The following is a 1,097,655-nucleotide window of genomic DNA, read 5'->3' on the forward strand; positions in this document are numbered from 1 at the left end:
AGATTAGAACCCAGGTGCCCAAATCCCTAATTTAAAGCTCTTTGGTGAAGTCAATTGCCCTCTTCCCAACACTATCTAAATCTCTTCAAAAAGAAAAGCTTTTAATTCTGCATTAGTTCCAGAAACGGTTCTAGATTCTGATGAATCAGTTAAGTCCACAGAAACTCAAAACTTCTAAGTTAGACAGGTACGTCAATAATTACATGATTAGTTCTGTGGATAGTAATACAAGTTCAAAGAGGATGCTACAGGAACACAGTAGAAAAAAACTCAATTTCGTCTGAGGATGTCAAAGGTAGTAATGTTTGAGCTAGTTCTTAAAATGTAAGAGTTTCCGAAGTAGAAAAGAGGCAAGAAATGTCCTGGAAGAAAGCATAGGGTAAATAAAGGCAGAAAAATATATAGACCACAGGTATTCTAAAGGAATCATCAATGGTTTAGAGCCACTACATTGGGACTGGGTTGGGAAGGGGCCTGTATGCTAGGTTAGTGAACTGGCAATCAGCCCTGTGGGCCAAGGGAGCTACGGAAGGATCCTCTAAAAACAGTGAGTAACAACTGTTAGCAACACCCTATTAGGAGAGGAGTTCTAGGTTGCAGACACCACTCTACTGGCGTGCTGGCATGAATTGAGAACAGCAAGGTTCCTTTTGCTTATACTGACCTTCCTCCCCCAAGCTGATATCACCATTTCACCTCCCCCTCTACACCATCCAGGAGGCATCTCATGTAATTGAACCTCCATAGAAAGTTCTATGTTTGCAGTGAATGGAGTCATTCATCCAACTACAGGATCTTCATTATAATTGCAGGAAGCTCTCACTGTGGACTGCATTAGGAGAGCATACTCAGGGCTGGCACAAGGACAACGGGCTGGTAGAGCCAGCTGCTAATGTCATGTCCAGCTTTTATGCACAAAGTGAATGGGAGTTTAAAAAAGAGTCAACGTCCATTATCACTGTGATTCATCTTCTTCCCATCAGCACCAGGATGTCTCAGATTAGGTTATCTGGCATTTGGGGAAAAGATCTAGGGCCAGGCTAAAGGGAAGGGGTGTCACTGAAGAGGCAGGGGTTCCTCTGAGGCCCCAGCTGCAGACACCACGCACCAAGCTGAGAGTCGAGCCAAAGTCAGCCTGAACAAGGGCTGAAAAGGCCTTTATAAAACAGAACATGAACCCTGGAACCTCCTGCTCCCAGTAAGAGGAGAATCAGGGAATGGTAGGCACTGACTGTAATTTTCTTTTTCTGTGATAGCAGAGCAAGGAGAAGTGTCACTAACAGAAGGGAGAGGAAATGGGAGATCTTTATGCTGAGCCGCTAAATTCACTGGAATCTGAAAACCGCAATAGGTTAAGTTCACTTCCAACACCATTTGGCGTTTCACCTTGTGTGTTCAAGAGTCTCGGGTGCGAGGATTTTAAAAATACAACCGTCTCATCTGCAGACAGGGACAGATTGCCTGAAACCTTGGGACTAAACTATGAGGCTCTGAGTGCCTGTATCTGTGAGGGTCCAATCAGAAAAGCAATTCATTGTGCGGATTTGACTTACAAAATTGAGGGAGCTGGTAAATAGTCTCTGCAAAGCTGTCGTCTTTGCATCTGATGCTGGAGCCTGATAGATGTGCAGAGGGCAGGCAGCCCAGAAGGGAAGGTGGATGGAAAGTGGGCAGTGACGGGGGATGAGCTGGAATCTGGGGAGAGTCCCTCACAGGGACAAACTCACACTTGGCCAGGAGTCGGAGAAGCTGCAGAAGGATTCAGGAGAAGACAGAGCAGTTGTAGACCCAGCTGCTGTCCCTCACCCAGGCAGGGGATGAGCAGATGCGCACCTCTGTGTAGGAGTGACAAAAGGACCTGGTGACCCTGCCCGGGCTTCCAAGCGTAAAAACAATAGGGTAGTTGCTGTTACAGTTGTGCCCCCTAAAGCTTGCACAAAAATATCTCTTGTATCTGCCTTGATTAGAAACATACAAGGAGGGGCATTCTGGGAAATGCAGCCCAGCCTGATCAAGTCGACATGCTGCAGAGCAAGACCATGCTTTTAGAACTGACTTTGTGATTCTAACTGAATGTGGATGGTGTATAGGTGTTGTGTCCATTTCTTAGGGCTCCTGTAACAAAGTGTCACAATCTGAGCAGCTTAAAACAACAGAAATTTATTCTCTCACAGTACTAGAGGCTAGAATTCCAAAATCAAAGTGTCAGCAGGACCACGTTTCCTCAAAGGCTTTTCTGGAGCCCAGGGAAGAATCCTTTCTTGCTTCTAGTTTCTGGTAGTTGCCAGCAATCCTCAGTGTTTCTTGGCTTGTGGCAGCATAACTCCAGTCTCTGCCTCTGCCTTAAATGACCTCTTCCAAGGTTCTCTGTGTGTCTTCTTCTCTTCTTCTAGGGACACAAGTCATGCTGGCTTTAGGCCCCACCTTAATTCAGTATGACCTGATCGGAATGTAACTAATTACATCTGCAGAGACATGGTTTCTAAATAAGGTCACATTCTGAGGTTCTGCATGGACATGAATTCTGTGGGGGACACTATTTAACACAGTACAAATGTCATAATGGAAAATCTAGACCAGGAAATAAATGGAAATCTTAGAATAGAGAATTCAACCCAAGAGGAGCAACCTCATTCCAAAGAATCATGTGTTCAGGAATGCAGTTAGGATCCCAGTTAGACACTGAATCTGTTGACTTTGGAATTCAAGCATATCTAGAAGACTGAAAGGCAAGCATTTACTGTTTTCTCATTTATCTCATTTATTTCCTCATAGGACATACCATATTCTTATTCAAATTAGAAAATCTAGGCTCAGAGAGATTAAATAATATGACCAATATACAACCAAGAAGCAGTAGGGTGGGATTTGAACTCAAGGCTATCAGCTTCCATAGGACATCTTCTTTCATTATCCACATTGTGTACCAGTAAATAATATTTACTGAGTAAATATTAAGAAACTTTTCTGGACCATCTCTAGCTGATCCTTCAATGCTTATATTAAATATTGCATCCTCTCTGCAGACTCCCCTAACTGCCCTGGACAGAGTGATTTCCTGCACTGATCTCCCACATTTTGATCACAGTTCCAAGACTGCACTCATTCCATTGTGCTGTAATTCTCTATTTGCATATCTGTTTCCTGTCTCCTGTGCCAGTTCTTATCATTGCAGTATTCCTGTGCCCAGCCCAGTGCCTGGCACATAATAGGAACTCAAATCTTAATTGATTAAAGTTCTTCAGAGAAGAAACATTACTTTCTAAAAATTTCTGGGAATGTTGTGTCTATATCCTCCCCCAATACACTATTTTCAGACTTTAGAGACTCTGAACTTTTCTCTTATGCCAAATGAAATACTTCTACTGCAATGCAAATTTTTATTTCTCTTCCCTTTTCTGAAAAGGTATAAAACAGCTAGTCTTCTGAAAAACTAGCAAGTGATTTTATGTGTCCATTTTTTCTTTTTCTGGTTAATAATCTTACTTCCACAACCTAATTTTATGATATTTTTTGAAAACCTGTTACCTGTACTTATGAACACACATAAGTGTTTTTCATTTCATTTTTTGTTTTTAGGTCATTTCAGAAACTTAAAAAATACACATTAATCCCAGCCATGCTTTGTGTTCTATTTCTTCTCATGCATCTTCTCTGTCTCTTGCTACTTTGCTCATTTCTCTAGGAAAAAGCATCTGCCTTCATCAGACTCACTCACTTCCCAGGGAAACAGACCACCATGAAAACTATACCAAAGGGGGAAAAAAAGAGGCAAGGCAAGTTTTACTCAGGGCCACCACCTAAATTTAGGCTCACTGATTCCCCTGGACCTTGCAGCAACTAAATATTATTTTTACTTATCTAGTAGCCTTCGGTTTACTCAGGCCTGTATTATCCACAATAGAGGCTACAAGTCAGAAAGGGTCCATTTATTTTAGCCCATGGCCAGCTCTCATTTCCTTAAGTATTTCAGTCCATGCCTAGTGATGTCCTAGATCCTGGCTATCAACATGTTCTCCACAGACAGGCAGCAACAGTATTTCCCAGGAGCCTATTAGAAATGCAGCATCTCTGGCCCCTCCTCAGACATACTGTGTCAGAATCTACATTTTGACAAGTTTACCAGTTGATTCTTATGTACATTAATTTTTGAGATGCATATCCCTAGATAATTGGAGGCAACTGTGAGTTAGAAGTAATACATATAAATGACATAAAAAAAAAAAAAAAAACCCTAGGCTGGAATCCTGGCTGCTCTATATTTCTTACCTATGTGACCTTTGGAAAATCACATGGCATTTCTGACCCCCAATTTCCTCAACTGTATATAAACACTGTAAAGTAATCTAAGAGTCACTTGCATCAGAGTCTCAAGTCCTACTCTATAACCACTAAATCAGAATTTCTCAGAGATTTACATTCTAAAAAGCTTCCCAGGTTCTTATGCACATTTTAATTTAATGGTCACTCTTGTCAATACATGTAGGGAATAATCTTTTCTATCTTGACATCAATGCTAGTGACATGAGGGAAGAGGACAGTGATTTGAATAATTCTCTCACTAAGTTGGTGTCTGTACTGTGTTTCATCTTCCCTCTTTAGTCTCCATCATAGATGTAGAAGGGGTAGTCTTCCCTCAAACTGAATCATAGCAGGAAGATTGCTTTATGGAAGAACTCGAAGACTGACAATCATTCGAAAACATTCCACCAAGACAAAGGCATGTGATGCCTAGTGAGTTATTGATATTATCAGTGGCTATTCATTGCTCTTCTGATTTGTCTAATACTCAAAAGGTTTCCAGGGAGATGTGGCTTCCCACATTCTCCTTCACAAGATGTTTCTACACCTAGCAGTTAAATAAAATGCAGAAAACCGAGCACTCCCTTCTCACTGCTATGCAAGCTTTCTAGATCAAAGAAATCCCTTCAGCAGTCCTATACAATTAAGTTAGAGAGCAGTGATGGAAATCAATATTCAGTAAACCTCTCCTATATGCCAGGCACTGTGCTAGTTATCCTATAGCCTCAGATTCAGAGAAAAAAAAAAAAAAAAAACCTGCAATCTTAAGAGCCAGGGGTTTATTTATTGCATTCCACAGATAATGATGAGAATGAGCATTTGGACGCATTACATTCTGTTTTCGTGCATAGGTTTGATTCTGAGCTTCAGTTAGCTCATTAGAGTCTCAAAAAAAACCAAAAACACAAAAACCTAAGAACTAATACTCCAGTGGTGCTTAACTTACAATTCATTCACCAGCTAATCCTATTCAGAGTTTTCACTGTCACAGTATCTCGCAACTTAATTCATGAAATATTGTTTAGTGCTGGCTCTGCTCTCCGGGCCCCCGATAGGCAAGGTGAGGGCCGGTTAAGTGTGAAATGATGATGACACCTATGAAGACTGCCTTGCATCCTACTCTAGAATGGGATTGGTACAAACAAATGAGCTGATACCACATGAGTAAGAAACATTTCATCAGGGACAGACTCTGGGAACTTCCACTGGTATCTGGCTGAGGGGGACAGACCAGGCACAGAAAGGATCTTAACATGCTGAGATGGAGGGTTGAGCATCTCAGGAGAAAGATCAGATAAGCAAAGGTTGGGCATCAGGGCAGTGCAAGGTCTATTCAAGCAAATGGGAGTGGCCCCATTTGGTGGAAGCACAGCAGATATGCAGGAGAGGCCTGGGAAGGCAGGGTGATATCATGGAAAGCCTTGAATGTCAAGCCAAAGAGCGTGTCATATATTCAGAAGGCTTTGGAGCAGAAGAGCATTTGATTAGAGCTGCATTAAAAATCACTCTGCCAGGGCTTCCCTGGTGGCGCAGTGGTTGAGAGTCCGCCTGCCGATGCAGGGGACACGGGTTCGTGCCCCGGTCTGGGAAGATCCCACATGCCGCGGAGTGGCTGGGCCCGTGAGCCATGGCCATGGCTGCTGAGTCTGCGCGTCCGGAGCCTGTGCTCCGCAACGGGAGAGGCCACAACAGTGAGAGGCCCGCATATAGCAAAAAAAAAAAAAAAAAAAAAAAAAATCACTCTGCCAGCTCTGTGTAGAGTGCTTGGAGGAGAAAAAGAGATAGAGGTAGGGAAGGAGGCTGTAGCCAAACCAAAGCCCCTGGATGAGTGAGAGTGGAAAGGGACAGCTGATATGAGAAACCTCCATGGAGCAGAATGTATGCACCTTGCTGGGGACTGAGCATCAGTAGCATCAGAAGGCAGGCAGGGCTGAGCATCAGAAGCATCAGAAGGCAGGCAGGGCTGAGAGGAGGCCACCTGTGGTCCTTGATGTCAGCTAGATCAACATCTGTATCCCAATTCTGTTCAGCTACCAAAACTCTCTGAGTCTGAAACCTTATTTGTAACAGGGAAAAATTAACCTTACAGTGCTGCGGTGAGGGGTGACTGAGTGAACTTGTAAAATGTCTGGTCCAGAGTGCTCCTGATACCTTGGCTTCCTCCTTTCCCTGTGTTCTTGTTATTTAAAGCACAGGGTGTGTTGGGGGAGGGGTGGAGTGGGAGATTGGGGTTAGCAGATGTAAGCTATTATGTATAGGATGGATAAACAACAAGGTCTTACTGCATAGCACAAGGATCTATATTCAATATCCTATGATAAACCATAGTGGAAAAGATATAAAAAAGAATGTATATATATGTATAACTGAGTCACTTTGCTGTACAGCAGAAATTAACACAACATTGTAAATAAGCTGTACTTAAATTAAAAAAAAAAAAAAACAGGGCATGGACCAGCAGCAACATCACCTAGAAACATGTTAGAAATGTAGACCCTCACTCCCCACCCTAGACCTACTGAATCAGAATCTCCCCTTTGACGTGATCCCCAAAGATTTTCACACACATTAAAGTTTGAGAAGCATTACCCTATGCTTTCCATCCAAGTCCCCCAGCTTCTGTCTGACTCCTTAGCTTTGACTCCCCCATTCTTTCCTCCACCTCCCATCCTCCAATAAAAACTGGGGAAATGAAGGGAAAAAATACCATAAAGCCTAGAAGAATGTCCTCTGACTCTAACGTAACAACATTAATTTTTCTCTTTTGTTAAAACTGTCACTAGAAGGCATTTTTAAAAAATTTCTAAGAAGTGAGTTTAAACAATATTTGAATAAAAATGACTTCCAAAGACAGATTTAGTTGGCAGTTTTTCTGCTGTGTTTGTGGGGAGTGGGGGCTGTCTCAATATTTCCCTGGTGGTACAGTGGTTGGGAATCCGCCTGCCAATGCAGGGGACATGGGTTCCAGATCTGGTCCGGGAGGATCCCACATGCCACGGAGCAGTTGGGCCTGTGCACCACAGCTACTGAGCCTGCGCTCTAGAGCCCATGAGCCACAGCTACTGAGCCCACGTGCCACAACTACTGAAGCCCATGCACCTAGAGCCTGTGCTCTTCAACGAGAGAAGCCACCACAATGAGAAGCCCGCACACCACAACGAGGGGTGGTCGCTGCTCGCCGCAACTGGAGAAAAGCCCACATGCAGCAACGAAGAGCCAATGCAGCCATAAATACATACATACATATATACATACATACATACATACATACATAAAAGAAAAAAGCACACCTGCAGTAAAGTTTTTAGATGGGCTGATAAAGGAAAAGACAGTGCTCCAGTGACAGTACTAATCCAATTTTATAAGGTAACAAGCAGGACCTGTGGCTGAGAGACCTTTGATTTTGTGGATTAAGGATCAAGCTCAGTCATGAATGCCTGTACATTTGGCTACCACTCAAACCAAAGATTTTAGGCTCTCGACACTGTGAAGCAACAGCATAGTAAAGGATCAAAAGATGGAGATTTCGTCACAAGGGAGGGTTAGTTCAGCTTCTGCCAATGTAGGTATTCTCTGCATAACATCCACAAGCACGGGGAAGTGGCTAAGCTGGCAAGCCAGTGACTCAAGGCAGCAAATACAGACATTCACACTCCAAACAGAGAGGACAGCACCGTGAGCTCTAAGCCCCAGGCTTGCAAAGCTGTGTTCATGATGAGAACACAAAAGCCACAAAGCAAGCAACCCTGGATCAACACCTCAGAAATTCACCAGCGTGGATCCAGGACTCTTTACCAGAACAGTCCTCCAAATACTTTTCTGTAGTAATGGGGAAAACTTCTAGAATCTCCTAACCCTGATGAGAATCTGCAACTGACAAAACATTCCCTGATTTTATTTCAGTCTAACTAAGTGAGGATGGCATGGATTAAAAAGTATATGCAGGAGCTTCCCTGGTGGCACAGTGGTTGAGAGTCCGCCTGCCGATGCGGGGGACACGGGTTCGTTCCCCGGTCCGGGAAGATCCCACATGCCGCGGAGCAGCTAGGCCCGTGAGCCATGGCCGCTGAGCCCGTGCGTTCGAAGCCTGTGCTCCGCAATGGGAGAGGCCACAACAGTGAGAGGCCTGCGTACCCCAAAAAATAAAATAAATAAAATAAAAGTATATGCAGTTGACTGGATAGTCTGCCACATTTAAAATAATTTCTTATTATTAGTGATGGCACCATTATGATAGAGAACAAAGATCTAGGAAGGTGAGATTCTCCGCCACTTAGCTGAGCTCTTAAGCAAGTCGAAAGCCACCTTTCAAGTATCCATGTTGTTGTCAATAATGATTATAGTTAATTTCCATTTATAAAGCAACAGACTGTTCTTACAAAATGTTACTGTAAGGGTAGTAGATAATTCCCAAATGTTAAAACTGAAACAGAGAGAGGTTAATATATTGTCCAAAGATATACAACTGATAAAACATGAACCTGCCCATTACATTTATATCTTTCTGATTCTCAAATCCTATCCACTAACTCACATTGCCTGCACTGTCAGTACACCTTACTGTGCCTCACTTTCCTTACCTGTAAAATGAAGACTGTATGGTCTCAATGTCATTTTCTACCCTGATATCTTTTTTTTTTAACAATTTTATTGAAGTATAATTCCTTTACAATGGTGTGTTAGTTTCTGCTGTATAACAAAGTGAATCAGCTATATATACATATATCCCCATATCCCTTCCTTCTTGTGCATCCCTCCCACCCTCCCAATCCCACCCCTTTAGGTGGTCACAAGCACCGAGCTGCTCTCCCTGTGCTATGCGGCTGCTTCCCACTAGCTATCTATTTTACGTTTGGTAGTGTATATATGTCCATGCCACTCTCTCACTTTGTTTCAGCTTACCCTTCCCCCTCCCCATGTCCTCAAGTCCATTCTCTATGTCTGTGTCTTTATTCCTGTCCTGTCCCTAGGTTCTTCAGAACCACTTTTTTTTTTTAGATTCCATATATATGTGTTAACAAATGGTATTTGTTTTTCTCTTTTTGACTTGCTTCCGTCTGTATGACAGACTTTAGGACCATTCACTTCACTACAAATAACTCAATTTCATTTCCTTTTATGGCTGAGTAATATTCCATTGTATATATATGCCACATCTTCTTTATCCATTCATCTGTCGATGGACATTTAAATTGTTTCCATGTCATGGCTATTGTAAATAGAGCTGCAATGAACATTGTGGTACAAGACTCTTTTTGAATTATGGTTTTCTCAGGGTTTATAAGAAATTATATTAAATAATTTTATTAAATAGTAAGAATATATTAAATAATATAAATTTAATTAATAAATAATATAAATATAATTATATTATTAATTAAATATAAATTATATAAATAATTTATAAATGAACATAAGAATTTATATTTAAATATATATTTAAATATATTCAATATTTTAATATTAATAAATATTTAAATATAAATAACTAAATAATATAAATTTAATTACATTATTAATTAAATATAAATTTAATTAATAATATAATTAAATATATTAAATAATAAGAAATTATATTAAATGTGGTAGACTATCCAGTCAACTGCATATACTTTATAATCCATGCCATCCTCACTTATTTGGACTAAAATAAAATCAGGAATGTTTTGTCAGTTGCCCAGTAGTGGGATTGCTGGGTCATATGGTAATTCTATTTTTAGTTTTTTAAGGAACCTCCATACTGTTCTCCATAGTGGCTGTATCAATTTACATTCCCACCAACACTGCAAGAGGGTTCCCTTTTCTCCACACACTCTCCAGCATTTATTGTTTCTAGATTTTTTGTTGATGCCCATTCTGACTGGTGTGAGGTGATACCTCATTGTAGTTTTGATTTGCATTTCTCTAATGATTACTGATGTTGAGCATTCTTTCACATGTTTGTGAGCAATCTGTATGTCTTCTTTAGAGAAATGTCTATTTAGATCTTCTGCCCATTTTTGTACTGGGTTGATTGTTTTCTTGATATTGAGCTGCATGAGCTGCTTGTAAATTTTGGAGATTAATCCTTTGTCAGTTGCTTCATTTACAAATATTTTCTCCCATTCTGAGGGTTCTCTTTTCATCTTGTTTATGGTTTCCTTTGCTGTGCAAAAGTTTTTAAGTTTCATTAGGTCCCATTCGTTTATTTTTGTTTTTATTTCCATTTCTCTAGGAGGTGGGTCAAAAAGGATGTTGCTGTGATTTATGTCATAGAGTGTTCTACCTATGTTTTCCTCTAAGAGTTTTACAGTGTTTGGCCTTACATTGAGGTCTATAATCCATTCTGAGTTTATTTTTGTGTATGATGTTAGGGAGTGTTCTAATTTCCTTCTTTTACATGTAGCTGTCCAGTTTTCCCAGCACCATTTATTGAAGAGGCTGTCTTTTCTCCATTGTATATTCTTGCCTCTTTTATCAAAGATAAGGTGAGCATATGTGCATGGGTTTAACACTGGGCTTTCTATGCTGTTCCGTTGGTCTATATTTCTGTTTTTGTGCCAGTACCATACTGTCTCGATTACTGTAGCTTTGTAGTATAGTCTAAAGTCTGGGAGCCTGATTCCTCCACCTCCATTTTTCTTTCTTAAGATTGCTTTGGCTATTGGGATCTTTTATGTTTCCATACAAATTGTGAAATATTTTGTTCTAGTTCTGTGAAAAATGTCATTGGTAGTTTGATAGGGATTGCACTGAATCTGTAGATTGCTTTGGGTAGTATAGTCATTTTCACAATGTTGATTCTTCCAATCCAAGAACATGGTATATCTCTCCATCTGTTTGTATTGTGTTTGATTTCATTTATCAGTGTCTTATAGTTTTCTGCATAAAGGTCTTTTGTCTCCTTATGTATGGTTATTCCTAGGTACATTATTCTTTTTGTTGCAGTGTAACTGGGAGTGTTTACTTAATTTCTCTTTCAGATTTTTCAGCATTAATGTATAGGAATGCAAGAGACTTCTGTGCATTAATTTCGTATCCTGCAACTTTACCAAATTCATTGATTAGCTCTAGTAGTTTTCTGGTAGCATCTTTAGGATTCTCTATGTATAGTATCATGTGATCTGTAAACAGTGACAGTTTTACTTCTTCTTTTCTGATTTGGATTCCTTTATTTCTCTTTCTTCTCTGATTGCTGTGGCTGAAACTTCCAAAACTATGTTGAATAATAGTGGTGAGAGTGGACAACTTTGTCTTGGTCCTGATCTTAGTGGAAATGTTTTCAGTTTTTCACCATTGAGAACTAGGTTGGCTATGGGTTTGTCATATACGGCCTTTATTATGTTGAGGTAAGTTCCTTCTATGCCTACTTTCTGGAGGGTTGTTACCATAAATGGGTGTTGAATTCTGTAAAAAAGCTTTTCTGCATCTATTGAGGTGATCATATGGTTTTTATCCTTCAATTTGTTAATATGGTTTATCACATTGATTGATTTTTGTATACTGAAGAATCCTTGCATTCCTGCATAAACCCCACTTGATCATGGTGTATGATCCTTTTAATGTGTTGTTGCATTCTGTTTGCTAGTATTTTGTTGAGGATTTTTGCATCTATGTTCATCAGTGATATTTGCCTGTAGTTTTCTTTCTTAGTGACATCTTTGTCTGGTTTTGGTATCACAATGATGGTGGCCTCATAGAATGAGTTTGGAAGTGTTCCTCCCTCTGCTATATTTTGGAAGACTTTGAGAAGGATAGGTGTAAACTCTTCTCTAAATGTTTGATAGAATTCACCTGTGAAGCCATCTGGTCCTGGGCTTTTGTTTGTTAGAAGATTTTTTTTTTTTTTTGAGGTACACAGGCCTCTCACTGTTGTGGCCTCTCCTCTGGTGGAGCACAGGATCCGGACACGTAGGCTCAGTGGCCATGGCTCACGGGCCTATCCACTCCGCGGCATGTGGGATCTTCCCGGACCAGGGCATGAACCCATGTCCCCTGCATCGGCAGGCAGACTCTCAACCACTGCTCCACCAGGGAAGACCTGTTAGAAGATCTTTAATCACAGTCTCAATTTCAGTGTTTGTGATTGGTCTGTTTATATTTTCTATTTCTTCTTGGTTCAGTCTCTGAAGGCTGTGCTTTTCTAAGAATTTGTCCATCTCTTCTAGGTTGTCCATTTTATTGGCATATAGTTGTTTGAGGCAATCTCTCATGATCCTTTGTATTTCTGCAGTGTCACTTGTAACTTCTCCTTTTTCATTTCTAATTCTGTTGTTTTGAGTCTTCTCCCTTTTTTTCTTGATGAGTCTAGCTAACGGTTTATCCATTTTATTTATCTTCTCAAAGAACCAGCTTTTAGTTTTATTGATCTTTGCTATCATTTCCTTCATTTCTTTTTCATTTATTTCTGATCTGATCTTTATGATTTCTTTCCTTGTGCTAACTTTGGGGTTTTTCTTCTTCTTTCTCTAATTGCTTTAAGTGTAAGGTTAGGTTGTTTATTTGACATGTTTCTTGTTTCTTGAGGTAGGATTATATTGCTATAAACTTCCCACTTAGAACTGTTTTTGCTGCATCCCATAGGTTTTAGGTCATCGTGTTTTCACTGTCATTTGTTTCTAGGTATTTTTTGATTTGCTCTTTGACTTCTTCAGTAATCTCCTGGTTATTTAGTAACATATTATTTAGCCTCCATGTGTTTGTATTTTTTACAGTTTTTTTTTCCCTATGTTTGATATGTAGTCTCATAGCATTGTGGTCGGAAAAGATACTTGATACAATTTCAATTTTCTTAAACTTAGCAAGGCTTGATTTGTGAGCCAAGATATGATCTATCTTTGAGAATGTTCCATGAGCACCTGAGAAGAAAGTGTATTCTGTTGTTTTTGGATGGAATGTCCTATAAATACCAATTAAGTCCATCTTGTGTAATGTATCATTTAAAGCTTGTGTTTCCTTATTTATTTTCATTTTGGATGATCTGTCCATTGGTGAAAGTGGGGTGTTAAAGTCCCCTATTATGATTGTTTTACTGTCTACTTCCCCTTTTATGGCTGTTAGCATTTGCCTTATGTATTGAGGTGCTCCTATGTTGGGTGCATAAATATTTATGACTGTTATATCTATTTCTTGGGTTAATCCCTTGATCATTATGTAGTGTCCTTCTTTGTCTCTTGTAATAGTCTTTAATTTAAAGTCTATTTTGTCTGATATGAGAATTGTTACTCCAGCTTCTTTTTGATTTCCACTTACACGGAATATCTTTTTCCATCCTCTCACTTTCAGTCTGTATGTGTCCCTAGGTCTGAAGTGGATCTCTTGTAGACAGCATATATACAGGATTTGTTTTTGTATCCATTCAGCCAGTCTCTGTCTTTTGTTGGTAGCATTTAATCTATTTACATTTAAGGTAATTATCGATATGTATGTTTCTATTAACATTTTCTAAATCCTTTTGGGTTTGTTGTTGTAGGTCTTTTCCTTTTCTTGTGTTTCCTGCCTAGAGAAGTTCCTTTAGCATTTGTTTTAGAGCTGATTTGGTGGTCTTGAATTCCCTTAGCTTTGCTTGTCTGTAAAGATTTTAATTTCTCCATCGAATCTGAATGATACCTTTGCTGTGTAGTGTAATCTTGATGGTAAATTTTTCCCTTTCATCACTTTAAATGTGTCCTGCCACTCCCTTCTGGCTTGCAGAGTTTCTGCTGAAAATCAGCTGTTAATCTTATGGGGATTCCTTTGTATATTATTTGTTGCTTTTCCCTTGCTTTTTTTAATATTTTTTCTTTGTATTTAATTTTTGATAGTTTTTTTATATGTGTCTCAGTGTGTTTCTCTTTGGGTTTATCCTGTATGAGACTCTCTGTGCTTCCTGGACTTGATTGACTATTTCCTTTACCATATTAGGGAATTTTTCAACTATAATCTCTTCAAATATTTTCTCAGTCCCTTTCTTTTTCTCTTTTTCTTCTGGGACCCCTATAATTCGAATGTTGGTACGTTTAATCTTGTCCCAGATGTCTCTGAGACTGTCCTCAATTCTTTTCATTCTTTTTTCTTTATTCTGCTCTGCAGTCGTTATTTCCACTATTTTATCTTCCAGGTCACTTATCCGTTCTTCTGCCTCAGTTATTCTGCTCTTGATTCCTTCTAGTGAACTTTTAATTTAATGTATTGTGTTGTTCATCATTGTTTTTTTGCTCTTTAGCTCTTCTAGGTCCTTGTTAAACATTTCTTGCATTTTCTCCATTCTCTTTTGAAGATTTTGGATAATCTTTACTATCATTACTCTGAATTCTTTTTCAGGTAGACTGCCTATTTCCTCTTCATTTGTTTGGTCTGGTGGGTTTTTACCTTGCTACTTCTTCTGCTGTGTTTTCTTCTGTCTTCTCATTTTACTTAACTTACTGTGTTTGAGGTCTCCTTTTTGCAGGCTGCAGGTTTGTAGTTCCCATTGTTTTTGATCTGCCCCCAGTGGCTGTCCCCAGTGGTTAAGGTTGGTTCAGTGGGTTGTGTAGGCTTCCTGGTGGAGGGGACCAGTGCCTGTCTTCTCTTGGATTATCCTGGATCTTGTCTTTCTGGTGGGCAGGACCATGTCCGGTGGTGTGTTTTGGGGTGCCTGTGACCTTATTTTCATTTTAGGCAACGTTTCTGCTAATGAGTGGAGTTGTGTTCCTGTCTTGCTAGTTGTTTGGTATGTGATGTCCAGCACTACAGCTTACTGGTCGTTGTGTGGAGCTGGGTTTTAGCATTGAGATGGAGATCTCTGGGAGAGGTTTCGCCATTTGATATTATGTGGAGCCAGGAGGTTTCTGGTGGACCAATGTCCTGAACTCGGCTCTCCCACCTCAGAGGCATAGTCCTGACACCTGGCTGGAACACCAAGACCCTGTGCCTTCTTTGTCTCTGCCACCTTCTTGCGGTACCATTGCCAGGGAGAGCCCTGTCGCTAAGCTAGGTCTCAGTGTCCTTACCCTGACATCTCTGATTCTCTGTGAGGTTAAGTTAGTCAATTCATATACTGTAAGGCATTGTGATGGTTAATTTTATGTGTCAACATGGCTGGGCTATAGTGTCCACCTGTTTGGTCAAAACTAATCCAGATGATGTAGTGAAGATATTTTTTATAGATGTGATTAACACTTACAACCAGTTGGCTTTAAGTAAAGGAGGTTATCCTCAATAAGATAAGTGGGCTTTATTCAGTCATTTGAAGGCCTTAAGGGAAAAATTATGTTTTCTCAGAGAAAAAGTAATTTTGCTTCAAGACTATAACAGAGAAACCCTGCCTGAGTGTTCAGTCTTCTAGACTATCCTACCAGCTTTGGACTCAAGATTCCAATTCTTACCTGAGTTTTCAGTATACCAACCTGCCCTATAGATTTAAAACTTGCTCCTACAATCTTATAAGACAGTTCCTTAAAAAAAGAAAAAAGAAAAAATATATATATATTTCCTGAAGGTTCTAGTTCTCTGAAGAACCCTGACTAATATAAGTGATAGGAAATCATTTGTAAATTTTAAATACAGTGCTTCTCAATAATTTGGCCTAGATGAAAGCACTAAACACAATCAAAATCAGGTATGTAGAAGAATAACGTCAGCAACATGAAAAAATTGACCTACCGCCAGATTGATCTTGGACTTCTGAGCCTTCAGAATTATGAGAAATAAATTCCTGTTGTTTATAAGCCACCCAGTCTGTGGCATTTTTTTATAACAGCCTGAAAAGTCTAAGGTAAAAGACAAAGAACTACAAGACAGACAGAAAACAATTAACAAAATAACAATAGTAAATCCTTTCCTATCAATAATTACCTTAAATGTAAATGGATTAAACTCCCCAATCAAAATACATAGAATGGCTGAATTAATTAAAAAGCAACAAACAAAATATTATGTGCTGTCTACAATGATTCATTCTACATTTAAGGCTACACACTGGCTGAAAATGAAAGGATGGAAATCATATTACGTGTAAATGGTAACCAAAAGAAATCAAGAGTGAGCATAATTATATCAGACAAGATAGACTTTAAGTCAAAAACTGTCAAAAGAGGGCTTCCCTGGTGGCACAGTGGTTGAGAGTCCGCCTGCTGATGCAGCGGACATGGGTTCATGCCCTGATCTGGGAGGATCCCACGTGCCATGGAGTGGCTAGGCCTGTGGGCCATGGCTGCTGGGCCTGCATGTCTGGAGTCTGTGCTCCACAACGGGAGAGGCCCGTGTACCAAAAAAAAAAAAAAAAAAAAAACTGTCAAAAGAGACAAAGATAATACATTATATAATGATAAAAGGGTCAATTCACAAGAAGATATGACAATTATAACTCAACATCAGAGGTATATATACCTAAATACATAAAGCAAACACTGACAGCACTGGAGAGAGAAATAGACAGCAACACAATAATTGTAGGAGTTGTCCATACCCCACTTTCAATAATGGATAAAATATCCAAACAGTAGATGAATTAGGAAACAGAAGACTTGTCTAACACTAAAGGTCAAGTGGTCCTGGGACTTCCCTGGTGGTGCAGTGGTTAAGAATCTGCCTGCCAATACAGGGGACGCAGGTTCGATCCCTGCTCTGGGAAGATCTCGCCTGCTATGGAGCAACTAAGCCTGTGTGCCACAACTACTGAGCCTGCACTCTAGAGCCCACAAGCCACAACTACAGAGCCCATGTGCCACAACTACTGAAGCCCACATGCCTACAGCCTGTGCTCTGCAACAAGAGAAGCCACCGCAGTGAGAAGCCCGTGCACCACAACAAAGAGTAGCCCACACCTGCTGCAACTAGAGAAAGCCCGCATGCAGCAACAAAACCCAATGCAGCCAAAAATAAATAAATAAAATCAATAAATTTATTTTAAAAAGAAAAAATATATCAAATGCCCCTAACAGGTATATATAGAATGCTCCACCCAACAGCAGCAAAATACATGTTCTTCTCAAGCACAAGTGGAGCACTTCTAGGACAGATCTCATGTTAGGTCACAAAATAAGTCTTAACAAATTTAAGAAAATTGAAATCGTACCAAGTATCTTTCCAGACACAATGGAATTCAATAACAGAAAGAAAACTGGAAAATTTGCCATATGTGGAAATTAAACTATATACACTTGCACAGTGGAACAAAGAAGAAATCTAAAGGGAAATTAGAAAATATCTCAAGACAAACAAAACACACAATATACCAAAACTTATGAGATGTAGCAAAAGCAGTGCTAAGAGGGAAGTTTATAGGGATAAAAGTCTATATTAAAAAAGAAAAAAAATCTCAAGTAAACAACACAATTTTACAACTCAGAGAATTAGAAAAAGAAGAACAAACTAAGCCCAAACTTGGCAGAAGAAAAGTAATACTAAAGATTAGAGCAGAAATGGAAAATGGAAAAACAACAGAAAAAGTCAACAAAACTGATTCCATTTTTTGAAATGATTGACAAAATTGACAAACCTTTAGCTAAACTGACCAAGAAAAAGAGAAAAGACTCAAATAAATAAAATCAGAAATGAAAGAAGTTAATAACTGATGCCACAGAAATAAAAAGGATGATGAGACAACTATAAACAATTATACTCCAACAAATTGGATGACCTTGAAGAAATGGTTAAATTCCTAGAAACAGACAATCTACCAAGACTGACTCATGAAGAAATAGAACATCTAAATAGGCCCATAATTAGTAAGAAGATTGAATCAGTAATCAAGACCCTCCCATCAAAGAAAAGCCCAAGACCAGATGACTTCACTGGTAAATTCTACCAAACATTTAAAGAAGAATTAACACCAATTTTTCTCAAATTCTTCAAAAAAAATTGAAGAGAAGGAAACACTTCTAAACACATTTTATCAGGCCAGCTAATGCTGATACTAAAGCCAGAAAAAACACTATAAAGGCAATATTCCTGATGAATATAGGTTTAAAAAAATCCTCCACAAAATACTAGCATTCCAAATTCAAAACACCTTACAAGGATCATACATTATGACCAAGTAGGATTTATCCCTGGTTGTTCATGTTCAACATATGAAAATAAATCAATATGGGTGATACATCACATTAACACAATAAAGAATAAAAATTACATGATCATCTTTACAGACACAGAAAAAGTATTTGATAAAATTCAACACTCTTTCTTCATGAAAAGACTCAACAAACTAGGAATAGAAAGATTGTACCTCAACATTATAAAGGCCATACATGAAAAACACACAGCTAACATCATACTCAACAATGAAAAGCTCAAAGCTTTTCTTCTGAGATCAAGGACAAAACAAGGATTCCCACTCTCTCTGTTTCTATTCAACATAGTACTGGAAGTCCTAGCTAAAACAATTAGTCAAGAAAAACAAATAAAAGGTAGCCAAATCAGAAAGGAAGAAGTAAATTTATCTCTGTTCACAGATGACATGATGTTATATGTAGAAAACCCTAAAGATTCCACACATACACACAAAAAGTTAGGACTAATAAATGAATACAAAAAACTTGTAAGCTACAAAATCAACAAATAAAAACCAGTTGTGTTTCTATACACTAGCAATGCATAATCCAAAAGGAAATTAAGAAAACAATTCTATTAACAATAGCATCAAAATGAATAAAATACTTGGGAATAAACTTAACCAAGGAGGTGGAAAACCTGTACACTGAAACCTACAAAACATTGCTGAAATAAATTAAAGAAAACACAAATAAATTGAAAGGCCTCCCACATTCATTGATTGGCAGACTTAACATTATTAAGATGTCCATACTACCCAAAGTGATCTACAGATTCAATTCAATCTCTATCAAAACCCAATGGTATTTTTTACCAGAAATAGGAAGAAAAATCCTAAAATGCATATGAAACCACAAAAGACTCTAAATAGCCAAAATAATCTTAAGAAGGAGTAAAGCTGAAGGCCTCACACTTTTTGATTTCAAAACATATCACAAAGCTACAGTGATTAATACAGTATGGTACTAGCAGATAGACAGATATATAGATGAATGGAACAGAATAGAGAGTCCAGAAATAAACCCATGCATATATGATCAACTGATCTTCAACAAGGATGCCAAGAATACTCAATGAGATTGCATTATTTCTTCAAATGGTGTTGAAAAAACTGGATAACCACACACAAAAGAATGAAATAGGACCTTTATCTTATACCATACACAAAAATCAATTCAAAATGGATTAAAGGCTTAAATGTAAGATCTAAACTCATAAAACTCCTAGAAGAAAACATAGGGGCAAACTTCTTGATGTTGGTCTTGGCAATGGATATGACACCAAAAACACAGAAAACAAAAGCAAAAATAAATAAGTGAGACTATATCAAACAAAAAGCTCTGCAAAGTAAACAAAACAATCAAAAGGGTAAAAAGGCAATCTATGGAATGGGAGAAAATATTTTCAAACTGTTTATCTCCAAAGGGATTAACACCCAAAATATTTGAAGAACTTTTATAAGTCAATAGGAAAAAATAATAATAACCTGATTTAAAAATGAGCAAAAGATTTAAATTAAAAAAGACATACATATAGCTAACAGATATATGAAAGATGTTCAACATCACTAATCATCAGAGAAATACAAATCAAAACCACAATGAGATATCACTTCATACCTATTAGGATGGCCATTATAAAAATAAATAAATAAATAAAACAGAAAATAACAAGTATGAGTCAGGATGTGGAGAAATTGGAACCCCTACACATTGTAGTAGGAATGTAAAATGGTGTAGTCACTATGGAGAATAGTATGGATGTTCTTTAAAAAATTAAAAATAGAACTACTATATGATCCAGCAACAACTTCTGGGCATTTATCCCCCACAAAGAAGCTGAAATCAGAATCTCCAAGAGATGTATGCACTCCCATGTTTACTACAGCATTGTTTATAAGCCTTCTAGCCAAGAGGTAGAAACAACCTAAATGTCCTTTAACTGATGAATGAATGAAGATAATGTGTATATACACACAATGGAATATTATTCAGCCTTAAAAAGAAAGGAAATCCTGTCCTATGCTACAACATGGATGAAATTTGAGGACCTTATGCTAATTGAAATAAGCTCCAGAAGGATATATACTGCATGATTCCACTTATATGAAGTATCTGAAGCAGTCAAACAAAGCAAAAAGTAGAATGGTGGTTTCAGGGCTGGGGGAAGAGGGAAACTGGAAATTGTTGTTCAATAAGTGTTTCAGTCATGCAAAGTGAAAAAATTCTAGTCATCTGCTGTATGACATTGTGCTTATAGTTACCAATACTGTAATGTACACTTAAAAATTTAAGATTACGTCTTGTGTATTTTTTACAATTTTTTTAAAGGTAGGTATATGTTAAAATTGAAAGTAAAAGCGACCTAGTGAAAGGAATTATAAGAGTAATTTTTGCCTCTAGACCTATGGCCAGCCCCAGTCAAAACCATGTATAGTTTTGTTTTTTGAAATATATTCCATAATTTTCCAAGGCAACTCCCTCCTTTGTCCTTAGGAATTCTTTCTTTAAAATCCTTAACTCTGTCATGAGATATGGTATTTGTTTCTTGCCCTAAGTCTAAATGTTTTATTCCATACTTGTCCATGCCCTTAAGATTCTCTGTGTGCCTTTTCTTCCCTGTACTATAAAATTTTTTAAATGGCTCTGAGACTTTACCATGCTATAAACCACTAAAATTCCTTGGTATTGACCAACAGATTGACGATCCTTAAACGTCATTATGAAATAACCAATTCAGTCAGCAAGGTAGTTATCTCATCAGATTTTATTCTCTTGGCTATGCTTTTCACTTTTTTACCTAGCCCTTGCCTTTCAAAATGCTTAAAATTAGGTTTAGTTTACCTGTGCTAGCCACATGTGGCTAGTTATATTTAAATTTAAATTATTTAAAATTACATAAAATTGAAAATTCCATTTTCTAGTCACACTAGCCACATTTCAAGTGCTCAGTAGCCACATGTGGCTAGTTGCTACTGTGTTGAGCAGTGCAGATATAGAACATTATCATTACAGAAAGTTCTATTGGACAGTGCTGTTCTAGATCTTTTCTTCACCCTCCAAAAACCCCACCCTTAGTTGGCATATTAGCAGAACACTTAGCCTCTAAATAAAGTTCACTTGTCTCATCTGAAAAGTGAGAATAGCACTTTCCTGATTCAAGAAAGAGGACTGACCCAGATTATTCTGATGTTTCTTACTAGTGCGATAGTCTCACTTCTGCAAATCCACTAAGACTTGACCCTTGGTCAAGAAAATAACTACATTATAATAATGTTTCTCCAGAAAAAAATCAAATTTGAATTACATCATCTCAACTCACAGCCTCTTTGCCAAGAATATAACCTACTTAAGTGTAGGAACTTCATTCCAACTTCACGAATTCCTTATTCGGTCCAATATGGCAGGTGGTACTTAAATCATATTTTTTCACACCCCAAGGGGCCTTTAAAACACTGTGATAAGAGAACCAGCCTCTCTATGAAGGGTCACAGCATCCCTATAAGAAGACATCTGGGAAGCAGAAAATTCATTTAAAAATTCAAACTACATAGTCCTGTAAGTAATTAATTGGGGAACATAAGTTGTATTTGAACTAAAATTGAACCTTTGATTACATTTAATGTCTGGTGGATGATTAATGTTTAAAGTGTTTGTTGTTTACTAAACAAGGGATTTGTCTTTTCTTACCATCTGAAAAATCTTGTTTAAAACACTTAGTTTCAGAGATGTGATCATTTCTTTGGCACTTACTGGACTGTTAAATTGAATTCATGCTGTCCTTCCACGTTTCCCAGCCTACGCAAGAAGTATGAAAATGGGAACGGATGAGCAAGGCCTGGACATGTTTCCACATCCACTGTGTTAACGTTTATTGATGCAAGTCAGCCCTGCACACAGATCTACCACCTGGACCAAGATAAATGGTGAACACTGTACTTGTTGCTTGGGCAAATTCCCTTCCACATCCAAAACAGAAGTTTCCTAACTTGGAATGTTATTCACTATCACAGCAAACTTTATTGAGATCATCATTTTATCTCAGAAACAATTTTATATCAAAAACCTAGATATGGTTATAAGACAATAGTTCCCAGTGCAGGATATAATAGGAAAGTTTATCAAACCACCCTTCCTTCTTTGCCTCAAATAGCCATCTTTGCTCTAGGGTTTCCTGAGCAGGGAAAATGAACTGGGAGAGGATTGGGTAATTCTCTCCATCCTTCCATTAATCTTCCTGGTCTTCTACGGTGCCAACTCAACTTGTTGTGTTATTCTTGGCTTCCTGCCTCCTGAAGAACCTGAAAAAAAAAAAAAAAAAGCCCCTCTCTCATCCCCAAGTTTTAATAGTTGAGATGTGAACAATAAACGTGGATGATGGACTTCAAGTACTGAAAGATTGACCGGTGATGTCCGAAAGCTGATTGTAATAACACCCACCACTATTTGTTATGGGGTCAAGCAGTTTATACACATTCTTCTATTTAATATCAATAATCCTTCAGGTGGGTATGATTTACTGTATTATGAGTTGAGGAAAATGAGGCTCAAATTGGCTAAATATTGTGCTCAAGATAACAAAGTTAACACATTGCAGTGCCAAAATTAGAGCCCAGGTCACTATGATTCAAAAAGCTTGTTCATTAATATTGCCCAGCTAGGAATGTCTTCCCAGACTCTAGGCGTGGACCACCAATTCTCCCATCATGCTGCCTGAAACAGAAAAAGTGGCATATCTCATCATTCTTTGGGCAGGGCAAGATAAGGCTAATTTTAGAAGTCTAATGAGAAAGAATTAAGGTACTTCCTGTTAGACAGTCAACACAAGTGGCTCTCATTAGCACAAGGAAAAACCAGTTTGTATGGTCAGCAAAGGAAGCAGCCTCAGCTTTCTTTTGTGATTCTCAGCTGGTTGCCCCTTTAAGTAGCTTATCCCACATAGTCACATTCATAGATCCTCTAAATCAAAACCTTTTTAAAAAACACCCATTATTTGGTAGTAATGATTCTTAGCTACCAAAGAGTAAGACATACCCTCTCAGGGGAGAACACTGAAGAGGTTTCTGTGAATGCTGGTGAGTTTCAGCTTTTCAAGAGAAAGCCATCTAGAGGAGTGATTTTACACAATTGGTGAATTTTATTCAATTCCAGCAAACATTTATTGGCACCTGCTCTACATAGGAATTGTGCAAAATGCTGCAGAAGAGGCAGAGAGGTGTAGAATGAGATTGTTGTCCACCGGGGTTTCACAGTTCATTGAGAAAGACAGATACACACCCAATATGTATAATCTGGCAGACAGTAGTTAAGTTGCAAAATCGATCTCCAACTAAAATGCAAGAGGAGAGTAGGAGAGGAAAAGAGTGATTCTAACGATAGGCAGGGTAGAGACAAGTCTGAGAAGGGGTTGTAGAGATGCGGGCTCTTTGGGTAAATAAAGGCAAGTAAGACATGGATAGGAACTAACATTCCAGAAGCATAGAAGCAAGCTTGTATGCATCTGAGAAATAGTAATAGCCTGGGAAGGCCAAACAGTAGAGTGACTGTGGGGAATCAAGAATATTAAAGGCGATCAGCCTGAGAAGATGTTGGAAGCCAAGTGTATTGCCATAATTGTCAGGCTCCTCCTCTAGACCCTTGCTACTCAGAGTTTGGTCGAGGGAATTCCCTGGAAGTACCGTGGTTAGGATTTGGCGCTTTCACTGCTGTGGCCCAGGTTCAACCCCTGGTCGAGGAACTAAGATCGAGTAAGCCACCCAGAATGGCTGAAGGAAAAAAAAAAGAGTGCACTAGAAAGAACAGGAGCCTCAGGAACATCTGGGAACTTGCTAGATGTGCAGGAGCCCAGGTCCCACCCAAGACCAATCACACCAGAATCTACAATTTTACAAGATCCCCAGGTGAATTTTTGCACATTATGGTTTCAAAAACACTGCTGAGGACAATCGGGAGCCATTGACGGCTCCTAGGGAAGAGGAGTAGTCTGGTCATAGATGTGCTTGGGAAATGCAACTTTGTGAAGTGGTATGGAGGGCACACAAAATGGCCATTGGATGAGTAGTTATTCAATGATCACATTCTTTATAAAAATAAGACCAGTTGTCTTCTGGAATAATAATTATTAAATGATACCCCAGTAGTCATAGCTCCATCACATTTAACTTTGAGGTAACTCGGATATTAACTTTTTTAATGAAATTTATTCATTGAATGGGAAGATGAAGGGAAATCTTCCTACTGCCAAAAGTAGACATATTTTTCACTTTAATTCATAGGTCTGGAATCTATGTAACCATGCTGTTTGATTTTAGATGGTTCAAATCTTTTAAAGCTATCTGAAATCTAATAGCCAAGGACCCTGTAATTGAGATAAAATTAATCAGGCAGGCTCAGCGCCCTAAATCCAGAATAGTCTGTAGCAACTCTTGGACCCTCCCACTTTCTCCAAACATCCATTTTGAAATAGCCAGGACAATTTTCATTACCTGCCCAGACAGCTGTGCAGTGTTGTAATTCATTGTTAGATAACTGCAGCATTCCTCCCTAGAAAAGGATACCTCTTGTCAAGGATGCAGTTATTCTCAAAGGTTTAGTATATTTCTTAAACAGCAATGTACCACCAGATGCAGAAACAGCCTAGCCCTAGAAACCTCAAAGCCAGGCCACAGCTAACATGTGCATCCCTGCTTGGAGGTCAGTACTACAAATACCCTCCCTAGGTTGCTTGTAATCTCCATTGCTTTAGCAAACAGTCTAAACCACTCCTGTTGGAAAATCCTCTGGACTCCTGAAAATAACTCCTTACTAGCTGAGCAAACCTTAACCCTCCCCTACAAGCAGATAAGAAAATGCCATGCATCTAGAAGGCAAGAGGTAGCCAATTTTAATCTTCAACTATCTCCTCCCTCTACATCCACAGAACATCCCTGCTATCTTATGATCTTTACTATGAAACTGCGGAGAGAAGTAAAAGACCTAAAAGAAGATAAAATCTCTCCTCTACGTGTGTGTGCACGTGCTCATGTATGCACACAGTCATGTGGGAGGGACGCAGAGATGACCACATAAAGTTGAAAATCACCTCAGATGACAGCGAGGAGACAGGACTTGAAAGACTCTGGGGGCAGAGATGATTAGAGTGAGTAGGTGTGTTGGACGATGTCTAAGAGGTTAGACTATGTACTTAGATTACTTGGGAAATGTTGGACTTTAGGTCAAGGGAGGTTCATTACTACGCCACTTCCTGTAATCTAGATATCACAAGTGACAAACTGGACAAATATGAGGGAAGCTTTTATATTCTAAAATCACTTTTTCTATGTTCATAATAACCTCTTATTTGGCACTGTTTTCATTTTTTAAGGCACCTTAGCATTAGCAAAATGTGTCCAGAGGCATTTAAATCCCTCTAGTTTCTTCTGTGAAATTGATGTTTAATAACTATTTGGGGAGTTTCTCCAAATAAAAATTCCATTTTTCCCCATTTCTTTTTTAAGATCTCTGACAATCAGTAAATTTAGTTTGACAAGTAATGCCACAAGTAAAGCTACTTCCTAACTTCATAAAATCGGTCACAGACTATATCCCCTGTGGTAGAGAAGAGACAGTCTTTGTTCATTGGCACAGCCTGGAAGTACCTGGAAACCAGGCAGCAAAGCTCTGCTGGTCTGATGCAGTCAGAAACCTCCCTGAATCCCTATGAGTACCTACTGCAGATCAGGTGCTTTGTTAGGGAGAGGGTGAGAGAAGACAAATAAGGCATAAACCCCGTCTCACAAACCTTATATAATATGAGGGAGGCAATCAAGGAAAGGGTCATTGTAATCCAGGTTTATCACTATAAATCAATACGGGACAGCTACCCACAAAGGGTCGGGAAAAGCTTCTTGACCAATTAAGGGGAAAATCTGTCCAAAATTTAGTTCTTAGAAGTTCATTCTGATGGAGGATTTCAGTCGACCTGGAGATGTTCAGGCAGGGTTAACCAGCTCTGAGAGCAAAAAGCAAATATCATATGATATCAGTTGTATGTGGAATCTAAAAAAATGATACAAATGAAATTATATACAAAACAGAAACAGGCTCACAGACATAGAAGACAAACTTATGGTTACCAAAGGGGATAGCAGGGGTGGAGAAGGGTTGGGAGAGATAAATTAGGAATTTGGCCTTAACAGATACACACTACTATATATAAAATAGGTAAACAACAAGGACCTACTGTATTTTTTGTTTTGTTTTTTTTCTTTGATATCTCCAATTCCTACCTTTACTACTACTTTCAAATTTGTCTAACACTTATTAGGAATAGTAATACAGTGAAGATTTATTTGACTTAAGGAATAGGCAGGTAGCCAATTGGGGGAGGAAAAAACAATGAAGGGAGACTCAGCTATGCCCCTCAAAAACATATAAATAGCCTGGATAAGTGAGAATTATTTAGTCCATTGTTCCCTTCTCACTTTGTATTGTCTAAGTTATTTTGGTTTTGAGTGTCTCTGATTGTTATCTCCCAGAGAAGAAATCGCTAGTTAGTGAGTTAGTTAGTTACTTAGCTAGTTTTTTGTTCATGCTGGAGGGCTAAGTTTTATTTCCTCAACCTTGAATATGACCATGGATGGATTGCTGACAGTAAAATCCAGTTTTTTGAATTTTATTTTTTTAATACAGCAGGTTCTTATAAGTTATCTGTTTTATACATATTAGTATATATATGTCAATCCCAATCTCCCAATTCATCCCACCACCACCACCCCACTGCACTTTCCCCCCTTGGTGTCCGTACACTTGTCCTAAACATATGTGTCTCTATTTCCACCTTGCAAACTGGTTCATCTGTACCATTTTTCTAGATTCCACATATATACATTAATATACAATATTTGTTTTTCTCTTTTCTTTCTGCTTACTTCACTCTGTATGAGTCTCTAGGTCCATCCACGTCTCTACAAATGACCCAATTTCATTCCTTTTAACGGCTAAGTAATATTCCATTGTATATATGTACCACATCTTCTTTATCCATTCATCTGTCGAGGGAAATTTAGCTTGCATCCATGACCTGGCTACTGTAAATAGTGCTGCAATGAACATTGGGATGCATGTGTCTTTTTGAATTATGGTTTTCTCTCAGTATATGCCCAGTAGTTGGATTGCTGGGTTGTATGGTAATTATATTTTCAGTTTTTAAAGGAACCTCCATACTGTTCTCCACAGTGGCTGTATCAATTTACATTCCCACCAACAGTGCAAGAGGGTTCCCTTTTCTCCTCACCCTCTCCAGCATTTGTTGTTTGTAGATTTTATGATGACAGCCATTCTGACCAGTATGAGGTGATATCTCATTGTAGTTTTGCTTTGCATTTCTCTAATAATTAGTGATGTTGAGCAGCTTTTCATGTGCCTCTTGGCCATCTGTATGTCTGCTTTGGAGAAATGTCTATTTAAGTCTTCTGCCCATTTTTGGATTGGGTTGTTTGTTTCTTTAATATTGTGCTGCATGAGCTGCTTATATATTTTGGAGATTAATCCTTTGTTCGTTTATTCATTTGCAAATATTTTCTCCCATTCTGAGGGCTGTCTTTTTATCTTGTTTATGGTTTTCTTTGCTGTGGAAAAGCTTTTAAGTTTCATTAAGTCCCATTTGTTTATTTTTGTTTTTATTTCCATTTCTCTAAGAGGTGGGTCAAAAAAGGTATTGCTGTGATTTATGTCACAGAGTGTTCTTCCTATGCTATCCTTTAAGAGTTTTATAGTGTCCAGTTTTACATTTAGGTCTTTAATCCATTTTGAGTTTATTTTTGTGTACAGTGTTAGGGAGTGTTCTAATTTAATTCTTTTAAATGTAGCTGTCCAGTTTTCCCAGCACCACTGATTGAAGAGACTGTCTTTCCTCCATTGTATATTCTTGCCTCCTTTATCAAAGATAAGGTGACCATATGTGCATGGGTTTGTCTCTGGGCTTTCTATCCTGTTCCATTGATCTATATTTCTGTTTTTGTGCCAGTACCATGCTGTCTTTATTACTGTACCTTTGTAGTATAGTCTGAAGTCTAGGAGCCTGATTCCTCCAGCTCCGTTTTTCTTTCTCAAGACTACTTCGGCTATTCAGGGTCTTTTATGTTTTCATACAAATTGTGAAATTTTTTATTCTAGTTCTGTGGAAAATGCCATGGGTAATGTGATAGAGATTGCATTGAATCTGTAGATTGCTTTGAGTAGTATAGTCATTTTCACAATGTTGGTTCTTCCAATCCAAGAACATGATATATCTCTCCATCTCTTTGTATAGTCTTTGATTTCTTTGATCAGTGTCTTATAGTTTTCTGAGTACAGGCCTTTTGCCTCCTAAGGTAGATTTATTCCTAGGTATTATATTCTTTTTGTTGCAGTGGTAAATGTGATTGTTTCCTTAATTTCCCTTTCTGATCTTTCATTGCTATTGTATAGGAATGCAAGTGATTTCTGTGCATTAATTTTGTATACTGCAACTTTACCAAACCCATTGGTTAGCTCTAGAAGTTTTCTGGTAGCATCTTTAGGATTCTCTATGTATAGTATCACGTCACCTGCAAACAGTGACAGTTTTACTTCTTCTTTTCCAATTTGGATTCCTTTTATTTCTTTTTCTTCTTTGAATGCCATGGCCACGACATCCAAAACTATGTTGAATAATAGTGGTGAGAGTGGACATCCTTCTCTTTTTCCTGATCTTAGAGGAAATGCTTTCAGTTTTTCACCATTGAGAATGATGTTTGCTATGGGTTTGTCATATATGGCCTTTATTATGTTGAGGTGGGTTCCCTGTATGCCTACTTTCTGGAGGGTTTTTATCATAAATGGGGGTTGAATTTTTTCAAAAGCTTTTTCTGCATCTATTGAGATGATCATATGGTTTTTATTCTTCTATTTGTTAATATGGTGTATCACATAGATTGATTTGCTTATATAGAAGAATGCTTGCATCCCTGGGATAAATCCCACTTGATCATACTGTATGAGCCTTCTAATGTGCTGTTGGATTCTGTTTGCTAGTATTTTGTTGAGGGTATTTGCATCTATATTCATCAGTGATATTGGTCTGTAATTTTCTTTTCTTTTTGTAGTCTCTTTGTCTGTTTGATATCAGGGGGATGGTGGCCTCATAGAATGAATTTGAGAGTGTTCCTTCCTCTGCAATTTTATGGAAGAGTTTGAGAAGGATGCATCTTAGCTCTTCTCTAAATGTTTGATAGAATTCACCTTTGAAGCCATCTGGTCCTGGACTTCTGTTTGTTGGAAGATTTTTAATCATGGTTTCAATTTCATTACTTGTGATTAATCTGTTCATATTTTCTATTTCTTCCTGGTTCAGTCTTGGAAGGTTATATCTTTCTCAGAATTTGTCCATTTCTTCCAGGTTGTCCATTTTATTGGCATAGAGTTGCTTGTAGTAGTCTCTTATGAGGCTTTGTATTTCTGTGGTGTCTGTTGTAACTTCTCAGTTTTCATTTCTAATTTTATTGATTTGAGTCCTCTCCCTCTTTTTCTTGATGAGTCTGGCTAAAGGTTTATCAATTTTTTTATCTTCTCAAAGAACCAGCTTTTAGTTTTATTGACTTTTGTTATTGTTTTCTTTGTTTCTATTTCATTTATTTCTTCTCTGTTCTTTATGATTTCTTTGTTCCTACTAACTTTGGGTCTTGTGTGTTCTTCTTTCTCTAGCTCCTTTAGGTGTAAAGTTAGATTGTTTATTTGAGTGTTTTCTTCTTTCTTGAGGGAGGCTTGTATTGCTATAAACTTCCCTCTTAGAATTGCTTTTGCTGCATCCCATAGGTTTTGGATGGTCATGTTTTCATTGTCACTTGTCTCTAGGTATTTTTTGATTTCCTCTTTGATTTCTTCAGTGATCTCTTGGTTATTTAGTAACATATTGTTTAGACTCCATGTGTTTGTATTTTATATTTTTTTTCCCTGTAATTTATTTCTAATCTCATAGTGTTGTGTTTGGAAAAGACGCTTGATATGATTTCAGTTTTCTTAAATTTACCGAGACTTGATTTGTGCCCCAAGATGTGATCTATCCTGGAGAATGTTCCATGTGCACTTGAGAAGAAAGTGTAATCTGCTGTCTTTGGATGGAATGTCCTATAAATATCAATTAAATCTATCTGGTCTATTGTGTCATTTAAATCTTTTGTTTCCTTATTAATTTTCTGTCTGGATGATCTGTCCATTGGTGGGGTGAGGTGTTAAAGTCTCCCACTCTTTTTGTGTTACTGTTGATTTCCTCTTCTATAGCTGTTAGCATTTGCCTTACGTATTGAGGTGGTCCTATGTTGGGTGCATATATATTTATAATTGTTATGTCTTCTTGGATTGACCCATTGATCATTATGTACTATCCTTCCTTGTCTCTTGTAACATTCTTTATTTTAAAGTCTATTTTATCTGATATGAGTATTGCCACTCCAGCTTTCCTTTGATTTCCATTTGCATGGAATATCTTTTTCCATCCCCTCACTTTCAGTCTGTATGTGCCCTAGGTCTGAAGTGGGTCTCTTGTGGACAGCACATATATGTGTTTTGTTTTTGTATCCATTCAACGAGCCTGTGTCTTTTGGTTGGAGCAATTAATCCATTCACATTTAAGGTAATTATCAATATATATGTTCCTATTACCATTTTCTTAATTGTTTTGGGTTTGTTTTTGTAGGTCCTTTTCTTCTCTTTTGTTTCCCATGTAGAGAAATTCCTTTAGTATTTGTTGTAGAGCTGGTTTGGTGGTGCTGAATTCTCTTAGATTTTGCTTGTCTGTAAAGCTTGATTTCTCCAGTGAATCTGAATGAGATCCTTGCCCTGTAGAGTAATCTTGGTTGTAGGTTCTTCCCTTTCATCACTTTAAGTATATCATGCCACTCCCTTCTGGCTTGTAGACTTTCTGCTGTGAACTCAGCTGTTAACCTTCTCGGAGTTCCCATGTATGTTATTTGTCATTTTTCCTTGTTGCTTTTAATAATTTTTCTTCAGCTTTAATTTTTGTCAATTTAATTCCTATGTCAGTGTGTTTGTCCTTGGGTTTATCCTGCCTGGAACTCTCTGTGCTTCCTGGACTTGGGTGGCCATTTCCTTTCCCATGTTAGGGAAGTTTTCCACTATAATCTCCTCAAATATTTTCTTGGGTCCTTTCTCTCTCTCTCCTCCTTCTGGGACCCCTATTATGCGAATGTTTGTGTGTTTAATGTTGTCCCTGAGGTCTCTTGTGCTGTCTTCATTTCTTTTCATTCTTTTTTCTTTATTCTGTTCTACAGCCGTGAATTCCACCAGTCTGTCTTCTGGCTCACTTATCTGTTCTTCTGCCTCAGTTATTCTGCTACTGATTTCTTCTAGTATATTTTTCATTTCAGTTATTGTATTGTTCATCTCTGTTTGTTTGTTCTTTAATTCTTCTAGGTGTTCTTTAATTCTTCTAGGTCTTTTTTAAACATTTCTTGCATCTTCTCGATCTGTGCCTCCATTCTTTTTCCAAGGTTCTGGATCATCTTCACTATCATTATTCTGAATTCTTTTTCTGGAAGGTTGGCTATCTCCACTTCATTTAGTTATTTCTCTGGGGTTTTATCTTGTTACTTCATCTGATACATAGTCCTCTGACTTTTCATTTTGTCTATCTCTCTGTGAATGTGGTTTTTGTTCCACAGGCTGCAGAATTATAGTTCTTCTTGCATCTTCTGTCTTCCCTCTGGTGGATGAGGCTATCTAAGGGGCTTGTGAAAGTTTCCTGATGGGAGGGACTGGTGGTGGGTAGAGCTGGGTGTTGCTCTGGTGGACAAACTCAGTAAAAATTTAATCTGCTTGTCTGCTGATAGGTTGGGCTGAGTTCCTTCCCTCTTGGTTTTTTGGCCTGAGGCGACCCAGCACTCGAGGCTAGAGGCTCTTTGGTGGGGCTAATGGCAGACTCCAGAAGGGCTCATGCCCAGGAGTCCTTCCCAGAACTTCTGCTCCCAGTTTCCTTGTCCCCGTGGTGAGCCACATCCACCCTCCACCTCTGCTGGAGACCCTCCAACACTAGCAGGTAGGTCTGGTTCATTCTCCTATGGGATCACTGCTCCTTCCCCTTGGGTCCTGATGTGCACACTACTTTGTGTGTGTCCTCCAAGAGTGGAGTCTCTGTTTCCCCCAGTCCTGTCAAAGTCCTGCAATCAAATCCTGCTAGCCTTCAAAGTTTGATTCTCTCAGAATTCCTGCTGCCATTGCTGGACCCCCAGGTTGGGAAGCCTGATGTGAGGATCAGAAGCTTCACTCCAGTGGATGGACTTCTGTGGTATAATTGTTCTCCAGTTTGTGAGTCACCCTCCCAGCGGTTATAGGATTTGATTTTATTGTGACTGTACCCCACCTACCGTCTCACTGAGGCATCTCCTTTGTCTTTGGATATGGGATATCTTTTTTGGTGAGTTCCAGTGTCTTCCTGTGGATGATTGCTCAGCAGTTAGTTGTGATTCTGGTTCTCTCACCAGAGAGAGTGAGTGCACATTCTTCTACTCCACCATCTTGAACCAATCTAGGGCCTACTGTATAGCAAAGGGAACCATACTCAATATCTTGTAATAATGTATAATGGTAAAGAATCTGAAAAAGAATATGTGTATATATACATAAACTTGAATATATATATGAAATTGAATCACTTTGCTGTACACGTAAAACTAACACAACATTGTAAATTAACTATACTTCAATTTTATTTTATTTTTTAATTTTTGACTGCGTTGGGTCTTCATTGATGTGTGCAGGCTTTTCTCTGCTTGCAGCAAACAGGGTTAGTCTTTGTTGCAGTGTGCGTGCTTCTCATTGTGGTGGCTTCTCTTGTTGTGGACCAGGGTCTCTAGGTGTGCAGGCTTCCATAGTTGTGGCTCGCTGGCTCTAGAGCACAGGCCCAGTAGTTGTGCTGCACAGGCTTAGTGCTCCACTGCATGTGGGATCTTCCCAAACCAGGGCTCAAACCCATGTCGCCTGCATCAGCAGGCAGATTCTTAACCACTGCACCACGAGGGAAACCCTATACTTCAATTTTAAAAAAGCATTTAAAGTTAAACTATTGTGTTCTTGCACAAGATGAGCTACCCCAGCACCACATGCAGAATTCAAAATGGGTTGAATCCCATAGTCAGGATGACCCCTGAACATCTGTAGAAAGTTCTTGTGTGCTAAATCTGTGGTTGGTTCAGTGGGAAAGACTAGTTAGTCGGGGTTCACCACTATCAAACACTTCAGAATGAGCAAGGACCACAGAGCTGAATAGACTGCCTGGGTTTGAACCTGGTTCCCCATTTACCACATATTGGACCTTAGGCTCAACCTCTCTGTGCCACAGTTTCCTCATCTGGGAAATGGGGATAATAATAGCACCTACTTCATAGGGTTGTTATGAGGAGTAAATGAGTTAATATTTGTATAGTTTTCAGAATAGTGTTTGGCCCTTAGTAAGTGCTTTGAAAGGTTATGTTAAATAAAAGTCAGTATCATGAGCCCCTTCCCCATTCAATACCTATCAAGACAGGGTGGTGAACCATAATTCATTCCAGATAATACCTGCTTTTCTATAGATGAAATGACCTTTCTCTGGGGAAAAGAGAGCATCTGTCTGAAGCAGCATTTCTCTCTACCAAAAAAGATTCACTAGGATTATATTCAAATCATGTCTCCTCCCCTCCAGTGAATGAATGGCATACATTTTCCCAAGAGACTGGCCATGGTGGGGCCCATCATCTCCTTCTTGTATGAAATAGATATTCAACCAAAAGAAAGAGGCGGTCTCATGGGAATAGAGATCTCAAGATCTGATAACAAGTTAGCATTGAACTATAGTCATATACTTTTTTATCTCTCTTCTCTTAAATTCAACATTGAAATTAATTCCATTAATTGGCTTTTTTTGTCTTAGATTATAAAATTAATTATCATAAATCTTCTGTTTTTCCTATTCGCCACAAAAGCTAGCAAATAACCTTCCTTCTCTAGACTCCTCAAAAAAATTCTTTTTTAACAATTACACTTAGGCATACACATTATCCACAGACTGACAGACTTCTACAAAACTAATTTCCCCATCGTCTTATCAGAGGTCTGCACTGAAGCAGCAGCCACATGGAAACTGTTTATAAGCTGCACAGGGCAAGTAAATGCCAGGAAGCAAAATTGGCTGCCTTTAAGATTTTACACAGACATTCCAAGTCCCAGAGCTATTTCTTTTCCAAAATTTTAATAATTAGTCTTTTTCCTAAGCTTCGACCCAAAAAAAGAAGAAGAAAGAACAAAAGCTTCCTTCAGAGGATATTAGGATTGTATTAGCCTACTTTGTCAGGCAGCTTAATAAGCTTCCCACTGAGAGGGTCAGGAGCCACAGACACAGCCCCTCCCAGGCTCACTGCAGATAAAAACTCCACTAATACACACTTGAGTCCCTGACCCACAAGTTAACACTCCCTGTTTGTCCAGACGGCCATTCTCCCGAGTGCAGGCTGACAATCATGTCAAAGGAGGCTAGGACCTGACCACCAGCCTCATTTTCGATTGTGAGTAAAATCAGGGTTTGAAGCCAGGTCTCTGAAGATCTGGCGCAATGACATGAACTTGGTCCCCTAATAAATCACAGCTGAAATCAGTGTGCAGGAGACCAAATGCTATATGATGCTGCTGGCAAGATGAATTCTATTATAGTCTCACTTGTCCCCTTTTGCCTTGGCTTAAAACTTTCAAAGAAGTTTAATCAGAGTTTCCAAAACTCCATGTTTATCCTTTGTTTAAAAGCAATTTTTTTGTTCTTTTGGGGAATCATCTTACAGATGGCCTCAGGGGGAAAATTACATGTTTGATATTTATTCTGAGGGCTGTGGGTTCTCAAAGGAGCAGAGTTTAGAGCAAAAACCATATGTGGATTTAGAAATTCTGAGTGAAGAAAGAAAAAAAATTACACATCAAGCCATTTTTGAAAGAGCAAAAATTACATATCAAGTCATTTTGAATTATTTTTAACATTTTACATTTTCTATCTAGAAATGCTGAAAATAAATAATAATACCTGAAAATTACTATTTACCTTCTGAATTCAGCTTCATTGGAGCAGGTGATACTTAAGAAAACATTGCCAGTAAATATCGAAACATCAGAGAAATATTGATGTCTTACCTCTGTTTTCTTCTCAGCAATTTTTAAATGGTCCAAATGGTATAAATTCAGCTTTAAACATGTAAAGTACAAATATTTTTCTTGATTCTTAACGCAGAGATGTGTACTCACAAAGAAAAATCAATTTGTCAACCTTATGTGTACACGAGTTTTCATTTCCCCACTTGCTGAGAAGAAACACAGACAATGTGCACTGCTGAATGAAGAGACATTTAGAGAATTGTGATTTTTTTCATTACCACATTAGTCACACTTAAAATTTTTATTTCAATTACATGACTAAACCTTTCCTACATATTTGAAATCCAACCAGTAAAATTCTTTGCAAGGAAGCAAAATTTTCACCTACTCAAATCACCCTGTTATGCTTATTGTCAAAATGATACATGTAATGGCATCAAAAGGCTGAACAAGTAGAAAACTCAGGGTCTTTGGGCAATATTTTACAAATTTATCCATGTCTTCACTTGCCCTAAACTGACTTCTTTTAACCTTAGACTCATGCCTTCTGGATCTAGCCCATGCTTAGTTTCATGACCACATGATTCTAACTGCTGAACTAGAAGCAGCTAATTTACAGTCTCACATCATAAAAGAATCAGTTTACCTCTTTAAAGAGATAGTTGATCATCGATGGTTATGCCTTCTATATTTAGAATATTCTCTTAGTTGTATCCTACAATTTGAAAAGTGAGTTTTGGGGGAAGTAGACTGTCTGCCCTACTATTTTTCCAGCTGAGCACTTTTTCCTAAAGTACCTTTATTTTACTGAGTAAACCCATTTCTCAGCTTCCCTGATGTGGAGCAACAACAAATACCCCAGCCATCTGGCTTCAAATGTTTCATACTCTGGGAAACAAAGGTCTTTTTCAACATCAGGCCCATTTAACATCTAGGCCAGACCCCTATCATTATTTCATTTGTTTCTTCAAAATAGCATTGCAGGATTGGTCATCTTATCATATTTTCTAGTTGAAGAAACAGAGTCAGTGAGGTTCAGAGGGGTTAGGCTCACTTAGCTATCAAGAATTTGAGTCTAAGTTGTATAGCCACGTGTAAATCAATGAAGTTAGACACACCCTCTCACCATACACAAAAATAAACTCAAAATTGCTTAAAGACTTAAACATAAGACATGATACCATAAAACTCCTAGAAGAGAACATAGACAAAACATTCTCTGACCTAAATCATACCAATGTTTTCTTAGGTCAGTTGCCCAAGGCAATAGAAATAAAAACAAAAATAAATAAGAGGGACCTAATTAAACTTACAAGTTTTTGCACAGCAAAGGAAACCATAAAATGAAAAAACAACCTACAGAATAAGAGAAAACATTTGCAAACAATGTGACCCACAAGGGCTTAATTTCCAAAATATACAAATAGTTCATACAACTCGACAACAAAAAAACAAATAACCCAATCCAAAAATGGACAGAAGACCTGAATAGACATTTCTCCAAAGAAGAAATTCAGATAGCCAATAGGTATATGAAAAGATGCTCAACATCCCTAATTATTAGAGAAATGCAAATCAAAACTACAAGAGGTACCACCTCACACCAGGCAGAATGGCCATCATTAAAAAATCTACAAATAACAAATGCTGGAGAGGGTGTGGAGAAAAGGGAACCTTCCTACACTGTTGGTGGGAATGTAAGTTGGTGAAGTCACTGTGGAAAACAGTATGGAAGTTCCTCAGAAAATTAAAAATAAAATTAACATATGATCCAGCAATCCCATGCATGAGCATATATCTGGACAAAACTATAATTCAAAATGATAACTTGCACCCCATGTTCATAGCAGCACTATTAACAATAGCCAAGACATAGAAACAACCTAAATGTCCATCAACAGATGAATGGATAAAGAAAATGTGGTACATATATACAATGGAATAATACTCAGCCATAAAAAAAGAATGAAATAATGCCATTTGCAGCAACATGGATGCAACTAGAGATTATCATACTAAGTGAAGTAAGTCAGAAAGAGAAAGACAAATACCATATGATATCACTTATATGTGGAATCTAAAATATGAACCAAATGAACCTATCTGTGAAACAGAAACAGAATCACAGACATAGAGAACAGACTGGTGGTTGCCGAGGGGGAGGGGGATGGGGGAGGGTTGGAGTGGGAGGATGGGGTTAGCAGATGTAAGCTTTTATATATAGAATAGATAAATGAAAAGGTCGTACTGTATAGCACAGAGAACTATATTCAATATCCTATGATAAACTATAATGGAAAAGAATATTTTTAAAAGTATGTATATATAAGTATAACTGAATCACTTTACTATACAGCAGTAATTAACACAACATTGTAAATCAACTATACTTCAATTTAAAACAAAAAAGAATTTGAGTCAGATGGTCTGCACCCAGAACTTGGATTCCAGTAAGGAGTCATCTTGCTTCTGTTTCTGGCCACAAGCAAAATACAACGGTGAGGATTTGAAGCTTGTATTCAAATCCACCTCTGCCCCTTCCCAGCTTGGAAAAGTGAAATAAGGCTAGAGATGGACAAGGCCCATAAGACGTTAGTTTGTGAAGTTTAGAGAGTATGTAAAAAGCACTTAGCACAGTGCTTCCCATGTAGCAAAGGGTTCAGTAAGAAAGGGGCTATCAAAGCATGGCAAGTCCCAAACTGATTTAAGATACTCCAAGTCACATTGAGTGTCTTCAAGGCATCTGTAGAGTTAAGATACAATAGGCTTGGCCAGTTTTTTAGTCATCCAGAGCTTTAATAATAATAATTAATAAAAATATCTTTTATTAAAAGCTTACTACAGCCAGGCACTGTGATTAGCACTTTCTATACAACATCTTCACTGATTCTCACAACCATGCAATGAGCTAGAAATTAAACCTGTTTTATAGATGACAAGCCAAGGACTTGGAGTGGTTCTATACACACCCAGCTAGTTATGTGAAGGAGTGGAGCTATAAACCCAAGCTTTTACTATAGTTCTGTGAACTACTCTTTGATTATCTCTGTGGCAGGATATGTAGTCATTTGTCTAAATGCTACTGTTTTATTGGCTTTTTTTTTCTCTGCTACATTAAAAAGATGGAATGAAAACATTTCTATTCACCTCCTAGAAAATGTGAAGACTGAGCTCTCCCTGCCCTCCAAGAAAAGGAAGCTATCTTACCGGTTGCTAACAATTTGGGTTCCAAAAATGCTGAACCCAATAATGGGACATCCACTCTGCAAGCACATAGGAAAACAGGGTTTCAAGAGAGCTGAAGTCCCTCTAAGAAAGAAGGAGCGATTCCTCCAAAATGAAAGTAAGTCAGAAGGCAGTAACTTGGAAGGAGGAGGTGAATAAAAACAGTCATAGGAACAGGAGCCTCATCCCCAAAAGTAAGCCTTACCAAGGACAGCCCTGAGGGCCTGGGTAAAAGGCAAGAGCAGAAGTGGTGAAGAACATCATTTGGAAGCCAGCCTGCCTCTGAGCAAACCCCACTTCCACTTACTTACTTGTGACTTTTGACAGGGGACTTATTCTCTATGCTACTCAATAGCTACCTCAGTTTTCCCTTCTGTGAAATGGAGATAATATTACTATCTACGTTATCGGGTTCTGAGGATGAAACGTTAAGCCATTAGAACAGTGCCTGTCCCAGAGTGTGTGCTTAGTAAGTGTAAGTCATTATTTATACAATATTTGCAAGCTCTGGAGTTGGGTGGAGCTATGTCACCATATGACCAAAATAGAGCCTTTGCATGGACGGCACCCACACCCTATGCTCTCGCCAGCAGATTCTTCTGTTGGGGCTAGCTCATTCCTAAAGAAGGGGGGCATTTTCCCCTCTACTCTTCTAAGTTCTTGGTTGAGAACCCCCGTTATAAAAGATAGATGAACGGGAGAAAAAAACCCCACAAGTTTAACAGCATGTATACCTCCTGTATACATGGGAGAGACCCAGGAAAACTGAGCAATTCTCCAAAATGACCCAAGACACCACCTTAAATACCATCTCTAGCTAAAGACAAAAGATGTTGGGGAGGGCTTCACTGGTGGCACAGTGGTTGAGAGTCCGCCTGCCAATACAGGGGACACGGGTTCGTGCCCCGGTCCGGGAGGATCCCACATGCCGTGGAGCGGCTGGGTCCGTGAGCCATGGCCGCTGAGCCTGCGAGTCCGGAGCCTGTGCTCCACAACGGGAGAGGCCACAGCAGTGAGAGGCCCGCCTACCGCAAAAAAAAAAAAAAAAAAAAAAAAAAAAAAAAAAAAGATGTTGGGGAGTACGGGGAAGGCCAGTTACAGGCCATTACCAGGAAAAGTGCAGTAAACAAGGGCATGATAGTTATGCCTTCTCCATTGATAAGAGTTTCTAGAGATTTGGTTATCCCCTTCTTCCTGGTACAGAAAGGAAAACACACTTATAAATGGAGAGTTCCCTTATGCATGTAAATGTCCCTTAGAAAAGGGTAAGTGCTACTCAGTCTTCAGAGCTTCTCTGTTGTCTGCTATTTCTTAAAAATAATCAGCCTAAAATTACCTTTATGCCAAAGAGGAGTATTTGGGGGTAACAAATCCTGCTCCCCCTCAGATCCAAAGGTACCCCTGTGGTCTCCCAGCAGGAACAACTCTGCTCTGTCCCTTTCAAATGTCACATGGGGCCACTGTAATTCTGAGGTCAGAAAGCGTGGTAAAGTCAGAGCCCAAAAGACTAAGAACTGGAACCCCAGTTCCTGGTCCTTCTGCACCGCCCCCACCACTTAGTTCTATTTTACTCAGTTCTCTCATCTGTAAAACAAAAACACCACCCACCTCACAAGACTGTTATGAGTATTCACTGAGATAACAAATAAGAAGCAGCTAGGGCTTCCCTGGTGGCGCAGTGGTTGAGAGTCCGCCTGCCGATGCAGGGGACACGGGTTCGTGCCCCGGTCCGGGAAGATCCCGCATGCCGCGGAGCGGCTGGGCCCGTGAGCCATGGCCGCTGAGCCTGCGCATCCGGAGCCTGTGCTCCACAACGGGAGAGGCCACAACAGTGAGACGCCCACGTACTGCAAAAAAAAAAAAAAGCAGCTAGCATAACACCTGACACATAGTAGGTTGTTTAAAAGATTTATTTCCTTTCTTCTTCCCTTAAGCTAAAGACAGCATTTACTAAACGCTGTTAAGGGACTAATAATTTAAGGTTAAAAGGCTAATGGGAAACAGGGAATCAGTTCTAGCATTAAGACACTGCTGCCTATACAGTATCTACTGATTTATTCCTTCCCCAAATATTTGTTTCTCATGATGTTTATAGGTCAGAAAGAATGACTTCTATGTAGGAATAAAATGAGGATGATACTAGTAATGATTATTAAAAATATCTAACTTCAGATCATAGGCAAAGTGCCTTCTGTTTCTTTAATAGAAGCATCTATGTTTTTCTCTTTAGGTCCCTAGAAAACGTAATCATAATTTACTCCTGTGTGTTAGGAGGAAATCAGCCCTGCTGCAGTCATTAAATTCATTTAAGTCCACACAACAGAAGGAGACATTCTGGAGGTCCTCTTTCATCGTTAAATGAGCACCTATGTGGTGTGGACGGAAGTGAAGGAGATAAAGCCACTTTGAGTAATAAAACAGAAAAAGCACTAGCATAAAAATTAATCAGATTTTACATATTAGTGGATACAGACCCGCCATCTGTTTACTATACCCCTTGTGTGACAATGTGAGGAAGGTAATGAGGAAAACTACTGGAAAGCCCCCATGGTTTAAAAGACCAATACACTAGAAACAGAGGCTCACTTGAAGGACCGATTATGATGCTACACCTAACTCCTCAGCAGGACAGCTAATTTCTCACACCAATCAGTCCGTTGTTAGAAGTGCTGAAGAGGAAAAAAAGAAGTCCCTGCTGCACACTGTCCTGTCTTTCCCCAGATTCTAAATCTTCACACACAAATAATTTGCAAGCACAGACATCTCTGAGATTTGGTGAATTGTCCCTCCCACCTCCCTTTGTTCCCTCAATCCTAGAAGAATGCTCCCAGCAGACAGGAAATGTGACCCAGAAGTGTGGCAACATGCTTGAGTCTTGTTTCAGGAAGATGAGTGGTTCTCAGTCTCCTCCAGTTGAATTCACACGTTCCATCTTTGATGAAAAATTTAAAGAGTCCTGGCTCGTCTGGAGCTCTTTGTTCTCAGGACCAGTTTAGGAAACAGCCCTCAGGACACAGACAGTAAACGGCTTGGTGGTGCCCACTGTGCTCTGAGTATGTAACCTCAGGAATCAAGACAAGCTATGGATATTTTCAGATTGTGGCTTTTTAGGCAGGATTCCTTGTTACCAACCAGTAATATCAATCCTGATCTAGGTTAGATTTCAAGAATCTATTTCAGTGGTCACATGCTGGTTAATAGAGTGCATATAATATATGCACATAGCCTTCTAATTAGTTCCAATGTTTCTCTCTGAGTATAAAATGTCATTGGAAGTATTCTTAAAGAAATAACTGGGAGATATGTGGATAACCCACACAAATATCTATATGTAGCTGGGCTTTACCCAAGTGAACCCAGACAGAAAATGTATCAATATTAACTAATAACAACAATCGTTCATTTACTCTCTTATTGACATAGGATTGAAGGCCAGGGAAGTCAGGGTTGATTAAAGCAGAGGGTCTTGGGTTCAAACTGATACCAAGAGCACAAACATGCTCAGAGCTTCCACTAGCTAATACAGGAAATGTAGACGGATCCCTGCCCCAAACCTGAGCAGAGGCAGTCCTGTTGTTGAGCAGAAAGGGGGTCTGAATTTTAGATCCCACTTGTGACTTCAGTGGGTGTTGTATGTTTCACAAGCAGCACAGTCACAGAGAGCTACAGCCTCTGTGTGCACAGGGCACATCCCACAGTAGAGTGAAAGAAGGCATCTGGATGGGTTGGTGCTGGTAATAGGGACTGTCCCACAGGTGAGTCTTCAAAAAGGTAGCCTCTGCCTCATCCTGTGGTTATTCAAGTGAAAGTGAAAAGTTCTCCCATCCATGGCATAAAGTCAAACAAAAAATAACCACCATATCTCTTGCCTGCCTTGTCTCCTTGACCAGGGGGATTTTGAAGACAGAGGGAATGATCACTTGGTTCTTTGCATCTGTAGCAAACCAGCCTCTCCTTCACTGTTGGATTAATGGTTTGGGACACCTAGTGCTGCCACAAAAGGTGCTAGCACACCAAACACCTTGACACAAGCAGCTCGTGTAGGAATGGCTTTAGTTTACAATCAGATGTAAGACATGTACGATTATATTCTTTAAATACATGGGATATATTTTACCTTTTCAAATGAAAATTCCAACACATTACCCTTCATAAATGAAATGAATAAAAAAAGTCATAATCAGGAAAGAAGTTAAAACCCGCCCAAATAATTTCTTCTGAATAGTCTCTCTATCTGCTCCATTTCTCTTTTCCCCACCCTCCCAGAATCTGTTGTTGCCAGCGAGGAAACGTGAATGCTGAAGCGAGAATAAAAGGAAAACGGAAGCATATATTTAGGTAAACTTGTATTGATTCAACTAGGAAGAAACCCCACAGCTTTCAAGGTCTGAGTCACAAATCATTATGACCAGAAATGCTGATGTACTAGGAATATGCAAGGACTTTTTCTTGTTATCATGAGTCAGGCCTGTTGCAGTGCTAGAGTTAAGCTGAAAAACATTAAATATAGTTTTAAGCCTCCATCTATCAGGCGATATTTTGGGAAAGGGAGGACACAGTGGCTGTGAGTCCAGGCTTGTATATTCAGCTCCACATGCAGTCACAGACAGATCCACATTCAGGAAAATCAGAGGGAGGTCGCATCACCTTTCCAAACATGAGAAAACTCTGTTCTTCCCAAGATGACCTGAAATGTTCTAATTATTGGTTATTCCCTCCGGTTGATGATGCAGCCAACAAGCACGTAGAGTTCAGTGAACCCACAAGCACACAGATGTTATCTTTGACTTGTGGCCAAAGCAAAAATTGGAACAGAATTTACCCAGACAAGTATAACGGCTTCTGTTTAAAGCAGCTATTTTCTAAGTCAGATAAACAGCTTTGAAATGGAGAAGAAATGAATTCTTTTCTAGAATGTCTGAATCAAAGTGAGGTCAACGTCTTGAAGACAAGATGTTAACACAGATTACCCACACAGGCTGCACAAGTCTCCCAAAGAATGAGGCAGCCTCCATGCCTCCAGGCTGCCTGTAGTTCTCCCTGTTTCATCAACTTGTTTTTGTGTTTGGAAACAACCTTCTGCATTCAGGAAAGGTAGCTATGTTGATTTAGTTAGTTCATGATATAAAACAGCAAAGGACAGCAAACCACCGTGTTGAAAGCTTCCACGAGCTGGCAGTGGCATAGGCCAGTGACCTCCTTTTCCAGTAGCCTGAGAGGCTCTTATCTGGCAGTAGGAGGGCAGAAAGAAACAGAGTAGTTTCACTTTGGGCTTGAGTCAGTGATTCTGCCCTTTGAATTTCCACTAAGAAATGACATTAACAAATACCTCACTTTTTATAGGAAACAAAGAGACTGGTAAGAAATAGCTGGTGGGAGAAGCAGGGGAAAATCACCCTCCCTGTTCCTTACACAAACACCACATGCTTATGCTAATCTGGCAATCCATCTTGCAATCACCAAGCAGTACGCAGCAAGGAAGCAATTTGCACAGCAACAGTGGTCCTCAGAGCTTTTCATAGCTTGATGCCTATTGCGGCTGCTTATACTGGAGCAGCAGGTGGGTATAAAATAGCAGATTCTGAGCCTACAGAAGCAGCATCTCAGGGTAGAAGAAGAGATGATTTTTTTTTCCAGTAGAGCGAATATGCGTATCAATGTACCTGAATGGAGAGCTGGGTCCTGGTGAGCTGTCATCAGCAGCAAATCCATCTGTACTTCCATCTCAAGTGGTCTATTTTGGTGATAACAAGGCTTATGCAGCAAGGGTTTGAAAAGCCTGCTTCTCTTGATTCCAAAGGGGTTATGGACCATGTCTGCAGAGCAGACAGCCCTCAGCCTACTCTCAGCTTTCATTCATTCCCAAAATCTCCCTGGGGCTTCCCTGGTGGCGCAGTGGTTGAGAGTCTGCCTGCCGATGCAGGGACACGGGTTCGTGCCCCGGTCCGGGAAGATCCCACATGCCGTGGAGCAGCTGGGCCCGTAAGCCATGGCCGCTGGGCCTGCGTGTCTGGAGCCTGTGCTCCGCAATGGGAGAGGCCACAACAGTGAGAGGCCCACGTACCGAAAAAAGAAAAAAATCTCCCTGCACTCTTCACTTGCAGCAATAGTAAAATGGCACCATTTTCCAAGCCCTTTCAGCACAATGCATCCACACATGATAAGGAATGACCAAGCATTGTGGCCTGTTCTAAAACACTCTATTGTGAAGATGGTCACATGCAAAATTGGTGTCGACTTCATACTAATTTGGTCAGGGATAGTTATCAGAAGTCCATTGAACAAATGGATGGGATGTTTCAAACCCATGAGTGTCAAGCTTCTCCAAAAAATAAGAAGTGACAGCTGAAACCATGCTTAACAGAATTGGTTTTAAAATGTGAAGTGGGTTTTAAAAGCAGCCCTGCCTTCGTATTGGGTGTGAATGAGGCTTAGCATGAAATATCAAAAGAGGAGAAATCCCTGTCAAGGCGGAGACTCTTACTTTGTTCTCTGTGGATGACAGCTAGATATCTCTAGATAATACTTGAAAGGACTAAGATGTGTGGGCAGCAGATGGGTGGGCGGCCAAGGCTGTGTGAAACAGCATTCCAAGAAAGCCGTTCAGCCAACTTCACAAGAAGCACATTAGGAACAATCCCTGTAACAATTCCTGACCTGTTGTTTCTCTGGTAATTTGTTCACCAGAAGTCAGCAAGGGGAATTCTGCCTCCACCTTCCTTGGACTGCATGTGTCCTGCTGCTGGTTGTCTGGTTCTTTTACCCTACCTCTACTCGGTTCATGGCTTTCTTGTAATTCTCTAACACTGGAGTTGGCAAACTTGTTCTGTAAAAGGGCAGATAGTGGAGATTGGTTCAAGATGGCGGAGTAGAAGGACATGCTTTCACTCCCTCCTTCAAGAACAATGGAATCACAACTAACTGCTGAACAATCATCAACAGGAAGACACTGGAACTCACCAAAAAAGATACTGCACTTGCAAAGACAAAGGAGAAGCCACAATGAGACGGTAGGAGGGGTGCTATCACAATAAAATCAAATCCCATAACTGCTGGGTGGGTCACTCACAAACTGGAGAACACTTATACCACAGAAGTCCACCCAGTGGAGTGAAGGTTCTGAGCCACACATCAGGCTTCCCAACCTGGGGGTCTGGCAACAGGAGGAGGAATTCCTAGAGAATCAGACTTTGAAGGCTAGCAGTATTTGATTGCAGGACTTTGGCAGGACTGGGAGAAACAGAGACTCCACTATTGGAGGGCACACACAAAGTAGTGTGCGCATTGGGACCCAGGAGAAGGAGCAGTTACCCAATAGAAGACTGAACCAGACCTACCTGCTAATGTTAGAGGGTCTCCTGCAGAGGTGGGGGATGGCTGTGGCTCACCAAGGGATAAGGACACTGGAAGCAGAAGTTCTGGGAAGTACTCCTTGGCATGAGCCCTCCCAGAGCATGCCATTAGCCCCACCAAAGAGGCCGGGTAGGCTCCAGTGTTGGGTCGTCTCAGTCAAAACAACCAACAGGGAGGGAACCCAGCCCTACCCATCACAGACAAGAGGATTAAAGATTTACTGAGCTCTGCCCACTAGAGCAACAGCCAGCTCTACCCACCACAAGTCCCTCCCAACAGGAAACTTCCACAAGCCTCTTAGATAGCCTCATCCACTAGAGTAGAGACAGCAGAAGCAAGAAGAACTACAATCCTGCAACCTGTGGGGAAAAATACACATTCACAGAAAGATAGACAAGAAGAAAAGGCAGAGGGCTATGTACCAGTTGGAGGAACAAGATAAAACCCCAGAAAAACAACTAAATGAAGTGGAGATATGCAATCTTCCAGAAAAAGAATTCAGAATAATGATAGTGAAGATGATCCAGAACCTCAGCAAAAGAATGGAGGCAAAGATTGAGAAGATACAAGAAATGTTTAACAAAGACCTAGAAGAATTAAAGAACAAACAGAGATAAACAATACAATAACTGAAATGAAATATACGCTAGAAGGAATCAATAGAAGACTAACTGAGGCAGAACAGATAAGTGACCTGGAAGACAGAATGGTGGAATTCACTGCTGTGGAACAGAATAAAGAAAAAAAGAAGGAAAAGAAATGAAGACAGCCTAAGAGAGCTCTGGGACAACATTCACTTTATAGGGTTGCTAGAAGGAGAAGAGAGACAAAGAACCCGAGAAAATATTTGAAGAGATTATAGTCAAAAACATCCCTAACATGGGAAAGGAAACAGCCATGCAAGTCCAGGAAATGCAGAGAGTCTCATACAGGATGAACCCAAGGGGAAACACACTGAGGCACATAGTAATCAAATTGGCAAAAATTAAAGACAAAGAAAAATTATTAAAAGCAGCAAGGGAAAAATGACAAATAACATAAAAGGGAACTCCCATAAGGTTAACAGCTGATTTCTCAGCAGAAACTCAAGCCAGAAGGGAGTGGCATGATATACTTAAAGTGATGAAAGGGGAGCCGGAGGAAGATGGCGGAAGAGTAAGACGCGGAGATCACCTTCCTCCCCACAGATACATCAGAAATTCATCTACACGTGGAACAACTCCTACAGAACACCTACTGAACGCCGACAGAAGACCTCAGACCCCCTAAAAGGCAAGAAACTCCCCACATACCTGGGTAGGGCAAAAGAAAAAAAGAATAAACAGAGACAATAGGATAGGGACGGGACCTGCACCAGTGGGAGGGAGCCGTGAAGGAGGGAAGGTTTCTACACACTGCAAGCCCCTTCGCGGGCGGAGACTGCAGGTGGCGGAGGGGGAAAGCTTCGGAGTAGCGGAGGAGAGCACAGCAACAGGGGTGTGGAGGGCAAAGCGGAGAGATTCCGACACAGAGGATCGGTGCCCTCAGGCACACACCAGCCCGAGAGGCTTCTCTGCTCGGCCGCCGTGGCGGGCGGGGCTGGGAGCTGAGGCTTGGGTATCGGCTTTCAGTCGGAGCGCAGGGAGAGGACTGGGGCTGGCGGCAGGAAGAGAGCCTGAAGGGGTTAGAGCACCACGGCTAACCCGGAGGGAGTCCGGGGAAAGGGTCTGGAGTTGCTGAAGAGGCAAGAGTCTTTTTTCACTTTCACTTTCGTTTCCTGGTGTGCGAGGAGAGGGCATTAAAAGGGCTGCTTAGGGAAGCGCCGGAGACAGGCGCGAGCCGCGGGTAAGGCGTGGACCTCGGAGACGGGCGTGGGCCGCCGCCGCCGCCGCCGCCCGCCGCCGCCGCGGCCCGCCGCCGCCCACCGCCCGACGCCGCCCGCCGCCGCGGCGGCCCGCCCGCCGCCGCCCGCCGCGGCCCGCCGCCGCCGCCGCCGCCGCCGCCGCCGCGGCCCGCCGCCGCAGCCGCCGCCGCCGCCGCGGCCCGCCGCCGCCGCCGCCGCCGCGGCCCGCCGCCGCCTCCGCCGCCGCCGCCGCGGCCCGCCGCCGCCGCCGCCGCCGCCGCCGCGGCCCGCCGCCGCCGCCGCCGCCGCCCCCGCGGCCCGCCGCCCGCCGCCCGCCGCCGCGGCCCGCCGCCGCCGCCGCCACCGCCGCCGCCCCCGCGGCCCGCCACCGCCGCTGCCTGCCGCCGCCCGCCGCCGCCGCAGCCGCGGGGCCTGTGTGCGAGCGCGGGTCACTGTCCGCCCCGCCTTCCGGGGGACCTGTGCACCCCGCCACTGCCGGGGTCCCGAGACCCGTGGACGGCTTTCCCGGGAAAGCGCACGGAGCGCCACGGGCTGCTGCAACGTCACGCCGGCCTCTGCCGCCGCAGGCCCTCCCCACACTGCGCGCCCCTCCCTCCCCTCTGCATGAGTGAGCCAGAGCCCCCGAATCAGCGGCTCCTTTAAACCCGTCCTGTCTGAGCGAAGAACGGACGCCCTCCGGCGACCTACGCACAGAGGCGGGGCCAGGTCCAAGGCTGATACCCGGGAGCTGTGAGAGCAGAGTCAGGGAAATCTCTCTGTGCAGCCTCGGAGGCAGCGGATTAAAGCTCCACGGTCCATTTGATGTGCCCTGCGTCTGTGGAGTGCATGAATGGACAGCGAATCATCCCAAATTGAGGAAGTGGACTTTGAGGACAAGATTTAAGACTTTCCCCCCTTTTCCTCTTTTTACAACGAATTATTCCAAAGTAAGGAGGTGGACTTAGAGAGCAAGATTTCAGACTTCTTGCCCTTTTCCTCTTTTTACAACGAATTATCCCAAATTGAGGAGGTGGGCTTGGAGAGCAAGATTTTTGATTTTTCCCCCTGCTCTCTTTTTGTGAATGTGTATGTGTAATCTTCTGTGTAAGATTCTCTCTGTATAGCTTTGCTTCCACCATATGTCCCAGGGTTCTATCGGTCCGTTTTTTTTTTTTTTTTTTTTTTTCTTTTTCAATAATTACTTTCTAATTTTAATAACGCTACTATATTTCATACTTTACTCTATTTTACTTTACCTGCTCTTTCTTTTGTTCCTACCTTCCCTTCCTCCCTCCCTCCCTCCGCTCTTCCTTTCCTTCTTTCTTTTTCTTTCCTCCCTCCCTCCCACCCTTCTTCTTTCCACTTTCTTTTTCTTTCCTTCCTCCCTCCCTCCCTCCTGTCTTTCTTTCTTTCTTTCCTTCCTCCCTCCCTCCTCCCTTCTTCCATTCACTCTTCCTTTTGCTTTCATTGCCCCCTCCCTCCCTCCTTTCTTTCCTTCTTTCTTTCCATCCTTCCTCACTCCCTCCCTCCTTTCTTTCTTTCTTCCTTCCTTCCTTCCTTTCTTCCCTTCTTCCTTTCTTTCCCTCTCTCTTTCTTTCTTCTACTAATTCTTTCTTTCTGCTTTTTCTCCCTGTTATTCTGAGCTGGGTGGATGAAAGGCTCTTGGTGCTGCAGCCAGGAGCCAGTGCTGTGCCTCTGAAGTGGGAGAGCCAACTTCAGGACACAGGTCCACAAGAGACCTCCCAGCTCCACATAATATCAAGCAGCGAAAATCTCCCAGAGATCTCCATCCCAACACCAGCACCCAGCTTCACTCAACGACCAGCAAGCTACAGTGCTGGTCACCCTATGCCAAGCAACTAGCAAGGCAGGAACACAACCCCACCCATTAGCAGAGAAGCTACCTAAAAACATAATAAGGCCATAGGCACCCCAAAACACACCACCAGACGTGGACCTGTCCACCAGAAAGACAAGATCGAGCCTCAACCACCAGAACACAGGCATTAGTCCCCCCCACCAGGAAGTCTATACAACCTACTGAAACAACCTTAGCCACTGGGGTCAGACACGAAAAACAACGGGAACTACGAATCTGCAGCCTGCAAAAAGGAGACCCCAAACACAGTAACATAAGCAAAATGAGAAGACAGAAAAACACACAGCAGGTGAAGGAGCAAGATAAAAACCTACCAGACCTAACAAATGAAGAGGTAATAGGCAGTCTACCTGAAAAAGAATTCAGAATAATGATGGTAAAGATGATCCAAAATCTTGGAAATAGAATAGACAAAATGCAAGAAACAGTTAACAAGGACCTAGAAGAACTAAAGATGAATCAAGCATCGATTAAAAACACAATACATGAAATAAAAAATACTCTAGATGGGATCAATAGCAGAATAACTGAGGCAGAAGGACGGATAAGTGAGGTGGAAGATAAAATAGTGGAAATAACTGATGCAGAGCAAAATAAAGAAAAAAGAATGAAAAGAACAGAGGACAGTCTCAGAGACCTCTGGGACAACATTAAACGCACCAACATTCGAATTATAGGGGTTCCAGAAGAAGAAGAGAAAAAGAAAGGGACTGAGAAAATATTTGAAGAGATTATAGTTGAAAACTTCCCCAATATGGGAAAGGAAATAGTTAATCAAGTCCAGGAGGCACAGAGAGTCCCATACAGAATAAATCCAAGGAGAAATACACCAAGACACATATTAATCAAACTGTCAAAAATTAAACACAAAGAAATCATATTAAAAGCAGCAAGGGAAAAACAACAAATAACACACAAGGGAATCCCCATCAGGTTAACAGCTGATCTCTCAGCAGAAACTCTACAAGCCAGAAGGGAGTGGCAGGACATAATTAAAGTGATGAAGGAGAGAAACCTGCAGCCAAGATTACTCTACCCAGCAAGGATCTCATTCAGATTTGATGGAGAAATTAAAACGTTTACAGACAAGCAAAAGCTGAGAGAGTTCAGCACCACCAAACCAGCTTTACAACAAATGCTAAAGGAACTTCTCTAGGCAAGAAACACAACAGAAGGAATATACCTACAATAACGAACCCAAAGCAATTAAGGAAATGGGAATAGGAACATACATATCAATAATTACCTTAAATGTAAATGGACTAAATGCTCCCACCAAAAGACACAGAGTGGCTGAATGGATACAAAAACAAGACCCATATATATGCTGTCTACAAGAGACCCACTTCAGACCTAGAGACACATACAGATTGAAAGTAAGGGGATGGAAAAAGATATTCCATGCAAATGGAAATCAAAAGAAAGCTGGAGTAGCAATTCTTATATCAGACAAAATAGACTTTAAAATAAAGACTATTAGAAGAGACAAAGAAGGACACTACATAATGATCAAGGGATCGATCCAAGAAGAAGATATAACAATTGTAAATATTTATGCACCCAACATAGGAGCACCTCAATACATAAGGCAAATACTAACAGCCATAAAAGGGGAAATCGACAGTAACACAATCATAGTAGGGGACTTTAACACCCCACTTTCACCAATGGACAGATCGTCCAAAATGAAAATAAATAAGGAAACACAAGCTTTAAATGATACATTAAACAAGATGGACTTAGTTGATATTTATAGGACATTTCATCCAAAAACAACAGAATACACATTTTTCTCAAGTGCTCATGGAACATTCTCCAGGATAGATCATATCTTGGGTCACAAATCAAGCCTTGGTAAATTTAAGAAAATTGAAATTGTATCAAGTATCTTTTCCGACCACAATGCTATGAGACTAGACATCAATTACAGGAAAAGAGCTGTAAAAAATACAAACACATGGAGGCTAAACAATACACTACTCAATAACGAAGTGATCACTGAAGAAATCAGAGAGGAAATTAAAAAATACCTAGAAACAAATGACAATGGAGACACGACAACCCAAAACCTATGGGATGCAGCAAAAGCAGTTCTAAGGGGGAAGTTTATAGCAATACAATCCCACCTTAAGAAACAGGAAACATTTCGAGTAAACAACCTGACCCTGCACCTAAAGCAATTAGAGAAAGAAGAACAAAAAACCCCCAAAGCTAGCAGAAGGAAAGAAATCATAAAGATCAGATCAGAAATAAATGAAAAAGAAATGAAGGAAACGATAGCAAAGATCAACCAAACTAAAAGCTGGTTCTTTGAGAAGATAAACAAAATTGACAAACCATTAGCCAGACTCATCAAGAAAAGAAGGGAGAAGACTCAAATCAATAGAATTAGAAATGAAAAAGGAGAAGTAACAACTGACACTGCAGAAATACAAAAGATCATGAGAGATTACTACAAGCAACTCTATGCCAATAAAATGGACAACCTGGAGGAAATGGACACATTCTTAGAAATGCACAACCTGCCAAGACTGACTCAGGAAGAAATAGAAAATATGAATAGACCAATCACAAGCACTGAAATTGAAACTGTGATTAAAAATCTTCCATCAAACAAAAGCCCAGGACCAGATGGCTTCACAGGCGAATTCTATCAAACATTTAGAGAAGAGCTAACACCCATCCTTCTCAAACTCTTCCAAACAATTTCAGAGGAAGGAACACTCCCAAACTCATTCTACGAGGCCACCATCACCTTGATACCAAAACCAGGCAAGGATGTCACAAAGAAAGAAAACTACAGGCCAATATCACTGATGAACATAGATGCAAAAATCCTCAACAAAATACTAGCAAACAGAATCCAACAGCACATTAAAAGGATCATACACCATGATCAAGTGGGGTTTATCCCAGGAATGCAAGGATTCTTCAATATACGCAAATCAATCAATGTGATACACCATATTAACAAGTTGAAGGAGAAAAACCATATGATCATCTCAATAGATGCAGAGAAAGCTTTCGACAAAATTCAACACCCATTTATGATAAAAACCCTGCAGAAAGTAGGCATAGAGGGAACTTTCCTCAACATAATAAAGGCCATATATGACAAACCCACAGCCAACATTGTCCTCAATGGTGAAAAACTGAAACCATTTCCACTAAGATCAGGAACAAGACAAGGTTGCCCACTCTCACCACTCTTATTCAACCTAGTTTTGGAAGTTTTAGCCACAGCAATCAGAGAAGAAAAGGAAATAAAAGGAATCCAAATCGGAAAAGAAGAAGTAAAGCTGTCATTGTTTGCAGATGACATGATACTATACATAGAGAATCCTAAAGATGCTACCGAAAAACTACTAGAGCTAATCAATGAATTTGGTAAAGTAGCAGGTTACAAAATTAATGTACAGAAATCTCTGGCATTCCTGTACACTAATGATGAAAAATCTGAAAATGAATTCAAGAAAACACTCCCATTTACCATTGCAACAAAAAGAATAAAATATCTAGGAATAAACCTACCTAAGGAGACAAAAGACCTGTATGCAGAAAATTATAAGACACTGATGAAAGAAATTAAAGATGATACAAACAGATGGAGAGATATACCATGCTCCTGGATTGGAAGAATCAATATTGTGAAAATGACTCTACTACCCAAAGCAATCTACAGATTCAATGCAATCCCTATCAAACTACCACTGGCATTTTTCACAGAACTAGAACAAAAAATTTCAAAATTTGTTTGGAAAAACAAAAGACCCCGAATAGCCAAAGCAATCTTGAGAACGAAAAAAGGAGCTGGAGGAATCAGGCTCCCTGACTTCAGACTATACTACAAAGCTACAGTAATTAAGACAGTGTGGTACTGGCATAAAAACAGAAAGATAGATCAGTGGATCAGGATAGAAAGCCCAGAGATAAACCCACGCACATATGGCCAACTTATCTTTGATAAAGGAGGCAGGACTGTACAGTGGAGAAAGGACAGCCTCTTCAATAAGTGGTGCTGGGAAAACTGGACAGGGACATGTAAAAGTATGAGATTAGATCATTCCCTAACACCATACACAAAAATAAGCTCAAAATGGATTAAAGACTTAAATGTAAGGCCAGAAACTATCAAACTCTTAGAGGAAAACATAGGTAGAACACTCTATGACATAAATCACAGCAAGATCCTTTTGGACCCACCTCCTAGAGAAATGGAAATAAAAACAAAGATAAACACATGGGACCTAATGAAACTTCAAAGCTTTTGCACAGCAAAGGAAACCATAAACAAGACCAAAAGACAACCCTCAGAATGGGAGAAAATATTTGCAAATGAAGCAACTGACAAAGGATTAATCTCCAAAATTTATAAACAGCTCATGCAGCTCAATAACAAAAAAACAAACAACCCAATCCAAAAATGGGCAGAAGACTTAAATAGGCATTTCTCCAAAGAAGATATACAGACTGCCAACAAACACATGAAAGAATGCTCAACATCATTAATCATTAGAGAAATGCAAATCAAAACTACAATGAGATATCATCTCACACCAGTCAGAATGGCCATCATCAAGAAATCTAGAAACAATAAATGCTGGAGAGGGTGTGGAGAAAAGGGAACACTCTTGCACTGCTGGTGGGAATGTGAATTGGTACAGCCACTATGGAGAACAGTATGGAGGTTCCTTAAAAAACTAAAAATAGAACTACCATATGATCCAGCAATCCCACTACTAGGCATATACCCAGAGAAAACCATAATTCAAAAAGAGACATGTACCAAAATGTTCATTGCAGCTCTATTCACAATAGCCCGGAGCTGGAAACAACCTAAGTGTCCATCATCGGATGAATGGATAAAGAAGATGTGGCACATATATACAATGGAATATTACTCAGCCATAAAAAGAAACGAAACTGAGCTTTTTGTAATGAGGTGGATAGACCTAGAGTCTGTCATACAGAGTGAAGTAAGTCAGAAAGAGAAAGACAAATACCGTATGCTAACACATATATATGGAATATAAGAAAAAAAATGTCATGAAGAACCTAGGGGTAAAACGGGAATAAAGACACAGACCTACTTGAGAATGGACTTGAGGATATGGGGAGGGGGAAGGGTAAGCTGTGACAAAGCGAAAGAGAGGCATGGACATATATACACTACCAAACGTAGGCTAGATAGATAGTGGGAAGCAGCCGCAGAGCACAGGGAGATCAGCTCGGTGCTTTGTGACTGCCTGGAGGGGAGGGATAGGGAGGGTGGGAGGGAGGGAGATGCATGAGGGAGGGGATGTGGGAACAGATGTATATGTATGACTGATTCACTTTGTTATAAAGTAGAAACTAATAAAAAAAAAAAAAAAAAAAAAAAAAAAAACTTCAGAAAGATTTCACCCAAGGAAAAAAAAAAAAAAAAAAAAAGTGATGAAAGGGAAGAGACTACAACCAAGATTACTCTACCCAGCAAGGATCTCATTCAGATTTGATGGAGAAATCAAAAGCTTTACAGACAAGCAAAAGCTAAGAGAATTCAGCACCACCACACCAGCTCTACAACAAATGCTAAAGGAACTTCTCTAAGTGGGAAACACAAGAGAAGAATAGGACCTACAAAAACAAACCCAAAACAATTAAGAAAATGGTCATAGGAACATACATACCGATAATTACCTTAAACGTGAATGGATTAAATGCTCCAACCAAAAGACACAGGTTTGCTGAATGGATACAAAAACAAGACCCATATATATGCTGTCTACAAGAGACCCACTTCAGACCTAGGGACACATACAGACTGAAAATGAGGTGTTTGAAAAAGATATTCCATGCAAATGGAAATCAAAAGAAAGCTGGAGTAGCAATTCTCATATCAGACAAAATAAACTTTAAAATAAAGACTACTGCAAGAGACAAAGAAGGACACTACATAATGATCAAGGGATCAATCCAAAAAGAAGATATAACAATTGTAAATATTTATGCACCCAACATAGGAGCACCTCAATACATAAGGCAATGGCTAAGAGCTCTAAAATTGGAAACTGACAACAACACAATAATACTGGGAGACATTAACACCTTACTTACACCAACGGACAGAGCATCCAAACAGAAAATTAATAAGGAAACACAAGCTATAAATGACACAATAGACCAGACAGATTTAATTGATATTTATGGGACATTCCATCCAAAAACAGCAGATTACATTTTCTTCTCAAGTGCACATGGATCATTCTGCAGGATAGATCACATTTTGGGGCACAAATCAAGCCTCAGTAATTTTAAAAAATTTAAATCATATAAAGCATCTTTTCTGACCACAACACTATGAGATTAGAAATCAATAACAGGGAAAAGAACATAAAAAAACACAAACACATGGAGAATAAACATACGTTACTAAATAACCAAGAGATCACTGAAGAAATCAAAGAGGAAATCAAAACATACCTAGAGACAAATGACAAGGAAAACACGACAATCCAAAACCTATAGGATGCAGCAAAAGCAGTTCTAAGAGGGAACTTTATAGCTATACAAGCATACCTCAAGAAACAAGAAAAATCTCAAATAAACAATCTAACATTACACGTAAAGGAACTAGAGAAAGAGGAACAAACCAAACACAAAGTTAAAAGAAGGAAAGAAATCATAAAGATCAGAGCAGAAATAAATGAAATAGAAACAAAGAAAACAATAGCAAAGATCAATAAAACTAAAAGCTGGTTTTTTGAGAAGATAAACAAAATTGATAAATCATTAGCCAGACTCATCAAGAAAAAGAGGGAGAGGACTCAAATCAATAAAACTAGAAATGAAAAAGGAGAAGTTACAACACACACGGCAGAAATACAAAGCATCCTAAGAGACTACTATAAGCAACTCTATGCCAATAAAATGGACAACCTGGAAGAAATGGACAAATTCTTAGAAAGTTATAACCTTCCAAGACTGAACCAGGAAGGAATAGAAAATATGAACAGACCAATCAAAAGTAAAGAAATTGAAACTGTGATTAAAAATTGTCCAACAAGTGAAAGTCCAGGACCACATGGCTTCAAAGGTGAATTCTATCAAACATTTAGAGAAGAGGTAACACCCATCCTTCTCAAACTCTTCCAAAAAATTGCAGAGGAAAGCAAACTCCCAAACTCATTCTATGAGGTCACCATCACCCTGATATCAAAACCAGACAAAGATACTACAAAAAAAGAAAATTACAGACCAATACCACTGATGAATATGGATGCAAAAATCCTCAAGAAAACACTAGCAAACAGAATTGAACAACAAATTAAAAGGATCATACACCATGATCAAGTGGGAATTATCCCAAGGATGCAAGGATTCTTCAATACATGCAAATCAATCAATGTGATACACCATATTAACAAACTGAAGAATAAAAACCATATGATCGGGCCTCCCTGGTGGCGCAGTGGTTGAGAGTCTGCCTGCCGATGCAGGGGATACGGGTTCATGCCCCGGTCTGGGAGGATCCCATATGCCGCGGAGCGGCTGGGCCCATGAGCCGTGGCCGCTGGGCCTGCGCATCCGGAGCCTGCGCATCTGGAGCCTGCGCTCCGCAACAGGGGAGGCCACAACAGTGAGAGGCCCGCATACCACAAAAAAAAAAAAAACCATATGATCTGACTTCCGGGGAAGATGGCAGAAGAGTAAGACGTGGAGATCACCTTCCTCCCCACAGATACACCAGAAATATAGCTACACGTGGAACAACTCCTACAGAACACCTACTGAACGCTGGTAGAAGACCTCAGACCTCCCAAAAGGCAAGAAACTCCCCCCGTACCTGGGAAGGGCAAAGCAGAGAGATTCCTGCACAGAGGATCAGTGCCAACCGGCACTCACCAGCCCGAGAGGCTTGTCTGCTCGCCCGCCGGGCCGGGCAGCGCTGGAAGCTGAGGCTTGGGCTTCGGTTCGGGCGGTGAGAACTCAGCCTGAAGGGGGCTAATGCGCCACAGCTAGCCGGGAGGGAGTCCGGGAAAACTCTGGAGCTGCCGAAGAGGCAAGAGACTATTTCTTCCCTCTTGGTTGCCTGGTGCGCAAGGGGAGGGGATTGAGAGGGCTGCTTAGGGGAGCCCCACAGACGGGCGCGAGCTGCGGCTGAGGGTCCGGAGCCCGGAGACAGGCGTGGGACGCTGGGGCTGCTGCTGCCACCCCCCAGGGGCCTGTGTGCGAGCGCAGGTCACTGTCCACACCGCCCTTCCGGGAGCCTGTGCAGCCCGTCACTGCCGGGGTCCCAGGATCCAGAGACAGCTTCCCTGGGAGAACGCACGGAGTGCCTTGGGCTGGTGCCACGTCACGCTGGCCTCTGCCGCTGCAGGCTCGTCCCGCACTCTGTGCCCCTCCCTCCCCCCCAGCCTGAGTGAGCCAGAGTCCCCGAAGCGACTGCTTCTTTAACCCTGTCCTGTCTGAGCGAAGAACAGATGCCCTCTGGCAACCTACATGCAGAGGCGGGGCCAAATCCAAAGCTGAGACCCGGGAGCTGTGGGAACAAAGAAGAGAAAGGGAAATCTCTCCCAGCAGCCTCAGAAGCAGTGGATTAAAGCTCCGCAATCAACTTGATGTACCCTGCATCTGTGGAATACATGAATAGACAACAAATCATCCCAAATTGAGGAGCCAGGAGTCAGTGCTGTGCCTCTGAGGTGGGAGACCCAACTTCAGGACACTGGTCCACAAGAGACCTCCCAGCTCCACATAATATCAAATGGCGAAAATCTTCCAGAGATCTCCATCTCAACACCAGCACCCAGCTTCACTCAACGACCAGCAAGCTACAGTGCTGGACACCCTATGCCAAACAACTAGCAAGACAGGAACACAATGCCACCCATTAGCAGAGAGGTGGCCTAAAATCATAAAAAGTCCACAGACACCCAAAAACACACCACCAGACATGGACCGGCCCACCAGAAAGACAAGATCCAGCCTCATCCACCAGAACACAGGCACTAGTCCCCTCCACCAGGAAGCCTACACAACCCACTAAACCAACCTTAGCCACTGGGGACAGACACCAAAAACAACGGGAACGACGAACCTGCAGCCTGCAAAAAGGAGACCCCAAACACAGTAACATAAGCAAAATGAGAAGACAGAAAAACACACAGCAGGAGAAGGAGCAAGATAAAAACCCACCAGACCTAACAAATGAAGAGGTAATAGGCAGTCTACCTGAAAAAGTATTCAGAATAATGATGGTAAAGATGATCCAAGATTCTATTTCCAAGATCCAAAATCTTGGAAATAGAATAGACAAAATGCAAGAAACAGTTAACAAGGACCTAGAAGAACTAAAGATGAATCAAGCATCGATTAAAAACACAATAAATGAAATGAAAAATACTCTAGATGGGATCAATAGCAGAATAACTGAGGCAGAAGAACGGATAAGTGAGGTGGAAGATAAAATAGTGGAGATAACTGCTGCAGAGCAAAATAAAGAAAAAAGAATGAAAAGAACAGAGGACAGTCTCAGAGACCTCTGGGACAACATTAAACACACCAACATTCGAATTATAGGGGTTCCAGAAGAAGAAGAGAAAAAGAAAGGGACTGAGAAAATATTTGAAGAGATTATAGTTGAAAACTTCCCTAATATGGGAAAGGAAATAGTTAATCAAGTGCAGGAGGAACAGAGAGTCCCATACAGAATAAATCCAAGGAGAAATATGCCAAGACACATATTAACCAAACTGTCAAAAATTAAACACAAAGAAATCATATTAAAAGCAACAAGGGAAAAACAACAAATAACACACAAGGGAATCCCCATCAGGATAACAGCTGATCTCTCAGCAGAAACTCTACAAGCCAGAAGGGAGTGGCAGGACATAATTAAAGTGATGAAGGAGAGAAACCTGCAACCAAGATTACTCTACCCAGCAAGGATCTCATTCAGATTTGATGGAGAAATTAAAACGTTTACAGACAAGCAAAAGCTGAGAGAGTTCAGCACCACCAAACCAGCTTTACAACAAATGGTAAGGGAACTTCTCTAGGCAAGAAACACAACAGAAGGAAAAGACCTATAATAACAAACACAAAACAATTAAGGAAATGGGAATAGGAACATACATATCAATAATTACCTTAAATGTAAATGGACTAAATGCTCCCACCAAAAGACACAGATTGGCTGAATGGATACAAAAACAAGACCCATATATATGCTGTCTACAAGAGACCCACTTCAGACCTATCGACACATACAGACTGAAAGTAAGGGGATGGAAAAAGATATTCCATGCAAATGGAAACCAAAACAAAGCTGGAGTAGCAATTCTCATATCAGACAAAATAGACTAAAATAAAGACTATTAGAAGAGACAAAGAAGGACACTACATAATGATCAAGGGATGGATCCAAGAAGAAGATATAACAATTGTAAATATTTATGCACCCAACATAGGAGCACCTCAATACATAAGGCAAATACTAGCAGCCATAAAAGGGGAAATCGACAGTAACACACTCATAGTAGGGGACTTTAACACCCCACTTTCACCAATGGACAGATCATCCAAAATGAAAATAAATAAGGAAATACAAGCTTTAAATGATACATTAAACAAGATGGACTTAATTGATATTTATAGGACATTCCATCCAAAAACAACAGAATACACATTTTTGTCAAGTGCTCATGGAACATTCTCCAGGATAGATCATATCTTAGGTCACAACTCAATCCTTGGTAAATTTAAGAAAATTGAAATTGTATCAAGTATCTTTTCCGACCACAATGCTATGAGACTACATATCAAACACAGGAAAAGATCTGTAAAAAATACAAACACATGGAGGCTAAACAATACAGTACTTAATAATGAAGTGATCACTGAAGAAATCAAAAAGGAAATTAAAAAATACCTAGAAACAAATGACAATGGAGACACGACGACCCAAACCCTATGGGATGCAGCAAAAGCAGTTCTAAGAGGGAAGTTTATAGCAATACAATCCTACCTTAAGAAACAGGAAACATCTCGAATAAACAACCTAACCTTGCACCAAAAGCAATTAGAGAATGAAGAACAAAGACATCCGAAAGTTAGCAGAAGGAAAGAAATCATAAAAATCAGATCAGAAATAAATGAAAAAGAAATGAAGGAAATGATAGCAAAGATCAATAAAACTAAAAGCTGGTTCTTTGAAAAGATAAACAAAATTGATACACCATTAGCCAGACTCATCAAGAAAAAAAGGGAGAAGACTCAAATCAATAGAATTAGAAATGAAAACAGAGAAGTAACAACTGACACTGCAGAAATACAAAAGATCATGAGAGATTATTACAAGCAACTCTATGCCAATAAAATGGACAACCTGGAAGAAATGGACAAATTCTTAGAAATGCACACCCTGGCAAGATTGAATCAGGAAGAAATAGAAAATATGAACAGACCAATCACAAGCACTGAAATTGAAACTGTGATAAGAAATCTTGCAACAAACAAAAGCCCAGGACCAGATGGCTTCACAGGCGAATTCTATCAAGCATTTAGAGAAGAGCTAACACCTATCCTTCTCAAACTCTTCCAAAATATAGCAGAGGGAGGAAACTCCCAACCTCATTCTACGAGGCCACCATCACCTTGATACCAAAAACAGACAAGGATGTCACAAAGAAAGAAAATTACAGGCCAATATCACTGCTGAACATAGATGCAAAAATCCTCAACAAAATACTAGCAAACAGAATCCATCAGCACATTAAAAGGATCATACACCATGACCAAGTGGGGTTTATCCCAGGAATGTAAGGATTCTTCAGTATATGCAAATCAATCAACGTGATACACCATATTAACAAATTGAAGGAGAAAAACCATATGATCATCTCAATAGATGCAGAGAAAGCTTTTGACAAAATTCAACACTCATTTATGATAAAAACCCTGCAGAAAGTAGGCATAGAGGGAACTTTCCTCAACATAATAAAGGCCATGTACGAAAAACCCACAGCCTGCCCCGTCCTCAATGGTGAAAAACTGAAACCATTTCCACTAAGATCAGGAACAAGACAAGGTTGCCCACTCTCACCACTCTTATTCAACATAGTTTTGGAAGTTTTAGCCACAGCAATCAAAGAAGAAAAGGAAATAAAAGGAATCCAAATCAGAAAAGAAGAATTAAAGCTGTCACTGTTTGCAGATGACATGATACTACACATAGAGAATCCTAAAGATGCTACCAGAAAACTACTAGAGCTAATCAATGAATTTGGTAAAGTAGCAGTATACAAAATTAATGCACAGAAATCTCTGGCATTCCTATATACTAATGATGAAAAATCTGAAAGTGAAATCAAGGAAACACTCCCATTTACCATTGCAACAAAAAGAATAAAATATCTAGGAATAAACCTACCTAAGGAGACAAAAGACCTGTATGCAGAAAATTATAAGACACTGATGAAAGAAATTCAAGATGATACAAATAGATGGAGAGATGTACCATGTTCTTGGATTGGAAGAATCAACATTGTGAAAATGACTCTACTACCCAAAGCAATCTACAGATTCAATGCAATCCCTATCAAACTACCACTGTCATTTTTCACAGAACTAGAACAAAAAATTTCACAATTTGTACGGAAACACAATAGACCCCTAATAGCCAAAGCAATCTTGAGAACGAAAAATGGAGCTGGAGGAATCAGGCTCCCTGACTTCAGACTATACTACAAAGCTACAGTAATCAAGACAGTGTGGTACTGGCACAAAAACAGAAAGATAGATCAATGGAACAGGATAGAAAGCCCAGAGATAAACCCACACACATATGGTCACCTTATCTTTGATAAAGGAGGCAGGAATGTACAGTGGAGAAAGGACCGTCTATTCAATAAGTGGTGCTGGGAAAACTGGACGGGGACATGTAAAAGTATGAGATTAGATCACTCCCTAACACCATAAACAAAAATAAACTCAAAATGGATTAAAGAACTAAATGTAAGGCCAAACACTATCAAACTCTTAGAGGAAAACATAGGCAGAACACTCTATGACATAAATCACAGCAAGATCCTTTTGGACCCACCTCCTAGAGAAATGGAAATAAAGACAAAAATAAACACATGGGACCTAATGAAACTTAAAAGCTTTTGCACAGCAAAGGAAACCATAAACAAGACCAAAAGACAACCCTCAGAATGGGAGAAAATATTTGCAAATGAAGCAACTGACAAAGGATTAATCTCCAAAATTTATAAGCAGCTCATGCAGCTCAATAACAAAAAAAACAAACAACCCAATCCAAAAATGGGCAGAAGACCTAAATAGACATTTCTCCACAGAAGATATACAGACAGCCAACAAACACATGAAAGGATGCTCAACATCTTTACTCATTAGAGAAATGCAAATCAAAACTACAATGAGATATCACCTCACACCAGTCAGAATGGCCATCATCAAGAAATCTAGAAACAATAAATGCTGGAGAGGGTGTGGAGAAAAGGGAACACTCTTGCACTGCTGGTGGGAATGTGAATTGGTACAGCTACTATGGAGAACAGTATGGAGGTTCCTTAAAAAACTAAAAATAGAACTACCATATGACCCAGCAATCCCACTACTGGGCATATACCCTGAGAAAACCATAATTCAAAAGAGACATGTACCAAAATGTTCATTGCAGCTCTATTCACAGTAGCCCGGAGCTGGAAACAACCTAAGTGTCCATCATCGGATGAATGGGTAAAGAAGATGTGGCACATATATACAATGGAATATTACTCAGCCATAAAAAGAAACGAAACTGAGCTATTTATAATGAGGTGGATAGACCTAGAGTCTGTCATAAAGAGTGAAGTAAGCCAGAAAGAGAAAGACAAATACCATATGCTAACACATATATATGGAATTAAAAAAAAAAATGTCATGAAGAACCTAGGGGTAAAACGGGAATAAACACACAGACCTACTTGAGAATGGACTTGAGGATATGGGGAGGGGGAAGGGTAAGCTGTGACAAAGCGAAAGAGAGGCACGGACATATATACACTACCAAACGTAAGGTAGATACATAGTGGGAAGCAGCCGCAGAGCACAGGGAGATCAGCTCAGTGCTTTGTGACTGCCTGGAGGGGTGGGATGGGGAGGGTGGGAGGGAGGGAGATGCATGAGGGAAGGGATGTGGGAACAGATGTATGTGTATGACTGATTCACTTTGTTATAAAGCAGAAACTAATTTAAAAAAATGAGAAAAAAAAAAGAGTCATGTACCAAAATGTTCATAGCAGCCCTATTTACAATAGCCCAGAGATGGAAACAACCTAAGTGTCTATCATCGGATGAATGGATAAAGAAGATGTGGCACATATATACAATGGAATATTACTCAGCCATAAAAAGAAATGAAATTGAGCTATTTGTAACGAGGTGGATGGACCTAGAGTCTGTCATAAAGAGTGAAGTAAGTCAGAAAGAGAAAGACAAATACTGTATGCTGACACATATATATGGAATTTAAGAAAAAAAATGTCATGAAGAACATAGGGGTAAGACAGGAATAAAGACACAGATCTACTAGAGAATGGACTTGAGGATATGGGGAGGGGGAAGGGTAAGCTGTGACAAAGAGAAAGAGAGGCACGGACATATATACACTACCAAACGTAAGGTAGATAGCTAGTGGGAAGCAGCCGCATAGCACAGGGAGATCAGCTTGGTGCTTTGTGACCGCCTGGAGGGGTGGGATAGGGAAGGTGGGAGGGAGATGCAAAAGGGAGGGGATATGGGAACATATGTATATGTATAACTGATTAAATTTGTTAAATAAAAAAAATTTTTAAAAAAACAAAAACCGTATGATCAACTCAATAGATGCAGAAAAAGCTTTTGAAAAAATTCAACACCCATTTATGATAAAAACTCCCCAGAAACTGGGCGTAGAGGGAACCTATTTCAACATAATAAAGACCATATATGGCAAACCCACAGCAAACATCATTCTCAATGGTGAAAAAATGAAAACATTTCCTCTAAGATCAGGAACAAGAGAAGGATATCCACTCTCACCACTATTATTCAACATAGTTTTTCAAGTCATAGCCACAGCAATCAGAGAAGAAAGAGAAATAAAAGGAATACAAATTGGAAAAGAAGAAGTAAAACTGTCACTGTTTGCAGATGACATGATACTATGCATAGAGAATCCTAAAGATGCCATCAGAAAACTACTAGAGCTAATCAATGAATTTGGTAAAGTTTCAGGATACAAAATTAATGCACAGAAATCTTTTGCATTCCTATACACTAATGATGAAAAATCTGAAAGGGAAATTAAGGAAACACTCTCATTTACTATTTTAACAAAAAGAATAAAATACCTAGGAATAAACCTTCCTAGGGAGACAAAAGACCTGTATGCAGAAAACTATAAGACACTGTTGAAAGAAATTACATATGGTAACAACAGATGGAGAGATATACAATGTTCTTACATTGGAACAATCAATATTGTGAAAATGACTCTACTACCCAAAGCAATCTACATATTCAATGCAATCCCTATCAAATTACCAATGGCATTTTTTACAGAAATGGAACAAAAAATCTTAAAATTTTTATGGAGACACAAAAGACCCTGAATAGCCAAAGCAGTCTTGAGGGAAAAAAACGTAGCTGGAGGAATGAGACTCCCAGACTGCAGACTATACTACAAAGCTACAGTATTCAAGACAGTATGGTACTGGCAGAAAAACAGAAATATATATCAATGGAACAGGATAGAAAGTCCAGAGTTAAACCCACTCACCTATGGTCAACTAATCTATGACAAAGGAGACAAGGATATACATTGGAGAAAAGACAGTCTCTTCAATCAATGGTGCTGGGAAAACTGGACAGCTACATGTAAAAGAATGAAATTAGAACAATCCTTAACACCATACACAAAAATAACTCAAAATGGATTAGAGACCTAAATGTAAGACCAGGCACTATAAAACTCTTAGAGGAAAACATAGGAAGAACACTCTTTGACATAAATCACAGCAAGATCTTTTTTGATCCACCTCCTAGAGTAACGGAAATAAAAACAAAAATAAACACATGGGACCTAATGAAACTTAAAAGCTTTGCACAACAAAGAAATTCATAAGCTAGACGAAAAGACAACCCTCAGAATGAAAGAAAATATTTGCAAATGAATCAGCGGACAAAGGATTAATCTCCAAAATATATAAACAGTTCATGCAGCTCAATATTAAAAAAGCAAACAACCCAATCCAAAAATGGGCAGAAGACCTAAATAGACATTTCTCCAAAGAAGACATACAGATGGCCAAGAAACACATGAAAAGCTGCTCAACATCACTAATTATTAGAGAAATGCAAATCAAAACTACAATGGGGTATCACCTCACACCAGTTAGAATGGGCATCATCAGAAAATCTACAAAGAATAAATGCTGGAGAGGGTGTGGAGAAAAGGGAACCCTGTTGGTGGGAATGTAAATTGATACAGCCACTATGGAGAACAGCATGGAAGTTCCTTAAAGAACTAAAAATAGAGTTACCATATGATCCAGCAATCTCACTACTGGGCATATACCCAGAGAAACCCATAATTCAAAAAGACACCTGCACCCCAATGTTCATTGTAGCACTATTTACAGTAGCCAGGTCATGGATGCAAGCTAAAATTCCCTCGACAGATGAATGGATAAAGAAGAAGTGGTACATATATACAATGGAATATTACTCGGCCATAAAAAGGAATGAAATTGGGTCATTTGTAGTGACGTGGATGCATCTAGAGACTGTCATACAGAGTAAAGTAAGTCAGAAAGAGAAAAACAAATATTGTATATTAATGCATATGTATGGAACCTAGAAAATGGTACAGATGAACCAGTTTGCAGAGGAGAAATTGAGACACAGAGTAGAGAAAAAAACGTATGGACACCAAGGGGGGAAAGATGCAGGGGGTGGGGGTTGTTGTGTGATGAATCGGGCGGTTGGGATTGACATGTATACACTGATGTGTAAAAAACGGATGACTAATAAGAAAAATAAATTAATAAAAAATAAACATTAAAAAAGAAAAAGAGCAGATGGTGAAAAGGTTAAAAGTCAGTAGGCCATTCAATCTCTGTCACAGCTACTTAACTCTGCCATTATAGCAGGAAGCCAGCCAGCCACAGACCAGACACAAATGAATGAGTGTGGCTGGGTTCCAATAAAACTTTATTTACAAAAATAATTTGGGGGCCAGATTTAGCCCACGGCCATAGTTTGCAGACCCTCTTCTCTAAAATACTGTATCTTAAACAAAGTCAACCCTGGGAAATACTGTGAATTTTCAGTTCCTAGCCCACATTTCGATAACCTTCTATGGTAGATTGTTAGAGTAATGATTCCCTCCCCACCCCCAATCTCTTTGTGCCTTCCACTAGCCGTGCCTCTAGTCAGTCTCCCCGCATAGTGACTGTTATGAGCTGAATTGTGTTCCTCCAAAACTCATATGTTAAAGTCCTAACCCCCGGTACCTAGAATGTAACCATATTTGGAGATCAGGCTTCTAGAGAGGTGATTATGTTAAAACGATTACGTTAGGGTGGAGCCCTTATCCAAATCGGCTGGGAAGAAGGGACACCAAGGAAGCACATGCAGAGAAAAGGTCACGTGAAGAGGCAGCAGGAGGGAGGCCATCTGCAAGCCAAGGAGAGAGGCCTCAGAAGAAACCAAGCCTGCCAGCTCCTCGATCTTGAAGGTGCCGGCTCCCAAACTGTGAGAAAATACATGTCTGTGTTGAAAGCACCCAGTCTGTGGTGTTTTGTGAAGGCAGCCTGAGCAAACTAATATGCTGACTCTGGGCCACACATGTGACTCACTTGGGCCAATGGGGCAAGACAAATAGGACACAAGCAGAGACTGGAAAAGTGTCTCTTGCTGCACTCGAGATTCCTGCCAGCAACCCTGTGAACAAGTCTGGGTTACTCTGCTGGATGGTAAGAAACACACAGCCAGTCCTCTTGTCACCCCAGCCCGCAAGTCAACCCAGAGGCAGCCGCCCACGAATGCAGTAGGGCCCAGCTGAGCCCAGAGGGCAGACCAAAGAACTGACCTGTGCTAACTGCTGACCCATGGCCAACTGTTGGTGTTTTCAGCCACTAAGTTTGGGGATAGTTGTTACACAGAATATATACCCACTGTGTCTCCATCACTTTCCATGTCTTTTCCACCCCACCGCTCAGACCGACCCCCTTGCCTCTGGCTTACTTGGGCCGCTTCAATGCTGCACTTCCCTCCCCCTCCACACTGCCCAGTAGTTCGGTCCACGCTCATCCGTGCAGGACACAGCTCTCTAGGTGTGTAGGTAGGTGAGGGTATTAATTTTCTGTTGCTGTGATAACAAATTACCACAAACTTAGCAGCTCACAACCACACACCTTTATGATCTCACACTTCTGTAGGTCAGAAGTTTGACACAGGTCTCCAGTTTAACATCGAGTTGTCAGCAGGGCTGTGCTCATTTATTGGAGCCTCCAGGGGAGACTATGTGTTCCTGCTCATTCAGATTGTTGGCAGAATTCAGTTCCTCGCTTCTAGAGGACTGACAACCTTGTTCCCTTGCTGACTGTCAGCTAAGGGCCATTCCCAGCTTCTAGAGGCCACCTGCATGTCTTAGCTCCTTCCCCCATCTTCAAAGCCAGCAAGGTGATGTCTCTCTCATACTTAGAATCCCTCCTGCATCTTGGTCCATCACATTTCTCTAACTCCAGGTGGAAAAATTTTCTGCTTTTTAGTGCTCATGGGATTAGATTGGACCTACCCTGATAATCCAGGATAATCTCCCCATCTCCATAACTTTTATCACTTCTGCAATCACATCTGCAGAAATTTCTTTTGCCACATAGCATAGCATATTCACAGGTTCTGGGGATTAGGATGTAGACAGCTTGGAGGAAGGTGGGGTCTGTTATTCTGCCTACCACAGTTAGCAACTTGTGGCAATGAAATCAGAGGCTGTAGTTCTTTACCAGCTGTCAGTTACAATGGGAATTTTTGAAAGGCTAACTCCAAACTCTCAATGTGGCCACCTCCCCACCATAACCACCATCACAGCCACTCCAGTGCTTCTACATCATTTATTTATTCTAGAGTAGTCTTCACCCACACCTATGTACTCCTCCGTCTATGTAGCTCTTATACACACTTAGTTGGAAATTAAGGTATGTGGACCATGACTCCCTGAACACAAGGTTTTTAAGAATGGTGTCTGGATTCCCTTATGTCATTGTCTTGGGCAAATGAGCTCTAACAGGTAGTCGTTTTTCTAGCCAACTGCTTCAAACTCTATTAAGCTTACCTCTAAGGTTGTGTGCAGGAAAAATGCCAGTGTTATGAGCAATGTCACAATTCCTACCCCTCTCTACTTAGAATTTTGCAAACTGGTTTATTGCAGTCAATTAGAGCTACCAGAACCTGTTCAATATCAGTTAGGATGACTTCAGCTGCAAGAAAAAGAAACCCTGGTTTAAACAGGCATACACAATATGAAAAAATACTATTTCACGTTACAAGAAGCACAGACACAGATCAGCCTTCGGGGTTAGTTAATTCTGTGGCTCAAAAAAATAATCGAGGTCAAATTTTGTTCTCACTCTCTCCATCCTGCCAGTCTTGGTGTCATCAAGCTGGTAGCAAGGTGTCTGTTGCTCTTCCTGGCATCACATACAATTGTAATATCCAGAGGAAGAAGAGAGATCGCCTCTTCCTGCATCTCTATCTTTGTTGTGAGGAAACATTTTCCTACAGGTTCCCCAGTAGACTGCCCCCTGGTTTCATTAGCTGAACTGACCTCATTTTAAAGCAGGACATGGGAAGGAGAACATGTCACTTCATCAAGCCCTTCCCTGATCATCCTTTTAAAATAGCAACTGCTCCCCAGCACCATCTTCCTACATCTCCTTCTGGCCCTGCCAAGGCCCTATTTTCCTCCTTAGTCTTTATCACCATGTGTTTTGCACTGTTATTTGTACATTTGCTTTTCACACATACTATAGCATCAACTTCATTGTGTCAGGGATCTGGAACTTCCTTACTTACCTAAAACAAGGCATGGCACATAATAAGTTTCCCTCAATATTTGTTAAACAAATGTGATACCCCTTGAACCAGTCAGGTCCTTGGAGCTGGATGTAAGATCCACTTCCCCGTTTGGCTGCAGTGGGGTGGGCAGGGTACTGAACAAAAGTGAGTTTGTGTTAAGAGTAGATAGGTAGTGAATGTTAGATAGGCAACTGACAGCTTCACTCTTAACCCCATTTCCTCACCAGCACCATCACCTATTGGCCTGGGGAACTTTGAAAAGACAGAGATTTTGGTCATAGTGAATCTTAAAGCCGTTTACTGGTTTCAGGTAATCTTCCAAGGAGTCTTGGTATAAGGACCAGACTCACAGAAGCTTCTCTTCACAGATCCATTTGTCCTAGCATCCTAGCATCGTTTGGGGTACAAGGGAAAATTACTGCTGTTATCAAGTCCACTGACCTTTATTTAATCTTTTGCTACTTTAATATTTGGGACACTTTATATATTTTACCCATATAATTCTGAGGAAGCAATCTACCTAAAGTTTACATAGTAATAAGAAGGGGTTTTATCCTGGAAATAATCGGGATAATCTAAAGTAGTTAGCTGAGACAATAAAAGGAACTAAGGAAAGCCATTAGGCTGGTGTCTGTCTATTCAGACTATTCCACTGAGGGAAGCCTGAGCAGAGTTTGGAGAAAGGCAGCAGGTGAGCCTATTCCTCGCATGTGGCATAATTCATAATATTCCTCATCACATTCTGCTCTCGGAGGTCTTGAGAGCCGCAAGGGAGGGGAACACCAGGTCTCTCAGGCCTCCTTCCGGAGGCCCCTCCCTCAGAGAGGAGCCAATATACTCACTGCAGAGAGATACATGACAAGCACCTTGTGTATGCCAGTCCTGGAAACCCCTTCCCACTCTCGTTCCCAAAATTGTTCTTTGTCCTTGCAAAGAAAACAAAGGGACTACATGGTCTGTTTATCCAGAATCATTAGAGGGGGACAACCCTGCGACACTGTGACCCAACCTAACCCAGGCTCAGAGTCTTCTTCCCACTTGGACCTATTCTGCCTAACTCATGCCTCTTACCCCCCTTAGCTGTTGCTATCACTGCCTCTCCCAAGTCTCTGCTCCTTCAGGGGGCTACTTCCCTCCCAAACCAAAGACAACTCTGCCCAATCTCCTCCCCTGGATCCTCAAGCTGCTTCTTGAAATTCCTTATGGTCGCTAGAACCAGGTCTTCTCAAAGACACCCTCTGAGGAAACTCTAATTATAATCAGGATTTCCATTATTTATTTTCTTGCTCAAATTGGTCCAGCTTTGGGCATTAAGAGTCCCTTCAGGTTAACTCCTCCTATGTCCTTACAGCAAGCGTGCTGCCTTTTTCCAGCACTTCCCTGTGCCGCAAGATGATCCTGGTTCATCCTGTGTTTTCCCTGCCCCACCCCTGGAATCAATCACTTCTTTATGAAGCTCTGGTTCCTTTATTGAAGAACGGTGTTCAGAAATCAAGATCTAGACACCAGGCATACTCTGCTATCGCAGTGCCATTGCTTCTTAGGCCCTCTCAGCAGACAGAGCTAGGAAATACCTGTGTGTATACTAACCCATGCGTACACACATATCTGTATTTTTATATCCATCTGTGTGTGTGTGTGTGTGTGTGTGTGTATGTGTATATATATATATATATATATATATATATGTATATATATATGTATATATATATATATATACATATATATATCTCCAAGTCCATGAGTTTATACTGATACCTCTGATTCCAGGCCAACCTTATAGGTTTTAACCTTCCCCCTTCCTCCAATAATGAGAAACCTGGTTTAATGTCTACTTTATTACTTATAACTGAATGTATGACCTCCTTTGTTCATCTCTAGTGTGTACATGAAGTGTTTCAGGATTTCTAGCCCATGCCCCTGTTAGAAGCACATTTACTAAGTAGATTACAGCACTTATATACAGTTACTTTTGTCTTTAGCCTTCCAGTATTCAGTCAAAATACTCTTTTACAAAGTTACTTAGGTTCACTCTTTTCTAGCAGTAAGATTCTTGACTGACGGCTTCTTCAAGCAACCTGTGTCCCTTCTCATAGGCATGGGACCCTTTATTTACGTACACATGACCTTAGAGCATTGGGTTTTAACATAACGATCCCTTTTCTTCTAGAGAACAGGCACATTTAAACACACATCTGAGGTCCCACTTTTAGATCCTTAAGTGTCAAATATATATTACGCTAGATCTTTAAATGTCTTCTTTACAAGATTAAACCTCTTAATTAAAGCTGGAAAATGGGCTTGGGTCTTGTGTATATTGCATTTATGCTTTATTATTTTTCTATACAATACTTTGGATGCCTGAGATGATCATTATAAATTTCTTTTTATTATTCTAAATTTGTATTATCCCCTTAAGTGGTATATTGGATTGCTATAGTTCACAACCTCCAGCCATAAAATACAAAGCAATAAAATCTTCTAATTAATGCACACATATGCAAAGTTTATAATTAAATGCAAAGCTATAATTGGACCTAGTTTCCCATCTTACACAAAATAGCAATAGCTATGAACTAGGGGGGAAAAAGAGCTGGAATATTCAGCATTGAAGTTGAATGATTATTTACAATAACTTAAAGAAAAAACATTATTCCAGATTTTAGAGAGAAGAAATAGCCATAAAATCAAGAAGGAAAAATTTGTCTCAATTTATCATTACACAGGAGGTCTACTATACTCATGACACACTAAGGTGGGGGAAGACTGTAGCAAATTTATAGATGTGGTAGCTAAGGAAATAGCTCATCTACTGACTATAATCTGCCTACATATACTCCTACATACAGCCAACACACACACACACACACACACACACACACACACACACACACACTCCTCTATGGGGAGCCTTAAATTCCCACTTCCTTTTGAGTTTTTGTCCACATATTTCTATACATATATTATGTCTCTTGCTGTAAATGCAGTTCTATCTTTGACTACATGTTATCTCCAATCATGATTTCAACTGACCCACAAATACACTTTTCACAAATAATTTGTTTCCAAATTCTAAAAAACTGAAAATAATAATTTAGGAGTTCTGAACTTTACATGAAATGGAAAAAATCCCACATCATTATATTAATTTTAGGACCTAACTGGCCAAAGTTGCTTCACCCTTAGTCTTCTGATTGAACACAAACTGTTACCACCATCCCTACAGTTGCCAAAGCCAGATCCTGGAAATCATCTCTCATTCCTCACTCTCTCTGCCCTGAGGCACATTAATCCATCAATAAGTCCTATTAGTTCTATCTCTAAAATGCAGCATGAATTCCTCTACACCATTCAGTCTCTACTGTCTCAATCCTAATCCAGCCTACTAACAGTGATTAGTTGAGCCACTGAGGTTGTCCCTTAACTGTTATTCCAATATCCATTTTCCCCACCTTGACTCCATCCTCTGTACTGCAGTAAGTTAGTGACCTTTCACAAATATTAACTAATAATATTACTCCTTTGTTTAAAGAATGTTAAAAGTTTCCCATTTCCTTCTGGGGACTCATCTTGCCCCACACTTCACTCAGTCTCTGAACTCATGCCCATAACCATTCTTCAGTTCCATTCTGCCTTTACCCATCCCTCCCACTCTACACCTAGTTAGTTCCTACCCATCATTCATATTTCAACTCAAATGTCACTTCCTCTAAAAAATCCTCCCTAACCTCACAGAGTAAGGCAGGGTACCTCTCATCTATTCTCAAAACAAAATATGCTTTTTCTTCATAACACTGATTATAAGTGAAATTCTACATTTGTTTCAAAAATTATTTAATTACTCTCTTTCTACCTCCACTGGACTATAAAGAATTATGTCTACTTGGGTTCTCTCTAGCATCCTGAGCAACAAGGAGAGTGTCTGGCACTTAGTAGGTGGTAAATAAATATTTATTCAATGAATTCTGGAAAGAAAAGGAGTAGCCTGAATATATAGAATTTTCACTTTTGTCTTCTTTATCAACTGTCAACAGCAGGTGAAATAAAAATCCTGTCAGTGCATGTGAATCTCCTACTGTGATCCCTGAAGTTCTGCTGAGCTCAGACAGATGGAAACCCTGCAGCAGTCTCATAGAAGGGCTCTCAGGTATGACCTGCATACAAAGCAGAGAGCAGGAGAACACTCCAGGGCAGAAAGCCAGCAGCCTGTTGACATCCATAAAATACAAGGCCAGCTCTGGCTTTGACCCTCTCAGGTCCAGTAAAACATGGTACAGATGGAGAAAGGGAATGGGCTGATTTCTTAGAGTTATTCCAGAAAAGCTGAAAATATGACCAATATTTGAATATATAACCATTTATCAGCCACTCTTATATGACCTAATAATGTGCGATCATCTTTTTAGTCTCAAAAAGCAGGAGACTAAATGTTTCAATGGTGATTTTTCTACTTTCTGCCATTGCCAGGTGACATTTTAGTAAGATATTTAGTAAAAATAAGGGTAATGCTTTCTGATCCTCTCTTTCCTTGCTTCCACAAAAATATCACATCCTGGCCTTGGAACATGGAGGCAGGAGAGTAACCCACCTGGAGAGGGGACACACCACCTCCAGGAAGGAACTAAGAGCTCAGGAACACTGGCCCAGGGTGTGCAATGAAGGCTTGCCTACTCTGGAATGGAGCAACATGCAGGGGTCTGGTCCCAGGGGCCTGGCTGACACCACAAGGGATCTCCAGGTGGCAGAATTTCTGGGCATCAGGTGGCGCCTGAGGCATGGACAGTGAAAGATGCTAGAGGCAGGATTCAATACAAAGAAAAGGGATAGTGGGAATCAGGCAGGTAGAATCAAGGTCTATGGCCAAGCAAATGGTTCATGAATAGGGGGAGGGAGAGAATTGAGAAACAAAGAGGATAAAGCTGACCAGGCTGACCCCCTACCTTATCACGCTCACTTGCCGTTGAATCTTACTGAGATTCTATCTGCAGGTCCTTAATCAGTCATCTTCTGATCTTTGTCCCTTGGATGAACCTGCCAGGAAAACCTCCTAAATCAATACACCCATCTACCTCTCCTTTCACATACTTGGTCTGACAACTGTATAACTCAGGAGAAAATCCTCCTAACTATGTAGAATGGTACAATTCCTAATTAACGAGCACCCCCCACCAGCACCCCCAATCTGAGCTCCCGGTGTGCCTAGTCACCTTTCTCCAGATGCCGTCCAAAAATGTTAACATCTGAGCAGGGTCTTTTGAACTGTCTCCGCTCCCATCAAATCCCATTCCCACCTTGACTCTCAGCCAACTACACCTTCTATTCTATGGAGAAAATAAAAGCCATAGGAAAAGAAACACCTCAATCTCCTCTCCCTACTTTTTGACCTGAAAAGGTGTCTGGATCATTGCTCTCTTCTTTTCCACCTCAGAAGGAGAGGTGGTTCTTCTGCTGTGGATGGCGAAGCCCCTCCACCATGCACTCAGGATCACATTTCATCCAAGTCCTCACAGAGCCTTCTCCATCAGTTGTGGCCTCCCTTCCCTTCCTCTGTCTTCAGCTTCTCCTGTGCTACTCACTCTTGGCAGGTAAGTTTCTCCCTGCTTAAAAGAATTGTTATCCCTTTAACTCATTCCTTTCCCACTTTCACAGGTGACTTAAAAGGCCTCTTTTATACTTAACGATTTGTACTTTTTCCCCTCTGATTCACCTGGCATAACCGAAACAGCTCTCACCAAATCAACAACAACCCAATGGACACTTTTCTGTCTCTGTTTCACCCACTGCATCTGACACCATTGGCCACCTTTTCTTCTTGCAGCTCCTGTGACCCCAACCCTCAATCTCTCCATCCCTTTGTAGTCTCTCCTGCTGACTTCTGCTCCCTTTCTCTTCTCAACATCACTTATATTACTTACAAGACCTCATCCACACCAGCCATTGCTGAACACTTATACACAGAGGACTTTCAAATAGCAATCCTGTTCTCCTTAGTTCCAGACCCCTCTGTCCACGAGTTTACTAAAAGCTTCTCTTTAGACAGCCCAGAACTATGTCTAACTCATCACATCCCAAATTGAATAAAGCTTCCTCACAAAAAAAACATCTTGTCCCTGATGGCTTCTCAGTTCACCCCTAGTCATCCAAACCCAGAGCCTGAGAGGCCATCGAGTTTCTTCCTATCCTTTGCCTTCACACCCAATCCTATTGATTGTCCCTCTTAAATACTTCTGCACAGCTCTACTCACATCCATCTCCACTTTCAATGCTATGGTTAGGCTCTGGTCATTACTTTCCTGAAATGTAGCACTGGACTCCTGATGTATTTCCTTGTGTCTCCTCTGCTTCCCCTTAAATATATCCTAAAGAGTTCTCCTCTGCTTTTATCCCTTAAAATACATACTACAGGGAAAATAACAAAACTTCCTAGTATGTCATACAGATGATTCTCAATCTGAAGAACACAATTACCACCCCTATTAATAAATACGTTATTTGGGAATTAATAATACCTACTGCATAAGATTTTTGTGAGGCATAAATGAGTTAGTACATATAAAATGGTCAGAAAACTATCTCATACAAAGAGCGTACTCAGACAAATTAGAGAATATTCCAGTAAGAATTCAATAAATGTTCAATAGATAAATAAATAACTGAGACACTCAGCAGAGGATTTGGTGGTTTGCATCCCAGTGTTCTGTAGGCACAGAAAACTAAATATGAGCACAGCAGACCTCAGATTCCAGGCTAAGGGGGAGGCAACTGCTAACATGATACCAGTTAGGAGCCTCGGTGGTCCAAAGACCGCATTCCTGGGTTTTGCAGATCAATTTGAGATTAAAAAATCACATTAATTGTGAGATCTCTTTTTTGGTTTCTTATTTTTATTTCCGTTGAGGATGATTCATTTGCACGTTCTTCTTTGCTTGTTCACTTCTTTGAAACCTTTGAGTATAGATACATACAGGGCAAGAACTATATTGCACACAGTGGAAACTCAACTTCTAACTGATGTTCCTTAGGTAACTGATGATGAGAAGATGATCAAATGATGACAGTGAAGATACTAATAAACATTTTCTTCTCCTCCCAACCTATATTACCTAAGCTCGCCAAAAGAAGCCTCTAACCCCTGTAACCTTAAGTAAGATTTTACATAAAAACACAATTGTTTTGCAGGGTCCCAGGTGGCAGATCCTGTCTCTGTCAGAGTCACTGAAATTTATGCTGCAAAAGGATGTCTCTGTGCTCTTCCACGTCAACCTCCAAGACACACCTGAACTTCCATTAATGCTCTGTCATTGTTATTTATCGAAACTAGGCCTGCAAGCTGTTTATGTGATTAGTATCCTCCACCATTTTGGGGCAGTGAACTTCTCAAGTTCCAAATTTACCTCTTTCCAGTTGAAAGAAGGTCATTCTGTGTACCTGGATTTGGGGGAAAAAAACAAAGGGCTGGATGGAGGAAACTTCCTTTGTACAACTATGAGATATAATTAAAAAAATATTTAATGTTCCCAAAACCTTTCACTGGGACAGGATGCAGCCACAACTTTCAACATGAAGACCACAAAACACTGCCAATAATGGAGAAACATATTTCACTTCAGTAATTACAGCCAGGAAAGTATGTTATTTTTAAGAGAAACTAGCTATTACATTTTAGATATTTTTATTCTTTTTACACTTTACGGTTCTAGGATTCAGAAAGGATCGTGTTATACAATTAAATTCTCTCTATAAATACACAAAGCAAATATAAGATGTTTAGTATGGTGCCTGGCACAGAATATATAATACATGGTCATCATTGCTGTTTTTATTCTCATCATTTTGATCATTATCTCCCATAGTCTACTAGGGATATGACCAGAAAAGAGAGCCAATCATAACTTTATCTTCTACTTAGGTGATATAAATATACACAGATGCAGATGAAGGTCTTTTGCAGTCATCACATCACGTTCACACAGTAGCCCTGTGAGGTAGGAAAGGTAACATAATTATCCTAATTTTACATATAAGGAAGGTGATCCCAAAAGCAGATCAACACTCCCCGCGGCAGTCAGTGGAAGGTTTGAGCATGCAATTCTGTTTTTCAGACTCCTAGCTCCTTACTTTTTCTCTTTGAGGTTGAGAGGAGGGTGCAAAGGAGACCAGGGGGACAGGGATGTGAAAGAGGTCAGGGGATGAGAGATAGTTATAAGGATGTTGTTTTCCAGGTTGCCTCTGTCCCTCAACCAATACAAGCTATAGAGTTGTCAATTGATTTCATTAGTGAGCGTAGCTTATGAAATTCCTCTCTTTACTTTGTTATCATCCCCATAAACTGATTGTAAATAGACATTAACCTACTTTCATGGTTTGTTGCTTCTTGCACCAGCATGAAAAGTCAGAACACAGCACTATATCCTACAAAGGCTCAAACTTCCCTTTGAATTTATAATACTTGTTCTAAAGGAGAAGTGAGATTCTGACAATCATGGGTTGATTCCCCATCATGCTCCCTGGCTTCTTGGCTTGCTAAGCTAGACCTTCAACAGTGCCAAGCATATGCTGACTGCCCTGGCTCACCCAAGGTATGCTGGAGGCCTTAGGAGACCATATGTTAGGCATCTGACATATGTTTAAAAAGGAGCTGGTCATATTTCTGAAGAGGTTTTCCATAACGTACCTTCAATATTGCTAGAACTAGCCCTGTAGCTCGCCATGTTTAATTCATGCTTAATTACATTTGGATCCGTGAACTTTCCCACGAAGTCTTCACAGTTGCACTCCCGCCATAGTCGTCTTAGTTGCTGAATTTTTCTGTGGTTTAAGCACAAATGTCAGTGCCTTGTGAAGTTTCACAACTATGCTATTCACTGTCATTTCTCAACCAGCCATGAATCAACATAATTTGATGATGGCTGCACGATTATGAAAATACTGTCAAGTAGACATCACCCATGTGAACCTAGTGCTAAGCATTATTGTAATGAACTCAGGGAAAAGTCATGAAATTCCTAGCCATGAAATTCCTAGCCAGCCTGAACTTAACAGAACATGAAGTCATTTAACTTAATTGAAAGTGTTAGAAATGAGTGTTTCTACTTCAGCAACAGAAATTCCACACAAATTAGAGCTGCTTAGAGAAGGATTGCCTTCTGAGTTGCCTTTCACACAGGGATGACAAAACGACCAGATTTACCCTGGCATTTCATATTCATTCAACCTCCCTCTTCAGGTACCATTTAATAATCTCCTACTACCACGTTTAAATCAAGTCTTACAAAGTTCCGTATCAGAAAATCGTGGAATCACAGCTGAAAGAAACTTCCAAGGTGACCTAATCCTTCACATTCATTTCACAGATGAGAAACTCAAACCCAGACTCTCCTAATATTACAGCTGTATAGCAGTAGCCTGGACCGGGAACTCAGGTTTTCTGACACCCTACCCAAGAAATAGTTTTAGGCTTGTACTAGAGCACATCTCAGTAATGGTAGCTGAGCGTTACGAGTGAAGCCTGAAGCTTTGTTCCAACCTGACCAATGGAACACCAAGGGCTCAAGCTTTGTCTTCTTCTCCCCTCAGATCGACCAACCCTACTACTCTGGCTTTATGCCTGAAAACCTCACCATCAGAAGTTCTTCTTTGGATTTAAACCATTGGGTTCCAAGGAAAATCTTGTTTAAATGGAAATAATGCATTAGACAGCAGAGGCTGTCCCCTGAAATGGCCCAAGAAAGTGTGGATTTCCAGTCAGCAATCAGGGCCTGAACAGGTGGGAGAGAAGACAGATAATATTTGACAGAGGTAACTGATGCAATGGGATGAGGGAGGATACCCTGGGTGTGGTACAGAGCCATGCTGTGTACCTGGAATCTGAAGGTCTGGATAGTAAACATGCCTCCGAGGGGCAGAGTGGGTATTTATAATAGGTGGGGAAATGGAGGGAAAGAGACTGATAAAGAGCATTGGAGTAGGTGGGTGACTGATACCCACACACTAAGGACCCATGAATAATGACCAATGACCAGTACTTCCTTCTCTGGAGAAGAACTATATCTCCTAGCAGCATTTTACTTTTTCATCCCTTTCTTTCTCAGAAAAGGGAAGAAAATTTCTGCATCTCTCTTAGGCACTTTTGCCTAAGGTTTTCTCTAAGTATGTATTACATATAGGTGTTCAGTCCCTTAGCTAGAAAGGCCATGGTTTGAGAAAATCTTCTGAGTTCAGGCAGCTGGGAGAAACCTCCCAACCAAACCATCCTCCTCCCATCCTTTTGCTACAAAGCTTCCTCGAGGCGGCCTTGGTCACTTTTGAAGTCCACAGAATACAGGAAAAGAGCTGCAGCTGTTGCCTAGCAGCACCTCTGCCTCCCTCCCCTTTTCTCCACCTGCATACCTTATACATGTAGGCTGGACACAGTAGTTATGGTAACACTTAGGGGCTCTGGGACCATTCCTGCCCTGCTTTAAACTGGGTGACGATATAATAAGGTAGGTAATTCCCATAGTAGGTAATCTCCACTAGGGTTGAGATGCAGGTCATTTTCTGGTGTGTATAAGTGAATCCACCAGCGAGACCCTGGGCTAGTCAATGAAAGTAGAGAGCAAAACCCAGAAACACAGGTCCTATTCTCACGAGCTTCCAATCCAGTGCAGGAGAGAGAGCATCTATGTAGAGAGATACCCAACAAAAATAATAAGATCAGGCAAAGGGAGGAAAGGGGAGAGGAAGGGAATGCAGAAGAGGCATGAGAGGGAAGGAAAGAAGTAAATGGATGAAAGAGAAGGGCTGGGACATGCATCTTTGGGTAGATGATGATAACCGTTAAGTGAGCACTGTGTTCCCAGCATAGTGCTATGATATATACATTACCTTACTTGATGGTATTTGTGATTTTACATCTCCAGGAAGAAACTGGAATCATTAGTAGATTAGTACCTGTCTCCTAAGACTTACCTCTAGGAAAAGGAACGGAGCAAAAGTGTATCAATTACGGATGACAAAGCAAAGCTGGGGCCTGTGGTTTGATAGCAGTGAGTCAATGGCCGGAACTCTGCCTTAAAGCTCCTTCCTCTGGGAACATTACCTGCCATTTTATCAACTTGGCTTTGAGTGTCTCCTCATATCTGGCACAGCACACTGCACAGCACAGGTGCCCAATGTTCATGTGTGGGGTTGCCTTGGATTGTAACTTCTTGCATCCCGAGTGACCCCGCATTGTTGTCATTAGTGAGGGACTAAATCCTTACCCTTCAGTTTGTCAGCAATTCAAGTTTCCAAAGTGCTTGACAGATCCAGACCCACTGTAGACCTTTGGCCGATCTATCCCAATATGCACAGCCATTAAAACTCTCCCTCCCGGGGCTTCCCTGGTGGCGCAGTGGTTGAGAGTCCACCTGCTGATGCAGGGGACACGGGTTCGTGCCCTGGTCTGAGAAGATCCCACATGCCGCAGAGTGGCTAGGCCCATGAGCCATGGCTGCTGAGCCTGCGCGTCCGGAGCCTGTGCTCCTCAATGGGAGAGGCCACAACAGTGAGAGGCCTGCTTACCGCAAAGACAAAAAAAAAAAAAAAAAAAAAAAAATCCTCTCCCTCCTCTTCCTGCACATGCCGGCCAGTTCCTCCAAGTGCCAAGTCACTCTCAAGTGCCAAGAGTGCAAGTGGAATTGAGAGATTAGTGATGCAGAGGTGGTCAAAAATTGGCGGGGGACAAAGGAACAGCAGCACTTCATGCTAAAGACTTTTTCACCCAGAGCAGGCCAAGCCTTTGTCTGCCAGCTTGGAAAAGGCTGTCCACAGCCCATCCTGGGCTTGCCAGGGTCAGAGATTCTATTGTGAAACGCTCTCTAGGCCCAGGGAAATAATTATTAACTGTGGCTTCCACAGGCTGGGATTATGCCAGGTGGAAAAAACCCTGGACTTTAATCTGCTCGATCTGAAATGTCAAATTGGGCCTAAATACTTCCTAGGGCTGTAAATTCTGCTTAAGGCATCAAGCCAAGCTCTTGATGCCTTAAACCCTTCTGTTCTCAACTCAGTCTTTTCTTTTGCATTTCCATGTTAATTAGAATTCTCTGCAAGGGAGAGAACAATTGTTCTGGCTATTATGTACTATCAACAGGCCATTTCCAAGCTTTTACCCAAAATTCAGTGATTAAACCTCAGTCATCATGCCTTCTGGTTACTCTCACTTAGCCCTTCACACTTGCTGAGTAGACAACAGTCAGTCATGTGGTTCTGAGACTCGGAACATATTAGGCCTCCTTCCACTTTTTTTTTTTTTTTTTTTTTTTTTTACATCTTTATTGAAGTATAACTGCTTTACAATGGTGTGCTAGTTTCTGCTTTATAACAAAGTGAATCAGTTATACATATACATATGTTCCCAAATCTCTTCCCTCTTCCGTCTCCCTCCCTCCCACCCTCCCTATCCCATCCCTCTAGGTGGTCACAAAGCACCGAGCTGAGCTCCCTGTGCTATGCGGCTGCTTCCCACTAGCTATCTATTTTACGTTTGGTAGTGTATATATGTCCATGCCACTCTCTTGCTTTGTCACAGCTTACCCTTCCCCCTCCCCATATCCTCAAGTCCATTCTCTAGTAGGTCTGTGTCTTTATTCCTGTCTTACCCCTATGTTCTTCAAGACATTTTTTTCTTAAATTCCATATATATGTGTTAGCATATGGCATTTGTCTTTCTCTTTCTGACTTACTTCACTCTGTATGACAGACTCTAGGCCCATCCACCTCATTACAAATAGCTCAATTTCGTTTCTTTTTATGGCTGAGTAATATTCCATTGTATATATGTGCCACATCTTCTCATTGCCTACAGAGCTCTGAGGGGGGAGGGCCAAAGATGAGTCCTCCTCCTGGGACCAAAGCAGAGGGTAACTCACTTCCATAAAAGAGACAGAGAAAGCCCTTCAGAGGCTAGCGGAAAACAGGCCTGAAGCAACATCAGACTGCACGGGGAAGCTGGTCACAACCAGGCCGGCAACGCGGACTATCAAGAACAAGGTGGGTGGGTTCGCGCACAGCAGTCAAACAAGACCAGAGCAGAGGAGTGCGCTTCGGCCTCTCCAGATGGAGACCCGCGGGGGCGCCGCGTGCGCTGGCGGGCCAGCCTGACTCGTCACCCGCCATTCTTCGGCCATCAGGAGCGTGGTCGGCAGCCTGGGAGGTTACTAAAGCAACAACAAACACAAAGTCATTGCCTTAGTCTGTCTCTCAGTTCCATCTACTCTTTGGAAGCCAGAGAATTATTTTCCCAGAGTAAAGAGGACCGGTGCAAACTAAGCTCTCGAGGAACAGCCAGTATTTTGAAAGGACGAGTCAGACTCCACATTTGATGTCTGGCTGCTGACAGCTCTCTAGGCGCCCCCAGCCCCTTCCCCTGCCCCACATCCCAGCTAGCTGATGAGGAAGCCGTTGGCGCTCGCAGCCAAATTCAAACCACACAAGCCACAGTCTGGAGGTGGGGAACGTCACCCCACCCCTCCCCGGCCACAGCTCCCTAAGCACCCTAGAATCTCCCTTTTCTTCTCAAGCCTTTTTCAGACCAGCTCGGGAGCCTGCTTTGTTCTCCCCAGAGAGCTTCATTATGTGAGTAATAAACATTTTTACACCTTCTTGATGCCTGTGTAATGTCTTCACGACCACAGTTGAGGTGGAGGTCCACCTGCCTCCCTGGATGGACAGCAACGCCTTGTTCCAAATGCAGAAGAGCAAATATTATTTAAAAACTTGACTTGGGGAAATTGCCAAGATGTATTCTTAAGCATAGAAAGCAATTTGTAAAACAAGGGTTTTATTATTCCATTTATATAACAATAACTATTTGTATATCTATTTTATCTATAAACTAAAACCTGTTAAGCCTGGTCACTCCTAGGTAGGGGAGTGGAGACTAGAAAGGGATTGAAAGGTTACCTTCTTTGTTTAATCTTTTCTTATGTAAGGCTTGAATCATTTACCATAGATGTATTACACTGTTTGTCTACGGCACTACCAAAAATTAAAATAAATCAAAATATTGAGACTAAAATAATTTTTAAACAAATTTTAAAAGTTTTACTCATCAGACCAGCAAAAACTTTTTAATGGGGATATCTCACGTTGATGAGGATGTGAGGAAACAGGCAATCTATGAATTGCCAGTAAGCCAGGGAGAAAACTGATAGATAGATAGATAGATGATAGATAGATACATAGATACATAGATAGATGATAGATAGGTAGATAGTAGATTGAGAGTTATAGATCTATAGATATATATGTGGCCTTAAAATGATCAAGTCCTTTGATCCAGTAATTATATTTCTAGTGATCAATCCTAAGGAAAAAATTAGAGCTATGCATAGTAATTTATATAAAAGAACCCCTATGACATTATTTTGAAAGTTAATTTTTATTTCTATCGATGGAATGTATGCACATAGTTTAAACAGGAAGTGAGTTATAAGATTTATGGTGCCTTCCGGGGGACCTGTGGACCCCGCCACTGCCGGGGTCCCGAGACCCGGGGACGGCTTTCCCAGGAAAGCGCACGGAGCGCCACGGGCTGCTGCAACGTCACGCCGGCCTCTGCCGCCGCAGGCCCGCCCCACACTGCACGCCCCTCCCTCCCCTCTGCCTGAGTGAGCCAGAGCCCCCGAATCAGCGGCTCCTTTAAACCCGTCCTGTCTGAGCGAAGAACGGACGCCCTCCGGCGACCTACGCACAGAGACGGGGCCAGGTCCAAGGCTGAGACCCGGGAGCTGTGAGAGCAGAGTCAGGGAAATCTCTCTGTGCAGCCTCGGAGGCAGCGGATTAAAGCTCCACGGTCCATTTGATGTGCCCTGCGTCTGTGGAGTGCATGAATGGACAGCGAATCATCCCAAATTGAGGAAGTGGACTTTGAAGACAAGATTTAAGACTTTCCCCCCTTTTCCTCTTTTTACAACGAATTATTCCAAAGTAAGGAGGTGGACTTAGAGAGCAAGATTTCAGACTTCTTGCCCTTTTCCTCTTTTTACAACGAATTATCCCAAACTGAGGAGGTGGACTTGGAGAGCAAGATTTTTGATTTTTCCCCCTGCTCTCTTTTTGTGAATGTGTATGTGTAATCTTCTGTGTAAGATTCTCTCTGTATAGCTTTGCTTCCACCATATGTCCCAGGGTTCTATCGGTCCGTTTTTTTTTTTTCTTCAATAATTACTTTCTAATTTTAATAACGCTACTATATTTCATATTTTATTCTATTTTACTTTACCTGCTCTTTCTTTTTTTCCTACCTTCCCTTCCTCCCTCCCTCCCTCCGCTCTTCCTTTCCTTCTTTCTTTTTCTTTCCTCCCTCCCTCCCACCCTTCTTCTTTCCACTTTCTTTTTGTTTCCTTCCTCCCCCCCTCCCTCCCTTCTTCCATTCACTCTTCCTTTTGCTTTCATTGCTCCCTCCCTCCCTCCTTTCTTTCCTTCTTTCTTTCCATCCTTCCTCACTCCCTCCCTCCTTTCTTTCTTTCTTCCTTCCTTCCTTCCTTTCTTCCCTTCTTCCTTTCTTTCCCTCTCTCTTTCTTTCTTCTACTAATTCTTTCTTTCTGCTTTTTCTCCCTGTTATTCTGAGCCGGGTGGATGAAAGGCTCTTGGTGCTGCAGCCAGGAGCCAGTGCTGTGCCTCTGAAGTGGGAGAGCCAACTTCAGGACACGGGTCCACAAGAGACCTCCCAGCTCCACATAATATCAAGCAGCGAAAATCTCCCAGAGATCTCCATCCCAACACCAGCACCCAGCTTCACTCAACGACCAGCAAGCTACAGTGCTGGTCACCCTATGCCAAGCAACTAGCAAGGCAGGAACACAACCCCACCCATTAGCAGAGAAGCTACCTAAAAACATAATAAGGCCATAGGCACCCCAAAACACACCACCAGACGTGGACTTGTCCACCAGAAAGACAAGATCGAGCCTCAACCACCAGAACACAGGCATTAGTCCCCCCCACCAGGAAGCCTACACAACCTACTGAAACAACCTTAGCCACTGGGGTCAGACACGAAAAACAACGGGAACTACGAATCTGCAGCCTGCAAAAAGGAGACCCCAAACACAGTAACATAAGCAAAATGAGAAGACAGAAAAACTCACAGCAGGTGAAGGAGCAAGATAAAAACCTACCAGACCTAACAAATGAAGAGGTAATAGGCAGTCTACCTGAAACAGAATTCAGAATAATGATGGTAAAGATGATCCAAAATCTTGGAAATAGAATAGACAAAATGCAAGAAACAGTTAACAAGGACCTAGAAGAACTAAAGATGAATCAAGCATCAATTAAAAACACAATAAATGAAATGAAAAATACTCTAGATGGGATCAATAGCAGAATAACTGAGGCAGAAGAATGGATAAGTGAGGTGGAAGATAAAATAGTGGAAATAACTGATGCAGAGCAAAATAAATAAAAAAGAATGAAAAGAACAGAGGACAGTCTCAGAGACCTCTGGGACAACATTAAACGCACCAACATTCAAATTATAGGGGTTCCAGAAGAAGAAGAGAAAAAGAAAGGGACTGAGAAAATATTTGAAGAGATTATAGTTGAAAACTTCCCCAATATGGGAAAGGAAATAGTGAATCAAGTCCAGGAGGCACAGAGGGTCCCATACAGAATAAATCCAAGGAGAAATACACCAAGACACATATTAATCAAACTGTCAAAAATTAAACACAAAGAAATCATATTAAAAGCAGCAAGGGAAAAACAACAAATAACCCACAAGGGAATCCCCATCAGGTTAACAGCTGATCTCTCAGCAGAAACTCTACAAGCCAGAAGGGAGTGGCAGGACATAATTAAAGTGATGAAGGAGAGAAACCTGCAGCCAAGATTACTCTACCCAGCAAGGATCTCATTCAGATTTGATGGAGAAATTAAAACCTTTACAGACAAGCAAAAGCTGAGAGAGTTCAGCACCACCAAACCAGCTTTACAACAAATGCTAAAGGAACTTCTCTAGGCAAGATACACAACATAAGGAATATACCTACAATAACGAACCCAAAACAATTAAGGAAATGGGAATAGGAACATACATATCGATAATTACCTTAAAAGTAAATGGACTAAATGCTCCCACCAAAAGACACAGAGTGGCTGAATGGATACAAAAACAAGACCCATATATATGCTGTCTACAAGAGACCCACTTCAGACCTAAAGACACATACAGATTGAAAGTAAGGGGATGGAAAAAGATATTCTATGCAAATGGAAATCAAAAGAAAGCTGGAGTAGCAATTCTTATATCAGACAAAATAGACTTTAAAATAAAGACTATTAGAAGAGACAAAGAAGGACACTACATAATGATCAAGGGATCGATCCAAGAAGAAGATATAACAATTGTAAATATTTATGCACCCAACATAGGAGCACCTCAATACATAAGGCAAATACTAACAGCCATAAAAGGGGAAATCGACAGTAACACAATCATAGTAGGGGACTTTAACACCCCACTTTCACCAATGGACAGATCAGCCAAAATGAAAATAAATAAGGAAACACAAGCTTTAAATGATACATTAAACAAGTTGGACTTAGTTGATATTTATAGGACATTTCATCCAAAAACAACAGAATACACATTTTTCTCAAGTGCTCATGGAACATTCTCCAGGATAGATCATATCTTGGGTCACAAATCAAGCCTTGGTAAATTTAAGAAAATTGAAATTGTATCAAGTATCTTTTCTGACCACAATGCTATGAGACTAGACATCAATTACAGGAAAAGATCTGTAAAAAATACAAACACATGGAGGCTAAACAATACACTACTCAATAACGAAGTGATCACTGAAGAAATCAAAGAGGAAGTTAAAAAATACCTAGAAACAAATGACAATGGAGACACGACAACCCAAAACCTATGGGATGCAGCAAAAGCAGTTCTAAGGGGGAAGTTTATAGCAATACAATCCCACCTTAAGAAACAGGAAACATTTTGAGTAAACAACCTGACCCTGCACCTAAAGCAATTAGAGAAAGAAGAACAAAAAACCCCCAAAGCTAGCAGAAGGAAAGAAATCATAAAGATCAGATCAGAAATAAATGAAAAAGAAATGAAGGAAACGATAGCAAAGATCAACCAAACTAAAAGCTTGTTCTTTGAGAAGATAAACAAAATTGACAAACCATTAGCCAGACTCATCAAGAAAAGAAGGGAGAAGACTCAAATCAATAGAATTAGAAATGAAAAAGGAGAAGTAACAACTGACACTGCAGAAATACAAAAGATCATGAGAGATTACTACAAGCAACTCTATGCCAATAAAATGGACAACCTGGAAGAAATGGACAAATTCTTAGAAATGCACAACCTGCCAAGACTGACTCAGGAAGAAATAGAAAATATGAATAGACCAATCACAAGCACTGAAATTGAAACTGTGATTAAAAATCTTCCATCAAACAAAAGCCCAGGACCAGATGGCTTCACAGGCGAATTCTATCAAACATTTAGAGAAGAGCTAACACCCATCCTTCTCAAACTCTTCCAAACAATTTCAGAGGAAGGAACACTCCCAAACTCATTCTACGAGGCCACCATCACCTTGATACCAAAACCAGGCAAGGATGTCACAAAGAAAGAAAACTACAGGCCAATATCACTGATGAACATAGTTGCAAAAATCCTCAACAAAATACTAGCAAACAGAATCCAACAGCACATTAAAAGGATCATACACCATGATCAAGTGGGGTTTATTCCAGGAATGCAAGGATTCTTCAATATACGCAAATCAATCAACGTGATACACCATATTAACAAGTTGAAGGAGAAAAACCATATGATCATCTCAATAGATGCAGAGAAAGCTTTCGACAAAATTCAACACCCATTTATGATAAAAACCCTGCAGAAAGTAGGCATAGAGGGATCTTTCCTCAACATAATAAAGGCCATATATGACAAACCCACAGCCAACATTGTCCTCAATGGTGAAAAACTGAAACCATTTCCACTAAGATCAGGAACAAGACAAGGCTGCCCACTCTCACCACTCTTATTCAACCTAGTTTTGGAAGTTTTAGCCACAGCAATCAGAGAAGAAAAGGAAATAAAAGGAATCCAAATCGGAAAAGAAGAAGTAAAGCTGTCACTGTTTGCAGATGACATGATACTATACATAGAGAATCCTAAAGATGCTACCGAAAAACTACTAGAGCTAATCAATGAATTTGGTAAAGTAGCAGGTTACAAAATTAATGCACAGAAATCTCTGGCATTCCTGTACACTAATGATGAAAAATCTGAAAATGAAATCAAGAAAACACTCCCATTTACCATTGCAACAAAAAGAATAAAATATCTAGGAATAAACCTACCTAAGGAGACAAAAGACCTGTATGCAGAAAATTATAAGACACTGATGAAAGAAATTAAAGATGATACAAATCGATTGAGAGATATACCATGCTCCTGGATTGGAAGAATCAATATTGTGAAAATGACTCTACTACCCAAAGCAATCTACAGATTCAATGCAATCCCTATCAAACTACCACTGGCATTTTTCACAGAACTAGAACAAAAAATTTCAAAATTTGTTTGGAAAAACAAAAGACCCCGAATAGCCAAAGCAATCTTGAGAACGAAAAAAGGAGCTGGAGGAATCAGCCTCCCTGACTTCAGACTATACTACAAAGCTACAGTAATTAAGACAGTGTGGTACTGACATAAAAACAGAAAGATAGATCAGTGGATCAGGATAGAAAGCCCAGAGATAAACCCACGCACATATGGCCAACTTATCTTTGATAAAGGAGGCAGGAATGTACAGTGGAGAAAGGACAGCCTCTTCAATAAGTGGTGCTGGGAAAACTGGACAGGGACATGTAAAAGTATGAGATTAGATCATTCCCTAACACCATACACAAAAATAAGCTCAAAATGGATTAAAGACTTAAATGTAAGGCCAGAAACTATCAAACTCTTAGAGGAAAACATAGGTAGAACACTCTATGACATAAAGCACAGCAAGATCCTTTTGGACCCACCTCCTAGAGAAATGGAAATAAAAACAAAGATAAACACATGGGACCTAATGAAACTTCAAAGCTTTTGCACAACAAAGGAAACCATAAACAAGACCAAAAGACAACCCTCAGAATGGGAGAAAATATTTGCAAATGAAGCAACTGACAAAGGATTAATCTCCAAAATTTATAAACAGCTCATGCAGCTCAATAGCAAAAAAACAAACAACCCAATCCAAAAATGGGCAGAAGACTTAAATAGGCATTTCTCCAAAGAAGATATACAGACTGCCAACAAACACATGAAAGAATGCTCAACATCATTAATCATTAGAGAAATGCAAATCAAAACTACAATGAGATATCATCTCACACCAGTCAGAATGGCCATCATCAAGAAATCTAGAAACAATAAATGCTGGAGAGGGTGTGGAAAAAAGGGAACACTCTTGCACTGCTGGTGGGAATGTGAATTGGTACAGCCACTATGGAGAACAGTATGGAGGTTCCTTAAAAAACTAAAAATAGAACTACCATATGATCCAGCAATCCCACTACTAGGCATATACCCTGAGAAAACCATAATTCAAAAAGAGACATGTACCAAAATGTTCATTGCAGCTCTATTCACAATAGCCCGGAGCTGGAAACAACCTAAGTGTTCATCATCGGATGAATGGATAAAGAAGATGTGGCACATATATACAATGGAATATTACTCAGCCATAAAAAGAAACGAAACTGAGCTATTTGTAATGAGGTGGATAGACCTAGAGTCTGTCATACAGAGTGAAGTAAGTCAGAAAGAGAAAGACAAATACCGTATGCTAACACATATATATGGAATATAAGAAAAAAAATGTCATGAAGAACCTAGGGGTAAAACGGGAATAAAGACACAGACCTACTTGAGAATGGACTTGAGGATATGGGGAGGGGGAAGGGTAAGCTGTGACAAAGCGAAAGAGAGGCATGGACATATATACACTACCAAACGTAGGGTAGATAGATAGTGGGAAGCAGCCGCAGAACACAGGGAGATCAGCTCGGTGCTTTGTGACCGCCTGGAGGGGAGGGATGGGGAGGGTGGGACGGAGGGAGATGCATGAGGGAGGGGATGTGGGAACAGATGTATATGTATGACTGATTCACTTTGTTATAAAGCAGAAACTAATTAAAAAAACAGAAAAAAAAAAAAAAAGATTTATGGTGAACAGAGCCACCCCTGCCCCCCTATTTCCCATCTCAGAGCCCATTCCATAGATTACATCTCTTTCAACTCTTCGATAGGTTTCTTCTGATGTGTAACTCGTATTTTAAAATAACATGCCTAGGGCTTCCCTGGTGGCGCAGTGGCTGAGAGTCTGCCTTCCGATGCAGGGGGTGCGGGCTCATGCCCCGGTCCGGAAGGATCCCACGGGCCGCGGAGCGGCTGGGGCCGTGGGCCGTGGCCGCTGAGCCTGCGCGTCCAGAGCCTGTGCTCCGTGGCGGGAGAGGCCACGGCAGTGAGAGGCCCGCGTACTGCAAAAAAATAATAATAAAATAAAATAAAATAACATGCCTATCCTGCTACCTCTTGATTTGTTAATTGTAAACATATTATACTGATCTTATTACGGTGGCTGAGACTTCAGCTCTCCTGCATCATCCCCATCCCCACTCATCCGTACTTCCTGTCCCTTCCTCCTCCCAATATTATCTCACAATCTTTATTTTATATTATCATAGCTACATAAATACTGTACTGAGTCAAGAAGTGTGCTACAATTACATTTCCTTTCTGGTACAACATTTATCCTAAAGTTAATAGTTTCTCCTTTTCTCTACAGCGACCCCTAATATTTTTCCAGTGTTTAACTAGATGTTGATCTAGATCAAGTAGTCAGCTCCTCCCCCCAAGCACGTCTAGGGCTTCCCTTTCTTCCTTCTCATTTTAGATGGATACCAATTTTTCTTGGTCTTCCTCTTTGTTTACTCCCTATTTTTCTTGAGCTCATCTTCCAGCTGCCTCCCAAGAAGGGAAGCAGGGAACATCTTTTTTTTTTTTTTTTAAGTATTTTCATGTCTGGAAAATCTTTTATTATTTCTCTTATAATTTCCTCATCTTTGTCTTTATGTCTCTCTTACTAGTTTGATGTTAGACTTTCTGGATTGATTTTCTAATTTTCTTTTCTTTCTTCCATTTTCTGTCCCCTTTGGTTCTATTTTCTGAGAGTTCCTCAACTTCATCCTCTAGTCCTTTTATTGAATTGTGTATCCTACTACCATATTTCTAATTTTAAGGGCTCTTTCTAATCCGTTGATTTTTTTTTATAGCCTCTTGTGTTTGTTTTATAGATGTAGTATCTTTTATCGCTCTGAAGATATTAAATATAGATTTTTGTTTGTTTTCTTCTGCATTGTCTCTGTGTTTTATGGGACCTTTTTTACTTGTTTGCTTGTTTTTCTCTTTAATGTTGGATGCATTCCTCAAATATATAGTGATCCTTGGCTGAACATTCACATTTAAAGCTGGCAATTTCAAAGTTGCTGATTAGAAGTTCAGTGTTCCCGAGTATGACTTGTCCACCAGTGGAGTGTGGTGCACATGGGCATGACTTGTCCACTCATGAGCTAAACTGGTGATGTTTAGCTCTGAAGAAAACAAGGCTTTTGGTAAAAGAGAAATATCAGTATGTGGAGATCCCTTCTCTGGAAGAGGTGTGTTTCTTTAAAAATTCTCTAATCCCTCACTGGGGGCAGGGGAATTTTGTGAAGAGGTATCATAAAACTGACTATTAGTGTTACCCAACCAAGTGTGGTTTCACTCGCAAGCACACCGTAAAGTCAATCTATTGACAGCAGGTTGTGGTGAAAGAAAATGCAGTGTTTATTATAAGGCGTAACACAAGGAGCCCAGGACAACTAGTGCTCAAAAAGCCCAACCTTCCCTATGGCTTTCAGCAAAGCATTTTTAAAGGCAAGATGAGGGAGGGGCATCCCAGGGTATGTGATCAGCTCATGCACAATTCTCTGATTGGTTGATGATGGTGTCATAGGGGTTACTATTATCAATCCTTAGTCACCAGGAGGTCTGGGGGCTATGTGCTCATGGTCATCAAGTGGTTAATTTCTTCTATTTGGTTATTTCTTCTATTTCTTCTATTTGGATTTTAGCATTTGTAAAACAACTCAGGAATTATGCATCAGATTCTAATATCTAGGTACTTCAGAGAAGAGCTAAAGCAGAGGATGTGGGAGAGGGGTCTGCCCTGGGAAGTCCCCATAGGGTCCTGTGTAGTTACATTTGCATTCTAGAAAAGCAGGGATTAGGGAGGACAGTGAACTGTGGAGGATTCCAGAGATTAATGCATTTTACTGGCCCTGCTTCCAGCTCTGTGCCCCACCCACTGCAAGTACTATGATGCCTAGTGTTACTAGGAGAGGGGAGACAGACAAATTGACAAAAGAGGCAGGTAAAGTATAGTGTCTGAAGGAACTGATATGTTACTGGGATGGTATGCCACACTCCTCAGAATTCATGGGGCTGGAGACTTCTGCAAGACCAATGCAGTTTATTGACACTTAAGATTTCCTAAAGATGAATCCTACTCTTAGGACTAACTCTGGCCAACATAAGGAGATAAAGTGTTGTAAGCTGGATAAAAAGTACCAAGCAGCAGCCTCCATAGAGCTATATTGCTAAAATAAATCTTCCTGCTAGCTTGTCTGAAGCTCGCTGTTTCTGTGTATTGAATTTCAGCCTATTTTTATAGTCATGCATTCCTATAAAGACGCTTATTACAGAATGCAAAGACCTGATTAGGAAGAGTAGCTACAGAAAATGAATTATGCAAAGAAGAGAGCTTGCATTCTTAATCAATATACTTGCTAACAACTATGCAGCAAAGAAACAACAGGCTAAGAGCCACTACCCTAGAAATAAATGCTTGTTATTCTAAGAAGAGTATCATTTAGAAATAAACCACATCATTTGGCAAACTTATGTGAATGACATCCTACAACTCAAGCAGATGAAAAGCAATTGCTCTTGTGCCATCACTGGGAGGGAATGAAAAGTCTCTCTGTTCTCTTCCTAAAATCTTGGTTCAAGTTGCGCTCATGTCAGGATCAAGAAACAACTCACTTCTACAGCTTCCTTGGTACCTTGCTCAAAGGGATAAGAAGAAGCTTCCAAAAGAAATGCTCAGAGATGACTTTGAAATGATCAGGAGAATTTGGGGTCCCTAATACTAGGGGACTCACTGAATCAATGCAGGAATCCTTAAAGGATTGTCAGAGTTCTCCAGACATAGTCCTCGGTTACTATCATTTGTCTCATTTTTTGGCTTAGACCACCAAGGTACCTACTAAATCACTTGTCTCCTTGCAAAGGGGAGGACAAGGAAGAGTAGCCACTTCATCTCTGACCCTCACCTTCTAACACCGATCACTCTCTGTTAGACTAGTTATGTTGTCACCTTGGGTGCTTCAAAGAGTGAGAGAAACACACTCCTTTATCAAGGTCTTGGGTAAGGGCAGTATGGGGGTCTATCACAAAGGAGTACGTTGGGGCTACATCAGAGGTAAGACCCCCAAAGATGGATGGTCAGAGAAGGACCCTGTTTTGAGGGAGGGCCAGGAGAGGGTAAATGCCACAGTAGAATCTCAGTGTTCTCTCAGATCTGTGAGCAGCCCTGTGGTGGAAAGTTCCAAAGTAAACTGTAGACCTTCTATCCCCATCCCCAGGGCCATGAGCATAAGTTCTCTAAATAATTAATTTTATTAGTTACTACCTATATTTGTGTGTATGTAAATATTTAATATCTTCTTACAGATGTAGCATCCAAGAAACAGAGAGGTTAAGTACCTTGTTCAGGTGCATTCAGCATATTCGGTGGTATAGCAATAAGGACTTTTGTGCCTAGGAATGTTATTTATTATAAGTTGTTTATATTATTATACTGTCTCCCCAGTGATATTGCCGGGTCTTTAATGCCAGGGTCTAGATCGTATGCATCTGTCCCATACTGCCTCTTGGCTTTCATGTCACATCCACAACTCCTATCCTTAAATACAGCTTTGGGGCTTGACAACTAAAGTTGACTAGTTAAGTGGGTCATAAGTTCCATCTTTAAATCACCCAGCTGTTCTCTTTTCTCAAGAATAAAACCAACCCAGCTGGTAGGCAGGAGTTTCCCACTGTGACCCAGGAAGTCGAGGTCTGGAGACAGGTGTGGAGGGGAAAAGTGGAAGGGAAGAGGGAGCAGCGAGGGGGAGGCAAGGGCCTAAACCTTCTCCTGGTCTACCAGAGCACTGTGGTGGAGCTGCTCACGGACAGGGGTGGAGGTGTCCCAAGTCATTATTTGGAAGGAAGCTTATTTCTTGCTGTGCTCTGCAGTCGGGTAGGAATGGAGGGACAGGGCATAATAGGATCATTGAATGTTAGAGCTGGAAGAGGTCCCATGAACTGAGTCTAATCATTATGCAGATGATGAAGCTGAGGTCCACAGGGGGACATGCTTGGCCCATGGACATGACTGAAGCCTAATTATTCCAACTCCACTGAGATCTCTTTATCTAATAAATCATTGTGGTTTTGATTCACATTTCTCTAATGATTATTGATGTTGAGCATCTTTTCATGTGTTTGTTGGCAGTCTGTATGTCTTCTTTGGAGAAATGTCTATTTACATCTTCTGTCCTTTTTTGGATTGGATTGTTTGTTTTTCTGATATTGAGCTGCATGAGCTGCTTGTATACTTTGGAGATTAATCCTTTGTCAGTTGCTTCATTTGCAAATATATTCTCCCATTCTGAGGGTTGTCTTTTCATCTTGTTTATAGTTTCCTTTGCTGTGCAAAAGCTTTTAAGTTTCATTAGGTCTCATTTGTTTATTTTTGTTTTAATTTCCATTTCTCTAGGAAGTGGGTCAAAAAGGATCTTGCTGTGATTTATGTCATGGTGTGTTCTGCCTATGTTTTCTGCTAAGAGTTTTATAGTGTCCAGTCTTACATTTAGTTTTTTAATCCATTTTGACTTTATTTTTGTGTATGGTGTTAGGAAGTATTCTAATTTCATTCTTTTACATGTAGCTGTCCAGTTTTCCTAACACCACTTATTGAAGAGATGGTCTTTTCTCCATTGTATAGTCTTGCCTCCTTTGTCAAAGGTAAGGTGACCATATGTGTATGGGTTTATCTCTGGGCTTTCTATCCTGTCCCATTGATCTACATTCCTGTTTTTGTACCAGTACCATACTGTCTTGATTACTGTTGGTTTGTATTACTGTACAATAGCCTGAAGTCAGGGAGCCTGATTCCTCCAGCTCCATTTTTCTTTCTCAAGATTGTTTTGACTATACGGGGTCTTTTGTGTTTCCATACAAATTGTAAAATTTTTTGTTCTAGTTCTGTGAAAAATGCCATTGGTAATTTGATAGAGATTGCACTGAATCTGTAGATTGCTTTGAGTTGTATAGTCATTTTCACAGTGTTGATTCTTCCAACTCAAGAACATGGTATATCTCTCCATCTGTTTGTATAGTCTTTGACTTCTTTCATCAGTGTTTTATAGTTTTCTGCATACAGGCCTTTTGCCTCCTTAGGTAGGTTTATTCCTAGGTATTTTATTCTTTTTGTTGCAATGGTAACTGGGAGTGTTTCCTTAATTTCTCTTTCTGATCTTTCGTTTTTAGTGTATAGGAATGCAAGAGATTTCTGTGCATTAATTTTGTGTCCTGCAACTTTACCAAATTCATTGATTAACTCTAATAGTTTTACAGGGGACTTCTTTAGGATTTTCTATGTATAGTATCATGTCATCTGCAAAGAGTGACAGCTTTACTTCTTCTTTTCCAGTTTGGATTCCTTTTCTTTCTTTTCCTTCTCTGATTACTGTGGGTAAACCATCCAAAACTATGTTGAATAATAGTGGTGAGAGTGGGCACCCTTGTCTTGTTTCTGATAGAGGAAATGCTTTCAGTTTTTCACCATAGAGAATGATGTTGGCTATGGGTTTATCATATATGGCTTTAGAAGGAATTCTGCCTCAAGATTGCAACATAGAGACATTGTCTGAGTTTCCATTTCCAGCCTGGCAGCCTGGTCTACAAATTTCAGACTTGCCAGTCCCCACTATCATGAGTCAATTCCTTAAAATAAATAAATGTATATCTATCTCCCATTGGATTTGCCTCTCTGGAGAAACTTGACTAACACAATGCATAAACACCAGTGATAAAAACATATAAAATAATATCCAGTGGTACTGTGTTACCGTATTTATAAAGCTCAGAAAGAGAGAAAACCAACCAATATAATGTTTTGGGATATATACATATGTGGAAAAAATATTTTTACAAAGGAAAAGATAAGCCCCACATGCATGATTCCACATAACCTCTGTGCAGGGAAGCAGGGGAGGGAGCTCAGGCTTCCTTTTTACAGGAAGTTGGCAATGTGCTAGTTCCTACATAGGGTGGTAGTGTTGTGAGTATTCATTTGATTATTATGTCTTACATTTTATATGTATATTAAATGTAGAGTTTTTATCAAGCGAATATTTTATGATTAAAACTTTTTAAATAACAAATCTTATAGACACCTATATAAAAGAACATGGTGCTGAGTTCCTTTTGTTGGCTTAGCCACTGTTTTTAACATAAAATATTTCTTCCTGGAAGCCTCTCTCTGTTCTTTTTTCTTTAGTAACACTCTTTCCTCTTTTATCTTTGTTCCACTTATACTTTTCACAGCTTCTAATCCATTAACCACTCTGACATATGGATTTAAATGCCCTTCTTATTACACTCTGTTGGATTCAAGTTCTCCAAGTCTGATTTTCCCAACTCTGTTTCATAATAGGTAGCTTTCCATTAATCTTGATTTTCACCCCCCCTCATCTGGTTGTACTGCCAGCTCCCTCATGCTCACTGTGCCCAGGCTCTGAGCCCTGTCCAGGGAGAGTACCATATTCCCTGTTGACTCCTTGGGCTTTGATTATCTCTCCTCTTAACCTTGTTCTTTTGGTTAAATAATTTCTCTTTGCTAAAAGTTCACACGTGTTCCTGTAAATTTCTTTCCTTCAATTCTTTGACCTTCTCTAATCCAGCTTTTACCCCCTTCACTCCATTGAGACACAAAGCTACCAATTACCTCCTCCAGGGGGCTCAGCCTCCTGACCTCTGCACCAGCCGGGCCCCCTTGACCTCACAGCTCCCTTTGATCTTGTGAAACACTCTCCTTGGGTCCATTGATAACTCCTACAAGGAACAGGCGGAATGTGTTCTTTTGCCCAGAATGCAGAACAGCATGCAGCTGACCCGCCATATTTTGCTTGCTACAAAGTAGCTCCCAGCTCAGAGAGAGAAACCTTGACAGGAGAATCCTTTCCCTTTGAAAGGGTTGATTGTGCAGGCTGAAGTAACTTGAGGAAAGAAAAGAGCTGCCTATGATTAGAAAATGCAAATCTTCTTTCAAATAATTTTTCATCAACTTAACAAATAGTTGAATAAAATGAAAATTCTGAGGGAATTTGAATTGGGTCCAAAATTCACTGTAATAACTTGTCTCCACTTTTTTTTTTTTTCATTTTCTGAGCAGCATATTTGGGGGGTAGTTTTATAACTAAACATGTGAGCAGCATATTCCAATTTTTTTGTTTGATTAGTGTTTATTTTGATTTAGAAAGAGCTAGAAATAATCTTTTCTTCTCTGAAATGATACTTTTAAAATACTTTCCTTTATGGCCTTTATTGTAACATCATATATGAAGATAGGATGTATTACTTACAATATAGTTGTTTGGATTTGAGTTGATAATCTGTACTTGAACATTCAAGATAGATTCTTACAATATGTCTCCAAATTACCATTATTGATTTATCTCTATAATCGTATATACCTAGCTCAACAGGACTCTTTTCTCCCTATGCCTTTTTCTCCTCCATATCTCTGCTCCTGTAAAGTTTTTTGGCTTTTGTTTTTGTTTGTTTGTTTCCTGGCTTAAAGACCTCCTTGCCCTCTCATTTCCTCTGGTGAAAATTCCTCCCATTATTTGACCAGAAGCAGTACTCAGATTATACCCTCTCTGACCTTATTTTGTTTTATGTATTTGCTATATTATATCTTTAACTTTTTATTTGGAAATGATTTCAAGCTCACAGAAAAGTTGCCAGAATAATACAAAGCATAATACCTTTTACACAGATAAACAAATTTTAACCTTGCAATATTTGTTATATCTTTTCCTTTCTCTGTAGGCAAGTGTTACGTCCAATATTTCCCTCATGAACTTCTTTCAGATGGGTGGTATTTATCATGCCCCTTTATCCCTTAGCATTTCAGTATGTATTTCCTAAGAATGAAGCTATTATTTTGTGTGTCCTTGGTACAGTTATCAACTTCAGGAAATTTAACATGGATATGATACTTTTTATTTAAGCAGTCCATATTCCAATATTGTCAATTATTCTAATAAAGTCCTTTTTAATTTTTTTATAACCTCTAGCACAGGATCCAGTTTAAGATCACATAGTTCATTTAGATTGCATTTAATTAAAGTCATGTCATTTCTTTGAATTTATCGTCACAACTAATAAGCAATCTGGAGGTAGTCATATTAAGAATGTATAAAAATGCTGCTCTTCATCACACTCTTCCCCCAAGATTTAGCATCCATTAATGATTATTGCCCAAATCAATCTTTATTATGATAACTGGAAAATGGTGAATTTCCAAGTCCACTATTCCATCCACATTTATCTGTCTGAATTATTCTTAAAGGAAGAACCCTCCCTTTTCCAATTTTTTTTACTATATTAATATTATCAATATAGACTCATAGATTCCTATTTTATTCAGTGGGTTGCTATCCTTATTTATTGTGATGCTTAAAATGGTCCCAGATTTGGCCAGCAATACTTCTTCAAGCTGGCTTACCTATGCTTTTGTTATGTCCATGCATTTTTTTGATCACTTCCTTACTTTTGTCATAACAAGATGGTCCAGGCTCATCTTGTACCTTCCTGTCCCAGCCCTACAGTCAGCCATTTATTCATTCATATCACAAACATTATTTTAGTACCTACATGTGCCAGGCATACTTCTAGTCTTCACAGATGAAGTTAACAAGAAGAGACCAACATTAGTCTTTTTCCCCATATCTCACACCCATTCATCCTATTCTTTGTGGTGAAGTACATGAATTTCTCACAAGTTGGATTGCATATTTACTGAATGAATAAAGTTACTTTCTTAAGTTATTTTCTGCTTATCTCAAAGTTCCTCTCTTGTCTGAATCGTGGGTAGGGTGGTCCTGTGAGTCAGTAAGAAGTAACTACAAGTCGAGGGCTATCTTCAGCCAGCAGGGAAGGTTGTTCTAGGGCTCCATCCTGGGGTCAGAGCGCACCCCAGTGTCCCTGCTGGCCTGCTGTAGTGCCAGCCTGCTGGGGACAAAGCTGGGCAGGAGGGCCATGATGTCAGCTGTTGAGAACACAGGGCACTGGATCAACACTTTAGGGAGGAGGCACTATAGGCAACTCAGAGATCTGGGTTAATCAAGAACAATATGGTATAGTCCCCCTTTATCCAAAATTTTGCTTTCTGTGGTTTCAGCCAGCCATGGTCTACAGTTTTCTGAAAATATTAAATGGAAAATTCCAGAAAGAAACACTTCATAAGTTTTAAGTTGCCTGCTTTCTGAGTAGCTTGATGAGATCTCTGGCCTCAATCCCACAGGACCTGAATCATCCCTTTGCCTGGTGTGTCCACACTGAACACACCACCTGCCCATTAGTATAAGAAAAAACAGTATATATAGGGCTCTGTATTATCCTTGGCTTCAGGCATCCACCAGGGGTTTTGGGACACATCCCTGCACATAAAGGAGGGCGGCTACTGTATTGTTGAAGAGTCATATGATTCTCCATCTTGCTCCCTGTGCTTCAGCCACAGCGGCTTTCTCGCCATTCCTTGAAAAAGCCAAACTGTCTCATCACAAGCTCTGGGTTCTCCACACTATCCCATCTCTTACCCTCCAAGACCCTCACTAACCCTGTTCATTTCTTTAATGTTATCTTTACAGACTGCACAGTTGATCCTTAAAGAACATGACGAGGAGCTTGGATTTTTATTCAAGGGCAAGAGACTTAAAAAAAAAAAAAACTATCATGACATTAAGGTAATTGACTATAGATGTACATACCCTCTCACCTGAGCTAAGAAATGTAACAACCTAGATGAAAATGTTAGTACTCTCACCTCTATAATCTAGAAGACTTGCTTGCAATCTGAAAATTTAGAAACTAACAAATCATGGCACACAGATTCAGAAGAAATGAAATGTCCCATAGTGAGGCTTTAAGCAGAACCTCCTGCTTTATTTAGGGATGCAACTTCCTGCTTTGGTCATGCTGTTTGAAATTATTAGTGGACTGTTAGTTAGGTACACCTAAGGGACTTTTGAGAATGTAATTTAGAACATTTAATATAGATGAAACGGGAAGGCTTTTCATACCCAGTTGTGCAAAGCTGAATGCAAAAGGGCAGTTGACTGAAAAAAGTGTATTTGTGTTAGTAATGCTGAATTTTGAAGACCTTTCTCTCTATAACCCCACTACCTTTCATCTGGAAAGTGGTGGGAAGCAGGAAAATGTCCCAGAAGAAATGCTATTTTTAAGCATGTACACTTTGGGAATTTGAGGCTTTGAAAAATTATGTAATCAATCAATCTGGTAATTGGATGGCAAAATAATCAGATTATGATTATTTTGATAAAATTATCAGATAATTTTATCTGATAAAAAAGATAAAATTATCCATAGTCAAGATTGGAGAGATTTGCTAAACAACTAGATATGAAGAAAATATTGGTATAGTTTTTTTAAATTATTTTTCTGATTATAAAAGTAACATTAAAAAAGTTGAATGTCTTGAAATAAATGAAATAAATTTGTTTCAATCCCCTCATCCAAATATACTAAGAACTATTATTTTGATATGTGAGTGAAAAAGTTGAGGTAGGTCACACTGTAAAGAGAATTCTATATTCTGACTTCTGCAGTCATTTTCTATTCTATTTCTTCTTGTCCTTAAGTAATCTTCAGTATATGATTTTGAGTGCCTACATGTTATTTTGGCATACACATATAACTAATTTATCCAACTTCCTTCTTTGGAGCAATATAGGTTGTTTCTGATTTTTCGTTATAATAAACAATATTTTGGATTTCTGGTTTGAAAAATGGCAGATTAACTACAAACACTTTGGTCCTCTCTTTTCCCAAACCCAGCTAAAATATACATATGTGTATATATATAGTATAGATGTTGGAAATCTTTAAACACATACAATTTTTTGAGTCATGGGAGAAACTATACGTCTATTTATGTGACTTTTAAAGTACCCCAGCTTGCATCAGGAAGCTTAACAAAAGCTTCTGATGATAAAGTAAGTGGTTCTTATTATGTTCAAATCTGAGTGCTTGGTTTTTGACATTTTCCCTTGGTGTAGGTAACACCACACTTGAGGGCTTTCTACCTCCATGTGATCATAGCTCTTCTATTACTGCATTTATCACTTCACATTGTAACTATTTGTTCACAGACCTGTCTCACACACTAGCCTAAGAGGTCACAGAGGCCAGGAACCACATTTTCATTCCTTCAACACATATTTTTTGAGCACCTGTTACATATCACAGTGTGACAGGCACAGGAAAAACAATGATGAACAAGTAAACATGGTTTATTTCAGCAAATGCAATGTGGTCTGATCCCCAGACTGGTACGTTACTTAGTATTTCCACTGTGATGCTGCATAACAAACCACCCCAAAACTTGGAGGCTTACAACAGTCAGCATGTGTTCTCCTGCCCACAGGTCTGCATGTTCTCTGTAGTTTGCTTGGACCAGGCCAGGTTCCTGCAGACATTCTGCTTCAAGCCGAAGTTTGGCTGGGCCTCGCTCCTCGCTGTGAGTTGGGTTCTGGTCTAAGACACTTGTGTTCATTCTGGGGCACAGACTTCTCAAAGCATGCTCTCCTCATGGTGGATTGCTGAAGCACAAAATGTCAAATGCATTAAAATCGTCTGCTCCATGACGTCCATTAACTTTCTATTGGCCAAGGCAATGGCCAATGTCAATGCAACCTCAGCATCAACGCAACAGGACGTGACCACTGTGGGAGGGCACTGCCAAGTTCCATAGTCTGCTTATAACAGGGTGAATGTCAAGAATGGCAAACTATGATTCAATTTACTCTACTAGGTTACTTTTTTGTTACAGCTAACCATCGTACCCTGTACTGCTCCTTTTTAGTTATTCATTGCACTTATAAATAATTTATTCAGTATTTGTCTCCCTACTCATCTGTAAGCTCCATAAAGGTAGAGATCTTGCCTGTTTCACTCACTAACTAGTCACCAAATTATCCTAAACACATAGAAAAGACTCAATAAATTAGTATTGAATTAAATTGAATTGGTGGTGAGTGTCATGATAGGGAAGGTCAGAGAACTAAAAGATCATATGGAACAGTTTCCTAGCATTGCCTGCTTATTAGTATCACCTGGAGAACTTTTAAAAACTCTCTCTGCCTGTGCCTCACCCAGACCAATCAAAGCAGAATGTTCTTGTTTTAATCTGAGAAAATGGAGATGGGGCCTTGGCATGTTTCAAACCCATACCAGGTGTTTCTAACATGTAGCCAGGGATAAAACCCACTGATCTAGGGACATCTATCTTGGATTTGGGCAGCAAGGACTAGTCTGTGAAGGAAGTGTATTTAAGCAGAGACTACCCCAGGACTGATGAGTAGGTTTTGGCCCAGCAGGGAGAGGAGGTGGCCATGGAGGCATTTAGCAGAGGAGTTGTATGTGCCAAGGCACTGAGGTAAGACAGAGCTCCTTCACCTGGTGTCTGGATCAGGAGCCAGTGAGGGACGTGGAGCCCAACAAATGTCCCTCTGGGAAAAATTCTCAAAAAATGACTGGAAAACTTAGGATTTGGAGGAAATGTTTCCAACCAGGAAGCAGAGGTTTCTCAGGAAGGGTTCTGCCTGGTCTGAGTAACTTCCCTCAGTGGCTTGCCAGGGTGAGGCTTTTGTTTAGTGCAGCTTTTGCCTGAGTGTATTTTTGTTGCTGCTGTTATAATGCTAAACTCTTTCCAGCTCTCCTTTGTTTATGTAACTCTAAGCAGCCATCTAATTTCGAGGATTTGACAATCTTTCCATGCAGCATTTTTGTCCATGGTGACTGCTGAGTTACGTTTTCATAATAGGCAAGCAAGTTTATTTTTGTTCACGTATCAGTATAAGAAATAATCATACCAAGAACATTTCTGCTTAAAAAAAAAATCCTCTTTAAGATAGAATTCATGTAGCTCAGTAGTCTCCTCCTGCAGATCCATATGATGAATCTATTTCAGATTTTTTTACCAGTGAAAGCTTGTTGCTCTTGTCAAAATGATTTACTTTCTTGTACTCAATAATGAAAAATATTTATCCATTATGTTTTATTTCTTGTCATAGGAAGCTTAGAGATAAAATTGCAGAATTCAATATTAGCCCAGGTTTGGGATATAATTCTCTTCCTGCCTATCATATTTTAATTCTTTCCTTTTATCTTTAGCAATTCTACTCTACATGTGTCTTCAGTGGTAATCTACATTCAATACTTTTTTGAAGCAAGAAGATTACAAATTACAGAACTCTTAGTAGATGCTGTGGAAAAAAAAAAAAAGGCATGTAAGACTCATTCACTGTCCAGGAATCTTCAACCTACTAAATATTCAGAGAGGAATTTCTCTTCCAATAAGTATATTAATGAAAGGCTTGTAATTTTCTAGGCCTCAAATTATCTTGACAATAGGCTAAAACTAAAAATGTATTTCCTTGCATTCTATCTGAAAATTGAAGTTATAACCATTTTTAATTAAAATTCTTCCAACGGTATACAGGATAGTCTTTGCTGCAAAGACATATATGTACAGATATACACACATATGAAAAGGCAGTAGTAGTTGATAAGACCAATGTATCATTGTGAAGCTTGGCAAATATGAAAATCTTATTTGTAGCAAGTATATGGGCACTAACAATGAAATAGTAAATGCATAAATAATTGCTGCCTGCTGCCTTTTTTTCAGCTTTCCAGAGAAAAAATTATCCATTGAAATCAAGTAGTTTTAGTCATCTTGCAACCGAGAAGATAATCTAAGAAAACTGAGTACCCTGTTCCAAGAAGTTAATGAAAACAGGATTCAATAATCCAACAAGTTGAGACCTTCCAAAGAAAATTAGGCCATTCCAGATCCCAACTCCAGGGCTGTCTTCTAATCTACCTCCTTTGAATAAAAAGAATAATTTTTTTAAACCCTCTAAAAATTATTCCTTGCCACAGTTCTGCCTTCCAAATCCAATTAGCAGTTTTTATTATCTCATTTTAGTAACATCTGTTAATCTTGAAAAATATATTACTGACTTTCTATTGATCTCTTTCTGCTCTGTATTTATAAAGAAGAAAACTTCTTATCTCTATTTACCAACATGAAAGAAAAAGAGATTTAAGGCAAGACATTTAGCATAGAAACCTCATAAACTTCCACCTAAATAAGCAGTTACAGAAGAGCAGATGTGTCTTGATTGCTCTGGTAAACGGTGCTGTCATAGACCAATCAATACAGTTAATGCTAACTGTAATGTACTGTTGTCAAAATTGTACTTATTCCTAAACTTAATTTCTGATTTATGTCATTTTACATAAAGTAATTCTGAAAAGCTAAAGCTTATTGCATTCATTCCTGCTGATGGGAGACTGACATGACAAATATCTTCTATCATGAGTATTTGAATATCAAGTTCAATATACCTTGTGGGTTCAGGATTGACTGGTGTTTGCTCAGTCATCCTCCACCTGCCCCGGACTTCTGGTAACACAGCTTGAAATACCAATGAATCAAAATTGACAGGTCTTGGGGCTTCCCTGGTGGTGCAGTGGTTAAGAATCTGCCTGCCAGTGCAGGGGACACAGGTTTGATCCCTGGTCCAGGAAGATCCCACATGCCACAGAGCAACTAAGCCCACAAGCCAAAACTACTGAAGCCCAGGCGCCCTAGAGCCCACGCCCTGCAACTACTGAGCTCATGCACTGCAACTACTGAAACCCGTGCACCTAGAGCCCATGCTCCGCAACAAGAGAAGCCCACGCACTGCAACAAAGAGTAGCCCCTGCTCGCCACATCTAGAGAAATCCTGCACGCAGCAACAAAGACCCAACACAACCAAAAATTAAAAAAAAAAAAAAAAAAAAAAGATTAACAAGTCTTGACCTGAGCTGTATTTATAGAAAACACCATGTTTGTCTCCAGAGGCAATATCCTTCACAAAGGCCTATAGAAATACTTACAATGCACTGTGGAGTGCCTTGATCATTTTGTTCAATAAGTGGTGCATTTCTAAAATGGGAGAAGAATGAAAATTCAAGTTTTTAATTTGATTACAAACGAGTCTCCAGTGAACTGTGGTTGTTCCTAACACACCAGTTCCTATTCCTTGGGGCAAACACAGGAACTGTAGGAGCTAGAGCCATCACATGTTGTTCTAAAGAAGCTGGAAAATGTCAGAGCTCCTTGCTTCTATGGATGTAGAAAAATCCTGCCCAATCCTTCTCCTAGGCAGTATCATGTCACCACCTAACACCACACAAACTGTGTTGTAACACAAACTGTGTTAAGCACTGCTTTCTCTTTCTCCAATCATCCCAATCTTTCTCTCTCCCTCTCTCTCCCTCTCTCTCTCTCTCTCTCTCTCTCTCTCTCTCTCTCTCTCTCTCTCTCTCTCCCCCCTCCCTGGCTCCCTTTCTTATTCTATTTATACTACCTGGTTCACATTTACCTTTATAAAAATTTCTGACTAGATAATTCACACCCTTTGTTGGGGGACGGGGGGACAGGAACAGAGCAGAATGTCAGGTTCTATACTAACACATTTACAGAAGAGACTCTAATAATTTCCTACAGTTATTCTGCTCAGCATAGTATGGAAATGCACTCATTAGTTTAATTTTCTTTTCCTTCTGATTGCCAGAATTATTTATTGCTGAAAATTGAAAATTTGTATTATAGTTATTATTCATTTTGATTGGTTTAAAAATTCAGTTTGATAGGAATCTTAAAGAAAAAAAAATCCCACAAAGTTTAAATGTGGTTTCGAATGTCAGCAGAGGAATTTGAAGAGAACAGATCTGCTGAAAAAGAAAAATGTTTTAGCATTTTCAACTGACCAGAGTGGAATCAGTGAAAAGCAGGAAGTCTCAGAAGGAAACTGCAGCAAAGTAAAAAAGGGTTTATAAAAGAATAAATAGGCATTTTGAGAGTTGTGTTGGAAGGGATAAGGTGATTTTTTTTTTTTAACCTGAGGCTATAATGAAAAGACCAGAATTACAGATTTGATGCCTCTATGAGAATCAAACTTTTCTATGACAAGAAACAGACTTTCATTCCTGGCTAAAAATCTTGAAAAGACCTAGAAATATGGACCTGATTATTTAGAGTTGATTCTATCACAATCTATGGAGAAACAATACATAATAAAGGGTCAGGGTGATCATGTCAATTGAGGACAGTCCCATGAACTAATCTGAATGATTATTTGAGTTGGAGGTTTCTTAGGCTACAACTACCTATAGACAAGAAATGAGTGGATTAGGGCACAATCTTCATTGTTACTATCTGTGGAGATTGTTCTGCAATCATTTCTGCAGCTGTGATTATTGTCAACAGCAAAAGTGAACATGAGCGGGCTTCCCTGGTGGCGCAGTGGTTGAGAGTCCGCCTGCCGATGCAGGGGATGCGCGTTCGTGCCCGGGTCTGGGAGGATCCCACATGCCGCGGAGTGGCTGGGCCTGTGAGCCATGGCCGCTGAGCCTGCGTGTCCGGAGCCTGTGCTCCGCAACGGGAGAGGCCACAACAGTGAGAGGCCCGTATACCACACAAAAAAAAAAAAAAAAAAAAATTAACAAAGTGAACATGAGCAAACAGCGTGGTGCAATGGGAGGACACACCCAAGGAATCAAGGTGAGGCTTGAGCCTCTTTTTTTCTCTTCCACTAACCAACCACTTAATGTCCCATATGGGGAAGCCCTATACGCTCCTATCTCTTAGTTTCTTCAACTTTCAGATGTGAATAATATAATAATATTCACTTATCTACTACCCCCACTGGGTTGTTATGAGTATCAAATTATATGAAAGAAGGAAAAGAATTTTTGAAAAGATTGAAACCATTGATAGATTTGTTGATCTATGGTACCAGAGATCATTCTTGCATCTGCTCAAAGCTCAAATTTCCTTACAATTTATGACATGCATATTAATTTTATTGTTTTTTAAACTTAGTCTTAACACATTCCTACTTAAAAAATAGTAGATGAGATAGTTTTTGCAAAGGGACTTGTCTTTTGTTTTGCTGTAAGTGGAAAAGTCCTATTGTAGAGACTCATTTTTTAGTACTAGGAAGACTTTGGAAAGAAGTTCAAATTCAGAGGCAAGTGTTTTTTGTTTGTTTTTCTTTTGTTTTTTTTTTGCGGTACACAGGCCTCTCACTGCTGTGGCCTCTCCCGTTGCGGACCACAGGCTCCAGACCACAGGCTGAGCGGCCATGGCTCACGGGCCCAGCCGCTCCGCGGCCTGTGGGATCTTCCCGGACCGGGGCATGAACCCGTGTCCCCTGCATCGGCAGGCAGACTCTCAACCACTGCGCCACCAGGGAAGCCCCAGAGGCAAGTTTTAAATCCCCTTCCCAAGTATTTCTATGGTAATGGCAACAACAATATTACCACTAACTGCAGTGACAAAGGCCTTGATTTCTCCTTATGGTTATGTCAAACGCATACTGTAGTTTGAAAAAGATAAAGCAATACTTCCTAGGAAAAGCCAACTAGCCTCCGACAAGTTCGCACAGAGAAAGAGAGCCTTCGTGTGGTTACCAGGGGTCTGCATCATGGATATTCAGATTGGAAATTCAGTGGTCAGCACATCCAGAGGTAACTGGGCCCAGAGACATACTCACACCAACCCAGCTCCCAAGTCTGATGTTAAGAATCCACAGCGCCAATTTATTCACTTACAGCAAAACTGTCCCTCTGCATGGGTAGATCCAGACAGGGCAATGCTCACCAGAAGATTTCTTGATGGATATAGAGTCACAAGCTTACTGCCTGACCTGAACATCTGCTGTGAGATACCTGCACTGCAGAGGCCAGGACCTTGGGCTCATGGTTCAGGCCACCCAGTCTTCCATACAGGGCTGGAGATGGAGAGCCCATCTTCGTCCCCTTTGACTGGCCCTATTATTGACCAATCAGCTTTCAGATTAAGACATTTTTTCCCTTTGCCACATGAATACCTTCCCTTCAATTTTAGCCTGGGAGGCGTTCTGCCTCTGTAAGGTAATCATATATCTTTGCTCTAATATATTAAGTGTTTGTTTCATAGAAACACTTGGAGGGTAATCTTTCCAGGTTCCTGGGCTGCACCTCACAGTGGCCCCAGGTTAGGCATCACCAACAATTCTTCCTCACATTTCCCCAGCCTGCTCTGGGCCTTTGAGTGCGGTTCAGTCTGGAACGCTCACCATATCCTGTGAAACTTCAGTACAACTTTAAAAGTCCATTCCTCTGTGCCCACTGGGTAGGCTAGTGTTCACTAAGAGAGCTACATCACCAAACTCAGAATGTGAGGCATAAGTCATTTTGCTGGCATAGCCCTTCCCTCCAATGGAGAAAAATAGAGAAAGAGCATCCTCCGCATTTTGCAAGAATGACAATGTTGAAATCAGTCTTCAAAGAATCGTTCTAGTTCCATGGGCCCACAGTAGCTATGGGATCTCCTCTTGACGAGGAAGATTTTATTTCATCAAATTAAAAAGTTGTATTTTGTCAAAAAAAAAGTTGTCACTAATCACTGTAATACTTCCAGATTCAAGCAATTACTCCATAACTGAATCACTTTACTGTACACCTGAAACTAACACAACATTGTAAATCAACTATACTGCAATTAAAAAAAAAGATTCAAGCAACTACTCCAGACCTAGCTCCAACGGGCTACATGTGTAATCACAACTAACATTTATTGAATGCTTACTCTGTGCTAGGCAGAGTATTAGCATTTTGCATGGATTACTTCATTTAATCCTCACAATGACCTTATGATGTAGGTAGTTTAATTATCCCCATTTTATGTATGGGGAGACTGACAGTAAGAACAGACAGATGGTAGAATGTGGAGCCAGGACATAAACCTCCCAGTGAAATCTGAAACAGTGTGGTGACAAGAGTGTTCCATTACTGAAAGCCTTTGTTTTTCCTATGGTACTTGTCCCTATGGTATGCCTGATCCCTACAGCAAAGATGGATCTAGATATTTTGCAGTTGCTAACCATCTTGGCAAGAGCTTGGCAAATAAAAAGTCAAAAAGTGTAGAAACTTGTATTTTGTTGCTACAGAAATTGTGCCAGGCACTCTTCGGATCAGTTATGATTCCCAGTAGACAACTTTCTCAGCTGCCACAGAGCCATAAACACAGTTCTGGGATCTCTGATCAATGTTCTGAGCTGTCCAGGAGAATGTCACACACTGAGACGTATTCAGATTTGAACTGAAAAAAGGGGTTTGTGCCCTACAAACCATAACTGAAAAAAAAATTGTCGAACATTTTTGAAGGACTCACAGTTTTTACATAATTTCCACAACATTAGACATTTGCTGGTTGTGTATATGCGTATTTTTTACTTTCAGGCCTATGTGGTGATACAGTTTTCACCTGAGAGCCCCAAGGAGAGAAACTTCTGCCTCACCCAATACTCATAGGGTTAGAGACAGCATTTTTTTTTTCCTTCTAGAAAACCAATAAGGACTTCCTTCATAAATGGACCACAATCCCTGGATGTATCACTATCTCTTCAACCACACTATTTGCTCCTCCAGAGGAAGCTATTGTATAGGCCACTGCAGCCCCCAGTGGGACTCTGTCAGAGGTGATATCTAAACACAACTGTGGCTCACAGTGGCCTTCCAGCCACTCAGATCCATGAATTTGGCACCTACCATGTGCAGACCACTTTGCTATCAACCTTCAGTGTTTTAAGTTTTATAAATGTACCCAAACGCTGAAAATTATTTGGCCAGTATGAAAATTTTAGATCCATGCTTAATATGTATATGAAATGTCACTTAGCCCATGGGTTCACAACCCCCAGGAACCGGCCACACAGCAGAAAGTGAGCTGCGGGCAAGTGAGTGAAGCTTCATCTGCTGTTCCCCGTGGCTCCCATTACTGCCTGAACCATCACCCCCCCACCCATCCCCCACCCCCGTTCTTGGAAAAATTGTCTTCCACAAAACTGGTCCCTGGTGCCCAAAAGGTCGGGGACCACTGACTTAGTCAAATAAATTGCCCTGTTGTGTCATTTGGACCGGGACGCACGCCTTTTAGAATCAGAGGACACTCAACCTTCAAAGCTGGTCGACCCCACTTCCCTTCCTCACCCATCTTTCCCCCACACCCATCTCCAAGTCAACTCCTCTCATCCCCTACATACAAATACACACTTCTTCAAAACAAACCCGTGGAGCAGTTATTCGCATGGCTACTCCATCATTAAGATCTATCACTTCCCATCACCTTATGGCTGTAATAGAATTTCCCCCCTTTGATGAATGCTTGCTCAACAACTCTCACACTTGCCTACCCAAGAAACTCTTTCCTGCGGGAGGAAACAAAATTACACCCTCCTTTACAATGATCCAGCAGAGAAAATGAGATCATCCAACACATTACAGCTTCTATTCAGCGGAGCCACATGCTCCCTCTTGAGAATGGAAGGAAAATGAGCTGCCAGCTAAAAATTCCTAAAGAGTGTCACAATTACAACTTTTCATTGGTGCTCCTAGTGATGGTACCTCTGACCTAGAACAACTTAGACACACAGATGTACTCCTGAGTCTGCTCATTAGCCTAATGAGGATCAAGTCAGGCAAAGAGTTAATTTGACTAATTTAATCAGCAAGCCCTTCGACGCGTCTACTGGGAGAACGCCAAAGTGACGGAGACAAACAGAAACACACAGAGGAGAGGAATTTATTGAGCTGTGCTTGTGATTAGGCAGAGCCATAGCTTGAAAACATAATATGATCAAACCTGGAAAAAGCCTTAATGATTGCTTCCCCGGCCACTTCATTTGTTAAGACCTAATGAGGTTAAGAAATCATCATAAAAATAAAACTTATTATAAAATGAGTAATACATGGGAAAGCATTTTCAAAACTGTAAACTGCTGTGTGTGTGCATATACAAAATATTATTAAATTGTTTTCCCAAACAACATAGAAGAAAAACTTAAGCAGTGTATTCATTGTTACATATTTTCATAAAACAAATACTATAAATAAATGTCTTCCCCTTCCCAAATCCCACCCCAAAACCCTGATTCTTTAGCTGTGTGGACACACTTCATACTCAGTCATCTGATAAGGATATAGTTTGAAATTATTATAAAAAATTTTCTCCAAACTTTTCTTACTCTTGAAGACTCTAGAAAAATAAAGCTTTGATGAGTGTTATTTGATGACGAATGTAAATTTTAGTTTTACCAGACTTAGGGATTTTCAGTTAATACTTGGTGTAGGTGATTTATGGTTTTGATTAATGGTTTTCAATTTCTTTAAAGTTCTACCTTAAAATGAGCACTATAAAATGTCTATTTAATGTTGGCAGTACTCCTGACAATGTGCCTTGATCTTACAATTAGAGATTAAGCCGCAATTGCTCATCAGATTCTGTAATTCTAAGAGAGTTGATTGAGGGTTTTTTTCTGGACAAGGGAATGTCATTTGCATTGATTATTTCATTATATTAATTTTCTCATCACTTTTTTCTTTTCTTTTTTCTTTTTTTTTAATGTTTTCATTTGAACACTATTAAGGAAGTTTTTTTCCAACAGGCTCAAGCTTAAGGGGATGAAAAAAAGGAAATGAATGAGTTTCTTCAGTTAAAAAACAAAGGAAAGGAAGAAAGAAAGGGTTTATGGGGATACTAAGCCATATAGCCTATAAATTTGTCCTTTTTCCTTTTATCCTTGATGATAGTTTGCAGAATTAAAAGAGGATGGGGAAATTTATATTTTGAGGGTGAATCTTTTAAGAAATTAATCTTTTATAATGTCCTTTCTATTTAATGATACTGCAACAGACAGGCCAGGCAATACATAATGTTCCTTTTCTGTAATTTTTCTTAAAAATAATTTTTCCCTATTCAATTATTGATGGGGATTCTATTATGTATACTAGGTATAAAGTGTATATTCTTATAAAAGAGATAGACATTAAATAACTTAACAAATAAATATGACCATAAAACGTAAGTGCAATAAAGGAAAAGAATTGTGTTCCATGAGAGAAAAAAGGGGATAACATTATTTATATGTGAGTGTGTCAGGGATGGACTCTCTGAGAAATGTAAAGAACAGGTGCAAGTTTAGACACATCAAGTAGGGGGAAGAGGGACCAGGCAAAGTAACAGAAAATGCAAAAGATCTGGAAACAGGGAAGACCTTGGTGGGTTCAAGGAATATCATCAAGGTCAGTGTAAATGGAGTAAAGGAGAAAGTGGTACAAGATAAGGCTGGAGATGAGGCCACTGTCCAGACTGGAGTGATTGAAGGATGAATAGGGGAGTTGACATAGACTAGTAGTGAATTGAATGCCGGATTAAATTCCTTTGCTTCCTCCCCAAATTCATTATAAAATGACAAACAGAAAATAAATCTTTTATAAAAGGCATAAACCCCCAAGAACAAAGAAAGATGCAGAAGAGACGAACGGCATCAAAATTTTATAGAGTCTGAAAAGCATGTGAGCAAGTGGTAATTGATTTATCAACTCTGAGAAAGTCAGCAGTGGGGAAAGTGAAGAAGTTGCCCAGTTTACCAAGTTACCTCTAGACATGGGGTAAAGGTGAATCTAAAAACAGAAGGATTGGTTGAAAGTCCATTCAAGAATCAGAGAAACTCTGTACCAGTCAAGAAATGATTCAATACAGAGAATTAGCTGCTTACAAAACTGTTGGGAAAACTAGAGAAGTGCAGGTCAGAGAAAGCCATGGCTACTTCTCAGTTTCGCTGTCAGTTTTCAGAAAATCAAGAAGTTGCAAAAACTTCAAAAAACTGCCAAAGATGATCACAGTTGTCTGAAGCATCATAGCAGGTGATTTGCAAGAAAATACTCTGAGGCTGCTGTAAAATCTCATATATGCTGAAGTCCACAAAATTCCCTACAACTGCCAGAGGGCAATAAATAACATGGTTTCCACATTTGGAAATGGAATGCCTTCCATTCTTGTAAGTGTGTCTCTCATTGGCAGACTTGAATCCAGAACTTGGCCAGCAAATAATTCTGGGAATATAGTTCCTGGGCTTCTAGCTCCTCCAATACAAGCAAGAGTCCAAAAGACTCATGATAGAAGGGGGAACAGAAAGAGTACTGAAGCTGAGTTGCTACATCTGTTCAACACGGAGTCCCTCCCAGACCCCATTGCCCATTCGTACAACTGAGCAATCACCCTTTCCTCTTGTGGGCAGAAGATGAGGGGTAGGACAGATGGCCTCTTGACTGGAGAACTAGAGTCAGCTGATGGCTGGGAGACCGTTCTTAAAACTGGGGGGTTAGAGAAACTGAACATGAACATATTAAACGTTGAGATCACCCCCAGACCTCTTCTCACATTTAACTCTAGGTTTAAGCCCCCAGGCCAGATATTGTAAGAGCCTTCCCTAGAAAACCTGACCAGCCCCAAAGAAAAGGTTGCAGAGATACTTCTATCAAGGACTTCTCCCAGAAAAAGTCCTTGTCAGATCACTTTATAGAGAAGCCCACAGTGGCAAAAGCCAAGGATCACCAGCATTTGAGGAAGAAAACAAATATGAAGATCAGAGCCCAAAATAAACAAATAAACAAAACAAACAAAAAACATGGAAGACAGAGGCTATAAAGGAAAGAGAAAAATATCAAAAAACAAAAATTATCATCAACTATCCTCAGAGACTAAGGAGGGCATATTGAAATGAGAACCGAAAGCTATTTTTCAATTAAAGTATGATAGCAGAACCAAAAAAGTTCTGCTTTTTAAAGTTTCTTAGTAGAAACTTTAGCAAATAGTTACAAAAATATCCCAGAAATTAGAGTAAAAAGACAAAGAGGTTTAAAAAAGATAAAAGGAGAGAAAATATAGAGGATGATCCACATAATAGAAGCTCCAAAAATGAGAAATGAGGAAATTATAAAAGAAGGAGAAGCAATTATAGTGGGGATAATTCAAGTTAATATACCAGAAATGAAGGACACTGTACTTAACACAATGAATGAACATGGACCAAGAGACATTAGAACACTGGGAATAAAATCTTACAAGCCTTTAAAGAAGAAACTAACATAGGACTTATATCAAGGATTGGCAAGCTTTTTCTGTAAAGAGCCAGATCATAAATGTTTTAGACTTTGCAAGCCATAATATCTCTGTCAAAACTATGCAGTTCTGCAGTTATAGTGTGAAAGCAGATATAGACAATATGCAAATGAATATGCATGGCTGTGCTCCAATAAAACTTTATTAAAAACAGGCAGTGTGTCATACTTTGCTAACCCCTAACTTACATAAAGAATCAAGAATCAAAATGGCATCAGACTTTGCAATCAACAGACTGAAGACTGCATGACAATTTTTCAGTGTTGGTAAAATTCTGAAGGAAAAGTATTTGTCATGTAGAATTCTATTCCCAGCCAAATTATGAAAGAAAAGTGAGGAGTGAATAATGTCTCAAAAATGTTATTTCCCACTGACCTCTTCTCAGGAAACTAACCAACGTTTCACCAAAATGAGAAAGTCAAGAAAAAAAAGACATAGGATCCCGAAACCAGGAATTACTTTCCATTCCTTAGAACTCAGATTATGGTAAAGCAAAATACCAAGCCTGCAAGTCATGCAGCACACAGGGCACCCACTCCAGACTGGAGCAGAGCACAGGGTTTTGGTAGAAACGGCTTCAGGAAGATGAGATTGAGAGAATATCAGCTACGTTTACATGGATTCAGAAAACACACAACCACACAGAAAACTATCCAAATAAACAAAATGACTGTTATTAACTCCAAAAGGAACAAAAAGTTGTGCAGGAAAAAGAAAATAGTAATCATTGATTACTGTATGACTCAACTCTGATAATGGTCTCAAAGTCATAATAAACATTATACATTGATCTAATCAAATATGATAGAGTAAATAAAAGTGAAAATAAAAATGGGACCTAATTAAAAGTTTTTCACAGCAAAGGAAACCATCAACAATACAAAAAGACTACATACTGAATGGGAGAAAATAGTTGCAAGTGATATGACTGATAAGGGATTAATATCAATGTATATAAACAGTTGATGCAACTCAACATCAAAAAAACAAACAACCCAATTTTAAAATGTGCAGAAGAATTGAATAGACATTTTTCCAAAGAGGAAATGCAGATCACCAGCAGGCACATGAAAAGATGTTCAATGTCACTAATCCTCAGGGAAATGCAAATCAAAAACACAATGAGATATCACCTCACACTTGTGCGAATGGCCATCATCCAAGAACACAAATAACAAATGTTGGTGAGGATCTGGAGAAAAAGGAGCACTTGTACACTGTTGCTGGGAAGGTAAATTGGTGTAGCCACTATGGAAAATGGCATGGAGGTTTCTCAAGAAACTAAAAATAGAACTACCATATGATCCAGCAATTCCACTCCTGTATGTATATCTGAAAAAAAAAAAAAAAAGACACTAATTCAAAAAGACACATGCACCCCAATGTTCATAGCAGCATTATTCCCAAGTGTCAAGATGTGGAAGCAACCTAAGTGTCCATCAACAGATGAATGGATAAAGAAGATGTGGTATATATGTACAATTGAATACTACTCAGCCATAAAATAGAATGAAATTTTGCTATTTGCAGCAACATGGATGACCTTGGAGTGCATTATGCTAAATGAAATAAGTCAGATAGAGAAAGACAAATATTGTATGATATCACTTATATGGAGAATCTAAAAAATACAACATAGTAGTGTACATATGTCAATCCCAATTTCCCAATTCATCCCACCCTCCCTTTCGCCCCTTTGTATCCATATGTTTGTTCTCTATGTCTGGTGCCTCTATTTCTACTTTACAAATAAGTTCATCTACAGTACTATGTATAAAATAGATAACTAATGAAAACCTACTCTATAGCCCAGGGAACTCTACTCAGTGCTCTGTGGTGACCTAAATGGGAAGGAAATCAAAAAAAGAGGGGATATACATATATGTATAGCTGATTCCCTTTACTGTAAAGCAGAAACTAACAACATTGTAAAGCAACTGTACTCCAATAAAAATTAATTAAAAAAAATAAAATAAACATTAGAGGATTTAGAAGCTAAAAAAAATACAATAAACTAGTGAATACAACAATAAAGAAGCAGACTCACAGATACAGGAATAAAACTAGTGGTGGGGGGAGAGGCAATAGAGGAGTGGGGGGAGTGAGAGGTACAAGTATTGGGTATAAGATAGTCTCAAGGATGTATTGTACAGCACAGGAAATATAGCCAATATTTTGTAATTACTATAAATGGAAAGTAACCTTTAAATATTGCATTTTTTTTTAAATTTTAATAAACATTTAAAATTTTTAAAAATTATGAGAGAACTACATATACTGAAAAGATGGAGGGTAAGAACCGCAGTGTGTGGGAGAGGTGGGTATTCGTGGAAAAGAGAGCTAAAACTGTCTCCAATAGTGGAAAATCAAACAATAATATGTAAAGCTTAAAGTCTAAAAATAAGTAGTGCTATAAACATTTAGAGTTTTAGAGGCAAATACCAAATGAATCAGCTGCAAAAGTTGAACATGATAGTGTCAGGGTGTTCCACATTAAGAGTGGTAAGAATCATTTAAGAAGGCTTATGGAACAATGAGACCCTTTTAAACTCCGAGTGTGTATAAAACTTTGATTTTTTAAAGTTAAATTTTAAGAATAATGAATATTTTTCCATCAGTAAGAAAATAACCAAATGGTAAATTTAATCAGTAGATTTTGTATAGCTCTTAAAGTAATCAGATGGGACTCATGTTTTAAGGTGGATAAAGCTCAATAATAATGTGGAACAAAGAAAACAAAACAAAGCAAACTTCAGAAAGAGACGTGGAGTGTGGTAGACATAAAAAGTTTAAAAGCATGGAAGACAATACTGTGGTTTATTTATACATGCATACATATGTACTAAAGAACAAAGACTTGTGTGGCAAAAATAAAAAACAAATTCAGAATGTAGTGGTCTCTTGGAGGGAGGACAATGACGTCAGAGAGCATTGCCAGGAATGCCTTCACTCTAGAAAGTTTTATTTCTCTAAAAATGTCTCCTAAGCAAACGAGGTGAAGTAATCCAGTTAGACAAATCAGTGAGACGTTAGAGATGCAAGAAAAAGGATAAACATGAAGAGCAATCATAACTTTAAAATCAGAGCTGTGTGCCTTTTTCTGACAACACTTCACCCCTCCATTTAGGGTCTTCTTTCACTTCTCTTTTTTAGTTTTTGTTTGTTTGTTTGTTTTTTGTTTTGTTTTGTTTTTGCTGTACGCGGGCCTCTCACCGCCGCCGCCTCTCCCGTTGCGGAGCACAGGCTCCGGACACACAGGCTCAGCAGCCGTGGCTCACGGGCCCAGCACTTCAGCGGCATGTGAGATCTTCCCAGACCAGGGCACGAACCCGTGCCCCCTGCATCAGCAGGCGGACTCCCAACCACTGCGCCACCAGGGAAGCCCTCACTTCTCTTTTTTCCGTTTTGTTCTGCTGTTCTTGTTTTGAGTGTTGTTTGTGTGGTGTTTCCATCAGCATTCCAATGTGCCCTCGCAATGACTACACCTCCCTCCACTTAGAGTCCTGCTCCACCAAGCTTCCTGAGAGGGTTTGTTACACACTGAGTCTCCATTTCCTTACCTCCCATCCATTCTTAAGGGTTTTCTTGTTTTTGAAGTAACTATGCCTCAGTAGGATTATATTCTGACTAAAATATAGTGTTATCAATTAAAATTGTTTCTTACCTCCACCCATCCTGCCATCATATCTTTGGAGAGGGGAAGCTATAACTTAAAGCACTGTGAGATTTACAGCACAATTTCATCATTAAACATAACGAGAAATCAGGAAGTAGCAATTTCCAGGATTGGTTCAGTCATGCAACACTGTCATCAGGAGTCAGGCTCCTTCTACACTGGCATCCTCAGAGCACTGGCTGGGTCAGTCTGAGGAGATTTGCCCCTTGCAGTGCCATGCGGATGCCACAGTCCCAGTATCAGCTTGAAGAAAAGAGTTGTTTCCTTGAATCCACCTCTTTTATTACAGAAGAAACCTATCTTAACAACTAAAGCAGACGTTCTTTGGGTTGCATTCACCAGGGTGGGGTTACATGCTCATGCCATAAGAACAAAGGGGGATGGAAATGAGAATCTAGAATCTTCAGTCTCTAGAGTGGGAGGCAGGTTCTGCCAGCAAGCAAGTGGGGGGGTTGGATAGACAATCAACGGTGCCTACAACTTACCTTGGGTGGCTCAGAATATCCACCACCATACCCCACAGAGGGCACAGCAGTGTCAGTGGACAGAGCCATACTAGCGGAAGTAGCAGCAATGCCTACCAAAGGTAGCAGTACCCAGATGGAAAGGCGGTACCAAATGGAAGCCTCAGTGGTGCCAGCAGACACAATGATGTCTGACAGAGGGAGCTGAGTCCAGCACAGGGCCAGACTAGAGTTGCATTGTTTGATATGGTCACCAATATCCACAGGTGGCTCTTAAACAAAAATTAAATAAAATTTAAAATTTGGTTCCTCGGTCACACTAGTCACATTTTAAGAGTGCAGTAGCCACAAGTTGCTACAGCTATTGCTACTGTATTGGACATCACAGATCAATAACATTTTCATCTTTACAGAAACTTTATTGTTTTAGCACTGGGCTAGAGCAAAGGAAGAACTTCTTAAGTGACAAATCCACATTACATAGGAATAAGATTAAATTACAGCTCATCTGCAGGCATCTCCAGAGATGCCTGGAGTTATAGTACAGACCCTTGGCCAAGACAGCAATGAAATGTTCTAGCTAATGATTTATGATGTGCTGTTTAAAGCCCCAAATTCCCCTGGAGATGCCCAGTGCCAGCTTGTCTGCATTGTTTAGTGACAATGTATAGATTGATGTTCCCCACCTGATTTACCTGCTCACTCAGCCTGATTTGGCTGTGTGATCAGTGAGGTATGAAGGATCTCCAAGCAAACTGGTGTCTTGTCTTCCTTGAAACAGATATCTCATGCTCATATTGGTAGACCATGATCCTGAGACAGAGCATATTCTGCACAACAGAGAAAGGACCCTGGAAGCTGTGCCCAGGTGTTCCAGCCTCTGTAATGTTGCTTTGTGCTTTCTGGCTTCTGGTGCCGTGTATCCTTTGCTTGTAATCAATCTTTCATGAGCATACCTTGTTAGAGTCCTTCGAGTCCTTTCAATTATCTGACCCCGAGTAATCGTTGCATCCCATAGTGGCCCATCAGATTTGGTCATTAACGCATACAAAACACCCTCTGGACACTGCCAGAAGTAACTAGGCTGAACTTTACAAGGCTCTGGAGGTCCCACTCTGGCAGGTGTAAGCAAGAAACACCATGATATATACAAGGTTTTGTTGTTTTCTTCACTCTTACATGTCAAAAGGGAGTCATCAATGAAGTGATATAGTTTGAAGTGAATAATCAAAGAGATTATTTATATTCAAATCCTTGGAAAGATCATTTTATTCCATAAACCTCAATTTTCTCTTCTGTAAAATGGAAACTATTACAGAATTCACATCATAGGACTGTTTGAGGTTGATTTGTATACCACATATAGTAAGTAAAATGCTGATCATGAAGTAAGAACTCCAGAAATGTGAGCTCTTGCTATTATTCTCCCCAAATAAAGATATCTGTTAGTAATGAACATTCATAATAACTGAGTAATGCATTACCTTAAAGATCTCATTGTCTGTTTTGGGTTTCTGTTTTTTATTTTATCCAGTAGCATTGTCTCAATTACCTTCCAATTTTACATCTGTTTTGTTTTCCTTTAAATATTTTACACAAACACACACTGTATCTGAATAGAGTACTACATCTTCCAACCCCAAATAGCATAATATTTTCATATCTTCTGCTGATGAGCTTAGTTTTTATTAAAAATGCTATATTTTTATCCCATACATGGCACTTGCTCAGTGGGAAAATTATGAATGTAATTGTTAGACCACTAACTCAGATTTCTTTCCCTGGTGGTTAATAATGGTTTCTAATCCCAGTGGTATAAATGCTTTCTAGCCATCTGCTGGTATATTCTTTTCACTTCATAGTGAGATCTCACAGCTAGTAAATGGTAGAATTGGGACTCAAATCCAATCAGACCCATACAAATGTTGAAGTTGTAAGAATATTTGGATGCTATGATACATTGGAGAGGATATCATTTATGGTAGAAATAAGAGATTGTGAAGAGACAAAAAATTTTTTAAAGAAATTGCTTGAACCAATTTATAGGACAAAGCTGCAGGAGAGATAACAAAGTATAGGGTATTGTTCTTACTGTTAAAGAATCTAGACCCCTGATTGGACCTGTCCTACTCAAGTTTCTTTAAATCATATGAAACAGAAACCCATCCAAGAGAACTCAAATAAAATTGTGATTTATTGTAAGGCTATCTTAAACAAGAAAAGGAAATATGGCTGAGCCTCACGTAAACTAGATTGGAAATCAGAACGGTTCTAGGAATTGAGGCAGGCACTTACTCTCCCTCTTTTGATAAGATCTCTAAACTCTACATTTCATGAATCCTTTACTCTGAATTACTTTCTGTCTTGCCTGGTTTCCTCTGCTCACATATCTGAACATGGCCCAACACACCCTGACTCTGAACTCTAGGGTCCATTGCCTCATGTGACCAGCATTGTGTATGTCATTTCTGTCGGGCAGCATCATCCTTACCATTATAGTCATTCTGCATGGCTTGCCCTTGACTCAGAAGCTCATCTGTTTATCAGTTTGGCGGGAGGTTTGTGAGCACCTAGAGCTTTATAGGACTGTGGAAAGTAAGCACCTCTAAATATATCCTTTTTACATATATATACATGCCATTCAAAGGCATTTAGGGCTACCCCAGTGGTGCCATGTAAGGTATACGCCAAATATATAGTAAAAAGGGAAGTGCTCCAACATTTCCATGGTAGTAGATATCCATGTGGGTGGAAGCTCTGAGAAGCCTGAATAGAGGAGGTGAATAGTAAGTGGTATCTTGAAGAATGGGTATACGATGACATGGAGAGAAAATTAAAGGGTGTTCCATTCAAGTAAAAGGGCATGAAGGTAGGAAATATTAAGGTGCATTCAAGGAGTAGAGCTTTTGAACTGAAGCAGAGTATTCATAGACGAGTGTAATTTAAAAATAAGTTTGTAGAAGGTAAATTGGTAATCGAGGAGGGTCCTGAAGTCTGTATTACAGAGAATAGATTTCATTCTAGAGGAAAATTTGGACAAGACATTGTTTAAAATATTTTCTTTTGGGGGTACATAAGGAGAAGTTTTGGTATTGGGGCTCTTGGAAGATGGGTCTTGGGTCGTCCAGGACTGGTTAAGAACCCTTGGCCTTGAGGGATTTTTTATACATATATGTATTTATAAAGTGGAAATTACATCCTTTCAAAAGGAAGTATATCCTTTTCATTTTATAAGACAGAAAGAAGAATATAGAAAGGAAGCAAATTAACTTTATCATAGCAAGCAGAAGGAAAAATAAGCAGTAGATTTTCAGTCTGGTATTCTACCCTCCAGATGACTCTGTTGAATGATGTGTTTTGTCATCCAAACAGAAATGTGATATAGCATACTCTACTTCTAAGACTCCATCCTTAGGAAATTATAAAAGATAAAGACCAAGATTTTTGTACCAAAATATTCATGGCAGCATTACAAATAACAGAAAAACCTGGAAATGATTTAAATACCTAACAACATGAGGTTCATTAATAAATTACATATATCCAGATGCTATGTCATTAAAAAGAATGCTTCTGGAGAATATTTGGTGATGTGGGGGGAGGGGAGGTGGAGCTGCTCATTATATATTAAATATAAAATTCAAAGACAAAGCTAGTGATTATGCATACGGTACTGCCTAAAACTTAAACATCAAGTCTTCAGAATTGTTATAATTCACTCTCTACTTCTTAAACAGAAGATGCTAACATTATTGTTTACATGTTTGACAAAAGATATAGCAAGAGAATATTGGTATCTTCTGTATGTGTTAAGGTAAATGCTAAGTTCCTGTAACAAAAAGACAGCAAAACTACAAAGCCTTCAATAAGACAGAGGTTTATTTCTCTCTCATGTACTCATCTGGGTGGTGTAGGCTTGTTGAGTAGCTTCTCTTTGAAAAGTCATTCAGGAAACCAGGTTTCTTCTACCTTGGTTCTTCACCTTCCACCAGCTTATCTTTTTTCTTGCATGATCAAAGCTGAGTTGGTGCCACGTGCCTGTTCTAGCCTAATGGAAGGGGGAAAGAGAACAAGTTCTACTTTATTTTTAAGGATGTGTGGCAAAGTGGCTTCTGCTCATATCCCAGCAGCCAAAATTTGGTCACATGGTTGCCCCTAGCTGTAAGGGAGGCTGGGAAATACAGTGGGAGGGGATGTGCTCTGTGACTTGAAGGAAGGAGAGAAGGGATACTTGGGGACAATAAACTCTTCCACATCTGCTGGGTCCCCAGGGATCCTTTATTAACTGTTCCCTCCAAATCTAAGGGTTTTATTTTCCTTATGTCAGTAGTGGAAACACTCTGTGACTGTCAGTAAACCAGTTACCCACTTTAGTTTACTGTTCATTGAGCAAGTAGATAGTCAAATGGAGCAAAGGAGAAATCTAAGACCACAAACTAGGGTGGGAAAAAGTAACTGTATTCCTTTATTTTCTTTAAATTTAACTCCAAGCCCCATGACAGCTAGCTGGCAAGAAACTCACTCTTTGGCATCACTGGTCTCTTCTCCCAGGGTTGTGTCAAAGTTTCCCCTGAGTCCCTGTGGTTAGCACCTGTCATTGCACATCAGGTGCAGGTTTTCTCCAGGTGCTAGACTCCGTGCTTTCTGGGCGGCGCAAAAAGCCCAGGAGTATTTCTGAGGCCACGTGTGCACAGCACAGGCCCTACATCTGGGATATTTCCACTATCAATTCCCAGCCCCACCCCAGCCCTGCCAGGGATCAGGTCCAAAGACTGCTACAGGCAAGGCCTCCAGCTCTGCTTTGACCATCCCAGTTTTGTATAAACCTTTCTTCTCTCCCACAATAACGTTCAGGGAAATATTGTGAAAGCCTGAAGTCCAGACTAACATTACAAATGACAGAAAAGGCTCCAGCCTTCAGCAGGCTTTTCTTTCCAGCCTGCAAAATTTCTACCTGATTAGAATGGAGGAGGAGGGGAAAACACAGCAAATACACACACAAAGAATCACTTATTTTGCCACCAACTTACTGGGATTGTGTGTAAAATCAGAATGAATGTACTTTGGTACATGGACTATCTGTTTTAAATTGGCAGGTTCTTTTCTGCTTGGTCCCTAGTTACTGGTCAGATTTTGGAGAGTTGGAAAGGTCAGCTAACCTGCACCTAAGTGATGTGTCCATGTCTGAGTTTCTGGAGGAGAAGAAAAGGAGAGTGGCAAGGGGACACAATGAAAAAGGAGAGGTTCCTCATTTAACTGTCGAACCCACAAAGTTTGCCCCAGTTTAAGATAGAGAACCTGGGGCTTCCCTGGTGGCACAGTGGTTGAGAGTCCGCCTGCCGATGCAGGGGACACGGGTTCGTGCCCCGGTCCGGGAAGATCCCACATGCCGCGGAGTGGCTGGACCCGTGGGCCATGGCCACTGAGCCTGTGCGTCCGAAGCCTGTGCTCCGCAACGAGAGAGGTCACAACAGTGAGAGGCCCGCCTACCACACACACACAAAAATAATAAATAAATAAATAAATAAATAAAATAATAAAATAAGATAAAGAACCTGGAGGCTGTTGTAAAGCTTGGAAGGTTTACATTTATTACACAAACCCAGGCCAGCAGATGGACGTGGAATAGTGTTGGGAGCCCTGAGCAGAACAGAGAAGAGGTAAAGAGGGAAAAACATAAACTTCACTCAAATCACACCCAGGGCAGGTAAACGGGCTCCTTTCTTTCTTTAGGCTGCTTTCTATCCACATCCACCTCCTGAGAGAATAGAACTCTCTGGCTCAAAATCAGGTTTTTGAGAATCAAATCTCTTATTTCTCAGTTCTTTGCCTATCTGACTTCCCAAACGTTTCAAATTTTTAGAAATATTTGACATTTTTCCTGTTGATTTAATACAAACCAGTGATTTTTTTTTAAAGAAAACTCATTTTAACACAATGAAAACATGACAAGAAACAGCATGCAGCCAGGTCCCTGCTAATGGTGTGGCCTCTCAGCAGACACTTGGGAGGGCCTCAGAAGTCAATCAAACAAGGAAATGAGCTCAATATTTTATGTCAGGGAAAACTTCCTCTACAACTTCCCTTTTTCCTAAAGATGAAGAAGTGTTGTAAGCGACTTTCTAAGATGCTATGGTTGACATCTTTATTAATGATCTTGCAGAGACAGCAAATGGTACTTAAATGAAATTTGCAGATGACGCTAAATTAAGAGCTGTTGCTAATACCAGTGAAGAAAACACAGTAATAAATAAAACTGTGATGGTTAAAAGTACAGAGAAGCAAAAAGAAGGAAGAAATACAGAATATGCAATACAAATATGACAGCAATACAGAATATGCATGTCTTGTAATGTCATGTGAGAGTTACCATGCCCCCTGAAAAGGAGACCTATTTTAGGGTAAATATGAAGGCACTGGCTCATGGAGAGAGGAAATTCCATGTCCCTTACTTACAACTCTAATGGACCTGAACTTGGAACAGCATGTCTAATTTGGAGCCCTGTATTCAATCTGAAAAAGCCTGAGAATAAAGAACAAAGCTGAATGGAGAATCACCAAGTGTGATGCAAATAAAAGGGTTAATGGGGATAAATATTTGTAATTTCAAGACTAAAGAAAAGTCTGCAATTATTTGGAAGGTGCAAACACCACGAATAGCAATTATTTCGCCTGGGGAAAGACTTGTAACTAGAAATAATGAAGTTAAGTATGGCATTATTTCAGAAATATCAGGAAACTTTTTTCCCATCCACAAAAGCTATCAGATCTAAGCAATAAGTGCAAAGAACATTCTTCCAGAACTTCCCATTCTGAGGGGAAGAGGAGAAGTAGTGGGAAGGATTGTAAGGTAGTTTAAGAGAAAACATTAGCCCACCAGTGAGCAAAGAGCAGGGAAATCAGGACCCTAGGGCTCAGTAGCACCAACAAAGGCCTCTGAGGGCTTTGAGATAGGGAGCTCTGGGCCTGGGTTATGCAGCTAAGAGAATGCATTACAAACAAATAAGGAAGACTTGTGATTTCCAGAACTCCTCCTTCCAGTCCGGGAAAGGATGAGCAGAAAAGATTCCATTCACATATCAAAGGAAATGCTTAGAAGAGATCTCTGACCCATAGTCCTGGTGTCCTCTAAGAATTAACTCTCCTGTAGTGGCAGGTAGGTTATTCATCACAGCAGCAAGTGTACTAAGAATAGACAAAATTTTCAAGTGAATATTGATACATTCTGACAACAGTGAACTCACAATTCAGTTATGACAAACTCTCAGGTCTGACAATTTCTCCTCTCATCTCTTCCAGATAGTTGTTGATAAAAGAATTACAGGATAGAGCAACACATCATTGGCGGGCCTCAGCTCTGCCACATAGTAGTATGATCTCTTGATTAAGTTTCTTGACTCTTATAAGCCTCAGTTTTCCCATCTATAAAAATGGATATCATAATAATGTCTAGAAACTGTCATTTGCCTACAATTTCCTAGTCACTTAAATGAATGTTTCATAAATTATTAATTTTGTAAATACTAGGCTTGTAAGGTAGAAAGTGAGCAATGGATGATATCAGGCAGAGCTCTTGATTACATACAACAAAGCCAGCTCTGGTGATGAAATAAGAAGTTTTTAAAAGGGATATTTAACAGGGACAAAGATGTTGTGGAAAAATAGGCTATTCACATGCAAAAGAATAAGACTAGACCCTTCTATTACACCACTCACAAAAATTCACTCAAAATGATTACAGACTTAAATGTAAGGCCTGACACCATAAAACTCTTAGAAGAAACCACAGGGAAAAGCTCTTTAACATGGGTCTTGGCAATGATTTTTCAAATAAATGTAATCAGAGAAATGAAAAATGAAGAAGCAAAGAAAAGCAGTCAAACAGGACAAAATAATAATAGTTTAGTTATTAAACAAAGTCAAGAACCTTTAGTTCCTCCTCAAGGGCTACAGATAATATTCTGAGCTGTATCCTTTGAGCTGTTTTGCAGATACTGAAACACCCACCAGGTGGAAGAAGTTAACTGCATGATGACCAGAGTGCAGCCATGACATAAGTTGCTCCATCTTACATAATTCCAAGAACTGGCCTCAAAGAAATGGGATCAAACTGATCCTGGATCTGAAGATTAACTGTACTAACAACAATCAAGATGGTACTGATCAGACCACCACATGACTAATTTCAAGATGATTGCCAGAGCTGACTGTGCTATTCTGCATGTAGCCTCCTCCCTCTGCTTATACACCCTTAAAATCATCCTTTAAAAGGCCTTGCTCCCTGATTGGCAGCAGGGAGTTGGCTTATGTACATTAGTCCACCTTCTCCCCTGGTTGCTGACCTCCTGAATAAAGCAACTTTTGCATTCCTACCAACACTTGTCTCTCAGGTATTGGCTTTTGAGCTGTGAGCAGCCAAAACTGAGTTCAGTAACCCAAGGAGAGGAAGTAAACGCTGTTAGAGTTATTTGGTGATAATAGTGAAATATGCCACTATTACCCACTTCCTTGGTTTCAGGACCCCTGTGTTCTGGCTATGGAGGAAACGGTGCCAGATATTGGTCACTGGCTCAGGTTAAAACCACATCTTATAAAATAACACACAGCCTGCACACAGAGCTGTTACCCAACCAGAGTGGTAACTGAGTCTTCATGGACCATCCCACTGAGCTACCAGGCCAGCTGTTTCTGAATGTCAGGGTACACAGTAGGACCAGTGAATCCTATGGCATGGGCACATTGGCTCATGTCTTTTGCTCTGAAATAAATTCTCTGTTCTGTAAATTCTGGCCCCAGCTAAGGCCTTGGGAAAAGGCAATCATCATACACTTCTCAAATGGGTAACCACTTGGATCTTGCCTCCACAAAGTTCTCCCCTGACCCTTTTCCAGGCAGTTTAGGGGGTCAGGGAACATGATTCTCAAGATTCCTCAGGATCACATAGCAATCACAAGTAAGGTATTCCAGCCCAGCAGATTCTGAGAGGCCAAGTTTATAGCAATCTTGTATCTCCAGTCTCTCTACCTTCCCCTCCTTCCTCCTCTCCTCCTCTCGCTTATCCTTCTCCTCCTCTCCCCTCCCTCCACCTCCCCGCTTCCTTTCCTTTAGCCTTTTTGCCATTATTCTTTTTTCACTCTCCCTCTCTCTTTTTTCTTCCTCCCTTTTTCTCTAATTCTTTCTTCTCCTCCTTCACCTTGGACATCTTTTATCATTTCTGTAGTTTCAGCCACCTAGTGTCTTTTCCAAATGGGGAGAAGCCCAATTCCTACCTAAATTTCCCAAAGCAATCTTTATCCCACTTGACCCCCAGGCATACTGTAACTTAGAACATTCAGAAAAAACAAACAAACCTACCTTAAGATTACTACACTAAATTATTCTTCCTAGCATAGAAACATTTCTCATTTGTCTTTACTTTAAAAGTTCAAGCTTTGATTCTTTCACTTAAAAAAATTATTCATTTAGATATCAGAGGAAGTGTTTGCAAATTCCTTAATACAATCTTTACAAATTTTCTCAGTTTCAATTTCTATCTAAGATAATTTTTCTTTCAAAATAAAAACCCTCTTTCACATTCATGGTCTCATTAGATAATTGTGTTTTAAATTGATCATTTGATAGGCTTTTAATCTGTCTACATATTTCTATGTTTGTTTTGCTGTGTTAGATTTAAGTACTTATTTCCAAGAACAGTACTTTTAACCCCTTTGGATATTTTCTTATCTGTGTTGCTATTGTTATTTTGCTCTTTTCTAACTTGTTTTGACAAATTTTATTTTGTGACTTTGATCTTTAGTAATAGATCCATGATAAAATAATCATTATTTCTGTTATCTGACATCTTTCAAAAACTTTGAAACCCAAGTTTAAACATTCTCTATTGACTGTCAGACATCTGTTTTAACTAATAATACAGTTTTATGGAAAAGATAAAGAATTGCCTAAAACTTCAGTAAGGATTTTTCAATTGAGGTATAAATGGGAATGTATAAAAGAAAAAGCAATTTATTGCAAAAAGCATATGAGTAGAAATGGTCTAAAATAGAAGGAAATTTTCTAAGAATAAGAAAATGTAGTTGGAACATGCACACACAAACACACACACACACTCCTCTTAATCCTTTTGAGTCTTGGATTCCTTTGAGAATCTAAATAAAGCTATGGATTTCTCCCCAGACAGAAATACATTGACACACAAGGTCCATGGAGCCCAACTTAAGAACCCTTCAACCTATCTCTAAGGAATAATATTAGATAATTAAGTCAAAATACCTTCTTGCTCCCCTTTTGCTCCAAAGCCCCATTGGTTGAAATTTAGTACAATTGTCCCTTGGTATCTATGGAGTTTGATTCCAAGACTCTCATGGATACCAAAGTCTGTGGATGCTAAAATCCCTTGTATAAAATGCCATAGTATTTGTGTATAGCCTGGGCACAGCCTCCCATATACTTTATTTATTTATTTTATTTGTTTGTGTTTGGATTTTTTTCCTTCCAGTTTTATTACGGTATAATTGACATACAGCACTGTATAAGTTTAAGGTGTACACTGTAATGATTTGAGTTACATACATCATGAAATTATTACCGCAGTAAATTTAGTGACCATCCATCACCTCATATAGATACAAAATAAAAGAAATAGAAAAAAATTTTTCTTCCTTGTGATGAGAACTCTTAGGATTTACTCTCTTAACTTTCATACGTAACATACAGCAATGTTAATTATATTTATCATGTTGTATTTTACATCTCTAATATTTATTTATCTTATAACTGGAAGTTTGTACCTTTGGACCACCTTCATCCAATCCCCCTTCCCTTAACCCCCACCTCCAGTAACCACAAATATGATCTGTTTTTCTATGAGTTTGTTTGTTTGATTTTGAAGTATAATTGACCTACAACACTATTTTAGTTCCTAGTGCACAATATGGTGATTCAAAATTTCTATACATTTCAAAATGATCACCATGATAAGTCTAGTTACCATCTGTCACTATACAAAGATATGACATAATTATTGACTATATTCCCCACACTGTACATTTCATATCCATGACTCATTTATTCTGTAACTGGAAAATTGTACTTCTTAATCACCCTCACTTAATTTCTCTCATGCCCCACCCTCACCCCCAACAACCACCTGTTTGTTCTCTGTATCTATAACTCTGTTTTTGTTTAGTTACATTTGTTTATTATTTTGTTTTTTAGATTCCACATAGAAATGAAATCATACAGTATTTGTTTTTCTCTGACTTATTTCACTTAGTATAATACCCTCTAGGTCCATCTTGTTGCAAATGATAAGATTTCATTTTTTTATGGCTGAGTAATATTCCATTGTATATATATATACTGCATATTCTTTATCCATTCATCTATTGATACCTGAGTTGCTTCCACATCTCAGCTATTGTAAATAATGTTGCAATGAGCATAAGTGTGCATATATCTTTCCTCTGTATACTTTAAATCATTTCTAGATTACTTATAATGCCTAATACAATGTAAAATATATATAAATAGTTGTTAATACAATGTAAATGCTATGTAAATAGTTGCTGGTATGCAGAAAATTCAATTTTTGCTTTTTAGAAATTTCTTGAATATTTTCAATCCACTGTTGGTTGAATCTATGGATGCAGAACCTGTAGATACAGAAGGCCTACTGTATTCATCCTGACATAGAAGTAAGGTCAGTACTACCTGTGATTTAACCTTATGTCCATTACAACAGAGCAGAAAAAGAAAGAAAGAAAGAATGAGTGAATGAAGCAAGCACAACTCATTACGGGCATGACTATGTGAAAATACTGTGGGTCTAGGTTTGGAGAAAGTCATTCTAGGCAGAAGAGACTTTTCTGGGCAGAGCAAAGGGAGATGGTGTGAAGCACCATGCTTTGTGTGGCAAATCACCAGTGTGAAGGGACAGTGCAAGAGATGGGATCACTCCATGGGGGTAAGGAGGGGGCTGGTGTATGTAATGACTGGCACCTAGACTGTACCCTGTGGAGAAAGGGTTTTGCACGGTAGATTAACTGGTCAGTTTTGAATGTCAGAGGGGTCACCCCGGCCAGAGTGTAGAGAGGGCATTTGAGGAGGATGAGACCAGAGTGCTGGAGGCAGAACCCCCACTGGGAGGTGGTGGTAGAAGTCCAGGACAAAGAGGACGAGAGACTGAACTAAGGCAGTGATGATAGATATAACAAGAAGAGAAAAAAAAATTGAAAAACATGTAGGAAATAAAAAATACAGGACTTGGTAATGGAGTGGAGATTGGAAGTGATGGAAAAGTCAGTGTGCCATCCTTCTTAGGGGTACTGGTGTTTTACGGAGGATTTAAATTGTAGAATAAACAGCTTTAGCATCCCAAAACCACTCCACTGAAGGCTTTGGGTGGTCCTCATGCTGAGAACACAGCCTCATCACATGACATTTTCCTTCTACTAAGTCACAGCCAAGACTGAAGTTAGGAAGCAGAAAAGTTGAGGGGGATGAAGTAAAGAAAGGAGACTCACAAAGAAGTTTATACACCTATAAATGTCCTTGTAGTCTCCCACATCACACACACACACACACACACACACACTGAGCCCCCAAAATGGAGAGTGCTCCCCTATCAGTGCCACACACTTACAGTCTGTTTGACCAGGATTCTTGTGCTACATAGACTGCAGTGCCATTGAGTGCCTAAAGTATGTTTTCTTTGATTTTCAGAATACACTCTTTCATATTGAAAAATTGCTCCCATAAGTGTTTACCTGGTAAAATCATGGCTTATGATTCATATGTCTGATTCTGCTTCACTGAATTTTGACTCTATTTATAGCTGATATATTTGGGGGATATTTTCTAATTTCTGGTAAATTCCCTCTTTCTCTCTTCTTCAGGTCACTGACCAATTGAAAAATAGAAGAACCACAAAGACAAAGGAAAGGAAAAGAGTGTGTGTATGAGAGTAATCTGAACTACTGTTAACTCTTGATGGTTATATCAGGGCCCTTCACCCAACTGCCTTCTCTCCATCAAGCCCAGCATAGCAAGTGTCTACTGAGAGGGTTTTGGCCCCCTAGCACCTACTGATAATCTCCATGGGTGCTTCCCTTAAGCAATCCATATAAAAATACAATAAAAACATATATATAAGTAAAACAATGTGGTTGCTTTTTTTCTTTAGCAAGCCCAATTACAAGCCTCCCAAGTTCCCACCTCCAACCAACTTGCTGTTCCTAAGCCATTTCTATTAGTTTGAACCATATTAAATAACCCTTTTTCATGTCAAGAATGGTTGCATGTCCACAGTTTCACATGGTTGAACTTAATATTGTAGAAATTCTAGAGCCACTGATATCTACAATGTGTTCTTTCCTGAGATCATAGGGAAGAAAAACAATCTGAGCAATTCTTTCTGTGAATGTACCTGTTGCAACACCTCTGTGAATCCCCCATTCCTCCTACCCCACTTGAAGATTCTCCCTTCCACAGAATTTGTGTTGGGTTGAAGGAGTAATGACAGGTCATCTGAAAAACTTAGGGGTTTGCTTGGAAAAGACCAAAGGAAAGACATCTGCAGCCTAGCTTGTGTCAGAAACAGTGCAGTAGTGCAGAATTCTCCTCCAGCTTCCCAGGACCACCCCACCAAGGACCATGGTGGTCTTGTGCTGAGGACACAGTGCCAGCACATGGCAATATGAGAACCCATTTCCCTCTCACTAAACCCTAAGCACTGTCCTGGCCTCCTAAGAAAGATCCCTCCCTCCTGCATACAAAAGGAAAAAATATATATAGATTTTATAAAATGTGGCCAACAAGAAAAAACTAAAGAGTCCAAATTCTGAAGACCCTGCTGGAAAAATTCATACCTGACTTTAATAATCAATAGCATATGCTGGCATGTGGTTTTCATAACACACACTTGCTATACGCCTGCAGACTGTGATACAATCAAGCTTTCATGTATATTTATGTGACCAGGAGGACTTTGTATTTGACAATTTTAAAAGATGCATGGATTAGGCTCTGTTTAATTCTGATATATTGTTCTATTATCCATAGGAGGCCATTGGCTAAATTGTACTACTCACATGAGGGTCCATGATGGAAATTTATCAGAATGATAGGGAAATATTCCGATTTCAGTTTTCTTTAACAGTGAAATTTGAGAATATAAGCATATTGCGCTTCCAAATGGCCATCAGAACTAGATTTAAGAGGACCTCACTGCACAACAAATGCATTATTAAAATAGTTTGTTATGCTGCATTAAAAGAGAAGCAGCTTGACAACTGATGGAGCAGGAAAGACCAGATCCACAAAATTGTAGCAAATGAAACTACAATCTCAGGGAGTCAAATTCAGCAAGGCTGGAGGAGACCCCTAACAATGAAGGAAACTGGCATTTCAAAAAATAAGCAGTTATTTAAGTTTTTATTTTGCTTCAATAATGCAATATTTACTTAACTTCCTCAATGCTAATTCCATCTAGACAAGTCATTTCAGTTCTCTAGGCCCTTTCATTCATTCAGCATCTGCGGGTTGGATGTCTCAATGAGATAGTTATTGTAATAGACAGAAATTTTCAAAGGGACTACTCATGGTCACTGCCCTTAGGAATCTGACAGTCTAGAGAGAAAATAGACAGAGATACTGGTTGACAGAACACTCTAGTTTGGTGTTCCTCTTGAAGGAGGTAAGAAGTAACAGTAGGGGCTTCCCTGGTGGCGCAGTGGTTGACCGTCCGCCTGCCGATGCAGGGGACACGGGTTCGTGCCCCGGTCTGGGAAGATCACACATGCCGCGGAGCGGCTGGGCCCGTGAGCCATGGCCACTGAGCCTGCGCGTCCGGAGCCTGTGCTCCGCAAGGGGAGAGGCCACAACAGTGAGAGGCCCGCGTACAGAAAAAAAAAAAAAAAAAAAAAAAAAAAAAAAAAAAAGTAGCAGTAAATTCCTGGTTGCCAATGGAATTTCAAGAGCATCAAAGAAAGGTGTTATAGGGGCAGTGAGCCCCAGAGAGCATGTTCCCCGCTCAACATTATCCTTGTTTAATGGGGCCTTTAAGGTGCAGGGTATGTGTCTGCCACTGTTTCAAGCAATGGTGATGGGTTTGCAGTAAATCATTCTTGTGTGTGATCAATGACATGCATATTCAGGATGCTAGTCTTGGTGAGCCAAGATAATCAACTTATTGCAAACAACATGTGGGATTAAAAATGTATTAGCCTTGGGGTCAGAAGGCCTGGCACTGAGTCCCAGCTCTGCCACTACCTGTCTATGTGACCCTGAAAAAATCACTTCAGTTGCAAGGAAATCTCAGCTGTGAAATGTTGATGGAATATTGAAAATCACTAGAGGCCTAAGTTTCTATGGCTTAGTGGAACTGAGCCTTTGCTCACCAAGCCTAACTAGACATCTTTAAATGAAGGCCACAATGGAGCATTTTGACTTTGTCTCAGAGCCACAGGTAGAATCCTGCTTTCACAAGCCCACATGATCATGCTGATGAAGTAGATTTTGTTGTCTTTAGACATTATATATTAAGAACTAAAGACTAAAGATCGATGCATTCAGTGAATATATATTGAGCCTATACCATGACCTCTGGGAAACAATGGGGATAAAACAGAGTCCCTTCCTCTCCCTGCATCAATAAGCAAGAAAAGCATTCTGGAATTTATCAAGGAGGTCAAATATCTTCTAGTAGCATGCATAGCTACTGTCAGAACCCTACATCTGACATGATCTTAGAGACCATACAGGAAAACATCCTCATTTTTCATTAGGGGAAATGAAGACCTGGACACATATCTTTCCCAAGTCACTCAGAGAGCTAATGACATTCTTCATTTATCAACAAATATTTGAGCTCTGGACATTTTGTTGGATGCTGTGAAAACAACAGTAAGCAAAGCACTCACAAATCTTTTTTTTTTTTTTAAGGGGCAATCTTTCTTGAGTTTATTTAATTGAGGTTAAATAAACTCAAGAGTTAAGTACAATTGCTAACATATTCTCCTGTTTCTAATGACTGTGTGACATTCTGATACCTGCTAGCTGTGTTTGCTGATCAGATTAGCCTCACAAATCTTATAGTCTAATGGGAGAGAGATAAGTAAACATGACTTGATAAGCATTATGATCTGGAAACCCATTTTAGAGGAGCGCCAGAGAGGGTTTTCTTGAGGAAATCAAGTCTAGGCAAAGCTGTAAAGGATGGGTAGTAGGCAAAGAGCTAGGCCTGTGAATCCAAATTTAGAGTTCAACCCTCTTCTACCAGCCAGGACTACAGGAACCACCTGAGATTCACTGCTCAGTGGGGAGTGGGCCATGGTCCTGGAGGAGGTTTACCTGCCTTCAGTCCTCTCTGACACACAATGTCAGCTGGCTCCTGAGAACTTTAGTCTGGGTTCGCTCTTCCCCTGCTTCAGTGGATGGTGGATAGGATAAATGTAGTAGAAAATGTATGTCCAGCTGAATTGAGCAGACCTAGGTCAATCCCAACTCTGACAGTGACAACAGCTGTGACCTGTGGGTCAACCCTCTCTGATTCCCACTTCCCAGCTGCACAATGAGGAAAATACTTCTTTAATAAAGTTGTTTAGTCTTCAAATAATAAATATAAAATAGCCAGAGCCTCCAGAAGCCAGGCCAGATCAAAAGCCCACAAAGAGTAGCTTTGAAGTGTTAGGCAACTGCAAACACCTGAACTTGCAGGCTTCTTGTCAGGGGTTACTAATAGAATTTGCAAAGGAAACAATAAATTCAAGGTCTCTATATGCTAAGAAACTATCTTCTGTTCTGCTCTTCCGCTTCCTCATTGTCAATTAAAATTATTTTAAACTTTCTTGGTGCTTTACATCAAGGCCATTAAAAGATATCTCCATAAACCCTCCATCCCAAGCTCATAACTACTATGGGCTTACTGAGAAAAGCACCAAAATTAAGTTCAAATGTACAGATTTACTGATTAGAATCAATTCAGTCAGACATAACATGTAAAAAGAAGCACAATTTCTGTTGTCTTGTTCTTCTGGCATAACTTAATTATAGCTTATCCAAAGGAATTTTTCATGAAGGACCTAACAAAATTGTAAATGGAGAACTGGGAATACTTTATATAAAAGAAGCAAGTACTCCATTCCACTCCTGATTCAGAGGGGTTCTTCCAAGGTGGATAGGAATTTAGCTCCCCAAGTGATCCTCTTTGACTGGATACAGAACCAGGTGGGTGAATGGGTGACGTCCAGACACGTAGACTGTGCATTCCAATGCATAATTTCTCTTCAGGAAACTGGGAGTTCTAACTTCAGTGAGGACCACCCTAGCTGTTGGCATCCCGGACTTTACTACATATAATTTCCTTCTTACATCACCTTCAAATCTAGCTTCTCATCAGACTTTGCAAATGATGGAAATGACAAGTTGCAAACTAACCACACTGAGCCTGAATGAAAGGGGATGTGGAGGACCTGGAGGCTGATAATATGCCTGTAGGTCCTGACATAAAATTTCTACTCTGTCTTTTTAGATGCAAGGATAATATCAATTCACTCTTTTCTACTCAAGGATGTTAAGCAACATTAGCTCCCAGTCTCTGACTTACAATTTTAATGATCCCTAACCAATAGATCTTCTTCATTCTAGATACAAAAATCCTAAGGATTTCTCTAACTGCTGTACAAGCAACTTGCAAGTCTTTTGTCTCCTTTATACACAAATGCCAATGTTATCAACAAAAGTCAAATTTGTCACATGAGAAAGGGAGCATAGTGCGGTATTACTAGCCCTGAGTGAGCATCATTGTTTGAATTAATTAATCTAATTAGTGACCCTTGTACACTTCCAGCTAATTTTAAACCTCTATCAATGGGTGATTACCCCATATAATTTTAATGAAAAGAGTCAAAATTTCATAAATAAGCAAGAGTGCACATAAAGGGAATGTATGGTTATTCTAACCAATGAAAAAAAAAACCAATTCTAAGTTCTCAAACTCAGCGTGTGTCCTGATATCTCTCACTTCTGTGTCACTGTTATCACCAAACACACTGATAATCTAACAGTTATTGAAAGAGGCACTCTTCCTAGGGCTTTGATACCATGTCAGTTCTCTTGTTCCCTCTCATGTCCCAAGGTCCACACGCTAAGCCAGTGATCTGAGCAGGAATGGTCAAATGGGATACTGGTAGCCCTGGGAGTATAAAGGGGTATGGGAATTCCTACAGTTGTCTGGTCATTCTCTTTTTTTAAAATAAGGTATGATTGACATAACATTACATTAGTTTCAGGTGTACAATGTAATGATTCCATATTTGTATCAAGATTCAAGATGATCATCACAATAAGTTCACTGGACATCCATCACCACATATAGTTACAAAAAAATCTTTTGTGATAAGAACTTTCATGATCCATTTTCCTAGCTACTTTCAAATATGCAGTACAGTATTATTAACTGTAGTTGCCATACCATGGTGGGGTTTATGACTAGATTGTGTCCCCGCCTCTCCTACGTGCTTTGAGCTACGTGGGCCTCCTCTCATTCGCCTGATGTGTAGGAGCCTGATGTGTAGCCAGTTTTTAGGTTTTATCCAGAGAAAGTTATTCTATATGTATCTGTAGATTTTGTGTGTTTGTGGGAGGAGATAAGTTCAGGATCCTCTTATGTCACCACCTTGAACCAGAATCCCCCTATAGATTTAAGAAAATCAATTTCCAGGTTCTCAGACTCCACTCATACCCTTTCCTAAGAAGGATTTGCCTGAGAATGCACCTGGGTTCACCAAGAGCCCCTTTCTTGCTTTACCAAAAGTGAGCCACAGCCTCACTCCCCACCCCCACTGTAAGAATCATCAGGGGAGAGGACCTTCTTTCATGACTACACAAGACACTCTAAGTTCTTACAGCTTCCAGTCGTTTCCTCTTTTTTATGTACTTCTGATAAGAATGAAGGTGGGCATTAAAAATGAAAAATGTTGGTCCCTGTTTGTATGTTCTAAAAGCACATATACAATAAAGTGAGGCTAATGATGATAAAAATAAAATAAAATAATGTGGGAGTAATGATCATTTTTGCTTAATGACTTTACTTCTTTTATACTCAGATTATTATCAAAAGATTCATTATTCATGAGAGAGAATCTGTTGAGAGTAAGGCAAAAGGAGTATCTGTGGGAAATATTGAAGTCTAAAAATGGTCCTTCTTTTTATGTATTTAAATATGAGCACTTCTTTTCAGCTATTCTCAGTGCTCATCCTTAAGACATGTTATTAGCTGGGAAAAAAGCAGCTTGCATCAGAAAAAAGAAAAGCACCTTCTATCAGCCAAAACAGTATGGGTTAGTGACATAGATCTTTTAAATGTAAGTGGAATGTTTCCTAGGATTCCAAATTTTGCAAGATAGATTAGGTAAAACCCACATATAACTCTCTATAAGATTTCTTTCAGAAATTGGTGTGTATTATTAAATAAGGTAGTTAAAACTATTTTATCTAGTCATATCTTGAAATATTTATTCTAATCATCTTATGAAAAGTTTAGTATTTCTACCTGCTATTAATAAAATAGAAAATTATGCTAGCTGCCAGACTGATTCACTTTCAGCAGTTTATATACCTTTCTCTTTTGTTTCATATGTAGGAACTTTGATCATAGTGTCATACTAAAATAATGGAGTTATTAGTTATGTGTATAGCTGTATATTATTTAATTATATTTAAAAACCAGACACTAAAATATGATGTATACACATACACACACCACGTATGCACATGCACATATATATACCTAAGAAATGTCATGACTTTTACTATAATCTCTAATTTTTTGGTGACATAATTTTACCTATACATTACACTACATTGTTACAAATTAAGTAATGAGAAACTATATATTGAATTATTTTGTTTTTATGTCTTAGTATAAAATGGATAAATTAGATGTATTAAATCAAAAACATTTAAATATTGATTTAACAGCTTTAGTAATCACTTTTATAAGATGTATTCTATAATTTCTTTCTTCAGAGTTTCCATTATATACTTCAAAACCTACTTATTGATACATTTATTTAATTTAAAAATGAAGTCAGAGAGATCTCCAATTCTAGGAAAAGATGGAGTAGACACACTTCTCTATATTCTACCAACTAAGTACAACTTAAAATTCAGTGCATTATATAAAAAAACAAACAACAAGGCTCTGAAAGGAAGAAGGTGGACCATTGAGGGACCTTGGGACCTATGGAACAGCACAGCGATAAGTTCCCTAGTTTTTCTGTTTGCCTTCTATATATTCTAGACTGGGCACCAGAGAAGCCAGAAACACCAACAGGTACAGGGGGGAAAAAAATCCCCCCCCCAAAGCCTGCTTTGTTTAGCCAAAGGACCAAGAAAGGGTTACCCAGCAAGAAAGAAAACTTATAGATAATACTGCCCTACTCCAGCCACATACCATGAAAAAAGTCAAGGCCATACTCCCACTCCCAATGGGTGCCTTCCTACTGCCAGGGTGGTGTCAGACAAGGCTAAGCAGGGAGCCAGGACATTCACCACCATCCAGTGGTAAGAAGAGATCCCAGTGGAGGCTACATGAGGAGCTTAAACATCCACCCCTGTCCAACAGTAACAAAGGCACCCTCTCCCAGAGTGTTCATGGAATCTGGACATCTACCTGCACCTGACAGCAACTGAGTGGTGTCCACCTTTGCCCACCAGCATGCTGTCAGAGGAAGTCTGCTAAAACAAAATATTTAAATAAAATCCAGAGTCTAATATACAATACTCAAAATATACAGGATATAATAAAAAATCACTCATCACACCAAGAACCAGAAGAATCTTAACTCAAATGAGTGAAGATAATCAAACATACCCCAACATGGAGATGACACAGATGGTAGAATTATCTGATAGAGATTCTAAAGCAGCCATGATAAAAATGTTTCAGCAGCAATTACTAACATGATTTAAACAAATTTTAAGAAATAGGAAGGGGCCTCCCTGGTGGCGCAGTGGTTGAGAGTCCGCCTGCCGATGCAGGGGATACGGGTTCGTGCCCCGATCTGGGAGGATCCCATATGCCGCGGAGCGGCTGGGCCCGTGAGCCATGGCCGCTGGGCCTGCGCGTCCGGAGCCTGTGCTCCGCAACGGGAGAGGCCACAACAGTGAGAGGCCCGCGTACCGCAAAAAGAAAAAAAAAAAAAAAAAAGAAATAGGAAGGTTCAGAAAAGAAATAGAAAATCTCAGCAAAGAAATCGAAGATATAAAAAAAGAGAACCAAATGGAAATTTTAGAACCAAAAAAAGCAATAGCTGAAATTTTAAAAGCTCAATGTATGGGGTCAACACCAGAATAAGAGGACAGAGGAAAGAAAAGAATCAGTTAACTAAAAGACAGAGCAATAGAAATTATGCAGTCTGAGCAACAGAAAGAAAAATGAACTGAAAACAATTAACAGAAGCGTAAAGATTTGTGACTATAACAAAAGATCTAACATTCCTGGTTTTGATATGTAAGATGTAACCAGTGGGGGAAACTGGGTGAAGGGTACATGAGATCTCTCTCTACTGGTTTTGGAATTTTCTGTGAATCTATAATGATCTAAAAATGTTTAAAAATTTTTTCCAAAAAAATGAACTTAGACATCTTCTGAGATGAAGTTAAGTCTAAGTTAATCAGTTTGACAATGTGCCTTTGCTTTTTAAGTAATCTCTATGTTGATCATTAGTGAGCTAAATTTTCTACTCTAAGTTTTAGATGAAAAACTATTTAAGTAAAAGTATTTTATAAAAATATAATACTGGTGGGCTTCCCCGGTGGCGCAGTGGTTGAGAGTCCGCCTGCCGATGCAGGGGACACGGGTTCGTGCCCCGATCCCGGAAGATCCCACATGCCGCGGAGCGGCTGGGCCCGCGAGCCATGGCTGCGGAGCCTGTGTGTCCGGAGCCTGTGCTCCGCAACGGGAGAGGCCACAGCAGTGAGAGGCCCGCGTACAGCAAAAAAAAAAAAAAAAAAAAAAAAAAAAAAATATAATACTGGCAAAAGTGGAATAAAATTAACACTATATTTAGTTTCCCTATCCTTTCTGAGTGTCTACTGGGTTTGAGTAAACAGGGTGCCTATAAATTTTAAAATAATAGGTACAATTAATTGTCATTTGCTAAGTCTGATAGAATCTTTTTGGCATACTTTGCTTTCCTGAAATCAGAAACTCAAGTTCAAGGAGACAGGGAAAATTATAAAAGTTTCTAAACTTAAGAGCATAATTATATATATTTAAACTGGATAATAATGGATATTAAATCATTATGGTATTTAGATTCCACTGGATACATCTAAAAGGGTGATGTAACAGTTTCACACTTAAATGTCAATATTTAGAAAATACCAGAAACTGCATCCTTTTGCAATTATCTAAACTTACGGTAAAAAATCTTTGAGGTTATTTTAAAAATACATAGGAGGGCAAAAAGTGTTTGAAGACCATATCCATAAGCCCAGCATCTCTCAGACCTGACCTTCTTCCCAATGGTCCCAGACCACTCTGGGTGCTGACCATCTATCACCACCACATGGCTACATAGCCACTCACACTGGATTTGTAGGATTCAACTCCTCTTCTATTTGCACTTCTATCATAGTCACTACTGGATTCTTCCTAGGGCTAGTCTTAGAGTCATGTGTTCTGGGTGTGGAGATAATAGACTTTCAATGCCAATCTAAACAAAAAGTGAATGAGACGATTAGTCAAGGAGGTTTGTGCCTCGAGCACATTTGACCTAGGACTGCTTCTGACCCATTTGATCTTTTTAATGCTGGCTTTGTCAGTTCTTGGTCTCCTTTACAAGTTGTGTTTAGTTTATTTTAAGAAATATTTATAAAAATCTCCTATATAGATGACACTGTGCTTTGTGCATAGATAGATAGCTTATATATCATTGCATATATATTTTGAACATACATATTTATATTGTATGTACATTAAAAGGAAAATGTAAATGAAATAAATTGATTAATATGCTCTTGAAATTTCTTCCAATTCAGAGTTTATCTTTTCAATATTACTTTTTGAGTCAGAGTTTTTCATGTTTATGTCTTTCAACACAGTGTAGGATTTTCTTTCAAGTTGCTGATACTCTTTCTGCAAGTATCTGCACGTTTTCTTTCTTGACTTTATGGAGAAGTTGTCAACAAAAGATTTCAAACAAGATTCATGATACTTCTTTGAAAGCCTTCCTTAAATAGCATGTTTACAATGAGGGTTTGCAGTTGTTCAGTCATGTTTCCATAAATAATAACCAACTTTAAGTATGCACATAAAACAACAACCATGTTATAAATGCTGTCTGGCTGGCCACCAGTGATCAGAAGGTACCAGCAAATATAAAGGCTCCCTGATTTTAGAAATGATAAGATGTAGGGGAAAAACTGTGTTTTAGATTTGATTTAATATGGTAGTATGAAGAAAAGAATCATTAACTTTCTCTAGGATGGTCTGGGTTGATTCTCAGAGGTCATACCTGAATATGCTTTTGTTCATTTGTTGTCTTATTGCTGGATAGACCTCCATCAGGCAGATATGGGAGGGGGAGGAGAAAACATGGAGACATGAAGCAACAGGGCACAGTGGGGGTACAAATGAGTTGGTGAGAGCTTAAGGTGAGTCTGGAAGCCACAAGGAGCCTAGATCTCAAAATAAAAAGCTTAGACTCTGTTGGGAAGATAACTATGAGCCATTGAAATTCTAAAGCGGTGTTAAGATATTAAAACCCACTCCAGTTGCACAGTAAAGGAGAAGATTAAGGGATATATTTCCAGAGAGCAAGGGAAACAGGAAAGTCTATTAGGCAAGAGAAAAATGCTGCTGAATCGAACCCCCCCACAATTCAACCCAAACATGCATTAAACCTTTAAAACCAAGAAAAGAGCTTTATAGGTACTCTCCATTAGGAGGCCAGCAATAGGAACCAGATAAAGTTCTTGTTCTCCAGAAAATGTATTAAGAACTCAATAAACATTTGCTGACAGGAGGAGAGAGAGAGAGAGAAAAAGAAGGAGGAGGAGGAGAGGTGATAGTATTAGAGGAAAGAGAAGGAAAAGGAGGAGGAGGAATGCAGGGAAGGAAGGAAAAAAGAAAAGAAGGGAGAAAAAGAAAGAGAGAGAACTTTTAAAAGAATCAACATTTCAAGTAAGAGATGCTATCTGCATTTTGAAAGTTCAGAAAGATTGTAATAGATGATAGAGGAAGACATCTAAAAGAATTTTTTCCCACTGGGCGAAGTTCTAGTAAATTTCTTCATGCCTGCTTCTACATCTTTACCCTATCTCTATTCACTCACATCAGGGTGAGAATTAGGATTTATTTCATTCTCGTCTCGGTTTCTGAGACTTCAGTTTTACATATGTTAGAATTTTTATATCATTCCATAGTACCTTGAGGCTCCATTCAATTTTTTCAATCTTTTTTCCTATGAATTCAGATTTGATAACTTTTATTAATCTATCTCGTTAACTGATTTTCCTCTGTCATCTACAGTCTACTGCTAAGCTACAGTCTACTTCAGTAACTTTTTTAAATTTTAAGATATGGTATTTTTATTTCTATAGAGTCCAGATGGTTTTTCATTATCTTTGTGGAGATTTTCTATATTTAATTCATTGCAAACATATTTTTCTTTACATCCTTAAGCATAGTTAAGTAGTTGCTTTAAAATCTTTGCCTGCTAATTCTAACATCTTGTCCACCTCAGAATTTGGCTTTTCTCTTGAGAATGGATCATATTTTCCTGGTTCTTTAAATGTCTAGTTACTCAGGATTGTATCCTCAACATTGTAAGTATTGTGTTTTAGAAACTGAATTCTTTTATATTCCTCTGAAGAGTGTAAATTTTCTGTTTTAGTAAACAATTATTTGGTTGGAGTCAAACTGAAAACACTGTCTCTTGGAAAACACCTTAAAACTTAGTTCAGTTCTTTAATATTTAGCTGTAATCTGTCCCATGCATGGTTGACATTTAGCCAGAGACTTGGGCAGATTTTATAACAGAACTTGGAGCTCTCCCTCTCAAAGTCTCTGGAATTTCCTCTTCATTTGTCAATACCTGTGATTGCCCAAACTTGTGCTCTGGTTCTTTAGGCCAGAAAAATTGAAACTTTTCTTTTAGAGTTTTAGTGTCATCTTGATGCCAACTTTGGCCTGCCCTCAGACTAAATACTATTGGAAAATGGGTAATTCATCCATGCAGTTCGCTTTTTTAAAGTGTCAGCTTCTCTCCAGAATCTGCCTGCTTTTGTTCATTCCCTCATGCCTTTAGGTCACTAGTTTTTCAGTTTTGTCCAGAACTTATAGTTGTTACCAGCAAGAGAGTAAGGCTCAGTAGAGGTTACCCAAGCCACACTGGAAGGGGAGGTCAGATTATGACTAATCCTAATTATGATTTATAATTACTTACTGAGCCTTTGCTCAGTAAAGTAATTTGCTCGGTGATTAATAAATAGATAGATAGATGGTAGATGATGGTGATAGGTAGGTAGATAAATAGATAATCTCATTTAATCCTACAAGAATCCCAGGGGGAGGAAACTGTTATTGTTTACATTTTACAGACAAGGAAATGGAAGTTGAGAAAGGCTAGATGTCACACTCCAGTAACAGATGCAAACCCAACTGTTTTAGAGTCCGAAGTCCAAATACTTATTGCTTTAAGGAAGAAAATTAGCTCTCTCTACCAAAAGGTGCCCTGAGGCACCAAAGATGGCCCCAGGCTGGTTTCTTAATCAGAAACCAACTTTAAAACTAGATGATTGCAGGTGCTTAGAAATTCATTTCTTTACTCACTTAAAGCAGTGTTCCCCAACTTGGCTTAACAGAAGGATCACCTGAGGGGAATCTCTGACTACAGATCAGAGACTTTTAATCAGTCTCCAGGGGCAGGGGATGAAAATCCAAATATTTAACAGGCTCTCCAGATGATTCAGTGTTCTTCCCAGTTTGAAAACACTTACTTAGAGAAATGAGCACCTGGTACCCAAACACTTTATTCACAACTGTGTTTCCTGGTATAAATAATGACGATAATAAGAAATGCTAATTATCACCTAGAGCTTACCTCAGGCGCAGCAGGCTCTTTTCTAAATATTTTACATGTATTATCTCCTTTAATCCTCCCAGCAAACCTGTTAGTCACTACTGCTTTTATGAGGAAACTTGCCCACAATCATACCAGTAAGAAGAGGAACAGAGTTTAACTAGGCTGTTTGATTCTATGACCACTCTTTTTATTACCATACTATTTCATTTCCACTTGTCCAGTCTGCCACAACTGAAACAGGAGGGAAGGGGGCAGGGCACAACATTTGAAAGAATGACATAGTCCAAGGACATGACATAAACTGATTAGAACCAAATGAGTCCAAGATGGCAGACAAGTCAACTTCCACTAGACCTTGATCCTCAGTATACACTCACTGTAACACATCAGCAAGCTAAATGACACACCCACCAACACCATGACAGTTCCAAGGCCACCATAAGGATCAAAAAGTGGGCAGTGGCCCAATTCCTTTAAATCCCCACCCCTTCCCAAAATAGCTGGAATACTCCCCCCACTCATTAGCCTATGAAATTACCCACCCTTATAAAAACTGACAACTCCATACCCTGGTGCCTTTCTCGCCTTCTGAGGTGGCCCACACTCTGTCTGTGGAGCTTGTTTCTCTCTAAATAAATCCACTTCAGGACTTCCCTGGTGGCCCAGTGGTTAAGAATATGCCTGCCAATGCAGGGAACATGGGTTTGATCCCTAGTCTGAGAATATCCCACATGCTGTGGAGCAACTAAGCCTGTGCACCACAACTATTGAACCTGCACTCTAAAGCCCATGTGCCACAACTACTGAAGCCCGCGCACCCTAGAGCCCGCACGCCACAACTACTGGGCCCAGGCACAGCAACTACTGAAGCCTGCATGTTCTGGGGCCCATGTGCCACAATTACTGAACCCACATGCCACAACTACTGAAGCTCACGTGCCTAGAGCCCATGCTCCACAACAAGAGAAGCCACCACAATAAGAAGCCCGTGCACGTGACTGAAGCCTGTGACTATAGTCGTTGTGCAGGCAATGAAGAGTAGTCCCTGCTTGCCACAACTAGAGAAAGCCTGCGCACAGCAACAGAGACCCAACACAGCCCCAAAGGAAATTAATTAATTAATTAAATCCACTTCTTACCCATCACTTTGTCTCTCACTGAATTCTTTCTGCAATGAGACATTAAGAACCTGAGCTTCATTAAGTCCTGAAACCAGGTGTGTGATCTCAGTTGGAAGACTGTGGGTTTGGGCCGGGTTTGAGTCCCAATCTGAGTTTTGTCTGGGTTTGAGTCCTGGCACACAGGTTCAAGTCCCAATCTGAGGTGCATGGTTTCACAACCACTTCTAAAAAGAAGTTTGTGTAAACATGTGGCCACAATACATATTGCCCAAGGGCCAAGAATAAAATTCATAACTCAGCCTGGAAAGAGTCCCTTTTCCTTGTCTGAACTCATTGAAGCTTTGGGTCGTGCTCTAGGCAGTGTCAAAAGGTCCTGCTTCTTTGACTACTTTCAGCAGGAAGATTGGAGAAGAGTAGGAAGGAGCACCAGAGAGCACAGCCAACTGATTCACAACCTAGTTATTTCTACACACTTATGGTAGCAGCCCCTGCACTAGGTGTCAGTGTATAAACCAGATGAGGAGTTTACAGACTAAGGAAAGAGGAAGACAACAAACACGATGCCAACTACTGCAAACTGACCTATTGACCACATGCACAATTCTTAGGGTCTTTTATAGAAAATGGTGGCCACCAAAGAAGTTTCAAGTAGAGAGAGTCAGCCATTTCCTGACAATAAGTTATGTTTAAAACAAGTCAGACCAATAGATGTTTATTAAATAAAATTTCATTAGCAAAGCAAGTATTAAAAAAAATTTCTTGGGCTTCCCTGGTGGCGCAGTGGTTGAGAGTCCGCCTGCCGGTGCAGGGGACGCGGGCTCGGGCCCTGGTCCGGGAGGATCCCACGTGCCGCGGAGCAGCGGGGCACGTGTGCCACAGCTGCTGAGCCTGCGCTCTAGAGCCTGTGCTCCGCAGCATGAGAAGCCACCGCAATGAGAAGCCCGCGCACTGCGGCAGAGAGCGTCACCCGCTCACGGCAGCTCGACAGGGCCCACGTGCAGCAGCGGAGACCCAAGGCAGCCAAAAATAAAATAAATAATTAAAAAAAAAAATTTCTTATGACTTCTGTAGACTGGAGAAGGCCTCCATTCTCTTCCCTTTCAGATGTTTTAACCACTAACTTGCATGAAATGCTCATTTTAGGACAATGTTAAGTTTCCAGAGGCAGGATTCTGTCACCCTGATAGCCTGACAGAGTCTAGAGTTCATGGCTACAAACCAGACCTTTCAAGTGTAGTCCCTGAGGGTACAGTCACAAACCTTGCTGGATTCTTATACCTTATTTATGCTATTTATTAAACATTCATTGCACAACTGACAGCTCATTTTCTAATATTCCCCACATTAAACAACAGGCTGCATTTTATGAGAATAGAAACCTATTTCTGACATCAAATATGCTAATTAGAAACAATCTGTTGTTAATGGAGATGTGGATAACTGGAGGGCCTACAATAGCTACCTCTGGAGTGTGGTCCTTTCTGATAGAGTGCTTTCTGACCCTTCAGCTATACTTAATTAGCATCCTAGCTGACCAGTCTTGACCGTGCTTTCTAAATTAATCCCTGGATATGGGCTTAACCTAAATTTTACATCTTATAATATCAGATTGTAATGTTAAAGAACTTTAAAGATAATTCCACTAACAACGACAAGAAACTAGAAACTATGGTAAGCGCTATAAGGAAGACAATTACAGGTCATTTGACTGAGAATAAGAAGGGAAACCCATTTCTTCTCACCAGGGACCCAAGACTGGAAGAGGCAGGGAGACTCAGGAGTCAGGGGTCTCCTTTCCTGCTTTTTTCTCCCAGTCTTACTGCCTCAGTTGTCCAGAAGTACAAGCAGGGCAGAGCAGAGAATGTTCGAGGGAGTGTAGATAATAGGAATCATTAACAGTCAGAAGACCTGGAGCGGAGGGATAGGGAGGGTGGGAGGGAGGGAGATGCATGAGGGAGGGGATGTGGGAACAGATGTATATGTATGACTGATTCACTTTGTTATAAAGCAGAAACTAATAAAAAAAATGGAAAAAAAAAAAAAAAAAAACAGTCAGAAGAGACAGGTAACTTGCATGCCAGGGATCAACAGGAAAGCTTCCTGAAAATACCCCAACTCTTACCTTCCCCTGCCACCAACAGAGCTGGTGTAGTCATCTCAGTGGACCTTAGGCACATGGATTCCTTCTTCTCAGAATGCAAGCAATTCTAGGCTCTCAGAGCCCTTTTCTGCACAGACCACCTCTAACTGTTGTGTCTGATGCCTCCTCCACCATTTCTCCTTAACTCCTTCCCCTCTGTTCAGCCTCATCCAACACTTCTCTAGGAAAGCTGTCTCTGGTCATTCATGCTTTCCAGCACAGCTTTTTCCTCTGCTTCCTAGTTCCTAAATGATGACAGAGAGTGGATTCTGTTCAGTTTTATACTTCCACTGGTGGGGCTTTTTTTTTTAATAACAAAAAATGTTATGTTCTGTATACTCATTATACAAAGAAATCAAGCAGTATACAAAAGAATAAGGACTAAAGCAATAATCACGTTAAATCCTACAACCCAAAGAGAACTACAGTCAGTAAACAAATTTTCAAATATCTTACTACAAATAAATACACATACATTTGTATAATTTTACATAAACAGGGCCTTATTATGCATGTTAATTTTATCATAGCCATGTTTTTTTAAACACATATTTTATTTTGGCTTGCTTCCACATTCATACATTCTAATATAATCAAACATGTACACATATATGGATGAGTTGTTTTTAATGAAAACATATTATGAATTCTTCCTTTCATCTTGCTTTTATCACTTAACAATGCATTATGGAAAATCCTCTAAGACAGTGGTTTAAATTTCATTCTTTTTAATGTCAACATAATATTCCATGAAATTACTAGGGTTTATTTAACCATTCTCTTAAGGAAGGACATTCACTTGTTTCTAGATTTTGTTTGTTTGGGCTGTTTGAGGTTTTTGTGGGGTTTCTTGGCACTACAAACAATACATGAATACTTCTTTTACATATATATCCTTTATATATTGTCACTTTTACTTCTTTGACTATACGTGATAAATCTGCAGGCCATTAGGGATTGCTTTAAAATTTCTTACAACCACAAATAAGACTGCAACAAACATTCTAGTCTACACTTCTGATTGTTTCCTTAGGTTAAGTTCCGAAAAATTAAATTAGTAAATTAACGAGGTAGAACATCCTCTTAATGCATACTGCCAAATTTTTCTCCAGAAAGATTATGGTTGTAGCTTTTTCAATCTTTCTAGCAGTGTAAGAGTGCTTATTTTATAACACCCTCCCTAGTTCAAACTATTCTTCATTTCTTCATTAACGCTGTCTCATAAGAGCATCCCTAATCATAATCGTCACTCTGTATGTCCACATCTCTCGCCAGATCCTGAAATTTTGACATTCAAATGCCAGTGGTTTACTTTTTCTTTTCTTTTTTTTTCCTAAGGTGGCACTCTCTGTGAAGTAACTTTAGTAACTTCTGGAGCAAAAGGAATTCTCTTTTACTCTGGGGCAGTTTTCACTATTGTTGATTACAATCTAGTTTATATCCCAAAACAACCAATAATTTTATCTTCCAAGAGACAATCTTTATTCCTTGAGGTTTCTAGCATTGATGAATATAAACTACCAGAATGAGGGTGTCTTCTTGATAAAATACAGATAATATTGAGCTGGAAGAGGCTTAAAGTCTTCATTTCTTCAAGACTTTGGCTTCTCAAGGATATCTGGAAACTAAGCATCCATGAGAATTTATTTATCCCAATGATTCTCAAACCTAAAGTCCATCAGAATCACCTGAAAGGCTTGTTAAATGACCTGTTGCTGAGTCCCAACCCCAGAGTTTCGGATTCAGTAGGTCTGGGACCCGGTTCCAGAATTTACATTTCTAGCACATTTTCAGATGATGCTGTTAATGCTGGTTCATTAGCAACACTTGAGAACCACTGATGTCTCCTACCTCCCCACTCCCTGTTTCGGTAATAGAGCCAAGTATTTAACAGGCCTCACCATGAAGTTCTGCTACTTCTCTATAAAGTATCCCTCTTTTTCTTAGTTCCGTCCTCTGTGACAGTAAAGAGCAGCTGATCAGCACATTCCTCATTATAACCTTTCATATCCTTGAAGGAAAATATTAAGTTTTCCTCATTCTCCTTTCACGCATCTAAAGTCCTGATTCCCTCAGCCTTTTCTCATAGTCATATTTCCACCTGCTCATCATTTTTATGGCTCTTCCCTGAAGACCATTTTCAATTTCCATCCCACTCCTATCCCCATCTCTGTTACTAAGAGGACATGAGGGGAAGGGGTTGTGCCAACAGAAACCTTGAATGCATAACTTTGGGGGCTACTCCTCCAGGTCTTTAAAGTAACTTCACAGAAATCGGTAATTTTTTTCTCAGTTCTTTATGTTAAAAATTATAGTGTTACATGAAAGGGTAGAAAATATTTGTCACTTTCTTCATACTTACCCAAACATAATCAGCTGCATCTTTTGGTATCAAAAATATCCATTCGTTTATTTAGTCCACAAATATTTATTGAACACCTAGAATGTGCCAGGCACTGTGAACACCGTATCTGGTGGATGTGATATTAACTTTTGGTCAGGTCAACTTGTTTAGGCAGGTCCTAACCACCTGAGAATGTGGAAAATGTTTCCACAACTCCACCCACAGTATGACCAAAAAGATAAAGTTTAGCCACCCACAAGTTATTTTAGCCTCTTCCAAATCTACTATGTTCATATAGAAATGAACATAGATTATAATCAACCTTCCATTATCTACAAGGAGGTAATAATATTTTCTATTATTCAAGTTGGTATGTTATTAAAAATAATCATTTCTGTTTGTCTTTGTGGTGTGTTCTGAAACATGCATATTTGATTTAATGCTTTATATTTATTTAATGCTTCTTAGTCCTCAAATGGTGGAAGGAGAGTGGCAGCTCTGTGGGTCTCTTTTATAAAAGCACTAATCCCATTCATGAGGGCTCCACCTCATGATTTAAGCACCTCGAAAAAGCCCCACCTCCTAATACCATCCACTGGGCATTAGGATTTCAACATATGAATTGGGGGAGAGGGGGACACAAGTGTTCTGTCCATAGCAGAAACATTTTTTAAAGGTTACTAGATGATTTTCCCCTGCCCTGAACACTATTCTGTACTTTGAGGCAGCAAAAACTTGCATGGTAAACTGCATTGTGCATTCTCTGTGTTATGCATTCTTGCACCATGCTTGTGGTGTTAGGACACAGGATGGTTATCAGTGAGCAGGGAGCACTCTTCTCAGGTTACCCTGTGTGGTGTGCTCCACATATGAATTGTTTAATCCTCTTTCTACCAGTTATTCTGGCTTCTGATGAAAGGGTTTTGACTCCTAATGCCCAACAAAGTGCATGCAAATAACAGTGCTGAACTTATCATGCAAATAACGGTGCTGAATTTATCTCAACAACAACAATAAAACCATCCCATGAAATGGGGAAATGCAACTTTTATGATAGCTTTTATGATAGCTTGAGTCTCCTTCAAGGAAATGACCATGGAAAAGGAAAGAAAAATCTGTAGACAATGAGGGATTGGTGCAAACAATTTAACCTAACAATAGGCGCCAGACATTACCTTAGCTGACGCCAGTCTGTGGCTTCCGAGAATTTGAAGAAAACGAGGAGGATTGATTTCCAATGTGCAATACCAAGTCCCCATTTCCTTAGGGGCTGTGCTAATCCTCTCCTTTCTGATATTAATTCCATTCCTTCCAGGAACATATGGACCACACCCTGAGGGGAAGTGAGGCAGGAAGTGAGCTCAGAGTCAAGCCTTTGAACTTCACACCCTCCAAACTAATTTTGAAAGCTTATATGAAAATTCCAAATATAGTACTAATGAATTAAATTCAACAGTACATTAAAATAATAATTCACTATCACCAAGCATAATTTGTTACAGTAAATTTGTTAATACAACATTTTAAACATCAAAATAAGTAGAAAATATAATAGTACATTCAGAAGAGGTGTTTGATAAAAATTTATTCCTATTCTTAACTTTAAGGTCTCTAAAAATTAGGAATAGAAAACTATTTTCCTATAATGAATACTTATTTCAAACCAATTGGTAATATCATAGTCAATGGTAAAATACTGTACACATTTCTTTTAAAATCGGAATGAAGCAATAATGCCTACTACAATAATTATTACACAAAAATCCCTCTTCTTTATTCAAAAATATATATTAAGCACATACATTTTTCTAGGCCCTGGGGGTATAAAAACGAACAAAATAAAGTCGGTTGTCTTGAAAGTTCTCACCAAACAAAAAGATATAAAGTATAGCTATTGGAAAGGAGAAAGAAAATTATTGTTACTTACAAATCATGTAAGTTTATGTAGGCAGTAGTTTGTGTAGAAAATATCAGATAATAAACTGAAAATGAACTAGAATTAATAAGTGAAATTCAAAACATAAATGCCTCCAAATTAATATTGGGAGGAAATGTTATGCATAAAGTAATAAAAAGATAAAATAACTAAGTACCTTACCAAGGAATATGCAGACATCAGAATGAATGTGAAGAGTACTAGAATACACCGCTCCAAAATGTGCCTCTTTGGCATATGGATTATTTGGGGCCAGACTACTGAGATCCAGCAAAGGCAGGGCAATCTATTTACCTCTCCCTAACTGCCTAAAAATAGACCACAGTTGACTCTTGAACAACTCAGGGGTCAGGGGTGCCAACCCTTCGTGCTGTGGAAAATCTACGTATAAATTATAGTCTGCCTTCTGTATCCACAGTTCTGCGTCCATGGATTCAACCAACAGTGGATCATGTAGGACTGTAGTATTTACTATTGAAAATAATCCACATATAAATCGATGCATACAGTTCAAACCATGTTGTTCAAGGGTCAACTGTAGGAAACATCTCCTTTTGTAAAGGAAATTTTCATTTGTAAAGGTGTCTCCACACCCAGAAGAGAGCTACCCCTGAGATAATCCTTATCACCTGAGACTCTTACCTGCATAAGACAACACTTATTTACCATCTATTTTCTCCCCTCACCTTCCTATATAACTTGCCTCTTTGCCCTGAAGCCCCAAACCTCTTTTCCTTTGTTAAGTGTCAGATGGTATAGAGCCTCAATCATCTGGCCACCACTTTGAGTCTTATTTCTTTATAAAACTCTGGACATCAGTCATCATAAGTAACGAAAATTGTTTTTTCTCTCTTTAATGTCTTTACCAGTGTGAATCTCAGGCCCTAGCCATTGAACCTATGAAGGCAGAGGAAGAGGGTTTTTTCCTCCCCTACAAGTGAAACTATAAAGTCTACAGAAAGATCCCAAAGAAAATATGACTAAGTGGAAAGGCACACTAACTAATCTCAATTTCTTCCAAAATAATATATATAGCTTGAATACAATATCAATTAAAAGAGCAATGACTTTTTAAAAAATTTGACAGACATGATTCTAAATTTAATCTGAAAAATTAAAAAGCAAGACTACCTGAGAAAATCTTGAAAAAGATAAATGATAAAGGAGGGGTTTCTTTACCGGATATTTTAAATCTTCAGAGCTACAGTAATAATTTTTCAAGTGTCTAATTCTGGGAAAATATTCAGATGAAACAATAGAACTGCAAATTTATAGGATAAGGAATAAATTATTCAATAAATAATTTTGGTTACATCAACAATTTAGAAACAATCCATTTAGAACCTCACATTACATAAAATTAAAAATTAAACATAAAAGTGACCTACTCAAAAAGTTAAAATATAATTATGCCAAGACCCAGAAACTATACTCTTAGGTATACACCAAAATAATTAAAAGCAGATATTCAAACAAATACTTGTACACAAATGTTCACAACAGCACTATTCACAATAGACAGAAGTGGAAATAACTCAAATGTATATCAATGGATGAATGGTTAAACATATATGGTATATCATATAATGAAATTCTATTCATAGAAAGGATTGAAGTGGTTATGTTACCAGAGTTGCCAACATACCCTTCCACAACCCCTCCCTTGAAAAGGAGCTAACACATATTTTTAAGTCACAGGTATGCACACAAAGAAAGGAAGCTATAGGAAGAACCAGAGAGAACCAGCTAAAACCAAGATGGGATTAATCTGACCTCCAGCTGACCCTGAGTCTCATTCTACACTGATTTTACTACATTAGCAAACTAAATAACACACCTACAAACACCACAATGGGAAGTCAGTGACCAAAAAAGGGGTGGCACCCCATTTCCAGGAAAGCCCTGCCTCTCTCCCAGAAAACTAATGCCTATGCCTCCCCATCATTAGTCTCACTCCTCCCCATAATGTCCTTAGTCCTTAAAATAAATTCCTCTCACCATTAAGGAGAGAAGTTGATTTGTGAAATAAATTCCCACTTCTCCAGTCTCTGGTCATTGAATAAAACTTGCACTGCTTCACTCAGTTTTGGTTTCATTTTTGGCTGCATGAACCCAACAGAAAAAGAAGGCAGAAGCCTAGGGCTCAAGCAGGGATCCATATGACTTAATTTGGTAACAGTTATACATGCTCCAAGATGGATGAACCTAAAAAATATTTGTTGGGGAGGAAGAATTTTTCCTCTACCCTTCTAGGGTCTTCTGGCTGGTCTAAGAATTAACTGACATGAGACGGATTTTCTCCTGTTGGAGAAAATCAAACAAAAGTTTAATAACATGCATACATGGGAGAGACCAAACTGAATAACTCCCCAAAACTAACTAACTCCCCCAAATGGCTGACACCCTCACCTTAAATACCATCTTTAGTTAAAGACAAAAGAGGTTGTTGGGCCTAGGAATTTGCGGCTTCCAAGGGAAGGAAAGCAAGTCATGTGGAGATGGAAAAGCAAATGTTTGGTAAACAAATGTCTGCTGGGCTATTCAGAGACAATGGGACAAAGAGAGTAATTTTAACAAATAGACTTTGCTGGGTTCCTCTCTGTCGACCACATCTATCTAGTTCATATTATCTATGGTGATGGCTCCCTTGGTGGAACAAGTCCTACATTCTTCTGGGCAGTTATGGAGAAGGTCAAAGGTTCCTCCTGAGTCTTTGGGGTCTTAAAAATAATCTGCCTAGATTAATCCTCATGCCAAAGAAACACATTTTGGGGTGGCAAGTTTTGGTCCATACACATTATACTAAGTCATATACTTTATAAATTAAATGGTTATTCATATATGTAAAATATATACATAATACATTAAAATCTATAATAAATATGTATAATAAAATGATTAGTTATGTGAATTTCACCTCAATAAAAATGTAAGTATATAAAATTACAGAAAAAAACATGGGTGCATATGCTCTAAAATCTGGATTTGGAGGAGCTTTCTATATATAAAATCATGAAATAAATCAAAGGAAAGGATGAATACATTTGATGGGTGAGAATATTTATAATTTGGTGAGTCAAACTAAATAAGAAAATGTACTATATAGATAGGATTCTGAAAAAATATGAGTCATTATGTTTCCAAACTTGCCTGCCCTTCCCCATTTATAACTCTTCTCTGGTTTTCTCTAACCTCTTGTTAACCTGATCTAAAGAACCAGTTGAAAGACTATCAGACATATACATAAAATTTGTTTCACATCTTGCCAACAGCATGAAATAAGCCTTAGTGTACGGTTTATGAAGACACTATTTATGCCCACAAAGTGTTGAATTTAAAAAGGAGCAGATCATAGCAAGATTTGTCACACGTCTTACTTTGGTTCACCTATAAACAGATTTTATTAGATTTTTATTTAGATGCTCTGGGCAGATTGTTTAATTTTGAAATTAAGTTTCCAGGTTGGCAGTGGAGTTTTAAATACTTGAATTCTAGAAAGGCAGCAGCTTTTAACCTTTGTATTTCTCTTTTAAAAGCTAATTAGGAAATCAAATCCAAAAGGACTGAATCCATAAAATGTTGGCTTTGTAATACTGATGGAACAATTTAAGTCACCTGCTATTTTGGTGTCATCTGATTAGTCACTGGCATGAGATATTCAAAGAAATCTTAAAAGATTTTAAAAAATAATTTAGGAGCTCCACCACCTTGGTTAATATTAGAAACTATTGCTTGGAAAATTAAATCTGAATAGAGAAGTATTTTAGACTTTCTTATCACTCCTGACTAAATGTTTCCTTAATTTATTATGCACTTGATCAGTCGGTAAACTTTGGTGATAACTCCTAGCTGTGGTGTCAGCTGGAGCTCCAGAGCCTGCCCATTATCTCTGCGGGTGCCCTGGCACCCCGTGGACACTCACCACAAACAGCTGGAGTCCACTGAGGGGAAAAAAGAGCACTAAAGCTCTTTCTACCTCCAAAGGCATTTCCAGCCTGGGAGCACTTGAAATGCTCAGCGACATTCAAAACTCCCCTTTCCTTCAGCAGAAGGTTCCATTTACAGCTATGATCTTCGACCTCTTCAAATGAGTCTAAAATACCTCCTGACACTGAGGTAATTTTTCCCCTTTTATCTTAAATATGGCCAGGATCCTATGAAATCCCAACGTACAGGGAGACCCAGGGATGTGTGTCTCAGGGATGAGCTTCCTAGGACTCCCCTGTCAGCATCTCCATTTGAATTTTCTTCTCTTAAATACCAATCATGTGAAGCATATTTCTCATTAATTTAATCCTCAAGAACAAACAGAATTTTCTTTCCATTCGACAAGTGGAACTACTGAAAGTGAACAAAACCCTGTGGGGCCCTCCCAGTACAAATCTTTCTCGGTGTCTCCGTTTTTTTATCTGTAGGAAATAGCCTTCATTCAACCTCCTTGACCTTCCCTGAGTTCCAAAGGGCAGGTTCAAACAGTTGCTAATCAGGGAAGGGAGGGGCTGCAGAGACAAGGGAGGAGCATCCAAGAAACAATAGTGCAGCAATTGGGAAAGGGTCTTAGTACCTCCTCAAAGAATATACATAACAATCTGATATGATACAGAGCTCTGAATCACACAGGAACTAGGGCCCCCACCCACGTGGCGGATGGTAACTTCAGGCTGAGCACAAGCAGTGGACCCCAGACTAGTTGGAACCAGAAGGCTGATGATTGATATTCCTGGAGCGCTGCCCTGTTACCTCACTACCAACCAATCAGAAAAAAGTCACACACCCTGCAGCCCTCTCCCCAGATTTTGCCCATAAAAGCTCTCCCCCTGGGCCTCCCTGGTGGCGCAGTGGTTGAGAGTCCGCCTGCCGATGCAGGGGATACGGGTTCGTGCCCCGGTCTGGGAGGATCCCATATGCCGCGGAGCGGCTGGGCCCGTGAGCCATGGCCGCTGAGCCTGCGCATCCGGAGCCTGTGCTCCGCAACGGGAGAGGCCACAACAGTGAGAGGCCCGCATACCGCAAAAAGAAAAAAAAAAAAAAAAAAAAAAAAAAAAAAAAAGCTCTTCCCTGAAGACTAATAGAAAGCTCAGGCTCCTAGAAGTGCTTAGGAGAGGTGCATGTGCCAAGGAGCAATTAAACAATATGTGTGGATGGCAAATGAGAAGCCCACAGGGGAAGAGTAGGCTTACAAAGGAGGGTGGGCTTCATTGTGCTTTGAGGTCCGTGAGTCAGAGATGAAGTGGATCTTCAAAGGTAAAGGATTTTGCTTATAGAAGTGAAGAGGAAGAGAAGAAAGCATTCCTGACTGTGGCCACTAGTCTCCAAAGACCGTCACCATCAATTCCCTCCTACCTCATACCTGAATGATATTTGTTCCATCAAGAGTTGAATCTAATTTCCCAACTGTTGAATATGAGCTGATCTTAGTGACCCCTTCTAACTAGTAGAAAGGGGCAGAGGTACACTGTGCAACTTCCAAAACCAGATTAAAAAAGGCCATGCCACCTCTACCTAGTGTGTGTGAGGTGCTTGCTTTTGGAACCCAGACACTATATATTATGAGGAAGCCCAGGCCTCATGGTGGAGCCCATGTGGACAGGAGCCAAGGACCCCAGCTGTCAGCCCTGGCTGAGCCCACAGCCACTATGAATTGCCGCACATATAAATGAGGAAACCTTTGAGGTGACTCCAGCCCCAGCAACTGTCTGACTGAAGCCTCATGAGAGAACACAGGTGAGAATCACCTAGCTGCCCAGTCATCCTCTACCACCCTGAGTGAAAATAATTGTGTGTAAATGACTGTTGTTTTTAAGCCAGAGCATTTTGGGGTGGTTTGAAACAGGAGAGAAGGGGGCAGGGCACAACCTTTAAAAGAATGACAAAGCCATAGGACATGAAAAAAACTGGTTAGAATGAACTAGGTCCAAGATGGCAGAAGATTCGACTTCTAGTAGACCTTGAGCTTCATTATACACTCATTGTAATGCATATCCATGCTAAATGACACACCCACAGGGACCATGACAGTTCTGAGGCCAACCATAAAAGGCCAAAAAGTGGGTAATAGCCCTATTTCTGGAAATCTCCACCCCTTCTCCAAAATAGTTGGGATAATCCTCCCACTCATTAGCCTATGAAATTACCCAGCCCATAAAAACTAACTACCCCATATTTTGGGGCCTCTCGCCTTCTGAGATGGCTCACACTCTGTCTGTGGAGTATTTTTCTCCCAGGGCCATTCTTACCTTTTGAGACGGACCACGTTCTGTCTATGGAACGTGTATCTCTCTAAAAAAATCCGCTTCTCACCTATCACTTTGTCTCTCACTGAATTCTTTCTGTGACAAGACATCAAGAACCTGTGCTTCATTAAGTCCTCAGACCAGGTGCATGATCTCAATTAAGAGACAGTGGGTTGGGCTTCCATGGTGGCGCAGTGGTTGAGAGTCCGCCTGCCGATGCAGGGGACACGGGTTCGTGCCCCGATCCCGGAAGATCCCACATGCCGCGGAGCGGCTGGGCCTGCGAGCCATGGCCGCGGAGCCTGTGTGTCCGGAGCCTGTGCTCCGCAACGGGAGAGGCCACAACAGTGAGAGGCCCGCGTACAGCAAAAAAAAAAAAAAAAAAAAAAAAAGAGACAGTGGGTTCAAGTTCCAATCTGGGTTTTGTCTGGGTTTGAGTCTCATCCCTTGGGTTCAAATTCCAATCTCAGTCTTGGCAGGGTTTGAGTCCCAGCTTGTGGGTTCCAGTCCCAATCTGAATTGTGCAGTTTCAGCTTCTTACATAGCAGTAGAAACTAGAGCACAAAGGAGGAAGCCGAAGTAACAACACAGGGTCACTGAACAACAGCCTGACTTCAGGCATCACAGGCTCACTGAAGTTGAGGAAAGGGGATAGAAGGAAAGCATGGCATAAGGCTGCAGGGTCAGGCACAGGATGTGGATAGTTGTTGATGCCATACCAAGGGGGGCAGTCTATTCTATGGGCAATGGGGAAGCCACTGAAGTAGTCTTAGAGGGGACGTGGGAGGTTAATATGATCAGATCTGAGACAGCCCTTCTAGCAGCAGTGTGCAGAAGCCCTGGGAATACTCCATTCATCCCAGTAGGGAGAGTGAGGTGCCCTGAATGAAGGCCAGAAAGAGAAGGGATGGAGCATGGAGGGAAGACTTAAATGTGCTAGGGAAGATAATCTGCAGGATTTGGAGGTTGCCTGCATTTGAGGTTGAGGGGAGGAGAAATTAAAGAAAACTTGTTCATTCATTAAATTCTGATTGACAGACTCCTAAGTACTAAGCATGTTTCTGAGCCCTGAGGATAAAGCAATGAATAAGGCATTTGGTTCCTCATGAACTTATATTCTAGTGAGGAAGAAAAACAAATGGGTTTAAATGAGTTTAAGACAATTTCTAGTTAATGCCTTTTCTATTAATCCATCTTCTCATATATCAGGCAGTATACAGGAGAAATGGACAATTTTCCAGAAAATAAGATGAACTCCTTAATTTAACATTCTGATGGTGATCCTTGGGCAAATTATCTGGGTGCTGGAGAGAGCTCAGGACTTGTTCTTTGATACTGTTAGACCCTGTGTGGAAATCCAGAAACATGGAGGTTAAAGGAGTACCTTGGGTTGTCTCTTGTGGTTTTTGGTCCCAGAGACCAAGGCCATGTGGCCAAAAGGAAGCATGAAGGACACGCTTGAGCCAGGGAGGAAGTGATTCTCATTCATTTTTCTATAGTCAGGTAGGCATTTGTTAATTCAACAAATATCCATCATTCTGACTGCTGGGCATACTGTAGTGAAAAAGAGAAAGAAAACCCCTCAATTCATAGGGCTTACATTATATTAGGGAAGACCAATAATAACAGGTAAAGAAACAACATAATATCTGTATAGTAGCTTCCTATTGCTGCTATAACAAAATATCAGAAACTTAGTGGCCTAAAATGCCACAGATTCATTATCTTACAGCTCTGAAGTTTAGAAGTCTGAAAATGGATCTTATGGGTTAAAATCAAAGTGTCAACAAGACCACATTCTGAGAATCCATTTCCTTTCCTTTTGTAGCTTCTCGAGGCCACCTGCATTACTTGGCTCATGGCCCGCTTCCTACAACAGCCTCATTCTGACCTCTGTTTCCCCTGCTAATCTCCCTCCCTGACTCTGATGCTCCTGCCTCCCTCACATAAGTACTCTTGTCCCACGCAGACAATCCAGGATGATCTTGATATCCTTTACTTAATTACATCTGCAAAGTCCCTTTTTCTATCCCTTTTGCTATGTAAACTGACAAAATTAATGACAGATTCTGGGGATTAGGATGTGACATCTTTGGGGACCATTATTCATCCAACCACAGTCAAGTTCTGACTACTATGAAGAAAAATAAAGCAGGATAAGCAGGTGGAAGGTATGACTGGGGAGAAAAGGAATAAAAGGAGAGGTCAAATTGGGGTCTGATTATGCAAGATTTTTAAACTGTGGTAAGGACTTGGGAGTTTATTTTCAGTGTCTAGGGAAAACTCTGGAGGATTGGCCAAGTGTGGCATGACATGGTTTACAGTTTTGAAGGTTTACTTTTGATGCCATGTAGAGACATTTTTAAGAAATTTTATTCCAAAGAAGAACAGAAAAAAAGGACTGAAGGACAATGCATGGTCAAAGGAGGTGTTCTTGTTGCTTTTGTTTTTATTCATTTATTCACATTAGAGATATACCAGCAAGTCTATGTGCCTGTGGGAATAGTCTAGTAAAGGAGAAATGGGTGATACAGGAAGAGAAGGGATTAAAAGCAGAGGCAAAGTCCTTGGCTGGGCAAGAAGGCAATAGAATCCAGTGCACAAGACGAGGGGTTAATGTACAATAGGAACAGAGACCATTCTTCCTTCATTAACAAGTGGGAAAGGTAGAACCAGAGGGAAGGGACAGATGTGGGGAGACCAGTACACCGCACCTATTTCCCTGGTGGAATAAGAAGCCAGGGATTACTAAATCCGTGTGTGGGGGGGGTGGGGGGGGATGTTACAGGAGAAAACTAAGCATGAAATATTTGAGAGTGACAGAATGCTTTGACTATGGAAATGTTGTAGGTTTCCTGGGCAGTATTGGGAGCCCCTTGAGGATTGTAGTCATTAATTTAAAGCCAGCAACATTGCCTGCATGCTTTGGTTTCAGCCATGATGAGCTGTTTGGGAACAGTAATGAAGAATATGAAAAGTTGGATTTGATCAAGATTAGAGTTTTGAATGTGAACACAATGGAGAGATGAGGGGAGAAGGGATTTGAGGGTGTGTAAGGGAATAATTATAAATATGGACTCTGGAATTTAAGTTATATAAAGGAGCAAAGTGAGGACATGTGGCATTGAAGGACAGCAGAAAGAGGTAGGGTCAATGGATAGAAGGTCTCAGGGGGATAAAAAATTATTGGTATGAGGGTATTAGAGTGAGATGGAAAAATAGGAGGTAATGATCAGAGAGGGATGCCTCAAATTGAGATTTTGAAAGAGATATATGTAAAGGTAACAAAGCATACCATGGATTTGGATAACTAAGGTGCAATGGAGGACAAGAACATTAGAAGTAAAGACAAAGTGTTGGACAAATTATCCATATAGATATAAAAACACAAAGAATAATAATAGAATAGTGATAGGGAAACTTCTAGTAATCCAGGGCCTAAATTCTTCAACTAATTAAGGCAAAAGATTAGAAGGATGGTAAGCGATTATTAAAAAGAGGGGTACCAAATAGCATAGTCAAAGACATTGGGTAGGGTCAGGGAGGCAGGGGAATGATGGTCTGGAAGTGGGAATGAAGAGTATTACCACTCTAGGTCCAGTGGTCCATGGGGTGGTGGGAAGGAAAACAGCCATCATTTAAGAAAGCTACAGGTGAAACACTGGCCTCAAGGGACAGCCAGATTTCCTTAGGAATGAGAAGATGGAAGGCACTTTGAAGCTTAGGATTTAGGGGATTTTGCTGATGACACTCAGTGAGTTCTAGAAAATACAGCTGCCAAGTTTAAGGCTCCGAGGTGTAGGAACTGGGGTCAGGAGAGAGCTGCACAGAGCCATCATGGGGATAATGCCCTGGGCACTCATGGGATTAGTCTGATGTTCTCTCAGGGCAGGAGCCAGAGAACATTTTCTGTAAAGAGCCAGACAGGTTTTGTGGAACATAAGTTCCCTGTCACGACGACCACTCAGCTCTGGCAGTGCAGCCTTAGACGTGCGTAAACGAATGAGGGTGGCTGAGTCCCAGTAAAACTTCTTTAGAAGAAACTGGCAGTTAGCCGACCCCTGCCTGAGGTGGAGGTGATTGATGAGTTTTGGGGACTGTTATTTGGGTGGTTGCAGGGATAAAGCAGGTTGAGGTCAGAGGAGGGTGGTGGGAATAGTATTCTCACGGAGAGTTCATGTTATTCTATGGCCCTGCATCCTGCCAGCAGGGTGAGGGCTGGGTATTCCCTGTGGCATCTGGACCTCTGCGGGCCCACTCAGACCCTGCTGTGGCCTCCTGGGTTTTAGCTAGACTAATGGGTAAATGATGTGGTCACCCTCCAAAACACAAGTGAGGAAGGAGAGACATTTTTGAGGGAAAAATGTTGAGTTTCATTTATGATGTTGACTTTGAAGCAACTGTGAGACATCTAAGTAGAGACGACCAGTTGGATTAGGATCTGGAGCTCACAAGATGTCTGGGTGGGACATATAAAGGCGCCGTCCTTGGGTAAAGGATAAATTGAAGTCTCACTCAGGCTTTAATTGAAGGCAACCCCCTTGGGAACACTTAAGGGCAGGCAGAAATGGTTTCCAGTTTTATATATTGATAAAATCAATCCCATGTTTTCTAAATCCCATCCTCATTTTGTGCTGGATGGGCGCCAAGATTTTGAAAAGTATGAGATGGAAAGTTTCCACCGTGCACAGATCAGATAAGTGCACTACTTGTTTGAGGTTGTATAACCCAGGAATGAGTGCATGAAAAAAGTCTTGAATCTCCTGCAATTTTTCAGTAGAGCACGATGATTAATGAGTTGAGGGTTGAAATTCCCTCTCTCCTTTTGATGGCTCATTTTTCTGCCCATCATCACCTCTAGAAGAGGACAAAGAAATGAAAGCATTTAACATTACTACCAATTAACAGCTTCTGTGGAGAAACTAATGGAAACTCTTGCATAAGTGGACGTTTGCAGGTTGTCTCCTTCTGTGCCCTGAGAACCCAGAAAATCAGTATGAGGTAGTGGAAATGCGGTCTGTGCTGAGAATCTGAAGACCTGAATTTGAGGTAGTTTAGGTACAAACAGGACATGTGACCTTGGGTTCCTCACTTAACCTCTCCGCCCCGCAGTGTTCTCACTTGTAAAATGCCAACTACATGCCAAGTATATGCCAGACACCTTGCATACCCCTTGCTTCATTTAATAATTCCTACCTGGGCTTCCCTGGTGACGCAGTGGTTGCGAGTCCGCCTGCCGATGCAGGGGACACGGGTTCGTGCCCCGGTCCGGGAAGATCCCACATGCCGCGGAGCAGCTGGGCCCGTGAGTGATGGCCGCTGAGCCTGCACGTCCGGAGCCTGTGCTCTGCAACGGGAGAGGCCACATCAGTGAGAGGCCCGCGTACCACACACACACAAAAATAATAATAATAATTCCTACCTAAGACAAGGTTGCTGTACGAGCCACGGGAAATGGATATAAAAGCACCTTGTAAACCATAAAGCAATACACCACATAAGGCATTCTATAACACTAATCACGGGTTTTCAGTGGCCCTAATTGCCATAGAAATAGCAATCAGTTTGCCCATGTCTGAAAGCCTCATTTTGGGGTTCAGTTTTCTTTTGTGTTGCTGTTTTTCTTCCTTTTTTAAATTTTGTTTTTTATTTTTTGGATGTGCCCAACGGCATGTGGGATCCTTTTTTCCCTGACCAGGGATCAAACCCATGCCCCCTGCATTGGAAGGACAGAGTCTTAACCACTGGACCACCAGGGAAGTCCCTGTGTTACTGTTTTTCATTATTGTTCTTAGGTTAAGGAACCAAACCTCCCATTTATTGTTTATGTTTTATACTAAAATTGCCAAACTCAGAAAAAGGGAAGGTAAAGTTCTAAAATTCTTCAGTGACCTGAGGCCCAATCCTCTTACTAAATGTGCTGTGACTTTTATAAACCCCAATCTGCTGCCCTTTCTAAAGCTCCCCTTAGCAAAGTAAAGGGTTTGGAAAAGGAATCCACAGGGGTGCTCTTTTCTGGCCTGAGGAGGCAGTGCCATTAGAATATTATGGCATTCTTGCATTATAATTTACACCTGCATTTCATGCATTTTATTCACTGCCAATAATTATTGAATAATTACTGTGTTCTCCCACTGTGGCCTCTCTTTGTACTCCCACTTTCAGCTAGATTGTTGCCTCTTGAAAGTTTCTTTCCTTCTGAAAAGGAGGCAGGTGGCTTGTAATTGTTATTTTTGAGCCAAGCATTTAAATAGGCAAGCTTTCTACCCAGTAGCCTATCCTATCTCCCCGGTTTCCGTGTGTACTGTTTACTGGAAGGATAACAGGAAGCAGCTTGTCCTAGGAAGTCGCTGCTACTTAAAGACCTTAAAATTCATGTGTTTGTGACTCCCGTGTTACCTATTTTCATGTAGCATCTTCCAAATCTGCTAAGCCGATTTGAATTGAGATAAATTAGATCATTTGCAGCCCAACTTGCCTGCCAAATTCAAACTGGCACTTGAAGCACTTTATGTATGTTTGGGGGTTTGTTGGAAGACAAAATCATCAAGACTTAGCTATAGTGAAGGAGTTTGTTTGTTTTCCTGTATGGAAAACAAGTTAACTCCTGCTTCTTTTTGTTTTTTACTCCTTTGCTGCAAAAAATAATAATAATTCCCCAGTCACCTGGTTAGTCTGCCTTCATATACATCCTCTAACTCAGAGATTTCTATCTTCTTGCCAGGAAACAAAAACTTCAGAAATTATAGATAAATCTAAAGTACTAGGTATAACCTGATTGCTTTACCTACATGATCTTTTAGTAATTTCAGTGTCACTGCTCCCTGGGAAAGTTTTGTTAAGACTGGAATCTTTACTCAACATTCCTTTCTGTTAAAAACCTATAATTGCTCTTGGAATGAACTTAAACTTTTGTTACTTCCCAAAGAGGGCTTACGCTGAATCCTAAAGTGTTTATTGGGTTTTTGCCACCTACTTTACAACCACAATGAAACTCAATATATGATGGTGTAATAAACAAGTGTTTCTTGAGTCTGATTATTGAAATAGAGACAAAAGCTGTTCTGGACTCCAAAGCTTTCACATTATTTATTATTCCACACATTTATTATTGTGTATTTCACAATAAATACACAAAGGCTGCTTTGTGTATTTATTCAGACTTAGAACTTGTAACCAAAATGACCCAAGCCCTGGTATTACAGGATAATTGAATACTTATTATTAGAAGGCAAATTTTACTGGATAAATATGGACATTGCTCAAATTGATGGTACAGTGTAACACCCAGTACTTACTAAGGCAAAGTTGTTTACGCTCATCTCTCAGTTAATCCTCACATCAACGTCTCCCTAAAGTAGGTGGGTAGAAAGTAGGAAATAATATGAGCCTCTGCGCTATAGCACAAGAGTTGAGCTACTTGAAATTGGTTTGGAAATCTAAGCTCGGGTCACTCAGAATATCTTCTTGTTCCCAGAAGTCTCCTCAGTTTCCAAGTGATTTTCCCATAAGAAAAGAGAAGATAATAAATAGAGTCATAGGAATGTTTGAAACTTCATTTTATGTTGCTGTAAATAATACATTCCTTTAAATAATATCCCTTTGTAAGCTCATTTGTCACCTCACCCAGCCGTCTCTATTATAAAAAACTCAACTTTGGGAGATGACAGATTGGCAGTTCCAATGCCCCAATTGTTATAAAATGTTTGATAAAGCTGAAGTCTGCCTTCATGTATGTTTTAGACATTGGTCAGTTTATTCAGTTAATGAATTATTACTGAACATCTGTACATGTTAGATACCACACTAAGGGCTGGTGATAAAACAAATAAAGCATAGCCCCTGCTCTCCCTAGGACCCTCAATGCTGCTAAATGTAAAATCAGAATCAAAATCTAGGAGATGAGATTATTTAGATAGAGAAAGGACTGACCTCAAGAAATAATCTGTGCATGGCCAAGATGTTACAACACATAACCAGTACACAACCACTTGTGTTGAGTCAGAGATATTACCTAATCCAAATACAGTAAATAGAAGATGAAATAATTCACTTACTCATATATCATGTATTTATCATTCGCATACCTTTCCGTGCCCTCACAGAACTTACAGACCTTACTTACCAGTGTCTCCCTCAGTTTTCCCAGCTGTGAATATATCCCCACATCCATTCAGTTGCCTAGACCAAATAGCAGGAATCATCCTTGATTCACCTCTTTCCTTCAAGCTCAAACCTCCCCTGACCGCTCAACCCCAATTCAGAAGCAAACTGGGCCAACTCCAAAACACACTGAATGTACACCGTCTCACAGTCTGCAGTCGCTGCTCTTGTCCAGCCCCGCCACCTCTTGTCTGGCCCTCGGTGGAGCCCTAACTGAGCTCCCTGCCTCTGTTCTGCCCTTCCAAGCCCAGCACACACACCATCCATTTCCAACTCAGCAGCCAGAGTAAGCTTCTTAAAATGGAAACCAGATGTATGTCAATTACATCTCAATTAAAAAAAAAAAAAAAAAAGAAGGAAACCAGATTGCACCACTTATCAGTGCAAAGTGGCTCCCCTTGTATGGAATAAAATTCAAACTCCTTTTTTGGGGCTATGAAAGCACATATGATCTAGTCCCTGTCTTTCTCTCCAAGCTCAGCTCCTACTATGATGGCCCACTACCAGCCATACTGGACTTTCTGTGCCTCATATTCACCAACTTCCTTCCCACTTTGAGCCTTTGTACAGGCTGGTCCTCCTAATCTTTACGTGGCTTGTTCCCTCATCACTCACATCACAGCATAGAGTTGTAGCCTCAGCCATCTTCCTTGAGCTCTCCCTTTACCGTCCTATCACCACCTGTTTGATTCTCCACATAGCACTTATCACACTCTGGGGGTATCCCTTTTGATTGGTTTATTGGATTGTTGTTTGTCTACCACCATTAAAATGGAAGCTCCATGTCTATCTTGTTGTGCCTAAAACAGTGCCTGATAATGTACCCAATGCTCAATAAATATTTGTGGAATAAAAGGATGCATGATGTCAACTAGAAAAGGGGTGGGGGGCAGGATGAGGAACTGGAGGGAGAGGAGGTGAGGAGAGGAGGAGAGACTGAGAGATGGAAAGATCTGGAGAGATGTTGACAGAGCAGGAGGAAGAGTGAGAGCCAGAGAGACAATGAGAGAAATTAACTGAGACTGAGATTTCAAGGACGGAAAGCAGTTAAATATGGCAGGAGAATAAAGTGGGGTGGGGAAGAGGGTGGAGAGGTGAGGAAGGAGAGGTGAGCGGCAGGCAGATCCGCAAGATGCCTGAAATCCAAGCAAAGGCATTTGTGCTTTACCCTGTGGAACCCAATTAAGGATTTTAAGCAGGGGCGTAGCAGGATCAATCATGTGTTTCAGAAACATCACTGTGGCTGCAGCATAAAGAATGAATTAGAAGAGAGAAAAATTACACTAACAGAAAGGAATCATCAGTGTGGCAGCTTCAGCAAAGGGGAGACCGAAAGCAAGGATTTGTCAGTGTTTTTTCCAGCACTGTCAGGGAAGAAGCAGTAAATCTGAGGATCAGAGCATTCTAGTGAGTGCAGAGGTAGTATATAATGGTGGTTAAGAGTCTGGGCTTGGAGTCAGACAGACCTGGGTTTAACCTCAAATCTGTCACTCTGCAGTTTATGTGATCTAGCACAAGTTATCAACGCTAAGCCATAATTTCCTCTTCTGTAAAGTAGGAATAATAACTGTGAGCATAGAAACTGCTCAGCTTTCTTCCTGTTATGTGTGGATGCTAAATAAATATTAGTTTTAATGTGACATTATTAGGTGTGCTCTGTTATGGGCTTGAACACTTTTTTTTTTAATGTTGAGCCTTCTTTTAATTTTATTTATTTTTATTTTTGGCTGTGTTGGGTCTTCATTTCTGTGCAAGGGCTTTCTCTAGTTGTGGCAAGTGGGGGCCACTCTTCATCATGGTGCGCGGGCCTCTCACTGTTGTGGCCTCTCTTGCTGCAGAGCACAGGCTCTAGACGCACAGGCTCAGTAGTTGTGGCTCACGGGCCTAGTTGCTCCGCAGCATGCGGGATCCTCCCAGACCAGGGCTCGAACCCGTGTCCCCAGCATCGGCAGGCGGACTCCCAACCACTGCTCCACCAGGGAAGCCCGAACACTTCTAGTATGTCACCCCATGAGTGGGATGAACTACACCTCTATAGCCTCCACCTCTTTCGATACAATTCTCTGCAAGTCAAGCAACTCTCTGATTATTAACTTGACCTCCTACATACCTGATTCATTAGTATCCTTGGTTGCCAATAAAAGCATATTTCCTGATGAATATTAATAAGCTAACAGCATGTTTACATTTAGTCTCTTTTGAGTTTTGTTAGCTTGAATCAATCCCCTGAACTTATTCCTCTCTGGGAAAAACCGAACACAGAGGTGTGGGACCTCCAAGGCTGCTGTCCAGGCCCTGCCCAATGGCTGCACCAAAGGCCCAGGCCCAGGAGATCAACCTCAGGCTGTTCTGGACAGCCGTTCCCAGTTGTGCACATGGACTCCTGTACTTCGAATCTAATCACTCTTCCACATGATAACTCTTCCAATACTGAAAATTTTCTATTTTTCTTTTACCTCCCTCCCCCAAATCTTCCCTTGAAGATGGATATCTGCATAGAATGAGAAATCACTGGGGCCGTTTTACAGTTCTGAGCTTCAAATGGGTCAGGAGTGACACCGGCTGAGATATTTCATGTGTTTTTCTTTTAATCTGTCTTTGGGGGAAAGAGCTATATCTATCTGTTATAGACTTAATATTTTTAGAAATTTAATGGGCTCATTTAGAAGTAAATATTTTAAATGGGCCACCCCCTCGTTGCCTTAACTGCACCTTACTGTGGCATTATCACAGAGGCTTCAAACCTCAGGGACCCAGAAACCTTTTAACACTCTGTTTAGTAAACGATAAACTCTTGGTTGATGATCTGCGTTCACTCTCCCTTAGTGCAGATCAGGCTGCCGAGGCAGGTGATATTTCAGTCACTTGAATGTCAGTCTAAAAGCATGAACATCTCTGCCACACATCGTCAGAGCCCCGGGTCATTTACACTTGTGGTTGTCTGACTTCACAGCCCAGAGCCTTCCCCGAGCTGCTGTCATTCTGACCCTGAGGCCGCCCTTCACAGCCTCCTGACTCCACTCCCCACATTCCCTTTCAAGCCGACACCGAGCAGAAGTTGACCTTGTCCCATCAACCACTTACCCACACAGACCCAATTAATCTTTGGTTGCCAGTCAATCTAACTCACTTTCCTCCTTGAATACTATAGAATCTCACAGAAGGGAAGTTTCGGCTTCATTTTCTTCCATGTGGAATGAACTATGGCTGAAACATAGATGGCTGAGCTATGGAAGGATGTGAGGACCCCTGGGGACCAAAGGCATCTTCTTGTCAGAGTGTCAGGGTGTGGGAACCTACTCCTTTCTTTTGCTCCTTAGGGCTTCTTTCCAAGGATAAGAAATTCCTAGGTAAATAACCAATTGCTTCCAACCCGGGAGTCTGCTCTAAGACAGATTCCACACAAGAATAAGGGGAAACGGGTGGAAAGGGCACCGAAGAAGGCATTCTGAGTGTCTCAAGGTGTATGAGGGTGCTGGGTGCCTGTGCATAATGGGTGCCCAGGTGAGTTTAACCATGACCAGACCTGGCTTCAGTCAAGAACACAAAAACATAAATCAGTTGTTATTTCAATAAATGTAGGGCAGAAGTCTATAATGTGGACTTGGTTCATCAGTAAGTGTTTAGAATATTCAAAATGCATTCAGACCACTTGTAAGATGAAAACTATTGTCTACATGAGTTGCCTATATCGTCATTGACCTGGATTTGATGAGCTGCTCACACATGAGTAGAGTGAAGATTTGATTTGGGGTGCAAGGACTGAAAAGAAAGACAGCATTGCCCATGGAATGAGAAACTCAAGCAGTGGGGAAGATCAGTGGTCCATCCCACATTCCAACACCAGGAAAAACATCCCATGGTGCTATCCCTGGAGTTTGTGAGGCCCACCCATTGTAACAACAGTTGGGGAATATACTTGGGTCCTGTGATAGGCAGCTCCCACCCCCAAAGTTGTCCATGTCCTAATCCCTGGAAACTTTGCATATGTTAAGTTACATAGTAAAGGAGAATTAAGGTTACAGCTAGAATTAAGGTCTCAGTCAGCTCACCTGGAGATAGGTGAGATTATCCTCAATTATCTGGGTAGGCCAAATGTAATCACAAAAATCTTTAAAAAGTAAAAGAGGGAAGCCTCAGAGGAGGTCAGAGTGATGAGTTAAAACGGACTTGACCCCTACTGCTGCTTTTGAAGATGGGAGAAGGGGGCCACGAGACAAGAAATACAGACAGCAGGAAAAGTCAAGGACAGATTCCCTCCTAGAGCCTGGAGAAGGAACACAGCCCTGTGGGTACCTTGACTGTAGCCCCGTGAGACCCACATTGGACTTATAATCTATAGAACATGTAAGATAATACATGTGTGTTGTTTTAAGCCATTCAGTTTGTGATCATCTGTTATGACAGCCACAGAAAACTAATACAGGTCCCTTCCGAGGTGGAGATCCAGATGCCCTCCCACCAGGGATAATTTATCCAAAGTAGTGAACCATTTTTCAGTCTCTGAGGAGAGCACCTGCTCATCTTTTATCAAAAGCTAAAAGCTTCCCAATTCCACTCTGTCTTGTGGCGTATGCTATTCAGACCAGCTCCTCTGTGGCCATAGGCATTCATAAGCCCTGGGTGGGCAGCAGAATGCTAAGGGAAGAACATCCATTATTGGAAGTCAATGTGAAACTTACCTTAGAACTTTTCAGCCTACTACTTCAAAAGAAGAGCTAAACTTGAAGGGCGTTGTTAGGGATCTGACTGCGCAGCTTTAGCAAAACAAATTCAGAGACAAAATGTGTCCTATATCTCTAGTTTACCTTTATTGTTCCAAAGAATAGCAGGGATCTTAGAAGACTGTCATCTTACAGCACAGTGTGTGGAGTTATAGATGGAGGGGCAGTACTAATGGAGCTGCCTTGCTTTAGTAGGTTTAAGGAAAATCCTTGACATTATTTTCCTGCCGTTTTCTAAATTAAATTTATAAGAAATATGATGTATCCTGCTGTGCAGTGTGAAAGCTGTATTCTTGTAAAGGGCTTATAATCATACTTTAAAAGCTGGAGGGTGAAGTTTGTTCATGCCATCAAAGTCACAAAGTAAAAAATAGATCCTTACCTTGTGCATTTTTATAATTGTAATACCTTTTAATGTATATAACACCACAAAGTGCTTCTCTGATATTGTTTCATTAATCCTCAGAACATCCCCACTGGAGAGGTATGTTTTTATCTCCACTTTGCATATGGGAAAACTGAGGCACAGTAAGTGTCAGCAATTTGCCTTGGCCTGACAGTGGGTTGGCCTCACAGCTGGCACCGAAACGCCAGGATCTTAGCCTGAAGACGATTCACGCCATTCATCAGACAGCAGTCATCTTGCTAACCTACCTTTCTGCAGGTACAGAAATAACTCTAGGAGGACTTCTGCATCGCTCAAATTTTATCTTCAAGTTCCTCAAGAAAAAACCCTATAAATAGATTTTCTGTTAATTCCACTACATCTGCTTAAAATAATTATGAACAGTCAGTAGTTTGGAGTAGGAGGGTTCACAGTGGGGGCATTTTGAAAATTTAGTGGGAAATGTGGATGCTCTGGGAAAATCCAACAGGGACTGAGTTTGGGGAGCCGGAACAGGACTGTCGGGGAAGCTGGAAGCTCCCACAGCCACCTGCCCACCAGAAGCACTCATGTCCTCTCAGACCAGGGAACTCCAAACCTTTGGGGAAGTCATGTTCCTGGGCAGAGAGGTTACTCCTCTTTTTCTACAGGCTTTGATTTTACCCTAGCTCTCAAGCCACTGCTTGACATGCTTTCAACCAATGATTATGCCCCAGGTTTGAACATCTTGATAGAAAACTACAGTAACCTAAAATCTTTACCCCGGCCCTGTGCCTTTGCAGGAGTGGGAGGTCCAAAATCTCCTTCTCTCTGCTTGTTCCCTCAGTTGTGTTTCCCTGAGCAACATAGAACCAAAGTCTTGAGAATCTTACAAACGACAGAGGTGAATAAATGATGTTTTAAGCCCCACTATGTATGGGCATTAATCGCGGTATGTCACTCCAGCAGCCTCACTAGAATTAGGCTGCCCCTGTGGTTTAAGGGCGTTTTATCCTCAACATCCTTTAATAAAAATATTGGGACATTGTTCCTAGTTCTTCTTCCTGAGTTTTTTTTTTTTTTTTTTCGGTACGCGGGCCTCTCACTGTTGTGGCCTCTCCCGCTGCAGAGCACAGGCTCTGGACGCGCAGGCTCAGTGGCCAAGGCTCACGGGCCCAGCCGCTCCACAGCATGAGGGATCTTCCCGGACCAGGGCGCGAACCCGCGTCCCCTGCATCGGCAGGCGGGCTCTCAACCACTGCACCACCAGGGAAGCCCCCTGAGAACTTATTTAAAACAAAGGTAGTCAATTTGGATAATTAACGTTTTCTATTCCTTTCTTCCTTTGCCCATATGCTGTATGTGTCACTAAGTGTGTTGCAAATGCTCAGTTGTTCTGTGAGTTATTTATACAAATAGTTGATTGACTATAGCTGCACAGAAGCACATTTTAGAGCAAAGTTTCCATTCCAGGGTTAAGATTAACAAGCGGGAGACAAGGGGCTTGCTCTGCCTGTTCCCTCCTGGACAGGGTAGGTGGTCTTACACAGTGTTGTTTCTCACACAGGGTGTGAGGTGCCAACTGGAGGGTTTCCCAGACCTGCCAGCCAAGCCCCAGCCGTATCCTCTCACTTCAGATCGTTCCAGTCTGTGCCAGTGGTTTTATGCTGCCAGCATCCCAGGCTCTAATGGTTCCTGCTGGCCACAGCATGCTCAGCCTGAGAGGAGGAGCTGTCAGAGGCACTGGGGAGTGACCACTGCTGGCGCAGCACTAACCAGATGTGAATTAGGATGAGTGGATCAGTGTTCCACCCTCCTGGCCTCTCGGGTAGAATACTTCTGAGGCATATTCTATACCATCTCCCAGAGGCCCCTTAGAGGATGCAACCCAGTCACCCACAGAAGTGACCTGTCCTCTGAGCACCCTGTCTCGGCTTCCTTCAATTCCCAATCTCACTTCTCCACTCCCTGTTGTCCCCTCCTGGAATAACTTCCCAAATAAACTCAAGGTTGGCTTCTGGGGGTACCCAACCTAACTCACCCATGTTTCCTGGACTTCTGTCTTCCTATTGAATCATAGAGTTTCACAGGACATTCCAAATCATCTAGCTCCTGACAGACCTTTGGGGGTGGAGGAAGGTCAAGAAAGTAGGACTCGGGCTTCCCTGATGGCGCAGAGGTTAAGAGTCCACCTGCCGATGCAGGGGACATGGGTTCGTGCCCCGGTCCGGGAACATCCCACATGCTGCGTAGCGGCTGGGCCCATGAGCCATGGCCGCTGGGCCTGCGCATCCAGAGCCTGTGCTCTGCAATGGGAGAGGCCACAACAGTGAGAGGCCCGCGTACCACAAAAAAAAAAAAAAAAGAAAGAAAAAAAAAAGAAAGCAGGACTCTGGCTATTTTCTTCAGCTAGAGCAGGGGAATTTCTATGTGTTTTACCTCTCATCTTCCAGGTAATATTCCACTTGAACTAAAGGATCTAAACCTTGAAACAGTTGCTTGAAAACCATAGATCTAGGGAAACGTATTTCCCTATCCAGCAACCCCCACTGTGTTAGTTTCCTATTGCTGCTGTAATAAATTACCACAAACTTTAGAACTACAGAAATTCATTTTTTCACAGTTCTGGAGGACAGAAGTCTAAAGTCAAGGTGTCAACAAGGCCAGTTTGCTCCAGAGGCTCTGTGGGAGAGTCTTTCCTGCCTCTTCCAGTTTCTGGTGGCTTCAGGCATTCCTTGGTTTGTGACAGCATCACTCCAATCTCTGCCTCCATCTTCACATGGCCTTCGCCACTGGCTTTGCATCCTCTCACCTTTTGTCTTTCACAAGGACTGTTCTCATTGGATTTAGTGCTCACCCAGATAATCCGGGATGATCTTCACTTATTTATGTCTGCAGAGATCCTTTTTCCAAATAAGGTCATATTCACAGGTTCTCGGGGTTAGAACATGGACAGATCTTTTGGGAGCCACCATTCCACCCACAACATCATCCATGGTGTCTCTGGCCATCACAGCACAAACCTGTAATGATTAGCCACTCCTTCCCTCACAAGGCAGGTGATTCCATCTTTGCTAAATTCAAATTTTGTAAACAGAGTCTTCTTACTGTGCCCAATATTGTGCCCAAATTGACTCTCTATGACTTTTCCCCATCAGTCCTGCTTCTGCCTATGGAGATATCCAGGGGAAATTCAGGTCCTTTCCAGTGAGATTAATGAATTGAGCTGAGCCTAAAAATTTGGTGTCAGAAAAATTTGGAAGGTTGTGACTTCAGGGCAATCTGGACAACTAATTCAACCTAATTCATCAAATATTATGTGTTTACTTTGTGCAATGTACTGTGGTGGATGGTGCAGAAGATTCTAAGATGGGTAAGAGAATCCAGGATGCAGTTTGTGAGTATCTAGCAGGGCCACAGGACATGTTCACACATAACTATTACACAACTAACAATAAGACAAGGTAGAAGGTGACGGAGGTCATAAAAGAGGCTTAACAAAGTGCACGGGGAGTTAGATGACAGAGAATGTACCTTGCCATCCTTTCCAATCTATTCTCCACACAGAAGCCAAAATAAGTTTTAAAAAATCTGAGCATGTTCTTTCAGGCTCAAAACTATACAGTGGTTTTTTCATGAAAAAAAAAAATTGTACTCCTAGTATGGCCTTCAAATCTCCTTCTGACTGGGCCCCTGCCTGCCTCTCAACCTTGTCATGTACATATTCTTCCTTGCTTCCTGGAAAGGCACCAAGCACATCAATCCATGTTTAGTTCCTCAGTTAAGCCAAGCTCTGTCCTGCCCCAAGGCCACCTTCCCAGTTACTCCCTGAGCCTGGAACCCTCTCACCCCCAATTTTTTCACCAGTTAGGTCTCAGACTCAGAGAAGACTCTCTTGATTATTTCATAGCACCATAACATTTCTTTATACCATTTATTACAGTTTGCCATCACACACCTAGGTGTGTAGTTGTTTGAAGTGGTTCTTTGCTATTAAACAGCAAGTTCATCAGGGCTATTATTTCCCACAATGCCCACATGGCCTATCACAGTGCCTGGATGATAGATGTTCAATAAAGACATTTGCCAAACAAGTGATTCAATGATGAAAGAACAAGAGGGACCAGATGAAAATTTCTGCAGGAGGTGACATTTGAGGAGAATTTTGAAGAAATGGTAGTGTTAGGGCAGGGAAAACCTTCCAGAAGAGTGAAGAATGTATAAATGGGAAGTTCAGGGCTTATTGTTTGGGACGTGGCAAATAACAGAGTTTAGTTTAATATAAGGATATGTCTGGGACAGGGATCCACCAACTTTTCTGTAAGGGGCTGAATAGCAAAGATTTTAAGCTTTCTGAGCTCTGCCACTGCAGTGTGAAAGGTGACACAGATGGCATGTGAGCAAGTGAGTGTGCTTGTGTTCTAACAAAACTTTATTTACAAAAATAGGTGATGGGGACTTCCCTGGTGGCACAGTAGTTAAGAATCCACCTACCAGTGCAGGGGACACAGGTTCAAACCCTGGTCTGGGAAGATCCCACATGCCGCGGAGCCACTAAACCCACAAGCCACAACTACTGAAGCCCGCACACCTAGTGCCCATGCTCTGCAACAAAGAGAAGCCAACACAATGAGAAGCCTGTGCACCGCAACAAAGAGTAGCCCCCGCTCGCTGCAACTAGAGGAAGCCCACACGCAGCAATGAAGACCCAAAACAACCAAAAAATTAATTAATTAATTTAAAAAAAATAGGTGATGGGGCCTCCCTGGTGGCGCAAGTGGTTAAGAGTCCGCCTGCCGATGCAGGGGATACGGGTTCGTGCCCCGGTCTGGGAGGATCCCATATGCCGCGGAGCGGCTGGGCCCGTGAGCCATGGCCGCTGGGCCTGCGCATCCGGAGCCTGTGCTCCGCAACGGGAGAGGCCACAACAGTGAGAGGCCCACATACCGCAAAAAGAAAAAAAAAAAAAAAAAAAAAATAGGTGATGGACCAAATTTGGCCAGTGGTTTGCAGTTTGCTGGCCCCTGGTCCAGGGAATAATGAGAGGGTTACCATTCCTTTGAGGCTGGTACAGCACCCTGAATCCTAAACTGTGGATTCAATAAGTTACCAGACAGGTAATAGGCCCACATATGGCCCAAAAAGCCATAGCAAGTTTTAGATAAAGAAGGTATGTGATTAAAGTGTTTTTTTAGTATGGTTACTCTGGCAGCATCCTCTGATAACTGAATGGAAGAGATTAGAGACACAGAGAGGAGCAGTTGGGTGTCTATTGTAATAATAATAATCTAGGAAAGAGATGGTAAGAGCCTTACTTGAAAAGGATGAACATGAAGCAATAAGGGAAACTGAAATATTACGTCTGAGGTCTTCATCCCGGGTATTAGAAAATGGTGCAAAGCTAGTAGGGAAGGAACAGGCAAGTGAAGAGGAAGAAGACCTTTGGTGTTGAGGGAAAATGGCCAGCTGAGTTCTCACATGTGCAGTTTAGGTAAGAGGAGAACATACAATGGGATATATAACAGATGAGTGAAAATTTAGGGTTCAAGCTAGGGATTGGTACTGTGGATGCAGACTTGGGTGAAAGCCTGAGCGAGTGGAGAGAGGGAGGGTGTGGTTCCTGAGGACAGATGTTGGCGATGATCTTCACTGAGACACCGAGTGGAGGAAGGAAGTGTTAATAAGTGACCCAGGATAGCAGAGACCACAGGAAGCAAACAGGGAAGGTTGCACAAGGAAAGGTGAAATCAGGCCCAAACAAATTCCTGTCCAGAAAGCCAACAAAAACAAATCTGTTTCTGGAATTATTATTATTATCATTATTTTATTTATTTATTTATTTATTTTTGTGGTACGCGGGCCTCTCACTGTTGTGGCCTCTCCCATTGTGGAGCACAGGCTCCGGACGCGCAGGCTCAGCGGCCATGGCTCATGGGCTCAGCCGCTCCGTGGCATGTGGGATCTTCCCAGACCTGGGCACGAACCCGTGTCCCCTGCATCAGCAGGCGGACTCTCAACCACTGCGCCACCAGGGAAGCCCTGGAATTATTTTTTAAACTATATTCACAACATGGTGCATTACCATTCACAACATGGTGCAGAAATGATGCACAAAAATTAGCCAGAGTGAGACTGGCCTTAAGGTTGGCACCACTCTGTTCTATTCAAGAATGAACATGAGAGGCGGAGTCAAGATGACGTACTAGGAGGATGTGGAATTCGCATCTCCTCACACCTAGGGTAACTACCAGGCACTGGTGGGGGACCATGGACACCTAAGGGGATGGGAGGAATGCCCAGTTACCGGCTTGCAGGATCTTGGTTCCCAGGCCAGAGGTTGTACCCAAGTTCCTCTGGTGGGAGCTCCAAGTCCAAACTGCTGGACTAACAGAGAACCTCAGACCCCAGGGAATATCAATTGGAATGAGGCCCCCCAGAGGTCCTAATCTCAGCACCAAGGCCCAGCTCTACCTAACTGCCTGCAAACTCCAGTGCTGGACATCTCAGGCCAAACAACCAGTAAGACTGGAATACAGCACCACCCATCAAAAAAAAAAAAAAAAATCTACAAACAATAAATGCTGGAGAGGGTGTGGAGAAAAGGGCACCCTCTTGCACTGTTGGTGGGAATGTAAATTGATACAGCCACTATGGAGAACAGTATGGGGGTTTGTTAAAAAACGAAAAATAGAATTACCATATGACACAGCAATCCCACTACTGGGCATATACTGTGAGAAAGCCATAATTTAAAAAGAGTCATGTACCACAGTGTTCATTGCAGCACTATTTACAATAACCAGGACATGGAAGCAACCTAAGTATCCATCGAAAGATGAATGGGTAAAAAAGATGTGGCACATATATAGAATGGAATATTACTCGGCCATAAAAGGAAACAAAATTGAGTTATTTGTAGTGAGGTGGATGGACCTAGAGTCTGTCATACAGAGTGAAGTAAGTCAGAAAGAGAAAAGGATATACTGTATGCTAACACATATATATGGAATCTAAAAAAAAAAGAAAAAAAAATGGTTCTGATGAACCTAGGGGCAGGACAGGAATAAAGACACAGACGTAGAAAATGGACTTGAGCACACGGGGAGGGGGAAGGATAAGCTGGGATGAAGTGAGAGAGTATCATTGACATATACACACTATCAAATGTAAAATAGATAGCTAGTGGGAAGCAGCTGCATGGCACGGGGTAATCATCTTTGTGCTTTGTGACCACACAGAGGGATGGGATAAGGAGGGTTGAAGGGAGACACAAGAGGTAGGGGATATGGGGATATACATATGCATATAACTGATTCACTTTGTTATACAGCAGAAAATACACAACACTGTAATGCAGTTATACTCCAATAAAGATGTTAACTAAATAAATAAATAAATAAATTTTTAAAATGCAGAGGTTAAAAAGAAAAAAAGAACAAACGTGACACAGAAAAGTGACAGACCTATTTGCTTTCTTTATCCTAGGCAGCCTTGCATATGTCAAATGACCTGAAAAAATTCAATAATCTGTTCATTTGCTATAGTCTCTCTCTGAGACTCCATCGATGGGTGATTTATCAGAGCAGCCGGGGATTGCACAGGGGCATTCTCTGCATTTGCTTTGATGCTCTGATGCCAAAGCACATTATCATGACCGAAGGCAGTTATTTCCACAGAAAACAATGGCTCGTGGTTAATACCACCCTGTTGGCATATAACAAGGGAGATGACTGGCTATAATGCGAGAGCGGAGAGTTCACTGCAGCTCACGGCTGTCCTTCAGCTGAAGTCTATTGGCACTGTGCTCTCACGCTGCCCTGCATTCCCAGGAAGAGTGGGCTGTTTGTTCTTAGAACAAAGGCTCAGCATCCTCCTTGGCTCTAGTTAAAATCCGGAGGGATGATGTCCATCGGCAGAGGACTGACAAAGGCTGATCTCACTGGATTTTTTACCTCTCACTCTCTTAGTCAAAGGCATTTGACTGCAGATTCATGTGGTTAGGCCAGCCGAGAAATTAGCAAAAGGAGGAAAGCAATGATCCCAAATAACCTTTCCTAGAAAGGGCCTAATTTATCCTCACCTGCTGATCTCTGCACACTTTCCAGGTACTCTTGAATTTAAATTACTGTTTATTAGTTTCTTTGGATTCTCTTGGTGAAAGATTTACCATTCTGCATTTTTTGGAAGAAAAAATTAAAATCTTCTGCAGCGTCGCTGGGGATTTTACAATCAGAAAGTAGAAAACTGTATTTCAAATTTGAAGCTAACGAGAAAATGTCCTGTAATAGATGGAATGTAAGGCTCTGTGTCTGCAGAGGGAAGGGATGGAGAAAACAGGCTATCTGCCTGCTGCTGTTCTCTGTCACCAGAAAAATCTCAACTTTACCATCTAACAAGAAAGATTTGCAGCCTGGAACAAGTCATGCCTCAAGTGAAAAACAACTGTTACCAATTCAGGTAACAACGTAGGTGATTTTCACAAAGTCATCTGGCTACAAAATAATCAGTCAGTTATTTCTCTAGAATGACTTTTCATGGAGTTTGTGAATACATTTCAAATTTTAACACTTACAGTGTTGCAGGTATAAAAGCTACCAGGCCATAAATTAAGCTGTGCTGTCATTTGCGTTTGCCCCTACAGATCCATTTCCCCACCTTCTCTGTGCTGCAGGAGGTTGACATTTAAAAACCCTTTCACCAAATCTCCTCGTTCTCTGGTTTCTGATTGGGCTTGTCCAATAGGGGGCGCCAGCAGGAGATCAGAGGACAGGATGAGGGAGGCCATGGTATCTGTCCTTTCCCTGCCAAGGTTTGAGCAGTGGCTGTGTTTTGCCATGTGACCCCTCCTCTGGGCCTGGGTCTCAGTGTCTCTTCCTTTGCCCCTGCAGACTCAGGGGCGCTAAATGGCTTCCCACCCTTTGCCCCTGGTGCTTCCCCATGCTCTGTCATCTCTTTCATACCTGGCCACACCTCTGGAAGTAGTCCTTTCATTAACTTCTCTTCAGTGAAACCCTTTGAAGGTACCTTTGCTTTCTGACTGCTCCTTGAAGGAAACCACAGCAATATTTTAATGATATCCATTTAAAAATATGTAAAGGGAAGTACGGAAATAACTATGTATATCCTAGTCACAATTTTAACAGGACTATTGGGAAATTTGATAGAATAACTTGATAGAAACTGTTGTGGTCTGAGTGTGGGTTGGAAATCTGGACATAAGGCAGAATGTAAGGAAGATAGAGTTTATTAAAGAGAAGGATGGCTGCAAGAAGAGTGGGCTGACTTCCTGGTAGCCAGGGAAAGTCGACAATGAGCATGGGTTGCTTGTCTGTTTTTATAGCCAGGGAAGCTGCAAGTCATCTGCTGACTGGGCAGAGTACGTATACTTTCAGTGTGCTGAGCAGGAGAAAAATGCGGCAAATGTCTTTTCTTACATAGGATGGGAAAGGGACAGGGCATGCTGCTTGGGAGGACTCTGGGACATTGCAATGGTCACATTATGACAGGGATAGGAGTCCTGTATCTTTTTGTTCTGGCAATATTGGCCCTTTGAGCTTATCTTGTTCTTTGTCCTTGGAGAACACCAAAGAAACTTGATAGAAAAAATCTGAATTTCATCTGGAAGAAAAAGTATTCAAGAACATAGTCCAAAAATTTCTGAAAAAAATATTTAAAAAACAAAAGCAATGAAAGAGCTCTCAATTTAGCAGAGATGTCAATTGATTTTAATATTTCACTAATTGAAACAAATTAACACTTGTGCAAGAGCAGAAGACAGATGAGTTAAAGAGAATAGAGTCTAGAAATCCACACAAGAAAATGTGGGGAATGTGTTCAGGAATGTATGAAAATGGTAGTATTTCCAATCATTAGGGAAAATAATGATTATTTAGTAAAAAGAGCTGGGGAAACTGGCCAGCCATTTGTAAAAAATAAAAAGCTAGATTCCCAACCTCATTACTTATATCACAACAAATTGCAGAGAAATCAAAGATTTTAATGGGAAAAAAACAAACAATACAAATACTAGAAGAACATATATTTATAATCTTGGAGCAATTGTTTATGGTTGTTTCTAATCATGTCAAGAAAATATGAAATAATATAGTTTTCATTATTAATTCTTCTGTAAAATACAAAATTCTGTATACTTAAAAAAAAACCCACAGGATATATATGAGGAAAAAAAATTTTTTTTAATTGTTTAATTTTACTTAATTAATTTATTTATACAGCAGGTTCTTATTAGTCATCAATTTTATACACATCAGTGTATACATGTCAAACCCAGTTGCCCAATTCATCACACCCCCACCCCCACCCCCCCACCACTTTCCCCACTTGGTGTCCATACGCTTGTTCTCTACATCTGTGAATCAACTTCTGCCCTGCAAACCAGTTCATCTGTACCATTTTTCTAGGTTCCACATACATGCGTTAATATTCAATATTTGTTTTTCTCTTTCTGACTTACTTCACTCTGTATGAAAGTCTCTAGATCCATCCACGTCTCAACAAATGACCCAATTTCATTCTTTTTTATTGCTGAATAATATTCCATTGTATATATGTACCACAACTTCTTTATCCATTTGTCTGTTGGACATTTAGGCTGCTTCTATGACCTGGCTATTGTAAATAGTGCTGCAATGAACATTGGGGGCATGTGTCTTTTTGAATTATGGTTTTCTCTGGGTAGATGCCCAGTAGTGGGATTGCTGGATCATATAGTAATTCTATTTTTAGTTTTTTAAGGAACCTCTACACTGTTCTCCATAGTGGTTGTATCAATTTACATTCCCACCAACAGTGCAAGAGGGTGCCCTTTTCTCCACACCCTCTCCAGCATTTGTTCTTTGTAGATTTTCTGATGATGCCCATTCTAACTGGTGTGAGGTGATACCTCACTGTAGTTTTGAGTTGCATTTCTCTAATAATTAGTGATGTTGAGCAGCTTTTCATGTGCCTCTTAGCCATCTGTATGTCTTCTTTGGAGAAATGTCTATTTAGGTCTTCTGCCCATTTTTGGATTGGATTGTTTGCTTTTTTAATATTGAGCTGCATGAGCTGTTTATATATTTTGGAGATTAATCCTTTGTCAGTTGCTTCATTTGCAAATATTTTCTCCCAGTCTGAGGGTTGTCTTTTTGTCTTGTTTATCATTTCCTTTGCTGTGCAAAAGTTTTGAAGTTTCATTAAGTCCCATGTGTTTATTTTTGTTTTTATTTCCATTACTCTAGGAGGTGGATCAAAAAAAGATCTTGCTGTGATTTATGTCAAAGAGTGTTCTTCCTATGATTTTCTCTAAGAGTTTTATAGTGTCTGGTCTTACATTTAGGTCTCAAATCCATTTTGAGTTTATTTTTGTGTATGGTGTTAGGGAGTGTTCTAATTTCATTCTTTTACATGTAGCTGTCCAGTTTTCCCAGCACCACTTATTGAAGAGACTGTCTTTTCTCAATTGTATATCCTTGCCTCCTTTGTCAGAGATTAGTTGACCATAGGTGCATGGGTTTATCTCTGAGCTTTCTATCTTGTCCTATTGATCTATATTTCTGTTTTTGTGTCAGTATCATATTGTCTTGATTACTGTAACTTTATAGTATAGTCTGAAGTCAGGGAGTCTGATTCCTCCATCTCCGTTTTTTTCCCTCAAGACTGCTTTGGCTATTCGGGGTATTTTTTGTCTCCATACAAATTTTAAGATTTTTTTGTTCTAGTTCTGTAAAAAATGCCATTGGCAATTTGATAGGGATTGCATTGAATCTGTAGATTGATTTGGGTAATATATTCATTTTCACAATATTGATTCTTCCAATCCAAGAACATGGTATATCTCTCCATCTGTTGTTATCATCTTTAATTTCTTTCAACAGTGTCTTATAGTTTTCTGCATACATGTCTTTTGTCTCCCTAGGTAGGTTTATTCCTAGGTATTTTATTCTTTTTGTTGTGATGGTAAATGGGAGAGTTTCTTTAATTTGTCTATCAGATTTTTCATCATTAGTGTATAGGAATACAAGAGATTTCTGTGCATTAATTTTGTATCCTGCAACTTTACCAAATACATCGATTAGCTCTAGTAGTTGTTTGGTGGATCTTTAGGATTCTCTATGTACAGAGAACTTACTGGCAGTATTGTGGAATACATAGCTTGAAATTTTTTTCTGCTGAAAACAACTAAAAATGCTGTATTAAAAATTGTTAAAGTTGTTTAAATATATTACTGAGCTGGGATAAAAATAAGGAGTTTTCAGAGGTCAAAAGTGGAATTGTAGTAGAACCCTGTGAGATAAGTGAGGACTGAAACAGTTTCCATTCTGGGCGTGTCTGCCAACACTTATGACTCAGATCTTCTCTTTTTGTTGCTTGTACAAGGAGAAGGGGACAAGATACAACAAAAGCCTGACTGGGACCACTAAGGCTATACCTTTCCTGTAAGAGTGAACGAGAACTAAGGTCTGTTGTGTAGAAGGAGAGAGCAGGGAAACTTGCCTGCCACTGCCTTGGCACTGCATGGACAGGTCCATTTCCACTGAATGGAAAAATCCTACCCTGAGGATTTGCTAGCCTTCCTGGGGTTCTGCACCCAGAATTCTCATTATCTGATACAGTTAGTACAAAAAGGTTCCAGCTGGCAGTGGCCCCAGGCAACTGGCAGAAACAAGTACAGATTCTCTCTGAAGGCATGAAAATTCAACCCAATCCTCAAAGAACTCTTAGAGATAAGATTCCAAAGAAAATAAGCTCACATTCAAAAATAAAGGAAACAAGGCACCAGAAGCAAGAGCCAGCAGATACAAACTTGCAAAATGTTTAGATATCAGAATTATCAGATACAAACTCTAAAATAATGTATTTAATATGTGTTGGTAAATAAAAGAGAATAAAAATATGAAAGGAGGGGCTTCCCTGGTGGCGCAGTGGTTGAGAGTCTGCCTGCCAATGCAGGGCACATAGGTTCATGCCCTGGTCTGGGAAGATCCCACATGCCACGGAACGGCTAGGCCCGTAAGTCATGGCCGCTGAGCCTGTGCGTCCAGAGCCTGTGCTCCACAACGGGAGAGGCCACAACAGTGAGAGGCCTGCATACTGCAAAAAATAAAAAATAAATGAAAGGAACAACAGTCTACTAGATACAACCAAGCAGACCAGAAAAAGAAGCAAACAGATTTCTAAAACGAACCATATAATAGTTAATGTTAGAAACAGTGGGTGGATTAAACCAAAGATTAACACTAGCTGGAGAGAAATTACTGTCCTGCAAGATAGATTGGAAGAAATTATCCAAAAGCACAGTTAAGAGACATGGAAGATAGACAACATCTTGGACATATCTAATTTTCCAAAAGATGATAGAACAAAAGAGAAACCATACTCAGTGAGAAAACAGCCAGAAGTTTTCAGAATTGTGGAGAGACACCAAAGCTCAAATTCAGGAAATTAAATGAATCTTGGGGAGAATAAATAAAAACAAAGCCATAACTATATAGGTCATAGTGAAGCTGCAGAACCTCAAAGATAAATATAAAAATATTCAGCGAGAAAAGCAAGATTACCTCTAAAGAACAGTAGTTAGACTGACAACCAATGTCTCAATAGCAAAAATGCAATTTGTGGAATGATGCTCAAAGAAAATATGCAAACATAAAACACATCTTTCAAGAATGAGAGTGAAATAAAGAGAACTTCTCAAAAACTGTTTACTACTGATAGATTCTTACTTAAGGAAATTCTGAAAGTAGATGCAAAATGATTCCAGAAGAGTTTGAAATAAAGAAGAAATGATACTGATAAATATAGCATAAATGAAAAAAAATGTGTAAAACAGTGATAACACTAATTTCTGGAGTTAAAAAGAAAGATTGTATGTAGTTTTGAAGGGTCTAGTTGATGTTAAAGTATTTAAGAAGTTGTATTATTTGGAAGAAGAGTTAAACAATGAAAAAAAAGAAAAGAAATATATATGTATGTCTCTGCTTGTGCTTCCTGGCACAGACCCTTGTAATTTTCTGGGTGATAAGAGCTCAAGGAGCATCCCTTGTTCTAACATTTCATCTTTCTTTGACCCTGTCCCTGACACAGGGCTCCTAAGCTCTTGTAAATTCCTAAGTGATAAGAGCACTTGGAGAATCTTTAGTTGTAATGAAGTGACTCCATTTGGATACCTGGATTCAGGCTGGTCACCAGAAATACCACACCATGATGGGAAGCTTGGAATTTGCAGCCTCACCCCCCTTTCTCCAGAGAGGGGAGAAGGGCTGGAGATGGAGTCAATAATTGATCATGCCTTCATGAGGAAGCCTCCATGAAAATCCCAATAATTGGGGATTTGGGGAGTCTTGTAGGTTTATGAACTCATTCATGCTGGAAAGGTGACATACCCCAACTCCACAGGGACAGAAGTTCCTGTGCTCAGGACCCTCCCAGACCTTGCCCTATGTATCTCTTCATTCGGCTGTTTGTCTGTATCTTTTATGATCACCTTTAGTAAACTGGTAATGGTAAGCATTTCCCTGAGTTCTGTGAGTCGCTCTAGCAAATGAAGCAAACCCATGGAGGGGGTCATTGGAGCCTCTGATCTCTAGCTGGTTGGTCAGAAGAGCAGGTGATAACCTGGGCTTTGGACTGAGTTCTAAAGTGTGTACGTGTGGGTGTGTGTGTTTGGGGGGGTGGTAATTTGTGGGACTGAGCCCTCAACCTGTGAGATATGATATCTCCAGGTAGACAGTATCAGAATCAAATTAAATTGGAGGACACCCAGCTGGTGTCTGAGACTTGCTTGTTGTTGTGGGAAAAACCCCACACATTTGGTGACCAGAAGTGTCAGAAACGTCCTGTGTGAGTAGTAAATGAGAGTCACAGGAGAAAAACGCAACAGTGAAAAATCGGGTTTTTCCCTACATAGGAAGAAAAAAACTGAGTTTTTCAACTACAAAGAATAATTAATTAACTTTTAAAGATAAAGCTATCAAAATAGGGAAACTACTAAAAGAATAGAGTGTAACTTTCAAACATATAGAGGAAAGAAATGAAGTGAGAAAAGTTGGAGTGGGGTGGAACAGGACTAAAATGCAATTTTTAGGAATATATACACATATGGAAAACCCACAGAGAAATATGAGAGGACAGTGAACACAAAATTCAGAAAGCTTGTGGAGACTGGACACAAAGTGTGGCCGCTAGTCTGGGCTCAGTGGAGTTGCCAGCAGGGTGGACTTGGACTACCCAGGGCAGAGCTGGGGAGGAGGGGGCATGAGGGCCAGTTTTCAGCAGCACCTTCATCCCAAGATGTTAGTGGTGATGACTTTTGGTGAAATTTCAGGTATTTATCAGTTTCTTCATATTTGTATTTATAATAATTACATAAAAACTAAGATATGTATGAAACTAAATTTATCTGACTACAGGACATAACAAAGGGAATTTTTCATGTTTTGAAAGGGCCAATGTTTGTAATTGCCTAGAAGTCACCCTGAAAATATTTTTTTTGGAGTTTCTAATGTTCTAACTGAATTTCCTAAGGTGGGCTGTGCTTTATAAACTCTCAAGCCCCATCTATGCTACTGTTAACACTACCTTTCCTACATGGGTTAGTATTTAGCAGTCATTCTTCTCTCAAGAGATCATTTTAATAAAACCACATTCATGCTGCGACACGAATGTGTCATCTAACCGCATCTTAAAACTATGTCATCTTACAACAGAGGACGCCATATTGTGGGCCTTCTGTAATTATTAATACATGTAAATAATGTTTTTTCGATCATTTTACCTGTTCTAACTACTATCCTGTTGTTTATTTCCTCCTCATCACCAAAACGCCTCTACCCTCCATCCTTTTCAGCCCTCCCTCCCAACACTCCCACGTGCCCACACACACACACACACACACACACACATGTGCACACTTCCCAGTTCTTTCATTTTCCTCGATGGCACCATCGTCGTTTCAATTTCTTGGGCCAGGAGTCATGATCCTTCCCTTCCTTTATACATATAACTAGCTGTTCAATATTAAATACAAATAAATTTCTCCAGTCAATAATATCCCTAAAGGCAGAAGGGAAGATCAGGGAAGGGGCTGTGGTGGAGATCATCCGTCTTCCCACTCTTCTCCCTTCCTCTGGGCGCACAGCCGCGGTACAGTTCTAAGCTTTCCCTGTAGTGAGGTGATTCGCTTCTCGTCACTGGGACGTGAACACAAATGGTGTCTGCTACTCCCGGGCCTGGCCAGGAAAACCTCTGGTGTCCCCTCCTTCATGGTCTTTTTCTCCTTAAGCTGCCTGCCCCCCACTCTCCCCACCTCCTTACCTGCAGCAACCCCAGAGCCAGATGCTGAAGTGGCAAAGCCACTGCCAGCCTGGGCTCTGAAAGACCTGTGGGGCATTCTGCCCCACCTGCCGGCCAACCCTTAACCTCTCTGGGTTGTGAGGGGAGCAGGAAGTGAACTGCCAGCGTCTTGAGCCCTGAGTCTTCGGGTCTCTTTGTTTGCACTGTCTTGCCTACCCTAACTCAACTAGTGGCACATTCTCAAGAGCTGCTCCTAATAGCCTGAGAATGAAACTTTGTTCTCTAATGATTTTCTCTAAAGTTCTTTTCAGACGAATTCTTAAACACTGTGTGGTGTTTCACCCATGAATGTCAGATTTACCTCATTAGTTAATTTGATCTCCTGGGTGCGGAACTGTTCGTCTTTTCACTCAGTGTGATACAGAGGCACACTCTGTGGGGTACATCTCAGATGCCAAAAGTTAAGCAGAGTGGTATTTTCCACTAGAACCATTTGGTTTGTTACAATTACGGTTGGAAATGTGATCTGGAAGCTGAAGCTGCAGTTCTGAGAGTGCAAAAATAGCAGCAACAAGTCATATATTTACAGGAAACAAAACAATTTCAAACTACAATTATAACAGAAACTAAATGACATGGGCTGTTCTGGAATAGGCTGCAGGAATTTCAGAAGAGTCGTCTCCTGTTTTGATGGCTCTTCTTGAGCCTGTCTCAGATGTAATCCAAGTATAGCTGAGCCGTTTATACACATCCCACAAACTTGACACCGGATACCTTGAGAAATCATATGGATATTTCTTAAAGGTCTTCAGGAAGGAGCGCTTCAGGGCTTCAAACATGGTACACACAGAAAAATGCCTTCTGACACCTCTTCACCCTCCATCTCCACCAAATACCTACAGTGGCTGCAAAAGCGCCTCTCACTGTGGAAATCTCTACATTTTCCTCCTCTATCCTCTCCTGCCTTTTGCTCAACCCTCTCTGTTCTTTTCAGTGTAAATCCTGCTACCCTATTCTACAGATTCCCCAAATATCCACCCCTCACTCAGCTCCCTGATCTCCATGGAAATATCCAAGCAAAGGGATGCGGGTTGGTAGGAAAAAGGGTGTGAATTCTTCCACATTCATTTTTTTGTCTCTATCATACTGATATGTGAGCTTTGTGGGATTGTATTGATCAGATGATTCTTTTCTATGCTCCTTCCACTTTTTAGGAAGAAGCTCTTAGCTCTCCAACAGACCCACAGCCCTTAACTAAATGAATTGGGAAGGTTTTAGGCAAGTGCAAGGCCCAGAAATTGGGGGTGAGGCTTTGATCTCTACCAATGTCAGCTGTAATTCTTAGTTACCAGTTTGGGAGGCTAATGCTCCAGGCCACTGACAGAAGGGGTTGGGAATTGTTCAGTTTATTTCCATTTTCCTCAGGACTCTCATTCTATGGAGGTCCTAAAAGCAAGGTTGTGTAAGGCTCATTTGTCCATCTTTATACGATCTTTAAGGACAGGTACCTCTTCAGGTTGTTTGCCTGAAGACTTAGAGAAATAAAGGAACAGGGTATTTCCTTGTCTGCAGACAAAAAGCAAACCGGTGGGAGCACCTGTCTTAGCCCTCTGATGGCTGTAGTTCCGTCCAAATTCTTGCTCTGCAATAGGGAATGATGCGGATTAACTAGCACTACCATTTCTAGCTCTCAGTGACCCTCAGGTCTGTGTCAAGCTGATTTCCATGAGCCAGTGAGAGCAGAAGATTAGGAGATATCCGGCTTTTCCGTTTGGTCCCAGTCTAATGCTAGCAGTGTTCTCAGCTAGGAACGCCCACAGGACTTGTAGTGAGCCCCAGGGAACGCTCCCCTCTGCCACCAGGGCCGATGTGGTGGCTGGACCAGCCCCTGTGGTTCTTACGACTGCAGGATGCCCTCTGGTAACACAGCGTCAGGGAACTTGAGGAATAAGATTTATTACTCACAAGTCCTGGTGGGTACATGGCACAGAGTGAGAGGGAAGGAATGTGGGCCTGGGGCCTGCCTTCATTAGGGTCCAAAGGTGGGGTGTCTAGGGTGTCAGGGGTTCACTCTATTGGCAAATTTAAAACATAAGAGCACAGGAAGAGAGAAACAGGGTCCCCTAAGTGGTCAGTTATCTAGTTACGCAGGGCTTTCTCAAAGGAGAACTTCATGGGTGGGGCGGCCTGATTCCTTACATACCTGTGTAGCTGGCAATATGTTAATTTGAGGTGGATGGCTGTGAAATGGATGCTCAGCCATCAAAAGCTTACTGTCAGGCACTTACAATACACTGACCACATTGAAGACCTAGGACTTGAGAATCCTAGTGTCAGACAATTCGCTTCATTTCACTTATTGGGGAAGAGGGCCACGAACTAGAATTGGGGGTTCTAGGGGGCTCATGTTTCTGTTGCCCTTTTCATTTGTCTTTGAGCCTTCACTGGCTGGCAGCCCGCCTGGCAGCTCACTCCTGGAGCCTCTGCCTCGCATTCTGAGTGCGGGGTCCCAGCCTCGCTGACAACTTCATGTTTCCTACAATCATTTCCTTTGTGACCTTTACAGCTGTCAAATGAGCTTATGGTCTTTTTTTCCCTCTAGTGCTTTACCCTGAAGTGAAATAAAGCTACACATTAATCAGCTTGGGTTCCCAGACACTTTGCTCTGAGAATCCTCTGCAGTTCTCTGCCATCTAGTAGAACATGCGGGTAAGAGCAAGGTTGGCCTGCCCTTTCAGAACACACTGTGCTCTCCAAGGCCACGTGACAGAGCTTGTTTAGATAAAAGCGCCAGGCCTGTTTTGGTAGCTTCTGTTTGGTTTACTTGACTTTGTTGAGATCATATTAAAGTTTCATGCTTTCTGGGTGTGTAAAATTGATGAAGCATAAATTAGTTGGCTGATCTGTGCATTGTTGCTCTATTGTTCGAAAATGACTGTCTTTGGGAAGCTCCCTAGTGGATACAACCTTGTCTGCATGGATCTTAGATAAAATACCACTGTTAGTAATTGTCAGAAAAGTATGCATCTATGGAGAAAAAATAAAATGTTTTTTTAGTTCTCTGAAAAATCAGACAAGATGCTTATTTCTACATATTCTTATATTTCTCCCCATCATTTCTAAAGAATGTATGTCCCACAGTGATGTGGGTGATCTAATGGCATGTACCAGTAGTGTTAAAAATTAGAGTGACAGGGCTTCCCTGGTGGTGCAGTGGTTAAGAATCTGCCTGCCAATGCAGGAGACACAGGTTCAAGCCCTGGTCCAGGAAGATCCCACATGTCATGGAGCAACTAAGCCCAGGAGCCACAACTACCGAGCCCACGCTCTAGAGCCCGTGCGCCACAACTACTGAAGCCTGTGTGCCTAGAGCCTGTGTTCTGCAACAAGAGAAGCCACTGCAATAAGCCCATGCACTGCAACGAAGAGTAGCCCCCGCTTGCCACAACTAGAGAAAGCCCGCGTGCAGCAACAAAGACCCAACACAGCCAAAAATAATAAATAAATTAAATAAATAAATTAAAAAAAATTAGAGTGACAGACAATCTCAAACGCTATGGTTATTTTCTAAAATAAACACATGAAAGCATATACTGAAAATGTATCAGGTAGGAAGGTGATATGCTTGCCTTAAATACCAAGATAATTTAGTATAGACTAATTTTTGCCATAATTAATATAGTAACAGATGTTCACCTTGGAATACCTCAATATAAATCTTGATGCATGTAAAATTAATAAAAATTTGAAGCCTCCTAATTTAGATTTTGCTTTTATGAAGATGAAATAAAACTTAGGATGTTTGATACCATGAGTAATTGTTAGTTATTTTCCTTTTGTAGGTGGCTTAACAAAATTTATACAACCTTCTATCAAATTAAATAAAAAATTCTAATGGTTCAAGAAAAACATATGTCTGTGTGTTGTTATAGACAAAGTAGGATGCTGGCTTGGTTACCTGCCGCTCAACCTCAGACTTATTTTGTGCCCCCAAATGAAAATTTCATTCCGTTTCCATCTTCAGGGCCTCTGTCTATATTGTTCCCTCTACCTGGAGCTCTCTCTGCCTGCCTAATTTACCATTCTCTCTACGTGAATTAAGTCACTACCCAGGAGAGCTTCCCTGACCCCCCCATCAACACAGTTAGCCTCCCATTGTCCTAAAGCCTGTTTCCTAGACCAAGCACACTTACTCTGTTTTTCTTCCTTGGTGACTTATACACCCCTCAACGGCAGAAGCTCTGTTTCTTGAGCCTTATATCCCCAGTTTTTAGCAGAGTCCCTGGCATTATTGAATGAGTGGGTTTATGGTAAGGACTGATATCTGAACAGCTTATGATTGGCTCTTGCATCTAATTGGTATTTTATATGAATAGCTGGACTTTAGCAAAACGGTCAGAGTTGTCCAAGAATAAACCAAGATCATTCTCTAACAGATCCTTCAGTCTTCTTTCATTAAATGAATTGTTCATTAATTATTTGCAACACAGTTGAAGTAAATTTTATTAAGCTTTATGGTACCATGCAGGACACTGAAGATACGGTAATTAACAAAACATAGAGCTTGTTTTCTGTAAGCAAGTCAGATACTGGAGACGTATGCCACTAGATTTGTGTGTAAGGATAATGTCAGCAACTTTTAACTTTAAAGGATTAAATTTGGGAACAAAAAGGATGGACAGGTAGAAACTTTATACTGGAATGTTTTAGTAATAACAGGCAAGTTTGCTTTTCATTTAAGTTATCTTTTAAAAATTCAATTATTTATTTGTTAGTATTGCTGACTATAGAATGGAAAAAGCATACTTATGGGAGGCCAATACCCAGTTCACTTCATGTACAATAAATCTCTTATTTCAGTATGATTGGAACATAAATTGCTGTTCATCCAAATAATGGAATTCAGAAATCTCTCAAAAAATGTTAATCCAAAATGCACAGCTTACTATACTAATCAAAGGTATGAGAAATACCCTGATGAGTGAACTGAAAACTAAAAACTTTACACATTTTGAATTTATTTTTTAAAAAACCCCAAGCTCAAATGTACTCAATTTTCTAGATATTATTAAAAGGCCTATTTTTTAAAAAGTGATTGTTTTGGCAACAAATAAGTCTTAACAAAGTTACAACTTATGTATTGTACTTCCATTTCCCCCTAAATTCAGAAAGAAAAAAGGAAGCCAAGGGAAAAACAAAAATGATGTACATTGTTATTTTGCTGAGAGGCTAACGGTTTGGGAAGAACTCATCTTTTGTACATACCATACTAACAGAAATCTCACGAGTCTTCAAAACACGGAGGGCTTGACAAGCTGTTCATCTGTGCAGGAAAAGCATTCCTAGTGGGAGCAGTGTCTGCAAAGTCAACCAACCTCAGAGGACCCAACATTTCTGTTTTTGACCAACAACAATGGCAGCAAATGTTCATGTTTAAACTTAGTCACCTTAAGTGTGATTATTTGACAATACTGTACTCAAAGAGAAGCATTGATGACAGGAATTCAAATGAGAAAATATTTTATAAAATTATCTATTTTCATCTTTGATATGTAGGTATAGGAGATTCTGGGAAATCATAGCATTTTGAAACAAAATAATGAAGCTGAGTCATCTCTAAGGGCAACTACAAAACTGTCTGCAAAACATGGAGCAGGCAGGGTGTTTGAGTCTTACATCTCCACTGTTTTTCTAGAAGGCATTTTAGAATTGCAAAAGGAGACAGTATAGCTTAAGATCACAGGGTCTGGAGTTTTCGAATGCTTAGATTTTAATTATGAGTTCAATCCTTACTGGCTGATGACCATGGATAAATTATTTAACTTCTCTACTCATTCACTGGTAAAATGCGCTCCAAAAGCAACTCTCCTTCATGTGGCTGTTACACACATAAAGTGAGACAAGACACATAACATGCTTGGAGCAGTGCTTAGCCCACATTAATATTTTCCACATGCTGGGAATGAGCTGCTCTATTGCTCAGACCGAGGCAGCACACCAGCCCAGATCCTTAGCAGCTATGCTTTCCCACTAGGCTTTTTGCCTTTCCAGACTCCTTCTTTCTAGAATAGGGCTGATTTATTTCAGTTGCAAGACCTGGTGCAGGTACATGAATAAACCAGGACAGTTATTATGACCCTCAGATAAGCAAGTGGAGTGTGTGATGGCTCAAAGGTGATAAGCCCAAGGCTAGGGTGCCCACTTATGATTTCATAAAGTCACAGAGCACAGATTCCGAGAGTGATAAAATCCTCCAGGGCTCATATATGCTAACCTTCTACCTGAGTAATAGATTCCTTCATTACCTCCCAATAAACAGAGACTGGCCTTTGCTTGCTGAAGTAACTAGGTGAAGGAGGCTGTGTGATAAGGGCGGGGAGTACAAACAGCAAGGAGACAGGGGCTCCGATGGGGGAGTGAGTCCATTCCTCCCTCAGATGAAGAATAAGGGGTTTGAATTAGATGACCTCCAATGTCCCTCATAAGGACTTGTTTGAATTCTTTATTTTTTTTAATTTAAAAAAAAATTTTTTTATTTTTTGCTTTATAACAAATTTAATCAGTTATACATATACATATGTTCCCATATCCCCTCCCTTTTGCATCTCCCACCCGCCCTCCCTATCCCACCCCTCCAGGCGGTCACAAAGCACCGAGCTGATCTCCCTGTGCTATGCGGTTGCTTCCCACTAGCTATCTACCTTACGTTTGGTAGTGTATATATGTCCATGCCGCTCTTTCACTTTGTCACAGCTTACCCTTCCCCCTCCCCATATCCTCAAGTCCATTCTCTAGTAGGTCTGTGTCTTTATTCCTGTCTTACCCCTATGTTCTTCATGACATTTTTTTTCTTAAATTCCATATATATGTGTCAGCATACAGTATTTGTCTTTCTCTTTCTGACTTACTTGACTCTGTATGACACACTCAAGGTCCATCCACCTCATTACAAATAGCTCAATTTCATTTCTTTTTATGGCTGAGTAATATTCCATTGTATATATGTGCCACATCTTCTTTACCCATTCATCTGATGATGGGCACTTAGGTTGTTTCCACCTCCGGGCTATTGTAAATAGGGCTGCTATGAACATTTTGGTACATGTCTCTTTTTGAATTATGGTTTTCACAGGGTATATGCCCAGTAGTGGGATTGCTGGGTCATATGGTAGTTCTATTTTTAGTTTTTTAAGGAACCTCCATACCGTTCTCCATAGTGGCTGTACCAATTCACATTCCCACCAGCAGTGCAAGAGTGTTCCCTTTTTTCCACACCCTCTCCAGCATTTATTGTTTCTAGATTTTTTGATGATGGCCATTCTGACTGGTGTGAGATGATATCTCATTGTAGTTTTGATTTGCATTTCTCTAATGAGTAAAGATGTTGAGCATCCTTTCATGTGTTTGTTGGCAGTCTGTATATCTTCTGTGGAGAAATGTCTATTTAGGTCTTCTGCCCATTTTTGGATTGGGTTGTTTGTTTTTTTGTTATTGAGCTGCATGAGCTGCTTATAACTTTTGGAGATTAATCCTTTGTCAGTTGCTTCATTTGCAAATATTTTCTCCCATTCTGAGGGTTGTCTTTTGGTCTTGTTTATGGTTTCCTTTGCTGTGCAAAAGCTTTTAAGTTTCATTAGGTCCCATGTGTTTATTTTTGTCTTTATTTCCATTTCTCTAGGAGGTGGGTCCAAAAGGATCTTGCTGTGATTTATGTCATAGAGTGTTCTGCCTATGTTTTCTGCCTATGTTTGATAGTGTCTGGCCTTACATTTAGGTCTTTAATCCATTTTGAGCTTATTTTTGTGTATGGTGTTAGGGAGTGATCGAATCTCATACTTTTACATGTCCCTATCCAGTTTTCCAAGCACCACTTATTGAAGAGACTCTCCTTTCTCCACTGTACATTCCTGCCTCCTTTATCAAAGATAAGGTGACCATATGTGCATGGGTTTATCTCTGGGCTTTCTATCCTGTTCCATTGATCTATCTTTCTGTTTTTGTGCCAGTACCATACTGTCTTGATTACTGTAGCTTTGTAGTATAGTCTGAAGTCAGGGAGCCTGATTCCTCCAACTCCATTTTTCGTTCTCAAGATTGCTTTGGCTATTCGGGGTCTTTTGTGTTTCCATACAAATTGTGAAATTTTTTGTTCTAGTTCTGTGAAAAATGACAGTGGTAGTTTGATAGGGATTGCATTGAATCTGTAGATTGCTTTGGGTAGTAGTGTCATTTTCACAATGTTGATTCTTCCAATCCAAGAACATGGTACATTTCTCCATCTATTTGTATCATCTTGAATTTCTTTCATCAGTGTCTTATAATTTTCTGCATACAGGTCTTTTGTCTCCTTAGGTAGGTTTATTCCTAGATATTTTATTCTTTTTGTTGCAATGGTGAATGGGAGTGTTTCCTTGATTTCACTTTCAGATTTTTCATCATTAGTATATAGGAATGCCAGAGATTTCTGTGCATTAATTTTGTATCCTGCAACTTTACCAAATTCATTGATTAGCTCTAGTAGTTTTCTGGTAGCATCTTTAGGATTCTCTATGTATAGTATCATTTCATGTGCAAACAGTGACAGCTTTACTTCTTCTTTTCCGATTTGGATTCCTTTTATTTCCTTTTCTTCTCTGATTGCTGTGGCTAAAACTTCCAAAACTATGTTGAATAAGAGTGGTGAGAGTGGGCAACCTTGTCTTGTTCCTGATCTTAGTGGAACTGGTTTCCGTTTTTCACCATTGAGGACGGTGCTGGCTGTGGGTTTGTCATATATGGCCTTTATTATGTTGAGGAAAGTTCCCTCTATGCCTACTTTCTGCAGGGTTTTTATCATAAATGGGTGTTGAATTTTGTCGAAAGCTTTCTCTGCATCTATTGAGATGATCATATGGTTTTTCTCCTTCAATTTGTTAATATGGTGGATCACATTGATTGATTTGCGTATATTGAAGAATCCTTGCATTCCTGGGATAAACCCCACTTGATCATGGTGTATGATCCTTTTAATGTGCTGTTGGATTCTGTTTGCTAGTATTTTGTTGAGGATTTTTGCATCTATGTTCATCAGTGATATTGGCCTGTAGTTTTCTTTCTTTGTGACATCCTTGTCTGGTTTTGGTATCAAGGTGATGGTGGCCTCGTAGAATGAGTTTGGGAGTGTTCCTCCCTCTGCTATATTTTGGAAGAGTTTCAGAAGGATAGGTGTTAGCTCTTCTCTAAATGCTTGATAGAATTCGCCTGTGAAGCCATCTGGTCCTGGGCTTTTGTTTGTTGGAAGAGTTTTTATCACAGTTTCAATTTCAGTGCTTGTGATTGGTCTGTTCATATTTTCTGTTTCTTCCTGATTCAGTCTTGGCAGCTTGTGCATTTCTAAGAATTTGTCCATTTCTTCCAGGTTGTCCATTTTATTGGCATAGAGTTGCTTATAGTAATCTCTTATGATCTTTTGTACTTCTGCTGTGTCAGTTGTTAATTCTCCTTTTACATTTCTAATTCTATTGATTTGAGTCTTCTCCCTTTTTTTCTTGATGAGTCTGGCTAATGGTTTATCAATTTTGTTTATCTTCTCAAAGAACCAGCTTTTAGTTTTATTGATCTTTGCTATCGTTTCCTTCATTTCTTTTTCATTTATTTCTGATCTGATTTTTATGATTTCTTTCCTTCTGCTAACTTTGGGATGTTTTTGTTCTTCTTTCTCTAATTGCTTTAGGTGCAAGGTTAGGTTGTTTATTCAAGATGTTTCCTGTTTCTTAAGGTAGGATTGTATTGCTCTAAACTTCCCTCTTAGAACTGCTTTTGCTGCATCCCATAGGTTTTGGGTCATCGTGTCTCCATTGTCATTTGTTTCTAGGTATTTTTTAATTTCCTCTTTGATTTCTTCAGTGATCACTTCGTTATTAATTAGTGTATTCTTTAGCCTCCATGTGTTTGTATTTTTTACAGCTCTTTTGCTGTAATTGATATCTAGTCTCATAGCATTGTGGTCGGAAAAGATACTTGATACAATTTCAATTTTCTTAAATTTACCAAGGCTTGATTTGTGACCCAAGATATGATCTATCCTGGAGAATGTTCCATGAGCACTTGAGAAAAATGTGTATTCTGTTGTTTTTGGATGGAATGTCCTATAAATATCAATTAAGTCCATCTTGTTTAATGTGTCATTTAAAGCTTATGTTTCCTTATTTATTTTCATTTTGGATGATCTGTCCATTGGTGAAAGTGGGGTGTTAAAGTCCCCTACTATGATTGTGTTACTGTCGATTTCTCCTTTTATGGCTGTTAGTATTTGCCTTATGTATTGAGGTGCTCCTATGTTGGGTGCATAAATATTTACAATTGTTATATCTTCTTCTTGGATCAATCCCTTGATCATTATGTAGTGTCCTTTTTGTCTCTTCTAGTAGTCTTTATTTTAAAGTCTATTTTGTCTGATATGAGAATTGCTACTCCAGCTTTCTTTTGGTTTCCATTTTCATGGAATATCTTTTTCCATCCCCTTACTTTCAGTCTGTATGTGTCTCTAGGTCTGAAGTGGGTCTCTTGTAGACAGCATATATATGGGTCTTGTTTTTGTATCCATTCAGCCAATCTGTGTCTTTTGGTGGGAGCATTTAGTCCATTTACTTTTAAGGTAATTATCGATATGTATGTTCCTATTCCCATTTTCTTAATTGTTTTGGGTTCGTTATTGTAGGTCTTTTCCTTCTGTTGTGTTTCTTGCCTAGAGAAGTTCCTTTAGCATTTGTTGTAAAGCTGGTTTGGTGGTGCTGAACTCTCTCAGCTTTTGCTTGTCTGTAAAGGTTTTAATTTCTCCATCAAATCTGAATGAGATCCTTGCTGGGTAGAGTAATCTTGGTTGCAGGTTTTTCTCCTTCATCACTTTAAGTATGTCCTGCCACTCCCTTCTGGCTTGTAGAGTTTCTGCTGAGAGATCAGCTGTTATCCTGATGGGGATTCCCTTGTGTGTTATTTGTTGTTTTTGCCTTGCTGCTTTTAATATGATTTCTTTGTGTTTAATTTTTGACAGTTTGATTAATATGTGTCTTGGCGTATTTCTCCTTGGATTTATTCTGTATGGGACCCTCTGTGCCTCCTGGACTTGATTCACTATTTCCTTTCCCATATTAGGGAAGTTTTCAACTATAATCTTTTCAAATATTTTCTCAGTCCCTTTCTTTTTCTCTTCTTCTTCTGGAACCCCTATAATTCGAATGTTGGTGTGTTTAATGTTGTCCCAGAGGTCTCTGAGACTGTCCTCTGTTCTTTTCATTCTTTTTTCTTTATTTTGCTCTGCAGCAGTTATTTCCACTATTTTATCTTCCACCTCATTTATTCGTTCTTCTGCCTCAGTTATTCTGCTATTGATCCCATCTAGAGTATTTTTCATTTCATTTATTGTGTTTTTAATCGATGTTTGATTCATCTTTAGTTCTTCTAGGTCCTTGTTAACTGTTTCTTGCATTTTGTCTATTCTATTTCCAAGATTTTGGATCTTGGAAATAGAATCTTGGATCATCTTTACCATCATTATTCTGAATTCTTTTTCAGGTTGACTGCCTATTACCTCTTCATTTGTTAGGTCTGGTGGGTTTTTATTTTGCTCCTTCTCCTGCTGTGTGTTTTTCTGTCTTCTCATTTTGCTTATGTTACTGTTTTTGGGGTCTCCTTTTTGCAGGCTGCGGGTTCGTCGTTCCCGTTGTTTTTGGTGTCTGTCCCCAGTGGCTAAGGTTGGTTTAGTGGGTTGTGTAGGCTTCCTGGTGGAGGGGACTAGTGCCTGTGTTCTGGTGGATGAGGCTGGATCTTGTCTTTCTGGTGGGCAGGTCCACGTTTGGTGCTGTGTTTTGGGGTGTTTGCGGACTTTTTATGATTTTAGGCCACCTCTCTGCTAATGGGTGGCGTTGTGTTCCTGTGTTGCTAGTTGTTTGGCATAGGGTGTCCAGCACTGTAGCTTGCTGGTCGTTGAGTGAAGCTGGGTGCTGGTGTTGAGATGGAGATCTCTGGAAGATTTTTGCCATTTGATATTATGTGGAGCTGGGAGGTCTCTTGTGGACCAGTGTCCTGAAGTTGGCTCTCCCACCTCAGAGGCACGGCACTGACTCCTGGCTCCTCAATTTGGGATGATTTGTTGTCTATTCATGTATTCCACAGATGCAGGGTACATCAAGTTGATTGTGGAGTTTTAATCCGCTGCTTCTGAGGCTGCTGGGAGAGGTTTCCCTTTCTCTTCTTTGTTCTCATAGCTCCTGGGTCTCAGCTTTGGATTTGGCCCCGCCTCTGTGTGTAGGTCGCCGGAGGGTGTCTGTTCTTCGCTCAGACAGGACAGGGTTAAAGGAGCAGCCTCTTCGGGGACTCTGGCTCACTCAGGCCGGGCGGGATGGAGGGGCATGGAGTGCGGGGCGAGCCTGCAGCGGCAGAGGCCGGCGTGACGTTGCACCAGCCCGAGGCGCGCCGTGCGTTCTCTCAGGGAAGCTGCCCCTGGATCCCGGGACCCCGGCAGTGGCAGGCTGCACAGGCTCCCGGAAGGCGGTGTGGGCAGTGACCTGCGCTCGCACACAGGCTTCTTGGCGGCGGCGGCAGCAGCAGCCCCAGCGTCCCACCCCCGTCTCTGGGCTCCGCGCTTTCAGCCGCGACTCGCGCCCGTCTGTGGAGCCCCTTTAAGCAGCACTCTTAATCCCTTCTCCTCGCGCACCAGGAAACCAAGAGGGAAGAAAAAGTCTCTTGCCTCTTCGGCAGCTCCAGAGTTTTCCCGGACTCCCTCCCGGCTAGCTGTGGTGCATTAGCCCCCTTCAGGCTGAGTTCTCGCCGCCAGCCCCAGTCCTCTCCCTGCGCTCTGACTGAAACCCGAGCCTCAGCTTCCAGTGCCGCCCGCCCTGGCGGACGAGCAGACAAGCCTCTCGGGCTGGTGAGTGCCGCTTGGCACCTATCCTCTGTGCGGGAATCCCTCCGCTTTGCCCTACCCAAGTATGTGGGGAGTTTCTCGCCTTTTGGGAGGTCTGGGGTCTTCTGCCAGCGTTCAGTAGGTGTTCTGTAGGAGTTGTTCCACGTGTAGCTGTATTTCTGGTGTATCCGTGGGGAGGAAGGTGATCTCCGCGTCTTGACTTGTTTGAATTCTAAGTCTCAATGACTTCATAACCTTGAAGGACAGCCTCTCACTGAGCGGCTCTATGGTTAAAATACTTTCCCATTATAGGCTGTTGGCCCCTGCTCTATCCTCTGGACACATAAAGGATACATTCATTATCTTTTCTATACTAATCTTTGAACGATTTGAAGGCAGCTGTCCTGTCCTCTGAGTCCTCTCGTGCTCTAAACACAGACACACTGTGCGTCAGTATTCCTTCCAGCCCTCACCATAGAGACCTCCCTTCTAGCACCGCTCAGCAAATCTCCTCTGATCTCGGTGGCCTATTCTGCCCTCCTCCTAACTCCCCACGTGTGTGCATGGCCTCTGTTCCCACCTACACCCTCCAGTCAGTGCACCATCCCAAACCCAAATCAACAAAGATGTCGACCCAGGGTCTTTATAGTGTTGGCTGACAACACTTTATAGTTCAGGCAAAGCATGGGGTCTTGTTTCTGAGCTTTCGGGAGGGCCAAAATGCCCAGACAATCCCAATGGGTATGTGGGCCATAATTCTGGGAATTAATCTGGTTGCCATTCTGTAGGATATCCAAAGCTGTAAGAGGGCTGGGTTGTTCCTAAGAAATGGGCCACTAGACCCCTCCCTCACGTGCTGTCCTACCAGAGGACTGTGCCCACCAGCTTTTCCTAAAAATGGCACAGGGTGGGGGTATGTGTTTGCTGTGGAGGATAACTATTGCTTATTCACTTGGATGCCTTTCTATTTCTTCCTGCCTCTATCTATCCCTCTGCTTTTCTACTCAGAGCTCTGTGAAGTGTTTCCAAAATCCTATCTTGTCTCAACTCTGCAGGATGGAGGAAAGGGACTCTTGTCCATGCTTTGACCTCAGCATTAAAGGGGAATTGGCTCCCCTTGAAGACAAGATGGTGGCGACAATGCTATTCAGACTGAAACAAGGGGAAGTTGGGACGCAGCGTTCCATTCAACGTGTGGGTGTAGATTCCCTCACTTTATTGCTTCTCAGTTCTCCATCAGTAGACCTTCAACCCTTACAGGTCATATGTAAAATGCATATGCCCTCAACGAAGGGTAACACTGCTGTTACCATACACTTAAAGAACTCAAAGGAGGTTCAAGTATAGAGGAGGAGAACCCATAAGGATGGCAGAAGCCCAGCTTCTCAGGAACACTGGGGCTTATCAAAATCAAACTTGCCTTCCTCATGCTCTACCTGGGGCATGCCCAGAGAACGGTCATCCTGACCGAGGTCACCCTCCTGAACAGGGCATCTGGTCTCCACAGGCATGGCTGCCATTCCTATGAGCCACTAATACCTTTATGCTTAACAGTGTCCTTGAAGTGTGCCTGTTCTTACATGTGTGTTCTCCTCCGGCTCATCAGACAGGAGCTGTTAAGCTTCTCTGTAGAGTATGAGGAAAGTTATTACAACATATCAAAAAACTCCCGAAGTGGAAGCATGAGAAAGTGCCCGAGAGGCAACACTTCCAAGTGACTGTCAGGATAAAGGAACTAATCGTTGAAAAAGTGGGTGGTACATTGGTGAACTTGGTGAATACATAATGTCTCCTATAACATCCTGAGACCCCAGAAGTTACTAAGGCATGAAGCTGGACACTTCTCGGTGAGGTCCTTTAATCTCTAAGAGACCTTCAGTATTCATTTCATAATGTGAGACATACATTTAATCTAATGGAGGTAGTAAATGTTCTGCAGAAGACATGTGGAGTGAGTTCTAGGACATTTTAACTGACTTTCTTATAAAGTTAAAAAAAATCAGGTTTGTTTTCTTTGGGTCAGCACTCCTTTATTTGGGGGAGAGGCTGTGGAAGGAGGGGAGGGTAACGGATACAAGCTATAATTCAGGAGGGTGATACAAGGAAGGTCAGGCAGGACAGAATGATGTGTGAGATCACGTTAGAAATATCACCAGGTTCCTTGGGGAGTTATAAAAGTGCCTTAATTCTTGTCCTTGCCAAACATCCTATAATAGTACGACAAGATTTTATTTATTATCCCAGTCAAATTGGACTCTGACGCTCTGGGTAGGCCACAGGTGTGGGATGTCAGTCACGGCTCTCACAATCAGCAGAATGGTCCTTGTTAGGTCATTAAGGAAAGGAAAGGAGTCAAGATGAGACCCTCCAGAGAAATGCCATTTTTTTCAGGCTGGAGAGGCACTTGTTTGTTTTTATTAGGCAACTGCTTGGTTTTGCATTGAAAGGGCCAACTATCTGTGCTTGATAGAAGGGAAGGGAAGAAATACCTCATTTTAAAATCAACCTTCCCTCAGAGGCTGGATACTTTAATAATGATGTCTAAATTTTGTTGCTAGATTGTGATATATTTTAACAGAGAATGCTTTACACATATTGAACTTTAAAATTAGGACAAAGCATGTAAATAAAAAATCCATATTATTAATATATCTGTACCAACTATAATTTGCCTTTATACATGTTATTAAGTATATTAAGTTAAATATGCATGTTATTAAATATTTATGGTTAATATACCATAAATATTTGTTTTTTTAGGCAAAGATAGACCTGTTCCACCAGGATCAGCCATGCCTGTGAAAACAGATACTTTGGGGAAAAATTAACTGGAATATACCCATCTGAGGACTTGGTCTCCATCTCAAGAAATAATTCATCAGAATGCTTGATTCAATCTGTTTAATTATTTTATTCAGGCATCTTAATGTTTGACCATCAATCACACCCAGTCAGATTATATATAAAATATTAACATTAGATTGTCATTGGAGATTCATGTTTAAAATAAAATTTTAATAATGCATAGTTAGAAAACAAGGAAAAAGGAGAAATTTTTATAAATAGGTTTTTAATCCAGACATAACATGGAATAAAAATGCCAAGAAAAAATGTAAAGTCTCAAACTTCAGATACAATTAAAAAAAAAAAACAAGGTAAATAATAGACTTACTAAAATATGTTAAAAGGCTGTTATAAAAGAAAATGAATAGGCAGTCCTGAAGTGATAATCCAAAAATTCAGCTTCTAATTTCATCAACAGAATCCCTTTATAAAATTTATATTTCAAATAGCTTAAAAAATGTATAACAACATAAGATCTGCCAGAACCTGGAGCATGTTAGTGATATTCATTGGAAGGAGGCAATTTCTGGAATTTTCAAAACATTTTTTATCCAATGGCTGGAGTTTCAAAATGTATAGTAGAGGGGGGAAAATCTATCATTTTAAGGTTTCCTGAAATAAATTAAGATTCCTTTCAAGTTCTTGTCTCTTGGAGATGCTGAAGGGAGAGTATGGTTGCAGACAAATGTGACACTCAACTCTAACTAGGTGAGTAGGAGTCGAAGAGACTACCACAGCCAAACCCTAATTCGGGGCACAGCTAACTTTCATTCTAACTCAAACCCCATCCCCACCCTAGCTGTAAGCTCTTCCTTCATACCTATTTTAAAATGCAATGGTCTATTTAGGAATAATGAATTTTTATGATTTAAGGTTCCATTATTTTCATTATATAGGGAGATTTGGATTCAATTCTGAAATGCCATCCAGTCTCTGTGGTTCTTTGGCAGCTCCACGTGTTTTGCTAAACAGTAGCTCTTGAGCAAAATGCTTGAACAGTTTGGCCCTAGGACGTATTTTAAGAACAGTCATGCCTGGCAAGGGCATGTAACAGCTACCATTCAACAATTCACCAGACAAAAATGAGGACTGGGTCACTGCCAGCTACAATTCCTGGATCTCAAAATTTTTAATAATTAATATGAAGAAAAAGACAATGAATGCCACTTTTTAAAATTTTCATTCATATTAGCAGTTTATATTAGGACCTACAACTTTCCAAAAGTTACATCTGTACAAAAGGTTGTCACAAAACTAATCACCAAATATGCTCCCAGTCCACCCGTTTATCTATAAATGAAAGTTTAATTAATAAGATGAAATGTAGCACAGATATGTACATTATAGATTTAGTTTCTAACTAGTAAACTCAGATCTACATTGGATTATGACACTTTAAAATGAGAACGGATCACCCAGGAAATAATCATTTGCGGCTAAACTAACATTTTGAAGTCATTAATAACTCCTGTTTTTGAATAATGGTTTTAGTTGTATGGTAACAACTAAAAGAGTTTTGGAGTTACTTGGTATAAATAATTGCATTTTCTAGATTTAGCAGAATTTTTTTCATATAAATTACTGAAATGTTTACTTCCTCATATAAACACTAGGTGTTTGGCACATTTTGTTTAAATATTCATGTATGTTAACAAAAGGACATACATGCATATATGATTAGATTGTCCCCTTATTTTTAAATTACTTTAAATATTTGATTGGGAAACTTGTTAGCAACAAGTCTTTGCTTTTGGACCACTCAGTGATCACTTAGTTGTCTGTGTTCTTGCCCAATTCTCTCCTCTGACGTGAGAGAAAGGGGAAGGGAATCTATAAGGGGCTCGTCACTAGCCTGGATGGAACATCCTCATCAAGGCACTGACCAGTGTGCCTTTTATCCACTAATTCAAATGAACAGAATCTGTTTGCTCAGAAACACACACTTGTACCGCAATGTCTGCCTTCAAATTAAAGGTCATCTCTACAGTTTCCATCTGTAGTTGACTAAAGGAATATTATGAATTTTAAACCCCTAATTATAACCCCTGTCTATTGTTGAAAGAAATATCTGCAACAGAAACCAATGTTTCTTGGTTGGCTCTTACCTCTGTCAACTCTTTGTTGTGTGTTTTCCTCCTCATAGCTATAGCCTTCCTATTCAGGCCTGTTCGGAACAGGCTCCCTCAGCGAGGGCGAGGCAGTACAGGTGTGTACAGTTCCTGGTTCCTGGCCCTCGCCTGAAGGTTGTCCTTCAGCCTCTGCAGACAGATGCTCTGGGGGCTGATTGCTCAGTTTTGGGACTTCCCTGCCTTCCTCTGCCCCTGGGAGGTTGTGTCATCTTCACTTCCCTTTACTGGGCAGGCTGCTTCTCTCCTGTGTCTGCTCCCCGGCCCTAAGTTGACAGAGTATTTACCTGCCATCTGGTGTGTCCAAACTACTGGGTTGAATTTCAGTTTTATTTCTGAAAATCCCAAGTCTTTGCAACATTATGTTAAGAACTGTCAGAATTCCTTCATTTAACTTCTTTTCTTGTGGTTAGGTCTTCCATCTGCTTAAATGTATAAATGTCTTTCACCTTTCCTGATTTTTAATATTTGCTCTCAGGAAAACAGGAATTGCAACTGGAGGGCAAAATGCACATTTCAGCAATACAGATGAGAACAATTTATTCCCACCTTGGCTGTGGATAACACTCTGTTCCCCAATGTCTATAACCAGGGCCTGGCTCATAGTTCTAATTAATTAACTTTATTAACTTGGAGCTGAAAGGAGGTGACAACATAAACAAGGAAATAAAAGGCAGTGGACCTCGCAGACTAGTTCCATGTAACTGCTTTTTAACTGGAGGTAAAAGAACAGTCACTTGCTTATTGTATGTCATAAAGCAGAAGAGATGCTTAGATAGACTGCAGAGCACAGTCTGCTTCCAGCTAATCCATGGAATATGGTAATTACAAAAAAAAGAAGCAATTTTTTTCATTTAGTGCAAGTAACAAGTTTATTTTCTTTGATATAGAATTAACAGAGTTAATTTCATGCCCCCAATGAGGTAAAATTGCAACATTTGCATAGGAAAGCTTTCCTTGAAACACTTCAGATCTTTGTTAAAGTTATTGATTGTCAGATCAGAGAATCTGCAATTTCAAGTTTGTTCACAGAAATTTGAAAATTCCTTACTTGGGAAGTTTCAAAATGGCAATTCGATCTTAGAGTCCTAATTACTGGGCGGGGGCGGGGGGAATGCTCTCCCGGCTAAGAGTTTCGGCAGCACTGTAATACTGTGTACATCCGCTTTATACAAAGGCATGTACATTTTGCAAAGAGAGAGCATATATTCCTATTTATCATTTTTGGAACTGTGTTCAATTGCTGTATAGTCTCCTACAGGGTCTAATTAACATGAATTCAACAATGATGATAATGAGCTCACCAACCATTTCCTCATAGCTGTTATATTCAGTTTTATGTTTTCCATGTATGCTGATAGCATACAGATCCCAATTAAAGAGAAACCTGGGCCTATATAAATAACATAAATGAAATATACATGGGTATGTAGCAAGACTTGAGGTTGATGATTTGATGTTCATGAATGTTGGAAAATACTAAAGTAAGAACTACAGTGACTTGGGAAGATGGTATTTTCTTAAGGACACACTGCTGAACACATGGCCACCTACCTGCTCTCTAAAGCATTATATAAAAATTCAACCACCAAATACAGAACACATGAACACCAGGAGACAAAAAGAGCATTAAAGTCCATTACAATCTTGAATAAGCCAAGACCTCAAGTACGTAGGAAAAGCACTGCAATCATGTATTGAGTTTTATTTTTCTAATATATATCATAATTTAAAACCATATAAAGTCACTTACATAAGAAGCAATTTTTTCAAGTGGTATAGCTTAGAGCACGGCTTTATATTTGGCTTAATCATTTTTACCACTTTAATTTATAAAGCTCGTAATCTTGCCAGCAGGGCTTCAACTTCGGGAATGGATTCGTTTTTAGAAACAGAGCCAAGAAGTTCCATTTCCTTTTTTCTGTTGCTTTCTACATTACAGGCTTCCTTCTCAGCTGCCTTGATCCTCTCGGTAGATGTGTGAGTGTCTAGATTATAATTAAGCTCCTTGGTGACTGCAGTCCTTGTGGAGCTGCAATTGATATTGTAGTGTGAATGTGACCCTTCTGTCAACTGCAACTTCTGATTTTCTACAGTAAGGAAGAAAGAAACATAAAACTTATCACTGTGATAAGCAAGCACTGTGCACATTATGAAACATTAAAGTAATTATTATCAACAAACAAGTCCTCTTAGACTAAACTAAAAAATATTCAAAAGAGTAACGTAGATTTAAAATAAACACGCAGAGGTTAAGAATAAGCTAAAAAATATAAATAGACAACTATTTCATTAGCAGACACAGATATGGAGAACAAACTAGTGGTTACCAGTGAGGAGAGGGAAGTGGGGAGGGACAATATAGGGGTAGAGGATTAAGAGGTACAAATTATTACGTATAAAATAAGCTAAAAGGATATATTGTATAACAGAAAATGTAGCCAATATTTTATAATAACTATAAATGGAATATAACCTTTAAAAATTGTGAATCAGTATATTGTACACCTGTAACATATAATTTTATATATCAACTATACTTCAATTAAAATTAATTAACTAATTTTAAAAGTAAATAAATTTTTTAAAATAAATGTTTGCCGAATTAGAAAAAAATAAATAAAATAAACATGGAGAGGTTAAGAATAAGCAAAAAATATAAATAGACAACTATTTCATTAGCATTAATTCTTATTTTCTACTTCTTCTGTGCCTGAAATGCCCATCACTCAGTTATTAGCAAGGCTTGGTTCTGCATTTCATTTAGGTCTCTGCTCAAATGCTATCGAGAGAGGCCGTCTCTGACCATCCATCTAAAATAGCACTCACCTTTTCATCACTCTATCTTCTTACACTCATCTTTCCCTTCACAGAACTTATAACCACCGGACACATCATATACTTGTTTACTTGTCTGTTGTCTATCTATCTCTTTACTAGAATGTAAGCTCCAAGATAGCAAGGACATTGTTCTAAATACTGCTGTAACGTCGGTGCCTAGGATGGCCGTGGAGCACAGTGGATGCTCAGTAAATATGCATTGGGCAAAGAATTTATTTCTACACTCTATGACCCAAGACAGGCATTAGTTTGAATAATAAAAACATTAATTTCCTTTTTAAACAAATCCAAGGAGGAAAGTTTCTAATAGGAATTTTAAAGTTCAATGCTTTCTTTCAAAAAAAATACTGAATTTGGCAATCAAATTGTTAAAACTTCCTAGCAAATCAAAATAATGTCATAATTTGCCAAATACGTACCCCTATATTCATACAGACATATAACCTATACACACATATATATTCTTTCATTGGTAAGTGACAGTGATCCAGACTTATCCAGGCTGTGAGGAGAGAGGTGTAATAGCTAACGGCTAAATGGTGATAGCTGATTGACTTTCCCAAAGAGCAACAGATTTTCTTTTAATTAACTTGACTCTCACACTGCACAACCTTATGAGTGATCTCTCTCGTAGATCTCAAATTAAAAAAAAAAATACAGACACCCTCAATATTCATGTAACCTTGAACAGAGCTTGAAAATGGCTTCAACAAACTTGACATGACATTTAAAGTTTTTTGGTTATTTGCAGAGAGATGTTCCATTATCCCAATAGTGATTACTTTGGAGCAGAAGCAGTCACTCATGACAGTGTGTTTTATGTGAGTGCTGAAAATTCCAACCGAAAACAGCTTGTACATTAAAAGGTGGCTGCTGAAGATATTTACTGCACTGTCATTTCCTGACCAGGGGCTTCCGGTGATGGATGAGTATTTTACACACTTTCCTGGACAATCTCAACAAATTTTAGAAGTCTGATCACTTTTTAGCTCTTGGACGAAAATAAATACACTTTTCCTATCATCACCTTCCCTATCAGGTGGGCAATTTTTACTCAAAAGTTACTAACAGTTCAGTGACTTTCTCTTAGAGCTGTTTATGCTCTATAGTTTATAATGTACATATCATGTTTGCAGTAAAAAAGCACAGCTGACACTCTATGCCTACAATTTCCATGAGCACACAAATTTATTTCTTTTCTAGCACCCACTCTCCTGCCCCAAGGTGTTTGAAAACTGCATCGTAGCTAAGTGTAAATTTTTAGTCAGTTTACTGCTCCTTCCCCCAAAACGTTCCTACCTTTTCTTGTCATTTGATTTCTTGTAAACGACTCCATCATGATGATATCTCCAACAAACTAGTTTATTCTGCCGCTGGGCAACTCTCATTACATTTTTGACGACAGAGAAGAGGTTAAATTGGCTAAAATGTGGGTCTGTAATATACATAAATAAAGTATTCTGCACCTTCCCTGGCTATAATGTATCAAGCCCAATTCCACATGTGGCAAAGTGAAAAGAGCATGGGATTTTAAGGTAAATCTGGGTTGAAATCCAACCCCTTGGCCCTAACAAGTTATCTCACCTCTTTGAGTCTCAGGTTCTAATAATCAATCTCCAAGAGAACTAAAGGAAAAGATGTGGGTGACACCTCCTTTGTGGTACCTCCCTCTAAGCTTTCCAAGGGAGGCTTCTACCACCCAAGGCTTGTTCAGATGCTCTGACCTTTCTGACTTTCTGGTGACCATACCCATGAGAGCTGAAATGCCATTCTATTAATAGCTTGTATTTATGTAGCACCTTTATTTCTAAAGCATCTGTTGCACTTGAAACATTGCCACTGTCATTTTATAGATTGAGAGGTAAAAAGCAAAAGGAGGTTAAGTCATTTGCTTAGACTTAGTTACTGAGTAAATCAGTGGCAGAAGCCAAATGCTGTCTCTGGAGATAGTAAGGCTGTCTTAAAGAAATTTAAAAAGCTTTTTGCCAAGAAAAAGTGCTAAGTAATTCAAAGCTAAGTTTCATAAAAACGATATCCTGTACTTAAACTTCAAAATGCTTTCTGACACATTTAATATGCCCAATAACTTTGTAAAGCAGATAGTATACCTATGTAAACTACCTCAGCACTGTATCTCCAAGGTCACACATAGACTCCTTTTCTCTCCTGGTATTACTTAAGTTCTTGACTGCGAACTTCAAGTTGGACCTTTATTCACTACAGTTCCCTAGCACTCATTGTCCATTCTCCTAGACAACCCTTTCAGCCCTTCTTCTCTCCCATCAAACGTCCAACCCGTTCTCCTTCACTCTCATTTCACTCACTCATAGAAGCAATCAGAAGAGAACCCCCATAAGCTTCCTGTGCCCCCGACACCTATATGCTGATTGCAGGCACGCCCACTTCTTCCCTCCTGGGGATCTCCTGTGCTCCCCTCTGAGGACAACCAACCCCTCAAGGTGGGTGCCAGCTTGTCCATCCCTCTGGCAGCTGTGCCCTCTTTCTACTGCATTGTAAAGGTTTCCTTCTTCATGCAATCATTCCCCTCAGCATGTAAGTACTATGTAGTAACAGTCCCAATCTTTAGGGGGAAAAAAAATCTCTATTTGATTCCACATCCTGCTCCATTTACTGCTTCCATTGTTGACTGCCTTTGTAGCAAAACATCTCAGAAGAATTGCCCATTTCCTCTCTTCCCATTTTTCTCTTGAACTCACTCCAGTCATGCTTTTGACACTTTACTCTTCTGAAACAGTTCTCGTCAAGGTCACTAATAAACTAGTGTTACCAAAAACAAGACCTGTATACCCGCTTGGATATTTTTGTCCTCCTTTACTTGACCTATACCAGATCCAAGGATGAAATGCCTAGCAGAGCCTGGGTTTTTCTTTACTGTTTGCTCTTTGAACTTCTTTGGACCCTTAGGTGGATAACAGTGGGTGGCCAATGCAGGCAAAAGTGTTTCCACCCTACTGAGAAAACTCGATAGTTGTGGGCTAGCTTTAGGGACAAAATGATAAGAAGAAAAACCAAGCTGGCATGTAACGCTTCTGTGGTGTTAGGTGGAGAATCTTTCATGAGAAGCAATAGACCAGATAGTATAAAATGGAAAGAGGTCATTCCTGAGACCACTGAAGAAATAAAAAAGAAAGTAAGGGGCTTATTTTAGAATGAGCTTATAGCTGTTAGAAATTCCTAGATAACACTTCTTCACTCCAGCCCTCACATTTATCTCTCAGCATCCCAACAGCCCCCATCTGGGTCCCCAGCCTTGGGAGGCCCAAACTGTGGAACTGAGGGAGTCACACCATAAACTGCAAAATGACAAATGAAGTTGGGTTGGAGAATGAATCTCCTGTCCCACTGCAAACTAGAGAAAATGTTTACAAGTAGAGAAAGCTCTCAAGTTGCAAGTTCACTTTTATACAGAAATTTTATTACAATGTTGGTTCAAGGCCAGGTGTCTTTTGCCATTACTATTATTTTGAGAGTCCACTATTGGTGGTTTTATGTGGGTTGAACTGGAGACCCAAATTCTACACAAAAACATGCACTTAGTTTATAAATACTTCACTTCAAACATGAGGGGGATACCACAACCCTGCGAGTTGGTGAAAACTCTATATAGGTGTTCAGAGGTATGAAATAAATTGTAATTGGAGGCCAGTGGGCTCATAACCTTTTTTATATGAAAGTAGTTCCAAATACAAGACGACACTCTCGGACACATGGACTCTTCCAGTGGAAGGTAAGGCTGAGTGTCAATAAAAAGAGAAGCATTTTTTATTTCCCCTCAAGTCAAATTCTTACCAATACACATTTTTAAATGGAAACAAAAAAACATTAAGGCAAAGTAGAATGATTGCTTAACTCTCCAAACATAGGAAGCTTGTGCTATTATTTTATGAACTAAATCCAAGTTTTTTTTTTTTTTTTTTTTTTTTTTTTTGCCTTTAAGACACTATAATCGATGTCTGTGAAGAGAAGTATGATCTATCTAGGACTATTGCCAATATCCAGGCCCTTGGTGATTGGAGTACAGATGGGCAAGGACCAGCTGCCTTTCTTAGTGCTAGGTCAGTAAGGGAATCCAATCCACACATCTTGTATTTATGTTTCTGTGGAAATATTAAACAAGGTGAGAATACATGCTGTTTTCCTTTAAGATAGGAAAACTCACTTATTTCAATTTAATTCCTCATATGATTCTTACTATTAAGAATTGATTCTGGAGTCCCACAACAGCTTTTTCCTGAAATTAAATGAAAAGTTGAAAATTGTTCAAAAGTTGAATGGCTCTCAAATACAGAGAACCCACTAGACTTAAAAAAGAGAGAGAGAGAGAGAGAGAGAATAAAAGCCTTAAACCACATGTGGGGCTGGATCCCACATGACCTTGGCAGACTACAGATTTGGATGACAAAGAAAGCTAAAAACAAACAAACAAACAAAAAACCACCCCAAACCCACCATCCTGAGCTAACTTTTGCATTGTTTCTTTTTTTAAAAAAAATTAATTAATTAATTAATTTATTTTTGGCTGCTTGGGTCTTTGTTGCTGTGCACGGGCTTTCTCTAGTTGCAGCGAGTGGGGGCTCCTCCTCTTTGTGGTGCACAGGCTTCTCATTGTGGTGGCTTCTCTTGTTGTGGAGCATGGGCTCTAGGCATGCAGACTTCAGTAGTGGTGGCACGTGGTCTCAGTAGTTGTTGTGGCTCGCAGGCTCTAGAGTGCAGGCTTCAGTAGTTGTGGCACACGGGCTTAGTTGCTCTGCGGCATGTGGGATCTTCTTGGACCAGGGCTCGAACCCGTGTCCCCTGCATTGGCAGGCGGATTCTTAACCACTGCGCCACCAGGGAAGTCTCTGCATTGCTCCTTAAGTAACACAAAAGACATAGGAACCAGGAAAGTTGCTGACAAAAATGAAAATATAAACATATGCAACTTGGCATCTAAATGAGAAAATATTTCAGCCAACAGCTGTTATGTTTCCTGAGCTAAGAAGGCAAGGCTAAGGCCCTGGCTGACAGCCCTTGCGGAAAACCCTCTCTGCTACAGGAAATCTCAGTTATGGTTCAGAAAGAGGCATTATTCCCTTTAAGTCGATATTGATCCTCCATCACATTGTGGTTCTAATGGGCACTGGCTTCTCAGAAGTGCCAAGTCTCAGATGAAATATAAAATTGAGCTCCTGCCTTTTGTGGTCAATGGTGAGGCTGTAGCAGCTTTGACAGGAGGAATAATGTAGAACTCTGGTGTTCTAAATTGACTGCACCTATTCAGTCTTCCTGAAAGTTGATCTCTCCTTAGAATTCTTTACCTTTTGCTCTTAACTATCACTTTGACCTACTAAGTAGCTGTTTGTTTCACCCCAGCAATGCCATTACTTTGACAGGAGAAGAAAATGACCCATAAATATAATTTTTAAAGCACTACTGGGTCTACATGATAGTAAAATGTGTGACAAATATATGTTTTTAATCTATGCAATAACTGAAGTTAGTGCTGGCCGCCAGCAGCCCATATCCCTGTGGTTTTTCTTACCGCTGATTTACTGATGCTATAAATAATTGTCTTCCCTTTGCTTCATTTTGCTGTTTATTTTATCTTTTGTATTGAAAATATATAAAAATGATAAAAAGAGCAAAAGGGCATTTTGTATACAGTTAAAATCTTTTAGGAGTGCCAAGAAACTCTTATTGAAACCAATTATGTAGAAACAAAAACAACAAAACAAAGCAGTTACTCCCCTAATTCTAACAAAACAGACAAGACAGAGATGATAGATAAAAGTTATTTCTGAATAAAGGAGATAATTGACAATTAAATTAGAAGGTTTTTTGCATAAACTCATCATATATACACTTCTATTCAGTCTTGGTCTATTTCACTGTCCTTTAAATAAAAATTTAAAGACAGCACTGCCATTTTACAATTTCCTACACTGGCCTTCTTAATTTGACACAGTGTGAGAAGGAACTCGAGATGCTGCAGGCTCCTGGGCACAGGACAACCAGGATAAATCCAGCTCTTTTCTCTAAAGGGAATAGTAATGCAAACCCTTCCAGTCAATTGCTTATCTTTCTGATTTGTAATATACTACCTGAATTGAATGTCCCACTCTATATTTGCTTCCCTCTTTCTCACCTTTCTACCCAGTTATTAACAAATTCTAATTTGGCTTTCAGCCATACTTCTCTGTTAAAACTGCTCCTTACAAGATTATCAGAAGCCTCAAAATCCCTCAACTCAATGGAATTTTCCCATGCTTCATTTCCTCTTACACTTGCAACACTTCAGAGAGTGTGTGCTAAAGAATTTGGTTAGTCTTTTTCCCATTCCTGGGCCCCTCAGACCATGCCTAATAATTTATGCTAATGAGGTGACTCATGATGGGACCCTATTTAGTTTGTGGTAATGAGTGATTCAGAATGGGGTATGGCCAAATCAGAAAGACCAATCATGTGACTGGAGGGTTAGGAGGTGGAGACTGAGTTCAATCATGTGGCCTATCAATCATGCCCAAGTAATGAAGCCTCAGTACAAACTATGGGCACTGAGGATCAGGTGAATTTTCTTGGTTGGCAATAAGTATTATCACACACTGACAATATGATGTATACTGTCACACACTGATGCGCTGGGGGGTGGAGGGTAATATATCCCTGAGGACAGCAGAAGTTTTATGTTTGGAACCTGTTTGGCTGGTTCTGGCTTGTGTCCTTTTGCTATAACGAAGCTGCAATAGCAAGTAGAGCATTTTCTTGAATTCTAGGAGTCATTCTAGTGACTTACTAAACCTGAGGGGATAGTGAAAACCCCTAAATTTGTACCCAAATGGTCAGAAGTGTGGGAGGACTTTGGAGCCCTCAAACTTGCAGCTAGTGTATGAAGTAAGGGCAGTCATTTAGAGGACTGTGACTTGTAAAGTTTGGCCTAACTCTGGACAGCTGGCGTCATAAGTCATTACAGAATGTTATCTATAACTTAATATCAGTATCATCGCCTTACCTTTATGCATAGATATTCTATAGTTTGCAAGCAATTCCCCACACATCTACTCATTTTACTCTTATAACACTCCTGTAAGATAAGTGACATGGATGTATTTACCTTGTTTTACATAGAGTTGAGGCAGCAGACATAACTTTCAGGCAGAGCCAGAGACAAAACTCAAGTCTTCAGACCCCTGGTTAGCACCTTCCATCACGACAAGGCCCTTTACCATGCTTACTCTTCCACTTATTGATGATTCATTCTTAGTCTTCTAATTTACTTTACCTTCTCAGACGTCCCAAACACAAGGATACCTCTCTTCGTGTGGCCATTTCTCATGGTTAGATCCGTGGCTCATTTCTGTCCTTTCTACATTCTCTTTACCAAGATCTCACAGCTTCAACCATCTCCTCTAGGAAGGAGACGCCCACATCTGCATCTCCAGCCTTAATGGGAGAGCTTTGGTACTGTGCCTACCTCAGCATTTCCACCTAAACGCCCTACCATAATCACACAACACATTTTCGAGTCAAACTTTCACATTCAAAGCAACTTCCTCTTTACACTAACATACCCAAACCAATCATAGCATCTGTTTACCAGTCCTGCTATCTGTCACTGACAGCTGTCTCGGCTACCAGGCACTTGTGGTCACCAGTGTGTGGCTTAGTAGCTATTAAATAATTTATTTATTTATAAATTATAAATAATCAGTTGGTCTGGTGGTTTATAAGGACAAGAAGGTAGGAAAATTACACAGGGATATGGTTTGATATTACAGTTATTAAACACATACTATATATTAAACCCTTTACATGTTATTTAAAAAATTTTCCAACAACACTAAAATATAGGTATTACCAACTGTTTCATAACTGAGGAAATTGAGGCTTAGAGAAGTTCATGAACTGTCAAGGCCACACAGACTTTGATATTTGCTTCTGGGAAACCCAGTCCAAATCTTATTCCCCCATGCATGGCTCTGGGGGCACATGACGAGGCCATGGCAAAAAGATACTGTGAAAGGTAAAGAGCACTTTATATTTTGGGATTTGAGGACAGGCCTATTCCCAGTGCTAATGACGAGGAAGGAAGCTGTTTTTCTGAAGCCATTTCTAAGTAGTATCTTACAGTGTGCTTTCAAGTATTTTTCTTTATTTTTTATATTTCCTAATTCAATACTTATTAGATATTTAGAATGTACAGATATTTTTTCTGAATGAGTAATGTATGCTATTTCAACTCCATTTCACTTTCATAGAATCATATAATATAGAATCATGTAATCTCAGGATTGGAAAGCCCTTAGTTAGTTGGTAGAACCACCTATCCAATGCTTGAATTCCATTTACTCAGCATTCTGTCAAGTGACTGTCTAGCCTAAGTTTGAAGACCTCCAGTCATAGCCTCACAATCTCACAAGGCAATATATTCCTCTACTAATTAAATGTTTTACTTTATATTTATCTAGTGTTTGTTCCCCTGAAATCTTAGTCACTAGCCCTACTGATTTTCCCACTAGGGCTATATTAAGAGAGTCTAATTTCTCTTCCACTCACCAGCCCTTCAAATACTTAAAGACAGCTATCACCCTCTCCAAATCTTTGAAAAGTCAAACAGCCACAATTTCTTCAACTGTCCCTCCAGAGGTCATGAGCTGAAGTTATGGTTAAGTCAACTCATTAGTTAACCTGCTGTGTACTTATCCACCATGCTGAGTCCTTGAAACATTTCGGGTCCTGTCATTTCTATGAACATACAAAACCATATTCATTTAGTAGTTCAAAATTATGTAAAAAAAAACAAACCCAACTAGTGTATCCAGTACTATAACACAAAAGAATAATTTGCTCAGAGAATCCTTTTGAATATAACCTTTAAAAAATTTCCATGTAGACTTAATACTTAAAGTTGGAGAGGAACCAAGATAGCAGAGTAGAAGGATGTGCTCTCACTCCCTCTTGCGAGAAAACTAGAATCACAACTAGCTGCTGGACAATCATTGAAAGGAAGACTTTGGAACTCACCAAAAAAGATACCCCACATCCAAAGACAAAGGAGAAGACACAATGAGACGGCAGAAGGGGCGCAATCACAGTAAAATCAAATCCCATAACTGCTGGGTGGGCGACTCACAGACTGGAGAGCACTTATACGACAGAAGTCCACCCACTGGAATGAAGGTTCTGAGCCCCACATCTGGCTTCCCAACCTGAGGGTCCGGCAATGGGAGGAGGTATTCCTAGAGCATCAGACTTTGAAGCCTAGTGGGAATTGACTGCAGGACTTCGACAGGACTGGGGGAAACAGAGACTCCACTCTTGGAGGGCACACACAAAGTAGTGTGCACATTGGGACCCAGGGGAGGGATCGATGACCCCAGGGGAGACTGAACCAGACCTACCTGCTAATGTTGGAGGGTCTCCTGCAGAGGAGGGGGGTGGCTGTGGCTCACTGTGGGGACAAGGTCACTGGCAGCAGAAGTTCTGGGAAGTACTCCTTGGTGTCAGCCCTCCAAGAGTCTGTCATTAGTCCCACCAGAGAGCCCAGGTAGGCTCCAGTGTTGGGTTGCCTCAGGCCAAACAACCAACAGGGAGGGAACTCAGCCCAACCCAACAACAGTCAAGCAGATTAAAGTTTTACTGAGCTCTGCCCACCAGAGCAAGAGCCAGTTCTACCCACTAAAAGTCCCTCCCATCAGGGAACTTACACAAGCCTTTTAGATAGCCTCATTTACCAGAGGGCAGACAGCAGAAACAAGAAGAACTACAATTCTGCAGCTTGTGGAACAAAAACCACATTCACAGAAAGACAGACAAGATTAAAGGCAGGGGGGTATGTAGCAGATGAAGGGACAAGATAAAACGCCAGAAAAACAATGAAGTGAAGTGGAGATAGGCAACCTTCCAGAAAAAGAATTCAGAATAATGATAGTGAAGATGATCCAGGACCTCAGAAAAAGAATGGAGGCAAAGATCGAGAAGATGCAAGAAATGTTTAACAAAGACCTAGAAGAATTAAAGAACAAACAAACAGAGATGAACAATAAAATAACTGAAATGAAAACTACACTAGAGGGAATCAATAGCAGAATAATTGAGGCAGAAGAAGAGATAAGTGACCTGGAAGACAGAATGGTGGAATTCACTGCTGTGGAACAGAATAAAGAAAAAAGAATGAAAAGAAAGGAAGACAGCCTAAGAGACCTCTGGGACAACATTAAACGCAACAACATTTGCATTATTGGGGTCCCAGAAGGACAAGAGAGAGAGACAGTACCAGAGAAAATATTTGAAGAGACTATAGTTGAAAACTTCCCTAACATGGGAAAGGAAACAGCCACCAAAGTCCAGGAAGCGCAGCGAGTCCCATACAGGATAAACCCAAGGAGAAACACGCCGAGACACACAGTAATCAAATTGGCAAAAATTATAGACAAAGAAAAATTATTGAAAGCAGCAAGGGAAAAATGACAAATAACATACAAGGGAACTTCCATAAGTTTAACAGCTGATTTCTCAGCAGAAACTCTACATGCCAGAAGAGAGTGGAATGATATACTTAAAGTAATGAAAGAGAAGAACCTACAACTAAGATTACTCTACCCAGAAAGAATCTCATAGAGATTCGAAGGAGAAATCAAAAGCTTTACAGACAAGCAAAAGCTCAGAGAATTCAGCACCACCACACCAGCTCTACAACAAATGCTAAAGGAACTTCTCTAAGTGGGAAACACAAGAGAAGAAAAGGACCTACAAAAACAAACCCAAAACAATTAAGAAAATGGTCATAGGAACATACATATCGATAATTACCTTAAACGTGAATGGATTAAATGCTCCGACCAAAAGACACAGGCTTGCTGAATGGATAAAAAAACAAGACCCATCTATATGCTGTCTACAAGAGACCCACTTCAGACCTAGGGACACATAGAGACTGAAAGTGAGAGGTTGGAAAAAGATATTCCGTGCAAATGGAAATCAAAAGAAAGCTGGAGTAGCAATACTCGTATCAGATAAAATAGACTTTAAAATAAAGAATGTTACAAGAGACAAGGAAGGACACTACATAATGATCAAGGGATAAATCCAAGAAGAAGATATAACAATTACAAATATATATGCACCCAACATAGGAGCACCTCAACATATAAGGCAACTGCTAACAGCTATAAAAGAGGAAATCGACAGTAACACAATAATAGTGGGGGTCTTTAACACCTCACTTACACCAATGGACAGATCATCCAAAATGAAAATAAATAAGGAAACAGAAGGATTAAATGACACAATAGACCACAGAGATTTAATTGATATTTATAGGACATTCCATCCCAAAACAGCAGATTACACTTTCTTCTCAAGTGCACATGGAACATTCTCCAGGATAGATCACATCTTGGGTCACAAATCAAGCTCAGTAAATTTTAGAAAACTGAAATCATATCAAGCATCTTTTCTGACCACAACGCTATGAGATTAGAAATGAATTACAGGGAAAAAAACTATAAAAATCACAAACACATGGAGGTTAGACAATATGTTACTAAATAACCAAGAGATCACTGAAGATATCAAAGAGGAAATCAAAAAATACCTAGAGACAAATGACAATGAAAACACGACGATCCAAAACCTATGAGAAGCAGCAAAAGCAGTTCTAAGAGGGAAGTTAATAGCTATACAAGCCTACCTGAAGAAACAAGAAAAATCTCAAATAAACAATCTAAACCTTACACCTAAAGGAATTAGAGAAAGAAGAGCAAACAAAACCCAAAGTTAGCAGAAGGAGAGAATCATAAAGATCAGAGCAGAAATAAATGAAATAGAAACAAAGAAAACCATAGCAAAGACCAATAAAACTAAAAGCTGGTTCTTTGAGAAGATAAACAAAATTGATAAACCATTAGTCAGACTCATCAAGAAAAAGAGGGAGAGGACTCAAATCAATAAAATTAGAAATGAGAAAGGAGAAGTTACAACAGACACTGCACAAATACAAAGCATCTTAAGAGACAACTACAAGCAGTTGCCAATAAAATGGTTAACCTGGAAGAAGTGGACAAATCCTTAGAAAGGTATAACCTTCCAAGACTGAACCAGGAAGATGTAGAAAATATGAACAGACCAATCACAAGCAATGAAATTTAAACTGTGATTAAAAATCTTCCAACGAAGAAAAGTCCAGGACCATATGGCTTCACAGGCGAATTCTATCAAACATTTAGAGAAGAGCTAGGACTCATCCTTCTCAGACTCTTCCCAAAAATTGCAGAGGAAGGAACACTCCCAAACTCATTGTATGAGGCCACTATCACCCTGATACCATAGTCAGACAAAGATGCTACAAAAAAAGAAAATTACAGACCAATATCATGATGAATATAGATGCAAAAATCCTCAACAAAATACTAGCAAACAGAATCCAACAACACATTAAAAGGCTCATATACCATGATTAAGTGGGATTTATCCCAGGGATGAAAGGATTCTTCAATATATGCAAATCAATCAATGTGATACATCATATTAACAAATCGAAGAATTAAAACCACATGATCATCTCAATAGATGCAGAGAAAGTGTTTGACAAAATTCAACACCCATTTATGATAAAAACTCTACAGAACGTGGGCATAGGGGGAACCTACTTCAACATAATAAAGGCCATATACAACAAACTCACAGCAAACATCCTTCTCAATGGTGAAAAACTGAAAGCACTTCCTCTAAGATCAGGAAGAAGACAAGGATGTCCACTTTCGCCACTATTATTCAACATAGTTTTGGAAGTCCTAGCCATGGCAATCAGAGAAGAAAGAGAAATAAAAGGAATACAAATTGGAAAAGAAGAAGTAAAACTGTCACTGTTTGCAGATGACATGATACTATACATAGAGAATCCTAAAGATGCCACTAGAAAACTACTAGAGCTAATCAATGAATTTGGTCAAGTTGCAGGATACAAAATTATTGCACAGCAATCTTTTGCATTCAATACACTAATGATGGAAAATGTGAAAGAGAATTAAGGAAACACTCCCATTTACCATTGCAACAAAAAGAATAAAATACCTAGGAATAAACCTACCTAGGGAGACAAAAGACCTATATGCAAAAAATTATAAGACAGTGTTGAAAGAAATTAAAGATGATACCAACAGATGGAGAGATATACCATGTTCTTGGATTGGGAGAATCAATATTGTGAAAATGCCTATACTACCCAAAGCAATCTACATATTCAATGCAATCCCTATCAAATTACCAATGGCATTTTTTACAGAACTAGAACAAAAAAATCTTAAAATTTGTATGGAGACACAAAAGGCCCCGAATAGCCAAAGCAGTCTTGAGGGAAAAAATGGAGCTGGAGGAATCAGACTTCCTGACTGCAGACTATAGTACAAAGCTACAGCTACAGTAATCAACACAATATGGTACTGGCACAAAAACAAAAACATAGATCAATGGAACAAGATAGAAAGCCCAGAGACAAACCCAAGCACCTATGGTCAACTAATCTATGACAAAGGAGGCAAGGATATACAATGGAGAAAAGACAGTCTCTTCAATAAATGGTGCTGGGAATACTGGACAGCTGTATGCAAAAGAATGAATTTAGAACACTCCCTAACACCATACACAAAAATAAACTCAAAATGGATTCGAAACCTAAATGTAAGACCAGACACTATAAAACTCTTAGAGGAAAACATAGGAAGAACACTCTTTGACATAAATCACAGCAAGATCTTTTTTGATCCACTTCCTAGAGTAATGGAAATAAAAACAAAAATAAACAAATGGGAGCTAATGAAACTTAAAAGCTTTTGCACAACAAAGGAAACCATAAACAAGACAAAAAGACAACCCTCAGAATGGCAGAAAATTTGTGCAAATGAATCAACGGAGAAAGGATTAATCTCTAAAATATATAAACACCTCATGCAGCACAATATTAAAGAAGCAAACAACCCAATCCAAAAATGGGCGAAGACCTAAATAGACATTTCTCTAAAGAAGACATACAGATGGCCAATAAGCACATGAAAAGCTGCTCAACATCACTAATTATCAGAGAAATGCAAATCAAAACTACAAAGAGGTATCACCTCACACCAATTAGAATGGGCATCATCAGAAAATCTACAAAGAACAAATGCTGGAGAGGGTGGGGAGAAAAGGGAACCCTCTTGCACTGTTGGTGGGAATGCAAATTGATACAGCCACTCTGGAGAACAGTATGGAAGTTCCTTAAAAACCTAAAAATAGAATTGCCATACGATCCAGGAATCCCATTGCTGGGCATATACCCAGAGAAAACCATCTTTCAAAAAGACACATGCACCCCAATGTTCATTGCAGCACTATTTACAATAGCCAGGTCTTGGAAGCAACCTAAATGCCCATCAAGAGATGAATGAGGGCTTCCCTGATGGCGCAGTGGTTGAACGTCCGCCTGCCGATGCAGGGGGCAGGGGTTCGTGCCCCGGTCCGGGAAGATCCCACATGCCGCGGAGCGGCTGGGCCCGTGAGTCATGGCCGCTGAGCCTGCGCGTCCGGAGCCTGTGTTCCGCAACGGGAGAGGCCCCAACAGTGAGAGGCCCGCATACCGAAAAAAAAAAAAAAAGAGATGAATGATTAAAGAAGTTGTGGTACATATATACAATGGAATGTTACTCAGCCATAAAAAGGAAAGAAATTGGGTCATTTTTTGAGATGTGGATGGATCTAGAGTCTGTCATACAGAGTGAAGTAAGTCAGAAAGAGAAAAACAAATGTCGTATATTAACGGATGTATGTGGAACCTAGAAAAATGGTACAGATGAACTGGTTTGCAGGGCAGAAGTTGAGATGCAGATGTAGAGAACAAACGTATGGACACCAAGGGGGGAAAACCGTGGTGGGGTGGGGATGGTGGTGTGCTGAATGGGCGATTGGGTTGACATGTATACACTGATGTGTATAAAATTCATGACTAATAAGAACCTGCTGTAAAAAAATAAATAAAATAAAATTGAAAAATTAAAAAATTAAAAAAGAGAGAAAAATCGTGAAGTTGATTTTCAGCCTAATAAAAGTTGCTTAAAACTATCTGTTTTTATTCATTAGAGAATTCAATCCTGGGATACATTTGTAATGAAGATGATTTTAAATAAAATAATTTTATGTATGACTTTATATATAGAAATGTTCCTTTACCTCTCCCCAGCCTGTCACTAAATATAAATGTCACTAGCTATATCCAGGAGATAGTAATATGTTCAAGGAGCAAGAAAAACAAACTTATATCCATCTAATTCTGATCTAACCTGCTAGAATGTAAGCTCCACAAAGGCAAAAATCTTTGTTTTATTCACTTAGAATAAAACAGTACTTAGAATAGTGCCTGCTTTATAACGAGTGTTTAAAACATTACTTCTTGAGTGACTGAACCTAAGCATGGCATAATTTTTCCACCTTGTTTCATATTAATCCTTCCCAAAGAAAACACTTCAGAATAACATTACCTGAATAACAAACTGATTACATGTCATTTTTATTTAATGTATGTTTTTGTGCTTTCTGGCCTCTTGAGGACCTAGCCTTGAGTCTAGAGTAGTGCTGTCCAATAGAAATATGAGTGTCATGAAAGTGGGCTGCATAAGCTACTTAAAGTTTTCTAGTAGTCACATTAAATATTGGGAAAGAAAATCAGGTGTAACTAATTTTAACAATATATTTTACTTAACCAAATGTCAACTATTATTTCAATATGTAAGCAAAATAAAAAAATGTATTAATGAAATCTTTAACTTTTTTTTTTGTACTAAGCCTTCAAAATCAAATATGTATTGTACACTTAGAGATCATCTTAATTCAGACTAGCCACATTTCGAGAGCTCAAAAGCCACATATGGCTATTGGCTACTATATTGGTAGCATAGGAACCTGGAGTTCCTACAGTGCTAATACCTGTAAATTTTTGAGTCAGATATCTTCATAGAAAATTCCAGTGATGGGTAACAATCTCAGTTGGATTTTGTACTGTTGGAAGGCTAATAATTATTATTAAAAATAATTTAGGAATTGTAATTTTTTAAACTTTAGTTAGACGTTCAAATTGGAATAATTCATATCCTAGTGGAAATTAATATTGTTCATTTCCCCATATTTACTAAAAATACTTCTATAATTTGTTATAAGGCACCATATAGGGATGTGTGGTTCACAGGGCTAAAGCAAAAATAAGTAATATTAAGATCACAGGCCCCAACCTTATATGGATATGCACTTTGGAACTTTTCTCCTCAGTATCAGGGATGCATTTATATCAGCAATTTATTTCCCTGTGTAATTCAGACTAGTAATCTTAGCTTCGTTCTATGGTCACAGGTTGTACAATAATCATAATTAGTTACCAAATAAATATGTGCTGTTTGAATTACACAGGGAAATAAATTGTAGATATAAATACAACCCGAATACTGAGGAAAAAAAATCCCAAAATATATACCTTATTGAGATTAGGTCAACAAGTGAAAGATAACGTATGAATGGAATCAGTTATTACAGAAGGAAAATGCTTTTCAAACATTATTTTTTTTAGCTACATGAAAAACAATCAAGTGAAAGAATGCAATGTTCCAAAATTTAGCATTTCACTGTGATTTTGTTTTATACAGAAAGGAAGACACAGTTGTACATTCCTAGGTAATTTGGATTTATGTAGCTTCTGTGAATGGTAAAAGAGACAATGGCTAAAGATTCAAAATGCAATCATGAAATTGATTGCTATAATGACATACCTACTGTTTCTACTATCTCTGTTTTGACCTATGTTTATCTAGCCCCCAAGGCATAGGGAGACCAGGTTACCATTCAGACTCTTCTATTATTACTTCATAGTTCTGTAGACATTTTAGTAAATCAGTGAAAATTAGAAGGATCTAACATATTAAATGTGACTCTCCTTCTTTCCAAAACGAGATTGACCTTTATTTCTTGCCACTCTCCTGTTCAAATTGGAACAGGACCTACATTGGGGCCAGGTGCACAGAGGTGCCACTATTGAAGGCTGAAAGACCTGCCTTTTTTGATTGTTCTATTCATAGCCCAGCAGCATTATCATGTACTGTATTAATGGTACCAAGTTCCATTATGAAATCTTAAACTACTTCTAAGATTTTGGTTTCTTGTATTTCTAGAAGATGAGTAAAAAAAATTTTGGCACAAGTCATTGCCATTACCTTAGAGAGGAGCTCAGGCTAGTAAACTACTGCCTCCTACTGTCAGTTTGAGGAAAGAAGTAGCTCAGAGGACCTTACTCAACCATATTCCTTTTTTACAGACTTACAGATTACTGGCCTTCTTCGTCCAAAGTACAATTCTGCATACTATGCCCTTGGACCGGTAACCTAGGAAGATATGTTGATGTTTTCTGAATTTCTCTGAATTCTTTCCCTGCTTAGACTACTACATATGTGACAAAAATCCAACAAATACTCTGAGTATGGATCTTATCCACTAAAAAAAAAAAAAAAAAAAAAAAAAAAAAAAGGCTGCTTTAACAATAATTCCCACATACATATCAGAAGGAAAAGGCAAGAAAAAAAAACTATATTATTTTGAAATATTATAGATTTCTCCTAAATAAAAATATTAACAAGTATGGGCTAAAATAATACAGCAGGACATAGACTAGATATGTTTAAAAGCTTGAAGTTATGTTTCTAAAATATGGAAGGGGTACATGAAAATTTAGGGTAAAAACTACTCATTTTTAGAACTAGCATATTTGGATCAATGACTTGGGTGTTGGATGTAGAGTCCCTTGTGCTCAGCCTGCAATCTGACTTCTGATGGTTTCAGCTGAGTCAAAGAATATCGATCTGCATTTTAAAGGTGAAATTTTTGATTGGCAAAATAAGTCAGGCAAAGAGGACCTTTCTTAGAAGCTGCTCCCTTTTAATGAGGAAACAGTAAAAGGAATAAGTCAATGTCACTTCAGTTATCTTCTTGCGGATAAAACCCTAAGCTTGGTTCCTATGAAACCTCACGCTGCACTGAGATCTCTGAAAAATTGGTTTCTGTAAACAACTCATTTTGAATGCAGCATAGGCTGGGCCTGCACTTCCTAAGACCTTGTGGATGCACAGTCGGATCTGACCACGTAATTCCCTCTTTCCATTTACTGCTATAGATTCCTGCCTTAGGCTTTGCTAGCCAGCAGGGACTGTTTCCTCAAAGACCCGCTTCTACCCATCTTTCCAGGGCTTTGGAGCACCTCCTGTCTCTATGGTAACACGAAACACAAAGCAGTAGAAATGTACATTCCTAGGTAATTTGGTACAGCAGGCAGAAAAGAAAGAAATTAGAGTGCAGTACTCTTGGCAAGCTAAAGAAGGTGCTGACTGCAGGAAAATGGACAGAGGACAAGATGGAGCAATTGTTAGTTGTTCCATTTCTTGTATATTCTCCTAAAAGAGCTACAAGTGTTAGCACAGAAGCCTTAAAGTATATGGAACTTTATAATCCACATGGTATTTGAAATTTAAAAAAAATTACTGCAGATCCACACTAGCCATATATGTCCAGCAATTTATAGTTCATTAAACGATTGAGATGAAAGTATTCAGTTAATTGAGATACCAAGTATGAAAAGAAAAACATTAAATCAAATATTCCAAAATGGTGTATGTTAAAGACAGGAAAAATATGTTACTATCATACGGCAGAATGTTCTCATTTTTTATTATTCAGCCTTAAGAGAATGTGAATTTTCTTAGTCTTTTTCAGTTTGGGGCACCATACTAAATGGAATATCTAAGTCTATTTAGTTCAGTGCTTTAGTATAATCAGTTCATCTCCCCAAATTGTTGGTCAATTCCAATCTGCTTCCTGTTTACAAACAGCATCCTTAACTTGTGATGAAGTATATAAGGAATGGTAATGCTGTTCAATTTGAATCAGAAAATATTCACATAAACCTATAACATCTGCACATTATGAAAGACATATTATTCATATAGACATTTGATAGCTATTATAAAAGAATTTCGTGCAAACCTATAAAATAATGCTGAACATCGATGCTGGAAGCTTGCTATGAACTTCAGAATGTCTATTAAAAATGCTGTAGAGAAACCTGACTACTGGGTCTCAGGGCAACATCTGCTAACACATTTCAAGCACCTGAACTCAGAGATTCACAAAACTGGTTCTGGACTCTGTCCTTTGAGGCAGCACCCCAAAAATCAGAGCAGCAGAAATTCAGAGCAACTATAATTTCTAGTTATAAAATTTTCTATGCACTCACTTGTATAACTCTATTATTAGGAGCTGAGATTTCTTTCCATAGTCTTAGTTTGTTGTTTTTTCAACCCATCAACTGAGATGCAGCAATGAGCTATAGCCACTAGAGGTCAGACAGTTACACCTGTCACTAATCATTAAGTTGGTATTATAGCACCTTGAATAACTTTTAGTGACTTAAAATTATGGAACATAATACATTCTTTTACAACTGTTACAATATAGTAATAATATGTCTGCTAATTGACTATTCTATTTCTAATGGTCTAGATTTTGCAATGGTACTAGCTTTCCATATGGGCTCTCACTTGATTGGAAGAGGAAAGAAACCATTGCAAATAATGGAATCCCACAACATAAAAAGGGTTCTTCTGGAGTATAACAGAGAAGTGCTGTGTTCTGCAGTTTTACCAAGTCCATTTGGTGACCTTAACATTCACGGCCCTTCCAACATGAATGACTTTATTTCTCTAATGTAATAGCTTGTGTCTGTTTTCTCCTGGGGTATACAAGCCTTATCATCTTATATCTTATCAGAGGAAAGGAGTAATTATAATGAAGGGGTGGGTCACTCCTCATCTGTCCAATGAGGTTTACTATGTGACAAACCAAAAATATTGGTTAAAAAAAAAAAACAAACAAAATTTTCAACTATAACACAATCTGCGAAGCTGGAACTCAGGTTTAGTTCTAACAAAAATATAGTCATTATCACCATCTTATTATAATGAATAAAATTACAATTAATAAAATAATTGTATGTAAGGTTCCCCCCCCACTTCAGGTTTTGTTTTATAAAAGACTAATAATAAAAACAATACTAATGTGTTTGAGCACTTAAGTGCCCGTCTGCACGAGGTGTTTTACATGAGTCATCATACAATCTAATGGAGTGTGACATTTATTCTCTCCGTTTCACAGTTGAGGAAGGGATGCATTGAGGGATTAAGAAACTTGCCCAAGGTCAGTAGGAAAGTGAGGGTGGAGGGAGGATTCAAGCACAACTGGAGCCAGATTCAGCTCCAGGCTTCAAACTATAGCACTGTTATCTAACTGAAAAAAAGAAAAAAAGCGACAAATGCTGAAGGAGAAGCAGACAGTATTCCTATATTAGCACAAGGAACCAAAAAGGAACTATGAGACACTTCACTTTTACCGATATTGTTTCTGACAAATACCTTAAAAATTTATTGAGCTCTCTAGTTGAAATGAACCAGGAATATACTTTTCCAGAGTTTTTGCTTGTATGGTATAAAGTACTGCCTGTACTTAAAACTGCAATATAACTAGTTATTCATAGAAGCAAAATCTATGGCCCAGATTCACTAGTACATTAGAAAATAGGTAAAGCTAGTTATTTTGACATTATTACATGTAATAACTTCATATTTTAATTGATACTACCCAATTTGTACCAAGGAGAGTCCAGAGTTATAAAATTTTCTAGTTTTTTAAAAAATAAAATGAACTAACCACAAATGCCTCAATTCTATCTTAAACTAGAAAATTTTTGCATATAGTTTTTCTCTTACTAGCAATCCATAATTGAGGAAATTACTATTCCTTAAACTAAGACGTGCATTTTTTTAGCTGTACTTATGCAGTGAGCTCTATATGCAATTCTTCTACCCGTCTCTATTCCTCTGTCCTAAGCATTGCCTACAATAATCTATAATCCCTCGAGTCTCATCAAATGCTACCTCCTGATTTCTCAAAGGGTTGTGATGTCCCTTGCCTTCTGTTGTACTTCTTTCATGTGTTACACATCCTGTTTGCTTAGTCTTATAGTTTTTTGTGTCCCTGCTACAGGCCAGAGTCGAGTGACAAGACCATAAAATACTGGGAGTAAGATCTGTGTTTTTCTAAGCCCTCGTGGTGTTAGATGCAGTGCTTTATATGCAGATGTGTGTTGTATTTCATCATAAGAGTTAAGGGGGCAGAGTCTATGTTCCATCATTTTGGGGCATGATGTAGGATACAAGATGGACAACTGCTTTCACTCCTTTAGTCAAAAAACGCTGAGTATGTACAGTGGGCCACGTTATGCTAAATGTCAGGAATACAGCAGAGAATAAGCAGACATGGTTCCTGCCTTCAGGAAGCCTGCAATCTAACTGCCTTGACATACCTACATTTATAGAGATATTTCCTTATTATCTTCCATATATAGCAAAGAGAAATAGCAAGAACTGCTCAAAGTGTTCTGAGCCGTCAATTATGTCTCTCTTTTTTTTTTTTTTTTTTTTTTTTTTGCGGTATGCGGGCCTCTCACTGTTGTGGTCTCCCCCGTTGCGGAGCACTGGCTCCGGACGCGCAGGCTCCGGACGCGCAGGCTCCGGACGCGCAGGCTCAGCGGCCATGGCTCACGGGCCCAGCCGCTCCGCGGCATATGGGATCCTCCCAGACCGGGGCACGAACCCGTATCCCCTGCATCGGCAGGCGGACTCTCAACCACTTGCGCCACCAGGGAGGCCCTATGTCTCTCTTTTTTAATGCATTATTGGATTTGGTATCTGTTACGGCTTTTAGAAAAACTAGAATCCATGCCTCTTAAATAATAAACACAAATGTTTAAGTCCTGTGGGTGTGTTAGATTTCAAAAGAGAATGCGTAGGGTGCAGGGGGATATGTCACTTGTAGGAGATGATGGAGAAGGGAACAGAAGCAGTGTTGAAGGTAACAGGGCCTAATCAGAGAAAATCTAAGGAGAGCGAATGAACTAGGCTACTTGCGGGATGGATTGACAGGAAAGAGACAGGGAGGGAAAAGAAGAGGCTATGTAGAAATGCAGGTAAGGAGCTGCTCAAATCAGGAATAGTTTATAAAGGGTGAATTGGGCAGGATTTGGGGAATACTATATGAAGAAGGAGATGGATTTGTAATCAGAAGTTCTGAGTTCGAGACATTTTTGCTCCAGATGTAGTTGAGAATGGTGGCTGCCTCCACTGTTCTTTCCTTGCAATTAAAGTCCTATTATTCTCCTTGTTGTCAACACTATATTAAAACGGAGAAGTATGACCCGAATTCATCATTCCACCTTGCCCACACTTAAGACACTGGTGTTCTAGTTTTCCATTCTCTCCAGTCAGCCTGAAACCAGGTCAAAGTGCTTTGGCACAGTAAGTCACTCCCCCGGAAGCCTCCTTAACCCCTGCCCCTCCACCCCTGTTGTTCATTCTCACAGTTCTTTTCCTTCTGCACTTACCATAAGCATGATGTGTTTGTGTAATTGCATATTTAATATCTGTTTTCTCCACTACATTCTACCAAAAACATCTCTCACCGGGTCTCAGCCAAATAGTAATGATGATATTGCTACCATTTAGTATGCCTCTGTGTGCTAGACATGATTGGAGGGGTCTTTAATAACATTCCCCAGGTCATTCTCACACACTCTGCGAAGCTGTTGTTGATATCCCATTATACAGGAAGAAAATCAAGGCCAAGAGGTCAGCCACTAATCTGTCAGACCATGACAATGCTCTTGGCTTTGCTGCTGTGACTCTTCCCTGTCTTCTGGAGAGGCTGTGATGATCTCCTCAGGCAGGTTAAAGGCCTTTTTGTGGGAGGCAAGTTTAGCTTTACTCCTTCCACTGCTGTCTCTACAGATTTGGTTTTAACTGAGCTTACCACCATGGAACAGCCTTTTCGTTTATCAAGCTGTATGCTCATTGATTTGTTTCTTTGGATTTACGTGAAAGAGAACCAGCACCAATTTTCCCTGGCTCATCTGGCTAGCTGCAAACTCCACATTTGTGACAACTTGGGTCAGAAGGTGCTCTATTATGGGGTTAGTTTATATCTAAAAGGAAAAATTTTAAGGGTTTCTTCTTAGCACTATCATTCACTCTTTATATCCTGGAATGATTCTTTTAATCTCTGTTAACTTCAGCATCTTTCTTTGTTTACTGGCCCTGATTAAATAAGCCAAATCTACATGGGATATCATGACAAAAACAATATGTATGAAAGCCCTTAGATGGACAGATCACCACACAAATGTAAGGGTTGTGACCCTTACGGCATTGTAAGGGTCCACTCATCACAAATCTTGAAAGTGGCTGTGTTTCAGCCTCTTCTCTGATGTTTACAGCAGAAAGATTAGTAACACATACTCCTGAAGTCATATAACTGAGCAAAAACAGAGGCATAGATGTTTTTGGAATAATTGATCAAGATATGTCTTTTAATATAAAAAACAAAAAGAAAAATTCATTTCTAATATTTTCAGCATAATCTATTTCATCAGCAAACTGGCTATACTTACATGTAGTATCATTAAATTCGTGGTTAAAGTCATAAATCCACTCATGTGTATTTATGTGTTAATTTTCTGGGAATAGGTGGGTGGATATCCAAATTCTGACTATATCTCATGAGAATGGCAGCTGCACTACTTATGAATTATAGCTCTTTGTCATTTAAAATAAGCTGGCAGCTTCCTCTTAAAGCATGATAACAGCAATACATTTAAGAATCAAATTTGAGGATTTCAGGGCCTCTACCTATTAAGAAAGAGATTATGAAAAGCTTTTTTTGGGGGTGTGTGTGGCACTTGGGGTAGAAAGGAGATTTTTCATTCTTAGAGCCAGATAAATGGTTCACATTTCTCTAAAATGTTGGTGCTTTTCTAAGTGACTTTCTTCTACTCTCATGTTCAACTAACCTGAAAGAGACATATCTGTGACTTTTTGTCTTTCTGAGTAGTAACTAACATTATGTTCACGAATTAACTGGGAATGAGGAAACAGACTAAGAAGAACCATTGAAATCTCTAATTAAATATAAGCACTCTTGTTCTTGCATTCTCACCTTTTCCAAGTGTCTTCCTCATTCTCCTTGGCTATCAAATACAGGTCTCAAAGAAGCAGGTGTGTGGACACATTAGCACACATGGCATCCATTTAATCCTCCTGTGAGGTGGTTATTGTTTATCTCCATTTACCGACAAGGAAATTGAGGCCAGACATTAAGTGGATTACTCTAGTGGCCCAGTGAGGAAAAAGCAGAGGCAGAATGAACACTTAAAAGTCTCTCTGTCTTATGTGGCACCCTGCCACTGTCTTCTGGGTCACAGATTAGCTGTTTTGCTGAAGACAGTGCTCTTTATTGTAGAAGTGGGTGGCTAATATGAACAGATATGGAAAAGTGGTATTGCTGGAGGTTGTGTAGGAAAAAAAAGAATATAGTGGAGTTGCAGGAGATCTAAGCAGCTATGAGCTTAAAGACTTTGTGGCAACAGAGCTTGAGTAAGAAAAAATGAGTTTTGTTGATCATAACTCTTGCTTTTATGTGGAACCTGTTTGGGGATCGATAGGTTTATTCTGAAATTCCCGTTTCTCTTATTTGCTTTTAATCTGAGATACACAAAAATCTATATTCAAAGTTAACATTTCAATAGTTAAGAGTTGGAAATCCCCAAACGAAATGTGCCACTACCTGTGGCTTTATAACATTTAGGCTCAGCTTGGTCAGTGCCAAAAGGAATGCTTTTCTAAGATCCTTTTCCATTTTAAAGTTCTTTGATTCTATGAAGAAAATGATACTAAAAATAATGTGATAAATATTTGTTAGTAGAATCTCCTATATGAGAAAGAAGTAGATAAACCACAGAAAATGTGAAGGTCAGCCTTTTATCCTTTCTTCTGAAACAAAAGAGCATGCAGAATCCTAATTTCAGATGATAAGATGACAGACTATTTCTAAGCTGTAAATTTGCCAGTTACTATTGGCTGGATTTAGTACCTTAGAGATATCATGTATACTTTTTATCTTACACTGTAAGAATAACATCACAAAGGCTATCTATTTACATCAATGTTCTACTAGGAAAAGAAAAAACAATCACAGATGGTTACCAGCAGAAGTACTCACAGGTTCTAAAAGAATAAATAGGAAAATGATGAAGCACTTTGGGCTATTCAGGGAAAAGTTACTGCTATTTAAGAAATTCAAGGACCTTTTTCCCATTGAGATAATATAAAGAATGCTTTCACTAACAAACCAGGGCATTCATTTTTAACATATTTATATTTTGTAGACATTTACTTTGTTGTGCCACATAGTTTTCTGATCTGCTTTGGGTTAGAGGTGCAGAAAGTTTTGCAGACTAGGAAGCCTTTTGCCTGGTTGGTGCCAGAAGTTTATCACAGTTTATACACCCAGGGTGAGCACATTCTAAAGCAGATTCCATCATCACGCATCCTCATGTAAAACCATGTGCACCAAAGCATTGCAGAAACAGCCTTCAGAAGTAGAACAGAGCAGTGGCACAACAATGAAAAACATTGCAGAGACCAGAAACTTTCATGATCTTTGACAAGTGATGGTATAGAAAACAGTAACAACTTCAGAGCCATGGAGGTGCTGGGGTTCATGTAAAAGCAACATCCCTTTCTCCTTGTCTGCTCTTAGTGGAGCCTCCCCAGAAAGAGTGAGTCTAGACCAAAAGGCAATATTAAAAACAAAAGGTTAGAGATCATCATGGGATATTAATTATGCAAAAGAAGGCAAACTGAATTTAATCAGAAGCAGCAGACTCGGGGCAGGAAGAATTTTCTCTTTTTGACAGAAGCAGTTAGGAAAACATTTATGGTAATACCACAGCAGCTGCTGATTACAGTCAAAGCTGCAGGACACCAACGTTAAATCACTGAGCCATCCTGACAGCTCCTGGGTACTCAAGTCACATCAAACAGCAATTTACAGCGAAATTCATCCAAGTCTAAAAATCAGCCAACATGTTTAAACCAGAGAGAAGTAACTTAGTTTGGACTTTTAAAAAACAATTATAAAAGGGAATTACAGCTGACAAAACTTTTGATCTAATATATGTCCTCGAAAAGTACATATTTTTAAAGAACACACGAATTTTCAGATCTATTAGTGTACTTTGTGATCAATAAGGTTTTGAAATTTGTAGCAAGAAAGGACTTTATAAGGTCAAAAATGTAGGAAGTAGAGTGTTAACTCTTTTGACAAGTCAGGACAAAATCTGACATCTCAGTGCTTTGAAATGATATATCTAAAGGATTCAGAGCATAATTAATTAGAATGATAATTTTTGAACAATTAACTTGGCTGCTAAGCAAATATGAGTAAAACAAAAAGCTCAGAGAAATAATGAACTACAACATAGTATAACATTGGGATGATTATTCTATAAACTGCCTACAGAAGGACAGGTATTACCCATCTGGAAGTTGCTAAGATGGTAACTAAAAGAGTACTGAACTTCTATAGATACTAATAACTAAAACTGTCATACTTAGGTGTTTCAGTGGGGTTTCTTATGGTCAGAAACACAAAGATTTAAATTTAAATCTCTGAATGACCCAAGAGACCAGAGAACAAAAGATTGTGTTCAAGTCTCCTGAGATTAAAATTCACAAAAGTAAATGTCTCATATTTTATCCAAAATCAACAGCAAAGATTTTCTTTCCCCAGTTGCTTTGGGAGTTCAACTAAATATTATTCATGACATGAGAGATTAAAAGAAAAGGAAACACAAACTTTAAAATGACTATTTTTGAAGGAAGCCATTGAAACACTAGTCACAAGGGATGGCTCTATTGTTGTCTTTTTCTCAGCTAGATAAACTGCTTCAAAATATGTTTGCTACAGTTAATCACTAACACAATATTCGTCTGCAATTTTAAAATCTGTACTTCTTCCCAAACACATTAAAAACGTCTCTAGACCTCTATTTATAGACATAACCTATTGATGGCAAAAATGCAACTGAGTAATCAAAAACACTGACAAAAAAACTAATAACTGAAAAGGTCAAAAAATGAATCCACTGAAAACTTCAACTTAACAAATAAGTCAATATGTAATTGAATAATGAATCAATGAATGTTTATAGTGCACTTACATGTATGAGCTACAGAGTTACATACTACCAAGAAGTTGAAGGTACTGTTGCTGGTCTGAAAGGGACCATGGACAAAAGAAGTGCTTACTGGGCTCATTTTTTAGTGTTAGGGAAGTACCAGATGAGTTGTGGACACAGCAAACGCACTAGGATTTCAGCGGAGTGAGGTGTACCTGGGGATAGTTTAAGTGAAGGCAGGCTTCACAATGGCAGGGACTCAGCTGAGCTTTGCAGTAAAAACAGGACTTAAGACACTTCAGAAACAATTTGCAGGGTACCCCACTTAAGGGGAAATTTACTAAAAAATGTTACAAAGGTCCAACCTAGTAGATCTTAAGGTTCAAGACAAGTGACACTCATGCAGATGTACATATGAAGGCAATCAAGAAAACATAACATGGGTCATCGAATACTAACATTTTTCATATCAAGTTGTGTCAGGAAGATCACACAGAAAACGTTTTTCTAATGGTGTTTGACCCAATAACGACTGTTTCCACAGAAGGGGTTACACGTTTATTAGGTACTATTGGACCCTCAGGCACAGAAGTAAAGCAATGACTGAGGGAGAGACAAATGTGAATCTCCTGTTACAGAAAGTTAAAAATTTCAAGAATTTACCAACTTCTTTCTTTTGTTCCAGGAAAGTCTCTTCAAAGGCCACAAATATTCTGGGGAAGCTTAAATATAGGGCAGAAAATAAAGAGGGTTTGGACTGAGGATGGAAGCATTCCAGCCAGTCAGAGAGAAGGGGTTGAGCCTCCAGCATTTTGTTTGGAGGACAGCAGACCCCGGCTGATCCATCACACTCTCTCCCCTCCGGCACCCACACAAAATGAAGGAATGAATGAGCTGGGAAAGTGGGAAGCACGGGTGGCATGGTAAAAACAGATGAAGGAGCTAAAATGGCTTGCACTAAAATAAAAAACAGAGTAGCCATTGGCAAACAGATGGCTCCTAATAGAGAAGAAAGTTGGATTAGACAGTTAGTTGGAGCATGTATCTACTGCTCCAGAATCAATGGAGAAACTTTCTTCTTCCTGGGAGAAACCAGAATTCTGGGTAAGGAACAAGAAGAGAGCTATTCTTTAAGTTTGGGTGGAGACGCTATGTGACAGAAGTTAGTTTCTATGTAGATCCCCATGGCAGATGTTGGGGAACACATTGCTTTTAAGGTAGGCATATTCAGCACACTAAGGAAACAATTGCATAAAGCAGTAAAGATACGAAGCATGCAAGTGGAGCTTGAAGCAAACCCATGACAGAAGAGAAAATTGAAGAAACTCAGAGCATATTTATTAGCCCTCCAGTACATTTTAAAATCCTACCAGTTACCACTCTGTCCAAATAATATTAAGGATAGACAACATTCAGAACTGGAAGGTCATCAACTCTAGTGTCACTTTGCCCAAGAGGAAACTAAGGCCCAGAAGGATTAATTCAAAGGTCCTAGAGCTGAACATTATGGAAGGAGGGTAACATGATGGTTGTCCAACTCCCAGCTTCGGAGGCAGGTCAAATGAGGTTTAAACCTCAGGTTTACTCCATTAAATGTTCATAATTCAGTTTAATTTCATTTGTCTGTAGGTACTTTATACCATGACACACATTGCATTTATACAGTGTTCCCCCTATATGTTTCAATATATACTTATACCTTGCTCTTTCTTCAGGGGGAGCAGGCAAGAAATACCAAGTTGGAGGGGACAGATGTAGAAACTCAGGGATAGTCAAGTTAAGAGACTTATGAGGCAAGTTAGTGAAAGAAGCTTGGCCTATATGCAGCTCTTGTTGCTAGGTCATGTTACGCTTGCTCATCAGTATACTTTGCCCCGGAATGCAGTTTCTACACAGAAGAGGAATTTATTTACTTAATGTAATGAAAATACTGCACATGTGTACCACTGTTGCTTTCTGCTATTTTTCATTACAATTGCATAGTGTTTCAGCTACATTATGGGTTAAACAGACTCTTGAGGTCTAGCCTGGGAACCTACCCACCATTTGTAACATTTATAACATTGTTTCTGTGGGAAACTGCTCTGTGAGTTCCAAAACAACTGACTTAAAAATTAACTTTGGGAATATAAGTGGTTTCAAAGCAGAAGACTGTCCCTCAGACATTTCATATAATTGGTTACTTAATTCATACACTGAAGAAACAGTAACAGATTGCCTACTACACACCTACCAGTCATGGTGCTGGGGCTGGGAACGCAAAGGTGAAGGAGGTCCTAGACCTTGAGGCACTCCTATCTAGCAGGGAGAAGCACATTATTAAAACAAATAAATTATAAATAAGTGCTAAAACAGAGTTATGGGGGAAAATGCTGCTGGAGCAAAGAGGACAGAGGAACTAAGCCTCCAAAGGACTGATGGTGGAAGTAACATTTGTGTCGAGTCTTGACAAATGAGTTCAAGTCTATCACATAAAGAAAGGGAGGAGGGCATCTCAGGTAAGAGGAGCAGAAACAAAATACCAGATGTGAAAGGGTCTGGAGGGTTTGGGGAAATGATGGCAGGAATACTGGCAGAAGGAGTTGGGCTGTGAACTGTCAAGATGCTTTTTATTCATAAAACTTTAACTGCTGGAGAAAGGACTAATAAAGAAAATCATTCATCTGTCAATGAACATTTAGGTTGCTTCCATGTCTTGGCTATTGTAAATAGCACTACAACGAAGACTGGGGTGCATATATCCTTTCAAACCATGATTTCCTCTGGATATATGCCCAGGAGTGGGATTGCTGGATCATACTGTTTTCTGTTTTTAGTTTTTTAAGCAACCTCCATACTGTTCTCCATAGTGGCTGTATCAATTTATATTCCCACCAACAGTGCAAGAGGGTTCCCTTTTCTCCACACCCTCTCCAGCATTTATTGTTTGTAGATTTTTTGATGATGGCCATTCTAACTGGGGTGAGGTGATATCTCACTGTAGATTTGATTGGCATTTCTCTAATAATTAGTGATGTTGAGCAGCTTTTCATGTGCCTCTTGGCCATCTGTATGTTTCCTTTGGAGAAATGTCTATTTAGGTCTTCTGCCTATTTTTTTGATTGTGCTATTGGTTTTTTTGATATTGAGCTGCATGAGCTGTATGAGCTGTTTATAAATTTTGGAGACTAATCCCTTGTCAGTCGCACTGTTTGCAAATATCTTCTGTGGGTTGTCTTTTCTTTTTGTTTATGGTTTCCTTTACTGTACAAAAGCTTGTAAGTTTGATTAGGTCCCGTTTGTTTACTTTTGTTTTTATTTCCATTACTCTAGGAGATGGCTCAAAAAATATATTGCTGTAATTTATGTCAAAGAGTGTTCTGCCTATGTTTTCCTCTAAGAGTTTTATAGTATTCGGTCTTACATTTAGCTCTGTAATCCATTTTGAGTTTACTTTTGTGTATGGTGTTAAAGAATGTTCTAAATTGTTTCTTTTTTTTTTTTTAACATATAGCTATCCAGTTTTCCCAGCACCATTTATTGAAGAGACTATCTTTCCTCCATTGTATAGTCTTGCCTCCTTTGTCATAGATTAATTGACCATAGGTGTGTGGGTTTATTTCTGGGCTTTCTGTCCTGTTCCATTGAACTATATTTCTGTTTTTGTGCCAGTACCACACTGTTTTGGTGACTGTAGTTTTGCAGTATAGTCTGAAGTCAGGGAGCCTGACTCCTCCAGCTCCATTTTTCTTTCTCAAGATTGCTTTGGCTCTTTGTGGTCTTTTGTGTTTCCATACAAATTTTAAGACTTTTTGTTCCAGTTCTGTTAAAAATGCCATTGGTAATTCAACAGGGATTGCACTGACTCTGTAGATTGCCCTGGGGAGTTTAGTCATTTTGACAATATTGATTCTTCCAATCCAAAAATATGGTATATCTTTCCATCTCTTTGTGTCATCTTCAATTTCTTTCATCAGCATCTTACAGTTTTTGGAGTACAGGTCTTTTGTCTCCTTAGGTAGGTTTATTCCTAGGTATTTTATTCTTTTTGATGTGATGGTAAGTGGGATTGTTTCCTTAATTTCTCTTTCTGATCTTTCATTGTTAGTGTATAGAAATGCAACAGATTACTGGGTATTAATTTTGTATCCTGCAACTTTAGCAAATTCATTGTTGATCTCTACTAGTTTTCTGGTAGCATCTTTAGGATTTTCTATGTATAGTATCATATCACCTGCAAAAAGTGACAGTTTTACTTCTTCTTTTCCAGTTTGGATTCCTCTTATTTCTTTTTCTTCTCTGATTGTTGTAGCTAGGACTTCCAAAACTATGCTGAATAAAAGTGGTGAGAGTGGACATCCTTGTCCACTGATCTGAGAGGAAATGCTTTCAACTTTTCACCATTGAGTATGATGTTAGCTGTTGGTTTGTCACATATGGCCTTTATTATGTTGAGGTAGGTTTCCTCTAAGTCCAATTTCTGGAGAGTTTTTATCATAACGGGTGTAGAATTTTGTCAGAAGCTTTTTCTGCATCTATTGGAATGATCATACTGTTTTTATTCTTCAACTTGTTGATGTGGTGTATCACACTGATTGATTTGTGGATATTGAAAAATCTTTGCAACAAATGCTAAAGAAACTTCTCTAAGCAGAAAAGAAAAGGTTACAACTAGAGACAAGAAAATTATGAATGGAAAAGCTCACCAGTAAAAGCAAACATATAGTAAATGTAGGAAATTATCTACACATAAACATGATATCAAAACAGCAATTGTGAGAAGACAAGAGCACAAATGTAGGATATTGGAAATACATTTGAAATTAAAAGACCAGCAACGTAAAACAATCTTCTTTATATATAGGCTGCTATATCAAAACCTCATGGTAACCATAAACCAAAAATCTACAACAGATATGCACACAAAAAAGAAAAAGGAATTGAATAAAACACAACACTAAAGTCAGTCATCACATCAGAAGAGAACAAAAGAGGAAGGGAAGAAAAAAATACAAAACAAATCCAAAACAATTAACAAAATGGGAATAAGAACAAACATATCAATAATTACCTTAAACGAAAATGGATTAGAGGCTCCAACCAAAAGACACAGACTGGCTGAATGAATACAAAAATAAGACCTATATATATATGCTGTGTATAAGAGACCTACTTTAGATGTAGGGACACATACAGACTGAAAGTGAGGGGATGGAAAAAGATATTCCATGCAAATGGAAATCAAAAGAAAGCTGGAGTAGCAATACTCATAGAAGACAAAATAGAGTTTAAAATAAAGACTCCTCGCTTTGCTGTGCGCCTGAAGCTATCACAACGTTGTTGATCAGCTATACTCCAATATAAAATAAAAAGTTTAAAAAAAATGAAGAAAAAACCACCCCCCCCAAAAAACCCCACAGATTCCAATAATGTCTGGTGCTTGCAGCAGCTATTATAGTGGACCTGTCTGTTAAAACTTTGTGTTGTGATGTTTATTCTTATGCTCACCCCAGAATATAATTGGATACTTGAAAGAAAAAAAAAAGACTTGAGGGAAATGTGTAAGTCATGCGGTTATCAAAAAATGAGTGCTCTGTATTTGTCAACAATGGAATCAAAATAGAAGGTTAGTGCTAGGTTAGTTTAAGGTCTAAAATATGGGGGGAAGATTCTAGCAACTAAATAAGAATAATGTTAAAAGAAAAAAAAAAGAAAATAAAGACTCTTACAAGAGACAAAGAAAGACACTACATAATGATCAAGGGATCAATCCAAGAAGAAGATATAACAATTGTAAATATATATGCACCTAACATAGGAGCACCTCCATATATAAGGCAAATACTAACAGCCATAAAAGGAGAAATTGACAGTAACACAGTAATAGTGGGGGACTTTAACACCCCACTTACACCAGTGGAGAGATCATCCAGATAGAAAATCAGTAAGGAAACACAGGCTTTAAATGACACATTAGACCAGATGGACTTAATTGATATTTATAGAGCATTCCATCCAAAAGCAGCAGAATACACATTCTTCTCATGTGCACATGGAACATTCTCCAGGATTGATCACATGCTGGGCCACAAAGCGAGCCTTGGTAAATTTAAGAAAACTGAAATCATAGCAAATATCTTTTCTGACCACAATGCTATGAGACTAGAAATCAACAAGAAAAAACCTGTCAAAAACACAAACATGTGGAGGCTAGACAATATGCTACTAAACAACCAGTGGATCACTGAAGAAATCCAAGAGGAAATAAAAAAATACCTAGAGACAAATGAAAATGAAAGCACAAGGATCCAAAACCTATGGAATGCAGCAAAGGGGGTTCAAAGGGGAAGTTTGTAGCAATACAATCTACCCTCAGGAAACAAGAAAAATCACAAACAAAAACCTACCCTTACACCTAAGGCAACTAGAGAAAGAAGAACAAACAAAACCCAAAGTTAGTAGAAGGAAAGAAATCATAAAGATCAGAGCAGAAATAAATGAAATAGAAATGAAGAAATCAATAGAAAAGATCAATGAAACTGAAAGCTGGTTCTTTGAAAAGATAAACAAAATTGACAAACCTTTAGCCAGACTCATTAAGAAAAAAAGGGAGAGGGTAGGTTTTTTTTTTTTTTTGATATAGTGTTGTATGAGCTGTTTGTATATTCTGGAGATTAATCTCTTGCTGGTCACATTGTTTGCAAATATTTTCTTCCATTCTGTAGGTTGATATGGTATACTGACAGAATGGCATATTACTCAGCCATAAAAAAGAATGAAATAATGCCATTTGCAGCAACATGGATGGACCTAGAGATTATCATACTAAGTGAAGTAAGTCAGACATAGAAAGACAAATATATGATATCACTTACATATGGAATCTAAAAAAAAGTGATACAGATGAACTTATATACAAAAGAGAACAGACACAGACCCACAGACATAGAAAACAAACTTACAGTTACAAAAAGGGAAAGGCAGAGGGGTGAAAGGGATAAATTAGGAGTTTGGGATTAAAATATACACACTACTATATATAAAATAGATGATCAACAAGGACCTTTTTCTTGATACCAAGAAGAAAAAAACATATGGTAATCTGTGAAATGCAGACTATAAAATTTGCTTAAGGTGTGCAGGGAATAAGAAAGAAGCACAGGGAACTATACTCGATAATTTGTAATAACCTATAAGGCAAAAGAATCTGAAAAATATATATATACATATATATATATACACACACACACACATGCATAATTGAATCACTTTGCTGTACACTTGAAACTAACACAACATTGTAAATCAACCATACTTCTTAAAATACAGAGAAAAAAATTCACTCTCTAGCAAAAGTGAACCCCACCCCCACCCCCCAAAAAAGAAAGGATCAAAATTAGTGTATAAGCAAAATTGGTCCATACTGGGGCCTCTTGGACTATCTTATCATCTTGGATTTTCTAAAGGAAAGAGGATGGCTAGATCAAGAAAGTTAAATAGATCCCTGGCTTGCACAGAAGATGGAGGTTTCTGCCTACTCATTTCATTAGTATTGTTTTTAACTCCATGTGTTGTATTATTAACTGTCACCAATCTTTTGCTGAACTATATCAAATCAAAGATGATAAATCTTGCCTAATGATATTTTGTGTTTTAGGAAATATGATAAAGGACCAGTATTTAAAATAAAAATTGGCATATTTTAACCATTTCCTTATGCATGCTTCTGTTAAACTAATGTGCTTTATATGAGCAAAATTATGATCTTTTTCACTATATGAAACTGTCTCACTGTGAACACACGTTTCAGGAAAATTCAGAATAAAAGTTCATCCAACATTTCAGTCTGCCTCAGATCAATTTTAGTTAATGCATATACGTAAACAAAAGAAAGGTAGCAAATTAGAGAAAGGGAAAGAAGGAAACAAAAAGGAAAGAATGTTTCAGCTCAAGTATCTTTTAAGTTTACAAGGAACTCTTTAATATTCAAGTACATGATCCATTTGCAGATGGCTGAAGGAGAGTGTTTAGGACTAAGTAAACTATATTTCTTTCAAGTGTAATATAAACAAAAGGATACAGTCCACTGATCCATTGTAAACATTAGTTAAAAATAATCCTGACCCTTCAGTGTAACGCTTACACAAGGTACATGTTAGGACTTCACTGAGCCTAAGGCAAGTTAAAAAGCATTTTAAAAAGCCACTCACAGCATTTAGAATGTAGGATACCCCAGCTGTAGTGGTTAGTAATCTCTTCTATGTTTTTGGTAACTAAAAACAGAATGAAATTTTATGTTTTTCCTATCTTACTTGGTACAGATTCCTCATAGTTTTGAGAAATTACTGGCTTTCATGGCTATTTTTCCAAATCCTGAGAATTTATCAGTGAAATTTTGGTGACAAAAAGGAGGGTTGAGGTTTAGGACTAGTGTGTTAGAAGGGGTGTGAATGATAAATAACTCACTGTAAATTTGGAGCCAAAGAGGTTATTAGTTTCTAGTTGTGTCCCTCCTCCAGCCCTTCTACATACCACCCTTCCTGCAAGAAGCTCTATATTCGTGGCTGTCTGGAATCCCTAGCGTGGTTCCCAACTATAACCCACCTTCTAGAAACCAAAGAGTACTAGAGCCCAAGCCTCACTCTATTCTGTTTGAGGCTGACAATATTATAGTCATGGAACTTTAGGTTTTCTTTTACTGACAAGGAAATTGAAGCCCAGAGTGGTCAAGAGACATGCCCCAAATGAACAGTCATGGTACACGCTTTCCATATAAAACACACCTACCACCAGCACCCCTTCCTCTATGAGGCCTCTGAAAATCAGTCTGTGCACCTCAATGACACTACAGAGCCTCTCCTTGATTTTATGGTTTGCGGGCTGTGTGTTGCTCCCTAGGAAATATTTTGGTCTAATTTACCTGTCAAACGTATGAAATACTGAATATAATAAAGTCTTTCCTCTGACTCCAACTCTTTCTTTAATCACAGAGCTTATATTCTACTGGGAGAGGCAGGCATTAAACAAATAATCCAACAAATATGTAATTATAATTTGTAAATGCAATGAAGGAAAAGTAAAGGATGCGATTATGAAGTGTAACGGGGGACATGACTTAAGTTTCAGAGACAAGGCAGTTATAGGAATGCTTCAATGATTTTGAAAATAATACTTGAGACCAGAAAGATAATTAAAGAGTTAGCGAGACAGGTTTAATGGGAGAACTGCATTCCAGGCAGAAGGATCTACATAAAGCTCTTGGGTGCAAGACTCTTATAGTTAGATTGTAGTGACCAAAAGTAAGAGTGACTCATTCAACTGAGCTTGCAGAGGTCTGGAATTTTATTCCAAGAACCATGGGATGCCACTAACAGATGTTAAGCAGGAGTGTGACCTATCCAGATGTGCACTTCTCTGATGGTCCTTGCCATAAAACTCAGGGCTTTTTTTTTTTAACTTTTTATTTTATATTGGAGTATAGATGATTAACAATGTTGTGTTAGTTTCAGGTGTACAGCAAAGTGATTCAGTAATACATATACATATATCTATTCTTTTTCCAATTCTTTTCCCATTTAGGTTGATATATAATATTGAGCAGAGTTCCCTGTGCTATACAGTAGGTCCTTGTTGGTACACACCTCTATATTTAAAATGGATAACCGACTAGAACTCAGCTTTTAAAGTGTATGTCCTGAGTCCAAAGAATGGAGTTAACAGTGCAAAGTCTTCTATTTGTAAAAACAATTCAAGGCAAGTGCTCTTTTGATAGTCTTTATGTAACATCATATAAAGTATCCTAGTGTTGCAATCTAACATGAAAACAAACTGCAGAACAAAAATAACATACATCCCAATCTTAGAGAAAAGTAACAAAGCTCATGCAAAATTCACAAAGTATGTGATATCTTAAAAATAGTGAAAATTATATAGTGTTTTTTATAAAAAGACAAAGGAAATTGTTACAAAATTATATGACAAATTTGAGTATCTTATGAGTTGCAAAGTAAACCTGGAGCCATAATTTATATTGGAAATTGTATTTTCTTTTTCTTAATTTAATTTTTATTTTATATTGGAGTATAGTTGATTTACAATGTTGTGTTAGTTTCAAGTATACCGCAAAGTGATTCATTTTCATATATCTGTTCTTTTTCAAATTCTTTTCCCATATAGGTTATTACAGAATATTGAGTAGAGTTCCCTGTGCTATACGGTAGGTCCTTGTTGATTATCTATTTTATATATAGTAGTGTGTATATGTTAATCCCAGACTCCTAATTTATCCCCCACCACCTTTCCTCTTTGGTAAGCATAAGTTTGTTTTCAAAATCTGTGAGCCAGGAATCCCACTCAAAAAGATACATGCACCCCAATGTTCATTGCAGCACTATTTACAATAGCCAAGACATGGAAGCAACCTAAATGTCCATCGACAGAGGAATGGATAAAGCAGATGTGGTACATATATACAATGGAATATTACTCAGCCATAAAAAAGAATGAAATGATGCCATTTGCAGCAATATGGATGGATCTAGAGATTATTATACTAAGTAAAGTAAGTCAGACAGAAACAAATGTATGATATCACTTATATGTGGAACCTAAAAAAATGATACAAATGAAATTATTTACAAAACAGAAACAGACTCACAGACTTCGGAAATTGTATTTTCTAGTCTGAATTTTAAAGGATCTTTATAATTCTTATTTTAAAAGGCCTAAAGTGAATTTCCAGTGAAATACTTTCTGAAATAAACTATGAAATGACAATCTGTTTAGTATACAATATTCTAAATTCACCATAAAGAAAAATCCTTAGCAATATGCTGAAATGTGATTGTTCAAATAAGTGGCTTTATTTTGGTGATCCTGAATTATTCCTGTGCTGCTATATATAAACCATAGGTGCCAAATACTCCACCTTCAATTTGCCTACCTTTGTAGAGAAAGACAGATACGAGACGCTATTAAATTTTTTGGCTTTGAAATTAATAACCAATAATCAACCTCAATAATACTAAGAAAAATAAGTCGGGACTTCCCTGGTGGTCTAGTGGTTGAGAATTGCCTTCCAATGCAGGGGACATGGGTTTGATCCCTGGTCGGGGAACTAAGATCCCACATGCAACTAAGCCCGCGCCACAACTACTGAGCCTGAAAGCGGCAACTAGAGAGAAGCCTGCTTGCTGCAACAAAGATCTCACGTGCCTCAACTAAGACCAGATGCAGCCAAATAAATAAATAAATTAATTAACTAATTAAATTTAAAAAAAGAAAAAAGAAAAGTCTTTGAATGGATCTAATCAAGGTAAAACAAAATCAGAGACTGGCAAAAACTCAGAGAATTGTGTATGACCACCAACCTCCATAGGACACTCAAGATTTATTTGCTATAGGAATCAAGAATCTCTTCTCAGGTTAGGGTTTTTATTCTAGGAATGTTTATGAGGTTGATACATTTTGATTTTTGTCTAGCTTATGAGAAAGGAGGACATGTCATTTTTTATTTGTAGTACAATTCCTAACAGAAAAATGTAAAGCTCTACATCAAAAAGTTACATAATACATTGGAGGAAAGCATATTTTCATAGTTTTTAAAGTTAAATTTGTTTCTTAGTTGGGTACTTTAACAACCTAAGAACTGAAAACATCATAAACCAGCTGATATTTATAGCTTCTAAAATACCTGATTGTTAAATAAATAATGCTCTTGGGATACCTACGTTTCTACTTAATAAAGGAAATTAGCTTTAACATAGCTTCTTGGTGAATATAAGACTTTAGTAAATACTTGCTTAGTTTCCAATGTTTAGGAAAATTTTACTAAAAACAACAAAAAAAGAGAGTAAAAAAAAGTTACAGTTCTAGAATGAAACAAATTTGTTTAGTCATCTGAAACATCTGGTACTGAATGTGGATTTCTTAATTATTGAGAGGGCCCTGAAATATAAATATTCACAGGTTCAAAAGAGTGCTGCCAAATAGGTTATCAAGCAAAAAATACGCAAGCACCTGGAGAACAAAATCCATCTGTCTCACTGAATTTAGTTGAAAATAATTTTTTAGACTTGTTAGTAAAACGTTCATGCAAAATTTATTTGATTGAATAATTTACCAAGAATATTTCCATAAGCATCATAAAGTACTACAGTGGATAAAAATGAATATACTAATCATCTTTCTAACTTTGAACCACTGCCACAGCATGTACTGAATATATTTTGTAGGTTTCTAGTTAGGTTTCATCGTGCATGTGGTCTCAAGTTGAAGAACAGGACTCTCGTAGATATCATGTGGCTAGTCCCATCTACAGGGAAAGGCAGGTAGGAGTTAATATTCCTGGGTGTAGCTGATGTTTACTTGAAGGTAAGCATGGGTGTCTCTCCCTCAGAGATGAGCACTGTGGGGCTTTCCTCATCTTCCCTGGTTCTGGAACTCAGGTGATGGCTAGAGTTAGGATGAGAAAAGCCAGGGGGAGTAATACTAAATTATATATTCTCTCTCCTGGGGCTTGCTTTTGCAAATACTGTGTATTTGGAAATAAACCACTGTTTAATATGTTCAGATAATTCCCCCCTTCAAATATTTACAAGTTAAAAGGAGACTGTATTAAATGAGATAATAGAATGTATGTAAAGCATTAAGCATGGTACTTCTCATGTAAAAGTCACGAAACAAATATTTCCATCAGGTGCCCACTTGCCCCCTCCGCTAAGCATCAGAAAACTTAACAGCAAAGTTCCTAACAAAGAAGAGAGGTCAGCAATCAGTTAAATCATCTCCTATTAAGTGAACTGTCACAACCCAATTGGATTCACGGTTCTGATACTAAAACGATCATTTATTCTTTCTGAAGACTAAAAGATGTACTTAAGTTAGTACTAACCTTTTATAAGAGTAAGAGTATTCTAACAAAAGGACATTAAGTAGTAGGATAAAATGACCCTTATCTAAAAAAGAATGACAATTCAAGCAATTAAAAAGATATGCACTGGTACACTTTCTTCTAATCTAACAGTATGGAAAAAATGGCTTTTAAAAACATTCCTTGTTCCACCACTAAATCCTCTCAGTGTGGTTATCTTTAAAAACAAAACAAAGGGCCTCCCTGGTGGCGCAGTGGTTGAGAGTCCACCTGCCGATGCAGGGGATACGGGTTCGTGCCCCGGTCTGGGAGGATCCCATATGCCGCGGAGCGGCTGGGCCCGTGAGCCATGGCCGCTGGGCCTGCGCATCCGGAGCCTGTGCTCCGCAACGGGAGAGGCCACAGCAGTGAGAGGCCCGCATACCGCAAAAATAAAATAAAATAAAATAAAATAAAATAAATAAAAACAAAACAAAAATCAGAGACTATGATATACTCTCATCTTCCAAACACAAGAAAACAGCAGCTTACTAAATCCTTACTGAAGCTTGAAAGGTAAGGATGCAGCAACTCTTGTCTTTCACTCAAAAGAATTTCCATTTTAGCTGTACCCAATCACATTCACTAGTTTCTATTCAGATGAGATGGTTACTTGATCTTATGCTTTTAGCCAGAGATCAATCAAGATAATCTACTAAAATCAAACTGGCATATTATTTAAATTAATAATCACTTCTGAGAAATAGCTCAAGGGATTTCATATCATCTAGATTGATTTTTAAACATTAAACAACAGGGCCTCCCTGGTGGCGCAGTGGTTGAGAGTCCGCCTGCCGATGCAGGGGATACGGGTTCGTGCCCCGATCTGGGAGGATCCCATATGCCGCGGAGCGGCTGGGCCCGTGAGCCATGGCCGCTGGGCCTGCGCATCCGGAGCCTGTGCTCCGCAACGGGAGAGGCCACGACAGTGAGAGGCCCGCATACCGCAAAAAGAAAAAAAAAAATTAAACAACATATGATTATTAATGGTGCAATATTAGAATACAAAATTTGGGGCAATCTGAAAACCTGTCAGTCGATATGATTACCATTTGAGAACATGTGGAGTTACTTCTTAGAGACAATGCCATGTTCCCTTATGTCATAAACCTGTTACCATGATAGGGAGGACAAACGCCTGCCATATAGTGTTATGCATCTTGTTACAATGGGTTCATTCATATTTATAATACAATCTGTGATGTTGATACAATGACTTTATATCTCACTGTTATTTCAAACAAATCCATAACTGAGCAAAAAGGCAGGATGTTGACAAGAGTTAATGTGTGTTTTACACTGTTTACAATTGCTTTCTAATCTACTAAATGGCTGTGAAAATTGATGCACTGTTAGGGGTGCTTTTATATACTAGTACAGATAAAGAGCTGTTGCGTTGCAGTAATCTCTGTAATGCTAAATTGAATTTTCTACAGTGCTTTATGTTTTCTCTATTTGTATGTGATATTTGTATGTGATATCTATTTGTATCCTGATTTTATGCAAACCCTTAATAAAGAAACCAAAAAATCTTCTCATTTTATTAGTTAAGATGTATTAATTGAGATGTACAGGCTTGTAATTCTATCCTATTGTAAAATAAAACTTTTAATTGTATTTCAAATAGATTAAGAAATCAAATCCCAGGAGATCTGGATTATCTCATTCTAAATCTCTGAATCATTTAACTTGACTAGCATGTGGTATATTAAGGCTATATAACCCAATGATAGTTGTAAAAATTCAGACACATCAATGTGAAATATTATTAGTAATACCTCCTCATAGTACTCTACATTTTGACAGTAACAGGCAAGAGGGCAGAAAGGCTTTTCAAAGAAGGAATTGAGGTTCATGTACCAACATTGATAATTATGTGTGTGTGTGTGTGTGTGTGTGTATATATATGTATGTATGTATATATATATATATATGTGTATATATATATATATATATATATATATATATATATATATATACACACAGTATATTTAAATATCACCACAAACAGGCAATGTTTGAGTGCCCATTATTCATCATAGCTACTAGGAGACTATATTGCCTCTTTGGCTGCAACAGACATGTACTGTAAACGTGTGACAGATCTAAGAATCATTCCTCCCTTTCATGACTGTAACTCCTGTTTCAGGCTTACCAATGGAACAATCTGGAATGTGAGGTTTCACTTCCATACAAGCTATGAATAAAAACTACCTTTTGATAAAAGCAAAGAACGACAAGCGTTCATGATGTTTAAAAACAACTTTAAATCACCCAACTAATTATCAACTACTTGTTTATTATACTAACCTTTTTATATTTACAAGAAAGGGGTTAGAAATAGTGAATGATTAGGTTTTCATTGTCAGATGTTAATTGTGCTTGTATTATAAAATGGTTACTTCTATATAAAATTTTGTTTAGAAATAAATAATGCCCCTGGCTTTTTTTTCTACTAATATTTTAAGGGCTGGTAGTCAAAGAAAGGAAAATTCTGTTATGTGTTGGTAAGAATTAAACACCTAGGAAAGTTCAATAAAGTACATTTGCCCAAATATGCATAAACCAAAGAAAGCTTATTTTATGACTACTGAAACAGGGGCAGCATCTTTCAAAGATCTGTCTTCTTCCTTTTTATACTTATCAATATATTTCATACTCTTACTATTTTTCTCTCTACAAGTTATTGCATTGACATTTATAAAGTGCATCATTAAGAAAATTAAATAATTGGTTGTCTGATTACAATTTCACTCTGAGCTTAATATGGGGTTTTAAAGTCTTTTCCTGTCTGCTGTCTCTGATTCCCTGTGGTAAAGTGGTCTTTTCAAGGACTTAAAATAACTTAAAGTGATGTCTTTCTAATGAAGGAACACAGGACTATTTTACTGCCTCAAAACAACTAATAAAAGAAAAGGAGAAAAAACAAAAGTACTAACAACAAACTTTCTATGACAACCTGATACACCTGGAAATCGGAACTTTAGAACACAGCAGTTATTGAAGCAACTTGACTCTGAAAATAATATTTAATGATACTAAAGATAACAAAGCACTGGCAAATATTCCTTTCATCTGTCTTTCCAAAATTTGTCTTGAAAACATTATGGAATGAATATGCAAAAAACAAGTGTTGCTAAATTAGTGCATGAAAAAGTATTGTAATTGTATATTTTGACAAAAAGAATAGCACAATAAGCCATATTCCTGCTTTCCTTAAAAATAGGAAGTAAGCAATATTCTTATTTCCTTAAATCAGCTTGAAGCAATTTATTTCCTATGAACAACACAAATACTACACGGCAAGGATTAATAGGTCTAAGAGAATTAGGATGGCATAGTAAAGAGGTCACCAACAGTGCTCATAAGAATTCACTGAGGCAAAATGACAAAAATAATGATTCCTGAAGCTAAATTTATACAAATTTAAAATTATCATATGTCCTTTTCTTGGGGGTGTTAAAATATTCTTATTAAAAGTGAAATATATGTGTAACAGAGAAAGACAAATATTATATTACTTATATGTGGAATCTAAAAAATAATACAAATGAATCTATATACAAAACAGAAACAGACACAGACATAGAAAACAAACTTATGGTTACCAAAGGGGAAGGTGGGAGGGAGGGGAGGGTAAATTAGGAATTTGGGGTTAACAGATACAAACTACTATACATAAAATAGATAAGATAAGCATCAAGGATTTACTGAATGGCATAGGGAACCATATTCAATATCTTGTAATAACCTATAATGGAAAGTCTGAAAAATAAAATATATAACTAAATCACTTTGCTGTATAGCTGAAACTAACACATTATAAATCAACTATATTTCAATAAAAAAAGAAAAAAATGAAATATAGGTGACTACAAAGGATCATTTTTCCATCCATTCATTCATTCAACAGTTAGTAACTAAACTCCTATTATTGGTCAGGCTCTGTTCTAGAAAGAACAGACAGCAAAACTGAAAAGGTTCCTGCCCTCATGGACCTTGAATTCTGGGGGAAGGCAGTGGGTAGGCTCAAAAGACACAAACAAAACAATTAAATATATCATATGTCAGAGGGTGGTTGGCATAATGGAGAAAAAGGGCAAAGTAAATGCACTGAGGGCTGGGGTGGCTATTTTACAAAGAACGGTCAGAATAACTTTCTCAGATCAAGAGAAAACGGACCGGTGATCTGCAGGAAAACTGGATGAGCATGCATAATTTTGGAAGGAAAGACGTTCTGGGCAGAAGGAACAGCAGGTACAGACTAACGTGTTCTAGGGGTAGCAAGGTGGCTGGGTCAGCTGACAAGTAAGCCAGGGCAGGAGCAGCAGAAATGAGGTCAGAGACATGAGGAGGGTGGATGGTTTGGCCTTGTACGTCTCTTATCCCACTAGAAGGTTTTCAGATGAAGAGCATCCAATCTGATCTACACTTGAACAAGCTCACCCTGGCTGCTGTGTTCAGAACAGACCAGAGGAGTACGAGGGTGGAGTCCAGGAAGCCAGTTAAGAGGTGATTGCAAAAATCCACGTGACAGATGATATGACTAGATTTGCTCTCCTTCCTAAGAGATCCAGAGAAAACACGAGATGTCGATTCAACAGCAATCATTTTAATAGACTTTTAAATTTATTTCCCAGCATCCCACTCTTTTGAGGAATTCTTTTAGGCAGAGACTGGTCTTAATTCCAGGTTTTTGTTAGAAAGTGATTTCAGTCATCCACTCCATCACAATCTGTAGCTGGACTTTCTCCAGGGAAGCAGAGCCCGCTGGGCAGTTACTGACCTTGCACTGACTGCTGGAGCGGAATTAGCATGATGGCCTCACTTGGATTTTCTTTTCTTTTTTTTTTTTTAAGATTTTCTTTTTTGATGTGGACCATTTTTTAAAGTCTTTATTGAATTTGTTACATTATTGCTTCTGTTTTATGTTTTAGTTTTTTGGCCGTGAAGCACGTGGGATCTTAGCTCCCCGACCAGGGATCGAACCTGTGCCCCCTGCATTGGAAGGCAAAGTCTTAACCCCTGGACCACTGGGAATTCCCTCACCTGGATTTTCTAATCTCTAAATTGGATGGAAAGATATATTCTTTTTCTTCCATTTCCTTCCAAACTTCTTGTTATATCCTTGCTGCCCCTAAAGTCATATGGCTTCTTCACTTCTTTTACCCTGTGATCCTCTGAGCTCCAACCTCACATTCTCTCTGTCAACCTTAAATGTTGGCACTTTCTTCTAGATAGCTCACCTATGCCCATGGTTTCAACTGTAGGTTTTTGGCTCCAAACTTTACACCTCTATGCTAAACACTTTTCTGAGTTGCAGGTCTCAGTTTCTATCTGTGTATAGAATGTCACCTTCTCCTTCTTCAAATTCCTCATGTCTAAAAGCAGACTTAGGGGATTCTCTGGTGGTGCAGTGGTTGAGAGTCCACCTGCCAATGCAGGGGACACAGGTTCGTGCCCCAGCCCAGGAAGATCCCACATGCCGCAGAGCAGCTGGGCCTGTGAGCCATGGCCGCTGACCCTGTGCATCAGGAGCCTGTGCTCCACAACGGGAGAGGCCACAGCAGTGAGAGGCCCGTGTACCACAAAGAATAAATAAATAAATAAATAAATAAATAAATAAATAAATAAATAAAAGCAGACTTATTTTCTCCCTGGGAGAAACACCTGCTCTTCTTCCTTACCTTCACATTTTTGTTTAGTGGTACTGCCATTTTCCTGCTTAGCCCCTTACAGTAGTTCTATCCTGGGGAAGGACAAAGGGGAGGGAACAGGAATTCTAACAGCATATTTCTCTACAACAAATTATCCACTTCCCTTTTATCCAGCAATCACTCAGGTAGAACTCTTTGTAACAGTACCAGATATTTTTCTGGCGGGAGCTTCTTGTTTTGGAGAACCCTAGAAAAGAGGGAGCCATGTGTGTGTGTAGAGGTGCACACACAGGTACACACAAATTCCTTTGTTAGGCCACAGTGATATTTTGGCCGACAACTGTCCATAAAGAATGTAGTATTGGAAGGTGTGGCAGATACAGTGCTCACCAAATATTCCATGTGCATTCCTACATTCCCCGGAATGCTCTGCAATTATGTTGGGGTCATGTGACTAGTTCTGGTCTCTGAGTATGAGTTGAAGTGATGTGTGTCACATTGGGGACGAGGCAGTTAAGAGCCAAAGTGTCTCCTCCTTTCCTCCTTCCCTTCGGCAGAGACTGTGGTCTTCCAGAGAGTGTAGCTACATGATGGAAGGAGGTCTCATAACCTACGCTGGACCTCATGTGGGAGAGAAATAAACTTGTACTGTGTTAAGTCAGTGAGATTCCAGGGTTTGTTTGCTATGACAGTTAAGTCATCATTACCCTGACTAATAAAGACAGAGTACCCTTGGTAAATCAACGTTAAAGGTGAAATAGATTATTTTAGTACTCGTGTCATTCTAAAATTTGTCTAAAATCTTAATTTCCATTAATATTTCCTTCTGGTATCATCTTTAGGATAATGAGTCCAGAAATTTCTTTACTTAGTAAACGAAGTTACCCAGATCAAGTTTCAAGGCTATATATCTTTTATTCTAGTATTGAGGGATTTGGTAAGTAAGTCTTTGCTAACATTACATCGACTCTCTCATTTTCTCAAATGTGTGTGTGTGTGTGTGTGTGTGTGTGTATACACACACATATATACTTAGCCTCTGCCTTCTAGTCCAAAAATATCACACTTAAAAATTGCTCTTGTCCTTCTGTTCATATTAGTTGTTTTATTCCATTGAACCTATCTTGAGGTGTATCAGACCTACAGATACTAAATGTTTGTAATATAGCTATAATAAATTTCTGTTTCTGGACTTTTTTGGGTGAAATTTTGACTGAAGGTAACCCCTGGATGTCAATTAGATGTCCCCTCACAGCCATCTCTGAAATCTCTGTTTCTCCTCTAATGTCTGAATTAGGTGCCTCTCCAGGGTCTCTCACAGCCCTTTAGCATGGGTATGGGAACAGTTATCACATTACAGCACAAATGCTTGATTATCTATCTCTGTCCCAAAATTGTAACCTATGTGAGGTCAGATACCAAGTTTGTCTTTCCAGTACTTAATATAGGGCCAAGATTATAACTGAAGCTCAATAAATATTTGCTCCCACACTGAATAGATTAAGGAAAGTTATTTTTGAATTTTTAAGCTAGTTCAAGACCACCACCTTGGAACGTGACTTCTTACTGTGGGGATTATTAGCTTTTTCCTAAGGAGAAGATTCATAACTTTAATCAGATTTTCAGAGGAATCTGGGTACTCTTCAAAAAGGGAAAAAGCCACCGCCTTAAAGTCACACACATATGCGCACGTGCACACACACACACACAGGCACACATACACAGGACTCTCGATGACCAGCCCTATGTTGTTGCATTTACCCATTTCAGCACTCACTGCCCACCTCCACAGAGCTGCCTGGGCCTCCCTGAGGACACTCACCAATTTATTGACTCTTTCCTACTGGAAAGTTTTGCGTTCTCTAAAACCTCTGATATTTGACCAAGAACTGTCTTTCTCCAGATTATTTATAAAAGTGTTAAGTAAGCCTAGAGCTAATATCAATCCCTGAAGAGACCTAGTCCTTAAACTTCTCAACCTTTTCTTCTTACCTTTTGTTTTCCTTGTCTGAGAAAGTTCCTTTACCATAATTAATCCTCTCATTCAACCTCAGCAAATGAAGATTCATATTTATTTTCCCATCTTGGCTATAAGAATTACATATTTACACATCTTTGAGCAGGAAGACAATATATAACACTCAGGCATCCTTCATTTTAATATCTTCATTTGTCAGGAGAAGAAATGCCTTATCCTTCTAACCAGATATCTTCCTGTCCCCTAACATACAATATACTGAAGAATAAGCTATTTATAATTTTAAAAATCCATGCTTAACTAATTGAATATGGTTATTTTCAATCTTTAAAATAGAAAACAAAATGTAAGAATTTAAAAAATGAATAACTAAATTGATTTTCTTGCTAGTTATTACATTCACTGTGGAAAAGTTGTTATTTAAAAATACTTATGCTAACAAGGCTTGATCATATCCTAGGGACTAGGGGAAAAGGATTTCTGAAAGCCAACCAGAAAACAAACACACACTTTCCCTGACTCTTCACACTGCGTATTTAGTGGCACACTTATGATGGCATCACACGACTACCAGTCAGTCACTCTTAGGAAGTATTTTTTAAATTAACAACAGAAGAAAAACCAAAGTTAATTTTTAAGGCTTAAGATTTCCCCCACCCCTTAATATTGTAAAACTTAATAAACAGACACCTCACTTAAAATTGAGTTGGAAGACCAAAGGGGAAGCTCTCACACCCTATGACGATAGCAGAGCTCAATAGGAAGAAGAAAGACTACCTTTGTTGCCTGGTAAGGACTCAGACAATGAGAGACTATCACAACTCAGCCAAGGAAAAGCCACTATACCTCAGATTCTCAAATCCTTAAGTCCTCACATAGACTCTTTGTTTACTATAGCCCTCCCAGTTTCCTTTCCCTTTTTAAAAGAGTCCTCTCCTTGCTGTGTGGTAACTTGCACATGGCTTGCCATGGTTGCAAATCCTGAATTACCATTCTTTATTGATCCCGAACAAACCCAGTTTTGGTGGAGAAATAACTGGCAGTCTATTTATTTTAGATCAACAATATGACGTGAGTAAACAAAACATAAAAATGTAAACATAAGGTATATGTCAGAAATATTATGGGTTTGGTCCCAGACTACTGCAGTAAAGCAATAAAGGAAGTCACACAATTCTTTTGGTTTCTCAGTGCATATAAAAATTATCTTTACACTATACTGCAGTCTATTTAAATGTGTGATAGCATTATGTCTTAAAAATGCACATACCTTAATTTAAAAATACAACATTGCTAAAAAATCATCATCTGAGCCTTCAAGTGAGTGGCAGTAACATCAAAGATCACTGATCACAGATCACCATAACAAATATAATCATAATGAAAAGTTTGAAATACTGAGAGAATTACAAATTTGTGACACAGAGACATGAAGTGAGCAAATGGTGCCAGTAGGTTTGTTCTATGCAGGGTTGCCACAAACTTTCAATTGGTAAAAAAACAAAAACAAAAAAAACCCCAAACCAAAAAAACAAAACACACACAAAAACACAGTGTTCGTGAAGCACAATAAAATGAGGTATGCCCATATATTCTTTATCTCTAGATAAACTTTAAAAAGTCTATCAAGCCTTCAAAGCTTTACATGCTCGGCCCCCCTTTGCTTCTCTGACCTAAATCTCTCTCCCAGATAATCCCTCCATCACATACCAGGCCCCTTGATGTTTTTTTAAAATATGCCAGCATACTCCAGCCTCAGGACCCTGCCTTCAATCTTCTTGTTTTCTCCATCTGCAAAAGCCACCTACTCCTTCATCTCCTTCATGTCTATCCTCAAATATTGCTCTTAGGGAGGTCTTCCCTCATTTCTTTCTTTAAAACCATATACCTCCTCATGTCCCCACTACCAATATTTAGCATTCTCTATCCCTTTTCCTACCTAATCTTCAAAAAAATATTGTTTCTGACTCATTTCCTCTCCTCCTTCTGGGGTTCTAACTACACACATGTAAACCTGAGCTGCCAATATGGCAGCCACAGCTGCATGTGACAGACACATGGAGAGTCTAGAATGAGATGTGGCCAAGTGTAAAACACACATTGATTTCAAAGACTTTGCATGAATAAAAGAAAGTGAAGTGTCTAATTAACAATATCTTCATATTAATTACATGTTGAAATAATATTTTATTAAATGGGTCAAATAAAATATATATTTAAATTAATTTCAAGTCTTTAAGTTAATATGTATTCTGCCATCTTATGTCTATTGGACAGTGCTGCTAAACATTTTTGGGTGTCTCATGTTCATTACATTTTTTCTCCTTTTTTTTCCTCTCTGTGTTCCTGACTGTATATTTTCTAATGACCTGTCTTCTAGTTCACCGATTCTGTTTTGTCTATATTGACATTTCAACCATCAACTTGTTTTCATATTCTGTATTTTTCAACTCTAGAATTTCCATTTAATTCTTTTTATAGATTCTAATTCTTCAGCAAAACACTCCATCTTCTTATCTATTTTTCTTTTCCTTTATTTTCTTAAATATTTTAATCTCATTTAAAGTCCTTGTCTAATAACTCTAATGTCTGGATCATCTGTGTATCTATTTCTAGTGTGAGTGTGTTCATACGTCCTTATCTATTGTCATAACTAGAAATATTTTATTGCAATCTATATGTTAAGTATATACTTATGCCCTGATGATAATGCTTCTCCCTGAGGGTTCACACTCTCCTCTCCTAGGAAGAATGAGTGAGTGACTACCTTAGGAGTCACTCAATCAGGGAATGAACTGACCCCAGCCTAAGCTGTAGTTTTAGTAAGACTCAGTCTACTCTGATTTCCCCAGTTCCTAGGACATTGCCCTCTAGAGTTTTTGAATGATAGCCTGGCAGGTTGTGATGTCCTCAACAAGGTATTTTCTGCTTAGACTTTTAGTCTCCTGCAACTCCTGACCTCCCACAGCTTCGGAATACAGTAAACGTCACAAAGGGGAAACTGGCTCTGTGCTGAGGACCTTCCAGGCTCCTTTTCTGCCAGTCCAGCACCACACAACTGCCAGAACTTGGCTGGTTTTGCTGCTCTGAAGTAGCCGCCCTCTTTCTGGGGCCAAGGCAAGATTCCCAGCCTCCAGTCTCCAGCCTTAGGGATGATGACCTGCCACCAGCTCCACCCTCATCCAGAAGCAGAGGTTTGCTTTATTATTTTTTCCAGAGCACACTTCACCATCTACCACACTATGTATTTTATTTTCTTAGTTTATCACCTTCTCTCTCCAGTAGAATGTGTCCTCCAGCAGAACTGGAGTTTTGTCTGTTGTTTTACATCTGCATCTTCAGTTCTCAAAATACATGGAAAGAATAAAAGAATGAATTTGTGACCACTGCATTGGTAAGATAAGGGAAGCCTGAATAAAAGTGATTCTTAAGTAAAGACAACCGATTTACCCCTCCGAGAAATATTCATTCTACCAAAAAAACAAAATGTACTTTCTTGGCATGACAATAGAGCAACCATGAATCTTTAAACCTCTGAAGACCCTGATTAACAACAACTTCTTCAAAAGTTTCTGTGGGAAGTTATACTCCCACTCCCTTGACGCCCCTCTGATTCTGCTCAGAACAATCTGTCAATTTTTTTTATAATGGCCTTCAGGGCCAGCACCATCTTAATTTTCAATGGTGGCAAAACATTTTCCCCTTGAAAGTAGGCTTGGCTTTAGAAAAAAAAAAAAAAAAAGAATCCCTTTGGAGTGAGGTTTGATGAAAAAGGAAACTCATAAAATCATTTCTGATCAGTGAAGGGAAGACTGTGTGGTAAACAGGAAGTCTTTTTTTTTTTTTTTTGGAGTTAAGTTTTATTTGGGGCAAAATGAGGACTGCAGCCCGGGAGACAGTGTTTCAGAGAACTCTGAAAAACTGCTCCTGGGAATTCTTGTATAGTTTGTAAACTGGCTCTGAAGGCAATTTCAAGAAACTGGAAAATTCATAAGAGTGAAAATACTGTTGAAATAAGTATTTTAGTGTTTTGTTTCATTAGTTTAGTCCTATGGTTAAACATATAATTTTCAAAGTATACAATGCCCATTGGAAGGTAAGAATTAAGAATACATGGAAGAACTAAAATATTAAGAATACAGAGAAGTCTAGGAATTGTTATGGTAGATGAAATTATTTAGACTTTACAAAGCCCTTACTAGATATGGTGATCATTTCACAATGTATGCAAATGTCAAATCATTGTGCAGTACACCTGTAACTAACATAATATTGTATATCGACTATATTTCAACTAAAAAAAAAGGATTGAGCAAAACAAACAAACCAAACACCCCACAAAAAAACAAACAAACAAAGTCTGTATGTCCCAGCTTAGAATGTAACACTTTTCCGTGCTAGTGTCACTAAGCAGGTCTCTAACAATTCTATTCTGTGTTTCATGAGACTGAACTGTGTCCATAATGTTCATAGGTTTCCTTACTGTTGATATCTTTGTTATCCACTTAGATACAAGTGTGCATGTATTTTTTACATCTTACAATTCTGAATCACCCTCAAAGTTAAACTTAATAATACATATTTTAAAAAAAGTAAAGAAATAAAGCCACCTCTTCCCAACTTCAGTTGAGGGGTTAGTAGATCAAACAGAGAAGAAAGAAATGAGAATCATTAAGAACATGAGTAAAATACAAACTATGAAGCCGTAAGTTGGCTGCAAATAATGGTGCTTAAGTTACTTCAATATATTTTCTTAATATACTTTGAAGAATGTTCTGATATTTTAATTTATAAACTATGAGAAGACCCAAAATGAAGAGATACTCAAAAGTGTCCAAAGCCACACACTACCACTTTAAGAGGCTATTTCTTTTGTTACCTAGAATCTTGAACAAAATAAGCTTTAGCTGTGAGAGATCTGTTACTAATACCAGGAAATAAAGTAGTCCCCTGAGAGGTCACCTCTCTTCCTTCTCCTCCTTCTCTCTCCTGTTAGTCATTCGCAGATTACTATCGATAATTTAGATTTTGTGGACAGTAAGAGAGTTAAAATTGATTTCTTCAAATTGAAACTACCAATAAAATATTAATATTTTATATTAATAACATATTTTCTATGGGAATATTTTGATTGAGAAGAATTGACACATACATATAAATGGAAGGAAGTAATTATGATTCTATTATTAGCAGTTATTGTGGAAATAATTTCAGAAAATGGTTATATCCATCTGTCTGAGAAAACAGACTTTAACACAAAATGAAGTCATATTCATTACATGAAAAACATGATCAGAACCTAGTAGTAAAGCCAGCTAAATATGTTTCTACCAAGCTCAGAGTTTAAGTTTTCATGCACTTTTAAATGTTTCTGGTCTCAAAACATTGAACAGCTGACAATTTCCCCCAAGAGAACAATACCTCGAGGAGAAAGGCAATTAGAATATGGATTGACCAGCAATCAGTAATCATTACTTGGTACATTAAATGTAGTATGCTGGCACCTGGTTAAGTAATTTAGAAACTGGTTAAATATCTGGAAAACAGGGCTTTCTCAAGTTAACTGTGAAAGCTCAGAGAAATAAAATGGACTTTCTCACAGTTACAACATATCAGGAAGAAAACTGCTGAATAAGGCTTTAGAAAGTTAAAATTGGGTGAACACATTAAAGGCAATTGGACTCAAAGGGACTGAAGTAAAAATCTGTTATTTCTGGAAAGTTTAAATCCTCCACAGATTACGACTTAAAAGAATGGATGATACATTTCATATCAAGGTTCAATATTTCCATGAAGGTAGTTTAAATGAACTGTACAGTTCAGAAAAAGCTTTTCATAAAATTCTTAAACTAGAAGAGAAGAAATGAAAATTACTTATAAACCAGTGAGACAAGAACTTCCACAAATTCCCTTCACTCGTGACATCTTTCCACCTACCTCACTGTCCCACACACTCTACTACCTTCCCTCCCATTTCCACCCATGAACTGTCTGAGCTCTAACAGGGCCAACCCGTCCCCTGCAACCCAGACCGCACAGCTTCTTATTCAAGGACAAGACTCCAGCGACCCGCTCACCATTTTCTAACACCATCAATTTCTCCCCACGTCATTGTGGATTCTTCTCTTTAGCAAACAAACGTGCCACTGTTTCTCTCATCTTAAAACAGACAAATGCCCTTTCCTGGACCCCAATTCCTCCTCAAACTACCAACCCATTTTTCTCCTTCCTTTTATAGCAAACTTCCTAGAAAGAGTTATCTATAATCTCAGTTTCTAGTTCCTCTTATTCCCTTTTGAACCCATTTCAATCAGGTATCCGTCCTACCCACTGCACAGTCACCTCCATGATAATAAATCCAACAGTCACTTCTCAGTTCTCACCTTACTTGACCCCTCGGCAGTAGTGGACACAGGCATCACTGCCTCCTTCCTGAGATCACCTTCCTTTGGCTTCCAGGACATCAGAATGCTTCGTCTTCCTGCTCAGTGTTCTGATGTCTCTCCTCATCCTGAGACCTTAATGTTAGTCAGTCCCAGCGCTCAGGCCCTGAACATTATCTTTCTGCCCACACTTACTTCCAAAGTCAGCTACTCAGTCTCATTGTTTAAATACCATTTGCCTATTGAGAATTTCCAAATTTATACCTCCACAGGCCTGACCTATATTTGGAATGCATGTTCTGAATATTTTAAAGATGTATTATTTTTATAATCTCCCCCCACATCCCATGCTGCCTTTCTTCTGGAGTAAAAAAAAAAAAAAAAAAGGACTCTATTGTGGACAATCGAAAACTAATTTAGGGCTTCCCTGGTGATGCAGTGGTTAAGAATCCACCTGCCAATGCAGGGGACACAGGTTCGATCCCTGGTCAGGGAAGATCCCACATGCCATGGAGCAACTAAGCCCATGCACCACAACTACTGAGCCTGTGCTCTAGAGCCCATGAGCCACAACTACTGAGCCTGCACACCACAACTACTGAAGCCTGTGCACCTACAGCCCATGCTCCACAACAAGAGAAGCCACTGCAATGAGAAGCCCCTGCAATGAGAAGCCCGCACACTGCAAAGAAGAGTAGCCCCGGCTTGCTGCAACTAGAGAAAGCCCAGGCACGGCAATGAAGACCCAACGCAGCCAAAAGTAAGTAAATAAAATAAATAAATTTATTAAAAAAAAACTAATTTAAAAGTGCATTCATTCAAAAAACCTTTATCGACATGTATGATTTTCTTAACTGCTAGGTATGAGGGCTATAAAAATGAATAAATTACCTGTTCTACCATAACCTAGGTCTAACTATATTCAGACACATACAAATTCATTAAAGTCTATGAAGAAATAAAGAGGATCTATGCCCATTTGAAACAAAATAGTAACTGATAAAATGTTTTTAAATGGGCACATAATTTTGTGCTCTTTCATATTTTTATTGAATAACTTTTATTTCTGAGTGATCCTGTAATTTTATAGAAGCATTAGTTTAACATGATTCACTTTTACTAAGTTGGTCTTTTTGAAAAATAACAGATGGATGACAGAAAATTTGTGCTTAAAAAAATTACAGTATATCTGCAAACATCTTATTACAGACTTCAAGGAAAAAAAATCCTTCATTATTGTTATTTCAAATGTACTCTCTACATTTAAAGTTAGTTTAAAAAATGACACAACACATGATAATCAAAACTGCAATTTGAAAAAGGCATGCAATTTAAAACATGGAAGGAGATTGGGGATATAATAATAAAATGGTGATTCAACTCTCAAAAAAGTATACAATCCAGGGGCTTCCCTGGTGGCGCAGTGGTTGAGAGTCTGTCTGCCGATGCAGGGGACACGGGGTCGTGCCCAGGTCCGGGAAGATCCCACATGCCGTGGAGTGGCTAGGCCCGTGAGCCATGGCCACTGAGCCTGCGCATCCGGAGCCTGTGCTCCGCAACGGGAGAGGCCACAACAGTGAGAGGCCCACGTACTGCAAAAAAAAAAAAAAAAAAAAAAAGTATACAATCCAACTTCTACTGAATTTGAACTCAGTCCTTATCCAATTATTGCTAAACAAACAGCATGAAGGAATAATAAAGAACTTGTTCAACTAACAACATGGTTAAAAACATGGGGTGTGAATGCTGGCTGTCTCTTTCAAGTTGTGTGAGCATGAGGCAGTCTAAGTTTTAGTTTCTTTATCTGTAAAACGAAGATAAGGCTGGCTCTCATCTCATGACAGTGATTACTAAGTAAGATAATACACGTAAATACCTTAGCACAGTGCCTGATCTATAAACTAAGGACTTAACAAATATTAGCTATTATTACCATTATATTTAATTTCTTAAATTTGTTTACTACATCTTGTTTTTGTTTCCTAAGAAATTTTTTTTCACCAGAACTATTCAAATGAACAAGTAACAAAAATAATTAAAACAAAGAGAATATTTTCACACTGAGCTCTGAATTCTGCCTGAAAGTTTTTAAGCAATACAGTTCATTACAGAGAACAAAGCTATACTTTGAAATCAGTTTGTTCTGTCAAAAAGACAAAATGCTCAGAGGATGTAACTGAACAACCATAATGCAACCTGGCCAAGAAGCAGGGCTTTAAATTGCTCTTTAAAGTACATGCAGGTGAGCACTGTTCTTTCCATTTTAATATAGACTTTCCCCCCATCTGAAGTAGATAATTGTTTTATGCTTTTTAAGTCACTTTGTCAGTGCTCTTGAACTGTGAAAGTAATTCAGTGTTGAACTCATAAAATATACTCTCCAAGGTCCAAGTTTAAGTGAGCACAGTGATTTGTTTCTTAACAATAGAGCCCAACTAAATTTAAAAACTCCTTTGTACTGGACGGTCCTTGAAGCTTTGAACACCTTTCTTATCCACAGCTGTTCTGAGCAAGGCAGACAAGGGCAGTTTTTGTGCCTGTAACCATCACCAACCCCTCACCTCTCATGATCAAAGTATCTATCCTTGCCTCCATTCCCACCACACATTCCCACTGCGTCAACGATTCCCTTTCCTGCTATCATGGCCACCGCCATTACCCTTATACCACTCCTCATGATCAATATGAATAAATTAAGCCCTTTACTTACATTATTCCATTTAATCCTTGGAACAACTTGAGATGTGTTGTTTCATAGATGAGGAAATCAAGGCACAGAGAACTTAAGAATAGTTTTTGGCCTATGTTCATGTATTTGGTGAATGAGAAAGCCAGAATTTAGATCAAAGTTTTAATAACTACAAGAAGCACATGTTCTTACCATGGCCTAGTGTATCACTGGCACAGAGCTAATGCTAAAAAATTATTTGTTGCATGAATGGATAAATAAAAGTTGCCACGCTTTGGGTCATGCAGCAGTGGTAATGGTTCACTGAACAACTGGCAGGAGATGATGACTGACAGGATATTCTAGACTTGCTATTATCTAGCTCACCCTGTAAATTCCTTTTGTGGGACAATGAAACACATAGAGAGGGGCACACGTAGTATAGGAACACTAAAAGGACAAGAGAGAAGGCAGTGGGTTAGTCATAAAGTCAAGGAAATCGGTGTAAACATAAGCCAAAAAGGTAAAAAGCATTATATCTGCTGGTAGTAACAACAGCGGCAGAGACAGAGGACACATCATTCGGATGGCACAGCACCACTGAGGCAATGGCAATAACCTGAACATCATTCTGTACTCCAAGTGGCTGACTGATGCGGAGGCTGCCAACATGCTCTTTCAAACTCTTCCTGGTTCCTCTTTTGCCATCCAAGCACCAATCCTTTTCTCAGAATACAACAGTTTCATCCATCTGCTCAAGTCACATGTTTATTCCCCAAATACAATCCCGTATCGTGTTCTGTATTTGCTCTCTATCCTCACACTTCAGTTCTGGTCGAGCCCACCACCATCTCCTGTCTGGATCATAGCAAGTTCCAGCCAATCTCCATCCATTCTCCACACGGCTGGCCTTCCAGCCTCACCTTCTGCACTTGGCTAGGACTTACTGATCTCTCATTTAAAACACTTTCTTTGGGGAAGCTCACCTTCAGAGTGGGGTTGGTCCTCCTGTTAGTCTTTTGACATTCGCTATTTTTCTAACACTTGTCACACTGACTTAGAATTACTTCAATTGAACAAGTCTCTGTTTCTAGATCACAGGCTCCTTGAAGACAATACTGTGTTTGTTTTGTTCAATCGTGTACTCCAAGTACAGTGCCTGACCCAGAAGAAGCATACAATAAATATTTGCTTAATAAATACTGATGACTATTTCTTCACATAATACATCATCTGCAGTATCCTGAAGGTCTCTGTTTCTAGAAACCTAAAAAAAAAAAACAACACTCAAGGTATGATCTGAAAGTGTTTACAAACAGAACTAGAAACTAGCCCAACTCCATGGAGGACTGACATCATGCAAGTAACTGTGCAGAGTGATCTGGGATGGGGAAGGGGTAAGAGGTAGACTTCCTTCAGTATCTAAAGGGAAACCACTGACAATCTTTAAGTGGTTGAATGACCTGCTCAGATCTGTGTTTTAGGTAGAAACATTTGGTGGCAGTGGATGGACTAAGGAGTGCTAAGACTTGAAGAAGGAAGAGCAGTTGTGGTGCAATTAGAACGCTACAGGTGAGAGGCTTTTTTAATGGCAGAGACAGCCTCCCACATGGCCCTGAGCTTTAGTTCTGACAGAGAAGTCAGTTAAAGGATTGTTGGGAAAGATTTTTCCTTCCTGAAAGCAGAGACTCAAAAGAAGAGATCCCTTTCCCGGACCCTGATGTCTCTGGACATGGCTGTGTGTGGCTGTGATGTCAGTTACCTTGCAAGCATAAATTGATGAGCCCAAGAAAAAACAGCCATGGAGAGCAAAGAGGAAGGTTAAAAAGAGTCTAAATCCTTGAAGACATTGTTGAAGGCTTTATAAAAATTAAACTAAAAATAAGTTTTACTTAAAAAAAAAAGTCGAGATCTTAAACCTCTGAGGGACAAAGAGCTTGTCCCTCTTCCTCCAATAAGAGGTCATATCCCCAACTTTACCTTCAGAGGGCTTTTTCCTCTCATCCCATCCAAATAAATTAGCATGCTCCAACTTCAAGAGACACATTACTTATTAAAGTGACTTAAATAAGAGGTGTATTTATTATCTCAGTTATCAAGAAATCTCAGCTTTCTTGGCTTCATGAGACAGCTGACTGGGGCTCTCAGGGAGCTGGCTGGGGTATGGAGAGCATGAAATCCCATTTTCTAACATGTAACATACAGCTTAATTTTATACGAAAAGTGAACATAAGTAAGTATTCTACCCATCAAAAAAACTCTCCAATTAAATTCCCCCTCCCCCAAATACAATAAGAAAACAGGGAGACAAATGAGGAGGGGCAGTACTGAAATAATTTTCTTTCTTTTAATGAAAACTTCTTATAAACTGAGATGCTTATGTACCAGCAATTAGGATAGACCCTATTTCCCCCTTTATCTATCTATATGAGGCATATGGTTGCTTTCCTTCCTTTCATCCATCCAATATTTGCTACTGTTCATCATATAACCATCTATTACTTAGATGTTAATAAGAGCACATCATTTTCTCTGCCCTCAAAGAATTATTCAGAATTCACCTTAAGAAGACATCACAAATTATCTGCTTAGCAAAGTTCCCAGCACATGGTAGGCAATCAAATATTTGTTTAATGCATCTGTTCTCTAGCATAATATTTGTGAGGGTTCTGAAACTTTGTGAAGGTAAAATCTTCAGGATACAGCATCTGATTAGAGGAGGGGGTGAGGAAATAAATCACTAGATGGTACAATTTTGAGCTTTGGAAGGTCTTTATAAGATACAAAACCCAGTCCTTCATATAAACCTCAATTTCTTCATAACATTCCTGCCAAACAACAATTCTGCCTGTGCTTGAATCTTACAACTGGTAAAGAGGTCGTTCCATGTTAAGGGAGGTCAGCCTGTCATTATACAGTCCTGACTGTTAAAATGGTCTTCTTTAGAGTGAGACAAAATCTGTTCCCCAGTTAACAGAGAGGAAATTCCCATAGTCTCTCCCAATTATGGCACTTTAAAGAAAAGTAGTGGAGGTTTGATGGAATTAAGAGTGACCTAGTGACATAAGACGAGGTAAAACTTTGAACGAGTCCTATAAACAATCTGAGATTGATGTTCTCTTTATCTAAGATGAGAATGACAATCTTCACCTGCCACATTCATTGTAAAAAATAAATGAGATAACATAAGTGAGCACACAGAGTGCTTGCTGGCATGTAAGCATTTTTTAAGGTGTGCATGAAGATGACACCACTGAGCACTTCTAAAGATTACCCTTTGCAAAAGGATGAGAGTAAGTGTTCAAAAACTACACTGTAAAGTGGACCAGTCATATTAATATCAATTAGATTTAAAATCTTAATGCACAGATACGTAATTTAACAAATAACCTGTTATATATGGGTTATAATGTCTAGAGCCGTATTAGTCTTTTGATGAAAATTTTTATATTGAAATGCATAAATATTCGTGATTCCACTTTTCTTACATTCACAGGAATAATGCTGGACTTGAACATCCAAGAAATGTTAATTCAAAAGTGATGATAATGAAGATGATGTCGACAACAAAAATACAGGTACCTCTCATGGAGAAGTGCTCTGTGCCAGGCTACATACCAAACTCTTCACATCTAAATAGCTTTAAGTGCTCACAGAAACCTTCTGAAGTAGATATTATTATTAACATTTCCATTTTATAAATATGATACTGAACCTAAGATAGCTTAATTTACTCAAATAAGGTCACACAATAAGTGGCTGAGGCTGAATTGGAAACCTGGTCTTTGATGTTATATTCCCTCTCTTGGTTCCTTAACACATAAAATAAGTGGGTTTGAGAGAATTATTATAAAATATATTCACTCACTGAATTCTGTTTTAAATGAGATCACCTACCAACAGGGGAATACGTGACTATTTCACATTATTACATCATCTCTCCTTTATGATGACTGTGACTAGTGATGGGTGTGTCTATTAAAAAAATAAAAGGTAATACTAATAACAACATTCTAATTTAATTTTTTAAAAAAATTTTGTACACTGGAGTAACTCTCACAAAATGCACCCAGAAACACAGAACAGTATATAACAAGCACGAATGTCATATTTTCAAAACCACTGACAAGATATATTCAAAAGCTCTGCAACATAACAGTCCAGGAGCATTGACGTTTTAAATAGTAATCAAAACATAGGATCAACAAGGGCTGGTGTAATTTTAGAAAAACACTGCTTAGAACTACTCTGAGTTTTCTGTGAAACAATTAAACTCTTAACCATCATTTAAATGTTAAGAATTTAAAATATATGGGGTACAATTTTTAAGTTTTCAATTTTTAATCTATATGCATTTATTTAAGCTGCAAGCACTTTCTTAGGAGCCTACTTTACAGTTTGCACAGAGGGTAGCCATCTATCAGTCAGCCACCTTCAGTGCCATCCAGTGATCCATGGTGGAAGGAACTTGTGGTCTCTGTCGCTTCATCTAATTCCAAGTCCTGCATTAATTTGTCACCCAACAGCTCACTCCTCCTGATCCAACCAAGACCAAGTCTGACTACTCACTCAGACCCACTGGGACAAATCTTACTTTTTGGCCATGTACTTAATAATGAATATTATATAACGAAAATACTATCTCTATAGAACTAAACCCCCCACAAAACCCATAATGGTTACATTATGTTTCCAGTTACCTATGCAAGAGAAACATTGGTAACTTTTCCCTGTAACCATAAACCCACCTCAATATTACCACCATTGAGTTGATAGTAATGAAGAGAATTATAGGTATAAGAAGATAAATCTTCCAAAGTGCTGGCCTCCAAGTTCCAAGGATAAAAACAAAACAAAACAAAACAAAAAAACAATTATTAAAATAGACAGTCCTATATGTCACTAATCATATTGAACTTTTAATCTCTAATACATCTCTACAGAGGACACTAAACCACAACAGGGAAATTTAACAGCAGAAAGAAAGAAAAATCAATAATTACTGAACTGGCATATACCAGGCACTAGCCAGGTCCCTTATATATTCATTTTCAGACTCATAACAACCTTTTATGGTTGGAATTGTTATTTCAGTGTTATGGTGAGGAAACAAGCTTAAAGGTCAAGGTTATGTTGTTGGCTACCTTCCTGACACCATGTTGCTTGTGGTGAGGAAAAACTCACACTCAACTTTCCTCCCTTTAAAAAGAATATTATTGAACATAAACCACTCTAACAAGGTCCTAAAACTTTAGAGAAGGTACTGTGATAAATCCTTGTAATTACAAAGCTAAATTCCTCTTGTTCTAAATTCTATCTTTGAATAGCTCAAAAAGAAAATCAAAGCTGTCTAGCACTTGACAATCCATCCAAACTTTCAGAAACATAGATAGTGTTTTATTCAGGGAAAAGCATTATAAATTATAAACACCAAAGTGTTCCTGGCCTAAATAAAACAGACTACCTAATCCTATTCACAGTTACTGAATGTGAAGTGCTAAAAGAATTAGCTTAATGCCATGAGCCTGTTAAGGTGATACCAGGAAGAAATGAGATCACCATAACCAAGTTACCAAAAGTCAGATGGTACTGTCTTCTAATAATATCTCTTAAAGACAAACTCTGCATGTACTATACGGTATGTGTAATTGAGACATCTTTGATAGTGAAACGTTGAGAAAGGCAGAAAAAAGTAATATCGGTTTTAAAAAAAGTAATTATTATTTGTTAAATCCTTTCGGTAGACTGTAATCCAATATAGTAACCCTTGGAGCTGGTTTTTTTTTGGGGGGAGGGGTGGAGGGGGAAGGGTAGGCTGGGACGAAGTGAGAGAGAGGCATGGACATATGTACACTACGAAATGTAAAATAGATAGCTAGTGGGAAGCAGTCACATAGAACAGGGAGACCAGCTTGGTGCACTGTGAACACCTAGAGAGGTGGGATAGGGAGGGTGGGAGGGAGACGCAAGAGGGAGGAGATATGGGGATATATGTATATGTATAGCTGATACACTTTGTAACACAGCAGAAACTAACACAACATTGTAAAGCAATTATATTCCAATAAAGTTGTGAAAAAAAAGATAATTTTGTTTAGTTCTAACAGAAGTGAGAGAAAGTGTGGCCAGCTTTTCTTGAGATGCTTTTAGCATACAAAGCATTTTGATTTCTCCCAGATTAAAGTCTACATATTTGGTCTTGTAGTGTCTAATATGACTTTTCTTTTCATTTTTAAATTTATTTTTTTATACAGCAGGTTCTTATTAGTCATCAATTTTATACACATCAGTGTATACATGTCAATCCCAATCGCCCAATTAATCACACCACCACCCCCAACCACCCACGGCTTTCACCCCTTGGTGTCCATACGTTTGTTCTGTACATCTGTGTCTCAGTTTCTGCCCTGCAAACCAGTTCATCTGTACCAGTTTTCTAGGTTCCACATATATGCGTTAATATACGCTATTTGTTTTTCTCTTTCTGACTTACTTCACTCTGTATGACAGTCCCTAGATCCATCCACGTCTCAAAAAATGACCCAATTTCGTTCATTTTTATGGCTGAGTAATATTCCATTGTATATATGTACCACTTCTTTATCCGTTTGTCTGTCGATGGGCATATAAGTTGCTTCCATGACCTGGTTATTGTAAATAATGCTGCAATGAACATTGGGGTGCATGTGTCTTTTTGAATTATGGTTTTCTCTGGGTACATGCCCAGTACTGGGACTGCTGGATCATATGGTAATTCTATTTTTACTTTTTTAAGGAACCTCCATACTGTTCTCCATAGTGGCTGTATCAATTTACATTCCCACCAACAGTGCAAGAGGGTTCCCTTTTCTCCACACCCTCTCCAGCATTTGTTGTTTGTAGATTTTCTGATGATGCCCATTCTAACTGGTGTGAGGTGAAATCTCATTGTAGTTTTGGTTTTGCATTTCTCTAATAATTAGTGATGTTGAGCAGCTTTTCATGTGCTTCTTGCCCATCTGTATATCTTCTTTGGAGAAATGTCTATTTAGGTCTTCTGCCCATTTTTGGGTTGGGTTGCTTGTTTTTTTAATATTGAGTTGCATGAGCTGTTTATATATTTTGGAGATTAATCATTTGTCCATTGATTCATTTGCAAATATTTTCTCCCATTCTGAGGGTTGTCTTTTCGTCTTATTAATGGTTTCCTTTGCTGTGCAAAAGCTTTTAAGTTTCATTAGGTCCCATTTGTTAATTTTTGTTTTTATTTCCATTACTCTAGAAGGTGGATCAAAAAAGGTCTTACTGTGATTTATGTCAAAGAGTGTTTTTCCTATGTTTTCCTCTAAGAGCTTTATAGTGTCTGGTCTTACATTTAGGTCTCGAATGCATTTTGAGTTTATTTTTGTGAAGGGTGTTAGGGAGTGTTCTAATTTCATTCTTTTACATGTAGCTGTCCAGTTTTCCCAGCACCACTTGCTGAAGAGACTGTCTTTTCTCCATTGTATATCCTTGCGTCCTTTGTCATAGGTTAGTTGACCACTGGTGCATGGGTTTTTCTCTGGGCTTTCTAACTTGTTCCATTGATGTATGTTTCTGTTTTTGTGCCAATACCATATTGTCTTGATTACTGTAGCTTTGTAGTTTAGTCTGAAGTCAGGGAGTCTGATTCCTCCAGCTCTGTTTTTTTTCCCTCAAGACTGCTTTGGCTATTCGGGGTCTTATGTGTCTCCATACAAATTTTAAGATTTTTTATTCTAGTTCCGTAAAAAAGGCCATTGGTAATTTGATAGGAATTGCATTGAATCTGTAGATTGCTTTGGGTAGTAGAGTCATTTTCACAATATTGATTCTTCCAATCCAAGAACATGGTACATCTCTCCATCTGTTTGTATCATCTTTGATTTCTTTCATCAGTGTCTTATAGTTTTCTGCATACAGGTCTTTTGTCTCCTTAGGTAGGTTTATTCCTAGGTATTTTATTCTTTTTGTTGCAGTGGTAAAAGGGAGTGTTTCCTTAATTTCTCTTTCAGATTTTTTATCATTAGTGTATAGGAATGCAAGAGATTTCTGTGCATTAATTTTCTATCCTGCAACTTTAACAAATTCATTGACTGTCTCTAGTACTTTTCTGGTGACATCTTTAGGATTCTCTATGTATAGTATCATGTCATCTGCGAACAGTGACAGTTTTACTTCTTCTTTACCAATTTGTATTCCTTTTCTTTTTCTTCTCTGATTGCCATGGCTAGCACTTCCAAAACTATGTTGAATAATAGTGGTGAGAGTGGACATCCTTGTCTTGTTCCTGATATAGAGGAAATGCTTTCAGTTTTTCACCATTGAGAATGATGTTTGCTGTGGGTTTATGGTATATGGCCTTTATTATGTTGAGGTAGGTTCCCTCTATGCACACTTTCTGTAGAGTTTTTATCATAAATGGGTGTTGAATTTTGTCAAAAGCTTTTTCTGCATCCATTGAGATGATCATATGGTTTTTATTCTTCAATTTATTAATATGGTGTATCACATTGATTGATTTGCATATATTGAAGAATCCTTGCATCCCTGGGATAAATCCCACTTGATCATGGTGTATGATCCTTTTAATGTGCTGTTGGATTCTGTTTGCTAGTATTTTGTTGAGGATTTTTGCATCTATATCCAACAGAGATATTGGTCTATAATTTCTGTTTGCTAGTATTTTGGATTCTGTTTGCTAGTATTTTGTTGAGGATTTTTGCATCTATATCCAACAGAGATATTGGTCTATAATTTCCTTTTTTTATAGTATGTTTGTCTGGTTTTGGTATCAGGGTGACGGTGGCCTCATGAGTTTGCAATTTTTTGGAAGAGTTTGAGAAGGATGGGTGTTATCTCTTCTCTAAATGTTTGATAGAATTCACTTGTGAAGCCATCTGGTCCTGGACTTTTGTTTGTCGGAAGCTTTATAATCACAGTTTCAGTTTCATTACTTGTGATTGGTCTGTTCATATTTTCTATTTTATTTTATTTTTTTCTGCTGTACTCAGGCCTCTCACTGTTGTGGCCTCTCCCGTTGCGGAGCACAGCCTCCGGACACGCAGGCTCAGCGGCCATGGCTCACGGGCCCAGCCGCTCCGCGGCATGTGGGATCCTCCCAGACCGGGGCACGAACCGGTGTCCCCTGCATCGGCAGGCGGACTCTCAACCACTGCACCACCGGGGAAGCCCCTGTTCATATATTCTATCTTTACTGTTTCAGTCTTGGAAGGTTATACCTTTCTAAGAATTTGTCCATTTCTTCCAGGTTGTCCATTTTATGGGCATAGAGTTGCTTGTCATAGTCTCTTAGGATGCTTTGTATTTCTGCAGTGTCATTTTAACTTCTCCTTTTTAATTTCTAATTTTATTGATTTGAGTCCTCTCCCTTGATGATGTCTAGCTAATGGTTTATCAAGTTTTTTTATCTTATCAAAGAACCAGCTTTTAGTTTTATTGATCTTTGCTATGGTTTTCTTTGTTTCTATTTCATTTATTTCTGCTCTGATCTTTATGGTTTCTTTCCATCTGCTAACTTTTGGTTTTGTTTGTTATTCTTCCTCTAGTCCCTTCAGGTGTAAGGTTAGATTGCTTATTTGAAATTTTTCTTGTTTCCTGAGGTAGGTTTGTATAGGTATAAACTTCCTTCTAAGAACTGCTTTTGCTGCATCCCATAGTTCCATAGATCCCATGGTTTTGGATCGTCATGTTTTCATTGTCATTTGTCTCTAGGTATTTTTTGATTTCCTCAGTGATCTGTTTGTTATTTAGTAACGTATTGTTTAGACTCCATGTGTTTGTGTTTTATACGTTCTTTTCCCTGTATTTCATTTCTAATCTCATAGCGTTGTGGTCAGAAAAGATGCTTGATATTATTTCAATTTTATTAAGTTTACTGAGGCTTGACTTGTGACCCAAGATGTGATCTATCCTGGAGAATGTTCCGTGCCCAACTGAGAAGAAAGTGTAATCTGCTGGTTTTGGATGGAATGTCCTGTAAATATCAGTTAAATCTATCTGGTCTATTGTGTCATTTAAAGCTTCTGTTTCCTTATTTATTTTCATTTTGGATGATCTGTCCTTTTGTGTAAGTGAGGTGTTAAAGTCCCCCACTGTTATTGTGTTACTGTCGATTTCCTCTTTTAGAGCTGTTAGCAGTTGACTTATCTATTGAGGTGCTCCTATGTTGGGTGCATATATATGCATAATTGTTATATCTTTTTCTTGGATTGATCCCTTGATCATTATGTAGTGTTCTTCCTTGTCTCTTGTAACATTCTTTATTTTAAAGTCTATTTTATCTGATACGAGTATTGCTACTCTAGCTTTCTTTCGATTTCCATTTGCATGGAATATCTTTTTCAAACCCCTCACTTTCAGTCTCTATGTGTCCCTAGGTCTGAAGTGGGTCTCTTGTAGACAGCATATAGATGGGTCTTGTTTTTGTTTCCATTCAGCAAGTCTGTGTGCTTTGGTTGGAGCATTTAATCCATTCACATTTAAGGTAATTATCAATATGTATGTTCCTGTGACCATTTTCTTAATTGTTTTGGGTTTGTTTTTGTAGATTCTTTTCTTCTCTTGTGTTTCCCACTTAGAGAAGTTCCTTTAGCATTTGTTGTAGAGCTGGTTTGGTGGTGCTGAATTCTATTAGCTTTTGCTTGTGTGTAAAACTTTTGGTTTCTCCATTGAATCTTTATGAGATTCTTGCCGGGTAGGGTAATCTTGGTTGTAGTTTCTTCCCTTTCATCACTTTAAGTATATAATGCCACTCCCTTCTGGCTTGTAGAGTTTCTACTGAGAAAGTAGCTGTTAACCTTATGGGAGTTCCCTTGTATATTATTTGTTGTTGTTCTGCTGCTGCTTACAATAATTTTTCTTTTCTTTAATTTTTGCCAATTTGATTACTTTGTGTCTAGGCCTGTTTCTACTTAGGTTTATCCTGCCTGGGACTCGCTGCACTTCCTGGACTTGGGTGGCTATTTCCTTTCCCATGTTAGGGAATTGTTTTACTATAATCTCTTCAAACATTTTCTCGGGTCCTTTCTCTCTCTCTTGTCCTTCTGGGACCCCTATAATGCAAATCTTGTTGCGTTTAATGTTGTCCCAGAGTTCTCTTAGGCTGTCTTCATTTCTTTTCATTCTTTTTTCTTTATTCTGTTCCGCAGCAGTGAATTCCACCATTCTGTCTTCCAGGTCACTTATCTGTTCTTCTGCCTCAGTTATTCTGCTATTGATTCCTTCTAGTGTAGTTTTCATTTCAGTTATTGTATTGTTCATCTCTGTTTGTTTGTTCTATAATTCTTCTATTTCTTTGTTAAACATTTCTTGCATTGTCTCGATCTTTGCCTCCATTCTTTTTCCAAGTTCCTGGATCATCTTCCCTATCATTATTCTGAATTCTTTTTCTGGACGGTTGCCTATCACCACTTCATTTAGTTGCTTTTCTGGGGTTTTATCTTGTTTCTGCGTCTGGTACATAGCCCTCTGCCTTTTCATCTTGTCTATGTTTCTGTGAATGTGGTTTTTGTTCCACAGGTTGCAGGATTGTAGTTCTTCTTGCTTCTGCTGTCTGCCCCCTGGTGGATGTGGCTATCTAAGAGGCTTGGGCAAGTTTCCTGATGGGAGGGACTGGTGGTGGGTAGAGCTGGCTCTGAGCTGGTTTTTAATTATCAAAAAGATTAGAAAGGAAACGAAACCCTTATCTCAAGGAGATATCTGTACTCTCATGTTCATTACAGCATTATTCACGATAGCCAAGGTATGGAAACAACCTAAGTGCCCATCAATGAATGAATGGATCAAGAAAATGTGGTGTGTATATATACGTATACAATATGTAATGGAATATTATTCAGCCTGAAAAATAAGGAAATCCTGCCATTTCATCCTGGCAACATGGATGAATCTGGAGTGCATTATGCTAAGTGAAAGAAGCTAGGCAGAAAGTACCACATGGAATTACTTCTCTGTGAAATCTAAAAAAGAAAAAAAAAAAGAAACTCATGGAAAAAGAGAGTAAAAAAGTGGTTCCAGGAGTGGAAGGTGGGGGTGGGGGAAACAGGGAAAGATTGGTAAAGGGGCACAAACTTTCAGTAATAAAATGAATAAGGTCAAGGTATCTAATGTATAACATGGTGAGTACAGTTGATAACACTGCATTGTATAATCGTAATTTGCTAAGAAAGCAAACTTTAAATATTTTTGCCAAAAAAGAAAGATGAATATGTGAAATATATGAGGTGATGGATGCATGAATTAACTCAATGGGGGCGCTGTCGCAATGTATACACATGTCAAATCATCACGTTGTACACTTTAGACATCTTACAGTTTTATATGTCAACTGTAACTCATAAAAGCTGAAAAAAGACTGGAGAATAGGTTTCTGTATATTTTATTATGGCTTCTGTGAGAAGTAATAGATACCTCACATTCATATACTTTAATGAGAGTGCCACCTCATAAAAAACTTTTTTCCCCCAACTCTACTGATAATTTATAGAAAGTATATTCAGAATCCAAACCTGAAACAAGTATACTGTGACAACCACTGATAGTGCATCTCTTTACCTGAGATTTAGCTCATGGTCTGCCTCTGATAAGAAACACATCTTTCTAAAAAGCCCTTAGTTTTCTTAAGTACAAAAAACAGTAGGCTGCTCTTTTTCTGTAACACCCCATATAATGTCTTCCTTCTAGAATATATTTCCCCTTGAAATTAAGCCATGAAATAAAATGTCCTGCTCGAAAAACAGTGTATAAGTGAAATGGGACCTGGGTACTTATGTAATTTGGGCTGAACCATAGAATGAATAAAGAGCCATATTCTTACTTAGGGAAAATATCTATCAAATACAACATTTAATATCAGTTCCATGTCACATTTCTAGGTAAAATTTCAGTTTACAAATAAGATACTATGATTTGATGAAGAATGTATTAACAAACTATGATACATGTAAGTTATTTAAAAAGGTTGGTCCTAAACAAAATAGTAAAATACGTGAAGTCTGTCTTTGGCCACTGCTGTCCCTGGTGATGTTCCATTCCAGGGAATACTTTCTCTCAAGCTGCTCATGTCCTATCTGCTACCGGCATTTCTTTCACATGGGTACCCTGTGAGCTAAATTTCTCTCTACATTTCCTCTTCTTCATGTTGGGGAAAGCTGTTTATAGAGCTATGGCTTTTGGCTCTTGTTGACTTCTTTCTCCTCCCTGGAATACAGAAATGACATGGCATTCCGCTAGCTAAACTGGACCAGGGGGCAGCCTTCAGACTAAAAGTTAAAGGATAAAGATTGTAAGCATAAAGACCGAAAGAGATAATCCCTCACCCTCATCCTTTCCAACCTGGGCCTGGAAGAACGGCTCCTCAAAGAAGGGTGGCAAGAAGAGGGACTGCCATCAATGAAGCGGTGACCAGAGAATATACCATCAACATTCACAAGCACATCCATGGACTGTGGCTCAAGACGCCTGCCCCTCAGACACTCAAAAAAATTGGAAGGTCTCCATGAAGGAGATGGGAACTCCAGATGTGCACATTGACACCAGGCTCAACAAAGCTGTCTGGGCCAAAGGAATCAGAATGTCCCATACTGGATCCATGTGTGGTTGTTCAGAAAATGTAATGAGGATGAAGACTCACTGAACAAGCTCTATATGTTCGTTTTTAATGTTCCTGTCATCACCTTCAAAAATCTACAGTCAGTATGGATAAGAGCTAACCACTGTCAAATAAAGTTATAAAACTACAAACAAAAAAGACAGGAGTCCACATCCCTGATGACATTGTGGAACTTCCATATAAGCATCAGACCGACACCTTTGAATTTCTCTAACTGAAGTATTTAAGTCAATGATATTTGAGTTTTCTCTTATATGAACTTGAACCTAATCTTAACCAATATGCATTTTTGCTGGGGAGGGGGAAACTGGCTGGTTGGAGGACAAAGGGGAGGGGGATTGTTCACTGCATCTTCTTTTGAAATTCTCAATTTGAACCATGTGAATGTTTTACTTAGCAACAATTAAATTAAATTAAAATTAATTAAAAGATTCTAAAAAAATTAATAAAATACTATGTCTGAAATATTACAAACTATTAACATTTAATGAAAACATTTAGGTTTATTCTATGAAAAAAGTTCATAAAAATCTGGAAATAACTTATTTTAATAAATATGGGCAATGTATAATAATATAAACCTCAATACTTTCTTCTGTAAAATGTGGAAGTACATCAGGCCAGGACACTGTGTCACCTTTGTAACAAAGGCAGGTTCCACATGTGGTTGGTGCTCAAAAATGCTGGTTGAATGAGTAAAATGCCATAAAATATATCACCATCACAAGGGTTCTCCTCTGTATGTGCCTATCAGTTATCAATAAAGCTGAATGTATGAGAAAGACTTTTAGGCGAACAGAGAGGAAAATGACTAGAAGTTTCGAAGCTTAGCAGAATACAGTTATTGGTAGTTATTTAAGCTAGTAAGTAAATATTTTAAGCCCATTTATTTATCTGCCCCAATAACTCATTTTCATTGACTGACTAGCATATGTAACAATCCCAAATGAAAGTTTAAGAAGTATTTATGTGAGGTGAGGCATACAGTTGCTATTAAAGAAGTATTGTAGGAACTTAGCCCTAATTCCCATGATTTTTATTTTTCTAAGATTTTTACCCTATTAAAGCAATCCAAAATAATGCAACTTACTAAATGTATACTTGGCCGAATTTTCATATTGAAAAATTCCACAAATAACTCTCTAAACATTACATAAGTTAAGATTTTTGAATTATATTTTACATTTATACTATAGCACATCTTTTTTTGTTCTATTTAAGAAAAAAAATCATCCATTTCCCCAAAAGGGATTGTTAACAATTATAACCAACTTATATGAAAATTTGATTAGAAAAGCTCAAGTGGAATTTGCAAGTATGGCCTTTTTACTGAAAGAATCCATGAAACTTGCAAAAGATTGATAGTAATGTGTAACTTACTTTGTCAGTTTCACTTATTTTTCATGTCTTGGTAATAAATGTTATTTTGATAAATAAAGATGATTTTTATTGCATTTATTGCACTGTGATTTTTATACAACAATGGCTCCTCAAGTAATATAAAAGGAAGAACCATACTTCAGTACTCAAGCTGTTAACTCATGTTTCTTTTAAAGTTATTTGTCAACATTTCCACAACTGTGTAAGAACCAGGTGAGTCAATGATGTGGGTTTCTCTATTTCCTACCAAATGAAAATCCAGTCCTGTAAATAGCCCTATAAGTATTTCTGGACTATCACTAATTCTACCCTATTTGCCTCTCACCATTGCCTTAGGAACCTTTTTGTTTTGGGTCCATTTGAAAAATAATGGTTAATGACAGAGAAAAGAGGATGTACCATAAACCAAAGAAAACTTGGGTGGATTTGCGTATGCCCCACTTGGCATCAATCCAGCCATAACAGTAGGTGAAAAGGGAAGGAATTCCAGTCCCATCAGGTTACTTGCTTGTGTCTGGAGGAACCAAACAGAAAGAAGGTAGATTAGCTCTGAAAACAGTTTCTGAGCACCATCAAGTAACGGCCAGAATGGTGCTGGAAGCTCATGCCCTTTCAGGAGCATCAGAAGCAAGGCAAATACTTCTGAATAAAGATACAACCATATAAAGAAGCTTTTACGTTTGACATAAAACTGTTGTCAGAATATTGTCCATAAGACATGTCCTTACCACTGTCAAAGATTGTGTTCAAAGCCCTTAGGAATTCAAGGCCAGAAAAAAAAACTTGCCACTGTTCAAGAATTGGTATATGACCTTACAGACGGAAATACTAATGATCTAACTTACAGAAGTTCCTCAGAAACATTTTCCAAAAAGCGTCTGACAGCCTTATGACATGGCCTTTATTGATTTTTCCCTTCTGTAGGGGGCAGATTAATTAATAAGATGTGACGATTACTTGTAAACAAGGTTATGGAGAACTGACAGTCAACGTCCATTTTAACCACCTACTACAGTGCCTTCCTGTATTATACTGGCTGGAAAGCTAAGAACCATCTCAAAGATCCCCTCGCAGTTTGGATATGATTTGGTTTGTCCAGTTTCCAAACTGCTCAAAGTTTAGAAAGTTGGAAGTAAAATAGAGGCCGTGTTTTTGCTGGTTTTGCTCACAAATGTGACTTTGGTAGCATCAGCAAGTTCCCAGTATCTGGTCACTAGCTTTGTGGGTGCTGAAAGGGAAGATGGGTATCTGCTATGTTGGGGTAGACAGCAAGGGCCCTGTGCGGTTCTGTAGCTGGCAGTAACGACGGTAGCTTCCAGATCATAGGGACTTCGTGTCAGGAGTGGCAGTGAGGTTCTAGAGCAGCAGCTTCCCAATTGAGCAGGCAGTTCTGTCTCACAGAGGAGGGAGCAATTGCCTTGATGGCCTGTGTCCTGGCTTTGGATATTATTCATAAAACTCAATCTAGAGTGCTTCTTCATTTCTCCCAATGATACTGCAATCCATTTAATATGCCATTATCAATACTTTTCTGCTTAAACTGAATTCTGGTCTCAAGCTGAACCTTGATGTAAACACGTGCCAGCACATACATACTCCTTCCAAGAAATACATTTCCAGTTTGTAGTGGAGAGGAAGAGCAATACAGGGTTCAAAGTCTATAGGGAAGAGAGCACTTCAAAATAATGTTCAGGGACTAAAGGATGCTACTCGGCTCTCCCGCACTCAGAATCTTTTGTGCTCTTGGTGACGCTGACATGTGTTCAAGGATGAGAGGCCAATGTTTAAAACAGTTCCTTGATGCAAAGTGTCCAGATTGTTAGTAGAAGTACTTCCAGAATAATATCCAAGATTTAAAACCCCAAGGATAAAAGAACAGTAAGTACAATAAGAACTAAGCTTCTCAGAGTCAGTGAGACCCTACTTCCCAGGACTGTGTTCTGGAAGCTGCAGGCCCCTATCAGTTTCCGGAGGCAATGGGGTATTGAGATACGCTATATACACTCCCACCATGCAGACATCCAACTTCCCATAAGATGCTATCTCTCTGGCAATTTTAACTGGAAACTTAATTTAACTGTACTCTGTGTGTGTGTGTGTGTTCTTTCCCCACCAATCCATAGCTCACTTGAAATAGCCCCTTGATAAAGCTTCCTTTTTGGGTTGATTATCATGTACGGCTTAAAGCTCCTTTGTTAAGTCTCGTTGCTAGAAAATAATGTTTTTTCTATCACCATCAACATCTCAACAAAGGTTAAAAGAAGGAAAAAAAAGACTAAGTTTTTGTGATAAAGGGACAGTTCCCTATTACAGTTTGTGAGGCTTACTTAACCTGCAGGCTGTGGGTAGGGTTGCCAGATTTAGGACAAAAATTTGAATTTCAGGTTAACAATTGTTTCAGATAAATAACAAATAATATCTTTAGTATCAGTATGTCTCACGTAATATTTGGGTTATATTTATATAATATTTTTAAAGTATTTATGAGAAATCTGATATTAAAAAAGTATTCATTGTTTATTGGAATTCAGATTTAACTGACCATCTGTGTTTTATCTGGCAATCCTACTTGTGCAAAACCCCTTGCATGCACTACCACTGCAGAGTGATCTTACTCTATACCAGCTTAGGGGCCCGAGATTGTCTAAAGGATTTAAGACACCTCCAGATAAAATGAAAGGGTTCAGTGTGGATAATTCATGACATTTTAAATAATGGGGAATAAAGACTAAATTAAACTCTCCATTGGCCTTAGACCCTTGGTATTTCCTGGGTTTTGTTTCCTTGAACCTAGATTCAAGTATTCTTTTGCCCAGAGGATGCAGCCCAAGTTTTGGTAGTCTAGAACTGGCTCTGCTTCCTTTCCTCCCACTGGCTGTCAGGAAGCTCAGAAATAAATCACAGTACTGACTTTTCAGTTACTTCTCCATGCTTTAAATAGAAAAGGTACCTTAAAATCTTTTTAAAAAGAGAGGGACCATAAAATGCTCACTGAATCAAATGAGCTGGCTTTCCATTATGGTAGTCATGGGTAATCAGTGATAGAAACAGCTCTAAAAATTACAGACAACAGTAGTCACCTTCCTAATTTTTCCACCTGTGGGGAATAAAACATAATTATTTCCTTTACTTTAATAGCTATATGTTAGAAATTTGGCTATACAAGTTTTAAAAGAGTGTAGTATCCTATACTATTGCTGCTGTGATGAATGTACAACCCAGAGCAGAAAAACTATTCCAGAGTTTCAACTTTTATTTACTAAGGCATGTACTGGATAACATAGAGAAGAGAGCAGTATATCAAGAAATCTTGTGTTTTTATTTGTTAGAAGTATTCTGTTGCTAAAGTATGAGAAGTGAAAATGTGTTTAAACTTTGAAATGTAATATATATCTGGAATATAAAATAATTTGCAGCATAGTTAAGTTTTGCTCAAGTCTGGAGAGAGAACATGAAAAATTCTCAGACTGGCAGTTTGCTGACTAGAAAATCACTGTATTTTCAATCAGCCTAATATGGCAGTTGTTTTTCATAGGCAAAGAAAAGCTAAAGGGAGACTTACAGCCTGTAGATATTCGGCCTAGCTTGGCAAAATTTAGCTGCTAGTTTCTTCTTATACTTGTTATATGTTTTCCATATGGGACTTATTATTATCAACGAGAAATAACAGAAGCAAGAGGAAAGGTCCAGACTGGCATGCATTAACTGCTTGTCAACTATGGTTTTCCTAATGAATTGCCCTGTTGCTCTGTATCTCACTGATTACAGTACAACAGCTTTCATTAGTCACTGCAAATAAGACTTGGTGCCACCTTATTTACATCCTATTGCAAATAATTAGCATTTCATATTAGAATCATCCACGGCACTTCTGAACTTACAGCAAGACTATTTGACATCATCCAATACTTTTTTCCGCCCTGAACAAGCTTAAAAACAGATTCTGTGCTTTTTAGTTACAATGGTGTCACCAATGAATTCTACCATGGCTTAAATTCCTGCCAATATTGTAGCTGGGGATATCAAAACACTGCAGTAATTAGACCTTGCAAGCCTGACTTCCCTAGTGGTAGAACTGTCACAGAAGGGGGGGAATTGATATTCAAAGTTTATAATAACTCAAACCTCTACAATTATTGCTAGAACACGAACACTACCATTTTCAACGGCAGAAAGTGACTTAAGAAAAATGGCTTATTACAAAGGTAAAAGACAGGAAAAAAATAGCATCATACGCTTTGCTGACTGGTGTCTTTTCTCTGCTAAAATTTTATAATTACTTATTAAAACTCAAACCTTGATTATTATTAACTTGGGGAGAAAGTATTTCTTTTGAAAACATAGCTGCCATATTTAACAGATTACAAGGTCCATTCTATCACATAAACTAGAACTGCACTTTACAACTGTTGTATTCTAGAATTAAATATAAGATTTACATATATTATTTCATATAACCAAATTGATAGAAAGAATTCTGTACAAAGCCAGTTATCTCCACCCCTATATAAATAATAACTGTGTGTGCATGTATATGTATGGACCTACATATGTATACACATATGTAATTCTTTATATGTAACTGATGTTTTCTCCAGCATGCACATACAATAAGACAGGAATCAATGAATCAAATGATACTGAATTTCTGTGAATATGTTGTTCACAGATAGAACTAGCTAATCTAAACATAACACCTCAGGATAGGGTAACCATCAGCCCCAGGCAGTGGTGGGGTCCATTTGCCTGCTCTCATTTCTCTGACCTCGCCATCGCTGGGCTCTGTACTATGTGTATAGATCCTTATATCTACTTCAGGGCCTCATGAGATAATTAAGCCTCCTGGTCCAGTTAACCAACTAAGGAATCCCCAACCCTTTATCTATTTCTTCCAATTCACTGAGGCACAGATCTAGTGTGAGAGTCTTCAGATGGCTGATCTCGTGACCCCTCACTCATAAAAGAGTGTTGACCTTTTGGACTCTTCCTGTCTCAGGATTTCAGTCTCCAACTGAGAGTTAACTATCCTCACTAGACATTTGAGAAAAACAGGCAAGTGGGTGTTAAAATGCAACTTAATAATAATGATGGTAATAATAATAAAATTAGCCTTAGGTAATACAGAGAAGTAAACACAAACACATTAAAAATAATAATGTATGACTTTTGGCTAAGAGCTCCCAATGAATGTATAAGAGATTAGAGGCTAGAAATCAATGATGATAATAAAATGTACTCAGTTGATAAAGGCATTTCATACAAATTATCTTTTCTACCAAAAGACTGAAGACCTTCAAAGAAAGAGGGTCTCTTTTTCACATTAAATATTTTATTCCTTACCGTGTCTCTCAATGGAGGCAGTGAATTAATTCTATCTAAAGAAGCCTCTTCAAAAACAAAGCCAACCTCTGTGGATTTCTTACAAGGTCAGTGTGACCTGCAGGAACAATGGGGTGTTTATTTCCCCCTGGCAACAACCAGGTGGTCAAATCCTTAGGGGTATAGGTTGCTGTTTAAGAAACTGGGATAATAATTAGGTCTTATATCCTTGAGGTCACATAAAGCATAGTAAAAAATTATTTAATATTCAGGGAAGAGGACTATTAGAACTTGTCTGGGCTGACACACCGTCAGCCTCTTTCCCAAATGTTTGGCTGAAATGAACCGGGGAATTTGGAACTCTTTCCCATAGGAGTCCTTATACTCATTCATTCAGTTTTCTCAAGTAAAGGATATGGACAAATGCATGGGTTTGAATCCCACCTCGGACATTTACTAGTTATTTAAACTTGAGCAAGTTATTTAACAACTTTCTGTGAAGTCCCTCTTTTATACACACACACACACATAAATATAAGTATCTATGCCTTATGGGATTTTTGTGATGATGGAATGAGTTACTACATGTAAGGGCAAAACACTACCTAGCTATATTAAGAGCTACATAAATGTTGGCTGTTATTTCTATTTTTAGGAAGATGTGATGTAGAGAAAATAAACCATCGTGAACTTATGCACTTAAAAAAGGAATTTCTTGTCTAGTCTATTATTAAAGTGGCCTGGTTATGGTCTTATGCAGCCAGCCTACTACCATATACAGTTGTCACTTGGTATCCATTGGGGGTTGGCTCCAGGAACCCTGTGGATACCAAAATCCATGGATGCTCAAGTCCCTTATATATAATGGCATAGTACTTACATATAACTTACATAATCCTGGAACATCCTCCAACATCCTTTGTATACTTTAACTCATCTGAAGATTACTTAAAATACCTGAACCAACGTAAATGCTATGCAAATAGTTGTAAATACAATGTAAACGCTATATAAATAGTTGCCAGCCTGCTGCAAATTCAAGTTTTGTTTTCTGGAACTTTCTGGAATTTTAAAAATATTTTTTTCTGGAACTGGGTTGAATCTGTGGATATGGAGGGCCAATTGTACATAATTTGACGTGCAGCACTAATGTTCACATTTTGGTCTCTAACAGTCTTCTCCATTAAAGAAAGTGAGTGCTGTGGAGAGTAACTGATTCCAAGTTCTACAGCAGGGAAAAAAATAGTCAAAATGAGCCTGGAGCATCTTGTTGCCAAAATGTAAGGACACATTAAAAAAAAGCCTGGGTCAGTGTTAAAAGGATACAGAAACTTGAAGAGAGTTCTTACTGGACAAGTCTGACAATTTGGGCATCAAAAAGAAAACAGAGAAATTTGTCTTTTGTGAGTTGAAATATATTCTCTGAGTTTCTTGTTGTTGCTTTGTGTCATAATATCTGGTAAGGCTAGACCTCCACTGGCCTCTCTCTCTGTCCCCCCCCCCTTTTTTTTAATACTTTTTCTAGTTTTTGCTTCTTTGTTTTTCCATTTGAATTTTAGAATTAGCTTATCTATTTCTAAAAAAAATTCTATGGATAATTTTATTGTAAATGACTTAATGTTGACTGATATCTTTATGAACAAATACATAAAGAATTCCTAGAAAAAAGTAGGAAAAAGACCAAATAACACAACAAAAATGGGAAAAGGATATAAAGAGATGTAAGATATATAAAAATTAAAAGAGAGAAAAGATACTGGTAACATTAGTTGACTCTGAAAAGAAACTGTGTATAAAGGACAGGGGTGGGAGTGAAATTTTTATAAATTTTTAATTTTGAACCATAAGAGTGTACTATCTATTAAAAATGAAATTAATTATAAAATAAATACAATCATGGCTTAGTAGAATAAGTTAAGTATGTATAAACAGTAGACAATTGTGACAATTAAAATGGAAAATTAATATATAGGACATGAAGTAATATAAAAACAGGTGACTATAATAAGATATATAAGTTTTTACTAATTTAATACATAGGGAAGTTTTTTGTTGTTGACTTGCAATGTGTCTTTAATGTAATCACAACTATATATCCAAGGATGGAGGTGTGATCTCAATTTGTATGGATGCACACCGCTTTCTCATTTGAGAACATCATTAGTGTGTTGTACACACCTTGTTGAAATGGGAATCTGCCCTGTGGAAATTTAATGCTCTTAATGTAACCAGAAAACATTAATTGTGACAGAAGGGACTGGGTTGAGTCAGATCACGCATACAACCGAATGGCCTGATTTTCAGCGGTCAATACCAAAGATTCTAAATTCTGTCCCTGACTGAGAACAATACAATGCACTCTCTCCTGAATGTTGATGTTAAAGGGAGGCCCAGCCACCAACTGCACTGACAACACAAGACCACGTGTCTGGGATGGGGTGTTCGGGAGTCATCTTACATCTCCTGTATATATGATTTATAAACTGGATTTGATCCTTGTTCCATAGGGAAGTATTTATACTTAATGAAAAAAAGCCAATACACTTATATAGGTGAATTTTTCTCCATCTGTATAAAATAGAGAAGCATCTATTTAGGGCACTATAAGTAAGGAACATAGTTCCACAAAGACAGGATATATGGCAAGAAGTAGGAAGAGTTCCAAAGAAGGGCTGTAAGAGGTCAGATAAACCAGTGTTTTGGGAGGAGAGAAGACTCTGCTCACTGAACTGCTCTTAGCTCCAGGGAGCTGAAATCTCTGGAGGATGTCACTAATCATGAGATACTCAGAAGGCACAATAATGCACTTGGTGGAGTAAGTTGGAACAGCTTGTGACCAAAACATTCACATGGTGAAGAAAAAAAGCACCAGGTTTCCTGGCAAGGTGTGGACTTTAGAATTTCCACCAATGCAGAATGCTGCTGCAAGAGAAGGTGAACTTTGTAAGGTCCATAATGGCAAAAATAGCTAGAGCCCCAGCATCTACGACAGATGCTACCCAGAGCTGCACAATGAACATCTATCTATTGAGTGAATTCTCAGCATTCGACTACAAAACGTTGATGAAGAAACTGTAGAATTTTGTCCAACAGCAAATCATATTTCAAGCTTAAATGTTTAACCCTAATTAATGTCTCATAAAGTTCAAAAGAAAATCCAATCATGTAATTATATTAAAAAAGAACATTTGGAACACTGAGACAAGCAAAGCACAACAACAAAAAAGAGTGCCATTTTGAAAAATATTAAGCAATCTAATTAGGCAGCCACCATACCTACTTCTGTATAACATTTTTGACCTACAAATTGTACCTTCACACAATAGAGGCAGCTCTGTAATTACAACGATCACCACAGTTAAAAAGCTTAGAAAGAGAATGAGCTAGTAAATCAACGTAAAAGACATAATTGCCATATTCAAAGACCATACAAGCCTGCTTGTTATCTATAGTTCAATATAATTATTACAAAAAAATAAAAAGGAAAACAGCAAGAAGAACCAAAAAGTCAGGTTGCTTGCCTTTTCTTAGCTGAAATGAAAAGTTTGTACCTAAATTTAGAAAGATTTCTAGCTTATTTTCTGCTTGTTTTACTTGAATTTGAAGACTTTTAACATCTAGATAGTCTTTACTGATCATCTGTCAGAATCCTGCTGTCTACGTCACTGAAACTATTTTAAAAGCCTATTATTATGAGAACATTGATCTGATCAATGTTCTGATCATTGTGCTAAACTACGCTGAAACTCTGTAGGATATTAGAGTAATTTAGAACCACAACAGTGAGTTAACAATCTCCAACTTTGACCCTCATTGTTCTGTAAAATTTGATTTGTCATGTTTTCTTTATCTGTACAGAATGCTATTAAAACATCTTTCCTAAGCAGTCCTTTTCTAGAAAAAAATTACCTTTCTCTACTCCTTCAAAATTTAGTTCAAATAACATTTTGTTTATAAAGTTTTTTAGTCTATCCATATGCTTTCTCATCAGTATAATCTAAGTATTTATAATTTTATTTGTTATAATCTGATATTAAGAAGGTTGGTTGTTAATGATATAATATATACAATTGTGTTTGTCCTGTTTACATTTCAGTCTATACATTCCTTGAAGGCCTGGAGCTCAATTTCTCTTACATCTTAACAGGAGACTGTGGGGTCTGCATTAACTTTTAATTAATTAATTAATTTATTTATTTTTGGCTGCATTGGGTCTTTGTTGCCACGCGCAGGGGCTACTCTTCGTTGTGGTGCACGGGCTTCTCATTGTGGTGTCTTCTCTTGTTGAGGAGCACAGGCTCTAGGTGTGTGAGCTTCAGTAGTTGTGGCACGTGGGCTCAGTAGTTGTGGCTCGCAGACTCTAGAGCACAGGCTCAGTAGTTATGGCATACGGGCTTAGTTTTTCCATGGCACATGGGTTCTCCCTGGACCAGGGCACGAACCTGTGTCCTCTGCATTGGTAGGTGGATTCTTAACCACTGTGCCACCAGGGAAGTTCTAACTTATTAATATAATTATTACTTTTTTTTACAAAGAGTACCTCTCAGTTCTGGCTTTAGTGTCTTAATCAGTAAAATAAGAGAATAAAATTAGAAAAGTATTTTCTAAAATATCAGGTTTCTATCCATCAAGACTGGTGGGACATATTTTATTTTTAATGAAATACAGTAGACTAGAAGAGATTGGATTAGAAAAGAAAATAGACTACATCACAAGGAAGTAAAGGTAAAAACTGAACTTTTTGTTTTCTGGTTTTAAATAGGTGTGTGTGCATGTATATGTAGTGGGTCTTGTATTATGTTTTTCTAAGTGTGGGTTTAAGTCAAAAAAGTTCAAAAGTGACTGGGGATAGAAGATCTTTAGGTTCCTTCAATATCTACATTCTGTAATTTCTAAGGCATTCACTTAGGTGTTTATCTTTTTTCTTATATCACTGCTCACTAAGAACTATTCCTGAATTAGATGTAATTTTATCCAAAGGAGATCATTTAAAAAATTCGAATAGATAAGCACATTAATGAATAAAAAAATGTTCATTACTGAGTAAAACTTGAAAGAAATAGATTCCTTGTAATTCCTTTTTCTCAAAACAAACAAAGCCAGAACTTAATTTCCATAAAATTTTTCAATTTAAAACACCATAATCTGGGCTTCCCTGGTGGCGCAGTGGTTGAGAGTCCGCCTGCTGATGCAGGGGACATGGGTTCGTGCCCCAGTCCGGGAAGATCCCACGTGCCGCGGAGCCGCTGGGCCCGTGAGCCATGGCTGCTGAGCCTGCGCGTCTGGAGCCTGTGCTCTGCAACGGGAGAGGCCAAAAACAGTGAGAGGCCCGTGTACTGAAAAAAAAAAAACAAAACAAAACACCATAATCTAGTATAACTACTGAGAAGAAAATAATAAAAGCTACTATTGAAAAAGTAGTGTATAACTAGCGTGTTCCATCATCTTATTCTTACGTTTAAAATAAAAATATCCTGAAAGATTTCTGGAAGACATCCTTATAAAAGAAAAATATATGGTCCGGGAAGATCCCACCTGCTACGGAGCAACTAAGCCTGTGCGCCACAACTACTGAGCCTGAGCTCTAGAGTCCACGAGTCACAACTACTGAGCCGGCGTGCAACAACTACTAATTCTGCATGCCTAGAGCCCATGCTCTGCAACAAAGAGAAGCCACTGCTATGAGAAGCCCATGCACCGCAAGGAAGAGTAGCCCCCGCTCGCCGCAACTAGAGAAAGCCAACGTGCAGCAATGAAAACCCAACACAGCCAAAGATAAATAAATAAATTAATTAATATTAAAAAAGAGTTAAATATAAATTAAAAAAAAGAAAAATATATCACCTCTGATGAATTCATTGCAGATAAAATTTGAAGAATGATATCCAAGATATGGTGGTTTAATTATATTGAATTTAAGTCTTCTGTGCCTGAAGTATCAGTGGTCTCTTAGATTTCTGACATATGTTTACTTAGGAAAAGAAAACCCCAAACAAATATTCAACCCAATCTCTTTCCACTATCAAACTCAACAGGTCGAAGGTGTATCCAGAGAGGGCAAATGTTTCCCTTCCCTATTCAGCATCCACCACAGACATCACTAAATAAGCACAATGTTCTTTCCAACTGAGCCTTTCCCAACCCAGTGCTCCAGGAAGTGACTGCCAGTCAATAGGTTGTTGAGAGGAAACATTTTCCACATCTGGCCCAGATCATAATGCACGCATGTTTGAAAACTTTGGCATGGAAACCAGGTTGTCAACACACATGCACACACATACACACACACACCTGTATGTTTGCCCAACTGACTGATACATACATGCCTTCAGAAATCTGTTTTCATTTAGACAACGAGGCAGATATAGTCAGTAATTCAAACCCTCTACTGTGTTTAGTTCCTGAAGTTGCTTTATTCAAGGAAACTCAACTTATTTATATTCTCCAAATTCAGGAATCAAGGTCATATATGAAGGTAGATATCTGGTCCATATTATCTCCCTTTCTTTGCTCCCCATTAAAGCACACATTCCCATCAAATGGCTTAGTAATGGAAGTGATATATAATACATGATGTTCTGCATTAAAACAAATGTAGTATTACTTACAGGTAACAGAGTCTTGTGGCAAAAAGAAAAACATGAAAGGCTAGTCTAACCCAACAAAAAGCACCATAAAGTCTAACCGTCAAAAACAAAAACCTAATTTTCTCTTTTTGCTCATCAACATCATCTCATATCAAAAGTTAAAGTTTGTGAATTATTGAATTGGTGAATAAATTTTCCCCTCTAAATCATCTGACTTTGCCTCTGAGGGTTCGTGTCACCTCCTCTTCATGTCAATGTCTTGCATGGCTGAGTTGCCACAATCTGCTTTGGTCACTAAAGCTCAAGTCACTCGGAGCCATCAAATCAATTATAACAGCCATTGCTGTCTGACACGGCCAACCAGTGATTGATAACAAAACCTGTCTGCTTTCAGTTCTCATCTGACAGCAACAAACCAGTCCCAGCCTGCTTTTACTGGAATTTGTCATAAATCAATAGCAATTCCACCAGGCAGAAAGGTGCTGGCGACTCTCTTTAGTCACCTGGCCTCATTTTCTTTGCAAATTTAAAAAATATAACTATTAAGGTAGATTAAGGCCCAAAGTTTATTTCTTGAAGTGTCTAATATTACATGAAAGTAATCTCATAATTTAACACCACATAATGTTCTTATTCTTTAATTTGATTTTTAAGGTGAATGACTAAAACACCACTAAAACTTTGCAAGGGGAACTTTTAGATTCAAATGCTACAATTTTATATATAATAGAGACAAATGGCATTTCCTTTTAGATTATTTCAGATCCGACATCATGTTTTTAAATGACTATTTAAGAAATATTTCAACAAAATCTCCCCAAACCAGATTTTTTTTTTACTATTTAGCTATGTCATTATAAAATGGACTAAACATTTAAAAACAATATTATAAGCAAATATCAGTCAATAGCATTGAATTATAATTGCATGTGGAAGACTGTATTTTGCAGATATGCATACATAATTTTTTTCTGCAAAAGTTATTACTTATGGACTAAGACTAGTACACTTTAAATATTTTGTGGAGTTGAATAACACTGAGTTATTTGAAGGAAAAGAAAAAAACCCTGATTGAATTTGTAGAACTTGGAGAACACTTTGAGAATTTGTGATACCTTACTATGTAATTTTCAACATCAAAAAATATCTAATAAAAAACCTGGATACATGTGGCATCGCATTAGGTAGCAAGCTCATTTAAGCAGGAATGAATGATTCTTGCAGGAATCTTGCACAATAAAAATAAAACAGAGATCATTCATAATAACACAAGCATTTATATAAGGGGAGAGGAGAAGGAAAGGGAAGAAACATTAAGGACATATTTTACATAAGGCACTGATAGGGCCTCTATATACATGATTTCATTGGCTCCTCAAACACCTAAGGTAGACATTTTTATTCCAATTTTCAAAAAAGGACACAGGGGCATGTCAAACTGAATTTGAGGTCAGTTCAACCTGATTTCAATGCCTATATTCTTTGTATGTTCATTTATCATTTACTTACTACTAATTGAGAACCTATTATGTGCTCTATGCTAAACTAAGCATCAGACATAGAAAAATGAATAAAACACAGGCATGGGGACTACAGGTGAACAAAACAGACACCAAACCAGAGAGGTCGTAGCAGCCATGGATATAAAAAGAGAGCATCGCAGTGAGTAAGGCAATAACAGTTCTACCAGCTCCAAACCCCAACATGTACGTACTCACAAAGCTTGATTTAAATATCAGTTCAGCTAAATAGCTACATGATCTGGGATAAGCTACTCTCCTAGCTTGCCTTTTTCTCACCTATAAAAATGGATTTACCTCAGAAAGGTTGATTTGAGTTTGAAATGAATTAACCTATTCAAGAAAACACTGGGCATTTGATAGTTGCTCATTAAATATTACTTTCACTTCCCCTTTATACACAAATCCTCATCTTCAAACACCTTCCAAGTTTAGTTGCCAATCCTCAGAAACGTATAAGACCTACCTTCTTCACTTAAAATGTAAAATTACTTGATTTATAGAATTCCCTGACCAAAACTGGTACCCGTGGTAACAATGGTTTGAGGTCATTTTAATAAAGATCTTCGTCAAGAAGGTGGCCTGCGGGGCTTCCCTGGTGGCGCAGTGGTTGAGAGTCCGCCTGCCGATGCAGGGGACACGGGTTCGTGCCCCGATCCCGGAAGATCCCACATGCCGCGGAGCGGCTGGGCCTGCGAGCCATGGCCGCGGAGCCTGTGTGTCCAGAGCCTGTGCTCCGCAACGGGAGAGGCCACAGCAGTGAGAGGCCCGCGTACAGCAAAAAAAAAAAAAAAAAGAAGGTGGCCTGCGAAAGTACAGGGACCACAGCAGTAAGAGGGTGAAGAATGGGGTCTCAGCACCTGGAGTGGCTCAGCAGAGCTGCCTCCAGAGGGACTGTCCTTTACATGTTGGCCAGACCCAGAAGATGTGGACTTGCCAAAGCAGTACCTAAGCTGCTTAAGACTTGTCGTGTTCCCTTCAGTGCACTTCCTCTCTCCTTCTGCTGGAAAGGGAAGGGGCTGTTACGTTAGGCAGCCCCCAACTGGGAAAGATTTGCCAGACTGTCAAATACTATGACTACCAAGAAGAAAATATGCACAAGAGACTATATTCCTCAACATTATATAATTAAAACCTATAATTCTACTAACCCATGAAGATAGTTTTAAGTGCCATAAGGGAATTCTGTAGATCAAGTCAGTTCTGCAACTGTTACAATAACAGTTACAGATTGACCTGAATTTCTCTTACTAAATTTTAGATAGTCAGTTGACAATTGAACATTATTACCTATGTCTCTTTTATACTGAAATATTTTTACCAATACATCATCTGTCCACAAAAACTTGACTGTGTTCACAACCAATGGCTTTCCCACTTCTGGAAGTTTTTTTCTTTCCTTTTTTTTTTTTTTTTGGTCAAACAGCAGTGAAGCAATTCAATTTCATATATTAAGAACATTTCAGGGGCGAAGTTTAAATTCTCTCCTTACTGGACTTCCACTTCTCCTGACCATGCTGTAAGGATCTATCCCTCATGCTTAGGTCCAAAGTATCAAAACTGACCACTGTTAACAGAGGGATTATTAAAAGGATTTGAAGTTTTGAATCTGCATTTTGTTAAGAAGGTGATCCTCTAGAATAACGTGCTGTATGAAAATAAACTAATGACATTTCATCTACTGAACTGTAATATGAATCTTGCATGTATTTGACATTCTAATACAGAACTACTGGAAGCTGCAAGGTATAGCAGAAAACCCACATTAGATGAAAGAATTAGAAATTCTTTATTCTCTATGTAGCCATGTGAGATAGTTAACTACTCCGAGTACCCATTTTCTCATTTATTAACTGGGAATACTAATATCAACATGTGTGGCTCCTGGTGCTGTTCAGAGGACCAATGACAATACCACCAGTGCCAGTAGCATCAGAAGTATAATACCATCTATGCTTTTTCATGTCTGTAAGTATCATCTGGACCAAGCATTCTGTGAAAAGCTTTGAAACACAGAATTTAATTAATACCTACAGCAATCTACAAATACATGCATTTTATGGATTTTAAAGACGAGGATACTTGAGGCATAGAGAGAGTAAACATTAAGTAAATATCAAAGCTGGGATTTGAACCCCGGTCTGCTTATCCCAATGCATATCCTCTTACCACAGTGCTACAGTGACTCCTGTTAAGCACTACAAAAATGCAACCAAGGGCACTGGAAAATACACAAGAGTGTACGCACTTACATGCCAATCATGGAAGTTTAGCAGACATGCACCATGCACCTTTTTGATACCGTGTATGCACCCTTCTCACCTACTTATTCAAGGGTAGGTTGCAGAATCATCTCAGAATATTCTTTCTTTGTTTCTTTGAAAACATACTCTTGTCTAAGAACAATTAAGGGATATTTTAAGCACAGAACTCAAGAGATACCTATTTTGGAGTCAGAAAGATCCAAGTTCCAATCCATCCTACCATACTCTACCTATGAGACCATATATTAATGATTTCACCACTCTTTATCTTGGAAATAGGAATAGTCTGACTTGCTTCACAGCATCATTGTAAGAGTTATGATAAGTAAGTACACAGTGCCTGTCACATAGAGAACGCTCAGTAAATGGTACCTTCTAATATTAATTACAATGACAGTACTAATGACATTTAATTAGCCTGTGCACCAGGATTTCCCACATGCTATGTCTAACACCCTGGACCAAGGCCTTCTAGAAACTGTAAAATTAGCAAACGATGAACATCTAAGAAGTAATAAAAATGCCATGGAAGAAAGTGAAAGCAAGTTAAATTCTAGCTTTGGTATCTTGAGAAAAATGTCATCAAGTTGTATGTAAAGGTTCAAGAAGCTTTTAACGAGCTTGAATTAGATAACTTATCTATCTTTTATAAGTTAGAATCATTTGATCTATATTAGAGAAACAATATATTTACTCCTCCTCTCATATTTTTCACACTATAAGGGATGAGGAGCAGGGGATAGTGGAACAAGAAGATGAACAGAGAAGGTGTAGCCCAAAAGCACGGAGGGCATTTTCTCTGAGCTGGTGAATAGTAGAGTAGCTCTAGGTATCCACAACTGAGGCTGGAAGGGAAAAGGAACAATGGGGATGATGAGCAAATTGGGGTGAGATTAAGAGGTGACCTGGAATTGTAGGGGAGCAAGGGGGCTAGTTATTTCCTGTGCCCCACTTTAGCCATTAACGGGTCATTTTTACAGTTTAACCACCTGTCATCCCTGACAGGACAAACATGATCACCTTACAGAAAAATTTAAAATCAAGCAGGTGCTATTTAAAAGAAAGATAATAGGTAAAAGGGATAGGGTAATTAGGAAAGAAGAAATACACAGAGAAGTTGTTTTTTTCTCCTTGAATTTCCTCCCATTACAGGGATATTTTAGGAGTATGTGCATGGAAGACAAAAACACAAAGAGAAAATGTGAGTAAATATAAAGGGAAAAGAAAAAATTTGAATAGTCCTTATGCTATTATACTACTTATTTGAATTTCTCATATCTGCATAATACTACAAATTTAATATTACAGACTTAAGAGTATTTTAGAAAGAAGAATACCAATGAAAGGAATTGCTAGTAATCAGGGAACTGTAAGTATTGCTAGCAATTAGAGACAGGGTTGCAAAATGTTACTTATTTAGATATATATTCCACTCTATAATGCTACATTATTTACATAATCTTAAATAAATTAAAAATGATTAGGTAGACGGATAAAGATTTCATACAAGAATAAAATCTTTAGCCCAATTCAAATATAGTTAATATGCCTAGAGTAAAAGTTTATAAAATAAAGTATCTTAAATTCCAAAATTGGACTTATTTGAATATTATTCAATATAACATGATTTATAAATAGAAGAAAAGAAGTCTGTGGAAATTACTGGGGAAATTATTCATGGTTTCTTATTTGATTTTTTTGTCTTGAGCACTACCTTAACTTGTCATAAGAATATTTTTCAGCCTCCTCTATGTAGCTTGAACAAAATAATGCTAAATCAAATTCATGTAGTGTAAGGTAAAAAATATATGAACAAAAAATTTTCAAATATTTATACTTTGCTCTGTTTTTGACAGTTTGCTCTTTTTTTTTTTTTTTTTTTTTTTTTTGCTGCAATGGGCCTCTCACTGTTGTGGCCTCTCCCGCTGCGGAGCGCAGGCTCCGGACGCGCAGGCTCAGCGGCCATAGCTCACGGGGCCAGCCGCTCCACGGCATGTGGGATTCTCCCAGACCGGGGCACGAACCCACGTCCCCTGCATCGGCAGGCGGACTCCCAACCACTGCGCCACCAGGGAAGCCCCGACAGTTTGCTCTTTAAAGTTATGAATTAGGAATTGTAAAAATTTGGAATTAAGAGCTTAAAATATGTTTTTGTATGCAGATCTGGTATTAATGTTACAAGAAAAGTGGAAAGAATTAAAAGTATTATTGTTTAAAATATATGCATAGGACGTGGAGCTAATGCTTACCGAGTAGAGAGAGAGTTTAGTTGGGGAAGACTGAAAAGTTCTGAAGATAGAGAGTGGTGATGTTTGCACAACAATATGAATGCATTTAATGCCACAGAGCTGTACACTTAAAAATGGTTAAAATGATTAATTTTACGTTACATATATTTTACTATAGTAAACAATATATACATATGAGAAAAAGGATGAAAAATACAAGATAAAGATGTAAATAAAAGAAATAAAAAAATAGAAGATTAAAGACTTCATATTCTGAATAGTAGCATTAAATATAGAAGATTAAAAAAAACTTTTTAAAAAAGCTTTTAGAAGAAAATAACATTTATGACCTTGAGGTAGGCAAGATTTCTTAAACAGGACACAAAAAGTGTTAACCATAAAGAAAGGTTCAATTAACTGGACTACATTAAAATTAAGGTCTTTTTGTTTTAAAAAAATGAACACCACTGAAAAAGTGAAAAAGGCAAGCTACAGGGTGGAAGAAGATATTTGTAATACATATATCCACCAAAGGACTTGGGTCCAGAATATATCCAGAACTTCTCAAATTAATGGGAAAAAGACGACTTAATAGAAAAAGGGACAAAGACTTAATCAGGCATTTCATGAAAGAGGTTACAAAATTAAAGGAAATACAAGTTAAAGCCCCAATGTAACACCAATACACACCAGTAGAATGGTTAAAATAAAAAAGAACTTTAAAAGACCGGCAACACCAAGTGTTGCTGAGAATATGAGGCAACTGTAATTTCATTCACTGCTGATTGAAGTATAAATTAGTAAGATTTATTTGGAAAATCTTCTGGTAGTATTCATGAAAGCTAAACATTAGCGTACACTATTATCCAGCAATTCGACTCCTAGGTGTTTACTTGATAGGAATGCGTATATCTGTGCACCAAAAGGCATGTTTGAGGATGTTCATAGTAGTACTATTCAGAATAGCTCCAAACTGGAGACCAACCAAAGGTACTTCAACAGCAGAATGGACAAGTTATAGACCATTCAAATAATGGAACATTAGCAGTAAGAATTAGCAAACAGTTGTTCCGTGTAACATCACGATTGACTGTAATAGACATGTTGAGTGAAAGAAGGCAAATTCCAAAGAGAACAGACTAATACTCCATTTATACGATGTTGAAAAAGAAGCAACAGTACCCGATAGTCTTAGAAGGCACAGAATGCCTTCTCAGGTTATCCTTGAGAGGTGATGGTGGGGGGGAGGGAGCAGAGGAGTTAGGGACTGGAAGGGTCTAGTAATGGGGCTTCTGGGGGGTATTGGTGATGCTCTGTTCCTTGGTATGAGTGGGGTTACATGGTGTGTTTATTTTGAGAAAATATACTGAGCTATATACTTCTACAATTTGTACCTTTTTCTGCACGTATGTAATATTTCAGTAAAAAGTTCAAAAATGAAACAACACATTAAAACTTAAAGCAGAAAACAGTTAAATGACAATGTAAAAAAATCCTCAATTTTCAATGAAGTAATGGAAAGAATCATAATGCACTAAAAAGCTTATCTGTAAAACACTGAAATGGAGGATGCTAATTGCTGACACATACCCCTGCAGATTTTCAGCAAACACAAATTCTCTGAATTTAAGTTTCAGAGTCCTGAACAGTATTTGATTCAAAAGCCGAATGAAGAAATGGCTGGGGCAAAGAAGAGACAAGTCAGACGCCACAATACAGTACAGAATGTAGGCTTGAAGGAGAAATAATGGTGACATACCACCTTCCTAGCCAAGGGAGACAGTTACAGGCAAAGCAGTGACGACACTAGGTTCCGATACAAAAAGCCTGTGACATAAGAAGCATTACCACAAGCCACAACTACCTGGACACTGAAAAGCAAGAGAAGACCCAGGGGAATAAGAAAATATTTGAAGAGATTTGAATCTCAGCCTGAGACTACACGAACTCCCTGTCACCACCCACCCATCTCAATGCCTCCTCATACTATTTCCAGCAATCCACAAATGAGTAGTAATCTAAAAAGACCAGCATGTGATCTGAATACAGATCCTGCTAAAAGGAGGGAAAAAAAGAGAAAAAGAACAGATCAAGACATGTCTACTCAACACAGTAGGTCATGTTTTTACTTTATTTTATCATATTTTATGTTTATATTGAAGCAGCTTTGACAATTCACCCTTCACGAATTACGACAAGATTCTTCAGAATTGAAGAAATGATAGACTTTGAAGGTGGCAGTGCTCAGAGTGGGAGTTCACATTTTTAATCTTAATGAAATGTTGAATGTGAAATACAGAGGCACCATTCCGAGAACAGGAAGAAACTGCACAAGTTGAAAAGTTTGGGTCACACTGGGAACTGCAAATGGCTCAAGTATAGCCAAGTGGTGGAGTCTGGTGATGGAGTGCAGAAAGGTGAGGCTGGGGAGGTACAGGCAGGATCACATGAGGGGTTACATTCTGAACCACTGGCATTTACACAGAGCATGAAAATGTCTGTATTTTTGGATGATCTCTTTAGTAGTAGTAGTGCAGAGGAGTGAAGTGGATGGGAGAAAACCTGGAGGGAAGGAGAGTAATGGGGATACTATAATAAAACCAACCATCTAGAAATGAGGATGGATGGGAAGAAGGCAGTGGTGCTCAGAGAGTGAAGGCCAGGTGTGAGCAACCTCATGGAAGTGGGATAAACTGTACTTGGTGACGAATGCTGTGTGCATGTGGTAGTGGAGGTGACAAAGCAAGGGAGGAGATTTCCATCATAGGGATGGTAATAAAGGTTGGGTTGGCAGGAGTTAGGATGTAGGATAAGAGGCTCCAGATGCACCATGTGGTGGAGGTGCCTGAGGAATGACTCCCCACGGAGAGAACTCCCTCATCCTAGCCTCAACACTTATAGGTCTGCATGACAGCCCAGACTAAGGACTGTCCTGAAAAAGTATGAAATTGCCTTTTCTGAACATTTTAAAGAGAAAGTGGCCAATTATCTTTCTGTAATGGCTATTCATAGATGTACTGAAGGGTCTCTTGTAGCCTTTTGATTCTGTGACAACTGCTCTTTCCAGAGTCATATAGGGATGCTTGGGGAATTAATGGGATATTTGTAAAACATTTTCATTTCCTTTAAAGTTTTTATTTACAATCCATTTACATACATTTAAATGCAGCTAGAAAAACACATTTAAATTCAATTTCCTTTGAAATTGCCAAGGGAATGCAAAAGGGAGAATTTAAAAAACACTTTAATAGAGGAAAAAACTCTACACACTACAGGTATCACTGTCACTTCTGTGTCTCAAAACATACACACACACACGCACACTCACACACAATCAAGTAAACCGGTGGCAAACCATTTCTTACACTAAGTTTGTATTAGAATCAATTCTTTAAGTTTCTATACTGCTGAAAAACCATATGGGTGCTGGTTACATGGTGAGTTCATTTTGAGAAAATACATTGAACTCATGATTTGTGCATCTTCTGCATGTATGGAAAATTAAATAAGAAAATTGTAGCAACTAAAAATAAAACCTCAAGTTTTAAAATGATTAAAAGTGTGATACCCCATGAAGATGTAATACCCAATATTTGGATTCTGATACCAGTCAATTATCTGAAAAAATATGATCTAGAGACAAATGACATTATGGGTAGAAATAATAATAACCATTAAGGTCACTTAATACATATATCTTCTGGGCACTCTGCTAGGTATTAGGGAATGGGAAATGAAGACGATGGTCCCTGTCCTCCAGTAGTTCATATTCCAGTAAGAATGACAACTGCATTGACAACTAACCAGGTGGCACAGGGACAGAATGCACTATGGCAGCACAGAGCAGCTGGGATTATTTTTCTTTGACCAGGAGTGGGATGGGAGGTGGGCCTGGAAGGTGACATCTGAAAGGGAGCTTTGAAACGATGAATGTGCTTGACAAGGGAGAAAAAGAATCTCAGGGAGTAAGATGTGGAGTGACTAAAGTATTTTAGTTAGGGACAAGTAGAGTCGAGTTGATGGACAACTTGTAAAACTCAGGACCTTTTTGTTCCAGAAAGGTTTCTTGCTGCACTTGCTTTCATAAGAACTGACAACTTTAGCCTGCCTGGAAGTAAGTATTTTAAAACTTAGTTCCTTTTTTGTCTTTCCTTTTCCTCTGGCTTTAACACACAGCCTGAGGTTTGTCAGCATATTTAACAAGAACAAAGCAAGAGAAAAAAAAAAAGATGGCAAAATAGAAGGGAGAAAGGACCGAAACCGAACATGGCAGGAGCCAGTACTATTTCAAGTGTGAATATTGTTTAACCTAGGTGTTAACTATCTTTTAAAAACAGAATGCAAAAGGTTTTAGCAGTTCTTCTGCTATATCTGGAGGGTGATCCTTCCAATACTAGAGGAGCACTTGGAATAAGTATTTCAGATAAACGGTTCAAGGGTACTGAGTTGTCTTATAATTTTAGTGGGTAAAGGGAAGAAACGGATTCACTAGTGGCTGGTGTGGAAGGAAACTCACAATGGAGACAGTATTGCTAAGCGAACTCTCTAAGACGGAGGCCAGAAGCCATTGAGGAAGCGTAGCTTACACATGTCCCAGTCTGCATGGAATCTCATCTTTTTACCACTGACTGTCCTAATTAAGAACATTAGCCAGGAACTCAAAATACTCATCAGACTCTTGTCCTGAAACAACTTGGGACAGCCATTCCTCAAGGACAAATATTTCCTTTCTTGTGTCAGAGTACAGCTTCATGGCTATTACTTTATAAACCCAACTATTTCTCTTCCCTGAATCTGTGTCTCCCAAATTATAATTCTTAAGACACCATATGAACTCTTTTCTTACTTGCAGCCTTCTGTGCTTTCTTTTTCAGTTGACACTGGTGTGTGCAATAGAGATATTCCTTGCTCAACTGAGAATTACCTGCGAGACAATGGTTACCAGTTGCCAAGTGTAGGTAATATGTGAGGCAAAACGAGGTTGCGAATTGATTAGTATTTATCCAGTACTGGTAGTCCAAAAGACAAGCATTGTCTGGATTATGGAAAGCCTTGGTTCCCTTACCTCTAAGAACCATAATCAGCTTAGAAGGATCTGAAACCATGATTCCTCGGATTTTCCATTGAGGCTCAAGACTTGGTGTTGTAGATTGGTTCAAGATGGCGGAGTAGAAGGACGTGTGCTCACTCCCTCTTGTGAGAGCACTGGAATCACAACTAACTGCTGAACAGTCATCAACAGGAAGACACTGGAACTCAGCAAAACAGATACCCGCATCCAAAGACAAAGGAGAAGCCACAGTGAGGTGGTAGGAGGGGCGCAATCACAATAAAATCAAATCCCATAACTGCTGGGTGGGTGATGCACAAACTGGAGAACACTTATAACACAGAAGCCCACCTACTGGAGTGAAGGTTCTGAGCCCCACATCAGGCTTCCCAACCTGGGGGTCCAGCAATGGGAGGAGGAATTCCTATAGAATCAGACTTTGAAGGTTAGTGGGATTTGATTGCAAGACTTCCACAGGACTGGGGGAAACAGAGACTCCACTCCTGTAGGGCACACACAAAGGAGTGTGAGCATCGGGACCCAGGGGAAGGAGCAGTGACCCCATAGAGACTGAACCAGACCTACCTGCTAGCGTTGGAGGGTCTCCTGCAGAGGCAGGGAGGTGGCTGTGGCTCACCGTGAGGACAAGGACACTGCAGCACAAGTTCTGGGAAGTACTCCTTGGCGTGAGCCCTCCCAGAGTCTGCCATTAGCCCCACCAAAGAGCCTGGTAGGCTCCAGGGTTGGGTTGACTTAGGCCAAACAACCAACAGGGAGGGAAACCAGCCCCACCCATCAGCAGACAAGCAGATTAAAGTTTTACTGAGCTCTGCTCAGCAGAGCAACACCCAGCTCTACGAACCACCATCCCTCCCAACAGGAAACTTACACAAGCCTCTTAGAGAGCCTCATCCACCAGAGTAGACACAGCAGAAGCAAGAAGAACTACAATCCTGCAGCCTGTGGAAGCCACATTCACAGAAAGAGAGACAAGAAGAAAAGGCAGAGGACTTTGTACCAGATGAAGGAACAAGATAAAACCCCAGAAAAACAACTAAATGAAGTGGAGGTAGGCAACCTTCCAGAAAAAGAATTCAGAATAATGATAGTGAAGATGATCCAGGACCTCGGAAAAAGAATGGAGGCAAAGATTGAGAAGATGAAAGAAATGTTTAACAAGACCTAGAAGAGTTAAAGAACAAATACCTAGAAGAATTAAAGAACAAACAAACAGAGATGAACAATACAATAACTGAAATGAAAATTACACCAGAAGGAATCAGTAGCAGAATAACTGAGGCAGAAGAACAGACAAGTGACCTGGAAGACAGAATTGTGGAATTCACTGCTGTGGAACAGAATAAAGAAAAAAGAATGAAAAGAAAGGAAGACAGCCTAAGAGACCTCTGGGACAACATTAAATGCAACAACATTCACATTATAGGGGTCCCAGAAGGAGAAGAAAGAGAGAAAGGACCTGAGAAATATTTGAAGAGATTATAGTTGAAAAATTCCCTAACATGGGAAAGGAAATTGCCACCCAAGTCCAGGAAGCACAGAGAGTCCCAGGCAGGATAAACCCAAGGAGAAACATGCTGAGAAACATAGTAATCAAATTGACAAACATTAAAGACAAAGAAAAATTATTGAAAGCAACAAGGGAAAAATGACAAATAACATACAAGGGAACTCCCATAAGATTAAAAGCTGATTTCTCAGTAGAAACTCTACAAGCCAGAAGGGAGTGGCATGATATATTTAAAGTGATGAAAGGGAAGAACCTAAAACCACGATTACTCTAACCCACAAGGATCTCATTCAGATTCCACAGAGAAATCAAAAGCTTTACAGACAAGCAAAAGCTAAGAGAATTCAGCACCACCAAACCAGCTCTACAACAAATGCTAAAGGAACTTCTCTAAGTGGGAAACACAAGAGAAGAAAAGGACCTACAGAAACAAACCCATAACAATTAAGAAAATGGTAATAGGAACATGCATATCAATAATTACCTTAAACGTGAATGGATTAAATGCTCCAACCAAAAGACACAGGCTTGCTGAATGGAAACAAAAACAAGACCCATATAAATGCTGTCTACAAGGGGCCCACTTGAGACCTAGGGACACGTACAGACTGAAAGTGAGGCGATGGAAAACGATATTCCATGCAAATAGAAATCAAAAGAAAGATGGAGTAGCAATACTTGTATCAGATAAAATAGACTTTAAAATACAGAATGTTACAAGAGGCAAGGAGGGACACTACACAATGATCAAGGGATCAATCCAAGAAGAAGATATGAAAATTATAAATATATATGCACCAAACATAGGAGAACCACAATATATAAGGCAACTGCTAACAGCTATAAAACTGGAAATAGACAGTAACACAATAATAGTGGGGGACTTTAACACCTCACTTACACCAATGGACACATCATCCAAACAGAAAATTAATAAGGAAACACAAGCTTTAAATGTAACAATAGACCACATAGATTTAATTGATCTTTATAGGACATTCCATTCCAAAACAGCAGATTACACTTTCTTCTCAAGTGCACACAGAACGTTCTCCAGGATAGATCACATCTTGGGTCACAAATCAAGCCTCAGTAAATTTAAGAAAATTGAAATCATATCAGGCATCTTTTCTGACCACAACACTATGAGATTAGAAATCAATTACAGGGAAAAAAACCATAAAAAACCCAAACAAATGGAGGCAAAACATTACGTTACAAAATAACTAAGACATCACTGAAGAAATCAAAGAGGAAATCAAAAAATACCTAGAGACAAATGACAACGAAAATACAACGATCCAAAACCTATGGGATGCAGCAAAAGCAGTTTTAAGAGGGAAGTTTATAGTAATACAAGGCTACCTCAAGAAACAAGAAAAATCTCCAATAAACAATCTAGCCTTACACCTAAAGGAACTAGGGAAAGAACAACAAACAAAACCCAAAGTTAGGAAAAGAAAAGAAATCATAAAGATAGGAGCAGAAATAAATGAAATAGAAACAAAGAAAACAATAGCAAAAATCAATAAAACTAAAAGGTGGTCCTTTGAGAAGATAAACAAAATTGATAAATCATTAGCCAGACTCATTAAGTAAAAGAGGGAGAGGACTCAAATTAATACAATTAGAAATGAAAAAGGAGAAGTTACAAAAGACACCACAGAAATACAAAGCATCCTAAGAGACTACTACAAGCAACTCTATGCCAATAAAATGGACAACCTGGAAGAAATGGACAAATTCTTAGAAAGGTATAACCTTCCAAGACTGAAGCAGGAAGAAATAGAAAATATGAACAGAACAATCACAAGTAATGAAATTGAAACTGTGATTTAAAATCTACCAACAAATAAAAGTCCAGGACTAGATGCCTTCACAGGTGAATTCTATCAAACATGTAGAGAAGAGCTAACACCCATCCTTCTCAAACTCTTCCAAAAAATTGCAGAGAAAGGAAAACTTCCAAACTCATTCTATGAGGCCACTGTCACCCTGATACCAAAAGCAAACAAAGATACTACAAAAAAAGAAAATTACAGAACAATATCACTGATGAATATACATGCAAAAATCCTCAACAAAATACTAGCAAATACAATTCAACAGCACATGAAAAGTATCATACACCATGATCAAGTGGGATTTATGCCAGGGATGCAAGGATTCTTCAATATATGCAAATCAGTCAATGTGACACACCATATTAACAAGTTAAAGAAAAAAACCCATATGATCATCTCAACATATGCAGAAAAAGCTTTTGACAAAATGCAATACCCATTTATGATAAAAACTCTCCAGAAAGTGGGCATAGAGGGACCCTACCTCAACATAATAAGGCCATATATGACAAACCCACAGCAAACAACATTCTCAATGGTGAAAAACTGAAAACATTTCCTCTAAGATCAGGAACAAGAGAAGGATGTCCACTCTCGCCACTATTATGCAACATAGTTTTGGAAGTCTTCTCTGATTCCCAGAATCAGAGAAGAAAAAGAAATAAAAGGAATACAAATTGGAAAAGAAGAAGTAAAACTGTCACTGTTTGCAGATGACATGACACTATACACAGATAATCCTAAAGATGCCACCAGAAAAGTAGAAGAGCTAATCAATGAATTTGGTAAAGTTGCAGGATACAAAATTAATGCACAGAAATCTCTTGCATTCCTATACACTAATGATGAAAAATATGAAAGAGAAATTAAGGAAACACTCCCATTTACCACTGCAACAAAAGGATTAAAATACCTAGGAATAAACCTACCTAGGGAGACAAAAGACCTGTATGCAGAAAACTGTGAGACACTGATGAAAGAAATTAAAGATGATGCAAACAGATGGAGAGAAATACCATGTTCTTGTATTGGAAGAATCAATATTGTGAAAATGACTATACTACCCAAAGCAATCTAGAGATTCAATGCAATCCCTATCAAATTACCAATGGCATTTTTTACAGAACTAGAACAAAAAATCTTAAAATTTGTATGGAGACACAAAAGACCCCAAATAGTCAAAGCAGTACTGAGGGAAAAAAACGGAGCTGGAGGAATCAGACTCCCTGACTTCAGACTATACTACAAAGCTACAGTAATCAAGACAATATGGTACTGACACAAAAACAGAAATATAGATCAATGGAACAGGGTAGAAAACCCAGAGATAAACTCATGAACCTATGGTCGACTAATGTATGACAAAGGAGACAAGGATATACAATGGAGAAAAGAAAGGCTCTTCAGTAAGTGGTGCTGGGAAAACTGGACAGCTACATGTAAAAGAATGAAATTAGAACACTCTCTAACACCATATACAAAAATAAACTCAAAATGGATTTGAGATGTAAATGTAAGACCGGCCACTATAAAACTCTTAGAGGAGAACATAGGTAGAATACTCTTTGATGTAAATCACAGCAAGATCTCATTTGATCCACCTCCTAGAGTAATGGACATTAAAACAAAAATAAGCAAATGGGACCTAATGAAAATTAAATGCTTTTGCAAAGCAAAGGAAACTACAAAGAAGATGAAAAGACAGCCCTCAGACTGGGAGAAAATATTTGCAAATGAATCAATGGACAAAGGATTAATTTCCAAAATATATAAACAGCTCATGTAGCTTAATATTAAAAAAACAAACAACCCAATTGAAAAATGTTCAGAAGACCTAAATATACATTTCTCCAAAGCAGACATACAGATGGCCAAGAAGCACGTGAAAAGCTGCTCAACATCACTAATTATTAGAGAAATGAAAATCAAAACTACAATGAGGTATTATCACCTCACGCCAGTTAGAATGGGTATCATCATAAAATCTACAAACAACAAATGCTGGAGAGGGTTTGGAGAAAAGGGAACCCCCTTGCAGTGTTGCTGGGAATATAATTTGATACAGCCACTAGGGAAAACAGTATGGAGGTGCCTTAAAAAACTAAAAATAGAATTACCATATGATCCAGCAATCCCACTACTGGGCATATACCCAGAGAAAACCATAATTCAAAAAGACATATGCACCCCAATGTTCATTGCAGCACTATTTACAATAGCCAGGTCATGGAAGCAATCTAAATGCCCAATGACAGATGAATGGATAAAGAAGATGTAGTACATATATACAATGGAATATTACTCAGCCATAAAAAGGAATGAAATTCGGTCATTTGTTGAGACGTGGATGGATCTAGAGACTGTCATACAGAGCGAAGTAAGTCAGAAAGAGAAAAACAAATATCGTATATTAACACATATATGTGGAACATAGAAAAATGGTATAGATGAACCAGTTTGCAGGGCAGAAATAGAGATACAGATGTAGATAACAAACGTATGGATGCCAAGGGGGAAAAGTGGTGGGGTAAGGGTGGTGGTGTGATGAACTGGGAGATTGGGATTGACATATATACACTAATATGTATAAAATGGATAATTAATAAGAACCTGCTGTAAAAAAGTAAATAAAATTCAAAAATTAAAACAAAAACAAAAATGAGGTTGCACCTACATATAAATATAGATTAAGTTGTCGCTCAGTATAGCCCCATTCCCAATAACCCAGACTTTGTTGAAACAATGAGCTGCTATTAGCTCGGAAACTGCAGGCTGGACCTAGAGTTGTCCTTCTCAGCTCTAGGTGAACTGTCACTAGCAAACTGACTAAAAATGAATGCATATAATCAATGCACACTTTAGGGCTTTCTAAAAATTATTTTTTAAACAAAGAAATTTTCTAATGAAATTTCAGCCAATTATATCTGCTGTGTTTGTTTGGCAGTTTTCGCTAATGTTGAAAGTATGTTTCAAGCTAGTCTAAGTAAATAGTCTGGAAGGATATGGATTGAAAATGAATCTTTTCAATCTACTGATTCATGCAGTCACAACTATTTTTTTTTTTTTTGTACTCTGGGGTGTGCTTTTTAAAGAACTTTTTATACCTTAAAAACAGCAATTCTGTCCATGTTCTGTATTGCTAAAAATTTATTTCCAGTCAGTCAATAAGACTTACATTACCTATTTAACATCATTTTTTATTTTATATATCTGTTATAATCAGATATTGGAAATATTTTCATTTTAGAGGAAAACAAACATCAAAAAAGAACCAAAATGAAAAATATGAGCCAGTTAGTTGTGAATATTTCTGGAATTGACATCAACATTTTAAGACTTTTTTTCGCATTGAAACCTCATATTAAAAGGTGAGAGAGATTACCCCCAGATCATTGTTTCCAAAATGTTCTTCTCCAACTCTTATGAACACAATAATCATCTTAGAAATTTGTTTAAAAACAGAGAACCTACCCCCAGAGGCTCTGCTTCAGTAGGTCTGGAATGAAGCTCCCCAATGATTATGACACACAGCAAGGTTTGGAACCACTGATAGTTTTTCTCATTATGTATAATTTATAATTTATAGAGTGCTAGTTTCTGGCTTTTGACTAATCATTTTCATGTAATGACTGACAAGGAGAAAAATGAGTCTAACTTTTAAAAATTTAACCTTGAACTATCATCCAAAAGTTATAAAATCATGCTAAGTTTCAAAAAAAAAAAGGAAAAAAGAATATATAATTAGTAGGTGGAATCATTAATCTTTCACCAGTTTTCTTAGGAGCAAATGCTGGGCACAATGAAAAAGAATGTTGAACTGTGAATAAGACATGTTTGGCTAAAAATAGTTGAGAAATAACTGTAAAAATGAGCCAAACTGTAAATCACAAAACTACTAAAAAATATCTAACAGGTTGCCAAGGTGATCCATGTTACCAATTACCAATACATGAAAAAAAAAAAAAAAAAACCGCCACCATTATTCAGGACTGTCAGTGAGGTGTATGTACTTAAGGAAGGGACTTCCCGATAACGTCCTGGGAAGGCTTGACTGTGGCATAGATCAAGAATCTTTTAATAAATATCCATATGAGGTACAGATTTTGCAGCTACATTTTTAAATCAGGTTGCCTCCCTCTATGTATTTCTAGAATGGTTCATCAGCCTTCCAGGAGGATCACAGTGGGACATACCTTCTTTGAGCTTCCTTGATTTAAAAGGAGGGACAAGGAGTGAGTGGTTTGAGCTGGGGTTAAAAACAAATTTTAAAATTTAGGTCACTCATTCCCTCATTTTCCCAGTGGGGTGTTCTTTTAAGCCATCAGGCTCTGTCTTCCCTGCTGATGCCCACCTCAGAAGAAATCTCAAGCTGAAATGGAGGGCCACCTAACTTCATGAGTGCTCAGACACATCTCCTCTTCGGCTTCCTGACACACACCTTAGGAGGCGCTCTCTCTTCAAGAGGCCAACTATGTCACACGCGATCTATCATTTCAGGAAGTGATTATCCTGTCACCCACACCAGACTGAGGCCAGGAGAAGCAGCTTGGGCCCTGGATTCTGTCTCCTCATACTCAACTCCTCCTTCTCAGGTGACAGTCCTTGTTGTAAGACTCACTCCAATCAAGTAACCTGATTCTAAAAGCCTGTGTACTGTCACTTCCACTAGAAGTTGTTTGGGAATGCTTTGGTTTGTTTGGCCCAAATGAGCAAGATGTTGGCATGCTGTATCACTAAAAGCAAAGGCCTACAGAGAACCCAATAAGGCAAGCTGGGCTGCAGGTTTCTACACTGGGAGGCTCTGGAACACAACCAGCAGTGGTTTGGTTCTGCCCGTGGAAGAAAGTTGGTGGGGGCTCTAGGTACCACAAAGAGCTGGCTTTCCGGATGAGGTTTAATATTCATATGATGTGCTTTCAGAAGACTGCTTGATATCAGAGCACTCCTCATCCCATATTCAGGTTTTAGGACTTTCATCTCTCTGGCCATTAAGAGAAAGAACTTTGGTTGAGTGAGGATGCATGATCTACTCTGATTTCTCCAGAGGGCTACTGTAGACCAATCATGATGGAAATCTATCGTGCCGTTTATCATCCAGTCCACTGCTAAGCTATATGTTAATACAAATTCTCTCTACCAAAAAAATAAAAGAAAAAAAAATGGATGTGCAGCCTCATGGTAAGGTTAGACTTCATTTATTCTCTGAACACTATGGGAGAAGCCATGATTGATAGTAAATTTGACAGTAAGGAACTTTGTTGACTGAGGAATTAAGAGGAATTAAGAGCATTAATAATAAATAAGCTCTTTTCTCATTTATTATACTGAGAATGCAGTGTTTTAGAAGTACAACCAAATATTTTAAAGTTGAGGATTTAGTAAAAATAACCTTTAAAAAAATATTCCAAAAAAGCTTATTAAGGAATAACTGAGATACCTTGCATATAAAATTCACTAAAAAGATATATACATTTAAAAAATAGTATTTATTATATAGTTTATAGGTATTTCCTTGTCTTAATTAAAAATTATTAAAAGAAGAAAACAGTACATCTTAGAAAATTTCAACAAATAAATTTCAAGTCTCTCTTCCTTGGAATTTATGGACTGAATATCTAATGAATGGGATGGGACTAATTTGTTTAGTGTTTGAAGCACACAAATGACTTATTATGATCACTATCATAGGACACTAATTTCTTTCAGAGCACTGAATGATATTCAGGTAGTTGCCTCCCTGGAAAGAGCAGGACAAGCAATAAAAATATTAAATATACATAGAGTTCTTTCAAGGAAAAAAACAACAACATTGAATTGAAAGGCCTTCTTTCCCTACTTGCCAGTAAAAAGAGGAATCTGTAGTTACGATAGGGCTTTCTTTATACCAATTTTGACCATCTCAGTACAAACAAATGTAAAGCTATGGTGAGGAATAGCTTGCTAAAACAAGCCTATGATATTAGTTCCTCTACATTTTAAGGACATTTCATCCAGGACGTACCTTTAGTCTATTCAATTAAGAGGCACATATGTTAAATTTATACCTAAAAAAATACTTTGAAATTTATTACTATGTTTACACAGTAGCTGCTTTTAAAAATCTCATGAACTTGACCATTTTTAAGGATCAATACACTTTTAAAGGGAAGATACAATGGTATAATTGTGCCTCACGTGTTTTCTCTTACCATTATAATATTTTTTTCTTCCCAAAGTACCTATAGCAATTAGGCTTTACAATGAATTATGAGCCAGGTTAATAACATTTTCTCAAATTAAAGTAACATGATAGACCACACAATTGGTAGATATCACTTGGTCATTTATTTTTCAAAAGGGGTCTGTTCTCATTTATGTTGAGCTGATTTTCAGTTTCAACTCATTTCTGGCAACTAAATCATAAGTCTCTAAAAATAAGCTTTAATAAAGAGAGGGGGGAGTTACCAGTATTAACTGAATCTAATACCTATATGAATTATAATTGGTTGGTTCCAGCCAAATGAATCATTTTACCTTAGGCCACAGTACTGCAGTTTCAGATGGAAATAAAAGGAAGAACCATTGATCTGTCGCCTACAGCCTCTGGGCATTCCAGTACTGCATTTAGCCTGGATAAACAGTTGTTATGATATGCCTACCACCTACCTCTAAGGGACTGGTGTCAAATTAATCTCCATGTCGTCAGTACCTTCTCAACAGGTTTTAAACAGTCTTCTCTTTTTCTCTAAGTCCCAGATCAACAGTTGTCAGGGTCTGAGTCAAGCTGTGCCTCTGCCCACATAGTGGCACTGTCAGCACTGTCAGCTACTCAAGTAATTTTTTAAGCAGAGCAGCCGGTTGCCTTCAGCAGCAATGCTTTCGGGGGCACTTCGTGCTGTTCACCCAGAGTCTCTGGCTGCTCTACAACTGTGCTAGTTAAGGGATCGACAGAAGGAACAACAAATGGCTACAATTAGCATTCGCCCTGCTCCCGCGAAAGAATTTCATTGCTATGGCAACAGGAGTTGCCCAGACAACATAGGGCTTTGGCTGAGAATAGTGTACTGCATTATACCAAGTACAGAACAAAATAGCCAGAGATCAGGCTCTCGCTTCACGGCACAAAGATCTCTGCCACCATATTTAAGTTTAATTAACGAGAGCTGATTTCTTAATTTTGTAAGACAAGGTTCTGGCTGCTAATAGCCTGAAACAAAATATCATTATTGATCCATTCTTTTAAAACTCCAGTAAAATAATTAGAGTGATCACATTAGGTGATCACATTAGATTCGTGTTAACTTGATTTTTCTATTTCCTACCTTAAGAGGCAGCCTTTACTTATATTGCTGTAACAGTGTTATTTACAAACCTCATTTTTCCCTCAATCAGTTGCTATGATAGAAATGTATACAATGTTTGAAAAATTAACATGAGCTGGATATTCAACCAAGCCTTAGATGTGTGTAATTTTAGGAAGGAACAACAATATCTAAGCAATTTATATCAAGAGCTACAATCATACAGTTATAGAAAATCATTTAAAATCAAACAGGAGCCTGTTTATCACTGTTTTTAAAGTAAACTTTTAAAGCAGAAAGCTGAAAATGTCTTGAAATCGGTTTGGTAGTAGTACAAGTTAAATGGAAAAAATTAATCTACATGACACAGAAATAAGCTACCTTGGCTACCATTAAATGGCTCTGCATTCAAGCTACATAATTGGATCAGCCCCACTCATAGTCATGTAAACCATTCTGTGGATATGATCCAGGAGCACTTTTTAATGAGCCATGAAGGGGAGGATGTGCAGGCAGCACGGGACAATGAGGCTAGTTGCTATTATTTGGCAGATGACGATCCTCTTTCCTAAAATTTTCAAAACTCAAATATTTCCCCCTCCCAAACCAACATTCCTGTCAGCACGGGACCAAATATTATCATCAATAATAACAGTTAACATTTATTGAATGCACAGTGTTTTGTATGGCTTGTTAAATTCAGTTTTCACAATTAACCTATAAGGTGGGCATAATTTCCACCCACTGACATATGATGAAATCAAGGTGCAAAGAGATTCAGTAACTGCCAGCATATAAGCAGAAAAGCTGAAATTCAAAACTAGGTCTATCCTATAGTATTCTCTTTATTTCAGCTATATTGTGTTACACCACAACTACTAATGTAATTTTAAAGCTTCAGTCTTTTTTGAGAACAACAGTAAGTACAAATTCTAAAATGGGAAAAGTCTAAATGAAAACAAAATTAGCAGTACATATAATAAGCATAATGATGCTCAATTTAGTCAGATTTCTTAATTATCTGGGGATATGGATTAGTCGGTGTGAAGAGAGAGAGAAATGAACTCTCACCGAGCATATTAGCTACTGGTTTTGGTACAAAATGTCTGAAAACATACATATAAACAATCTGACCAGAAATTGTATCCCTTAACTTATGTAGACATTTATTTGCACTTTATAAAATATTATTTTTAAATTTATTATTTATTTATTTATTTTTGGCTGCGTTGGGTCTTCGTTGCTGTGTGCGGGCTTTCTCTAGTTGTGGCGAGTGGGGGCTACTCTTTGTTGTGGTGCGCAGGCTTCTCATTGCGGTGGCTTCTCTTGTTGCAGAGCACGGGCTCTAGAGCGCAGGCTCAGTAGTTGTGGTGCACGAGCTTAGTTGCTCCGCGGCATTTGGGATCTTCCCGGACCAGGGCTCGAACCCGTGTCCCCTGCAATGGCAGGCGGATTCTTAACCACTGTGCCACCAGGGAAGCCCATAAAAGATTATTTTAAAAAGTAAACACTTTGGGCTTCCCTGGTGGCACAGTGGTTGGGAGTCCGCCTGCCGATGCGGGGGGCACAGGTTCGTGCCCTGGTCCAGGAGGATCCCATGTGCCGCGGAGCGGCTGGGTCCGTGGGCCGTGGCCACTGGGCCTGCGTGTCTGGAGCCTGTGCTCTGCAACAGGAGAGGCCACGGTGGTGAGAGGCCCGCGTACTGCACAAAAAAAAAAAAAAAAAAAGTAAACACTTTATTAGTAGTAAATAGCTGTTAATGAAAAGTAAGATTATTTTATTGTCTGGTAGAAATAATCCTGCTTTATAGCTTTTAAATGATATCTCCAGAGTTCAGGTCATACAGTATTACTTGGCACTTCAGTTAATGCCAGGTCAAAGAACAAAAACAAATAAGTTTAGAGTTAAAAAATTGTTTATATATGTAGATAAATAAACTTGACTAAGTCTAATTTTAGTCCAATCTAATGGTAAAGGGCAAATATTAGAAGAAGTTCCAGGAAATTCAGCTTCTACTTTCATGAATCACTAGATATTTATTTATGTAATTCTAATTTAAGAAAACAAGAGTTTTTGTAAATCATTAAGCTTCAGACAAAATGCAGTACAAAGTGCTCTTTTTTTTATAGTCATAAGAAATGCTATAGTAATGGAAGCCTGAAAAATATAGTTTTTTATCAAACTGATATTTTGGGACTCAAAACTGTATTACATAGGGAAAATTACTTCATTTTGAACATGTTTGAGCAGTGGCAGTATTGAGATTTTTGAGATAGAAAAACAATGTGTAAAATGACAGGGGAGAAAAGCAAGATCCTCCATGATACTGCCTGATGGCCAGTATTTTCCAAATAATACCTACGTTTAATTTGACCATAATTAAACATCATTTATAATGAAATAAACACATTAAAAAGGCACGTGCAAAGAAACTCCAGTGCAGTTGTAGCTTCTATTCAATTTGGTATAAATATGTTTCTTCTACTTATGGATATTTTAGGATAATAGAAGCAAAATTGTAAAAGTGCCCACCAATACAAGATAAAAAAACTAAAGGAATATATGTGAAAGCCCTCTGAAAACTGTGAATGTGACATAAAAATGTGCGTTTCATAAAAAATGTGTTAGCTTTCAAAAGCTCAAAGAAATCATTCTTGATGTTTACTTATTTCAACTAAATCAGTGGAGAAAAGAAGATGAAGTATATAAATTGCCTCCGCTTCTAACCCACCCCTTCCAATCTATCTCTATTTCTAAAACCCTCATCTAGGCCATCTCCAGCCTTCTTCTCCCGGGACACCTTCACTTTTCAGCTATTTTTAACCAGTTTAAATACAGGCTAAACTCAAGACAAAATTCCTCAGTTGATTGTTCCAATTTACTCTGTCACAAAACAGGAAGTAAACACAAATTCTGTCTCCACCTTATCTTTCTGTACCCTAAATCATATTTTTGAGTGCATCTTCTATTCTAGAAAAAAGTAATCTGATTCTATTCAAGGATGGGCAGTTTATTGAAGTGATTCAGAGAATGGAATTTGCTGTCACATATCTGGGTTCAATTCCTAGCTCTGCTATTTATCAGCTTTATGATTTGGGGCAAGGATTACTTAACCTTTTTAAGCCTCTGAATGAGACAATGTAAATAATGTACTCAACAATGTCTAACATGTAGTAGGTGGTCAAATACTGGCTTCTTTATTCTTTATGGAATCTTATTTTTTGAAATAGATTCTCACTCCCCACACCCTTTATGTCTGGGGCAATCTATTCTCTCTGTTTCTACCATTTAGCAGTTAGCATCTTATAGACAGAAGTCCTGAGTTTGAATCCTGGCTCTGCCACTCAGTATTTATAATTATCTGCAAAAGAACCCTTTCCAATAATAAACATAGCACACTGAGAATGAAAATCTAAACTATTTGCTTACATAAAAACATGCTTAAACTTGTAAAAACCAAAAGTTCCAGATTAAGGACAGATCCCAGACCAATCATCTCTGTGTCAGTTAAATTCTTAATGATCAGTCTTGTCAAACCAAAACTTAAATACCTTCCACTATCAATTCCTCAATTAATTGATTCTTTTTAAAAAATTTTTTGCTTTATAACAAATTTAATCAGTTATACATATACATATGTTCTCATATCCCCTCCCTTTTGCGTCCCCCTCCCACCCTCCCTATCCCACCCCTCCAGGCGGTCACAAAGCACCAAGCTGATCTCCCTGTGCTATGCGGCTGCTTCCCACTAGCTATCTACCTTATGTTTGGTAGTGTATATATGTCCATGCCGCTCTTTCACTTTGTCACAGCTTACCCTTCCCCCTCCCCATATCCTCAAGTCCATTCTCTAGTAGGTCTGTGTCTTTATTCCTGTCTTACCCCTATGTTCTTCATGACATTTTTTTTCTTAAATTCCATATATATGTGTCAGCATACAGTATTTGTCTTTCTCTTTCTGACTTACTTGACTCTGTATGACAGACTCAAGGTCCATCCACCTCATTACAAATAGCTCAATTTCATTTCTTTTTATGGCTGAGTAATATTCCATTGTATATATGTGCCACATCTTCTTTACCCATTCATCCGATGCTGGACACTTAGGTTGTTTCCATCTCCGGGCTATTGTAAATAGGGCTGCTATGAACATTTTGGTACATGTCTCTTTTTGAATTATGGTTTTCTCAGGGTATATGCCTAGTAGTGGGATTGCTGGGTAATATGGTAGTTCTATTTGTAGTTTTTTAAGGAACCTCCATACCGTTCTCCATAGTGGCTGTACCAATTCACATTCCCACCAGCAGTGCAAGAGTGTTCCCTTTTTTCCACACCCTCTCCAGCATTTATTGTTTCTAGATTTTTTGATGATGGCCATTCTGACTGGTGTGAGATGATATCTCATTGTAGTTTTGATTTGCATTTCTCTAATGAGTAAAGATGTTGAGCATCCTTTCATGTGTTTGTTGGCTGTCTGTATATCTTCTGTGGAGAAATGTCTATTTAGGTCTTCTGCCCATTTTTGGATTGGGTTGTTTGTTTTTTTGTTATTGAGCTGCATGAGCTGCTTATAAATTTTGGAGATTAATCCTTTGTCAGTTGCTTCATTTGCAAATATTTTCTCCCATTCTGAGGGTTGTCTTTTGGTCTTGTTTATGGTTTCCTTTGCTGTGCAAAAGCTTTGAAGTTTCATTAGGTCCCATGTGTTTATTTTTGTCTTTATTTCCATTTCTCTAGGAGGTGGGTCCAAAAGGATCTTGCTGTGATTTATGTCATAGAGTGTTCTGCCTATGTTTTCCTCTAAGAGTTTGATAGTGTCTGGCCTTACATTTAGGTCTTTAATCCATTTTGAGCTTATTTTTGTGTATGGTGTTAGGGAATGATTGAATCTCATACTTTTACATGTCCCTATCCAGTTTTCCCAGCACCACTTATTGAAGAGACTGTCCTTTCTCCACTGTACATTCCTGCCTCCTTTATCAAAGATAAGGTGACCATATGTCCGTGGGTTTAACTCTGGGCTTTCTATCCTGTTCCATTGATCTATCTTTCTGTTTTTGTGCCAGTACCATACTGTCTTGATTACTGTAGCTTTGTAGTATAGTCTGAAGTCAGGGAGCCTGATTCCTCCAGCTCCATTTTTCGTTCTCAAGATTGCTTTGGCTATTCGGGGTCTTTTGTGTTTCCATACAAATTGTGAAATTTTTTGCTCTAGTTCTGTGAAAAATGCCAGTGGTAGTTTGATAGGGATTGCATTGAATCTGTAGATTGCTTTGGGTAGTAGAGTCATTTTCACAGTGTTGATTCTTCCAATCCAAGAACATGGCACATCTCTCCATCTATTTGTATCATCTTTAATTTCTATCATCAGTGTCTTATAATTTTCTGCATACAGGTCTTTTGTCTCCTTAGGTAGGTTTATTCCTAGATATTTTATTCTTTTTTGTTGCAATGGTAAATGGGAGTGTTTTCTTGATTTCACTTTCAGATTTTTCATCATTAGTATATAGGAATGCCAGAGATTTCTGTGCATTAATTTTGTATCCTGCAACTTTACCAAATTCATTGAATAGCTCTATTAGTTTTCTGGTAGCCTCTTTAGGATTCTCTATGTATAGTATCATGTCATCTGCAAACAGTGACAGCTTTACTTCTTCTTTTCCGATATGGATTCCTTTTATTTCCTCTTCTTCTCTGATTGCTGTGGCTAAAACTTCCAAAACTAGGTTGAGTAAGAGTGGTGATAGTGGGCAACCTTGTCTTGTTCCTGATCTTAGTGGAAATGGTTTCAGTTTTTCACGATTGAGGACGATGCTGGCTGTGGGTTTGTCATATATGGCCTTTATTATGTTGAGGAAAGTTCCCTCTATGCCTACTTTCTGCAGGGTTTTTATCATAAATGGGTGCTGAATTTTGTCGAAAGCTTTCTCTGCATCTATTGAGATGATCATATGGTTTTTCTCCTTCAATTTGTTAATATGGTGTATCACGTTGATTGATTTGCGTATATTGAAGAATCCTTGCATTCCTGGGATAAACCCCACTTGATCATGGTGTATGATCCTTTTAATGTGCTGTTGGATTCTGTTTGCTAGTATTTAGTTGAGGATTTTTGCATCTATGTTCATCAGTGATATTGGCCTGTAGTTTTCTTTCTTTGTGACATCCTTCTCTGGTTTTGGTATCAAGGTGATGGTGGCCTCGTAGAATGAGTTTGGGAGTGTTCCTCCCTCTGTTATATTTTGGAAGAGACTGAGAAGGATAGGTGTTAGCTCTTCTCTAAATGCTTGATAGAATTCACCTGTGAAGCCATCTGGTCCTGGGCTTTTGTTTGTTGGAAGATTTTTTATCACAGTTTCAATTTCAGTGCTTGTGATTGGTCTGTTCATATTTTCTATTTCTTCCTGATTCAATCTTGGCAGGTTGTGCATTTCTAAGAATTTGTCCATTTCTTCCAGGTTGTCCATTTTATTGGCATAGAGTTGCTTATAGTAATCTCTCATGATCTTTTGTATTTCTGCAGTGTCAGTTGTTACTTCTCCTTTTTCATTTCTAATTCTATTGATTTGAGTCTTCTCCCTTTTTTTCTTGATGAGTCTGGCTAATGGTTTATCAATTTTGTTTATCTTCTCAAAGAACCAGCTTTTAGTTTTATTGATCTTTGCTATCGTTTCCTTCATTTCTTTTTCATTTATTTCTGATCTGATTTTTATGATTTCCCTCCTTCTGCTAACTTTGGGATGTTTTTGTTCTTCTTTCTCTAATTGCTTTAGGTGCAAGGTTAGGTTGTTTATTCGAGATGTTTCCTGTTTCTTAAGGTGGGATTGTATTGCTATAAACTTCCCTCTTAGAACTGCTTTTGCTGCATCCCATAGGTTTTGGGTCGTCGTGTCTCCATTGTCATTTGTCTCTAGGTATTTTTTAATTTCATTTTTGATTTCTTCAATGATCACTTCGTTATTAAGTAGTGTATTGTTTAGCCTCCATGTGTTTGTATTTTTTACAGCTCTTTTCCTGTAATTGATATCTAGTCTCATAGCATTGTGGTCGGAAAAGATACTTGATACAATTTCAATTTTCTTAAATTTACCAAGGCTTGATTTGTGACCCAAGATATGATCTATCCTGGAGAATGTTCCATGAGCACTTGAGAAAAATGTGTATTCTGTTGTTTTTGGATGGAATGTCCTATAAATATCAATTAAGTCCATCTTGTTTAATGTGTCATTTAAAGCTTGTGTTTCCTTATTTATTTTCATTTTGGATGATCTGTCCATTGGTGAAAGTGGGGTGTTAAAGTCCCCTACTATGATTGTGTTACTGTCGATTTCTCCTTTTATGGCTGTTAGTATTTGCCTTATGTATTGAGGTGCTCCTATGTTGGGTGCATAAATATTTACAATTGTTATATCTTCTTCTTGGATCGATCCCTTGATCATTATGTAGTGTCCTTCTTTGCTTCTTCTAGTAATCTTTATTTTAAAGTCTATTTTGTCTGATATGAGAATTGCTACTCCAGCTTTGTTTTGGTTTCCATTTGCATGGAATATCTTTTTCCATCCCCTTACTTTCAGTCTGTATGTGTCTCTAGGTCTGAAGTGGGTCTCTTGTAGACAGCATATATATGGGTCTTGTTTTTGTATCCATTCAGCCAATCTGTGTCTTTTGGTGGGAGCATTTAGTCCATTTACATTTAAGGTAATTATCGATATGTATGTTCCTATTCCCATTTTCTTAATTGTTTTGGGTTTGTTATTGTAGGTCTTTTCCTTCTGTTGTGTTTCTTGCCTAGAGAAGTTCCTTTAGCATTTGTTGTAAAGCTGGTTTGGTGGTGCTGAACTCTCTCAGCTTTTGCTTGTCTGTAAACGTTTTAATTTCTCCATCAAATCTGAATGAGATCCTTGCTGGGTAGAGTAATCTTGGTTGCAGGTTTTTCTCCTTCATCACTTTAATTATGTCCTGCCACTCCCTTCTGGCTTGTAGAGTTTCTGCTGAGAGATCAGCTGTTATCCTGATGGGGATTCCCTTGGGTGTCATTTGTTGTTTTTGCCTTGCTGCTTTTAATATGATTTCTTTGTCTTTAATTTTTTACAGTTTGATTAATATGTGTCTTGGCATATTTCTCCTTGGATTTATTCTGTATGGGACTCTCTGTGCCTCCTGGACTTGATTCACTATTTCCTTTCCCATATTAGGGAAGTTTTCAACTATAATCTTTTCAAATATTTTCTCAGTCCCTTTCTTTTTCTCTTCTTCTTCTGGAACCTCTATAATTCAAATGTTGGTGCGTTTAACGTTTTCCCAGAGGTCTCTGAGAGTGTCTTCTGTTCTTTTCATTCTTTTTTCTTTATTTTGCTCTGCAGCAGTTATTTCCAGTATTTTATCTTCCACCTCACTTATCCGTTCTTCTGCCTCAGTTATTCTGCTATTGATCCCATCTAGAGTATTTTTTATTTCATGTATTGTGTTTTTAATCGATGCTTGATTCATCTTTAGTTCTTCTAGGTCCTTGTTAACTGTTTCTTGCATTTTGTCTATTCTATTTCCAAGATTTTGGACCTTGGAAATAGAATCTTGGATCATCTTTGGTATCATTATTCTGAATTCTTTTTCAGGTAGACTGCCTATTACCTCTTCATTTGTTAGGTCTGGTGGGTTTTTATCTTGCTCCTTCTCCTGCTGTGTGTTTTTCTGTCTTCTCATTTTGCTTATGTTACTGTGTTTGGGGTCTCCTTTTTGCAGGCTGCAGGTTCGTCGTTCCCGTTGTTTTTGGTGTCTGTCCCCAGTGGCTAAGGTTGGTTTAGTGGGTTGTGTAGGCTTCCTGGTGGAGGGGACTAGTGCCTGTGTTCTGGTGGATGAGGCTGGATCTTGTCTTTCTGGTGGGCAGGTCCACGTCTGGTGGTGTGTTTTGGGGTGTCTTCAGACTTTTTATGATTTTAGGCCACCTCTCTGCTAATGGGTGGCACTGTGTTCCTGTCTTGCTAGTTGTTTGGCATAGGGTGTCCAGCACTGTAGCTTGCTGGTCGTTGAGTGAAGCTGGGTGCTGGTGTTGAGAGGGAGATCTCTGGAAGATTTTCGCCGTTTGATATTATGTGGAGCTGGGAGGTCTCTTGTGGACCAGTGTCCTGAAGTTGGCTCTCCCACCTCAGAGGCACAGCACTGACTCCTGGCTCCTCAATTTGGGATGATGTGTTGTCTATTCATGTATTCCACAGATGCAGGGTACATCAAGTTGATTGTGGAGCTTTAATCCGCTGCTTCTGAGGCTGCTGGGAGAGGTTTCCCTTTCTGTTCTTTGTTCTCACAGCTCCTGGGTCTCAGCTTTGGATTTGGCCCCGCCTCTGCGTGTAGGTCGCCGGAGGGCGTCTGTTCTTTGCTCAGACAGGACAGGGTTAAAGGAGCAGCCCCTTCGGGGACTCTGGCTCACTCAGGCCAGGCGGGAGGGAGGGTCATGGAGTGCGTGGCGAGCCTGCAGCGCCAGAGGTCGGCGTGACGTTGCACCAGCCCAAGGCGCGCCGTGCGTTCTCCTAGGGAAGCTGCCCCTGGATCCCGGGACCCCGGCAGTGGCGGGCTGCACAGGCTCCCGGAAGGGTGGTGTGGACAGTGACCTGCGCTCGCACACAGGCTTCTTGGTGGCGGCACAGCAGCCCCAGCGTCCCACGCCCGTCACTGGGCTCCGCGCTTTCAGCCGCGACTCGCACCTGTCTGTGGAGCCCCTTTAAGCAGCACTCTTAATCCCCTCTCCTCGCGCACCAGGAAACCAAGAGGGAAGAAAAAGTCTCTTGCCTCTTCGGCAGCTCCAGAGTTTTCCCGGACTCCCTCCCGGCTAGCTGTGGCACATTAGCCCCCTCCAGGCTGAGTTCTCGCCGCCAGCCCCAGGCCTCTCCCTGCGCTCTGACCGAAGAGCGAGCCTCAGCTTCCAGCGCCGCCCGCTCCGGCAGGCGAGCAGACAAGCCTCTCGGGCTGGTGAGTGCCGCTCGGCACCGATCCTCTGTGCGGGAATCTCTCCGCTTTGCCCTACCCAGGTATGTGGGGAATTTCTTGCCTTTTGGGAGGTCTGGGGTCTTCTGCCAGCGTTCAGTAGGTGTTCTGTAGGAGTTGTTCCACGTAATTAATTGATTCTTAATCATTACTATTTCTTTGAACTGTTGTTATGTGTTAGGCTCTGCTGAGAATCTTCCATGCATTATCTGAACCAAATTTTTACAACAAACCAAGGCAGGAATGATTAGAATCATATTTTATGGATGACAAAACTGAGACACAAGGAGAAAGTAACTTGCTCAAGGTTACACAACTAATAAGAGGCAGATGGTACTCTTGACCTCTATTCTCTACAGCTACAGTTAGTGTCACAGCATCCACCTGACCAATGAACTGTAGATTCAATGTTCAATTTTTGTGTTTAAATGCTTATATGTCCTGTGTTGTTCATGCAGCTCATGTTATATACACATTCTCCTTAGAGTTAAAACTACATAGAGTCAGATTCAGCACTTATTTTCAACTATTTAGAAGTCATGGAACTTGATTCAATAACACACCACCTCTAAGCACTAAATAAATGTTCACTGATAATGAAGAAAATGTGCACGTCCAGGGCAAAGTCAAGGTAGCATCACACGCATGCTAGAAATAATTTGCAATAAAATTATAAAATATTAAAACTTAATGAGTACAATCTCAATTAGGAAATTGAAAATCTGCTCATTAAACTTGCAGATGATACTTAGTTGGGCAGGGGTTAAACACTTTCAAAGAAGGAAATACAATTTAAAATGACCTTGATAGACTAGAGAAATAGTTCATCAAAAACAGATAAAGTTCAATTAAGAGAAGAACAAAACGGCATATTTAAGAACCAAAAGCATACCACACAGATAAAAATGGGAATGAGTAGCTAGGCAAATTGATGGGGGGGGAAAAAAAAACCCAAGCCACAAATGAAACAACCTGATTATCTGTTGGCAATATGGGCTATTCTTCTCTCTACCTATCAGTGTCTTACAACTCTGGCTGCATTTTGGAATCACAAGGAAAGTTTTAAAAAATATTGTTCATCATGGACCAATTAAATCAGAATCCGTGGAAATAAGGTTCTATATTGGTGTTATTTAAAAACTTCCTAGGTGTATTTAATGTGGCCAAGGTTCAAAATGACTGGAAATTATAACCAATCATATCCTTTTTATCCATATGAAGAGCCTTATGAAAATAATAACATAGCTGTTATGTGTGATTAGATAGTGAGATATATGTTCACAAAAATAAACTATTTAATAAAAAATCTAATATTAATCAATCATGATTCCAAATACTCAAGAAACATGATGATAGAAGATCTGTGGTTCTCCAAGTGTGGTTCCTGGATGAGCAGCCTCTGGGATTTTATGAGAAATGCAAATTCTCATGCCCAACACAAACCTCCTGAATCCATAACTCTGGGGTAGGCCTAGCAACCTGTGTTTGGTTAAGCCTCTCAAGGGATTCTGATAGATGCTAAAGTTGAGAACCAAAGCTGTAAGCTAAGGAGTCAACTTTCTTCTGTTTTCTTACAGCATCTGTTTTCTCTTATAATTACAATTAGGATTTTTATATGTTTTCTTTTGTAAGCCATCCCAAATTCTTCCTAGAAGTAAGTAAGGTATATAAATTATAAATTTTTTAAAAATCACATTTTAGCAAAGTGCTCATAATGTATAATACCTTCATTATTGAAATATCTTTTATTAAAAGGATTCATGTGATAAATTCAGTGAAAAAAAAATCTGTTAAGACTGCTGTCAAAATTGTCCCGAAGAAGTTTGTTGGTTGGCTCAGTTTCTTTACCTTTCACCTGGCTCTGCTGGCATCAAGTGGACTAAGTTTAGTCACAAGCATCTACACAGATCTATTAGCTGCTGCCTAATGACCCAAAACTCCCAGGGAAGGAGGTGTGAGTCCACCTGAGATTCTAACTTTCCCTTTACCACTTATGTGCCACTGGGCTTTAGGTCTGTCTCTGATTTCCATCCCTCTATCTCTACCTTATTACTCCAATAAATCAAGAGTTGATTATATGTATTGTTATTAACAACCAAAATGTAAAAACAAAACGTACTCCTGGACTAGCAGCACTGAAAAATCATCACAAATAAACAGTAATAATAACTCCTCCTAGCTGAGAAATAAGACAGAAGAGATAACAACATTAAAATGTATGGTTTCTCCTTAATGGATGACATATTTTGAAAAGAAATACTGAGAAAGTTTCTTTCCTCCTCCTCTGTTTCTGATCTCCCTGCCCCTCACATTTTGTCAGTTATAATAAAAGACAGAAAAAGATATAATTTAATTGCTAATTAAAAATGCAAAACAATGAGATACTATTTTGTCTAATTGCTGAAAATTGTGAAACACATCTAGTGCTGTTGAAGGTTTGAGGAATGGACACAGTCACTGGATGCTGGTAGGAGAATAAATTAGTATAATCTCTTCACCATTCCCACGTCAGTGTGGCAATATGAGTAACAAAGACTTAAAATTGTTCATATCTGTTAACTTGTCCTGAATAAATAGTGCTGTTTTGTAAACAGTAAAAAATTTTAAACCATGTAAAGGTAAAACCCTGACGAAGCTGGTTAAAAATGTAGGGCCCATCCTTACTATTGGATAGTCTAATACCACATTTTATAGAGAAGGAAGCATGGTAAGTAATGAACTTAAGAACACATACTTAGTAAACTACATATCTTTTTCCCCCTTCCATAAATTAGAATCAACACATAAAAACTAAGAGTATGGTTCAACTGCTATGGAAAACAGTATGGTGGTTTCTCAAAAAATTAAAAATAGAACTGCCAAATGATCCAGCAATCCCGTTTCTGGGTATATATCCAAAAAAATTGAAAGCAGGATCTTGAAGAGATATTTGCACTCTTGTGTTCATCGAAGCACTATTCACAATAGCCAAGAAGTGGAAGCAACCCAAATGTTCATCAACAGATAAATGGATAAACAAAATGTTGTACATATATACTATGGAATATTATTCAGCCTTAAAAAGGAAGGAAATCCTGACACACACTACAACATGGATGAACCTTAAGGACATTATGCTAAGTGAAATAAGCCAGTCACAAAAAGACAGATGCTGTATGATTCCACTTATATGAGTACCTAAAGTAATTAAGTTCATAAAAACAGAAAGTAGAATGGTGGTTGCCAGGGGCTGAGGGAAGGGGGAAATGGAGAGTTGTTGTTTAATGAGTTATAGAGCTTGAGTTTTGCAAGGTGAAAATGTTCTGGAGATCTTTTTGTGCAACAATGTGAATATACTTAACACTACTGACCTATACACTTAGAAATTATTAAGATAGTAAGTTTTATGTGCTTTTTACCATGATTTAAAAAAATTTTAATAAAAAAATAAAAATAAAAACTAAGAGTAGCTTCTACTTCATATTAATTCTGTATCAATTTAAAACTACCTTAATTAATATGTTGATATTTGACCTTGGAAGATATGATACATTTTTTGTGACATATAGATGACAGTAATCTTCTAGGAGAAATGTATACATTTATTCACTTAATCTGGATCTAACTCATCAATAGTAGAATCATGTGCATTGAACTGAATTTTTTCTTTGGTAATAGACTGTGTATTCAAAAATAGTTTATAAAAAAAGCTACTCAAATTTTATCATAAAATTAAATCTAAATGCATTACAAGTTTGTTACTTTGAGAGTTCACCTCTGATACACGTTTGTGAGTTACAAGTTGAGGACAAGGTTTTATGGCAATAGTTCACCAAACTCAATATTTCCTGATTAAGAGTAAATATTAGGGCATAATGGAATTTATATCAGGATTAGCATTGGAAGGCCCAACTTCAAGACCCAGTTATGCCATCATGTGTTTATTCTTTCTTCCATGTATTCACATATTCACGCATGTATTCACTCATTCACTCATTTATTCATTCATTCATTTTACAAATGGCTTTCTGAAGTTTTACCATGACATAGCTTTTCTAGAATAATGTTCTTGTAGTGTCCCCAGTTCAGTCAGAAAAGCTAGAGGGGCCCTGAATTGCTCTCACATGACATCAAGGAGGAAAAGACAATGGACAGGTACACCAAAGGGAATTTAACAGAAGAGGGTAAATAGGCAGCAGAGTCTACAATACGCTTGCTCTTTTAACATAAATTGACCAGACCTGTCATTCTAAGGTCTCTCACTAGAACATCTGAGTGATGTGGAATATTATATTACTAGAAAGTAACACAGTCTTTCCTTTAATGGGCAGTTTGAAATAAGTGTTATGATGGAGTTCTAAGTTGTATCAAAATCTATTTATTCTCAATATGAAAAACACCTACAAGCCAAAAGAAAAATATGCAAAATACTTGCATAGGCACGTCACGTAATAAGATATTCAAAAAGCCAAAAGAACATGGAATGGTATTCAAGTTACTCATGAGGGAAAGGCAAATCAAAACCACAACGAGCTGTCCTACCTGAATTGTTGAAATGAAAACTCTCATACACTGCTGATGGAAGTATAAACTGGTACAATCATTTTAGAAAACTGTTGGTCAGTATCTACTAAAGCTGAAAATACGCTTATCCACTGAAACAGCAATTACACATCTAGGTATATTTCCTTTTTTTTTTTTTTTTTGGAGTATAATTGCTTTACAATGTGGTGTTAGTTTCTGCTGTACAATGAAGTGAATCAGCTATATGTATACATATATCCCCTCCCTCGTGGACATCGCCCCCCCCACCATCCCACCCATGTAGGTTATCACAGAGCACCAAGCTTAGCTGCCAGTGCTATACAACAGGTTCCCACTAGCTATCTATTTTACACATGGTAGTGTATTTATGTCAAACCTATTCTCCCAATTCATCCCACCCTCCCCTTCCCCGCTGTGTCCACACGTCCATTCTCTAGTTCTGTGTTTCTATTCCTGCCCTGCAAATATGTTCATCTGTACCATTTTTCTAGATTCCACATGTATGCGTTAATATACGATATTTGTTTTCCTCTTTCTGACTTATTTCACTCTGTATGACAGACTCTAGGCACATCCACATCTCTACAAATGACCCAATTCCATTTCTTTTTATGGCTGAATAAATTCCATTATATATATGTATCACATCTTCTTTATCCATTCCTCTGTCGATGGACACTTAGGTTGCTTCCATGACCCGGTTATTGTACATAGTGTTGCAATGAACATTGGGGTGCGTGTGTCTTTTTGAATTATGGTTTTCTCTGGGTATATGCCCAGTAGTGGGATTGCTGGGTTATATGGTAGTTCTATTTTTAGTTTTTTTTTTTTTTTTTTTTTTTTTGCGGTACGCGGGCCTCTCACTGCTGTGGCCTCTCCCATTGCGGAGTACAGGCTCTGGACGCGCAGGCTCAGTGGCCATGGCTCACGGGCCCAGCCGCTCTGCGGCATGTGGGATCTTCCCAGACTGGGGCACGAACCCATGTCCCCTGCATCAGCAGGCAGACTCTCAACCACTGCACCACCAGGGAAGCCCTATTTTTAGATTTTTAAGGAGCCTCCGTACTATTCTCCATAGTGGCTGTATCAATTTACATTCCCACCAACAGTGCAAGAGGATTCCCTTTTCTCCGCACCCTCTCCAGCATTTATTGTTTGTAGGGAACAAAAACAGAAATATAGATCAGTGGTACAGGATAGAAAGCCCAGAGACAAACCCATGCACCTATGGTCAACTAATCTATGACAAAGGAGGCAAGAATATAAAACAGAGAAAAGACAGCCTCTTCAATAAATGGTGCTGGGAAAACTGGACAACTACATGTAAAAGAATGAAAATAGAACACTCCTTAACACCATACAAAAAAATAAACTCAAAATGGATTAAATACCTAAACGTAAGACCAGACACTATAAAACTCTTAGAGGAAAACATAAGAAAAACACTCTTTGACATAAATCACAGCAAGATCTTTTATGACCCACCTCCTAGAGTAATGAAAATAAAAACAAAAATAGGCAAATGGGACCTAATGAAACTTAAAAGCTTTTGCACAGCAAAGGAAACCATAAATAAGACAAAAAGACAACCCACAGAATGGGAGAAAATATTTGCAAATGAAGCAACAGACAAAGGATTAATTTCCAAAATATACAAACAGCTCATGCAGCTCAATAGGTATATTTCTGACAGAGCCAGAAGACATGTATAAGAATGTTCTTAGCAGCACTATTTGTAATAGCCCAAATCTAGAAACAATATAAATATCCACGAACAAAAGAAAAAAAATTCAGAGTGGAATGCTAAATAACCATTAGAACAAACAAATTACCACCTCACACAGCAACACGGATACAAAGTGTAAGATTGTATTTATAAAAAGGACAAAGTAAGTCTAGTTACTGCTGTCACAGTCAGGATATGTGTGGGATGTAAGGTTATGAAAGGGAGAATCTGGAAGGGGCTCTGTGTTTCTAATAACGTTGTTTCTTGATCTGGGTATTGGTTACATAGGTAAGCTTACTTTATGAGCATTCATCAAGCCAGATACTCAGGAAGTGTGTACTTTTCTGTATGTTATTCTTCTATATACGGTATACATTTAAAATGCAGTAAGAAGTATAAGAGTATAAGAAATGTTTAAACAAAACAAAATAATACTTCCCAGTGCAATGAAGTGCATAGTGCCAAGTACTTTACTGAAACAAAGAAAGGGCTTTGCTGAGGCAATAATTTGTACATTTATAAGTCTTTTATTCCTGATTTTGAAATACTAATAAGAACAGATACTACACTTGATCTTAGCCAAAAGGCTGAGAAGCGATAACGGACTCACTTTACTGTACACCTGAAACTAACACAACACTGTAAATTAACTATACTCCAATATAAAATAAAAATTAAATTAAATTTTTTTTCAAATAATAAAAAATAATTTTACTTAAAAAAAAGAAAGTAGAAGTAGTATTTGGTATTTCTTGAAAGAGGACAGTGAAGGGTTAAAGAAGATCTTAGTGTAAAACTATAAAGAGGTTCTAGGTAGGACTACAGTTCTGTTTAGAAGAGGAACACGTGACTAACCCTATAGGTCTACAACATGGAAACAAATAAATCAGACTTTTCAAAAAATATAGGCATGGACCCAGAGGCAAAGAAACTACCACAAAGAGAGCATACCAGCAAGACATGAAAACTCATCACAAACTAATAATTAAAAACATTACTCTCTAAACCTTCCCTTTTCCTGGCTTTAAAACAAACAAATATGTAGAAGACACAGAGTTAATTTCTAGGAAACATTAGAAGTTACTATGACATAGTACCTAGAGTTACTGACTCTGCCTACTTTGTTCCATTACTGAATATATTTATCTCTCACCCTGAGCAGATCACGTCTTTTTATATTTAGGTGAGGAAAGGGAATGGGGATCAGTGAATGAAGAGAAAGGAGGTTAATAGAATGGAGAGTAATAGGCCTTGTCCAGTTTCCAGCAAATGAGTAGCAAACAGACAGAGCACTGTTTAGGAAGTGATGAAAACCTTTAGACTTATTAGAGAGAATGCTGCTGCCAACGGCTGCAAGTGTAGCAGGGATCCCAGGGTCTCTCTTGGGCAGTGCTTCTCTCTGCCTGGGAGACTGTACTAGTTACCTCTTCACGCCCTATGCCCTTCATTTATTTCTATCTGCACGTTAAAAAATAGAGCCTCATCATCTTTATTTGAGAAGTTGCCTCATGACAGGTCACAGTGAATTTTAAAAGATCCTTTACTCTTTTTTTCTCCTCCTTTGGGACACGGGGAAGACTAAGAAAAAGGGATGAAATTATACTTTTCACCCAATGATAAAATATACTTTGGATTAAATAAAACCCTGCTCATGGTTTAACAAACATCAGCTTAAGAATCCCTTAGCCTAACAATATTAACAAGAATAAGAAATAAAAGGGCTAATAATAAGTTTCTTGGTTGTGTCTTATACTTGTAACCTTAAAATCCTATGGATTTTGAGTTATTAGCTTGTCAGAATCAAAGTACAAGGTGTTATTAACATTTTTAATGTTTAATCTAAACTGTTTTTTGGTTCATCTTCCAATTTGGGTATATTGGTAAATGAGAATTTTGTTTTTATTTGCATATTAGCACTTTTCTGCTGCATACATGTTTTAATGGGAAGAGTATGAACATATAATTTAATGGCCTAATCATATTTCAAAATAAAAAGAATTGCCAGAATCTTTTAACCTTGAGGCTACTATAATGCACTGGGTGAGGGTAAATGAAGTCGAGATATGAGGTAAACGGTGATGCACTAACACTCTCTTTAGTATACTTCAATGCTCCTTTATTTCATTTTTCCTCTAGAAATCGGGATTAGGCAGCTCCTCTAATTAACCCAAAGATGTTTGACTAATAGAAGGAGATTGCAAGCATAATTAGTTAAATGATAATGTACATAGCATTTAATGATCATTGTCATTTATTCTAATATCAGAGCTAATAAATGGTGAAACTGTTTAAGCCAAATGTTGTCATATCACAATAATGTACATCATGGCTAACACTAATAATTTCTAATTTACTTGGGAATCAATGGGACATGCAGCTTTCTTAATGCATGTCAATGCTTTCTTAAATAGACTCTCATAAAGTAGAAAAATATTTATCTCCTTACCTAGACTACATAACAAGTAGTCATACCACCATTCCCCTCCAAAGCACAAATAGTTCTTCTAGCTACACTAGCTACATCCTTGGCTTTCATGAGGCCAGTGTAATGTATTAAGACACTTATTTACAAACACTCACTCAATAACTGTAACTAATATGAATTCCAAATGCAAATCTCATCCCATTCTCTTGCTTTCTAAGGATTCAGTGAATACAGATTAGCCATCAAGTTCTTATGCAGCACCGGAAGGCTACTTTTGCTCTAAAAGTCCAAAACAACAACAGAAAACAGAGTGGTGCTTGATTTTCTCTATTATGCGTTTCCATCATTTTCTCTCACATTAAGAATTACAAAGGACAAATATATATATTCAGATAAGTGCTGCAAAATCACTGGCCAATGCTATCTACAGGACACAAAAGAAGTGGGAAGACTGTCTGATTTATATGGAGAAGCACAGTCATTATCCTGAGCTAGAGGTACCACCGAAACTGACTCTCATCACCCATATCACTCTTTAAGAATGCACAGTGAAGAGCACTTTAGTCTCTGGATCACATAAAAATGAAAAGCTGAAAGCTAGAACAGAGAGAAGTCTCCTTTATACACAGTTATTAGAAGAGAGAAAGTGAAAAAGAAAAATGAAAAATAAAAGTAAAATCTGTGTATTTTAGTAAAGAAGGAGATAGACAACTAACGAGAGATTTTAGCTTCTGGTTATTCTCAATAGGGATAAACTGAGTCATTAGGTGTTTTGCCATCCTGACTGCCCACCTGCTGCCCATTTAGATGTTTCATACTTCTAACTTTAACTTTCTTTAAAGTTAATGGTTACTTTATAAAGAAATCCAAAAGGCTTCCAATGAAATACAGCAGTCCATTGTCCCTGACTCTCTTTCTTATTGATGCTTCTCCTGCTATCTCTTGATTCATCAATTATAGACATTACCTATGGATTTTCTATTGTGATAGACTGAAGCTTAATATCCTCACAGCTTGGGTCTCTCCATAGGGCTGCTCACAACATAGCTTCCCCCAGAACCAAGAAACGGGGAGACACAGCACCCAAGATGAAAGTCACAGTATCTTTTGTAACCTAATCTCAGACGTGACATACTTTCATTTCTACCCTATTCCGCTGGTTATACAGACTAATGCTGGAAAATGTTTGGGGGGTGGGTTACATGAGAAAGAACAACAGGAGGCAGTGATCACTGAGGGCCATCTTGGAATCTGCCTACCACAGTGCTTTTACTATTATGACTGTAAAATAGCACACAAGGCCATGCCGAATTCCAGTAGTGTACCATGATTATACAGTTGACCCCTGTACAACACGGGGATAGGGGCCCTGACCCTCCACGCATTTGAAAATCTGCATATGATTTATAGTCAGCCCTCCATACACGAGGTTCCTCCCAACTGTGGTTCCACATTCATGGATTCAATCAATAGCAGATCGTGTAGTATTATAATGTTTACTACTGAAAAAAATGCGCATATAAGTGAACCCATGTAGTTCAAAGGTCAACTTTATATCACTTTTTTCTAGAATTAACAATTGCCTCTTATTTTCCTAGTGCCTATCACTCTTCCCATACTTGTCCCCAAAGCTTTATAATACAATTATATGATTGTACACAGTCGTATACAATTATACAAATATAATAAAAATTGTAGTCATATATATCAGATTATCTGTAAATTCTACATTTTCCCCCTTATCTTCCCTAGAACTCTGTATGTTTATGCTTTTCCAAATATTGTACTATTTTTTCTGCTACTATATTTTTCATATCCAAAAGATTTTTGTTTCTAATCCTTTTATATGTATAAATATGTATATATCTTATATATATGACATATATCATCCTATTCTTTTCATCATTGAAATATTTGACATCTTTGCAATTATTATGGTGTTATTCTCTGTTTACTAAGAGCTCCTCTGGTTTGTTTCTCTTCTTTTTTCATGTTGAATGTTTTCCTCAAATGTCAGCTGATGAGTCCTTGGGCCAAATTAATATTTCAGAGAAAAAAATTTGTGTGAGTAGGCTTGTTAACTAGTGGGCTTCTCTGTGGAATGCTCTTGCAGTAAGTTAGCATTTTTTGAGGGAAGGGGGCCCATAATGCCAGTATCTGAAGGCCTTTTCTCTAGACAGTTCATTATCTCCAGAAAAATCTTCTGTCATCTGCTTGGAGTATAAGCTTGGCTTACACTGAGTGGTGATTGGGGCCAGAAGAGGATTGTGCCATTCACGTCTCCTGTTTTCTCCTGGAGATCCACCTCTGTGTTCAGGTAACTCCTGTTTCCAGTGCAGCACCTCACCTCTGGCTTGCACACCATTTACAGAGTTTCCAGCACAATTTTTCCAAACAACATCTGTACCTCCCACCTCCTGGAGGGGAGGAGGAAAGGGAGGGAGGGAAGTGCAGCCAGAGGGTCACAAGTCTGGACTTGGGAGCCATGCTGCGGGGATGGAGGTTGACCTGCTCCTTTGCCATCACCCCCACTTTCAGCTGGATGTCTCATTCCTCTTGTCAGTGGTTCCCGGCACCCGTGACTCCTAAGCCCTTATGTGGTGCTGTGAGGAGCACATCAGTCTGTTTCTCACTGGGATCGCCCCCTGTTGTGGGTTGAACAGTGTCACCCAAAACTTATGTTGAAGTCCTAACACCTGGTACCTGTGAATGTGACCTTATTTGGAAACAGGGCTTTTGCAGATGTAATCAAGCTAAGGTGGGGTCACACTAGATTAGGGTGAGCCCTAACCAAATGATTCGTAGCCGTATAAGAAGGGCATGTGAAGACACAGAGACACACAGGGAGGTCATGAGAAGACGGAGTCTGAGATGAGAGTGACGCAGCCACAAGCCCAGGAACACCGAGGACTGCCGGCCACCTCCAGAAGTGAGAGAGGGCGAACGGGTTCTCCCTCGGAGCCTCCAGGAAGAACCAACACTGCCAACACCTTGATTTCGGACTTCTAGCCTCTGGAATTGTGAGAGAACAATTTTCTGTTGTTTTAAGGCCCCCAGTTTGTGGTAATTTGTTTGGCAGCCTTGGAAATGAATACACCTGGACTCCAATTTCCTCTCTTCCGCATCATTTGCTTCCCTGTCTTTATATGCGGTTGTTCCAGGTTAAACATGTCTTGACTTTATAGAAGTTGACACTGGTTTTTGTTACTCCTTTTCCTTGAGGCTTTGTGGTGACTCCCATGGGGAAAAGGAGGTAAAAATACCTTTATTATTTTATTTTAAAACCAAAAGTCTCTAAAGACTTTTAATTTTTCGTCTTTTTCTTTTCTAAACTAATTCATACCAATTAATGCACTTTAAGTGCAGTATAGGAACTATTCATAGTAAGAGAATTAATTTCAGTCTCTCCAATTAGCACATCCATTTTGCATACCACTGTCACTTTGCTCAAGAATTTATAATAACTTTCTATTGACACATCCATCATGGGAGGTAGGCAGAGAAGGGGAAGAATGAGGAGGAACTAACATCTATTGAATTTATTTATTTATTTATTTTGCGGTACGCGGGCCTCTCACTGTTGTGGCCTCTCCCGTTGCGGAGCACAGGCTCCAGATGCGCAGGCTCAGTGGCCATGGCTCACAGGCCTAGCCGCTCTGCGGCATGTGGGATCTTCCCGGACCGGGGCACGAACCCGTGTTCCCTGAATCGGCAGGCGGACTCTCAACCACTGCGCCACCAGGGGAGCCCTACTGAATTTATTAAATATCTACTCAACTGTAGGTACTTTAGTATAGTCCCTATTTAATCTTCCAAATAGTCTATGAAGCACATAGTGTAATTTCTCTTTTTACAGCTGAGGAAAAGGAAATCCAAAGGTTAAATAAGCTGCTAGGGTCACCCTTTTATTAAGTCAAGAAGTCAAACCAAGGCCTGTCTGCCTCTAAAGCCCGAGCCTGACTCCATGCTGTTTTCAAGTCATACTGTTTGACCAGATCACCCAAGGCTTCTATAAACAGGATTCAAGAATCTGGCTAGTTTTATGCTTTCACAAATAGTCAGTGAGTAAGAACAGCTATTGTTTTTTTTTTAAGTAACTACAATACCTGACAGGCACTTGGCAAAACATTTATTTCTGATCCTGATGACAATCTTGAAAAGTGGTTTCTGTATCTGTGGCTACTCCAGACTGACATTTAATGAGGGCAAATAAAATAAAATATAAAAGTAAATCTAGTAGTACCTTAGAAATATTGAGTTTAGCACCAAGTGTTGTTTTGGTAGGAAAAGATCTCAGACACATGATGTAGTTGGCACATGCCTGGAGGAAAACCAGCTGCATTAGGGTCCCCACCATCTCTGCTAGAATGCCTTCCTCATATGTAGCATGACACCCAAACAATGCTGAAACACATTGTTTCAGCATTGTGTTTAGATGGTATAGATGTTCCAACAGAGTGTCCATTATTTTCCTAATTAACTACTACACTATTTTAAAACATGAAATACCTTATCCTCTAAAAAAGGGATGACTCTGCTTGGCTGGTGCTCTAAAGCAGCAGTCCCCAAACTTTTTGGCACCAGGGACCAGTTTCATGGAAGAAAATTTTTCCACGGACGGTGGGTGGGGGTGTGGTTCAGGCAGTAATGGGAGCGATGAGGAGCAATGTGGAGCGATGTGGAGCGGCAGATGAAGCTTCGCTCGCTTGCCCGCTGCTGTCCTCCTGCTGTGCAGCCCGGTTCCTAACAGTCCACGGACCGGTAGTGGTCCGTGGCCTGGGGGTTGGGGACTGCTGCTCTAAAGCACACTCTGTTGGCCTACTGCCAAACTGACCCCTATGATTACATTTGGAGATTAACCTTTAGAACTTTTAGGCAGTTGGAGAACAAAATGCCCTTTGTCACAGGGCCTGTGAAGCACCTGGGCTACTTTTCTTTCCCTCAGACTTTATGGACAGCTATTATTACACAAGTAATAGCCTCTTTTTTTCAGCTGGGCCATTGATGCAAAAATTATCTTGCATCTCCCAGAGCAGTAACCTCTCACAATCCATCTAGGAGACATGCCATCCTCCACTGCCCTTGCCTTCCTTTCTCACCCAGAGACTGTCACTTTCAGGAGGAGACCTTATATCCTAGTTCTCAGAGAAAAAAGACATCATCAGGTGAGACCTCTAAACTCCCTTACTCAATATTTGTATCCACTTCTCTCCATATATCTTTTCTTTCCACCGTCCAGGTGCTCCACACCTGTGCTCTCCGATCCCACCCCCCAGCAACCTCACCCTCAATACTGCCCCACCAAACACTCATCACTCCCTTCTGGAGCTCCTTCCCTTCAGAATACAGACAGTAAAGCCAGAGCCACACGAAAGGCAAAGAAACACAACCCTTTCATTGAACTACAACCTGTTCTAGTTCCAGCTATTTCCCTTCTGTTTCATTCTTTCATACCCAGGCTTTTAAAAAGGACAGCCTTCACTACTCTAACCAACACTGTCTGGCTTCAGTTTCTACTATTCTACCACAACTGCTCTTCCAGAGGTGAACAATGACACCTGTGCCCTTCAATCCAATCTGTGCCTGGGTGCTCCTCCATCCTTTCCTTACCTGGCCTTTCTGAAGCCTGTGGCTTTGCTGACTGCTCTTTCTCTTGGCCTCTGGGAGACTGCTCCTTCCCAGCTGCATAACCCAGTGAGTCCTGCACACACACACCTTCCTGCCTGGGAGATCCAGCAAGACTGTCCTGGGTACAGGTGATGTCTTCCCCTCCCTGCATCCTGAGTGAACCTCCACAGTAGCACAAGTTCACTGGACCTTAACTGTTTATCCTAAACAATTTATTTGTCACTAAAATTGTAGATCCACCAACCATTTGATATGTTTTCCACATTTGTGATTATGTCAATGAAAGTTTAGTTTTCAAATGACAAAAAAATAACAGTAAAAGTCATTTGAGAACTAGACTCATATTGACAGTCACAAATGGGGAAAACATGTCATGTATATATGTATAAAAATGTAACATATAAAAATAGAGAAAATTTGTAACAAACCAGTAATCAAACGATAAAATAATTATTTTTTACTCTTTGGAGAATTTGATAAAATCAACAGATCCTTTGAGCAGGAAAAAAAATATGCCCAAGCACAAAATCTAAAATGAAAGTACAGAGTTAAAGGTGCTTCTAGAGTCTATCCATTGACTCCTTATCAATCCAGACTCTGAACCTATGCTATAAGAAAAGGAGAGATATAGAATGGGCCCCAAAATTTAAAGATAACAATTATAGTCCACTGTGTAACACAAACAGAACAAGAGACATATTAGTCATAGCAACTACTTCAGAGAAGTCAAGGACATAACTTTGCTTATACAATAGTTCTTTATCTCCTTTTCACTCAATTTAGTCTCAGCCTTCAACTTACATCTGTGAGTACTCATTAAATGAGAGGCATTTGCTATTTCTTGCATAAATGTCCTTTTAAAACAACTTGAGGTCCTCACTACTTGAGAATTTTCTAACCTGTTCATGCTTAAGAGTCTGTTTGATAATGACTAGCCAAAAGGTTGTCCTGCCCTGACTATAAATTAGAAAGGCCTTTCTGTCTACTCACAGGGCATCCTTACCCAGGCAGGAGCCCTGCTGAGTTTGTTCTTCCTTTTGCTTGACTACATAGTAAATAGCAGAGACTGATGTTTGAATAAAATGTGAAATCACCCAAATTGTTTTATATTCTTGGGCTAGAAAAGTCTCCTTAAAAAATGTTTAAGTCTTTTGACACTTACAGGTAGTACTTAATTCTGCTTGAAAGCCCAAGTGTAAGGGTGTCAAAAACAATTAGTATTTTAATAGTTCCCTTCCTTAGGCAGGCACAAATTCATCAGAAAGAGAACAAAAAAGATTCTCAAGAAAATAAGCCAATGACATTTAGCAAAATCATATAATTTGACTATATTATTCTTTATGCTCTTTCTACTCTAAAATAGGATACAGCTTAAAAAAAATGGAAATGGTAGTTGCCACCATTTACTACTTTGATAGATAAGGTTTTCTAGACAAAGACTGGTTTGGTGTCGTCCTCACTGTTTTCAGAAAAGCCTTATGGTAGTTAGTGCTCAATAGACACCACTGAAAACCTTACAAATTTCATAATTCTGCCTCAAGACAAATTCTTGCTGTTTCGGAAAAAGGTAGGTCAAGAAATAAGGGGACCCAAGGCTGAGTGAAGCAGGGAGGGGGGATGGTTGTGTGTGAATTTTTAATATATCAACAACAAAGCCTGTCTTGTGCGCCCCCCTTAGTGTTATTTTGTGGGAAATAATGCCAATTCAAAAATATTTACCTAGCTTCACATTTAATTCTGACTTCCAGTCTTGGAGTGGCAGAGCAGCTGTAGCTGGAGGCAATACAATCTTATTTCTATAAAAATCTCTCAAAGCTCCATATATAAGTGGAAGAGTCAAAATAGATAATCAAATCCAAATTCAGGCTATTAAGAATTGATTTGGTGTAAAGATAATATAGCAAGATTTTGTTTAGGTTATGGATGCTCACTGAAAATGTGTAATCCTTGTTTGCCTAAAATTTTGATTATGTTTTATCTTATTTTGTCACAGTTAAATGGTTTTATCATTAGGGATTTTAATTGCATACAGTTTATAGAATTCTTTCTGATTACTCTATATCCAATTAATTAAAAAAAAATCCCACTGTACCACTTAATGAAAAGAGAACCATCTAATGAGATGCAATCAGACTGCAGGCAGATGCACCATAAGGTGTGGCCGAACAATTCATATTTGTGAAAGCTTTGTCACAAACATTTTACAGAGTCTACAAGGGAAAAAAAGTCCCTGAAGAGAGTAGAAATCACTGTATCCTGAAAAACACTAGTCACTCAGTGGTAATACCACTCAGTTTTATAAAGAAAAAAAGAAAGAAACAACCAAAGAAAAAGAAATAGGAGAAACCAAGTCCTTGAAAGTCTTCTTTCAACCTTCGTAATGTAGGCTCCACTATTATGCAATCCTTCCCATCTTCATCCTTTTTCTGCCTCTCACTCACTCTGTTACTCACCTGTGTCCATTCCTAAGGCTCAGTCCTTGACTTGCATTCTCTAGGTTTGAAGATTTCCTGCAGGTAACTCATCTGCTTATGCAGTGTTAGCAAGTCTTTGTGAGGGTATCAACACAGAGCTCTAGACTTGGCTTCGCCCCTCTCACCTTGATCAGCTCTCTAACTCTCCCCATTCCTTGCAGCCAAACCATGTCGGCTCAAAGCGGCTACAAAGTCCTTTTGATTCTTTCTTCTCTCTAACATTTGTCACTTCGATTCCATACAAACTGCTCAGACCTGTCATTTTCCTGCTCAAAAACCTCAGTAGTCCAAGTTCTTGGTCTGGCATCAGACTCTCAATATACTTATTCCTTATCTGGTCTTTTATTTATTTATTTATTTATTTTGCGGTACACGGGCCTCTCACTGTTGTGGCCTCTCCCGTTGTGGAGCACAGGCTCCAGACGCGCAGGCTCAGCGGCCATGGCTCACGGGCCCAGCCGCTTCGCGGCATGTGGGATCTTCCCGGACCGGGGCACGAACCCCTGCATCGGCAGGTGGACTCTCAACCACTGCGCCACCAGGGAAGCCCCTGGTCCTTTATTTTTAACCAGACCAGGTGATTCACTAACACCCAAATATGGTATGATTTTATTAAAAATGTGTTAATATTTTGATTATCTTGACTTACTATTTTCTACAAACTATAGAAAATCTTTAGATTTCAAATGTACTGTATTAAGTAAAGAAATGAGATAATGCCCTGTACTCATTAGCAGATGCTTTCATTTATTTACTGTTGTTAAACTTTGCTTGATTAAGCAAGGGAAAGAAATCTAATTAATAAGTAACTCTCCACTGCTAAGAAGTAAATAATCCAATCAAGATTGAGCCTCACCCTTCACATCTGATGCAACCTTCAAACCTGTGACGATCAAGTATCTCCTTTTGATGACAGATAACATATTAGGGAGAATATGAGAAGGATAATTCCTTCTAGCTATAGCTAGAGCTTTAGCAATTGGCATACTAAGTCCTACTTATTTGGGTGACAACCACAGACCCGATTTTGCTCAATGTACACTGATTGTTCTATGCAAGCCTAAACATAAGCATGTCTGTTCATTCAACACATTCTTACTAAATATCCATGTGTCGGGCACCAACGCATCGAAGAACTGGGGTTACAGCAGTAAACAAGGCAGAAACCCTCCTTTATTGTCTCGTCTGCACCCTGATGGGACTCAGTAGTGCGGCAGACACTGAATAAGAACTTTAAGGAAATGTGTGTTGCATAATAGGAAAAACCAGGGTGCTAGTAAGAGCATACAGGTGCTTATAAGAGCATACAGTTTTACAGGGTTCAGACTAAGGTTCAGAAAAGACCTCCTGAGAAAGTGTGTACATGCTGCTTCTGCTTCTTGGTTCATGCTTGCCCTCAGGGTTTTGCCTCATTTCTACTTATCCTTCCGAACTCAGCTTTGATTTCAGGTCCTTCTAGAAGCCAAGTTTGAATTGTCCTCATAAAGTCTGGATTGGTCTTTCAGACTTCTTGGTGTTTCAAAAGCTCTGTGCATTACCGCTATCTTGGCATTAACCAGATATATGAGAATTGTTGCTCATCTGTCTCCCAACTGGATGGTGGATTCTTAGAGGGAATCACTACATATTAAGTGCCCAGCAAGTGCTTAATACATTTTGCTAAATAAATGAATGAGTGAAAGTTTAGCAAGGAAAGATACCAAACACTTAATTTCTTCCTAGGTCTTAACAGACAAAGCAAAAGATAAAACAGGGAAAGGTTTTCACCAAAGTATTTTGGGTAGAGATTTGGAGCACAACACAAGGGCTGGATTATTCAGTGTGTACAATTTCTGGAGTTAGAATACTTGAGGTCACCTTTTGCCAAAATATATTCCGTGATATTTTAGCCCCAAGGTCTCACAGGATACTTTATCAGGATTTTCTCATTCTGAAATAAAAGATGATCTCTCTCTCTCTCTACACACACACACACACACACACACACACACACACACACACACACACACATAGTCTAAGTCTATATTTATAATCTATATATAATCTAAAATTTCCATGATCTTTCTAACAGAGTATAAACTTATTAGATTAATTTAGATCTTTTAATACAGAGTTTATTAAAAGAAATAAATAGTGGTCCTCATTCAAGAAGGTGGTTTATCCTGGTAATCCAAGCCTCAGATAAAGAATGCTATCTAGTGGTTCAATCTGGGAACAAGAAAGAAGATAGACCAGAGGCTAGAAAACCTCTGAGAGGGTGTGAGGGTGTATCTCAATAGCTCGAACTTATGTCACAAGAGAAAAAAATGTACACATGTGGTTCACCCAGATGATGGGAAGAGGAAAAGATAGGGATTCAAGCAGTTGTATTCAGAGCACGACATGGCAGAGAGATTAAAGAGCTTGGACTCAAAAGTCAGGCAGACCTGGGTTTGAAATTTGGCCATAGGACTGGACACAAACTATCAGACCTGTTCAATCCTTGGTTATTTTTGACTATAAAATAGAGATAAAAACATTGACTATCTGATAGGATTATTGAGAAGATTAAATGGGATATGTATAAAGCATTTCAACATATTGCTTGGCTTTTAGCTTAAATAACTCAATAAGCAAAGTAACAGTAAATATTAACTTATTATTATTACTATTACTATTATTATTTTATTTAGGATGCAAACAAATTTAAAATAATTGTAGAAAATCTCATATATCTTTTAAAAATAATGAGATAATATCAACTACTATATATCTTTAGACAATATAAACATCAGGTGTTAGTTTTGTTTAAGTATATGAAAGCAAATTAAAAAATAAAAGGGGTTTCCATGTTACATTTCAGTTGCATACTTCAGTTGTAGGGTTAGTACTTTCAGTGAAAACACAGTAATTTTTAGAAAAAGATTTCAAAATAAACTCTGAAATGTCATATTTTTCTAAAAATATGCATGATGCTTGTTTCAATGTCCTTAACCAAATTCTGCATTTTTCAAAGTCTAGTCTGATAAATCTATCTTTATACATACAATCCTTAAAGATTAATCTGGTGGTTTGAATTTTTTTCACTTGGTTAGAAGTATAAAGGGAAAACAAAAGAAATATCAATGAAAATAAGTTTTTAAAATACTTTAATCCACTACATTTTTATTAGAACAGAGAATTTGATCTTTATGGTATATCTCCTTTGGTTTGCTGTATAATCTACTTACTTAATTATCACAAAAGCCTTAGAACTTAAGATAGTACATTGGCCTTGTTAGAGATAGAAATGTAATGCTCACCTGCTTTTTTCATCTGGACCAAAAGTATCACAATTTACAATTATAGATGAACCTTTGTAGCCTGGACACTTTACTAACATTACAGTCACAGAAGGACTGTGTTTCTCAAGGCCAGTACACAAACTTATCTTAAATAATTTCCCCCTACATAATGGCCAAAATATTTATTTTAAATTAAACACAGCATGGGTATCTGTATGCCATTATAATCATGTCATATCATGGCTGTGGGTCTTTTCTTTAATGACTTACAATGGGGGCTGAGTTGTTTATTTCATATATTGTATTGATAATAATAATTAAAAAAATCTAAGTACCTATATTCAATCAAACAAGAAACATGATGGAAATCAAAACTATATTATGGTTGTGTCACTAACTAGCTCTGTACTCTAAGAAAGTTTTCAGCCTCTCTGAGTTTCTCTGTCCTCTACAGTTTTTGCCATTATTTAGTATATCATAATGACTCTAAATAATAACCCAAAGCTAGGGATTAATTATCCACAATGAATTTTTCTGACATTACAATTTTTTCTTCCTATTGTTAGACTAGGGAAAGGCAAAACAATAAAAACATACTATTGAAAAAAGTCAAAAGATCTATTTAACATTTTGGTGTAGATTTTTACCTTTTCTCCCATTTATTAAGCATGTATTATGTATACTTTACCTTGAGCAGTAAGGATCTATACAGCTATTAAAAGATCATTACATTCATGTCTTTTTCTTATTTACCTCATACTCTTTTTTTATGTTATCCTAGAAATTCGACTTAAGTTTCTCTACTCAGTCAGACATTAATACTTCTAGAACATAATTCATCTGTACCCAAAACAACTTTTGAATAAAATCTGTCAAGTATCTTTTCATTTCTAAATCTGGTAAACTTTGGTAACAATCTCACTGAATAAACGGCAATCACGATGGATGAATTTGACTTTGACTATGAAAGGTAAGCAGAACCCTGTAATACATAACAGTGAGGGAAAGGGAACCAAAGTAAATAAAACCCAATCAACACAAAATGGCATCTTGAAGACAGGAAGAGGGCTCCATGAGGTTGGGTGTTCAGGAGCCAGTTAGAGATGTCTGAAAGGGGTCAGTCTCAGATAAATATCGGAGACTAAGTTAACTCACCTTCTTTTTAGTGATTCTAGCACATCCCGCCACAATAATATCACATGAAGCTCATCTGTATTAAAGATTTCGCCAAAATGCTGGTCACAGTGTTTCACACTGTACTGGCAAATGCGGTACAGTAAAATAGGTAACAATTCAATATTTTAAATTGTATCTTAATGTAAAGCAAATCCACTACTTAAAATAGTACTAAGAAAGCACAATGCTTTTGAAAGGATACACTGGACAACACTGATCAGAAATGTGTGAGATAACTTCAAATAATAATAATAAAAGTAAAACATGCACTTGAGACCTGAAAGAAGAATCCTCAACACTACCTCAAGGCAATAATGGAAGGAGGGAAAATATGAGTGCACAATCACATCGCAAATATGTACATCCACACATTTTTACTATTTTAGTCTTACTGAAACTCGAGAACTTCACAGCAACCTACTAAAAAAAATCACAGATCAACAGGATAAAAGTAGATAAGGAGAATGTGCAATTTATGAAGACTGTTTATTACCATGGTTACAAACTTTCAGAACAGGCCGAGATGCTGGACTGAGACTTCTCTGAATATCTGTTAAAAAAAATATATAAAAGAATCTTAATATAGAGGTCTGTTCATCTCAGGAAGTATAACAGTATTAGACATATTTCTAAGGTTAAGTATTTCTGGAAGCGAAGCTTCAATACCCTGAAATACTTGAAGCAATAATGTTATGACTTTTACTTCTCATTTAATTATGCTACTGTGAACTCCACTGGGATAAGGTACATATGGTTCTTTAGATGAGACCTGTCACACTAATGAGGCTTTTCCAGGTTCAGTGCATTGATTTGTTAATGCGCTACTGACACTGGCCAACTGGAACACTTCTCTCTCTGACACTTGCAAGGGAAGGATTAAACAAACTTATAAAACTTCTGAAGAGTTGTTGCCCACAGCTCTGCATTCTTGACACATGACTTTAAAAGAATTACAAAAAGCGGGGGCGGGGGAGGATGTTGGCGCGCGAGGGGTGCGGGGGAGGGGGAGGGTTGTTCTTTGTGATAGTCCCCTAGAAAGGAACACGAAACAAGTGTAATGTTCACCTTTCGGCTTCGGTGTCCTTCTCCTTCGGTCGCGGAAGGCAGCCCCCGACTGCAAGGCCTCCAGCAGACTATCCATTACTCCTGTCTCATCACCCTCTGTGAAAAGAGATGCAGGGAATTCCATCAGCCCTCGGGGTTACCATAGCAATGTCAAAGCATGCGCAGAAACTGGGGATGGTATGGTAGGGGGAAAAAAGATCAGATGCCAGGACTAAGCCAGCAATTTCAAAATATGATAGGACTTAACTCATAAATCAAATATCTTTTAATGAAATCTGTCTCATTAGTGCCCGTGTTTACTGTCCACTAAGGAGAACCGAGTTCGACTGATTCACTTCAGAGCACTGCTTTTATAGTCTGGTGGCAAAGTAACTTTAAATGGAAGGTGGTTCTAGTCATATCTGTGTCTCAGGTTATCATAAATCACATTTCCCTTGTAGAAATGGGTTATTTTCAAGGCATCGGCTCCTTTTCTAAAATCGACCAGGTGTGGGAGAGTGTTTCTGTTGTCGTTATTGAGATTCTGCTGTCTAAACTTATCATACAAAATTATATTTCCAGGCTAATTTCTGTGAACGTGCTCCCAATAATTGATTCTTCATATCAGGATAATTGTCCCCAGACTTTAGGTGACAGAGAACAATCACTGCAAACTTTTACAGAATGTATGAAAAGTTTGTCTTCTATAATGAAAAATAAACCAAAAGAGGCTCTCAAAAATCTAAAGGATTAATCACATTATAATTAGTTTAAATTGATATTCTGTATATAATTGATGAAGATGTGGTTATAGAGCCATTTCTATCTGGTTATCTGGTAATAATCTATAGCTATTTACAGTTGTCAATGATAAATGTTATTTAAAGGAAGTGGTAAAAAAAAAAAAAACTTCAAAGAAACTATTGGATCAACCTAAATTCATGAAAATGCCAAAGATTTTTTTTGTCCCTTAGAGAGAAGTTATTTTCAGGCATTCTCTATGAAATTGTATGGCTGGTATACAGTCATGTGTAAAGTACTAGAAAACTATTTTCCTCTGGATTTTTTATTTCTTTTTTTTGAAACGCAATCCCTTTATAGGGAACAGATGAAAATGAATGCAGTAGAGTACAAATAACACATTCATTTACAGTTTATAAACAGATATGTGAATATAAACATGTGTCAGCCCTTTTCAATCTGGTTCTGTGTCATTTTTAGAGAAGTACTAAACCTCGTAGGTGTAATCCAAAAACAGGTGGGTGAGAAACAGAGTATTTGGAGGCTGCTAACTTACATGTAAATTTAATTCTAAAGTGGCTTGATGGCTATTTTAATTAAAATATGTCAAATATTTCAGACACTTTAATTAGTAACTATCTTTGAAAATTTTCACTCAAACTCAACTATATTTTTTTCTAGAAAGAACTCCAGGTAAAGCTAAATATTTAAGGTTGTGAATATATTTCATTAGTAAAAGGAAACACTGAGCTTTCTTTAGTAAGTTTGCTGTTGGTAGTGGTACTGATGACGTGATTGTGAAAGTATTACGTGTGTATTATAAGCCTGAGCAGATGGGTAAACATGCTGATGCTGTTGGCAACAGGGATGCTTGCTGTGGGAGGTGAGATACAAATATGGAGTGGGAGAAGGAGAGGAAGAACCATGAAGTGCTGGATTGGATCTAAAGGTATCATATAAGATCAAGCTTTACGAAAAATGCTCTTTCTAGCTTCGTGGTCCAAAAGAGCCTAGAAGTAATGACACTACAGTAGCAATGAGCACAGCTGGCCCTCAGATCTTGGTTTCTAAATATTATTACTCACTAATAGGAACTGGAATACTTAGAAAAATGGCTGATTCTAGGGCTGAGATCAAGAAAGTATGCTTCCCTGGTGGCGCAGTGGTTGAGAGTCCACCTGCTGATGCAGAGGACGCGGGTTCGTGCCCCGGTCCAGGAAGATCCCACATGCCGCGGAGCGGCTGGGCCCGTGAGCCATGGCCGCTGAGCCTGCGTGTCCGGAGCCTGTGCTCCGCAACGGGAGAGGCCACAACGGTGAGAGGCCCGCGTACGGCAAAAAAAAAAAAAAAAAAAGAAAAAGAAAGTATGAAATGAGTTGAGAAAATATTATTGTGCCAGAAAATAAGAAAGTGCTCAATGACAGATAGGGATATATCAAAAGGGCAGAGGAGCCAGACTGAAGCATAGCCTTGGCCAAATTTAGGACAATTTGAACACCGAATGGATAATGATGGGAATGGATTATTACACATTGGAAAAAAGAATCATGCATCTATACTGATACTGAAAATTTTAAAATTTATTAAATACCGGGGAAGGAAAAGCTCTGCTTTAAATAAGAATGTCAACCAATAGATGTCAAAGATCTAAAGAGGACCGAGTTCCATTAATATAAGAGATAGATAAGGGAAACAGAAAATTCACCATATCACAACTCACACAGCAAGAATTAATTAGGCAGAAATCATCAATGGTTACAAAACCCATTGTATGTAAGGTTATGGAAGAACATGGTACGGAGAAATCTCAAAGATATCACTTTACCCAACTAATCAAATTTGACATCACCAGTAATGGGGCACACTGACAATAATTGTCTCCTGAAGTGATGCACTGAGATGGACACAATATAAACTGTGTAAAAATATTTAATCTGGGAATTCCCTGGAGGTCCAATGGTTAGGACTACGCACTTCCATTGTCGGGGGCACAGGTTTGATCCCTGGCTGGGGAACTAAGATCCCACAAGCTATGTGGCATGGCCAAAATAAATAAATAAATAAATAAGCTTAAAACCATCTTTAACAAAAACAAACCAAAAAAGGGACAAAAACAAACAAACAAAATATTTAACCTGCATCTAAACGTAAGGAAACAATCTTACAAATCCAAAGTGAGTGACATTCTGTGAAACAACTGGTCTGGGTTCTTAAAAATCATCAATATCATGAAAGATCAAGAAAGAGAAAGAGAGGAGAAAAGCTTAGGGAAGCAGCATTCTAGCTTAGAGGAGATTAAATAGACATGGCAACTAAATGCAACACACAATCTTCCATTAGCTCTCAGACTGTAAAAAAGTCACAGATGACATTATTGGGATAATTAGACAAATTTTAAATTTGCTGGGTATTAAATAATTATATTGTACCAATGTTAGTTACCTGAGTTTGAGAATTATATTATGATCAGGGAGGATACTGTCACTGTTCTTAGGAGATAGATGCTGACATGTTCAGGCTCACTAAACAACTTACATCACAGTTCCACCTTCTCAATTTCACGCCTTTGATCATGCTGTTTTGTCTACACAGAACACCCTTCCCACTTTCTTCGCCAATCTAACTCCTTCTCCTTCAAGATAGATAACTGAGAATCCTTTCCTGATCTGTGTGTGCTGAACTGGGTATCCCTCTGTGTCCTAATGACTTGTGGTACATATAGCAATAAATCTTTTACAATATTGTTTACTTGATGGTTTCTACCACAGAGAGTTTGTCGAGGGCAGGGATTGTGGTTTCCATTTATCTTTAACACCTAGTAAAGAAAGTGTTCATTAACGTATGCTGACTATATTAACAAATGAAGTACTAGCGTGGTCAGCTGGAAGGAGTCACCACATAAAAGAATAAAGGTCATGATGGGGAGGGAACGAGCGGGAGCACATTCCCATCACCACTGTCTTTGTTCCCTCCTTTCTCTGGGCTCACACAACCATTCAGTTGCCAAACCTTGTTCATGTACATGCCAGTATCCCAAGAAATGATCCATTGTTTCCTTTTCTGACTAAATTTAATGTTGGTGGTCCAAAACTGAATTATTTTTCACCTGAAATATCGCATGAGTTGCCTAGAATTATGTTGCTTCTAGTTTCTCCCTAATTCTAATTCATTCCATAGAGCACTAAAGCAGAATTATGATCCCCTGGTCACAAATTTTCAATATCACTCACTTCCCACAATATAAAGTCCCAACCCTTTCACTTGGCCCTGACACGGACTCCAACTGCTTTCTAAATCTTATCTCTGGTTTCCAACATCACAATCTGTTCTTCAGCTAAAGGTAACTGCCTGTGATTCTCCACAAACATTTTCTCTCCCATCCATCAGTCTCTACCTGGAACTGCTATCCTTGGTCTTGTCCCCCAGAGCTAATGGCTTTGCTTGGCCTTCATTCCCCACTCCCGCAATGGAAAGAATACTGTATCAGAGAAAGAAGATCTGCATTCTAGTCTGAGCTGTCAACTGGCTACATGCTCCTACATGTTCCTGACATGTGTAATAGAGATAATACCTGTCTAGGGTTGATGAGAGGATCGAATGAGATCATACAAATGAAAGCAGTGGTAAATTGAGGGTTGATGAGAGGATCAAATGAGATCATACAAATGAAAGCAGTGGTAAATTGCTAAGAGATAAAAAATGTAAGGAAATAAATTCATAAATGAACTCCATAGTGCACTATAGGAAGTTTATGTAATATCTGATTAGGTTTTCAGCATTGTTTTAGATCCATTATAAATTAAATAACTCTTTAATAGCATATGTGATTAATAACATCATTTCTAAGGGAAGCTCTGATCAGAAATACAGGTAGACTCGTAAAATAATCCAATGTGTAAGATGGAGACATAAAATGAAGATGTTTTTCCAAATGCTGAAAATGCATTTAGAATATTCATTTGACACATGTTTATTGAGGGCTATGATGTGCCAGAACATTACTAGGCATGAAGGATATCTAGGTCCCAAGAATTAACGAGAAATGTTTTCAGCTCTCCAGAAGCAGAACAGTGTGCTAGGTATGGGAGGGTTCTATCGGAGATGTAAGTTTTCCTAGTGAATTATGACCTGGTGAACAAGCAGGAGTTGACCATGGCAGGGACTGGGGAGGGAACAGCATACCTGGCAGAAGAGATAGCAGGTTCAAAGGCAAAAGTTATAAACAAAAACAAAAGTGAGGTATAATAAAGTATTTAAAGGACTCATATTTACATTATTCTAATACAAACCAGAGAAATAAAAATTAGCCAGTTTTATTGTAGACTAGAATTCTTTAACTACAGTCAATTGATATTCAAAATATTTATTATAGTCTCTCTCCTGCTGTTAAAACTCTTTTAACTAAATAGACTAACTGCAATAGTCAAAGCTCTGCTTTGTGTGAATAACATATCACCTTGTTTAATTTGTAAATCACATTTTAAGAAGTTGCACAGCATCAAGGGAAATGGAGAAGGGAGAGTTAGGGATAAGATATTTCTAAAGGAGAATCAAGAGGATGTGAGGACAGGCAGGGGGGGATCTGCTAAGGCGATCACATGGGAGACAACTGGGTCATAGGAGAGAACAGTGGCTGAGAAACTAAAGGCAAATCTGCTGGGTTGACCATTTGGAAAAAGGATTGTTCCTTATTTCACAGGCCTGTCAGAGAGTTTGGATAAAACAGTGACAGGTATATATACACAAATACCAAGCAAATTGTTTTAAAAAAAATATTAGTATAAACCTAGAAATAATATTGTTTTCCAATAGGAAGTAATCATGGCATACAAACTGGAGGGGTGAGGAATATTTACACTATTGCACTATTATAAACACTGGCTATTCGTTTGCCCATCAGCTATGATAAAATTATAATGTGAAGACAGCAGAGGTAAAGGAGAAGGGGTATATGAGGAAAGTATAAGCAGGGAGAGGGTATAAGGGAACTAAACCTTCTACCACTTAGGAACTCAATGACTAAAATGAAAAACTGACAAATAATAATCTAAGTACATTATCTAGAAATAAGGAAGAGGTAAATATCAGAAAAAAAAAACCCCACTAAGAATTAAAAGTGGTTGCCTCTGGGAAAGGGGAGGGAGTTGAGACGGTGAAGGAGAGTGTATTTTATTTTGCTATAAGCCTACTGTATTTCATTTAGGAATGTACAGAAATCACATTGATAAACACAGAGAAACTAAAAAATTTCCTGACAGGAAGAGGCAACCAAGAAGGAGAAAGAGGAGAGAAAGAGGTTGATTCTTGACCTTAACGTGTTTTCCTATGACAAGGGGAAGAAGACAGGTAACAAATGGTCCAATATACAATGATGAGCATTGTGATGGAGATGTCCACCCAGGAAGGACACCTGGCATAGGGCAGAGGGAGAAGGGAAAGCCGTTACAGAAGGCCTCCTGAAGACCTAAGACTTAAAGAAGTCTTTACATCTGCCAGAGCTTCCTGAAGAGGGAAGGCCCTGCAGAGTTCACAGAACAGCTGTACAGGGGGCATGAAACACTTGGGAGAACTCCCATGTCCATGGGAATGGAGGGCAGGTTACAGTAGGGGTTACTGAGCGGTGATGCTGAGGAGACAGGTAGGGGCCAAATCACCAAGTGCTGAAGAACATGCCAGACTGCGGAGTTTGGAAGGGAGCCATTAACTTATTTTAAATGAAGGATTAACATGGTCAAATTTCTACTTTACAAAGATCACTCTGAGAAGAGACAAGACAAAGGGCAAGGAAAATAAGGAGAAGGCAGGTTTCCTGGTTTAAGTCCAGGCAAAATGCGATTGTGGGAATCAGGTAAAGAACAGAAGTGGTGAGAAAGGAAAAGAGAAAGGAGGAAAAACAGAAAAATCTTGGTCTGCGTGGATGTGAGTACTAACAAATGAAGTCAAGGCTAATTTCCAAGTATCCAGTTTGGCCAGTTGGATATATGTTGGTATTATTCACCAAGTACTGAATTATTTTTGTTTCATGGTAGAATGGGGCTGAGGCAAGAGAAGAATTCAGTTTGGATATGTTGAGATCTTCATGAGATATCCAACTGCAGGTGATTAAAGGTGTCTAGAAGGATGATGGTTTCACAGGTTTAAAACTTGGGGGAGAGGAATTAGTTATACTAACAAGTTGAACTTAGAAGCATACTGGTCATACTGGAAGCTATAGAAAAGAACATAAACATAGTGAAATGGTAATGAACACAAGTTTTGAATTTAGACAACTTGTATTTAAATTCTGGCTTTCCAATTAGAAATCAGTGTGGCTTTGGGCAAATTACTTAACCTTACTAACCTCCATTCTTTTTTCCTCAACTTTGATGTGTGATTAATAATAGCGCCTACTTCACAATATTATTGGGAGGATTAAAGGAGATAAATCATGTGTAACACTCAGCAGAGTGCCTGGCACATCATAAGAACTGCATAACAGTTAATCTTTGCTGTGGTCATTATTGATGTTATGGCAGAGCATGAGTTCTGTTAGGAAGGGTGTGTGTAGACATAAGAAAAGAGCTGAGGGGAAGCCACATGGCAAGCTAATATGCAAAGGGGATTTTAGGAGGAACCAACTGTTCTCAACCCGGGACCATTTTCCATTGTGTTCACTTTGCATGTGCTTCCAGAGCTCCCCTTTTCACTCCCACAGTCTCTGGTACACTTTCTTTAAGTCTCATCACATTTGATATGACTTTAGTAGTAGTAAGACATATAATAACCACCTGGAATTTGGCCCAAGGATAGAGAAGGAAAGCTCAGTTTCTCCAAAGAATTGTTGAAAGTGTGCAGCTGATACTCAAAATTCAGAGACTCAGAATTTAACCCACCTCTTTCTAAAAGAAACACAAGGCAGTTGCCCCAACAAAATTACATGAATTTAATCTTCATGCTGCTAGGTATAGACCTTCTGGGGACAAAGCTGTATTTGATTTACTTGCTAACCTAGTTCAGTCTTTAACCTTCTAGAACAAAGCTCAAAATACTACTTAACCCAGACAGCAAAAAGACAGGAATAACGTAAAACAACATCTTCGAACATGTCTTAATCTAGATGTGAAACTGAAAATTTGAGTCAAGGGAATTAGAAAGCCAACTTTCATTGGGATTTAACTGATAAAACAATAATTCGAACAGTTCTCTCGTATATTATAATGACTGGCTCAACCATGAGAAGTGGAATTTTATATTTAAAAACCCAATACTTTAATATTTCTGGTTTTATTCACTATTCTTCATTATTTGCATATCTTGAATTAAATATATTTCCTGTTACAAGTTAGAAGGGAAAATGTAGAATCTTTTACAATGAAGTAAGGTTGTTTTTCTTTTTTCCAAAAAAAATTAAGAGCAAAGTCAAGGAGCCAAAGTGTTGGGCTTAAATCTTGGCTCTTTCCAGCTGTGTGCCCCTTAAAGACCATCTTGTGCCTCCCTATTTCCTCCTCTATAAGATGGGGATAATAATAGTGCATTCTTCAAAAGGCTGTTGTGAGGATTAAGTGAGCTAATACATGTAAAGAGCTTAGGATAATGCCTCACACACAGTAAGGCTTCAATAAATATCACTATTATTTTTAATATTATGATGACTCTTCTTTTTCACTAATATGGCACACACTGCTGAATGGCCAGTGCAACACATCCATTCCCTACCCTCTCTTTGTCTGCTTCCACTACAGAGGCTGGAAAAGTTAAAATCTCATTTTCCAAAGCTCCCTTGTAGTGAAGCTGAGGGTGGCCCTATGATGCATTTCTGACTGACAAAGTGTAAGTGATCACCTGTATGGTGCTGCTAGAAACAGAAGATGCAGATGCTGATAGCCACTCTCCCCCATCCTCCTATCTTGAATATCTACCGGAGCTGTGACAGCTGTGGCTGCCATCGCACGTTGCTACCTCTTCTCACTACCTTGAATATGCCTGGACCTGTGACAGTCAGCATAACTCTGAGCACAAACCACGGGGCCATTCTTTTAGTTGCTCTGGATAAAATATAAGGCTATATTTTTCAAAGCTTGAGTGAAAAATATTTTGCAGATACATTTGAATGTGTAAACCATAATTATTATACTATTTATTACATTGTATTCAGATTGGAATCTAAATTATTTCATGTCTTATAGTAAGTAGAGTTATAGAGATATTTGTAAAATAAAGAATTTTTCTTATATGAATTCTCTAGTCTCAAAAATTAAAAAAAATCCATTACTGGATGTCATGTATAAAGCATGGTTCTATTCTAATTATACAAACAACCAAGAAAAAGCGGTAAAATAAATATACTGTTGTATATAAATCAAAGTGTATTGTTATTAACTTTTAATTTCCAAATTTCTTATGATCTAGATAGTGTGGTAAGAAAATGATTTTGGCATCATAGTCATTCAGCTTAACTCACGGAGATATCTAATTTACCTTCTTCTGGAATTTTTTATGAAAGTTCTTTCATTTAAAAAACTAATATAAACAATTGACCAAATTCCAGAAAAATAAGTTACTTGTCTGCTCAGTTAATTCTTCTCTCAAATAAAAAGGGCACAACCACTTTTGGAATGTAAGCACACTTAAGGCACAAGATTTAAAGAAACCATATATTCAATGAATGAGTTTGTCATTACGAAGTATTATAGCAAAAACTTAGTTGTGCCATATTAAATAGACATTCAATATTAAAAAAAAATACATCAAAACACAACTTCAATCAGACAGACAGAATTTCCCAAAATGTGTACCACAGAACACTAGACCCATGAGAAGCTCTGTGTGTGTGCCCGTGTGTGTGTACTGTGGGGGAAGTAGGGCGGTTCTATTGCAGATATGCTTGGAAAATAATGTATAGTATATATCGCTCTTGGCAATTCATATTGAGTATTGAAACGAAATTCATGGCTGAATTTCACATTGACTACGAAAACTCAGTTCATGATTCATGATAAATGTAGCGTTTCAAATCAGTAGAGGATAAGAAAAGATTCAATAACTACTATGATGGTAGTTTATTTGGATCCCACCCTGCTACTGACACCAAAATAAATCCCAAGTGGATCAACTATTTCAACATTAAAAAATTAAATTGCAAAGTAGAGCAGACAGTATAGAAAAGTATATTTTTCATTAGTTCTAAAAGGAGACGATCTTCCTAGGAAAAGTCTACACATAAACAATGAAAGGAGAAACCAGGAAAAAAAAAAATTGAAAACAGGTATTCCCTAAAACTGATTTTCTTGAAATAAAGAACATTATGACTCAGGAAAAAAAAATCAACAATCAATAAAAAAATAACAAAAAAACAGGCAAATAATATGTTCAGGAAATCCATCATAAAGACAAACAAATAGGGCTTTTATATAGAGGATATAATCCACAACGTCATTCATAATTAAAGATTTTCCAAGTACATCAATGAGAGATCATTTTTACCTATCAGCATGGCAATAATAACAACTGAGGATAATTGGTAAAGTTTGGAAAACAGATCATTCCACACATTATTTGTGGAAATATAAAACTAATGCAACCTCTTGGGAATGCAATTTGGCAATCTGTATCAGAAATAAAATTGCACATACCATTTGATGAAGTGATTTTTTTCTAAGAAAATTATCTTACTTATAACTCATGAGTGCAAGGGCGTATGTACAAGGATGTTCATTACAATGTTTATAATAACAAGTGATTGAAAATGACCTAAATGCCCATCTGCAAGAGACAGACTTAATAAACTATGACATTCATATACTAAAATATGCTGAGATGAGGAAAAAATAATGAAGCATATTTAAATTGTTGATATGGACCATGTCCAAAACATAGTAGGTGAAAAAAGCCAATCACTTATCAATGAGGACATTGGGTACAGACCTTTCTATGATCACTCACAGCTATTAGCTACAAAGCAGAGGATAAATTTCCTAACTTCCTGCTTAGCAATTATTCCACCACATGATGCTGAAGAAAGGCACTACCTAATCATTTTTTCTGTGTTAAATGTTTGTTAAAATATCTCCCATGTAAGTATCCAAGTGACCAACTCTGATTAGCTTGTTCACAGTGACCTATTCTAACAATTACTAAAGAAAACAAAATTTAAAACCAGTATTGACTCCCTGGCAAAAAGAACATTGCCAAAGTTGTGTGTTGTACAGGGCTGAGGGTGCTGAACAGAGGTCTTCAGGTGCAAAAGTACAGAGTGTCTGGGGAAAAATAATGTATCTATTTAAATACATATGTAGATGTGAAATGATAATGACATTTAACAAGATGTGACTATCACTCACAGTGAACACCCATGACCCTATAATCACAGAGTAACCCAGAGATGAAAAGGTTAATTACACGGTAGAACACCACCATTCTAAGCAGAAACTTAACTTGTCACCCACAAGAGCTTCATTTTATTCTGAGAAATTAGTCTGACAGTGCTTAAGCTTGGCAATTGCTTACTTCCTGTTGAAAATATATTAGATGTATTTTAAACTTGTTTTAATATTTTCATATATTAGAAAATTTTGAAAAGACTTTTTAATGGCTTTGTTCCTCATGAAGTTTTTGAACAAAGAATGAAATTATTTCAGACAGAGAAAATAAAAATGTTTATTCAATACCAAGAATCAAGGGGAGGCTAAGCTAGGGAATGGAGGTGATTTTGCAGGAATTTTCTTTCAGGAGAAGCTGGGACAAACGGACTTGAGGCCATGAGAGGCCACTCTCAACCAGCGGTACCTGGAAGAGTGAATGGGGCCCAGAGGGAACCACCAGTCATGCTGTGACAGCAGCATATGGTGCATACTGGAAGAAGGGGAAAATAAGGTCAGGAAGGGAGGCTGCGGGAGCTTGGATTCAAGGCTGAAGAACTGTCATAGAATGTTTTTGAAAGGTGTGAAATAATCAAAATTGGACTTCACTATGATTAAAGCTGGCACAGTGTGAAGGTGTCAAGCCTGGGTGACTGGGAAAACAGTGGTATCATCAACCCAAAATGAGAACATAAAAATCAGGTTTTATGTGGAACATGACAAGTTAGGTTTCAGATGAACTGATTTTGAGGTGCTGGCAGAATAGTCAAACTCTTTTGTCCAGGAAGTAGTTGGAAATATAAAACTATAAAGTCTGTAGTTCAATTCAATCCTACAAATGTGCACTAAGGAATATGTGGCAGGCACTGAAACCAGCCCATGCCCTGTTCTCGTGGGACTTGCAGTCTTAGGGCAATTTCAACACATAATTCGTCACTACCTGTATGACGAATGTTCCAAAAAAGAAAGCCAAGTGGTATGAAATTGCTTAATACAGAGGCAGTAGGTTAGAGGTATAGCTACGGCTGCCCAGTGATGATTTCAGGGGTTATTCTTTGGTACCTGTACTTGTATTTGCACTTAAATTTCTGAAGATAGGTTTTATTTGTACTTTAAAACACACGACCCTATAGATAGCACAGTAAACAGTGGAAATTTGTGTATTAGTATTTTGGGTGCCAAGAATGTTCTTAGTCAAGTGCCACCTCACTACTGCCAATCCTGCCCAAAGTAATTTCACTAGATTCAAGTTCTAGGTTCATTTCGAATATGAATTTGTGGTTCAAAGTATTAAGTATTCATTATTTTTTCAGTTCATTTCAAAGGAGAAATACAGATTTCTTCTGCACAAATGTAGTATTTCTTCCCCAATCAGATGCAGGAATTATGACATTAATATTACAAACTGAAGATATTTTAAAATCCTAATCAGGTTAATAGCGACATATTTTTGAAAGAAAGGAAGTCAGAAAAGATAATAAGGCAAGTCTGAATGAGTGGAAAGTGAGGAGGAAAAGGAATTGACATATGCTTTGAGAAAGCAAATAACACAGAAAAGAAAAGAAAATGGGAGACAACTGAACTTTTGATTAACTCATTAACAATTGCAAAGAAACGAGGCAAAAACGTGCTAAACTCTCTCAAAAGAACAATGGAAGGTTTTCCCTCAGCTACAAAAAGCTGACAAAATGAACACAGAAGCCCCTAAATAAAAACTGATATTAGATAAGTTTGAGAACAATTTTCTTTAGAAAAGAAAAAATGCATAACAAAAAGAACATAAACTAAATGTGAGTTAGATATATGAGGAAACATCATTGAATGCCCATGTACTAGGATCTGTGTGGAGCATTTTACCTAGATTTTCTGATATAAGTCTCCAGCCCTGCAAGGTAGCTATTATCAGATCCATTTTAAAGCCAGGGAACCTGAAGCCCGCAGAGGTAAAGTAATGCACCAAAAGCCCTACAACATGTAGGTAGCAAAGGGGAGGTTTGAACCAAAATCTTATGATTCTGAAACTGACATTCTTTCCATTACACTCACTTTTCTTAATCCTCTGTATTGTGACACACTGATACTACGATCCTCTTGATACTCTGTATCTGCATTGTGTGATAACCGAGAAGCACTCAGATCCTCAGCTTTGTTGAGCTGTACTTAGAGTTGCTTTAGGAAATGTCTCAGGGCACAAAGAGACAATGGCTTTCATAGCTGGGAACTCAACCAACAAGCACAGATTAGGCCTCCCCAAATTCACTGGGAGCCAGGCACCTTTCTCCAGAACCAGGTGATAAATGAGATGCAGGTCACTGATGATTCCTTCCTTATAGGGAAAGGCCAGTGACCTCTTCCTTCTCCCAGGACCAGGAGTACCTGAACATACTAAAATCAGTCTAGTCTGCAGTGGCCTCCTGGTCCCTCCCTACAAGCCACCTACTGGACAACTGCTACAGTTGGATTAAAACCTTGAGGCCAGTCAAACCACTATCACTGTCATTCTCAGTTACTCCATCCAAGAGATAAGTTCTTTCTGATCCCTATTTCTTCCAGTATTTATTTACATAAGCAACTTCTCTACTATCTTGTTGTCTTCAATGAACACTCCTTTCACTGCAACTGGAAAACTGGAGGGATGACCTCCCTGCCCCCTTCTAGCTGACACTGCTCATCCTCTGATACTTCTTTGTCATCTGACTTTGTCACCTGATTCAGTCTTCCTCTGCCAGTCAAGTCTTGCCATCATCCTGCATGAATTCAACTCCATGTGAACTACTAATCCAACAGCAAATGAGTTCCTTGACCTCCCTCATCTCCAGGGACGAATCCTTTCTCCCTACTTTCCATCACCCACCCTCACATCCATAACCTGAACTTTACTACCATCCAGAACTATTTTATTTCTATTAATTTGGATTCATACAAGCCATCTGTCCTTATTTTCTCTCTCTTTGTCCCTCTCCCTCCCCCTAACCCTCGTCCTGTCATCTATCCATGGAAATCTCCTACACCCTGGCCCCACTTTCTTCACTTCCTTGCTTATCTGTGGTTCATCACTTTGACCACAGTTCACCGGCCAATATCTTATTTTCCTCCTCCATTACGGTCCTTTCTCAGACTACTGGTAAAACTTAAATGAACTGAAAGTTCTATCTTCTTGGCACTATACACTAGCTGCTGAATAACTGTGGTGAAAAATAACACTGCAGGATCAGGGCTGGTACATAATCACAGTTACCAAGCTCAACTGGATTCTTAGTACTATCCAACACACCATCTATGTTTTACCTGGAGGCTCTCACTCCCACTCCCTGAGAGGGGCTGTTTCAACGCTTCTTTCAAGCCTTTCAACCGACTACCCTTCCTCAGCAGAGCACTTGCTCTATTTCATATACAAAATAGAAACTACTTGATGAAAAAAACCCTTAACTTCCTACCATCAAATCTACAAATGTATCTGCACCAGGGCCCAGCTTTTTCTCCTTCCCACTCATCACATTAGCAGAGCATGTCACTTTCCAAGACTACTTCCTCCACCTGTGCTGATATCTCATCCTCCACACTCTTTCCGGCGGCCCTCAGGACCTTGCTCTATTGAGTATCATTCTTTCCCAACCTCCTTTCCTTCCTCATTTTCCCCAATCTACAATTAAACAAATTCAAACACCTGCTTTGCCCTCTCGACACCAAACCCCTCTAGCTACTACCTTTCTTACATCTCAGTCTCCCTTCCCATACTCATTTATCAACCCTCTCCCCTCTCCTTAGAGCTGATGTCAATGGGACAATTGTCAGTCTGTTTATTCTATGATCTCTTGGCAGCATTTGACAATACTGACTACCCTTTCTCCTTTGAAATGGTCTCTTCCCTGGGCTTCATGATACCAGAATTTCTTAGTTCCCCTCCCACCTCCATGGCGACTCATTCTCACACTCTTCCCAGCTCCTCTTCCTCTGCCTACACTTACACCATTCCTCACAGTCTCCACTGGCATTTTAACTCCCACAGCTTTGCACGTTGAGAACTCCAAGTTTCCATCACCAGAGCACAAGCTCTACTCCTGAGCTCTGGCTACAGTGACCAACAATCCCCATTTGCCAAAGACTAAGGGGTTTCCTGGAATACAGGGCTTTCAGTGCTAAAACTGGGAAAGGCTCAGGCAAACTGGGATGAGTTGGGCACCCTAGACCATACCCAATCATTCACTAGACATGGTAACTCAGGTGTCCTACAGATACTTCATCACCATTTCCCCCAAACTTCATCTTGTCCTGGTGTTCCTTATCTCAGTGAATGGCACCACCTGTTAAAGTCAGATGGCAACTGTTGAAGACAGGTATACATAGAAGGATCTCTCTATCTCAAAGCACTGAGTTCCCAGTCTCTTTTCTTACTGGGGAAATATCCAATAAGTTTCCTATAGAACCTGTTAACACTTACAAATTCTCCCCAATGAAAAAACAACAAAAACAAATGTATCTTTTATCTGAAAAATTACAGATCTACTGGAGAGCTCCAATGGGGCAACATTTCTTTCCTCGGTGCTGGTGCCACGTTCTTTTGCCATTCATGTTCTTGACACTAATTTTGATCACCATCTAATCCATTATAAAATTTCTTCTTTAAGCTCCTTTGGATATTTCTAATATGCTATTATGGAATGGTTAATTTTCCTCTTCAATAAGCTAAAATAGGGCTTCCCTGGTGGTGCAGTGGTTGAGAGTCCACCTGCCGATGCAGGGGACACGGGTTCATGCCCCGGTACGGGAAGATCCCACATGCCGTGGAGCGGCTAGGCCCGTGAGCCATGGCCGCTGGGCCTGCGCGTCCGGAGCCTGTGCTCCACAACGGGAGAGGTCACAACAGTGAGAGGCCCACGTACCGCAAAAAAAAAAAAAAAAAAAAAAAAAAAGCTAAAATAAAGCAATGTTTCTCGAGTAAGGAAACTCTGGGAAACAGCTTGTATTAACTTATGAATACCTCAGCCTGAAGACATGGTACATATCCTGCAGGTCACTGGGAAGCAAAATGGTTGCCCTTCACAGCTTATTCTGTAAATCTGGGGTCCCCAATCTCTGGGCCACAGACCGATACCAGTCCATGGTCTGTTAGGAACTGGGCCGCACAGCAGGAGGTGAGCTGAGGGCAAGTGAGCGAAGCTTCATCTGTATTTACAGCCGCTCCCCATTGCTCAATTACCGCCTGAGCTCTGCCTCCTGTCAGGTCAGCGGCAGCATTAGATTCTCATAGGAGCATAAACCCTATTGTGAACTGCACATGCAAGGGATCTAGGTTGTGTGCTCCTTATGAGAATCTAATGCCTGATGATCTGAGGTGGAGCTGAGGTGGTGATGCTAGCGCTGGGGAGCAGCTGCAAATACAGATTATCATTAGCAGAGAGGTTTGACTGCACAGAGACCATAATAAATCAATTGCCTGCAGACTCATATCAAAACCCTATCAATGAGTGGCAAGTGACAATTAAGCTGCATCTTACAGAGTAGCCTGGACATAAGCAACGGACTTCGGGTGTCACTGTCTCCCATCACCTCCAGATGGGACCATCTAGTTGCAGGAAAACAAGCTCAGGGCTCCCACTGATGCTGCATTATGGTGAGTTGTATAACTATTTCATTATATATTACAATGTAATAATAATAGAAATAAAGTGCACAATAAATGTAATGCGCCTGAATCATCCTGAAATCATCCCCCCACCCCCCTTCCGTGGAAAAACTGTCTTCCATGAAACTGGTCCCTGGTGCCAGAAAGTTTGGGGAGCACTGCTGTAAATGGTCTGTGGACCTCAGTTATCTCCACATGACTCCTGACTCTGGGTGTGCTCAATCAAACAATGCCCTTAAACTGCTTGGACAAGTAAAATACAGCCCAGTGCACAAAGGAGAATGAAGAAAAGTTTCAGATTAAGAACTTACAAGAGAAGAGCAAGATCTAAGACTCTTTAGGCTGAAGAAAATAAGGGAAATAAATAACTTCATGATACTCAAGTTATCATATTTGCATCTCCTCATCTTAATTCAGCACCAGACAGTAAACAGGCTTAAGTTACAATGAAAACTTGAGACCAAATTACAGAGTTATTGGAAAAGAAACAATTAACACAGGATCAGACTGCCTGATGGGAAAGGGAAGTGGTGTCCTTTCCTTTTTCTCAAATTTAAGAAGATATTCTCTTCTATTTCTGGGAGTTTAGGTATAACATTGTTGAAGTGGGAGCCTTGCTGTGCTTTCACAACTTGAAATCTCTTACTGGACACACAGCTACAAATGTATATGATGATTTTCCATGCTCCATATATTCATCTAAGCGTGAATTTCCCATTTTCATCCTCTTGCCAGCCATCTTGTGATCACATTTGTACATATTAGTGCTTTCACCAGGGGGTATATGCATCAGTAAGAGGAGAAGCTGAAATAAGATTAGTTAATTTGCTACTTCATTAACAGCTGTGGTAAAATGTCCAAAGAGAAAGGAGCTTGAAACTAGATAAAATGAGGGGTTTGTATTGTAAGCGAATCTAAATTATCTATGTCCCCTACTCCTGCGGATAACTGGGAGTCAGCTGTGCACACATCTGTGGGTGTTTATAAACATTCACCATCTGTGAGAAGCTTATGGGTTGTAAATGGTGAGCTAATTAGTGAAATGTTAGTCATTCCTAAGGACAGTTTTTATGGATAAAGGTTTTACCCAGGTTAAATTGATCTCGGAACCTCGTTGATCACTGGAGGCTACTCTACGTTTTATTACAAGACTGAGGACCTACACTACGCTGTATAAGTCACACATTAAAGATGCATTATAACTAGATCAGTCTGCTAGTTTATGCATGTTAATGAGTTCTGCTCTTAATAGACTGAAGTGCTGATTGAGTATTTGTCAGGGAAGATGAGAAGTTGTCAATCTGTAAAAAGGTCAACCGATTCTATAATAAATGGCATTTTCATTTCTGTTCTACATACATACTAAACACGTTCCATTCAGAAGATTAAGATAGCATAGAAGCAAACTAGTAATTGACATGAGACAATTCAATACTGAAAAGATTTGTCCATATACATACATACATACATACATATCTGCATATATACATATTTCCCTAAGTTCCCAATATCAGTAACTTTTTCTAAACTCAGGTCTCTCTTTTACTGATCAAAAATGTGGAGAAAACATTCAAAACAGGTTAACTTTCAAATACATTTGCCCCATAACCAAATGGGAAGCAAAACAAAAACAAAAACAATACACTGCACATGGAGAGAGACTCCTATTTACTGCCAAATGGAAAGGGTCTTACCATAATAGAGTTTGTATTTTAATAGAGGACAGTGTTATACAATGAGTGAGTGGAGAACTAAACAAAGTTTGATTGCCTGGACTCTAACAAGGCTCATTTTTTTACTTAAAAATTAACTTGCAGAATATAAACGAGATTTCAGAGTCAAAAGGAACCTTGTTTTATGGATGAGAAGACTTTTGTTCTGGGAAGCTACCTGGTCTGCTCACTGTCACTTAGCTGCTGGTAGAGCCAGGGCTGGAAACCTGGTCATGCTGACCACTAGGCTGGGCCACTCAGCACTATACCAGGCTGCTCATAGTCCAAGGGGATAACAACACTGTCCACAACATGGTGAACTGGGGCAAATTAAAAAAACTACTCTATCCAAAATGTTACTCCTTCCCATGCTTCCAGTCCCCACGACCCTGCTCTATTTTATTCTCCTCAGAACTTACTGACTTCTAACACTATAGTATATTTATCTTAAACACTGTCTTCTCCACCAGGATACAAGCCCACAAATGGCAGGGATGTTTGCTCATTTTATAGTGCTGTGACATAATATGTGTTCAATAAATATTTGTTAAATGGAGGCAACATTTTGATAGGAAGGATATCTTTCACCATTACAGTAATAATTCTATTAATGAAGGAAGGCACTCCACTGCCAATTTTTATAAATTTTTTGTCAGAAATTTAAAACCACAAGAGCAAATCACACAGGAACCTTAGGAATGTCTTTTGTTATGCTAGATAAGGTGTGATTAATGCTTAAAAAAAATCACAGAACACTGAAACATCGCATATGTCAGGTAAATAAACAAGAAAACAAATTTTAATACTGAGAATCCCAGAGCCTTGGAACTGAATATCTGAGCTGATACGAGATGAAGTGTAAGGAGGAGGAGTGACCCATTTTCCTTCAAAGGGGAGAATGGGACACATTCTCTGTCTTACTTTACCTGCATCCCAAGCCTCTGTCAGACTCCAGGGGAAGGGTGCCCCCAGCTTATCCTTATGAGCTAACATGATTTGTTTTTAAATGTTCTTGGTTAGTGTAGTTACTAAAACACCTAAACTGTCTTTGTTAACAAAGAAGTTTGTTTCTTTCATCTAAGAAAGAAGCTAACATTTATGTGCAGTTGTTGTGTTTCATAATCTATGCCAGGCCCTTTCAGATAAAATTACCCCCCAAATAAAAAGGCTTTAAATTGGAGATGCAAACTCAACGTGTCCTAAAGCTAGTATAGGCATCATCCACCGTGTCGTGGAAGTTTCTCCCGGCCTCCCCATGCCCAATCAGTGACACAGGCTTATTGGTACTACCTCTCACTGCCTTTCCAATCTATCCTGTCTTCCCGTTTTCAGTACATTCTAGTTCGGGCCTTTGGCATTTAACTCCTGCAAAATTGCAACAGATTCCTAACTGGTCTCAGTCTTTCTACTCCCTCCACATATACTCTAATCCATCTACCGTTTTGCCATGAGATCCATCTCTCTAAAAGAAGATGCTATCACCGCTCTGCACAATGCCCTTGGAGGATGAAGCAAAAATCCAAAACACAGCACACTCCCCTGTCTTCCAATTTAGCTTCATCTTTTCCCACAGCTCTACTCAATGATCATTTCAGGCCTGCTACACTGTTTATTACTGTCCAAATATGAATTTCATGCCTCTGTGTCTTAATTTAGCCCAGTGGATTCCGAGGCTTATTGGAAGGCTCAGTGGAAGCCCTGACTTATTTCAGTTTGTGTTCACTTGGTATCCACCTAATTCAAGATTCTGGATTTCTAAGTACTAGTAGAGGTCTGACCACTACTGCTCAGATGTCAGCCCACCTCCCTTCTTCCACCATAATGTGGAAGCCTTTAAAAGGACCTTTAAAATATAGGGCCTATCCACATAAGAGAGGACGCAAACCACATACTTGGGTTTTTTTGTTTGTTTGTTTGTTTTGGTCACGTGGCACGCGGGATCTTAGTTCCCTGACCAGGGATCAAACCCACACCCCTTGCATTGGAAGTGTGGAGTCTTAACCACTGGACTAACAGGGAAGTCCCCATACTTGGGTTATAAATGAAAAAGATGCCCCCATGTGCTGGGAGTGAGACTAGAAAATGAGGAGAGTCCATGCAGCATAGGATCCCAGCACACTGCTCCTCATTTCAGAAGGATATGGGACTAAAGGGCAGAATTTCCCATGGAGTCACAGAGAGTGGAATCCAAGAGTGGAAGCATCTTGTGTCCAACGAGCAGATCTGGGAGAGCGGCGGGTCCAGAGAAGCATCGTGCGGATGCACCATGCGTTCCCGAGAGGTGGCCCGGGAACAAGTCTAGGCACAAGAGGGCTGCAGAAGCCCCCCTAGGACTTGAGAGCTGTGGGAGGAACACAGGAACTCCCTATGGGCACTGGCTGAGGAGAAAGGAAGTTAGAGAGAAATTCCAACCAAAGAACGTGGATATACCCCTGAGAATCACCAATGTCAGGGAGCAAAGGAGGTAGGTATTTATGAGCAATCTGACAGATCTCCCGTGTCACCATTCAAGAGCAAAACAGCTGTGACAAAGCGAAAGAGAGACATGGACATATATACAGTACCAAACGTAAGGTAGATAGATAGTGGGAAGCAGCCGCATAGCACAAGGAGATCAGCTCGGTGCTTTGTGACTGCCTGGAGGGGTGGGATAGGGAGGGTGGGAGACGCAAGAGGGAAAGGATGTGGGAACAGATGTATATGTATGACTGATTCACTTTGTTATAAAGCAGAAACTAAAAAAAAAAAAAAAAAAAAAAAAAAAAAAAGCAAAACAGACATCACCTTTACCAAAAGCTGGCAGGAGAAATGTGGAAGTAGGGAGGGTGTTCTGGGCCCAGACAGAACAGAACCAAGAAGAATGCACATTCTTAGATGTGTACCCCAAGCCGACTTTCAAGTTTGGGGTCCCCTTTAGGGAGAGAGCTTGGCAGGGAATTTCAAACATGAATAACTGAATTCTACACTGGAATTACTGAGCTAAAACACACAGAGAAAGAGAATTGACTAAGTTGTTTACCATTAGGCAGGCTGGTGGTTCAGAGTCAGAAATTAAACTGTATTTAGAGAAATATTACATCTTTGCAGGTAATATTTTTATTACATCTATAGAAACATTACACATGAATTTGTTCTCTTGACTGAAATACCTATTTGCTACCAATACTATAAAAGCAAAAAACCAAACATGACAGATGTCATATCTTGTCCTAGGATTGGGTCAATATACCTTTAAGTGAGTCTGCTCAAATAGAATATGTACAATTGAGGAATTTTTGTCCTGCAGACATGAATTCCATAAATATTTTAAAAGTGCTTATTGAATACCTGCTAGGGAAAGATACTGTATTAGAAACAGAAACTCACTTTGAAAGGTTTATTGTTTTTTTAAACATGACTAATTTTGTATGAAAGTATTTTATTTTTGTGAGATTTCTTGAGAAATAATAGTATGTTTGATTTTCATGTATAAAGCAGATTTTTTATAGCTAAATCAGAACATTAATTAAAGTATCATTCCAAATAACTATAGCAAATGTTTCATGTCATTTTCTTCTTTTTTCACATTTTATAGAAGATAAATATCATCTAATTAATGAAATGAGGTAAACCTTTTACTCCAAAGAGGCCTCTGATAAGTTTTTAGGAGGAATACAACAAATTCTCAAATTTTTTGATTTTTATTTTCATAATTAACTGACCTCAAATTGGAGAAGGCTAAAAGCATGCACACACACACAGGCCTCCCTTAGCTAAGCTGTAATACTCAGATGGAAATTTTTCTACCTTGAAGAGTTCCTCAGATTCTAACAATGTAAACACTGTTGCAGATATTTCTCCTTTCTCTTCTTATCTTTCCCCTTTTAGAGTCGATAGATGGCAACTGAGTTGGTATTCCATTTCTATTCCACCAAAGTGCACTGCTTTAGGAATAGGATGGTGCCAAACATAAAATGGGAATTTCCTCCCTGGGAGGAGGAAAGATTGGAAAAACAACACTCCTTCCCCAAGCTCTTCCCTACCCTATGACATGAGTGCAGTAGTTCCGAACAAAGCTTGATGTCATTTGGGCTCTTCTAATTTTCCAGGCAGAGAAGAAACAGTTCATAAACTCCCTACTATGCCTCCAAATATAATATGAAGCCGTTTTCTGTTCAATCCCAGCAGATGATTTAGGAAACATCACTTCCTCAGAATGTAATGCTGGGCACAGCAAAGTGAAATGGGAAAATCAGTTAGAATACAGTATAACCCCAACCCCATGTTTCCTTGGACCAAGTTCCTTGAGCATCCCATGGAAAAGCTTTCCAAGGGCTGCAGTCTACAGGGAAGGTGAGCAACATTAGGGTCTTTCTGCAAGGATGAAAGGTGCTTCCAATGATCATAAATGATATTTTCATCTACCAAAGTTGAAATCAGAGGATAATGATAGAGGCACAGCAAGATGGTAGAATCATCTATTAAAACATTTAATAGATCTATTTATTACTTACTGATTTAATATCTATCTAATAAAAATACTCCATGCAAACAAGAAATAGTGAGCGACTACTATCAAAAGTTGCCATGTTTTTTTTGAGAGCTTAACATTGTTCCATTTAAAATAAATAATGGAGGGCAAAGAAAATGAAAAGAAAGTACTTTTATTCACTCATGAAACCAAAAGAAAATATAATCTAATTAGCATTGAGAATATCCACTGGAAACGAGATAATAACTGCAATTCAGCACTAACACAATCAATAGTTATAAAATATATCTGAAGTGCAATAGAAAAAAACCCCTTTTTCTTAAATCTTAGCTTTTGAATAAAGAGAGTTCCTTTTGTTCACCAATCTTCTTGACTTTATGACATTTGAAGGTTATTCTGCAGTTAACTTAAAAAAGAGGAACTGTTGCACATTTAGAAGCTTAGAACTAATGGCAAGTCAAAGAATCAGAGTGGGAATGGCTTTGGAAGGAAACTATCCAGCCTCCTAATGCAGTGATCCTTTATACAACCCTCTTGAAAGTTAGTGATGGAGCCTCTGACTCAACACTAATTTGACAAAAAATGTTTCCACTTTGCAAGAGTTGCTGCATGAATACCACTAATAGTTTAAAAATGAACATTCAAAGGATTATATTACTAAAATTACTGTGACTTTTACCCATTAATGATAATTATTGGTGAAAAGTTCTATGGTGACACAATTTATTCTAGCCAGTAATGTCTCCCAAGAGTTGCTTGTTCCAAAAACAGTCAGTCATCTGTTTTCTGTATTACACTAGTCTGTCAAATTCTTCCTGCCTTGGGGCATCCTCTCCTGTGTTAAGGCTGCCCTCGATGTTGACTTCATTAATATTATGCTGCTTCTAATTTTCTTGAAGAACATTGGGTACCTGAGTAAGGAAGCTATTCAGGAAACAATTTTTTTTTTTTTTTTTTTTTTTTTTTGTGGTACGCGGGCGTCTCACTGTTGTGGCCTCTCCCATTGCAGAGCACAGGCTCCGGACACGCAGGCCCAGGGGCCATGGCTCACGGGCCCAGCTGCTCCGCGGTATGTGGGATCCTCCTGGACCGGGGAACAAAGCCGCGTCCCCTGCATCAGCAGGCAGACTCTCAACCACTGCGCCACCAGGGAAGCCCCAGGAAACAATATTTTAAAATCCTATCACAAAATAATGTCTAATTTCATCTAAACACTAATGCCTATTTATACCATTTTCAAGTAACACATAAATATTCAATTTCTCTGCTTAATTTTCCCAGTCTGTCCTAGGGTATACTTATTTATCATCAAAAGCCAAATACTATTGAGCTCCTCTTTTACTCAGCAAGATAATCACTTCAGACTTTGAGCAACCTTCATGACCAAGTTCAACACCACTGAATGGATTTCCTTCAACTTTAAGGATTTAATGTCAAAATGACCAAAAACAGGAAGAGAAAAGAGACAGCTTATTAATAAAGAAATAAAAAGCTGGCTCCCCCTATGACCTTTTGACACATTGATATTTTCATCTCAAAAGATATACAAACAATAGTACAGAAATACTGGGGACAAAAGCTGGGATAAAAGGATAAGAGCACAATGGTTGTGGTAGGTTGGTTACTGGAACAATTGACAGCCCAGGCTCTTGCTAGCATTTCAAAAGTTCAAGTGCACAACTTTCCATTTCAAATTAACAGAATCTAAAAGTCAGGTAATTTTCTGCTGTTGGAAATGTGTTGAAAGATTAAGTTTTCCCTAACAATTACCATGATTTTTGTCAATATTTTTACTCATTTTACTACTAGATCCTCGTTTTGCAACACAGATCAGCCATTTTACAAATGCATGCTTTGGCTATAGGAAGATAAGAAAAAAGTTAACAGAATATTTTTTTTACTCTGTGTCGTAAAACTCAAAAGAATAATCTCTATAGGTTATTTATATTAGGAGTTGGAAAACTTCTGTAAAGGACCAGATAGCAAATATGGGACAAATGGTCTGTGTTCCAATTACTCAACTCTGCACTTGTAGCAAAAAGGCAGCCAGACAATATGTAAAGAAATGAGTGTGTCTATTTTCCAACAAAACTTTATTTACAAAAAGAGGTGCAGGCTGATTTGGCTCAAGGGCTGTAGTTTGATCTACATTTTTACTTTACATATAAATGACAATATGCTCAACTGAATACAAAATGGAAGAGATGTCTTTCAGCCAGTTAAGTATGTATCATTTGTTTGGCAAATCTTCTGAGTGCCTTCCATGGTATTTACTATGTGCACACAGTGTGCTAGGTCCTACGAGAAGAACGCATAAGGCCATATTCTTGAAAAATGCACAATCTATTAGAAGCACAAGACTAAAGCAAATAAAATGAGGATAACCAAATATTCTATACATAATTTATATGGCAAGACTATAATGGTTTATAAAAAATAGACTATAATCAAGAGCAAATATTAGGAGAAGACTTTTGGGAGAATGCAAGAATCGTTAAATCACATTTTGTTAGATTCAGTCAGTTAAGAATTAGAGAAAAGCTATTTATGGCAGAGAGAACATCAGAAATAAATTCAGAGAGGTAGGAATAACTATGCCAGAGGTACACTGGATAGTATAACCAGTTCAACAGAGACAGAGGACAGTCACTGAGAATTTCAAGTTCATGGTCTCTTATCTGTAACCTCTTCAGTCAAGATATTTCAGAATTGAAGTTTTTCAGACTGTAGAAAGGTCAAAAAGGTGTATACACTGTAAAATCATAACACACCCAGAGCAACTTAGAGCAGCATCCTCTAATTAAAAATTTTATTATTTCTGCAGCATGAATATTCACATTTGATGGAACCTCTTATCCGTTCAGGTCAGATTTGGCATCAAATCAGTTTGGACACTAAAGTTACTTTAAAAATTTTGGTTTTCAGAGCATGATGCATTTTTGAATTATAAAAGGGGATGTAGACATATTTAACTGCTTGAAGGACCTAAGCAATTCTGTTTGGTTTGCAATTTTGTCTGATTGGTTGCTATAGTTTTTTTGACTAGCATACACACACACACATATACACACACACACATACATACACACATATACATATATATAACAATTGGAAAAAAGGTGAAATTTATACCATTCCTGGTATGTGTGTGTGTATATATATATATTATACACACACATATGTATATACATACACACATATACATGTATACATGTGTATGCACGTACATATGTGTATATATATATATATGTGTGTGTGTGTGTGTATATATAGTGTAAAGTGTTGGGTTGGACTCTATTAAGTTAACAACCAGTTTCAAAAGTCTATCCTCTATGGATCTAAAACAATTGGAGGTTTATGGAGGCCTCTGTTTCTCAGGGTAAATGCTAAAAACAGAGTTTTACAAAATGTTTAAAGGGAATACATTAGATTACAGAAACAAGATAAGTCTGTTAAAAGACAAAGAGATTTGTGATTATGCCTGAAGTAAGACAACATTCAATGTCTATCTCTGAAATTGAAGAGGACAACTTCCCATCAAATACAAATAATAATTCCACTCAGAACTGGCAATCTGACTTGGAAGGGCTCATGGTGACAACAATCCACCAGCTTGGAAAGTGTGCACTGTGTAAATAACTACTGATTAGGGAGACCGTTATCTAAGGAGTGCTCAGTGTTATACACAAAGAAGATGCTACTGTGGTTGAGTCCTCAATTACAGTACAATAAGTGTAACTGATGTTATCAAAGTTATAGCATCTCCATATTGTAGTAAGATCAAAATTACTGATTGAGGGCTTCCCTGGTGGCGCAGTGGTTGAGAATCTGCCTGCTAATGCAGGGAACACGGGTTCGAGCCCTGGTCTGGGAAGATCCCACATGCCACGGAGCAACTAGGCCCGTGAGCCACAACTACTGAGCTTGCGCGTCTGGAGCCTGTGCTCCGCAACAAGAGAGGCCGTGATAGTGAGAGGCCCACGCACCGCGATGAAGAGTGGCCCCCACTTGCCACAACTAGAGAAAGCCTTCGCACAGAAATGAAGACCCAACACAGCCATAAATAAATAAATAAATAAATAAATAAATAAATAAATAATCCATCCAAGCATTTGAAGCCCTTTAAAAAAAAAAATTACTGATTGATATGATTTCTGCCTAGAATATAAACAGGGTGAATCTGGGCTTAGTAATACAAAATTTTATGAATAAGTGATGTTAATATAAAGATTTCTTTGGTAAAATTCGTAAAAGAAATCTGTGCTATACAATAAAGATTTAAATGATTTTCCCCCGATGATTGGCATTTAATCTCTCACTCCAAAACAAACCTAAAGAACAAAAATTGGAGTCTATTTTCTACTTGGCATGTAGTTAATATTATATAATATTCATAAGAAGGGCAATGAAAATGGTTTTTAAATACTGGATGAGCAGTAAACCAATCAGTGTGAGGATGTACCATATGATGTTTAACAAAGAACTACACACATAGCTCAAAGTAAAAAAAAATAATAATAATAATCAAGGTTTCAAGATATGTTGTGCTAGAGAAGTCTGAGAGCCTCCTCTCCTAATTTCTCTTCTCTGGGGCATTTTGGAAGGAGACAAAATGGTATGTGAGCCTTGCACAGCTACACAGAGAAGCCATCTATGAGTGCACACAAAAGCTATTCCCTAAATGAGTTTCCACAAATTGAAGCTGTGTTTTCCAGTGAGAGACTCCTGCATACAAATGAAAACCTGTATAATTATTAGTGATACTCTCTAGGAAAAGTCTCCCACCAGACACCCCTTGATACTATTCATAGGGTCTCAGTCTCTTAATACCATCAGAAAAAAAAAAATGTCACATGGTAGAGATGGGGGTGGAGATGGGGTGTCTCAGGGCATTTGTGCTCCAGTAAAGCACACTAAGGTGTTTGTGCCCTTTCAAAAATACTATACTGCAAGTTCCCTGGGTCCTTAACTTCTAACCTGGGTCAAACAGTGAAAATACTGAAGACATTTTCACCCCTTTCACAGCTGTTGAGCTCTGGGCCCAGAACTATTTAGACTATTGAAAAATCCCTCCTTCAAGAGGGGCAGGGTGGGGCAGAAGACCTAAATAGACATTTCTCCAAAGAAGACATACAGATGGCTAAGAGGTGTATGAAAAGATGCTCAACATCACTAATTATTAAAGAAATGCAAATCAAAACTACAATGAGGTATCACCTCACACTGGTCAGAATGGGCATTATCAGAAAATCTACAAACAACAAATGCTGGAGAGGGTTTGGAGAAAAGGGAACCCTCTTGCACTCTTGGTGAGAATGTAAATTGATACAGCCACTATGGAGAACAGTATGGAGGTTCTTTAAAAAGCTAAAAATAGAATTACCATATGACCCAGCAATCCCACTACTGGGCATATACCCAGAGAAAACCATAATTCAAAAAGAGACATGTGCCCCAATGTTCACTGCAGCACTATTTACAATAGCCAGGTCATGGAAGCAACCTAAATGCCCATTGACAGATGAATGGATAAAGAAGATGTGGTATATATATACAATGGAATATTACTCAGCCATAAAAAGGGAACAAAATTGGGTCATTTGCAGAGACATGGGTGGACCTAGAGACTGTCATACAGAGTGAAGGAACTCAGAAAGAGAAAAACAAATATTTTATATTAATGCATATATGTGGAATCTAGAAAAATGGTACAGATGAACCAGTTTGCAAGGCAGAAATAGAGCCAAAGATGTAGAGAACAAATGTATGGATGCAAAGGGGGGAAAGTGGGGTGAGGGCGGGGGGATAAATTGGGAGATTGGGATTGACATATATACACTAGTATGTATAAAATAGATAACTAATAAGAACCTACTATGTAAAAAAATAAATAAAATTCAAAAAAAATGATACAAATGAACTTATTTACAAAATCGAAACAGACTCACAGACTTCAAAAACAAACTATGGTTACAAAGGGAAAATGTGAGGTGGGGGGAGGGATAAATTAGGAGTTTGGGATTAATATATACACACTACCATATATAAAATAGATAATCAACAAGGACCTACTGTATGGCACAGGGAGCTCTAGTCAATATTCTGTAATAACTTATTTGGGAAAAGAATCTGAAAAATAATGGATATATGTATATGTATAACTGAATCATCTTGCTGTACACCTGAAACTAACACAACATTGTAAATCAACTATACTCCAATATAAAATAAAAATTAAAAAAAAATTAAACCTCTTGTAAATCAAGTATACCTCAATAAAAAAATTAAAAAGAAAAAGTGGGGCAGGGAGGTGGTAGTTCTAGGCACTGGGATATACAAATCTTTGGATAAGAAGAAGAATCAAAGTAGAATCTGAAGCATTTAGGAAGCATTCCTAATTTGGCAATTCTCTCAAAACTTCCCAAGACAAAGGAAGAGGCTATCTAGTTTAAAACCATTGATATGGCACTAAAGAGATAGTTGTCCCTCTCACAGGTTTTCAGGGAAGACAATTCTCAACAAACATACACAATACATAAGTATAGTCTAGTGCCAGTCACCAATTACTAAAATTGTTTTGGTCCCTTTTTTCTGCATTACGGTTAAGTCATCAGTGGTAAAGGAATAACAGCACAATAGTTAAAAATACGACTTCTGGGACTCATATTAAGTGAAGTAAGTCAGAGGGAGAGAGACAAGTATATCACTTAGAGATGAAATCTAAAAAAATAATATAAATCAGCTTATTTACAAAACAGAAACAAACTCACAGACATAGAAAACAAACGTATCGTTACCACAGGGGAAAGGAGAGGGGGAGGGATAAATTAGGATTATGGAACTAACAGATACACACCACTATATATAAAATAGATAAATAATAAGGATTTACTGTATAGCACAGGGAACTATATTCAATATCCTGTATTAACCTATCATGAAAAAGAATCTAAAGCTGTACACCGGAAATAACACAATATTGTAAATCAACCATAGTTCAATTAAAAAAATTTAAAGAACTAAAAATAAAAACATGACCTCTGGTCAGAAAACATGAGTCTTGGCTTCACTTCTTGCTAAAACTGTGACCATGTACAAAAGGAATTAACTGACTCTGATAAAAACAGTCTTCTAAGATCACTGCAACTATTACATGCAATAATGAACACATACAGAGCCTGGCAAATAATATGTGATACATAAAATGGTGGTGGTAGTGGTAATGATAGTAGTAGTAGTGGGTGTTGTTGCTTTTATTATTATTATAATAATTATTATTATTCCTTAAAAGATGAAGGTAAGAAAAGAGAAATAATCAATGCCAATGCAATCTAATTTATTTATTCTTCTAAGTAGAGAAATAATTAAAACTACTGTTTTATACGCTTAAATGGCCAAAAGATGCTAAAAAACTGAAAGCACTACTCTATAAAACTAGAATATATGCAATTATGGAAAATAATCTAAGTTTTACAATATATGTAGAGGACAGGGTAATTGTCAAGCCTTTGAAAGCAAGTACACACATTAATTGCATAACTTTGAGACTGGCAGAGACATTCCCAAGTAGTATTTCTCTAATATGTATTTCCTCTAAAATGGAGGGCTAATTGCTTAGTTCTTCTAAATTGCAGAATGGAAAACAAAGGAGCAGTTTTGGCCATGTAGGTAAACAACAGATTTCTAAAAGCTAATTATCTATTTAATAGACTGAAGTTGTACCAAATGAGACATTTAAGTCTAATAAATAATAAACAAATTGTAACCTAAAGGCTAAAATATAGAAGCTGCTCATATAGTTTTTATTGCTCCATTAAATAAGCTCTTATTTACTTCCTTCAGAAAACATAATTATACAACACTGGGTCCATTTCAAGACCATTCTGATGTGCTATTTAAAAATTAAGTGAATCAACTTACATACTCAGGAAGTCTTAAAGCATAATATTTGAATTCTATTATCAAATGCCCTATTCGTTTCCATGATTAAGAAACAGAAGTGCAGCTTTGAAAAAGTTGTACATAATCACATAAAAATCACTATTTGTCTTACTAGAAGTGATCACACATAAGGATAGCTACGCACTTTAAGTAAATTTCACTGACTATACTTACTAATTTCTACATCAGACATTTGATACTTTCAGTATCTTCTAAATAAAAATAATTCAAATTTAAACATCAACCTCAGAGAATGTATTCAAAATTCAACCAATTAAACAAGGACATCATGAAAATGTAGTTAATTTGCTTGTTTGTTTAATATAATACCAAATCATTCAACAGAAATAACCACAACTGCATATGTGAATATTTAAGAGACCTCCAGGCTCATCATTTTTAAAGAAAACAAAAATGAGACCAATGACCTTTTAATGCCATTACATAATACAAGATGCTGTGCTTCTTAGTTTTGCTGCTCAAAAGGATTTTTAATGCTTCATTTTTCTTCTTAGGGAAACAGCCCACTATCCCATGTTTATTTTCATTCTACTAACAAAAATAACATTCTGAAATGATAGTGACAATAAATAGTAGACTTGAAAATAGTTGCTTGCTGTCTTGCCAAGGGCAAGTAGTGATTTATGATGGATAAGAAAGAGCAGGGATTGAATTTACTCTACGCCTTGGGTGATGGTACAAGAATTTGTACATCTGTGATAAAACACAGTTCTTATTTGCATGGTGAAAATACTAAAGTCATGAAAATATATGGAAGGAAGCTTCCTGTGGGTTTAGGGTAGGGTTATGTGAAGATTTTTCTCCTTCTCTATCATTCAGGGGTATGTGTTCTACATACAGAAATAAGAAAAACCAAGAAGTTCCTGGTTCAGAGAGGTGGCAAAACACTAGCATAAATTCAACAATTTGCCCTTCTACATTCTTTTGAAAAAAGGAAAGACAGGGCAACAACTTCTACAAAGATTAGAGAAATACTATATTCTATATGAAAATATAATACCCAGAAAGAAAAATAATATAAAGTTTTAGCTGATCCTCACAATAAGATGTTTAAAAAATTCATACTATTAGCATATTATATATGCTAATAATATATGCTAATATATATATTAGCATATATACTATGCTAATAATACTATTAGCATAGCAAATATACATGAGCCTGGTTATCCTATCAGTGTATATGGAGTTTTATAACCAATATTTTAAATGAATGTTTGATATACATTAATAATCTCTTTAGTTCTGAAGACCAAATTTCATCTCCAGCACACACCAACACAGCCAGTCTCTATTTTCATCTCATTATCCTGTCTTACTTTACTTCTCATAACTTTTTATAATCTGAAATTATCTTACATATGCGGTTGTCTGATTCACTCCTTATAATTTTAAACTTCATCACAGCAGAAACCTTATTTATCCTTATTTATCACTGCAATCACAGCATATAGAAAAAAACTGTTGATGAATAAAGCAAAAGTGGTCTAGCTATTAATTTTTTCCATACCAATAAAATAATAATGGAAGACCACAGCAATTATATTTTTCATAATAATACAATGTATTGACAAAAAGCATGCTCTACATCTAATACGGAAAAAAAAGATGACTTCATATTTGTACTATTTTTAAAACTACTATTTTTAAATATGAAAAAAAGTATCAACAAATAAGTAATAATATATTTGATTCTTATATGACTTACTTGGCTATAACAACTACATTAATACTGAGACTGAATATTTTGTTTCTCTATGCTAATATTCATGTTATGGTTAAAGGAAAATTAAAGACCATTCAGAATAATCATCATTTACTGGGATTTTAGAAGAGGTCTTTTTTTTTTTTTCTTCTTTTAAGCTGTAAATAGGAAAATTTTATTCTGGGTTATGGCTAGTTCCCACTCCCCTCCACCCTTCTCATCTTTTGGAATTTTGAAAGGAGATCAATTATGATATAGTTTTTTTCCTTTGCTCTCTTCCCTTTCTTCAGTCCATCTGAGTTCCAGGGGTGCATGTAGAAGCTGGTGTGTTGGAGTAAAGTATGAGAAGGAAAGATAACTCATTTGTTGTTAATCAGGGACATTCCATGCTTTGGGGAGATTTTTATACTGAAGTGTTTCCTGTTGACTTTTGCTGTCAGCAGTAGACTAGCATACTTTACTTTCTTTTCAGTTTATTATTTTTTACTCTCTCTTTGCTTTCTAAGGCCACTTATAAATAAGTTTCTAAATACTACAGCCTATGTGTAGTTTATTAATATAATGTATTTCTTGTTTATTCTTTTTTTTATTGAAGTATAGTTGATTAACAAGTTGTATATTTTTTTCTGCTTTATAACAAATTTAATCAGTTATACATATACATATGTTCCCATAACCCCTCCCTTTTGCGTCTCCCTTCCACCCTCCCTATCCCACCCCTCCAGGCGGTCACAAAGCACCGAGCTGATCTCCCTGTGCTATGCGGCTGCTTCCCACTAGCTATCTACCTTACGTTTGGTAGTGTATATATGTCCATGAGCTCTTTCGCTTTGTCACAGCTTACCCTTCCCCCTCCCCATATCCTCAAGTCCATTCTCTAGTAGGTCTGTGTCTTTATTCCTGTCTTACTCCTATGTTCTTCATGATATTTTTTTCTTAAATTCCATATATATGTGTTAGCATACAGTATTTGTCTTTCTCTTTCTGACTTACTTGACTCTGTATGACAGACTCTAGGTCCATCCACCTCATTACAAACAGCTCAATTTCGTTTCTTTTTAAGGCTGAGTAATATTCCATTGTATATATGTGCCACATCTTCTTTATCCATTCATCCGATGATGGACACTTAGGTTGTTTCCATCTCTGGGCTAGTGTAAATAGGGCTGCTATGAACATTTTGGTACATGACTCTTTTTGAATTATGGTTTTCTCAGGGTATATGCCCAGTAGTGGGATTGCTGGGTCATATGGTAGTTCTATTTGTAGTTTTTTAAGGAATCTCCATACTGTTCTCCATAGTGGAAACAACCTAAGTGTCCATCACTGGATGAGTGGATAAAGAAGATGTGGCACATATATACAATAGAATATTACTCAGCCATAAAAAGAAACGAAATTGAGCTACTTGTAATGAGGTGGATGGACCTAGAGTCTGTCATACAGAGTCAAGTAAGTCAGAAAGAGAAAGACAAATACTGTATGCTAACACATATATATGGAATTTAAGAAAAAAAATGTCATGAAGAACCTAGGGATAAGACAGGAATAAAGACACAGACCTACTAGAGAATGGACTTGAGGATATGGGGAGGGGGAAGGGTAAGCTGTGACAAAGCGAAAGAGCTCATGGACATATATACACTACCAAACGTAAAATAGATAGCTAGTGGGAAGCAGCCACATAGCACAGGGAGATCAGCTCGGTGCTTTGTGACCACCTAGAGGGGTGGGATGGGGAGGGTGGGAGGGAGGGAGATGCAAGAGGGAAGAGATGTGGGAACATATGTATATATATAACTGATTCACTTTGTTATAAAGCAGAAACTAGCACACCACTGTAAAGCAATTATACTCCAATAAAGATGTAAAAAAAAAAAAGTACAAGCTTTTAAAACTGAAGGAAAAATGTGTCAAAATATTAACAGTGATTCTTTGGATTATGGATAATGGTCTTTGATCCACTACTTTTTAGGTGATTTTCTGTAACATGAAAATATTATTTTCAAATTGGAAAATAAAATAAACAGTTATTTTTTAAAATGGAAACTTCCTTCAGGAGAAATAGTAATTTAAATGAAAACATTATTAAGATTACATTGGATGTAAGGTTTCATTAAAATTTTTGCTTCCTGTCAGGTTTCAACTCTCCAGACTGAGTGCTAAAAAGGCTCTGTATGACAGACCCTTAGGTAAAACCCACAAACAGTACACAGTCAATCTGCCATCAAGTAACTCATCTAGATGACTTGTTAACCAACACTAAATGAGCTAATGTTCAAATATCAGAATGTCTGGTAAATTAGGCAGTAATACATTATTTTAAAAAAGTGTCCAGAAGTTTCTTTTAAAAATCAGTGCTAAGTTTTCCTGATCTCCATTTTGTCAACACTTTAAGATATTTCTGAGAACACTTCCTGAATTACAAATGTACTCCTGTGAACAAGAAGTTGTGCTTGGATAATTTTTTCCCCTAGAAGAAACATGTACAATACATTAAGCTACTTAGTTTGCTTTATTAAAGATAAAATATGTCTGTAAAAGTGAAAGTAAAGAAGGCAAAAAAGGCATCTTGGTTTACCCCAGGGAATCCTTAGGTGAATTTTCAGCCCTGAGTTGTAAACTGGTAATTGAGCAGTGAAGTTGATGGATTTTAATTAAAGTCTTCTGCAATCCTTAGTGGCTTAGAGGTGGAAGAGACAGAATTTTGAGGGGGTAAAAATATAACTACAATTTACTTAATTCTTTTGCTTCTAACTTAGTGGTAACTTAGCCTTAGAAAATATACATATACGTCTCTGTAAAACAGAAGTTTTTCTACTTTTTCTTTTAAATTTTTTCCAAGAACGTTTTAATAAAGAAAATTTCAGACACTGCCCTCATGGCGCAGTGGATAAGAATCCACCTGCCAATGCAGGGGACACAGGTTCGATCCCAGGTCCAGGGAGATCCCACATGCCGCACAGCAACTAAGTCAGTGTACCACAACTACTCAGCCTGCACTCTAGAGCCCGTGAGCCACAACTACTGAGCTCATGTACCACAACTACTGAAGCCCGCGTGCCTAGAGCCCGTGCTCCGCAACAAGAGAAACTACCGCACCGCAATGAAGAGTAGCCCCAGCTTGTGGCAACTAGAGAAAGCCTGTGCGCATCAACAAAGACCCAACGCAGCCAAAAATAAATTTAAAAAATAAATAAATAAAAAACCCAGAAAATTTCGAAATACAAAAGTAGAGAAAATGGTATAGTGAACACATCCTACCCTCCAAGTACCCATCACCCAACTTTACCACATATTATTTATAGCCAATCTTGTGTCATCTATACACCTGCCTACTTTCCAGTCATGCTAGGCTATTTTGACTGAAATTGAAGATATAATATCTTTTTATCTATAAAATTTCAGTACGAGTCTCTAAAAGAGACTTTAAAACATATTCACAACAATGTTGTCATGTCTACAAGAAAAAATAAAGTATTGAAATTTTTCAGACTACTTTTTTCTACATTTGTTTGGATCGGAGTATATATAAGTTTCGTTTATTACAATTAGTCGATATGTCTCTTTAAGTCTCTTTTAATCAGTAAGTTTCCCCTACATCATATTTTCCCCTTCCTTAAGAGTATTTTGTTAAAGAAAACAGGTTACTTGTCACAGAGAATTTCCCAAAGTTTCCTATAATTTATTCACTGATATAAATTCTTGCAGATTGGTTATTTAAGTAGTAGCCAAAGAACTGCTAATATAATGGAACTACAACAGTACACCAGAGGACCAAAATCACCTAAGACCAATGTCAGAATGAAAACACTACACTACTTGTTAGTAAACTAAAGTGGGGAAAGCCCATAAAAGAAAGAACTGCTTTACTGTTTAGCTATACAAATAAGCAATCATGTCTTCCTTTTTCACAGAAGTATATTAAACTGCTGATAAAGTAACCCGTATTAATCTTGGTGTACACAGTATAAATAGCAAATTTGATAGTACTCACCAGTCTTCGTTTCTAATAGGCGCTTTTTCTTTTGTTGGCGTTCAAGTCTTTCCTTCTCTGCTAATTCTCTGGCTATCCTGGCACGGTTTTCTTTTTCCTCTGCTTCTCTTTTTTTGAAATTCTCCTTCATTGCTTGCTATTACAAACAAATTTTGGAAAATGATCAATATTCACCACAGTGATTCCACAAAGAAAATGGAAAATTATTAATCTGTAGAATTGTGATTAAATGTCCTTTAAGTAATGGCTACTTCTTATATTAGTAACACAATCTTTTAAAATATTAGCAAATGAACCTTTGTTAAATGTGTTATGTATGTAAAAATACAACTGTTATGTTTAAAGCACCTGCATGTTAGTGAAATCAACTAAGAGAAGGAAGACAAAAACTAAAGATAAAGGAGTATTTAATTTACAAATCAAAACCGTTTTCCTATACATACTTCCAAAAGAGTGTCTAGAAAATGTATTAGTCTCCCATACCTCCTCTGCTAAGTAAACTATTGAGTACAAGAAAAATAATCACAGAAGAAATGATAGAAAAGAGCTGAAATTTTGTAATGCCTACCTTATATTACAAACCATTGTTTAACAATTTCTTTCATACAGAGAGAAGTGTCATAAGGATGACTAAAGAAATATTTGGCATTTCAAAGTCTGGCGCTCTGACTGTTCATCAAAACAAATAAGGACATGTGAACCATAAGAAGATCTCAATAGATATGCAATTAGTTACTTTTTTATTTTTTAAAGTTTTATGCAAATCAAGAAATGGCACTCATGTGGCATTTGTGGGAATTAGCAGGTAATCATAGATTTTTCAAAGTGCCAACAAACAGCGTGGCATCATATTACACACTCCTGTGGAGACGACATTCTCAATACCAATGAATCCAAACAGGTTATCTAATTGCTAGTTTATCACTAACAGAATTAAGTAGAAAAGTATATAATTAAACTTTAACAAGTAGGTGGCATGTTATTTTGGGGGCAGGCTTTAATTTCTTCTTTACTATAATATTCTTTTTTTTCTTTACCCTAGGGATAATGCAAGTTCTTCTTTAGAAATAAAATAAAGTTTAGTATTATTGATCAAAACAATAAAAGGAAAATTGCAAAGAAAAAAGGAGGAATAAAAAGCACAGAATAGAGGGAATATTAAACTTATCCATCCATCCATCCATCCATGCATAAACATTTACTGAGAGACTGAATAGTAAATGGTACTAACCTAAAGACTTGGGGAACAGAGATATAGTTCTAAAATAAGTTTACATTCTGTGTGATAGGGTGGGACAGGAGGCAAAGACAGACGATAAACAATTAAAATCTTTAATAAATATAGTACTACAAAAAAAAAAAAAAAAGAATGATGTGATAGAATGCCAGGACAGTTAACTTACATTAGGTGGTCAGATAAGGCCTCCCTCTCTGATTTGATTCAAGCTCAAAGTCAAGGAGCTACCCAGATAATGATCTGGGAAAAAACAAATGCAAAGCCTGTTGGTGGGTTGGAGAGAGAAGAAAGAGGCCACAATGGTGGTGTTAGATAAGGTCAGAGGTATGCTGAGGCCTGATCATTTAGGATCTTCTAGAACAAGATAGGGGGGTTAGAGTTTCTTTCAAGGAAATAGGAAACAACTAAAGACTTTCAAGTAAGAGAGTGCAAAACTAAGTACTCTAAGATACAAGTACTAAAGAAGCATCTTTGTTCCAAATGATCTTTTCAAAGATATTTATATAATGAACACTCTTGGAAGGTAGAGGTAGTGTCTACCTCTTAAGCAAATGGATTTGTTTACTGTTCAGTATGATAAACTGGGGCAAAGGTCAAATAGTCTTACTAATTCTGAAAAACGATTGGGTTCCCTAAATTCAGGATTTCCTTCCAGTAATACAAAGCACTATGTGTGTAGGTATTAAACCCAGTCCTCTTCACATTGCCCTGTGGGAACCTGAGATCAAGAATCTATAAATTGGGGACTTCCGGGTAAAATGGCGGAAGAGTAAGACGCGGAGATCACCTTCCTCCCCACGGATACACCAGAAATACAGCTACACGTGGAACAACTCCTACAGAACACCTACTAAACGCTGGCAGAAGACCCCAGACCTCCCAAAAGGCAAGAAACTCCCCAAATACCTAGGTAGGGCAAGGCGGAGGATCGGTGCCGAGCGGCACTCACCAGCACGAGAGGCTTGTCTGCTCGCCCGCCGGGGCACGCAGCGCTGGAAGCTGAGGCTCGGGCTTCGGTCAGAGCGCAGGGAGAGGACTGGGGCTGGCGGCGAGAACTCAGCCTGAAGGGGGCTAATGTGCCACAGCTAGCCAGGAGGGAGTCCGGGAAAACTCTGGAGCTGCCGAAGAGGCAAGAGACTTTTTCTTCCCTCTTGGTTGCCTGGTGCGTGAGGAGAGGGGATTAAGAGCGCTGCTTAAAGGGGCTCCACAGACGGGCGCGAGTCGCGACTGAAAGCGCGGAGCCCAGTGACGGGCGTGGGACGCTGGGGCTGCTGCTGCCGCCGCCAAGAAGCCTGTGTGCGAGCGCAGGTCACTGTCCACACCGCCCTTCCGGGAGCCTGTGCAGCCCGCCACTGCCGGGGTCCCGGGATCCAGGGGTGGCTTCCCTGGGAGAACGCACGGTGCGCCTCGGGCTGGTGCAACGTCACGCCGACCTCTGCCGCTGCAGGCTCGCCCCGCACTCCGTGCCCCTCCCTCCCGCCCGGCCTGAGTGAGCCAGAGTCCCCGAAGAGGCTGCTCCTTTAACCCTGTCCTGTCTGAGCGAAGAACAGACACCCTCCGGCGACCTACACGCAGAGGCGGGGCCAAATCAAAAGCTGAGACCCAGGAGCTGTGAGAACAAAGAACAGAAAGGGAAACCTCTCCCAGCAGCCTCAGAAGCAGCGGATTAAAGCTCCACAATCAACTTGATGTACCCTGCATCTGTGGAATACATGAATAGACAACACATCATCCCAAATTGAGGAGCCCGGAGTCAGTGCTGTGCCTCTGAGGTGGGAGAGCCAACTTCAGGACACTGGTCCACAAGAGACCTCCCAGCTCCACATAATATCAAACGGCGAAAATCTTCCAGAGATCTCCATCTCAACACCAGTACCCAGCTTCACTCAACGACCAGCAAGCTACAGTGCTGGACACCCTAAGCCAAACAACTAGCAAGACAGGAACACAACGCCACCCATTAGCAGAGAGGTGGCCTAAAATCATAAAAAGTCTGCAGACACCCCAAAACACACCACCAGACGTGGACCTGCCCACCAGAAAGACAAGATCCAGCCTCATCCACCAGAACACAGGCACTAGTCCCCTCCACCAGGAAGCCTACACAACCCACTAAACCAACCTTAGCCACTGGGGACAGACACCAAAAACAACGGGAACTACGAACCTGCAGCCTGCAAAAAGGAGACCCCAAACACAGTAACATAAGCAAAATGAGAAGACAGAAAAACACACAGCAGGAGAAGGAGCAAGATAAAAATCCACCAGATCTAACAAATGAAGAGGTAATAGGCAGTCTACCTGAAAAAGAATTCAGAATAATGATGGTAAAGATGATCCAAGATTCTATTTCCCAGATCCAAAATCTTGGAAATAGAATAGACAAAATGCAAGAAACAGTTAACAAGGACCTAGAAGAACTAAAGATGAATCAAGCATCGATTAAAAACACAATAAATGAAATGAAAAATACTCTAGATGGGATCAATAGCAGAATAACTGAGGCAGAAGAACGGATAAGTGAGGTGGAAGATAAAATAGTGGAAATAACAGCTGCAGAGCAAAATAAAGAAAAAAGAATGAAAAGAACAGAGGACCGGCTCAGAGACCTCTGGGACAACATTAAACGAACCAACATTCGAATTATAGGGGTTCCAGAAGAAGAAGAGAAAAAGAAAGGGACTGAGAAAATATTTGAAGAGGTTATAGTTGAAAACTTCCCTAATATGGGAAAGGAAATAGTTAATCAAGTCCAGGAGGCACAGAGAGTCCCATACAGAATAAATCCAAGGAGAAATACGCCAAGACACATATTAATCAAACTGTCAAAAATTAAACACAAAGAAATCATATTAAAAGCAGCAAGGCGAAAACAACAAATAACACACAAGGGAATCCCCATCAGGATAACAGCTGATCTCTCAGCAGAAACTCTACAAGCCAGAAGGGAGTGGCAGGACATACTTAAAGTGATGAAGGAGAAAAACCTGCAACCAAGATTACTCTACCCAGCAAGGATCTCATTCAGATTCGATGGAGAAATTAAAACGTTCACAGACAAGCAAAAGCTGAGAGAGTTCAGCACCACGAAACCAGCTTTACAACAAATGCTAAAGGAACTTCTCTAGGCAAGAAACACAACAGAAGGAAAAGACCTACAATAACAAACCCAAAACAATTAAGAAAATGGGAATAGGAACATACATATCGATAATTACCTTAAATGTAAATGGACTAAATGCTCCCACCAAAAGATACAGATTGGCTGAATGGATACAAAAACAAGACCCATATATATGCTATCTACAAGAGACCCACTTCAGACCTAGAGACACATACAGACTGAAAGTAAGGGGATGGAAAAAGATATTCCATGCAAATGGAAACCAAAAGAAAGCTGGAGTAGCAATTCTCATATCAGACAAAATAGACTTTAAAATAAAGATTACTAGAAGAAGCAAAGAAGGACACTACATAATGATCAAGGGATCGATCCAAGAAGAAGATATAACAATTGTAAATATTTATGCACCCAACATAGGAGCACCTCAATACATAAGGCAAATACTAACAGCCATAAAAGGAGAAATCGACAGTAACACAATCATAGTAGGGGACTTTAACACCCCACTTTCACCAATGGACAGATCATCCAAAATGAAAATAAATAAGGAAACACAAGCTTTAAATGACACATTAAACAAGATGGACTTAATTGATATTTATAGGACATTCCATCCAAAAACAACAGAATACACATTTTTCTCAAGTGCTCATGGAACATTCTCCAGGATAGATCATATCTTGGGTCACAAATCAAGCCTTGGTAAATTTAAGAAAATTGAAATTGTATCAAGTATCTTTTCCGACCACAATGCTATGAGACTACACATCAATTACAGGAAAAGAGCTGTAAAAAATACAAACACATGGAGGCTAAACAATACACTACTTAATAACGAAGTGATCACTGAAGAAATCAAAGAGGAAATTAAAAAAACCTAGAAACAAATGACAATGGAGACACGACGACCCAAAACCTATGGGATGCAGCAAAAGCAGTTCTAAGAGGGAAGTTTATAGCAATACAATCCCACCTTAAGAAACAGGAAACATCTCGAATAAACAACCTAACCTTGCACCTAAAGCAATTAGAGAAAGAAGAACAAAAACATCCCAGTTAGCAGAAGGAAAGAAATCATAAAAATCAGATCAGAAATAAATGAAAAAGAAATGAAGGAAACGATAGCAAAGATCAATAAAACTAAAAGCTGGTTCTTTGAGAAGATAAACAAAATTGATAAACCATTAGCCAGACTCATCAAGAAAAAAAGGGAGAAGACTCAAATCAATAGAATTAGAAATGAAAAACGAGAAGTAACAACTGACACTGCAGAAATACAAAAGATCATGAGAGATTACTATAAGCAACTCTATGCCAATAAAATGGACAACCTGGAAGAAATGGACAAATTCTTAGAAATGCACAACCTGCCAAGACTGAATCAGGAAGAAATAGAAAATATGAACAGACCAATTACAAGCACTGAAATTGAAACTGTGATAAAAAATCTTCCAACAAACAAAAGCCCAGGACCAGATGGCTTCACAGGCGAATTCTATCAAGCATTTAGAGAAGAGCTAACACCTATCCTTCTCAAACTCTTCCAAAATATAGCAGAGGGAGGAACACTCCCAAACTCATTCTACGAGGCCACCATCACCTTGATACCAAAACCAGACAAGGATGTCACAAAGAAAGAAAACTACAGGCCAATATCACTGATGAACATAGATGCAAAAATCCTCAACAAAATACTAGCAAACAGAATCCAACAGCACTTTAAAAGGATCATACACCATGATCAAGTGGGGTTTATTCCAGGAATGCAAGGATTCTTCAATATACGCAAATCAATCAACGTGATACACCATATTAACAAATTGAAGGAGAAAAACCATATGATCATCTCAATAGATTCAGAGAAAGCTTTCGACAAAATTCAACACCCATTTATGATAAAAACCCTGCAGAGGGGGCTTCCCTGGTGGCGCAGTGGTTGAGAGTCCGCCTGCCGATGCAGGGGACACGGGTTCGTGCCCCGGTCTGGGAAAATCCCACATGCCGCGGAGCAGCTGGGCCCGTGAGCCATGGCCGTTGGGCCTGTGCGTCCAGAGCCTGTGCTCCGCAACGGGAGAGGCCACAACAGTGAGAGGCCCATATACCGCAAAAAAAAAAAAAAAAAAAAAAACCCTGCAGAACGTAGGCATAGAGGGAACTTTCCTCAACATAATAAAGGCCATATATGACAAAACCACAGCCAGCATCGTCCTCAATGGTGAAAAACTGAAACCATTTCCACTAAGATCAGGAACAAGACAAGGTTGCCCACTCTCACCACTCTTATTCAACCTAGTTTTGGAAGTTTTAGCCACAGCAATCAGAGAAGAAAAGGAAATAAAAGGAATCCAAATTGGAAAAGAAGAAGTAAAGCTGTCACTGTTTGCAGATGACATGATACTATACATAGAGAATCCTAAAGATGCTACCAGAAAACTACTAGAGTTAATCAATGAATTTGGTAAAGTTGCAGGAAACAAAATTAATGCACAGAAATCTCTGGCATTCCTATATACTAATGATGAAAAATCTGAAAGTGAAATCAAGGAAACACTCCCATTTACCATTGCAACAAAAAGAATAAAATATCTAGGAATAAACCTACCTAAGGAGACAAAAGACCTGTATACAGAAAATTATAAGACACTGATGAAAGAAATTCAAGATGATACAAATAGATGGAGAGATGTACCATGTTCTTGAATTGGAAGAATCAACATTGTGAAAATGACTCTACTACCCAAAGCAATCTACAGATTCAATGCAATCCCTATCAAACTACCACTGGCATTTTTCACAGAACTAGAGCAAAAAATTTCACAATTTGTATGGAAACACAAAAGACCCCGAATAGCCAAAGCAATCTTGAGAACGAAAAATGGAGCTGGAGGAATCAGGCTCCCTGACTTCAGACTATACTACAAAGCTACAGTAATCAAGGCAGTATGGTACTGGCACAAAAACAGAAAGATAGATCAATGGAACAGGATAGAAAGCCCAGAGATAAACCCACGGACATATGGTCACCTTATCTTTGATAAAGGAGGCAGGAATGTACAGTGGAGAAAGGACAGTCTCTTCAATAAGTGGTGCTGGGAAAATTGCATAGGGACATGTAAAAGTATGAGATTAGATCACTCCCTAACGCCATACACAAAAATAAGCTCGAAATGGATTAAAGACCTAAATGTAAGGCCAGACACTATCAAACTCTTAGAGGAAAACATAGGCAGAACATTCTATGACATAAATCACAGCAAGATCCTTTTTGACCCACCTCCTAGAGAAATGGAAATAAAGACAAAAATAAACACATGGGACCTAATGAAACTTCAAAGCTTTTGCACAGCAAAGGAAACCATAAACAAGACCAAAAGACAACCCTCAGAATGGGAGAAAATATTTGCAAATGAAGCAACTGACAAAGGATTAATCTCCAAAATTTATAAGCAGCTCATGCAGCTCAATAACAAAAAAACAAACAACACAATCCAAAAATGGGCAGAAGACCTAAATAGACATTTCTCCAAAGAAGATATACAGACTGCCAACAAACACATGAAAGGATGCTCAACATCTTTACTCATTAGAGAAATGCAAATCAAAACTACAATGAGATATCATCTCACACCAGTCAGAATGGCCATCATCAAAAAATCTAGAAACAATAAATGCTGGAGAGGGTGTGGAAAAAAGGGAACACTCTTGCACTGCTGGTGGGAATGTGAATTGGTACAGCCGCTATGGAGAACGGTATGGAGGTTCCTTAAAAAACTACAAATAGAACTACCATATGACCCAGCAATCCCACTACTGGGCATATACCCTGAGAAAACCATAATTCAAAAAGAGACATGTACCAAAATGTTCATAGCAGCCCTATTTACAATAGCCCGGAGATGGAAACAACCTAAGTGTCCATCATCGGATGAATGGATAAAGAAGATGTGGCACATATATACAATGGAATATTACTCAGCCATAAAAAGAAATGAAATTGAGCTATTTGTAATGAGGTGGATAGACCTAGAGTCTGTCATAGAGAGTGAAGTAAGTCAGAAAGAGAAAGACAAATACTGTATGCTAACACATATATATGGAATTTAAGAAAAAATAATGTTATGAAGAACATAGGGGTAAGACAGGAATAAAGACACAGACCTACTAGAGAATGGACTTGAGGATATGCGGAGGGGGAAGGGTAAGCTGTGACAAAGTGAAAGAGCGGCATGGACATATATACACTACCAAACGTAAGGTAGATAGCTAGTGGGAAGCAGCCGCATAGCACAGGGAGATCAGCTCGGTGCTTTGTGACCACCTGGAGGGGTGGGATAGGGAGGGTGGGAGGGAGACGCAAAAGGGAGGGGATATGGAAACATATGTATATGTATAACTGATTTAATTTTTAAAAAAAAAAAAAGTTGATGACTGTTAGAAGAAGGCACATATGAAGAAATTTTGCCTCAGATATCTGAAGTACAACAACCACACAATCACCTCCACTGCAGAGACTACTGGAATAAAAATAAATGATCCCTAAAAAAAAAAAAAAAAAAAAAAACAGAATCTATAAATTGGGCTTCCCTGGTGGCGCAGTGGTTAAGAATCTGCCTGCGAATGCAAGGGATGCAGGTTCGAGCTCTGGTCCGGGAAGATCCCACATGCCGCGGAGCGGCTGTGCCCATGAGCCGTGGCCGCTGAGCCTGCGCGTCCGGAGCCTGTGCTCTGCAACGGGAGAGGCCACAACAGTGAGAGGCCCACGCACCAAAAATAAATAACAGCAAAAAAAAAAAAAAAAAAAGAATCTATAAATTATTTACTCTAGCTATGACTAGTGCTGTAATAAACCATTCTTCGTTTCTGACCTCATGGTCTTTTGTCTTTACCAACATCCATGAAACTATGGAAATCATGAAACTTTGATAAATTCTCAGACTCTTCACAGTTCGTGACATATAGTAACACTAAATATTATTGCTAAGCTATGAACGACCAGCTGCAATAATACATATTTTAATATGCAATCCGGCCTTTCCTCAAAATGGAATCTGCATCCTCCATTCTGGCTCAGAATGATTGTGTGCTTGTTCACTACAATGAAAGTAAGAGGCAGAAGCAAGACTTGAAAGTTATCTAAGTTTATATTTTTTCCACCATGTGGCTTCATATTGATGCAGCATACGTTAAGTGCCAGCTATAAGATGACAGCTGCTAAAAAGTCAACATAAGTTAGGAAAAGAGAAGGCAACCTATAAAATGGACAACCACAAAAAAATGGACAAATTCTTAGAAAGGTATAATTTTCCAAGACTGAAGCAGGAAGAATTAGAAAATATAAGCAGACCTATCACAAATAATGAAATTGAAACCGTAATTAAAAATCTTACAACAAACAAAAGTCCAGGACCAGATGGTTTCACAGGCAAATTCTATCAAACTTTTAGAGAAGACCTAACACTGATCCTTCTCAAACTTCCGAAAACCTGCAGAGGGAGAAACACTCCCAAATTCATTCTACAAAGCCACCATCACTCTGATACCAAAACCAGAAAAAGTAATCACAAAAAAAGAAAATTATAGACCAATATCACTGATGAACATAGATGCAAAAATCCTCAACAAAATACTAGCAAACAGAATCCAGTAGCACATTAAAAGGATAATACACCATGATCAAGGGGGATTTATCCCAGGGATGCAAGGATTCTTCAATATACGCAAATCAATCAATGTGATATGCCACATTAACAAATTAAGGAATAAAGACCATATGATCATCTCAATAGATGCAGAAAAAGCTTTTGACAAAATTCAACACCCATTTATGATAAAAACTCTCCAGAAAGTGGGCATAGAGGGAACCTACCTTAGCATAATAAAGGCCATATATGACAAACACACAACAAGCATCATACTCAATGGTGAAAAACTGAAAGCATTTCCACTAAGATCAGGAAGAAGACAAGGATGTCCACTCTCGCCACTATTATTCAACATAGTTTTGGAAGTCCTAGCCACAGCAATCAGAGAAGAAAAAGAAACAAAAGGAATACAAATTGGAAAAGAAGAAGTAAGATTATCACTGTTTGCCGATGACATGATATTATACATAGAAAGTCCTAAAGATGCCACCAGAAAACTACTAGAACTAATCAATGAATTTGGTAAGGTTGCAGGATACTAAATTAATGCACAAAATCTCTAGTGTTCCTATACACCAACAATGAAAAATCAGAAAGTGAAATTAAGGAAACACTCCCATTTACCATTGCAACAAAAAGAATACAATATCTAGGAATAAACCTGCCTAAGGAGGCGAAAGACTTGTACTCAGAAAACTATAAAACACTGATGAAAGAAATCAAAGATGACATAAACAGATGGAGAAATATATCGTGTTCTTGGATTGGAAGAATCAATATTGTGAAAATGACCATACTACCCAAAGCACTCTACAGATTCAATGCAATTCCTATCAAACTACTAATGGCATTCTTCACAGAATTAGAACAAAAAGTTTTACAATTCATAAGGAAACACAAAAGACCCCGAATAGCCAAAGCAATCTTGAGAAAGAAAAATGGAACTGGAGGAATCAGGCACCCCAACTTCAAACTATACCACAAAGCTACAGTAATACAGTATGGTACTGGTACAAAAACAGACATATAAATCAATGGTACAACATAGAATGCCCAGAGATAAACCCACGCACATATGGGCACCTAATCTATGACAAAGGAGGCAAGAAATTACAATGGAGAAAAGACAGCCTCTTCAATAAGTGGCGCTGGGAAAACTGGACAGCTACATGTAAAAGAATGAAATTAGAACACTATGTAACACCATACACAAAAATAAACTCCAAATGGATTAAAGACTTAAATGTAAGACCAGACACTATAAAACTCTTAGAGGAAAAACACTCTGACATAAACCACAGCAAGATCTTTTTTGACCCACCTCCTAGAGTAACAGAAATACAAAGAAAAATAAACATATGGTACTTAATTAAACTTAAAAGCTTTTGCACAGCAAAGGAAACCATAAACAAGACAAAAAGACAACCCTCAGAATGGGAGAAAATATTTGCAAATGAAATAAGAGACAAATGATTAAACTCCAAAATATACAAATAGCTCATGGAGCTCAATATCAAAAAAAACAAACAATCCAGTTAAAAAGTGGGCGGAAGACCTAAATACATTTCACCAAGGAAGACATACAGATGGCCAAGAGGCACATGAAAAGATGTTCAACATGACTAATTATTAGAGAAATGCAAATCAAAACTACAATGAGGTATCAACCCATGCCAGTCAGAATGGCCATTATCAAAAAAACTAGAAACAATAAATGCTGGAAAGGGTGTGATGAAAAGGGAACCCTCTTGCACTGTTGGTGGGAATGTAAATTGATACGACCACTATGGAAAACATTATGGAGGTTCCTTAGAAAACTAAAAATAGAACTACCATATGACCCAGGAATCCCAGTACTGGGCATATACCCTGAGAAAACCATAATTCAAAAAGAGTCATGTACCACAATGTTCATTGCAGCACTATTTACAATAGCTAGGACATGGAAGCAACTTAAGTGTCCATAGAAAGATGAATGGATAAAGAAGATGTGGCACATATATACAATGGAATATTACTCAGCCATAAAAAGAAACAAAATTGAGTTATTTGTAGTGAGGTAGATGGAACTAGAGTCTGTCATACAGAGTGAAGTAAGTCAGAAAGAGAAAAACAAATACTTTATGCTAACACATATATGGGGAATCTAAAAAAATTTTTAAAAATGGTTATGAAGAACCTAGGGGAAGGACAGGAATAAAGACACAGACGTAGAGAATGGACTTGAGGACACAAGGAGGGGGAAGGGTAAGCTGGGACGAAGTGAGAGAGTGGCATGGACTTACATATACTACCAAACATAAAATAGATAGCTAGTGGGAAGCAGCCACATAGCACAGGGAGATCAGCTTGGTGTTTTGTGACCACCTAGGGGGGTGGTATAGGGAGGGTGGGAGGGAGATGCAAAAGGGAGGAGATATGGGGATATATGTATATGTATAGATGATTCACTTTGTTATAAAGCAGCAACTAACACAACAATGTAAAGCAATTATACTCCAATAAAGATGTTTAAAAAAAAAAGGAATCCCTATTAACATATTGTGAAAAGCAAAGTCCTCAAAAGTTTGTTCTTATAGAAGGCTGGCCAACACATATATCTTTATTTCTTAAATACTTTTGTAGGGACTTCTCTGGTGGTGCAGTGGTTAAGAATCCGCCTGCCAATGAGGGCGACATGGGTTCGATCCCTGGTCCGGGAAGATCCCACCTGCCGCGGAGCAATTAAGCACATGTACCTCAATTACTGAGCCCGCATGTCAAAACTACTGAGGCCCACGTGCCTGGAGCCCCGGCTCCGCAACGAGAGAGGCCACTGCAATGAGAAGACTGAACACTGCAACAAAGAATAGCCCCGGCTCACAGCACCTAGAGGAAGCCTGCGCGCAGCAACGTAACACCCAACGCAACCAAAAATAAACGAATTTAAAAATAAATAAACTTTTAAAAAATCTTTAAATACTTTTGTATAATGTGGCAGTTCTTATACACTGTATATTTCTCCCTGGGTACATTATACATGTATGTTTTAGAATCTAAAGGTAAACAATTTAACGTTGCACAGCCATATAAAGTTAGTCCTAGGTAGGCACTCAAAACAGTTTTGCTGAATGAAAAGAATGTCTTAAAAAATACAGTAAATATGACAGTTCAGCACTTTCAGAAATTATTTTTAAAAATCTATCTGAGCTTATTACTGTATATTAGAAAGAGCATACTGGTTAGAAGGAGGAAATCTGAAGTCATACTGTCTTTGTTTGAATCTCCACCTGACACTAGCTGTGTGACTTGTATCTCAGTTTCCTCTTCAGTAAAATGGGTAAAATAATACTTACTTTATGAAGATATTTTAAGAATTAAATAAATTAATGCATGAAAATGGCTTACAGAAGTGCCTGGCACATAGTAGGACCTATATAAATGTTAGCAGTTATTAATATTATTAGTAGTAATATTATACTATTACAAACCTATAAAATTATTTTCATTATTACTATGTCATTAACCAAATACCTCAAACACACAATTATTTATCCAGTAACAAATCAAGGAAGAGCCATTTCTAGCTTACATCATTTATATGTTTCTATCAAGAAAAAGGGGGGATGCCAATTTTCACAGATCTTATGAGAATATGAAGTCCTTCCATCCAGAGACATTGGAATATGATTGTACATGGAGTTGATAGGAAGTACCATCAAAGCATGCATCCAATTCAGCTAGATTACTTGGCAGGGAAGATAAAGAGATGAACTAAATATGGAAGCTAGGTGTTCTCTTGACCTCAAGTCTAGCTATTTACTGCTAAAAAATTAATACATATATATATATATATATATATATATATATGAATTATATACAAATGTACACATACACAGCTTATAGGGATATTTTAAGAATTAAATGAACTAATACATGTAAATGGCTCACAGAAGTGCCTGGCATACACACACACACACAGACATTGTTTTTAATACTCTAATAAGCTTTAAGAGATTTTTTTTCTGGAAAAGAGTTTAGTTTCCTGTGTTCTTCCCCCCAATAAATTCCTCACTTGAAATTTGACTTTTCTGATAAACTAACTTAAAACATTGCACAATGATACAATTAATAGTTGTTTTATTTTGCCCAAAAGTAAAATTAAAAAAAAAATCAATGTGCATATTACCCCCTCCCAAAAAAGCCTAAGAAATAGTCTATATTCCAACTATGCCTTTACTAATATATTAGCCTTGTTATAAGATAAAATTGTAGTAAAATAAAATTTTGAGTATAAGACACAAGCAGACTTCCACAGATCCCGACTTTTTTTTTTTTTAAAGATGTTGTGGGTCGGAGTTTATTAGTTTATTTATTTACTTTTGCTGTGTTGGGTCTTCGTTTCTGTGTGATGGCTTTCTCTAGTTGTGGCAAGCTGGGGCCACTCTTCATCGCGGTGCGTGGGCCTCTCACTATTGCGGCCTCTCTTGTTGTGGAGCACAGGCTCCAGAAGTGCAGGCTCAGTAGTTGTGGCTCACAGGCCTAGTTGCTCCGCGGCATGTGGGATCCTCCCAGACCAGGGCCCGAACCTGTGTCCCCTGCATTAGCAGGCAGATTCTCAACCACTGCGCCACCAGGGAAGCCCCATCCTGACTTTTTGATTGCAGTTCTCCATTTGATTCTTAGCCTATTTAAATAGTTTAATCTGTCCAACTCAACATTTTTCAACATATGATAATGTCTTCTATATTTTTGTAACAGAAAATTTTGGCAATTTTATTAAATGAAAAAAATATTAAGTTTATAAGTGTCTTCTTGTTCAGAGTTATATTTCTTTCACCATTAATGGATATTTAAGCTATGTCAGCCAGGGATCTCTTAGTACAGTTTTTAATAAACTCAGAAATCTTTACTTCTTGCCTAAGTATTCAATTTTGTCTCAAGTCCCTAAAATGAGATTAGACAAACTGAATTTAAATCTGCATGCTTTCCAAAGAGATGGATGTTAGGACTATGAAGACATAGGCTAAATCTCTCAAAGTAAATAACCACATAAAAGTCCAGCACATTCCCACTAAATGCTTGTTAGGACTTTACCTAACGTTAAGAAGAGGCAACACTCAGCCATTTGGAATGACTGCTTCCTAGAAATTCCTGATGACTACTTTAAAAATTCATTCCTGTACTCCTGTATATGTGCAACATGAAAGAAAAAACATTTAGATAATTAATACAAGTCATAGAAGTCTCTAAGAATGTAAAAGGTATGTGATCTACTTATCAGCTTTCCATCAAAATTACTTTTTTAACTAAATAGATTATAACTACCTCATGGAAAATAAGTTTATTCTTAGAAACCTTTATTTGCAATAATTACAAAGTAGATGCTTTAGAAAGGAATCTAGAATGACAGTAAAAATTAATCAAATTATTTTCTCTGGTATTACCAAATCCAATTAAAAACTGCTATCAGTGAGAACAGGAAAGCATGATATGCTATACACCGGCACCAATGCTTCATCATCTTAACATTCAAGACAACGTGTTTTTAGTTGAACTTTCTACGACCCGTGAAACTTATGAAACTGGAAAGCTATCCTTTGAGAATGTCCCAAAGGATGTGCAGGTGCTGATGATTAAACAGTTTTAGCTTCAAGTTGCTCTTTATTGTAAAGTCAGCCTCAGGTGAAACACCAAATTACTTATTAGCCCATCAGGGAATTAACATTACTGGCCCTTCATAATTATGCCATGAGTTTGTTTGCAATTCGTCCAAGTACTTTGCAAAATTTTCAAGCAAATGAGATTTTTGAAACTATTAAACAATATCTTTAATAAATAAATAAAGTATGAAATGTTCATAATTAAGGTTTTCCCAAAGTAGAACTTGATTTTTCCATTAAATATGTTCTCTTCTCTTGTGTTCTGAAGTGATATACTATAAAAATATTCTTTTTCTTTTTATCTCCCAATGATGAGGCTAAATAAAGGCACGATTAGGCACAAGACAGCAGCCATGAAGAATGGTGCTTAAAGATAGGCCTGTTGATAGGACAGCATTTTTTTTGTTTTGAGCTATTGCTAATCAGCTCTTCAAGGAAAACATCCAACCAAAGCCCAACAATATTCCATATAAACATGGTAATGTTTAAACATAACATAAAAAGTAGCCTAAAGCCAATAGTGTTTTTTCTGTCCTTCTCTCTTGTTCAGGACATGGAAGACAAGTATATCTGATGTACAAAGAATATGTCATTTTATTCATTTTCATTTGTGGTATCCTAGTTTAGTGCTATCTTTCCAATTACATGGGTTAATATACTTATTATGCTATATCAGTTATGTAGTTGATTTCTTTTTTCTCCATTATCAATTGTTGTTCTTATTACTGTATTAAAATAATCCAGTCTTTACTTTTGGCTATATTATTTCCATAAACAAAATACTTAAAATGTAAAAGGGATATACAAATCACCAGTCATTTAGTCACACAGAAATCTGCCAGTCAAATGCATTTATTATCCCACTAAGCAATGCATACTAAGAATAAATCTTATCAGTAAAGAGAAAAATTAAGCCAAGTAATCTAGGTGTGTTTTTATTGTGAAAAGCCTAAAGAACAAAGATTAGAAGAACCTAACAGAATTAACTTTCAAGGCTGCAAACCCTAATATTCAGCACCTGGAATTGATCTAATTCTTTAAATAAACAGATGCTAATGAGTAAGAAGAAAAGAAGATCCTATAGTTAGAATATTTATTTTGTTCTAGGTTTGGAGCTTTATACCTCTAAGTACGATCTCAGAATAACAATGGTGCCAGTGAAGATAATTTTCAAGTCGTAACCTCACCCAAATCAGCAAGGATAGAAGATACTTCCTATTATAATTACATAAGCTGGCTCAACATCCAATCACAAGACTTTTACATGATTTTCTTTTCTCTGATAGTGTATAATGAGTCCGTCTACAAGAGTTAAGGAGCGTACAGAAAATGCTTAATGCCTTGGAGTTCCTGCTGGTCACCTAGTTGGGCTATATAGTAATCATCAGAAATGACATTTAGAGTGAGAAGCATCAAATTGGGGTAATTTAAATGATTTGGCAAAATGAGTTTTGTTCTAGCTGTACTCTATATGAAAAAAATTTACACTAAAAATACCCTCTCATTGGATGATTTCATTTTTGTTTGGCAAATCACTACTTTAAGTATTCACTAGAAGGATAAATTGTATTTGATCAACACATGCAGCAAGACAAACTGAGTTATAACTGATTTTATATTTGTTTACTACACGGTATCTTTTGATTGTGTGAACCAAAAATCAACTTAAAGTCTGCAAACAGCATGAATGATAAATCTTTAACTAGATGAAACATAACTTTAACAAAACTGTAGACATAATCTAAAGACAAGGCTATTGATGGAAAATAGGTAGCCATTTATTTATTTCAGAGTATTCTATATGGAAGCATAAAATAGAAAAGAGATAAAATCCTTAAACTATCGACCTTGTTGAAATGAAATGGGAAAGGAAAAAATTACTTCTATTCTCTGTATAGAGGTCACTTATTTTGAGGGTATATGAACATTATGTTACTTGATCTTCAAACTGTAACATCCTTAAGAAACACATGCTGTTATTAACGGGGAGCTGAGGCTCAGGAGGTTAAGAAATCTGCCAAAGTCATAACACCCAAGGCACTCGGATGCCAAAGCCTGGACTCCCAGCCACTGCTGTCTCCCCAGTAGTGACGTGGACAGGAAAAAAAATCACTATTAAAAACAAACAAAGGGTGAGACTTATCATAGGCAGAATTCAGCAATCACTTAAAATGTGAAGAAATCAGAGGAAATTATTTTTCTTTGACTGTCATCACACATAATTCAGATGGGAGGTATATATGTGGAAAACAAAATTTAGGGAGAAACAAACTGGACTTTATGGACTTTAATAACTGCAAAGTTCAGCACATATATCTAAACCCAGTGCAAAAAATAAATAAATAAATACAAGGCTCCTCCACCTTTTGTGCATGCAACAGTAATCCCTTTTAAGGCAGGGATTGCTTTCTGCTGTCCTCAAAATCCTAACGCTAAAGTGGGGTGTCCAGATATGCAGGGTCTTTGAACCTATTAATAAAGAAGGATGTCTAGTGACTTTTCCAGTACTTCAACATCCCAACAGAGAATGTTCATGTGCTCAGGATAAAAGCTACATGAACCAAAAAGTCTGACTTCTTTAAGTGTAATCACATCAATTCTATACATGAATATATAATATTGTAAATTCAAAGGGTCTACATAGTTACATATGTCTAATTAAAACAGAAAAATGACACATTCTGAATAAGTAAAACTTATTAGAAAATTTGTTTTCAAACATGTTACTTATAAGAAGACAAATAACAAAGGAATCCTAAGCATTTGGAAGTATTTCTCTAAGATGAGATGTTAAGTAAAATCAATGAGGTGTCAGGTGACATTTGCTCAAGGAGTTAAGAGTGCTGTTGTACTGAGCTAATAATTCTGATTAAAGAAAGAAAATAGCAAAAGACCTTCCAATGATAAAAAAGAGAAGCATCATCAGGATAAGACGTGAGTGTGTTGAAGAAGAAACCATGTAATTCGGGCCCAAGGGAGTAAAAGCAGTTTGAGCAAGACTGTGTAATATAAAGATGAGTGGGAGGTGGGACCAGGACATACATATGCTTCAAAGCCACAGTGACCAACAAGAGACACAAAAATTAGTTTTAAACTCAAATGACAAACATGAGCCTGCTACAGCTGTTGGATAAGATAAAGGGAAGTAAGTCAGAAAGAGAAAAACAAATACTGTATGCTAACACATATGTATGGAATCTAAAAAAAAAAAAAAAAAAAAAAAAAAAAACGTTCTGAAGAACCTAGGGGCAGGACAGGAATAAAGACGCAGACGTAGCGGATGGACTTGAGGACACGGGGAGTGGAAAGGGTAAGCTGAGACGAAGTGAGAGAGTGGCATGGACACATATACACTACCAAACGTAAAATAGATAGCTAGTGGGAAGCAGCCACATAGCACAGGGAGATAAGCTCGGCGCTCTGTGACCACCTAGAGGGGTGGGATAGGGAGGGTGGGAGGGAGACACAAGAGGGAGGAGATATGGGGATATAGTGTTATAAAGTAGAAACTAACACCATTGAAAGTAATTATACTCCAATAAAGATGTTAATATATATATATATAAAGGGGGACAAGAGGGTCCTTGTAAGATCCAACCAAAATTCCATAATGAGCTCAATTCATCCTGGAGAAGCATGTTATCTCTTTTAATAACAGGTGCATTGGTAATGGCATATAACAATGAGTCTAAAACCAGACCACAGTGGAAAACGATGATTGCTATGTAACACTACATGACTGAAGGCACGAATTTCATTTGGTGAAGTTTGATGCCTGGTGGGTCACCAATTTGCTCAGCCTATAGTGTGAGGCCAAACATTTCCACCTAGTACCTCCAATTTGAACTTTATGCCTCACATGAGTCCTATGGGAAATAAAAATCTATTACAGAGAGGTGCTGACTCTCTACCGCTCACCTTAACCCTCATCCCAGCCACAAGGCTTTGCATTAATAGGCCTCTAATTTTAAGAGTGAACATTTTATGCTTTGAAATAGAACCAGACCTGCAAACATTTTTCTATCGTGAGCTCATCAATGTAAATAGAAAGTTATTCTATCAAGGGGTGAGGAAATAAGGTGTGCCTTGTGCTGATTCCCTCTAGTAAGTTAGAAAAAACACCCTTAAAAATTACATTTTGATTGTTCTTACAAACTCTCTGAGCAGCAATGTACTTGGAAATGGTAAAAAAAAAAAAAAGTACAGGCAGGCCAGGCCTCCATTTAATCCTGTCCCCGCCAATTCTGAAGTGCGTCTGCCAAGGCATGGATTTTCTTTCTCTGGCCTGCAGTTCCCTCCAGGTAACATTCTGTACCTCATAAAAATGTGGTGAAGACTAAGTGGGATGACACATGAAGAGCACCTAGCACAGGGTCTTAGCAATTCCATCAGTGGCAGCTGTATTTGGTTGAAGATGATAGAAGAGGAGTAAGTTAAACTGTCACAATGAACAGCTGTTCCTCAGAGGAAGCCACAAGGTCATGAAAGCTTCCCCCCTTGGTCTACTGGGCTTGAGACAGCAGACTGAAACAGAGGTTCCTTTGTTAGCTATTGTAAAAAGTCTCTCAGGGAGGAAAAAGGAAGGAGGGAAGGAAGGAAGGAGGGAAGGAAGGAAGGAGGGAAGGAAGGAAGGAGGGAAGGAAGGATGGAAGGAAGGAAGGGAAGAAGCTGGACAGCTATGTCTATGTAAATTAGTTGAGAGATCCTAGTTAACACTGGTGAGACTCCCTGGCTTAGCATCTCCGTTCAGCCACCTGCTAGCTGTCACTATCTATCTAAGCCTCAGTTTCCTTATTTGTAAAATGGGAATAATTACAGTACACATACCACATCTGTTTGTTGTTGCAACGACAAAATGAATGAGAACACCTGGCACTTGGTTGGCAGTATATGTGTTAGCTGTTAGGGAATGCCACCCACTGTAGATGGGGGCATCTGATACTAGATGAAGCAAATTCTGAGCACAGATTAGAAGTGCGAGTACAATAATTTAGCCGGGCAAAATATGGAGGGAGTGTGCCAGGCATAGGGAACAATGAGCAGAGTGGCCAGAACTTGAGAGAAAACATTCCATGGAAAGCTGCTGTAGTGGAGGGCAGGTGTAGAATGAGGACAGTGCTCCAACTTCTTATGTGTGATACAAAATGGACCTCCACTTTACCAGAAAATTTGCTGCTCATTCATGACCACGGATCATGAATGTCAGTGGATGAATAGTGTAAACATAGTTTAATGTATCAACTATACTTGACAATGTCAACATATCTTAAGAGTATCTTAAAGAGAAAATATATGTTTTTGCCTATTGTATTAATGTGGCTTTCCAGAACAAACCTTCAACATATTAAAGGTCCACATCTATCCCTAATATTTTCATACTAACTCACTGAAATTAGCCTGGTTTCCACAATTGAATTGTATAGAATTAAATAGCAACCTAAGAGATCAGAAGACACTGACAAATAGACATGTATTTGTCAGTAATTTCTATCAGTCTTGATGCTGTGGTCTTTTTAAAGATACAGTGTCTAAAATTCAAGGAGTATAACCATAAAGAAAGGAAGAAAAAATGTGTGTGAAATTACACTTCCCTTACAGTCTTCTTTATGCTTATTTTTATTCTAAAGAAAATTCCCTCTCCAGATAATTTATTTAGATAAAGTGTTTTATACTTAGCTCTAATGATTTTAATTTAGTACAATGTGTATATGAGTGTGTGTGTGTGTCTGTGTCTATATGTATGTGTGTGTGATAGCAGCTACTTCTAGGACCCATGTAAACTATGAAATAGGCAAAGTATAGCTGTCACTCTATGACCCTCCACCTTGAACCCTTCTCCATTCAAACACTTTCTCTCTCTGCCCACCACCTAGTAACAGAAATGTCAGGTCACCCAGAGAACTCCTACCAGATCTCAGGAAGATGTGGAATTAGATCTGGTTTCAAAACCAGAAAATACGGCCTTGGTCTCTTTCTTCATTTGCAAAAGGGGGATAGAAACAGCAAAAAGATACAGAATTATCATGAAGATTGACTGAGGTAATATATGTAAGGCATTTGGAAAAATGTCTGGTTCATAGAAAATACTCAATATCTGATGGGTATTATTATTTTATATATGCATTTTACATTTTATGCATAATTGTGTCATGGGTCCCCAAGACCACCCTCAGGCTTGATAATTTGTTGGAAGGACTCACAGAACTCAGAAAAGTTGTTATACTCACTGTTAACAGTTTCTTACAGTGAAAGGATATAGATTAAAATCACAGTTGTCTTCTCCCAGTGGAGTTTCATTATTCCAGCAACAACGTGTGACAACACATGTGATGTACTGCCAACCAGGGAAGCTTACCCAAGCCTTGATGTCAAGAGTTACTGAGGGGACTTCCCTGGTGGTCCAGTTGGAAAGAATACACCTTCCAATGCAGGAGACATGGGTTCGATCCCTGGTTGGGGAACTAAGATCCCATATGCCTCAGGACAACTAAGCCAACTACTGAGCTCGGGTGTCTCTACTAGAGAGCCCGCATGCCAACTACAGAGCCCACTCACCCTGGAGCCTGCGCACCACAACTAGAGAAGAGAAAACCTGCATGCCACAACTAGAGAGAAGCCCATGAACCACAACAAAAGATCCCACGTGCCGCAACTAAGACACAACGCAGCCAAAAAAATAAATAAAATTTAAATAAATAAATAAATAAATGATAAGAGTTATTGAGGTCAGTCATGCAGGCATGAATATAGACTCCCTGCATGAATGACCTTGGCTACTCAGTCTCCAGCACCCCACAGATGACGAACTGACACAGTGTGGCCCAAGGCCCCTGGTGAACAAAAGTAGGTGTTCACCGTAAATCACATTTTTTGCATAAACTATCTAGCTTGGCCCAAGGCCCCAGGTATACAAAGATGGCCATATCTGGCAGGATATTCCAAGGCGTACACCTGCTCTCTCTAGAGCCAGTCAAGGACCATTACTTTCTCTAAAATGTACAGGGTTTGAGTACCTCAAGCCTACTGAGTTAACCTTTTACTGCATAATAATTTATTAAGCAACTACCATGTACCAGGAGCTATGATACTTAATATATATTATCTCATTTAATATTTAAATACTCTCATGAGAAAGGAATTAACATCCCCTTTTACAAATATGGAAACTGAGGCTTGAGAAGGTTAAAAGTATTCATAGTCATAAATTAACTAGTGTGGAATCCAAACCTTGCTCTCTCAAACTGCAAAGCCTTTGCTACTTCCACTAAGCCATGTTGCCTCATAAAATATTATAAAAATTAAAGTAGTATATTATACATCATGAATATAGGTACATAATAAATATATTTAATAGATTCATTTCTGGTAGTGAAAAAATAATTTTAAAAATCACTTTGAATTTGTGGAGGAAATAAACTAGAGCTGTGAGCAAATGTGCACTTATTGTAGACAGTTTTCATTTAAAATATTGAGTTTTTATTGAAAGGGTATCTAGTCACAAACAGGTGATTATAATCAAGTCCAATAAATTCAGCAATAAAGTTTTCCTGAGATTAAAAAGAAATTCAATCTTCTTTAAATTCACGTTCTTTTTCTTTACACCTCAAAACTTTTTAATTCCCAAAAACATTTGCTGAGACACAAAAGTGACTCACCCATCTATTAGGAATAACGTAATTTTTCGTTGTAGAAATGTATTACCAGTTTTCCTAGAGGAAACAATGCTTTCTCACTTTAATACGTGTGTGGTTTTCTCCCCCATCTAATCAGCTAATACTTTTCAAAAGATCTTTTTAATGCTTAAATGAAAGGATTCCACATCAGAGACCTGACCTCCCTATTAAAGTATGTAAAGGAAACCCTAGGAATGTAAAATCCATTTAAAGGGAAATCACAGGTAGCTTATTATACAATGCATTAAGAAAAGGAGAAAAAAGCTTCATAAGAACTGCACAGAATTTGGTAAAATTATACCACAAAAATACAAATTGATCTTAAGTATAAAGAAACAAATTCATAGCCAAAAACTTATTACAAAAGTGCTTTGTGGTCAGCCAGGAGGGGAGTCTTTATGAAAAGCTTCAGAATTTGTCACTTTTTCAATCAAAATTTCTGATTACAGCTTAATGTTAGGAAGGCCAAAAAAAGAACAAAACACACATTTTTCAATAGATTTAAAAACCTGAAATTTTTAAAGCTAACTTTCAATATCAGAAAAGGTAGATTTTACTACAGACAACAGGAGTAGAATGAAGTAATAAGAGTAATAATAGATACTAATATAGTAATATATTATATTATATATGTAATATTTAATTATATATAATATATAATTAATATATAATTATATATAACTATAATATGTAATATAGTAATATATTATAGTAATATAATAATAGTAATATAGATACAAATACTTTAAGAAAACAAATTAAGATTTTTAACATACCATGAACATGGTTCTGAAGTTCTTCAAATCAGTCAAAAATTCTTCCACAGACACCTTCTTCACATCGATGGCATAGTACCCCATTATATTCTGGTATAACTTGTCCATGTTTTCATGTAATTTTGAAAGTTTCTCATAGTGTTCTTTTGCACTGATAACAAAGCTGTATGTTACAGTTAAGGTATTCTAAAATTTACAAAGTAATGTTTTAGGGGAAAAAATCCTATAAGTCCAATGTTTTAATTTAATTGTTAGCCATTATTACATATCTTCAAAATGCCAAAATTAGCTCTAATAGTTAACCATTCTTACAATTCAATCTACACTGTACAGTGATGAAATCTTAAGTGTGCTTCCTAATTAACACTGGCGAAGTTATCAGAAAAGTTATTTATATATTTAATATTTCTCTTTTACAATTAAGTTCAAGGAAATTTTTCTTCCAATTTGTCTATCTTATCAGATCATGCAATATGATTTAAAATTATAGTTCAGTAGTTTCAATGATATTGAAATCAATAACACAGGCATTTTGCATAGTAGTTAAAGTGGACAACCTGGGGTCAATTTCTAGCTCCTGCACTTGGTAGTATTGTGCCTGTGGACAAATGCCTTCATTTCTCTGTGCCACAATTTCGTCACCTGTAAAATGGGATTAATAATAATAACATCACTTATAGGGCTGTTGTGAGGACTAATGAGTTAATACATACAAAGTACTTAGAAAAATAAATGGCATTTCATCATACATATAAATACTTGGTCTTACTATTGCCCACTTATTCAATTTAAGCTCTACTTAAGGTTCTAAAAGCAATAAATTTTTTGAGTTACATTAAAAACTTCTTATACTGTGTAAGTGAATTCATGTTTTAACTTCTTTGGAAAATTGGTATACAATTTCTTCTATGAATTACATGATTTAAAATTATGATTACGTACACACACAGAAATGTTCCTTTCTCACTTATTTATGACAATTAGTTGAAAGCACACTGAGACGGAAAAGACTAACTTTCTGTGAATGTGGTTGTGGCATTAGAACACATTTTCTCAACAAACAATAGAATTTCCTTTGTGGTGTGACAGATTGTTGCGGTAGCCAGATAAAAAATCTCCATACCACATTCTGAAAAGATGACTCCGCTACAGCATCAGTCATAATTATCTATGGCTCTTTTAGATTGGGACATTAAACTTACTGAAGTCATTATATTGTCTCTAACACAAAAGGATAAACAGATATTAACACATTTTTTCAGAAGTCAGAAAAGAAGAATAACTAGACTCAGACTGAGAGAACGAAATAAAAAAATGGAATGTTTATGTCTAAAAAGAAAAATTTTCCACAATTTCAAAAAGATATGGTTCCTCTGGTCAGAGCATTCTCCAGTAGAGGATGAAATAAGGAAAATGATCCAGGCCCTTTGTTTTGAAAACAAGAATGAAAGAAAGAGGTAGCACTGCTGCCAGATACGTGGTGAACCTGGGGCAATGAATGCTGCTCCCACAAGGAAACAAGGCATCCCCATCAATCACCTGTACCCATGTCTATGGTCAATCCACAGATTACATACTGCCGTTCCATGCCTGTTTTTTTTTTTTTTAATACTATGCTCTGCTTAGTTAAATATATAGTATTTTAGAAGAATAGACTAGAATGTAAGGAGTCTAGATTCTAATGCAAGAGGTGATATTGATTTTTTTTTTCTAATAAACTTAGAAAATCTATGGATCTTTCTTTGGCTAGTTTAAACAGCAAAATGCCTCCTCATACTTTCTAAGAATATAGATCATAATAGTACCAGTGGTCGATGCATTTATATGTAGCATCATTTTTTAATCCATCATTTTTAATCCCTGTTCATTTTTTAATGAACAACAGATTTTGTATTAGTAAAATCACAAAATCATAAGAAATTATAATACAGTCACACGTTTCCATATACTTTGTCTCGTGAAACATCCATATTTGTGAAATGCTGTACGTAAATTTATGTAAATAAAAATCACATTTGAAATGCATTCAGAAACTATCATCAAATGGAACATATGGTGATTGATTTGTAACGCGCAGTAAGTATCCCTTCATTTACCTAGCAAATTCAGAAATCAACATTGGTTTATATATTCAATCTATAAACTCTCACCTAAAATTTATGTCCCAGATAGAGACTATATCCACATGGATTATTTATATATCCTTATCTCCTGCCTAAAAGAGGAATCACTTTCTGCCTTTGCTTGTCCAAACCTATCATTCCAAGTTTGGTTCAATTCTTCCTCTTCCATGAAGCCGCCTTCTCTAATCTCTACAACTATGAGTGATCATTTTTCTTCCACTGAATATATAGCACTTTTAGTCCAGGTATCTCTGTAATGAAGTTCTCTGTTTTCCCTTCTAGTCCAATCCCCTAGTAGTGTTTTGTTTTTGCCATGTGATCACCTGTGATTATCAGCCCTTTCTCTACATGTTGTATTAAGTCTAATCATCTGCAACTACATTGGTACCAATGACTTATTTCACCCTACTGTCATCACTCAAACTTCGGTGGGAAGAGTAACAGGTCTCCTCAAAAGTCTGATGTAAGTCAAGGAACTTCTCTTCATAAAATTGCACATATACACATTCACACACACACACGAACACATACAATTTGGATGTAATGTTAAGAGCTAACAGAGTTCCTAAAAATTAGTTACCCTGGACAACAGGTTGCACTACTATGGTGGGTGTTTCTAATTGTATGGTTATACAGCTACTCCTTTTTTGCCCTTATCACTGTTTATAAGGCTTTGAGTTTTAATAAATATGAGTAATTTTATTCTAATACCTGGGAATATGCCCATTCACAGGAATCAGTTTGGCAAATAGGTTAAAATAAGGCTCTATTATTTAATAACACTTTTTAAGATTGTAGATTAAGAATCAAAAGTTAATGACATATCAGAAATATGCTTGAGCATACTTAAATAAAATAGTAAAATTCTATTAAATGATGTGATGGGAAAGAAGACTTAGAGCCAAAACGATGGAAATCGCATGGTCTTGTTTTAACAGCTAGAGAGTTTTATAAGTTAATTGTCTTATCATTGTTATCTACAAAACAATTTGTTCCCAAAGGAAAGTAAGTAGAGCTTTAAATAAGTGGAATTACCCACAAAAATGGTAAAATTGTGAGTGAAATGAAACAATTCTGGAAATAGCCAAATAAATTCTCAGAAGTTTAAAATGACTATTTGATAGAATGGAATAAATGGTTACCTTAATGAGGCACTCTACATCATTATTGCTGGGTACTTTCTCATTAACAGATGGGGGAACATTCAGACAAAAAATCATCATTATCCAAAAGAAACAAACAAACACAGGTATTCTTGTGCCAACTGTTAAACTCCAGCTAGAAGTTAATGCCCATATCCATAGTAGTCATAAGGCTTTATTTTTCCCCCAGAAAATTCTATATTTGTAAAGAGCTTTAGAAACATAGGTGAGCTATACAACAAAATTAAACTTTGATAAAATTCATTACAGAAATATTGATATATATTCAACTACTTGATATTTTTGTAAAGTCTATTTTCTTTTCCCTTACCAGGACTAAGGCCAAATTCTTATTAATTTCTACTTGAACAAGTATAATTTTCCCATTTGAAGGTACATGACAACCAGATCTGTGTTCACACACATTGAACCACAAATGTTTAGTGTTGGCCAAATAAGTAGTCAGAATGAGATGTGGGATTTAATTCCTGGTTAGCAAGTACTGTTCATTCCCAAGCCACCCAGCCACCCAGCATAAATTTATTCTAAGTGTAGAATAAATCTACATTTATTCTCATGTTTTGCCCCCATTATTGCACCTTCTCCACCAAGGATGTCTATTACTTCCATTAATCATCTTATAAGGACCAGCTTCAATCAGTCCTACAACGTTTATAGTCAAAAACATTTTTCTTTTCTTTTTTTTTTCTTTTTTTTTTTTTTTGCAGTACGCAGGCCTCTCACTGTTGTGGCCTCTCCTGTTGTGGAGCACAGGCTCCGGACGCGCAGGCTCAGCAGCCATGGCTCACAGGTCCAGCCGCTCCGCGGCATGTGGGATCTTCCCGGACCGGGGCACGAACCCGTGTCCCCTGCATCGGCAGGCGGACTCTCAACTACTGCACCACCAGGGAAACCCTGTAGTCTAAAACCTTTTATAGATCTTCTTCAGTACCCAGGATCCGGCCAGCCAGCCAGCCAGATGGGCAGCCAATCTATAAGTAGTCACTAAACACCACTAAGTACCACTCTTCTAGACATGAGGAAAACCAGTAGTTAGCTAGGTAAACAAAGTCCCTGCTTTCATGAAACATGAATTCTAGAGTGTGGTGACAGGTAATAAAGAAGTAAATTAATGAGATATTCAGACAATAATAAGCATGATGAAGAAAACAAAAGTTTGTGTGTGATACTGTATACAGTGACAGAGGCTAATTTATGCTGCGTAGTCAGGGAAGTCCTGGCAGAGAAGGTGACAGTGACTGAAGCATTACTGTCAAGAAACCATGAACACGACGTTATAAATGTAGTAAGACTTCTAAGAAGGAAGAGATCATCATAGACTTGAGGATTCATAGATGATGAGGAGAACGATATATATTTTTTAAACATCCTTGCTGGAGTATAATTGCTTTACAATGGTGTTAGTTTCTGCTTTACAACAAACTGAATCAGCTATGCATATACATATATCCTCATATCTCCCCCCTCTTGTGTTTCCCTCCTACCCTCCCTATCCCACCCCTCTAGGTGGTCACAAAGCACTGAGCTGATCTCCCTGTGCTATATGGCTGCTTCCTACTAACTATCTATTTTACATTAGGTAGTGTATATATGTGCATGCCACTCTCTCACTTTGTCCCAGCTTACCCTTCCCCCTCAAGTCCATTCTCTATGTCTGCATCTTTAATCCTGTCCTGCCCCTATATTCCTCAAAGCAATATATGTATTTTTTACATTCCATATATATGTGTTAGTATATGGTATTTGTTTTTCTCTTCCTGACTTACTTCACTCTGTATGACAGACTCTAGATCCATCAACCTCACTACAAATAACTCAATTTCATTTCCTTTTATGGCTGAGTAACATTCCATTGTATATATGTGCCACATATTGCTTAACCATTCATCTGTCGATGGACACTTAGGCTTCTTCCATGTCCTGACTATTGTAAATAGTGCTGCAGTGAACATTGTGGTATATGACTCTTTTTGAATTATGGTTTTCTCAGGGTATATGTCCAGTAGTGGGATTGCTGGGTCATATGGTAATTCTATTTTTAGTTTTTTAAGGAACCTCCATACTGTTCTCCATAGTGGCTGTATCAATCTACATTCCAACCAACAGTGCAAGAAGGTTCCCTTTTCTCCACACCCTCTCCAGCATTTATTTGTTGTAGATTTTTTGATGATGGCCATTCTGACTGGTGTGAGGTGATACCTCATTGTAATTTTGACTTGCATTTCTCTAATGATTAGTGATGTTGAGCATCCTTTCATGTGCTTGTTGGCAATCTGTATATCTTTGGAGAAATGTCTGTTTAGGTCTTCTGCCCATTTTTGGATTGGGTTGTTTGTTTTATTGATATTGAGCTGCATGAGCTGCTTGTATATTTTGGAGATTAATCCTTTGTCAGTTGTTTCATTTGAAAATATTGTCTCCCATTCAGAGGGTTGTCCTTTCATCTTGTTTATGGTTTCCTTTGCTGTGTAAAAGCTTTTAAGTTTCATTAGGTCCCATTAGTTTGTTTTTATTTCCATTTCTCTAGGAGGTGGTTCAAAAAGGAACTTCCTGTAATTTATGTCAGAGTGTTCTATTTTTCCTCTAAGAGTATTATCGTGCCTGGCCTTACATTTAGGTCTTTAATCCATTTTGAGTTTACTTTTGTGTGTGGTGTTAGGGAGTGTTCTAATTTCATTCTTTTACATGTAGCTGTTGTTCATCATTGTTTGTTTCCTCTTAGTTCTTCTAGGTCCTTGTTAAACGTTTCTTGTATATTCTCCATTCTATTTCCAAGACTTTGGATCATCTCTACTATCATTACCCTGAATTCTTTTTCAGGTAGACTGCATATTTCCTCTTCATTTGTTTGGTCTGGTGGGTTTTTACCTTGCTCCTTCATCTCCTGTGTGTTTCTTTGTCTTCTCATTTCGCTTAACTTACTGTGTTTGGGGGTCTCCTTTTTGCAGGCTGCAGGTTCATAGTTCCCGTTGGTTTTGGTGTCTGCCACCAATGGCTAAGGTTGGTTCAGTGGGTTGTGTAGGCTTCCTGGTTGAGGGGACTGGTGCTTGTGTTCTGGTGGATGAGGCTGGATCTTGTCTTTCTGGTGGGCAGGACCACATCCAGTGCTGTGTTTTGGGGTGTCTGTGAAGTATTATGCTTTTAGGCAGCCTCTCTGCTAATGGGTGGGGTTGTGTTCCGGTCTTGCTAGTTGTTTGGCATAGGGTGGCCAGCACTGTAGCTTGCTGTTCGTTGAGTGGAGCTGGGTCTTAGAGTTGAGATGGAGATCTCTGGGAGAGCTTTCGCTGTTTGATATTACATGGAGCTGGGAGGTCTCTGGTGGACCAATGTCCTGAACTCAGATCTCGCACCTCAGAGGCACAGGCCTGACACCTGGCCAGAGCACGAAGACCCTGTCAGCCACACGGCTCAGAAGAAAAGGGATTAAAAAAGATGAAAGATAAGAAAGAAAGAAAAGAAAAGGAAAGAAAGAAAGGAAGGAAGGAAAGAAAGAAAGAAAAGAAAATAGTTATTAAAATAAAGATTAAAAAAATTAAAATGTAATAAAAAAAGGGAAAAAAAAGAGACAGACAGAAAGAAGAGAGCAACCAAACCAAAAAACAAAGCCATCAATGATAACCAGCACTAAAAAGTATACTAAAAAAACCCAAAAAAACAAACAAAAAAAAAACGGACAGACAGAACCCTAGGACAAATGGTAAAAGCTAAGCTATACAGACAAAATCACACAAAGAAGCATAAACATACATACTCACAAAAAGAGGAAAAAGTAAAAAAAAAAAAAAATATATATATATATATATATTAAAAAAGAGAGCAACCAAATCAATAAACAAATCTACCAATGATAATAAAGTGTAAATACTAAACTAAGATAAACATAAAACCAAAAATTAGATGCAGAAAGCAAACCCTAAGTCTACAGTTGCTCCCAAAGTCCACTGCCTCAATTTTGGGATGATTCATTGTCTATTCAGGTATTCCAGAGATGCTGGGTACATCAAGTTGATTGTGGGGATTTAATCTGCTGCTCCTGAGGCTGCTGGGATATATTTCCCTTTCTCTTCTTTGTTCGCACAGCTCCTGGGGTTCAGCTTTGGATTTGGCCCTGCCTCTGGCTGTAGGTTGCCTGAAGGCGTCTGTTCTTCGCTCAGACAGGACAGGGTTAAAGGAGCAGCTGATTTGGGGGCTCTGGCTCACTCAGGCCGTGGGGAGGGAGGGGTACGGAGTGCGGGGCCAGCCTGTGGCGGCAGAGGCCGGCGTGACGTTGCAACAGCCTGAGGTGCACCCTGTGTTCTCCTGAGGAAGTTGTCCCTGGATCACGGGACCCTGGCAGTGGCGGGCTGCACAGGCTCCCAGGAGGGGAGGTGTGGATAGTGACCTGTGCTCGCACACAGGCTTCTTGGTGGCTGCGGCAGCAGCAGCCTTAGCGTAACATGCCCGTCTCTGGTGTTCATGCTGATAGTCGCAGCTCACGCCCATCTCTGGAGTTCGTTTAGGCAGTGCTCTTAATTCCCTTTCCTCGCACACCCTGAAATGATGCCTCTTGCCTCATAGGCAGTTCCAGACTTTTCCCCGACTCCCTCCTGGCTAGCTGTGGCGCACTAGCCCCCTTCAGACTGTGTTCACACAGCCATCCCCAGATTTCTCCCTCGGATCTGACCTCCGAAGCCCGAGCCTCAGCTCCCAGCCCCCGCCCACCCCGGTGGGTGAGCAGACAAGCCTCTCGGGCTGGTGAGTGCTGGTCGGCACCGATCCTCTGTGCAGGAGTCTCTCCACTTTGCCCTCTGCACCCCTGTTGCTGCGCTCTCCTCCGCGGCTCTGAAGCTTCCCCTCTGCCCACCCCGTCTCCACCAGCGAAGGGGCTTCTTAGTGTGTGGAAATTTTTCCTCCTTCACAGCTCCCTCCCAGAGGTGCAGGTCCCGTCCCTATTCTTTTGTCCCTGTTTTTTCTTTTTTCTTTTGCCCTACACAGGTACATGGTGAGTTTCTTGCCTTTTGGGAAGTCTGAGGTCTTCTGCCAGCGTTCAGTAGGTGTTTTGCAGGAGATGTTCCACATGTACATGTATTTCTGATGCATTTGTGAGGAGGAAGGTGATCTCCACGTCTTACTCCTCTGCCATCTTGAAGGTCTCTTGAGCAGTATATTTTAATCTGAGTCTTAAAAGTTTATTAAGAATGGGTTAGGGCTTCCCTGGTGGCGCAGTGGTTGAGAGTCCGCCTGCCGATGCAGGGGACACGGGTTCGTGACCCGGTCCGGGAAGATCCCACATGACGCGGAGCGGCTGGGCCTGTGAGCCATGGTCGCTGGTCCTGCGCGTCCGGAGCCTGTGCTCTGCAACGGGAGAGGCCACAACAGTGAGAGGCCCGTGTACCGCAAAAAAAAAAAAAAAAAAAGAATGGGTTAAATGGAAAACAGGTGAGAGAGAAAGCAGAAAACAGGCGAGGGAGGAAAGAAGAGTAATTCAAAAGAAAAAATTTGCTCTTACAAATCACTCAATTACACAACTTCCCACTCTTGCAAATGGACCATGTATTATACTAGTTTACATCTCACCCATTCTACTCTTCTATTTTACTCCTAACCACAGTTCAATTAAATAAAAATGTACTAAATTCGTTTACCTGAAAAATGCTGTGCTTTATGCAGTGTGGAATATAGATATAAGTAAGATGCAAGTCTTTCTCTCAGTTTTAGCATCTGTGTAGTAATTTCAGGGGCATCCAAAATATTGTTATACAGTGTAACCACAAAAAAGAAAGTGTGAAAATAAAGTGCGATAACAATGAAGAAATTTAAAGACTATAAAATGGAGAAGAGTCAAATAACGTGTCACATAAGTTGTGTGACAAATACAAAAATATAGAAATGTCTAGCAAAATGATTTTTTCTAAGAGACTTGGGAGAGGGGGTAGGATGAGGAAAAAAGAGAAAGGTAAAGGCTTGTGCAAGGAGAATTTCAAGGGTGATGCTCTAGGATCTATTTGTTATTTTCCTCAAAATAACATATATTCCAGAATGTAAAGGTCAGAAGAAATGAAAAAGCATCACATGACACCAATCCTGGCATTTTCCTAATTTTCTCACTGATAAAGAATTTAATAAGTGTGTATACCTCACATATAATACTTTATATATAACAATATTGGTGACCTTACCACAAAACACATTACACATTACACATTTTCAAGCAAATATTTACAGTGAAACTACTCTACTCTAATTATACTTTTGACCAGGCTTTGCAATCGAAAAGTGACATAATTATTACTAAAAAGTCAATGTGATATATATGAAATAATTATGCATGCCTTTTAAAGAATGTACTAAATTTGTATTTTTTAATATTAAGAAGTGTATGTAAAGAAAGCAGTACTTGCAGAACAAAAACATAGTATACTATAGTTCAGTGCTATCCATGAAATTTCATTTCATAAAATTATAACAAAATTGTGCACTATCGTTTAAAACAATTCAGTTAACAGATTAAAAGTTCACTAAATCATGATTGTTTAATGTAAATATCTATTTGCAAAAATGCATCCTTAACAACTTAGATAACACACATATTCTTTCAGAATTTGTTGATGATCCAAACATTTGATATGTGCTTCAGCTAATAAGCACTAATACTTAAAACACAAAATTCCAGTGTTAACAACTCAAACTTTAGTTAAACACATTTTTATTCATTGTGCATTTAGTTTCCAAATTCTTCCACTTTCTAAGATGTAAGAAGCTCAATTTGTCATTTTAATAAGATCTATATAAATGCATTTAATATTCAAAATCGAACTTGTTGTCAGTCCTAATTAAAGTAAACAAAGCTTTGCAATGAATGAATTAAATTACTTTGAAACTAGTATGTCTAACTAAGATGAAAAGCAAACGAGTACAATCTAATCTCAGCAAAGAATATTTATGATTATAAGCTTTGTCAATAGCAAAGTGCACCAACTGTTCATATATCTGACTTCCAAGAGATACATGAATGCTAATCAGTTCATTAGAGGCTTCTAGGTTGTGATATTTAGCGACAGGATGTAGGAGCTTTCTTGTCCATGGAGTGTAATTGTACTCAGAATGAAAAATTGTTTCCAACAAAGCTTCATCCTTCCTATTTCTGATTTCCTGCTCATTGCTTTTTATGAGCTACATACCTTTCAAGAAGCTGACATCATTCAGCTTCTGTGTCATATGAACACAAGTATGCATAGGTCCTGAGATCATCTGCTGAGCAGGATTCTACCACCTTTTTTCTAAGCTCAGAAATTTATCTCAGGTCCTATGTTCCAGGTAACTGAGCTTCATAATTAGTACATGTACAGTATATTACCAGAAACTGTATGCAAGCAAAACCTTTTATAAAATGCTTTCTATCTGTAGGGAACAATAAAAAGTGCCTTGGTGAACAGTTCTTAATGATTACAATAAATTGTCACATATGAATATTTTAATATGATAAAATTGGGGGGGAAGCTAAGAATGATGAATCTGATACAATTCTGCAATAAGAAATTTTGTTTAAAAAGCATACTTTGCCAAATTAGAAGGTGTGGCAAATATATATTTGATGGATAAACACAGACTTTAGTTTTAAAAAAACAACCTTCTCAAATGTATTGATAAAGGCATCCTGCCTAATAAAAGAAGAAACTGGGTGGGTAGGAAACATATGAAAGGAAACAAACACATTAGCCTGAATTGATTGTTGTTGGAGTGCATTTTTATGATATTTCCCAAAAGAGACAGTGAAGAAAGCTAAAATTGAACTAATTAACAATTAAGCTGAAAGTATATAATACAATAAAATCTATGACAAGCCAGGTAATAATTTTGTGATTTGCCATATCTCAGTGGAGAAGAGATAGAAAGAGGAAAAGTAGTTACTTTATTTCAAGTATCTCAGTTTAAAATAAAATATTAGGAGTATCTATTTATAAAAGCTCATTTAGAAGTGGGTTATCCTTTCATATAGAATTCTGAAGTCCATATAGAATTTTGATAATGCATAGTAGTAATACTTTATTAGAAGGCAAAAGATATCTAATTTCACAGAATGGTTTGGAAAGCAACTCAACATTAGTTTCTGGAAATAAAAAAAAAGTTTACTACTTCAATCACTCATTAGAGATTAACTGACAAACTTAGTGAAACCAAAGATAATTGAATTTAAAGGAACCTTAAATTAAGCAGGACACAATCCTAATGCTGTTAGTTATGTATATATGTATATCCACACACACACTTCCACATAAACACACACACACACACATATTTTGTCAATGTTATTTTGGGTCTAGAGAATACCTACACCAATAGTGATTGGGATAGGTTCGGTTCTGATTTTGGAACCATGTTTTATTTCTAAAGGAGATTTTAAAGTTTCTTGAATATGAGTTAATTTTTAATATATAACAACTCTTGTAATTAAGCTGACTAGTCACAACAGTTTATAAAGTCTTCATCTGCTTCCTAAAACATTTCAAAACTATCTAAATCACAACATGACATTAGATTCAAACTTCCTCAAATTGAGTTTTCCTATCCTTTCAGTTTACCATGAATATCAGAAGGAAATAGGGCATATGGAAGGAAAAAGATGAGACAACATATTATTCATATGGATAAAAAGGAAAAAAAGATTGAAATCAATAAACTTCTATATTATTCTTGATAGGTAAAAGCCTTGATAAATTTCCTTGCAAGAAGGCAAAGGTTAAACCTTCTATAATTTGGCTCTGTAGGGTGATCTATGGTTATGCAAGTATACTTAAAATGTTAAGTAAATCATACTCCTAATTGACTAGTGACTTAAGCTATTTAGATATCAAAGGATATGGACATCTTTGTCACAAACTTATCATGCAAGTCCTCAGGAGGGGGAAAGATTTTCAAATCTTTCTCAAGCTGTTGAAGCTGCTTTCCCATCTGCTTCAAATTCTTTTCCAGGGTTTCTACAGAAACTAAGAGAGAGAATATTATATGCATTAGAAGGACGAAATTATAATATAAAAAAGTAAAACACTCTAGAAACAAAACATTTGTGAAAAACCTTAAAATAATAATAGAAATCCACTAAAATAAATGAAAGATAAATTTCACTTAAATTTTTTTTATTTTTAAATCCAGAAATGAAGAAAATTTAATAAAAGATTATTTAAAACAGAAGATGAAATTTAGGAAAAGCTCACATGTACAAACCACATTTAAGAAATACTTTTTGTCGAAAATCAGAGTCCTTGACCTCTACAAACACAACAAAATAAACAGTCTATTCAGAAAAAGAAGGCAATGAAAGACAATGTTTTTAAAATTAAAACTATTTCAATATAATTTTAGCATTTTTCAAAATCATGACCTTTTGAGAGAGAAAAATAAAATATACATGGAAAACATGGGGAAAGTATGCTCTTCTGTTCAAGGTCTCCCATGACAGGAATGAAAAGGTATCAGGGGTTATTTGAATAACATGTGAAACAAATGTCAAACTTTCTTTAGTGGTACTATGAGGACAATCTGTGTTTATTAACTAATAAAGATTTTTTTGTGTGTACATTCTTTCCCAGTGCAACTCACAAGTGATTCACATACAGCTAAACCCAGGATGGATGGATAGATGGCTGGATGGAAGATAGGTATATTATAATTTTTAATTAACATTAAAATTGAATGTGTTAGCACACCATTGAACAAAATCACATACTTAAAACATTATGATTAAGTTTTCTGATCAAATTTTATTACACACACACATCAAATTTGGGAAACACCTAGAGAAAAGACAAATAAAATCTGAGGAACTCCCATGTAACAAAAAGCACAAGGCAAGCACTGGGAAGGAACATAGGTGGATTATTTTTTTCTGATACCTAATACTTCATTCCAATAGCTAACAATTCTCCAATTCTCCAACACCAACTGGGTGTCTCCCAATTCACTTCAATTCTGACACGCATTGCCTGGAGTTAGCCCAGAACCAACAGGTTTAAGGACTCAGTCCCACAAGACTGCCCTCACTTCACAGGACAGTCACAAGTCCCAGGGATCACCCATACTTCTAACTAATGATAAACTCAAGGGTTCCCATGCCCTCCCCACCAACCCATTTATTTTTTATAATGTGAAAAATTATAATCTGAGTTCCCTCACAGAACTCAGGGAAGTACTTACTATATTGCTACTACAGTTTTTTTTTTTTTTTTTTTTTTTTTGCGGTATGCAGGCCTCTCACTGTTGTGGCCTCCCCCGTTGCGGAGCACAGGCTCCGGACGCGCAGGCTCCGGACGCGCAGGCTCAGCGGCCATGGCTCACGGGCCCAGCCGCTCCGCGGCATATGGGATCCTCCCAGACCGGGGCACGAACCCGTATCCCCTGCATCGGCAGGCGGACTCTCAACCACTTGCGCCACCACGGAGGCCCTACAGTTTTTATTATAAAGGATATAACTCAGGAATAGCCAAATGGAAGACATGCATAGGGCAAGGAATGGGGACGGAGGGGGTAGCACAGTCTCCATGCTCTCTCCAGGTACGCTGCCCTCCCAGCGTATCCCTGTGCTCACTACAGCAGAAGCTCCCTTAGCCTCGTCATTTCAGTCTCATCGAAGCTTCACAACACAGGCACGATTGAGTACATCACTGGCGATTGGTGACTGAACTGGAGCTCAGAGGGTGGGCTGAAAGTTCTAACCCTCTAATCACATGGTTGGTACCTCTGTCAACCAGTGCCCCCATCCTGAAGCTCCCTAAGCTGGCCCTCCTACCATCTGCCTTGAGTCATCTCAGTAGCATACAAAATACACTCTCATCATTTAAGAAAGATTTTAGGAATCAGGAAAAAGACCCAATATATAGTTTTTACTCTGCCACATGGACACTGAAGTGCATGTCTGGTCAGAAGGCAGAACTCCAGTACCTGTGAGGAGGTATGAGTACATTTTTGATTTATGAGTTGTCACCTTCAGAGCTGCCTAACAGCCTGGGCAGCCCACAGAGGAGACCAGGTGCTTGTAATTGAACATAGAGCTAGCCCAGTGAGTGCTTCTCAGTGGGATGAGAGAAGGGCTTCAGGTTCAGATGAAAGGCTTATTAGGGGATCCTCTGAGCCTCTTCCAACTCATTGGTAGCAGTGGGTCAGGGACTACGTTCTATCACTGTGATATGAAGCAACTTCTCACTGGCTCAATTTCCACATGAGTGAAATAGGAAAAATCTCGCCTCATACCTTTACCTCACTGATATTTCATAAAGATCAAATGCTACGATATAGGATGAAGAATTTTTTTAAATAAAATGGATTATGAGATGTTACTCATTCTTAGAACTCAGTAAGACATGAAAACCTTAAAGATTAAAGTAAGTAATATTAGAATCTAAGGAAACTTAAAAAACAAATCGTCATCATCACCATCATCATCATCATCATCATGCCAGGAACAGTGTTGTAGAACTCAGGCTAAAAAGAAAAGTTGCTAGTTTCAAGAGCAAAATGTTTGGGATGTTAGGAAGCTTTGGGGCATATTCAAACATTTAAGGTTGACATCATGAGTAAGAAGGTTGTCTTAAAAAATGGTTCTGTGGCTACTCTACAGATGGAAATCCCATTAAGCCATTATTTAAGCTTCATCAGCACTATCTGATTACATTTATATATTATAGTTAAGAGAATTTAAGTGTGATTGATCAACTTTTCACTGCTGGTTTTTAAATGAAGACCAAAGCACAACTGAAAGAAAGAAACGTGTGTGCAAGTTCTAGGAGAATAAAATATAATCCAGTGTTTGGGGCTATCTGATGGGTAAAACTAAAGAGTATTTAAGAATTTCTTTGGTGTTTTTCCTTTTCAGCAATTATGTTTACAAAGATAGCACCTTTATACATCCGTGAACATAATTTAGCCATACTTTTCTCATGTGTCAAGTTTTTTGAGGTCAGTGACTATAATTTTTTGTATTAGAAATCCCAATTGGAGCAGAGAATTTTAAATTGTACACCCTCAAAGAAGTGTTAATTTACTGGTGCCTCTGTATCTGACCTGTGTATGAGTTTTATCTTTCAACTTTGTCACATTTCTTGACCAAGAAATTAATCTTATTTTTTATTTTTAATTCCTTTTCATTATTTAGAAGTAACAAAACATAGCCATCATCAAACAGAATTGACTAGATTTTTTTAAGGCAATTTCAATTTTTGCATTTTACTCAATATTCAATCAGATGGGATGTACCTCAGTCACCTCAGATACCATGTATCTCTGTCCCCAACTAACTGCCCATCTGTAATCTCCACACGTTAGTGGGCAGCAGAACCATAAATTCTGTTTCCTGTGCTAGAAACCTGGTAGTCTTGACCCTTCCCTCTCCTGAACCCTCAGATCCAAAGGATCATGACATTCCTCGCATTTTACTTGACAAATAGTACCTACTTCCTTGCTAGGTTGAACACTATTCAAGGCATCTGGAACACTTTTCTCTGCCCTCTTGTCTCCTACTGTTTCTCTCAGAGCCATATCCACACTGTACATGGAAGTTTCCAGACAAACATTAATTTAAAGATATGTCCCTTCCCTGCTTAAAAACCAGACAATAAACTGCTTACATGACAACATCAGAGTTCCACCCACAACTTGGCTCTACCTCTTAATCAGCCACACTTTACTTCCAAATCAACAGTCCTGCTCGTAGTTCCCTTCCTCCCAAACCCTTTCATCTATTCCGTACCTGATGCTGGAAATACCGTGTCTATTTGCCTTGCCCATTCCACCCAAGTCATTCTTATTCATACTCTACAGTAAGAGTCCAAAACCCCAGTCAGGCCCCTGGTGACGTGCCTTCCCTACCTGTCATACCTGGTAATTATCTCTATCTTTGCAATTACTACACTCTATTACTTTTATTGTTTTATGTGTCTTCCTCTCCCAACTAACTGGGAATTCCTAAGGGAAGAGAGCCATATTTTATTCATCTTTGTACCTTGGGTTACATAACATAGTGCAGATACTCAAATGTTTGTTGAAGGAATGGATTTTGTATTTAACTTTAACCTCTTGAGATAAAAGCATTAAAAATGGGAAAATATAACAGATTAAATATCTAAAACCTTAAAATCCAAGACATAGACTTTTCTCCAAGTGCCTACTTATTATGATAATTATACATTAGAGGTGTGAGAAAAGTTCTGAATAAAAGTCAAAATCACAACCATAAATATTTAGATTTACAGAAATCATGAAGAGAGGCTCTCTGTAATGTGATGGCCTCTATGATTTACCACGTTAAGATTTCAAATGAAAAAGGAGAAATTGTATACATTTAAGTAATCTCTGTAATTAAATAATAATTGTCTATGAATATCTCCTGGAGGTATTGGTCATTGTTTTATAACAAGCTTACTAAGAAATGTCACAGTCATTCTTACATACCATGATACATTACAGGGAAGTTGATTCCTTTAAAGAATGCTTAAACAGCAACTTATTAACAAAAAACTGTAAACATTCAAACTAAATTACCCTCCCTATGTTCCTAGACACAATTGTTATGTGAGAGAAACTAGGGCCTATAGCATTTCAAGCTTTCAACATAGTGATTTTTCCTAGACGACTGTAATAATAAAGGTATTAATAAAGCTGTAAGAATATTTCACAAATGCAGGTTAAAAATAATAAAATGAATGGACAAGATGGACAAAAACCTCAGGACCATTAAAAGAAATCCCTAACATTAAGTAGGCCTAGAACAAAATCTAAGATCTCCAGTATCATTATAACGTTCATTATGTTGACGGAAAAGCATAAAACTGAAGTAAGATGGTAAAAAAAAGAAGAAACTCAAAATAAATTGCAGTTTGATTCATAACAGGCAAAGGTGTAAACTAAAAGAAGCAATGCTAAGTGACAGGCTAGTCATCCTCAGCTTGTCTTCTGCTCAGCTTTTCCTTCTTCCCATTGTTCTGATTCTTGATGGAACTCCACATAATAATACATTACAATTTGCATCTCCTAATTAATTTATTATATTGGGTTGGCCAAAAAGCTCATTTGCGTTTTTCCATAAGATGTTACAGAAAAATCCGAATGAACTTTTTGGCCAACCTAGTACTACAGAGGACCCCTGACTTACGTTCCACTTAACGATTTTTCAACTGTACGATGGTGGGGAGAGCTATGCATTCAATAGAAACCATACTTCATACGCTGAATGCTGAACTTTTCCCGGGATAGCAATATGTGGTACACACTTTTGTGATGATGGACAGCAAGCCGCAGTTCCCAGTCAGCCATGCAAGAGTAAACAATCGATACGCTTACAAACCATTCTGTACCCAGAGAACCATTCTGGTTTTCACTTTCAGCACAGTATTCAATAAATTGCATGAGCTATTCAACACCTTATTATAAATTAGGCTTAGTGTTAGATGATTTTGCCTAAGTATAGGTTAATGTAAGTGTTCTGAACACGTGTAAGTTAGGCCAGGCTAAGCTATCAACTTTGGTGGGTTAGGTGTATTCAATGAATCTTCAACTTATGGTATTTTCAACTTGCAATGGGTTTATCTGGATGTAACATCATCATAAGTCAAGGAAGATCTATACATGCAATGACGGTTTTGCTGTTACCTTTTTTATATGCATCACACTGCAAGGGAATTGCCTATATTTGTTATGGAGTCTGGAGAGAGGACAGGTAGGCAGAAGGCAAGCAGAGGAAATGACAAGCACAACCAGTGAAAGGGCTCCAGTCGGTTCTGCTGACCCATTTCCCTCACTCTTGGCAAAAAAGAAGTAGCCTTGTCCCCTCTGACTATGAAGAGGGTGCTAAAGGCATAACAAACTTTTTACAAGAGAAAACAATAATAGTGGGAGAAGCCTATCTAATGGAAAATCATGTTTACCTATAAGAATTTGAAAACTCCTTTCTGCAAATAAGATGTTCAAGAAAATGGTAAATATTAAAGAAAAGAGGCCCATAATAGAGATGTTTGTAACAATATTCAAAATATTCCCTCAAGATAATGGTTTTGGGTGCACATTTGTGGGAGGGAGGTGTGGCTGCTTTTAATGTGTCCCATGATAAATATTAAGGATAGACTAACTCACATGCAAATTATGAGATGAGTTTTCATGTATGGCTATTGGAGACCATGCAGCCTAACAAGTCCTGGACTGCATGCATATCTCTAAACTTGAAAAATTCCAATTTTTTTCTCCTGCTTAGATCTTTCCCCTGAACTCCAACTGCCCGTTGAATATCTTTACTTAATATTTAATAGGCATCTTAAACTCACATTTTCAAATTGGAACTTATCTTCCTTCTGGAATCTGCTCCTGCACCTCAGTAAATGATTGGTGTTATGACTCCTCTCTTTCCCTCATACCCCACACACCCAATCACAGAGTAAATGCCATTGATTTCTACCTTCAATGTAGGTGCATTGCCTAAATCCTTCTCACCTCCCTTGCTACAACCTCTTGGTCCCAGCCAACATGCTCTCTCCCCTGGATTATTCTTACAGCATCAACCTCGCTTCACTGCATCTGCCCATTGTTCCTCTACATTTTCCCCCAAAGAAGCAGCCAAAGCAATCCTTTGAAAATGCAAGTCAGATGTCACTCTTTTGCTCAAAGCCCTTCCAATGGCTCCCCATCTCAGAGCAAAGTCAAAATCCTTATAATGGCCAATAATGTCCTATTGGATCTGCTACCTTTCTGACTGTATCTCCTATTATGCCCTCCCTCCCCCTCCCTACCTCTGATCCAGTCTCACATCCATATCTAGGGCTTAGGCACCTGCTCTTCCCTCTGCCTAGAGTGCTTCTCTCACATACCTTGTCATGCCTCCTCACTCCTTTGTCAAGCTTTCACGCAAAGGCCTTCACTATGGGGCTTTCTCTGACCTCCCAACCTACATTCCAAAAAACAAGCAAACAAACAAAAAAACACCTGGCTTAGGATTCCACAGCTAACCACCTGACATAATATACATTGACTTCTTTCTTTGTTCTGTATCCACTACCTGAAACGTCAACTTCAAGAGAGTGGAGACTTTTTCCTTTGTGTTCATATACTACTCTATCCAGTACCCCAAATGGAACCTGAGACAGAAGAGGCATTCAGAAAACAACTCATGAAATACTGAATGAATGAATCTTATGTAAGCCACTGTTACTTTTTTTTTCTGTTGCTCAAAGTCAGTCTAATCCTTATTCTTTTTTGTTTGGTTGTTTTTTGTTTTTTGTGTTAGTCTAATCCTTATTAATACAAGTGCCTAGGACAGTGTCTGCCATGCAGCAAGAGTTTGATAAACTTTTTGGAAAGAATTCTTTCCTTATAGGGTCAAAACATCAAAAACTATTAATGAGCACTAGTTCTTTTTTTCTGTAAAATATGTAGTTTGACAGACAGCTACTGAGAAGCTGCCATCAAGGTGATAGACATATTTACATGACACAGGGTCTCCCAACTGATCAGTTTTAAATCTTTGCTTCTGAGGACAGAGGAGAAGATTATCTAAAAAGACATTTTCTTTAGGTTTTCCTATAAAGGAGAGTAAACATCTGTTTAGATGTTTCTATTACTTCTATCATCTATCTTCAGTATTAGTTCATATTTCTATATGGCATTCCTCAATAATTCTGGGCTGATAAATTTGATTTTCCATAACAGGCAAACACCTCCAGGAAAAAAATAAATATAAGTTGTTGAAGAGTTGCTGGAGACTAGTTGCTTTCAAAGGTTGTTTGGTAGTAGGAACCCTTTTTCAAAAGAAATTTTACATCAAAGTTCAAAATATGAATTAAAAATAGTGTCAGGCTGAAGCACAGAAGGGTAAATAGAATCCATTTTCCATATTCCATTCCTTATGCTATTATGTCCAACTGGAGAAAATGCATTGAGCTGTACATTTATGATTTGTGCAATTTCCTATATGTATATTATTATCTAATTTTTAGAAAGTACAACAGTTTTTCAATAACACAAATCTACAGAATTCTTGGCCTTGTACTCTAAAGCTTGCATGATTTTTAGGCAAGACAGTTGGAATCCGTTCAAACAATTTTCGAGAATATATATTAAAATTCCATAATAATATATTATATCCATGTTTACCTGCATCATTAATGACAGCATAGGCAGATGTGTGTAAACAAGGGGCAAGACGGGAATAAAGACACAGACCTACTAGAGAATGGACTTGAGGATACGGGGAGGGGGAAGGGTAAGTTGTGACAAAGTGAGAGAGTGGCATGGACACATATACACTACCAAACGCAAAATAGATAGCTAGTGGGAAGCAGCCGCATAGCACAGGGAAATCAGCTTGGTGCTTTGTGACCACCTAGAGGGGTGGGATAGTGAGGGTGGGAGAGTGGGAGGGAGGGAGACGCAAGAGGGAAGAGATATGGGGACATATGTATATGTATAGCTGATTCACTTTGTTATAAAGCAGAAACTAACACACCACTGTAAAGCAATTATACTCCAATAAAGATGTTTTAAAAAAAAGAAATAATCACTGAAAAACAACAGCAACAACAACTACAACAAATGTAGAGAATATTTACATAGTGCTTACTAGGTGCTACATACAAGCTTTATAAATATGTACACATACAAACCTATTTAATCCTCACACCAAACCTTTAAATTAATACTACTATTATCCCATTTTATACATAAGAAAACTGAGTCCTAGAGAGGATAAGAAACTCATCCAAGGTTATTCCTCTGGCAATGGGCAGAGTTGGGGTTTGAACCCCAGGTGTCTAGCTCCAGAGTCCATGATTGTAATAATAGCCTCTCCTGTAATATAATGACTCTATCACGTTTTTATTTCACCCAATGAAATCATTTATTGGAATTACTGTGATTGTCACTGCCTGTCAATAAAAACTCCTTAAATTCAGCGGCATATTATGAATTCCAGCTTTAACTGCTTCAGTATTTACATATGATGATATAAGAAAAAGGTATTTCACAGCTCATCATCAACAATAACCCTTAAACACCAAAACATTTCACAACATAATATAAACGCTTTCTATATATAAAGCTAACAGTGCAGTTAACCTTAACTATTTCATAATACTCAGATGATGGTGCTGCCTCCATGCACTTATAGGAGTGATGACAAGGATGAATGGAGTGGGTTGAATAGTGTCCTCCAAACTCCATGTCCACCCAGAACATCAGAAAGTGACTTATTTTGAAACAGGGTCTTGCAAAGAGAATTAGTTAAAGATCTCAAGAGGAAATCATCCTGGATCTAGGGTGGGCCCTAAATCAAGTGATTGTTGTCCTTAAAAAGAGATGTGAGGATACAAAGACATGGAGAAGGAAGCAATATAAAAATAGAGGCACAGGGATGCCAAGGATTGCTGGCAGCCACTAGAAGCTTATTGAGAGGCATTGGATGGTTTCTCCAGAGAGACTACAGAAGAAACCAATCCTACCGACACCTTGATTTCAGATTTCTGTATTCCTGAACAGTTAGAGAACAAATTTATGTTGTTTAAAGTGACCTGGTATGTGGTGATAGTTTATGGCAGCCCTAGGAAACTAAAACTACTAATTCAAGATTTTGCAAGCTATATAAACACAGTCTGGTTTGGGGAAGCAGTTGGCAATTCTACCTTCAGCATCTTATCAGCTTCATGCCTCTTCACCCAGTTGGTTACATGTCAGTTTTGTGAGCAATGAGATTCAACAGACAGCCATAACTGTGTTTGCTCCATCCACTGCTTAGGTTTCTTTATAGTATACAGATTTGTTATGTTAAGCTATACTTCAAAATGCTGGGAAAATTTCTTTCATCTACCTGGTTTGTAATTTCTCACTTCATGTTGCAAAACTGAAGTGCAGTAAATACTGCTTCCCCGCCAGCAGTCTAAGAAAGCTCCAAGACCTTGGTCGTCACTGTTGATTCTGTCCTGTTACTTGATGTTAGCTATGGCTCATAGGTGACACTGATAGAACTATTCAAATAGCTATTTCAAATCTGTGGCTGGCCAAAAATCTGCAAACACTGTAAACTGTTAGTTTCTTGAAAAGATTAATGCTGTATTGATGCCACTTTCAGTCTGCTAACCTCCAAAAAAGATACAGAGGTCTTCCTGGTGTGGTTTTCTTCTTCATCATCATCTATCAGCCCAAGCAGCAGCCAATTTAGGAAATGTTCCTAGCTCAGTATCTCAAAAAGCAATCTTTAGCTGCAAGTAGTTCCTCCATGCCAGTGTTCTTCAACGTCACTCTAAAGAATCCTTATTCCTTCTAGAGATTTTGGCCATGTTCTATCTATATTCCTTTCTGCTGCCTTCCAAAATAGTTTAAATTTGCACCATAAAATAGTGTAATACAACCTTATCACACTCAGGTCTCCAATTCAAACTTTTGGTGCCAACTCTACATAGATAATCCTTGGAAATAAACTGGCAGGACTTAAATAAAATGTTGCTCATCAAACAACTTGGACCTAGTGGCTCTTTACCAGTACACTGCACTCCCAGTACACTATAAATATTTTTCATAAATCCTGCAATTACCTTGTGAATGGTTCAGTTATATTTTATCATACCTTTTTATGTTAAAAGTGTTAACTTGCTGAATGTAAAATTTTATATATATAACCCTTTTAGTAAGTATATGGAAACCTACATATGAATTGTCTTTTAAAAAAAATTATTTTAAAGTTATATTTAGCTTGTAGTAATACTAAAATTGTTTTACAGTCCCTGAGTATATGTATTAGATGGCTACAGATAGTCAAAATAGTTGAGATATAACTACATAGGAGTCATAAACTAGCTTTCCAGACATAGCCTCTTACTCTTCATCTATATGTGGAATCAATGGGACACAAGTAGGAGACATCAAATACTTTCACTATTTCCACAGGACAATGAAAAAAAAAAGGTAAAACCATCTATTCATACCTCACATTTAGAAAACTGTCAACAGATAGTTCAGAGTGTTACTAGTGTTTGTTAGCTACTTGCTTATAAGAAAATTACAACTACTACAGTAGCAAAACAGGGAGAAGTGGTAAAGAAATATATGTAGGGATATAATGAGTAAAAGACATGATAAAATAAAACAAAAACTTAGTACACTTAGTTCAGTGTAAATGAGTGCATTCTAAAATAAGATCCAGGAGATGCCACAGATCTCACCCTGAAAATTAAATGTAAATGCTCATGAGTATATTTATTTAGAATGCCTCAATATTTCCTCATACATGTACTAATTTATATGTCGTCTATTTAAAAAAAGGAATTGAGGCATATTTGGAATTATTTAAAATCAGGTGATAATTCATGGTTTGTGTAAGAACCTTTGCTATTCCTAAACTGATTACTAGTGAACATCCAACACAGCAGGTCTAGGACTGTTTCTTCTAATTATCTGATAAAGTCAAAAATCATGCAGTATAGGCCACTCTATTCTAAAGCCAAAAAACTAAGCAAGAAAAATGTCTTAAATTATTGGATTAGTTTGCTAGGGCTGCCATCACAAAATGCCACAGACTGGGTGGCTTAAACAATAGAAATTTATTTTCTCACAGTTCAAAATGTTGGTAAGTTTGATTTCTTCTGAAACATCTCTCCTTGGCTTGCAGGTAGCCACCTTCTATCTGTGTCCTCACATGGCTGGTCTGGTATGCACACCCCTGATGTCTCTCTGGGTCTAAATTTCCTCTTCTTATAAGCACATAGGTCAGATTGTACTAGGGCTCACCCTATGGGTCCCATTTTAACTTAAGCACCACTTTAAAGACCCTCTCTCCATATACAGTTACATTCTGAGGTACCAGGGGTCAGGGCTTCAACATACAAAGGGCTTCAATATATGGGGACAGAATTCAGCCCATAACAGAATATATTTTGTGCTCTTTATTGACAATTAAAGCAATATCCTACATGGTTGTCTTCTGTAACTAAATTATCTTACTATAAATGCCCCCACCATCAACAATGTGACCTGTCAAATTATTTCATTGTATTGGCAGAAATATACACTAAGAACGTGTATTTTCATAAAACTCTTAATAGTTTACAATTGCTTAAAAATACCAAAAGAATTTAATTATCTTGCAAAATTATGAGGCCCCAACTTTAACCTCCATGACTTAATGGTTCCAACTAACACCATGTTGGTTGTGTTGTTAATTTTGTTGCATAATAAACATTTTTATATATTTACAATATACACTTAAAATATAAAATGTAGTTGAATTAATAACTAATATTGAATATCTAAAATATATATCCAACTTGCTAATACATTTTAATTGGCATTTTTGGAAGTCTATAGCATAAGGAGGTTGATGGAAGCCTCTGAAAATGCTTTTTGCTTGTTACAGCAGATGAATTTGAAATTTTCAAACACTATGCATTTCCAGGTGGCAGCTACCTGGAAATTAAGCGTTCTAAGTGCTCACAGTAGGTGAATAAAAGAAAAGCATTCAGTATTTAGTAAGGCATTTATCATAAAATGTTGGAAAGTCAAGAGAAATTGAAAACCAGGAGATGTATTTGACTAGACAAATATTTGGGCCAGACCAAGGTATTACTAGCTAAAAGCAAACAAACAGTCTTAAAAGCAGAGAGGTCTATAAAACAGAGCAAACAAAAACTCGAATATAAAACATCAAAGAATGCTCCTGAAAGGTGAAAATGTGGAAATGGAAAAAGTGAAAAAAATTAAAAATGGGCAATCATTAAATCCACTCTGATAATACACTGAATATTGTCCTTTCTCAAGAAGCTAATTTCATTCCCAGCAGTTCCAGGAATAGTCTCTAATCTAGAGTAGTATCTCTTGAATAGTGGTCTAAGATTTTCTGGAAAACCTATGAATTTATCATTAAAGAAAGATTGGAATACACAGAAACTTAGGTGAGGTTCCCAGCAAGCACCAGGAAAAAGTACCAAAGGGAAAGGGACATTTACTTTAAGGTACCTGACAAAGGAGAGATCTAGACAACATTCTAGGCCACAGCTGCCACTTGCCACAGAATCTACCACACAGCTCTCAGCTGACTGCTGAAGGCTAGGAGGCGGGGGAAATGAGAAAAAGGAAACCAGAAGAAAGTGAGCCAAAAAGGATTTTTCTCAAGGAAATAAAATCTGGGGAGGACAGAGTAAGGGAGTAGGAATCAAGAGCCACATTTTACAGCATATCATGATCTACACACTGAAGTGTAGCTGGAGATGACAAGTAAGCTGTTGGATATGCAAGTGTGGAGCTCAGAAGGAATATTAATCTGGGATATAAATCTGTAAGTCATTAATGTAACGATGCTATTTAAGCCCTTGGCGACTAAAGAGATCACCTAAGGAGAAGCTACAGAGAGAAAAAAGAGAAGGACTCAGTATTAGGCTAATAATAAAAGCAATACTTAGAGTGTGCATAGAAAAAGGGGAGGAAGTTGCATATATAAAGAGAGGAGACAGTTGGGACAGAAGTCAGATGTGAGTGAGGTAACCGGGGCTGCACCAAGACACAGAAACCACACCTTGGACCAGCAGCAAGACAGAGCACAGTTTCTGACAGAGTAATCACACAACACATGCTTGTTAAAAGAATGAGTGAATAAGTGAGTTACAGACTAGACTAGCATAGTATCTCTAGAATTCAGAGTTAACTATCTAGGGAAAAATGGAAATATATGGAAGAGCTATAATACCTTAAGAAAGACATGGGCTAAACAAGGTGACACTGTAAATTTACCTTGGTATTATTTTAATACACTCCAAAACCCCCAAAGTTTGGTCATATTTTCTATTCATTAATAAAATACCATTCCAAATTAACAATGAAACAGGTTATTGTGAAATAATCAATAAAACCATCATAGATTAGAGTTCATTAATTTCAACTGTTTAGACAAGGGAAAAACGTATTCAACCCTTAGAAGTCCATAAAGGAAAGAGATATTACAATGGTATACAGAAATACAATAATGATCCAAAATATTTTCACTGAAATACAACAGAAAAGCTGTAAGCCATTATCTGTTAGCAAAGAAGCAGCCCTAATGAAGTAGATTCTTGAAAACTGTCATACGGGTAAGCTCATTAGTTACAATGAAAGCTCCCCCTGCTGATCCAGGAGTACCTAATGGCCAGGATTTGTTATGTCTCAAAAACAAAGGTACTTTTAAATTCATGTGATAGCTCACTGAGGAGATTTCAAATCTGGAAACTTTCAAATGATGATGTATAATATAAGAGCACTGAAATTTTCCAAAGAAAACATAGACTTATTTCATCCAAAACATTACATTAATTCCTCTAAAATCTCATCCATTAATAGGGTAATAAACTCATGAAAAGAAATCTACCTCAACTATCACCTACACTGTAAAAAAAAAATCTCTCAGTGATGGCTTTTCTATTTGAAATATGAAGTTGGCTGCTCCCTGTGAAACACATTCTCAGTATCTGCTGGCCCATACACATATCCATGCCTCCGCTATAAGAGATGAAAACTAAAACCCCCAAAGGCCCCAGAATGCCCCACAGAAACACCAAAAAAGAAAACAAACAGAAGAATATCATTACGAAGTTACAACTCTGCAAGCAAACCCTTATGAAAGTTAAATATTTTTCAAAAGCAAAATATTGTAATATTTATACAGAATTTTAAGTACAATCAAATGAGTCAAAATAGATAAATGACATTTATCTTAATTCATAGCAAAACCTGCTAGAAAATATATTATGCAATAAAAAATACATCTGAAAGAGAAGTATGTTCCAGCTTACTATTTTGTTTTAGAACTAGTAGGAAAAATAGTAAAGTGACCAGAAATGCAAACTGTTATTATGAGAAAATGCCCACATTGATTTTATTTTTCCTAAAAACCTAATGCTGATGTAAGCTATTAACTACTCAACCGTCTTTTCCCCAGAAAAAGAAATTCCTCTATATTTCAAGGCACTTGAAGGTAGCACTTCTTCATCTAGTACTCTGTTGCTTATCAAGCTTAATATTCATCAAGAACAGGCATTTTCAATTCTTTTTCATCCCATTTCCTTAAATTTTATTCCAGATTCCACAAATCTCATTTTAAGAAAGGTGCCTTCCTTGAGTTAATGAACTAATCACTTAAAAGCTATTGTGAGTATCTGTGAGGTTTTTTTTTTTTTTGGCGGACGCGGGCCTATCACTGTTGTGGCCTCTCCTATTGCGGAGCACAGGCTCCGGACACGCAGGCTCAGCAGCCATGGCTCACAGGCCTTGATGCTCCATGGCATATGGGATCTTCCTGGACTGGGGCACAAACCCATGTCCCCTGTATCAGCAGGTGGACTCTCAATCACTGTGCCACCAGGGAAGACCTCTGTAAGTTATTTTTAATGTTCTTTTCCTCTGTGCCTTTTTGCCCACTCTCACATTGTTTAATATGAGAAGATGACTTGGATTATTTTCCCTCCTTAAATTCCCTTAAAACACTTACACCTATATATAGGGACATTATCTTCTTATGCCATAAACATTTTAAGGTTGCACAAGGGCAGAGTAAGGAATAATCCGTTAGAACATTAGGATGAAAGAGGGAAAAGTTAAAAGACTTATTTTTTGCCTTAAAAATCCAGATTGTTTCCAAAATTTTTTTTCAACAGACTATATGAGATATACACTTCAAAGAAACATGTATCTCAGGAAAAAGTGTGAAAGAACATCTCATCCAATAACATGTCTCTCTGCAAAAAAAAGTGCTACAACCCTCACTTTATAGAAGAAATAATTTAAACAGGGTTTGAGGACAGAAGAATCAAGAAGAACTACAATCCTGCAGCCTGTGGAACAAAAGCCACATTCACAGAAACAAAGACAAGATGAAAAGGCAGAGGGCTTTGTACCAGATGAAGGAACAAAATAAAACCCCAGAAAAACAACTAAATGAAGTGGAGATAGGCAACCTTCCAGAAAAAGAATTCAGAATAATGATAGTAAAGATGACCCAGGACCTCAGAAAAAGAATGGAGGCAAAGATCGAGATGATGCAAGAAATGTTTAACAAAGACCTAGAAGAATTAAAAAACAAACAAACAGAGATGAACAATACAATAACTGAAATGAAAACTACACTAGAAGGAATCAATTGCAGAATAACTGAGGCAGAAGAACAGATAAGTGACATGGAGGAAAGAATGGTGGAATTCACTACCACAGAAAAGAATAAAGAAAAAGAAAGAAAAAAAATGAAAATAGCCTAAGAGACCTCTAGGACAACATTAAATGCAATGATATTCACATTACAGGGGTCCCAAAAGGAGAAGAGAGAGAGAAAGAACCAGAGAAAATATGCAAAGAGATTATAGTCGAAAACTTCCTTAATATGGGAAAATAAATAGCCACCCAAGTCCAGGAAGTGCACAGAGTCCCACACAGGATAGACCCACGGAGAAACATGCTGAGACACATAGTAATCAAATTGGCAAAAATTGAAGACAAAGAAAAATTATGGAAAGCAGCAAGGGAAAAACAACAAATTACATACAAGGGAACTCCCATAAGGTTAACAGCTGATTTCTCAGCAGAAACTCTACAAGCCAGAAGGGAGTGGCATGATATACTTAAAGTGATGAAAGGGAAGAACCTACAACCACGATTACTCTAACCCACAAGGATCTCATTCAGATTCCACAGAGAAATCAAAAGCTTTACAGACAAGCAAAAGCTAAGAGAATTCAGCACCACCAAACCAGATTTACAACAAATGCTAAAGGAACTTCTCTAAGTGGAAAACACAAGAGAAGAAAAGGACCTACAAAAACAAACCCAAAACATTTAAGAAAATGGTAATAGGAACATACATATTGATAATTACCTTAAACGTGAATGGATTAAATGCTCCAACCAAAAGACACAGGCTTCCTGAATGGATACGAAAACAAGACCCATATACATGCTGCTTACAAGAGACCCACTTAAGACCTAAGGACACATACAGACTGAAAGTGAGGGGATGGAAAAAGATATTCCACTCAAATGGAAATCAAAAGAAAGTTGGAGTAGCAATACTCGTATCAGATAAAACAAACTTTAAAATAAAGAATGTTACAAGAGACAAGGAAGGACACTATATAATGATCAAGGGATCAATCCAAGAAGAAGATATAACAATTATAAATATATATGCACCCAACATAGGAGCACCTCAATACATAAGGCAACTGCTAACAGCTCTAAAAGAGGAAATCGACAGTAACACAATAACAGTGGGGTACTTTAACACCTCACTTACACCAATGGACAGATCATCCAAACAGAAAATTAATAAGGAAACACAAGCTTTAAATGACACAATAGATCAGGTAGATTTAACTGATGTTTACAGGACACTCCACTCCAAAACAGCAGATTTCACTTTCTTCCCAAGTGATTTCTTCACTGAAGAAATCAAAGAGGAAACCAGAAAATACCTAGAGACAAACGACAATGAAAACACGATGACTGAAAACCTATGGGATGCAGCAAAAGCAGTTCTAAAAGGGAAGTTTATAGTTATACAAGCCTACCTCAAGAAACAAGAAAAATCTCAAATAAACAATCTAACCTTACACATAAAGGGACTAGAGAAAGAAGAACAAACACAACACAAAGTTAGGAGAAGGAAAGAAATCATAAAGATCAGAGCAGAAGTAAATGAAATAAAAACAAAGAAAACAATAGCAAAGATCAATAAAAATAAAAGCTGGTTCTTTGAGAAGATAAACAAAATTGATAAACCACTAGCAGACTCATCACGAAAAAGAGGGAGAGGACTCAAATCAATAAAATTAGAAGTGAAAAAGGAGAAGATACAACAGCCACTGTAGAAATACAAAGCATCCTAGAGACTACTACAAGCAACTCTATGATCATAAAATGGACAACCTGGAAGAAATGGACAAATTCTTAGAAAGGTATAACCATCCAAGACTCAACCAGGAGGAAAAACAAAATATGGACAGACCAATTACAAGTAATTAAGTTGAAACAGTGATTAAAAATCTTCCAACAAACAAAAGTCCAGGACCAGATGACTTCACAGGTGAATTCCATCAAACATTTAGAGAAGAGCTAACACCCATCCTTCTCAAACTTTTCCAAAAAATTGCAGAGGAAGGAACACTCCCAGACACATTCTATGAGGCCACCATCACCCTGATACCAAAAACAGACAAAGATACTACCAAAAAAAAAAAAACAATTACAGACCAATATCACTGATGAATATGCATGCAAACATCCTCAACAAAATATTAGCAAACAGAATCCAGCAACACATTAAAAGGATGATACACCATGATCAAGTGGGATTTATTCCAGGGATGCAAGGATTCTTCAATATATGCAAATCAATCAATGTGACACACCATATTAACAAACTGAAGAATAAAAACCATATGATCATCTCAATAGATGCAGAAAAAGCTTTTGACAAAATTCAACACCCATTTATGGTAAAAACTCTACAGAAAGTGGGCAGAGGGGGAAACCTACCTCAACATAATAAAGGCCATATACGACATACACACAGCAAACATCATTCTCAATGGTGAAAAACTGAAAGCATTTCCTGTAAGATCACGAACAAGACAAGGATGTCCACACTCACCACTATTATTCAACATAGTTTTGGAAGTCCTAGCCACGGCAATCAGAGAAGAAAAAGAAATACAAATTGGAAAAGAAGGAGTAAAACTGTCACTATTTGCAGATGACATGATATTATAAATAGAGAATCCTAAAGATGCCACCAGAAAACTACTAGAGCTAATCAATGAATTTGGTAATGCTGCAGGATACAAAATTAATGCACAGAAATCTCGTGCATTGCTATACACTAATGATGAAAAATCTGAAAGAGAAATTAAGGAAACACTCCCATTTACCACTGCAACAAAAAGAATAAAATACCTAGAAATAAACCTACCTAGGGAGACAAAAGACCTGTATGCAGAAAACTGTAAGATACTGATGAAAGAAATTAAAGATGATACCAACAGATGGAGAGATATACCATGTTCTTGGATTAGAAGAATCGATATTGTGAAAATGACTATACTACCCAAAGCAATCTACAGGTTCAGTGCAATCCCTATCAAATTACCAATGGCATTTTTTACGGATCTAGAACAAAAAATCTTAAAATATTTATGGAGACACAAAAGACCCCGAATAGCCAAAGCAGTCTTGAGGGAAAATAATGGAGCTGGAGGAATCAGACTCCCTGACCTCAGACTATACTACAAAGCTACAATAATCAAGACAATATGGGACTGGCACAAAAACAGAAACATAGATCAATGGAACAAGATAGAAAGCCCAGTGATAAACCCACGCACCTATGGTCAAGTAATGCATGACAAAGGAGGCAAGGATATACAATGGAGAAAAGACAGTCTCTTCAATAAGTGGTGCTGGGAAAACTGGACAGCTACATGTAAAAGAATGAAATTAGAACACTCCCTAACACCATACACAAAAATAACTCAAAATGGATTAGAGACCTAAATTTAAGACCGGACACTATTAAACTTTTAGAGGAAAACATAGGAAGAACACTCTTTGACATAAATCACAGCAAGATGTTTTTTGACCCACGTCCTAGAGTAATGGAAATAAAAACAAAAATAAACAAATGGGACCTAATGAAACTTCAAAGCTTTTACACAGCAAAGTAAACCACAAACAAGACAAAAAGACAACCCTCAGACTGGGAGAAAATATTTGCAAATGAATCAGTGGACAAAGGATAAATCTCCAAAAAATATAAACAGCTCATGCAGCTCAATATTATAAAAGAAACAACCCAATCCAAAAATGGGCAGAAGACCTAAATAGATACTACTCTAAAGAAGACATACAGATGGCAAAGAAGCACAGGAAAAGCTGCTCAACATCACTAATTATAAGAGAAATTCAAATCAAAACTACAGTGAGGTATCACCTCACACCAGTTGGAATGGGTATCATCAGAAAATCTACAAACAATAAATGCTGGAGAGGGTGTGGAGAAAAGGGAACCATCTTGCACTGTTAGTGGGAATGTAAATTGATACAACCACTATAGAGAACAGTATGGAGGTTCCTTAAAAAACTAAAAATAGAATTACCATATGATCCAGCAATCCCACTACTGGATAGCCAGGTCATGGAAGCAACCTAAATGCCCATCGACAGACAAATGGATAAAGAAGATGTGGTACATATATATAGTGGAATATTACTCAGCCATAAAAAGCAACGAAACTGGGTCATTTGTTGAGACGTGGATGGATCTAGAGACTGTCATACAGAGTGAAGTAAGTCAGAAAGAGAAAAACAAATATCATACATTAACGCATATATGTGGAATCTAGATAAATGGTACAGGTGAAGTGGTTTGCAGGGCAGAAGTTGAGACACAGACGTAGAGAACAAATGTATGGACATCAAGGGGGGAAAGCGGTGGGTGTTGGGGTTGGTGGTGTGATGAATTGTGTGATTGGAATTGACATGTATACACTGATGTGTATAAAATTGATGACTAATAACACCCTGCTGTATAAAAAATAAATAAAATAAATTCAAAAAAATAAACAGGGTATGAAATGATAAAAGTGATTTTTTTTAATTTAAGAAGAAAAATTCACTATAATACCGGAAAAAATTATCCTTCTTTAAGTTGACAAATGACCATTGGCCTATACAAAAAGAATACAGATACTCTCCCAGACCAAATGAGATGTCTTCCAAAATGTATATCTATACATTTGTATATATTCACACAAATGTGTATTCGTAAATTCATATTTTTGTGAGGCAAGTAAAGTTTTTTTCCCGCAGAACTGATGTGGTATATAACGTGGATGTTTCAGATGTTCAAAAACCTGCATAAGTTATATTCAAACCAAATATAAATAATAGGCCTATCCTTTCTCTGACCCTTTCTGAAACCAGATTTAAGTCCACAGCAGGGGCTAAGAAGGAGCTTAGAAACTGATGTATTAGGAAGGAGTGACTGGAATCTATGGCAGTTTGGTGCCTACTGGGGCAAAGGAAGCAGGCTCTACTTGCAAGGTAGGCAGATGGAGATTCAGAATCAGGCCAAGGGGTACACTGACTACAGGTGCTTGGCTCAGAGGCATAATCATCCCAGGTGCTTATGAATGATTCATCCAAAGAGAACTGCACTAGACACAGTGGAAGTGGCTTAGCAGCAGAGGGTGGGGCTAGCAGGTATTCAGAAGGTTTAAACTGCAAAACTTCCAATGCAAGAACATGGTATATCTTTTCATCTGTTTGTATCATCTTTAATTTCTTTCATCAGTGTCTCATAGTTTTCTGCATACAGGTCTTTTGTCTCCTTAGGTAGGTTTATTCCTAAGTATTTTGATCTTTTTGTTGCAATGGTACATGGGAGTGTTTCCTTAATTTCTCTTTCAGATTTTTCATGATTAGTGTATAGGAATGCACGAGATTTCTATGCATTAATTTTGAATCCTGCAACTTTACCAAATTCATTGATTAGCTCGAGTAGTTTTCTGGTAGCATCTTTAGTTTTCTCTATGTATAGTATCATGTCATCTGCAAACAGTGACAGTTCTACTTCTTCTTTTCTGATTTGGATTCCTTTTTCTCCTCTGATTGCTGTGGCTAAAACTTCCAAAAAGATGCTGAATAAGAATGGTGAGAGTGGGCAACCTTGTCTTGTTCCTGATCTTAGTGGAAATGGTTTCAGTTTTTTACCATTGAGAAAGATGTTGGCTGTGGGTTTGTCATATATGGCCTTTATGATATTGAGGTAAGTTCCCTCTATGCTTACTTTGTGGAGAGTTTTTATCATAAATGGGTGTTCAATTTTGCCAAAAGCTTGTTCTGCATCTATTGAGATGATCATATTGTTTTTCTCCTTCAATTTGTTGATATGGAGAGATATACCATGCTCTTGGAATGGAAGAATCAACATTGTGAAAATGACTATACTACCCAAAGCAATCTACAGATTCAATGCAATTCCTATCAAACTACCAATGGCATTTCTCACAGAACTAGAACAAAAAATTGCACAATTTGTATGGAAACACAAAAGGCCCCGAATAGCCAAAGCAATCTTGGGAAAGAAAAACGGAGCTGGAGAAATAAGGCTCCTGGACTTCAGACTACACTATAAGCTACAGTAATCAAGACAGTATGATACAGGCAGAAAAACAGAAATATAGATCAATGGAACAGGATAGAAAGCCCAGACATAAACCCACACACATATGGTCACCTTATCTTTGATAAAGGAGGCAAGAATATACAATGGAGAAAAGACAGCCTCTTCAATAAGTGGTGCTGGGAAAACTGGACAGCTACATGTAAACAAATAAAATTAGAACACTCCCTAACACCATACACAAAAATAAACTCAAAATGGATTAAAGACCTAAATGTAAGGCCAGACACTATCAAACTCTTAGAGGAAAACATAGGCAGAACACTCTATGACATAAATCACAGCAAGATCCTTTTTGACCCACCTTCTAGAGAAATGGAAATAAAAACAAACAAATGGGACCTAATGAAACTTAAAAACTTTTGCACAGCAAAGGACACCATAAACAAGATGAAAAGACAACCCTCAGAATGGGAGAAAATATTTGCAAACGAAGCAACTGACAAAGGATTAATCTCCAAAATTTACAAGCAGCTCATGCAGCTCAATATCAAAAAAACAAACAACCCAATCCAAAAATGGGCAGAAGACCTAAATAGACATTTCTCCAAAGAAGATATACAGATTGCCAACAAACACATGAAAGGATGCTCAACATCGCCAATCATTAGAGAAATGCAAGTCAAAACTACAGTGAGGTATCACTTCACACTGGTTAGAATGGCCATCATCAGAAAATCTACAAACAATAAATGCTGGAGAGGGTGTGGAGAAAAGGGAACCCTCTTGCACTGTTGGTGGGAATGTAAATTGATACAGCCACTATGGAGAACAGTATTGAGGTTCCTTAAAAAACTAAAAATAGAACCACCATATGTCCCAGCAACCCCACTACTGGGCATATACCCAGAGAAAACCATAACTCAAAAAGCAACATACACCACCATGTTCATTGCTGCACTATTTACAATAGCCAGGCCATGGAAGCAACCTAAGTGTCCATCGACAGGTGAATGGATAAAGAAGATGTGGCACATATACACAATGGACTATTAATCAGCCATAAAAATAAACAAAATTGAGTTATTTGTAGTGAGGTGGATGGACCTAGAATCTGTCATACAGAGTGAAGTAAGTCAGAAAGAGAAAAACAAATACCGTATGCTAACACATATATATGGAATCTAAAAAAAAAAAAAATAGTTATAAAGAACCTAGGGGCAGGACAGGAATAAAAACCCAGAGGTAGAGAATGGACTTGAGGACATGGGGAGGGAGAAGGGTGAGCTGGGGCAAAGTGAGAGAGTCGCATGGCCATATATACACTAACAAATATAAAATAGATAGCTAGTGGGAAGCAGTCACATAGCACAGGGAGATCAGCTCAGTGCTTTCTGTCCACCTAGAGGGGTGAGATATGGAGGGTGGGAGGGAGACGCAAGAGGGAGGAGATATGGGGATATATGTATATGTATAGCTGATTCACTTTGTTATAAAGCAGCAACTAACATGACATTGTAAAGCAATTATACTGCAGTAAAGATGTTAAAAATAAAACAAAACTGCAAAACTACGTGTTTTTGTATATAGGGCTCACTATCCAGTCAAAAAATTAAACTCATAGCTCCAATAATGACAATTGATAAAGTAAATGTCCTACAACTTTCTATTTTTAAAATGACATATTCAGTATGAAGACACAGTGACAAAGTGGCAAGTATGTTCAAATAAAAGCCATTATTTTCTGCACCAACTGAAGACCCAGAGCATGAAAATCTTTTCTGTAGAAGCACAAACCTTTACTAGCTTTGTCCAAATGTTCCAAATCATCCACAAAATTGAGGATATCAGGGTAGTTTTCTTCACATATTTGCACAAGAAAATGAAGTAGTGTTGTTTTCTGATCTGCTGATTTTGTGTCCTTTAGCTAAATAGAATGAGAGGGAGAAAAAATACAGAGTCAAAAATATTTTATAGTCTCTCTACTTAAATAATGTTAATACTGTTTTTTATAGATAAGAAATAAATGAGCTGTAAAATTAGTTAATGCTATTTTTGAAAAGCCACTATTTAAACACTTGAAAAGCTACTCTTCATATACTGTTGCTTGGTCTAAGTCATTAATATTTACTGTAAAGAAGGAATAAGCTTAATTCAATCTAGTATGCAATGTTTCATGGGGGAAAAAAATATGGTGAAATGCCTAGGAAAACAGGACAACCTAGGAACGTATATAATATCAGCACTTAAAACAATCCCACATGCTTGCTCATTGTTTTATTTGGCACGGATTTATAGAATGCCTACTAGGTATGGCAGGAGTCGGAGACGCAACAATAAGTCATTCCTCAAGAAGCCATTTAGTGTGGGGAGGGGAAAAAAAAAGAAAATATGAATTTCCCCTGTGTGACAAAGAGTATAGTAAAAATAATCATAGCGTATGCCTAGGAGGACAGGGCACCTGAACTGAACATCAGCAGGCAGGAAGTTGTATGGGTTGGGGAAGGGAAGGAAAAAACTCAAAGGCACAGTATCAGAGGCAGATGGAGCAGCATTTGAAAAAGACCATAGATGAGGAAGAAAGTAGCACTTTAGAGGAGTCCAAGTGACTCCAAAATAAAAGTACATGTTGCGGGGAGGGGGAAGTAGGGAGAGTAGAAAGAAATATGAGGAGAAGGCCAGAAAATTAAAAGAAAGGCAGACCATGCTATGGATATAGGATTCTGATCCCTAAGAACTGGGAGGTTTTAAACTAGATGAGAGCTAATCAGACCTACATTTTAGAAAGCTCCTTCTAGTACAGTGTGGATAAAAGATCAGAGCAAGTGTAAGAACAGAGCAGGAAGAATAATTTTAAAAGCTGTAGCAATAATCCAGGCAGGGAAAGAAAACAGCCTGAGATGAGGTAATGCCTTAGGCATGAGATAATGGGACAGGGTGGGCATGGAAACCCACATGATGACATCTATTGAAACTGGACAGAAAAAGAATTAGAAAAAGATTTGGGTGGGGTGGAGAAAAAAGAATTGTTTCAGTTTGGGACAAGTGAACTTGAAGTTTCTGAGTAACATCTAAGTGGAGACGTTGGGAAAGGATACAGATATATATAGGTGTAGAACAGTGTTCTCAACCTTTTTTTCATTATTGCTGGCTAAGTCTTTTTAGGCATATTTTTCCGAATCATTTGCACCTATGAAATTTTAAAATGATACATATACTGTATATCTGTTTACGTACTGCACATACATCTGTGCTTTACACATAAAAACAGTAAGATAGGAAAGATATTTTTGCTCCCCGAGAACCAATTTTCCATCCCTTGAGGGTAATAAACTGTAGAGAATACATAGTGAGAACTTAGAGGAGTGAACTATTCTAGGAGTACCGGTTTGTCAGCTCTTAGCCTCCAAAGCTAAAAAGTTGACTAAATAAACACAAATAAGTACACAGAATAAAAGCAAGGAGAACAGAGGCTTGAAGAGAAGACCAGGATGGACCAATCCTAATCTGAAAAGGCCGAGGAATGAATCAGAAGGGAGAAAGGGCTAGGCTACAACCTAGGTACAAATAGAGGTCAGCTTAGGTTTTGTGAGTGATGGGGGTAGGGGGTGTTGGGTGTGAACACAGGGCAAACACATAATCTGATAGTGTTCCCTACAAATGAGTAATCATCCAGATCAGATACACATATAAGGGGAAAAAAAATCACTCTTTTCACACTAGGATTTAATTTAGAGTTGGGAATTCTTGGTATACTTAACTGTGCACAACCCTACTGCTTCCTTTCCAACAATTTCCTACCTTAAAATAAGTGTATACACACACATACACATATATATCCATATGTATTTTTTTCAAATTCTATGTCACTAAATATTATATCACTATCAGAAAAATATCAAATGAAAGTTACTATCTGATTGTGGCAGAAGGAGATATTCTGTGCCATCACAAATATTAACACACGACTTATTAATGCACAAACTATTTTGTGTCTGGAAACACAGAGCTACCCTACTATAGACAGCCAGGCTTTCACATGATTATTCTTATAACAGGTTCAAATGCTGCATTGGCCTATTCAGCATGCAAACCATTCAGCAGCAATGGTTCCTGGCACTTTAAAAACTGACTCATATGAACAGAGTCCATTATTTGATGCCTCTTAAAAGGAACATAAATCACAACATTCATCTGAGTGTTCGGAAAAATTATTCCTCAAAAACTGACTCTGATCACTTGCTAGACTGATTGCCACTAACGTGTGAACAACCTGCTAATAACACTAAAACTGGCCTTTAACTAGCTACGTCGCCTTGGGCAAGTTACTGGACCTCAGATTCACATAAATGAAGTGAGAATATGAAACTGGACAGAAAAAGGAAACTCTAAATTCACTTTCCACTCCAAAAATATTAAATATACTTTACAGTGGACTTGTGTTAGTAGACATTGCAAAATCTATTTTTAAAAAATACTAGAATAAAAATGAAGAAACCTAGTTATAATCTCAGTTCAGAGGTTATTTTTTCATGCTTGCGTCAGTTAAAATCTTTCGGTTTCAGCTTTCACAAATACTGAGAACGTTAATCCGATTTATAAAAGTTACCTTTCAACTCTACAATTTCATCCATACTATCATCTTTAATGGATAAGGCTAGGGTAAAAGTAGCAAACTTTCACAAATATAATAGTTTTCCCTGGTACAACCAAGAGTCAGTATAAAAACTATCTTTTGATTTTAATTTTGCTACTTTTTTTAAAGCACTCTAATGGTTAACTCTTCTGTTCCCCCACCTCCCTCTTTATATCAATGACTGGAGAATACTGTTCCTTCGGTGGACTCCCAGTTTCTGACTGTCACCAGTTTACACTTTTCTTATCATGCTCCGTCATGTGAAACTAGACACATGTCCTGTGTGGAATGTTGATTAAGACAAGCACCTGGAAAGAGCTTTCCAGGGCTATTTGTGATATAGCTAAATGGCCAGCAATTGCTAGGATTAATATATCAAGAAATCTCTATGATCCAACAATAAGCAACTAGATCAATCTTGATCTTTATTCATGAGCAATAAGAATTCAGAATTAGAATTCTGGAACATACTATAGGTTATAGCATCTACCAATTTAATAAATGTTAAGGATGCAGGTGAAACACAGATTCAAATATTTAGAGGCAATCATAAAGCTAAACACTAACTTATGGAGGAGGTTGCTATCCTGGCTGTACTATTGAAAACATCAACTGGTTAGCAACTCACATACTGGTCACAGTCTAATATTTAAAATATACTCACTGAATAATAAATAGAAGTAGAAGTCTCCCATCCCTCCAGAATCTATATTTAACAACCAGGAGACTTAAAAAAAAAACACTCAAATTTCCAAATAAATAAATCTGAAAATATACCTAATAAAAGATAAGAAGTTAAGAAACACAGAGAGTGACCATTTGTTGACAATGCATGGTTACTTACAAACTACTAGTTGCTCTAAATTCCAGGACAGAGATTCTTCATTCAGTTCCTAACATTCTCAGGAAAAACTGCACAGTGCCAGGAAGGTATTCTTCCTGCCTCAATTACTCTATTCCCTTCCTTAGTTCCTTCCCCAAAATCACTTAAAAAAAAAAAAAAAACCCAAAACAAAAACCAATCAACAAACAAAAAAACCCTCCCAGAAAGTACATGAAAATGTATGAAAGCATAGCAAAATATATTTATCACAGTCTTCATCTACTTGCTCAATATTTTTTCATCTTTTGATAAACATTAACAATAAAAAGGGCACACTCTATTTCTACTAATTATTCATATCATACATAATCAGCGATTGAGCTAGAACAAGGAAAGCTTGAGAGATGGTGCTAATTTTGTTGAAGAGAAAAAACAACTTGAGCATACTCTGTAGTGCTAACTCTTGGAAAGAAAATGAAGCTAAAATATCTGGTTTAAAAATTTATTCTTAAGTTTAAAAAATATGCTTTTTAAAAAATTTTCACCGACATTGCTTGACAGGATTCCTTTGGTATCACTGTCAAGAGATTTATCTTACTGATGAGTAATCGTCACTGTTAAGGAGAATTTCTTGTTTATATATTGTTTCTTTAAGGAACATTTAATGTGGCATAGATGTCAAATAAACAAAAAGATGGATGGAGTTTCTTCAACCGCTCTGTTCATTCCAGACAAAATAATGTTAAAAGCAGATCCTGTAATAAATCATGGCCTAGTTGTCAGTCTGGATAGCACTCCTTTGTAGCTACAATGCAAGGTTTGGGAATATTTTTAAGCTATTCAGCACGAATTTGGATGACATTTAAAGAAAATTCCATTGTTTTAGTCACAAGAAAGAAAATTCCTAAAATAAAGACTAAGTATCGTCTTGGTGATTTTCAGAATCCAAAGAACTACAACACCTTACACTCTGAATAATAAAACTTTATCTTAAGAATACTGTCAAATTTGTAGCTGTTCCCCATTATCATGTTCCTATACTTCAATTACGTTATCCAGACAGCACTGACTCTTTGGATGTTGTAGACATTGCTGAACACCAGAAAAATGACAAAATTATGAGGGTCTGTAATGGCTACATGAACATTCTAGAAGACCCTACCTTGTAAACAGTATGAATGCTGAGGACAACAGCAGCCACTCTTATTTGTGTGGCACTTACTAGGAGACAGGGATTGGCCAAATAATACAATACCTGTTAAGTGCTTGAAACACACACCATCCCTATGAAGAAGGAACTGGTATTATACTCACTATTAAGAGGGCAAAAGAGATGTGAAACATCATGTAGCATACCCCAGATCACATAGCTACTATCCAGTAGAACCAAGATTTATTTGAACCCACTTCTGTGTGAATCCAAAATTCTTAACCACTATAAAATGCAGTTCTCTACAAAATCTTTATTTAATATAGATTATTATGCATAAAAAGAAACAAAATTCTCAAAAACACAGTGGATAAAAATAGTAGTAAGACAGTAAAATAGTGTTCATTAATGCAATTTAAAATACTGAAGCCCTATAACCTGCTAATTCTAGCCTGGAAAGCCTCTACACCCTTACCCTGAGGTCACTTCTAGTTCTAAAAGCATGGCATTCTTTCTATTGTTTTATCTATACAATTAATAAAATGCTACCTGAATCTTACCTCAAATGCAAAGTCTCTCCATATTGCTAATAGATCAATGCTCACAAAATATGATAAAAATATGGTTGAATGAAACTGTGAAGTTTCATCTTTAACAGACCCAACCAAGTATATTTACTAACATCATATTCCATCTTAAATCATTTGCAGAATAAAGTGCTTTGTATACGTTTGAAACATCTCTAAATGTAAGTTACATGTATCCACATGGAAATGGATGTGTGAATATGAACTGCCAAAGAATATATCATAATTGCTCAGATATGAAGCTCAAAAAGTCAATGTGTAGGTTCAAATTCACTAGTGAAACCAACTACAATTATAGAACGAACTGTTTCCTGATATGTGTAAATACATTTGTAAAAAACAATCACTGTGCTGATTAAATTTTTCAAAAATACTCTGTATCCCTCCAAAATGAATGGAAATTTAAAATCTTAACATAAATTAAACAATATGCTTTGCATCATCTATGTCACTGCCATAACTATTAATACCTATAATAAAACTTTCATAGTGATTTTAAAGATAGGTAGCAATAAACTAATATTAGGTAAAATAGATATTAGATAAATTTATAGCATTCACATATTAAAAAACATTTATTGCTTAGTTTTCATTTTAAAATGATGAGAGTTGAAACATTAAATAAGGAAGAAAATGCTTTAAATAATTCAGCTTCTATAATTAAACTGATTCCTACTATATCTCCATAGACACACTATCTCTGAATTATATTTTAAATATATTTCTCTTGGATTTTAGTGAGCACTTCAGCATGAAAAGCGTTTTTGCATTTTAGTAAAATTTTATCTTATTGCATCATTATATTGTTCAATGTTCTATTTATTTACACTATTCCCTTATTCCACAAGAGACTTAAAATAGCTCAGTGTTCTTTAGTTAATATAAATGGATCAAATACATTAATTTTAAATTAAATCGCTTTTATACTTAATTTTTTTAACAGACTTTATATTTTAGAGCAGTTTCAGCTTTAAGACAAATTGAGCAGAAAAGACAGATTCCCATATACTCTCCCCTCCACATACACAAGTTCCCCTATCAGTCACGTTTTGCATTAATGTGTTACATTTGTTAAAATTTATGTACCGCTACTGATGATATTGATACATTATTAACTATTAATTATTAATCTCATTTACTTTTGGGTTCACTCTGTGTTCTAAAGTTGTATGGGTTTTGCCAAATGCATAATGTCACGTACCTACCATTACTGAGTCATAGGGAATAGTTTCACCATCCTGAAAAATCCCCTGTCCTCCACCTATTCATCTCTTCCTTCTTCCCCCTCCCCCAAAACCTCCAGAAACCACTGATTTTTTTACTATCTCTATAATTTTGTCCTTTCCAGAATGTCATATAGTTGGAATCAGAGTATGGAGGCTTTTCAGATTGGCTTCTTTCACTTAGTATTATGCATTTCTCCATGTCTTTTCTTGGCTTAAGAGATTCTTTCTTTTTATGACTGATTTAATAGTCTATTGCAGGGGTACCCAACGCTCAGGCCACAGACCAGTAAGAGTCCGCGGCCTGTTAGGAACCTGGCCGCACAGCAGGAGGTGAGCAGCGGGGAGGCGAGCAAGCGAAGCTTCATCTGCCACCCCGTCGTTCCCCATCGCTGGTCTATTGTATGACTATACGTATGACTATATCAGTGAGTTTTATCCATTCAGCTATTGAAGGACTTCTCGAGTTGCTTCCAAATTTTGGCAACCACGAATAAAACTGCTATAAACATTTGTATGCAGGTTTTTTACTCCTTGGGGTAAACAGGAATGTGAGTACTGAATCCTATGTTAAATCTATGTTTAGCTTTGTAACTGCCAGTCTTCTAAAGGTGCTGTACTATCTTGCATTCCTTTCATCAGTGAATGAGTGCTCCTGTTGTACCACATCCTCAGCAGCATTTGGTGCTGTCAGTGATTTGGATTTTAGCCATTCTAATAGATGTGTAATAGTGTCTCATTTTTTTAAATTTGCAATTCCCTCACAACATATGATGTTGAGTATATTTTCATACAGTTATTTGCCATTTGTAAATCTTCGGTAAGGTCTTTTTTAAAAAATTGGGTTGTTTTCTTATTGTTGAGTTTTAGAGTTCTTTGTATATTTTGTATACAAGTCTTTTGTCAGGTGTTTTGCAAAGATTTTATCCCACTCTATGGACTGTCTTTTCACTTCACAGAGCAGAAGTTTTTAAATTCAAATAGTGGCTAACTTATAAATGTCCAGTTTTTCCAGCATCATTTCTTTAAAAAAACTTTTCTTTTCCATTGAATTACCTTTGCTGCTTTGTCCAGGATCAGTTGACTATACCTGTGTGGGTCTATTTCTGGGCTCTCTATTCTGTTCCACTGACTATCTATCTTCCCCCCCCCAATACCACAGTTTTGATTACTGTAATTTTATAGTAAGTCTTGAAGTCAGTCCTTCCCCTTCCTCCTTCTCCTTTTCTTCCTCCTTCTTCAGTGTCGTACTGACTATTCTGAGTCGTTCACATATCCATAAAACATTTAGAATCAATCTGTCAATACCCACAAAATTACTTGCTGAGATTTTGATTGGAATTTCATTGACTATATGGATCAAGCTGGGAAGAACTGACACCTTAACAATATTGAATATTCCTTTCCATGAACATGGGATATCTATTTCTTTATCAGATCTTTTTTTAAATTTCTTTCATCAACGTTTTGTCATCTTCCTCATACAAATATTGTAGAAAAATTTTGGTGCTAAAGTAAATGATATTCCATTTTTAATTTCAAAATCTAATTTTTCATTGCTGATATTAAAAAAGTAGTCAATATTTTAATGCCAATCTCATATCCAGAAACCTTGTTCTAATTGCTTATTAGTTCCAGAAAGTGTTTTTCTTTCTTTCCTTTTTCTTTTTTTTTTTGGTCAATTTTGGGGGATTTTCTACATAGGCAATCATTTTACCTATGAGCAAAGCCAATTTTATTTATTCCTTCCCAATCTGTATACTTTTATGTCCTTTTTTTGTCTTGTTGCATTAAGCCAGGACCTCCAGTACAATGCTGAATAGAAATGGTGAGAAGGGACATGTTTCCTTGTTCCTGATCTTAGGGGAAAAATATTTAGTTTCTTATCATTAAGTATGATGCTCTCTATAGTTTTTATAGATGTTCTTTATCAACTTAAGGAAATTCCCCTGTATTTCTAGTTTGTTGAAAGTTTTTCTCATGAATCGGTATTGTACTTGATTAGCTGTCTTTTCTGCATATATTGATACGATCAAATGGTTTTTCTCCTTGAGATCCTATTGATTTGACAAATAACATTAATTGATTTTCAAATGTTAAACCAGTCTTCCATACCTGGAATATATCCCTCTTGGTCATGGTATCTAATTCTTTTTGTATATTGTTGGCTTTGATTTATAATATTTTGTTGAAGATTTTTGCATCTATATTCATAAGAGATATTGGTCTATATGTTCCCTTTCTTGTAATGTCTTTGTCTGGTTTTGGTATGCACTCATTTCATCATCAGACTCTTCCCTGCTACCTAAGCACATATGTTCACAAATACTGTTGGCTAAGTATTACTATACAGATAATAGTGTTGCATATTTTGTCTCTGATCCAGACCTTTGATAAAAGAAAGCTCCCTAGAGTATCAGGAATGGGGTATCTTGTTTAATTTTTTATTTTCATTTATAAAATGTGTAAAAACAGGAGACTAGATTGAACCAAAGATGGCTGGTAAGATTCATTACTACCTCTGATGGGTAGTAGCTATCTCTAAGCAAGGTGTTAAGGAGGATTCTGAGGCTGTCTGCTTCAGGGAAAGGACGTTTGACAGATTAGCAATGCTGGTTTTGAGAGTGGTGAGACAACAGCACAAAAGCAGTGCATTTGCTGTTCATGAGCAAAGCCACTTATCTTTTATAATTTGATTAAAGGAATAATTCTAATTTACAATGTTTAATAGTAACTGAAAAAACAAAGGTAATGTGAATAAATTTACCAAAAACACTACTTAGTAAAGCTAATTAAATAATTCCTGGAAAATGCTATAGACTAAATGTGTTAACAAATGAGTCAAAGAGGGTTAAGGACTCTAAATAGTTTCACATTGCTTTGGAAGTCAGTATTTTTCAGTGATTTAATTGGCTGGATGTAAAATAAGAATGGCATTTGTTATCTGTAAGTCTTTGGCCAAAAACTGCTTTATTTTAGAAGGGTGCCAAAACTTACTAGGGTGGTTTTCCAATCTGATAAAGAATAAAAAGCCCTCTAAAATCCTTATAAAACACTAAATGCAGATGGAACAATGGATTTGTTTGGGAGAAGTCTTTCTTAAAAATAACTTCATGGAGTAAAGGAAAAGGTGATATACAAGAATCAAAATTTCACAAAGATTCACAGTGGCAACCCACGTGACTGTGACAGGCTTATGAAATAGAAACTGTCTGTGACAGGCAGAGGGATCTGCCTCCTGCTTTTCATAATCACTGAAACTCTACTTTCCAAGGTCAAGTCCTGCAAGATAACTCAGAACACTGACCATCAACTTATTTCAGTTCCACCATGTGCCTCAGATTCATACTCCTTTCACTCCCTTTCTTCCCTTTCAGAATAATGTCCAGCGTGGCATGAAAGAAAAGCAGCAGCTTTGGAAATATTTTCACCTCTCATACTTAAGTGAGGAAGTAGAGTTGTTTCATTTCTGATTTTGTTCTTGTGTTGGTTAGGTTTTGCTTTTGTGTGTTTGTTGGTTGGTTGGTTCCAGGCCACCAATTGGGGTTTTTTTATTCTGGGATAAGTAAGCAGGGCAGAAGACAGACAAAGTGATTTTCAGTTCAGTCTGTGCATTAAAATCACACGGGGGAGCTTTTTTAAAATGCCACTAATCAGGATCCACATGCATACATGCTGAAGTAATTGACCTGACGTGAGGCTAATGCAGCAGTATGTTTTAAAGGGCACTGTGGGTTGAGAATCGATGTCCCACAAGGAGAGCTGTTCGCAACTTTAAGAAATCACTCAGTAGAGTTGGTGACAGCATTAAAGAATGAGGAAACTAAACATTTTTTCTAAAAACTCTTCCCCATCACAGTTTTGGTGAAGTTATTCTACTTTTGGTTAGCCTGTACTTGTGAAAGAAATATACAGACCAGATAAGAATTTCATGCACTAGAAAAGATGACTTAGACAAAAATCAATTTGACCTGCCACCACTGCCTTTTATCACCTAACTCCCAACACCAACAGCCCCATTACTATGTATCCTTTGATAATTTCACCTTTGAGAGGAACTAACTGCATATTCTATTGATAACAGAAAATTTCCTACAAAGTAATGATATGGATAAATTTATAGAGGAAATCAATAGTGAATTTTTCTGCAATTTCCCCCACAAATAACAGCATAAACTGATAGAAGTAAGTTATTACAATTGGTAAACTCTTTCAAAATTTATATTTACTATCCCAATACAGGTAGTCACTTTATTTAGTTACATAGAACAAAGAGCTACAATTTATAGCTCCATCATCCAGTTGTATTGATTGAGATGATTTGTTACTCAGGAATCAAACATTTCAGTAGACATTAGTAAACATTATCAAACACATGTTATAGTCATTGTGCATGGATTAATAACATCTGCTTTTTAAATAACAAGTTAAAATCATCTCATATATTTAATATGGTGTTGAACTTTGATGGTTGAGTCAACTCATTTTTTGCTAGAATGCTGATCTACTTGGCTCTACGCACAGATTCATTACAATTACTAATTTCACCACTAATGACATACAGATTTTTCTAGGTGGGCATTTTGGTCAGGCAAGCACCTACTATTTGCTGCTTGTATTTCTAAGGATACGAATTAACCAATAGCAGGTCCTGAAAAAAGAATATAATCTCAAACTCCTTATTATCCAAATTTATCTAAAGTTTAGTAATATCTTTGGAGGATTTTATGAATGACAAGCAGTCTGTCCATTCTTCTATATAGTCTGAGGTTTATCCTTTTAAAAAGCCAAGTCGCCAGAAAGCAAGGTATTGAATACTTACACTATTTTGATTAAACTAGGGATAGCATTACTGTAACTGAAAAGTACATATGTATCTTACTATGAGGGTTCTCTTGGAGTGTTACCCCATAAGAGGCTCTGAGTACATATGTGTTGGGGGAGGGGAGGGGAAGAGCAGAGAAGGGGAGATGGTTCTAAAAGAAAGAACCTCATGAAATGGATTTTTTCATTTGCTGTTTAAAAGAACACTGCTCAACACTGTATTTTCCCTTTATAATGACACAAACGCAAAATTTCTCGTGAAGTTCAGCTTTGGCTAATAAGAGAAACCACAATTTTTAGCTCATGAAAAGTTTCATGACCATGTTTTGCACTTCACTTTTTCCACCAGAAAGCCTCAAACTATACGTCTACTTTAATTTATGTTTACATCTTAATACATTCTAGTCTATGGTTACTTTATATCTCATATTTTACTTTTATATTTATTTATCACAGACCCTATCGAATCTCTAAGTAAAAGAAAGTAAAATCTTTTCTCTCTGAACTCATTTATTGTAGTTAGTCATCTCAATTACAAATGTATACAAAGATATAATATAAACCCTAAAACCAAACTACAGTGCATACAGGATTCATGACTCATGTATTTATTTCTAAACAACACAAAGTTAACAATTTAATATGAATTTTCACACACTGTTCATACTTAAGCTAAATTTATAAAGGGCGTTTAAAAGTAAAGATTTTGGATATAGAATAGTAAATGTCATATAATTACCCAGCATGTTCGAACAGATTAAAATATTACCCTGTCTTTCTACTGTCAAATAAATATGGAATTCCCTGTGTGGGGGCTTATCATCAAACCAAATGCTTTACACTTGGTGTGAAAATCACAACTGTCAGTGATCAAGCTGCTACTTCTGATGACAAACATGATGAGATATCATCTTGTTCAATATATGCTTTCGACTTGACATGTAGGCTAATAAAAAATATGAAGTTGTAGTATTTATTTTGTTTCTTGTACAACATAAGGCTCCTTATAGGGATGATCAAAATAGCCAGTACCGTTGACTGAAAATACAGTCAACTCTATTACCTGGAGACAGATTAACTGGTTTGTAGCATGACTATAGTAAAATAGTAGCAGCATGCATTGTATTTGTAAGAGATTTTAAATCACTATGCATCAGTGACTGTATATAAACATGAGAGGATTTCTATTTTCAGCTACATAATAATATTGTCTCTACACAACACTGTATGTACTGCATTGTGTCTACTGCAGTGTTATCCATTCAACAGCTATTTGTTCAGTATTTACTATGTACCAAGTACCGTATTAGGGAATTCCACCTCATTAATCAGACCTAATCTCTTGTCTACACTTCTCTTTCAAGGCAGAAATAAGGGAGGGCATGTGGTCAACTTCTTGTGAGTTGGCTGTAGTTCTGAGATGCAAAATCTAAAGAGGAACAGACACTTGGCACTATGAAACAAACTCCAGTAGGTCTGTACGTGTGGAATTAACTTCTCCCCCACCTCGCTCCTCATCCTGTTTTTTTTCCTTTGCTTCCCTTCTCAGAGAAAGCCTGAACCTGGCAGTCTTACTTGCCTCCTTATCCTTCAGCCTCCAAGTTCATAATCACCATGCCCTGACAATAACTAGATGTTCCTTAAATGTGTACACTTCCCTCCATTCCCTTTCCCCTTCTACGCCTTTACCACTACCTTAGCTCAGACCTCCGACATCTCAAAGCACAGTGACAGTTTCATAGTGGACACTCAAATATTTGGTAAAACATTTGAATAAGGCAGCTTCAGTCAGATGCCTTCTAAGACACTGAGGTAAGGTAGGAGAAGGACACACCAAAATCAGCCTGAACTCATTTCTCTTTTGAGCAACTACTTCAAACATGTCAGTAGCAAGGAGTTATCTTTGACCCCTCGCTTTTTCCTTCACCATTCCCATCTATCTTCTCAGCTCCATTTCCTCTGGCATCCTCCCAGGTCACATGACACAGGTCAGCCAATCACCGAGTCTCTCCCCACGATACCCTCCACCCCCAACCCAGCGCTGTCCAATAGAACTTCCAGCAATGATGGAAATGTGCCATATTTGCTGCCAGCATGTATGGACACTGACTCACTTGAAACATGGTAAGTGTGAGGAATTAAATTTTTAATTTTATTTAAATAGTAATTGATTTAAATTTAAATTTAAATATGTATGGCTAATGGTGACAGTACTGGGAAGTGCAGCTTACCTTTCTTCCATACTGCTGTTAGAATTATCTTCCTGGAACACAGATGATAATATCACTTGACTTACAGAAGTAACATGTCTCCATAAAACCTTCAGTATAAGGTGTGACATTTGAAGCTCTTCACCATCTGGACCCATTTACTATCACATTTCCATTTTCTCCACTCCTCTCCCATCCAGGCTCCAACTGTGCCATGATATAACCCTTAATGTGAACTGTTGACACTTGCTTAGAATGCCCTTTCCTCTCAGGGAACATCCATTCATCCTTCCAGATCCAGCTCACATTCCTGATCCTCTCTGAGTGTGAAACTGCCCTTCCTTAGCCAAGTTAGCCACTCTCTCTTAACTCTGCTGCCATAACTTTAGTACAGAGGGCCATTAAAATATCTAAGCATAACTAATGGCTTACATGTGAAAAATATGAGTCCCATTATCCCAGGTAAATATTAATCACATACATTAAATGAGATGATCAGGCCAAGCATTTGGCACAGGGGTAAGTAAGCACTCTATAAATGTGCAGTCTTTAATACATGTATTATGAATCACATCATAATACTTGTTAGGAATCTTAACTGAACACAGCAGGCTAAGAAAACAAGGAGAGGAAAATAAAAAGATGGAGATGGGAGAGGGGAAAAGCTCACAAGTCACCGATACCAACAGAAGGCATAAGCCAGGGAAATTGTGTAAGAAAAGCCATGAAAGCACAAAGAGATCAACTATTCAGTAAACGCATGGCTTTAGCCTGAACTTGTTTCTCACCTTCGAATCTAACTGGTAATTGCAATAATCAAATTCCTTAATCAGGGAGCGTAGATGTTACGAGGTCAAGAACAAGAGAAAGCTTTTCTTGTGATGTGTAACTGAGAAGAATTTGTTGTAAGCTGATCAATAAAGCACTATTACTATGGTCCACTTCTTAAGACAGAGTTCTGTTATGTACAACACTGAATACATTTGCTGTAAGAAAACTTAAACTATGGAAGAACCTGGAAGAAAAAAAAATCTCTAAACTTACTCAATTTTCATCTCCTCTAAAATTATATTTAGATAGAAGCATTTCAAAATAATTAATGACATCCGAGTTATGTCTATTCCTAATATAATGATTTTCCCTTTATATAACGCAGTCTCACTTTTCTCTCCCTTTAGTCAGCTTTCAAAAAAGAAAAATGCAAAGAAATATTTAAATAGTTAAAGGTAAAGTTTTTAGTGGCAATTCCAAGCAATGCTCAATATATATACTATCATATGCAGGTATTTATATTGAATGAATATAGGTTTAAATAATATTTTGATGTCCCATTTCATCAGTTTGAGAAAGCACAGGTTTACAACATAATTTTGCTGTTAAGCAAAATCCTTCAGTTGAATTTGCAGATCAGAGAAAATTAACATTTGGATTTAGTTCAGAGGCTGAGTTGAGCTCAGTTCACTCTGGGTTTGAGTTGATGGTTCAGTTTAAGTTCTTGACAATGAGCACATCAAAATAAAAAATAAGTAATGTAATCAGGGCTGAAATTTAAGAATTAGTGTTCAGGCAAATTATATGTTCTGAAAAAACAAACTCACTTTACAGAGAGAGTTAAGGTTAAATCCGAAGGTTTGAGCATTCCGGGAGCCAGCATTCATGTAGTTTCCCACTAGCAACACAAGTTCCAGCAACTTGCTAAAGCTCCTGCTCTTCTTTATCTCTTCGCAGGCAGTACTGACAGCCATGATGTCAGGTTTGATGTTGTTCACCTGCTCTTCAAACTGAAGCTTAAAGAGAATAGCACTGAGCCGTGGCCGTAGTCTCTTCACATTGCTCATCTGATTGAAAAGAAAATAGCAGATTTCCTTTAAAATGCATGCTATACTTTAGTACTGTGTGGCTGCAAGTAATCTGGGATGATTTATTGGTATGACAGTATGGAAAAAGCAATATGTCCCCTAAAACTGATAGCAGGAAGAGAGAAAAGCCCTGCGTGTTTTTGTGAGGAATCCTGAGTCATCACTCAAAGAAAACATGAAAAATTTAGATGCTCGATGAAAGAGAGCTTTACTTAAATGACAAAGTTTAAGAAATAAAGTACATATATCTTTTTTTAAAAAATACTGAATTTTTAAAGGGTAACAGGATACAGAGGCAACAAATTACAAAGCATTCATAGCACTGCTTTAATTTTTGTTCAATACTGAAATATGCTGGGTCATGTTTAAAACACATTCAGAAAGGTCTAAAGAGGGTTTGTTTCTTCAAATAGCAATTGCTGTCCACAGGAGCCCGGCTGACTAACAGTATGTGTTAGATTGAAGGAGAGTAAATAGGTCCCAATTTGTGCTAAATTGACTTTCTTCAGAAACACAGGACAGCAGAATGACTCCTGACACATGCTCAATTAGCAGAGTCAGAGTTAGAAAACATGGGCAGAGCAAGAGACAGAAGCGGTGCAAAGCCACAGGTCTGCCACGTGCCAGGTTAGCCCCGTTTGGGACTCTGCGTTTCCTTACTGGGTATATAGGGGGTTGAAAATGTTGAAAGAACAAAAGGGCTAGGGGGTCAGCAAGTTCTTGCCTTAAATTTACCCCCGAACCATGTGCTAGAAACACACGTGAGGGGGAAGAGCCTGAAGGCTGGAGACATACCACATTTAAGTTACATGTGAATTCCTTGACCAAACATGTTAGGAATTTGAGACTTAAAACAGATTGATGGGGCAGCAGTGGTACAACAGGTGAACTTCAGCAAGACTATAAATATCAAAAGCACTTTGAGGCAAGGTCAGAAAAAAAAACCAGTGACAGAACATGATAGGATCAAAATAGGGAATAGTTCTGTTTATCACTGACCCTCAAGGAAAAGCTAAAAAACAATGCCACATGAAGCTTATAGGATTTCTGTTAAAAACTATCTGCTCGGGCTTCCCTGGTGTCGCAGTGGTTGAGAGTCCGCCTGCCGATGCAGGGGACACGGGTTCGTGACCCAGTCCAGGAATATCCCACATGCCGCGGAGCGGCTGGGCCCGTGAGCCATGGCTGCTGAGCCTGCGCGTCCGGAGCCTGTGCTCCGCAACGTGAGAGGCCACAACAGTGAGAGGCCCGCATACCACAAAAAAAAAAAAAAAAAAAACAGAAAAAAACCTACCTGCTCATAATATAACGATTGTTATTTAAAATAAAATGTACCATACAAAAGCCTGGACTTATTAGATTCCAATAGGATACTACAGGCACTGCCTTAATGACTTAACAACATAACCCAGTTTACTCATCTAACAAAATCGTAGCAATAAAGAGCTCTCAGTAGATACCTCTAAGAGAATATCTACAGAGGAACCAAGTTCTTACAGTCACTAAATAGTTTCTCAGCAAATAATATATCTAATTTACATATAGCATTCTCCCCAGCAACTTGACATGTTAAATGCTTATGTATATGCAACCAAGACTCTAAAAGCTCAACTAATATAATTAGTAAGAAGTCTCCTCTACAAAGTATTCTAAGGAATGTCTTAAAATTCCTTGAATTCAAGAAACATCTTCAAAATCCAATCTAGAGAAAATAAAGTTTTTTCTCCTAGAAGAGAGTAAAGAAACTGTAAGCTCAAAAATGACAGTTTTTTAAAGTACAAAGAAACATTACTAATAATGGTTTTATAAAATAAATTTTAGTAATATAAAGATTTATGAAAGACAACATGAGACCTTATTAGAATATCAATTCTTAGTAGGCATGAATCATTGTTTGGACATTGTATGTCTAGCACACAAAGTAGAGTCAGTGATTACTTCTGATAAAGTCATTTCATTTGTTTTAAAAAGCTCCCAAATGGACTCACTTACCTGGAATTTGTACCCTTACTTAAATATTACAAATGTAATATTTGTACATATTCATATTATACTGGACCAATGCTGTACCATGCTCTGTTACATTTAATTTATCCTTTAGATTACTAAGACATATAAGGGAGCACTCACATGAGCACATACAGTTATGGCCATTCAGAAGGTGTATGATGGGCCCACAGCATCTCTGCTTTCAGCCTATGCCCTCATTCATGATTATGAAATCAGGTATTTGGTACTTTGCAATAACAAGAGAAGAATTCTCCAGTACCCCATGTAAAACATTAGTATTGCAAAATATATTAATTTTAACATATATTAATGTACTACTTCATGTGCAAAGAGAAAAAAGACTACTTAAATGCCTACATTAAACTACCCCAGGGCTTCCCTGGTGGCGCAGCGGTTGAGAGTCTGCCTGCCGATTCAGGGGACACGGGTTCATGCCCCGGTCTGGGAAGATCCCACATGCCGCGGAGTGGCTGGCCCTGTGAGCCATGGCCGCTGAGCCTGTGCGTCCGGAACGGGAGAGGCCACAACAGTGAGAGGCCTGTGTACCGCAAAAAAAAAAAAAAAAAAAAAAAAAAAAAAAACTACCCCGAAGTATGTTAAAGCTTTCCTGCTGACAAGCTAACCAAATGTAGCCAGTACAAAGTAATTAATTTTCCTAGAAAAATATAACCTAGATTTGTATAAGTAATGAGTCTACCTGGCACTAAGGACAGGTACCTTGAAAAAATAGAGTAAGTCTATGATGTAATGCAGAACAAACTGCTATGAGTTTATCAAATACCCTGAGAAAGCCAAGTCAGGAAGGGTAACCTAAACAGATCTTTGAACACCTTTTTAAGTTAGATGTCCTGTTCATATTGTCCTTTCTTCCAAATTTTGAAAAGTGAGTATTCTGGCTGATAAGAAACAAATGCATTTTAGTGAACAAAATTACTGCACTGGAAAGGAATTTGAGAGATCACCAGAACTAGATCCTGTCCAGGGTCTACCATTTAGCCTATGCTAATCCCCTAGGCCAAATGGCTGCCCCTTTTATTTTAAAAATAACAACAACAACAAAAAGTCAATGAAAGCTAATGTTCTAAGATCTAAATCTTGTAATCTGTAGATAATAGCAGAATTATTTTTCTCACTGGGCAAATCAAACTCTATTTCTTCAGATGGGATCAAAGAAAAAAGGGAAAAAAAGGGAAAAAATATATATATTTTAAATCCTGAAGAATGTTTCTTCACCCTCTCACATATTCTATCAACACTAGACATTTGCTGGGACTTCCCTGGTGGTCCAGTGGTTAAGAGTCGGCCTTCCAATGCAGAGGACGTGGGTTTGATCCCTGGTCAGGGAACTGGGATCCCAAGTGCCACAGGGCAACTAAGCCTGTGCACTGTGGAGCCCGCGTGCCACAACTGGGGAGCCCACGCCTCTGGAGCCCATGCGCCACAACTAAGACCCGATGTAGCCAAATGAATAAATATTAAAAAAAAAAAAAAAAAACTGGACATTTGCATTCTGTTTGCTTGCCCAAGAATCTAGAACTATGACTTGTCTGCCAAAGACTAGACTGAATGCATAAATGGAGAGCTATGATGCTAAAATAATATTCTCAATGGTAACAGAAAGTCATTAAAAAAAGATGAAGGAAGGGTTACTGCAAAAGTTTAACTGTAAGATAGTTAATAATTAGAATGTTAGAAGAAATTAGAATTCATTTTTACAGAGGTATCCTTTACATTTATTATTACAGAGTCTTAGCAATGTAAACACATAGCACCAAAACCTGACAATAATGAGTTATAGTCTGAAGACCAACCTAAAGGCATAAAAAAGAAAGTAAAAATATTTTGGTTTTATTACTATTTTTGAAAACAGGCAGCAGTACTCCGACAACCACCCCATCACACCACCACAGATGTCATGTGCCTGAAGGAAAACACCTTAAGAACAGTGACTGGATAAAATCAACAAACAATATCCAGAACACTAAGGGTAATTTTTATTCAAAATTTTGTTTGTTGGCAATATACATGTTGTTGGAGCAGGTACAAAGTAAGATGAAAAGACCTTGAGAAAATCTGTGAACCAACAAGCATTGACTGGGTGCCCACTCAGTGCTGTGAAAGGCACAGAAGTTGTGGTTGCTGCCCTTGTATCACTGAATTCTTTCCATCTGTCTTAAAGGGCAAAAAGGAGAAAAAGTCTTCAGGGAGATGTAATCTCCCATAATCTTACTATGGTTATCTTTTTCTCATATAATTTTAATTTTATCCATTATTTCACAGGGGGAAAAAACAGAATCCATCTGACATTTTTATACCAACTACATTTAACACTATATCCTCTTTATTCAGTTTCTTTTATAAATATGAGATTTTCAGGAGCCAACTTATACAAAACTTGTTGGGTTTTCCCCCACTTCTTGCCTGCAGCCTCGTGTAGGCACACCTCAAAAGAAATTTGAGAACATCCTCTATATCTTCATTATTCTTCCCTAAAGTTGTGGTAAGACTAATTAATCATTCAACTTTCCTTCTAATACAAGTAACCTGCTGATTGAAAAGCTACTAGCTTGAGTCTTAATTGATTTACTACTCTAAACCTTTATGTTATACATGTTGTAAATACATAATTATAAGGAATAATGGGACGGCGTTTCTGTAAGGTTAAATGACTCCTTCAAGGGCACAGGGACAGTAGGGCATGAGCCTAGAGCTAACTTGCTGCCGACTAACTGTGCATGCCACTCAGAGAATCACAATGTGGAAATTAATAACCGCAACTTAAAAGCCATCTGATACTCAAACTATCAATACTTCTACTATGTTTTCCTATGAGTAGGAACAGACTTTAATTTCCCCACGGTAGTTATCAGACAAATCACTATGGAGACAGGTTGACCCTGCTGTGAGCTCTGCCTGCTACTACTTCATATTTCTTTCCTTTCTTCTTGGTATACCTAACTACCCCTGTATGTTTCCAGATCCACTTTTGTTGTCCCGTTACACTGCCCTCTCCACTCTTATTTCCATATTTGCTAATTCTTCCACTCCCCGTAAGAGAGGTGTGAGAAACAAGGAGACTGTGAAAAAATGAGTGCATCTTTGTGAAAGACAAGACTAGAGAAAACGACAAAGGGTTGAGGGAGAAAAGTGACATCTGAGAAAGGAAGGTGATCTAACAACAGACTTAAGACACTTAGGAAAAAGTTTTGAACTTGATTTTTCTAATTAAACTATATGAAAAATGTCTTCCCTTTACTGTTAGCTGGGCAATATTTTCATAATCTCCAAAATTCTCAGAAAAAAAAGTTCATTTCACTTTAGGAAAGGCATCAAAAACAGCTATTCAAGTGCCTTATGCCTGGGTAGTGCTCAGAATATCAAGAGTATTTTTAAAATAAATGTGCCCTTATGATAATAATACTCATAAGCTAAAATTATTTTTTTTAACTACGCAACAGCAAAGTACATTTTTTGTACTTTGCTGTGGCAAAGTTGCATTTTTTTACATTTTTCCAAAGGAGCAAGGTAAAGCCAAGAATTATACAACAACAACAAAAAAATTAAAAGGATAAAATGTATATTCCTCCAGGTAGTCAAGAAATAGACAATTAGCTATAGACATCAGATATGCTTTCTCTTTGTCTACAAATGCTTATCAATTCTGGACCACGAAGGATTTCACAGGAGGTCCAAATGAGTTCCGCAGATACTCAGGATCTGAAAGTGGTAAAGTTAGAGAGCGAGAGACTTCTTATTTAATTTGGCAGTCTTAGCAAACACTCAACACATAAGTTTCATATCTGATGAATTAAAAAGCTGGCATAAAACCCAGAACCTTTCTGGTATCTTAAATTCATTCATGTCTGCTTCCAGACAATCCCCACCCTAACATAGGAAACCAATGTTTTGATTGCTATCACTATAACTAAGTTTTGCCTGTTCTTGAAATTTATATAAATGAAACTTTCAGGAAACACTTTTGGTGTCTGGCTTCTTTCACTCAATAAAATGACTTTGAGATTCACACATGTTAGTATGATTGAGTACTGTGTTCCTTTTTATTAACGAGCAATATTTCATTGCAAGAATACATCAAAATTTGTTTAGCCTCTTTCCTAAACCAAAAAGTTGATGGACTTTTTGGTTTCTTCCCAGTTTGGGGCTGTGTAGTGGGTTGGAATGAATAGGCACTGGAAGGATAAGTCCTAAACCATGTACCTGTGAAGGTGACCTTATGTAGAAATAGGGTCTTTACAGATGTAATTAAGTTAAAGATCTCCAGGTGAGATCATGCAGGATTCAGGGAGATCCCTAAATCTAATGCCATGTCATTTTACAAGAAAGGAGAGAGAAAGTCACACACAGGAGGAGGCAACGTGAAGACTGTGAAGATGGAGGCAGAGACTGGAGTGATGCTAAAAGTCAAGAAATACCAAAGGCTACAAGCAGCTACCAGATGCTAAGGGAGAGGCATGGAACAGATTCTTCCTCAGAGTCTCCAGAAGGCACCAACGCTGCCAACAGCTTGATGTAGGACTTTTGGTCTCCAGAAATATGACAGAATAAATTACTGTTGTTTTAAATCACTAACGTTGTGGACATTTGTTATGGCAGCCCAGGGAAACTAATACAGGATATTATGAATATTCTTGTATGAGTCTTTTCATTTCCATTAAATAGTATAGTGTAAATGCATACTTAACCTTATAAGAAATTGTCAAACTTTTTACAAAGTGGCTTATGACACTTTACGCCCCCTTTGCCAATGTTATGCTTTATTCTTGAAGCCTTTATTTTATCTTTGCACATTTAGGTCTATATTCCATCCCTCATTAACTGTTCTGCGTGGTGTGATGAAGGAGCTGAGATTCATTTTAGTCAATAGAATATCCAAGTTTCGCAGCATCATTTGGTACAAAGAAGTTCCTTTCTCTACTCACTAGCCTTTAAGTCTTTGTTGAAAAATCAATTGATGGTATCTTTGTGAATCTATTTCTATACTTTTAAGAGAAACATTTATATATCCTTAAGCCAAAACCTTACTGTCTTGATATCAAATCAGTAGTCTAGGTCCTCTAAGTTTGTTTTTCAAAATTGATTTTGTCCATTCCAGGTCTTTTGCATACCATATGAATTTTTGTGATATCTTGTCAGTTACTATTATAAGACCCGCTGGGACTGATTGAGAATGTGTATCGTATGTGTATTAGGAATCTATAGATCATTTGAGTGAAAAATGAGATCTTAACAAATTGAGTCTTCCACTCCAGGAACATGGTATGTATCACCATTTATTTACAACTTCTTCAAGTTCCCTCAGCAATAATTTGTACTTTGCAGTGTAGAAAATTTGCATATGTTCAGGGAAATGCATCCTTAAGTATTTTACATTTTTTATGCTATTGAAAACAGTACTATTTTTATTTTGCTTTCCGATATATCATTGCTTATAGAGAAAAATACAACTGATTTTGGTACAGTGACTATTTTGTGACCTTCTAACAAAGTTTACTACAGATTCCTTACGTATTTACATAGATAATAAGTTCACTTACATCATTTCCAATGTACAGGCCTTTTATCTCATTTTCTTTTATTACACAAGTTGGAACGTATATTATAATGCAGAAAAGTGATAAAAATAGATATCCTTGCCTGGTGTCCAATCATAAATGACAAAGAATTTAATCTTTCCCAACTAAGTATGAGGATAGCTCCATGTCTTCCATAGATGTCCTTTATCAGGTTGAGAAAGTTTCCTTCTATTTCTACTTGCTAAGAGTTTTTATATATCATAAACAAGATACAATTCTGTCAAATGCTTTTTATTTTGTATCTAGATAATTATATGATTTTTCTCCCTATTTTCTGATAATATGGTCAACTACATTAATTTTCAAATGTTAAAACAACCTTGCACAGCTTGGTAATGACACACTCTCCTTTTTAGGCATTGCACTATTTGATACAAAAATGTTTTGAAATTTTTGTATATATGTTTATGTATGATATGGGTCTCTGATTTTCTGTAGTAGATTCCCTTCTTTGATTCCTGATGGAAATATGAGAATTTAGTTTTCTTTTTCAGTGCTTTCATTTTCATTAGGTTTAAAATTATTTCTTCTTTGACCCATAAATAATTTAAAACTATGTTATCCAATTTTCAAACAGTGAGAGGTGTTCTATTATTATTGTTGTCCAATTTAATTCCAATTTACATAGAAAACATACTCTACAAGATTTCAGTCTTTTGAAAATTACTGAGACTTATTTTATGTTCCCATATAGTCTACCTTGTTGAATGTTCCATGTGTATTTGAAACGAATGTATATTCTGAAGTTATATGGGCAATGTTCTATAAATACCAATTAGAACAAGCTGGCTGATAGAACTGTCTTGATTTTCTAATTATTTACTGATTTGTTTCTTGATCTACTTTTTCTAGAATTTACTGAAAGGGGGCATTAAAGTCTCATTATGATTGTGAAGTTATCTATTTCTCCATTTAATTCTACAGGTTTTGCTTCATGAATTTTAATGTTCTTTATTAGGTGCATGCATATTTAAGATGATTGTTTCTTGTAAATTACTCCTTGTATCCTTGTGTAATGCCTCTATTTCTTATAATATGATTTGTCTTGAAATATACATTCTCTGAAATATACAAAGCTATGCTACTTTTCTTATTGTCTAGTATCTGTTTTCCATTTGTCCTTTCTGCTTTTTACCTCTATTTTGTCCCTTCCTGCTTTTGTGTTTATCGAGCAATTTTTAGTATTCCATTTTCTTCTACTGGCTTCTTAACTATATCTCTTTACTATATTTTTCCTGGTTGTTCTAGGACTACCAATATGCATCTTTATGTAGTCTATTTAGAGTGACTATTAAGTCAGTATTGTGCCTGTTCATAGGTTTCATTTCCTGCCTCCCCCTCCAGCATTTCACTCACATTTCCCACCTTCTGGTTCATTTCATGTGTGTTATAATGTTATAACAGCATAATTCCATTTGTCCTACCCAATCATTTGTGCTACTATCATATCTTTTTCTTCTATATACATGTAAACCTCATCCTGCAATGTTATTTTTTTAATTATTAGTTTTAAGTAAATTATGAGAAGAAAGAAAACATAGTTCATTGATTATTTCACATGGCTTCCATTCCTTTTTGTGGATATCACTTTTCATCTAGTATCATTTCCATTTGGCCTGCAGGACAACTTCTGCATTTCTTGTAGGGCAGGTCTGATGGTCACAAACTCTCTGTTTTCACAGAACTAAAAATGTATTTATTTTACCCTATTTTGGGAAGGGTTATCTACTAAAGAGAGAATTTTGAATTTACAGAGTTTCTTTATTTCAACATTTAAAATACACCCTTCTGTTGACTTCTGCTTTCCATTATTTCTGCAAGGGCAGCTAAATCTCTCTCCTTGTTTTCTTATATGTTTTCCCCTCCTCAAATCACTTTCATGACTTTCTCTTTGTCTTTGTCTTTCAGTAGTTTGACTAGAATGTGCCAAAATGTCTTTCTCTTTATATTTATCCTGACTGGGTTTTGCTGAGGTTCTTGAACCATAAGTTTATACTTCCCACTCGATTTGGCATTTCTTGGCCCTTATTTCTTCAAATATTTTGCCAGCCACAATCTCACTTTCTTCTCCTTTTGGGATTACAATTACAGGTGTTTTAGACTGTTTATCTCCAATATACTATTAACCCATATACTGAATATTTTAATTCAGTTATTGAACTTTTCAGTTTGAGAATTCCCATATGGCAAACTTTTATAGTTTTCATTTCCCTGCAAAGATTCCTTAATTAAGATCATGTTTTCCTTCAATTCTTAAAAGATAATTTCCTTTAGTTCTTTGAACATATTTATAATATCCACATTAAAGTCTTTGCATTTGAAATCTAAAACCTGGGCCGTCTTGTTGATTTGAGTGTTTTCTTCTTTTACAATACATCCCATTTTATTAATCTTTACTTCTTAATTAAATGATGCAATGTTATAACAACCCTTGAGTTGTAATATTCCTTTGAAGAATGTTCCTTCTTGTTTTAGCAGGCAAATCAATCATTGGGTGATCACCTTAAATTTCTCGGTAGGCTTATTTATAGGCTTAATAGGCTTGAGCTTACACTTTGTTAGTGTGGCTCTGTGGAAAGTGGGAGTTGTTTGTCTAGCCCCTCTAACTTGGTAGGACTCATTCTTCCCAGAGAATCCTGTAGACTTGATTATAGGTTTTCTTAGGGTGAGTCTAGAGTAGGTACTCCTTTAGGATGTTGGTCTTCTTTCCTAAGGAATAACCTTTCCAGTTGTTTGAATGAATGCCAAGTAAGTTAATGAGGTATCAAGAAGCTATCTCTATTCTGGCAGGGTCAGAATTCCAATGCCTCCTAGGAATGTGGACCCATAGTATCTCTCTTCTACTCTCACCGTGCAGCAGGTGCTTTCTGGCAAATCTTGCTCAGTATATGAACAGCTCAGCCTCTGGGCACAGACTCCAGGGAGACTCCACATGGAAAACTGGAGTCCCTTTCTGCACAGTTCATTCCCCTATAATGGCCTGCCCTGTTTCAGCTGCTATAAATTCTGATCCCTGCTTCCACATTCCAGAGAAAACCACACTTTCTGCTCAAACCCCAGCTCTCTGTGCTATTATTGGAAAACTTTCGCCAGACCAAAAGCTGGGCATTCACAAGTTCATGCAGTTTCTATTCTCCCAAAGCTTGCAGTTTTCTTCTACTGGTTGTCTATGGCCTTAAAACGGAGGACCTGAATATTTTATCCATTTTATCATTGTTAATGGTTTACCCAGCTTTTTAAAAATTTATTCCTAAGTATTTTATAGTTTTGTTACTGTAAATGGAATTTTAAAACCTTTTTATTACAATTTCAGTTTTAAGAATACAAAAAACTCTTTATCCAGATTAACCAAGTGTTTCCATTTTGTATCATTTGCTCCATCATATTCTCTCTCTTCCTCTTCATATATATATATATATATATATTATAAAGGAAATACATATGTGTATATATACTATAATACATAAATATTTAGCTAAGGTTATGTCCACCAGTTTTTCCAATCAATGTAAAGTTACAACATCTTCCCTATATAATAAGTTACTTATAGGAAGATGCTTTGAGACTATATAAATATAGTATGTATACAACTTATTTTCATCAAATTTTCACCTTTGTGTTAATGGGGAGAGCCATTAAGTAGAATACCGGTTATAGTATTTACTGAACTTTATTAAAAATGCACTTTACAGACCTTTCCAGATGGCATCAAGAATGAGATATAAAATAAACCAGTCTATATCTACAACAATTACACCTTAAGCCACCACTGCGATAAAACTGCCTAACTCGATAGTAACTTAGTTTCATTAGTCCAGTCTCCCTTTTCCATTATGTTTCCAAAGTAGTCTTAGAAGAGAATATCGAGACCTGTATGATGAGATTTGCAGAATACAGGAAATGCTTCTCGGGCACTAGATGATACTCAGATCTAAAAAGCAACCTTAAAACAATGTTGTTTGCAAAGTGATGAATCATAAGAGACCTTTTTGCTTACAACTACAAAATGCTTTAGGCTTTATTTCAAATGAATGATGCATGGCTAGTAATTAGTATGAGACTATAATGATGTTTTGTTTCATTTTTGCAAATGAAACACATTAAGCAGATTGTGCCATAAAATTTCAATACTACATAGATGGTCTAACTAGAAACCATCATGTTTCTATACCAAAAAAACAACCATAATTCCTATTATGGACTCAAATGCCCCACTTTTTAGTTGCCTATTTAGAAGATTTAAAATCCCAAAGAAAAAGGAGTAACTGACAAAATTTCCAAAAACTTAATTTCAAGTTCAACAACTCAATAATTTAAGCTCCTACATAAACATACTAAGTAATCTGTACTTATTATTAACTCAAGTTAATCTTTAAATATCAAAAATCAATTTTCTCCAGTGATGAAGCACACAGAAACCAGTGCTAAAAGCAACTTCGAGTACAGTGGGCACCTACGGCAAACAAACACACAAGAGTGACTGCCACCATAAAAAATGAAGGATGTCCTTTAATGTCATAAAACTATGGTTCACAGCTGAGCTGTACTAGTTACTAGTTGAGTGAACAAGTTGCCTCAGCTCTGAAATGGTAATGCCTATTTCTGGAGTTATATGAGAGTCAGATATAACTACTCATTTATTTATGTATCAGAGTATTTACTGAATACTTATTATGTACCAAACTCTGTTTAAGGCCTTGGGGAATCACACTGAAAATAAGATGACAGGGACCTGGTCCAAATGGCTGTACTAAAGTAAAGAGACGGAGAAAGGGAGAGAAAAAGACAGAAAAACAATAAAACAAATAGACAGGATCACTGTAGTTAAGGATAAGTGTTCATGAATAAGTAGGATGATGGTGTGGGGGACACCAGGATGATGAGCCCTACCACAGGAAAGTGGCACCTGGGCTGAAGCAGAGGTTGCAGCAGGAGTAACTGCAAATCTGAGGTGGGAGCAAAAAACGAATGTGGCTGAGACACAGCGGACAATGAAGGCAGTGGTAAAATATGAGACTGAAGAAACAGACACAAGATTATCTTACAAATTATAATGAAACTAGAAGCAATTAGAATGACCAGAAGGAAATTCCCCTTCTGGCCAAAGATGGAAAAACAGGGACTGGACTTATCTCCCTTCCCCCTGTCCCAAGGCAACAGTTTTCAGGCACTGACTCCAGGCAGTGTGGGATGGTGGTGTCTGAGAAAGGGGAAACAGGTGTGCCCCGTGACCATCCCAGCTTACTGTTTAGAAAGAGTTTCCAAACTGCAGCACAGGGAGAAGGAACCCAGGTGGAGCAGGAGATGTCCATGATTGAGCGGGAGGTGGGAGTCTGGGAATGCCAAGGCAGCTAGAGTTCTCAGGACAGAGTATCAGAAAGGAAAGAGTAGCACAGACAGAAAGCTCCAGAGATCTCAAGAGTTTCCTGCTCATGTCTTTAACTGTAGTACCCACCACATGCATGTGAGAAAACTACTGAAGGCTGGGGAAGAATCAGTCAAAAGCACTGGAGGTAATACTGCCTGATTCTCAGACAAAGCTGGGAACACTTACTTGTTCTCAACAGGCAGAGTGGAAAAACCTCATAATTCATGGGACATTGAGTAGGGTACTCAGAAGGGTATTGCCTTAATTGTGGGGAAAAATAAGGTCTAGACTCAAGGCTACTCTGATACCATGTAACAAAGTTTAAAAACAAGCCACAAAAGTCTGAAACTGTTTCCAAGTAATTTAACTGCCTCCTAAAACAAAGTTCAAGAATATTTATAAGAATACAAAGGTATCTAGAGTACAGCATGGTAAAATTTTTGTCTGGAGCCCAAAGGATCAGGAAAATACAAACAATGAGGAAAAAATTTGATAAAAACAGACCTACAAATGCACAGATGATAGAAATACTAGACAGGAAAGTTTAAAGTTATTATATTTCATATGGTTGAGAAGGTTGAGGAAAGATTAAGGATTTTAAGCTGAGACATGAGAGATATTTTTTTCAAAAATACCTGAACTGAATTTCTAGAATAGAAAGCTATGATATCTGAGCTGACTAAATAGGAAAAACAGCAAATTAAACACCATAAAAGAAAAGATTAGTGAACTGGAATGCATGTCCAAAATGAAAAAAGAGGTAAAAGAAAATAAAAAGGGCATCAATGAGCTGTGGAACAACTTTAAGAAGCCTAACATATGTGTAATAATAAAATAATATATGTGTAACTTAAGTCTCTGATATAGAGGAGAGAAGGGAGGTATAGAAAAGATATCTGACAAACATAATGGCTAAAAAAATTCCAAATTTAAAGAGAATTATAAACCAACAAATCCAAGAAACTCAATGAAACCCAAGAACAAAAATATAATGAAAACTACACCCGAGGTACATCATAATCAAATTATTCAAAACAAGCAATAAAGAAAATCTTCAAAAACAACCAGAGAACAAAAGAAACATGTACAGAGGAACAAAGTTAAGGGTGATGGCAGATTTCCTGCCCAAATAATTCAAACAAGAAGACAGTGTGGTAACATGTTTAAAGTGCTGAAAGAAAGAACTATCAACTTGGAATTTCATACCCATGAAAACACTTCAAAATGAAGGTTAAAAAATACTTCCTCAGACACATAAAAACTGAAAGAATTCATTACCACTGGAAGAAATGTTACAGGCAATTTTTCAGGTGGAAGAAAGATGATTCCAGATGGAAGATGTACACAACAGAGTGAAGAATGCTGGAGTATGTAGATAAAAAAGACAACTGATTTGCTAAAAGTAAAAATAACAACATATTATGAGTTTAAACATACGCCAAGGTAAGATGTGTGATAACAAGTGCACATAGCCCAAAATGGGAAAACACTGTTGTGAGGTTTCACACCACATTTAAGGTGGTATCATATCCTTTGAAGGTAGTTAAAAATATATTATGTAAACCCTAAAGCAACCACAAATAAAACAAAAAGTAATAACTAATTAACCAACAGAAAAATAAAGTTATTAAAATATTCAATCCAAGAGAAAAAGAATACCAAAGAATAGATGAGATAAATAGAAAATAAATAACAAAATGGGAGATTCAAATCCCACCATATTAATAACCACATTAACAGAAAATGGACCCTCTAGTTAAAAAAGAGAAATCATCACACTGAATTTAAAAAAAGAAAGCAAAAAACAATACTCAACTAATATGCTGCCTGTAGCAACAGTAGGTTAAAAGGAAAAGGACAAAAATTAGTTATCACTAATCAAAATAAAGCTGGACTGGCTATATTTATATAACACAAAGTAAACGTCAGACGATTAGAGTATTTTAAGCTTGGAAGTGACATAATCACATTTACTTTTAAGACTCTTTTTTTTTTTTTTTTTGCGGTACACGGGCCCCTCACTGCTGTGGCCTCTCCAGCCGCGGAGCACAGGCTCCGGACACGCAGGCCCAGCAGCCACGGCCCATGGGCCCAGCTGCTCCGCGACATGCGGGATCCTCCTGGAACGGGGCACGAACCTGCGTCCCCTGCATCGGCAGATGGACTCTCAACCACTGCGCCACCAGGGAAGCCCACATTTACTTTTATACTAAAAGATCTCTAGCTGCTATGTGGAAAAGGACAGAGCATTCAAAACATGAGGCATAGGGCCTGAAACACAATAGTTTATCAACAAATGGCAAACACAAAAATATATAGTTATGATGGGCTGACCCAGCATCACCACCCCTGGTGATCCTTCCTCAACAATATTATTCTAAAATGAATACCCATGTTCTATTCTACTTTAAATTTGTCTTCCCGTTGCCATTCATTAACATGTATGAAACAAAAGCACCTTAGGCGTGGCAACCCCTGCCTGACTTTCAGAATTTCATGTAACAAAAGAGGGATTATGAGAAATCATTAAAATACCATAAACAAGATACTTACATTCAAGAGGCACTTTGGCTAAATCCCCTAAACTCACAAGTGGTTATAATTAATTACATGTTCAAGATTAATCAGTGGACCAGGTAAAGGTCAGTCACAGAGTAAAAGGGAAAGTTGGAGCTGGACCTCAAAAAGTCGAACTCAGATCCTTGGATGCGATGCCAGCCAGCTGACCCTTTTATCTCTATCTCCAGAAGCTGACCTCGCCAGCGGGCACTAAAGTTTGGGGTGGTACTTCAGGGTGGCAGGGTCAGGGTAGTGGAAGTAAGAGAAAGTGACACAGGAAAAACTATGGCATAGATTAGCTTATTCAAAAGTAATATAGGGGCTTCCCTGGTGGTGCAGTGGTTGAGAGTCTGCCTGCCGATGCAGGGGACACGGGTTTGTGCCCCGGTCCAGGAAGATCCCACATGCCACGGAGCGGCTGGCCCCGTGAGCCATGGCCGCTGAGTCTGCGCGTCCGGAGCCTGTGCTCCGCAACGGGAGATGCCACAACAGCGAGAGGCCCAAGTACAGCAATCAATCAATCAATCAATCAATCAATCAATCAATCAAAGAAATATAGAATAAGAGGGCCTTTTCCGGTAACGTGTTATCTGAGTCATATTTTAAAATAATAACTCTCCTCAAAATACTCTTAAATGACCGACTCTTTGCCTCGACTTTATTTTTTCCTATGCCATTTTACAAATTCTTGCTCCTTCTCTAATACCAGAATATTAATGGCAAAGGTGTTTCTGTATTTATTCCAAACTGAAACCCATTAGGAATGACACCTTGCTGCATTTCTTAGTATTGATTGCTTGCAGTTTTTATTCTGTTTCTACATTAGGACAAATAAAGTTCATTCAGGGGCTTCTAAAAATAAATCAATGGCCTTTCAGAAATTCATTCAGTGTTTGGGTTCATGCTTCAGTTCAAGCCATTGATTTGGTGGGTGCGTTTTGGGAGCGTTCAAATCAAATCACCCTGATACATTTTTCAGGCAACTCTTCTGCCCTACAGTAATAAAGTACGTCTATTGCTTTGCCTGAAGATGCCAGAGGGCCCAGGTCTGTGATCTGCACTTCAGGCAAAATGGGAGTATTATGTGGATACTGACTAAGGTGTGGTAAGACAAAGGAAAGTGTGAAGGCAGGGTTTAGACAAGGCACATAACTAACAAAGGATTAGGCTACAGCTAAGACTCGTGGTTAGAAAAAAATAGATGGAAACCCGAATTTTGGGGTGGTTAAAGTTGAGGGGAAAAAGTAGTCTTCAACTGGCAAAAGAGGTAATTACTAAAGCCAACAGTCAGAATGAAAGAGTTCCAAAGGAGATTACAAAAATCCACTAAGAAATAAGAGGCTAAGAACAAGCAAAGCAAAAAAAAAAAAAAAAAAAAAAAAAAAAGGCAAAAAGGACTGTCATGAAGCTAACTGAACTAGTTTCTTCTTAATTGCATTCAAAATATAGAATGCTTCAAAAAATTCTGGGTCAGAAATTAGAAAACGCATAAATAACAATAGTGTCAAGGAAACCCATAATACAAAGCTACTGGAACCTTAAATCCTTTCAGAATATACCAGCATTCAATTGATCAGAATGACTGAGGTGCTTTACTGTGGTGAGTAGTTCCAAGTGGAGCTACTTACAAAGTAAACACTGATAAACTAGGACTGAAAGACTCTACTTGCCCATAGCACAAAACTTCAGTAAAGCAGGGACGGGACTAGTCCTGAGCAAAAATGCAATGTAGGCTAAAGTCTACCTTTAAAAACCTTCCCTTTGCATTCATTAGCCTTTCCCACCTCTCCTATATATACAATTCTTTACCAATAGATCAGGAATCTTGTATTTAGAAGCAACACCGTATGGAGGAAACAAAATAAAATATGGAAATGTGGACTCAAAAATCCTGAATTTCTTTCTACAGGAAGAAACCCATAATGTGACGCCAATGAACAAAACATTGACAGAATACTAGTCCAATCAGTTTCAGCATAAAGCCACAAACTATGAGAACTCAAACATTAAAATTTATACTAAATTGACTATTTAATATATTAATGTAAGTCAGTGGTGGTCAATAATGTAAGTCAATAAGTGGTACAGCACACATATACACACTCAGAATTAGATATTTCTATCAGATGGGAATTCGGACAAAAATAAAAGTCAAATGATTTGGTAGCAGGGATATTGGTGGTACGGAAGTTAACCTTAGCTTTTCACTAAAGGGGAAAAGAATTACTTTGTTCCCCATCTTATTCCGTAAATAAACATGTCAACTTGGATACAAAATTGGCATTCTTGGTAAAGAAAGAAAAATAGCATCAATAATGGATAATAGCTAAGTTTCAGGACAGGAATCTTGACCCAATGTCAGAGAAAAGAAAACAAATACATTTATCCTTTCAAAAGAGCCAAGTCTGGTATGGAAGATAAGGATGTTTAATGAAACATACAATTTAATACAAAATAAAAATATAAGCAAAGAGGGAAAAGAACCAAAAAGCAACAACAAAAAAAGTTTTTAAAGCCCAGACAAGTGTATAAAGAACCAAGTAAACACAGGACTGAAACACTGCCATCCTCTGTGCCAGGAGCCACAAGCAAATTAAGATGAATAAAACTTACGCAATTGAGGTTCTGGGTATCCCAAAGATATTTTCAAGGGCTCTTAACACCAATTCCCTGTCAACTAGGGGACAGAAAATGAGGAGAAGGCTTCTCAAGTGAAGTGAGTGCTCACAGAGTAATGGAGCCAGATAAGGCAGTTTATATTCCAGGCTCTTCAGGGAAGGACAGAAGATTTCCCTCCCCTTTGGGCCCTGAGTTTCTAAAGATAAAAAATGGTTAGCATATAGTTTCTACAAAGAAAAGCAGGGACGGGACTAGTCCTGAGCACAAGTGCAATGTAGGCTAAAGTCTACCTTTAAAAACCTTCCCTTTGCATTCATTAGCTTTTCCCGCCTCTCGTATATATACAATTCTTTACCAATAGATCAGGAATCTTGTATTTAGAAGCAACATGGTATGGAGGAAACAAAATAAAATATGGAAATGTGGAGTCAGAAATCCTGAGTCTGAAACCTTCTCTTCTGTTTATGAGGTGGGGGGGATTCTGGGTTGTCACCTCTTCTATATGAGTTTCAGTTCTTATAAGCCTAAGAGGCTGTCGTATCAGAGGGATAGATGTACCAGGTAAATGTATATAAATATACCTTGTGAACTGTGCATCACTAAAGCCAAATAATATAATTGTCATGTAATTACTTGACTGGTATAGTTGCTAATTTGATACAATACCTATGTCACTGACCTGAAACTCCAAAATTAATCTCTCTCCTTGCTCCTATTATCCAAACTCTCGTCTTCTAAGTGTAATAAGTCTCAGATACCATATTAAAAAATAATCAGACTAAACTAATGCAGAGTAAGTTTTTAATCTCCTCTAGCTCTCCTATTGCATGACATGATTTACAAGCAGAAGGTTAACCTACTATATTATAATATCTCAGATAATTAAAATGAATTTGGGAGTATTTTTTGGTCCTTGAGCACACTTTCTATAATAACCATCAAGCTATTATTGTATGCAACTGGGTGATTTTAATTTCAGGAGATTCCTAAGGCAGAGGATTCCTATCCTCAGTTGGATATACCTAGTCAGAGAGCTAGAGGTTATTTCTGGCTCCAACACTAAGTGCCACTAATACGAGACGTTCATCCTAATCAGGTTTTCAGTAATTTGAATTGTCCCCTTGAAAACTGGTCCCATGAACAGAAAATAAATACTCCAGCACCATATCTCATCATGAGACCTGGAAGTCATGATAGCTAATCATAACTGAGATGGTTCATGAGTCAGAACTGGCCTTTAGGCCACACTCCTAACCCATGACCTTTGCTGCTTTGGACGTTGAATTGTGTATATTTAAAAGTCAAAGTACAAAAAAGTCTGGGAGATCTAAAAAAATGGTCAAAGAGAGTTATTAGAAAACAATTGTGGAGTGAATAAAATCATTGAGAAAGAAGAGGGTATGAAACAGCTAACAGAATTGAGCACTTATTATTCACTATTGACTCCACACATGCACGCTCTCCCTTAAATCTCACTACAACCTAATGAGGTAGGCTCTAAATTCACATTCATTTTATAAATAAAGAAAATTAAATTGAGGGGTGTTAAGAAACTTCCCCAAAATTTTATAGCCATTATATGGTACCTTAAGAATTCAAACCCAAGTCTGTCTAATTAGACTAGAAATGCAATGAAGGATACTTGAAGGAACCTGGAATACCAAGACAAAGTCATTTTAACCCAGATTTGTGTTTCAGTACTAGGAACATGTGGCATGGCAAGTCTCAGTAAGCCAAGAGCTAAATGGTTTTAGTTTTTCAGTATTTAAAATAAACCATAAAGCACCTTAGGGAAAGTTATTTATCCATCTATCAGATATTTATTAGTGATTATTACATGCCAGGTATTGTTCAAGACATTAGAAATTCACCAGTAGGTGTCTAAGAGAATGATTCCTGCCATGATCACGGTCATTCTTATGATAAACTAATAGATAGGTTAATGGACAGAACATAATACAGTAAATGAGAAGGTAATGAGTGCTTGAGGGAAAGATAAAGCAGGGAAGAGGAAAAGAAGTGCTATGGGCAGTTTCAAATAGGGTACTCAGAGAAGACCTCCAAAAGTTGACATAGGAAGAAAGATCAAAAGGACATGAGGAAGCAAGCCATTTGGATATATGTAGGAAATAAGTCCAAGGAGAATAAACAGCCAGTGTAAACCTCCCAAGAATGTGATTGGCATGTTTGAAGAACAGTACAGAGGCCATGTGGTTAAAGCTGAGTTAGGGGAGAGTGGTAGAAAATGAGGCACGAAACAGCGAGGCAGGGGCACATATGCAGAACCTTGTCAACTATAGCAAGGATTTAGGCTCTTCCTCTGAGGTGGGAAGCCAGTATAAGGTTACAGGTGGAGATAGAACATTATCTGCCTTATGCCACTAGCTGCTGTGTTAAGAACAGACTGTGATATAGATAAGTTGACATAGATATCACTTCTTAATATTATCAAATTATTTCACAACATTTTATATTTTACTTTCATGTTAGATAGAACACAAACAAAATTGCGTACCTTTTGCCACCACATGAACAAAGGGGTAAGATCAATATAAATCACAGTTGAAAATTCAGCTTTTGAGAAACTCACTAGAGTTGGCAACTCAATGAAATAGCGTATCATTCTGATCATGCTGTGTTTTTATTCGTTCTAATAAGTTAAAGAATTGCAAAGTTATTTAATATAGCTGACATTCTACTAATTTCAGGAGAACAAAGGTAACAAAAGCTCATAAGAGAATTCATTCAGAGTTCAATTCCACTTATCCTCCCACTCTACAGAGAACACAATTGGTCGTATGTAAGTGATTTTTCCCATTAATGGCAGGATTTGATATTACTATTTTGATGTAGATTTGAACTAAATGAACTCAATCCCTTGATTAAACGAGACTTTATCACAGAATATGCCTGCACACTTTTGGCGTTTTAACTTTATCTTAGTTCATAATATAGGCACTATACATTTATTATGATGATATATTAGAGATCATTCCATTTTCATTCATATGAGAGCAAAATCTAGAGGCAAAAGTAGTTTTTTCTTCCTTTCCACAGATACACACTCTCATGACCACTAGCTTCTTTCCAAAGGTCCCTGATGAATTATATCCCACAAATGCCAAACAGCCCTCTCACCCTTCCTCATGCTTAGTCTTTGAAACAAACTGCAATAGTGTCACATTATAAAATCACCTTGTACAATTCCCTAGACCATGGATTGCAATTTTCCTCAGAGAGGTGGTAACCAGCAGCAAAAACAAACAAAACCTTGCTGATGATGAGTCTCTCTCAAGGGAGAAGATTGAGAAAAACAGTAAGCTTTGCATATTTTGCCCTACCCTCCCTGCCTCCTGTGTTACATTTCTAATTCACTCCCTGGCTGATCTCATCCAGTCCCACAGCTTTAAATTCCACGTGTATGTGACTGGCTCCCAAATTTATGCCTCCAGCCCTGAACTCCCATCTTACATCCTAACTACATATTTCATAGGTCCACTTAGATGTCTATAGGTGTTTTAAAGTGATCTTCCCTCCCAAAGTCTGTCTCTCTTATAAGTCTTTTCCACTTCTCTGTAAACAGGACCTCCTATCTTTCAAATTGTACAGGCCAAGCACCTTGGGGGTCATCTCTGACTCCCTCCCATACCCTAAATCCAATCTGTCGGAAATCCCGGCTTCCCTACTTACAAAATACATATGGAATCTGCCCTTCTCACCAGAGACACTGCCATCAAGCCTGTCAAGCCACCACTATGTCTCACCTTAATCATTGTCATAGCATGTTAACTGGCCATTGCCTTCAATTTATGCCCCCACCCCGCAATCTGTTCCTCACACAGCTGCCAAAATAATCAATCTGATCTAAATCTAAAGCACAGATAGGCTAATTTCACTTCTTTGTTTAAAACTCTCCAATGGCTTTCTTAGGATAACGTCCAGGGGCCTCAAAACATGGCTGCAAGGGCCTGGTGGCATCTCTCTGATGTCCCCTCCTATTCCCACACCCCCTCATTCACTTTGCCACAGCCCCGGCCTCAGCTGTGTCACACTCACTTACCCCTCAAAGCCTGGCACTTGTGGTCTCCCCTGTCTATAACATGCTTCCCCAAGACAGCCACACAGGTTTCTGCTCAGATGGGAGAGGCCTTCCCCAGCCATGTTAATCTCACACGTATGCACCACCCTCATGCCACCACTTCCTGAGGAGAACTTAGTATTACTTGATATTATGTCACGTTTTTGTTTCTGTGTATATTGTTACTATACTCAACCAAAATGTAAGACCAAGAAGGAGTAAGAGACATGTTCACTGCAACAAACTCAGAGTCCAGAGCAATGCCCAGCACACAGTAGGTGTTCAATAAATATTTGCCAAATAAATGAACAAACGGATGAATCATTGCTGAACCAAGGAGACAGGTATTGAAATAAAACACATGAGACAGCAGGAGAGTTACCAATATAATCTCAAGGTCTAAATTCATCCATAAAACATCTGGTAATCCAAACCCCTGTAACACCAAAAGGCTGAGGCAATACTAATGGACCTGAAGCCATTTCCTCAGAAGCATCTAATGAGAACTCAGATCAATACTAGAGATGTTCTTAAATATACTCAGTGTATCAGCAGTGAAGCTACGTTACGTTCAACCATAAAAAAAGCCTTTAATTTTCTGTGAATTTCAGTATATTTGCCTAAATCGATAAATCTGTTACACATTATTTTATACTACCTGTTAAACATGTAAAGAAAAAGGTGTAAATGGCCTTTTAAGAGTTCTGTCAACATGTACCCCCATTGTGTTATATGTAGGCAGAATTAAGAAGAAATCTGTGAGAAAAAAAGATCTTCAGAGAAAATACTACGATGGGCAAGACAGATATTAGCTGACAACTGATGTTTAACTACTTAAACCAACAGACATTAGCTGACAACTGATGTTTAACTACTTAAACCAACAGAATTTCTATAAGTTTCACTAAAAATTCAAATGGCACTGTGACCATTTTTACTTAAGACTGCTAAAGGAGATGAAAAGCAGAAATCAGCTCATAAGGAAAATGATAGAAGTATTACATGTCTGAAGAATTTCAGGCTACAGATCAATGACAATTGAAAGCAAGCTAAATTAATAAGCCCTAAACTAGGTGGAAGAAAAGCCATCTGAGCTAGTGAGCCTATATTAAGTCCTGGATCCTGGTAGAAGCATGTCAAGAAGGTTGCAAAGCAAAGTGACAAGAATAACTGAACAACAGCTGAACGTTTGTGATCTTAAGAGAAGCAGACCTCTAAGATTTAAATAGCTATGGATAGAGTTATAACAGTTTATTATTCTAAACAAATGTCCTCCTGGGTAGATTTGCAGATGAGACTACCACAGTGCTATCTAGAACATCATGAAATGTGAAGGACCTGGGACAACTGGACAGGTACCAAAAAACAGCAACTGAAGACAAATAGAACTTCATATTTTCCAGGAGGAGAGACTGGCAAGATTTATGTCACTGACAGACAAGATTGAAGATGAATTATTAAAGAGAAAAGGAAATAGTAATTACAAGAAGCCAAAATGGGTCCTTGAAGACACTGTATTGCACTAATTCCATGTCTTTTGTTAAGTTTTAAAGTGATAATTCTGTGAAACATGAATGACTTTTTATCTGGACATTTGCAAAGCACTCAAAATAATCAACACTTGAGGAATGAGAGAGATGGATATTTTAAATCTGGGAAAGCGATGGCTCAGTGGACATATTCTTTCAGGTCTCTCAGCAATCTTTTTTTTTTTTTTTTTTTTGCGGTATGCGGGCCTCTCACTGCTGTGGCCTCCCCCGTTGCGGAGCACAGGCTCCGGACGCGCAGGCTCCGGACGCGCAGGCTCAGCGGCCATGGCTCACGGGCCCAGCCGCTCCGCGGCATATGGGATCCTCCCAGACCGGGGCACGAACCCGTATCCCCTGCATCGGCAGGCGGACTCCCAACCACTTGCGCCACCAGGGAGGCCCTCTCTCAGCAATCTTGATCAGTCTTTTCTTAAATTGTTTCAATAAGCTGTGATTCTTATACCAAATCACAATTTCCTCAACACTTTTTAGAATATACAACCACTGAGTACCCGAGCATTGACAGACTTAAACACCATGGCCTTCTGAGTTAAAGAAGGATCAGGAAAAGGTCCAACGTAGGTGTGGTACCAGGAGAAAAGTGGAATACTGTGACAAGTCTACAAGTTAGGTGGCAGAATCATATAGGGTGATTATATTGTGCTTTGAAAAAAAGTGTGAATTTATACTTTTATGCCCAAAAGTCTTGGTTACTTGGTCTACTTTTGAATTAACCCATTCTTACCCAGAGAAATAATTGTCTGGAGACCCATTTTAACAAAAATTAAAATAACTATCTCAGGGCTTCCCTGGTGGTGCAGTGGTTGAGAGTCCGCCTGTCGATGCAGGGGACGCCGGTTCATGCCCCGGTCCGGGAAGATCCCACATGCCGTGGAGCGGCTAGGCCCGTGAACCATAGCCGCTGAGCCTGCGCGTCCGGAGCCTGTGCTCCGCAATGGGAGAGGCCACAACAGTGAGAGGCCCGTGTACCACAAAAAAAAAAAAAAAAAAAAAAACTATCTCAAAAGTATCTAACATTTTCATTTCAAAATGTGATTAAAAAAATACTCTGTATTATAGCATAATGATGGATACATGTCATTATATATTTGTCCAAATCCACAGAATGTACAACACCAAGAGTGAACCCTACAGGGAGGGTGGGAGGGAGACACAAGAGGGAGGAGATATGGGGATATATGTATATGTATAGCTGATTCAATTTGTTATAAAGCAGAAACTAACACACCATTGTAAACCAATTATACTCCAATAAAGATGTTTAAAAAAAAAAGAGTGAACCCTAAGGTAATCTATGGACTTTGGACAATTTTGATGTGTCTGTGTAGGTTCTGAATGGTGAGAGATGTTGATAAAGGGGGAGGTTTGTGCAGGTGGTGGAGGGTGGGGAGATATAGGAAATCTCCGTAACTTGCCCCCAATTTTTCTCTGAACCTTAAGCTGCTCTAAAAAGTATAATCTTAAAAACAATTTTTAACTTTGTTTTTATTTTACTGTTCTTGCTATATGTATTTTCCCTCCTTTCTGTCCATCTCTTCCTTATTTCATATAATAACTTAGCCAGTATCATGTGGCCACCATGTACTGGAAGATGGGCCATGCGTCAGGAATATAAAGATGAGCATGGTAATACTTCAGCCTGTCAAAAAGTTCCAAGCATACATGAATACTATGACTATATTCCAGGGTAGTAAGAACCATTTAGATATATACACTGGGCATTATGGTAGCAAAGAGGCAGGATCCTGAATTCTACAGGGCATAACAGAAATGCTAGGGAAAGCATTCCAGAAAGGGCTTCCTCAAAGCAAAAAGAAAGGGAAAGCAGCCTATTGACAGCCCTGAGTGTGGTGCCTTGAGAGCACAGCAAGTTGTGGAGGAAAGATGAAGCACAGGGAGAAAGTAAGACAGAGGGCAGGGCAGGAATTCCCTCCTTAAAGACCTAATGCTGGGTGACTGGGTGGCTAGGAAGGAGGGGATTATGGAGAAGTCTGAGGAAACACTTGGGGGTGACTGGTATGTTCATTATCTTAACTATGGTGATGGTTTCATGAGTGGACTTATGTCAAAATTAATCAAATTCTACAAATGTTAAATATGTGCAGTTTACTGTATGTCAATTATACCTCAATGAAGTTTTGTTTGTTTGTTTTTAACACTTTAATGCTATTCTAAGAATTTTAGACATCCATGTAAAAGTTATGGGAAGCAACTGAAGTAGCTTAGGGAGCCAGTGAGGAATGGTCAGTGGCATTTCATGGCTTATTTTACAACTTTACAAGATGTTCCACACAATCAAACGAAAGACTTAATCAGCTGCTATTTATCATGTTCCTATTACGTGCAAACAACCAAGCTTCTCCCAAAACATAGAACGTTCCTTTAAGTAAGTAACGGTGGATCTTCAATTCACTCATGTGAATTACAGATGTATTCTATTTAAATAAACACTCAAATTTGATACAGTCGATAAAGTTACTAAGGCAGTTTGCATTATATACTCAACCTTAATTCCACACAAGAATTATGTAAAATAGTAAACAAACAAAATGCAGCTTACCTGGACATCTGTGTTTGTTTACATTATTTTTATTTGGTAGAAAGGCAGTGTTCAAAAGTAACACATCCAAAATGCTAATAACCAATGTCAATTAAAGACCAAATAGAATATATATAAAATATAACATGTAAATTAGAAATATGTTTTACTTTTGTCATGTATTACTTACATACAACCATCCAGGGTCCTATGTCCTATGGTACACAAATATAGTATTCAGAAATATGTGAATATCCATTAAATTGTACATCCTTGAAGCTTTCTTTCAACTATCCTTCATTAAGGGAATAGTTACAGAAAACGTCATAGTAGGGACCATGAAATACCACATAGGAATTTCAAAACAACACATTATAAAACTAAAAGCCTCCAAAACATATCTCACGGTGAAAACTTTCAGAACAATGTGCATATGAACATGCATACATTTGTAAATACAAAGAAATAGGATCGGAAAGTCAACAAAATGTTAAAAATGATCATTTATATGGAATGCAGTGGGTAGTGAGATACAAGGAACTTCTACATTGTATTCAATATTTTTATATGCTATTTAAATGTTTTATAACACGAATATTTAGGTGTTTTTGAAAATGAGGCATTTTTAATGCAGGGAAATTTGCATGAACTTCCTACAACATTTTTTGATTAAAAAAAAAAAAAAAAAAGGAGGTCTCTACTGCACAAAGTTTAAAAGCCCTGCCCTACAGTGACACCAAATGGTGGCAGATCAAAATACAGTACACAAACAGAACATTGTTCAATTCAATTTCCTATAAACATTATGATTCCTTTGAAGAATTGGCAGCTTAACAGAACTAAATAATGTGGAAACAAATACTCAAAAACCTAGAATTTTTAATCAAAGAAAGTCTAGTATACCAAGTTTCAAATGCAAATTTTAGGCCTCTTTCTAAGCTTCAGCTAAACCTTGTGATCCCATTGAATATTTACATATCTTATTTCTCACACAGTTAACCATGCCACTGTGAGCACAGTGATTTTACCTAATGGCTTATTGATCAGACGATCACTGCAAATATAAAAAAGTACAGTCACATAACTAAAATCAGGTTCTACACAATGGGAACCAACTTTTGGTAAGTAGGCAATATTTTGGGGAAATAAATGAGAAGGTTCTGGGGCTAAAGAGGGAAGGGAAGAATCCAAGAAAAGAGACAGGTAACTGATCCAATGAGTGAGAGTTTCTAGGAAGAATATTTTCATTTCTAAATCTTATTGATAGAAAATTAAGTTGAATAAAGCATGAGGCAAGGACATGCCAAATATGAACCAATTTCTCAGCAAAAAGTTGTGTCCTGGACTATCCAGGGAAAAGAATATTTCAAGTTCAGCACATCGGTTAGTACTCAGTTTCTTCTGCCCAAAACCTAAACCAACAAATAAAATTAGCATGTAAACGGTCTCATTCATTTCAAGTCACACAGAAAGATATAGAGATGAACCACCTCCCAGAACGCTCCTCTAAAATAACAAAATACCTTTTGACTAGAACACTTAGTCTCTCAACATTAAATGACAGCTTGTTCAGACTTTTTGATGGGTTATTGTTTTTCTTATGCCAAAATCCCCTGGAAAACAAAGGACATATAAATACACTATCAGCCACAAAACAAGTCAATAATAGCATTAAACTACTAGGTCCTGAATTCACAGCACTGGATATCAGTTCTAAAAGGTACTAGCCACCACCATGTCAACATCACTACTAGACTACAAGGCACAGAAAGGGCCAGCTCTGGAACACCTGAGAACTGTCCTGCTCAAACTGGCCAATGCCTGAGTCAGAAGGGCTGCAGGGGGAATTAGTTCAGGGAGATACCTTAAGATTCTGAATTACCAGTAATAACAGGTGAGTGACTAAACCCTTAGAACCATAAAAGTATCCAAGCCTAGTACTCCTGCATTAAGACTGTTCCTTAAAGAATAGAGATAATATCAGGATTAAAGAATTTTGCTTCCAATTTCAAGGGAGAAATAAATAAAAGTGGATATGAAATTCTGTATTACAGAAAACCTGGAGAGAATATAGACATAGCAAATGGTTTAGTGGTTGAAAGAAAGCTTCAAGGATGTACAACTTAATGGATATTCACATATTTCTGAATACTATATTTGTATACCATACTCTATAGGACATAGAAGCCTGGATAGTTGTATGTAATACATGACAAAAGTAGAACATATTTCTAATTTACATGTTATATTTTATACATTCTACTTGGTCTTTAATTGACATTGGTTATTAGCATCTTGGATGTGTTACTTTTGAACACTGCCTTTCTACCAAATAAAAATAATGTAAACAAACACAGATGTCCAGGTAAGCTGCATTTTGTTTGTTTACTACTTTACATAATTCTTGCTTGGAATTAAAGTTGATTATATAATGCAAACAACCTTAGTGACTTTATCGATTGTATCAAATTTGAGTGTTTATTTAAAAAGAATACATCTGTAATTCGCATGAGTCAAATTAATGAATTTACATAACTGGATAAAAGAGAAATGTAAACTGACTGGCAAGTAACATAACTGCAGGGTTTTAACCGATTTTTGTTAAAATGAAAACAATGCTAGAAATCACAATATCAGTGTATAGAACCTGAAGATGAAACAGAGCTACCAGCAAGTCTATCTATGGTGAAAACAAATAAAAAGGCAAGCTTCAGCCCAATTTGGGGTGCAAAGACTATCCCAACCCTTGACTCTTCCTTGTTTATGACTCTGTGATGATTTTTCATCTAGAAATGATTAGCACTTTAGGTTTGTTTAGTCAATAAGTAAAGGCTTTTCTACAAGAGAAAAGTCTTGTAGGAATCTGAAGTTCAGCTTACCTCAAGATAACAGCCCGTCTTTGACATATACACAATTACATTAAGCATATCACTTTAAAAATAAAACAGCATTATGGGAATCTTTAAAAATGTACCTGGTAATTATAATCAGTTTCCTAAAACCACCAAATTTATATGATTTATACAATGTTGATAAATTGAAAACACATCACTCTTTAATGAATTAGTGAACTTATTGAGCTTTTTTAATCCAGAAAGAAGAACAGAAAACTTCAAGGCATTCCATGCTGTTCATCATTTTTTGGGTAACTCTCAAGTATTGTTTAGAACTTTAAGCAAGTTTTCCTGTCTTTTGGGGGATGGGTGGGAGTTTGAGAAGTAGGGAGAGCCAGATTGGAAATGGTGAATAATTGATATGGAAAAAAAGGTGAAGTTGAAGAACATTATCATTTGTCACCCCCTCCCCCAAAAAAGAGTATATAGAAAGTTCTCATTTTTTCTTCAACTGTCCTTCTCCTTTCTTCACCAAAACAATTATATTCTAAAATGTTAGTATAACACAAACCAGAACTTGAAACAATATTTTTAGGAATATTCATAATCAACAGGTAATGAAGCTCTGTTCATATTTCCATAGCAGATGGTTTTTAACAGCATCACTCCTTCCTCATTATATTCCATTTGTAGTCAGGTATGATTCAGCATGGAATGTGTAGAGTCAAGGTCAAGTTTGTGTTGACATGTCCTGAAATGGAAGTGATCCATTTCTGTCTTAAAATCAAAACTATAACCTCTAGCCCTGGTATCTGGGAATATAATTGTTTTAACTTTCTGACCCCTCTGAGCACACTGCTTGTAAATCATACCTCTTTGATGTGAACTCTCATTTTCAAAGGCGGGCATAACCTGGCAATTTAAATAAACCTGAAATATCTGCAAGTTTGAGTTCATTCTTCTGTGACAATCACTAGACAGAACATGGGAATAGTTTTAAATCTCTGTGATGATATGCAACATAAAAGGTTACTCGTTAGACATTTTCACATAAGTTTGTATGTGTTTCAGGCTTAATGTGGATGGGAATATTGCAAAATTATAATTTTACATATTATGCTTTTCATTCAAGAGTCAAAAAAGATGGGTAAAAATCAAAACTCTAAGTAGTCTGTGGTTAAAATTGTAATGCAAATTCTCCCATGTCTCATATGGAAGATACTGTGCCAAATAGGGATCAAGAGAAAGACAGAGTGATCAGGTGAAAGAAAATAAATAAGGAAAAAAGAAAAAAGAATAGAGAAAAACAAGATGAGGAGGAAAGAATAGTCTGGAGAACTGGGTAAAAACAAAAAGCATTTTTCTAAAGATAATAAATTTAAAAGTTTCATAATAAAAATTATAAGGCTGTGAACAGGAAAAAGGTGCTTTTTTTTCTCCTGAGTTTGTGAACTTTGGGTGCAGGATGGAGGGTGAGGGAGGAGGGGAGGTGCCATAGGGAGGGCTGAGTAGAATGGGTTCATGAAGACACAGGAAGGAGTTTAAGAGCAAACGTTGACAACATGCCAAATATAGTATGTAGACATAGTCCTTTAGTTATCCAACCCAAATTTTCAAAATTGTATCAAATACAATTCCATCATGTCCCTGGAAGTTGGTAATAATATAGATGAAGACTGCAGGAAAAAAATAATCTTAAATATTAAAAAAAATTAAATACTACTTTAAAATATCATCATGATGGCTGAGTGTAACCAATCTCAAAAGAAGGAAAGAGCAGAAGAAAAGAAAGCTTGATAAAAAATCTTAAAGTTACAATACCACTAATATATAACACTGGAAAGTCTTTTTTCACCTCTTTAGACCCCAACTTCTATAAAGCAGGAGGCTGGAACAAGGTGATTATCAAAATGTCTCGAAGATTTTCTAAAATGCATTCATTTTTCACCCTCATTGCCAAGAAAGAGACTATATTTCTAATTTCAGAGTCTAAAATATGAGATGAACTGAAGTGAATGATTAGAATGAAAAACTGAAGCTACTCTTGCAATATGTTGGAATACACAGCTCTAGAATAAATCACAAATATACTCTCTAGTCTTAGGAGTGCAGGTTTCATTTTACATTTTGACATTAAAGAGAGAACTTAAAAAAAATCATGTTATGCTTTTGAAAAAAATCCTTGGACTTCATTTTCGGCTAGAATTTCAATATATAGTTTAAAATAAAGATAATTTCCCATAAATATCCTCAGGTTTAAAAAAATGCAAGATGGACATTAAATGTTTTTGAGCAATGACGATGTGAAAAGCCTTACATTTCCTTTTCTCTGTTTTCGCACAGTATAAAAATCACCTCCAAAGAGAGCTGACACTGAGAGACAGTACTTACCACAACAGCAAACTGCTCAGGTTCACATAAGTTGTTATAGTCACTCTTGAACTGCGACAGTGAATTTAACTGTTTTTGATCAGGAAGATGCTTCATTAAGTTCTAAAAATTAAAACCAAAAGAAAATATCTTCACTAAATGTGCCTCTTAAATTCTAGGAAAAATTTTTAATAAACTATGGGAAGGAAATCATTGAAGAAGTTAATCTTTAGTTTTATTTCTAGGTTACCTCCCTAATATTACACCTTAAGCTACATTCTCTGCATCTTGAAAGCAACCAATTTTCCTCTTCTCTATCCAGGGTTATTATATATTCAAATCAAGTACTACTGAATGTTTATTTGATTAGCTATATATTGGAGAAAGAAGAATTCAACCTATACCAAAGGAACAGCTTTCTCACCTGGATAAATGTGATCAATTACATTTCAGCTTTAGGGAATTAATGTCAGAAATTTCAGGCAAAGCCAAACATATTTTAGCACTTCACTCACAGGGATAAAAGAAATCATCATATTGCTACTAATAGGCAAGGGAAAGAATGGAAAAGAAATCAAGGGAATTGTAATGACAGCATTTGCAAGATTTAACCAATATGATTACAGTTTTAATAATAAAAATGAAGATATCTCTAAAACAAAGTAACTTTTCTGATGTGAAAGAAAATTTGAAAAGTCACTGAAGACACAGGATGATACACCTTGCAGATGAAAGCATATAGAGAGAACTTAAGTGACGTGACTGTAACAGCCCTTTGCCTATATCATCTGCAGCCCAGAAACCACAGGTTCATTTGGTTGTTCTGGCTCCTTTGTCCACGCACAGCCTTTCCCAAGCCACACACTTAGACAACAGAAACACTCCCAATGGAGAAAGACCAAGGGAATACATATAATTACGCTTCTCTGTTAAACCATCCCTTAGACAAAATCTATATAGATCCTCTGTATCAAAATATAATCGACTATAATAGTATTACAGCGAGTTAGTATACTGATATTAAAATTAAGAAAGAAAAGAGTGGTTTGTGCTCACAATTCCAAATTACACCATCAATAAACTCTGTACAAGCCCAAAGTCAAGTACAAATTATAATTAACCCTACATCATGCTGAATATATTTAAGGAGAAAAAAAAAACCCAAAGGTGTTATTAGTTAAAAAATAATGTTAGAGAATGTTACATATCAAAGAGTTAGATCAAAGAACAAGTTTTTGACTCACTGTGTACCTTTGGACATAAACTTGATTGACTGGCCAAAAACAAACAAAAAAGTGGCAATTTAAGATCATCCCTAAAAAAAGTATTCACGATTAATACTATCAAACTGAATAAAAACAATAAAGGTATATGATTTTCCCATATAAACAGAAGTTTCCCTTAGTAGAACTGCCTGAGACCAAAACACCTGGTTATTAATATTTTCTTTTAAACATTCTAGTTGACATCTGATCTATTTATTACATTGGGCTTCTGAATTTTTTCAGCATCCTTTCAGATAATCATCTTATCCCCTTAAGTATTTTTAGTTAATATATACTTAAGTTTTAATCTTTCATCACAAATTCATTAATTTTTCACTTCATTATTTTTGCTTTCTAAAGTAATGAAACTATTGTGATTTGTAAGAAGAGTACAGGCCCGACCTTCCTTTGTCTCTCCCTTTATCATATTTCCCATCCTAAGCTCCTATCGAACTAAATTCTTCAGTTGCTCCCACACACCCAGCTTTTCCCTCACACGATCCCTCTGCTCTTTTCTACATACATGCCATATTCAACCTTTAAGGACACTTACACACAGATATGCACACTTAGCACATTATCTAGTTCTAAAACAATCTCAACACAGCCATGTTTATCCTGTATAATAGTTATATATGAATGCCATCTCCCCCGCCACTCCAGAAAAGTAAAGTCTATGTCCGATTGAGCCTAACACCATGCCCTGCACATGGTGAGCACTATGAAATACGGGCTAAATTAATTAATTAATTAATTAAAGACTGATGGGGCAAAGGTAAATGGGTAACAATGAGGTGGAAAAATAACATGCAAAGATGACATCAATACTGACATCTTGTTATATATCAATAAATAACTAGATATGCCATAATAAGATCATGACAATGAACAAAGCTTACCAAGATAATGATTATTAGAAAGTAATGCTTCTTCCATGCCCTGTTCAAAACAGGCAAGTTCTTCACTTTACAATTAGAAAGTATTTTTTAAATTAAAAACAAGACTTCAAATAGAATAAAATTCTTATTGTTAATGAATATTTGAAGACTTTACATATGTCCAAACTAAATTTTTGGATTTTAAATTCATAAGATTGGTTTTATATTTAGCAATTGTGGTAACTAGAATAATGCCCCAATCCCACTAAGAGGTTCACACCTAATCCCCAGAACCTGTGAAATATTAGGTTACATGACAAAGGGAATTAGGGTTTGGGATGGAATTAAAGTTGCTATCAGCTGACCCTAAACTAGGGAGATTATCCTGGATTATCCAATGTGCCCAATGTAATCATAAAGGTCATTAAAAGTGGAAGAGGGAGAGAATAACAGAGTAAGAGGAAGATGTAACTATATAAGACAGGAACAGAGAGCTGCAACATTGCTGGCTTGGAAATTAAAGGGAGGAATCCACCAGCCAAGGAATGCGGGCAACCACGAGGAGCTGGAAAAGACAAAGAAATGAACTCTTCTCTGAAGCCTATGGAAAGGAATGCAAGTCTGCTGACACCTGGACTTTGGCACAGTAAGGCCCACACCAGACTTCTGTTCTACAAAAATGTAATACATTTGTTTTATAGTAAGCCACTAGATTTGTGGTAAATTGTTAAAGCAGTAATAGAAAACTAATATATTAATAAATTATATGGAACTGAATGTTCTTAGGACATGAATTTTAAAATGCAAACTTTTTTCCATCTCAAACAACAAAAGTCACATGATCATCCAAAATATTCATATAACCAACTTAAAAGCTACTCTGTAAATATTTAACAAATACATTGTAAAAAATACATATGCATTAAGTAGAAATATTTTATTGAAGGGACTTGGAAATCTACTCTCAAGAACAAAGCACATTCACGATCAACAGGAATAAAGATAAAATGTAGTAAAGAGAAAAAAAAATGCTTGAAAAAGGTTTGTTGAATTAGGTAGTTTGAGTCTGAGACTCAGCACAAATCACTGATGGGATTATATATTACGACCACACTTAGAATATAGGACAGACAAAACCAAGAACTTCCAACGATACCACTTACTGATGGATTAAAACATCTAGAATATTTTTAATCAGTTGTTAACAATGGATTAAAACAACTAGAATATTTTTAATCAGTTGTTAACACTAACTAATAAGAATAAAAGATAGCAAACTGAAGATATTGTTCTCTCACTGTATGATTTGTGGCCTGCTTCTCCAACTTTAAATTCTGTCAAGACATGCATTGCTGTACCTTATGTATAGAATTCAGCAAGTAATTCTGAAACCATACTAGCATTCGTTAAATAATCCTGTGAGTAGAAAATATTTTTAAAATCTTCCAGCCTTCTGAATGATTCAGAATACCATGGAAACAAATTTCTAGAATTCATGGGAACACAAAAGACTCAAGTAAGGGTTGTTAATCAAGGTAACTCTAAATAAAGAGAAAATTCCCTCAGTCTTCTATACCAAACAATAATATACTTTTATAAAACATATAAGCCCAAGAAAAACACATCCTATAAGGATGATACAAATAAATTTAAATTAGCATATTACTAGTCTTAACTGTAAAAAAAACATAAACATACATGTAAAAGTAAACAATTTGCCTTTCGAAAACAGTCATTTGAAATAATTGAAATGTAATCACTTGATAGCATTATATTTAGTTTGCAGTTAAGAGAAGATGCAGAGCTTTATCTCCTGGCAATGCAGAAGTTATGCTCAAACTAATTATGCAGCAATGATTTTCCAGTTGAATGATTTAGTTTAAGAATTTTGCTTCACTTACAGATTTCTATTTAATGAGAAGCTTGCAATGAAATATTGGAATTTAAGCTCTCTGCCTGTTTGTTTACCTGAATCATAGACTCTGACAACCGTGTTTCATCCACTTCCAATATCATCATTTTGATTTCCTCATATGGCACCCGAAAAGAACTCAGGAAGATTGCTAAGAGGAAGAGGAAAAAAAAGGTTCATAATGAAGAAGGTAAGAAAATAATTTGAGATGTAGTTCTATATATAAAATGAAAAATAATTCATAAAGTGAGAGATTTTAATTATTTAATATAATTACTGTGGGGGAAACTTTCATTAGCACATTTTATACCCTTCTCCAGTTTTAGAACTAGTGTTTAAACAATAGTCCTATATTATTATGCTGGTTGTGAGGTTGATTTTTAATGCTTAGTTATTAGCTTAACATAGGAATGGTGCCAATTTTGATGTGATTTTAGAAAACTGAAATATGTTTAGAACACTATAGAGATATCACATTGTAATGAAAAGAATCATAAAACCTCAATATGTACATGTAATATTTATCTACTCGTGTGTTATTAGCCTGCATAATATCTTCTGGCCTTATTAAATAGTTCAGAAAAAAATTTTTTTTAAGAAAACTGCTAAGCAGTGCATTAACACTTTTCCAAGTTATAATAGCACTTCACTGTTCAGAAATATTGTAGACAATATGCCAGAGAAATACCTTTTTTATGTAACTAAAGCTTAAATATGCAATATTAGAATACAAATTTCAATGGAAAACTGTCCAAATGGACTAGATGGGTTAATATGTCATTACTGAGAATTTCAACATTATTTACATTTTTATACCTCATACAGCTTATGTTAAAACACAGTGATCTCAAAAGTATATAAGAATATTTTCATAGCATTAGATTTAATGCTTTTACCGTTTCCCCCCTTATTCTACTAGTATTATTGTTTCTTCTGTCCAGTAACAGATGTCACTTCTTGAACACACTCAGACCTTGCTACCACTAACTACTACTTTGTTTTATATACCAAACATATCATTTTATTTGTAGCTATTTTCATATAAAAACACTATTTTACATAAATAGAGAAAACATGGTCTTTCTTGGAGTAAGGCTGTATTCCTGAGGATACCATGGATCAACTACAGGCAAACAACGAGAGCACCATCTGTGTTCTTATCATCAGCTTCATTCACACATTTTGAACTCACACAGTCATAAATGTGGGATAATAGTGCTAGAAATTATAAATGTGTATAATCCTCAATATCCCAAGAATAAGATGGAACAAAGGAGCTAAATGATATTGTAAAAGATAGAGATTAGTGGAATTATAAAAGGATAACCCCATTATAGACATTAGAAAGCACAAAAATATAATATAATATATATGATTATATATAATAATAATATCTCAAAGAGATAATCAATGAATAATTGATAGAGAGGGAATAAAATCTAAATCTGTACATCATGTATAAAACAAGCTGCATATGATTGTAGGATTAAATATAAATATTAACAAATAGGAATACTAAAAGAAATTTAGCATGGCAAATTAGCTCATTTATGGTTAGAGAAGAACTTCTTAATCACAAAAATCAGCGAAAAACATATGAAAAGATTGATATCTGACAAAATAAAAAGAAAACACTAAAACAATTAAAAGTGCTTTAAACAATTAAAAAGCAAGGAAATTGGGGGATGAACCTGCCTCAAAATTCAGAGGGCTTTCTCCCACTTCATTTAGAATACAATGAGGTCCAAATAGGAAAATGAGAAAAATGTATGAAAACTCAAAGGAATAAGAAAAAAGTTACAAAACAATAATATATAATATGCTAAACATCAGAAGTAAGCAAATTGAGAAGGCAAATTGTTAAGATAGTACCTGTATTGCAAACTTAGAAAGATAGTAAGATTAATCAGAATCCTTAAGATTCCCTTTGAGAGACAGTAAATTCTACTCAAGAAACCTAACCATGGACACAATAACAAAACATAAAAAAAGGTTATAATGTTAAATAGAAAGATTAAAAGGAAAGAATTATACCAAGGCATAATATAGTAATTGAGAGAAAGAAATTATAGTTTTGTATTTCAGGCAGCATGGCAAAGTGGACAGAGAACCTTGAAATATTTTTAAAAAGTTATTTTGTATCTTAACCTTAAATCTATTTCTGAGCTGTAGTGAAAGAAAGGAAAATAGAAATCCTGGAGAAAATGAAATAACTACTTAAAGAAATGAAAGAAAAGTTTGAAACACTGGACAGGAAAGAGAAGAACATTATTAAAGAGAAACAAAGATTTGAGAGAGAAAAAAACTTTAAAAATAAAAATATATATATTTAGCTACTGAAATGGAAAAGTCACATGGATTAGACATCAGATAAAGAGAAAATTGGTGACATAGGCAGAGAAGCTACCCAAAACACAAAGACAAAGAGATGGAAAAGTACTAGGTTAAGAGACACAGAAGATGAGTAAGGACACCTAAAAATGTCTTCTTGGAGTTCCAAAAGGAACACATGCACATACACACACGCATGTGCGCACACACACACACACACACACACACACACCAGGGAAGAAGCATATTTAAAGAGAAAATGTCATTTTCCAGAATTTTAGAGAGAGACAAATCATCAGAACAAGGAGGCTCCACAAGCCCTAAACAGAATTTTTTCTTTAAAGCTACATTAGCTTCTTGTAAAACACCAAGCATGGGAGAGTTTGTACTGTGGGATCACTCAAGCTTTGATACTGGAAGAGAAAATTGGTACGAATGCAGAATAGGTATATACTTAGGGTAGAGGTATACTTAGAGAAAAGCCAAACTTTTTCTGTAAATGGCTACATGGTAAATATTTTAGGTTTTGTGAGCTATACAGTCTGTCACAACTACTCAACTCTGCTATTGCAGCCCAAAAGCAGCCATAGATAATATGTAAAAGACGGTCCTGGCTAAGTTCCAATAAAACCTGTTTAAAAAAACAGGCAATGGATGACATTTAGCCTGAGAACTATAGTATGCCACACCCTTAGTATCACCAAAAGTAGGAAACAACCCAGAGGTCGAATGAAATAAAGTATAATATTCAAAGAATGCTATACACACTAAACTGCAATGAAAATGAATACACTACAGCTAGATGCATTAACATGGTATGATTTTATACATGTAATATTCAATATTAGTCAAAACCAACAACTTATTGTTTAGGAACATGTATGTGGTTGGTAAAACTGTAGAGAAAAAAGGAAGGGAATATTTAACTCAAGATTCAGGATAAGGTTACTTCTCACAGGAAGGGGGATAAGATTAGAGAGGGTCACATATAAGTCCCTAAGTATTAGTAATGTTCCATTTCTTTAGGTATGAATGTTTGATTTATATATCATGCATTTTATATATTCTCTTGTATGTATAATATGTCATAACAATACATTTAAAACAAATTTAAATGAATGATATGAAAACAAAACGAATCTGGTGGAAAAAGGTGACATACTGTGTGGTAAAGGGTTAAGTTTTGGAAAAAGGTGACATACTGTGTGGTAAAGGATCAAGTTTACCCAAGTAAGGTCTGGCTCATATGAGGTACTCTGTAAGCCCTTGGAATGCCCTGTGTGATCAGAGTGTCTTTGTTTACTGGGGGCATTCACTGGACCACACCAGACAGTCTATGCTAATAATGTGATTTATGGTGGGGGCTTTGGGTCATACAATATTAGCTTGAACTGTGGAGGGGCTGGGAACTAAGGCCATCAAAAGGGGGTTCAGCTATAATCAAGACCCAGTAAAAACTCTGAACACCAAGGCTAGGGTGAGCATCTCTATTGGCAATAATCTGTGAGAACTGTCACACATCATTGCTGGGAGAAGCTACTACTGTCCATGGCTCCACTGGGAGAGGACAACTACAAACTTTATGCTTACAACTCTCCTGGACTCTGCCCCACATGCCTCTTCCCTTTGACAATTTTAATCTGTACCATTTTGCTATAATAAACTATAACCATGAGTAAAACAGCTTTCAGTCAATTCTGTGAGTCCTTCTAACAAATTATCAAACTTCAGAGTGGCCTTGGGGACCCCCAAAATTTGCAACTGGTGTCAGAAGTGAAGGTAGTCTTGGGGATCCCCTAACTTTGCAAATAAAACAACTATATGATCTCACTTATACAATTATGTAATTATATAAACATAAATAACATAATGTATAATTAATAATACATGTTTAACAACATACAATAATACATGAAAGAAAAAATTAAATGTGAATAGAAAAATCTACTTTGCAGACAGATGTAACTTATTCCTTAACTTTCTTCTATATTTGTAATTCATCCACTACTTTCAGGTATTATTCCATAATTAACATATATATTAAACAGATATATTTATAAAGATTGAACTATGTTTTTTTATAGTTTATGAATAAGTTCTAGGGAAAACATTTGCTATAACTAAGGGCAAATAAACTACAGAAGAGTTGAAAATGGCCTAATGCATAACACAAATCAGAAAACAAGCATAGACCTTTAAAAAAATTTTTTTTAAGTTATTGAGAATAATGAGATACTCATTTAAAGCTTAAAAAATATCCATTAAACTGAATCTCTGTACTAACATGCATTTTATCCTTCAAAATGTGATTATATTGATCCCAGTGGGAAGCTTTGAATGCAGTGAAGGAGTGTAAAGTGTGCAGATTTTGGAACAAGTCACACATGTTTTCTGCAAGGGAACTTATAAATATTTAAACCTTTACATTAATTCCTAGGTTTCAGGGTTCCTCCCTTTATAGCTCTACTACCCACTCCAAAAAATCTGGTAAAGCCTATGAACCTTGTAAAACTCCTGAGCCATCTCTTGATCCTAGAATGGCTAGAATTCTATCTTTTACACTGAGCCCAGAGTCTGCCAAAACCTTTACAAACTCAAAATATAGGGATCCCAACCCACCTTTAAATAAATAGGTAAATAAATCTGTGGATTTTAGATCCTTTCCTCAAAACTCTGTGAAATATTTCAGTTAAGGGAAATCTAAGAGAAAGTATCTTAGATTTCTAAGTGATATGATAGTCTTGTCACCATCACAAGACTCTTCTCAGAATTCAGTATCTCAGAAGACTCTGAATTTCGTAGACAAAAACCAGCTGTGAATCAGACTATAATTACAGTAAAGATTATAGGCTGCTAAACTTCTTAAAGCTTAAATCATAACACTTGCTACAATCAGAGAGGGTAAGAATAATCTGAGATGCATTACCTCATAATATAATGACCTGGTATGAATTCTGACCTTTTGATCTTATACTTTAAAACATGTATAACAATTAAATGAATGGATACATATGCCCTAGCTACAGCAACCCAGACAATATCCTTCTTTATGATAATATAATTTTGTTATCTCTAAACAAGAATAAATATACCCTATACATACTGGCCATTTTCAAAATCAGCAATCTTTTTCAAGTCACTGAACTGCTACACCCACCAGATACCCTACTTACAATGTCAGTACTACTACCTACATGATGAGACTGTAGTAAAGGTTAAAGAGCCAAATACAGAACTAGCACATCAGCTATTACAATTAAATTTGAAATCCCATTTAGCACATGTGTGTAATATGTAAGTAGACCCCTATTCAACAAGTCAATTATTCAACTTTGAGATGGCTATTTAGGCTATCTTATCATGGCTAACCCATCTAAAAAGAATTATACTCAAAATGATATTTCTTTAGGATACCTACCGAACATGACAATTTGTAAAGCAGGTCATAAACATTTTTAAAGACAAAAATTATCTTTCAAATCACAGAGTATAGAACTTTTTGACATTATCTAAGTTACTAATGCTTTTAACAGAGACAATGTTCCTTTAAGAGGGAAATTCCCTGAAATATCTGTATCACATAACAAACCCCAAAATTTCACTGGTGTAACCTCCCCTGCAAAACATATTTCTAATTCAGACTACATGTCCATCACACACCAGGAAGACAGGCTCTTTTACTTATCATCCTCATATCAGGATGATGAACACCACTCTGGGTGCGGGGCAGAGAGCACTGGTGCTGCTCCCATCAGCAATTAATGCTTCCACACAAAAGTTACCTCATCCCCACTGATATTTTCATTGGCCCAAGCAAGTCACATGGTACCACCTAACTTGAAAGGGGCAGGTATGTGCCCAGAAATAGAAAACTGTGTATTGGCCAATAGCATTAATGTCTGCACACTACCCATGGGGATTCTGTCAGGCTTACACTGCAGAAAAGAGATGGCCCTCTGCCATAATGAGTTGCAAAGCAAGAGGGTTCCAAACCTTTCACAAAAGGAATTTCAACTCTGCCTTCTCTGTACACTAACTTAACTCCTTCTTTAATCAATAGCATGGATCTTTATCCTCTCATCAAGAATTGTTTTGTCCCAATACTTTCAAAAAGCTCACTTGAGGAATGTAATAACTGAAAAGCAGACTGAAAGCCATGTTAGCTCCTCATGCCTCTAGACTCTCCACATTTTATCCCTCTTATAGCATCAGAAAAGTAATATATCCAGATCATACTATCTCAGTTCCAAATAGAACTATCTTTGATGCATTTAAGATGCAGTTAGAAATCAGTCAGAGGCAAAACTATTTGCCCTCTTCTCCCACAATAATTCAGTCAGGAAAACAATTCAATACTAAGAATTTAGCTCCTCTAGCAATAATTAAATCTAAAACATTCCCAGTCAGTACTTTTGAGGAAAGGCTTTGAACTGCTCAGATGGGACAACAGAATTCATTTTAATCATCATCCTTATTTCTGTTAACATTTCAACCTCCTTTGTGTGTGATCAAGTATCACAAATAATAGAGAGTCAGCGGTATAGAAGAAATAATTCACTGCCAATATTTTTCAAAATATTATGTCATCACCTAAATTCCATAATTCTTTACTGTTATACTTAAAAGAAAGACTTTAAACAGTAGGTCTCTTTTCAGTTACGGGAAATATATTTCCCTTTCTTAGTTTTATCTTCTAATATGCATTAATCTTTTGAAGAATTTAACTCATAATTTACCTAAAGGAAAGGAAAATTATCTTTGAATTTATTATAAATGATAATAATAAAATTAACATAAAATGAAAAGCAAGTCAAAAAGAAAATGAAATAATTTAAAGGAACCAGTGTGTTCAGTGGTGTGTTTCACTAATTTAATTGTATTGAAATCTGATACTTACAAAGGTTCTGGGCAACTTTAGAATCTAGAAATTTAAGTTCTTTAATTCTTTTCTTAATAGCTTTCTTCACTTCAAAATCTTCCTCTTCTCTTCTCTCTGTAAAACCAAGGAGATATCCATGTTAACGGTGGTAGGTACTCAATTGCCAAAAGACAGGAGATGAACTCTGTCATAAAAGAATCTAAAAACAGACATAAACTGTTTAAATCAGTTATAAAAATAATAGAATAACAGATATCCCAAGACGTAAACTATTTCAGATAGGGGGTGGCGGCTCTTTCCCTAGAAAAACTACTAAGAGTAAATATTTAGAGGTCTAAACAGCAAAAACAAAAACAAAGCTGATGTGCACTATGGAAACCAATGCTATCAGGTGCAGAATAAGTACAGTTAGCTCATTTGAACAATGTACAGTACACAATTATAAAAGTAAATGTATTACACTTAGGATAGGTTAAGGAGTTAGCTCTAAGAGTGCCAAACAAAGACAAACACCCAGCTGTTTTACGTTTGATATACCTTGTTCATTTAAAAAGACAGCTCATATAAAACTCGAAGAGTAGAATGTTTACAATTTGTTTTCCAAGTCTTTGAAAAATATTCAAATTTTCATAATCAACCTACTTTATCTGAGCTTTTAAAACTCAGCAAATGCATTTAACCTCTCTGTCTTTGCTAAAAAATAAGTAAGAGAATAAATACATCATGCTAAACAACAATATATGAACTGTGATTATAGCACAGCACATGACAGTCAAGGTTAACAGCTGTAACCAATAAAGTGATCCTGTCATCTTTCCTCTCCCCTCATTTGCATATGTTGACAGCACTTCTGATGAAAGTAAGTCATCTTTACAAAATTAGGATCTTGATAACAAAGAACAACGGATCAAATTGTTTAGTTAGATACGTACAAATAAATCACTAATGTTGAGGAAAAATAACCTTGAAAACAGTCTTCATATACAAGATAGCACATTATAATTAAATTCTTTGTATATCAGAAAAGCATTATAATTACATGTTTAGGTACATAGTGTGAAATAGGGATCAAATTTTATACTTTTCAAAATATTTATTAACTAATTATCTCTATAATTTTATGAATAATCAACCATCTTTCTCAACTGATTTTATATTACACTTTTATTCTATGTGTTTTCCTGGACTTCTAATTCTGATCCTTTGTTCCATGTACTACTCTTGTGCTATTATCATTTTGTCTTAAGCACTATAGGATTTATGATATATCTTACTATATAATTGGCTGTTCAAATTACTTTTCTTCCTTTTCTAAACTTGCTTCACTTTTCTCATTTATTTTTCCACAGGAACCTTAGAGTAATTCCGAAGTTCCAAAAATAAAATCCACTTGAATTGTATTTGAATTGCAAGGCATTTGTAAACAGATTCAGGCAAATTTGATATGTTGACAATTTCTGAACTTCCTAATCATGAACATGACATGTGTCTATAACTTTTCAACTTAACACAGCACTCTGCATAGGCATCCTGTATATTTATTGTTAGTGTTAGGTATCCTAAGTATGTCTATTACACTCCTATTATACTCCTAGGGGGTACTGAATAATTCTAAATTTCCCCACTATACTATGCAACTAGTTACTGCTGGAATACAGAAACTGCTGAATTTTGCATATATGTTTTATAATCATTCACTTTACTTATTTATTCTGTCATTCAAGTAAGAAGTATATATTAAGCACCAACTAAAAAAGACCATGTTAGACAAAATGGAGATGTCTTGGCCTCAAAGAATTTAAGGACCAATCGAGAGGACTGCAAAGTAAATGGCAGTTACAGTACATAGATATATCTTCACTGTTTGGGTAAGAACCACAGGATATTAAAGAAAATTAACCCATACTTGCCAGAGACAGTCTTCATGGAATGAATGATATCTAAGCATAAGCTAGAAAGCGAAAAGAAGTTAGCCAGGTGGGAAAGGTTTAGGGTGCGGAAAGGAAGGACACAGGTAACGGAGGATAGTGTTTCAGGTTCTGCAAGAACTTGAAGGGCACAGAAAGAATTAAGAATAATAAGATCTGGGGTCTTCCCTGGTGGCGCAGTGGTTGAGAGTCCACCTGCTGATGCAGGGGATGCGGGTTCGTGCCCCGGTCCGGGAGGATCCCACATGCCGCAAAGTGGCTAGGCCCATGAGCCATGGCCACTGGGCCTGCACGTCCGGAGCCTGTGCTCCGCAACGGGAGAGGCCACAACAGTGAGAGGCCCGCGTACCACAGGAAAAAAAAATAATAATAAGAGCTGGACTTCCTTGGCAGCGCAGTGGTTAAGAATCTGCCTACCAATGAAGGGGACTCGGGTTCGATCCCTGGTCCAGGAAGATCCCACATGCCACAGAGCAACTAAGTGCATGAGCCACAGCTACTGAGCCTGTGCTCTAGAGCCCGCAAGCCGTAACTACTGAGCCTGTGTGCCACAACTACTGAAGCCCCGTGCCTATAGCCCGTACTCCGCAATAAGAGAAGCCACCACAATGAGAAGCCCGCACGCCACAACGAAGAGTAGCACCAGTTCACCGCAACTAGAGAAAGCCCGCACGCAGCAATGAACACCAAACGCAGCCAAAAATTAATTAATTAATTAATTAATTAATTTTTAAAAAAGAAGAAGAAGAGCAAAGAATATTGGGTGTAAATAAATGACACCAGAAATTAATCAGACACCAGATCATGCAAGACCTTTTAAGCCATGATAAGAATTCTGGCTTTTACCCTCAGAGCAATGTGGAGCCAGTGAAGGCTTAAATATGAGAGAGACATCAAAAGAACTGCATTTTAGAAAAAACTCAGCCTACTGAAGGTGTATTGGAAGAGTGGCAAAAATAATGGTAGATGGGCAAGACAGAAGGGAGTTGTAGTAATCTAAATGAGAAAAAAATGGGACCTCACCCAGACCACCAGGATGGAGAGAATGGATGAGCCCTCAAAGCAAAATCCAGTCCAGACCCATCTCCAGAGTTCCAACTTGACTATCCAACTGCCTACTCTCATACCTCTACTTGGATGTCTAATGGGCACCTTCAACTTCACGTGTCCAAAACCCACATTCACACACCTCCATGCTACTCTTCCTGGAATTTCCCTCATCTTAGAAATGGGAATGCTGTTATTGCAATTGCTCAAGTCACAAAGCTTGAAGTCATCCTCTTTCCATTAACCCAAAACTACATTTAGTGCATCAGTGAACCCCATCAATTCTAACTCTAAAATATTCACTAAAATTTAATATTAAATTTAAAATTTAATATTCACTATAATAAGCAGGGGCTACTATACTCCCCTGCTTGTGGCTACCATCCTTTCTCACCTGGATCACAATTGCTTTCTAACTAGTCTCTCTATTTCCAAGCTTGACCAACTGCAGTCTCTTCACCACAATGCAGCAAAAGACTCCTGTTAAACCTTAACAGAAAAGGTTTACTTCTCTCACTTCCTTATGAAGAATAGCACCCCGACCCCTGCCCAGTATTCTCTATCACCATCACTCTGCCTTTTTTCTCCTCCAAAGCACTTACTCCTCACATATCATAAATCTGATACTGTCTCTCTCCCCCCATTAGAAAGCAAGTTGTTAGAGGCAGGAACTTTGTTCACTGTTGTATACTGAGTACCAAGCCTGGAACATAGCAGAAGCTCAGTATATGTCTGTAGGTATGCATGTACCTGCAGACTAAAGGAGAAAGAAGGGTTTAAGTAACCAGGCAGATGATGATGGTGTTGTTTATTTAATTCAGCAACAAATGGGGAACAGTTTTGACATAGTCCAGTTTTAAACATATGTAGTTTGAGGAGCTCTTTTATCTCCACATGGTCATGTACAAGAGGTAGCTGAATGTACAGAAGAGAAACCTGAAACAGTGATACAGGTATCAGTCCTAATAATTATTCTACTGACTGTCACAGGTTCTCCAGGTATCAGCAAATAATGACACATTTGTCTCCTTATTCCTAGTGTTGAAATCTTTTCCTTGTCTTGTTACACTGGTTAACATTTTCAGATGAAGGCGAGTAAACATTTTATTAGTGAACTTCCTTTCCTCAACCTGACCAAATGGCAATCCTTTACTCTTTAGAAAATGTATACATTTTATTTTCCTATCTTTATCCTCAAGAAAAAGGCTGATTCTAAGTTTTTAAAAATCAGTTTATCTCTCAACAGCAGTAACCTGCCACATTCTGAAACATTTTCTGGTCTACGTAAAGAAAAAAGTCAAAGAAACGAATAACCTTAAACTTTAAATAATATTGACTGAACACCTACTAGGCATTACACTGAACACTTTCTGTTGCACTTGCTTATATAATTCTCATAAGAGTAATACTATTTCTGCAACTACTATTATCATCATCATAATCATGATGAGAAAGATAATGCTTAAGGTAAGTAGCTTTAAAAGCAACAGATCTGATAAAAGAATAAGGGTCACTATACTTTGACTCCAATATTCTTTCCACTAGTTGTAAAATATGTTAGGTGTCACATTAAGAAAAGAAAAAAGTTTATCTAGCAATCTTGACCACTTTAACCTGCAAATCAGAAACTGAAGCAATTTTAACCAATTCTGCTTTTTTATAAAAATGACAAATTAGACTCTTATTGAGTTTAATGTATCAGCATACCCATAATGCAATGAAATCATGGCTTTCTCCTCTCCTCTCTGCTCCATATAGTCAAAGGATGGCTGGGGAAGGATGGAATGGAAATAGGGTAAAGGGAGGAAGAAGCAGAGTTTTCTAAGATAGAAAACAAGATTCAAAAAAAAAAAAAAACCAAGGTAGAAATATGCTTATGTAGATATGATGAAACCAGATAATCAATTTATTATCCAAACAGACTGATTTGGTTAAAATCTTTCATACTGAGAAATAATGAAAAGTACTTCTGGGGAAAAAATACAGCCAGATAATGGACTGCCTCAAATCAGAGTTAAAACCAGTGAAAATGTTTATGAAAAGGTCACTGATAAATCAGGATATACATGTTGACAACAACAGGGATGCATTAAAGAGGAATAAGAATAAAGGAGGCTGTTTAGCGGGAATGAAATTTTTTCACAAAATCCTATTTCAGTTTCCCATGCTGACAGTATCTCTATGGAATACTAGCCAGGAGAGTGCAGGCTCCTGCAGGGAACTCAGGTTTGGAATCTCAATGCCACGTTCTGCCATCCTGGCCCCACAAAGTAACAGACACAGTCCACTGCAGCTTACATCCCTCACCTGGAGACACTGGCCCTCTAAGGACGTGTGAGAATGAAGTGAAATGATCATTACCTTCCTGAAACCATCCCCTACCTCTGCAGTGACAGAGAAATAAGGGATAAGAAACAGAGTGCCTGACCACAGCTCAAGAGCCCAGAGGCGAGCACATTTTAGACTCATCCCATCCACTGGTGGAGCTACTATTCTAAACCCAGTACCAATACATTTTCACTAAAAGACTAGCTCTCCTCAAGTATGAGTCATAAAATCAGATTATTAGTGCCATCTGTACTTGTGATCTAGCTTTTCTGCCATTAGAAGTCCGTGTTTAACCTTACTTCCTAGAGACGTTGAGTAAGGCTACATTTTTCCGAGAGAAGATTAATCCTGTTCAAGAATGGTTCTGATCACTAACACAGCATATGCCGCATTTCATGAGGGTTTTATGTCAGAAAGAAGTCAAAGATGACAAAACTCTTTGTTGCCGAGAGCCATGAACTGAAAAAGTCTTTTTTAATTACATTTTCTCTTTATTCTTTTCCTATTTTCAAAGTTTCAAAAATAGCAGCAAAATTATATAAAGAATCTCCTTTCAAAATCTTTTCTTTCATACTAAATTTTCCACTAAATATCACAGTTCCATGGTACATGGTTATACATCTTACTCTAGTTTATTTTCCATTATTTTCTAATCAGATTGATTAAAAATGTGACCTTTTTCTAGGAATAGGATTCCACATAAATTTTACAGTACATTAACCACTGCAAACAATTCTAGAATATGCACAATTCTCACAATTCTAAATGTGTGAGTAGCTAGTAGAAGCAAAAAATGTAGTAAATACTATAGTTTCTCTTTCCACAGTTGAGTATTTTAAATCAGTAAATGTGACTAATAATTTTTTATTCTATTTTTGTCAGAGCTTCCTGGGTAACTATCTTATGACAATGTTTTTAAAATACTAAGCATTTTAATTTTTTTCTGGTTTTCATTTAGTACAAGTGCTATTAAATTTTACATGTTATATGTTTAAAATAAATTACCTTTTTTTGTTCATTAGATTATTATAGCACTAGCCTTCAGAGGATAAAAGGAAGTGACTGAATGATTAAATAACCATTCTCTATGACACTGAAAGAAGCCAATAAAAATCATCTCAACTACAGAAATTAAGCGAACATAAATCATTTGATTAGGAAATGAAAACTGAGGCCTACCACAATCTTCAAATGGGGTGAAAGGTGGGGGCAGGGAGAGAGCTATAAACTAGAGATTATTTGCACAATTGTGGTTGTTTTTCTTCCTGACTTTTCTAACTACTGAGGTTCTAAGAGGCCAATAAAGAGTATCAAAAATTTATTGGGCCGAAATTTAGAAGCAAACAGCCCTTGAATATGAAGTTTAACTACCTCATCTATCAGCGAGGAAACCTAAGTAGAGAAAATATGAGTTACTTGCCCGAGGTCACACAAAGGCCTCGGCTGTCACCAGATCCCAGACAAGAACACTGACCACTGCATCACAGGCCCAGAGCAGCTCTGGGGCAGGGAATCTGCAGCGGGAAAACAGTCTGCAACCAAGCTCATAAGAGGAAGTTAACTCCCCAAGTGTTGCTTTTTCAGGTAATGGAATTTTCCCTTGCTGCACATGTTCACTGGGAGAGTAGGTGAGGCAGTGAGTGGACCTGGGGAAGGAAGAGAAATGCTTGGTCTCCTGAACACAATGAGCAGAATTTAAAGTTATGGAAAAAAACTATACTTCCAAAGGTAAAGTTCAGAATTTACCCATCACTACTCTCACATGGTGGCTCCCTTTGGATGAGGCTCAGTTATTCAGCAACATGGGGTGAACGGAACAGACCTGGGAGTCTTAGGGGTGGTATTGAGAACAGGTGTATGGCTGAGAAAAGAAAGCAGATTTCTGAGAGTTAGTACTGCTGGAGTTGTGATAGGACGATATGGTTTCAAGGAACATTTAGGCAGCTCAAAGACAGAAGATACAAAATACATAGAAAAAAGTGAAAACTTGGAATAAATTAGCATTTTTTAAGTTGGCACTATCCCCTTGGCAAAATATCAAAGTAAACACGTTGGTACTGAAAACTATAATTGTATAAATAGCTTTAGTCATATCTGATCTGTCAAACCCAGTTTTAATATTTCTAGGCACAAAAATAAATGGCTATGTGCCTAACTGCAAAGAAAATAAATAGGGCAGAAACAGATTATTTTTTTACTCAAATATTAATATATGACTGCCATAACTAATCAGAGCATTTTACTAGCAAAAAGATGTCTGTTTGGCAACCCAAGGCTAAGAATTATATAGTATATAAGAAGACTAGTTGAAGCACTAAATAAAATCTTATGGAATAGATGATTTCAACACCCGTAACGATCAAAAGTATAGCAAATAAATGCACATTTCTCTATATGATTAGAAGACAAGGGTATAAAACAACTTTTCTTGAAGGACTTTTTCTCTATAACTCAAGTCCTATATATGGATAAGGGAAAAGGATTTCACTATTTAACAAGCCTTGAACTAGAGGTGTAGCTAGATTTTTTTTTAACGATGTACAAAAGGATTATTAAGGCATTGAGAATGCACTTTATAAAAAACTTAAAACATATACTTCAAAATGATCACATGATTTCTACATACTTAACTAAAAGCAATTTCTTTTCTAGATCTCTTTTTCCTATATGAAAAAACAAGCTGATCAAAACAAACTGTTATAGAAACTACTTGATCTCTAAGGACCTTTGCAACCACAGAAATTAGCAATATTGCTCATCTCAAAAGTATTACCACTACAAACTAAAAGAACCACTTTCTTCAGGTTCCCTTGTGTGTAAACACCCCTTCATGACCAAAGACATAGATAACAGAAAAACAGGAGTTCAAACCAAATAAAGTTATCAACACCCTTCAAAATCACATATTCAACAACTTTTTTTAACTTAACAGGCTTTGCTGGGGTGAAAAATAACCCTAGGACAGTTAAGCCTATTTATCATGTATATCTTAGTGTTAATTGTTTTAATTAAATTAGTTACAAATTGAGATGAGTTTTGATTGAATAAACCATAGGTATGAGGGAAGAAAGTAAAAGGAATCACTCAGCTACCAGAGAATGAAGCCCATTCTCACATGATCTTTCTTGGCTCATCACAACTTCTTATAAAAACATCCCTAAATTGTATCCTCAAAATCTCCCCACTATAAGGAATGTTTCTAGAACCCACTCCTATGAATTATTTCTGAATGTGGCTGTTTCCCAGTCATGGAATAATATGTGTATTCATAAAAAATAATTTTTCTAACTATTGTTTTTGCCAGTACAAGTTACTCCCATATATCCTCTGATGATATTAGAAAGTAGAAATATATCTCTGCTAAAGAAATTACAAAGCACAGAATAAGAGTTAATGTATGACATGCTAATTCATACACAAAAGAATCAACTGAAGGGGAAAAGAACCCTATTATGAAAAGAAAGAGAACTCAGTGTACATTCCTAATTTAAAAGAAGGATTAAGTCCAAATGAGGACACAGGTAATTCAGGATATCTAGCATGCTGTAGAATGGAAAGACTTAATAAGCCAACTTATTAGTATTTGTACACACAGTGCTAAGTAACCTGGGCATAGAAAAAGTAACAATAAATTATATTAACTGACAGATATAAAGCAATGTCATATTAAATAGGGAAAAGGTCGATGCTCTCACTCCCTCTTCAAGAACACCAGAATCACAACTAACTGCTGAACAATCATCGACAGGAAGACACTGGAACTCACCAAAAAAGACACCCCACGTGGAAAGACAAAGGAGAAGCCACAATGAGATTGTAGGAATAAATAAAATAAAATATCACAATCAAATCACAATAAAATCAAATTGCATCACAATAAAATCAAATCGCATAACTGCTGGGTGGGTGACTCACAAACCGGAGAAAACTTATACCACAGAAGGCCACCCACTGGAGTGAAGGTTCTGAGCCACACGTCATGCTTCCCAACCTGGGGGTCTGGCAACGTGAGGAGGAATTCCTAGAGAATAAGACTTTGAAGGCTAGCGGGATCTGACTGCAGGACTTCGGCACGACTAGGTGAAACAAAGACTCCACTCAGGGCACACAAAATGTAGTGTGCGCATCAGGACCCAGAGGAATGAGCAGTGACCCCACAGGAGACTGCACCAGACCTACCTGCTAGTGTTGGAAGGTCTCCTGCAGAGGCGGGGGGGTGGCTGTGGCTCACCAAGGGACAAGAACACTGGCAGCAGAAGTTCTGGAAAATACTTCTTGGTGTGAGCCTGCCCAGAGTCCACCATTAGCCCCAACAAAGAGCCCGGGTAGGCTCCAGGGCTGCGTAGCCTCAGGCGGAACAACCAACAGGGAAGGGAACCTGCCCCACACATCAGCAGACGAGGCAATTACAGTTTTACTGAGCTCTGCCCACCAGAGCAACACACACCTCTACCCACCACCAGTCCCTCCCATCAGGAAATTTCCAAAAGCCTCTTAGAGAGCCTCATCCACCAGAGGGCAGACAGCAGAAGCAAGAAGAACTACAATCGTGCAGCCCGTGGAAAGAAAACCACACTCACAGAAAACTAGACAAAATGAAAAGGCAGAGGACTATGTACTAGATGAAGGAACAAGATAAAACCCCAGAAAAACAACTAAATTAAATGGAGATAGGCAATCTTCCAGAAAAACAATTCAGAATAATGATAGTGAAGATGATCCAGGCACTCGGGAAAAGAATGGAGGCAAAAATCGAAAAGATGAAAGAATTGTTTAACAAAGACCTAGAAGAATTAAAGAACAAACAAACAGAGATGAACAATACAATAACAGAAATGAAAAATACCCTAGAAGGAATCGATAGCAGAATAACTGAGGCAGAAGAATGGATAAGTGACCTGGAAGACAGAATGGTGGAATTCACCGCTGCAGAACAGAATGAAAAAAAAAAACAATGAAAAGAAATGAAGACAGCCTAAGAGACCTCTGGGACAACATTAAACGCAACAACATTTGAATTATGGGGGTCCCAGAAGGACAAGAGAGATACAAAGGACCAGAGAAAATATTTGAAGAGATTATAGTAAAAAACTTCCCTAACATGCGAAAGGAAATAGCCCAAGCCCAGGAAGGGCAGAGAGTCCCATACAGGATAAACCCAAGGAGAAACACGCCGAGACACATAGTAATCAAATCGGCAAAAATTAAAGAAAAAGAAAAATTATGGAAAGCAGCAAGGGAAAAACGACAAATAACATACAAGGGAACTCCCATAAGGTTAACAGCTGATTTCTCAGCAAAAACTCTACAAGCCAGAAGGGAGTGGCATGATATACTTAAAGTGATGAAAGGGAAGAACCTATAACCAAGATTACTCTACCCAGAAATGTTCTCATTCAGTTTCAATGGAGAAATCAAAAGCTTTACAGACAAGCAAAGCTAAGAGAATTCAGCACCACCAAACCAGGTCTACGACAAATGCTAAAGGAACTTTTCTAGGTGGGAAACAAAAGAGAAGAAAAAGACCTACAAAAACAAACCCAAAGCAATTAAAAAAATGGTCATAGGAACACACATATCGATAATTACCTTAAACGTGAATGGATTAAATGCTCCAACCAAAAGACACAGGCTTGCTGAATGGATACAAAAACAAGACCCCTATATATGCAGTCTACAATGGACACATTTCAGACCTAGGTACACATACAGACTGAAAGTGAGGGGATGGAAAAAGATATTCCATGCAAATTGAAATCATAAGAAAGCTAGAGTAGCAATACTCATATCAGATAAAATAGACTTTAAAATAAAGAATCTTAACAAGGAAGGACAAGGAAGGACACTATGTAATGATCAAGAGATCAAACCAAGAAGAAGATATAACAATTACAAATATATATGCACCCAACATAGGATCACCTCAATACATAAGGCAAGTGCTAACAGCTTTAAAAGAGGAAACCGACAGTAACACAATAATAGTGCAGGACTTTAACACCTCACTTACACCAATGGACAGATCAGCAAAACCGAAAATTAACAAGGAAACACAAGCTTTAAATCACACAATAGACCAGACAGATTTAATTGATATTATTAGGACATTCCATCCAAAAAGAGCAGATTACACTTTCTTCTCAAGTGCGCACGGAACATTCTCCAGGATAGATCACAGCTTGGGTCACAAATCAAGTCTCAGTAAATGTAAGAAAACTGAAATCATATCAAGCATCTTTTCTGACAACAACACTATGAGATTAGATATCAATTATAGGGAAAAAAACGTAAAATACACAAACACATGGAGGCTAAAAAATACGTTACTAAATAACCAAGAGATTACTGAAGAAATGAAAGAGGAAATCAGAAAATACCTAGAGACAAATGACAATGAAAACACGATGATCCAAAAACCATGGGATGCAGCAAAAGCAGTTCCAAAAGGGAAGCTTATAGCTATACAAGCCTACCTCAAAAAACAAGAAAAATCTCAAATAAACAATCTAACCTTACACCTAAAGGAACTAGAGAAAGAAGAACAAACAAAACACAAAGTTAGCAGAAGGAAAAAATCATAAAGATCAGACCAGAAGTAAATGAAATAGAAACAAAGAAAACAATAGCAAAGATCAATAAAACTAAAAGCCGGTTCTTTGAGAAGATAAACAAAATTGATAAACCATTAGCCAGACACATCAAGAAAAAGAGGGAGAGGATTCAAATCAATAAAATTAGAAATGAAAAAGGAGAAGTTAAAACAGACAACACAGAAATACAAAGCATCCTAACTAAGAGACTACTACAAGCAACTCTATGCCAATAAAATGGACAACCTGGAGAAATGGACAAATTCTTAGAACATTATAACATTCCAAGACTGAACCAGAAACAGAAAATGTGAACAGACCAATCATAAATAATGAAATTGAAACTGTGATTAAAAATCTTCCAATGAACAAAAGTCCAGGACCAGATGGCTTTACAGGTGAATTCTATCAAACATTTAAAGAAGAGCTAACACCCATCCTTCTCAAACTCTTCCAAAAAACTGTAGAGGAAGGAACCCTCCAAAACTCATTCTATGAGGTCACCATCACCCTGATACCAAAACCAGACAAAGATACTACAAAAGAAGAAAATTACAGACCAATACCACTGATGAATATGGATGCAAATATCCTCAACAAAACACTAGCAAACAGAATCCAACAACACGTTAAAAGGATCATACACCATGATCAAGTGAGATTTATTCCAGAGATTCAAGGATTATTCAATATATGCAAATCAATCAATCTGATACACCATATTAACAAACTGAAGAATAAAAACCATACGATCATCTCAATAGATGCAGAAAAAGCTTTTGACAAAATTCATCACCCATTTAACATAAAAACTCTCCAGAAAGTGGGCATGGAGTGAACCTACTCCAACATAATCAGGTCATATACGACAAACCCACAGCAAACATCATTCTCAATGGCGAAAAACTGAAAGCATTTCCTGTAAGATCAGAAGCAAGACAAGGATGTGCACTCTCACCACTATTATTAAACATAGTTTTGGACGTCCTAGCCATGGCAATCAGAGAAGAAAAAGAAATAAGAGGAATACAAGTTGGAAAAGAAGAAATAAAACTGTCACTGTTCGCAGATGACATGATACTATACATAAAGAATCCTAAAGATGCCACCAGAAAACTACTAGAGCTAATCAATGTATTTGGTAACGTTGCAGAATACAATATTAATGCCCAGAAATCTCTTGCATTCCTATACACTAATGATGAAAAATCTGAAAGAGAAATTATGGAAACACTCCAATTTACCATTGCAACAAAAAGAATAAAACACCTAGGAATAAACCTACCTAGGGAGACAAAAGACCTGTATGCAGAAAACTATAAGACACTGAAGAAAGAAATTAAGGATGATACCAACAAATGAGAGATATACCACGTTCTTGGACTGGAAGAATCAATATTGTGAAAATGACTATACTACCCAAAACAATCTACAGATTCACTGCAATACCTATTAAATTACCAATGGCATTTTTTACAGAACTAGAACGAAAAGTCTTAAAATTTGTATGGAGACACAAAAGATCCCGAATAGCCAAAGCAGTCTTGAGGGAAAAAAACGGAGTTAGAGGAATCAGACTCCCTGACTTCAGACTATACTACAAAGCTACAGTAATCAAGACAATATGGTAATGGCACAGAAACAGAAATATAGGTCAATGGAACAGGATAGAAAGCCCAGAGATAAATCCACGCACCTATGGTCAACTAATCTATGACAAAGGAGGCAAGGATATACAATGGAGAAAATACAGTCTCTTCAATAAGTGGTGTTGGGAAAATTGGACAGCTACATGTAAAAGAATAAAATTACAATACCCCCTAACAGCATACACAAAAATAAACTCAAAATGGATTAGAGACCTAAATGTAAGTCCGAGCACTATAAATCTCTTAGAGGAAAACATAGGAAAAACACTCTTTGACATAAATCACAGCAAGATATTTTTTAATCCACCTCCTAGAGTAATGTAAATAAAAATGAAAAGAAACAAACGGGACCTAATGCAACTTAAAAGCTTTTGCACAGCAAAGGAAAACATAAACAAGACAAAAAGACAACCATCAGAATGGGAGGAAATATTTGCAAATGAATCATCAAAGGATTACTCTCCAAAATATATAAACTCATGCAGCTCAATATTAAAAAAAACAAGCACCCAATCCAGAAATGGGCAGAAGACCTAAATAGACATTTCTCCAAAGAAGATATACAGATGGCCAAGAAGCACATGAAAAGCTGCTCAACATCACTAATTATTAGAGAAATGCAAATCAAAACTACAATGAGGTATATCACCTCACACCAGTTAGAATGGGCATTTTCAGAAAATCTACAAACAACAAATGCTGGAGAGGGTGTGGAGAAAAGGGAACCTTCTTGCACTGTTGGTGGGAATGTAAATTGATACAGCTGCTATGGAGAACAGTATGGAGGTTCCTTAAAAAACTAAAAATAAAATTACCATATGACCCAGCATCCCACTACTGGGCACATACCCAGAGACAACCGTAATTCAAAAAGACACATGCATGCCAATGTTCATTGCAGCACTATTTACAATAGCAAGGTCATGGAAGTAACCTAAATGCCCATCGACAGAGGAATGGATAAAGAAGATGTGGTGCATATATACAATGGAATATTACTCAGCCATAAAAAGGAAAGAAATTGGGTCATTTGTAGAGATGTGGATGGACTTAGAGACTGTCATACAGAGTGAAGTAAGTCAGAAAGAGAAAAACAAATATCGTATATTAACACATACATGTGGAACCTAGAAAATGGAACAGATGAACCGGTTTGCCGAGCAGAAATTGAGACACAGTTGTACAGAACAAACATATGGACATCAAGGGGGGAAAGCAGCATGGGCTGGGGGTGGGGGTGTGATGAATTCAGAGATTGGGATTGACATGTATACACTGATGTGTATAAAATGCATGACTAATAAGAAAAAAATTAGAAGTAAACATAAAAAAAAAGAAAAACAGTAATATAAATAAATAAATAAATAAATAGGGAGCAGGTCATCCCTGAAGTATCAGTGTGCAGGGAAAACAATACAGAGTTTCATCAAAGTGGCCTGCAAGACTATCCAAAATTGGTAGGAGAAGTGTGATCAGACATAAAAATGACCATTATTCCAAAATACTGAGAAAGAACTTAAGGTTTAAGAAGCAGAATTTTACAATGAACATAATTCTATTCAATTACAGCATGCTTACATTCTTCAGGATGTTGTTTTTTGCAAAAAACTAATCAGAGTGTGGAAGATACACACAAATTTCACATTAACATTTTAGTGTTAGGAAAAGAAAAATGTAGCTCTGGTACTCTACCATAAAAACCTTGGACTTTTCTACAACTATGGGCTTGGCATTGCCCTGGGAAAGGGGTATATATGTCTGTCGTCTCTGATCAAAAAGATGCCGTAGTGTGTGTTTGTGTGTGTGTGTGTGTGTGTGTGTGTGCGCGTGCGTGCATGGGAGCCAGTATAGGGAAGAAGAGATGGAGACAGTGCCTGGATGTTTATTCAATTCAATTCAACCTTAATTATACAGCCTTTCTGATAAGTAGTTATCCTGTCCCTCTGATTTTATATTCCTGTCTCTGATAGCTCAGTTGAAAATTCAAGTTATTTCCCTGATTTCTCAGTTATTGAATCTTTATTCCTCTGTGTTCCAGGATACTGCCCAGGTTCTAGATCACTCTGGTCTCCAGGTGCTCTACCTAAAATGGAGCTCCATTATTTGTCTGGGCTATTTTCTAGAATCAACTATTATGTGCTAATTTCCTTCCCATAACCACCTGAACTTTGGCTCATGTACACACCTGTTTTCCGTGCATCACCTTCCTTTGATGCAACCCAAATGTTCCATATATACCTTTCCACTATAGGGAAGTTGTTAAGGGAGCACTAAGAGGGTACATGTTATACTGTGACTAGGAAGCTGTTCTAAAAATGATCTTTATTTGGCAGACAAGAAATTGGGGAGTTACTGCTTGATGGGTACAGAGTGTCAGCTGGAGAAGATGAAAAAGTTCTAGTGATGGATGGTGGTAATGGCTGTGCAACAGTGTGAATGTATTTAATGCCACAGAACTGTGCTTCAAAATAATTTAAATTGTAAAATCCTGTTATGCAAATTAACCACAATTTTCAAAAATAGGAAAACTATTAAGGCTGGATTTCAAACCATTTTTTTAGTAATATTAATTTGACCTCTCCTTGATTTGCAAATATATGTAGGAATGAGTACAAACTTTTTTTCTAAAAGAAGAAACAGAAATCTAAGTGATCCCAAAATTCTTGAACCAGACCAAGCTGGGATCACTTAAAATGCGTATGGTTTTTCCCACTTTCCCAAGAAGTGGTGAGGCCAAGATGGTACTTACTCTGCACAATACCCCCACACATACATATACAGTGGTTTGACTACTTCTCTGATGACACAGAAAATACTGCTACAAAAGAATCCTTCCTCTCTTACCCCTCAACCTGGATTATCTCTTCAAATTGTACAAGGAATTTAATTCTTGGGCGATTCAGTGTTTTAAGTACCTAATCATATTGCCATTTTCTTGAATGTCACAACCCAGCTCTCAGATATCTAAGAATATGGTAGTCTACGTCAACTACTCTGCAATTAGAGATGACAAGTGAGAAAACAAGGGTGGATTTTTATACAAAAGGAGATCTAATTCCTCTTCTCACTTCTTCTTATCCCTCCACTTTAAGAGGTTAGGCACAGAGTGTAGTCCTCCCGCCTTTTAATTCCTTCTTTGCTTAAGAGTTGGCACAGGTAAGAGAGCCTGACATTTTCCAGCACTGGAATTGACCCTCTCATCTCCTTGGTTGCTGCTCCATCTAGGCAGCTGTTACATGGGTTCGTAGCCTCAAACCACTTACCTGAGGCCAGAGAGTCCTATTTAGCATATTCAGACAAAAGCCACTGTAATAAAATGGTTTTATCTTCCTGTGCTGTGGATCCCTATGGGTATATCTTACCATATAAAAAGGAAAAAGGAGAGCTGATCCAAGACTGGATTCAGAAACCCCAGATGCTTTATAATCTCCAAGCCCAACAAAAATTCCTAAGAATTTAAGAGGAACATAATTTCCACCTCCTTCCAAATGTCTATATTTAGAGTTACTGGTTTTTAAATCATAATTTCCCAATGTCTTCCAGCCTGCCTCCTGAAAACCATCTTACCTTTAGTAGACTAACCAAATGTGCTATTAAAAGGAAAAAAGAAAGTACTTAACAGACCATTCTGTGAAAGGGGAAGGGAAGAAACCTTTCATTAATGGGAATGCAGTGGCTTAAATCTTATTAGAGAATCTTACTTTAAACTCAATTACTTCACAATTATGTTGGGCCACCTGACACTTGAGCAGAGAAGCATTAACATCTTAGTGGAGAAGAATCTCTACAGGAACTGAAACATCACTTACTGTAAACTATCTACCCTTACTAATTAAAAACTCTCTAGTTTAAATCCTGTATGAAAATCTCAGACATTAAAAGTTAATGAACAAAAGACATATACCGATAAGCCAATGCAGAACAGGAAATGAAATATTAAACAAAACAACAATTTTGACATCTAGGAACACCTATTAATTGGAACTCTCTGGTGTACGTCAAAATTCCTAATCTTTAAAATGTTTTAATATATTGTATTTCTATTCTTAAGACTATTCTACTTCATGCTAGAAACATCAACTCCATATATAAAATGATTACTTGAATTTCTGAAAGCTTCAAATCCTTTTTCCCCCAATTAAAATGGAGAGTAAAAAAATCATCTAATAAAAATCTCAACTTACAACAAGAAAACTAAAGCAGAGTGAGGCTAAGAGTCTGACAAATGCACATCAGGATTCCAGACTCCTTTTCTTGTACTTACTCCACTGGAAATTTTACCATCCTGGCCACTTGAAACCTATCTAGTCTACCTATCAGTAGAAACTGCAAATGTGATGATGTGAGAAGTGAACAGAATTAAAGGCGGGGAGTTATTCTACCCTGCAGAGAAAGTAGAGCCAGATAATAATTGGAGATGATAACTGAAGATTAATTTTTTTTCTTTGCTGAGATTTTTCCCACAGCCTTGCCATTTCAGTATCAATGGCATTTATTTCCTCTGGGGTAAAGATAACACTTAGAATAAGAGGTCATCCCTCAACACTGAGTATAAAATTAGATTACTGTTAATATCTACAGTGAGACAAAAGTCTTGAAAGCTATGTGGTTCAATTTCAAGAACTGAGTACTTAGAGGGAAAAAAATTTTAATGCATTTGCAGAATTTTCCTTTAACTACATAAAACTGAGGACAGGATCCCATGAGCAGTGGAAAGGAAAGATGCAGAATGTAAGGGAAGCACAAAGTCTTAGACACAGGAAAGACAAAAAAACCCTTCTTGGGCCAATGGAGAATTTGTAGGGGATCAGATTTTAGACCCAACTGTAGAGGGTGTGCTCCCCTCCTCCTCCCACAGATGGAACTGGGCTGGGGGAGAGGCCTGGGGAGTAAAGAAACACCAAAGAGGGTTTGGAAACCTCAGAGCAGACTGTCTCTCAGTGGCCTTTTACCAACACAGGGCAAGCTCTGGAGAAGAATGGCACCCACACACATTTAGACAGTGAGGGCGCCTGTAAGAGTATCTTGCTCTGTAAACAGGGGCGTGCAAGTGCTAAAGCATCAGTAGACATATTTTCAGAAATATGTGCTATACTACATTAGACTTCTCAAATAATGATTGAGAAATTCACACTGGATGTAAATTCCCCTGCAATTCTAATAGGAAAACAATCTATATACTAGCAGCAAATATTATATTCTAAACTTTAAGGACTAAGTCGGTGAGAGGAACTGCAAAAAAGTATTTCTTCCCAATATGTACATACAAATGTCCCAAGGGAAAGTAACATATAAAACATACTTTTCTATTGACATATAAAACTTGACCTCAAATTATCAAATTTAAAATCTTATCCCAATACTTAGTCCTCCTAGGTTACTTGAATACTCACAATGCTTTCTCAGCTTTTCACAAGCTGCTCCTTCTAAGCCTGAGGAAGATATATGCAACTTTTCACTTCATCAATTACTTCTGTCCTCACAGTTGAGCAAACATTCTTCAGGAATAACCATTACACAGATTCCTTGTATTACAAATGGGTGTCTCTTTTGATCACTGGCACCATTTGGAATAATTAACTATCAAATATATTGCCTTCTGAATGCAGTTTACTGAATTAATGGAACCTTGTATTTGTAATATACTGGACAAAAATTTCTTCCACTTCAGAAAGCTAAGGTCATTCCTAAGCTGTGACTGTTTAAAAATAAAACAAATGACTTACATATCTTGTTACAAGTTTGGGGATTCATTTACATTGACTAAGGCAAGTCACTCTTTTACCTTCTGGTTAAACAATACACATATAAAATATATAAGAATTTTTTTTTAAAAAAAAGACTGAACATACTATTCCAGCTAATTGCCAAATTATTCTGGAATTGTTCTCTAGGAAAAAGAAATTAATTTTAAAATTCATTATAAAACAATTTAAACAGTATAAAAGCACATAAAGTGAAGGTTCCTTTACACATTACTATAAGTATTCCCCAAAGAAAATTAGTACTGGTAATGATAGTTACTGGTAACAAAAACTGCTACTGGTAGTCTTCTAAAAGGCTACACATAAAATGGGTATGAGTATAAACACAAACAAATGTATATTACGTGCCTACCAAACTACATTTTAGGTTTTTTTTTCTTTTTAACCGAATTAGCTTTTACCATATATAATATTTTATATTTTACTTGTTTCACAAAGCAATATACCCTTAATATTTTTCCATATTCATATTTATGGATTGACCACATTCTATTTAACAGCTTCATAGTATATCTCCTAGGTACCATAATTCAACAATATCATAATTTAACTATTTTCCTTATTGGTGAGTATTTAAGTTGTTTCTAAACTTTTGCTATCAAAAATGTCATTACAGTGAACATCCTTATACATATATTTTTTCCTATGTGTATAAGCTTTGTTGTGTCTACTTTTAACTGTGCCTAAGTGATAATCTCATTCCCTTATAAGAAAAAAAGAAGTATGATCAAATTTATCACTATTAGCACAGTTCTTCTACTACCTGGATAAACCATATATTTTTAAAAATTTATTTTGGTAGCTTATAAATGTTAAACTAAAATTAACTCTGATTTTACTGATATGTAACTGAGACCAGGAGAACTAACCTTTCTAAGGCCATACAACTACCTAGTAGTAGATTCAAGACTAGAATCCAGCTTGATTCTAGGCCATTCTCTCTGTACCATACTCCACTTCCTGGAAGAGGACATCCAGGGCAGAGAGCCCCGTTAGAGCAGTGATAGCAACTGGACCTGTTATGATTGTCAGTATGGAGCTCCCCAAGGATGCCTTTGCCACTATAAAGAAAATCTTAAGTTTCACTCACTCACTCAGAAGGCACTGAGGCTATCCACAGAAGAACTGGGAACGTAAAACAGTCCCTGTCCTTAAAGAATTTTAGTTAAAGTTGGAGCAATAAGATGGGCAGAGATAAAATTATAGAATAATACAATTACTTACATAAAGTGGAAAGTTTTAGAGAAGTCAGCATCATTTGATACATATCCAATCAAAAGCCCAGTAAAAGAGTTTATTGAAAAATCAGTAAAATTTTGAATGACTAAAAGAAATGAGGCCAATCAAGAAAAAGATGCATGGAGGTTCAGAGAAGCAAAAAGAATAACATGTGGCCAGATTGATCAGGGAAATCTTCATGGAGTAAGGGGTATCAGATGTGGGCCTTAAAAGATGAATAGACAGGACTAGAATGCATTCATTTTCTCTCAACCCCATAAAGAGTCTCTTTCTGTACATAAATATATGAATTTGTACAGACACACAATATAGTAAAATATAGTCCTGAATAAGTTTTCTATAGACTGTAGAAGGAAAGTTGAGTAAGAAACAAATCCAAAGGGCAAGAGCTTCGGTTGTTTCCAGTCTTATTCCACTTAAGGCAGCTGCAGAACAGGAGGGTTTAATTTAAGAATTATCATCACACATGAACTCCTCGTGAATCTCTGAGACAAAAGAGAAACCAATCCTTACAGGGAAGCAGAACTAAAGCAATGGACACCATGATTTGTATGCAATGGGATTTTTGATAGTTTATTTATTTAAATATATTTATTTATTAATGCAGAGTTGAGTCACAAACTAACTAGTTTCAACCAAACTTTTCTGTGTGTTAGAAATAAAGGGGCTATAGACCTTTTCACCTCTTTTAAGAGAGGCAAAGCCTCTAAAAAGAACTCGCCATTAGCATCAATCTTTCTAGGCTCGTAGCAGGCCACTTCCCAGCTTTGTAACACCACCACTACCCGACCTGGCCAGCAATGCCATCATCATCACCATCCACCTTCCTATGCCTAAGTTAGCAGGCATTTCAACAGTGTGTCAATTCTTCCTCTGCCCCCACCATTCCTTCTGCAGGAACAGCGTTCTCCTTCCTCCCTGCTTTCAAAAATCAGTCATCCTTCAGAACAACTCAGATTTTCCAAACAGTCCAGGCTTCAGATTTCATCTCCTGCCATTTTCCGCTTCACATAATGTGCCCAGGCCATACTGAACTTGATGGATCCTAGGTTACAGATTCTTTCCAACCTGAGGAACTTTGAACATGCAATTTCCTACATCTGGAGATCTTGTCCCTTGATCCCTTGCCTGGCAAATTCCTACTGCTTTTTGAGTCTCCATTTAAATGTCATGACCTCAGAGGCTCTCCATGGCCATCCTCTCCAATCCAGCACCTATCACAACTTGCTCATTACTTTCAGAGCACATTCAAAAACTATGGTTATTTTTCTTTATCTACCTTATTCATTTTCTATCTTCTCCATTTGAAAATACAAAGGCAGGATCTGTATCTGTCTTGCTCAGCACTGCATCTCAGGAGATAGCACAGTACCTTTTATAGGGGAGACATCCAATATTATTTGTTGTTTGGCTGACTGGTTGTTTGGTCAGCTGGCTGGTCGACTGAGCTGCATGTTTTGCCATGATTTATTCAATAACCAAAACCAGAGCCATTGCTTGCTGATGGCAGATAACTGCAATCCTAGTCATAGAATTAAGAAGTAGCTAGCCCTGAGGGAGTATGATTTGTATATCCAATTTCACTTACTGACAGAAAAAAAGCCACAGGAGCACGAAAACTTAAGCACTTAATACAATAGGGATTACAGAGCTGTGAGGAGAAATAGTCCTCAAGCACAAAGCTGCTGGGCTAGAGATAAGAAGGCCCCTCTTCTGCAGAGGAGTATTGATCCACAGAATAGATGTGGGAACAAGTGCCAAGAGGTACGAGTGGGTATTCCTCTCCTGTTTCTTTCAGAACTCAGGGTGTGTGCATGAGTATTTTCTATAATAATTATGAATTAATTTTTATTTAAACCTATAAATTAAATTTTTAAAAGCAAGCTTTACACATTAAAAATATGCTTATATAAAAAAATTAAGAATAACCTTCTGTGTTATTATTAAAATCTCTTACATTAAATAGGCAATGAATTATAGGGAATATAAAAAAGAAAGAAAATATTTCTCAATGATCAACAAATAACCCAAATGCATCCAATGACGGTTCTATTGGCAAAGGCTTTAAGTCTACTATATTTAGCCAGCAAATTTTTCACCTATTAAATGATAAAATGATCACTATAGATCCTGTTAACTTTACCAGTTAATGTTTATTTAACAAACATTCCTACTTTTTCTGTTACAAGATACAAAGCACTATGATCGTTATGGGTGGTCCTTTCGGCTAAAAAGGTTAAAAACAAATATCTGTATAACGTTTTACACTTTACAAAGCATAGTTTCCAGTTGGAACACCAAGTTCTAGTTTATCAGTAATGAAGAAAATGATGAGGAAACAAAAGCCCTATCAACACTACTTCATACTGTTCTTATACTGTCATTTCTTTAAAAAACAAACAAAAATGTACAGTTCTTGTTCAATATATAGCACATGAAATGCAATGTTTGCAAAAATCAACCCAAAAGATTCCAAAAGAATATATACACAGCTAATTTTAATTAGTACACAAATAACAAAATACAGGCAAACAGACACAAAGGAAAGGACATGTTGCTGATGAATATTGGCCCAGGCTTATCAACATGAACAGCCACTGGATACAATAATTCGATCATACTTAAAATTGCAGTTATTAGTCTAAAAAAACATAAGTACATAATAGACATGTTGAAAAATTTGTTAACACCACCACTGCCAGGCACATCTTTAAAATAATGTGTAATATAAAATGAGAGAATGTGAAAATCTAGTACAACAGAAAAAAATGGAAATTGTAAAATAAAACTGATGGCTGAAGTGTGGTGCTGCACTGGGGGTCAACAACACTATGTCTATTGTTCAGCTGAAACACACAATCTGCCTTTAGATACCATTATAATGTTCAATCAAAAACTGTCAATCAGCACCATTTGTTTGTAATCCCTCATCAGAACCCATTGCCTCAGTCTGAACATTCACAGGAAAGAATGAAGAGAGCATATCTGCAACCACTTAACCTTCATCAACCAACATTCATGCACACTCATTAACATTTTTTTCATACCACTTTCAAGCATGACACAGCTCATACCAGAATAATAATTCGCTGATAATTGTTCAAGACAACAGCTGGACAGGCAGAGTGCAGAGGTGAACACTCTCATAGATAATGGGGTACAGTAATGCATTACAATTAGTATAAAAACTCATATGCTCACGTTCAATAGTTTTCAAAAAAAGTTAAGAAAATGTCATTAGCAAAAACAGCGATCCTAACTTTAACTCTGCATGGCCCACTGTCTGGTTCTTTTAACACTTTACTGTTTTGAAATAAACCAGTGGCAACCATCGACCCTAGTTACTGCACCATTGCATTAATAGAAGCAATAATTTTGATGCAGTACCATCCGACATAATCTAAACCTATGATCTAATTTAAAGACTACCAAGAGGGAAGGGAGAGTTTCACATCTTTCTAATAACATTGTTTTGTAATAAATCTCATAAGATTATTGTTTATTAAAAACAGTGGGAATAAATACTGTGCTTTAAAAATGTGAATTCAGGGTTTCAATGGTGGCGCAGTGGTTGAGAGTCCACCTGCCGATGCAGGGGACACGGGTTCGAGTCCCGGTCCGGGAAGATCCCACATGCCGCGGAGCGGCTGGGCCCGTGAGCCATGGCCGCTGAGCCTGCGCGTCCGGAGCCTGTGCTCTGCAACGGGAGAGGCCACAGCAGTGAGAGGCCCGTGTACCGCAAAAAAAAAAAAAAAAAAAGTGAATTCAGAGAAATTAATACCACTGAAGAAACCTGGAATGATATCAATAAAAAAGAAATCCTAGATATAGAAGGGAACTTAAAGAATATCCAGTCCAATGTCCCACTAATAAAAGCTTCAACAGCTACTCTACTTCTTTGCCATGATGCAATACAAATAAAATGAAATTAATATGATAATGATAAATTAGTTGCCATTTATGAAGTAATGTGAATCAGGTATCATGCTAGGTATTCAATAGACATAGTCTCTTAAAAATACTTTAAGAAGCTATTAACCTTCTTTTTCAAATGAGAAAATTGAAGTTAATCTGAAAAAGAGTGAAAATTTATCCAAAGTCAAAGAAAACCCAAACAAACAGAAAAAAAACAGAAAGATAGGATTCCAATCAGGCAGTCTGATTCCAAAGCTGAAGGTTTTCACTGTTAATTTCTGCATTAGAATCTAGTTTCTATTTCCATTATTTCATTCTAACATTCTGGCTGCACAATTGTTAGAATTAGACCTATCTCTGTAAGGTTTTTATAGTAAGTCCCCTACATATGAACGAGCTCCGTTCCGAGAGCTCATTCATAAGTCCAATTTGTTCATAAGTCCAACAAAGCTGGCCTAGGTACCCAACTAACACAAGTGGCTACACAGTACTGTACTGGTAATAGGTTTATAATACTTTTCACACAAATAATATATAAAAAACAAACACAAAAAATGGAACATTTTTAATCTTACAGTACAGTACCTTGAAAAGTACAGTGGTACAGTACAACAGTTGGCATACAGGAGCTGGCAGTGAGCGAACAGGCAAGAAGAGTTACTGACCAGAGGAGGGGGAGGAGGTGGGAGGTGGTATAGCTGAAGGATCGTCAGCAATAGGAGACGGAGGGCAAGCTGCAAGTTCACTCACACCTGACATTGATGGCACAGGTTCTGGTTCCTTGCTGGAACAAGATGCACGTTCACATCTTTGAAAGTTCACAACGTTAAGGTTTGTATGTAGGGGACTTAACTGCATTCCAAGACACAGCACTTAATATTCTGCAGTTTTCTACTCTTCTCATGTCCAAGAAACCTGCTCTTAGCATTCATAAAATCTCTAACCCTGTAATTCTACCTAGTTTCCCTCTGACACTCCACCAGCCTTTATTTCTTTCACCACCCACCTTAGATTTCCAGATCATACTTCTTAATGTAGCTCCTACTATGTCTTTTCTGTCTTGCTTATTTGACATTTAACCACAAATGTCTGGGAGGTGGATCACCAAACCTATGTAAATACAATGTCCGTTTCTGCAGTCCTATTCCCAATTAGTGATCATTGTTGAAGGAAATCACATAACCTACATTGGGATCCACTATGCTTTAATAATATTCAATATAATCTAAAATAAGACCTCAGTAACATAACCCAGGGGTCAGCAAACTATAGGCCCATGGGCTAAGGCCCATCTGCCACTTGTTTTGTAAACAAAGTATTAACTGGAACACAGCCATGACCAATAGTTAAAATAGAGTCTGTGGCTACTTTTGTACTACAACAGCACAGGGGCATAAGTATGACAGAAGCTATAAGCCCACAAAGACTAAAAGAGTTACTATTTCGACTTTTATAGAAAAGCTTTGCCACCCTATGCTGGAGATCCATAACAGCATCTCAAGTCAACTGGATAAAAACCCCTTTGTCTTCAGCCTAGAATCTATAGACACCAGCCTAATTCATGCTATAAACCTAAATTACCCCATGGTTCTACAATTCTTTCCAAAGTCCATCAGCTAATGATTATCTAAATTTGGTTGATTATACATCCACAAATCTCTCTCATATGTATGCATTCCCATGGAAGTATCCTAGATTCAGGACTTCATCACCAATCCCCTGGTAATAAAATTAGTCTCTTAACTCTATTCCAGCCCCTGGACTTTCTACTATGTCACAGAGCAGCTCAATACTGAATTTTCATGCCGAAGCATAGATTATATCATGTTATACGTTTATTCAAAACAGTCCAACCTTTGTGATAGAATTTTATATATTTAATATTTTAAATTATTAATTTAATATATATAAATGAGTGACATGAACCTCTTTCCAGGTTCATCTTCCAGGTTCATCATTGCCCCATCCCCATCCCCACAGAGACTGAAGTACACTCCATCAGTACTCTTAACTTCCAAGCCTACATATTTGCCAAACGTGCCCAGCAAACATGTTCACAGTTTCAGCTCCCTCTCCTTGTGTGTTCATTCACTCATCCATCCGACTGGCTTATAAAGCACAATTAACATCAGACACTGGCCTGAGCAAAGGGAATGCAGTAGGGAGAAGACATATATCTGTGCATGGCAAGATTACAATCTAATACGAAAAGGAACATTAAATAAACAAACAGATATGAATTTTACTTGAATCACAAACCAGTGTAATGAATGAAAAACAAAGGGCAATGCGGGACTGAATTACAAAGGGATCTACCCTAATCTGGGAAGTTAGAGAAGGCAGGTCTCTAAGAAAATGACACATAAGCCAAGAAATGAATTATGTATGGGGTCAGTAAGGTGAAGCTACCTCCTTCATAAGGTCTTTTCTAATTAATCCAGTGTAAATCAACAGATTTTTAAATATGTCTAATAGTTGTGATATAATGACTTGATGTAATATGGTCAGTCAAGATATGATAAAAGCTACTTAGCATAGAAAGTATGTATGAAAGTAACAAAAAATTATACTGCATATACAAATCTTGAAAGGATAAAAGGAAATACAGTCAGATCCTATAATTAATTCAAGTAAGGTAGTAGAGTTTAGGGTAGTATTTTTTCTTTCAGCCACTTCTAAATTTTCTCTAACATAAAAGTTTTATAGCAGTTTAAATAGGAAAGTGAATTTACATACATAATTTTAATAAAAACGTAAGTAATATTTTGTTGCTTGATGACTAACACACATATAATACTTTATAGTTATAATACAGAATAACCCATAAAACATTTATCTTTCATGTAAAATTGCAAGCTTCCCAGTTATAATACCTTTGAATCCTATACCACATTTCACTCAATAAATTTGTTATATTTAAATATTATTTGTATCTTGAGGTTTCTCTACTTGGTTAAAGCTTTTATATTAGCGTCTACAAGAAAAGGAGTTAACATACTTGATTTTTTTTATTGTGCCCAAATCTTTATAAAAGGATGGTTTTCAGTAAACTTTGAATTTTTTTAAAGCTCAAAATCAATACTTATCAAAAAAAGAAAAAAGAAAAAGAAATATTAGCAAGGATGTGGAGAAACTGGAACCCTTGTATGTTGCTGGTGGGAATATAAAGTAATTCAGCTGCTTTGGAAAACACCTGGCAGTTCCTCAAAAAACTAAACATAGAATTACCATAGGATACAGCAATTCCACTCAAAAAAATCAACCCAAAAGGGTTGAAATCAGGTACTCAAACAAATACACGTACAAAAATGTTCAGAGCAGCACTATTCACAATATCCAAAAGGAGGAAACAGCACAAATCCATCAAAGAAAGAATGGATAAACAAATCATGGTATAATACCTACAAGGGAATATTATTCAGCCATTAAAAGGAACGTAGTAGTGATATATGTTACAATGTGGACAATTCTCAAAACTGATAGGCTGAAAGAAGCCAGATACAAAAGGCCACGTATGGCATGATCCCATCTAAATCAAACACCCAGCTTAGATCAATTCAGAGACAGAAAACAGACTGGTGGTTGCCAGGGCTGGAGGGAAGAGACAATGGGGAGAAACTGGTTAATGGTACAGGGTTTTTCTTTGGACTGATGCAAATGACCTGTAACTAGATAGAGGGGGTGGTGGCACATGTACTAAATGCCACTGAATTGTATACTGGTTAATTTTATGTGGTGTGAATTGTACCTCAGTTAACAATAACTATAAAAAAATCAATACCCAACAAAGGAGCAATTTTAAGCAAAAAAAAAAAAAAAAAAAAACTAAGAACAATAAAATGTGTTATCTGTTTGCTAACAGTTATTCCTGGGGTTTGTAGACATCAAATCAAGGTCCATCCAACAATAACAGAATTTACTTAAACTTTTTCCTCCTTCTTATACAGATTCTTGCTGCTAAAACAGGAAAAAAAGGTGAAGCATTTTAGCATCTAGATTCTGAACTTACCCCACTCTCAACCACCTTCATTATTCTCTGAATTTTTTACCTAATTTAGCCTGTTATTCACTCAGAGCTAAAGTCATCAGTGGTAGAGTTAATTGGAATCTAGATCATTTAAATAATTCTACTCTCCTTCCAAAATTCCTGTTTGCTTAAAATGAAAAAAGACAGTTTGCTTGAGGAGGTTGAAATTATTATATTTCTGCTTTAAAGGAATAAAAAAACATTAATTTCAGCCAACATTAATTTGGTGCTCACTAGGTGCCAGGCAGTCCCCTAGGTACTTAGGATAGATCAGTAAACGCAACAAAGATCCCTCTCCTAAAGGAGTTTAAATTCCAATTGGCGCGGAGAGAGAAAAAGACAAATGTATACCTACTAAATAAGTAATAAACAATATGTTAGAAGGTGAAAAATGATATTTAAAAAAAAGAAAAACAAGGTAGGGAGAACTGGGTTGGAGAGGTTGTGGGAGAGCACAGGCAGTGTGGCAGTACTAAACTGGGGTTAAGTACAGGGGCCTCATTGAGAAGGTGACATTTAAATCAAGACTTGGAGGTGGTAAGGGGCTGACTCGAGCGGATACCTGGAATAACAGTGTTCCAGGCAGGAAAGAGCCCAAGGCAGGAGTCTACCTGGTATGTCTGAGGTGAATCACAGAGGCTCTCCAGTGTGACTGCAGTGAAAGAACTGAGACGAAGTTTGTAGCAGAGGAAGTGAGAAAGCAGAGGAGCAGGAGCAAGAGTGGTTTCCAAAGCTTCAGCCCCCTCCCAGCAGAAAGGGCTGGCCCATGTAACAGCAGACGGGACAGCTGCACAGAGGTGGAGGTCAAGCAGGCTCTCCAGTGCTAACCTGGTGAAGGACACGTCGGCAACAAGGCAGCAGCAGCTCCCATGGGGAATTTTCCTAGGAGATAAAGAATGGGTAGGGACTGCAAATTAAAACATTCAGAGTAAGTGATGACACAGAGAGAGGCAATGCAATGCATGGCCAAATTTAATGGAAAAAGTAGACCAAATTTACTGGAGAATGGTGTGTAGAATAGAAAAATAGCAAGAAGTATACAGCTAAAAATACAATTTGGACCTGAATGCAGAAGGCTACAAATGCCAGGCGGGGAAGGCCTTTTTTCTTTTAATCCCTTAGAATGAATGCACATATGGGAGATCGGTAGGGACGACAAATCTGAAGACAGTTTACATTACTGTCTTAAAAACAGAAAGACTATGAGAAAAGAATACGAAAAAAAAGTACATAATGAGTGAAATGGCTATCATGGCTTCTAAAGTTTAAAGGACCAAAACAGAAGATACGTCATTATGCTGCACTGTTAGGGTAGCTGGTCTCAAGGTCATTTCCACACCAATGCGTATCGACTTCCACCCAGGCTCCCCCAACATGCTCCCACGCCTTTCCCTCCCTCCTTTTCTTTAGTGTCCCAACAGGAGAGAGAGGAACGAACACGAGGCATGAAGTTAAGAAGTAAACCCTTGACTTTCAACTTCTTTCTAATGATGCGACCTTGAGGATTAGATTTTTAACTTCTCCAGGCAACAGCTTCTCACACTAACTCTTATAATGTGAAGACCGGGCCAAGTTAGGAGCTGAGCAAGCACCCACTTCCCCTTTACTTTGTAAGTCAGTTCCTTTCTCTCATTCTTTTTTGCTTCCACCAACTGTTCTGGCCTTCTTATAACTCTAGAATAATCAAGAATAATGAGAAATTTTGATTTACTGAGATTGTAGGTTATGCTTGTTCATCAAGAACACACTGACGAAAATGGCTCTTTTGACAAAGCACACCTCAGAGATACAAAAGTGGGCATGGGACCATCATGTCAGTTTCATTCTCTGCACTCAACAATCCTGCTGAGGAAAAATGATAGCTAAAAAAAAAAAAAACAGTAATCCACTGATTAGTCATTTTTGGATTGCCTAGTCTACAGAACAGTATTCTTTCAGATATATACATATATGTGTATATATACATATATATACGTATACACACATATAGAGTAAATTCTATTACAAAAGTACTGTTACCACACTGAAGTTGACACAAACTGCTGTTTTCCTTGCTATTGGTATTGAAAGCAGATAAATCTGCTTAACTTTAATGGAAATACAAATGACTGGTTAATTTTAAAAACTCATATCCACTTTTACAGATAGGTAAGATTTTAAATGAAGTTAAATAAAACTTGGGAAAATTAAAAAATATTATTCAGAAAAAGGATAATTTTTAAACAAAAACTTAAAAGCTCTAAAAACTAATGTCCATCATTTAAAAACAAACACAATTATCCCACTGGCTATTTCAACGCTTCTGGGTTGAATCTTACACTAACGGGACCAAGAATGCCAAACTATCCCACTGTGACCTGTGAAACCCTCAAAAATAATTGGTTCTCTAATTGAAAAAGAAAAGAAGATTAAAGAAGGGAGAAGAGCCCTGCTTCAGGAGGAACAAATCTCAGGCAATATGATGACAGAAGAGTAGACTGGCAAGTAACTGAGCCAACAATTAAATTAAAATAAATTGCTTACTTTGTGTGAAATGTGGTTGTATTAGATCTTTTGATAAATGTGATATCCCTCAGTGGTGAAATTTTTTCCAATTAAAATAAACTTTTTATATATTGTATTTAAATTAGCCAGTGAAATATGCAATTATAATAACATTTCCCAGCCTGTAATGAAACTGTATGTTCATATTAGGTCTGAGTAATATTTGGACTAGGAAAAGGTCCCTCTTCCAGAAGTCCCTATTGTATAAATATTATATAAATATTTATAAATATATAAATATTACATAAATATAATAATATGATTCAGATAAAAATATGTTGTGAAACATCGTAAAACAAGAGTAACAATCTGTAATTTAAAATATAATTAAACTTTAAGGTGAGGGAATTAAGTTTTTCAACAAGGCAATATAGAAAGTCATCTCCCAAAAGTTTATAATGTATAAAATATTACACATTTCTTTTTCTAAATTAGAACCAGTCTGTCTTTCTTCCTTACATAGTAACAAGTGAAAGTCAAGAACCAATTTGTTTTTAAATACCAGTGGTTCTTTACCCTAGCTTTTTGAAGGGTATTTCAGGCTTGGAAAAAAAAAAAATAAGTAAAAACATATATACAGAATTTACTAACATCTTAGAAAAAATGAAATTAATAGTATACATTACAAACTGGAAAATATACAGTAGGCTGTGATACCTGTTCACATTAATTAAATATAGTATATTTAAATAAAGAAGAGGAAAAATCATTCCTGGCACTTGGACATGATATGAGGATTTTTCCTAAAACTCCGGAAAGGCACTTGGCTGTGGTAACAAAAACATATGTTGGTGTGATTAGTAAAGATCCAAAGCTCAATAAACATTTAGTGAACAGAACAAATGATTTAAACAGTTAAGCCAAAATGTCCCAGGACCCAAAAATGACATTCCTATAAAGGGAATGCACGGCTAAAGGAGACTGACATAATCTTAATGAGAGGAATCAACAGGGCCAAGTACCTTGTGAAATGCTGCAATTTTATGGCATCCAGTTATCCCAACCCCCGTCCTCTGTCAGAGGTGTCCACGTCCTAATCCTTGGAGTGTGTGAATATCTTACCTTACATGGAAAAGGGAATTTTGCTAGTGTGGTTAAGGTTAAAGACCCTCAGATTAGGAGAGTCTCCTGGACGATCCAGATGGGCCCAATTTAATCACATGAGCCTTTAAAGAACCTCTCCTGACGTAGGTCAGAGTCTGAGAAACATGTACTCAAGGAAATCAGGTGAGGAAGACTCAGCTCACTGCTGCCGGTTTTAAAGAATCTAGAAGGAGGCCACAGACTGAGGAATGTGGGCAGCATCTGGAAGCAGGAAAAGGCAAGGAACAGATTCTCCCTGAGAGCCTCCAGAACACAGCCCTTGACTTTAGCCCAGTGAGACTACCCTACAGAACTGTAAGATGGTAAATGTGCGTTATTTAAGCTGCTAAATTTGGAGTAATTTGTTAGAGCAGCTATAAAAAACTAAGACAAAGCCCCACCTGTGAGCATAATAATTCCTCCCACCTTTGCCAGCTAAACTATGCTGAAACTGGAGGGAAAGAGAGGAAAACGGATGAGAAGCTAATCTAGAGTCCTGACATCCCTGGGATACTGAATTTACTAACTCTGGGACTACCAACAACCAGACTTCCCTTTTAAATCACTTTTAACTGGGTACTGTTTCCCGCAGGCAAACTTTCTCACAGAGTCACCAGAAAAGATCGATTTACATACACTAATGCAGCATGTAAGTTTCTAAATTCATCATCCAATCTTAGATTTGGGGGCTGTGAGTCATTCTGAGATACACTCTTTTCGCTTCAAGAGTTTTGCCTCCCCTATCTATTACTAGACAGGCTGTCAGAGAAGAAGAAATACCAACACCTATTTTCAATTAAGTTCCAGACATCTGTTCATGTATTTCCTTAATTTGTCACCAGTTCAGGAAACAAAAGTTAGGCTAAACCATATGTATAAAATACAATTGTATACACTTGACCTAAATAATTTCTTGAGCTTACATCACAGAGCTGGAGGAGTAACCTATTCTTGAGAAATTATCACTCCTGTGAACATCATGCTAGCACTCTATGAAATGAAGAAAATGAACAGTTATCATCTTTCCTGCAAACCCTGTGGGGAATTTAGGCCATCAGCTCTACTTGGTACTCTTATTTGCCTATCAACTAAAGGTTCCCCACGCCTTAATGTGCCCCAGTTCCACAATGACATTAAGCCGTCCGTACCATCCTCGTTAGGTTGAAACTGCAAATAAGTGTCAAAATTAATGAATTATTGGGCTTCCCTGGTGGCGCAGTGGTTGAGAGTCTGCCTGCCGATGCAGGGGACACGGGTTTGTGCCCCGGTCCGGGAAGATCCCATATCCCGCGGAGTGGCTGGGCCTGTGAGCCATGGCCGCTGAGCCTGCGCGTCCGGAGCCTGTGCTCTGCAACGGGAGAGGCCACAACAGTGAGAGGCCCACGTACCACACACACAAAAAAAGAATTATTAACACGATCCAGTAAGGTTTTATAAAGAACTGAATGAGCTTTCCAAGATCACTCTCGAATCATCAGCTCAATGCTCTAAAACAGAATCACACCAAGAAAAACAAAGTTAAATTTTTCAATTTTTAAAGTTCATGAAATTACACACCAGCTCCATTAATGGGCACCAGCTCCATTAACGACATAAACTGAAAGGGAAAAAAAATCACAGAAAACTTTTTTAAAAAGAGGGAAATAAAATCCCAAACAGGTCTTTACATTTGTTCCTGATTCAACAGGTCCTTCTCTACAGAAACATAATAAAGCATTTGACAGTTAAGATGTACACAAAAATGAAAGAAACAAGAGGTATAGACCAGTATTCTAAAAGTCTTCCTAAGTGGCTATTAACATAGGTCCGTTAACAGAGCAGTTTCATGGTTTAGAAAGCTTCATTTGGAAATAAGGCCAGGGAATTCCCTGGTGGCACAGTGGTTAAGAATCTGCCTGCCAATGAAGGGGACAAGGGTTTGAGGCCTGGTCCGGGAAGATCCCACATGCCACGGAGCAACTAAGCCCGTGTGCCACAACTACTGAGCCTGCACTCTAGAGCCCGTGAGCCACAACTGCTGCTACAATGAACTGCTACAATGAACTGGGCATTGCAAAATATGTTTTAAAATATTCATCATATAATCCTCACAATAGACTTATGAGCTGGACCTTATCTCCCCCATTTTAGAGAGGAAAGACCTACAGCTGTAAGGGCTGGGGTCACACACTTGTAGGTGGATTCCACAGTGCCTCACTTCTCCTGCAGACTCCACAGCGTGATGTTAGTATTTACAGTTCAAATACTTACAGAAGTGAAGAGAGGTACCAAATGATGAAAGATGGTCTTAATAAAAAACGGCAGGTTTTTAAAGCCTTTAATATAAATTGTGGGATGAGGATGAACTGCTGTGGGGCAGTGGTAAGGTGGCAGGAGATGAGAGGAAAATTATTTTAAATCAAAGAAGAGCACTTTAAATAAAACATAATAGGATTTCTTTTAATCAGAGAAGCAGCATGGCATAGCAGAAGGAGCGATGGCTTTACGCTCAGATCTGTATTCCATTCACAGTGGCGGCTCCTTTTAGCCAAACTTCACTTGAAGAGCACAACTTTTTCTTACCGATAAAATGTATACAACATTTGCCTGGGGCCCTTTGCAGAATTGTTTTGGGGAGCAAATAAAACGATATAAATGAAGTAAACATAACTGCTAAAAAGAAAGACACATTATTAATACTGTTGTTTTATTATTGTCTAATTAGGGAATAAGTTTTCTATTTTTTTTTCCTTTTATGATATATGCTTTTATTAACAAATGCATTATGGTCTGTTAACATGGATTTAAAAAATGGATGGCCAGATGTTGGAACCACCATAAAAATTATTCTAAGTCGGATAAAATATCTCATTACAAATAACACACTAGCCCTTTCAATTACAAAACAAACCCAAAAACCACATTCCTGTGAATAGGCAGCAGTTGAGGCGAGGCCCCTGACCTCCACCTCACTCCCACATCTACACGTTGCAGCAGGGTCCTTAACTTTTTTTGCCATGGAGCCCCATCGGCAATCAGAGAAGTGGACCCCTTCTCAGAATAATTTTTAAATGTATAATTTAAATACATAAGATTTGAAAGGAAGCAAATTGTTCTCGAAGGCAGTTATTAAAATGCACTGTTTATGGACTGGTAACAAACATGTCTGGCAACCATGGAGATGGACTGCTCAGATCTCCCTTTAGGGAAGAACTTTCCACTCGGTTACAAAGGAGCACACTTAGCTGACAGGCTCCAAGCCATGAGCACCCTCAGGACCCTCCTCAGTTTTGGAACCCCAGCCAAGGACTGAGCACGGCAGAAGTAACCAGGCCTGGCCATCACGGCCCAACCTGGGACTCCTCTGACAGGCATTCTGGGCTCCAGCACTCCCTCCCAGCTGCGCTGGTTGAGAATTTCTCAGATTTGCATCATAGTCCCAGGTTCTTCCAGCCTAGTCCTGCTCACAACCACCTTTTACCTTTCACATGCATTACCCATCCCTTGCCCCTTAAAAAATCCCTCCTGCACTTCAACATCTCAGCATCTGCTTCCTGGAGGACCCAACAGACAAAATATGCTTCTTTATTAATGTCTTAAGTAACAAGGTCTAGCTGCAGGTCTAATAACTACTCTAATTTTGAAGTAGTGATGAGTTTCAATGATATTTCAATGTACCTGAAGCAATTCTCATGTGATATGAAAGTATGTATGAACCTTACAGGTAGAAACGACATAGGTACTGCTGTGTTTGTTGCCTATATTTATCATTGAAGGAAAAACTAAATTTCAGTTAGAGGTTAATGAAAGTGATGATGCTAAATTTTTTTTTCTTATCCAAGTTCATAGGCCTCAAGTTAAGAACTCCTGGTGTAGTGTGTGTCTGACTTTGAAATATCCATTCTTTTAAGGCACAGACACCTACTTAGACAAGTCAGAGCTGTGATAAGCAAAGGTCTCTAAACTGGCATTCTCCTCAGATGCCATGACAGCCATGAAAGCTTGTGGTAAACACAGAACATGTTCAAGGTATCAGAGCATATGCCCAAATGACCTAACCTTGAGGAACCAAAACAACAACAACAACAACACCCAGCCTACCTAAACACATGAATATATAATCACCTCCAAACCTAACTTATGAAATTCAAAGTTATAAAATTACAATAAAGTTATTTACACAGAAAGTTTTTTTTCTGTTATGAAAGAATTTACTACACTGTTTATTTTATATCGAATTCCTATAGCATGGAATCCAGCAAGAAGCGCTTATCTCCTTATGACTCTCCTACCAGCACGATCCCACTCCCTCCTTGTGCTCCAGGGATGGATCCAGGTACAGTGCTAACTCCATGTGATTCTCTCTTCCAAGCCTGGCAAGTGGTGTGTGTGGAGGAGGGCATGGGGGTCAGACAGAGTAGAGAAGAGAGGAAATGAGTGGCCAGATTTACAAAATATTATTTTAAGATTAAAGTAGCACATTCAGAAGGAGGAGCCTCATTTATATTTTCAGGAGAACAATGGTGTGCACTAACTATGAGTGGGAGTCCTAGTGATAGAACATACTGCAGACAAGGCAATCGAAAAATGCACTTTGAGCAATCAGAGGGCAACAAGAGATGCCAGGGTAAATGGGGAAGAAGACAGAAGAAGGAAATGCAGGAAATGGAAGAGAAATCCTAAGAGACAAAATCCTAAGCGATGACAATGGAATGTAATGACTTTACAATTTTGTTAAGGTTTGACAGCTACAGGCGCACCACTGAAAACTGCTACCAGAATTAAAATACCATGATGAGCTACTTGTAATACGGAAGGGAGACAGCATCCCCCAATCTACCACTAGTCAAGTGACGCTAGTTGAATCCAGTGCCCTAATACCATTCTCTTCTCCAGTGGAAGAAGAAAAAAAGAGAATAGAAAAAAGGAAAGAAAAAAAAGCCATGTTTATGGGTATACCCCCCCAATACAATACACACAAGTCCAAGCCTCCTCCTTTTCTGTTTATAGCATCAGTACAATATATAAGAAACATGCCTATTTACAGGGACCTTTAAACCTTCTATCACACCATGCCAAAGATATGCTGGGTAACTAAGTGTGTAACTGAAGCATTTTGTGGACTTGAAAGTTGCCTGTGGCTCCAACCTAAATAACCCCTTTCTTTATGCTCTCTTTAGGTTTTATTTCTCTAAAGCTTTCAGAATAAATTTCTGTTTCTTTTGCAACCCAACAGAGAATATAATTGGTAACAATGAGATACTCTCTAATGGTGAAACAAGCAAGACATTCCTGACCTATCTCATAATGTCCTTAAGTTCTTTCCAGATTCAGCCACTGACAAGAACCAAAATAAATCCCTAGAGAAATATTTAATTCGCCACTGACTTCCTCCCCAATCTTCCCAAACTAGTGTTTGTCAAACGTCTTTTCAGAAACCTTTAAGATGTTGAAGATATGTTACATTCATTTTGGCTTTATCTCTATATTAACATGCTCCCAAGAACGATATTTCTGTTATAAATTATATTGTTCACCTTAATGTAGGCTTCTGAGGTAGTTCAGGATTTTTTATACACTTTGGTTCATACAGAGGAATAAATTGTGTTTCAGATACAAAGCAACAAACTGAACACAGCCAAGTCACTGGGATACTCCATGGTTTATCACTCCCTACCCCAATACTTTGTCCACTGAACTATGATGTCAGAAATCTAAGCTTGATTTGTTTTTAAGTACATAATCCATTAACTGTGTCCATATGCCATAACTGTTCAGTTGAGAAATTATTTATAAACCAGTTTATTGGCCCTATCTGGCAAATACGATGCACCTGTTATAAAATTTGATTACTTCAGAAAGCTAACAATTGTGGAATCACATTTTCATAATAAATCAGTCTATGAGAAATAGACTAGTCATATACTTTCAGAAAGTCCTTTAATCCCTATTAAGTTAACAGTTTGTGAATAATGAAAGTAATTAATATTAATTTTAGTCGATAAATCCAACACCAATAACTCGTTAGTATATGTTAATCCATTTTCCAACAGCCTGTAAAAATTAACCAACAGATGCTTCCACTCTGGTAAAAAATATGCAGGTCATTAGCATTATTTGATGATACCAAATGTTCAATATAGTATATGAACATTGTGATTACATTTCTGAGAGATATACAAACAATGTTCTTTTATAACCTTGTTAAGTCTTAACAGAAGCCAGAGACAGTAAAACATGGCAGTCTTTTCTACAATCAAGATCAGTACTGGTTGTCCCACTCCTTGTTCTTAGACTTCACCTGCGAACTTGACTGTGCTTCACCAAGGCCACAGAGTAACATGAGTACAGGGCCCCTCACCACAGCGTCCCCAGTGCTAAACACAAGGCCTCACATTCAATGTGTCCCCTGTAAATACTTGTCGACTTGAACAATGGTAGCGAAATAGGATAAAGAGAAAAAGCAGAAGAAATTAAAGAGGCAGATGAGAAAAATACAAGAAAAAGATGATCAGGAAAAATGCCTATATGTTATTTTCAAAAGAATCTAAACTATGGAAAGCTAAGATGTATCTCAAAAGTTTAGGATGGAGAGAAGCAAGGAAAACAAAGTGAGATACTTAACAGGGAAATAAAGTATAAAAAAGAAAATGATACTACTGAATCAGAAAAAAACATGTTGATTTCATAGGAAATGGCTTAGAGGGGGGTTTCCGTACTCCTTAAGATATGACACAAGGCACGCTCCATTGAAGCAATGCTATAAAAGGCACAGGGAGAGGGCCTCCCTGGTGGCGCAAGTGGTTGAGAGTCCGCCTGCCGATGCAGGGGATACGGGTTCGTGCCCCGGTCTGGGAGGATCCCATATGCCGCGGAGCGGCTGGGCCCGTGAGCCATGGCCGCTGGGCCTGCGCGTCCGGAGCCTGTGCTCCGCAACGGGGGAGGCCACAACAGTGAGAGGCCCGCATACCGCAAAAAAAAAAAAAAAAAAAAAAAAAAAAAAAGTCACAGGGAGGGGATTAGTTTAGAAAGCAAAGTAAGTAAAATCTAACTGGAAAAAAAAGAAGAAATATAATAGAGGGCAACATGAGTTAAGAGGAAATGTCCAACTCGCTTACCAAGAACATCTTGCTCTATCTATGAGTCAGTGGGACAGGGTGCTATTGTGGAGAGTTAGAACTGTTTTGCAATTGTAGACCAAGAGAAAAACCTCAGCAGAGATGTGGTAAAGATTAAACAAAGTCACATGAAGAAGACCCAGCTCAGGGCTGGTATACCACAGATACTTAATAGGGATTATTAGTTTCTCTTCCTTTTCCAACTCCCAGGGTATGAGACCTCTGAAACCCAACAATCTTAACCTAAATGTCTCATAAACCTAAAGCAGTGTAAAATAAATAGCCATACTTAGTGACAAAAAATAAAGAACATGAGAGAAAATCCCAAGGTTCTTTTAGATTATTGGATTCAGTTCCTTTCTTTCTTTTTCCTTTCTGCCAATTTCAAATGCTTAGGAAGCACAAATATTGGCATCTACCATTTAAAATACCTGGAATGGAACATTCAACTATGTCAGAGAAAGAGCCCTGGTTCTTAGTCCAAACAGGTACTTCAATAAAAAAAAAATTAAAAAAAAATATTTTCTCTAAAAATGCACAACTCTTCAGTAATCTGAATTCTTTGCCCTTCCCAGCCAAGTTGTGATGCAAGCCAATGATGACAATCAACTAGCAGCCCGTGCCTCTATCTCCCCCTGCCTGCTAGACAGTGGAGAGCAACTATAATTCTACCTGGAACTCAACAATGAATAATAGGTTTAATTATGAATTCTGCAGAAATGACAAAATTGATTCAAAGTAACATTTGGTGTCACGTGAAACAGGCAAACATTAGCAGCCAGGCCATGAATAAAGAGACAAAGAGCAATCTATCCACCAGCCCTCTGTCTTGTCCAAGTTTTCTAAGCACCTTGCTCTTGCCTTCCTTTCTGACCTTTCCTATAAAATATCTACTGAAGTCCTGTCTTTCTGAAAGCAGCAATGAATAGCCTTTTCTAATGAAATACTAATAATGCCAAAAAGAACACTTAAGGCTCCTCAAATAATGCTTTCTAGGAATTATTCTTTAAAATCCAAACCAAAAAATAGTCACCTTCTCAGCTCACCATCTGTTGTCATTGTGAAATGTTGGCACTGCCCCGCGTTACAACCCTGGGCTTCCCCATCTTTCTGTTGATCATGGAAATATCATCTACTGTCCCAGAAAAGAGGAAGCAGCATTTGAGCTGAGAGAAAAGAAGTCATAGCCTCTGCCAGCCTCTAAGTCAAACCAAAGAGAGATTCAGGGCAGTGTGGATGCATGCACCAAGCCAGAGAGGCACTGATATATGGAATATTCAGAAAAGGATCATTATTTCCTCACCTTAACCTTTACAACTAGTATTAGATTGAGCAAATATGTTGATTTTTTTCAACCTTAAATCGTAAGACGAAAGTTAGATGACAAGAATTTTTTAAAGGTCCAATTATTTCATTTAGGGCTAACACTACAGCTAAATTAAAGACATGCTAACAAGTTTCCCTTTTGAGCCTCATTAATTAAGAAAGTAATCAGAGTAAAGAGGGAAAAAAAATAGAGAAGCTGGATCACAGAATTACTTAAATAGCTTTTAGGTACCACCCTTTCTACCTACTAGAAAAGCAGAGGGAAAACTAATCAATTCCAGATTATGAAATCTGAAATTCTGAAGTGTTTTACATGTAAATACACATTTTAACTGCCATATATTTTCCCTGATTGCCTGAAGAGTGCACTAATCTTATTCAAAGAAAAATTTTGATTCTCCATAATCAAAAGATAAAATTAAGATCTGCTTACTTCACAAGTTTTCCTATGGTAAGCTTGCTAAGAAAATGCCCCTGGTTTTGAAAGATCAAAATATATCATTTTTACTATTTTCGTCAAGACCAATGGTGTTCCAAAATATCTGATAAAGGCTTTGGATTTAACACTAATTCTAGAAATCTAATTTACAATTACCTTTTAGAGTTTCTAACTTACAATTATTTTTTAAAAAGAGTTTTTAATTTATATTTTAGAAAGCATTTCAAAGGAAAGCAAATGATTTTTTTGCCATCTGCCAACATCCCATGGTTGCTGTGATGACCAAGTTAAATCACGTATATAAAGCATCTAGCATGGTGCCTAGTACACAGTGGGCACTTTAAGAAATCAATTCTTCTGTCTACACCAAGCCTTCCCATCTCCATCCAGATGGAGAAAAGCCCACGCACAGCAACGAAGACCCAACGCAGCCAAAAATTAAAAAACTATTAATAATAATTTTAAAAAATAATTAAAACAAACAAAAAAAGATAATGACTGACCTAAGTGCCTTGTACTACAAACCTAAAATGTGTTACTTAAAAATGAACTGAACAGTATATGTGCATATCAGCCCTGAAATATAAGTGGTAGGCCCATGACACTGGATGAGACAAAATCAAATTTCAGACAAGAGTAATTCCTAAATATAATTGTTAAAAAGAGAAAAATCACACTGCACAGGTAAAAGCTATCTGTGATGGCTTTTGAAAATGAGTTCCATTGCATTTAATGAAAAGATGTTATAATCTACTCATAGACTCTATTTCAAACTAATTTTCAAGATGTTCTATAAATTTGATATTTCTATCCCATGTGAGTCATACTAATTAATTATGTGATAGTCACTGTAACATTAAAGGGTGGGAAAATTCTAACTAGAGGAAGACTTACATTTTGTTTTCATTTTTCTATTTCTCATTGACTACAGGGAATTTTCACAACAAAATTTTCTCTGAAAATACCCTCCTTTACGAAAGTCTAATTTAGAATATCTTCAAAGAAGGTATTATAAAGAAAATTTTTTAAGTTTTGTATCAAATCATTTATATTTTAAAAATTGTTCAGTTGATACTCTATATAAAAAATTAACTTCAGATTATTCACTGGATTATTCATTTATCCATTAGTAACATAAAAAATACCATTTATATGACACAAATAATACTTTCTAAAGGTAAGCATATAAAAAGTTACAATATTAAAATACTAAGAGTAACAAATAACCAAGATATTAAACTTACCTTTTGGTTGGCAACAAAACGTATTCTCAAGTTTACAAAGCAAATCCACATTTTCATACTTATTTTCATTTGCTTTTACCCAGAAACAGTCTTCAGTCATTTCCTGAGGTCTGATCTGCAGCCAGAGAGAAGACAGATTCACAAACAGTTGAGTGTGTCATCTGTCCCCCACACCCAATCACCATGTATACACCCAGTGCCCCAGAGCTGCCAGCAGATGTTTATGAAGTAATCTCCGTAAGATTTTTTTCCCAAAGTATGTTCAATGAAATACAAGATCTGCAGGAAGTTAATGTGTTATTAGGGGGAAAAAAAAAAAAAAGGTTCCGCTCTCAAATAGTTGGGGATTTGAAGTTGAATGAAATGAAGTTTGTTTCTTCTCAATTATACTTCTCCTAGTCTTTAGCAATGCTCAATTTATGTGACCATGAAACCATCATTCTGCAGGATTCAGAATTCCTATGTCTCGACAAACTATCCACTTCTGACAAGTAGTAATACCTTTCCCAATAGCTATCAACATAAAAATTCCTAAGAATAATGATTTTTTTGTACTTTTAAAAAACACTTCAAAATACAGAGTATAACCACAATAATGTTGAATTGCCAATTTAATTACAATCAAATCCCATTGTAACAACTAACATCAATTCCTACCCAATTTATAAACCAGAGAGCTTTAGTCAATAGCAAAGGGCTTTGACTCAACATTTTTATTTAAAATAATGCCTGTAGGGCCTCCCTGGTGGCGCAAGTGGTTGAGAGTCCGCCTGCCGATGCAGGGGATACGGGTTCGTGCCCCGGTCTGGGAGGATCCCATATGCCGCGGAGCGGCTGGGCCCGTGAGCCATGGCCACTGAGCCTGCGCGTCCGGAGCCTGCGCTCCGCAACGGGGGAGGCCACAACAGTGAGAGGCCCGCATACCGCAAAAAAAAATAAATAAATAAATAAAAAATAAAATAAAATAATGCCTGTTTATTTAATGTCATTTTGAACAGGGCACCCATTGGAAATTATATATAATTATATTTAAGTTTTAATATAGGTAACAGTATTATTTCTCTTTTTATTTCTGTTTTACCTTTAACCAATTCAATCTTCTCATGCTGGTCTCCGGTTTAAATTCTTTCTTTGGTTTTAACCCAAAAGGCAGGGTTGGTGGTAGGGGAGAGTTTCGTCCACTGAGAAATCCCAGGGGAGGTGGTGGAGGCACAGGACCACCACCAAATGGCATGGGCATTCCTGGAAGGGGAGGGGGTGCAGGTGGGGGTGGAGGGGGCAAGCCTCCACAAGAGGACAGTGGAGGCGGTGGAGGAAGTGCTGCATGGCCAGTTCCATTTTCTTTTGAAGAAGGCAAATAGGTACCAGGTGGCAAGGCACCAAACTATAGGGGAAAGAAAAAGAAGAAATATGACAAAGAACTCTCTACAAAACATGTTAAAATACACTTTTCTCAAAAATAAGGTATTCTTTTTTGGGCTTCCCTGGTGGCGCAGTGGTTGAGAGTCTGTCTGCCAATACAGGGGACATGGGTTCGTGCCCTGGTCTGGGAAGATCCCACATGCCGCGGAGCAGCTGGGCTCATGAGCCATGGCCGTTGAGCCTGCGCGTCCTGAGCCTGTGCTCCACAACGGGAGAGGCCACAACAGTGAGAGGCCCACGTACCGCAAAAAACAATAATAAAATAAAATAAAAATAAGGTATTATTTTAAACCAAAAACAACTGAATTTCAGCATCATCATGTGGTTTAACCTAAAAACAAAATTTCAAAGATTTTTTTCCCAATTTAAGAATATTATAGCTTTTGTTTTCATAAAAATGTAATTGTCAGAAATATTACTCCCCGTTTTGCAGTAGTTATGGCCAACCAGGTGGAGATGTCCAGGAGGCAAATGGCAACATGGGCCTAAAAGATCTGAAAGTCAGCAGTCTCTACAGGACAGCTGAAGAAGCCATGGGTGTAGATATGTTCACCCAGAGTCTGTAGCATGAGGAAAGGTTTATATACAGAATTCTACAGGACACCAGCATTTAAGTGGTAAGTAAAAAAAAATAAGATCCAGAAAAAGAGAGGTAAATAATATTGCCACATCATGCCTTTGCCCTTGAGAAAAAAAATCTAAGATTCTTAGTAGGACCTTCAAGAGCATGTCACGATCTGGTCCCTGTGACCACTAGGCACCTCTGTCCTTATGTTTCCATGGCATAATAACAATAGATGCATTTTTACTATCATAAAGGTGATCTGGGTTGATAAATAATTTTTTGTGATATGGTTATTTCCTGAAATTACTAACTTCAACTCTGAGTCATATAGCTATAGGAGTATTAATAAATCATTTAAAAGTTTTATGGCAGGCTTCCCTGGTGGCGCAGTGGTTGGGAGTCCGCCTGATGCAGGGGACACGGGTTCGTGCCCCTGTCTGGGAAGATTCCACATGCCGCGGAGCGGCTGGGCCCGTGAGCCAAGGCCGCTGAGCCTGCGCACCCGGAGCCTGTGCTCCACAACGGGAGAGGCCCATATACCGCAAAAAAAAAAAAAAAAAAAAAGTTTTAAGGCACAATTATTGAAAACAGATCATGTATAAAGGCTTGAAATCAATATCCAAGGTCAGCACAAAGAAAAAGTATTTAAGAGAAGTTGAGACCACAGTCAAAAAACATGCCTTATCAAAAACATTAAGAATAAAGAAGAATCACTTTAGTGTTATGCTGGGTTGCTGTGATCATGAATAGCACAGCCCTCTCAATGTTAAGGATGTATGTACATCATACTCACACTCAGTATACATTTATGGTTAACAATTAATGTCTTAAAACAAAGGTATGGTTGAATTTCTGCTCTAGATTTTGATGGGTGTGACAGACTTATCACTGATGGGGCCAGACACTGCGACCACCTTGCCCCCCATTCTATTCCCAGCACCTAACAGTACTTGGCTGTTAAGTGACGGAAGGAATGAAGTCACAGATAATACAACATATTTTATTCATAACCTTTATAATCAGCATAGCTTTGATCAAAGAGAAGTATATTAAGACAAATGCATAGATTTCACGAGAAATACAAACTTATCCAAAGGATTTGTCAGTTGTTATTCAAAAATGAATATTGTGGTCAGTGTCAAGTCTCTAATTACAGGCTTTCTTCTAATAGACATAAACAAAGGTCATCACTGTACACAATTTAAAACAACACAGGAGATTCCTTGATTTAATCTGCTTCAAAATGTAAATATATTCCCATTTTATATAAAAGCACATGCAGCAATAACATATCCAAAGATGGTGAATATGTTTTCTATAAGCTGAAATTTTCTAGAGTAGATTTACGAGTAATGCTTCAACTGGGAAAAATTAAAGAGAAAGGAAAGTCTAAATTTATACTAGCCCAGACCAGGAAAAACTTTTCATGAATATTTCAGCCATTGTCTATAACTCAATCTGAAATTAAAAAACACAAATGTTTCTTTAATATGAGAGACAAGGAGCCACATAAGAAAGATGAAAACTTTCAATAAATTGTGGTACCTTCTCTTGCAGCACTAAAGAAAGATGATCATTGAGAATTTTCTTGTAGATAGATTCTAATTTTTTTTTTTCCAAAACTGAACACTAACAGATAGCTCTTAGGTTATCTTCAGACAGACTCTGCAACAAAACTATACACTAAAGTATAAAAGAAAACAAACTCTCAAAATAACATAAGAAATAGTATACCTAAGACTATTTCAACATAACCATAAATTAGGATGAAAGGAAAACAGCAAAACTATACTTATTGCTCATCATCTTATGTGTAAATCTACATGAAAAAAATTTAGTTGTGAAAATTCTACTTCCTTACTTTCATCCATTTAAAACATGCACATGATGTATTTCTTGCTACCTAAATGCTTTATGTGTAGAGAGCGTATGTATTATCTGCTCCATAATCCAGATTTGCTCTCTTTTTTGTCATGTTTTAAATCTGTTTACTTTTGGAAATTGAAAAATTATCAGAAAATGTTCTCATTCAGCTAAAGGTTATCTTTCACTGCAAGGTACCCATAGGCTGAAGGTTTTCAAAAAATAAATAGCTTGAGCAATAATTTTCTGTAGTGGGATAAAGATCAGTGATGAATGACAAATCTAAGAATAAAAGACTTTCTTACCCTTAATGCTTAATTACCTAGCAAACACGTGACATCAGGTACAAAACCCAAACGAAACATAAGGAAGCAGATTAGTAAAAGTTTAGACATTCTTAAAAATGCAAGAAGAAAAAAAGGGGCAAAATCATTTAAAAAATAAATACAGTGGAATAGAAATACATATAAACAATAATACGAAAACATACAAGGGAAATTAAAGTTTCAACATTTTGATGCTAAAAACATATGATATGACCTTTTTTCCCCTGGTGAGCTTTCAATACCCAAATTCACTCCAGGTAGATAGTATTTTACCTGTGATTTAAAAGCTTGTAACTCTGCTTGAAGCTCCTTAATCTTTGCCTCTTTTTCCTGCAATTGAGCCTTAGTTTCTTGGTGGTCAGTAAACTCTTTTTCAATCTGAAACGGAAAAAAAGAAAAAGAAACAAAATCACACAAGAAAGAGAGAAAGATGAAAATAAAAAGCACTATTCTTCATCTAGAAATTTGATTCTAATGATCTGTTGGTAGAACATAAACTTTTATGAAAGGAGTGGTAGGTTTTTGCTAAGTCACCCACAGCTTTTCTCTAGGTCCCTCTAGGTCCCACCAAAATCATTCATTTGCAAAGGAGCAGACAAAGCCAGAAATGAAATCTGTGACCATCTCCTCTCAGCAGAACAAACTGGGCCCACAGTTATCCGGAACCCTGGCATTTTTCTTATACGTCCCTAAATATCATTGCAACTTTGTGTAAAATAATAGAGAGCTAGGCATTGTACTGAATTCCCTGACCCCTACCTGCAAAAACTTATACCTGAAACTTGTCTGAAGTTTATCAACATGATTTAAAAGAATTCCACTTTAATATTTTGTTTATTAATAAATAACTCCACTTTGTAAATGCATCAATTACTTTCTTTTTTCTTACTACAACATCATGAGGTTTAAGGACCTGATGCAGGCTCTAACCTTCAACAACAGTTTAAGAGGATAAAGTCCATTTTATTTATCATTAATCTTTGGGAAATTAATGATAAATTAGTCTTTCAAAGTCCTTAGTGCAACACTTCGTGGGAGGAAGGCAAATAATAAAATTTGGTGAATCAAATGAGTTTTCTAATTGATACAGCCACTCATCAAAAGTCACCATCCTGTTTTCAAACTTCAACTTGCCATCATCATGACTAAAAACCTCTACTAGCAGAGGTGAATTTAAATAGAGTAGTACTGTTTCATAATCAAGAACAAGTATTTGACTGCCTTTTAAAAATAAAAAAATAATAATAATCATTTAAGAAAATACAAATATTTCACAAATGTAGCCTTGAGAGAGTTAGGGTTGGGCTCAGGGTTAGGATTAGGGTTAGGGGCTCCATACACTGATGGCTTCCAAGTCCCTATCACCAGCTCAGCTTCACATCTGCATTCCAGACTGTAAACCAGTCTATAAATATATTTCCAACTTAATGAACATTTTTCAAGGCTAAGAAAGCATTCCATTTTTTCAAAGCCAATATTATCTTCTTCTCTACAACCTTTGATTTTTGAATACTGCTGTTCCATCTAAAAGATAGCGCATATATCATGACTCCTTTGCTCTTCAACCTTTAGTGGCTTCATTATAAAAGCCACACTCATTAACCTAATATCTAAGTACCCCCTGATATCCGGTTCCATACCATCATTTTCCTTTATTCAATAAATATCTAATAGCATGACTATTATGTGTTTCTCAGAGTAGCAGGGACTAGGGGTACAGAGTTTAAGACAGTATGATCATGGTGTTTAGTAAGCATAGTGTCTGGTGGCAAAGTCAAAGCAAACTAACCACCCAAAATCTATGAAAATTACCAGCAATAAAGAGAGAAAGACTGGAGGCATGTGCATCATTCCTGGAGGAATGATGCTTGATCTCAGGTTTAAAGAACCTGAGTCATTAGCTGAGAAGTGTAGCTTGCATTTCAAATAGAGTAACTAGCACAGAGTGTACATGAATGACAAGCCATCCCCTGTAAGGGGCACAAAAGGAGGTATGAGAACAAATTGCACAGGATGAAGCTGGAGGTAGACAGGAGTGAAACTGTGGAAAGGAATTTCACAATAAACCAAGAAGCTTTTTTCCTTTTTGTAAAAACTAAAAACTGTAGAGAGCTAATAGAGTATTTATCATAAGAAAACAACATAATCAAATTTGCACTTTGGAAAACCCAATCAGCAGCAGTGTGGACAATGGACTGAAAGATAATACTAGAGGCATAGAAATGAGTGTAGAGCTACTGAAGTTATCCAAGCAAGAACTGAAGCCCTTCCTAAATGAAGGTAGAAAATAGGGTAATGGAGAGAAAAGAAAATATATATATATATATATATTAACACAATCCAAAATATTAGTGTCTGACTGAACAAAGGAAATGAGTGAGGGGAATATATCTAACATCACGACATTGTTCTGTTGCTTTGCAAGCCGGCAACAAAGTATTATAATTTGAGGGAATGACATATTTATGGGCAAGAATGATGAATTTGGTTTTGAAGGTATTAAGCTTGAGATACTTATGGGAAATTCAAAATAAATTTATATATGCCTCCAGGACTTCCTTGGTGACGCAGTGGTTAAGAATCCGCCTGCAAATGCAGGGGCATGGGTTCAAGCCCTGGTCCAGGAAGATACCACATGCCACAGAGCAACTAAGCCCGTGTGCCACAACTACTGAGCCTGCACAATAGAGCTTGCATGCCACAACTACTGAGCTCATGTGCCACAACTACTGAAGCCCATGGGCCTAGAGCCTGTGTTCCGCGACACGAGAAGCCACTGCAATGAGAAGGCTGTGCACTGCAATGAAGAGTAGCCCCCGCTCTCCGCAACCAGAGGAAGCCCATGCACAGCAACAAAGACCCAATGCAGCCAAAAATAAAAATAAAAAATAAATTTATTAAAAAGAAAAAATTTACATATGCCTCCTCCTCGGCCATCTCACCTTGTTGCCTCACACTAATCCATCAGGGCTCACATTAGCTCTTACTTCCTTGGGTAAGTCTTCCCTGACCACACAAGATCTATAGGCTTACAAACCACATAGGGTTTTCCTACCACAACAATTATCACACTGTAATACAAAATTATCAAAATGTAGTATCAGACACCTCAATAACACCCATCAACCTGGAAGCTCACTAATAGCAAGAACCTTTTCTATTTTATTCATCACCTTTCCAAAGCTTTATACTTATAATTAAACTCAATAAATATCTGTTGAGTGAAGTCATGAGCCTGTTTCTGTCACACCTTCCTTTATATGTTGTATAACCACATCAATATCATATACTAAAGGTCCTCAATCTCCCAGCCTCAAAAATCTTTGAGAGGTCATTTTCTCTACTCTCCTTTATACGACTGCTCAGCCAATGTCTACTGCTACTTAGCAAGAAATAAAAAACTAAATTCTTAGGAGATTAAGAATGAAGAAGTCTTTTTCACAATATCAATATGTACACTATCCTATCTTATAGGCCTTACAATAAGATGTAAAAGGAAAAAGAATTATTTATAGGAATAAAAATAAAACTATAAAAACAACCAGTCATAATTAGTACACTCAAAGAAAACTTATTAAATTAACTTGACCATACTGAGAGTATCTGTATTACTTACCAAAGAGATAAATTTCTACATCTTTCCCTATAAAATGATCAGACAAAATATAAAGTGTGCTTTAGTATTTTTATATCTATAGTCAAATCACAGTAGCCTTGGGGATAAAATGAATCTCCATTAAAGATGTACTTTATAAAAACTGATATGATAGCCTTCTTCTCCAAAAGAGTTAGCAGAGCAGTATTATGCTTAAAAAGTTACACGCAAAAATGTCAAGAAACACAGTTAAGGTTGAAGTTCTGCTTAATTTCATTCCCTAGGGTAAATGTATTAGTGCAGATGTACAAGAAGGTGGATAACTCAATATTCTCTATGTACTTTCTGACATTTCTAGTCTTCATTTTTCAAATTTATGCACTAAAATAAAGAATGTGTCTAGCAACCATGATAGCTTCCTGCCTAAAGCAAAGTATTTACATGTGTCCTTATAAAGCTATCAGAAAAAAATTCTTGCTGACACATACAAAATGGTATGGCAACAGAAATCTTCTATGGAGCAAAAAATATTTTCTGAGTATACCTAAGACATATAACTGCTGACTAAAAGGAGACAACTAACCTTGAACAAGTTCTTTCTTCTATTTACACGAAAAGCATACAATTTTAAAACAATGTCTTAAGAAAGTTTAACACCAGTCATACATGAATACTGTATACCTAAAAATGATTATAAAAGCAAATGTAGGGGAGACCTTCAAGATGGCAGAGGAATAAGGCATGGAGATCACCTTCCTCCCTACAAATACATCAGAAATACATCTACATGTAGAACAACTCCTACAGAACACCTACTGAACGCTGTCAGAAGACCTCAGACCTCCCAAAGGCAAGAAACTCCCCACGTACCTGGGTAGGGCAAAAGAAAAAACAGAGACAAAAGAATAGGGACAGGACCTGCACCTCTGGGAGGGAGCTGTAAAGGAGGAAAAGTTTCCACACACTGGGAAGCCCCTTCACTGGTGGAGATGGGGAGTGGCGGGGGGGAAGCTTCGGAGCCACGGAGGAGAGCGCAGCAACACGGATGCAGAGGGCAAAGTGGAGAGACTCCCGCACAGAAGATCAGTGCAGACCAGCACTCACCAGCCCGAAAGGCTTGTCTGCTCATCTGCCGGGGCAGGTAGGGGCTGGGAGATGAGGCTCCGGCTTCGGAGGTCAGATCCAAGGGAGGATGGGTTGGCTGCGTAAATGCAGCCTGAAGGGGGCTAGGGGGCCACAGTGAGCCAGGAGGGAGGCCAGGAAAAAGTGTGGACCTGCATGGAGGCAAGACATTGTTTCTGGGTGCATGAGGAGAGGGGATTCAGAGCACCACCTAAACGAGCTCCAGAGACAGGCACAAGCCACAGTTATCAGCGCGGACACCAGAGACAAGCATGAAACGCTAAGGCTGATGCTGCAGCCAACAAGAAGCCTGTGTTCATGCACAGATCACTATCCACACCTCCCCTCCCAGGAGCCTGTGCAGCTCACCACTGCCAGGGTCCCGTGATCCAGGGACAACTTCCCCAGGAGAAAACACGGCTCGCCTCAGGCTGTTGCAACATCCCCAGCCCTCTGCCGCTACAGGCTCCCCCCGCATTCTGTACCCTCCCTCCTCACAGCCTGAGTGAGCCAGAGCCCACGAATCAGCTGCTACTTTAACCTTTCCTGTCTGAGCGAAGAAATGACGCCAGAGGGTGATCTACACGCAGAGGAGAAGCTAATCCAAAGCTGAAACCCAGGAGATGTGCAAACAAAGAAAAGAAAGGGAAATTTCTCCCAGCAGCCTCAGGAGCAGCAGATTATATCTTCACAATCAACTTGATGTAGGTTGCATCTGTGGAATACCTGAATGGACAACGAATCATCCCAAAATTGAGGTGGTGAACTTTGGGAGCAAATGTAGACTTGAGGTTTGCTTTCTGCATCTAATTCGTTCCTGGTTTTATGTTTATCTTAGCTTAGTATTTAGAGTTTATTATCATTGGTAGATTTGTTTATTGATTTGGTTGCTCTCTTCCTCCCTTTTTTTCTTTTTTTATATATAGATATATTTTTTTTCTCCTTTTTCTCTTTTTTCTTAGTGTGTATGTGTATGCTCTTTGTGTGATTTTGTCTGTATAGCTTTGCTTTTAGCATTTCTCCTAGAGTTATGTCTGTCCATTTTTTTTTTAACTATAGTTTTTAGCGCTTGTTATCATTGGTGGATTTGTTTTTCAGTTTTGGTTACTCTCTTCTTTCTTTCTTCTTTCTATTACTTTTTAACTTTTTATTTTTAATAATTTTTTTAATTCTTTTATTTTATTTTATTTTATTTTATTTTTCTCTTTCTATTTTTCTCCCTTTGCTTCTGAGCAGTGTGGATGACAGGGTCTTAGTGCTCCGGCCGGATGTCAGGCCTGCGTCCCTAAGGTGGGAAAGCCAAGTTCAGGACATTGGTCCAGCAGAGAACTCCCGTCTCCATGTAATATCAAACAGCGAAAGCTCTCCAGGAGATCTCGATCTTAATGCTAAAACCCAGCTCCAGTCAACAACCAGCAAGCTACAGTGCTGGACACCCTATGCCAAACAACTAGCAAGACAGGAACACAACCCCATCCATTAGCAGAGAGGCTGCCTAAAATCATAATAAGGTCACAGACACCCCAAAACACACGACCAGACACAGTCCTGCAAAACAGAAAGACAAGATCCAGCCTCATCCACCAGAAAACAGGCAGTAGTCCCCTCCACCAGGAAGTCTACACAACCCACTGAAACAACCTTAGCCACTGGGGTCAGAAACCAAAAACAACGGGAACTACGAACCTGCAGCCTGCGAAAAGGAGACCCCAAACACTAAGATAAGCAAAATGAGAAGACAGAGAAACACACAGCAGATGAAGGAGCAAGGTAAAAATCCATCAGACCACACAAATGAAGAGGAAATAGGCAGTTTACCTGAAAGAGAATTCAGAGTAATGATAGTAAAGATAATCCAAAATCTTGGAAATAGAATGGAGAAAATAAAAGAAATGTTTAAAAAGGACCAAGAAGAACTAAAGAGCAAACAAACAATGATGAACAACACAATAAATGAAATTAAAAATTCTCTAGAAGGAATCAATAGCAGAATAACTGAGGTAGAAGAATGGAGAAGTGACCTGGAATATGAAATAGTGGAAATAACTACTGAAGAGAAGAATAAAGAAAAAAGAATGAAAAGAATTGAGGACAATCTCAGAGATCTCTGGGACAACATTAAATGGACCAATATTCGAATTATACGGGTCCAAGAAGAAGAAAAGAAAAAGAAAGGATTTGAGAAAATATTTGAAGAGATTATAGTTGAAAATTTCACTAAAAAGGGAAAGGAAATAGTCAATCAAGGCCAGGAAGCACAGATAATCCCATACAGGATAAATCCAAGGAGAAACACGCCAAGACATATAATAAACTATCAATTATTAAATACAAGGAACAAATATTAAAAGCAGCAAAGGAAAAACAACAAATAACACACAAGGGAATGCCCATAAGGTTAACAGCTGATCTTTCAGCAGAAACTCTGCAAGCCAGAAGGGAATGGCAGGACATATTTAAAGTGATTAAAGGGGAAAACCTACAACCAAGATTACTGTACCCAGGAAAGATCTCAATCAGATTCAATGCAGAAATTAAAACCTTTATAGACAAGCAAAGGCTAAGAGAATTCAGCACCACCAAACCAGCTTTACAACAAATGCTAAAGGAACTTCTCTAGGCAGGAAACACAAGAGAAGGAAAAGACCTACAATAACAAACCCAACTCAATTAATAAAATGGTAATAGGAACATACATATCAATAATTACCTTAAATGTAAATGGATTACTTGCTCCAACCAAAACACAGACTGGCTGAATGGATACGAAAGAAGACCCGAATATATGCTGTAAAAGAGACCGACTTCAGACCTAGGGACACATACAGACTGAAAGTGAGGGGATGGAAAAGATATTCCATGCAAATGGAAATCAAAAGAAAGCTGGAGTACCAATTTTCATATCACACAAAATGGACTTTAAAATAAAGACTATTACAAGAGACAAAGAAGGACATGACATAATGATCAAGGGATCAATCCAAGAAGAAGGTATAACAATTGTAAATATTTATGCACCCAGCATGAGAGAACCTCAATACATAAGGCAAATGCTAACAGACATAAAAGGAGAAATCAACAGTAAGAAAATCATAGTAGGGAAGTTAACAACCCACTTTCACCAATGGACCTATCATCCAAAATGAAAATAAATAACAAAACACAAGCTTTATAAGATACATTAAATAAGATGGATTTAATTGATATTTATAGGACATTCCATCCAAAAACAACACAATGCACATTCTTCTCAAGTGCTCATGGAACATTTTCCAGGATAGATCATACCCTGGGTCACAAATCAAGCCTTGGTAAATTTAAGAAAATTGAAATTCCATCAAGTATCTTTTCCGATCACAACGCTATGAGACTACATATCACTTACAGGAAAAAATCTGTAATAAATACAAACACATGGAGGCTAAACAATACACTCCTTAATAATAACCAAGAGATCACTGAAGAAATCAAAAAGGAAATCAAAAATACCTAGAAACAAAGGAAAATGAAAACACGCCAACCCAATACCTAAGGAATGCAGCAAAAGCAGTTCTCAGGGAAGTTTATAGCAATACAATTCTACCTCAAGAAACAAGAAATATCTCAAATAAACAACCTAACCTTACACCTAAAGCAATTAGAGAAAGAAGAACAAAAAACCCTCAAAGTTAGCAGAAGGAAAGAAATCATAAGGATCAGATCAGAAATAAACAAAAAAGAAATGAAAGAAACAATAGAAAAGATCAATAAAACTAAAAGCTCGTTCCTTGAGAAGATAAACAAAATTGATAAACCATTAGCCAGACTCATCAAGAAAAAAAGGGATACGACTCAAATCAATAGAATTAGAAAGAAAAAAGAAGTAACAACTCACAATGAAGAAATATAAAGGATCATGAGAGATTACTACAAGCAGCTATATGCCAATGAAATGGACAACCTGAAAGAAATGGAGAAATTCTTAGAAAAGTACAACCTTCCGAGACTGAACCAGGAAGAAATAGAAAACACGAACACACCAGTCACAAGCACTGAAATTGAGACTGATTTAAAATCTTCCAACAAACCAAAGCCCACAACCAGAGGGCTTCACAGGTGAATTCTATCAAGCATTTATAGAGCTAACTCTTATCCTTCTAAAACTCCTCCAAAATATAGCAGAGGGAGGAACACTCCCAAACTCATTCTACTAGGCCACCATCACCCTGAAACCAACGCAAGACAAAGATGTCACAAAGAAAGAAAACTATAGGCCAATATCACTGATGAACATAGATGCAAAAGTCCTCAACAAAATGCTAGCAAATGAATCCAACAGCATGTTAAATGGATCATACACCATGATCAAGTGGTGTTTATCCCAGGAATGCAAGAATTCTTCAATATATGCAAATCAATCAATGTGATAAACCATATTAACAAATTGAAGGAGGAAAACCACATGATAATCGTAACAGATGCAGATAAAGCTTTTGACAAAATTCAATACCAATTTACGATAAAAACTCTCTGGAAAGTAGGCACAGAGGGAACCTACCTCAACATAATAAACACCATATATGACAAACCCACCACAAGTAGCATACCCAATTGTGAAAAACTGAAAGCATTTCCACTAAGATCAGGAACTAGACAAGGATGTTCACTCTCGCCACTCTTAACATAGCTTTGGAAGTCCTAGCCACAGCAAGCAGAGAAGAAAAAGAAATAAAAGGAATACAAATTGGAAAAGAAGTAAAACTGTCACTGTTTGCAGATGACATGATACTATACATAGAGAATCCTAAAGATGCCACCCGAAAACTACTAGAACTAACCAATGAATCTGGTAAGGTTGCAGCATACAAAATTAATGCACAAAATCTCTGGCATTCCTATACATCTACAACAAAAAATTAGTAAGTGAAATTAAGGAAACAATCCCATTTACCATTGCAACAAAAAGAATAAAATACCTAGGAATAAACCTACTTAAGGAGATAAAAGACCTCTATGCAGAAAATTATAAGACACTGATGAAAGAAATTGAAGATAATACAAACAGATGGAGAGATATACCATGTACTTGGATTGGAGGAAGCAACATTGTCAAAATGATGATACTACCCAAAACAATATACAGATTTAATGCAATCTCTATCAAAGTAGCAACGGCATTTTTCACAGAACTAAAACAAAAAATGTCACAATTTATATGGAAAGACAAAAGCCCCGAATAGCCAAAGCAATCTTGAGAAAGAAAAACGGAGCTAGAGGAATCAGGCTCCCTGACTTCAGACTCTACTGCAAAGCTACAGTAATCAAGACAGTATGGTACTGGCACAAAAAAGAAATATAGATCAATGGAACAGGATAGAAAGCCCAGACATAAACTCCCGTCCATATGGTCACCTTATTTTTGATAAAGGAGGCAAGAATATACAATGGAGAAAAGACAGCCTCTTCAATAAGTGGTGCTGGGAAAACTGGACAGCTACATGTAAAAGAATGAAATTGGAACACTCCCTAACACCATACACAAAAATAAACTCAAAATGGATTAAAGACCTAAATGTAAGGCCAAACACTATAAAACTCTTAGAGGAAAACATAGGCAGAACACTCTATGACGTAAATCACAGCAAGATCCTTTTTGATGCACCTCCTACAGAAATGGAAATACAAACAAAAATAAACAAATGGGACCTAATGCAACTTAAAAGCTTTTGCACAGCAAAGGAAACAATAAACAAGACAAAAAGACAACCCTCAGAATGGGAGAAAATATTTGCAAATGAAGCAACTGGCAAAGGATTAATCTCCAAAATATACAAGCAGCTCATGGAGCTCAATATCAAAAAAACGAGCAACCCAATCCAAAATTGGGCAGAAGATCTAAATAGACATTTCTCCAAAGAAGACATACAGATGGCCAAGAGGCACATGAAAAACTGCTCAACGTCACTAATTATTAGAGAAATGCAAATCAAAACTACAATGAGGTATCACCTCACACTGGTCAGAATGGCCATCATCAGAAAATCTACAAACAATAAATGCTGGAGGGAGTGTGGAGAAAAGGGAACCCTCTTGCACTGTTGGTGGGAATGTAAATTGATACAGCCACTATGGAGAACAGTATGGAGATTCCTAAAACACTAAAAATAGAACTACCATATGACCCAGCAATCCCACTCCTGGGCATATACCCTGAGAAAACCATAATTCAAAAAGAGTCATGTACCAGAGTGTTCACTGCAGTTCTATTTACAATAGCCAGGACACGGAAGCAACCTAAGTGTCCATCGACAGATGAATGGATAAAGAAGATGTGGCACATATATACAATGGAATATTATTCAGCCATAAAAAGAAACGAAATTGAGTTATTTGTAGTGAGGTGGATGGACCTAGATTCTGTCATACAGAGTGAAGTCAGAAAAACAAATACCATATGCTAACACATATATATGGAATCTAAAAAATAATAATAATGGTCATGAAGAACCTAGGGGCAAGATAGGAATAAAGACACAGACTTACTAGAGAATGGACTTGAGGACACGGGGAGGGGGAAGGGTAAGCTGGGACAAAGTGAGAGATTGGCATGGACTTACATGTACTACCAAATGTAAAATAGATAGCTAGTGGGAAGCAGCCGCATAGCACAGGGAGATCAGCTCGGTGCTTTTTGACCACCTAGAGGGGTGGGATAGGGAGGGTTGGAGAGAGACACAATAGGCAGGAGATATGGGGATATATGTATATGTATAGCTGATTCACTTTGTTATAAAGCAGAAACTAACACACCATTGTAAAGCAATTATACTCCATAAAGATGTTAAAAAAAAAAAAAGGAAATGTAAAGTATCTGGGATGTATTCAAATCAAACACTTGAAAGTTTGCTACTACTTTCCCACTATGAATTCAAGTATTTCCGGAGCTTGGAATACAGAGTTAGTGGGGTGAAAAGTCACCATACAACACAAACATCTATCAACTGGAACACTCATGACACTTAATTTAAAGGATCTATTAATTTGTTTCCCCCTGTAAACTAAGTTGCTTCACAGCAATGGCGATATCATATCCACAGCTGTAATCCAAGCCTGCAGCCAAAGGCCTGGGAGATAATATCCTCTCACTAAGTATTTGGTGAAACTTAGGACTTCTTGGACAGGATACTTACAAAGTTTTTCATAAGTTACAAATAACTTATGAAAGTATCTACCATTTGCAAGTTATGTTTTATCTTAAAAGTCTATAAAAAAAATGTACAATTCTCTCAAGATTCATTTAGGGCCTGACACATCAAAAATGTAGACTCTCTGGCATAGTGCCTAACTCAGTGTAAATGTTCCTTTTGTATGTTTTCATTGAGGTGGTGGTAGTAGTAATTAACATGATTCCTTGAATGTGAGGAACCAGCCCTAAGAATTCAAATCAGAGTAACTACTTAAAATGTAAAGAATCCAACAACAACAAAAAATAATAAAATTTAAAAGTAAAATTTTAAAAACAGAGAAAAAGTCTAATAGATACCCATTAAGTAGAGATAAAAGGCACAAAAGAGTACCTTAAAGAAAAGTGGGGAATGGCTAGATGGTCAGCAATACTATTGGCCAGAAACAAATGAAACTGCTGACATTCAGTATTTTTTTATCTATGAAAATGACAATTTTATGTGGTTCCTCTTAGTCTAATGAAGTAAATTTAATCAAAACAGAAAGCAAGTTAAACTTTTTCTCTTAAAATTTTTAGACATAATTTCATTCTAAAGGGCCTGAATTATATGATGTCTTGAGAAATACTCCAATCTTAAAATGCTGACTCTATACATTGTCAATCATTTATTCATTCAACTCATTCAAAGAATATGTTTTAGTTCTCAGTCCAGGAATTGTTCTAGGTGCCAGGATAGTGAATAAAGCAAACACAAATCCCTCATAAAGTTTATTCCAGAGGGAGAAATAGACAAGACATTTGCATATACACACACAGATACCTAAATGATGCAATATGTCAGATGGTGATAAATACAACAGTAGAAAAACAAGAAAAGAAGCACAGGGAGGGTCAGAGTAGGGAGTGGGTAGTTTAAATGTTTAAATATAATGGTCCAGGAAGTCCTCCTCAGAGAATGGCATTTGTGCAGATACCTGAAGGAGGTAAAGAAGGAAGTGAGAAGAAGGCAGAGTCCATGAGGCAGAAGCAGAGCTGCAGGAGCCCCCATACAGTCTTGCAAAGTTAGTCAAATTACTTACTTTCTTGTTAAGTTCTAATACTTTCTCTTCATACTCTTCTAGTTTCACCCGATCTATGCAAATATCTAAAATGGCAATGACAAAATTTTTCTTAAATTCATTGTTACTTTAAAAGTTTAGAAAGAAAAAAATCATAGAGAAAAATTAGAAATAGTGTCAGTAATAAAATAAACAAAATGGTGAAACATATAAGTTTGGAATGGAGAAGGATTTTCTAAGCATGATACCAAGGTCACAAAATATAAGGAGAAAGATAAACCCAATTACAATTCTAACCTTGTATTAGGCAAAAGGAGGAGGGAGTTCAACTGTAACATACAATACTGAAGGGTTGCTATCCTCAATTCATAAATATTTTGAAAAAAGTGAGGATAGTCAATACCAACTAGGAAAATGTGCAATAGTAATGAGCAGAAAATTAGGAATAAGAAAATTAAAAATTGCTAAATCGTAAGAACAGATACTTGATTTTCCCTAGCAATATGAAAATATAAAAAGTTTTAATGAGAAATAAGCAGATTAAATGATCCCTAATGTTGAGTATTGGAGATAGCACAGGGAACCCTACTCTCCTAAAAACAGTGGAAGTATAATTAAGGAACTTTGCTGATGAGAAACTATGCAATATGTACTAAAACTTAAAATTAATATTTTCTTTCAACCAGTAATGTATTTCTAGGACTTCGCCTTTAAGCAAGAATATTCATTAAAATATTATGTTAGCAAAAAACTGCAAATAACTTAAATGTCACCAATAATAGATTGACTAATAAACTCTGATATGTATCCACATGATGGGATACTTTGCAGGAGAAGTAATTCATATTATGAATGAATTCATTATGGATGTCTCATGAATGTCCTGTATCACTTCTTTCTTTTTTTAATGAAAGTAATAATGAACATGGTTTAAGAAAATATATCACAGAACAAGTTAGGAGAAGCAAAAGTCAACCAAATCATTGCACCCAAAACTCAGTCCCGCTTCCTAAATGCTTCCTCTTACAGCTCTGGTGATTAGCTTCCTAACTCTAAATAAAGTGTGTGCACCATTATTTTCTGATTTAACTATTTAGGACATTATAGATAACTTCCTACTATGAAATAAGAAAACACTGTTTCCCATATAATCCCAATTTTTGATAATTTTACTTTCATTTGGTTGGCTCTGTAGCACTAAATTAATACTTAATCCTCTGATTCCTGTTGCACAGACAGCATCTCTTGAATCCCTCTTTTAATATATGGAGTTATCTGTGCCCTATACTTTCCAATATCTGCCTCCCCCACTGTCTTCTCTCACCTAAGCGTGTAAATACAGGGGCACTCTCTTCTGTACTTAAGTCTTCTGTATTGTATCTATAAGTTTATTCTAAACATTTACAATAAATAAACACAATGAACTTACTATAACTATGTAGCATGTTTCACTTATATAGCCAAGAAGTATTCAAAGATTATATAGTATTTCCTTCTCAAGAATTCAATGTCAAAACCTCTCACCTACTCAAGAAAAAATATTCCTAATGTCCAGGTAGAAAAAGTTTTCTCTTCAGACACTATTCAGAATCATTCCACATTTTAGTTTGCTACATATTTAGAGCATATTTTTCTTCATTTCTACGTCCCTCCCACCCCCAGGAACTCCTAATTTCTTCTCTCCTGCAGAGAGAAACACGTATTCACTTTATCAGTCTCACTAGTATTATCTACTCTTTTCTCATTCTACACATTCCACACTTCTTCCTGAACTCAAATATTATATGAAGAAAAAACAACTTCATGCAAATAATAGATATTCCTTTTTAATGCTAAACCAAGATTTGACATATGGTAACTTCTTAAACATTAGTTACAATGTGGAATCGGGTATGATGTCAATGACCATTTTGTACTCTGTTACTTTTAAATCATTTAGACACATCAAGCCCCAGTCATTTGGGAAAGAGTGGTTTGCAGAGTCATGCAGATCCTCCAAATGGTGACACATCTCATCATACAATATCAAAATAATCAGATAGGGTAATACCACCACTGATCTCATCAGAAAAAAATTTAGAACTGCAAAGCTGCCAAGATGATGGTAGCAAGTACAAGTTTTCCAAAACTCAAATATTTACTTGAATATTCCAATTTTATCATTGGTAACATATTCTATAATTTTCATTGAAGTTACAGACACATTTTACTTCATTTTTAGGAAAGTGTGTGCCAAACACTCACATCTGAGTAGCTACAATTTGTATGATGATCCTTTTTTCAAAGTTCAAAAAAAAAAAGCAGGCATTTCAGCTGGCAACTCAGACGATTACACAAGTATTTCCTATTGGACTCTGGTTTGCAGCACAAGTGATTCACACACACAATATATTGAATATTGAATATATTCACACAGAATATTGAAATGATGTGTGTGCAAAGGTAAATATTTAATAAAATTAACATTTTTTTAGCTCTTTATCAAGGACATTCTTAAATAAAAAATGGTACTTTTTTTGTTTCATTTCTTTTGTTTTACTGAGAATAAAGAATCCCATGGCTACAAATACAGTTTGGTGCCACTGCCTTGCTTCACAACAAAGTACCAGCAGTTTTCCCAATATTGCTCTGAAAATATCAACAGAGTAGAAATGGCAAATAACTGTCTCAGTATTGTTATGAAAATAGTTTTGACTATTAGGACCTCCTGAAAAGGTATCCAGGACGCTCTGGAGTCTACAGCTCACACTGTGAGAAACAACACTCTAGCACTAACCCATGGGTAAGGGACATAAGGTATTTTCATTTAAATAACAGAGAAACACTCACCAACAAACTGACTTAAATCTAAGTCTAGTCTTTTCCGATATGTGAAGTCTGGGTCCATCCCATCTCTATGCAGTACAATCTGGGATACACACTCATCAATTAATTTGAAGTACTGTTGCCTAGAACCAAGGAAAAGAATAAATGTACACTCTATTAGTGTAACTTTACATCAAAACAAAGTATTTCAGTAGCTTGATTTCTACCTTCAATAATATACAATTGTATAGTTTCAAAAGTTGACATATAGATTTAACATGGGAGTGAGAGTAAATACAACTGCCACTTTCCTTCTAATGATTTTAACACATTATATTTTTTATGATCTTTTAGCTATAAATACAGTGTGCTTTAAAGATCATTTTCTTGCAAAAGTCAGAATCTTGACTTAATTAGTAGGCAGTAAGAAAGAGAATATTAAAATGAAGTGATATGTACTTAAAAGCAGTCCTCAGCAGAGATCATCAACCTATCACTGTACCATACTGAAAGAGCTACCATTAATTCATTTTATTAATACAAACCAAAAGATATATTTTCTAAAAAATTATCTGGAAGGTTCTTAAAACCATACAGTTCACTGTTTTTAGAATGTTTGTTAGACTGTGAATTATAAACAATATCAAATGAATGTTCCTTACTCAAAAGAAAGCTAGAAAACTTCAGTATAACAATTTTTGTCCAAAATTTAAATTTAATTAAAATCCCCAATTAGGCTTCATGTGTTAGTACAATTAAGTTCAATCCACCTGTGTTAGTAATAAGCTAAAAAACATCCCTTAAAACTCAAGCCAACAAACATGAAAGAAATATCCAGAAGATTTTAAAAACAAAACCAAAACTACAGTGGTAGAAAGAGTGATAGAGAGGGTAGGTAATATTCTAATGAATACAGTCCTCCATCTGAACCACCACTTAGGACTATTTCTTCTCAATGACTTTTTGCACAGTTTTCCTCTCCAACCCCTCCTCACCACGTATGTGACGATGCCTACAGCTACTTGAGATTTCCTTCCCTGTATACTATGACCTACTGCCCTGGACCTATTTACCTGGTACCTAATAAACCATCCATTATGCTGAACAAAATTCACTACAGCTTAACATTAGCAAATAAGACAATGTTCATTAATTGTCACAGAGTAAAAATATTCAAGACACAGTGTTCTTGGATACAAATTAAAGCAAGAAGGTATTATCAATGCTTTCCTCAATTTTCTCAACTTCTTTCAATGAAATAATCTCCCATTCCCTAATATTTTAGCTATAATAACCACATTTACACTTGAGGTACATAAATTGCACACACGTTTCTATCTATCACATTTAAAAACTGAGATGATGCACTCTGTCCCTTTTTTACTCTTATTTAATGTTATCTTGATGTTGTTTTAATAAAAACATGTCTTAAATTAACACAAGCTATTGTGTATAATTTTTTAAAAAAACATAATGTCATTAAGTGTTTTCTCACTTCCACCACCCTAAATTATGAGCTCATTTATAATGTAGCTGAAAATTCATGCAAAAACTCTTTCAGTAAGGCAATACTAGTAAAGAACAATGTACTTCTGGATTCCAGAAATGTAAATCTAGAAAATAATCTCTATGAGTGATATTGATAAGGTAGTGAATATGTCAAAGGAATATGTAACCAATCTAATTAAGGGATAAAAATAAGTGCCATTACTTCATTAGTAAAAGTCATTTTTGTTGGAGAATATTTTGAAATCACCTTCACTTTCTCTGCAGTTTTTTTTTTCTACCAAATATCAGAAATTATCTCCCATGCACATTCAACTAACATGCTATTTTGCACACAATAAGCCATTAATAATGTGTTACAGAATTGAATTTGATCTTCCATCCACCTTCCAATTATCTTACTGCACTTGATTTTTCTTGCGGACCTTTGATGTACATTCTCCGATTGAGTTCCATTTCACTAAAATTTCCTTTGGTTCCAGATGTGAAAGTAAGCAAAGATTTTAATTTTCCTATCCACTAATTCTTTTAAATGACAATATTTTGCATTCTACAATGAAAATTAACTTATAAAAAACTTCAAAAGTTATATTTATTAATGTCAATATTAATTTTTTTTTATTTCACAAATTTAATCAGTTATACATATACATATGTTCCCATATCCCCTCCCTTTTGCGTCTCCCTCCCGCCCTCCCTATCCCACCCCTCCAGGAGGTCACAAAGCACCAAGCTGATCTCCCTGTGCTATGCGGCTGCTTCCCACTAGCTATCTACCTTACGTTTGGTAGTGTATATATGTCCATGCCGCTCTTTCGCTTTGTCACAGCTTACCCTTCCCGCTCCCCATATCCTCAAGTCCATTCTCTAGTAGGTCTGTGTCTTTATTCCTGTCTTACCCCTATGTTCTTCATGACATTTCCTTTTCTTAAATTCCATATATATGTGTCAGCATACAGTATTTGTCTTTCTCCTTCTGACTTACTTCACTCTGTATGACAGACTCTAGGTCCAACCACCTCATTACAAATAGCTCAATTTCGTTTCTTTTTATGGCTGAGTAATATTCCATTGTATATATGTGCCACATCTTCTTTATCCATTCATCCGATGATGGACACTTAGGTTGTTTCCATCTCCGGGCTATTGTAAATAGGGCTGCTATGAACATTTTGGTACATGACTCTTTTTGAATTATGGTTTTCTCAGGGTATATGCCCAGTAGTGGGATTGCTGGGTCATATGGTAGTTCTATTTGTAGTTTTTTAAGGAACCTCCATACCGTTCTCCATAGTGGCTGTACCAATTCACATTCCCACCAGCAGTGCAAGAGTGTTTCATTTTTTCCACATCCTCTCCAGCATTTATTGTTTCTAGATTCTTTGATGATGGCCACTCTGACTGGTGTGAGATGATATCTCATTGTAGTTTTGATTTGCATTTCTTTTGAGTTTGAGAAGGATAGGTGTTAGCTCTTCTCTAAATGCTTGATAGAATTCGCCTGTGAAGCCATCTGGTCCTGGGCTTTTGTTTGTTGGAAGATTTTTTATCACAGTTTCAATTTCAGTGCTTGTGATTGGTCTGTTCATATTTTCTATTTCTTCCTGACTCAGTCTTGGCAGGTTGTGCATTTCTAAGAATGTGTCCATTTCTTCCAGGTTGTCCATTTTATTGGCATAGAGTTGCTTGTAATAATCTCTCATGATCTTTTCTATTTCTGCAGTGTCAGTTGTTACTTCTCCTTTTTCATTTCTAATTCTATTGATTTGAGTCCTCTCCCTTTTTTTTCTTGATGAGTCTGGCTAATGGTTTATCAATTTTGTTTATCTTCTCAAAGAACCAGCTTTTAGTTTTATTGATCTTTGCTATCGTTTCCTTCATTTCTTTTTCATTTATTTCTGATCTGATTTTTATGATTTCTTTCTTTCTGCTAACTTTGGGATGTTTTTGTTCTTCTTTCTCTAATTGCTTTAGGTGCAAGGTTAGGTTGTTTATTCGAGATGTTTCCTGTTTCTTAAGGTAGGATTGTATTGCTATAAACTTCCCTCTTAGAACTCCTTTTGCTGCATCCCATAGGTTTTGGGTCGTCGTGTCTCCATTGTCATTTGTCTCTAGGTATTTTTTAATTTCCTTTTTGATTTCTTCAGTGATCACTTCGTTATTAAGTAGTGTATTGTTTAGCCTCCATGTGTTTGTATTTTTTACAGCTCTTTTCCTGTGTTTGATATGTAGTCTCATAGCATTGTGGTCGGAAAAGATACTTGATACAATTTCAATTTTCTTAAATTTACCAAGGATTGATTTGTGACCTAAGATATGATCTATCCTGGAGAATGTTCCATGAGCACTTGACAAAAATGTGTATTCTGTTGTTTTTGGATGGAATGTCCTATAAATATCAATTAAGTCCATCTTGTTTAATGTATCATTTAAAGCTTGTATTTCCTTATTTATTTTCATTTTGGATGATCTGTCCATTGGTGAAAGTGGGGTGTTAAAGTCCCCTACTATGAGTGTGTTACTGTCGATTTCCCCTTTTATGGCTGTTAGTATTTGCCTTATGTATTGAGGTGCTCCTATGTTGGGTGCATAAATATTTACAATTGTTATATCTTCTTCTTGGATCGATCCCTTGATCATTATGTAGTGTCCTTCTTTGTCTCTTCTAATAGTCTTTATTTTAGTCTATTTGGTCTGATATGAGAATTGCTACTCCAGCTTTGTTTTGGTTTCCATTTGCATGGAATATCTTTTTCCACCCCCTTACTTTCAGTCTGTATGTGTCGATAGGTCTGAAGTGGGTCTCTTGTAGACAGCATATATATGGGTCTTGTTTTTGTATCCATTCAGCCAATCTGTGTCTTTTGGTGGGAGCATTTAGTCCATTTACATTTAAGGTAATTATTGATATGTATGTTCCTATTCCCATTTCCTTAATTGCTTTGGGTTCGTTATTGTAGTTCTTTTCCTTCTGTTGTGTTTCTTGCCTAGAGAAGTTCCTTTAGCATTTGTTGTAAAGCTGGTTTGGTGGTGCTGAACTCTCTCAGTTTTTGCTTGTCTGTAAACGTTTTAAATTCTCCATCAAATCTGAATGAGATCCTTGCTGGGTAGAGTAATCTTGGTTGCAGGTTTTTCTCCTTCATCACTTTAATTATGTCCTGCCACTCCCTTCTGGCTTGTAGAGTTTCTGCTGAGAGATCAGCTGTTATCCTGATGGGGATTCCCTTGTGTGTTATTTGTTGTTTTTGCCTTGCTGCTTTTAATATGATTTCTTTGTGTTTAATTTTTGACAGTTTGATTAATATGTGTCTTGGCGTATTTCTCCTTGGATTTATTCTTTATGGGACTCTCTGTGCCTCCTGGACTTGATTCACTATTTCCTTTCCCATATTAGGGAAGTTTTCAACTATAATCTCTTCAAATATTTTCTCAGTCCCTTTCTTTTTCTCTTCTTCTTCTGGAACCCCTATAATTCGAATGTTGGTGCGTTTAATGTTGTCCCAGAGGTCTCTGAGACTGTCCTCTGTTCTTTTCATTCTTTTTTCTTTATTTTGCTCTGCAGCTGTTATTTCCACTATTTTATCTTCCACCTCACTTATCCGTTCTTCTGCCTCAGTTATTCTGCTATTGATCCCATCTAGAGTATTTTTCATTTCATTTATTGTGTTTTTAATCGATGATTGATTCATCTTTAGTTCTTCTAGGTCCTTGTTAACTGTTTCTTACATTTTGTCTATTCTATTTCCAAGATTTTGGATCTTGGAAATACAATCTTGGATCATCTTTACTATCATTATTCTGAATTCTTTTTCAGGTAGACTGCCTATTACCTCTTCATTTGTTAGGTCTGGTGGGTTTTTATCTTGCTCCTTCTCCTGCTGTGTGTTTTTCTGTCTTCTCATTTTCCTTATGTTACTGTGTTTGGGGTCTCCTTTTTGCAGGCTGCAGGTTCGTAGTTCCCGTTGTTTTTGGTGTCTGTCCCCAGTGGCTAAGGTTGGTTTAGTGGGTTGTGTAGGCTTCCTGGTGGAGGGGAGTAGTGCCTGTGTTCTGGTGGATGAGGCTGGATCTTGTCTTTCTGGTGGGCAGGTCCACGTCTAGTGCTGTGTTTTGGGGTGTCTGCAGACTTTTTATGATTTTAGGCAGCCTCTCTGCTAATGGATGGCGTTGTGTTCCTGTCTTGCTAGTTGTTTGGCATAGAGTGTCCAGCACTGTAGCTTGCTGGTCGTTGAGTGAAGCTGGGTGCTGGTGTTGAGATGGAGACCTCTGGAAGATTTTCGCCGTTTGATATTATGTGGAGCTGGGAGGTCTCTTGTGGACCAGTGTCCTGAAGTTGGCTCTCCCACCTCAGAGGCACAGTACTGACTCCTGGCTCCTCAGTTTGGGATGATTTGTTGTCTATTCATGTATTCCACAGATGCAGGGTACATCAAGTTGATTGTGGAGCTTTAATCTGCTGCTTCTGAGGCTGCTGGGAGAGATTTCCCTTTCTCTTCTTTGTTCTCACAGCTCCCGGGTCTCAGCTTTGGATTTGGCCCCTCCTCTGCGTGTAGGTCGCCGGAGGGCATCTGTTCTTCGCTCAGACAGGACAGGGTTAAAGGAGCAGCCGCTTCGGGGACTCTGGCTCACTCAGGCCGGGGGGGGAGGGAGGGGCACGGAGTGCGGGGCGAGCCTGCAGCGGCAGAGGCCGGCGTGACGTTGCACCAGCCCGAGGCACGCCGTGTGTTCTCCCAGGGAAGCCGTCTCTGGATCCCGGGACCCCGGCAGTGACGGGCTGTACAGGCTCCCGGAAGGGCAGCGTGGACAGTGACCTGCGCTCGCACACAGGCCTCTTGGCGGCGGCAGCAGCAACCCCAGCGTCCCACGCCCGTCTCTGGGCTCCACGCTTTCAGCCGCATCTCGCGCCCGTCTGTGGGGCTCCTTTAAGCAGCGCTCTTAATCCCCTCTCCTCGCGCACCAGGAAACCAAGAGGGAAGAAATAGTCTCTTGCCTCTTCGGCAGCTCCAGAGTTTTCCCGGACTCCCTCCCGGCTAGCTGTGGCGCATTAGCCCCCTTCAGGCTGAGTTCTCGCCACCAGCCCCAGTCCTCTCCCTGCGCTCTGACCGAAGCCCGAGCCTCAGCTTCCAGCGCCGCCTGCCCCGGCGGGCGAGCAGACAAGCCACTCGGGCTGGTGAGTTCCGGTCGGCACTGATCCTCTGTGCGGGAATCTCTCCGCTTTGCCCTTCGCAGGTACGTGGGGAGTTTCTTGCCTTTTGGGAGGTCTGGGGTCTTCTGCCATCGTTCAGTAGGTGTTCTGTAGGAGTTGTTCCACGTGTAGCTATATTTCTGGTGTATCTTCAATATTAATTTTAAATGTTCATCAGTTTAAAATGTTCAGATAACTGAATATTTCTGAAAGGTGAAATCTAGGTCCATTCGAGATAGTAAAACCGAAAAATGAAGGTAAAACCAAAAGAACAAGGTTTATGAATCTTGGACTACACAGCAAAAAGAGTAAATTTACTGTATGTTAATTAAAAGGATGAATATATAATAAAAATATTATGTAAGTGACCACAATTCTGACTCTATCTTGTAATAAATGTATACTCACTATAAGAATCAACAACAACAATAACAGTAATAAATAACTGAGAATTTTGGAACATAGGAAAGAATCAATGGGATCATCTTCACTACAGCAGTCATGGGAAGAATTCTGCCTTCATAGCAACCATGTCTGGAACAAAGACCAAGGGCCTCAGGCTTAAAGAGCCAAGAAAGAAGGCAACATAGAGGAGTATCAAACTTAAAAGATGCTACTCAAAAAATGACCAAACTAGATGAACTTCTATGCCTCACCAATGTCACTTTGTTAATGTTACAATGTAATATTTCTTTAGACTCTTGATTCCACTAAAGTAAAAGGCTCACCTGAGTGTGCCCCACTACAGTTGTGCTTTTTAATCTGTTTTGAAGTTAGACACAACCACATGCTCCCTGGAACACAGATGAAGGGATTAAATAACCCCCTTTGTAACACTGTAGACACATTCAATGCTTCGAAAGCAAACAGCAGTCTTAAATTCTTGGAAATTCAAGTGGCAAAAAATCAGAGGTTGACAGGACCAACCACACAGGTATCAAGAATAGGATGGGGCTACTTTAGAATAAATGGAAGTTCCAAGTTTATTTTTAGGTAAATCTTCAGAATAGTACATTATTACAATTAGTGGGGTACCTATGATACTTAAAAATATTATTAATCAAGTATTAGTATTTTTTATCTAGCATTTATTAAAGTGGTTAAATATTTAAAGTGTCTTATTTTAATAAAATGTGAGAAAGAAGCAAATGAAGTCTCAAAACAGGTTCCTGAACTCTATTTTAGAATACCACTGGGATTTCCCAATTCTACAAAGGAAAGAGGTAGGATGGATGATCTGTACTCATCTCGAAGAACCTAAAGTTTTACCATGTTTGGACTTTTATTCTATTCACTTGTTAGGTACATCAAAAACCTAAATTGTACCCTCTGACATCACCTAGAGGACACAGCCTGAATGAGACTGTCTAGCAACTCCTCCTACTTGAAATTACAGTAAGAAAAGACATACAACCCATAGTATTTGAGAATAAAATTTCAGCAAAATTAAATTAAAGGTGACCAAAATAGTTTTATATTCAAAAAGATCTCAGCTTCCTTCATAAAACAGTAATGAAAGAGTTAAAAGGGTAGAGAGGACATTTATTGAGCATACACCATATACCAGATATTTGGCTAGGGGTCTCACTCATGTTACCATTTTAATCTTCATAACAATCCAGCCGCTTAAGTGTTACTATCCATATATAACTACAGATAAACATGGATAAACAATTATTTTCTTTAAACAATTTGTTACGCTCAAGATGTCTAGGATATAATCAAACTTGAAAAGTCATTTGTCTAGCTTTCTGATACATTAGCAACATTAAACACAACTGTATTATTAAGGAACTTGCTAGCTACTTAAACACTAATAAAAGTGATGTTTAGTATCTGCCATTCCTATTGCCTAGGGACTAACCAGAAAACATTATTCATCACGCAGTAAACTAGTAATTTGTTGCTAGTCTGCATTTTTATTCAGCTGAAAAGTTGTAACCAAGAATCTGCTGGAGCTTAGAAAGTAATAGTAATATCATTTTATACCATCTTCTACCTAAATATATGCCCAGAGGAAACAGTGCATTCTATGAATCAATATTATGAAAGAAATACAAAACTTAAAAATATTTGCTTGCCTGAATCAAACATCAGGTGAATTTCACAATTAATAGAATTTTATTAGTGAAAGAAAATATTAGAATATACCTTCCTCTTACCTTATAAAATAATCATTTCGAATCAGCAAAAGATGCTGCAGAATTGAAATGAAATATCCCTCTGCTCTGGTTTCCTTAACTGTGTTCCACACCATGTTGTGAAGATCATTCGCTTCAGTAAACTGATTAAGGAATATGTGGATTTATTTATCCTCTATACCGAACAACTGCAATAATGTGACACGGAATCTGCTCTGTAAGGCTTCGAAAGATTATTGTGTATCTTAACCTAAAATAGGCATCATATACACTCAGCATATAATAAAACACATGTAGTTAGGAATGAGAATAGAGGGAAAACTATGTGCAAATGACAACTTGACCTGACACTTCCTGGCTTCTCCTCCACAATCAACTCCAACCAATATTCCTCTCTTGAGCCAAGATACTGCTGGCAGAAAGAGTAGTGGGGAGCTGGCTGTGAATGAAGTCTTTGGGTTCTGGGGGAGCCCTGACCAAGAGGGCTGGTGCCAGGCATTACCTACCATGGAGCAGCCCCAGTGGAAGACAGCAAGGTGGCAGATCTCTGAACAAGCACAGACATCTGCAGATGCACAGAATTAACAAAGGCCCATATGAGGATACACCCAAGGTACAGGGTAGGAACTAACCAGCAGGCTAAGGGCACCTATTCCTAATGATGAAGGCACTAGGGGGACGGGAGGTGCCAAACAAAAAGAACAGATTGTACATGTATACATAAAAGGCTTGTCTAAAAAGCATCCATTTGTAGATTGTAACATCCATTTGCATATGCATGTATTCACAAAAACACACATAAACTAATAAAATAAAAAAGGTTTATACAAACATCCTTCTGATTCAATAAAGGTTTGATTTTATATCGTTTATCTAGAAATGGCTTCAGAAGTTTAATATTTTATGGGGTGAGGGCTGTTTAAGGGTTAGCAGTAATTTTACATATTTGATTAGACTTCAGAACAAAAGGATATTCAAGTTCAGCTCTAATATCTTCGAGGCGATGGAAGAACTCAATCAAATCTTCTTCCTTATGCTCGTCAAAGACTTTAAGTTGGATATCCAGGCCATCATTCTTAGTACGTTTTAAATTCTAGAGATATTAAATAGGAATTATAAGGAACAGTTTTGTTTTTAACAATGCAAAAAATTAATGATAAACATAAACAATAAACCAACCATTCAACTTGATTTACAGCATTCAAACACTTAAAGTGTTAAATAATACTCAAACCTTATCATCTATTTCAAAAATAGATTTTACACTCAAGCCTTTTTTCCCACAGATAAATTATTCCTGAAGGTAATTTATCTAAATTTCCCCCTACTCAAGTACTTCTCTAATTTAAATATTAATAAGGAGACTGCAGGGCACTTACTGGCAATATCTCTTTCAATCCACAACGCATAAATTCATTTCTGATGTGAAGCCTGAAGTCCAAATCATCAGGAGATGTAACAAGGGCATTGATAAGCTGCATACATGCTACCTACAATAAATTACACAGCAAGACTTAGACTTGGATTTTGACATTAAAGGAGTAATAGAACTGAAACATCAAGGCTGTGTTCCAAGTATTATCAAATATCTTCCTTCACAGGTGAGTCTATTAAAACGATAATTTGTATGTAAAATATTTTAGTCAATTATAAATTAGACAAGAAATATAGTTTCAGTGGAATTTTTAATTCACTCCAAGCAAAAGTTAAGTTCTTGTCCAAAAATATCATTCCATACACATAAGACATAAACTGAACACACACTAGTTGAAAAACTATAAATATCCTTAGATAGATCCTATCCTAAAATAGGATAATAAAATAATTTCCCATTCATCAAGAGGAACCCAAAGACTTTAAGTCAACGAGAGTTAAAAAAGGCCTGAAACTAGTTAATGGGCTTGTTATAACCAAAAATTATATCATGAACATTGCACAGCTAATTACTAGAAGTTAACTTATCAGGCAATGGTTCCTACACTTTGACAAAAATTCAGTTTACTGTGTGTTACGCTTATTAAGAAGATATAAAGAAATAACATAGCTAACTAAATGCTTTAGTATATAACTTAAATGATGAAAATTAAAAATCGCTGTATTTTCCCATTCATATTTAACACTCCAACTTTCAACCTGGATCTCCTTTTTTTTAAATCCCTGGCTGAATTATATCTTTCATCATCCAAAATCTATATAATGGAAGCAAAAGAGGTTGCTTCTAGAGAAGCAAGGAATTCTTTGCTGTTGTTGATGATGTTATTTTTCTAAGTCCACATTCTACCAAAATCTAACAAGAAAGACCAGCTTACAGATCAATGTGTTTAACCTCATGCTGTTCCCTAAATTGTCCTTTCTCCATCCCTTAAGGCAAGGTTTATATGAATTTAAAATGCCATTTTGGGATTAAGACACCAACAGGGGTCTCGGTTCCTGCTGGTTGAAATATATTGTAATTGTTCTATTTGATATCTAAACACTAAAATCTGGCCAGCATGCCTCTACTGTCAGAACTTGAAAGAGAGGGAAAAGGAAAACATATTTGAAAGAAAAAAAGAAAAAACTTAAAACGGTGTCTACCTTTCCAGTACACGCTCACTCAGCTGTAACCAGTTCATGTCAGAAAGTCAAGTTTAAAATGCTTTCTTTCCACTTCCTTGCCAGTCATTACCCAATACCCAAAATGTTTTTTTCAGCATTTTAAAAGATCTCAAACAGCATACAAATATTTAAATTAGCATACTAATTTAATTTCTCTACGTTCAGAGAAATTAAATTAGTATTAGTCACCAGGTTTCCAGGAAAAGATGCAAATTATAGACAACTCAAAGAAAGAAGCAAAAATAAACAACATAAAAATTAGCAGCAAATATCACCTAAATGGAAAGTTGATATGTGTAGAATATTAGCATGAAATTGAGGAGAAAGAAGGGAAAAGAATCATCCAAATTATTCCCAGGAAACGTTTTAAAAGGCAATTTTTCATAAAAGGAAAACTAGAAACTGACTTAAGCTGAAATAATGAATTTAATTCTTTAGGATCCCTTCCCAATTGTAACACTAATTTGCCACTATCATGACCTACAACCACTCTTTGATTAATTTATATCATGTAAACATATGTCTGCATACAGTAAAATGTATTGATTTATGTCCTTACAGATAAAAAATTCTATAATCAAGGTAAAGACCAAAGAGTTCCTTCTAGGTTTCTAATACATATATTGAGACATTTAGACCTTTTTTATCACATGATTTCACACTGGTATAGCATACCAGCATAAGTGGGAGCCAATCTGGCATCTATCCCATATAACTCAATTCCTAGAGACAGTAGAAAAGGCTCAGGAACTAAAAAGGTAAAATAGGACATGTTGCCTACCCTAGTGAAGATAAGTAGGCTCAGTAACACAAATATACTATGTACTGTAAGAGATGTGTTCAGTATATGAGGAGAATGTGGAGACAGTAAATAAAAACAAGGAAAGCTGAGGAACAGTACTGACTCTTAAGGATTAATAGGGAGACAGCCAGATGAAAGGGAGGACGAAGATGTTTAAAGCAGAGCAATTTACATGTTCAAAGATCTGGGCTCTTTTGCTGAATTACAAGGAACTCAGATTTCCTGAGCAGTTTGTAAGGCGGGAAGTGGGAGAACAGGGGAAGGACTCAATAAAGATGAAGCCAGACAGATGAGGCACAGCTCCATGTGCCGAATCAGAACTTTCTGACTCAGCTGGAAATAGGGGAAATCATAAAGGATTTTTTGCAGGAGCGGCGATAATAGAGGTAATAGATTCAAGTTAAGAAGCTATCATACAAGTAGCTTCGTTGAGCGATGAGGAGGTCTTGAACAACGTTTGAAAAACATTTGATGGCTGGGTGAACATGCGGTTGAGGCAAAAGAAAAGAATTTACAAGTCCTCCCACCTTTGTTGTTCAACTAGATAGGAGGTGGGACCATTAACAGAGACATAAAATGCAAGGAAAGAAACAATAGCATAGCATAAATAATAAGCGTATATATAGCATATAGCATTATAATAGCATAAATAATAATAAAAGAATAGCATAAATCCTGCTTTTAAAATTCTGAGATTGAAATGTACATTAGGAATCATACATTCATTTAAGAAATTAGTTAGTGAATGCTGGAAAGTTAACAGAAGCTCAAGGAAATAATGAAATTGTGATATTCATCATAAAGAATCAATCACCATGTTCTGTTTGATGTTCCAAAAATGTAGCATATATGATCTCCATTAATTTGCATTAATTATGCCATACTAACAGTTTCAACAGCAGGCAAAAGCTACCTTCCTCTGGAACTGAAAAGGGTAAGAAAACAAGAGTTTCTGCCCTCCTGGGAGCATCCTAACTTATCTGAAGGTTCTATCTTTGGGCACCAGACCTTCTCTGTTTACTAGCTCATGCATTTCATTCCTTCCAAGCCTGTTAATGATGTCTGCCAAGCACTTCTTGGTGCTAGGGATGCAGCTATGAAATGAAAAAGACAGAAATCACTACTATAGAAAGAGAGGAGGCAAGATTGAATCCACAGTTTGAATTGCCTGGGCAATTCAAAGACTGACATTTATTAAGCTAGAAAAAGAAATCAGCATAAACAGAGGAAACAGGCTTGGGAAGAAAGATCAGGACTTAAGTTTTGGAGATGTTAAGTTGGAAATATTGTCTATTATTGATCCTCATCGAAAAAACTAGAAAAGGAAATTGGATATAGGAGACTCCAGTTGGAGAAAGAGAGTACCACAGCATTTGTATGTAAAAACCAAGATCTTAGATGGAATAACCGAGAGAGTAGTAAAGAGAGAGAGAAGAGGAGGTACAAGAACTGGTTGGGACATTTCAATTGTAGGTTTTGATTTGAAGGTTGAGGAACTGAGTTAAAGAAAAGTAAAAAGCTATCAACGTGGTAGAAGATAAATGAAGAGATTGTGGTGTCCTGGAAGAATGGGAGAAAAGTGTGTCAACAGGGAGAGTGATCAACTGTGTCAAATGCTCTAATAGGTCAAATAAGGTAATTACCACTGCATCTGGCAAATTGGTGACTTGACGAGAAGTTTCTACAAAGGGACAGAACTGCTGTTGCACATGGAAAACATTTTCCTTCTCACATGTACCATATGCAACGAGTAAATGAAAGCATACAATTAAAATTGGCTCTAAAATATTCTCCTTGCTCCAAATGTACCTTTATACTTTAGAAATACTGCTTATTAACCTTTGGTTTAAACAAGGCTTATAAGTAAGACACATCTTTAGGTATTAGGTATTAGGTATTAGGTACTCAGTTTTAATGATTTGCAAAGTAAATGCTGTAAACTCATTTGTTACTCTTGCCCCAATTATCAAAAAGGAGCCTTACATGAGAAAAGGTATTTTTAACATAACTTCTAGCTATAAAGATGTGTCTGCACACACAGGCATGCACATATCCAGCTAGAATTCAGGACAGTTGAGGATTTCCTCAAGAGCAGCAACAGACTGAAAATGTCCTACAAAAGCTGAGACCAGCAAACCCCACATAGCCAAGGATTAGCAAAATAAGCAGCCAAAACAGTAATTACAAATAGTGGGACAAATGTCAGCAATGTTGTAAACTAGAGGGGTAAAGACATATAACAGGGGACAAAGTAGATAAACTGTAAGCAAAAATCTCAAAGATATTCAATATGAGGGATAGAACTTATCAAAGGCAATCTTAAGAACAAGGCAAATGATCAAAGGAAAATCATTAGAAGTAGAAAGAGGTTAAACAGCAAGACAAAGACACATGCCGGAATTTACATCACTTAATCAGCAAAGCAGCTTTCTGCCCTTGAAGATGAAGTGAGAAGGTTTCTTCGTATGTGAATATACATCACCTAAAGTTCCTCTAGTACACAATTTACTTTAATGCTGTCTATCACTATGTGCAACACAAACAGGAGAAAAAATAAACACTTTATGCATCTTTAACCTTTGGTTTCCAACCCTTTTCAGACAAACAAGTTTAAGCACAAAATTCCAGGTATACTAACAGCAGTGATGCTTGAGCCTCGAACACAGGCCTGTCCAGGTTTTTCAAAGGCCACCAGCACAGATGCTTTCTCCATGATTATGTGGAAGGAATTGAAAAGGTATCCAACAAACAGCAAAAGCAAGCATTCTTTAGAAAGTTCACACTTGTTCAACATATTCATCCTGAATATAACATGTTTTCACATGTAAAATGATGGCTATACTACACTGAAAACATATCAGCTTCCTAAGCTAAATTCAGACTGGAAACAAGCACCAGTAAAGTACTTAAATAAAAATTCTGTCAGAATCTGTGAATACTTACTATCTGGGCCTGGAAGACACAGGTCAGACCGCTATTCATCTTCTCTACCCCATAGCAGAAATCATCTGTCTCTCTTTGCACAATCAAATTCTACATTATCAAGTTAAAATGAATAAATGATGCTTATAGAGAAATATCTTGCCTAAACTGCAACTAAAGAAACTCCAAAGAATTTTAAAATCTCATGCGTTAATTCAGAATATAAACTGAAATAGACTACTAAATTATGTAGACAAACACAGAAAGAGTGAAGTATATCAGCATATGTAAAGTCCTATAATTTTACTTATATTTCCAATTAAATATTCGGTAAATGAACACAGTAAGAGGACAAGTCAGAGCTTGAGGTAACTGCATATATCTCATACAGATGCAGAGAAATAGACTGAAGGATTCAAGAGGCCCTAATTTATATGAACAGGAACAGTTGGATTCAAGACAGAACTTGGATTTTTAAATGTTTATTCAGACACTCCCCCGAGACATCATGAATTTCTTCTGTGTTCTCCCATTTTGTTGAAACTCCTAGTATCGCAATTTTCATATGAAATATTAGCCAGCTATAAGTTCCTGAGTATAAGCTTCTTAAGGACTTAAGCAGTGTATTTCATTCATCTTTATAGTTCTAATAATTAGCAGAACCCTGAACGGCAATCTCTGAATAATTAACTAATTGACTGGTTAATTATGAAACTTTGCAGTTACCTTGAGTCATGAATTAAGTGTATCTTTTTGGTGGTCTATTGTAGCATAAGTGAAAAAATGTATTAGACTCAGAAAATTGGCAGTATACTCTAGGACAAAAATGGTTTTTTTTAGTTTAGTAGGTATGTGCTCCACATGACAATATGAGTTCACGTTAGTATATTATTTTACTGTTTCTTTAATTTTTTATTAGCTTTTAATGGCATATTATTTACTAGTCCATTTTAATATGTTTACCATTTTGATTCATACAGATACAGCAACCAAACTGCTGCAAACCTCAATAAAAGTAGTGGTAAAAAAAAGAGAGGAATTAAAATAAATTGATCTCTGCATCCTCCTGGAATGCCCCAACAGTGATCCTAAAGATAAACGTTCTACTACACTCTGTATCCTTCATTAAATGTGCAAACGACTTACTTGATATTAAAAATAACTCTAGTTAACACTGACTTTTTTGAGGGGGTAGGAGATACTTGAAACAAAAAGAAAGAGTAAATCAAGATATGACTATTCATTATAGGAAGACCTTTGTTTGGTCTCGTGCAAAATTAAACTTGGGTACATTTTGAGCATTTAAGGGGTAAGGGAAACAAAACAAACAGAAGCTAATAAACTTGGCTAAATTCAAAAAGGCATTGTAACTTATCCGTTTCAATGTCATATTTGTCGATTATTGCCAAGTAACATATTTCAAAGTACAGAGTACTTTGTAGTACTACTCTGTAGTATCATATGAACCGAAATTAGTGAAGGTTTTGTTCCGTTCACTCAACATCAAGGTACAACAAATGCACACCTTTGTGTACAACACCAGGAGCATCAGGCTGAAGGAAAAGAAGCCAAAAAGGTGACAGAAGGAGGTGCAACAGTCTGCTCTCTGCTGCTAGGCAATTCTGTGTCTCTGCATGTATTGCAAGTAGAGGTACAGATGGCTTTTCTTCTGCAAGACCTTGACAAGGATGTCTGTATAGCAAACCATCTTGGAAGACAGAGACAGCATATCCCCTCCAGAGCAAAAGGGCAGGCAGACCCACAGCCCATTCTGAAAGATCTGTGTTCTCCAAGCTCCTGTAACACAACCTGCCATTGCAGCCATGTCTTCAGACAGTCCCTCCAAAATAAAGACTGGACTCAATTGTTTCCTGAACTGAGAACCCAAAAGTTTATCAGCTGGCTGGGGGGCCTTGTTGAAAGCACTGCCACCTGGTAGCCCCCCAACTGACAGAGATCCCAATTGGGGGTCCCCAACAACTATAAACAACATGTTCCTTCCAGGAACACCATGTGCACCTTCAAAACTATGTATCTTGTGGGGAAGCCAGGCATTAACTTGCCTCTCTCTCCAAAAACACCATGACTTACACCTCAGAGGTGTTCATAAGAGATGCTCAGGTGTGTGAGGAAACAGTACCAGCACACGTACAGCCACAGACAACTGTGGCCATCTCTCCACACCCAGGTCAACTTTAGTTATTCTGGGGAGTTTCCTGGAGAGAACACTGATCACTACATACGTGCACCTGCAGACAGTTATTCCTACGATGAGTCACCAAATTAGAACAGATGATACGAAATGTGTCCCTGGTTTTAGCTGAAGTAATCAGTGACACTGCGTCAGCCCTGCAAGGCACTCAGGTCAGCTTTAACTCACTGGCAGGGTTGTTACAGATGAAAGAGTTGCCCCAGATGGCCTCCTTGCTGAACAAAGGGAAGTCTGTGCAATCATTAATACCTCAGGCCCAGTGAAAGAGCAACAGAAGAAGATAAGAAAGCCTCCTGGTGTCCTAAGATAGACCCTGACGGTTTAGGGGATTTGTTCAGCTGATGGGATCTGGGACTTGGAAGGCATGCCTGAGGTCAGTACTGCAGGGCAGCCTCAACCTGCTGCTTGAAGCACTGCTGACCAGCAGGCTTAATTAAATACTCTAGGAAACAAATGGAATGGATCTCATCACAGCCTGTATCAGTCAGAGTAACTGCTGCCCATGATAGCAGACTTGGATTCTCTAAGCTCAGGGTGTCGTCCCTATAACACAACCCACTGAAACTGGAAACTGGGGTTGACAAAGCTGATACTTAAGCTACTGCTATGGCTGTGGGTAACTGAAGTCCTTTGTTTTTGACCTAGGAGTTTGTGTCTTTTGACAGCAGCACCCATACAAGTGTGGCAGACTAACACGGTAGTTTACAAGTGGCATAAAACCACAGATCCTTTGTGTTCTTGACACTCCAGGAGTCCAGGAAGACACCATAGGAAGGGAAGGTACAGCGTGCCATCACTGAGGACACAGATGCAGGGGAAAAGTCAAATAGCCAACCCCCAAAACTCCAGGATTCCCACACTTTGATTCCTTTCCTGACAAAAATCTACCCCAATTCCATCAGCCCTATGCCCAACAACATGGGTTTGAACAAACTCTTTAGGATCTAGATAATGCTTCTGACACTCTAGCAAAGTATGGCTCTAACAAGAGAAAAAAGAAGACACACATAGAAAGAAAAAATAATAATAAGAGGATAGAAATGAAAATAATGATGAAAATCAAAGTGTGACGGATACTAGAGATTGGTGCACTCACATTATTCCAACCCTCTTCTAAGGAAGACCCAGACAACACAAGGAACTAATCACACACATGAAGACTGGACCCTATCAGAATCAGAGGTAGTCACGTTATCTTCATCATTATTATTAGCAGACTTAAGTAAATGTAACAATCCTCCCTTAAAAAGTACTTTGGGGCTTCCCTGGTGGCGCACTGGTTGAGAGTCCGCCTGACGATGCAGGGGACGCGGGTTCGTGCCCCAGTCCGGGAGGATCCCACATGCCGCAGAGCGGCTAGGCCCGTGAGCCATGGCCACTGAGCCTGCACGTCCGGAGCCTGTGCTCCGCAACGGGAGAGGCCACAACAGTAAGAGGCCCGCGTACCGCAAAAAAAAAAAAAAAAAAAAAAGAATGTTATGTAAATGAAACCACACAGTGTGTAACCTTTTAGGACTGGCATTTTTCAATCTGCATAATTCTCTGAAGATTCACGCAAGTTGCGTTAAGTCAGTAGTTCATTCCTCTTTGATGTGGAATAGTATTATATGCACGGTGTACCACAGTGTAACCATTCACCTGTTGAGGGACACGAGGTTGTTCCCAGTGTGGAGCTATGACAAATAAACCTGCTATAAAAATTTGTGCATGCATTTTTGTGTGAACATAAGTTTTCATTAGCAAGTTTTCATTAAATGCTGGGTTGTATAGAAAGTATCAATTTTAATATCAACACTGGTAATGTTTCTTTAAAAAATGAAGATCACATTTAATCTCCACTGACTTTATTTTTTTAATTTACCAAAATTACTTTTAAAGCTAGCATTTACTGAACGCTTCTGCTAATGAACCAAGCAGCGTACTAAGCATTTAAACCTATATCCTATGTAATCCTTGCATCAACAATGAGCTAGGTACTGAGATTATTGCCATCTTGCAACTGAGAAAACTGAAGTATAGAAAAGATTTGGGAACTGATCCAGAGTCACTAAAGCTATGATGTGAAGAGCTGGGACTCAAATTCAAGCCTGCCTGACTCAGAACTCTATTGTTTTCATCATTCCTGTAACATGTGTGTCATTAAATACAAAAAGTATGCATTAGGACCAAAAGGTCCTTACTTAGGGAATAAACTTTACATGGGACTATTACATTTCATAGGGAGATTTTTAAACTAGACATAATTTCTAATAAGCTGCACAAATTACCAAAATTAATCTAATAACCTAGTGGTATTTGCACAAACACTGTGCATGTAAAAGTTACATGAGTACTAGAGGAAAACCCAGATAAAGTAATTGTTCAGCTTTTCTCTACACAGTTTCTTTTAGGCTCACTCTTCATTAGTCCTGTGGTGAACAGGGAATCTGGGGCCAATGAGAAATGAGAAGGAAAGGGAAATGAGGGTAATGGTATATGGATTAACAGACCCCAGCCCACCGAGCAACTGAAGGAGCAGGGTTGAGGTCAGCGATGGACACAAAGCCCAGGCCCCCACTCCCAGATGTGGAAGGAGGAGCTCTTTTCCAGAAGCACCAGGAACTGGACCCACGCAATAGTGACCATACACGTACTCAGATCTTCAAGTCTGCATACTGTCCCGAGAAACCAGTCACACAGGGTTCCTCACCACCATTCACAAACATTGTCACCAGAAGCAGATTCACAAACTACCGTCTTCAGAAATGTCATAATAAATTATTAATTTGACAGTCCCTAACATTTTCTGATTTTTCATCAAATACCATGCTTATTTTTTATTAATTTAACACTAAGATCTGGCTTTTCTATTCCTACCACAATGAGAAACAATTAAATGGCTAAGGTACACAGAGCTTTCAAGTAAAAATTAAAACTATAATATTTTACTATTAAGTGTGAAACAGATTTACTTCATAGCTAGTAGCACCTTGGTTTCCAAATTTTATTGCACATTAGAATCACCTGAGGATCTTTCAAAAATCCCAATACCCAGGTCCCAACCACACCAATTAAATTTCTTTTAATTTGAAGGTCAGTCATCAATAATTCCTTAAAAATACTTAGGTTTGATTAGCAATGATTGTAACAATAGTTACAGCAATAAATTCTTGTGTCTTTTAAAAAAGGGAGAAATTAAATGAATATTAGACATGCAGCTTGGGTACTATAATGTTTCAAGTCTAAATGTGACTTTTTGGGAGCGCTTAAAAATCTTTGAAAGAAAAAAAAAATCTTTGAAAGGATTTTTCTAAGTGTATCTTGGTCTTTTTACTCATGGACACTCTCAACTTTTCAGATATAAAACAAATACAACGAGAAGCCACAATTCACTCAATTGCCTAAACTTCTTAAAAAATTATAAAAATCAACAATTGAGATAACAATTCATGGACTATGATTATATATTTCACAGAGAAATCTAGTAAGTCAACTTCTAGGAACCTAAGGAAATAATTATAGGTGTACATAAATTTGTATCTATAAGATAAATTATGATATGTTAGAATTCTGTATTTATTAAAAATGCTATAAAATTTTAAATGGCATGTGGGGTCTCATACTACAGTATTAAATATAAGTCAGTCAGGAAACAGTTACAAAAAACAGTATGAATAATAAACATGAAACCTACTTGCAATTGAACTGAATTGTGCCGAAGACCTTCCACAATAGAAGAAAATCTGTCAATTTTTCTTTCTTCTCCAGCTGATGTTAAAGCTTCTAAAACTTCTTCAAGGCTATTGAAAAATTTGAAATTATAAAGTAAATTGCAAACAGCAAATAACCCAAATAACCCAATAAAATAGCTTAGTCTACTAAACTCCAGAGTGACTACTCCTAGGCAACCAATAACATTTTAAAAGTAGCTTACTGATCACATAGCACATATTAAGCATGAACTATGTTACATGTTTTAATTCATTTATTCCTCATAATAACACTATGATCATGTTTATTTATCAAGCATTTATATAGTACTTACTACACATCAGGCACTATTTAAAACAGTTTACAAATATTAACCATTTTTAATGTATATAATTCTATGAACTCTATAATATGGGGTAATTATTTTTATCCCAGATTATAGGTTAGGAAACTGAGAAAGAAAAAGGTTAATTAAACCATTTGTCTAGGATCTCAGGTCTACTAAATGGTAGACCTGTGTAGTGAGCACTATATAAATGCTCTTAACCACTACAACCCTACTCTGTCTTGAGTATAAATAAATGAAGCTCTGGTGCCCAAAAACATATAGTACTAAGGAATTACAGTCAAATATAAAGAATAATAGTTATGCAAGAAGTATATTTGCTACTTCTTTAAAGAATGCTTATGCTAACAGTACCCAGCATACTGTAAAAGCTCACACAGTTTGTGGACGTAGACACTTTAGTCCTAAGAGTTATTTACTCATTTTGATGACCTATCCTGAAGTCAAGAAAGAATAAAAATTATATGGAAGTGGAGGAAGAGGAGTAGAAGAGGGAGGAGGAAAAAGAGCAAGAGTATTAAGAAAGAGAAGGTAAAGGAGAAGGACAAGAAGAGAGGAAAGGAGGGAGGAAGGGATAGGGAAGGAAAAGGGAAGAAGAGAAAAAAGATAGAAGAAACAAGAAGTAAGGGAGGGAGGGGGGAAGAGGAAGGAGGGAAGCCAAGGGAGGAGGATGGAGGAGGAGCAGAAAGGAGTTGGGGGAGAACAGGAAGTACCTTTGTGTCGACATTAAATTCCCACTTAGGTTTCTGCACCAAAATTAACATGGCCTTTTTAAAATGGGAAAGTGCAGAAGCTGTACGCCTGGCTTTGCAGCTGGGACTGCAGCAGGCACGGCCTCATCCAGGGATACACACTATAGCTACATATGGGGGCAGAGGGCCAGGGCTGAGTGGTGCCTGTTGACTCTCCAACTAAGTCCAAACTGAGCGGCACAACAGTCATCGGCCCCACAGGACCTCTACATGGACCATTTTTAAATGAGTGCAGGAAGTTTCACTTACAGGGCTCTGCCTTCCCTTATAGGAGGGAGGGCCATTTCTGTGTTCTTTTGGTTGTTCAGTTTGTATATCTTTATCATTTATAAAAGGTATTTTAAATAATTTTTAAACGCTTTCTTGTAATAAGAACACTAATCTTCCTTAAAAAGAAAAACAGGTTTATTTTTATTTATCTTTTAATATGTATGTAATGGTCTTTTAGTTACAGCTCTAGCAATTGTGGATAATGTCTTTAAAGTTAAAACTTTAGTATGTACTTTACTGTCAAGGACCTTGCACCCTCAACCATTACATTATCAATTACTCACTTATTATTGAATTAATTCTATCCAAAAAAAAAAAAATAAGAAACAGAACCAATTTGTATATTTTTCAAAGTCTTCATTTAGAATGTTTATTTAGGTTTTGAGTTCAGAACAGTTTAAATATAATGAAGAAATCCATTTTTCATAGAAACATGTTAGCCCATAACTACTATATTGATTAAGGGAAAAAAATTACTACTCAAATATTTCTGTTCAGCCAATATAAATCTAAATCACCTGCTGAAGTATAGTTCATTTTTTAAAGTAAATTCTAGACTAAAATAGAATAATGAAAATATTATATGACTCAAACTGTATTAAATTATTATGTAATGAGAGAAATAAGTTGAGAAGACTTACATGTTTTCCTCCCCTACAATGCACACTGCAGAAAGGAGTTTAACTACATCCGTCATCATAATGGGCTTCTCAGGATCAATGGCTCTGGCTAACAAAGAAAGACTCCTCTCTTCACTCATAATTCTTTCCAAGCCATACTACAACATTTTGGAAATAAGAGGTTAAATTTTAGTGGTTAGTTGAAAAAATAGTGCCCTGAAGGAAATGTAGTTATTTTTAAAATGTTTATAAGATAATATATGTGTACATGTAGTAAAGCCAGAAAATATAAAGAATGCATAACATCCTAAAAAATTCATAGAAGTATTCCCTTTACATTAAGAACTATGAGAATCAATCAAATATAGATAACCCCTCAAAGGTAATTTTACAGCAATATGACTAATAATTACTATGATAGATAAGTGGCCAAATAGAGAAAGAGAGAAGTGGTGAGGAATACTGAGATTTCCCAACAGGAACATACAAAATGAACAGACTGATACTGAACCAGACACTGAGGCCGTGAGGAGCTCTACTGGGAAGGAAGGTTGGTAACAGGTACCACAAATAAACGCACAGATCACTGTCCCAGAGAAATATAATGTGAATCAGATGTGCAATGTAAAATTTCCAACAAAAAGTAAAACTGATTTTAATAGAATTATTCCGATATACCCAAAATATTATCATTTTAACATATAATCAATATAAAACATTTATTGATGAGATATTTTTACTTTTTTTTCCTTCCTAAGTATTCAAAATCTAGTGTGTATTGTACACTTACAGCACATCTCAGTTCAGACTAGTCACATTTCAGGGGCTCAGTAACCACATGTGGCAACCACATTACACAGTGCGGGCCTAGATAGTAACACTTAGTTCATAAACAGGCAAAAGCTGAAGGGTGATTCGGGCTGATACCATGTAGAAACTGCCATAAGAACATGTGTATTCTGATCTGAACGATATTTTGTTATCAGAAAGACAATGCAGTTGTAAACACATTATATAAATGGAATGATTTTGAATAAGGCCAAAGTTTGCTACTGCCAGAACGTCACATTCAATTGGAAGATAAGGAGTTATGTTAATGACTTAGTGTTTTGATTTAAGGATGTATACATCTCTTAGGGTCTACTTAAAATCTATGGAAGATAAGTATCGAATAACAGAGGATGAATAGAAGCAATAAAACAGTACTATTTATCTACCATACATCCCAGAGGATCCTTTTAAAGAGTGAGAATTTAGTTGATTAGAATTACTACTAAGCACTAAAAAGGAACTTAATCCCAATTACAGACCTATGAACTCAAAATTAGCACTAGGTATTGGTATCAAAGTAAAATCTATAACAAGCTTAGATCCAAATGCTTTGAACGTTATGAATGTTATGAAAACTTATTTATAAGTTTCCTGTCTTGTATACCACATTTACGTAAAGAAGCTTCACACTGTGGTGAAATATTGCACTTGCTTTAAACCACTATCTAAAGAACACAGGTACAAAGAAGGAAGTCCAAACAGAAGGGTCAAGGGCCCCAGGGTATGATTTTTGAAGGGACTTCTCTGTCCCGTTGGTGACAGGGAAACGTTTACAAGGAAACAGCTAAACCAACCAGGAAACGCTCACTTTTGTGATACTCTGGGCTGTTTCATAACTGGAAACAAAGAAAAGCAGGCATGGGGCCAGAGACTACAATATGCCTCGACAATCATTCCAGGGAATTGTCAGAGTTTTGTAATGTACCACTTAAACCCAATTCAAAAAGTCAATCAGCCAATGATTACCAAGTACCAAAGGGCTAGCTCTGTCCTAATAAACATGAGACTGAGTAAAGCTTGCCTTCAGAACTTCCTCCTTCACTTCCCCCACTCTGGGCTGGCCTGAGCCAGCACCTGCCCTTCTGGGATCAGAATCCTGTGGCTCCTCCAGCCATTCAAAGCAACTCATACTGATTTCCTCTAAGGGATACCACCTACCTTCTCTGTCAGGCCCTCTGACCCTAAACCATGTGTCAAGAGTAGAATAGGAGCATTCTCTGATCTCCTTGTTTCGAACAGTGTCCTGGGAACTCAAAGCTGCATCACTGGCAATATTCTGACATCACTAATGGAAAATTGTACGGTGCTCATTTTGAGACTGGAATGAGGCCAGATTACCGCTACTGGATCTAGAATTAAAGACTGAACTGCTGCCTACTTGTATAAAATTACTCTCATTCAATTATTTAAAAAAACAAAGCAAACCTAAACCCGTTGACTCTGTGAGAGAAATAGTCAACTTACCTGTGCTGGCACTTAAAGTGCATTAAATGAAGGCTATTACAAGGTTAGAGAGATAGTGACCAAATTTAGAAGGTCTAAGAATATCTCTCCACTGAATGTCAGGATCCACTGACATGTTCTAAACTGAGGACCAATGCCAGGTTCCCTCTGCAGTCTACTTGAGGCCTATTATTACCTAATCAGTAGAACTACTGATCACTGAAAGTGTGCTAGGTAGGGGAAGGTGAATACACTAAATCCCTGTGTCAGATGCCCTACATGAACACTGGTGCTGAATGACTACCCACGTTGAGTTAATACCAGCAGCAGAGATAACGTAGGGAGGGGGCTGGCTTCAGGAACAAGGCACCCTCGCTGGGGGTACACACCTTAACACAAAAAGTTAACTGACCAAAAAGAAACCCCTGTTCTGACTACCTCTTAATTTAAAGATATTTAACTTTTCATCTTGACTATTATTTTCTTCCTAATAAATATTCAAAATCTTCTTCTATTTAAACACTACTATAAAGTTCTATTTAGTATTATAAAAAAATTCAATTTCATACAATGATATCAGATTCACTCATAATATCAATTATATAATTAATTACTAGTACCAAATAAGGTACTAGTACATACATTTTTTCTCTTAAAGCCTACCTTTTTCATCATTTAATGAACTTTTATAAAGACTGCACAGTAAGGGAGAGGAAAAACCATCAACCAATCTTGGAAAAAAAATATTTACCAAAAAATTTCACATATAATTATGTTTAGAATTCAGACATTATAATTCCAAGTATCAGTAACTTTTTATTCATATCAGCATGACAATAAATGCAAATGGAATATATTCCAGCTCCACATAAACTATAAACAAAATAAGCCATTATTTAACAATAAATCACATTATATTAATTAGAATATAAATACACAAAGTTTACTCCCTTTCCAATTCAGTCTTAAACCAAGTAGGAATATTATCTTCTATATACCACTTCACTTTAACCATGACATTCTTAAATTCAAATTATGATCCAAATGCCCCGTGCCCCTTTGTTTTGGAAAAATGTTCCTGGGTTTTCGCTACTCTCAGCCTTCCCATCACCAGTGAAATTTCCAGTTTCTATATTCTTATTTTAGAAGCCCCCCCACCCCGCCTGAAAGCAAGTGTTATACACTCAGTGTGAAAAGATGTCTCCCTATGAGCAATTTGATTCCTTTATTCACTCACACTTAAAACATACTCTACAAAGGTTACATAATATATCTAAAATCGAATTCTCACAGCACAGTGAGTTCAGTACAGAAAGTACTTGTGATTTCTACATCAGATATTTTCCCTGAAAATCATATCTGATTGGAGGAAGCAGGAAGGTGAAAAATATTTCATTGGTTAAAAATAGAAAACTTAACTCCAGAAAATGATGAAAAATCCATAAGTAATTCAATTAAAAAATAATTAGAAAATATAAATATTTGCTGAATTTAATAAAAAGAAATGTAAATGTTAATAATTTAAGTACCAGTACTTAAGTACAAAGTTCTCTAAAAGTTTATTTTAAAAATGAGGATAGAGCTTCCCTGGTGGCGCAATGGTTGAGAATCTGCCTGCTAATGCAGGGGACACGGGTTCGAGCCCTGGTCTGGGAGGATCCCACATGCCATGGAGCAACTAGGCCCGTGAGCCACAACTACTGAGCCTGCGCATCTGGAGCCTGTGCTCCGCAACAAGAGAGGCCGCGATAGTGAGAGGCCCACGCACCGCGATGTAGAGTGGCCCCCGCTTGCCACAAGTGGAGAAAGCCCTCGCACAGAAAGGAAGATCCAACACAGCAAAAATAAATTAATTAATTAATAAACTCCTACCCCCAACATCTTCCAAAAAAAAAATGATAAGGCAAAAATATTAAAAATTAAAATTAATCAGAAATACACAGTTTTGCTATAAAACACAAATCATTACCCAACATAGGTAAAATTTCCTCTCCTGCTGTCTAATGAATGAAAACACCTATCATTACTGCACACATCATGAGGTAGATATGATTAGATGTTAGAGCTAGAGACATGACATGGAATAGAGCTAATTTCCGCAATTAAGAGTATGAAAAAAAGGAAACACAGTGCGATAAACCCAGCTTCAGTACAGAGCATAAACCATTTCTCTCTTCTAATGTATCCTCTTTAAATATTCAAACTGCAGACCTGCCATATTATATTTGGTTTCAATATTACAGTTGACTCTTGAACATCACAGGGGTTAGGGGCACCAACTCCTCATGCAGTCAAAAATCCGAGTATAATTTCTGACTCCCCCAAGACTTAACTACTAATAGCCTACTCTTGAACAGAAGTCTTACCAATAACACAGAGTTGATTAACACATAGTTTGTATGTTATATGTAATATATACTATATTCTTACAATAAAGGTAGAGAAAAGGTTATTTTAAAAAAGCAGAAGGAAGAAAAAATATACTTATAGTACAAATATGTTTTTTTTTTTTTTTTTTTTTTTTTTTTGCGGTACGCGGGCCTCTCACTGTTGTGGCCTCTCCCATTGCGGAGCACAGGCTCCGGACGCACAGGCCCAGCGGCCATGGCCCACAGGCCCAGCCGCTCCGCGGCATGTGGGATCCTCCCAGACTGGGGCACAAACCCGTGTCCCCTGCATCGGCAGGCGGACTCTCAACCACTGTGCCACCAGGTAAGCCCCAAATATGTATTTATTTTTAAAAATCCACGTATAAGTGAACCAGTACAGTTCAAACACATATTGTTCAAGGGTCAACTGTATTTGCATTAAGCATCATTGCTCCTCCACCTCTGGGACCTGTTCATATCTGTTCACATTAATTTCATTAAAAATTTAAATCTCTAGAATATAAAAACTAAGTCTTTCCAACTTAATTCTTTTGTAATAAGTATTACTGCAGACCACATTTAATAATCGTGTATGATTTCAAAGCTGATTCATGCTACACTTCTGAAAATTAAAAGAGAAGAGGGAAGGGAACAAAAAAGAGGACAGACAGGGAGGTAGAGAGGTAGGGAAGAAGGACAGGAGGAAAAGAAAATTAATCTGCGCATGAAGGGTTAAGCACCAGAAGAGGATCGATTTATCCCCAAGTTTCTCCTGTTGAGAGACAGTTGATTTGACAGAAAACTAGAAATCAATACTTCAATATTTTTTCCATTATATACTGAAGAGCTTATCAAAGCAATGAATCACTTTAGTGCAAATTCTATATTACATAACTCTTCTTTCATAAGAATTTCTGTAAGAACTGATAAAGAACAACTACAATACAATTACCTATGTACATACCTGGGTGTTCATCAAGGCCTTTAGACACTGTATGACTTTGTGCTGATTCTTCTTTATAATTTTTTCTTGTCTGCATAAAAGATATCAATGTTGGAATCATCATTGGACATGCAAATTTAGCTTAATTAGAAATAATGATTAGCAATACTTACATTTTGCCACTAATCAGCTTTTCCAAAATGTCCAGTAACAATCCAAGCCCCTCATGTCCAAAGCTCTCCACCCAACTGAAAAACAGAAGAAAGGGTAGTCATATATTAAGTCAGTAGTCTAGTTTGGAGTATCACAATAATGCTATATACTCACAAATATTTTGCACTTGTTATATTCTAGTCATAAATACAATAAAAGAATAACACTATGTATAAAATAATTCATGATTCATAATCTTTGTGAAAAAAGGAGCGATGATGTGATAAGCCAGTGATGTGCTGAACCCAGCTTGCACTTGGCTTGTGAGAGCTGAGTGTGCCCAGCTCTTCCATGCCCCATGTCCACTGACATCATGTTAGTAGCTTAAAACCTGCCATGTTGGAAGTAATTGACACTACAGAAATCAGCAAATGCTGCTAATCAGAGCATCCCCTCACCCAGAGCTGGTTGTTAAACATTTAACAGCACACCACTGGATAAGCCTCACTCTGAACTATTCGAAAGAGCAGAAATTGGGCAAGGGAGCAATATTTAAAGAGAAAAGATTCCAGTCTACATAAAGAAAAAGATTACTGAAAAAATTAGTCAAAATATTGTAAAAGCATGTTCTAGGAGAATTTTCCAAACCACTAAAATACATCTTTATAAATGTTAACAATTTCTTAAATTTCAAAGTGAGGTTGTATTTTTAAAAAGAGCTTTATCATTATTTTTAAATGAGTATTTTCATCTTGACCCAACCACCTCTATTCCATTAAACCCATTAATATAATCAAAGTATGTATGTAATTAGGATAGCAGTGCCAATAGACAACAGCTCACCTTGATTATAGAAAAACTACCTTAGGAGAAATCAGTGTTGATTTGGAAAGCCTAGCACAATAAATAAAATAATGTTAACAATAAGTCTTCCAAAAAGTGGGGAAAAGAAAAAGATATAATATGATATATATGTGTATTTCTTTGTATATATGTGCTTGTATACATATTTGTTTGTATGTATGATTTTATGTGTGTATGTGTGTCTGTGTGTAGCCTTTGAAAAATGGAATATTAATAACAAACTTTCATCCAATAATCAAAAGCAGGATGTTATAAAGAATAAAAAATTTAAGTCACATACCAGGATATAATACCATTTTCTTACTTAAGACACAATATTACATTCCTTAGAAAATAAGAGTAAACACCAAATGTAATATATTTGCATGAAAAATAAAAATATTATTTTAAAAATTCCAGGGACTTCCCTGGTGTTCCAGTGGTTAAGACTCGGCACTTCCACTGCAGGAGGCACAGGTTTGATCCCTGGTTGTGGAACTAAGATCCCACATTTCTGGCATGGTGCAGCCAAATATTAAAAAAAAAAAAAAATTCCCTCTTCATTTGTACACTTCTGTGAACACAGCTTAATCACCTACAAATAGTCAGAGTTTCTGATTTTAACCACCCCCCCGCAAAGAAAAGAATTTGCCATTTAGATTGGCAGACTCATCTCAGACTATTTCACTCATCTCTTCTCTATGAAAACCACAGAATAACTAATTCAAGAATGCACTAAAACAGGAAAGATACTCCCGTGTAAAAGAAAAGACTGGGGCCTCCCTGGTGGCGCAGTGGTTGAGAGTCCGCCTGCCGATGCAGGGGATACGGGTTCGTGCCCCGGTCTGGGAGGATCCCATATGGAGCCTGTGCTCCGCAACGGGAGAGGCCACAGCAGTGAGAGGCCCGCATACCGCAAAAAAAAAAAAAAAAAAAAAAAAAGAAAAGACTGAAGATCACTATTATAGCTAAGGTGAAGAAAAAAAGTTCAATATAAGTTGGCGTTTTCAAACCAGGATGCTACTTCAAAAGTTAAGAGTTTCCTCTCCACTATCAGCATTGCACAGATTACTTATAGGCATTTCAAACCTTGCTTTCAAATTTCATGAAAACGCCTATAGCATCCCACTTAACTGTTTGCCTTGTTGACATCCAATTCTGTATTTATTCTTATTTCACTTGCAGCAGGAAAGCTTGAAATCAAACATGCAAGGAGTAATTTGAGCGTTTTGTTTGGGCTGGCACTGAGATGTGTTGACAGACTCTGTTCATCAGACCCTCCTGTCTTAGTAACTCACAGTAAGACTTCAGTATTTTGTTTGAAGTGTTTCAACAATCTCTATATTCAAAAGTATATCTATAAAGATATTGTAAATCTAATATAAATGGTTTAGGATTCTTCATACTGCTATCACCTTCAATCATCATAGAGAATAAAGTTACTATTCCTAAAACTGCCTTATAGCAAAATATATAAAGTATTTTAAAATTATGTTAATGATTTTTAAAAGATTTTCTTGCACATGATATGCTCATGTTGGAGCCCACTATAAAATTCAGGAAGCATATCAATCCAGGTAAATCAAGTCTGAGTAATAAATAATAGAACACAGCTATTTTGAAGATTTATCACCCCTATTATAACAACTATTTAACTATAGAATACTAAGACCCACAGAATTTCTCAAATCAACTATTTCTGGATCCACTCAATAACTCTCTTCTACAATGCAGAACATGAGCCATTAAAATAAAACTTATGTCCACTCATGCATATTACATATGAACTAATTCTCTATAAAAGAAACTTACTAAGGTTGAATGTAAAGAAGCATTATACCCAATTACTTTACACTACAACCTTTAAACTCATGGTGGGAATTAATTTCTTGACAATGATAAAATCAGAGAGATTGGCAACAGCCTTCTGAAAGCCAGACTATACAAAACATATCAATAACAAGGAAAGTCAGACAGGGTGCAGGGAAAGGAAGATAAGATGCTTGATAACAAAAGAAACACTAATATGTAAACATAAAAAGAAAGCTGATGAAAATACTTATTGAGGGCTTCCCTGGTGGCACAGTGGTTGAGAGTCCACCTGTCGATGCAGGGGACATGGATTCGTGCCCCGGTCTGGGAAGATCCCACATGCCGCGGAGCGGCTGGGCCCATGAGCCATGGCCGCTGAGCCTGCGTGTCTGGAGCCTGTGCTCCACAACGGGAGAGGCCACAACAGTGAGAGGCCCATGTACCGCAAAAAAAAAAGAAAGAAAATACTTATTGAAAAGGTAATATTATAATACAAACTAAATGTGCATAAAAAGTTTCCATGTTTTTCTTAAAAATTTGCAAGGCCAACATACTGTTGTATTAACAAGTTATCAATCACAAACCCATTCTCTCAAAAACCTTGCCCTCACCCCTGCTATTTTCAGCAATGTTATTTTTAAGAATAGGAGAAAATATCACTTCCTATCTCTTCTGGAAAAGATGTTCAAGATAAAAAAGTGATATTGAGTAGGCAGGTCTGCAGTGCTGACAGAGGTTTATTAAAATTGATAGCTTTCTACAGAAGTGAAAATTTTCTCATCATCAATGTAAGAAGCAACCTGGAAAAAAATTATCAACTGATCTATAAATGATCAATATTCAGGAAACAAAATCTGTGTTATTTATTCTGTGCCTGTCAGCATAGTGCCATAGGGCATTATGTGGTTTAACTAAAACCTGCATTCATGGATGAATAAGCACTGGGCAAATGTTTTTTATTTGTGAATAGAAATGACAGAGATTAGTATGACATGTGTAATGGAAAAAAAAAAAAAAAACGCTTTCAAACAGCAGAAAGTAATGTGCTAACTACTAATTTAACAAAAAGTCTACCTCTTAAAATTCCATAACGGGAGAAGGTGAGATTTCCACTACTGAGAAACAACGGAAAAGAGCTGCAGCTGCTCACTGGAGAACTGAAAGATTGAGATAGAGAGCTCAATGATATGGGTGCAGTACATCAGAGACAACTTCTTTCACAGTAAGACGACTGGCAGAAACTGTTGACTTTGGAAGAATGTTGTAGCAAATTAGAAGGAAACTTTATGTCTTGATTCCATCAAGGACGAATCTGGGAAATGAAAACTGACAACAACTCTCTCGGACACCTTAACCGGACAGCAGCTACTATTAGAAGCCCTCCTTTTGAAGAGAGAGGGATGCCTACTGTCCCCATTCCTCAGAGAGGGTGATCACAGAGAGGACATTCAGATGTTAATCCTGTGGTTTGTGAGCAACTTGTATTTTCTAGAGATTTCACAATGCAACTATCCTTTAAGAAACTACTGCTAGGGTGGAACTTCAAGATGGTGGAGGAGTAAAACGGGGAGATCACCTTCCTCCCCAAAAGTACATGAAAAATACATGTATATGTGTAACAACTCCTACAGGACACCTACTGAACGCTGGCAGAGGACCTCAAACATCCCAAAGGGCAAGAAAATCCCCACGTACCTGGCCGTGTGACTCACAGGGTCTTGGTGCTCCAGCGTGGTGTGAGGCATGAGCCTCTGAGGTAGGAGAGTGGAGTTCAGGACACTGGACCACCAGAGACGTCCTAGCCCCATGAAATATCAATCGGTGAGAGCTCTCCCAGAGACCTAAGACCCAGCTCCACGCAATGGCCAGCAAGCTCCAGTGCTGGACTCCCCATGCCAAACAACTAGCAAGACAGGAAAACAACCCTTTAGGCAGAGAGGCTGCCTAAAATCATAATAAGTTAACAGACACCACAAAATACACCATTTGACACAGCCCTACCCACCAGAAAGACAAGATGCAGCCACACCCACCAGAACCCAGACACCAGTCTCCTCCACCAGGAAGCCTACACAAGCCACTGAACCAACCTTACCCACTGGGGGCAGACAACAAAAGCAACGGGAAATATGAACCTGCAGCCTGCAAAAAGGAGACCCCAAACACAGTAAGTTAAGCAAAATGGGAAGACAGAGAAATATGCAGCAGATGAAGGAGCAAGTTAAAAACCCACCAGACCAAACAAATGAAGAGGAAATAGGCAGTCTACTGGAAAACGAATTCAGAGTAATGACAGTAAAGCTGATCCAAAATCTTGGAAATAGAATGGAGAAAATACAAGAAACATTTAACAAGGACGTAGAAGAACTAAAGAGCAAACGAACAATGATGAACAACATAATAAATGAAATTAAAAATTCTCTAGAAGGAAACAATAGAAGAATAACTGAGGCAGAAAAAATGGATAAGCAAAGTGGAAGATAAAATAGTGGAAATAACCACCAGAGAGTAGAATAAAGAATTAAGAATGAAAAGAATTGCAGGCAGTCTCAGAGACTTCTGGGAAAACATTAAATGCACCAATATTAGAATTATAGGGGTCCAAGAAGAAGAAGAGAAAAAGGGTCTGAGAAAATATTTAAAGAAATTATAGTTGAAAAATTCCCTAACGTGGGAAAGGAAATAGTCAAGTCCAGGAAGCACAGAGATTCCCATACAGGATAAATCCAAGGAGAAACATGCCAAGACACATATTAATCAAACTGTCAAAAATTAAATACAAAGAAAAAATATTAAAAGCAGCAAGGGAAAAGCAACAAATAACATACAAGGGAATCCCCATAAGGTTTAAGATTAACAACTGATCTTTCAGCAGAAACTCTGCAAGCAAGAAGGGAGTGGCAGGACATATTTAAAGTGATGAAAGGGAAAAACCTACAACCAAGATTACTCTACCCAGCAAGGATCTCATTCAGATTCGACAGAGAAATTAAAACATTTACAGACAAGCAAAAGCTAAGAGAATTCAGCACCACCAAACCAGCTTTACAACAAATGCTAAAGGAACTTCTCTAGGCAGGAAGCACAAAAGAAGGAAAAGACCTACAAAAACAATTAAGAAAGTGGTAATAGGAACATACATATTGATAATTACCTTAAATGTAAATGGAGTAAATGCCCCAACCAAAAGATATAGACTGGCTGAATGAATGTAAAAACAAGACCCATATATATGCTGTCTACAAGAGACCCAGTTCAGACCTAGGGACACATACAGACTGAAAGTAAGAGGATGGAAAAAGTTATTCCATGAAATGGAAATCAAAAGAAAGCTGGAGTAGCAATTCTCATATCAGACAAAATAGACTTTAAAATAAACATTATTACAAGAGACAATGAAGGACACTACATAATGATCAAGGGATCAATCCAAGTAGATATAACAATTGTAAATATTTATGCACCCAACATAGGAGCACCTCAATACATAAGGCAAATGCTGATAGCAATAAAAGGGGAAATTGACAGTAACACAATAATAGTAGGGGACTTTAACACCCCACTTTCACCAATGGACACATCATCCAAAATGAAAATAGATAAGGAAACACAACCTTTAAAATACACATTAAACAAGATGGACTTAACTGATATTTATAGGACATTCCATCCAAAAACAACAGAATACACTTTCTTCTCAAGTGCTCATGGAATATTCTCCAGGATAGATCATATCTTCGGTCACAGATCAAGCCTTGGTAAATTTAAGAAAACTGAAATCATATCAAGTATTTTTTCCCACCACAACTCTATGAGACTAGATATCAATTACAGGGGAAACAACTTTAAAAAATATAAACACATGGAGGGTAAAAAATACAGTACTAAATAACCAAGAGGTCACTGAAGAAATCAAAGAGGACATCAAAAAATACCTATAAACAAAGAAACAACCAAACCTTACACACAACGCAATTAGAGAAAGAAGCACAAAAGAAAACCCAAAGTTAGCAGAAGGAAAGAAATCATAAAGATTAGATCAGAAATAAATGAAAAAGAAATGAAGAACACAATAGCAACGATCAATGGTTCTTTGAGAAGAAAAACAAAATTGATAAGCCACTAGACAGACTCATCAAGAAAAAAAGGTAGAAGATTCAAGTCAACAGAATTAGAAATGAAAAGAGAGAAGTAACAACTGACGCTGCAGAAATACAAAGGATCATGAGAGATTACTACAAGCAACTATATGCCAATAGAATGGACAACCTGGAAAAAAATGGACAAATTCTTAGCAAAGCACAATCTTCCAAAACTGACCCAGGAAGAAATGGAAAATATGGACATACCAATCACAAGTAATGAAATTGAAACTGTGATTAAAAATCTTCCAACAGGGCTTCGCTGGTGGCACACTGGGTGAGAAGCCACCTGCCAATGCAGGGGACACAGTTTCGATCCCTGGTCTGGGAAGATCCCACATGCCACGGAACAACTAAGCTCGTGTGCCACAACTACTAAGCCTATGCTCTAGAGCCCGTCAGCCACAGCTACTGACCCCGGGCACCTAGAACCTGTACCCTGCAGCAATAGAAGCCACCGCAACAAGAAGCCTGCAGGCAGCACCAAAGACCCAAAACAGCCAAAAATAAAGAAATAAAATAAGTTTATTAAAAAAAAAAATCTTCCAACAAACAATAGCCCAGGACCAGAGGCCTTCACAGGCGAATTCTATCAAACTTTTAGAGAAGAGCTAACAGCTATTCTTCTCAAACTCTCCCAAAGTATAGCAGAGGGAGGAACACTACCAAACTCACTCTACGAGGCGACCATCATGCTGATACCAAAACCAGACAAAGATGTCACAAAAAAGGAAAACTACAAACCAATATCACTGCTGAACACAGATGCAAAAATCCTCAACAAAATACTAGCAAACAGAATCCAACAGCACATTAAAACCCCACCATGACCAAGTGGGGTTTATCACAGGGATGAGAGGATTCTATAATATATGCAAATCTACCAATGTGATACACCATATTAACAAACTGAAGGATAAAAACCATACAATAATCTCAATAGATGCAGGAAAAGCTCTTGACGAAATTCAACACCCATTTATGATAAAAACTCAACAGAAAGCAGGCATAGAGGGAACTTACTTCAACATAATAAAGGCCATATATGGCAAACCCATGGCCAACATCGTTCTCAATGGTGAAAAACTGAAACCATTTCCTCTAACGTCAGGAACAAGACAAGGATGCCCACTCTCACCACTATTATTCAACATAGTTTCGGAAGTTTTAGCCACAGCAATCAGAGAAGAAAAAGAAAAAAAAGGAATCCAAATCAGAAAAGAAGAACTAAAACTGTCACTGTTTGCAGATGACATGATACTATACATAAAGAATCCTAAAGATGCTACCAGGAAACTACTAGAGTTAATCAATGAATTTGGTAAAGTAGCAGGATACAAAATTAATGCACAGAAATCTCTTGCATTCCTATATACTAATGAGAAAAAATCTGAAAAGAAATTAAGGAAACACTGCCATTTACCATTGCAACCAAAAGAAAAAATACCAAGGAATAAACCTACCTAAGGAGAAAAAAGACCTGTAGGCAGAAAACTATAAAACACTGATGAAAAACCAAACACGATACAAACATATTCTTGGATTGGAAGAATCAACACTGTGAAATTGACTATACTACCCAAAGCAATCTACAGATTCAATGCAATCCCTATCAAACTACCAATGGCATTTTTCACAAAACTAGAACAAAAACTTTCACAATTTGTATGGAAACACAAAAGACCCCGAATAGCCAAAGCAATCTTGAGAAAGAAAAACGGAGCTGGAGGAATCAGGCTTCCTGAATTCCGACTATACTACAAAGCTACAGTAATCAAGACAGTATGGTACTGGCACAAAAACAGAAATATAGATCAATGGAACAGGATAGAAAGCCCAGACATAAACCCATGCATATATGGTCACCTTATCTTTGACAAAGGAGGCAGCAAAATACAATGCAGAAAAGACAGCCCCTTTAATCAGTGGTACTGGGAAAACTGGACAGCTACATATAAAAGAATAAAATTAGAACACTTCCTAACACCATACACAAAAATAAACTCAAAATGGATTAAAGACACTATCAAACTCTTTAGAGAAAAAGTTAGGAGGAATACTCTTTGACATAAATCACAGCAAGATCCTTTTTGACCCACCTCCTAGAGAAATGGAAATAAAAACAAAAGTAAACAAATGGGACCTAATGAAACTTAAAAGCTTTTGCACAGCCCAGGAAACCATAAACAAGACCAAATGACAACCCTCAGAATTGGAGAAAATATTTGCAGAAGAAGCAACTGACAAAGGATTAATCTCCAAAATATACAAGCAGCTCATGCAGCTCAATATCAAAAAAGCAAACAACCCAATCCAAAAATGGGCAGAAGATCTAAATAGACATTACTCCAAAAAAGATATACAGATTGCCAACAAACATGTGAAAGAATGCTCAACATCACTAATCATTAGAGAAATGCAAATCAAAACTACAATGAAATATCACCTCACACCAGTCAGAATGGCCATCATCAAAAAATCTACAAACAATAAATGCTGGAGAGGGTGTGGAGAAAAGGGAACCTTCTTGCACCATTGGTGGTAATGTAAATTGATATAGCCACTATGGAGAACAGTATGGAGATTCCTTAAAAAACTAAAAATAGAACTACCATATGACCCAGCAACCCCACTACTGTGCATATACTCTGAGAAAAGCATAATTCAAAAAGTCATGTACCAGCGTGTTCACTGCAGCTCTATTTACGATAGCCAGGACACGGAAGCAACCTAAGTGTCCATCGACAAATGAATGGATAAAGAAGATGTGGCACATATATACAGTGGAATATTATTCAGCCATAAAAAGAAATGAAATTGAGTTATTTGTAGTGAGGTGGAGGGACCTAGAGTCTGTCATACAGAGTGAAGTAAGTCAGAAAGAGAAAATCAAATACCATATGCTAACACATATATATGGAATCTAAAAAAAAAAAATGGTTCTGATGAACCTAGGGGCAGGACAGGAATAAAGATGCAGACATAGATGATGGCCATGAGGACACGGGGAAGAGGAAGGGTAAGCTGGGACGAAGTGAGAGAGCAGCACTGACATATAAACACTACCAAACGTAAAATAGCTAGTGGGAAGCAGCTGCATCGCACAGGGAGATCAGCTCAGGGCTTTGTGACCCCCTAGAAAGGTGGGATAGGGAGGGTGGGAGGGAGATGCAAGAGGGAGCGGATATGGGGATATATGTGCACATATAGCTGATTCACTTTATTATACAGCAGAAACTAACACATAAGTGTAAAGCAATTATACTCCAATAAAGATGTTAAAAAAAAAAAGTTCCATAACTAGAAATACCAAACTCTTGTCTTTTAATTGCTTCAAGAAAAACTTCTAAGTGTATTACCATTTAGCACTTCCTAGTAGGGGTCTCAATGTAGGAGAAAAGAAGAGGTGAAAAGGTGACAGAAGAAATAAAAAGAGCACGGAGAGGGGCAACTGGTCTCTAGGATTAAATGTTCAAACCACCTTCAAGTGCTCAAAGCAGCTTAGGCTTGGAAATTGTTATTGCTTCCAGAGACAGAGGATGAAATCAAAAGTGCAGAGTGGTTTACAGTGTAATTTTGGGTTTATGAAGCAAATACAGTCACCTCATAAAGCAGAAATGGTAATCAGGTCTCAAATTTGCTTCCTGGCCAAAGGAACAAATCACTATGTGTATGTTTCCCATAGACTAAAGTTAAAGTTATTACCTCTCTTCCCAAGTGTGCTCTAAGGAAGAGAAAGACAAATGCATCATGGATTGTCAGAGTTGGAATAAACCTACCATATCATAAGGGCAACCTCACCTGTTACATACACCTGCAGGACAGGGACTATTTCTTATTTGTCTTTAAATCCCAGCACCTAGCACAGAATAAGCACTAAAATAGTTTTGGAATGAAAGTGAAACTGCTTCCATTTTTATATACAGTTGACCCTTGAACAACACAGGGCTTAAGGTCACTGACCCTCCATTTAGTCAAAAATCGGTGTATAACTTAGTAAGCCCTACACATCTGTATCTGCAGTACCTCCATATCCGCGGTTCAGCATCTGCAGATTCAACCAACCTCAGATTGTGTAGTATAGTAGTATTTACAATTGAAAGAAATCTGCTTATAAGCGGACCCATGTAGTTAAAACCTATGTTGTTCAAGAGTCAACTGTATAAGGAAAGGGACTCAGAGGGAAGTTAAGGTCACTTAGAAATAGCACTAAGTCTGCCGATGCATGTCCTGGCTCATGACCTTAACTTTATATATTTAGAAAAAGGCACCAAGTGATGACGCATTCTAAGCAGCATCACTGACACTGTTTCAATCTTCATGCCAGAGACATCAATTCTGATTCTAGAACTGGTACTTATACATACTTAACCAAGGAAGATAAATCTGAGTCCCTGTCCTACATCACACTTTAGGACTTGACTGACTGCTGCTCAAAGGATGATGTTTCACCACTACTAAAACAAATGCTCATTAACTAAGTCAGTCAGCATTTAGTAGGGGCTCACTGTGTGCTCAATACTGCACTAGGGATGAGAAATACAAAGCTGAATAAAACATGTTCTCTGCCCTTGAAAAAATTCACAGGCTACTGGTTGAAACAAATGTCGAGCAAAATTATTTCCATTATGTAAGACATATAATCATGGTGCTAAGGGAACAGAAAGAAGGTGCAGCATCTACCTCTCCTGGGAACAAAGCAGCTGATGTCTACCCTGAGTCTTTATGGATAAGTCACAGAAAGAAAGAGAAGTCGCTAAGCCAGAGGGAATACATGCAAAAACATTAAATATGAAAGGCATGGCCTATGCTAAGCACAAGTGGCTGTATCTGAGATAAAACCAAACAGGTAGTAAGGAGTTTGTGAAAAACCTATATACAGTCAGCACTCCATATCCACGGGATCAACAAATTGCAGATAGAAAACATTTGAAAAAAAGAAAATTCCTAAAAGTTCAAAAGGCAAAAGTTGAACTTGCCACACACCAGCAACTATTTACATAGCATTTCTGTTGTATTTACAACTATTTGCCTAGCCTTTACATTATTAGGTATTATAAGTAATCTAGAGATGATTTAAAGTATACAGGAGAATGTACATAGGTTATATGCAAATACTATACTATTTTATGTAAGGAACTTGCGCATCCTCAGATTTTGGTATTGATCCCCCGCAGATACCAAGGGATGAATGAACAATGCCATGGGCAATAAGAAGCCACTACAGAGTTAGGCATACGTGGTAGACAGAGTAATCCCACCCATACCCCTCAAAGATGGCCATGTCCCAACATCAGAACCTATGAATACCCTACATAGCAAAGGGGGAATTAGAAACAGAATTAAGGTTGCTTCCAGATGATTTTAAAATAGGGAGAGTTACTCTAGATTATCCAGATGGACCAAATCTAATTACGTAATTCATTAAAGCTGAGACCCTTTCCCAGGTGGGTTAGAGAGATGAAATGGAAGAAAGAAGAGATTCAAAGCATGCGATGGACTCAATGTACCTTTACAGGCTTTAAAGATGGAGGAAGGGGAATATGAACCAAGGAATGTGGGTGGAATCTAAAAAGCTGAGACAACCCTAAACTGACAGCTAGCAAGTAAACAGGGATGCCAGTCTCACGAATGCAGGGAATTGAATTCTGCTAATAACCCAAATGATCAAGCAAACAGGGTTGAGTCTCCTCATTCTTGAACACACAATATGTCTCCATTTATTAAGAACTTCTTTGATTTCCTTCACCATGATTTTGTAGTTTTCAGCATAAAAGTCCTGTACACAATTTGTTTAGACATACACCAGAGTATTTTGTTTGTTTGTTTGTTTTGGAGCAGTGGTAAATAGTGTTGTTTTCCAAAAGTCATTGCTAGAATATAGAAATACAATTGATCGTTTTGTTCAGGTAAAAAACAGATAATATAAATTTACCCTCTGAATATTTAAGTGTTCAGTACAGTACTGTCAACTACATTCCCACTGTTGTACAACAGAGCTCTAAAACTTTTCCTCTTGTGAAACACAATTGATTTTTGTTGTTCCTGAATCCTGCAATCTTGCTGAACTCAGTGATTAGTTCTAGTTCAAAAAGTTCTTTGAACTTTTCTGTGTAAACAATTATGTCACCTGTAAATAGGGACAGTTTTATTTCTTCCTTTCTGATTCATATGTGTTTTATTTCACTGTGGCCTCATTGCTCTGGCAAGAACTTCTAGCACTGTGTTAAGAGTGTTAAGAGGGAAAGTCCCTGCTTTGTTCCCAGTCAGAGGGGAAAAGCATTCAGTATTTCACCACTATATACTATAGTAGCTACAGGATTTTTGTAGATTCACGTTATCAAGTTAAAGTACCCCTCTGTATTAGTTTCCTAGGGTTGCTATAACAAAGTATCACACAGTGGATGACTTAAAACAACAAACTTATTCTCATAGTTCTGGAGGCTGAAAGCTCAAAATTAAATTGTCAGCAGAATCAGGCTCCCACTGAGGCTATGGACAGAATCCTTCTTTGCCTCCTCTTAGCTTCTGGTGGTAGCTGTTAATCTAGGATTCCCATACCTCTGTCATCACGTTGTGTGCTCCCGATGTCTCTTTTCTTCTTATAAAGACACCTGTTATATCAGATTAAGAGTCCATTCTACTCCCTATGATCCCATCTTAATTAATCTGCAATAAAGTCACATTTCTAAGGTGCAAGTTAGGACTTAAACATATCTTTCTGGGGAACACAATCCAATCCATAACATCTATTCTTATTTTTCTGACAGTTTTTATCATGAAATAGGGGTTAAGTTTTATCAAATGCTTTGTCTGCCTCAACTGATATGATCAGGCGACTGTTCTTCTCTAGCCTTGCCCATATAGTATATTACAATAAGGATTTTTGTGTCTATATTCATGATGGACATTGCTCTCTAAAGGTGGAGGTTTCAGGTTTGGTTTTGTTTTGTCTTGTTATTGTTTTTGTCTGGTTTTGCTATCTGTACAAGCTTCATAAACTGCAAACTGTTCCCTGCTCTTGTATTTTCTGGAAGAGACTGTGTAGAATTGATATTATTTTTCTTCATATATTTGGTAAAATTCTCTAGTGAAATCATCTGTACTTGATCTTTCAAGGAGTTTCAAATTAGTAATTCAATTTCCTTAATAGAGGACTACTCAAATTTTCTATCTCATATTGGGAATGTTGTAGTACTTTATTCTTTTCAAAGAATTGGTCTTTTTCATCTAAGTTGTCAACTTTGTGTGTTTACAGTTGTTTGTAGTATTCCCTTATTACCCTCTTGATGTAGGGTCTATAGTGATATTCTGTTTCATTCCTAATATTGGTAATTTGTGTCTTTTTTCCTCATCAGTATTAACAAAGGCTTGTCAATTTTATTAATCTTTCCAAAGAGCCAGCTCCTTGTTTCACTGATTTACTCTATTGTTTTTCTGGTTTCAATTTAATTGACTTCTGCTGTTTATTATTTCCCTCCTTCTGCTTGCTTTGGGCTTACTTGCTTTTCTCTTTTTTTTAAGATTCTTTTTTTTTTTTTTTTTTTTTTGGCGGTACCACACAGCTTGCGGGATCTTAGTTCCCTCACCAGTGATTGAACCCAAGGCCTTGGCAGTGAGAGCATGAAGTCCTAACCACTGGACGGCCAGGGAATTCCCTATTTTTTTTAGATTCTTAAGGTGATAACTGAAATTACTAATGTGAGCCTTTTCCTCTTTTCTAATGTATGTGTTTAGTGCTACAGTACTGCTTTAGATGTGTCCCACAAATTTTGAAATGTGGTATTCTCATTTTCATTATCTTTGGTATATTTTTTATTTCCTTCGAGACTTCTTCTTTGACCCAAGGACTATATAGAAGTGTGTTGTTTACTTTCCAAATGTTCAGAAGTCTTCCTGTTATTTTTCTGTTAGTGATTTCTAGTTTGAGTCCATTTTGGTGAGAGAACACATTTAGTATGATTTCAATTCTTTTAAATTTGATGAGGTTTGCTCTGCAGCCCAGGATATGGTCTGTCTCAGTATATGTTCTGTGGTAATAAGAAAAGAATGTGTATTCTTTTATCATTGGATGGAGTCTTCTATAAATATATACTTTTGCTTGATGGTGGTGTTGAATATTTTATACCCTTAGTGATTTTCTGTCCACATGTTGTATCAATTGTTGACTTAGTTGTCAAGTCTCCATATCTAATTGTGGATTTATCTATTTTTCCTTTCAGTTCTATTATTTCTTGTTTCATGCATTTTGCACATCTGGGATTTGACACATACACGTTTAGGATTGAGCTTTTGGTGGTTTGACTCTTATATAGAATCAATCTCTTTTACTTCCTTACTCTGAAGTCTAAATTATATTAAAAATAGCCACAACTGCTTTCTTTTGATTAACATTTGTATATATGTCTATTAGGCTTTTACTTTCCATTTGCCTGTATCAATATATTTGAAGTAAATTTCTAATAGAAAATATATAACTAGTGATATTTTTAATCCACTCTGCACATCTCCTTTAATTAGCATATAACCATTTACACCTAATGTAATTATTGATATGTTAAGGCTTCAGTCAACCATTTATTTTTTGGTTTTTGTTTGTTCATTTTATCTTCTTTTTCCTGACTTCCCATGGTTTACTTCAACATGTTTTAGAATTCCAGTTTGATTTACCTAATGTGGTTTTTATGTATATCTCTTTGTATGGCCTATTCAGTGTTTGTTCTAGATATTATGTCATAATATATCACAGTTTATTGGTGTCACCATTTCACAAGTTTGAGTGAATTATAGAAATTTTCCCTCCTGTTACGGACTGAAAAGTGTCTCTCAAAATTCATATGTCAAAACCCAAACCCACAATGTGACTATATTTGTAGATACGGCCTTTAAAGTGGTAATTAAGGTTAACTGAGGTCATAAGAGTAAGGCCCTGATCCAGTATGACTAGTGCCCTTGCAAGAGCAGGAGACACCAGGGATGCAGAGGAAAGGCCAAGTGTGGACACAGTAAGACAGTGGCCGTCTACACATCTAGGAAAGAGGCCTCAGAAGAAACCAACCCTGCTGGCACCTTGATCTTAAGGTTTCAAGCCTCCAGAACTGTGAGAAAATAAATTTCTGTTGTTTAAGTCATCCAGTCTGTAGTATATTGTTATGACAGCTCTCCCTTTACTCTTCCCATTTACAGAATCATTGTTTTTTAAGTATTTCTTCTACATGGATTCAGAACTACATCAGACAGCATTATAAATTTTGCTTCCACCATCAAACATAATTTACAGAAATCATGAGAAGGAAAGTATATTGTATATGCCCTTATCTTTACTTACAGTGTTCTTTTTTTTCTTTCTAATATTCCAAGGTTCCTTCTTTTATCTTTTCCTCTGTTTAGAAAATGTTCTTCAGTCATTCTTTTTACTGGCTACAAATTCTCTTGGTTTTCTTTCATCTAAGTATGTCTTGATTTTCCCTTCATTCCTGAAGGATATTTTTACAGTATGTAAGAGTCTGAGCTGACTGTTCTTTTCTTTCTTCATTTGAAAAGTTTTACCACTTGCTTTTGGCCTCCATAGTTTGATGAGAAATCCAATGTCATTCAAATTGCTTTTTCACATAACTAAAGTGTCATTTCTTGCTGCTTTCAAGATTTTTCTCTCTAAAAAATCTTAGTTTTCAGAAGTTTTACTATGATTTGTCTTAGCGTGAATTTCTTTGGGTTTATCCTGTTTGTGGTTCATTCAGTTTCTTGAATCTGTAGGTTGATGTCTTTTGCCAAATTTGGGGAGTGTGTAGCCATTGTTTCTTCAAGTAATTTATTATCCTGCTCTCTTTCTCAGATCCTTCCAGGACTCTGAAGACAGCAATGTTAGATCTTTAGTTATAGTACTATAGGCCCCTAAGGCTCTGTTCTTTTTTTTTTTTTTTAATGTTCTCTCTATTGTTCAGATTAGGTAATTTTTAATTTTTATTATTCTATACTGCAGCTCACCAATCCTTTTCTCTCATTCCTACATTTTGCTATTGAGCCCCCTCCAGTAAGTTTTTTTTTTAATTTCAGTTATCATATTTTTTACTTCTACAATTTCCATTTGGATCTTTAAAGAAGAATAAAGTTTCTCCTATTTCCTTGCTGAAGCTTTCTATTTTTTCTTTTGTTTCAGCATATGCATAATTGCTCATTAGAATAGTTTTATGATGGCTGCTTTAAAAATCCTTGTCAGATAATTCTAATATCTACGTCATCTCAGTACTGGCATCTATTAATTATCTTTTTTGTCTTATCAGTTTGAGATCTTCCTGCTTCTTGGGATGACAGGTTTTTATATTGAACCCTGGAAATTTTGGGTACCAAGCTAGGAGACTTTGGACCTATTTAAATCTCTTATTTTTAAGCTGGCTTCTTGTGATACTGCTCCAGTAGAGGAGGGAGGGGCAGCACATCAAGAGTGCAAGGTGGGAACAGAAGTCCAGGTTCTGCACCTGGCCTCCACTCACATCTCTGAGGGGAGGTTCCCTGTTACTGTGGACATGGTGGGTATGTGGGCTCCCCACCCGGCCTCCATGGTACCTCCCTGGCAGGGAAAGATAGGACTGCCTCATTATGCTCACCATGGAACTTCCACTGGCACCAACAAGGGAGGTAGGGAGGAGGGTTATCTTGTTACCAATGGATTGTGGTGCAAGTTTTGACTCTCTACTTGGTGCCCTGTGACACCATCGCAGTGGGGAGAAGGAAGAGCTCCTCTCTACTGCTGTCTGGGGGTCTAAGTCCAGGCTCCCTACTAGGCTTTGATGGTGGGGGGGGGGGGAATGGGGCACTATTTTTCTTCTGTGGTATTTGGTAGGAATACACTGGTTACTGTCATAGTTTTCTGTCTTGCTGGTTGCCCCTTTCATGGTCCCCTGGCTTAAGAGTAGTAGTAGCCTTTTATTGGGATTTTGTCTACGCTCATTACTATTTCTAGGTTGCTGACTTCTTTAGGTCCAAATCTGGGATCTAAGAGGCAAAAAGAAAATTCACAGAACTCACCACCATGTTGTTCCTTGGGTCCCAAGTTCCCTAGCCTATGTGCCATTTTTTATTTATTTCATATACAATGTCTTATTGTTTTAGTTGTGTTTAGTGAGGAATAGGTAAAAGTACATCTACTCCATCTCCTTAGAAACACAAGTTTGAAACATCTACAGTTAACATGTGAGAATCGGCAGAAACTCCCAACCAAGGCACCTGAGAAAAGGCAGTGAAGATGACATAACAAATCTTAAGGAATGCACCAGAAACTAATACAACATTGTAAATCAATACTTCATAAATAAATATTTAAAAAAAAAACAAATCATAAGAAGAGAGAAAATAGATAAGAGTCAAGGGTCAACTGCTGAAGTGAGGTCAAATAAAAACTGAAAAGAACCATTAAAAGCAGAATTCAAGACCAGTTTATAAATAACTCTGTAATAGAAAAATTCTGATTGCAGAAGAATTAAAAAAAGAAAAAGGGTTGTTAGAATAGACATAATAAATGTAATAGGGGATAAAGATTTGATGGGAAAAATCTGAAGGAGAAACAAGAAGAGGTAAACAAACAAATAATTAAAATAAGGTATAACAAGCATTAGGACAAACGTGAGCAAAGAATGCTAAAGAAGCAGGTAAGGTAACTACCTAATGTGGCAGGGGCTAGAAAAAAATCCTCAATCAAAGAAAATTTTATGCCTACAATCTTCACATGGAAAGATGCTAACATATCTTCAGTTTAAAAAGCAGATATGGTAATACAGTAATTTCTACTTTTTTTTCAAAACTATGTGTTTTTGTTCATATATAGGAAATGTGTCACGTATGCAGAGCTATACAGACACATTCTTAATTATCTCCTACCTAATCAGCTCATTCATTTACCTGCCGGTTTCCATTCCATGTATGAAACACTGGCTAACACCCATGGCAAAATGAGCATTCCAGGCAAGTGTTCTACTCTCTCATACATCCACATGCTTCTGCTCCCACCAAGAATCAGCTGGATTGGCTTCCAAATCCATTTTTGCCAGTTGTACTTATTACTATAATTATGTAATTTAAATTACATAAACAGACAACATATCATTGGGAAAAGAGTTGTTGTTCCTATGAAAATTAAGTCTAATGCTTTGGAAACATTTTTTAAAAGATGACATTTAAACAGTGCTATAGAAGTAGATGTAGACGCAAGCGTAAATATATTGAGAGATCATCAAAAAGACTTTTTTTTAAAGAGTAAGAATTCTATCCTCAGGTTACTTTGTAGAGCCCCCACTTTCCTGTTCCCCAGTAAAACACCATCATGAGGGCGACAACGCATCATGACTATGGTTTATGCAGTCAGCCTTTGTCTCCTCCAAGAAAAGCTCTGGGTTCCACATCGAATATCTACAGAAAAAAAATGGATGTTTATGTTTTGAACTTTTTAAAAAAAGGGTATATGTGAATCGTTTAGTTTATGGTTCCCTGCTTTAACCAACTTTTTTCAAATAAACAGCAATAGAGCTAAACAAGAGAACCTCCTCACACACACCCACTCCCACCCAAGAAGTTAGTGTCCAAGTAGGTGATGCTATTCATTTCTCCTTCATTTTGCTTTGTGCATTGTTTATTTTACTGTCATGAATTTATATTTTTAATAGTAAGACAGCATTTTTTAATTACCAAAAGCAATAATTTTACATGAACGCCTAGGGAACCACAAAGTTATTTTGCTAAAAATCAACATAAGGAGCTTCTTGAAAGAGGAAAAAATACATCACTGGTCACATGTGACAAAGTAACAAATTTCAGACCTTAAACTTAGAAGGGCAGCTTTAATACGTATAATATCCACATCCAATTTACATTCCTATGTCAGAGCAATATATCACCAATGCTGAATATAATTATAGCTTATTTTAAGCTTTCATTTTTACCTACTCTTAGCAAGGTGACTAATTACTTAATATGAAGAGTTCTGGAGAGAGTACAAAGCAATTAACATGCTCTGTAGGACAAAACAAACATACACCTACATCCCATTCAACAGTCCATCCACAAAAATGACACTAAATTATACAGGCGGACAAGGAATTCAGGAACTAAATAATGTTCTGATTGTAAAATCTACCAAACTTCAAAATACAACCATTAACATGTATATTTTCTAGGAATTGACTTTTAAAGAAATTATGTATTTAAAACTAGCTATTTATTCCCCCCTCTAATATTAGATGAAATAATGAAGTAACAAACTGAATAATCCATTTTCATAGTTACTTTTTAGCTGCAACATATTCAAGGGGATAAAATGTCTAGAGAAAGTATTCCAAATAAAATGTAAAGAAAACCAGATGAACTGCAATGATGAAAAACATAGCACCTTATACAAGAAACATGAGTTCTTTATCTTTAGATGAAAAGACAGTAGAAGAACTACAGATTTAAAATAACATAATCACTATGTGCTCTAATGAAAACTTAAGCCTACTATTAAAAGCAACATATTGCAGAAATTGAAATAGTTTAAAATTATTAAATAGTTTAAGCATTAGTAAGCAAATTTCTTAGTATCAAATGCATCATTACTTTAGGAAAGCATTAACTGAATTATTCATTTTAAATACAGACTAATTTGACAGCCAACAAATGGGGAAAGAAAAATTGTCATCATACTTCAGGGCTTCCACCATCGGTTCCCACCCTAAACATCTGCTACTACTGCCCAATACTAGTCCAATAGATCAGACCAGTCCATAAATTTAATTATTAAGTCCATAATCTGCCCTTGATTCTGTCAAGTTCATTCCTAGCTTCACTCATAATGCTCCCCTCCACAGAATTACCTCTTCTCTAACCAATGAAACGATTTCATCTTTCAAGGGCCAGTTCAAGTTTCCTCCTTGTTTGAACTCTCACTAATTTAAGTTTCTCCATTTGCTCAAAGGGTTTCATGCCCGCGACCCCAGATACTCCTCCAGTTACTGCCCATTTATTTCTCTCCTTTCTTTTATAGCAGAAGGTCTCAAATGATTTCATCACAAGTGTAATCAGTACACCTTCATCCATTCACTCCATCTCACTTCAATCTGGTTTCTGTCACGCAGACTCCACAAAATTACTTTTCTCAAAGGTCACTAACAGCCCTCCCCTTGCTAATTCCCACTGTATTACCTTGCCCCACCTCAGCAGCATTCTATGTGGTTTGCCACCCCCTTCTTTTGAAACACTCTTCCTCTCTTAGGTTCAGGAAACCAGCCTCCTGGTTTTTCCTCCTCCCCACCAGCCAGAGCTCAATCTGTTTTCCTGGCTTCTCCTCCCTTTCTGGGCCACAAATAATTGCTGAATTCCTCAGAGCTTCTTCCAGGAACTCTTCTGTACCTTGCTCTCTTTCCGGATGCATGTGCACACATACACACACCCCAACCCTGGATCTCTGCCATTCTCAGAGCTTTATGTACAATCCACATATAAACAACAGTACATATCTCCACTCCACATTTCTCCACTGAGCTGCAGACTCACGTATCTGGCTCCTTGCCCGATATCTCAAATTGTGAAACTCTTGGACATATCAAACTTAACATGTTTAAAAGAGATATTTGATTTTCTTCTCCAAAATGCATGGAATCAGTAACAATCATTTTCCTCTCTCCCAGCATGGATGACGAATGCCCCCTGCCATGCACGAAGGATGTTGTAGACATCAGCCTCTGTAGCCACCCCCAAGGGTGCACCTTGAGGGGATTCAGGATGGAGAAAAACACGATACTGGCCCTGGATAGTTAAGATGCATATCAAAGGAACAATTTCAACAAGCCCAGACTCTTGCATCTTCCCATACACAGAAAACTGCTAAATTCATTAACTTGAGATGTCTGGTTTTCTTTAATTAGCAGTAATTTTTTGATATTCTGACTACCTGGGTTTTTTTTTTTTTTTTTACAAAAACTCCTACATAGGGCTTCCCTGGTGGCGCAGTGGTTGAGAGTCCGCCTGCCGATGCAGGGGACACGGGTTCATGCCCCGGTCCGGGAGGATCCCGCATGCCACGGAGCGGCTGGGCCCATGGGCCATGGCCGCTGGGCCTGCGCGTCCGGAGCCTGTGCTCTGCAGCGGGAGAGGCCGCAGCGGTAGAGGCCGCAGCAGTGAGAGGCCTGCGTACCGCAAAAACAAACAAACAAAAAAACACTCCTACATATCCTGGCCCCTCCTTTACCTCTTCGGAACAGTCCCTCAGCGCTATCTGAGAGGCTGTCTCCTGGGCTTAAGTCCTCAGTAAGTCTGCTAAATAAAACATAATTCTCAACTTTTAGGTTGTGCAATTTTTTTTCAGTCAACACCAGTTAACAGCACTACTATCGACCTCTTTGCTCAAGTCAAAAACCCAGGTACCATTTTTGGGTTCTCCTTTTCATTCACAGCCCATATCCAATCCATCAACATGTCCTACTGTTTCTATTTCACTTTATCTGCAAAATCCACCCAGCCCCTCGACCACTACTACAATCCTTACCCAAGCCCCCCTCATCCCTCCTGTGGCTACTTCCACAGCCTCCCTTCTGCTCTCCCTGTCCACTCTCTCCCATCCTGAATCTATTCTCTCCACAGAGCAGGAGTGATCTTTTTAAACAGGTAAGTTAGAATACATCATTTCCTGCTTTAAACTCCTTAATAGTCTCCCACTTACTTAGAATAAAAATCCAATTTCCCTACCATGACTTTAAGACCCTCATGTCCTGGCCACTGCCCACCTCTCTGATGGTCCCATCCGCCTGCCACTGTTTCTCCACCTCAGGTCTCTCTGCTGCCCAAGAGATGCTCCAGGCCCAGCACCAATGCCTAAGCTTCTCTTATCTAGTTCCTTGTCCTTCTGATCTCTTAAACTTCACCATCTCAGAAAGACTTTCTCTGACCAGCTTGCATCTAAAAGCTCTCTATGCTTTACTGTTGGTCCCATACTTTTTCTTGACTGAACTGATGATATCTTTTATTTACTTCTATTTTCTATGACTTTCCCCAGTATGCCTCTTGTTACTGTGGTACCTCACACAGGTAGAATATTACACCCTCGGCTGTACTCTAGTGGCATGTTATCCATGCCACATACTTAAGGACTTAATTAGATAAGAGCTGGTGGTACATTTATTCTTTAATGTTTGTTAGGCATTTCTCTCCAAATGGAATCTTAGCAATGTGAGGACCAGGAGAAGTGCTTGCACCTCTTCTAGTTTTGTAACTATAGGTCCATATAGACCCTCAAATACCTGGCTTCTATCCTGAAGAATAAGCAAGACAGGCTCATGCATATCACTTCATTTCATGCTTTAATTTCCCTAGTCTCTCCTTACTATTTAAGTTCATTTAACCTGCATCTGATATTCTCTTCTGAGCCCCACATTAAGGTTCTACAACAATAGAACATTTTGCCCCCTCCTCAGAAATTCACAGCATGACAGAGGAAGCAGCCATACCTAGACTCAAGAGTGCAAAGGCTCAAAACAAATGCACAAGAAAAATTACATGAATTTCTGATCTCTACAACTGTGTTGTCCAATAGGTAGCTACTAGTGACATGTGTATACTTAAATTTAAAGTAATTAAAATTGATTGCTCAGTCACAGTAGCCACATTTCAAGTGCTTGATAGCCACCTGTGATGAGTTTGAAACACCACAGACACAGAGCATTTCCATCGCTGTACAAAGTTACTGGACTTCTGTTTAAATGAGCCTAATTTCTCTTTGGCCCTGTAGAGACACTCCAGGTGACCTTACTGGTTCTAACCTTAATGTAGGTGTTTCTTTTCTGTTACCTTTTATAAATTTTAATATACAAAAGATGTTTAACATATGAAAAGTATACCTATTTCTTTCTGATGTACATTACACCTGTAACAAAATAAACAGAAATCTGTGGCCAGTATAAAATTGAGTTTTATTCTATATGATTTTCTGAATCAAAGAAATTAAAACTTCCTTCTATTGCCAATATATTGTGTCTCCTTTAATATTAAGGCCTTTCTTTATTTATAGCTATATATTTCTCTATGTAGAGTTATGTCAGAGAATATCAAGACAAGGGTCATCTTATTTAAATTCTTTACTTAACCCACTCAGCAATATACTCAACACATAATGTCAAGACCAAAAAATTAGTCTCAGAACTAAACTATATAAATTTTCATTTGTAGGATACCAAATAACTAGAAGCTTTAGTGCCTGCAGTACAAATAATTTTTCCACTGAAAATATTTATCTTTACCAAAGAAAGCAAAGTATTCAGTAAATAACATCATACTGATAGCTATTATAGATTTGAACACAGAAGGTTTACATTTCTGAAAACGCAATTATCACCGAAAAGAAGAAAGTTTCTTATATTTTGCCTTTACATCCATAAGAAATTGTTTAAGATTAACAGCAGTTTTTTTTCCCAAATTGCAGTAATCAAATCTTTTCAAATAGTTTTCATTCATATATTCTCCCTTTTATGCCTAATATCATATACTCCCTTTTATGCCTAATATCATATACTTTATTTTTTATTTATTTTTTTTTTTGCGGTATGCGGGCCTCTCACTGTTGTGGCCTCCCCCGTCGCGGAGCACAGGCTCCGGACGCGCAGGCTCAGCGGCCATGGCTCACGGGCCCAGCCGCTCCGCGGCATATGGGATCCTCCCAGACCGGGGCACGAACCCGTATCCCCTGCATCGGCAGGCGGACTCTCAACCACTTGCGCCACCAGGGAGGCCCATATACTTTATTTTAAAAGCAAAAATTTGAGACCCTATGTTACATTGTAACTGACTTTATGTTTGAATAGGATTTTTTTAATTAATCTTGGCTATTCAAACAGCAATTTATATTTCACTTTGAATAGACTGGGAGACATATTTTAAAATAGATTGGCAGCACTTTACAATTCTAGGACTTTTCATGTCAAGTATAAACTGAGCTATATAGCTCTTATTCACCATTTGCAGAAAATATGTATTTCTCTGTTAAAAGCAATTACTCTATTTTCAATGTACTCTACTTTTATTGTTAACCTTGCATTCAAAGTCAAAGCTTTAAGATACAGGTAAAGTTAACTTTGAAACCAAATAATTATAATACATTTTAATATATCTATAAGCCAAAACCAAGCTACAGTATGAATGACAATACACAAAGGAGAAAGCCTCCCAACCAGTGGGGAACATTCAACCTTCTAGAGTCTCTCAGAAAAATGACACCAGCTTTGGAGCTGCTGCGAAAAATGCATTGGAAAGTAATGGCTTGCCCTTCAAAAATATCAAGTTAGTATTCACTTGAAAACATTAATAACTATTTTCTTCCAGGGCATGTTTCATTAATATTTCATTCATTTAAAGCACTTTGGAAAGAACAGCAAGCAAAATGGCCTAAAATTAGAGGTAATTCTCAACAAAATATTTCTTTAATAAGCAATATTGTCATAAAAGTTACAAATCCTGAATGATAATTTACACATAAATAATGCAAGGCAGATCCCAAGATATATGGCAATGTCTAAAGAGGTAAAGGAGAATATTAAGAATATTAACCTTACGCTTTGACTTCTTACTGGAAAACAACCTGGAAAAAATGCTTGTAAGAGGTAAAAGTAAGCACATCTCTAAGGAAATTTCTGTTTAAAAAAAACACGAACCTAATATTTTTAATCTACCAAAGGGGATGTTTCTATGACTTCTATGATGTGCCATATTGCCAATTTCCTCATCCTGACCACAGGTAGCCAAAGTGAAGGCCACCATGGACCATAGCTATAGCACTGCCTGTCAGACCAGCCTCTCCTTTCCTTTTCTACTTTTTGTAGTTGGTAGGAAGCCCACTCCCTTAGCCTTATCCCACCAAGACTATAGTCCCTGCTGTAGGCAGCCTCCCTTAGATCACTCTTTGATTCTCTTGATATGAATGTCTACTCATCCTTGGAGGTTTTAAAAAATAAGCTTTAATCTTTAAGACTTTAACTTCATATGTATTCTCATAGTCTTGAACATAATTTTGAGAAAATAAAAATCATGCAATAAATATATCAAAGAAATATGCAGCTACTCAGAAGAACCAAGGCATTTAAGCAGCACTGTATAATAAAATATAACAGAAATGGTATGTATGTGTTGTCCAACATGGTAGCCACAGCCACATGTGTCTACTGAGCACGTGAAAATGTTGCCCTTTTTTCATTAAACTTTAATTAATTAAATTTAAATAGCCACAAGTGACTAGTAGCTACTGTACTGAACAGCACAGGAAAGAAAACACAGAGTCATCTACATTACTTACCTTTCTGACATCATTACTGAAGAGAGAGAAAGAGAAAGAAAGGAAAGGAAAGGGAAAGACAGGAAAACTACAAGAATGTACATTACCAAGGAACACCTTTACTCCTCTTGCCCATTCAGAAATTATCACTGTAAATCTGTATAAACTGCTAGTTTTTCTAAGGCTGATTTAAAAAAAAAACTTTTTATCTCATGTCTTAATTTAAATTCCAAAACACCAAGAGAATAAAAATAAACTGGAGCATATTATTAAAGAACATTATCCTCCTTCCCTCATTTCTACAAAGGGAGAGGTCTTCTACTATATTGCCCATAAAGCAACATTGGGGGTTACTTCTGGTCACTCCCTCTACCTCCTTATTGGAATATCCCCCAAGAGAAATTACTTTATCAAATTGGTGGAAGTGGAGAAAAAAACAGAATGCTCCTACCTGCATAGGAACCTGGCCTGCAGTTACCTATTCTCTCTACCTATGACTACATGGTAAGTGATTCAGTGAGAAGAAGTAAGAAGTATATTTCACCTTCAATCCCCAGTTTTGCTTTTCACTCTAGCTTTTCCAGCACTACAGCTGATTTTGTTTCTTACCCTGCTTCTGTATCTACTTTTTAAATGTATTTCAGAATGCAAAAGCAAAAAGACAGTGTAATTAGCATCACCATAAAACCCAGTATTTTGCATGTATACGTGTCAAACAAGACAGCAGTTGAATTACAGGAAACTGAATAAATGGTAACAGGTCTCTTTTTTGTGGGATTTAGGGGTGAGTCATACAGAAAGAAGACTTTGGGAGGCCAAGCAAAAGAAAGATACTGAAAAAGTGCTGAAGCAAATGCAGGACCTGAGAGATGACTGTTTATTTCACTTGACCAAGTTGACTGTGTTTAAATGGAGGTCGTTTCAAGAAATTCAAAGCAGGGTAACCCTTTGTATCTTAGAAAGTTTTTGACCTGATACAAGTCCTGAGGCACATTATAAAAGCACTTTTGTTTATATCTTCTAATACTAAAATAAAGAACCTAAATGTCCAATGAAACTAAAAACTGGAAAAAAAAATTTAACACTTATTGACCTATTATGTATCCCAATAAATAATGCACTGGTACTCAGCCCATTTCTTCTCACTCCCCTTCTCCACTTCTATTCTGTTCTGTTCTTGTCTCAAAGGGGTTGAATCTGCAGGCTGCAGTTCCCAGGCTTTGTAATCAACTGCTCTCTGCTAGGTTTGACCAGAGGGAAGGTGAAGAAAGAATAACAAGGATGTTTCTCTCCCTCTCTCTCTCCCTTGGCAGTTTCTCTGCAACAGTTGCATCTTCCCCATGGATCCATTTTCTTCCACTCAACACCAGGCTGTGAGCTTCCAGAGCATTGCCTTTCCCTCCAGCACAGGGGTGGAGCAACTTCCGGCTGTTGCTAACCTCCACTACCTCACTGCTCCCTATTTGGTTTCTCAGTCTTTCCGTCACCCATTTAACCAATTTCTGGCATTAACTTCTTTTTTTAAAAAGTGTATAGCATGCGCTCTGGTTCCTGTTTTCCTCTCAGGACCCTGACAACATGTATAATACACACATATACATATATGTGCATTACAGTTTGATTCTGATTTCATCTCCAACTTCTTCCTAGGAAAGCATCTTTGGTAAGACCAAGGAAAGGAACAGAAACTCTTTAAGAATCATAATATGGTATAATAAAGCTTTAAGAAGAGAAACGTTTGACTTGTAGATGTTTTAGTTTGAGTTCTCTAAAGAGCCTGCACCACCCTTACCCCACCACAATGTCATTGATAGAATCCACTGACCAAGAGGAGGGACTCTGCAGGCACGGTTGAAGGATGAAGGCCTGGGGGGATTGGCAGTGATAATAAAGGAGGGACAAGAAGCCTTCCTCACTCAAGTAACACCCAATCTCTACATCATATTCATTGTCCCTTCCCTCAACTATGGGAGGGAGAGAGGATGTAGGAAACATAGACTTTTACCGGGTTCACTCTCTCCATGAATTTCTTGGATGTTTCTGAGGAATATTAACACACCCACAAATGTCTAATGTCAAAGTATGATTTTCAGAAAGATAAAAACATTGCTCACCCAAATAAAGCCAGCAGTGTCAAATACTTACCACATTAATGAGAGAACCAGCAAGATGGTGAGGCTGGTTCAAAAAGAATTGGAAAAACATCAAAAGATATAGAGTGACTTAAAGAAAGGATAGTAGAAGAAGAACAATAATTTAAATATAAAACTAATTAATATCCTGCAGGGAAATAAACCTGCAATTTCTGGGGTTTATCTTTAAAAAATTAAAATTAAAAAAGCAAGCAACAGTAAGGTAAAATAACATAATACTAACATATGCATTAAAAATTTAGGGCAAAGGCACACAAGACCCTATTAACAGTTCACCACTGAGCAGCAGGCTTTGACAATCAAATGACAAAAGAGATGAAGACTTTTTCTTTTCTGGTTATACCCGTCTAAGAAATTCAGATTTTTGACATAAGAATACAATGCCTTTGTAATTTAAAATTTCTTATCCAACTTTTTTTTTCCTGGTATTAAACTAGATATCCACGACCACCCTCCCAACAACAGTCACTGAGACATGATTTTAAAACTGTGTCTGAGGTGACAAGAAAGTACAGTCTCCTCAAAAGCAAAATTTAAAGAGAGAGAAAAAGAGAGGAATTTAGACAGGTAAGCCTGCCTCAAGCCTCATCTGCTCTGGGGGACAAACATGAAGCCCTGGAAACGCAACATCTCCTTTGTGGTAGCTGAACAGAGCAAATAGAACAAGTGTTACAGCCTCAAGCCCACCATCAAGCCTGAGAAACGCCAGCAAAAAGCAAGGCTCTCAAAGGGCCACACCTTAAGTAAGAAGGTGTCCTAGCAATAAACCTGCCCAGTAAAGGGGGACATCAAGGCAAATTTCTTCTGATAATTCATAACCCAGCCACACACATATGTGGAGGAAAAAAAACCCAAAAAACAAAAACCTCAAACTGGTCATTTTAGTTTAAGGCGGCTCTGGATCATTACGTTCCCAGTAGTAGAAAAACATTAACTCATTCTAGCAAAATATCTTCAAAATAAATCTCAAAGAAAAAGTTCCAAGGAATAGGAGGTCACACTCTAAAATCACAAAACACACAAAGACACAAGAAATGAGTAAAGGTGAAAAAATAGATAAACAAATAACCAACACCAGCAGTAGGCCTAGGAAACCTTTATTTACTAAAATTACAGAGAATATAAAATATTTAATATGTTTAGGGAAATAATAAACAGGATAAAAATAATCAAGGAGCATTATGAAAAATTATGAAAAAAGATAAGAAGTTTTGAAACAGCCAAAAATATTATGAGGATGAAATTATAATAATGGAAATTTAAAATACAACTTATAAATTAAATAGCAGATTAGACAATGGTGAAGAAATAATTAGGAAACCAGAAGATATTACAAAGTATTCCCAGAATACAGTACAGAGAGACAAACAGATGGAAACTTCAAACAGATTAGGAAATAATGGTGTATGGAGTAAGAAACTCTATAACACATACAAAACTGAGGGAGGGGGGAATCAATATTCAAAGAGTTAATGGCTGAAATTTTCACAGAACTTATGAAAGACACTAATCATATTCAGGAAGCCCAAAAAGATCCCTAGTAAAAACAAATAAGAAAGAAATTCCACCTAGACACATAGAACAAACTATAGAACACCAAAAACAAAACATAATAAAACCAGAGAGAAAAGGCAGATGACCTAGAAGAGCATGAGTTTTAGATAAAAGAGCCTACCTCTCAAAAACAGCAATGTAAGGCAGAAGAAAAAATAATATCTTCAATGGACTAAGAAAAGATATCAAAAAAACCTCAATTTCATGCCCTTAGGAAAACTATTCTTCAAAAGTAAAGGCAGGGCTTCCCTGGTGGCGCAGTGGTTGAGAGTCCGCCTGCCGATGCAGGGGACATGGGTTTGTGCCCCGGTCCGGGAAGATCCCATGTGCCGCGGAGCGGCTGGGCCCATGAACCATGGCCACTGAGCCTGCGCGTCCGGAGCCTGTGCTCCGCAATGGGAGAGGCCACAACAGTGAGAGGCCCGCGTACCGAAAAAAAAAAAAAAAAAAGTAAAGGCAAATAAAGTCACTTTCAAACAAATAAAACAAAGTTTTACCATCACAGGACTCTCACTACAGGAATGTAATTATATACTTGAGCAAAAGTAAAATCAGAAAAAAATGTGCAAGAACCACAAAAGAATGATGAGTATGTATGTGTATAAACATATATACATAAATACATATTTGTAGTATATCTCAGTAGTAACAAGAGCTAATTTACAATACACAAAAAGAAAAAAGAGAAAATTAAAATATCACACAGAACTAGCATACAAATCAAGAGAGGATGATTGGTGTTAACGTATTTTAGGTTCAGAGGAAGAGAGACTGCTTTTTTGTGTCCCTTTTTAAGTACACGCATGTACAGTTTCCTTTTTAAGCGTGTGCATGTTAAATTTCTCTTCTGTTTTAAGATCGAAGAGAATGTCTTCCAAATTAGTAAATGAGGAAAAATGAAATGAGAAATTTAAAACCTATCAAAAGAATTTGAGGGGCTTCCCTGGTAGCGCAGAGGTTGAGAATCTGCCTGCCACTGCAGGGGACATGGGTTCAAGCCCTGGTCTGGGAAGATCCCACATGCCGCGGAGCAACTAGGCCTGTGAGCCACAACTACTGAGCCTGCGCATCTGGAGCTTGTGCTCTAGGACAAGAGAGGCTGCGACAATGAGCGGCCCACGCACCGTGATGAAGAGTGGCCCCTGCTCGCCACAACTAGAGAAAGCCCTCACACAGAAACGAAGACCCAACACAGCCATGAATGAATGAATGAATAAAGAAAGAAAGAAAGAAAGAAAGAGAAAGAAAGAAAGAATTTGAGGAAGAAGAAGAATACAGAAAAGAATGGGGGAGGGGTGAGCCAGAGGAGGAGGAAGAGGAACATGGAAAAGCAGCATAAACTGAAAATTCAAAATGAAATGTCATGTAAATCCCAATATATTTCTACAATTGATATGAACAAAGATTATCAGACAAGATTTTTTTTAAAAAGCATACGTGTACTATTTACAACGGATGTTCCTAAAATATAAAAACAAGGTATGAAAAATGATTAATTGTGATAAAATGTGAGTAGCTGCACACAGCATACATAAATATATGAAATACTGAGAGGAAAATGCAAGTCTTCAAAGAGTACATAGAAGATGATGCCATTTAAATAATGTTCAAAAAGATATAAAACCAAGCAATATATTAGGAATACATATATGGTAATCTATAATGCAAAGAAATCCAAAATTCAGGACAGTGGTCACCACGGAATAGTGCGAGAAAGGGACACTGAATTAAGGAGGGAGGCATAGAAGCTTCAAAGTTATAGGCAGTAATCTATATGCTAGCCTCATTAGTAGGTGAGTGGGCACTTATTTCACTATAATGACACAGCCTTTTTTTATATGTTTAACATTTTATAAAAGTAATATTTATAGTAAGTCAAACTATTAGTAACTTCAATTTTTTGTCTTGACTTTTTTTCTTCAGATCAGGTTGACACCAAGGAATACAGTGATCTCGTTGCTTGCCACAAGCCTCCTGTCTCTATCCTCATGTGCAGTACGTGGCACAAAACATTCAGCAACTCCAAAGATAAGCTCTCCTACCAGGTTTATGTTTTCAAGCCCAGAAATGCAGGAAAACTACACTCCAAACATAGCACTGATTAAATGGAATAATGACACATACAGGCTGCTTACTTGCTCTGCAATAAACACATATTTTACTGCAAAATTTTCTAAAGTGATCTTCTCGAAGTTACAGTTAACTTAATCAAATCTAGTTCCAAAACCTCCTTAGAAATCTTCTAACAAAATGATAAATTGGAAAATATTTCTTGTAAACTTCAAAATGCACACATTAAGCATGAGTAAAGGAAGATAATGCCTAAAACCACAAAACACAAAGATCTAAGAAGACTGGTATTTCTGAGACAGAAACCTTATCCTTGACGGCCACATCAACTTGAGCAAATGAAGATGCATTCTATAACTAATTTGCTATATGCAAAGATGAGTATGGACTAAAACGCTTAATATCAATCATAATGATGTTAGTGTCTACCTTTTTATGTTTCTACCTCCACGTATTTGAAAGCTCAAACATAATTGTTGACTGTGTTGAGATCCACTAAAAGTTATGTTTGATAATTTGAAGAAATTGGTCTTTTCACTTGTGTTCCAAAAATAAAGCTACTATGTCTTTAAGCACAAAACTGTCCTTGATGTTGAATAATCAATAAAACTTCAAACAGAAGAACTATGTGATCTTCAAATCAACTCTTTATAAAACAAGGCCAAGAATTTGGTACTTAAAGCACTGGTTTTCACATAATTCACTATGCAGATAGTCAAAGGATGACATGTCTCATAATTGCTATGCAGAGTTTCAGAGGTTGGTGAATGGCTCTAAAATACTGCATATCAGGGATGGGTGGTGCAGGGGTACTCTACCTTTTCCTTGATTTTTGATTTAAATAAATCCTGATCCCAAACCAGCATTGGAGAACTGTCATTAATTAGTTCACTTGCTTCTTTTTCAATTGTATTCACAGACATTAAAGAATTTCACTCTGATCTTCTCAGTAATACTACAGATCTAATAATAATCTCAAAAGCTTACAAAAAATTGGAATTCCTTCTCTCTTGAAATTTAGTCACATACTGTACATAAAAAAGAAAATATGAAAAACTGACTTTATCAGCAGACACATCATAACTAACTGCAAAGTCCAAAGATTTGATCAGAAATAGCTTCAAGTTTTACATGTTCAGCTAAATCATTTCTCTAATTGGAGCACTGGGCACAGAAATACTCGTGAGTGTCTCTATTTTCTATCTACGTAAAGTGCCATGATTTCAGAAAAATTTCTCCAATGATATGGTTTTCTATTCTTTCCAATTAAAAAGACCACTTCGTAGGAAACAGCAACACTTGTGAATTGCTGATAATATATTCTATTGTACGTATATTGGCTCAATAGAACTGGCCACTCCCAGGGAAATAATTCCACAAATTTTTATTTTTGAAATATTTATTCTTTCAAATGAAAGAAACATACAGCATTATATCCCAGTGTCTTTATATGGAATCACAATAAATAAGTGTATCCATTGTAATATGCCTGAATTCATACATAAAATCCTCTTACAGTTCTTCTTTCACTATCATGTTCATCTACTCAAAATATGAAAAATTAGAAGAGGTAATGGCAGGGTCTATTTCTTATTATACTGAAATTCCATGGTTATTTCCAGTGCCCAGTAGCTGCCAGATAAACTGAAAAATGACTGTAGCTCCCCAGTTGACCCCAAAATACCCTCTTTCTACATTTAAACTCCACAGGAACAGGGCCTGGACCTGCTTTGCTATTTACTCAAGACCCACATCTAAGATGGTACTTGGAAACAAAACATTGGTTCTTGGAAAACAGCAGGTGCTCAATAACCATTTTTTAAATGAAAACGTTTAATAGGTAAAGATTAAGCTGGAGACCAGAGCTCTTAATGTATGACCATACCTGTCAAATAAATAAACCCCTAATTCAACTTAGTTTCTAGCAATAGCCAATATAAGACTGAAGAAGGTTAAAATTGTTTCAATCAAATCTTCACTGAGCACTTTCTATGTGCTAAAAGCACTGTGCCTGGTAAGGAGAGGTATATAAGACATATGAAATTCCTGGTCTCATGCCCACCATTAATTTACAGCCGAGAGAACACACTGAAAGTGGTAAAATATGGAAAAATTGTAAAGATAAAATTGAAATAACAGAGATTCTTTGTTCATTCTTCATACTCCTTACTTAAACCTCATTTTCATGTCTCTCAGCAGGTAGGGTCTTTTTATTTTAAATACTTATACTGTCAAGGATCTTTATCATACTGTAGCCAAACTTCAGAAACATCCGGAATATCAGAATATCAAAAAAAGTATTTTATATATCATTAACCTCCAATCATAGTTTTTCATTCTGGCCCTCTAGCCCTTTGTCTATATTTTATACACACACACACACATACACACACACACATATGCATACATATATATATGTGTGTATATATATATATACATGTATATGTATATATAGAGAGGGCTAGAAAATATATATATTTATGCATAAATAAGATTCATTATACAATAAGAAATCAAAACTAATCTACCTTAGACTCTTGCAGCTCAGAAATTCTGATTCTATGACTGTTCAGACATTTTATAACAATTCCTACTTAAAATTTTTCAAGAATATGCTGGACTAAAAGTTCTAAAAACTGATTTATCAAGACACCTATTGTAGTGTGGCTAGATACAGGGCACCCAGTTAAATCTGGAATTCTGAGAAAACAACAAATAATTTTTTAGCGTAACTACGTCTAAAACCCAGATTTTACTGGACGTCCTATTTTTTTATTTGCTAAGTCTGACAATGCTAACCTCCTATAGGCTCCTATAAAGATACCAATTCCAATAAAAGAAATAATAAATTAACGGTATTTCTTGTATATCAAACAGGAATGAACCAATATATATGTACAATACAAAAATTCAGAGTGAAACTCAGCCCCATTAAATTGACAGTTTCTGATGACTGTGCTCTTTTGAAAAACGCCTTAAGTTTTTAAAAATTCTAAGAAAAAAAAAAAGAATGACTTTTTTAAAAGTCCACAGGCTATATATCACTCAGTAATAAACACAAAAGGTACTATTGAGACTGTATTTCCACACGCATATAAAAATTATGTATTCAATTTTTACCTTGAGAAGTTATTGAGGTAGACCACCTATTTACTCAGAGGCACCATGAAGTACTGCATAAAAGTGGCAGATCATGGCATCTGTTTAATTCAGTAATATGCCCTCATGTTCAGATAGACGAATTACCTCACGGGATTACTCGTCAAAGACACGCGGAGGGACTCCAGGCATGTGAAGAGCCTCTCATCTGCAGACTCCATCTTCAGTTCATGGATGAATTCCTGAGGTGAGATCTGTCGACTACTCTTAACACTTCCCTGTAAAATAAGTTAAAAATTTTTAATTCATGTTGTGTGAAGATTATCCATTAAACTAGTAACTACGTTAATCCCACCTTTCAGATTAACAGCAGCACACAGCTACTCTGAGTAGCATTATTTTGAGAGGATAATTTCCTTACCTCTGCCCATAAATCTATAAATTCATAATCCATGGTATCCACAAAAGATAGCAACATAATATCAAAAGGTTTTCAAATTAAAATAATTGCTTTGTCAAATGCAGACTATCATGGAAAACATAGAAAAGATCTGAAAATATACCAATGTGTTTTAGGCACATGCAAAATAAAAACCAAAACTTAGTACAAGAATGATCCTATTAAAATTAATATTCCAAGCAACACAGAAAAAGCTGTAAATCATTAAGCACCTAGTTCTAGGCAATACAGACACAGAGACTGTCAAAACCTAAGTCTGGAAGGAGAAACGCAAGCAAGGAAACAGTATTATTCAGAGCAGTCTAATTCCTCTAACATGCCACCAAGGGACCAAAGGAGGAACCACCCAACTTGGCAGAACGGACAAGGGAAGCCACGGGGAAGGTAAGTAAGAGCTAGGGAGGCAAAGACTTAGACAAGAATACCTTTCAGACTAAAACATCACACAAAAGCACACACCCAAAAAGAAAAATAGCACATACAACTGAAGATAGATGCCAGGTCCTGGAATGGTAGAGCACCGCCACACAAACAGCTTTTCCAGGGGGTTTGGAAGGATCACACTGGGAGCAGTATGAAATACGTATGAGAAGAGCTGGAGTTCATTCATTATTCAACAAACATTAATTCCCTACTAAGTGCCTGTCGCTGTGCTAAGTGCTGAAAAAAGACCAGTGAACAAGAGACAAAGATACCTACCTGCACGGAGCTTTATTCTCCACGGGGAAGAATAAAGAATGACAGACAATAAATGTAAAATAATTAACATACATCTCACTGTAGTGTTAAGCTATAGAGAAAAACAAAAACAGGAGGAGGAATAAGCAGCATTAGGAGATGGGATGAAATTTCAAATAGGGTGGTCGAAGAAAAAAGAAAGGCTCACAGAAAAGACTCTGAAGGCCTCAAACCTGAATGTTAGAATAAAGGTTTGAAGGAGGTGAGAGCTCTAAACATGCAGATATCTGGAAAAAATTTGTGATGGAGGGGACTGCAGGCCTTACAGGCCACCAAAGAACTTGACTTTTACTCTGAGATCAGAAGCGTCAGAAGCAGAAAGACCTGTTGAGAAGGTACGTGTATAGTCCAGATGGGAAATGATGAGGATGCCCAACTAATAATAAACTCCAGAATTATATCTATTTAAATTAAAGATTATAAATCTAATGGGAAGAAAAGGAACTGTACATGCCCAAAAGCAGCTAAGTTGGGATGGTAGGAAATTAGGTGTATTTTTTCATTTCTTTTTATTTTTATTAATTTGCTACAATGTTGCACAAGGAAACATTCCCAATAATGCAAAACAAATTAGCCCTGGGAAACAGGTGATTTTCATCAATAGCAAGTCATAATTTACTAGAGAAAAATATGCCATTCCATGAAATGGGAGCTAACTGAATCCACATTCTATGGGGTCCTTACAGCAAAGTTCCTAAAGAGATGAGTTCAGGCATCCAAAAACCCTAACAATGCTTTAATTTGCTTTAATGACCCAGAATAGGACACTTAATAAACGGAATGTCCCCATTAATAAAGTCTTCCAGCTATTATAACTTCCATGTTGGTCAAATCAACATGTTGGTCCCCCTAAAATTGGGAACAAGAGAAGAAATGTCAGCTCTCACCATTCCTATTCAGTATTGTAGTGAAGGTCCTAGATAGTGCAGTAAGGCAGTAGCAACGACAGACACACAGATTAGAAAGGAAGAAGTAGATATGTCTATTAGCAAATGAGATGATTATCTACATGAATTTAGCAAACTCACAGAATAAAATTCAATATAGAAAAACAAATTTTTTTTCTAACTACTACCAGCAATTAGAAAATAAAACTTTTAAATATATCATTTTCTAGCAGCATCAAAAAAATACAAAATCATTGGGAAAATTTTTAACAAAAGAAGGGAAATATCTATACACTGAAAACTATAAAACATTGTGGAGAGAAAAGTGACCTAAATAAATGAAGATGCTATACCATGTTCCTGGATCAGATGACTCAATATCAAGAAATCCATTAATAAATACATTAAAAAAATAATAATTTATAGATTCAATATAATCACCATCAATGTTCCAGCAAGCTTTTTTGAAGAAATTGAGAAGCAGGTTCTAAAATTAATATGGAAATGCAGAGAACCTACAATAGAACAATTTTGAAAAAGAATAAAGTTGGGGGCTTACTTTATCTGATTTCAAGACTTACTGAAAAGCTACAGTAATCAAAGTAGAATTAATGGAACATTAACAGAACAGAAGAGAGTACAGAAATATATTGAATCTATGTAGTCAATGATTCTCAACAAAGGTCTCAATGTAATTCAATGGGGTAAGAAGAATCTTTTCAACAAATGGTGTTAGAATAATTGAATATCCACATGAAAGAATGTGAACCTAAATTCTAGACCTAAATGTAAAAGCTAAAATTATAAAATGTCTAGAAGAACACATAGTGAAAATCTTCACAACCCTGAGGAAGGCAAAGGTTTCTTAGGATACAAAAGCACTGACTATAAAGTTGGATTTCATCAAAATGTAAACCTTCCACTTTTCAAAAGGCTCTTTTTTTATTAAGATAGCTTCATTAAGAAAATGAAAGGTAAGCCACAGACTGAGAAAACATTGCAATACATGTCAAGAACTGTGCAGAGGCTGAGACTTTACCCTACATACAAGCTAAGTTAGCCTGTTACTATTCCATGAATTCTGACAGAAAACACAAGACTCCTCAGTCAGAGAAAAAAGGAGTCTATTATACATGTTGGTTCCCTAACCCACCACCCCACAGGGATGATGCAGAGATCCCTGATGAATGATGGATACCTACACATGCAGTGGACTGTATAACAAGGAAAGAACACTGAGTTTGGGGGAATCACCACTTTTAAGTGAACAGTAACAAACCCGCTCATTATCCACAGAGATATAACTTCATCTCTATAGTTGCTTCACTGTAAACGCAGTCCTGAGAAATGACCTGGATAAAGAATGGTCAGGCCTTGCATGTTGGCATAACCAGAAAGAATATACAGGGATATTCAGGGCCCATGGTAGACTGTCTCTCCCAACAATAAATACATCTCATAAGCAGCAGTCCCCAACGTTTTTGGCGCCAGGGACCAGTTTCGTGGAAGACAATTTTTCCACAGACAGAGGGGCTTGGTGGGATGGTTCAGGCAGTAATGCAAGTGATGGGGAGCGGAAGATGAAGTTTCACTCGCTTGCCTACCTCCTGCTGTGTGGCCCGGTTCCTAACAGCTCTGGGGTTGGGGACCCCTTTCATAAAGGATTTCTATTCAAACCATTTAATGAACTCCTACAATTCAATAGTAATAAGACAAACAGTCCATTTAAAAACGTGAATAACAGACTTTGCAAAAGAAGATGTATGAATGGCCAATAAGCACATGAAATGATGTTCAAGATCATTTGTCATCAGGGAAATGCAAAATAAAAACAAAAACAAAATAATGCTACATACCTCCTAGAATGGTGAGGGTGTGAAGCACCTGGAACTCTCCTACACAACTAGTGGAGATGTAAAATGGTACCACCACTTATAAAACAGTTTAGAGATTTTTTTTTTTTTTTTTTTTTTTTGCGGTACAGGGGCTTCTCACTGTTGTGGCCTCTCCCGTTGCAGAGCACAGGCTCCGGACACGCAGGCTCAGCGGCCATGGCTCATGGGCCCAGCCGCTCCGCGGCATGTGGGATCTTCCCAGACCGGGGCACGAACCTGTGTCCCCTGCATCGGCAGGCAGACTCTCAACCACTGCGCCACCAGGGAAGCCCCTAGAGATTTCTTTTAAAGTTAAATATACACTGACTCAGCAAGTGCACAACTAGGTATTAAGCAGGAAGGGAAAATATCCATACAACATTCAGAACAGCTTTATTCATAAAAGCCAAAGACTGGGAACAATGCAAGCATTCATCAACAAGTTGTTGTATATCCATACAATGGAATACTATGCAACAATAAAAAATTTCACTACTGATAATGCAACAAGATAGATGAATCCAAATGCTATGCTGAGTTAAAGAAGTCAAACCAAAAAATAGAACATGATGTATGGTTCCCTTTATAGGAAAGACCGAGACCAATCTGTCAATCTTTTCTCTGGGGCCACTCTGGTTCAAGACATAGAAGCTGATCTGTTAATTATCTGTGTGTTTGATTAGAGAATGAAGGTAAACGCAGACAACATCTTAAATGGGGCAGCAAGTAGACTTTCCCAATAAACACTGGGAAAAACAGAATAAACTTACTGGCAAAAGAATAATTCTTTATTTCAACCATATTAGGTTTTTCCAGTTTGAAACATTTACTGTGTAAAGGCCTCTGCATTTTCACCTGAGATTCCTGCCTTAACACCCTCCCCTCTTACCCAAACCCTCAGCATCACTACTATGCAGGTTCCTCGTGCTGGCTACTCCCAGACATCAGTTAGATCTGGGCCAAAACTAACTTCCTGGAAGGACTTTTTTATAAGCCACACAAACTGAGTCCCCCCACCCCACCTATGGATTCCTTTTTCAAAACACTCACCACTCTGTATTATAATAACTTTAATTGCTATTTATTGCTTAAAGGATATATTGAGTACCTACTGTGTGCCGACACTGTTTATACGATGTGGCTACACTGGTGAAATAAAAGTCAAAGATGACTCCCAGGTTTGGGGCCTAAGCCAAAATGTAGTACTAACTACTTAAATGGGAAAGGTGGAAGAAAAAGAATGAATAATAGAGGAAGCAGCTATTTAAAAGTCATAAGTTTGATCAAATGACATTTTTTTTCTGTCTAGGAAAATAAAATCTGAGCAGAGACCAAAATAAAGAAAAGCAGGGAACATGGGCATTCTGGAAGAAGGGTATTTCAAGCAAACAGAAGAGCAAATACAAAGCCCTAAGGTAGGAATGAACTTGGCATATTTGAAGGAGAGCAAGAAAATTCATCTAAATCCCAGTGAGTGTGACAAAGAGTTACAGATGACAAGGACAGATAAGACAGGCAGACATCTAATCCTGGAAGCAGGGGCTGACAAACCACAACCAAATGTTTTTGTATGACTTGAGCTAAGAATGGTTTTCACATTTTGAAATCTTATAAAAAAGAAGAGGAAGAGGAGGAGAAGGTGGAGGAGAAAGAAGAGAAAGAAACAGCAGCAGAAACAACTGAAAGCATACGTAACACCCTAGCCTAAAATGTTTAGGATCTGGCCATTTAAGAAAAAGTTTACTGGCCCCTGATAAGGTCTTAAAAACCATGGTAGAGACTTTAGGTTTTATTCTAAGTGGATGGAAAAACATGCATAGAAATTATAAGATAGAACAAACATTTTTAGAAGATTATTCTAACTACTGTGTGGCACCAGACTCTAAGTGGCAAAACATGAAACAAGGAAACAAATTAGAAGCCTTCTACATTGTCTGGTCAAGAGTTGACAGCAGCCTAGTATAGGACGCCAGTGATGGAAGGCATAGATTTGCTCAATATGAAGGAAGATCAGATCAGACGTACTGATAGTTTGGATGTGAGGGGTGAGGTGTGAAAGAATTAAAATTCAAAGATAATGACAAATCTTTTGGTCTCAACAACTAAGGGAATGGTGTCACCATCTACTGATTACTGTGACCCTGACAAGGGCAGCTTGAATGGTGGATTGGAGATAAGCCTGATCAGAAATTCAAGGGAGAAAGCAAGAAGAATGGACAACGCTTTTGAGACGATTCTGTAAATGGGAGCAAAGAACAAGAGCAGTAGCTAGAAAGGAACCTGCGGTGTGATTTGGGGTGTTGGGGGGAAAACCACAACATGCTTGCATGCTGATGGGAATAACCAAGCAAAGAGGAAGAAATTGATGATGCAAAGCATAGGTATAGATGCAGGAAAACAAACAAGTGAACAACAACAAAAAACCCTTGAGTAGGTGACAGAGGATGTGACCTACTATACAAGAGGAAGGATTGACCTTACACAATTGCAGGGAAAGTGGATCATTCTAAGAAGAGCAAAAGCAGAATCTAAGGGAACAGATTCAGGTAGCTTGTTAGATGTGGTGACCAGGAAGTAAGGTATGGCAGTTCTATTCTGATTACATCAACAGTCTCAGTGATAGAAGCGGCAATATAATCAGCTAAAAGTGAGCATGCAGAGCTAAAGGTATGAGAGGAGATATGAAATCATTTTCAGAAAGTACAAAAGCACGCTGACAAAGGCCATGTGGTAGAATATCTGTTAATGTATCTGTTAAAGGCTCGCTTTGTCAACTGTGGTCACTCAGAAAACACTAGTCAGTGTGGCTGTGTGCTTCCTCCCAGATGTATGCTGTGCTGACGTGCAAATGCAGAGGAGGTGGGAAGTTCCATTTAACCAAGGGCAGAGTTTATATGAACAGAGAGGCAAATGAACTGAAGATTTATGTAAGATAACAAAGGACTGTGTGTCTAAGGTCAATAAGACAAGAAGTAAGAGCATGGTGAGGGTGGGGAGGAGATGGACATGAAAAAAATGGTAGAGTCAACAGATTAGCAGTTCTAAAAGGGTTACAGAATTCTTAAAGTGGGAATGTTAAGTAAGTAAGTAGGTCAGGAAAGGAAGTTGGTAAACGATATTTAGAGGTGGTATTTTATCAATATTATCCAAGGTAATGGGTGGGTGAGATTGGGTGGAAAAACAAAGATTGTTGGGAGTGATTAAGTCAAGGAAATAAGAGGGTGGAATATTAGATTGATCATCTACGTGAATGATCAAGTCAGGAAAGATGATGATAGTGGAGGGAGCAGGAAGAAAAGCAATAAGCTAGGTCAGCAAACCTCCTGGGAATAGTCAGCACCTCTGTGTGGTATCATCTTCTCCATTAGAACACATCTACTAGGGCAGCGTCTGATTCTGGGAGCCTAATTCAGCACTGCGTCACCAGTCCCTGGTAAAGTGCCTAGCATTCAATGAATGAATGAGGTTATAAAATGGAAGGCACATGTAGACTAAGGATTACAACAAGAAAGGAGAGACAGATAAGTCACACCAAAAAAAAATTCTGAAGAATGAATGCTTAGCTAGAAAGGACTATTTCGATTTAAAGACATAGGAAATAGACCAGATAATTGGGAGATTAGTTTTCAGCACCATTTCCCCTCTTTTATTATATTACTATCAAAATACAGGTACAAAAGAAAGGAAATTGAGGGGAGAAAATATTATGTTACATGAGCAATCAGAAATACTCCTTTTAAACACAGCCCTTCCAGTGTTTCTTTCATTTTACATAACTTCAAAGGAAGCAGGCAGCCAGGAAGAGGAGGATACTCATGTCTGCGTATCTCTAAGTCCATTCGCCATGAAGATGAAAATACTTAGAAAGCTTTATCCCCTGTGGTATCAAAACACATTAGCGAGAGAAGGATGTCCGCCTGACATCACAAAAATTAGAATGATATTTATCCAACATAGTTTTTAAACCTTTTTTAATCCCTTAGTAAATTTTACTCTAAAATACCATATGCAGGATAAAAAGAAAAGTACATACACTACTCTTGTCATATTTTTTATTAAAAAATATTCTAAGGTACAAAAAGTAATATACCCTTTCACAACTTATTTCCCTTACCTGTTCTATTTCTCTAAAATCAAACATTCATTCTTTTGCCATGTAAGTATTAAAGGTAATAGTAACCATTTCCTTTGACCTATCTTAGAGCAGATTCATTTGTACCAGCCTAGATGCCTGCGTTTCATCTCGGTTTAGATGTAAGACTTATTCAGCATATCTCTTCATTATTCTGTCTCATTTATTTGTTTGCAGAGTAATTTGGAATACCATTTCTATGACAAATTAAAAATACTGTATTGTATTTTGTTTTGTTGTATTTCCAAGTTACTAGTGAAAATTACTAAAGAGCTGACTTTCTTTCCTTTTTCAAATAACTGAATTATTTCTATACAACCATGGAGAATCCACCACTTAATGATGACCTGATTTTTAAAATAATAAAAGTAAAAAGCTAAATCTAGGAAGTCTGCATGCTCTGCAGGAAGCCAACACAGCATAATGCCCATGTGGGTGAGGACAATGGCCTTTTAGTCCCTAGTAGAGTGTTTAACACATGGTAGGTTGCTTTAAGCAAAACTTTGCCTACATTATCTGAGACATCACAGAATTCAGGAACTGTAGACTTAAAATACTATTCCAATCACTGTAAACTATCGCTCAACTTGTTAAATCGTATCTTATTCCTCTCAGAAAGTAGGTAGCCTATAGCAGAATTCACCATGCTGCATCTCCAACTGCAGGGAATTGTTTAGTTTTTTTATTACACCTAAACCTATCAAGAAAAATCAGCATTTCTTAACATGAAGACCCAAAATATAGCCTCTAGAGATTAAAAACTTAAAATATTGGGGGACTGTAAGAACAGATTGAAGATTTAAGTGCTTTTTGTATGAAGATATGAAGAGTTACTAGACTCAAGATCCTTCTCCATGACATTCACTTTGTAATTTTCAGCAGGTTAACTTCAGAATAAAAAAATATTCCATAAACATAAAGCCAAAATAGTCAAAACACCTAAGTTCTCATAGTAATGAGTATGTGTACTCTTGCATGGGTGTGTATATGTCTATCTCTATGTCTGTTTATTTATGTCAGTAACAAATTAACTGCCTCAGATTCTCTTTAGCATTGCAATTCCCAAATTCTTGGTGCCTATTCAGATGATGAGACTTCTGAAGATAAATAAGATGATATGAAATATGGAGACTATTTAAAGAAAAAGTTTGCATTGATAATGACAACATTTTAAGAAAACAGCAGAGTCAGCACTGTACAAAAAAGGGGTGGCACAGTTGCTATCAAGGGGGTAATTAAAATCTAAATTACTATCATGTATATTGCTATTAAAATGCATTGTGACAATTTCCTTGCATTTTTCAAATGATTTCTAGCATCTCTAATGTTACTGATCAAAAGAAACACCAACCTGTCATTGCAGTATGAATTACTTGTTTTCAGAACATTTGTGATCCCAATACATCTCCACTGCCAATAAAACCTGTCATTCAGAGAAGATATTATGCTATTATGCTATATTATGACATTATGATATTAAGATATTGTTTCATAGTAGAAACAATGAGCGATGAAAAGTACTGCAGAAAGGAGCATTCACTAACAAAATTAAGTTTAGCAAAGAACTCCCTTAAAGAGTTATTTTTTTCCATAAGCATTTAATGAACACCATTATGAACCAAAAATTCTGCCTATAATTTTGAAAGCTGCTTTTAGTGTACAGTAAAAATACCATATGTTAAAAGTTTAGAATTACCAAGTACATTTTACAAAGAAACATGATAAAATACAGAAAATCTACTGCTCTTCCCCCTTTCAGTTTCTAAAATATCTTTATAGAGAAAAAAAAAACACTGATTGACCCCATACTAATTTTACTCACTAAGAAATTAGCTTGAATAAATAATAAAAGAAATTCAACACACTATATTTCTCTTATTATCCATCAATACCTAACTAGCATCGATTTCCCTTCCATTCACAAGGAAAGCTGGCCCATTGCCTTCAAAAGACACATGACTGTTTAGACAATTTTATGTATTTAAAAAGTGTTGCTCCAACTGCTGAATGCATTATAACATTTCCACCTGCTTACCATGACCAGAACTAAGGTGTTCTTTAGCTTTTAAGCCTCAAAAGGGATATACCATAAGAGTTAACAGTCATCTGCTTCTACCAGAGAATAGTTACTGAATAAACCACGGTGAGCCACACCCCACAAACACACTGCAAAAACTATAGCACCACACACCGTGAACACATAGCATGAAATACAACATGCAGTTATAAAGAATGAAGATATCACTATGAACTGACATGGCATGCTTATCAGGACATATTTTGAAGCGGAAAAATTATAAAAGAATATCTATAGTATAATACTTTGTATATTATAAAAGAGAAATAAGAAAATATACATATATCTGTTTATTTGTACAGGAAGACACAGGAAGGAATAACCAGGAACTAATGAGACTATCCCTTCCGGGGTGAAAGGGAACATGGTAGATAAGATGGGGGAGTAGGACACCTGAGAGAAAGGACGGTAAGTGACAAGTCTCAGAATATACCTTTTTGTATAGTTCAGATTTTTGGAACTATGGTGATGTTTCATATACTCATAAAGAAAAAAAATCAAGAGCAATGGGAAGAAAATCCTAAAATGAAATGAATCCAAATACAAATGGATTTCAAATGGATAGTAATGGCAGAGAAGTAAGCAAGAATATGAAATTTGAAGGTGTAGTTTGGGGAGGGGGTGTATTTAGATAGATAGAGAGATAGAGAGATACATAGATAGATAAAGATAGGGAATGAAATATATGTAAGAGCCATGTCTGTATACACATATCATGTGTTTTCCACATATGGATATACATATATTATATATGCATACATTATGCATACATATATGCAATATCCAAATATGCACACAACTATATATGTGTCATACATACAAGCATATACATATATGTATGTACGTCTACATGCACATACATACACGTGTTTATGTCCTAGCTCTGTCTGAAGGGCCTAGAAGTAAAGCCATCCTATTAGTAGAAGACCTAGCACCCAGATAATGATTTTTAAATTTCATTCTCCACAAAAAAGGATAAGGGCTAGGACAGAACAAGATGATCTTGGAAGATTTTATGCAAGATAGGCAGGAAGTGCTCAAAGAATGAAGGGGATATGCTGAAGGACAGAAGAAGCAGCTTGAAAGGGTTCCTATTGGTCAAATATAACGGGGGGTAGGGGATGTAGAGTGACTGCTTAAAAGACATGTGGTCTCCTTTGGGGTTGATGAAAATGTTCTGGAACTAGATGGTAGCAATGGTTGCACAACACTGTGAAGATAATAAATGCCAATGAATTGTACACTATAAAATGGTTAAAATGATGTATTTTATGTTACCACAATAAACTTTTTAAAAATGTATAAAACAGAAAAAAATAAATTTGTTGTGTTAGAAGTCAGAACAGGAAATATCTTGGGGAGGAGGAAGGGGAATAACTGGGACACTGGAGCTTTCTAGCGCAGTCCTAGTTCTCCAGCTGAGTCTGGATTACATGGGTGCATTTACTCTGTAATAGTTTATCTAGCACTACACTAAAGATATGTGGACTCTATGAATGTAGAGTACTAAAAAGCCTTTTTCAAATTTGCTAATTTTGATGCCTTATGCTATTTCTAAGGTTAGATAGGTACATGCAAATGGAATTCCTTTTAAATCTTTAATTTACATTTAAAAAACATGCCATTTAGGAGAAGCTTCAAGAAGGCAGAAGAGTAAGACATGGAGATCACCTTCCTCCCCACAAATACATCAAACATACATCTACATGTGGAACAACTGCTACAGAACACCTACTGAACGCTGGCAGAAGACCTCAGACTTCCCCAAAGGCAAGAAAATCCCCATGTACCTGGGTAGGGCAAAACAAAAAAGAAAAAACAGAGACAAAAGAATAGGGACGGGGGCTTCCCTGGTGGTGCAGTGACTGGAAGTCCGCCTGCCGATGCAAGGGACACGGGTCCGTGCCCCAGTCTGGGAGGATCCCACATGCCGTGGAGCGGCTGGGGCCGTGGGCCATGGCCACTGGGCCTGTGCGTGCAGAGCCTGTGTTCCGCAATGGGAGAGGCCTGCGTACCACAAAAAAAAAAAAAAAAAAAAAGAATAGGGACAGGACCTGCACCAGTGGGAGGGAGCTGTGAAGGAGGAAAGGTTTCTACACAATAGGAAACCACTTTGCAGGCGGAGACTGCGGTGGTAGAGGGGGGAACCTTCGGAGCCACGGAGGAGAGCACAACAACAGGGGTGCAGAGGGCAAAACGGAGAGATTCCCGCACAGAGGATCGGTGCCGACCAGCACTCACCAGCCCGAGAGGCTCGTCTGCTCACCCGCCGGGACGGGTGGGGGCTGGGAGATGAGGCTCAGGCTTCGCAGGTCAGATCCCAGGGAGAGGACTAGGGTTGGCTGCGTGAACACAGCCTGAAGGGGCCTACTGCGCCACAGCTAGCCAGGAGAGAGTACGGGAAAAAGTCTGGAGCTGCCGAAGAGGCAAGACACTTTTTCCTCCCTCGTTGTTTCCTGGTGCGCGAAGAGAGGGGATTAAGAGCGCGGACCCCAGAGATGGGCATGGGACGCTAAGGCTGCTGCTGCCGCCACCAAAAAGCCTGTGTGCAAGCAAGCACAGGTCACTCCCCACACCTCCCCTCCCAGGAGCCTGTGCAGCCCACCACTGCCAGGGTCCCATGATCCAGGGACAACTTCCCCAGGAGAACTCACAGCACGCCTCACACTGGTGCAATGTCATGCTGGCCTCTGCCGCCACAGGCTCGCCCCACATCCGTACCCCTCCCTCCCCACGGCCTGAGTGAGAGAGAGCCCCCGAAACAGCTGCTCCTTTAACCCCATCCTGTCTGAGTGAATAACAGACACCCTCAGGTGACCTACACACAGACGCAGGTCCAAATCCAAAGCTGAACCTCAGATGCTGTGCGAACAAAGAAGAGAAAGTGAAATCTTTCCCAGCAGCATCAGAGGCAGCGGATTAAATCTCCAGAATCAACTTGATGTATCCCGCCTCTGTGGGACACCTGAATAGACAATGAATCATCCCAAATTGAGGAGGTGGACTTTGGGAGCAATGATATATAAACTTTTTCCCTTTTCCTCTTTTTGTGAGTATGTATCTGTATGCTTCTGTGTGTGATTTTGTCTGTAAAGCTTTGCTATTACCATTTCTCCTAGGGTTCTGTCTCTCCATTTCTTTTTTCAATTACTTTTAAAAAATATTTTTTAATAATTTTTTTACTTTAATAACTTTATTTTATTTTATCTTCTTCTTTCTTTCTTTCTGTTTTTATCTTCCTTTTATTCTGAGCCATAGGGATGACAGGCTCTTGGTGCTCCAGCCAGGCATCAGGGCTGTGCCTCTGAGGTGACAAAACCAAGTTCAGCACACTGGTCCACAAGAGACCTTCCAACTCCAAGGAATATCAAACGGTGAAAATCTCCCAGAGATCTCCACCTCAACACAAAGACACAGCTCCACTCAACAACCAGCAAGCTACAGTGCTGGACACCCTATGCCAAACAATTAGCAAGACAGGAACACAACCCCATCCATTAGTAGAAAGGCTGCCTAAAATCATAAAAAGGCCACAGAAACCCCAAAACACACCACCAGACGTGGACTTGCCCACTAGAAAGACAAGATGCACCCTCATCCACCAGAAACCAGGCACTAGTCCCCTCCACCAGGAAGCCTACAACACGCACTGAACCACATTAACCTACTGGGGACAGACATCAGAAACAACGGGAACTACAAACTTACAGCCTGCAAAAAGGAGACCCCAAACACAGTAAGATAAGCAAAATGAGAAGACAGAGAAACACACAGCACATAAAGGAGCAAGGCAAAAATACACCAGACCTAACAAATGAAGAGGAAATAGGCAGTCTACCTGAAGAAGAATTCAGAAAATTGATAGTAAAGATGATCCAAAATCTTGGAAATAAACGGAGAAAATACAAGAAACGTTAAACGAGGACCTAGAAGAACTAAAGAGCAAACAAACAGTGATGAACAGCACAATAAATGAAATTTAAAATTCTCTAGAAGGGAACAATGGCAGAATAACTGAGGCAGAATAACAGATAAGTGACCGGGAAGATAAAATTGTGGAAATAACTACTGCAGAGCAGAATAAAGAAAAAAGAATGAAAAGAATTGAGGACAGTCTCAGAGACCACAGGGACAACATTAAACGCACCAACATTTGAATTATAGGGGTCCCAGAAGAAGAGAAAAAGAAAGGGACTGAGAAAATATTTGAAGAGATTATAGTTGAAAACTTCCCTAATATGGGAAAGGAAACAGTTAATCAAGTACAGGAAGCACAGAGATTTACATATAGGATAAATCCAAGGAGAAACATGTCAACACACATATTAATCAAACTATCAAATGTGAAATACAAAGAAAAAATATTAAAAGCAGCAAGGGAAAAACAACAAATAACACATAAGGGAATCCCCATAAGCTTAACAGCTGATCTTCCAACAGAAACTATGCAAGCCAGAAGGGAGTGGCAGGACATATTTAAAGTGATGAAGGAGAAAAACCTACAACTAAGATTACTTTACCCAGCAAGGATCTCATTCAGATTTGACGGAAAAATTAAAACTTACACAGACAAGCAAAACCTAAAAGAATTCAGCACCACCAAATCAGCTCTACAACAAATGCTAAAGGAACTTCTCTAGGCAGGAAACACAAGAGAAGGAAAAGACCTACAATAACAAACCCAAAACAATTAAGAAAATGGGAATAGGAACATACATATCAATAATTACCTTAAATGTAAATAGATCAAATGCTCCAACCAAAAGACATAGACTGGCTAAATGGACACAAAAACAAGACCGGTATATACGTTGTCTATAAGGGACCCACTTCAGACCCAGGGACATATACAGACTGAAAATGAGGGGATGGAAAAAGAGATATTCCATGCAAATGGAAATCAGAAGAAAGCTGGAGTAGCAATTCTCATATCACACACAGTAGACTTTAAAACAAAGACTATGACCAGAGACAAAGAAGGAAACTACATAATGATCAAGGGATCAATTCAAGAAAAAGATATAACAATTGTAAATATTTACGAAGCCAACATAGGAGCACCTCAATACATAACGTAAATACTAACAGCCATAAATGGTGAAATCGACAGTAACACAATCATAGTAGGGGACTTTAACAACCCACTTTCACCAATGGACAGATCATCCAAAATGAAAATAAATAAGGAAACACAAGCTTAAAATGATACATTAAACAAGATGGACTTAATTGATATATACAGGACATTCCATCCAAAAACAACACAATACACATTCTTGTCAAGTGCTCACGGAACATTCTCCAGGATAGATCATATCTTGCGTCACAAATCAAGCCTTGGTAAATTTAAGAAAATTGAAATTGTATCAAGTATCTTTTCCGAACACAACGCTATGAGACTAGATAACAATTACAGGGAAAAATCTGTAAAAAAAAATACAAACACATGGAGGTTAAATAATACATTACTTAGTAACCAAGAGATCACTGAATAAATCAAAAAAGAAATCAAAAAATACCTAGAAACAAATGACAAAAAAAACACGACGACCCAAAACCTATGGGATGCAGCAAAAGCAGGTCTAAGAGTGAAGTTTATAGCAATACAATCCTACCTTAAGAAACAGGAAACATCTCAAATAAACAAACTAAACTTACACCTAAAGCAATTAGAGAGAGAAGAAACAAAAAACCCCAAAGTTGGCAGAAGGAAAGAAATCATAAAGATCAGATAAGAAATAACTGAAAAAGAAATGAAGGAAACGATAGCAAAGATCAATAAAACTAAAAGCTAGTTCTTTAAGAAGGTAAACAAAATTGATAAACCATTAGCCAGATTCATCAAGAAAAAAAGGAAGAAGACTCAAATCAACAGAATCAGAAATGAAAAAGTAGAAGTAACAACTGACATTGCAGAAATACAAAGGATCATGAGAGATTACTACAAGCAACTATATGCCAAAAATAAGGGCAACCATGAAGAAATGTACAAATTCGTAGAAATGCACAACCTTCTGAGACTGAAACAGGAAGAAACAGAAAATATGAACAGGGCTTCCCTGGTGGTGCAGTGGTTGAGAGTCCGCCTGCCAATGCAGGGGACACGGGTTCATGCCCCGGTCTGGGAGGATCCCACATGCCGCGGAGCGGCTTGGCCCGTGAGCCATGGCTGCTGAGCCTGCGCATCCGGAGCCTGTGCTCCGCAACGGGAGAGGCAACAAAGGTGAGAGGCCCGCGTACTGCAAAAAAAAAAAAAAAAAGAAAAGAAAATATGAACAGACCAATCACAAGCAATGAAATTGAAACTGTGATCAAAAATCTTGCAACAAACAAAAGCCCAGGACCAGACGGCTTCACAGGAGAATTCTATGAAACATTTAGAGAAGAGCTAACACCTATCCTTCTCAAACTCTTCCAAAATATAGAAGAGGGAGGAACACTCCCAAACTCATTCTACAAGGTCACCATCACCCTGATACCAAAACCAGACAAAGATGTCACAAAAAAAGAAAACTACAGGCCAATATCACTGATGAACATAGATGCAAAAATCCTCGGCAAAATACTAGCAAACAGAATCCAACAGCACATTAAAAGATCATACACCATGATCAAGTGCGGTTTATCTCAGGAATGCAAGGATTCTTCAATATACTCAAATCAATCAACGTGATACACCGTATTAACAAATTGAAGGAGAAAAACCATATGATCATCTCAATAGATGCAGAGAAAGCTTTCAACAAAATTCAACATCCATTTATGATAAAAACCCTGCAGAAAGTAGGCATAGAGGGAACTTTCCTCAACATAATAAAGGCCATATATGACAAACCCACAGCCAACATCATCCTCAATGATGAAAAACTGAAACCATTTCCGCTAAGATCAGGAACAAGACAAGGTTGCCCACTCTCACCACTATTATTCAACATAGTTTTGGAAGCTCAGCCACAGATCAGAGAAGAAAAAGAAATAAAAGGAATCCAAATCGGAAAAGAAGAAGTAAAGCTGTCACTCTTTGCAGATGACAAACTATATATGGAGAATCCTAAAGATGCTACCACAAAACTACTAGAGCTAATCAATGAATTTGGTAAAGTAGCAGGATACAAAATTAATGCACAGAAATCACTTGCATTCCTATACACTAATGATGAAAAATCTGAAAGTGAAATTAAGAAAACACTCCCATTTACCATTGCAACAAAAAGAGTAAAATATCTAGGAATACCCCTACCTAAGGAGACAAACGACCTGTATGCAGAAAATTATAAGTAACTGATGAAAGAAATTAAAGATGATACAAATAGATGGAGAGATATACCATGCTCTTGGAATGGAAGAATTAACATTGTGAAAATGACTCTACTTTCCAAAGCAATCTACAGATTCAATGCAATCCCTATCAAACTACCACTGGCAGTTTTCACAGAACTACAACAAGAAATTTCACAATTTTTATGGAAACACAAAAGCCCCTGAATAGCCAAAGCAATCTTAAGAAAGAAAAACGGAGCTGGAGGAATCAGGCTCCCTGACTTCAGACTATACTACAAAGTTACAGTAATCAAGACAGTATGGTACTGGCACAAAAACAGAAATATAGATCAGTGGAACAGGATGGAAAGCCAGAGAAAAACCCACGCACATATGGTCACCTTATCTTTGATAAATGAGGCAAGAATATACAGTGGACTTAAGACAGCCTCTTCAATAAGTGGTCTGGGAAAACTGGACAGCTACATGTGAAAGAATGAAATTAGAACACTCCCTAACACCATACACAAAAATAAACTCAAAATGGATTAAAGACCTAAATGTAAGGCCAAACACTATCAAACTCTTAGAGGAAAACATGGGCAGAACACTCTATGACATAAATCACAGCAAGGTCCTTTTTGACCCACTTCCTAGAGAAATGGAAATAAAAACAAAATAAACAAATGGGACCTAATGAAACTTAAAAGCTTTTGCACAGCAAAGGAAACCATAAACAAGATGAAAAGACAACCCTCAGAATGGAAGAAAATATTTCCAAATGAAGCAACTGACAAAGGATTAATCTCATTTACAAGCAGCTCACGCAGCTCAATAGCAAAAAAAACAAACAACCCAATCCAAAAATGGGCAGAAGACCTAAATAGACATTTCTCCAAAAAGATATACAGATTGCCAACAAACACATGAAAGGATGCTCAACATCACTAATCATTAGAGAAATGCAAATCAAAACTACAACGAGGTATCACCTCACACCGGTCAGAATGGCCATCATCAAAAAAATCTACAAACAGTAAATGTTGGAGAGGGTGTGGAGAAAAGGGAACCCTCTTGCACTGTTGGTGGGAATGTAAATTGATATAGTCACTCTGGAAAACAGTATGGAGGTTCCTTAAAAAACTAAAAATAGAACTACCATACGACCCAGCAATCCCACTACTGGGCATATACCCTGAGAAAACCATAATTCAAAAAGAGTCATGTACCAAAATGTTCATTGCAGCTCTATTTAGCCAGGGCATGGAAGCAACCTAGTGTCTATCAACAGATGAATGGATAAAGAAGATGTGGCACGTATATACAATGGAATATTACTCAGCCATAAAAAGAAACGAAATTCAGTTATTTGTAGTGAGGTGGATGGACCTAGACTCTGTCATACAGAGTGAAGTCAGAAAGAGAAAAATAAATACTGTATGCTAACACATATATATGGAATCTAAAAAAATAATAATAATGCCCATGAAGAACCTAGGGGCAAGACAGGAATAAAGACACAGACTTACTAGAGAATGGACTTGAGGACACGGGGAGGGGGAAGGGTAAGCTGGGACAAAGTGAGAGAGTGGCATGGACACATACACTACCAAACGTAAAATGGATAGCTAGTGGGAAGCAGCCACATAGCATAGGGAGATCAGCTCGGTGCTCTGTGACCACCTAGAGGGGTGGGATAGGGAGGGTTGGAGGGAGGGAGACGCAAGAGGGAAGAGATATGGGGACATATGTATATGTATAGCTGATTAATTTTGTTATAAAGCAGAAACTAACACACCATTGTAAAGCAATTATACTCCAATAAAGATGTTTAAAAAATGCCATTTAAAATATTTTATACAGAATATTGTATATTTCCTGATAAAATATCAAATTAAATGAAAAAAGTTACACTAAGTCAAATAAGGCCAACTTGTTTTTATTTAGCATCTTCAGTATATTTTTTGGAACTGGGGGAAAAAAAGCACAAATGTGGGGGTGGAGGGAGCTGATTAAATAAACATGGATGTTCTAATTTGCCAGTCTCTACTTGGTGGTTCAATGAAGGATAAAGATTTATTTGGCATATCTGAACAGATAGAAAAAAATGTGCTGATGCTCTTAGTCATTGGTTCCTTATCGTCTTTACTGTGTTGATTATGTTTATGTAGAAAGAAAAAACACAACAAAACTTCATTGGGCATTTACCAGAAAAGGTTGTGGTGGGGTGAGGGGTTAGAAAACACCAGCTGTTCCAGTCTTCAAAACTAGGCAATTTGTTTTTCCACCCCTCCAGGTAATTACACAATTATTTGCCTCCACAGTTCTCAACACTACTTTCAAGTGTTACTGTTACATTTCTAGTGTAAGCCTGTCTTCCTTTGTTTCTTCTTTCTTTTTCTTGATTTATAGAAGAAAACCACCCTGCCTCTTCATATATACATGCTAGCCTACAAATCTAATCTGTTTATATTAGTAAGAAGCTCAAAAACATATAACAGCACAAAATCTAATACACTTCTGAGATTATTCTTCTTATAAATAACATTAACAGCTAAATACAGGACAAAAATAAATAGCAGAGAGGAAGAAACAAGATCTTTGCATCAGAATCACATTCCACTCTGACCTATGATTTCCTCCGTGTAAAATATTTACAGTGCTTATAGAGTGGACGAAACTGTGCAACTGAAACACACTTGAAATATACCTGTATTATCTGATTTTGTCATAATAAACAAATATTCCCTTCTGTTAAATTAGGTTTTAAAGCTGTGCAGTATACAGATCAAAGTAAAGGAAAGGAAGGAAAGAAGTACTCAGAGTCTGTAGGGTGGGTGAGAGAAGGAGCCACCTGAACTAATGAATTCATCAAAATGAGGAGAAGCAACTCAAGTCCAAAAGGGGTTAGATGTTCACCCTCCTTGAAACTAAGTATATAGACATGAAAAGGCTGAAACTGTCTCAAATTTCTTATTATTTCCCAGAATCCCTGGCCTTATTACGTTCTAATCAGATACTATATAAATGCTTCTTAAATAAATGAGAAAGTAAAGAGGGTAATGGATCTGAATTGACTGAGCAACTTCTGTGCTCCTGCTAACAACATCCAAAAAAGATTAAAAACTTTGATAGTAGCACGGTAACAATTTTATAAGTTTATAATTTCTAGGATGTTCTATAAAACCTATCTATCCAGGGGCTTCCCTGGTGGCACTGTGGTTGAGAATCTGCCTGCTAATGCAGGGGACACGGGTTCGAGCCCTGGTCTGGGAAGATCTCACATGCCGCAGAGCAACTAGGCCTGTGAGCCACAACTACTGAGCCTGCACGTCTGGAGCCTGTGCTCCGCAACAAGAGAGGCCATGATAGTGAGAGGCCTGCGCACCACGATGAAGAGTGGCCCCTGCTTGCCACAACTAGAGAAAGCCCTTGCACAGAAATGAAGACCCAACACAGCAAAAATAAATAAATAAAATTAATAAACTCCTACCCCCAACATCTAAAAAATTAAAAAATAATAATAAAAAACTATCTATCCATCTAAGAACTGATTCAATAATAACCATCTGTATCTTTTATGTACCAACCATTATTATGAACACTGAGACTCAAAATCAAGTTAGGAGAAAATCCTGTCCATGAGGTGCTCATCATCAGGCGAGAAAGAGCGTCTAAGCAGTTGTAAGATGGGGGAGGCTGGATATGAATCCATTCTCAATGAGCAGAAGGGAGGATGTCCCAACTGTCAACTGGATAGTCGGGGAAGGCTGCCCATTAGAGATAATTCAAGAACCAAATCTTAAAGGATGGGGAATGCAAAGTAGAATAACACAGAGAACAGTTAGGTGAAAGAGCCAGTGCCTTTCAGGAACTACATGTCTACATACATCACTGGTGGTATAGGGAGGAGAGAGAATGCAGTCAGAAAATACACAGGAACCAGAACACACAAGGTGCCTACTTCACACCAAGGAAAGTAGACTTTCACCCACATATAATAGGAAGTCACTGCAGAACTGGAAATAAAATACAATAAGCTGTATGTTAGACAGATACTCTGGCAATAGTGAGGAAGGCAGAAACGTGAGCCTCTAGAACGCTTATAAGGTTAGAGAGACAAGACCAGTTCAGAACTTGTAAGAAAGAACTCATCTTCTCAGCTCTACTCTAACCTTAAAAAGAAGAGGCAGACAGACAGACAGAAAAGCAGAGAGAAGGAGAGAGAGGGAAGGAGGGAGGGATGAACAAATGAGTTACTAGAGTTGGTCACGAGAGTGGGTTCACCTCACATTAAGGAAACCTAACACGTTCTGTCTCCAAGGCACTTAAGAGACAAAATACAGGAAGAATCGTTTCTCCTGTAATTAGACACAAATTAGACTTTCTCTCTAAACATCCCACTCTTCTCGAAAACATTCAATGCTCTACCAAAAAGAAAAAAAAAAATCTTTTTTCCAAGCCTACCTTTTCAACCCCATATCCCACTGTTCTCTTTCATAGGAACTTCACTGCAGACAAAAGAACAAATTCCCATCCACATGTGCACATCACAGTTTTCCCCACATACATGCATCTTTGCGGGTGTGCTTCCTACAGCCTGCTATACCTCCCCATCCCTGCACCTCCAAATGTTTAAATCCTACTTGTCCTTCATTCTTACTCATGCCACCTTCCCATGAAAACCTCCAAATTCCCACTTTCTTATTCACTTATTTCTCCTATTGTACTTTAAGTATTCTGCCTGGTTTCATTAACATATTTATACATTTTATGACTTCTACCAGATTAAAAACTCCTTGGGAATAAGATAAATGTTGGCTTTATATGATTATATGCATCCCAGAAAACAGGAACTCAAACCACTTAAGAAATTTTAAAATCTTACCTTCATCAAAACTATTAATACATTCGGGCAGCTGGTTAAAACAATAGTTACACTCATTCATTCATTCAAAAATATTTGCAGAGCATCTATTACATGCAGGCAGTGTTCTATATGTTAAAAATAGTGAAATGAACAAAACCATCAAAAATTCCTATTAAGTTTTGGAAATATACTCTTGAGATTTTTACCTATTTGGTAGGTAATTCTTTCCTTCCCAGAGTAGTTCCAGTATCACTACTACTTAGACAGTGATTCAGTATATTTCCTTTCAATTACCTCCTAAACCTTTCCTTCAGGTATCTACCAAGCACTTACCCTCATGAACCTTATGGATAAATAAGAATATCTGTCCCGGTAGAAAGGATGAACATGTAAGATTCTCAAACTCTGTGGTACTCTGGAAGAATATGAACAAAAGTACTACTAGTAAAAAGTAATTAATACAAGTTCCTCGAGTTCTCAGACCTGACCTTATATTACATATTTATTGATTATCTGTCTCCACTATTAAAGTACAGGCTACATGAGAGCAGGGATATGGTCAGCTTTGTTCATCACAATAACCCTACTGCCTAGAACAGTGCCAGGCACAGAGCAATATTTCTTTAAAGAAAAAGAAAAAAAAAGAATGAATGAATGGAAGAATGAATGAGAGTTAAACATCTCTATTATTCTAAGAGATACACTGCTACTATAATGACTCAAAATAAAGATCATGACTTGGAGACCAGCCCTGTGTCAATCCATCAACATTTTTCATCTCCGGACTGGATCTTAAAAAAAAATTTTCAGGGCTTCCCTGGTGGCACAGTGGTTAAGAATCCGCCTGCCAATGCAGGGGACACGGGTTCGATCCCTGGTCTGGGAAGATCCCATATGCCGTGGTGCAACTAAGCCAGCATGCCACAACTACTGAGTCTGTGCTCTAGAGCCCACGAGCCACAACTACTGAGCCCGCATGCCACAACTACTGAGGCCCATGCATCTAGAGCCCATGCTCCACAACGGGAGAAGCCACCACAATGAGAAGCCCATGGGCACCGCAACAAAGAGTAGCCCCTGCTCGCTGAAACTAGAGAAAGCCCGCAGAGCAACAAAGACCCAATGCAGCCAAAAATAAATAAATTAAATAAATAAATTAAAAAAAAATTTTTTTTTTCAAAAATCCCCTGGGTAGTTTATAAATTGGCTACCTTCCCAGCCCCTGTCATTAACTTGTACTGTCATCACTGCTAACACAAGAGGAGGGTAAATCCACTCATCATAGTTTTGAGCAACAAAACACAGTGCTCCATAAAGAACTGTACACATTCGGGTATAGGAAGGAGATAAGGTAATTAAGTATCTAATTTGTCAACAGAAAACCAATGAGAAAATACAGTGGTCTTGAAAAGGCATTATTTAGTCACTGCTTTGATTGATATATTTCAGAATGATGAATAATGCTCATGATCTGCAGAAACTTACACATTCCCTACAAATTATTACTAAATAGCAAAATAAAATATGACTTTTAATAAAACATACTTCTTGATAAATAGGCTAAGAAAATTCAAGTAGATAATATTAATTTATAGGAATATAATTTTAACGCCATTTCCATTCACTGATATGTATCATAAGCATAGGCCACTTACTAAGCATAAACTGGGTTTATCATTGAAGTACTACCACACCCAAATGTAATAATGGAAAAACAATAAATTCATACTTGAATTTTTAAGTAAGAATGCATAAAACAAAATTATAAAGTTTTAAGTATAAGAAAAGCAAATATCTTATATATTATAAATATGTTACACTTGAATTCCTGATAAAAAAACTAAATTCTGGAATATATAATTGGTTTTCCCTTTTTTACAGCTACCACCTCACAGGTCATGATTTATAATTAAATACAGTGGCGTTGCTGGTAAATGTTTTACAACCATCTCTCAGGGAAAGAAAAACAACTTATTGGTAGTATTTGCCAACGTATGGGATGTAAATACTCCCAAATGGCCGATTACAAGCAACAAATGCAATGCCACTAAATGTGACAGAGAAACTGGCTCTAGACCACCAGTGAAAAATACACTGTGCTAGACTAATTTGTGTTTGGCACATACTGTACTTATAAATCATGGATTTATTCATCAGTAACTTACTGTACATACGCTACATTGAGGGTTGGACGGAGGCATGATAAAAATTACACAATTCCTGCCTTCAGTGAAATTAGAGTTCTTGTGAAAATCGGAATGGCACAATGGCACGTGAATTTCAAATTACTTAAAAATCTAAAACAAACATATTTCTTTCATCTTCACATTGGCAACAGCTAATATTCATTTTAGGTTGCTCAACCACCAATCTCACTTCATCCTGTCTCAATATTAAGTAACAAGTTAACCTAAACATAGCAAAGTGACAATGAATTAAAGATTTCTTCCTAAGAGTTTTATGCTTATTACATGTATGTAGTCAGTACTCTAAATTATATTTTTTTAATTATTTTCTTGCTAAAAGTCTGATTCTCTTTTAATTTACATCTTCCAATACATTTACTCAACCAATATTATTAAGCATTTTATATATGGGGTGGGGGAGGGGGAGTACAAGCATGCCTGGTGTGTGTGTGTGTGTGTGTGTGTGTGTGTGTGTGTGTGTGTGTGTGAGAGAGAGAGAGAGAGAGAGAGATTGATTCATTAGGCATATACATTTCTTTATTCAACATTTATTAAATGCCAGATATACATATATACACTGATAGCAGACCCCTTGCTAGGATAAGAAGATACAAAAGTGATTAAGATATGTCATTGCCTCAAGTTTATTTCCTTCACAGTAAATCTATTAGTCATCTTCAATTTATGCCCAAAGATCAGGGTTTTCAATGTTTCTCAACTTCTTTAATTTGAGCAGTGGGATTTAAAACATAGCATTCTCAGAAGGAACTGGGGGGTGGGGGTGGGTAGGTGAAGGAGATTAAGAGTACAAACCCCCAGTGTTATTATTATATAATAAATAAGTCATGGGGATGCGATACACAGCATAAAGAATATGGACAATAATTTGTAATAACTTTGCATGGGTACAGATGGTTATTAGACTTATCATGGTGATCAATTCATAATGTATGCAAATGTCAAGTCATTATATAGTATACCTGAAATACAATATTGTACGTCAACTATATTTCAATGTAAAACATGTTATTGATAAATGTGACATTCTGTAATCCTTTAGCATAATTTCTGAGTATAACCAACCCTGTATTGCCGTCTTGATAAGGTTTTCATAATTTTTAAAACTCTTAATTTCTTTATTCATGTGTGTGTGTATACATATATATATATAAAGCTTCTCATAAATCCATAAAAGTGAAATTTTTTACCTAGCTGCTCTTTCCCCACCTTCCCATTGTAAGGTAACCCATGTAAAAAGCCTGGTATATATAACCTTCCATACTTTAACCCATGCTCACATAATTTCATACATATATACATACACACACACACACACACACACACACACATACACAACTATACAGGTAGAAAGTTTATTTTTTAATGTTATCATCTTACATAATTTTCTTTTCGGTTATTGTCTTGTTCATCTCTGTTTGTTCTTTAGTTCTTCTAGGTCCTTGTTAAACTTTTCTTGTTATCTTCTCAATCCATGCCTCCATTCTTTTTCCAAGATCTTGAATCATCTTTACTATCATTACTCGGAATTCTTTTTCAGATAGTTTATCTCCTCTTCATTTAGTTGTTCTTGTAGGTTTTTATCTTACTCCTTTGCCTGCAACATATTTCTTTATCATCTCATTTTGTCAACCTTTACTGTGTTTGTGGTCTCCTTTCCACAGGCTGCAGGATTGCAGTTCCTCTTGCTTCTGGTGTCTGCCCCCTGGTGGGTGAGGTTGGTCCAGAGGCTTGTGCTGTTATCCCCTTGATAGGGGGGTTTTGTTGTGGTGACCAGAGCCTGCCCTAGAGATTGAGTGGGGTCTCCCCTTTGTTCTGTGGTTGTCACTGTCAGGGGCGGGGGCTGCTCCCTAGTTGTTGCAGTTGAGGCCCCCGGATCTGCTTCTCAGCTGTGATTCTGATCTACGGTGCAAGGTAAGTGGGACTGGAGCACTCCCACTAGGAGAGAAGCCACTGAGTTTTCTCCCTTTGGAGCTGTTCACCTGTGAATGCACTCCGTTGTGTCCCCTTTCACCTGTTGTGCGGACTCACAAAGTACACTGTTGTTGGCACTGCTCTCAGTCCTGCCTTAACTGGGGTTAGGCCGGCAATTGGCCCAGGTGACCCTCAGAAGTTGTTTTCACTCGGCCACCAGCACAGGTCCACTGAGGTCAGGTCCCATTGCCGCACTAGTCATGCACCTGGACCCGCTGTGGGAGCTATGGAGGCCGCTTGAACTCTGGCCTGGCCCAACCCCCATGTGTACATGCCCACAGAGCCCACAGCTGCTAAAGCCAGACCCGTCCCAGCTGCAGGGGCACTTGTTGTCCTTTCGGATGTTTCACAGGCACTGAATTTAGGAAGCCATCAGCAGGGGTGTAACTCTGCAGTTCATGCAGCTGTAAGGAGAGATTTCAGCTCTTTTTCCTTAGTCACATAGCCCCTGGGGCTCAGCTGTGGTTTCAGCCCTTCCTCTGGGCACATTTCCTAGTGAGGGCACCTATCTGCACCCTCCCGGGCCAGCAGGGCAGGTCCCAGCACCCACTGACAGATTTCCTAGTAGGGAGAGCTATCGCGCCTCATCTTACATAATTTTCTGCATCTTGCTTTTCTGTGATTTAAACCTCATGGAAGTTTCTCAAATTATCTAGTATAACTTTAATTCATTCTTTTTAATATTGGCATAATACTCCCCAGTATGGCTACCCATAATTTATTTAGCCATTGCCTTTTGTTTCCAGGTTTTTAACTTAGTAAATAATAATGAAAGAAGCATCCTTGTGCATATGCCCTCATCTATTAGTGCTTTTGCTCCTTCCTCACAGATTCCCAGGAGTGGAATCCCTGGGTCAAAGAGCATGTATATTTTCCTTTTTCATAAACATTTAAGATAGCTTTCCAAAAATGCTATATTCATTTTACAGCTCCACCAGCAACATATGAAGGTACTTTTTCCCCACATTCCCACTTAAACAGTAAAAATATCTGATGGATATAGTTACTTTAATTTGAATATCCATAACCACAAATCTTTACATATGTATTTATCTTCTTGGATTTGTTCTTCTTAAATTGTCCTTAGCCCATTTTTCTATTGGATTTTTTTTCTAGTCAACTCATGAAAGCTCACTGTAGGGTAACAGATATTAGCCCTTTGTCAAAATCATTAGTAATATTTTTTACTACATCTATTGTCTTTTACCCATGCTTTGTTTGCTATACAAATTCTGTTTTGAACACTTGATTATGCCTATGTTTTCTTTTACAGTTTCAAGGTTTCCAATTTCTGGGAGAAAGCTGTTCTGTAGTCAGAAGACAACACCAATGTTCAGAGGCCAAAGGGAAAGGGGAGAGAAGGTCCTGGCATTAGATTTTCATTTTAGCCATCCCTTCTCTTCCAGGTAGGAGCCAATAAATCAATAAATTGCCTTCTTTGCTTAAGTTAGTTCAAGGTAGGCTTCTATCACTGACAACTAAAAGAGATTTAATTAATACTGCAATGTTCTTACCCAAATGAATTGCTAAGTTTGGTACAATGTGGGTTTTATGACAGTACCAGAAAATCAGTACTGTATCAATTATTTCCTATTCTCATTACCCATGTCAATGTTCCTAAGTCTCCACATGTTTATAAAGAGAAAATATCACTACATGGTTTAAGAAAAATGAATCTAATTATTTCTTAATGCACAACAGCTAAAGCTTTTGAAACTTATGTATAATTGACAGTATTATTTAAATTACCCTTAAGAACTACAGTAATAGTACACTCAGAGTTTCCATTTGACAAATGTGTCTTTTTCTTAGCACACAATTTCACACAATTTTTATCCTTTGAATTTTCTATCTTCTTATACCATAAGTGAGGTAAGCTTCATTTCCAGATACTGGGCTAGAAAGTTATGAATATGATGGCTAATCCTTAATTTTATAAAGTACAATTTTACATGGTTGTTCTCATTTTAAAACTTAAGATTCCTGAAGGTCTTGTTCCTATATATATAATTCTACCATTCTTCCTCTTAACAATTAGAGGAAGATGAGAAAAGAAAGTTGGGCTACATAATAACCATTTAATAACAAGCAAATAAAGCAAAATTTATGTCAACATTTTGCTGCCCCAAATACCCAGTCCTCTCATGCTGGGAGGAAAGGAGTGAGAATTCAGACACGCAGGCTCAGCACACAGGAGCTCTGAATCTGGGCAAAAACAGAGTCATGAACCCCTATCACGATCTCTAGGAAGTTTTAATAAAGCCCACACTGCATTTACACAACTTGATAGGCTATTACAACGCCTTCCCTGAGCTTTACAAGCCACATTTCAAGGCAGCAGCAGACTCACGGAAGCACTGAGTGCTGTTTGTAGCACCCACGTAATGGGATCTTGAGGAAGCCTCGAGACACCTCCTCCCAACAACGGCCAAACATAAATCCAGAAGCAACATTTGTCTTTAGTCCCCAGACCTCATTCCCAACACAAACACCACACTCAGACTTATCCATACCCAGTGGTATCACGAAGATGGGATGACGGCCAGTCACTCAGTATTGACCTCATCTGTTATACCGTTTCTGCACAACTTCTCTTTGACTCCCAGACTCCTGGAAGCACTTGCTTAACATGAACCCCTCAGAACCACATGTTGCTTCCTTCTTTGGATGATTTCCTAGGCATGTATTCTAGCTTCTTACTTGACCTTCTGTACAGCCTGGCCTTAACCTCGGAGTCACTTGAATTGGTGCTATTTGCCAGATCAGAATTGTTCTGGTCTATTTGTAGTCAAAGGGAAGATGATATCAAGGTTCTAATTTATCATCTTCCTTTACCGTGCCTTCTACTTGTCCCCTATCAGGACAGGCTGTATTAGTCTATACTGTATCCCCTGGAACTCTAGGCTTCTGTAGACATGGTCAGAGTTGACCACAGGAGGGTTAACCATGGCCTCTAAGGACCACTACTCTTTTTCAACAGAACAGATCCACTTTTATCTTTGAGATATGATGGGGGAGTAGTGAGGGAGCTATATAAAACTATATAGTTACAAAAAGGTTCTTACACTAAAGAGAATTTTCATTAGTATTTGTTTATATTTTCCAACCTCACATGGGCCCTCAAGAAGCTTTCAGATATTTTTATTCATATTCCATTCCTTCAATGCCTGTTTAAATCCCATCGGCTCTTTTCAAAGCTCTATCCTTATCTCTGCCCTATTCTTAGCGCTATGACTTTGCCCCTTAATTCACTAAGAACAGTGAAACTAGGCAGTTGACTCAACTTTCCTCTTCCATCAAGGAAACCAGTTTTCTTCTATCTTTACCAGACTCCCTGCCCAGAAAAACATGTGTGCTTTTTTATTCTTATGACTTTTAACATTAAACCATCAGTCTAATCCCAGTCTTTATTTCCCTCTTTCTCTGTAGTGATTCCTTTTCTACAAACCTTTCAACCAGACCCACCCTCTCACCCAAACCGCCCTCAATTCTGCTTCCCCTCAGGCTACTAATTCATTTCTTTTTTTCTATCACCACTAAAACACTAACAAGTATGGTGTGTATTCACTATCCCCCTTTCCTCAGTATGCATTCACTTCTTAAGCCTTCATAGATTTGGTTACCTCTGCCCTCATGACCATCAGGGAACTCCTAATCCATATCTCTTCTCGGTCCCCCTCTGCTAGTCTCCCCGAAGCAAAACTTTTTTTGTATTTTTCCACCTGAGCTCTCCTCTCCCTAGACTATCCCTTCTAATTCTTCTCTAGCTGTCTATATCATATCTCTAGATGAAGATACAGCTGTAGCACCTTTCCAAAATCTCCTCCTTTATCCACTTAACAGCAGCTTTCACAATGGTTCCATCATTTCTCTCTTCTTGCTAAGTTAACTTCATTGAGAAGTTTTCAAACATGTCTTTATACCAAGGAACATGAAAACTAATCTCCAGCATGACCAATTTCTGACATGCCATGACCAATTTCATGAATTTCAGGAAAAAATATATACTTCTTGAACTTCTATATACACAAACACTAAAATTTTCTTGAAATGGGACATTGGATAATGCCAAAAAACACTTAGAGGACAAATGTATTTTTTACAAAGAGTATCTTATGCTACTTACTATAAATTACAGTTACTAAGGGTCTCTAACCAGTCTCAGAACAAAAGGAGTTGGAACATAATTAGGACAACATTAAAATAAAAAAAAAGAAAAACATCAGAAATAATGCTGACACTTTAAAAAAACAAAGAATATACCTTTCATTAGTACTACTAGATGCTTTACCTAACATATATGCCAGACACCATGTGTGTGGTAATAACACTCTGTATTTCATTCTTTCCACAACTACATTCTTGAGGTTGGTATTCTCAACCACCTTTTCCATTCTGAATAAAAGTAACCAAAAATGTTTAACAACAGTTATCTCTGGTGAAGAAATTGTGGATGGTTTTCATTTTTTTCTTTTTGGTTTATATGTATTTTCTGCAATGATAATATATTACTTCTGAAAACGTATTAAGATGAAGACATCAAGTTTTTGAAAGCAGGAAATCTAACTGAGAAACATTTCCTGGTAAAGGAAGGAATCAAAGAATTTTCAGAAATGAAAAGTAACTTAGATGTTATCAGATCTAGCCCCCTAATTTTTCATATTGAAAAATGTCAATTTTAATAATACTTAATAAATTCTAAGGCAGACAGAAAAATCACATGAAATACTTCAAGAATAAATAATTCTTTTCATATATTTTAATGTAGTAATACACCTCTTATGAGTCAAGTCTCCAAGGTTTCCTATATTTTCATTTATTATGATATTTGCATCATCCAGCATTGTCACGCATAGGTAAGTGCTTAATAAACACTATTTGGCAATGATCACAAACTGAACATTTAAATTATTCATAGATTTATCCAGATATTTCCAAAACTTAAGTTCTGTAAATAAAAGTGATTATTAAATGAGTGCCAATTTACTACAAGAATGTAAAATGAATCTGTGTGCTATTCCAAGTTACATTTAAAAGCTCTGCAAACAGCATACTATTAGCTCTGCTGATTTGTTTTTATTTTCCTAATTGAAATGTGGTCCGTGTTATCAGGCCATCTGCGCCATGGCAAAATGACTTGGTAAACAAGATAAAAATTGTATTTTCTGTTAGCAGCAATATCAGATTTTGTTTCTGCTAAGAAAATATTATTCTAAAAAGACAGTTTCTGGTACCAGTACCGAAAACTTGGATAAAGGAAGCCACAGTAGGAGCAGCCCGTAGGAGACTGCGAAGAGTCCAGGGTCTCCCCACTAACCCCCACAAGACAGAGTATGAGGCCTTCTCAACATGGCTGCAGGCAACAATCCAGCACTTTAACATGCACTTAGGGCCCATGTATTCCACTGTACTCGTTTCACCTGCCAATACATTTTGTCTCTACTGAACTGTGAGCTCCTTGATGCATTTGAGACCTTGTCTTGACATTAGCTTCCTCAAGTTTCTCGCATGTAGTAGAAGAAAGACCAGATTACTACAGCTTAAAATCAAGGAGCAAGCACCTGGCAACATGCAAAAGTCTGACATAATCTAGTAGATGGTTGTCCTGCTCTTCCGCCCACATCATCCTCTTTGCTTTTTGTCCAACAAAAACCCTGTTCATCTTGAGAAATACACAAAAACATCAAAAAGCAGGTCACCCATAATCCCACTACTCCTTTTTGTTTGAGTATGAGAGAAAATGGGAATTCTTGCCTCAGTTTCTCCAATTCTAGGCCAAAATGACAGACAACTGTGAGTGCTTTTAACAAGTTTGGTTAGAATACATAAAGAGTTTTCCTTTAAATGAATAAATACACACAGGCACCAACTCATTCACATATACATGTACATCCTCACACAACAACTTTCTTTAAACAAAAAGTGGTTCATACTATACATGTGCTTCTATATCATTTGCTATATCAGCTAACTTTCCAAATCATAAACTCATTCATTTTAATAGCTGTATTATCGATCACTACATGAATGTGCTATAAATTACTTAATCATTTCTCCATTGATGGTTATTTTGGTTATTTTAAATTTCTTTGACATTTTACCCAGTGCTACAAGGGACAACCTCATACATAGATCTTTATATATTAAAGCTATTGATAAAAACAGATTCAAAATCTGGGACTGTTAGATCAGTAGGGTATCCAAGTTTTTTATTTTGAAAGATACTGCCAAATTATACTCCCAAAAGGTTGAATTGCTTTATATTTCTACACCCTCACCAAATACTTACTGTCAGCACTCTTTTTTAGCTTTTCTATTTTGACAGATGAAAAATGCTCTCTGTACCTATTTTAATTTACATATTGAGATTGAACATCTTTTCAAGTGGCTGCTTGCCATTTGTATTTCTCTTGGGCAAATTGCTTACTCATACTAAGTAAAAAATTTCCTATTGGGTTATTCATCTTTTTCCTAATGATTTGTAGGTGTTCTTTACACGTTAGTGATATGTTAGCAACTATTTTCTTCCAGTTTTTTATGTCTTCTAACTTTGTTTACTCCCTCCCTCTCCCTGTCACTGCCCATATAGAAGTCTTGAGTTATTATATTAACAAATGTACCCATCTTTTCCTTTACAATTTCTGGATTTAAACTTGCTTAAAAACACTGTCTCACTCCAAGATTATTTTTAGTAATATCACCCCAGAATGATATTCTACATTTCATATAATTTACCCAGCCTAGCAAAGATGAATTTTTCTTACTGAAGAGATAGGCCTAATCTTAAAACTTCAATCTTAACTAACTTAAAGTTCCCCTTTCCTCAGTGTGGCCCTCACTCAGACTAGGAAATCTACAATGTTGAACAGGGCTGTGGATCTTCACTATCTTCCCACCTTGTCCTTCAATTCCATCATCCCTACTCACCAGGTTTCCTCCAATACCTTCAGGGCTGAAAAGAGAGAGAGTAGGGAGGAAAGAAAGTTAAGATGTAGAAAACTGCTGTAATCAGGTATCACTGTCACACGCCGGTGCCACTGTCCTCTGGATATGGCTGATAGGCAAATGCTGCCTCCTTCTGTGGGATGTGCATGTGGGTTACTCAGGTAACCCTGAGAGGAGACTCAAGTCTCCCTTGCTGAGACTTGGCAGTCCACCCCACATAGACTCTCTCTGTTGGGGGTCATTGCACGTGCAGGTGGGTCCCTTGGGCAAAACTCCTTCCAAGACAACTCGAAGTCAACTCCCTTCGGAGAGGTCCACATCCAGTCAATGTTCTGGTACAAGTCCAACTTGTTCCAACAATAGGTCTAAGCCTTTCTCCTTGCTCTGCCACCAAAGCAGTTCACATAGCCCTTACCTTTAGAGCCATCATTCACAAATAGAGTCAGTTTCTAATTCCTATGTCCTTAAATTGGAAAGGATACAGTCAGCTTCTCAATGGTTCTCTCAAATGTCCACTCATTTGGTTCTACTCCCTTAAAAGGTGTCGGAGATAATGCCATAGCTGACATCTGTATCTCCAAAGAAAGCCTCTATCAATCGTCTACTTTTTACATATTTGTTAACCTATTCTTATAGAGCCTGGAATTGAATGAGCTAATGGTAGCACAATCCATTTCACAATCACTTTTCATGGCCACATTGATCTGGTATCTGCTATCATTAGCCCACTTGCTATCCTTGGCCTTTGTACTTCTGCCAAAATGCTAACACAGTAGAAGTCACATTTAATATTTCTGCTATAGAAACCTTAGTTTTACTGTTATAATAATTCCTTTTTAGACTTTTTCAGAATCAAAACAGCCTTAACACTGTAGCTGAATGCCTTATTTTGGGTTGATAGATTTTTTTTTCTTTCCTTCTTTATAATGTCTTATACTTCCTAGTTTTCTGTAACAATGCATTATTTTGAAATAAGAAAAAAAAAGATTGTTAAAATTGTTACAGTTTAAGTACCTTTATTCAGTCCATTCCCCATTAGTCACATTCTTAACTTAGATTTTGTTATTAACTTTAAATAAGCTTTATACAAAAGTAAATAATTGCGTACAGCCATTCTATTCATTCATTTATTTATTTCTATTTTGTATTAAGATGATATTTGAATTCTGATCATATCTCCCAAGAAAACCAGGCCTCTACAGAACTTTTAATATGAAAAGTATTTAGAAATCATATACTTTTCTCAGTAAGGAAGAACAGACAAAACAACAGGATAGTAAGAAATTATACCATATGGGTTGAAGACCACCTCACTAAGTGATACTCTAGCTTTTTAAGATGTATCTTTGATTTTAATAATTTAAAATTTGAGCATCTGAATAAATGAATGACACTTAGAATGTTACTTGATTACTAAATAAGTTGATCTTAGAATTTCTAATCATTTCGATTATTTAAACAGCCTTTGTCTCCTAAGAAAATTTTTTAAAATGACAGGGAGAAATATATAAAGATCACAAGCTATAAAAATAAAAATTCTTGGGCTTCCCTGGTGGCGCAGTGGTTGAGCATCCACCTGCCGATGCAGGGGACACAGGTTCGTGCCCCGGTCTGGGAAGATTCCACATGCCGCGGAGCGGCTAGGCCCGTGAGCCATGGCCACTGAGCCTGCACGTCCAGAGCCTGCGCTCCGCAACGGGAGAGGCCACAACAGTGAGAGGCCCGCATACCGCGCAAAAAACAAAAATAAATAAATAAATAAATAAAAATTCTTAGTGAAAGAGTAAAATGAGGACACCAGTTCCTGTCATATTCTCCTCTAAAAGTAGTTAAGAAGTGAACCTCAAGGGAGGTACATTTTACCAACTGTTAAGATACCCCCATATCTTAAATTACAACTGACTTCAGATAATGAATTAGGAAAAATCAAAATATAACAGATAATTAGCCTCTTATTAAAATGACCCAAGAGATTACACATGTGCACCAAGATCAAGTATGACCTCAAGATAAAATGAATTTATTTTAATTACAATAAAAAGTATAGCCTCCAGAATTGCAGGGTACTCTAACAGTGGTGAGTATGTGCTATAAGAGGAAGCAGTCTGCAGGCCTACCTGCAGACATGTCCAGAGACCCAGAGTTCTTCAGAGAGCCCCACTAAAACTCCCCAGGAAAAGGGGTGCCAGAAATATTAACACAATCATCTAATTTGTGCTGCATCAGGGGGTTTCTTCATGGGGTTTCTAGTCCATCACATTAACTCAACTAATTTAATTTATACATGAAGTATGAGGACAGTTCAGATAGGAAAAGCAAATGATGCTATGGGCACACACCCCATTATCTTCATAGTGGATCATCCGACAAACCAAGTAAGCAACTCTCTGTCATTTGGCATCCAATATAGACTAGTCTAAAAAGAGAGAAGAAAATATAAGAACTTTCTCCTTAATAATAGTATTTCAGATTACGGATTGTTAAAGTGATATTTGGATTTTAATACATCAGTCCCTATTAGCTTAGATTGTATACCTGCCCACAAAATACATACTGCGTCTTAGAATGTTGACCAGTCAAGTTTGTGAGGCTTCAAAATCCATCACCTGTAGACAGTCGTTAATTCACAAAGGTAATACTGTCACAAAGGAATCTACCCTGTCCAGATAACACATGAGCTCGATGCATGTCTTTCTTCTGTCTTTTTCCTCCAAGTACAATACATAAAGGCAGAGCTAGGGCACGTTGTACCTTCTCTGGGCCCTCAAGCACTAACCAAATTGGCAAAAAGAGCAGTACTGAGGTCAAAACAGCACAAACTGAGTCTTTAATTAAATGTGGCTAAGTGGAGGATGGGAGCTAGATAGCGGTACAAGAATAGAGGAACTAGTACAGGCAAGAACAAGAAAGGGTTGATGTGGACAAGATGGAAGTCAACAGGAACTTCGGGGAACAAAGGTTTCCCCATGAACAAAGGTTACTGCAGGTTTGGACATGCTCCCAGAACATTCCTGAATGAGTATGATAGATTCCGTTATAAGAGGATGAATATAATGGGTAACTAAAGTTAAAAGGAGATTTAAAACTGGGGGTTAGAGTGTAATTTTTAGAAGAAAACTGATAAAAAAAATTTTTAAGTTAAAAGTTTACTTTTAAAAAGGCACCAACCCAGAAAGTTGTATAGTTCTTGAAAATAACAAGTCATCAAGTAATATGTAGGTTGTGCAAAAATATGAGTAGGGAAAAAAGGCATATTTATCTGTTTGTCATGAATCTAGCATAGTTAAAGTGTGATAAAAACTAAACAAAAAAAGAAAAACCAAATGGGTTTGTGAATGAGGTAAAATTTTCTAATGAATTATTAAAACTTTGATTTATATCTTAATGATATCTTCAATTCATATTATATATTAGGGATAAAATATTAATACATTAATTTATATTACAGTAAGTCCCCTACATACGAACCTTCAAGTTGTGAACTTTCAAAGATGCAAATGTGAATTCGCATGTCCAGTCACGTAAGGTGTTGAGTGAAATTGCAGCTTGCCCTCCGTCTCCTATTGCTGACGATCCTTCAGCTCTACCATCTCCCACCTCCTTCCCCTCCTCTAGTCAGTAAATCTTGCCTGTTCACTTGATGCCAGCCCTTGTATGCCAGCTGTTGTACTGTACCACTGTACTTTTCAAGATACTGTACTGTAAGATTAAAAATGTTTTCTTTATTTGCTGTGTTGGTTTTTTAATGTATTATTTGTGTGGAAAGTATTATAAGCCTACTATAGTAGAGTACTATATAGACGATTGTGTTAGCTGGGTACCTAGGCTAACTTTGTTGGACTTACAAACAAATTGGACTCTTACGAATGCACTCTCTGAACAGAACTCGATCGTATGTAGGGGACTTACTGTAATATATATGAAGTATTAATACAAGGGACATGTTTATAATAAATGTTTATTGACTTAGTGGCATATATGATCAGCTTTTTTTAAATTGATAGAGTAAGTGATCAAAAATTTTTGGAGACTACTGACCTAAAATACAGGAAACAAGCCAGAAGCTTCTGTTAACCATGGAAAGAACCTGCATGAATAAAGCCAAGACATAGCGAAACAGTGCTAAGAGATACGGAAAACAGAGTCCTTACGTCACCTGAGAACTTAGATCCAGGCCTGCCTGAAGCCAGCATATCCCAGGGCTTCCCAGATGCAAGAACCAACATGTTCCTGTTTTTCTGAGTCACTTGGAGCTGAGTTGGTCACTTCTAACAGAGGGTAGAACACTCACATAGGGTAACAAATAAAACAAGTTACAGAAAATTGTATTTTTATGACCCCACTGGAGAGAGAAAGGAAAGAAAAAAATAAAGTTCACCAGAGTGTGACTTGTTTAAGGAGCTAGAGACAGACATCCAGTATCAGGCTTTCCACTAGTCTGTAACAGAGCGATTGATGCCCGAAGTATGCTGTAGGCGACACAGTTACTCCTATGAATCAAATTCTGTAAATACCAAGAGGTGATTTTTTTAAATAAACCCCAAACTGTTTATGAAGTATGATAATATCATTCTTGTTAATGTAATAATATACGAGAATGAAAAGAGTTGTTTCTGTGACAAATTAATGCTTAGAAACATCAAGATTAGGTTGAGTTGCTTTAAAAAAACTTGTTTTCAAATTAGGTATGATCAAGAGAATTGAAAAGATCTCACTGTAAAAATCATACAAATTCTCACAGATCTGAACTTAGACTGTTTTTACAAGTATAAATTCTTGGCTGAATTAAAATACACAAGTGGTGATCACAGATGATGCTTCATGCTTTATGTAGGAAAAATCAAAGTAGGAACAACTCCCACTCAAAGAAAAGGGCTTGGCTCTGTATTCAAATACTGAGATGTGAATATATAATTTTATGTTCTAAGTAGAAAAAAGACTGTATGTATTTTTTTATGATGACCAGTTTTAGTAATTTGTATTTAACTTTTTCTTCCAATATAATCAGATTTAAGAATGCTTCATCTGTAGCATTCACACAGTCCCATTTTACATTTTAAACACTGATGACTTATCAAGAGATTTAAGATAAAGATAACATAAGAGACTTTATTTAATCATTGCCTTACTTCTCATCCCATAATTCTAATACAAACACTCCTAAATTTTATTATTTAGTAAACTAAGTTTTCAAAAGGCATAATGAATTTTCTGAAATCACAAAACTAGAAGTAGCAAAGCTGGATTCTCAACTCCTAAAAACAAAGTATAGTCTGCTGAGATGAATAAAATAACCTTTTATAAAATATTGTAGAACACAGCTTTAATTCACACCATCCAGAAAAAAATAGAATGTATTCTTTGTTCCTATTTCAAATCATTAATATTACTATACTATTTCAGTAATTTTCTTAGTATTTAAAAAGAATATCTAAATATCTCACCATTTTTGTAATTTATTTTACTACTATATATAAAGTCTTAATGTCCATAACATTTTACAATGTGTTACAGAAATTGATGAGTTTAATTACTTAATGTGCACAGATCAATTTGAAATAAATTGAAAATGAGCATGCCGTACACTCTACTTAATCTTGTTACAAACTTGCTTCAAAATTCACTTCCTAATTTGCAACCCAGTAGGTTATATTTTAAAATAATAAATAGAAAACTTTCTTTTACATCTCAGCAGTTTAAAGTCAAAGCAACTAAAGGTAAGAAGAGTCCTACTAGTCAAAAGATCTGACCTCAAGGGGAAAAAGAGTCCTATGCTTTTATTATCTAAACCAACACATCTGGCTTGTTTGTTATACTCTTTTTCTTCTTAAAAATGGGAATGGAGTAACATTATACTTCCTTCTCTGTCTATAGAATAATTTTCAAATGAATTGCAGGCATAAAAGGTAGAAAAATTGGTAGACAAATGAAATAACGAAGGGAAATAATCATTCCAAGTCAATTCTAGTTGGTTAAGGATGGCACGGAACTACATACGTAAGATGAATAATACATTTTCATTCTAAGTAATACAGGTATCTGCATAAGGGGTCACACATCACTTCTCACATTGCTAAACCATTTTAAAGCACAAGGTGATAGAAACTCTCAGATGCCTATGAACTCCATTTACATGGAGTACATCACTATAATTTTTTAAATGCATTCATATTCAAATCTGAGAAACATGATTCTGAGGCTCATCAGGCCTGCTTAATTGCACCAACATCTGCAATCAATTTAAATTCTTTATGATAGTCTTTCAGCACTTGAAGTGATTTCATGCTGTGATAGATTTAACACACTCACTAATTTATAGACACACACAAGCAGATGAGGCCTATTTTTCCAGGGGTGGGGTTAAAGTACTGAAGGGCAGTCTGAATTTCCCAACTATCAGTGGGATATAAAAAAGAATGCATTTTGCATAACTTATTTAAATTATATAAGATGATAGCACTGCATAAACATAATGTAGAAATTAAGACTAAAACTAGTTTTTTATTTAATTCTATTTGTAGGTCATGGACCATTAAGAGGTTTGATGACAGTTTACCGGTGAAATAAACAGCAAAATAGAGAGCTATCATTTGACATTATATAGGAAAAAGTCATGCATTAATATATCATCATTTTCTCCCCTGAAAGTCAAGAGGGGCTGGGGGCGAGCAAGAGGAAGAATCCATAAATGGTTTTTTTAACCAAACACATAAACTGACCTAAAATAAGGAAAAGAATACAAAATTCAAAAATCAGAAGACTAGAGGACCTGGGCAGATGGCAGCAGGAGCATAGTTTTTGAAAGTGCCTGGATCTCCACAGAAAAAGAAACAAAACAACTAAATAGCAAAACCAAAAACCTAACAATATTGAGCAATAAGGTATCTCGATGATCCTCAAAATACAAGCAGCTGGAGAGAAACCACTAACAGCCACACAATCTGCACAGCATCAAGGTCTGTGTGGAAAGAAGCAGAGAAATAAACAAGATGTCTGATGATGTGAAAACAGGAGAATTCTAAAGTAGCCCAGAGGTATTCTTTAGCAATTTGAGAACAGCAGCTGAAAATGAGTGGGGCTTGGCCCACACCAGCTATGGGTGAGCGTAGGAAGCAGAAAAGAGCTGAAGAGACTGGAACTGTCAATGTCCTCTGAGTCCCAACACTGAGGTTAGGGCTCCCTTCCAGGACAGGACCCCACAATGTGGAGAAAGTGTTGAGAGTGAAATCAACACGGAGCTAAACATTCCTACTAACCACAAAAACATAACCATAAAACATGGCAAACTGTAACTTATGATTTCAAAATGAACTAAGAGACATTTAAAAAATATATAAAACATGAAAAAAAAATACCTAAAGCAGAATTAGAAAAACTCAGACAAGTGAGGTGAGCAAACTCAGGAAAAAGAATGGAAATAAATCACTTCAGAAATGAAGCCTGAACTAGAAGAAATATAAGAACAAAAAATAATAAATCATATTATAAGAGATTCAGAAATGAAATACAGAATTTTTTTTCAAAAAAAATCAAAAAGAAATGAATAAGGTAAAAGGATTTGGGAAAAAGTGGCATATTGAAGATATATAAAAATCCAACATACCGATAATAGGATCCATGAAGAAGAAAACCAAAGCAAGTACATAATGAAAGGGTATCTGCATATTTTATAATCCCAAGTCAGACATATAAATAAAGAGAGCTAAGAATCTATAGGGAATGAAAATTAGTTATCTGCAGACCTTTTAAGAGCAATGCTGTCATGCTTTATGCTAGAAAAATTTTTAAATTGTGGGACTTCCCTGGCGGTCCAGTGGTTAAGAATCTGCACTTCCACTGGAGGGGGCGTGTGTTCAATCCCTGGTCAGGGAACTAAGGTCCCACATGCCACGAGGCAAAAAATAAAAATAAAATTTAAGAAAGAAGAAAAAGGGAAAAAATTGTAAATTTAAGATCCTACAGGAAAAAAACATGTGAGCCAAATATTTTATATCCAGTAAAACTGACTAAACAATAATGGGCAAATACTGTTATCAACATGAAAAACTCAGGGAATACTGTTTCCATGACCTCTTCAGACAAATCTACTAAAGAACAAATTTCAGACAAACAAAATGACTAAGAGAAATATTAACAAAAGGACTGGTTGTGAGCATTAAAATACAGTTACTCAGAATTATAGACTAAATAGGGGTTAAACACAGTTAGTAAATGCTAAAGGAGTATAAAATGTAATGGCTATATGCTCCATGTAGATATAGTACAACAAGAAAAACAACAGCTGGAGATGTGGGCAGCACATGCGAAAGAAAAAAATTTTAAATACGTACATATAAATACATACGCATACTTTTTTTCCTTTGCTCTCTCTCCACTGAAAAGGCCTACAAACAGTGATTAACCCACTAGCAATAAGTATCCTTGACCCTCAGATTGTTCTTGAAATATCATTTCCCACTAAAAGAAATGACAGATGCCAGGTCTAGTGTGGGAAAAGAGGGGAGTCCGCATAATCTTACCTTACCAGATAGAAATGAAACAATGTAAAATAACAGGGCCATGCCAACCAAAATGACTAGAAGCCAACTGGACAAGGTCCCACTGGTTGAAGATGGGACAATTTAAGCTTCACTAAGAATAATAATATTAAAAATAATATATCACCTTTAGAGGATGATAGGGAACCAATTCAATATCTTGAAAACTGGCAAATAAAAGAATCAAGCATTTATCCTAAATTTCCTATATCATAAGATAATCAGTATTTGTGAGAAAATGTCTCTTTATAAATATATTCCAACTAATAAATGAAAATAAAATTACAGAATTTTAATGATAAACTGGACATGAAGTACTCCCTAATACAGAACATACCTCCTACGGTCTTACCAAAGGGATCAAACCTGAGTCTGATCAAGCCTCTGGATCTAGCTGCCGCTTTGCAGGAAATGCAAAGGAAAGAGAAACATGTTAACTTTACCACGAGTATGCAATCGGCAAAATACAGACTGCCTTAGATAAAATAAAGGGAACCTGAAGATTAAAAAAAGTTAAAGATATTCCAATTTTAAAATATAAGCAACAATAAACTATGGTGTCTGGTGGCATAATTTTGGGAGATAAAATTAAAGAAAGTCAAGGAAGTAGTTCCTATAAAAGTCAAGGTAGTGATTTAAGAAAAAAAGCAAGATTTGAGACAGGGTAGTTGGAGGGCTTTCTAAGTTGGCTATCAAGGTTCTTTTTACTGATCTGGGTGGTATTCTTATGATAACTTATTAAGCTACATATTTATTTGTTGGTGTTTTCTATAACTGTGTTTTATTTTATAAATCAAAAGTTTAAAAAATCAGAAACCCTGGTTTCTAGTCCTAGCTACTAACTGGGGGCTGTCGCACACTTCATTTGCAAAATGTAGAGATGCTCTAAGATAATTCCAGACCTAATGTAATTAAAAAACCACCTCAGTAACTACAAAAATCTCTACTAAATGAAAGAGTATAACAAATCCATCCTTAACAACAAAAGAAAAGCCAGAAGATGATTTTTAACTCACCAAAACAATGCAATACAGCTTTCCCAGAGGCTACCAAAGGAAAAAAAAAAAAAAAGAAAAAGAAAAAGGAAAGAAAAAAATCTAGCGTAACAGTAATAATATACAGGAGTAGACAAAACCTAAGACTGTCTGAATTTTCTTTTGGACAATTTTATTTTCATACCTCAAAGAATCCCAAGGGCAGGGTTCCCAGTTTATGTAAACTACCCTGGAAAACTTCTGACAGTAAAAGAATTTGAAATAATTTTTACATTGAGGGTAAGAAGCTATACCAACCACACTTATTTTCTTGAGGGTGGGGAGAAACCATTATACTGTACCAGTTAGGAAATGGTAGTAAATCAGGGAAGCATGAAATTAGGAATGAATGCCTTTTGTACATCAAGATGATTAACCCACTATGGATTTTTAAAGTATGTATGGAATTTATTCTCTTTAGGAATAAGTAATAACTGAAAGGATGTCTCTCAAGTACAAACCAAAATAAAGAGGGGTTTAAGTTTACTGCCACCATTGAAGCTTTAAAACCAGACACACACTCTTCTCCTCCTTGTTCATACCTGTTCTACTGGGCATTCTTTTCCAAAAAAGACCAAGTTCTTCCATCTGTTACAGTAGATAACCTTCCCCCCTTTGATGATTTTTTACAAGAGGCCAAGTGTCAGAGAATGTCTTCATAGCTACAGTATGCCCTTTGAACATTCATTTTGACGTTATGCACGTACAAACTAGCGTGGAACCCACAATGGCTTGATAACAGTTTTATGAGTAATGTTCACCATGTTCAGTCTTTCAATCCTATTAACTTCTAGTCTTTGGCTGAATTAACGTTACACTAAAAGACTCTCATCTTGTCCAGCCCAGTAGTTCTCATCCTTGACTGTACCCTAGAAACACCGAGAGAACATTACTAAATACTGATGCCTGGGGCCCACCTGACTTAATTGTAAATGACAGGACCCAGATATCAAGATTTTTAAAGCTCCCCAGATGATTCTAATGGATATCAAGGTTGAGCGCCACTGTTCCTGGCAACTTTTTTTTCCTATTTCCTCAATTACCTAATAGAAGAAATTTTCACATACTGAGGTACGGGGACATTATTCTGGTTTATACATGAGTTAATCTGTATTTTATGCTGACTAAAACAGCCTGTTTGTGGCCTATCAAACATACATCTGCTTTAATCATTAAAGAAAAGTGTGCACTGACCAGGAATAAAGAATGTCCATGTTAAAAATAAAGATTAAATGCCTCCCTTCCTGGAAGGCCAATGCTGATGCTGCTTAAATGATAAGACTCCCTTCCCAGATGCCAAGGCCATACTGTGTACATGCTGATCTGTGTTTTGGGTATTTTTTTGAAACCCTGAAGGAATGTATCCCTGACTTGTTTGATGTTCTTTGTTCTGACAAGACATAAAACTGTGCTGAAAACCATGCTTCTCCAGAGCAGTTCCTCAGAGTTATCTGAGAGGCTGTCTCCCAAGCTATAGTCTTCAGCTTGGCTCAAATAAAATTATTTTCTATTCCCATTATAGATCATTTATTGATTATTTCCATTGACATGCCTTTTCCCTTCATTCACTGAAAAACAACTGTACATAATACATAGCATTTTTCTCAATTTTTCACTTATTCCTTCAGAACTACTCCTTCTTTCAAAAGGTTCATTCCATATGGATATTTGCTCTTCACTTTCATCTCCATTATAATCACATGCCTCTTCTTTCTGGCACTTTCAAAGTTTTCACTACATTTGCAGTTACCAGAAATAAGCTTAATTATATTCATTAAAGTCTAAAAAGTAAGCATGAACATAGAAAAATATCTTAGATCAAGAAACAACTCAATAACCAAGATGAAAACAACCTCAGATGACCTCTAATGCCACAACTGGTATAAGCACCATTGGCCCTGTCAGGCTCTAAAATTCTAGTAAATTTTACTAGTAAATAACAATGTTTCTATATCTGGAGAATCTTTTAAAAAGTGCTGTAATGAAAGAAAAGATGTCTTAACGAGCCATAAGATTTTTAAAAGACCAAAAATATACAATTCTAGTTTGAACCTAATATAATTTCATCCTATAAAAAAAAAGAAAAGATGACTGCTTTCTTCATATTCATCTCCTGCCTAAACAAAAACACAATGCAGTAACAGCAGAGAACACTATACACCACTGGTGCTGCTCAGAACGACTTGTAAGAAAGCTGGATGAATCTGAGCTGTTAGAAGATAATTTTAATTGTACATAAATAAACCTGTCCTATATAGGCACAAATGGAAATTAAAATGCCAGACAGATTAGGAAATACTCTTAAGAAGAAGTTGTTTCATTGCCCTGAGGCTCTGAAATTTTCTCCTAGTCAGCAAGCAAGACCTGGAGACAAACAGGCAAAGTATTGTAAGGGTACTGATGATAAACAGATAAGTGTCTAATACTGAGTTCCAGCCACTTTTACCAAGTTTTTATGTGGCAGGGATGCTTTGATCAAATCCCTAACCTGAAATGTAAGCCAAAAAATAACCCGTGTTTATTTTACCAAGAATGTGTAACTATTTATGGTTCATCTAAGTTTCTAGTGGTTAAAATATATAAGCTTTTTAAATAACAATGATGACAAAAATAGAGGAAATAAAACAAGGACAATAACTTGATTTACCTGTATCTGACAATGTTTCCAAAATTTACATATGAAACTGAAATCTAAAAAATAAAATACACACTGAAAGTTATGAAAACACCCTCAATCAAGTCTAGATTTTCTACTTGGAGAAAACGTTCATACATACAAATGAACACACAACTAATATTTTCTCAAAACACAGTTCTCTTCTGATCAAAATATGCCTAGAAGGCTGATACTGCAGAAAACTCTGTCCACCATGTTTGAGAACACCATGACCTACTGAGCTAGAACAAGTGATAATACCTTTCAAAATACTTTTGAACACTACATATACACACCTATATACATACACATACGTGGAAGTCTATAATCCTGCAATTACAAACTCAATTTACACTCAGTCATTTCATCATGAGAAACTTTTGTTACAATCTTTCTATGTGCCTTTTAAAATTATGTTCTATAATACTTGTTATTTAACTTTATTTTTTATTAAAGAAGACTAACCAAGAACTACAGAAATATTTAAGAAAGGATTCAATGAGTAAAGCTAAACGCCATCCAAACTTTTCTAACAAATGCCTCGGAGGAGCCCTTGAAGTCACTTGACCGCAGTCCAGATTGACTAGGAAAGAAAAAAATTAGAAACAAAGTCAAAGGAAGCTAGTAAACTTCCAGGAGCACTTATAAAAGAGGATTTCTACTTCATTCCCTGGAAAAAGAAATCAAAAAGGAAAAAACTAAATGCAAATAGGGAATAAAGGATGGATGTTATAATTATGCACCTCAGAAATGTGAGATTAGGCCTTTTTTATTTCATGTCAGCCCACCTAAAATGAGCTTGTTACTTGCAGCTGGGATAGTTTCCAATGACATATTGGGGGGTGGCGGGGGATGTCAAGGAGCCTGTAAGAACGTTGGATTCCAACCTAGTGCAATCCTCAGGAACTAGAAGTATGCATTTTGAAGAGAGATTTTTAAAGCATTATATCCACACCTAATGGTACAGCCAAAAAAGACCATGTGCTGATAGGTCGTAGTTGTAGTGGTTGTAGTCTGTATAGAAGTAAACTTCCTGGACAGTGTCGTCATCTCAATAGATAAAAATAAATTAGGAAAAAAAGAAAAAGAAGATGAATGGTTCTTAGAGACATAATCGTTCTTAAAGACATCACAAAGGTGTTATACTACACAGCATAAAACAAAATGTCCCTCAAAACTCTTTAAACGTCTCTCTCTCTCTCCCCTGAAACTCCACCTCCCCCACAGAGGACCAGACATCTTTCTGGTTCGCCTGTCCTATCGCTCAGACACACCTGGCTGATTCTCCTCCTCCTCCTTTCACTTTCTGGGATATAGGTTTTGACCTCTCTAAGTTGTCTCTCGTTTTGAATTGCCACGCATCACCCTGAAAAAGCCTAAAAGTGGAACAGCAAATTCTTTCTTCTCAACAAATAGAAAAGAGATTTTATTTTTACTAATCCTTTGCATCGGGTTGGCGTGGGAGTAGGGGGGTGTAGGCAACTCACTGATCTAAATCCTACTCTCTACAGCTATCCTCTTTAACACATTCTTTAGTTGCATATAAATTAATCCATGGTTTTCTGTTAACCCTGTCATGGGAGACTTCCATATTAGCCAGACAAAATACACCCAGAAAATAAACACAACATATACACTGATGTCACAGATAAAGGGTATGATACACCTAAACAAAGAAGAAATAAGAAAAGGAAAACTTGGTGAAGGCAGCAACTCTATTAGGATATATCTCCCAAGCCTGGTTGGTTCCACTCAAAGCACAAGAATCTTGACTACAAAAATCATCACTTAATAACTGAAGGGGGCTTTAAAAAATGTTTAAGGAAAAAAAAGGATTAAAAATAATTGAACCACACGTAATAAAACAGAATTATACTTACAGTTGGGTTAAGCATAATTAAATACATTTATATGGTAGATTTGTATTTTAAATTCTAGCTCACTTCCATTTAGAAAATAGGAAAATTCTTTGGCAATTGTGGTTTAAGAGATCCTCTCTTGTTCTAGAATTTTCTTCATCCTACCTTGTTCAGGAACTGTGGGTTCTCTTCCATTTGGACTATCATGTCACATCCTACTTATAAGGTCCTTACCACTAATTGCAGAATAGTCTTACCCTCCAGCAAGTAATCGTACATAGGTAAAATCTGTATCATTCTTTTTTGACAGAAGTTTTCTCCAATAAACTTGCTGCTAAGCACAAGTCATTTACCAAGGGATGGGCACCTGGCCTTGTAGTGCCTCCCCATCTATGCTCTGAGTATACTGGGTGAGGGGAGGATCTTTTAAGATACTCCTTTGGATGGAAAGAGAAATTTCCAGAGCGAATTAAAGAGATAGCCCACATAGGCCAAAGTGTATCTGGATGGTCTATCAGGATGTTTACAGCAGCAAAGCAAAAACCCAGCTTAAAGCAGCTTCAATAAGAACTGGCATCACCTCACATAATGGAAGAGTTTGGAGGCAGGACCACACTGGGCCAGAGCAGCAGCTCCATGACGTCAGGCGTCAAGCACCCCACACCCCCTCACAGCCAAGACAAGTAGCAGGGAAAGGCAGCTTTCCTGCTCTGGACCCTTTTATGAGGGAGAGAAACCTTTCTCAGAAGCCCCCACCAGACCTGGCCATCAGACTGTACTGGCCAAACCTGGATCACATACCCACACCCTAGGAACTTAGAAACACGTGAATCTGGCATTTTTAGCCTCAAATATGATATTTGCTTAGTAAATTTTAATAATCTTTCCTAACTGAAGAAATTCAGTCTTACTATTTGGCCACCTAAACTGAAACCTACTAAGATCTTGGAAACAACCTAGTTTGATCGATGGTTTTTATTGTTTTTTTTGTTTTTTCCTATTTTAAAACCAAGCTGATCTACTTTAGGGCTAGTCCGAGTGTTAACACTTCAAAAGCATTTTCAAAAAAATCAACTGGAGGCATCAAAACTATTTTCCAAAAAATAATATTAATGCTTACCCACAAAAGAGAATCTCAAAGCAAATTCTAAGGCTAAAATGTTAACATCTGACAAAGTCCCCACATCCTCTCTAGAACAACCTATCTATGAACTTTGTTTTTCTCAGAGAAACCTTTTCAATACTCATTGACCTAAATATACTAGCATAACAAAGTCCATATCCTAGAGTTAATAAAATGTGTTTTTACTTCCAGAGCAAAAATAGATGACTGGTCAGATTGAACTTTCCACAATGTTAACCATTTGCTGAATTATTCAGAACCCTCCTAGGAAAAGCCATGACTCTCCACACACCAATTAAATGCTTTAATCATACTTTGGATAACTAATCTATTTCAATCCTGATAATCTAATTATTTAATTCTGGTAAATGAATTCCAGCCCAAGTCCAAAATGGAGTATTAAACTTTAAAATCAGTGAATGTAAGCTGAAACAGATCCACTGTGAAGAAGTTCAAAATGGTTTATTCTATTAAAAAGTCAGTTTATTCTATTAAAAATTCTGTTTGTCTGAAATTCCAGAATTAAACTGCACTATTATGCTAGGGTTTTCTATACCAGTTCTAACTAATGTATTATCTCTTGTAATTATATTAAGTGGATTCATGCTTGTTGGATTTAAAATTCCCTAACAGGAGACTCTGCCCTGATGACTCTACATAAAACAGGTACACCATCTCCACTCCCCCTGCATTTTTCTCCCCACATCACATTTCACCTCCCATTACATGTGTTTGTGTGTTTCTGTCATCTGTGTCTCATTGCTCCATAGGATACAATGACACACTATCTTGGTGCTCAATCACTAGGGCCTTAAATACAGACACTTTTATTAAGTGCCTGACATACCGACGCTTAATAAATGTGTTGAGTGAACAAATGAATGTCTTAGAAATGTAGACTCACTAATAAGAAATTTGTATTTTTACTGAGGTACATTTATTTATATTTTTAATTGCGGTGTAATGATTTCAACAGTAAGAATTTCAACAGTAAATCACAAAGAAAAATAAAAAACAAACAATTGTTACTACAACCACTGCTACCACAAGAGGCAGCCACCAGTTAAAAATCTGTTACGTTCTAATCACAGAATAAACAATTTAATTCTAACAACAAGCCTATGCTGTAGGTATCAGCCCCATCTTATGGACGAGGGGATTGAGGATCAGAAAGATAAAATAAGATGTCCAAGATCAAAACACGGAGCTCTGACTCCTAAATCCCCACTGTTAATTTGTGATGGGCAAGTATCATCAAGGGACAAAAGCAATTCACATCTCAATGGCAAGATACAGAGCCCATAGAAAGAACTGGGAAAAGCACAGTACTCAGTGAATTCTACATCTGAACATCAGGCAGCCAAAAAATGAGACATGTTTAAAAATTAAACATCACTTGAGTCTTTCTTCCAAAAGAAATACCTCAGAATCACTGACTGGTCTAGTAGATAAATGGAGTTAAAGTATAAATAACTTATATTCTTATAAGCTGGCCTTGGGTTAAAGTATCCACTGAAAACTACAGTGTGTTTAGTTATTTTTCTCCAATCCAATTCTATTTTATGTTCAGCCAAAAGCATTTCCTACTGTCTTTCTACCGAGCCTTGCTTCTTCATTAGCTTCCATTTTATATTTTTCATCCAATCCACTTAGTCGCAATTTTTTTTATGACAACAAAGCTCATTTGTTGTTCCATGAAATAAATATAATTGATTCTGTGTGCCGGTCATGTTTCTCAGCCATTTAGTTATTACTTCCACCCAAATATTTCATGTTTCCCTAGAAAAGTGGCAGCCACGTGGATTCTTAATGCTCCTTTCAGTGTCTACAGTTATAATTTGTAACAAGCTAATTTTATCCACAGGGACACTCACATTAAAGATATGCCTCTAAGCCACTATTATGTATCCTGATTTAGGTAGTTAGAGTAAAATCAGTCTCACTTTTCTACAATACAAGTATTATCCCAGTTTATAAGTGACATTAGAAATCAATACCCATCTTAATTCACTAACAAGGAGGGGTGTCCTAGAGTGAGTGGACCAAGCAACCACAGTGCTTCTTAACAGTGTGAATGGCCAAACAGCAAAAGCAGTTTAAAAGTTATAAGGTGAGAAATACTTTCAAATTAAACAAACTTATTATAATACTTGTACCTTTAATTATACATACAAAAGCTCTATGATTACAGTTACCTGCAAACTTAGGCACTTCATTAGGCAAATGTATTGTTTTCCATACCACAACATGCTTCAGCAGTACTTCTCAACTTGACAGTTTTACTTACTGTCTTGGAAGCAGTATTAATGTACTGCAGCACCATTTCTTTTTTGATGCTGAAGTCCTTTTCCCGCAATGGTGCCTTTTTATCTTCATTTAAATTCATATCTTCCTGGAAAACACAATTAAAAAGCCTCGTTTTAGAATCTAAGTAGAGCAACAGTTCTACATACACAATGAACAGAAAATCAATAATTTGTGACTAAAGCAGCATTAACTGTTTTGGAATGATTTACATGTAGCTCTGCCAGGAGAAAAAAGAGAAGGGACCTGGAGATACAGAGAACAGAGTATTCTAGATCATTTTAGCAGGTAAAACACTTACCAGAAAAACTTTTTAAATTCACAGCAGGCTAGTAAAATTACATTCACATCACTATAGATAATTAGACAGTTGAAGATTTCTGCCTTCCATAAGCTTATTAGGATTCACAATTTATATATAATTGTGAAATATATATATTACATATAAAAATATATTTATCTATATAAATTATAAATATTATATATTATATGCAATGTATAATATTTATAATTTATATAGATAAATATATTTTAAAATATTAACATATTTTTTAAAAAGCTGTACCTGAAGCCATCTTGCACCATTCTGAAAGCGCTGCTCCATATATCATAAGAATTAAAAGGTAAATAAGCCAATCCCTGTCCAGATTCTGATAAGCTACAAGCACATACCAAATACCTAATACTGATCCTAGCAAGAGGTGAAGCATCCTACAGTTTTAACTGTCTCTTCTCCACCCCTATCAAAAATATTCATTAATTATTTTATTGCATGTTCTAAATCACATAAAAGTGGCACTCATAAAAAGAAGTACCACCTAAAAACCTAACATTTCTCAACAGCACCAATCAAAATAAAGGTTTAAGTAAGCTAGATCTTGCTACAGGCCTAATTCTGACTAAAACATGCAAGTCAATGATATCCACATAAAGATATGAATTGCGACCAGAATCTATCAGCTCAGTTGACAAAGGAAGGGAGGCTGAGGTAAGACAAAAATGGCCGAAGGAGAGGGCAGCTCAAATGGATTTCCTCCTGATCTTAGCCTTGGGTCATCTGTGTGCAGTGTAGGACATCTTAATGTATATAACCTACATATCCACTCAGAAACGTGCCCGTAAAAATCGGGACTTTGGATCACCTAGGGAGCCCAGAAAGTTAAATTTCTTCTAAGTTTTATAAGGGTCCTACAATTCAGACACTGTAGTTTATGCCTTTAGCTGACTCGGTTTTTGGCTACCAAAACTTTGAAGCAATTAAAAGTCAAAATTCCCTTCATTTCACCTTGATACAAAATTTAAGATCTTAGAAGTTGTCCCATTTGACACTCCAATAAAAGGTAGCAATTAGTAATGTCACTCTTGGCTATTCTGGTTAGAAATATCCTATTATGTGAATAATGGTTTATTTTGTTTCTTTTTTTTTTCTCTAAGCCAGTGATTTTCAATACACCTTAACACCACGTAGGAAGTATTCTGGAAATGTCTCGGGGCATTTTGGTTGTCATGGTGACTGAGGTGATGCTACCAGCATTTACAGGGGAAAGGTGTGCTAGACATTCTGCAACACATGAGCTAATCCTACACAATAAGAAACTGTCCTGCGTCTCACAGAGAGATACACAGAACGACAGAGGGAAAATCATAATTATCTACGCCTAGACTCTAATTCAACGAAATTAGATGTACAACAGAATTAATATGTAAATTGTTACATATTTAATACTTTATATATTATGTAACTTAATATACATTGAATTTTCCAAGAATCCAACTACTCTGTACATTATAGTTACACTGTTTTTGTTTTACGCTTTACCATCATTTGTATTCCATTTCTGAAATTTAGGTATCCCAGGACAATGCTGCTTGTGGTATCTGAATCAACAGAACAACACACCTATATCAACCTACATCGTAGCTGTTGTACTCACAGTGGCATGAGGCAAAGACTCCAGAATGTGACTTTATTGTGCCTTCTTGAGTAGTCGATGGCCAACTGTTTACAATGAAATACATACTGTTTTATTATATAGTACAGTAAGGCATTATATGTTGATTTTTTTAAAACTATGAGTGGAGACAGCTTATATAATCTATAAAGAATTTAACTAAGAAAAAGTAATGAGGAAGTTAAGGAGCAATTGTTATAAAAGGTGTGTGTGAGGGGCACCTAAGAGCACAGAGAACATCTGTTTTAAATTATTCACTGTATTTTTTATTTTCTGTCTAATGGCCAAATGTGACCCAGCCTCTTTAACCAGCAAATTAAAATACTTAATAGATATAGAAAACTAAAAAACAGAAAACCCATTAGCTGTGGCAGAAATCAAAATAAAATTTTAAGGTGGAGAGTTGTAAGAAAGAAAAGGCTACTGCTTTCTTTCTGGAAAGGCATCTTCGAGATGACATGAGCTTATACACAAAAGTTGTATGTTTGGAATTAAGGAAGAAACCCAGAGTTCTCCCAACTTCTTTCCTCTGGCTTACCCCACCTCTCTTGTCTAAATATGACACTCAACTCCATAACGAAAGTTTGATGACAGTGGCTGCTTAAAAACAAGAGGAGGGCCTCCCTGGTGGCGCAAGTGGTTGAGAGTCCGCCTGCCAATGCAGGGGATACGGGTTCGTGCCCCGGTCTGGGAGGATCCCATATGCCGCGGAGCGGCTGGGCCCGTGAGCCATGGCCGCTGAGCCTGCGCGTCCGGAGCCTGCGCGTCCGGAGCCTGTGCTCCGCAACGGGGGAGGCCACAACAGTGAGAGGCCCGCATACTGCAAAAAAAAAAAAAAAAAAAAAAAACAAGAGGAAACAAAGAAGAAATGATACTACAGAGAAGTTTGGAATCACCTACATAATCGCACAAACCTTCCAGGATCACTCACTAGGTATGTAACTTCATCTAACAGATGGTCCTTCTCTTTACATCCAGGAAGAAATGGCACTCGAAAGAGTAAGAAAAGTTCTGCCCTTTACAAAAGGAAAAAGAGAAATAAGGGAGTGATGGAAAGAAAAAAAAAGTATGTATCTATGGAACAGGGTACAGGATTTTTAGAATGGATTTTGAATCTTTATCAGTGGAGAACAGGGCTAAAAAAGAAGAAAACTCTACAAGATACTGGCACTGAAACTCTGAGGGTCACAGAGTCCTAGTGAAATGTATTGGAAGCTTTTCCCAGAAAATGCACATCCATATTTTATGTTACAGTTCCAATTCAAGTTAAGCTGAACATCTTCCAAAGCTATCCAAGAACCTGGAGGTGGGAAGCAATGCGGGAGCCAAGCATCTCTATTTAATAAGCCCCTGCCTTGAGGCAAAACCTTCAGCATGAGATTTTGAATATCACATAGTCTAGACTCCATGTATGTATTACACAACAGAAAATACAGGCTCATAGAAATGAAATGACTTTTCAGAGCTATCTGGTTGTTAGAAGCTTGAGAACTGGAGCCCAGACACCCAGTCCAGTGCAGTTTCCAGATAACTGTAAAGGGTCTCCTGTGAGCAAGTCATCAGTTTTCACATTAGTGAGTTCACAGCTGCTTAGTATGATCATATCGCATTTCCGTTGTCTTAGGTAACGTTCCCTAGAGGCAGACCTGGGACAGGGATGCAGGTGCAGGTGATTAATGAGGGGGATGCTCTCAGGAAAAGGGGACTGAGACAGGGACATTCGAAAATGTGGCCTCAGCTGGATTCTCGCTTCAGCCTGAAGTGCACAGCAGTAGATAGTACCTGGAGGGAGAGGCCAGCCTTGACACCGCCCAAGTCAGTCAGCCTTTAGCTGCAGGATCCCAGTTCCCTGAGGCCAAACCTCTGGATTAAGAGGGCAGCTGTGAACCACCAGGAGCCAACACTCACACCTGGGTACGCCTGCAACCAGCCTGGGGAAGGGCGTCTTGGAGGGGCACCAACAGTGTCCACTACACCATTTGAAAATAACTTACTTTATATTATAATAAGGCTTCTTTCTAAGCAGAACTGAATAATACAGAAACCCACATTTATGGCCTACACAAGCAATATAAACTTCTGTGTGTTAACCAGTTCTTCCATTCAAATGTAGGTCAGGACATGTCGTACACTGTATAGATACAGAATGATACTGTAGCTACAGATTTTATAACAGCCCTGAAAAACAGCTTACTTCAATATATATCTATATATTGATATATATGTAACTCAATAAATATCTGTAACAAATAAAATAATAAACAGGAAATACATAGAACACATAATTGTACAAGGCCTGAGGAATGATTTGAAGGAGGCTAATATTTCAGTGGGTATGAGATAAATATCTATTTCTTTAAATGGAAAAACCTGATCAGTTGGCTACTTAACTGAATATAGCTCATTTAAAAATATTTTTTGAGTAGTCATCAATCAAAACTTTAGTGTCTGTCAATCTGAAGAGTAATTATTGGTTTTGTTGTGAAAGTTCTATTAATACCTTAGCAACATATATTATGAATTAACTCACTTAACTACCTTCATATACATGCTTAAACACAGTTTTTGCCTGGGGAAATTGGGAGTTGCAGCATCAAAAAGTAATTTTCCTCTAGTTAATTACTTTCTAATTAAAAACTATACTTAAATTGAATCACTGTGCTACTTCACTTTGTGAGTCTGACTGGCACTAGGGGCAGATTTCAGAAATACAGGGAAGAAATACTGAAGAAAAAAACATTAAGGGGCATGCTAAAAAATAAGCAGGATTCTTGGGAAGTGTCAAGGTCATGAGAGATGAGGAAGTACCACTGATCAGGAGATGAAAGAAACATGGCAAACTAAACATAAGATGTGATGCTGGGCTGTAACCTAGAACAGGAAAAGCACATGAGTGAGAAAGCTGCTAAAATCTGAATAAAGTCTGTGGTTTGGTAACTACTGTACCAACATTAATTTCTTAGTATTAATAATTGCACTAAAGTTATATAAGATGCTGGCATTAGAGGAAGTTGGGTGAAGGGTATAAAATAATTCTCTGTACTATTTTTGCAACTCTTCTGTAAGTCTAAGATTATTTCAAAATAAAGTTTTTTAAAAACTAAATTAAAATATTCATTAAAATTCTGCTTTAAAAAATAATTTGAAAAGAACAAGAAAATGGAACATCTTACATTCTTTAAAAATACAGTAGTTTTTTAAACGTCCACTAAATAAAAGTTTGTAGTGTATTGGCCACAATAAATACACACAAACTTGATGGAGGGGAGGGAAGTAAAGAAACCACTATCAAGACAAATCTGAGGCTACCGAGAGGAAGAGTTAAGACACAGGTAACAGAAGTCCATTCCAAACCTAAAGGTCAGGCATCCTTCGGAATTTTCCAAAACACAAAGTTCAAGTTGCTCACATGTCTTCCCATTTTCATTCCAAATCTGCTCTCTGAACCATCCTTCTCACTCATTCTCCAAGCAACACTTGCTACACCTTTTCACAAGGACCTGGTAGTTCTATAATCTTAAATGACAGTTAAGTCTGAGCCAGGCACTCTGCTAAAACACTTATAAGCATAATTTATTTAATACTCAGTAATAACCCTTTGAGGTATGTACTATCCTCTTTATGGATAAGAGAATTGAAACTTCGGGAAATCCTGTAAGTTGGCCACAGTCCTGTAGCTTAGATTTGTCTCTCCATTCTTATTTCCATATTATTTATCTCCATTATCTAAAATCCCACTTCCTCTGGGGCTAATGCCATCTGACATGCTCGGCAGCCAACACCTTGTGTTGACTCCTCTGCCAGCCCACGCCTTCACACCCACAACCAGCAATCTTCATTTCCACTTTCCTCAGCCACGGTCTTCATGACCACCCCTGAGCCTTTTCATTAGCTAAAAACTGTTCCACCTCTAGTATAATCATAATCTACAAGATCCTTTTCTCTGACCTCAATCTTCTATCTTTTCACTTCTCCCACTCCCAAGCCACCTATTTTTTGACCTCAATAAAACCTCCAGTGTCGTGACCCCCTCCATTTTCTCCCAATTAGGCTCTTATGGTCCATCACTTCCTACAACATTGATGGGAAATCCTTGTGGTCTCTCCTCACATTCCCTAGAGTACTCATTTCAAACTTGCCATGCTCCAGGAGCTATGAAACCATTGCTTCTACCTACCATTTTCAGTAAGCAAATTTTAATTTCCTCCATGAAAAGGAACCTATAATTCAATTTCCTGTTTCCTCTATTACCAATGTATTTGCACACTAATTTTTCTGTGCCAACTCTTGCCTCTATCCAAAGATAATCCCATTCATTTATGCTCTGGATCCTCTTTCCTCTCACCTCCTAAAAGGGCACTGCACATCAATTACCCTGTTTTAATCCCGTTTCACTAAATTCTTCTCAGTTGGTTGGGTCTCAGTATATAAACATGTTAATCCTTAATGGATTAAAAATTAAAAGAAAAAAGCCTCCCCTCAACCCTAGCTCTCCTTTGTATATGCCTTTCTTTTTCCTCCTTCACAGATAATTTTTAAAAGAACTTTTTTCTACACTTGCTGTCTCTTTTATATTGCATATACTTTTTAGATATTTGTCAAATGAGATATAATAAAACTTCTCAAATAGAATTTGCTAATCCTATTTTGGGACAAACATGAAATGCAGGTTATTTTCTGGGAAATGGAGCTGGAGCCAGAGATAATACTCACAGCCCCAGCCTTGAAGAGTAATGGAAACAAAGTCCAGCTCCAGAGGCAGGGTCTCCAGGCAGTGGTACTGGCACAGGTAAAACTGGCCAAGCTAAAATCCATCATGTCTTCAGGGAGCACTAGCAGAACCACACACAACCTCTGTGACCTGGAACCGTCAATGTGTGGGTGAGCTGTGCAAAGCAGCACCTGCTTGAGAGGTGAATAGCGCTGAGATCCTACCAAGACTTCACTCACCAGGCTGTGTGACTTTGTGTGGTGCTGTGTCCTCTCAGAGGAAAGAAGGTGTACACATTTTTCTAACTTGCACAAAGACACCAGGTGGGTAGTTGTGGCCCTGACCTGGAAACCAGGTCAATGACATGTAGTCAAGCCAGCAGCTTTTAAGATGCTCCAAAGGATTTTTCCTATGTGTCAGATGGGGCCAGAAGTTCCCACAAACCAGGAAAATCCAAGTTTGCTACTATCTTTAGACACCTTGACTCCATCCTAGGCTGATAAAATACCAACACAAAATAAATACCTTCCACTTCTTCTCTGGCAAAACTAAGAGAGAAAAAAAGATGTAATCTTAATACTCATGCACATACATGCAACTAGTGAGCACCAAGGTGTAATCAAGCAGAGAATGGCAAACAGAGAGTGGACATTTTTTCAACTGAATTACAAACATTAGACTCACTATTTTCATTCATGGATGTGGATTTTACAAGACAGCATGTTCACTAAATTTACATGCATCAAGTTGAGTGGGATAGTTAATGCCATGGAGAGTCAGACTAAATTTAAAATGATTGACTTATTTGGAGAATTAAGTGAATACACGAGCAGCAAATTGAAGATGGTCAGGTGTGAGGAAATTTACCCAGAGAGGAAAAACACAACAGACAGGCAGAAGCATGACTAGAGTTATAAAATGTATCCTGCAAAAAACAGTACAATAATGGATCAAAACATTCATGAGGATCAATAAGCATAATATTAAACGGTAAAAATAGGAAGCACAGCAATATCAAAACCAAACATTCTGATTAAGTCAACAGTTATCATCTCATTTCAGTAGTGTTCAGTGCTTTGTTTCATGGGTTAAAGCCAAAATAATTGTTCTTGGTAGCAGTTTTGCTAATTTTTTTTCACTACAGCCACAAATTGGTTATACAAGGTCCACAATGATCCCCTAATTACTTCTCCTGAGACCTCAGAGCTAACATCCTACCAGAGCAATTTTACCCATACTTCTTCTAAAAGTATAATTCTGTCCTTCACCACATTGGAATTCATCTTCCATATCACACAATGTCAAAAGGTCTTGCTGATGTTTATCCCTACTGAGGAATGTTCTTACTACCATGAGTGGTTTAGTGCCAAATAAAAACATCAAAGATTTCATGATCTCATTCCAGGTAATTATGTACTCCCAAATAGTGCACATTAACTACATGAATCTCATGTAGTTCTGCAATTTAATATACTGTATCCTTAGATTAGGCTTAAGTAAAATTAGAAAACCTGTAAAAGATAAATACAACCAAAACCCTGGAACTTGGAATTAAATTTATTACTACTTTTCTTTAATAAATTTATTTATTTTTGTTTGTTTGTTTTATTTATTTTTGGCTGCGTTGGGTCTTCATTGCTGCGCATGGGCTTCCTCTAGTTGCAGGGAGCGGGGCTACTCTTTGTTGTGGTGCGTGGGCTTCTCATGGCGGTGGTTTCTCTTGTTGCAGAGCACGGGCTCTAGGTGCGTGGGCTTCAGTAGTTGTGGCACACGGGCCCAGTAGTTGTGGCTCGCGGGCTCTAGAGCGCAGGCTCAGTATGACGCACAGGCTTAGTTGCTCCGTGGCATGTGGGATCTTCCCAGACCAGGGCTCAAACCCATGTCCCCTGCATTGGCAGGCGGATTCTTAACCACTGTGCCACCAAGGAAGTCCTATTACTACTTTATATTGAAGATGCCCATAAATATGCTAGAGCTAAAAAACAGCTTATCTTTCTTTGTCCATCATTTTTACTATGTTCTTATATTAACCTTTATATAAGGTTTTATAACCTTTATATAATCCTTTCATTTTTTTTAATATAACTGTGATTCTAAAGAGGTCAGATTTTTTGGTTTCATCAATAGTGGGGTTGGATTCACTGTTCTATCCACAATGTCCTTACTCAATCCCAATTAAAATTAACAGGAAATCAGATAGCTAACTCATTAACAGGACAGCGCCATAAAATAGCATTTACCCAGAGATTTACAACAAACTCATAAACGTTGTTATTCAACCGAATATTCTAACTGGAGCTTATAGAAAGAGTGCAAACTATTTCAATTTGAAACCAAATTACAATTTAACCTAATGCCAGTATCAGGGAATAAACAAACATAGAAGAAACTTAAATACCACTTTTTTCTCACATGCTATAAATTTTAGCAGAATAGACAAGAAATGAGATGAATATGCAGCATGCCGCACAACTCTACTTTGGAATATAATCTGGCTGAAACTGTTCAAGCTTATGCATAAGCACCTACAATCACAGGCAACTGCTACATAATCCAGCAGAAAAGAACACTGCTACTTATAAAAAGGGTTTCATTCACTTATTTGCTTTTCAACTTTTCTAAGCAAAGCCATTTCTTTGTAAATTACATAAAGGATAAAAGGGTTATTTCACAAAGCACAAAGGCTGACTTTTCTAGAGAAGAATATAAGACTAAAAAAAAGCCTTCATCTTTTGGAAAGGCTGTACCTGCACACTTCCTAATTAGTGAAAGAGCAAGCTTAAACATTATCATAACCTTTATCCTTTTAAAACTCTCCTTTCTAACCATTGGACTGGTTCCATGAACTCCCACCAGGCAAAATCTAAGGCTCCTAAATCATTTATTTTCTCATTTATCTGGATCTAGAAGAAACAACGAGGCACTGACATTATCCCCCTGACAAACACAACCCATGAATCAAGTTGACAATAGCCTTACACTTCTACCCTCTCTTCCTCCTCCTCCCCGACTTGGATTATTATTTGGATTGCTTTTAAACAACCTTTCCCTGAATTTTTCAATTTCTACCTGAAGGAGAGGGAGATGGGTGACAACTAATAGATCAGAACGAAGCATTACGTAGAACCTCTCTCGTTTTATCTGGTCAACCCAAAATATACTTCTATAGTTTATAAGAAATAAAAACACCCATGATACGGAAAAGTAGATTTGTAAAAAATGCTAATACTTGAAATAAGCGAACTGTTAGTAAAAATCTATAGCAGTCGGGCCTCCCTGGTGGCGCAGTGGTTGAGAGTCCGCCTGCCGATGCAGGGGATACGGGTTCGTGCCCCGGTCTGGGAGGATCCCATATGCCGCGGAGCGGCTGGGCCCGTGAGCCATGGCCGCTGGGCCTGCGCATCCGGAGCCTGTGCTCCGCAACGGGAGAGGCCACGACAGTGAGAGGCCCGCATACCGCAAAAAGAAAAAAAAAAAAAAAAAAAATCTATAGCAGTCAATTGGCCCTTAAAGAACTAACACAAACGAGTTTTCCTTGGTGTTTCATTAAGACTCCTGGTGACCCTTAAGACATCACTTACACATCCAATACAATAGGTGTTCATTTGTCTGACTGAAGAAATAGCTATGCATAAATCTTTAACACCAACAATGAAAGCGGAAAAAAAGATTAAAAACGAAAAAAGAAAATTATCTTTAGTGTGTACCCAAAGAGTGGCAATGTGGAATAAAGATAGCAATAAGAACCATCCTCCCACGAACTGTACCAAAAAGAATCAAATTCAATTTTATCAGTTCACTTGAGCTCTTCTTTCTTCCTCTGGACCTTAGTTTCAAAGATATCTGAGTTGACTACAAAGCTAAGAACACAAAGACATCTCAGTATTTAATTCTATGTGTACTAATTTATATTTTTTCTTGCTTAGACATGGTATTCACCAAAGCAGAAGAAACAGACTAACTCATTCAACAATACAGGAAGTATGCACTGTGAAGACATGAAGGGAACAAAGATGAATAAAGTTAAATGTTCACAGTCCAATAAAATAGAGTTCTTATGAAAAGATTAGAAAACTGATCTAATGACATAGTAAATAAAAGAAAACAGAAATGTATCATACATAGTCACTCATTTAATCAGTAATGGAGGATATACTCAGTTTAAAGGATAAAAATTAGCAGAACTACACGTCAGCCTCATTGGAAGGCGAGTCTAGAGAAGGGCTAGCCAACTTAATTCAAATAACTGAAATGTAAAATGAATAAAAGGCCTTTACCAAATACTTCAGGAACAGGAAAAAAAAAATTAACTCTTTTCTGGGGTTTTCTACTCAGTGCAGTGAAAGGAAAAAGAAAGGAATAAGAATAGGAAAAGATACAAAAGTTAGTCACAGATATTCTGATTACATACATAGAAAAATATGAGGAACTCTACAAAGAATAAAAACTGAGAATTCAATAAGATTACTGAATACCAAAAGCAACACACAAATTAATAATCTTAGTAAAAATGTTAAGTTTTTTAAAATACTAGTTACATTTTAGAAATAAACCAAGGAATAAAGCTCATAAAAGATGTACATGACCTCTAGGGAGAAAATTATAAACTTTATAGTTCAGGAACAGAGAAAATTGAAATAAATAAATAGACAGATATAAGATATCCAGTGTTCACAGAAAAATTTAATATCACAAAGGCATTTATCCTGTCTAAATCAATAAATTTATTGCTATTCCAATCAAGATCCCAACAGGGTTTATAATAAAACTTAACTAATTGATTGTAAAATTAATATAAAATCACAAAGGGGCCAAGAAGAGCCAGGACAATTTTGAAGAAGGGACGGGGGTCCTAGATATGAAGGCTTATTATACAGTTATATAAATTAAGACAATGGATATAAATGCAGAGCTAGACAAACAGACCAATGGACAAATCAAACCTCAGAAACAAACCTACATATGAGCAATACCTTGATGTATAACAGTGGAGATATTACAAATGATGGACAAGAATGGCTATTCAATAAATTCTGCTAGAAAAACTAGTTATCCATGTAGGAAAAGTATTGGATCCAATCTCTCACGTCAGACATAAAGATATCATAATTCTAACAATTTTAGGAATGTAGAAGAACAGATCTATGATGTCAGGATAGAGAAGGATTTCTTAAATAATATACTTATGACATATTTAAGACCGTTTAAAAATCTAAATGGAGCAACTATGGCTCAGGCATCCAAAATGGGGCCAGACCATTGTTGATGTGGTTTCAGACACATTCCTGCATCTCTAAGAACTTGAACTGTATCAAACTCAAGAACAGGACCAGCCATTTCAAAACAACATCTCCTAGTATCTGCTAGCTGCACCCTTGTAGTTTTCGAACAGAGAAGAACAAACCTGACTCCATATTGTATCTATTCCTTTAGCTCTAACCTTTGTGCTCTGTGGCCTTGCTTAGTCATGCTGACTCTGCACCTTTGTAAAAGAAGTTGCCTATAGCCTGAAATATACATGATAGCCCATTCTTAAGGGTCTGCCTCCCAGGCTTGACCTTTAAGGTATAAAACTTTCATTCCTATAGAGATAAAAATTTCCGGAACAGAAATAGCATTTGAAGATTTACAGGAACATTGTAATCAGACCTAAGTGGACAGCTGCAAGAACAAGGGATTCCTGAACCAAGAAGTTTGCAACAACCAGCCACACCTACACCTTTTTTAGTATAGAAGCCTGAATTCTAACTCGGGTAAGATGGTTCTTTGGGACCCTAGTCCACAATCTTCTAGGTCTGCTGGCTTTCTGAATAAAGTCACTATTCTTTGCCCCAGCGCCTCAGTCTCTCCATTTATTGGCCTGTCATGCAAGGAGCAAGTTAGCAGCTTGGACTCCGTAGCAGTTTCAAAGTCTGTCCCCCTTCACAGCTAAGTCTGTCCCCCTTCACAGCTACGTAATCAGTTCCGACCCCAGACAATCCCTGACTAACAAGCACCCTTACTTCTTTCTAACTCCAGTCCTAATTCTTGACAGACAACTTATGTAAATAACCTTGCAGTTTTTTTGCCTTTATAACCCTCCCCCATTTTGTGGTCCAAAGGAACACAATTCAAATGGTCCTTGAATCTTTATCTCCTGGGCTGCAATCCTAACAAACCCTAAATAAACACCTGTTTATTCAATCAGGTCTCTCTTTCTGAAATTTTGGTTAACAATACAAAAAGCAGAAACCATAAAAAGATTTATAAATCTGGCCACATTGATTTTTACATCTCTGTACTTTCATCCATCCTACCACCCCCAAAAAGGAAGTAAAAAGACAAGACTCAGACTGGGACAAGATACTTACAACTCATATAAACTGACAGGAGCATTAAGGGTATGTGATGAATTCTACAAATCAATAGGAAAAAGAAAAAACCTCAGTGGAAAAAACTGGCAAAAGATATGAACAAGAAATTCACAGAAGAGTAAACCAAAGGGCCAATAAGTGTGTGAAGAAATGTTCAACCTCACTTATGATCAAAGAAAAAAAAATGATTAAAGTATTAGGTAACCTGTTTATATCCAACAGACTTTCAAAACTTAAAAAGCCTTATTATACCAATGGAAACTCAGTGACATTCTACAAATTAATCAGGCGGAATCTTCAAGTTTCAAATTCATAAGATACAAGATTAAGGACCTCTTCTAGACTGAGGAGATTTTAAAACATGACAACTGAATACAACACATAGTCCTGAACAGGATTCTTTTGCTATAAAGAGCACTGCTGGTACTACTGGTAAAACTTAAGAGTGTGAGGATTAGTTGACAGAAATTGATCAGTGTTAGCCTCCTGATGGTGGTGGTTATATTGTGGTTAAGTAGGAGGATGTCCTTTTTTGTAGACTAATACTAAAATATTAAGGGATTATGAGGCATTGAGTCAGCAACTTACCAGCAAGTAGTTCAGAAAAAAAGTTTTTTTCCTGTACATTTATCATTAAGACACAGAAAACTTTTTTTTTTTTTTAACATATAGGAACAAAACCAACAGATTCAGGGTATTGTTCACCTTCAGGAATTAAAGAAGAATGTGATTGAAAGGAGTACACAAAGTATTTCAATTAATTATATATGTTCTATCCTTTTTTGTATACCTCACATATCCTATTTAAAAATACCACTGAACAAAAGTAGATTCAACTTGATAGTACATACTGAAAATTGTTTCAAAATTAACTTTTGAATGCCTTTGGGATTATCTATACTATGTTTCCCCACACTAAAAGCTAAAATATTTATTAAATAGTAGGTCATCTAAGCTCTTAATGGGAATAAACACTTCAAACACATGCTTAAGAGATAATGCTGATGGCATTTTATAAATGTGCTCCCTCCTACATTACAAAAGAGCCTAGTAAACATCTTCCCAAGCAAAGATTAGATCATTACTATTCATACTTAAGTATTCGTGCAACTTTATTAGACCATTTCTTCCATGCTTACAAATGATGACAGGAAGTCCAGAATTTAAATAATTTTTGTTAGAGTAATTCTGTCATCATTGGCATTCATTTGATGCCTGTTGATGACCTTTCTTGCAGCCTTCGTTCTCTCAACAGATAGTGAAAGTGAGAAAACAAAAAAAAAGATATGAATGCATGAAATCTCTCTTCCTACTCATTATTTTAACATTTTTGTGTTATTTAGCAAACTGGCAATTAAAGATAATTTCCACCTAAACATAGTATTGAAGGTGAAAAGAAATGTAAAGCCTTAGAAATCTTAAAAGTTAGAAAGATGCACCTAATTCAACAGGCAGTTATTTGGGATGATAAACCAGTTGGATGATGCTGCATGGATTTAATCTAACAGAGAGACATATCAAAATGATAAATAAAGGATAAATTACACAAGGGACTTATACACAAGCAGCTCTGAGGGGTGAAAGATCTGTACACTGAACACTGTAAGTCACTGATGAAAAAAGCTGCAGAAGACACAAATAAATGGAAAAATGTTCTGTGTTCTTGGGTTGGAAGAATTAGTATTGTTAAAATGTTCATCCTACTCAAAGCCATCTATATATTCACTGCAATCCCTATCAAGATTCCAATGGCATTTTTATAGAAACAGTCCTACAATTTGTATGGAACCACCAAAAACCATGAATAACCAAAGCAATCTTGAAAAAGAACAAAGCTGGAGATATCACACTTCTCAATTTCAAACTATATTACAAAGCTATAGTAATCAAAACATTATGGTACTGGTATGAAAACAAACACAAAGAACAACAGAACAGAATCAGGAGTCCAGAAATAAACCCATGCATATATGGTCAACTAATATTTGAAATGGGAGCCAGCAATACTCAATAGGGAGAGATAGTCTCCTCAATAAAGGAGGAAAAACTGGATAATCACTTGCAAAAAAAAAAGAAAGAAAGAAAAGAAAGAAACTGGACTCCACCTTATACCACTCACAAAAATTAACTCAAAATGGATTAAAGACTTAAATTTAAGATCTGAAATTCTAAAACTCCTAGAAGAAAACAGAGAGGAAAAGCTCCTTCATGTTGGTTTTGGCAATGAGTTTTTTGAACATGACACCAAAAGCACAAGCAACAAAAACAAAAATAAACATGAAGGATTTCATCAAATTAAACAGCTTCTGCAGAGCAAAAAAAACGCCATCAACAAAATAAAAAGGCAACTTATGAAATGGGAGAAAATATTTGCAAACCACATATCTGGTAAGAAGTTAATATCCTAAATACATAAGGAACACACATAACTCAAAAGCAAAGAAACAAAATCTGATTAAAAATGGGAAGAACTAAATAAACATTTTTCCAAAAAGGTTAAACACATGGCCAACAGGTACATGAAAAGGGAAATTAATCCCTTATGAAAAGGGATTGAAATGAAAACGTCATTAATCATCAGGGAAATGCAAATCAGAACCACAATGATTATATCACCTCACAGTCAGAATGGCTGTTTTCAAAAAAAAAAAAAAGATCAAGTGCTGGGGAGGATGTGAAAAAAAAAGAACCCTTATGCATTGCTGGTGGAGTGTAAATTGTTATAACCACTATGGAAAATAGTACGGAGGTTCCTCAAAAAATTAAAAATAGAACTATCATATGATCCAACAATTCCACTTTTGGGTATTTATTTGAAGAAAGCAAAAGCACTTACTTGAAAAGATACCTTCATGCCCATGTTCAATGCAGTATTATTTACAATAGCCAAGATAGAGAAACAACCTAAGTGTCTGTTGAGAAATGAATGGATAAAGAAACTGTGGTGTGTGTGTGTGTGTATTCCTATATACTCATATATATATGAATACTATCCAGCCATAAAAAAGGAAGTCCTGCCATTTGTGACAACATGGATAGACCCTGAGGGCACTATGCTAAGTGAAATAAATCAGGCAGGGAAAGAAAAATGCTGTGTGTTATCACTTGTATGTGGAATCTAAAAATACCAAACTCACAGAAACAGGGTTCATTGGTGGTTGCCAGGGACTGAGGGGTGGGGAAAGTGGGTGAAGGTAGTCAAAGGATACAAATTTACAGCTATAAAATGAATAAATTCTCAGGATGTAATGTACAGAATGGTGACTCTAGTTTAAAAAAATATTATGTAGTTGAAACTTGCTAAGAGAGTAAACCTTAAAGTTCTCACCACAGGGAAAAAAATGATAATTATGTGAGGTGATGGACGTGTTAACTGACCTTATTGTGGCAATCCTCTTAAAAAATATACCTCTATCAAATCATCACACTGTATACTTTAAGTTTACACAACGTTAAATGTCAATTTCATCTCAATAAAACTGGAAAAAAATAAGAAAATAAGTTCAGTTTCTGGTTTGTTGAGGTTTAACATCTCTTAGAGAGCTTGATTATAGCTGCTCTTTGTAGAAGACACAGCAAAGGGTCAGAATATAGGGAATATTCTACAGTATAAAAGGGCTCCAATCCCCTAGAAGGAGTGTGTAGGGAACAATTGATAAAGAAGACAAGAGGTACAGAGGCAACACTCAGAGAAAATAAAAAGAGGAGGCATGGAAAGTAAACTGGTATGAATCGGCTAGAGAGGAGACAAATCAGGAAAAGGAAAGAAGTGTCACGGTACCCAAAGGAAAAAGAGAAACACAAACAAGAGGTCAGCTGTGCTGTGTTACATGTTGCAAACAGGATCTGATGATTGGAAAGCCACTTACAGTTAGAGGGGTAAACATCTACAGCAAAGCAACAGCAAGAATGAAAAGCTATTGGTAGAAAGAGCCAGAGTAAACTATTCTTTGTGGAGGACAGGCTCTGAATGGAACAAGATAAAGGACAGGAGCTGCGGCAAAGGACACATGAGCTTCCCATGGACAGGATACGGATCCCAAGGAGAAGCAGGCCCGGGCCATCTAAGTGATACTGCATCCCAAAGGTGACCCCACCAGAGGAATGGTCTCATGGAAGCCTGGGGCAGAAGGCCAAAGGAGACGTCACCAGTGACAAGGGAATTATAGGTGAGACTGGGCGCAGGGGAGCCATGAAAATACCACAGGAGAAAGGAATGCACATTTGTAATCCCCTAACCTCTGACAGGCAAAATGGTCCCCCAAAGATATCCATGCCCTAAGCCCTGGCTTCTGTAAATATGTCAAATGACATGGCAAAAGGGACTCTGCAGATGTAATTAAGGTTACAAACTTTAAAACAGGAAAATTCTTTTGGATTTTCTGGGTGAGCCCGAGCTAATACATGAACCCTAAAAAGCAGAGGACTTTCTCCACATGGAGGCAAGAGATGCCACAGAAGGGGAATTCAGAGAAATTCTAAGTGTGAGATGGATTTGATGTATCTGAGATGTAAGGGCCCACGTGAAGGACAGGAAAGAGGCCTCTCAAAGCTAAGGCAGCCCCCAGAGGACAATCAGGGAGAAAACTGGGACCTCAGTCCTACAACATCGGGAAACTGGACTCTGCCAACAAAATGAAATCAGAAGAGGATTCTCCCCAAAGCCTCTGATAAGAGCCTCTGACACCAATTTCAGCCTTGTCAGCCTACAGAAACCAGCTGAGTCGACTTGGACTTCAGCCTACAGAACTATGAGACAATACAGCGGTGTGGTTTTAAGCCACCAAATCTGTGGCAATTTGTCACGGCCAGCAATAAAACTAACACAACATCCCATGGCACCAGTGCTAGATTATAAATACCCTCAGCCAGCAAAATATTTTTATTCCTCCTCCCCTCATCTCCAATGTCATCCTGGAGGAGATAGGTTCAGTCTGGAGAGCAGGAAAGACGGGAAACACAGTGCGGGGAAACAGAGCAGAGCCCACCAGAGCCCCAAGCACGGCCCCAAGAACGGCCACGACCATGACCCCAAGCACAGCCACGACCACGGCCCCAAGCACGGCCCGAAGCACGGCCCCAAGCACGGGCCTGACCACGGCCCCAAGCACGGCCACGACCACAGCCTGCACTGGAGGCTTTAAGTGGAGCAGCCTTCAAAGAGGGAAAGTGAGAGGCTTTCTCTGGATAAAAGTTAACTTATTTAAATTAAACTAGGGTTTTCATTAACTGAAAGCAAACAGAAAACTCTGGGACCTGTGGTGAATTTTATCCAGGGGCAGGAAAGAATAAGCTGAAAGAGCTGGTTTAAAGGGGCAATGGCTGGAACAAACAAGTCACTTTCAATCTGTACCTACCATGTTCACCTCGGTCAAAAAGCCAGCTACACAGATCTACTGTGAGTTCAAGAGCAACCACTGAAATTTGATGTCCATAAATCAAAGCTGTATACACAGCAATGCTCACACAACTATTTCACATATCTAAGATCTAAAGAGAACAAGATGAGCTTTCAGATAAAAATTCTGCTTTCACTGGATGACAAAGAGGAAAAAAAGCCCTTAAGAAGGAGCATAACTAAAAATTCATCACTACTTTTAAAAAGTGCACTGAAAATGTTACCCAACGACCAGCTAAATTAATTTCCTAAATAAAAGTGAAATGAGTACAAATGTTGAAGGATTACACTGTACTTCGCATTCATTAAGTAATCAAGTCAACACACTGTCTTTCAAAGGACCGTCTTGAGGAGGGAAAAGAGGTGTTCTTCAAAACAAAGATTTTACTTCATGGAAAAAATCATCTAAGTACCTTTGATAACGTTAAGATTTTTTTAAACTGTACAATGCCAAAACAAAGAATCTAGATACAACAACTAAATGAAACCTCATTTTGGCAAATGCCAAAAAATGAAAATGGCAGATTATTCAACGTTGCTTCCTCAAAAGACTTTTTATTAATAAAAATGGTATGGATAGGTGCAAGCCAAAAATAAAACCCAACCTAAATCTAGCATCCTCCCCAGACATAAAAACAGCTTTAAATTTGTCAAAGATGTGGTATCCCACCTGACAAGCCTGAGAAATATCACTAGTCCACATTTAAAGGAGAAAGACCCTTCTCAGTTTTAGAATCTCCAGCAGGTTTTCCCTGCATTGACCACTGTGATATGGTCAAGGTATCAGAAAGGGAGAAAAAAAAAAAAAAAAAAAAAACCTATTCTTTATTTTTTTTAAAGCCTTTAGTTGTGACAAACTCACTCATTAGCAAATTGGGCAGCCCTGAGAAAGCAATCATTCATTTTACTTCAGCTGAGTAAAGTGAGTTTGACAGCAAAAAATCTTCTGCCAACAAGTAGACCTGTTTAAGATTTAACAAGTGGGGCTTCCCGGGTAGCGCAGTGGTTAGGAATCCGCCTGACAATGCAGGGGACACGGCTTCAAGCCCTGGTCCAGGAAGATCCCACATGCCACGGAGCAACTAAGCCCATGCACCACAACTACTGAGCCTGCGCTCTAGAGCCCACAAGCCACAACTACTGAAGCCCGTGAGCATAGAGCCCGTGCTCCACAACAAGAGAAGCCACCGCAACGAGCAGCCTACACACTGCAACGAAGAGTGGCCCCCGCTCGCCGCAACTAGAGAAAGCCTGCGGGCAGCAACGAAGACCCAACACAGCCAAAAATAAATAAATAAAATTAATTAATTAATGTAAAAAATTTTTTAAAAGATTTAACAAGTGATCTGGCCCAGTTATTAAAATATGTAAACACTTCAAAAATGTCAAAATCCATCTGCCCTGTTCATACAATTAAAATTGATACTCTTAGCTAGGAGAAGGGTAAGAAAGACTAACAGAAAAATACTTCTAAAGTCATCATGTTCAGAACAGAATACCATCAAGTATGTTCTGTACTTCCTAGGTAGTTGTACTTTAACAGCTACTAGCTGCGGTAAGCCTCCATAAATGTCTAACATCACTGGCCTACTTGCTTTACTTACTCAGATGACACCAGCAATTATGAACCAAAAGAAAAATTTTTCTTAACAAGGTAGTCACAAGTGAACCAAAAAAGTACGATTCCAGAATCTCATGGATAATTTAGGTAGTGGCTCCACATATGATACGTGAATGAGGGGGCACTTTATTATCTTGAGTCCTCAAAGGTAGTCTTGAAGAAATCTACCTTATACAAGTCTCATTGACAGATGCAAAGGCTAGCAAAAATGGTTACGTTCTTTTGTTCTAGACTGAAATTATATCAACTTGTGGTGATAAAAGAATTACAAAGGCACACCCCAAACTCAGTGAGTTCAAGTGCAGATTTAACTGTTGCAGGACTATGCAAACCTGGTTATCGTGAGAACTGAGAAAGGACTCAAACAAGGTCCAAAAATCCGCACGCTTAACAATGCACACAGCAGAGAGCTGTGACCGTCATTCTCAAATGCAACCGACCCAGACAGACCACTTAGATAATCCATTTAAGGCAAAAAGTAGATCATTTGATACTTTAGAGGTTTATGTTTTTATGCATTTCTGTGTAAAACAACTGGTATGACATTTTTCTTCGGATTCTTATTTTTGTAATCCTAAAACTCTATGCCTTAAGTACTATCTTAGTGACATCAGAAATCACCTATGGAACCTGAGTTTCAGACATGTGTGGTTCCATTAACATGAGTCGAAGCAAAGTCTTTCTTTTACATCAAACGTTTTATAAGGAATCAAAATTCTTACCATCATCTTTTCAAAAAGCTCTAAGAGTTCCTTCTCTGACAGTGGCTTTAGAATGTTTTCATTCATCTCTGAAGAGCAATCATTGCTTGAAAATGCAGTCTTCAGGTTGGAAAGTGGAGTCCTTTCTTTCTTGCTCCCTGGAATTCTTATGCTGGCAAATCTGTCCAGCTATGAAGAAAGATAAAATAAATAGCACACACGTAAGTATTCTCTTCTCCAACAATATTTACCTAATTCCCAAAATGAAAAAACAAACAGGGTCAATTACATTATCACTGTGATTTCATCAGGAGGCATTCAATTAATTCAGCACTTAATCTTTAAAATTAAAAGAAATAATAAATATAAAAATAAGAGTCTTCATAACCATCCTGTCGAAAGGCAGAAGAGATACACAACCTCAAAGGATTCCTTCTAATCTTAAGATTATAGAATTAAGAGTCTAATAAGTGACTTTTGCTTTACACATTAACAAATTAAGCATTTTTACAAAGGTAACTTAGCTAATTTAGTGGTTGGCAATCTAACTAGTACTCAGTGTCCTGCCCCCCAGCCCCTCATCCAGTGTCCTTTTCATAGTACAGACTATGGGGTGGGGAGGTGGGGGAGCAGGGCATGATTTAGGCATTTTAAAAATTGACTTTTACTTACACCTCCATAACTTGTTGGCCTGATAGACATCACATTTCTCTTTATTCAGGTTGGTCTGTATTTGAACTTCATGAACAACTATAGAGTAGCTAAAGCCTCAGGAACTAAAACTGGATTTTTGCTGCAATGAGATTTCTTCTACAATTATATCATCAAATAGTCCACGGATATTTGAAAATGCATAGATTAGTTTACAAAGTTAATTGTTCATTCATTGAAAATTGCCTGAATTTCACAAGTTCTATTCCTAACAGAGAACCCAGACACATACAGTGTTTCAAGTGGTAACCAGCAAAAAAGGTAAAGAAGTGTGTACTTAAAAAGCACAATGATTCTGGAATTGTTCAGCATAACTGTGCACACATTAAGCTACTATTTTCACCATATATATGTGTAGTACATAGTCCTGTACTATTCATTGTAGTAGCTACTAGCTATGTGTGGTTATTTAAATGTAAATTAAATTTTTTAATTCAGTTCCTTAGTTGCCCTAGTCACATACCAAGTGCTCAAGAACCACAAGAGTCTAGTGGCTCCCACAGTACACGCACAAAGTACATTTCTATCATGACAGAAGGTTCTACTGGATAGGGCTACTACAGCCCATTAAAGAAATATAACACTTAAAATTATCTGTTTAAAAGGACAGTAAGTCACAGTATTGATTATTCACTTCACTAAAGAAATAGGACTTTTTTCAAATAATGATATGCAAAGATAATAATGATTATCTTTCAAAATAGGACTTTTTTCAAATAATGATATGCAAAGATAATAATGATTATCTTTCAAAATAGGTCTTTAAGTTCACTTTGGAGATAATCCCTAGGAAAAACACCATGTACTATACACTTACACATGATCCATCTAACATGAACTAAACATTCAAGTACTAACAATATGACAGCTTCTGGCAGGATTACAAAGTAGTCACAAAACACCACTGTTCTCATCCTAACAACAAAAGAAGCCAGATACCCTATAAAGTTGTACTTGCTACTGTTTTCAACCCATCAGGAAGCTGAGGAAACAAGAAAACCTGTAAGAACTAAATACTGGGACGTGACAAACTGCTTTTATCCCTGACGAACAGCTGAAGAAAAATAAAGGTAAAGAAAAACCAGCCAAGTTTTTTTATGAACTTTGACAGCTGCGTGGGTACTGGCATGAGAGATTAGAATTCCAAGGGCCTCGGTCATAAAGCCCCAACCATGGAGCAAGTCTGCACCCTCTTACCAACTCTTTCCCTCAAGTCTTCACCAGCTACATGGGGTAGGAGGCCAATGGCTGGGGGCAGAGCAGGAAAGCTGAGCGGGATGCTTGCTCCCTGAGGCATGAGGGGTCTCTCCCAATGCAAAGCAGCTGCTCTCCGAAGGCTCTGGACCAGACAGAAGACTGAGAGAAATCCAGGCCTTCTGAGAGCACACAACAGCTGAGCACAGCTGACAGAGAGCACACGAAGGCTGGGAGCAGGATACCAGGTCTCTCTGAAGAAACAGAGAGCCAGCAATAGAACTGAAAACAAAAAAGAGAATGCTACAGTAACCCTAAAAATGGACATCAGAACTTTAAAGCAGAAAGAAATATTCCACGGTTTTCAAAGCTAAAGTTCAGTTGTAATGTCAAAAAGCAGATTTCCAGAATCTCATTAGCACTCAGATCCTAAGCCCTCAAAACATCTGAGGCCACAGATGAGTTGAATAAAAAACTGAAGCAGCAGGAAACCAAATCCAGCTCAACTAGAGATCACAGTGACTCAGACCCCATTCCAACAGCCTGAAAGAAGGGCATGCCCTTTCTTGGAAGCAAATATTATTTAATTTCTACTGTAATTAAATAAAATGTCCACCATACAATCAAATATTGCTAGACACACAAAGGAGCGAGAAATGTGCCCATAGTCAAAAGAAATCACCTAGAGATGGCCCAGAGGGTAGAATTACTAAACAGCCTACTTAAAATAAGATTTATAAAAATATGCTAAAGGATATAATGAAGAGTGGCCATCATGCATGAAGGATGGAGAATTTCAGCAGCAAACCATGGATACTATTTTTTTTTAATCTATTAGAATGAAAAATGTATCAGAAATGAAGAATTCATTAGATGGCCTAACAGAACCTGAACATTGCTGAGGAAAGAATTGGTGAACCTAAACACATATCAATAGAAAGTATCTAAACTGAAACAAAAAGGAAAAAAAAAATGGGAAAAGGGAAAAAAAAGAATAGAGTAACCACAATCCGTGATACAATATGAAATGTTGTAACACAAGTGTAACTGGGGTCCAGAAGCAGAAGAGAGAGGATAGATAGATAGATAGGTAGATAGACAGATAGACATATACATGTATCAATTCACAGATCCAAGAAGCTCAGCAAACCCCAGAAAGAATACCAAAATAACAAACAAAAAGCAAACAAACAAAAAAACACCTAGGAGCCTCATAGTCAAACTGCTGAAAATTAAAAATAAATGGCAAACCACAAAAGTACAGCCAGAGAAAAGAAGACATTATATATAGAACAAAAATGATACAAATGAAAATTTCTCACCAGAAACAATGCCAGCAAAAGACAATGGAATGGCATCTTTGAGGTACTGAAAGGAAAATACCCTTACCCTAGAATTCTATGTTTAGTAAAAATACTTTTCATAAATAGAAGCAAAAGAAAGACATTTCCAGACAGACAAAAGCTAGAGAATCTGTCTGCAGCAGATCTCCTCTACAAAAAGTGTAAAAAGAAGCTTTTCAGGCAGAATTGATAGAAATGGAATCCCATATTTACAAAAAGAAATGAAGAGCAATGGAGAGTTTGCTCTATTAGAAGTTGGTGATACAAAGATAAATGAGCTATTTAGAACGTAAATAACAAGTAACAGTCCAGTGGAGGAGACAAGCACATAGACAGGTAATTATAAAGCTATGTAGACAATGTAGCAAGAAGTGTATACAGTGTATCACAGTAGCAAAGAAGAGGGCCCTCTAACTCACCAACATAAACTTTCCCTGCTTTGAAATAACCCAGAAACATAAAATTATCTCCACATGAATATATGTCCAGAAGTTATGTCTCTATGTACATCAGTACTCCAATCCTTGATACTTGTTTTAAAAAACTAGGGACACCCAACAGCTGTTTTAAGAAATGGGGCTGGTTCCTCTGTCTTCTGAATCACTACTTCATTGCCATCATTTCTATACATGTAATATCAATTCTTGAGTGTAGAAACTATGCTAACTCCTCTTCACACACCACACACACACACAAACACACACACACACAAAGTTAATTAATATGCTAAACTTATAATGAAGTGAAATTAAGCAAAATGTCATTAATGCAACATCAATATTATAAATGTAAACATGTCAATGAATGGGAATAGTAAGTTTAAGCAATTCACAAGCTAATTTGTGAATACTTAACTTCCAACAGTGTAGAAGAAATCAAAATTTTAGTTTTCATCAAAATTTTAGTTTTCACCAAAAGTCAAAAAATTTTAAATAAAAATCTCTGAAAGTCATAAAAATAACAATGACTAATATTTATTGAGCCCCTTCTATATCTACACACTGTGCTAAGAGCTTGAAATGAAGCATCAGGTTGAATGTATTTGTTTAATCCTTCAATGAGGAAACTATTTGTTTAAATATCAAAGAACAAGCTCCAAAACACTTTTAAACATAAAAATGCCATAGTATTTAGCCTAAAAAAATAGCATAAAGAAAAAAAAATCAACCCATTATGTTTTTAGATGTAGGACTGCATTTGTATCACTAAACAATACCAGAATTTGTACAATAATACAAAATCAGCACACCTCCCCCACGTGCTTAGCACCTAAACTCTGCGGGAGGGTTGCCTTCTATCCAAGTGTTTAAACAAATGTGCACTGGCCCACTAGCCTAGCTAGCTAAAGGCAAGATAGGAAAAATTAGCATATCCCTTTTCCAACTTCTAACTAAGATCAGTGTTTCATAATTTCAATGCTTTTATTTATTTTCCCTGATTAGAAAGGAATGAAAGACAAAATAAGGAAGGAGCCATGGGAGAAAAATAAATTCAATCCTTCCTCCTATATTAGAACAGTAAACTGAATTTGTTGAATACCTCGGGCTTAAAGTAAAAGCATTCCCAGGTATGTGATGCTCTACTGAGCACTACAAGTAGTTTCCAAATAATCTGGGCACTATTACAAGCTACGTACAGAGTGAACTTTACTATCTTTACTATCAAATCACTGTACATGTTCTAAAGAAGTTTCATTTTTTTTAAGGGATGATACTATGACTCCACTCATAAATGGGAAAAAAAAAACCACTCCTAATTGATCTTTCATGGAATTACACATACAATTTGCTTAAACCAAGACACAAGAGAACATAAAGGCAAACTTTTAAAATACTTTTGTACATAAAAACACGATAGAAATCCCCATCATACTAACTGTAAGTCAATCGTTATTTAACTTGGCAATTTCGCTGCAAGTGTATGTGTTTTACAATGTGCACTTGGACTGCCACTCCTAATTTCACCTGAAATTCTCTTAAAGTTCAGCTAGAAACACAACCCAAGTAGGTGAAGTACACAATCTGCATTTGTTGAAGAACTGGTTAAATACACAGAAGACTGAGGGAATCCTATTATAATGCTGTTTGGAGGTGGTACTACACACAATTAATATGGCTTCAGCTGTGTCTGGGGTGTACTGAGTTTTGTAAATTCATATCACTTATCTTCAGGGGAAGGTAAATGAGCACTCTACTGAGTATTATACTGATAATCAGTAATGACAGTTTTAAAAAATTTAAACCTCTATCTGGATGTTTAGCAATTGTATAACACTGTAAGAGTGAAAACACAGTTTTTACTGTTGCAATGTCTTAAATGCTAACAGGGCAGTGATTATTTTTAATTTAAAAACGAAAGGAAGGGGAGAAGCTTCAAGATGGCGGAAAGTAAGACGTGGAAATCACCTTCCTCCCCACAAATACATCAGAAATATGTCTACATGTGGAACAACTGCTACAAAACACCTACTGAACGCTGGCAAAAGACCTCAGACCTCCCAAAAGGCAAGAAACTCCCCCACGTACCTGGGTAGGGCAAAAGAAAAAAGAATAAACAGAGACAAAAGGACAGGGACGGGACCTGCACCACTGGGAGGGAGCCGTGAAGGAGGAAAGGTTTCCACACACTAGGAAGCCCCTTCGCCGGCGGAGACTGCGAGTGGCGGAGGGGGTAAGCTTCGGAACCGTGGAGGAGAGCGCAGCCACAGGGGTGCGGAGGGCAAAGCAGAGAGATTCCCGCACAGAGGATCGGTGCCGACCAGCACTCACCAGACCGAGAGGCTTGTCTGCTCACCCGCCAGGACGGGTGGGGGCTGGGAGCTGAGGCTTGGGCTTCGGTCCGATCGCAGGGAGAGGACTGGGTTTGGCTGCGTGAACACAGCCTGAAGGGGACTTATGCGCCCCAGGTAGCCAGGAGGGAGTCCGCGAAAAGTCTGGAGCTGCCGAAGAGGCAAGAGACTTTTTCTTGCCTGTTTCCTGGTGCGCAAGGAGACGGGATTAAGAGCGCCGCTTAAAGGAGCTCCAGAGACAGGCATGAGACGCTCAGGCTGCTGCTGCCGCCACCAAGATGCCTGTGTGCAAGCACAAGTCAGTATCCACACTGCCCCTCCCGGGAGCCTGTGCAGCCCGCCTCTGCCAGAGTCCCGTGATCCAGGGACAAGTTCCCCGGGAGAACGCATGGCACGCCTCAGGCTGGTGCAACGTTCCGCCGGCCTCTGCCGCTCCAGGCTCGCCCCGCATCCGTACCCCTACCTCCCCACGGCCTCACTGAGAGCCCCCGAAGCAAATGCTCCTTTAACCCCATCCTGTCTGAGTGAAGAACAGATGCCCTCAGGCGACCTACACGCAGAGGCGGAGCCAAATCCAAACCTGAACTCCAGGAGCTGTGCGAACAAAGAAGAGAAAGGGAAATTTCTCCCAGCAGCCTCAGAAGCAGCGGATTAAATCTCCACAATCAACTTGATGTACCCTGCATCTGTGGAATACCTGAATAGACAAGGAACCATCTGAAATTGAGGAGATGGAGTTTGGGAGCAACGATGTATATATTTTTTTCACTTTTTCTCTTTTTGTGAGTGTCTATATGTATGCTTCTGTGTGTGATTTTGTCTGTATAGCTTTGCTTTTACCATTTGACCGGGGAGCTGTCTGTCTGGTTTTTTATTTTTTTGTTATTTTTTTTAATTAAAAAAAATTTTTTTCTTAATAATTATTTTTTATTTTTTAATTATTTTATTTTATTTTACTTTTTTTTTTAATCTTCTTCTTTCTTCCTTTTTTTTTCTCCCTTTTTTTCTGAGCCATGTGGATGAAAGGCTCTTGGTGCTGCACCCAGGCACCAGGGCTGGGCCACTGAGGTGGGAGAGCCAAGTTCAGGACACTGGTTCACAAGAGACCTCTCAGCTCCACATAATATCAAACGGCGAAAATCTCCCTGAGATCTCCATCTCAACACCAAGACCCAGCTTCACTCAACGACCAGCAAGCTACAGTGCTGGACACCCTATGCAAAACAACTAGCAAGACAGGAACACAAACCCATCCATTAGCAGAGAGGCTACCTAAAATCATAATAAGGCCACAGACACCCCAAAACACACCACCAGACGTGGACCTGCCACCAGACAGACAAGATCCAGCCTCATCCACCAGAACACAGGCACCATTCCCCTCCACCAGGAAGCCTACACAACCCACTGAACCAACCTTAGTCAATGAGGACAGACACCAAAAACAACGGGAATTATGAACCTGCAGCCTGCGAAAAGGAGACCCAAACACAGTAAGATAAGCAAAATAAGAAGACAGAAAAACACACAGCAGATGAAGGAGCAAGGTAAAAACCCACCAGACCTAACAAATGAAGAGGAAATAGGCAGTCTACCTGAAAAAGAATTCAGAATAATGATAGTAAAGATGATCCAAAATCTTGGAAATAGAATAGAGGAAATACAAGAATCATATAACAAGGACCTAGAAGAAATAAAGAGCAAACAAACAGTGATGAACAACACAATAAATGAAATTTAAAATTCTATAGAAAGGATCAATAGCAGAATAACTGAGGTGGAAGAACAGATAAGTGACCTAGAAGATAAAATAGTGGAAATAACTACTGCAGAGCAGAATAAAGAAAAAAGAATGAAAAGAATTGAGGACAGTCTCAGAGACCTCTGGGACAACATTAAACCCACCAACATTCGAACTACAGGGGTCCCAGAAGAAAAGAAAAAGAAAGGGACTGAGAAAATATTGGAAGAGATTATAGTTGAAAACTTCCCGAATATGGGAAAGGAAATAGTTAATAAAGTCCAGGAAGCACAGAGAGTCCCATACAGGATAAATCCAAGGAGAAACATGCCAAGACACACATTAATCAAAGTATCAAAAATTAAATACAAAGAAAAAATATTAAAAGCAGCAAGGGAAAAACAAGACATAAGGGAATCCGCATAAGGTTTACAGCTGATCTTTCAGCAGGAATTCTGCAAGCCAGAGGGGAGTGGCAGGATACATTTAAAGTGATGAAGGAGAAAAAACTACAACCAAGATTACTCTACCCAGCAAGGATGTCATTCAGATTTGATGGAGAAATTAAAACCTTTACAGACAAGCAAAAGCTAAGAGAATTCAGCACCACCGAACCAGCTTTGCAACAAATGCTATAGGAACTTCTCTAGGCAGGAAACACAAGAGAAGGAAAAGACCTACAATAATAAACCCAAAACAATTAAGAACATGGTAATAGGAACATACATATCGATAAATGCCTTAAATGTAAATGGATTAAATGCTCCAACCAAAAGACATAGACTGGCTGAGTGGATACAAAAACAAGACCCTTATATATGCTATCTACAAGAGACCCACTTCAGACCTGGGACACATACAAACTGAAAGTGATGGGATGGAAAAAGATATTCCATGCAAATGGAAATCAAAAGAAAGCTGGAGTAGCAATTCTCATATCAGACAAAATAGACTTTAAAACAAAGACTATTACAAGAGACAAAGAAGGACACTACATAATGATCAAGGGATCAATCCAAGAAGAAGATATAACAAATGTAAATATTTATGCACTCAACATGGGAGCACCTCAGTACATAAGGCAAATACTAAAAGCCATAAAAGGGGAAATCCACAGTAACAAAATCATAGTAGAGGACTTTAACACCCCACTTTCACCAATGGACAGATCATCCAAAATGAAAATAAATGAGGAACTACAAGCTTTAAATGATACATTAAACAAGATAGACTTAACTGATACTTATAGGACATTCCATCCAAAAACAACAGAATACACATTCTTGTCAAGTGCTCATGGAACATTCTCCAGGATAAATCATATCTTCGGTCACAAATAAGCCTTAGTAAATTTAAGAAAATTGAAATTGTATCAAGTATCTTTTCCGACCACAATGCTATGAGACTAGATATCAATCACAGGAAAAAAAAAAATCTGTAAGAAATACAAACACATGGAGGCTAAACAACACACTACATAATAACCAAGAGATCACTGAAGAAATCAAACAAGACATCAAAAAATACCTAGAAAAAAATGACAATGGAAACACATGACCCAAAAACTATGGCATGCAGCAAAAGCAGTTCTAAGAGGGAACTTTATAGCTATACAAGCCTACCTTAAGAAACAAGAAACATCTCAAATAAACAACCTAACCTTCTACCTAAAGCAATTACAGAAAGAAGAACAAAAAAACTCCAAAGTTAGCAGAAGGAAAGATATCATAAAGATCAGATCAGAAATAAATGAAAAAGAAATGAAGGAAATGATAGCAAAGATCAATAAAACTAAAAGCTGGTTCTTTGAGAAGATAAACAAAATTGATAAACCTTTAGCCAGACTCATCAAGAAAAAAAGGGAGAAGACTCAAATCAATAGAAGTAGAAATGAAAAAGGAGAAGTAACAACAGGCACTGCAGAAATACAAAGGATCATGAGAGATTACTACAAGCAACTATATACCAATAAATTGGACAACCTGGAAGAAATGGAAAAATTCTTAGAAATGCCCAACCTTCCGACACTGAACCAGGAAGAAACAGAAAATATGAACAGACCAAAATCACAAGCACTGAAATTGAAACTGTGATTAAAAATCATCCAACACACAAAAGCCCAGGACCAGATGTCTTCACAGGCGAATTCTATCAAACATTTAGAGAAGAGCTAACACCTATCCTTCTCAAACTCTTCCAAAATATAGCAGAGGGAGGAACACTCCCAAACTCATTCTACGAGGCCACCATCACTCTGATACCAAAACCAGAAAAAGATATCACAAAGAAAGAAAACTACAGGCCAATATCACTGATGAACATAGATGCAAAAAACATCAACAAAATACTAGCAAACAGGACTCCCATGGTGGCGCAGTGGTTGAGAGTCCACCTGACGATGCAGGGGACACGGGTTCATGCCTCGGTCTGGGAAGACCCCACATGCTGCGGATCGGCTGGGCCCGTGAGCCATGGCCGCTAAGCCTGCGCGTCCGGAGCCTGTGCTCCGCAACGGGAGAGGCCACAGCAGTGAGAGGCCCGTGTACAGAAAAAAAAAAAAAAAAATACTAGCAAACAGAATCCAACAGCATATTAAAAGGATCATACACTATGATCAAGTGGGGTTTATCCCAGGAATGCAAGGATTCTTCAATATAAGGAAATCAATCAACATGATACACCATATTAACAAACTGAAGAAAAAAAAACATATGATCATCTCAATAGATGCAGAAAAAGCTTTCGACAAAATTCAACACCTGTTTATGATAAAAAAAAAAAACCTTCCAGAAAGTAGGCATAGAGGGAAATTTCCTCAACATAATAAAGGCCATATATGACAAACCCACAGCCAACATCGTCCTCAATGGTGAAAAACTGAAACCATTTCCACGAATATCAGGAACGAGACAAGGGTGCCCACTCTCACCACTATTATCCAACATAGTGTTGGAAATTTTAGTCACAGCAATCAGAGAAGAAAAAGAAATAAAAGGAATCCAAATCAGAAAAGAAGAAGTAAAGCTGTCACTGTTTACAGGTGACATAATACTATACATAGAGAATCCTAAAGATGCTGCCACAAAACTACTAGAGCTAATCAATGAATTTGGTAAAGCAGCAGGATACAAAATTAATGCACAGAAATCACTTACATTCCTATACACTAATGATGAAAAATCTGAAAGTGAAATTAAGAAAACACTCCCGGGCTTCCCTGGTGGCGCAGTGGTTCAGAGACCGCCTGCCGATGCAAGGGACACGGGTTCGTGCCCTGGTCTGGGAAGATCCCACGTGCCAGCGGACGGCTGGGCCCGTGAGCCATGGCCGCTGAGCCTGCGCGTCCTGAGCCTGTGCTCCGCAACGGGAGAGGCCACAACAGTGAGAGGCCCACATACCGAAAAAAAAAAAAGAAAGAAAAGAAAACACTCCCATTACCATTGCAACAAAAAGAATAAAATACCTAGGAATAAACCTACCTAGGGAGACAAAAGACCTGTATGCAGAAAATTATAAGACACTGATGAAAGAAATTAAAGATGATACAAATAGATGGAGAGATATACCATGTTCTTGCATTGGAAGAATCAACATTGTGAAAATGACTACTACCCAAAGCAATCTACAGATTCAATGCAATCCCTATCAAACCACCACTGGCATTTTTCACAGAACTAGAACAAAAAATTTCACAATTTGTATGGAAACACAAAAGACCCCGAATAGCCAAAGCAATCTTGAGAAAGAAAAACGGAGCTGGAGGAATCAGGCTCCCTGACTGCAGACTATACTACAAAGCTACAGAAATAGAGAGAGTATGGTACCGGCACAAAAACAGAAATATAGATCAATGGAACAGGATAGAAAGCCCAGAGGTAACCCCACACATAGATGGTCACCTTATCTTTGATAAAGGAGGCAAGAATATACAGTGGAGAAAAGACAGCCTCTTCAATAAGTGGTGCTGGGAAAACTGGACAGCTACATGTAAAAGAATGAAATTAGAACACTCCCTAACACCATACACAAAAATAAACTCAAAATGGATTAAATATCTAAATGTAAGGCCAGACACCATCAAACTCTTAGAGGAAAACATAGGCAGAACACTCTATAACATATATCACAGCAAGATCCATTTTCACCCAACTCCTAGAGAAATTGAAATAACAAGAAAAATAAACAAGTGGGACCTAATGCAACTTAAAAGCTTTTGCACAGCAAAGGAAACCATAAACAAGATGAAAAGACAACCCTCAGAATGGGAGAAAATATTTGCAAATGAAGCAACTGACAAAGCATTAATCTCCAAAACATACAAGCAACTCATGCAACTCAATATCAAAAAAAACAAATAACCCAATCCAAAAATGGGCAGAAGACCTAAATAGACACTTCTCCAATGAAGATATACAGATTGCCAACAAACCCATGAAAGAATGCTCAACATCATTAATCATTAGAGAAATGCAAATCAACACTACAATGAGATATCTTCTCCCACCAGTCAGAATGGCCATCATCAAAAAATCTAGAAACAATAAATGCTGGAGAGGGTGTGGAGAAAAGGGAACCCTCTTGCACTGTTGGTGGGAATGTAAATTGATACAGCCACTCTGGAGAACAGTATGGCGGTTCCTTAAAACACTGAAAATAGAACTACCATACGACCCAGCAATCCCACTACTGGGCATATACCCTGAGAAAACCATAATTCAAAAAGAGTCATGTACCAAAATGTTCACTGCAGCTCTATTGACAATAGCCAGGACATGGAAGCAACCTAAGTGTCCATCAACAGATAAATGGATAAAGAAGACGTGGCACATATACACAATGGAATATTACTCAGCCATAAAAAGGAATGTAACTGAGTTATTTTTAGTGAGGTGGATGGACCTAGAGACTGTCATATAGAGTGAAGTCAGTCAGAAAGAGGGAAACAAATACCGTATGCTAACACACATATATGGAATCTAAAAGAAGAAAAAAAAGTGGTCAGAAGAACCTAGGGGCAAGATGGGAATAAAGATGTAGACTTACTGGAGAATGGACTTAAGTATACAGGGAGGGGGAAGGGTAAACTGGGACAAAGTGAGAGAGTGTCATGGACACATATACACTACCAAACGTAAAACAGATAGCTAGTGGGAAGCAGCCACATAGCACAGGGAGATCAGCTCGGTGCTTTGTGACCACCTAGAGGGGTGGGATAGGAAGGGTGGGAGGGAGGGAGATGCAAGAGGGAAGAGATATGGGGACATATGTATATAATTGATTCACTTTGTTATAAAGCAGAAACTAACACACCATTGTAAAGCAATTATACTCTAATAAAGATGTTTTTAAAAAAAGGAAGATATGTAATTATTAGTCATCTTAGAATTTGAAAAGTCAGAAAAACTATTTGTGATCAATACCTGAAATCCAGAAAAATATATCACTTAAAATTATCAATTTTCATGCAATCTTGTACTACATTTAAGAGAAGGAAAAAACTTAACAGCTAAAGTAACTTGGCTTTTTAATTATCTTTATTACTAACCAAGCAACTTGCTGATTAAAAACATGGCTCCAGAGTCTGACTTCTGAATCCTGCCCAGCCCCTTGCTTGCTGGGTTACCCTAACCAAACTACTTAAAATTTCCAGGATATTATCTTTGGTGAAGAACTGGTTAGATACACAGAAGACTGAGGGAATTCTATTATAGTGCTATTTGCAGGTGGTACACCACACTTAATTAATATGGCAGTGAGTTGTTAATATGAAATAAAACTACTTCTCACCTTTCAGCTTCAGGTTAAAAGGCTGACCACTCTATCTAAAGTAGAACATGAGCTCACCCACTCCCCTTTCTCTGTCACAGCACACAATTTATTTCGTTCATATGTCCTGACATATGACTTACAAAAACCTATAATTTTCATATATTTTGTAAGTGTTGACTCTGCCTCTTTCCCACCAAAATGTAAGTTCCATGCTACACAAACCATCAACTGTCTTAGTTGTGGTGGCCAGTCTCTAGGACAGCCCCCAATGATCCCCTGACTTGTGTAACCAACAGCACACTGTGAAAACTATGGAGTGTCATTTCCAAGACTAGGTCATAAGAGACATTACAGCCTTTGTCTTGCTCCCTCTTGGATCACTCACTCTAGGATATGCCAGCTGCCAGATCACAAGGACACTCAAGAAGACCTAGGGGGAGGCCCAAAGGGCAAAGAACTGAGCTAAAGAAGCTAGAGAAGCAGGGAGGCGTCTTGCCAACAGCCATGTGCTTAAGCCATCCCGGAAGCCCCAGTCAAACCTTCAGATATGAGAGCTGTAGACAACATCTTCACCGCAACCTCCTGAGACACCAAGTCAGAACCACCCAGCTAAGCAAATTCCAAACTCCTGACCCACAGAAACAATACGAGATAATAAATGTTTGCTGTTTCGGCTTAGTTTGTTACACAGCAGCAGGTAACTGTTACAGCCATTGTTGTGTGTTCAGCCTATAGAACAGTTGCTGGCAGAAAGCTAGCAGTCAATAAGTACTTGAAGGTATGGATAAATAAGCAATTACTAGAGATAAAACACATAAAACATAGTGCCATCCCATAAATGTTTACCACTTAAGGGAAAAATATAATAACAAATTACAAATAAAGTACTGTAAAGGCCCTCAAGAAAATCATAAGTAAATTAGCAACAGATAGAGACCAGCGATTAATTCCAGGGTTGAGAAGGAACCTCAAGAGAGGCTTTGGAAAGGGGATACACAGGGAACCTGGTGAGGCTGATATGAGAATTACAGGAGATGGTGCATGTTACAAGCGAAGCAGTGTACCTGAGTTGTTCCATGGTCTTTACTAAAATGCTGGTGACATCACTATTACAAAGAGACATCGTTGTGGGGAGGAAAACTGGCCGTTCATTGTTTCAGGTGTGATAAGCTAACCACCCCAGTCATAGGTACAATCACCCAATAACAATTCCCACAAACCCACCAACTACCTCATTCTACCTTCAATGTTCCTAAATATTACAAATGGGCATTTCCCACTTTTAACTTGTATTATTGAAATTTATGAAAAGTTCTTTAGCCAGACGCTTCTTTGAAAAGATGAAAAAGTACCACCCCCCCAAAAAAAATTAACTACTTACAATGATTTGCTCACATTTAGATTTCATACAGTATTTTAATATCATTAAATGAGAAACATTATATTATTGAAATTCCTTTAAATTGCTTGAAAATAAGTTACCACATGAAGTATGTATTCCACAGCCAAGTGCCATGTGCAGAGCAGCCAATGGAAATGCCCACGTAGGGAAGAACGAAGGCCTCAGTCTTTCTTTATCTGTGATAAAGTAACAAGTCCAATCCTACTGTGCATGTGTTCAGTTGCTTATTTGTTTTTTTGTTTTGCCTATGTTTATAATTTTTTTAAATACTAAGTTTCACTTAAAGGTTAATTAAAAAGATTTAATCCTTTCCCATTAAGTTCAATAACACCATGAATTCTACCACAGACCCCTTGGTGGTCCATGGACCACAGGTTAAGAGTCCCTGGTAGGTAGATATGGAATAATAACAGAAATAGTGGTGGAAAAGAAAGTAACTCAAGTTCTAATGCTTGCAGTGAATCAATGGGAGGGACTAGATGACCTACAGTTGAGACCAACATGGAGAAATGAAATAAAAATGCTCAAGAAGAGCTGGAAGCTTTTGAATGAAGAGCTACCAGGAAAATAAAGTCCTCAAATAACCCCTAAGTTTCAAGTAAAGCAAGAGGAAAGCAAACATTCAAAGGTAACAGGCTTTGAGTTCCAAAGAGCAAAGTAGGAGGGTTTTCGAAGGCTGGAGAAGTTGGGAGATACTGTCAGATTAAAAAAATAAACAGACCTGGATGGGGGAGAAGCACACAGGTGCTTAGTGAAGATGTGGATTGATTATGACTTCTGATATTGACTCTGGTCAGTAGAAAAGTGATTTTAATTGTAATAACTTTAATGAAAATTAACTAGGAAACATAAATCAAACCACGTGGACTGTATCTTCTCAATTTATCTTCTCTCTGCCCTCTGCCCCTACTGCCACTACCCTAGTTCAGGCCACCTAAACAATTGCTGCAGCCTCCAAACTAGTCCCTGTGTCTTCACTGCCCCCTACCTCTACCCCACCCCGAGCTACTCTCTGCACTGATGTCAATTTGATCTTGCCGAAACACAAATCAAATCATGTCCCTCACTCCTGTGCTTAAAACCTTCAGCCTTTGTAACCCCATTACTCAGAGGATGACCCTCAAATATCTTACCATGGCTCAAAGGTCCACTTTAATCTAAATCTTACTTCCTCTCCAGACAATCTTTTCACTACTCCACCACCCTTATATGATCTAGATATAATGAATAACCTAGAGTCTTCTACACATGCACAAGCTATCCCTCATGCCTAGAACCTATCCACACCCACAACTCCTATCCCATCCCCTTTATCTGGCTAATTTCAGCTCAATCCTTAGCTTTCAGTTTGAACTACATCTCATATAGGAGCCTTTCTGACACCTCAAAACTGGATTAGACGCCCTCAGACCTAGTGCTTTCCATTATATTATATGTATACTACTCTGAAACTGCCTTTCATCATACATATGTTTACTCAACAAACCTTTAAGTCCTTGAGGACAAGAATTGTTGTTTTATTCACTAAATGTTCCTGGAACTTGGCATGGTCCTAAGCATGTAGTGGGTGTTCTATTAATATTTGTTAACTGGGTTAATTAATGAATAGCTTCCTACCTTCCATGCCCAGGACACAAGCTACTGCATCTTGCACTTCTAAATCCTTCTCAACGATATTTTAAATAAGGAATAATTAACACAGCATATCACGGAGAATTCCAGACATTATGCTTTTTATATATTAAATTTTAAAACCCAGACTCTTCCCAACACTGTTATTTCAAAGAGCAGTCCCCTACACTAAAAACAAGTATGAATTTCTGTAATTTAATACCATGGTATAAGATAGTAAGGAAAATACCCACTCAAAGGAAAAGAGCACAAATACATTTTAAAAGAATTTAATATTCAAAATACCTCAAAGTTATATATACCCACATCTACTCAAATACAGTTTCTAATTGCATATATTCAAATATTATAATACTATATGCTTGAAAGGAAATATAAATTAGCTCTGTAAATAAGTATCAGACTATTTTTAAGACATAGACCAATACTACCCATACACAAAAATTATCTGAAGACATCAACAGTGGCTTTCTACTTGCCAACTTGACACTTCCACTAGGAATCCATTCCACTGATATCCAGGAAGTAAAATTATTAGAGTAAAAAAATTACTACCACTCCTGCCAGCCTGTATTCCAACCTGTCCTTTAAAACTCAGCTGAAAAGTCACCTTCTCTATGAAGTCTTCTCAAAGACCAAAGTTGACCTTACCACTGTGCCATTCCAGCCCATATCACTGCACTACAACTGTATACTGGCTGTGTACACATCTGTTTCCCCACTGTTCCCAAAGGGCAGAGACAGATTATTCATTTCTCTATTCCTATAATAGTACTAAGCCCTCAATAAAGGCTTCATGAATGAATGGATAAAAGGATGAATAAACAAGTCTGCATACCCTACTACATCTTAGCATATTCAACTCTGAGAGCTCTTGATCTTATTCCCAAGTTTCGACTGATTTGAAGAGGAGCTCTCTAAACCAGCCCATAAATATTTAAAAAGTCCAAGATAGCACTTAAGTGTTACTACTGAAAATCTAAGTACAGGAAGCTCTAATTAACTCATATTAATGGACTCAGAAAGGCCCACCCAACTTAGTAAATAGTTTAAGTTTTATAGAACTTATTTTCACGTATATTCAGTTGTCCCAGTCCATGCTGGTATACCTACTTTACACAGAATATTTTGAATATATAGTTTTACAGGAAAGCTACAGAATATATTATCATACTTTTTGCTTTATCATTCATTTTTAACTTAAAAAGGAGAAATAAGAATAAAAATGCAAAATAAACAAATTATAGTACAGAAAGCTTTATATCTTATTAGGCCAATATTATAAAATTATTTTAAATTATTCTTTTCCATTGAGCTTTTTTTTTAAAGTTAATGATTTAGGTCCCGTGATCATACTTGCGAGTTAGACACAAATTCAGATAATCAAAATCATTTTATTTTCTTTCGTAAGTATGGCATCTAACTTAACATATATCTCACAAGACACAGCACATCTAGGTAGGCACAGGAATACTCTGCAGGTAGACAAAATCCAAGCCTGTCAGGCACATCCATCTGGAAACTCATCTTCGCGTGAACCAGTCTCACAGAAAACACCCAGGAATATGCTGGAGTGGTCTGGCAGCAGTTAGTTATACTGAGTGAGTCTGAAGGCCCATGGAGAACAGGGAAAGCTTCTCAAAGCACTCATCAGAATGCACACCCAGACCATGAAACCCTCAGCGTCTCTAAGACCCCATTCCCGAGGGGAACCAAGAAAGCCTGCACGTATACCTGGCAGCAGGCTGCCGTTGTTGCTAGATCTGTGATTTCCGTACAGAAGTTTTTCTACATCCTTTGCAATTAAGAAAACTTATATCCTTTACCTGTTGCCTTCTCTCAGTCACACATATCATTATTCCTTTTGGACAGACCTTTTTCAGTTTTGTTTACTAGAAATATTCAAAACAGTTCATTTCTTATCACAGAAAAATTCTTAGATACAATATATCTTTATAATTATAATTTTCTCAGGATTAAGATCGATGGCTATGATACAACTTTTCCTTGTCAGTTTCAAGATCAGTAGTCTCATATGGGTGGCTGCAAGAGAAAAGCAGAAAATAAGGAGATATATTGAATACGTCTAGATTTTACACTGGCACTCTGAGTGGAGAAAGGGATAGGACTTAAATGGCAGTATAACTCTCTTGGTAAAGATCATGTTCTCTGGGGCCAGTCTGCCAGTTTTCCCGGCTGCCTCCTGTGACTTTGAACAAGTTATTTAGACTATCTCTTGCCTCAGTCTCTCTGTATTTGAAAAAGGGAATAATAATAATGCCCACTCAGAGGCTTGTTGTGAAAACTGAATGTGTTTATAAAGCTAACATTTGGAACGCTATTTGGCACATAGCTAGTAATTAATTGTCCTTACTATCACATAACACTCCTTTTTCCAATCAGCAGCTGTGTTTCTACTTTCTCTAAGTAAATTCTCCAGCACTTATCTTACAACTTTCTATTCCCTGGAAGATTCCTGCATGTTGACTGAGAGATGTATACCAAGTTAGAGAAGCAGGGTCCTACCATGGAGGCCTTATGTGCCACGTCAAAAAGCTTTAGGCTTGACCTATAGATAATAGGTGCAATTAAGCAGTTTCAAATAGGATAAAATATGGTCAGACATGCAATTTAGATAGGTCACTCTGGTTTCTGTGCAGGAAGTTGGCTTTTTAGGAAGCAATAGAAAGTTGTGAGAATCCTGATGAGATAATAAAGAGACTAGTGCTCTCACAGAAGACTTGAGAGAAGAGAAAATATTCAAGAAATAATCAGAAACACTGGAAGGGTGAAGTTACCATCTATGAAAATATAGGAATAGAAATGTGTTTAAGAGGGAAGTAAAGCGTTTAATTTGGGGCACATAGAGTTTCAAGTAAAAATGAGACATCCATGTGAAGGTATTCTAGGTCAATGCATGAATGTCTCAACTTGAGGGAAAGATCATAGACAGAGATATACACAAAGATATACACAAAGATATACCAAGTCAAGTACTATATACACAGGAGAGGAGCAATGGCTTCAGGAAAGCAACCTGAGAAATGACAATAGTTTTAGGATAGGCAAAGGAAAAACACACACAACAGAGATAGAAAAGGAAAAATCAGAGGGATATGAAAACCTATAAAGTTTGGTGCCACAGAAGCCAAGAAATCTTTGTTTTTCAAAGAGGAAGGAAATAACTGTATCAGGCAGAGCAGAGAAATCCATTAAATTTCCAAAGACTAAAAAGTAATGAATATCACTGGGGATAAAAAGGATTATTTTATAATGATAAATTGGAACAACAATCCAAAATGTATATGCACTCAGTTGCAGAGCTTCATAAAACATGAAGCAAAAGCTGAAACAACTAAAAAGAAAAAGAAAAAATCCAAAATTATACTTGGAGATTTCAACACTCCTCAATAATTTTTTTAAAAAGCAGACGGAAAATCAGAATATAGAAGATGTGAACAACACTATCAACCAATTTGGCCTATTAACTATTTATGGATCAATTCTAACAAAAGCAGAATACACATGGAACATCCACCAGGACAGACCACATTCTGGGACAGAAAGCAAGACTCAAATTGAAAAAGACTGAAATCACACAAAGTATGGTCACTGGCCACAAGGGAATTAAATTACAAATCAGTAACAGAAAGATATCAGGAAAATCTTCAAACATTTGAAAATTAAACAACATATACCTAAATAATCAATGGGTAGAAGAAGAAATCAACAGGAAATTTAAAACTATTTTGAATATTCAGAAGATTAGCAGCTAAAGCAGTTCTCAGGGGAAATTTATAGCATAAAATTCTTATTAGAAAACAAAGTTCTCAAATCAATTATTTAAGCTTCTACCTTAAGAAGCCAGAAAAAGAATAAAGCAAAAGTATAGAAATGATAAAGATTAACAAATAAATGAAAAGAAAATTAGTGAAACCAAAACCTGGTTCTTTGAAAAGATCAATAAAATTGACAAACCTCTAGACAAACTAATCAGGGGAAAAACAGAAGACAAATTATCAATATCAGAATTGGAAAAGGGAGAAATAAATACAGATCCTATATTAAAAAGATAAGGAAATACCACAAATAATTCATAATTCAACAACATAGATAATATGAAAAAGAATTCCTTAAAAGACAAACTACCAGGTCTCACTCAAGAAGAAATAGAAAATTTGAATAGTCCTATATTTAGTAATAGACATTTCATTTCAAACAAGATAGGAATGGCAGATAAACACATGAAAAGATGCCCAACATCATTAGTCACTGGAGGAAACAATTTATTAGTGTCTTATAAAGTTAAAACCATATGACTCGCCCTCTGAAATGAAAACATATGTCCAAAAACAACTGCACTCAAATGTTCATAGCAGTTTTTCCTAACAGCCAAAAACTGCAAACAACCCAAACTGTTGAATATATAAACCAACTTTAGTATTACCAAACAAGGGAATACTATTCAGTAACAAAAAGAACAAATTTCTGATACACCCAATCACTAGATGAGTCTCAAAAGCATTATGCTAAGTAAAAGAAGCCAGACACAATGGCAAAATACAATGAATTGCCATTTATATGAAATTCTAGAAAATGAACTACTGTATAGTTCAGAAAACTGATCAGTATTTTCCAAGAGCTGGGAAGGGGGAAGAGAACTGACTGCAAAGGACACAGAGGAAACTTTTTGAGGTGATGGAAATGTTTTACATAACTGTAGTGTATGCATGATTGTATACATTTGTCAAAATTCAGACTGCACTTTTAAAATTAATACATTATATGTAAATCATACCTCAATTTTTTTTAAAGTGCATATTACTAATCACTAATATTGTGAATGCATGGTTTACCAAGCATTTTAGTATATATTACTTAATTTAGCTCTTATAAAAACCCCTATAAACAAGGATGCCAGGGCTCAAAAGCTAAATGACATTCAAAGCTAGTACATGGCAGAGCTGGCACCCGAACCCCACTCCCCTACATTCACCTACATGTAATGAAGAGCAGACACTAATGGAGATCTCAGAACTTCCTCTAGTTGCTGTACAGGACGATGTCTGTTTTGCTAGCTGTAATTGTGGACTATCTGGTGTCTTGAAGTCAATTTAGTGGAATGGATCACCTTTCTTTTTTTTTCATGGAATGGAGAGGAGTAAAAAGGAATAGAAAGGAAGGAAAAGAAAATGATTAGAGTTCATTTTGCTTAGAAACATTAAATATTGGTTCTTAAAAAACTTTTGTTTTGGGCTTCCCTGGTGGCGCAGTGGTTGAGAGTCCGCCTGCTGATGCAGGGGACGCAGGTTCGTGCCCCGGTCCGGGAAGATCCCACATGCCGCGGAGCGGCTGGGCCCGTGAGCCATGGCCGCTGGGCCTGTGCGTCTGGAGCCTGTACTCCGCAACGGGAGAGGCCACAGCAGTGAGAGGCCCGCGTACAGCAAAAAAAAAAAAAAAAAAAAAAAAAAAAAAACTTTGGTTTTGACAGAGAGAATTTCTGTATGTGTGCTGGGCTACAAAATAAAGTGTGTTTCTTACTGTGGGTCCTAGTCAAAAAAGCTTGAAAACCATCGCTGCAGGCCACACAAGGGATTACGACAGTAACGTTGGCTGCAGAGAGATGAAAGGAGAGATGAAGATCAGCAGGAGAACTGTACTTTAGGCAAATAGTTGTGAGGGACAAGGGAGAAAAAAGCAGGTCAAAAATAATGCCTGCCCCACAGAAACACCCAGTGGACACTTTGATGGAAAACTCAGCACTGTGACATCCACATTCAATTTCGTCCAGCTTACCTTTTCACATGTGCCCCCCTTCACTGTCCTCCTCCCAACATTTTTGCCACTACAAGGAAAGCTTTCCTTTCAACCCAGGTATAAACAATGAAGCGTTGTAAGCTAAATGATTTTTTTCACCTTTATATTACCCTAGCACCTTGGACAGCACTTCATACCTAGTGGGTGCCCGAATATTCATAGAGCAAACGCTGCTTAAAGTATATTAAATCTGCCTAGGGGCCTCAAGGCTACTGTAATACTTCATTCCTTTAACCCAACAGTGTCCTATGAAATTAAATTCTGACAGTAATTTAAGAAATAACCTTCAATTTAATGTATTTAAAATACTATTATTCAAACATATGACTACAGCAGATGCCATTCTTATATTTCTTCTCTCAAGTCCTGCCCAAAAAAGACTATTCACTTTAGGAAGTTCTAAATTAAAAGCACACATGCAACACATATTGCAGGGGTGGCAAACTTTAATTACAAAACATATCGCTAGCACACATCAAAGCATCATGGCAAATGTTTCCCTGCGCTCTGACTCACCAGAAATAGTTTAAAGAGCCCTCAAAATATCCAGCTATCCTCTCCCTCCTCAAAGCTCTGCATTGCTCTGTAACACACATACCTTGTAAGGGTCAACTGCAAATAAGTCAGTCACACCACCCCTCTGTCCACACATTGGGAAATATTTTTTAAAGGGGGTAAAAATGGACAGAACTGAATGCAGTAGTCAAGATACTTGAGCTTAAATGAGACTCACCAAAACCCTGTGAGGAAGGCAGAGAAGGTATAAAATTAGTCCTGCTTCAATGATAAGTGAACAGTCTAATAATTGATCTGCCAAGGTCACAGAGCTAAGAAGTGGTGAAGTTCTGTCTTCCAACAAGAGTCTTCTGATTCCAAGTCCAATTCTCTTTCCACACGGCATCAATCAACAATGACCAAGAAAGAACTGAGTTGTTGGTGTCTCCTGTTCAAGACAGCCGTGCTTATTCTCTGACCTCCACAACAATGGGCCAGCTGCCTAAACTAGACTGCCTGCTCAATCTTTCCCTGGAAGGAGAGGGTAGCAAGGAATCCAGGACAGTCAATCATGTGAACATCTAAGATGAAGGTAGGTCAAGGCAACAGTCAGAAATCCAGCCAGGTGGTCAGAAAGGCTGACATCATGTCCTGGTCAAAGCTTCTCTACTCTGTGCAAAGGCAAGACTCCATCTCCAGGAAGCTTGACCAGGACCAAGCCAGGCCCAGATCCCAGGAAACTACAATACCAGGCAGGTTATCAAAAGAGAGGCTCGTTCTTTCATTTGTTGAACTAATTTATGAAAATACTTAACATGTGCCAGACAACATGCCTGGAAGTATTAATAACAACACATTGTCTCTGTGTTCAAAAGGTTTAAACCAGTGAGAAAGACAGACCATAGGCCATCATCAAAAAAATCTACAAACAAATAGACGCTGGAAAGGGTATGGAGAAAAGGGAACCCTCCTACACTGTAAATTGGGAATGTAAATTGGTATTAACTATTATGGAGACCAGTATGGAGGTTCCTTAAAAAACTAAATATAGAGCTACCATATGATCTAGCAATCCCACTCTTGGGCATATATCTGGAGAAAACCATAATTCGAAAAGATACATGCACCCCAATGTTCACTGCAGCACTATTCACAATAGCCAAGACATGGAAGCAACCTAAATGTCCATCGACAGAGGAGAGGATAAAGAAGACGTGGTACATATATACAATGGAATTTTACTCAGCCATAAAAAAGAACTAAATAATGCCATTTGCAGTAACATGGTTGGACCTAGAGATTATCATACTAAGTGAAGTAAGTCAGACAGAGAAAGACAAATATCATATGATATCATTATATGTGGAATCTAATAAAAAATGATACAAAGGAACTTATTTACAAAACAGAAACTGACTCACAGATGTGGAAGTCAAACTTATGGTTACCAAAGGGGAAATATGGAAGGAAGTGATATATTAGGAGATCAGGATTAACATATACACACTCCTATATATAAAACAGATAACTAATAAGGACCTACCATATAGCACAGGGAACTCTACTCAATATTCTGTAATAACCTATATGGGAAAAGAATCTGAAAAAGCATGGATATATGTATATGTATAACTGATTCACTATGCTGTATATCTGAAATTAACACAACATTGTAAGTCACTTATACTCCAATAAAAATTTTTAAAAAAAAGACAGACAGGCCATAAATCAGGTACTGCTTTGATAAAAATATGCACAGGGCACTATGGTAAAACCCAAAAGTTCTGACCCTACCAAGCCCAGGGGCAAGGATGAGGGGAGAGGCAAGGAATGGAGACAGGATGGAGAGAGAAAGTCTTCACTGAGGAGGAACCCATTTACTAATGTAAGATCAGAGCACGATGGCTTCCAGAGTGGCCCACTGAAGCCACTCCACAACATGACTCTGTTTCTAGAACTTGGGATAGAGATTATGGGTTGGCAAAGTGCAAAGACAGAGTCATGAAACAAAGGTAAGGATGGGGTCTGAATGAAAAGAGGAAAATAAAATGTAGAGTGCCCACAAAATATGAACACCACAACATGGATGAACCTTGAAAACATTATGCCAAGTAGAAGAATTCAGTCACAAAAGAGCACGTAAGACTCCATTTATATAAAATGTCCAGAAGAGGCAAATCTATAGACAGAAAGTAGACTGGACATTGCCTAGGGCTGAGCGAGTTGGGAATAATTCGGGAGAGACTATACACAGGTATAGTATATTCTATATAAAAATTCTATATAGTATATTCTATATAAAAAGAATATATATATTCTTTTTGGGTAATGAAAATGTTCTTAAATGGATTGTGGTGATTGTTTTACAACTCTGCAATTATACTAAAAACCATTGAATCATACACTTTAAATGGGTGAACTACATGCTATGTGAATTATACCTCAATAAGGTTTTGCAAATATACCACTGTAGATTCTCATAAAAGTTAATACTTAATAATTGCACATGGTCTTATTATTGGCCTTAGGAGCCATCTGAAGGCTAAGTCAGCACAGCAAGTGTGTGGATTTGGAGCTACATGGAACAAGACTCAAGCCACAGCTACACCACCTGAGAGCTGTGCATACTTGGGCAAGCTACCTACTTAGGCTGCCTGAGCCCTGATGCACTCAGCACTAAAATAAGTACATCACCCACCTTGCAGGGTGAGAAGTTATATACATAATCTGCATAAGTGCTCAATATTACTACCGTTTCTGAATATTATCCTATGAGAAATAAATGTTATCCAGAAAAGTTTACATAAATATCCTTTTCTTAGATACTATCCAGAGGAACAAAACATAGCGTTCTGATGCAATTTTTTAAATTGTGCATGTCCAGATCTACATCTCATTCATCTTTTTATGCCCACCTAAACCATGTGCCAACGATGGTACTTTGGATATCGGGGGTGCTAAACACTTTTTGAGTGCTCAGTGTGTTCTAGGCACTGTTTCATATTTGACATAAAGTGAAGCTGAATTCAAATCCTAGTTATCGAAGTGCTGTGCTTGGTCCTCTATATCATGCTTCTGTATTTTTGGTGCTACTGTTTATTTGGGTCTCGTTGTTATTCTCATTGTTATTTTTTACCATTAACCAAGAGTTACATTCAAAAATATACTTCTCAGAAAAATTCATTTGAATATATAAGAATATCTAACAGTGATATAAAATGTTAAGTACTTATAAGAAAGCTGATTATTTTAAGCATGCAGAATATAGGATAAGGCGTGCTTAGTTCTCTCGTTTTTAAACAAAACTTTTTAAAAATATATGTGTGATATTTTAGTCTGGTTTACTTTAATTAGCAACTACATATTTTTGAAAAGCTGACATGTCTTTAGCTATCCTTTGTACCTCTTTCTGAAGTGTGCTATTCACCCTCAAAGAAAGAGAGGTGATTTGAATGATTCCAAGTTGACTAACAACTTGTGATTAAACAAAATTTTTAAATGAACATATTGACTAGTCCCTTTTACTATTTGAAAGCAACAATCTAATGTATTTCACCAGTTCTACATCTTACTTTAGCACTATAAAAAGAGTCCATTTCCAAAACATGCAGTTTGTAGCAATTTCAAAGGTGTTAGTGCAGCACACCATCAACATTACATGGTTAGTTAAGATTCACAACAAAGGAAACATCAAGGATAATCTTACCATATCATCCGTCAGTGTCCTAATATTTAAATGCTGCAAATGAAAGAAACCAATCATATCAGTAATTTATAACAGCTTTTTTAATTTTAGTTAATAGAGTACATTTAAAATTCTACAACGCTAAGTTGAATGTAATTCAATTTCTGACAGTCTAATAAAAATGCATTATATATTGTTTTAATCACTTTCTCAAAAAGATGGACAAAAGTTACCTTGAATGTGATAGTCTCCTAAAATTTCTTGTCTTTGTAAACCTCACACACTAGAAACCTCACTGTAGTACAATAAATATATTCTCCCAAATAATAGTATTAGCTACCATACAGACTTAGAACAAAATGGATATAGGGGTTTAAATAAGATTTTCAGAAAATTTTTCAAATTATAAAAGTGAAACTTTAAATCTACCATTAGCATGCAGCATAATAGATAATGAAGTACTTTGCTGGCTAATTAACTCAAACAATTCTAATAAAAGAGAAGAGAGTACTGGAATGACTATTTGCATCTTTAACATCGGTTTGATTATCACCAGTTATTGACAGTAGACACTTTTCAATTTCATTGCTACTTCTTTGAGAGCCCTTTTGCCAATTTCCTTGCTAGACATACACAAGGCCACTTTAGAAAGTGAATAAATTAGTTTCCTGCAAAGTGGAGTTTGAAAGCAAAATTAAGCATTTAGGGGGAAAAAACAATCCAAGTTTTTATAAATTCTGGAGTTGGGGAAGATTTTGTATTTAAGTAGCTGGAATCAATTTCCAATTCTCCTTCTTTTTATTCATTGTAGCATTAGACCTTTAAAAGGGCAGAGAAAGTGTCAAGCACATTTCCTAAACAGGAAATCAGGTCAGGTCTACGAAAAGTATAAAAGGATATGTGTTAGCAATCATCATCTAACGGAATAAATGGCAAACAGGTATCAATAAATTCAATATTTATTGACAGAATGAAATTTATCATTCATGCTTGTAACTAGAATGCACTTTTTTTAACATCTTTATTGGAGTATAATTGCTTTACACTGGTGTGTTAGTTTCTGCTTTATAACAAAGTGAATTAGTTATACACATACATATATCCCCATATCTCTTCCCTCTTGTGTCTCCCTCTCTCCCTATTCCACCCCTCTATGTGGTTACAAAGCACCGAGGTGATCTCCCTGTGCTATGTGTCTGCTTCCCACTAGCTATCTATTTTACATTTGGTAGTGTATATATGTCCATGCCACTCTCTCACTTTGTCCCAGCTTACCCTTCCCCCTCCCCGTATCCTCAAGTCCATTCTCTAGTAGGTCTGCGTCTTTATTCCCATCTTGCCCCTGGGTTCTTCATGACTTTTTTTTCTTTTTTCTCAGATTCCATATATATGTGTTAGCATATGGTATTTGTTTTTCTCTTTCTGACTTACTTCACTCTGTAGGACAGACTCTAGGTCCATCCAGCTCACTACAAATTACTCAATTTCGTTTCTTTTTATGGCTAAGTAATATTCCATTGTATATATGTGCCACATCTTCTTTATCCATTCATCTGTTGATGGACACTTAGGTTGCTTCCATGTCCTGGCTATTGTCAATAGAGCTGCAATGAACATTGTGGTACATGACTCTTTTTGAATTATAGTTTTCTCAGGGTATATGCCCAGTAGTGGGATTGCTGGGTCGTATGGTAGTTCTATTTTTAGTTTTTTGAGGAACCGCCATACTGTTCTCCATAGTGGCTGTATCAATTTACATTCCCACCAACAGTGCATGAGGGTTCCCTTTTCTCCACACCCTCTCCAGCATTTATTGTTTGTAGATTTCTTGATGATGGCACTTTTATGCTCATGAATCTACCTCGATGATGATCCAGGTTAAAAATCTGTACAGTGTAAATCACTATCCCAGATTCTCCACCCTTTCAGAGAAGATGTTCCTTCTTCTAGGGCAGGAAAAACAGTAACTGGAGGGACACAGCATGCATGCATGAGCTTTGCTTATACTAAAGAGAAAGCAGCTGGATAAGTGACCATGCCAGTTCCAGACTGAATTACGTGATCAGTAGACCACATATGCTGACCTAGGAGCAAAGAAGTAATAATACTGGATTAACAAAAGTTTAATATTGAATCCTGGGTTGTAAAATTTACTTTTAATCACTATTAACTTCAGCAGTTGAAATTAACAAGTATGCACAGAGGCCCGTGAGAGTGGGTGTGATCCTGAGGCACTTAGGGTCACAATCTCATCCCAGAGACCATGACTAGAATTGAACCCAAATCCACATGGCTACTGTATGTGTGCTTTCCCACCAGTAAAGATTTCCAGCCCACTGCATTTGGTTAACCACATCGCTCTCTCACTCTCCAACCAGAGGTATCACCCCAGTCACAACTCACATCACACCTGAAAGGGATCATTTCGAGTTCCTCTGACAAGAAAAAAGGAATAGAGCCAACTTCTGACACAACAGCATTCTAAGTGGCCTAATGCTTGAAAAGTAAAGCTAATGAAAAAGTATCATGCAGAAATCCTACTTGGAATAGTATGCCACAAGAAAGCGAAAACATGTACTAACACAAATGAAATATTCCAAAATGCCAGTTTGAGTTGCCTTGAGGAAAATGCCATAAAGTGATGTTAAAGAAGAGAGAAGAAACAATGAAAGCAGACAAATAATTTTAAGAGAAATGAGACTAGGGCCTATGTAAGATTTAGGAACTAAAAACTGCACAGAAAATACAGAAAGTATTATACAGAAAACGTAGGGAATGTAGATTACATGATGTAAAATTCAGAAGATGTAAGTAACCAAGAGGAACATTTTTATTTACCTTCAACGGCCTAAAATAGGACAGGCTTTTAAATTAGAGTTGGACCCATAACTTTCAGAAAAAGAGTAGTCACTCTTGAGTAGAAAAAAGACACATAGGATTCATTTTTTTGGTCATAGCTTTTTTTTTTTAATATCCTTAAACTATTTCATTGAGGATCTAGCAACTCAATTAATTTGTTAAATGCTTGGCCTGTTGTTTAAAAACTATACAGGCATGCATGTAAGTCCAATTACAAGCTATATTATTATACACAATCTTTCACAAAAAAGAACACTCAATGAATTACAACAGAAGTATAATGCTTACATAGAAAAATAAGAAAACTCAAAGGGATGTAAGAATGGGAAGTTTAAGAGTCTGAGAGACAAGCAAGAAGTTAAGGTCAGGTTCACTATTCCTTCTCTTCTGGAAAACACTTATCTATCAATTCTCACCACCAGCAAGAGAAGCCAGTAGGGCAGGATGACAGCAAATTCAATGGCCCATGACAGGACTAGAGATGTTGACTAAGAGAGTAAACAGCTGGAAAACTCATCTAAAAATGCTGGTTTCTATATCCAAACAGTAGAGACAGAATAATTTTCAATTCAAGATTCAGCTTGCAGAAAACAGAGATTACATAGGTATTCGTTTACCCACATGCAATCTGAAAGAAATCACTAAACACAAGCTAGCATTAAAAAATTTGAGTAGATCTAAGTGTGAGTAATTTCCCCTAAAAACTTAAATCACTCTAATCACAGTCCACCTTCAAATATGATTGGGGGAAAAAAAGAAAGAAACACTAAATATTTAGTGAAAAAATGTAAAGGTTAGATCAAGTGGCATCCTTTTGTAGGATCTTTGAGTGCTAATATTAATTCAAGTTTATTGTAAAGTTTACATTATCTCAAAGTCCTACCTGTTTAGATTACAGACTTCTAAAAAGTGGAGGGAGAAGAGAACAACTGACATAAAATCCTCAGATAACTCTGTGGGGTTTTGGCCTTGCTTTTGGAGATACAAAACTACAAGGGTGACATCCTTAATGTATAAAAGAAAAAAAAACTTTATTATAAAAAATTATTGCTTTTATACTAATACTTGAAGTACTGTTCAAATGTCTGGTTAACTAGGACACTTAAAAAAATGAAGAAGTATTTCTGTTTTATAGCTACCAGCATGCTCTTTACTATATGGTCTGGTTGGGGAAAACAGGAACTGCCCATATCAATCCAGTTCATGAGTAGAATTTGCTAACATTCATACCAAGTAGGAAACAGAAACATAAAATTACTATTAAATGGAATCAAATAGGAACACTCTTAAAAATAACAACCTGATAGCAACATTAGGGTTATATTTGCCAGGGGGGGAAACGTTAAAAACGTACAATTTTAGACATATTAAAACACTTAACACCTAGATGTGACTTTGTGAACTTTAGTTACATTATCTGGCCTATGACTATAGTGTTAATGCTTTATGACAATGAGATAGAATAAAAGTGGTGACAATATCAAAATATAAACAACTCTGAACACAGGACCACTGGTAATTGGTTAAGGTGTGGTACTAAAGCACACTGGGGCTCTTTTCCTAAGCCAAACCTCACCCTTCTTCCTGTGGTCCTATGTTTCTCAAACTGCTAATTCTATTTCTCCCTAAAAAGAAAGCAGCTCTACATGTAGACAGGTTTTCTGCTAATGACAGTTCCTAGGATGAATGGTCAAGAGGATCACTCTGGAATTGAAAGAGAGAACAAATCTTTATAGACTTTTCTTCAAAAGAACATAGAATCAAAAGGGGGGGGGCAGTTTTGACAGAAACACAGAACATAGGTCTCTATATTCCCATTTAAGCAAGGCATCAAAACCTTTATTGAAGACAGTACATGATGTCAAAAAATAGATCCAGAGCACTGTGCAAAATGCTGTCAAATAACGAGGTATGGAGAACACCACCAACAACAACTTAGTTGACAAATAAGTAACAAAGACCAAATAAATTATGTAATACAAAGCAGCATACAAACCCCTGAGGTTCACACGCAATGAAAAAAAGATTCCAAGCTGTAACCTAAGGGCTTTAGCAAATTTTACATTTTCTTTCATTGGTTGGCACATGTGGATTAGCAGACAGCAAAGGCTCTGTCCACTGATGTCCTTAGACACGTGAAGGCCCACCAGGCATCAAGCTAGCAGGCTCGGATCACTGTCAGCAGAGGCAATCACGGTAATATTTTAGAATAATCTTTAGCTGTTGCAATTTAATTCTATTAAGTTTACACCACTTAACTGGATCATTAAGAGAAATTAGCAACAAGGGGAAAAATGAAAAAGATTAAAGCCTCTGAACATGAGTGACTTGGACCCAGTTCTCATAAACTAGACCCTCCAGACCAAGTGGTTTTCAGCTTGTTAGTGTGCACAAGAAAAACACCAAGACTTCCTTCGTAAAAGTAGATGGCAGGACCTCAGCTTCCCAAGATCCTGGTGCAGTAGGTCTAAGGTGGGGCTTAGGAACCTGTACACTTAAGGGGCTCGAGGGCACTGCTGCTGCAGTGAGCCTGGGACCACACTCCACCACTATCAGCATTAAACATCCCCCGGGCTGCACACAGACCAATGTCTGTCACGTGCCTCATTTAAAATCCACGTCGCAGAAACAAATGATAAAAAGAGTGCAGACAGGAAGCACAGAGGATTTTAAAGATGTGAGAGACAGGGAGCTGGTACGGTTGGGACAGGCTTTAGTGCCCTGAAGTGACTGGCACCAATTAGCACTGATTTAAAAAAATTCAACAATCTCTGAGTGCAGGATGAATCACCAATTGCATCATTTATTCAAATACTTAGTCTCTCTCTAAGGTACAATAATTCAATCTCATAAGCATATATTTAGTACTTAAGTATCAAAAATTGTTCATTATATTAAACCACGACATGACACTATTTGCTTGAAAAAATGGGCGACAGGTTCTGATCAACAGAACACAGTTACACCTTAAGGGGAAAGGGCCAGGCTCAGCCCTCTCTTAATCGTAATCTTTAATCATAATTATAATCTGCTCAGTTTTGTTTTAAAGTCCAGCTTATTCCCTTCCACTAATACACTTATAAATATGTATTTTAATCTAGCAACATTTCTTGTCCACACACCTGTCTTTATTTTAATATCAATGCCAATTATAAAGATTGTAGCAATGTGAAATAATAATACTAGCAACTGTGACACTAAACACACCTGTGGATGGGTCTAAGAGGTATCTCCCCAGCAACCACATAACACACCTAGATGTGAAAATATTGTTCTTCAAGGGCTCCAGATTTAACAGCTCAGGAGGGTCCAAAAATAATACTGAAGCTTTCCCAGCACTGAGGACAAGAGTAGAACTGGCTCTTTGATACTATAAAGTAAAGCTTTTAAGCTGCCTCACTCTTCATGTGGTCATTTTTTTAGTTTGAGGTGGAGAAAAGTGAGAGAGGAGATGTTACGAACAGGTGAGAATCAGAAAAAGCTCACCAGCATCTTTTAATCTGTTCATTTACTCAAAACTGTAATCCTGCCCATTTTAGGATGATAAACACCTGTCCACTGCCCATTTTCCAAAGCTTATGCACTCTTAGCATCCAAGAATCCAGACCTGCCTTCTCCATAACTCCTTCTTTGTGAAAGACCAGGTTTCAGAAGGAGGCATCATTCAACCATGTACAGACATGAAAAGAAAAGATTCATTTCTAAGAGGGCACAAGGTTTTCAAAAGGATCAAAAGTCTGCCACATAACTGCTCGAAAACAACCACCTCTCCAGAAAAACCAATTCTCAAATTGCTACTTGTAACTCTCACCTGAATTACACATCACAGGGGCTGAACACCTAACAAGTCATTTTTTATTCTAGCAGAACTCTAGTGTTCCTTTTCTTTCAAAGAGAAACCATAATGACTAATCCTAGTAACACAGTCTTCATACCTATTTTAAGATATTATCTTCAGCTGTTCCGGTTTCTTTCACCTAAATTACCAGATCAAAAACTCTTCTCCAGTGGGTCCAGGAAAAGACAATTCAAATCCCTGAACCCCTTTACAAGTTAGGTCTGGTTCGAGGTCATCAGAACCCAAGACCTTTTTCATTATCTGGAGAAGGCTGAAAAGTAAGATATTAGCTGTAGAAAGATTTTAAATGGTCCCAGAGCTTCCAGAATCACCCTGAAGCTTATCTAATTACTATGTTATTTCTGAGAGTGACTCAGCCTCTTAGATGTCATGTCTAAGACACAAATTTAGACTGGATATGCCTGAGACTTATATAGCACCACGCATCACACTGCTCTATATTTGAGAAGGATCTTATTTGTTTACATTTTAGCATCACCATAAGGAAATAAATTCGGTTAAACCTTCTGAGAGAACAATTTGGTGAAACAAATCCTATGTTCAACCGAGTAATTCTACTAGTAATTACTCTTTAACCTAGTAATTCTATTTGTAGAATCTATACTTAGGAAATAAGAAACACAATCAAGTATTCTTATACATAGATATATATCACTACAGCATTATTTTAAATAGCTAGGATTGTAATCAACCTAAAACTTCTCAGAATATGTGAAAGATTAAATTACAGTCCTACTATAGCAAAAATGCTTACAATATAATGTTACATGAAACAAAGCTGTATTTAAAATTGCATTTGCAATATAATTCTAACTTCATTAATACACACATTTATGGAAAAAATCAGACAGGAACCACTGTTAATTTTATATATCTGGATTGTGAGATTTGAAACAATTTTTTTTTACATTTTTCTGTATTTTCTTAGCTGTCTGGAATGAGCATATTTATTTTTATAATGAGAAAAGTTTTTTTTAATTACTATGGATAATACTTTTCACGCTAAGCAGAAAATATAGATTTGTTCCTTTTCAAATAAAAATGTATGTATGAGACAGTAAAAGAAATAAAAATAAAAATCTAAAAAATCTAATAAATACTGTGAACAGAGACGTTTTAATAGGTTGGATTTTTAAGGCATATTTTCAAATACGTCAGAATACATTAAGCACATTATTCATTTGTTTTCTAATCCACATATATAAATTAACCAATCTCAAAAGTCTCCTTGGTTTTGTGAATTATTGATGTTGTCACCTGCTAGAGACTTAATTCCAAGAAAACTATATGAATCACTACATCACAAGCACAAATCCTTTTGACACAAATTCAATTTCTGTGGCAACAATAATATATTGACTTAGCTTTATTTTTCTACTTTGACACTTATTAATGTCAGAAATAAAAGAAATCTATCATTTTCCCTTATTGTAAATGTAAACTATCTCATGCCATCTTAAGAAAGCTAAGGTAAATACCACTCACTTGATAACTCAATGCAAATGAAGACATAACAAAGTATAAGAAATAAGACATGATTTTTCAAGTAAGACCTAGTCTCATAATCCTTTTTTTCTTTTATTTGTTTGTTTGTTTGTTTGTTTATTTGGCTGCATTGGGTCTTAGTTGTGGTACATGGGCTCTTTCGTTGTGGCACGCGGGCTTCTCTATAGTTGTGGTGCGGGGGCTCAGTAGTTGCAGCACACAGGCTTAGTTGCCCTGCGGCATGTGGAATCTTAGTTCCCCGACCAGGGATCGAACCCACGTCCCCTGCATTGGAAGGAAGATTCTTAACCACTGGACCACCAGAGAAGTCCCTCATAACCCTATTTTTCTACTACGCAATACAATTAGGCTGCCAACATGTGCAAGACACTATATTAAATACAAAGAAGACCCACCCAGTGGTTAAGAATCCACCTTCCAATGCAGGGGACGCAGGTTCGATCTCTGGTCAGGGAATTAAGATCCCACATGCCGCAGGGCAACTAAGCCCACGTGCTGCAACTACTGAGCCTGTGTGCCACAACTAGAGAGTCCACATGCTGCATCTACAGAGCCAAATTGCTCTAGAGCCTACACGCCACACTACTGAGCCTATGAGCTCTGAAGCCCACGTGCCACAGCTAGAGAGCTCATGCGCTGCAACTACTGAGCCCGTGTGCTCTGGAGCCCAAGCACCACAACTAGAGAGAAGCCTGTGCACCACAACTAGAGAGAAGCCACACGCCACAACTAGAGAGAAGCCCACACGCTGCAACAAAGAGCCTGAACACCACAACTAGAGAGAAGCCACACACTACAACTAGAGAACTCACGTGCCACAACTACTGAGGCCATGCACGCTGGAGCCTGAGCACCATAACTAGAGAGAAGCCCATGCACCACAACTAGAGAAAAGCCACGCACCACAACTAGAGACAAGCCCCCATGCTGCAACAAAGAGCCTGCGCACCACAACTAGAAAGATGCCATGTGCCACAACTAGAATCATGTGCCGTAACTACTGAGCCCATGCGCTCTGGAGTTTGAGCGCCACAACTAGAGAGACGCCCTCACACCACAACAAAGAGTCCACACACCGCAATGAAAGATCCCACGTGCCAGAACTAAGACCCGCTGCAGCCAAAAAATAAATAAATTTAAAAAATATTTTTTTAAAAAAAGAAGAAGAAGAGTGCTAGGAGGTGGAGTCAGAGACATAAGGGATGGGGGGGTGCCTAGGGCCAAAAAAAAAAAAGTATATATATATATGTATATAAAGAGGACCCAGTCCCTGCCCTTATGAGCTTACAACCAAAGGAGCAGCAAAACGAGTAGCCGAATAACCAAAATGCAAGACAGTGGGATAAGCACCATAACAGAGGTGTTTAATGCTGACAGGAAGAAAAGGCAGCATTGTTAATCATATGTGCGTAAATACTTGCTAATGAACATGGAAACATTATAGCAATGATCTAAAACTAAAGTCAAATTAAGTTTTACTCATGATTTAGGTAAAACTGGTAGTACAGAATTTGTCCTTTTTACACAATGAGAGATTCCTAAAACATTCATTCATTCAACAAATATTTATTAAACGTTTCTATGTTATTGACAAGGGAACCATCAGTAAATAAAACAAAGATTCCTGTCCTAAAGAAGCTTACCTTCTATTGGGGAACAGACAACAAACACATTAATAAGTTATAGAGGATGTTAGAAGGTGATGAGAGCTCTGCTAAAAATGAAAATTAGCACAAAGTAAGGCAGGCCCAGAAAGCAGCGTTGCAATTTTAAACGTGGGAATTGGGGTAGGCATAAGTCTGAATGGGAAGGTGGCATCTGAGCAGACTGGAGTGGACTAAGGAATCAGGGAAAGTGTTTCAGATAAAAGAGCAGTGAGAACAAAGGCCATTAGGAAAGGGTTCAGGGAAGGAGGGAGCCCGCGTGGCAACAGCAACAGGAAACAAATCAAAGAGGAAGGAGGGGCAGATCCATCCCAGGCCATCTTAAGGACATGGGCTTTTATTCTTCTAACAGAACAGTCACAAATGTTTAAGTATAAAAACATGTTATAAGTAATCAACTTAACTAGTAAATAACAGTTGAATCCACTTTGCCAGCAGCTCTGCTTTGCTGGGTGTCAGTTGTATTGGACCACCCTCCTTTCAGCTGCTGGGGCCTCTCACATGCTGTGATTTTTCTTTGGGGCTGAGAACTCCAAGCAGTGGCAGTTTCCCAGCACCATCCCTACAGCCAGCATGTTGCCTGGGCCTCAGGAAACTGACAGCTAAAGGGGAGAATACAATGTGAGGGAAGAAAACAGACTGAGTAGGTATTGCACATATAAATTTACAGTAAGGGTGGGTGAACCTCCAGTATCATCAAGAAATGAAGATCCCACCTCCGTCGCCCATAGCCCTTTTGTTTATAGTTCCTTGGCCCTGGCCCAGGAAGATCCCACACGATCTTCCCGCGGAGTAACTGAGCCCGTGCGCCACAACTACTGAGCCTGCACTCTGGAGCCCGTGCTCCACAACAAGAGAAGCCACCGCAATGAGAAGCCCACGCTGGCCACAACTAGAGAAAGCCCGCGTGCAGCAACGAAGAGCCAACGCAGCCAAAAATAACATAAATAAATAAATAAAATAGTTGACTTACAAAAAAAAAAGGAGTTTGACCCACTGAGTCCCTCTTATTCCTTTCAGGTGGTAATGGGGAAGCTGGTCATGTAGGTAAGAGACCCCCAGCATGAACAGACTTGGGGCATCCTGGTACCAAAATGCTTTGCATGTATGCTGGTGGTGGTTCAAGACCTGCAGACAGCACGTGTCCTGTGTGTCAGCCTATGCCTGAGATCCCCAGACCCCTTTCACTGCATACCCTTCTGCTATTGCTGTGCTATATCCTTATCCTGTAATAAAAATGTTCTGTGTATATATAAAAAAAAAATTCCTTTGGGTCATTGATCACTCACTGTCTTGCAGTTTGTGGGTTTGTCTTTTTTTTTTTCTTCTTTCCTTTTTTTTAAAAGTGGCAGGGACCTTGTTTCCCTTATCTTTGAAATTCTAGACATACCACAGTGCAGGGAACATTTAGGCCAGTGGTTTTTCAATCTGAATATGAGAATCACCTGAAGAGTTTTTGTTTTCTTTTCCTAATACAAATACCTGAGTAATATCCCAAACCAACTGAATCAGAATACCCAAAGATAGGGCCTGCCATAAGTACTTAAGCTACCCCAAGGTGACTCTAATACACAGCCAGGGTTAGAAACAACTAAATTGGGCAAGCTCGGTCTTCTAGTGCCTAGCATCACCAAAGTCCCACATGTGCAGATATGGCAGACACCTGTTGTGTTTATCTGTCTCGTGCACACAATCCCTTCTCTATGTCATAGGGGTGGGACCAGCAATCTTCATCGTTCTTTGTGAGCCAGCCCTGCCACAGCTGAGGTGAGCAGAGCTCAACACTTAAATCCAAGCAAAGCCAATTAAATCCTCAGTCTCCCAGAAATGTGGACTTGGGATTCAGAGATGAGAATCAGGACCAAGAACATATATGTATACCTGGAACTGTGAGGCTCTGGGCTTGGCTGTGTGAAAATCAAGGTAGCAGAAGTGATACAATGCAGAGGTACAATAGTGGAGCAATGCCTGGTAAGAAGCACCACAAAAATGTATGATCCCAGAAAAGGGAATGAGACAAGCTGCCCGTTTTCAGTTCTCAGCTCCAATCCAAGTGAGGCAGCTAAACTCACTGTGCTTGATCCCAAGAGATAGCCCTGTGCATCTTTACAACTGCCCTTTCTAAGCTTAAACTAGATATTGTTATGTTCCTTTAAGCCAAAAGAGGCCTTGACTGAGACAGAACCCAAGACTGCAAAATGGATCCCTAGGTACCCATATGATATAGCCCACCTCATCACCATTTCCACCATCACCTACTGAGCATTACCATAGTTACTAATACACCCAACAATCCTATAAATCAGCCATTATCCCATCTTACCGATCAGTAAATTGAGTGTCACAAAAGTGATCTGCCAGAGCGGATGAGTGGCCAGGCTGGGAATGGAACCTTGGTCACTGTGACCCCAAATCCAGGCTCAATTTCCTTCTCTTCCCTTCCCTTCCCTTCCCTCAGTCCTCGCCGCTCCGTGGGACAGCAGCTGTTTCAAACCCAGGGAGGAAGACTTACAGTAGAAATGAAGCAGTTTCTGAGTTGTTTATGAGGCAAAGGAATTGGAAATGAAATCTTAACAAGAAAGATAAGCATAGGGTTTCCCTGGTGGCGCAGTGGTTAAGAAGCCACCTGCCAATGCAGGGGACACAGGTTCAAGCCCTGATCCGGGAAGATGCCACATGCCACGGAGCAACTAAGCCCGGAGCCACAACTACTGAGCCTGTGCTCTATAGCCCACGAGCCACAACTCCTGAGCCCACATCCCACAACTACTGAAGCCTACGCACCTAGAGCCCGTGCTCCGCAATGAGAAGCCACCACAATGAGAAGCCCACTCACTGCAACGAAGAGTAGCCCCCACTCACCACGTGCAGCAGTGAAGACCCAACATAGCCCAAAAAAATAAATTAAATAAAATAATAAAATAAATAAATAAAAAGAAAGATAAGTATAATTCCAATTGGACGGTTATTAAGTGTTATAACACTGAGTACAAAGTCTTATCTTAAAAGTTGAGGTGATAAGAAGCTGAGGGGATTGTAATTTCTGAAAACTGACTAACACAAAAATATATGTTTTGCTAGGGAGTTTCCCCCTTTATTTTTTTTAAAGTTGCTTAAGTGTAAAATAGAAATGTAATCAATAGTTTTTATATTTTTATTTGTAGAATTTAAGCATTAGTACATGCCACAAGCCTTATACACCATGTCCTTCCAACTCAGACTAAACATAAGCCACAAAAATATCCACATTACAAAATCTCATTCAAAAAAACACACACATACTTGTCAGAAATTAATTACAGGGCAAAAGCTAAATAAATAAAATTTAATTTTTAAATTATTGATAAGTTTAAACTCTTTTTTAAATAATTAAATCACCACTAAGTTTTCCTGCATAATTTGATTACTACTTTTTATTACTACCCTCTAAATTGGTTTGTCACTTAAAATGAGTCAAAAAGATGATTGCATATTTACAAATTTAATATCTGAAAAAAGAGGAAAAAGAGCACAATTCCAGCTCTTACATGCAGTCCCAGTACTATACATAAAATGTGGTTGTTTTACATCTCTTTTAGAAATACTAACCAAGCCAGATATCATTACTGAGCATCTAAGCTAACAAAACATCATGCCCGGCCTGGTTTATAAAGAACTATAAAACACAGCACCTGCCCTGAAGGAGTTTACAATTCAATAGGTTCTAGAGGAAAAAATAAATAACCTGGGTCACTTATTTTCCCTTTTCAGTGATTCAAAAAATAATATAACATAAGTAACCATCGTGCCAGTGCTACACACACAGAAATACATGGGTTCCTCACCTTAATACTTTTCATTGCACTTCTCATCCAAAGAAATTTGGGGAATTTGGAGAGAGAAATCCTTGAATGGGGTTACATACAGAGCAGTCCAATACTGTATCAAACTTACACTATGTCACACGATGACATAGTGAAATTCCAACACATAAAATTCTATGTCACAACTTAGGTTTTGAACATACCAATTTCTGTAGTCAAGCTGCAGGCTCAAGCAACTACAGCCTAAACTGCCCTTGACAATCTTCCAACAACACCAAGGAGACTTCAGCGATGACTCTCTAGTAATAACCCAAGTATATTTGTAAAGGACTTCTGAAAGCAAATAGTTTCATATTGATTCATATTCATAATTTCACATTTCATATTGATCATCGCACAATTCAAGCACACTAATAAAACGAGTCAACAAGGGTTATGGGGAAGTCAGCAGCTGACAGCCACAGGCACAGGAAGGCCCCCAGTGATCCTAATAACCTATTGCAAATGACCAAGGACTGCAGGTATAACTTACATATAACATTGTGTAAGTTAAAGGCATACAATGTGTTGATCTGATACATTTATATTTTGCAATATGATTGCCACAGTAGCTTTAGCTAACCACCTCTATCACTTCACATAATTATCATTTCTTTTTTGTGTGGAGAACACAAGATCTAGTCTCTTAGCAACTCTGAAGTTTATGATACAGTATGGTTGACTATAATCACTATGCTGTACATTAGATCTCCAGAACTTATCTTCTAATTTTAAGTTTATACCCTTTAACTCATCTCCCCAAAATTTATCTCCCTTAACACATTCCCCCACCCTTCTTTTTCAGATTCCACATATAGGTAATATCATACAGTATTTGTCTTTCCCCCTCTGGCTTATCTCACTTAGCATAACGCCCTCAAGGTCCAACCATGTTGTCACAAATGGCAGAATGTCCTTCTTTCTCACAGGTGAATAAACATTCTATTGTGTGTGTGTGTGTATATATATATATACCACATCTTTATCCATTCAACTGTTGATGGACACTTAGGTTGCTTCCATATCTTGGCTATTGTGAATAATACTGCAATAAACATGGGAGTCCAGATACCTTTTTGAGGTCCAGTTTTTGTTTCCTTTGGATATATACCCAGAACTAGGATTGATGAGTCATATGATAGTCCTATTTTTAATTTCTGGAAAACCTCCATACTGTTTTCCATAGTGGCTGAACCAGTTTACATTCCCACCAACAGCGCACAAGGGTTGCCTTTTCTCCACATTCTCACCAACACTTGTTCTCTCTTCTTGATGACAGCCATTCTAACAGGTGTGATCCCATTCCTGTTTCTGTCATCGTTGATGTCGTTTTGCTCATAAACCCATCATTGAGGGTAGCTTCAGAGGCTAAGAAAGTGTATCATCTTTCCTGGACAAGATGTACAAGTTATCCAGCAGGAATAAACTGTCACATCATTGGAAGGCAGTCTGACCTGTAGATGGCCTGTGCCTGAGACCACAGGCAGTCCATTTAAACATGAATGTGGGCCAAAGTCTAGCATTAGCCACTAGCCACATATGGCTATTTCAAAAGTTAATTCAAATTAAAAAGTCAGCCCTTTGGTAGTATTAGCCACATATGACTAGTGAATATCAAATCGGACACAGTAGAACAGAACATTTCCATCATCACAGAAAGTTGTACTTAACAGCACTGATCTAGGTGGTAGTAAAAGCTAATGAAATGAATGAGCTCATGCTGGAAGGAGGTATCAAGTAAAAAAAGTAAAAGATCAAAGAGATAGTACTTGGGAACACTAAGAGGGTAGGAAGAGGGATGAGTAAAGATTAGAAGAGAAGAATAAGTTACAGCAAAGGTTTGAAGAAGTGAGGGATCAGTGCTAATACCTTGAAGTCTAGTAAGACGAAGCTTGAAAATCGGCCACTGGGTTGGCAGTTGTTGATCTGCCAAAGCAATTTCAGTGGAATGACAGAAGCAAAGACAGGTTGAGGAGCCTACGGGAGGTGTCTGAATCCCTCCCTTATGAGCTCACTCTACCCTTGGCCGATGCCATCATGACCGCAGCAACAAGCTAAGAGCTACTTAGTACTTACATGTTAACCCCCATTATAACCCATTGAAACATCATGTCTAACCTATAATACAGGTACTACTGTTCCCACATCATAAATGAAGAAACAAACAACAACAACAAAAGTAATTTCCCAAGGTCACACAGCTACCAATTTCAGAGTCAGGACTTAAACCCAGGTTAACTTCAGGGCCCGAGTTCCTTAAAATTACACAATATGGCCTCCCTGGTAATACCACACACTTGGTCTGTACCACTATTCTCCATGCCAGACTGAATGGGAGCCTCCTGAAGTCAAGAACCAAACTGTACCCACCTGTGCTATGCTTGGTATTAAAGGCCATTCAAATATTTACAGAATAAATGAAAACAGCTAATTCACAGAATTTGGCTATAAGGGAAGGAAACAGCATGGTATTGAGCGGGTCACAGGGTCATGGGAAAGTTGGAGAGGGAGGTTGTTTGGTTTTGCTTCTGCTTTTTCTTTCAGAATGGAAGATATCTGAGCATTCTTACAGGATGGAGCCTGTGAAGAGTGAAACAGCTTCATGGAATGGGACTGGGTCAAGATCAGTGGCAAAGGGATTAACCATGAATAGAAAAACAGACACGTTTTCTGTGGATATTGGAAGAGAAAGGATGAAGAGTTGCAGATATAGAAGATTACAGCAGCAATAGCAGGAAATTGAGCCAGTTCAAGCAGTACGGCCTCTATTTTCTCTCTGAAGGTGTCAAGGTGAGTGTGAAGAGTCAGGAGAAACCATCTCTAAGATCATTTCAGCAAATGCTGTGGCATGTTACTGTGCAGTACCAAGTGGGAGCTTCACACACAGAGAGACTATCATTAAAAGATCCAAAAGAAAATAAAAGTCATCATTGCCTCTGTATGGGGAAAATCTGAACTGGTGGTCTGGGATGTAAGGGAGTCTTAGTGAATTTCACTCTGAACTCTTACACTGTTGGGCTTTTTAAGAGTTTCGTACCTCACTTTTTCAATTTAAAAAACTATTTACAACAAAAAGGAATCAGGCCCATAGAGAAGGTAAAAAGAGTGAATACATACAGTCTCAGCACAGATGCTGAGAGAAATAAAAAAGGACGTAACCAAAAAGCCAGTTCAAAGCCAGGGCTCTGGCCCAGCCTGGCTGCGTTCACATCCATCATTCCCTGTTCCCAGCTGCAGCACCTCGGGACCATCCCCAAACCTCTCTCCCTGCCTCAGTTCCTCAGTGCCTCAGTAGTGAGAGTACCTACTTCAAAGCATTGTGTTAGGATTAAGTGATTAAAGGAGTGCCCAGCCCACCAAGAGAGCTGAATAAGCATAGCTATCATGATGATGACTGTGATCAACAACTCTGAAGACCCCGCTAATCAGTGAGTCTGTAGATTCCTGATGTCTAAGGGCGTCAGTTCACAGAGCTGGAGGGGTTTCCACCAGGATGCAGCAGCACGAGTCAGCCACAGAGAAGCCTATCAGGTTGTTCCAGGCTTGGAGAGAGGAGGCAAGTGGACAAGAAGGCCAGAGCTGCTTTATTTATTTATATTCTACTTTATGGCAGGTTTGAGGAGGCGAGGAACGTGAAGGCATCCTAGTTCAAAAGGAAGCCCTGGGTTACTTTCATAGGGTGTGGGTTTAGTGTAGAGCAAATGTTGTCAGCAGGAGGCTGACAGAGAAAGAAAGAGAGGCAAGGTCAAGGGGATGGAGGTCTAGATGAAACAGAAAGAAGGGGATATATGTCCAGGGACCAAGCCTCCTGGCATGTTCCCCACTGGAATTAAGGTCAGGTCCCTGGACACAATGCAGGTGTCCAGCAGGAACGGAGGAAGGCGGCGGGGGGGGGGGGGGGGGGGGGGCGGGGTGGGAAGCAGAAGAAAGGTCAAAATGCTGTCAATAACTGAGATCATGTCACATGCCCTTCAAGATGACCAGCCTGAGATAATTCAACATTACAGAGGTGGAATCTCCCCTATTTTGGGGTTCGGGAACCAAAAGAATAAAACTACAGTCTCCCACTTACAAAGTTGCAACTTTACGATGATGTGAAAACTATACTCATTCAACAGAAACTGTACTTCAAATTTTAATTTTTGATCCTTTCCTAGGCTAGTGATAGATAGGCGGTAGGATACTCCCTCATGATCCTGGGCGGACAGCAGCCGCAGCTCCCATCAGCCATGTGAAACAATCACTCTGGACCCACACAACCAGTCTGTTTTTCACTTTCAGTACAGTATTCAATACATGAGATAGTCAACACTTTATTATAAAATAGGCTTTGTGTTAGATGAGTTTGCTTGACCATAGGCCAATGTTAAGTTTTCCAAGCACGTTTAAAGTAGCCTAGGCTAAGATATAATGTTCAGTACGTTAGGCATATTCCATGCATTTTTGACTTATTATATTTTCCACTTACAACAGGTTTATCGGGCCCCAAGCGCATGGTAAATCCAGAAAGATCTGGAATAACAGCTGTCACGTATTAACTGTTAGGCTCTGTGCCCAAGCTATTGTAACATGCATTACCTCAACTAATCATCACAATACTACGATTATCTATTCCATTTTACAGATAGGATAACTGAGGCACAGAAGTTAATTTGCCCAAGGACATACAGCCATATTTGAATCCAGCCCAAGCCCTCTTTATCACAGTGGTTGGAGGGTTGGAAGGGGTGTTCTAAAGCCACGCTGCCAGGCCCCTGGAGGAGCTTGAGTCGGCAGGCTCAGTTCTCCAATGACCCAGATGTTTCTGGTAATCTTTACATGCCCTCACCCACCACCACTGCAATCTTTTATAAAAAGAAAATAGACATTTAGGGTATATCAATATTATTTAAATTAAAAGTAATCATGAATAGATTAATGAACCAGGTGGTGTAAGGTTACAAGAGTAGTTTTGCATAGATTTTCAATTAGCCAAGTGTTCACATCATAAGCTCAAGCCTAGATCAGGCACCACCATGAGAGAAAGTGACTTCCAAAAGCTTACAAACATATGCATACAGCAACTGAAAGCAGGCTCGAGATAACATATCAATAAGAGCAAAATGATACCCTCAGAAGATAGGATGAGTGCAGTTAGAACATGGTTTTAATGAAGACCATCACCTTTTATAAAGAAATGAAACTGTCATACTGAGTTTCTGAATGTAGATTATGTGCATTCTCTTCTTCATGTTCATTTCTCGGGCTGTCAATTTTTCATTAGAAATGAATTGTAATTGTCTTTATGAATTTCATTCTAACCAATGTTTTGATAAACAAAAACAGTTTAATACTACAGTACAGTCCATAATCAATGTCACCAATTTGTAAATCCTGGTTAAGAAATGAATGTTACAAAGTTTCATTTTTATGACACCCAAATAAACAGCCTGCCTCGGGAAAACGCAGCAATTACAGGATAAACTCCCCCGCATCTTGGGAAGACACCTGACAATAAAATTAGCTAAAGAAATGTAACATTACAGATCTGACAATTAGATTAATCCATGTATCTTACTGAGAGTTTCAAGAAATTCTACACCTTAACCCCAAAAACGGCATATACTTTTTTTTTCTTTTAACATCTAGAATGACCTAGAATTAGCAATAATTTCCTTGGAGAGCTTTGAGCAGGTTATTTAGACATCTTTAATCCACGAAGGTTTGACGTGGACCACAGCTACTTGGGTATACCCCAAGGCCCTCAGCACACAGGATGCTCTTAGTACATGCTTGATACATTAAATCCCAGTGCCCCCTTTTTTTCTGGTATTTAAGATGGGCTATGATGCTCAAAGATGGAGAGATTAGAAAGTTATTGGATATTAGTTCCATTCATGGATCTATTTTTAGGGAAAAATACCCTTTTTTTCTGGTATTTAAGATGGGCTATGATGCTCAAAGATGGAGGGATTAGAAAGTTATTAGGTATTAATTCCATTCATGGATCTATTTTCAGGGAAAAGAGAGAGATATAAATTGGAACCCCCACAACAACAACAAAAATACTAATCAAAATTTTTTAAAAATTTAAATCCTGTAAGCCCTTACTTCAAAGAAATGAAGAGTAAATATTATAAGGAGATATAAATAGAAAGGGAAGAAATGAACATTTCAATAGAATTTATGATGTTTCATTTCTGAAGCTTACTGGTGAGCAGTTACATGGTGTTCTATACCTCTTTTGTATGATAAAGTATATTGTTTAAAGATTGCAAGGGAAATGTTGACCCTTAGAAAAGCACTTAGAGGTAAACTGTTTTAAAGCACATTGTATGCATCCTTCACTACTGATAAACACTTACTAATCACTTTTCGCTAAACAAAGGTGCAAAACCTTTGCCTGTTCAAGGACTCTCCTAATGTCTTTTCTTAAGTCATCTCCAGGTTCCTCAAACTGAGGTCTGCAGGGCCCTTCCACAGACTCTCCAGTTCTATCAGACTTTTGAAACTTCGTATTTTTCCAAGATTATATTAAACATTAGAAATAAAAGAAATAAAGCAAGCACGTTCTGTACAATCTGAATGACCCCTCTAGAACCACATTCCATCAGGCACTTTTGGTGACCATGCCTGCATCTGTGTGCTCTACCAATACGGTATCAGCAGGACCAACAACATGGACATCATGCCACGTACGGTTCACAAGCTCCTGCACTTAAGAAGAATTCAGTTTCGAAGGGCTCTAATAATTCCAAAATGACACTATTCAAGGAACGATATACTCAAAGCTATGGAAAGGTAAATTTCAAGAGAAAAATGAATATAGAGGCTGGTGGTCTTGGCTCCAATTCTTTCTGCTCTTTTTCAAGTTTCATATAATTTACTAAAAAAAAAAAAAAAAAAAATTACATATGGCTCTTTTCTTTTTATCATAAGAGTTCATTACTTCACCCAGAACCTCAAGTCCAGACCTTGTGAAAAAAACAGGGATGTTAGATAACAGGCCTCCACCAACAGTGTGGAGCCAGATCTCTGGATCCATCAGTCTGTGCTTAGCCTCCTCATCTCTGGAATTCCATTTCTATCCAAGAGTCAAGTTGACAAAAAGGAAAACAGCAAACCACACACATATCTTTCCACTATTAAATCCAACAGTGATGACTTAATTTCAACAAAAATAATTATCAGTCACATTAAAGTTGTTAATTTAAATTTTATGGGTTTTATAGTTTTATTTTGGATTTTATATGTAAATCTGTTTTGTAAAAGAGCCATAAGCATAAAGAGTTATACTTGGTTTTATATCTATACATATATAAGTAACATTATTTTTACTATCATTCAATCCACAATGGAGTATCACAAGAATTTTTTTTCCTAAGTTTCAGGTCATTTCCTTTGCAAGTTTCTTTTTGTAAGTTTCGTTGGTACCTAAGTTTCATAGTTGCATGAAACTTGTTTTACAAATAAGAACATACCCCTCAGAAAGCTTCAGAAACTTGCTCTGACCTTTCAGCCATAAGAATCAGAAGTCTGGGGCTTCCCTGGTGGTGCAGTGGTTGAGAGTCCGCCTGCCGATGCAGGGGATACGGGTTCGTGCTCCGGTCCGGTTAGATCCCACATGCCGCGGAGCGGCTAGGCCCATGAGCCATGGCCACTGAGCCTGCGCGTTCGGAGCCTGTGCTCCGCAACGGGAGAGGCCACGAGGCCCGCGTATAGTAAAAATTAAAAAAAAAAAAAAAAAAAAGAATCAGAAGTCTGCATCAATGCACATGTCACCTGAGCTGCCAGGATAAGACCTGGGAACAGAATGCCTCTGCCTCAACATGAGGAAAAAGTCTGCTCCAATTAAGGTTTCCCAGTATAAGAAAGTTATTCAAATATCCAATGTAACATCCCCAATGCCCTAAAATCTAGACCAAAATTGTACTACTACTACTACTACTAATGATGACAACAACAAACCTATATATGGTAAACGTTTAGAGGTTACAGTGCTGTTACAGGTCCTGTTCTCGGCCCATCACATTAACTTTTAATCTTCCCAACAACCCCATTTTACACATGAGGAAACAGGCACAGAGAGAGGCTAAAGAACTCACCCGAGTTCACACAGCTAATATGTGACATAGCTGGAATCGAAGACCTAAAAATGGTAGAAGTCACTGCTCATAAACATTATTCATAATGCCTCTTCTACAAAAAACTGTGAGAAAGGTTGGCAGTGGGTCTTCTGAAGAATAAAATCCATGGTAAAGCATTTCTGAGTACTTTTCATTAATTAGATAGAAACTTGAATACTCCAGCACCAAAACTTAACTTACTGAAACTCTTAAATTCTCCCTTAAGTTAATAATGATTATGTGATTTGCTATTTGAGAAAATTACTCCCAATGGTAAGGTATTTCAATGCCACCCTGCTGCTATTGAGAGAAAGTTACCTTTGTAGATCCTGTTCAAAGAAAGCTCATGCTTTGATCCTTAATATCTCATGAAGTAAAAGGTTATGCTTAATCTATATTTTATAGATCTAAAAGTCAAATTAGTTTCTGGGATAAACAAGCAGAGTGTGATAGTAAGCATATTCTGTAGCATTCATTTCATTCCTAGTTTGGAGGATACTATGTGCTGAGTTAAAGACAATTACGTTAGTGTAATACATAGCAGTTTTTTCTTGTATTATTCTGCAAGCATAAACAAGTTATACACAGGTTAATTTACATTCTATGTAAAAAGCCAATTTTAAATCCAATCTATAAGGCAATAAATATATACAGATTCTAGGACACAGCAATAAAGTTACGCCATAAAGTAGAGTTAATTTAAGACAACAATAATAAAAGCATGACAAATTTTAGCATTCTACCAACTGCGCAAAGGTATTTCAGGTAACATCTGTTCAGAAGCAATTGTTACAAGACAGACTAGATGAGATGCAAGGTTTCACAGTGCAATAAATGTATATCAGTTTGCTTCTTCATAATTAAAGACCCAAGTCTTTGAAAAAAGCAATTAAGCCTTGCTCTAAATCTAAGACAATTATCCCTGCTCCCACCCCTTTTTACTCACAAAGAAAAGATCCAGAGTGATCCAGAAGTAATAAATACCATATATTATCTATTATCAGCAGCTAAATATACTCCCCAAAAGCCACTTGATATATTTTGTTCTCTTGATAAATCATCTGTTAACAAACAAAAGTAAACTTATTTTTCCTATTAGAAGGATAGAAGAAAAGAAAGTCTGGGATGATTCAGGACAATTTACATTCAACGCTCTGTATCCGCAGGTTCTGAATCTGACTAGTCAACCAAACACAGATCAAAAATATTGGGGGGAAAAAAAGTTCCAGACAGTTCCAAAAAGCAAAACTTGAATTTGCCACACACTAGCAACTATTTACATAGCATTTACATTGTATTTACAACTATACACATAGCATTTACATTGTATTAGGTATTATAAGTAATCTAGAAATGATTTACTGGAGAATGTGCATAGGTTATATGCAAACACTATGCCATTTTATGTAGGGGACTTGAGCATCCATGGATTTTAGTATCCAAGGAGGGTCCTGGAGTCAACCTCCCGTGGATACCGAAGGACGACTATACTCAGAAGACTGGACTGAATAAAGCGATTTTTACCTTATGAAGTTTTCAGTGCCTGCTAGGTTAGGTGGAATTTTGACATGAATAAAACTCAGGTGCCTAAAGCCTTCAACTAAGAACACCATCTCCAATTCTTGACAGTGTAACTCTAGGACAACTGAGAGAATCATTTTAGCTGAGGACTCAATGAAGAAATAAATTCAAAAAGAGCACACAGAAATCACCTGTATCATTATCATAGTTGCTTTATGATAATGATACAGCACAGCAAGATGAATGAAGGTTCTAGTCATTATTCCAGGAAACCAAACTGTGGTTATCTAATATTCGCTCAAATCACAAATCTTCCAAAATAAACGATACCACAGGAAGAGATTTAAATGAATCTGATGGTTCTCCTAAAACATACATTTACAAACTGTGAAACCAAAACTTTCAATGTGGTCATCCTCATAACTGCTGTTAGTTTCCTGTGGCTGCCGTAACAAATTACCACAAACCTGATGGCTTAAAACAGCAGAAATGTGTTCAACTGGGCTCAAATCAACGTGTCAGCAGGGCCGATCTCCCAATATGGGAGAAGGGTTCCTTGCCTCTTCCAGTTTCTGACGGCTGCCAGCATTCTTCAGCATGTGGCTGCATCCCTACTCTCTGCCTTGTAGTCACCTCACCTTCTCCCTTTCTGTAGTCAAATCTTCCTCTGCCCCCTTCTCATAAGGAAGTGTGTTTGCATTTAGGGTCCACCCTGATAATCCAGGAAAATATCCCCATTTTTAAAAACTTAACTTAATCATGCCTGCAATGTCCTTTTTTTTGTCATAAGGTAACATTCACAGGTTCCAGGAATTAACGGGAATGTTAAGACGTGAATAACTTTGGGGGATCATTATTCAGCCTACCACACCTGCCTCCAAATAAGCCCAAGGAAATAAGGCGAGCAGGCACTATTCTCACCAAGCCCACTCCGATGCCAACTTTCAAGTTCCCAGTACAATAAGCAAAAGTTCTCCAACCTAATACCTCTTTCCACCTCACAATCTGCCTATAATCAGGAAATCACTAATTCTATATTCATTAAAGGCACTACTAACTATTGTTAATGGTTCCTGAATGAAAAAAGAAGCAGTAACGCAGTAAAAGTAAAACTCCCACTAGCATGGGAGAGTAATACAGGATAGTGACTAAGGATGTGTACTCTGCAGCCAGCTTGCCTAGGTTCAAATCCCAGTCTCGCCCACTGGCAGCTGTGCAACCAAAGGCAATTTAACCTCTGTACCTCAGTTTCCCCTTCTAGCAAACAAGGCTAATTAATACTATCTACCTCATAGGGTTGTTATAAGGATTAAAGCACTTGAAAGTCATGAAGCACCTAGAACAGTGCTCGGCTCACTAAGGTTAACTGTGATTGCTAACAATGACCAAACACAGTAGACATACAGATATTAATGGACATGGTGAAAAACCTCTCACAACCCAAACTGATGGTACTGTAACGACATAACTGGACAATAACAATCTAGACAATGGAAACCATGATTAGATAGATGCCAGATTTACACTAAAGTCTGTGAGAACTTAAAGGATATTCCTAATTGAAAAAGAAGAGCTACTCTTCCAGCTTGGATCATGGAATTTACTGGCCCCCTTTCAAAGGGCTGGCACACATCCTAGAGACAGAAACTTCTCCAGAAGACACACATCCTGCTCTCACTCTGGATCTGGTGGCCACCACTGTGCGTACTGTGTGTTTCTAATAGTGGAAGGTAACAATGGAATGCCCAGAATCACTGACAGGCTTTTCACGACGAGTAAGAAATTGTTTTGTTTTGTTCTAGAAGGGAAATAGGACTCAGGTCCAGGTACTGATGCTGTGACCTAGGGCAGGTACAAGTTTAATGATCCTACTGAATTCTATTCACCTTCACAGTCTTCACCCAGGTTCTTGCATTGTCCTTCCAGCCTCCACTGGTTGCAAGCCATCTCCCAGTAACTATCCCAGTACCTTAATACACACACACTGCTTGCCATATTCTCTGCTGAAACCAAGTTGGTTAGTTCGCAAGCAGCCCAAAAGAAGTTGATTCATTACGCAGCCATTTATAATAGACAGACTTCTACTATTTACACACATCTATGGGGAGAAGTTCTATGCTAGAGATATTTATACACAATTCAGAAGTAACTTGAGGCCCACAACCAAACATGCAGTGGAAAACAAGGATTTGTTTGTCTGCTTTATCCAGGTTCAAAGTAAAACAGGATTTCAGTGGGGACCAGAGCTCCTGCCTTCTTACACTAAGACAGAAGCCAGTGGCCAGGTTAGCCCTGAGTTCCACTACCAGTTTGTAGCTTTGTGGTTGCAAACACCAAGCACCTACATTATCCCTACTCCTGTCCCATCACCAACACGCATTACTTGTTCCAGTCAAAAGCAGCTGCCCCAGGCAACTACATGACCTAATGACTAGGTGACCTGAAGAGATTCAGGCTAGCTAGCGTCACTTCATCCCAAATCAAGAGAAAGCCAAGAAGCAACTTGATGTCTGGCAGTACAGCAGACTGAACAACTGAACAATCATTTTTTGAGGCATTGCAGAGATCTCGTGAGGAAGAGGTGGTCTCCAAAGATCACCCTCCAACCCATTAACAAGTGTTACTGGAGTGGGACTGAGAACAGTGAGAAGTGGGCAGACTGGGAAGGGCTGCTCAGAAGGTAACCTTGAGATTGGGATACTGAGCCTAGGCCAGGACAGAGTTAGAGCTGAGCCTGGAACCCCGGGCCCTCTAAGAGTCCAGTTCAATAGGGAGGTGGCACCCCCAGGCTCCTGGTGGAAACAGACTCAGATCATCTCCAGAGAAAAGCCTCCCCAGTTAGGCCTCCTAGAAGACAGGTTAAGACAAAGCAATGAAATTACTGAATTTGCAATTATTGAAATACAAAGTTTAACAAGCGCAGAGGGAGAGACCAAGCTACCATGGGTGCAAGTCAATGTCAGACAGTTCAAAGATGCACACACCAGAACTGCCAAATAAAGAATAAGAAGAGTAAAGTAGGAATTGTCTAAAGAAATAAAAGAATAAGAAACAAGGAATATCAGGAATACAGTAACCAGGCAGATTTGAAAAAGAAGCAAATGGAACTTACAGAAATAAAAAATAATTGATAATGCACATATTCACAAGTTAAATAGATTAGACATAGCTGATAACAAAATTAGTGAAATGTAAAAGACCAAGAAATTACCACGTAAGCAAGAATCTAAATTTGCGAGATTACAAAGAATCCAAATTACTTCTAAATTAATTTAAAGTTTTGATTCAAATCAGACCCCTATCTAAAAACACACACAGTACTTTAGATGTGTTTATTAAATTTAAGGCTTAAAAGTGTTGTCTTCAGACATTTTTTCATCTTTACAACATACCTAAGAAATGAAAAACAGCACAGACTCTAGAACTCACATCACCTGATACTTTTCTCAAGGAAACTAAACTTAAATATTATCTTAGGTTCTGTTTTCATGACCTCCGTGCTGGAATAAGTCACAGAAAATTACACTTCATGAATTCTGGAGCACGGAAATCGGAGACAAAATGGAAAGACAACATTAGCCCAGAGAGTAAACTGTAAAAGGAAGAAAAGTCATTGCCCAGTGGATTCTTCTCATACGGGATAGAATCTTTCATTGCCAATCTAACCCTATCTTATTTATTCCTCACCTCTGTCAAGATAACAGTCAACAACATAGTTGATCCTCTCGTGAAATTTCACCATTCCTATGGCTATGTTGATACTTAATTTTGTGTAATTAATCCATGTTGTCCCTCATTTTCAGTATTCTGATACATCTCTTAGCTCTGCTCTCGGTTTTATTCATCTATCATTTTTAATTGCTATATGTAGCTACTCACTCCTCTTATAAAGACTATAAATAAAGAAGACTTTATTCCCTTAATTTGTGTATCCTGACTTACATTCCTAACAACTTTCATTTGTTCACAGAAGGCACACGCTGTGCTGTAAAATTTCACCTATGACTAAAATGTTTTTCCAAATTCCTAAGTAAAATGGAGGGGTTAGTATTAAATTTTCAATTCCATTAGTCTCACCCCAAATGTACCCACTCTCTGTGATTAATTTCTGATTTATTTACACACACACAACAAAACAATCTTCACTGTCTATTCTTTCACTAGTTGATGCCAACAGAAAGATTTACAAGGCGCTAATCATGACACTTCCTTTGACTGTTGAAGTGAGTAAGAGAAGCAACCAGAACAGCAGGTTTCAAATACTTAGACCTCTTTCCAAACTAAACAAAACATTCTTTAGCAGTGACCACATCACCCGCCAATTTTTAAACGAGCTGTTTCAACTTGGAAAATCATAATCTACTTTTAAAAATTATTCTTGGGATTTAAATATTAAGCAGAAAAAGAAATACTATCACGTAAAAGTTCACTTTGATATATCTCATACCCTCAGATGCTGGGGGGGAAAGGAAAAGTTTAACTTAAAAAAATGCAGCAAAGTCCATAGTGACGTCAATACTCAGACATTTGAACTGCTTCTCACGTCAGCCTTAAAAAATTTGGGGCAACACACTGATCACGGTATTTGTCAAAGGATCCAAATAGAATTGGACCCTGCCGTCATAAATCTGTGAAGAGACTGGCAGCTCTGACAATCTAGAACAAAATGTAGCCCCCAGTTAGGCCCTGTGGGCCCACCCACGCTGTCAGTCAGGTCAGAGCTGAATGACATTGAAAGACCCGGGACCGAGCCGCAGCCTACCGGCACTGTGGGAGCTGCCCCACCCCAGCTTCAGGCCTAACTTACAAACTTAGGGCGTTTCTCTCCAGGCTCCTCGGGGCCTGCGGGCGGCGGAGGGTGCTGGGGGCCCTTCCTGCGCGGCATCTTGCTGTCCCGGCAGCTGCGGGACGAGGCGGAGGAGGGATACGGGGCCCCAGCGGCCGAGCCCTGCGCCGCGGGGTGCAGCCGTGGCCGGTACCGATCCATGCTTCCCCGCAGCTCCGGGGGAGTAGGAGAGGAAAGAAGGCGGCAACTCTACAAGCCACAGGCGGGAGCCCAGGGGTCTGCGGCGCACTCTCCTTCCCGGTTCCGCCGCCCACGCCGCCAGTTGGGTTCAGCCCAACCGCTGCCTCCCGGCCGCAGCGAACACATCCGAAAATTCCCGCCGCCGCTGACCGCCCGGGACCCGCCAATCCCGCGCTGCGCGGTCAGTGACGCTCCCGGGATCCGCCCCTTCCGGGCAAAAAGAAACGTGATTGGCTGTTCCGCCCGTTCTTTTCGCTGCTCAAGCTTCTGTTGGTCCAGGCAGCCCACCTCAAGGGAACTGGGTGGGATTGGGTTTGGGGAAGCATGGAGAATTTACGGGGAAGTTTCTTGTCTGGGTGTATTTGGAATTTGGAGAATGGGTTCCTGCTAATCTGGGAGTCTGGCGAGACCCGCCCTACACCACCATTTGAGCAGCGCTGGGGTGTGAAATCATTTGCTAACCTTCTCTGCAAGTCTCGGGAGGTCTCGGTGCGATGGCCACTGGGAAAAGTAGTTCTGGGACCCGTACTTAAAGGGGTGCTAAGCGGGAGAGAACCACAGCGCCCACGGCGCTCCATAAGGATGCTTTTTCGACAGATTGTCAAAACGCCTGCTGAGTGCCGGAGTGCTGCGAGCCCGCTCAGGGTGGGAGAGACGGCCACCAAAAATCAGCGCTGGGCCACGCCCTTAAGGAGCTCACAGTCTAATGTGCTTCACAAATCCTTACACAAATAACAAAGTAATGTAAATGTTATAGCAGTTATTTTAAAAGTTCATTGAGAACAAAAGGGAGAGGAATTGACATTAAATCTGAAGGAGGCGATTTGGAAAGACGAAAGGAAGGATGCCTAGGTTTTCTCTGAACAGAAAAGAGTGGCAGGACTTTCAGATAAAAGACGTTCCAGGCAGGAGCAAGGCTAAGAGGAGTGAAGATCAAAGAGTTGAAAAAACTTCAAGGGCATGTAATGAAGGGCCTGGAGCTGAAACCATTCCGAAGAGTTTATTGTGTATAGCCAAGGTCGAGATACAAGGCCAAAGCGGTTTTCCCACACATAAGCGTGCTTTCTTTCCCCTTTAAAAGCAGTCTCTCCCTTTGAACTATTTCCTTAAGCTACCCATCTTCTGACTCCATGGAGGTGGTGTGGGTAAACATGCAGTAGTGATTTAGGTACAAGAAACAACTCTAAGAACTCAGGAGATTAGCACAGAGGTTGAGAAAATGGGCCTTAGTTTCAAGTAAGTCTTCACACTACATTTTTTTTTTGGGGGGGGGTTGTTTGTTTTATGTTTATTTGTTTTTATATTTGTTTACTGTACCAAACTTTCTGTGCCAGTCTCTGTCGTCAAAAAGCACCTTGTTTTTAGGGGAAAGTCGAGGAGAACAGAAAGTTCAGGAGAACTGCAAGTAGTTCCTATGTATTGGTGACTGTTAGACCCAGATGCAAATTTTATTCCTGTTATTTACTAGCTATGTGATGTTGGAGGTGATGTTAAAATTTCTTTCTGTTGCCTTTCCATATGCAAAAGGGGATGATAATAATACCTAACAAGCAGTGTTGTCAGGCTTAAATGAGGTAGCATATGTAAAGTTCTTAGAAATGTCTGTGAAAGCCTCTCCCACCAAAGACCACCAGGAGGAACATGTGTAGCTGAACCAGTGGAGTTTGTTACTCATAGAGAATGAGGACAGGCACTATGGGATGGGGTTTCTCAGTAAGAGTCCAGAACAAGAATGAGAAGGGTTACTCTGAATTTCAGCGCTGTCAGGGATTGGGGACAGTTTGATGAGTGTGTATCTTAGTAAATCTTATCTAGAAGGATGGCAGGCTAAAGAATGAGGCTAAAGCTGTAACTGACAAAGGAGGAGCAGTCTTTGATAGTCTCGGGAGGTTTGGTATTTAGTGATTTGCCCACGGACCTTATTCTGTAAGATTGGTTATTTCCTTGAGAAGAACAACAGGGCCTATCTGTGAGTGTCAGGCCAGCTTCTAAAAACACTGAGGCCCAGCTGGAAGTGGCAACTAGTTCCCTCATGTCAAGGGCTGCTTTTTTCTTTCTCAGGTCCTTGGCATGTAGATGATACTAAATATAAATAAGCAGGAGCTGTTATAATTGATTTTCAGACTTTACATAGAGCACTCTGACATTTTTCCCATAGAAATTCTTTGCAACCACAGTGCACCTGTGAAAATAATACATTTGTCTAAATTTCACATTTTTAAAGTACATTTTATATGTGTTTATTATTTAAACATCACAACAGCATGCGCTGCCCCTCATTCTGATGCCCCGACAAGAAGGATATGATATACCCTACTGAGTCAACAATTTTGGAAGTGCTACCTTGTGCCAGCCTTGGTACCCAGGGCTAGGACAAAGTTGAATGGAACCAAAGGCAGACCTGGAGAAGCTTGGAATCCAGGAATATGTTTCTTTCCTTTATCATGTCTGTTCATTCTAAACATCTAGACAATTAGTAATGCAATCCTTGTGAGGGTTCACTCTTAATGACTATATAAGAGAGAAAGTTGTTAAAAGTTGAGGGAAAGGATGGATCATTCCCATTCAAAATTTTCTTTTAGTGACAAACAATTTTATGAGATAACCATTTTACCTTCATCAGACTGACAAATATTACAAAGTTCCACATCACCAAGTTTTGACCAAGATGTAGGGATTTCTTCGTAGATGATAAGAGTGCAAAACTGGTACAGCCAGTTGGGGCAGCAACTTGGAAACACCTAGTAATGGTGAAGGTACATGTACTTATGACCCAGCAATTCCATGTCTAAAGTCTCCCTGGAGAAGGCCAAAGATGCCGTACAAAGGTATTTCCTGAACATCTGTAAGAGCAAAAAAGGGTAAAGCATTTAGCCATCCTGCAGTCAGGGAATATCTGGATAAATCTCAAAAATAAAGAGGAAAATCAAGTGGCAACATATATATATATATATATATATATATATATATATGTGTATATATATATATATATATACACACACACACACACATATATATATATATATATATATATATGTAATGTGTATGTGCGTGATAACACTGCAAAAACATGAGGGAAATAAACACAACAACGTCATCTAGTTCCAAAGAGGAAAGGAAGAAAGAAGAAGGAAGTAATTAAAACTGAAATGTTATAGCTGAAGTATCGGTAAATGTTTTTATCTATTAAAAGTGAAACATCTGAAGTAAATCTAGCAGAATGTTAACACATTTAATCTCAATGATGGGTATATTTGTGTCTGTTTTATTTTTTATTATTTTCTGTAATTTTCTGGTTATTGGAAATGTTTCATATTAAGGGTTTTTGGGGGGTTTGAAAATAAGTTTTTTATATATAAGGTTTTTAACAAAATACATAAGCTAACAGAAATAAAGTAACTTTAGAAATAGCTCCCTTAACTCTTCCCATTCCATCAGAAAATTTTAGTTTGTTGGCATTGAGACCACAATGAGCTATTAAGTTCATGTAAGGAAAAATTAAATTTTCTTTTAGGATGACTTTAATTTTTTTTAAATTTTGAGTAATCAGTCATATTTCCTCCTCCACCTGCCTTTCCACTTTTTTTTCTGTCCTCTCTTCTCACATGCATTTCCCTTCTCTCCCTTAAATTAGCACAGAGGTGGAGAGCTAGGGAACAAGGAAAACCACTACATTTCCCTCTTTCAGTTAAACTACAAGTTCAGTTCTTTGCCATGAATACTTTCCAAGTGGTCAGTGCATTAAAACAAGAACCACTTAATAACAAGCCTAATTCAAACCTAAGTAATTTAACTTTATCATTTTCATCATTGTTTTACCACCTGACTACAGTGGAGGAATGCCTCACTGTACATAAATTCTGTAGCATTTTGTGCTTAATGACAGTGTATTCAAATAATTGTCTGGCCATTAGCACGGACTTTGCGCTTTCATTCCGAACCCTCAATGACAAGATAAAACAGTGTTGCCTCCCAGACGGGATATGAGGCATGGCTTCTTCCACACTTTCCACGTGCTTGTCCGTCTTGGTTAAAATTGCTGCTGTTTTACAATAGAATGTTAGGTGAGAAAAAAGCAAATCACATCCACAGAATGACCACTGATACAGTTATATAATGTATGTGTCTACACCAGTGTTTCTCAGCCTCGGCACTATTAACTTCTGGAGCTGGATAACTCCTTGTTATGGGAGGGACTGTCCTGTATACTGTAGGATGTGTAGCAGCATTCCTGACTTTTACCCACTAGTTGTCACCAAAAATTTCCCCAAGCATGGCCAAGTATCCCTGAAGGGCTGAGTAATATTTCACTGTATGGATATAGCACATTTTGTTTATCCATTCATCAGTTGATGGTCATTTGGATTTTTTTTCTACCTTTTGACTATTATGAATAATGCTGCTATAAATATTCATGTACAAGTTTTTGTGTGGACATAAGTATTTCTTCTCTTGGATACATGCACAGGAGAGAAATTGCTGGGTCATATGCTAACAGTTTAAGGAACTGTCAGACTTTTCCAGAGTAGCTGCACCATCCTACATTCCCATTAACAGGGGTGGTTCCAATTTCCCCACATCCTTGCCAACAATTTTTTTTTTTACCTGACTTTTTGAATTTAGCCATGCTAGTGTGTGTGGAGTGGTATCTCATTGTAATTTTGATATGCTGCTTATTTTTTGTAAAGAAAATGTTATTGAAATACAGCTATGCCTGTTCTTTTATGTATTGTCTGTAGCTGCTTTTGCTCTACAACTGTAGCATAATTGGGACAGAGACCATATGGCCTGCAAAGCCTAAAATGTTTACTATCTGGCCCTTTACAGAAAAATATTTTCTGACCCCTGCTAAATTATTTTTCCCCCTTGGTGTATCACAATTTGTTTTGTTCAGTTATTTCTTCTTCTTCAATGAGAGTAGTATTCCAGTAAGAAGCAAATATTAATTTTGGACAAATGTTCATTATAGAGCCACGTTCTTCCCTTTGCCGTATTACACACTTACACAGGCTTTAACAGTTTTTTTAAGTCTGTTTAGCAAGGCCAAGAAGATCTTGCTACCATAATGAGTCACGGTGGAGAACAGTTCATTCAAAGTAGGTGTGAAAAAGAAAATTATTATATAGATAAGTGATTCTTCTTAAAACACATTTAAGTTATTTGTGCTCTGCTAAGTTTTCTCCAGGGCCTTATGCTGTAAGTTCAGATAGAAATTTTTCATAGGGAATATAGTTAATATATTAACACAGTTTAATGTCATGCTTAATAGTTTCTCGGGATGTTTTGATTAGAAAATTAATTTGCCCATGTTTGTAGATGATAGAGCCGTTTAAAAGGGAACAGGAATATTCCTTAATATTAACTAACTTACATTAACTAATATTAACATTTAACTAAGGTTCAGTTGGAAGTGTTAGATGTCACTACCAGGTCACACTCCCAGTATTTGAAATAAGTAGCAAAAAGGAATTAAGAAATCATTAAGACTGTTGTAAGATTACAGTTTAATTCTTTCATATTAAAACACAATTACTAACACCCAGATATAATTTGTTGAGTCACTTGGATAATAATTTGTCTAACAATAGCAAATAGTAACTACATAACTCAAAGCTAAAAATACATGTAAAATAAGCTAGAATTCTATGGTACCCTATAGAGATTTTCAAATATTCTTTTTCTTTCGTTAATGTCTCTTTCTCATCACCATATATGTTTTTCTTTTTTTAACCTCAGATGAATTTCTGTGTTTTGGACATTCTGTAGAATCAAATGTACATAAAACCTGTCTTTATTGAGCTCTCTCCTGAAGGCATTCTTTTGTGTGCATTATTTGCTTTGGTTCTAATTCTTGAGCTGAGCCCATCCTAATACAATAGAATAAATACAGTTTTGTCAGTTTGCCGTGACTAATCTATTGATGTCTCTATCCAGTTATGAGAGGGTATTGTATAATTAGTTGCAATGGTTAGCAAAGTTAGCATCCTTAGGTTTTTTGCCTATGATGTCTGAAATATTTACAATTTCCTGTGAAATCAAGCTCTGCCTGCACACTGTTCTGAAACTACAGTCACAAGTGACCAGAAAATTTTATACCGTCAGGTCAATCCTTGATCACCTCTCCATTTGCTGCCATTGATAACAGCGTTCTCTTTATTTTTCTTTTTTGACATATAACCTTGTATTAGTTTCAAGTATACAATATAATGATTAGATTTTGTACATTTTATATATATATATATATTTTTTTTTTTTTTGGCTGCACCACGTGGCTTGTGGGATCTTAGTTCCCTGACCAAGGATTGAACCCGGACCCTTGGCAGTGGGAGCACAGAGTCCTAACCACTGACCACCAGGGAATCCTCTGTATATATTTTGAAATGATTCCACAATAAGTCTACTTAACATCTGTCACTTTATACAGTTACAAAAAAAATTTTTTTCTTGTGATGAGTATCCTTCTTCAACATCTCTACTCACTTATTTCTCTCATCATCTCTCTAAACATTCTTTCCCTGACCTTTGCTCGGGATAGCATCTCACCCTATAGTATGCCTCAAGGTAGAAAACCTGATTCAGTCCCACTTTTTGCAGGGCCTCCAAATAACAAATGACTGGCAGAGTTCATGCTTCTGCAGTACATGCATGCCTCAGTTTACTCATCTGCAAAATGAAGAGGTTAACTTGTTCTTCAGATATTCCAACTAAGATGCTCAGAGCTCTAATCTTTCATATCAGTACCTCCAGGGCCACCACAGAAGGGGAGGGAAAAGGAAATGGAATGATTCTGGGCCCTCTCCCAAGAGACCTTTAAACCAACACTGCTTTTACTTGTTGTACATAGAATTCTTCAACATGAGGTTTCATGTGGAACAAAAAAGGATTTTGAAAAAAATTAAAAAAAATTATTAAATGAAACGGAGTCTAAATCAGTTTTCCTCTATCTTTTTTTTTATTATCTTTTCCTTAAGGAGCCTTTGTAAACATTTTTCCTAATTGCCTCCCTGTAAAATTTTAATACTTTAGATATGCCATGTATTTATCAGTGCTTTAGACATAAAGAGAGACCTTTTTTTGCCCCCTAAGAACCAGTTTTCATACCTTTGTCATGAGGTACCAAGGGTGATAATGGCTCCCTTCCCATCCTCTAAATGCTCTAAATAATCCACTACATAACTAAATGGGTGACTTTGAGCTACTTACTATCCTCTGAGAATCTCTATTTCCATTTACAAAACAGGAGAAATAATTTACAAGCATATTATCAAGATTAATTGAAGTAACATATACAAAAGTGTTTTAGCAAAGTGCTAGGTACATATCATATGCTCAATGTTATTTTTCCTTCTCCTTGAAAGTCCCATCCATGTTGACATTCTATGATATCGCAATTCTAGTATATTCCCAATTTAGGCATATAACAAAACTGAACCTCTCACAATCTCCATCCCAGTTGTTAATGTTTGCCAGCACCACCACCGTTCTTCAATATTCCAGACAGCAATCCTGAAAGTTCTCTTTGACATTTCTTCTCTTTGACAAATTACACCCAAGTCACGGTGGTACAGGGTGAACAGTGAGCACCACCCCAAAATCTGAAAAGGAGGAATGTTTGCCCTTCTGATAATCAAACTAATTAAATTAACATATAATCAGAAATTGTTGGGGTTTTTCCTACATTAAAGGACTGATAACTTTGGCTTCACGAGTATATTAATCCATGTAAAGAAAAGTATTAATCAGAAGGCAGGCAGTCAGAACTGGAGAGGGGGAAAAATGAGACTATCCCGTAGACGCCTAAAATCCAACACATACAATAGTGAAATCAACATCTTTGTCTCTTTACCTGCCTCTCACCCAGTCAAGTCACCTCAGCAGATAGCAACACGGCTTACCCACTTACCTTAGCAGAAACCTGCTCCCTTTTGCATCCAGTCTCTAAATCCTGTCAATTCCTAGCCCTTAACACGCCTCAAATCCATTCTCTCCACACCACTGCCCTGCCTCAGACACTGTTCTCCTGCACGGCTGAACCAGCCTCTGACTGCCTTCTCAGACTCCGCTCTGGTCCCACCAGTGCATCCTAGAGGCTGCTGTCACAGAGCTCTCTCTGAAAATGTTATCTGATTGCTTAGTTTCTCCTGGGGTTTAAAATCCAACTCCTCCAGCTATCACAACTCTCTGATACCTCAGAAGAATAAGACTGGAAACCTCTCAAGCACAAACTGCCATAAACCAATGTGGCATACACATTGCCTTGACTGGAGAATGGGCAGCGGAAAAACATTTTAACTAGTTTCCTGATATGAAACATCTACCTTCTCTTGACCTTAAAAGAAAACTTGGGCCTAACCTAGGGAATGGAGTGATCTCTGAGTTTAGCAAGCTCTTAATACGTTTAACCAGTCACCCACACTCCGCAGAGACTTTTCTCTGCACTGAAAAGATGTTTGCTTTTCTTCCTGGCCATGAAGAAGAGATCTGTATTTTAATAAGCAGATAATTCACAAAGTTTATTTTCAGTGTCAAAATGGTTTTGGTTAGTTTTATAAGAAATTTCTTTGGGGGCTTTCCTGGTGGCGCAGTGGTTGAGAGTCCGCCTGCCGATGCAGGGGACACGGGTTCGTGCCCCGGTCCGGGAAGATCCCACATGCCGCGGAGCAGCTGGGCCCGTGAGCCATGGCCGCTGAGCCTGCGCATCCGGAGCCTGTGCTCCGCAGCGGGAGAGGCCACAACAGTGAGAGGCCCGCGTACCGCAAAAAAAAAAAAAATTTTCTTTGGGAACTCTGTTCAATTTCTCAGTACTATTCTACTCTTCCTGTCATTAGGAAGCCTGATTCATAGCTCTGTGTTGTTTAAATTACTATTTTCCTTTACTCATTTTCCTAGTTTTTTTGTTTGTTTGTTTGTTTTTGTTTTTTTGAGGTAAGTGGGCCTCTCACTGTTGTGGCCTCTCCCGTTGCAGAGCACAGGCTCCGGACGCACAGGCTCAGCGGCCATGGCTCACGGGCCCAGCTGCTCCGAGGCATGTGGGATCTTCCTGGACCAGGGCACGAACCCATGTCCCCTCCATCGGCAGGCGGACTCTCAACCACTGCACCACCAGGGAAGCCCCCTAGTTTTAATTTTACTGTAAAATCTCTTCAAGATTCTGCAATTTAGTCTCATAATGTCATCTCTCTTTCTTCTATTTTCCAATAAATCTTTACCTTTACCTCAGGTTACGTCTTCATAAATAAGTTTCCAAGATTTTTCTTTTCTTAAAGGCAAATACTGGAGCCTAATTACCATCTCGCCGTATGGTTTCTCTTCTCTTCTTTATTCCTCAAAACTATCACGCAGTTCTCCTGCGATTTCTATCGAAATTCATCTGACCTCTTCCCATTATATTTGAACACTTCTAAACTTACCATCTGTTGTTGTCCTTCAGATGGTTACTAAATCCTGAATTCATTTTAAGGTCCTGCCATTTCTCTAACTCTATTTTCACCTCTCTCAGTTATGTGATTCCCTAGACCTAATTTTCACTTCTTACTTCCAGGAGGGAGTAAACTGTTGTAAGCAAAATAAAACATCCTCTCTTCATTTACACTATGACAAGGGAGAGCTGCACCTCACCCATTTCCTGAAAAGTAGTCTTGAGCAAGGACAAACTAGGCTGGCAAAGGAAGAAATGAGGAGAGCTCAGAAGGAGGCCGAACAGACAGCTGGGTACATCAGGCCCTGTTAAAGTCTTCAGGTGGGATGGACACACAGGGGACTCTAGACCAGAATTTTTTTTTTCCTAATTTTTATATTTTTGACAGATAAAACCACAAGACTATGGAAACATGTGTTAGCCCTCCATCAAACCTGTGTTAAACCTTAGTGTTCAGTCTTAGTCTGTTTACTTTTAGTAACCACATGTTTCTCTGTCCTTAATAAATTTTCTCAAATGCTTTTTGAAGTTAAGTAGTACTTCTAGTTCAACTTAACTTTCTAAACTGAGGTTTTAGAAGATAGGACCTCATTTTAATATTTCAGAATGTAAAGCACATATTCTTTTTGATCTATTTCATATATATGATTTTGTGTATTTTGACCATGTCCTCTCTTAGTTTTCTCTCTTCCACTTGAAAGAATTCCTGTCTTTGAGTTCTTGTCTCAGTACAGCTGCACCCAACCCCTTCAGCTGTTTTGGTTGATCATAGATGGATTTTTCCCTACTTGTCCAAATCTTTACTAACTTATAATTACCAGTACCACAAACTGAATTTCAGATGTAGGTAAACCATCCTTCTCTAAGGCAGTGGATACAATTTTCATTTGTTTTTAAAATACTAAAATGCAAAATAGTTTACCTATCAATAAGCCCAGTAGCTCTATTCAAAATAGAGAACTTCTTATAGTAATATGTTGTATGTATAAACATTTTATAAACTTAAAATCACTCTAAAGTACATATATTATAATTTTCCCTGGCATGTATTTGTCACATGTTATATAGGTATCAGATATGCTTTTATTTTTTAAATATATTTTAAGTATTTATATTTTATATAAATTAAACATATATATTTTTAGGAGTTGTTAACATTAGTTTTCATTCCATGGACTATCAAATTGATGTTGTGAAGCTAGCTGAAAGCATGACAGATGGCCGGAAAACAGCACTTAGTGTTAAAACTGTGTCATAAATCATTCATAAGTGAATACCTTATCCTTCACATATGATCAAGGGTTGATGGTATCACAACCTGAAGACTGATAGAAAGTGCAGGTTTGAAGGTATGTTTGTCATAACTGTTTCCGTTGCAAGTCACAAATTCTCAGCTCAGACTAGCTGAAGCACAGAAGGGCATGTCTTTTCGTATAACAAAAAATACTAAGGAAGTTCACATAATAAAAAGAACTAGATCTCAGAAGCTGGGCCTGGAGATCAGGATTGGCTACATAATTTGCATAATGAAAAAGCAAGATGCCTTGTTTAAAAATTATTAAGAATTTCAAGACGACTACAGCAGAGCAGTCAACATTATGTGTGAGGCCCTTCCAAGTTCAGAATCCTGTGTGACATGCAGGTTGTATGCCCATGAAGATGGTGTGCTAGAGATTCAAGTCAATCAGGACCTTCCTTCTCTCTTTCTCCCTGACATCTCTCACATTCACTTTTCTCTGTTTCTTTTTTCATGTTTTCCTCATTCTTTCCTCCTGCAATGGCTGAGCCAGTCTTCTTTGCTAATTCAAGCAAATAAAGTTTAGAGAGGGCTCCGATTGGTCATATCTGAGTGAAATGCCTAGGTTTGTTGAGGGGACCCAGCAGGGGAGAGGTGGAGTTACCCAAGTGAGAGAATGAGGTGGGCAGATGCATTCAAATCACAAGGAATTGTTGTGGAGTTCCTTAAAGAAAATTGGGATGCTTGCACTAATAAAGATGAGATGGAACAGTATCCTGAGTAGGCAAAACTGAAATATCCACATAAAACCCATTGGGTTTGGCTTGTCATCCTTATTGTTTGTAGTTTTTTAATCTTTCTGATCCACAGTGTAAAGATTATGTGAGATGATTAATACTATAGTATGGACATTCAGTAAATATTAGTTTATTTTACATTCTCTAATGTTAGTGTGCATCACAGGGTATAAAAATGTCATCATTAATTTGGGATAGTGGTGCAGTTTTTGGATTTATATATAAAAGATAAACTGCACAGTGAGTCTAGCTGGCTCTAAACCTTTTCTGCAAAACTCACATAAGAAACGGTTGAGAGAAAGCTGGAGGACAAATGGAAGGACAGTGACAAGAAACTTGTGTTTACAATGTGAAGACCATGACTCTTCTCCAGAGCAGGTTTCATAAGTAGAGCCAGTGCACATTATTTGTAAAGATTTGATCTGTCCCTTAATTCCCCTCAGTACAGATGGACAGTCTGCCATGATAAACAAATCTCTTCTGAAGATTTGGAAATAACAAGAGGGAATTTTTTAAATTCACCAAGTATAACTTTCCTAAGAATCCTAAGAATCCCTTTTATAGACGTTCCCTACCTGCCATTACCTATTCAGGTATCCAGACTGTTTTATTTCTTTGCCTTTTTCATTCAGCTTTTGAACTATATAGAGTTTTCTTTCTTTTACACATGAGTATACTGGCTACACCTTAGCCCATGCATTATTGAAAGTTTATGAAGAATAGAAAGAGGCTCTTCAAACTCTCAGAGAGAAAGGAATTAAGTTTAATTTCTAGGAAGAGCTGAATAGGGAATTTATTATAGACAAGAGAATTAGTAAAAGAAAAACATAAAGGTAGAATCAACATTTTGTTTTTGTTACATAGTGATTTTGTTACATAGTGATTGTGCAGTTCACAATCACAATCACTAATGTAAATAGCCAGTCATCTAAAAAGCTGAACATTTTGAAAATTATCTATTTAACTAACTTGATTCTTTTCCCTGCTTTACTTTTGTTAATATGGACTATATCTTGAGAATTAAACTAAAAAGGAAAAAAATTCCAATCATGGTAGGTGATTAGTATATTTGTGTGTGTGTGGTTGCAAAAGAAATCATATAATTGAAAATATAGAGTTTTATATGCACTGGTTCATGGAACCTCCTCTGTATATATTTAATCCTTTATTTTTTCATGAAGAAATCATGCTAAATGTTGCATATATAACCAATCTCTCTCTCTCTCTCTCTCTCTCTCTCTCAAACTCTGAGGAGTCAATGCTTTTGTAATAGTTCTGGAAAAGCAACAGTCATAGCTGCAAGATGGATTTTCACATGCATTCAGAGATAGCTGGGACCAAGCAAATAGTCTATTTGCCTTAATTGTCATGTATAAGATTAGACAACAGATGTTTTCTTTCATGTGGTTTGGTAATTTATTTCATTCTTTCTGTCCATTTACACGATCCATTCTGAAAATGAGTATTGACAAAGTGTAATTGAATCTTCCTGCTCCTCTTTTTTTTTTTTTTTTTTTTTTTTTGCAGTACACGGGCCTCTCACTGTTGTGGCCTCTCCCGTTGCGGAGCACAGGCTCCAGAAGCGCAGGTTCAGCGGCCATGGCTCACAGGCCTAGCCGCTCCGCGGCATGTGGGATCTTCCCGGACCAGGGCACGAACCCATGTCCCCTGCATCAGCAGGCGGACTCTCAACCACTGCACCACCAGGGAAGCCCTCTTCTGCTCCTCTTGAAAAACAAAATCTAATTTCTCACATTAATATGTCATCTTTCAATGCCAAACCTTAGGGAGAAGAACGTTTGTTACCAACCACAACTTTATATCATGCACAAATAAAAAATCTTTATTCTTTAGCTCCATACAAAAATACCAACACACACTCTTCAAAGAACAGCAGCAGGAAAGCAAACAAACACAGCTGCTATCACACTATCATGCTCTCCAAGATATTTAACATCTGTAAAAGTTTATCTTATTTTTACTCATAAATTCTGGCAAATTCAGTCACTTTCCCAACCCCTGCCATATTCATGCATATTCACACATTCTCTGGAAGTCTGGAAATTTGCCCACAAATATGTTTAAAGCCATGATTTAAATGTGACTAGTTTTGAAGGAAATGAATGACTTCTACAAAAATTACTCAACATCACGCATGTTTTAGAAAACCTTTTAGATCAGGATCCATTTTTCTGTTATGTCTGCCTGATAGTAGTAATGCTAAAGTTCCTTGATCCACTTAATGAGGAAACTGACAGGGTTTTCCATTATATAGTAGAGCTGACCATAGAATATTTAAATTGGTTTCAAATCTTAGGTTAATGTTCTTACTGCTGTCCTGCTACTTACCTTAATTTATCTTAGTATTTTATGGTGTTGGACATTACTGTCAGCATAATGATCACAGAAGTTTTAGATGTGGTGCCTCCTCTCTCCTCATTAATGTTGCTACTAGACTTCACTTCTTAAGGAAAAATGATCATATTATATACATATTTCAAAACAGATAATTATGCAGTTGAATGATTACTGCCGTGTGTGGTACTTTAATTCTTATGTGGTGTGTAACTTGATGGTAATCACCCAGAGAATATGTACTAAGTTTACCATTTTTTTAAGTTATAAAAATAAAATAAATATGGTAATAAAAAAATCCAGTTTATAGAAGATTATAAAGCACAAAGCAAAAATCTCCCATCCTTTACTCCTACTTCTGTTTAGCAGAGATAACCACATTTAACTGTTTTTATTTCAAGTTCCTTTGGTCATTACTTCTGTAATACTGAATATTACACTTACGTCTTGTTTTTGCAATTTATTAGTACTAAACAGTATCAACTGACTCTATTATGAAAGATGAGAAAATTAGCTTACCCCTACTCCTTCTGCTATCTCCTCACTCCAAGGTTTGCTAATTTAACTTTTATTTCTGTTTAATTAGTTACCTTTATTTTTATTTACATATATACACAAATATTTTTACATTTATAATAAATACATAAATGTGATAATATGGTATATGTTTTATCTTAGTGCAGTTTTTTCTTTCTTTTTTTTTTTTTGCCTAATTTTCCCTCCCTTAATTCAGAAACACAGGCCCTTTCCATTAACAAATGTTTGCAGCCTTTAAAGAATCTTTTGATATTTCTTCATGATTTTATAATCATGTAAAACATACACATTGCTCAATGGATATAGAGTTTCAGTTTTGCAAGAAGAAAAATTTCTGGAGATCTATTGTATAATAATGTGGATATGATTAACACTACTGAACTACACACTTAAAATGGTTGGAATGAGCAAATTTTATGTTATGTGTTTTTACCAAAATTTAGAAATTTAAAAAATACATGATTATATAATCATACACATATGTTCATATATAGGAAGTCTTCACTTTGCACAGTTCCTACATAAACAAATTTCACTTACCACAGTTCAGTGGTAAATAATAACACTGTTGAATAACACCAGTCTCTCAAGAACATGGTTTGAATTTCAGTTGCCACAGTATATTAACTGTGAATGATTGCATAAAGTACAAACTTCAGGACTTCCCTGGTGGTGCAGTGGTTAAGAATCCGCCTGCCAATGCAGGGGACACAAGTTCGAGCCCTGGTATGGGAAGACCCCACATGCCAGGGACCAACTAAGCCCATGTGCCTCAACTACTGAGCCTGCATGCCACGATTACTGAAGCCCGCACGCCTAAAGCCCATGCTCTGCAACAAGAGAAGCCACCACAATGAGAAACCTGCACACTGCAACAAAGAGTAGCCCCCTCTTGCCGCAACTAGAGAAAGCCCGCGAGCACCAAGGAAGACCTAACGCAGCCAAAAATTAATAATTTTATATAAAAAAGTACAAAGTTCACTGCTAACTTGTCAGTCTACAAACCATCTTGTAAATAACAAATGTACACCATGATCATAACCAATCATGGCACTTTTTTCAAAAGCTTTTGATTGATTGGTCACTGCACATTTTTTATTCAGGTCATGCACAGACAGCAAAGCATGTAGTGTGTTGTTTCCTTGTCTCCCCATGATAAAACTACACGACATTTTACAAAATGAATAATCAAAAATAGAAATGGGCAACAAAGATCAAAGTGCAGCAAAAAAAGGAAAAGTCATAATGCTGGTAGTGAAATTCCAACTGAACATAAATCGAGTTATGAAAGAAATAACTGGCCATGGGAATGCTGACACTGCTGCCATTCGAGAGACTCTAGCTGTGCAGACAGAAGGACTTAGTGAAAGTGAACTTATCAACATAAATAAGGAAAGTGATTGTAATAAAAAGAATGATATCCCTGAGGAAGTGATGCCAATAAAAAAAACTTCACGTTAAAAGCATTTCTGGAGATATTTCACAACACTAAAAGGATAAAATGTCAGAAACTGAATCAATCTTAAAAAGAAGAATGACATGAGTTCCCTGGTGGCCTACTGGCATGGCCCAGGTTCAATCCCTGTTTAGGGAACTGAGATAGGGCAAGCAGCACGGCACGGCCAAAAGAAAACATTCAAAAAAAAGAAGAATGATTATTTGCTAAGGCATAGAAAAGATACTTACTCCATATAGTAAGTTATCCAATGGAGAAGGCAGTAGTCTTCCAATCATCCTTGATAAGTTTGTTTTAGTAAGTTTTTTACAATGAAATAAAACGATTTAATTCTTAATGCTCCTAATGTTTTAACTTACAGTGTACTAAATATATCATTTTACATTTTCTAATTTCTCTATACATTTATACCTAATTGACAGTAAGAGCAATTTTAATGTTTTGACTAAACTTGTTAAGGGTTTCAGAACAATCTTAGTTTTCTCTATTGATTATTAAACCAATGGGTATGGTTTCAGCTTGCACAGTCATTTTTTATGGTCTTACTCTACATGCAAAGAGATGATACCGTAGAAGTTCTTTTGGCCATGTTTATTTTACAAAATTGAGATAATGTTACCTACACTTTTCTGCATTTTCGTCTTCTCATTCATTTTTTTTGTGGAAATATCTTTAAATTGACTAGTATAATGGTAAGAGATTCTTTTTAAATAGTTGAAAATTTCATAATATATATGTACTATGATTTCTTGAACCATGACTTTACTAATGGTCATGAAAACGTTTTTAGCTTTCTGCCATAATGATCATTGCTGAATAAACATTCTGTAGAAATAGTCTTAAGTACTATTTGATTTATTTCTATGATATAGATTCCCAAGAGTGGGACTGCTAGGTAAAATGTATACTCTTAGATATTGAGACAGCTTCACCAAAGGCCGTAACAATGCATATTTCAGTCCCTTGTCACTAAGGTAAGTATCCTTTTACTTTGCATTCTCACTGGAAATAGAAATTAGAACTCTTAAATTGTTGTCAGTCAGATAAGGTAAGGTTATATCTTATTGTTAATTTAATTGACTATTATTGAATATTGGAGAGTTTTATGTTTGTTGGTCATTTGAATTTGCTATTTTGTAAATAACATTTTTTGTGTTCTTTGGTCATTTAAAAAATTGAGGTGTCTTTTTCTTGTCCATCTTGAGCTCTTTGTACATTATAGTTTGACTAGCCAATAAACGTAGAAAGAAAAGCAATTTGGATGGGGTCAGAACTTGCTTTACTAATTAGCTAGAATGTGCATTCAGCAAATCAGTAAGATGTTGGTTGGTATAGGAAGAAACAAATAGATCTGTATAACAGAATAGCCTTCAAAAACAAATCCAAGTACATATGATAATTGATTAAATTTATTTTATTTGTTTACATAAGTGGCAAAATGATGGATTATTTAATAAATTTTTCTGGTAAAACTGACTAGGCATACAGGAAAAGTCAAATTGGAAACTCTTCTAGACAAAAAATAAATTTCATATGAATTAAACTTATAGCTGTAAAACTAAAAAAACATTCTTACACAAAAATCTTCGATACTGTATGTATAATCTATGGATAGGAAAATAAAATTTCTGGCAAAAAGGATGAGATATATTTGACTATGCAAAAATTAAAATTTTTCCTGTGGTTGCAGTCAAATTACCAACCAGGACATCAGTGTTGTCTGAAGGTTCATTGATGGGGAAAGGCTCACTTGCAGGCCTTTCCACCACACTGTCTCACAACCTGGCAGCTGAGCAATCCAAGGAAGCACTCAGGGTTAAAGTCACTGTCTTTTTTTAATAACCTATATCAAATTCACATCCCGTCATTTCTGCTGTATTCTATTAGAAGTTAATCAATAACCCTAGCCCACACTCAAGGTGAGGAGATAACACAAAGATGTGAATACCAGGAAATAGGGATTACTGGGGCTACTTAGAGGCTGCCTACCACAATATGTTACATTCATAATTTTAAATAATATGCATACTTAAATCTTGTTTCCCATTTCAACATCTTTAGATGACATCTCTCAACTACCATGAAACGAGGAAATTAGTTCCTTCCACCTCTCTCAGCAGCGCCCCCCCTGCCATTTCTATCATTTAGACTACTCTCTTTACATTGTCAACATTTATAACATTTACCTGACAAATATAATTACATCTATTGACTCTCTTCACATTAAGGGAAGGAATAGGCAGGGAGTCCTCTTCTCTCCCATCTTTCAGTCTGAGAGAAGCTTGTTCTGGTGGATAATCCCCACACTAGATCCTTAGCCCTCCTCTGGCAGGTTACCCCATTTATTTTTAACCTAGAGATGCAAATGAGGAAAATTGCACAGCTGTTCTAGAGACTTTGCTTGACATAATCACCTTGATTTCCATCTCACTCTATTTATAAATTGTCCAATACAGAATCTGAAGTCTCCCATTACTCGGCAGGAAATTACCATACTCATTCCCCCTATAAGATTTCTTGTGCAGGATTTGGTCTGTAGATTCTTCCAGTCCAGATTACTCATAAATATGCTCCAAACTACTCTCTATCTTCTAAACTCTCTTATCCATTAATGTTCCCACTCTTCTTTTTGATTCTTTAATGAATGTATTCTCCTATTTGCTTCTTTACTAATATTTCAATAGAATTCTGGGAAGAATAGGAGTTAAATCCCTTCACCAGTTGGTCACAGTGGAACAGAACCAACCCTATCTATCTACAAGACAGTTAATGGATGCTCGTAACTAAATTAATTAATACATTAATGGTTGGAGGTGAATGTGATTGTATTATTTTCCTATTGTTGTCACACAAATTACCACAAACTAAGCTTAAAACAACAGAAATTTATTATCTTACAGTTCTTGAAGTCAGTTCAAAATAGGTCTCACTAGGCTGAAATTATGGTGTCAACAGAGCCCATTCTTTTCTGGAGACTCTAGGGGAGAAGGCATGTCTAGACTCATGCAAGTTTTTGGCAAAATCCATGTCTTTCTCTTGCAGACTGAGATTCCCATTTCTTGCTGGCTGTCAACTGAAGGCTGGTCCCAGCTTCTAGAGACCACTCACATGCCTCAGCTTATGGCCCTCTCCCTCCATCTTAAACCCAGTAACTGCAGATCAAGTCCCACACATGCTTCAAATCTCACCTGCCTCTTCATGTGTCATCACATCTCTCACTGACTCTTTAGTCTTGTCCTCTGTTTTTAAGGACTCACCCCCAATTATTAAGTATAATCTCATTATTTTAAGGTCAGCTGATTAGCAACTTTAATTTCATCCACACCCTGAATTTTCTTTTGCCCTGTAAATTTACATATTCACAGATTCCAGAGTTAAGGACATAGACATCTTTGTGGGGCCATTATTATGCCTTCCACAGTGGTCAATACCCATTGCCATTTAGCAGGAAAGGCAATTGTACAATTCTACAGTTTGGGGAAAAGTTTATGGAAGGGTGATAGTGATTTCGTATGCACACAAGCAACAGGGAGCAGTAGCTGGAAATAAGATCTTAGTTCCCGGACCAGGAATCCTAACCATTAGACCACAGAGGCCAGCGGCTAGGACCTGGATCCCCAGTTCTTGCCTGCCTTGTCAAGAAAAATTTCAGGCAAGGAGGCAGAAGGTAAAGAGAAACGTAAAAAGTTTATTGGAAAAGCAAAGTACATGCGGAAAGACACACAGTCGAACTCAGAGAGTCGCGCCTTTGGGAAGTTTAAATCCTTTATAAGGGGGCAGTTTTCTGGGTCTTTGTCTTCCTTCTGGCCAATCATCTTGCTTTGTCCCCCCTGGCTAGCCTGTCTCAGAACCCTTCCCTTAGGTGCACATGCACTTCTCAGACAAGATGGATCTCGATGCAAAGGAGTCTGGGGGAAGCAAGACTCGTTATGGCCCGGTGTTGTCCCTTGACTTTTGACCCCCGAGGAGCCTTTCTGGGCATATGTAGTGCTTCCCTTGCCCCAAAGAGGGGAGAAGCAGAGAGCCCTTGATCCTTTACTCAAACAAGGTTTTTTGCCCCCTCTTTATTCTTACCATGACTGTTATATTAAGGCATCCATAAGAGACAAAGCCTGGCTATTTACCCTGTCTCTGCTGCTTCCATTTCAGAGAGTAAACTGGCGGCTGAATTTAAATGTTTAACCTGGAGACCATCTATCTCCTGTCTCAGGAAATGCAAACAGGAGACTAGTTGTAAGTGTCTGGCCTGAAGCCCACTTTTTCCTGCCCCATGAAATGTAAGCAGAAGGGCAGTTGCAAATGTCTAAACTGGGGCCCATCTATCTCCTGCCTCAATAGGATTTCAGTAAGGTGGTGAAGAAGGTGAGGAATATACTTGACCAAGCAGAGCAAGGTATTATGTAGGTGGCAATGAAAATGAAAGCATAGAACATTAATTCTTAATCAATCATAGAGGTAGAATAAATAACTGGGGACGGGATGTCCTATGTCTCGGATATTTTACTTATAAGTAACTAAAATATTCTTATAGCAGAATTTATAAATTTGTCTCATTTACAAATTAAGACAGATAGTTACCTCAAAGAAATATATACTACTAGGACTAAAAGTAGGCATGGAAAAAATTAATTTGGTAAGCTTTGCAAAGATATTTCTGGTTAAACTGAATATATGAACCCTGACTTTTCAAATATGTTTCCTTAGAGAGTCAACATATGTATGAAGATAGTGAAAATAACAGTTTACTGGAGTATATTGAAAATGATAATTTTGTTATACAAAATTTAACCATCCCCTAAAATCATAAAATCCTTATTTCCGCATTTGCAGTATGATAAAGCCAAGTGTCATATTCTGTGAAGTGGTGAATATCATTTTCTCCATCATAAGGGAAAAAGACATTTTTCCACAGAAAAATACCTCCATTAACAAATTTTGAGAATTTCATTGCTAATACATACAGCACAGAATGGAAGGAAACTTGGCAAATGAAATTTCATAATGGTCTGTAGATGAATTTTTCTATTTTACATGGCATAGGGAAAAATATACTTTTAAAATGTCCATTTATTATTGTTATACTATCATTTGTGTTAGTAACTAAGTTTGCAGTTATATTACATATTTCCAACTCTGTATAAACTGTTTCACTAATCAATTCTTGCTTCTAATGCCAGATAAAGTAAAGCTAAAGGATAGGTTCAGACTTTCAGTTAAAGGTTGACCATCTGCAAATGCTACTGTACCATGCAGACAAAAACAAATAAATAAGCATGTTCTGTATTTTACTGACGAGCATATAGATGAATAAAATTCACCCGTAGTGCCAAGTTCACTATATATAGTGCCTACTGAGGTGTCATGTTGCTAAGAAATGTACTTTTAACATGTTTATATACACTCATAAACATTGAAAGTTGATCTGAATATAAATTTGCTAGTATTTTCTACAAATTGCAGATCTCAAGATGTAATCAAAATAAAAAGTGATTTTACCTCACCAGGTTGAAATATATACTTAATGCTCATATTTACAGTTCACAATCATAAAAGTTACTCAAAGTAGATTTCAAACATCTTTAGGAATGCTAATTTTATTTAATTAAATTCCTCTGTGTAATTTCTTTGTTCAGATGGAATTTCTAGGTAATATTATTTTTTAATGACTATAATATCATCCTGACATCAAAAGATGGTTGTGGGTTTATGAGCATTTTTATAATGTCAGAATTTTAATATTTTAATTGTGAATCCTTAATAACATGAATTCATTCTTCTGTGCTAACTCTGACATCTTTTCTTTTACAAGGGAATATGTAATTTTATTTTAAGCAGAACAGCGTCAGTATTTATTCTCTTAAAATTACCATTTGTTTCACTTTTGTGCCTCTTATAAAGAGTGTTAGATAAATTGAGAAAACTCTGTTTGTTCTAGGACTTCATCAGGAAGAGAATAATGACTAAGACTCTCTCCTTTTTTCTTTCTACCTACACTTTTTGAATTTCTCTTATGTGCCATCTAAAAAAAATAACAAAATTAAAATCCTGTGAGAAATCTCATTTTTTTTATAACCTTAGATTTTCAACTATAGTGGACCCTCACTATATCTTTGCAAATTGCTCTATTTCTAAAAACCACCTTTATGCATAATTCGCACCAGAAAATGAATATATAAATCACTGCACACAAATTTTTTGTGTTTATGAGTCACTTTGTGGGTGGCCCTGAAAGTTGCTAAACACAAGGCTGATTTAAATGTGTATGTGGGTTGGTAAGCTAACCTTACGTACTTGCTCAGGGACAGCTACATTGTAAGAAAAAGAACTAAAAATAACACCCACAGCAAAATGACAAATTATTATATGACATGCAAATTTGGGGTCATTCATAATTAATGATAAGTGAAAAAGTCAAATGTGTGAATGCTTGAGAATAATTTATTAGGCATAATTTCCCAACATAAAAGTTTATAACTGTCAATACTATTTGTAAAATCTAAAGAGAAGTCAAGTGAAATGGGAAAGAATGAAGTAGAAGGGAGGGAGCTGGGAAATTTGGGTCAGTCAGAGAAATGTAGTGGCATAATGTGATATACCAGGAAGGTCCTGGGGTCTATTAGAGATTAGACAAAGTTCTAATTCTTCCACATCACATCTTCTCTTAAGCCTCATTAATCCTTGCATTAAATGAAATGTTGTACTCAACCCTTTTGTACCACATCCCTGACAGAACCTTAATGAACTAAGAGCCCATCAAGACAAGAGCAGGAGAGTGTCAATCCTAGAATGAGACTTAAGGACTTATGCATTTAAAGTTTGGGAAGAAGAAGTAGGTCTTGAAATATCCTAACCATTGCTGTTAGCTTGTTTTTTGTGTTAAGCTCTCTTTTTATATTCTGACTGCCTTTCTGCTCTGTCTCCTTCAGAACACACCTCCTCTGACTTTTGACTTTGCCTGTTCGCAAAGCTACCACACATAGAAGATATATTTCATGGCTACTAGTGTGTTGTCTGTGTTAATATATTCTATTCACCCATCCAGGTCTACTCATCACCCTTCTCTACCCAGCCCTGTGCCCTAGGAGGGTCACCTGCATAAACTATATCTGTGAACTCCTCTGTCCCCTGGCTTTCAGTTGTTTTCAGCTAAGGGGAGATTTACTGTAAGAATGGACAGAAGGGAGAGGATGAGCTTGAAATACCAATCCTCCCATGTGTCCCCCATAGCACAAATTCTCCACAGAGGCAATAATAACCTTGTAGAGGGTGGAAATTGGTACATAAGGGCAAAAAAATATTTAGCTAGTTACAATGGTTTGTGGCTGTCTAAAGGGCCACTGTACAGAAACAGATATACACTAAATCTGTACTACTAAACTTTCATGTGGGAGAAGTGATTAGGTATAAAATGTATGTTAAGGATCTTTGGGGCAGGGAAAGAGACACCCTGTCCTATACAGTCAGTATACCCTGGCTGCATTCTCCAGCTCAAGGTAACAGCTGTTCTGAGACATGGGCTAGGTAGAAAAGAGAGATAGTGGGAGAGAATAGAGAAGCTCTCTTAATTAACTTTAACTACTGAGAAGAGAAAAAAAGAGAGCTAAGTCTTCAAAAGAAGAATGGGAAGGCCTCTTTTTTCCTTGTTTCTCTAACCTCAATAACTAACACCTAATCTTATTTTAATGGGTACACGTTCCCCCAGATCAAACCTTTACCTATAACTCAATTAACATCAGATTTCCTGATCCCTTACATAAACAATGAGGGAGTGTTAATAAAACTTAATTTATTTAGAATGTGTTGCAACTTACATAGCTCTTTCAATAACATGTGCTTATTTTATTCTCAAAATTACTTCATATTTACATTTATAGATGAGGACTAGACACAGATCACTTATGTAACCCAACCAAGATAATAGTTAGTAAATTGCAGTACTAAGCCTCAAACATTTTTTTAAAATAGATTTTGTGATTTTTCCATTTCAACAGGTTAAATCCGAATAATCCTCAGATGAATCATTATGTTCTTAAATTAGATCTTTATCTTAAATGTTAGATTCCTAAGGTGTTGCAGAAGAGATGGAGCACAATGCCTGTCTTTTTAGGAATTTTTAAAAAATATACTGTTGTTGAAATATAAGTATTTTATACAACATTATGGATATAAAAGTAGATATGAGTAGAGAAAATTAATGACTCCAGTAGAGACTTGAATATATAATAATTCATGAAAAAAAATACCCAACTAATCCAAGTGCAGAGAAAAATATGTTAAAATCAAGAGGTGTGAAGGAAATGTTCTATCTAAGAGATTTTAATGAAAACCCAGCATAGCTTTTAACTCCTTAAGGAATGAGAACTCTATAGAACAAGTGGCTTGAGCACATACCACTAAAAGATTTTGACGAACGAAATCTATTTGGGAAATGAGATGACAAGGAAGCAAAGTAAACACATAAGGAGACAACTTTAGTTGAAAAGATATATGTTTGCAAGTAAGCAAAATATTCTAATAATATAAAGGATTAACACTAATCAGCAGGGGAAATATATCAGGGGAAGGAATTACAAAGAAAGGAAGCAAGCTTACTAATAAATGAGGACAAGCATGAAATCAATTATGTCCTATGACACTGAAATTGTTTTGTTTTTTTCTTTAACAAGGAAAATGAAGAGGAATTTTTGCAATTTAGAAATAATGAAGATCTTGCCAAAGTAACAAGTGATAACAAGCATGATAAGGAATTTAGGTATTCTGGACACATATAAATCAGCAGCCAAAAATGACCGGCTGGTCAGAGGTGGAAAGCAATTAGACAGAGTTTGTTGGGTTCCTTGCAAACCTCATTGTTAAAAGCTAGTGGATATCTTTGGAAAGAATTTGTTGAAAAGAATTTTGCACTGCTGAAGAGAAAGATCAAGAAACCAAAGCAGAGGAAATGACCATCTGGGAGATATATTGTTAACTATTAGAAAAATAATGGTTTCACCACTACAGGAGGAAAACTATGTATTAGAAAAAAAATTGTTCCAAGAAAAATGAATAACAGCACATTATCAAGATTAAAAAAATCCTATTCAGAATTATCTTTTCTGTACAATTATCTAGAAAATGTCTGGTATTTCAACATTCATAGTATTTCCATGCAGCCTTCCTGAACGTTTTATTGGACAAAATGAACTTCATTTAGATGGAATGTGGTCAAGAGAAATCAAAGCTTTCTGAATGTCTGTAGTAAAGATTATAAGATGAAAATATATCAGATATTTTTCATACAAGCTATTTGAATTTATCAGAGGAAAAAACATAGTACTCAATTTTTAACCAAGCTGTTTTAGCAAAATTAAATTAAAGATTTCTAGTATTGAAGATAGAAATTAGATTAGAAATTCAATTAGATTGAATTAGAAATATTTAATATAATAGTTTCTGAGTCAAACCTATTTTTAAAAAAATAAGTGCATTTGTTTCCATGCACAGCTTGACAATTCTTGAATATGTTTATCAGTTGGCTGAAGTAAGTTTCAATTGTTAGACGTACATGAGGGAAAAAGTTCAACAAGTGTGAATTTAAAATTTATGTTCATTCTTTTTAATAGCTATGTAATATTCCACAGTATCGTTTACTTAGTTATTTTAAGTAGGGACATGTAAGTTATCTGGAACATAATTATAGTAGTGTTTATTTAGATAATTGTTTATTCATATCAGTTCATCAAGACTGTCTTTGAAGGAGTTACTGATATTTGAAAAAAGAATCCAATGTCAAAACACTTTTATCTATAAAACAATTACATGCATGGATTTCTCTCTTTACTACTTACATCTCCCCAGCATACACAGAGACACACACAAACTCACTCACACACACACATCTCAGAGAACCAAGGGCAACAGTGTGTTAAAATATCAAGAAATAGAAAGAGAAAGAGAAAGGGGCAGAGATCTTATTTGAAGAAACAATAGCTGAAAACTTTCCTAAACTGGGAAAGGAAACAACATCCAGGTCCAAGAAGCACAGAGAATCCCAAACAAGATAAACAAAAGAAGTCCACAACAAGACATCCTAAGTAAAATGGCAAAAGTTAAAGATCAAGAAAGAATCTTAAAAGCAGCAAGAGAAAGCAACTATTTTGGTAAAGTGGAACTCCCATAAGGCTATCAGCTGACTTTTCAGGAGAAATTTTGCAGGCCAGAAGGCAGTGGAATAATATAATAAAAGTAATGAAAGAAAAAAAATCTATAAGAAGAATGTTCTATTCAGCAAGGCCATCATACAGCTCTGAAGAAAAGAAAGAATTTTACAGACAAACAAAAGTTAAAACAGCTCAGCTCCATTAAACTGGATTGACTAGAGATGTTAAAGGAACTTCGCTAAGCATAAACTACTGCAACTAGAAATGTGAAAATTATGAAAAGAAAAAAATCTCATTGGCAAACATATAGTAAAGGTAGTAGAAAAACCACTTAGGAAGCTAGTAGGAAAGTTAAAAGACAAAGTATTAACAGCAAAATCATCTAAATCCATAATAAGTAGTTAAGGGATACACAAAACATTAAAATATGAAGTAAAAAACATTAAACATAGGGAGATGGAGAGTAAAAATGCAGGGTTGTTAGAGTTTGTTCAACCTTAAGAAATAATTACCTGAAAATAATCAAGTATATATAATTATATATATAATTTACATATATAATTATATATAATGAGTAAATTGTATATAATTTATATACATAATTTATATATATAATTTATATACATAACCTCTATATATAATTATAAAATTTTATGCATAAATTATATATAATAAAGTAAATTACATATTATACTATAATTTAACTTATAATGATATATTATAAATAATATAAAATATTACATATAACTATATATAATATATATTTTAATGTAATAATATATATTATGTATATTATACATATTGCATAATGTCAATTGTGTTATATATTATGTACATTATAATGTAATAATTATATATTATATATTAATATATATTATAAATATTAATAATAAAAAATAAAAATTAAATATACACTAATATTAGATATTATATCTTTTTATTTATTTATTTATTTTTTTGTGGTACGCGGGCCTCTCACTGTTGTTGCCTCTCCCGTTGTGGAGCAGAGGCTCTGGACGTGCAGGCTCAGCAGCCATGACTCATGGGTCCAGCGGCATGTGGGATCTTCCTGGACCGGGGCACGAGCCCGTGTCCCCTGTATCAGCAGGCAGACTCTCAACCACTGCGCCACCAGGGAAGCCCTAGATATTATATCTTAATAGATATTATATATACTATAACATATATTATATATAATTATATACTGTAATATATATAATATATATCATAATATATAACATAATAATATTATATAATATTGTATATTATGAAATATAATACGTAAACATTTTATTTATAATATATTATATAATAATATATTAATAAATAATATACATAATATATAATACATAATATTTATATGATACTATATATTTTTAAAACTATATTACCTACAATATATTATATATAATACATAATAATGTATAATATAGTATATAATATGTTATATATTATATAAAGCATATTGTATATATAATATTTATATATAAATATACATTATATATAAAATATTATTTTATGTGTGCGTAATATATATTAAATATTATGCTATATATATTATATATCATTAAAATTATATATTATATTTAATATATAATATAATATGATATATATAATTATACATAAAATAATATAATTTTATTTTATAACATATAATAATATATAATCATTTATATGAAATATCTAATGTTTTATATAATAAATATGATATATATAATATATATAATTATGTAATTAAAATATTATTTTCGTATATATAGTTTACTATTATTTTAGTATATATAATATAGTATATAATTATAATTATAAATAATATATTATAATAGTATATTATAAATAATATGTAGTATATTATTCATATATTATGTCATATATAATATAATTACATATAATAAAAATATATTTAAATATTATAAATTAATATATATAATATATTAATATCATATATGTGTATTATATATGTATATATAAAACATACATATATAATATACATAATATATGTACATAATATATTATGTACATAATAATATTGACATTATATATGCATAATATATATTATATATTATATATAAATATAATCATATATAATTGTATAAACAATTATGTATATATATGCATAATTATTTTAAGTTGATATACATACACACACACACACACACATATATGCTTGTATATATGAATGTCATGGTAACCACAAACCTATAACGGATACACAAAAGAATAAAGAAAAAAGAATACAAATATAGCACTAAAGAAAGTCATCAAATCACAAGGGGAGAGAACAAGAGAAGCTAGAAACAGAGAAGAACTCCAAAAACAACCAGAAAGCAAGTAACAAAATGAAAATGAGTCCATACTTAATGAATAATTAAATGTAAATGGATTAAATACTCCAATTCAAAGATATAGGGTAGCTGAATGGCTACAAAAACTAGACCCATATATGTGCTACCAGAGACTCTCTTCAATCTAAAGACTAACAGGAGTCTTCCCTGGCCATCCAGTGGTTAAGACTCCACAGTTCCAATGCAGGAAGCACAGGTTCGATCCCTGGTCGGGGAACTAAGATCCTACCTGCCATGTGGCATGACCAAAGGAAAAAAAAAGACACACAGACTGAAAGTGAAGGATGGAAAATGGTATTCCATGCAAAAGGAAAGGAAAGAAAGCTAGGGTAGGAATATTGATATTAGGCAAAATAGACTTTAAAAAGGAAAGATTATGATAAGACACAAAAGACATTACAAAATGTTAACTGTTTTACATATATATAATAAAAAATGTTATATATATATATATATATATACTTTTTCAGGCTAAATGATACATGACTAAACAACCAATCAGTCACTGAAGAAATCAAAAAGGAAATAAAAAATACCTAGAGATGAATAAAAACAAAAACATAATGATCTAAAATCTGTGGGATGCAGCAAAAGCACATCTAAGAGAGAAGATTATCGTGATACAAGCCTACCACAAGAAACAAGAAAAATCTCAAATAAACTACCTAAGCTTACACCTAAAGGAACTAGAAAATTAAGAACAAACCAAATATAAGTTAGTAGAAGGAAAGAAGTCATAAAGATCAGAGCAGAATTAAATGAAATAGCAACTAAAAAAAAAAAAAAATAGAGGGACTTCCCTGGCAGTTCAGTTGTTGAGACTTTGCTTTCCAATACAGGGGGTGTGGGTTCAATCCCTGATTGGGGAGCTAAGGTCCCACATGCCTTGTGGCCAAAAACCCAAAACATAAAACAAGCAATATTGTAAGAAATTCAATAAAGACTTAAAAAAATAGAAAAGATCAAGGAAACTAATAGCTGTTTCTTTGAAAAGATAAACAAAACTGATAAACTTTTAGCCAGACTCATCAAGAAAAAAAGATTGAGAACCCAGATACAATTAGAAATGAAAGAGGAGAAGTTACAACCAACACCACAGAAATACAAAGTATCATAAGAGATTATGATAAACAGTTATATGCCAATAAAGTGGATAACCAAGAAGAAATAAATTCTTACAAATGTCCAATCTCCTAAGACTGAATCAGTAATAAATACACAGTATGAACAGAATTAAATTGAGTTAGAAAACAAAACAAAACAAAACAAAAAAGTCTGTCAACAAATGAAAGCCCAGGACCAGAAAGCATCACAGGTGAATTCTATCAAACATTTAAAGAAAAGTTAACACTTATCCTTCTCAAACTATTCCAAGAAATTTGCAGAGGAAGGAAAACTTCTGAACTCATCCTACCAGGCCAGAATTTACATCTTATCTGATAACAAAACCAGAAAAAACACCACACCCACACACCCCCACACACAAATTACAGGCCAACATCACTGGTAAATACAGATACAAAAATCCTCAACAAAATATTAGCAAACTGAATTCAACAATATATTACAAGAATCATACACCATAATCAGTGGGGATTTATCCCAGGGATGCAGGTATAGTTCACATCTACATATTGATTGATGTGATACACCAAATTAACAAACTGAAGGATAATAATCATATGATCATTTCAATAGATGCAGAGAAAGCTTTTGACAGAATTCAAAATTTCTCAAAAATTCTCAACAAAGTGGGTATAGAGGGAACACATCTCAAAATAATAAAGGCCACAGCTAACATCATACTCAATAATGAAAAGCTGAAAGGATTTTCTCTAAGATCAGAAACAAGGCAAAGATGTCCACTCTCACAGTTTTTATTCAACATAGCTTTGGAAGTCCTAGCCATAGCAATCAGATAAGAAAAGGAAATAAAAGGAATCCAAATTGGAAAGGAAGAAGTAAAACTGTCACTGTTTGCAGATGACATGATACTATGTATAGAAATTCCTATAGACACCACCAAAAACTATTAGAACTAATAAATGAATTCACCAAATTTACAGGATATAAAATTAATATACAGAAATCTATTGCATTCTATACACTAACAATGAATTATCAGAAAGAGAAATTAGGAAAGCAATCCCATTACAATTGCATGAAGTAGAATAAAATACCTAAGAATAAATCTAACCAAGGGGGTAACAGACATATACTTGGAAAACTGTAAGATGTTGAAAAAAGAAATTGAAAAAAACTACAAACAAATGGAAAGACATAATGTGTTCATGGGTTGGAAGAATTAATATTGTTAAATTGACCATACTCCCTAAAGCAAAATACAGATTCAATGCAATATCTCTCAAAATACCAAACTCAGTTTTTCACAGAACTAGAACAAATAATTCTAAAATTTTATGGAAACACGAATAGATAAAACAATCTTGAGAAAGAAAAATGAAGCTAGAGGAATCATGCTTCCTGTTTTTAAACTATTGTACAAAGATACAGTAGTCAAAACAGTGTGGTGCTGGCATAAAAATAGGCACATAGAACAATGGAACAGGATAGAGAGCCCAGAAATAAACCAATGCTTATATGGTCAATTAGTCTACGACAAAGGAGGCAGGAATATACAATGTGGAAAAGACAACTTCTTCAATAATGATGTTGGTAAAACTGGATAGCTACAAGCAAAAGAATCAAACTGGATTACTTTCTCACACCATATCCAAAAATAAACTCAAAATGAATGAAAGAATTAAATGTAAGGTTTGAAACTATAAATCTCTTGGAAGAAAACATAGGCTGTATGCTCTTTGACATTGGTCTTAGCAATTTTTTTTCAGTCTATCTCCTCAGGCAAAGGAAACAAAAGCAAACACACACAGACACACACATACACACACACACACAAAACCCCAAAAGACAGAAAACAAATGAAAAACCCAAATGGAACTGTATCAAACTAAAAAGCTTTTGTACAATGAAGGAAACGCTCAACAAAACAAACAGGCCACCTACTGAATGTAAGAAGACATTTGCAAACAATATATCTGATAATGGGTTAATATCCAAAATATACAAAGAACTCTTATAACTCAACATAAAAAAAAAAAACAAGCAACCTGATTAAACAATGGGGAGAAGATCCAGATAGACATTTTTCCAAAGAAAACACAGGTGGCCAACAGACACATGAAAAGATGCTCAACATCACTCAATATCAGAGAAATGCAAATCAAAAACACAATGAGATATCACCTCACATCTTTCAGAATAGCTATTATCAAAAAGACAGCGAGGGCTTCCCTGGTGGTGCAGTGGTTGAGAGTCCGCCTGCCAATGCAGGGGACACAGGTTCATGCCCCAGTGTGAGAAGATCCCCCATGCCGTGGAGTGGCTAGGCCCATGAGCCATGGCCGCTGAGCCTGCGTGTCTGGAGCCTGTGCTCTGCAATGGGAGAGGCCACAACAGTGAGAGGCCTGCGTACCACAAAAAAAAAAAAAAAAAAAAAAAAAAGACAACAAATAACAAGTGTTGGAGAGGATGTGGAGAAAAGGGAACCCTCATGCACTTTTAGTGGGAATGTAAATTGGTACAGTCCCTATGGAAAAAAAATGTGGTGTATATATATATATAATAAATAAATAATATTCCATATGTATGTAATATTTCACTCAGCATAAAAAAGAATGAAATCTTGTCACTTGCAACAACATGGGTGGGTGTAGATAATATTATGCTAAGTGAAGTAAGTCAGGCAGAGAAAGACAAATAGTATATGATTTCATTTCTATGTGGAATCTAAAAAGCAAAACAAATGAACAAGTGAGTCAAAACAGAACCAGACTCATAGATACAGAGGACAAACTGTCAGAGGGAAGAAGGGTAGGGGGTTGAGTGAAATAGGTGAGAGATATTAAGAGGTACAAACTTCCAGCTATAAAATAAATAACTCATAGGGATATAGTATACAGCATAGGGAATATAGTCAATGGTATTGTAATAATTTTGTATGGTGACATGGTAACTGGACATTAGCATGGTGATCATTTTAGAAATATATAAAAATATCAAATCACTCTGTTGTACACCTGACACTAATATAATATTGTATGTCAATTATAATTCCATTTTAAAAAGTAAGTAATAGTAAGATTGGAGACCTAAATGCAACTGTGTCAAACAAACAAACAAACAAATAAATAAATAAATATTCTCTGGGGGGGAAAAAAGGAAAAGTTTTTTATTTCTAAATGTTCCTGGTTAATCCATTCAGATATCACATTCTGCAAATCACAAACAGTACTAAAATTAAAAGCTGAAGTACTAGCTAAATCAGAACATTTAAAAGAATGATTGACATACTTGACAATCTCATGGGGGCAGAGAAACCATAAAAGTAAAATGAAAAGTAAAAATAAATACAAGGAAAAAGATAAGTGACGAGCATTTGGAAAAATGTTGTGATGGCATGTAAAGGCTTATATGAAGAAGGCAATGTAAGAAAATGAACGGAGGATATGATTGATGAATCTAGAGAAGGAATAAAAATGACCAGTAAACATTTAATCTAATAATCAAAGACATACAAAGTAAAATAACAATTTGATATTATTGTTGATCCATTGTGCATAAAGAAAAATTATTAACTCCTATGATTGGACAGAGTGTGGATAAACTAGGACTCTCATACACTCGGGTACACACAAAAGAAAAACTGGTACAATGAAAGGGACAATTCATTTTTACTTCCACCATAAAAGAAAATCGATTTGGTAACAAGTTTTCAAGTGTAAAATGTGCTTACACTTTGACCTAGAAAATCTGTTCCTAAGGCTTTTTTTTAAAGAAATGATTTCATAACTGATCAGAATTCATTTCTGCATTTTAAAAAATATTTATTTATTTATTTGGCTGTGCCAGGTCTTACTCGTGGAACGTGGGATCTTCAATCTTAGTTGCGGCATGCCGGATCTTTAGTTGCAGCATGCTAACCCTTAGCTGTGGCATGTGGGACCTATTTCCCTGACCAGGGACCAAACCCGGGTCCCCTGCATTGGGAACATGGAGTTTTAGCCACTGGACCACCAGGGAAGTCCCTGCATTTTTATATTAGTAAACACTTGGCAACAATCAAAATGTCCATCAAAAGGGAATTAGGTAAATAAATTCCAGAGTCACCATATAATAGAATATTCTACTATCATTAAAAATATTGATGAGGCTTCCCTGGTGATGCAGTGGTTGAGAGTCCGCCTGCCAATGCAGGGGATACGGGTTTATGCCCCAGTCCAGGAAGATCCCACATGCCATGGAGTGGCTAGGCCCATGAGCCATGAACGCTGAGCCTGCGTGTCCAGAGCCTGTTGCTCCACAATGGGAGAGGCCACAACAGTGAGAGGCCCGCGTACCACAAAAAAAAAAAAAAAAAAAAAAGTTGATGGATGACAGATGAATGGATAAAGAAGTTGTGGTACATATATACAATGGAATACTACTCAGCCATAAAAAAGAATGAAATAATGCCATTTGCAGCAACAAAGATGCACCTAGAGATTATCATACTAAGTGAAGTAAGTCAGAAAGAGAAAGACAAATACCTTATTCTATCACTTATATGTGGAATCTAAAATATGACACAAACGAGCTTATCTATGAAACAGGAACAGAATCACAGAGATAGAGAACAGACTGCTGGTTGTGAAGGGGGAGGGGATTAGCTCATGGTTAGCAGATGTAAGCTTTTATATATAGAATGGATAAACATCAAGTTCCTACTGTATAACACAGATAACTATATTCAATATCCTATGATAAACCATAATGGAAAAGAATATTTTAAAAAGGAATATATATGCTATATATATTATATATATATAAAAACTGAATCACTTTGCTGTATGGCAGTAATTAACACAACATTGTAAATCAAGTATACTTCAATAAAAAAAATACTGGTGGAGGTTTATATGAACAGAGTTAAATTGTGGTGATATTAACCCAGGTTCTCTCTCTACCTATAATTGAATCAATGTATTTAGTGGCTCAGGAGGAGGGCAAATATAACATAATACATATGTATGTGAATGAAATTTTAAACTTAAATCAAGAAGTTTAGGTTTTAGAAGATGTGGTACACATATACAATGGAATATTACTCAGCCATAAAAAGAAATGAAATTGAGTTATTTGTAGTGAGGAGGATGAACCTAGAGACTGTCATACAGAGTGAAGTAAGTCAGAAAGATAAAAACAAATACCATATGCTAACACATATATATGGAATCTAAAAAAAAAAAGTTGTTCTGAAGGACCTAGGGGCAGGACAGGAATGAAGATGCAGACGTAGAGAATGGATTTGAGGACACGGGGAAGGGGAAGGGGAAACTGGGACGAAGTGAGAGAGTGGCATGGACATATATACACTACCAAATGTAAAATAGATAGCTAGTGGGAAGCAGCCACATAGCACAGGGAGATCAGCTCTGTGCTTTGTATCCACCCTGACAGGTGGGAGAGGGAGGGTGGAAGGGAGACGCAAGAGGGAGGATATATGTTTATGGATAGCTGATTCACTTTGTTATACAGCAGAAACTAACACACCATTGTAAAGCAATTATACTCCAATAAAGATGTTAAAAAATAAAAATAAAATAAAATAAAAGGCAAAAAATAAAAACTTTACTTTTTTAAGAGCTGGAGTTTGTGAGAGAAAGATGATGTTTAGTTTGAAAAGTTTGGCTTTGCATATTAGAAGCCAAAACTCTGAAGTGTTAAAACAAATGATAGATTTGGATGATTGTCTGGTGAGTTTCTTCTCCTTTCTGGGCAAAGAAACAAGTTTATTTTTCACAGACATAGAGTAGAGTAATAAACTTGGCTGCTATCAGTGGTCTCTGAGAAGGAATATAGTTCTCTGCATTCCTGTTGGCTAAGCTTTGAAAGTGGGATGAGTGGTGAGAATAGAAATCCAATTTCAATTAAGTTGCATCAATGAAGAGGGTACCTATGTTTTACTTCTCTAAGTATAGCCCAGGGACACTACAGGTCTTTTAAAGAAAATCTATGTTTAGGGTGTGTATTAGTTTCAAATTGCTGCTATAACAAATTACCACAAACTTGGTGACTTAGAACAATACAATTTATTATGTCATAATTCTAGAGGTCAGGAGAACAAAATTAGTCTCAGTGTGCTAAAATCAAGGTTGTTGGGAAGGCTACATTCCTTCTGAAGTCTTTAAGGGAGAATCTATCTCTTGCCTCTTCTAGCTTCTAGAGGCTAACTACATTCGTTCGCTCAAGACCACTTTCACATCTCTAAAGGCAGCAGTGTAGCATCTTCCAGCCTCTCCCTCTCTCTGCTTCTATTATTATATCTCCTTTTCAGCTTCTGATCTTCCTGCTTCCCTTTTATAAGGGTCTTATGATTATGTTGGGCCAACCAAGATAATCCAATATCATCTCTGTTTATAAAGATCTTTAACTTAATCACATCTGTGAAGTCCTTTTTACCATGTAAAGTAACATAATAACAAGTTCAGATGATGAGAATGTGAATATCTTTGGGGGCCATTATAACGTGGTACACTAGCAGTAGAATAGAAATGACTGCATTAGATGTGTCAGCAGGTGGTCCCAAGGGTAACCTCAGTTTGGCATTGGAAAAACAGCTGAGAGGGCACAGGTGATGTTAAGCAGTGGATGTTTGTGTCCCTCTGAAATTCGTCTGTGAAATCATAACCCCAAAAGGTGATAGTATTAGGAGGTGGGGCCTTTGAGAGGTAATTAGGTTATGAGGGTGGAGCCCTCATAAATGGTATTAGTGCCCTTATAAAGAAGGCTCCAGAAAGCTGCCTTGCCCTTTCTTCCATGTGAAGACACAGTGAGAAGACAGCTGTCTATGAACAAGAAGTGGGCTATCGACAGACACTGAATCTACTGGCACCTTGATCTTGGACTTCCCAGCCTCCAGAACTGTGAAAAATAAATGTTTAAGTCACTCAGTCTATAGTACATTCAGTTATAGCAGGCTAAGGCAGATGGGTTGTTGGGCAGACTTGAAGAGACCTTGTGTTTGGTATAAATTGGATGGTGAATGTAAAATCTGACAGCCAGATGTCAAGGATTGATTCCAACCCTCTGACCAGATGTGACAAGAATGAAAACTGCTGCCTAAAGGGAAGATAAAAGGCAGCATAAGACAGAGGAGCATCATTAAGGATCTAACCTTGGTCTTTCTTCTGCCAAGATGATTCATAGCCCTTGACTATTAACCAAAAAATCACCCTGGGTGAAGCGAAGGAGAAAAAAAAAATTCCTGAAGTTCTGTGACTGTGTCAAACCATGAGTAACCAAGAAAACAGTGGACTGAGTCCACCATGAATTGCCGAGGTTGACTTTTCTACTAGCTGTGGGTCTTCAGAATAAATTAAGCAGTATTTTACTGTAAGTTTCATACACTTTAGTAAATATTTTGAAATTAATAACTAAAACTTACCTTTATTAATATGTAAATATATCTATGATTTATTATATGAAAAAACACACTATAAAAATATGTTATCCTATTTTAATTGCTATATTGTATTTACATGTGTTTATGCATAGAAAAACGTTTAAAGTTTATGCCCCTAATTAAACATGGGTCTTTCTGGCTGATTGGAGGATGTGATTTTTCTGTATTCTTTTTCTTTACACTTATCCAACTTTAGATCTGTGTAATTGTTTATGCAATGTGCATGTATTATTTGAATAATCAGCAAAAATAACAAAGCAGTTTCCATTTTGCAAAAAGCTATGGTAAAAATACTATCATTTATTTTAGATAGTGAGATGGTGAGGATAGAACACTGAACTTGCTGCTGGCAAAACGAGATCAAGTGTCAGTTTTCCAGTATGCTAGTCATGTGACATTGAATAAGCCACCTACAGTTTCTGGGCCCCATCTGAAAACTGGGGACAATGATGCTAGCTATACTACCTCACAATGGTACCATGTGGAATGCATTGGGCTTGATATTTAATGTGTTATCTAACCCTCAAAACAACTCTTGATGTGTCTATTATTTTTTATTTATTTATTTGCAGTACACGGGCCTCTCACTGTTGTGGCCTCTCCCGTTGCAGAGCACAGGTTCTGGATGCGCAGGCTCAGCGGCCATGGCTCACGGGCCCAGCCACTCCGCGGCATGTGGGATCCTGCCGGACTGGGGCACGAACCCATGTCCCCTGCATCAGCAGGTGGACTACCAATGACTGTGCCACCAGGGAAGCCCCTGTGTCTATTATTATCCTCATTATACAAAATCAAATATAGAAAATACATATTACAATTCTTTGAAAAACATAATATAAACCTAAGCTATTCCTGCAATAAAATCAAGAAGAAATGCTTGCAGTGCTAAGTGTAGATGTGGATGTCACATAGAAGCTCTTTAAACAATATACAGATAGATTGATTTCCAGTATGATGATCAAATTCCTTTAAAGTATTCAGCAATTTGAAGAGAGATCTGGGAGTTCTCCGACTGAAGATAGTCTCTTTAAAACCAGACATTTCAGTGGTACCCTATCACTGCCAGGGTTCTTGATTTAAGCTTTGCTTCTGAGAAACAGATTGTTGATTGAAAGTATCAATTATAAACCTGTGTTTACTAAATTTGAAGTGTTTTCCATAGCAGTTCTGTGTGTGTCTTTGTATACACATAAACATATATCTGTTTTATATATGTATGTACACATATTATCATGTTAAGTGCTTAGCTGTCATTAATTACCTAGTACTCCAGTTAAGATGAGATAAGGGGCTTCCCTGGTGGCGCAGTGGTTGAGAGTCTGCCTGCAGATGCAGGGGACACAGGTTCGTTCCCCAGTCTGGGAAGATCCCACATGCCGTGGAGCGGCTGGGCCCGTGAGCCATGGCTGCTGAGCCTGCGCGTCCGGAGCCTGTGCTCCACAACGGGAGAGGCCACAACAGTGAGAGGCTCGTGTACTGCAAAAAAAAAAAAAAAAAGACGAGATATAAGTTATGGATGCAGATGAGGAAACTAGAATCAGGAATATGGACCAAGTATATTGCCATATGAAATAAAAGTGTCTAGAATAATTCGATATAACCTAATTAGAAAAATGAGTACAAATTCATACTTACTTATCTAAAGGCTTTGAAGTTACAAGTATTTTAGAATTCAGAGATTTTTGAGTTTCAGAAGGTAATTAAATGCATATAACTTATGTAATGTGCTAATATGTAATATAACGTCCCCAACAAGTCTGTGCCCTATAATCAACCATATTGTTATTTCTGCAGAAAACTGAATGAATACTCATACTACAAGTAGGATAAATAGTCTTTAAACAGTCTTACATCAGTTCAGGCTTTGCTGCCAAGTGAGTTTGCAGCAAGCTTAGGAAGAACTTTTCAGTTCAATTAAATGAGGTGCTTCCATTTCCAACTTGTTTTCAGGTTTTCATTTGCTCTTCATTTTCCTGCTCTTGCTGATGTGCTGAGAAAGGCTCACAGTTGTGGAAAGAGATAATGTGAAGACACTGTGTTAACTCTTAACAGAAGCTTCATCACTAATGGTGAGAAGAAAGTTGTCTATAGGGTAGGAAGTGCTTGCTTCACAGCATCAATGTGTACTCCATAGATGAATAAAACATATCCATGTCACTGGATGGAAAGAGCTGATAAACAGTTTCCTATGTTAAAGATTTTAGAAGCCTTTAGTTTGTATGAAAATCTAACTAACTCTTGACCTCTGCTTTATGGGCTCTTGCTGTTGATAATTCTTATTATCTATTTCAAGTTCTGACAACCTACTTGCAGTTATTGACAATGCTGATATGCTTAGGACTATAGATACTTTCATAATTTGATGATTATGTGAGTAAGGTGAGTAAAGGGTATTTTTTCCTGGACTTTGCGTAGAATATTTCCATTAGCAATAGGTCAAAAATAAATGGTGACTTAAGATTGAGGAAAGTTCCCTCTATGCCTACTTTCTGGAGGGTTTTTAACATAAGTGGGTGTTGCATTTGTCGAAAGCTTTCTCTGCATCAGTTGAGATGATTATATGGTTTTTCTCTTTCAATTTGTTAATATGGTGTATCACATTGATTGATTTGCATATATTGAAGAATCCTTGCATTCCTGGGATAAACCCCACTTGATCAAGGTGTATGATCCTTTTAATGTGCTGTTGGATTCTGTTTGCTAGTATTTTGTTGAGGATTTTTACATGTATGTTCATCAGTGATATTGGCCTGTAGTTTTCTTTCTTTGTGACATCTTTCTCTGCTTTTGGTATCAGGGTGATGTTGGCCTCGTAGAATGAGTTTGGGAGTGTTCCTCCCTCTGCTATATTTTGGAGGAGTTTGAGAAGGATAGGTGTTAGCTCTTCTCTAAATGTTTCATAGAATTCGTCTGTGGAGCCATCCGGTCCTGGGCTTTTGTGTGTTGGAAGATTTTAAATCACAGTTTCAATTTCACTGCTTGTGATTGGTCTGTTCATATTTCCTATTTCTTCCTGGTTCAGTCTTGGAAGGTTGTGTGTTTCTAAGAATTTGTTCATTTCTTCCAGGTTGTCCATTTTATTGGCATAGAGTTCCTTGTGGTAATCACTCATGATCCTTTGTATTTCTGCAGTGTCAGTTGTTACTTCTCCTTTTTCATTTCTAATTCTATTGACTTGAGTCTTCTCCCTTTTTTTCTTGATGAGTCTGGCTAATGGTTTGTCAATTTTGTTTATTTTCTCAAAGAACCAGCTTTTAGTTTTATTGATCTTTGCTATCGTTTCCTTCATTTCTTTTTCATTTATTTCTGATCTGATCTTTATGATTTCTTTCCTTCTGCTAACTTTGGGGTTCTTTTGGTTCTTCTTTCTCTAATTGCTTTAGATGTAGGGTTAGGTTGTTTATTTGAGATATTTCTTGTTTCTTAAGGTAGGATTTTATTGCTATAAACTTCCCTCTTAGAAATGCTTTTGCTGCATTCCATAGGTTTTGGGTCATCGTGTTTTCATTGTCATTTGTTTCTAGGTATTTTTTAATTTCCTCTTTGATTTCTTCAGTGATCTCTTGGTTATTAAGTAGTGTATTGTTTAGCCTCCATGTGCTTGTTTTTTTAAGAGTTTTTTTCCTGTAATTGATATCTAGTCTCATAGCATTGTGGTCGGAAAAGATACTTGATATGATTTCAATTTTCTTAAATTTACCAAGGCTTGATTTGTGACCCAAGATATGATCTATCCTGGAGAATGTTCCATGAGCACTTCACAAGAATGTGTATTCTGTTGTTTTTGGATGGAATGTCCTATAAATATCAATTAAGTCTATCTTGTTTAATGTATCATTTAAAGCTTGTGTTTCCTTATTTATTTTCATTTTGGATGATCTGCCCATTGGTGAAAGTGAGGTGTTAAAGTCCCCTACTGTGAGTCTGTTACTGTCGATTTCCCCTTTTATGGCTGTTAGTATTTGCCTTATGTATTGAGGTGCTCCTATGTTGGGTGCATAAATATTTACAATTGTTATATCTTCCTCTTGGATCGATCCCTTGATCATTATGTTGTGTCCTTCTTTGTCTCTTCTAATAGTCTTTATTTTAAAGTCTATTTTGTCTGATATAAGAATTGCTACTCCAGCTTTCTTTTGATTTCCATTTGCATGGAATATCTTTTTCCATCCCCTTCCTTTCAGTCTGTATGTGTCTCTAGGTCTGAAGTGGGTCTCTTGTAGACAGCATATATATGGGTCTTGTTTTTGTATCCATTCAGCCAATCTGTGTCTTTTGGTGGGAGCATTTAGTCCATTTACATTTAAGGTAATTATCGATATGTATGTTCCTATTCCCATTTCCTTAATTGTTTTGGGTTCGTTATTGTAGGTATTTTCCTTCTGTTGTGTTTCTTGCCTAGAGAAGTTCCTTTAGCATTTGTTGTAAAGCTGTTTTGGTGGTGATGAATTCTCTTAGCTTTTGCTTGTCTGTAAAGATTTTAATTTCTGCATCAAATCTGAATGAGATCCTTGCTGGGTAGAGTAATCTTGGTTGTAGGTTTTTCCCTTTCATCACTTTAAATATGTCCTGCCACTCCCTTCTGACTTGCAGAGTTTCTGCTGAAAGATCAGCTGTTAACCTTATGGGGATTCCCTTGTGTGTTATTTGTTGCTTTTACCTTGCTGCTTTTAATATTTTTTCTTTGTATTTAATTTTTGATACTTTGATTAGTATATGTCTTGGCATGTTTCTCCTTGGATTTATCCTGTATGGGACTCTCTGTGCTTCCTGCACTTGATTAACTATTTCCTTTCCCATATTAGGGAAATTTTCAACTATAACCTCTTCAAATATTTTCTCAGTCCCTTTCTTTTTCTCTTCTTCTTCTGGGACCCTTATAATTCGAATGTTGGTGTGTTTAATGTTGTCCCAGAGGTGTCTGAGACTGTCTCAGTTCTTTTTATTCTTTTTTCTTTATTCTGCTCTGCAGTAGTTATTTCCACTATTTTATCTTCCAGGTCACTTATCTGTTCTTCTGCCTCAGTTATTCTGCTATTGATCCCTTCTAGAGAATTTTTAATTTCATTATTGTGTTGTGCATCATTGTTTGTTTGCTCTTTAGTTCTTCTAGGTCCTTTTAAAACGATTCTTGTATTTTCTCTATTCTGTTTCCAAGGTTTTGGATCATCTTCACTGTCATTATTCTGAATTCTTTTTCAGGTAGACTGCCTATTTCCTCTTCATTTGTTAGGTCTGGTGGGTTTTTACCTTGCTCCTTCATCTGCTGTGTGTTTTTCTGTCTTCTCATTTTGCTTAACTTACTGTGCTTGTGGTCTCCTTTTCACAGGCTGCAGGTTCATAGTTCCCATTGTTTATGGTGTCTGTCCCCAGTGGCTAAGGCTGGTTCCATGGGGTGTGTAGGCTTCCTGGTGGGGGGGACTAGTGCCTGTGTTCTGGTGGATGAGGCTGGATCTTGTCTTTCTGGTGGGCAGGTCCACGTCTGGTGGTGTGTTTGGGTTTTCTGTGGCCTTATTATGATTTTAGGCAGCCTCTCTGCTAATGGATGGGGTTGTGTTCCTGTCTTGCTAGTTGTTTGGCATAGGGTGTCAAAGCACTGTAGCTTGCTGGTCGTTGAGTGAAGCTGGCTCTTGGTGTTGAGATGGGGATCTCTGGGAGATTTTTACCATCTGATATTTTGTGGAGTTGGGAGGTTTCTTGTGGACCAGTGTCCTGAAGTTGGCTCTCCCACCTCAGTGGCACAGCCCTGATGCCTGGGTGGAGCACCAAGAGCCTTTCATCCACACCATTCAGAATAAAAGGGAGAAAAAATAGAAAGAAAGAAAGAAGATAAAATAAAATAAAATAAAGTTATTAAAATAAAAAATAATTATTAAGAAAAACATTTTTTAAGTAAAAAATTAAAAAAAAAAAAATGGACTGAGAGAACCCTAGGACAAATTGTAAAAGCAAAGCTATACAGACAAAATCACACACAGAAGCATACACATACACACTCACAAAAAGAGAAAAAGGGAAAAAAAAAATCTTTGCTCCCAAAGTCCACCTCCTCAATTCGGGATGATTCGTTGTCTATTCAGGTATTCCACAGATGCAGGCACATCAAGTTGATTGTGGAGATTTAATCCGCTGCTCCTGAGGCTGCTGGCAGAAATTTCCCTTTCTCTTCTTTGTTCACACAGCTCCCGCGGTTCAGGTAGGTCGCCTGAGGGTGTCTGTTCTTCGCTGAGACAGGACGGGGTTAAAGGAGCAGCTGATTCGGGGGCTCTGGCTCACTCAGGCCGGGGGGAGGGAGGGGTACGGGTGCGGGTTGAGCCTGAGGCGGCAGAGGCCGGCATGACGTTGCACCAGCCTGAGGCGTGCCATGCGTTCTCCCGGGGAAGTTGTCCCTGGATCACGGGACCCTGGCAGTGGCGGGCTGCACAGGCTCCCGGGAGGGGAGGTGTGGGTAGTGACCTGTGCTTGCACACAGGCTTCTTGGTGGCGGCAGCAGCAGCCTTAGCGTTTCATGCCCGTCTCTGGGGTCCACGCTGATAGCCGCGGCTCGCGCCCGTCTCTGGAGCTCCTTTAAGCGGCGCTGTTAGTCTCCTCTCCTCACGCAGCAGGAAACAAAGAAGCAAGAAAAAGTCTCTTGCCTCTTTGGCAGCTCCAGACTTTTTCCCGGACTCCCTCCCAGATAGCTGTGGCCCTTCAGGCCGTGTTCACGCAGCCAACCCCAGTCCTCTCCCTGCGATCCTACCGAAGCCTGAGCTCCCAGCCCCCGCCCGCCCCGGCGAGTGAGCAGAGAAGCCTCTCGGGCCGGTGAGTGTTGGTCGGCACCGATCCTCCATGCGAGAATCTCTCCGCTTTGCCCTCCACACCCCTGTTGCTGCGCTCTCCTCCATGGCTCTGAAGCTTTCCCCCTCCGCCACCCGCAGTCTCCGCCCGCGAAGGGGCTCCTAGTGTGTGGAAGCCTTTCCTCCTTCTCAGCTCCCTCCCACTGGTGCAGGTCCAGTCCCTATTCTTTTGCCTCTTTTTTTTCTTTTATCTTTTGCCCTACCCAGGTATGCGGGGGAATTTCTTGCCTTTGGGAGGTCTGAGGTCTTCTGCCAGCATTCAGTAGGTGTTCTATAGGAGCTGTTCCACATGGAGATGTATTTCTTTTTTTTTTTTTTGTTACGCGGGCCTCTCACTGTTGTGGTCTCTCCCGTTGCGGAGCACAGGCTCCGGATGCGCAGGCTCAGCGGCCATGGCTCACGGGCCTAGTTGCTCCGCGGCATGTGGGATCCTCCCGGACCCGGGCACGAACCCGTTTCCCCTGCATCGGCAGGCGGACTCTCAACCACTGCGCCACCAGGGAAGCCCTGGAGATGTATTTCTGATGTATTTGTGGAGAGGAATGTTATCTCCGTGTCTTACTCTTCCTCCGTCTTGAAGCTCCTTGTGACTTAAGGTTGGAGAAAAGTTTTCCAGCAGTGACTCACACACTTGTCTGCCTCAAAAAGAAGCGGGTGTCTATGTATTGATGTCAACACTTCAGGTCTAGTAATGGATAGGATATCCATGAAAGATATAATAATAAGGAGAAAGGCTACAGAAACAGTCTTTAAACCCTCCTCTCCAAAGCTTCCAACCATTATGTCAAACTAGATCCAGCTGTGATTGAAGAGAAGAGACTGCTGGTATTTATTGGTCTCCAAGGAAGGAGCCTTACAACTGCAGGTTAATGTAGAAAAGTCAATCAGGGCAATTCATGGTGGACTCAGTCAGTCCAGTGTTTTCTTGGTTACTCATGGTTTGCCATAGACACAGCACTTCAGGATTTTTTTCTCTCTTTTCTCCTTCCTTTCAACCTGGGTGATTTTTCAGTTAATGGGCAAGGGCTATGAATCATCTGACAGCAGAGAGGACAGGGTTTTGTCCTTAATGATGCTCCTTGGTCCTACGCTGCTGCCCTTTGGACAGTGGCCTCTCTTCTTGCAACATCTGCTAAGATGGCTGGAGCAAAAGTTTGGTAGAACCTCTCAACAATCTTGAAAGAGTTATCATCCTACTAGGAATGGGGAAACTGAGACCCAGAGAGGTTAGGTACTTTGTACAAGGATCACATAGACAAAAATGATAGAGCTTGTAGCCTTGTATAGTTCAAAAAATGGAATGAGAATGATAACTTAGGGAGAAAAATTAGAATTTTATTTAAATCATTGTCTAGCAAGCTTCTAGAGATAGCTATACTTTATCAAATTACACATAAAAATATGTGGGGATACTTCTTAAAGGAATAAAATGTATAGGAATAGCATCAATTTATGATCACAAGAAATGGACCAAAGAGGAGTGAAAAACACAAGAATGATTAAAACACCTTCCATATATTCAGCATGTGTATTATTTCTATAGGTTTGGAATGAAAAGACATTGTATAATTGTCTGTGTGCTCATCTAAAATGACAAGAGAGTAGGAGATAAAAATCTCCTAAAACACAAACAGCAGTTTTGTTTCCAATGACAGTGCAAAGAGCCAAACAAAATCTACACTAGGTAGTTTAAATTACTTTCTTGAGGCTGACTTTAAGAGTGATTTGATTCCTACTTTGTGCTAGCAAAAATACACCTTTGTGCCTCTGTGTGTTTTATTCCCTCTTCCTTCATTTAAACTCACACACCCACAATCCACTCACCCTCAGACACACACACATAACCCCCACAAAATATATATAGATTAAGTCTTTTCCAAATCTAATCACAAATAATACAGTTCTAATGGGGGATGTCCAGGCATTGTGATAGGCTTGTAAGGAATGATATTTTAGCTAAAAATCCTTTAAGCAGACCTTATGCCAACTGGCCTTCTTAATCAAATGCTTGACACTATAGGACACTCATCAAATCCTCTTCATTAGTTTTTCATTAGAATAGTGAACAGAATTAATTTTTCAAGGTACTTATTGGTTGAATTGGTTCCCATTTTGATGTTTTCCTGGGGTAAAAATAGTTGGGGAAGTTGAATTAGATGCTGAACTGAGCATGTAGGTATGATACTCAATAAGTCAGACTCACTAAATGGAACCATCAGCAAGAATTCAGAGGGAGGATAAAACCTTATGGGTTGGGTATGTCTGATATATGTGCCTGGCTTGGCATAATAAAAACAAATAAATATTCAAGAAAATAAATTAAAAAAAAATTGGTCTGGGCATCAAGGAATCTAAGTTTATTTTTAATTAGATTTGTGACCTCCTGTTTCCCCCATTAAATACGGAATACTTTTGCATGCCAACAGGATAAAGTTGTGAGAAAATTACTGTAAGCAGAAGTGCTTCTAAAACCTGATTTATCCTCCCTATGCCTAAAATACATTAACATTTCTGGATGATGAAAAATTACTAGATTAAAATATAATGTTCTGAGGGTTACAACTCTAAAAAGCTCATTAAAATTGATAAGAAAAACACTGAGACCCCAATATAAAAATGAGCAAAGGATATGAACAAACAGGACATACCAACAGAGATAATTAGCAAACAAACATATGGGAAAATGTTTAACCTTGTTAGTTACCAAAGAAATTCAAGTTAAAATAACATTGTGTTAATACCATACCATTTAAATGTGTCAAGGAAATTATATACTGGTGGATTCTACCAAACATTTAAAGGAGAATTAACATCAATACTTTACAAACCCTTTCAAAAAATAGAAGAGGAGGGAACCCTTTCTGACTCATTCTATGAGGCCAGTATGACCCTGATACCAAAACCAGACAAAAACATCACAAGAAAACTACAGACCAATATCTTTTATAAATACAGATACAAAAATCTTCAACAAAATACTAGCAAACTAAATCCTGCAACATATAAAAATATAATACACCATGACCAAGTAGGATTTATCTAAAAAAATCATGGGTAAATATAACATACCACATTAATGCAATGAAGGGATAAAACAACCTATCATCTCAATAGACACAGAAAAAGCATTTGATGAAATCCAATACCATTTCATGAAAAAAAACACCCAGTAAACTGAAAGTAGAAGGGAACTCCCTCAACCTAATACAGGCCATCTCTAAAAATCCACAGCTAACATCATACTTAATGATGGAAAACTAGATCCCCCAAGATCAGGAATAATACAAGAATATCTGCTTTTACCACATCTACTCAATATTGTACTAGAAGTACTAGTTAGAGCAAGTAGGCAAGAAAATGAAATAAAAGTAATCCAAATTGAAAAGGCTCTCTATTCTGTTCTATTGATCTATGTGCCTATTTTTAATGCCAATATGATATGATTATATCTTTTAAATTATTTTTATATATATACAAGGATGGACAAAGAACATGGACACAGGAAACCAAGTGATTCACTAACATCCTATAATCCACTCCTCCTCATAATTGCATTAATTATGAAGATTATGAATCAACCACAATGTTCTTTAGTATTGTGATGCCGTTATATTTATAATATTTTGAAAATACTTGAAGGAGGATTTCTGAGTGTTCTTTTGGATATGTCTAGCATATAAAGAAAGATGTGTGGATACTCAGTCTAGAAAATGATTGTGACCAAGGATCATGGCAACACTGAAAGATGTAGCCAAGTGCAGTGAAGTGGGGTACCTACATCCTCTGTAGAGCAGCCTGGCCAAGATTGTCTCCTGGAGGTGCAGCCAGGTCAAGGGGGTGAGATGTGGGCCTTCCCACTGACCAAGGCTAGGACAACAGACTGTGTACTATGAAAAGGAAATTTATAATTACAGGAATGGTGACCCTGAGGAATGCTCCTTATATGAATCAGAGACTGGAGCACATCACTGGATCTTTAGACAAAAGTTTTTAAGATATAATATGTTTTTACAATTTTTAACATTATAGCATGTTGCATACATATTTACATATAGTAAAGTACACAATTCAAGCCTACAACTAGGTAGATATTTACGTAAGTATAAGTTAATTTTGCCACTGCCCAGATTAAGACAGAACTTTTCTGGCAGTACTAGCAGGCTCTTGGTGCCCACTCACAGTTGATAACCCAGCCAAAGGTAACCACTATCAGACCTGTATCACCATAGACTTAGGTTTGTTGCGTTTGAACTTGGCACATATGGGATTATTCAGCATGTACTCTTTTGTGCCCTCTTCTCTTGCTCAGTATTACATCTGGGAGATTCCTCCATGATATGCATGTATCTAGAATCCATTCTGTTTCAGTGCTGTGTAGTATTGTCAATTTACAATGTGGATTTACAATTCCTGTAATCTGCCTCCTGCAGAATGTAGAAAGGCTAACGAATTTCCTTTTATTTAAATTTCACTCTGATGTTAAACACATGCATGATTAAATAAACTATCTTAAGAGGAGGAAGTTTAAAATAATAAAAAAAGAATTTCCCTAAGAGTATTTGGTCTTGATAAGACGTCAGATGTAGTCAGCTGGAGAGCTGTTGATTCTGAATAAATGAAATGGGCAGATGTTTGGGAAAATCTGTAGCATTGTATGATAATCCTGTGGAGAGGGTAGGCAGAGCCATGAAGTAGAGGGATTGACCAGTTGGCCAAAGTGGTAAACGGGAAATTTGCAAGTCCAGGAGGGTTTGCAGGGAGCACATAGTGATCACACGGCCCTTTAGAGTTGTGGGTTTGAGGCACATGCAGTGTGACTCCAGTGGTCTGTTCTGTCCTATTGTACAGCCATCTTGCCTGTTTCAGGCAGAAGATTAGATTAGGTTCAAGTAGAAATGATGAGGAAAAGGTTTCATTTCAGTCTTAGCTGTCAGTAAGCTGCTGTCGTCAAACACCAGGCTTCCAGACAACAGCTAATAGACTTAGGTTGGAAAAGGAGAATCAATTCCTAAGAGCTATAAACCACATTTCAGAGCTTGCTCTGGGAGGACATCAGAGGTTAAATTATGTTAAATAGTAATAGTAGTAATAATATTAGTGTGTGAGTCTGTTCTTATTTAATGGGGAGATTGGGGCATGTGTTTTCTGTACCTACAGCTGGTGACCTTCTCAGTGGTTCCTCTCGCCTCTGCATTGTCTTCTTCTCAGAACTTGGTGTACGGAATCCTTATTTCCTAGAAAGATAAAGTAATTATTGACTTGTGAATCTATAGAAGCTGGCAGGTAAGCTTTTTGGCTGCTCACCAATCCAGCTTTCTGTTGACAGAGAAAATTTCTTTGTTTGTCATAACTAAACATATTAAGATGTATAGAACATATTTTGAATGTTCTAGCATAAGTTGCCACTCACTAAGGTCTGTGTGACCTTGGGGAAATTAGATCTTGGAGTCTGAGTTTCCTCAACTGTAAAACTATGATTTTAAATTGAGAACGCTAAAGTGCATGTTTAAATGCTGATATAATTTATTTCTAATTCAAGCCATGTAGAGAATCTCAAAAAAGAAAAAAAATTCCCCTTAGATGTTAGGCTTAGCCTTACAACAGCATTGACTCCAGGAACCAAACATTTGATTTTGAATAACTTTGAATTATATTCTGCTTGAATCTGGGTGCTACATTTGGAGCTCACAATGTATCCCACTGAAGCGGCAGAGAAGCACCAGGAGGCAAAAGAACAATTACTTCTTGAAAAAGAGTGATGAGACCCTGACAATAGAGTGGTCTTTTTGGGATAGATAGAGAAAGTGCCAAATGTCAGGTAACATTAGATTAATTTGAGATCCAGAGAACATTTAGGTCAGACTAACAAATTTATCTTTATTTGTGCTCTTAGCAATCTGTGTACTAGGTGTTTATTACTCTTGGACAAGAGCCTTCTGCTTATCTGGGAAGAGTTCATTGAGACATGAGTGTCCATTACGTAGGTGTGACATTAAGTGATAGGAAGTTGGCATGCCAAGCCCATGTTGTAAGGGACCATGTTTTATGAGGAGGAAATGTTCATGATTAAGAATTTCTTAGACAAAATTAGGCTCATGTTTAAATTTTCCTGAGTTATAAGATGAGCACCAGAGAAAATGTGCAGTCATCCTCCATGGAATTGCGCTTATTTCAGGTAAAATTATTCCTAATGCCCACCCCTCCTTTTAGTGTCCAATATACAGCTGTCAAGTGCTGATGCAAGGCATGAAAATTCCATTTTTCTTTTCTTCTACAGAAAACACGAAAATCCTCCCATGCAATCTTCTAGGCTATTGTCATACAGTATGATTTATGTATTTCTTATATGTTTCTTTCTTTTCAAATCTGGAAGTATATTCTTTTGTTTTATTGGGCTATTTATTCTCTTGACATCCTTGGATGTGAGTTAATGGAACCATGATAAAAGGATAGAGAAGTAGAACAAACAAGCCTGACTGTATAGATTAGGACTGCCTGACAGATTAGGGATGGCAAGGATAGGAACCAAAGATAAAAATCACCTGATTCATGTGCACTGGGATGGTCCAAATAAACCAGTGCTTGAAGGTTTTGCTATACTGTGACTCTGAAAAATAAATGCAGGATAGATTGGGTTATGACTGTGGGGATTAAGGAAAGATGTTTGCTTTCCTTTAAAAAAAATTAATTTTGATACATAAAATGTAAATGCTTAGTCTAAGAGCCTAGCACAATGCTTTGCACTAAATGAACATTTAATAGATATTTGTTAAAGTCAGGGAAAGGAGTTGATGCATGTGAGGCTAAGGAGATGGAGTAGGCAGACTTAGTTTGTCTTCCCAGAAGAGTTCCCACCCCCTTTCTGGCCAGGCCCCATTCATGTGACTAAGATTGGAACATGCCACCATCTGACAGGTCCTGCTTGTTCTGATTGGTGTAGGGATGGAAACCCAAAGTAAAATAATCCTGGTGCCTTCTCTCCACAGTGATTGGCCCAGAGAAGTACCCTTAACAAAATCTGAGCCAATTGGAAGGCCTCCCCAGGATTTTTCAAATTGGAAACATGGAAAATCACGGTAAAGCCGGAAGAACATACAAGTGAAAACTGCTGGTTGTTACTCTTCCATACTCAGGAGGAAATAAGTCTGATGTGGAGGAGTCAACCCACAGATAGAAACAAGAGAGGGAGAAAAGTCCTGACCACATTTGTCCCTGGTTCTAGTTGTTCCCATGGCCCAGTTTTATCCTTGGCCCTTGTGAGATTTGGTCACTTGAGCCAATCCTGCCCCCTTCACCAAAGCTCAAAGAGTCTTAACTAATACAAGGGACACTTAAAGTAGAAGTAGAACTGGACTGATTTGGAAGTAACTAGACTCTGAGCAATGTGAGGTCAAGGGTCATGTCTTTCATCTTTATAATCGTAGTGCATGAAGTAGTGCTTGGTACTGTTGGTAATCAATAACTGTAGAGTCATTCCAAATACATTTATTAAGTATCCAGGAAACATGCTAAGTGCTGGGAATAAAACAGTGAGCAAGACAATTTCAGTCCTTGCCCTTAAGAAGCTTTCAGTCAAGAGAGAGCACAGACATAACCGGCAATGGTAATAAAAAGTGATGCTTGATAGAGGAGTATTTAATTAGGGTTATTGGGTGACAAATAGATAGTGTAGCTAATCTAAGCAAAGAAGGGACTTATTAACTAACGGGCTATTTCACAGAACCTAAGGGGAAGAATGCAGCCTAACCTTAGAGAGGACAGGGACAAGAACTGGAGAGACATTGGACAGGGGAGAGGGACACAACTGTCCAGAAAGAAGTGTTCTTTCTGACTCTCCTCTCTGCTTCTCTTTATCTTTTCCTGAAGATTGCTCCCCAGTCTGAGTGCTGCTCTAAAGCACTGGTCACAGTTATAAAGCTGGTCACAGCTTCCAAGAACAAACCTGTCTGAGGAAGATAATCAAACTGACCAGAATTCCTCTGAGAAGGAATGTCTAGTTTGAAGTAATCCTTGGATAAGTTGGTACGCTGAGTGGGTGAGCTCGAGTTGCACAAGCTGATTGCTGTCAACTCTATGCATAAAACAAGAAGAATGGGTGTGACCCAGGACAGACAGTTAGGAAGGAGAGGGTTTAGAGAAGAGACTGAATGACCTCTCTACCCTTCACCTCATTAACAACAAAGACTACAAAAGTTAAAAGATACTCAATGACCAGATATTTGTAATGGAATTGGTGATAGAGAGCTGAGCTCTGTCTGGTTTGGAGTAAAACGAGACATCCATGAATAGGCAAGAGGGAGACAGCCAAGTTACACAAGTTAGTGGCCCAGCCACCTGGATAGACTCATTCTCTTTGCTCCTATTTCATGTTGCCAGAAAAGAAACTCTGATTGGCTGATCTTGGGACTGGTCTGTCTGATAGGCATGTACAAAATGACTGTTGGGTCCACAAGGGGGTAGATGGGACAGTTAAGGGGATTCTTGTGAACTGGTCAGATGTTCTAAAAAGTATTTAATACAGGGAAGAAATGGGTGTCAAGGGAACATATAAGAGAGGTGTCTAATTCATGCTAAATATTCTTTGAATAAAAGAATGAGTAAACTAGACTTTCTTGTATGGTTTGTCAAAAGCTGTGATATATACAGAAGGAAGAACAAGCCATGAGGCAGTCAAAGTCAAGAGTAAGAAAAAGCCATGAGGTAGGAAGAGAGTAAGTAGAATCCGTGGTTGCAAGAGAAGTAGAAGCTGAGACAGAGACTCCAGAGGTTTTGCTGATGTGGGGGAGGGCAGATAATGAGATGCGACCCAGTGAGCAGACCGTTCTCCTCAAGGTCTGACTCTGAGAATGGAGGGCTATTATTCCCAAGACCTGGTAGTTTAAATGCTGGATTTTTCCCATTTTTTCTTATTTCCTTATTTTCTCCAGTATTCTTACAAGTAACTACCATAGTTGAGATGCCCTGAGCACGTTTATGTTCCTGAGAATCTGAAAGAGCTTAATAACAAAACAAGGAAGGAAGGAAGGGAGGAAGGGAGGGAGGGTGGGAGGGAGGGAAGGAGAAAGAAAGAGAGAAAGAAGTGAGCAGGATCAAGGCTAGCACGTGCATTTTTATAATTCAATTAGAGTTTCGTTCTCCCCTTCAACCGGGTTCCTTTCTCATAGTTTCTGTTTTCCTCTCCATCCCTACTTCTTTATTCCCTATAATCCTTTCTCTCTCAGCCTCTGAATAAAAAACCTATTCTACCCATCTTTCTCCTTTCCCTTTCTATTTAGTTACACATAATGATGTACAGATGTTCACTGGGTCGCTCAACACTCAACTAATCAAATTTGACTTTATACAAATTATTACATAAGGCACATAATAAAATTTTAGAGACACAGAAAATTTTGCATTATGTGTGGAAATGAAAAGCATTCAAGTGCATAGATGAATGCTAAGAAGCAAGGCCTAAAATAGCCCTTACGCGGAAAAGGGCAGTTGCTCTTCCCTTTCTGCTGTCTCCTAATCCCTGCATGGATGGAGTCACACTCCTCCTCCGTCTCCTTTGACTCCACTGTGGTAGGATCTGCAGTGAAGTGCTCAGAACTGGGATCCCACTGCTAGGGGTGTCACATCCTTTTTTTTAGCTGAGTGACCTTGGGTAAATCATATAATCTCTCTAAATCTCAATTTTCTACTCTACAAAGTAGAGATAATAAGGTTTCCTTCCTTGGAGTTGTTATAAGAAACAAATCAGATAACCTTAGCATAATGCCCAGCCTGTAGTGAATATCCTTGCCTGATATTACTCACCCCAGTAACAGGCTTCTTTCTTTCCTGACCTACAGGTTAAGTCCTTTTCAACTTCTGAGTCATGAAAAAAACATAAGAGATCAATGGCACAAACTGGGGAGCATCAATAGTAGAAAATGTGGTCCTGTGGGGCTTCAGATCAAAAACTAATCTTTTTTTTTTTCCGAAGTGAGTTAGATGGATCTGAATTCATACAGTGATGAAGTGAGCTGGATGTTCCTCTGAAATCCTTTTCCAGGTGTTTGAAAGGGCTCTCAATTCCTTCTTTCCTGATCCCTTTCTTTCATTCCAGGTTCTCCTGCATAAATAAATATGGGGGGAAAAGCACTTAAATCAGGTTTGGAGGAGGAGAAGGCGGGGAGAGTAATAGTCAAGGTTTGTAACCTAAATATTCTCTCTATGAAAACAACTTCCTGCAGAAACTCAGGTCACATGCCTTTAAACTGCAGTACAGTGGAATAAAATGGTTCTCAGCTCTCATTGAATGGGGAATTTATCAGGCTGCCGCTTAAAAAAAATCTCCTTTTGTGGAACCAGTGAGAGTCTCAGGAACCATGTTCATATCCATAATAATGAAGCCAGATAAGAGTGAACGACTCAGATTCTGCCCATCAAAAAACAAACCATCCAAGCACCATGTGAAGAGTTTTGATAAGGACCCAGGAAGACAGTTTATGCAGTCCATTTGTCATTGAATATGGTCTCATCCTTAGCACAACATTTTTAAACAGCTTGATTTTTTAAAAAAATCAATAGTCCTAGAGTAAGAATGATATCAGGACAACAATCTTCAATTTAATATTGAGGGCTTTTTTCACATCTCTTTTAGCTTTAAACCAACTGGCTTGTATCATAGTCTAAATTCCAACAATGACGTTCCAATGCTTCCAGATTAATTCTTTCTTACTTTTGTCATGTAACACATGTACAGACTCTTTTCTTGCTTACCAGTGGTTTCTGACTTGACTTTTTTTTTTTTTTTTTTTTTTTTTTTTTTTTTTTTTTTTGCTGTACGCGGGCCTCTCACTGCTGCGGCCTCTCCCGTTGCGGAGCACAGGCTCCGGACACACAGGCTCCGCGGCCATGGCTCGCGGGCCCAGCCGCTCCGCGGCATGTGGGATCTTCCGGGATCGGGGCACGAACCCGTGTCCCCTGCATCGGCAGGCGGACTCTCAACCACTGCGACACCAGGGAAGCCCCCTGACTTGACTTTTGAGCTGAGGAAACTCTTTTATCAAATAAAACCCTACTCAGAACTCAACAGCAGAAAGGAACTGCTCAGGAAGAATCTGCTATCAGGAAGATCATTGGAAAACCACTGCCCTATGCTAAGAATGTTTTGTTTGACTGGCAGATTTCATAGCCAGAATAGAGAAGCAAACAAAATGTAATTTGCTCAAAGTATGGAAATTTGTTAAGTAGCACATAAATAGAAAATAATAAAAATATAATAGCTACATTTATGAAAAAGTTGCATTACAGTATTATGCCTTGCCACTAGGAGTAGAAATGGCTGCAGGTTCAAGACTGCATTTTCAAGTCTGCATTCTCTACTTTCCCTCAGGTGTGATGGGCTGGAGCTCTGGAACAACCCATGATAAGCAGCAGGCTCTCTTGCCTCTCTCCTGAGTGAGCATCCTCCCAGTAATTAGAATTTGTACATGTCCTAGGTCCAGGCCTTTCAATCCTGATGACTGATCACTGGAAATGTGGTTCCAGAATATGGCCCATCTGGAAGGAACCTCTAGCAGAGATCGTACAAAGACATTCTCCTAAACTGCTCTAACTTTGACATAAAACTGGAGAGAATGGAACTTTTCCTCAACCCAAGGATGCTAAATCTTATTTCGTTAAAAGGAGATTTGATCCTAGAGGCATTACTTTATAATAAAAAAACCCTGTATTATTTTTGAGAAAATAAACCATCTTTATGATGAACTCCCATTTTCCAACTCCAGAGTGGGATCCTTAGTTTTTATAAACCTAGAGGGGAAAATTTTTCAAGTTTCTAAACAAAGTTACCCAGCAGACTAGTGGAGTAGGGCAGATACAGTAGCATGGTCCTACTTGTGCAGCACAAAACTCGATATGTCAAAGCATCAAGAATTTTTCAGAGAGTAAGACAGTCATGATAATGTATCTTACTCTTGAACCCTTGCATCAAAAAGCTCCTTTTCCTCAGTCTTGCACTTCCTCTGCCATTGTTCCTTCAATGCAGGCAGCCACCGTCCTCCAAGCTGCTGCTAGTCCTATCAATAAGGAAGTTTTGCTTCAGGTCTGTCTCCTCATAACCTACTCCTTTTCACTAAGGGTAGTAAGGAGTAGTGTTGTCCTGGAGCTCTGTCACAAAGGCTCATTAGGGCTGACAGTTAAATTTTCAAAAATTTTGCAAGCCACTCTTAAAAATTAAATTGTGTAAACTTAGAACTAAGCAAATTTTTTAAACTAATAAACACTCAAAATTCATCACTTCCTAGTTATTTTACAACTACCTGTACTTTTATGCATTCATTGTATGCATATGGTGGAAATTTCATAGACACTTTTGCTATTTTGTGACTCTTTCCCATTCTACATTCAGTGATGTCAGGTTGGCAACTTGAAATCAATCATGGTAAGAACATTTATACCATGGAAATTGTTGAACACAACAAAATTAGGGCTTTTTTTATTTTCTGGAGAGCTAGTTGTTAAATGTTTATCATCACATTCTTGGCAAAGACAGTATGAATAGATGTCTATTCCTTTGCAGATGCCCAACAAAACACTGAGTTAAGTTTACATGACTGGCTAGTGGGACATTTCACCATCAGCTAGCTATTTTTATAATGCTGTGAACTCCGATAGTCACAAGTGGAGTACCGTGTTCTCTCTTTTTTCACCAATGAACACTGTAAATCAGTAACAGTAAAGAATTAAGTTAGGTTTCAACAAGAAATAAAAACTATGCCAATCAACTGTGGGGGTAACACCTTATACTGCTAGAAAAGCAGTAAAGATATGAAACTCATAAATCTATTGCATGAATATATCAGACAGAGATGGAGAAGAAGCTCTCACAAGAGGAAGGACATAAATTGTGTTGTGTGAAAGGAAACGAATGTATTAAAAGAAAGAAATGTACTGCATGCGTTCATAATTTGGTAATAATGTGAACTCATTAGCTAGAGTCTGGGATATTTTTCCTGGGCAGTAAACAGTTTGTCATCAGTAGAAAGAAGACTTTACTGAAGTTAGAGGGGTTAGATCATAAAAGAATGACTTAGTGGACAGCTAATGGCTATTATATGTGCTCACATTCAAAGCCAGGCCCATTTGTGTGTGTGGGGATGGGTTCTTTGTGGGTACCTTTCTCTATAGTGTCCTTCTAGGGATGGAATTGAGCACTTCTGCTTTCTTGGAATCCAAGCTCTTCACACCTCTGAATCCCAGACAGTGTCCATTTCTGCCTAAGTCCATAATGTATCCCTATTCCTCAGTGCTTTTCTAGAATTAACTTCTTTCCTGGATGATTAATCTTAACAACATTTTCCTTGGTAGATAAGGTGTGTGTCTGTTTCAAATAGGTCTGGGACTAGGCTGAGGCAAGTGGACTTGCTTCCGGTACAAAATTTAAGGGGCAAGAAAAAACTTCAAAATACTTCATAATCAAGATAAATAATATTTTAATGCAATGTTTCAAGATATCAAAATTAATGCAAAAATCCATAATTTATGAAATATCCAAATTTTAAATAATGACAGCATTATAGTTTAGTAAGAAGAGTGGGTGTTCTCACTTGTAAACCAGTCTTCCAAGTGGACAGCTCTTGTTCCCATTTTCACGTCTCTCGTGAGAATTTGCCCAGTTAGCTATTTCTTCTCTCTCCTAGATCTTCAGCTTCCTCTTAAGGAAGATTTGTTCCCCAAAGCCAACAAACTGCTTAAGTGTCAACTACCTTTAAAATAAAAACAAAGCTAAGACTGCCTCACCTCAATTGCCTTGACTCTGCTACAGCTGACACATCCCTCATCTTCCCTTTACACCAAAGTTTCTTTTTCTTTTTTAATATTGATTTTGAAACTCTTTTTTCTTTTTTTAATATTTATTTATTTATTCGGTTGTGCTGGGTCTTAGTTGTGGCAGGTGGGCTCCTTAGCTGTGGCATGTGAACTCTGAGTTGTGGCATGCATGTGGGATCTAGATCCCCGACCAGGGATCAAACCCAATGCAGGGTCCCCTGTATTGGGAGCGCAGAGTTTTATTCACTGCACCACCAGGGAAGCTCCTATACCAAAGTTCCTTGAAAAAGAGTCTATGCTCAATGTCTTTGTGTTCTCACCTCCCATTGGCATTTGCTCACTGGACAATGTTGATTATTCCTGTCTTCTTGAGGAATCTCTTCTCCTTTGACTTCTATGATGCCACAATTCCCCTCCTGCTTTCCAACTTTCCTTCTCAGACTTGTTTGAAGGCTCATTTATTCCTGCCCTGTCTTAAAGTGTTGATAATCCTCGAGCTCTGACACCAGAATTCTCCTCTCCTCCCTCCCTCGGTGACCACATAACTCCCCTGAGATCACTATCACTAATAAGCACATGACTCTCTTTTTCAGCTCTGAAGTCTTTCCTGAGCTACAGACTCCTACATAAACCACCCACTCACTCTCTTGGCTGTCCCCTAGAAACCTCAAACTCAACATATCCAAATTGAAATCATTTGCCATCTTCCCAGTCTGCTTTTCCTATATTATATATCTGGTTGAATGGCACTAAAATCCAACAAGAAGGTGAAGTCACCCTTGAGTCTTCCCTTTCAATGGTCTAGGGCTCTGGAGCCCCATGTTCTTTAGGAGACGCCACGTCCACCATCAATGGAGCTGCCAGCGGAGGCCCCCAGGGCTCCCCTTCAATATCTCCACACAGACCCATAGAACACCTGGAAGGACATCTCACCATGATCTGCCCAGGTCATCCCACTCTTCCTCTCTGTCCTCATCTGCTGCCTCTCTCCACCTCATTCCCTCTGTGCCAGAAATACTAGCCTTCTTATTTCCACCAGACCTTTCTTCCCCCAGATACTCACATGACTCCCCACCTTCCTTCCCTCAGTTCTCTGCTGATACAAAAATCATCAGAAAGGCCATCCCTGTCCACCTGACATAAACTCAGCAACTCACTCCCTTGCTATCCTCTAGTGCCCTATCCTGCTTCATTTTTCGTCACACCACTTATACACACCTGACTTATACTTATTTGCCTGTTTGTTTACTGTACCTTCCCCATCAGAATGTACATTTTCTGAGAGCAGGGTCTGTTTTATAAACTCTATATCCTTATCACCTAGAAGTGTCTGACATTTAGTAGATGCATAGTAAATATTTGTTAAATAAATGAATGATTAATTCCTGTCACATCTACTTTAACATGTATTGTCTCTATTAGTTTCCTCTTTCACACATTCTATAAATGTTGACTCAAGCCCTTGTCTGAGTCCTGCACAGTGCTGGTGCTCACCCATCTGCTGCTCCAGACTCACTCTCTCTGGCCTGGACTCTTGCAATTTTCCCCTCACTGGTCTCCTTGCTTGTAGTCAAGCCTCCCTTTTACCTGTTCATCATGCTGTTGCTAGATTATCTTTCCAACAGAGCTCAAATTGATAGTTTCTCTGTGAAAACTTTTTCAATAATTTCAGGGGAATTGCTGGACCTTCCCTGTGTCCCAGTGTATCTTGTACAGGTGGTTATCATGACACATATACCACAGCACTTTGCTACAAGTATTTACACAACCATCACACTCTACTTGACTGCAAGCCCATTGAGGGCAGATGCTATCATTTATTTGTCCCTAAGTCTTATTCATCTTCACTACTTAACACAGTGCCAGGGGTATCATGAAAGCTTGGTAAATATTTGTTGAATAAGTGAAGTAATAGTGTATTTAATGAGTTATTTGTCTTTATGCCAGAGTCCAAAGCACTTATTCACAAATCACAGTGTGTTTGTCTAACTTTAGAAATGATGCTACCACACACCTCTATATAATAGGTAAAAAGCAGGTAGCGTTATCTCCCTCTAACAGAAGGAAGATTGGATTTATATCTAGGATTAGTTTCCTAGGATTAGTTTGCACCCAAAACTGGATTGATAGCATCAAGTCCAGTGTGCAGATTACTAAATTAGATGTTAAGGGATTATCAAAGAAAAGTAGAAACATTCTCTGCCTTCAAGGATTATATTACTTCGAGGAGAGGATGACATGCATAGAAAATACATGTTCATCAAACTCCTTTTAACAACCTAAAAGTGGACCACCCAAATATTAGGACAGAGAAAGGCCTCTTCCAGCCAAGCTGAAACTCCTTCCTCGGGAGATCAGCGTCTTTGTTCGGATGACAGCTGCCTACCTAGTGAGCAGAACTCCAAAGAGGGAACAAGTTGCCTCTTCCAAGCCTGCAGTGCTCCCTAATGGCCAGCTGTTCAGGGCATGCTGCAGAATCACAGCACTGACCGTTCAAGTCTCAGCATCACTTCCACAATTCACCTGGAGGGAAGAATCAGCTGGAGCAGAATGCACAGGGAAATGATGATGAATTCCTCAAGACTATTCTACAATAGGTTAACTATCACTGACAAGTCAATAGGTAGATGCTTCCATTTTGAAGAAGCTGCTAAAAGAAAAAAATAGACTAAGACCATGTTTCTAAAACTAAATCAAAACTACAGTTATTCAACTTCAAAATTGTGATATTCTGGTTTTCTGTGTAAAAAGAAAATGAGGCAGAAAAATAAAGTAATTTATAGGCACCTTTCATATATTTTGAACTGTTCTTTCAAACCCTGTCCCTCAATTAATCCTAACAACAATATTGCAAGACAAATATTTCTAGCCCTAATTTTATAGAAGAAGATATTGTGGGGAAAAAAAGGTCCACATAAAAATATTAATGATTTCTTTCTCTCAGTATGGATCACTGTATTTTATTTTCTTCTATAGGTTATATTCTATTAGTCTCATTATTTATTTTGTGGCTTTCCCGAGATTTGGCCAGTGGAGCTCCCTCAAGTGAACTCTTGTGTCTTTTTCACATGCCCCCATCAGTTTTGGAGCACTTCCTCACTCTCTGGCACCACAATATATACTTCAGACTCCTCTTGCATTTTTCTTGCCTCAGTCCTGGAATCAGCCAAGAATATGCACGCTGCTTTTATTAGACAATGGTTTAAAAACAAAACCAAGATATGAGTGCCAAGTGGGCTCACTGCTGAGATGTCACTGTTTCTAGGCTCTTGTAGGGAAAAAAGATAAGAAATACATGTGTGCCTAACACATACATTCCACACACATTCCTCTACCTCTCTCTCTCTCTAAATATATTAAAAACTGTGAATTCACACTGATACCTCTGATTCCAAATCCCTAGCCTACCTCATTTCTTTCTTTAGCAATGAGAAACCAGACTCTCATTATCCACAATATATTTATTTATTTATTTTATTATTTACTTTTTTTGTGGTACACGTGCCACTCACTGTTGTGGCCTCTCCCGTTGTGGAGCACAGGCTCCAGATGTGCAGGCTCAGTGGCCATGGCTCACGGGCCCAGCTGCTCCACGACATGTGGGATCTTTCCGGACTGGGACACGAGCCCATGTCCCCTGCATCAGCAGGCAGACTCTCAACCACTGCACCACCAGGGAAGCCCCACAATATATTTATTTATTTAATCAATTCTGGAAGGCACATAAAGAAGTTATTGAATTGTTAACCAACACCTCAGTGAAAAACAAATTTAGTAACAATATTTACTGTTGTTAAGTTCTTTGTAGTTAACCTTATAATACATAGTCCAAACACTGTTTTCCAAATTTTTATTCTGTGTACTTTGAGTTTCATCTACTTCCTGATCCATTTTAACTATTTATTCACTATAACTTACATTTAGAATTACCATGATTCCAAAAGTCAAAGCTATTTTAAAAAAAAATGTTACACCCAGATCAGTGTCATTCTTCCCTCAGCCTTTCCCCTGTCCCCATTTTCCTGTTCTTTCCATCTAGGCCCACCCACCTCATTTAGATGACCAAATTCATTAGTTCTGGTTTATGCTTCCTGTGTTTCTGTTTGCACGAATGAGACGATATGGGAATAATTCTCACACTATATTACACACACTATGACACTCTTTTGCACCTGGGCTTGTCACTTAAAAGTATATGCTGGAGACGGCAGACAGCAGAAGCAAGAAGAACTACAATCCTGTAGCCTGTGGAATGAAAACGACATTCACAGAAAGACAGAGAGATGAAAAGGCAGAGAGCTATGTACCAGATGAAGAAACAAGATAAAACCCCAGAAAAACAACTAAATGAGGTGGAGATAGGCAACCTTCCAGAAACAAGAATTCAGAATAATGATAGCGAAGATGATCCAGGACCTCGGAAAAAGAATGGAGGCAAAGATCGAGAAGATGCAAGAAATGTTTAACAAAGACCTAGAAGAATTATAGAACAAACAAACAGAGATGAACAATACAATAAATGAAATGAAAACTACACTAGAAGGAATCAATAGCAGAATAACTGAGGCAGAAGAAAGGATAAGTGACCTGGAAGACAGAATGGTGGAATTCACTGCTGTGGAACAGAATAAGGAAAACAGAATGAAAAGAAATGAAGACAGCCTAGGAGACCTACGGGACAACATTAAATGCAACAATATACACATTAGAGGGGTCCCAGAAGGAGAAGAGACAGAGAAAGGACCCAAGAAAATATTTGAAGAGATTATAGTCAAAAGCTTCCCTAACATGGGAAAGGAAATAGCCATCCAAGTCCAGGAAGCACATAGAGTCCCATACAGGATAAACCCAAGGAGAAACATGCCGAGACACATAGTAATCAAATTGCCAAAATTAAAGACAAAGAAAAATTATGGAAAACAGCAAGGGAAAAATGACAAATAGCATACAAGGGAACTCCCATAAGGTTTACAGCTGATTTCTCAGCAGAAACTCTACAAGCCAGAAGGGAGTAGCATGATATACTTAAAGTGATTAAAGGGAAGAACCTACAACCAAGATTACTCTACCCGGCAAGGATCTCATTCAGATTTGGTGGAGAAATCCAAACCTTTATAGTCAAGCAAAAGCTAGGAGAATTCAGCACCACCAAACCAGCTCTGAAATAAATGCTAAAGGAACATTTCTAAGTGGGAAACACAAGAGAAGAAAAGGACCTACAAAAACAAACATATAACAATTAAGAAAATGGTCATAGGAACATACATATCAATAATTACCTTAAACGTGAATGGATTAAATGCTCCAACCAAAAGACACAGGCTTGCTGAATGGATACAAAAACAAGACCCATATATATGCTGTCTACAAGAGCCCCACTTCAGACCTTGGTACACATACAGACTGAAAGTGAGGGGATGGAAAAAGATATTCCATGCAAATGAAGATCTAAAGAAAGCTGGAGTAGCAATACTCCCATTAGATAAAATAGACTTTAAAATACAGAATGTTACAAGAGACAAGGAAGGACACTACATAATGATCAAGGGATCAATCCAAAAAGAAGATATAACAATTGTAAATACATATGCACCCAACATAGGAGCACCTCAATACATAAGGCAACTGCTAACAGTTATAAAAGAGGAAATTGACAGTGACACAATAATAGTGAGGGACTTTAACACCTCACTTACACCAATGGACAGATCATCCAAACAGAAAATTAATAAGGAAGCACAAGCTTTAAATGACACAATAGACAAGATAGATTTAATTGATATTTACAGGACAATCCATCCAAAAACAGCAGATTACACTTTCTTGTCAAGTGCTCATGGAACATTCTCCAGGATAGATCACATCTTGGGTCACACATCAAGCCTCAGTAAATTTAAGAGAACTGAAATCATATCAAGCATCTTTTCTGACCACAACGCTATGAGATTAGATATCAATTACAGTGAAAAAAAATGTAAAAAACACAAACACATGGAGGCTAAACAATACGTTACTAAATAATCAAGACATCACTGAAGAAATCAAAGAGGAAATCAAAAAATACCTAGAGACAAATGACAATGAAAACACAATGATCCAAAACCTATGAGATGCAGCAAAAGCAGTTCTAAGAGGAAAGTTTACAGCTATATAAGCCTACCTCAATAAACAAGAAAAATCTCAAAAAAGCAATCTAACCTTACACCTAAGGAACTAGAGAAAGAAGAACAGACAAAACCAAAGTTAGGAGAAGGAAAGAAATCATAAAGCTCAGAGCAGAAATAAATGAAATAGAAACAAAGAAAACAATAGCAAAGATCAATAAAACTAAAACCTGGTTCTTTGAGAAGATAAACAAAATTGATAAACCATTAGCCAGAGTCATCAAGAAAAAGAGGGAGAGGACTCAAATCAATAAAATTAGAAGTGAAAAAGGAGAAGTTACAACAGACACCGCAGAAATAGAAAGCATCCTATGAGACTACTACAAGCAACTCTATGCCAATAAAATGGACAACCTGGAAGAAATAACAAATTCTTAGAACGTTATAACCTTGCAAGACTGAACCAGGAAGAAATAGAAAATATGAACAGACCAATCACAAGTAATGAAATTGAGAGTGGTGGGATAGGGAGGGTGGGAGGGAGGGAGAGGCAACAGGGAAGAGATATGGGAACATATGCATGTGTATAACTGATTCACTTTGTTGAAAAGCAGAAACTAACACACCACTGTAAAGCAATTATACTCCAATAAAGATGTTAAAAAAAAATCTTCCAACAAATAAAATTCCAGGACCAGATGGCTTCACAGGTGAATTATATCAAACATTTAGAGAAGAGCTAACACCCATCCTTCTCACACTCTTACAAAAAATTGCAGAGGAAAGAACACTCCCAAACTCATTCTATGAGGCCATTATCACCATGATACCAAAACCAGACAATGATACTACAAAAAAAAGGAAATTATAGACCAATATCACTGATCAATATATATGCAAAAATCCTCAACAAAATACTAGCAAACAGAATCCAACAACACATTAAAAGGATCATACACCATGATCAAGTGGGATTTATCCCAGGGATGCAAGCATTCTTCAATATATGCAAATCAATTAATGTGATATACCTATTAACAAATTGAAGAATAAATACCATATGATCATCTCAATAGATGCATAAAAAGCTTTTGAAAATATTCAACACCCATTTGTGATAAAATGTCTCCAGATACTGGGCATAGAGGGAACCTACCTCAACATAATAAAGGCCATATATGACAAACCCACAGCAAACATCATTCTCAATGACAAAAAACTGAAAGCATTTCCTCTAAGATCAGGAACAAGACAAGGATGTCCACTCTCGCCAGTATTATTCAACTTAGTTTTGGAAGTTTTAGCCACAGCAATCAGAGAAGAAAAAGAAATAAAAGGAATACAAATTGGAAAAGAAGAAGTAAAACTGTCACTGTTTACAGATGACATGATACTATACGTGGAGAATCTTAAAGATGCCACCAGAAAACTATGAGAGCTAACTGATGAATTTGGTAAAGTTGCAGGATACAAAATTAATGCACAGAAATCTTTTGTATTCCTCTACACTAATGATGAAAAATCTCACAGAGAAATTAAGGATACACTCCCATTTACCATTGCAACACAAAGAATAAAATACCTAGGAATAAACCTACCTAGAGAGACAAAAGACCTGTATGCAGAAAACTGTAAGACACTGTTGAAAGAAATTACAGATGGTAACAACAGATGGAGAGATATACCATGTTCTTGGATTGGAACAATCAATATTGTGAAAATGACTATACTACCCAAAGCAATCTACAGATTCAACGTAATCCCTATCAAGTTACCAATGGCATTTTTTACAGAACTAGAACAAAAATCCTTAAAATTTGTATGGAGACAAAAAAGACCCCGAATAGCGAAAGCAGTCTTGAGGGAAAAAATGGAGCTGGAGGAATCAGACTCCCTGACTTCAGACTATACTACAAAGCTATAGTAATTAACACAATATGGTACTGGAACAAAAACAGAAATATAAATCAATGGAACAGGATAGAAAGCCCAGTGTTAAACCCACACACCTATGGTCAACTAATCTATGACAAAGGAGGCAAAGATATACAATGGAGAAAAGACAGTCTCTTCAATAAGTGGTGTTGGGAAACCTGGACAGCTACCTGTAAAAGAATGAAATTAGAACACTCCCTAACACTATAAACAAAAATAAACTCAAAATGGATTAGAGACCTAAATATAAGACTGGACACCATAAAACTGTTAGAGAAAAACATAGGAAGAACACTCTTTGACATAAATCACAGCCAGATCCTTTTTGATCCACCTCCTAAAGTAATGGAAATAAAAACAAAAATAAACAAATGGGTCTTAATGAAACTTGAAAACTTTTGCAAAACAAAGGAAGCTACACACAAGACAAAAATACAACCCTTAGAATGGGAAAAAGTATTTGCAAACAAATCAACGGACAAAATCTCCAAAGTACGTAAACAGCTCATGCAACTCAATATTTAAAAAACAAACAACCCAATCCAAAAATGGGCAGAAAACCTTCATAGACATTTCTCCAAAGAGGATATACAAATGGCCAAGAAGTACATGAAAAGCTGCTCAACATCACTAATTATTAGAGAAATGCAAATCAAAAGTACAATGAGGTATCACCTCACACCAGTTAGAAGGGACATCATCAGAAAATCTACAAACAACAAATGCTGGAGAGGGTGTTGAGAAAAGGGAACTTTCTTGCACTGCTGGTGGGAATGTAAATTGATACAGCCACTATGGAGAACAGTATGGAGGTTCCTGAAAAAACTAAAAATAGAATTACCATATGACCCAGCAATCCCACTACTGGGCATATACCCAGGGAAAACCATAATTCAAAATGACACATGAACCCCAATGTTCATTGCAGCAGTGTTTACAATAGCCAGGTCATGGAAGCAAGCTAAATGCCCATTGACAGATGAATGAATAAAGAAGATGTGGTACATTTATACAATGGAATATTACTCTGCCATAAAAAGAACGAAATTGGGTCATTTGTAGAGACGTGGATGAATCTAGAGATTGTCATACAGAGTGAAGTAAGTCACAAAGAGAAAAACAAATATTGTGTATTAACGCATATATGTGGAACCTAGAAAAATGATACAGATGAACCAGTTTGCAGGGCAAAAATTGAGACACAGATGTAGAGAACAAACATATGGACACCAAGGGGGAAAAGCAGCGGTGGGTGGTGGTGGTGGTGTGATGCACTGGGAGATTGGGATTGACGTGTATACACTGATGTGTATAAAATGGATGACTTAATAAGAACCTGCTGTATTAAAAAATAAATAAAATTAAATGAAAAAAAGTATATCCTGGAAATTAATCCATATCAGTCAATAAAGATCCTCCTCATTTTTTTTTTTTTTTTTTTTTTTTTGCGGTACACAGGCCTCTCACTGTTGTGGCCTCTCCTGTTGTGGAGCACAGGCTCCAGACGCACAGGCTCAGCAGCCATGGCTCACGGGCCTAGCCGCTCCACGGCATGTGGGATCTTCCCAGACCAGGGCACGAACCCATGTCCCCTGCATCAGCAGGCGGACTCTCAACCACTGCTCCACCAGGGAAGCCCTCATTTTTTTTTTTTTTTTACAGCTGTACAGTACTTCACTGTGTGGCTATACCATACTTATTCAACTACCCTTTGATCTGTGGGCACATAAGTTGTTTGAAATATTTTGCAGTTATAAATAATGTTGAAGTTAATAGCTGTGTGAGTGTACTTTTTCATGTTATTGGAGATATATCATCAGGGTAAATTCCTAGACATGGGATTATCAGGTCAAAAAGTAAGCATATGTATGATTTTGTTAGAAATTGCCAAATTCTCCCCAAAATGGTTGTACTAGTTTACACTCTCCCAACAATGTATGAGAGTTCCTATTTCTCCATAGCTTGGCCAACAGAATATGTTGTCATAATTTTTTTTAATTTAATTTTTTTTGTCATATTTCTAATTTAATTTTACTTTTTGGTCATACTTTTTAATATCACCAATTACATACGTGAGAACTTGTATCTCAAGTGTTGTTTTAATTTGAATTTCTCTAATTATGAGTAAAACACTTAATTAATTAATATTTATAATATCATTATATTTTTACTGAACTTATTTTCATATACTATGAACCATTTTTATATCTTTTTGGTGAATTGTGTTTGTGTCTTTTCTCCATTTTTCTACAAAGTTCTTAGTCCTTTATTCCTCAATTTTCAAAGGGGAAATTTAGGCTTCTTTCTATAGGTGCGTCATTTGAAATTCTGTACATATTCTGATGCTTATGTGATAAACTTTCATTTATCTTATATAGTTTTATTTAACTTATATAATCCATATTTTCCCTTAGAAGGAATTTAGAGAAGCACTTTGCATATTTTTTTGTAGTTATGCTGTTTGCATTTTACAAATACATTTTGATCACAATGTGGCTAAATGCCAACAGCAGAATCAAAGGAACAAATTCATGCACGACTCCCTCATGCAACGCCTTCATGAGATATTTACTTAGTGAGAACAAATGAACAAATATTTTTAAGGAAGAAGGTATATCAACTTGTCCATTCTATAATTCTGACACTCATTCTTATAAAAAAGCAGGAGAAAGCCTCAGAAGTCATCACACTCAAGGTAATAAATAAAATAAGTGGAAAAAATGAAGCAATGGTTAAAAGTACCAAAATGGAGAAGTACCTAGAGATTAAACAGCTTTACTAAGATCTCATACAGAGTCAAAGACTGAGCTGTGCAAATTCTGGTTACTATTTAAAAGATTTCATTTAATATTCTTATTAGTTTTATGAGAGAATAAATAAAGAATTTTTTAAACTTTGCAGATTGTACTAAATGAGGTGTTTTCAACAGAGGAAAGAATAGAAACATGGTACATATGGAACCAACAAGGTTAGAAACGTGTGGGTAAACAATCATGACGTGATTAATCTTGGGAAAACACCAACTAATGTTCATTGGGGGAAAACATTAGTATTTCAAGTCAAAAGAAATCCAAGAGGATAAAATTCTGCAGGGCTTGGGAGTGACAAATAGACCTATTAATAACTAATACCGTAAAATCACAGATATTTAGGTTGAAGAAGCTTGAGAAATAAATGAATAATAATAATCAACTGCATTAAGGACCATTCATCACCTACACAAACAGCTCACAAGTTGTGCCTGGTCAATTCAGTCAACATGTTTTGTTGTGTCCATTACATTTTTTAGAAAACTGCATTTGAATTCACTTAGGTCCTGCCACTCATTCCTTCTTCTTTACATTTGGCAAATTTTACCCTTTTACTTGTCTCCTTGTCCCCTTGTAAGCACTTGTGTTCATTAAGTCTTTTGTATACTACAATATCCCTCCCCTCTTTTTAATGCAGTTGATTTTTTGAAGAAACTTGGGTAGAATGTGCCACATTCTGGATTTGGCTGATTGCATCATTGTTGTACCATTTTAACTTCATCTTATATCCACTGTATTTCCTGAAAATTGTAAGATAGCTCTGGAGCAGGGGGTGGCAAACTTCTTCTGGAAAGGGCCAGATAGTAAACATTTTAGGCTTTATGGGCTACGAAGCTCTGTCACAACTACTCAACTATGCCACTGTAGCGAAAAAGCAGCAATAGACAATGTTTAAACGAATGAGCATGGCTGTGTTTCAATACAACTTAAATTTACAAAAAACAGTGATACAGTGTCAGTTGGGGTAGAAGGAGTGACAAGACCTGGAGATGAGTGACAATGTGTCTTTCTTCCTTCCAAATTGCAATCTGCCTCGAATCTTTTTGGCGAGTCCCCATTGGATTGGAAATTCTTTCTCCTCAGTCACTCCTCCCATCATCAGTAGCAAGCCTGGCCGAGTGTTCCTGGTCATTCAGGTAACAGGCTTCTGCTTTTCTCCCCAATTTCACTGCTGTCAAAAGCTCAGTTCTCCCAAAGAGTTGATCGCCTCAGGATCCCAACTTCTATGGAGGTAGTGTTTGTCTCTCTTCTACTTTTGTTCTTCTGAAGAGACCTCAGCCTACATGTCTCTCTTGGGATTTAGACAGCACTGTCCCTAGGATATGGCAAAGCCAGGAACATCTCTGATTCCAGTCACTCATGGGGTCAGTGCTGCTTCAGAGGCCACATCACTAAGGTAATGTGTGGAGAAATGAAAAAGAATCCACCAGATAGGGCTTCCCTGGTGGTGCAGTGGGACAAAGCAAGGGACACGCCTGCCAATGCAAGGGACACGGGTTCGAGCCCTGGTCCGGGAGGACCCCACATGCCGTGGAGCAACTAGGCCCGTGTGCCATAACTACTGAGCCTGTGCTCTAGAGCCTGCGAGCCACAACTACTGGACCCACGTGCTGCAGCTACTGAAGCCCATGCGCCTAGAGCCTGTGCTACTCAACAAGAGAAGCCACCACAATGAGAAGTCAGTGTACCGTAACCAAGAGTAGCTCCCACTCTCCGCAACTGGAGAAAGCCTGCACAGCAACGAAGACCCAACGCAGCCAAAAACAAACAAACAAACAAACAAACAAACAAATAAATAAATTTAAGAATCTACCAGATAAAGGTCTGGACATGGAAACAGTATGTAAACAGAAGGGCACTCGCCTGGGGCCAGCTTCACCTCCTCTTACACTCCTCCCTCCCTCCCTCCCACACCGCCTGTTGCCTCTTTGCACCATCTCTACCTCTTCTTTCCCCTTTCAAAGCAACTTTAATGTCAATTTTGTCTGCTTTCCTCTGGATACCAGTGTTAGAGACGGAATTAGTTCTTTTCTCCAAGGTTTCCCCTTACCCGAGAAGGTCACTTGATAAGAAACTTTCCAAACGAATTGTTTCCCACACACCTTTCCAAACACTCAACTAGCCTTGGCTTTTGTAGGTTGCTGTTTCTGGAATAGCTTTCTATGCCTTCTCTTCCTGGAGAGCTCAGCTCAGGTGATAAAGACATCCCTTCCTCTGTCAGAGTGTCCTGGGCTCCTTTCTCCCTGAGACTCAGCAGAATGAGTTCATGCTTCTCTCTGCTCCTCCATCTCCCCACATAAGCCCTATGATAGCATTTCCCACTTTCTGTTATTATGTTGTAATTAGGTGTTTGCTGTTCTGTCTCCCTGACTAGACTTTGACTGCTTGAGGCCTGGCATGTTATGTCATATTCCCCTTTGTGCTTCCAGGGCTTTGCAGTATCTGCTGCATGGTGGGTGCTGAGTAATGTTTAAATGATTTTGTGAATTATACTTCTTTGTCTCACATGCACATTTAGCAAAAATATCGAAAAGGTACAGACACTAAGAGATTTCACACATTCTGCTAATGCAAAATGGGAAACTAAAGCTCAATAGCTAAGTGAGAAGTTTCTGTTTTTCAGCTGTGGAGTGTGAGATATTGCCTCCTGAAATGGAGAGGGGCACTGAATGAAATGGACAGTTGAGGAAGTTCCACTCTGTATCAATCTACCCTTTGCCTGGTCGCTAAGGTTTCAGAACTCAAGGAGGGGTTGGCTTATGGGATGTCTCTTCCTCTTCTAGGGGACAAACTAGTAATTTAGGTCTCACTGGATTGCATCTCAACCATGCAACTGGCTATGAACATGATCTTTCAGTTACCAAAACCCTGCTGACCTAGGATTCCTCAGATCAAGAAAATAGCATGTCCCAGGAGAGAGAATTTAAAAAATAATAAAATAAAACAAAGGAAATCTGATACCCAGCTATGTTGGTATCTTTCTAAAGCCTTACTAGCACCATAGTAAGGCTTTCTGCTTCTGTTTCATTATGTGACAGGCAGGGACTGTAAACACTGTCGGTGGCAGAGAAAACAGTGTCTAGAAACAAATAAGAAAAACTAAAGCTGAAACTGGGAATATGTGCAGAGCTTATGCTTTGGTATTCTGTGGTCATGACAGTTTTTGCTCTTATGAAAGTACTGTGTGTGGTGTTCTTTTTCTCAGTAATGATTTCTGAAACTGTGTGACTTGTGGAATTCACTTTTTAAAAAATGCGTGAGTGTTTAATCGTTCCGGGTGTGAGCAACCACATTCTGTTCGAGTGTGCTTCCAGCCCTCACTTTGCTCCTTATCAACGACAGTACTCCAAACACTTGTCTCAATTTTAAGATCAAAGCTGATGAAAAACAGACCTCTAAAGGGTTGAATTGCCTTCTGCATTTTTGTGCACCAGAAGAAAATACCTATACCACTTGAAGGGGCTGAATTTTTTTTAGTGCCTCAGCTTCAGATTGTGAATTCTGCTTTATTCATTTCTTACTCGGTCAATGTCATCTGCTTCGTGAAATGTATCTTTTAATTAATTATTCTTGTCTCAAATTGTCTTCTGTGGCTCACTGTCAGGGCAAGAATTCATATTAGTAAAATAGGATCTGTCGATAAAGGGAAATATCTTGGCTTATTTCAGCGTGGAATTAACCTCATTTAACCAGTAAATCACCTTAACTGATTTTTCAGAAAAATCTTTTTGTTGTTTATATATTTTTTGAAGTTGCATACAGCATGGCTTTTCTACAAAGCAGCAATTCAGAAACATGAAAACACTAAACTATAGAAGAACCGAGAAGTCTGACTGAGAAAGCATTTGGAGAGAATCCTAAAGCTAGAAGCCAAATCAATAACAACACAACAACAACATCAACAACTCCATTCACATTTTGCTCTATGGGGAATCTCCAAAAAGCATATCCCCAAAATGCATTATTAAATATGAGCAGTTTTGTATAGGTCCTACATGTCTGCTTGGGTTTTTATTAAAACGATGGAAACAACTATAAATAATACAGAGAATGTATAAGGTGATAAATGTATAAGGTGATAAAATAAGCAGATAGAACCTTTCTAAAGGCAACCTTAAAAGCACTGATAAATTTTCAAAAGTAAAGTATTTACCAAAGTTAATAGAACCAAGCTTTCCTATGATTTGGAGAATCATAATTTAGTCTATGGGGAAGAAATTGAGGTCTGAGGATTTACATAGATTCTCATACCCTTTTCAATATACTCCTTCAGGAGTGAATATGCAGTCCTTTCTTAAGAATGGGGATGAATTTCACCATTCGTTTTTTTTTTTTTTTTTTCGGTACACGGACCTCTCACTTTTGTGGCCTCTCCCGTTGCGGAGCACAGACTCCGGACGCGCAGGCTCAGCGGCCATGGCTCACGGGCCCAGCCGCTCCGCAGCATGTGGGATCTTCCTGGACCGGGGCATGAACCCGTGTCCCCTGCATTGGCAGGCGGACTCCTAACGACTGCGCCACCAGGGAAGCCCGTGTCACCATTCTTTTAGTCCAGATACCAGGAACAGTATGATAATGTGCGGTTTGGTCATTAAGATCGACTACATGGTGTAGAAATATCGTTGGACTAGAAACGAAGACCTCTAGGTTCTTGTTCCAGATGCACCATTAACTGGTTTTGTGACCTTGAGAAAATCAATGAATTTGACAAATATTCCTTAAGCACCCAGATACTATACACAATGTTGGAGATATTTTGGCCACACAAAAGATCCCTTGATTTCCAAGTTCTTTCACCTTAGTAAAGAGAGACTGTAAAAATAATCACACTGTAGAATTACAGATGCAACAATATGAAATAGATGGGATGGGGATTGGGGCAAGAGGAGACATTTCGGGAACTTTAAGCTCTTTGGTCTGGCTGGTTTTGAGAGAGTTTGACAAGGTGGGATAAAGATAAATCTGGAGTCGTAGGCAGGAAATAAATTGTGGAGTGGATTTAACATTATAGTAAAGAGTTGGGACTTTATCATGTATTCAGTGAGTCTCAAATTTTGATATGGAACAGAATTATATGGGGAGCTTGTTAAAACACACATGTCTCCCTTTAGTAATGGCATCAGAATCTTCAGTGGCAGGACCAGGACACTAATGTTTTTGACAACATACACAAAATTTGCATCCAACATACACAAAATTTGAGAATAACTGGTATTGTCAGTGGGCATCCACTGAAGGTCCTGAAATAAGGGAATAACACCAGATTTGTATTTTAGAAAGATCACTGTACCATGTGTGTAGAGAATGGACTAGAGGGGCGTGAGTCTGGGGACAGGAAAACTGATTGAAAGACTATCTTTCCAGTGATCCATGACCCAGTATCCCTTCCTGGGTATATATCTGAGAAAACATCCATATATGTACCTCAGGAGACAAGCACAAGAATGTTCATAGCTGTGATGTGTGTGGTAGCAAAAAACAGGCACAACCCAGATATCCACTAACAAGAGAATAGATGAATTGTGATATCTTTCAAAAAAACTGAATATTCTACAACAGTAAAAATGAGTGAGTATTGTCTACATTCAGCAGAATAGGTGAAACTTACAAATAGAGTTCTGAGAATAAAAAAGCAAGTAACTGAAGACTACACATTATATGATACCATTCAAATAGTTTTAAAATGAGCATTATTAAACAGTTTGTACACACACACTTTTTTTTTTGTTTGTTTTGCTTTTAACAAGCCAGAGAATAGAAACACACAATTTAGAATAGTATTTACCACTTGTAGAGCACAAGGATGCATCAGGTGGAAACAAACAATAGCTTCAATGGTGTTAGTAATGTTTTGCTTCATTATTTGAAGGGTGGCTTGATGGCTGTTGGTGTTTTGATTATGCATTATGACTTATATTTGGTAACTAGTCTACAAAGATGAACCTCCAATGCACCATGCTTCCCAATATTCATGCTCTTGTATAATCCCCTCCCACACTGAACCTGGGGTTGTAATCAAGAGGATGCAGCAGAAGTGACACTATGTGACTTATAAGCCTAAGTCATAAGGAACTTTGTAACTGCCTTCTTGGTCTCTTAGAGCACACACACTGGGAAAGCAAGCCACCATGTAGGAAGTCCAACTACCCCCAAGACCACCATATTGTGAGGAAGCCCAAGTTAGCCACAGGAGAGGCTGCATAGAGACAGGGTAATGTCTGACCAGCTGTCCCAGCTGAGGCACCAGATATATGAGTGAAGAAATCATCATGGGTGCCCAGCACAGGTAAGCTTGCAGATGACACCAGCCCCAGGCACCACCTGACTGCAACTACATGCAGAACCCCAAGTGGGAACTGCCCTGCTGAGCTGAATCAATGCTCAGAATTGTGAGCCATAGTAATAAATTGTTGCTTTAAGCCACATGGTTTGCAATAAATAACCAGAATATTATAAATATGTCACATATATTCTTCTATACATATCATATAGTACAATTACTTTTCAAAATGAGATTACTAAAATAACTTGTCAGAATCAGACAGTTTTGGCTTCAAATCCTGGCCTTGCCACTCAGGTTGTGTAGCCCTGGATAAATCACTTCACCTTTCTAAGAATCAATTTTCTCATCTGAGAAAGAGGGGAAAATAGTAGCTCCTAATTCATAAGGAGGTTGAGAGGCTTAGGAGATATAGAATCTATACATCCTTATCCAGGCATAAGTTAAGGACTTAATAAATTATAGGGACAGGCCACACTACACAAACTTGCTTCTTCTGGATCTAAGGAGGAAAGAAAAAAGCTTTTGCTAATGAAGAGTATGGATTATAGCTCAAGAACTGTAAATATCCATGGTGAACAGGATTCAGCCAGAACAAGTGACTATAAAGTCTTTTCCCACTCTGTGGTTTTATGAAGGTTCATTGATTTCCTGTGGTTTATTTCAGGTATAAAACATTTGAATTCAGATTTCCCAGGGACAGATTTCCCCAGTTATTTCTCTATTTTTAGCATTATCTCTGTCTTTGGCTTCCCTCTCCTGTGGCGCTCTCCACAATGGGCCCTCATTTCCTATCAGGTGACAGCAAAAAATGTAGGGGTAATTCAGTCAGTCCACTTGATGGGTGACTGGTTAATACATCTTACAGAAGGATAGGTAAGGACGGAGGAGCATGAGATTGAATGCATGTCCTCTTTGCAGAGTATGTGAAGTCTGGGAAGAGAAGTTGGACAGGTAACTTTAAGAAGCAATCTTGTTTGAAAGATGATTACACTCTGGGAAGGGGTGAAATATGACCATTTTGTGTCCCATAGATATTCTCAGAGTCTAATGAAAGGCAGTTTCTGCTCTTTTGCATTTAGCTTGGTCCACAAGCCACACAGTTCAAGAAGATTAACAACCTCAGCTGGGAGGTAAGCATTGCTGTTCTGAAGAGGTTGCTGCCCGTGGAGCTTGTGAACTACGAAACATCAATAACGACGTTGGCTGGAGGAGATCCGCGGGGAATCAGGCATGGTTGCAGCCTGCACAGGTCTGCACAGGGGGCAGGCTCTCTGTCTGCAGACCCCAGAGCTCACAGGATCAGAGGATGACTTCTATCTGTTCTCTTACCAGGACAGAGCAAAGGGATGGGGGTTATAATCCAGCAGGAGGTATTTGGGTCAGATGAGCTCCAGAGGTCTCTTTAAGGTCTAATTCAATGAACAGTCTGTTTTCTTATCTCTGATAAGAGGTAGCATTCTAAAACAATTTAGTGTACTTCTGAAAAAAAAATTGTACTTCTGAAATATTTGTTGAAACTTCATAAGTGTCTGTACTTAAAAAAAACATTTTTTAAAAACCACAGTTACATAAATGTTCAGACCATGGAACTTTGGGGCTTTATTTATTTATATATATTTCTCTTTATAGATTCCTTCCTTATTCCACTGAATTTTGAGAAGGACATAAAAGTCATTTCCTTTACAAGAAATCCCTCTACTCCCAGCAGTCCTAAATGTTAGAAGGCAAGGTAAGATCACTGGTGGAACCTCAAGGTAGGATTTTTGATACCAGAAAATTCTCTATAATTTAGCCATAACTAGTATCTAGAGAGTTGTTATTATTCCTGCTTTTCTTGGGAGAAAATATGTAGATTCACATCTCTACCTCGTTGAGCTTTCCTAATAAATTCCAGTGCATTGGATTTTTTGGGAAACAATTTCAAATTTACAGAAAAATTGCAAATACAGTACAAAGATTTTTTTCTGAACCATTGAGCTTAAGTTGCTGACCTGATGTCCTAAAATCCCCAAAATACTTTAGAGGTTATATTCCTATATAACAACAAGTACAGAAGTCAGGAGATCAAAATTGATATTTTACTACCATCTAGTCCTCAGATCCTGTTCAAGTTTTGCCAACTGTCCCAATGATGTCCTTTATAGAAAAAGGATCTGGTATGAAATGAAGTGTGGCATTTAGTTGTTATGTATCCATGGCTTCTTTTAGTTTAGAACAGTTTCTCTGTCTTTTCTTGACTTTCATGATCCTGACACTTATGAAGATTACAATCCAGTAGATTTTTGTGGGTTTTTTTGTTGTTGTTGTTGTTTTTTAATTTTTTTTAACAGAATCCCCTTCATTTTGTTTCCCTATGATAAGATTGATGTTACACATCTTTGGCAGGAATACCACAGAACAGAGCTGTGTTCTCCTTGCATTCTATCAGGTGGAATGTGATTTTGATTTATCTCATTACTGAAGATGTTAACTTAGGTCATTTGATTACAGTGGTGTCTGTAAAGTTACAGGTTCCCTTTTTAATTAATAAGTATTTTATGGGGAGATAATTTAAGATTACAAAAATATCCTGCTCCTCATCTAAGTTTCTGTTTATTTATTTATTTATTTATTTATTTATTCATTCATTCATTCATTCATTCATTTCAGCATGGCCATGTGGACTCCTATTTTATTAAGTGGATTATAATAACTTACTGTATTTATTTTGATACTCAAATTGTCCCAGATTTAACCAGTGGGATCTTCTTGAAGCTGGTTCCTCTGTCCTTTTGACATCTCATCAAAGTTCTTTTAACATTTCCTTACCTTCTGGCACAAAAATGTTGCAGACTTACTTCACCCTTTTGCTACTCTAGTGTTGGAATCAGCCATTTCTCTAAGGAGCCTAGTTCCTTTTAATGGAGGATGGTATTTAGAAACCTAGATTTGGTTTCCAAGTGTGCTCATTGCTGTTGGGGTGTTGTTGCTCACAGCCCTCTCAGCTCTTTCAAGCTCTTTATATTTTGAGAAATTATCCATTTGTCAACATGTGGCAAATACCTTTTCTTAGTTTGAGGTTTTTCTTTTGACTTTATTTATGGTTATTTTGCCTATGCAAAAATAATTGCTTGTATTGTAGCTTTATCAATTTTTTATCTTGGCTTCTGGGATTTATGTCTAACTCAGGTATTTCACATTTCAGCATTACAAACATTTCTCCCCATGTTTTTTTCTAGCACTATAGAAAAAGTTTTTTTTTTAATCCTGAAGTGCACCTACCCAAATGTTAGTAAAAAATCTGTGTTTCATTGGGAGAGCAAGCTCAGTGCCACAGACTCACACACCATTTGAGGAAAACCAAGGCCAAATCCAACTTTTTAGATATGTAGTTATTTTGTGATCTCTTTATACAAACTATTGGTTTTCTTCCCTGGTTCACCATTATCATTACCTTTGAAGCTTTTATAAAACAGACTGCTACCTAGTAATCTACCATAAAAAACCATTGAATCAGACCTCTGGGGATTACTGGATAAAAATTAAAAAAAAAATCTCTATAGGTGATCTAATGTGCAGCCAAGACTGAGAACCACTGATCTATTCCTACATCTTCACAGCTGCCTAAAATTCTACTACTAGCAACTGCTTCCTTTGGATAAGCAATTCCTCTTAGAATATCTTCTTTTAAAACATAAGTGTTTTTCAAAACTTAATACTCAAGTTTCTAATAATTTAGCACTGAGTTTAGCAGACTCATATCAAAACATAAGAATTAAAATTATATATATAAGGAAACTACATGTGCAGCAGACCCACTCTCGTGGGCTGGTTGTGCAAAGAAGGCAGCAGTTACCTGGATAAAGGGGATACGGTGTGAAAACAGGAAGAAGACTTGCCATCACAATGATCTCAAGAGGAAACTTAAAGATAGTTCTGGACTTCTGGAAAACAAGAGCAACTTGAGAGGAATGTAATATTAAAAACATGGTTCATTATCCATGTGATTATGGGTAAGCGACTTAACTTCTCAGAACCTCAGTTTCCTTATTGGCAAAAATGAGACTAATATTATTTGTGGGATTATTGTGAGAATTGTATCAGATTATAAAGCTAAAGTTCTTTCCATGTACCTGACACATAGTAAATACTCAGTAAATTGTTGCCACAAATTAGAAAGAGCTACTCTTACTCCTTCTAACTAGCACTACTTCTAACAGATGACTATTTCTGCATGAGCCAAGTTGTAAACTGTAACTTGGCTTAGACTGACTTCTTGAGGGGCCTTTATATAATATTCAGTGATATCATTATTTAACACCAATCTTATCATAAGAGTTTTGAGCTGAGACAAGTTTTTTAGACATGAGCATGCACTTCTTGGGCTTCCCTCGTGGTGCAGGGGTTAAGAATCCGCCTGTCAATGCAGACAACACAGGCTTGAGCCCTGGTCTGGGAAGATCCCACATGCCGCGGAGAAACTAAGCCTGTGCGCCACAACTACTGAGCCGGCGTGCCACAACTACTGAAGCCCATACATCTAGAACCTGTGCTCCGCAACAAAAGAAGCCACTGCAACGAGAAACCTGTGCACTGCAATGAAGAGTAGCCCCCGCTCACCACAACTAGAGAAAGCCCATACACAGCAATGAAGCCAAAAATAAATAAATAAAATAAATAAATTTATTATTTAAAAAAAGAAATGAGCATGCATTTCTTGATTTCTAAGAAAAAGCCAGTAAAAGAAAAACTACACTGAAAGAAATTAGTTTTTAAATAGTTAAATTACTCAGTCTCACTGTTGGAATTGTATTGAGGTAATGAATGAATCCAAAGTGGTAAATATGCTATAATTGTTTATTGCACTAAAACTCCAACGTTGTAACTTTTGCAGTATCTTGTGTAAGTATCATATATTCTGAAAAATAAGTGATGTTACAACATGAGTTGGTCATGGATAATACTGAATATAGGAATTTATTATGGAATTTAAATTAGTATGTATATACATATTTCTTATTTTACCTGACATATGTTAAGAGTCAACTGGCCTTGTGACAGTTTGAAATAATAGATAAAGCATTTCAGAAGTAAGCTCAGAATTATGTAGCCTGAGACATGCACAATTTCCTGCAGTGTCAAGTAAAGTGAATATGAAGTGCATCCTTAATAAGCAGAAACAGAAACTGATAGCCCTAATAAAGGAGGAATTCCCTTAAGCTTTTATATACATATATAGGAAAAATCTATTAACACAGTTCTCTTATTTAAAGGAAATTGATGGTTTAAGTAAACTGTAGTTATATAGCCATCAATTCTCTTTATAAAGAGCTTCAACAGGGAAAGTTTTGCACCTGTTAATCAGTTCCAAGACACGGTCAGTTGAGAGAATTGTATTGATGCCTAAATCAGGCCACAGGTTGGATGGATGGAAAGACTATAAGATCTGTTTGCTTTCAGCTCGTGAATTTTTATTAAGCATTCAATATGAGCTAGCTCTGTGTTAGGGACTGGGGTAACTCAGGGTCTGTATAATCAAATATGGGATACATGAAATATTACAGAGAAAAAAATTTTTTTTTTTTACTAAACTAAAGGGAGATATGTGTATAGATTGAAGTAGTCAGAGAAGGCTTAGTGAGATAGCACTTACCTTGGGTCTTAGAAGTGTTTGGACAGATGAAGGTGGAGGAGAGGGAAGGAGGCATTCTAGGAAGAACAATGTAAGGATAGAATCAAAGAGGTGGAAATAACCATGGATGTGTGGGGGCTACATTCATCCGTTGTTGCTTATGTAACAAATCACCTCCCAACTTTAGGCCATTTGCTGTTGCCTATTGTTCTACTGATCTGCACCAGGCCTAGTCGATCTCACTTAGGCTTGTACTCAGCTAAGAGGTCAGCTAGGGCCTGGCTAGTCTGGAAAAACTCACTTACATGTTAGGCTTGCTGGCTGTTGGCTGAAGGGCTATGGCTGGTCTCCACATGGTGGTCTCTCATACTCCAGCTGGCTAGTCTGTGCTCCTCCTAACCTGGTAGGGGTACATGGGAGAAGAGAAGAGCAGAAGTATGCCAAGTCCCAGACTCACACCTGTCACACTATCATTTTTGCCACGTTCTGTTGGTCAATGCTAATCACAAAGCCAGACTAAAGTGGTGGGGAATTACACTCCTCTTAATAGGAAGAGCTGCAAAATCACTGGGCAAAGGGTGTGGACCACAAGGAGTGGCCATTTTTGTAAACAGTTTTCCACATGGGTCAACCTCATTGAGGTACAGATGTTGTGAAAAGATAAGGAAACAGGGAAAATATATTTTTAGGAAGACTAGCTTGGCAAGAGCTCACACTCAAATTTGAGAAGTCATGGAAGAGACTGAAGGAGATAAGGAGCTGCATCAATAATCCTAGTAAGAGGTATAAGGGCTTTGTTTGGGCTGCTATAACAAAGAACCACAGACTGGGCAGCTAATAAACAACAAAAATTTATATCTCACAGTTCTAGAGGCACCTGCTTGGTCACGTTCTGGTGAAGGCCCTCTTCCTGGTCATGGCCAGTGCCTTCTCGTTGTGTCCTGATGTGGTGGAAGGGGGCTAGAGACTCTGTGGTGTTTCTTTTATAAGAGCTTTAATCCCATTTATGAGGGCTCCAGCTAATGACTTAAGCACTTCCTAAAGGGACTACCTCCTAGTATCATCACCTTTGGAGGTTAGGATTTCAAAATATGAGCTTGGGGGGATAAAAACAAATCAGACGGGACTTCCCTGGTGGCGCAGGGGGCATGAATCTGCCTGCCCATGCAGGGGACACGGGTTCGAGCTCTGGTCCGGGGTGATCCCACATGCCGCAGAGCAACTAGGCCCGTGCGCCACAACTACTGAGCCTGCACTCTAGAACCCATGAGCCACAACTACTGAGCCTGCATGCTGCAACTACTGAAGCCTGTGTGCCTAGAGCCTGTGCTCCGCAACAAGAGAAGCCACCACAATGAGAAGCCCATGCACCACAACAAAAAGTAGTTCCCACTCGCTGCAACTAGAGAAAGCCCACATGCAGCAACGAAGACCCAACGCAACCAAAAATAAATAAATGAATAAATTAAAAAACAAAACAAAACAAATTAGACCAATACAGGTCAGGCCAAATATAGAGGCAGTATTTTCAGGATTTTTATTTGTTTCTTAAAAGTAACCATGAAATAAATGGTTCTATCCCTTTGAAAATATTTTGGGGCATTTTAGAATTGGTCTTGACTCATAGTCGTGTGTTTCTGAACTGTGGTTTTTGCTGTCCATATCTTTGGGCTATGGCCCATCCTTAGACTCTGGCGGGTTGTAAGTACATAGTATTGTGCTGACTCCCCCAAACAGGACCATATCCAGCAAATCTGCTGGTGTGAGCCCTTCAGGTGTACATTCATCAGCACTCAGCTGTTCAACAACTGAAAGATTTGTGTGTGTGTGTGTGTGTGTGTGTGTGTGTGTGTGTGTTTGCACTCTCTTTAGCTGAAAGAGTTTCCCAGGAGACTTGAAACAAATTCCAATCTTGGTTTCTGAGCTCCTGTCTGCAACCTCAAGTATGCTTACTTTAAAACTGGGCCTTTGAAGTACCTTGCTTCATTCCTTTGTTTTTGGGACCATCTCACCACAATGTCATCAACTATGACCTGCCAAACATCATCATGTATTAACCTTAACTCTACTTAGAGCAATAAATGATAGTGCTCTTGCTTCTAGCAACTCTAAATGTTGCATCAGGTTAAAAAGGAGAAGTGTTTTTATAAATATCCTAAGACTTATATGATAGCTAACTTCTATAAAAATTACACAAAAGAGGGACTTCCCTGGAGGTCCAGTAGTTGAGACTCCACACTTCCACTGCAAGGGACGTGAGTTCAAGCCCTGGTTGGGGAACTAAGTTCCCCACATGCCACAAGGCACGGCCAAAAAAAAAAAAAAAAAAGAATTATACAAAATAAAACAAATACCATAATGAGTACGTTGAGGTAACACTGGTTTATAACATTATATATTTCATGTGTACCACACTATACTTTGACTTCTGTATACACTACAGCATGCTCACCACCAAAAGTTTAGCTTTCATCCATCACCATACAGTTGACCTCCTTTACTCATTTTGCCCTCCCTCCACACCCTTCCCCCTCTGATAACGACTACTCTGTTCCATACTGATTTTCAAAAGTACATTATTTCTTTAGAAAGTCTGAGGAAAAAAATAATAATTGAGTTAGGTCTCGGAGAAACCTTAAGAGGTCAGTCTCAGAATGATTGTCTTAGGAGAGAAAAGTCATTTAATGCCAAATAAAGATTTCAGACACTCATACTTCCCAAATTGATTAAAAAATTTATTGCTTTAATAACTGAAAGTTCAGTTGTTATTACCTACCCTGATATGCTTTTCAAATGGCCACATTGTTTTGTTCTAATGATTTTGCTTTTCTAAAGACTTGTAAATCTTCTATGAAAAGATTTAATTGCTTTCTATGAAGGAAGGAGGAGAGGATGAAAATGCATGGTGTGAGGCTCTAGAAAAACAAAGCATTTATCTCTATTTCTGTCTGTTGGGATGCTTTAAGGTTAATAATTGGGAATTGCTCATTTTAAAGCCACATTGCATTAACAAAAAAAGACACATGCTTCCTGCTGATAGGATTTTCAGACTGCCTAGAATTTATTGTAATTTTATGAGAGAAAAATCTTAATAGCTCAGCAATCAAATACACTATAAAATAATTTTAGAAAACCTAAGTATTTATAATTTTTATAATTGTTCCTTGTAAATTTCACTTTTTTCCCTCTTGTACAATTATGTTATCAGGATTTGGAATTTTAATTTGCAGCTTTCATTCATTTTACAACAGTATGATGAATGTTTTATCTTCCCTGGGACTGTTATATCCAGAGATAATAAGAACAGTCATCTGTTATATGGTCTTCATTTCTTGAGTTGTTTTCTGTGATTTTGTTGTCAGCCTAGCAAAATTAATTAGATTAATTCCCTAAATTCTAGAGAATATTATTAGATACCAATTAAGCATTCAGAAATATATATTTTATATACTAGTTTATAGACTAATTTTAAAAGAAAGTAAACCCATCTAGACTCATACATTTTGATGTTTAGTCTTCAGAATACACCCTAATATCTATTAATGTGTCATTAGTTTTGTAGGAATCTGGTAAAAAGTCATTTATATGTATTTTGAATAAGATGCTAGCTGACCTTAAGCATTTTTCCCCTGTTTGTTTCTTTATGTACATTTTTCAAATAGGGCTAGACACTGCTATATCCTCAAAAACAAAACAAAACTCTGAAAAAGAAAATCACATACACAAATCAGATTGGCTGCTAGTCCTAAGTGTCTGACTGGATGCCCATTTATTTTATACTTTTATTATTGTTTTTAATTTATTTTTTGAAATAATTTTCAAAAAGCCAATATGCACACAAGTTTAACCATCAAGTATAATGATATACAATAGTTCTTTGGCTCACTTCTTCTCAGCTTTACTTACTCATCAGAGATACTGGCTTCAAACGCAGCTCTTTTAAAAATTTTGGTAGACAGTACTTCCCAGTCTCTCTTGCAGTTAGTTGCAGTCAAGTTTTGAGTTCAGGTCAATGGAAACTGAGCAAAAGTGATGGAAGCCAATTTTTAGGCCCATCAAAAATATCCTGTGTACTATTCTCAACTTTTAGCTGAATGGAGATGACCCTGGCACCTAGAAGATGGGGACTCCTTGAGTCACTGTTGGTATTCTATGTGTTGGTTACCATACTGTTTTTCATGTACATTTTTGGTGGTGAAATACACCAGAAAGACTAAGTCACTACCCAGTGCATGACTTTTTGTCTCCGCTATTATGTAGGAAAATGCAAAAGTGGTTTCTAAAAATGTAACATCAAATTTAATAAAATTTTGTACCAGATTGAGAGTTGCATGTCTTTAAATGTAGCTGAAAAATAGTACAGATTTGCTCCATGGAAATGCTTTGTTTTGAAAAGTCCTGCTAATCATGATGGCTTCACTAATATCCTAAGGAACAAGATACAGTCATAGTGGGGTTAATTGTTAATACTTGTACACATCATAAACATATAGTGCAAATAGTCTTATTCATAATTTAGATTTATTTTTAACAAACTTGGAGTCAGATCTTGGAATCATTATTTTGATGTTACTGTGTAGCTACCAAGACCTCGTTCTAGGAATAGTAGAAACATTATCACTGCCACTTCACCTGTATTTATATTCCTAGTGTAATTCTTGATCAGTAGTTTGTGTGTAGGAATCCTTTTAAGCCACTTGTCCATTTTATGAAGCTCAGTTAACATTAGGTAATAAAATCCAGAAATCCACTGAGTAATACAATTGCAGTATGTGACTATAAGTTGAAATTTGACATAGAAGAAAAGGTGCCATTGTCAACTCCTCCAAGTTACAGAATGCCCACCTCCCCCACAGGATTTCTTACATATTACACATGTCATTGTCTAGCAGACAGTGAGTGAAGGTACCAGATTTGATCTGTATATTACTGTACAACATTTAATTTCCTACTTTTGTTCTTGTTGTTTTTTGTTTTTAAAAATAATTGTTTACTGACTGAACCTCGGGCAGGTTAGATACACAACCAATTTTAAATTTACATCTTTTAACTCAGTTTTGAAGTGTTTTCACACACACACACACACACACACATACACACACACACACACACACATTGGCATGCAACAGTTGTCCTAAGGTAAAACACAGTCACCTTAAACTGTTGCAAGTATTTTCACCCAAGGTTGAAAAATTGCTTATCCTGAAAATAAAAACTTTTAATAAATTTAAATTAGTTATATAAAACTTGTTACTTATAGTTTTCCCCTTGCAAAGATCCAAAAAAAAAAATGTACAAGTAACTAATATACATCAGTTACAACATAATCCTGGATCCACACCAAACCAAATCCACACCAAACCAAATCCACACCAAAACCAGATGATCCCTTAATTTTAAACCCATCATCAGAGACCAAGAGAAAGTCATTTTACTTTATACAAAACAAAATTCACATGTGCCATAAAAGAATGACCCAAGAAAAACAAAAACAAAAACCCTAATACTGACAGTAATGTTCAGTACTCTAATTAAACAGTGGCCAAATGCCACTGATCAAAAATAAAACAGTGGCTGTATATCACTGCAAAGAAATCCAAGAGGCTTTTAACCCTTTGGCATCAGAAATCCAGATTTTTCCAATTACTTGAATGCATACCTCCTATGTGCCAAGAGTAGAGAAAGTGGATGTGCCAGCATAGAAAGAAAAAGAACTGTCGTTCACTGAAACACCCAGAGAATTGGCTTTAATAGATACTTGTTACAAGGTTAGGCAGAAACCAAAAAAATGGTTATTAGCTGCTTGTGTCAACAATTTTAAGTGGAGGTGATTGAGTTCTAGGGTTCAAAGTAAAACTATAAGGGGGAAAAGTTGTTAGTTTAAGTCTTATCTTTAAAGCAAAAACAAGATAGACAAGGTATAAAAGTACCAACCTGGTAGCATATTCTAGTCACAGAGCTCTGCCATTAGGCTGGATAGAAAATGTCAAGATTCAGATTGTTGTTTCTCATAAGGACTCAACAAAATGAATCTTTAATGACTTGAACTGCAGGATAAGGGATCCCAAGAATGCAGTCATTTTAGTAAAGTACTATCCTGAACAAACTGCATTTTATGATGAAAACAAAAGGAAAGAAGATATAATAAGGACTATACACCTATATTCCACTTACAGTGCTTGAGTTCTGGAAGGACCTGTATAATGAAGGCAGAATTCAAATATGAAATCATGCCAATCACTTGTCAAATTTCACTATAACTTTCCTAAAAAAGGTGTTTTCCCCCAATATCTCTTAATCACAAAGAAACAGAAGCTGTGAATGTACAGTTCAGAAAATAAAAACATAGAAACTAATGACATTATTATGACCAAGATGTTTGGTAAACAGTGAATTATGAGTTTGGGATCATCAGGAAAAGGCTTTTTAAACAACCCTCTGGACTGCAAAAAAATCTCTTCAGGTAGTAGATCTGTCCCCATGTCATGGCAACTAGAACAAGAGCTTCAAAGAAGGACCAAAGGACCACTCTGCTGTTTGTGTTGTCATTGATTGCTCTGTGTATTCTCTCCCGAACTCCCCTGTTCATGCTTTACAGCTGTCATTGCCACTGCGAGCTCGTTAATCATTTCTTCTAGCTTGTTCTGGTGAGCTTCTGTTTCCATGTCTTGTCCTTAGGGGGCCTCCCCTTTATCAGTGGTGTACATCACTATCTTTGGAGTCACGGTGGACACACTATTGCTAAAACAAAACTTATATGTTCCACCCATGTGAGCAGCAAATGTGTATTTCCCACTGGACTCCCTGTCTCCTTTATAAATTCCTTTATTTTCAGGCCCTGTAGCCTCCATATTGATGTCCAGGAAGCCGCCCTCGGCTACATGGAAGATGAGGCCCATCTTGGTGCCCGAGGTGACCCGTTTGAAGAAGCACTCCTCTGCATGCGCATCGATGCTGACGAAGTAGCCCGAGACCGTGGCCAGGAGGGCGGCCAGGAGCACGAGAAGCTCAGCGAGCATCACTATGGTGCTGCTGGGGCCGAAGCCAGCACCGCAACTGTGGCCTCCAGAGCCGCGCCATAGTAGCCTTCTCCTAATTTCCTACTTTTTTGATAAAGACTATAGATATGTCTTAACATTTCCTTCCCTCACTCCAGTGGAACATTTCCATGTCCACTCCGGAGGCTAGTGCACTCTAAACCTTTGCTGCTCATACTGTGGTTTATGGACTAGCAGAATCAGCATCATCCCAGGAGGCTGCTAGAAATGCAGCATCTCAGGCCCATCCTCAAATCTACTGCATCAGAGTCTGCGTTTCAGCAAGATCCCCTAGAGAATCATATGTCATTAACGTTTGAATGAACCTCTCCCTCTGGTGAAGGAGCCTAGAGGCTGGCATTCTGTGTGAAGAGTAGGGCTGGAAGATCCACCTTTCTTTGTGCAGTTTAATGCCCTTGCTTTCGGTTCTGTGCCTCACTCTCATCAGGGTCTCTGTCTAGTGTCCCCCAAGTCCCCAACGTGGTCGATTTCTTCAGAAATGAAATTTCTCGTGGCATCATAGTTTTTCAAGCCTCAGTGTCTCACACAGATTCCTTCTCCTTTCCTCTGCCTGAAATTTCTTTCCCAATCCTTCTCTCCTTCACATTTGTCCTTTCAAGACCCAGTTCAGGTGGTATGATCTCAGGAACAGTTTCTCTGGCCTGCCCCCCTCTCCATCCCTCTACCATCACAAACCCACAGATCAACAGAAATGCCTCTTTGGGGGCACCCACCTCACGCAGTGCTTACTCCATCTTTTCACAGGTCCTGGTCATTGCTACCTTATCCCTCTCTTCGACCGAACTGTAAGCACTTAAAGGCCTTTGCTCCCTCAATTCTTAGCACAAAGCCTGGCACAGGCACACAGGGAGGTTCCTAGTAAATAGCTGTCGAATAAATGTGTCTGAACTGACCTGAACCTTTAGCAGTTCTCTCACTTGTAGTGAAAGCTCAGGTACCCTGTAAGCGTGTCTTCGGTTTTGCCCCGATGGTGTGGAGAGTCTCTCCAGGCTTCTTCTGCTCTGGATGGAATTTCTGCTCCCCCTGGTTTCTTACCTGCTGCCTCACATCTGGACTTGGCCTCTCATTTTGGGCCCTGGGACTGAAACCAGTTAGACTCCCTGCCTGACTTTCTATCTATTAATCTTGACCCTGAGTGCCAATTCTTGACCTCAGTTCAGCACTAGACAGAGAGCACCGTGAGCTCCTCGGTCCTCAGTCTCTCTAGTCAAACTGGGCTAATGAAAGAGAAGAGTGCAGTCAGGAGCAGATGGATTATGTTTAGGGAAAGCTATGCTGTGGAAATAGGTCGCTGTTTTTTGTTTTAGTTTTATATTGTTTTGATGGATAGAGTTTGTTTTCTCTTTGCTTTTGCCAGATTAACACAGTATTTATATAACCTTGTGTAGCTTTAGAATGACATGTTGTGGAGAATGGGAAATTGTCATTTCATTCTTTCTTAGTCTAACCCTAGGCCACATGCCTGTGACAGAATTTTTTTTTGCAGGCTTTTTGCAGGATTCTATGAAATGAACATGAGATTTTTGCGTTATTCCAAATAGTATTTTACAAGCTGACCCTATATTTGCTATTCTCAACCTGAGATAAATATGCAAGAATTTACCATTCTGAAGATAGTCTATTAATTTTCAACTTAGTGACCTATGACCTATTCTACTTCAATCATAAATGCCAAAAATGTATTAGCTTAAATTAGCTTTGTGTCTTATGTTTACACTTCTGTGTATTTACAATCGTTCAAGTAAAATGATAACTGAGAGACAGTCCCTCAGAATTGAGAAGTTATATGAGAAACTACCCAGCTGATACCTTCTTTTGTTAAACTTTTTATTTTGAAATAATTGTAAATTCACATGCAGTTTATTCACATGCAGAATAAATGTAAATTCACATTGTAAGAAAAAATGCAGAGAAATCCTGTGTACTCTTTATCCAGTTTCCCCCCGTTGTAACATCTTATAAAATTATAATGCAATGTCACGATCGAAATACTAAGATGCTGAACCCTTCTACTGCCACAAGTATTCTACATGTTGCTTTTGTATAGGTTCACCACTCCTCCCCTCCACTATCACCCCCTCCTTAACGGCTGACAACAACTAATCTGTTCTCCACTAGAGAACATATGGTAGTTGCATGTTTATTTTACTTTATTAAGAAACTGCTAAGCTGTTTTCCACAGTGACTGTACCATTTTACATTCCCACCAGTAATATTATGAGTGACTCCCTATCTTCACCAGCATTTGGTGTTATCGCTATTCTTTATTTTAGGGATTCTGATAGGTATATTGTGATATCTAATTGTGATTTAATTTGCATTTCCCTAATGGCAGATGAGGTTGAACATCTCTTCATGTGTTTATTTGCCACATTATATCCTTTTTGGTGAAATGTCTCTCCATGTCTTTTGTCAATTTTCTAATAGGAATTTTGCTCTTTGGTTTTGAGAGTGCTTTATATATTTTAGATACTAACCCTCTGTTGAATATGTGATTTGAAAATATTTTCTGCCAGGCTGTAATTTGTCTTTTCATCTTCTTAACAGGGTCTTTCACAAAGCAAACATTTAAAAACCTTGATGAAGCCTAATTTATCAATTTTTCCTTTTATGGATCATGATTTTGGCATCAACTCAAAGAAGTCTATGCTTAGTCTTAGTTATCCAAGATTTTTCATTTTTTTCCCTTAAAGTTTTATAGCTTTAAATTTGTCTGTTATACCTTTTGGGTTAATTTTTTTGAACAAGGTGTGATACTTAGGTCAAGGGTCTTTTTTTTTTTCTACAGACGATGTCCACTTTCCTTAGCACTATTTGTTGAATGGACTTTCTGTCTCCCATTGTGTTACTTTTGCACCTTTGTCAAAAATCTATAGGACATATTTTTGTGGATCTATTTCTGGGCTCTCTATTCTGTTTGTCTACCCCTCCATCAATACCACAAAGTCTTGATTGATGTAGCTATGTAATACATCTTGAAACTGAGTAGACTGATTCCTCCAACTTTATTCTTCTTTTTCAAAAATGTTTTAGCTATTCTAGTTCCTCTGCCTTTCCACATAAAATTTAGGATACATATATATGTGTGTGTTTATATACCTATATACACACACACATATATATATATCTGCTCACAAAAAATCTTGTTAGAATTTTTATAGGAGTTGTGTCAAACCTGTATATCACTTTAGGGAAAATTGATATCTTTACTATGTTGACTCTTAATCCATGAACACTGTATTTCTTGTTCTTTTTTTTTTTAAAGAATTTTTTTTTGATGTGGACCATTTTTAAAGTCTTTATTGAATTTGTTACAATATTGCTTCTGTTTTATGTTTTGGTTTTTTGGCCATGAGGCATGTGGGACCTTAGCTCCCCACCAGGTATTGAACCCACACCCTCTGCATTGGAAGGCGAAGTCTTAGCCACTGGACCACAAGGGAAGTCCCTCTTTTTTTAATGCAATTATTTTATAGGAATCAGACTACTGTTCATGGATGTTAATAAGATAGTTTCTATTATATACCTGGTGTTTTCTTTTTCTTTTTTTTGATTTTGAACACTGTATTTCTATCGACTTATTTAAATCCTTAATGTCTTATATCAGCATTGTGTAGTTTTAGCATACAAATCCTATGCATGCCTTGTTAGATTTACACATAAGGATTTTTTAAAGCTATTGTACAAGTATTGTGTTTTTCAGTATTCATATGTTCATTGCTAGTATATAAAAAAAAATCAAGTTTCGTATGTAGATCTTGTATCTTGCCACATTGCTGCATTCATCTATCAGTTCTATGAGATTTTTTGGTAGAATTTGAAATTTTCTACAAAGGCAATCTTGTCTTCTGTCATAGGGACAGTTCTATTTCTTCTTTTCTGATCTGTATGTCTTTTATTTCCTTTTCTTGCTTTTTTAACTGGCTAGAAATTACAGCACTATGTTGAATAACATTGGTGAAAGCAGATATCCTTGCCATGTATCATTAAGCATAATGTTAGCTGTAGGGTTTTTTTTAGTAGATGTTTATCAAGTTGTGTAAATTCCCCTTATTCTTATTTTTCATGAAGTTTTTGAATGGTTGCTCTGCATTGATTGATTTGATCATGTTATTTTTTCTTCTTTTTTTAAATTAGTAGATTATGTCAAATTGATTACATTGAATAGTTTTCAAATATTGGAACTGTCTTGCATCCATGGAATAAATCTCACTTGCTCATGGTATATAATTCTTTTTTTAAAATATATTGCTGAATTCTATTTGCCAATATTTTGTTAAAGATTTTGCATCTATATTCACGAGGCATATTGTTGTACTGTTGTACAGTTTTCTTGTTTTTTACTGTCTTTGTCTGGCTTTGGTATCAGAGTAATACTAGTTCATAAAATGAATTGAGAGCTATCCTTTGGTATTCTATTTTCTGGAGGAGGTTGTGTGTAGAATTGGTGATAATTTTTTTTAAGCATTTGGTAGAATTCTCCAGTAGAATCATAGAAGATCAGAGTTCTTTTTTGGTAATTAAAAAATTATGAATTCAATATCCTTAATAGCTTTAGGGCAATTCACATTATCTATTTCATATTGGATGACTTGTAGTAATCTGTGTTTTTTGAGGAATCTGTCTGTTTCTCTAAGTTGTCAAATATATTTGTGTAGAGATTTTTTTAGTACTGTTGACCTGTGAACAGCATAGGGGTTAGGAGCACCAACTCTCCATGCAGTCAAAAGTCCATGTATAACCTATAGTTGGCCCTCCATATCCATGATTCCACATCAGCATATTCAACCTATTGTGTATTGTGTAATACTGTAGTATTTACAATTGAAAAAATTCCATGCATAAGTGGACCTGCACACTTCAAACCCATGTTGTTCAAGGGTGAACTAGTTTTCAGGGTGGGGATGGTAAATGTTTATTTATTTATTTATTTATCTATCTTTTCTCTTTTTTTATTGAGGTATAGTTGATTTACAATATTTTATGTTTCAGGTGTACCACATAGTAATTCACAATTTTTAAAGGTTATACTCCATTTATAGTTATTATAAAACATTAGCTATATTCCCTGTTCTATACAATATATCCTTGTAACTTGTTTATTTTATACATAGTAGTTTGTACCTCTTAATCCCCTACACCTATCTTTCCCCTCCTCCTACCTTTTCCTCACTGGTAACCACCAATTTGTTTTCTATATCTGTGAGTCTGTTTCTTTTTTATTATATTCACTAGTTTGTGATTCTACATATAAGTGATATCACACAGTATTTGTCTTTCTCTGTCTGACTTATTTCTCTAAGCATAATACCTTCCAAGTCCATCCATGTTGTTGCAAATGGCAAAATTCCATTCTTTTTTATGGCTGAATAGTATTCCATTGTATGTATATGCCACATCTTCTTTATCCATTCATTTGTTGATGGATATTCCCTTACTATCTTTTGATGTCTGTGGGGTTTTTAGTGATAGCTTCTGTTTCATTCTTGATATGGATAATTTTTCTTCTCTCTCTTTTTCTTTGTCAGTCATAATAAAGTTTCATCAATATTATTGATCTTTCTAAAGAACCAGCTCTTTGTTCCATTGATTTTCTCTATTGTTTTTCTGTTTTGAATTTCACCAACTTACGTTCTTTATTATTTCTTTCCTTCTGCTTGCTTCGGATTTACTTTGCTCTCTTTATTCCAGGTTCTTGAGGTGGGATGTTAAATTACTGATTTGAGAATGTTCTTCTTTATTAACAGAGATTTTAGTGTTATAAATTTCCCTTTCAACATTGCTTTAGGAGTGTCACACAAAACTTTTATGTTGTGTTTTCCTTTTCATTCTGTTCATTGTATTTTTTGATTTCCACTTTCCTCTGACCCTCATGATTTCTGATGAGCAATCCACTGTCATTGAATTATTTTCCCTCATTGATAATGTGTTATTTTATCTGGCTGCTTTCAGGATTTTGTCTTTGTCTTTAGCTTTTAGAAGTTTAATGATGATGTGTCTTGCCATGGATTTCATAGAGTTTTTCCTGTTTGGGCTTCACCCAGCTTCTTCAATCTGTAGTTTTATGTCTCTTGCCAAATTTAGGCAGTTTCCAATCATTATTTCTTTGAGTACTTTTTTAATCTCATTGTTTTCTTCTCTCCTCCAGGACTTGGAGGACTCAAATGTTAGATCTTTTGTTATAGTCCCCCAGGTATCTGAGGCTCTGTTCATTGTATTTTTTTAGCTTATTTCCTCTCTGTTTGTTCAAATTGAGTAATTTTTATTGTTCTATCTTCCACTTCATTGATTCTTTACTCTGTCACCTCTTTTCTGCTGTTTTGTCCACTTTATTTCAGTGATTGTATTTTGCAGTTCTAAAATTTCCATTTGGTTCTTTTTTATATCTTCTAGTTCTTTGCTGAGACTTTCTATTTTTCAAAAGTTTCAAGGGTGTTTGTAATCATTCACTGAAGCATTTTTCGATGGCTACTTTAAAATCTTTGTCAGATAATTCTAACATCTCTGCCATTTCAGCATTGACGTTTATCGATAGTCTTTTAAAATTCATTTTAAGATCTTCCTTGTTCTTGGTATGATGAGAAATTTTCAGTGGAAACCTGAATATTTTTGTGTTTTGTTATAAGACTCTGGATCTTATTTACTCCTCTTATTCTAACTCTCTTTCTCTGACACTTGTTCTTTTGGGGAAAGAGGAGGGCACCTCCTTGTTAATGCCAGATAGAGGTAGCTTCTGTGACCATCCAGGCTCGTTTGACACCTGGTCGGAGGGATCCTCATTTCACTGGATGAGTGGGACTTTCAGTTCAGCTTCGATCTCCACTGATACCACAGTGGAGATGGCCTTGTTACTGCTGGTTGATGGTGAAAGTCCTCACACTTCCTTAGACTTCTTCTGACACTGCTCTAACAGGGAGGAGGAGGAGTGCCTAATTATTGCTGGATCAGGGTGGAACTACAGCCTCTCACATGGTCTCCAGTGATATTGTGTAAGAGTGGGGGCTCATTACTGGTCAGCAGGGGTAAATGTTCCATCTTCCTGCTTGGCCTTCTCAGATATCCCCTTAGTAGTGGTGTTGAGGCACTTTGCTATAGTGTGTGTGAGTGGAAGTCCCAGCTCCTCACTCCACTCAGTCTTTGCCAGTATGGGTGGAGTAGGGCCACAGCCTTTTCTATGGTGCTTGGCTTTTATTGTTTTCTGTCTTGATGGGTTGCCCTTTTTTTATTGCTTGGCTAGAGAAAGCAGGTTTTGTTGTGGCTTTTTTCCTTGCCTCCATTGACATTCCCATATTGCTGGCTTCTTCAGCTCCAAGTCTGGATATACGAAGTTACGAGAAAACTTAGGGAACCCACCACCATGTTTTGTCTCATGTCCCAAAGTCTCTTGTTTGTCTGCCTTCTTCTCTCCACCTTTCAGTGTCTTCCTAGGTGTTTTATATAAAATGTTCAGGGTTTTAAAGTTTTATTTTATATGACAAACAGGGAAATGATGTTTACTCTATGTTCCCAGGAGCAGAAATACAAAACATTCAATTTTAAAATGAGGAAATTGAAGTCTTGGGTAAGGATCCACAGCTACTAGTGGCATAACTGAATTAGATTCCTGCTTGCTCAACTCTTTGTTCAGTGTTCTCACCATTGTAACAATAAAATGCAGGTATCTGCCTTGAACTGTGATGATACAGAGACAGTGTTATGAGAATCCTGTACAGACTCCCACTGCCTCCTGGCCACGTATTTTACTTTACATGTATTCCTTCAGAACCTTTACATAGTCTTAGCTAACTCACTATATTGCTGTCTTCACTGATGGGTCCAGAATTCCCACATATGAGCAGCTTAGAGGCAGCAGTGTGAATTTAAGGGAGGGCTGAGGAATTAAACACTAACAAATGCTCTCTTTTTACTTAATTATATATTATTGGAGATGGATGGGGATAATGGATGGAAATAGGAGGTGCTAAATAGCCTCAAACATTGCCTGCCTTGTATTAAACTCCAATGATAACAATATGCTGATATGGCAGCCTCTGTTGATTTTAATTAATTAATTTATGACAATGGTAGAATATTTATTTAATATGAATCTGAGGTTATCTTTGGCAATGGAAGATTAAAGAGGACCTTAATAAACAAATTTGTTTATTTTTCCCCTACTGTTGGCATTAGGAAAACATCTATAGCCACATGAAAACAGAATCTGTCATTTCTGAGTTCCACTTATCCTTGCATAAGTCTCAAGTATCAAAATTGATTTTTAAGAATGTTCATTTGAAAAACAGCAGAGATAAGATTCAAGGATGCTTGTTCTTAGAGAAGGATTATTTATTAAGGGAAAGACTTGTCCTTTGAAAATTATTATCATAATTATCACTAAGAACCCAATTCTATATTTCTTATTAAGGCAAAATCCCTATTGAGGTAAACACAAGAAGGATGTTGATTGCAGTGGGATATCTATCTGAATAGGACTAAGTAATCAGCTTTGAAATGTCACTCAGTGGAATCAGCAGGGCAGAGGCTATTCCCTGGCAGGTTGCAAAACATTTTTTTGCAATTGCCAAGGATTTTACATAGGTAATTATTAAATAACCACAGAAGCAATATTTAAAACTCAAGGAAAAACTGTACTGGAACAGAGAAAATAGCATAGAAGTCCAAGGAGCTCAAGTCGTTGACTATGTTGAGAGTCATTGAATCGCATACTCTCAAAGTTCAAGCCACTTGGTCTGAACCCACACTGGTGAGTAATTCTACTGCAGAGTCACCTGGCCGTGGTGTTTCTATGTCTCCTATCAGGGAAATCTGAGACTGGCACAGATGGCCCACTTCAGTCTCTGTGTGCTGTCCCTGTCTTCATTTGTTGGGCTTGACTCTATTCCTTCAGGCTATACAAGTGTTTGGGGAATAAGTAATGAGAATGCAAATTAGCTTAAATCATTTGAAAACATTAAAACGTCAATACAATAGGCACTTGACATTTTGAAAGGCTACTTTCCAAAACTTTTAATATTCTCCAGACATGGAAAGATCGCTGTCGAAAGTATATATCAAGTTTTCAGGTAGCAAACTACAGCCATCCACCACTGAGTTTTCAGATACTGAGCAGCTGACTAGTTTTGCTCACTCACCAAAAATTTTTATAGAAAACATTATCTCTGTAATTGCCCTCAGCTCACTGATTTACTCTTCACTCATTCTACAAATATTTATTGAAGGCCTAGGTTGTGACAGGTACTGTACTAAGCTCTTTAGATAATAAAACATGTACAATCCCTGTCCTTAGGGTATTAGCAGTCTAGTAGAAGAGGCTGTCAATACACAAGTAAATAAAAAATATATAAAATACAAATTATGATCAGTGCTTTGAAAGAAACAAAGAGGGTAGAGTGATACACTGTACATTGTAGAGAAGGGCTTACTCAGGACTGGTAGACAGGGAAGACCTTTGAGGGAGTGCCATTTAAGCTGAGAATTGAAAGTGTCAGTTACATAAAAAGTAGGGGACAGGGTATTCTCGGTAAAGGAGCAGCATGTGTAAAGTCTCTGAGACTGGAAAAAACACAGAACATCTGTGGGGTTGAAAGTGTGAGTGGAGGAAAGTGAGAAAGGTGGATGGGCAGGAGATGAATTTTGTCAGATAGGCAAGGGCTAGATCACGTGGGATCTTTGTAGACCATTTGTCTTAGTCCATTTGGGCTGCTATAACAGAATACCATATACTGGGTGGCTTAAACAACAAACATTTATTTCTCATGGTTCTGGAGGCTGGGAAGACCAAGATCAAGGTGCCAGAAGGTTTAGTGTCTGGTGAGGGTCAGCTTCTTGAATGACAAATGGCCATCTTCTCGCTGTGTTTTCACATGGCAGAAGGGGGTGAGGAAGCTTTTGGGGTCTCTTTTAGAAGGGCTCTAATCCCATTCATGAGGGTTCCAACCTCATGACCTAATTACCTCCCAAAGTCCCCACCTCCTAACACCATCATGTTAGGGATTAGGATTTCAATATATGAATTTTGGGGGGATACAAACATTCGGTATATAACACCATTGTCAGGAATTTATATTTTATTCTTATGTAATAGGAAGTCACTGACAGGGTTTTAGTAGAAAAGTGACATGTTCATAGACCAGGTCAGACTTGTGGCAACCCAGAGTAGCTATTTTACAGTAGCTATAGAATCTGCTTGTTAATTCTAAGGAAAGGCAGCTGGTAATAATTAATGACATATAATGATTACTTTTTGTTGTTGTTGTGGGAAAAACTGGTTGGAGAAAAAAGTGGTTGGAGGAGACATGAGTGTCAGTGGCCAGCTGAGAAGCCAACAAAATAGTCTATGTGAGATGGTAACTTAGACTATGGTAACAGTGGTGCAAATGAAGACCGGTGAAAGGAGTTGACATGCTTTTTCAATGAAATGACAGAGAAAGTGTGTTGATATCAAGCAGCTAGACTGGGTGGATGTGGTGCTAGTTGCTGAAGTGGAGAAGATTTGGGAGACATGGGTGGTGGGCCACATCGAGAGTATAGTTTTAAACTGATTTGCTGCATTTAAGATGCTGGCAGACATCTGAATGAGGAGGCTGACAAGCATCTGTAAACCAGGACTCAGAGGACAGGTTTTAGGATGTAAATTTGGTATTTGAGGCATAGATATAGAATTTAAAGCCATGGAAACTGAAAAGATCACCGAGAGAGAGGGGGATAAGAGAAAAGGAAAGAGGGTTTAGGACTGAATGAGAGCTCAACAGTTAGAGGTCAAAGAGAGAGAGAGGCGTCTACAAAAGAGTCCGAAGAGGAATTGGCAAAGAGACAGAAGGAAAACCAAGAAAACAAAGAGTTGAGGGGAGGAGGAGAAGGAGAAAGATGAAGGGTCTGCTGTATTGAAAGCCACCGAGACTTGTTCCTGACTTCAAAAAGCATAAACATCAAATCAGAATTAGATATATTTAGCATCTGTTATTTCATGTGTTTTACCTGCTAGCATGTTTTTCCTGCTCACCTGCAGAAATAACAACTGCTGAGTCATAACACAGTCAAATCACATTCTTTAAAGAAAAGTCTCCCATCTTTTCTTTCTTCATGAATTTTGATTCTCCCTGAATTCTCTGGATACCTTCTACAATTCTCTCCATTTTGTTGTTATACACAGAATCTACAGTCTTCAAAAGTCTCCACTTTCCAAATGTAGAACTATTTTAGATGCAGTTTATTATCTTTTGAAAATTATCCATGTTCATTTTAAAACATATTAGCTCTTCACCTTCAATGTATTTGAATTGTTGTGTTGTCGGAGCCTTGAAATATTAAGCTTATCGAAAAGTTAGGACAAGTTTTCCCTAGAGGGTGGCGAGTAGTTTTAAATTCAAAGTGGTACAAAACAGTCCATATCTTAAAATAGAAGCAAACTTTTTCTCTGTTTCACATTCTTTCAAGATATCCACAATCCTTTTAAACTCTCTATTTATTATTAAATACAAGCAATTTAGCTCCTTTGTGAGATTATGCAAATAACTCATCCAGAATTAGCATTTAACATGCAGTTCTTATATCCACACAAATGTTTTGTATAAAGTTGTTTTAAAAAGATTCAAATCTTTATAATTAGGAAGAGAAAATATATTAATAGGAATAAAGGGATACTCTGCTAATCTCCCATATGTAAATTAGCTTATAATTTTCCATCATTTACTTTAGAAGCAACAGAACAATGGAACTTTTCTTCTTCAATATTGCTGTCTCTCTCTTTCTCCTGTCAAAAGTATGTGCTTGTACATGTATATCTAAAGGAAAATGACAAGGAATGTTAAATACATTAGTTTTGTAGGAAAGAGAGGGTTGGTAACTTGTGAGTGGGATTGAAGTTGATACTCTGTGCTTTGGCCTCAAAGGGATGAACTGCAACACAGACCCCCTGGGGTTCTTATTTCAACTGGCTGTTTGTCCTTGTCCTCTTTGCTAGGGGCTAGATCCACTCTTGCCCATCTGACCCTTCCTCTACAGTCTCCCCACCTCTCCCCAATCTTTACATGAAGGACAGTATTGTGGAATACATGCGGAAATTGTTCACTTCCCTGGGGAGCACTTCCCTGGGGAAGTTCACTTCCTTTTCACTTTAGTCTCTAGCTTGGCCCTTGGAGAAATGATCATGCAGGCAACACATGGACAGTGATCAACAGGGCAATACTGGGTGGAGTCTTCAGTTTCACTTATCTTCTGGAGCATGACTTTTCTCTTTTAAGTTTCCAGAAGTGCAATGCCCAGTCCTAGGAGTTTAGCTTAATTAAGTGAACTAGGATGGTGAAGGATTCACAACCAAGTCAGACACTGAACCATTGAAAGCATTAGGTTGTTGAACCTGGAAGAGGAAAAGGGAACTCTGAAGAGACTTTAAATACAAAATGGGTTATTAAAAAAAAATTTTTTTTAAATTAGAGTATAGTTGATTTACAATGTTGTGCGAATCTCTACTGTACAGCAGAGTGACTCAGTTATACAAATACAGACATTCTATTTTAATATTCTTTTTCATTATGGTTTTTTATTTTCCTTTTTTTTTAACATAAAGTTGGAATAACTTACTTGAAAAATCCAATCACAAAGAGCACTGATGAAATAGACAAACATGTGAAGCATAAGTGCTATCTAACAGGGCTTTCTGGGATAATGTTTTTTTTTTCTTAAATTTTGAATTTTATTTATCTTTTTATACAGCAGGTTCTTATTAGTCATCAATTTTATACACATCAGTGTATACATGTCAATCCCAATCTCTCAGTTCATCACACACAACCCCCCACACCCTCCACTGGTCTCCCCACTTAGTGTCCGTACGTTTGTTCTCTACATCTGTGTCTCAATTTCTGCCCTGCAAACTGGTTCATCTGTACCATTTTTCTAGGTTCCATATATAAGCATTAATATACAATATTTATTTTTCTCTTTCTGACTTACTTCACTCTGTATGATAGTCTCTAGGTCCATCCACATCTCAAATAATGACCCAATTTCATTCCTTTTTATGGCTGAGTAATATTCTAATGTATATATGTACCACATCTTCTTTATCCATTCCTCTGTCGATGGGCATTTAGGTTGCTTCCATGACCTGACTATTGTAAATAGTGCTGCAATGAACACTGGGGTGCATGTGTCTTTCTGAATTGTGGTTTTCTCTGGGTATATGCCCAGTAGTGGGATTGGTGGATCATATGGTAATTTTATTTTTAGTTTTTAAAGGAACCTTCATACTGTTCTCCATAGTGGCTGTATCAACTTACTTACATTCCCACCAACAGTGGAAGAGGGTTCCCTTTTCTCCACACCCTCTCCAGCATTTGTTGTTTGTAAATTTTCTGATGAAGCCCGTTCTAACTGGCGTGAGGTGGTAATTCATTGTAGTTTTGATTTGCATTTCTCTAATAATTAGTGATGTTGAGCAGCTTTTCATGTGCTTCTTGGCCACTTGTATGTCTTCTTTGGAGAAATGTCTATTTTGGTCTTCTGCCCATTTTTGGATTGGGTTGTTTGTTTTTTTAATATTGAGCTGCATGAGCTGTTTATATATTTTGGAGATTAATTCTTTGTCCGATGATATATTTGCAAATATTTTCTCCCATTCTGAGGGTTGTCTTTTCATCTTGTTTATGGTTTCCTTTGCTGTGCAAAAGCTTTGAAGTTTCATTAGGTCCCATTTGTTTATTTTTGTTTTTATTTCCATTACTTTAGGAGGTGGATCAAAAAAGGTCTTGCTGTGATTTATGTCAAAAACTGTTCTGCCTATGTTTTCCTCTAAGAGTTTTAAAGTGTCCGGTCTTACATTGAGGTCTCTAATCCATTTTGAGTTTACTTTTCTTTATGGTGTTAAGAGTGTTCTGATTTCATACTTTTACATGTAGCTGTCCAGTTTTCCCAACACCACTTGTTGAATAGACTGTCTTTTCTCCATTGTATATCCTAGCCTCCTTTGCCATAGATTAGTTGACCATAGGTGCGTGGGTTTGCTTCTGGGCTTTCTATCTTTTTCCATTGATATATGTTTCTGTTTTTGTGCCAGTACCATATTGTCTTGATTACTGTAGCTTTGTAATATAGGCTGAAGTCAGGGAGTCTGATTCCTCCAGCTCTATTTTTTTCCCTCAAGACTGCTTTGGCTACACGGAGTCTTTTATGTCTCCATCCAAATTTAAGACTTTTTGTTCTAGTTCCATAAAAAATTCCATTGGTAATTTGATAGGGATTGCATTGATTCTGGGTAGTATTGAATTTGGGTAGTATAGTCATTTTCAAAATATTGATTCTTCCAATCCAAGAACATGGTATATCTCTCCATCTGTTGGTAACATCTTTAATCTCTTTCATCAGAGTCTTATAGTTTTCTACATACAGATCTTTTGTCTCCCTATGTAGGTTTATTCCTAGGTATTTTGTTCTTTTTGTTGCAATAGTAAATGGGAGTGTTTCCATAATTTCTCTTTCAGATTTTTCATCATTAGTGTATAGGAATGCAAGAGATTGCCATGAACTAATTTTCTATCTTGCAACTCTACCAAATTCACTGATTAGCTCTCATAGTTTTCTGGTGGCATCTTTAGGATTCTCTATGTATAGTATCATGCAATCTGCAAACAGTGACAGTTTTACTTCTTCTTTTCCAATTTGTATTCCTTTTATTTCTTTTTCTTCTCTGATTGCTGTGGCTAGGACTTCCAAAACTATGTTGAATAATAGTGGTGAGAGTGGACATCCTTGTCTTGTTTGTGATCTTAGAGGAAATGCTTTCAGTTTTTTGCCATTGAGAATGAGATTTGCTGTGAGTTTGTCATATATGGCCATTATTATGTTGAGGTAGGTTCCCTCTATGCCCAGTCTCTGGAGAGTTTTTATCATAAATGGGTGTTGAATATTTTCAAAAGATTTTTATGCATCTATTGAGATGATCATATGGTTTTTATTCTTCAATATGTTAATATGGTATATCACAGTGATTGATTTGCGTATGTTGAAGAAACTTTACCTCCCTGGGATAAATCTCACTTGGTCATGGTGTATGATCCTTTTAATGTGTTGTTGGATTCTGTTTGCTAGTGTTTTGCTGAGGATTTTTGCATATATATTCATCAGTGTTATTGGTCTGTAATTTTCTTTTTTTGTAGTATCTTTGTCTGGTTTTGGTATCAGGGTGATGGTGGCCTCATAGAATGAGTTTGGGAGTGTTTCTTCCTCTGCAATTTTTTGCAAAGTTTGAGAAGGATGGGTGTTAGCTCTTCTCTAAATGTTTGATAGAATTCACCTGTGAAGCCATCTGGTCCTGGACTTTTGTTTGTTGGGAGATTTTTAATCACAGTTTCAATTTCATTACTTGTGATTGGTCTGTTCATATTTTCTATTGCTTCCTGGTTCAGTCTTGGAAGGTTATACCTGTCTACAAATTTGTCCATTTCTTCTAGGTTGTCCATTTTATTGGCATAACATTGCTTGTAGTAGTCTCTTAGGATGCTTTGTATTTCTGCAGTGTCTTTTGTAACTTCTCCATTTTCATTTCTGATTTTATTGATTTGAGTCCTCTCCCTCGTTCTCTTGATGAGTCTGGCTAATGGTTTATCAACTTTGTTTATCTTCTGAAAGAACTAGCTTTTAGTTTTATTGATCTTTGCTATTGTTTTCTTTGTTTCTATATCATTTATTTCTGTTCTGTTCTTTATGATTTCTTTACTTCTGCTAACCTTGGGTTTTGTTTGTTTTTCTTTCTCTAGTTCCTTTAGGTGTAATGTTAGATTGTTTATTTGAGATTTTTCTTGTTTCTTGAGGTAGGCTTGTATAACTATGAACTTCCCTCTTAGAAATGCTTTTGCTGCATCCTTTTTGGATCATCATGTTTTCATTGTCATTTGTCTCTAAGTGTTTTTTGATTTCCTCTTTGATTTCTTCAGTGATCTCTTGGTTATTTAGTAACGTATTGTTTAGGCTCCATGTGTTTGTGTTTTTTACATTTTTTTCCCTGCAATTCATTTCTAATCTCATAGTGTTGTGGTCAGAAAAGATGCTTGATATGGTTTCAATTTTATTAAGTTTACTGAGGCTTTATCTGTGACCCAAGATGTGATCTATCCTGGAGAATGTTCTGTGCGCACTTGAGAAGAAAGTGTAATCTGCTGTTTTTGGATATAATGTCCTGTAAATATCAGTTAAATCTGTCTGGTTTATTGTGTCATTTAAAGTTTCTGTTTCCTTATTTATTTTCATTTTGGATGATCCGTCCGTTGGGGTAAGTGAGGTGTTAAAGTCACCCACTATTATTGTGTTACTGTCGATTTCCTCTTTTAGAGCTGTTAGCAGTTGCTTTATGTATTGAGATGCCCCTATGTTGGGTGCATATATATTTATAATTGTTATACCTTATTCTTGGATTGATCCCTTGATCATTATGTAGTGTCCTTCCTTGTCTCTTGTAACATTCTTTATTTTAAAGTGTATTTTTTCTGATATGAGTATTGCTACTCCAGCTTTCTTTTGATTTCCATTTGCATGGAATATCTTTTTCCATCCCTTCACTTTCAGTCTGTATGTGTCTGTAGGTGTGAAGTGGGTTTCTTGTAGACAGCATATATATGGGTCTTGTTTTTGTATCCATTCAGCAAGCCTGTGTCTTTTGGTTGGAGCATTTAATCCAGTCATGTTTAAGGTAATTATCAATATGTATGTTCCTGTTACCATTTTCTTAATTGTTATATGTTTGTTTTTGTAGGACCTTTTCTTCTCTTGTGTTTCCCACTTAGAAAAGTTCTTTAGCGTTTGTTGTATAGCTGCTTTGTTGGTGGTGAATTCTCTTAGCTTTTGCTTGTCTGAAACACTTTTGATTTTTCCATCGAATCTGAATGAGATCCTTGCTGGGTAGAGTAATCTTGACTGTAGATTCTTCGCTTTCATCACTTTAAGTATATCATGCCACTCCCTTCCGGCTTGTAGAGTTTTTGCTGAGAAATTAGCTGTTAACCTTATGGGAATTCCCTTATATGTTATTTGTCATTTTTCCCTTGCTGATTTCAATAATTTTTCTTTGTCTTTAATTTTTGCCAATTTGATTACTACGTTTCTCGGCATGTTTCTCCTTGGCTTTATTCTGTATGGGACTCTCTGTGCTTCCTGGACTTGGATGGCTATTTCCTTTCCCATGTTAGGGAAGTTTTTGACTATAATCTCTTCAAATATTTTCTCAGGTCCTTTCTTTGTCTTCTCCTTCTGGGACCCCTCTAATGCGAATGTTGTTGCATTTAATGTTGTTCCAGAGGTCTCTTAGGCTGTCTTCATTTCTTTTCATTCTTTTTTCTTTATTCTGTTCTGCAGCAACGAATTCCAACATTCTGTCTTCCAGGTCACTTATCCTTTCTTCTGCCTCAGTTATTCTGCTATTGATTCCTTCTAGTGTAGTTTTCATTTCATTTTTTGTATTGTTCATCTCTGTTTGTTTGTTCTTAAATTCTTCTATGTCTTTGTTAAACATTTCTTTCATCTTCTCAATCTTTGCCTCCATTCTTTGTCCGAGGTCCTGGATCATCTTCACTATCATTATTCTGAATTCTCTTTCTCAAGGTTGCCTATCTCTACTTCATTTAGTTGTTTTTCTGGGGTTTTATCTTGTTCCTTCATCTGGTACATAGACCTATGCCTTTTCTTCTTGCCTTTCTGTGAATGTGGTTTTTGTTCCACAGGCTGAAGGATTGTAATTCTTCTTGCTTGTGCTCTCTGCCCTCTGGTGGATGTGGCTATCTAAGAGGTTTGTGCAAGTTTCCTGATGGGAGGGACTGGTGGTGGGTAGAGCTGACTTTTACTCTGGTGGGCATAGCTCAGTAAAACTTTAGTCTGTTTGATTGCTGATGTTTGGTGCTGGGTTCCCTCCCTGTTGTTTTTTTGGCCTGAGGCAACCCAACACTGCAGCCTACCTGAGCTCTTTTTTGGGGCTAATGCCGACTCGGAGAGGGCTCACACTAAGGAGTACTTCCCAGAATTTCTACTGCCAGTGTCCTTGTCCCCACAGTGAGTCACAGCCAACCCCTAACTCTGCAGATGACCCTCCAACACCAGCAGGTAGGTCTGGTTCAGTCTCCCCTGGGGTCACTGCTCCTTCCCCTGGGTCCCGATGTGCATACTGCTTTGTGTGTGCCTTCCAAGAGTGAAGTCTCTGTTTCCCCCAGTCCTGTCAAAGTCCTGCAGTCAAATCCCACTAGGCTTCAAAGTCTGATTCTCTATGAATTCCTCCTCCCGTTTCCGGACCCCCAGGTTGTGTAGCCTGATGTGGGGCTCAGAACCTTCACTTTAGTGGGTGGACTTCTGTGGTATAACTGTTCTCCAGTCTGTGAGTCACCCAACCAGCAGTTATGGGATTTGATTTTACTGTGATTGGACCCTTCTTATCATCTCATTGTGGCTTCTCCTTTGTCTTTGGATGTGGGGTGTCTTTTTTAGTGAGTTCCAGTGTCCTCCTGTTGATGATTTTCCAGCAGCTAGTTGTGATTCTGGTGTTCTCACAAGAGGGAGTGAGAGCACGTCCTTCTACTCCGCCATCTTGGTTCAGAGCTCTGGGATAATATTTTTTATCTGCGCCTCCAATGTGTGGGTAGTGGCACTTGAAAGGGGCTAGTGTGATCCATTTTTTCTTTAATTGGAGTAAAATTGCTTTACAATGTTGTGTTAGTTTCTGCTGTACAATGAAGTGAATCAGCTATATGTACACCTGTATCCCCTCCCTCTTGGACCTCCCGGCCCTCTCTTCCCTTCCCACCTAGGTCATCACAGAGCACAGAGCTGAGCTCCCTGTGCTATACAGCAGGTTCCCACTAACCATCTATTTTACACATGGTAGTGTATTTCTGTCAAACCTAATCTCCCAACTCCTTCCACCCTCCCCTTCCCCCACTGTTTCTACATGTCCGTTCTCTTTGTCTGTATCTCTATTCCTACACTGCAAATAAGTATGGTTTAATCCCAGGAGATTGAATATAATTCCCTGTGCTACACAACAGAACCTTTTGGTTTATCCTTTCTAAATATAACAGTTTGCATCTACTAACCCCAAACTCCCAATCCATTCCTCTCTTCCCCCACCCCCCAATGGCAACCACAAGTCTGACTTCCATGTCTGTGACTTTGTTTCCATTTCATAGATAGGTTCATTTGTGCTGTATTTAGATTCCACATATAAGTGATAACATATTGTATTTATCTTTCTCTTTCTGGCTTACTTCACTTAGTATGATAATCTCTAGTTGCATCCATATTGCTGCAAATGGCATTATTTCATTCTTTTTATGGCTGAGTAATATTTCGTTGTCTATATATACCACATTTTCTTTATCCATTCATCTGTCAATGGACATTTAGGTTGTTTCCATGTTTTGCCTACTATGAATAGTGCTGCTATGAACATAGGGTGTGCATGTATGTTTCAAAATGGGTTTAAATATATTCCTTACAGTTGCCTAGTGGTAGAACTAGAAAAATGGGTGGAATGTACAAGGGATACACATTTCTCCTCCAACAAACATCTAGGAAACTACTCTGTACCAGGCAGAGAGCAGGAAGACTGGACACAAGATGAAAATAAGCATTTATTCACCTCAAAGAAATTACTGTCTGGTAAAGAAATAGACAGGCAAGCAAACAATTATAATTGGTCATGTTAAATGTAACCACAGAGAGATGAATAGTTTTCAAAGAGAGAATAGAGGAAGCCTGCCTGTATCTGCTTGGGGGTGCCAAGGAAAGCTTGACTAACAGTCTACTCTTCTCCATTCCCACTGCCACCACCTCATCCAAAACCCCAGGGTCTCTCATCTAAACTTCTCCAGATGACTCAGGGCTGGTCTTCCTATCTCCCATTTGCTGCTTCCTCTTGTTTATCCACATTGCAGCCAGAGGAATTTTCCAAAAAGGAAAATTGGTCATGTCATTTCCCCCCTAAAAAGCCTTCAGTCACTCCCCATTACCACATACTAAAATCCAAACCCTCAGTTTGGCTTATTAGGCGTAACTGGCCATTGCTTCCATATCTAATCTCGTCTCTCACTGCTTCCCACCTTAAGCTCCAGTTACAATGATCTACTTGCCATTTTCCTAACTCACCATCTCTTTCTGTGCCCTGGGCCTCTGTACATCTGCATTCTCTCTCTGAAACTAACTAACTTGCCCTCAGATTTCACACATACAGATATATTAGGCAAGCAGGAGATTGGGGGTGCACCCTGGCTCAGCGGGCCAGGTTTACAGAAGTGGTTAAAATGTGGGCAGCTGGAGCCAAATCCCACTAGGAAAACTCTGGAACCCAGGGCAGGACATGTGCCTTAAAGTTATCCTACCTGAGGGGCAGTTATATACCAGCTCTGGTCAGACTTTGCTTGAGGATTCAAGAGGGGAATCAATTCCCCGGCTCTTCTAGCCTGTGTGATGGTCAACCGTTTATGTTGCCTACTAAAGAAAACTCTACCTTTTCTCATATTCATGCATCTTTCAAATTTGATTAGGCCAAAATACTGTAGAGTCTGAGCTGACTATGGATCAATATTTACATACCTGTCTACAACCTCGGAAGTTACCGAGGTAATGAAAGCTGGCAATTACAAAGCTTTTAGCAGAAAAATATTCCTTTCTAGCCCTGAGCTTGTGCCAGGGAGAGTGAACAGAACTCTAAAACCTGTGGAGGTGTCAGCGTCAAATCAGAGACCTCAGAACTGGGATCTTAATGTTTATCTAATCCCACCACCCAGTGTACCCGTGATGAAGCGAGGCCCAAGAAGTGCAGTGAGGCGCTCTCAGTTCCAAATGGGTTCCCAGTTCTCACCCGAGTGCTCTTTCCAGCACACCCCACAACTTCAGAAACAAGGCTGGATGAGGTCACTGGAATTTCACTCCTACCCTCTTGATTCTGATCATAGACCAGATTTTCCCTGAGAGAACGAGTTCCTAGTGGGCAGCCCACGCAGGTTGCAGCAAATTTGTAGTGTCAAGGCCTCCAAGAGACTGTTTCACTTTGGAGTCTTTCTTCCACTCTCAGATAACCAAGAGAGGCTGCAAGATGTGCTCTTATCTAGAAAGCCAGGCCTCATAGTGTCAACTAGGGTGTGTCTAGGATGGCATCCTTTCCCCAGGGCCCCAGGGTATCAGTTACTCTGCCGTCTCCAGATTCCTGTAGCTGCTGTGGGCAGTCACATCCATGCCAACCCACAGCTGCCCGCAGCCCCACCAAGAAAAGAGGTGCTATTTAGACAGAACTTTCCTCAGGAATGCACTGACTATTGTTAAGTCTGCGTGATTCAACCTCTTGTCAGTCATGTGATTACAAGAGTCCTCCATCAGAAGATAAAGACTCCTTAGTTAATTTCCAAGCTTTACCTGAAAGCTACCTGCATGCCCCCTTTTGTTGGTCCTGAGCAAAAAATTCAGGTCATCTCAATTAACAAGAAAGACAGGGAATGAGGACAACGAGTATTTCAGGTAATTAAGAAAAGGTTTACAACTAGGCCTCATGGATACGGTTTGTATTCTGGTATTTTGTAGGAATTTCTCTCCAATGTCCATTTTCTGCTTTATGACTCTGGCATTATTAGCACTTCTGCTTTTTTACAACCTTTACTGCCCTCATGGCCTCTCCAAACAGCCTCCTCTGTGTATCGTTTCACCTCCAACCCCTCTGCTAATTGCTCAGTTCTGGGTTTTGCTTTTTTCACTTTCAAATTTCTGAGAGAAAAATCTCATTGCCCTGCCTTAGCCCTTTTTGGAGAAAGCTGTTGTGTTAAACCACCTAATAAACCTCTGGGGAACCTGTATATTTGCTGGCCTTCCATCTTGCTCTAGGAGACGGTGTGCTACATAAAATGTCATATAAAATGCTTAAGGGACCATCGAGACTTGCCTTCCTTGACCAGCAACTGGGTGGCTGGGGCGGGGCATGGGTGGGGGTCGGGGGGTGTGATTCCTAGGAGAGCAGTGAACGTGGCCTGTCTGGTCCGAATCCCAAAAAGCCGTGTGGATGAGGCGATGTTGCTTCCCCTCCCTCTCAGCAGCCTGCATTCACGCATAGAACGGAGTGACCTCATGGCTTTCAGGCAAATAATAAACCGTTCTGCTCCCCCTGACCACCCCCGAGAAAGATTCCGGATCCCTGTTGAAAGAAACTTTGGTAGGCTAAAAAGGGGGAACATGTATAGATTCCTGTGTGCCCAACTTTATTTCATTTAGTAACTTAGGCAACAAAGAAAAATGGACTCTGGGCCTCTTTGAACCAAACCTTAAATGCATTTTGGTATGTGATTAATTTCAGAAAAAGAGACTACTGGCTAAAAACCCTACCTCGTGATAATTTAGATGTTGAAAATGATGCATTTGTGTCTTGGCTACTTTATGGAAGAAGGGGCTCCCAAGCTTTGGATGATTCGTTCCTCACTATACAGAGCATTTGCCATTACTAAATGAAGATGAAATTGGAGAGACTCTATACCTTACACATGGGAAAATATTTGCATTTTAACATCTCCAGAATGCTAATAAACATCTAAGAAAGGTCCATGAGAGAAAGTGTGTCCTAGAGCTTGAAATAGAAAGTAATTAGAAAAAGTAGAAATAGAGTTCCTGTTTTTCAGAAAGGAGCCACATCATCCCATAAATCTTTGAAAAGAAGTTCTCTTTGGCCCTGCTCTAAGCATTCAAATGCTTCCCAGGAGCACCTTGACCTTAAATTAACATTTATAGAGTTTAGCTGACATCAAGCTTTGCAGTTTAATGGAAGATGTAAAGTTGAAGAAGGTAAGTAGTCTAAATTGGTATTGTATATTAAGTTCCTAATAAGGATGCATTTCTACAACTACCACCATTTTCATTTATTTCCCCCTCTAGAACAATAGTAACAATTGGCAAATATATGTAATGCATTTTATCTCATGAATAATACATTTTTATATGTTAACCTCATGAATCGGAAACAGTTCAACAATAACAGCAGCATTAATGCTGTCTTCTTAAGAAAGGGTGTGTGTGATAATATCTGCACTGTCTGACCTTGATAATGGTGTTTTCTGTAGAATCTATGATATAAATATAGGTTGTAAGAAAAATTAACCAAGTGTTAAAATAACAAAGAGGCATCTTTTAAAGAAGAAAATATACAGTGTTACCTATAGATTCTGTTACAGATCAAATGGAAATGAGATACATTCCATTCTGTTCAAACCAGGAATGTCTTCTAAGTGTAATGTGAATCCTGGAGAGTAATATATAAAGCATGAAGATGGTGTTTCAATACTGCTAATGAGTTTTCCTTGGTTGTATTGCAGATAAAAATGGGCTCCCGATATATATATACCTATGACTGTACTGCATGAAACCCAATTTATAAACACTTGGCATTAGCACACAAAGGAAAAGTCCATTTCTCCAAGTGTTTAGGCTGCCAGGATAACAGTGATTTGGTCCCAAGAAAAGATACTTTTGATAAAGCAGGTGACTAGGAGAAATAGTTCTGCCCTTAGATCTGGACAAAAAGCTCTGGGCTTTGGGCCAGGGGACCTCGGCTGCTACCTCTTCCTTCCCCCTTGTGCTTGGAGCACCTCCTCAAACGGTCTAAGTCCTCCTCCAGTGGCTGTGACCAGCCCAAGTGGCAGTGCCATCCCAGCAGGGTGCCCTGCCCCAGACCACTCTGTGTGGGCCCCAGGCTCCATTGCTCCTCTTTGGGGTGCTCTCCAATCCTCACCTCCCAGCCCCCAAATGTGGGGTCAGCCAGATGCTCTGGGGAACTGCTGGACTCCCGTTGGTGGGGCTTGTCCTGTGACCCTGAGGCTGGTTGCCCATTCCTGGAGGGCAGCCATGTGAGCAAATTGTTCTTGCAAAAAGTTCAGTCTTTCTGTCAAAGGAATGTATGGGCGACCAGAATGATGCTCCCAGGCTGATTTTGGATAACTCAAGTTGTTTATATAGACAGCTTCTCTTTGAAAAAATATTTGCCTCCCTCCATCTCAAGGTAGGGATGGCCCTGTGGTAAGCAACAAGAATTAAAATTCTAGCCAGATTAAAAGAAGACAAGAATGGTTCCCTTTCTTCAAAGTTGATGAGATATCTCTTACACAGGAGTTAAGAAGTAAATTAATTCTTAGTAGTGAAATGTCTGGGAAAATAAAATGTTTTACAAAAAAAAAAAAGAAAATATCAATCAGGACCTACTGATAGGCACTTGTGATGAAAACACCTACTGTAGCATAGAGGGTGAAACCTCTTTTGTAGAAGACTTCCTTGGCCCTATCAGACTCCCCCTTGAGCCCTGCCCCGTGTCCTCTGTCTTGCTTCCCGCTGAAGCCATGGCTACTGTGGACAGGTCTGCACAAGCTCTGACTCATGCTGAAAGAATTGCTTCTCTCACCTGCTCTGGGCTCCCTGCCTGTGGTGTGGGACATCTATGGCCTCCGGTGTGGGAAGGAGTTAATTCCCAGTAGGCAACTCTCAACCAAAGGAGTGCCAAGGGAGATCCTAGAGCCAGTGGATAAAGGCTGTGATCCTTCAGGTGGACCATTCTACTCAGCTACTCAGGAGGTGCCCGCAGGGTAGAACCCCAGAGTTGTGACCAACTCAGCCATGAACACTTGATCTGCCCTCTCCTCCTTCGTGCTTTCACTCTCCCTGTCCTTCACTCTTGGTCCCTAGGATCACTTACCAGAATAAACTACCTGCACAAAAGCCTAGGGCTCAGGCTTTGTTTTCCTAGGAGGAACTTGGGTTAAGACTACAGGCAAACATCCCAGGTCACTGTAATTATTCCCCTAAGTCCCACATGGCCTCTCTTCCATGAATTATCTATCACTTAAGCGTGTCTCAGTGCAGCACAAAGAGCCCTCTGCATGTGCATATATTTACAAAGTTTACCACATTGATATAAAGACACACGATTATCCCATCACTGCCTGCTGGAGACTATTGATTAAGAAAGAGGGGCCCATTTCTTATGTCCCTTTGGTACTCCTACTAGCATCCAAGATGTTGTCTTACATTCACTGGATAGTTTATGGTGTTGGACCACTGGTAACCTGCAGAAAGTGGCCATATAAATAGAACTGTAGACTTCACTCAATTCAGTCAATGTGGCTGGAGGCAAAAATCCATTTTCCTCTAACAGGAATATTACAAACAATGGGTATTATATTTTTTTAAGATGTCTAACTGGCTTTATAAAAATGCAGTTTTTTATTTCTCTTCTACCTACTTACCAAGTGTCATTGGAGTGGTATAAAAATCACTAACTGCTGTGTTTGTATAGAATAAAATGATTGTCAGAATATTCATAAAATTTCAACTTTCCTAGGATTCTGTATTTTAGGAAAAACATTCACAGTTGTGCATAGTATAATTTAAATGACTGAAGCCAGGCTGCCAAAATATTCAAATTTCCTTAAGACTTAAGGACATCTAGGATATATAGAAAAGTGGACAAGTATTTGTTAAAAGTAAACAGGCAAGTCAGAAATAGAGTAATGGAAGTTATACACAGTCACTTACATATACCCACTCATAACCAATGAGGCCTGTGGCATCTGCAAGCAACAATTTTCCACAGTCCCAAAGGGAGAGTGGGATGATTAAAGTGTTTCCTCTTGGACAGGCATCATCGCTCTTTAAAAAGGAGAAAACTCTAGTTCACATCTGGTTGAGGCACATTATTGAAATACATTCCAGACATTGCTTTTTTTGGTCAAACAGCTGGAATCCTTTTTTTTTTTTTTCCTAATAATTTTGATCTGCCTAATCTTCAGCTTCCTCTGGTGGAGAAAAAAGACAGTACAATTGGCAAAGAAATATACCCCTTTTATGAGCACCTCTGTTCCAAGCATGCAATGTAATGTTTTACATATGTTATTTCTAGTAGGGTCACTGAGAAATGCACAATTGATAAGCTGTATCTGAAAAGGTGTAGTCACACTTGCATGCATTTTTTTGTTGTATCTTATATAGTCCCTATTTTTATTGTTAAAATAGCCTATATCAGCTAGTTTTTAGTCAGGAAAATAGACGCCAGAATAAGTATTTCAAGCAGAGGAATTTCATACAGGGAATTATTTACACGAGTTCGAAGTCTAAAAGAGCAGAGAGAAAATGCTGAAGTAGCCTTAGTGTTAGTAACTTCTGGAAGGAGCTACCATCCCTAGGCCTGGGGGAACAAAAGAGAGGGGAAGGAGATCCTCAGGACCTAGGACCTCAGGGGGGCCTCCACTTCACCCCACAGCTGGTGTTGGTCTCCTGAGGTGCTGGGAGTGCCCAAAAAGCCTGAGGCTGGACTGGTGGCTGTTGGAGCTGGAGAACAAGATAGATACCTTCTCCCTTCCTCCTGCCTCCATTAGGGAACCTAACAGAAGGTGGACCCAGGGTAGCCTGGGAAGTGCCATTCATAGAATCTCAGCCCCAGCATCACAGAGCAGGTCACAGAAATGTGGCTTTGGAGCTGAGAGACAGTATGCAAGTCACCAGTCCAGAGCTCTGCAATAAGCACTAATTAATATAGGACCTTTGTGTTTAGATTTTTGTACAGAGCAGACAAAATTTACTTTAAGACTCTTTAAAATCAGTTGTAGTTGTTTTATGCCTTGGAGCTTTGGGATCACAAGGGTACAGAGTAAGGTTAAATCCATCATTTGAAATACTCCTAAAAGATTATTATGAGATGAAAATACTCTGTTAACATTATAAATAAGGTTATGTATTAGATATAAATTAGTATATATAACTATATATTATGCAATAATACATATAATATTTATATATCATATATATTAAATTATGTTTCCGAACTTTTTTTTGTACCTGATCTTATGAATCAGCTGACAGATACAACAACATTTTAGAAAGTTAGATGAGTTTCTATTGGCTTCAAATATAACATGCTACAAAATTTCAGGAAGGGTTAAGCTTTCCAAATTCCACACCAGAGAACTTGGTTCAAGATTTACTTTCATTAAGCATCATTGAAGCCAACTTTCTACAGGACCACAATGAGCTTGCATCCTTAATTGGCTCTAAATTAGTAACATGTAGCAACTCTTCCTAACCTCTTCTATTTTTCATCCAATGGGCTATTCCCCTAAAACTTCCAGAGTATTAATTTTCTTACATTGTCCCTTTATACATAAAGAGGTGTTATTTACTGACTCAATGCCCAGTGTCAGAAGTAGAAATGCTTTCTTTCTGGAGAGTGGAGATGATGAGCAGAAAAACATTTAAAAGTCAGAAAATTGAGTTCAAACTCAGTTATGCCCTCTGTTATCTGGGGTATAATCTACATGTGGTATACTGTTTTTATAGCAGGGTTTCTCAGCCGTGGCAGGGCTGATATTTGAGGCCAGGTTATTCTTTGCTGTGGGGGGCTGTCCTGTGCATTGCATGTTGCTCAGTAGCATCCCTAGCATCTCCCTACCAGATGCCAGTAGACCCTTCAGATCTGTGACAACGCAAAATGTTCCCAGGCATTGCTAAATCTGTCCCAGTTGAGAACCACTGCTCTAGAGTGTATTTCCTCAGCTAATTGTAGTTACCACTTCACATCGTTGTTGTAAAGGTGAGACAGATATTGTATAGGTATCAGTGGTCCTAGCATGGGCTCAAATTAAGCAGATTGGTACACAGTTGGCAAAATGGGGGGTGTGTGTTACCTCTTGGAGGAAATCAACATGTTTTTGACTATGGAGCCTTGCTGCTAAAAATGTGGTCAGATCAATATTGCCTCGCATATACCCAGAGAAAACCATAATTCAAAAAGACACATGCACCCAAATGTTCATTGCAGCACTATTTACATTAACCAGGTCATGGAAGCAAACTAAGTGTCCAGCGACAGAGGAATGGATAAAGAAGATGTGGCACATATATACAATGGAATATTACTCAGCCATTAAAAGGAACGAGATTGGGTCATTTGTAGAGACGTGGATGGATCTAGAGACTGTCATACAGAGTGAAGTAAGTCAGAAAGAGAAAAACAAATATCGTATATTAATGCATATATGTGGAACCTAGAAAATCGTACAGATGAACAAGTTTGCAGAGCAGAAATTGAGACACAGATGTAGAGAACAAATGTATGGACACCAAGGGGGGGAAGCGGGGAGTGGGATGAATTGGGAGATTGGGATTGACATGTATACACTGATGTGTATAAAATGGATGACTAATAAGAAAAAAAAAAAAAAAAAAAGACGAATCCCAGAGCCCAGAAGAGTGTTGCAAACATGGCAGGGGTGTCATTAAAGTGGAAAAAAAACAAATTGGATATTTTGTTCATCATGGATTTTGGGGTAAAATTTATATTTTTCAGAATATTGCATTAAATGTTATCAGTATTGCATTAATTAAATATTTATATACATGTTTATTATATTAATTATTAATAAATATTAATATAATTTAGTAAATAGAAAGATTTAATTTTAATAAATATATTTCAAAGTACTGCATTAAATACTATTACTATTGCATTAAAATATTATATTTGCATTAAAATATTATCTATCTTGATTACTAAGTTTTTTTGTCACTCCCTTAAATTTTGTGCCTAGTCCCAGCCCTGATAGATGCAGGCCCAGGCCAGTCTTACTAAATCAGAATTTGCTTTTTAACGAGATCCCCAGGTGATGGAGATGCATAAACGCTTCCGAGGCCCTGCTGTAGTTGCCCCAGAAGCGGCAGCAGGGGGAGGGGGTGGGCATAGGGAGGAGAGCTCCGTAGAGTTTCAGATCTGGGTTCCTCAGATATTCCTCATGCGCTCGTGGGATACTGGCTGCAGGTAAAGCTGTGGGAGCCGTGTTCACGCGGGGTTAGGTGAGACATCTCCTCTTTGGATGCCTAGCGGGTAAAGTGTGACGCAAAGAATGCGACATTCCTCTGAGATGACCAGTCTGCGGCTTCGGAAGCCGGGCGAGAGCGCCTTCTGATGGAGCGCGTTGGCGCCCTCCAGTGGACCCGGGGGGCCACTGAGCGAGACAAGGGCCGGACTCCGCGTGGGAGCCGCGCACAGGGCGCAGGCGCAGAAAGACAGCCGGTGGGTGGGTCTTTCAAGTGGCCCAAGGTCTGCTATACGCTGGTGAGGGCAGGAGCCCGTTATTCCGGTAACTTGGTTAGTAGCTAGAAACTGGAGAGAGAGAAGGAAACTTAGGTTACATATACTCTTTAATTTATTTTGATTGAAATTTTGAGCGCCTCTTCGGCCCTGAGCAATGGTGGATGACATGCATGTGGTTAGTCTAAAACAAATATTATTAATTACATAAAAGAGTGAATCCTGAGCTTCAACTCTTGACCACATGGGCACTTTTCTCTATGTGAGCACATTATAGACCAGAAATAGTTTTGCATATTATAGCCCTGGACCAGTGGTTCTCAAACCCGTGGAACTCAGTTATTTTGAAGGACATGCCAATTTTTATGCATGCCAAAATTGCATTGACAATTAAAAGTCTCGTGTGTGTGTGTGTGTGGGGGGGGGTGCATGCGTGTGTGTAAAATGATTTTTCTTTAGGTCATTTTTCACACTTAAAATCATTTTCTTTTCTCCTAGTTTTTTCTTTTGTCTGCTGAGTAAGGGTGGCAGAGGGGACTGAGCTCCAGAACAAGAGAGTTTGGGGCACAAAATTCTGATATGTGCTATTAACACTGTATTTTTTAATCATCTGGATAAAACTTAAATTTCTTAGATGGTCCTCATCTGCTAAATATGATTATAAAAGTATAGTCCACACTTTAGAGTTTTCAATATTTTAAGCATAAGATCTCCTTTAAAAATAAAAGTGTACAGGGCTTCCCTGGTGGCGCAGTGGTTGAGAATCTGCCTGCCGATGTAGGGGACACGGGTTCGTGCCCCGGTCCGGGAAGATCTCACATGCCGTGGAGCACTGCGCCCGTGAGCCATGGCCGCTGGGCCTGCATGTCCGGAGCCTGTGCTCCGCAATGGGAGAGGCCACAACAGTCAGAGGCCCGCATACCGCAAATAATAATAATAAAAGCATACAATATACATACATTTAATGTAATTTTGATATATGTGTGTAAGAAATTAGGGTTTTGCAAAGATGATTTAAAAATATACAGTGTTGGGCTTCCCTGGTGGCGCAGTGGTTGAGAGTCCGCCTGCCGATGCAGGGGATGCTGGTTTGTGCCCTGGTCTGGGAAGATCCCACAAGCCACGGAGTGGCTGGGTCCGTGAGCCATGGCTGCTGAGCCTGCGCGTCCGGAGCCTGTGTTCCGCAACGGGAGAGGCCACAACAGTGAGAGGCCCGCGTACCGCAAAAAAAAAAAAAAAAAAAAAAAAAAAAAAAAAAAAATATATATATATATATATATATATACACACACACACACATACATACAGTGTTAAAAGCATGTTAGCAGAATTTTGTGCTCCAGACTCTTGTCCTCCAGCTCAGTCCTCTCTGCCACCTTCACTTGGTAGACAAAAAGTAAACTATGAGAAAGCAAACTATTTTAACTATGACAGGTGACCTAAAGAAAAATCATTTCAAGACCAAGCTGGTTGCAGCAAAATTCATTAGCCTTCTCCAGTATGAAAGCTAGTGTCTGGGTGACATTCCAAGGTTACTAATGCTTGTCAGTCCAACAGCTTTCAGACTCTACGTGATGGGGAATCTTTGGGGTTTGGCATCAAAGGAGAAAGGATGTAAAAATGGCCCTGATGGCTGTTCTGAGGTTGTTTGATCTAAATCCAGAGAAAATAGCAGCTATCACAGCTGATGGAGTACCTGTTATAACTGGGAAGACGAATAGTACGGAGGAAAAAAAATTAAAATCAGAAAAGCTGGTGCCAGACATTTTATCATATCTTTATTTTATTTTTTACAAACCAAGCTTGACAACTTGGAAATCCCTTTGTGCAGTTTATAAAATAATGAATTCTAAATGAAGGCCTGTATTCACCAACAGACCGAGCAATTATGTAAACAATTTCTGTTCCCCAATATGGCTCCCTGTCATTTCATTTTCAAGTCAAGTCACTTCCATGAGGTGGAACAATAATACATGTGATGCATATCTTTGAAGCGTTAGCTATCAGACATGGGAGGATGCCAGTTACTTGACATCCCAATGACAAGAAAGGTATCTTGTGTTATATTTCTACTTCTGATTTACACTCAGGGAAGAGTCAACTGAAAGACAAAAGTACTACAGGATAATTTGTATTCTTGTATTATTTCTCCTGTGTTCGATGGTGTTTATTTTCTGATTTCATTACTATGTCTGTGTCTTATTTTCAAGCTCCTTTTAAATACACACACACACACACACACACTCACACTCATTCACTCACACACAGCTCTTTAAAGTTGCAATTGGTCGTATGCTTTAAGCGTGTTTCCTCGTGTTAATGCTTGTCCTTGCATCTGGTTCCAAGCTCCTGGAGAACAAGCACGGTGTATATTATGCCCTTTGTGTTCTCCCCACACAGTGAGTGTTCAGTAAAGACTATTGACTGACTGACACATCTCCCCCTTTTTCTCTTTGTCTCTGACACCTCTGCTTTCTTTCAGAAATGGTATTTTTTAAGTGGCAGTATTTTCCCACTCTGGATTTAGAAAAAGCTCATCTCAGCGTCTAACTTTTTCTTTATGTAAGATTTTCAACAATAGACAAAATACAGGTGGAAGGAAACTAATATTCTACTACCCCTTGACAATAAATATGTTTTTAATTGAAGAGTGACAAGTGTCTTAGAGAATAGGAGCTTTTTCCCCAAGAAGAATGCTTATGTGTTCATCTCTGGCAAAGTAGCCATTGAAAAGTAATAATACCTCCTGCCTATTCTATCCACTCCAACTAATCCTGAATTCAAGGCAGGTATTAATGGATGGCCCAGCTTTATTTTTCTTCTGCAGTACAGCGGGTCAGAGACACTGTCTGTATTTGGGGTCTCTGTTGTTCTCACACAGAACTTAAATAGCAGTTTGTTCTCCTTTTGAAATAGAAGCCTAAACCACAATTATTTTTTTAAACTTACCTTAGGAAAAGCCTTGGTAGTTCAGCGATATCCAGAAATATGGACTTTTCAGGAGACATCAAAGTGTACCCTCCATCAATCTGAGCATTGTTTGATCTCACAGAGGCAAGGTAATGTGCTTTATTACTGTCGCTTTCTCTATTACAGCTATTATGGATTGTACGGTCATGGTAGATTATTATTACAGGGACACTGCTCTCGTGTCACATCCTCCCATTTGCGTCAGCTTCCTGGAAAAGGTGCAGGTGAGAGAATCTCAACCCGACATGGCATCTGTTCTTCATAGCCTCTCTGCTCACAACAATTATAGCGTAAAGCAGCGTTCTCTTGGTACTGTTTCCGTATCCCATTTATTTTCTTTTCATACTCCTAGTTGAAAGCCTCTTAGAACAAAAGAATATTCAGAAAGAGTAGGCCACAAATAAAAGTCATGAGGATTAGGATAGCATGCCAGTGTTTATGGTCATTTCCTGCTTTGTTCACCTGCTCACAGGTGCCTGCTTTGTGGTTGCTGCTGACAGTATCTGTAACACCCAAATCAGTGTAACCACTGGAGTTCCCTAACCTATTTCACACTCTAGTGACAGCACCAGAAGACACCACTGAGGGTCTTCGTTTGGGTTTCCCCAGACGAAGACCCTGAGACAAGGATTCTAATGCAAATTTCCCCAGGAAGCCAGGGGAGGTGGTGCCATTCTGAATCCAATCACTTGAGCTTCCCATAGTGGTAGGGGACATGGGGGAAACAGGTGTCAGTGGTGGGATGGCCCCACTTTCCACATGGTGCTGGATCTGTCTCCCCCTGCTTGGGAATAGAGGAGTCGTGGAAAGACAGAGTGCAGAGAAGGGCAGCGGGAGAAGAGGTGACTGTGGTCCTGGCCAGCCATCCAGGTCTCTGCCCAGGTGGAGAGAGTATTGTGGAGGAACATCCCTGCCTGGGCCCAGGTTCAGCAGCTAGGGTGAGGATTCTCCAGTAGACACAGCAAAGGGGATCATGAGAGAGCCTCAGAATTCCCCTTCTTGGGACTTCCCTGGCGGTCAGTGGTTAAGACTCTGCGCTTCCACTGCAGGAGGCACGGGTTTGATCCCTGGTCAGGGAACTAAGATCCCCGCATGCAGCAGTGTGGCCAAAAATAAGTAAGTAAGTGTGTAAATAAATAAAGGGAATTTGGAATCCAGCAATAAGAGTTAAAAAAAGAAAAAAACCCAACTCATCCATTGGACATAAAAAAAAAAAATTCCCCTTCTCATTTTTGAAGCAGAGAGAGGATGAACTGAGGCCAGAACAAACTTTGATCCTTTATTTGCTCTCTCAACATGTCCCTACACTGTTCTAGGTTCAGGAAGACAATAATAAGAGGTAGTAGCTATAGGACATAGAGCAGGCCCTGGTCTGTGAGGTAGCCACATTTTACAGAGGAAAGCTGAAGCACAGAGAGATTAAGGAACCCGTCCAAGGCCACACAGCTGGGAGGGAGCAGGGCCAGGATTTGAACTCCAGCAGCCTTTCCCGCAGAGTCTGTTCTTGTGACCCCAGCACACACTGTTGTGAGAAAATAATGTCTATTTACATTTGTGCTCACTGTCACTTCTTGACATTTTCCCAACATGAAGGACAAAATGGGGGAGCAGTGTCTTGGGAGGTTCATAGCTTCCTTTGGGGAGATTTTTGGATTTAGGCCTCATGCCCGGGACCATCAGCGCCTACCCCCTTACTTGCTTTGTATGATTGGTTTCTATAAGTAAAACATGATTTACCAAAGGAAGCAGGCCCATATGGCAAAGGACATCGTGCTTGGGATTATAAACTTTTCATTGATCATGTCTTACCTCTCTTATGACTTTATATTTCTATTTCCATGTTAACATACCTATTTTCCCCATCCAGTTTATCCGTGGAATAAAGAGAAGTGGAAACCATTTCTCTCTCCAAGGCAATGACTACAGAACTTAAGGTAAATCCAGACATCATAAACTTTCAGTATTTCTGTCGGGAAAATGTGCTGGGCATGATCATTATTCCAGCAATTTTTTCCTCCCAGGCGGACAGGCAGTTATTTTGACAGCTTATTTCACAGTTACAGATAAAGTTTACATTGTCAATTAATGGGAATCCACCAGGTAATAGTCATGAGCTCTCAGGGGACAATCTCAAAGCTGTTTCCAAATGTCCTTTATGGCAGCATATGGTCGTATCCTCCACTTCATCACCAGGTCAATCGGCAGTTGCTCTTTAATATGGTATGTTCTTCATGCACCAGTGCAATTTCCAAATTCCCCCTTGGTGCCTGAAAGTTGCTTAAGCCGCTGATTATTGCCTTGCCATGAGCTCTGATCACTATTCTGGATAGTAGGCGTTCAGATGTCATCTTTAATTTGTGATATTAATATTGAACACCATCACCGTTCAGTGGTTTTAGTGAAGTATTTACATATAGACTAGCAAAGCGTTTGAAAAGTGCGTTGAAAACTGTCTGTTCCTAATTGGAACTGTAAAGTTTACTACAGCATCTTCATGACATGGATATGATTTCTGGTTATAAAGTGGCCTTGGAAGTTTTCTTTCAAAAACAAATGAGATGTGTTTTTGCAGCTCTGTATTTCCTCACCTATTCAGACCATTAATGATTGGTGGTGACAGTGCTTGGGGAACTGTTTTTTTAACAATCTCACACACTTTAAGAAAGATTAACTATCTCAAAGAGTTTTTACTGGGAATCACATTTAAAATTAGTGACCTAATTAGTTAAGAAATGTATTACTTTATTATGGAGAGAGAAACCTTGCACCATAATGATGGTGTGAAATGCATGAAAAGTCCTTTTATTTTATGACATTAGAGGACAGTGGATTGTTCAGGAACATTTGGACTGCTATTATTAATTATATGATTTGAAGATCACCTTACCCTGTAAGAAACATGGATATCAATCAGTATCTGAGAGAAGTGGAAGGATGAAAAAGAGAAAAACAGAAAAGAAAAGGGAACATCTTCCTTCTTGTGCTGTTAGATGACCTCATGCCCTGGTATGTTTAAATTGCTTACTTCCTATGACTCTATAAACTTCTGTGTTTTCATCTGCTGGATTAGATTGAAGTGTCAACAATACTTGATGAATGGCATTGTAATATATGTTCATGTTCATCTTTGCTCTTTCTGCTTTTATTTATATAGAGTCAGTATAATTTATTTCTCCTGAAAAGCTTTCAGCAAAAAAGACTTTTTAAAGTACAAATACTTTTTAACAGGGTTCTGGGGTTTGTGATGATCAAATCACTCATCTTTCCTTCTTCTTTCTAGCTTTTTTTTTCCCTCCTTACTTTTAAGTCTAGTGACTAAAAAAGAACACAGGAAAGCTCAATGATTGTACCTAAGCAGAATAAAAAGTTAGCATTGGGCCTCCCTGGTGGCGCAAGTGGTTGAGAGTCCGCCTGCCGATGCAGGGGATACGGGTTCGTGCCCCGGTCTGGGAGGATCCCATATGCCGCGGAGCGGCTGGGCCCGTGAGCCATGGCCGCTGAGCCTGCGCGTCCGGAGCCTGCGCGTCCGGAGCCTGTGCTCCGCAACGGGGGAGGCCACAACAGTGAGAGGCCCGCATACCGCAAAAAAAAAAAAAAAAAAAAAAAAAAAAGTTAGCATTGCAGACAGCCTTTAGCTTGGTTGATGCTTATATCAGCTTAAGCTGCTAATAGCGTAATGATATGAAGAACTGTGCAATTATCTGGATAATTTAGTTTAAAAATACCAGTCTGCAGCCTTCCCTGTTCAAACACGTTTTATTCTCATATAGCAGCCCAAGCATAAGATTGCAGATTTATTGTTCTTGCTGACTACGAGGAACCTGTTTCTTCTTTAGGAGGTTGGGAAGGAACCCCTGGTAATCTTGAGGTTAAAATGGTGTATGCTGTTAATTGTATAATCAGCTATTCACTCTGGAATTCTGCTTAGATCAAAATGTTATGTTTAGGTCAATAGGCAAACTTATCTGCTTCAAAGCTTTCAGAGGGTTAATAGGAAAAAAAGGGAATGATTAAATGGACAGAAATCACAAAGTCAGCCTAGTCAGAGTCTGAAAACTACCTAGCACAGTAGTGGCTAGGAAATGAGAGACAGCAAACAAATGGGAAAATGTAATAAACACAAAGCTGGTTTTGAGGGAGTCCTTGGTTTCCTTCCTTCCTTCCTTCCTTCCTTCCTTCTTTCCTCCCTCCCTCCCTCTCTCCCTCCCTCCCTCCCTCTGTCTCCCCTTCCTTCCTTCCTTTCTCCCTCCCTCCCTCCCACCCTCTCTCCCTCCCTCCCACCTTCTCTCCCTCCCTCCCTCCCTCCCTCCCTCCCTCTGTCCCCCCTTCCTTCATTCTTTTCTTTTAAAAATATTCTATCCTTATACAGAACTGCATCCTTCCCTCATTTCTCTCTTCATTCTTTTTGCCATCTAAGAATTTCTCCTGCTAATTGAAATCCAAGGTTCGTCTGTTATTTACCTAAAGGCTGTTGAAACAAATGAAAAATGTGATAAAATGCCCAAGTTAAATCAGTTGAATCACAGAAATAATGACATGAATATAATTGTATTTCTGCTTTACAAATCAATTTGTCTCTGATCCATGGGCATGAGGGTTACCATGACCCACTGGCTTGGGGTCAGCATAATCTGTTTTCTTGTAGCTTCAGATCTAGACTTCTCTGGGACTCTGTGAAATGAAAGGGATGATGTACATGCTTTGGAACTCTGGACACATTTGTTCTGACACCAGAGAGTCAAATAAGCTGACTTTAAAATGAAGAGAATATAAGAGTAGCAAATTACAGTCCTGCATGACTGAACACCAGATATAAGCTCATGAATTTAAAAAAAAGTTAGAAATGAGCCAGATTTTATTTCTCAAGTACATGTGGATAAACTGGGATCGATAGTTTTCAATTTTCATAGTCTTGACAACACAGATGACTTTGGAAGTGAAATCAACATTAGTCAGAATGGAAGAATGTGTGTTTTTTTCTTAATGCAAAGACTTCCAAATTATGTGATTAGTATGCAAAGTAAGTTGGATCAAATTCTACCTTTTCTTATTCTTGTAAACACTCTTTGCAGTCAGTTGTTACAATTCCTATTCATTTGGGAAAAGAATATGTTAACTTATGGGCTAACATAAAAATAAAGTTAATTTTAAACCACAAGATATTTATATAACCATATAAGCAATCATTAGAGGGAGCTTAAAAATTATGAATATATGAAAATGTTTGTGGACCTGGCTCTGGAATGAATACTATCATTTTGTAATAGTAGTTTATTCTGTCTAGGTTAGTTGGTTCCCTGAGAAAGAACCAGGAATGGTTTTCCTAACATAAGAGAAGCCATATTTGGCCTAAGTCATTTTGTGATCTAAGCCTGGCCACAATGCTCGCCCTTGAACAGGTCTCAGTAATTAATGATCTTAAGAGAATGCAGGAACAAAGGAAAAGCAGTCACGAAACAATGGTTCAGTGATATAAAACAGAGCCCTACTTCCTCCCCAAGGGATAAGAATCACAATCTGATACATATCTTTGAGTTCTGCAGGAACTAAGGACCCACCCAGGTGGAGGATGGTAACTATTTGCTGAGACCCCAGACTGGTCGAACCTTAGGAATGATGATGTTGACCCTTTCTGACCCTTGTGACTTCAATTAACTAAAGCTTGGACTATGTCAACATTTGCCCCAATTCTATCCTGAATTCTCCTCTGCTCAAGCCCCTTCATGAATACGCATGTGCCTTTAGCTTAAAACTTCCCCAACTTTGCTGTTCAGGGAGACACAGTTTTGGGAAACATCCCCAGTGTTCCCCTTACTTGCTGCAAGTAATACATCCTTCCTTCTCCCCATCTTTGGCTTGGTTGTGTCTTTTGGCTTGACACCCACCAAGAAGCACACCCAGATTTGGGGTAGCAATATTATGACCATTATGAAACCCAGAAGGACGCTTTTTGGGGGAGGGAGACCTTTAGATGTTCCCAGTTTGTTGTTTGTACAAAATAGGCTTCATTCAGCCTCCTTGATCTTCCCCTAGTTCCAAAGGGCTCATTCAAATAGTTGTTGATCAGGGAAGGGAGAGAATGCAGAAACAAGGAGGAGCAGTCAACAAACTGCAGCCTTGGGACAGGGTTCTAGTTCCTCCTCAAGAAATATACATAACAATACTTTTGAGTTCTTCTGGAGGAACTAAGGCCTCCACCCAGGTGGAAGATGGTAATTTCAGACTGAGCACAAAATTCCTGGAACATCATCTTGTTACCTCACCACCAACCAATCAGAAGAAAGTCACACAACTTGCAGCCCTCACCCCGAATTTTGCCTATAAAACTTTCCCCCCAAAATTATCAGGGAGTTTGAGGTTTTTGAGCATGAGCCACCCTTTCTCCTTGCTTGGGCATGCAATAAACATATCTGCTCCAAACGCTGATGTTTCAGTTTGTTTGGCCTCACTGGCCATTAGTGTTTGGTACCACTTAGATATCTAATGCCTCAAATTCAACACAATCTAAACTGAACTCTTCATAGTTTATTTCCCCTCACCCTGCCTCGAAATGCTTCTGAAACAGGAGAGAAGGGGGCAGGGTACAACGTTTAAAAGAATGACATAGCCATTGAGGATACAACATAAACTGGTTAGAACCAACTAGGTCCAAGATGGCCAAAAATTTGACTTCCAGTAGACCTTGAGCCTCATTATATGCTCACTGTAATACATTAGCATAGGCTAAATGACATGCCCACAAGTGCCATGACAGTTTCAAGGCCAACCATAAATGGCCAAAAACTGAGCAGTGACCCAACTCCTGGAAATCCCTGCCTCTTCCCCAAAATAGTTGGAATAATCCTCCCATTCATTAGCCTATGAAATTACCCAGCCCATAAAAACTAATCGCCCCATATTTGGGGGTCTCTCACCTTCTGAGATGGCCACACTCTGTCTATGGGGTGAGTATCTCTCTCAGTAAATCTACTTCTTACCAATCACTTTGGCTCTTGCTGAATTCATTCTGTGAGGAGCCATAAAGAACCTAAGCTTCATTAAGTCCTGAGACCAGGTGTGTGATTTCAGTTAAAAGATCATGGGTCCCAGTCTGCATTTTGGCTGAGTAAAATTCTCAGCCCATGGGTTCAAGTCCCAATCGGAGTTTTGGCTGGGTTTGAGTCCTAGACGTGGGTTCGAGTCCTAGACGTGGTTTCAATTCCCATCTGAGGTGTGCAGTTTCACTTCTATGGCAGTTTTCCCCATGTTACTCTTTCAGTTTTTCATGCTTTTGAAACTGAGAAGGATCCTGTGGAGCTCTTGGGCATGAAAGCCTTTCTGTGTTCCCCGTTTCTTGTTCAGGGAATAGGCTTTCAGCCTCCATGTCCTTCCTTGAGTTCCAAAGGGCTGGTTCAAATAGTTGCTAATCAGGGAAGGGAGGGGATACAGAAACAAGGGAAGAGCAGTTAAGAAACAATAGTCCAGGGCTTCCCTGGTGGCACAGTAGTTGAGAGTCCGCCTGCCGATGCAGGGGACATGGGTTCGTGCCCTGGTCCGGGAAGATCCCACATGCCGTGGAGCGGCTAGGCCCATGCGCCATGGCCGCTGAGCCTGCACGTCCGGAGCCTGTGCTCCGCAATGGGAGAGGCCACAATAGTGAGAGGCCCGCGTACTCCCCCCACCAAAAAAAAAAGAAACAATAGTGCAGCCTTGGGACAGGATCTTGGTCCTGTCTCAAGGGATACACATAACAATATCTTCGAGCTCTTCTTCAGAACTAAAACCCCCAACAAATGGAAGATGTTAACTACTTGATGAAGCATTCTTCATTCCAGAGAGAATGTCCTGCTGAGTTTTATAACCTTGAGAACCACAGAAACTCAGCAGGAGACCACCTGAGGCCAGATTAAAGGAATGCAGGCTCTGCACACACACTGATATTTATTAGCAACCCCACCCTTGCACCATTGCTATAAAACTCCTCATCAGGAACTTCCCTGGTGGTGCAGTGGTTAAGAATCTGCCTGCCAATGCAGGGGACATGGGTTCGATCCCTGGTCGGGGAGGATCCCACATGCCGTGAAGCACCTAAACCAGGGCACCACAATTACTGAGCCTGCTCTCTAGAGCTCGTGTGCCACAACTACTGGAGCCCACGTGCCTAGAGCCCATGCTCCACAACAAGAGAAGCCACTGCAATGAGAAGCCCATGCACCGCAACGAAGAGTAGCCCCCACTCGCCGCAGCTAGAGAAAGCCTGCATGCAGCAACAAAGACCCAACGCAGCCAAAAAAAAAAAAAAAAAAAAAAACTTCTCATCAAATACTCCTAGGTTGGGACACAGTTTTGAGGGGCATGAGCCCACTGTGTCCCCCTTTGCCTGGCAAAGCAATAAAGCTATTCTTTTCTATTTCACCCAAAGCTGTCTCCAAGATTTGATTCAGCACCAGGGCACAGAGGCCGACTTTCGGCATCACTTTCAGTTGTTCCAACAAAAATCTTCAGTCTTCTTTGACCCTCTTTCCTCCCACATCCCATGTCCAATCTTACAGCAAACACTATTCATTCAACCCTCAAAATATGCCTCGAGCCTGAGCACTCCTCACCATCTCCATCACCACCACTCACTCCCTCCCCTCAATCACCATAACAGTTTCTAACTCCTCTTTCTGCTCCCACCCTTGCTCCTAAAAAGTCTCTTCAACAGAATAGCCAGAATTCTTTAAAAATGTAAGTCAGAGCATAGTTCTCTTCTGCTCAAAACCCTCCAATGACTCCCTTGTCCCTCGGAGCAACAGACAAAATCTTTATAGTGCCCCACAGGATAGGCTCCCTTTACTTCTTTGAACTCACTTCCTATTACTCTCCGCTTTGCTCATTGCATTGGAGTCATGTAGTATTTTTGCTGTTCCCTCTTCCTGGAAGTTCTTCTTCCAAACATCCTCGTTGTTTACTCTATTATCTCCTTTAGATCTTTGCTCAAAGGTCAACTTATCAATAAAGCCTTTCTTAATCACCTTATTTACAATTGCATACAGTTGTATTACCTCCTGTCACTCTGTATCTTCCTTTCCTATTTATTTTTCTTTATAGTACATTTTACTATCTGTGCATATATATATTTTTATATATACAAAAATATATGTACATATACATATGTATGCTATATAAAATGTTAGATTTATGTTAGATAATAATGCTATAAGGGCTTCCCTGGTGGCGCAGTGGTTGAGAGTCCACCTGCCAATGCAAGGGACACGAGTTTGTGCCCCGTTCTGGGAAGATCCTACATGCCGCGGAGTGGCTGGGCCCGTGAGCCGTGGCCGCTGAGCCTGCATGTCCGGAGACTGTGCTCCGCAATGGGAGAGGCCACAACAGTGAGAGGCCCGCGTACCTCAAAAAAAAAAAATTATAATAATAATGCTATGATAGATAGTAATTATATTGTTGGGCTGCAACCCACAGGCCTACAAGGCCTCTGCTTGCCCAGCTTCAAGACCAAAGAAAGAGCCCAGAGTCAGCAACAGAGACATCAATGGTTTAATGGATAAAGGGATCTTACACATCTGAAGCAAGGTCCTGGAGCGACACCCACCATGTGCAGCAGATGGTGGGCAGCACACGGCAGTCTTCACTTCTGAGGGAAGGGGAGTTTGCCAGTTATAGGGGGAATTGACATCAGGTTGGCTCATCAGTTACCAGGGAAACCAGCAGAAGGGCACTGCCCTCATCGCCCCTTTGATAAAGACAATCACTAGCTGGGGCCTGGGGCAAGTATGTAGGAAGGTCAGTCAGGTGAGTAGGGTGTAGGTGAGGCAGGCATTGGTCAAGCAGGGGATGTACAGAGAGCAAGAGAGCAGCCATCTTGAGTGGCCTAACCATACATATGTGTACATATATATTACCAACATACCATATTGTATATTTAATGCTTTTCAGTGTATATGTATATGTATATGTATAATTTATTTATTGCATGTCTTTCTTTATCAGAATGTCATCTCTGTGAGGGCAGAGATATTTGGATGTCCTTCTTGCTGCTGAATCCCAGCGCTTGGAATGTTACATGGAACATAGTAGAAGCTCAATAAATCATTGTTAAATGAATGACAAAATAAATGAGCTAATCAATGACATGACATGGCTTATTTATTTCTTGAAGTAAATCATAACTGAGACCATACCAAGCCTCTTTTTATTAGGCTGAATATTGAAATTGCTGATATTCTGTTTTTGACCTACACAAATGGCTATTTTATATGGTTCAACTTTATGTCTACATCTCCCTTCTGTTTCTTATCTGTTGCCTCCTTCTGTCTTCTCACATCTTGTATCATTTCTGGTTTATATTCCTCATACTCACCCAACACTTTTCAATACCATCATCACAGTGAAGAGCTGACTTGGTCAGTGTGCTTCCTGATACCCTCTTTCAATGCTTTAGTCATGGCCTTTCTGAGATCTTTCCCACACCAGCCACACATGGTGACTAAGCAGTAAAAATATTGTGGGAGTCAGATGCATATGGAGATGAAGACTCCTACTTCTACCATTAATCTCTCTTGCATATTCCTGGAGACTCAGGACCAGTGTCTACATTGATCAAACCACATAGCCAGCTAACCAGCACAGTGTTAATGCTTTCTTCTACATACTTTGATGAACTGATCATGTGTACCAGGTGATCCAAGTAACTGTGGTACAGTCCTTTCAAATGCAGTAATCACAGACAAGACAGGCCAAAAAAAAAAAAAAAAAAAAAGTGCAGCTAGACCCTGACTAATAACAGGGCCTTGCTTTGGCCTGGTGGGAAATTGGAGAAGGGCTTGGTCATGGGGTGGGGCTGGAGTACTGAGCAGTGGGGATTCCACAGGAGTCTGATGGGTCTGCATTACCCAATCAGAGAAGGACACTTTCTTGCCAGCCTCTGGGCAATGGGGTGAGCCACTGAGTCCTGGGCTGGTTTTGTCTATCTGGGGAGGTTGTGTGGGGGTGTGTGGGGAGGACAGGGACATAAATGAAAAAGGTAGAAGGGCTGACAGGTTGGCCTTCCCTCTCTCCTTGACCCTGGAGAGGGATGCCAGTCCCTGGTATGGGACATATATTTTGTGCTCAGTCCGGGCCCAGCTGTGCCACCTCCTCATAAACCATGGGCTTTGTGAACTTTGTTTCCCCACAGATGACAAATACATAAAAGCCCTAATACATTTCTGCCCCAAAGCTGCACCCACGTAGACCAGTCCTTTTCCTCACACCTCTTTTATGTCATCTTGAGAAAATGAGTAAGGTGGAAATCTCCTAGAAGGAGGATAGAAAGAGAACCACTTCCTCTGCTGATAATGTAGATAATCTTTTTCTGACTAATAGGTCACTGGGGACAGTTTGAGACAAATTTGTATGCAGAAAGATCTTTTTCTTTTGTTTGGTTGGTTTTTAAAACCTCTTTATACAAGACTCATAAGAAGTTGGAAAAGAGTTTCTGTGTATCCTCCACCCAGTTTTCCCTGTCAATAGCCTCTTTCATAAACATAATACATTATTAAAATCAAGAAGTTGACACTGATAGACTACTATTAACAGACAGAAGGATCTTATTTTATAAGGAAAAAGGAAGAACTTCCATCATAGATTACACTTGTTTTTGCCTAGGGTAAAACAAAGGGACTCCGAGCTGCAGGCTTTTTTCTGCATTTCCCTCTCTTACTAAACTAAAACAAAAAAAAAAAAAAAAAAAAAAAAAAAAAGGATGGTTGGAAGGTGAGTTAGCAAATGTGCTTAAACCCAATTATGGCATCCCATTTTGCTTCTCCTTGGGTGTTCCCGTTTAGTTGGGTTTTTCTTGATCTCCGAGATGTGTGACTTTCAAGTCAATGCTCACTATCAAACCACAGAGTCCCAGGCTCAGACATGTGTCAGATCAGCCACAGCAAGTCTTTCGTGGGCTGATTGTTAGTAAAGAACAAGCTGTGCTCTAACTAATGGAGCTTCCATTGCTTTGAATCAGCCCCAGCTATTTCTAGGACATCATGCAGCTTCATCATTTCCTTTCTCTTAACCATCCATCTAGGCTTTATGATTGCAGTCTATACAACACACAAATTTGATTTCCATGTGAATTGGCTATAGATGGAGGTGGGTGATAAAATTGTGCTTTCAGTATGGGTTAGACTCAGGCGGTATATATTCTCCTGTCTTCCTCACATATGTATAATATTTAAATTTAATAGTTTCACATACATTACAGCCCCTGAAGTCCAAAAGCTTTCTTGCACCAGCTGTTTTGAACAGCTCTTCCAGGACTTCATGAAGATTAAGCAAAGACTCAAGGGGGCTCCCTTGTAGAAGTGGCACATTTTCTCCTGGAGGGTTCAACATCTTGTTTGCCTTGAATGTAGCCATAAACTGATAGAAATATCTTGGATCCACCTAAAGGACTTGTCCAAAAGTAAGACAGTTATTTCACCTGGTGTCACAGTATCATGGGTCACACTTCACTGTGGTTTGTCCAGTTTATGTATGTGGACTGAGGCTTGGATCATGTTTCTAAATCCACATTAAACTGCTGATATTATTAAAGAAAAAAATTGATGACACTAAAGAATGGTAAGGCAGACAATTCAGGGAGACTATAGTGATAGATGCAGGGACCACTGCAATGGGGTCTTGCAGTGGGGGAGAGAGATTGGCTCAACTCCAAATACAACAACAAAAAGTGGGAATTTAGAGTCAAGGAGTAGGGTGGGGGTCAGTAGGTGGAAAATTGCTATGAGGAAACATCAGGAGTAAAGGGGAATTCTGGCTAAACTGACCTAACAGGATTCTTGCTGAAGGTGCATCAGGATGATCAGACATCACCTGAGGGGGGAGGATGAGATTAGATATTGAGGCTGATCAGATATGGAGAATGAGGGATTCTGGCTAAACTTGGACTTAGCAGGATTCTTGTTAAAACTGGACATTGCAGGGATGAACAGAGAAGTCTAAAAGTCGAGACCTAGTTGAAATAGAGTTCAGAGGAGACTGATTAGAGTTTGGTCGAGAAGAGAATCTTTGTCAATGTTTGAGGTGTGAAAAGATGCTTATTATTGCTAAATAAACAGGTAAGTTTTGTTGGCAGAATACTTAAAACATCTCTTTATCTGACAATTTTTTTTGGTAAAAATGGAAGAGACCAGATCCTTAAGTTGTTTCCTGGCAAACTGAAAGAGGAGGGCAATTGACTTCACCTTCAAACAGAGCTTCCTTTGGAGCACTGTAGTAATTAGAGTAGAAATTGCAGGCATTTCTCCCAGAATATTATCTTCAGAGACTAAGACATTCAGGAGGAAGCAAGGTTTCATGATGATGTGATTGCTGAGAGACAGCCTCATGCATATATGGGGCCCTGGGAATGACCTCTCTTATCAATCTGAGGTGAACAATTTTTGCAAGAGTTAATAACACAGCAGAACTGGAGATGAATGCATTGGCTTTTCCACCAAAGCAGGGTAAAAACTATGTGTATCTCTAGCAGTTTAGTGAAGAATATATATGAGAGAAAGCATGTGAAATCTACATAGACAGTTAAAGGACTAAAAAAATTAGTCAAGAGTGTGATCTTTTACATCTTTGGGCAAAGATGTAAAAGGGGAAAAAAGTTTACCATTTCTTGGGGTTAATCCTAGTCCTGGATCTGTGACAATGACTAATGCTTCATTTGGTTTTAGCCTCCCCCACTTGCCCCTGCCTGCTCCACTCTCAAAAGACAATCTTACCTCCCAATTAATCAAGAAAATTGAGGCCACTGAGCATGACCTTTCTTAAATCCTGACCTGCTATGTATAAACTATTTGCATTCACACCTGCACTCAGTTCCTTTCAGCCTGTCTCAGAGGCTCCTGTCTTTCCTTCTCCTTTTATAAGGCCAAAACCACCACCTGCCTCTTGAGCCAGTCACTTTCTATCTCTTTCAGGACCTTGTTCCATCTTTACATGTCCTTCCTAAGATTCAAAGCTATGAAGAAATTTCTATGCTAAATTCAAGATTCTGGGGGAAATTTTTTCCTGTCTATTTTGGTTAGCATTTTTCCATCTATTATTCTATACTAGATTGATATTTGAATTCTCTTTCTTAGGGCCAAAGATACATCCAGAGTGGCTGAAATGCATACAAATGTTCACAGTCGCATTGATAACTTCTTTTTGAAACACTTTTTTAAAATGCACAAATTTGGCACCTATGGAGAAAGAAATTAGAAACAATCTTTTCTATATTTGAAAAGCACAACTCAACTCCACTCCCCTATTGTTTCAGGAGGCAATTTTATCTTATTTAAACACCTGGTTTTTATAATAGGGCACATATACTCTTATATGCTGGTATTTCAACAATTCAGAGTAATTACACTGGACTAATTTCTCTTTGAAGCATTTTTTAATGTGCAGCTTTCCTCTTTTATGCCAAAATATGGTTATTAATAAAAATATAACATTCAATTAAAAATTCTGTAGAAAAAAAAAGTGAGCTTGTTATTTTCTTTAGTATCATGTTAAGTCTACAATAAATAGACACATTGTTTGGGGCCATAACCTCCTTTTTCCCTTTCCATGTTATTTGACTGAGGAATACTGGCAACATGACCATTAGTGATGAGTGACAAAAAAATTAATAGTGATGTTGTGTCTTCTCAAGTTGCAGAGTGCATCTTGACATTATCTCATGCCATTTTTTCGATGACAAGTGACATTCATTTATGCAGGTGTTGTTAGCTCCTCTCCACAGATAGGAAAACTGAGACTTTGGAATATTAGGGACACAGCTGGAAAGAGACAAGGTTGTATGTAAGACCATATCATTTGACATTTAAAACAGTAAAACATAAATAAATATTTTTGAAGGGGTTGTAAGGTGGTAGGACTGTTTCTGGTATAATTCAAATAGTTAAATATGCTCCTTGCTTTTCACATTTGTTTATAAATGTGATATGTGATAACAAATGATTTCTAATGGAATTTTTATTAGTTATTAGCTTCCCAATATTCACTTGGTGCTATTTGTTCATCTTTTCCCAAATACAGAGTCAGTGTTTGGGAAAAGCTCTAAGTTTTTCTGTTTTAGTTTCTGTTAACTGCATCTCTGTGAAACTTCTAAAACAGAAATTCTGGCCCCAGTATGTCCCTGATTGCCTGTGACTAATTTTCTATTTTTCACTTAAAATGAGACTGTGGTTTTCCAAAATTGTTTCTTCTGAGACTTATATTCTGAACCACAGCACCTATTCACCTTTCCTGTCTACGCAGTTGGACACGAAACCTAAAAATTCATTTATGCTTTTGATAATGCTACTGCTTTTTGCCCCTCATTCTGGCTTATCTCACATGCCCTTACTGCCTCCTTCAGTGAGCTTGTATTCCATCGTCTTAAGTTTTCATAATATTTGTGAGCAGACCCCTCATTCCATTCTCAGCTTTTGCTTTCTTTCTCATTGTGCAATGTCTTTAAGTTCAGGCTGTAAACTTTGCCATCCTCTCTCTCAATTCTGTATCTGTGCCTCTGATACTCGTATTCTTATCTCTGATTACTTCCTTCAGGTCCTATTCACTCACAGTGTCCCCTTTCCACTCCCGGGCACCTACTGCTAGATCATTCACAGAACCCTGGGATAGCGAGTAATTGCTTCCTGAACACTTCCATTTCCCTTTCCCATTTGCTCTCTTATCCTTCTGTATTGTACTCAACATGGTCTCCAATTTTTCAAATTGTTTTTCTCCTTTTTTCAGATTAACTTACCTTAATCATTAAAATTATTTGAAATAACTATATCATAACATCTCTATAACTCAGACCCAACATGTGGGCTTTTATAGTCCTCTTTTTGTATTTAAGAATTGCTCTACATCTTTTATTCTGATACAGTTCTTTGCTTTGCATGCTATAAATATTTAAACATAACTTACTCAGGTTTTTTTTTTTTTTGACAACAGACCAAAGACAGACTGAAAATTTCCTTTGCGTTAGTCTCTGAAAATAAGCCATATGAAGCAAAACTCTACTGTAAATAAGATGAAGGGAGGGAAAAAGGGGGAGGAATAAATTAGCACTGTGGGATTAATAGATACACACTACTATATATAAAATAAACAACAAGGATCTACTGTATAGCACAAGGAACTATATTTAATATTTTGTAATAACCTATAATGGAAAAGAATCTGAAAAAGAATATATGTATTATATATTCTTAAAATATCATATATATATCTGAATCACTTTTCTGTACACATGAAACACAACTTTGTAAATCAACTATACTTCAAAAAAAATAGATTGAGGGAGCATATTCCAACTCACTGAATTACACTACACATTTGATAATAATTATGTAATTTAATAAACTATAAATGAGTTATCTATTATCTACCACAAAAATAAAATTTGGACTTTTACTATGTAATTGATTCAATAATATAAAATTTAAAAACATATCTACTATTTATATTTCACTCATTTAAAAAGAGCTTTTCCTAAGTTTGCTTTAGAGAGGGTTTGCTTTGGTTTGATTATGTCTTTCTATTGAAGTTTTTTGTTCATAACATACTTGCTATTGGGCTCACTTTTCTTCTCCGTCTCCTGATATTATCACATGTTCATTTACATCAAATTCTGACTGTCCAGTGTCTTCTGTCCATATTTTTCTGAGCTAGAAGTTAAGTTTCAGTGACTTTGAGTTTTCATTCCTTATTTTTCTGGAAGGTTTTCTTTTCTTTTTTTTTTTTTTTGGACATGAAATTAATACAAAATAACATTTAACCTTTTTAAAGTGAACATTTCAGTGACATTTAGAACACACACAATATTGTGAAACCACCACCTCTATCTAGTTCCGAAACATTTTTATCACGTTGCACCTATTACGCAGCTGCTCCCCATTCCCAGCCCCTGACAACCACTGGTTTGCACCTCTCTTTATGGATTTACCTCTTCTGGCTATTTCACATAAATGGAATCATACAATATGTGACCTCTGTGTCTAGCTTCCTTCTCTTTTTTTTTTTTTTTTTCTTTTTGCGGTATGCGGGCCTCTCACTGTTGTGGCCTCTCCCGTTGCGGAGCACAGGCTCCGGATGCGCAGGCCCAGCGGCCATGGCTCACGGGCTCAGCCGCTCCGTGGCATATGGGATCCTCCCAGACCGGGGCACGAACCCATATCCCCTGCATCGGCAGGCGGACTCTCAACCACTGCGCCACCAGGGAGGCCCTAGCTTCCTTCTCTTTGCACAATGCTTTCAAGGTTTGTCCTTGCCATAGCATGTATCAGTACTTCATTTCTCTTTATGGCTGGATAATATTCCATTGTATTTATATAACACAATTTGTTTATCCTTTCATCTATTGATGGACATTTGAGTTGTTTCCACCTTTGGCTATTAGGAATAGTGCTGATATGGACATGCATGTACATGTATTTGTTGGAGTACTTGTTTTCAGTTCCTTTGTGTATACTCTGAAGAGTGGGATTCCTATGTGGTATGGTAATTCTATGTTTAACTTTTTAAGAAGCTGCCAAGCTGTTTTCCTCTTTAATTTTTTAAGGTTCTATTCAATATAAAAACTAAAGTTGTAGACACTATATCCCTGAAAATCAATATACCTTGAATTGCGTCCAGATTTTGGGAATCAAACTCATTATTTAATTAATTATATCTGTTCCTTTGAGTGACACATGATACAAGCTTCCAGAAAGGCATCCTTACATTAAATATGATTATATAATAGAATTTCCCCTGGTATGTTGGACACTGGTGAAGAGGAAGTAACTGATGATTCTGGTCATTAAAAAAGAATACCTAAATGCAAATTAAAACCACAATGGCATACCTCCTCACACCTGTCAGAATAGCTATCATCAAAAAAATGCAAATAACAAATGTTGGCAAGGATGTAGAGAAAAGGGAACCCTGGTACACCATTGGTGGGAATGTAAATTAGTGCAGCCACTGTGGAAAACAGTATGGATGTTTCTCATAAAACTAAAAATAGGACTATCATATGACCCAGCAATTTCACTCCTGGATATATGTCTGAAAAAAAGGAAAACACTAATTCAAAAAGATACATGCACCCCAATGTTCATGTTATTAATACAACAAACTAGTGAAAATAAGAAAACAGAAACAGACTCACAGAAACAGAGGACAAATTAGTGTTACCAGTGGGGAGAGGGGAGGGGCAACATAGGGGTAGGAGATTAACTACAAACTACTATGTATAAAATAAGCTACAAGGATATATTGTACAGAACACAGAATATAGTCAATATTTTATAATAACTATAAATTTAAAAGTTGTGAATCACTGTGTCATACACCTGATATGTAGTATTGTACATCAACTATACCTCAATTAAAAAAAAAAAGAATGCCTAACACCTATCTGGGTCACCATAAAACTCACTCAGCTGCATTGTCTGTTACACAGAAAGATTCTACAATCTTCGTAGAAGACTGTAGTAAAGTCATTAGTTTCTGGTAACTTTTATTTCTATTTTATTTATCACCTTCTTTATGTGTTTTTTTTTTTTTTTTTTTTGGTATGTGGGCCTCTCACTGTTGTGGCCTCTCCCGTTGTGGAGCACAGGCTCCGGACGCACAGGCTCAGCGGCCATGGCTCACGGGCCCAGCCACTCCATGGCATGTGGGATCTTCCCAGACCGGGGCACGAACCCGTTTCCCCTGCATCGGCAGGCGGACTCTCAACCACTGCGCCACCAGGGAAGCCCTGTGTTTTTTAATATAACTAATTTAAGCCCTACTTTAAAAATAGCAGGAGAAGAATGCAAGAAGGAAAACAGTGAAGAGGATAAAGGAGAGAGAGAAAAAAAACTGAGATAAAAAATGCAATGTCACATTAAGAAAACGTTTTTTAAAAACAGCTTTGGCAGTCATTTGTCTTATGGCTGCAATTAACCCCATGGATTATTCACATGAGAACCATTTTTAGTAGAATACTCCTATACCAGTTCAGTTCTCTTTATTTTTCACAATTAATATTTGTCTTTCCTGTGGGACTTACCTTCTTTATAGAGAATTTAAATATTCAAATAAAAGACCTTTAAATAATTTTAAAAGAAAAAAATTTAGCCATCCCTTCTCTTAACTATTTATATGTCAATTGGGGTATTTAAAATTATTGTATAGGTAAACTATAGATGGGCCTTCATATAGGCCTATTCTACTATTGTTTCTCATTGGTGGGGAAAATGCTGGGAAATAATTATCATTCTAGGTGAGAATATTTATTTTCATCTAACTCCTTGTATTTCCTGTAATGTTTTAAGGAAAATTAAATAACCCTTGAGAACTGAAATGCAAGGATGAAATTACATATTATTGTGGCCATGCTATGTTGCATTTTCTTTTATTAAAAATGAATACATCAGTTTGATTTATTTGACAATTGTTTATGCCTTCAGAGTCCAAGCTTTAAAGGTTCGTTCTGTACAGTAATACTTCAGCAAGATACATCTCCCTTGTCTGCAGGATCTCATTTATAATCTAGGCTCACCTTCTGCTTCCTGCAGTAATAAACGTTCTTTCCTGCAAGAGTTTAGATGAGATATTGAGTCCCAGAGCTTATCCCCTTTACAACCTATTGCCCTGTGAGAAGGGTGTTTCTTTTTGTGGCCTTTACAGGGAAAAAACTCACTTGATTATTTTTCCAAAGCAGTTTTTTTAATGTGTTTGGAATTGCTTTCTGAATAGTGTCTCTCATATTACTATTGAGGTGTTATATGTGAGATAGAAAATAGAAAAAAACACTTAGATGACTGCTTTCTCGATGAAAAAAATATAGCTTCAATTCAATAAAAAATGTTTTTCTTGGGTCTCTATGTCTTTGAAGCTTTTGATGTTTAAACACCTTTCGTTAACAGCTGGAGAAAAATGTATTTAAATATGTATAGAAAGCAATGTAAAAAATCTACCATCCAGCCACTTTACTTTTTTAAATTTAATTTTATCTATTTATTTTTTTTATACAGCAGGTTCTTATTAGTTATCCATTTTATACATATTAGTGGATACATGTCAATCCCAATCTCCCAATTCATCCCACCATCCCCCCCACCCCCACTTTCCCCGCTTGGTGTCCATAGGTTTGTTCTCTACTTCTGTGTCTCTATTTCTGCCTTGCAAACCAGTTCATCTCTACCATTTTTCTAGATTCCACATATATGCATTAATATACAATATTTGTTTTTCTCTTTCTGACTTACTTCTTTCTGTATGACAGTATCTAGGTCCACTCACGTCTCTACAAATGACCCAATTCCATTCCTTTTTATGGCTGAGTAATATTTCATTGTATATATGTACCACATCTTCTTTAACCATTCATGTGTCAGTGGACATTTACATTACTTCCATGATCTGGCTATTGTAAATAGTGCTGCAATGAACATTGGGGTGCATGTGTCTTTTTGAATTATGGTTTTCTCAGGGTATATGCCCAGTAATGGGATTGCAGGGTCATATGGTAATTCTATTTTTAGTTTTCTAAGGAACCTCCTTACTGTTCTCCATAGTGACTATATCAGTTGACATTCCTGCCAACAGTGTAGGAGGGTTCCTTTTTCTCCACACCCTCTAGAGCATTTATTATTTGTAGATTTTTTGATGATGGTCATTCTGACTGTTGTGAGGTGATAACTCATTGTAGTTTTGATTTACATTTCTCTAATAATTAGTGATGTTGAGAATCTTGTCATGTGCCTCTTGGACATCTGTATGTGTTCTCTGGAGAAATGTCTATTTAGGTCTTCTGCCCATTTTTGGATTGTGTTGTTTATTTTTTTGATATTTCACTCCATGAGCTGCTTGTATATTTTGGAGATTAATCCCTTGTTCATTGCTTCTTTTGCAAATATTTTGTCCTATTCTGAGGGTTGTATTTTCATCTTGTTTATGTGTCCTTTTCTGTGCAAAAGTTTTTAAGTTTCATTAGGTCCCATTTGTTTCTGTTTTTATTTTCATTACTCTAGGAGGTGGGTCAAGAAAGATCTTGCTGTGATTTATGTCAAAGAGTATTCTTCCTATGTTTTCCTCTAAGATTTTATAGTGTCTGGTCTTACATTTAGGTCTTTAATCCATTTTGAGTTTATTTTTGTGTATGGTATTAGGAAGTGTTCTAATTTCATTCTTTTACATGTAGCTGCCCAGTTTTCCCAGCACCACTATCTTTTCTCCTTTGTATTCTCCAAAAATTGTATTTAAATATGCACAGAAAGCAACAGAAAAAATCTACCACCCAACCACTTTAAAACACACATTCTTGGGAGTGATTTTTAAAATAGAAGATGATATATGCTCTCAGAGCATTCTTACCTACGTGTGCAGGGCAGAAAGTCCTTCCTTGTCCTTCCAGAGACTCTCCTTCCCAGCAGATTAACAGACTCATTTCCCAGCTGTTATTGGTTTAAAAGGCAAAGGAAGCCCTAGCAATACTCTGAATAGGGCTGGTCCATTTCCCTGTCATGTTTCCTCCAGACAATCACTTCTCCAGCTCTTTGTGAAGCTCTGCTCCCTAAGGAAGATGCTTTCTGAGACCATACAAGTTTCAGAAGGTTGTAGAACATTTGTACCATATACAGAGGATTGCCAAACAAATGTGCATCACCCCAGTGATATTGCCAGGAGGAGGTATACAGTAATGTTTAAGAACATGAACATTGGACCAAGGAAGAGCTGTCACCTGAAAACTGTGCCCTGGAACAGGGCAGTGAACATCTTGAGTCTCGGTTTCCTCATCTATGTAATGGGGACAATAATATCTGCATTGGAGCTAGTTATAAGGTTAAAAGAGTTATTGGATGATTAATAAATGGCAGTTAGTATTATTACTTTATTTTAAATATATCTTTAAAGTATAGAAACTACCATTTAAAACCAAGTTCAAGTTCACAGAATACATAGAATTGAAAAGTCTTTTTGGAGTTAAAATTCCCAAATTCCTCATCTTCCAACATTATCAAACCAAACAATAGACATAACAAAAGCCTCCTAGGGGAGAACTTTTAGAAATCTCAGTTTGAAGTGTGGAACATGAATCTTAGGGAAACTTGTTTTTTTTTTTTTTTTTTTTTGCGGTACGCGGGCCTCTCACTGTTGTGGCCTCTCCCATTGCGGAGCACAGGCTCCGGTTGCGCAGGCTCAGCGGCCATGGCTCACGGGCCCAGCCGCTCCGCGGCAAGTGGGATCTTCCTGGATTGGGGCACGAACCCGTATCCCCTGCATCGGCAGGCAGACTGTCAACCACTGCGCCACCAGGGAAGCCCAGGGAAACATATTTTTGTTTCCCCTGGATTAATCTATCTATGCCTTGTCCCTATTTATCCAGCTCTATGCAGTTATTTTGTATTTAGAGGGCTTTAAAAGATTTTTATTTTTTCCTGAGATGATAAATACTGTGGCATAACTGATTCTTGAATGTTAGAAGATTGGAAATGGTGGGATAAAATCAGGCCTTCCAAGTTGTAACTAGAGGCAATATTCTTAGCTCTATTTCCCTTAGTTATGTTTGTTTTAACTGTACGATTTAATTACATTGCAATAAAAAGCACACTATGCAAGTAACCATGCCAGGGGCCACAAAGAGAGCACACTAACATTTTCATATATTTTGATGTGCAAGGGAATGATTCCATTATGATTTTCTACAACAGAAGACAAATAATATGTATCAATGGATACTAAAAGCCAGAGTCTCTTACTAAGTGCTGGACATTGTATTAGATGTAGTGCTGTAGATGTTCCATAGGCAAACTAGTCCCTGTCTTCTCAAAGTTGAAAATTATGGGAGAGAAATAAGACATTTTCACAAATATCAAAACTATAAATCATGTGAGAAGAACAAAAAAGGTAAAAAAAAAAGAGTCTTTATGGGAACAAAAAATAATGGACGTGCATACTTCCTACTGAGACCTTTAGGAAGGCTTTGCACAGTGGTGGCATTTAAACTGGAAGGGATTTCAACAGAAGAGACAGATGAGGTTAGGGTGACCCAGAAGAAAAACTGTGAACAAAGGCATTGAACAGCAAACTGTCTAGTGTGGCTGAATACACAGGAGCAGTGAGAGAAAGCATACATGTCACAGCATGGGTCACGTAGAGGGCACATATTTTAGGGATATTGACAGGACAGGAAAGACAGAGGATTAAGGAGAAAGCGTAAGGAGGGGGAAAGATCTCAGAGCGCATGATGACCTATCCCAGGAGGGGTCATTCTAGTGAAAATAGAAAGAGAAAGTGTTTACTGCTGGGGTTGAGGGAGGGCAGTGGAATCAAAGGGATAAAGAACAATTGATGACGGACGCCATTACTCTTCTCTGGTCTCGTGGATGTTAATGTGGAGAGAAGAGGAGGTGTAAGAAGAACCAACCAGGAGAGCAACACCCTTTAGCCGGCAGCTTAAGCATGACTTCCTCAAGGAAGCCGCCTTTTGTTTTTAAAAATTAATTAATTAATTAATTTATTTATTTTTTTGCAGTACGTGGGCCTCTTACTGTTGTGGCCTCTCCCGTTGCGGAGCACAGGCTCTGGACGCACAGGCTCAGCGGCCATGGCTCACGGGCCCAGCCGCTCTGCGGCATGTGAGGTCTTCCCGGATCGGGGCACGAACCCTCGTCCCCTGCATCGGCAGGCAGACTCTCAACCACTGCACCACCAGGGAAACCCCAAGGAAGCCTTCTTTGTCCTCACCCTTTCTATCTAAATTTTGAAAAATAAATAAATAAATAAATTTGGTCAGATTCCCCAGCTATCTGCTCTGAGTTCTCAGGAGCCTAACAGGAAATAAGTGGCACACTCAATGTGGAAAACTGATGAGCTCAAGAAGAAGATGATTCACCACGTGCACGCAGGGTTACGGTACAGTGAGGGCAGCCAGACTCTCACGTGGGAGCTGTGCTCATGGCTAGGCCTGGGTGACAAGGGAAGGAAGTGGTTCCCAGGACCTAAAGAGAGCAGTATAACTACTGCCATGCCAGGGTTGGACTGAGAGGGGGCCTGGGAGGTAGTTACCCTGACCTTGATCCCCTTCTGATCTCCTATATCCTCATGAACACAAAGGGAAGCCAGAGAGCAAGGAAACATGGGTGTAGCCCAAAGAGGTCAGCCTCCCAGGCCAGAGCAGAACAGAGAAGGGATGTTACTGAATTGGTCAACTGGACCCGTGCTGGGGCCCTAGCCCAGGCCGAGACCTTTGTCTCTGCCAGGGAGGTTCTTTTTCCGATCAGATTCACACAGCCAGTTATGAAACCAATGCTGAGACTGGAAGAGCACAAGCTTATTCACTGGCTAAAGAATGGAGAAGCTGAAACCTAGTTCACAAATCAACTCCTCAACCCAATTTGGGCAGAGACACCAAATATATAGGAGGGTCAAAGTAAAAGGGAGGGATTTGGAAAGAGTGGGAGGAATATTCATGAGTTTTCTGAGAACAGGGGTGTGGTTTGGACCTAGAACTGAGGCGACTCTCCTTTCCAGTCCTTGTCTGGGCTTTTCCTGTTGTTGTCATGGCAATCATCAACTTTCATGGCACTGTTGGGTGTGTCATTTACCTAATGGATTACAATGAGGGTATAATGAGGCTCATGGTCTACTGGAAGTCGAAGCTTCTGCCATCTTGGGCCCAGTTGGTTCTAACCAGTTCTTGTTTTTTTTCTCTTTGCAGCTTCCTCCTGAAACTTAGATAAGAGTAATTGGTTTCTATTGGAGGGAGAGGCAGGGGTATGATTCTGGAACAACGTCTGTGGTAACAGGGAGAGGACTCATATGAAAGGCAAAGAGAGATTGTCCACCCCCATGTGCACTCATAGTTTCTTGGTTTCTTATTTATAACACTTGTCACAATTAAAGCTAAAAAATGAATTATATAATTAGTTGTTTAACATCTATCTTTCTATTCGAATGTAAACTCCTTGAGGGCAGATACACTTTAGGTCTTTTTCTCTGCTTATTACTGGTACCTGGCCCAATGCCTGACATGTAGAAGCTCTCATTAAATATTTATTGATTGTATAAATGAATGAATGGATTAAAACAATAAACTATTTCTTCTTCAATATATATTGTAGGTGTCTTTAAAAAATTAAAGTTCAAAAGATCTCAAATGAGTTCAAAAGAACTCAAATGTACTTTTTAAAAAAAAATTTCTGGGCCTCCCTGGTGGTGCAAGTGGTTGAGAGTCCGCCTGCCGATGCAGGGGATACGGGTTCGTGCCCCGGTCTGGGAGGATCCCATATGCCGCGGAGCGGCTGGGCCCGTGAGCCATGGCCGCTGAGCCTGTGCGTCCGGAGCCTGCGCGTCCGGAGCCTGTGCTCCGCAACGGGGGAGGCCACAACAGTGAGAGGCCCGCATACCGCAAAAAAAAAAAAAAAAAAAAAAAAAAATTTCTTTCTTTCTTTATTTATTTTTGGCTGTGTTGGGTCTTTGTTTCTGTGCTAGGGTTTTCTCTAGTTGCGGCGAGTGGGGGCCACTCTTCATTGCAGTGCGCGGGCCTCTCACCGTTGCAGCCTTCTCCTACTGCAGAGCACAGGCTCCAGACGCACAGGCTCAGTAGCTGTGGCGCACGGGCCTAGTCGCTCCGCGGCATGTGGGATCCTCCCAGACCAGGGCTCGAACCCGTGTCCCCTGCATCGGCAGGCAGACTCTCAACCACTGCGCCACCAGGGAAGCCCCTCAAATGTATTTTTCATTGAGCTTTGGATTAATTTTAAGCTATACCTATGTTAAAAAACAAAATTAAATAGAGTAGATTTAAAGACCTAATTGGCTTGTTCAAAGATTCATGAATCCAGAAACATCCCAAAGAGCAACTGGAAGGATGATCCAAGGGGTTGTGATAACATGCATGTCAGATTGGGACTTGAACCCAAGTGTCCAGGACTTGAACCTGGCCATAACCCACGGTCTTCCAACTGAGATCACACACCTGGTTTCAGGACTTAAAGAAGCTCAAGTTCTTGATGTCTCATCGCAGAAAGAATTCAGTGAGACAAAGTGTAGGTAAGAAGTGGATTTATTTAGAGAGAAACACACTCCACAGACAGAGTGTGGGCCATATCAGAAGGTGAGAGCCCATACCAGGGTATGGGGTTGATAATTTTTATAGGAGTGGATAATTCCATAGGCTAATGAGTGGGAGGAGTATTCCAGCTATTTCGGGAAGGGGATTTCCAGGAATTGGGCCACTGCCCACTTTTTGATCCTTATGGTCGGACTTGGAAATATCATGGCACCTGTGGGTGTGTCATTTAGCTTGATGATGTGTTACAATGAGCGCATACTAAGGCTCAAGGTCTAGTGGAAGTCAACTATCTGCCATCTTGGACCTATTTGGTTCTAATCAGTTTATGTTTTGTCCTTAGGCTATGTCATTCTTTCAAAGGTTTTTTCCTGCCTTCTTCCCTCCTGTTTCAGTTGTACAAAATGGAAGGTTTTATAGGAAGAAGGGTGAACCCAAGGGAGATTTTAGTGAAAGAAAAGAAAGGGTTATTTTTAGGCCAGGATATCTTCTTTTTGGGGGGAAGGGAATGACAAAGGTTTTATCATGCAGATTACCTCTTCTTTCTCTGGGGGATGGAAAGGGTCCACATGACCGATTACCTTACTGGTGCTTGACTAGAAAATTCCAGACTGGTCAATTAATATTACACTTCTGGCAGAGGTTGAAACTGCAGTTAGATCAGGTATTAAATCTAGGTTTGGTATCTTGGGCTTTCAGCATGAGTGACGCCATTTTGGGTTTGTGGTTTTCTTTTCAACACCTAGAAGAAAAACTGTCAAGCTGAAAGATTTTTCTTGTAGTTGTGACTATAATTTTAGTTTTTTCACTGATTCTCTTTCCTGGATGTAGGCCCATAGATCTCTGTGTGATTAGCAACATAAAGCTAAAGGTCCTAAATATTTGTCACCATTTCACATTTAATTATGGCAGCTGGCACTACAGGAGAAAATTCCATCACAGAACCCTTCATGTCTCCAAATCTTAAACAGACTGAAAAAATTGCTTGCTTCTGTTTTTTGCCTTATGTTCAACAAATAAAGGTCAATAAATCTATACTGATTAAACATTCTCTTAAATCAATAATGAGATCTTTATCAATTACATGTGAGTGAAACCAAGCAGGACACTACAAGGCCCTCCCAGCTACAAAAGCCTTTCTGTGTCCTCCATTTCTTGTTTGTAGTAAAAGACTTTAGTCTTCTAGACCTTCCCTTGGTTCCAAAGAGTGGATTCAAGTAGTTACTCATTAGGGAAGTGAGGGAATGCAGAAACAAAGGAAAAACAGTTAAGAAGCACTAGTTCAGTGATAAGAGTCCTAGTTCTCCCTCAAGGGAGGTATGTATATATGTAACAATCTGACACACATCTTTGAGTTATTCTGCAGGAACTAAGACTCCCACCCAGGTGGAGGATGGTAACTACATGCTGAGACTCTAGACTGCTTGCAACCAGAAGGTGGATGATTGACATTCCTGCAACTCTACCCTGTTACCTCACCACCAACCAATCAGAAGAAAGTCATGTACCCTGTAGCCCTTCCCCAAATGTTGCCTTTAAAAACTCTTCCACAAAAACCATTGAGGAGCTTGGGTTTTTTGAGCAGGAGCCAACTGTTCTCTTTGGTTGGCCCTGCAATAAACATTTCTCTGCTCCAAACTCCAATGTTTTGGTTTATTTGACCTCACAAGTCAAATGGACTTGGTGTCAACAAAAACATTAATCAGTAGACCTAAGAGAGAAATGGAAAATTTTATTTGAGCCTGGGTTATAACCCAGGAACAGCCTCTCAGAAAGCTCCAAGAACTGTTTGCCCATTAGTGGTCAAAGCACAGTTATATGAGATTTTGAAACAAGAGGGCTGTACACTAAATGACATTGACAGTTTACACAACTCAGGTCTACATGTAAAAAGCAAGTAGTGGAGCATGTGTCTTCATGGGTCCTTACAAGATTCAGAAGGAAGGTTATCTCCTAAGATGGATGTTGTGCAGATGCATAACACACACTAAAAGGGAGGGTGGAGGCCTAAATTGGCAGAGAAAAATTTTATGGTTAAAATTTTATGTTTAAAATTTTCTTGTCTTGCCATAAAATATGAATTTTATTTCATCATTGGGTTGGACAACGTGAGGAGAAGCACCTACCACAGTGACTTTTATAGGTGAACTTCAGTGGTTACAGGGGAGAGACATACATAGTAGGGAGGGACATTTATCTATTTTCTTTTTGGCTGCACTGGGTCTTCATAGCCGTTGGTGGGCTTTCTCTAGTTGCAGTGAGCAGGGGTTACTCTTCGTTGTGGTGTGTGGGCTTCTCATTGTGGTGGCTTCTCTTGTTGTGGAGCACAGGCTCTAGGTGTGTGAGCTTCAGTAGTTGCAGCACACAAGCTCAGTAGTTGCAGCATGTGGGCTCAGTAGTTGTGGCACATGGGCTCAGTAGTTGCGGTGTGCAGGCTCAGTATTTGTAGCTCGTGGGCTCTAGAACACAGGCTCAGTAGTTGTGGAACACGGGCTTAGTTTTTCTGCAGCATGTGGGATCTTCCCGGACCAGGGATCAAACCCATGTCCCCTGCACTGGCAGGCAGATTCTTAACCACTGCACAACCAGGAAAGTCTGGGACATTTATCTATTCATATTCTGATTACTTACCTAGGACATCCTGTCTGCTAGACACTCTGCTAAAAGATTTCAATATAATCATGAGCAAATAAGCATATTCCCAGCTCTAAAAGAATTTGTAGCATAATGAGAGAGGCAGAAAAGAAGAAAAAATAGTGGGATAAAGTGGTTGGGGAAGAGCTATGGGGGGGAGGGAAGGCTGCTATGTGACTCTGGGAGGGGCAACTGATTCAGACTTGGGGTGGAGTGAAATAAGACAGGTCTGGAGAAAGTGACATCTGGGCTATGCCCTAAGGGAAGAGTAAGAGGTAAGGTGATTTGGAGTGTATTGTATGTGTATAATGGGTGCCATTAAAGGATGTGCTAAAAGATCCAATTTGCATTTAAACAGATCACTTTTCCTGGCTGCTTTGTGCAAAATGGATTGAAGAAGAGGAGGAGTGGAAGCATAAGACCACTTAAGAAAGCATTATCGGGACTTCCCTTGTGGCACAGTGGTTAAGAATCCACCTGGTCTGGGAAGATCCCACATGCTGTGGAGCAACTAAGCCCATGAGCCACAACTACTGAGCCTGCGCTCTAGAGCTTGTGAGCCATAACTACTGAGCCCACGTGCCACAACTACTGAAGCCTGCACCCTCTAGGGCCTGAGTGCCACAACTACTGAGCCCACCATACTGCAAGTACTGAAGCCTGTGCACCTAGAGCCCATGCTCTGCAACAAGAGAAGCCACTGCAATGAGAAGCCCACACACCACAACAAAGAGTAGCCCCTGTTCACCACAACTAGAGAAAGCCCATGCACAGCAATGAAGACCCAACACAGCCAAAAATGAAAAAAGTAAAGAAAAGAAAGAAAGCATTATCCTGGAAGACAGTGGCAATTGTAAATAGGAAGAGGAATGGGCAGATTCTAGATATATTTGGAGGAAGAAATGACGGGATTTGCTAATGGATTGGATTGAGGAGGAGAAAACAGGATGAAACAAAATGTCCCTTAGATTTCTGGCTTGAGCATCTGGGCAGATGGTGGTTCCATTGTCCAAACTGTGGAAGACCAGAAAGTAGATGATTTCAAGGGATGGGGAAGGCTTTGAACAAGTAAGTTTTTAGATGCACAGTAGACATTGAAGTAGAAAGAACGGTGGAGGCAGACACCAGAGTGAAATTACTTGAAGAGAAAATGGGAATGAAGAAGTGAAAAAGAAGTAAGAAGTGAGAAAACGTAAGTGTAGAACATGTTTGGGGGTATTTTGCAGTGAAAAGCAAAAGAGAAATAAGGAGAAAGCTGGAGAGAAATGTTGGGTAAAGGAAAGTTGATGTTTTAAAAAGGACACACCAGAGCGTGTCTGTTGTGCTGATGGGAACTAGCCAGTAGAAAGGGAGAGACGGATGATGCTGCAGTGAGAGGAAATAGTTAAAGGAACAAAGTCTGAGAAAAAGAGAGATGGTGGCCAAGACACAAGAGGAAGGTAGTAAGAGGAAGAGGAAATGAGGAAGGCAAAGAACATGAAAGAAGAGAGAGTTCTTAATTCTATTTTATCCATGAAGAATGAGGAAAGGTCATCCTGGAGTGAGGGAGTAAGAAAGTGTGGAAAGAGAGGGGAAGGTGTGAACTAAAGAGCAGTTTCAGATATTGGGGCAGCAAACTGGCCAGGGAAATGTAGTGGGATTGTTGGGTGCAGTTGGATGCCCATTAGGGTGTTAAAAAATGGTTTAAAAAGACAATTTAGATGATGCAAACAAACTATGTAGCACTTCATGATGTGGATAGTCCCCTTTCGGACAACTGCAAAATCAGGTGGAAGGCAGGAAGCTTGTATAGAATAAAGAATAAAGACTAAGGAAGAGACAAATGAAATATCTGATTGGCCGAGCCCATATTGTCAACTCTGGGGTGAGAAGGCCCAGAGTCAGCTTGGGGTCTAGGGATTGGCTGACTGAATAGACTGTGTTTCTGGTCAGGGGGAGGATTTACAAGAAAATGAAAGTTATCTAAGAAGTTTCAATTTGCTGATGTGCACCCCAGGCAGAAGTGGCTCCATCTTGGGCCTAGAAACTTATTTCAACAGGGGTTTGTAATCATGATTTGGATGACACCAGTCACTGCGTTAAGTCCTCTGCATCATTTTCCTAGCAGCGATTAGCAACTTCGGTGCTGATATGTGTTTAAGTAGGTTGGGGTTTTGACAGGTGAATGTGATAGAAGAAGAGAGGGGCAAGTGTGTATAAGGTGGCTGTTGGGAGTGATGGACCGTGAAGTCTAAACTGGGAAGCAGGGACATGAAAACAGAAGAGGAACGATGAACAGTAGAAAATGATCACTTAAAAATGTTAAGAGTATCAAAGTATTACTACAGTGTATGTAGTGGAAAAGTGAGCTGGAAAGGTAGGAGGTGGTATTTAAGAAGAAGCAGGGCTTCCCTGGTGGCGCAGTGGTTGAGAGTCCGCCTGCCGATGCAGGGGACACGGGTTCGTGCCCCGATCCCGGAAGATCCCACATGCCGCGGAGCGGCTGGGCCCGCGAGCCATGGCCGCGGAGCCTGTGTGTCCAGAGCCTGTGCTCCACAACGGGAGAGGCCACAGCAGTGAGAGGCCCGCGTACAGCAAAAAAAAAAAAAAAAAGAAGAAGCATATTCAAGTTTGATTTTAGGTGCCATTACTGTGAGGTCAAGGTCTAGACTCTGACCTTGGGTGTGGGTCTCTGAGGTGGGATAAAGGAAATGCTTACTGGAGCTGGGAGGCCAAGGCCAAGAAAGCCAGGATGTGTCATCCTTGTGGATGTCAAGTATCAGTGAGAGTGGTGACAATTGTAGGCGTCAGAAGACACTGAGCAAAAATCTTCAAAGAGAGAATCCTAGGAAGGGGGTCAGTAGATGACAGCCAAAGGAGTGAAGAAAATGTAGCAAAAAGGAAGGCAGGAGAATCAAAGGATCTGGCTTTGAAGGAAGAGAAAAGGCTTGCGTATGGAAATGAGGAGCACTCTATGCTTTACTTCTAGCCCTGAGATAAAAAGAGTGTGAGGTTTGCCAGGAGTGGTGTCCTCAGGGAACTGCTAGGTTTCATTAGACCAGAAGTGCAAGGTATGTTCAAGTAGTTAGAGGCAGAGAGGAGTTTGCTGAGCATGGATTTAGAATTCCTCAAGGCATGTGAAGGGCTGAGAGAGAACAGGAAAGGTAAGGGATTGGGCAAGATCAGCGCTGTATGAGGGAGAGAGTTTGGAAAAGGGACTGAGAACAAGACCAGGGGGCGAGGGATAAAAATGGAGGGGAGATAGTCTTGTGACTATAAATGGAAATTGGGCCCCTGGAAATTGTGACAACTGAGCCAAGGGGAAAGGACGGTTTCTTCTGAGGTCTCCAAAATAAATGTTCCCTCCCCACCACCCCACCCCCCACCCCCCACCCCCCGTTGCTCTGAAATTGATACTGGCCCTCTTTTAAGGGATGAAGGGGTTGCCAGAAGAGGTAAAAGGGGTGAGATACTGAAGAGAAGAGAAAAAATACTTCTTCAGTTCATTTGCAAAACAGTTTTTTTCTGATCAAAATATTATCAACTGTCTTCCTTGACAATTTGCAAGGGATGGAAATTTTAAGAAGTAGAAATCCCTTATTAATATCCCCACTAGAGAATACCACTGCTGGTATTTTTGAAAAATTCTCAGCTGTCTTCCCCAACACACAAACATTTCAATCTTCACTGAGATGATATAGACATTGAAAATCACAGTGGAGGGGAGGAAAGCTGAGAAAGCTCACTTTCTAGAGACCGGATTTCTCCAGAAAAGTGGTGATATTAGCAGCAGAGAGTGGAAGGAATATGGGGACTTGGGAGTGTTAAGGAGAGTTGGCAACATCCACAGTGGCTGCAATGGTGATGTCAAAAGGAAATTAACATGGGATGGATATTAGCTGACCAACACTGAGCCTGTAGACCACTGAATTATTCCACTTCCCCCAAGATTCTAAAAGTGGGCATTTTACTAACTCCCACTACTCCCCTACACCCAAATTAGGAAAAATGTCATTGAAAGCATCATTTATTCTAGAAAATTCCTAGCAATGTTTGAAAGATCACATCAGCCAAACTGAGTTTCAAATTCTCCCCTGTAACTGCTAACAATTGTCACTGTTCAATACTATGGGATGATTCTCCTTCTCTCCCTAACTATTGACTTAAGAAATCAAAGAAAGAAAAGAAGAAACTAAAAGAAATAAAAAGTCTTTAATTCAGATCTTGACACATATCAAAAAGGAGGAAATGACTTTTAAAAGAATACAGTAGTCAACTTCTTTTGTCAGATACCACATGGTGAGGTGAGAGGAGGCCTGACTCCCTGAAAAGCAAAGCTGCCCTGCATTCACCTCAAATTAGGTAATGTAGTTGAGACTTATTGTAAAAGTTTATATTTTTCTAAGAGAGTGTATTCTTTCAAGTGTACTCTGAAAGAATTCTAAAAGAATTATTTTCCTAAACAAAATTTCCACATTTTAAGAAACTGATATGCTATTTTATTTAATTAATTAATTTATTTATTTATTTTTTGTGCGGTACGCGGGTCTCTCACTTTTGTGGCCTCTCCCGTTGCGGAGCACAGGCTCCGGAAGCGTAGGCTCAGCGGCCATGGCTCACGGGCCCAGCCGCTCCGCAGCATGTGGGATCTTCCTGGACCGGGGCATGAGCCCGTGTCCCCTGCATCGGCAGGAGGACTCTCAACCACTGCGCCACCAGGGAAGCCCTGATATGCTATTTTAAAAGTTTTTCTTTTGTACTTGTTGACTGTAATACAACTCCCAATAACTCAGCTGTTGGTAAGGGTCTTAATCTCCAAAGCTATGATTCTTACTCTCACTTTCTCTTGACAGTAGCATGGCTCAAGGTGGCAGCAGGTGCACAGAACTGCTGACCTGGAGAGCAGAGAGGTGGACAGCACCGGGTGGGAGGGCTTCAGGGCCAGAGCAGGCAGGCCAGGGACAGACAGGCAGCAGACTAAGGCTCAGACACCTTGGGATCTGTGGCCCCTGACCAGAGGTGGAAGTTGGGGAGAATTAGTGCACAGAGACAGGACTGGGCAGCTGCAGATGGAGAAGAGAGGAACTCACCACATCAGAGCAGCTTTATCCTTGGAAAAAAACTTCCTGCCTGCCTTGCTTCTGAGTCTCTCTCAAGCCAGGGTGGCTATGGGATAAATAAGCAACACAGACACATGACTGAGGTGAGGGGCTTTTTCCTTAGATGCAGCCTGAAAAAGAAATGCATATCAAATCCTCATGAATCTTTTCCCCTAAGGATTTGAATCTGAGATAAAAATTCTCCTGGGTTTGTTCTTACAGAATGGATAAGGGTCCCAGTGAATAGATGTATTTTTTTAACCAGGCAATTGTGTTCCTATCCATTATAAAGAGGACCTTCAAAGGACATCTTCTGCCCATGAAGTTGTAAGTCCTTCAAAAACCAAAGATGTCCTCTTATCTTTCCTTCATTGTATAAAGAGACAGGGACAAAGGAGGAAAACATAGTCAGACTAGCACTCATGACTTTTTATTTTCCCTCATTCTGATTCTTCAATGCCTTTCCTTTTTCAGTCCAACTCTAGAGTTTCTGCAAATTTCTCCTCTTATTCAGTGTTCCTGTGTATTTATAGCTGATAGCTAAGTCTGAGAATAATAATAGCTACCTTTAGAACAGTGCCCCACAAAAAGTACTCAATAAATAATCAACTGAATTAATTTGTAGATGATTGTCATTATTAGCTGAATAAGCACTTACTACCTGCTAGACTCTGCATTTAACATTCATTTTTTTATTTATCTTCAAAATAATTTGAGATTGATATTTTTCTCCCCACTTCACAGAAAAGGAAACTGAGCCACAGAAAGGGTATGCTGCCTCTTTCAGCGTGTACCAATATGACATGTAGTAAGTGGTGGAGCCAGGTTCGGAACTGTAGCAGTTTTGACCAGACTGTAATCTCAGTCACTAGAGTTTTATATTCATATGGTCAGCATTATGACCTAAGGTGGGGCTGGGAAAAGAAAAGCAGGCGTATAGAATCTAGGAGCTTTTAATGATATTTTGTAAGAATTCTTTTTAATTTTTTATTATTAATATCTCAAATAAAAAAAATAAAGAGAATGGTATAATTGTTACCAAGTCCAAGCTCGGTCTGTTCGCCACACGACAGGCCAATAAATCAGGAGATGAGGTGTTGAGGGAAGGAATAGCGACTTTCTTAGGAAAGCCAGGTGTCCGAGAAGATGGCGGGATAGGGTCCCACAACAAACCATCTTATCGGGGTCTGGATGCCAGTTTCTTTTATAGAATAGGGGAGGAGGTGAGGAAGTAAAGTAAGAAGGCCATTAGTTTTTCCTGGCTTGGCCAGCATCAGGGAGGGGAAGTGCTAATTTCTTCTTTTCTGCAGCCATTCCCAGGTGGGCAGGGTCAGATTGTTTCCCTGTGAGCTGAACAAAGGCACTTTAGTTTAACATTCAGGCAGAGGGGCAGGGTTCCCTGGACAAGCCATTATATATGATTACAATAACAAAAGCAACGAAAAGCAAAAGTTAAAGTCAAAGAAGCAGATCCAACATGGAGTCAAAACTGGCCTTTCCCTGTTACATAATGAGCATTCTCGTGTCATCACTTAACTTCAAAAATTATCAGTCTTGTTTCATGTGAACTTGTTGCCCCCACCAATGCTCTAAATCACTTGAAGTAATTCCCAGACATTGTGTCATTTCAACTATAAGTATTGTATATATCTTTGAAAGATCTAACTTTATGAAAATCCCTCAATATTATTATTTCAGATAATAGGTAAAATATAAAATAAAATTTAAAATTTAGGCTATTCTGATTCTTTATGTACTTTTAGAAAGTATCAAATACTATTCTGATAAAGTGGAATGAAATAGGAGAAAGCTGTTCTCTAGTGCCCATAGACATTTCTGAGACATGGAGAGCCTAGGTGCCTATTTTAATGGGGGATATAATGTCGAAGGTAGGGTGAGGTGTTACAACTAAGAGAGAAGTTTTGTATTAGGATATACACTGCAATTCAAGTATTGAGATTTTATCCTTGAATATCATTCTGGAGAAAATGGACCTTAATATACATCTTTTCTTTGGAAGATTTGTGATCTTCCATCTTTCAGTGCTACTGGTTTCTAAGGATGCCACGTTCTCCACAAATTGCAACCTAGTGAAGTGATGTTTATTTTTGCTGTATAGGTCTAGAGAGCCTTTGGCTCTACATCTCTGGTATTTTTTAACTGTATATTTTCTGGGACATAAGCAATCTGAAAATGGTAGGCTTTTCTGAACTACACACATTTTAAATTTGTATATTTGTACCAAATGGAGAGGTTCATTTTTAGAAGGTTGTTTATAGAAATTGGGGAGTGACTTTTGAGTATCTTCAGTTTCTTGAAATGGCACTGGATTCTCCATTAGACAAGCCCCCATTATTGTTTAACATTCCACACTTCCTTGTGTACTTAAGTGTCTCTCAAAATATATAGAACTAACATTAAAAAAAACAACACTGGGCTTCCCTGGTGGCGCAGTGGTTGAGAGTCCGCCTGCCGATGCAGGGGACACGGGTTCGTGCCCCAGTCTGGGAAGATCCCACATGCCACAGAGCAGCTGGGCCCATGAGCCATGGCCACTGAGCGTGAGCGTCCAGAGCCTGTGCTCCGCAATGGGAGAGGTCTTAACAGTGAGAGGCCCGCATACCGCAAAAAACAAAGAAACAAACAAACAAAAAACACTATGAGTAGGGATTGTGTTCAACGCGAACATAAAATGGGGACTAAAACAGACATAGGCTCAGCCCTCTCAGAAGAGATAAACATTAAACATATAATCCTACTAAATAAAGTTAGAAACCGTGAAGGAGAGGAGTAAGATGCTGTAAGAAATAATAATGGAAAAGCCCCAATTGAATTGACAGAAGCCCATAGTGAGGGAATGATGTATGCTGTGACCTGAAGGATGGCTGGAGTCAGCAAGATGAAGCACTTGAGGAAAAGAAAAGAGCACGTGTAAAGCTCCTGAGGCACGCAGGAACTCAACAAGGTCAAGGACTCAAGCTGAGTCAAAAGGACAATGTGAAGTGGGAGAAGATGAGGTTGGAAAGATAGACAGAGCCTTGTAGGTCATAGTTAAATACTTGAATCTCATATAAAGTGAGAAGTCACTGAAAGGTGTTAAAGCTGGAGAGTGATTTGGTCTTTTGAAATATTTTAAAGATTACCTTGATTGCTGTATGGAAGCTTCACAGTAGGGTCTTAAACAGAGGAATAGGGGAGACCAATTAGGAGGATATCGCTGTCATCCAGGTAGGAGAATGTGTCCAAGGAGAGAGGAAGAAACCTATAGATGAAGGTATATTTTTGGACATAGAATTCATGGGACCTAATGATGGATTGTTGATCCAACTGCCAACATAGGGCATATTGAGGTCAACATCATCCAGGCTCTTGGGCTTTTCACACACAAACCCTTTCTAAATATTGATGGCCTTACCACTTGTATGGTCTCATATTATAACAATAATAATTTATAATATTAATTTTTGGCACCTAATAGGTGCCAAGTACTGTGCTAAGTGCTCTACTTTGATGTTTCATTTAATCCTCCCTCTGGTCCTATGGAGTATTATGATTTTTAGAGATTAGAAAATGAAAATTTACAGAGGTCAAGTGAAGTGTCCAGTCACATGGCTAATAAATAACAGATCTGGGCCTCAATTTCTTCTCTCCAACTTCAAAGGTTGTGCTCGTATGGGCAATAGGACATTGCCTCAGCATACCTACAGCAATAATGGTGTGGTAGACTGACAGCTTCTAAAGTGGTTCCAACGTTCCTGGCCTCCTGTTGTTCACTCCTGTATGTAATCCCTTCCCCTTGTGTATAGGATGGACCTAGTGACTTGCTTCTAACAAACAAGATAGGGCAAAAGTGATGGGATGCTGCTCTGACATTAGATTATGCAAGATTGTGACTTCAGTCTTAATAGCACTCTTGCTTGCTGGCTCTCTTTCCTACCCCTTTGCTCACGTGCTCTGATGGAACAAGCTGCCATGTTGTGCACTATGCTATGGAGAGGCCCACAGGGCAGGGAACAAAGGGTGGCCTCCGACCAGCAGCTCATGTGGAGCTGATTCCCACCAATAACCACATGAGTGAGCATGGAAGTGGCTCCTTCCCCACATGACCCTTGAGATTTCTGCAAACAAGTTGACATCTTGATTGCAGCCTGTGAGAGACTGAGCAGAACTAGTTAAGCCATGCCCAGGTTCCTGACGTACAGAGACGATGAGATCATAAGTACTGTTGTTTTAAGTACCAAGTTTGGGGAATAATTTGTCACACAACAATTGATAACTAATACAAATGATAATGTCAATGTTAATAACATTAATAACTCTCATAACTTACTGTATTTGTGTAATGTTTCAAACTTTCCCAAAGAAAAATCAAGTTTCAAAATAGTAAAATAAGAAAAGTGCATTACTATTATCTTCCCCTAAGACATAACAGATGCACTGGAAAGTACCACCTGCATTTTTAAGGAGAAAAATTGGTTTATTCACCTGGTTTTCATTACCTTAATTCCCATCTCTAAAACCATTTGAAACATGCTATCTAGCTAGGGAGTTGTTTTCTTCTTTGTACTGAGTGATTAATAAATAGACACGTTTAAACCATCTGGCCCAGGTGTTCTGTTGGACTTCAAATTCGTAGCAGCCAGTGGATTTCCAACCCTGTGCTGGGGTTTCAAAATCCCTATATCAATTCTCGCTCCAAGAGAAGGACGCAGATTTTAAGCTGTCAATCAGTATTTGTGCCAGTTGAGATGAAATATAAGGGGCAAAAAAAAAAAAAAAAAAAAAAAAATTAACATAAGACCAGTGCTCAAATTGGGCAAGATCACACAGAATTTTTCTAAAAAGTTTTCCCATGAGCTGAGGTGTTGGCAGGGTAGTTCTGCACCAGGAACTTTGGTCTGAAGGGCTGGTGTGAGGCCTCTGCCCACAGCTGCCTGTGAGCAAGTGAAACTAGACGAAGCACAAAAGAAAAGAAAAAAGATTAAATAATCTCATATTGCTATATAAAGTATCATTAAAAAGAAGGAGTTATATCTATTGAGCACCTAGTGTATATCTAGTACTGTACTAGATGCTTTTCATATTTTCACATTTATCTCCCCAATAATCCTATGAAGTATAACGTACCTCATTTTTAAATGAGTGAACCTAGAGTCAGAGAGGTTAAGTAACTTTCTCAAGATTCTGTAGCTTTGGAGGAACTTCAAGATGGCAGAGGAGTAAGACATAGAGATCACCCTCCTCCCCACAAATACATCAAAAATACATCTGTATGTGGAACAACTCCTACAGAACACCTACTGAACGCTGGCAGAAGACCTCAGACATCCCCAAAGGCAAGAAACTTCCCACATACCTGGGTAGGGCAAAAGAAAAAAGAAAAAAAAAGCAACAAAAGAATAGGGACAGGACCTGCACAAGTGGGAGGGAGCTGTGAAGGAGGAAAGGTTTCCACACACTGGGAAGTCCCTTCACTGGCAGAGACTCGGGGTGGTGAGGGAGAATCTTCAAAGCCGTGAAGGAGAGTGCAACAACAGTGGTGCAGGGGGCAAAGCAGAGAGATTCCCGCAAAGAGGATCAGTGCTGACCAGCACTCACCAGCCCGAGAGGCTTGTCTGCTCACCCACCGGGGCTGGTGGGGATTCGGAGGCGAGGCTTGGGCTTCGGAGGTCAGATCCCAGGGAGAGGACTGGGGTTGGCTGCGTGAACACAGCCTGAAGGGGGCTAGTATGCCACAGCTAGCTGGAAGGGAGTCCAGGAAAAAGTCTGGAACTGCCTAAGAGGCAAGAGACCATTGTTTCAGGGTGCGTGAGGAGAGGAGATTCAGAGCACCGCCTAAACAATCTCCAGAGATGGGAGCAAGCCGCAGCTATCAGTGCAGACACAAGAGATGGGCATGAAACGCTAAGGCTGCTGCTGCAGCCACCAAGAAGCCTGTGTGCGAGCACAGTTCACTATCCACACCTCCCCTCCCGGGAGCCTGTGCAGCCCGCCACTGCCAGGGTCCCATGATCCAGGGACAACTTTCCCGGGAGAACAGACGGCATGCCTTAGGCAGTTGCAACGTCATGCTGGCCTCTGCCACCGCAGGCTCCAGGCTCGCCCCACATTCCAAACCCCTCCCTCCCCCTGCCTGAGTGAGCCACAGCTCCCTGACCAGCTACTCCTTTAACCCTCTCCTGTCTGGGTGAAGAATAGATGCCGGAGGGCAACCTACAAGCAGAGGCAGGACCAAATCCAAAGCTGAACCCCAATAGCTGTGTGAACAAAAAACACAAAGGGAAATTTCTCAGTGCAGCCTCAGGAGCAGGGTGTTAAATCTCCACAATCAACTTGATGTACCCTGCATATGTGGAATACCTGAATAGACAACGAATCATCCCAAAATCGAGTCAGTGGACATTGGGAGCAAGTGTAGACTTGGGGCTTGCTGTATGTGACTGACTAGTTTCTGATTTTTATGTTTATCTTAGTATAGTTTTTAGGATGTGTTTTCACTGGTGGATTTTTTATTAGTTTGGTTGCTCTCTCCTTTTTTTATTACTTTTTAATTTTTTATTTTAATAATATTTTTAATATTAATAACTATTTATTTTATTTATTAATTATTTTTCTTTCTTTCTTTCTTTTTTTCCCTTTACTTCTGAGCTGTGTGGCTGACAGGGTCTTTGTGCTCTGGACAGGGGTCAGGCCTGAGCTTCTGAGGTGGGAGAGCCGAGTTCAGGACATTGGACAAACAGAGATCTCCTGGCCCCACGTAATATTAATCAGCAAGAGTTCTCCCAGAGATCTCCATTTCAACGCTAAGACCCAGCTCCAGTCAACGACCAACAAGTTCCAGTGCTGGACATCCCATGCCAAACAATTAGCATGACAGGAACACAACCCCACCCATTAGCAGAGAGGTTGCCTAAAATCATAATAAGTTCACAGACACACCAAAACACACCACCAGACGTGGTCCTGCCCACCATAAAGACAAGATCCACCCTCATCCACCAGAACACAGGCACCAGTACCCTCCACCAGGAAGACTACACAACCCACTGAACCAAACTTACCCACTAGGGGCTGACATCAAAAACAATGGGAGGACTTCCCTGGTGGTACAGTGGTTGAGAGTCCACTTGCCGATGCAGGGGACACGGGTTTGTGCCCCAGTCTGGGAAGATCCCACATGCTGTGGAGCGGCTAAGCCTGTGGGCCATGGCCACTGAGCCTGCGTGTCTGGAGTCTGTGCTCCGCAATAGGAGAGGCCACAACAGTGAGAGGCCCGCGTACCACAAAAACAAAACAAAACAAACAAAAAAATAAAACAATGGGAACTATAAAACGTGCAGCCTGCAAAAAGGAGACCCCAAACACAGTAAGTTAAGCAAAATGAGAAGACAGAGGAATATGCAGCACATGAAGGAGCAAAGTAAAAACCTACCAGACCAAACAAATGAAGAGGAAACAGGCAGTCTACCTGAAAAAGAACTCAGAGTAATGATAGTAAAGATGATCCAAAATCTTGGAGATAGAATGGAGAAAATAAAAGAACCATTTAACAAGGACCTAAAGAACTAAAGAGCAAAAAAAACAATGATGAGCAACACAATAAATGAAATTGAAAATTCTTCAGAAGGAATCAATAGCAGAATAACTGAGGCAGAAGAACAGATAAGTAACCTGGAAGAAAAAATAATGGAAATAACTACCATAGAGCAGAATAAAGGAAAAAGAATGAAGAGAATTGAGGACAGTTGCAGACACCTCTGGGACAACATTAAATGCACCAACATTCGAATTATATGGGTGCCAACAAAGGAAGGGAAAAAGAAAGGCACTGAGAAAATATTTGAAGAGAGTATACTTGAAAACTTCCCTAATATGAGAAAGGAAAAAGTCAGTCAAGTCCAAGAAGTGCAGAGATTCCCATACAGAATAAATCCAAGGAGAAACACATCAAGACACATATAAATCAAACTATTAAAAATTAAATACAAAGAAAAAATATTAAAATGAGCAAGGGAAAAACAACAAATAACGTACAAGGGAATCCCCATAAGGTTAATAGCTGATCTTTCAGCAGAAACTCTGCAAGCCAGGAGTATAAGGACATATTTAAAGTGATGAAAGAGAAAAACCTACAACCAAGACTACTCTACCCAGCAAAGATCTCATTCAGATTCAACAGAGAAATAAAAACCTTTACAGACAAGCAAAAGCTAAGAGAATTCAGCATCACCAAACAAGTTTTACAACAAATGCTAAAGGAACTTCTCTAGGCAGGAAACACAGGAGAAGGAAAAGATGTACAAAAGCAAATGCAAAACAATTAAGAAAATGGTAATAGGAACATACATATAGATAATTATCTTAAATGTAAATGGATTAAATGCTCTAACCAAAAGACATAGACTGGTTGAATGGAAACAAAAATCAGACCCATATGTATGCTGTCTACAAGAGACCCACTTCAGACCTGGGGACACATACAGACTGAAAGTGAGGGGATGGAAAAAGATATTCCATGCAAATGGAAATCAAAAGAAAGCTGGAGTAGCAATTCTCATAACAGATAAAATAGACTTTAAAATAAAGAATATTACAAGAGGCAAAGAAGGACACTACATACTGATCAAGGGATCAATCCAAGAAGAAGATATAACAATTGTAAATATTTATGCACCCAACATAGGAGCACATCAATACAAAAGGCAATGCTAACAGCCATAAAAGGGGAAACTGACCATAACACAATCACAGTAAGGGACTTTAACACCCCACTTTCACCGATGGACAGATCATCCAAAATGAAAATAAATAAGGAAACACAAGCTTTAAATGATACATTAAACAAGATGGACTTAATTGATATTTACAGGACATTTCATCCAAAATCAACGGAATACACTTTCTTCTCAAGTTCTCATGGAATATACTCCAGGATAGATCATATCTTAGGTCAAGCCTTGTTAAATTTAAGAAAATCAAAATCGTATGAAGTATCTTTTCCAACCACAATGTTATGAGACTAGATAGCAATTACAGGAAAAAAACTGTAAAACTACAAACACGTGGATGCTAAACAATACACAAGTAAATAACCAAGAGAACACTGAAGAAATCAAAGAGGAAATCAAAACATGCCTAGAAACAAATGACAATGAAAACAAGATGACCCAAAACCTATGGGATGTAGCAAAAGCAGTTCTAAGAGGGAAGCTTATAACAATACAATCCTATCTTAAGAAACAAAAAACATCTCAAATAAACAACCTAACCTTACACCTAAAGCAATTAGAGAAAGAAGAACCAAAAAACCCCAAAGTTAGCAAAAGGAAAGAAAACATGAAAGTCACATCAGAAATAAATGGAAAAAAAAAAGAGGAAACAATAGCAAAGATCAATAAAAATAAAAACTGGTTCTTTGAGAAGATAAACAAGATTGATAAACCATGAGCCAGACTCATCAAGCAAAAAATGGAGAAGACTCAAATCAACAGAATTAGAAATGAAAAAGGAGAAGTAACAACTGACACTGCAGAAATACAAAAGATCATGAGAAATGACTACAAGCAACTCTATGCCAATAAAATGGACAACCTGGAAGAAATGGACAAATTCTTAGAAGTGCACAACCTTCCAAGACTGAACCAGGAAGAAATAGAAAATATGAACAGAGCTATCACAAGCACTGAAATTGAAACTGTGATTAAAAATCTTCCAACATACCAAAGCCCAGGACCAGATGGCTCCACAGACGAATTCTATCAAACACTTAGAGAAGAGCTAACACCTATCCTTCTCAAACTCTTGCAAAATATAGCAGAGGGAGGAACACTCCCAAACTCATTCTAAAAGGCCATCATCACCCTGAAACCAAAACCAGAGAAAGATGTCACAAAAAAAGAAAACTACAGGCCAATATCACTGATGAACATAGATGCAAAAATCCTCAGTGAAATACTAGCAAACAAAATCCAACAGCACATTAAAAGGATCATACACCATGATCAAGTGGGGTTTACCCCAGGAATGCAAGGATTCTTCAAAATATGAAAATCAATCAATGTGGTACACCTTATTAACAAACTGAAGGATAAAACCATATGATCATCTCAATAGATGCAGAAAAGCTTTCAACAAAATTAAACACCCATTTATGATAAAAACCCTCCAGAAAGTAGGCATAGAGGGAATGTACCTCAACATAATAAAGGCCATATATGACAAACCCACAGCCAACATCATTCTCAATGGTGAAAAACTGGAACCATTTCCACTAAGATCAGGAAAAAGACAAGTTTGCTTGCTCTCACCGCTATTATTTAACATAATTTTGGAGGCTTTAGCAACAGCAATCAGAGAAGGAAAAGAAATAAAAGGAATCCAAATCAGAAAAGAAGAAGTAAAGCTATCACTCTTTGCAGATGACATGATACTATACATAGATAATCCTAAAGATGCTACCAGAAAACTACTAGAGCTAACCAACGAATTTGGTAAAGTAGCAGGATACAAAATTAATGCACAGAAATCTCTGGCATTCCTATACACTAATGATGAAAATTCTGAAAGAGAAATTAAGGAAACACTCCCATTTACCATTGAAACAAAAAGAATAAAATACCTAGGAATAAACCTACCTGAGGAGACAAACGACCTGTATGCAGAAAAATATGACACTGATAAAAGAAATTAAAGATGATACAAACAGATGGAGAGATATACCATGCTCTTGGATTGGAAGAATCAACAGTGTGAAAATGACTAGACTACCCAAAGCAATCTACAGATTCAATGCATTCCCTATCAAACTACCAATGTCATTTTTCACAGAACTAGAACAAAAAATTTCACAATTTGTATGGAAACACAAAAGGCCCCGAATAGCCAAAGCAATCTTGGGAAAGAAAAATGTAGCTGGAGGAATAAGGCTCCCGGACTTCAGACTGTACTATAAGCTACTGTAATCAAGACATTAGTGTAGTGGCACAAAATCAGAAACCTAAATCAATGGAACAGGATAGAAAGCCGAGAGATAAACCTATGCACATATGGTCACCTTATTTTTGATAAAGGAGGCAAGAGTATACAGCAGAGAAAAGACTGCCTCTTCAATAAGTGGTGCTGGGAAAACTGGACAGCTACATGTAAAAGAATGAAATTAGAACACTTCCTAACAACATGCACAAAAATAAACTCAAAATGGGTTAAAGGCCTAAATGTAAGGCCAGACACTATAAAACTGTTAGAGGAATACATAGGCAGAACACTCTCTGACATAAATCACAGCAAGATCCTTTTTGATCCACCTCCTACAGAAATGGAAATAAAAACAAAAATAAACAAATGGGACCTAATGCAACTTAAAAGCTTTTGCACAGCAAAGGAAACCTTAAACAAGATGAAAAGACAACCCTCAGAATGGGAGAAAATATTTGCAAATGAAGCAACTGACAAAGGATTAATCTCCAACATATACAAGCAGCACATGCAGCTCAATATAAAAAACACAAACAACCCAATCCAAAAATGGGCAGAAGACCTAAATAAACATTTCTCCAAAGAAGATATACAGATTGCCAACAAACACGTGAAAGGATGCTCAACATCACTTATCATTAGAGAAATGCAAATCAAAACTACAGTGAGGTATCACCTTGCACCTGTCTGGCCATCATCAAAAAATCTACAAACAATAAATACCGGAGAGGGCGTGGAGAAAAGGGAACCCTCTTGCACTGTTGGTGGGAATGTAAATTGATACAGCCACTATGGAGAACAGTATGGAGATTCCTTAAAAACTGAAAATAGAACTAAAATATGACCCAGCAATCCCACTACTGGGCATATACCCTGAGAAAAGCATAATTCAAAAAGAGACATGTATCACGATGTTCATTGCAGCACTATTTACAATAGCCAGGACATGGAAGCAATCTAAGTGTCCAGTGACAGAGAGATGAATTGATAAAGAAGGTGTCACACATATATACAATGGAATATTACCCAGCTATAAAAAGAAACAAAATTGGGTTATTTGTAGTGAGGTGAATGGACCTAGAGTCTGTCATACAGAGTGAAGTAAGTCAGAAAGAGAAAAACAAATACCGTATGCTAACACATGTATATGGAATCTAAGGGCAGGACAGGAATAAAGATGCAGACGTACAGAATAGACTTGAGGACACAGGGAGGAGGATGGGTAAGCTGGGACTAAGTGAGAGAGTGGCATTGACATATATACACTACAACATGTAAAGTAGATAGCTAGTGGGAAGCAGCCGCTTAGTGCAGGGAGATTAGCTCTGTGCTTTGTGACCACCTAGAGGGGTGGGATAGGGAGTGTGGGAGGGAGATGCAAGAGGGAGGGGATATGGGGATATATGTATATGTATAGCTGATTCACTTTGTTATACAGCTTAAACTAACACAACAATGTAAAGCAATTATACTCCTATAAAGATGTTAAAAAAAAAGTTTTCGCAGAGGGAGCTAACTACTGTGGGAGAAAGTAATCTTCATGTTTGGTTTGAATAGCCTTGGAAGCAACAAAAGGCATATATTTCTTAAATGATGATAAAATTAAAGGAAAGAAAACTTTTGGTTGCACTCTTAGGGGGGCTTACTTTGTTTTTTTTTAAGCAGTGAGTATATGTGTAAATGTGTATATCCACATACACATATTAAAAGAAATAGGAGGGCCTCCCTGGTGGCGCAGTGGTTGAGAGTCCGCCTGCCGATGCAGGGGATACGGGTTCGTGCCCCGATCTGGGAGGATCCCATATGCCGCGGAGCGGCTGGGCCCGTGAGCCATGGCCGCTGGGCCTGCGCGTCCGGAGCCTGTGCTCCGCAACGGGAGAGGCCACAACAGTGAGAGGCCCGCATACCGCAAAAAGAAAAAAAAAAAAAAAAAAGAAATAGGAATATAGGAAATATAGTAAAGATTCCTTCATTTCATATATCGTTATTGAGCGTGTAATATGTGCTAGGCAAATTCTGAATGTAAGAGATCCGCTTCACTATAAGACAAACACAGTCTCTGCACTGATAAAGACAAAATTCTCATGGGAGAGACAGATAACTCAATGCTAAAGCAATAAATCAATAAATAATTACAGGCTCTGATAGTGATTGAAAGTAAAAAGAAGGAATTTTTTACATTGGATGTTCAGAAAAGGCTTGTGTGAGAACCAAAGGAAGGATGAGGTCAGCTACATCAGGAATTGGGGGAGAACTTTCCAGAAAAAAAGTGTGGAATGTTCTAGAAACCGTGAAAGATCCGTGAGCCTGGTGGAAACTGGGGGAGATGAGGATGAGCATAGTCATGAGTCAGATCATTTAAGGCTTTGTAGGCAGGAGAGGAATTTTACTCAAGTTCAAAGGGAACCCTTCTAAGGTTTTTAGTGTCCAATGACATGATCAGATATATGTTTTCAAAAGATCACTCTCATGGCTGTGTGAAGGGTACCAAACCTGGATGACAGAAGCTGAGTAGAGCCTATCTCAGTATTTCTGGTTAGAGGTGGTACTGGCTTGTTGCGGAGACATGGTAAGAGACGTGAAGAATCATGGACAGATTTTGGAGGTAAGATGAAAAGGACCTCAGGGTGACTTGGGTGTGGGGACTGAAGGAAACGATGAATCAAGGAAACCTCTTGAGTCTGGTGTTTTAATTAAGTGAACATGGTGCCATGTAGCCTTCTGAGAAATCCCTATGGAGATCTGTGTGTTGAGAGACTCAGGAAATTGATTTTGAACATGTAAAGTTGGAGATTCCTATGAGATATTCAAGCAAAGATGCAGTTAGGAACAAGGATGTATAAGTTTGAGTTATATATAATAAAAAGCCAATCATATTCTAAGATTAGTCTAAATATACAAATATATACAGCATGGAGGATTAAACCTGGTAATGTAATTCTTTGACTTTAGAGAACTGAAATAAATCTGACTCCTTTCAGTTGTTTTCCACTTTTAATTGTAGTCCAAACGCAAACCATTAAAACATTTTTTTCTGTTTCATGCTTTCTAATTTTTAATAGTCTCATTTTCTACTATAAAAATGTTTCTTATTTAGTTACAGAAAGGGGGAGAGGTCTATAATTTATAGAGCACTTACTATGAAACAGGCAGGGAAAACATAAAATAATTTCACTCATATTTGTAACAATCTTCTAATATTATCTTCTTTTTGCAGGTGAGGAAACTGAAGTTCACATTTAAGTAATTTACCCAATGATACAGTCAGGATTTGAAGCCAAGTTCAAGTTTTTCTTTGGCACTAAAAGCCATGTCCCATCTTTACAGAGGCTGTAAAGCACAGAGCTTCTCCTTTGCTTTCCATATTTCTTCACACTGTTCTTACACCTCTTTTATTGTTCAACTCAGTTGAATAAAAAAAACACTTAGAGCATCCTTGACATTTGTATTGCTGTTGACTGCGTTTCCGCTGAGGTTTGGACATGATCTGTTCCTCACCTCCACCATTTGATGGTATCCTGTCATTGTCTCAGCTACTTAATAAAAAGAAATTCTCAATATCCTTTCTTCTCAGAATGTCATAAATAGCTGCTATTGCCTTGGCAATTTTCTGGACCTCTGCATCCAGTGAGGATTGGTTGTTACCTAAACTGTTCATTTTCTCCTGGCTGTAATCCACAGGAAACTAGATTCATTAACTCTGAGGCTTGCTTAATGAAACAAACAACTTGACTTTCTTCCTCTTTTCTCTTTGTTCCTCCATAATATAATTTCTTACTATTTTTCCCTTTCTGCTGTTTCACTTTTATTTCATTATTTTCTTTTTTTCATTGTGCAATTTTATATTTTATTGTTTTCTAATAATACATTGTATAGTGTACAAACATTTATTTATACTATTGTGGTTTTCTTAATTGAAGCATAGTTGATTTACAATGTTGTGTTAATTACTGCTGTATAGCAAAGTGATTCAGTTATACATACATACATTCTTTGTTTTAAATATTTTTTTATGTTGTTTTAAAAATAACCCAATGCCCTTTTCCAGCCTCGGCTTTTTCCCTGCATTTCTATTTTTTTTTTTTTAGAATAGTACTATTTAAACCATTCACTACTTATTTATTCACTTATTTAAACAAACTAATAGCCCTAGCACAGGACTTGACCATTCTATTTCAGAAAACAAAACAAAACAAAACAATATTTGTTGTTGAGAGTTATACTTAATTAGATACACTAGTGAAAGGAGTTCACTAGTGTGAAACACACTGGTGAAACACAAAGAAACACATTGTTTCTTTAAAACAAACTTCTCTGTAACAATTTCTATGTGTCAGTCACTATTATAAGCTGTGAGCTATCACTTAATCCTCCTAGCCACTCTGTGAGATAGATACTATTATCTGCAAGTTACAGGTGAAGGAACCATCAGAAAAGTAAACAGGTACTCAAAATAGAAAATCTGTATCTACTTTCACACGTAGAAATAGAATCTAACCCTAATCATCTGACTGAAGTGTATATTTGGAGTATTGTCTGATAGGAAGAGGGAAAGAATCAGGAAATGGGGTCTCTTATTATGCAAAGATGTGGTGTGTTCCTAGAAGAAGAGAGTGGAATTTCAGATGGAAAAAGCTGAAGAAGGGGGCATGACCTGTCCTGTAAGCAGGAGAGATGGGCTATGAAGGAAGACCAACTTCCTTGTGAAGGTAGAAGTCTCTGGTGCCATTCCTTTTGACATCAAAATTTAAAAATTTTATGTTGGCTAGAAACTTATTCTTTCCCTGTTAGAGCTCCAGTAGAGAAATTTGCAAATACTTGCACAGTGTGATGTACTTGTCTGAAGTGACCAAAAAAACATGGTGGCCTCAAGCAAGATGGTATCAGCCTATTGAGTAGACTGTTGGGTCTGAGTTCCAAGTAATGATTAGTGGTGCTGTTGGGCAGTCCCAGTGGGAGCAGTCTTAGAGAAGAATTCTAGAGAAATGTAAGCCCAAATATTTGTATTTCATAACTCACATGAATTGCTTATACTTTAGGAGAAGAATATAAGCATGATTTCATATTTAAGCTTATATGTAATTTTATGACACCCTGATAATATTTGTAAATTTAAAAAATCACAAACCTAGTAGTAGCTCATCACCAATAAAGTATCCTTATATGAACAATTTTTTGGTGAGAGGTACTGCTTTATCAGTAGCAATACGGTTGAGTTCTATTTGAACCACAATGCACACCTGAACAAAAGCTTAGTATTTGGAAAATTATAGATCAAATGAAAATAAGCCTACACTGTAAGTTTAACCAAAGAATATAAAACAAACTAACTTGATAATGATTAAGCCAATAGTCCTGATAGGCATAACTTGTTTTATTGCACTTGTTTATCATAGATACTGTGTTTTTAACAAATTGAAGGTTTGTGGCAACCCTGTGTAGTGAAAGTCTATTGGTGCCATTTTTCCAACAACATTTGCTCCTTTCAAATCTCTGTGTCACAATTTGATAATTCTCTCAATATTTCGAACTTTTTCATTATTATTATATTTGTTATGGTGATCTGTGATCAGTGATTTTGATGTTACTATTGTAATTGTTTTGGAGTACCATGAACTATGTCCTTATAAGACAGAGAGCTTAATTGATAAATGTGTGTGCTCTGATGGCTCCAGCCAGCAGCTCCCTCCCCACCACCCTCCATCTCTCTCTTTCCTCTTGGGCCTCCCTATTCCCTGAGACACAACAATATTGAAATTAGGCCAATTAATAACCTTACAATGACCTCTGAGTGTTCAAGTGAAAGGAAGACTCACATTTCTCTCACTTTAAACCAAAGCTAGAAATGATTAAGCTTAGTGAGGAAGGCATGTAGAATGCCAAGATAGGCTGAAAGCTAGGCCTCTTGCACCAACAGTTAGCCAAGTTGTCAACACAAAGGAAAAGTTCTTGAAGGAAATTAAAAGTGCTACTCCAGTGAACACATGAATGATAAGAAAGTGAAACAGCCTTATTGCTGATATGGAGAAAGTTTTAGTGGTTTGAATAGAAGATCAAACCAGCCACAATATTCCCTTAAGCCAAAGCCTGGTCTAGAACAAGGCCCTAACTAACTCTCTTCAATTCTATGAAAGCTGAGAGATGTGAGGTAACTGCAGAAGAAAAGTGTGGATACAGTAGAGGTTGGATTCATGAAGTCAAAGGAAAAAGCCATCTCCATAACATAAAAGTGTAAGGAGAAGCAACAAATGTTGATGTAGAAGCTTCAGCAAGTTAACCAGAAGATATAGCCAAGATAATGAATGAAGGTGGCTATATTAAACAATAGATTTTCAATGTAGCTTTATATTGGAAAAAGATGCCGTATAGGACTTTCATAGCTAGACAGGAGAAGTCAATGTCTGGCTTCAAAGCTTCAGAGCACAGGTTGACTCTCTTTTTAGGGGCTAATCTAGCTGGTGACTTGAAGTTGAAGCCAATGCTCATTTACTATTCTGAAGATCCTAGGGCCCTTAAGAATTATGATAAACCTATTCTGCCTTTGCTTTATAAATGGAACAAAGCCTGAATGATGGCACATCTGTTTATAACATGGTTTACTGAATATTTTGAATCCACTGTTGAGTAATACTGCTCAGGAAAAAAAAAAGATACTTTGCAAAATATTAGTGCTCATTGACAATGTACCTGGTCACTCAAGAGCTCCGATGGAGATGTACCATGAGATTAATGTTGTTTTTCATGCCTGCAGCACATAGATCAAGGAGTAATTTTGACTTTAGTCTTATTATTTAAGAAGTACATTTCATAAGGCTATAGCTGCCATAGATAATGATTCCTTTGATGGACCTGGGCAAAGTCAATGGAAAACCTTCTGGAAATGATTCAGCATTTTAAATGCCATTAAGAATATTTCTGATTCATGGGAAATGGTCAAAATATCAACATTAACATGAGTTTGGAAGAATGTGATTCCCACTCTCACGGATGACTTTGAGAGGTTCAGGAATTCAGTGGAGGAAGTAATTGCAGGTGTTGTGAAAATAGCATGAAAACTAGAATTAGAAGTGGAGCCTGAAGATGTGACTGAAATGCTGCAATCTCATGATGAAGCTTTAATGGATGAGGAGTTGTTTCCTACAGATAAGCAAGAGATTGATTTTTTAAGATGGAATCTACTACAGATGAAGATGCTGTGAAGATTGTTGAAATGACAACAAAGAATTTAGAATATTACATAAACTCGGTTGATAAAGCAGAGACAGGGTATGAGAGGATTGACTCCAATTTTGAAAGAAGTTTGACTGTGGTAAAAATGTTATCAAACAGCACCACATGCTACAGAGAAATCATTCATGAAAGGAAGAGTCAATTGATGTGGCAAACTTCATTGTTGTTTTGTTTTGAGCAACCACCAACCTGATCAGTCATCAACCATCAAAATCTAGGCAAGACCCTCAACCAGAAAAAAGATTATGACTTGCTGAAGGCTTAGATGATGGTTAGCATTTTTTAGCAACAAAGTATGTTTTAATTAAATACAAGTACATTGATTTTATAGGCATAATGCTATTGCACGCTTAATAGACTAGAGTACAGTGCAAATATAACTTTTACTTGTACTGGGAAACCAAAAAATTTGTGTGACTTGCTTTATTGTGATATTCACTTTTTTAAACATCTTTATTGGGGTATAATTGCTTTACAATGGTGTGTTAGTTTCTGTTTTATAACATAGTGAATCAGCTATACATATACATATATCCCCATATCTCCTCCCTCTTGTATCTCCCTCCCACTCTCCCCATCCCACCCCTCTAGGTGGTCACAGGGAAAAGCTGACCTCCCTGTGCTATGTGGCTGCTTCCAACTAGCTATCTATTTTACACTTGGAAGAGTATTTATGTCCGTGCCACTCTCTCACTTCATCCAAGCTTACACTTCCTCCTACCTGTATCCCCAAGTCCATTTTCTATGTCTACATCTTTATTCCTGTCCTGCCTCTAGGCTTTTTAGAACCTTCTTTTTTTTTAGATTCCTTTTATATGTGTTAGCATACGGTATTTGTTTTTCTCTTTCTGATTTACTTCACACTGTATGACAGTCTCTATGTCCATCCACCTCACTACAAATAACTCAATTTTATTTCTTTTCATTGTTGAGTAATATTCCATTGTATATATGTATGACACCTTCTTTATCAATTCATCTATCTGTCAATGGACACTTAGATTGCTTCCATGTCCTGGCTATTGTAAATAGTGCTGCAATGAACATTGTGGTACATGACTCTTTTTGAATTATGATTTTCTCAGGGTATATGCCCAGTAGTGGGATTGCTGGGTCATATGGTAATTTTATTTTTAGTTTTTAAGGAATCTCCATACTGTTCTCCATAGTGGCTGTATCAATTTACATTCCCACCAACAGTGCAAGAGGGTTCCCTTTTCTCCACGCCCTCTCCGGTATTTATTGTTTGTAGATTTTTTGATGATGGCCAGACAGGTGCAAGGTGATACCTCACTGTAGTTTTGATTTGCATTTCTCTAATGATAAGTGATGTTGAGCATCCTTTCACGTGTTTGTTGGCAATCTGTATATCTTCTTTGGAGAAATGTTTATTTAGGTCTTCTGCCCATTTTTGGATTGGGTTGTTTGTGTTTTTTATATTGAGCTGCATGTGCTGCTTGTATATGTTGGAGATTAATCCTTTGTCAGTTGCTTCATTTGCAAATATTTTCTCCCATTCTGAGGGTTGTCTTTTCATCTTGTTTAAGGTTTCCTTTGCTGTGCAAAAGCTTTTAAGTTTCATTAGGTCCCATTTGTTTATTTTTGTTTTTATTTCCATTTCTCTAGGAGGTGGGTCAAAAAGGATCTTGCTGTGATTTATGTCATAGAGTGTTCTGCCTAGGTTTTCCTCTAAGAGTTTGATGATGTCTGGCCTTACATTTAGGTCTTTAATCCATTTTGAGTTTATTTTTGTGTATGGTGTTAAGAAGTGTTCTAATTTCATTCTTTTACATGTAGCTGTCCAGTTTTACCATCACCACTTATTGAAGATGTTGTCTTTTCTCCATTGTATATTCTTACCTCTTTTATCAAAAATAAGGTGACCATATGTGCATGGGTTTATCTCTCAGCTTTCTATCATGTTCCATTGATCTAGATTTCTGTTTTTGTGCCAGTACCATACTTTCTTGATTACTGTACCTTTGTAGTGTAGTCTGAAATCTAGGAGCCTGATTCCCCCAGCTCTGTTTCTCTTTCTTGAGATTGCTTTGGCTATTCGGGGTCTTTTGTGTTTCCACGCAAATTGTGAATTTTTTTGTTCTAGTTCTGTTAAAAATGACATTGGCAGTTTGATAGGGATTGCATTGAATCTGTAGATTGCTTTGGGTAGTATAGTCATTTTCACAGTGTTGAGTCTTCCAATCCAAGTACATGGTGTATCTCTTCATCTGTCTGTATCATATTTAATTTTTTTCATCAGTGTCTTATAGCTTTCTGCATACAGGTCTTTTGTCTCCTTACATAGGTTTATTCTTAGATATTTTACTCTTTTTGTTGCAGTGGTAAATGGGAGTGTTTCCTTAATTTCTCTTTCAGAATTTTCATCATTAGTGTATAGGAATGCAAGAGATTTCTGTGCATTAATTTTGTATCCTACTACTCTACCAAATTCATTGATTAGGTCTAGTAGTTTTCAGGTAGCATCTTTGGGATTCTCTGTGCACAGTATCGTGTCATTTTCAAAGAGTGACAGCTTTATTTCTTCTTTTCCAATTTGGATTCCTTTTATTTCTTTTTCTTTTCTGATTGCTGTGGCTAAAACTTCCAAAACTTTGTTCAACAATAGTGGTGAGAGTGGACAACCTTGTCTTGTTCCTGATCTTAGAGGAGACGGTTTCACTTTTTCACCATTGAGAATGATGTTGGCTGTGGGTTTGTCATATATGGCCTTTATTATGTTGAGGTAACTTCCCTCTATGCCTACCTTCTGGGAAGTTTTCATCATAAATTGGTGTTGAATTTTGTCGAAAGCTTTTTCTGCATCTATTGAGATGATCATATGGCTTTTCTTCTTCAGTTTGTTAATATGGTTTATCACATTGATTGATTTACATATATTAAGGAATCCTTGAATTCCTGGGATAAACCCCACTTGATCATGGTGCATGATCCTTTTAATGTGCTGTTGGATTCTGTTTGCTAGTATTTTGTTGAGGATTTTTGCATCTATGTTCATCAGTGATATTGGCCTGTAGTTTTCTTTCTTTGTGACACCTTTGTCTGGTTTTGGTAGCAGGGCGATGGTGGCCTCGTAGAATGAGTTTGGGAGTGTTCCTCCCTCTGCTATGTTTTGGAACAGTTAGAGAAGGATAGGTATTATCTCTGCTCTAAATGTTTGATAGAATTTTGCCAGTGAAGCCATCTGGTCCTGGGGTTTTGTTTGTTGGAAGATTTTTAATCACAGTCTCATTTTCAGTGCTTGTGATTGATCTGTTTATATTTTCTATTTCTTCCTGGTTCAGTCTTGGAAGGTTTTGCTTTTCTAAGAATTTGTCCATTTCTTCCAGGTTGTCCATTTTTTTGGCATAGAGTAGCTTGTAGTAATCTCTCATGATCCTTTATGTTTCTGTAGTGTCATTTTTTACTTCTCCTTTTTCATTTCTAATTCTGTTGATTTGAGTCTTCTTCCTTTTTTTCTTGATGAGTTTGGCTAATGGTTTATCAATTTTGTTTATCTTCTCAAAGAACCAGCTTTTAGTTTTATTGATCTTTGCTATCATATCTTTCATTTCTTTTTCATTTATTTCTCATCTGATCTTTATGATTTGTTTCCTTCTGCTAACTTTGGGAGTTTTTTGTTCTCTCTCTAATTGCTTTAGGTGTAAGGTTAGGTTGTTTATTTGACATGTTTCTTGTTTCTTGAGGTAGTATTGTATTGCTCTAAACTCTCCTCTTAGAACTGCTTTTGTTGCTTCCCATGGGTTTTGGTTCATTGTGTTTTCATTGTCATTCATTTCTAGGTATTGTTTGTTTTCCTCTTTGATTTCTCCCATGATCCCTTGGTTATTTACTAGTGTATTGTTTAGCATCCACCTGTTTGTATTTTTACAGTTTTTTTCTGTAATTGATATCTAGTCTCATAACGTTGTTGTTGCAAAAGATACTTGATATGATTTCAATTTTCTTAAATTTGCCACAGCTTGATTTGTGACACGAGATATAATCTATCCTGGAGAATGTTCCATGGGCACTTGAGAAGAAAGTGTATTCTGTTTTTTTTGGATGGAATGTCCTATAAATATCAGTTAAGTCCACCTTGTTTCATTTTAAGCTTGTGTTTACTTATTTACTTTCATTTTGGATGTTCTGTCCATTGGTTAAAGTGGGGTGTTAAAAGTCCCCTACTATGATTGTGTTACTGTCAATTTCCCCTTTTCTGGCTGTTAGTATTTGCCTTATGTATTGAAGTGCTCCTATGTTGGGTGCATAAATATTTACAATTGTTATATCTTCTTTTGGATTGATCCGTTGATCATTATTTGGTGTCTTTTTTTGTCTCTTGTAATAGTCTTTATTTTAAAGTCTACTGTGCTTAATATGATAATTGCTACTCCAGCTTTCTTTTGATTTCCATTTGTATGGAATATCTTTTTCCATCTCCTCAATTTCAGTCTGTATGTGTCCCTAGGTGTGAAGTGGGTCTCTTGTAGACAGCATATATACAGGTCTTGTTTTTGTATTCATTCTCCCAGTCTATGTCTTTTGGTTGGAGCATTTAATCCGTTTACGTTTAAGGTAATTATCAATAAGTATGTTCCTATTCCCACTTTTTAAGTTGTTTTGGGTTTGTTATTGTAAGTCTTTTCCTTCTCCTGTGTTTCCTGCCTAGAGAAGTTCCTTTAGCATTTGTTGTAAAGCTGGTTTGGTGGTGCTGAATTCTCTTAGCTTTTGCTTGTCTGTAAAGGTTTTAATTTGTCTGTCGAATCTGAATGAGATCCTTGCTGGGTAGAGTAGTCTTGGTTGTAGGTTTTCCCCTTTCATCACTTTAAATATGTCCTGCCACTGCCTTCTGACTTGCAGAGTTTTTGCTGAAAGATCAGTTGTTAACCTTATGGGGATTCCCTTTTATGTAATTTGTTGTTTTTCTCTTGCTGCTTTTAATAGTTTTTCTTTGTATTTAATTTTTGATAGTTTGATTTATATGTATCTTGGTGCGTTTCTCCTTGGATTTATCCTGTATGGGAATCTCTGTGCTTCCTGGACTTGATTGACTATTTCCTTTCCCATATTAAGGAAATTTTCAACTATAATCTCTTCAAATATTTTCTCAGTCCCTTTCTTTTTCTCTTCTTCTTCTGGGACCCCTATAATTCTAATGTTGTCCCAGAAGTCTCTGAGACTGTCCTCAATTCTTTTCATCCTTTTTTCTTTATTCTGCTCTGCAGTAGTTATTTCCACTATTTTATCTTCCAGCTCACTTATCCATTCTTCTGCCTCAGTTATTCTGCTATTGATTTCTTCTACAGAATTTTTAATTTTAGTTATTTTGTTCTTCATCATTGTTTGTTTGCTCTTTAGCTCTTCTAGGTCCTTGTTAAATATTTCTTGTATTTTCTCCATTCTATTTCCAGATTTTGGATCATCCTTACTATCATTATTCTGAATTCCTTTCAGGTAGACTCCCTATTTCCTCTTCATTTCTTTGGTCTGCTGGATTTTTACCTTGCTCCTTCATCTGCTGTGTGTTTCCCTGTCTTCTCATTTTGCTTAACTTACTGTGTTTGCCATCTCCTTTTCACAGGTTGCAGTTTCATATTTCCCACTGTTTTTGGTGTCTGCCACCAGTGGGTGAGGTTGGTTCAATGGGTTGTGTAGGCTTCCTGGTTGAGGGGACTAGTGCCTGTGTTCTGGTGGATGAGGCTGGATCTTGTCCTGCTGGTGGGAAGGACCACATCTGGTGTTTTGTTTTGGGGTGTCTGTGAACTTATTATGATTTTAGGCAGGCTCTCTGGTAATGGGTGGGGTTGTGCTCCTGTCTTGCTAGTTTTTTGGCATAGCGTGTCCAGCACTGTAGATTGTTCATTGTTGAGTGGAGCTGGGTCTTAGCTTTGAGATGGAGATCTCTGGGAGAGCTTTCATCATTTGATATACGTGGAGCTGGGAGGTCTCTGGTGGACCAATGTCCTGAACTTGGCTCTCCCACCTCAGAGGCACAGGCCTCACACCTTGTCAGAGCAACAAGACCCTGTCAGCCACATGACTCAGAAGAAAAGGAGAAAAAAAGAAAGAAAGGAAGGAAAAAATATAATAAAAAGAAATAAAGTTATTAAAAAAATTAAAAATTTTCTTAAAAATTAAAAGTAAATTAAAAAAAGAAAAAAGAAAGAAGAGATAACCCTACCAAAAAACAAATTCACCTATCTAAAAAGAAAAACAGAGAGACAGTACCCTGGGATAAATGGCAAAAGCAAAGCTATACAGACAAAATCACACAAAGAAGCATACACATACACTCACAAAAAGAGAAAAAGGGAAAAAAATATATGTATATATTAAAAAAAAAAGGAAGCGAGCAACCAAATCTATAAACAAATCTACCAATGATAATAAACTCTAAATACTAAGCTAAGATAAAAATCAAACCAGAAACCAGTCAGTCACTTACAGCAAACCCCAAGTCTACAGTTGTTCTCAAAATCTACCGCTTCAATTTTGGGATGATTCATTGTCTATTCAGGTATTCCACAGATTCAGGGTACTTCAGGATGATTGTGGAGATTTAATCTGATGCTCCTGAGGCTGCTGGCAGAAATTTCCCTTTCTCTTCTTTGTTCGCACAGCTCCTGAGGTTTAGCTTTAGATTAACTCCACCTCTGCGTTTAGGTCGCCTGAGGGCTTCTGTTCCTGCCCAGTCAGGATGGTGTTAAAGGAGCAGCTGATTAGGGGCCTCTGGCTCACTCAGGCGGGGGAGGAAGGAGGGGTACAGAACGCAGGGCGAGCCTGCAGCGGCAGAATGTGAGGTTGCAATAGCGTGAGGTGCGCCACGTGTTCTCCTGGGGAAGTTGTTCCTGGATCACGGGACCCTGGCAGTGGCGGGCTGCACAGGCTCCCGGTAGCGAGGTGTGGATAGTGACCTATGCTCGCACACAGGCTTCTTGGTGGAGGCAGCAGCAGCCTTAGCGTCTCATGCCTGTCTCAGGGGTCCGCGCTGATAGCCGCGACTCGTGCCCGTCTCTGGAGCTCGTTTAGGCAGTGTTCTGAATCCCCCCCCTTTTTTTTTTTTTTTTTTTTTTTGTGGTACGCGGGCCTCTTACTGTTGTGGTCTCTCCCGTTGCGGAGCACAGGTTCCGGACGCGCAGGCTCAGCGGCCATGGCTCACGGGCCTAGCCACTCCGTGGCTTGTGGGATCTTCCCAGACCGGGGCACGAACCCGTGTCCCCTGCATCGGCAGGCGGACTCTCAACCACTGCGCCACCAGGGAAGCCCCCTGAATCCCCTCTCTTTACGCACCCTGAATCCCCTCTCTTTACGCACCCTGAAACAATGGTCTCTTGCCTCTTTGGCAGCTCCAGACTTTTTCCCGGACTCCCTTCCAGCTAGCTGTGGCGCACTAGCCCCCTTCAGGCTATGTTCACGCTGCCAACCCCAGTCCTCTCCCTGGGATCCGACCTCTGAAGCCCGAGCCTCAGCTCCCAGCCCCCACCCGTCCCAGCGGGTCAGCAGACAAGCCTCTAGGGCTGGTGAGTGCTGGTCGGCACCCATCCTCTCTGCGGGAATCTCTCCACTTTGCCCTCTTCACCCCTGTTGTTGTGCTCTCCTCCGTGGCTCTAAAGCTTCCCCCCACCACTTACCCCCAGTCTCCACCTGTGAAGGGGCATCCTAGTGTGTGGAAACCTTTCCTCCTTCACGGCTCCCTCCCAGAGGAGCAGGTCTGTCCCTCTTCTGTCTCTGTTTATTCTTTTTTCTTTTGCCCTATCCAGGTACGTGGGGAGTTTCTTGCCTTTTGGGGGGTCTGAGGTCTTCTGTCAGCGTTCAGTAGGTGTTCTGTAGGAGTTGTTCCATGTGTAGATGTATTTCTGATGTATTTGTGGGGAGGAAGGTGATATCCACGTCTTACTCCTCCGGCATCTTGAAGGTCCTCTTCCATAGAAATGGTTTTACAGATGGTCCATTTAGACCTAGATCACTGGCTCATTACGAAAGATAAAGCTCAGGAACTGCCAGGTGGGAGAGATGCAGAGGGCAAGGTATAGGGAGAGGGCTTGTAGCTCCCACGCCCTTTCCAGGCTGCTGTTCTCCCCAAATCTCTGTGTGTTTGTTGTGATATTCGCTTTATTGCAGTGGTCTGGAACCAAACCTGCAATATCCTCAAGGTATGCCTATAATTAAAGAGTAAGAGTCGTAGTGAATGAGAACTGGGACCAACCCAACATCACACAGTTGACACACTGACAATAAAGGATACTTTCAGAAAGTAGGAGGAATTTTAGGTATCTGCAACACACTTTGCGAAGATAAGAGCCACTAGAATACTGATTTAGAGTGCTCAGTCAATTCTAGAATAAGTTTAATTTAGTTTATGAATTACCACATTTTAGTAATTCTCTGTAAGGGGAATGTTTTGGGCTGCACATTACAGAAAACTCCAGCTTAAGTTGGAGTTAAGCTTAAATGGCTTAAGCCATAAGAATATTGTTTATGTAATAAAAACCTGGATGCACATGGTTTGGGGATTAGATCAGCAGCTTCAAATTTTAGGGCACTTTGTTGATGTTTCTTCCCCGCAGCACAAGCATCATGTCCCCAGGCCTCAGAACTAAGAAGCAACGGAGCGGCCAGGGTGGTGAGAGACCTCCTCGCTCATGCCTGTCTGCTTCTGCCAGGGAAGGAAATCTTTCCTCGAAGCCTACCCATGAGAGCTCCACTAATGTCACATTGACCAGAACTGGGTCCTATGGCTGTGTAAGCTGCAAGAGAGACCAGGAAAATATATAGTTTTTTTCAGCCTCTAGAGAGAGAGAATTGGGCAAGGAAGGGGGAAGTTGGGAATGGCTGTTGGTTAGTTCTTTAATAAGTGTTGGCCATATTACTCCTTGTTTGAAGTCCTTTACTTTCTCTGGATTTCTTACAACATAAAATCAACACTCATCATGGCACAAGTCTTTCATGAAAGGCCTCCTCTGCCCACCTCTCTAGCCTCATTCCCTACCTTGTCTCACAGGCAATTTGGCTTCTGATCATCATGGATCAACTGCAGCTCCTAGATCTCAGCATCCTGTCCTACGTTTTTCTATTCACCCTTTAAAGACATGGTCTCTGAAGTATTTTCCAGCCTTCTCTGTGACTCCAGGAAAGAGTCATTCTCTCCTCTAAGTTCCCATGGCATCCTGTATTCTGCTAAAGCACTTCATCACATTGTTTTGTACCTGCTTGTTTGTCAGTCTTCCTCACTAAAACCTGAAGGACAGGGATTTTATTATGCTCATCTTTGTGCAGCACCTTGCACAGTGCCAGGCATGTAATAACAGTGCCATAAAAACTTGTTGAATGGGGCTTCCCTGGTTTCGCAGTGGTTGGGAGTCCGCCTGCTGATGGAGGGGATGCGGGTTCGTGCCCTGGTCCGGGAGGATCCCACGTGCCGCGGAGCGGCTGGGCCTGTGGGCCATGGCCACTGGGCCTGCGCGTCTGGAGCCTGTGCTCCACAACAGGAGAGGCCACAAGAGTGAGAGGCCCGCGTACCGCAAAAAACAAAAACAAAAACAAAACAAAAAACTTGTTGAATGAATAAATGAATGGTTGGGTGAAAGAATGAATCATTGGATATTACCTAATCCTTGATGTCCTAGGTACACATGTCCTGGATGTAGGCACAATTTTGTTTCCTCTTTCTTTTTCCTTCAGCAGCTTAGTCCTCCTGCATGTTTTGTCCTGGATACTCGCCTTACCTGTGTAGCACAGAATGGAGGGGCTGCTACTTTGTCCTCCGTCATCCCCTTGCAGGCTTCTTCCTAAGCTTCGGCTCAGTCTGACACCTGGCTGCATTTCCTCTCCCTTTATTTACATAGGTCTTTCTGTGTTATCTGTCTCTGATACCAAGGCTGCACAGTCTCAACAGGCCTCAAAAAGACGCTGTCTGCTGAAGTAAGCCAACCTCATCACTTTGTTACTGATTTCACCAATAGCATTTTTCTCACTCTATTCTTTAACCGGAGAGAATGTTTATCTGCATGAGGAAAGATTGTTATAAAAAGACAGATTGGTTTTCTATCTGGGGATCTTTATCACATCCTTACTTGTTTGGCTCGGTTATGCCTGGAATGGAGTGGGGGTGGGGGTCAGCAGGAAATGTTTCCTCCTTTCTTTCTGTTATTTATTTATGATTTTGAAAATGCTCTCTGACCCTAGGAGCGAGGTAATGCTACTCTTCCCAAATGTTCTCACCGACTTTCAAATGGCTTACATACTGATTTCTCCAGACCCTTGACCTAATGTATTCTACACAATATGAATCTGAGGCTGAATTTCGAGGTGCAAACAGAGTGCAAGAGGTTGAAAGGCTTTGTACTCAGGGCTCAGAATTAAGGCAAGCTGAAGGACTTGTTGTCAATGGACAGTGGAACAGAAACAGTGCAGAGGTGACAAGGGTGCAAACCTCTCAGCTACAACCTGAGTTTTCATAAATTGAATTGACTTCAGTATGATTGATTAATTAGGGAACATTATTTACATTTATAGATTGCATTGGCTATAATTGGGCCGAGACTGGGACTTAGCATCAATCAGAACCAAACTGCTGCTCTGGTTGCAGCCAGCATTGTTTAAATGCTTAGGTGATAAGACAATGGATGATGAAGATGATAAAACCTTCTAAAGAAGGTCTTTAGATAAGCACTGTGCTGATGGTAGCTCTGGTAAAGAAAAGCAATTAGTCCTGTGGTGCAGTGGAACTGGGTCTCCAAAAATATGGGGGAAATTTTAGTTGTCAAAATAACTGGCGTGGTGCAGCCACTATGAAGAACAGTATGGAGGTTCCTCAAAAAACTAAAAATAGAACTACCATCCATGCAATGCACAGAACAGATCTACACAAGGAAGAATTGGCTTGCTTCAAATTTAAAACACCAAAAGTTACATGTCCCCAGTCTACTCCTGCCCAAAGGATAGATATGGCACCTGGAGAAAAAGCAATGCATTGGGTTTGTAGCTATGCACAAAATTCTTCAAGGAAAACCTTTATCGCTGACATTTTGAAGTCTGAAAGTCTATGGCTCTCTAACCCTCTTTCTCACTGAAACAAATTTTTTTTTTAGTTTACTTTTCACTCATGTAACAGGAGGTTTCTTAAGAAGGCAACTAACAACCTCTTCTAGCAGGACAGACAATACACATTCCCTTAACCACAAGTGGCTTTACTGTATGTACTTGTTAGTTATCTCCACTTTGGGCAAGTTTTCCATTGAAAAGAAAACTATGGTTGTGCAAGAAGAAAATGTTGTTCAACTTACACTTCTTTTAGATGTTATAAATAAATCTGGAATTGTCTTTAATTTGCCCTCACTTTAGGATAAAATTTAGCTCAGTACAGTTATTGTTTCTTGGCACTTTTTAAAAAAGTATTTATTTTATTAAAGTATAGTTGATTTATGATGTGTTAATTTCTGCTGTACACCAAAGTGATCAGTTATACATATATATACATATATATATTCTTCTTTTCCACTATGGTTTATTACAGGATACTGAATATAGTTCCCTGTGCTATGCAGTAGGACCTAGTTGTTTATCCATTCTGTGTATGAGAGTTTGCATCTGATAATCCCAAACTCCCAATCCATCCCTCCCCTATTCCTCCTCCCCATTGGCAACCACAGGTCTGTTCTCTACATCTGTGAGTCTGTTTCTGTTTTGCAGATAAGTTCACTTGTGTCATATTTTAGGTTCTGCATATAAGTGATATTATATGGTATTTGTCTTTCTCTGTTTGTCTTACTTCGCTTAGTATGACAATCTCTCGGTCAATCTATGTTGCTGCAAATGGCATTATTTCATTCTATTTTTATGGCAGACTAGTATTCCACTGTGTATATATATTGATACCACATCTTATTTATCCATTCATCTGTCGATGGACATTTAGGTTGTTTTTAAGTCTTGGCTATGTAAATAGTGCTGCTATAAATATAGGGGTGCATGTATCTTTTCAAGTTATAGTTTTGTCTAGATATATGCTCAGTAGTGGGATTGCTGGGTCATATGGTAGTTCTATTTTTAGTTTTTTGAGGAACCTCCATACTGTTCTTCATAGTGGCTGCACCAATTTATATTCCCACCAACAGCATAAGAGGGTTCCCTTTTCTCCACACCCTCTCCAGCATTTATTATTTGTAGACTTTTAAATGATGGCCATTCTGACCCAGGTGAGGTGGTACCTCACTGTAGTTTTGATTTGCATTTCCCTGATAATTAGCAGTGATGAGCATCTTTCATGTTGGCACTTTTTTTTTTTTCAATGCATCTTCTCATGCTGCTGAAAAGTCAGTGCTTACGTTAATGCCCATTTTGGAAGTTAATCTGTCTTTTCTCTGTTTACTTCTAAGATTTTCATAGGGTTCTTATGTTTGGTTACTTTATCCTGCAATTTTACTATGTGTTTAAGAGTAATTTATTTTTATTTATCTTGTTCAGAATAATGTGTGCCCCTTTACTCACTTCTGGAAATCTCTTAGCCATCTGTCTTCATGCCCAGATCTTTTTATTCTATCTTTTACTTCTCCTAACTCTTCTTTAATATCCATCTATCTTTTTATTTCTCTGTGCTGTGTTCTGAGTTATCTCCATAGATTTGTCTTTCAATTCACTAACTTTTTCTTCTATCTAAAGAGTTCTAAATTATTATTTAGCATCTATTGATTTTTTTAAGTGACTCTGTTCTTTCCTTTTTATCATTTTTTTAGTAGTCCAACTTGTTTCAGTGTTAATGAACTGCTCATTGAAAAAAATATATATATATATACATATACACACACACTATATTTTTGAGCATTTTTAAATTGTTTATATTAAAGTCCCCTTTAGATTTCTTTATTGTCATATTTGTGAAATCTCCAGTTTTTGGTGGGGCTTTGGTTTCTCCACTTTGGGTTCTTTTTTGGCCACTAAATTTCTCATATAATTACTGCTTATAAGACTCATTTTTCCATAAGACTCATTTTTCCTGGCAGTTTCACATGGGCCTGGAAGGCATCCTTCAGGGGTGGTTTCACATTGCTTGGACTGAGGTTCTGAATTAATTATCATGTTTTTTAGGTTTTTTGCATATTGTGGGTAGAGTGAATTTAGATCCTTTCACTTGAGCATGGATTTGATTCCTCCGTGTGGACTATTTCCTCCTCATCCTCAGGCAGATGGCTGTCTCAGGGCTGTCAGCCCTGTGGCAGGACAATTCTTTCTCACCTTCTACCTTTAGGCAGGGAATGGAGTTCTTTCTGTGCAAGGATCTGCACTTTGAGTCTCATGTCCACAAAGCATCAAGACCCTGATTATGGTATCCTGCTACCTCATGGACAGTGCAACTTTATTTCTTTTTTCTCTAAGTCTTTAAATTCCTTCTTCACTTATGTAGCCTGGAGATTTTTCTTCTAGTGTTGAGGTTGGCTACATACTATTAAAGTGATGTAAAATGTTTTATTAAGATGTCTGTATTTTCATTTTTGTTGGAGAAATAGAGGGGTTTTCCTCTTCTGTGTAGCCTACCATTTTAACTGGAAGTCATTCCAGGCCTTTTTTTTTCTACCCCAAAATGTTTTATACTCTGAGAGAGATATGGTGTGCAAGAAATGGTTGTCAAATTATTCTATAATTAATGTATACACTGTATTCTGGCCAATTTGAACCTTGTATAAAGGAGCTTCAAATCAACATTATGAAAAACACATAGAGCAAGAAACCAGTGCTGATTTGGTGGGGTGTCAATTTGCTTACTCATTTTATAGTGGAATTTCTTTTTCTCTTTTTCACCACTTAATTGCCTGTTAGGCTTATCTGAGAAATTGATTCTTTATAGTTCTGTAATTAAGTGAAGTAGTCTTGGGCTTTGGTCTCAGTAGATTCTGGGTTTAACTCTAACTGTGCCATGTTCAAATGTTCAGGTCACATAATAGGCACTCAATAATCACTTGCTGAAAGACGAAATGAATGAATGCATGATCCTACTGAATATCAGTTTGCCCCAATTAAAATATGAATAATAATAGTAACCACCTTATAGGGCTTTGAGAATCAAGTGAGCTCATCCATGTAAAGAATCCAACATAATGTTTAGCATAGAATAAGAGCTCAATAAATGTTCTCTATTATATTGCATGGAGTTACATGTAATGCACACCTCAGGGCACGGACATAGAAGAATTTAAGTAACTATGCATTCTTTTTTTTTTTTTTTTTTTGCGGTATGCGGGCCTCTCACTGTTGTGGCCTCCCCCGTTGCGGAGCACAGGCTCCGGACGCGCAGGCTCCGGACGCGCAGGCTCAGCGGCCATGGCTCACGGGCCCAGCCGCTCCGCGGCATATGGGATCCTCCCAGACCGGGGCACGAACCCGTATCCCCTGCATCGGCAGGCGGACTCTCAACCACTTGCGCCACCAGGGAGGCCCTAACTATGCATTCTTTACTTTCTCTTTTATTTCCCCTATCACTTCCATTATCTCTATCTTCTTTAGAAAAATGTCTACTCTTTATAGGGTTGTGCTTATAGATGGTAATAAGATCCCAAATTGAATTCATAGTTCTGATTTCTCCCCAGCCTAAATTTCTGGAAAAAAAAAATCTGACACTTTGTATATAAATAACAATGGAACTCCAGATAAGAATTTATTACAGTATTGGAAAAATTGAACGAAGAAAGCAGAAACTAAATAGAGGTCTAGCATCTCTGTTCAGTGGAAATACCATATCATATTATTCTAAAAGAGAAAAAGGCTTTCCTGATTTAATAGATATTAAAAACAAGGGAGAAATTTTTAAAAAAAGAGTTCTGATTTTCACTGGTTACTTTTTTAAAGGGAGTTAAAATATCTTAAAGAAAATTAGATCATAATATAGTTTCATGCCATTATATTCTCTTTAGTATTCAACTACAATTTATGTAATTTAAACTATATTTTAGAATTCTATTGTATTTCCTTGTTCAATAATAAATACAGAAAGTTACAGTGCCATCTTGTGAAAAAGATTCAGAACTGCATTGTATTACCTTATTTGACTAAATTGAAATAGGTGGAGAAAGGGCTATAGAGCTAGAATTGTGTATAATAAAGATTAATCAGCATATTTCTGTTAACTTAGCTAGACTTAATGTTAAAAGAAATAGAATGCAGATGGGTTTTCCACCCTCCCACATTTTCCTGCAGCATGGATAATAGCCAAAGAGGAAAGGTTAATGTACTGAATTGAAACCAGGCAAGAGGACTTAGCAAATTTCAGACCAATTTGATTCCAAAGGGAGAAAGAAGAAGAGAGATAAATTATGCCTGATGCTCTGAATTACAAAGCTGTGTACATGATTGAACCAAAGTAGTTGCTAAAGACAATTGAGAAAAGAGAATTGTTCTGGATAAACGCACACACTGTGTACACATCAGAGCCTGTATGAGGCAGGGCCACCCTCTGCTTGTCATAGAAAAGAAATCTGGGGAGCTGACAGAGGTTATTGTAACTTACAGAAAAGAGTTATCCTATATGAATAAAAGTGACTCCAGAATATTTACTTTGTTACAGGAAGAGCCAGGAAATATTTGCTTTTAGGCTCAATATGAAGCACACTAAGTTCCAGGACCTTTGAATGATTTGATGCAATAGATACAAACTGCTACTTGCCCGCAGATTCTGGAGTGCTCTTCTTGCCTGCTTATATTAGAGCCCCCCACATACATGCATGTTGAAACAGCTGGCCATTGTCATCGGTGTGGTGCGGAGATCTGGTGAAGGATTCGAATTTGAGCTTCAACAGGGGGCTAAAGGAAAAGAACAAAGAAAGATTGTGCTGCCGAATCAGATCTGGCTGCTCACTGTTCAAAGATCAATACTCGAGAGAGGCCAATGTTGGTGGATATGAAAGTTGCTTTTAATTGAATACCGGCAATCTGGGGAGATGGTGGACTCAGTGTCCCCCCAAAACACCTCCGAAGACTATGCTTGGCCATGAAAGATTTAAAGGGAAAAGGGGAAGTAATCTCAGTTAATCATTGAGATGGGGGTCAGAGTCGTTGCCATCCCCCACTGTGTGCAGGCTTGTGTGCAGGCTTATTGACTTCTTGTTATTTTTCTTTAGATGCTCTCTTGTTCACTCAGTTTGTTGACACAGTTGGCAAGATTACTGAAGGGAAAGCTAGGGAAGAGATCTGGTCATCTGTTAGTTACTTTTTCTTTACTTCTACTTCTTTTATTTGTGGGAAGAACCAACAGGTTAGGCAAGGTATTGTGTGACCAAAAGATTTGAAAGGTGTACTCAGTGGAAGATGAGTAGAGTGTAGGGGTGCCTGGTTTAAGGTTAGGGACAAAGCAGAAGGGGCCTCCTGTAGAGAAAGGGCTCTTTCCTGCCAAAAGCTGCTTACAATTGTTCTTGTTAGGATGGGCCAACAGAGAGAAAGAAAATGAAGACGAGAAGACAGAATCTGGGAAGCAGTGAGGGTCAGAGGTGGGAGGTGATTAGGTCAGGTGAACGGGTGGTAATAGCACTCAAAATGGAATCTCACTTTTGTGGTATCATTTTTATGGCCAAAAGATAGCTTCTGGGAAGTATGCTGAAGAAAACACCAAGGATAAAGAAAAGACGAGAGAATAGTAATAATGAAAGGCTACGTTTGAAAAAAAAATTGGATTATTTTTGGATTATCTGATCCCTCTCCTATTACCAATATTTTGAGTTCCTTCACTGATTTGAAGGTCCATGGGAGTTGTCAGATAAATAATTTCACTGCCTCCACTCCCTCCTATATGTTTAAGGAAGTGGTCCTGCACATGCAGTGAGGCATGAAACTGAAGGAATTTTATTCCTAAAAACTTGCTTTGAATTTGCTTGCCCTCATGGATTTAACTTAGATCCTTTAATGCTATAATAATTTGGTTTCATATTGAATGTCCTCTGAGCTTTCACTGTCATTTATTTTTTTAAGAAGTTTTCCATGAGTTCAAAATAATCTTTCTGGTGAAAAGGCAATTCAATTATAGAGACAGCATAAAAGAAACCCAACATGATACAATTCTCTAGTGAGATCAGATCTTCTGCTAAACCCAGATGATTTTATAAAACCAAGATTTGTATTTGCATTTTGAGACACTCAACTGAAAGGCTTGATCAGAGCATAAAGCATCAAATAAAAGTGAATCTTTCATCTATATAAGGCAGAGCTGAATTTAAGAGTTTAATTGACTCATCTAGAGCCATAAGTTGCCATGACACAGCCATTTAACCAGATTTGAAAGCACGTTTGATAGACACCAGATCTCCTTCTACTCATAGGCAGAGGAGAAAATGTCCAGTTCCTTCCACATCATGGAGGAGATTTCCCACACCACAGGAATGGCTAACACACCTTCCCAAACTTACCACAGTAGTGAGTAGATTTAGTTGTAACTAGTTTCATTTTAAATGACACCATCCTCTGAAGACCTAACTGCTGATACAATATTTAAACTATGTTTCCACCAGTTAATGGTAAAGTGATTTCAATCTCTCTGTTTCAGTTCTATTCAAATGGGATAATATGAGTACCCATTTCATAGGCTTTTATGAGATATCACAGTGCTTGGCATATTTTAAGCTTTTCATGCATGTTAACTATTATTATGATTATATACAAGGAATCAACATAAAAGTGTAAATGTATAACATGTATATGTTTATATACTACTAGTGTTCATAAGGATGAGATCATAGAATCTGGCATTGTATGCCTGGAAAATTGAATTTCCTGAGGGTGACTGATAACCATGGATGAGAAATTAGAAGCCAGGATGAAGGAATTCTGCAAAGCTTTAAGTGAAACAAAGGAGAAGTATGAGGGAAATAGTGGTGCAGAAAGATGCTTTTGTAGACATAGAAGAATATTAGTTGGAGTAGGTGTGTAGCAAATGTTTAGAGTAGGAGTTGATGGCAGAGGTTTAAAGCAGGACCAGAAATACTGAAATGAATCATGAGCAGTCTAGGGGAGGTTACTGAGGAAGCAGTGCAGACCAGAGAAATTTGGGAAGCCTCTTTCCATTCTCAGTTTCTCACATATTTATCATAGCATCTGTAACTCTTTATTATTTGTTTATATTTCAATCTTCCTCTATGGCTATTCAAAGTGGACTCACCTAGGAGACTTTTAGAAATGCACAATCTCAACCCCATCTCTGACCTATTGCACCTGCAGTTTTAACAAATGCCCAGGTGTTTCCTATGCAGTCACAGTTTGAGAAGCACCACTTTCCTAAACTTTAAGCTTCTAGCATGGTGCCTGGCACTTAGTCAATGCTTAATGGAGGTTTATTGAATGAATTAAGTTGAATTCCTGGAGGCCACCAAACAGAGTTTCAGGTGGAGATGGAAAAAGGCATTTTAACGCCAAACCAAAGCCTTCACCTAGAGCTAAACTTCTACAGTGACTACAGAAACTAAAAAAATTCATCTGCCTTGTCCAAGGGGTAGAAATAAGGTTCTGTAAGAGGAAAAATAGAGGGTTGGAGCTGGGGTGCAGGTGGCCCTGTGATGGAAGCCCAGGAAATAGCCCACAGAGACCCTGTGAATATAGCTCCTATCATGAGACTCCTTCCACAGCACTACATGTATTATGTTCTTAAAACAAATGATTCCGGGCCTCCCTGGTGGCGCAGTGGTTGAGAATCCGCCTGCCGATGCAGGGGATACGGGTTCGTGCCCCGGTCCGGGAGGATCCCATATGCCGTGGAGCGGCTGGGCCCGTGAGCCATGGCCGCTGAGCCTGCACATCCGGAGCCTGTGCTCCACAACGGGAGAGGCCACAACAGTGAGAGGCCCGCGTACTGCAAAAAAAAAAAAAAAAAAAAAAAAAAAAAAAACAACAACAACAACAAAAAAAACAAATGATTCCTTGTGTCCTACACTGAGGGAGACCTTGTGTGGTAGTGGCAGAGGCCTGAGTGGGGGGCAGGCAATCCCGCACCACTTCTAGAGGAGGTAGGTTATCAGGGAGCTTTGTTTAGAGAATTGCCTCAGGGATCTGAAATTGCAAAAGGATTAAGTGGAAGAGGCCCCTAACCCGTTCCTCCTGGACCACATTTTTAGATGCACATAGAAATTGCTGCTTAAACAAGATAGTTCATCTTAATATCTGCTTTTGGAGTTGAACCTAACTCACTGGGGAGTGATGACAGGATTTTGAAGTGTTCTTTCAAAATAAAAATTTAAAATGTTCATTTTCCAGACTTCCTTTTTAAAAACAGTATCCCTAATTAGGAATTTGGGAGTAATAACATAGACCTGCTATTATATATAAACAACAAGGCCCTACTGTATAGCATAGGGAACTATACTCAATATTTTGTAATAACCTATATGGGAAAACAATCTGAAAATATATATATCTATCTGAATCACTTTGCTGTACACCTGAAACTAACAACATTGTAAACACTGTAAATCAACTATACTTCAATAAAAAAATTTTTTTTTTAAGTATCCCTGTGTTTTAGCTTAGCTTTGAAAAACCAGAATCACCTTTCATCCTTTCCCCTAACATAAAATCTACCCTTAATTCCTGCCTAGTCTCTGTCTTGCATAAGTTTCTCCTTTTACTTTTGTTGAGGTGCTCCTCTGATTTAGAAGTCTGGAACAGTCTCATCGCTGGCAATTTGGCACCAAGGTTGTGTCTCTGGTGTCGGGTGGAACTGGCCTTGACTTCCTGCTCCATCCCTTGTTATATGCATGACCCTAAATTACTTACCCTCTCTGCTTCCCTTTCCTCATCTGAAAAATGGCAATAATGATGGCATTTTCCCTCATAGAATTGTCACATAGGGGTAGGACAGTGCTTGTGTGTAAATTAAATGTATACTAGTGGTTAGGAGCACAGATTCTGGAGCTGAACTGCTTGGGTAAATGCTCCACTACTGCTAGCTCTGTGCCCTTAGGCAAACTGTATCACCAGTCCATGACTCAGTCTTCTTATTTGAAAAATGGTGATAATGATAGTATTTACCTCGTAAAGGTTTAATGAGAATTAAATGAGCAAAGTGCTTCATAGTGTTTGGTGCATTGTAAGTGCTATACATGTGTTTCTTAATTTTAAAAATGCACACAAGATGTGCTCAATAATTGTTTTTCTACTGACTGTCCTTATTTTCATCACTGCATCAATTCATCCCATTGACCCCTTATGAATCTTCCTAAAACACCTCTCTCAACATGAGTTAGTTAGAATGGTGTGGCCACAAATAACAGGAAACCTAACCAGTAGTAGCTTAAACTATAATGTATCTACTGTTTACTTAACTGGTCATCTGGGAGTAGGCAGTCCAGGAATTGATTCAACAGTTCAATAATGTCATCAAAGACCCAGGCTTCTCGAATCCTAAGTGTGTGAGAGATCTTTCTTCAAGATTGCTGCTGAAGCTCTAAGCACGGTATCTGTACACAACAGAATTCACAGGATGAGTTCAGCAAGGGGAACCAGATGGAGGAGAGAGCAAAATGATTTTCCCTTTGTATATCTTTCTCTTTTAAAAAATTTTATTTTCCAGAAGCACTCAGTAGATTTTCCTTACAACTCATTGCTCAGACTGGGTTACATTGTCAGAGCTGGTGGTCTTCATCCCTTGAGGCTGGGCAAACCAAAGGAAGGATGGCTGTGGGGAGGTATTAATAGTGTCTGCCACACTTTCATCAAGTCACTTTCTTGCTCTGCTTTAAAAACTTTTCATGGCACCTCATTGCCTGCCAAAAAAGCTCTAGCCTTCTTAGCTAGGTATTGAGACTCCTCCATGAGATGTGGCCCTTCCATTTTCTCCATGGGTTCACCTCCATGGGCCTCTTCCTTGAGTCTATTCTGGTGCCAAGCCATCCTATCAGCCATGACCTACACTGTCTTGTATTTTCCTGCCCTCCTCTCCCCATGTCTTATTGCCTGTAATATGTTTGTCAGTTCTCCCTTTCCAACCACAGTGACATACATGCTTCCCTGTTCATCTCTGCATGTGAAAATGCAACCTTTTCTTAAAGGTCCAGATCGAATGCCTTCTCTTCTACTGAAAACTTGTCTTATCTTCCAAAGCAGAAATACCTTTCCTTCCTTCACATTCCTCATGCTGTTTTATGTTACTTAAATATTCTGTGCTATTTTTATTATGGAAAGAGGTGATGTATTTTTCATCTTTATGTCCCATTTCTCTCAGCTATGCTTAATAATTATAATAACAATTATAAAACTTTATTATTTACTATTTGATGGGCATGTAGGACATTTTGAGCACTTTACATGTATCATCTCATCACACTAACCTTTTAAAAGTGTGAATATTTCCTTTATGATGAGGAGTAAACTGAAGTTAAATGAGATTTAGTGACAACTTAAGGTCACCAGACTTTAAGCGGTTGTGTTTAAGTATTTAGTGGCCTGTATTTTCAAACAGTATACTGTGTGCCTCCTTAATGTAATACTTTTCAAAGCAGTAAGTCCTCATTACATTGCTATTTAAATGAATGAAAGAATATTTGTATAAGTTGGCTAATAAATATCACCAGTCTGCATAACATGTTCCCTGCACCTGCTTCTCTCCCCACTAAGATTAACCCCGAGAAACAAAATTGTGTTTTTAATGTAGGTTATATTATCTGGATACCTCCCACAACCTTTCTCATTTTGCCTTAGCTATGTAGTCTTTTATTTATTCAACAAAAACAAATACCTGTATTAACTGAGCACATATTGCTTGCATGTGTCAAGCAGTGTGCTAAATCATAATACTTTGGGCTCCATCTAACCACTGTAATAGAAAGCAGCTTAAACTACAGTGGTCTTTATTATCTCCCTTAACAATTGGTTGGTGTTTGCTAGGTATGTGCAGCAGCTTAATGATGTTGGGTCTCAAGATTGGTATCTCTGCAATTCTCTAGAACTTTCCCTCATGATTACAATCGGCTGCTGCAACTCCAGATATCACATCCTCATATAACTTACAGAAGATTTTCCAAACTTCTTGTTTTATCTCAATGGTTAGAATTGGATTACTTACCTGCTCCTAGACCACTAGTCCCAGCTTCCCTGAGATCAAGAATCTCTTGAAACCTGAGCTAAATTGAGAGTCTGCTATGTAAGAAAGAGGGGAGAGGAAATGGTTTTCAGTCACCAACAAAAATTGTTTTTCCAAATGAGTAATACAGAGATGAATAAAAGGGGCATAAATCCTGTGCTGATGAAGCTGACTCCTGGCAAGACAGTAAAATTTTAAAAGAGTAAAATTATACATTGCTATGAATGATGAGAAAGAAATAAACAAGGATCTGTGAAGTAGACTGATGTCTACTTAAAGCAAGGTGTTTCTGGAAAGACCACTCTATTGAGGTGACATATAAATTAAGACCAAAGATGAGAATGAATCCGCTACATGCAGAGAACAGAGAAATGTGTGTTTGTGTGTGTGTGTGTGTGAATCATGTTTTATATTTTTTGCACCTTAGGATGTTTTCACATTCTGGGTTCTTACAGACCCAGGGAAAGGCTGCCCCTCCCAAAGCTGGCCAATTCTTAGAGACAGCAAAGGGCTGGGCTGGGAGCATGACTTTCATATGCAAACCAAGCAACCAACCTCAAGCTATACGCCCAAACACCCCCTTTTATCTAGTTCTCACACACCAAGTCAATATTCCCCTGCTCTAAATCATCCCAGGGCCAGGTACTAGGCAACTAGAGACCATTCCTCTAGCCCAAAGCCTGCCAAACTAGCTGATCCTCAACTCTTTATTCTGCCCTGCCTTGTCTTTCCCGTGGAAACATCAGTAAAGGCTTTGGTCTAGGCTTTCCTATGGCTCCTGTCTTCTGCCTCCTGGCCAAAGCCTAGCACTTTCCCTTTGCCTTGAGTGCTGTGGTGCATGTGCCCTTCTCTCTTGGGAAATGTAAGTAATGAAAATCTTCTTTCAATGGCATTAACTTCTCCATGCTGTCACTTAGCTACCTTCATAAATTAATACCTGGGCACTAAGCAGTGTGGAACCAAGTGTAAATACACTTGATGAACACTGGAGAAAATAAAAGAAAGCAAGTGTGGCTGTTGACTAGTTGGTATTACAAGATTGGAGAGGGTGAAGACTTATGGCTGTCTACCAGAACCCATTCTCCTCTTCTTTTACAGCACTACAATGTAGCTGGGTAAACAAATGCCCAACTGCTTTGTGTTTCCCAGGTTCCTTTCACTTATGTGGGGCCAATAGAATGTCAGTAGGCATGATGGATAAACCTTTAGAGACAATGCCTCAGACAATGGATGTGCTTCCTTTATCCTCTCTTTTTATTCCTTCCCACTGACTGCACCCTGTTTGTGGCATGACTCAGCTTTGGACAGTTGTATGAGGACAACACTCTAGGACACTTGCTCTAAAAGTGTTGTCCCAGATGGGCAGCATCAGCATCACTCAGAAGCTTGTCAGAAATGCATACTCTCTAGTCCCAACACAGACCTACTAAATCAGAAATTCTGAGGATGGGGGCAAGAAATCTGGTTTTAGTCCAAGTGATTCTGGTGCATGCTCAAGTTTGAGAACAACTATTTTAGGCAAAAGAGGAGACATAAAAGGAAGAAATCCAAGTACCTGAATGTCCACATGGCATAAAGCTGTACATATGAATCTGGAGCTCAGGAGAAAGTTGTGGGTGGGAGATTATCAATTTAGGTTGCTATTCAAAGCCACAGGAACACGTGAGATAACCAAGGGAGAGAGTCAGAGAAAGAAGGAGAAGAAGACTGAGGATTGGGGCATGGGTAGCTCCAACATTTAGAGAAAGGGAAGGGGAAGAGGAGCCTGAAAAGGAATCTGAGAAGTGGGGACGAGAGAGGCAGAAAGCAAGCTAAGAGTGAGGTCATGGAAATTAAGAGGGTAGAGTGTTTCAGAGGGGAAGTTGGGGCCCCTCTACTCAATGCAGATCCTCTCCCAACCTCACTGAGTAGCAGTAATGCCTTGTTGAACAACTGACTCTCACTCAAGGGTGGGTCTGACTAAGTTAAAGTAACCCTCCCCACGTCCTCCACCCCCTGCCACCAACGTTTGCTACGAGAATTAATGTGAGGCCAGTTCTGGCCAATAAGATCCTAGAAGTGTACTAGTGACTTATGTGAATATCCTTCCCTTCTTTTGATAGAGAACAATAGGAAGCTAGTGTCTGTCTCTCCCACTGGATGGAAATAATATAGCCCTTGTTGTTACTGGAGGTCATATCATGACCACAAAGGACCATGACATCATAAGTTTAAGGCCATAAATTTCCTTATTTGTAAAATGGGGATAATGCTAGTACCTACCTCACAGAGGATGAAGCTGGCACTTTGGACACTCATGCAAAGAGATTAAAGGAACTAAAGCCCTTGATGACATGGCTGAGCTGTAAAGTCAACCAAAGCAAACTTTCTGTTTGTGAGCTAATACATTTCCTTGTTTCATCAGTTTAATTTAGGATTTCTGTTACTTGTAGCTGGAAGCAGCTTATCTGATACAGTGATATATGAAGGCAATTTCTATTTTTAATTGTCAGACAGTCACCGATTTATTACAAATTCTCAAGAAAGATTATTTGTGTGAAGTATTCTTCAGCCAGTGTTGTAAAGCACTTTTCTAATAAAAGGAAATGTACAACCTAATCTTATAAGACAACAACAAAAAAAATCAGCTTAGGAATAACTGATTAAGCATTTTACTTACCTTAGAATGGATATATATTTCCTATTAATGTATTCTACAATTCAAGTCATATTTTAATATTAAAACCTCAGTGGAACTAATTTTTTGAACTCTCATTTGGCAGAAAAAATGCAAATATTTAAAGTCTATGTCTTATCCCTCCCTCAACCTTAAGTAATTGTAGGGACTGAAAATTAGGTCTAGGAAAAGAACATCTTGAATTTTAAATATGAAAAATACTATAAACATGAAATATATGCACACAAAGTCAGTGGTTTGACTGATTGAAATATTGATATCTTAATTTCATTGAGAAAATCGATCTATTAAAATACAATGAAACTTAATACTTCAAATTAATTTTATTTACTACTGGAACACTAGTGGAGGTTGTAGAAAGAATGTTAGTCTAGAAATCAGGAGCTTTTTGAATTAGTTCCATCCTTCCCACCAGGTCTGTAGTCTCAGATACATAATTAACCTCTTGTTACCTTATCTAAGGAGAGTGAGGAGAGGTTGATCTTGGTAACCTGTAAAGTACTTCCAGTTCTGTAATTCTATAATTTAAACTGTTATCTTAAATCTCTAAAGTGAAAATAACTAAAGGCACATTTTTATAAACGTGTTCTATGTAATCTACTCTATTTCTAATTCCAAATTGGTAATTGTTTTCAATTCGTAACTCAGTCTCTTTCAAACATTTCTATTTGTAATTATTTACTAGGAGCAGGTAGAAAGCTTTCATATGGATGAGTTTTAATTAAATACCTGTGTACCATGCACTTGAAAGACATATTTTAAAGAGAGGTGCAAATAGACTATCACAATGAAAAAAGAAACTTTCCTCTTTCTGGTGCCTAGAAACAGGATTAAAATTAAGCATGACTCTAAAACCAGCAATGTATTTCATAAATCATGAGATTATCACTAACAATATTCTTATTAAAAATGCCACTGTCGACATTCTCACAGCATGATAAGGGCTGCATCAGCAGGATTAGTTTTGTGGTGTGAAGTGCTTAGTATTTGGTTTGTACTGCAGTGCCTTTTATGACAAACATGCTTCATTCATCCAATGACAGAAGTTAGCCATATGCAAATGTGGGCAACAAAGATGATTTCCTATGTATGTTCCCCAATATTAATAGACAAATGTTAGACTTATTTCCTTTGATCTACTGTTAGTTCCTCTTAGCTCTCGCTTCACTCCCTCCCGCACAAAAGACATGTATATTGCACATAGTTATTGGGCATTTTCTTACTAAATTCTCTGTCTTCTCTAGTGTTAAAAGGCAGTAGTAGTACTTAACCTTTGGCTTGATAAATGTGATTCAATCGAGTTAAACTGCTGTTCTTCTAGAGCTTAAAAAGTAAAATACCAATATAAATATGTGGTAATTATCACCGGAACTGTTCATTTTTAACTATTAAATTTAAACAAAGAACAATTGCTGTTTGTTCATGCAAAACAAACAGTGCCTGCTTAAGATCTTTTTGATTAATCTGCCTCCCTGCATGCAGATCTAGGAGAAAACACTGCCTCGAGCTCAGCACGCACATCAATGAAATGGAGAAAGCTTTGCTGTCCCAGTCAATTGTTAGGGTTTTCCCAAAGCAGGGGTTTAGTGGTAAACAATTCAGGATCAGCTGGGGAAGGGGATGCCAAATGCCTGGGAACAGGCCAACACACCCAAGGCATGGCAAATGCAGCCTAATTCTAGAACAAACATCAGAAAAAAGGGAGGAAGGTGGTTGAATAGGTGAGAAAAGGAACTGTTATCAGACACAGTGCCAAATCATACTCGAAAGTGCATCCAAAACAAGTATAATGAGAAGGAGGAAACTTTTTAAACCAGAACTCCTGGCAGAGGCACTGCTGTGAGTACGAGGGCCAGACACATGTCCCTGGGGGGTGTGCTCAGCATGTTGGGTCACCTGGGAGGACACCAGGGGGTGAAAAAGGCAGATAGATTCAGACAATAAAGGCTGCATTGGAGACCCTCATGCTCCCAGAGCCGCCCACCTTGAATAAAAATCCACAGACAATCACAACCTATTTCATTTGGTTGGATCTCTTGTAGAAACTGGTGTAAATGTAGAGATGGATGTTCAGCCTTCTGAGAGGAGTTGAAGGAAGGAGGCTGTGGGGAACCACAGGGAAGGTCCAGATGGGCACTGACCTGTGGACAGGACTTTCCACTGTCTGAGGGGAAGCTGCCCCAGTTGACCACTTTGTTACACGAGAGAAGTGAAATGATAACTGTCTACTATATTTTAGACACTGGCTAAGTCTTTTATGTTACTAGTAACACCAAATCAAGGGAGGGCAGGCTGGGCCCAATCCTCTTGGGGTAGGGCTGGCAGGAGCAGGGTAATGGGCAGATCCCAGCTGCTGGCAGGACACATTGGCTGAGCTTCCCTGGGGATCCAGGGCTCTGACCACTGTGGTTCAAGTTGAATGTGTGAGCGGGTATCTGTGTGTGGGAGGGCTTGGCCAAGACAGAGGAGTCCTAGAAACCCAAGCAGAAGGAGCCAGTTAAACAGCCTCAACCCCAGTTACTTACAGGGTTCTACTAGATAGATTCATGGGCTCACTCACCAACCCTGTCTCAGGCTTGAATATTTCACACTCTATTGATTCCTTGGATGAAAAAATTGATATACAGATTCAATATCATCTCATTTAATTTTGAAGCAGTGCAGAGCAGACTGTAGATATGAGGAGTCATCAAGACCACCTAGAAAGGGGATAAGACAGGAACAGGAATTGACATCAAATGGAAATGGACAGAATGTGATTTCTGAACGGAGGGATGAGACTTGTAAATGCTAACTAATAACAGAACAAGTCAAGATACTGTAATGATCAATGGCTATCGTGTGACAAAGATGGGATAAGAACTAAAGCACCTGGGGTGGGGGGGATGAATTGGGAGATTGGGATTGACATATATACACTAATATGTATAAAATAGATAACTAATAAGAACATGCTGTATAGCACAGGGAACTCCACTTCACTGTACAGTAAAAACTAACACAACATTGTAAAACAACTATACCCCAATAAAAAAATTTAAAAAAGTAAATAAGTAAATAAATAAAGTAATTAATTAAATAAAATTTAAAAAAGAACTAAGGAATCATATAGCATTGATTCCTGTATTAAATATATTCACACATATATATTCATATATGTATAAATCATATACTAAATATTTTAAATGTTGAGAAAATACCATGGGACAAGAACCATACAAGATACTGAGGACACAAAGTTGAACGACATGATCACTTCTCTCAAGAAGCTCCTCATCTGGTGGAGAAACACATGAGTTAAAGAATAATCAAAGTGTAATGTGTTATATCAGATGTAAGTACGAAGTCTTACAGGAGCCAGCGAACAAACCCAGCTCAGCCTGGGAGCCACAGAGAGCCTCCCAGAGGAAGAAAGTCCCATCAAATGGAATGTCATATACATTTATATAGAAAGACATTGATAGCTGGGACCTGGATCACCCAATCCTGTTTTAATCAGTAGTCCCTCATTTCAATGTTCCACAGCGAAATGTATGCACAGAAACTAATGATCAGATTTGGCCCTAAATCAGTTGAAATAACGAGTTAGGACAGACCATGGGAATTGCATAAGCCAAGTTGCTTAGAACGAAAGTGGCCTCAAAGTCCTCCTTTGCCTCCTTCTATCCTTCACCCTGGCTCCCACCTAGCTCAGGCCATTGCAAGCTAAGGCTGAAGGAGCAGGCTCTGAGCTCTCTGCACCTCTTCACAGTACATCAGGAGACCACAGTACTGCCTTATGTGGATTCATCTTTTGACCCCTTTGCTCAGCCCAAGGAAAAGCTCCTTTCCTTTCATGGTGATCAGTAAAATGCCTTTGAATGACCAATCTTAACAGTACTGCTCGACCCTGGGGGAGAGTTTGTGGAAGAAGGACAGGGTAGAGAGGAGCCTTGACATCCCTGGAGAGTGTGAGAGTGCTGTATGAGCTAAGTTTTGAAGTACAAGGTAATCTAGAAATGAGTATTCTTGACAGAGGGAACCATGTGCCAGACACCCGACATGAGAGATCCTAGCAAGTCTAGGGATTGCCAAGGAAAGCAGCATGGTTGGACCCAGGATGTGAGGAGGGATGTTGGGGGCAGCATGAGAGGGAGAATGCTGAGTAGCTGGGGCATTACTGTAGCGATGGATGGGCCACCAGAGGATTGAAAGTAGCCATGACATCACATGCTTATTGTAGAACCAACACCTGCTCATATAAGAAGCCTACTTAAGCCTATTCTGTACTTTACTACTATCCTGATTCTATCCAGTCCCAAAACTTATTATCATGAGATTCCTATAATGGGTAATTAGCTACATGCTCACTGCAAATTGAAGCATTTTGGAGAGTGTCCAGGAGCAATGAGGCTCTAGTAGTATGAAAGCAGCCTTGCGGCATCTGGGAAAAGATACTATGGGGCACATTGGGCTGAAACTCTGGGTTAAGACCACCAAGCAAGGAAGGAGGCATGAGGCCCATTTTAATCTCCCCAGGCAGCATACTGAGGTGAGGAAGCAGTTCAGTCAAAGGAAGAGAAGCAGAGTAAATCTGCTTGGTTCAGGGCCTTGAATAAGGAGTCAATGAGAATGGATACTATTTTTGGGGGGCCTTGCTGCGTGGCTTGCAGGATCTTAGTTCCCCAACCAGGGATTGAACCCAGGCCCAGGCAGTGAAAGTGCCAAGTCCTAACTGCTGGACCGCCAGGGAATCCCAGAATGGATAATTTTTGAGAGTAGTTTAGAACAAAGTTAGACATGAGGACTCCCAATCTTGTGGCAAGATTTTGAGGGAGGGGCACTATATTGGTTATCTATCACTGCATAACAAATTACACCAAAACTTAGTGACTTAAAACAATATTTATGATCTCACAGTTTGTATGTGTCAGAAACTTGGACATGGCTTAGTTGGGGCCTCTGTTTCAAGGTCTCTCACAGGCTGTAATCGAGGTATCAGCTGGGCTGCAGAAATCTCAAGGGTCAACTGGGGAATGTCCACTCCCATATTCACCCAAGTGATGGTGACAGGATTCAGTTTCTTGGGATTTTTGGCTGGAGGCAGCCCTCAGTTCCTTGCCACATGGGCCTCTCCACAGGGCAACTGACAACATGGTGTCTCCATCTAACAGAGTGAGCAAGAGAGAGAGCAAGAGAGGGCAAGCAAGTCAGAAATTGGAGTCATTTATAACTTGATCTTGGAAGTGGCATCCCATCACTTTTGCGGCATTCTGTTTGCTAGCGGCAGGTCACCAGGTCCAGCCTACTCTCAAGGGTCCAGCCCACCCTCACACATACATATGTGAAGAGTTGGGGATCATTGGGAGCCATTTTAGAAGCTGTTCAGCAAAGGCAGTAAAACACAGGAGGAATGAGCCCCATTAAAAATCTTTCAATCTGGGGCAACATCAAAGATGGATTCTGGGGCTTCCCTGGTGGCACAGTGGTTGAGAGTCCGCCTGCCAATGCAGGGGATACGGGTTCGTGCCCCGGTCTGGGAAGATCCCACATGCCGCAGAGCGGCTGGGCCTGTGAGCCATGGCCGTTGAGCCTGTGCATCCGGAGGCTGTGCTCCGCAACGGGAGAGGCCACAACAGTGAGAGGCCCGCGTACCGCAAAAAAAAAAAAAAAAAAAAAAAAAAAAAAGATGGATTCTGAGGTTGTAAGCAAGGGGGAGCCTGAGAGCCTGGGTAGAAGGAGAATCCTTCCCTTAAGGCATTGGAAACAGTGAGGGGAAGAGAGCAGATCCAGGAAGGTGGCAAAGAAGAAACACTGTCAGAATTTCTTAGGAAACATGTGAGACCTCCGTTAAGCAAAGAATTATGATTAGAAACCCGTTTTTTTGTTAATGACTCATTAATTAGAATTCTTCTGTGTCTTGAAAATCCAGGGGGTGAAAAGTCATAGCTGGATGAACATTCTCTCCACAAGGCTGATATCTTTTATATGGCTTCTGATAGTCCCCAACTACCATCCTCCTGTTTAGTAATACCCCAGTTTTTCTGTCTGTAACATACATCCATTCCATAAAAGGACTTGTTGTCCTTGCTTATGCTACATGCCTACTGCAGGACCAATCACTGTGTCCAGGAGGTTGTAGTGTCATGATTGGCCTACCCTGAGACTCATGCTTACCTGTATAACTAAAGGCTGAGGGCATTGCTTATAGTCATTAATACAGTTCACCAGATATTTCCACTTTCCTTCCATCACAAGGTAGGATTGCACTTCCCTGTTTCATTGGGGGTAACTTATGGCCATGTGACTTTGACCAATGAAAGGGAGCAGAAGTAATGGATATCACTTAAAAAAATAACAGCCTTATTGAGGAATAATTCACCAACCATAAAATCCACCACCTTCAATTGTATGATTCAGTGGTTTTCAGTATATTCACAGAGTTGTACATCTGTCACCTTTATCGAATGCCAGAAAGTTTTCATCAGTCCAAAATGAAACCCCATATTCATTAGCAGTCACTCCCCATTTTCCTCTCCCACCAGCCCCTGCACATTGCTAACCTATGTTCTGTCTCTACAGATTTGCTTATTCCGGATGTTTCATACAATGTGTGGCCTTTCATAACTGGCTTCTTTCACTTAACATAATGTTTTCAAGGTTCATCCAAGTTGTAGCAGAATCAGTATTTCATTCCTTTTTATGGTTGGGTAATATTTCAATGTATAGATTTACTATTACATTTTGTTTATCTGTTCACACATTGATGGACATTTTGGTTGTCTCCACATTTTGGCTATTATGAATAATGCTGCTACGAATATTTGTTTACAGGTTTTTGTTTATTTTTATTTCTTTTGCATATATACTTAAGAGTGAGACTGCTGGGTCATGTGGTAACTCTATGTTTATCTTTTTGAGGGACTGCTAAGCTGTTTTCTAAAGAAGCTGAACTATTTTACATTCCTACCAGCAATGTATAAGTGTTTCAATTTCTCCACCAACACTTCTTATTTTCTATCATTTAATTTTTTTTATCATTTAAATTTAACTATTCTTGAGGGTACTTTGTTGTGATTTTGGTTTGCATTTCTTTAATGACTAACAATGTTGAATATCTATCTTTTCATGTACTTGTTTGTCACTTGTACATCTTCTTTGGAGAAATGTCTATTTAAATCTTTTGCCCATTTTTAACTGGGTTGTCTTTTTATTGTCGAGTTGTAAGACTTCTTTATATATTCTGGATACAGGTCCCTTGTCAGATATATGGTTTGCAATTATGTTCCCCCATTCCTTTGGTTGTCTTTTCACTTTCTTGATAGAGTCTTTTAAAGCTCAAAGTTTTTCATTTTAATAAAGTCTAATTTATTTTTTTTCTTTTGTTTGTGCCATATATAAGGAAACATTTTTGTTTGTATCATATATAGGAAACCTGAGGTCTTGAAGATTTAGTCCTGTTTTTTTTTTGTTTTTTTTTTCTTTTTGCGGTATGCGGGCCTCTCACTGTTGTGGCCTCTCCCGTTGCGGAGCACAGGCTCCGGACGCGCAGGCCCAGCGGCCATGGCTCACGGGCCCAGCCGCTCCGCGGCATATGGGATCCTCCCAGACCGGGGCATGAACCCGTATCCCCTGCATCGGCAGGCGGACTCTCAACCACTGCGCCACCAGGGAGGCCCTAGTCCTGTTTTTAAGAGTTTTATAATTTCAGCTTTTACATTTAACTAACTTCACATTTTACATTTACCTTTTATTTCATATTTCACATTTAGCTTTTACATTTAGCTCTATGATTCATTTTGAATTAATTTTCCTATATGGTGTGAGGTAGTGGTTCAACTTTATTCTTTTTTATGCGGATATCTAATTGTCCCAACACCATCTGATAGAAGGACTATTTTTCTCTCATTGAATTTTCTCTGTATCCTTGTCAACAATCAATTGATGATAAATGTGAAGATTTAATTCTGGGTTCTCAAATCTATTTCACTGATGTTTAGCCTTCTACCAGTTCATGTGTGTCACTTCCTTAGCAAGTTTTAAGAGCCAGTGCACAATTTGCCACACTTTATTTCTTTGCTTCTTCATTGTTCCAGATAGGGACTGAAATCTTAGCCTGGGTTCCACAGTAAGGATAATGTGGAGAAAAACTCAGAACCAAAGTACTCTGGACGCAGTGTGAGTGAGAATTCAATTTTTGCTTGTATTTAGTCATAACCAAGTTCATGTACTAGCCTGTTCTTAAAAATTCAACACTAAAATTGTCAACTCCACATAGAGTGAGGGTGAAGTCCCCAAAAAAGCCTGAAGAAAGGAAGTGAGAAGGCATGCTAGACAAGCAAAACTTCAGCTATAATTTTAAACCCCAAGGGCTATGAGCTACCAATAAGTATGTTTTATATTTTTGATGTAGCCTGCCAACATCAATACATATTATTGATTACTATGTCCTAGGTGCTGGTGTGTAAGGTGGCATCTCTACCCTCAGGATCTTACATTCTAATTGGGAGGTAGAATGTATACATGGAATATAAAGAACCATACAAGCTATCATGTAATAAGTGATGCTAGAGAGGTTTAAAGAAGAAACAAATAAAATCTAGTGTGGTTAAGAAGGATTTCATTGTGTTGTGATTTAAGTTGTGCCTGCAGGGAAAAGAATGATTTAGACAATCAAAGAGGAGGAGGAAGGTATATAAAATGTGAAAAGAGGGGCAGGCAAAGTAGTACCAACTTGCTTGGGAGACAATTAATAAAGAGACCAGTTTATCTGGAACAAGAAGATCTTTTGAGAAGTAGTTGTAAAAAGAGTTTGGAGGCAAAATTGAAGTCTGTGAATGATGAATCTAAGTTTTATTCTGTAGGTAGTGGGAAAACATTAAAAACTTTTTTGGAGGAAAAATGATGTTTTTGTGAAATTAATCTTATGGCACTGACTTAGAAGCAGAAAAGGTAGGTTTACTTCATCACCTCTGAAATGACTGCAGAAGGCAGTACTTTAATATATCTAATTTACTATAGTCCACCAGTACAGCCCTGTAGAGACTTGGATGTGTCAATTGCTTCACTGTTGTTCTCTAAGCTAGAATCGGTTCAGGCTACTCTAACAGAATACTGTAGATTGGGTGGCTAATAAACAACAGTTATTAGCCAAAGTTCTAGAGGCTGGGAAGCTCAAGATCAAGGTGCCAGAAGATTCAGTGTCTGGTGAGAGCTCAGATCCTGGTTCATAGATGATGCCTTCTCACTGTGTCCTCACATGGCAGAAGGAGAGAGAAGACTCTCTAGAGTCTCTTTTATATGGGCACTAATCTCATTCATGAGGGCTCCATCCTCATGACCTAATCACTTCCCAAGGGCTCCAACTTCTGATACCATCACACTGGGAATTAAGTTTTCAACATATGAATTTTGGGGAGACACAAATTTTCTATCTATAGCAATTACTATCTAATATTGGAATTTTCTGTATTGGATAATATAGTGCCAGTGCCTGAATGTTAATGTTTATCAAAATGGTAGGAAAAAAACCCCAAAAACACACCGAGTGTGGGCTTTAAATTTTTGGATCCATCCGGGCCTTGAAATTGATTACAGAGTCAAATAGTAGACTTCAACAGTGAAAGAAATCAAAGACTCAGCCATCTGAATGTGGCGTTTGTGAGCTGTTTTGTGAGCTGTTTTGAGTGAGAGTTGGCAAATATTTTCCCAACTGTCAATTCTAAGAAACATGCAAAGAGATTCTGTGAAACTGAATACAGCAGTGAACCTGTGTCTCTGTTAAACCACAGATAAATGAAATAAGCTGATTTTAAATTTCTAAAGGGAACTTAAACCACCTGCTAAGTTGTAGAATTTAATTTGCAAGATGAATACTTGGCAATGTGACACTTCTTTCATAGCTTCATTTGTTGTTTTAATAAAAATGTTCACAATGCTTTGGTTCCATCTGTTAGAGAAAGTGAAAACAGCTAACTGCTGTTCAAATAACAAAAAAATACAGCTTTCTAGAAAACAATATCTAGTGCCACCAAAATGTAAAGAGGTATTTATAAATTTTAAACTTCTAAAAAATGTTGTCATAATTGCACTGCATCTTGGACTCAACATATAAATAATTTATGCAAAAAATTTAAATTAAAATTATTCCCCCACACTCCAAAAGCAAATGAATGTGTTCAAAGTTATTGTGACCATGAATCTTATTGCAGCAGGCTACAGATTTTCATTATAACAATTTGTAAACAAATATTTGGTTATTTTTATAAGGCACAAATCTGGCTGAAGGAGAAAATGATATGTAATAAATAAAAACCACGAAGTATGTTTGTTGTTACATTTGCAGATTGGAGATAACAATAAGCTATAGTACAACAGCCTCCCTACTTTATTGATTAAATTTCCATAGCTTTTTCTTTAGAATATGTGGATCAACGTTTTATAATTTTCTTTTTTTTGAATTTTATTTTATTTTTTTATACAGCAGGTTCTTATTAGTTATCTATTTTATACATATTAGTGTATATATGTCAATCCCAATCTCCCAGTTCATCCCACCGCCACCACCCCCACCCCAGTTTCCATCCTTGTCGTCCATACGTTTGTTCTCTACATCTGTGTCGCTATTTCTGCCTTGCAAACTGGTTCACTGTACCACTTTCTAGATTCCACATATATACGTTAATATACGATATTTGTTTTTCTCTTTCTGACTTACTTCACTCTGTATGACAGTCTCTAGGTCCATCCATATCTCTACAAATGACCCAGTTTCTTTCCTTTTTATGGCTGAGTAATGTTCCATTGTATATATGTACCAAATCTTCTTTATCCATTGATCTGTTGATGGGCATTTAGGTTGCTTCCATGACCTGACTATTGTAAATAGTGCTGCAATGAACATTGGGGTGCATGTGTCTTCTTGAATTATGGTTTTCTCTGGGTATATGCCCAGGAGTGGGATTGCTGGGTCATATGGTAATTCTACTTTTACTATTTTCAGGAACCTCCATACTGTTCTCCATAGTGGCTGTATCAACTTACATTCCCACCAACAATGCAAGAGTGTTCTCTTTTCTTCACACCCTCTCCAGCATTTGTTGTTTGTAGATTTTCTGATGATGCCCAACCATTCTAACTGGTGTGAGGTGATACCTCATTGTAGTTTTTTTTTTTCTCATTGTAGTTTTGATTTACATTTCTCTAATAATTAATGATGTTGAGTAGCTTTTCATGTGCCTCTTGGCCATCTATATGACTTCTTTGGAGAAATGTCTGTTTAGGTCTTCTGCCCATTTATTGATTGGGTTGTTTGTTTTATTTTTTTAAATATGGAGCTGCATGAGCTATTTCTATATTTTGGAGATTAATCCTTTGTCTGTTGATTTGTTTGCAAATATTTTCTCCCATTCTGAGGGTTGTCTTTCATCTTGTTTATGTTTCCTTTGTTGTGCAAAAGCTTTGAAGTTTCATTAGGTCCCATTTGTTTATTTTTCTTTTTATTTCCACTTCTCTAGGAGGTGGGTCAAAAAAGATCTTGCTGTGATTTATGTCAAAGTGTGTTCTTCCTATGTTTTCCTCTAAGGGTTTTATAGTGTCTGGTCTTACATTTAGGTCTTTAATCCATTTTGAGTTTATTCTTGTGTATGGTGTTAAGTAGTGTTCTAATTTCATTCTTTTACATATAGCTGTCCAATTTTCCCAACACCACTTATTGAAGAGATTTTCTTCTCCATTGTATATCCTTGCCTCCTTTCTCATAGATTAGTTGACCATAGATGTGTAGGTTTATCTCTGGGCTATCTATCCTATTCCATTGATCTATATTTCTGTTTTTCTGCCAGTACCATATTGTCTTGATTACTGTAGTTTGTAGTATATTCTGCAGCCAGGGAGTGTGATTACTCCAGCTCTGTTTTTTTTTTCCCCTCAAGATTGCTCTGGATATTCAGGGTCTTTTTTGTCACCATACAAATTCTAAGATTTTTTGTTCTAGTTCTGTAAAAAAAAATGCCATTGGTAATTTGATAGGGATTGCATTGAATCAGTAGATTGCTTTGGGTAGTATAGTTATTTTCACAATATTGATTCTTCTAATCCAAGAACACGATATATCTCTCCATCTGTTTTTGGTATCTTTGATTTCTTTCATCTGTGTCTTATAGTTTTCTGAAAACAGGTCTTTTACCTCCTTAGGTAGGTTTACTCCTAGGTATTTTATTCTTTTTGTTGCAGTGGTGAATGGAATTGTTTCCTTAATTTCTCTTTCTGATCTTTCGTTGTTAGTGTATAGGAATGCAGGAGATTTCTGTGCATTAATTTTGTATCCTGAAATCTTATCAAATTCATTGATCAGTTCTAGTAGATTTCTGGTGGCATCTTTAGGATTATCTATGTATAGTATCATGTCATCTGCAAACAGTGATGGTTTTACTTCTTCTTTTCCAATTTGGATTCCTTTATTTATTTTTCTTCTCTGATTGCCGTGGCTAGGACTTCCAAAACTATGTTGAATAAGAGTAGTGAGAGTGGACATCTTTCTCTTGTTCCTGATCTTAGTGAAAATGATTTCAGTTTTTCACCATTGAGAATGATGTTTGCTGTCAGTTTGTCATATATGGCCTTTATTATGTTGAGGTAGGTTCCCTCTATGCCCACTTTCTGGAGAGTTTTTTTTTTATCATAAATGGGTGTTGAATTTTGTCACCTTTTTCTACATCTATTGAGATGATCATATGGTTTTTATTCTTCAATATTTTAATATGGTGTGTTACATTGATTTACTTGCATGTAGTGAAGAATCTTTGCATCCCTGGGATAAATTCCACTTGATCATAGGGTATGATCCTTTTAATGTGTTGTTGGATTCTGTTTGCTAGTATTTTGTTGAGGATTTTTGCATCTATATTCATCAGTGATATTGGTCTGTAATTTTCTTTTTTTAAAGTATCTTTGTCTGGTTTTGGTATCAGGGTGAGGGTGGCCTTGTAAAGTGAATTCGGGAGTGTTCCTTCCTCTGAAATTTTTTGGAAGAGTTTGGGAAGTTTGGGTGTTAGCTCTCTTCTAAATGTCTGATAGAATTCACCTGTGAAGCCATTTGGCCCTGGACTTTTCTTTGTTGGAAGATTTTAATCACAGTTTCAATTTCATTACTTGTGATTGGTCTGTTCATATTTTCTATTTCTTCCTGGTTCAGTCTTGGAAGGTTATACCTTTCTACAAATTTGTCCATTTCTTCTAGGTTGTCCATTTTATTGTCATAGAGTTGCTTGTAGTAGTCTCTTATTGTGCTTTGTATTTCTGCGGTGTCCATTGTAACATCTCCTTTTTCATTTCTAATTTTATTGATTTGTTCTCTCCCTCTTTTTCTTGATGAGTCTGGCTTATGGTTTCTCAAGTTTGTTTATCTTCTCAAAGAACCAGCTTTTAGTTTTATTGATCTTTGCAATTGTTTTCATTGTTTCTATTTCATTTATTTCTGGTCTGATCTTTATGATTTCTTTCCTTCTACTAACTTTGCATTTTGTTTACTCTTGTTTCTCTAGTTCCTTTAGGTGTAAGATTAAATTGTTTATTTTTCTGTTTCTTGAGGTAGGATTGTATTGCTATAAACTTCTGTCTTAGAACTGCTTTTGCTGCATCTCATAGGTTTTGGATCATTGTGTTTTCATTTTCATTTGACTCTAGGTATTTTTTTATTTCCTCTTTGATCTCTTTAGTGATCTCTTGGTAATATAGTAATGTATTGTTTAGCCTCCATGTGTTTGTGTTTTTTTACATTTTAACCCTGTAATTTATTTCTAATCTCATAGTGTTGTAGTCAGAAAAGGTGCTTGATACACTTTCAATTTTTCTGAATTTACTGAGGCTTGTTTTGTGACCCAAGATATGATTTATCCTGGAGGATATTTCATGTGCACTTGAGAAGAAAGTGTAATCTGCTGTTTTCAGATGGAACGTCCTATAAATATCAATTAAATCTACCTGGTCTATTGTGTCATTTAAAGCTTTTGTTTCCTTAATTTTCTGTCTGGATGATTTGTCCACTGGTGTAAGTGAGGCGTTAAAGTCCCCCACTATTATTATGTTACTGTTAATTTTCTCTTTTACAGCTGTTAGCATTTGCCTCATGTATTGAGGTGCTCCTATGTTGGGTGCATATATATTTCTTAATTTTAATCATGTTCTTGATTTGATCCGTTGTTCATTATGTAGTGTCCTTCCTTGTCTCTCATAACATTCTTTATTTTAATGTCTATTTTATTTGATATGAGTATTGCTACTCCAGCTGTCTTCTTCTTTTTTTTTTTTTTTTTTGCGGTACATGGGCCTCTCACTGTTGTGGCCTCTCCTGTTGTGGAGCACAGGCTCTGGACGTGCAGGCTCAGCGGCCATGGCTCACGGGCCCAGCCGCTCCGCGGCATGTGGGATCTTCCCAGACCGGGGCACGAACCTGTGTCCCCTGCATCGGCAGGCAGACTCTCAACCACTGCGCCACCAGGGAAGCCCTCCAGCTTTCTTTTGATTTCCATTTGCATGGAACATCTTTTCCATCCCCTCACTTTCAGCCTGTATGTTTCCCTATATCTGAAGTGGGTCTCTTGTAGACAGCATATATATGGGTCTTGTTTTTGCATCCATTCAGCAAGCCTGTGTCTTTTGGTTGGGAGATTTAATCCATTCACATTTAAGGTAATTATCTATATATATGTTTCTATTACCATTTTCTTAATTGTTTTGGGTTTGTTTTTGTAGGTCCTTTTTTTCTCGTGTTTCCCACTTAGAGAAATTCCTTTAGCATTTTTTGTATAACTCATTTGGTGGTGCTGAATTCTCTTAGTTTTTGCCTGTCTGTAAAGCTTTTAATTTCTCCATCGAATCTGAATGACATCCTTGCTGGGTAGAGTAATCTTGATTGTAAGTTCTTCTCTTTCATCACTTCAAATATATCGTGCCACTCCCTTCTGGCTTGTAGAGTTTCTGCTGAGAAATCAGCTGTTAACCTTATGGGAGTTCCCTTGCAGTTTATTTGTTGTTTTTCCCTTGTTGCTTTTAATAATTTTTCCTTGTCTTTAATTTTTGTTAATTTGATTACTATGCATCTTGGTGTGTTTCCACTTCAGTTTCTCCTGCCTGGGACTCTCTGTGCTTCCTGGACTTGAGTGGCTATTTCCTTTCCCATGTTAGGGAAATTTTGGACTATAATCTCTTCAAATATTTTCTCGTGTCCATTCTCTCTCTCTTCTCCTTCTGGGACCGCTATAATGAGAATGTTGGCATGTTTAATGTTGTCCCAGAAGTCTGTTAAGTTGTCTCCATTTCTTTTCATTCTTTTTTCTTTATTCTGTTCTGCAGCAGTGATTTCCACCTTTCTGTCTTCCAGGTCACTTATCCGTTCTTCTGCCTCAGTTATTCTGCTATTGATTCTTTCCAGTGTATTTTTCATTTCAGTTATTGTATTCAAACAGTTACCTCTGTTCTTTAATTCTTCTAGGTCTTTGCAAAACATTTCTTGCATCTTCTCAATCTTTGCCTCCATTCTTTTTCCGAGGTCCTGGATCATCTTCACTATCATTACTCTGAATTCTTTTTCTGGAAGGTTGCCTATCTCCACTTCATTTAGTTGTTTTCCTGTGGTTTTATCTTGTTCCTTCATCTGGTATGTAGTCCTCTGCCTTTCCATTTTGGCTATATTTCTGTGAATGTGGTTTTCATTCCACAGGCTGTAGGACTGTAGTTCTTCTTGTTTCTGTTGTCTGATTTCTGGTAGATGAGGCTATCTAAGAGGCTTCAAAGTCTTCTTATAATTTTCAATAAGAGTTGTTTCTCAGTCATGAACTCCTGTACTTAACACCGTGTTGGCATGTGGTAGGCATAAACTACTTGTTTGTTGAGTCAAAGAAGTGCAACAGTAGTCAACGTTACATCAAAGAAAGGCAATGAGGGGAGAGACAGAGAGGTAAGAACAAATGGAGGAAAAAAAGGAAGAAGAGGATTTCCCATTCTCTTCCCCATGGAATTACCTCAGACATTGGTTTCAGTTTGTCTTACCTTGAGATGCTCCGTTTTGTGCAGGGAGGAGAACTAAGGCTGAGAATGACACAGTGGGGGGGGGGGTGTTCCATAGAATGTTCTGTTATACTTGCAGAAAAGTAGGGTTATGAGAGTCTCATCTTGTGTTTCAATCTTGTGTTTGATTCAAGATGTCATGGTTTTGTCTCAGTTCAGTACGTAATGAGAATTAGTCTCATTGAATATTAGTTTTAGATATTTGGGTATAAGTCTAGGCCTTATAAAGGTAAAGAAACTTTGATCTATGAAGTTGAATAACCAGCTAATTATCCACTGAATAGGAAATAGATCCTATTAATGTCAATTAAGCAAATATATCCTTTAGATAATCCCAAATTCTATATAATTTAAAGTTCATATAAGAAGGAAATGAACAATAGATAAATTTACTCTTTTATTGAGTCATTTCATGACAATAACAAAAGTTATGTCTCACTGCCAATTTTAAGATGGGCTAAAAGCACCTAGAAGAAGAATACTTATGCTAAGTACAAAGAGAGGTATTAACTTCCATATACTTGGTAGTGAAGTCTAGACTTGGAGACTAGGTTTTAATCACTTACTACTTGGAAACATTTTACAGTCTGTTTGATCTCAAATATCCACCTGTGAAAAATATATAATAATTATCCTATCTGGTTCACCAGGTTGTGGTAGGATGAAAATAAAAATAAGAGCATGTGTCAAAGTGCTTTTTTAATTGCACGGTGTTAAATTAAGGTATCCTTGGCAGTGTAGTTTTAATAGCAATGCTCTGAACACTTCCATAGGAAACAACTGCAAATAACCAGTACAGGGAAATCTCACTCATTAAAACTGACAGAAAAGAAACTGACACAGAATTGATAAAATGATACTATAGAAAAAAGATAAAAGTGATTAGCAATATCAAGAACAGAATGCTCTCCAAAAATAATGCCATGGAATAGTTGATATTTGGTACTAAGCACTTCATAATAAATATTGTTTAAATGGTAAAAGAAATAATTATTTCTGTGAAATAAACCACAAAGAATTGAACGTAGCTAATTTGGTGAGTATGAAATGGAGACCCTGAGCCCCCTCTCCCCACAGGCACACCAAAATTACAACTATTTACAGAACAACTATTGATGAGAAAGACCAAAATCTAGCAGAAAAGATCTTCTACAACTAAAGGTATAAAGAAGGAACCAAAATGAGATGGGTAGGAAGGGTGGAGCCACAGTATAGTACATACTTATACTCCCAAGTGGGAAACATACAATGAGAGGATAATTACAATTGCAGAGGTTCTCCCAAAGGAGCAAAGGGTCCAAGCCTCACATGAGATTCCCCAGCCCAGGGGTCCTGAACCAGGAAGATGAGCCCCCAGAACTTTTGGCTTTGATGGCCAGGAGGGCTTACTTTCAGGAGAGCCAGAGGGTTGTTGGAAATAGAAACTTCACTCTTAAAGGGCACACACAAATTCTCAAATGTTCTGGGAGCCAAGGTAGAAGCAGTAATTTGAGAGGGTCAGACCCACCTGCTGATCTTGGAGAGTCTCCCATAGAGGCAGGGGGCAACTGGAGCTCACCTAGGGGACATAGATGCTGGAGGCAGCCATTCTGGGAGCTTGTTCTACCACAAGGACACTGGTGCTGGCAAGGGCCATTTTGGAATCCTCCCTCTAGCTTATTAGCACTGAGACCCGGCCCCTTCCATCAGCTTGTTGGCAACAGTATTGAGAATGCCTCAGGCCAAGCAAATAGTGAGGTGGAGACACAGAGCTACCTACCAGCAGGCAGGCTGCCTTAAGACACCCTAAGCCTACAGCCACCCCAGGACACTGCCCTGTCCACCAGAGGGCCCAGAACCTGGTTCCACATGCAACAACATGGGTGGATCTGGAGGATATTATGTTTAGTGAGATAATTCAGACAGAAAGACAAATACTCTATGTTATCACTTATATGTGGTATTTAAAAAATAAAACAAAGGGATTAATATCACAAAACAGAAACAGAGTCACAGACATAAGGAAAAAACTAGTGGTTACCATTGGGGAGAGGGAAGTGGGAGGAGCAAGATAGGAGAAGGGGATTAAGAGGTATAAACTATTATGTATAAATTAGGTGTCTCTCCACAACTAGGGTGTTTACCAGACACTGGTGGGGGACTTTGACACCCAAGGGATTGGGAGGAAACCCCGAGTAACTGGGTAGGATGTGGAGGGAATGAGGGGGGAGGAGAAGTGGAGGCCAGATCCTGAGGGGTGGCTGGGGGAGTGGAGGAGTTCCCACACCTGGAGGGATCTTTGGGGATTTGGAGGATAGGGGGGAATGCACCTAGCATTTCTCCTGTGCACTCAGGCCCTGGGCAGCCTGCTGGACTCCCAGGCATGGTCCTCCACCCTCCGAGGCCCCCTCTGGCTGTGTGAGTCTTAGGGGTGTAGGAGAGAGGGAGGAGGGGGGAAGAGCAAGGGACATGGATGGGAGGGACCTCCAGGACTGGAGGATCAGGAGGAGTGTAGCTGGTGTTTCCCCTGTCCACTTGGGCCCTGGGAAGCCTGTTGGCTCCAAAGGCAGGTCCACTGCCCTTCAAGGCCCCCTCCAGCCACATGGGTCCTAGGGGTGTGGGAGGGAGGGAGGGGGGTAAGAAGAAAAGAGGCAGATGGGGAGGGACCCTCCAGGATGGGAGGATCAAGGGAGATGTGCCTAGTTTCCCCCACCCACTCAGGCCCCCGGAAGCCTGCTAGGGTCCTGGGCCTGTTCCTCTGCCCAATGAGGCCAGAGGCACTCTGGGGGCCCCTCCGGCCATGCTGAGCCTAAGCTCTGCCCCTCAGCACCTCCAGGGCCTTTTCTAGTGGCATGGGTTCTAAGCCTTGACCCTGCCCACTGCCTAAACCACGCCCCCCACAGCCAAGGCTTTTTCCTTTTTTTTTTTCCCCTCCTTTTTGCTATTTTGGTTTTGTTTTACCTTCTGGTTGTTGTTTCCTCTATATTTTTATTTTTTTAACCTATCTGTTAATTTTCTAACCTTATTTTAGTTTTTACTCTTTCTATTGTTCTCCTCCTTTTTTTCTTTTTGCTGCCCTGCACAGCTTGCGGGATCTTGATTCATGAGCCAGGAATCAGGCCTGAGCTACTGTGGTGGGAGCTCCAAGTCTGAACCACTGAACTAACACAGAACCTCAGACCCCAGGGACTATTCATCAGAGTGAGGTCTCCCAGAGGTCCACATCTCAGCACCAAGACCTGCCTCTATCCAACAGCTTACAAACTCTAGTGCTGGAAGCCTCAGGCCAAACAACCAGTAAGACAGGAACACAAGCTCACCCATCAAAAAAAAAAAAAAAAAAGAGAGATGACAAAAAAATATGTTATAGATGAAGGAGCAAGGTAAAAACCTACAAGACCAAATAAATGAAGAGGAAACAGGCAACCTACCTGAAAAAGGATTCAGAGTAATGATAGTAAAGGTGATCTAGAATCTCGGAAATAGAATGGAGGCATGGATCGAGAAATTCAAGAAGTGCTTAACAAAGACCTAGAAGAATTAAAGAACAAACAGAGATGATCAACACAATAACTGAAATGAAAAATACACAAGAAGGAATCAGTAAAAGAATTACTGGGACAGAAGAACGCATCAGTGAGCTGGAAGACAGAATGGTGGAAATAACTGCTGAGGAACAGAATAAAGAAAAAAGAAGGAAAAGAATTGAAGACAATCTCAGAGACCTCTGGAACAACACTAACTGCACCAACATTTGATTTATAGGGGTCCCAGAAAAAGAAGAGAAAAAGAAAGGATCTGAGAAAATATTTGAAGAGATTATAGTTGAAAACTTACCTAACATGGGAAACGAAATAGCCACCCAAGTCCAGGAAGCACAGAGTCTCAAACAGGATAAACCCTAGGAGAAACATACCAAGACACATATTAATCAAACTAACAAAAATTAAATTTAAAGAAAAATATTAAAAGCAACAAGGGAAAAGCAAACAATAACATACAAGGTAATCCCCATAAGGTTATCAGCTGATTTTTCAGCAGAAACTCTGCAGGCCAGAAGGGAGTGGCAGGATATACTTAAAGTGATGAAAGAGAAAAACCTACAACCAAGATTACTCTACGCAGCAAGGATCTCATTCAGATTCAGTGGAGAAATCAAAAGCTTTACAGACAAGCAAAAGCTAAGAGAATTCAGCACCAGCAAACCAGCTTTACAACAAATGGTACAGGAACTTCCCTAGGTGGGAAACACAAGAGAAGAAAAAGACCCCCCCAAAAAACCCTAAAATAATAGAGAAAATGGTAGTAGGAACATACATATGGAAAATTACCTTAAGTGTAAATGGATGAAATGGCTCAACCAAAAGCCACAGACTGCCTGAATTGATGCAAAAACAAGACCCGTATACATGCTGTCTACAAGAGACCCACTTCAGACCTAGGGACACATACAGACTGAAAGTGAGGGGATGGAAAAAGATGTTCCATGCAAATGGAAATCAAAAGAAAGCTGGAGTAGCAATACTCATATCAGTTAAAAGAGACTTCAAAATAAAGACTGTTAGAAGACATAAGGAAGGACACTACATAATGATCAAGGGATCCATCCAATATATATATGTAAATATATATAATTATATATATATATATATATATATATATATATTCACACACCCAACATAGTAGCACCTCAATACATAAGGCAAATGGTAACAACTGTAAAAGGGGAAATATACAATAACACAATAATAGTAGGGGACTTTAACACCCCACTTACAACAATGGACAGATCATCCAAACAAAAAATAAATAAGGAAACACAGCTTTAAATGACACAAAAGACTAGATACATTTAATTGATATTTATAGGTCATCCAACCCAAAAGTGGCAGAATACACATTCTTCTCAAGTGCACGTGGAACATTCTCCAGGATAGATCATATACTGGGTCACAAATCAAGACTTGGTAAATTTAAAAAAACTGAAATCATATCAAGCATCTTTTCTGATCAAAACACTATGAGACTAGAAATCAATTACAGGAAAAAAACATAACAAACACAAATACAAGGAGGCTAAACAGTGTGCTACTACATAACTAAGAGATCACTGAAGAAATGAAAGAGGAAATAAAAAAATACATAGAAATTAATGATGACCCAAAACCTATGGGATGCAGCAAAAGCAGTTATAAGAGGGAAGTTTATAGTAATTCAGTCTCACCTCAAGAAACAAGAAAAATCTCAAATAAATAATACAACCTTACACCTAAAGTAACTACTGAAAGAAGAACAAAGAAAACCCAAAGTCAGGAGAAGGCAAGAAATCATAAAGATCAGAGCAGAAATAAATAAAATAGAAATGAAGAAAACTGTAGCAAAGGACAATAAAACTAAAACCTGGTTCTTTAAGAAGGTAAACAAAATTGATAAACCTTTAGCCAGACTCATCAAAAAAAAATGGGTAAGGACGCAAATCAATAAAATTAGAAATGGGGCTTCCCTGGTGGCACAGTGGTTAAGAATCCATCTGTCAATGCAGGGGACATGGCTTTGAGCCCTGCTCCTGGAAGATCCCACATGCTGCAGAGCAACTAAGCCTGTGCACCAGAACTACGGAGCCTGTACTCTAGAGCTCGTGAGCCACAACTACTGAAGCCCGTGTGCCTAGAGACCGTGCTCTGCAACAAGAGACACACGCAGTGCAACAAAGACTAACCCTCACTCGCCGCAACTAGAGAGAACCCACGCACAGCAACGAAGACCAAATGGAGCCAAAAATAAATTAAAAATAAAATAAATAAATTTAAAAATATTAGACCAGATGGTTTCACAGGTGAATTCTTCAAACATTTAGAGAAGAGCTAACACCTATCCTTCTCAAACTCTTTCAAAAAATTGCAGAGGGAGGAACACTCTCAAACTCTTTCTACAAGGCCACCATCACTCTGATACCAAAACCGGACAAAGATGTCAAAAAAAAAAGGAAAATTACAGACCAATAGCACTGATGAACATAGATGCAAAAATCCTCAACGAAATACTAGCAAACAGAATCCAACAGCACATTAAAAGGATATACATGATCAAGTGATTTTTATCCCAGGAATGCAAAGATTCTTCAGTATATGCAAATCAATCAATGTGATACACCATATTAACAAATTAAGGAATAAAAACCATATGATTATCTCAATAGATGCAGAAAAAGTTTTTGACAAAATTCAACACTGATTTATGATTAAAACTCTCCAGAAAATGGGCATAGAGGAAACCTACCTCAACATAATAAAGGCCACATATGACAAACCCACAGCAAACATCATTCTCAATGGTGAAAAACTGAAACCATTTCCACTAAGATCAGGAAAAAGACAAGGATGTCCACTCTTGCCACTCTTATTCAACATAGTTCTGGAAGTCTTAGCCACAGCAATCACAGAAGAAAATGAAATAAAAAGAATCCAAATTGGAAAAGAAGAAGTAAAACTCTCAAGTTTGCAAATGACATGATACTATACATAGAACATCCTAAAGATGCCACCAGACAACTACTAGAACTAATCAATGAATTTGATAAGGTTGCAGGATACAAAATTAATGCACAGAAATCTCTTGCATTCCTATACACTAACAATGAAAGAGCAGAAAGACAAATTAAGGAAACACTCCCATTTACCATTGCAACAAAAAGAATAAAATACCTGGGAATAAACCTACCTAAGGAGGCAAAAGACCTGTATTCAGAAAACTATAAAACGCTGATGAAAGAAATCAAAGATGACATAAACAGATGGAGAAATATACCATGTTCTTGGATTAGAAGAATCAATATTGTGAAAATGACTATATTACCCAAAGAAACCTACAGATTCAGTGCAATCCCTATCAAATTACCAATGACATTCTTCACAGAATTAGATAAATAAATAAATAAATAAATAATTAATTAAAAAAAAGAATGTTAAGCACTTAATACTTTCTGTGTTGTCATTTATGGAGTATTTGTACACTATGAGTAAGGCTGAGATTGCCCCTTGACCTTGGCTGTAGTTACAGGTTACTCAAACCTTTGCTCCTCCTGACTTGTTTTAGAAACAGAGAAAGGTTTGTGTGTTGGGCTGCTAGGAGGTATCTTGCTAGGTCCCCCTTCTGCCCTATGAATTGATTTCCCTGGCACAGTGGTGGATCTGGGCATGAGGGTGCTATTTGTGCCACCTTATTCCAGGAGATGGACAAATGACTCAAGGTGAACTCATTGAAACTTCCCCATGATCTGAGATTTCCTTTCTCCTGATAATATAAATAATTTTAAACAACCTGAGTCATGGGTCAAAGAAGAGCTATAAACTGAAGTTGCAGAATTTCTAAAATGCAATGATAATGAAAACTATATATCAGTGCTCAAAAATGTCATAGCCCTAAATATTTACATTACTTTAAAAAGAAAGAATATGGCTTCCCTGGTGGCGCAGTCATTGAGAGTCCACCTGCCTATGCAGGGGACATGGGTTCACGCCCTGGTCCGGGAGGATCCCACATGCCGCGGAGTGGCTAGGCCCGTGAGCCATGGCCGCTGAGCCAGTGTGTCTGGAGCCTGTGCTCCGCAATGGGAGAGGCCACAACAGTGAGAGGCCTGGGTACCGCAAAAAAAAAAAAAAAGGAAGGAATAAAAATAAATGAATTAAGCTATTAACTTAAAAAGGTTTGAAAAGGAAAAACAAAATAAACTTAAGAAAACAGAAGGATGTATTAGTAAAGATAAAAGTAGAATTAATGAATTAAAAAAATAGAAAATTGAAGTGATAAATAATTTAAAACCTCAGCCTTTGTGGAAAATAACAGAGTACATAAATGAGTTAAGGAAAAATATAAGGAAAGTATAACTATATAGATTGATAAATGACAGTAGGAAAGTAACCACAGAAAGGACTTTCAAGAATTCTGAGATTACTCTGCTTAACTCTATGCAAACAAATTGAAAAACCTGGATGGAATGAATAAATTACCATAAAAGATAATGAATATATAAACAGACCAATTTTCAAAAAGAAATAGCAGCTGTCAAAGCATGATCATCTAAAAACATTACCAGACCCAGGCAATTTTACAAGAATTTCATAAAATCTTAAAAAATGGTAACTCCAATGCTATTGGAACTATTCCAAGAATGGAAAAAAGTAAAATCCCAAACCTATTTTTTTCATAAGTTTTCAAGTCCTCTATGAATAAAACATTTAAATACAAAGGAAAGACACATATAGAGCACTTGAATTAATGGAAAGACATATCGTATGCTTGATTAGGATTCAAATCAGTTTCCGCTAACTTAATTTGCTAATTTAATGTGGTCCTAGTAAAAATACAACAAATTAATTTTTTTCTATACAAGTTGTTCCTAAATTTTACCTAGGAAATTAAAAAGCAAGAATAAAACATTAAAATTCTTTAAAAAAATAGTGTTGTAGAACTAGCCCTACCAGATATTAAAATATTACAAGGTCTTCATTCAAACCAATAAATCAGAATAAGAATTCCAGAAATACAGCCAAATAGATACTGAGAAACATATTTTAAATTAATATATGATAAATGTGGCATCTGAAACCTGTTAAAAAAAGAATTATTCAGTGAGTGGTGTTGGAAAAAATGGGGTGCTTTTTGGATAAAATTAAGTGAGGTACTTCACTTAACTTCAAATGGAATTAGGAAGAATTCTAAGATGACCCCCAAGATTCCTGCCTTTCAGTGTACACTTCCTATATAATCCCCTACACTTGATTGTGGACAGGACCTGTGAATACGATGGGTGTCACTGCTGTGATTAGATTAGATTACATGGGAAAAGTGAATAGATTTGTAGATGTAATTAAGGTCTCTAATCAGTTGACTTTAAATTAATCAAGAGGAAGATTTGTCCTGAATGGGTCTGACCTAATCAGCTGAGCCCTTTAATAAGGGGTTTAGATGTCAGAGGGTCTTCTGCTGACCTTAAGGAAGCAAAACTCTGTTGTTAGAGGTCCTCTAAGGGGGCAACATAGCAAGGAACTGCAGGGGCCTCTCAAGCTTGAGAATGACTTATGGCTGACAGCCATTTACAAAATGAAAATTAACTTATTCTAAGTTAATAGCTTAATTCATTTATTTTTATTCCTTCTTTTTAAAGTAATGTAAATATTTAGGGTTATGACATTTTTGAGCACTGATATATAGTTTTCATTATCATTGCATTTTAGAAATTCTGCAACTTCAGTTTATAGTTCTTCTTTGACCTATGACTCAGGTTATTTAAAATTATTTATATTATCAGGAGAAAGGAAATCTCAGATCATGGGGAAGTTTCAATGAGTTCACCTTGAGTCATTTGTCCATCTCCTGGAATAAGGTGGCACAAATAGCACCTTCATGCCCGGATCCACCACTGTGCCAGGGAAATCAATTCATAGGGCAGAAGGGGGACCTAGCAAGATACCTCCTAGCAGCCCAACACACAAACCTTTCTCTGTTTCTAAAACAAGTCAGGAGGAACAAAGGTTTGAGTAACCTGTAACTACAGCCAAGGTCAAGGGGCAATCTCAGCCTTACCCATAGGGTACAAATACTCCATAAATGACAACACAGAAAGTATTAAGTACTTAACATTCTTTTTTTATAAAATATTTATTTATTTACTTATTTGGTTGCATTGGGTCTTAGTTACGGCAGGTGGGTTCCTTAGTTGTTGCAGGCAGGCTCCTTTGTTGTGGCACATGGGCTCCTTAGTTGTGGCTCATGGGCTCCTTAGTTGTGGCATGAGAACTCTTAGTTGTGGCATGCATGTGAGATCTAGTTCCTGGGCCAGGGATTGAGCCCAGGCCCCCTGCATTGGGATTGTGGTGTCTTAACCACTGTGTCACCAGGGAAGTCCCAGTACTTAACATTCTTGATTTATTATCTCTCTGTAAGAATAGTTTTTCTCCTATTATCTTTAATCTAGAGTCAACTTAATTTGATTTACTGATCATATCATAAGCTTATCTAATTCGTATTTTCAGGCATCATTCTTTAACATATTGTGAGCCATGTTGTTAACTAAGTGTAGAGAATTGTAAAATGAAGATAATAGGGTGATTATTTTGAGCACAATAAGTACAAGTTAAGTCTTAACAGCCCTATGGTGTATATAAGTATTTCTCTGAATTATCCATTAAAGACTTACTCCATTTAATCATGGCACAGTTAACATGCTTTTTAAAAAATAATAAATTTATTTATTTTATTTATTTATTTTTGGCTGTGTTGGGTCTTCATTGCTGTGCACAAGCTTTCTCTAGTTGTGGCGAGTGGGGGCTACTCTTTGCTGCGGTGTGCGGGTTTCTCAGTGCAGTGGCTCCTCTTGTTGTGGAGCACGGGCTCTAGGCGTATGGGCTTCAGTAGTTGTGGTGGGCAGGCTCAGCAGTTGTGGCTCGTGGCCTCTAAAGTGCAGGCTCAGTAGTGTGGCACACGGGCTTAGTTGCTCCGTGGCACGTGGGATTGTCCCAGACCTGTGTCCCCTGCACTGGCAGGCGGATTCTTAACCACTGCACCACCAGGAAGCCCTAACCTGCTTTTAAATGAGTTAAGGCTGCTAACTTTTCCAATTTTGTTTTAAAAGTTAGGTAAATTTGTTTGAAAAGTCAAAACAGTGAAATAGAAATGATTAGTCTATATGAAATTTAACTCTGTGTTTGCACCTTACAATGTTAATTGTTTTACCAATGAATTGTAATTCTACCTAGCAACACTCTCTTCTTTCCATTTTTAATTTCTAAGAGAAGGTATGTCTGAGTAATTACCAGTAAATTGCTCTAAACTGAATACAATGTTTGGAACATTTATGGCTTATATTTACAAAGAGTCTTGGTAAAGAAAGTTAAAACTAAGATGTGTCAAATAGGTTCATATAAATGTTTCAGTCTGTCTATTGGGCTCAAGAACAAATGACAGGGGAAGGAGGGAACAAAGGGACACAAAAAGTTAAAGAAACTGTCAGGATTATTTTCTTCTTTTATAAAACCATGTTCTGATTCCCCATGTACTTACTGTTGTATAGACAGTATGGTCATTGTGGAGATCAATTATTCTTATACTGTAGGTCTTAATGGGAAAAGTCTACTTGCCTTCTGTAGATTACTGAGTTACAGCTAAAGGATAAAACCATGAATTGAACAGGGCAAATCACTGTGGCCATTCTAGGTGTTTGGGAAAATCCTAAAGACTCTGTCCTTACCCACATGTGTGGGTGCAGGCTCTCTCCTTACACACAGGTTCGCTCCACTGTGCACTCTGTTGCATCCTGGCCACCCTCTGTGCTCTGCCTCCAGAAACACCCCCTCATCCTTCATGGCCTCATGACTGACCCATTCATGTACGTTCTGCTCTTTCTCTCCACTCAGCCATGCAGACGTGGATCAGCTCACCTGGGCCTCAGGCCTTTATTGGCACCTAGCTTAAGTCAGTAAATATCTGTTTAATCAAATTTAATTGTAATAATGAGTTTTCACTTCTAAGATAAACATTTAGTGTTTACAAATTTGTTGTTGATATAATTAATTTTGTTGTTTCTTCCTGTTATAATAACCTTGAATTTTGTGGATAAACCTCTTGCTTATAGCAAAATCTTTATTTATTGTGTTGTATTATCTTTAGATTTTACAATTATCCATATATCTCTTCACTGATTTAGTTTTAAAAGAACTGGAAACAAAGCATTTGTACTAGTTTCCTATTGCTACTGTGACAAGTCACCACAAACTTAGGAGCTTAAAATAACACAGATTTATTATCCTACAGTTCTGGTGGTCAGAAGTCCGAAATGAGTCTCACAGAGCTAAAATCAAGGTGTCAGCAAGATTGCATTCCTTCTGGACGCTCTAGGGGAAAATCTGTTCCTTGCCTTTTGCAGCTTCTAGAGATTGCCTGTATTCCGTGGTTTGTGGCTGCATCACTCTTACCTATGTTTTTGTCTCACATCTCCTTCTCTGACTATCTTGTCGTCTTTATACAAGTACCTGTGTGATTATACTGGGTCCACCCAGATAATCCAGGACAATCTTTCACCTTAATATCCTTAACTTAATCACATCTGCAAAGTCCCTTTTGCTGAACAAGGTAACACACAAAAATTCTTGGTAAACAAGTTAAAACTTTCTGAGGATTAGGACATAGACATTTTTGGGACACCCTTCAGTCTACCACAAAATTCATTACTGTTATACTAGTCAAGCAAAGAAATATATAAAATTGGGACCAGATTCTAAAAGGTTAATTAGACTTTAATATTAACTAAAAGACTGAAGTTGCATAGAAATAAAAATATTAAGATATTTAGTAATGAGATTATGTGAAGTCTAAAGTTAATATAATAATTAATAAAATTCAAGCTTAAAAACCATAAATGCCATATTTGTTTGAAGCCAAGGTCTATCTAATCCAGTAACTACACAGAGATAATTTGTTTGAGACTTTAGCATTCTATAGTATCAAACTGGACACCCAAACATACTCTTCAAGCCCTGTTCATTTTTTTTTTTTAAGAAATGTAATACATACATGGTAAAAAAAAATTAGAGAAGTCTAAATGGTGTATAATGAAGAGTAAGTCCCTGATCCTCTCTGCCTCCCAGTCACTCAGGTAATTTCAGAGGCAACCAAGTCACTAGTTTTCTGTTTATTTTTCCAGAAATTACTTGATCATTTTAGTTGCTTTTCTCTAGAATCATTGAACCATTAGGAAGTTAATCCATACATACATTTTATTTATAAGACTGTTTCTGTACTAGTTAGACAGCCATTAGAAATAATTTCTATTAATACCTGAGACCCTCTTTCCACAGTTTTTATTGTTTACTATCTAAAAAAATATGTACTGCCTGATAATCTACAGTATGTCCTTTGGTATTTAGATCCTTGATCACACTTTAATTTTCTCTATCCTCCAAAGGAGGAGACTCTCAAGGCAGCCCCTCAGCTTAAAGTTTGGCTTTTCCAGTTTCAGGTTGATTAACTTTGTTAGTTGACTAACTAGTTGAACTCTTTGGTTTTGCTTTCTTCATGTGTAAACTGGGCATAATAATAGTACCTACTTCTTAGGGTTATTGTTAGAGTTAAGTTAAACACTTCATAAGGCATCTGGCATTTACTAGGTATTTAGTAAACAATTGTCTTCATGAAGGACTCCAGCAGATGCGCAAGGATTATCTTCTTGCATTTGCTCTATTTATCTTAGTTGCTAGTGATTACTGTTATTCCACTGTTAACTAATTTACTGAGTATGGGAGGATTATTGGCCTGTAATGCTCAAAGCTAGCACTGGGCTCTTCCTTATGGAGAGTAGCAGCTAATGTTCACTGAGCATTTATTGTGTCCTAGGCTCTGTGCTGTGCACTCTTGCTGCATTAAACTTTTCTGAGTTTTCCAAAACCTGTGAAGTTGGTGGTGTTATTTCATCATCCTCAGCTCAAGGGTGAGTATCCAAGGATTAAAGAGTTTGCATAACCCCCCAGCTAGTTAGAGACAGAGCCAGGATTTGAACCCTTTTAGTCCAAGTCCAGTTCCCATTCTCTTAATTATGAGTTATATTGCCTCTTGAGAAATGTTTGCTCTGGCATTTCATTAATCTTCAGGCCTTTACTCCCTCATCCTTCCTTCCTGCCTTCCTTCCTCCCTTCCTCCCTCCCTCCCCCTTCCTTTCTTTCTTTCCCTTTCTTTCTTTCTTTCTTTCTCTCTCTCTTTCTTTCTTTTTTGCTTCCTCTCTCTCTCCCCTTCTCTCTCTCCCCTTCCTTCTTCCTTCCTTCCTTCTTCCTTCCTTCCTTCCTTCCTTTCTTTCTTTCTTTCTTTCTTCCTTCTTTCTTTCTATAGAAAAATAAGCATTTATTGAATGCTTATTATGTGCCAGGTACTCTCAAAGGCAATAGGTATACAAAGATAATAGAGCAGTGTGCTTGTCCTCGGGCTCATGGTGGCTAATAGCTGACAGCGACACCTTACAGAGTCTTGAACTACCAGAACTCACTACTAACTTGAGGCTAGTACATGTGATTGCCAATATTTGATATAGTACCTGCTACCTTTCTTTCTCAAAGACACTATGGAAATGAGAAGTTCCCTCAAGTCTTTTCTCTGACTGGAGCAAACAACTAACTTATTCTCTCTCTATTCTCCTCTGTACATGTATCACACTGTGGTTATTAAGTGCCTCTCTAGCAAGATTCCTATCTTTCAATATTTTAACAACTTGTCATTGATATTTTACATTTTTATTAGTGTTTTGAAATTAAAAATTTTACTTTTAGATAGTTGTAGATTCACAAACAGTTGTAAGAAATAATATGCAGAGATCCCATGTACACTTTACCCAGTTTCCCTGATGGTAACATCTTGCAAAACAATAGTACAATATTACAACCAGGATATTAACATGTTAACATGAAGCAATCCATCAATTTTTATTCAGATTTCCCATTTTACTGGTACTCTTGTGGGGTGTGTGTGTGTGTTCTTCTATACATCATTGAGATATTAATTCACGGTTAGCCTTGGATATTTTTTCCTCTCATAATTTTATTTTCACCTGATCTTCCCATGAGAAATCTTTATATTTTTAAAGAAATGCTCTATCCCTTTCTGTGACAGCATCTTTGATATTGAATTATTTTAGACATTGCAATCAACCATGAAGAATTTTTTTCTTCCAGAAATCTGGTCTTTTTAATTCACGTCACACATTTTCTTAAGCTTCCAGTGAGTTATTTTTAAATTATCTGCAAAGAGCCTGTGGCTTATTTCCATTAAATTAATCCATGTTTTCTCCATAATAAATGCACTTGTTTTATTATGTTTGTAAAGTGTAGTAAAGGTATTATAGTTTTTTTTGGGTTTTCCCGAGTTGAATTGTGTTATGATAGCTCATATAATAGTGGTACAATTTCAGATTTTCTATAGATAGAACTTCGTATTCTTACTTCAAAATCTAAAGTAATTCATTTTTTTTCTGGGTACTAACATTACCTATTCTAAAAATCAGAGTATTGAGTAATTTATCTTACATAAAAACTTATCCTCAAAATCTCATCCACATTAGGCAATTACAACCTAAGTATTTTATAGTTCTCTATTGGTTTTTGTCTCTCTACCCAGCTTTTGAGATGAAAATGAGAGCAAAATTATCACCTTCAATTCCAATTCCAATCCCAGTTCAATGCAATATAATAATTATATTACTTGGAATTTGAATCTCTCCATTTTGTTTTTAGAATATATTGTTATTAAGTAGGTAGTATTAGTCCCACCATCTCATATAAAGAGATAGGAACATCAGATCTTCTGATTCCTGAAACAACATCTTACTGCCACACAGAGTCATGGGGACATGAAGATCCCATATATGGTAAACACCTGGCAGAGACTACAAATTGGTGGCCCGTAAACAACATCCAGTTTACAGCTATTTTTTGCTTGACTTGCATGGTATCAGCCAGCAGGTTTTTTTAAAAGTTTCAGTTAATTGACAAAACTTAAAAAATCAGGAGATTTCACATGAAAATCCAGATTTCCAATTTCCCTTGAAAAATCAGGATGGCTGGCAGCAATCCCCTGGAGTAGAGAGGCAGCTCCCCCACTTTGTCCTGTCCCCCTGACCTTGAACATGGGTGGCACTGATGCTGTATCAGGGCACTCATGCTTTACTTTCCTTAGGCCTGGGCTGCCTGGATCAGTCATGTTATCTGCCAGATGCCCACAGCCACTGTAATATGCAAGTCTGATGCCTGGGTTTTAGTCAAATTCCTATCTGACCACGTGCTTGGTGAAGTAGTTGGACATGAGATCCATGAGAATTCCTTCAGATTATACCAGAGGTAGTTTGGGGGCTTGCTCCTAGGTCTTCTTTGATTGACCCTAAGCACCTGAAATTTTCCCTGTGAAGCTTGGCAGAGAAAACAAGAGCCCTGTCTTTAAGGACTGGAGAGGAGCTTGCCTGTCTCCTCTTCCTGGTCTCACCCTGCCGTCCACTAGACCTTCCAAAATTAGGGCATCCTCAATAAGGATTCTGCTGGTAAACAGCCCTCTGTTTGCTCTTGGATATCCCAGCACCCACAAAGGACTACACTGTTTAAATTGGGGTGGGGTAAGGATTCCCATACAGGAAATACCCTCAGGCTTTACCTTGATGTTTTCATCACAGTGGGGGGAAGAGAATGTAGAAAGCCAGCTCAGTGGCATAGGAAGGTAGGATGATGGTCTCATTTGAATTCTGTTGACTGTATCTTTGCAATTTCCACTAGATGGTCCTCTCCTGATATCAAAACGTAAATTGTTTGTACTTGGGACTCCATTTTGCCCTTGACTCTTTTCAAGGGGTTTGGGAAGAACTCTGATTTGCCATAGAAGTTAGTAACACTTGGGGCTATTAAAATTTCTGAGTGTCAATTGCTATTCTCTACTTCACATTGCTTGTGTATGCATGGCTTTAAACCTTAGGCTTCTGGCCCATTAAATACTGCAAACGTTGATTTTTGAACTGTCCTCAGGGTTTTGAGAACTGTTTGTTAGTCTCGCTATTTTGATACTCACCAGGGAAAATATCCAACCTGCTATGGAACAAGATCGTTAACTGAAGCATCCACTCCGAGAAGGAAAGTGCATAATGTTATAAATGAAGTCACTGCCATGAAATAATACAGATGTATTCTTTTCAGTGAATTCTGTGCAAACACCTAGTCAAGCTGAGACTTCCCTGGTTATGTAAAGGGAATGCATTTCAGAAAATCACCAGCTGGGTTTTTCAGTGGTTTAAAAGCTGCTGTTCTATAGCATTCCAGAATAAAATAAGTAAATACCACCTACCAACCAGTCAAGGTTTTTGATGGAACATCCCTTTACTTCAAAGCTTATAATGAAATTGATTTTCATTGCTTTTTCATTTCAACTTGCAAGCCCCATGAATAACTACTCTAAAATAATTTCAAGTTAGGATTGTTCAGGAACTGGTGAGAAGTTGATAGCGACTGTTTTATTCTTAGCCGAAAGATATTGAATAAAAATGTAAAGGAAGCACTTACTGTGTTTATATGAGAAGAACTATATGATAAGGAAGCAAAGAGCCAGAACATTATTTTCCATGATAACCAGAGTTATTTAAAACTTTCTTTAATTTTGAGTGGGATTGAGCCCTCAAACAAATGAGATTTCATAGCCTGGAGAATTGGCAGAGGCTGTAAATCAGATTCTAATTCTGAAATGTCATTCATTGATTATGACTATCTGAGGAGATAGTCATCCTGATGAGAAATTTTTAAAAATACAGCAAATCATCCAGATATTTGGAAACTCCTGGATAATAAAATTTCTTACTTTGCACTCAAATAGAATTGTATTGATATTTATTTTGAAGGTATATGTGGATCCAGGTTTTGTGTATCCTGAAGCTTATGTAATTTGGGGAGGGGGATTTCTTTAAGAAAAAGAATACAAAGTTGTGAATATAAAATTTGGTAATAAAGTAGAAAGATAATAGAAATTGCAGCAAGTTACAAATTTCAAAAGCCTGAAATACCACAAAAAACACAAAATCCAGCAAATTAACAAAATTCTTTTAATTGATGGACTTCCTGATACATCTCTGTAATACTTTTTTCCCTACACTTTTTAGCAGCATACTCATTAATTGTCTCTTCATATGACAATTGTTTCAGAATATAGTTTTTTATCCAGAGAATAGAAAAATAATTCAGACTTTCCCCTAGCATAGTTAACTTAACTTGTTTATTCTTATTAAAAATTTAGAAAAGTTTCAGCTTCACAACTCCTGTAGATCAAGTCCATATATAATTTTAATATTGTTGCTAAATTTGGAAAATCTTCTATCAAGTTTCTTTTATACATGAGTTATTGGATTTCAAGGCATTTCAAGATCTCTTAAGCAGTGACTGATCTGATAGTACTCATTAACCAATTTGTAATTGATGTTCTTGTATTATGATGCTGGGTGGGTCTGCACAGTGGGATGAAGGAAGATTCCTGGAAGTCATTCCACACTGGGACAGCCAGCAATAACAGCTATTCAGGGAAGTGCCTACAAACTACATAAATACATGTCTCCAAACCCAAACTAAATATACCCCTAACTCAGTTCCCCTTAGGCAAATCCCCAATATGTAGAATTCTAATGCAGAATAGAAAGAGACTGGTTTTAACTGATTGAGATTAAAATATCCTTCTTTAGCAAATTTTACAAACTGGGCACAGTAAATCAACTTCTATCTCATGGGGAAGGAACTTGAAGCTAGAGGATTAGATGTAGCATTTTACTTAATCTTATCTATTCTCTGAAAAGTACCCTCCGAGCTCTGAGTATTGGTCTAGCCCTAGCACAGCAGACTAAGAACAAATGTTCCCTGGATTTCTGCATTTCATTCAGTGCCTACATTAAGTTTCCTTAATATACAAAGTTGGTGCCTAATTTCTTCTGTTCAAACAGACGTCTTTCTGAAATCACCAACTGAGTTCTGATAGTTCAAGAGAAAACCTGAGAATTAATCTGACCCTCATGTATTAGAGGGAACAAAAAATTCCTTATGCATATGAGAATGGGAAGATGAAATGTTAAAGAAACTCATTGTTTAAGAAAAAGAAAAATGTAACATCTTTGTTCATTGAAAGATCAAATATATTTTATGTTATAGATCATTAAATATAAGAAACAGATATATTAATTTATGTATGGATTATAATTTACCTGTAACAGATGATACTTAATTACCTTCTGTAAAGCTTTGTCATAATCAAAATTTCATGCTCTTTCAAGACACACTTTGTTTAACTTATGCCTTTAAAAGAAGTCACTACAATTGTTGCAACAATTTGGCGAAGTGGGAGTTTCACTACAATTTTGGTTTGAGGGACACCAAAAGGTCAAGTTGTTCCAAAATATTTCTATATGCCATGGCAAAAAGGGATCTTTTACTAGAGCATGTTCTTCTCCTATTATAGTAATATAAATTATTTAATTATATAAGCTATTGATATTTATTATCTTGATTTTTGTAGCGACAAGAAATCTGACAGGTCTGAGGGTCAATAAAATTGAATGGAACATGGCAGAGACAAGATCTTGATGGCAACAGATTTTTGACCATAGATGACAGGGCTGCGGTGATATTACAGAAACTAGCCACTATAGAAATCTAAATTCTTCAACTTAATTCAATAAAGATAAATATGCAAATTTTGCTTTATGCATTATTTTTTGGGGGTTTTTGAAATGGTAGCAGATAGGGAATCAAGTAATCAGTATTCTAACTTTCCTAAATGTGATTTGATTTTTTTTTGAAATGTTAGTATTCCATTTAATTAAAGAAGTAGATTGTGGCTAGGGGAATCTGAGAAAACTTAAGTATTAAAAAATATATATATAATTTAGTGTAAAATTTTTCTCCTTAATTTGAAATTAGCTAAGAGAAATATGTACTTGAAACAGTTTTAAAAGGTAAAAAAATCCTATTCAAACTGGTTAAATAACTTATTGGCCCATGTAACAATTTCTTCAGGTTTGGCTTGATCTAGTGGCTAAAATAAATCAATTTATCTCTTTCAACCATGCCACTCATTGTGGGGTATCATTTTAAGTCACTGGATAGTGCCTTCTGGATCTCTAGGCTAATATCTTCCAAGATTCAAGTCCAGAAAATAAGGGAAAATACCTCTTGCTAGTGACTCAGCAAAAGTGATAGACTTCATTCTTACTGGACCAACTGGGGTCACATTCTCATGGTAGATCAAATTATTCTCTAGAGGAAAGCAGAAGTCTATTTGGAAGGGCCTGAGTCACATACTTTTCCCTGGAACAAAAGGTAAAATTATGCCACACTGCATGGATGAGAATGAAGAGAAATGGGTACCCAAAAGAAATCCAAATATAACACTGTTAACAAAAGAGGGAGAATGACTGTTAGATGGAGAAAATCAAGTGGAGTCTACCTTTTGGTAACTCAGCTCCAATACTCCTCTTTCTCCACAAATATAAATTTCCAAACATGTCTTAGCTTGGCACATAATGACACTCCTGCCCTTCCTAAAGGGAGATAACTGAGAGTTTGGTCCAGTTACTGCATCTAACTCTAAATTTAAGATATCTGGATAATGCATGTTTTCAAATAGATCTGGATATAATTCTCATGATCTGAGAACCAGTGGATAAATGCAAAACCTAAGTAGTTCCAATTAACTCAAAATGCAATTGTAGATTAAAATAGCCTAATTTCAATTTAGAATTCATCTAGAGAAGAGGATAGCATAGGAAACAACCAAGGCTGGTCACTGATTCAGTAGTATATATCACATCCTTGAGGTAAGGAACAATATGGACTTTTGCTTGGGGAGTAAAAGAAAATCCTTGGTCATATACAATCTGCTAGTTCTCTCTCTGGAAGGCTCTCCCTAGTCTAGTATCCTCCATAGATAATGAGCATTAAGGACAAGTCCCCTTCTGGTGAAGTTATGTCTGTAGCAGCCGACTTTCTGTTGGTGCAAAGAAGGTAGGGGTGTGAGAGCCAATTGTGTATATCTCTTGCCAACTCTGAATCCAGTGACATATATTGGCAACTTGAAATGGCCATGTTGGGAGTATTTATACTACAGAAATCAGCAGATGCTATGAATCAAGGTCCCCCTCCCTGCAGCCAGTTTTACCATTTATCAGGAAATCACTGAGAGGAGGTCTAAGGATTACTTAGGATTTAGGAATTAAGCAATCACCACCTTTTAGGACTTAGGAATTAAGCAATCACCACCTTTCTTTACTAAATTTGAGATTTCTCTAGCAATGCAATCTAAAAATTTAGTTGATTCTGAGTCTGCAATTCTATGGTTTCATCACCAAATCTGTTTAATCTTGTTAAATTAGTCATTCAACTTAGAATCTGAGCAGGGATTTGTACTTCTTAGCAACCACCTTCAGTTTCTTCTTTATTTGCCCAGATCTCAGGGTCAAGACCTTTATCTAGTCCTATGTCTCACAGCACAGTGAACATATGGTCTGCAAGTGAATAGGCAATAACTAAGCAGCTTTTAGCCCCCAAGCTGCAAGCCCACTGAATATTTCCAATTAGAATGATTATTCCCTTTTGCAAGAAGAGAATTCATAACAAGAGATGTTAGGGAAGAACCTGAGCATCAGACCTTTTTAAAATGCCAATTCCTTCTCATGTTAGGTTTCCCATCTCCTGCTTTGTTTGCATTTCTCTAGTTTGGTGCAGATAACTTTGTTTTTATAATATTGCAAACCTTCAGATCAGTAGACCCTCAGGCATTTCAGATTATAGGACATTGGCAAAGGCTGCCTCTCCGAGCATAGATACATTTTTTTAATCTTTCAAATGGTTCAATTGCTATGAAGTTCTTTGTTTTTCTAGTAGGAGAAAAATCAAGAGTGTAGTATCCCACAAGCCGAGTGAAGAATGTGTACCAGGGAAGAAGACGTGCTCAACTGTGTTCAGGGTCAAGGCTGATAAATCAATGTGCTAAATGTCAACGCTGATAGGTCAAAAAGGGTGAGAAAGAAAGACTGAGTGCTGGATTTGGCAATATGGAGGTCTGTGATAACCTTGACAAGAGCAATTTTAATGGAGTAATGGGGGCAAAATGGAATGGGTTTAAGTGAGAATGGGATGAGAGGAATGGGAGAAAGTAAGTCTTTGTCAGGGTGTTGCTGGGAAAGAAGAGCTTTGAAGATTATTTATAGCTCTGTGAAGTTTTGACTGTATGTCCCTGAATATATTTTCTTTGATGAGAAAGGTGTGTTTCTACATTCCTGTAACAAGTCTAGTGAGTTTTAACTTATTACCACTTGATGACACCTACAGATGGTACAAAGATGAATTAAAAAAAAAAACCCTACTTTTTTTCAATTAGTATAACAAGGCTCTTAGCTAGGGTTAGGGTTAAGAATTTGTGACAGCTAATATATTTATTGACTTGAATTGCTCAGGATCCCTGAATTCTCTATTTAATGCATTCACCATCAAAATTACCAAAAGACAGCTACCTAACTTCATATATATATGTATGTAAATTATACATATATATATATATAAAAATATATATATATATACACATATATGTATAAAATTTTTTCATTACTAAAATGAAGATTAAAAGATTACCTATACAATGCTGCAACAAGAAGAAAAAATATACTTAATAGTTTGAGGTGTAATTGACAAAAATGATATAAATTCAAAGCAATACTAATCTATTTACATTTTTATTCATTACATTTAATTCTGCCTATTAATACTTACTGGGAAATCTCATTTTATTTTGTTAAAGTCAGAACATCAGTTTTTAAGCTATCATTTGCTGGGAGGTCTAAATTTGAGAATGAATTAATTTACTTAGGTTTTTATGAGTCTTGAATTTTAAAGGCCTTAACAGTTTATATATAATAAGGATCAAACCCCCTCACTATTTGTAGATAGAGTGTGCATTTCAAAGTAATACCATACTGGCTATTTGCTTGACATTTCTGAAAAGAGTTTAAGTACAAGAAGAAATGAAGAGCAGTGATAATGGAGGGAAATGTTGAACAGTATTATTATTCAGCTCTGTTCTTACCTCCTGCCTCTTCCACGCTGTTTTTAAGTAGTAGGCTCTGTCCTTGGTGTTACTTCGCCTTTTCATGTGGAGGGGAAAACAGTGTCTTCAGTCCCTATGCAAGAAAATGTTGGCATGGATGGGAGAGAAAGGTTCATTTTTGCTCTATTTCCTTACACTCTCCAGTTCCCCTGAGAAGGACTTCTGACTTCTCTGCCCTACATAGACATTTCCACCTCATTCAGCCACTCTCCTGTTCAGGACTATAGCTTGAGCAGTTGACAGCCCACTATTATTACTGTCCAGGGCCATGAATAAGATTAGATCCAGTCAGTTATCCAGATTAAATTCACTCTAAGGTGAGTTTGATATTGAAAAATGCAAAATGTTTCAAGCTCCTGGCCCTGTAGCAGGAGCACGATTAGATTCAAGGCAGAGTTCACTTGCTCTCCTGCACCGAACAGATCACAAACTTGATTGTGGCTTTTACTGTGTGGTCATGTTTCCTGTGAGCCTGTAGACGCATATTCTGGAATAATGACTTCCACATTTTTTAGTATAAGGCTAAGCATGGTGCCAGTGCTATTATATAAGAAAACACACAAAAAACTATTCCTCCATGGTTCCTACTCTTTACCACTAGTCACTATTTCTAAAGATATTAAATAGTTGATATATTTTGAATATTTCATATATAATAAAATAATATTTTCTATAATAGAAAAATATATTTATTTTTATATTTAAATTTTACCAAATTAATTTAAATGTACCTCCTTATTAATAAGGAAAGACTGTGGGGAGTGAATTTGGTATAAGTTGATAACTATGATGATGATGATAATCATTTTGTGGTTTTGAGGGTGTTCTGGAGGAGGTTAAGGTATTGAGTCAAATAATATCTCCATGGATTCTTTTTATTATTGCCCATGATGTGTTGGAAATTTGTTGGGTAACATTCATAAGTGCATACAGTTCTTTTAATCCAGAGAAGACAAATGGTATCTGTACACTAATTTCAGTCCATTAGTCTGATCTAACCTAGAGTAAACATTTCAAGTTAATCAGATGACAGCAAACATTTATTACATTCAGTAACCCAATGTTTATTGAGTACTCTGTGTATGTGTGTTTTAATTCATTTAATCTTTCAAGGATTCCTGTTAATGTGATCCATTAGGAGATAATGAGGGTCAGAAGCTAAGTAGCTCTTCCAGGAACACACTGCTAATGAAAGGTAGAGCCAGAATTCAAACCTGGATGTATAACTTCCAAGTCCATACTGTTGACCAGCAAGCTCTGTGACTAGCTGGGTAGGAAAAGGATGAAATAAGGTGCCTGCCTTTAAGCACCTCACAATATGAAGGGAGAAATGGGTGGATGTATACACAAATGATATCAATGTGTTACAGTAAGAACTGGAGAAAATGGATATACAAAATGGCATGTGAGCACAGAGACAGGAGGCAGCTGTTGTATCTGGGTAAATCAAGTGAGGGCTCACAGATGTGAAATCTGAGACACAAAGGAAAAGAAGGGTATTCAAGGCTAAGAGCATTGTAAGTAAAGAGCCGCTAAAGAGGAAAAGACATTGCACATTATGGAAATCATGCAAAGTTTGGCATTGGGGTAGAGATGCTTGTGGCAGGAGCATTGGAATTAAATATGACAATACTCTGAATTTACTCTATTGAATAACTGAATATTAAAATAGACTGTAAGGATCAGGGAGCATAAGCTAAAGGTTAAGTGACTAAGACAGTACTTATGACTTGCTAAGTTTTAAGCTGGGTCTATTTCTCTAGTTATTTTAATTACTTTGTCAGCATCCTTCAGAACACATCCTTTCTGTAGATTTTTTGTTTCAGGTCAACAACTTCGTGTGCATTTCAGCTAATGCCCCATTATTATGCTAACTGTATTTTCTTTGTTGAAACTCTATATTTCAGTGTGTTACTATATATGGCAGGCTATGATTTGGCCTTACTGAACTTTGGGCCATTACCAGCAGCTTCAGATTGAACAGGGTTATTTTGAGGTCATACACTGACACTAAAAAGGATTGAATTATTTATGACTTTAATATTCACCAGTGTTACTAGCGCAAGATCCAATATACCACTTACTATTATCTGTCAACAAAACACTGCATCTGTTCCATTTGTTGATGACTGATAAAACAAAGCAGTTTGAATTGCTGCTTTGAACTCCACATAGGTTGAATTTCTGCCCCCAGTATTTCAATAATAATAATGATGATATTTGTAATAAATATTTAAGATATTTATTAAAAATAGTAATATTGTGTCTGATACTAATTAGCACCAATCATAATGAATGCATAAAATTAAACATATATATCAATATCTATGTGTGTATACATATAATTTTACTGTATTATTATATTACTATTTTTATTTTTGCATAATAGAGATTGAGTGGGGGAAATAGTTATCTTCTTCAAACACTAGCTATAAGCCCAGCTGCATTTCTGTAAAAAATCAGGATTTGGTATAAAACATATTTTAAAAAGATTATAAATGAGAATATTTCCATCTCATTTGACTACTTTTCCCCTTATACTTCTTAGATTCAGCAAAGCTTAAGAAAAATGGATATTAGTTATTGTGAAAGAAGAGGCAAAAGAAGAAATATTTTATAAAACTAAAATTCCTCTTTTTAAGTGGCACCCCAAAAATAAATATATTGATAATTTTACAGAATTAAACCTTAGAGATGGAAGGCAGTTTAGAGTTCAATTTTAATCATTTAAAAATATTTTTTTCAAAACATCAAAACATTCTCTCTGAGCATTAACCCTGAAATGAGTTTTCATTACCTCACAGTAGTTTTTCCTTTGTAAGAATCAGGTGGCACAGGGCATTTCTGGGAACACCACTAGGAAATGGAACATCTTAAAGTCTTATTTTTCCCAAGGGACAATGTTATATCTGGGGGTTGCTTTACTGACAAAAACTTAGCATAAAATAAATCACAGATATGTCCAATAATATAGCATAAAAGCAAATATTGAGTCATGGTGCAGACTAGAGGAAATGATGCAAATAAGTTCCTGTCACACAGTAGGCAATCCATACATGTTAGTGTCTCATATCCCAGGTTCTGGTTACTTGGGCTGTCTCACAGACTACTCCAAAACTTAATGGTTTAAAATAATAATAATCACTTATTCTCTCTTAAAGTTCTGAAACCACACAACTCCGATGGGATTTGAACCCAGTGAAAACTCAGATGGAACTTGAACCCATGGGCCGGGACTTGAACCCACTGTCCTTTAGTCCAAATTGCTCACCTGATGTCTGGACTTAACTGAAGCTCAGGTTCTTTATGTCTCATCGCAGAAAGAATTCAGTGAGAGACAAAGTGCTAGGTAAGAAGTGGATTTATTTAGAGAGATACACATTTCATAGACAGAATGTGGACAGTCTCAAAAGGCAAGTGTAGCCCAAGGGCATATGGTCATCTTGGAAAGTGAGAGTGGTCATGGGAGAAACACACTCCACAGACAGCATGTGAGACATCTCAGAAAGCGAGAGGCCCCCAAACTTGGCGTGGTTAGTTTTTATGGGCTGGGTAATTCCATAGGCAATAAGTGGGAGGATTATTCCAACTATTTTGGAGAAGGGGAGGAGATTTCCAGGATTTGGGCCCTGCCCACTTTTTGGCCTTCTTATGATTAGCCTTGGAACTGTCATGGCCCCTGTGGGTGTGTCATTTAGCATGGTAGTGCATTACTGTGAGCATCTAATGAGGCTCAAAGTCTACTGGATGTCAAATCTTCCACCATCTGGGGCCTAGTTGGTTCTAACCAGTTTATGTTTATCCTTAATGGCTATGTCATTCTTTTAAAGGTTGTGCTCTGCCCCCTTCCCTCCTATTTCATTTCCTGTGGGTTAGGAAGCAGAAATCAGACATGGCACCATAGGCTCAACTGTTCTCTTCTCCATGATGTCTGAAGCCTCAGCTGGAAGAGCCAAAGCCTGAAGGCTGAATCATGTGAAGGCTTATTCACTCATATGTCTGGAAGTTGCTGGGGATTACTGATGGAGGGTCTAACTAGGGCTGTCGGCCAGAACACCTACACGTGCCCTCTCTGTGTGGCCTGAGTTTCTTCACAGTATGATGGTTGGGGAGGGCACATAAGATAGACAGGGTGATATTGAGAGAGGGGGAGATACTACACTGAACTTGTCTTGCCTTTTATGATCTAGTCTCAGAAATCAAGCAGCCTTACTTCTGCTACATTTGAATGGTCAAGGAAGTTACAGGGACTCAAAAGGAGGAAGTATCAATTCCACCTGGCAGTGGAGGCATGTGAGTGCCACACTCTAAGAAGAGCATATGGCATGGGTATATATTGGTGCAGCCATCTTTGAAAAAACAATTTGTCAACCTATCAACAATTCGAAATAATAAAATTACACTTGAAATCATAGGAATTAGGAGGGTCTGGAGGACTTTAAAATCCAATTATTTGGAAATCAAACCCTCTAAAGAAAAAAGAGCCCCAGAGAAATAAATTATCTGAGTGGGGCCATTCAACTGGTTATTCTAGTGTTAGGAGTTTAACCCAGGATTGTTGAATCTCAATTCTATAGTAATTTATCATATAAATATCCCATAAAATTTGTCTGTCCACTGATTAGAAAAATGGGCTTAATGTATTTAAAACTATCCATCTGTGTAAAAAAAATACAATTCTTATATATGAGAAAACTAGATTATTGAAACTAATATTGGAGGAGAATGTTTCCCAGCTGGGGTTAAAAAAGTGTAGATGTGTCTGATAAACAAGCTGACTCATGACCTCCCTGACATCTACTTGCATGAGCGAGAGGTACGGGGTTTCAGCAAGACAGGAGAGTGAAGGGGACAGTGCACCGTCTGTTCCTCAACCCTGTTCTGTGCAGTTTCTTGTTTGAGCTTTAGGGAATCTGAGGGCTGAAGCAACTGCTGTTTCAAGAGGAAAGTGTAAGACCCACTGAGTAAGCAGAGCTTCTCTGGGTCCCAGGTGCCCCAAGTGCAACCAGGATTTGGAGAGGGGCAGTCTCCACTTTATGCAGAGGACGTGGTGGTGGGAACACATTGCAGTTTGGCATGTTGAGGTTTTGCTGGTTTGGGGTCAGTAATAAACAATCTCCTAGGCAGAGAAACAGAGAAAAAGAGAGGTCATGGGATGATTATAATATCCAAGTATTTTCCCCTAGTGGGTTTTGAGCCAGTGGACCAAACAAGAGGCTAGAACAGAAGACAGTGGAGGAATGTTGCTGCCCAAGTGTTACGCAGCTCCTGAGGAGTCTTTGCAAAACTAGAGTTTGTTATTTGCTGCGGCGGCAATAAGTAATGCGTTAAGTCCCCTGTAGTTATGTTGTGAAGAGTGATAGTAAAATTGGTGTAGAAATGCTAATGTAGATGCATTTGAACCTGCTGGCAGATAAGGTCCTTGAAAATCTGGATCACACTAATAAACTATAATTAACATTTAATTAGCAATAATTTTATTTGACTTCTTAGAATTTTGAAGGATATTTGGAGGAATGATTTTGATAACTTATGTCTAAAAAAATGAACTGTTACTTCTCTTCCATTCACTCTGAGTCAAGCAGAAGTTTTATAAAATTACTCCATTTACTATCCTTTTCAAAAACATTTACTGAAGTATCTATTTGAAAGTATCATTGTATGCTTTTTTGTTGCTGAAATTTAGAGATCCAAAACCTCTTCAATCTGGTTGTCCCATTTATTGTCTTATACTTTGCAAGGGTTAAAAAAAAAAAGTAAAAGAAAAAAAAGAAAAAAAAAGAAAAAATATACCATATGAACAGGATAATCACATGGAAGGCATTGCTTGGATCAGTGCTACAGAAAGAGTGACAGGAATGTAGGGAGGAAAACAAGTAACTGATCGCTGGCACCAAGGTTATGATTAAGGATTTCACAGAGCGGGGGAAGATGTTTAACACAATGTAGTTTTTCCTAATTTTAGTCGTTTACATGCCACCCTCAAAATTCTGCCATATCCACATGCTTCCAGTATTTTTGTTTGCTTAATATAAGTTTTTGAACAGAGCCACTGTTAAAAATCTTACGTGTATTTAGACAGGAAAATTTACCCACTACTATAAATAGAAAACAAAAAAATTTGCCATAAACAGAAACTATAAAAAATAAACACAAGGAAAACAAAGCAATGTTATTATAGTTAGAAGTTGTCATCTACAGAAGATTTTGACCTTAAGGCCTGCTATCTTTTTTGTTAAAAATGGAGGTTGGTATGTGTTAAAGGGATGTTAGAAACACTTGCTCCAAACTGATACCTCCTCTTTGAGGCCATGAGACAAACTGAAAGAGAATTGGAAAGGGGTATAACTTTCCTCTATGTGATTGGTTTAATAAATATTTACTGTTAATGTTATTTAATATCATGTTCACAAACATGATAGAGATGTTTATGATAGAAACAGAAATTTCATGATAGAAATATAGAAATGTTCTCCATCTCCACTTGTCCCATATTTTGGGAATGGTGTATTGGTTAAGAGGGTGGTCTGAGTGCTGGATAGACATGGATGTAAATCCCAGCTTTGTCATTTAATGGCACAGCTATCATGGAAAGGTAATTTTACTACTATAATCCTGTTTTCTCATTTGTATTTAAGCAAACATTTAGCACAGTCAATAAATTTTGTTGTAATGATAATGAAGCTGCTCATAAGGTAAAAATGTACAGGATGTGCTAAGGAAGGGACTATAGATATATCTCTATTGTTTTATTAAGGCACTGTCTACAGGTTGGTTGTCAAGCAAATCCATTCTGACTTCAGTTCATTTATTTTAAAAATCCATCCATATTGTTTGTCCTCCTAGCATCATAGACCTCTAGCAATCTGACTTACTAATAGCTCCTCTATTTCTCTGCTACTTCCTCTTTCTCCTACCTTTTACTGTGATTTTTCCTTAGGCTCAATCTTTGAGCCTCTTCTCAGTTTATACATTTTTCCTCAGAAGGCTGGTCACTTATAAGGCATTAACAATCTGTTGTAAGAAGATGACTCCAAAAATCAGTATCTTCAAATCTGCCCTTCAGCTGTTTACAGCCCGATTACTACTTGATATTTGGCACATCTTGTCACTTTAGATTAGACATGACGGAAGTCAGCACATCCCTTTCATCCTCCTCTCCTTGTCAAGGATCCCACCATTTTCCAGTTTATGAGTGTGAGGCCTAACTGCATGTGCTTTGGAGTCAGAATACTACGGAATCTTGGCTCTACCATTTACTAATTTAACTGAAAACTACTCATCAACAAGATTCATATATATATTTGGTCAAAACTTCCCAATACTTCAAGAAAAGTGAATGCTGGAAGAAATAGTCTGTAAAGAAATGTAGATAAAATACTTTTTACATTGAATTTTATTACTTAACTGACCATTCTAAAGGGAGGATTTATCATCAGATGATGAATGTCTACAAAGACATTTTGGGGAGCATTTTCACTTTTCTTTAAAAACATATCATCCTTTGAACTGTATCAGATCACGCTGTGAACATAAAATACATATGGTGTCTTTCCTAAATAGTTTAAAAGGTAAGTTCAATGGCTCTAAGGAATATGGCAACATTTAGTACTTGAAGTGCATTAAATGAAATAACTAAAACATGTGCAATCTAATTTTGTGATATGAAAGCAAAACAGGCTAATTCCTCTTTAACATACTTATGAAACTTGCTCATGTTGAAAAGTTGTTGGAAAGTGACTGCCAATGATTTTTATTTAAATGAGTGATTATTGGAAAACTGAAAGTTATCCAGAAGATACATTAAAACTGTGGTGATTTATTTTATAAGTGTGTGCAACTAGCATTCTTTTAAATGGAAGTTTCTTTGGGTAATTTAAAATATAATACATGACAAAACATTGATTTCTATACAGTTAGAAGGAATACAGCTGTGGTAGATATCTTTTGGAGTGTCTGCTTGTGTAAATATCCCCTTAGTTACCTGCTTCTTGCATGTGGTAATCCTCTAGCAGTTCTGTGTGAAATGTGACCCCATCATCTGACCATCTTGGTTGAACTTGTGGTGGGCTTCTTACCCATGCCATGGCATGCCATGGCATGCCAGAGTGCTTTTACTGAAATTTCCCTTTGGGGTCAAGAGTAAGAGTTAAATCTCTCTGGGGCCTGGCACTGTAATATGTAAACTCAGGAGTTAAGGACATATGCTGTCATGCAAATTAGGAAGTAAGGAAAAAGAAAGAAATAAGTTATGCATGGAACAGCAGAGATGTAGAGACAACATTTTGCCTGGGAATCCAGTGGCTTTCAGCTATTGTTTTCTCTCCTTCTTAAGGTCTGCTACTTCTCTGCTCATGGGTTGAAGAGAATCCCCTCTGTCTTTATACATACATTCTACTTTCCCTTAGGTGTTATTGAAACCAAAGAGCCCTAAGACAACTCCTACTGCAAGTTCTGCACTTTCAGTGGTATATCAAAACTACATTAATACAGCTATGCAAATGTTTAGTGAAATATAAGATATTTGAAGCACTCAGTGACTTATAGGAAATGATTACATACAAAGGTTATGTAGAATACCTAGGTCAAGTAAAGTATTAAACTAGAAAAATAGTATATCAAATATATAAATATAATTCATGATACCCATAACAAAGAGAAATAGCATAATCAGAAATATAAAATATATGTCATAAGAAGTGTTGCAATGTATTAGATGATAAAATCCTTAACAAGGTTAGACAGAAGAATCTTCAAATTGATACAGCTACCAACAGTATTGCACGTATATGTAAAACTCTAAGATTCCATAGAATGGAAGATGCCATATAAATTCACTCTGCCATATACTTACTGGTTCTTATAAAAGTAACACTGTATTGGAAAATATGTATATATTTAAAAAGGACATAAAATCCTCCTCCTATAACCACCCAGAGAGCTATACTAGTAACATTCATGCATATGCCCTTTCAATCTTTTTCTCCACTTACAACTCATGTTGCTGTATTTGTGCCTAATAATGCTCATATAATGCTCATATAATGCAAAATAATTGTATTATTTTGTAATAACTGACAAAAACCACAGTGATCACTTAAAATATTCAACTTACTAAGTAAAACAAATAGTTTCTCCCCTAAACAGTTAGAAAGAAAACTCTACGAGGGCAGAGAATCCATTTTCTTAATCACTGTATCTCCCCACACTTAGCCTCGAAGTAAATTTTTGTTAAAGGATATTTGCATAAATAGACAATCAACAGTTACATTCAAAGACACACATAAAATACATAGCTCAAATTCCTTAAAGATTAGTCATTTTAATAATGAAAACATGGATTCATAATATTATACATAAGATCTCAGATTTGGTTTGATATCTTCATAGCACTTGCTGCAATTGTAACTAAGTAACTGCATATAATTAATTTAATGTTTTTATCCTCAGATAGACTATAAACCTCAAAGGCAGGGCTCATGACTGCTAATCTCACCTGCAGTGCCTGGCACAGTGGTTGGCTCAAAGTGTGGGTTCAAAAAATCCCTGTTGAATGAATGAATGGCTTACTCATCTAGTCTCATGGTTCCTAAACCTTCTTTTTAATTGTTGAATCCTTTATTCAAATTATTCAAATTAAAGCAGATAAAAGAAGTGCTGTTCTGCTTTGAGGGGGCTTAGGGGCTTAGACTCCAGCTTGCTGCCCCTTTTCCTTGCCACCTACTGTGGTTCTTCAGGCACCAAGTGGAGCCACTAGGGCTCCTTAGAAAATCCTTTGTGAACCACTGAACCAGTCTAACTGCTTGGATTCTTTTCTATAATATTCGTACCAATTAATCATCTAACGGAAGCTTGAATTGTCTGGGGAACTCACTCTGTTCTAAGACTGCCTGTTTCCTTGTTGGACTGCCTCTAGATTAAGATTCTTTATTAAATTAAGCTGAAATCTTTTCTTTAGTCCTTAGGGCTATCATCTGGGATTGACAAGGAGAAGTCTATTTTCTTCCACATTTCAAATTTCTAAGGTCACTATTATAGTCTTTTTATTTGCCTTCCTTTCCCCTTTATTTTTTTCTTCCTTGTTATTTTTATACTGATTATATGTTCATTATATTAACAACATAAAACAATATACTGTAGGAAATGAAAGTGTATTACATATATTATTTTAAAGTATCATGTAATACAACAGTGTTACAACTTGCTTTTTTGAGATATTTAAAATGCAACCAAAAGTATAATAATTTAAAAACATCCATATTCTTACTACTCAAGGAACAGTAACTAATATACTGTCATAATTGCTTCTATTCCTTTTAAAGGAATAAACCTTACCATCAAAGCAAAATTCCTCTCTGGCAACTTCCCTCAGATGTATTCCCTTTCTTCCCCACTTCAACCAGTATTCTGAGTTTGTTGGGTATCCTTCAAATGTATTTTCATCCTTCTACAATACATTGGTGTGCACCTATACATCCAAACATAAATATATCTCTGCTGTCCAGTATGTAGCCACTAGCCAGTGTGGTTATTTAAATTTAAATTAATTGAAAAAATGTTTTAAAAATCAGTTCTTCTATTGCACTAACCATATTCCAAGTGCTCAGTAGCCACATGTGACTAGCAGCTAGTATATTAGACAGTGTAGATATAGAACACGTCCATCATTGCACAGAGCTCTGTTGAAATATATATATTTTAGTATGTGTGTTTAAAATTTCACATAAGGTAGTACCCTGAGTATGTTTATCAAGCTGCTCTTTTTTTTTTTTAAACTTGGCATTATGTTGTCAAGATCCACCCAAACTGACATGTAGGGAGGTCTAGTGTATTTATTTAAATTGGCATAGATCATTCTTCTTTTTGGTAGAAAAAAATATATATAACATTTTTTAAAACCCATTTCTCCCCAATTGGACGTTGGAGTTGTTTTCATTCTTCTAGTTTAAACAATGCGTCAATGAACATTTTTCTCTGGAATATGTATCTAAAAATGAAAATGCTCAATCATAAGGTATGCACCTTTTCAGTTTTGCCAGATATTGCCAAAATACTCTCCCAAGTTGTTGTATCGACTTTACTCCTATGAGCAGTGCACTAAAAATTTCCCCATATCCTTGCCAACGTTTGAGTATTGTCTACTAGTTTTTACCATTGGGTTGGTGAAAATGGAATTTTAGCGATATCCCATTGTTTTAATTGTCATTTTGTGCTTATTGATGTGGTTAAACATTTTCACATATTTACTGAATACTTAGATTTTATTTTTGTATATTGCCTATACATATACTTTGCCCATTTCTCTATTGGAATTTTGCCTTTTTCTTAATGATTTGTAGTAATTCATCACATTAAGACTTGCTTTTATTTTTTTACTCTGCATATATATCTCACTAATATATCTTAGTCAGTTCATAGTGATCTGTTAAATTGTTTTCTTTCTTTTTTTTTTTTTTTTGGTAATGTCTACAATCGTACCCATTATAACTTATTTAAATATTTCCCTATTGATAGATATTTTGTTTATCTTCCAGATTTTGTTTTTGTTTTTTTTGTGGTGTTACTGCACCACATTGACTACCACAGCCATTAATCTTGCTCACTGAATAGTTCTGGCTCTCCACCTACTGGATCCTGGTTTTTGACTTCCTGTGTTGTCATATATCCAGTCCTGGCAGAGCATTTAATTTCCAGTGTGAGATCCTCCAGAGTCTTCTTTTCTCCTACTGCTTCAATCAGCAATGTTCCAGATGGTTAGTGCTTTGTCAGGGTCCTGGAGTGAGAATGATGAAGGGCTTTCTCCCCACTCTCCAGACATCCACATTAGACATGTAACATGAAAGAAAAATAAACATGTTTTGATCACAAATCACTAATATTTTGTGGTTGTTTATTGTCATGGCATAACCCAGACTCTCCTGATAGCCACCTATTTCTTGTACGCAGTAGTTAAGAAACTTTTTTTTTTTTAAAGGAAGTGAGGTTAATTTTTCATAGAATTCTATGAGTCAAACAATCTTTAGAGGTCAGCTATTTCAATCCTCTGCCTACTAAATCATTTCCTAAATCATGAGTTCTAGAACCATGACAAATGGGTTAACAGCAAATTCCTTGGTCTTTAGTTTGTGGAACCCCACTCCTTTTACTGATCTTTTCACGAGTTGATGGACATTTTGATTATTTTTTCCACTTATTGGCTAATATGAATAATGCTATGAACATCCATGTACAAGTTTTTGCGTGGACATGTTTCCATTTCTCTTGGGTATACAAACCTAGAAGTATATATGAATTGCTGAGTCATATGAAAACTCATTAAGTTAACTTTGTGAGACCTGCCAAACTGCTTTCCAAAGTGGTTACATGATTTTACATTCCCACTGGTAATGTATGAAGGTTCAAATTTCTCCGTGTCCTCACCAACACTTGTCATTGTCCATCATCTTTTTAACCATAGCCATTCTAGCGGGTGTGAAGTATCTCATGTGCTTTTGATTTGTATTTCCCTAGTGACTAATGATGTTGAGTACCTTTTCATTTACTTATTGGCCATTTGTATGTCTCCTTTGGAGAAATATCTGTTAAAATGCATTGCCTATTTTTAACTGAGTTGTCTTTTTATTATTGAATTATAAGAGTCTTTATATATTCTTGATACAAACCCCTATTTTCTCCCTTTCTATAAATTGCCTTTTCACTGTCTTGATGATCTTCGAGTCACAAAAGTTTTAAATTCTGATGAAGTCTGACTTACCTAATTTTTCTTTTTTTCAATTGTGTTTTGGATGTCATATCTATTGCCTAACCCATGGTCATGAAGATTTGCTTTTACATTTTCTTTTAGGAGTATTATATTTTTAGCTCTGCATTTAAATCTATAATCAGTTTTGAATTAATTTTTATATATGACATTAAAAGGGGTCCGACTTTATTATTGTGCATGTGAATACCCAGTTGTCCCAGCACCATTTGTTGAAAAGACTCTCTTCCCTTTCTTAAAACCGAAAATAGTTTTTTCCTGTTTACAGGCTTCTAGCACATTTCCTGAAAAGCTCAGCAGTTCTTCAAAGCTCCCTGGCATTGGCTCATCTAAGTTATTCACAGGTTATTTTAGTATTCTCTGGGTTGTAAATGGCTTAAGGTCAAAAGATTTAATGTGCCTCCGAGGGGCTAGGTACTCTTATAATACCACTTTTTAAATTGTGGTTTTTACCTCCTCATGCATAGTCTTCTATCATTTTCAATCTGAGAAACTTTTCCTGAAGTTTCTGAAATGAAACTGAATGAAACGAAAGGGGCAAAACATAGTTGAATGGATTTTCAGTCTCTCTTCTGTTAATTTATACCATTGACTCTAATACATTTCACTCCTCCTTTTTGTCCTCTTGTACCTAACAAAGCTCTTTTGTCATCCTTAGGCTCTCTCCCAGCTTTCAGTTCATTGTAGACTTTATATTTTCTGTAAATCAATGATTCATCTATTAAAAATGGAAATATATATTTTTGTCTAGTCAGCTCCTACCATATCCCATGGCACTAACTTATCAATATAGAACATAATTCCAATTTAAAATTTTTGATGTGAAAGAAATTAGTATAATCCATGCTTTTTTCCTTAAATTTTTATTTTGAAAAGTTTCAAACTTAGATAAAAATTTTTAAAAATATATAATGAGCACCCGACCCTCCAATCAGATTCACCCATTTTAAACATTCTGCCACATTTACCTTCTCCCTCTCTTTTGTGTGTGTGTGTATATATATATATATATATATATATATACATACATACATATATATAATAATAAGTTGTAGACACAACTCTTCAGCCATAAATGTTTGACATAAAATGTCTAACATTAAGGACAATATTATCACATCTAAGAAAATTATAATTCCATTGTACTATCTGATATCTAGTCCATTTAAATTTGTGCATTTGGCCACAAAAATCTCTCCTCCTTTTCCTTCCCCTTATTCTTTATAAATCCAGGGTTGCATGTTGTTGTCATGTCTCTTTACTCTCTTTAATCTGGAAGAATTTTTTTTTTTTTTTTTTAGTTGCATTGGCTCATTTGAACAGCCCAGGCCAGGTTTCTTGTAGAAGATGCCACATTCTAGATTTATTTGCCTGTTTCCTTATGTTTTAGTTGTTCCAACATCTCCTACATATCTCAGCCTTGGCACTACTGAAATCTTGGATCAGGTGGCTATCTTGTTCATTGCAGGATGTTTAACAGAATCCCCCTCCCACCAGGTTGTGACAACCAAAATGTCTCCACACATGCCAAATGTGCCCAGGGGATGGGGGTGGGGTAGGGATCCACCTCCTGGTTGTGAACTACTGTCTAGAAGCTTGCTTAAATTCAGGTTAAACAATTTTGGAAAGAATATTTCTCAGATAACGTGTATTTCAAATTGCATTATATCACTAAGCACATAATATCAGATTGTGCCATTAGTGATTCTAGCCTTGATCGCTTATTTAAGGCAATGATTATTTTTCTTTAAAGTAAAGGTATGTTTTTCCCTTTTGTAAGAAGTAAGTTATGGCTTGATACTTTGAGACCATGTGAAGATTCTATACTCCTACGATCTTTCACCCAGTGCCTTTTAGCATCCTCTGATGGACTCTGGCTGAATCAATTGAGATTGACTTGGAATATGGTGATTTTCTAATTCTATTATTTGTTCTACATTTATTCTCTGGTATTTCTTTAAAATAAACGTTTCATCCTCCCTCCTTTTATTTATTTTTACTGGCACTCTGAATTCTTGCATTTTCTTTATCCTTTTTTTAAAATTCAATTATTGTAATTATTCTTTTTGATGCTCATATTATCCCAAATTCCTCCAGTGGGAATCTTCAACCCATTCTTTAAAGCATTTCTTGAAGTAAGGGAATTTAGTGTTTTGTGGAGCATTTTATGAAAGTTATTTTAAGTACCACACAATGGTAAATTCTTATTGTACACACTGCATATGAGACCAAATGTGTAAAGGCTTCACATTTAACCAGCAAAGAATTCTGATGACTGGGACAACATATTACTTTCATAGTTCACAAGTTACACTAGCTGAAAAATGCAATTGGTAAGAGAAAATTCTACAACCAAGAAAAATTATTAGCAATTTAATTTTGAGTCATCTATTTAGCTTCAGAATGGTAAATCTTTTCCTGACTCCTGGATATTTTGAATGGTGCCTATAAATTGAAATACACACGTAGTATATCTATGGACTAAACATTGTATACTACTGCAAATGTAGGGACAAGGATATAGTTATTTCTGATTCTAAAAGTGCTTGGAAACATGATTCATTAAAATCAGTATCTAAGCAACGTGCTTGGACACACATTTCAGTAGCAACACAGCTAAGCAAAGCATCATGAAAAAAATTTGCAAGGAATTTAACTCCACCCAGTGTAATTATCTTCTTCCTTCTGTAACTGTCAGTTTCCTCCCCAGTCCCAGGAGCGGCTCTGCCCAATTCCGCAGTCTCTGCTCTAAGTCCACGTTGATGAGGCAGCCCCCGCTATAGGGTTGAAGGTTTTAACAGTCTTCCCAACCGACTTGCCACGTGGGACCAGAGCCACTCCATACAATGTTTCTCCCCAACAGCCACAAGACTGGAAAACCGTGGAGGGTGGAGCAAACTCTCAGGGAGCGTCTCCCGGGCTCAGCGCCCCTTCCGCCTGTTCCTCTGATTGGCTGGCGTGAGTCTCGGCCGCCCAATCGCGTTGGAGTGTCTCCTGAGCGGCTTGCGGCGCCGCCGCGCATGCGCACTCGGGAGCCGCCCCTACGCTTCAGTCCCCGGGAGAGCCAGAGAAGGGCAGAGGCGAGCGGCGGGTGGGAACTGGGCCTGGCAGTGCCCGTGCCAATATCAGAGGGCCGTGCGGGGACCTGGATGGGCCCAGTGGGAGAACGACAGGAAAAACAAGCACCGACAGAACTACCCGATTTCCCCATATCCCTTAAGTGCAGGTTTTCCCTGGGTTGACCCATTCACTTTTATTGTAGTGTGGGACCTGGACAGTCCGATTTAGCTGTGGGGAGTCGAAAAAATCCGATTTCTTTTCTTTGTATCCGGGCAGATCGAAAAAGGGAGCAAATGGAGCGAATCTTCATAAGAAAGTAAACTTTTCTCCTGTGTGGGGTGGACTGGGAACACCCTTCCTTTGACTTTCCCTGTACAAAATGAGGCCTTATTAGCGCTTAACTGGAAGCGCTTTTCCGCCACCGCCCGAGCGTCTCAGCTCTAGCGCTGTTCTGCCCTCTCGGAGGTGGCCGCCTGTGGGCGCTGGAAACGCTGCCTTACATTCTGCTGTACAAAGAACCGCCCCACTAGTTTCCACGGTGTGCAACTCAGAAAAGTGACCCCGAACGAAAAGCAACCGGCCTTCGGCGGAGAGGCCGTGCCGAGCACCTTACCGACAAACTGGCCCCGACCTGCAGGCCCCGGCCTGTCCTAGGCGGATCGCCGCTGTCGGCGCGCCACAACCTCGCAGGCTCACGCCAGACCGGCCCCTGCGGCCGCTTGGAAAACGCGGCGAGCGGAACCCGCACGCGGAAGCTCCGGGCGCACTGAGCATGCCCAGTTGCAGAGCCGACCAGAGGAGTTTTTTTTCTTTTCTTTTCTTTTTTCTTTTTCTTTCTTTCTTTCTTTTTTTTTTTTTTGGTCTCAAGCAGCAGGCCTTCTCCCCACCCCCACCCGAGCCCCCCACCACCCCCGGCCTAAGCAGCTACCATGGCCGAGGTCCCCGGCGCGGTGTTGTCCCAGGCGGGTTGGTAAGTGGCGAGTCTCATCGGCCGCGGGCGCGGGCCGGGCCGGAGTAGGGTTGGGGTTGGGGCGGTGGGGTGCGTGTCGGGGTAGGCGGAGGCCGCCGCCCGCCCCCGGCCTCTCCCCGGGCCCTCCGGGCCGGCTCCGCCCCCGGCGCCACGCGGAGCCGAGCGAGTCCCCCAGCTCCCCTCGGCGTGGCGGCGCGGCCTGGGCCCCGGGAGGCGGGTGGCGCGCCGGGGAGAGGCCGGGGGCCGCGGGCAGGGCGGCGGGGCGGGCGGCGACGCAGGCCCGAGCCGAGCCGCGCGGGCGGACCCTCAGCGCCACCGCGCTGCTCCGGGGGTTGTTGCCGAGGCTGGACGAGGGGAGGCGAGGGCTGGAGAACGGAGTGCGGCGGAGAGGGACGATCGCGGCCGGAGCCCGCGGGCCCGCGGGAAGTTGAGGGCAGAGCACAGCCCGGGCTGTTGCCGGGCCGCCTCTCCGTCCTCCTTATTCCAAAGTACAGGACGGAGCGGGGAAAGCCGCCCTCTGGGGCACACACACAACTTCTGAAGCTGAGAATGACCACATTAACTCGTGTGGATGCTCCGTAGAACTTTTCTTGAAAGGATGACGGTGTTCGGATTTTTAAAGACATGTCAAGATTTTAGGATCTGAAAACAATAAAAAAAAAATTATGCGAATTAAGCAGTTTCTGCAACTTCGGCCATTAGGGTTGTAAACATCCAGTTTAATTTACTAACGCTTTAATAGGCCTGCATGGGCACAGTCTGGGAGGAAGGGTGGGAAGGAGGTTGAAAAAGATTTGCCCCTGCTCTCTGGAAGTTCACTATCTGAGCGAAAACAGGGGAAGGAGGCATTAAAACAACAAACACAAAAACGGGAAATTGTAAACTGTACAGAAGTGCAGGCAAATATGGTATGGAATTGGAGAGGAAGGAGAGTTAATTTCCTAGAGAAGTGGGCTTTGGGAGATGGTGAGGAAAAGGCTTTGTAGATACAGAGCCGCTGGAGATGAGGCACAGAGGTAGGAAAGTGCTTATTGGTTTGCAGAATTGATATTAGATCCCTATGGTTCCTGGAAGTAGAAGGGTGTCCAGTGAAGATTAAGACCTTAAAAGTTTGTGGCCAGGTTATGGAGCCTACAAGTGCCTAAAGGATGGATTTGATTTTGTGAATGAAATTTTTGATTAGAGGGCTGTAACACCTGTGTTTTGAAGACGCTGTTCTGGCTCTCCTGGCACCTCATTTTACAGGTGAAGAGATTGAGGCACAAAATTGTTAAGTAACTTACCAAAAAAAATGACATAACTGGAAAGTGGTGGAGTTGAATGGTGAGCACAGAGGGGCTGGTTCCAGCTCTGGTGCTTTTAACTGTTACTGTTCTGACAGTTTTTGCTTAGAACACCATTGGTATCACAAACTGTAGCGTTAAAAACTCACCTTTTTCAGTTTTATTTTTGTTCTTCTAACTGGAATTTCTACATTCAGTTTCTTTACCTCACACCGCTGTCTTGAAAAATCTCGGATCACTCTTTTTGAGTTTTTCCTCATTCTTCGTTTGATTAAGCCTTAGTTCTTCAAACTAGTTGTATGAATTCGTTTACAGTCTTTTACTGCTTTCCAACATGATCCCACCTGTGTTAGAAAGGCCAGTCTCAATATTTTGATTCCAAACACATACTAAATTGTTTTTTGGACTCTAAGATCCTTAGGGTGGGTAAACTGCATCTTATGTTTCTGTATATCTGTAATGCCAGGGAGGTCACTACCTTGTAGGTTCTTTATTTTTTTTTTTGAATTTTATTTTATTTTTTAACAGCAGGTTCTTATTAGTTATCCATTTTATACATATTAGTGTATATATGTCAATCCCAATCTCCCAATTCATCCCACCACCGCACCCCCGCCCCTGCCACTTTCCCCCCTTGGTGTCCATACGTTTGTTCTCTGTATCTGTGTCTCTATTTCTCTACTGCAAACTGGTCCATCTGTACCATTTTTCTAGGTTCCACATATATGCGTTAATATATGATATTTGTTTTTCTCTTTCTGACTTATTTCACTCTGTATGACAGTCTCTAGATCCATCCACGTCTCCGCAAATGACCCAGTTTCGTTCCTTTTAATGGCTGAGTAATATTCCATTGTATATATGTACCAAATCTTTATCCATTCATCTGTCGATGGGCATTTAGATTGCTTCCATGACCTGGCTATTGTAAATAGTGCTGCAATGAACATTGGAGTGCATATGTCTTTTTGAATTATGGTTTTCTCTGGGTATATGCCCAGGAGTGGGATTGCTGGGTCATATGGTAATTCTATTTTTAGTTTTTTCAGGAACCTCCATACTGTTCTCCATAGTGGCTGTATCAATTTACATTCCCACCAATAGTGTAAGAGAGTTCCCTTTTCTTCACACCCTCTCCAGCATTTGTTGTTTGTAGATTTTCTGATGATGCCCATTCTAACTGGTGTGAGGTGATACCTCATTGTAGTTTTGATTTGCATTTCTCTAATAATTAGTGACGTTGAGCAGTTTTTCATGTGCCTCTTGGCTATCTGTATGTCTTCTTCGGAGAAATGTCTATTTAGGTTTTCTGCCCATTTTTGGATTGGGTTGTTTGTTTTTTTAATATTGAGCTGCAGGTGCTGTTTATATGTTTTGGAGATTAATCCTTTGTCCACTGATTCCTTTGCAAATATTTTCTGCCATTCTGAGGGTTGTCATCTCATCTTGTTTATAGTTTCCTTTGCTTTGCAAAAGCTTTGAAGTTTCATTAGGTCCCATATGTTTATTTTTGTTTTTATTTCTGCCATTCTGAGGGTTGTCTTCTCATCTTGTTTATAGTTTCCTTTGCTTTGCAAAAGCTTTGAAGTTTCATTAGGTCCCATGTGTTTATTTTTGTTTTTATTTCCATTACTCTAGGAGGTGGATCAAAAAAGATCTTGCTGTGATTTATGTCAAAGACTGTTCTGCCTAAGTTTTCCTCTAAGAGTTTTATAGTGTCCAGTCTTACATTTAGGTCTGTATCCATTTTTAGTTTATTTTTGTGTATGGCGTTAGGGAGTGTTCTGATTTCATTCTTTTACATGTAGCTGTCCAGTTTTCCCAGCACCACTTATTGAAGAGACTGTCTTTTCTCCATTATATATCCTTGCCTCCTTTGTCATAGATTAGTTGACCATAGGTGCGTGAGTTTATCTCTGGGCTTTCTATCCTGTTCCGTTGATTTATATTTCTGTTTTTCTGCCAGTACCATATTGTCTTGATTACTGTAGGTTTGATTACTGTAATCTGAAGTCAGGGCATCTGATTCCTTCAGCTCTGTTTTTTTCCCATAAGACTGCTTTGGCTATTCAGAGTCATTTGTGTCTCCATACAAATTTTAAGATTTTTTTGTTCTAGTTCTGTAAAAAATGCCATTGGTAATTTGATAGGGATTGCATCGAATCTGTAGATTGCTTTAGGTAGTATATGTGTATATATCTATCTCTTTGTTATTTTGTTATAAACCCTCAGCGATGTTAATATTGTGACATTTGCCACTTTGTGTTGCAATTTATCTGTTTACATGTTTCTTACTCTAGAGTGCTCCTTTTGTGTGGCAGGGACTCATAAAGGCAGAAAGAACCTGTGGGGCTAACAAGACTATATATCTACAAGTTTGGGAGTAATTCCTGATGGGTCTTGAACCCACTAGACTTGTGAAGAAAACAAGAGAATGTCCTAGTCCTATCGGTGACTTGTATTAGATCTTTAAGTAGATACTTATTATGTTAACATACAGAATCTCAAAGGTGTATGCAGAGAAGAGTACTGGGAGGAGAATTTTTGACCATAGAGCAACTTTGAACAACTCATTCCAGTTCTGACATCCTTAGTTTCCTTTGACTCTTGGGATTCTCTGTTATTGTGGCTGACAAAATCATTTTTCTTAGTACTTAGTACTCACTTAATTACTTGCAGGACCTCAAAAGAAATAGATGCTAAAGCACTTAAACTATTATTATCTGTTTTGTCAGCTTCACCTAAAATAGCAGGTTAGGGAAATATTTAGTGCTGAAAAGCTTATGTTTCTGAAAATGTGATCTTCATGGGGTGCAGATGATCTGTATAGACTGATCTATATTCTAGTTTACCTTTTCTTTTAAGTCTTTTTTTTTTTTTTTTTTTTGCGGTACACGGGCCTCTCACTGTTGTGGCCTCTCCCATTGTGGAGCACAGGCTCCGGACACGCAGGCTCAGTGGCCATGGCTCACGGGCCCAGCTGCTCCGCGGCATGTGGGATCTTCCCGGACCGGGGCATGAACCTGTGTCCCCTGCATCGGCAGGCGGACCCTCAACCACTGCACCACTAGGGAAGCCCTTCTTTTAAGTCTTTAATCTTCATTATATCCCCCATAAAAATCTATATTTTAAAATGTAACTCCCAATAGTAGCCACCTTGACAGACTTTACAATAATGTTCTTCCTTAGTAGCCACTAGCACGGAAGGTGTTAGGTTTGCTGATCTGAACTGAAAAGTTCTAGAAACTTTTCCAGTATAGTGATTATGTTTAAATATTGCAGGAAATCGTACATTGGTCCTTTGTAATGCTTACTTATATGCATGGAATAACTACTGAGAGAAGATATTTGACTCTAGATTTGTCTGCATAACAGATTTACGTCACTCTTTGCCTTTTGTTTTTTCTCTTGAGATTTCCTTAAGGGTGAATTTTGTACTTCTACTAACCTTTTGGTTTTTTTTTTTTTAAAGCCTTTCAGAATTTTTTTAATAGAAACATGTTAAGGAAATATAATCAGCTGTGTTTAATTTTGAAAAAGTTTTTTTTTTAAAATAGAATTAGTGATTGTATAGCTTAACTCCCTCAGTGTGCAAATAAGGAAGCTGAAACACTGGTATCAACAGTTTGCTTAGAGATATAAGCGGCAGAACCATGAATACAGCCCAAATGTCTGGAATAAAGATTCAGTACTGATTTCCACTGAGTCCTGGTGACCATGTTTAATTTAAATTGTTGGTCAAATATAACACATTTGAAAATTGAAAATTGGATTAAAGTATTTTTTGTGATGTGTAAATTTCCTTTCCTCTTTGGGAGAGATAGGTGCTTATACTGAGGAGTGATGCTGTTGGAATCAAAGAAACCTTACCTTTTGGTGGTTCACCTAATTGCTGATTAGGCTTATCTAAAAATCTGTTTAATTCTTTAGTTTTTGAAGTCTAAGAATATCTGAAAAAGTAAGGCACTCTGTTGCATGTATTTGCCTCACCCAGCAGTTCTGAGTTGAAGACACCATAAGTAAGCATTAGAAGTAGTGTGTTTCCATTTTATTCTGAAAGAACATATTTTCTTAGAAACCCTGCGTTTCTAACATCTGAAGTTTAACTTGGTTGTGCTTTGAGGTGGGGTGTTTTTTTTTTTTCTTTTCTTTTTGTGGGTAGGGCGAAGTTGGAGGGGGAAGAGAGGGTGAACACAAAGGTCTTCTTATCTTGTCCCCCTTGAATTTCACCTTCCCTTTTGGAGTTATCTCTCCTTGATTACTGGTACTACCACCATACTGATATCCTCTGGCTCAAAAGTATACCAAACTTCATTCCCTTGGTTTCACCTTTGAACAACTCAGAAAGGCTACAAGTATAAATGTCTTTATCAAAACACTACTAGAGGAGAATATTTATTTATGGGATAAATGGAGAAAAAAAGATGCACAATGGCAGCATAGATTATAAAGTGATGGTTCTCTTGTCTTGAGGAGCATGCCCTGTTATTCCACATATTGCCTTGAGATAGCTGCTCCAGAGAGGTGGGACAACTTCAGGACATTTTGCTGGGATTTCTGATTCTTAACTTTTGACCTGCCCACAGATGGAGGGCTGTTTTTTACATCCCATCACCTAGAAACTTCCTCCAAAACATATCAAGACCAAGAAAGTCAGATTCCTGTTCTGTAGCCACCCTTGCATTTTTCTTGTTTGTTTGTTTTTTTTTTCCTGAGAAGCACACCAATTCCCCAGGAGGTTGCTGGTAAATGAGCTCAATCTTCAAGTGAGAAACGCTCTTTTTAGCTTCATAAATATAACTATACCTTCACATAATATACTGTTGGTAATAGTCATGCGTGAGAGTTTATACAAAGGGTATCAGAAGTTTTGTTCCCTCATATTATTCCAGCATAACTCTTAGGCATAAGTGTATTTGTAAAGAATTTTGGTAGTTCTTTCTAAGGTTATGTACTAAGTGCAGAATTCTTTTATTTTCTAGAATTGTAAAATACTTCATCATTACCACTGTGATATACATGTGTTCTTGGTACTCTCTTTTGGAAAGGATCAGAAACATTAAGACACTTTTTAGGTGAAACAGAATAATAGACTGTGCTGAATAACACTAGAAGAAACCAGCTACTTTATATTTGGTTTTTGGGAGAGCTTATTGGAGACATCTTTCCATTTTGAAATATTTCATGTTTTTTTAATGAGCATTTGTTATTGTATCTTTGGTTTATGTTGTTTGTGAAGTTATAATGTTCAAATGTAATAAGTGTTGTTGACCGTCTGTCTCAAAATATGTTACATATTATCTGGTTGCTTCTGTTGATATTGTAAAGTGTCATTAATACACAAAAAAGACTGTGTATTCTGTTAAACTGTGCAAGTTTTCAGGTTCAGAGGTGCTATTTGCAGTATTTTTTTTGGTGAATAACCTATAAATCTAGTTTTAACTGCCTGTCTTTGACTGCCTCAAGCATAAAAGGGGTATAAAAAGAAACTTGCTACCTCAGCAAGTTGAAAATAATTTTCTCCTCATACAGCAGCATTTGCTAGATCAAGTAAAAATTGCATAGTAACATTTCAAGAGCCATAAAAATATAACATATATATTTTTTGGCTTATGCTTTCTTCTTTTGACAAAACAACAATATTGGCATTTTGTCTTATCATGTTAAGTCCCATGTATCTCGAAATTCTGACTTTTTGAAAGGTATAGAATCTGGAACTAGCTGAAGAACACTTTATTTCTGTAAAATTTTTAGAAGAAGCAGACTGCACTTTCAGCAATGCAAAATTTTTCTTGTAAAAGTTGAGAAAGCATTGTGAAGTCATAGAATGACAAAGAAAAGCAGAGAGATAGCAGGAAATGTGTGGTCATAAAGTAATAAATTGAGTCAAAGATACTCATAGCAGAAGCACATTGTGATGTAGAGAAAGAGGAAAAAACAACATTGTGCTCTGGGGCTGGACAGAGCCTACATGTACCTTAGTACTGTAACCTCTGCATGTTTCACACCCCTGCTTGATGGGTGTGAGTCTGTGTGCAAATGTGAGCGCTTCTCACTCATTTTACAGTTTTACAGCCTTTAACGTGGAGACAAATAGCTACCTTCATCTCAGTATAGTGCTACTGAAGGTATGATATCTTTACAACAATAAGTAAGTCTTTGCAGTAATGCAGGGAAATATGTAATCCTATAGTAATGTGTATACTGAAACACAAGTAGTAAATATTTGTACCTCTTATACACAAGGCACTGTGTTTGTTGTTAGGATGATGTACAAGACAGGCAGAATTTAAACATTTTATATACTGGTATTTTGCTTCCAGGGTGTTGTTGAGAGCAGTTAACCGCCACTTGGGAAGTATGAAAGGCTTTCTAGAACTAGTGATGTATAAGTAGGGTATGTTATATATGCCAACTCAATATGGTGTCTAGTCTTTGTCTAGGAACAAAAACAAGGCAGATTCATTGATGTACTCATTCAACAAATAATTATTGAACATCTTGTGGCAGGCACTTTCTTTTTTTTTTCCTCAGTGTTCTACTGCATTTTCACTCACTTTCCTGAAATTAGAGAAAGAACTAGATCAGGTTGAGGAAAAACGTTTTCCTTTTATTACAAAGTAGTAGTTATTTATTTATTTTTTGAGTTGAATAAAGTATATTATTTTATACTGCAGGTTCTTATTAGTCATCAATTTTATACACATCAGTGTATAAATGTCAATCCCAATCGCCCAGTTCATCACACAACCACCCCCACCCCCCACGGCTTTCCCTGCTTGGTGTCCATACATTTGTTCTCTGTATCTGTGTCTCAATTTCTGCCCTGCAAAACAGTTAATCTGTACCATTTTTCTAGGTTCCACATATATGCATTAATATACGATATTTGTTTTTCTTTTTCTGACTTACATCATTCTGTATGACAGTCTCTAGATCCATCCACGTCTCAACATATGACCCAATTTCGTTCCTTTTTATGGCTGAGTAATATTCTATTGTATATATGTACCACAACTTCTTTATCCATTCGTCTGTTCATGGGCATTTTGGTTGCTTCCATGACCTGGCTATTGTAAATAGTGCTGCAATGAACATTGGGGTGCATGTGTCTTTTTGAATTCTGTTTTTCTCTGGGTCTATGCCCAATAGTGCGATTGCTGGATCATATGGCAATTCTATTTTTAGATTTTTTTTTTTTTTTTTTTTGCGGTTTGCAGGCCTCTCACTGTTGTGGCCTCTCCCGTTGTGGAGCACAGGCTCTGGACGTGCAGGCTCAGTGGCCATGGCTCACGGGCCCAGCCGCTCCGTGGCATGTGGGATCTTCCCGGACCAGGGCACAAACCCGTGTCCCCTGCATCGGCAGGCGGACTCTCAACCACTGCGCCACCAGGGAAGCCCTATTTTTAGATTTTTAAGGAACCTCCATACTGTTCTCCATAGTGGCTGTATCAATTTACATTCCCACCAACAGTGCAAGAGGGTTCCCTCTTATTCACACCCTCTCCAGCATTTGTTGTTTGTAGATTTTCTGATGATGCCCATTCTAACTGGTGTGAGGTGATACCTCATTGTAGTTTTGATTTGCATTTCTCTAATAATTAGTGATGTTGAGCAGTTTTTCATGTGCTTCTGGGCCATCTATATGTCTTCTTCGGAGAAATGTCTATTTAGGTTTTCTGCCCATGTTTGGATTGGGTTGTTTGTTTTTTTTAATATTGAGCTGCATGAGCTGTTTATGTATTTTGAAGATTAATCCTTTGTTGATTCGTTGGCAAATATTTTCTTCCATTCTGAGGGTTGTCTTTTTGTCTTGTTTATGGTTTCCTTTGCTGTGCAAAAGCTTTGAAGTTTAATTAGGTCCCATTTGTTTATTTTTGTTTTTATTTCCATTACTCTAGGAGGTGGATCAAAAAAGATCTTGCTGTGATTTATGTCAAAGAGTGTTCTTCCTATGTTTTCCTCTAAGAGTTTTATAGTGTCCGGTCTTATATTTAGGTCTGTAATCCATTTTGAGTTTATTTTTGTGTATAGTGTTATGGAGTGTCCTGATTTCATTCTTTTACATGTAGCTGTCCAGTTTTCCCAGCACCACTTATTGAAGAGACTGTCTTTTCTCCATTGTATATCCTTGCCTCCTTTGTCATAGATTAGTTGACCATAGGTGCATGAGTTTATCTCTGGGCTTTCTATCTTGTTCCACTGATCTATGTTTCTGTTTTTGTGCCAATACCATATTGTCTTGATTACTGTAGCTTTATAGTATAGTCTGAAGTCAGGGCGTCTGATTGCTCCAGCTCTGTTTTTTCCCCTCAAGACTGCTTTGGCTATTCGGGTACTTCTGTGTCTCCATCCAAATTTTAATATCTTTTGTTCTAGTTCTGTAAAAAATGCCATTGGTAATTTGATAGGGATTGCATTGAATCTGTAAATTGCTTTGGGTAGTATAGTCATTTTCACAATATTGATTCTTCCAATCCAAGAGCATGGTATATCTCTCTATCTGTTGGTATCATCTTTAATCTGTTTCATCAGTGTCTTATAGTTTTCTGCATACAGGTCTTTTGTCTCCCGAGGTAGGTTTATTCCTAGGTATTTTACTCTTTTAGTTGCAGTGGTAAATGGGAGTGTTTCCTTAATTTCTCTGTGAGATTTTTCATCATTAGTGTATAGGAATGCAAGAGATTTCTGTGCATTAATTTTGTATCCTGCAACTTTACCAAATTCATTGATTAGCTGTAGTAGTTTTCTGGTGGCATCTTTAGGATTCTCTATGTATAGTGTTATGTCATCTGCAGTGGCAGTTTTACTTCTTTTCCAATTTGTATTCCTTTTATTTCTTTTTCTTCTCTGATTGATGTGGCTAAAACTTCCAAAACTAAGTTGAATAATACTGGCGAGAGTGGACATCCTTGTCTTGTTCCTGATCTTAGATGAAATGGTTTCAGTTTTTCACCATTGAGAATGATGTTTGCTGTGGGTTTGTCATATAGGGCCTTTATTATGTTGAGGTAGGTTCCCTCTATGCCCACTTTCTGGAGAGTTTTTATCATAAGTGGGTGTTGAAGTTTATCAAAAGCTTTTTATGCATCTATTGAGATGACCATATGGTTTTTATTCTTCAATTTTTTAATATGGTGTATCACATTGATTGATTTGCGTATATTGAAGAATCCTTGCATCCCTTGGTTAAATCCCACTTGATCATGGTGTATGATCCTTTTAATGTGTTGTTGGATTCTGTTTGCTAGTATTTTGTGGAGGATATCTGCATCTATATTCATCAGTGATATTGGTCTGTAATTTTCTTTTTTTGTAGTATCTTTGGCTGCTTTTGGTATCAGGGTGATGGTGGCCTCATAGAATGAGTTTGGGAGTGTTACTTCCTCTGCAATTTTTTGGAAAGTTTGAGAAGGATGGGTGTTAGCTCTTCTCTAAATGTTTGATAGAATTCACCTGTGAAGCCATCTGGTCCTGGACTTTTGTTTGTTGGAAGATTATTAATCACAGTTCCAATTTCATTGCTTGTGATTGGTCTGTTCATATTTTCTGTTTCTTCCTGGTTCAGTCTTGGAAGGTTATAACGTTCTAAGAATTTGTCCATTTTTTTCCAGTTTGTCCACTTTATTGGCATACAGTTGCTTGTAGTAGTCTCTTAGGATGCTTTGTATTTCTGTGGTGTCTGTTGTAACTTCTCCTTTTTCATTTCTAAGTTCATTGATTTGAGTCCTCTCCGTCTTTTTCTTGATGAGTCTGGCTAATGGTTTATCAAGTTTGTTTATCTTCTCAACGAACCAGCTTTCAGTTTTATTGATCTTTGCTATTGACTTTTTGTTTCTCTTTCATTTATTTTTGCTCTGATCTTTATGATTTCTTTCCTTCCGCTAACTTTGGGTTTTGTTTCTTTTTCTTTCTCTAGTTCCTTTAGGCATAAGGTTAGATTATTTGAGATTTTTCTTGTTTCTTGAGGTAGGCTTGTATAGCTATAAACTTCCCTCTTAGAACTGCTTTTGCTGCATCCCATAGGTTTTGGATCGTTGTGTTTTCATTGATTTGTCTTTAGGTATTTTTTGATTTCCTCTTTGATTTCTTCAGCGATGTCTTGATTATTTAGTAATGTTCAGCCTCCATGTTTTTGTGTTTTTTACTTTTTTTTCCCTGTAATTCATTTTTTATCTTACAGCATTGTGGTCAGTAAAGATGCTTGATATGATTTCAATTCTCTTAAATTTACTGAGGCTTGATTTTTGACCCAAGATGTGATCCATCCTGGGGGATGTTCCGTGTGCACTTGAGAAGAAAGTTTAATCTGCTGTTTTTGGATGGAATGTCCTATAAATATTAGTTAAATCTATCTGGTCTGTTGTGTCATTTAAAGCTTCTGTTTCCTTATTTATTTTCATTTTGGATGATCTGTCCATTGGTGTAAGTGAGGTGTTAAAGTCCCCCACTATTATTGAGTTAGTGTCGATTTCCTCTTTTATAGCTGTTAGCAGTTGCCTTATGTATTGAGGTGCTGCTATGTTGGGTGCATATATATTTATAATTGTTATATCTTCTTCTTGAATTGATCCCCTGATCATTATGTAGTGTCCTTCATTGTCTCTTGTAACATTCTTTATTTTAAAGTTTATTTTATCTGATATGAGTGTTGCTACTCCAGCTTTCTTTTGATTTCCATTTGCATGGAATATCTTTTTCCATCCCCTCACTTTCAGTCTGAATGTGTCCCTAGTTCTGAAGTGGGTCTCTTGTAGACAGCCTATATATGGATCTTGTTTTTGTATACATTCAGCAAGCCTGTGTCTTTTGGTTGTAGCATTTAATCATTCACGTTTAGGGTAATTTTCAATATGTATGTTCCTGTGACCATTTTCTTAATTGTTTTGGGTTTGTTTTTGTAGTCCTTTTCTTCTCTTGTGTTTCCCACTTAGAGAAGTTCCTTTAGCATTTGTTGTAGAGCTGGTTTGGTGGTGCTGAATTCTCCTAGCTTTTGCTTGACTATAAAGGTTTGGATTTCTCTACCGAATCTGAATGAGATCCTTGCCGGGTAGAGTAATCTTGGTTGTAGGTTCTTCCCTTTAATCACTTTCAGTATATCATGCCACTCCCTTCTGGCTTGTAGATTTTCTCCTGAGAAATCAGCTGTTAACCTTATGGGAGTTCCCTTAAATGTTATTTGTCGTTTTTCCCTTGCTGCTTTTAATAATTTTTCTTTGTCTTTAATTTTTGCCATTTTGATTCCTATGTGCCTTGGCGTGTTTCTCCTTGGGTTTATCTTGTATGGGACTCTCTGTGCTTCCTGCACTTGGGTGGCTATTTCCTTTCCCATGTTAGGGAAGTTTTGGACTATAATCTCTTCAAATAGTTTCTCTGGTCTTTTCTCTCTCTCTTCTCCTTCTGGGACCCCTCTAATGCGAATGTTGTTGCATTTAATTTTGCCCCAGATGTCTCTTAGGCTGTCTTCATTTCTTTTCGTTCTTTTTTCTTTAATCATTTCTTTTCATTCTTTTTTCTTTAATCTGTTCCACAGCAGTGAATTCCACCATTCTGTCTTCCAGGTCACTGATCCTTTCTTCTTCCTCAATTATTCTGCTATTGATTCCTTCTAGTATAGTTTTCATTTCAGTTATTGTATTGTTCATCTCTGTTGGTTTGTTGTTTAATTCTTCTAGGTCTTTGTTAAACATTTCTTGCATCTTCTCGATCTTTGCCTCAATTCTTTTTCCGTGGTCCTGGATCATCTTCACTATCTTTATTCTGAAATTTTTTTTGGAAGTTTGCCGATCTCCACTTCATTTAGTTGTTTTTGGGGTTTTATCTTGTTCCTTCATCTGGTACATAGCCCTCTGCCTTTTCATCTTGTTTATCTTTCTGTGAATGTCGTTTTTGTTCCACAGGCTGCAGGATTGTAGTTCTTCTTGATTCTGCTGCCTGCCCTCCAGGCACTTTCTTTTAGTATGATCAGGTGTAGTCTTAGGGGAGAAAGCCATTAATTATATATTCAAACATATTGCATCCGTAAAATATACTAGAGAGGAGAAAGGATATGGCTCCATAAGAGCATATAAAAGGGAAATTTGTTGTTTTCATGGTGGTCAGAGAATGCTTCTATGAGACCTGGAGGATAGGTGGGAATTAGACCAAGTAGGGGGAAAGCAGCATATGCAGAGATTATATGGCAGTAGGGAGCATGGTGCGTACAAAGGACTGAATTACCAGTATTAATGGAGGGCAAGACAGAGAAGCAGTGTAGTAAGGTGGGACTGGGAGATACCCAGGGACTAGATCATGTAACTTGGGACTTGTAGGTCACGGTTAGTTTCATTTTTATTTTTAGGCAACAGAAATCAGTCATAAAGTTTTATTAGGGGGTGGGAGGATTGAAGTAGGAATGACATCAGTTACATTTTGAGGTATCCTTGCATTGAAGAAAATGGATTGGAGCTAAGTAGGAGTAGATGGATGGAATGGTGGTGATGATTGAGATGGTGAGCAGTAGATTGATTTGAGAGATAATTTATGAGGTAAAATCACAGAACTTTATGTGAGTAAGAGAGAAGGAAGTGTCAAGGGTTTGATTTCTTGGTTTCTGGCTTGTATACCTGAACTGAATACAGTACAGTTAGACTGTTAGAAGAAGACCACATTCTTGAGGGGTGGGTCTTGAATCGAAGTTGGACATTATTTGAGTGTGAAGTGCCTTTGAGTCATCTAAAGTAAGATGCCAGTTGGGCATTACAAAATATTGGGCTGGCCAAAAAGTTCATTTAGGTTTTTCCGTAACAGCTTAGAAGCGAACTTTTTGGTCAACTAAATACTAATCTTGCACTCAGCAGAGAAGACTGGGTTAGAGATATACATTTGTGGTCATTTGAGTATAGTTGATGGTGAAGCAGAGCATGGATGAGATCATCCAAGGCTGCACTGTCCAATATAGTAGACATTAGCCATATGTGGCTACTGAGCACTTGAAATGGTTCTAGTCCAAATTCAGATGTGATGTAAGTGTAAAATACACACTGATTTTGGAGAGTTATTACAAAAAAGGAATGTAAATATCTCTCATTAAGTTTCATATTGTTTATAGTATTGAAATAATATTCTCAATATATTGTGTTAAAACATATTATTAAATTAATTTCACCTGTTTACTTTTTTAAATGTGGTCACTAGAAAATTGAAAATTACATATGTGACTTGCATTATACTTCTGTTAGACAGCAGTGATCTATGATCTAAAGACCAGGCTTTGAGTAGGAAGAGGCTAGTTTCAAGCAATGACGAATTTCAGCATTTTTAGAGGACAATTAGCCTTTAAGGAGCTGCCAGAGGGGGAAAAAGCATATGAAGTCATTGACTTTTCTAAGAAGAGAAAACGGATATAATCTCTTTAGAGTTCTGTGACAAGATTATTTGATTAGGTCATCATTAGTTTATTGACTTGCTGGTATTATAGATTGAGAGCAGTTTTTAAGACAGTCTTTATACATTTAAGGTATCTGAAGGTCATTTAAAAAAAATTTTCACCAAATCCCCCCAAAACTCCTCTAAATATAAAATGCAAGTAAAACTCAGTTGCAGCTTTTCAGAAGACAATCTATCATAAATATTAAGTGAACATGTTAAGAAAAAACATTTTTATTTTGCTAAATTTCTAAGCAGGACCTTGAGAAGTTTGATAAATACCTAATGTGAAACATTAAACATACGTATTGATGGAAAAAGTTGCTAAATAAGTTAAGCCAGCATTTTATAATGCATATTGGAATTGATTCCATTCAGCTATTGTTTTGAGAGAGAGAGGAGAGAGTTTTTTTTTTTTTTGGCTGTGCTGAGCGACATGTCTGATCTTAGTTCCCAGACCAGGGATTGAACCCATGCCCCCTGCAGTGGAATGCAGAGTCCTAACCACTGGACAGCTAGGGAGTTACCGAGAAATAGTTGATGTATGTACGTTTAAGTGTCCAGAAAGTTGATAGGTAATCATGATAAAGTTAATGAAATAATTTTACCTTTTTCTCTAGATATATTTTTGATTTTATATTCAAGCTAAATGAATATTTGGCTTTTCTAACTAGTTAAAATAGTTTGATTGATGCCTTGTTATTTTGTAAGCTCCTGTAAGGCAAGGATCAAGTCTTTTCATTTTTCTGTAGTATTCGTAGCATTTAGCAGGGTGTGAGGTATACAGTAGACACTTAAATGCTTGTGGAATGAATTCTAGTGTCATCTTAGTCTCGGTATCTTTCATCATATTGTTTTTGTGCTTTCCAGGAACACAAAATTTCTTCAAGCTTTTTGTAGAGTAGAAAATTGTTATTTCTGAAGTGAATGTTGTGAAATGGAAAAAACCCCCAACAGTTTTATAAAGAACGTAATCTCCTCAGAAGTATAGAAAATAATCTTACACTAATACTTCTCTATTGATACTTATTTCTAACTGAATATAAAGACATATACTTACAAGTTTAGATGTAAATTTTGAACTACGTTGATAAAATTTCTTTGCTTGAGACAACCAACTGTTTCTGTAGGGGCTTTGAAATGTTCTTTCTCAAAGCAATGTTAATTAGAAACTTTTCAGAACCTCATTAAGTTAGTATATGTTTGTTCTAGGCCCTAATTATTTCTTTATACATTAGATATTTTATGAGATATGCCACTAATTTTTACTTGTCTTTTTGATATTTTAGAATTGTTAGCTTCGGGTCCCTGGTTAGAAAGGTGTTAGGATGACGAGATTGTAATTCATTCTAGGACCTTTGATGAGGCAAAGAAGTAGGCATTTAGGCACCTTGTAGCCTAGTAAGCTGGCATAGGCTCCCAATCCCCCTGAAGACACTGCCAAGCACACATTGCTCTTTTGTTATTTAAATTATGAACACCAAAAAGGACCATGTATATGTTACTAGTTAGAATACAAAGCATGTGAAATAGACTCCTTCTCAGTATCCTTTTTCAGTGGCCCTTTCTGCCTGAGCTGAGAGCCCAAGTTGGTATAAAGGGGCTCCTAGTCTTGTTGGTTTACCATGATCTTTTGTCCAGGCTGCCTGCTGATATCTCAGTCTGTTTCATTGTCATCTATGAGTAATAGTGGGATTTCTTCAGGGCTGTGTTTATTTGACTCCTTTTTTCAGTTGAGCTTCTTGGGGAGGAATGGGGTAGATTAATACCCATGCTCCATCAGAATCTTCTTTCCTTGCTACGTTTGGAAATTTTACAGGATCGGCATGCACTGTTTCCTTATTTTGGTTGCTGATAAATTTTTTGACTTGCTTTTTCTGGTTGTGGTTGTTTTCTTTGTTTTTACTATTTTTTCCCTTGTTCACTTAATTAGTTACACATCCATCAGAAGTTCTTATGAGCATATATTAATTAGGTGTTTCTTTGATAATTAAAAATTGATAAATAATAAAGTATTATGTATACCTAATTAATTCCTATACCAATGCCATGAAATTTTGGTGCCCTGTTTTGTGTCTTTGTTTACTTGTTGTTGCAAAGTGATCACCTAACATAACTTTTAACTTTGTCGGTAGACATACTTAGCTGCTCTTTGCTACCATTAACTCATTACATTTTCTACCAGTTACATAGACAAGGTTTGTTCTGTAGTGATAGTTCACAATTAAATTTTATCTTCATAAAATTAGATGTAATTTCTTAACAAATTGAGAGTTTAACAAATGGAAATTTTGATTTGACATCATGAAAAAGATAATCCAGTATAGTGGTATAGACTTTAATGGGTACAGGGTAATGAGAAAGGACTTAATATTTGAGTGATACATGACAGAAATGACGTATACATACTGAAGTCTGATTGAAAAAGCAATAGGGCCTCGAAGTTTTTGCCAGTTTATATTTATGTGAATGAACATTTACATTGATATTATTTTAATTAAAATGCAAAAACTGGCCCAAGATAGACACTTGTAATATTTAGAAAACCGCTCTGTATTAGTTAGATTGAAAGCTAGGCTGCTGTAATAGAGGCCCTTCATTACAGAGTGCTCAAGAATGTAGCCTCTTTTTCCTCTGTCACAAAACAAAGTGATGGGGAATTCTGCTTTGTGCTGTCATTTAGGGACCTGGGTTCCTTCCATCTTACTGATTCATTGTCCTCTTACCCCTGCTACTTCAAGTGAGGTCCTCAGACCAACAGCATTGGCATTACCTCATAGTTTATTTGTAATGTAGAATCTCAGATCTCCAATACAGACTTAGTAAATCAGTACCTGCATTTTAACAGGATTCTCTCAGTGTTTCTTCTGTACATTAAAGTTTGAGAAGCACTGCTCTAGGGCCTTGTCATTGTCATCATGGTCAAAGCCTTATCTGAGTTTCAGGTAACAGGAAAAGGAAAGACAGCAGAGAGCCACAGAGTCGTTGTTCCCTGTTGGGGAAGGTGGCACACATCATGTCCTTGGTTTCCAAGAACTTTCGTCTCAATCTGCCTGTAAGGGATTCTCAGAAATGTGGTTTGGTTCAGTGATTCTCAAACTCTCTGCCAGTTTTAAAAATATCCAGTTTCTCACAGATCAGTAATTTTGTAAACCGTGAAATCTTTCAGCAACGTCAGATTGCTTCTAAATGCTCACCTCAGTTTCTGTACTTATCCCATCGTGGTGCACTAACAAAGAGTTTGAGAATTGGCACTGCACCGATGCATGGACACATGGATCATGTATTCTACCTGGATACACTTTGAATTTTTCACTCAGTGATGCTGTTCAAATTATGGTAATGTTACATGAATTGGTATGAATGAATGAGGCACTGTATTTTTGGCCTTTCATACTTTTTGATTTGATTTACTTGCTAATATTCTTCTACTTAAAAAATTATATTATTTTATTCAGTTTTTGCCACTCTGCACGGCTTGCAGGACCTTAGCTCCTGGACCAGGGATTGAACCCAGGTCCCGGGAATTCCTGAAAAAGTATATTATTTTAAATGATAACCTTATGTTTGTAAAGGACTTCTCAGCTTTCAAAGCCCTCTTTCCCTAATTATATGTCATTCCATAAAAAGAAGTAGTATGTATGTATTATATTTGCTTATAAAAGGGTATTGTAAGCTTTCCTAGTTTAATCATGTTGCTGATACCTAGTATGGCATGTCAAAGAAGGATGTTCATGTTTGTTATGAGATACCTTTCTAATGTAGTTTGTAACTTTCTTATACTTTTAGTTATGAATTAATACGAACTAATATTAATTGACAATTGGTGTTATGAGACTTACCTGTGTCATTATCATATTGGCTTGACATGGTTTGAATTATTCCTGCCTCAACATGTTTTTATGGAAAATAAAATTGAATTGGACTGTTGGTAGTCTTTTAAAATGTTTTACCTTATCACAATAACTTTCATGTGTAAATTGAATTATTTATAGTTATTGGTAATGCTTTATGCAAAAGTATAAAAATGTATGATTATGTATTTCTACATATTAAAGACACATACTTTTAAAGTGGAAAGTAGCCTAATGTTTGACTAAATGTTTTTGTTATATTCAGCATGCTTGTTGTTGTTTTGGCCTGCCCAGTGTTGTCCTGCAGCACCAATTTTTTTCCCCTCTAAGTACCCAGTGTACATGAACTAATAGGTCAGCAGAAAGTCTGCATAGTGAAATTGCCTAGAAACAGGCTTGCAAGCTTGAATCAATTTGTGTTTGAAACTGAGATTAATAAATTACATGGTTTTGAATAGTTAAAAGTCTATATTAGAACTATTAATTAGAATTAAATAATTAGAATTATATCACAAAACTGGATTATCACGAGGGATTACTGAGGAAAAAATGTGACAAAAACACTACTATGTACCCTTGATCTTCAATTAGATTTATACCTACTTTTTTTTTTTTTTTTTTTTTTTTTGGCTGTGCTCTTGTGACTTGTGGGGTCTTAATTCCCTGACCAGGGATCGAACCTAGGCTCTCAGCAGTGAGGGTGTGGAATCCTAATCACTGGACTGCCAAGGAATTTCCAAATTTACACCTATTTCTTGAGAAGCAGTATTGTTGGTGGTTAAGACAAGGGCTCTGAAGTCCAAGTCTCTTGAGCCAGGGTCAATCCTGGTTCTGCCACTGAGCAGCTGTAAGCCTGATCACATTAATTAACTGCTTGCTGCCTCAGTTTCCTCATCTGTTAAATGGTGTCAATTGTAGCACCTATCCCATAGTATAATTATGAGGATTAGTGAGTTAATACACACAAAGTGTTTAGAACATTGCTTGTCATATGCTAAATGCTCAGTAAATACTTGCAGTTCTTCCTATTGTATGTTAAGCCTGGACTCTCATAACTTATGTGATTTGCACATATATGGATTTCTGATATTGTTTCACTTTTGGGAAAAGTTTTCCTTTACTCTGTTCTAGAATACGTTATATAGTCCCTAAAAGGGTTCCTTTGATAAAGAAAAAAATCTTTATGTCTTAAGGATTTTGAATCTCATAAGTATATTCTTATCATTTGGTAATCTTATAAATAATTAGTGTTTCAAGTTAAAGATAAAATGGTACAGGTAGAATATTTATTTCATATAATAGTTAATTATTTCATTTGTAAAGGAAGAATAGAAAGACATTTGAGAGAGGAAACTATCAATATGCAGTCTTTTATTATGGATTTGAATTTAGTAAGTATTTGCCTTTATTTTTGTAAATAAGGTTTTTACTTAAGGAGTAATGAGATGTCCTCCTCAAAAATTAAATGTTTGGAACCAGCTATGTAATATGTAGATTTATGGTCCAATATAATTTTTTAAAAATTAAATACATTTTGAGAGAGGTATCTTCTAAGTCTAGTTTTTGAAAAAAGAAAGATTGTGTAGCTTTACCTTAAGTAGGGAGTTGGCAAACTATGGCCCGTGGGCCAAATTTGGCCTGCTGCTTGTTTCTTTTTTTTTTTTTTTTTTTTGCGGTATGCGGGCCTCTCACTGTTGTGGCCTCCCCCGTTGCGGAGCACAGGCTCCGGACGCGCAGGCTCCGGACGCGCAGGCTCAGCGGCCATGGCTCACGGGCCCAGCCGCTCCGCGGCATATGGGATCCTCCCAGACCGGGGCACGAACCCGTATCCCCTGCATCGGCAGGCGGACTCTCAACCACTTGCGCCACCAGGGAGGCCCGTGCTGCTTGTTTCTGTAAAGTTTTATTGGAACACAACCAGACCATGCTTTTGGGCTGTGGGACAGATTTGAGTAGTTGTGACAGAGATCATATGGTCTCAAAAACCTACAATTTGTACTATATGACCCTTCATAGAAAAAGTTTGCTGGTCTCTGCTTTAAGTAATTAGTAAAATAGATTAGTCCATTATTACTTAGAAAACACTGAAGTTTGCACAACTAGTACATGTTACTTGTCCAATATTTGTCAAAAATAACTTTCCAAAACAACGACAGTTCTTGTTCTTGTCCTCACTACTAATGATTGGTATGAATGGTGCTGGCTCACAGATTAGTAAATCCTCACTATTTGATAGGAATGTGCCAGTACTTGCAATGAGGCTTTCTATCAAATACAGAATTGTCAGGTGTTTTTGAAATGGCCTAATGATTTTAATAGACATTTTCCATTATGTCCTAGGACAGGTAGAAATCCTTCATTGGTTTCAACTGAGAATTTCTATCACAGCTGGACAACTTTTGGATTTTATAGAAAACCTAGAGCACAGGTAGTTTTTAATCAAATCAGTACTGCTTAAGGGAAGGAAACGGTGTGAGGTTGAAAAACCTCTTAAAACATATCAATCTTGAGTAAAATATAAAAGTTTGTCTTTAAATAACAAAATCTATGTAGTAGCCAATCATTTAAATTAGCCTGATTTATCTGTAACAAGCTGATTATTTTAGGTTAGAAACTGAACTTATGAAAAAAATAACTCCATGCCTTTCTTTGACAAAGTTGGTGAAGTTTTCTAACAGTGGTCCAGGGACTAGGCATGAAGGGTCTAATAAAATGCAGTTTTTCAGTATCTGTTGCCATCCTCATTCCTATTTTTCCTTTTTGGAAATGTGTCCTCACACTTGTAGAATTACCAGTCCCACCATGTAGAGATTCATATTTGCTGAGATCCAGTGCACAATATCCATTTTTTGACATTACTTTGATTACAGAAGTTACTGTTTCATCAGAACTTTTACATTTCATTTAACTACTTTGGTGTACTGGGGCTATAACTAATATGGTGATTATAAGCAAACATGCCGTTTAACAAATGTAACCACTAACAGGCAAATGCCATTATTGAGAAAACTGGGCCTTGAATTTTAGCTAAGTTAAACATACCAAGGCAATCTTTATAGCTCACCCCCACACTTAAGTAATATAATCATTTTGAAGAATACATTAGTTTTTCCATACAAATCATGATTAATTTTACATATCAAATTGTGAGATGTAAACAAATAAAATTGCTTCCTTTTCTCAAATGGCCAAACTTTGTATGGATGACTTGATGGATCTCCTGGGAACCACCCTGGTCCAGAGACCCATGGAAAGTTTTAAATCAGGGCAATGAAAAGATCAGATTTGCTGGGTTTAAAAAGATCACGCTGGCTTTTATTTCAAGCATGGGTTAATTGTCAGGCAGGGACAATTTGAAGAAAAAGTCTTTAGAGGTAAATGTCATCAATGCATTTTTTCTTAGTTCCCTTAAGAATTGAAGAAATGGAAAACTCTGGTTGGCTGTCAGTGTCTTTGACTTGTCTCCCTGCCCTACTCTTCCCCAGTTTAAAACTAAAATCAGTTAATACTGTTTACTCTGTTAGTGTTAGTGCTGGTTGTTTCTTGGTGTCCTTTCATAAGAGCTTATAAGTTTGTTGGATGCCTAAAAAATTGTGCTTTGTAAGTTGATAAGTAGTGATGTAAGATTTAACATGGTGTGATGTCAAGTCATGGCAAAAATGACCTACTTTATTTCAGCTGATCCATTCAATAAATATCGTATCTCTCTAAGTGTAAAAGAAGATTAGGAAGTCCATAATATGGTTTTTAGATCTAAATTTCTGAAAAGTAGTAGGGACATTATTTTTCTTAACAGATCAACCACTAATTCCATTCTTATTTTAGTGCTATTTCCAGGCCAATATGTGAGTGAGGCTATATTTAAAACATTCATTTAATAAGTAGATATTTATTAAGCAAGACTTTTTTTTTTCTTTCAAGATCTGAATTTCTTTTTTAAGAAATTATTTTGTGAATGCCTTTTCTGGTATTTTTCTTTGGCTTGAAAGTTACTGTTGTGATGTTGAGCACATGTATGATTGTGTGCATATGTAGAATTCTTTGAACCAGTCTTTATATTACTTTCTACCTTTTTACCTTTACTTACTGTTCCATCTGTTGTCTGCTGCAGTCTGGCTTGCACTTCTTCCATGCTACTGAAATGCTTTTGCTGAGGTTACCACTGACCTCCCAGTGAACTACATTTCAGGCCTTTCCTTACTGACCTCTGCTACATGGGGTGGTATTGGTCAACCTACTTGAAATTCACTATTCCTTGTATCCCCTAACAGTGCAGAATTCTTGTTCTCTTCATCCCTTTCTGATTATTCCTTTGCTGTCTTTTTATGGTATTCTTGTCCCGCCCTTCTCTGCCTTTTCTTATCTTTCCTGTTGGTACTACCAAAATTATGTCCTTGTTCCACTTTCTCATTTCTTTTTACTTTAACTGATAAATCTCATTTGTTTTCATATTGAAACTAATTTTTATATGCTAATGATTTCTACTGCCTAGGCCTGTATTTGAAAAGGCACCCTTGTATATAAAACACTTGCTACTTAACTAGGTATCACAGAAGCACTTCAGACTCCCCATGCCTCTAAGCGTGCTTCTCTTTCCCACTTCTTCTCTTTACACTTTGTCTTAGTTTGTGGCACACTCATCTTACCAGTCACATGAGAGTCATTTTTGACTCATACCATTCTCTTATATTTAAATTAGGTATTGGTCCTACCAGTTGACCTTCTAAATATCATTCCACTTCAGGCCTTCATTCTTGGGAACACATTGGTAGCCTCCTCACTGGTTTTTTTGTTTCCTCTTTTAAATCCATCTTTTCTATGGCTGTTAGTATGAGTTATCTAAAATGGTTGTCTAATCTTCAGATCTCTTGTTACACACAGGATGAACACTGTCTTCCTTACACAGGTTTATATGGCCTCTTGTTCTTTCTCTGGCTTCCTTTCTTGCTCCTCTCTTCCTGTAGTGTGTGCTGTAACAACATCAACCTGCTTGTGAAACTTTTGTGTACATGGTATCTTGTGTCCTGCCATTGTACCATTTCTCATAATGCTTTTCTCCACTTGAGTTCACTCTTGCCTATCATTTTAAGCTGTCACCTGTTACCGGACTTCTTTTCTGATGGGAGGTCCTTCCTCTGAGCTCTTGTAACATTCTGGCTCTAACTCATTGGGTTATAATTATTTATATGTGTCTCTTCAGGTCAACTAAACATCACTGGAACTGAACTTATTCGAGGTCAGTGACCATGCTCCTTTCATCTTTGAATTCCCAGGACTAGAACAATGTCTGTCACAGAGTAGGGAGTCAACAAATGTTTATTGAATAAAGTGATTAGATTTATATTGTGTGATATCGCTTATATGTGGAATCTAAAAAAAAAATGGTTCAAATGAACTTATTTGCAAAACAGAAATAGAGTCACAGAAGTAGAAAACAACTTATGGTTACCAGGGCCATAATGGAGCATAGGGGTAAGTTGGGAGATTGGGGTTGACATATTCACACTACTGTATATAAAATAGATAACTAATAAGAACCTACTGTATAGCACAGGGAACTCTACTCAATACTCTGTAATGACATGTATGGGAAAAGAATCTAAAAAAGAGCAGATATATGTATAACTGATTCACTTTGTTGTACAGCAGCAAAAACTAACACAACAGAAACTAACACAGCATTGTAAATCAACTGTACTCCAATAAAAATTAAAAAAAGATAAAGTGATCGGACTTTTCTTTTTAAATTTCAGCATGATTAACATACATGTATAATGTGCAGCTTTTAAGTGTTTAGTGCAGTAGGTTTTGATAGTTGTATACACTTATGCAACCACCATCCTAAACAAGAGACAAAACATTTCCATCACCCAAGAAAGCTTTCTCATGCTCTGTCCTTTCCACTGGCCTGTTGCCCCCAGGTCATCTTTTTCTGACATCTGTCATCCTGAATTTTTTCCTGTAATTGGACATCATTAAAATGGAGTATTTTTTGTCTGATTTCTTAGAAGCTTAACATAATGTTTTCGAGATTCATTCATGTTCTTGCCTGTAGCAGTAGCTCATTATTTTTTATTGTTGAGTAGTACTACGTGTTTGAGTATAGCATAATTTTTAAGTCATTTTCCTCTTGATAGACATTTTGGGCTGTTTCTAGTTTCCGATTATTAGGAATAAGACTGTGACCGTTCTTGTACAAGTGTTTTTTTGTGGGCGTGTGTTTTCATTTCTCTTGGATAAAATATCAAGGAGTGGAAGTACTTGCCCATAGGGTAGATTTATGTTTACCTTTATTTCCAAAGTGGCTGTGACATTTTACACTCCAGCCAACAATGTATGAGAGATCTGGTTTCTCTGTTTCCTCACCAGTGTTTTCAGTCCTTTTAATTTTAGCCATTCATGCTTGAGTGAAATGATATCACATTGTGGTTTTAATGCGCATTTGCTTGATGACTAAAGATGTTGAGTACGCTTTCATGTGTTTATTGGCCGTTTGTATACATTCTTTTTAAAAAATTTTATCAAAGTATAGTTGATTTATAATGTGTTAATTTCTGCCATACAGCAAAGTGATTCAGCTATATGTGTATATATATATATATATATATATATATATATATATATTTTGTATTCTTTTCCATTATGGTTTATCACAGGACATTGAATATAGATCCCTGTGCTATACAATAGGACCTTGTTGTTTATCCATCCTGTATATACTAATTTGCATCTGCTAATCGCAAACTCCCAATCCTTCCCTCTCTCACCCCCCTGCCCCCTTACCAGCAACCACAAGTCTGTTTTCTATTTCTGTGAGTCTGTTTCGTAAATATGTGTATATATTCTCTTTTGAAGTATCTATTTTGAGTCTTTTGCCTATTTTTTTAAAAATTGGATTGTTGGATTTTTAATATTGATTTGTAGAAGTTCATATGTTCTAGATACAAATCTTTTGACTGATACACGTACTATCAATACTTTTTCCATCTATGGGTTTTCAATTTATTTTTACTAATGTTATTTTTTGATATTAGAAATGTTTAGTTTTGGTGAAGATCAATTTTATCAGTTTTTTATTTTATGATTATTGCATTTTATGTCCTGTCCAAGAATTGCTGCCTATCTTAAGTTTGTGAAAGTGCTCTAAAATTTGCTTGCAGAAGCTTTAGGGTTATATTTAGGTATATGACCAAATGAATTTTGGTATGTGGAGTGGGAAAGAGGCTGAGTTTTATTTATTTATTTTTTTATACAGGTATTCAGTTTTTTCAGTAACATTTGTTAAAAGATTTTCTTTCCCTATTGGATTGACTTGGCATTTTGGTTGAAGATCTATTGACCATATTTTGTGCATCTATATTTAGTTTCTATTCTGTGTCATTGTTCTGTCTGACTATTCTCATGCCAATATCACAGTCTTGATTAATGAAGCTTTATAGTAGTATTGATATCAATTAGTGCAAGTTCTCATCTCTTCTTTCAGTATAATTTGCCTATTCTTGATCCTTTACATTTCCATATGAATTTTAGAGTCAGCTTATCTATTTATTGGACAAAGCTTGCTGGAATATATGATAGTTAGAAAATGATGGTAGTGTAGTTAACAACCTCCAAAATCACCTCTCAAACTATACATAAGAAAATTCTATGTAAAAGCATACTCTCAACATTATGTGAAGGTGGAGAATGCTGAAACTATCGAATAGCTGAGGGTAAAAAAAGAAAGTTAACAAACACCAGTACCATTGTTCCACACATTCCCACTTCAAACTTGTCCCACTGTGGGGCTTGATGATTCAGGGCTATAGGAAAAGCAGAGGAGAGATGCCAGTGGCTTGAGGGTGAATAAAGAAGGATGAAATCTACCCTAAAACTGAAAATACTAAAGTACCCTGACATGTCAGGAAGGTATTTCAAATTATGCATATATTAAAGGCACAGGTTCCAAATAAAGGACCAGGTGGGAGATTTAAAGAGATAGTTGTTGTACAATGGACCAGGAATGCAACTTAAAGAGATAGATGGTTATATAAAGGAACAGGTATATGATTTAAAGGGATAGACTCTATTTAAAGGATTAAGATTGATTTCAAAGAGCATGCACTATTCAAATGCATAATCTTACAAATACATAGCTTCTGGGAGACACAAAAGGCAAAAGTGTAGGAAGTAGTTTCCTTTGGCATTTGGATAGTGAAGAGGAAAAAAATAAGGGAAAAGTTAGAATCTTACAAGACAACTGAATCACAAATTGCAGGATTTACAAAAACTACTTCGGTCCTCCCCTCCCCACCACTTAAGGAAACAGACCAACCAACCACCCCATTATAGTACCTGGTATTGATAGGAAAGGGTGACATTAGACTAGAAATACTGTAAAACAGGTCAACAGCACAAAAAATGAAAAAAAGATTTCTAAATCAGGAAACGAATTTGTACACAAATTAACTGAGGAAAATTCCCCTCCAATACACACCATGAAGTATTAAAAAAACTGTAAATTGATACTCCAAACAGAATTAAATTTACTCTAACAAGCATTTGAGAATATGAAAAATCATTTTAATCAGAAATTCAAAAACTGAAAACAGAAATGGACAATAAACAGGGAGAAATTAAAAAAAGAATTGATGGAGTTCAGAAAAGAAATAGAAGAAAATGTCAAAATTATTCCAGAAATGAAGAATATATTCCAAGGTGCCAAAGGGATAATAGACTAATATGAAAATTTAATGAGCATCAAAAAAAAAAAAAAAGGAAACTAACCATGAGAATTAAAATGACATAAGGAAGTAAAAATGTCAGAGAAAAAGTAGTGGAAATGGAAGACTTAGTTAAGGAAGGAATAATATTTGTTTTCTTGGAATCTCTGAAGAAGAAAACCAAAACAATTGAAAAGAGCTAATACCTGAAACTGTAATTCAAGAAAACTTTTCAGATAGAAAAGATCTGAATCCACACATTGAAAGTATACCAAGAACCTGGAAAAATTAATCCACAACATGTAACTCTAATACATGTTAGTAAAATTATTATATTAATATATCAAAGATAATAAAATCCTTAAGACTCCATATAAAAAACCCAAATAACTTAGAAAGGCAAAAAGTTATATATTTAACCTTTGAACAATGTGGGGGTTAGGGGTACCGACTCTCCATGCGGTTGAAAATCCATGTGTAACTCATGGTCAGCCCTCTATATCCACAGTGTTGCATCTACAGATTCAACTAACCATAGATAGTATAGTATTACTATAATATTTATTGAAAAAAATCTGTGTATAAGTGGACCTGTGTATAAGTAAGCAACAACCCATGTTGTTCAAGGGTCAACTGTACTAGCATCAAACTTTTCAAAACGAACATACAAAGCAAGGCAAAGTGGAACAGTGTTTTAAAAAAAGTCAATGAAAAAATGATTGCAGATTTTATATACAGTGAAGCTGGCCTTTAAATATGGTTATATAAACATAGTTTTCAGCAAACCAGAACATAGGGAAATCTCTACCCCTCAGTCCTTGAGGAATCTAGAAGGTGAGCTTCATCCAACCAGCTGATGATTGGGAAAAATTCACCAAAAGGACTGATGATGAGCATTTAAAAAATGTATAAATATACATATAACACTAAAACAAAGATTGGTGTGAGAATGGACTACTAATATAAAAGTATTATATATTGTGACAGCATTAGAAATAATGTAACTGGAAAACAGGAGGGAAATGGAGAGGGGAGGGGGAAAATAGGGCAGTAGGTATTTAAGAATATCAATAGTACATGATAAATCATACATTAAAAAGTTAAATGAGAAAACGAGACTCAAGGGAATTAAAAAAAGATATAAGTACAAAGGCACCACAAAAACAAAAATACAGAACTTGGTAAAAACCAAAAAAACTTTTTTCAACAAAATAGCAAAGAATACACATCCTGTGGATAAAGAAACATGCTAAAAATAACAAAATACACAATTTATAAACTATGATGATGAAATTGAGACCAAATATATCAGTCATAACAATCAACGTGAATGGGCTTTACTAAAAAATTAAAAAAAAAATTTTGGTTCATGTAACAAAACCCAGTATGCTGTTTATAAGAGACATGATGTGATTTAGAATAGCTGAAAATAAAAGGATGGTTAACAGTATACCAGACAAATGGAAACAATATGAGAGCAGGGATAGTGATTTTTATATCACATATAGTAGAATTCAAGTCCAAGAACATTAAATGTGACAGAGAAGGTTAATGCTTAAACCCACACTCCACAGGTAAGATGTTATACTTATGAATATTTAGTTTATCAACCACCTTTCAGAAATAAAACCCACAGGAGATGTAGGGACACATAGATAGAAACATACTAATAATAGATTTTAATATACCACTTTCATTAGTAGATGAAGTGTACCAAAAAAAACAAAAAAAGGAGATAGAAGATCTAAATAATAGAGTCAATAAGATTGGTATTTGGTGCATACAGAGCACTACACCTTGAAAACAGAGAATACATGTTTCTATTGAGTGCCCATGACACATTGACAAAATTGGTTATATATTAGGTCTCAAGACAATAATTTCCATAAAGTAGAAGTATTACAATTACTGATTACAATGCAATAAAACTAGGTTTTACTACCAAAAGCAAAAACAGCCTCTTCCACCTAGAAGTTTAAAAATTGATTGAACAACTCCTTGGTAAAAGGGGAACTAGAACAGAAAGTCCAGAATTGGACTTCCTGTTTAGACACCAAAACAATGGAAACTTAGTATATGGCAAAGGTAATGTATCAGTCTGGTTCCAATAAGTAGAGTGAAACCAACATGGTAACTTGAACAGAGAAAATTTCATATAAAAATTATGAACTGTAACAGGAGATTGGAGTAATGAGTTCTAAGAAGCAAAGAGAATTAAAAAAAATATAGCAACAGAGGATATAAGGAGCAGCTACTACGCCTGAGGAGGACGAACTTGCCTTGTCCTGGGGTCTGAGATTCATTCCTCATTGAAGAGGGTACTGAATGGGAGAGAAGTTGCTGTGGTCCTGCACTGGCAGAACCTGCTGGAAATCACTCCTTTGGAACTTCTAGGTGGAACTTCTAAATCTACCTTCTAAGGTGTCAGGGAAAGCTGGTCACAGGGAAAGCTGGTCATAGGTAGTTTAAAAAGATTTTCTGTATTTACCTACATGTTTACCATTTCAGATGCTTTTAATTCTTTCCTGTGGTTTCATCTTGTATCATTTTGCTTAAGACCAATAACCTCTTTCAGCATTTCTTGTATTGTGCATCTGTTAGTGGTAACTTCTCTCAGCTTTTATCTAGGAATCTCTTATTTCCTTTTCCTTTTTGAAGGATATTTCCTCTGGATATAGATTTATAGGTTGTTATCTTCTTCAGTTATTTAAAGGTATGGTTTTATTTTCTCCAGAATGAATTGTTAGTGGAAATTCTTATATTTTTTTCTCAGTATATAATGTGTCTTAATTCTTTCACTTCTATTAAGATTTGTTCTTTATTATTTTTTCCCCTAGCAATTTAACTGAGATGTGCCTTGCTGTAGTTTTCTTTGTGTTTATTCACTGTGAACCCCACAGTGTTGAGCTTTTGCATCTTTGGTTTGGTATCTTTCATCAGTTTTGGAAATTATGCAGGTGTTATCTTTTCATACGTTTCTTCTGCCTCATTTTCACTTCTATTTCTTTTCTAGGACTCCACTGACACTTCATGTTAGACTCTGTTATCTTGGATTTTCCATTCTGTTAATTTTCTACCTTTTTTCTTTTTTTAGTTATCTACTTCCTTTTTTTTTTCTCTCTTTTATTTATTTTTTATTTTTTGTTTTTTTTGCTTTATAACAAATTGAATCAGTTATACATATACATATGTTTCCATATCCCCTCCCTTTTGCGTCTCCCTCCCACCCTCCCTATCCCACCCCTCCAGGCGGTCACAAAGCACCGAGCTGATCTCCCTGTGCTATGCGGCTGCTTCCCACTAGCTATCTACCTTACGTTTGGTAGTGTATATATGTCCATGCCGCTCTTTCACTTTGTCACAGCTTACCCTTCCCCCTCCGCATATCCTCAAGTCCATTCTCTAGTAGGTCTGTGTCTTTATTCCTGTCTTACCCCTATGTTCTTCATGACATTTTTTTTCTTAAATTCCATATATATGTGTTAGCATACAGTATTTGTCTTTCTCTTTATGACTTACTTCACTCTGTATGACAGACTCTAGGTCTATCCACCTCATTACAAATAGCTCAATTTCATTTCTTTTTATGGCTGAGTAATATTCCATTGTATATATGTGCCACATCTTCTTTATCCATTCATCCGATGATGGACACTTAGGTTGTTTCCATCTCCGGGCTATTGTAAATAGGGCTGCTATGAACATTTTGGTACATGTCTCTTTTTGAATTATGGCTTTCTCAGGGTATATGCCCAGTAGTGGGATTGCTGGGTCATATGGTAGTTCTATTTGTAGTTTTTTAAGGAACCTCCATACCGTTCTCCATAGCGGCTGTACCAATTCACATTCCCACCAGCAATGCAAGAGTGTTCCCTTTTTTCTACACCCTCTCCAGCATTTATTGTTTCTAGATTTTTTGATGATGGCCATTCTGACTGGTGTGAGATGATATCTCATTGTAGTTTTGATTTGCATTTCTCTAATGAGTAAAGACGTTGAGCATCCTTTCATGTGTTTGTTGGCAGTCTGTATATCTTCTGTGGAGAAATGTCTATTTAGGTTTTCTGCCCATTTTTGGATTGGGTTGTTTGTTTTTTTGTTATTGAGCTGCATGAGCTGCTTATAAATTTTGGAGATTAATCTTTTGTCAGTTGCTTCATTTGCAAATATTTTCTCCCATTCTGAGGGTTGTCTTTTGGTCTTGTTTATGGTTTCCTTTGCTGTGCAAAAGCTTTTAAGTTTCATTAGGTCCCATATGTTTATTTTTGTCTTTATTTCCATTTCTCTAGGAGGTGGGTCAAAAAGGATCTTACTGTGATTTATGTCATAGAGTGTTCTGCCTATGTTTTCCTCTAAGAGTTTGATAGTGTCTGGCCTTACATTTAAGTCTTTAATCCATTTTGAGCTTATTTTTGTGTATGGTGTTAGGGAGTGATCTAATCTCATACTTTTACATGTCCCTATCCAGTTTTCCCAGCACCACTTATTGAAGAGACTGTCCTTTCTCCACTGTACATTCCTGCCTCCTTTATCAAAGATAAGGTGACCATATGTCCGTGGGTTTAACTCTGGGCTTTCTATCCTGTTCCATTGATGTATCTTTCTGTTTTTGTGCCAGTACCATATTGTCTTGATTACTGTAGCTTTGTAGTATAGTCTGAAGTCAGGGAGCCTGATTCCTCCAGCTCCATTTTTCGTTCTCAAGATTGCTTTGGCTATTCGTGGTCTTTTGTGTTTCCATACAAATTGTGAAATTTTTTGTTCTAGTTCTGTGAAAAATGCCAGTGGTAGTTTGATAGGGATTGCATTGAATCTGTAGATTGCTTTGGGTAGTAGAGTCATTTTCAGAATGTTGATTCTTCCAATCCAAGAACATGGTACATCTCTCCATCTATTTGTATCATCTTTAATTTCTTTCATCAGTGTCTTATAATTTTCTGCATACAGGTCTTTTGTCTCCTTAGGTAGGTTTATTCCTAGATATTTTATTCTTTTTGTTGCAATGGTAAATGGGAGTGTTTCCTTGATTTCACTTTCAGATTTTTCATCCTTAGTATATAGGGCTGCCAGAGATTTCTGTGCATTAATTTTGTATCCTGCAACTTTACCAAATTCATTGATTAGCTCTAGTAGTTTTCTGGTAGCATCTTTAGGATTCTCTATGTATAGTATCATGTCATCGGCAAACAGTGACAGCTTTACTTCTTCTTTTCCAATTTGGATTCCTTTTATTTCCTTTTCTTCTCTGATTGCTGTGGCTAAAACTTCCAAAACTAGGTTGAATAAGAGTGGTGAGAGTGGGCAACCTTGTCTTGTTCCTGATCTTAGTGGAAATGGTTTCAGTTTTTCACCATTGAGGACGATGCTGGCTGTGGGTTTGTCATATATTGCCTTTATTATGTTGAGGAAAGTTCCCTCTATGCCTACTTTCTGCAGGGTTTTTATCATAAATGGGTGTTGAATTTTGTCGAAAGCTTTCTCTGCATCTATTGAGATGATCATATGGTTTTTCTCCTTCAATTTGTTAATATGGTGTATCACGTTGATTGATTTGCGTATATTGAAGAATCCTTGCATTCCTGGAATAAACCCCACTTGATCATGGTGTATGATCCTTTTAATGTGCTGTTGGATTCTGTTTGCTAGTATTTTGTTGAGGATTTTTGCATCTATGTTCATCAGTGATATTGGCCTGTAGTTTTCTTTCTTTGTGACATCCTTGCCTGGTTTTGGTATCAAGGTGATGGTGGCCTCGTAGAATGAGTTTGGGAGTGTTCCTCCCTCTGCTATATTTTGGAAGAGTTTCAGAAGGATAGGTGTTAGCTCTTCTCTAAATGTTTGATAGAATTCGCCTGTGAAGCCATCTGGTCCTGGGCTTTTGTTTGTTGGAAGATTTTTTATCACAGTTTCAATTTCAGTGCTTGTGATTGGTCTGTTCATATTTTCTATTTCTTCCTGATTCAGTCTTGGCAGGTTGTGCATTTCTAAGAATTTGTCCATTTCTTCCAGGTTGTCCATTTTATTGGCATAGAGTTGCTTATAGTAATCTCTCATGATCTTTTGTATTTCTGCAGTGTCAGTTGTTACTTTTCCTTTTTCATTTCTAATTCTATTGATTTGAGTCTTCTCCCTTTTTTTCTTGATGAGTCTGGCTAATGGTTTATCAATTTTGTTTATCTTCTCAAAGAACCAGCTTTTAGTTTTATTGATCTTTGCTATCATTTCCTTCCTTTCTTTTTCATTTATTTCTGATCTGATTTTTATGATTTCCCTCCTTCTCCTAACTTTGGGATGTTTTTGTTCTTCTTTCTCTAATTGCTTTAGGTGCAAGGTTAGGTTGTTTATTCGAGATGTTTCCTGTTTCTTAAGGTGGGATTGTATTGCTATAAACTTCCCTCTTAGAACTGCTTTTGCTGCATCCCATAGGTTTTGGGTCGTCGTGTCTCCATTGTCATTTGTTTCTAGGTATTTTTTAATTTCCTCTTTGATTTCTTCAGTGATCACTTCATTATTAAGTAGTGTATTGTTTAGCCTCCATGTGTTTGTATGTTTTACAGCTCTTTTCCTGTAATTGATATCTAGTCTCATAGCATTGTGGTCGGAAAAGATACTTGATACAATTTCAATTTTCTTAAATTTACCAAGGCTTGATTTGTGACCCAAGATATGATCTATCCTGGAGAATGTTCCATGAGCACTTGAGAAAAATGTGTATTCTGTTGTTTTTGGATGGAATGTCCTATAAATATCAATTAAGTCCATCTTGTTTAATGTATCATTTAAAGCTTGTGTTTCCTTATTTATTTTCATTTTGGATGATCTGTCCATTGGTGAAAGTGGGGTGTTAAAGTCCCCTACTATGATTGTGTTACTGTCGATTTCTCCTTTTATGGCTGTTAGTATTTGCCTTATGTATTGAGGTGCTCCTATGTTGGGTGCATAAATATTTACAATTGTTATATCTTCTTCTTGGATCGATCCCTTGATCATTATGTAGTGTCCTTCTTTGTCTCTTCTAGTAGTCTTTATTTTAAAGTCTATTTTGTCTGATATGAGAATTGCTACTCCAGCTTTCTTTTGGTTTCCATTTGCATGGAATATCTTTTTCCATCCCCTTACTTTCAGTCTGTGTGTTTCTCTAGGTCTGAAGTGGGTCTCTTGTAGACAGCATATATATGGGTCTTGTTTTTGTATCCATTCAGCCAATCTGTATCTTTTGGTGGGAGCATTTAGTGCATTTACATTTAAGGTAATTATAGATATGTATGTTCCTATTCCCATTTTCTTAATTGTTTTGGGTTCGTTATTGTAGGTCTTTTCCTTCTGTTGTGTTTCTTGCCTAGAGAAGTTCCTTTAGCATTTGTTGTAAAGCTGGTTTGGTGGTGCTGAACTCTCTCAGCTTTTGCTTGTCTGTAAACGTTTTAATTTCTCCATCAAATCTGAATGAGATCCTTGCTGGGTAGAGTAATCTTGGTTGCAGGTTTTTCTCCTTCATCACTTTAATTATGTCCTGCCACTCCCTTCTGGCTTGTAGAGTTTCTGCTGAGAGATCAGCTGTTATCCTGATGGGGATTCCCTTGTGTGTTATTTGTTGTTTTTGCCTTGCTGCTTTTAATATGATTTCTTTGTGTTTAATTGTTGACAGTTTGATTAATATGTGTCTTGGCGTATTTCTCCTTGGATTTGTTCTGTATGGGACTCTCTGTGCCTCCTGGACTTGATTAACTATTTCCTTTCCCATATTAGGGAAGTTTTCAACTATAATCTCTTCAAATATTTTCTCAGTCCTTTTCTTTTTCTCTTCTTCTTCTGGAACCCCTATAATTCGAATGTTGGTGCGTTTAATGTTGTCCCAGAGGTCTCTGAGACTGTCCTCTGTTCTTTTCATTCTTTTTTCTTTATTTTGCTCTGCAGCAGTTATTTCCACTATTTTATCTTCCACCTCACTTATCCGTTCTTCTGCCTCAGTTATTCTGCTATTGATCCCATCTAGAGTATTTTTTATTTCATGTACTGTGTTTTTAATCGATGCTTGATTCATCTTTAGTTCTTCTAGGTCCTTGTTAACTGTTTCTTGCATTTTGTCTATTCTATTTCCAAGATTTTGGATCTGGGAAATAGAATCTTGGATCATCTTTACCATCATTATTCTGAATTCTTTTTCAGGTAGACTGCCTATTACCTCTTCATTTGTTAGGTCTGGTGGGTTTTTATCTTGCTCCTTCTCCTGCTGTGTGTTTTTCTGTCTTCTCATTTTGCTTATGTTACTGTGTTTGGGGTCTCCTTTTTGCAGGCTGCAGGTTTGTAGTTCCCGTTGTTTTTGGTGTCTGTCCCCAGTGGCTAAGGTTGGTTTAGTGGGTTACTAGTGGAGGGGTGGAGGGGACTAGTGCCTGTGTTCTGGTGGATGAGGCTGGATCTTGTCTTTCTGGTGGGCAGGTCCACGTCTGGTGGTGTGTTTTGGGGTGCCTGCAGACTTTTTATGATTTTAGCCCACCTCTCTGCTAATGGGTGGCGTTGTGTTCCTGTCTTGCTAGTTGTTTGGCATAGGGTGTCCAGCACTGTAGCTTGCTGGTCGTTGAGTGAAGCTGGGTGCTGGTGTTGAGATGGAGACCTCTGGAAGATTTTCGCCATTTGATATTATGTGGAGCTGGGAGGTTTCTTGTGGACCAGTGTCCTGAAGTTGGCTCTCCCACCTCAGAGGCACAGCACTGCATCCGGGCTCCTCTGTTTGGGATGATGTGTTGTCTATTCATATATTCCACAGATGCAGGGTACATCAAGTTGATTGTGGAGCTTTAATCCGCTGCTTCTGAGGCTGCTGGGAGAGGTTTCCCTTTCTCTTCTTTGTTCTCACAACTCCTGGGTCTCAGCTTTGGGTTTGGCCCCGCCTCTGCGTGTTGGTCGCTGGAGGGCATCTGTTCTTCGCTCAGACAGGACAGGGTTAAAGGAGCAGCCTCTTCGGGGACTCTGGCTCACTCAGGCCGGGCGGGAGGGAGGGGCACGGAGTGCGGGGCGAGCCTGCAGCGGCAGAGGTCGGCGTGTCGTTGCACCAGCCCGAGGCGCACCATGCGTTCTCCCAGGGAAGCCGCCCATGGATCCCGGGACCCCGGCAGTGGTGAGCTGCATAGGCTCCCGGAAGGGCGGTGTGGGCAGTGACCTGCGCTCGCACACAGGCTTCTCGGCGGCGGCAGCAGCAGCCCCAGCGTCCCTCGCCCGTCACTGGGCTCCGCGATTTAAGTCGCGACTCGCGCCCGTCTGTGGAGCCCCTTTAAGCAGTGCTCTTAATCCCCTCTCCTCGCGCACTAGGAAACCAAGAGGGAAGAAATAGTCTCTTGCCTCTTCGGCAGCTCCAGAGTTTTTCCCGGATTCCCTCCCGGCTAGCTGTGGCACATTAGCCCCCTTCAGGCTGAGTTCTCGCCGCCAGCCCCACTCCTCTCTCTGCGCTCTGACCGAAGCCCAAGCCTCAGCTTCCAGCGCTGCGCGCCCCAGCGGGCGAGCAGACAAGCCTCTTGGGCTGGTGAGTGCCGTTCGGCACCGATCCTCTGTGTGGGGATCTCTCCGCTTTGCCCTACCCAGGTATTTGGGGAGTTTCTTGCCTTTTGGGAGGTCTGGGGTCTTCTGCCAGCATTCAGTAGGTGTTCTGTAGGAGTTGTTCCACGTGTAGCTGTATTTCTGGTGTATCCGTGGGGATGAAGGTGATCTCCGCGTCTTACTCTTCCGCCATCTTGCTAACATCCTCTACTTCCTTTTTAACCTATGTTCAATTTCACTAATCCTTTCCTCTTTTGTGTCATGTTTACTGCAAAGCCTATCTATGAATTTTTTATTTCTAACTTGTATTTTTTACTTTTAGCATTTCTATTTTTTATAGTTTATATATCCTTTGAAAATCCTCAGCTCTTCCTGCTTACTCTTCAGTTTTTTCCATGAGATCTTTTTATTTTTATCATAGCTAGTTTCAAGTGCCTGCCAGTTTTGACATTTGCTTTATCTATGGTCTGTTTCTACAGCCTATTTCATCTCTTGATTGTTATATATATATATATTTGCTTCATGGTATGCTATATAATTTTTGATTGCAGGCTAGATTTTTGTATAAAAGAACTGTAGAAAATGAAATAAATAGTATTCATTTCCATACCCTTCTTCTAGATTGGGGAGAGGGGTGGGATGGGGAAGCCTGAGGTAATGACATTTGAGGTTACGATGGCTTTTTTTCAGTGTTAGTTTGAGTCAGGTCACCACTGGTTTCAGGTGCTTTGAGGATATGATCACAGTTTTCTCTTTAGCAGGACCTGGGATCTTAGCAGTGTTGACTTCCAGAGTTCCGCTCTTCCTTCAGCTAAGCTGCCAGCTATGAAACTGTGGGAGATCTGTTTCTCTGTTTTGCTGCCCAGCTCTCAGATTCATGATTCATGTTCTAATTTCTATGGTTCTGTAAGCCCTGTTGCCTGTTTACTCTGTTAAAGCCTGGAGAGCCTTGGAGTAGTTTCTTACAGCTCTCCTATCTCACTGCCTGTAGTTTAAAGCTTGGAGTGCCTAGAGATGTGGGAGTGAGGAAGGTGGGAGATGAGAAGTTCTTGCTTCTCTCTTATCCTGCCCGTAGTTATTTGCAGTTGAAAGCCTGAAGTGTTCAGAGGGTACCTTTCAGATTCCCTGCTCTGGACCCAGCTTTCTGCCTTCTGTACCTAAAAGCCCAGATTGCCTCTGCTGGACTTTCTCTCTCCCCGCGCCCCCCATCACCTCCCAAGCCCCCTCTTCCCCCGCCTCCAGCTTTTGGCATACAACGCTTGAGCACTTGGTAAAAACCTGTGTGAGAGTTGGCCATTAATTGCAGACTTGCTTGTGGCTGTAAATCCTTGGGATTCCTTTTTTTTTTTTTTTAACATCTTTATTGGAGTATAATTGCTTTACAATGGTGTGTTAGTTTCTACTTTATAACAAAGTGATTCAGTTATACATACACATATATTCCCATATCTCTTCCCTCTTGCGTCTCCCTCTCTCCACCCTCCCTATCCCACCTCTCTAGGTGGTCACAAACCACCTAGCTGATCTCCCTGTGCTATGCGGCTACTTCCCACTAGCTATGTATTTTACGTTTGGTAGTGTATATATGTCCATGCCACTCTCTCACTTTGTCACAGCTTACCCTTCCCCCTCCCATATCTTCAAGTCCATGCTTTTTTTTTTTTCTTCTTAGATTCCATATATATGTGTTAGCATACGGTATTTGTTTTTCTCTTTCTTATCTGTGAAGCCAGACTGTATGTGGCTGTAAAAAGTTGAAAGTCTGGCCGATTTGTCTTTCTTCAAGTGTGGTAAGTTCCTCTTTCTTCAGAAAGGATGGAACAATTTTGTGTGTCTTTTATGAAGGACTCACCACTTTAGAATTTAGTTCATGTAAATTTCTTTGTGGCCTCATTGCTCTGATGGGTTTAAAAACTTGTGATTTTGTAGTTTATTCAATTTGTTTTGTTCATTTGGTTGAGAGTGATGGTCTCTTGCTGCTTGTGGAACAGTGTTTCTTTTTATATATCTAATTTTGTAGAACTTTCTTAATGGTAAAAGAATATGGAATTAATAACCAACGAATCATCCTCTTAATTTTTAAAATTTCCTTACAGTTTCCTTAAATGTTTCAAGTTTTGTACACTTTAAGCAGAATATTGACTAGGTCTACTCTTAATTTGAAAAAAACGAAGGCTAGCTCATTGCCCTAGAGTATCACTGAGCAAAGTAATGTTATTTTGAATGTATCTCTTGATAATTGTGACATGGAGGTTCTGAACAGGAAGCTACTTGGTCATGTTGTCCAATCCCTTTATTTTACCCATGGGAAAATATCTTTATGTTCTAGCTGGTCATAATGAATTTGAGTGTGTTATCTAGTTATCTATAGCCATTGCTTTTTTGTCTTTTAGCACAATGTTTATATGTTTTAGACTTCTACTTTTTAATTTTTATCTGTGATGAATATTTTATTTATTCAGAATTTAATTTGAATTTTAAAATGTTTAGAAAAGACAGATTATTTCTCTGGAGTATTAATTATTAGTGTTTATCTCTTCTGTAATATAAATGGGATATACATATAAACAGGTTTGTGTTACATAGATATTTACTAAAACAGTACATAATATTGTGAATGTAGTGGGTTATTAAAGTATAGATAGTAGTCATGAATAATATTTTCCTTTGAATTATTTTATGTAATAGAATATACTTCTTCACAAAAATTGGACTTTGATATTAATTTTTTTATTGAAGTATAATTGACATACCATAATAGTTTCAGGTATACATCGTAGTAATTTGGTATGTGTATGCATTTTGAAATGGTCACCATGATGAGTCTAGTTACCATCTGTATCATAAAAAGTTATTGTAATATTACTGACTATATTCCCTATGCTGCACATCACATCCCCATGACTTATTTACTTTATAACTGGAAGCTTGTACTTCTTAATCCCCTTCACTTATTTCACCTGCCCCCAGCAATACTTTACTCCCCCTCCATGTTTTATGTTTTTTACATCACATTTTACATCTTTTTATTTTGTGTACCCCTTAACATATTGTAGTTATAATTGATTTTACTACTTCAGACTTTTAACTTTCATGCTAACTTTATAAGTGGTTGATCTACTACCTACTGTATATCTGCCTTTACCAGTGAGGTTTTTTTCAGTGATATTAATTTTTGAGATATATGATTCCAGTACAAATAATTTTAATTTCTTTTAATTATAAGAATAAGCTAATCTTCATTTCAGATATGTAACAAGTAGTTAGGGACGAATGGCCACTTGTTTAGTCAGAGAAAGGTAAAAATATAAAGTGCAGTCTTTCAGGAATAGATGCCAGCACAAGTTTTGTTTGATAGTTTTATAAATGATTGAGAGTGTAAGACAGTAGAAAAATTTTTAGGTTGCCAGAAGCTTTTCTAACTGGTAAAATGCTAAATTCATGGGAATAAAGATAAGGAGGATCTTTCAGTGAGCACATATTTGCAAATAAAGGCTAAATCTTATTAAATATAAGATAAATATATTTTATGTATTTATTTAAACAAGCTTCAGGTCCAGTCTTTTTTCTTCACTCTTTTCTAAGAAATGTTGACCGACTTATAAGTGGCCTTAGATAACTAGAGTCTTATGTACCTTTTACAGAGAACATTGCAGTACTGTGACTTTTTTTTCTTGTATCTGCCATAAATATACTTACAGAATTTAAAGTTTCCTTCCACTTTCCTTCTACCTTCAGTTAACTCTTATTTCCTTCTGCCTCAAAACCTTTATGGTATGAAGTGAGGTATGATTACTGGGTCAGTAACCGTATGATACAGTTCCTTAGGCTTGTAGAATAGTGTTTAGCCCTCCCTTCCTCCCTCCCTTCCTTCCTTCCTGTTACTTTCCATTTACAGTTATTATAAAATATTTCTATGTTCTTTGTGTTGTACAATACATCCTTGAGCCTATCTTACACCCAGAGTTTGTACCTTTACTCTCTCCTATCACTATGTTGCCCCTGACAACTGGTAACCACTAGTTTGTTCTATTTTCTGTGAGTCTGCTTTTTTGCTATATTCACTAGTTCTATTTTTTAGATTCTCCATATAAGTGATATCATACAGTGTTTGTCTTTCTCTGTCTGACTTACTTCACTTAGCACAGTGACCTCCAAGTCCATCCATGTTGCTACAAATGGCAAAATTTCATTCCTTTTTATGGCTGAGTAGTATTCCATTGTATATGTATACCACATCTTCTTTATTCATTCATCTGTCAGTGGATACTTAGGTTGCTTCCATGTCTTGGCTATTGTAAATAGGGCTGCTATGAACATAGGGGTGCATGTATCTTTTAGAATTAAAATCTTCTCTGGATATATGCCCAGGAGTGGGATTACAGGATCATATGGTAACTCTATTTTTAGTTTTTTTAAGGAACCTCCATACTCTTCTCCATAGTGGTTGTACCAATTTACATTCCCACCAACAGTGTGGGAGGGTTCCCTTTTCTCCACACCCTCTCCAGCATTTGCTGTTTGTAGATTTTTCAATGATGGCCATTCTGACCAGTGTGAGGTGATACCTCATGACAGTTTTGATTTGCATTTCTCTAATAATTTGCAATATTGAGCATCTTTTCATGTGCCTCATGGCCATTTGTATGTCTTCTTTGGAGAAATGCCTGTTTACATCTTCTGCCCATTTTTTGATTGGGTTGTTTGTTTTTTGGTATTAAACTGTATGAGCTGTTTTTATATTTTGGAAATTAATCCCTTGTCGGTCGTATCATTTGCAAATATTTTCTCCCATTCAGTAGGTTGCCTTTTCGTTTTGTAGATGGTTTCCTTTGTTGTGCAAACGCTTTTAAGTTTAATTAGGTCCCACTGGTTTATTTTTATTTTTATATTTTCACTACTCTAGGAGGTGGATCCAAAAAAATATTGCTGCACTTTATGTTGAAGAGCGTTCTGCCTATATTTTCCTGTAAGAGTTTTATAGCATCTGGTCTTACATTTAGGTCTTTAATCCATTTTGAGTTTGTTTTTGTGTGTGGTATTAGAGAATGTTCTAATTTCATTTTTCTACATGTGGCTGTCCGTTTTTCCCAGTACCACTTATTGAAGAGACTAGCTTTCCTCCATTGTATATTCTTGCCTCCTTTGCCATAGACTAATTGACCGTAAGTGTGTGAGTTTTTTCTGGGCTTGTTCTCCTGTTCCATTGATCTATGTGTCTGTTTTTGTGCCAGTACCATACTGTTTTGATTACTGTAGCTTTGTAGTATAGTCTGAAGTCAGGAAGCCTGATTCCTCCAACTCTGTTCTTTCTGAAGGTTGTTTTGGCTGTTTGGAGTCTTTTGTGTTTATGAGAGAGTGGTATGGACATATATACACTACCAAACATAAAATAGATAGCTAGTGGGAAGCAGCCGCATAGCACAGGGAGATCAGCTCAGTGCTTTGTGACCACCTAGAGGGGTGGGTTAGGGAGGTTGGGAGGGAGGGAGACACAAGAGGAAAGAGATATGGGAACATTTGTATATGTATAACTGATTCACTTTGTTATAAAGCCGAAACTAACACACCATTGTAAAGCAATTATACTCCAATAAAGATGTTAAAAATAAAAAGAAAACAAACAAAAAAGCCCCACAAAATTTTTAAAATTATTTGTTCTAGTTCTGTAAAAATGCCATTGGTATTTTGATAGGGATTACATTGAATCTGTGGATTACTTTGGGTAGTATGGTCATTTTAACAGTACTGATTCTTCCAATCCAAGAATACGGTGTATCTTTCCATCTGTTTGTATCATCTTCAGTTTCTTTCATCAGCATCTTAAAAGTTTTAGTAATAATTCTTTAGCCATTCTTTTACTGAGTTTGCCATTTCTCTCAGATACCATATTATTATGGTATTATTATTTTCTTATTTTATAAATGGGAGTAAAACAGTACTTTCCTCACAGGGCTTTTATGACAATTAAATGACATAATACATGGCAAATGATTAATGTGCTATCTGACATTTAAAAGCACAGTAAATACTTGCTGATATTATTGTCGTCACAGTTGTTATCATCATTAGCATTGTCATCATACCCACCCCATCATCATTTCCATTTGTCTGTTCTGACAATTACCATCATATTTTACACACTACTTCTTATCACATTGCATTTAAACTTGTGCAGTAGCCTCCTAACTGATACTATTACCTCCAGTTTCTGTCCCATCCATGTGGTTCATTTACACTTTTCAGACAAATCTACCTAAAATAGAATTTTTAATCAGGACACTGCCCAGTTCAAGAATATCTCTCCATTGCTCATAGACTTAAATCTTGCTTTGGTATTTAAATAACTCATTTTACTTATTCAAACTTTATAGTAGGTTTTTATTAAATATTTGTTGAATAAGTTGAATCAATTGTTCTATTATAGCACTTAAAAATTAGGTTACAGTACAATTTCAGTGTATCTGTGGTTAATGTTAGTATTCTGTTTTCATTTATGTATATTTCTTCTTGTAAAAGGTAATCATTGATTTTTCTAAATGTAATTGTTTCTAAACATGATTGTTAGAACTTCTATCAAGTAATGTATCTTTATAGTTAAAAAAATTAAAAAGATACTGAAGGACTTGTAACAAAAAACAGTAGTTCCTGGCCTAACCATCTTTCTCCCCCTCCCCCATCCTACTTTAACTCTTAAATGTTTCTGATGGTTATTGTCTTCTTTTAATATAATATGCTTCTATCAAGCTGTCTTGACTTTATAAGTTTTAATTTTATTTATCTGCCATATATGAATATTTAGCCTTGTTCTATGATTTATCTGTCCTCTCTAATAAATTATATTATTACTTTTAGGAGCCCATTACTTGCTTCCCTTCTTACTTATCTGTATTTATGTAGTATCAAGGTAGATGATATGTACATTTTGGCATGTAACTACAATTAAATCATTGTTATTTTTCCTACTGGTTGACACTGTAGCTGCAGTTAAGTTTGTAGTGTTTTTATTAATGTGACTATAAATTTTCTTTTAAAAAAATCATGTAAATAAGCTCTGGTTTTATAGTCTTTCTTAAACAGCCTTTTGTATCTCCTGGAGTTTCTAATTCCCTTTTTTTCTTCCTTGCATTGCTTGGTATTATCATTTCCTTCAGTTCTTTTAAGATAGTGGTTCTCAATTAACAGCAATTTCCCCAACTCTCCGCCTCCTTCAGGACACTTGGTAATGTCTGGAAACATTTTTGGTTGTCCCAACTTGGGGAGTGCTCCTAGCATCTAGTGTGTAGAGCTCAGGACTGCTGCTAAACATCCTCCTCTGCACAGGGCAGCTTTCTTGGGTTGGGTCCATTTTCTGGTTTTGTTCTCTTTCTTAGTTTATTTCATTTCCTCATTAGATTACAACCTTATGTAACTTAATTTCCTGTGATGGAATTTAATTTCCTATGAATGGATAAAGGTAAATTTCCTGAGGTATTCCATATCTGAAACTATATTTTGCCCACACACCTGAGTGATATTTTGGATAGCTATGGGGTTATAAATGGAAATCATTTTCTTTCATCTTTTTGAGGACATTAATCAGAGTAAATTTGGTGTCAACCTCACTCTTCTTCCTTCTTGCCTTTTTCCCCCTTCTTTTTATTTTGTCTGTAAGTTTTTTAGTATTCCCTCTCTATATTCCTTGCATTCTGAAAATTCAGTTACATGTCTGGGGTCCCCCCCCCCACTTATTGTATTGGGAATTTTCCTTTCTTACTGGGTTTTCTCAAGTCATTAATTATGTCTTATGTTTGCTTTGGGAAATTCTCTTATTTATTTTTTTCTTTGCTAGTTTCTTCAATACTGTTTTTTGTTTTTAGAACTTTTATTAGGTGGATATAGAATCCCCCTGGATTAGTCCTTTATGTTCTCTTCTTTCTGGAAATAAATAAAGCAGAGAGATTAATATACTAAAATCAGTGTTGGATTTTTTTTTTTTTTTTTGGGCCGTACGCAGGCCAAAATTAGAGGCCACTGTTGTGGTCTCTCCCATTGCAGAGCACAGGCTCCGGACGCGCAGGCTCAGCGGCCATGGCTCACAGGCCTAGGCGCTCCGCGGCATGTGGGATCTTCCCGGGCCAGGGCGTGAACCCGTGTCCCCTGCATCGGCAGGTGGACTCTCAACCACTGCGCCACCAGGGAAGCCCAAAATCAGTGTTTTAAGTACCCAAAATTGACTATTGTTAGCTAGTTCAATGACTTTTTTTTTTCATTTTTAATAAAAAAGGGAAGTTTGAGATAGAAATTCCCTTTACCCACAGGTTCAGTCTGGTCTTTCCCTTTCCAGAAGCAACCCTGTTACGATTTTTGCATGTATTCTCTAAGGTCATTAAAGAATGTATTTATCTATATGTGTAAATAAATAACATGTAGGATTGCTTAGTAGATAATTTAAGAATTTATATAGTTACTGTTTTACAGCCTATTTTTCTGTCTTCTGTCCATGCTGGTGTATATAGGTCTATTTGTAAGCTCCCATGGACAGGGCCTTTGTCTTACTAACTGTGGAATCCCCAGCACTAAGAACAGTATCTGGCATATAGTAGGTATGACATATGTATTTCTTTTTTTTTTTTAACTTTTTAAAAAATTTAAAATAATTTTTTCTTTTTCTTTTTTATTTTTTTAACATCTTTATTGGAGTATAATTGCTTTACAATGTTGTGTTAAGTTTCTGCTGTATAACAAAGTGAACCAGTTATACATATACATATGTCCCCATATCTCTTCCCTCTTTTGTCTTCCTCCCACCGTCCCTATCCCACCCCTCTAGGTGGTCACAAAATACGGAGCTGATCTTGTGCTATGCGGCTGCTTCCCACTAGCTATCTATTTTACATTTGGTAGTGTATATGTATCAACGCCACTCTCTCACTTCATCCCAGCTTACCCTTCCCCCTCCCCATGTCCTCAAGTCCATTCTCTACATCTGTGTCTTTATTCCTGTCCTGGCCCTAGGTTTGTCAGAACTTTTTTTTTTTAGATTCCATATATATGTGTTAGCATATTGTATTTGTTTTTCTCTTTCTGACTTACAGCACTCTGTATGACAGACTCTAGGTCCATCCACCACACTACAAATAACTCAATTTCGTTTCTTTTTATGGCTGAGTAATATTCCATTGTATATATGTGGCACATCTTCTTTATTCATTTATCTATCGATGGACACTTAGGTTGCTTTCGTGTCCTGGCTATTGTAAATAGTGCTGCAATGAACATTGTGATACGTGACTCTTTTTGAATTATGGTTTTCTTAGGGAATATGCCCAGTAGTGGGATTGCTGGGTTGTATGGTAATCTATTTTTAGTTTTTTAAGGAACCTCCATACTGTTCTCCATAGTGGCTGTATCAATTTACATTCCTACCAACAGTGCAAGAGGGTTCCCTTTTCTCCACATCCTCTCCAGCATTTATTGTTTGTAGATTTTTTTGATGATGGCCATTCTCACTGGTGTGAGGTGATACCTCATTGTAGTTTTGATTTGCATTTCTCTAATGATTAGTGAAGTTGAGCATCCTTTCATGTGTTTTTTGGCAATCTGTGTATCTTTTTTGGAGAAATATCTATTTAGTTCTTCCACCCATTTTTGGGTTGGGTTGTTTGTCTTTTTGATATTGAGCTGTATGAGCTACTTGTATATTTTGGAGATTAATCCTTTGTTAGTTGCTTCAGTTGCAAATACTTTCTCCCATTCTTCACAATGTTGATTCTTCCGTTCCAGGAACATGGTATATCTCTCCATCTGTTTGTATTGTCTTTAATTTCTTTCATCAGTGTCTTATAGTTTTATGTATACAGGTTTTAGGTCTCTTTAGGTAGGTTTATTTCTAGATATTTTACTCTTTTTGTTCCAGTGGTAAATGGGAGTGTTTCCTTAACTTCTCTTTCAGATTTTTCATCATTAGTGTATAGGAATGCAAAAGATTTTTGTGCATTAATTTTGTATTCTGCAATCTTACCAAATTCATTGATTAGTTCTAGTAGTTTTCTGGTGACATCTTTAGGATTCTCTATGTATAGTATCATGTCCTCTGCAAGCAGTGACAGTTTTACTTTTTCTTTTCTGATTTGGATTCCTTTTATTTCTTTTTCTTTGACTGCTGTGGCTAAAACTTCCAAAACTGTGTTGAATAATAGCGGTGAGAGTGGGCAACCTTGTCTTGTTCCTGATCTTAGTGGAAATGGTTTCAGTTTTTCACCATTGAGAAAGATGTTGGCTGTGGGTTTGTCATAAATGGCCTTTATTATGTTGAGGTAAGTTTCCTCTATGCCTGCTTTCTGGAGGGTTTTTTTTATCATATATCTGTGTTGAATTTTGTCGACAGCTTTTTCTGCATCTATTGAGATTATCATATGGTTTTTATCCTTCAGTTTGTTAATATGATGTATCACTTTGATTTGTGTATATTGAAGAATCCTTGCATTCTTGGGGTAAAACCCACTTGATTACAGTGTATGATCCTTTTAATGTGCTGTTGGATTCTGTTTGATATTATTTTGTTGAGGATTTTTGCATCTACGTTCTCAGTGATATTGGCCGTAGTTTTCTTTTTTTGTGACATTTTTATCTGGTTTTGGTATCAGGGCAATGGTGGCCTAGTAGTATGAGGTTGGGAGTGTTACTCCCTGTGCTCTATTTTGGAAGAGTTTGAGCAGGATAGGTGTTAGCTCTTCTCTAAATGTTTGATAGAATTCACCTGTGAAGCCATCTGTTTGGGCTTTTGTTTGTTGGAAGATTTTTAATCACAGTTTTAATTTCAGTGCTTGTGATTGGTATATGTATATTTTCTGTTTTTTCCTGGTTCAGTCTCAGAAGGTTGTGCTTCTCTAAGAATTTGTCCATTTTTTCCAGGTTGTCCATTTTATTGGCATATAGCTGCTTGTAGTAATGTCTCATGATCCTTTGTATTTCCGCAGTGTCAGTTACTTCTTCTTTTTCATTTCTATTTCTGTTGATTTGAGTCTTTTCCCTTTTCTTCTTGATGAATCTGGCTCATGGTTTATCAATTTTGTTTATCTTCTCAAAGAACCAGCTTTTAGTTTTACTGATCTTTGCTATCGTTTCCTTCATTTGTTTTTTGTTTATTTCTGATCTGATCTTTATGATTTCTTTCCTTCTGCTAACTTTGGGTTTTTTTTGTTCTTCCTTCTCTAATTGGTTTAGGTGTAGGTTAGGTTGTTTATTTGAGATTTTTCTTGTTTCCTGAGGTAGGATTGTATTGCTATAAACTTCCATCTTAGAACTGCTTTTGCTTCATCCCATAGGTTTTGGGTCATAGTGCTTTCATTGTCATTTGTTTCCAGGTACTTTTTGCTTTCCTCTTTGATTTTTTCAGTGATCTCTTGGTTATTTAGTAGTGTATTCTTTAGCCTCCATGTGTTTGTAATTTTTACAGTTTTTTTTTCCTGTAATTGATATCTAGTCTCATAGTGTTGTGGTAGGAAAAGATACTTGATACGATTTCAATTTCCTGAAATATACCAAGGCTTGATTTGTGACCTAAGATATGACCTGTCCTGGAGAATGTTACATGAGCACTTAAGAAGAAAGTGTATTCTGTTGTTTTTGGATGGAATGTCCCATAAATATCAATTAAGTCCATCCTGTTTAATGCGTTATTTAAAGCTTGTGTTTCCTTATTTATTTTAATTTTAGATGATCTGTCCATTGGTGAAAGTGGAGTGTTAAGTCGCCTACTATTTTTGTGGTACTGTTGATTTCCCCTTTTATAGCTGTTAGCATTTGCCTTATGTATTAAGGAGCTCCTATGTTGAGTGCGTATATATTTATAATTGTTACATCTTCTTCTTGGATTTATCCCTTGATCATTATGTAGTGTCCTTCTTTGTCTCTTGTGACAGTCTTTATTTTAAAGTCTATTTTGTGTGATAAGAGAATTGTTACTCCAGCTTTCTTTTGATTTCCATTTGCATGGAATATCTTTTTCCATTCCCTCAGTTTCAGTCTGTATGTGTCCCTAGGTCTGAAATGGGTCTCTTGTAGACAGGGTCTTGTTTTCATATCCATTCAGCCTATGTCTTTTGGTTGGAGCATTTAATCCATTTACATTTAAGGTAATTATCGATATGTATGTTCCTATTTCCATTTTCACAACAGTTTTGGGTTTGTTTTTGTAGGTCTTTCCCTTCTCTTGTGTTTCCTGCTTAGAGAAGTTCTTTTAGCATTTGTTGTAAAGGTGGTTTGGTGGTGCTGAATTCTCTTAGCTTTTGCTTGTCTGTAAAGGTTTTGATTTCTCCTTCGAATCTGAATGAGATCCTTGCTGGGTAGAGTAACTTGTTTGTAGGTTTTTCCCTTTCATCACTTTAATATGTCCTGCCACTCCCTTCTGGCTTGCAGAGTTTCTGCTGAAAGGTCAGCTATTAACCTTAAGAGGACTCCCTTGTATGTTATTTGTTGCTTTTCCCTTGCTGCTTTTAATATTTTTTCTTTGTATTTAATTTTTGATAGTTTGTTTAATATGTGTTTGAGGTGTTTCTCCTTGGATTTATCCTGTATGGGACTATCTGTGCTCCTGCACTTGATTGACTATTTCTTTTCCCATATTAGGGTAGTTTTCAAGTATTATCTCTTCAAATAATTTCAGTCCCTTTCTTTTTCTCTTCTTCTTCTGGGACTCCTATAATTCGAATGTTGGTATGTTTAATGTTGTCCCAGAGGTCTCTGAGACTGTCCTCAATTCTTTTCATTCTTTTTCCTTTTTTCTGATCTGTGGTGGTTATTTCCACTATTTTTTCTTCCAGGTTACTCATCCGTTCTTCTTCCTCAGTTATTCTGCTATTGAATCCTTCTAGAGAATTTTCCATTTCATTTATTGTGCTGTTCATCATTGTTTGTTTGCTCTTTAGTTCTAGGTCCTTGTTAAACGTTTCTTGCATTTTCTCCATTCTGTTTCTAAGATTTTGGATCATCTTTACTGTCATTACTTTGAATTCTTTTTCAGGTAGATGGCCTATTTCTTCTTCATTTGTTTGGTCTGGTGGGTTTTTACTTTGCTCCTTTTCTGCTGTGTATTTCTATGTCTTCTCATTTTGTTTAACTTACTGTGTTTGGGGTCTTCTTTTTGTAGGCTGCAGGTTTGTAGTTGCCGTTGTTTTTGTTGTCTGCCCCCAGTGGGTAAAGTTGGTTCTATGGGTTGTGTAGGGTTCCTGGTGGAAGGGACTGGTGCTTGTGTTCTGGGAGATGAGGCTGGATCTTGTCTTTCTGGTGGGCAGAACCGTGTCCAGTAGTGTGTTTTGGGCTGTCTGTGAACTTATTATGATTTTAGGCAGCCTCTCTGCCAGTGGGTGGGGTTGTGGTTCTGTGTTGTTAGTTTTTGGCACGGGGTGTCCAGCACTGGAGCTTGCTGGTCGTCGAGTGCAGCTGGGTCTTAGCGTTGAGATGGAGATCTCTGGGAGAACTCTCACAGATATTTCATGGGGCCAGGAGGTCTCTGGTGGTCCAATGTCCTGAACTTGGTTCTCCCACCTCAGAGGCTCTGGCCTGACAGCCGGCTGGAGCACCAAGGCCCTGTCAGCCACATGGCTCAGATGAAAAGGGAGAATAAAAAGAAAGAAAAAAGTAAAATAAAATAAAATGAAATAAAGTTATTAAAATGAAAAAATGGTATTAAAATAAAAAATAAAAATGTAATTAAAAAAGAGCCACCAAACCAATAAACAGATCCACCAATGATAACAAATGCTAAAAACTATGCTAATATAAACATAAAAATAAAAAACTTGTTAGGCACATACAGCAAACCCTAAGTCTACAATTGCTCTCAGAGTCCACCACCTTAATTTTGTGATGATTTGTTGCCTTTTCATGTGTTCTACAGATGCAGGGTACATAAGTTGATTTTGGAGGTTGAATCTACTGCTCCTGAGGCTGCACAGAGAAATTTCCCTTTCTCTTCTTTGTGCAGCTCTTGGTGTTCGGCTTTGTATTTGGCCCTGCCTCTGCATGTAGGTCGCCCTCTGGCGTCTTGTTTGCCCAGACAGGAGGGGGTTAAAGGAGCAGGTGATTAGGGCACTCTGGCTCACTCATGCTGGGGAAAGGGAGGGGTACAGAATGGGGGGGAGCCTCTGGCGTCAGAGGCCAGTGTGATGTTCCAATAGCCTGAGGCATGCCGTTTGTTCACCTGGTGAAGTTATCCCTGGATCACGGGACCCTGGCAGTGGTGGGCTGCACAGTCTCCTGGGAGGAGAGGTGTGGATAGTGACTTGTGCTAGCATACAGGATTCTTGGTGCCTGCCTCAGCAACCTTAGCCTTTCATGCTTGTCTCTGATGTTTGCGCTGATAGCCGTGGCTCATGCCTGTCTCTGAAGCTCATTTAGGCGGTGTTCTGAATCTCTTCTCCTCGCGCACACTGAAACAATGGTCTCTTGCCTCTTACGCAGTTCCAGGCTTTTTCCCAGATTCTCTCCTTGTTAGCTGTGGCCCACTAACGCTCTTCAGGCTGTGTTCACGCAGCCAACCCCAGTCTTTTCCCTGGGTTTTGATCTCTGAAGCCCGAGCCTCAGCTCCCAGCCCCCACCCACTGCAGCGGGTGAGCAAACAAGCCTCTCAGGCTGGTGAGTGCTGGTCCGCACCGATCCTCTGTGTGAGAATCTCTCTGCTTTGCCCTCTGCACCCTTGTTTCTATGCTCTCCTCCATGGCTCCGAAGCTTCCCGCACTTCTCACCCCGTTTCCACCAGTGAAGGGGCTTCCTAGTTTGTGGGAACTTTTCCTCCTGCACAGTTCCCTTCCAGTGGTGCAGGTCCCATCCCTATTCTTTTGTCTCTGTTTTTTTCTTTTTTTCTTTTGCCCTACCCAGGTATGTGGGGATATTCTTGCCTTTGGGGAAATCTGAGGTCTTCTGCCAGCGTTCAGTAGGTGTTCTGTAGGAGTTGTTCTACATGTAAATGTATTTCTGATGTATTTGTGGGGAGGAGGGTGATCTCCACATCTTACTCCTCCACCATCTTGAAGGTCCTCCCAGTATATGTACTTCTTAGGTAAAGTAATATAGTTTATTTTTAACTGCTAAGTATTCAACTGTATGAATATACCCCATTTCACATTTTATTAATTTACCCCCTTACAGATTGACAGTTTAGGTTTCTAATTTCCATTTTTCTTATTACAAACACTGTTGTAGAATCTCCTTATATGCATCTCCTTGTACGTTTGTTTTGAGATTTTTATCAAGAGTGCTTATCTAGGGCTGGAGTTGTAGGGTTGTTGAAAATAAACTTTATATTTATCTAGATACAACGAAATTACTTTTCATAGTTTCTTGGTTTTAAAATCATGGTTTTAAAACAAGTTCTCTTCTTGTTTTTGTTTTTCTACCTTTAAGTGCTCTGCACCCTGGAGCAATAGTTTTATCTTATTTTTCCTTTCAGATTATCAACTATTCAAAATGATTATGTGAGGCATCAGGATCCATTCTTTTGAAATCCTTAGAAGAGTTAACCTTTGATTTTTTTTTTTTTTTTTTTTTGCGTTATTCGGGCCTCCCACTGCTGTGGCCTCTCCCGTTGCGGAGCACAGGTTCCGGACGCGCAGGCTCAGAGGCCACGGCTCACTGGCCCAGCCACTCCACGGCACGTGGGATCTTCCCGGACTGGGGCACGAACCCGTGTCCCCTGCATCGGCAGGCGGACTCTCAACCACTGCGCCACCAGGGAAGCCCTTAACCTTTGATTTTTAAGTTATATTGCCAATTATTCCTCCCTTTAAAAAGTAACTTACTGAGGTAAAATATACATAACATTAACCATTTTAAAGTGGACAATTTAATGGTTCTCTTCTATTTTCTCTCATCTGCGTCTCATTTTTCTTTTACTCCCTGAGAGATTTCTTTGATGTTTTCCAAACTTACTATTGGGTTTTTGATTTTGGTAAGTATTTTTAATTTCTAGGAATCCTCTTTGTTCTTTAATGTTTTTCATAACACCCTATTCTTTTATTCATGTTTCTTTTATAGATGCTTAATAATTTTCATGATACTCTGTTTTTATTTGATATCATTCTTGACTTTCTCTGAGGTACGTAATCAGAGATCCTCTCCCTTTCTGAATTACTTCTGTTTCCTCTAGTGCCATTTTTTCTTTTTTTTCTATTTTTTATTCTTGGTCTCTGTTTCATGTTACAGATGTTCTCCCATTATCCATGGTATTTGGTTATTAGTTCACATTTGAGAATGAATAAGGAGAAAAAGTCTTTATTACTGGGAGGGGCTTTTAGCCTGAAAGGCTTTGCTCTGGAGTGAACAAGTGGATCACTTAATAACTCACTTTAGGACCCGTAAAAGCTAGAATTGGGGTGGGCTTATTTGTTCTGTGGTACCTGGTACTCATATTTGCTATCTTGTTTCTTCCCAGAGAGAGCATTCAGTTTCTTTAAAGAAAAACTCTGTGTGTGTATTCCTTTCTTCTTTTTTGTTTTTGTTTTTTATTGACAAACACTTGGTTGCCAGAGTTTGCGAGTCTGCCCTTGAGTAATGGAGGGTGAGAGAATGTTGACCATTTTCCTTCTTTACCTTTTTTCCCCTCTTATTCCTCTCCTCTCCCTACTTCTCTTTTGTTTCACATATAATCCCCCCCTGAATCCATATTCCAGTCTACTAAATAACAGACGTTTTAAAAATTTCAAGAAGTTTCACCCCAGTGATGGGTAAAGCCCCAAACTGAAATATCATAAGGCAGTATGACTGTCAAATGCGTGAAACACAACAAAATATCAAGGATGTGTGGATTCCTCTCTGAATAAGGAAATTAATAATGGGATACCTTACAGGGTTCTGTATCAGGGCAGGCCTTAACATTTTGGAATTCATCTGGGAAAAGAGGCAAACTGAATGAAGGGTACTTAGGGACTTTATAATTTGATGCCAGACTTTCTCAGGCTTGATATTATTTATTAATTTTTCAAGCCCATTTATTAAATTCTTCTGTGAGACAGGCACTGAAGTAAGCACTTTTCACATATTATGACATTTATTCTTCAACCTTGTTGAAGAAGGTAGTACTATTTTCATTTTACAGATAATAAACAGAGGGGGGGCTCAAGGAAATCAACTAGTTCCTTTAAAAATTATTTCTTTATGTACGCCCTTTGACAAAATGTGTTCAGTTTATCAGATATTTATTAACTACTTCTTGTGAGGCAGGCGTGGTACTAAGGATACCTTACCTTAAGGAACTCTGAAGTGGAGAGGACTGGTCTTTTATACAAGTAACAAAATACAGTGACAAATTGTGAAAGAGCAGTGATTGAGAAAAATGTTCAGTTGAAGCCCAATCCTGATTGAAGAAAGGCAACAGAGGAGGAGACTTTTAAACTACATCTTGAGGAACGACTAAGGATTTGTTGGAGATGGGGTGAGGGAAGGGGGAAAATAAAAGAAAGTGTAAAGGTGAATGACATGGTTTTGGAGTAGTTGGTAACTTAGTGTAGTCTAAGGTAACTTGGTCAGGGCCCGGTGGTGACATGTCTGGGAATGAGGCTGGAATGGATGACTGGAGCCAAAGTGTATGGAGTTGTCTTCCTGTATGCCTTGTAGATGACGTTGCTGGCTTTTTTCCCTTTGTTGGTCTTCTTTTATTCACTCAATAAATATGTATTGAGGACCTAGTACATGCCAGAAGTTTCTGTTCTAGAGGCTTCTCTCTTCTCACTTACATGCTTGCTCTGGGCTACATAGTATCTTATTAAGCCTTAGTTGCCGTTTTCATGCTGACAATTCTCCACTGTTTCTCTCTAACTGAGAATAGTCTCCTGAACATCAGCCATCTGCAGGACATTTCCATTTGACTGACTTGCAGACATATCAAATCAAACCTGCCCCAAACTGAAATCATCATCCTTCTCCCAAAACTGCTCCTCACCAATGATTCTCACTATCCATTCTCACTCTCCCTCATTTCCCAAGTCACCAAATGCTATAAATTTTTTTATCTAAATGTCTCTTGTCTCTGTTAATCTACATCACCCCCCACCCCCATCACTGCTCTAATCTAGTCCACCATCATGTTTGATTTGGACTGATGCGGTAGCCTTCCATTGCTTCCCTCCAGGCTGGTTTTCTGTTGTATGCAGCCAAAAACATTCCTAGTTGATTCACTTGGTAGTTTTTAAAAAAGAAAGAAACCTCAGTAAGGAAAGGATTATTTCTCAAAAGAAAGATTTTTCTCAATATTATCCTGAATCTTAAAATTCAAGTTTTATAGTGGCATGATGAAGTGCTTTCAAGGAAATGATTGAAGAAACAGAAGGAAAAGGACCAGCAAGGCTAGAAGGTGAACCTATAGTTGTTGGAAGCTGCATAAGATATACTGTGACTTCAGAAAGTTTTAATCAGACCAGATGGGACATAAAAGATCATGTCTTCTAGCTCTCTTATTTTATTTTATTTTAAAAATATCTTTATTGGAGTATAATTGCTTTACAATGTTGTGTTAGTTTCTGTTGTACAACAAAGTGAATCAGCTATAAGTATACATATATCCCAATATCCCCTCCCTCTTCAGCCTGCCTCCCATCCTCACTATCCCACCCCTCTAGGTCCTCACAAAGCATCAGCTGATCTCCCTGTGGTATGCAGCAGCTTCCCACTAGCCATCCGTTTTAGATTTGGTAGTGTATATATGTCAGTGCTACTCTCTCACTTTGTCCCAGCTTCCTCTCCCCGCCCCCTGTATTCTCAAGTCTGTTCTCTATGTCTGCATCTTTATTCCTGCCCTGCCACTAGGTTCATCAGTACCATTTTTTTAGATTCCATATATATGTGTTACCATACGGCATTTGTTTTTCTCTTTCTGACGTACTTCACTCTGTATGACAGATTTTAGGTCCATCCACCTCACTACAAATAACTCAATTTCATTCTTCTTTATGGCTTAGTACTATTCCATTGTATATATGTGCCATGTCTTCTTTATCCATTTATCTGTCAATGGACACTTAGGTTGCATCGATGTCTTGGCAATTGTAAATAGTGCTGCAATAAACATTGTGGTATATGTATCATTTTGAATTATGGTTTTCTAAGGATATATGCCCAGTAGTGGGATTCGTGGGTCATATGGTAGTTCTATTTTTAGTTTTTTAAGGAACCTCCATACTGTTCTCCATAGTATCAATTGTATCATATACATCAATTTACATTCTCACCAACAGTGCGGGAGGGTTCCCTTTTCTCCACATCCTCTCCAGCATTTGTTGTTTGTAGATTTTCTGATGATGGCCATTCTGACCAGTGTGAGGTGATTTTGATTTGCATTTATCTAATGATTTTGATTTGATTTCCATTTATCTAATGATTAGTGATGTTGAGCATTATTTCATGTGTTTGTTGGCAATCTGTATATCTTCTTTGGAGAAATGTCTATTTAGGTCTTCTGCCCATTTTTGGATAGGGTTGTTTTTTTAGTATTGAGCTGCATGAGCTGCTTATGTATTTTGGAGATTAATCCTTTGTCTGTTGATTTGTTTGCAAATATTTTCTCCCATTCTGAGGGTTGTCTTGTTTATGGTTTCCTTTGCTGTGCAAAAGCTTTGAAGTTTCATTAGGTCCCATTTGTTTGTTTTTGTTTTTATTTCCATTACTCTAGGAGGTGGGTCCAAAAAGATCTTGCTGTGATTTATGTCAGAGTGTTTTGCTTGTTTTCATCTAAGAGTTTTACAATGATTGGCCTTACATTTAGGTCTTTAACCCATTTTGAGTTTATCTTTGTGTATGGTGTTAAGAATTGTTCTAATTTCATTCTTTTACATGTAGCTGTCCAGGTTTCCCAGCTCCACTTATTGAAGAGGCTATCTTTTCTCCATTGTATATTTGTGTGTCCTTTGTCAAAGATAAGGTGACCATATGTCCATGGATTTATCTCTGGGCTTTTTGTCCTGTTCCATTGATCGATATTTCTGTTTTTGTGCCAGTACCATACTGCCTTGATTACTATAGCTTTGTAGTATAGTCTAAAGTCAGGGAGCCTAATTCCTCTAGCTCCGTTTTTCTTTCTCAAGATTGCTTTGGCTCTTTGGGGTCTTTTGTGTTTCCATACAAATTGTGAAATTTTTTGTTTTAGTTCTGTGAAAATTGCCATTGGTAGTTTAATAGGGATTACACTGAATTTGTAGATTGCTTTGAGTAGTATAGTCATTTTACAATGTTGACTTTTCCAATCCAAGAACATGGTATATCTTTCCATCTTTTTGTATCGTCTTTAATTTCTTTCATCAGTGTCTTATAATTTTCTACATACAGGCCTTTTGCCTCCTTAGGTTTATTCGTCGGTATTTTATTCTTTTTGTTGCAATGATAAATGAGTGTTTCCTTGATTTATCTTTCTGATCTTCCGTTGTTAGTGTTCAGGAATGGAAGAGATTTCTGTGCATTAATTTTGTATCCTGCTACTTTACCAAATTCATGGATTAGCTCTAGTAGTTTTCTGGTGGCATCTTTAGGATTCTCTATGTATAGTATCATGTCATCTGCCAACAGTGACAGTTTTACTTCTTCTTTTCCAATTTGTATTCCTTTTATTTCTTTTTATTCTCTGATTGCTGTGGCTAAAACTTCCGAAGTTATGTTGAACAATAGTGGTGAGAGTGGGCACCTTTCTCTTGTTCCTGATCTTAGAGGAAATGCTTTCAGTTTTTTACCACTGAGAATAATTTTGGCTGTGGGTTTGTCATATATGGCTTTTATTATGTTGAGGTGGTTCCCTCTATGCCCACTTTCTGGAGGGTTTTTATCATAAATGAGTATTGAATTTTGTCAAAAGTTTTTCTGCATTTATTGAGATTATCATATTGTTTTTATTCTTCAGTTTGTTAATATGGTGTATCACATTGATTAATTTGCATATATTGAAGAATCCTTGCATTCCTGCGATAAAACTCAGTTGATTATGGTGTATGATCCTATTAATGTGCTCTTGGATTCTGTTTGCTAGTATTTTTTTGAGAATGTTTGCATCCATGTTCATCAGTGATAGTAGCCGGTAATTTTCTCTTCTTGTGACATGTTTGTCTGGTTTTGGTATCAGGGCGATGGTGGACTCATAGAATGAGTTTGAGAGTGTTTCTCCCTCTGCAGTATTTTTGAAGAGTTTGAGAAGGATAGGTGTTAGCTATTCTCTAAATGTTTGATAGAATTTGCCTGTGAAGCCATCTGCCCCAGGGCTTTTGTTGGAAGATTTTCAATCACAGTTTCAGTTTCAGTCCTTGTGATTGGTCTGTTCATGTTTTCTGTTTCTTCCTGTTGCAGTCTTGAAGATTGTACTTTTCTAAGAATTTGTCCATTTCTTCCAGTTTGTCCATTTTATTGGCACATAGCTGCTTGTAGTAGTCTCTCATGATCCTTTGTGTTTCTGCAGTGTCAGTTGTTCCTTCTTTTTCATTTCTAGTTCTGTTGATATGAGTGTTCTCCCTTTTTTTCTTGATGAGTCTGGCTAATGGTTTATTAATTTTGTTTATCTTCTCAAAGAACCAGCTTTTAGTTTTATTGCTCTTTGCTATCATTTCCTTCATTTCTTTTTGATTTATTTCTGATCTGATATTTATGATTTCTTTCCTTCTGCTAACTTTGGGGTGTTTTGTTTGTTTGTTCTTTAATTGGTTTAGGTTGTTTATTTGAGATTTTTCTTCCTTCTTGATGTAGGATTGTATTGCTATAAACTTTCCTCTTAGAACTGCTTTTGCTTCATCCCATAGGTTTTGGGTCGTCGTGTTTTCCTTGTCATTTGTTACTAGGTAGTTTTTAATTTCCTCTTTGATTTTTTTCAGTGATCTCTTTGTTGTTTAGTAGGTATTGTTTAGCCTCCATGTGTTTGTATTTTTTACAGTTTTTTCCCTGTGATTGATATTTAGTCTCATAACGTTGTGGCTGGAAAAGACACTTGATAAGATTTAAATTTTCTTAAATTTACCGAGGCTTGATTTATTACTCAAGATGTGGTCTATCCTGGAGAATGTTCCGTGTGCACTTGAAAAGAAAGTGTATTCTATTGTTTTTGGATGGAACGTCCTATAAATATTAATTAAGTCTATCTGTTCTAATGTGTCATTTAAAGCTTTTGTTTCCTTACTTATTTTCTGTTTGTATAATGTGTCCTTTGGTGTAAGTGGGGTGGTAAAGTCCCCTACTATTATTGTGTTACTGTGGATTTCCCCTTTATGGCTCTTTGCATTTGCCTTATGTTTTGAGGTTCTCCTATGTTGGGTGCATAGATATTTCCAATTGTTATATCTTTTTCATGGATTTATCCCTTGATCATTGTAAAGTGTCCTTCGTTTTCTCTTGTAATAGTCTTTATTTTAAAGTCTGTTTTGTCTGATATGCATATTGCTACTACAGCTTTCTTTTGATTTCCATTTGCATGGAATATCATTTTCCATCCCCTCACTTTCAGTCTCTATGTGTTCCTAGGTGTGAAGTGGGTCTCTTGTAGACACCATATTTGGGTCTTGTTTTTGTATCTATTCAGCTAGTCTGTTTCTTTTGTTCGGGGCCTTTAATCCATTTACATTTAAGGTAATTATTGACATGCATGTTTCTATTATCATTTTCTTAGTTGTTTTGGGTTTGTTTTTGTATATCTTTTCCTTGCTTTGTGTTTCCTGCCTAGAGAATTTCCTTTAGCATTTGTTGTAAAGCTGGTTTGGTGGTGCTGAATTCTCTTAACTTTTGCTTGTTTGTAAAGCTTTTGATTTCTCCATTGGATCTGAATGAGATCCTTGCTGGGTAAAATAATCTTAGTTGTAGGTTTTTCCTTTTCATCAATTTAAATATATCTTGCCCCTGTCTTCTGGCCTGTAGAGTTTCTGCTGAAAGATCAGCTGTTAACCTTATGGGCTTCCCTTGTATGTTATTTGCTGCTTTTCCCTTGTTGATTTTAATATGTTTTCTGTGTTTAATTTTTGTTAGTTTGATTAATATGTGTCTTGGCATGTTTCTCCTTGTGTTTATTCCTGTATGGGACTCTCTGAGCTTCCTGGACTTAATTGACTATTTCCTTTTCCATGTTTGGGAAGTTTTCAAGTATAATATCTTCAAATATTTTCTTATACCTTTTCTTTTCTTCTTCCTCTTCTGGGATGCCTATAGTTCGGATGTTGGCATGCTTAATGTTGTCCCAGAGTTCTCTGAGACTGTCCTCAGGTCTTTTCATTCTTTTTTCTTTTTTTCCTCCGTGGCGGTTATTTCCACCATTCTATTTTCCATCTCACTTATCTGTTCTTTGCCTCAGTTAGTCTGCTATTGATTCCTTCTAGAGTATTTTTAATTTTATTTATGTTGTTCATTACTGTTTGTTTGCTCTTTAGTTCTCTAAGTCCATGTTAAAAGTTTCTTATATTTTCTCTATTGTATTTCCTAGATTTTGGATCATCTTTACTATCATTACTCTGAATTCTCTTTCAGGTAGTTCCCCTATTTCCACTTCATTTATTTGGTTTTGTGGTTTTTTATCTTGCTTCTTTGTCTGTAAGATATTTGTCTCCTCATTTTTTCTAATTTACAGTATTTGAGGTCTCCTTTCCCTAGGCTGCAGGGTCATAGTTCCTCTTGCTTCTGTTTTTGCCCCTGGTATGGGGTTGGTCCAGTGTCTCATGTATGCTCCCTAATGGAGGTACTGGTGCCTGCGTTCTGGTGGGTGGAGCTGAGTCTTTTCCCTCTGATGAGCAGGGTCATGTTAGGTGATGTGTTTTGGGGTGGCTGTGAGCTTAGTATGACTTTAGGTACTCTGTGTGCTGATGTATGGGTTTGTGTTCTTGTTTGTTGTTTGGTGTGAGGTGTCCAGAACTGGGAGCTGCTGGTAGTTGGGTGGAGCTGGGTCTTGCATTCAGATAGAGGCCTCCGTGAGAGCTCTTGGCAATTAATCTCCCCTGGGGCCGGGAATTCTCTAGTGGTGCAGTGTCCTGGACTCAGTGCTCTCATTCCAGAGCCTCAGGCCCTACTTCTGAACCCCACACGTCACTCTTCACGGCAATAGAGGGCATTAAAAAGAAGAAGAAAAGACTAAGAAAACCCCAGACCAATGGTTAAAAAGTAAAATCAAACAGAGAGAAGGAAGCAGGCACACACAGAAAAGAAACAAAAATAGAACCGAGTAAAGTGAATAATAGCAAGAGATCCAGCAGGCAAACAAAAGAACCCAAGAACAAAATCAATCAGGTAAGGAGAAAGCTGACAAAAACACAAAAAGAAAAAACCAAAGCAGAGTTCCAACTGAAGAATGAAGCAAAGAAAACAAACAAGCAAAAATGATGTATATATATAAAAAAGAGAGCAAGGGGAAAAAGACAGAACAACAGAAAAGCAATGTAGAAAGAGAAATATATACATATAAAAAAGGTAAAATAGAGGGTACATTAAAGAAAAAAAAAGAGTAAAGACAAACAGCACCCCGGGGAAATGGTAAAAACAAAATCAAACAAACCAAAACTGAAACGAGGAAATATGCACACACATAAAAGAAACAAAAATAGAGCTAAATAAAACAACAAGCAAGAAAACAACCAGACAAATAGAAGAACTCAAAAATGAAATCATAGGGCTTCCCTGATGGCATAGTGGTTGAGGATCTGCCTGCCAATACAGGGGACACGGGTTCGAGCCCTGGTCTGGGAAGATCCCACATGCCGCGGAGCAGCTAAGCCCGTGTGCCACAGGTACTGAGCCTACGCATGTAGAGCCTGTGCTCCACAACAAGAGAGGCTGCGACAGTGAGAGCCCCCCACACCGTGATGAAGAGTGGCCCCCGCTCGCTGTAACTAGAGAAAGCCCTCACACAGAAACGAAGACCCAACACAGCCAAAAATAAATAAATAAATTTATTAAAATAAAAAAATGAAATCATACAATTAGGATTAAAACTAACAAAAACACATAATCTTAAAACAAAACCAAAGTAGTGTACCAAGTGAGGAATAAAGCAAGGAAACAGAAGAAATGGATAAAAATGATTAAGAAAATAATAGTAATAAAATAAAATAAAAGGAAAAGGAAAAGCACAGGACCTCAGAAAAGCAAGTAGAAATGGAAATATAAAAAAAAAAAGAAAGAAAAATATATTGAAGAAAGGAAAATAAATATGGGAAAATAACACAGAACAACAGAAAAGCAAAGTGAAAATAGAAATGTATAAAAAAATTAAAAAATAAAAGTATGTTATAAAACACGGAGATCCCAAAAGACTAAAAGAATCCAAAAAAGCAAACAAACAACAAACAAAAAAAGAAAGAAAAAGAAACCAAGAAAAAAAAAGTTGGAATCAACAACAGAATGAATCAAAATATAATAAAATTAATAGTAATAATTATGTTTCCCTGGGTGTCTGCTGTGAGTGTCCTTGTACACGCTGTGAGCCATAGCCCACCTCTGCCTCCCTAAGAGGCCCTCCTCTGCCTCTGGGCTGGTCTCTAGACCTGCTGTGTGCCCTGTGGGGACCACTCTGACTCTGATCTGGCCCAGTTCCTGCATGTGCTTTCACCCAAAAGCCACAGCTGCCAGAGATAGACAGTTTTCACTTGTGGGAACACTCATTGTCTACTCAGATATTCCATAGATGTAGGGTCTTCCTAGCTGATCATGGGGATTTTATCTTCAGCTTGTACAGCTGATAGAAAGATTTTTGATCTTCTTCCTTAGTCACCCTATCCCTGGGGTTCAGCTTTGGTTTTATCCCCACCTTTGTGTGGTCCACCCGTAGGATTCTGGTCCTGAGGTGGCCTTGGAACTCTTGGATCTGCCTCTGTGAGGGCCGGGCGCAGAGGTGGTATGACTGCTTGAATCACGGAAGCACTAGTGGTGCCAAATGCACAGGGAAGCCAGCGGCCATGTGCGCAAGAGATATGGCCCTAGTGAGGTCCTTTTCTGGTGCCCGGCATAAGGCATGTGAGGGCTAGCCCTGAGAGGGCTTTTATTTTTTATTTTTTTTAATTGCTCTGCAGCCAGTGTGTGAAGGCCAGCTCTGAGGGGGCTTGTTTTTTTTTTTGCGGTACGCGAGCTTCTCACTGTTGTGGCCTGTCCCGTTGTGGAGCACAGGCTCCGGACGCGCAGGCTCAGCAGGCATGGCTCACGGGACTAGCTGCTCCGCGGCATGTGGGATCTTCCTGGAACGGGGCACGAACCCATGTCCCCTGCATCAGCAGGCAAATTCTCATCTACTGCACCACCAGGGAAGCCCTGAGGGGGCTTTTTTTTTTATTGTCATCACCAGGCGCCGGCATGTGGGGAGAGAGAGGCTACAATAGTGACTCTTCTCCCTGCCTGTGATTCAGCAATAGCACCCTGCTTCCCTGGCAGTCCAGTCTTCCTCCATAGGCATTCCTTGCTGCAGATTTCCTACCTCCTGTCCCCTCACTCCATCTCCCCACAGCCAACAGCAGTTCTTGTTCCGGGCCTGTTCTTCATTCCACATGCACCAGCTCCCAGCCCCCTTGCACACCTGTGAACACACGTCCCAATCCGGGGCACATAGGGCCACAGTATGGACCATCCGTGTAGTTTTCACTCTGTCCTGTCTGCCTCAGATCAGCCACTTTTTCTTCCAACAGCCTCAAATGCTTCCCTTCTGTCCCATTCTGTTTCCCCATCAGAGAGGGGGTTTCCCCAAATTCAGGAATCTCTCTTCTCCTTCAGCTCCCCCACCCCGGGGTGCAGGTCCCATCCTGCTTCCTCTCCTCCTCCCTTTTTTTTCCATCCTACCCAGTTATGCAGGGATCTTTATAGTCCTTTCTGGTGTCCAAGGTCTTCTGCTAGTTTTCAACTGGTGTTCTTTGAGAATTGTTGCATCTATAGATGTATTCCTGATGCATCGTGGAGAGAGATGAACTCCATGTTCACCTACTCCTCCGCCATCTTGAATCCACCCAGCTCTCTTATTTTATATATGACTAACCTAAAGCACAGCAGTGTGAATTCCTTATGTCCCACTGAGTTAGTGCAGAATCCAGGTTTCAGACTCTAAGCATTTTTTAAAACTCTGGGTTCAAGTGTCATTACCAAGAGTATAGACTGGAGCCAGACTCCTGGGGTTAGCATGCCAGCTCTGTCATTTGCAAGCTGTGTGTCCATGAGCAGCTTAATTAAGCTCTTTGTGCCTGAGGTTCCTCATCTGTAAAATGAGTAATAATATTACCTACCTCATAAAGTTGTTGTGAGGATTAACTAAGTTAATATACATAAAGCACTTAGACCAGTGTCTAGCAAGCAGTGTCAGCTGTTGTTGTTGTTACTGTAAGGCATCCTGAGTTGAGTTATATATGTGGTGTAATTTATACATTGTGTTACTTCATACTTTCATTTTGAAATATAGGGAAATAGCCATTGTGCTTATAATACAAATTTTATATTTTATGGGAATTACAGTAGATATTGATATTAGTGAAGGATATGGCCTGATTTCTATGTGACTACCATATAGAATACTGAAAAGCTGCACTGAGATGTGGTTATCTGGTGGTTGGCTAAGTTCTTCTGTGACTCACTCCCACAAAGCAGTCATTCAGCAGATGTGCTTCAAATTTGTGTTTTAGCAAAATTACACATTACTATGTTGAGTCTTGGGTTACTTAAAAATAGTTAAATCCTCAAATACTAAAATGCTAATACAAAGTATGTTCTGAGGATGTTAAATGGGAAAGTAGGTTCCCTTATCTAATTAACTCCACATTAAAAAAATATATAAAGAAAACAGGTTGCTTATTTCAGGTTCCTCAGAGAATTTAATATGTTATGTTATCCTATCTTGTGATTTTCTTAAAGGGCAATAAGATTTGTAGCAAACTTTTTTGGTCCTGAGGCTGTTGTTTTAGCATATGGTGATCTACTGGAGTTTGTAGAATAATAATCAACTGCCTTAGAATTGTTTTAATATGCCTCATTTGTGAGTGAGATCTTCCTTTATTAGGGCAGAGGGTGTTCAGCTGAGGAAGGCATAAAATTCACAACTGATACTTTTCTTACTTATTGCAGACTTTATGATGCTATGTCCATTTTAATGTTGCAGTTATAGACTATATTACTGATGTTGCAGTTTGGACATAGAATATACTTTTGACTACTACAATTTGTATACCTATCTCACAACCCTGAGCTTTTTTTTTTTTTTTTTTATCATGCAAGGTTTATCATTCTTAGGAATGACTGATAGTTTTGTTGCTAATGAGAAGGAAAACTGAGGATTACATTTTTGGTGTCCTAGTTGCAGGGTTGTGTTCTTTCTAATCTCAGCCCATTATACCACTTCCTCCTTAGAGCCTACCCTGATCCTTCCACACAGACTTAGGTGCCCGATTCATCTTATTCATATAGGCTACCTTAGAACATTTTTGCTTCTTTTTATTATAGTGTCTTGTTTTCATGTCTGCCAGTTCACTGGATCATAGACTTCTTGAAAGTGGGTCTGAGCTTTTAACTTGAATTGCTTTTGGTGCCAAGTAAGTCCCAAATAAAAATTTTGTTGAAGGAAGGAGAAAAGAATTCATGAGACTGACTGAATTAAAGGAGACAAAAAAGAAAAAAAAATCCTTTGTTAAAGTTTTTGGCCATGTAAAAGGCCAAATTCTTGTGCCGTAATTGACATGAGTACCATTACACACACTAGAAATATATTTGCCTCTATATCCATTTTCAATGAAATACCAGATTTTTTAACAAATAACAAGGTTTGTCTTTAAAATTACCTGCACGATAAATGTACTGCAAAAATATGGGTTTCATATTTTTCTAAATTATACAAGCTGAAAGAGTGGATTCACAAAATACAGTTTTGTCAACATACAATTTTTGTATAGGCATGCTTTTAGAATAATACTTTCTCAAACAACCTGAACTCTTGTGAGTTTGACGTTATTCATTTTAGGATTGTTACTACCATAATTGTTTGATAGAAATACACATATTTAGTTATCTGTATTATTTGATTAAGTATCATCTTTGTTCATATGTACAAGTTGAAAGTGAGGAAAATGTTTTCATTGGAAAATGGTGATGACTTTGTGCTTATAAAGGTTGAGACTTAGTCCAGCCCCCACCCCCCTTCTCCAGGCTGAATAGCCAACTATGTGGGAACCCAGCCCCATCCACCAGTGGGCCAGCACCAGCCCTGAACCTGCACCAGCTGCCCCAGCACCCAACCCTGCCCAACAGCAGGCCAGCACCAGCCCCAGGCCCCCCGAGCCCCACAGCGAGCCATACCAGGACCTGTTTTGGCCAACCAGTAGTCTGGTACCAGCCACAAGACTTCCTCAGCCCTACTACCAGCTGTGTTAGGACCTCACCCTGCCCATGATTGGGTGGGCAGCATCTGCAAGAGGCAAGGCCAGGCAGTCAACCAGGCTCAGGGTCAGCCCCACCTACAGTGCATCCACAGTATTCAGTCCCCCCACTACAGAAGGGCCCACACAGGCCACATGGGGGGAACCCCTAGAACATATAGGTCTGGCGGCCAGAGGGGAGTATGTGACGGGGTCCCACAGGACATTTACAAAAGGCCGCTTCTCCAAGATTGGGAAATGTAACAGACCTATCTAATACATAGAAGTAAAAACAGAGAATTGGGCAAAATGAGATGACAAAGGAAAATGTTCCAAATGAAGGAACAAATAACACCCCAGAAGAAGAACTAAGCAAAGTGGAGCTAAGCAATCTACCTGATAAAGAGTTCAGGATAATGATTTTAAAGATGCTTAACAAACTCAGGAGAAGAATGGATGAACACAGTGAGAAGTTCCAATGTTGACAAAGAGTTAGAAAATGTAAAGAAAAACCAGAGTTGAAGAATACAATAACTTAAATAAAAGATACACTAGAGGGAATCAAGAGTGGATTAGATGATACAGAGGAACAGATCAGTGAACTGGAAAACAGAGTAGTGGAAACCACTCAAACTGAAGAGAAAAACATAAAAAGAATTAAAAAGAAACAGGATAGTTTAAGAGACCTCTTGGACAACATCAAGCATATTAACATTCAAATTGTAGGAGAAGAGTGAGAGAAGGGGGCAGAGAACTTATTTGAATAAGTAATATCTGAAAACTTACCTAACCTGGGAAAGGAAGCAGACGTTCAGGTCCAGGAAGCACAGAGTCCCAAACGGTATCAACCCAGAGAGGACTACAGCAAGACACATTGTAATTAAAATGGCAAAAGTTAGACATAAAGAGAGACTCCTAAAAGCAGCAAGGGAAAAGCAACTATTTACGTACAAGGAAACTCCCATAAAGCTATCAGCTGACTTTTCAGCAGAAACTTGGCACACCAGAAGGGTGTAGCATGATATATTTAAAGGGATGAAAGGAAAAAAAACTACAATCAAGAATAATCTAGGGGCTTCCCTGGTGGCGCAGTGGTTGAGAGTCCGCCTGCCGATGCAGGGGACACTGGTTCGTGCCCCGGTCTGGGAGGATCCCACATGCCGCGGAGCGGCTGGGCCCGTGAGCCATGGCTGCCGAGCCTGCGTGTCCGGAGGCTGTGCTTCGCAACGGGAGAGGCCACAACAGTGAGAGGCCTGCGTAAAGCAAAAAAAAAAAAAAAAGAATAATCTACCTGGCAAGGCTGTCATTCAAATTTGGAAGAGTGATAAAAGTTTTATAGATACGCAAAAGCTAAAAGAGATAAGCACCACTAACCTGGCTTTACAAGAAATTTTAAAGAGATTTTATTAGTAAAAAGAAAAGAACACACTAGAAATATGACAATTATGAAAGGAAAAAAATCTTATTAGTAAAGGCAAGTATACAGTAATGGTAGTATATCAACTATTTATAAGGCTAGTAGGAAGGTTAAAAGACAGAAGTAGTAAAACCATCAATATCCACAGTAAGTATTTAAGGGGTACATAAAACTAAAAGATGTGAAATATTATGTTGTAACATTGAACGTTGTGAGAGGAATAAAAATTCAGGATGGTTAGAATGAGTCTGAACTTAAGAGATCATCAACTTAAAATAATCATGTATGTGTATAGGTTGTAATATATAACCCTCATGGTAGCCACAAATCAAATATCTATGATAAATAGACACATAAAAAAGGAAGGAATCCAAACATAATACTAAAAATAGTCATCAAATTACAAGGGAAGAGAGCAAAGAAGGAGAAAAAAAGCAAGAACTACAAAAATAACCCCAAACAATTAACAAAATGGCAATAAGTATATACTTATCAATAAGTACTTTAAATGTAAATGGACTGAATACTCCAATCAAAAGACATAGAGTGGCTGAATGTCTAAAAACAAACAAACAAAAAACAAGACCCATATATATGCCACCCACAGGATACTTCAGGTGTAAAGACACACACTGAAAATGAGGGAATGGTCAAAGGTATTTCATACAAATGGAAATGAAAAGAAAGGTGGGGTAGCAATACTCGTACCAGACTAAATAGACTTTAAAACAAAGACTGACAAAAGACAAAAAGGATGTTACATAATGACAAAGGGATCAGTCCAACAAGAACATATCACAATTATAAATATGTATGTAGCCAACATAGGAGCATCTGAATAGGTAAAGCAAATATTAACAAAATGAAGGGAGAAATTGACAGTAACACAATAATTGTAAGGGACTTTAACACCTCCACTTACATCAATGGACAAGGCATCCAGACAAAGTTAATAAAGAAACACTACCCTTAAACAACACATTAGACAGGATGGGATAAATATATATGTATGAAACGTTTGACCCAAAAGCAGCAGAATACACATTCTTTTTAGTGCATGTGGAACATTTTCCAGGATATATCACATGTTAGGCCACAAAACAAGTCTCAATAAATTTAAGAATCATGTCAGGCATTTTTTCCAACCAATGATATGAGACTACAAATCAACTACAAGAAAAAAAAAAAAAAACTTCAAAAAATAGAAATGTAGATTCGATCCCTGGTCTGGGAGCTAAGATCCTGCCTGCCATGTGGTGCAGCCAAAAGAAAAAACAAGAACAACAACAAAAAGAAACGTGGAGGCTGAACAGTATGCTACTATATAACCAGTGGGTTACTGAAGAAATCAAAGAGGAAATTTAAAAATGCCTTGAGACAAATTAAAATGGAAACACAGCAATCCAGAATCTATGGGACACAGCAAAAGCAGTTCTAAGAGGGAAGCCTACTTCAGGAAACAAGAAAAAATCTCCAATAAACAACCTAACCTTACACCTAAAGGAACTAGAAAAAGAACAATAAACAAAGCCCAAAGTTAGCAGAAGGAAAGAAATCCTGAAGATCAGAACAGAAATAAGTGAATAACGAGTAAACAATAGAAAAGGTCAAGGAAACTAAGAGCTGGTTCTTTGAAAAGATAAACAAAATTGATAAACCTTTAGCCAGACTCATCAAGGCAAAAAGGAGATTGCCCAAGTAAATAAAGTCAGAAATGAAAAAATCACAACTGACACCACAGAAATATAATGGATCATAAGCGATTACTGCAAACAATGATACACCAATAAAATGGACAATCTAGAAGAACTGTTTAAATTCCTAGAAATGTCTAATCTTCCAGGACTCAATCAGGATTAAATAAAAATTTGAACAGACCAATTACCAGTAATGAAATTGAATCAGTAATCAGAAAATGCCTAACAAATAAAAGTCCAGGGCCAGTTGACCTCACAAATGCATACTGCCAAATATTTAAAGAAGATTTAACATCTATCCTTCTCAAACTATTCCATAAAATTGTGAAGGAAGGAAAACTTTTGAACTCATTCTGTGAAGCCAGCATTACTCTGATACCAAAACTAGTGAAAGATACCGCACACACAAAAATTACAGGTCAATATCACTGATAAATGTAGATGCAAAACTCCTCAACAAAATACTATCAAACTGAATTCAACAATACAGTAAAAGGGTCATACATCATGATCAAGTGGAATTTATCCCAGAGATGCAAGGATAGTTTAATATCTGCAAATCAAGTAATGTGATACACCACATTAACAAATTGAACAATAAAAATTATATAATCGTCTCATAGATGCAGAAAAAGCTTTTGACAAAATTCAACATCTATTTTAAAAACTCAACAAAATGGTTGTAGAGAGAACATAACATAATAAAGGCTATATGTGACGAGCCCACAGCTAACATCATACTCAACAGTGAAAAGCTGAAAACGTTTCCTTTAAGATCAGGAGCAAGACAAGGATGCCCACTCTTGCCACTTGTATTCAACATAGTATTGCAAGTCCTAGCCACAGTAGTCAGACAAGAAAAGGAAGTAAAAGGAATTCACATTAGAAAGGAAGAAGTAAAGCTATCACTGCAGGTGACATGATACCATGTATAGAAAATTCTAAAGATGCGACCAAAAAACTGTTAGAACTAGTAAATTAACTCAGTAAAGGTGCAGGTACAAAATTAATGTACAGAAATTTGTTGTGCTTCTATACACCAACAACAAACTATCAGAAAGAGAAGTTAATAATTTATTGACTGGAGAAGTATTAATACGTCTTTTGCTACCCAAATGTTATTGACCGGAGTTGTATCAATACATTTTTAGAGAGTGATACAATTAACATCACCATGCGAAGTTGTTAGCACTTAACATTGATCAAGGGTTTCATTATACAACTTATGATTACCCTTATCATTATCATTCACATTTTGCTCTGTTAGGTTTATGTCCCAATCTTGTATATTATAAACACAAGTTAATTACTGTAAAATTTTCAAAAATGGCACATCACGAAATTGAGTGAAGAAGAATTTTTTTGGTGAATTTTGTGCAGATACTTTCTCTGATTGTCCAAGTGACATATATACTAGTGTCTCAGAAGATGATAGTTCTTCAGAATATAGTTCTGATTCAGATGATGTAACTATTAGACCAACAAAAAGACAAAAAACCTTAGTGATTGACTCTGATGCGGAAAGTGAAAATGAAACGGTGTTGGAGAATGCTCCTTTGCTTCTCCAGAAGAGTGGATTGAAGACAACGTTTCACAGAAATTGCAAGACTTTACAGGTGTGTCAAGTGTAACTGTTGAATGTAATAAGCCTCCAAGTGTTAGTGAAATAACAGAATTAATTTTTGGTAACGACTTTTTCAAGTTGGTTGCTTCTCAAACAAACTTGTGTCACCAACAGAGTGAAAAATCATATAAAAAGTATAAGGCTTTAAAATGGACTGATATAACCCATAGTGACATGAAGAAGTTTCTTGGATTAATAATATATATTTTTTTTTTCGGTACACGGGCCTCTCACTGTTGTAGCCTGTCCCGTTGCGGAGCACAGGCTCCGGACGCGCAGGCTCAGCGGCCACGACTCACGGGCCCAGCCGCTCCGCGGCATGTGGGATCCTCCCGGACCGGGCACGAACCCGCGTCCCCTGCATCGGCAGGCAGACTCCCAACCACTGCGCCACCAGGGAAGCCCGGATTAATAATTTTGATGGGACAAATAAAGTCACGCTGGAAAGAATATTCGTCGACTGATCCCTTACTTGAAACACCTGTCTTTCCGAAGATTATGATGAGGCAAGGTTTGAACAAAATAATGACATTTCTTCACTTTAACGATATCTCAGAAACTCCACTTCCTGCAGACAGAATTTCAAAAATTAAACCTCTTTTGGATTATCTTCTACCAAAATTTCAATCAACCTATATACCCAGAGAAGAGCTATCACTTGAGGAGGCAATGATAAAGTGGACAGGGCGACTCAGATTCAAAACCTATAATCCTGGAAAACTTACAAAGTATGGAATTTTGGTCAGGATGGTTAGCGAAAGTGAAACTGGATATATATGCAACCTTGAGATTCACATGGGTGAAGGAAGAAACTGCAAGAAACAATATTATCAGTTCTACAACCTTATCTTGGTTCATGGCACCATATTTACCAAGACAATTATTACAACAGTGTGTCCACATCTGAAATATTGTTGAAAAATAAAACTAGAGTTTATGGTACTGTAAGAAAGAATCATGGTCTACCAAACCAATTAAAGGAGAAATCTAAAAATCTACAGAGGGAAGAAATGACATTCTATGGAAGGGAGAAGTGTTTCTTCTTATATGGAAAGACAAGAGGCCTAGTCCGCACGGTGACAACTATTCACGACGCTTCCATGGCATCTACAGGAAAGGAAGACAGGAGGACTGGCCATCAGATAACTAAGCCCACTTGTATATTAGAGTATAATAAATATATGAAAGGAGTTGATCGATCTGATCAATATCTTGAAAACTTCAGTATCCTCTGGAAACCACAAAAATGGTATAAGAAAGCGGGTTTCTATTTGAGTAATTGCAGTTTATTTAATGCATTTAAAATTTATTGTAGCCTTAATGCACAGAATAAAATGACTTACAAACAATTTTTATTAGCAGTAGCCAGAGAATAGGTAACTGACCATTCTGGTGAATGTAGTGGTGGTCCCGCACCTGGTCCTTTTTGTGGCATTTCTAAAAGAGCCCCCCACAAAGATCCACCTTGTTGACTATCAGGTAAAATAAAAGAACATATTCTAGAAGAAATAATAGCCACAGGACTAAAAAAAAAAAAATGCTGCCAGAAAGTGTAGAGTCTGCTCTTCCAGGGGAAAGCACAGTGAAACAGTATATTTGTAATAGATGTTCTGTTCCCCTGCACAGAGGTGCCTGATATTCTGCCTGTCACACTCTATATTAGAATGCTGTAGTAAGACATGTTCAAAGTATCAAATAAATGCATTAAGTGCAAAAAAGTTGTTGATATTTACTCAAATGCGGGTGTTTCAATATTCACTTATATAACAAGTTGCCAGCCACAGGCATTAATTTGTACAGAAATCCCCTGGTCAGTAATGTGTTAAGAAAACAATCCTATGTGTATTTGCATCAAAAAGGATGAAATACCTAGGAATAAAGACCTTTCTTGGAAAATTACAAGGCATTGATGAAAGAAATTGAAGATGACACAAACAAATGGAAGATATATCACGCTCATGGATTGGAAGAATTAATATTGTTAAAACGACTGTACTCTTCAAAGCAGTTCAGATTCAATGCATTCCCTTTCAAAATACTAATGGCCTTTTTTTTTTTTTAACAAAAATGGAGCAAATAATTCTAAAGTTTGTATGGAAACAGAAAAGACCCTGAATAGCCAAATCAGTCTTGAGAATGAAGAACGAAGCTGGAGGTATCACATACCCTGATTGGAAACTATACTTCAAAGCTACAGTCATTGAAACAGTATGGTACTGGCACAAAACAAGACATATAGGTCAATGGAACAGAATAAAGGAGCCCGGAAATGAACCCACACTTATATGGTCAATTAATCTATGGCAAAGGATGCAAGAATATACAATGGAGGAAAAAAACTGCCTCTTCAATAAATGGTTTTGGGAAAACTGAACTGCTACATGCAGAAGACTCAAACTGGACTACTTTCTCATAACATATATGAAAATAAACTCAAAATGGATTAAAGACCTGAAACCATAAAACTCCTAGAAGAAAACATAGGCATTAAGCTCTTTGACATTGGTCTTAGCAATTTTTTTCAGACCAGTCTTCTCAGGCAAGGGAAACAAAAGCAGAAATCAACAAATGGGACTGCATCAAACTAGCTTTTGCAGAGCGAAGGAAACTCTCAACAAAACACATAGCCTACTAAATGGGAGAATGTATTTGCAAACATTATATCCAAAACATACAAAGAATTCGTACAACTCAATGTCAAAAAAACCTGATTAAAAAATGAGCAGAGGATCTGAATAGACATGTTTCCAAGGAAGACATCAAGTGGTCAACAGACACATGAAAAGATGCTGAACATTACTAATTATCAGGAAATTGGAAATCAAAATCACAATGAGATATCACCTTACATCTGTCAGAATGACTGTTATCAAAGACAGTAATTAAATGTTGCCAAGAATATGGAGAGAAGTGTACCTTCATCCACTGTTGTTGGAAATGTAAATTGGTATAGCTACTATGGAAAAAATATGGAGGCTCCTCAAAAAATTAAAAACAGAACTATCATTACAATCCAGCAATTCCACTTTTGGGTATTTTTCTGAAGAATAAAAAACACTAATTTGAAAAGATACGTGCACTTGTATGTTCACTGAGGCGTTACTTACAGTAGCCAAGATATGGAAGGATACTAAGTGTCCATCAATAGATGAGTGGATAAAGAAGATGTGATTTATAGAATCAACAGAATATTACTCAGCCATTAGAAAAATAAAGTCTTGCCATTTGTGATTAAATGGATGGACCCAGTTGGTACTATGCTAAGTGAAATAAGTCAGACAGAGAAAGACAAATACCATATGATTTCACTTATATGTGGAATCTAGAAAACAAACAACGCAAGAGAGAAACAAACTAATAGATACAGAGGAGAAGCTGGTGGTCACCAGGAGAAGCATATGGGGGTTTGGGCAAAATAGGTGAAGTGGATTGGTAGGTACAAACTTCCAGTTACAAAATAAATGAGTGATGCAGCTGAAATATACAGCATGGGGGATACAGTCAATAACGCTGTAATAACTTTGGTGACAGATGGCAACTAGACTTTATCTTGATCATTTTGTAATGTGTAGAAATATTGAATCACTGCATTGTGCACCTGGAACCAACATAGTGTTGTAAGTGAATTATACTTCAATTAAAAACATAAAGAACTCACATAAGTCAATTAAAAAGAAAAACAACCTCAGTAAAAACTGGGCAGGGGAGCTGAATAGACATTTTCCAAAGAAGACTTCATATGGCCAACAGACACGTGAAAAGTTACTCAACATCACTAATCCAGCTTTCCCACTTCTGGGTCATCCGAAGAGTATGAAAGTAGTAATTTGAAAAAATATATGTACACCTCTATTCATCATGGCATTATTCACCATATGCAAGATATGGAAGCAGCAGAAGTGTCCATCAGGGGGTGGATGAATGGATAAAGAAGATGCGGTATGTATGTACAATGTAATACTACTTAGCCATTGAAAGGATGAAATCTTGCCATTTCTGAGAATATGTGTGGACCTTGAGGGTATTATGTTAAGTGAACTATGTCAGATGGAGAAAGACAAATATTGTATAGATCTCATTCCAATGTGGAATATACAACAAACAAACAAAAAACCCCCCAATAAATAAACAAACCAAACCAAAGAAAAGCAAGCATGTAGATGTAGAGAACAGATTTGTATTTACCAGGGAGGAAGGAACAGGTGGGATCAACTTTATGGTGAAGGAAGGAAACTAAATTTTTGGTGGTGAACATGCTGTTAGGGTATACAGAAATAGAAATACAGTGTATGCATGAAGCATATTATGTTATAAATCAATGTTACCTCAGCTTTTTAAAATTGAGATTTTATTAATCTGTAACATTTTCTAATTTATGATATAAAACAATGCTTTATTGCTCTTTTAAAGTTAAAAGTCACACCAAGGCTTCTTTATGATTAGATTAATGAAGATACAACTATTACATGAGTCACGTGTTGTTTCTAGACAGTGAGTGCACACACATGAGAATGAATACATTGATATATAAATATAAAATCATGAGTTTATCCTGAAAGTTCTATTTCTAGATACCATTTTGAACATTGAACATCTGCCAGTTTTGGTTTCCACAGAGGTCCTCAAACCAACCCCCCTCAGATATCGAGGGACAAGCAGCTATTGAACAGTATGAGATTGGGAAATCTATGTTTGAAATAGAAGTTGACCATGATCTATTCTTAAGTGAAAAGATGTATTGCAGAAACTTTTATGTATATGAGTCTATTTTTATAAACAAGTATTTCCTTCTAAAATCCACCCCAATTTATGTGTATGTGTATTACAAGGATATTGTTATAGTGTTGTTAATAACATTGTTAATAATGTTGGAAGAACTGGGGAGGGGCCACTTTCACTTTTTATTATACCTCTGTAAATTTGTATTTTTATTATTTATAGGCTTAAACTGATCAAGTTCACTGAACTTGATCATTCAGGGAGAGTTAATGAATCAGGGCATTTTAAATTGAATAGAGGATGTTTTTCATAGATTCTAATGTAAAGGATGGCTTTTCAAAAAATAGGTTTTTATTTAATTGAATGAGTACTTTCAAATTACTTGAATTCATAATAGGTGTATCAGTTTCCTGTGGATGCTGTACCAAATTACCACAAACAGAGTGGTTAAAACAATAGAAATGTACTCTCTTACGGTTCTGGAGTCTAGAAGTCTGAAATAAAGGTGTGTGCAGAGGGTCTAGGGGAAAATCAGTTACTTGCCGCTTACAGCTTTCTGGTGGTTGCTGGCATTCCTTGGCTTGAGACCTCATCACTCCAATTTCTGTGTCCATCTGTGTCTCTCTCTTCTGTGTGTTATGTCTCAAAATTCCCTCTGCTGTTCTCTTATAAGGACACTTGTCATTGCGTTTAGGCCCACCTGGCTAATCATCTCAAGATCTTTAACTTAATTATATCTGTTAAGATAATTTTTCCAAATAAAGTAACATTCAGTGCTCCCAGATATTAGGATATGAACATATCATTTGGAGTACCACCATTCAGTCCACTGCAAAGAGATGGATATACATTTAAATTATGTTTTCTAAGCTGGAAAAAAGAAAACTTTTAATTTTTTTGCAGCATTTCAATTTCAAAAATTTAATCAACACCAAGCATTTTTAAATTTTAAGATGCATTTTAAAGAAATGAAAATTAGAATTATTCATATTTATTGACTAAGATATATGTATGAGGGACTATTTCACTCTTTTGCAAAAAATTCATTTATATTTACTTAATTAGCTTAGTAGCATATTTAAGTGACTGCCATTTTTTGTTTTAGTCATTCTATTTTCATTTCAATTTTTGGAGAATTGTTATGCTATTAAATGGTAAGATATATGATGACATGCAATAGAAACATAGGTATTTGTCATAATTGCTTATGATAATTGAAGTAGTAGGTTTTCATTTTTAAAGTTTTGAATAAATGGTATTAGTTTAAATAAATTATGAGTGTAAATTATAAGACGTCTAATTTTAAAACATATTAAAATTGTAATTTTAATACAATATAATTCTGTGCTATAGAATATTAAACTTATTACTTACCAGCTGTTTCTTGACATCATTATTTAAAATTTTGACATAAATGGCAGATTGAGCAAGAATGATGGCAATATATTTTGCACTGAAAATTCTCTTTGAGGCAGAAATATTTGCACAGTCTCATGGAATAAGTTTTTTTCTTATTGTTAAAAACTATGTCTATTCATCCAATATGTAAAATTGGAAAAAATTAAATAATAAAAATCTTTTCATCTTGCTGACACCTGCCTTCATTTGTCAGTGAGCTCCATACGAAGAGCATGTTGGAAATATGTAGTTTAGGCTTTCTAATAAGGAAGGTTACACACTTGTGACTATTAGCTGTAGCCTTCAAGTAAATTCCCTTTATTGGTTGGCAGATTTCATTCTTTTCCTCCCTTCATTTTTTTCTTTCTTTCTTTTTTAAATGTAAGCTTTTCCCCATCAAAAGTGGAATCAGGGGCTTCCCTGGTGGCGCAGTGGTTGGGAGTCTGCCTGCTGATGCAGGGGACATGGGTTCGTGCCCCGGTCTGGGAGGATCCCGCGTGCCGTGGGGCGGCTGGGCCCGTGAGCCATGGCCGCTGAGCCTGCGCGTCCGGAGCCTGCGCGTCCGGAGCCTGTGCTCCGCAGCGGGAGAGGCCGCAACGGTGAGAGGCCCGTGTAGTGCAAAAAAAAAAAAAAAAAAAAAAAAGTGGAATCAAATCATACTTCATGTGTTACTTTTTTTAAATTGTGTACTTTTTATAAGTTTCTATTTCCAAAGGATGAACATAGGAGAAAATAAGAGAGTGATCTTTATAGCAAACACAAATTCTAAAATTATTTTATTCTAAAATTTTATTCTAAAATTATAACAGTCTATTTTATTTTTGATATATCTATTTTATACATATTAGTGTATATATGTCAATCCCAATCTCCCAATTTATCCCACCACCCTCCTCCCTTCTAATAACCCAGAAGACTTTTTTTTTTAACTATAGTAGATTCAATTATTGTATTAGTTTCAGAAGAAGGCATTTTTAAGGATCATTGTGTTTTGGAAATATTTTCCAGAATAGACACAGAGTACAGTGTTTAAGAAGGAAGAAAACTAGTTTTTATTTAGCATCTAACTTCATATGAGGCATATGCCAGGTATTTCATTTATTCTTAGAACAGCTCTTAAAGATTAGCATTTTTTTAGAACAACTCTATAGATTTTTTTTTTTTTAAAGTAGGGGAGGAAACAGGCACAGAAAGATTGAATAAATTGCTTTGTATCCCACATTTATTAAATGGTGAGACTGAGATTTGCATCTAGTTCCATCTCACTAAAAAGTACAGATCAGATGACAGTCTCTCCAAGCTATTCATAAAATGCCTTCTAATATTTGTTATCACATCTTACATTTTAAAGTAACAACTCTCATGTAAGCCTAACTAAGTACATGGTCTGGGGTTAATCCTGGGAGGCCTTTGGTCTGGCCTCTACAGTCCCTGATTCTGTATTGCAGTAGTCAGTACACAGGCATTAGGCCTAAAGTGAGTCTTTCCACCTGATGTATGGTTTTATAGCTATCACTTTTGTGCTGAAGTAGAGACGACAGAAATATCAAATCACATATTTAAAATATGACTTATTAAAAACTTACTTCAGCTCTGCTTCAGAATTTAAGTATGAAAATGTTGAATTAGAGGAAGGACATAAATTAATTAAAGTAAAAATATCCAGGCCTTCATTTATACTTTAAAAATATGTGAGGGTTTGGTTTACAAAAATGAATAATAACATAGTTAGGTTCCCATTGCCAGTAATCCTTGTAGTATATCAATTATGGAATTTCAAAGGAATTTTTACTTGCTCAGATGTTAAAATAATTACTTAATACCACATAAGCATTCCAAGGCTGGTATCTTCATGGGTTGGATTATGTATAGGGAAAATATTTTAAATAGCTGAAAAAGGATCAAAAATAGAAGTTTGTGATTTGTTGTCACCTGTCTTCCTGTAGTTATCTTAATATTGTCATACTTATTTGTTTTGATGTTAGAGAAAAACAACTATTGAAATAATGTTGAAAATACTCTTTGTAACTATTCCAAAGCAAAATAGCATTAATCTGTAGTAATTTATGTGTACTTTTTATGTTTCTATTTCCAAAGGATGAACATAGGAGAGAATAAGAGAGAAAATTGTCTATTGATACGCTTCAGTTTTTTTTCCATGTGAGATATCTCTTGAGTGTCTGCTAAATGAGTTTCTTTTTTAAATCCTGAGTGATCTTTATAGCAAACACAAATTCTAAAATTATAAGTCTATTTTATTTTTGATATATCTGCTCGCCACCAAAAAAACCCAATAAATGTTGGAAACCTTTATTTGAAAGCCAGTTTAGTACATCTTTGGAGTCTTAGCTTCCAGTAATGGGCTGATGATATTATGCTTGTGAAGCAAGGTTGTCATCTAGTGGTGTTTTCAAGTAGTACATTCTTCAGAATTAGCTCTCTAATACATCTTTAGCATTTTAAAGGAAATGCTTAACAAAAACAAATCTAGGTTTCAAATTTTCAGAATTTAGACACTTTTAAATATTTTACATTATATATGACTTTACAAAAGATTATTCCTAGAACCTTTTCTGATGTCCATATCTTAATCTTTAATATTGGGCCCCCAGATTTTTGTCTGGACACTGAAATGTTAAAGTTTGAGTAATACGGATGTTAATCATGATGTATCAAGGCATTTCATAATGCTTCACGTCTCTATTGAAGTTACTTGCTTAGAAAAAAGATCCTTATGTAGTACTAAGCAGATTTTTCTTTTTACTTTTTGCATATTTATCCTTTCCATTTTTGTGCAGGTTAATTTTTTGAAACATTTGCACATAAAATGTTAAGGTTTTAATGATGATTTCTTTGCTTTTGGTGTTTTTTATTTTTTATTTTTGGTTTTTTATTTTTGTAATATAAAAATTTGGAAAGTTAGCATAGAAGAAATTAAAATAGATTTTCCCATGTGTAGAAAAAATTTAATATCATATTAGCTAAATGGTAGAAGTAATATACATTTGTGCATGCAAAGAAATCATAAAAACTAAAACCTGAAAAAAGAGATGCATTTTTAAAGATAGTTTATACTTGAATAAAATAAATCTTATATAGAAAATAGTTCACTCACTAAGATGAACACTAATTACTTGTTACTTAGAGGTCCTTTATATAATACATATCTTTATTTGATCCATTCGTATATAAACCATAGAGAAAATTAAATTTTAAGCTAGTGTTGACTCAGGTCCTTATTGTAATTGTTGGAATAAAGATTGTGGTATTCATTTTGGCATAGTAGGTGGCCACTTAACCTAAAGAAGGGAAGAAAATGGTAGTAATAGAAGTGGTACATTTTTTTTAGGGAAATGAAATAAAAGACCTCTTTTTTTCCTTTTTTGCCATTTGAGTCATAGGACTCCCCCTTCTGAATTACTTTTAATAGAATTCTCATCCTCCTGTTTGCTGTGCTTAATATCATAAATTCATTCAACTTAATGCTGGTGTACCAAGTTATATTCTGGTTGGTGACTACCCCCCGCGCCCCCTCGCCAATGTATTTATAAATTGTATTGAGTATATTCATTTAGTCTGTACCAGGTTATTTGAAGCAAATTTTGTGCCCCAGTGTTTTAAAAAAAATATTTATTTATTTGGCTGCGTCAGGTCTTAGCTGCGGCACGTGGGATCTTTGTTGCCGCGTACAGGATCTTTAGTTGCGGCATGTGGGATCTAGTTCCCTGACCAGGGATCAAACCTGAGCCCCCTGTTTTGGGAGCACGGAGTCTTAACCACTGGACTACCAGGGAAGTCCTTGTGCCCAAATTTTTATTAGCCTTGTTACCTTAACTAATCTTATTACTCTGTGGTACATAAATAGGAGTTCATAAGCCATTTTCCTTTATCCTAAAGGAGGGAATTAGCAAGTTATTATTTCAGTGTTTTTGACTGGGTACAGCAAAAGCCTATAAGAAGCCTATAGCAAAACCCAAAATTTTCAGCAGGCACTTACACTGTGGGGCTGGAAACAGGATATGCAGAGTGAATAGAGGGACCTTTGGGTAGTTTTTAAAAATTATTTTTTAATGTCCTGGGAATTTGCAGTAGGTTGGCAATGTTCATATTTGCTAAGATGAAAGATACCTTTTAACATAAGTGATATTAAAAATTACCTGTCATGTTTTATTCTCTCCTGTCCCTCTATTGGCTTGAGTAATTGGGAGTTATTTTCTTTGTAGCTAAGCAGGGATTCATTTATAAAATTCCCATTTTGGTATTTGGATAACCTATGTGGGCTAGTAATCTCAATGTAGCAGCAAATAATCATGTATAGATCAGAGACCCCAAAAACCACATGAGGCCATGTGATTTGGGCTTTCTTCAGAGACAGTTAAGACCATCCTGTAGCAGTCATTGTCCAGATATGTCCTTTATTTTTTGATTGAGTCCCTATCCATTTAGGAAGAATGTTTTCACTCTTGATTTTCTTATTGGCATTTTAAAGAATTTTCATGTGTCATCAGCCTAATTTGTATGTGTGATAATAGATTCTGTTTTTGATTATCTTAGGAATTCAGGTCTTAGTTCAGACTTGAATGGGCTTTCATTGCTTGGACGGGTACAGGAAGGTGGAGGGGAAGAAAACTTCAGTGTGCTTTTTTAGTATTTCTGGCCAATTAGAACATTTTTCCCCCTAAAAAATATATGTAGTCTGGAAATCTAGGTAAGGATGAGTTATTATATGTGCAGTTTGAAGATAATTCAGGCCAAAGTAAATGATTTGATGATAAATCCGGTAAGAACAGTATTTACATGCATAACTATGTTTATTGCTGTCCAGGAGTCATACAAAGTGACCTAAAAGACAGTTCTTTTCCTCTTTTGCTTGAAAAGGATGTCAGCCATGGATATTATATCATTTGAGAGACACTTAGGGCACAACCCTGCATGTCAAAGACAGGTTGAAAGTGTATAAGAGCAAACAAACAGATAACTGAAATAAACTAATACGATTAATATGTACAAAGTGTGTGTGCGATATACAGACTGAAGCCGGTTTTGTTTGGCTTGTACATTGCTTTGCAAAAAACTAAAAGCTAATAATGAGAAGATCTGACAATGGCTGCTTAACCTATCCTCATACAGATAGTCCCTGGAGCTGCCCCCTTTAGATGGGCATGTACTCTTCAGTTTGTTGCTGCCCTCCTCATTATGTGTACATCATAGTCAGTAGTTAAGTTACACAAGGATTTTACCTACTTCCAGAGGAATGGATCAAAGGAAAATTGGCACTCTTTTCCTTTGCAGTTAGGAATCCGCTTACTGGTAATGGTGATCCATTATTTGGACCTAACAAGTGATATTAAAACAATAGTATTTGTTTTTATCACAGTTTTCTGTCAGTTGAGATTCTTGAACTGTAGTTTGGGAATGTATGTTTTATATGCCCAAGTAACTTTAGAACATGAGGTAAAGATGGTTTTAGCAGTGAGACCCTTCTTATTAAATATATTTTCATTATTTGTAATAGGAAACCACCTCTCCCCCAAATTGGTGGATAGTAATTAATTTTAAAGCTTTTACTTCTTAAGTAAGAAGAGTTGCTCAGGATTAAAATTAAATGACTCTGAGAAAGTCAGAATTTTAACATTTATTTATGAAAATAAGTACTTTCCAAAATCTTTTAAAAAATTGAATGTTTATTAAACTGTGATTTAAAATGGAATTATTTGAAGGTAAAATTAGGGAGAAATATGAGTCTATTCTGTGAGTATCATGCAGAAATTTAGCCCTTTAGTGCCTTGCTTGTCAATAGAATGTATTCCGATGTATATTTAGTTCAGAATAGTAATGAGTGGTTTTATAATGTTACCGTTCTCAAATCTCCACCAGAGGAGAAAAAAAGTGTGTGCTTTGGGGGCTGTTGTAGTCAACAAGAGCTTTCTGGGGTTTGTTTCTTCTTTAAGGTCCATGCCCTTGGGTTTGCATGCTCAAAGATGGCACATGGGAACTGATTATGACTCACTTCCCTTGAGGTCCATCGTGCAGATGTGCACAGGGATCAGATCTGACACGCCTGTGCCAATTTTCAATTCCTTTTTTTCCCAGTGACCACATTAAGGCTGGTGAATTTTGTGTTGTTTTGTTCTTTCAGTTGCTGTGTTCCTGTAGTGCATCTTGAAGCTGATTTGGACATAATACCTTAGTTTTATCACTTTTTAAAATTCATTGATTTTATCACTTTTTGATTAATTTGATAAATAAAAAGTTTTATCACTTTTTAAAATTCATTGGAGTCTTAAATGTTTACAGAAACAAAAAGATTAATTTGTAAATCTCAAGTTACAGTTAATTTAGATTTAGTCCTGTGAAAATGGTCCAGTATTGACAGAAGGATCACGAAGATGTTACTGGGGAGACCTATGAATGGGTCTCCTGTTTCTTGATAATTACAAAGTAAAGCTGTGAGGCTCAAGTCCTTTGATTTTTTTCTTTTTTTTTAATGTGAAGGGTGAGGAAGGGAGACTTGTAAAACTTGGAAATTGAGACTGAGCCATATTTTATAACTTCTTATATTCAGGAAGCCTTCTCCAGGAATCGTTTGGAAGAAATCACATGATATTTGATTTATACATGGATGAAGTGAAATTTACACCCCCTTATCTCTTCTGCCTTCAGAATTTTTGTTAGATAGATGTTTCCTTTTTACATTTTGCAGGTATTTTTATTGTTGTAACAATTTTTGAATCTCTTAATAGTAGTTAATATTAGTTCCCTGATCTTTTACTATGAAACTAGGCCTATTATTTAATATACTTTGGAGACACTGATTGAATTTACCTAGTTGTACTTTTTTGTGTGTGTTGGTAAAGTGTCTACTTGATTAAGAAATTGATTTGTATAGATGTTGACTTTTGTTTATGAGAAAAAAATCATATTCCTGATATTAGCATTAGTTGATAAATAAAAATAGTGTGTTGTAATGAAAATACTGCTAAACTGGGAATCAGGAGGCATTTTTGTTTTAACTTTTCATAGCTTAAGTTTGTATTTTGGGGCAAGTTTAGGTTAACATCTTTGGGTGTTCTTTTCTTCATCTGTAAAATTGAAGAGTTAAACTTTGATTATTTTTTAAGATCATTTCCAGTTCATGTGACATCCTATAATCTTTTAATTCTAAAGAGTTGCCTTTCTAGAAAACAGAAGTATTTTATTAGTCATTGCATATTATTTCCCCACTGTAGAAATTTTGAAAGTTGTGTTTTTGTAATTACTCAGTCAGCATTTAATATAGCACCCATATCCCTCTATGCACTGTTGCTTCCTACAGGAAACAAAATTCGTCTCAACCTATACTGACTCTCATCTCTTCCCCATTTTCCAGCCGTAACGTTCCAAGTTACTACCTCTAGAATGTGCTTTATACTTTTTTACTTCCATGTTGTTGGTCATACTATTCCCTTTCTGTGCACTCATTTCCATTCGGCAGCCACTTTGAGCCCCCATAACATTTTGTTTATAGTTATTTTGGCATTGTATGATAGCTGTTTACATGTTGTGTTATTCTTTATGTGAGACTGTAAACTCCTTGAAGAAAGATATTTATTTTTCATCATTTTACTGTTCTTATTACTGATTCACATAGTGCTTTTCACATAAAGGGGGAGTTAATTAATATTTGTAGAACTGAATTTGTAAGATGGTTAGTGCCGGATACAGTCAATGGCTATGAATGATGAAAAATTATCAGGGTAATAAGGAAATGTACTTAGTCATTCTGAATTAAAGCAGTGTTTTAGCCATCTATGCTGACTGCAAACATTGTATTCCATGGCCACTCATGTACTATTTATTCCTGCCTCCCATCCATTCATTCTTACTGACTCATCTACCTACTTAACACTTCTGTTTTTCTCTGTAGCCCACTTAACTCCTTGCCTTCATTCATCATTGTAGTTTAGCACTGCCATGGTCTTCAACTTCTAATAGTATCTATTTTTTTAAAACACATCTTGCTTTGATTTATATACACATTCCTTTCTTTTACCTCCTTGGTCTTATGTAGTTTTATCAGCTTTAATTTTCTATTGCTTTTTGTAGTCTCCTATTCACATTTCTTTTCACTTGCCCTTTTACTTTTGAGAAATCATTCATCCTGTGTTTCTTAAAGGCATATGCTCTTTGGTTGCTGTCTTCAGGTAAAGTTTACATTGACAAGTGTCTTAGAATCAGCCTAAGGTTGGGGGTTGATGGTGGAATTGCTGGCCATCAGGAAGAGCTGGAGTTAGCTCTGTCAGACTAGCACTCCTGTATCTTTTTTTTTTATCTTTATTAGATTATAATTGCTTTCCAATGTTGTGTTAGTTTCTCTTGTACAACAAAGTGAGTCAGCTATATGTATGCCTATATCCCCTCCCTCTTGGGCCTCCCTCCCACCCTCCCCATCCCACCCCTCTAGGTCATCACAAAGTACCGAGCTGATCTCCCTGTGCTATACAGCAGCTTCCCACTAGCTATCTGTTTTACACATGGTAGTGTATATATGTCAGTGTTACTCTCTGAGTTCATCTCACCCTCCCCGTACCCACCTGTGTCCACAAGTCCGTTCCCTAAGACTGTGTCTCTGTTCCTGCCCCGCCACTAGGTTCATCAGTACCATTTTTCTAGATTCCATATATATGCGTTAATGTACGGTATTTGCTTTTTTTCTTTCTGACTTCCTTCACTCTATATGACAGACTCTAGGTCCATCCACATCACTACAGATGACTCAATTTCGTTCCTTTTTATGGCTGAGTAATATTCCATTGTATATATATGTACCACATCTTTTTCATCCATTCATCTGTCTATGGACATTTAGGTTGCTTCCATGTTCTGGCTATTGTAAATAGTGCTGCAAGGAACATTGGGTTACATGTATCTTTTTGAATTACGGTTTTCTCAGGGTATATGCCCAGTAGTGGGATCTTTTTAGTGGGAGAATGTCTACAGTGGCAATGCTAGCATCAGACCTTTGGTTAAAGGAGTATCTGATACTGATTACACAAGATGCCTAATGTTAATGGGCATTTTTACAGGTGGACTTTTTGGGGGATGATATCTGAATTGTAGAATTTATCCAAGAATTTCAAAATGACTGTATTGGGCGTGGGTGAATTGGTAGAGATGATTTTCCCCCCCTTTCTATTCAATAATCCTTTTACTCTTGAATTAATTATTGTCTGCTACAGATGTATGGTTGGTTTGGACTGAATAAAAAAAAGGGCAATAAGACAATGAGTAAAAAAAAACTGAGGGCCTCCCTGGTGGCGCAGTGGTTGAGAGTCCGCCTGCCGATGCAGGGGATATGGGTTCGTGCCCTGGTCTGGGAGGATCCCATATGCCGCGGAGCGGCTGGGCCCGTGAGCCATGGCCGCTGGGCCTGCGCATCCGGAGCCTGTGCTCCGCAACGGGAGAGGCCACAACAGTGAGAGGCCCACATAACGCAAAAAGGAAAAAAAAAAAAAAAAAAAACTGAAAAGAGACAGGAAAAGTAAAAGATGTAAGGTAAAAAGTTGCCTATCTTTGTGCTGTTTGGAGTCAGTAGTATTTACTGAAAGATTCTTGGGAACATTATGTTAGAGAGAGGGGACTTGAGAAGATAATGTGAGTAAGTAGCCCAGAAGAAAGTTTGTTGGACTATATTTAAATCTATGTTGTTTTTAGTTCTATTTTTATAGCACATCTCGATCTCTTAAGAGTTTACTGTACTACTAAATATTTAAGTTGGATATTGTATTTGTATAATAGTAAAGAGGAGCTCATTCATTCCTTAAGAAGTATATTGATGGTTAAATAGCTTTTCTCAGAAAACATATGGATACTTTTATTAACACAGTATCCCTTTAAAGATATAAAAGAGGAAAAATACGCATTGTCTGTCCTGTTCTATCAGATAGTAAATAAACAGGGAGTATCCAGGACGCTTTTTGCCTAGTATTTGTAGTGGAAGCATTTTATAGTAGAGAACAAAATTGCATGTAGACTTAAGAAAATAATTTTGGTTAAGTTTGATTTTAGAAAATATTAAGCCATTTATTTTATTTTAACAGGTATCTTTCAGATGAAGGCATTGAAGCATGCACAAGTTCTCCTGACAAAGTCAATATAAATGACATCATCCTGATTGCTCTCAATGTAGGTTTTATTTATTAACTTATAAACGTTTTAAATCTGGAAGCTATATTTATGAAAAATATCTCATAGAATAAACTGGATTTTATGATGAGAAAAAATCATAAATCATCTTGCATTTTTATTGTCCATTTTAAGTTGCAGGGATGTTTGTTGAATTTGGTAATCTCATATAAGCCAATTATTAGAAATATATATTTCTTTAACATCTATTATTCAGAATTCAATGAAAAAGGGAAAAATGCAATTAAAACTTTATTTTCACCCTGTGATCAGTTACAGAATTTCATTATATTTACAGTAGCTATGTAATAGCAGTAAAAACTGATCATATTCATGAAAACAAATTGACATTTAATTTACATAGAAACTCTAGCTAGGTTATAGCTTCTTGGCAGTTGTATTTTTTCTTTCAAAGTAACTTTTCCTGTTGATAGAAGTCGTATATATGGTACCATACGACTACTTCAGAAAATACAGAAAAGTAAAATAATAAAACCAAATAATTACTGTTAATGTTTTGGTGTATATTTCGTTCCAAGCTCTTTCCCTCTACCCATTTGTATAGTTGTATCTTTTCTATAATTGGGATTGACTTTTGGATTTTTTTGAAGAGTTATAAAAATTGTTTGAAGTACAGATGTAAGTAAGTTAATATTCTTTTTTCAATCTTGCAGTTACCCTATGGGAGTTTTCTTTGTATCACCTTTGCAGTCACAGTCTATTAATCAACTTCATATACTATGATACATAATCAGTGAAATTCAGAAGAGAATTACTGTCTGATAAATCCATTATGTCACTGCAAAGTAGGTTTAGCATAAAGCAGAAAGGGCGACAACTGATAAGAACATGTGAAGTATAAATAAATATATAACTGTGTATAACTTTTCAAATTACTTAAATTTATATTTACATAATTAAACTTGGGTTTAAACATAAAATTTATATTTTTAAACCTTTGATTTTTTTAGCTGCTTTGAAATTTTATTCAATAAGACCAACAGGTTTTTTAGAAATTGTGTGTTATCTGTGACTACAAATGGGAATATTTGCTAGACAGTTTAACTTTCCTTGATTTGCACCCAAATTAGTGAATTTTATTTTCAAAAAATGGTATAAAGAACCCTACTTTCTTTGTTTATTAAAAAAAGTCCTAAAGATGATAGGAAAAAGGCTTTGTGACAATCTTCTGTTCTTTTTTATTTTTCTTATTTATATACATAGGTAAATAGCATTGAGCTATGTATAAATTGGGTATGAAGCTAAGTAAAATAAGTCAACATAAAGTATTTGTCCTGTGTACATAAGAGGTACATGATGATTATTATCTTAGTGAATCAATTTGTCTTTATAATTTTCTTTAAAATATATAGTTAAATACTGCAGTCCAAAGCTATTATGTGATATAATAGGATAAAAAAATACTTTTAATCGGGATGAAGTCTACACCAGACAAATAATCTAAGTTTCAAGTTTATAACCTTTAAATAAAATCAGGTATATACATTGTTTCTGTTGAAGTTTTTTAACTTTCGAGTGATTGTGGGATGTTAATCACTAATTGAGAAAGACTTGCATTATTAGTTCTTATATATAACTTATTACATATTGGGAGAATAATCCATGCATAAGCTTGCTTATGTTCTCTTCCACCAGTGGGAACACACTGAATTTGTTCCTTTATCTAGCAGTGAACAAAGCAATGGTATGTATATGGTTTTCCTGCCCAGGGAAGTCCATTAGGCTATTATTGGGCTGCTTAGGAAGGTACTCTCTGCTTAGCATGAAATAAAATTCCAGACTCCCCCCCTTAAAAAGCAGGTGTTTACCATAAATCACATTGTTAACACAAATAATTTAGGCAGTGAACCACATTTTCAGTTAGGGAATGGTTCAAGTGCCAAGTTCCCAGATGACACCTTCGGGCCAACTTTGTAAGCAGGCCCTTCTAAAGATAGCAGCCTCAGAGCTGCTATGTAACTCTTTTCTGCATGGGTTTTTATGTTGAAAGGAGGGAGGTTCTTATTTTTTTTCCTCTGTAGAATGAGGAGTAAGGATAATAAGAAATAACCTTGAAATTCAGCATGTAGTTTTGCGTTCAAATTCCTGAATTATTCAGAAAAAAATTAAATGATGGCCTAGTCTTAAATTACTAAATAATATGTAACAGTAAAAAATTTAAAAGATTATTTTTAAATTTCTTTTAAGATTCTGTATAATACAAAATGATTTGCCAAACAGATATTCTGCTGAACTTACTTGAAGAAATAGTCAGGAATCTTGTTTGCATGTGCACAATGTTATAGGTTAAATATTTCTCCTGCATGATTGCTTATTCACTATAAATGTATTTTTGGACCCAGTTATCCTAGTGACCCTGATATAACAGCATCTGAATCATAGAATTGCCTTTGCAGAACTCATAAATTGACTTTGAATTTAGGATGTTTAAAGATTTGGTAGGTCATTTTCATCTTGCTAAAAGAACAATGAAATAACATTCCTTATATGTGTGTATGGCACTTTGAATACATTGTCTCCTTTTAGCCTGACAACAGTTTTGGAAGATAGAATTGGTAATATATTTTCCATGTTACAGAGGAATAAGTTAACTGGATTTAGAGAATTTCTGACGTGTCCCAGGTCATATTAGTTAATTATAGTATGTAGTAAATCAAAGTTTAGGATTTTAGTCTAGTGCTCATTTCTCATTTATATTAATGCCTCATTTTATTTTAATTTTATAATTAGTGATAAAAACCAGAAATGAAGGACCATGATGTATCATAAAATTTTTATATATTCTGTTTTTTATACGTATTTAAATATTTCAGCTTTTGAGTGACTTCAAGATAATACTTATGTTTTTATGAACTGTTAGTTGTATTATTGACTTGTACACGTTCAGATGATAACAATATGCATGTTTTATATTTACTAAAGTAAACATGATAGCTAACATTCATTAAATGCTTACTGTTTGCAAGTCATTGTGCTGAATGCTTTACATGCATTATTTAATCTTCAAAACAATCCTAATATAGGAAATGCTAGTATAAGAAAGTATTTTTTCCCCATATGTTGCTTAGTATTTTCAAAGTCAAAACCATGCAACTTGAGGTATGGTTTATAATTCTTTCACTCTGTTATTGGGTGGAGGCTGCAAAAAGGATAAACCTGAAACATTGTTAAACAAGTATTTGGATTTGGGGCTTAGTTTACCTGGCAGTTCCATTCAGTGAGTTTTACTTTAGGAGTGATCCTTGCATTACATTGAGAAATAAATTATAAATCATTGTAGTAAAAGACTGGAAAGGATCTGTGAGGGTTGTATAACATGTATGCTTGTTTCTTAAGCTGACCATATATGGATATTTCAAATAAGAGGATATTCTATTATTGTAGGTGTTCAAAGAAGACTATCCTACTTCTCTATATGTAATCCTTTTATAATACAGTAATTTTAATCATCTAGTATTTTCTCCTTAAGTCTAATATAAATTTCTCCCTTATAAATTTTGTGATTAAATGCACTCTAAGTCTGTTTTGTTTTGCTCTTGAGGCAATGAAGAGCTTCTCTTTACTATATTTAAGGAATAACAAAACAGTACAAATTTAGTTATTAATCTAACCTCACTATCTCAAGCAGCAAGATAATTTCTTAGCTTAAATAATTAGGCCTTTTTCATGAGTAGTAGTAGTTTTCTTCTGAACAAATTTCTTACTTTTCCTTTAGTTTTCACTTCTTCTTACTTAAAGAAGACAAAATCCTGAAAAAGTCTGTTTTTTTATGTAGACTGTGTAGTTGAAGTTCTGTTTTTATGTCAGAAATCCTACAACTTTTATCTTAGTCCTATGTTGTCCTTTTTATGTTTTGCTTTGGTTTGCTGAATAATATGTACTTGGGAATTTTCATGTGGTTAGTCATTTGTTCACCAACTTCTGTTTCTGTAATTTGTTTAAAAAGCAAATGAAATAAGTATTTACTACAGTATAGTCTTACAATTTCTTGCTGTTGCAGTGGTATTGTTCTCTGGGATATTTTTATGTTGTGTAGCTTTGTTATGTCATAAGTATCACAGCCTATAGAGTAATGTGTTTTCATGTCTCTGCATATCAAGGTTATATAGAATTTAGTTGTCAAAAATATACTGTTTATATGTTCAAAGTAGTCATTTAGTTTTGGATTGTGGCATTAATTTTTTAGTAAGACTATATAGTTTCATAAAATCAAGTTTTAGATTTTAATAAAGAAGACTTAGTAAGTTAAAAGGGTATCTAGAGAAGTATGACCAGATACAAATAAGG

The 1,097,655-nt window shown here is 38.0% G+C and overlaps 1 protein-coding gene, 1 non-coding gene and 1 pseudogene across 4 annotated transcripts; all 3 read right to left on the reverse strand.

The window, feature by feature from the left end:
• Positions 1 to 204,939: 204,939 nt before the first annotated feature.
• On the reverse strand, positions 204,940 to 754,971 carry DIAPH3 (diaphanous related formin 3). 3 transcript variants are annotated; one of them, XM_060080301.1, is made up of 28 exons: positions 754,596 to 754,971; positions 726,454 to 726,486; positions 699,877 to 700,044; positions 679,103 to 679,207; positions 628,333 to 628,463; positions 593,248 to 593,322; positions 593,096 to 593,165; positions 587,510 to 587,646; positions 585,480 to 585,589; positions 574,656 to 574,762; positions 574,251 to 574,369; positions 573,298 to 573,414; positions 564,472 to 564,590; positions 561,664 to 561,728; positions 548,976 to 549,080; positions 545,608 to 545,910; positions 544,527 to 544,641; positions 502,324 to 502,419; positions 495,152 to 495,246; positions 491,062 to 491,163; positions 459,259 to 459,498; positions 444,005 to 444,134; positions 419,910 to 420,035; positions 407,784 to 407,947; positions 383,690 to 383,825; positions 347,160 to 347,255; positions 346,588 to 346,644; positions 204,941 to 208,814 (listed from the first exon to the last, which is right to left on the reverse strand). In XM_060080301.1, exons 1-28 carry the CDS (start codon positions 754,773 to 754,775, stop codon positions 208,555 to 208,557), a joined length of 3,561 nt encoding a protein of 1,186 aa, XP_059936284.1. In that variant the 5' UTR covers positions 754,776 to 754,971; the 3' UTR covers positions 204,941 to 208,554. The 3 variants fall into 3 exon arrangements, with proteins under 3 accessions (XP_059936285.1, XP_059936284.1, XP_059936286.1); XM_060080303.1 differs by lacking the exon at positions 204,941 to 208,814 and adding an exon at positions 213,542 to 214,438; XM_060080302.1 differs by lacking the exon at positions 726,454 to 726,486 and having other exon boundaries at positions 204,940 to 208,814.
• Positions 331,546 to 331,727, reverse strand: LOC132477846 (U2 spliceosomal RNA). Its single transcript, XR_009530350.1, has one exon. It is a non-coding gene; the product is annotated as a U2 spliceosomal RNA (small nuclear RNA).
• An 86,424-nt stretch (positions 754,972 to 841,395) lies between the features above and the next one.
• On the reverse strand, positions 841,396 to 862,557 carry LOC132477417 (transmembrane emp24 domain-containing protein 2-like; annotated as a pseudogene).
• Between the last annotated feature and the right edge of the window lie 235,098 nt (positions 862,558 to 1,097,655).

The sequence above is a fragment of the Mesoplodon densirostris genome, chromosome 17, assembly GCF_025265405.1.
Source record: "Mesoplodon densirostris isolate mMesDen1 chromosome 17, mMesDen1 primary haplotype, whole genome shotgun sequence".
Lineage (NCBI taxonomy): Eukaryota > Metazoa > Chordata > Mammalia > Artiodactyla > Ziphiidae > Mesoplodon > Mesoplodon densirostris.

Coding starts and splice junctions, on each gene's coding strand:
- DIAPH3 (XM_060080301.1), bottom strand. CDS start 754,775: ATGGATCGGTACCGGCCACGGCTGCACCCCGCGGCGCAGGGCTCGGCC. Junction 593,166..593,247: donor AAGCTGATTAGTGGCAAAAT/GTAAGTATTGCT, acceptor TCTTTTATGCAG/ACAAGAAAAAATTATAAAGA. Junction 459,499..491,061: donor CTGAGCAGTTTGCTGTTGTG/GTAAGTACTGTC, acceptor CTTTTCAATCAG/ATGAGCAATGTGAAGAGACT.